Source organism: Canis aureus, chromosome 17, assembly GCF_053574225.1.
Source record: "Canis aureus isolate CA01 chromosome 17, VMU_Caureus_v.1.0, whole genome shotgun sequence".
Classification (NCBI taxonomy): Eukaryota; Metazoa; Chordata; class Mammalia; order Carnivora; family Canidae; genus Canis; species Canis aureus.
The window spans coordinates 45263457-46416889 of record NC_135627.1 but is presented as its reverse complement, the minus strand read 5'-3'; the positions used below and the strand labels follow the sequence as shown (position 1 = coordinate 46416889).

At 37.6% G+C, this 1153433-nt stretch overlaps 1 protein-coding gene and 5 long non-coding RNA genes across 23 annotated transcripts; 4 read left to right on the top strand and 2 right to left on the bottom strand.

The window, feature by feature from the left end:
• Positions 1–216850: 216850 nt before the first annotated feature.
• On the bottom strand, positions 216851–226310 carry LOC144287953 (uncharacterized). Its single transcript, XR_013355830.1, has 3 exons — positions 226261–226310; positions 219070–219229; positions 216851–217361 (listed from the first exon to the last, which is right to left on the bottom strand). It is a non-coding gene; the product is annotated as an uncharacterized LOC144287953 (long non-coding RNA).
• A 48-nt stretch (positions 226311–226358) lies between these two features.
• On the top strand, positions 226359–239628 carry LOC144287954 (uncharacterized). Its single transcript, XR_013355831.1, has 3 exons — positions 226359–226542; positions 235129–235352; positions 238420–239628. It is a non-coding gene; the product is annotated as an uncharacterized LOC144287954 (long non-coding RNA).
• Positions 239629–278585: 38957 nt separating this feature from the next.
• Positions 278586–284452, top strand: LOC144287553 (uncharacterized). Its single transcript, XR_013355337.1, has 4 exons — positions 278586–278645; positions 279573–279661; positions 280373–280537; positions 284147–284452. It is a non-coding gene; the product is annotated as an uncharacterized LOC144287553 (long non-coding RNA).
• Positions 284453–525395: 240943 nt separating this feature from the next.
• Positions 525396–1037954, bottom strand: DIAPH3 (diaphanous related formin 3). Of its 18 annotated transcripts, XR_013355823.1 has the most exons (30): positions 1037220–1037508; positions 1009878–1009910; positions 990937–991104; positions 958590–958694; positions 913904–914034; positions 885841–885915; positions 885681–885750; positions 880966–881102; positions 878779–878884; positions 858136–858246; positions 857731–857849; positions 856787–856903; positions 852507–852625; positions 849525–849589; positions 843577–843681; positions 840105–840416; positions 839240–839354; positions 802230–802325; positions 793820–793914; positions 789672–789773; positions 755016–755255; positions 739281–739410; positions 721194–721317; positions 712692–712857; positions 693705–693840; positions 658016–658111; positions 657453–657512; positions 529378–529516; positions 528182–528337; positions 526498–526637 (listed from the first exon to the last, which is right to left on the bottom strand). XR_013355823.1 is itself a non-coding variant. In XM_077855466.1 (28 exons), exons 2-28 carry the CDS (start codon positions 1009878–1009880, stop codon positions 526375–526377), a joined length of 3366 nt encoding a protein of 1121 aa, XP_077711592.1. In that variant the 5' UTR covers positions 1009881–1009910; positions 1037820–1037954; the 3' UTR covers positions 525396–526374. The 18 variants fall into 18 exon arrangements, 12 of the variants coding, with proteins under 12 accessions (XP_077711592.1, XP_077711590.1, XP_077711591.1 ...); XR_013355825.1 differs by lacking the exon at positions 529378–529516; XR_013355822.1 differs by lacking the exons at positions 526498–526637; positions 528182–528337; positions 529378–529516 and adding exons at positions 579161–579245; positions 598000–598113.
• On the top strand, positions 890170–891336 carry LOC144287951 (uncharacterized). The gene is made up of 2 exons (XR_013355828.1): positions 890170–890292; positions 891002–891336. It is a non-coding gene; the product is annotated as an uncharacterized LOC144287951 (long non-coding RNA).
• On the top strand, positions 1037704–1054697 carry LOC144287952 (uncharacterized). The gene is made up of 3 exons (XR_013355829.1): positions 1037704–1037968; positions 1039690–1039808; positions 1052070–1054697. It is a non-coding gene; the product is annotated as an uncharacterized LOC144287952 (long non-coding RNA).
• The last annotated feature ends 98736 nt before the right edge of the window (positions 1054698–1153433 follow it).

Sequence of the window (1153433 nt, the reverse complement as noted above, 5' to 3'; positions counted from 1 at the left end):
AGGGGACTCTCCCTGTGTAGATGAAAGCAAACTGTTCGTGTTTAGGGAAGACTTGCTAAAGCACTTCAAACTGTAAGATAGGCAATCAAAAAGCGGTGGAAATATTTCTGTCAAACTGTGACCAGAAATGATTAAGAACTTTTCTCCAGATTGAAAGTGCAAATAAGGGGCAGAAATCAGCCTTGAATAAATTAATACATATGTATTAATGTATGTATGTATGTATATGTGTGTGTGTGTATAGAGAGGGACATATATATTCTTACTCATAAAAAGAAAAGATCTATTGTAGCATGTCTACAGATTAGAAAACTGGTATAATAAATAATTTAGCCCACTTGCTCATTTTATTTTTTTAAAGGTTTTATTTATTTATTCATGAGAGACACAGAGGGGCAGAGACACAGGCAGAGGGAGAAGCAAGCTCCATGCAGGGAGCCCGACGTGGGACTCGATCTTGGGTCTCCAGGATCATACCCTGGGCTGAAGGCGGCGCTAAACCACTGAGCCACCTGGGCTGCCCCTACTTTCTCATTTTATTTTATTTTTTTTTAATTTTTTTTAATTTTTTTATTTTTTTATTTATGATAGTCACAGAGAGCGAGAGAGAGAGAGAGAGAGAGGCAGAGACACCGGCAGAGGGAGAAGCAGGCTCCATGCACCGGGATCCCCGCGTGGGATTCGATCCCGGGTCTCCAGGATCGGGCCCTGGGCCAAAGGCAGGCGCTAAACCGCTGCGCCACCCAGGGATCCCTACTTTCTCATTTTAAAAGAATATTGTCATTTATTTTTCTTCCAGACACCAATTATTTACACTTAATGGAAAGCATGATACAAATGATGTATTTTGAATACAGTCTATACAGAGAATGTTTTACTAATAAGGAATAATATGTTAAAGTGTTTAAGAACTAAAGAATTAAGAACAATTTTAATCAATTAATAGATTTCAAATTAGGTAAAACAGAGTGGCTCAAGACTTTTAATTCAATCCATGGCCTTCTAAATTACCTGATGGGAGGAGATTGACAGAAGGGAAAAACAGAGAAAGAGAGAAAGAGAAAAAAAGTGTCCTATATGCTCGATTCCAATAAAACCTAAAAAATGCAAAAGTCTGAAGTTAGCTAGAAACAGATGAATTGTGATTCTTATTTTTGATGAGTCATAATATTCAAGAGAAAGGGTGTCTGAATATAGAATGAGGTTGTTCTAATTTCTTGATATTATCCTAGAGGCCTTTTAATATATTACTTATATCTTTTTTTTCCACTTGAAGAAAGAAATGATCTGACCTCTAAGAGGCACATTTTCAATAAATTCCATAAAACAGCAGGAGAGAATGCAGATTGAAAATGCAGTTCCAGCATCTTGCACTTTAAAAAGCTTTTAAAGCCTGTCTCATGCATTTATCTTTTAACAAAGATGAATGCACAAGACACCTCGTGTTCTACCCTGCTTGGTAAGCCAGTGATAATGTTAAATCAATGGCACAATGATCAAAAATGAGAATGGGATCAATATTCTGATCAATTGAATTGCCTTAGATATTAAAAAGTAATTATTCCAGAACAAGTCTGCATTGGCAAAAAATAAGAGTATGTCTGCCTTGTCTAATAACTTTCACTTTAAATATTGACAAACTCGGTTCACAAATAAAATAACAAATTTTGGGGAATTGTATTGAGCACAAAGTTAGCAGAAAATGTGTCTGGGTACAGATAAAAATACAATTATATCCTTTCACACTTACCTCTGTAAGGGGAGATATCCCCCCCAAAATAGAAGCGATTCTCACTTATTATTATATTTTGTAATAAAAAGCAGGCATTTGGGTAGAAAAAAAAGGAAATAGGCAGAGGTCCAACTCTCAGGGCCAGACATAAATCAGAACTGCTAGGCGGCCATCACAATGCATCGATTTATAGCTGCAGGTGAGTGGCACGGTAGGTAGAATTAGAATTGGTCCCTGACCTTAAGGAACTTACATTCTGGTTAGAAAGCCAAACCTAAACATATGAAACAATGTGAGAAGACTTACGAGCAAAATAATGTAATGAAAGCTAACTTTTATTGGCAGAGTACAATGAGCCAGATACAGCTGTAAGCACTTTGTGTATTGCAGTGAATTCTGTTGGTGTGCTGCCCGGAACTGCCTTAGTGGCTCTGTTCACCCCACACCGAACTGCCATATATGCGTTAGCTGCAGACTGCTCAAAGCTGACCTATTCTTCTAAACATTACCCTCTACAGAAAGGAGCCTGGGAGTTTATGCACCTCCACCTTCCTGGACCAAGCAGCAGCCAATGACTAACACAGGGATCTACAAAAGGCCAATTCTCACCTCCAGTAGAACCAGATCTGTGGTATAATTTGTGGTACACCACCCCCAGTGGGATCAGACTGCTGCTGAGAGTACCTCTCCGCTTAGCTTCCTCCCCAACATTCCACCCCGACCCATTCCTCCTTTCCTCTCTTTCCTTTTTTGGGATCCTTCTCGCAATAAACCATTTGTACAATAAGCACTGTCTCAAGCTCTACTTCTAGGGAATGAAAGCTAACTAAGACCATATATGAACTCATTAAATATCTGCCACTACCTTATGGGGAAATTACTACTATAATACCCATTTCTCAAATGAAAACTGATGCTGTGATAGGTTAAAAGCATGAACAAGGTCACTCAGCTCATAAATGGTAAATCTTGGCTTTGATCCCAGGCACTGCTAGTGTGACACAACATGCTCTGAACCTCTATACTCCACTGCCGTGAAAGTTTGCCAAGTGAAGGTGTCACTACAGGTGGTGGAAAGAATGCAAGATTTAAAATAAGGAGATAGATTTTAATGTGAGTTCTTTAAGTTCCTAGCCTTGTGATTTTGAGTTAGTCACTTAATATTACAGTACATATTTTTTTTAATTTTTTTAAATTTATTTATGATAGTCACACAGAGAGAGAGAGAGAGAGAGAGAGGCAGAGACATAGGCAGAGGGAGAAGCAGGCTCCATGCACCAGGAGCCCGACGTGGGATTCGATCCCAGGTCTCCAGGATCACGCCCTGGGCCAAAGGCAGGCGCTAAACCGCTGCGCCACCCAGGGATCCCTACAGTACATATTTGTAAAATAAGAATCGTAATATAAAATTAGAGGAAGGATGAGATGAGATCAAACATGTGAAATACCTGGCCTAGAGTTGGCCTTCAAGAATGTTAATAAAATTTTGAATTTGAGAACACCAGCATTCCTTTGAGAGTATGCAGCACTTTACAACTTGTAAAATGTTTTATTTAATCATCTCTTTAGCCTTCACAATAGCCTTGTGATAAAAATATTATTGGATATATTTTATTGATTGTAAAAAAATCAAAGCTGGAGAAACTCAAGAAGTTAGTGATAGAACCAGAACTCAAATTTTAGATATCTACTGCAATTCCAGCATTTTTAGCTTTATTCCACAGCTACTTAAAATAATGAAGTATAATTTGAGGATACTCTAGTGATTACTAGCAAATCTCTTGCCCCTCTTATCTTCTGAGGAAAATACCAACGCTTTGAAAATAGATGATGGAAGGAAAGAGGCACATTGAAACTTTAGTAATAATAAACCGGTTTAGGTGAGAAACAAGAAAACTAAGAATGGAGTAACAGAATGAGGGATCAAAGGAGTGGGATGGGAAACTTTTCAAAGGTCAAATTTATAGCATTTGTTGACTGGCCAACTGTGCAAAGATGAGAAAGAGGAGAAAGTCAAAGGTAATTTGTCAAATGTTTCGTTTTCACAACATACTGGTTAAGAAAAGGTCCAACTCCAAAACTTGTCCTGTTTCAAATCCCAGCCTTACCAGTTAATTGCCAGCTAAATAAACTTGGGCAAGTTCGTTTTGCTGCTTCTGTTAGCTATATATATATTATGGGGTGAATCATACTAACTATCCCCTAGGATTGCTATAAGCATTAAATGAGTATCTACAAATGTACTTGTTGTAGAGAGGTACTCAGAAAACATTCCACTATTAAAGCACACTGACATGAAGCAAAAAATAAAAATTAAAAAATTAAAAAAATAAAAAAGGCAGGAAGACATGATTTACAAGAGGAAGCAAGAGATTTGCATGCAAGGCTGATACTATTAGAAGATTTGGGTTTGTCTCCTGGCATTTACCTTTTAGTTTTGGATTGGTTTTTTTGTTGTTGTTTTGTTTTGTTTTTTGTTTTTTGTTTTTTTGTTTTTATCATTCCTTTGCTTCATTTTTATGATTGCTCAAAAAGGAGAGATATTATTTTTTTTAGATCCCTTATCAAAATGCCATACAGATAAATCACCATCAATAAGAATAACTAAATCACCCATTCATATACTAGTCCATTGGGCACATGTGCCCATAACCTCAGGAACTCACACATTCAAGCTTTTCCCCCGGAATAGCCCCATTTCCTATGGCCAAAAGCACGGTGAATGAACTAAAGTGGCTGACCAATGGAAAAAAAGAATGGGAAGTAGGATATTTAATGTTATTACAGAAAAAAAAATTAGAGTCATTGAAAAAATCCAAGTCAGTCAGAAATATCTCAGTAACATACAATTTAAAATAAAAACAAACAAAAAGCACACTTTTTTTATGGCCAGCAGTGTTCTTTTCTAATGATACAATAAGATCAGTAGGTCACAGGCCCTCTATATCTGTACTAGTCTCCATTATCTATAACTGATTCTCAATAACACCTTAAGACAAAAGATCATCCTTTCTGAAACTCAAGATTAATTAACAAGCTATATGTCTCCACACATCCACCCTCATTTCCAATATTTTATTAGATGAGCTACCATTGATCCTTAATTTTTAATACAATTTTATTTTTTTTCAATTTGATTTTTAGAATAGTTTTTGTTTCACAGTGAAACTAAGGAGCAGAACATACAGACATATGTCCTCTGTACTCACACACATATAAGCTTCCCCATTGTCAACAACATCCCTTACCAGAGTGGCACATTTGTAACTGATGAACCTACAATGACACATTTTTATCACTCACAGTTCTTAGCATCATAGTCCACTCTATGGAGTAAATCCATGTTATGTTCATACTACACTACAGTATTATATATTATAATATATAACCACTACACTACAGTATTATATATAATATATAATTATATAATATATTTATAATTATATTTATAATACATAACTGCTAAGTTATGTTTATAATATACTATAACATACTATAGTATCTACCACTATAGTATCATGCAGAGTAGTTGCATTGCCTTAAAAATCCTCTGTTCTCTGGATCCTTTATTTTTCTATTTTCATTTTAGTCAGAGTTACTACAGCTATTCCAGGGAAACTTCTCCCAGAACACATCAAACAAAGTTTTAAAAATAATATACTTAAGGTAAAGCTAAAGTATGATCAAGTAAAACTCATATTCTAATTTGGACGTGGGGACATGGTAAAAAATATATATTCTTCATATCTTCTCTAATTTAATATAAATTAATTAAATTTAGCAAAAAAATAGTGAACTTCATGTATCACATTGATGACAAAATCTTTTCACCATGTTTTAGGTAGAAAAAATTTGCTTAGGCATCAAACTCCAAACCTTAATCAAGGCTTTATGTTTTTATAAGATGCCAAAGGAACTTTCAATCAGATATTCAGTAGTAATTAAAAAGGGAACCTGTTAGAAGACTGATTACTCAAGTGAGACACTGGGAAAGAAAATACCACAACACATGATATTGTGAACTCTTATTTGGTACTTGACAATAGCATCCCTACCTCCAAAGTTGTAACAAACAAAAATGCCTCCAGACATTGCCAAATGTTCCCTGGGGGACAAAATTGCCCTTGGTTTAGAATCACTGAAAATAAAAAAATACAAATATTAATATTTCCAATCTCTCTCCTAGTTTGGGGATGAACAGGTAACCCAAATGTAACTAATCAGATAAAGCAAAAATACAATTTAAAAAGTTCTAGAAATGATTGTCCTCCTTAAGGAAAGCCCCCCCCCCCCTTTTTTTTTTCCTGGCTTGGAAAGCTGTCTTGCTTAGAGTTGAGGCATTCTCTTTGGAAAATGAGAGAGAAGTCAAAAGCTGAACTGGCATGCTGATCCAGAGCTCCAGTGCTCAAAACCAGCATTTACCTATGTACAGACTTCTTGCCATGAGAAAAAAAGTTTTAAGCAGTCTTAGATGTTATAAAAAAAAATTACCATGACTGCACATTTTAGCCATGTGCTAAATGTTTTCATAATTTTTAAATGTGCGTACTGTTGGCAAATTACAGGAATTGTTGAGAGAATTAAAAAAGGATAATGTGCATGAGAAAGTGTGTATGGCACATAGCAGGTGTTCAGTAAATGCTGTTGTTGTCATTTGACATGGCATCAATTGACAAATAATGGATACCCTTTTAATTCATCTTCATTCTCTCTCGAATGATATTCCAGAATGGAGTTCCCAAGACACTCTAGACTGAACAAACTCCTGAAATGGCAGTTCCTAATTGGAGTCCAAAGATAGCCTCCAAAGGATTTATGGGCTTCCTAAATTTATAGTCCAAAAATATGAATTGTCTACATACATGAATCAGGAGTTCATTGCTTTCCATCAATTTTTCAAGGGGTTCAAAAATGGTTGACTTAAAAATGTATTGATAATCAACACTTAGAAGCTTCTTGGGCTGATACAATTAATGTAGGTAGTTAATTTAGATCTTCTGCTTTCGAGGAAAAAGAAGTTTCAAAAAGTTCAGTGTGAAAAGAGAACATGTTCATTAATGAACTTACAACCTGGATGGCCTTATGGAAAGAAGGCAGCCTGTACAAACACAGGAATGCTGTTAGACTTCAAATTAATATAGAAAACACTTCTTCAAGAACTTCTCAAATACTGAGTGCCAATGAAGAGTACCTTTCTTTAATGAGTCTTGATTCCTGACTAAAAGGAAAAACTGAAAGGTGAATATATGACTTTCTCCTCCCCAAAAGTGTGTATTTGAGCCTCCCTGGAAAATACAAGATACACATTTATGTTGAGAATATTTGATTCCATAAAATAAGAAAGAACAAATCTAACTTGGATTGAATTTTCCAGAAAAGAGCCATGCTTTCCTGCCTAATGCACCCATTTTTCTGCCCTGATTAGTATAGATCTAAGGATTTAAAATAACTGATCACAAGCTTTAGGTATTCTTCAAAATATTATGAATAACTAATTTTAAAATAAAGTTTTCCCCTGAAGAGCAAATCATTCTTCCTTTTATAAATCTGTCTTTGGAAAAAAACATACTTATCTTCAGAAGAAACTGTGAAAAGAAATGATCACAATTAGAGAAAGACAAAGAAGATTCTCTCTATGGGACAGGACAGTGAAGAAAAAAGCAAGTGATCGATCGTGGGAAATGAATCCAATTTTGTGGAGCACCTGTGAATTAGTGGTCCTGTTGCAGCAAATGATACCTTGGTAGGGTTAATTTACCTTACAGAGATAAGAAAGTCACTTCCAGAAAATACTTTATGCACCAATGCTAAAATAAATGAACGTGATTTACGCATGAAATTAAATATATTCAGTGATATATTATTAAAAAGTACCAATTTGAAAACCTAAGTAGAATATCAGAAACTTCCATGTTATTTCTCAAAATTTGATCTAGTTAGCTGGCATTTACCTTTGCTACACACTGCATTGCCTTAAACAATGAAACGGCCTGTTCCCTGCACCATTTCCCTGAATGAGACTTGTAAAAATCCCCATAATATCACTGAAGGTCATTGTCAAGTATCAGAGATTCTAAGTTTTTTTTTTTTTTTTTTTTTTTTAGATCTGCAAGCAGAGATACCTCAGGAATATTAACAAACTCAGCCCTTCAACAACAATTATCCTTATTAAATAAAATCTGTATCAGCTGAATCTTAGCACAAAAGAAATTAGAACTGCTATGGCAAATCTGCAGTGTAAATCCATGGAAGTAACTGATTTCCGCAAGAGAATATTAATCAAGAAAAGTTTTAACTTTATCAACTGCACTAATGAAAAGACATTTTCTGTTACATATCACACAAAGCCTGATGGGGTGAAGGAGTGCAAGCCTTAAGCCTCTAGATTTTAGCTGATGTATTACTTCTCCAAGTTCACAATGCTTTTGAAGTGCCTCAGATCTTAAATCAAGGAACTTGCACTACAAAGAAGAGAGCCGCAGTGAAATTAACTTTTTCCTATCCTTGTATATGGTATTATTTTTCTTGTCTTAGCCCCTTAACATGAAAGATGTAGAATACTAAGACAGGCAGACATTTATATAAAGACCTGAATGGCTAATTTAGTGAGCAAATAAATCTGAGACACAAATCTCCCTGCCCCTTAACCCATCATCAGCAATTCCAATCAAGCTAGTCTGTTCCTAAACTGGAATCTCATTGCAGTTGCAACCTTTTTTTTTTTTTTTTTTTTTGGCAAGTTACATTATTTTCTTTAATGCAGATTAAACAGCAAAACAAGCATATTGTCAAAATTCCATTTTAAAATGAATCAAAAGTGTCTTGCTCTGAATCTCTAAGCACCAGGTCCTACATCTGTGAAGTGGAAATCCTACTGGTGCCTACCTGGTAGGCTTAGTGTGTTTATTAAATGAGACAATGTATATAAATCAGCATACAGTGCCTGACATAAAGCAAATGCATAATACACATTAGTTCATGTTATTTTCTTGCACAGAATTTTTGAGGGGTAATCTGATTATCTTCACAATTTCCCACTGTGATCACAGTATTTATTTACATGCTGTGAAAAATAAACTAATCAATGGGAAGAGGAAATAAGTTGTAGCTATATATGTTTACTGAAATACATTTTTGTCTGTTCTAAAGTTCACAGAAAGAGGGATACCTGGGTGGTTTGGGGTTGAATGTCTGCCTTGGGCTCAGGGTGGGATCCCAGAGTTCTGGGATCAAGTCCTGAGCCCTGCATCAGGCTCCCTGCAGAAAGCCTGCTTCTCCCTCTGCCTGGATCTCTGCTTCTCTCTGTGTGTCTGTTATGAATAAATAAATAAAACCTTTAAAAAAAAAGTTCACAGAAAGATAAATTCAAAAAGTGTTAAGGTATTTCTGATTGCTTCTCATGCCCTGGATGGCAAAACAGGTATGATATTAAGGGCTTGTCTATGCTAGGGCAGGCAAAATTTTCTTACTGCATCCCTTTCTGTGTCACGCCCAACTACTGGTTAAGGAGAGGATTTGGCTGGCGATTGGCAAATAAAAGTTCTGACATTTTGGGGAGTTTTCTGGAAAGCCACGAGAAGCAATATAGGTTTGGTAAAACAAGTAAGTAAATAGAGGACAATGCCAGGGCCGTCAGTGAAGGGAATTAAAAAAAAAAAAAAAAAAAAAAAAGAAAGAAAGAAAGAGAGGGAGAGAAATAGGACAAAGAGGGCATGGGGGAACCCAGACACAAGTGTTCAACACATATTTAATAAACATTTATTATGTGTTGAAGGAGTTTTTTGATTTCTTACAAAAATCAGTGAGTGGTTATCAAGCAGATTTAAGGGGGTCCATGACTATAGCAGAGCTATTTGCATTTGAAAAAGCCTGTGGTGGGACCTAGATCAAGTGGGGAATGTGGGAAAGGGGAGGAGACCTTAAGAGGCATTGCCGTAGTTCAAGTGACAGATGGTACAGCCCTCCACCAGTGTTACTCAATGTGCAGGAATAATATACACCCAGGTTGTTTGGGCTTGCTTTTTTTTTTTTTTTTCTTTCAAATTCAACAGAGATCAGTGTTTTTGGAAAATACAATAAAAAATGAAAGACTTGAAGAAAAATGATATGTTTGAATGTCTCCAATGACAAATTCCTTTTAATATTTCTAAATGTTTATTCCATATTTCAATGTTTATTTTCCCATGAACAGCAGTTTGTGGACTGACATTGGCCATGGACCACACTTTGAGTAGTAGACTAGGATGTAGACATGAGAGAAATAGATGGATTTGAGATCTATTTACATAAAATGGACAGTACTTGATAGATTACCAGACTGGGAGGGTTTGCACTGAAACAAAAGAAACTGACAAGAACGACAATTAAACTTTTGGTATGAACTGTTGAATAAATCATGGAGTTCTTTACTAGAAAAGGAAACGCTGAGGGAGAAACATGTTTAGGCCAGATATAGAAGGTTAGAGAAAAGAGAATGTATTCAAGTCAAATGTGTTGATTTTGCAATGACTGAAGGTTTTAGGTAAGCAGTATGATGCGAGTTTAGAGCTTAAAACATTGATATAAACAAAAATATTAATAATAACTAATGAATAGTAATAATAAACATTTACACAAATTAATAAAATAATAACAATACATCTGTGTGCATAGCAGCTGTCTAAGAAGTGTGGGTATTGGGCAGCCCGGGTGGCTCAGCGGTTTAGCGTCGCCTTCAGCCCAGGGTGTGATTCTGGAGACCTGGGATCATGTCCCACATCAGGCTCCCTGCATGGAGCCCGCTTCTCCCACTGCCTGTGCCTGTGCCCCCCCCCCCTCTCTCTCTCTCTGTCTCTCATGAATAAATAAGTAAAATCTTAAAAAAAAAGAAGTGTGGGTAATTAATTTTCACTATGGTATAGGTACTAATTGTAGTCCCACTTTACAGATGAGAAAACTGAGACACCAACAAGATGAATAATTTATTTAGTCTCTCACCTGAAAAATGGATGACCTGGAATATAAAGAGAGATGATCTGAACCCTACACATTATTTTGCCTCTAGAATAATTATCTAGATTAAAAAACTATAAGTTCCAGGCATAAGACTGAGTCCTAAAAGCTCTGTCTTTGCTATGAGGCAAATTGCATGAGTTAAACTAATGTATAAGCTAATTACCTTTTGTTGTTCAGTTCTGGGATTTCTAATCTTTAGGAACGAAGGCCAGTCAGGACCAGTAAGCGAGAGACACAACATTTACTACTCCTTTCCATGGAGCAGATATTTGTGAGCTTCAAACATTAAATTTTGAGGAAAGGAAATCAGAGATAAAAGCATTTCTTTTCATTACTTGGCATCAGTTTCCTTCTCACACTCTGGTTCATGAACATGTAAGTAACAATGCAAGTGTTGCTGGTGAAAAATACTTTCAGGCCTAGAATCAACTTAACTTTGTCACTTTAATGCTGGTAGCTCACTCTTTTTTTTTTTTAAGATTTTTATTTTATTTATTCATGTAACACAGAGAGAGAGAGAGAGAAAGAGAGGCAGAAACACAGGCAGAGGGAGAAGCAGGCTCCATGCAGGGAGCAGCTCACTCTTATTCAGTAAATAATAATGAGAATTTATAGCAATTATCCATGGACACTGGAGGTGGGAGCAGGTTAGGATGCAAGCTGCCAGAATCAATGTTTAGGCAATAGCAGATGGGCCAGGTTGAGGGAAAATGTGCTAGGTCCTACATAGGCTAGAGGCCCAAACCAAGGAGTAAAAGGTAGAGAAATTTGACTCTAGGTCTAGACCAGCATGGGTGTAAGTCCAGAAGATCATCCTGAAATCTGTCCAAGGCAACAGGAGGCCAGATGAGTGTACCATAACCTGAAGCTGAGAAGAATTCAAAATGAGATATATCAATCAAGCAAAAAACAGCATCTGGAAGATCTAAATGGCAGACAGTCATCCTAAGGACAAAAAAGAAAAGTAAGGATGGTGCATGGCAGGGAGTGATTTCTAATCACTTTACAAAGGCAGTGGTTACCAATGCAGGCTCTGTATTCAAAGAGCCTGAGTTAAATATGAGCTTGGTATTCAACTATTTACCTATTTAACTTTAGAGAGTTTATTCAGGTTTCCAAAATTTAGTATTAGCAGCCCGCTGCCATGTGGACCTGCCCCAGGCAGTGCTCTTCAAGATGGACCTCAACTGCCGGTGCTACCCAGCACATCTGTCCCATGGCTCTGCCCTCAAGTATACAGACTTGCCCCGTGGGGCCACCTCTGAAGACCAAGCTGTGGGGCCTGCTAACCTTGACTGCGAGTCCACAGTCCAGGCCTCAACCTAGAAACATGGGCACAGGTCTTGCAACTCAGCATGGCATCTGAGAAACAGAAAGTGGCCTAGCTGTGGAACTTTGTTCTAGTCCTTTTCTAACAGATCATGGGTTTAGGGGCCCTACTTTCTAAGATCTGAGGCCCAAGAACCTCCAGAAGACAGCCTCCTGGTATTTTTGCTCTCAGTAAAAGTTTTGGTTAGCAAAAAAACAAAAAACAAAAAACAAAAAACTCATCGAGTTGGTAACCAACTAATTAAACACTGTTTATAAAGTGTCCAGCACAATATCTAGAATGTTCTCAATAATAAAATTAAATGTAACTTTAGGCGGATGAACATGATGATGATGCTATTCAGACAGGTAGGGTAGACACCCTTCTTATGAATAATATTGCACTGTTAATAGAAAATATATAGGTATAAATATATCCTATATTTATTCAGTCATTTTAATCATGAGGGCTTTTTTTTCCTTTAGGTAAAAAAAATGAAAATAAACTTTGGTATTAGGAGATTGCCTTTTTCAAATTTGTCCATCTGTTTATATAAATTTTTCAAGCCAAAACTGACCAGGGCAGAGTCTGTCAGAATTTTCCACCCTACTATTGGGTAGGATGCAGCATAACTGATACTGAAGTATGTCATTTCTAGCATCCGGCGTACACTGGGTGGAACCCTTGGTCTCCAGGCTCCCACACCTATCCTAAAGTTGTAGCCGGTCCCTACATCCTCCTTGTTAGGCCAACAAATCCACCTGAGCTTCTTATTTTCTCTTTGGTATTCCAGGGTCTAAAGCTAACCCCAGGCTCTTAGCTCTAATTTGTTGTGGATTGCAGTTAATCATCTACCACTTTGGTTCAAGGTAAGCTGGGGATATGGGAAGAATTAACTTATACGAAATAAAGTGTGGGACCTGACAAAAATGTGAGAAAACAAGGTATGGTTCAGGCCAGAAAAACTGAATTTTACAACTGACACTGTGGATCAGCGCTGCAGTAGAGCTCTAGGGAATGTGATATAGGGAAAATTCTTTCAGGGTATCGAGGACAGTTAACAGTACTGGGGCACCACAGGGCAGTGAGATGTCTGGAAATCAAAAGTGGACCCTGAAAAGGGATGGAAAAGCTGGAATGCTCATTGCTTCCAAAACTGATCTGTGGAAATTTTAGACAATTTGTAGAAATAGTCTGACATTTGTAAACTATTTAGCATATAGGAAAGATAAACAAATTCCAAATCTTTCTTGGCCTCCAAATGGAGCTTAAGATTTATTTATTAGCTCATTAGACTCCATATCCAGAAAATACAAGGGCAGGAGAACCTGGAGATTTCTGGATATACATTTGAACTACTGAAATTAGAAAAAAAGCAAAAACAAAAAACAAGGTCAAGGGTGATTCTTGCTAGCTCCTACCTTCTTGAAAAAAAACACACACATACACACTCAAATATACACACTCACAGTCTCTGTCTCTCTGTCTCTGTCTCTCTCACATACACACACACACACATACACACCCTTTCTAAATTTTATGATGATTCAGATCAATCACTAGGTCCTGTCTGTGGCTTTTTCTTCAACCATCAGCCTCAGAGATAAATCAAATATCTTACTATAAATTACATCAGAATAACCTTTTTTTTTTGCAAAGTTATCAGAATTGTGATTGAAAAAAACAATGTGATAGACACAGTACACCACTGTTTGGCAAGGCATCTGACAAAGATTCTCATGTAGAATGGGAATTAAAAAGGAACAGACTGATAAAAGTTCTGGAAAGGAAAAAAAAACAAATAAATTAGTAAGTCTTTTAACACCACAGTCTTAAAATAATTACAGAGAACATCACTTAACTTAGAAATCTGACAGAACTAACTTAAAGTGTGAGCTGTAATATTTATTACCCTTATAGAAATGGACAGCTCACCTAACTCTTCTAAGCCTTTGTTTCCTCAGCAATAACAGCAGTAACCTCCATATGGTGGTTCTGAAGATTCAATAAAAATTAATTAAATGTTTTAGCATAGTGATCTATCTTGGCTAAATTAAAAAAAAAAAAACTTTTCAAGGTACTTGGCTGGCTCAGTCAGTAGAGCATGTGACTCTTGATATAAGGGTCATGAGTTCAAGCCCCATATAAGATAGGGAGCTTACTTAAAATTAAAAAAAAATTAAAATGTTTTAATTAAAAAGAAAAACTTTCAAGCTTTGCTTCTCAAAGATAATGTACCACCTTGAAAAGATGTATAACCCTCATACCAGTATAGATCAGAGATCCTGTCCATGGCAATGATACAGAAAAGTATTAAATATCAGATGGGTAATGGATTGAAACAACATTAAGATCCCTTAGCCTATGAATCTACAATCCTATGACAAATTATCAGATAGCTGGGATCTATCAATAGATCCCTAATCTTTCAGGGATCTTTCAGGAGATGTCGGGTGTCATGTTCCTAGAGTTGAAGATACAGGAGTGTTGCACTATGGAGCACTTGTAAAGTATGCTCAAGTAGCAAACACCTCTAGTCAAACTGGTCAATCAATAAGAAAATAAAATTATTTTAATCATAACAGTTGAAGGACAGACTCTATTAGGATTAGATAAATTAGTGACTTAAATATATAATCTAAGAATTTTCTTATTTCTTCTTCCATCAACAGGGTCTATTTTATCCTAAAGCAGATTTTCCTAATGGTCCTAAAATAGTTGCCAGCAACAATCAGGAAACCATGCTTTCTGGTTTACAAGCAACCCCCACTCCCAACTATCCTTTCTTTTGGAACAACTGGGCCATTTAAGGATATAACCTCATCTCCAGAAGATTAATATCACTAGGACATTTCTAGGCACTGACTAGCTTATACTAGTTAAAATGCACACTTGAGGGATCCCTGGGTGGCGCAACGGTTTGGCGCCTGCCTTTGGCCCAGGGCGCGATCCTGGAGACCCGGGATCGAATCCCACGTCGGGCTCCCGGTGCATGGAGCCTGCTTCTCCCTCTGCCTGTGTCTCTGCCTCTCTCTCTCTCTCTGCGACTATCATAAATAAAACAAAACAAAACAAAAAAATTTTAAAATGCACACTTGAATTAGTAAATGGAATCAACCTTTCTAGAAGAATATGACCAAAAGAATAAGAGGTCAAGATCTAGAGCAAACAGATGTTTTTAGAAAGGGAAAAAATACTGAAAGTTGGAAGTAACTTTAGGAATAAGATTGGGTAAGAGTTAAATGCAAACCCTAAGTTCGGATGCTCTAGAATAAGAACAATTTAAGAAAAAAAATTCGGTCAAGTTTAAAATGATATAAGATATAAAAGCAGGTGGACATTATCTACATTTTTTTCAATCACAATGCTCTTCAACATAAGAATTTAAAAATTATGGAATATTGAAAAGAAATGACAAAAGTTAAATATGACAGTCACCTACCTATTAGGCATTGAATATTTTTTCAGTAAATATATAATTGTAATACAAAGCTTTTTTTTTTTTTCTGAGTACTCACTTTGTGACCATGCTAAGTTTCCTATATACATTATTTAATTAATAGGAAATTTTGATTGTATAAATGAATAAATCAATGTATTAGTGAGAGCATACCTATTTACAAAGGCAATGCTACAAAATCGTATCTCATTCAAGTTTCACCTTTCCATAAGATTGGTCTAGAGAGGTTGTTAAAGATAAATTAGATCATTAAATTGGCTGTAGAGTAGCCAAACAGAAGTTTGGGGAATTGTGGAAAGTTGTGGGAAATATGATTAGATTTGACAGAAACACAACTCTGAAACTCAGATGGAGAGTTAAAGAAACTGGTGCTAATTCTGTAATAGAGAACATAATAATAGTCTAAAACAGTTTGTAATAGCCATCCCCCCTCAACAAATGGAAACTTCCAGATAAGTTTGCATGTTGTCAAAACAAACAAACAAAAAGAATATTTAGTCATAAGAAAAGTTTTATTTAAACATATAAATATTTTTCTCCTTGGAAAAGTCAAGACTTTTTAACAGGATCTTAACCGTTCTCAATGGCTGTGTCCTTCTTGTCTTGATTTGGACTTGAATCTACCAAATACGACTTATTATACCAAGTTTGGTAAAAAGTAGCATCTCAAACAAAGGCTGTATGTACATTATATAGAGTCCACAACTTCTGTTTCCCACAATCTCCATTTTGCTGGCACGGGGGTTCTTTTGCCATTTCTTGCCAAATTATATTTGCTCTCTGTCAATGTCCATTGGCAATTTGACAAAGTGCTGAATCTGCAGGAACCATGGCATGCTTTGCAACAGCTCCAAGAGCAGATTTTTGACAGATTTTCTTCCCCTGCAGTAATAAGGCTTGCACTACATTTTATGCAGAAGGGCATAAATTAGTTAACATTTCTAAAGCAAGTTGAAGATGAAAAGTACCATATACATAGTAAGTTTTACTATTAATTTCTGTTACTTATAAGAATCAAGATACATAGAGAAATACATTAAGCTTTACTCATAGAAGCATTAATGTATCACTAAGACTGTCAGGATGCCTGACAATGACAAAACATTCCATTTGCCTTCACACTGGACAACCTTTGACAACACAGATAAATCAATGTTCTGGAAAAAATAGACATTTATCACATTCATAATTAATTTGAGTTATAGATGAAATACTAACCAAGATTTTCCATATTTTGACAATTTATGGATAATCACTTGAGAAGTGAGAAATTCTCAGTTCTTAATTCAAAATCCTTTTACTAGAATTGGTACTTGTCTTTCCACATATTTCTCTTTTTCATAGATGAGACTTCACTTAACCCAAAGGCCCCAACTAACAAGGACAGACCCAATTCCTAAGAATTTCTTAGCACACCCAGGTTAAGAAATACCAATTCTTCTTGGCCACATCTCAAAATATTAGTTCAAACTCTTCAGGGATGAAACTGGAGCATTTGCATTTTTAACAGGAGTTCCAACTGCTACTGCTTTGTAACTGTGGTTGGAAAACAAGATTTGCTAATTCCTATAGTCCTAAAAATTTTTTGTTTTTTGTTTTTGTTTTTGTTTTTGTTTTTCCTGAGAATCCATAATGCTTTTGCTCTTAAACAAAATGCTAGTTGTGGTTAACCTCTTTATCTCAAATTGGTTCAAACTGTAGGAAGTGAAAATCTATAAAGTTTTTGGAACTTATGTTACTGCTTCTTCTTAACCTCTGATTAAGTTCCTAACTTTTATTAAAAAAAAAAAAATTTTCTTTGTGACTTTAGTCATCTTTCTATTTCTATCTTCACTTGCCAAAAAAAGCTTGGTGATATTAGATCAGGAAATTCCACCTACAGTCCTCGGTACAACTCTACCCTTTGATTGCTACTACAGTCCTCAGTCTTGCTCTGGTAATGCACTAACTTCTTGCTTTTAACTATTTTAAATTCAGACAAGACTCAACTTAGACCTTTGAAGATTTCTGTCTGTTCAATAGAATTTTGTGTTTTCACCTTGTCTACTTTTACTGTTTCATCTCATTTTCCTTTAAAGTACTATCTGTCAATGTATCTTTGTTTTATTTATTTTCATCCACCTTTTTATTCTTTTCTTTTCAAATGTGGAACCAGAGGTGCCATCATCAGATGGTCAGGTTCATTGCCAGCACACACCAGAACACTAGAATCAGTCCAATTGCAAACTAGGCTCCTGTTAGTGTAAAATTGTGTCACCTCACTTCCTGAACAATTGAACTGTATCATAGAAGTAAAACTGCATAAGAGCTAGCCTGAGAAAGTTTATTTCATATGTATTTAGATCCTTATTAACTGTGACCTCAAATAAGAAACTGACTCCCTGGCTTTGTGAAACGAAGACAATGATAAAGGCTCAACCCACTTCATGGAATGATTTTAGGATATGTTGAAATCATGGAAAACTGTCAAGAAACTGTTGCACATAAGAGAAAGTCTAAAACTGAACAGCTATGGCTTCAACGTAAAAGTCACCAGAAATTGATTAACTTTTCCATTTATCTTTGGATAAAGAAAGGACCAAGTGAAAAGGTATAGAGAAAGACAGAGCTTCAGTGGACAAGATCCAAAACTATATAAGGACTGAGCTGAAACCAACATAAACAGAAAGTAGAGTAGAAAGAGAGACAAATGAGCAATATCACCTGAGCCACTAGATAAGGCTTGTATTGACACTAGTCATACTTTGGGACTCTTCAAATAAACAGACCAAAGCCATTTTTTTTTGTTTTAATTCTGCCTTAAGGTACTAAGATACTAAGGTACTAAGGCACTGTGTTAGGCTCTAGGATTTAAAAAGTTGAATGCAAATAATTTGACTTGAGTGGAGGGTTGTCTTTTCTAAAAACATATTTAAAAGGGGTGCTTGGTTGGTTCAGTCAGTTAAGCATCTGACTCTTGATTTGGGCTCAGGTTATGATCTCAGGATTGTGAGACTAAGCCCTGCATCAGGCTCTAGGCTGCGCGTGAAGCCTGCTTAAGATTCTCTCACTCTCTTCTGCCCCTCCCCACCATCTCTCTCAAAAGAAAATAAATGCAAAAAAAAATTAAAAATTGCAAATATCTTCATTTAGAAAGGATTAAAGAGGACATCCCTGGGGAAAATTATACTTTGGAATACTACAAAACTGTGTCCCTCAACAAAATATTCTTTATGAGAGAAATGTGGGTTTCAGATAAAGCTATTGCATTGTTGACCATTGCTAAACATCTACCCTCTTTTCACCTTGTGCTTTGTGGAGAAATTTTTACTTTACTGGAAAAATATTTGAGAACAATGTAAGCCTTTGTCAGCAGTATTGATCTACAGTTAGTCTTTGATTCTGCAGACAGGCATCACTATGAGCCAAACATGTGATCTCAGCACAGGTCTTAGGCTATGATGGTCTCTTCAAAGTCTGAACCAAAATACCACTGTGAGAGTCAGAACAGATAGGAATGGGCTCCCAACATTAAATTTCAATCAGAAACCAAGAAAGAGACTTGTGTTCTAGCCCTACTTCTTTTTAATTTATTTCAAGATTATTTGATATATCTTTCTAATGAGCTGAATGAATACTTTCCTGCCACAGGAAATAAGAAGACAAGCACCTACTTCTGTGATGACAACACGGATTTCTCATCAGGTTCCAGGAGCTACTCTGATAAGCTACTAAGCCTGCTGGCTAAACACTGTAAGTTTAATACCTACTGTACCCAAATCCAAAATTATTTTAGATAGACATCCCAACATGCAGATGAAAAAAAAATGAGTGAAATCCATCTAGCAGGATTATTAATTTAGCTATCTGGGCTAAATACTATTACATTTTTATTGAATACATAGATACCACATGCCAGGTTCTGTGTTAGGAAAGATTTGAGGTTGTGTAGTAATTAAGATTCAGTCCCTGCCCTTAAGAAACTTCTATTCTAAAGCAGAACACCAAGAACATATAAATTCTATAGAAAGACTAAGGTAAGAAAAAGTCAAACTGTTGAATACCTGCTTTGATCAGACAATGAGTAACAACAAACTATGTGTCTAAGTTTATTGTAATTACAAGTTCAACAAGTATCTGTAGCTAATATGACTTTGAACCTTAATTTTAGTAATTTTTTGCATGTTTCCTATTTCAAGTATCCTCAGATCTTTTTTGATATTTTAAATATTTTGAAGAGTAGATAACATTTTGTAACTCTGCTTAACCATGCTTAACCATCTCACCTGCATAATAAGGTCATCTCTTGCATGACTTATATTCTATTCACTAAAAACTGAATGAACAAGAAAATGTGTTACAAACAAGGGAAAAGGGAAAATATAGCATCTTACAAGTGAAGAAGGCCCAGCCATCAAATTTACTACAAAGCCATTTGGGAAGGTGGTATTTGACAAAATCTCTCACGATATTCCTACATGATAACCAGCAATAGTACCTACAGGTAGACTCAGACGCATGAACAGCATTGACTCATGGATTATGTTCAATCTAGAAACCAGCCTCTAAGGATATGTTTTAGAAGGTGTCCTTGGTTTTATCCTGTGTGTGTTTTTAATCACATACCAGATGAAGCCATACAAGCCCTATTTAGTATATTTTCCAGATGCAATAATCTCAAGGGGCCAGCTAAATTTTTGGATAGCAAAAACATGCATTTAAGGTTTTCATCTAGATTCACATATTCCTTTTTGATTCAACAATTAAACATACAAATTCAGCTTGGAAGAGAGTTCAATTGATTGTAGCTTGGAATCACAGAATCAGTGTGAGCCAGTGGTATTCTATTGTTCCAAAAAGGAAACAGGCTCTAATATGAACCTTCTATACCTTTATTTTCTAGAGTTAATAAACTCAAGACAATGCAGGGAATGGCAGTAGGATTAGTGATGGTGCCCAAAGATACTTCTATAGAAATGCTGAGAGAACGTGGAATATGTAGCTTGGAGAAAAAAGTGCTTCACTGTAATTTCCAAATATTTGAAAGCCTATTGTGTGTTAAGGGAAGGAGACTTATTATAACCATCTGAAAGTCAAATAGGATCAGTAGGTAAAAGTTATAGAGAGGCAGATTACATCTCCATACACGGAAGACATTTAAATGATAAGAACTGGTAAATGAATTTCCTTAAAAGAAATGAGCACTGAGAAAATGATAAAATATAGAATGATCATGCATCAGGATGTTGTGGAAAATTTGTTAATTGTCAAAGAAGTAACACGTCATGATCCCTAGTTTTTTTTTTTTTAACTCTAATTGTCTATGGTTCTATACATAGCATCATTTTTTGTATATACTCTATATGAATATCTATCCTATATGTATATCTTTTATTTTTATTTTGTTATTTTTATCATTTTAAATATTAATGATTATGCCTTCAGATCTTACATCCTTTTTCCCCGGAGGCATTATTATCTATTCCCTAGGAAGAAGCCAGGTGTGCTGGCAACACAAGATATTAATAGTATCTTAGAAGCCAATAGAATGTCCAGTGTAATAAAACAAAACAAAAATACAGAAATCAAGTTGGAATAAGCTATTCTCAATGATTACAATAATAGTTTTTCATACTTAGGGGACTGACAGTAACCTTTTTCCAAACTGATATGTAGGTTGGGGGAACAATAGTTTTTATCTCAATTATTGCTCTGGTATTTTCCCTCACCAAAAAAACACATTGACAATGCATAAATACCACAAATCATTATCCATTAACCATGACCTTGGTTAATTTTTTTATTCATTTCTAGGATTATCTACCTAAACAAAGTTGTACTCTTCAATACTCTGTCCATTTTTAACCATTATTTTCAAACTCTATGTCCCATACTCTGAAGTATTTTCCAGTTTTCCATCTGGAAGCACCTATTCATCTTTTAATACCCTGCCCAATTATCTCATTTCTTATATAGTTTTGCCCAGCTACCCTACCCTAGGTAGAAATGCTCAATCCAGCTTTCTTGCCAATAAATTCATATATCTATTATGGCTTTTGTGATGCATTACCTATTTGTTGGTTTCCCCATCTAGAATAAGAATACTTTTTAAGAAGAAATTTAATTCTGTCCATTTTATGTCCTCTTTAGAAGCAAATGCTAGGGTCCCTGGGGCCTGGCAGGTATTAAATGAAAACAGTGAGGAGACATGAAGCAATACATACAGTGAATGAGTGGATACAGTGATTATACTAAGAAAAACTCATAGGAATTAGGAACTTAAAATTATAGAAAATGTATCCTTACATGGAATAAATATATACCTAAAAGAAATACCAATAAACAGAATATTTCTCTGAAATTAAGCTAAGGCTCAGTGCCTTAGCATTATCCACTATCACTTAACAACAACAAATATTGTGTTTATTATCACCTAATTTGTCTGATTCTTGGAAGGATATTCACATAAGAGATTGTGCAGATAATAAAATTTAACTTGTTTTATGTGTCAAACTTTCAATTTTTTTCTAAAAAGATTATGAACAAATTTGATCACTCATTATTACTTTAAGGCTAAAGATGTATTTGTTCATCTTTGGTCTCTGTCCGTAAATGTAGCAGAAACACAACAAATACTTGTTGGATGCATTTATTAATTATTATATATATATTGTAATAGCTGTTCTCCCCTTTTTTAAGCTAGTTCTTCTATTAAAAATATTTTTATGACTCCCTATTTCAAATTACTATCTTCATAGATTAAGAAATTAGATAAACATATGGTTAGAATTATGTGTGAAAGAAATTTTAAAAATCTGAATTATGTGCTCTTCAAGGTACTAAAGTTGGAGCTTTGCTTAGAATTTTCTTGTTTCATAGTCTATATTGCTTACTTTTTAATCATTGCTGCCTCTCTTTGTGTTTGACATTGGTCAAAGTTTGACTTCCAGATTACTGAAGAACAAGATGTTTAAAAGTATCTATTGGTATCAGGTACCTAAATGAGGAAAAGGTATTGCTGTAGTTCTTAGGACAGGATCTCTTGATTTTTACACAAAGGTGAAGTTGGAAAGTACCAATACAACTAAAACATTTAATTTCTTGTATCTAGATTTGAAAAAAAAAAAAAAACATTATTTGCTCTCAATGAATATTAATAAGTACTAGTATCTTTGAGAACTTATACATTCAGTGGAAAAACAAGACTGATATATATGGATCAAATAGTTTAAGTGATATTACTGATTAAAGTTTTACAAATTCAATGCAAGTCTGAGTAGTATAGGATGGGAATATCATCCATGGAATTATGCTATGATAGTACATGTGGGGTCTAGGGGAAGGTATTTTTTTTTCTAGCACTAAGAACTTTGCCTAAGTTATATCACACAGCAGCATAATGCTGTTATTTAAAATGTAAATAGTGGGGGCTCTATGGGGCTACACATGTTGAATTGGACACAATCTGATTCAAGAGTATTTTAATCAGTGAAATTTATGGAGCAGCAGTATAACACCCTCATGATACCGATACATTCAGTGTTATTCAGGCAGTGGTACTGATGTATGCTTGTTGATTATTGAAGTGAGAGGTATGCCACACATTATGTGTTACTTTCTCAGCAGCTGAAGAACACTCTAAATGTTATACCAGAGATGAAATACTAAGTCTCCTGAGCAAATCACATGACTCTCACTTCCCTAACACTTTTAACATATGTCACAAATGGATTTCAACTATATCTCACACTTCAAATACACTTTATAATTTTGTTTATACATTCAAGCCATAAGGTGTTATAAAACAAGTTAAAGGAACTGCACTTATTAAGATTACAGAGATAACTCCTAGGTTAAGGAAAATCTACTTGGGCAAAGCAAAGAACTTGTGTCTGTTCCATTCTAGGCCTAAAGTTGGTGCCAAAGAATAAAGTTTTCATTTGTAGGTCTTCTATATTTTAATGTTTTGCATGTGCCTTTAATCTTACGTATTTGAATTATGTTTTAAGGATTTTAGTACTTGGAAGAGAGACCCTGTGTGTTTGAAGTTCTTTGCAATTTCTTGGAATATAAAGTCCCATGCAGGGAGATGGACAACACAATCAAAAATAAGAGGCATATGTTCTTAACTTAGTGACTTTAATGTGCCAAATGCTATCCCTTTTTCATCTACTGAATCCTCATAAAAATTCTGTGAGTTGCATATTGTTACCCTTAATCTACATAAAAGGACACTGAGGTGTGGAGTGGTTGAGTGACTTGCCTAAAATCACAGAGGGTTGTACAAGGATTGGAACGAGGTCTACTTTCCTTTCTGTCACAAAGCTATGGTCTCAGCCCAACGGCTATGCCTGAGAATAATATAACAAAGGTGTATGAAAGAGCATTCCATTCTGGTGTTCGTGCTTAACACTGATTTAAAGAGGAGGGCAGGAATATCCAAATTCATTTTTGTAACTATAAACATGTAAGATTTTTCCACATTTATTGACAGAGAGATATAGAAAAAAGCATGAAAAGGGACACAGGAAAAGTTAATCCTAAACCTAAAACCATCTTGAAACAAGACTTTGTCTAGCTTTAAGGTGTTCTGAAAACTCTAAAGATGCTCAAATGACACCCACAACCAGATTGGCAGTATCTCTCCTGGATCATCTTGTTAGTGTGCTCTTGAAGGGCATCCTGACCTGTGTTGCTCCAAGTGTCCAAAAAGCACCAATTTTCTACCTTGATTTTCTCTGATTATTGACAATTTTCTCTGCTAGGGATTGTGTGGATGATGAGCCAAAACTCAACGTGATTGGCCAGGTTAACAAAGTGAGAACAATCCAGTGAATCAGTATTCACCTCATTAGTATTGTTCTCTCTTGTAATTCATGAAAAGATGTCTTGAAATATACAAAAAAAAAATGTTCATTATAAGGTAGAAAACATTTTCTGGTGGGTTTGGTCTTACTTATCTTGAGGCTTGTAGTATTTATTTTTTTTTTTTGAGGCTTGTAGTATTTAATGATAAAAATCTAAAACACTTATTTCTCTGTCTCCATTACCAAGCCCCTTTCTAATTTTTTTTCTTATCCTTTGCTATTTGGAAGTAGCAGTTTTTATTTCATCAACCAACATAGTATAATTATTTAATATTTTAAAATTCTTTGCTTATACTTTGCTTATCCACAGAAAAATGAACAGCCATAAAAATCTTAGAAAGATCATTTTGAAGGCAGAGGCTTCACATTTATTTTAAGAAATGATTACTTGTCAATAAAATAAAAAGCTATACTTATAATTTAGAATAACTACTAGGAAATACTGTCATTTGATAACAATGGGAAGTGTTCATTTCATTATAAATTTTCTAACTTTGGCAAAGACCTTGGACTTAAAATAGTTTTAAGTTTGGAAAATGGCCAAGAATGTATTTTAAAACCATAGGAATATAAAACCTAAAAATAGATAACAAAGCTTAGTGTAGACTAATGCTTGAATATGTAGTCAAGCTAGTAAACTGTGTCTCTGATATAAAATGTCATTATTCATAAAATGGCTGCACAAGTCAGCTCAGAGTAGCAGTAGATAGATGGCACTATATAAATTCTTAAAGCCAGTGAATTTCCATTGGCAATTAATGCCAAGCTTACTCTATCTACAGAAGAAAAGAAAAGCTCTAAAAATGGTATACTCTTAGGTGTCACCAATGTCATCTATTGTTCTTCAAAAATGCAACTGCATATCAGCTTCTACTACTCATCAAAAATGTCAGTATACATTGTTTAGTTTACCTGTTTAGATGTAATCTTAAAAGATTCTGGGAATAATAAATAACAGAAAAGGAGGAAATTACAGATAAGAGGTCTTTGTAAGAACTATTGTCTAGAAAATTCTCCTTAAATAATTTTATGATTTCCTTATTGTATTCTAAAAATTGTATATGTAATTTTTTTTTCTCTCAACTATGAAGCCAGTCTATTAGACTGAATGTTAAACCAAGAATTAGAATGTTTCTGTTTTTATCATGATTGCCATCTATAATCTTTCCTATTAGATTTATCTTTTATTCTATTATATACAAATTCATGCTGATAATATTTGTGAAAATTATTTTTGTATCTTCATTTTCAAAATTAAAATACCTAGAATTTAAAAAAAATCTTTATAAGTAGATAAAGTTCATAGTTTTGACTATATTAATGATTTCAGAAGCAATATTTTGAAGATAGCAAGTTTAATTTTAGGGACATATTTTGACAGGGTGTCTCAAGAAATAATACTTGAAAAAACACATCTTGGGGCACCTGCAAGGTTCAGTGGTTGAGCATCTGCCTTCAGTTCAGGTCATGATCCCAGGGTCTTGGGATGGAGTCCCTGAATCAAGTTCCCTGAGGCGAACCTGCTTCTCCCTTGGCCTATGTCTCTCTCTGTGGGTCTCTCATAAATAAATTAATAAAATCTTTGAAAAAAACACATCTGTTTGCTCACCAGTGTTAACACATGAATTGAAAGCTGTTTGAAAGTTATTGAAGAGTAGTGACAAGTAACAGTTTATGAAGTTATTTGGCAGATCTTATGTGTATCACTGGGACCAATGTTAGGTCCAGTTAGGCTCTTTTAACAGCTTCATCAATGATCAGGAGGAAAGAAGAGACAACATGTTAATTAAATCCCTGGAGCTATTAAATCCAAGAATCAGTCTATAAAAAGTGTCAGTCCAAAGTACTTAGCTCAAATATGCTCAAAAATACATTTTAAAACAAAAGAACATTACAGAATTTGTATTTCAACAAAAAGTTCATGGAATAATGTTTAAAATGCACCCTTCAAAAATATCATTTCCTAAAATATGAAGAAAATTGGACAAAGGTGAGTTTTTGACTAAATTTCATCAATATTCTTCATTTTCTATTTGCCCATAGAGATGAAAACAAAACAAAAATTATAAAACTATACAGAGCAATAACAGGCAAATAAATTCAAGTTCAACCATGAAACTCATTTGCCCTTGACCATCTGCTTCTCCTTAGAGCTAAGCACTTTGAACTTTCCCTGCAGAGTCAGCTTTGCTTCAGCCCAGTCTCCGACTGTCCATCTGGGTCCAGCCTTGCAGCTCACTTGTGTAACTGAGTTGCTGTCATCTTCCTGAGTCTAACTTGAAGCTCTTTCCCACCTTTCTCTCCTGTGCTGACTTTAGTCCAATCTTTGTAATGTGGCTGGTCCTCCAGTGCCTGCCTCTTCTTAGTAGCCAGCCATTTTTGTCTCACCCTGAGAACTGAAAATTTGTGTTTCTAAATCCCAAATTCTGCTTCATGCCAACAGATACCTCTGACACCACTTACCCGGCTGCCTACCTGTTTCCTTGAGTTATCAATATATTGAATTGCTCTGACATCTATTTTTCTGTGTTGTATCTCCTTGCTTGTTGTAATACCCTATTATTCAATCTTTCTAGCAGCAATAGTTTGCTACCACAAATGACAAGTAATATACACATAGCTGTAATTAATAAACAAAATTGCAAAGAAACAAAATGCTTCTCTAATTTTAATACAAAGATAGCAGTGTGAAGCTTATTTCACAATCATCATTAATAGTACATGTGAATATAAAATGAAATATCCACATTAAAGAAAAATACTTCCAAATGAATGTAGCATATTTATTTGCTATTAGACAAATCTCATTTACTAATTTCATTAAGGGAATAAATTCATTGCTTTTTATTGTCTTACTCTGAACTAGTCCTCTAAATAGTCTAGGTTTTTGTTTGGGACAATTTTCTGTCACATTCAGGTTTCTTAAAAAAAACAATAATTAGAAATTTTGTACTCAGTAAAATGCTATATATCAGTGCTATTTTTATAATGATGATTTAATAGTAATAATTTTTTGTTGAAAAATAAGGCAGAAGAAATATTATTCCACTTGTCACTTCATGCTCCACATAATAATGCCTGGCACTTGCCACTTTGTCATGCACAACTACCTGAAGACATCATTTCTGGCCTTGGCATGAAGTATAAAAGACATGGTGAGTTCTCTATTAAGCTCTATTCTTGGCACCCTTGGACAACTGCTCAAATGCTTCGTGTGGCCAATCTTCTTCCCTTGCCAGACATATAATTTCATCTTTGAACTTTTGTTTCCATATCTAGCTAAGACTCTCTCCTCTCGGACTTCCAAAATTCTTAATTTTTGTATGCAGGGGTGTGTTAGTAAATATTTAACAATCACATCTCCAAGGGGAGTAAAAACCCTAATTGACAGCATTTACCAATTTCAATGTATAAATGCCTACCACAGTCATGCACCCACCTGGACGGAGTTGTGCAACTCTCCCTCATTAGACCTGAGTCTCATAAGGTGACAATGAATCCCAGCAATATAATCATAACTCCAAAAACAAAACTTTTTATCTGAAGGCAGTAATCTAAACCTAAATCTAAGCCCAAAGATATCCTTGATTCCCAGCATTAAATTATTTTAAATTCATTTCTTTAATAGTGATGGAACTACCCAACTCAGCTCACCGCTGTTAACTTTAACTTAGCTTTTGCTTCATGAGACATTCTTTGCATCTCTTTCTTTTTAAACATTATTTGACCTCTTACAACTGTGCTCTCTGGGTTTCTGTGATCCAACACTTTTTATAGTTCACACTATATCTCACTATTATCCTTTGTCTCTGCCAGGGCTTCCTCTTCCTTGTCTACCTTTTAAAGGCTGATTTTCTAAGGATTTCTTTTTTGGCTCTTTACTCATCACACTCTACATATATATCATAGATTTTATGTATTCCCCCAAAGCAGTAGCTCTTAAAGTTTTAATCAGCTCAGGTGTCTCTTCTAAGTTTAGGTCTTTTCAGGAATGTTTATAGTGTCTTTATTCATAATCACCAAAAACTGTAAATAACACAAATATCATTGACTAAACAAATGAATAAGCAAATTGTAATCTAACTATACAAGAAATACTAGTCAGCAGAAAAACAAAACAAAACTGCTGATACATTCAACAGCAACCATGGGTCTCGCAAGCATCATGCTAATTCAAAGCAATGAGACACAAAATGTTACATACTGTATGATTATATTTTTATGACATTACGATAAGACAAAAGTTTAGAAACAAAACAATTTAGTATTTTCCAGATACTGGATGTCTATGAAAGATTTACTGAAAAAGAATGTGAGTGAACATATGGGGTGACAATGTCTTCTATAACTTAATTTTGGTAGTGAATCATATATATTTGTCATAATTTCTAGGTCGGTACCCAAAAAAGCTTTACCTTTATTTAATGTAAATTATACCTTAATAACACTGATGTTAAAAAAGCAACATATCAGGGGTGCCTGGGTAGCTCAGGCAGTTAAGCATCTTGATTTTGGCTCAGGTTATGATCTATGAGTTATGAGATCAAGCCCCACATCCAACTCTGCACTCAGGGCAGAGTTTGACTGTTCTTCTCCCTCTGCTCCCCCACCCCACTTGTGAGCATGTACTTTCTCTCTCTAAAATAAATAAAATCTTTCTAAAAAATCAAGATATCAAAAAAAATCAACATATCAAATACTAAATTTGTTATCTTCCCTTCCTTGAATTTTTCCTATACCTATATCTTAAGTGTCAATTATCTCAATTACCCAATTACATAAGGAGAGTTACAAAATCATTTTTAATTCTTCTTCCTTCCTAACATTCTATATCTACTTCATTACCAACTCCTATCTAAACCCCTAAAACATGTCTTCAATTTTTTTTTTTCCCTACTTAGGGCAAATGACCAACTACAGACCCTCATATTCTCTTGCTTAACTAAAACAAAATTTTATTGAAGTCCACCTCTGGGATCTCACAACTCCCCACTCCTCCATTTATAACCAGGAACATTCTCATATTTATCACTAGGGCTCATTACATAAGCTGGCACAATTTACTGTCCTTTTTCATGACAAAATGTTTACATTGTTGATATCTGTATTTATTAATATTATCCTGAATGCACACACAAGATTTCTGAAGCAGAACTGATTTTTATTTACTTGCAGCAAAAAATAAATGTGTAGTTCTCTTGTGTCCCAATTTTTACCTCTGGGGAAATGTAGTGAAAGCTAGATATCATCCTACATATAGGGCATCAGTATTAAAGGTGAAGAATTCAAAAACATAAACCTAGGCATTTATATAAGAAAGAGATACACTGTTGCCTCTCCTCCCAAGAAAGTTTCCTTAGAAATGTAATGGAAAGGATCCTGAATCCTAACCTTTTGGAATGTAAATAAATTCTCCAGGGAAAAGGTAGGACCAATATATCTAGTCTCATCCCCTCTTAAAATAGAAATACATGCCTCCAGGGAGGTAAATCTCTCTGGATAGTTTCTCATCATTCATTCAGTCATAATTTAATTCCCAAGCTTGTCTTTTATTTTAAATCCCACATTTTCGGTAAAATTTGCTCAGAAAACTCTAACTGTGCAGAAACATAAGAATATCTTCTCTACAGTCCCACATGCTTCCCCTGTTGCTCTGTAACTCTCAAAACAGGATCAGCAAATTCTTCCAAATTCTCACCCTTCTCTTTAAATAATCCCTATATCTTCCTGCTTTAAGTCTAACCTGGATATTCTTCAAAGTCACTATCTCTCCATTAACCCTTTCAAGTAAACGGTATTCTTTTTCTTAGGTGCAGCAAGAAGATGGAGTAGGTATCCTTCTTGCTCTCCTGCTGCTTCCAGATCATTCCTTCCTTTCCTGCCTGCAAAATTCTGCTCCACTGAAGCACAAGCCATTTTAGCCATTTCAAGTTTTCCACCTTAATCCTGCCATCTCCTGACCTACCAGTTATCCTCTTCATTCACTAAAAATTTTAGCCTTTCCATAACTAATTCCATTGCCATTCTCCAATGAATAATAACCAAATTGTCCTTTTGGGGTCCCAGAGAAACCATAATAAGGAATCAAATCTAATATAAATTTGAAACCTTCTCACTGCCAGTATTCCTACTGTGGCCCTAGCCACTTCCATAATTTTCTGCAATTCTGAAATAACTCCCATACTGGTCTCAGTTCCTCCACTTCCACTCTCTCCAACTCATTCTCCACACAGAAGTTAAAATGTCACTTGCTATACTGCTTAAATATCTTCCATGACTGTTTCTTGCACAGAATGCTTAAGATAAACTTGTCACCATGAACAAAGTTTGCATGACTTGGCCCTTGAACACCTTTTACCTCAGTACAAGACACTGACTATCTGGCTCTCTAGCTCCAGCTCACTGTGCAACAGCAGCCTACAATGGTCTTTCAGTTTGTAGAGCACAATAACCTCTTTCCCTCTGCTGGTCTTTGCGCTTGCTGTTGTCTCTAAATATGTTTTTCCTTTGGATTTTTGTCCTTCAATTATAAGATTGATATTTCCTCTTTTAAGGGGCCTTTTGTAAGGAAGTCTCCACCTCCCCCCCACCCCCATTACTCTCAATAACAGAATACTCTTTATTCCTTTCATTGAACTTAAATAACATAATTTCACTTATGTAGGCTCACTCATTTCTTATTTTTCTCCCCATGAGAATGAAAGTCCCATGAAGGCAAATATAAAAAATATGTCATGGTCATGACAGTAGATGCACATTAATTAGAATATGGTGACATTTAAATATCTATAAAATAAATAAGTGTTTTCTTTACTTTCCGAAACCCATCTCCTTTCACCCAATAGAGGGATAATATTTTTTAAATGGTTCCCCAAGCTCAACAACTTTTTAACTTTACCATATCTCAAACATAGTACACACTTCTACCAGTTTCAAAAATCTTGAACTAGACAGGGGAGCAAGAGGTGATGTCCTACTTGCCAGATGTATAATTTAAACCTGCTAGATATATAGAGGCACAGATAATTTGAAAAAAATCCCTTAAGTAATTCTGAACCATCATCTCCTACTTCTATCCCCACACTATCCTACTGGTTGAGAACCAGAAATTCTAGGCAAAATTTTGGCTTTGTTACTCCTGTTGAAAACCTGTAAGTGGTTCCTTAAGATTGCACGTATGACTATCTATGATCAGATCTATGTTCATGTCACCAATTTCAAATTACTATTCTCCACCTCATGCACTACCCTACAACATTACATAACTATCTTCAGTACACACACACTTTCATTAAAAAAAGTTTTGAGTAGTTAAACTCAACCATAATTTGCTTTTGATTTTCAGGTAATTTGGTTCGGTTTCTCAAATAGTCATGTTAAGAGTATTTTATTCACTCATCTTTGAATTACCTATCAAGCCACCGTAAAACAACTAGTTTCTCAGGTACTATACCTATCCCCACTTCATTTCACCACACAGCAAGATTATGTTAGTCCTTAGAGATATGGGTGGGGGAAAGAATAGGTATTTTGAAAAACTTTGCTTGTAATTCATTGTTGCTATGCCCTACTTAAAAATCATTGACATGATTGATGCTGAGATATTGGACAAAGTAGAAAAAGAAACAAAATCATTTTGCATCAAAAGTTGAATTTACTAATTACTTTTATCTGGCCACCTAAATTTTCCTTCTAAATTAGTTTTCCTTAAGTAGCAACCCTTCTGTTTCCCATCATCTGCCAAGATTAATTTATTAATTACACAAATATTTATAGAATGTCTATGATGTGGTAGCAATTATGCTATATGCTGGTGTACATAGTGTACAAATGATGAGCAAAAAGTACACAGTCCTTATTCTCAGTGAGCCTAAAGTATATAGGACAATCATATACTAATAAAAAAAATTAGGATTGAGATAAGTGTACTGAGGGAAATAATCACAGTCCTGTAAGGGAATACATCCCATATGTCTGACTTACACTGGGAATCAAGGAAAGCTTTCTAAAAATACGACTGGCTGGGATATAAAGGATAAAGGAGTTACACAAAGAAGGAGGAAGGAAATGTTCATCACCGAGAAAAAAAAGAGCATGCAAAATCCTGTTGCAGAAATGAGTGATAGATCCCAGGGACTTGGGGTCAATGTAACAAAAAGCAAAGACCAAGGTGGGAGGCCAGAGACTGCAGGGAAAGCAAGTAGCCTGACTATTGGGGTCTTCACTGCCATTTTAAAGACTGTGGTCTTTATTTTTTCTAAGATCAATAATATCTCATTGAAATTTTTTAAACTTGCTGGGTATCCCATGATTGATTGGTATTTTTAAATATCTAGTTGCTATAAAAAGACTATATTGCAGAAGAAAAGATAGAATATGAGGAGAAGAGTTTTTAGTCAGTTTCATTTCCTAGGACTAATGGTTAATTTTCTGTGTCAACCTCTACGGGCTAAGGGATATCCAGATAGCTAGTAAACCATTCTTTCTGAATGTGTTTCTGAGGGCATTTCTGGAAGAGATTAGCATTTGAACCAATAGGATGAATAAAGATCACCCTCATCAGTGTGGGTAGGCATCTTGCAATCCAATCTGTTGAGGGGCTAATTAGAATAAAAGAGCAGAGGAAGGATCAATTTGTTCTCTTTGCCTGATTTGGGACATCCATGTTCTCCTGCCCTCAGATACTGTTGTTTCTGGTTGTTAGACCTTTAGATTCACATTGGGACCTAACATCATTAGCCCTCCCTACCAATTCTCAGGCCTTTAAACTTGGACTGATATTTACACCATAGACTTCTCTGGTTCTAACATTTTCAGATTCAGAATGAATTATATACACCAGCCTTCCTGATTCTCTAGCTTGCAGATTTTCAGACTTCTCAGCCTCCATAATCATGTGAGACAATTTCTATACAAAAATCTCTCTATACACACACACACACACACACACACACACACACAATTATTGGTTTTGTTTCTCTGACTAGTACATAGCAAACGACAAGGGTAATCCAGACTATTATTGTGATATTAGAGCTGAAGAAAAGTGGATCAATTCATAAAATATTTAGAAAACAAAATAAGGGTTGCCTGGTTGGTTCAGTCAATAGAGCATGTGACTCTTGATCTTGGGGTCATGAGTTCAAGGCCCATGTTGGGGTAGAACCTAATAAAAAAAATTAATAAAAAATTTCAAAATATAAAAAGAAATAGATTGTGTTTGATATGATAATTGAGGAAGTGAAGGAGTCACAGTTTTCTCCCACTTTCTTGTTTAAGAAGTGAATTAAAGTGTCATTTTCTAAACTGAACAATAGTTTATTGATATAGAGTTTAATTTGTTACCTGATGAATTTGAGCCACATTAAGACAGTCAAGCAGCTACGTTAATTTGGCATTTGTGTAGTTGGGTCTAAAGCTCAGGGAAGAAGACTGAGCTTGAGGTCCTAATTTTGTATGTGGTAACTAAGGCTATGGGCATAGATGAGCCTCCCTAGAGGAGAAGAGCTATATTGTAAAAAGAATTTTTTGGTGGCACATTCAGAAATCACAACAATTCCAGGTCAAGTATGGAAGTTTAGGAAAATCCTAATGGCTCCAAACTATACATACACAGTATAGCTATAGAGTTATCACAGAGATAGATATGAGTCAAAATGATGAAGAGCAGGAAGTCTGAGATATGATGAAGAGAGGAGATCCAAAGAAGAAGAAGAAGAAGAAACAGCAGCAGCAACAGCAGGAGAAGCAGCAGCAGCAATTCAGGTGTAATAAACTATCCACTTCAAGTATTGTTCTCTCAAGGAAAATGCAGCAAAAAAAAATGAAAAGATTTGGGTATACGTATCTTTCATTCTCAAAGAGAAATTTTGCATTTTTCTTTTTAAAATATGAATGTGATTTTAGCAATACACTGTTTTTGTCTACAGTTTTGTCACTGTAATCTCATCTATTACAAATTGACACAAGGAAAAAAACCTATCATCTTTGAAAGAGTTTTATTTGACTTTCAAGAAGCAGAACATTGCTTTGAAATGATTTAAATGTTACCAAGACATCTGAACACAGAACAGCTTTCTAAATAACTAAATTGCACACCACAGGTTAGCAAAGTACTGAAGAAGATAACTACTATCTCTATTGGAAATCATAGTCTAAAGTCAATGCAGAGAGTTTTAAGTGCATAACACCAGCGTATTTTCTCAGAGTCAAAAAAACATAATTTTCTGTATTTATCATTATGATTCAAACATTTTGGATGGAAACAGAGAAGGAAAGAAAAAATACTACTAATCCTATTCATACAATTATCTTATTCACTATTCTCAAACATCCATAGATTAAATTATGTACAATCATTCAAAGTAACTGTCAAGGTTTATTTAAAAGCAAACTCCAAATTTGCGTTTCAAGTTTTGGGGAAATGTTTAACAATACCATTTGCATAGGAAATAAGAAGTATTGAAATAGAAGAGAAACAACCCTGGAAATCAAGGTAAATTACTACAGAAAGAATGACCTCTGCTTTGAAAAGTAATTCATGATGATTAGCTTATATACATGGCCTGGAGGATTTGTTGATCTTGTCAGCAGACCTTTTTCTAGTACATCTGCATGCATGCATGTATGTATGCATGCATGAATAAGTAATGTCATTTAAGATATATTAATTGTACAAAATCACACATCCAAAATAATGAACTATAATGCGGAGAAACTTCTTTTTAAAGAGATAAAATTCTAAAGCATAACATAAGGCATTAAACATCTCAACCAAATTCCTTCCTAAATGTTCACTGACATTCAAGAAAAATATTGTTCAGAGGTTTAAGAACTATATATCAGCATTTAAAAAAATATATCATTGAGCACACTGTATCCAAATATCAGACATAACCAATTCTATATATGTATAGTTAGGAAATACTAGGAGGTTTAATCCTAATTCACAGGTCTCTGAGCTCTAATTTTCTTAGGACTTCTCACATGCTACTTTCTATTACTGTTAAAATATTCTACAACTTTATAACCAGTGCTCAGGATAAAGCAAAGGTTTCTTTAGTACATATATATTGCCCTTTATTATAAAATCAGTTGACTAAACTTCAGTGGTGAACACATCCTAAGATGATCCTACAGTGATTCAAGCTTTTCTATACTACCCTCCCCTTGAGTAGAGGTAACACCTATGACTTGCTTCTAATTAATGGAATATGACAAGGATGACAAGATGTGACTTCCTTGATTAGGTTATGTTACCTAAAATCATCTTATCAGATTGGAAAAAAAAAAGAAAGAGAGACTTTCTTATTGGTCTTGAAGAAGTCAGCTGTTATGATATCAACTGCCTGTGGAGAAGGCCACATGACAGACAACTGGGAGCAGTCTCCAAGGCTGGCAGCATCAGTCCTATAACCTCAGGAAACTGAATTCTACTAACAACATGAATGAATTTGGAAGAAGAGTTGAGCTCCAGATAAAACTGTAGCCCTGACTGACACCTTGTGAAGCCCTTGGTAGCCATGCCCAGACTCATAATCTGCCGTGAAAATAATAAAGGGGTGTTGTTTTACATTGCTGAGTTTGTTAGGCAGCAATAGAAAAACCAATAAACTTGTGGTTTTTAGAAATGATTTCCGGTCTCTAATCATTCTGTTTGGAGAAAATCAAAGCAAACTTTGAAAGTTCACCAAACCTTGTTCTCATATCCCCTACTGAAAGCCTTTCATATTATGGCATCCTTCAAAATGTATTTGCTTGTGCTTACCTCCTGATGACTTAGGGAGTAATGAATGACTCAGTTATGTGCACATGCATTTGTTAATCCTTAAAAAATGGTAAGGCATACAAAAATTTAAGAAATCTTAAACTTCAAGATAGTCAATAGTATAATAAACTTAAAACCCAGATAAAGGAAATCATGTAGTCCCAAAATAAAACAGAATATTGGAAATAATAACAGATAAAACATTAAAGAATAAGTAAATTATTTTGGTATGTGAATATTACAAATAAAATATCTCCAAAGCTAAATACAAATTCCAAGAAGCCCAAGTACACATGACAAGAAAAATATACTTGCCAAGTGCTAAACAGTATTAAGGTATTGTCAGTAGTGTCAGCAGAGTTGTAACTGCCATTTAAGTATTTGCTGTGTGCCAGGGACTTAACACCTTTCACTTTGCTAAAATTCTTCTACTAGGACTATATGATACAGATGTTATCATTTACAAATGAGGAATTTATAATCTACAATTCCGCATTTACAAATGAGGAAATAAATCTTAAAGAAGATAGGTGATGTTTTCAACTTTACTTATATCTGGTAAGTAGCAGAATAGGGAACTAAACCCAAATCTTTCAAATTCAGAAGCTGATTTTAAAAATCTACTCCAAATTTCTGCCCAGTGATAACAACAGTTTTTATCTTCTCATTTAACTTATCTATTTACTTGACTCTTGAAGTTCTTGTTACTTGTTTGTTTCAACAAAGTATGTCAGACAAGAGAGTATAAATTATGCTGCTATGAGAAACAAACCCCAAATCCCAGTGGCTTACAACAGAAAAGGTTTATTTCTCTCTGGCTCTGCATGTCCGTTTTGCCCCTGCATCACATTACCTTCATTGTGAGAGCCAGACTGATGACAGCCTCCATCGGAAACACTGCTGGTTGTCATGGCAGAGGGATTAAAAAGAACAAAGCAAATTGAAAGCTAGCTCATCTTGTTTTCAACTAGAATGACATCTAGTCTCATATTTCACTACCCAAAGCAAGCCACATGATCACACCTGTAGTCAATAATGCAGAGAAATACATTCCTCTTTCATAAAGGACAGAAAATATTAGTGAACACTAATACAGTCCAATACAAGGAACTCATATATTCCAAGTCTTTGAATATTTCTAATGTTTACGTATATAAATAAGTGCAAAGAAGGATTTCATAATTATAAAATAAAAGAGATCCAAAATCAAAAGACAGATATAAAAATCAAGAGACATTTTAACAGTATAATAAAAAAACAGCTACCCTAATCAAGAAATATATCATATATTCTATATAATTTTATATATTTATGTAAATATATACATTTATTATTTATAATATATATTATAAACTTATATATAATAAACATTTCTATTATAAACATATTTGTTATATATAACAATATTTGTTATGTATAAGTTTATAATATATGAATATACAATATAGTTAATATATTAAAAGTATAATATATAATTATATATTAATTATTGCATATTGCTATATTAGTATATTAAATATATTTTATATAATATATAAAGATATAAATATACAATAAATTTAATATTATATACAAATATAAATATATAATAAACTTATTATTAATATATATATATATCCACAGTTGCCCAGGAATCAAAGATCTCTAAGCACTTTTTACACTGGGATCCCTGGGTGGCTCAGCAGTTTAGCGCCTGCCTTCAGCCTAGGGCATGTTCCTGGAGTCCCAGAATCAAGTCCCACGTTGGGCTCCCTGCATGGAGCCTGCTTCTCCCTTTGCCTATGTCTCTGCCTCTCTCTCTCTCTCTGTGTCTCTCATGAATACATAAATAAAATCTTTAAAAATAAAATAAAATAAAAACTTTGTATACAACTCTCTGATAGTCAATCTGAGAATCTGGATCAAATGGGTGATTTCTAGGAAAATAAAATACTTGTCTGACTCAAAAGGAGTTAAAAAAACAATTATACTAATAGTAATAAGAAGAAATTAGAAAGTTGTAAGAGAACTACCCCTCCAAACAAAACACTTCATGGAAAGGAAATTATGGTGAATTTATTTTTTTAAGGATAAGTTTATGCTGTATAAAGTGCTCTAGAGCACACAGAAATAATAAATAAATAAAAATCCTAATTTTTACATAAAGCCAGTAACAAAACTTTTTGCCAGTAATAAAAAAGAAAAAGAGAAAAGAAACAAAGGAAGGAAGGAGAAAAAGAATATCCTTGACTAATAAAACATTTAAAACTTCCAAATAGAATGGTATCTAGTAATGCTGAGGATTCAACACGTGGATGAATAATATGCAAATGGATAAAATGACAGAGACCCACAAAGATCCCAAATATACCTGGGAATCAAATATATGACAATTGTTTATTAGTAAATAAAAGGAATTAGGGTAACTGAAGTCGTTAGGATGAAAAAGTTGAATTTCTACTTCATACTGAGTACAAAACAAATTCCAAATGGATTAAACATATACATATATAATAGGTAAATAACAATATTATAAAGAAAATTAGTTTTAAAATTTTACAAAAAATTTAGTTTTACATTTATCCATAATTTGGTGTTGCAGAGCAACTATTCTAGCATGAAGACAAGGCCAGAGTTGTTTAAAAGGTTAGTAAATGTTACTGAAATAAAATAAAAACGATATTTTTGTATGACCAAAATCGCCATCATCAAACTCAAACTGCAATTAATCCTCAGAAAATGATCTTAGCACAATACCTAGCACTGAGAAGTTATTTGATATATTTTTGAATAAATGAATACATTTGACAGATAGCCTATTCTAAAAGTGCACTTATAAATCTGAAGGCAATATATGAATACCTTAATAAAAGAAAAAGCAAAGGTTATGAACTAGAAATTTCCCGAAAAGAAAGGATAAATGGCCAGTAAATATGTGAAATATATGTAAGTTCTACCAGAAAAAAAGTAAACTAAAGCAATAGGGATACAGTATTTCTACCTATCAAAAGGCCCAAGATTAAATAGACTGGGGGAAAAAAAAGACAACAAATGACTGTGAGTGCACAGGTAACAGGCACTTTCAGACACTCATATTGGAGTAAAAACAAATAAAAATGTCCTCTAGAGATGTTGCATGGTATATATCAAAATTTAAATATGCCTTCCCTCTTCAGCATCTAGTAATTTATCCTTAAGGATAGAACAGAATCACTGTGCAAAGTTTTGCCAGATTAGATTCATGATGATACATAAATACATGGACAGATAGATATAAATATAGAGATACAGACATATTTTTGTGGACATAACAAATTTAAAATTAAAAGATGATGTTCATCAATATTATTGAGCTGAGAAGGCTTCTATAAAACGAAACCTCTGGGTGCCTGCAACATCAGTCATGAGGCAGGAAGGGGAAGATGGTCTACTTAGACCAATTTGGATACCAGGATGCCCGTGGCTCTGTGGGATCCCAGCCATCCTCTTGGCAGAGGTAGTTCTCAACTCTCTGCAGCATCAACAAACCTGATAGAACTATGCTCAGTCTCTGGGAGTTGAAGTCAAAGGTCAAGTTCTGAACACCCAGGGATTCTACATAATGCTGGGCAGCTAGCTGGTCTCTAAGACTGTAGTGGGAGCACCTGGGTCCAGTGAAAATAGCCTGCAGCTCCCTAGATTTTCTTGGGTTCGACCTCTAACTTACTCCATCTGTCTCTGATTTGATTTCTCCAAAAACAAGACTCCTTCATGGAAGAGAAGGATATTACCAGGCTCCTGAAGACATCTGTATCTTTCTAAAAGGCAAACCCCTTATATATCTGTACCTAATCCTGGACCCTGCCACCATTTGTGCATAGTTCTCAGAGAATCCCATGGAATGTGAGGCACTTTTGTAGCTCCTCATGACATTACCTGATGGTGCTGCCCACTCTCATATGGGAGATTTTTTTAATTTACTTCTCCAGCATCAATTTGTCCCCCATATTGCCACCCTGTTTACCAGCTCAAAGGTGGGGTTTTAATTTATACTCCTCTTACACCATGCTCTATTGACACGGTATTTTATCTTCTAATAGAGTGATAGCACCTTAAAAAACTTGGTATTGTTTACTATGCTATCCCAATAAATGCTTAGCCTGCTGCCATACAAATTTGATACCCAATACATATTTGAGCAAATAGAATGAATAAAGTAGATGTTTGTTTGGAGGTAATATAAAAGACATTTGAAAAAGGTGTGACATTTTAAATCTCAAGTATTAATCCCTATAGTTTAGACCTAGACATAAACGATCTTTAATATCATATGTAGTATTTTTAGCCCGCCAAATTTCTTAGTACTGGAGTTCATATATACCATGTCCTTTTTCTGACTCTAGATGCAGTTGGCAATGACTTATGTTTGACTGTAGATATACTTGAAATAGTTATCCTATAGAATTGTGTGCCTGAAAGTTTTTTTCCAAATCTTTCTGCAAATTGTCTACAAGGCAATAACATCATTGCACCATATATACTACTAACCTACCCAAAGTAAGAGCATTCCACAGTGTAAGTTAAATGTCTTTGTAATTGTGCAGGAGGCTAAAAGTTTCAGATACAAGAACTTTTGAATTAAATCTTACCATTGGAATTAAGGAAATTAATACCCAACCAGTAAGGATTGCTCATCTGGTGAACAAAACGACTGCCCTTGATTACAAACCAAGCAGTTATAGCATGCCTTGTCTTAAAAAGACCTGCCTTCAGAGACAGTGAAGTTAGCTGTTTTGAATTTCTAAATGAGGCCCTGATTTCTGGTTGCAGCAGGTCTTGCTGACAAGTCCCAGGGTTTCACAGCCATGCCTCAGTGCTTGAGTTTTGCTTCACTGTGTCCTGCTCACATCCTCAAAAGCTCCCTCCTCCATTTGCCATCAAGCAGCTGCTTAAGCATCCAGCTGTCATCCATCTTTCACACATGCCCCACCCAAAGGAGTTTCTCCTGCGTACTTCTGTGCTGAGGAACTATGTTCAAAACCCTACATAAAATAACAAGTCAAGGGGAGATGCTAAGAATATGTAGCCAGTTTGAAATACTAGAATAACTGTAAATGGAAATAATTTAGCAAACCTAAGACCAGTACTACCTACGACTAGTAAAGTGGCAAACTGACTAGTCATCTACATCTAACATATTGATAGCTAAAGAAAAAGGGGTAATAAACCCAAAGGTTTTGAATGAGTGAATAAAAAGGAGAAAGATAAATTAATACATGGAGTGAGCACTTTGATTACTAATTACAGAAAGATTTCCAGGGCTACAAAAGAATTAAAGAAATAACAACATGAAAGAGTAAATTTTTAAAGATTTTATTTATTTATTAGGGAGAGAGAGAGAGAGACCACAAGCAGGGGGAGAGGGAAGGGTAGACAGAGAGGGAGAAGCAGACTCCCCATTGAGCAGAAAGCCTGAAGAGGTGGGGCTAGATCCCAGGACCCTGAGATCATGACCTGAGCCAAGGGCAGATGCTTAACCAACTGAGCCACCCAGGTGCCCCTGAAATAGTAAATTTTTTTAAAGATGTTCAATTATTAGTCAGTATAATGCAGACACATGAAAATGTATTTAAGTCTTTGTTTCTTTTTTAAGATAGATTTATTTATCTATTTATCTATTTATTATCTATCTATCATCTATTTGACAGAGAGAGAGTGAGTACCAGTGGGTGACAGAGGGAGAGGGAGAAGCAGACTCTCCACTGAGCAGGGAGTCCAATGCAGCAGGGAGCCCGATGTGGGGCTCGATCTCAAGATGTGGGGCTCCATCCCAGGACCCTGAGCCGAAGGCATCCACTTAACCAACTAAGCCACCCAGGCACCCCAAGACTTTATGTTTCTGTATACAGTTTATACAAATCTTAAAACTGAAAAGAGTTTGGTAATGAATGACCCAGGTGCTATCTTCATGTAGCCCTGGAAGTCTCCATACTCACTGCCATCACCACCACCTCACAAAAACGCCCTGTATTTGAAAGGGGAGAGGGGCTGACTTGATGTAGTGTTTATCCTCGTGATATTGAAAGTAACTGACAGAAGTGAATTTGTACAGGGAAGGGCAAAGAGAATAAAATAAAAATCTAAGGCTATTAGTCAAAAAGAATGGAAAAAAAAAAGTAAGTTCTTCAAGGCAAAGTGATTAAAAGCATGACACTGAAAGGTCCAAAGGGAATAAATGTTTCAAACAAGGCTACAGTGTTAAAATATACATCTGGAAGGATTTGACACCTACATTTCTAAAGGGCCTGAATGATTTCCCGCAGACCTCAGGCTAAAAATTTGTAATGAGAACTTCTCAGAAGCAAATACCAAGGGGGAAAGAGTCAGCTGTTAATAAAAAGGAATTTGTATTTTGTTTCCATTAACTCACATTTGTTGAATTTTCTTAAATGAGGAATATGACTTATGATCACAGAAAAGATAAGAGAGAATAATAGTTTGTATCTACTAAATAGAACATTTCTGATTGTTTTGCAAACATTGCCACAGAAAATGTCTGTAAAATTCAACAAATACCACAGTGAGATTACAAACTAAGCAATAAGAAGACAGCAACACTATCTGCCTATAGTGCTCTACCAATAGGCAATGAGTAGAGATGATGGGAAAGCCGTGGAGACTAAATTAGAGATGTCCTGAAACATAGGGGAAGCAGTCAACCTACTTACAGAGAGATTTAAAGACAGGCATTGCACCTTTCCATAACTATGTACCACTTACAATGCCTAAAATTCAACCAGCAAATTTCTTTTTATTATTTTAAAGGTCTTTTGATGTTAGTAATCATCTAGTCAAAAAAGAGAAAAACCTAGGAGAGAACAGTTAACAACAAAATGAAAATAAAAAGTCCTTGTAAGGATCTTAATGTACAGAACTCGTCTATTTGAGCATCTTAGAAGGAGGGGCACCAGAAAGCAAAGTAAGAGCTAAGTGGAAGGAGAAAACAGATCAAAGATAACCACTGAATATTTCCAAATCTTACAAGGCTGCCAGTGGCCTTTCTAAAAACTATTTATTTATTTTGTTTAAAATCTGAAAGTTGCAAAAATGGTACAATAAATCTTCATATACCTTTCACTATGAATCTGTAAATCTGCAAAATGATACCTACAGACCTTATTCAAATGTTACCACTTGTGCCACTATTGTCCTTCTTAGCAAAAGAGAAAAAAAATTAAGATTTTATTTATTTATTCATGAAAGACACGAGAGAGAGAGGCAGAGACATAGACAGAGAGAGAAGCAGGCTCCATGCAGGGAGCCCGACGTGGGACTCAATCCTGAGTCTCCAGGATCATGCCCTGAGCTGAAGGCAGACACTCAACCACTGAGCCACCCAGGCATCCCTAGAGAAAAAAATTCTGATCCAAATCCAATCCAGGGTCATACATTTCATTTAACTGTGAGGTCACTTTAGTTTCCTTTAATCTGAAAAAATTTCTCTATCCATCTTTGTCTTTCTTCACCTTGACATTTTAGAGAATCTAGGCCAGTGATTTTGTAAAATGTTCCTTAATTTTGGTTTTCCCAAGGTTTTCTCACAATTAGATTTAGTTTTTACCCTTTCGGCAAAAATAACACAAAAGTGATATGGCCTCACTGCATCAGGAGGCACATGATGTCAATCTGTCCCATGAATAGTGATATTAACTTTGATCACTAGATTAAAGCAGTATGCCAGGCATTTCTACTGTGAAGTTACTCATTCTCCCTTTTAAATCAATAAGTATCCTGTAAGGAAATCTTTTAAGACTATGTAAATAATCCTCTTGCTCACTATACTTTTTCTCCACTAGTTTTACTTCGCAATGATTTGTACCTAAAACAATTACTACTATGGAGGTTGACGAATGGTGATTTTCTGATTATTTCTACATTTATTAGACCTCATCATATGGTACCTTTTGCTATTACTTGTGAATAAGCTTATCTTTAATTGATTTATCTCATAGTTGATGTTAAGAGAAACCACTGATTTAGGCATCAGGGGAAAATGTTTTTATCTGCTATATACATCTTTTTACAAGCTAGGTAATCATCATGAGACAGCATCTGCTTGAAACATAATTTAGAACTGCATTAAAACCCCAGTACAAAGAACACTGAATCCTGATAAAAATGACAGTCAATAATAAGGAACAGGAGACTGGAACCTACCAAGAACCAGATTAGTCAAATAATATTGTCTGAGTGCACCTGAAAGTAAGAGAAGGATGTCTAGGTATACTCACTAACAAGTTTTATGCTTATTTTTTTTTTCTATTTAAAGTCACCCTGCTTCTGAAGAAATCTCTAGGTCAATTTTCACTGTGAAACTCAAAAGAAAGCTGAAAAAATCACATTATATTTTTACAATTTGATTTGTATTGGCACAATAGTAAGAATTCAGAAGAGATAATGCTTCATCACTAAAAAGAACATGGGGAAATTTTTTTCAAAGATGCTTTTCTACATGCTTGGAAGTTCAGGATTTTTTTTCAAAGTTGTTAATTCATTCTTTTCCTCAGGACCCTTATATTTTGGCTTTTATGGTACTACTTTACTTCTATTTCCCAATACAAATTTTCTGAACCACACAACAGAGTGCCAAATGAGCCATAAAAAATTTTGAGAAGTTTACAAGTCAGGATTCTCCAGAGAAACAGAACCAATAGCATATATATATAGAGAGAGATATAGATAGATATAGATATAGATAGATAGATAGATAGATAGATAGATAGATAGATAGATAGATAGATTTATATATATATATTTTTTACAGGAACTGACTCATGCAATTATGAAGGCCAAGAAGTCCCACAATCTGCCTTCTGCAAGCTAGAGAACCAGGAAATCTAGTGATATAATTCAGTCTGTTAACCAGGAAACCAATATCTGAGGGCAAGAGAAGATGAAGATCCCCACTCAAACAAAGCAAATTCACCCTTCCCTTGCCTTTTGTTCTATTCAATCCCTTAAATTGGGTGATACCCTCCCATATTGCTGAGGGTGGATCTCTTTACTCAGTCTACTGAATCAAATGCAATATCTACCAAAAACACCCTCACAGGCACACCTAGAATAATATTTTACCAAGTATAAGGGCAACCATTAGTCTAGTCAAGTGAGTTGACATATAAAATCAACTATCACATTTAAACCATTTTATGATAATAAAAAATATATTTACCTTTTGGTTATAGAGCAAAATTTTATCTTTATGGAATGAATGAGAAATTAGAAATGTCTAATTACATATTAATTGTTAATAAAGTCACAGTTTTCAAATATTTGTATTAGAACAACCTAAATTTGTCCTGCTAGATGCATTTTGCTGCCTGTATAGATCTGAGATGATTTGGATAAGTAGATCAAATAAAGCTCTAGAAGTCTAATAGTCAGGAGACCCAGTGTCCAGATTCAGCTCAATACTAATTAGTTATGTGATATTGGGTGAGTTAATAACCATCACTCACACTAATTATTTATCTGTAAAAGGAAAGAGGTAGATAATATTATGTTTTGAGGTTTTTTTAAGACCTAAAATTCTATTATCCTAAAGAAAAACTGTTCTGATTCTATTTCTTAAATTGATTATATTTCCAATTAGCACATTATATTCAAATGATAATGTTCCGTTCTTAATACATATTAAGCCACTTGCTCCTTATATATATTTAGCTCTATAGTTCTTATGTCTATTATTTTAATAGATTATGTATATGTAACTTCAGCTAGCCTAAAGTATCACTAATTCCACATTAGTCATGATCAAAAATAAAATACCACTAATTCAAATTATCAACATCCAAATCACGAGATTTTGCTACACATAGTCTGCATGTTTTTCTATTTTGTCAATAAACATTTATAGTATTCAACTAAATCTTTTCCATGTTTTTTACCAGGCTACCTTTTGATAATAATTTTGCTTCCATGAAAATTTTTTTCATGAAGTCTGCATGAACATTCTAATCTGCCTTACAGACTAGTATATCAATAAAATGCATTCTGGTAAATATTTTATTCTCCTATAAGTTTGATTTGTATGAACCAACCACTTCAGGTTTGGCTGTCTCTAGAATACTGACAAAAATCAAGTTTTGATATGACTGGGTCAGCAAAACTACCATGCCTAGGACCTGGTAAGTGCATCAAGTCATTGATGTCTGATAATAGTCAACAGACCTTGCTTGCCCCCAGGGATAATCCCACCACACCATAAATTTCTATTGGAATGTACTTTTTCCTACTTCTACATTAGACATTTCTGCTAGCTTTAAGCTAACTACTGGAGCTTTTGAGGTAAAACAGACTCTAGTAACTAATTTCGTACCTAATTCTTAGAGGTTTACTTAATAGAAAAGCAGTGTGAGATAAGAGCCACCAATCAAAAAACTCAATGTATTCTATTTAAATATGAGATAAGAAAACATGAAAAAGATACAAATACATAAAGTGATGATTCCAAAGCCTAGATATTAAAGGGGATGATGGAAGAACCCAAGTTAAATCATTAAGTTATATCCAGGTTCACACAGCCTGAGGAAGAGCTATTTCACTTCAAATACTGGATTTTTTTTTGCCGTCTAGAGAAGGTACACATCTAATTTTCTGTTAGACTTGTCAAAATAAGTAGACAGCCTCATCCTGGACCAAACTTCTCCTGTCATGCCACTTTCATTATCTGCCTATGTGTCTACTCTATATATATATATATGTATATATATATATATACATATATATATATATATATCCAGGTAATAACAGTAACTTATCTGGAAGTGGAGTCTTTGTCATGCGTTACTAAAGAGACTAGGGATGCATTAATAGTTTAAGTCACATTAAAGATATCTTCTACACTTGTCTTTCTGGCATGGTATGACTCTCATCTAGATATAACCATATTTGTTCCTTCTGGTTGTTTTGTTGCTGTTGTTTTTGTTTGTTTGTTCGTTTGTTTGTTTATTTATTTATTTATTTATTTTCTTAAGTTTTTTTTTAATGTATCTCTCCAGATGGCTTCCACCTCCCATATGATAGCTTTTCTTCTATTTTAAGAATAGTACACATGTATGAACACATTCCAAGTACCCATGTACCCTAACAGACAGATATCCTCTTATTTATTTTGTCTCTATATTTTGCTTTCTCCCCTAAGTCTGTTTGTATCCTTTAAAATAAATAAAAGCAACTATCAACTACCCGTACCTAAATTCTAGAGTTTCTTATCGTAAACCATAACAGTTTGATCTTCCAGAAATGTAAATTACAGAACTTTCTTACATGGAGATTAACTGGTTGAACCATAGACTTCAAATTTTTTCCTACCGCCTTCTTCCCTGATCCCTGCACTCTACTTGCTGTTGCCACCAATAAATACCAGGATTCAGGACACACACTTATTGAGTGCCTCTATATACCAGAGGCTTTGTAATCTCATCTCAGTTAATAGTACTAATGAGCATCCCAGGGAGTGGAAATTATCCATATTTTACATTCAAATACACTGAAAATGAAAGAAGAATGGTAACAACTATGCAATGCATCACAGCTAATCAGTGGCAGATTCTGATATGCCCAACTCAAATGGCCATGCCTTTCCATTGTAACAGACTATTGCACCATGAGAATGCTTCCTGCAATACCTTTACCTGTGTATCTAACAAAAAACGAGTCAGAGCCAACAGTATCCCAAGGTGTCACTTTGTCAGTTTTAGGTTTAATTATTTTTAATTATTTTTCAAAATGGTGCGATTATAACCATATGACTATATAGGAGGGATGTGTGTGTGTGTGTGTGTGTGTGTGTGTAAAAACAAGCCCTGAATTTTTAGGATGTCCTTTTTAATGATTACTTTTGAAGAGTATTGTCATAGAAGAGGTTTGACTGACTGTAGCTGAATTTATTACATGCCAATGGAATTAGCACAGTACACAAGTAACTTTGTGCATTGGGATGACTCTGGGAATCTCCTTTTGATTTGTGGATTGCCATTTACCCATGCCTGGAAGGAAAGAATGATGGCTGAGGTGGTTGTGGATAGACAATGACCTCATTAATCATTGTGATGGAGATATAGGTTGTTCCTTGCAGTGACTCATTATAGAGTGCATCAAATAATAAACACTGACAGCTAGCTAGTAGTGAGTGAAGACTGACAGATGGCCAATAAATTCAGAACTGGCATATTTTTGTAAACTGATTATAGGTTTGGATGCTTACAGTGCCTTTCACCACAACTTTAAATTACCAAAGTTGTCTTCCAGATTAAGCAATTAAAACTTAAATATAGAAAGTCCTAAAATTTGAGAATGGGATATTTCCTACTCTCTTATGCCACTGAAATTTACCCGATTCTTTTTAGAGGAAAAAAAAGTCATTTTGAGAGTTTATGCAAAGAACAAAATATGGTGGCTAAACTGCAAATACTTTCCAATGAATGTCATGAAAGGTCTATGTAAAAATAAAAATACAGCCACAAAATTCATGAAACTTTTTTCTTACAAGGAATTATTATCTCCAATCTAAATGTGCAAAGTTAAAAAAAGAAACAAATGCAAGCTTGAATAATGTGATACTTTACAAAATGCATTTCACAAGTCTAGATGCAGTTACTATAGGTGATATAGTTCCCTCTTCCCACAACTTTCAAAAATGCATGAATCTTATTTTAGTGGTTTGGGGAGATTTATAAAAAGCATGCCAATTTCAAAGCCCAAGGCGGTACATTCAATAAAGGCAACAAACCTGTCTTCTGTGTCTAGAGTGTTCAAACAGCCTGCACCAGCTACTCTCCTTTGATAGCTCTTCCTCACAAAGCAGAGATTGTAAAAGAAATCTGTCCTCAAGAATGATGAGAAAATGCTCATTCAGTTGCTTTTATTAGTGACAGGCTTATGTTTTCATATCAGCATCATACATAAGTACTTAGAACATAGCTTTTTTCCTGCATGTACTGGATCTCTTCTATTTGCCCCTCTAGACATCTACGCTTCCCTGTTGTGGGCTGAATTGTATCCCCCACAAAGATAGACTGATTTCCTAATTCCCACTATCTGTGAATGTGGCCTTGCTTGAGAAAAGGGTCTCTGCAGATGTAATCAAATTTAAAATGAAGTCATACTGAATTAAAGTGGGTCCTAATCCACTTAATCCATAAGAAGAAGACACAGACACATGAGGCGAGAACATCATGTGATGACAGAGGCAGAGACTGAAGTGGCTACAAGCCGCACATCACCAAAATGTGCCAGCACATCACCAAAATTTGGGACAAGGCAAGGAAAGATTTTACCCTATAGGCTTCAGAGAGAGTGTGGTCCTCCTGACCCCCTGATTTCAGACTTCTAACATACAAAACTGTAAAATAATACACTTCTATTGGTTTAAGCCACCTAGTTTGTCACACTGTGCAGCTAAGAAATGAATGCACTGCCCATCCTGCTCTGTGCCCAGGAAGATGACCCACACGGGCTGCAACAATGGGCGTCCTCTCACATTTGGTTCAGCTAGGCCAAAATAAAGTACTAGCAGGAAATTCAAGGGCAGTGGGAGAGTGAGAATACGTATTTTCTCTCCCAGCTACCTCCTACTGCTTGCTTTGACTCTGTTGTTTCTCTCCCAAAGGCCACAGCTCCTGCTCGTTACCCTTCTCCATACAGCTACACTCTCCAAATCTAACTGCCTTGTCCCTTTTCCCTTTCAGGCTTGGTGGCAGTGGTTTCCAACTTTTACCATCTATACTAAGTATCTACTGCTATGTAAAAAATGGTCATGAACTTAGTGGCTTGAAACAACATACATACATTATCTCAAACTTTCCATGGGTCAAGAATCAAGGGTGGCAGATTCCCAGGAGTCTATAATCAAGGTGTTGATCAGGGTTGGTGCTCATCTAAAGAATCAACTAAGGAAGGATCTACGTCAAATTCAGTTACACGGTTGTTGGCTATATTTAATTCCTTGTGGGCTATTGATCTGAGGGCCTCAGTTCCTTGCTGGCTGTTTACCAGAGGCTGCCCTCAGTTCCTTGGCCATGTGGGCTTTTCCAACATAGCTCCTTGCTTCATCAAAACCAACAAAAGAAAACGTTTGCTAGCAAGAAAGAGTCAGGATCTTTTGTAACTTAATCATACAAGTGGTATATTCTTAAAGTTGAGATATTCTGTTTCTCGTAAACAATATATTGAAGAGGAAGAAATTGCATAAGGCAGCAACTACCACAAGGTCAGGATCACTGGGGATCATCTTAGAAGCTGCTGAACATACCATCTCTGGATTTATTTCTTAAATCCTGCCCACACCTTAGTAAATAGTTTCTTTCAACTGCACCATCTGTTTCCTTCCTCGATGCTGACTAATATGGAGGGTGATAAACAGACTTTAATCACTCTTCTTTCTATTCACTCTGATGAATTAATGTCTACTCTAAACGAAGCGCCAGTTTCCCAGATTCACCAAAACCAAAGAAAGCTACATAGATTTGATTGTAGCAAGGTGAAGCAGTGCTAGACATTCTCAGCATATTTAGTCATCCAGGCCAACAGGGTATATAAATTTATCAATTCATCTAAAGCATAGAATAAAACTTTTTTTCTGGAATGATTTACATTTATTCTAGATTAAATCAAAGATGAAACAGTTCATGATAAATTGTGTAGGATATCAAGGACCAGGGTAGCTTCAACAAGTGTATAAGGAGAATAACTGAAAATGTAGTCATCAAGATCAACATGATCATGGAATGAAGACAGAAGTTAGAAGCTCTTCCAAGTGATAGAAACTGTAAGCAAGTAGATGGGTCAAGAAGGAAATGATGAGAATATTCAGAGAAGCCCTGGTAAGGGAAATTCTGGGATGTATGCAGGGCAGGAGTATCAGTACAACAGGGAAAGAGGCTCACTTGAATTTGGAACAAGGGCAAGCTAGGTTAAAAACTCTTTCAGACACATATAAGCTCCATGTGAGAGAAGCAGGCATACCAACAATTCACTTTTTAAGAAAACGAGAAAAGGTGGTTTCCTTTTCTTTTTTCTTTTTTTTTTATTTCTCAAGTAATAAAATATTGCAAATATAATTTCAAGGAAAAACTACTAAACCAGAAGTAGAATCAGGGAATATAGATTCTTTCTCGCTCCAATACAAATATCAATTTACTATGTGATATAGAGCAATTCACTAAATTATTTCAAAATTTTAACATCCCCATCTATAATATGGGATAATAACATCCGCCTTGCCTATATCACAAGAATGTTGGAAAGATTAAATTAGACAATGAATGTAAAACTACTTTGAAAAGTAAAAAGCATCAAATAAATGTTATTAAAAATATTTGTCAGAACTCAATCATGTGGCATATATTTATGACAGTAAAGCATCTCTTCATAGGCAATCTCTAAAGTTTGTCATTAAAGTTTCAAAAGCACAAAATTTTCTTTGCTTGGCTTATGATTGGGCCATTGTGGTAACTATCAAACTAAAATATATAATATATAAAAGATATATCAACTTAATGGCATTAGGGAGTTTTTCCCTAAAATATAATTCAGTAATTCATGTCAGCTCAATATTGTGAAAAATGAGAATAATATTTTCTAATATTTCCTGACATAGTTTCCTTCTCAGTAATTAGATACCTCCCTAGGAAATGTTATCTTGGATGGAGAAAGATATGATATAGGAAACATTCCTGAAGGGGGAAAAAAGGAAGGAAAATAAGAGCTTTTTCTAAGGCTAGAGGACAAAAAGAGAAAGACAAAGAGAAAAATCTCAATCCTTATTTTCTGCCATCCTAGCATATGTGAGTAGAAAGGAGGTATGATGAGAAGGACACCAGATAGCTTAGAAGGAAAGTAACAAGGAATTTGGGTTCCTGTAGGGGATCTTAGGCCCTACTGAAGGTCTAGAATGTTTCTCAGCAATATGAACTGACCACTGCACAGAAGTAGTAGTGTGATGTGTATACAGAAAGGAAGATCTCAGACTAGTATCCCTGAGACTACCCTGGCTTCCACAGGATGTGATATGATCACAGGCGTCGTTAGAAGTAGCGGAGAGGTAAAAGCTAGCTACCTGCCAAAAGGCAGTGTGGTAAATATCATGAAGAACTATGGTAAGAGACAGATGAAAAGCTTAAGCCAAGAAGAACAAAATTTGGTTGAGACTCAGAGAATTCACAGAAGACAAATTTAGGAGAGGCCAACTCCGCCCAGGAGTTACTCCAAGTGTCACTAGGTTTCCCAGATCTGCAGAGAATAGTGGCAGGGTGCTCTGTGAGGAGATGGAATAATAGACCTGTCACAGAGGCCACGAAGGAACCAAAAAGGCCACACGAAGGCCCATGCTTAGATGCAAACCCTCCACCCACACACAGAGAAAGGCCATAGCAATTTCCTCCTCTGGCCCATATGGCATTTTGGGAACTAGCAAAGGAAAAAACAACTCTGAAACAGTTGAGGTCTATATTGTCTCAGTATTTATCCAAAAGAAAGGCTTAAGCTGGATGAGACTAAAATACATTTACTTAGTAAGTTCATATTTTATCTAACAACTCTGTGGATAGAGGTTATGAGGCGATTCAAATTAGTTACAGAGAAATTTTTGCACATCTGAGTTTAGTGTAGAAATTTCAACTTTACCACATTTCACCTGTTTCTCACATACACATTTTTTTAAAAGTATCACATTTCAGACCCACAAAGAACTTAATCATATAACAGGAACAAACATAATTTGCATAAATGTCTGCCTTACTATGGAATGACAGCTTCTGAAATGAATTTATATGTGTAAAATGGTACATTATATGTGACAAGCGCTCATGGCACAAGGCAAATGTCCTCAGGCTCTAACGTCCTCCGCTTTGGGATGAGATATAAATCCTGTAAATCAAAGTGCAGTGGAAGTGAAGCCCACAATTCTTCATTTTACAGTTCATAGGCTTTTTCCATCCAATAAGGTATTCATAATTTTTTTAAGTAGAAAGAAATTTTGAACTGGAATTCCATGTTTGCTTTGAAAAGAAGTGCATATTAGAACAACATAAATGGGGAATCATTTAGGACTTAGCTTGACTTCTTTTCAACCCCCTTCTAGATTTATTCTTTATGAGACATGTAAATATCACAAATATTTGGTATTCTGAGCAGAGTTTCAAAAATCTGAAACAGAGGAGATCATTTGTTGAAATGAGGGGAAAATGTCCAATTCTGGTATCAAAATTTCTATTAGTAATCTTGTTATTCAGACACTTGCAATTGAAAGCATCTAATCTTCAGAAACTCATAAAAAAAGAGATAATATTACTCTATTCTTCAGGAAAAATTTGGGGGTTAAATTCTTAGACAATATTACTTTAAAGCCAATTTAGAATATGTATCTCTACAAACAATACCAACAGTACACCAAATGTTTCAACTTCCTGGCTGATTAGTGGTTTCTGTGCAAGAGGCCAAATAATTATATTGGTTTTTTTTCTGTAATAAACAATTTCAAGTAGAGTGCTATTGGCATTTATTACAAAATCTACCAGTTTATTCAACTAAAGGCAAGAATCCTAAGGATCACTTGTTTATATGTAATGTTCCCACAATATGTAACCATCTGTACTTTCTCTCAAGCAAGCTTCATATTTTCCCAAGGTCCAGTCATAATTTTTAAATTTTTCAAGAGTAGACTAGCAGAAATGAAAAATGGAAATTTTTTATTTCAGAAATCCTCTACACACTCTATTCCTTACAGTAAGAGATGGCTTATGGCTTAATACCCAACCAACGTGGCTACCCACAAACAATATGATAGAAAACAAAGTTTTATTGTATAGACTTTTTTTCAATCGCTCAATTCATCTATTTCCCCACTGAGAGATTTTGAAGCATCCAGCATCTACATTTGGGGACAGTTTCTGAAATCAGTGACATAACTAGTTCTTTGATTTTCAGTCTCAAAAACCAAATATTAAATGAAGTTGAAATTCAGCTGCCAGTATTATATTTCGATAGACTTTGTATCTTTGAAGGCATTGCTGATAATGTGTAACATAAGTTTATAAAAGTCATTTTTAAAATTTTTATCTGGTATGTATGATATTCAAAAAGTAAGAGAGCTTGCACTTGCCTGTGTCAACAGCAAGAGAATCTGTGCTTTTGAAACAGATGCTAGCCAGGAATGAATTTTAAAAGAGTTAGTAGACAGGTTTGTGGGGAATATGCAGCTAAATTTAGTAGAAAAGGTTGATTAAAAAATAAATGATCATATTTACTTCATACAATTGCTTACATTGGTGGCTATTTCGGGCTTCTGTCTGGCATCCCGAGTTACTTAAGAATAGCCAAAATATATTGGAAATAAATTTTCAGTAACTTTAAGGTAATCTATTTCCTGGCTAGATACTTTAAATATTTTAATTTTTCTGAAAATTCATGTATGGTAAGTCACATTCACACTCCAAAATTTATAGTCCCTGAGTAGCAGTAATTCCTGTGTCTGCCACTGACTTACAGCCTTGACAGTTCCTTCTTTTTTTTTTTTTTTTTCTTTTTCTTTTTTTTTTTTTTTTAATATCGTGAAACTTAACACTGCTGGCTCTGGCAGGAAGGTAATCCTCCCCAATTATTTTCTCCTCCACATTTAGTATTCATGAATAACACTGATTAAAGAATTGGTATGGATGAGACTTCTGCAATATACTGCTAGCTGAGTAGCAAAAAAAAATTAATAAATAACCTTAAATATTACAAAATATCAACAGTGTGATTAAACATAGGATAGAAATGAAAACATACTTGCTGATCGCCCTCAAAATCATATTCAGCTATGCAACATTATCAGAAAAGTACAGACAAAATATGTCTGGAAAATCACTCCATTATATTTTGTTTAATTCAGAAGAACGTTTTTTCTGCTGAAAATCAGTCCCTCCACCTTAGTCATTTCCTATTTCTTGGGTTGGTGACACCATGAGATGTGATTTAGGGAATAAAAAAGGAAGGATAGCAGTAAAGTATATTTTTGCTTTATTACCATCAGACCGTTTTTTCTATAACTATCCATATTTCTAAAATTATTCCTTTTCAATTATAATATTATCATCTGGGACTTTCTGAACCACATAAGTAGGTAAAAATGTCCATGTATCAGAAATTCTTTTTTTGTGTTATTGTTGTCTTAATCACTGGGACACGTAGAATAGAAGACAATTGGTTAGAATCAGACTTTCCATCTAATAAAGTCACCTCATGCCCCTGAGGAAATTCAGGCTTTTTAAAATTCTTTGTTCTGTTTATTATGTAAATATAAAAGTAGCCAACACTTTCAATAGAATGTAGTATTTTAATAGGATTATATAAAGAGATTTCAAGATCTCATCTTTGAAAGTTCTAGAGAAGTATTATGTATGATGATCAGTTTACAGCTCTAAGGTTACAGCTCTAAGGTTATATAGACTATAAGGTTATAGTCTTCATCTTCTGTTGTATTTAAAATAACTGCTTAAAATAAAAGTATAATGCAGTGGTTCTCCAACTTGAGTTAGCATCAGAATCACATGAAAACCTTGTTAAAATACAGAATTTTGGGCTTCCTCCTTAAAATTTCTGATTCACTAGGACTGAGGTTGTATTTAAGAATTCGCATTTCTAACAAATTCCCCGGTGATACTGCTGGTCAAGTCACCACACTTGAAGAACTACTACTCTAAAGAACACATACAAAAATGATAGCCATAAAATATATAAAGGTGACTACAGAATAAGATAAACTCACAGATGTATTTTTTTTCTCTCTGTTCATTTCAATGTCAGTTTTTGGAAGCTTTGCTAAAAAGTGGTTCAGACCATAGCAAGAAGTCATATAGCCTGGGTTGCTCAGATGAATTACATGCTTAACAAGACAGATGCCTGGCAAGATAGCTACATTAGATCATCGTACCATAAACTGTATTTTCTCCAGCATGCAATAGCTAGTAGTCCAGCTAACTCAATAAAAACAATATTAACACTGTTACATTACCAGATGATCACATTCCCATTAGCAGCAGCCTCTGTGAAAGGTATTCCCAAATTGGAAGTTAGCCAAACTCCTTCAGACAATCTCAACTTACAACACAATGTAATTTGGAAATGGCCATATGGCAATAAATATGGCTACAAAATATTGTGCAAGCCCTTGCTCAGATTTCTTGAGGTGACAGAGAGAACTGAGCATCTAGAGATTGCCTTAATGGTAGCCTATATATATATATATATATATATATATGTGAAACATATTACCATAATCTTTGGCTCTATGGCCACAGAAAAATAAACATGCTTTCTGAAATTGAATAAACAAACATTTTATCACTCCAGTCACTTTTAATACACAAATCCTTGCCTGTGCTCAGTAAGATATAAGTGGTAAGGATAAGAGAGGATTATAAGCAGGGTTTCTTATATTGTATAACTGGTCACGTTTTCTTCCACAAAAGCGATCGCTTACACCATTTTCTTGTACTTGGTGAAACTAAAGAACTAAAGCTGACAACATTAGAGCAGAAATATTTAAAACCTGATAGAATCTTAAGTGAAGTCTGTTTCCATTTTTTTCCTCTGCTGTGTATGTCAGGCAGGAGACTATAGTGGACTTCTCATAATAAGAGCTAGCTTTCCTATTCTCTTGCCTTTTAGCATTATCCTTCAAGTACAGCCACCTACTCAGACAATCAACATGACTTTCTATGACTTCTCAGTAAATGAAGCTCACCCCACTAACCCAAGGGTACTGTCAATCTAAAATACTGATGTGAAAGCTTGAATTGCACATTTTATGATCAGCCAACTGTACTTAGGCAGTGGTCATATTTAGGAGAGTGCCATTTCCCTATCTTTTAGAATTATATTCTACTTTGTCTTCTCACCAATGTTAGAAATTTATCATCTTGCATATTAAATGCAACATTACTAAAAATGAAGCAGAACAAATGGGTAGCTCTATTTCTACCAAAAAAAGAATTTTGGATTTCCTTCAGATAGAAATCTCCAGAAAACAGCATTAAGATTTTTTTCCTTTAAACCAGCTGTATTTTACTTATTTTTAAAATTGAGGTAAATTAGTTTATAACATATTAGTTTCAGGTATACAACACAATAATTCAATTTTTTTGTATATTTTACAAAGTGATCACCACAGTAAGTCTAGTTACCATCAATTACCATACAATTGAAACTTACACCTATTTTGCCCACCCCTCAAACCTCTTCCCCACTGATAACCACCAATTTGTTCTCTGTATCTGAGTTTGGTTTGATTGGACTTCGGTTGATTTGGTTGCTTCATGTATCTGTTTTGTTTTTATACTCCACATGAAAGAGAACATTATACAATATTTGTCTTTGACTTCTTTCACTTTGCATAATATCTTCAAATTCCAAACCATAATGTTGCAAATGGCAAGATTTCCTTCTTTTTTATGGCTGAGTAATATTCCATTGCATATATTACCACATCTTCTTTAGCCATTCATACATCAGTGGACACTTGTATTGTTTCTATACCTCAGCTATTGTAAATAATGCTGCAATGAACATGTACATTCACCTTTTCAAATTCTTGTTTTCATTTTCTTCGGATAAATACCCAAAAGTAGAATAGCTGCATCACTATGGTAATTCTATTTTAAATTTTTTGAAAAACTTTCATACTGTTTTCTATAGAGGCTGTATTAATTTACATTCCTACCAACAGTGTATGAGGATTCCCTTTTCTCTATGGCCTGTACAACACTTGCTTTTTTCTTTTCCTTTTTGATAATAGCCATTCTAACTGGTATAAGATGATAATAGTTCATTGTGGTTTTGATTTGCATTTCCCTGATGATCGGGGATGCTGACCATCTTTTCATGTGCTTCCTGGCCAAGTGTATGACTTCCTTGAAAAAATGTCCATAAGAATATGAAATTAACGGGGCAGCCCAGGTGGCTCAGTGGGTTAGTACTGCTTTCAGCCCAGGGTGTGATCCTGGAGATCCGGGATCGAGTCCCACATTAGGCTCCCTGCATGGAGCCTGCTTCTCCCTCTGCCTGTGTCTGTGCCTCTCTCTCTCTCTCTGTCTCTCATGAATAAAAAAATAAAATCTTTAAAAAATAATATGAAATTAACAAGTATATATGCCATGTTACTAGCTCTATTCTATTTCTGGCAATGTTTCTCTTAATTAAGATTTATTTTCTTATATGTTTATATCAGAGACTATACTTTTTCAGAGCGGAGGAGGATAAGGAAACTATCATGTGACTCAGCCTTCTGTAAAAGAAAGGTATGTAAGATTTTATTGCATATTCTTCTACTATTTATCTCTCCTTTTTAAATATATTTTATTTTAGAGAGAGAGTATGCAGGTGCAGGGGGTGGGGAGCAGAGGGAGACAGAGAAAGAGAGAGAGAGAGAGAGAATCTTAAACAGGCTCCACACTCAATGCAGAGCCAGACATGGGGTTCCATCCCACAACCCTGATCATTGACCTAAGCTGAAATCAAGAGTCAAATACTTAACCTACTGAGTCACAGAGGCACCTTTTTTTTTTTATCTATCCTTTTTGAACAAGTTTGTCAGATAGTTGCCCCAAGATAGGACATTCTGATTCAATAAGATGAGATGGACAGTAAGTCACATGGTGGTATTTTAGTTTGTGGTTTCCCCTTACCTAAATCAATTTTAAAATAACCAATCTACCACAACAAGGGAGGCCTAAACAGAATCCAAATCATTGGCAAAATGGATCATAATATGGTTAATAATGTATTTTCCACAATTAAATGTGAATTCATTCTATTCTGACTATATCAGTTGAAAACACCAACTCAGAATTCCCTCGGGCAATGCCAGTGCCCCTGCCATAACTTAGCTTCTTGCCGGTCACAATATTGACCTTAGAAACTTTCACTTTGGTCAAAAAAATGAAAGCACAGAAGCAGTAAGAATTTTTCAACTATGTCATGACTAACACATGAATAAGATACTAGATGAAATTAGCTATGTATGGTCACAATGCAGTTCTGGTATCATGAAATGAGTATTATATCTCAAAGGACACAACAGACCTGGGGTTGTGACTAGGATTTATTCTTCATTATAGAACCCTCTCAATTCAGGTGAGCTTCAGTCATCATCATAAATGGGGAAGGGTGAATAATGCTTCCTTCATAGCATTGTTTTGGGCATAAAAATGATGCATTTGAAAATACTTTGAACTATAATATCTCTACATAAATATTAGGTTTTTAACCCCTCCTTTCCCTGACCACCTCAATTTCCTCCTATTGTCTCAAAGGAACAGTCTTCTAGACAATCTTGAAATTCAATTTATGGCTTCAGTGATCACCCATATATTGCTGACTCTCATATTTCCATTTCTTGTTTACAATTTTATCCACTTCAAACCCACTGGTTACTACACATCTCTACTCTAGAGTCTTTCTCAGGCTCCTCAAGCTCCTCAAAATCGGAATCCACTCCTTCCCCTCTTAAAAATCTGCCAATTTCTCCTACATTCTCCTTCTTGGTGCCTGGAACTACCATCCATTTCTTTTTCTTTTTTTTTTAATTTTTATTTATTTATGATAGTCACAGAGAGAGAGAGAGAGAGGCAGAGACACAGGCAGAGGGAGAAGCAGGCTCCATGCAGGGAGCCCGATGTGGGATTCGATACTGGGTCTCCAGGATCGCGCCCTGGGCCAAAGGCAGGCGCTAAACCAGTGCACCACCCAGGGATCCCCATCCATTTCTTTTTTTACACTGATTTTTTTATTATTATTATTATTCATGAGAGACAGAGAGAGGCACAGACACAGGCAGAGGTAGAGGGTGAAGTAGGCTCCATTCAAAGCAGGGGGCCCGACATGGGACTCGATCCTGGGTCCCCAGGACCACACCCTAGGCTGAAGGCAGCACTAAACCACTGAGCCACCCGGGCTGCCCACTACCATCTATTTTTATCTCATTCTTTCTTTATCATCTCTTTTCAGCTAGTCATCAGCCTTGGTCATTCTATGTCATTAATACTGCCTACTGCCAAACTTTTTTATCAATTGCTGTTAACACTGTTGAGGTTCAAGTCTTCACCTCTCCTCTCCTGAATTAAGGGAAGTATTAGTAACAGATCTGCTTATCTCAACCACACTATTCCATTTTATCCCTCAAAGTGCTGCCAAAGTACTCTCCCTGGAACACACAACTGATTAGGTAATCCCTTTCTTAAAATCCTCCATTAACATATAGCCATCTTGAGGGTGAAATATGAATTCCTCCATATAGATTTTCCAGACCCAACTTCCTTCTAGAGTTGCCTCCTTTCCAGTTCCTCACCATTCACACTCTAATTTCCAGTCTTGTTGAAAATGGAAGCTCTCCAAATGTGCCTCATAGCTCCACTAAGCCTTTCCTATCCACAGACTTCTCCCTCCAAGTACTTCATTCTTTGCCTCTCAATCTTGAAGAAACATTAGATCTATGGTTTTCTGAGAAGTTCTGCCTCAGGCTGATATCAGGGTCCCTGCTGTGTTGCCAGGCCACCCTGGTCATATCCTTATCATTTATAACACACTAACAGTTTTATAATTATTGCTTTGTTCTTTGTCTTTCTCAATTAACATGTGAGTATTAATCTTTCTTTTAATATCTAAATTACCAGTGCCATTGTTGCCTAAAACACTGTAGATGTTCAGTAAATGATTTGTGAAGGAGCACATTTTTCCTAGTTATTTGTCTTTCCTTAATTTGTTAAAAAGTCACTAAAATATTTTAAACACCTAAGCTAATGATGTCTATTTACCAATAGAAATATTACCTACTTGTCTGACTATATCCCAAAACAAAATTTTGCCATTAAAATGGAATTAGAAATTCCAATCCTAGGGAAAGAAGTTGAATTTTGTTCAATTCTATCATAATGATTCCAGCTATAGGAACACTATCTGATTTCCAGAATACTGAAATGAAAATTATCAAATAACCTTGTCTCATTCCAAGCAACACTTAAGGTTGAGAGGGTCTTTCTTTGAAGAACGATGACTCAATGTATTAAAATCAAATCTGACATTAGAGATTTATTTGATGCTCAAGAACATTTATCTTTTACTCATTAATTTTGCAAATCTAAAAGATGATAAATTTAAAATGTGTTACAGCCTCTCTTATTTAAAAAGATATATTTTGTACTAAAATATGACTATGTTGTTTCACAAAATTTCAGAATTTCCATGCAAAAAAAAAATCTAGGATTTTCGGTTGGTATTGTAAATAATGACAATCCCTAATTCATTGTTTAGGAAAAGGGGGACATGCTATCACAAAAAAAAAAAAAAAAAGAGATGCTTTTTAAAGGTAACTCCCTTATTTCACAAAATGACGTTCAAAAGAAATAAAGTAAGGAAAAGGAAATCAGCAGTATGGGAAATTCTTCATCAGTGTCCCCAAGCATTACAGCCAGAAACAGGAAAGCAGAGCATAATTCAGGTGGTCCATAAATTACACTGTAATTGATATAAACAACTTGAGGTCAAAGCTCAAATTTACTGATTGTTTTTTATAAATAGTTTTCCTTGTTTCTTCCTCCTTTTCATCCTGTGACCACACCCTCCTCACACTAACTGTATTCTACAAAATTCTGCACCCCTCCAATGGAAAACAAATATATTTAGGTAAAGATTCCTTTAATTACATTTATTTTCTTTAAAGACTCTTTGGGGAAAAAAAAAATTGCTTTTCTTTCCCCTCAGAAAAATAGAAGTGTTTTAAGGAAATTATTTTACTATCATCATGTGTACATGTACAAAGCTAAAATCCACAGTAGCTTTTATTTTGTAGTGGGATGTGCTGAAATCATGACCTCTTTTAGGCGAAGTACACTAGAACTGGGTTTTGGTAAAATTCTCTCCAAAGATCTTTTGGCATTCCTATTACTAAGCTTTTTTTTTTTTTTTTTTTTTTTTTAATTTCCTGCTAGTTAAGCAATAAACCAAATGCTGGATGAGACGTTCCTTACGTGCTAAAACAATCACCTAGAAGATTTTCTGATTATCAAAATACCCTTTGAAGTGAGCTATTAATACTATCACTTTCAGTTAAACATAAAGAAATAGGTGTTAAGCCTAACTGAAAAATACTCAGAAAGCTCAATCCCCAATTACTTAAAGGGGTTGGGTTGTTGTAATCATCCCAACAACCTCTGAAGAATAAACAAAACAGAATTGATATAACTGAGAAAGAAGTCAGACATTATACATTTAAATATGTAATTTTTCGTATAATATTTGTATTTCAGTGGGATGCCTGAGTGGCTCAGCGGTTGAGTGGCTGCCTTAGGCTTAGAGCATGATCCTGGGATCCGGGATAGAGTCCCATGTCGGGCTCCTTGCAAGGGAGCCTGCTTCTCCCTCTGCCTGTGTCTCTGTCTCTCTCTCTCTCTCTCTGTCTCTCATAAACAAATAAAACCTTAAAAAATTGTATTTCAGTCTATCATTAATGAAAGCAAAAGAATAAAGATATTCACAAAATAAATTGCAGTTACAGGCCCTCCTACAACCCCTTAATCTTGGGGTTGTAGGTTTGAGCCCTACACTGGGTATAGAGATTACTTAAAAATAAAATCTTAAATAAATAAATAAACTTTAGCTATAAATCTATAAGCAACTACTTTGCTTTCACATGGCAATTATTTTATATATGTTAATTCGCTACCTTCCTATGTTCAAGTGTCAGTGTTCATGCACAAAACATATTAAATTAGATTTTAAATTACTATATTTGATAATGTGGCTCTTTGAAACTTCTATGTTGTATGTTATCATATACTTGATTTTCTAAGGCTAAAAAAATAAAACCCTTAAAACAAAATCTCAGAGAGATCTTGTAACATACCCCTATGATCTCAGAGAGATCTTGTAACACATCCCTATGATGGCAAGAAGGAATGTAGAATCTTTCAAAAGTGGAAGGGAAAAAAAAAAGAAAGAAAGAGAAAGTATAGCCTTAATCATTCAGATCTCTTTGAAGAAAATGGCTAAGTCCATTTGCTATGTTTAAAATGAAATGATTTGTGGAGAGGGAGAGAAAAAGCAGGACATATAATATAAGCAGATACCCTAATTTAAATAACACTGGCGTTACAGGCCCCAACACATGCACATTCTTGGGACTGGGATAAAGGGCATGGAATTGCAAAGAAACCTAAATCTCTCACAAGATAGCCATTTACCGGAGGTTAACTAAATTGAAAGGGTAAGAAAACTCCACTTGTTTACAGATTAGATTGTTGAGATCTTTAAAAAAATTTCTTTGAATGAAAAATCTAGCCAAATATATTAGAACATTATCTAAATTTTTTATTGAAAACAATCATCTCCTTTGAATAACAATAAACACATATTAGTGGTAATCCTTCCCTTTTATTGAAAAAATGAGCACATTCAGAATCTCCTTAAAATTTTCATGAGATACCATAATCATTTATACTCCACCTTCCCAGGTTGGCATTCCTTGACAATCACATCTAACATAACACACACCACCACCACCACCACTACCCCCACCCCGGCCCCACGGTTGAGTGTCTGCTTTCTGCTCAGGGTGTGATCCTAGAGTCCCTGGAATCCTGGATCCAGATCCAATCCCACACCAAGCTCCTTGCAGGAAGCCTGCTTTTCCCTCTGCCTGTGTCTCCGCCTCTCTCTCTCTCTCTCTCTCTCTCTCTGTGTGTGTCTCTCATGAATAAGTAAGTAAAATCTTAAAAAACATTTAAATAAAAAAAGGAATCCCCCCCCAAAAATAAACCACCCCAATACCACATACTATAATCTCATTCTTTTCTTACCATTATTTTAAATTTTCTGCTTGTTTATTTATCCATCTTCCATCCTCCTAAGAAAGTATACACTATATACATGGGATCATGTCCAGCTTGGTAAGTGTGCACCCCCAGGACCCTACAATGTGTCTGGCATAGCAGCAACACAATGAGTTTTTTCAATTTCCTTTCACACATTCACTTGCTAATGTTACATCTGTTTTTTATTAGGATATCATAATGATACTCTGTATGAAATCAAGTGTGTTTCACATCTGAATATACACTCCGATTTACAAACCAAGGTCCTTAATTTTTTTTATTCATTGAATGAATTCATCCATTCATCCAATGAATTCATCCATTCATCCATCCATTCATTCATTTACTCATTCATGTTTTCCTTTATGAAGGTTCCTCTGTGGGGCCTGAGATGAAGTTCACTGTCTGGGACAGGCTCTAAAATCAGCACTAGCTCCCTTCCAGCAGCAGGCTGCCAGTCCTACCACTGTTGGAGGAACAAACACACCATGATGCATGGAAAGGTTGCTTCATAAGCTTCCCCTACAATCAGCACTGAGAAATGGGTAGGGCTGCTATCACCAGGCTCCTTTAGAATGGCTCTTGTTCCCTCCTGCTCTTTAGATGTCTACAGAGAAGAAGAGAAAAAAAAAAAAGAGAAAGAGAGAGAGAGCAAAAGAGGGAAGGTAGGACAAGAGAAAACACTGCTGAGGAAAAGGGGTGTGGTAGCTTTTCCCCAAACCATCAATTGCCAAGGTTACTTTTGGCAGAGAGAAAAAGAAAAAGGGCCAGACTGTGCTTGCTTGAAGCTTTTGTACTTCTGCCCAGACTGTGGGGAAAATGATGGGATTAAATAAAAATGCCAGTGATAACAAAAAGGAAATCTTCCCAATAGTTTTCCTTGCCTGAAGGATGAACTGCTTGAAGCACTGACCTCCCTGCCTGTCTCAATGAGGTCAAGAAACTAACTGTCACTCCTACAATTATGATTAATGATGCTCCCGCTGGTGACATATTTCTAACCACAGTCTCTGGAGTGCAGCAAGACTCAGTTGCCTCGTGTTGTGTTGAGTCATTGCTCTGGCAAAAGATCTATTTGCTACAGCTACAGGCTTAGCTTTCAACAAGGCATCCTCTTGATTCTTTGCTGCAACATCCTATCATGAAAGAACAGAGAGCCCAGTACAAAGAATGAGTACTAAGAAGGATAAAACATTAAATTAATTTTTAAAAAAAGCTTTTGTACTGAACGGCAAAATGCGGCATAATGAATAATTAAACAATTAATAATGTAATCCTCTTAAAAGCACAGAACCACTATGCGAGAAGATTAAGTGTTTAACAGTTTCCAGTATAATGCAAATGGTAAGGATGAGCCTTTTTTTTTTTTTTCCACTTTTTAGGGTAATAGCATTGAAAAACCATTTCCGGATTTTAATTAAATACTATTAAATTTTCAGTAATAAGCCAGCAACAACAGTGCAGCAATATGGAAGGATTATCAAATACAAAGGTAAGTACACAATAGCAAGAAGCTAACATTTCTTGGTTCCTTTTATATAAAAAGAGGTTGCTTGAAAAGGTGCAGTCCCTTTCTAAGTTGCTATGGTACACATCACCAAATATCAAGCTGAATGCTAATCTGTGATAATGACTATAAGATTGGGATTTAGATTAAAAGATTTCAACGCTGGCCCAATTGTAGAAAAAGAACTGGAAAAACAATGTAGAAGAGCTGCAGAGCTGTAAAATAAAGGAATGGATGCATCCAAATTCCATTCCCATACCTTCTCAAAGATGCAGTTAGTACCCTCTATGACGTCTTACCTATGTTACTGTGCATATATTTTCACCATTTCCTTCCCTATCACAAATGTAGGTTAGCATAACTCAGTTTCCCCAGAAACAGCACATAAGAGAAAGATTGATGTAGAAGTCATTGGGAAAGTTCTTCCAGGAGAAATAATGAGGCACTGGAGAAGTCAGAGAAGGTGCATTTTCAAATGAACCCTAACTCAGCCAGATCATGCAGGGAGCTCTGGAGCATAAGTTACACCCCTCTTTGCTCACCACCTGGTCTAGGCGCTCCCTGCAGCCCAAGGTTGAAAGCTCTAAAGGAGCAGCACTGGCAATAAAGGAATTTTCAGGGAAATGGAAGAGCGACAACAGTATCTCTACGTAGTCATAGTAAAAAAAATATTGACTTACAATTATACCAACTAGGTTAACTGGATAGTTAACTGTATTCTAAGTTAAAACACTAGTTAAGTCCAGTCTTGATCTCTTTATTCCACTAGCGTCCCCTCCCCATGGCGTACTCCGACAAGATGTATTCCCAGGATCTCATTGGACTTCAAGCAGATGAGATTTTTGGGTTGTTGTTGTTATTGTTATTTGAGATTTTTGAAGCCAGTAGTATTTTGCCTGACATGGAGAATTTGGTCTCAGTTTATCTCTCTTGTGCCCTGTTCTGAGAGCTGAGATGTATTCCTGAAACTCAACCTTAGCCACACTCCTATAATGTTTCACCTTTGTTTAGAATTCCATTGTGCTGCTTAGATCTCAGTCCTACAAAGCAAGGTTTCACACTTGCCATTCCTCCTCTGAGCTCTGACTCTAGACTCCAGACTCTTATTTTCCCACTTCCCATTTGATTACTTTCCTTAAAATCCCATTGGTTGTGCTTCATATACACATTTTTGAGAACCCAGTATTCATAAGTGTTGCTATTCTCCACTAGCATGGCCCCTGGCTATCAAGTGTACATTCCAGACTTCCCCTCATTCTCTGTATACAGATGGAGCTATAGGTTGGTCTCTTGAAGATGCCAGAGTCTCCCTGTATATCTCATCTCATAGCAGTCCCTTGGGCCAGATATAGCTATATCCTGAATGATAATGTCGGTTAGGTTCTAAAGAAATCCATTAAAAAAAGAAGAAGAAGAAGTTGTAGTAGTCTTTCAGTAAGCAATTGTGGATAGAGGGAGAGATCCAAGGGAAAAAAATTTCATGAAGTACTTCAGTATAAAAGGACATTTTAAAAGTTTGGCAAAAAAGTTTGCTCTATAAAGCTTCACTCTAAGGAATAATTCTTCAGACTATACCAGACTCAGAAGACAACTTGATCTGGAAAATAAGAGTAATACTCCTGATGTGAAAATTTTAACCACAGAATAACTATATAATACTCATAATACCTATTAAAATTACTTAAACTTGGAAGTGTAGAAGCACAAACAGTAGCTGAAAATCAAGGCTGAGACTAAAACAAATAAACTAAAAAGAAATAAAAAATAAAAAAAATAAAAATAAAAAATAAAAATAAAGTAAAACAAGTAAACTAATCAAAGTTAATTTAAAAGAGAATTTTTCAAAAGCACAGCTCAGCTAACCAGTAGTACCTACCTTATCATTAATCATAAAGAGATAATTAAATATTGTATAATTAATGAAATTACATTTCATCATATATAATTTTTGGAATTGCCTGGAAATCCTTTGTTTTGAATTTATTTTTAAAAGCTTATCCTAAAGTCAAGTCCATAGACCTGACATTTCCCATCTCTACTACATGGAGTGGAGTCTGAGGCTACTAGGTCAAGGCAAAATTTGGTCCTCCTCAAGTGTTTGAAGTCCAGAAAGTGGTGGGTAGGATAAAAACAGCCTGATTATTGAAGGAAAGAAGAATCAGAAGCACAGAAAGAACCAGATGCTTGAGAAGACCAATTTGATGGGGATTTATAGAATATATGGGATAAATCAGGCAATAAACCCAGTGAGAATTAAGGAAGAGACAGAAGTAGAGCCAGGAGGTCCATAGCTTATTTAGCATCTTTACAGCTGGAGTTGTCTTCAGAGCTCATTCCCCTCTAGGATACATCTATCAGTTTTGAAGTTGTAGCTTTGTGAGATCAACGTCTGTGTGGTATAGTAGGGAGTTCCTGGGCTTTAAATCAGAAAGATCTGTATCCTCATTCCAGTTCTGACATATTAGCTACATGGATGAAGGCAAACTATTTATATAATCTGAATTATAATGGGAAGCATCATATCCCCCTTTTAGGAATCCTGTAAAGATTAAATAAAATAATGGACATCAGGTCAGGGCATATTGTTGGCTCCCCTTGAGTGTTGATCCCTCTCTGCTCGCTCACCCTCACACACCTCTGGCTCCCCCTGAATAGAAAGTGTCTGCATTTCATGCAATGGTAATAGAAGAAAACATCCGTTTGATGGAAGGTGTCATTACACTGGTGGAAGATGTGATGCTAGGTGGACATACAACTCCTTCTAACTTCGCAGGTACTACAATCAACCCCAACACCAGTCAAGTCCAACAAGCATGGGCAGAGGGAAATCAAATGCAAAAGTTCCTCCAAGGTCAGGTGAAGGAAAACTCATGAAGAACAGAAGAAGCAGGGGGAAGATCAAAAGCAATCAATCATGAGAGTTAATTTAAAAAAAAAAAAAAGATACACCTAGGAAACTAAGCACCTATAAGTGCCGGAGTCTGCACTGGGTATTGGTTTTTAAAGATTTTATTTATTTATTCATGAGTGACACAGAGAGAGAGAGAGGGGAGCAGAGACTTAGGCAGAGGGAGAAGCAGGCTCCAGGCAGGGAGCCTGATGTGGGACTCGATCCCTAGACCGTGAGATCACGCCCTGAGCCAAAGGCAGATGCTCAACCACTGAGACACCCAGGTGCCCCTGCACTGGGTATTTTATACCCCATTGGATCCTCACAACCCCCAGAAAAGTATTAATATAGTCACTTTATAGATAAGGACATTGAGGTTTTTAGAAATAAAATAACTTGCCAAATGGTATAATCAACAAGTGGCCGTTAAGAGCTCTTTTTGAATCCATATCCCCAGATCTCATTTGTGATTTATTGTGATCCATGTTTGTACAAGTAGATGGGGCTGAAATTATGTATGACTTTTTTTAATATTAAAGAAAAGCTTTTTTTTTAATGGATGATAGATTTAAATCACTATGGTATTTACATTCCACAAGATATGTTTAGAAGACCGATGGAACACATTTTAAAATGTCACAATTTACAATGTACTAGAAATCATATTTTTTACAATTGTTTAACCTGTGATATGAAATTTTTAGATGTCAACTTAAAAACGTACCAGGGGGCATATAATATTACAAAAGAGTATGTTTTCAACATTTGAAGACCACTTCCCTAGAGCAGAAGTTCGTAACACATGATGGGCATCAGGCATATAATGCAGAGGTTACACACACAGACTTATGAGTCAGTCTTATTAGTTACATAAGACTGGGCAAGTGACTTAAATTCAGCTCAGTCTACTTATCTGTAAAATGGGGATAGATGCAATACCCCATCTGAGTGGTTGTCAAACTTCAGCATATGTCTGAATTGCCTGGCGGTCTTATTAATACACAGATTGCTAATTCCCCACCTCCAGCATTTCTTTTTTTTAATTTTTATTTATTTATGATAGTCACAGAGAGAGAGAGGAGAGAGAGAGAGAGAGGGAGAGACACAGGCAGAGGGAGAAGCAGGCTCCATGCACCAGAAGCCCCATGTGGGATTCGATCCCGGGTCTCCAGGATCGCGCCCTGGGCCAACGGCAGGCGCCAAACCGCTGCGCCACCCAGGGATCCCCACCTCCAGCATTTCTAATTCAGGACATCTGAAGTCAGGTTCCCAAAAACTACATTTCTAACAAGCTTCCAGGTGATGCTGATGCTGCCAATCCAGGACCACAGCTTGAGAAACTTTGACCTATCTCATAAAGTCATTGTGAGAATTTTAAAAGTTAGTACATAAAGTGCTTGTAATCACACTAATGCATACTAGGTGCTTACACATATCAATTTACCAGCACCATCAGACTGGGATGCACTCTAACAGAAATTATCCTCCAGTGGATTAAACAGAAGGGAGTTGATATATTTAATTTAACAAGAGGTACTGAGGTAAATTTTTTAGGGCTAGCACCACTGTTCAAGAATGTCATCAAGTTTCTAGGCTCCTTTCTTTGTGATGAATCATCTTTGTTCCATGGCTTTTGTCATCATGGATTTATAATAGCTGTTATTTATCCAAGAATGTTGTCTGCTATTGCTCTAGATGCTAGTCAAGGTCACTAGGCTATTTCTTAGCTCTGCACTTGTTTATAATCCTGCATACTATGAAATCTCTTCCTCCACCTTGTCCGCTCAAGACAACTCTTGAGATTTGCTGCTGCATCACGTGGTGTCCTAATCTCCTTTCCTAGGCAAAGTAGAATAGAGTACTGGTTTATTACAAAGGACATTAAAGATTACAAATGAACAGTCAGATGAAGAAGTTCATGGGACAAGGTCTGGAAGGGTCCTGAGCACAGGAGCTTCAATCACCATGGAGTTTGGGGACCACCACCCTCTCAACATGTATACGCATTCTTGTTCACCAATCTGGAAGCTCCAAAGTAAGGATTTTGAATCCTTACACTCATGGGATGCTGCTGTCAGTTGGCCACAGGTTTATCCTGAAGTTTTGATTGCTGATGTATAAATCCTTCTAAATTTAACTAAATACTGATCTATAATAAACACAGCAATGAACCAGTTGGGTGTTGTGAGAAAAATGAAAGAAAACTATCCTAGATATCATATGTATACATAGGGTGAGTACTTAAGCATCATAAAAATTCCCATGATTTATAAGATTTATTTACTATGCTGAATATGTTCTTAGAGTAAGAAGAGTACCAAAAAGAAAAAAAAAATTGGATGAAGTAATTTTGAAAAGTTCCAACAATGCCACTACACTACAATATCCAGCATTTAATCTTGCAATCCTCTATCTCCATGCAAAGTTTACAACACAGTCAACACGGTCTCGAGTTTTTACGTTTTCCTAAGGAAATGCAAATCCAATCTCTAATAATAACTAGTGGAGAAATCGGACTCACTTTTAAGAACTGTTTTCCAACCAGGTTAGCTGGCATTCTGATGAAACATAAAAGCTCAATCCTAAACATTCAACTATCTCATGTTGACATCCGAAATCAAAGTGGTAGCTTATTTGACTATGAAGAGATTGGAACAGGTGTGAAAACACAAAGACCTCAGGGCCCCTTTACTTAAGAAAATGAACATTATTCTTGACACTCTTGACACTTTTTAAAGAATGAATGGTAGAGGATGAGTAGTTAAATGAATTTATACATCAGATACCACCAAGAGCTTTGAAGCCATACTAAGTAAACCAAATTTGAATGTGAAAAGAAGTAGAAGAACCAAAACATCTGTTATTACATCTGAACTATACCAGGCTTCCCAAATTTCCACTGAAGTCAGAAAGCCAGGAAATATTATCAGTAAAGGATGTGAATATTTTTTGCCAGGTAGAGGTGATCAAATTCTCTCCCTGAGGAAAGACTGATATTGAAGAAAGCTAACACTTTGAGGCAAATAACATAAATAACAAATTTATTCAAGTAACACTCTTTATTAGAGACTCTATTTGATCTGTTTGCATCAGTGCACACATGTGGATGCACTCATGCATGGAACCCTGAAAGCCAAACCATAGAACGGTACACCACACAGCACAGGCAAAGGAGGCATTCCAGAAGGCAGATAGCTATGGGGGAAGCAGCCAGAGAGAGAAAAGCCCATTGTTTCTCTCAATCCAGCTGCTACTCACTTTCCAAACCTAAACACAAAACTCACTTAATGGCTGTTGAATTCCCTTTTAAACGACAATATAGATACCTCAATCTCGGCTAAATCTAATTTTATGCTCATTTCACTTTGCTGCAGCATTTTTTTTTCTTCTATGCTGCATTTTTCTTGAACAATCACCAAACTGGCAGATTCTGACTAGCTTGTCAGAAAGGAAAAGAAACTTATGTTTCATATGAAATTAATCTAATCAGCAGAGCATTTGTAAGACTAAGCCAGACTAGTTTACAAATAAACAATACCTGAAGGGGGGAAATTTTAATCTCATTATAACATGACCTTCCAAAGCCTAGGACACAATGGTTTAATTCTCTTTAACTCACTGTATTTAAAGTTTACTGTGTTTTGTGAATTTTAGGGAAAATAAGGAAGCTAAAGATCACTTTATTCAAATAAAATAGGAAGTGGGAGGTAAAGCAATAATAACCTTTAATACTGTGATGAAAATAGCCTTCATAAAACAAGGATAAACAACATTGCAGCCTAATTTACATCTGCATAAAATGTAAGCTAGAATTCAATGTGCAATAAAATATTAGTATCTTTACTGCCAGCATAATCTTAACTAATCATTTCTTATGTTATTTCTGTAGTTACAGTAAGTCATCTGCATGAAATTTGACTGAATAAGGTTAGCCCAGTAACTGAAATTACTGTGGTTTTCCTCTCTTCTCAACTCACAAAATCTTTTTTCATTAATGTTCTCACACATTCCTAAACTAGTCCCAAACAGGATCAGCCTCTACTCTTTTCAGAATGTCACTAACTCCCAAACAGTTTTCTTCTTAACAATCCCTTTCTTTGTAATACATAAACACATTCTTCAGGGGCACTATAATTATCCAAAATGAGCTTTAGTACTGCAAATTACTTCAGCACCCCTATGATTTATCTGTAGTAAACACACTTTATAATATTTATATTCCCATTAAAACTGCCACTAATAATGAATCGACAGTACGTAAACATTTATATGATACAACATGGACAAATACCGGATGCCCCTATAATAGTTACATCCCTTGCTCTTCCTATCATGTTGGGAAAAACCAAACCTTGGCATTTTGCCGTGTTTATGAAAATACCTTTGAAAATGGCTCAGCACATCGCACTTCACATTTGCAACCATTTCCTTTAAAAGATGGCATTCGTCCGTACTTATGAGGTCTGGGTTATTGCATTTTCACATTATGCATCATTACTCCAAGTAGGTGTCTTATCAGCAGCTCCAGTTGCTGTGGAGAAGATTGGAATTAAGCACTGGAAGCTTTTTATTTATTTTACATGCTTTATCCCTACAAGATTTTCTGCATATAAGCTTCTTTGTTCAACTGAGAATTGGATACATTGCCAAGACATTGTAAAATTTACATCTTGCTTTTTCTCCTGTATTCTTTCCAGAATTGGGTTGAAAACAAAGTATAGTTTTTAATTACAGCTCTGACCAACAATAGACATTTTTTCCCCTAAGCATTGGCATTTCTGATCAGTGGTGAGGTTTTATAAAAGCCTAATAGGAGATGTTCACTACTTAACTGCAATCAGCCTTCTAGCAGTTTCTGTGTCAGCTGAAACCTGTGGTATTTTGACAATATTCGTATAAAGATAACCATTACCAAAGTTGATCTAACTACGATCAACAAGGGCATGGAGAAATCTGAAACAAATTTACCTTTTCCCTTTAGCTTCATGTAACCCAGTATAATTCTCCCTGCTAACTTTCACAGAGAAAAACTCAAAGAAACCTTTCAGGTTTTTTCCCAAGCAATTTCAGAATAGACTTTTGATTAGGGTTTTATTACTTATTTCAAACTATGATGGCCCATTTTATCTTGAGGTGGAATCCAAATATCGTCTTTTTTTGCCTTCAAAATGTCTTAATGGCTTAAATGTCTTCAGTAAAGGCAATAGCCTAGTCATCTGAGTAAAGGTTTAAGAAAGCCAAAGATCACAATAAACACTGTTATGTGATTTGAGACTAAATTAGTAAAGAAAGAAGGGGATCCATTTTTTTCATTTTGTAAAAATGAAATTAGTGACCACCCCTCCAATGTAGGAAAAACCTTTACTCTTCTTTTTGGAACTCTCAAGGCTTTGACTTCCATGGCACCTTGAGTTCCTCCTCTCTCCCTGAGCTAACTATCTCCTGCACTCAATATTTAGAAACTAAAATTCATCAGGACTCAGTCTTACCTCTTTATTCTTTCACCATCCTTTCCCCTTTGGTGATCTCATCCACTTTCAGAACTTTAAAAACACTTAATGCTGATGACACCTAAATTTTTGTGTTCTGCCCAAGGCTCCTCTGAGATTTCTCCATCCAAATGCCCAATTGACATCTAGACTTAAACATTTCACAGATATCTCAAGCTTAACCCATCCAAAAGGGAATATTAAATTTCCTCAAATTTCCCATTTATATTTTCCATTGATCCTGCTCAATTAATTAACAATACCACATTTACCTCAGTGTCTCTAGCAAAATAGTAATAGTAATAATAATAAAGTAGGCTGCATCAACTTAGTAAATTGTGTCCAATCTAGCTCCAAACTATAGTTAAAAATTGGTCCAATTATCTCCATTTCTACTGCCAACAACCTATTCAAAGACATCACTAATTTTAGTGATGGTTTAAAGGTAATGATTTCAGCATCCATTTCAGGAAATTATGAAAAGAATAGCAAAAAAAAAAAAAAAAGCAGAAAGAATGAAATATTAAAGAAAAGAGAAAGCATTAAAGGCTGATGAAGTAAAATGATAAATATAATACAGAAAACAAAGCCAAAATATGAAGACTAATATCATTTGAAAATACACATATGAAAATATTGATGAAGAAAATAATAGAGACAATTCATATCAGTAATACAATAGGAGAGTGAATATAAATAAGATCCTACAGATTTTAAAGATACTAAGTGTATGTTACAAACAACTTTATCTCAATAGATTTGGAATTCAGTAAAAAACTGTGCTAGAAAACTCCTAGAAAAATACAACATATAAATTTGCTGAAAGAAGTAGTACATTGAGATAAACATAACAAAACTGAACCAATAACAAAGCTTTCTCCAAAATAAATTCAGCCCCAACTTACTTTACAAGTAAGTTTAAGGAAAAATTCATTTCAATTCTACAGACTTCCAGAGAACAGAAAATATGATAAACTCTAATTCATTGTATCAAACTGATATTTCCTTGATATCAAAACCCAGTAAGGAGAGTATAAGCAGAGTAAATAAAATGCACTCCAATCTCATTTTGAACGTAGATGCAAAAATCTTTCAAAACAATTGCAACTGGTAAAAGGGAACATTTACCATGATCAAGTTGTTTTACAGCAGAAATGCAAGGTTAGCTTGACATTAGAAAAGCAGAAAAGCAATGTAATTGGTCATTAAAGTTAAAGGGGGAAAAAGAAAAACTACAAGAGAGAAGAAAGTAAGTAGATCATATCTCCCAAATTCAGTTAAGTGCAGATAGAATCATACCATGTATTTGCTTTTAATAACTTTATTTTAATTATGGTACATAATCATTTTATTTTTTATTTATTATCATGATATTAGATTTCCATTTCCAATACACTAATTTTAATTCTTAAAAGTGATTGATTTTAAAAAATGGTAGTAAGTTAAAGGAAGATAGTTGTACCAGTGTAATAGACATGAACAGTATAAGTGGCAATAAATTCTGAACAATGCAAAAAGGGAGAAGAAAATAATTCCAAGTAGATGGGAAAATAGGTGAGGGCCTTAGGAAAGAGCTTAGCATGCAGAGGAACTTAGAGTAAAGTCCAGCATGAATGAAGTTCTAAAGTGTTGGAAGATGAGGCAAAGGCATCAATAGGGGAAAATAGAAGTTAAGAAATAAGAATATTTTGAAAGACTCTAATATAAAAGAGCTGAAAGAGCAAATGGCAAAAAACTGAGAAGGAATTAATAGGAAAACAAAAGGAGAACCAAGAGAATGTTGCATCATTGCAGCCAAGGGGAAAAGTTTTGCAAGAAGAGAATGATCAACTGTCATTACCAAAGGACAAGAACCAAAAAGTATCAATTGGGTTTAATAACTGTATGTCATTCATGTCCTCAGCAAGAGAAATGATCTTGTCTAAGGTTTCTGATTTATCTTTGGGTTTTGGATGAATAAAAAAAGGTCTTAAGCAGAGGACTGGCCTTAATCTCTCCAGGGTTATGACTCAATTTTTCAGAGAAATGTATTCTTCAAAACTTATTTCTATGAAAATGAATTGCATAAAAGGATCATAATTTCTTAAATATAACTAATTATCTATGTTTTCCTTTGATGACACATTAATATCTCCTTTACTAGATGTTTGATCCTGGCAAGTTATTTATCTATCTGAAGTTTAGTTTCTTCTTCTGCCAAGTAGGACAAATTAAACCTACAGTACACAATTTTCATCAAGTTTTAAGTTAATGTCCAACTGTTGACTGAAAGAAAAGAAACAAATGGCTTGGATTCTCAAAATGTTCCTGTAGGACTTCCTTATCTCATCACTGTGTCCTGTTCCCCTTCCCTAAACCATCAGGAAAAACGAGGTCTAACGTTTTCCCTTTTAACATCACACACTTACCCAGAGGGTTTCACAATCAATTGTACATAGAATTAGTGTTTGACTACAAAGCAGTATATTGTGTGCAATAGAGCTCCAAAAATAATCAATGCTCAATAAAATACCTTAGAAAAAAATGAAAGCGAGTAGCTCACTTCTTCAAAAAGGCAGAAATATCCCTTAAAACAAACTGCAACTCCATGAAACTCATGAAATTCTATTTCTTGAGATTAACATTTAAGAGATGCTTGGTATGCCATAAACATTGTTTAGAATATTATAGTTATTTTAGCTGATTCTTTTTAGAATAAATCACATTTGCAGAAGCACATTTATAGAAGGTTGGTGAAGACAATGCCATGTGTAATAAATAGAATTGTTGTTTTTGCTCTTGACAGTGAACACTTATTAAACACCCACTAGGTACTGGAGCTAATGGAAATGAATATGAATTAATACATTTCTTCTCCAAAGTGACATTCTTTAGTTCAATCAAGTGACTTGATTTTTTTCTAGTATTTGGGGTAGGCAAAGAAAATGAACTACATGACATTAGAAATCACTTATCAAATGTAATTTTTGAAACAACAAATATTTTTAGATGAACACATACATACACCCCACACGCATAAATACATATATTCATACACAAAAGAAAAACATCTGAAATAGGCAACCTCCTATTATTCTAAGTATGCCTCCTGACCGAGACGTGTTATGCCAACCCGAAGGAAATTATTATAGCTTAACTATTAACTCCTAAAAATAGGAAGCTATAATGGAAACAGTTGGAGGCTGAAGAGTGGGCAAATCTACTGTACCAATAATGGTGCAGCAATGAGACACATTTGTCCAGACTGCGATGTCATGGTAGGGTGGTGGTAAGTGCCAGCCATCCCAGACTTATGGCACCAACCTGGATTTCCCGTTTGAATTTTTCCCTTTTATTGTAGCCTTTAATATTTTTTTCCTTAATAAAGTCTTTGTTTCTGTGTCTACTCTCCTCCCTGGCAAAATTCTCAGGTCATATTGTTTCTTTAAGGCTTCACACCCAACTAAAATAAAATAAAATAAAATAAAATAAAATAAAATAAAATAAAATAAAATAAAATAAAATATAAAATAAAATAAAATATAAAATAAAATAAAATATAAAATAAAATAAAATAAAAGGATGGCAGCATTTGTTGAAGAAGAACCTATGAGTAAAGACTCCTAAAGCAATCTGAAATGAAAATGCCAGAACTATGACCCTTGATAATGCTGCACAGTTCTTTTTGAGTAATGTGAGTACACATTTCCTAATGCAATCCACTAAGTTCTGATCATTTTCCAGAGTGTAACCCTATTTTCCTTGAGCTTATGCTGGGGCTATCATATACTGCCATCTAAATTTATATTTTACAAGTCAGCTGTTTGCTATCTTATAATTAGATGGGTTAGAATTTGTTGGTATTATTTATTAGACATGCCTAAGACTTTATTTTGTATAGTGCAATATTGTTGTTAGTTAAAAAATAAAATATCCTATTTAACCTACAGATTTCAAACAGCACAAATACATAACTAAAAATATCTTTTGAAATCACAAAGAGAAGGAATTGAATAATTCAAAATGTACCTATATTTTAAATACAGGTATAATTTTCATAAAACTGCATAGACATTGAATGTTATAATTTGACAAATGGCACACTCACGTAACCCACAAGTTTATTATACTCAGATCTGTTTTTATCATCCCAGAAAGTTCCCACATATCCCCTTCCACTCAATCTAGTGGTTCCCTACTAGGAAGAACCAATGGTCTTTTTCTTCCCTTTTATTTTTTTTTAAGTTTCGAATTTTAATTTCAGTATCATTAACATACAGTATTATATTAGTTGCAGGTTATACAATATAGTGACTCAACGATTCTGTACATTACTCAGTGCTCACCACGGTTAAGTGTACTCTTTAATCCCCATCACTCACTTCATCCATCCCCCTACCTACCCACCTTCCCCCTGGTAAGCTGGTAACCCTCATTTTGTTCTCTTTAGTTAAGGGTCTGTTTCTTAGGGCACCTGGGTGCCTCAGTCAGTTAAGCACCTGACTCTTCATCTCAGCTCAGGACCTCAGGGTCATGATCTCAGGGTTGTGAGACCCAGATCTGAGTCAGGCTCTAACACTCAGTGAGGAGTCTCCTTGAGAATCTCTCTCTCCCTCTCCCTTTGCCCCTCCCCCTGCTCTCTCTCTAAAATAAATACCTCCCCCCCCCTTTTTTAAAGAGTCTGTTTCTTGTTTTCTTTTTCTTCCTATTTTGTTTCTTAAATTCCACATGAGTGAAATCATATGGTATTTGTCTTTCTCTGACTTGTTTTGCTTAACATTTTACTCTCTAGCTCTGCCCATGTCATTGCAAATGGCAAGATTTCATTCTTTTCGTATGGCTGAATAATATTCCTGTGTCTGTGTGTATGTGTATACCACATCTTCTTTATCCATTCTTCTATTGATACATACCTGGGCTATTTCCATAATTGGCTATTGTAAATAATGCTGATATAAACATAGGGTTGCATATATCCCTTTGAATTAGTGTTTTTGTATTTTTTGGATAAACACTCAGCTTGTGAGTGGTCCAAGATTTAAGGGTAGTTCTATTTTTAATTTTTCAAGGAACCTCCATACAGTTTTCCACAGTGGCTGCACCAGTTTGCACTCCCATCAACAGTGCATAAGGTTTCCCTTTTCTCCACATCTTCACCAACACTTGTTATTTCATATATTTTATTTTATCCATTCTGACAGGTGGGAAGTGATATCTCATTATAGTTTTGATTTTCATTCCCCTGATGATAAGTGAAGCTGAGCATCTTTTCATGTTTCTGTTGGCCATTTGGTAGTCTTCTCTGAAGAAATATCTGTTCATGTCTCCTGCCCATTTTTTAGTAGGATGATTTGGTTTTTCAGGTGTTCAGTTTTATAAGTTATTTATATATTTTAGATGCTGACCCTTTAACAGATGTCATCTGCAAATATCTTCTCCCATTCCATAGTTTGCCTTTTAGTTTAGTTTAGTTTGCCTTTGTGTCTCCTTTGCTATGTAGAAGCTTTTAATTTTGATGTAGTTTATTTTTGCTTTTACTTCCTTGCCTCAAGAGACACATCTAGAAAAATGTTGCCATGGCCAATGTCAGAGAAAATACTGCCTAAGCTCTCTTCTAGGACTTTTATGTTTCAGGTTTAGGTCCTTGATCCATTTTGAGTTTATTTCTTTTTTTTTTTAAAGATTTATTTATTCATGATAGACAGACAGAGAGAGAGATAGAGGCAGAGACACAGGCAGAGGGAGAAGCAGGCTCCATGCTGGGAGCCCAAACATGGGACTTGATCCCGGGACCCAGGATCATGCCCTGGGCCAAAGGCAGTTGCTAAACCGCTGAGCCACCCAGGGATCCCCTTGAGTTTATTTCTGTGAATGGTATAAAAATGTGGCTGTCCAGTTTTCCCAATAGCATTTATTGAAGATATTTTTTTCCCATTGCATATTCTTTCCTCCTTGGTCATAGATTAATTGACCATATAACTGTGGGTTTATTTCTGGTGGGTTTCTACTCTGTTCCATTGATCTCTGTGTCTATTTCTGTGCCAGTACCATGCTGTTTTCATTGGTACAGCTTTGTAATATAACTTGAAGTCTGGAATCAGGATGCCTCCATTTTGTTTTGCTTTTTCAGGATTGCTTTAACTATTTGAGGTCTTTTGTGGTTCTGTACAAATTTTAGGATTGTTTGTTCTAGCTCTGTGAAAAATGTTGGTATTTTGATAGCGATTGCACTAAACATGTAAATTACTTTAGATAGTATGGATATTTTAACAATATTCATTCTTCCAATCCATGAGCATGGAATGTCTTTCCAATTATTTGTGTCATCCTTACTTTCTTTCAATCATGTTTTATAGTTCTCAGATACAAGTCTTTTACCTCTTTGGTTAAGTTTATTCCTAGGTATTTTATGATTTTTAGTGCAATTGTAAATGGGTTTTTTTTTTATTTCTCTTTCTGCTGCTTCATTATTAATGCACAGAGATGTAACACATTTCTGTACATTAATTTTATTTTCTGCAATCTTACTGGATTCATTTATCAGGTCTAGTAGTGTTTTGGTGGACTCTTAGGGTTTTCTATGAACAGTATCACGTAGTCTGTTAATGGTGAAAGTTTTACTTCTTCCTTACCAAGCTGGATGTTTTTAAATTTCTCTTTGTTGTGAGATTGCTTTAGCTAGGTCTTCCAGTTCTATGTTGAAGAAAAGTAGTGAGAGTGGATATCTGTGTCTTGTTTCTGACCTTATGGGGAAAACTCTCAGGTTTGAGTATGATGTTAGCCATTGGTTTTCATATATGGACTTTATTATGTTGAAGTATGCTCCCTCTAAATCTACACTGTTGAGGGTTTATATCATGAATGAATGTTTTACTTGGTCAAATGCTTTTTCTGGGATCCCTGGGTGGCTCAGCTGTTTAGCGCCTGCCTTTGGCCTGGGCGTGATCCTGGAGTCCCGGGATCGAGTCCCATATCAGGCTCCCGGCATGGAGCCTGCTTCTCCCTCCTCCTGTGTCTCTGCCTCTCTCTCTCTCTCTATGTCTATCATAAATAAATAAATAAATAAATACATCTTTAAAAAACAAAACAAATGCTTTTTCTGTGTTTATTGAAATGATCATAGTTATTACTCTTTCCCTTACTGATGAGACATATCACATTAATGGAGAATATGGAACCATCCTTGCAACCCAGGGATAAATCCCACTTTATCATGGTGAATTATTTTTTTAATGTATTGTTGGATTCTGTTTGCTACTATTTTGTTGAAGATTTCTGCATCGATGTTCATCAGAGATGTTGGTCTATAGTTCTCTGTCTCTTTGTGTGTGTGTGTGTGTATGTGTGTGTGTGTGTGTATGGTGTTTTTATCTGGTTTTGGTATCATGGTAATGGCCTCATAGAATAAATTTGGATGTTTTCCTTCCTCTTCTATTTTTTTTAATAGTTTGAGAATAGGTAGTAAGTCTTCTTTAATGTCTAGTAGAGTTCCCCTGCTAATCTCTCTGGTCCTGGACTTTTGTTTGTTGGGAACTTTTTGGTTACTGGTTCAATTTCATTGCTGGTAATCAGTCTGTCCAAATTTTCTATTTCTTCCTGCTTTACTTTTGGTAGATTACATGTATCTAGGAATTTAACCATTGCTTCTAGGTTGTCACAATTTTTTGACATATAATTTTTTATAATATTATCTTACAACTGTTTATATATCTGTGGTGTTATTTCTCCTCTTTCATTTGTGATTTTGTTTATTTGAGCCCCCCCCCCCCCTTCTCTCTCTCTTTTATGAGTCTGGCTGAAGGTTTATCAATTTTTTTTTAAATATTTTCAGTCTTAATCTTCTGATGAGCAAAACTTTTTAATATTTATCAGGTATAAATTGTCTATATATATATATATATAATATTTTCAGTCTTAATCTTCTGATGAGCAAAACTTTTTAATATTTATCAGGTATAAATTGTCAATTTTTCGTTTTAGTTACTGTGTTTTTGAGTTCCAATTTTTCATTTTTAAAAATTTCTATTTCTCTACTGGGATTTCCCATCTGTTTATTCATCATGTTCATTCTTTCCTTTAAATTCTTAGACATATTTAAATAGCTGTGTTGAACACTTTGTCTACTAATTCCAACATTTCTTCATCTTTGGGTCTGTCTCAACTACTATTTTTATCACCAGTTAGGAATCACACAATTTCTTGCTTCTATGGCTATGTAGTACTGTTTTATTTTAAGTAAAACATTATAGATGCTATGTAAGTTTTTTTCTTAAATTTTCATTGAAGAGTGTTGAGTGCTATTCGGGCAGGATTAATTGAATAGCAAATCAGTATGATTTTTAGGACATGTCTATATAGTTTCATTCTAAGTGTAGAGTAGTCCTATTCTTAATATGTAAGCACACAGGAATCTATATTGAATGTCCAAGGTGTTTAGTAAGGCTCCAGCTTGTTGCAGCCCCTATCTTCCTCAGAAATGTGTGTGACCTCCACAGCCTGTATTTACCTTTACACTAGCTCTCCAGCTTCCCTTGCACACTAGCAACTTAATATTTGGTGAAAAACTTGGGTAGCCTGGCTGGCTCAGTGGTTTAGTGATGTCTTCAGCCTAGGGTGTGATCCTGGAGACCTGGGATCTAGTCCCACGTCGGGCTCCCTGCATGGAGCCTGCTTCTCCCTCTGCCTGTGTCTCTGCCTCTCTCTCTCTCTCTCTCTCTCGAATAAATAGATAAATAAAATCTTTAAAAAAATATTTGGTGAAAAACTTAAAAATTATTCTTTGGCAGATTTCTTTGCAGAGCTCATTTCTCTCTGGTCCTTGGTTCTACAACTTCTAATCCACTTAGAAACCCTGCACTCCAATTTTTGCCTCCTAATCTCTGCAAGACTATCCTACTCTGATTAAGCTCCATCTTTCTGCTTCACAATCTGGAAACAGCCCCCAAGAAAAAGTAATGGTGATTATGGAGTTCATATTGTGTTTCCTTTCTCTCAAAGGTTACAGTCCTATGCTGCCTCTTATTGAATGACTAAAATAATTATGTGTTGTGTCCAGTTTGATCAATGTGTACGGTGCGAGGTCTAGCCCAGTGACAATTACTCTGTCACACTACAGCAGGAGTCCCCCAAGGTCTGTTATATATGAAAGTTAATATGCATTGTTAACATAAAACATAGATGCTAGCAAGGAAAAGGTCAGGACTTATATTAGGATTTCAAATATTTTAATAAAAATTCCGTTTAAAAATCCCTATGTCTATAAAAGTAAATTCCCTGGTTTCATCAATCCCAATGCATAACAAATTCCTTTTGCTTTATACCTTTTAGCTAAGTGAATTTTCAAATATAAAGTGAGCGACTTAAAAAAATCCATTAGCACTTAAGAAGAGTTAAAATACATTGTACATGTATACTCCCTAAGTAAAGCACACAAAATGTGACTTTAGGAAAACAGATATGAACTGACCTATATATGACATTTGATTTCACTTCTTTTCCTCCCTTGACAGTCAGAGTATTTCATGTATGGAAAAAAAAAATATATATATATATATATAGATATATATATATATTCAAAGTTAAAGGTGAATTTTCTGGACTCTTGACCCTATATAGCTTTAACTAGATATATGCTGAGTTTTCTTCATTGAGCTCAAGCTATTTCACATCCTGCTTCTGTGTATAATCATTCCTAACCCTTACCATCCTTTCTCCCTCTCTTTTTCTCACACACACACACACACACACACACACACACACACACATGTGGCCCTGTAAGGGCAGACCCATCAACGTCATTGCCAAGGATGTAGACGGGCAATGAGTGTAACACAGTTTAAATTAGTGCCACATCCATTATCACTTTTTCACTATTCCATCATGGTTTAGTATCAGCTAGCTTTTACAATATGGTATAAAATAATATGATATGATATATTATATGATATATAAATAGATTATGAATATTAAAGCTGAGAAAATAAAGTTTTACTGATTTAAATTTAAAATAAAAAATAATAAATATGAATATGAAGACTATATGAATAGAAAGATATTTTTGTTGTTACAAGACAAATTTTGCTCCTCTACCCACAAACTTTGGTAGTAGTAGTTGGTCCTTGTAGAGATGGATGTACAGAGCAAGAGTGGTTACAGACATCATATAAAGCTTTCTGGACAGGTGATAAAAATATAAAATTGAATCATGTTAGAGGAAAAAATAGCTAGAATTCATAAATTCTTTTACTAAGAAACCTTCAAAAGAAGAAAATAATACGCTAAAAGATGAGCAGAAGCAAAAGAGCAGCAGAGCAGAGCAAGAAAAAGAGATCAGGAACATGGAATTCCTTCATCTAGTTTAAAGTCAAAATAGCCCAAGGGGGAGTAGACCTTTAAGTGTAAAATAGTGAACTAAATGTATTTGCATGGATGAGGAAAAGGGCACAGTATAAAGGTCTCCTTATCTTTCACATACAGTTAGCACTAATGTAAAACTGATCACTCCACTTTGAATTACTAGATTAAATCTGTCTTTCCTTTCTCAGTCTCCAGTCTTTTTTTCAAGTATATGAAATATCCATATTAGTTCTTGGTCCTTCATCTACCCATGGTGCCTCCCAATGTTTTCTGAGGCAGTCCAAAGGAAGGTAAACAAGTACAGGGCAATTAATACACACATAAAAAAAGGGATGCCTGGGTGGCTCAGTAGTTGAGCGTCTGCCTTTAGCTCAGGTCATGATTCTGGGGTCCTGGGATAGAGTTCCACATCTGGCTCTCTGTGGGAAGCCTGTTTCACCCTCTGCCTATGTCTCTGCCTCTCTCTCTCTGTGTCTCTCGTGAATAAATAAATAAATCTTATTTATTTAATAAGTAAATATTATATAAATTATAATAAATAATATAAATATATATACACAAAAAATACTGGGTAAAGTCAATTATAGCTCAGCTAAGAGATAAATAAAATTTTTTAAAACTTTAAAAAATAAAAAAGATTGAGAAAGGAAAGCATTAAAAACCTGACACTAAGAAAATTTAAATAATCTCTACACTTACAGAGCAAGGAAGTGGCAGAGGCAGAAATTAGAATAAGGTCTCTCTGTTGTTCAAGGTTTTATGCTTTCTACTGTGCCATATTCTCTCCCCTCTTCTGAATATTTTGGAAGGGATATAGGATCTGTGTGGGTGACCTGCTCCAAAACCAAAGATGAGCTTATGTTTGTACCAACAATAGTAAATGACATGAGACAATCTCACATTTGATTTTTTTTGCACTGGCCTTTAGTCAAAAATAATGAGATTAGGTGAAACAGGAAGATTAACAGCCTTCATTTAAAAATGAGAAAATCAAATGAAATTGAATATTAAATCATATCAACAAAATATCTAGTACTTTATCTAGTGCGCAGTTCCTCTTTAATAAGTGTCCAAAATGCTATAAAGCTCTTGTAAAGTTACTAGTGAATCAAACAGCAGCTCAAATTCACTGCTTTTAGAACTCATGGAAAGGTAAGGTCTAGACCTTAAAAACCTTAAAAGAAATATAAAAGCATCAAAATCCAGAAGGGTATTATTTATCACTGCAAAGGCAGTATTGTCTAAGAGGTGCTACTGATCTGGTTTTGCAAAGGGGGCCAGAATCTTGAGGGTAATATTCACATGGAGTGAATCCAGGACTGATGTAGCCAGTATGTACTGTTATAGCAGTAATGATTCTTAAAATATTTAAATACTTCCATACTGATTGGGGTAAATAGCAGCTACAATAAGCAGTAACATGAATTAATAATATAAATTCCAGCACATATGGTTTATTTTAGAAATCAACACACACTGCAATTCCAGGACACTTTTTTCCCCAGATCAGACACTGCATAAAGTGGAAGGCCTACTCCAAAATCCTACTATTACAAATTTCAGGTAGTCGTATCGTGTTAAACCTATTTTGGGACGGATATTTTGAACTCTTTTATAGTCAGGCAGGTACAGCTACAAGAGGAGACAGAGGAAAGATTCAGGAAAAACCAAAGTTTATTGTACTCACAGATTCTAGAGACAGAAGGCATTACATCTCATGAAGGGCCACACAGGAAAGCACCAGGGTAGTCAGAAGCCAGAAAATAGTCATGAGGGAAGGGTTTAGACTCCTGTAGGTTAGGCTTCTGTGGGAAAGGCTAAGCAAGGCAGGGTAGACATTTTAGGATTGGCTAGTTTGAGTAAGGTCTTCAGTGGGCTTTAGGTTGGAAGAGTGGTCCCTAGCTGCCTGGCACCTGAGCCTGGAAGGATTAAAGCAGAGAGATGTTGCCTCTAAGGGTGCCCGGCCAGAGAGAGGAAGTGACCCTTAGTCACTCTTAGTTTGCAGACAAAGACATGATCCAGCTGAGTCCTTTGCTATCTCTAAGAATTGGCTAGCCCTGGGAGAGGTAACCTCTCTCCAGCCAAAAAGATATTTTTTTTACAGTATCATGACACTATACAAAAACATTAAATATTTACAATACAGTGGGAGAGAAGGTGATGCAGCCAAACTGAGGAGAACCCATTTCTAAAACTCCACAAGAAATGGCTGCCCACAATCTTCCCAAGAAAAGAAGGAATCATGCTCAGGTACTGAATGGGGAAACAGCCGGGGCTGTTGTCAAAGACAGGTGCTGCAGTGAGCTCAGCTCTCCAGTGAAATTTTAAAGGCATTTGCATTTTTGACAGCTTACTTCCTGGTGGGTAGTACCTTCCTCTGAGTTGTGGAAGATCAAGTGGGGGTTATCTGACAGCCATCCAAAACACATTTAATAGTTGGAAGAACACATACCGCAGGGAGTGGCATTGAAGCCCTAGATGTCACACCCTCTTACATTTGTCTCGTACCACCTCCACCCCATGCCTGCCAGTATACTTTTTTCTGGGAACATTCCAAACCTGTCTATCTCCTGGCAAAATAAGCCCAGCACCTCAGCCATCAGTAACCAGTTTTTAGTCTGCCCCCTTATTTTCCTTTCATTTTCTGTTTTTGTCTCAATTAATGACTTGGCATCCATCAGTCACCACTTTACCTACTGGCACTAGCTTCCCCCTGATTCACCCACAGGATCTATAACTGTCTCATACTCTTCAGAGAAAGAAGAAAAAAGCCCAAGCTCTGGCTCCAAAAACCCCGTATCAACCCATCTCCAGCCACTTATTGCTCTTCCAGCCCTTCTTCTCTCTCTCCCTCTGGCTCATGTTGTTTGAACATTGTTTGTTTGTTTGTTTGTTTGTTTGTTTGTTTGTTTGTTTTTGACAAACCTAAAGAGGCAGGAAGGATAATGAAACATGAGGGGTAGAGACTTGATAGGGAGGCAACCCTCATGTGTCTGAGAGAATGCCCAGTCACCTCATGACTAGACAATTGAGTGGGGAAACTACTGGAACTGATTGAAGCATGACTCTGACAGAGACAGTATTTAGCTAGGAACTGTATAAACAAAAAATCGTATCACCAATTACAACTCCAAGATTACTTTGGTGTGTTTGACCTGCCTGACAGTCGCCTCTCTAACCTCCATGTTCTTGGTCATCTATCTATACTTTTGGCAAAAATTAGAGGAATATTTTCACCTCCAATGATGACAGCAATTCATTTCCAATTAGAAAGAACGTGGATAATCTATTTGGTTATAGCCACAGTGTTCTTATAACTTGTTGAAGACACTTTTGTCACCTATCCAATAGCTTTGCTACTTCTAGTCCTTTCTTCTTTAATGTCAAAGCCTAAAGTTCTGAGGGTGAAGATGCCATAATCTTAATATATTTAATTTTTTTTTTCCTAGAAGCTACAACAGACTCTTCTACTGGAGGGAGCCTGGAAATCTTTTTCTCCTTGATAAAAGCATATCCGCCAGGACAAAAGATTCGATACTCTTTCCCACCCCCAAACTCAATTTCTCTTCTATTTCAGTCTGAGGACTGAAGCTTGAAGGTGCTGTCACTGTGTTCTGACCAAAAAGGCAGACCAATGATAAACTGTGGGTGACAAAACAGAAAGACAAAGGGGTCATGTATATTAAGCCACTAAACAAATCAGGAAAAGCTATATACAGACTTTTCGTTGTCTGATTAATGAATTTTATCTTCAATACTTATTTTTCTAATGCCTTATTACTTGTAGATGAAGGTATTCAAATATAAAGTAATGCTCCCTGAAAGAACCCCATGGTGTCCTGTGGCAAAGCAAAGCATTTCCATTATTTCCATTCATTCTGAGTCATTAGTCTCTCTGAATAGACCATCAATAGGAGATAATAGTTATCCCAAGTGAGCTGTGGAATTTGAAAGGATCATGGAAATCTGGAAGTGGAAGGTATTAAACATACCTTCTCTGCTACCTCATCCACTTGCTTTCCTCCCATGTTGTACCTGGGAAGCCATCTGGCTTATGTCCAAGCTTTCTCAAGACAGAACTCATAACCTTATGAAACAGCTCTCCCCCTTCCTGTCTTATAGTATTAAATTTTCTTACCAGCCCATAGGGCAGCCCATTAGAAAGAGGAATTTGGTGATGTTGATTCTTTCCTTAATGCATATTTGTAAAATGCAATGGTCTACAATGAAACCATCTGAGACTTGGGAAAGAGAACATATTGAATAATTTTATATTTCTCTTGTACTTTTACAAATCATTAACACATTTTTAATTGATTTAAAAGTAAAGAAAGTGAACCAATATTAACATTGCATTGTAAATAACATGACTAACATATTTAATGTTATTAGTAAAGCAGACTTGCTGCACTTGTTAAAACCAAAAACAAATGAAGACCAGCCTTGAAAATTCCCTGAGCAGATAAAACCGGTTTAGTCATAGAAACAAAGTTTAATTTAGGTTATTTTGCAAGACGAAAATGACCTGGGTCATTTCTTGCTTATGTCTCAGATATTATAAGCAAAACTTAAACTATTCCCCAGGGTTGAAATGAGGTAACCACTGACCATTTGTCTACCATTTGAGAAAGTTCCATTATTATAACCAATCACCATGAAGAATAGTCACTACCTCCTCCCTATATAAGTTGCTTTATAACAATATACCCCTGAGCCTCATTCTGTTTTGGTTTTAGTGCTCCTAGTTTACAAACTATTTTTGTTTTGGTATGTGCACAACGAGCTTTTACTAATTACTACTTTGATGATTTATGGTTTTATTTCTGCTATTTCTGAGCTCTTGACATTTTATGGCATCAAATGTGGGATCCAAAGAAGATCCCAAATGACTCCAAGATTGGTGAGCAAATAGGTGCTGGTACCCACAGAGCCCAACAAGTTCACAGCTTTCTCCTTGACCCTGGAATTTGAAAGTAAACCTCTCCTGGATCTGAGCCACTCTGTTCATCTGGGCAGGTAAACTTCACTCAGTTCATATCAGAATCACAATGTCAATACAACTATTCTTTCAAGTTTTAAACTTGAGACATAGCTAATATTTTTTCTTTTTCTTTTTCTTTTTTTTTTAGTTTCTATTTAAATTTCAGTTAGTTAACACAGTGTAATATTATTTTCAGGTATACAATGCAGCGATCCAACAATTCCATACAACACTCTGTGCTCTTCACAATAAGTACACTCCTTAATCCACATCACCCATCTCCCCACTCTCCTCCCTGCTAGTAACCATCAGTTTGTTCTCCATAGGTAAAAGTCCATCTCCTGGTTTGCCTCGCTCTCTTTTTCCCTTTGTTTCTTTTGTTTCTTAAATTTTACATAAAGGTGAAGTCATATGGTATTGTCTTTTCCTGACTGACATATTTCACTTAGCTCTAGTTCCATCCATGTCATTGAAAATGGCAAAATATCACATTTTATAGCTGAATGATATTCCATTATATATATATGGTAAGATATTCTATGGCTGAATAATACTCCATGATACACACACACACACACACACACACACACCACCTCTTCTTTATCCATTCATCAATCAATGGATACTTTGGCTGTTTCTATAATTTGGCTATTGTATATACTGTACAAGCATCCCTTGAATTAGAATTTTTGTATTCTTTGGGTAAATACCCAGTAATGCAATTTCTGGATCATAGGATCATTCTATTTTTAACTTTTTGAGGAACCTACATACTGTTTTCAAGTGTGGCTGCACCAGTTTGCATTCCCACCAACAGTGCAAGAGGGTTGCCCTTTCTCCACATGCCTGCCAACACCTGTTGTCATTGATTTTAGCCACCTGACAGGTGCGAGATGGTATCTACCTGTAATCATGATTTGCATTTCCCTGATGATCAGTATCTTTTCATGTATGTGTTGGCAATCAGTATGTCTTCGCTGAAAAAAAAAAAAAAAAAAACAATCTATCCATGTCTTTTGGCCATTTCTTGATTGGGCTATTCATTTTGGGGGTGTTCAGTTTGGTAAGTTTTTTACACATTTTGGATACTAACCCTTTATCAGATATGTCATTTGCAAATATCTTCTACCATTTCCCATGTTGCCTTTCAGTTTTGTTGATGGTTTCCTCCACTGTGCAGAAAACTATTTTGATGAAGTTCTTACTGGGTCTATAAACAGTAAACTATTGTTTATTTTTGCTTTTGTTTCCCTTGCCTCAGGAGACTTATCTAGAAAGAACTGACTATGGCCAGCCGATGTCAATTAGGTTACTACCTCTGTTTTCTTCTAGAACTTTTATGGTTTCAGGTTTCACATTTAAGTCTTCAATCCATTTTTAATTTATTTTTGTGTATGGCTTAAAAGAGTGCTCCATTTCATTATTTGCATGTTACTGTTTATTTCCCTACATGATTTGTTGAAGAGACCATCTTTCTTCTATTGGATATTCTTTCCTTCTTTGTCAAAGGTTAACTGATCAAACACTTATATCTTAATGAAAGATGTTACTTGAAAGAAGGTTTATACAGAACGTACTTCAATGACTTAAATATATAGCTATTCCCATGTCTTCTACACATAAGTTTTTGTACTACACTGAAAATTTTTCTATGAGGAATAATATATAATAATATAATAATATTAATAATATATTAATATAATAATAATAATAAATATTATAATAATAATATAATATAATATATTTCTATGAGAAATTATGAAATGTATTTATAAATTTACTACAGGGTGCTAATACATGATAATTCACAATTCTTAGTTTTCACTGGAAAACAAGGATGATTAGTAGTTAAAATTTATAATATGTAAAAATAAAATTACTAGAAATGATAACAGTGAAAGGAAGTGACTATATATGAAAAATGGATAAGAAAAATAGAATGTGTTTGGATATGGATAAGCAAAGACATAAGACATGTGTTTTTGAGTTTGGGATTTTTTTGTTCTGGTTTGGTTTGGTTTTGGTAAGGGAAAAAATAAAGTAATTTTGTCCTAAAACAAAATAATTGTTTCAGAATAAGAAAGGAAAAGGATGAGATACATCTAAATAGATATAAAAATTGTAGGAGGATTGTGGAAAAGGAATCTTGAGAAAGGAATTTTATGTATAGCCAAGCTAAGATTATTATAATAAATTTATTTATGTTAAAAAAAGAAATTTTTACATCAAATTACACTGGTGCAAAATTAGAATTTGATTTTCTTTCTGCTAAAAGGGCAGGGTTTTTTTAAATTACTGTTCCATTCTTAAGATATTGTAAACAACATTTTTTTCTTTACCTTTAATGTAATTGCATAGAAAACAAAGATTCTAAGTCTTAAAAAAAATGATTTCCTGTATTTCATATTGTCTTCATCAAGTCTTTGATTACTTAGAAAAATAAACGAGTCTTCTCTATTAAAAGAGCTAAGGGGTTTTTGACAACTTTATTACTTTCTATATTTGTCTTTGAAACCTTTTAATTGTCTTTGGTTGAATGGTTAATTAAGTATTGTTTCACAGAGACCTATGATCCTATTTGATCAAATGGTTTAAATCTTTTGACATTTTTAACAAACTTCCCCAAATTAAATTCTGAATGAAGTAAAATATAAACTTCAATTTATTTAGGCTTTTTTGATAGTTAAATTGCATAAAAAACACTATCAATTAAAAAGTGAAGCTTAAATTTGTTACATCAAATTTATATGGGATACATATCATTAAAATAATTTAGAAATTATATGAAATTCCTAAAAATCTGGCATGTTCTGGTATGTTATCAGTCATAATTTTCTAATATATTTCACAGAAATAACCAATTTACTTGTCAATTGCATCTTGTGTGTATGCGTGAGCTATTAGCAGATCTTTAACCTTGGTTATTTTTAAATCTTTGTTCATTTACAGATGGTCATTATTTTACTCTGGACTTTTGCAAAAATGCTCCTGCAAAAATTGCTTCATTTCCAAAGAGATTCATGATGAACATACTTACAAACACTCTAAGATGCAGGTTTCTGATAACTTAAAGATCATGACACTGAACTGCGTAAGAATTTCTAAAACTCTAATGGAAAACGGATTGATTAATAAAGCTGCTAACCTAAAATGAAGCAAAACAATGAGTAATTATATAATACTGAATGAACTGATGAAGATGATTATAATTTTTATGACTTCATTTAAAACACCACTGGTTCTTTAATGTTTTATCTTCCTCATTTAAAGGGCCCCTTTTTCACTTCTCTTTTAAGCTATCTAGAACTTACAGCAATTTGGTAAAGTGTACCTTTGCAACACAAATTGGAACATTTTTCTTTTTCTCCCTACTTTATTCCCCCAGAATTAAGAAACTTTTATTAAATATTCTTATCTTTAATGACAATATATGTATTTGCATAAGTTCAATATGAATCTGATCTCCTTGTAACAGGACACAATTGGACAAGTCCTTGTCCTGGCATCTTAACCTTGAAAGACTTATGAAAGTCCAATCTGAGATTACTTATGAAAAGTTCCCACAAAGCAGATTTTAAAAAGCCTATAAGGTCAATCACTGTTCTTACTGAACTTATATAAATAATCAGACTAAGTTTATTGAAAATAGACTTCAGTTGTAAACAAAATAGTCTTTTTTATGGAAATAGGAATGACTGTAGAGAAAAAATTCTATTTCAATAGTACATGTTTGTAGATATCAGATTCTAATGCTATTAATTGTCTTTGAGGTCTTGTTTTTACCTATAAATTAGATTGGATGCTGAATTCCTTTGCTCTCCTCCAATATTTGGCTATAATTCTCCAAACTCACATTTACAATTTCCTTCTACTTCTTTGACTTAGAATCACTACAAAACTAAAACTGCCCTTGTCCCAAAGCCATACAAGTTAAAGCCAGACAACTTGATATAAACCTAAGAGAAATCACCACAATAGCTCATGTATGGACAATCTTCATGCCCGTTGCTATGTGGTCACTCAGAAAGCTCACCAGAGACATTCAAACTACAACTCAGGAATGTCCATCAAATTGCCACTGCTGGACTCCAGTCCATCTGAAGATTTTTCTAACACAATGTCGAGAAACCTTCTCAACTGGCTTTTCCTCAAGCTCAGAAACTGAATTTATAATTTGTTTCAACTATTAACATTTGTTTTTCTTTCATTTCCATAGAAATGCCTCTAATTAAATTACCTGATTGTTCACATCATATGGAGCTGACTTACAACCTCTCCTCTCAAAATAAAACATCCTCATATTCATCCTATCCTAAGTAGTCATAACAATATGTGACTGCTAATACATCATATTGTGCATATGTAAATAACTTTTTAAAATTACAACCCATTTGAGTTATTTAACCAGTTAATCTTGACTTCTGGTAATCTCTGTTCCAGGGAATTTGTCAATCCTTGGTTACTATATTCTGTATAGTCATCATAGTAACCTCTCTAGTGCATTGTATACTCTTGAGGGTTTTAAATGCATGCAATAGCCACTCACATGCCAAATGTATCCATCAGGATCCCACAACTGGATGAAATCAATAATAACCACATAAATGATGAAGATAGTGACTACATGGCCCTCTAGCCTAAAGACTCAACTAATGGAAAGAAGACATAGGTGATTCTTCAGCCTGATTACATCAACGGTGGTAAATGAGAATAAAGCTGCATTGGTTGGTCACATTCTCAGCCTGCAAAGAGAATAACCAAAAGGGGCAGGATATGGGGCGGCAGGGGGGAGGGTATTGTTAAAATAAAAAAAGCAAATGAAAACTACTTAAGTGGACAAAACCAGTGTAATGCATATAAACAAAGCTTAATTTAGCTTATTTTGCAAGACTAACTTGACCTCAGTCATTTCTTGCTTATGTCTCTGAAATCATAAGCAAATCTTAAACTGCTTCACCCAAGGTTAATACGAAATAACCACTGACCAACTGCCTGTCATTGAAGAACTTTCTAATATAACTAATATCCATATGTACCAATATCTAATATTGGTAATAGTCACGTCACCATGAAGAGTAAACAGTCACTGCTTTCTCAAGTATAAGCTGCTTTATAACAATACACCTCTGAGCCTCAATCCATGTTTTGGTTTGAGGGCTCCTAGTTCACAAGCTATCTTTTTAGTGTGTACACAATAAACTCTTACTAATTACTACTTCGGTGATTCATTGATTTTACTTTGGTTATTTCTGAAATTTTGACACATTCAAATAATGGTATATTAACAAGATAAAAAGTAAATAAAAATAATTCATAAAAGGTAATAAAAACCACTATGAAGGAACTGAAGACAGAATGCTATAAAAACATCAAGGAAGAAAACTGCAGGGAAAAGATTGTCTATATTTTAAAATGTATATGACTAATGTAATATCAAACATAAATATCTAAGTATTTTTTCAGAACTTGGCTTTATCCAGAAATGTATGGTTTTCATAAGATTTGTGCATTTATTTATTTTTCAAATAAATTTTGACTCAAAATAATCAGAAGTTCAAAATAAAGTTCACTGAAGGAATTTCTTTGTTATGTATTTTATTTTGTTGTTTGCTCAAAAGGCCATTAAGATGTGTTCAGTGATCAATGCACTGATTTGGAATTTCCTGTGTGCCTATAATGTCATATTGAGATATTGCCTTATTCTAAGATTCCAAAAATTTTTAACAAAACTTAATAGAACTATTTCAGTGTTATTCCATCAAGTGTGAGATTGCAAAATTGCAGTATATCTTTAGGCCATAGACATGAACCATACTGTACAAAAATAGAAAACAAGAATTATATAGTATAGTCACTGATCTTACAAAAGCATCTGTCTGCTAGGGCAAAGCTGAACCCAGCACACCCAACAGCCTTACACTTATTTAGTGCTCTCTCAATCTTCTAAGACACATGTACCCATCTTTTAAAGGAATAAGATTGTGTCACTCTGGACTATAAAATTATCTCCAAAATACACATAGTGAATTACCTCTTTTGGCAAAACAATAGAAGGATAACTTGTATTACATTTTTCTTAGACTCTGCATTTTATACAAAAATCCAGTTGAATGGGGGGAGCAAACAATATATTCAAGGTCATGTATCATTAATGAAAATTTATTTTCTCAAACAAGCTATATATGTAAACAAAGACTTAGAATTCTATCAGTGTCCAGTTAAGTGCCACACAGTATATTAAGGCATCTGGTTTTTATCTTTTTAGGGCTAAAATATCAAAGCTAAAATTTGCCCCTAGTGTCCTCAAATTGCGAAGCACCAATTAATCAAGGCTAAGGTTTGGTATGTCTACAATTTGTTTTATGATTTCAGTTTACTTGAATAGAGACATACTGATTTGTCACAAATTACATTAAGTTAGCTTAAAATTTCCAAAAGCTCATCTCTGAGCTTCCATTTTAATATATTTTTGAACATTTCACTTCCAAGATTTTGCTTACTATTATTCCAAACAAAATAAATGATCCCTGGAAAATATAAAGTAGAATGCTAGGTGCTATCTGGTAAGTATTTTTTTGTTTGTTTTGTTGACCATGCTAGGAAAACAAAAAGGTTAACTTATGGCTAAGTACTACCCAAACCAACTTTTAAAAATGTCACCTCCAGAAACATCACTTTTCTCTGGTTGAAATCCCTTTATACCCTAATCTGAAAGTCAAATGAGCATTTCCAGGCAAAAGAAATAAGAGCTTGGGTGTGCCAGTGGGTTTATTTTTAATTGGAAAAAAGAACTCCTCTTTCTTAAAAGTCAGGTAATGATTTCAATGTGTTTCTAAGCAAGACCTGAATAAAATATTAGACAATCATGCTCAAAAGCTATTAGTGGTTTTCTAATCTAATACAAAGGGAGGCAGTTTTGAAAGTAATTGGAATTTTCTTTATTTGTAGCTGTAGAACTTGCAGGAAATTTAGCAAGTATACGATTTTTTGAAATTTTCATCAGGCAAAGCACTGTCAAGTTCTTTATATGTAAATAGGGAAAATATTCCCATGTATTAGCTGATAAGTATAATACATTGAAAGGTTGTATGGAAATAAATATGCAGTATTCATGGGATAAAATCTAGACCTGCAGCAGAAAGAGATATGCCTTTATACTGTTTTATTTTTCAACTACTAATTATGGTCTGTTATTCTATGGCAGGATCTTGTAATCATTTTTGTATTTTTGGAGTTTAACTTGAAGGGTAGAATCTAATATATTCTTAAAGAGATTTTAATTGAATGAAATGGATCTTTTTCAACTCTGATCAAAACTCATTGTTAACCACACAATTTGCCTGTCCATAATATATTGCAAATGCTTGCATAGGAAATGACTAAGCATGGAGAAATAGGTAACTTTTATTTAGAGAAAGAGTTGTCTGATAAGATAGAAAGCAAAAATAGCTGAACTATGTTGTTTCCCTCCTCTGAACACTTTAGTATTAAATGCAGAATTTTCTTGGGAATGGTGGGTACATGGTGTATCGGGTTCATCTTTTTAGTTGATAACTTTTGACAGCTGTGTTAAGTTTCAGGATTAAGGAAGGGAATCAGACAAAGTGCCAAAATACAGAATATTCCAACCATCTTACCTCCAAAAGAAAAGCTCTATCAAGAATATAAATATTACTGTGCTATCACATTGTAGATTTTGAACGGTGGAGGTTTAATTAAGAAATGAGAATTTATGTGCATTAGCACACAAAAACACCTTTAAGAAACATTTAAATGGTAACAAAAGAATTGCTTCTCCCCTGCATCTTTAAAAGGGCACGAGCACAGTATTTCTTGTCTTGCTGATAGTCATTTTTTTCTTACTGCTGTTCATCCATTCCCCACTTTTGAAGACAATCTTCTTTTTTTTTTAGGAAAGCATATATGAAATACTAAGATAAATCCTAATCACTTTACTGAGAGATTATAACAACTACCATTTTAAATATCATAATCTAAAAAATAAGAACTTGTTACATTTTCAATACATGGTGATGCTGTATTTTTCAACACTAGCAAGATGCATTAAAATATGTTATCCTAAGATTTCAAATTCATTGCCAGACACTTACGTTTTCACTTTAGTTTTATTTTTTATTTTTTAATAAATTTATTTTTTATTGGTGTTGATTTGCCAACATAGAGAATAACACCCAGTGCTCATCCTGTCAAGTGCTCCCCTCAGTGCCTGTCACCCAGTCACCCCCACCCCCCTTCTACCTCCCCTTCCCCCACCCCTAGTTCGTTTCCCAGAGTTAGGAGTCTTTCATGTTCCGTCTCCCTTTCTGATATTTCCCACTTATTTTTTTCTCCTTGCCCCTTTATTCCCTTTCACTATTTTTTATATTCCTCAAATGAATGAGACCATATTATGTTTGTCCTTCTCCGATTGACTTATTTTCACTTTAGTTTTAAAGTCAGATCCAAAGACAGTGCTCTATATAAAAATAAAAAATAAATTCCATAGTCAGAAAGCTTAGTGGCTATGAGCCCTTGTTCCATCGGACTTGAGACTGGACAAACGACTAGCCTGCTGATTCAACCTCTGTGAGTGACAGGCTAGTTAAAGTTAAAAAAAAAAAAAAAAAAGGTAAAAGTATATTGGGCCCTGGCTACCAAGCAAAAGTCTTATTAACAGATATAAAATCAGTATAAATCTTGTGGATTTTCAACGTAGAGATTTTTTTAAAAACCTGTAAAAAAGAATATCACTAGTTTTTCTGTTCATCTATTAAAATAAAATAGAGTCTGAAGCGCTTCTCCTCTTCTGCTAAGAACAGTACGAGAATCAACACTGAACAAGGCAATGCTTCAGATCTTTAATCTCTGAACAATTCTTCATTCATCATCATGTCAGCCACTCAATTAATAGTAAGATTATGCATAAAATTCAGGGTCTCAGAGATAATTTAATTAAATGCCTAATTTTATAGTTGAGTTAAGGGAATCAACATAGTCATTCAACTATTTGGTAGTATAGCCAGTTAGCAGAACTCAAATCTTCTGATTATCCCATTAACAGGTTTTGGGGTTTGTTTTTCTCTCCTCCATCATACTTAATAGTAATGTTGTTTTATAAACCAAAGTCAGTGGCTTTGAAACATTTTTAAAGATATGGTGAGAAACAGATTTCACATCATTACCACACACACACAACCAAGAAAAGACACAAAAGTCTCTTGAAACAATACTTACTACATATGATGCACCAAGGGATTTGTGGCTTCTGTTTTATATGTATTCTATTTATTTTTAAATGGTGATCAAGATCCAGTTAAATAATAATTTCACTATTTACTAAGAGGTAAATGGCATACATTTTTGAACAATAACTATAGTCTAACTTCCCTGTGTTGCTTCCAAAGAGACATAAAGAACTTTAGTTGTAACTTGAAGAATTTATGCCAACAACAAATAGGTACCAGGATAGAGCACCCACCCTCTGGAAGGAGGAAGACCCTAAGCAAAAGTGATTTTATGCATTATGCATGCCTTCCTCATATCAATATTCACCCAGTACTGAGTGTTTGAATGACACTGGCCCTTCCAGTCAGGAAGAGGACAATCTAAGGAAAAAGCTTTGTTTCCCTATAACTGCTTCCATCTTCTTAGTTTCCTTTTCCTGGGCAAAAACATTTGTATTCCAAACACATATTACAGAGATGTCAGAAAATCAGAATAGTTCTCACTATAATTACTTTTCCACTCACAAGTAATTAGGTTTTCCAAATCCTGCTGGATAATTCCATGTTAATAATCCTCAAATAAATGCTCATGTCTTTTTTTTAGTTTAGTGCCCCATTTCATGGATCATGGGCCAGCCATTCTTTTATCCAATTCTTTTCTTTAAGCATGTGATAGGGAGCCCTGGAGGATACTTAACAAGTCCTTTGACGCTATACTGGGGGGTCACTTGCCACCTCTGTATCCCATCCTCCTCTGTACCTCTCCTCCTGCATATTCAAACTCTGTCACTCCCACACTCTGATTCTCTCTGTCTCATACACATGCACATCCCCACAGGGATACAGATCTGAACTTGGGGATTAGGAGGTACAAGCTGACTCAACTCTTAGGGCAATACAGATATGTACCCTCCGTCTCTACTACCACACACCTCTATCCACCATACCTTTGTGAACACACATATAGGCCCTCACAACCACCACAAGCTGGTCCAGAGACCAAGTAACTACTGAATAGTTCTGTGATTTCATTCACTTGCTTTGAACCAACACTTAAGCAAAAGTCTCATATGAGAGGGAGGAGAGAGAGAGGAGACATCCCTCTGGTTTAAGGGGATACAGAATGGGCATGCTGGCTTTGCCCCTTGCCTGCCTTCCACCCATGATCTCCCATCCACTAGCACAAGGCAGTTTCTTAGAATAATTTAAAAACTTGAAGTCTCTTTCCCAATGCCCTCAGAGGCTATTAGAAATTTATGTACATAAAAATATATCATCTGGATAATAATAAAATTATTTTACTACTATAAAACAATTTGAATAATAATCATCATCAGAAAGATCATCTGAATTGGGAATGGTAAAGAGAAAATGTAAGGGAGAGGCATAAAAGGAAATGATTTCCTTACTAGGTGCTGGATAACACTGAATATGCTAAGAACAAAGTTATGCTGAAGTCCTCATCACAACTTTTATTGACTGTTTTGTTTGTGTTGCATGTTCATATCAGCTTGTTTTTGGTAGCAGTTATACAAGTGGGGAAAGGGTCTTCAGAAAAATAGCACTTTATTATGACAATCGCTTATAGTTAAGCTGTCTCTGCATCTCTAAAGCATTAATGAATCCTCAAAAAGAACAAAACAAATTAAAGGGAATAAACAGACATTGGACCATGGTGCCCCTTGCAAACAAGTTATCATTTACTCCTAAGCTAAAATTGTTTTTCAACCATAAAGGAGCAGACTGGTGTGAGGAGTCTCTGCTCTGTGGACCAGATGTAGGGATGGGAGGCATTGCCATTGCAAACCCCTGAATGATCAGAGAAAAATTTCTGCTTCTCCATATTTTACCCACTGAATCTACAACACGTGAAACTACAATATAAAAGCCAGAGGTCTTGAAACTTATCCAGGTGATCAACCTGGTAATCCTGGTTATAGGTACTCTAAACTTAAAGTAGCACAGCCACCACAGCTTCCTCCCTACAGTGGAAAGAACCTACCCTAATGCAGGTGTATAGTTCTTAGTAAAGAGTTAACATTGCCATGAAAGCCACATAAGCAGAGGTGCAAACAAAAGGTTTTCTTGAAGATGTTCTTACTTCTTTTATATTCCTTTAGTTAAATGTGGATAGAAATGTGTGGGGCAACTTACGTTGTCAAGCCATTACCGAGATGAGTTCTTCTTATTGAATGTGGAGTGAAAGGTTAAGCAATGAGAAATCTGGCAAGTCTTCTTGGCCAATCTTTTTCAACAACTGTTTCAGAAGGCCTTTACTTGTCTGGGTTCTGCTTTCAGCCTCACCATTTGTCTGAGGGTGATGAGGCACAATTGTGACAACCTAGATAAGGTTGCTGTCTGCACATTCCTCAAATTGAACTAAAAAAAAAGAAAAGAAAAAGAAAAACAGAAACAATAATGTCTGTCGATCTGAGGTGCTTCAAATAAGTGACACAGAGGCAGCTGTGCCCAGGCAGCAGAGATTTAATTTAGAACTAGGAGTAAAAAAAAAAAAAAAAAAAAAAAAAAAGAACTGGGAGTACTTGGAGAATGTTGAATAGTCTCCCAGAATCATAAATTGTTTTTTCTACAATGATCCAGCAAAATAATTTGAGTTCTTAACCATGGCTTCTTTCGTCTCTTTACCTAGGCAAAGTAAGTGCTTTGGCTATGTTACAACGACAAATCGGCATGTGCTGTGTGCCCTTAAAGACTTACAAATATCAGAATCACTTCCATAAGACCAACTATTTTAAAGTCAAAGCTTTTAAGCAAACATTTCAGAATGTGTGTATGTAGTGTGGCAAACATAATGCAATCACTTCATTTGAGAACAGCAGTGTAATTTCCCCCCTTTAAGATGTATGCTTTGTGCATACAGTTCACATGAATGTTCATGGAGGGTTTGGTTCCTGAGCAATAAGTTATTGAAGAATAGGCAATTTAGGTCTCATCACTTATGGTATTTGTGGCTACATCAAAAGCTCGTAGCTGAGCAATAGTTTCTATTCTGTAGAGATAGTGTAATAACACAGATGCAGTTTAGCAACTCCTTAGCAATTGTCCTCATGCTGGTCTCCAGGATCAAATTCATTTTCCATAGGTATGATAGCATCATGGTAGGACATGAAGATGCTTATTCACACACAGAAAACAGGGATTTTCTTTCTTATTTAGTTGTCGTGTCATCAACTATGAGATGGATTTCTCTTAAACGGAATGAAAGTCAGAGGCACTGATGCAATTTACCCAAAAAGTAACCCTGAAAGTTCCAGCTGCAAAGGTCTCAACCTTTTTACTCAACATTTGATGTATTTAAGCGATAAGAAATTCCATGAATCATTTTCACACTTATTCTTTAAAACCAATGGAGGAAATTTGGTTTAACAGGATTCATTTTAGAAAGAATTCTGTATTTGTTGAAAGAAATAACTTAATAAGTAATCATACTGAAGGTAATACTCCCAGGCATGTTCAGGTAATAAAAGATGCAAATGTCTAGGATGGGAATTCATGGTGAGACAGGAAAGAGGGAAAAGACCAAAAAAAGAAAAAAGAAAAAAAAATAGAAAAAAGGGGGAGTACAGACCAAAAAGCAAATGAGGCAGTGGATTTCAGCACAGCAATGGATGACCATATCATTTTTTTTAAGTAAACTTGACAAAATTATGAAAGATTTAGTATGTGTGAGTTTCTTTTTGAAACCAGTTGCAAAGTAGAATTCTATTCTTGTACTGATTCTGAGCAAAATATAAATGTTAAGTCTGGACTCAGTAGCTGATATGTGAAATGTGATATGTGATATGATGAAATTGACTCCATGTCTAGATATGATGAATTGACTTCATGTCTAGGAAACCAATGGAAATACTTTACCAAACTTGGAATCCTAAAAAATAAGGGCTCATGTCTTACATACACACACACACAAAAAGAAAACCCATAAAAATCAAGATAAATTAAATAACTCAATACTAAAAAGTCCAATAAAATTGACAAGAAATTAAGGAAATATTTTCTGATCACTAAGTGGAAAGGAAATACTTAATAAAATAAGGTGAAATGAAGGATTATTATTAAGATTCTTGAACTATATGAACACTTAAAAAGTATTTTTAGGGGGTCCCTGGGCGGCTCAGTGGTTTAGTGCCTGCCTTCAGCCCACTGTGTGATCCTGGAGTCCTGGGATCGAGTTCCACATCGGGCTCCCTGCGTGCAACCTGCTTCTCCCTCTGCCTGTGTCTCTGCCCCTCTGTGTGTGTGTGTCTCCCATGAATAAATAATTTTAAAAATTTTTTTTAAATAAATAAAAATAAAAATATTTTTAAAATTAAAAAGGTAAAAAATTGGCAAATATCGCTATGAATATGACAAATAGAAATACTCAATAAAAGACTTTTGCAAATAAACATAGTGAATGCTGTACTTTAAGATAAATATAAGCAAAAAACATCGATCTTAGAAAAGGCAAAAAAGAAAATAGGAGTACTTAATGAGTGTCTAAATGCTGAAATACACAAAGCTGGTGAGGATGTAATGAGATGAGAAAGCTCACAAACTGCTTATTGGCCTGCGAGTGGTTTAGCTTTTCCTGAAGGCATATGCACACATAATCTCCCAATAACTCTGTTTCTGTGACTCTATCCCACTGAAATTATTAGAAATATGAATGTTTTAGAGTAAATATGCCAAATATTATATTATTTGTTATATTAAAATTTGAAGTTATCCTAAGTGTCCGGGAATGGATAAATAATGATGCCCCATACTCGTGATGGCACATTATCCAACTATTGAAATGATGTTTTCAATGCATGATCAATGAAGTGATAAAAGGCTATTAGGAGAACAAAAAAGTAGAATACAAAATCACAACTGAGCCAACAGAGACAAGCCTTCCAGCCTCTGAAAAGGTTAAGTTATGACTAAATCTATTATTTCCCATCTCTGTTTTTATGAGCCCAACCCACCAAATTCCCCAGGATTTTAGATTACCAATTTCTTTTGTATATTAAACTCTAAACTTTTATTCTTAACTAATTCTTTCCCATCAGCAAGAAAACAGGCTGATTTTTCCTCCCATAAAATAAATTAAAAAATAATAAATGCAAAATCCTCTATATGCCTTCTAGCAAACACTGGATCTCTTAACCCCTTTCACAACATCTTGAAAGAATTCCCTGTAGTTCCTGTCTACATTGCATTTTCTCCCAGTCACTTCTCAACCCATGGTTAAGTCCAAGAGATATTTTTTAGTAGTTATCTTATTATTTATCTTTTTTATTTTTACCCTGATGCTCACTCCCCTATCCTTCCCCATGTTTTGGAAACACACCCACTGTCCTCACCTTCCATGATTTCAGACTAAGTTCCTAAACTAGGCCATTCCTGCTATCGCCTTTATAATGATCAAACTTCACTAGATCTTCAAATGTTGGCTTGATCAGGAGTCTTTGCTTTTTAAATATAGTACTCCTCCTCCTCAGGTAATCTGATTCATGCTGATCGCTTTAATTATTACCCTACAAGAATTTTACCAATTTTATCTGAAGCTCTAGCCATTCCTCCGAGCACCTAATTAACACTTCTACAAGGGTGTTTAAAAGACACCTCAGAATTACACCAAATTTATGATCAGCCACACCAACCCCACCCATCACCACTACTACCCCTAGTTTCACTCTATTCTTATGTTGTCTATTTCATGGAATGGTAAAACCTTATTAAGTGGCACACACCATATATTTAAGCATCATTCATAATACACCCCTCATTATTTCCTTAACCAATGTAAATCCAATCTGGCTGATGTTTGCTTCCCAAAAGGTATCTACTTCTTCCTACCTCTACCACATCTTGACTGGTCTTGCTGCCCTCACTCTTGCCTCCCTCCAATCTCCATTTTGCAACCAGAGTATTTTCAAAACGCAAGTTTGATCATGTCCTCCTCTGCTAGAAACGTGAAAGAGGTTTCCATGAGCTCATTAAGTATCTCTTATATGTTCTAAAGCACCGTTCACGTTCCTAGCTGTTGCCTCTCTCTTCATTGCCTCTCCTACCACCTCCATCTGCTGTCTGCTTAGGGCATGTTAATCGTCTTCCAAATCTTAAACAAGACAATTCCACCCATTCACAGTGCATGCTGTATCTTCTCCTAACTGAAATGCTCATCACCAAGACACCTCATTGCTATTATTTAATTCTTACTCAATTCTTACATCTTAGTATGTGTGTGTACATATATATATATATATATATATATATATATATATATATCTTACATTCTTATATCACTTATGTTGACTTTTCAAAATCAATCTCCTCTAGCATAGATCAAGTCTCGTAATATCCATTCTTTCAGGGTAATTCTCACAGTTGTGGGATTGTAGCTACAATCCCTTTACTGCCTAAAATATATTATGAATAATTAATCAATTACTATGTACTAGGTACTGAGGTGGCAAGAGAGATTTTAAGATAAATAAATCTCAGTTTCTGCTCTCCTTGCTGATGGAAAGAAACCTAGGCAAATAATTAAAGGCATCATACAGTGTGATAAGTATTATAATAAAGAAATGTACCATACAAGTTTGTGGAAAGAAGATCCAATTAATTCCATATGAAGGGACAGGGCAGGCAGGCTTCAAAGAGAACCTGACATTTGTGTTGGGCTTTGAAGGATAATATGGAGTTTGTGAGGTGAAGACATTGAGACAAAGATATCTTAGGCTTAAAGAACAGTATTGGCAAAGCCAAAAAGGCACTGACATGCATGTCAGGTACAAGTTACTTGGCATGACCACTTCACTGTGTCTAGAACATGTGTTGTATGGAGGGGCGTGATGCAAGATAAAACAAAGTAGACCAGGATGAAACTGCCAAGGAACTGAAGTGTTATTCAAAGAACTCTAGTCTACAATTTCTCTGAACACAGTGGGATCCCTTCTTTTTCGTTTTCAAGTTTCTCCTTTAGCTTGGGAGACTGAATGGATTATAAGAGAACTTACCAAGACAATGGACACATGAGGAGGAAAATGTGCTGTGGAGATAAATGCCTTTTATGACGTACAATCTATAAATGTTATACTATCATTACCTATATTATGATGACAATATCCAGGAAAACCTTGTTTTTCTTAAAAGCTGAAGAAACAGAGCATCTTAAGGATATTCCATGATTTGCTCTGAAAGTATTTGGATAACTGCTTAGAGTTTGGGCTGGTAACTAGGAATTACAAGCCTGGCAACCAACTACATGGAATATCCATCCAACAAAGGAATGTTAGAGGAAATATAGACAATTAGGGGTTTGGGGAAAGACTGAGAAAGAGGGAGACACCATAACTGGCATTGGAGAAGAAATTGCCAGTGGATACTTGGAGGTGAAATATTTTCGATATGTGTGATACAGGACTATTCTTCAGTTTCTCTGTGGACGCTTCAATTAATTCCACACTTCTCATTAATGCCTTGGAAGTATGCTTTGTATTGGGAGAGTGCAAAGAAGTGATAGTGTTGTTTCATGCTTGACATATGGAGAAATCAGAAGAAAACCATATATGAGTTTCAAGGCAATTTAAAAGTGTTATAGAATATAAAGCAGTAAATAGAAGCAAAGAAATTTAGTAGCATAAAGCTGCTGTTTGAGATTTCCTGAAATGGAAGAGAACATTCCATGGAAAGAGATAAAGCATAATAAGCAAGGACACAGAAACATAAAACAGTAAGTAACCTAAGATAATTGTGGGAGTAAAAGAAAGAGGAAAATAGTGGGAAATGATTGAACTAAAGATTTCAGACCAACATTTCCAATTAAAAAATAGATGCCATATTTATTTTTCCCCATAGTATTTGAGAGTGGATTTATGCTACTTGCTGTTTAGTTCTTTTAAATATTTTACTATGAATACTTGCAAAATGGCATAAAGAATAAAATAATGATCACACATGAGGCAAACAGAAGTTCAGCAGGTCTCCATCACTCTACTGTTGAAAAAAAGGTTTTGAATGTGCTGAATCTCTTAAATATGCCACTAAAGAAATTTTCTAAACAATGCAAAGAAACAACCACTTACATGGGATCACCATGTCCTCCTCGCATGCACAAACTCATGGATTATTTCCTGGAATATCACCATTAAAAAAGGCATGTTCTTGATAAAAGTCAATACTTAATAACTAAAATAAAGGTTCCTTTGGTTGAGGATAAATTTATAGTAAGAGCAGTCAATAAGGATTTCCTCTCCCTTCACTTAGAGATATAGCTAATGCTGGTATATGCTTAATATGACTTCCTGCTCAGGGTCAAAGTGCAATCTCCTTCACTCTACAGGGTAGATGAGCAAAAATGCATCACTAATTTTGTAAAGCTCTCATAAAAGATATAAAGATTAGTATCATTACATTGCCATTATACTTTAATAATTATTAAAACAAAGGACTACTGATTGCAGATGGCTCAATGGACTTTGTGCTTTTTTCCTCTGCATCCGTAATGAATTAAATAGATTTTATATTTTCAACAAATCAATTGCCTATCCCCTAATTTACATTATCATTCTCTCAAAAAAGATGAAACATTTTACTCTTCTGGGCAAGGTGTGATGACACATTCAATGAGTACAGGGTTTTTATGCAAATTATTCATTGACAGTAGTAGAACAGAAACATATCACTTAATATTAAAGTTAAATTAGCCAAAAAAATTCATTATTAAAAAAAATTCTCTTAACCTAATTTTAAAGCCCAAGATTACTAGCACACCTATGATTCTTGCTGCACACCTAACATATTTAAAGGAAAAGCATTGCTCCATCCACAGTTATCTCAAAAAAGCTCTTTCACTCTTTTCCAATACATCAAGGAAAATATTATCAATTATTTATCTTTTCTATAGTATGTTATAGGACTTCCTGGCTGCTCATCAGCATTCTGTCAATTCCAATATATTGACTCTACAGTCATCCAAAAATCCTTAGTGAAAGTGAATAGTGACTGTATAGGAGTGTTTCCCTCACATTTCATCTTGGACTTTCTCTAACTCACACTAAGATAAGTTGGCTTTTAGGATCATTTTATTAACATTACTTAACCATGTTAAGGAAAATTGCTTTCAGAATGAATTTAGTCCAACCACACCAAACCTCTGGGAAATCATTTAGTCAACCTGTCAGACAGGCTAATCATGGTTTATTAAGGGCCTGTGGCCTTATTTAAAACCCGAATATACTGAAAACAAACCACACCCTCACTATTAAACTTACCGCTGTCATGAAACCGGCTAGCTCAAATACCTGGGAAACAAATAAAGAGCTCACAGCTTTTGCCAACTCTAAATTTATCTCATAGTTCCAGCCAGACCACTACAAAGACCACATTAAAAAATATATAATAATAATAATAATAATAATAATAATAATAATAATAGGGGTTCCTTGGTGGCTCAGTCAGTTGAGCCTCCAATTCTTGATTTTGGCTCAGATCATGTTCTCAGGGTCATGAGATTAAGCACCGTAAGGGGCTCCATGCTGGGCAGAGTCTGTTTAGAATTCTCTCTCTCCCTCTGTTCCTTCCCCTTCCTTCCAAGGCCTCCCATTCCCACTCTCATGAGCACATGCACACACTCTCTCTCTCTCAAAAGTAATAATAATGGTAATAATAATCATAATACTTTCTTGAATGATGGTTATTCCTGTTATTTTTTAATTCTCTTTATAAACATGTTCATTGCTACGCCAAGATTTATGACTTCCAAACAAACTATTTCTAAAGTTAAATGGTAGTGCCATATTTGAGAAAATGCTATAGCCCTGGTTCACAGTGAGGCTGCATTAGTTCAGCAAATCTATCCAAGCACAAATCTAGATGTTTTGATGTGATGCCCTATTTCTCAGTAGTAATATGTCAGTTCTCATTAGGTATACAATAAAGTGTATTGCAAGACCTTTTAAGTCAGCAACCATTCTGACAAAACCTGATATCAGGATGAACAGCTGTTGCAAAGAACTGATTCTTAAGGAAAATATAGATGTAATCAACCACTATTGAAAAAGGAAAAAAAGAATGACAATATAAAAAAATTAGCAAGCATAAATTCTCTGTATTTTTTAGTAGACGGTTAACTATTCTCTTTCCACAAATATTATTAGCAAATTTCTGAGTGTAATCACCCATGCTCTAGTAGTTAATGTTCCTTCAAATCCTCCTCCCACCACCTTCTGTAATAATTTTTTTCAGTCATCCCAAAAACAGTGAAAATATTGACATACATTTTACTTATCACACCAAAAGCAAAATTGTGAAAAAAAATAAATAAAAATTGAAACAGAGCCAGATACAGATTTCAACTTCTGAAACAGTATCAGTTTTTTAAGTTTTCTATCCTAATGCCCTTAACCATATTTGTCCCCAAATGTGCAATGTGATTGAATAAATATGCAAAGCAGCTACACCACATAAAATGTTAGGGAAAGTGTCCCACAAAAGAAAAAAACAGAGGACTAAATGAGTATGAAAAGATAGAACAGAGAGACATTACAAATGATCTTCATAAAAACAACTGTGTTAATTAATCTTCAATAAACATCAACATTTGCAATACTTTTAAATGCATGCAGTATAAAAATAATAGTTCAATCATAACTCTAAAAAATACTTCAATGTAATTAATCCTTGCAAACTTTATGTTTTTCAAATAGAAACATACTTTCTTACATAATTTTTCCTTTATTCTCAAGGGATACCCACACCTACTAAGACTACCTCCTATTTATTCATGAATATTTTTGAAAGCCAACTACAGGTAGAATCAATGCCAGGTACTCCTATCAAAAGAAATGTGGATAGCTACCTTTAATGTATCTTTTTATTCTAAGATTAGGCTTTTCATATTTGATTTTAAGCACTTAAAGAGAATTCAAAACACATTAATAGACTATATACTGGAAACATCATTTACTGTAAAAGGCATGTGATGTGTGGGTTTTCTCATTATGAATAAGAGGTCAGAAGACGAGAGAAATACCAGGAATCAATACACAGTGAATGGATCATCAACAGAAACAAGACAGCACACTCAGAAAAGGAAACGTTTTTCTCAGGTAACAAAACCATGAGGGAAAGAGAGAGAGCGGGGTATTTTTATAAACTTGAAAACACTGACTTACTCTAGGAGAGATAGCATCATAATTATGGCTGTTTTGTTCAATGTTGCTATAGGCTTTTCCTTGGCATATATACTAAAATTAAAATTTTAGAAAGTTGAGTCAAACATAAATCAATGGAGCATCATTGTAAACACTGAATAAAGTATTTGCGTTTCTTCAACAACCACTAATAACTCTTGAAAAATCATTTTAATGAATATGACTGTTAAAAGTTGGTAGTGTCTATCTAATTCTCCTCACCCAGGGAAATTTGACATACATATCGCCCACCCATCCCCCGCTTTATACCCCATTCAAAATTCTCTCATAGCACATAGCACTTTACTGTACTTTTTTTTTAATGTTGACTTTTTTTTTAATAAACCTTTAAGATTGATTGATTGATTGATTTATGATAGATGTAGAGAGAGAGAAAGAGAGAGAGAGGGGCAGAGACACAGGAGGAATGAGAAGCAGGCTCCATGCCGAGAGCCCTATGTGGGACTCGATCCAGGGACTCCAGGATCGCTCCCTGGGCCAAAGGCAGGTGCAAAACCGCTGAGCCACCCAGGATCCCCTACTGTACTTTTTTTTTTATATAAATATGTCTCATTTTACATGCCATGATCATCTGGAGGGTAAGGACCTTGTCTAATGCAACATGGTACCCAGAATGCAGGATACATAATAGGATGTCATAAATAAGAAATAGAAAATGTGTATTTGGACTTGATTTTTAACTGATAAAAGCCAGAAAAGGAAATAAAATGAGGAGTATTACTGGTAGTTTGTTTTGGAAAAATCAAAGTTTGATTTTAAAATGTGATGTTTTTAATTAATATTGCTATGGTTCTATTGGCTAATGTTGCAAAGCCTATACCTTTAAATTCTGCTTATATAATTGGATCTCAGCATGACACGGATCAAGTCATTCAACCTCTCTACCCCTTAGTAGTACAATTTATTCTAATTTACCTTATAAGAAGGTTGGGAGAAAATAGCTATGAAGCAAATTATAATATTAAAGGCTATATAAAAATTGGGGAGAACGACTTAGAAAAGTGATTACAATGAAATAAAATAATTCTGGATACAGCAGCAAACTATATCAGAAACAAAGCAGCTATAGAAACAACTTCAAAGTTATTTTAACCACTACTTATTCTAACAGCATTATATCCAGATCATAGTTGATATTTATTCTTGTAGCTCTTGAATATATTTCTAAAACTACCTAATATGCCTTATGTTCTAATAATTAATATATCATTGAAGTTATAAAGTTTATTACTTATTTAAAAACCCACAACTCTGAACTAAGACAATGAATTTATAAATTTAACGAAAGAGGCGAAAGACTCTGAAAAATGTAAGACTGATGAAAGAAATTGAAGATGACTCAAATAAGTGCAAAAATACACCATGTTCATGGATTGGGAAAACTGATATTGTTAAAATGCCAATACTATCCAAAGCAATCTACAAATTCAATTCAATCCCTGTCAAAATACCAAGGTATTTTTCACAGAACTAGAAAAAATAATATTAAACTTGCATGGAATAACAAAAGACCCTGGATAACAAATGCAATCTTGAAAAGGGATAAAGCTGGAGGTATCACATCCCATATTTCAAATTATACTACAAAGCTTTAGTAACCTAGAGTATGGTACTATCACAAAAACAGATACATAGATCGATGGAAAAGAATAGAAAGCCCAGAAATAAAATATTTTTATGGTCAATTAACCTAAAACAAAGAATATACAATAGGGAAAAGACAATCTCTTGAAGAAATGATGTTGGGAAAACTGGACTGCTGCATACAAAAGAATAAAACTGGACTACTTTCTTACACCAAATACAAAATACAAACTAAATATAAAAACAAATTCAAATGGGATTAAAAACTAAATATAATATCTGAAGTCATATAAGTCCTGAAAGAAAACATAGGCAGTAGACTTAGCAATATTTATTTATATTTATATTTATATTTATATTTATTTATATTTGACCTGTTTGACCTATCTCTCAGGCAAGGGCAACAAGAGCAAAAAGAAACAACTGGGACTATATCAAGCTAGAAAACTTTTGCGTAGTGAAGAAAACTATTAACAAAACGATAAGGCACCCTACAGAATGAAAGAAAATATTTGTAATTGATATATTCTATAAAGGATTAATATCAACAATATAAAGAACTCACACAACCCAAAAACAAACAATCTGATTTTAAAATGAGCAGAGGATTTCAACAAATATTTTTCCAAAGAAGAAATATAGATGGACAACAGATACAAGATAAGATGTTCAAAATCATTAATAAAGTAAATGAAAATCAAAATCACAGTAAAATATTATCTCATAAAAATCAGGAATGAATGACTAGTATGAAAAAGACAAGAAATAACAAGTATTGACGAGAATCTGAAGAAAAGGGAACTTTTGTGCACTGCAGGGAATATAAACTGGTGCAAGTCACCAATTTATATACTATTATACTGTGGAAAACAGTAGGGGGGGTTCACAAAAATTAAAAAAAGAAATATTGAATGATCTAGCAATATCATCTCTTAGTATTTATTCAAAAATATGAAAACACGAATACAAAAAGACATATACACCCCTATGTTCACAACAGCATTACTTACAATAGCCAAGATATGGAAGCAGTGTAAGGGTCCATCAAAAGCTGAATAGGTAAAGATGTGGTATACACTAAAATATCACTCAGCTATAAAAAAAGAGTGAAATTTTGAAAATTTCCAAACTCATTCTATGAAGCCAGCATTAGCTTGATCCCAAAACCAAACAAAGACCCCATCAAAAAGGAGGATTACAGACTAATATCCCTGATGAATATGGATGCCAATATTCTCACCAAAATACTAACCAAGAGGATCCAACAGTACATTAAAAGGATTATTCTCCACAACCAAACGGGATTTATCTCTGGGCTGCAAGAGTGGTTCAACACTCACAGATCAATCAATGTGATACATCATATTAATAAAAGAAAGGACAAGAACTACATGATCCTCTCAATTGATGCAGAAAAAAATATTTGACAAAATATAGCATAGGGACAGAGGTGTAGGGATAGAGGGAACATACCTTAATATCGTAAAACCCACATATGAAAAGCCCACAGTAAATATTCTCAATCGGAAAAAACTGACAGCTTTTCCCCTACAGTCAAGAACTTGATAAGGGTGTCCACATCACCACTGTTGTTCAACATAGTACTAGAAGTTCTAGCCTCAGCGATCAGACAAACAGAAATAAAAGACATTCAAATAGGCAAAGAAAAAGTCAAACTCTCACTCTTCTCAGATGATATGATACTTCATGTGGAAAATCCAAAAGACTCCACCCCAAAATTGTTATAACTCATACAGGAGTTCAGCAACGTGGCAAGATATAAAATCAATGCACAGAAATCAGCTGCATTTGTATACACTAACAAGACAGAAGAAAGATAAATTAAGGAGTTGACTCCATTTATAATCGCACCAAAAATAATAAAATACCAAAGAATAAACCTAACCAAAGAGGTAAAAGATCTATACTCTATAGAACATTCATGAAAGAAACTTAGGAAGACACAAAGAAATGGAAGAACATTCCATGCTCATGGATTTAAAGAATAAATATTGTGAAAATGTCTATGCTACCCAGGACAATCTACACATTCAATGCCATCCATATCCAAATACCATCAACATTTTTCACAGAGCTGGAACAAATAATCTTAAAATTTTATGGAACCAGAAAAAATCCCAAATAGCCAGAGGAATGTTGAAAAAGAAAACCAAAGCCGGTGGCATCACAATTCCAGACTTCAAGCTATATTACAAAGATGTAATCATCAAGACAGGATGGTTCTAGCACAAAAACAGATACATAGATCAAGGAAACAGAATAGAGAACCCAGAAATGAACCCTCAAATCTGTGGTCAACAAACCTTTGACAAAGCAGGAAAGAATATCCAATAGAAAAAGGACAGTCTCTTTAATAAATGGTGTTGGGAAAATTGGACAGCCACATGCAGAAGAATGAAATTGGACCATTTTCTTACCCCATACATAAAAATAGACTCAAAATGGATGAAAGAATGGAGACAGGAATCCATCAAAAACCTAGAGAAGAACACAGAAAGCAACCTCTGTGACCTCAGCCACAGCAACTTTTGGCTAAACACTTCTCCAAAGGCAAAGGAAAGAAAAGCAAAAATCAACTATTGGGACTTCAAGACAAAAAGCTCCACATAGCAAAGGAAACAGTCCATAAAAACAAAAGACAGCTTACAGAATGGGAGAAGATATTTGTAAATGTCTTAACAGATAAAGGGCTAGTATCCAAGATCTATAAAGAACTTACCAAACCCAACATCCAAAAAACAAATAATTCAATCAAGAAATGGGTAGAAAGCATGAACAGACATTTCTCCAAAAAAGACATACAAATGGCCAACAGACACCTGGAAAATCAAAATCACTTGACATCAGGGAAATATAAATCAAAACTACAATGAGATATCACTTTACACTGGTGAGAATGGCTAAAATTGACAAGTCAGGAAACAACAGATGATGTCAAGGATTTGGACAAAGGGGAACCCTCTTACACTATTGATAGGAATGCAAGCTGGTGCAGCCACTCTGGAAAATAGTATGGAGGTTCCCAAAAAAAGTTGAAAATAGAGCTATCCTACAAAATAGCAATTGCATTACTAGGTATTTACCCAAAGATACAAATGTAATGATCCCATGTTCATTGTGAAAATGTCTACGCTACCCAGGGCAATCTACACATTCAGTGCCTTCCATATCCAAATAGTGCTGTCCACAATAGCCAAATTATGCAAAGAGCCCAGATGACCATCAATAGATGAATGGATAAAGGAGATATGGTATAGATATACAGAATATTACTCAGCCATCAAAAAAATAAAATCTAGCCATTTGCAATAACATTGATAGAACTGGAGGTATTATGCTAATTGAAATAAGTCAATCAGAAAAAGATAAGTATCATATGATTTCACTTATATTTGGAATTTAAGAAACATAACGGAGGAGCATAAGGGAAGGGAGGGAAAAATAAAACAAGATGAAATCAGAAAGGGAGACAAATCCACAAGAGACTCTTAATCATAGGAAACAAACTGAGGATTGCTGGAAGGGAGGACAGTGGGGGGATGGGGTAGCTGGGTGATGGTCATTAAGGAGGGCACATGATGTAATTAGTATTGGGTGTTAAGACTGATGAATCATGACCTCTACCTCTGAAACTAATAATACACTGTTTGTAAATTGAATTTAAATATTTTTTAAATTAAATACTCCAAAGATTTCATTTCTTAATCTGATAATGTAATTTTAAAAAGATCAATTATATTAAATGTATAAATACCATTCAAAATGTTGAAAAATGATTAAATACATTAATATCACCAAATACTATTAAAAGGCCTCTTAAAAGTATTGTAGACACATCAATAAGGTAGTAATTCACACAGGCTTAAAGATGAAATATGTCATTTGAATTTGTAAGTCTGATAAACTGAACACCCAATTTTAAAAAACAAAGTAACACCTATTAAATAGCTAAAATAAAAAATTACAACAATACTAAATTCTAGAGATGATGCAGACAAATTCAATCTTTCATACATTGCTATTGGAAATGTAAAACAATATAACCTTTCTGGGGAACATTTTGGCAGTTTTAACAAAACTAAATATGTTCTTAACACATGACACAGCAATTCTACTCTTGGGCATTTATTCCAAAGAAATGAAAACTTAGGTTCACATAAAACCTTGAACATAAATGTTCATAGCAACTTTATTTATAATAGCCAAAAACTGGGAACAATCTAAATGTCTTCAATAAGTGAATGTTTAAACAAGATGTGATACCTCCTCACCATGGAATACTACTCAACAGTCAAAAAGGAATGAACTGGGATGCCTGGATGGCTCAGTGGTTGAGCATCTGCCTTTGGCTCAGGGTATGATCCCTGCAAGGAGCCTGCTTCTCCCTTAGCCTATGTCTCTGCCTCTCTCTCTGTATCTCATGAGTAAATAAATAATATCTTAAAAAGGGGGGGGGGGTGAACTACTGAAAGATGCAACAATTTGGATGAATCTCAATAGATTTATGCTAAATAAAAAAAAACAATTCTAAAAGCTTACCTATAGTAAGGTTTAAGTCATATAACATTATGGAAATGACAAAACTGTAGACACTGAGAGCAGATTAGTGGTTGCCAAGAGCTAGCGACTAACAACATGAGTGGAAAGGAAGGCAGTAGGTCTATAAAGGGCAGTGTGAAGAATCCTTCTGGCGAGGGAACTATCTGTATCTTGATGTGGTGGTGGTCACACGAATCTACACTTATAATAAAACTGCACAGAACTAAGTACACATGCTATAAATAAGTGCATGTCAAACTGGTAAAATCCAAGTAAGATCAATGGGCTGTACCAATATCCTGGTTGTCTTATTCAAGTCTACATTTGCAAGATGTTAACACAGAGAGAAACCAGGTGAAGAGTAACCATCATTTCTGTATTATTTCTTACAATTGTACATAAATCTACAATTGATTTTTTAAAGAAAACTAGAAAATTTTAAACATAAAAAAGTAAATCTCTGAAAGCCCCTCCTGTGCACATGCACCAAAAACATCTCTTTAGAGCATTAAACAAAAAACTTTTATAGTAGGATAAAGTTGTACATGAATTGTTTAGAATACTGGATGAAAATATAGTATGTACTTAATAAATTGTACCTGCTGCTACTGCTGTCACTATTATTGCAACTTCTATAAATATTGTCATTAATATCTTGAACAGGCATTTGCTCTTATGCCTGATACTCTTCAGAGCTATCTTCAGAGCTTTCTCACCTGATTTAGGTATCTGAGAATTTTACCCCAGAAAACATCACTTCTTTGACCAACCTGTCTTAAATAACCCTACTCTGCTTTTCCACCTTTTAATGCTCCATTCCTTTCCTAGACGTATTTTTCTTCTTAGGACTTGTGACCAATGTTTCTATTGCATATTTATGTGTTTGCTTGTTTATTCTAAACCCCTGCTGCCCTCAGATAGCAAGTTCTATGAGAACAAGGCTTCATCTGCTGTGCTCACTGTTGCAGGCCCAGTTCTTACAAAGTGCCTGATATGATGAAGGTTCAGAAACTATTTATTAAATAAATAAACATTGCAATAAACTGAAAGTGAATGTTGATATTAGATGTGCTAATATGAAAACTAATTTTTCTCTATTGTTAAGAAATAGCTTTTGATGTGTGAGAAGAATACTCTAGAAGATTTCTTAGAAATCTATTTCCAAATTTTTCATTAAAATACTCATAAAACTATTTTTGAAAGGGATTATCTATGTATCTCAAAGACAAAAAAAAAAGATCAAGGAAATGTGTTCTCCTAGGGTTTGCCAACCATTCCACCTTATGCCTTATTCATGAGTTAGGATCCCTTTTGGAACTGTTCTCTTAATTTCACTTCTCTCCCTCAAGTTAACTGGTTCTTGGGAGTTCCACTACTTAGGGTGGAAGCTCAGTTGCCTCAGATTAAATTTGCATTTTGCCTTCAGGTTCCATATAAAGTCTCCTACTTGAAATTTCTTTTTGGCTCTTTATGCAGAAACTTTGGAATTCATCAAGCTGCTTAAGTAAAAGTCCCCCCCCCCCCCGCCTTTTTTTCCTCCCAGGATATTCACTAGTCTTTTTATGCTCCCTAGAAAGAAGAAATAGCATTTTTAAACTATCTATTGTGCACCACAACTGTTTCAGAAGTAATACATACTTTACTTCTGCTTCAGTTGTTAAAGGAACATCTTTTCCACCACTGTGAAGTGGTTTACAGTAACTTTCCCAATAAACCCATGTGGCTCACTCTTCATTTAAGGGTAAGTAGGGGGAAATTGCATAGGACCTCTGGAGGAATACAAGTACCTACTATTATTTATTCTGAAAATGTTATATATGTTTTAGGACACTAGAAGGGCTGAGGCTCTAACAGATAGTTAGCAGATAACAGAGTGGCAGTAAAACAACTCCCAACTCTAAATTATGCAGGATTTACAAAGAGGTGTAGGAAAACCTATTCATTTCATGACTTCTGGAGACCTTGAGCTTATAAAAAGCAGTCAAGGAGGGATTTGAGGAGACTGGTGAGAAATACCATAAAATATAAGGTAGTGTAAGATAACATAGATTTAATATTACTCATAATTAGCTCCCATTCTCTCTCTCTCTCTCTCTCTCTCTCTCTCTCTCTTCTAAAAATATCCAGAACATGACATGAGGTTTGGTAGTGCACGAATGATTCTTGATGATTCAACAACAATATAGGGTCAGCTTTACCCAGTATGACTTTTACTACCTTTATATCCAGACCAAAAAAACTATTGTTTTTCATTACATTACACAACCCCATGGTTTATGCATTTGAATTCTGGAGCCAAACTTCTGTATTACTGTAGGAATTTTGCTATGTGTCTCTGGAGGCAGCTCTCATTCTCCTTGCAGTCCTCTGAAGACCTGGAGCCTAGTTGGAAGAGAGGGATGGTACGAGAAAGACAGGATGGTCTTCAATAGGACTAAACAAAGTGTTAAGTGTTTAAGGAGTGTGTTTCAATAGTTGGACACAGCAGACTATGCTCATGTCTGACTGATGTCTGACTAACAGATGTCTACCCTTACTTGGGTGATGCAGAGGGCTGGCTTAATTTATTGGTTGGCAGAGTGTTCAGACTGGCCTGTTTCTGAATTCATCAGAGAGAGAGAAACTGAACCTTTCCCCGGAGACCACATGTGGGTCATATGGGAGAAAAGACTGGCATGGGCTATTCCTGGGCCCTGTCTAATAGTGCTGCCTAAAGATCTACAAAAACTTTAGTAGAGAGATACAGCAAGGTGGATATCCAGTGGCCTAGAAAGGAAGCACAAGTCCACCAGAGGACTGTAGGAGAGGAACCAGCAGAGAACCTCTGAACTGAAGTGCCCATTTAAATACACTGCAAAAAAAAAGAAAGGCGACTCAGATGATCTTCTGAGGCCAACAGTCTAAGCCACAGAACCAAACAATACTATCCTATCCTCTTACTATCTTCCCTACCTCAACTCAAAGTAAAGAACAGTGAAGGAGAACAGGTGGCGGGGGTTGGGGGGGGTAGAGGGGGGAGTCCCACTTTCCCCATTATAGCTCTCCAACCCAAAGTACATCCAAATAAGGGGGAGAAGTTTAAGCTAAAAAGTTATGAGTTCCAATTACTATACAGGATTATACATTCCAATTATGTAACTAGCACAATAATTGTGACATTTCTTCAGGACTGTGTCTTGTCTATAGTCTTCAGCCTGCCGGAGTTTTCTTTCAAGAAGAGGAGAATATTATCCTGACTTGATGTGGGAGACAAGAAAATAAAATTACATTTTGATCAAAATCAATGCATCTTTGCTTATCCAACATACTAGCCACACAGGCATTATCTCATTTACTCCTCATAGCATCTTTGAAAGTTAAGCATGCAGCTTGTTCAGGACTACATGCTCAGAAGGTGCCCAGGCTTGATTTAATGCTCTGTTCTTGCTGTCTTGAAATTCTTAATTTTAAAACAAGGGATACCACATTTTCATTTTGTGCTGGGCCTTACAAATTATGTATTTGGTGATGCAAAGGGCTTTAGTGTGCCAGCTATGTTCAATTTCTTGACCTAGATTAGAATTACATGAGTGTTAACTCTAAACAATTTGTTATACTGTACATGTTTTATGCAATTTCTATGCATGTAATCTGTACTATACATTTAAAATATTAAAAATAAATCCTTTCCCAGAAATAGATTTACTCAATGAAATGGGAAAAAAATTGTAATTTCTGACATGTTCTCAATGAGATACAAAAAGCATACTTTTATCAAATAGACAAAAATAAGAGAGTAAACCTTTTTTTTTAAAGTATTGAAATAAAATCTCCACTCAAAGTACTAAATAGCAGATTTGACAAAGCAGAAAAATAAGTTTTTAAGGAATAAAGGATAAGCCTCAGATGTAATCATACAATTCAGAATGAAGACATTAAAGTGACAAAAGATAATTGATATTGAGGGTTAAATGAAAGATACTCAACTTAGAAATAGTGGTCATTTCCAAAGGAAAAAATAATGGATCTAAAGCTAATTCTAATAAAAGTAATTTCCCCAGAGTAGAAAAAAAATACAAAAAAAAATCACTGTATTCATGGCAATTTAATAAGCAGTGTGCTTCCCATTAATTTTATTATTTAAATTCCAAGAAAATAGAACTGATCTTGAAACTTTAAAAACTGAGAAACAGTAATCCTCCAAAAGTTAATCTATAATGGTTTCATTTTTTTGTTCTTTTTTTCTGCAGAAAACAATAGAGAAACGTCTTTGAGTTTTGGCAGTGAAGATAGAAGTGATAACACAAAACACATGGTAACCAGTCAAGCTGGCATTCATGGTTGAAAGCAGAATGGCAACCTCAGAGCTTCAGTGTTTCAGAAAATACACTCAAATATGTCTATGAAAAAAAATTAAAGATGTTTGTTAGTAGACTGGGAAAATGAAAAAAAAATCAAATTCAGATCTCTATCCTTTGGAAGTCATAGCAGAATAGAAAAGAACTAGCAATAAAACACTGAAACTAGCAAGAGAAATAACTTCAGAAATCACTAAACATTAAGAGAAAGGTTGATGTTACAAGTCTAAATAATCAGTGTAACTATGGTAACTAACATAGGATACAAATGACAAAATATGCTTTATAGAAGAATACTTTTTTTTCTTGAATAACAGGGCTTGTGAACCCAGATTAAATTCATGAAAAGTACATAAGGCAGGGAGAAAAAGAGCAGAAGTACTATACTTCTTACTTTTCCATAAAATGAAGATAGGTTGTAATTTTTGTTTTCATAAGAGCATCACAAATACAACTTTAAAAAAATCTATGAAAATTGTTAAGTTTGCCTTTAATAAAGTTAAAGCCAAATTCTCCATTTTCCGAATTATTGTGGAAGACAAGAACATACAGAGTATTTTCTATATAATAGAACACAAAATAGAAAAAGAAACAGCTTGGCTAAAAGAGGCATAAAATTAACACAAGTCAGATGCAGAAAAACAATTAGAATCAATTTTAATAAAGTTAAATTCAAAATTAATTATATGGTTCAAACAAAAATACCCCCAGAGCCTCAGAATAGTCTTAAATGACTATTATTTCAGAGTACAAAATACAGGACTATATAGAAAATAAAAAAATTAAAAGAAAAAACTATTATAATACAGCCCAATCTTCTTGATGAACATGGATGCTAGAATTGTAATTGAAGTAATAAGGAACAGAGGAGAATCAAATCTACATAGCCCTAGTTTATTTTCTCTCTCTTTTGATAATTAAGCAGAGAAGAGGCTCAGATCTGAACTGCCTCAAGGGAAGAACAGGCAAATACCAACCACTACATTTCAGGAGTCTCCTTCTCTAAAAATGCCCATTTCAGACCAAGGAACTTAAATTTCTTACATGCTCACATAGATATGTCCTGGCTCTCAATATGAATACATACAGCACAACCACGAAGAGGCTTCCCTTTACAGGCAAATGGACCACAACGTACCATGAATCTTGTATGGTCCCCTAAATTGTGGAACAGTGAAATTTTGAGTGACTCACCCATGTTATACTCTTTTCTACCAGTAAATTTAAGCCTTGTGTTAAATCTACTTTGCTAGCAGTGTCCATGATCGCTTTGCACAAGAACAGAAGTCAACAATTTATTATGCCAAAGTACATTCATCAGAGGAATGAAAAGTGCTTAAGTTTATAATATTGATTAACAACATGTCACATAAAAAGGATAAATAAGAAAAATTCGTATTATTTCTCTACTGGGATGGCAAAAAAAGATGTCTGATAAAATATTATGCCCATTTATATTTTAAAACCCTTTAACAAAGACAAGAAGGATGGGTTCAGAGTGTTTATTTCAAAACAGCATCTAGCATCATACTGAGTGGAGAAAGTGCTAAGGTCTTTTCCTTTCAAAATCAGAAGCAAAAGAATTAGGATTCTTACTCATTCAAAATCAGTGATATTTAAGAAATCTTTATCAATTTCATAAATTATAAACCAAAAAGAGTGAAACTATAGAGAGTAAAACTATAGTAGGAAAAAAGTAGAAAATATATTTGCTAGATGCAGAAGATGTGATGCAGAAGCTCTAGAAAAGTAATCAATTGAAAAATAAAATTCATAGGGAAACAAAGAGAAATAGTAAAAGGTAAATACAGAAAACATCAATTCTAACTCCATATCCCAAATTCAAGAATTCCCAGTAGAAATAACAACTAGGAGGAGCACCTGGGTGGCTCCGTCAGTTAAGCATCTGACTCTTGATTTCAGCTCAGGTCATGATCTCAGGGTCCTGGGATCGAGTCCCACACCATGCCCTGCCTTGGGCTCTGTGCTCAGTAAGTAGTCAGCTTGAGGATTTCTCCCCCTCTCCCTCCAGCCCTCTTCATGCTCAAGTGTGCATGCTCTCTCTTTGTCTCCAAAATAATTAAATAAATATTTGAAAATTAAAAAAACAAAAAAAAAAGCAACAATGGATGCCTGGGTGGCTCAGTTGGTTAAGTGTCTAACTCCTTTTTTTTTTTTTTTTTTAAAGATTTATTTATTTGAGACAGAGAGAGAGTGGGGTAGAGGAGGGAAGGGGCAGAGGAAGAAGGACAAAGAGTCTTAAGCAGACCCTTGCTGAGCATGAAGACCAATGTGGGGCTTGATCTCATGACCCTGAGATCACAACATGAGCCTATACCAAGAGCTGGAGGTTTAATACCCAGGAATCCCAAGCATCTGACCCTTTTTTTTTTTTTTAAGATTTTTTATTTATTTATTCATGAGAAACAGAGAGAGAGAGAGAGAGAGAGGCAGAGACACAGGCAGAGGGGAAGCAGGCTCCATTCAGGGAGCCTGACGTGGGACTCAATCCAGGGCCTGCAAAATCAGGCCCTGGGCTAAAGTCGGCGCTAAACCCCTGAGCCACCCGGGCTGTCCATCAAGCATCTGACTCTTAATTTTACCCCAGGTCAATGATCATGATCTCAGGGTCATGAGATCAAGCCCTGCATTGGGCTCTGAGCTCAGGGGGGGCGTCTGCTTGAGGATTCTCACTTTCTCCCTCTGTCCCTCCCTTACTTGTGAGCTCTCTAAAGAAAGACAGAAAATCTTTTTTAAAAGAGAAAAAGAAACAGCAACAAAAAAATTAAGTAGGAATTATTCCAATTCAAAAGGTGAGTAGACTACAGGGGTAAAACGATAAAAAACTATTTTATATTTGTATCTAAGGAAAAAAGTACATCCATTAATCTTTTATATTTTAAATCTTCCCAAATTAATCCAAAGGCTTAATGTGATCAGATTAAAATTGTAATGGGATCTATTTTGAATATTGAGGAAATAATTTAAACTTCATCTATTAGAATAATAGATTAGAGAATATCTTTGAAATTTTTCAGAAGAAAAACAGCCAATGATGTATTTGAAACTGTATAGGTACAGTAATTAAAACATTGATCTATTTGTCTATATAGATAAGTATACAGAGCACAGCAAATTATATTACATATATGATAAAAGAGGCATCACAAATCAAAGAATGAAAGAATCATCCAATATACGATCTAGGGGGAAGGGGACCCACATATATCCTCAGTTTATACCATACAGTATAATTCATTTTTGATGAATTAAAAAGTTTTAGTAAGGAAAATCATATAAAACTGATCTGAATACTTACTTTTTTGAAGGGAGACTGATTTTCTAATAAAAAAATAGAAAAAAAAAAGAATAATCCCATATTTAACTCCTAAAAAATAAAAACTCCTGCATCTGCAGAAGTTCATAGACTAAAAGGTAAATAAAAGATTGTGTTCAAATTCACAACAAAGTAATAAAGAGGTAGTACCTTTATAAACTAAAAACTATTGTTTTAATTTGCATTTATTTGACAACTACTGAAATCAGCACGTTTACTTCATAGCTGTAATTCTACCCTAGTGTGCTACCTATTTATATTACTTTACCATATGTCTATTAGAGTCTTAATATTTTTCTAATTATGTCACACTTGGAAAAATATTTTTAATAAAAATAAAACAAAGCAGATGATACTTCTGGTGTACAAAATTAGTTTTAAAAGCACCAAGCCCTGCTAGTTATCAAAGAAATTGAAGTCGAAGCTACAATGAAATGTATATCTGCTTGTTAAATTATCAAAGTTTTTTAAAAGATAAACCCCAAAGCTGTCTTGGGTAAAACAGAAATCTTCTCTCATTTGTATTTGGCAACCGTAAAATTGAAATTACAATTTGGAGAGCAATTTATAATTATAAGCAATACTTTTAAATTGTTGTAAATATCTTAATGTTAGTAAGTCCATATCCTAAAAACAAAAAAACATATAACCTTAAAACATGGAAAAGGCTATCTTTATGATTTCTAAATAGCCTGCAAATCCAACAGCACAGGAATGAGAAAGCACATTATGGCATTCATACAGGGAACTCAATGTTGTCATTAAAATGGTGATTATGAAGATTACATAACAGCACGGAAATACTTATCATAATTTTATCATAGGAAAACACAAAATCAAAACATAAAATGAGGCACATAGCAGAAAAAGAACAAAATGGAAAGAAATGCACTAAACTAATAACCTAGTAGCTCATTTTTTAATAATAGCAAGAATATCCAATTCCTTTAAGTCCTAAACTAACAATCCCTAGTCAGTAATTAAAAGTATCCAGTTCAATATATTAATCTGCACACCATTCCTCACTGAAAAATAAAACATCCCTTACTCCCACCCAAGCTGGGGCTGGAACCTGGGTCTGGGGAGGGAAAAGGATTTCTTAACTGTTCCCTACTTCTTCTCCCTAGATTGCTAATTAGGGACTTAGGTTCCTCTTGCTGCTGGAATTCCCTCACCCTTAGAAGTAGTCCTCTTTTTTTCTTTTTCTTTTTCTTTTTTTTTTTTTTTGATACTTTTTTTTTTAAGAGAAAGTTTTAGACTCACCGCAAAATTGAAAGGACGAGTAAAGAAATTCTCCATAACCTCCTGCCCGCATACCTATATAACCTCCCCCAATTTGAACATTCTCCACCAGAGCAGGGACATTTGTTACAGCTGATAAACCTAAACTGACATATCATCATCACCCAGAGTCATAGTTTACATAAGAGTTCATTCTTGGTGGTACACTTCTATGGTTGGGACAAATGTGTAATAAAATGTATCCATCATTATGGTACCACAGAGAGTAGTTTCACTGCCCTAAAAATATTCTGGGATCCACCTATTTATCCCTAACCTTTGGTTGGATAGAATTTTGATGAGCTCTTTCTCTCCCTGGCCTCATTTGGTCCATGGGAAACACACACTCATCCTCACTCCACAGGGATTACAGTAGCCAAAAGTAGTACTCCAGTCTCTCTGCCTTCCAGGCTTGAGATAGGAATGGAGAGAAGCCACCTAGAGCACTCTGAGCTACTAGAAGCCTGGCTCTTTGGCTTGAAGCAGAGGAAGCAGTGGAGGTAGCAGCACCCCTCAGCTCCTTAGGAGGCTAGGAGCCACACATGCAGCATCCCTCCCCAGAAATCCCAGAAGTCACTTTCCCTCTATCCAGCTTCTTTGCTCTTGAGATGGTCAAAGGGTGCAAAAGCTGTTGATAAGATTCTTAGACTCCCTCTTTGAAGATGTCTTTCATGTCTCATCAGAGAATCAAATAATCAGATCAAGACTCAGATAATCAGGAATCAAAACTCCAAGATTCCTCTTGAAACCGTGTTATTACTATGCCTTGGTCAGTGCCCTTAAACTCCTTAAGCTTCCGTTTCCTGATCTGAAGTTGGAATAATAAATAATAACCGTTCTACTTCTTCTGTTATAATAAACAGATAACTTCTTTGCTACAAACATTATCTCTACATAAGCTAGCCTTATTGTAACAACTGATTGTTCCATAAGCAGAAGTAGTCCAATATATTGTTTTCTTCTTAATGTGTGTGAATTACTTTGCTCATCTGAATGGTGGAATGATCAGTGAAATAATCAGAAGCAAACACCAAAGTCAAAATTTGCTATTACAGCTTATTCATTGAGGCTAATCAGAATATCCACAAAGCATTTAAAAAAAAAATACCTGTTAACATTTGGAAAAAAAAAAAAAAAAAAGACAGCTTGTGAGTTTTTTGTTTTTTTTTTTTTTTTAAATTGAAATTAGCAAAAATTAGATGTAAAGCATCTGGAAACAAAAGCACATCAAACTTTTCTTTTAATGAGCACAAAAGACATTGCTGGATTTAGACACTTAAAAACTGGTGAAATGAGTTTAGTGTTGAAAGAAGCTTTTTGTTGAACATTATTGCTTTTATTCAGAGTCAGATGAAATTGTTTGTCTTACTTAGACAACAAATTTCTTCTTTAAGGTGATTTTCCTGTAAAGTAATTTTTATCAATTGCAATTTTTACCTAATGTTAAGACAGAATGATAATAGAAGCATCTCATTCTAGGTTTCCCTGGAGGGGTTCCCTCAAGCAAGGAATCCTTGAACACCCAATACAGTGCTGGGGAAGCTTAGAGCAAAAGGACTGGAAAAGCCTGACCCCTGCTGGCTACACCTTCATTTCTTTTCCCTTATGGTCCTGTCTTTCCTCATCTCCGTCTGTCAGATCCCTAATAGATCTCCCTTCCATGTATGGATATGATAATTCTTCCCTCAGCAAGCACCTTCATTCTAAAGGAATCTTCAGTGCATCAAAGAGCATATGCTTTGGGCCCGTGGGGACCTCTGGTGCTCTTTGCTTAGCGTATCTTCTATGTAAGAATCCTGAGTGATGAGATGATTGTCCAAAGGAGTTTGCAAAATCAGAGTAAGAGTTGAGGTCCACTGTGTGTGTTGTGTGTGTCTTACACAAAATCACAGACCTCTAGGGTCTTGTTAGAAATCTTACCGGGAACTAGTTGTTGAAATTATCAAGCTGAGCCTAACAGTGGCCAGGGTACCTGCATTAAGAATCAAAAGAGACAAACAAGAGAAGAGAGAACCTGCCAGGGTTCCTGTCCTCCTCCTGACTTTGTACTTCCCATATCCTAACAGGTGACATCCACTTTGGTCCCTTCACCTGCTCAGGATTCATCATTCAGGTTTTTGACATGAACTAGTAGAACTCACATTCCCTCAGTTTGTGGTGCTCTTTCCACCATGTTCCTCGCCTAATTGCTGGGTGCGCTTCACTGCTTCGTTCCCTCTCTTTCACCCACTGTATCCCTAAATTCTGGTTAAGCATACAGGCCTTGACTCTTGTGTTTTGGAATCACCCAAACAAGGCTTTCCAGTTTCTCCACGGAAAGACAAACCTCAGCTTGCTAGTGGTGGCCCCACTGCCATCTCCGTACATATGCAGCTTCTAAGAGTGCCTGGGTCACCTGCTGCCTAATCTCCATGAGTGCCGGCTTGCTGCCCACACACTGACGTTCTACTAGGGACTGAGGTCACCGCCAGTATTTCAGGCTAGAGATACTTACTAAACAGGAAACTTTGGATCAAGAAGATTAATCATCAAACAAAGAAGGAGAAGCCCAAGTCTCCCAGGGTGATCTGACCTTCCTTCCTGAATAGAAGACATCACCCAATGCAAAAGAGAAATCCAATGAAGGACCCTGCCCCTGAGAGAACTATAAATTCATCAGGATTCTACACTTAGCCTTCTCCACCTCTACCTGCCAGCACTCACACTCCTCTCCTTTCCTACCCACCATGCACTCAGTCCTGGAGCCCAAGAAATAGCTTAAAGGATATTAACATTTACAAATCCTTTTGCTTAACTAAGTTCTTTATGGAATGATAATATAAAATTGGCATTCAGGAATAAACAACAGTCATCTTAAGTAAATGTTTTTCCATGTATATGTCAGATATGTTTTGATATCTCTTTCATTATTTACTTTTGCATCCAGAAATTTTGTACAAATATATGAAATTATACATTGAGAAAAGAGCAATTAAACATAAAAGTATAATTGCATTTAATTTGTTACTTTGGGAAATGATGAAACAAAATCATAGGTACTGGGATTAAACTACCTGACTTCACATACCATTTCTACTATTTGCTTGCATGGTAACCTGGACTAGGTCTACTTAACTTATCTGAACCTGGCTGTTCTCAAGTACAAAGCAGAGATAATAGAACCCACTACATGGAGTTTGTCTTTAAATAAGTCAGTACATGAAAAATGTCTAGCATACTACCTGGTACACATGAGCACTTAGTAAATGTCTACTATGTTTCTAAAAGAAGATAATGGAGGAGAATATGTTTCAATTATAAAGAACAGACAGTAAGGAAACAATGCCCTTCAGCAGGAAATGAAAGATTTAAAACTGTGGTACATCATACCATGGAATACTCAGTGATAAAAAAGAATAAACTAGTAATACACACAACAACCTGGCAGATCTCAAAGGAATAAGCCTACGTAAAAAAAGCCTGTCACTTAATCTCACATACTGTGTGATTCCACTTATATAATATTTTTGAAATGACAAAATAATAGAGATGGAGAACAAACTAGTGCTTTCTAGGGATTAGGGGAGGGAAAGGGAGTAAATGATTCGGACCATAAAAAGATAGCACAAGGGATCCTTATGGGTAAATGTTCTGAATCTTGACTATGGTGGTAGTTACACAAATCTATAGATGTGATAAAATTGCAGGGAACTAAGTATACACATACCTATAAATGTGTGTGCATTTGAAACTGATGAGGTCTAAATTAGTTCTATGGATTTATATCAATGTCAATTTCCTGGTTGTGCTACTGTACTACAGTTATGCAAGATACTACCTTTGGGGGAAATTGAGTGAAAGGTCCATGGAATATCTAGATTGTTTTGTACAACTGAATATGAATTTATGGCTATCTCCAAACAAAAAGTTTTAAAAAATAACACTAACATGATTTTCTGGGGATCCTATAATTGAGTCATTCTATCTTTGGCCTTTTCTTAAGAAAGACACCTGAGAAAAATCAATAAATAAAAGAATGTATTGGCAAAAATGTATAGTTATTGAAAATCCTGTAAAAAAAATAAGCTTAGAATTGATAGGCAAATAAATGACTTGCCAACTTCCTTTTCCTTTGAAAAGGAAGAAGCAAAATTAGGCATTCATTGACAGTTAACTTACAGTCCATAGACAGTGTTGTCAGTGCAGACTTGCCTGATTTTCAACTCCCAAATCCAAAAATAGCTCATCCTAAATTCCTGACATCTATAATCTAAGAATCTCAACAATTGTGCATGGGAACTTACACACACCACACACACACAGAAAAAGCAGTCAGAAGTTAGAAGGAAATAGGAACAGGAAACAAAGATTTTTGTTTGTACAAGTCTTTCTTGCCCTTCCCATCTGGTTTACTTCAATGCCAAACATTCCTTTTTTGGTCTTCACTTCCTCAAGGTATTTACCAGACAGAGACTGGATTGTGTAAGTCACTGGGGAAAGAAATGCTGGCTGCTGGTGTTTACCTGAGTATCATGGGCCAGCCTGAATCAATGTGTCCGAGGTCCTGTGAGTATTCTAGAGGACCTGGCATTTGCCTCGGTGCTATTTGTTGGGCAACTGCTATTCCCTTGCTGCTGTGATGTTCTGCATTATTAAACTTCCACCGATTTGTTTACAAGTTTTCCATCTCATTTATGACACTGGCAAAAGTCTATGTATTTCCCCTGTCTCCCGGAAGTCCTTCATTTCAACAGTCGTAGACAAGCTGGTGCCATGAAATCCTCAAAGCCTCAGCTGCCAATATCATATTGACAAGAGCATATCGTCCACATAGCAACTGGAAAACAGGAGGAACTGTGCAATTAGTTAAAAAAAAAATCACTGCTAAATATCAACTTTCAATTAGTGGAATTCAAATTTTCTACTAGAACGGGGCTTTTTAAACTACTTGAAGAACCAATTGCAGACTGATACACCTGTAAAACTCAATAAATTATTAGAAAAATGAAAAAAAACTCAAGACATAAAAAAATGCAACCCAAACTTTATTACTAAATCAACACAGAATTACTCTATGAAATTGCTATAAAAAATTCTAACCATTTAACTTTCAGTTCTGTGCAAATTTCAGTGTAGCTAGTTCATGAGGCCAGCATTAGTTCACAATCCCATTTTAAGCAGTGCTGAACTAGAAGACATTCTGTCAACTAGTGATTCTTCCTCCTTTCCTTTTTTTTTTTTTAAGATTCCATTTATTTATTCCTAAGAGACACACACAGAGAGAGGTAGAGACACAGGCAGAGGGAGAAGCAGGCTCTCTGATGTAAGACTTGATCCCAGGACCCCAGTATGACCTGAGCCAAAGATGGATGTTCAACTGCTGAGCCACCCAGGTGCCCCCCTTCCTCCTTTCCTTAATCCTTTTTAATACTCACCTGTAGAATACCCACTCTACTTTCTTTACTCTGTTCTGCCCTTGGCAAAGAAAAAGTCTGTCTACCTGATTCTCCACACAAACATGTTGTCTCAGTGAAAAAAAATAAACAACTTTTAAAAAAAAATTGGCAGGCAGGTGCACATTTATCAAGTTTGATGCTTGACTTATACTTTCTCAATGGTTAAAAAACTTCATAAAGTAGGAATTATCTCAGGGAAATCAAAGTCAGTCAACTAGTAAGTAGCAGGGCCAGATATTAAATCCCAATTTTTTTTTCAAAATCTGAATGTTCTCTATGCCATTTCTATCTCCTGCAACAAGATATGTATTATATTTACATAAATCATGCAGTTGTCGGATTTTCTAGCATAAACACCTCAAAACATTTTTTAGAGTTCCCTCTATTGCTATTATTTATTTATGAATTTATTTTTTTTTTTTACCCAAGGAGAGCATACTCCCTCTGAAGGCAGAGATTTTGCCCGTTACATTTTATATCCTCCACAGCATCTAGCGCAGACTATAAATCCACATTCAGTAAATACAGAATTAAAAAACTGACATCAGTTCTCTTAGTGTTAGTTGAAACATTCTGCATACTATAATATTTTCAAAGAGAACTGAAATAATATGTTAGAGTGAAAGAAACATTTCAAATACCAAAAGAAAAATATGACAATGTAATTTTAACTCTCTTTGATGATTAAAATGACCTTCCAACAACATAGAAATCAGTTTTTATTGCTTTGGCAAAATATATGTAAGAGGAGTTACATTTATTTGCTTTTTTTCTTATTTTGGACCACTGCAGTTATTTATAGCAAAGCATTTTGGAGGACCCTGAAGATAGGGCTGAATTCACTCCTGGTGGGTAAGGACCCATAGTCAATAACCAGAATATTAGACGAACCTCAAGAAGCAACTGATGACTCAAGTTAGATGGCTTTCCAATGTACCCTGCCATCTTGGACTAGCTTCACAGTTGACAGAGCCCCTACATCTGCTTTAAAAGCTTTCTACTTTTAATTTTGCCAAAGCCTCTTTAAACATTGCCTATGTGCACTGAAGCTTTTTCAAACAAATCAGAGCTTTTTATGTCTCCAAAGCAGCTGTGAGGACTTCACATTTTCACAAAGGGAATAAAAGATGGAGGCTGTAAAGAGTGGGTTATGGGAGTCTTTGTACTTGCAAATAAAATGTCTTAATAAGCTTATTCATATAAACAAAAAAATGGGATATGATCAAAACTATGAAAAATCATTTGCTATCTTGACCAGTGCAGTTATATCAATGGATTCCATCTACTGCTGTGGAAAATAAAAATAAAAATAAATAACACTAATGCTCTAAAATCTCACACATTAGAAAATTGTACTTATGTTTCCAATTCAGGTTCTAGGCACAATTTTAATGGCTCACGCTGATACATAATTTCGTAATTGCATTTTTTTCTAGTGTCCCAGGCCAAATTTAAAGTGTTAAAGTATAATATGTGCAAAAGACAACAAATAAGACTGTGGAAAATTATCATGAACTATTATATCTTAATAATAATAATCTCTTTATTCACAGTCTAAGCCCTGAGTAATCAAACCAAACACATATTTCTAAGAAAAGTAGACTATTTTGCTAGGTATTTAATTGTGCTGTAGATGTTTAATCCCTATGCCCGGAATCCCTGAGTACAATTTCTAATGTATTTACATAGCAAATTATTTTATTGATAAAACCATCCACATAATTTGGCCAACATTAATATGCACCAACAATAATTGACCATTACATTGTGAGCTTTTCATGGGAATGGAAAACTCATGACATGATATGTATGTTTTGGAAACATTTGACTTGATAGCAAATGTAAGAATTTCCTAAAATAGTGTTCTCAGACCGTATAATGGCTAGATCTTCCTTTGCTTATAAGTCCTATGTATACTGCAGCTCTTTCCAGACTTAAATACATTATTATCTTCTTCTATTTCTTATTAGATGGAACTAGATATCCTATGGCTAACTGGTACCCAGTGGGTTTTTATGAGCATTTATCAAATAAGTGAATGAAACAGTAAGTAGATAAATGACTGAATAAAACTATAAATATTACTATGCCTAATCAGGACTGAATAAAATCTTATATTAGGTTTTCTGCTTCTTCAGATCTCTTATTGTATCCAGTATGGTAATTTTCAAATTCTAGGCATTACATAAGGATTTGTTATTTTTATTAAGACAAAATAGTTAACGTTCTTACTCCTCTGAACAACCACCATGAAGAATTTGCTTTTGTTCACTTTAAATTAATAAAGTTTCACTGCATTAACAATGATTGTTCAACTGGAAGGCTTTTTAATTTCTTCCATAGGTTTTCATTAAATGCCACCTCCATTATACAGTAAGTCCATTTTCCCCTCTTCATTTTATGTACCATAGCTTGAAAGGTTATGTTTAACTAATAGCAGTAAACAGACAAAGCTAAATAGAATAAGTGAGTGTAAGTAGCAATCAAGGCCTGAATCCTTCCAAGGTTGCAATAGAAAATTAAGCATTAATTGATCAGAAGACAGCATCACCAACCACCCACCATGGCTTGAGCAAACAGGGTGGTGCTGAGAAGCACGTGCTCTGTCAGACTGGGTCTGAATCCCAGGCCCTCCATTTTAGCTTTGAGAGGACAAGTTACCTCTCTGTGCTTCACTTTTCTATGGTTAAACTGCAGACAAAGATAGCATTTACCCCCTAAGCTTACGGAGAATTAAGTGGAAACATGCATACAATAAGTATTCCACGAAGTGTTAGCTGTTATTATCATTATAGAAAATCCATACTCTTGTTTTGGATATAGACAACATTTTTAAATTACATGTATTTTTTTCAGTATTGCTTGCCCTAAAGTTGATTTGTGCATTAAGGACTTTTTCCTTTGCTAAATTTAACATTGATTATAATTTTGTATTTAATTCTTGTTCCAGCATTATTATAGGCATGTTTGTGGAAGATGAGGGTAAAAGAATTATCCTTAGTAAAATCCCTTCCTTGAAAAAAAGGAATCCTTAATCCTGGAGGGCAAGAACCTGGCATTGACAACCTTTCATTTGCCCTTTGTTCCTTCCTGCCATTCCTCCCTGCTTTTAATATCCCCACTTCCTGCAGGCTCTCTGTGTCCTCATGATGGTACTTCAATATAAAACAAGGTGATTAAAACTAATTGTCACTAAAGTATTATAGATGTGTCACACTTCCCACAATGTTTGCATTTTAAAAGAGGCTTTTCTGTAACAGTCATGCTTTCTATATTGCGTAAATCTCAAATAGTGAAATTTCAGTCACTGTAGTATCAACTGCATAATAGAGACAGATAATCTCAGAGTATATGGGGGCAAGTACACATTTCTCTAAAGGCAAGAGAAGTGAAGCTGAAAATGATGGCCTGGTAAGTCTAATATCAACAGTAAAATAATGAAACAGGCCCAATGAGATGAAATTTATCAAAATCCAGAGGATGATGGAATCATGAGCAATAAGCAGCATGGTTTTATAAAGAACAAATCATGCCCGACACAATCAATAGCTCTTTTCAGCAGAATGATAAAATTAGAGGATGAAGGGAATCAGGTAAATGTTGCCTATTTGCACTATCATAGTGCATTTAAAATGGTCCCTGTGAATTTTAAATTCAACCATAGATAAAATTGATTCAGCTATGAATGCTTTCTAAAAAGTCCTAAAAAAAAATCATAAAATGTCATAGATAATGACAATGTAGGCCGTTGTGAGATGCTCAAGTTAATAAAGCTCATTCACTGCATTTCCTAAACCGATGAAAGGGAAAAGGTATATCAGAATTGTGTATGACATACTTAGTGAATAGCACATTTCATAAAATGCAATTAGGTAGATTTTGAAATACAATGGATAATCTGAAAGTATCCTAAGTGAGATCCCTGCAACAGCTCTCTCCTCACTAAAATAAAACAGGCCAAGTTAAGGGAAAAGCCCTCAGGACCAAGAATCAAATCCTGGGTTGTGTTCTCTTTCCATCTTCTCTAATTGCAGTTTCTGTGATTCATTTACTGTCTGGGATTCATTTCCCAAACCAGACTGTGGGATTAAATATGGCATGGCAGGAATCTGATCATGCCCATTAAATAGATCGCCTCTTCCACCGGAATCTGATGGGAAAAGTTTATAGTTACTTTCTCAACTCTGACACCCCTGGTCTTAGCTAAGAACAAAGAAAATCACAGCCTCGTTTCAGAGATGCTCTCCTGGTCCAGAGTCTGACGAGAGAGAGAATGACAATTAATAAATAATTGCAAGGCAATGAAATAAGCACAATATAAATGTGTAGAAAGTTTTAGAGCAACTGAAATAAAATAATAAGAGATCATCATGGGAAACTGGGTAAACTTTCAAAGAGGTGACATTTCCACTGGGCCTTTTTAAGGCCACATAGCAGAGAGGAGGGAATTGAGATGTATGCCACATAAACGAGGAGCAGACATGGGAACTCTCCTCATGGATATAATAAGAACTCCTATTCAGCCTAACTCAGAATGCTGCATTGAGACTAGATGGAATAGGTTTATAAAATACATAAATATGAAATAGTTTAATTACATTGTGAACAATTAAAAATTGCTCTGAAATAAAATCACCTAGTAGCATAAATGCTAGGTAAGGCTTAAAGGCCAACTTCGGCCTACACAGGGTAGCATCAGCATCGCTGAGCTCTATCCAACTCTAGCTCTGCCTCTACATCCTGGGTAGAGTAGAGAGATGGCCACATGCAGAGCAGAGCTTGAGTTGTGTTATGGGTACACGTACTCCAAAACAGAGCATGACTCACACGTGTGGGATATGAAACCGCCTACAGATCAGCATGGATTTACAGGCAGCAGCTGCCACCGTCCTCCCCTGCAGTTATGCTCACTGCGAAGAGGGGAGTATCAGTGTTCCCACCATCCAAGCTGAAAAGCTTGGAATCACCTTTGACGCCTTCTCTCTGTGTTAGGATTTCACAGTAACTCATCATGTTTCTCATGCTCATCTTTTCATTTCCGCTCATGCAGACACCAACAAATCTATCTTCTCATCTGAACAATTACAAGGCTCCCTACCAGAGGTCTTCCCTTGAGGTATTTACCCTCTCCACCCCCCCACCCCCACCCCCTTCCAGTGCATCCTCCATACCAGCCTGGCATGAAAGAAACCACTGCTTCCGTCCTGTCGCATTCTTATTCAGAATTCACCAACAACTTCCCCTGCTTATAGACAGGGATTCTCAAACTTCATCTGCATGAAAATCATGTCTCATATTTACTTAGAACTCAGATTCCAGTATGCCCTTTCCTTTTCTGATTCAATTGTGGTGGGGTCCTAGAACCTTCACTTGTTAACATACAAAATCTGGTATTAGTTTTATTATTGAGCTCCTTGAAGACAGTCTTGTGATGGAGATCAGCCCTTCTTGGAATCTAAACCCGAACATTGAACACTTGTTACTAAGTGTCATTAAGACTCATAACCACTTTATTTAAACATAGGAATATAATAATCTGCATATGTGCATATTGCATATCTATCTATTCATATCTCCCTAAACCACGGAGTACCACGGAAAGTACCAGCTGACATGTCTTTCTGCTTCCCAAGGGGCTACTAACTGGTCGGAGGATATCTGTTGAAATGGCTCACAGTTAAAAATAAAAGATGCTAAATTCTGTATATTCATGTTCAAAGGAAGTTTGAGTCATGGTCTTAAAAATCTCAGTTTAAGTAAGTTTCTGAAAAGTAGTTTTTCCTGCCAGGAAGGGAGGGTTGTCTTCCTGGGGAGAATTAAATCATGAGGTAACTAGCTCTTCCCTTTTCTCCATGGGTAAGACTGATAGTGGTGGAACATTTAACTTTCTCCCATAACGGTGTCCTGTCCATCAACTCCCGAAGCAGAGACTGGCACTTGCTTTCTGTTTGTGATCAAGCAGCAGATATGCCTGATATGAGCAGGGGATGGCCCGAAGAAAGTGAACACAAGAGAGACGCTACAGAGGAACAACTTGCATTCCCAGAAATTAGCACCTCAGGATTCATAAATTTGACAGGAGTCAAGAGGATGACACATTGGGACTTATGTCAACTTTCCAGTCACCAGCTGGAGTGAAAGGAACCTAGAAGCAAGAGGTTTTAAGGTATATAGCCATCTGGGGAGACAAAGGGAGAAGAGGCTATCTCAGTGAGGTCATCAGACCAGTGAACTAAACCACCAAACTTCCCAAGAACCACCAAAAGAAATCCCATGAATAACCTACCATTTGGAGGCCTGGAGGGGTGTCCAGAAAGAACCAGTGGCCACATTGGGTAGACAACTGAAAAACAACCACAAGAATGGACTGTCCCCTTCTATAGCCACTAGCAGTGCCTAAAGCGGAGAGAGGCCTGACTCTCTTCCAAGTATCAGTTTTTAACAATTTAAAGTCAGCTTCTCCTCAGCTTTGCAGAACTTCCGCTCTTTGTCTTGGAGAGAAAACATCAAATTAGAGAGTGTATCTAAAGTTAACTGATCCAAACCGGAAGTCCAAAAGTGTTATAAAATAAGAGTAACATTTATCAGGTTTAGAAATACAGTCCATTGACAACTTTAAGTCTGAAATGTAAACATGTTTATGACAGACTAAATTTTTAAAAAAGGAACAAAAACATAAGATAAAATTAAAATAAAGCAAATATAATCCCAAAGTACATATTAATAATTGTTCTCATTTTTGAATTATCATAAGTGCATCGTGATATGAAAAAGAACATTCTGAATTAGAATCAGGGACTTGAATTCTAGTACCCCTCAAAATATTTAAAAGCTAGACAAGTGATATAACTGTTATGAGCCATAATTCTACATGTGTGAATTAAGAGTAATATTACAATTTCTCAAAAAATTTAAAAATAGAACTGTACAATCCAATAATTCTACTTCTAGGTATTTATCTGAAGAAATGAGAACACTAAGTCAAAACGACAGGTGCATCCTTATGTTCATCACATTACTTAGAATAGCCAAGATAAAGAAGCAACTTAAAATGTCCATCAATAGATGCATGGCTAAAGAAGATCCGTAGTATATGCAATGGAATATTATTCAGCCATAAAAAAGAATGACATCTCTCCATTTGTGATAACATGGATGGATCTAGATGGTATTTTGTTAAGTGAAGTAAGTCAGTCAGAGAAAGACAAATGCCATATGATTTCACTTACATGTGGCATCTAAAAAAAACAAAACAGAACCAAACAGATACAGACTCATAGATACAGAGAGCAAAGTGATGGCTGTCAGAGAGGAGGGGGTGTGGGAGATGGACAAAATATGTGAAGGGGATTAAGAGGTAGAGGTACAATCTTCCAGTTATAAAATATGTAAGACATGGGATGTAATGTGTAGCATAGGGAATAGCCAATATATTGTAACAACTTTGTATGGTGGCTGATGGTAATGAGATTTATTGTGGCTACCATTTCATAATGTATATAAATATCAAATCACTATACTGTACACCTGAAACCAAAACAACATTGTATGTCAATTATTTTTCAATAAAAAAAGAACAGTAATTACTATCGTGCCCACCAAAAAACAGGCAATTGTAATAAACAATATATGTCCTATCATCATGCATACTATTACTAGTCTTTCCAAATTCACTACTCAACTCTTCAATTTTGGTAGAGGTATTAGAGAAAGAAATTCCATATAACAATAAGTCTTATTCTACTCACTAAAAGTTTTTGGCCAGTTGGTCTCTTTCAGAATATTGTTAGAGTATTCCTCTAAAACTTTCATCTAAAATTTCTTACCCAAATGAGGGGACTGGATTCTGTATTTTCTTTTTTTAAAAGATTTGATTTATTTTAAAGAGACACTGAGAGAGGCAGAGACATAGGCAGAGGGAGAAGCAGGCTCCCTGTGGGGAAACCTGATGCAGGATTTGACCCTAGGACCCTGGGATTACAACCTGAGCCGAAGGGAGACACTCAACCACTGAGCCACTCAGGTGCCCCCAGATTCTGTATTTTCTAAATTTCCCTTCAGCTCTTAAAAGGTGATTTTCTGATACTATCTTTTTTCCCTTAACTCTCAGAACACCTTTTATTAGGACTGATAACAAGTGTGAGCATAGTCTATTTTCATTTTTCTACCAGAGCTAATGAGGAGTACAATAACCAAATGGGAGCAAGACTCTAGGAGGAGGAGAAAGAAGAGGACAAAAATATGAAGAGAAACAGACTGAAAAATTAGCTAAGAAATAACCAGGAGTTAACGTTCTGTTTATCTTTCTTAATACAGAATTCTATTAGATATATTTCACATAATCGCTGGATTGCCCAGAACAAACAAAATGTTTGAAAGTTACAAATGAAGCTTAAATGTCCATGGATAATGAGACAGGAGGCAACTATCACTTCCTGATCCAGACATGATGGGAAGGATCACCAGTTTGAGGTAAGAGAGTGGAAGAGTTTCATGTTACCTGTGGTGAATTTGAACTGTCTAGAATGAAATAGTTCCTGGGAGTTAGTTTCTTAGCAACTTGGTGCTGTGGCGTAAGGCATTCTCCACTTTTTTACTTTTCGAGCAAGTTGGTCTGAAGCATTGCTGGAACAAATTTTAACAACAGAGTCTGATCGAGCATTTGTGATGCTTCATTCCCAGCAAGTTAGTATGTCCCTTGATTCAAGGATAGATACTGGGTTACAAACACTTGGTATTGCAAGGGTTCTGATTCCATCCACAAACACTAAATTCCCTATTTATGACGCCCAAATATTAATGTTAAATAACCTGCAAAGGAAATATGGTAATGCAGAGAGTGCTAAAATAATCAGGCAGGAAGTGAAGGAGGCCAAAGAGAGAATTTCACATCAGAAACCTGTTCTCTTTTCCCACTGAGGCTAAAGTAACTACGAATCATTTTAATTAATCTGCCATAAAATGTCACAGCCTAAATGAGTTCAAAGGATTTCAATTCAATCCATAGTGCATCACAAATACCACCATGAACTAGAGCCAATGCTGCAGCCTTAAATCTGAGAGACATGCAGATAAGAAGACAGGTGTATGCATAAAAGAATAAAGTATAGTAGAAACCAATTACAGCAAAGTCGTTTTTCTTCCATAAGAAAAAAATTGTATTATATAAAGAAAAATTACTACAATGAAAGGGACTGTGATTTCTCTAATGATTGAAGTATCTACTACATACTTTCTTGATGAAATGAATTTCACTCAGGGTGAATTATAAATAAATTGTCCAGCTTGCCATGCATATTATAGTTCTACTAAGAAATGTACCACCTGCACTGAAAGATATATTCGCCACCTCATGTCCTAAACAATCCGATGTAATTAATGGGACAGTTATAATTAATATGATGTTTTCATATCTAAGATTAAATATGCAGATGGTGACAAAAGTCTAGGGTACATCTGATTCCAAATAAGAGCCTGACAAAGGTTCTCTTGCTTGATTTGTTACTTAAATATTTGACAGGGTACAAAGATCTAATATGTAATTTTGCAGGTGAACATCACCACCCAGCTAATCTTACTGTGGATATCTTTATATTTCAGATACATGGTACTCTTTCTACCCTCAGCAGATTGCTTTTGGTGGCAGCTGAACACTTAAGTACAGCAAAGATGTATTATTAGCAAAAATCTGGCTTATTATTCAATTATCAATGGCTGGTTGAACTCTCAAAGTAGACTAAGTGTGGCTTTGATAAGTATGAAGAAGTTCTCAAAATGTTCTAAAATAGTAATATCACAAAGTGAAGCTTTTCTGGATGTTTTCTGTATTTGCTAAGATATATCTGTCTTTTTCTCATTCAGTATAACTAAGACCATATTGTGCCAAAATGGACTTCAAGCTCTTGATATTTCAGGAGTGTTCACATACTGTGTTTAAAATAAAAAATAGATGAGGGAAAGACCTAGGTTTGTTCCTTTTAATTAAAAAAATATGTGTTAGACAATACATTTGTAGTGAGTATTTGACTCAAGTTTGTTATCATTACTATGAACTCAACATTATCTGTATGACTTTGGGGAAGTTATTTAATTTCTCTTGAATTCAGTTATAGTGACAGTGATAATGATATTCCATAACAATTTCTGATAATTAAATATGTCACAGAGACTAACACAGTTCCAGACATAAGACAGATACTCATTACAATGGTTTTATTTCTGCTTTGAGTACACACTTCCTTCTTTCCTCCTTTGCCTCCTTCATCCTACTCCTTATTTCCTTTCTTCCTTTTTGACAATAAGTTTCTTGACTTGCAGAAGGACACACACACACACAAAAAAAAAATCAACAGAAATTTAGGCCCCTTCCATTTTCCCACTATACCATAGTCTTCCATCACTCCATTACAGTATTATCATATATTGTATTTGTCCTTACTTGTTTAACACTTGATTGTAAACTCGGTAAGACCAAGAACATACATTGTCATCTTTATATCCTTAGAAATGAGTGCATTTCAAACATACAATAAACTAACAATAAGTACATGTTGAACAAATCAATATTTAGAATATAAACTGTGGTTCCTGCTTCTGAAATGGGGCATATAAAATATGATTTTTCTAACTCATACACTTAATTCTATGCAGAATACAAAATGCTTCCATGCATATACTCCATTCGTTTCATCTATAAACAATCTTGAGGCATGTGTTAGCATGACAGAGACAGTCAAAAGACCTGTACTCAAAACTCTGTCATTACCGCCACTTGACCTGAGGCTGTGACTCTCAGCCTGTCTTCTCATCTTCAAACAAGATTAATATCTGTCCTGACTCCCTAGTAGGAATGTGGTCAGGATCAAATGAGAAAAAGTACATTAGAATGTATATGAACTTTAGAAATATACATACTGGAAATGTCTATAAATTTTACTCAAAAAGATAGGTTATAAACAACTATTAGATGGCATCTTCACTTAACAATTAAAGAAAATCTGATGACAGAAAGCTCTATTTTGTGCAGAGAGATTGACAGGTAAGATTGATACAATGGAAGTATAAGCAGTCAGACTTGAGTCTTGAATGGGAAACAGGTAAAAGGCAGGAAGGACATTCTGAACAAAGGCTTAAAGTGTAGCACAGGCAGATTATTTGGGGAAGAGTAAAAAAAAATCATCCTTGCTAGAACTGAATGTTGGTATTTGGAAATAATAGGAGATGAACTTGGATAGCTAAAGGGCTCTGAGTGTGGAGGACTTTGAAAGTCAGCAAATTTCAACTTTTTCATGTAGATAATAACATATTTCATGTGGAAAAATAATATAAGGCAAACTAAATTTGGGGAAAATAAACCCAGTTTTATCCACTAGATTAGAGATGAAAATTTATAGCACAGAGATTGGCGGTAAGGTTATTTCCATGCAGAAATAATGGAGGGAAGTGGGAGGGAGAGAGAGAGAGGGAAGGAGGAAAAGGAGGAAAGGAAGGAAGGAGGGAGGGGAAGGAGAGAGGAGGGGGAGGCGAAGGGAAAGGACAGGAGAGGAAAGAAAGGAGAGGAGGAGAAAGAAGGAAGGATGGTAGGGTGGAAGAAAGGGAGGAAAGCTACTCTAGTCTATTCAGAAATGAAGACCCCCAAAATGCTTAAGGTGTAAAGTACTGATGGGAAATAAGAGGAATAGTGATGAATTCAACCTCATAAGTAGGGAGTTGGAGTTAGTATAAGCTTCAAATACACAGAGTGTGGCCTTAGGACACAAGAGTAGGGCATGTTTGATTGGCTAGATGTATGGTGGTGAGTCCATCAGTATTAAGGATGAATAGCTCTCAGGAAGAGGCCCATGATATCAAGTCTTTATTGACTATGGGTAATTAAACATGAATATAGCATTATAAGAGGAATCCAAACACTCTGAGAATACAGCTTTGGAACATCAATTTCTTATTTATATTTAAATGCTATGAACATAATAATATTACACCTGGATATAAGACCCAAATATGTAAAATTTTATCCCAACAGATTAGTACACAATGAGAAGAGTGAAAAAGTCCATGTAAGAATAATTACCAATAGAAAAAAAAAAAAAGAAAAAAAAAAAGAAAAAAAAAAAAAAAGAATTACAAAAAGTAGAACGTCAGCATTTTGCTGTATTCACTCTGAAATTATCACTAAAGAATTGTTAGATTCTTAATTAAAGAAGAGGAAAAAACAGGCCAGAAAGTCATCCCAAAAGCTTTTGGAAGAAGCTAGTGAACTGGAAGTCTAACACCCAAACTGGAAATAAACACACAGAAGGTGAATGTGATGGTAAATTTTATATGGCAACTTGGCTAGACCGTGGTGCCCAGATATTTGGTTGAACATTATTCTGGATGTTTCAATGAAGGTGTTAAAATTAGTGGACTTAAAATAAAGCAGACTACCCTCCATAATGTGATTATACATCATCCAATCAGTTGGAGACTTGAGTAAAAAGGCTGACCTCCTCCAAGCTAGAGGGACGATTTTTTTTTTTTTTTTGAGGGACAATTTTTGAACTGCAACATGAGCTTTTCCCTGGATCTCCAGTCTGGCAACCTCCTCTGAAGATTCTGGACTTGCTAGTCTGTAATTGCATAAGCCAATTCCATACACATGGTTCTAGTGAATCTGTTTAATTGGAGAACCCTGGCTAACACAGAGAGCAAAACACACCTCAGCGCCTCACCCCAGTATTGAATATGCAGTGGGTAAAACATGTGAACATTGAGCAAAGTTGATATTAAGCAAATATTCAATAATTTAGTCTATAAAAAAACTGAATATATGTGGGTTGAAATTGATTTCAAAACGTGAAATATCTGAACAGTATAAATCCTACAGAAAGTCAGAAATCCTCTTATTTTTATATATCATCACCAATCATGGAGGAACATCATAGGAAGTAAGAAAAATCATTCAATTTTGGAGCAAATCAAGGTAGTTTCAGATATTTAGTATCTCTCTATTTCTACTTTTAAAATAATAACATGTATGAGAACAAATATTTGAAATTATAGCTTCATTTTCATAGAACTTTACAGTCTACAAGACACTTAAATGAATGTTATATGTATTTATTGATAAATACCAATGGATATGTGTAATGTGTTTTCATAAACTGTAAAACACAGATGCAAATGTAAAATATCAGTAGCTATTTATAGTCATTTTATTGAACAATTTTAACTTGCTCAGTTATGCCTTGAAATAGTTTTTTTTTCCTCCAATCCTTGTCAATCCAATCTTTTCTGTTCATTATCTTAGATCCTATCTCTCAGCCATAAAAATATAACTCAGAGTAGTTTAAAACTCCAATCACATATTCCCCTTTCCCCTCAAGACCAACCTTGAGTCTTTGAGAGGGAGGTGAGAATGATCTGCCTCCTACTGTTCTTTCTGGTTTTAGATTCTCTCTGGATGAAGACATAGAAGAATGGAAGGGAAAAGGGCAAGAGTTTCTTCACTTGGCTGCCATCCCACACTGGCTGTCACTGTACTCCAGCTAACACTGACCTGCCCTGAGACTCTTCTCCTTGCCGTGGAGGTGTTCCCTGAAAACTCTCCCACCACCACCTGCCTACCGTGTATTTCTCTGAAATAGATGAGTAAGCTATAGCATGGAATGTTCTAACCTCCTCCACTTGCACCAGTGGTTCAAGCCACAGGCAGTTACTGTTGGGGCCCTCAGCACAGCAGCCAGTCATCCTTCCTGGTTAGGAGAATAGCTCAAATAGTTACAGAGGCAGATTGGCAAGTCTACACCGTAACCAGATTCTCCATGATGGCATAGGTGCTCATCATCCCTTCTTATGGACATCCCCAAAATCTGTGAAAGATTCTGTTGGATTTTCCCCACCTTGTTTGGTTTAGGTTGTATATTAGTTAGTTCTTACTACATGAGAAACCGCCAAAATGTGTAGTGTTCTTAAAACAACATGTATTATTTCTCACAAGTCTAGATCTCACTAAAGAGTCCTGCTGAGTGAGCTTCTTTCATGAATTCACTCATGCATCTGCAGTCACTAGTACATAAGCTAGAGACTGACTGCTCTGCTAGGGCCCCAGCTGGCATGCTCAGCTCTCCTCCATGTTTCTCTCATCTGGCAGGCTAACTGGGTTTATTCCCTTGACAATGGCAGGGTTCCAAGAGGGAGAGATGAAGGCATTTTGTGGCACAGAGGTAGAACTGGAATAACATCACTTCTGTTATTTTTTGGCCAAAAAGAAATCATAAGGTCATCCCAGATTCCAGAAGTGAGATTTTGTTTATTTATTCATGAGACACAGAGAGAGGAAGGGAGAGAAGCAGAGACAAAGGCAGAGGGAGAAGCAGGCTTCATGCAGGGAGCACGATGTGGGACTTGATTCTGGGTCCCGGGATCAGGCCCTCAGCCGAAGGCAGACACAACCACTAAGCCACCCACGCGTCCCTAATCATGACATTGTGATCATGATCTTACATTAGATCTTGTGGCCCCATGTCATGTAGAGATTTTTAAACTAAAAAGACAAGCTCCTCATAACCTAAAATACAAAAATGAACATAAAATAACCAGAGCAACACTCCCATTTAAAAATCTGGAGTATGAGAGGCACAAAGTAATCACCATGCAATGTCATTTCTGAAATCCTTCCAGGGGAATATGCCAGGATCTCCCCATTCCATGTTTGGATGATTGCCTGATTATTCCCTGGTTCTACTTCTTGGGAATGATTCTCTCATCCAGTGATCTACTCAGATTTTACTACCACTCTCTTGTCTCTTGGTTCTGGATATCCTTTATTTTCATTTTTGAGAGAGAGAGAGAGAGAATCCATGTGGGCAGTGAGGGAGGGGCTGAGAGTGAGGAAGAGAGAGAATCTAAGCAAGCTCCACTCCCAAAGCGGAGCTCAATCTCATGACCCCGAGATCATGACCTGAACAAAAACCAAGAGTCGGACACTTAATCAATTGAGCCACCCAAGCACTCTTCTGGATATCCTTCTTTTTTCATCTTATCTTATTTCTGAAGAACTTGATCTTACAGATGAGTAGCAGCTTCATCAACTTGATTTCTATGCATAGAAAGTTGAGGATGAAGAGTAACTTTTGCAATGTGACAGTGTTAGTCCCTTTTAATTCAATTTTGCTGATCTTTGTCAATATAACCCACTTTAAAATTTTGTGGGCTTTCCATATATCTAATTCTTCTCGATGTTGCAAAAATCATACCCCAAATTCCTTCTTAGTTTCATTCTCTAGATTTAATAACTATTACTTTGAGATCAGACTTCTGTGTGACCACATTCCTAGGTTTCCTTAAAGCCCTTTCTATCCAGCTGAGAAGGTCTATTAAGCATGGTCATAATTCTTCCAGAAGTCTTAACAGCAAGGATCCATTGCCTTACTCTGATTTGCTCTTTGCCTCCAGGCTTCATCTTATTTTGAGAATCTGTTAGTGGCAAAAGAGGCTAGAGATAAGAAATAGTTTTATTTTCCAACCAAGAAAGTCCTCTATACTCTAACTTCCGTGTGTTAAGTGGCCAATCTTTCTTTAGTTCCTCTCTTTCTTTAGGTTACATATCATCTGCCTCTAAGAACAACCAGATGACAATTTCAACTTTGCCTGGAAATAATCTTTATCAAGTCCAAATGTGCTTTATAAACTGTTTCTATCTTCCAAATTACCACAGGCCACAACTGTAGCCAATGCTTTGCTCCTGCATAAAAAGGGTCATGACTGTTTTTCAACTGCTACCTGCCATCTTGCTGCAAAATCCCTACAACACATTTTGGGATTTTGTTGTGGCAACACTGTGCTTCTAGGTATCAGCTTCTGTATCAATTAGACATTGCTTCATAATAAAGCAAATCAAAACTTAGTGACTTAAAACAACAACCATGTATCACTTCTATAAGTCTAAGGGTGGCTGGAGATTTCTGCCTATTTAGTCTAGGTTCAGTTGAACTCCCATAATCACTGGTGCATCTACAGTCAGCTGGTGGGTCAGGCTAGGGTGGGCTACCTGAGGATAAACCCACCTGGGATAACTCAGATCTACTTTACTCCTTGTGTCTGTCATATTCTTTGAGAGGCTATCTTAGGCTTGTTTCTCTACCTTGCGTGGCACCTGGGTTAGAGAGGGAGAGTGAAAATATCCAAGAGGCCTAGACTCAGAACTCATCTCTGCTATATTCTAAGTTCCAAAGCAAATCAGGAATATACAAATCCACATACAAGAGATGGTAAGGAGGAAAGGGGTCAAAGAGTCTGGACAAATGCCAGAGTAGGAAGCACCAGGACTCTGTCTCCCCACCTTGACAGTAATTACACCGAATCTGTCTGATATGATTATTTTGGAATTCTGTAGTCTGTTGAAGGCTTGCAACTTGAAGGGGAAGTCTTGAAGGATAAATTGAGATTAATTTTGGTCAATTTCAGCTCTTAGCACAGTAGCAGCTACCCATTCCCCACCCCCAGCCACATGGCAGTCAGCTCTGCATGTGTTCCTGGAGCATCTTGCACACAGCTTGTGAGAGCTAGGGTGGGAAATCTGAAAAGGAAATTACAAAAACAATTCCATGTATAATAGCATCAAAAAGAATAAAAACTTAAGAATTAACTTGACCAAGCTGGTAAAAGACTTGTACAATGAAAATTATAAAACATTGTGGGGGGAAAATAAAAAATAACATAGATAGATGGAAACATACCCCAGATTCATGGATTGAAAAATTTAATATTGTTAAAATGTCAATATTACCCAAAACAACCTACACATTCTGTACAATCCCTATCAAAATCCCAATGATGGGACACTTGGGTGGTATAATTGGTTAAGCATTCGACTCTTGGTTTCAGCTCAGGTCATGATCTCAAGGTCATGAGATCAAGCCCCATGTTGGGCTCTGTGCTCAACAGGGGGTCTGCTTGAGATTCTCTCTCCCTTTTCCTCTGCCCCTCCTACTCATGCATGTCCACTCTCTAACAGAAACAAATAAGTCTCAAAAAAAATTCCAATGATGTGTTTTGCATAAATAGAAAAACCCATCGTAAAAATTCATATGGAATCTCAAGGAGTACTGAATGGACAAAACAATCTTGAAAAAGAACCAAATAAGAGGGCCTATCTGACTTCAAAACCTACTACAAATCCTCAATAATCAAAATACTGTGGTATTGACATAAAGAGAGACATATAGACAAGTAGAATAGAAATAAAGCCTTGTATATATGGTCAAATGATTTTTGACAAAGGTACCAAGACCATTCAATGGGAATAGCACAGTCTTTTTCACAAATGGTGCTGAGAAAATTGGATATCCATGTGCAAAAGAATAAAGTTGGATCCTTATCTACTAACACCATATATAGAATCAACTCAAAATAGATCAAGAACTTAATGTAAGACCTAAAACAATAAAACTCTTAGAAAAAGTCACTGGACAGAAGCTTTTTGACAATGGATTTAACAATGATTTCCTGGATGTGATTCCAAAGGCACAGGTAAAGGCAAACTGGACTTAATGGGAGGGAAAAAACGGAAATTATACATCAAAAAAACGCTATCCACAGGGTAAAAAGAAGACTCACAGAATGAGAGAAAATATTTGCAAATCATATGCCTGATAAGGGATTAATATCCAGAATGATGTATAGAGAACTCCTAAAATTCAACAAAAAAAAAATGATTTCAAAATGGGCAAAGCAGTTCAATAGATATTTCTCCAAAGAAGATACACAAATGGGCAATAAGCACATAAAAAGATGTTCAACATTATTAATCACTAGGGAAACACAAACAATCAAAAGTCAACAATGTGATCTCACTTCATACCTATTGGGATAGCTATTATCAACAAAACAAAACAAAACAAAACAAAACAAAACAGAAAACAATATGCATGCATGAGGACTGGAGAAACTGGAACCCCCGTGCACTGTTGGTAGAAACGTAAAAGGGGAGAGCTGCTACGGAATACAGAATGGTGGTTCCTCAAAAAATTAAAAATGGAATTATCATGTGATCCAGCAATCCCACTTCTGAGTATATTACCCAAAAGAACTGAAAACAAAGTCTTGAAGAAACCACCGTACAACCAAGTTCATAGCAGCATTATTCATGATAATTCATGATAAAACCTGAAAGAAACTGAAGTGTCCATCAACAGATGAATGGATGAGAAAATGTGGTGTATATATACAACAGAATATTGTTCAACCTTAGAAAAGGACATCTTGCAATATGCTACGACACAGTTGAACCCTGAGAGAGTGTCATGCTAAGTGAAAGAAGTCAATCAAAAAAAGATACTTTTTGAGGTTCCACTTATTGAGGTTCTTACAGATAAAATCATAAAGGCAGAAAATATAATGGTGATTTCCAGGGCTACAGGAAGGGGGGAAATGGGGAGTTATTTTTTTTTTTTTTTAGAACGGGAAGTCATTGTTTAGTAGGTACAGAGTTTGTTTTACAAGATGATAAGAGTCATGGTATGGATGTAGTGATGGCTGCACAACAATTTGAATGTTTTTGTATTGCTGAACTGTACACTTAAAAATGGTTAAGATGACAAATTTTATGTTATATATTTAACACACACACACACACACACACAAAAAGAAAATGGGGGAAAAATTCTACCTGTTGTTAGAAGAACCGGAAAGGTCACATCACAAAGGATATGGGTACAAGGCAGGGGAATGTTTTGGTGTTCCTTTGCAATTTTTCTGCTAGACATGAAGCATGTGAAGGCAACAGGGAGAATCCCTCCTAGCCTAAGGACACAGCTCCCGCTCCCATCCCCAATGGGGACCAGAAAGGTGCAGAAACAGGTGGGAGTTTATGAAGCACCATGTTAGCAATGATTGAGAACTGCAATATAGATTCACAGCTCTAGAAAGTAGCCCCAGTTTTGGTGTTTTGTTTTAAACATTTTAATTCATTTGTATTTCCTTAACTATGGGATAGTTACTGAGGCAAAAATAATATTCCCACTCCACATTCTACTATTATAGTCTTATTATATCAGTTGATCTGGTTGGGTTGATGGAGTTGCAATTTCACTTCATTTATCAGATTGACTTTTGGAAGATTAAGGTCCTGAACTCAGGGGCACACATCCTAGACCTCAAACTAAACCTAAGTCTCCTGATTCCAAGTATAGTTCTAGAATTTCTCTACTCAGGTAGTTATGATTGGCACTCAGGATGGGAAGAGAAACTAGTAGACTTTTCTGAAAGCTATGTTTGCATAGCACTTAACATAAGTTTGAAAAGACCTTCACCTTCCACTCAAAAAAAAAAAAAAATGAGTGGAGTCAATGGCAGTTATGAAGAGAGTGAACCATCACCCCCTTCACCAAGCCAATACTTGGTAATTAATGCCTTGGCTCCAAATACAGTGCTCTTCCCACTATACACTTTTGCCTCTTGTAGTGAGTGGTACTATGTCTTCCAAAAAGCTATGCCAATGTCCTAATTCCTGGTACCCGTGGGGTGATCTTATTTGGAAATAGGCTCTTTATGGTTGTAATCAAGTTCAAGTGAGGTTATACTGGGTAAGAGTGGCCACTGATCCGAAAATGAGTGTCCTTAGAAGAGGGAAATCTGGATCTGGAGACAGTGAGTGAAGAACACCATGTGACAACTGAGGCAGATCCAAGTGATGTATCTACAAGCCTCAGAATGCCAAGAGTTGCTGCAACCACCAGAAACTAGGAATAGGCCAGAAAGGATCATCCTCTAGAGCCTTCAGAGAGAGCACAGCCCAGCTAATAACTTGATTTCAAATATCTTACCTCCAGAACTATGAGACAATAAATTTCCGTTGTTTAAAGTCACTCGGTTTGTAGTAATTTGTTACAGCAGCCTTAGGACATGCCTTTCAACTTCTTCCAATTTTTGAAAAACTTCTTCCACAATAAATACCCTAGTGAACTACCTTGTATAATCTAATGAAGAGAAAAAGAATCACAGACAAATTGGCATTTAATATTTCTTAGAATGAGGAAGAGAGGAACAGAGCTTTAGCTTTAGAATATTGTTTTTTTCCTCTCCAATTCTCTCCAGGTCAGCCCCCTACCTAAAACAGCCACATGAAGCTAATCTCTAAGCTTCCAGTACAATTTTATTTGACCTTTTCATAAAGACCACCTCCACCAGGCAACTGACTTTGCTTCATCCCCTTGGGCTGATGCAGAAGGCAGGTTTCACAGTGTTCTTTTCATTGTTCTGCTTGGGAATCTAAAACCTGTTTATCCTAAAAGAAACCAACCGTAAGTGCCAAGTGAGGCAATAACAAAACATATTTCATACACTTTTGAGAAAAAATATGCAGGGAAGAAAAATGAAGAGAATAAAATAGTCTGTTTATCTGAAAACTATGTTTTTTCATGCTAAGTACTATGTTTATAGAGCCTATTCATCATGTCCACCAATAAGTGGAAGTGAAGCATGTTTCTTCCACACATTGTTTGACACGGAAAGTGAGTATTTTATTGGCATTGGGTAATTTAAACTCACATAGTGGTGTCTGGAGTATATTAGCAGCATACCATGCAAAGATTAGATTGTTTGGCAATTTGTGTACCAGAGAGCAGCAGTCCAAAATAATTCAGAGACAGGCAAGGGCAAAAAGTGTGAAGCAGTTGCTTCATGTCGGACAGATAAAGCTATCCTTAAAATAATACTGATAAAATCTAAGAAACTTAGTACCCAGTTTGCTAAATAACTGGTTTAATGGCAGAGTTAAATACAGTGACACGGAAATACTGACTCAACCACATATACAGATCTGATAGCCTCCTCAGGCAATCTGTTAGATTCATTCATCCCACTTTTGTTGCCGTTTCTCCTGTAACAAACAGCATCTAACGGAACACACATACACGCACACACAAACTCACATATTGATACAAAAAACATGGTGCTTTGTGGTTAAAATATTGGATCTGGAGTTAGACTACCTGGATTTGAATCCCAGGTTTAACATTCACTGCTGTGCAAACTTTATTTGTAAAATAGAGATTATAGTTAATATATCATACATACTATTGTGATGAGCATTAAAGAGGATAATGTATGCAAAATACAATCAGAAGCACAGAATAAGTGGCAGTAAGTGTCCTATATCATCATCATCATCACCATCATCATCACTGCTGTTATATACATGCAAATATATTTGGTTATTAATGTATGTCTGTACAAGTAATGGCATCCAAACTTAGGGGCCTATGAGCTTAAGATTGGATTGGAACTGGGGGGAATTATATTAATTTTTTTTAATATTGTACTGATAATACCAAATGCTGGCAAGGATATAGAGCAACAGGAGCTTTCATTCACTGCTAGTGGGAATGCAAAAAAAGGATAGTCATTTTGGAATAGTTTGGAGGTTTCTTACCAAATTAAACATATTCCTACCATAGGATCCAGCAATTGTACTCCTTGGTATTTCCCAAAGGATAATTTTGTGTTTGAACAAAAACCTACACCTGGATGTTTCTAGCAACTTCATTCACTGTTGCCAAAACTTGGAAGCAACCAAGATGACCTCCAGTAGGTGAATAAGTGAATAAACTGTGGTACATCCAGACAATCGTATATTATTCAGAGCTAAAAAGAAATGATCAAAATATGAAAAGGCATGGAGGAAACAAATACACATTACTAAGTGAAAGAAGACAATTTGAAAAGGCTGAGTACTATATGATTCCAACTATCTGACATTCTGGAAAAGGTATAACTAAGGAGTCAGTAAAAATATCAGTGGTTGTCTTTGGGGTAAAAGGACATACAGGTGGAGCACAGAGAATTTTTTAGGGAAGTGAAGCTACCCTGTATGTCATCATAATGGTCAATACATGTCATTATACATTTGTCCAAACCCATAGAATGGACAGCACCAAGACTGAGCTGTAATATAAACTATGAACTATGAGTGATTATAAAGTGTCAATGTTAATTCATCTACAATACACCATTCTGGTGTGCAATCTCAGTAATGAGGGAGACTATGATGTTTGGGGGCAGGGAGCATATGGGAAATCTCTGGGCCTTCTGTTCAATGTTCCTGAAAACACAAAACTACTCAAAAAAAATGAGGTCTTCAAAAATATATATAAAATAAAACTCAGGAAAATGTCTCAAAGCTCAAACTTAATCAGATGGCCAGTTAAATAAAGTCCCCTCAATATTGACAAATCTCGTCAGGAAGTCAACTTGGATAGATCAGCATTGTCTCATCTACCCATTTACGGACCATTTGCTTCATGCTATGAAGGATAGGATACTGTGAGTAAAGATAAAGAGTAACTAAAACCAAAGGTACTGAGGGAGAATAAGAAATAGGTCAATTTGTCTGGTTCAGCAGGTGGTGATTCAAATCACACTGGACCTAAGACAAACCCTAGCTTCCACTCCCTGACCTGCAGTAGGAATATTGGATTTCTTGGAGCCTCAATGTTGGGCTTGTTGATTTTCATTTCTACTATAAGCAAAGGTTATGTGATATTGAGCAATTTTATGTTAAAGCACTTTCTAAGATGCATCAAGACTAGAATATAATAATGGAATTATCAAACTCCATTTGATTTATTGTCTTTTATTTGATTTACTGTCATAAATCACCTTAATATGAAGTTAAAAAATAAGTAAAACTAGGAATAACAGTCTAAAAGAAGTTGAACCCTCCACTCTAGCCCATGGAAAGCCAGTGAAGAAATTTTAAGAAGTGGGATGATCAAAATGGTTTCCCAGTGGGTTGCTATTTCAGCTATTATGTGGCCTTATTTTTACTGGGTCATGTTCTTCTTCTTGCAAGGCAGATGAGATCACAAAATAAAGCTCTTTAGAATGTTTTTGCTCCTCAGAATTTACTGTAGAAAATATACATTAAAAACAATTTGTGACATTTATAAACATGATTCCCTGGCTAACAATCACCCTAATAGCATTACACATGAAGACACTTACAAGAAGATGGATTCAAAAACCTATCAGAAATGCATTTTTTTCCATGTAATAGTGTTTGGCTCTATTCTAAAAGAAATATTATACCTTTTCTCCTGACATAAATGCCTTGTGTTTACCTTCTACCCTAACTTCTGTGTAGGAGATCATATTATTGCTCAAAATACAGTTGACCCTTTAACAAAGTAGGGGTTAAGGACAAAGATCCCTTCCCCACACACAGTCAAAAAACTGCATATAACTTTTCACTCCCCCCAAACTTAACTATTAATAGCATACTACTGACTGGAAGCCTTACCAATAAGGCTGGAATCAATACCAATGATTACCATGTATTTTGTATGTTATATGTATTATATACTATATTCTTGACAATAAAGTAAGCTAGAGAAAAGAAATGTTAAGAAAATCATTAAAAAGATAAAATACATTTATAGTATTGTATCATGGAAAAAATATGTGTATAAAGAGGTCTGTGCAGTTCAAATGCATGTTGTTTAAGGGTCAACCGTATTTCCTATCTCTCCCTGGGAATAGATTGGAGATTGCTATTAAATTTGTGATTTTCTCTGACCGATAAGATGGAATGGAAGTGACAAGTGTCACTTCCAAATATAAGCTATAAAAGTCTTCACATACTTCCACCATCTTCTCTTTTCTGACTACCAAGAGAGAATGAAATAACAGTCTCCATATTCCTTAAAAAAAAAAAAAAGGTTCTGAAACCATGGAAACAGGTAACGACCAGAATTCTTGAAATCTATCTGATCAATCAATGACAGTTCCATAGCCAAAACAATAATCACAACTGCTTAGGAACACCGGCCAGTGATAGCATTTTGCTTCTAAAAGTCATCCAGTAGAGACTGGACTTTTAAAAGAAACATTCTCTGAATGTCAATTAGTCAACTGTCTCACTGTAGTATCCATGCTTCTACAGCTGATGTCAGCACACTCCCATCTTGAAAGTTGATCAATCCCCAAATTCCATCCATTCCCAAAAGCTCTAAAAGAGATCAGTTCTCTGCTTTGTTTGAAGAACATATACCCAATCCACAGTTTCCCTGACTTAAATAAGCAATAAATACGATGTTAAGCTTTTTGTTTCAGATAATGAGAGATGGTTTTGTCCTTTGACACATGAAATTTTTAAAAATGACCAGAAAGGGCTACCCTGTCAATTTGGGTCCCCCAATGAAGACAACATGGAGCAGAGCCATGGTCGATCCATAATGGACATATAAGTGAGAACCGTTACATGTGTGAGCCAAGTACTTTGCAAAAGTACTTTGTAAACACAAAGTAAGTTAGACTAAGTTGAATTATGAATTAGCTATAAGTTATGGCTATAGGAAATTACACAAAGAAAGGAAGTAGTTATAATTTAATTGCCCACCCCCAAAAAAAGAGGAGTTTTCCTCTTATGGAATCAGACTTCTCTCCCTTCATTTACTGTAGTCCTAGTTTTCACATTTCAGTGTAATATATATATTTTTTAAAGTTTCATTTATTTCATAAAAAAATTATTTTTCTATCAAATACATGATTTTAAAAGATTCCTCCTGTGCAAAAAGACCCTTGCCAAAGCAATAACAACATGAAAAATAGAAAGCAAAGTAAAAATATGGCAACAAAATAAATAACATACTTCATTATATTTTAACCAGTCATAAATTTTCAATTCTTAAGCAATTTCCCCCATAGGACCCTGTATTCAGATTTACAATGAAAACACATGAAGAAATTATATTTGTCTTTAAAATATATTAAACTAAACTTTTTTTTAAAAAGGAAAAAATACATTAAACTTTACTAGAACGTATCTATTACTAGGGAAAAGTATGCTATATTTATATCTAATTTGATATGCACTTATTTTCAAATTTTATTATTTGGTTGTATTTCATAGGATTCATTTTGAAGGGCAAAAGAAGAATTCAGTTATGGAAACCCACTGAGTCATTTAACAAATATATAATGGAAACATATTATATATTTGTTAAGTACAATAATACATAAATGGTATTAGTGTTCCAAATTAAGAGACAGAACTAACCCTCAGCTCTCAAAATAGAAAGTGTATCACATGTAATCAATTAAATGTAAGACTGATAAATGACATCAGACAGATATAGATAAAAGGATATGCAAGATCTGAAAAATGAGAAGTCACTATGGAGGAAAACCAGAGAAGGGTCATAGAACAGGTACATATAAACTGGGTCTTGAAGACAGGTGGGAAATACACATGTGAGCCTGGCTCTAATCCACATTAGAAGGCAGAGTCACCGTCTCTTTAATGTTGCTCTGATCAGAATCTTCTCCCAACAACATGACTCATCATTTTCCTCATGTGTTTCATCAATACCCCCTGATAATTGGCAGAAGGGAAAGAGCGGGTTATGTTTTAGGATGTGCTCTCGGGGCACCTGGGTGGCTCAGTGGTTGGGCATCTACCTTTGGCTCAGGTTGTGATCTCAGGGTCCTGGAATCAAGTCCTGCATCAGGCTCCCTGTGGGAAGGCTGCTTCTCCCTCTTCCTACCTCTCTGCCTCTGTGTCTCTCATGAATAAATAAATATAATTAAAAAAAAAAAAGATCTGCTCTCAAGTGTTCCCCCACTCACTTAGGCAGCATAATTTAACTGAACTACTTCTAACAAATCTGAAGTGGAGATTTCAAAGCATTCAGGTCATTGGAAATTAATTCAAGGTCTATACATCTCCCTGAGTTGTTGGCCTATGAAGGCCCAGATTGTCAATGCCTAGAATAAGAAAGTAGACTACCTTTCTATATTTTATTTCTTCTATATAGGCCAGAGCTTTAATCCAAGCACTGAACCCGTCAGGGATTAATAGTGGTGAAAATTGTTGGTTAACTAGATTTGATGGAGCAGCCGACTGACACGGCTTAACTATAGGCCTCATAATTCACTGGGAAAAATTCATTAGTCAACATTTTCCCTGACATTCCCTTTCTAATAGTCAAAGCACACTTCTATAGCCCTCTCCTACAATTAGTTTTCTCACTTGGGAAATTCTGGGATGAACAGGTTAAAAGAAAAGCAAATCCTTCACCCCATATTTCATCTACAAAAGTGGGCAGCAACATAATTTGGGGAAATTTCTTGAAGTTGTGAGGAAATTTATAGCAGAACAAAAGCCACCTGGGCCTATTATTTATTTTGCAAAGCAAAGTGAGACCTTTTTTAAAGAACTCATATTCAATTTTATTAAGCAATATTAAAAAGCAATAGAGCTTCCAGGACACACAGGAATATAGTGCACATATCATTTATATGCAGTTGTGCATAAATCATTCCTCTTTTTTTTTCAGATGAATAGAATCAGAACTTCATGGCACTTTCAAAAAACACCCACTTAACTCTCAAGAATAACCCTATGAAAGAAGGCTTATCAAATTCCCTAGACTAAAAATCAGGCCTAAATGAGAAGACTTTGCCATTATACAAACATTCTTCAACCCTTTGACTTAGTGGAGTTAATACCATTGCCATCATTATTACTTAAAATAAATAGAATTGCGATCACTTCCTAGGAAAAACAGTAAATAAACCGGCAGAGCCCATGAACATAAATAAAGCTAAAGTCTCAGTGTCTAAAAAAAACTTTTTTAAGTTCTTTGGCTAAAAAGACTCATAATCATTAGCCACTTTCTAAGAAGAGATAAAAGCAGCCTCTCAGCTCCCCAAATCAACTTTACTAATGGGCCAAACTGGAGGAAAAATACTGGGCAATGATTCAAAGACCTTGGCCCCAAGATACACTAAATACGCCAGTTTATTAGTTGACATGTTGTTAGCTTCTTTTCCTCAGTTTCTTCACTTGAAAATAGGAATCAAATCTCATCCTAGAATTGTTCAAGCATCAAATCCAAGAATATACACAGAAGCGTTCTCCGTAAACTCTAAATCTAAGGGGCCCCCATTACCACACTTTTATCAAGTTCTTATGACCTTGAGTTCTTAGATACTGACTCCTCAGTTGACCCTATGGATATTTACTTCTAGACCATCTTGGCATTGGCTTTCTGGCACTGCTGGGTACATCCCTACCCTCTCTATTTCTTGTTCTTCCCTTGTATAAAACTGAGTTGATCTCCACCAGTCACAAATACCTGTGAAACACAGAAATGTTTCAAAAGTGCTCTGAGAGAATGAGAGCAAAAAGCTGACTGCAAATTCAAAGTTCCAGTAAGATTGTCATGACACTAAAGTATTACCACATCTCTCTGGAATTTGTAGGGCTTTTCTATCCTTAGGACACTAGCAGAATAAATTAAGTAAGGATTTGGGTGTTTGAAGGCCATTCCAGACAGCCGTCTAGGTGCACAGACTGGGGCCAAAGCTGGCTACAGAGCCTCAGTATTCCACTATGAGACTGCTGGATGAGGCCTTTTTTCCTACATCGTAATGAATAAATTATCTCAGGCTTCCCAACTGTTTTGAAGCTAGGCATATGACACTTAAACTTGGGGTAAGCAATTACTGAAAAACTGACAATCTGTGCCAACAAAAAAAGTTCAGAATATTCCCTTCTTCAGCCAGATACATTTAACTGTGTGGGAAGAAGAAGAACTAATCTATGTTTCAATTAGTTCCTGGTGACTCCAGCAAGCTTCGATGGATTAATCAAATTCTGGCTTTTGGGGGGAAGGATTTACTTAAAATCAAATTGATCTGTTGTTCTCATATTATCACTGGTAAATCTATATTTACTCTGCTTTAGGGCTTCTGAAGAGTAATAAATTGTCACCACTCCTGCAGTCTGCCTGAGTCTCAAGTCACACTTGAAATGAGTTTAATATTTAGAGCCCCTTTCAAAAGTACTGTTGCTTGCAGACACTCAGTCATAAACTTTCCAACAACAACAACAACAACAAAAAAAAAAAAAAAAAAAACACCATGGTGGAGGCAAGATTTCATGAAGGCAGAGTCAGATTATAAATCTTTTTCTTGACTTTCAGGGACAAGAAAGACAGTTTTACTGAACAAAAGCAAAATTCAAATGCAAAAAAGGTGTGAGGTGAGCACAGTGTGGATTTACTCACACGTGTGCCTGTTTGGTGTGTGTGTGTGTGTGTGTGTGTGTGCGCGTGTGTGCGTGTACATGCGTGGTAATGGGGTGGGGAGGGCATACAGTAACTTCTGAAGTAATATTTCCACCCACTTTCATTCTTACTTAGTGGACCATTCTTCCCAGGCTCTGTCTTTCCTTTGATGGACACTGACAATGGCCTCCTTTGCTCAGAATACACTCTGCAGGTGTTGCTTGGAAAAGCACGCACATCACTCAGTCTCCTTATCATCTCCAGGGACTATTTGTTCTTTGTCCCTCATGGGACAAAGGCTCTGATAAAACTTCAAGGCTCTGATGTTTAAATACAGATTTCTGCATTGAAAGAACATTGGTGTGGCTCTTCCTGCCAGGAGAGCTGGACTGCTAATTTGACACATCAAATGAGCCTTCTGGACTGTGAGGGGTTAACCCAGTCTGCCAGCCAAGCCAGGGGGAAAGGAGCTGACTCCCAGATGCCACTGCTAGCAAAATTAATCCTGGAGCTTAGCATCTGGATGTTTCACCTGCCAGGCATGCCCCAGTAGGTCTTTTTCATCACCGGGCCAGATTAAAAGAGAACGATGAGCAAAAGCAGTTCCGCACCACCAGTGACAAAAAGGAAGAGACGTCCTCCACTGAGAAGGAGCCTCCGACTGCCTCCAGGTACTAATGTCCTGCAAACAGTGTATGGGCGCATTGTGCTACATCCAGGTGCTACCTGAGCTGTCTGGCTACTAGAGAAAGGCTCAGGAACGTCAGAAGCCACAGGGTAGGGCAGACTGAGTAAGTTCAAGCTACCTTCGGGGTGCCACCTGTCAAGTTTTCACCTGAGCAGACAGGATTTCTAAGTATGTTCTTTGGTTCCAGGCTTCTGGTAACATTTGTCAGCTACTTCCACCCCTAGCCTTTTTATCCGCTGCCTTGTTTGTTTTGCACCTAACAAGAAACCAAACTTTCCCAAATCCATGTGTCCTCTGAGCCTCTTGTCTTAAGAAATTTCTTAAACTCCAAACTTCTCTTGTCTTCATAGGTGTTTTCTATATTTTAAAAAATCTAGTACTTTTAATATGTTGCTTTAAACATTACAAGTACAATTACAGTATCCAAGAATTGGTCAGTGCTGGAAAACCAGTACATTGCACCCATCCAGACAAACTTAATGGCAGAACTGAAGGCTAAAAAAGCAAGAAGGAGGGCCAACAGGACAGACCTGATTTGCAGGGCAAGAACCTCAAAGAAATAATGAGGTCCCAGGAGAGGTGGAGCTCTGATGTAGGGAATTGAATCCTTTACGAAAGCTTTCATAAGATGTATTTTTCTTTCCACTGCCAGATAAAGGTCCATGTCAGGTAGAGGGGAAGAAAGAAGGTAAGGAGTGGAGGAAGCATTTGATGAAAAATGGAGGGGAATGGTTCAGGGCTTTGCTTGGTAAGGTTTCCTTCAAAAGTTCCATGAGCAGTATAAACCCTAAAAGTGTCTGAGAATTAAAGAATAAGCCAGGATGGAGACATGCATTTCCAGAAGTCATTATAGGGCACGATATTTTTTCCATTTAGCAGACACAGCTAAAAGTGGGTAGCAAAGTGGGACTTTATAAATTAGATCTCTGAATATGAAGCCACATTTTCTAAGTTTATGGGTTAATATTTTTACAAATGGAATATCTAAATATAATGTAAATTTCTTGGAATTTCTGTGTGTCCTCTGAAAAAGAACACCTGGCAGGCCAAATCTCAAGTTTTAGGTTCGTGTCCTCCTAGCAAGATAAAATAATTATTTCTAAATGTGAATGTCAAAATGCTTATGGCTGGCTGAATCTAAGCATGGTTAGTTGACTCTTTTATAGAGGTGACTTCCTTAAAAAAACAACCTATTCTTTAAGGAAATGACATCTTCCTCAAATCCGTCCCTCCTGCTCATTACTGTGTGTGATTCTCTTATTATTTTGGAAACTACGTAACCCAGTTTTCCTAGGACTGTTATTCTTCTTACCCCAGTGAAATTATTTACAGCACCAACATTTTATTCTAATAAACGTCCTGGTCTGGATGATAAATTATATTGTCTTCCTATTTAGAAATGACTAGAACATCCTTATGTACATAGGTTGAGGCCATAGGGTCAGGATACCAGGGGCTGGTTAGAACAGCAATCCTAGGGTGAGGCATGGACTCCAGCATAGGGCCCAGAGAGAGACCCCAAACTGAACACAAATGGAACTAGCATGCCACTGTCCCATGGCTGCGACTGTATCAATTCTCATTTATAAAGTCTGGTTAAACAATTCAGAGTCCTCTCAACTAAGCTATGCTCACTTTAGGGTCTGAACAGAAAGAGGAAAAAACACCCCGAAGTGAGAGCTGAGACAACAGAGTCCAGTGGGAAATCACCAGGGAGGAAAGGATCTAGAGTTAGACTATTAGATCCTGCAGCTCTTTCACTATGAACACACTTCCCTGTCGGTCTTATAGAACATCTGGCATTTGTTTTGTTAGAGGAAGGGGTAAGTTGTCTCCTTTTGTACCAAAAAGGAAACCACACGATCAAGAGAGAAAGAATGTTTGGGCATTTTATAAAAGATAACTTTTCTCCCTCATTATACTCAAGAATGCCTAGATATTTAAAACTGCAGTAAAGGAAGGAAACAAAAACATACTATAAAGGAAACTTGCCATTTAACACTAATGAGATGAGCAGCAAGTGCAATAAGTGTAAAATAATACAATAAGCATACACTAATTTAAATAATGAAGGTCACAGTAAATGAGAAGAGATAAACAAGAATAATCATAGGATATTAACATTACTTATATACATGCAGTTGTGAAAATCTCAATTTAAATATTTCTTTCTGGGTTTTGTGGAATTTATCTGAAAATCAAGGAGAAATAAGTTCAAGAAATAAGCTCATTCTAGTCATTTAAAAGCACGCTGACAAGCCCAGAATGCACTCACCTAGTGAACAAATATGTATAATAGCGACACAATGCACCGTTCTTCACATGGCGATCAAACAAATACCATTAGGGATGTTTAAACCTCATGGAAAGCATAAAGCATACATGTGTTCATAAACAACTAACACTGCAATGTTAAAACATACAAAGTTTCCTCATACTCTTTATTTTATTTGATCTTCCAGATGGAATGGTTCACAGGTGAACAAAACCAAATTCAGGGAGGGTGAGTCACTTAAAAATCAGAGAGTTAGGTAAGTGACAGAGTTGAGGTTTAAACAGATAGGTTCCTAACCAAGGTTTCTTTGGCAATAGTTCTATTTCTTATAGGATTAGCTGCCCATAGGACAGTATATGACACAAGATTTCAATATGGCAGGAGGCAGAAGAATAAATGAAACAAGGATTCTAGTCACAGATCATGTTAATTTAGACAAAGCTCTTGAGTTTCTACTTCCCCCTCTGCGAAACAAATTAAATAGTCCTAAGACTTCATGACTTAATCTTCCGCATAGTATCCCACAATGAAACACTCTTGAAAACTCAAAAAATGCTGCTAAGTTTTATTCCCATAAGAAACTAGAAATAACTAGTGACTCCAACAGTAACTGGAATTAAGGCACTTTTCTGAAGAAAAATGCCAGGTTGGGGGCAGGAGGTGTGTGGCAGATGCCTGTACTGCTATGGCTGTAAGAATTGGCAAAATATTGCAATATTTTTCAGCTGTTTGATAAGTTGCCACTTGCTCTAGTCCCTTGAGTACCCCAGCCCCGTACCTAGGGTCTCCTAATCCCCCTGAGAGTCGGAAACTAAAGGATTAACCCTGGCAGGCTTCAGGGCTAAGGCCAGTAGCAATGAGGCTCACTAGCACTTGAGCTCTGTCCCTGTCTCGGAGACATTTCTAAGCAATAAAGGGAAGACTCCAGCTATGTGTTTGCAGCTTGCTTTCTGATGTAGTCAGCAAAATAGATGTTTAAACATGCTATTCTTAAATTTTAATAGTAACTTCTAAAATACTACTTTCCAAGGAGGGGAGGGGAAGTTCTTCCAAATTGTTAAGGGAAAAAAAAAAGAAAAAAGAGAAAGAAAACACATTTCATTTGATTAAAAAAAGCAAACAAAGAATAGTCTTTAAAAAGGCAAAAAATACAAGCAACAAACTATAGAAATCACCAAACAATATGATAAAATGATATCAAACATAACATCATATTAAACACCTCTGCTAAAAGATAACCTTTAAACTTGTCTATATAACAAAAGCGAGCCTCCTTAAAGCAAAATAACAAAGAAATAGTAAAAGTAAATATTTGGACAAAATACAGCAATTAAACCCAAGGGAAAAAAATGCCAAGTTATATTAATAACAGAAAAATAGTCTTCAACAAAAATGAAATATGCAATCTTATTTTTGTATGGAGATGTAATCTTTAATGATACTGGCGTCAAGCAATTGTACTTTATTTTTTTTAAGATTTTATTTATTTATTCATGAGAGATACAGAGTGAGAGAGAGAGAGAGAGAGAGAGAGAGAGAGGCAGAGACACTGGCAGAGGGAGAAGAAGGCTCCATGCAGGAAGCCCGATGTGGACTCGATCCCAGGACTCCAGGATCAGGCGCTGGGCTGAAGGCGGCGCTAAACCGCTGACCCACCCAGGCTGCCCACAACTGTACTTTATAATATAAAATACAGGAAGCAAATACTGTTAAGAATACAATAAGCAATAACAGAAGCACACAGGAAGTACAGATTTTGATACAACATTCATAGGCTTTAATAAGTAAATAATATTAAAAATGATACAAAACCCTAAAAACTTAATATTATTTAACATATTTATATTGAACTCCATATGGAAAACAGAAATAATGCACTTTTTTCCTCAAGTGTTCATGGAACTTTTACAAAAGCAGTTCACATGAGACCATGAAAAAAAGTATAGGGGCCGTGGGGTGGCTCAGTAAGTTTAAGCATCTGACTTGGGCTCAGGTCATGATCTCAGGATCCTGGGATCAAGCCCTGCTTTGGGCTCCCCACTCAGCAGGGAGTCTCCTTGTCCCTCTGCCCTTCCCCCTGCTCATGCATGCATGTACCCTCTCTCTTTCTCTCCCGCTAAATAAATAAAATCTTTTAAATATATATATATATATATAAATAAATTAAACTTCAAAAATTCCATGGTGTATATTCTTTGAAACCAATTCAAAAACAATAATAGTGACAACCCTACAAATTAATATCAAAGTGTCAAACAAAAAATATCAAATGTTTGAAATATTAATCTCATAAACAACTTATGATAAAAAAATAACAATTACAGAAAAATATTAAAGTAGCACTAATGATAAAAATGCATACCAAACACCTGGGAAGTGACCAAAGTTACTCAAAACTAGTCTTAATCTAAAATGCTTTTATTATTAAAAAAGAAGAAGAAGAAGAAGAATTATGGATTCAATGAAGTTACAAACAATAGTAAAAAGAGGTCCCGAGGATCTTTCACCCAGTTTTCCTCAATGGTCATGTTTCCGAAGTTATAGAACAAACATCAAAACCAGAAAATTACATTGAGGCAATGCGTATGTGTAGTTGTATTGTTTTACCATCACATGTGTATATTTGTATAACTGCTACAACACAAAGATACAGAATTATTCCATTATCACAATGATCTCCCTCCTTCTACTTCTTTATAGTCACACCCAGTCCCCTTTCTTCTACCATCTCTCACCCGGCAACCACTAATCTGTTTTCCAACTCTATAATTTGGTTATTCTGAGAATGTCATCTAATCACACAGTAGGCTGACTTTTTTCACTCAGCATAATTATCTCAAGATCTATCCAGATTGTGATATATATCAATAGTCTATTTCTTTTTGTTGTTGGGTCCTATTTCATGTATAGATATACCAGAGTCTGTTTAGTCATTTGCTTATTGAAGAACATTTTGATTGTTTCCATTTTTTGCTAGTATGAATAAATATGAACATTTGTCTACAAAAAAGGGAGAATATGTTAACTAAATCTTTAACATAAACTGGAAAGGAGGTACAACCCAGCAATTTTAAGAAGAGTAGAAGAAACTAATTCTTTGTTAAATGTCCAAATTTCAATTTAAGATAAAAATTGAAAAGTACAATTATTTAATCTAAGAAATAGTTCTTTGAAAATAAATCACTCAAAATAACTATTCTCAAAAAAATATTAATTTAAAATAAGATCCTAATACACAAATTTGGAATGAAAAAGCATATACAGTACAGTACAGAGGTGATTAAAAATAATACCTGTATTAGCCTATGCTAAAGCTTTAAAAATATCAACATACTACACATTTTTTCATAGAAAATGTAGTTAATTAAATTGACCCAGAAGAGATAGAAATCATGTGAAGAATTTAAAAGTTAGTGAATTATGTGGGCAAAAATGAGTATCATATGCATAAATCCCTCTGTATAAAATAAAAGTACATGATTAGCTTTACAGCTTATTTTATAATTTTTTGCATAATCTTAATGCCTAAATCTAAAAATAGGCAAAATAGGAATTCAGGCCAACTTCATACATATGTGTGTGTATATAAATATATATATATATATATATATATATATATGGATCATATATATCTATATATGTATATATAGATATGCATTTGAAAATTTTAAGTAAAATCTGTAAAAATCTATTGCAACATTATATTTTTAAAATTTGTCACCATGACTGCAAGATTTATTCTTGTAATACAATAACAGCTTATTTTATATTAAGAAGTTTGTTAAGATGTCAAATAGTAATTGAAAAGAAAAAATTTCATCAGTACATATGAAAAAGAATTTGCTAAAATTCTACATATACCCCAACATATTAATGAAGAAAATCTCCAAAAGATCACAGCAAGAATTTCAGAAGTCTCTCATAAATTTGCTATATTGTATCTCTATATAAACGGTCATATCACGAACTGAGACCCAGCTGACAACTCCAGCTCCTCCATCAACTGAGTTTACCTTATTCAAACCAGAATCTTCATCTATCTCCATGTAAAAACCTGTCCTTTAGAAAGTTACTGTGGTAACACTGTGCTTAGCTGCCTAGACTCTCCCTTCAAGGAAGAACCTGTTGTTCAGATACTAGGAGTGATACCAGCAGAGAGCCTTTGGCTCTCAGCCTCTAGGGATTATCTCAGATGCCGAAAACTGCCTTACCAAGGTCATACCTTTTCTGAGGTGCTGGACATCCTAACCCAACTAAGGACAACACTGAAAGGCTGTTCTTGCTCTAGAGCCTCTTTGGGATCAACAGAGGATACCATTAGGACTGTATTGAAGCTCAATCTCTTTCTCTACCCAATCCTACTTTTTTTTTTCCCTTTCATGTCAAGGTATTCATCTAAAAGGTGCTCCTTGACAAACATTCCCAGCAAATTCCATCCCAGAGTCTGCTTCCTAAGGAACCCGACCTATAATACTATGACATAATAATGTTATCTTATTCAGTATCTAGCCCCAGTATTTTTGCCAGGTATTATCTCTTAGCGCAGGGACTTAAAAAAGTGACAGGAACACATCCCTGTGTTGCCACCTGAGGGCTAGAGATTCATCTTTGCTCTACTTCTGATAGAAGAAGAAACTGAGCCTCAATTTTTCATCTGTAAGATGTAGAAATCTCAGGGATTTCTAAGCCCTTTCTGATTCTAAAAATGCCCAATGATGATTTATTCAAACATATATGTTAGATTTAAGGTTTTAGTATCCATACATTCACTTAAATAACTTCCTAATAATGTAATAATATAATCACTCAGTAAAAATAAATTGTTGGAGTGTTTGAGGTTAAAGCTTGAATAGTTACTCAGGGAGACAAAATTAGGAGAGGTAATGAACATTATATTCATTCATTCATGTACCAACTTTTTTTTTTTTTTTTAATTTTTTTATTTATTATTTATGATAGTCACAGAGAGAGAGAGAGGCAGAGACATAGGCAGAGGGAGAAGCAGGCTCCATGCACCAGGAGTCCGACGTGGGATTCGATCCTGGGTTTCCAGGATCGCACCCCGGGCCAAAGGCAGGCGCTAAACCGCTGCGCCACCCAGGGATCCCCATGTACCAACTTTTTTATTCATCAACCACTTATTGAGCAATTACTATGTGCCAAGCATTGTGAAATGTTCTAAAATTGGTAAAATGTGGCCCCTGGCCTTGAGAAGCTCACAATTTAATGGGAAAAAAATGATACTTAAAACAATGTAAGAATAATCCACTAAGATAAAGTCAGCAGTAAAATGCAATAAGTTCTGTTAGACCATAGAGGAGTGCATTTAACTCTACCCGAGGAGCACAGGAATGGCTCCCCAGAGGAGTTGACAGTAGAAAATGAAAGCTATCCAGAAAGAGGAGGCAACGTACATAAAGACACAATCTCAACAATCAATATGGTGTTTGGAGAGCATAGGGCATGGTCAAGGCATTCAGAAAGGGTTAGCAAATCCATTTGAGGATCCTGTAGAACAGTAGTAGCTGTGTTTCCTAGAGCCACCCTCTGTGCCTCTCATGTGCTGAAGATTATGATTCTCTGGATGTAGATTGTGGCCCAAAAATCAGCAGGCCAAGTTGATTAGATTGATTTGCAGATGAGGTCTACAAATTATACTTTAAGAAGCACTGGAGGTGCCAATACATTCCAGTATGCCTGGGACAATCTCACTTCTCACCTATTATCCCAGGATAACTAGTGATGATTTGACCATTCACTCTCAGAAGTGTACTTGTTTCAGTAATAAATTATTATTACTCTGATTCCAGTCACACATGGGTTTTGTGAAGGTGCTTAAGGGACCACAGAAAAGGGTAATGGGTAAAAGATGGCTTAAGGAGGAGAGACTCTGATCCTTCACCTGATACAATTTGATCAATGTTATTCAGTGGGCTTCTGCTAGAGATTGATTCTGAAAAACAAGTTCTGAATCAAATAAAAATGAAAAATCATTGAATGGTTTTTAAACATGCAAAGACATGCTCAAGATGGATAGATGACCTTGATAGAGAGATGGATCATAGATCACCAAGGTCTACACCTTGGTACTCGTGTAGACTATGAAGTAGAATTGGGTGATCCAAATAGGAAACTGTTCAGCTGTCCAGTGGGGGAATGATGGAGGCCCTAAATAAAATAATAAGATAATGGGAAATACTTTGAAAAATTTCAAAGCTGGTATGACTTGCTAATCAATTTTCAGGAGTGAGGTAAAAGATGTGGGTGAATTATGGATAGCTCCCATGTGGACATACTAAAGAAGAGACCCCAGAATACATTGCATGAATGCTCTATTATTTAACAGCTTAGGAAAATCTTCTGCAAAGGGCAAAGCGGATTTAGTGAGAAAGGCCAAATCTCTTGCCTACATATACAATAATGACAGCATTTATTCCACTTATAAAAATGTTCTTTTACATTAAACTTTACTAAGCATTTTTAGATAGACTATACCCCCCAAAAATAAAATTATAATGCTGAGATTCAGAATCATAATGAAGTAAAAAATCTACTAGTGTTGTATCTAAGTGTGTAATCATAATGCTAAACTGGGATGAAGTCAGGATTTGGGGAACTAAAGATTATAAAATTTTGAGGGTTGTCTTCTACAAAAGAGTACCAAATCAGGTATAAAAAATAATTTTTTACTCAGGAAAAGAAAAATATATAAATTTTAAGTTTTAAGAATATGAAAATATCAAAAACAAAACTTAGCAAATATATTTATTAATTACCTGCTTAATATCTCCCCATAATACTTTTCTCATATAATTGGCTATATCTTCTTTAATCAGCTCTTCATAAGACATGATTTTACATGATTTTCTATAGCAGGATTTCTCAGGCTTTGCAATCTTTGCACTATTGACATTGCAAACCGGGTAGTTATTTGTTAGGAGTAGGTGGAGGGAAGGGATGAGACAAGCTGCCCTATGAATTATAGGAATTTTTGCAGCATCTCTGGCCTCTACCTACTAGATTCCAGTAGAATCCCCGCAGTTTTGACCATGAAAAATGTTTCCAGACATCATCAAATATTCCCTGTAAGGACAAATATCATACCCAATTGAAAAATCTCTGTTCTCTAGAAGGAAGGGAAAGATAATGCCTTAGTCAACTCAGGCTGCCATAACAAAATATTTTAGACTGGGTGGGTTAAACAGCAAAAATGTTCTCATAGTTCTGTAGGCTGGAAAACCCCAAAGCAAGGTTCTTACAGGATCTGGTTTCTGGTGAGAGCCCTTTCCCCGGCTTGCAGATAGCTGCCTTCTCATTGTGTCCTTACATGGCAGGGTGGCAGGAAGGGAAAATAGAGAAGAACAAGCTCTGTGATATCTCCTTTTATAGGACACAAATCCTATCAACCCATTATTATGACCTCATTTTTATGTTAATTGCCTTTCTGTAGGTCCCCTCTCCAAACACAGTCATATTGAGGATTAGGGCTTCAACATATGAAGTTTGGGGACAACACAATTCAATAGAAAGCAGATAATAATTAAGTCTTTTCTCTGCTATGGTTGGGGAAAAAATAGTATTTGGAGAAAGTTTCTATAAGCTTCACAACTCTTTTCATAATATGTAAATTTTATAATGATTATCAAATTTGAGAAAATATCAAGTTTCTTTCATAAATAGCCTATAAAATTTTAGGACATTTCAAATTTTCTGGAACAATGATTAATCTCACATGCTTCTTGAATTAATGATGCTTGTTTACCAGTTCATCACAGATGTCCTCATTATCATGGTATATTATGAGTTTTATGTTTCTGTTGTCAATGTCACATCAGCAAGAAATTAATAAGAAATATGCATACATCTAGTTTGGGCAAAGCTATTTCAGGCAGAGAAAAGAGCATAAGCAAAAGTTTGCCCTATCAATGATAAAATCTATTTAGGTAAAGTGTGGTATATAGGCAGGGCAGTAGTGGATGAGAACATTGGAAAAAATACTCTGGAATCAGGAGGGGAGATGGGAAATATTGTCAAGTGCTGGCAAGTAACTAAAAATAGATGACCACGATCTGAAGTTTAAGTTAAGGAATCAAAGATTGGTTGATGGACCACTAGGCATATAAAAGGCAATATAGTGTGGTATGAAGATCATTAGCAACAGGGTCAATAGGCAAAATTCAGTTTAACAAAGATCTGACACAAGGCCTCCTGTGAAACCTTTAACTGTGTCAGTTCGTGTTCTCTGAGGCAGACACCAGATTGGAATTAGATGTACAAGAGATTTCTTGAGGGAGAATGCCCATGGAAGATAAAAAAGAGAAAGAAGAGAAGATAGAGAGAACCTTGCAAATGTGATAAGGAAAAAAGAGAAGGAAGGAGAATTGGGTAGAAGACCATATAGTTGCAGTATGGCTCTGAGAAGTTTAAGGCTCCAGGGCAAAGACTGCCCATTCCATAATGGGCAGGAATGGTCTGGCTCTAGAACTCTGATCACACGGAGTCACTGACTAAAAGTAACCTATGGAGAGCATGGTCTTGGTGTGATGTTGAAGGTACAGTGGCTGGAGGAAGTATGACCTGTTTTCTTGAAGGGACAAGGGAGCTGTGTACCTTCAGGGCTGCCCACTAGCCATGGCTTACTCATGGAAGGAATTTCCATGCACATAAATCCATGCTAATAAACCCAAACTAAATGTATCTCACTCACATTCTCCTTAACCAGACCAAATGCCACCATTGCTACTCACCAGGCATGAGTAGAAACATGACAGATTGGAAGTGAAAAGACATGATAACATGTTATCACTGGTTACAGTTAAAATATCTAACTTTTGCAAATTTACAAAATCACATGCCTAAGTGAACACATTGCTGAAGCCCCTGCCAGGACATCAGAAGGGGCTTGCAAATGAAGACCTGGAAACTTAAGACTCTCTAGCTTCACATAAATCTCCTTCTGTTTCTAGAGGTGGTGGTGATTTTTTTTTTTTTATTGGACATGCACTAGCATTGAGACCTAGTCCCACTTCTAAATCCCCAAAGCTCTCAGATAACTAAAACTAGCATAGAATGAGTACATCTAGAAAAACAGAAGAGCTACCCCACTTCTAGAATACAAAATCACCAAGTTCAGTTGAGCTAGGGAGCTCTCATGTTTTACCTTGGGCCACAGGTCAAAATCTAAGGGTTCAGTTCAAGTACGAAGGGCAGGTGCCTGTACAATGAGGAAGTTCAAGGTGGGGACAGCCCTCAATATGATGTATATGAGAGCTCCAGATAAGGGAAGTCCACATAGGACTGTAAAACAAAAATGAAAATAAAAATAAAAAGATCAAAAGTGGGATTCAAACCAGGTTAAAGGGCTGCTAGGATCTAAAAAAAATGAACAAGAGCCCTAGTCAACAGTTAGAGGTAGCCTCTAGACTTAGGGGCAAGGGTAGAGGATGGAGGAGAACACCAGGAAGCCAGACCTCCTTATCAGCATGCTGACTTTATTGGAGCATCACAAGGGTAGGCAAACTACATTGTGAATTCACTAGGCCAGATGTCATTGGTGAGGAAGGAGCTGCTGAAACATTACCAGGTACTCCCTTTTGCCTTAGGAATTGAGCAAAGGAAGACAGGCCTTTATTACCCATACCTACGCAGAGCAGGGGAAAGAAGACAGGTAATGAATGGGGAATTACATCCATGCTGGGCATCCAAGCCTCAGAGCTCTAAATGTCCTAATCACCACCTCCAAGCTGTCAAGATACTAATAAAAGGAAAGCCTAGCCAAGATGAGACCCTGAGAGACACAGAAAAAGAGTTACCAGAGGAGAATAAAAGCAGCAATCGTGCATGTGTGCACTAACACATGCCCTTTACTGGTACAAAATGAGATGCAAGCAAGTCAGAAAATAATCCTGGAGGAGAGATCAAGAGAAAAATCAAAATAATGAGAGAAATGGCAAAAAGAGACCTAGGGAGGGTCACAGACAAGTGGCCCTTTGCAATTGCATCATTTGTATAAAAACCCAGGCATAAGCAGCAAAACTGGCACATCTTTAAGTCTAAAAATCTCTTTCTTAGACTGAGTCATTTGTGTCCCAGGTTTCTGGTTATTGGTCTCATGTTACCCCTAAAAAATAATTTAGGACCTATGAGTGGGCAGAAGGAATTAAATATCCTCTCTAGCTATAAATTATTTATCACCTTATTCCACTCTCTTTACCTTCATTGGGATGCTTCCAAATTGACAAAGAAACCTATTTACTGTTAATTGATTACCACTCTAAATTCATTGAGATTGCAGCAGTAACAAGCATCTCAAGTAGTTCAGCTGAGATTAGCTGTATCACATCACAGAAAAGGAGGTGAGATGCAGCTACCGAAGGTTCTCCTCACTGACAGTGGACTTCCAATTTCAAGTGCACATGCTTCGGAATTCAATAAAACAGTCTTAGTTTGTCTGAAGACAAGCTAAAGTACCCAGCTTCATCTTTGCAGCACAAATGATGGTCAATGGGAATTAAGTCAAGAGGAAAAAAAAAAAAAGAATTACTGGTTCTATTACATGTTAAAACTTACTAAAATAGATTAAAAATCCTTGATAACATGTATGTTGGTAGCATTACAAAGGGTTTTCATTTTTATTCAGTTCTAGCTCCCCAAATATAATAAGCATTAAATTCTAAAGCAAATAAATGTAGCAAAATCTAGTGTTGCATAGGATAAGGAAATATTCTACACAAAGAAAATGTGCTCTAAGGAGATGTATTTTATTTCACAGTATTTTTCCAGATATGACTCGTTCATATTATCTATTCAATATTAACGTTTTTACTGTTGAAATTGCTGTTCTCCAAAATTGAGAGTATTTCTTGTCAAAGCTATGGCTAATTATAACAAAGGCAGAGGTCAGGGGGACAGGAACAATCAAAGAAAAAAAATAGTTAAAATTAATATACATAAGAACTTGGGCCCAATATACAAGAATGACAACTTATATCACAAATATTAACATCAACTTATTCACTCAACAAATATGAATTGAATTCCTGGATCAAGCCATGCATGATTCTAATGGTAAGCAAATCTGAGCAAAAGCTCCTGTCTTCATGGACCATACATGCAAAGCAGGATGGAGGGTGTTGTTAGAAAAACAGTAAACAAATTTATACAGTGTTAAGCGGTGATCAACACTGTGGAGGAAAGGGAGCTGAGGTAAGGGGACAGAGTTGCCTTCTTATAGTGAATGGTCAAGAAAGACTTTCTGACAAGCTTATATTTCAGGATTTCTTTGATTTATTTGAAAGAGAGAGAATATGAGCAAAGGGAGGGGCAAGGAAGAGGGAAAGAGTGTCAGGCCGACTCCACATGGAGAGGAGCCTAATGCAGAGCACCACCAGAGACCTAATGCAGTCTCACCACCCTGAGATCATGACCTGAGCCAAAACCGAGAGTCAGAGGCTCAACGGACTGAGCCACCCAGGCATACCATATTCAAGGTGATATTTTAGCAGAAATGTCAATAAAGTGTAGAAAGAAGTTATTTGTCTATCTGGGAAAAGAGAATTCCATGCAGAAAGATTAGCAGGTAGAAAAGCCCTGAGATGGCAGTTTGTCAGCATATTTGAGGAACTAAAAGGTGGTCAGTGTGCTTGAGCAAAGAGGGTGTGAGAGAAAAGTCAGTCATGGTGTCAAACTTCAGATTAAGCAGGGTGCTGGCAACCACTGTCCAGACTTTACCTCTCCCTTTGTGAATGGACCAGGCTGGCTCAAGAGAATGGGAACAAGGGGATTGGGAGGAGAAAGGCAGGTGTACTTAGGAGGTTATGGGAGTAGCCCAGGCAAAAGATGTTGTTGGGAGATATCGATGGAGGATGTAGCAGTTCAAAGACAGGACTGACATACTTCTGGGTATCTATTTCCATAGAGAAGGAGGAGTCAAGGATGGCTGAGGTTCATGTCCTGGAGTTGCGACCTGTGAAGAAGGGAAGACTATAGGGGAAATGTGGCAGATCTGAGACAAGGAAATTGAGTTCTATTTTGATCTTATCAAAACTGAGATGATGATTAACTATCCAAGGAGAGATGTGCATGTATATGTGTCTTGCAACGGTCATATCACTGCCAAAAATCACTGTTGCTGCTAGTAAGGATTGAATCATGGATAAGAAAGAAAAAAAGAAAGAAAGAGGGATCCCTGGGTGGTGCAGCGGTTTGGTACCTGCCTTTGGCCCAGGGCGCAATCCTGGAGACCTGGGATCGAATCCCACGTCGGGCTCCTGGTGCATGGAGCCTGCTTCTCCCTCTGCCTGTGTCTCTGCCTGTCTCTCTCTCTCTCTCTGTGTGACTATCATAAATAAATAAGAAAGAAAGAAAGAAAGAAAGAAAGAAAGAAAGAAAGGAAGGAAGGAAGGAAGGAAGGAAGGAAGGAAGGAAGGAAGGAAGGAAGGAAGAAAGAAAGAAAGAAAGAAAGAAAGAAAGAAAGAAAGAAAGAAAGAAAGAAAGGTCAGAGGAGGAAATGCCCAAGGCATCAGAGAAATACTGAAAGACTATTGAACTGAAATAGTGACTATGCCAAAATGCCACCAGCTGAATGATCTCAGGGTGTCAAACAATTTTTAAGGATGTAGAAGTCTCTCCTCTCTAGAATAAGGATGCATAGGTAAAGCCCACTCAGCCCTTCTAAGTTCAAAGAGGATATAAATCCCCCCAAACCATTCCTCTCAAATAGAGTCCTCCTGTCCACCCCAGGAAAAAAACATTATTTTGTGCATGACAAGTTTCCTCTTTCGGGAATTGGACTTGTGTTGAGGCCTATCTTTTTTCAGAGGCTGCGCACTATAGAGGGAGAAATGTGTCAGCATCGGGCTCAGCACATTCCAATCCCAGCTCTTCTGGCAGGTGCTCAGTAACCTTGCTCAGATCTCCCAAAGTCTGCCCAAGTGTCCTTGTTTATAAAAGAAGCCAAGTAATACTGTTCTCACAAAGTTGCTGCAAAGATATAAATATTAAAGTATTGAACACCATGTAATACGGCGTATGATGAGGTGGGATTTAGACTCTACCGTATGATTTGGAATATACCGTAATATTTCATTCCATCCTTCCTTTCTCCTATCTCCCCACTCCCCACTCCGCAGCTTGAGGGGAGCTGGACGAGAACCAAGCCCTTTAGTGTCAGGTTGATTAGTCATGTAGCTGAATGAGTGAGAGCTCTCAATGATATGAATTAATTTACGCAGTGGGGAGGCCAAGAGAACTACGTTTTTAGCATCTACTATATGCAAGGTATTTTGTAAATGTTGCTCAAATTAATCTCCATAACAAACATACAAGGTAAATATTTTCATCCTATTTTATAAATAAGGAATCGGAGGCTCCGAAAGGTTAAGTAATTCAAGTAATTCACACAAGATCATGCAACCGTAATTGTTTCTCAGCCATGCTTGATCCTGCAAACTCTTTCACTCCCTTGCTGCTGCTTCCCACCCTCGCTGGGGGCCTGGTGCTGTTTTGAAACATGATGGTGGGACCAGGTCTCCAGACTAAGAATAGCCTGTGAACATGACCTGTCTAGACTTTTGCCTGTCTGTGCCTCTCTCTTCTCTGAGTCCCACCTGCCACTGTGCTCTGTCTGTACTTCAGTTTTTATGATCAAAGCCCTTCTTTAAATCAATGTTATTCCTGATCAGTCATCTAAGCATGTCTGCAGCCGGCAGCCTGGTCTGCAAATCTAGCCAGCGATCTCCTTTGACTACTGTTATTCAACTTTGTAGAAACCCAGAAGTCATCTTTAAGTTTTCCGCCTAAGTCACTGCCAGCGTCCAATCCATCATCAAGTGCTGTTGTTTCTATGGCTAAAATATCTTTGGAATATTCCCATCTCTATTTCCATAACCATCATCCTACTTGTGGTCACCAATCACCTGTCACCTGGATTTCTCCCCATTTTTCTCTTTTCTCCCAATCTCAATCTATTCAATACTTAACAAAGTAAGATTTTTCAAGTGGAAACTAATGATGAACAAGCCTTTCCCTTAAAATAACTTCCTTAGCTTCTCCCTGTTCATCCAATAACATCCTTACCCTTTTCAGGAAGGTACACTTACCTATAAGCTGGCATGACCTGGCTCTTGCTCTCACCTTTAGCCTCCATGCACCAGTGGCATCCTTTCACTTCCAGGAGAGACAAAGCTCCTTCCTCTCTGGGATATCATACTCCCTCCCCTCCTCAGATGCTCTGCTCCTTGTCATCCTTCCAGTTTCTATGTACACGTTACCTCTCTGTCTCTATACTCCTTTCCGTTGCTTTCTAACAATTCCAGTTTGTAGCTGCATCTAGTTGACTGCCAAGAAAAAGAAGAGCCTTCCAGGCAGAGGTAAGAGCAGCTGCAAACATGTGCAAGGGTTCTGATCAGAGGTAAGAGAGAGCTCTGTATATTCAAAAAACTGAAAACAAACATTTTAAAGAGAGTCTTTGTGTCTCCCTGCAAGACACTTATTCACTTAGTTTGATAAAAACAGAGCCCAATACAGGAGAGTCACCTAGTACACATGCAGGACACGACTTATCACCTTTGAAATCAAGTATAACAGTCGCTTTAGACATTACTGATTAATATTTATTCAGTTTAATCTCTTTTTCTCAACAGTATAGAAAATATGTGGTGTTCTCTGCAGAAACTTGTATCTAACTACCTCATATATACATGGTTTATTTGTAGTCACTGGTGCTTATCTGTGCATAATTTTGTTATCTTGGTTCAGACTTAACTTCCATTTAATGAATCCATGACTCATTTTTTTTCTCTCTGCTGTGCCCCTCCCTAAGCTTTGTTCTCCACAGGCTGTGGGTTGATCTGAAATGTCACATGGTCTCATGTTGACTGACATGTCACTCACAAAAATAGGTATCTTGGTGTTTCTTTGTCTGAGCTGCTCTCCTGACAAAGGCCTTACGGATATTTTATAAATATTTACTGATGGTGTGTTAAAAAATAGGATCTAATAAGTCTCTTTCTTTAATGAAATTTATTTCAGAAGTCTCCATTTACTCAGCCTAAAATTGTTATTTGTACAATATTTGCATTAATTTTCAAAAATCCCAGGTAAGGACTTATAATAAAGTGGTGAATATTTGGGGCACCTCGTGGCTCAATCAGTTAAATATATGACTCTTGATTTCAGCTCAGGTCATGATCTTAGGGTCCAGGGATCCAGCCCCAAGTTGAATCCTACGTAGGGCTCCACACAGCACAGAATCTGCTTGAGATTCCCTTTCTCTCTCTCTCTCTCCAACTGCCCCTCACCCTGTGGGAGCATTCTCTCTCTCTCTCACTCTCTCTAAATAAACAAATTAACTAATTAATAAAATCTTCAAATATAAATGAAGTAGTGAGCAGTATATTTAAAAATTATGCTCAGTTAAGAATAAATCCACAAGAAAATTAAATAATAGTTTATTGGATACCTATTTAATATCTATTGAAGCCTATTTAATATTTATATTTATGTTAAATTATATCACATATATCCAATAGAGATGATACTATTATCCAAATTTTACCAAAGAGAGAATTTAGGCTCACTGAGATCAAGAAGATAATTTCAATTGCATACAGCTAGTAACTGGCAGAGCCAAAACTGGAATCACAAACTGGAGTCCATTTAATGAATGACAATCTTAGTTTTTCAGTTGTGTTTATGGGACTAGAATATAAGTAAAGATACGTAGTTCTTTGAGTGATCAGATTCATCACCCTCTGTGGTACCAATGCTGCAGAAACAAACATCTCCCAAGATCTCAGTCGCTTATAGCTATAAGCATTGGTTTCTTTTCATTCATGGTTCTGTTTGCCAACTGCAGTTTTGTTGATCTTGTCTGGTCTCACTTTGATTCTCTGTGCCTGATGGGACTCCAACTGCAGGTCAAATTCAGGTCTGTTCTATTTTTTTCATCGTTCTGAGGCAAGAACTACCTGGGACAGGCAGCAGAAGCACAAGACACTAAACCAAATGGCAACAAATGGAAACACATTTAAAGCTTTGGCTTACTTCCACCTTTCATTGGCCAAAGCAAGTCATATGGCCAGGTCCAAAGTCAAGTAGGCAAGGAATTATGTTTCATCTAGTGGACTATGTGAGTAGTCCACTAGATGGTATAATATATAGTAAAAGACATGGATGTATAACCCTAAAATATGAAGAAAGTGAAGACATAAGAACAATAATACAATCTACCACAGCATTCATAATTCTAGTCTGAGTTCAAGGAGCAATTTTGGATCCAGTTACTTAAAAATGAGATAAAATGGGGACACCTGGGTGGCTCAGTGGTTGAGCACCTGCCTACAATTCAGGGCGTGATCCCAAGGTCCTAGGATCTAGTGTCGCATGGAGCTGCCCACAGGGAGACTGCTTCTCCCTCTGCCTATGTCTCTGCCATTCTCTGTGTCTCTCATGAATAAACAAACAAAACTTTTTTCTAAAAAATGAGATAAAATGAATAGATTAGATCAGCCCTTTTAAAATTAATTTACTGACAAATGCTTATTCTAAAACATGTGTTTACATACAAACTCAAAGATAATCATATACAACTGTTTTGAGAATATTATTAAACAGAATATATCAAAAGTAGAAGCAGGCAGTTCTAAAACTCCCATATCCAAAGAAAAATGGATAAACAGCAAGAGTCATTTTTAAACCTGTCATATCAATAGCCATTAGCTACTAAAATTTATCATAAGGTGTTAGTTTATAGGTCTCACCAGTAGAAAGATATTAAAGATCAATGCAAAAATAATAAGATTCTATTTAATATGATGGGCTGGAAGAAAGTGTTCAAATTCATGGTGCAGAAAAGGCTAGGAAATATCTTGATAAAGTTGTTCATATTGCAATGTCTCTGAAAAAAGTAAGAAAGCTACAATTTATAAAAGATGATTAAAGATTCTGAGTAACATGTTTAAATGCTAGAAATGAAGTTAGAAAGAAAGAAACACAAAAACAAAACCACTCAATCTCTTAAGCCAAAGAAAGAACAAAAATTCTAGCAACAAAAATCCCCCCAAATATTGATGAATTACATAATTAAATGGCATTCCATGCTTATTGTAAAACCAAGAATAAACAAGTAGAGAAGTGAAAATAGTCATCATTGCCATTAGATGTATATCATTCCAGATATCTTGTGCATAGCCTACCTGTATAAGAGGAAGGAAAGAAAGAAATATCATAATTTTATAAAACTATAACCACACTAATGTTACTTTTAACAGACAAATATTAAATTTCCTTTGAGTTTATCAAAAGAAGAAAAAATGCAACTAAAGGAGATCCTGAACAACTTTAACATTTTCATTATCACGGATATTAATATTTAACTATTAAGAAATTAGTTCTAAATTTTTAAGAGGCTGGAATTATTATGCTATTTAACATGTGTTAACTTTAAAAGTACATACAAATGCCCTGCTACAGAAGATGTTAGTCAACTACTAATCCCTTCCATCTCCAGAGTAAAAACAATAATAATAATAAATGGCATTCAGTTATTTCATCATGGTTTGTAATATTTATATTTCCTACCATTTTTTCCACTGGCTTAAGCCAGACATAATGACCTTCTTATTATTCCTTATCCCCACCAAGATCATCCCTGCCTTAGATTCCTTTTATTTCCTCTTCCCCCTTTCTGGCAAACTGGCCCCAAATATTTGCCAGGCTGTCATTTTGCTGTCAGTCAGGTCTCAGTTCAAATGTTACCATCTCAGAGACCACAAATCCTCAGATACTTAACAGAGATCACCTTGTTTTATTTTCTTTGGAGTATGTATCATGATTAGAAACTCCCTTGAGCACTGTATTTTCTGCCTTCCCACACTGTCATGTAAATTCCATGATAGCAGGAATGCTTTGTCTACCAATTCTATTCACTGTGACTTTTTTTTTTTTTTTTTTGAGAGAGAGAGAGAGAAAGAAAATGTGTGTGAACGAGTGGGGAGTGGGGGTGCTGCGGAGGGCCAGAGCGAGAGAGAGAATCTTAAGCAGGATCCATGCCCAGCACAGAGCCTGACACGGGGCTTGATCTCATGATCCTGAGATCATGACCTGAGCTGAAATCAAGAGTTGGATGCTTAACTGACTGAGCCACCCAGGTGCCCTTCACTGTGACACTTTTGAGGAAATCTATACCTTTCTTCAGATTGAAGAAGACTTGTGTTAGATGTCAGCAAACACTCTTGTCTCAAGCTGGGCATCAAGGATTTGAGAGTTATGCTTCATGTTTTGCAGTTTGGGGTTGTTTCTCTATTCTCATTGAACTGTTGATGGTTTTTACAGAGATTACCTATTTTTCTTTTTCTTGCTATTATTGGCTTTGGTGCATTTTTAGAGGAAATGTAACTAAAATCCCTTCAAGCCAACATCATCAATTTGCATCTGCATACACAGTAAATATTTTAATTTTCTTCTTCAATTTGTTTGCATAAGACTGAACTTAAAAGGAAGAGATAATGGTGGAAGCTAAGCAAAGTGAATGAGAACACTACTGCTGCAAGTTGCAGATGCCTTTGAGAATCTGCTAGAGAAGATACACCCTTTCCCCCATAAAAAAAAAAAAAAAAGGCGGACTTTTATAGGCAGACTCATAAATGCAGTGTCCTGAAAGCCCATTCATGGACTTCTTTGAGAACCATAGACCACACGTAAGGAGCCCTGAATTAATGTGGATTTGGATTTTAGGTCCATTTCTCCACATTAATATTTTGAACTTCTCTCAACATAGATATAACAAATTTTTCAATAATCTGAATTATCCAAGGTAAAATAAATTCTGCTACAACCCACCTGGAATTATCCATCTACTTAGATCTATGGCAGTATGTTAATATTGGTAAATGTAATGAATAGTGCCGGGTACATATTGAGCACTATATGTGTTTGGCAAATACATTAGATAAATAAAACTGTTTTGAAATAACCCTGATCCTCTTTGTAGCTGCTTAAGATCTATCAGTGCTACATGGCATCGTTACTAGCGAAACAAAATATATGTTCTGGTAACTATTTTCCAAATGCATAATACAATGGGAAAAAAGAGCATGAAATAAGTTGACACAGAGCTGGGGTAGAGGTGGGGGTGATGTTAATGGCTGTGATGTCAAGGTTGGGAGAGAAACTCAAGCAGCAACCACCTAGATTTTCCCCAACCCTTCTCAGGAAAATAAGAGTGTAAGCTTCTGCCTTTCCTAGTCCAGAGTTTCTGGTTTCTTGGCTTCATGGTGATAGTGAGTACCAGGGAGATAGAGTGGATATAAAATATTGACATGATAAAATTCAGTAGGGTAGCAATGGATCAGCAGTACCTGGAAACCCTCTTATGCAGGTACTCTCATTAATATATCTATATAAAAGTAATATTCGTTCCATTAATTAAATACCTTGTGGGACAAAAATCTCCCAAATTACTCCCAGACTTTACCCAAAGTGGAGGTGATCAGATGCCCCACCCTCTTAAAAATCTGCATGTTTTGTTCCTAATTATAATGCTATTAACATAAGATAAATGCCCTATTGCCAAGGCAACCAGGAATGGGGTATCTTTCATCAACAGGACAACTCTGATCAAGAACTTAACTCCTAGGCATCTGGGTGCCTCAGTGGTTGAGCCTCTGCCTTCGGCTCAGGTCATGATCTTGGGGTCCTGGAATCGAGTCCTGCATCGGGCTCCCTGTGGGGATCCTGATTCTCCCTCTGCCTGTGTGTCTACCTCTTTCACACTCTCTCTGTGTCTCTCATGACTGAATAAATAAAATCTTTTTAAAAAATAAACAAATAAAATAATTGCTTGGTTCACTTTTTTCACCTTTTATCACTGCTATTAGAATATAGTCTCAACTAAAGAATAATATTCTCCTTCATTATGATTCTCATATAAAACTAGATAAAATTTAAAAAAATAGATAAAACTTGCTAAAACCTGACATTTGTTCTTCATCTACACAGTGACATTCCTCTAACCTAACACAATTACTGGATTCAGAAGCACAACTTTGACCACTATGGCTATCCTTGCACTTTTTCTTTGTTTTCTTGTTTTCTCCAGGCAAACAAATCTCGAAGTTTCTTCCAAGTGGGCTAATGTACCCTCAGGGGTCAGCTCAGATATTAATATACCATCCTAACCAAAGGAACCTTTTCTGCATATCCCCACATCATGACAGTTCTATGTCCGTCTGTGCCTATACTACCCCTCTGACAGTCAGTCATTCAAGGTTACTGCACTAACATGCAATAGAGAAAAAAGTGGGAATTTTAACTGCCAAATGCACTAGAACTAGATTGTGCCTTGGTTCAGTTCCCTCCTGAGTTTAGCTTCGTATAGAAATACTTGACCTCAATAATCTAGTATGTGTGACCCATGTGACATTCTGCACATTGTCTACCTCTGTACCAGAGGCACTCCCACTACTAAACACAAAAATAATCCAAAAGGAGCATTGTAGTTCCACAACTCTGCAATAATCACACACACCACTCATCACATATATAAATTATATAAATGCACTCAATATTCACAAAGACCCTACTCTAACACTGCAAAACAAAGTAGCTAAGTCACTTTCTGAATTTTCATATGATACATCTTACTCCTTTATTCCTTCAAATAAACTGTTTGCTACCATATTTGTTCAATTGTCACAGACAACTAATGTGAGCATAAATGTATCCAACCATGAAAAATAAATGCCCAACAGCCAACGTAGATTATGTATTAAGATGTGGGTTATATCAAGGCAGATTTTTTCTGTAGGGACTTCCTCCCCACAAATCCTCAAGCATATATGGTGTTATACAACAGATTGCTCTGTCAGGGCTTCTGCCTCTGAATTCCAGGTGTGCTCGATTTTGCAGCTGTTACTTCACAAATGCATCAGACTTGAACAACAAACCATATGGCTTCCCATACTGGACCTACTTTCGATCACAAATACACACAAATTACCAGTGCAGAGGCTGTACCACCTGAAAAATGCCAAGAGTGAATAGTGTTGAGTTGGGTGCACAGATATAACTCAACATGAGTTTACAGCCACCCTGAATGTACTGTCTGTTGCTTCCCAGCTGACCCTGATCTATGGTATCTGGATAACAAATGTGCACATTTAGAATATTCTGTTCAGTTACAGCTCTGCGCTGGGGGAATCAAACAAGTTACAAATAGCCCCAAGTCCAAATACAGTAGTGACACATGGTAATGGTGTCATTATCAGGCAATAATTCTGTGCCTATCACTGACTCCCACTGGCAATAAAAATGATAGCCTGTAGCAAAGTGGCCACTAGCAGACTCTAGTAAGGTGATAGCAAATTATATTTAGTCTTGTGATTGTATCTTCAATTAGCTTTGTTTCTAAATGTGAGTGTGTATGTGTATGTGTGTGTACGTGTGTGTGTGTGTGTGTGTGTAAAAGTCTGCATAATACAGCTTGAAAGAATGTGTCTGGTCACTAGCTCCCTGGCAAAAAAAAAGTTATACATATATATGTATAATATATATATGTATATGTATAATTATATATATATATAAAATAAATGAAAATTTAAAAATAAGTAAAACAAAACAGGGATGTTCATTTTTTAGAAACATTTTCTGGCATTGCCAGCTAATGAGTTATCATAAAATATGTTTTCACTACACAGCACTTCCTTTTATATCACAGCCATGGATCTCCAAACATTTCTTCAGGACAAGAAGCTTCTTGAGAAACAAACTCTCTGAAAGCCAAAAATACTGAAACAGTCCTATATAGCCCCTCAAGCAATGGAAAAGTATTCAGTAAGGAAGATCTGCTTAAAATTTCCAAACAAGGAGAAAATAGAAATTTTTTGACTCTGTATATTCATAGTGCCTTAAGAAAGATTTTTGTGGGGATTGTTATACTCTCTTTATCAAGAACTTATCATAAACACTGCTAGAGGCAGTCTCAGATTATAAGGATTTTCTTACTCAAGGAAAACAAAAATTCATGCTGCCCCACTGCTGTTTTTATAAATTCCTTATTTACTTTACAAATAATAAAATGTTAGCGGGGTAAAAGTGTAAAAGACAGTTGCAAATTAATATTATTTCACGACACTCAAAACCAATCTAATTTTATAATGATTAGAAAAGGTCACAAACATTTAATACAAAGAGAAACAAGAGATCTGAAAGTTCAAAACTGGAACCAAAGATAGCACAACTGGAAACATTAGTGTGTTGTTAAGCTAAGCTTCCAAGTCTTTTGACCAGCATAACAAGCTTTGTGCTAATCAAAGCAACAAATAACAGAGCACCAAAGTTTGCTCCAATCATTCGGTTTCTCTTTACTTTTTAGTATGTGGTGAGGTTGGCTGTATTTCAGTGTTATTTACTTACTTGTTATCAACTTAGGTAATGAATTCCACAGTCAAGAGCATCATATGCTTTCTTTCTTTTGGCCAATTGTATTGATTTAGTTTTTTCTCATTGGCAGATAAATTTAGCTTATGTAGCAGCAATTATCTAGAGGGAACATTAATAAGATCCACAAAATATAAGAAGCTTGCTTAAGCCTCCTGGACTATCCTTAAAATCTTGACTTTGAGACTATTTTTTATTTATGGAAGACAAAAATCTCACTGGCCTCACACTGTTAATCTTGACGATGCAAAGTCACAATTTATAGTGTATAGGTCTAACTTTAATAAGCACAGATCCTACCTTTATCAGAGGAGCTTAAATTAAAAAAAAAAAATGGCCACTTATGTTTGGCCCTCAAACATAAGATTCATTACTCTCATCCAGGTAAAGTAAGTTTTTAAGGGGCAGCAAGTCCTAGGAATTCTGAAACTGGAAACCCACCAGAGGAAAGCATATAGGATATAGCTTTGTAACAAATTGAGGTTGTCTCAATATTAATTGGTTCTATTTGATTGTCTTACCTCCTGCCAATTTATTATCATTAATTTTGCAGGAATAGACTGAACAGAATAGCACAGAATAGATTCTGACCATATGATGACCAAAATAATGAGTTAAACCAAAGATTAAGAAAAGACATTTGCTGCCATAACCCTAATAATGGTTAATATTAAAGTTATTATTATTAGGTCATTAGAATTTGTATACTGAATATTGAAAGAATATTAAAAATGAATATTCTTACACATCTTAATATTGCCCCATCTCCAAATTGCTAAATTTGTCATTTATTTACCTGAGCAGACAAATTTTCTCTCTTATTCACCTGGCTGTTTAAGAACTCCTTCTAGCAAAAAAAAAAATAAATAAATAAAAATAAAAAATAAAAAATAAAAAAATAAAAATAAAAATAAAGAACTCCTTCTAGCAAAGAGCTGGAGAATCATAAACATGCAGCTTCTAACATAATTGACTTTCTTTTTTTTTCTAAATTATAAGAGACATTATCTTACGCAGGTTTTGACCTTCATGAAATTGAAATGATGCTGTATATCTTTAGCATTCTCCATGGACACATCCTTAGAACTCTATAATCCTCAAAATTATAAACTCCATTAACTGAAATACAGATGCTGGGCATCTGGCTGGGTTTCCTCACCAGTAAATCAAATTCATCCAGTTTCTAGTCTAGCAGCCATATGACTCAAAATATATTGGTGTTTTCAAGGAGTATATAATTTGGTATCTTTAGGAAGTAGGTATGTTTTTCCTCATTCTACCTATGGACTTCTGGATCCCTCAGGAAATGTGACAACCAGGGGCACCTAGGAGGTTCAGTCAGTTAAACATATGACTCTTGCTTTTGGCTCAGGTCATGGTCCAAGGTCATGATCTCAGGGTCATGAGATCAAACCCTACATTGAGCCCCACGTTGGTGAACCCCATATGGGGCTCAGCGCTCAGTGCAGAATCTGCTGGAAATTCTTTCCCCCTCCCTCCCCCTTCTCCTCTCCCTTCCCCTCTGTTCCTTCCCCTGCTCCCACTCTCTCTCTAAAATAAATAAATAAATAAATAAATAAATAAATAAATAAATAAATAAATAAATCTTAAAAAAAAAAAGGAAATGCAAGAACCGTAAATGCTTAACTTACTAAACATAACAATTACAAAAGCCCCAAACTTCATATTTTTTGCTTTTGGTAGAAGCAAATATATTTTTAATGTTAAAGCAATAATAACTTAAACCTGATGTCACATTAAAGTAGATATTAAGTTTTATGCATTTGCATTGAATACCAAAAAATAACCCTTCATGTTTCACATATTAATGTATATAGATCCTTGTGGTATTGTCTTGTTTTGTTTCCATACGGTATTTTTATATCTTGCTTTAGAATCTATTAAAATAATCTACAAAATAAGAAGTGGATGAGGCTCAACTCTAAGTTATACTAAACTAGAATGTAGTAGTAAACAAGATCACATCTAATTTTACCTAGAGAGACAACATTAAAGGAAACAAAGAGAAAACAAACAAATGATCATTAAGAAATATCAAAGAAGCAAGAATTTAGTATCATCGTGGGCTAAAAAAGCAATCAAATAACAAAAACAGGTTTATCAAAGACAAAAGATAAAGAACGGGACACAAAAATTAAAAAATTTACAATTTCAACCACCTAAGGTTTGAAATAACTTGGCTGCTGCTGCTGAGAATCCAGCCCTTTGAATGTGGTGATTCAGTCTTCAACAAGGAGTGAAGAGTGTGAGCTGTTGCCAAAATAAGTTCCATATTTCAAGGTTCTGAAACCAATAGTAGTTCTCATGTGAAGACTGCTAGCTGTACCCCAATGGGTGTTTCCTTCTTCCTTAATATTTCCTTCTTTCAAATTTTTCTAGGTGCCTGCTTACCCAGAACACTTCACTTTTCTAGCCTCCCTTGCAATTAGGTGTGACTATGGGCCTAAGTGTACACAGTGGGATATAAGCACAAGTCAAATGGCAATTTTTTTAAGGCTTTTTAAAAGAATCAGCTAATGTCCACCTTTCACCCTGTTTTTATCTGTTTATTCTGGTTGTTGTCTGGAATGCTGGTTTGATGACAGAAGGTGGACTGACCATTCTGTACTGTAAGGTGACCTTAAGAATGGAAGGCACAAATGGTAGAACAAGTCAGAAGAGATATGAGTCCTGGCACCATATCACCCATGAACTATCTACTTCTAGACTTTAATGTGAAAATAAATATACTCTCATCTTGTCTAAGAAACTGTTAATTTTCTTCTACTCTGTTTTGTTTGTTTTACCTTTGAGAGCTGAACCTGATCTTTTCTGTGGTGTGCTGATAACCATGACCCTTGAAATTGTTGATAATTGTTTATTTGGATAGTAGTCTAGTACATGGCTCTTGCTTAGGAAAAGAAGCCAGACTTACAAAAAAAAAATGGCTTTTTCATCAATATCTCTGCCTTCTATAGAAATACATCCATCAGTCTATACTTTTACGCTCTCTCTCCTAGTGACTAATTTTGGTAAGAACCTCATTTGCCCTGGCCACATCTATCTATTGGGTGGAGTTAACATGGGGATGGCTCTATTCATTCATGGTCCAATTTCTTAGTTCTGTCTGACTAAAAACAATGAACATTTATTCTCAACCTCCAGTCTCCCAAGAATGAATAAAGTCAGTCAGTATGCCCCACCCCCCATCCTGTACCCTCTTGTAACTGGGTAGATTAATTTATGACAGTGGGGATGAAAGAGAAAGGCCCATTTTGGCCTCTGGGCAGAGCCCAATTTTGCAACTGAGCTAAACTATGAATAGGACAGTCACTTTAATCCCCATCCTGCCCTGTTGTGACTTATCAATCTAGGTAGAGACTTAAGCAGAAGAGGACTGAGTGATGAGGCTACCCCAGAAATGATATTCTGAGCTTTTCCAGAGTATATCAGTACAAAGTCACATCAGGAACATTAGTGGCCTTTAATTCTCAAATGTTACATATTTGTTCAATTTTAATTTCGATTCTATAAAAATTCCATAAAAGTCCTGTATTCTTCTTTCTTCTTTTTCTTTGGGCCAGTGTGTGTGTGTGTGTGTGTGTGTGTGTGTGTGTGTGTGTATTATGTTGGAAAACATATCCAAACAACACTCAAAAGCATCACCACTCTGTATATTAGAGATCTGAGCTTGAGAACAGGCACCACAAAATAGTACCATTTTCAATCCACTGAGGTATGTCTTCAGTGATACTAACAGGAAGGTAATGTCCAGGGAAACAGGAGTCAAATTCCAATGTTCAATGATTTATTTTTTATTTTTTTGGAAACATAGATACCAAACCTGAGATATTCCTATATTCCTAAGATGTGTGCCAGGGAATAAGTCTTACACAGCTGAGCCTAGTTAGGTGCTACTACATCCCAGTAGATGAGGTTATAGGGAGGTCTACACCATTGCAAGGGTATCGGGCCAACATATATTGGAGCCGGAGGAAGAAGGAAAAAAAAAAATTGGTTATCCTAGGCTGTCTTTATTTAAACCTTTTATATTTTCTTCATTTTTGATTTGTATACTATATTTGATTTAAGTTTTATGTTGGGATATTACTTCTCTCAAGTGCTGAGTTTATTAGCTCCTCCCTAAATGTGGGCCCCAAGGCAAAAATGCCTGAGAGTAAATAAAATGGTCTCACCCTGGCTCTGCATTTCGGAGTCTAGCTCTGGCTTTTTGTGTGACTCCTGTTGAAATTCATCTGCATTTCTGGACCTTAGAACTTGTAATACCAGCAGAGGCTTCTTTGCTTCATGGTGTTATTTGATCATCGGAAAAGCCTGTGCCATGCGTGATCTCTGAAAGGCTGGCGTTAAAGATCATCAAAGCAATTTTGTTGGTGTCCTCAAAATCCAAGTCCCCTCCCTTCCCTAGGCAGGTTCATCTTCGAGTTGGTCAAACCACCCCTGAGGTAGGAGCCACGCTGACACGTCAAAGATCTCCAAATCAGGTGAACAGAAAATTGTGAACCCCTTCGGAGGGATTTTTTTTTTCTCTTCTTTTTTTCTCTTTTTTTTCTCTACACAAAACTACTAAAACCTGCAGATATTTAATAAGAACCAGCATCTGTGCTTTGCTTGCTTCCAATTACACAGCATCCTCCTAGTGCCAGTCGAGGCCTTCTACCGTGCACGGATGCTTACAGCACAGCCATAACAAAAGCCTAGACTGACACTTCCCTTTGCCTCCAGCAACTGCTCAATGTTCTGTTTTATTTTATTTGGTTTTATTATTTGGCTTTTGGTTGGCCACCCACAACGACCAGCCTGCGGCGACAGCAAACATGGTTCTAATTCCACGAGACCCACATGACCATTCTATCCATCCGCGTATCCCCTGCCTGGCAGGGGCACAAAGACGGAGAACACCCCTTTCAAGGAGCTGCAGGCAGACACACGTTGACATGTACATTTTTCACGTACATTTTTGACATATACATTCGCTGTCTGGAGTGTTGAGATTGTTGGCAAAGAACAACAGGTATCTTCAGGGATAAAAGCCTCACCTAAATGTAAGATTTTGTCGGGTAATGACCTCACAATTTTCAGAGTATTTCACAATTGCTGCCTGGTGGTGATTATAGGGTAGGGCACAGTGTGCTTAGCAGAAAGGTCCAGATTAGGCCCGTGAGGGAGGTAAGGTGTCTGGCAGGACTGACATGCAATGAAAGATTATAAAAACCTGGTTTCTCCAGCCTGACAATGAGCATAGTTAGAAAGGAACTTAATTGCACCATTTAAGATTAGGAAAGGTACAGGGGGAACAAAGTTATCAATTCCAAGCTTAAAATGCCATTGCACAATATGAGAATAAGTACTCATATGAATGGCGCAGCAAGAAAATTTAAAAACCAATAAAATGAAATACTTCTGCACACAGTGGAATTCAGTGCTGCAGGAGATCAGAGAGTCAAATGCAGGAGCTGTATTTTAAAAGGAGGCTGAATAATTTTATGACCACTATAAAAGAGGAGACAGGCTTAAATTGCTGCAGGAGGGTAGGAAATGAGGAAAAACTTCACAACTACAAAGGTAGTAAGACCTGGGTGTGGGCATAATCAGAGTATTTTGACTTGCCACATTTTCTGTAGCTCTACCAGGATTTGTCACCCCTATTAGCCAAACCCAAGATCCACTCAACTGCTAAGCCCATGACCTTTTGTTTTGTTCCATGTTGTGCTACCATCTTTTGTTCTTTCACATTTATAACATTACCAGGGCATTTATCGTGAACTCTCGGGTGATCCCTTCTCTGGAATTCATACCCACCAAAGTGATTGGCCAGATGCTGTTTACTTTGCACACAGATTCCTGAAACCTGCTTTATGCTTTCAATCCCTCCTTCACTTCAAATCACATTATAGCCCCGAGGAGTTACTGGGAGCAGACTCCAGACTGCACACAGAATTTCCATTAGATTTCAAATCAGTTGCCTTAACCTCTTACGCACCATAGACCACAAAAATCCATCAGACCACGCTGGTTTAACCACATTCTACCTCTCCCTAATAGTCAACAATAAGCCTTTAGATAAATTGGGATTTTCATTCTGTTGACTTTTGATTGCTTCACACTCCCTACTGGATCATTTCTTGGACAGCGGTACCCTAAAATAATCCCTTGCATTTGTGTAGCTTTTCAGAAGCTACAGTATATTTCTATAACCATACGATTTGATAGTAACAGAAGCTCACTACAAAAGTCAAGGTAGGCCAGATATGAATGTCTCCTTTTGAAAAATGAGAAATCAAGCCTTATTTCTGCTCAAGTGCTTCCATCTTCTGATTCTTGGTCCCTTTCAGTATGAAAGATGATTTACTATGTGTTTACTAAGCAAGTTGGTCTTTTATTCACAAACCTCCCCCACCTCGCCCCCTCTCCCCCCACCACCACTTCAATTTAAATGTTCTATCACATTTAGAATGGTCTGCCTTTTCTTTCTAATAGTTTTAGCCCCTGGAATGCTACTTCACAAAAACAACTTTCATTCTCTTAAAATAATCTCATATCCTAAGCAATGATCCCTAATACACACATTTCTCTAGGGCTATTTTCCAAGTGTTCTGAACTAGCATGTTTGCATCCATAAAGTACTAAAGAATAAACTGAATAAAACCCACAAAGTTGCTCATTTTATATGCTTCACAGATTCAGGAACATCTTCCATGGGTGTTCCTATTTTCACTCATTTATTCAATATCTGAGTACCTCCTATGTGCCAAGACACTGAGGATATGTAGCAGAGGATAAAACAGACTAACATTCTCACTTGTATTGACCTTAGATTCTCATAGGGAAGCAGACGGTAAATAAAATAACTAAGAAATTTATGGAATTAATAGTCTAAAATATAAATTTGATAAAGAAGGAAAGAAAAGTGTTGGGACAGAGACAAGGAGATGAAATTTAGATAAACTGAGTAAATAAGCCTTCAATTTCATCTTTGAATGGAAACCTGAATGAAGCAAAAGAGCTAGCCACATGAAGAAAAAAAAAAAAAAAAAAAAGAGCTAGCCACAGGTCTTCATCAGAAGACCATTCCAGGTAAAAGAACAGCAAGTGCAAAGGCTCCAAGGTGTAGCAGTGTCTCTGTGTTTCAAGCAACAACAAAGAGGCCTGAGTGGTCAGAACAGAATAAATGAGGACAATGGTGGTAGAAAGTAAAGGCAAAGAGGCACTGTGGACAATAATATAGGGCCTGGTAAAAGATGGAGAACCATATGGGCAGAGGATGATATGAACTAAGTTATACGTAGCAACATCTCTATCTGCTTGGTTGAAAACAGGCCAAAAAGGGCAAGAGCAGATGCAAGAAAACCAGTTAGGAGTCTACTGCATTCATTCAGGCATCTGATTCAGGAGTTATAGCAGGGGTGGTAAGAATGGGATATATTTAGGAAATATTTTGAAGGTAAAATCAGTAGAATTTGTGAGAAATCTTATGTAGAATGCCAGAAGATGAGACAGGTCAAGGATAACACAAAGATTTTGACTAGAACAAGCAGGTAAATGAATTTTCCCTAATAAAGATAGGAAAACAACTGTAAGAACAGATCCGGAGGTGGGGGGGGGGGGGGAACATCAGCAGGTCTATCTAGGAAATGTTAAGTATGTTATGTCTATTAGACATCACCGCGACATCGCCATGGAACACCAAGTAGACACTTGTGTGTATGGAATATATTCAGATGCATCTGAATACTGAAGTTCAGAGGTGTTCCAGGCAGGAGACATGAATAAATATAGACATCATAAACATGTAGATGGTATTTAAAATCATGAATCAGTGGAGCACCTGGATGACTCAGTCAGTTGAGGGAGCGACTCTTGATTTTGGCTCTGGGCTCTTGTTGTGAATCTCAGGGTTCTGAGATTGAGCCCTGTATTGTGCTCTGGGCTGGGTGGAGAGTCTACTTGAGATTCTCTCTCTTCCCCTCCCCTCTATTCCTCCCCCAACTCTCTCTCTCTCTCTATGAAATAAATAAGCTTTTGGTTTGGTTTTGTTTTTAATCATGAATCAGGATGACATCCTCTGAGGAATGGTGAAAATGGATGGAAAAGAGAAAAAGGCTAAGGAGTAAGTCCTGGCGCATTCCGTTTAGAAATTGAAAAAATGGGACGCCTGGGTGGCTCAATGGTTGAGCATCTGCCTTTGACTCAGGACGCGATCCCTAAGTACTGGGATCAAGTCCCACATCTGGCTCTCTGCATGGAGCCTGCTCTTCTCCCTCTTCCTGTGTCTTTACCTCTGTGTGTCTCTTATGAATAAATAAATAGAATTAAAAAAAAAAAAAAGAAATTGAAAGGATGAAGAACTAGTAATGCTGTACCTAGAAAAGTAGAAAGAAAACTAGGTAAATTTGGTGTCTTGGAAGTCAAATGAAGAAAATATTTAAGGACAGAAAGGTTATCTCTGTCAAAATATTTCTGATAACTCCAGTAAAGCAAGATATAGAAATAATCTTTAGATTAAGCAATAAGGAAATGATAGGTGACTCTGATAAGACCGGTTTCAGCAGTAGAGTGGGAGTTAAAAGATGAGTAGGTTAAGAAGAGAAAGGTGGGGCAGTCTGGGTGACTCAGTGGTTTAGCGTTGCCTTCAGCCCAGGGTGTGATCCTGGAGACCCGGGATCGAGTCCCACATCGGGCTCCCTGCATAGAGCCTGCTTCTCCCTCTGCCTGTGTCTCTGCCTCTCTCTCTGTGTCTCTCTGTCTCTCATGAATAAATAAATAAAATAAAAGAGAGAAAGGAGTAATTAGAAATAGCAGGTCAGTAAGCACGGATAGCCCTCTGGCAGAAAAATGGGATAATATCTAGAAGAGACACAGAAATCATGAGGTTTTTTTTTTTTCCTAATATTGGGAAAATAACAATACAATTATAAGCTAATTAGATAATAGAACAGAGGGAGGATATGTGAGCAACAAAAGAAAGTGGTGAGTTGTTGAAATGTTTCTGAGTAGGGAAGAGAGGATGGGGTCTAATCATTCAAGGAGTATTTGGCCTTTGCCAGGAATATCATGCTTATTTATAAACAAAGAAGGAAGAGTATACAGGTTAAGAAGTAAACAGGAGATTAGAGCATGCGGAAGTTTCTTCTGATGGTTTTATGCTACCAGGGAAGTAGAAAGCAGGGTTGTTAGGTGAGAGTTAGAGAGGATAGAAGGTGCTGGGAAGATTGAAAGACAGGAAGAAGAAGTACACAGAGCTAATCCAGGAGCCTGGGAGAATGAGTAGACTGGTAGGATGGCTGGTAGCATTAAGGTCCGCCTTGAAAGTAATGATCATGTGAAGCCAGTCATCAGTGATTGTGCATTTTGTCCTACTTGTATCCGCCTGGATTCAATCACAGAAGTACTCAGCAAGCTTGTTTTAACCAAGGTTGTGATTTAGCCAAGTATGATTTAGCCCACTGTAACAAAGGGAAAGTGAGCGAGGGAGTTAAGAGTATGCCAATGAATGAGTATATCTCAAACTGGATAAGGGATTGGGAGAGGAGATTTGGGATTTAGGGATAGTGAAAAGGTAATAGGTAATTGGAGGGGAGGGAGGTGGTTTAAAAATTGCTGCAGTTAAAAAAAAAATTGCTGCAGTTGAAGTATAGGTATCCCTTGCTTTCTGACAGTTTGAAAGTTTGTGTTACTCCACTTCACTCTTAGGAAGGAGCGACATTAGTTCCTGTACTGGTAACTGAAAGAAATCCAAGAGGATTTTTGCTTTTATGAAGAAAAATGAAAATTGTGTTTTTGCAGCAAGCAGTGATGGGGGCAGCACACACACCGAGCAATGAGAGGTGCACCACTGCCCTCCTCCTCTGGGAGTTCAGCCTCAAGCCACCGTAGCTTTGAACTGTGTCTGTGAGCATCTGTGCTTTTTCGATTTATTTTGTGCATCTGTTAGCAAGATGTGTCCTAAGGTATCAGAAAGCCAAGGAGGGGTCTTTCAACACTCAAAAATGTTTCTGTATAAGGGAATGGCAATTGCTTCTTTGTTTTATGTGATTTGGCTAATGAAAGGTTTCTTAGGAATGCTCTACTTTCAGATAATAGGGAAACCTGTAATTGAGGGAGTAAACTGGGGAGATAGGAATGGGGTGGTAAGCAGTTAATGGGACGTCTGAAATTGAGGTAACAGATGTGTATAGGTAATGAAAAGATCAGATTGTAGCCAGAGGAGTGGTTGACTGAGGTCCAGTGAGGCAAAGAAACAGAGAGTACAGAGTACTGGAGAGATCATATACCTGGATTTGAAACCACGAGGAAGGTGACAGGAGTGGCATTGGTATAAGGAGCACAAAGCTAAAATCTTCAAGAGGTGAGGTACGCTATTCAAAGTGGATGGTTGTAACAAAAAGTGTACAGATGATACTGAACTCTGATGACAGGGAAGTAAAAGTCAAGTATTTTTAAGGAAGAGAGGATAGAAAGAATGATCTAGAAGTAATCAGAAGGAGCAAGCAAATTCCCTAACCCATGCCTCATCCCTTTCTATAAGGCATATAGGAAAGAAAACTGCCCTATTTGAAAGGCCTCCAGGGGCAATAATGCCGCAAAAGGAAAATCAGGCTTTAGTTAGACAAGAAAAGTGAAAGGGACTTAGAAGAGGTTGAAGACATAAGGATGTTTCAGCTGATTAAGCTTTTGTTCCAGAAAAGTTTACAAGGCTCAGGAGACAAGAAGTGAGGCAATGGGCATGAATCTGGAACAATTTGACATTTCTGTGCTTCTTTTGGTAAATGACCTGAATATGAGGAAAGGGCATGGTAAGATGAATCCTCGATGGGTCGTGAGCTGTCTCCTCCTTTGAGAGTAGGTTCTTATTCAAGTAAATGAGCTCTTCTTCAGGTGTTTGAAGAGTTCTAGACTCCTAATGATGAAAACATGGACATTGCATAGGGACAGTCATATCCCTACGTCACAGCTATTCTCCTAAACCCTGCTGCTGTGGCCTGAGGATTAGTGGCAGTCCCTAGCCTTCTGACTCTTCTAGGCTTCTAGACTGCGGAGACTGCAAAGGCCAAAGTGACGGCTGCCCCCCTGGTCTCCACCTCTTTCCAGTGGTGCCAACATTGTCCGTAGAAAGTGAAATAGCGGAGGAGGCTTCAGGAGAGTTTTAAAGAAAACACCAACTATGTACATCTGTTCTGTTCAATAGGGTATATGAACTATTTACCCAAAACAATTCCAGAAGGAGGGACTATCAAGAGGCCTATAGCCAGTGATGCAAATGAATTCTGACTCCTGCCCTGATCGATCTGGTTTCCTTTGGTTATCAAAATGTTTTCCAGGTGTTAACACATCAGGATAAACCTGAGGAACCTGGGGTGTGGTAGTAAACTCCAGAATGTCTCCTAGACAGGGTTGCTAGAAAAATATAGAATGGGCAATGAAATTTGGATTTTAGAGAAACTATGCATTTGTTTAGCGTAAGTATGCCCCGTGCAATATTTTTTTTATTCTATGTTTATTTGCTGTATTTGACAACCCTATCCCAAAAGAATTTTATAAAATTAATAGAGATGTATGAATAGCTAAACTGAGTCTGTCTTAAAGTAGCAAACCCCAATTGAATTTGCCTCAGAAATAGTGGAAAACTTTTAAAGCCTCCCTCTCCCAAATTACCCATTCTAGGAGCCCTATGTCACTAACTGGACATATCTGGAAAGATACATGAAAAAGCTGAAATAAGTCCATAGTCACGTAATCTATTCCTGCTCTGCTTTACCCAGTGCATTCCCTGCTTCCCTATGTCCCCACAATTTCAAGTGATGGTTAAGGGCATGGAGAGAGAAGCATTACATGAGATTGGATGTGACAACCATTAGAAGATAGTGTCAATGAGGGTCCAGAGGACTGGGACAGTAAAGAAACGCTCCTAGGCATGGATCCCCATCCTGCAATGGCCTTTCATAGCACTGGCCTCCCCAGTGGGCTCTCCAGCTTAGCCCTGGATCAATAAATATTCCACACCTTTTTATCCTAAACAGTTTTTAAGAAAAAGGAAAGATGGAAGAAATCTTTCTAATGAAATGTTTTAAAATTCCTAATTTAAATGTAGAGAATCTAAGCACAATAAGCCTGCCCCTTATATTCTATTTACTTAGAGCAAAGATGATGCTCCCTGATTATTGAAGGTCAGCAGTTACCAGAGCACACCTGTGTCATACTACTTAATGGCAGGAGTCATATGGTAGCTAAAACATGAAAGAAATGCAGTATATTAAAATCTACTATCAATCCAGTAGGGAAGAGCCAGCTGGTAAATCAGAATAGACTTCAGATAATCACTCTATATGAACCTGAAAATTTATCCACATCCCTATCTCAAAAGCTAACACATTTCATGCTCTTTCTCATATTTAAATCTAGATAAGTGGATTTCCAATATCCTTTGAGGATGCAGCTGTTGTTAAACACAGTGATTTCATATTTATACAGCTCTCCTCATCATAGGATCTTAGGTCATTTTACCAGCATAATTCAGTATTAATAATCATAAAAAAAACAATAATTTCAGCTACATTATTCTACTGGGCACCTAGTCAGGAACACATTTATTTTCCTGGGCATTTGGAAGTTCCTGCTTTATCCTCAAGGAGAGAAAACAGCCAAATCTTCTGATCCCCCAGAGGAAAATAAAAAATAATTAAGGCCAGCCAACAGGACAAAAGAGTGATGTTTTCAAACAAACTCCACTTGTGGGAACCACTCGAAAACCATTTTACATGCTCCAGGAAAGAGGAAATTGGTTTGGCAATGTGGTGAAAAATTTTGACGACATTTGTATAGGAAAGGGAACCAAGATTCTTGTATAGATTAAGCTACTCAGATAAATTTGTATTTTTAAGTTAACGTGGCAACTCCCCAAAATATGACTATTAAAAAATCAACTTGGAAATGTGTTTTCCAAGTGAATAAATCATTTAATGTAGGCTCCTCTATGAGCCTTCCACCTCAAATATTTTATCCTCTCCCTACACTCCAAGATCTTACCCTACCCAACAATGTAGCCAAGATGGTTATTTGTATCACTGATATCTAATGGCTGATGCAGGGGGGACGTCTGGGTGGCTCAGTAGCTGAGCATCTGCCTTTGGCTCAGGGCATGATCCTGGAGTCCCAGGATCAAGTCCCGCAGAGGGCTTCCTGCATGGAGCCTGCTTCTCCCTCTGCCTATGTCTCTGCAACCCGCCCCCCTCTCTCTGTCTCTCATGAATAAATAAATAAAATCTCTTTAAAAAATAAATAATGGCTGATGCAGGGAATGGAATATTTGTGCATTTGTGTCTAGAACCCCCAGTAACTCCTCCCCATCTCATTGGATAAATCTAACCCCCTTTTATTTTTCTCACCTTCACACCATGTACTTAATTCCACCTCAAGCCAGCTTTCTCAGGTACTTACACCCCTTTCCCGATATTTAACTATAGGATCATAAGTAAAAGGGGCTTTGGCATGAAGTAATATCTCCTGAATCAGGGAATGACCACTGAGAATTTAATTTAAAATGTATGGGAAAAGGGGAGAAGGAACTCTACTTGGCAAAATGAGCAAGTGTATCTATTCCGTCTTGCAAGCAATATGAAGCCCTGTGTATGTGAAGATCAGCTGTAAAACTTAGCTGACTCTCACCAGATGCTAACAATGATTTTTAAACAGTTCAAATAACTTGGATAACTATGCCTCATTAAATGACATTGTGCATGTCAAACACCGTACAGCGCGGTTTATTTTGGCTGATTTGCATATTGAAACTTGGTACTGCATCATTTCTCACATTTTAAAATGAAATCTCCTTTGAAAGTTCCTTTTCCTTTCCTTTTTCCTTTTTTTTTTTTTTTTTAATCATCTACACATCAGCCTCTCTTCCCCCCAAATGCATGTCATTCACTCAAATCAGGTCACAAAGCTGAAGAAGTAGCATGCTGGGAAAACACACTGAACAGTGGACATTATTAGACACTGTGGGATTACTTAAGTAGCTCCAGCAAGAAATTGCATTTCCATGTCACAGTGGTCTGAGATGGATTTAGGACAAGACAACGTAAGTAATAAGGATGTCTGTTGAATGTCATGAATCCTACTAAATCAATTAGTTGCTAAGATATAAGAAGATTTTCTCTACACTCTTCCTCACCCCCAGTGCTACAAAGGCCACGAAGTTATGAAGCACAGGGGACTGGAGTGTTCTGCTAGCATTCAGCTGCTGCAAGGAGGCTCCTAAATGGAAAATTACTCTGATTGCGAAAGTACAATTTCAGATGGCAAGCATCATCAATGACACTGAACTTCTCTGCTGAAACTCAGAGAAAGGTCCAAGTGTTTATCCCATTCTAAAGCTACAATTAGCCGAAGTTTTTATCTCCAACATCTGAAAAGCCTAAAACAGACAAGTGCCCGATGAGCATTTCTGGTCGAGAAAAGGAGGACACAATCCCACACTGGGCTGGTTTCTTTTTCTTTCCATTAACTGACTTTTGAATAGGCAGCAATTAATCACTCCTCTCTGCTTACAAAGACGATTAGCGCTTTGTAGTCTAACTCCAATTTGATGAGTATTTAGGGTAAAGAATCATCAACATGGTCAGAATCTTCACCATTAAAATGAGAGTTTATGCAGAGTATAATGACCAAGCAATTTTTAACCTACACGAGAATAAGTCATTTCAGTGAAAAGGTTTTTAAAAAAACAAACAGACAAGAGTTATTGAATCATCTTTGGAGGATTATAAAGTACTAAAAAATATATTGTTAGTGATTTCTTCATAAAACAGTGCAAAGGCCATGCAACCAAGAGGATATTAATCCATTAGTGTTACACTAAGAGGCTATGCTCAATCCAAGCTTTCTTCCTCTGTGCTAGACCTTTCTGATATTTTATTTCGGAATTTAACTTAAAGATTACAGTATATTCACTCTCTAAACATTTGCCGTTTAATGCCGAATGTGATTTTTTAAAACTTCCAAAATTCACATGGAAATCCATCAGTCAAGTCTGACGAATGAGAGCCCCCAAAGTGACCACATTAAAAAACAACACCCGTTAATGAATAGCATATTTATTATGTCCATTCAGTTAAGCAACATCCATCAACTGAGATCCTGCCAGGTATAAAGTGTCAGGATGGAAACATATAAATAAGAATACACATGCACCCTCCTTACTGAGGATTTTAAAGTACACTGGGGAGAAAGAAATAGATACTTGGACAATTGCAGAAAACCATCAATGATTTATAAACAAAATGTTCTGAGAGCATCTACGAAAGAATGATTAATTCCAACTAAAGAGATCATGAGAGGATTGGTGGAGACAGTCGAATCTGATATGGGCCTTGAGAGATAAGTAAGATTTCAACGGGGGAAATCAATGATGGCTAGAAAAGGAAGTACTTGAGGCCATGACACACAAGAAAGTGCAGAGGGTGTTTATGGTACCACAGTTATCCTGTTGTAAGTCAAGACTAATTGGCAACTATGAGGCTAGGAAAGTAGAAATGTGGCCACTGAGAAATGTACCCCTGGAGAGGACCTGTGAGAATATCTCCTTTTACTCTCCTGTTTTGTAGATGAAGAAACAAGAAGTAACTAGAGAAACTTGTAAGGTCACAAGGATAACTATACCTGGCCAGAACTGAACCCAAACCTTCCGCCACCCAAACCAGTTCTTTTGCACCACCCCATGTACAGTCTGGCATCACATCATGGCAGGTAGTTCTTATAAGCAATAACAAGTTTGAAGTTTTTGAGCAGGACGGTGATATGATGAGATACTCATATACTCGAGAAAACTCCAAAGGCAGTGAGAAGCGACTGGAGAAAGAAAGACTGGTTAAAAAGCTTCTGCAGTCATCTAAGTCAGAGATAATGGGAGCCTGAACCAGAATTGTGATGACTGAAATAGGAAGTGATGGATTCAAGTGTCATTTCAAGGATGAAATTGCTGCAACTTGGTGATGAAAGAGAGCAAAAAATTACAGATGATGATCGAGCTCCAGAGCCTGAGCGAAGGCAGATGCTTCCCCATCACCCAGGAAAGGAAAGAGGGACTGAATAAAAGACTTAGAAGGATAAAACGGTTAACACTGTGTCCCCCTATGTCGGCGATTGACACTCAGTCACTCATGAGAGGCTGCAACCTAAGTCTCTGCTCCAGGTTTCTGGCCCTTAGAGCATACATGCAAAGATCGGTGGTGAATGAGGCTGAAACATCTCCTTTATTCATGACTGGTGAAGAACAACAAAAAATAAACTTTGGGGCACAGTACTGGAGATTTACCAAGAGTACTTTTTTTTTTTTTTTTTTTCTCCAAGTCAACTGTTTGGGCAACAGGGTAATATATCTACAGGGCAAAGCCTGGATCACCTTCCCAGTCAGCATCAAGGGCAGCTTCACAACCTAGATGGAGACAGGATGCAGAGGAGAACCCTTCCTCATAAGACCAGATGAAGGAAGGGGAGGTCTTCTGCCTAATTCTTCATTTTGAGGACAGTAGTCCCTCATAAATCACTACACGTGAGTATCAAACTCTGATCAAGCTGAATAGCCAGTCCTCCTCTTCAAAGGAAACAGAGAAAGAAAACTTTCTTGTTCCATTTCTTAAGTCAGAAATCTGGAAGTCACTTTCTTCTACAACATTCCCTTCTCCCACAACAATCAAATAATCCTCAGGTCCTATCAGTTCTTACTCTTGAACACAACACAGCTCTGTGGCCACTTGCCCATCCCCACTGGTGGCTTCTTCACACCTCCCTTAGATCAGTGCAGTAGAATCTCCTAAGCGATGTCTTAATCTCTGGCTTCACAACCTTCTATTTCATTCTGTACAATGCCAAAAAACACAAATGCAATGTAATCACATTCTGCTGACACTTAAAACTCTCCACATGCTCCCAGTCATTTGAATAACATCCAAATACTTGTCGGTATTGAATTTATTGCAATTATTTGTTGTCATGTCTTCCTATTCTACCAAATGTCGGGTTCATTTATTGCAGGGACTTTTTCTCATTTATTTGTGTATTGCCAATGCCTTGCAAGCCATCTAAGTGTTCAAAAATATATTTTGACCTGTACAAAACCCTTCTACATCTGTCCCTGCTCATTTCTCCTACCTTGTGTCCTGTCTGCAACAGCCCCAACAAGCTCTGCTTAATAATTCCCATGCAAACTCTAATTCTAGAGATACCTAACTACTTGAAGGTGCCTGGGTATTCTCTTCTCTTTTCCTTATTTGTCCCCTGTCTTGCTCCCTTTTCCACTTCGATCTATTTCCTATATATTATATCTTTTCCCAACTATCAGTTCATGCCTCCCTTTCTCCCAATAGCCTTTTCTAATCTTCATTCTTCCTTCTCATCACATCACTGAGCCCAGACTGAGTAGATGACTCTTCCAATATGCATATCTCTAACACTGCATTTATCAAACCACTTCAGAATAGTGGTTCACTTTCTTTCCACATAAATGCCAAGTTCCTTAATGGTTCACAGGCCTTCATCTCTAGAAGTAGGATTGAATGACACATATATTCAGTAAATGAAAAAAGAACAAAAGAACAAAAGGAAGGAAGGAACAGAGGGAAGGAAGGAAGGAAGAAAAAGCAAGCTGGATATTTTACATAATGCGTTTTTCAACAGAACATTCATTAAGAAGTGTCCAAAGATCCACAGGGTGGAGTGGACAGAAGGTTGAGCATCCATTCCTCTTCCTGCTAATTACTTTGTTTTACTAGATCTTCAGAAACATTTCAATAACCAGAGGGTTCATTCTAAGTTGCATTTTAAGTTTTTAGGAAATAAGGAAAAAACAAATCTTTTAAGGAAAGCCATGTTTTATTAAAGACTTAACTTTTCTTCGTTTTGGCTTAAGGCCTATGGAGTTAGGCAAGTCAGAAAATGTCTACTACCCAATTAAAAGATGCAACTTTCAAAAGTAAGTAAAGTCAAATTAAACTATATTTATGAAGTTTTTGACAATCCCCTATACCACAGGAAAAGTATCATGTCCTTTCAGTACATTGTCTCATTGCTGCTTCCTCCCTGGGCAGCTACATTTCATAATCATGGTCACAATCACGAGATACAACTTTCCAAAAATTGAGCTATAGTCTATTTTTTCTCTGATGAAAGTCAAAGTTCCTTCAAAAACTTCTTACAGGAAAAAACAAGAGCACATGAAATACTTCAAAAAAGTCACTGCAGTTAAATAAGTTAAACTGGAGTAAGAGCTTATGGTGATACCGTATCATCTATTAAGACCAATTTAGAGTGCTGGATATGTAAATTGTAAGAAAACAAGAAGCTTTGCTTTGCAAAGTTCTGCTCTTAGCACTTTTGCTTCTTTGGAGGAGAAAGCAGAACAAAGAAAATTAAAGTTTCTCCCAGTGATAACAAATATGTAACTGCTGACACTTCCAATCAGCATCTGTTTTGTCTTTTCCTTGTCTGTTTTCATTTTCCTGACAAACCTATTTGACTAGGGTTCTTCATTCAGTCAATAAATGTTTATTGCATGCCTATTATATGAACACAATGGTTAACAAAATGCATGCCTTGCCCTGAAGCTTCAGCAGGTAAATTAAAAAAACCACAGACAAAATCAAGGTGTGATAAGGACTAAATTGAAGAAGCAGGTGGAGAGAGAAAATAATCTCATCTGGGGAAAGGGGTTTAGTGAGGACTTCCAGGTGAAGGTCATTGCTAAACTAAGTTAATCAAGCAAAGGAGAGCAGTGGTGCCAGGGCAAAAAGAAATCAGAGGACAGAGGATTTTCCTATCTGAGGGAACAGCATCTGCAAAAGAAACAAAACATATTTTGAAGAGATTTACAAACATGTCAGTATCTTGTAATAAATAATGTGATAGAAGAAGAGACAGGAGAGGAGTCTGAAAAGATAAACAGGATCATGAACATTCTATAACCTAGGTAAGAAGTGGTGATGGCCTAACTCAAGAAAGTAGTAATGATGTAGAAAGACCTGGATAAGTTGGAATGGCATCAAGGAGAAAAAGCTGTAACGGGACTTGCTATGTAGGTGTGGGAATTTAAAAAGGAAGAAATTGCTCTCCAGGTTCCTTATATCCTGTCTCTCTCTTTTTTTATTTTAGCATGATCTATGGAACCTAACTAAGCATTAATGGTGGTCACACATCCTATGAAGTCACCCAAGGCAGCTGTGTAGGCTACCTCCAGTTGTTTCTAATGATGGTCTAAGAATACTGATAGAAAAAAATGAAACTCTTGATCCAGTTAGCAGGTATTTTTTTCATTGCTTTAGGTAAATGGAATGTTCAACACTATACCTAGGAAGATGAATGAAAAATATCCCAAAAGATAAGAATATCAATAACTGAAGGGCACCTGAGTGGCTCAGTAGGTTAGGTGGCCGACTCTTGATTTTGGCCCAGGTCATGAAAAAAAGAATCCTGGGATCAAGCCCTGAGTCAGGCTCCATCCTCAACATGGAGTCTGCTTGAGGATTCTCTCTCCATCTCCCTCTGCCCTTTCCTGCTACTCACGCACCAGCTCACACCCTCTCTACCTCTCTCTCCCAAAATATATATTTTTAAAAAAGAAGAATAACTGATATTTATTACTATTCCCCCATCTATATTACTAATAGTTTATAAATCAGCCATACATACCTCGGTGAATCTGATGTGAATTTAGTGTTGCTATTTCTGCTCAAAACAAAAGGGAGTTTCTATAATTATTATTTCATATAAGTTCATGTCTTATGATTCTTTCCTTGGACCTTCAATTCAGACAAACTTCAAACCTAATCATAAGCCTTTAGGGGTTTTTTTTTCCTCTAAAATCTGAGAATAAATTTAAATTCGTCTCACATTTGCATGAAATCTATATGGAAAGCATGGCTCCCTACTAAGAGACTTCTCAACCAAAAATAAATGTAAGCAAATTTCAAAATGTCCCAAGCATTATCCAGTCTTCTTTTTGTTATATCAACTATGAAACAAACAACAACAAAAACATAGGAAAAAAGTACTTTGTGCCTTGAGCAAGCAAAGAGGAATAACAGTGAAAATCTAAACATACCACCTTTATTATGCTAAATGAAATGACTCAGAGAAAGACAAATATCATATGATTTCACTTCTATGTGGAATCTAAAAAAACAACACAAAAGAATAAACAAAACAAAACAGAAACAGTCATAAATACAGAGAACCGATGGATGCCAAAGGAGAGGGATTGGGAGGTGGGCAAAATAGCTGAAAGAGATTTAGAAGCACAAGCTTCCAGCTATGAAAGAAATAGGTCACAGGGATATAAAGTACAGCAGAGGAAATATAATCAATAATGTTATAATAACTTTGTATGGTGATAGAGGATAACTAGACTTATCTTGGTAAGAACTGCATGAAGTACGGAATTGTTAAATCACTATGTTGTATACCTACAACTAATATTATATTGTATGTCAACTAGGTTTCAATTTAAAATAATTTTTTTAAATATAAGCAAAATCAAAAATCAAACAAACATACCACCCTGATAGTCTCCTTTAAGGAACTAAAAGTAACACAGACTTCTGATAAGGTATAAATGCCACGGGGTACTAAAAATATGAGTTATACAACAAGAAGGGAGAAGAGGCAAGGGAGTTCTTTATAGAGAAAAAACTTCCCCAAATCCCACATAACAAACTAATCTGCAGGATACTTGAAGAACTTTATTTTTATACTGCCCTTTCTCTGAATGATCAAAAGTAATAATCCACTAAAGGCATGCTAATAGGTTTGAGTCTGGGAAAAATAATCTTCTACTTTACAACCCTTGGCTATAGCCCAGCAAATATATGACCAAATCAGAAAATTCTCCAACCGTCACATCAAAACTATACAATAAACACCAGGAATATTTTATGTTTCTCTAATCAGTATTCATTGGCATTACAACCCTAAAGAAAGAAATTGACTTAAGTATTTGACGTAAAACTTTGTTTTAAAAAAAAAAAACAAAACACTATTTTTAGAGAGGTTAGAAATTAGACAAACACCCACCTTGATTTAGCATCTTACCTTGGTAGAGTATAAGGGCCCTGGTGAGTGTTACATTATGTCGAAAAAAAAGCATCTTTGGTGATGTGACTACATTAAAGGCCTTGAGATGGGAAGATGTTTCTGGGTTATCCGGGCAAGTCCTAACTGCAATCATAAATGTCTTTGTAGAGAAAGGCAGCAAGAGATTTGATACAGAAGAGGAGAAGCTGAAGTGACCCAGAGAGAGCTGGGATGCAGCCACAAGCCAAGAACCCCTGCCTCACCAGAAGCAGGAAGAGGCAAGGAATGCTCCCCTCCTAGAGCCTCTGAAGGTCTCTGGCCTTGCTGACATCTTGCTTTCAGCCCAGTGATACTGACGTGGGCCTCCTGGCCTGGAGAATGGTGAGAGAATCAATCTCTCCCATTGGAAGCCATCAAGTTCGGGTTGCCTTATTACAGCAGCCACAGGAAGTTCACACAGATGCCTTGGGTGTGTAGAGCAGGGAAGGGAGACAATCCTCATGGCTCACTGAGCCACTCAGCAGTTCTCCGAGGCAATGCCTTTGCACCTGGGGCCTCATCAAAGAGACAGAACTTTAACTCCCTATAACTGAATCCAGGCTCCTGGGCACCCCCAGGCCAGAGGCAATGGAAACTTCCCTGCAATCAGAACAGCCGCACCCCGCTCGGTAGCGGTAGTGGGTTCAGGTGGTGGGAAAGAGACTGCATCCCTTTCAGGACAGTTCACTGCTGCTGGTTGCAGCTGAAACCATTCTGGGAGCACGTCTGTCTGTATGACTCAGTGGATAGGAGAAATCAGGTGGCCAAGTGGGGAGTGATGGGAAGGCTTCCAGAGAAGATAACTTCTGCCAGGCCCAGGATTCAGAAGCAATGTGACTTTGGGCAAGTTGCTAACCTACTTCACATCGGTGTCATAGGGCAGCTTTGCAATTAATTTGTAAATGCCCTTTGGCCCACAGAAAATCCATTCAGCCTGTGAGATTTGTTATCTCCCAGAGCGACTGATTTGCATACCATGCAGCTCTGCCAAGGGAACAAGCATCTGCCTGCAGTAAGTACAAATGCAGAGTTCTCTTAAAAACACAGATTCCCTGTGAGATCCAAATAAAATGAAAGAAAGGAAGAGGGAGACTACTGCATTCGTTTTGGTCCCACTGGCTAAACCCTATTTGACATATTCTGATTCTGTTTAGCGAACGAGTATACCGGTAAGCATTTATTTCCTTGGACACTGAGGCAGTTGGCAAATTGTGTTCAGATGCTTTTGGATCCTCAGGAAAAGGGCACTGTATAAATCCAGGGAACTATTATGTGAGAGAGACAGAGCCTTTATCTCCCGGTCTTAATAAAGAACTAAGCATAAGGCCTATCAGCCTTCTAGTTCAGACACCAAATTGACCCCTCTGGGAGCTGGAAAAGTCTCAATCTCCTCCCTGCCTTATATAGCAGTGGTAATAAAAGAGTATACACCAAGGATTAACTAAAGTTCACATACTGCCTTGAAGAGAAAAAGTCTTGATTTAAGTGCTGAAAATTTATATTAGTGGGAGGGGAAAGACTAGAGAATGGCAAAAGGAATAGAAAGTTACAGAAAGTTATAATGAGAAATATAAATTGAAGCAGGTCTAAAGGAAAGATGAGAGATCCGATGCAAGAAGGTAGGGGGTAGGAAAAGTGGCCAAAAAAAGAAAGACTTTTCCTCCATCTGTGTTGGCTTAGGCATGCTCTTCAAGTCCTAACGGGAAGTATATCCTCTAGCAACAAAAGAACAATGATTCCAAGTGGAGAAAAGGCAGCAGGAGAATACAAGGGAGTGACAGAAGAAAAAAGAGGTCAAAGAACAAAAAGGTTAAGAGAGGGTAAGGGACATAATAAGACAATAGAGAATGAAATTCATAGCATCTATAACAGGATCTAGGAGAAGAGTCCTTTAGTTCCTAATACATTTTAAGGGCAAGAATTGTTGCCCTGATTTTATGAAGTCAGAGCTGGTCCATGCTGTCACCCTCCTGCTTCAAAAGTGATTTGACCAGACCAAATGGAGATATGGTCTAGCCTCTTGGCATATGGCAAAAAGAAATATTTGACTCACATTCAGAGCTCCTAACATAAAATACACTGACCACCCAAGCAGTATATGCACAAACACACAAAAACAATTTGGTAGAGTTCCGTTAAAAAGTTGAATACAATTAAGTTGGCTTTCAGGCTCCTATAATCAAGCAAATTATTAGGGTTTTTTGTTTATCCGAGTTTGTTTTTTTAATCTAAATTGTCTAAGCTTTACACAGATATAGCTGACAATAGAGCCTACCAAAGGTAACATTTTTAAATTCGCCTAAATTGTTAGAGGCAAAGGTATTATATACCTCATTTTGTTTTTGTGCTAGACACTTCCAAAACCCATCTCATGGTTTTATAAAAACCTTGGCCAAAATCCATCAGATAATAGTCACATCTCTCTTTGTGATGTGAGCTATAATGGGGAGCACAGAGGGAAGGGGACAAAATTGTACTGCTCCACAGTCCAAAGGAAAGACAAAATTTCCCCAGCTCATGTGTGAGCAGATCTCAGATTACAAAGCCACTCTGCCATGCTCTGATTTTTCACTAGTACTCAGTTCTTTCACCCCATCCCAAATGGATGATTAAACTGTATCATCTGTGTAGCATTTTAAGATGTAATGATCTTATTTTCCCAGCAGCATCATTCATTTACTGGACAGAAGAATTGGGTGGGATCCAGTTAAGGAATAGAAGGTAGGCCAGTTATTTCAACAAAGGGGATTTACACTTACACAAATAATTATCAATTAGGTATTATAAGACTGGTAACATGGAGGAATCACAAGTAGTTTAAGACCTCCCCTACGCCTGAAATGAGAGGAGATGTTAGAAATGTTAAACTGCATTGAGCTGCATGGTCTAACATGGTAGTCCAAATGCAACCACATGTGGCTTGAGCACTTAAAATGCCACTGGTCCCAGTTGAGATGCACCAAAAGTATAAAATACACACCAGATTTCAGAGACTAAGTACGAAAAAAGGAAGGTTTAACATCCCATTAATAATTTTTATATTGGTCATATGTTGAAATGACAATATTTAGGGGTACATTGGGTTTTTTTTTCTTTTTTTACTTTTTTGATGTGACTACTGGGAATTTAAAATTTTATATGTGACTTGCATTTTCTATTGAATGGCTCTGGCTGACAAGCCTAGAAGAAGGACCCAATGGAGCTGAAACTCATTTGTTTGAGAAGAGTGATGCAGGATGGAATTGGTAGATCTGAGAGAGGATGATGGGGCCAGTTCAGGCTGTGTGAAATTCGCAAATTAGAGCCGATGTCATGAATCAACTGTCCCTGCCACAGCGAAGAAATGCTACTGCAATGCTGCCGATAGGAGCACCAGAAAAGCAAGGAGGAAGAGGTCTTTTCCCTCCCCACTTGCTATTTTCTTCTGCTGCCCCCCAGCTGGCAGAACTTAAGGCTCACTGGAAGACTCAACTCTAAGGGAGAAATGTGATTTGCAGGTTCCCAGGCCCAGCTGGACAAAGCAGAATATGAAAAGATGACTTCGATGTTGAGAGGCGAATAGCTTCATCACCAGCACAACAAGTAGTCATTGTCCATCAGGCATGGTTTTAGATATCAGGGGCATAAGCATGAACCAAAGTCCCTGTCCTTATACAGCTTCCATTCTAGTGAGACAAGGTGCATAATAAACAAATGCATAAAAAAAGATGACTTCAGGGAGTGATAAGCATTAGAAATTAAGAGCACAAGGTCGTACATTAGGTGACAAGATGAGAAGTTGAGGTTAGGTACTGCTTTCAATAATGAGGTCAGGAAATGCCTCTCAAAGAAGATGACATTTGAACTAAGGTCTGGAGGTTTGGAGAAAAGAGAAGAAGGAAGAGGAAGCATTCCAAAGCAGAAGGAATAAAACATGCAGAATCTCTGATAAGAGAATGATCTGGGATTGTAGCTGACACATAATTGTCAGGAGGAAAGATGACAAGGGATGATTGGGACTGGTTGCATAGGGTCCCTGCAAATCATGGTAAGTAATACGGATTTGAACTTAATTGCTATGGGAACCACTGTAGGATTTTAAGCCAGAGAGTGGTATGATTTGATTTACATTTGTGAAAGGTCATTCTGGCTGCTGTGCAGAGGAATAGAGTCTAGGGGGACAAGCATATGAGGGAGACCAGGAGGTTACTGCAGCAGTAGGGTAAAAGATGAGGATGCTGGAATTGTGGTTGAAACAGTAGAGATGGTGAAATGTGACTGTATTCAAGATAAAAGCTACAGGTAGAGCCAATAGTACCCATTGAGATTAGGATGCTGCATGGAATTCATTTGAGTCAATTTTCCAAATAGCTAGTACACTCTAAACACCAAAATTATTTTAAAATATTCTTGTTATTTTTCATGGAAATAATTCCAAATTATACAGAACATTCCTTGATCTTCTTCTATGGAAAATCCCAACCAAAGTTATGAACTGCTATTTTGACTCAGGGTCCTGTTCTCCATTTTTGTCTGCCATCTGACACATTCTCTGTCAATTTCTTGAGTTCCTCAACTCCAATTACTTTCACTCCATATGTTAAAGCGCTGCTTATTTTGAGGCAAATCTTAATTAGGATGAAAAGGATGATTTTCCAGATAATCTAATCCAGACATTGACTATACCATTTAGGTGGAACTCGCACCTGCCAGGCTCAGGTCAGCATCTGCTATCCCAGCCTATCCATAAAGCCTCTGCTTACCAAGGCCAACATCTAACCAAAATTATCCTTGCTTCTGAGATATCAGCCATATTTAGCTTCTGTGATTCACCAAGATCAAACCAACATGATCCCTACTTACCAAAGCCAAATAACCAGCCATTTAGAAAACCCTATCTCCAAATTATTTTGAGTCCCAATTTCTAGCCCTTATCTGTTTTTCAGTATTCCTAACCAATTCACAAAGATGCTGCAGTTTTAAGGATCCAATAAAATGACCTCCCTTTCTTCCCCTCCTGAGTTCTGAATGGGAATCTGAACTAGAAATCATATTATCATTTACTGATGAATCTAAACCAGAGACTGTGGCTTGGATTTAAGGCAAATGGCTTTCCTAATACATCTTTTTTTAACTACACTGAACCAAACTACAAACCCACCACATCTACTGGAATGGTGAAAGTGCCATTAGATTAGACTGGGGCAAAGAGCAAGAGAAAGGTGAAGAAACAGAGATAGAAAATAAGACTTGACCATTCACAAAGTTGGGCTCTGAAGAGGAATGAAGAATGAAGTAATAGCCAAAGGAATCTTCAGATCCATGGAAGGTTAGGTTTTAAGAGGGAATATAATGGGACATGTTGACATGTACATGAAAATAATGAAGGAAAAGCAGAGATATTGGAATGTAGGAAAGTGGTTGTGTATCACAGTAAAGGTGATTGGGAGTCAGCAGATAGGATTCAAAGCATCAGTGGAAAGATAGGCCGCTATAGTAACAGGTGGGAACATAACAGAGTTGGGGGCAAAGGAACTTAGGTTTCTCAATTTAGTTGTGGGCAGATGGAGTTTTCATTCTATGTTTTCTATTTTCTGAATGAAAAATGAAGTGAAGTATTCAGCTAAGAATGAGAGGGTGGGAGGTGTGAAAAGAGAACGTTTGAAATTAAAATCTTGCTGAGAAGCAAAGTTACTGAGGAAACAATTTCTGAGTGGTGCTGAAGGTCCGTCCGAGGTGTGTTAATTTAAAGTGAAACCAGTCAGCCCAGCCATGTCGCTTTCTCTAGCAATATTCAGATGCTCAAGGATATCCAAGGAAAAGCTAGGTATGTGGTTTCAAGTCAATAGAGATTATCGCTGGCTCAAGATGGAGGAGAAATAGAGGGCTGAAGGAGTTGAGGGCATTTGCAAGAGCATGATTGTATTCACTTATTCAATAATAATCCTCTAACTCCTAATATACATTGAGAACTAGTAAAAAATGCCCAGCTAAGTGATAGGGAGATATAAGTGCAGGCCACTGTCTAGAGGATCCACCAGAACTAGGTACAGATTTTTTTTTTTTAACTCATCCTTCCTTTGTCTTCTCTTGTCATCCTTCTTGGGAAAAAAAAAAAAAAACATAAACAAAAAACAGACAAAAATTGATGATATAGATTTAATACTTGCCATGTGTCAGGCACTATGCTAGGCCTTTAAAAAATGCTCTTATTACTCTGTATATCGATGCTATGAGAAAATTACTGTTACTAGCCCCACTTGCAGATGAGGAAAAAGAATGTGAAGATATTGAGCAACCTCAAAATATCACCTTCAGAACCACTGGCTTTAGAGTCCCTTGCTTCTACAGATTAAGTCTTTATCACTTGGGGGGGAAATGTAACATTTCCCATTAAAATATTTTAAATCTGTCATTTTCACTTTAGTACATATGCAGCCAGTTTTTTATTTGAAGGACTCTTTGGAATAAGAACTTTAAATTCTTCTATAAACCTGAGTGAGTGAAATTATTATTCCAAATTATCTAATTTTATAAATTGAACAGTCTTCACTATGCAAGTAATTATTTTAAAACTCTGCAAATAGGTAAACAACTACTCTGGTCTCCTTCCTTCCCAAATTCTCTTGTGGGTGACCTATGCTGAAGAAAATATTTATGCTTTACCTAACATTTTCTACTTTAGAGAAATAATCTGAATTTCTAAATTTAGGCCTGGAGAATAAACAGAAGTTTCCCTCCTTAACTCCTCTTCCTTCCTTGCTTGCTAATCAAACTAAGGTAATTGTTCTGCCCTAGAAAATGTCCAGTGACTAACAGATACTACTGTGTAGTTTTTTGTTTTTTTTTTTCCCTATGAGAGAAACTTAAAGAGGCAGCCCATCCTATTCATCAAAAATCACCAAAATTAGCAAGGAATGAGAGAACTCAGGCTTTAAAGCAAGGGTTGTACAGAGGTGAAGGTCATTCACATTCTTAATGTGGAAAATTTGACAGGGAAATTGGGACTGTTTCCTTGTTCCCTTGTTATCTAGAAAAACATTCAATTTCTAAAGTTGAATCATTTAAAAAGTCCCTTTGACTACTTATATTTTTCAAGACTATGTTATATTTGAGTAAATTCAAGTATTACTATCTGGAAAGACAAATCCAGGTCAGACAAACATAAAAAATGAACCATGCTTCCTGAGCAGTAAAACAGATTGGATGTGCATGACATTTAGCCAGATTTGGGTAATAGCTATCATTTGTTGAGAATTTGCTACATTCTAAACCAGAGATTCTCAATCTTGGTTATGCATTAGAATCACTGCAGACTTATTTTTAAACTTTTTATTTTGAATTAATTTTAGACTTATGGAAAAGTTGCAAAAATAGTACAGAGAGTTATCACATGTCCCTCCTGCTTCCTATAACATTAACCCCTCACATGACCATTGTACAATTAGCAGAACCAAGAAATTAATATTACTGACATGATATTATTAAATAAATTACAGATCTTATTAGAATTTTACCAATTGTTCCACTAATTTCCTTTTTTTTTTTTTTTTTCTTGATTCAGGATTGCACTGAATTGGTATTTCCTCTCAGCCTTGTCCAATCTGTGATATTTCCTCGGCCTTTCATATCTTTCATAGCCTTGATCCTTCTGAAGAGTACTAATCTGTTATTTTGGAGTAAATTTGGGTTTGTCTGATGTTTTCTCATGATCAGAACAAAGTGATGCATTTTTGTAAGAGTACCACAGAAGTGATGTACCGTTCTCAATGCACCATATCAGAGTGCAAATGTTGATGTTATTTTTGGTTATACTATGATAACTTGGTTAAAGTCATATCCAATGGGTTTCTCCACTGTTAAGTTGTTATCTTTCCTTTAGTAGTTAATAAATACCTTGATACTCTGAAACCACACAAATCCTATTTCTCCTCAAACTTTTACCCACTATTTTAACATCCATCAGTCGATGTTATCTATAACAAGTATTGCTGCGGCCTCTGTCCAGAAATGAATTTCTATTTCCCTATTTCCTTCTACATTTATTAATTGGATTCCACATGAGGTGTTTTTTAAAACCTACTACAGACAAATTCAATGAAAATTTTCTAAGCATATTATCCCTGGTTCACTCAATATCGATAATAAGCAGGTATTCTTATTCACATTGGAATATGAGGAAAATGACACTGGGGATGACATAGTAACATGTGTTTTTACAGCTAGGAAATAGTGAGGGCAGGACAGAAGCTCTGAGCTGCCTATATCTGAAATCTGTTTGTTCCATTGCCACAGCTTTCTTCCTTTTAAGTTCAGCTCACTATTTTTGATGTCAAACTTTGCCCCATTTAAAGCTTACTCTACTAACTCCAATCATCTGCAGCTGCTATCTAGATCAGTTCTGGGTTAGACACTTTTTTTTTTTTTCTCAGAACTTCTTGATAGTCACCTTCCTAAAGGGTAAAGAGTAGATGCCAACTGAATTTTGGCCTTCGCCTGGACAATAGATCTTTGCAAAATAGCATGAGAGTGAAAGAAAATGACATATCATATACATTTAGGTAGTTAGGCTAATAGGAAATCTTTTTAAAGAAATATAATCCAAGTGCTTTCTGAGAGACTAAAGCTCATCAAGTGTTGAGCGTATGCATGTAACAGTGAAGTGGGTTTTGGAGCCAGGTAGAACCGAGTCAGAGTCCAACAAACTACTCAATGACCTTGAATACATTTATATAACCTCTTTAAGGTTCAATTTCCTAATGGTTAATCTCAAATATTAATGCCAACTCCATGGACTTTTCTTGTGAGTATCCAATGAGCTTCAGCACAGCGGCACAAGCAATCATTAATTATGATCTTTAAAAAAAAAAAAAAAAAACACACTGTAACCAAATTGCCTAACACCTAACAAGACATGAGTACTTAAAAAAATTTTTTTTAAGATTTTATTTATTTATTTATGTATTTGAGAGAGAGAGAGAGAGAACACAGAGGGAGAGGGAGAAGCAGACTCCCTCCTAAACAGGGAACCCAATACGGGGCTCAATCCCAGGACCTTGGGATCATGACCTGCACTGAAGGCAGACACTCAATCAACTGAGCCACCCAAGCATCCCAAAATAATTACTTTTTAAGAGAATGTTGGGGAAAAGGACAGAGAGGTAATTTTGGAGGATATGACCCTTAGAAGAGGGTCAGATGACCCTCAGATGACATGGGTGTGTACAGGAGTTTTGGAACTGCTAGACGGGTACATAAGGACTCTGAGGGAGAAAGGGGGCTGGAGGGTGTGAACTATCACCTTGTCTGATTTCCTTAGAGCTAGATAAAAGTATGGGCCAGCTGAAGAGTTGCTGCAGCTGCCAATCCATAAATAGCAGGCAGCTAAAACATCACATGAAATATAAAGAAAGAAAATTTTCTCTAGAACATCTCTCAGGAAGGGCACTTTATGTGTATACCATGGGGATAAGAAACTGTCTATTTCAGTCACTTCCATATTCTAGGTCTAGAATATCGCCTAGCAAATAGTAACTATTCAACAGAACCATTAGATTACTGTATAAATGAATGAATACATTAAAAAAATCAAAAGACCAAATGTAGCTGCTTAAGAAAAAGGATGTGTCCCTTATAGGCCCTCTCTCTTGCTGAAAGGGTAAACAGGTTAGGGAGCAGGGCTGATTCTTTCAAGTCCATAGGAATAAGCTTGGGCCCACCTATGGCTGCTTTCCTCATCTCCCTCTTCTTCATTAAGGGTTCAATATCTCCTCTAAATAGTTGTTGAACAAATAAAAAATAATGATTTTGCATTTTATTTTTTTAAATATTTTATTTATTTATTTGAGAGCACAAGCGAGAGAAAGAGAGAGAGCACAAGGGGTTGGGGGTAGAGGGAGAGGGAGAAGTAGCCTCCCCACTGACCAGGGAGCCCAACACAAAACCGGATCCCAGTACCCTGGGATCATGACCTAAGCTGAAGGCAGATGCTTAACTGACTGAGCCACTCAGGTGCCCCAAGAATAATGATTTCTCTAAAACAATGCCAAATTATAAACTTGCTCAGGACCTCTATGAATCTGTTAGACCTTGGCTATATGTCACTGAAAATTATATCTGTACAAAGAAAAGCAGTCATTGCTTGTCCAACTATGAAAATGTGCAATAAGATGCCTGTGGCAAAGATCGGAAGTTGCTTTTCTCCCTTTTGTGCTTAATAAGAGAAGTCTGGGAAATGTGCCGAGCTGAAGAACTATATTTCCAAAGCACATGTGTAAATAGAGGTGTCTCCTGAGATGTAAGAGTCCTCCAGGAAACTTTTTTGCCCCTTGCTTTTCTATTCCTGCCTGGAATGAACATAGAATGGTTGGAGTTGCAAGAGTCATCTTAGTGATTTTGATATAGGGAAGCTGAGTCACTGATGATTTTCTGGAGCTGCCATACCAGTATCTATCTCCAGACTTAATTTGTGTGGGAGAAAAACAAATTTCTATCTTGTTGATGTGACTATAGTTAGGTCAGTAGCCAACACAATTTCTGTGTTGTGCTCCATTAGGTGACATGTATGTACAGTTGCCTAAGAAAAAGCAAAATATGTGTACTTTGAAGAAAGAAGGAAATTGGAATTTTTAGCTGATATTTTTTTGGTAATTATTAAGAGGATAGAAGAAAATATGGTGTGCAATTTAAAGAACTACTTCTTGTAAGAGCACCTTGCCCATTGTTAAACAATTGAGCTGTATGATAGTAGTTTTGTCAATAATTGGCACCTTTCGGTATTGAAAAGAATCATTAATCACCTAGTCCAATTATCCATCTGATGCTCAACTTTTCTCCAGAATATTTAGGTAAGAAGTCATCCAGCTTATGCTTGGCTACATCAAGTGATGAATAACTCTCTACTTCCCACGCCAGCCCATTTTTATCTTTGGACAGTTCTAAAAGTTAGAATGTTGTTTCTTACATTGAGCTGAAAATCTGTTTTCCTCTAGCTTCCATCCACTCATTCTAGCTTTCATCTTCAGAGCCATATTCAGTACTTCCAATTTCTGTTCTAAATGACAAGGCTTCAATTATCACACTCCTCTTGAGACAGCTGCCCTTCTGGATTTTCATGCCAGGAAATCATGCTGACCATGTTTCTGAACATGTTGAGGTCTACATTCCCAGAATCCAGGGAATAGGTATGACTGTACCTACTCTTTTCTTTCCTTGCTATCATATACCTTGAAAGAATATGGCCCTGTCTTCCCTGGATATATAACTTCTATTTTGCCAAAAATGAGTTATTCAAATACAGATACAAAGTCATCATCATTCCCAATTGCTTTCAATAACTCTGGGAGATGCATTTTGAGACAAAGCAGGTAAAGAACTTGTCAGATGTGGTACTTCTAGCTGGATGAGAGGCCCATTATACATCCACAGAACTTGAAATTCCCCTTTTTATAATATATTAGACCTGTGCAACATGTCTGACTTAAATCAGAAATAAATCATGTATTTCCTACATCAGGCCAAATGGCACTTAATAAATACATCTTCACAATGATATCACACCTATCCTTTCACCTTTCATTCACACCCCAGCTATCTCTGGTAAATTTCTGCTCTTAGGACTTTGGATTTCTGAGCAGGCATAAATGACATTGCAAATTTCTCTACTCAACAAAGTCTATCTCTAGTCAATTAGATCTATTCTCCCATTACCATATTTCAAACAGACCGTACTCACCAAACTTTGGTGACACCAGGGAGATATTTACCATCTGTGTTACAATATCTAATTTGCTATGTTACCTGCTAGAATCAAATATATTGAGTCCATAGGATGTAATAATCAAAATAAATGTAACCTGAAATAGTTGTTTTTAATTTTAAAAAAAAATGAAATAGAAATTTAGCTAGTAGCTAGGCCATTGTAAATTTATTCTGGAACTAATCCTTGGGTTTGACACATAAGGGCAGACATCCTGTAGGGAACTTCTGCCACTTTTCTCTGCTTCTACCACTGGTGTTATGTCAAAGAGGCAAAATGAAAATGGTCAGGAACTGCAGTTACCCTATACCAGGAAAGCAGAAGTCATTTTTCAGACTACATTTTTAAGAGTATAAAGCCAGGCTCACAGTTTAAGAGAAACATAGTTTTCTATTCACAATCTGTCTTCCAGCCAACCTATTTTATTACCAATATCAGGAAGGTACAGAGATAAAATATAGTTTAAACTTCAAATCCCTCAAACCAAGCTGTCCGGGAGGGGAGAGGTCAGATGCTGACATGCTGCAAAAAAGGAAAGCTGATGATGACCACACTGGTGATATCAGTTTTTCACCTGATAAGTATGAACTGAGATGGGATCAGGAGAAGATGAGAGTTGGGTTATTTGAGGTTTATGCTGTTGATGTTAGAGACAGGTGTGCCTAGAGAGAGTTAGGTCCATAGAAGGTGAGGCGATGCATACTCAGAATTGAGATAAAGCCTCCACAAGCTCTGGAACTGATTTTTCCCCCCTACTGAATCTTATAAGAAATTGTTTTTGAATCATATGCATCCTGAAAAAGTCATTTCTTATGATCCCAGAAGTTTGCTGTCGAAGGCATATGAAGGAAGGATGAGTTCGGTCTGTGGGTTTCCTCTTGTCCGTCCTATGAAAGCTTCAGCATTGATTCACTTTTCTTCTTGTAAAAACCAAAAACAAAAATAGAAGAAGACATGTTGGAACATGTTAGTAAAATACTATTTGGAATCTTCATTCACATGGCACATAAGAAATAATTGCTTAAATTATATAACTATTACATGGAAAATAAGTTATTTTTATTATTAGCTTTATGGGTCATTGACATTTTATGTACAAGAGTAAGGATATGTTTCTTCTATCTTCAAAGACCCCACAGACTTAGAGAGAAGATAAGATATACATGACTACCTAATACATAATCTATAGTGCGACATGTGCCTTAAGAGAGATATAAAGAGCCCAGAGGTTTAGAGAAAGGAGAGATTAATTCTGAACTCATGAACACCATAAGCAAACTGGCTACTGTGATGTGAATATGTATATTCCCCCCCAAATTCGTATGTTGACAACCTAATGCCCAATGTGATGATATCAGAAGGTGGGGCCTTTGGGAAGTGCTTAGGTCATGAGGGTGGAGAGCCTGCATAGATGAGATTAATGTCCCTAAAAGAAGCTTCAGAGAGATCCCTAACCCCTTGTACCATTTGAGGACAGAGTGAGAAGGCATGACTTCTGAACCAGAAAGAGGCATCTCACCGAAGGTGACCAAGCTAGCGCCTTGATCTTGGACTTCCCAGTATCCCAAACTGTGAGAAATAAATTGTGGTTGTTTATAAACCATCTAGCTCATGGTTTTTTGTTATAGCAGTCTAAGCTGCTAAGAATAGACTAAGACAATGGCTAACGGTGAAACAACAGGATTCAAACAAGAGCCCAGTGAGTGCAGATCTGTTTTACTGCCCTGCCTTAGCCACATCATTTCACTGTGCATTAGTTTCTTCAACCATTAAATAAAAAAGGAAAAATGACATTCTTGCCCAAAGTACTCCTATCCTCTGGAGATAGCTTTGAGATGAGCACATCAATAGACAGATCCTAAACCAAGCAAAAATATCATATTGTTCATGGAAAGCTTCACAAAGCTCAGAATAGAGCAGAAATGTCATCACTCTTTGTCACGGCCACCTTCCAAACATTACCTTCTTTCAGGACAGTCCCACAAACAGAGACTGTGTTGTTCAGCTGGAGTGAAACTTAGATGTTCACATACAGCTAGTCTTAAAAGAAGGTTAATTTGTGTTAACAAATTGTCAAATAGCCTGTCATACCTAATTCTTTTTCTTTACACACATCTTCCCTCCCCCCAGTATGAAATAAATAAATAAACAGAAAAAAACATCTCCAGGATTGTGTGATAGCTGATCTTTCAAGGCTACTTTGTGGCTAAATAAATAAAAACAGAAACATTGTTATCCTGAAGGACTTTTGTTCCTCTTTGAAGCCACTGCAAAGCAATCACGATGATATAAATTCAAGGGCAAGTGCTTCATCCTTTATAAACCTGAATTAGTAAGTTGATCCTCTTCACCAGCATGTTTTTAATGCACAGAGAGATAAAATTTGCTAAGTTCATGAGAACAATCACTTTAGTACAACAAGTAAGAGGTGTTAATAAAGTATTGGCACCGAAAATGCATGAAACAAACCAAACTGCAGAGAAAGTGATAGAGTCCCTATTGTAGTTTATAAATTACATTGTTAAAATGATGATTGATATTATAGCTTCTGTTTCAAAGACTCCCTTTATAGAACAGGTCTATTGTCAAAAATGATAATAAGAAAATACTTTCTCAAGAGTATACCTGCCCGGGGATCCCTGGGTGGCGCAGCGGTTTGGCGCCTGCCTTTGGCCCAGGGCGCGATCCTGGAGACTCGGGATCGAATCCCACGTCGGGCTCCCGGTGCATGGAGCCTGCTTCTCCCTCTGCCTGTGTCTCTGCCTCTCTGTCTCTCTCTGTGTGACTATCATGAATAAATAAATAAAATCTTTAAAAAAAAAAAAAGAGTATACCTGCCCATATATTATTCCTATAACATTGTAGACATGAGAGAGTTTTCTGGAATAATGACCTATCTAAAAATGAGAGGTGGGCAGAGGAATTTAAGGGAAGAAAAGACACTAAAATACATCACTTAATTTTTTTTTTTTTAGTATTTTGTATAAAGGTGCTTCATTCAAAATAGCCAAAAGTGGCATGCAAGACATTAAATAAATATATACAGTACCCCACCTTTTTCAAATACCATCTATGCATGAATTCTCAGTAGCATTCTTCTATGATTACCTGATTATGTATTAGATCAATCTGTGTGTGTGTGTGTGTGTGTGTGTGTGTGCGTGCGCGTGCGTATGTGTCTCTGTCTCTCTTGCCAATGAAGAAATTGAGGAGAAAGTGAGTTAAGTAACTTGCCTCAGCTCATACTGAATAAAGACAAGTTTTTAAACATCTAATAAGAGAACTTTCAAATATGATAAGAGGGATCATGTCAGGCTGACTTAAAGAAAGAAAGAAATGAACAAACAAGCTTTAACCACTGGCTTAAACAACGTTTGTTCTTTGTACTTTTATTGGTTGCAAAGGACAGAGGGGAATTTAGGTTATTTCAAGTGACAAGGTTCACTTACAGTTTCCAGTCCAGCATGTTAGGAGTTTGGAAGCCATCACTCCCATCCTCACCACAAGTAAACAAGTGAATGAACTGAAAATCGTCAACTTTTCTCAAATCCATCAGAGAATTTCGATCATGGAGCAGATCACTACCCCAAAACCTGGGGAGAGACCAGTACAGGGAATCACAGCTCACTGGATACTGAGGAGAAACCTCAGCTGGAGCCAGCTTCCATTAGGGATTCCGGAAGGGTAACTGACTAATTGCTAAAGAGTGAGCATAGACAAGCATAAGAAATAAAAACACCTGGAGACCCAGCCTTTGGGATGATCCCCACACTTTTTTTGAGTTTTAACTCCAGTAGCCCCACCAGTTCTTAACTGAGAAATCAAAGAAAAATCTCCGCATGCTCCCAAAAAGGGAGAAGTGACCATTCTGAAATATACCTAGAGCATTTTGTTCTACTTGACAAAATCTTTCCTTGAGGGTAAAGCTAAACTGACTTGGGTTTTATCAGAGTCTAATAGATACAGAGGAAGGGCAACACTCAACTCCAGTACCCTCTAGCCTTTTGGTCTTACCTGAGGAGGTGGGGGGAACCAAATAAAATTGAGACTTAGACATAATCAGGGGCGCTAAAATGCTTTGCCCACCCCCACATGTTCATCTACCACATGAACAGGGCCTCTGAATAATAACAGATGAGTACAGCTATAAAGAATTGCATGGCTCAGACCTCATTTGCAAAGGAGCCTTCAGGTAAACTTAAAGACAACAGAGATGACAAAAGCAAGGACACCATGAGAAATTTCAGTCTCTGACATCTACAGCTATAGCAAACAGTAAACACAGTTCAACACTTAGCCAGATAAATAGAAAATGTCACCTTAAGGGTCAGATTAGCTCAGTTCTCCTACCTAAGACGTCACATCTGGCTTACAACAAAAAATTACAAAGCACGCTAAAAGCCAAAGAAGACACAGTCTGAAGATACATGGCAAGCATCAGAACCAGATTCAGATATAGTAGATATTTGGAATGATCAGACCTGAAATTGAAGTATAATTTGTATGCTAAGGTCTTTCATGGAACAAAGAGACAATGGGTAAGAAGAATAGGTGGGAAGGGAAGTTGAGAGATGGAAAGTCCAGGAAGGAGTCAAAAGGAAAGACTACAAATAAAAAATTCCATCACCGAGATGAAAAACGCCTTTGATGGGCTCCTCAGTAGACTGTACCCAGACAAGGAAAGAACTCGAGAACTTGAAGATCGGTCAATAGAAACTTCTCAAATTGAAAAGCAAAGAGATTTTTAAAAACTGAAAACAAAAAAAAAGAACACAATATCCAATCACTGTGGGACAAACACCAAGATATAATGTACACATATTAGGAATACCAGAAGGAGAAGAAAGAACAGAACAGAATAAATATTTGAAATATGAATGGCTGAGAGCTTTCAAGTTATGGGGATGCGCTGTGAGTATACAAGGAGATATGAGGGAGTGCAGGAAACCTTCTTGGCCATCAAGGGAACTAAATTCATGGAGAATTAAAATGTCTTTTGTCTCATCATAGCACACAACACAATCTACGGGCCACACATCATAATCTAGCCACCATAATTCACACAGATCACTTTTTTAAAAAATATTTTATTTATTCATTAGAAAGAGAGGGAGAGGCAAAGAGAGAGAGAGAGAAAGAACAAGTGGGAGGGGCAAAGGAAGAGGGAGAGCAGGCTCCCCACTGAGCAGGGAGCCCGACTCAAGGCTTCATTCCAGAACCCTGAGATCATGATCTAAGCCGAAGGCAGATGCTTAACTGACTGAGCCACCGGGCACCCCTCACAGATCACTTTTCTACTGTGAGTGGGTCTGGTCTGTTTTCTGACTGCAGTTGACCCTTACACAACACAGGTTTGAACTGCACACATCCACTTATACATGGATTTTTTTCAAGATTTCATTTATTGATTCACGAGATACACACAGAGGGGGCAGGGAGGGAGAGACACAGGCAGAGGGAGAAGCAGGCTCCATGCAGGGAGCCTGACATGGGACTCGATCCCGGGTCTCCAGGATCACACCCTGGGCTGAAGGCAGGCACTAAACCACTGAGCCACCCAGGGATCCCTGGATGTTTCAATTAATACAATGTGATACCATAAATGTATTTTTTTCTCCCTTATGATCTCTTAGTACATATTCTTTTCTCTAGCCTACTTCATTGTAAGAATACAGTATATAATATATATAGCATACAGGATATGTGTTCATTGACTGTTTATGTTAGTTGGAAGTCTTTCAGTCAACAGCAGGCTAGTTTTTGGAGAGTCAGAGGTTATCCACAGATTTTCAACTGCATGGACTGTCAAAGCCCCTAACCCCTATGTGGTTCAAGGGTCTACTGTATTTTCTTTCTTCTTCTCTACCTCATGTCTTTTGTTTACATGACTTTCACCACCTCCTGCCTGCCTTTTCTTTTTTAAGAGATTTTATTTATTTATTCATGAGAGACACACACAGAGGCAGAGACACAGGCAGAGAGAGAAGCAGGTTCCATGCAGGGAGTCCGATGTGGGACTCGATTCCGGGACTCCAGGATCACGCCCTGGGCTGAAGGCAGATGCTTAACCGCTGAGCCACCCAGACATCTCATCATGCCTGCCTTTTCTCTGTGTGTCTCTTAGCCTCTGATCAGTTGATTGTGTCCCTCTGTATATGTCCCTATTCTACTCAGTAAGAGAGAATCCAACTTGGTTCCTCACCCTCCAATGTCAGCATCCATACCAAACAGAATCACTTCATCAAACCACGTAACGGGCTGCTGCCCAACCCAAAAGCTGGCTGTAGTTGGCTCAGGTGCTAATTCTTGATCCAGTCATCCCTGTGCTAAACAAACAGATCATGTAATAAAATAAATTAAGAGCAAGAAGCTGCTCCCTAGTTCATGTTTAGAAGGAACTATTAGGGGGATCCCTGGGTGGCTCAGTGGTTTAGTGCCTGCCTTTGGCCCAGGGCGCGATCCTGGAGTCCTGGGATCGAGTCCCACATCGGGCTCCCGGCATGGAGCCTGCCTCTGCCTCTCTCTATATATGTCTATCATAAATAAATAAAATCTTAAAAAAAAAGAAGGAACTATTAGCAAGGTAGTCTCTTACTTAGCATGTTAATGAATTTATCTGAATTCCCAGGCATTTTGGTAGCGGGTTGCAAGAAGCAAACTTAGTTCCCAAAGAAAATGGCAACTTTGATTTAACGTATCATTTTTCTCCTTGGGTTTCATTTCTGGTTTATACCATGTTACATATCACCCCCCCATCACCACCACCAATGGACAGGGAGAGGGGGACAGGGAGTATACAACATAACACCGCGGATGACCACCCCACGGTACACTCTGAGAGTCATCAGAGCCAGGACTAGGCTGCTCATGTCACCCAAAGTCAGAGCAGACAGCTGCAATGGGTACAGAGATAGATGTGACATCCTTTAGTTATTTCATTGTGACCCATCCCAAATGCTTTTAACTATCCTCTACTAAACATGCGGCTGAGGAGGAAGAGAAGAAAAGAGATGCATGCTAAAACAAAGGGGTGTGTGTACGTGTGTGTGTGTGTGTGTGTAATTTTTTCCCCCAGAGCACAATACATTTGAACAAATGTGTTTCTCATCTCCCTGATTTCAGTGTAGGCTGTGAATTTTCAGAAGCAGATAAAATCGATGTTGGAAGAGAGCACAGTATTCTTAGTGCTTACTTTTCGCTTGAATTCAGATTAAATATGAATATACTTCCTCCTCACTAGTTTTCAAGGGATCATATTCAGCTAACTTCTCTCCACACGTATGACACACAGCAGTGAGGGAGAGGCACCAGGCACCAGCATCATTCTTAGTTCTTGACCTTCAGGGGCACCTCTCTTAGAGAGGAAAGTGTGCGTTGCTTTTCCTCCACGTAGAGGGCAGGGTACGAGTAAAGGCTACAAGATAGAAGATAAGAACCTGTTCCTGTTTAACTAACTCTCTCTGGCCTCACAATCAAAAGAGGTGCCCTCATGCATCACATCTTTTCTATTATCTTTGTCCGCTGTGCATACTGTTTCTTGGCGAAATAGAGTGAAACCTTCTGCTTTCCTAATAGAGATCTGTATTTAAGAAAGAGACCCAAAATGTGCAGCAGTACTATGGCATTTCATCCTATTCTGTTTCTTAGGACAGAATTTTAGGGGAGAAAAGGCAAGCGCCTTTGTAAAAAAAAAAAAAAAAAATGCACTGTTAGAGTTATCACCATTCAATTTGCAAAAGAAAGTACCAAAGTTATATTTATTCATCAAAATGTATTAAGTGCTGTGACACAAATGGCCTTAATACACGTCTGTGGGAACTGTGGAATGGTCAGAGAGGTTTCCCATTTTAAAGATGAAGAAACCAAATCACAGAGAGGTCAGTTGATCTATCTAAACTAAGAAATGGAGTATAATTACAGTAATGAGGAGTCTGGTTCACCAACTGTCAGCCAAATAATTTCACTTACCTTTTCACACAATAGCTACAAATATCACCATACTTCAGGATCCATGATATATGTGTATCATGCAACATAAAAGTCACATACCTTGTATCTCATGCAACATAATGTGGTTTTTCTTTCCTTTAGCTACGGAAATCTTAGTGTGAATTTATAGTCACTTTTAATTAATTGAAAAGATGTTTGAAGTCAACTGTATTTTCCACTAGCAAAAAATAAATAAATAAATAAATAAAAGCCAGTATGCCCTTTAAATTGAAAAAGAGAATTGGCCAGACTTACTTTGCTCCCTCTCCTATGGGCCTCTTTCCATGAATTAGCATTAATACAGGTAGTGAGGAAAGTGAACTCCCCATACCTGGAGAGTGAAGAAACCCAGATACGCACAGAGAGCCAAGTGTACACGCTGCATAATAGTATTTTCTGAAGAGTAGTGAATTCTGTATTCAAACAGAGGTCAGCAAATAAATCCAGAGTGCCTGAGTGTTTGATTTTTCCTTTTTAAAGATGAGCTGCTCTTATGGTTGGAGGTTTTCATTTCCCAGCTCTGACATAGGGTAGTCACATACGCAAACATGAACACTATGCCTGCATTCTCAATATAGATAATTATTTCTGGCTGCCAGGAACCTCGAGTGGGCTATGCTGTTTCTCTGATAAACCCCAACCCTTCCTACTCAGAGACAAAAGAAACACACACACACACACACACACACACACACACACACACACACTCGCCATAAAAGGCAAGTGCCCCAATCCATAGTTATTTCCAAATGAAGCCCTTTCACTTTGCTTTCTGTATTAAACATTAAAAACCAAAAAGGAATTTTAAATCTTGGCTTTTTTTTTTTTCATTAGTGTATCACAAACTGCTAATTAGAAAAGATTTCTTTTACTAAATGATTTAGTTCTTATGTCTGTTTTAACACTTGAAAGGTTACAGCTTCAGGAAAAAAGGGAAAGAGCCTTAATTAAAGAATGAATTATTGAATATTCCATTTTAATTGATGTTGCCCCATGCTATTATTTTGCATGTTTATAGATGTTTTATGTGATTCTGTTATCAGAATAACCAGAGACAGAGACATTGACTCCTGAGCCTAAAAAGGGGGAGGGCTTTTGCTTGATCACATCCAGCCATTTAAGTTCAAGAATCATCTGAAGCGTGGTTTCCATGACAACAAGTCACTAATTGTGAACATAAAATAAAGTAAAAAAAAAAAAAAATCAACCTTCCCTGAATTTGGCAGCTGCATGGATGATGTCTTTTTTTTTTTTTTAATACTAAAAAAATGGCACTTTTGCTTAGGGAATTCCTCAAGTCGGTTTCCCAAAACCAAGAAACCACTCCATCGTGGGGTTAACTGTGATCTGGGAAAGGTGTCATCCTAAAGCTGTCCAAATCTGTTAGGCTGTGATTGCTAACACCTAGCTTCTGCTAGAGATAAAAGAAGATGGTTATGATGAGGAGTGAAGGATTTTTGCATCTTTGAGATACAGAACAGCAAAGATTGCCGCTGTGGCAGATGAACAAACCAAAGAAATGCTACCAAACACTGGATTTGAGCATCCTTTAGACAAGGGGGGAAAGAACAAATTGAGGGGAAAAGGTGAGTTAAAATCTAAAACCGACCACTTTCCACGGGCTTAGTCATCCATGCTCAATCACTAGCAAAGGTTTCTGGTTTCTCTGGCTGGCAGATTTAAAAAAGAAAAACAAACAAACAAACAAAAAAAGTACACCCCTTGAGACTTGGAAACCTGTTCAACCGACACAATGGCACCATTCAAAATTCACCAATTTATGAACTGCAGCATATCATTTGTAAAAATTGCTTCAGCCTGAGTTACCTTTCACCAGCTCTGTAAGTCTACTCACTGGGTCACTAGGAGTGAGCAAGAACATTTTGATAAATTCTGTTTCCATGACGATGAATTAACCAGTGAAAAGGGGGAGGTGTTGAAAGATCTGTATTCCGTAGAATACTCTCAAATGTTTGCCTGTTTTCATTTTTAGCCATTTAGTTCTCATGGCTCTGTTCCAGGACTCTTTAATTTGCCAGTAGCTGTTTTCCTACACAGATTACAGGAGTAATTCATCAGTGAATGTTTCACTCAGTGGTCTCATCTAATGTAAGGAAACATAAAAATGAATTTTTCCAATTACGCCTTTTTGTTTGTTTAGAAAGAATGTAGTAAGCTTTTTTTCCTTTCTTTCTTCACAATCTAGCTTTAGTGTTCTGATTCTCCCTTATTTATTGACCATTACCTTACACAGACTACAACTGCAATTTGTATGATGTTGAGATCTGCTTTTAAATACCAGTAAATCCCCCAAAGGCAATGATTTTTGAATTTACTGGACTGAAACCCCAGAGGGGGAGGTAAAGAGAAAAAGAACATTGAAACATGTAGGCCCGGTACATGTTACAATAAAGCAAAGTGTTTAGGAAAAAATTAAGAAAGCAATAGAGCCTTTCCTTTACTAAATTACTTTAAATTGGCTTATTTATATACAATGGAATCTGTTTATGTTATTCCAGCATTTATCCACTTCCTAAATTTGATAACACTACTATTTCCTTGGGGATCAAAAAATAAACAAGCGATTCTGATGGTTTTGTTTTCCAAATGAGGAAAATAGCAAAAAGAACTCGTCTATTCGCACCGGAAAAAATTGGATATATGACTATTTTCTTCAAGTTTGAAGTAAGAAAAACGTTCCCTCAAAACATGTATATCTAATCCAGCTTAAACTTGCATCTCAACAAGTAACTAATGTAGTGCGTTTGAAAAATTAAGTTTTTTAAACTTAATTAAGTTCAAATAATGGATTTTTTTTCCCTTTCTTTTCACCTAAAACAAGGCAAATAACCAGTTTTCAACTTCCAACTGCTTTGTTCTGGCATTGTGCAACCATAAATTTAAAGAACACTTACTCTCTTCTAATTTATTCATCTTTTGCTTGAAGTAGGAAGAAACTTTAGGGAGATGTCCTAGACCACCAACAATTAGCAAACTGATCAGATATTATCTTAATCTAAGACTGAAAGTGCAAAGGACCATGAGATTCACAGGAAGTAAAGAAGAAACTATTTAACACTTATTATGCAAAGATCTGCCAATCAGAACCACTTTTTAAAAATTTCAATAAATAGTAATGCAATAATATATTTTTCTGTTAAGAAATGTTCTTCAGGGTCATATTTGCTCACAGGGCTTAATTTGTCTACAAGGAACAGAGACAGTTCTCATATTGAAAAGAATATGGTAATTTTCTTTTCCTTCCTCTTTAACACCGAAGCACAAAAAAATCATTAATATTAGTAGATCTCAAAGAATGTACATGATTGAAAATCAAAGCAATTGTTTTAGTGAATAAACTCTAGTTGTTTTGCTGCAGACATCTATAAATTATTAGGAAAGGAAACCATGCCACTCTAACATCAATGTGTTGGTAACCCTGAATTTGTTCATCTTGATTTAAAACAGTGGGGGCAAGAGTGTCAGTTGACTGGATATGGACAAGGGGAAGTCTGATGACTTCTTTTGTTCCCCTGCCCTATGTAAGTCCTGCTTCTTATGGGCAACATGGTGGGTTCTGCTAGAAGCACCATACTTCCCTTCCTACACCTGAGGTCATAATGCAAGTTGCTGGCATTCGGTTCACACTGATGTTAATAGATCCCTCAGCCAGCTGTTGTTGGGAAAATAGAGATGGCATGGCCCACCCAAGAGACAGCTGTCTTCACACCGACGTGACCTGTGGCTGGCACCAGGCAGTGCAGGATTCAGCTTGTTAATGCTAATGTCTCTGGTGAGGTAGGGATAAACAGCAGCTCTCTCAGTCCTGTAGATTGAAAGTGTCACAAAAATACTGTCAGGCTCAGTTGCCGATCATTAAAAATGAGTACAAATGAGAGGAAGAATGGTTTGTTAATCCACCTGAGTCAAGTTTGACATCCTTGTGACACTATTTTCAGCTGCATCGATGTCTTTCTGGTATTAGTGGAAGAGACTTTTGACAAAGAAAACAATCATGAAACGTCTTGAGTTGGGGGTAAAACTGGTCAATAGCAAAACAAACTATAAACTCCAATAATTTTTATGTCATCACACACGTTAAACGATGTGCTCAGCAACTGTCCCATGTGTTGCATGTATACGGAATACATATTACATAAAATTGTTTCTAACACAGGACATTTTATAAATACTCAGGACAATGACATTTAAAAGAGCTTACTACATTTTGTATGAACAAAATACACAAATACATAACTTTTTTAGAAATGTGGTCACATTTAGGGGGCACCTGGGTGGCTCAGTCAATTAAGCAACTGTCTTTGGCTCCGGTCATGATCCCAGGGTCCTGAGAGCCAGCCTGCATCAGACTCCCTGCTCAGTGGGGAGTTTCCGTCTCCTTCTCCCTCTGCTCAACCCCATCAACTCCCCCCCTTGTGCTTTCTTGCACACACACCTCTCACTCTCTCTCTCAAATAAATAAAATCTTTTATAAATAAATAAATAAATAAATAAATAAATCACATGTAAGTGTGGATATTGAGCACATATTCATATAGCAATATAAGCACTAATAAGAAAATGTACATTTATGAATCTAAAGAGGAGGTATCTTCTAATATGTCCAATCTGTCCCTAAAAAGTTGTATGAAATATTTTTTAATCATGTACTTTCTTAATTTACTGAGACCTATTTAAAAAAATTTTGTGATGATCCTTTTAAGAAAACCAGAAATATGTGTGCAATATGAAAAACTATTCTATGTCTGTTTTATATTTTTTATACCTAAGATTTTAAAATAGTGTATTTAATATAACAAGTTTAAAGCCAGAACATGTTTTTGTTGTTGGCATTTTTCCCCACTCTTTCGGTGGGAAGTAACACAGAGAGGTATAGCTTCAAGAGCAGCATGTCGATGCAAAGAGATTTGGTCAAGAGTCCTGGCCCAGGATCCAACTCCCACGTTCCCACTGAGAATCAAACCCCAGAGGCCACACATCATTCCCTGTGGCATAAAAGGCTTACAATGTCCAGTTTGATACCTCAGGATCTCTGTCACAAGCTGAGAAAACATTTACCAAAGGACATTTAGGTGATTGTCTCACAGAGAGATGAGACATTATAGATTTTGTATGATGCACAAGTTCTATCTTGAACAACTGGGTGGATAGTTTTGTCACCAACTGAGGGAAGGGATCCACTTTAGTGAGAACATGTTGAAAACAGTGCCCATGGAACATTCCTGTAGAGATGCTAAGCTAGTAATTGGATAGATGAGTCTGAAACTCAGGGCACAGGCCCAAATTAAGGACAAAAACTTGGAATCCACTGGAAGATAATGGTATCTGAAACCATGAGACTGGATAAGATTGCCCAAAGAATATAGAACATAAGACGAGTTATAGATTACAGATCCCACCCTGGGGTTCAATAATTTGAGAGATTGCCAAAATGGAAGTAGCCAAGAAAGGAAACAGTGAGTAGCTGACCAGAGATGAGAGGAGAAGCCATAACAAAGTACTATTATGGGAGCCACAAAAGTGAAAAATGCAGCAGATGAATCCAGGAAGATGAAGATGGAAAAAGAAATTACTCTCCCTCTCTGCCTCCTCTCCCCTAACTACAAATCTACATCATTAAAAAGAGAAAGAACTTAGAAACCTAAGACCAGGAAACATCTAGGAAAGGCCAAAGTCACAATACTCACAGATTACTTAGGAATTGTCTGTTCTTAACTTTTAAGCAAGGGAAGGGGGGGCTTATCAGTTTATTTTGTTAATTTGTTTATTCTCTACCTTGTTCTCAACGCACCACAAATTCTTCAGATAAAATTCCTGAATTCATTCTTTTCAATTAAGTCTGCAATAACTATTAAGCAGAAGTCAGTGCACTATTACTCTCATTGGAAAAGTTTCAGGAGCGCAGATAAGGGTGGAAACTTCTGCTTTGACATTAAGATGAGAATGCTCCTGAGAGAGAAGCCCTCGCTCATAGGCTGATCCTAACAGAAAAGTATAGCATTCTTTAACGCAGAGAAGAACAGTAAGTCGTAAAGAAGGACACTGAGCTGTAAAGCCACATGGGGCAAGCCCACCATGGGCTCCTGAGCAGGGCATATTGGAAATGCAATGGAATGTTGACTTCTTGGCATTGTGCATGGGAACAACCCATCACCTGGAGACACACCTAATGAACATACCATTGCAGCTTTGTTGTCAGGCTGTCAGATTCTAGTAACAACTCAATTTTCACAAGTATGTCTTATGTGTCTTAAGGCAAATAATGAATGTTCCCAAAGTCTACTTTCCTCATTCATTAAAATGATATGAAATTATTAATTACCCCCTAAGCTTGTTATGAAAAATCTAATGAGATACTATATATAAATCATTTGTCTGGTAGTTGTTCTCATCATGGAGTGATTTGTCCCCCAGGGGACATCTAGCAATGTCTGGATACATTTTTGGTTGTCACAGCAGGAAAGGGGTGGCTGTTATTGACATGTAGTATTTAGAGCCCAGGGATGCTGCTAGACACTCTACAAGACACAGTATAGCACCCCACAAAATGAATTTTCTGATTCAAAATGTCAATGGGTCAAGGAAAAGGAACTCTGATCTAGAAGTCACATGTATACATTATAATAGCTGGTGTTTCTGGAACCCTCACACCCTGCTGAACGCTAAGTGCTTAACATTTGTCTCATCTGACCCTCACCAAAATCCCATGAGATTGGCACTAGTATTAACCCCAGTGTACAAATTAGAAACTGACATGCAAAAAAAGAAGTTAAGTAATGTACACAAGGTCACACAACTAGCAGTGGTAGAACCAGGATTTCATAAATGTTAATGATTATTTTTTTCTTTTTCTTTTCTTTTTAGTTTCAGGGGTAGAATTTAGTGATTCATCAGTTGAATATAATATCCAATGCTCATTACGTTAAGTGCCCTCTTTAATACCATCACCCAATTAACCCATCCCCCACTCATCTTCCCTCCAGCAACTCCCAGTTTGTTCCCTATAGTTAAGGGTCTCTTCTGGTTTGCCTCCCTTCTCTTTCTTTATCTAATATATTTTTCTTTCCCTTCCCCTATGTTGATCTGTTTTGTTTCTTAAATTCTATGTGTGAGTGAAATCATATGGTATTTGTCTTTGCCTGATTTATTTTGCATAGCATAATACACTCAATGTTAACAATTATTATGTTTCATGGGCAAGTGAAAAATATTCAGATAATATTCAGATATTCTCAAATATCCAACTCTTGGCATCACATAACCAAAAAATTGGTCTTTCAACTTTCATCCAATCATTGACATACATCTAGACAAAACTGATATGTTGCATGCTTTGACTTCCAGACTCAAGATTTTCTTTAAATGTATACAAAATGAAAATGGAATAATGGTTGAAAGAGAAGAAAATTTAGCATTTCTTAAAAGCACCTTAAAAAGACAATTGCCAGATATGCTTTTAGAGAAATCTTTTTAGTGTTAAAAATCAGTAAAACCTGACTTCAGGAACTGGCCTTAGGTCTTGTCTAATGCTGAAGTCAATGGCTCTTCCTGTAACGGTGTTATGGTTTAAGTACTGCTTCAGGCCTCTGCAAAGCTTGAACACGGGATCAGAGAGATAAAAGTCACCTGACTATATCACTTTCACTTTGTAGTCTGAAATTCTTAGCATCTGTGCATTTATCCAATTGTCAGGGAAGTGTCATTGATTGTTTTTAACAATCTTTGCATTGACATGTTTCAGCAGGTGGTTTTCTCCTCTTTAAATCTCCCTTCAGGGACTCTGAAACATAAGCTGTTGAGTGCAGATGTGTATGAACCTTCAAAAAAAAAAAAAATCCTAGAAAGGCAAAGAGTGCTGAAATGTGAACACACACACAAATATCTTGACAAAATGTTTATGGAAATTTAGGGCTCCTGAATTTGTAAGATAATTGATAATTACATAGAAAGGGAAGGCAGTATATTATAGTATGACACAGTGGTTTAAAGTGCAAGATCAGTATTCAAATCCTGACTATACCACTTAACAATGATGTGATCTTGATCTTGACAAAATGACTTGACTATTCTGAGTCTTAGTTATCTTTCCTATTCAAAAAAAAAAAAAATGGTAATCAGATTGACCACAGAGGGTTCTCTAAAAATAAAATGTTTATTTTAATTTTATATTGCCATATTCCAAGCACTGTTTTAGAGAGTAAGGATACTACAGTGAACTACTCTCATGCACCTTATAATTAAAAAGTTAAAATGAAATATCATCTCAAGTAGCTATAATTGTTCCAAAGAAGAAAATAGTTCTGGATAATCTGATAGTAGTCAGACAAGAGCAGGGGCCGATAAAGCCTCAGAGGAGATACCATTTCAGCAGAGACCTGAAGGAAACGAGGCAGTGATCCATGTGAATATGTGGAAAAGAGCTTTCCACACAGAAGAAAGAACAAATGCAAACATCTTCAGTCTGAAATACTCTGGCAATTTTGAGAAAAAGTAAGATCTGTGAGACTTATGAATTGAATTAAAAAGTCCAAAGAATAACAGTAGAAACTTATATGCCATAGTAGTGTTTTGGATTTACTCTGTGACAGGAAGCCATTGGACATTTTTGATCTCTGTATCATGATCCAAATCATGGTTTGAAAAAATAACTTTGGCTTTTATGTGGAGAATAGACTCTAGGGAACCAGAAATAGATAAAGGATGACCAAGTAAAGGTAACTGCAATAGTGCAGGCAAGAGACAGTGGTGGCTTCAAGTAGGAAGATGGCATTTGGCAGCTGCTAAGAGTGGTTAGATTCATGGTGCATTTGAAGGCAGATTGAATATAACCTCTGATAGATTTAATGTGAGTTGTGAGAAGGAAAATGAGAATGATTCCAAAGTTCTGTGCCTAAGCACCTGGGTGAATGGAGACTGAAGAAAGAGGTAAAAAGGAGGGAAATTTTTATAAAGAGTTTAGTTAAGAGATGCTCATTAGACATCTATGTGAGAGTATTCAGTGGGTCATTGAATATGCAAGTATGCATTCAGGAAAAAGGTCAAAAGTGTATCTTAAAATTTGGGCATTATCAGGGTATAAATATGGTTAAGCTATCAAGACTGAGATCCCAGTAGGAATGTGTTAAAATAGAAAAGAGGTCCTGGGTCTGACCTCTAGAGATTTCCAATATTTAGAGGTCAAGAAGATGAAAATCATGGGAGGGTAGTGTCATAGAGCCAAGCAAATAAAGTGCTGCACAAAACAGAACGATCTACTACTGTCATATGCTGCAGAAGGGTTGAGTGAGAGGAGAGCAGAACTGAATGAACATTGACATTGTCAACACAGAGGCCACTGGTGACCTTGAGAAGAAAAGATTCAGTGGATTGATGGATACAACATCTAATTTCATGGATTGAGTATGAGAGAGAATGAGAAGAGTAGAAGTGGAAAGGGAAAAATGATTAACATATTTCTGTAAGAATTAAATAACAAAATATGTGTGAAGCATTTAGCCCAATGCTTAGCATATTAAAAAATATCAATAAATAGTTATCATCACTATTTTTATCATTGTTATGTAGTCATCCCCTACCATTTGAATATTAACCATATGCATAGCCAGACCAAGCTAAATAATTATTTGTGTGAGTATATTTATACATGGATATTTTATTGGTAAAATATTTAATATATATGTACATATTCCTTTTTAATGAATAGATACATATTGGGTGATATATATATAGATATATAAATGATACTTTTATCAACCAAATATTCAAATGTCTTATGTCTTATTTTATCTTGACAACATTCTGTGGAAAATAATACAGTCATGTGAGTTTTTCTATTTTACAGCTGACAAGGCTTAGGCTCACAGTTCATGAATTACCCTAAGTCATATATAAAGCCAAAAATGAAACCAAGACCTAATGACACCTCTTTTCTCTTTTCAGCAACATATAGAAGTTCAGTAATCCTATAGAAGGGAAAAATCAAACCGTATCAATAGGAATTTGACAATGCAAATATCTGCCTTGAATACTGAACATCCAAATATTTTTTAATTAATTATTTACACATGCACTGTTAACCATCTTGCACAATTTGTTCCTTGTAAACATGGTCAGATTTCCCCAGCAAGTGAGAAAACATTCTGTTACAGTGAGATTAAAATGTTTTTCTTCCTAGAAACTATATTAAAAAAAAGAAAAGGGGCAAAATATTTATTTAAACATACATTTAATAAATCAAGATTGTTTTTTTTCTTGTGCAACTACCCACACTGGCTCTGGGTTAGGTACTGAAGATACAAGAGGGATTAGAACAAACATTCCTGCTCCCTTGACATCTATAGTATAGAGATAGATATTAATCAAATTTGCAAATATTTATTTGTTAAATTATGATAACTATATGGAGGAAAGGAGCAGGGAACCATGGCAGCGAAAACCAGGAACAACATAATCTAGTGTCGTTATATGAAGTGACATTAGAAATGTATGTCATTTGTATAAAAGACAGGAGGAAATGTCTGGATCCTTTCAACAAGCCAGGTACAATCACTTCAAGAATCTTAGAGTAAAAAGAGATTCTCAAAAGAGATGCATTTGATAAGACAGTTTGGTAACAGATGTGAAAGGGAAATAGGGCGGATTTTCTCTTAAGGAATTTATGTTTCTTATTTCTAGATTAATAAAAACAAGGAGCAGTGTGCTTCCTTTACATGTCCTTAAAGAGACTACTGAGGCCAAGGTGAAGCATCAAGCAATTCTGAAGTGCTTCCAAGATATGTTGGCTGTTCCCAAGACTCCAAGTTATCAATATGGAAACCTACTTACTCTTTCTACAAGGCAAAGCTTCCCATCCTGAAAAACAAAGGTTTCTTTGGAGCTGCAACCGATCCAAGTCTTTGGTAATTTCTGAGCCACATGCATTTTTCCCATCAGTGAAAAAATGCCTAAGATGAATAGTGTGTCAATCTTCAAATCAGCTACTTCACATTCTAGTCATATTTGTTAGTCAACATATGCAAGCTTCTTGTTCATCCAGTCCTCTAACCTCCAAATTGCTTGGTAGTTATTCTCATCAACCCGTGCCCGACTTTTCCATCTCCCTCCCAAATCTTTCAACTGTGTTTTCTGAAACACCAATCTGATTGACCATTACATCTTTAAGTTCCTGAAAAACTCATCTTCCACTTTGGCTAGAGCTCAAAGATTCTAATGTGGGGTCTATGAACTATGCTTCATGGGCTCAGTGACATGCTTAAAAAGATTAATTATTACATTTTCTTCCTGCTATTTTGAAATATGACTTTGTAAAAAAAACTTGCCATTATTATAAGAATATTGTCTTACTAGAAAAGGTCTATGTTGTTTGTATATATAATCAAATAATATAAGATCATCTTTAAAACCATATTACAATGTCTAGAATTGTTTACTATCGAAAAAAATTAAATAAATGTCTCTGCCTTATGATTAAAGAGATCTACCGTTGCTTACTGTAAGCATAAAGTTACAGAAAACTTCAAAGGAAATACATTATAAGGACACTTCCATTTCCTTTGGTTATACTTTTATCTTTGAAGTGGGACACAGAAGCCACAATATTTTTTTATGCTGAAAGTTTGTATGAAAGGAATCATGAATCTAGCAAATATAAATGTTTACCTTGAATCTGTAGACTGTTTTTGGTTTCTAGTTTTAGGGTTTTTTAATGAAAACACTGCATTGGAATGACTAAAACATTATTCAAAATTTCCTGAGCCAGGAAACAAGATTCATCCTTGATTTTCCGTGTCTTTCACTCTTCACACCATGTTTATTTACCTTTCAACTCCTATGGATTGAACCACCGAAACATGTCTCAAATCCATCCTTTCTCTTCATACCCACAGCCATCACTCTTGCCCAAACCAATATCCTCCATTAATACAATTACCACAATCATTTCTGGGCCTCTAGAGTTACTCCTCACCACCCTCATTCTGTACTCAGCTAGGATGATTCTTATCTTACAAGACAAAAGAGAAAGAGAGAAAAACTGTGCCATCACTAAGGTTGTTTTTGAAACTGCAACTACTTAGAAATTCTGGGAGAGAGGTATCATGGAGAAAGAACTATATTGAGATGGAAGAAAACTAATCACCTTGTTTATGGAAGACTAAAGTCCTTGGAGTTAATTTGTACTATAATCACAAGTACAATAATGTAATAAAGAAATCTAATGGTGCATTTTGGGGCAGTGAAAGTTTGTTGACTTTTGTTTGTCTTGTCTTACTACAGTAAAGATTTATTTCTGTCTCAGAGTTTACATTCAGCATTGATCACGGTGGAGGGGTGGGCAGAGTGGATTCTGCTCCATCAGCTGCATGGGCCAATGCTGATCAAGATTCCACCACTTTGGTGATGTGCCATCCAAAATGTATGCCTTCTTCAACTCCCACTGCAGAGGGTGCATAGGCATGGCATCTTTACACATTTTTTTGTCATGCTTCAGTCTGGGAGTGATCCATTCATCAGAACTAGTTGGATGCCCCTTCCTAAAAGCAATGGGGCAGGGAAACATGGTTCCCTATGTGCCTAGAAAGAGAAAACCGGATCATCTGTATAGTAGTCTTTCTATTCATCCTCTATTTCAGACAACTCCCCTATTGTGTAGAGATTACCTTACTGAACAACTAAAGGACACAATCCCATATCATACTTAACACAGAAGCAGGCTATTTCTTCTCTTCTTCTTCTCTTGTTCACATTCGGTCATTTTGATCCCATTCTAAGTGATAAAGATGAGTTCCCATCACTCTATCAGATGGCCACCAAGTATAGCTCCCTGACTCATGGAATGATCTGGTTATTGCTGCATTTTGGTTAGACCACATTCTTTGGTTGTTGTTGTTTTTTTCCTAAGATTTTAATTATTTATTTGAGAGAGAGAGAGCAGGGGGAGGGGCAGAGGGAGAAGCAGACTCCCTACTTAGCAGGGAGCCCAACACAGGGCTCCATTCCAGGACCCCAGGATCATGACCTGAGCCAAAGTCAGATCATAACCAACTGAGCCACTCAGGCGCCGCTAGACCACACTCTTTGTATGTGATGACATGAAAGACGGCAGTTCTTCTGAGATCTGAAACCAGGTAAAGAAAGATAACTATGTGGCCTTGACAAAAAAAACTTCCTGCCATGAAGAGAATGCATGGAAAAAGTGATGTGACTTCCATGTACAGAATCAGAGTTTCATCTGCAAATATGTATACACTGTGATGATGTAGAGAGCTTCGTGATCCTAGGCATGGTGGGAGGATTGTATTTAACCTTGGGGAAGGTGTGAATCATGGAAGTGATTTTTGTTTTGTTTTTGTTGCTGTTGTTTTTGGTGCTAGAGTTTGTTAATTTGTCACTTATTCAGCCAGAGAAAGGAGTCCTTTCCTCTTTTACTTTGGGATTGAGATTCATGGGGTAGTTGAGGCTCAGGAAAGGGAGGAGATGGGAGAAAAGGCTCTGCTCTAAAGAACAGATCACAGTTTGCATTGACCTATGGGATGGCTGGAGCAAAGAGAAGAAGTCAGCAAGAAACCCTTTATGACAGATAATGACAAATGAACTGACTTCCAAGTTTTCTTTTTCTCTTCTGTAATCCTCTTATGAAAGCCTCACATATTTAGTAAAACATGTTAGTATAGCCTTGGAGAAGAAAATAAATAGGCTCTATTTATGCTTGAGGCAGAACAGCATGGAGAGAGGACAGCAGCTTGCAGAGCCGTGATGGAAAGCCCAGAAGGGTTCGTGAGAAGCCTCAAGCAGGAGTAAGGAGTGAACAGTGAAGGGCAACAACTGGAAAAACACACACACACACACACACACACACACACACAGAATCCCTCCCTTTTTGGAGAAACTTAGACAAAAAATTGTACTTTAAACAGATGAAACATGCATTCAACAAATTTATATTGTCTGTGCTTAATACTGTTCTAGGTGCTGAGGACAACAGACATGAACAAAACTACCATGGCTCAGGCTTTGTGGAGCACAGGTCCTGTGGGAGAGAGAGACAATAAACAAACAAGCATAAATTATATCGCATGGTGATAAGAGCCATAGGGAAAACAAAGCATGGTATTGGGGGGAGTATCTGCTGAGGGGAGGGCTCCATGCCATTTTATAAAAGGAGAATAGGGGGTCCTCTCTAAGAAAATGACATTTGATGAGATCTGAAGGAAGTTGTGAGTGATCTATACAGATGTCTGCAAGAAGAATGTTCTAGGCAGTGGGAACAAGTGGAAAAGACTTGAGACTGGAGTGTGCCTGATATTTTTCATAGCTAAGTAAAGAAAGAAGCTCCATATGTCCATGTGACTCACTGCTATCTCCATCAGTATATATTGGCACCGAATCTTGTTTTCCACTGAGAAAGTCATTAACTTCATCAGAAACTGAACAGGATTGGCCAGCTTATCCCAAAGTTTCATCAAGAAATGGAAGCAGAATGTGAAATTCCTTACTTGCATGCCAGAGTTTTCTGATTTTCCACAAGGCAAATCTTGAAGCATCTGATTAACCTCCATGCAGATATTTACATTTTTATTTTTATTTGTTTGACAGAGAAAAGGAAAGACAATTCCAAGAACAGCTTTTCAGAACAGAGTCCATTAATGATTTGCCTTATTTGGAAGCCACGTTTAGACACATTCATGTGGCATATCATCGTACTCAAGGTCTTTCCTCACTATCACGGAGTCTATTGCAAGAATACGTGCATTCAGAGAAGATTGGAGATAAAGGACTATATATGTCATGGTAATGAAGTATTTTTACAGCCCGGAATTAAGAATGGCAAAGCTTCAATGTCTCTGTAAGCAGAAAGTTGCAGATATACCTGGAAATTTTAAAAACAAAACAAAACCAAAAAAAATTTTTGAAGTTACTTCTACTTAGGGAACTGAAATCAAAACATGAAATCCTTATAATTTTCTTGCTGACACTGGCAGCATTCATGTCATAGCCCTTCCTAAAGGTAGCTTCTTTGGCTTGAGGACAAAGAAAATGATGTTACATGAATTCAGCTACTCAATGCAGAAGCTTAGATGGTCTCTGGAATTCCCCATATAAACTCACCCTCATCTGGAAAAGTGAATTATGAGAGGGTTAGTTTTAAAGTCAAAGTGCTGCAAAAAAATAAAATAAAATAAGTAAAATCAGAGTGTTCTCTATTTCTTGGCATCAAAATAAAGATAAATGTACAATAAATCCATGCACAAGTGTATTTCCACATTAAAGTCCTGCAACATTTTCTCTCTCCTCCCTTCCTTCTTCCCTTCCTTCCTTTCCTCCTTTTTCCCTCCTTCCCTCCCTGACTTCCTGCCCTCCTTCCTCCCTTCCATCCATCCTGACTTTCACTCTCTCCTTTTTGTGAATAAACCTGAGCATCCTCATTAAGGTTTGCTTTAAAGCACATTAAAATTTACTGTTAAAATTTGCATAGTTTGGAATTATGTTAAGTTTTTAGGAAATGCCCATTTGTTGTTTGTACGAAAAAGCAAGATTTAAAGATGCAGTTATTTGAAGATCGATTTTACATTCTGTCTCTGAAAAGAAATCAATTTTCCATCCAATAGAATACATTGTATGCAATTTTTGTGTACGTATGTGTTTACATGCAGTTTCCTGGGAACAAGTCTGTGGCTTCCATCAAATTCTCAAGTACCTTTCAAAGGAATCCAAAAAAAAAAAAAAAAAAAGTCAAGGCCTAAAAATGAACCCTAGCTCTGTTCTGAGAATAATTCTTCTGCTCTTTCTAGTAGAGTCTGTTAATTTTCTCAAACTTCACAAACCTCAGCATTGGGATATGGTCCCCACTGACACTTCCAAACCAATTCTCACCCATCATCCCATAATATCCTTGCTCTTCTGGCATCATTGCCCTCCACCAACTTCCTTTTCATTGTCTTTTATTTAGTATAGACTAGAACCTGATTCACAGTCTTCCTCTCCATTCCAAGTTCTGCTAACATTTCTAGAGAGTTGAGCATACAGGTGGACAAATATATCCAAAGGCTGGTCTCAAACCTCCCTTTATTTCCATAATTTCAATGGTCTTCCTTAATATTCTATTCCTGATGCCCACACCCCATGGACAAAGGCCCTGGGTCCTTTTCAGCATTTAAAATGCTCATGCCTGATTTCCTAATTGTAAACATCACCACTTAACAAGCACAACTCCTATCTTTCCAACTCTCTGCCTTGGCTACATGAATTACATCTGTAGCTGTGAAGTAGCCCAACAGTTAGAGCAAGTGCTCTGGAGTCAGATCCCCTAGCCTGAATATCCATTCTACCATGTTCTAGACTTAGGAACTTGAGCAAGCTTCTTGATCTAAGTCTCTGTTTTTGTTTTGTTTTGTTAAATATTTTATTTATTTATTTATTTATTTATTTATTTATTTATTTATTTGAGGGAGAGAGAGAATATGAGTTGGGGTGAGGGGCAGAGGGATAAGCAGACTCTTCGCTGAGTGGTGAGCCCAGTATGGGACTCAATCCCGGGACTCTGGGACCATGACCTGAGCCAAAAAGCAGATGCTTAACCATCATGCTTAACCGACTACTTAACTACCGAGGCGCCCCTGTTTTGTTTTGTTTTAAAATGAAAATAACAGTTGCTGAATGGATAATACATCCCACAATGTTTAGCATGACACTACTGAGAAAGCATGCAATAAATCATAGTCCTTTTTATTATTATTTGACCATACCAAGACCTCTAATCACTCTTCTAATTTCTTCTATATTTACCCATTTCTGAAGTACTTCCCTCCCTCTCTGTCCTAACTGGTGTGGTCTTTCATTGTGATCATTTTCCTGCCAACAACCTTAGTTCTTTCCTGGTGCTTCCACTGCACTCTCCCTGCAAAACGCCCTGGATCACCACACACCACTGGCAAGGCATATGACTTAGTGTGTTGTCCTTAGGATAGCATAGGTGAGTAGCATTGTGCATGATTGACTGACTGAATGAATGAATGAATGAATGTTACCATAAATTCAAGGCCTTGAGGAGACCTCCAGAACTGCTTCAAAGTTTTTTTTTCCTGGCATCCTAGTCATCTCTTTCCTTTTTCTCAAAACAGTTATTTTACAGTCTATCATTATCAAACTCTAAGCCTTACCTCCTACTTTCTCAAGAATTGCCATTTATGTATTTTCCTCTCACTCCGCTGTCCTACTCTACTGGACCTTCTCCATCAGCACTGAGTCATGCATGAGTCTCTCTCCTGCCCAAATAAAAACAAAACTAGAACTTAAAGTTAAATACATCTTTCCTCTTCACTTCCTCTCCAGTTATTGCCTTACTTCTCTCTTCCTTCCCCATCAAAAGTTCTCAAAAGAGTTGTCTAAACTCAGTCTATATTTTATCACCTCCCATTTACTCTTCAATATGATATGTAACCTCATCAGACAATTCAAACCACTCTTGCCAATGCTACTTGTTACGATAGAAGCTTGGCATTTTGGCAGCTATTGACATTTTGACCTCCAGATAGTTTTCTTGAATGCTTTTATCCCTTGAGTTTTTTTTTAAAATAACAGTTTTATTAAGATGTAATTCACATACCATAAAGTTCACCCTTTTAAAGAGCCAATTCAATGGCTTTTAGTAGATTCACAAAGTTTTGCATCACTCTCCACTATCTAATTTCAGAACATTTTCTCGCTCTCCCCCCACCCCTCAATAGAAACCCTGTGGCCATCAGCAGTCACTCACTGTTTTCTTCTGGGAAAGATTAATCTGCTTTCTGTTTCTGTGGAGCTGCTGATTCTGCTCATTTCATATAAATGGAATCATACAATATGTGGCCTTTTGTGTTTGACTTCTTTCACTCAGCGTATTCTGAAGGTTCACGCTGTTGGAGCGTGTGTCAGAACTTTACGGCTGAATAATATTCCCTCGCATGAATATATCACATAATGTTTATCCATTAAACTATTGATGTGCACTTGAGCTGTTTCCACTTTTTGGCTATTGTGAACAATACTGCTATAGACATGGATGTACAGGTTTTTATCTTTAAAAACTGTAAACAACTCGAATATCCATCCATAGGAGTCTAGCAAGAAATGTCATATGCATAGGGTGAAATTCTTTCTGTTAATTAAAATAATTTCTAGATGATACTCTTGTGGGTTGTTTCTATTTCCTTCTTATACTTCATCCTCGTTTCTTGATTTTTTTTTCAAAGAACATGTGTCTGTATATGAGAAAAAAACTAATGGGGACATTTTCACTTTGGGAAGAATTTTATGTTTATATTATGCTCAGATAAAGTCAGATCAAAATCAGAGAAAACCAAAATCAAATTAGTAACTACCCGTGTCCGCGTAAAGAATACTACCTTAAATCAGAATCCTTTCTGGGTGAATTAATGGACAGGCGCCTCTCCATTGCCAGTTTCCTTTTGTTCCTGCCACTTTGGTCATTGCTCTGGCTTCTGGTGGAGAGGAAGTGAAAGGAAATGTTGTCAGGGAATGGAGGAACTCAAATATCTTGTAAACAATGTTTATTTGCCTTGCCTGCAGGTTAAACGTGAAAGAGACCCCTAAACAAAGGAGAGAGGTAAAAGCAGCCCTCAGGGAATTAGGAGAAATCGTCAATAATCTCTGCTATTTACTCCTGCTTCCTTTGCCCCCTTCGTCAGCAGCCTGTGTTATAAGAAAAGGGAAAGCAATTTGGTATCAACTAATGCAAGTGCAGGTTAAAAAATCACCAAAGTCTGTCCCCAGTACACACTATGCATCAGGAGCCACAGCAGGAACCTTAGATAACTGATAACTGCCATTAGGATCTCATAGACTCTCTCATCTGAACCCTGTTCAAGGGGGATTCCTGCAACACCATTTTACAGGTTGGGAAACTGAGGCTCTGAACAATTAAGTCCTTTGCTCAGATCAGCAAAATTCATTAGTGGCAGGCTGGATTTTGTAGCCAGTTTTCTCTATTCATGTGGGTTCTTTTTTAGTAGCAGTTTTACTAATTTATTTAAGTTTATTGTGTTTCTTGTAGTAAGAACACTTAACATGAAATTTGCCCTATTAACAAATTGGGAGTGTTCGACCCATTATTGTTGACTCTAGGTACAATATTGTAGAGTAGATCTCTCGAGTTTATTCATCTTACTTCACTGAAACTTTACACCCCTCGATCAGTAACTCCCCATTTCCTCCTCCATCTCTCAGAGCTGAGGTGAGAGAATAGCAAAAGAAAGAAACAGTCACCAAACCTAAAGGCAGCCTACAGAATGGGAGAAGATATTTGCAAATGACATATCAGATCAAGGGCTAGTATCCAAGATCTATAAAGAACTTATCAAACTCAACACCCAAAAAACAAACAATCCAATCATGAAATGGCCAGAAGACATGAACAGAAATTTCTCCAAAGAAGCCAACAAGCACATGAAAAAATGTTCCATATCACTTGCCATCAGGGAAATACAAATGAAAACCACAATGAGATCCCACCTCACACCAGTGAAAATGGCGAAAACTAGCAAGACAGGAAACAGCAAATGTTGAAGAGGATGTGGAGAAAGGGGAACCCTCTTGCACTGTTGGTGGGAATGTGAACTGGTACAGCCACTCTGGAAAACAGTGGGGAGGTTCCTCAAAAAGTTAAAAATAGAGCTACCCTACGATGCAGCAATTGCACTACTGGGCATTTACCTCAAAGATACAGATGCAGTGAAAAGCTGGGACACCTGCACCTCAATGTTCATAGCAGCAATGTCCACAATAGCCAAACTGTGGAAGGAGCCACGATGTCCTTCGACAGATGAATGGATAAAGAAGCTGTGGTCTCTATATACAAGGGAATATTCCTCAGCCATCAGAAAAGATGAATACCCACCATTTGCTTCGACTTGGATGGAACTGGAGGGTATTATGCTGAGTGAAGTAAGGCAAGTGGAGAAGGACAATCATCATATGGTTTTACTCATATGGGGAATATAAGAAATAGTGAAAGGGATTATAAGGGAAAGGAAGGGAACTGAGTGGGAAAAATTAGAGAGGGAGACAAACCATGAGAGACTCCTGACTCTGGGAAAGAAAGAGTTGCGGAAGGGGAGGTGGGTGAGGGGATGGGGTAACTAGGTGATGGGCACTGAGGAGGGCACTTGATGGGATAAGCACTGGGTGTTATACTATATGTTGGCAAATTGAATTTAAATTTAAAAAATGTAAAAACAAACAAAGAGACTCTCATAGAAGTGACTAGCTTGGAAAGGCTGAGGCCCCACAAATCACTTCTTTACAAAAGCAAATTTGGAGGTGAACACTCCTTTTGGAATAAAAATTTATTGAGTAACACAGCGTCTGTGTGCAGCGGGCACACTCACCGTGCTGAGAGAGAGGAAAGCTTCTCTTTCCCTGGTTTGGGAAAGACCATCCTAAACAGAGGCGTCAGCAAGCTGTTCTGTAGTTCTGGGAACAGCCTTTTACCCCAAACAGCTAATATCACTATTCTGCAACACTAATCATGAAGGGGAACTGGAAGAAGTAAAGTGACAATATACCTGACGTATAAAACATAAATGGCCTTCATGGATTAAAGGAGGCCAACATGGTAAAACCATGCTAGAAGACATGTATTTTTGTGGCTACCTTTCATTCCATCCAGGCCTCTGCCATTTTCATGCTCTTTCTCTTCCTGCTATCAGCTCAGAGGCTAATCTGAAATCAATCATTCACAGTTTAGTGGGAACAAGCCACCCACCTCCCCTTCTGCAACCCTTTGTTTCTTTCCCAGAGTTAGGAGTCTCTCATGGTTTGTCTCCCTCCCTAATTTTTCCCACTCAGTTTCCCTCCTTTCCCTGATAATTTCTTTCACTATTTCTTATATTCCACGTATGAGTGAAACCATATGATTGTCCTTCTCCACTTGACTTACTTCACTCAGCATAATACCCTCCAGTTCCATCCATGTCGAAGCAAATGGTGGGTATTCATCTTTCCTGATGGCTGGGTAATATTCTCTTGTGTATATATAGCACATCTTCTTTATCCATTCATCTGTCGAAGGACATCGTAGCTCAGGGGGCTAACCCCAGAAGATCCTGGGCTGGAAAAGTAGATGTAGCTCAAGTATTTAATATACATGTACAGTGCCATTGCTTTTTCCTATTTCCTCTATTTTTAATATTTTTATGACAAGCGTATGGTTTTGTTTTTTTTTTTTTTTTTTGCTACAGAGGGTCAATTGTATTTCTGTGGACTAGCTTGACAAGATAAGGATTATTTTTTATATTGTTCCATGGGGGGGGGGCTGCGACTCAAATTTCAGAATCACTAACATTCATACTTATGAAAAACAATCTGTTTCTAAATTTTGAATTACACGGATGCTAAATCAGAAATTAAAGATAGTTAAACACCACAAAACTACTCTTGAAGAAACGTCTTTGCCTTTGGAGCCAGGGTCCAGGTATTATTGCTGAAAGTAATGGGAAACCACAGAGGTCATGAGGAAGAGTGACAAAATAAAAGTGACACTTACAGAAAATCAATTTGCTAGTGGTGTGGAGAATGAACTAGAAAGACTAGAGGTAGAGCAAGTAAATTCGAAAGCCCCTGTTGTATACAAGCCACAATGCTGCATGTTTTACACATCTAATCTCACTTTCTCATCATGACAATAATCTGCTGTAGATATTTTGATATTCATTTTAAGGATGAGAGCACTGAGGCTCAAGGAGATAAAATAGCTTTTTCAGTGTCACTTTGCTATTAAATATCAGTGCTAATTTGGAGGAAGACAGGGTACAGAATAAATTTACGACATCCTAGGACCTAAGATTGGTTACTTTGATGATCCTCTCCCTTGAACAGTGCTTCCAATTTGGCTGATCACTGGAAACACCTGAAGAGCTCTTTGGACCATGGAGTCCAGCATCACACAACAGAATGACTCTGATGACCAGTCAGGTGTGGGAAACTCTACTGTCATCCAGATGATCTGCTGGTGACTGAAAAAGAAACTAAGTCCAAGGGATAATCAATTCAGCATTTGATCTATTACATTTGAGATAGTGGCAGGACACCTAGTGGGATCTCTGCATAATTTAGCTGGAGATAGGAGACCAGACCTGGGGAGAAATGTCAGAAGTCGAGAAATAAATTTTGGATTTATTTGCACAGAAGGTGATAGTTGGAGTCATGAAATGTCTTCCAGGAAGAAAATCGAGGGGGGTGGGAAAGGAACAGAGGCTGAGGGCAGGTATCCACAGGGGTGGAATGGGAGGAAGAAGGAACAGGTAAACATAGCTGAGAGCATTTAGAGGCAGAACCAGTAAGATAAGCTGCCACGGAAGGCAAATGAGTGGAGTCCAATTCTTTATGCATCCAAGATAATATACACTAAGGAAAAATTAGATTTAATAATTGAAAAGTTACTGATGAATCCTGAGAGTATGTTCTGGGCTGGAAGGCAGATGATAGGAACTGATGAAGTCAGTAAGAAAAGGAAGGAAGCAGATGGAGAGCTCAGAGAAGTTTGGCTGTAAAAGAAAGGGGTGGAAAGGTAGCAGCACCAGATCAACACAGTTAATGGAAGGTGTTCTAATTGCTACTGTCTTTGGGGTACTTGGCTAACACTAAGAAAGTGGGGCAGCATAATAATTTATTTTAATTATAAAACAATTTACTCAAGCTCAGAAATGTCCACCAAACTTAAGATTCATGGACAGTTTTTGTTTGTGTGATTCAGAGAAGTATACATTTGCAGGAGAAAACTCAGGGTACGTGTCCCAAATATAAAAGACTATGATGCCTCTCCTGCTGAGCAGGGCTCCCCTCCCTCCATGCTGCCCCTATACATGGGGCCATCTTGGAATAAAAGAGGTCATGCTGTTACTGCTGTAGCAGCTAAGCCAGGACTTTGGCCCCATGTTGGGCTTGAAGCCTGCTTGTCCAAGGCACTCAGGACACATGTACCCTCATACAGCCTTATCATTTATTTTTTATAAATTTATTTTTTATTGGTGTTCAATTTGCCAACATATAGAATAACACCCACCGCTCATCCCGTCAAGTGCCCACCTCAGCGCCCGTCACCCAGTCCCCCCCCCACCCCCCGCCCACCTCCCCTTCCACCACCCCTAGTTCGTTTCCCAGAGTTAGGAGTCTTTCATGTTCTGTCTCCCTTTCTGATATTTCCCCTTATTTTTTCTCCTTTCCCCTTTATTCCCTTTCACTGGTTTTTATATTCCCCAAATGAATGAGACCATATAATGTTTGTCCTTCTCCAACTGACTTATTTCACTCAGCATAATACCCTCCAGTTCCATCCATATTGAAGCAAATGGTGGGTATTTGTCGTTTCTAATGGCTGAGGAATATTCCATTGTATACATAGACCACAGCTTCTTTATCCACGCATCTTTCGATGGACACCGAGGCTTCTTCCACAGTTTCAGCCTTATCATTTACATGTGATCTGCTAGGATGAGAGGATCTGAAATTCAAGTGTGCTATTTGTTTGTTTTGATGATGGCAACGGAAGGCTGGACAGAGTAGGGCTTAGCCTATAGGCCACGTGCTCCAGTCTAGCCTCCAGAATCCTTCAAGTTAAGGTCTCACCCAAGTCAGGGTGGCAAGATGTTCCCTTCCCCGCCCCTTTCATTATTTCTTATTGCATATCTCTCTCATTGGGTAAGTTGGCTTTGGTCTGGAATAGGATATCTCTGGGTCCCCAACTGGCCATCTGGCCACCCCAACTTCCAAGGCCAGATTTTGATAGGGAAAAGTAGGCTGCGATGTCTAGAGAAAAGAGGAACAAACCAACTCCTTAGGGGAAACTAAGATTCAAACAGTGTAAAAGCCATATAACAGCATCAACCACCATCTCAAGTTTAGCTAATGGCCTCCACTCCCACTTAACAGAGAAAATAGAAAGCACTATAGGGGAATGCCATCACTTCCCACTGCCAGACTTAAAAACTGCCTGCACTGCACCCATTTTCCTCCCCATTTCTCTCCTCTCATTATATGGGAGGGTCCTTTTTCCTATCTTAGGTCAATCCCTCTACTCACAGTTTGGATTCTATCCCACTTGCCTTCTTAGGAACCTTCTTTCTTCTACTATAACCTCTCTTCCCCGCATCTTCATCTTTGCCCTTTCAACCAGATTCTTTTTATTCTTAAAAAAGCCTAAGCCTCTCTTTCCATTTTAGAAACACTCCAGGGGCCTGCATCTACCACCCCCCCCCCCCGCCCGTTACCACTTAATCTCTCACTTCTCTTCAAAGCCAGGTTTATCAGTAGAGAAGTTTGACCTCATTGGCCCTCTGTTGTCATCAGTCTCTCGAACCCTCTCCACTGACCCCCAGCCCATTGCCATCACACCACTGAAACGGTTCTCATTATGATCACCCTACCTTGGGCCAGGTTCAATAGGCATTTTCATCTTTCATCCTATTTGACCTCTTAGAAATATTTGATACCATTGGTCACTCCCTCACTCCAGAAACCCTCTTTCCCTAGCCTGAGTGACAGGACCCACATTCTTCTGTTTCATTTTATTTTGTTTTGTTTCTTTCTTCTCCATCTTCTTCATTGATCATCTTTTTTTTCTTGGCTATTAGTATTTGGCTACTGGTGTGGTAGCATCACTTCCATGCCCTGTTCTCTTTCTCTCCAACTGATCTTTTTCATGACTGTAGCTTCAATGACATCTGTATATTGATGACTCCAGTTCTATATACTCACTCCAGTGCTCCTTCTAACCTCTACTCCTAGAAACCCAACTTCCTACTTAAAATGAAATCTCTATTAGTATAAAGACTCTTCAAGCTCACCATGCCCCAAAATGAACTCAAGACCTTCCCACATTCTAAATGTAGTTTTCTTACAGAGTTCTTTCTTCCACTGAATGCTATTTGTATAATCCAACTTGCCTCTAAAGTTTTGCCCACACTTTTTATCTCTTTCTGGAATTTTCTTCCCTCTTCCCTGCCTTTCTGTCTTACACACATAGACACACACACACACACACATACACCACATACACACCTTCTCCTAAGTTGACTCCAACACAGTCTTCCTGAACACATGAATAAAGTCTTACTGGAAATCCTCACTAACATACCTCCCTTTGTCTTTCTCTTACCCCATTATACCTCCTCATAGCACAATGGGACTTTCTTTAAAAATTTTATCAGAGTCTGTAACTATACATTTATTTGAGATTATATGACTCTTTGCCTCTCTAGTTATACTGTAAGCTCCCTGAGATGGTATTCCTAATATTAAACAGGGCTTGGCCCATGGTAAAAACAAATATTTATTGAATTTGATCTGTTAAATTGGATCAAGAGGCTGCAATTCTAAAACTCAAATTTTAGGATTAGGTTGGGATCAAACAAGAGGAGAAGTAGTCCGAGGGTTCTGTACCTCACATTTAATATTTCACAGATGTGCAAGTGAGGTGTGCAAGTGAGTGCAGTGTGCCTCAAAGAAAGGAAGCAAGGACAATCTACCACTTCACAGAACTGTTGTAAAATTTAAAGTATGCATGAGAAAGTGTTTTATGTGCTGTAATAGCTGTTCTGTTGTTCATAGATTTGGGTGAAGTCTATATAATGGGATATAAGATTAATGAGAGAAGAGAAAGGCTTTCAATTCAAATTCAGCGTGTAGGACAGCGCCTGACATGTAGTAGCTGCTCACTAATTGTTTGTCAAAGAACAAATGGCTATTCTTCATATTAAAATAAGTTAAGTTAATGGAATACTTTGTTGAATGATTGAATCCTATTCTCTGAAGTGTCACACTGCTCTTGAAGGGATTTATTTGAAAGATTCTGAAATATAAGACAGTCACATATATGAAGTGTTTTTTTTTAAATTAAGAGGGTAAAACACACAAAAGATCCCTTTAACATAACCTCAAGACCTATGTTCCTAGTTAATTGCAATAGCAATTCTTGTCACCCTCTAACTTCATCCTTGAAAACCAACTTGGGCATCATCTCCTCCAGAAAGCTGGTCATGACTCCCCAGCCTGGGTGAAGTACTCACCACACTCCCCAACACAAATACAAATACCACCCTCTGAACTTCTGCTGCACTGCAGAAATAACTCAAACCACTGAAATTTACTGATGTCTTTCCTACCACTCTTTAAGGTCCTTTAGGCCATTGAAATTGTCTTATTCTTCTAATGGTTGCTAATTCTTAACGTAGTATCTGGCGCTTAGTAGATGCTAAATAAGTTTTTGTTGAAGTGAACTGAATTCTTGAAGACTTTCATAGATGGTATCAATTTTATAACCTGATTCGCTCATGCATTAGCTTTCAGCCAGTTTCCAGCTAATCCCTGTCCATACCTGGAAGGAATGATAACATATCATTTCATAAAGACTTTCTGGACCATTTTCAAGGTACCAAATGTCATTTTTAAAGAATTCTGATCAATACTAGTTTAAATTAGATATCACAAAATCCAATGCATACATAAGTGTTTGCAGTATTTATATAAAGCTAAACTCAACAGTTTCTTCCATTTCCTTTCCTTCATTTAGCATGACATTTTAGCTGATATTCCTGAACTGCTGGGTAAAGCAAATGCATTTATATCAGAACCAGTATTCCCCCACGAGATTCTCCCAACAGGTGTTCGAGCTTCTTCATCCTATGTACATTTTCCCTTTACTTGTTTTATTACTAGAATTAGAATTCTTTATTAAAGAATTTACTGTGATTGCTATGAAGACTGGATCTATTTAAATAAATAAGTTTCTTCTGGATTACATGCAGACTGAAAATTTAAGGACCAACTTCTCCCCAGCATTGTATGATGTACGGTTAAATAATATCCTAGTGGAGTTTTTGTTTGTTTGTTTGTTTGTTTGTTTGTTTTCCTACACCCTCACTCAACTCTGAGGTTCTGGGAGAAGAAAAGATATTCCAGAAACATGTCTTTATATTCACAAAATACATTCTCAGTATTCCAAACACAGAGGAAAACCCTGCTAAGAAAATATAGCTTAATTTTCCCCTTCCGAATATGACATACCAGCATAAGTCCATATATTCCAGATAACTTTCTTCAGTAAGTACATAACTCGTGTTGTCTCTCTGTGCAACAGTCACATATTTTTAAAGCACCATAATTCACAGAAAACTGTCTTATAGAAACAAACAATGGGAAAACTATACAAATGTTTGATTTATTTCTCTGAGTAGGTACCTCCCCCGGAGAAAATGTACTGCAATATCTTCAAGGCATGTGGTTTGTCTTTGGAGGAAGAGTGTGGGGATGAGGGGAGAGTCATATCTTGGCAGTCTTACATTGGCATCTTTAGTTAAATTTGCAAAAATATTTATGATTCTTAAAATTTTTTTAAAAGTTGCCTTTGCTATGTATGAATGTTGAACTCTTCTGATTTTGCTTCATTCTTTTCCCAAGAATTTTATTATATATTTCTACACACACACACACACACACACACACACATTTACTTCCCAGATTGGTTTCAATTGTATCATCATCTTCTGCCCTTTTTCCCCCACCTACATCTCTTGCCCCAACAGAAGGAACATACTTACACATTTTATTTTGGATTAACCAGCTGAACATCCCCAATTATTATTGCTCTGCAGCGCCCCCTGCTGATAAAAGACATCATCCAATTTATCCGTCCCTTTCCAGCTGTGCCCATCAAGCCTGGTGCTTAATCCTTGACAAACCATGCCACTGTCTAGCCACAAATAACCTGCAGGTTCAGCAGATCCTGGAACGGGGCTGCCTACCCTCTGTAGGGTAGCAACTGTTCCTTATTTCCAGTGTAAAAAGGGAGCACCAGAGGAATGCATAATTTTCATGAGTATTTTCCTCGTTTCTAGAACACAAGAAAAAAAAAGGGGATTTGAAACTGTTTGTGACTAAAATGATAAAAGGAAATCAATGCAGCAAAACATAGACCACCTGAAAATCTTCAGTTGAAGCACAAGTTGTGACATGATGTCAAAGAGGCATTCTTTTCACAGAGAAGGCATATTAAATTATTCTAGTGCTGACTGCTCTTCCAAGGACTGTTGATAGATGCTTAGGAGAGGAAAATCTTCCTGTCTGGTTGACCTTAAAAGCTGTCTTACCCCAGGCCTTAAACGTTTAAATGTGAACATAAAACATTTTTTTCATTGATCCCAGGAAAAAAAAATTTCAACCTGTTCTCTTTAGCTGTTGCTTATCATCTGCCCATGCATATACAAAGATATAAATGTGTGTACATAGAGATAGATAGATAGAAAAATATATTAATTCTCAACTAAAGAATAAATACATTTATCATTCAGAATGACGGAACCAGGGTGGAAAACACCCAGGTGATTGCAATTTGTTTTGCCATGCACCCATGAAAACTCCCTGTAGTGGAAAGAAAATAGAGCAGACAGGTTATGATAATAGAATATACCTATTTTCCCTCACATTTATCATTATATGTAAGTCAGTCTTCCCAAACAGTGTAAAAATGTATACATTTGCAATAGGTTTGCAGTTCCCCCAGGACTGAGTTGAATAGGGGGGCGAAAAGCTGCAGAACTAATCCACATAAATGTGAATCATGTAACAGAGAAAACAAGACGTTGATTGGGAGAAATAAAAGAGACAAGAACAATGGGAGGCAGGAAACAGGACATAGAAGACAAACCGATTTAAAGATTTGGAGCATGTGCCTATTTTGGTATCAGGAAATCTATCTGTAAAAGGAAGAGTGATTAAGCCTAAAACAATGGAAGGTACGTTTTTTTTGTATGCGATCTCAACAGGAACAACATCCCTTCAAAGAATAACCTCGGGGCTACTTCTAATTCAAGTTTGATGAATTGCATAATTTTATTTAATAGGAAATAACATCACCAGGTATGTCAGTTACCAAGAGACTATTCACCAAACCAGGTATTCCAGGTGGATCAGGTCGTTATTTTTGCAAGCTTCTCACTTAGCAAAAGCATATGATGGACAAACCAGGACACCCAAGGCCAGCAAAGCATGATTGGTGAGAGTAATGCCTATTTTAATAAAACAGAATCATCCCAATGCATTTTTGTGTTTTATATTTGAAAATCAAAGTTGACCCCAAAGAGCCATCCTGATATAACAAAGCAATACAATCCAGGCTGATAGAATAGAAGCCTCTTAGGCAAAGCTGCTAAAGAGTTGTAACTTTAAAGAAAATAAAGATGAAGAAATCAAAACAAAACACTGTATATTCCTCAATACAAAAGAGAAGCTTTCAAGTTGTGACCAGGGACTTTGACTTACGGCAAACCTTGACTTAAAGAATCAGTGTGCAGATGAGAAACTGTTAAGTCATCTGACCTTCATCTGTACTCTATTTGGCAGACATTCACAAAAATACTACCCAAGAAATATCACTCCCATAAAGCAATGCAAAAAAGTCACTAATGTATTACCGTATCCGGCAAGGGGAATGCTCTAGAATGTATTCATTGTTAATGAATTATCAATAGTAGGAGTATATTTATATGCTTTTGTGCAAAAAAAAATTTTTTTTAAGTAAGCTTTCATTATGCCAATGGGTATATGCTTCTTTGACAACCTTCTTGGCAGTGACTATAAAAGCAGAATCTTGGGGGGAAATGTCATGAGGGCCCAGCTTATTAAATTTTGTAAATCATAAGGCTTGTCTGCAAATGCAGAGCACTGCAGCTGATTTAGTCGTTGGCCTAGAAACTCTGCTGTTAGGACCATTAAACAGGTCCAGAGTTTAAGTTGCACAGTAAATTATACTCAAAAGAAACAGACGGAGATTTTTGCCTCATGTTTTTTGTCTGTGAAGTACAAGCCGCTGCGCTGCGGTTGCCCTGTGAGATGGTGTTGGATTTTTACAATGATGCATCCAGCTTCTGCACCTTGATTGAGCCCACCTGAGACTATTGTCAAGTTCTGTGAATTTAATATCAAAAACGGAGAACCAAATGAAATTAGGCTTTTCCTTTTTGAAAAATATTCACAGCTAGAATAGACACAACCAGTAGTCTTTTTAGGTTTTGCCAGCTTTTACAGTCACTTTCAACAAATAGCTATCATTAGAAATAGCAAGGACAATGCAGTTGATCGTTTAAAAATAAAGGGTTGTCATTTTGATTTTTTTTTCTTAAAAGGAATAATGAATTGCCTATAGCTACTATGGCTGAAACGCCCCTTTACAGGCCACAAATAAATGAGGCCACGAAGAAAGCATAGTCATATGTCAAAGAAACCCAATCCAATTAATCATTCTCTGTAGTAACTCTGTCATGAAACTTTCTAATGTTTTGTTTCTATTGAGATGTGAAACTGTTAGCTGGTAATTTGGATCCTACTCAGTTATTTAATATCAAATAAAATTTTTCAAAATGAGAGGGTTTTCTTTTCATTGAAAATTTTTTGAAAGTTTCTAATGGCCAAGTTATAAACATCCAACTATTTCATCTAAAAATGGAAAAGGAACTCTTTTCTGAAATATAAAGTATGTAACATAGCATGATTATGTTTATATTTTGAAAAGGCATTACATTCTATAATTGTTGCATAGTTTTTAACATTTAATTGGCTAAAAATAAATCTCAAAATCGTTTCCATTACATTCAAATAACTCTAGAAGTATGTTTTAAAATCCTTATAAGGGGTGTCTGGGTGGCTCAGTGGTTGAGCATCTGCCTTTGGCTCAGGTCATGATCCCGGGGTCCTGGGATTGAGTCCTGCATCAGGTCCCCCACAGGGAGCTTGCTTCTCCCTCTGCCTAGGTCTCTGCTTTTGTCTCTGTGTTTCTCATTCATTCATGAATGAGAAATAAATAAGTAAGTAAATAAATAAATAAATAAATAAATAAAATCTTAAAATAAAAATCCTTATAAAAGGAAAACTATTCCCTTCAACAGTACTTCCAGGTTGAAGCCCTACATACAGTAGGCACTCAGTAATGTTGGCTGCTGGTAAGCACAATTATGGCCATTCTATGAACTTTGTAAACATGAAATTCAACTTATTTCCTCATGGTAAATTAGCTTAAACCAGTTGCCATTGGCAATTTATGTCTATGAAGCCGTTTTCAGGGCAAAAGAAAATTAGTGTCAGTCATTTATTGAAGTCTTCCTATGGTCCTCCAAGATTATGAATACCTAGTACTTCACAATGGAATGCAACAGAACATACCTTGCTTAAATCCATTTAAGAAAATCTTTTCCATTTGGACATTTTTTTATGTTAAGACACAAGAATCTAGTTTGGAAGATATGATTAAAATGTGGTTTGATATCGATAGAAGAAGGGAAGGGCGGAAATCAATACTGTGAGAGCTAATAAAGACAAATGTTCTGTGATTCACCAGGGAAGAAATAATGGATGAAAAATTGAATATGATTCAGCAGTGTAACACTGTCACCAAAAGGCAAATGCTATATTGGATTGCATTAATAGACATATCATGTAAAACAAGCAAGGTGATTTTTCAGCAGCAGCAGCAGTTCTGAACACTATTGGTTAGGCCAAAATTAGAAGAGTACCTGTACTTTGGGGCCCAAATGTTGCACAAAAGGTTGTATAGATTTGGCAGGAGAGCAAGAACAAACACAAAGAAAAATAAATACATTAAGATACATTGATAGATTGATTGACTGATTGACAAACTGTAAAACACGAAGTTTAAAAAAGCAGACTAGCTTTCAGAGATCAAGAGAACTAAGTCTCCATTCAGTCAAAAACAAAGCCAAAATCAGATAAGGGAAGACATAATGACCGTAAAACTGAATGCATAAAGATCCAAAAAGAAGATAGGGACCAGTTGCTTTTATCAGACAGTGATAGAACCAACAACAAATGGATTCTGGTTATTTCAGACAATGATTTACATTAACCAGAAAAGAAAATCCCTAGCTCAGAGCTGAGCATGCAATGATTTAAAGGTATGTCTGGGATCCCAATCATTGGATATATTCAAAATAATTAGTGTCCTCAACCTTTCATAAATGATCTGGATCAATGAGCACATGGCTGATGATACCTTCAAATATTTATAGTTGTTTTGGGGTCTATGTAATATGACATCTAGTCATATTACTTAAAAGAGCAAAACTGAAAGAAACAGCTGGAGAAATTCAACTTAAAGTTATACACTCCAAGGATCAATGAATCCCCATTTTGTAAAAAAATCAGTTATCTCAAAATAAAAAGATAGGGAAAATATTAGCTAATTTTATTGAGAACTTACATATATAAAGCACTGTCCTATATTTTTTACTGGAAAAATTTCATTTAGTACCCAATCATAAGAGTTATATACTGTTATTACCTCCATTTTACAAAGGAGGATCTGAGGTATAAGGAAATTAAGTAATTTTGCCCCACTTCTGATGGTCAGAATTTGAACTCTGGCGGTCTAGTTGCAAGGCCTAGAAGGCTATATACTGTCCCTCAGTAACCTAGGAATTTATCACAGACTCTGAAGGAACTAAATAGGGTGGGCTAGGAGGACAGTATTCATAGTTAATAATAATTGGTGACTAAAGAAATAACCTTACAATGCAGAAAAGAAAATTATAATCAGGAATAAGGATAATTTTATGCTTAATGAATGAAATTAACATTAGCATACACATTGGAAAAGGCTAAGGAATATTCTCTCTAGAGACTTTCTAAAATTCTAAATAGTTTAGTTCTCATCTTTTTGTGATGATCTGTGAAATTTTGGGGGGGATGTAGAGTATTACATTAAGTCCTCCTAAACTCTTTACCGCATATGATTTACATAAATCATAGCATTGCTTTGGAAACATCACGCTAAGGGACTTCTAAGGGAATATTTAATGTCTGTCTAATATAGATTAATTTAATTTTTAATTTCTGTCTACTATAGATTAAACTTATTAATAGAGGCAGCTGGCTACATAATCATACCCCCAAATTTTGCATCTCTTGGGTCCCTTTGAAAGAACAGGCAGTTAGAAATGGGAATAGGGGGCAGCCCGGGTGACTCAGTGGTTTAGCGCCACCTTCAGCCCAGGGTGTGATCCTGAGACCCTGGATGGAGTCCCACGTCTGACTCCCTGCATGGAGCCTGCTTCTCCCTCTGCCTGTGTCTCTGCCTCTCTCTCTCTCTGTGTGTGTCTCTCATGAATGAATAAATAAATAAAAATCTTAGAAAGAAGGAAAGAAAGAAAGAGGAATAGGAAAGCAATCTAGAACATGGTCATGATTATAACAATTACCTAAATTATATCACTTATAGTACAAGCACACCAAATTCAGAACCATTATTCAAAGATCTATTTATGATATAAGAAAGAATTCTAGTTGCAAAACAGACATTGCGTTCATACTGCTTCTTATAAAAATCCAATGATTATAAATAATTTCCTCTTGCCATATAGCTTCCAGATATTTCAATATGCCTTGGTATTCTATCTCTCGCTCTCTCTCTTTTTTGTTCTCCCTTCCCTGAACTGGTATCATTGAAAGAATATTTCATTTCTGGTCAAACTAATGATCTTACAATTGATATAGGACTTCTTTTTTTTTTAACTCTCATGTCCACTACCACTTGGAACATGTACACAGTATCTCTATTTCACTGGGGATGTTTCCCCATATGCCCCATTATTCTGTTCTTCCCCACTCTATCATGATCTTGAAGGACATCTAGAACAACATCAAATTCTTTAGTGATGGGCTCATTCACCTGCCCATTATGGATAAAATTGCATAGACAAGTGATCATTCCCTTTCTGCTCAAGAAATTTCATCATTAAAACTCCTATTTTGGGGATTTAAAGCTTTTGTCCAATGTAATTTTTAATTCTCACATATAATACTGTGAATTTATCAGAATAGCATGCTTTCTCTGGAATCTAAATCCAGAGACTTCTCAAACAACAACAACAAAACAGTAGCATTGTTTATATAAAATGCTGTTTTTTCATTGTTCTTTACTGAATATCCACTAATTGATAAAATGTTGTTCATACCTAGCAAGGTTTAGAACAGACAGGACTGGTTCAAATATTGATTCTTCCACTTACTAGCCATATAAATTGACAACTCTTCATCTATTTCTGCAAGTTTAATTTTACTTATGTTGCATGATGACCCTGAAGGTTAGAGATCAAATCAAAATTACTACAGCATCATGCATATAGCAGATAGACAATGAATGATAGCTTTTAAAATTATATTTATAACCTAATTAAGTCTAAAGTGCATTAGAAAACCAAAGAAGAGTCCAAAAGAAGGTAGCAGATTCTTGCATAGAAAATCTGGAAGTTGAGATTGGGAGGGTCTCTTCCAATATTCCATTCCAATGGACCTACTTTGTGCCTCTATGACTTCTTTACTGATTAGATAGTTTCTTTTTTTTTTTTTTTTTTTTTTTTTATTAGATAGCTTCAAGAGTACAGTGTTCCAAACTCCCTACTTCTTACACCAACAAATCTCAGAGTTTATTTGTTTGGGGTACTGGGCTTCCACATAAGCTTTTATTTGATAGAATATTTCTTTTAGTAGAATAACTTATGAAAGTTGTCCAAAATTCAAACATATATATATATATATATATATGTTGAAGAAATATATATATATTTCTTAGAGTTGAAATATCAAATTCTTTAAGTATTTGAAAAAAGTGCACAATTTTGTCAAGTTCAGGGGTCTCTAATGTTAGAAGGAAAAATATTCTGCATATTTTAAGAGTCAAAGCAATGCAAAATCCAATCAAGAGGTTTAGCCACTTGCAAGAGGATTATAGAGTAATCTGACTTGTGGAGTATATGATTAGCTGTAGCTTTGAGTTAGTAAGTCCCTCAGAGAAAGACAACTACCATATGATTTCACTTACATGTGGATTCTAAAAATTTTAAAAATAAAAAATAAATGAAGAAAAAAAAAAACAGAAACAGACCCATAAATTCGGAGACCTGATGGTTGCCAGAGGAGAGGTGGGTGGGGAGGTGGGCAAAGGAGTGAAAGGAAGTGGGAGATATGGGCTTCTAGCTACAGAATGAGTAAGTCATGGAAATGAAAGGTACAGGATAGAGAGTATAGTCAATGGTATTTTAATAGCTTTGTATGGTGACAAATGGTAGCTCCACTTGTGGTGAGCACAGCATAATGTATAGATTTGTGGAATCACTATATTGTACACCTGAAACTAATGTAACATCGTGTGTCAACTAGCCTGCAATAAAAAAGAAAAAGCTGTTAGGTCCTTGTCACATACAATATGTAAGGGTCAGTCCATCCTAGCCATATCACAGACAAAGAATCAGTTATTTCCTGACCAGAACTTCTATGAATGAACAACTGCAGTTGCTACCTGAGCCCCAAGAGCACACTCTTCCCATACTAGAGGACAGGCAGAAATGAACGTCGAAGCCACGAAAATTGCCTTCAACCAATGGCAGAAAGTGTACTGATAGGTACCTACCCTGGTTTCCTCATCTCTTGGTGGGAAGCAGTTGAGCCTTAATTGTCCACAAAGATAATCTGCTTAATTACCTAGCTCTCCCTGACTCACTACCCCACTGCCCTACCTGTTTTTCTTGAGGTCATCTCCCAAGTAAATGATTGCACTCAAATTTTGTCTCAGAATTTGCTTCTAAGAGAACTTGTCTACTTCTAGATATATAAATTATATAGCATATGAAATGGTGATGTCATAAAAGATATAGAAAATATAAATAAAAATATAAAGCACCTAAGAAGGATCTAGATGAGGAGCTAAGGGACAATGTAGTAGAGGGCATTTGAACAAAGACTCGAAGGAGACAAAGGGTTAAACCATGAGGATGTCTAAAGGAAAGCTAATGTAGAAGTCCTGAAGTAGAGTATATATGGTGAATTCAAGACCTTGGAGGAGAACTTGTGACTGTCATAGAGTGTGTGAAGAAGAGAGTCATAGAAAACAAGATATGACAGAAGTAACATAGGGAGGTATTAAAGATTTTATAAGGTATTATAAAGACTTGGGATTCTAGACTAAGTGATATGAGGAATTTAAGCAGAGTAGTAACATAGTCTGACACATCTTAAAAGCTTCTCTTTAGTTACTGTTGAGAAAAGACTACAAGAGGTCAAAGACAGAAGCAAGAAGACCAGATAGACATCTCTTACAAAAATGCATGCAGCAGTCCATCAATAGATGGATGGACTAATAAAGTGTGCTATTTTACACATAACAAAATATTATTTAGCCATAAAAAGGCATGAAGTACTGAGACATGCTACAACATAAAAGAACCTCAAAAATATTATGATAAATGAAAAAAGCCAGACACTAAAGACTGCATGTTGCATGATTTCATGTATAAGAAATATCCAAAATAAGTGAATCCACAGAGACAGAAAGAAGATCAGATTCTAGGGGTTGGGTGGAAGTAGATTTTGGAAGTAACATGTTAATGGGTATAGGGTTTTACTTTGAGATGATGAAAATATTTTAGAACTAGATAAATAGGGTGTTGACAACATTGGGAATGTATTCAGTGCCACTAAGTTATTCACTCTAAAATGGTTAATTTTGTGTTATATGAACTTCATCTCGATTTTTTTTAAATCTTAAAGAAAAAAAAATACTTAAAAAAATAATAATGGTTTGCACCAGAAGGGCTAGTAAGGAAAGTGATGAGAATGGTAGGCTTATAGGCATATTTTATAGGTGGAGTCAAGAGAATTTCAGGACCAGACATCACTGTGAAGAGTCAAAAAGAACTCCAAAGTTTTAGGCTTGAGCAACTATAAGAATAAATTTGCCATTTATAGGTACAGGAAGATTGCAGTTAGAACACACTTAGGATAGGAGATCAAGAGTTTAGTTTTGAATATAAGTTTGAGCCGTGTATTCAGTAGTCAAGAGAATTTTGAGATATCTCATCTAGCATGAAGGGCAAAGATCAGGCTAGAATCACACCCATTGCATTATTATTTTTGTATCAGTGAATCGATGAACAATTAGTATTTTAAATATGTGTTACATTTAAGACGACTTAGTTTATTAGGGTAATATGTCAGCCTTGTAATTCTGAGCTAAAATGTATAAGCAGAATTTAAATAGATTGATGATTTTAAGTGGATATTTTGGCTTTTATATAACATCAGATCATTATGAAAGAACTTAAAGCTTTCCATATTTGTAATTTTAATTTATTAGATTTCATAAGAATTTATTAAATTTTAGAGACTTTCCAATCATCACTGACACAGTTGAAAAGACAAGAAAATGTTAAATCTATCAGTGAAGTTTCAGTAATTCAAAGGTGTATACACTTGCAAACAGTTCCAAATGTTCAAAGGTCCTTAAAATTTATTGTAGACGTACAAACATACAGTCAGTTTTGTAAAATGAACCTAAAAGCTTCAAGAAGAACTAGCCTTCTAAATCTGAAACTTGAATAGATTGACTACTATTCCTTCAAAGCATGTTAACTACTGACTAGTCTTTTCTACCCACAAAACTGCCCCCAAGAGTATCAACACACCCTCATTCAATCTCTTGCTCTGAGGAAAAATAAAGAGGTTGAATGTGTACTTCCTGGTCAAGCATATGTCTGAAGACCAGAGAAATTAAATGTGCTACTTAAAATTTCAAAGCCTGGATTTCCAGATAGTCCCCAGTATTACTGATGCCTAAAGGGAACGGTGGTCTAATTGTGGGTTATTTTGGAGGTTTGGGCATTCTGTGTTGCATATCAAGTCATCCGGGAAAATGTTGGGACTTCCATCTTGTTAAGGTACTTGATGCCTTTTACTACTCGAGCTGTTTTAACTATTCACCATCACACATACAAAAAGAAGAAAAGAAAAAATAAAAGAAAGATAAAAGGAAGAGCTAAACGTAATTGAGGGTAAACATTATCTTAATAAAGTGAAGAGTCAAGCTAGGTGACATTTTTCCTTTTCGATACGGGTAAGGAGTGACTCTAAAGCAATGTCATCGATTTTCTTAGGTGGCTTGCATATTGACTTTGAAGGCATTTTTCAAATGGAGGCTCAAAAATGATCTTAAACAATGGCAGTGATGTTAGCGTAACGTGGAGCTTCCCTCTGGGGGCACTTTAAAGGACTCATTTGGATGTTTAAGTCCTGCTATGTAGGCTTTTAAAAAATTCATTTGTGATTACACACTGCATATTTTCTATAAACTAATTGGTTAGGGAAAGCAATATAGGGCAATAAGAAAACTAAGAGAATAGCAGGAAGGACATCACTCTGAACACAATAGGTTTAATAAAATTTACAGATCAAATATAATTTTGGAGGCCTAAATGATTTTTAAACACATTTCAAGAGCTGCTAAAAGCTATACTAATAGTTACCAATATATCTAAGACTGACTACTTATAAGGCATTTTACACCACCTATAAATATTCATAACAACCTCCCTGCTAAATAGATACCACTGCTCCAATTTTAGAGGTAAGGAAATTGAGGGTCAGAAAAGTTGAATTGTCCAAAGTCATGCCATAAAGCAGGACAAAACCACGATTTGAATTAGCCTGTTCAGTGCCATGCCCTGAATGTGATACTGAATAAAATACTCTCTAAAAGCAAAAAAGCAAATGAGGCAATGTTCCCATGTCCTCCTCCAAGAAACAAATTTATGGGTATATGTGTTACTTACCTCCATCCAAAGTGTTCTCATACAAATCATTTAATATGCTTCCCAAATGATGTTAAACTCATGCAAACATTTCATGTCAGCAAACCTGACTTTTAATTTTTTTCTTTTAAACTCAACTCATTTTACTGTTCCAAATAATCTAAGTCTTGTACCCAAATGTAAAATAATTTTTCAAATCAAAAGTACCTGAAACATTACCAAATAGATGGACAGTGATGAACTTTCTAATAAATGAAGGAAACTTTAAGTTATGATTCATATTTGCACCAGATTCTTATTTGATGAAAAAATAAAAAGCTTATTTTTTATAATGACCAAGGAATAGGCCTGTAGATATCCCTTGTAAGGACTCCTTGATGCCAGAGCATATCAGCATAAAAAAGTAATAAAAGAGAGCTCACAAAGATCTAAAAAGTTTATGGAAAGAACAACTACTTCATAATGAGAGTTTCCAGATCACAAAGTAGAAAGAAGAAATCCAACTATAAATCTATATTCAGAGTACAGCGGGGGAAATAGGATATGAGGTAATTTTTGCCTTACTTTTGAACAGCACAGATCTTATGAACAGAGGTGGAAGCTATTCAATAACATTTATTGCGAGGCCTAGTTCAGTGCCTTCCACGGGTGGGCAGTCAATAAATCTTATCTGGAGATGATATTTATGCAATGATAATCAGTCTACTTCAGCACAGCAATTTTGGGGGAGAATATTGTCTGTAGTAAGGTTAAGCCTTGTGAAGTTAAATAATAAAGAGAAGGGCAAAGACCAGATGTGGAAAGTATTCAAAAAAGAAATTAAGGTTTATGCAATATTTGCATAAGCACGGGCAATTACAATTCAGAAAAGTGAACGCATTTTCAGAAAAATTTGAAACACATTTTGGTAAATGGCAGGGAAAGCATTAAAATTATACATGATTCTCTCGTTCCTCCATCTCTACCAAGAGCATATATTCATCGACTCATTCAGACAGTAAAGACAAAGACACAGAAGTCTGACCTTTGTTCCAGGGCAAGGTGGGATCAATTATCCACAACGGAGTCTTTTTTACCTTGGTTTCTTGACTCTACATACACTAAATTCGCAAATTATAAGCATTACCCTTAAGTCTTTGCCACACAAATATCAAATTAAATAATTTCATATGGTGATTTAATGGTTTGGCTCAATTATATAAAATGATTTAAGCATAAAAATTTAGGTTGATTTTGAGTCGAAAATCTTTATTTTCCTAGAATGAATTAAAATTCACTATCTCATCGAAATGCACGCACACACACACAACACCTACACACACACCATACACCAGGGCACTCTCAATGGACCCTCAGATGCTGATGTATGAACTGACCATGTATTTAGGGGGAAAAAAAAGTCCCAAGCTGTGCTGACAGTTAATGCAGAAAAAAATTTATACTCTTCCTTATGAACAATTTATTTTTAATGTAACTTTTGTGTGGAGTTTTCAGATATTGGAATTTAGATTATTCTTTTTATATGTAATAAAGAACACCAGTTTAAGGAATGCCCGGTAGAAAGGAATAAAATGAGGAATGGGGAAGGGAAAAACGTACTGAAGCTATGACAGTCTTTAAAGGTGGCAGGTAGAAATTATTTCATTTCATTCATAAAGGAATCTAATGTGTATGTCTCAGTAGTTGCTACTGTATATCGGATTCAAAAATAATATGTAAAGTGAAAAATTTTAATAACAGGAGCCAAATCTGTCATAGTAGTCTCAATTTCTCATTTAATGTTTGTATGATCGGTGAGAAGAAACAGGACACCCTACTACAAACCCAAAAAAGAAAAAGGTCATTCACGGCAGACTTCAAGTACTCAATCACTAAAATCATATCTATATAAAGGTTTAATTTTGAGGCACTTAGATGGCTCAGTTGGTTAAGCATCTGCTTTCAGCTCAGGTCATGATCTCAAGGTCCTGGGAAAGAGCCTGAAGTAGGGCTCCCTGCCAGATGGGGAGTCTGCTTCCCCCCTCTCCCTCTGTACTCCACCCCCACTCGTGTTGCTCTTGCTCTCTCTTTCAAATAAAGAAATAAAATCTTTTTTTAAAAAAGGTTTAATTGGGGATCCCTGGGTGACTCAGCGGTTTAGCGCCAGCCTTCATTCGGCCCAGGGTGTGATCCTGGAGTCCCAAGATCGAGTCCCAAGATCGAGTCCCACGTCGGGCTCCTTGCATGGAGCCTGCTTCTTCTTCCACCTGTGTCTTGCCCCTCTCTCTCTCTCTCTCTCTCTCTGTGTCTCATGAATGAATAAATAAAATCTTTAAAAACAAACCAAAAAAAGGTTTAATTTTAGTTGTCTTAGGTTTGCCTGGATCCTTTCTTCTTGCACTCATAAGCTCAGTTTGAAACTCAGCAGTCAGCTAGGAACAGAAACTTTTACCTGGCCTTCTTGTAGAGACAGTGGGGATGGAGAAAACCATGAAACTCTGTTCAATGAGCGAACACAACTAAATTTTAATAGACATTTCTTTCTCGTTGTCAGAGGGGATGCATGGACAGGTCAAGCAATGGAACTATAGGAAGTAAACTTGTCCCAGGAGCAGCCATCAGCCAAACAGCCAGAAGACATCAACCAAAAATAAGCATGACATTCTCTCTCTGGGCTTTCTCATTTCACACATACTAATCTCTGCAGCCATATTGCAACTTCGTCTCTGACTTTTTCTTCTGTGAGGAAGTCTGTACCCACGATTTAAATGGGCAAAGTTTACAACAAATCTTTACAAGCAGGCCACTGAAGCCTTGGGACCAGTTACTTTGAAGTCCTGGAGAGGACAAAACCCAAATTCCTTGTTGTGTGTTGCACTGACACCAAGTTCAAATAAATTACGGATTTCTTTTTGTGGAAACATAGTAGACCCCCACAAACAAACACACACACACATTAATCAGCAAATTCTGAATTTGTGACTTTTCTCATTTGGCCTGGCATAAGCACATACAACCCCCCACACACACACACACACACTCACGTGAAAGAGAAAAAATTATAGCAAAACCCACAAAAAGAGAACCCCAAAGAGATGGGACATATTTTTCATTCTTTGTAATGTTCAAATACTTAGTAATTACTAAATAATAATATACCTGATTCCGCAGGCCCAGAGAGTTTCCTGTTAGAATTGGGGGAGCGGGGGGGTGGGGTGGGAGTCTTTCCAAGTAGGGCTATGTGTGGGTCTAGCTGAATTAGAGATGGTCGAACAAGGGGCATAATTCAAGCAGTGGTCAGTTTAGGAAAATCAGTCAAAATAATAATAATAATAATAATAAGGAAAAAGAAAAAAGAAAATCAGCCAAGGCAAGGGGCAGACAAATAATCAGCAAGACCTTATTAAATATCCATACCTCACCCATTCAACATTCATAAATAGCGAGCACCTACAATATTCCATGTTTAAGCCCTGCCTTCAGTGGCTCCAAGATAACCTTATCCAGCTGGCCAAAGGTGCTATATCTGAGAGGCAGTCAGCAGGAATCAAAAATTCAGGCTAATGAGGAGAAAGACAAGGATCAGCCATGCCTGAGCAAAGTCATGAAGCCAAGGAAAGAACCTGGGCCCTGGAACCACTGGATCCGTCAGGCCTTGCAGAGAGGTGCTTCATCTAAATTCGGGAAAGCTCTCATATCACAGAGGGGGAAACTGAAGCTCACCAAAGGCAGATTCCATCTTGCTTAGTCACCCATCAGCTCCCGGGTCACCCTACTCTCACCCCATCATTGCTCCAATCTTTGTGCATTTCTGCTCAAATCCCTTGTCTTAGAACAAAAAAGATTTCTCAGTGCATTCCTTCTCATCACCTCCTGCCTTTTCTCTGCTCTCACTCTTCACCCCAGCCAGATGGAAGCAATTTCAGAGCTGCACATGCAACATGCTCTTTCACGCTTACATCTTTCCACTCGAGCCTCTGTTTGATGAGTTCTCACATATGCTAGGCATTGTGCCAAGTGCTCAATGTGAATTGCTCATATACTCCGCATGAAAAGGCTACAACGATTATTACTATTTTATAGACAAGGAAACTGAGGCTTAAGGAGTTAAGACACTTGCCCAATTATTTGCAGCTGTGAGTTGAATTAAGGTCTAACGCTCTGAGAACCTGCCTCCAAAGTCCATTTCATCATGTATCATGCCATGCCCTGCCTTCTGTTTGGCTAACTCAACCCTCAAACAAAATTTTCCTTACTCTATAATTTGATTTAGATGCTGTTCAGTAGTCTCTCTAAACAGGCTGCCTATTCCTGTTTCACAGCACTTATCAAGCTCATCTGCACTGCTTGATTTGCTTGAGCATTTTCCTCTAGTCTGGAATAAGGCCACAAGCCTTTAGACTCCCAGTGCTTACCCTAATGCCTGGTACTTGGAAGGTGTTCAGTAAAAGTTTATTGACTCCCAGAAATAAATAAATGTCACATGGCTATGAAATCATGGGCAGTGGAGGGATTAAGACACAAGTCTATCTGACTTCCAAGGCACTCCTCTTCCAGTGTACTTACTATACCAGCTCCCAGTTAATCAGGGATACAAGTCCTTACTCCATTCATAAAACAGAGATAAGATTATTCATTCTGTCATCCTTGAATTAGATGATGAGAGAATCAGAGTTAAAATCTATTGCTTCTTGTATCTGGCACAGAGTAGGAGCTCTAGAAATATTTGTTGAATAAACAAACCTGGTCCTAGCATACGGATAGCCCCTGCCTCCTGTGTTCTTTGCCACTTGCGCAGTTTGACAATGAGCATTGTATACCCTAGAACATTTGCTACTCAGATTGTGATCTAGGGACCAGCGGGATCATCATCACCAGGGAGCCTGTTAGAAAAGCAGGATCTTGGACCCCGCCCAGACCTACTAAATCCGAATTTGCATTTCATCAAGATCCTTGAGTGACTAGTGTACTTGGTGAAAATGGAAAAGCACTAACTCTAGAATATATAGTATGTATGGAGATATGATTCCCACCCAAAGGACTTGCAATCTAAGTTAAAGAGAAAAATCATCCTGGTTATAAAATACAGTAGATTAGCACTATAAAACAATATCAGGGCAAAGGAAGAACAGCATTGATGTAAATTGGAAACCATAGAGAATAAAATAATGCAATATTTCTTAGAGAACACAGAGCACTTAATTTAGGTACTGTGTGCAAAAGACAGGTAGTAAGCTCTCTGCTCAGCACACCTGCATTTAAATCATAAATGAGTACAAATTGGCTTCATATCATAACTCAAAGAGGAGGTTTATATAGTGGATGAGGAGGAAGGACCTGGAAATTAACTACCTGGTTCAAATTCCAGCTTAGTCACCCACAAGCTCAATGAATTTGTGCCATTGGGTACGTTGCTTAAACCTCATTTCTTTCTGAAAAATGGGACAGTAAAGGCACCCAACTTACAGAGTTATAATGAACATGAGATAGAAGCCCTTAGCAGAACATCTGACACAAAGAAGCACTTAATACAAATAATAATATTATGTAATCATAATAATTCTTGAAATACATAGGCAGTTGGTTTATTTTAGCATGGCTCCCCTTCTGTGGTAGGCTTTATTGGTGTCCTGGGTGGTCCCATTGCTGTTTCCATTTCTCCATCCCAAAATGTGTCTGTCTTTCTCCACCTCAGGGCCCATAAATAGGGTACGGTTAACCATAGACAGCTTAACCATGTATGAAAATGTTGAGTGTAGAATTATATGTGCCTATTTGTTCAGAAATGTTCATAGATTTTATCAGATTTTCAAAGGCACAGATGGCCTCAGAAAGGTCATGAATCACTATTCTAGATGAGATGGGATGGGATGTCATGGCTGAGAGCAGATTATCAACAAAAGACTTCATTCCAGTCCTAACTTCACTAGTTGTGTAACTTATCTAAAAGAGTCTTCTCATCTTTAAAGTGAGGACAATAACACCATCTTAATTATCGCATTTCCTGTGAGGGGTTGTATAAGGAGTCAAATGACATGTTCTATGAAATGGTACTCTGCAATGGTAAAGAGCTTCTAGATGTTGGTGAAAGCAATTATTATTAATGAATTCTCGAACATTTCCTCCCACAACTGGCTCAGAAGAGTTCCCACTCACTTCAAGGAACTGTGTTCTCAGGAAACATCCCCTTCTGGAACAACAAGTGAAGTAAGCTGGTCAAGAGGCTTCGGTGCCCATAATCAGTGCCCCTGCCATGCTTACAAAGACAGTTGAGTATAATGAGATGGAAATGTAGCAGAGAAGGTTGGTTACAAAGAAATGTCACTTCAGCAGTAACAGGTGGTGATAGCGGCTATGGGTGCTATGAGTGCTATGGGTGGTGTTCCTTTGATCTCCAGATGGATATCTGAGGCAGACATGCCCAGGTGGCTCCAGGCAGCAGTGTTTTCTCTTCAGCAACACGTTTCCAGGCAGCCTTGCTGTGATGTTTCCATGTATTAACATCAAGAGGGAGTGGAATCCAGAAATCAAAAGATTCGGTCTTTTTAATTAAAAGAGGTCAAAACAAAGCAGAATACAGAGGGAGGCAAAACAACCTCCACAGGACGTAAGCCTGATTTTGACCCTTGTCATTTCTACACGGTAATAGAGTGGACTGTCAGGAAGCCTCTAGTAGATAGCTGGTGGAGGTGCAGGTGAAAATAAGACAGAGCCGGGTGTGAGAGCAGCGCTAGATCCACGACACCCTCAACTTGTAACACATTTGTACATCATGTGCATTTGCCAGCAGCTTCCCTGCCTTTCAAGAGGGAATCTAGCAGGAAGATTGCTAAAAGGAAACTATCTGGAAGCCAAATTTCCATCTATGTGAGGACAAGCGTGGGACCACCCTGTGCTGAGGGTCCCAAGGACACGAGCATTTTGAAAGATGTGTCCTGGTCTTCATCATGGGTTTGAACAATTCATTCCACCTGGTCTTTCCCAGATTGCATTCCTCTAGAATTTAAAAAGGAAAAAGGCAGGCTCTCTCTGTCTTGCCCTTATCACTTGCAGATCAGAAACAAGGATATTAAGTCAGTTCCTGAAGAAGTGACATAGGAAAGCTATGTAAGACTTTAAATTCTTGATGATGTGGAAAAATAGGATGATCTTGGGTGTTTCCGGTCTCCTTGTAGAATTGAATCATTGTGTGTGTTAGCCATGACCATATTTCACTGATTTGTTCACATCTTCTTCTCCCTAGCTTTACTGCTTGAACAGTGCCTGTAATGAGCGGAAACATATTTGCCTCTCCTAACTGTCAGAGATGACGCAGGGAAGCCAAATGAATGTGGGAGGTACTGTTTTGCTTCTAATTAACAAGGGTTTTCAAGTATTGTGTAAAGAAAAAAAGTCGACATTCAAAGGGTTGGAATCCCTTGCCCTTTTCAATGTTTTTTCTTTAAGAAAAAAAAAAAAAGGAAATGCTATGTGTACAATCCAATGGAAATGATAGGGATAGCTAGAAATGAAATCTGAAAAAAAAATTAAATCATCCAGGTACCACAAAGCAAGGCACAGCTGAAGGTACCTTATTACTTTATATTATATCTTCTCATTCTAAATAACTACTGTTATATAATATGAATCATTGATGTTTAATAATAGAAATAACCACAGTCAGATGCCAAATCAAGAAGAAAGGATCTGTACTTTGAAAAAAAGAACTCTCTTAATGTACGTGCCACATAAACGTTCAGGGCTTGAGCTCTGAAAGGAATCCTGCAGTGGGGAGCTATTGAGAAAAGCAGCTCTGAGCAAAAGAGGGGGGGGTGGTGAAAGCTAGATTCAAGTCTGGCTCTTTCCCAGCTGAAGTAAGTGACACTATGAAAGTACGTCTAGGCCTAGCTGTGTGTGTGAATTCAGCACACACTGACACCCTTTCTGGTTGCCTAGTAGCAGCTGGCAAAATTCAACGTGCTGTGTGTCCATCCATCAAAAATACCTACTGACAGGTCTAATAAGAAGAGAGCTCAGCATTATGCATCTTAAGGGAATTAAAAAAAAAAAAACACTAGACATTATGTATGACTCAAAGGCAAAAAGCAAAACATAAAAAGAAAAATATCTCTTCAGGGAAAAATAGCAATAAATAGAAGGTATTAATATTGCAGAGTGCAATGTATTAACAGTGAAAAGTCAAAAGTAAAGAGATGCCCACTGGTAGTATTCAGTAAGTCCCAAGAAATGAAGAGAGTATACTCGAGATGAGGATGTAGACTCAATCATTTATGCTTTCCCTGAAAAGGGGGAGTTTTCAGCAGAGAAAGAATCGATGGAGAACATCTATGAGAATTCACAGGTGAGTGCAATGTGCTGTTCAAAGGTACTATACGAGAATACATTTAGCCGCAGGTAACAGAAAAATATCATGGACAGCAATTCAAAGTAATGGAGATTCCTGTGTCTCAAAACACAGAATGTCTGGAGGTGGGCAGCTGCTGGCATCAGCTTTGCAGTCTCAGAAGATCAAAGCTGGAATGTCTGTGAGTTTCTGGGCCCTTCCTCTTGACCACAAGATTGCTGCTGCAGCTCCAGTCATAACTTCATTCAAGGTAAAAACAACAAAAGGAAAGAAAGAATAAAAAGGAGATAGGAGGGCAGCCCGGGTGGCTCAGTGGTTTAGCACTGTCTTCGGCCTAGGGTGTGATCCTGGAGACCCAGGATTGAGTCCCATGTCGGGCTCCCAGCATGGAGCCTGCTTCTCCCTCTGCCTCTCTCTCTCTCTCTCTTTCTCTCTCTCTCTCTATCTCTCATGAATGAATGAATGAATGAATGAATGAATGAATAAATAAATAAATAAATAAATAAATAAATAAGATAGAAGATGGGAGTGAGGAAAGAAGGAATGAATAGTAATCACGGTATATGTAGTATAAGGCACTGTTGTTAGGAAACGTAAAAACAATCCCCGAGCCCCCATTCCCTCCGCAGGCTACTACTTGTAGCTCACTGGCCAGAATTATTTCTCACTTCTCTATCACAGAGAGTCTGATAAGGTGAGCCTTGAGTTTTTCCAGTCTCCAGAAGGGCGGGCTGAGAGAGGTTGGGAATGCCTGATGATCCACCAAGGGTCAACGCCTGCTATAATTGGACACGCACATGATAGGAAATACAGGAGACAATGAGACTAGTTTGAGGAACTGAAACTATCTGGATGGTATTTCGAAAGATCTTGCAAAGCACACACAGCCACAGCACAAAAGTAAATTGTGGGTAGGAATAACATCTAGAATATCTTGTTTACAAAAACATTCACACCCTTATATTACACTTTCACACTTTTATGCACTGGAAAACTTTCCACCCATGACAGAAGGGCAGTCATCTCTGAAACAGGATATGGCAGTAATTCGCCTTGCTGCACGCAGGAATTCTCTGACACAGGTTAAGCAGGGAGAGAGAAACCACTTTCATCAGAGCAAAACTACAAAAATGGGTTGTAAGAATAGAATATATCTACTTAAAGAATCTCCCGCGCAAGTTCCACATTTCACCCTATCCCTTCTCTGCTCTGTCATCAAACAAGTGACATCTGTTTTATGTGGTGCCAAGGCACTTTGTCTTGTTCGTGGATGTTTTATTTATTCGCAGGCACGCCCTACTTGGTACCCGTGTCCTGTTACCTTGAATGATGGGTGAGAAGATGGGAGTGCTCCCCTCTGCTTACACCCTGTCAATGGAGTCTTTACACATTGGGTCTTTGGAGGCTCCCTACCATGCTGTCATTTGAACTGTTACTATTTTGCTTTGAAAGGTGAGCAGCCTGAGAGGTGGAGAAGTAAAGTTAAATGACTGAGGAGGAGCACATCATGAAGATGCAGCCTGGTGCACAAGCCAGCCAGTTGGACTGCAAAGTCTGTGACTCTTCCTGGGCACTGCCCTGACTCTGGAATTCTAAGGGACTTGCCAAGGACTGCAGCAAGTAGCATAATTGCTGGATTAAGCTGGATACTGAATAAGTGAATGAATCCAATTCCACTTTGGCCTCAAAAAAGAGAGTAAAACTGGGACGCCTGGGTGGCTCAGTGGTTGAGTATCTGCCTTTGGCTCAGGGTGTGATCCCGGGGTCCAGGGATTGAGTCCCTCATCAGGCTCCCTGCAGGGAGCCTGCTTTTCCCTCTGCCTGTGTCTCTGCCTCTCTCTGTGTGTCTCTCATGAATAAATGAATAAAGTCTTTAAAAGAGAGAGAGAGAGTAAAACCAATTAAATATTTTCCAATTTTAAGAATACCAAGTGAGTTTGATTCAAGTCATTCTGGTCATCTGAAAGCCTTTGTATGTATGGTTCAGGGAACATCATCAAGACAAACCTAAGGATGTCAGGATGTCCCTAACAGGACACAGAGGCAACAGGACCCTATGGAAAGAGTGGGAGCTTTAAAATAAACAGCCTAGATGTAACTCTTAGCTCTACCTACTGCTAACTAGTGCCCTCTGCTACTTGCTGAAGTTCTCTGAGTCATCTTCTCCTCTCGTGTACAGATAGGGTTGATAATGCCTACCTGGTGGAGAGAATTAGGAAGAGAACTTTGCACAGTGCCTAACACACATGGTTGGTGCTCTACGGAGGACAACAAATGTTAGTAGGGTAAGCCCTCTGTTATCACCATGGTCTCCACAGTTTAATATTCTGTGGGTTCAGAACCTCCCCAGGTGTGACACCAAGGGGGAAATAGAGTCAGCAGGACAGTACCCCAGGTCCCTGACAAACCAGAATAGGGCAATCCAGGGTTCAGTGCCACCTAATGAAAAGATCATAAATAATCTAGTGTCAAAAGTGTTCCAGCACACAAGAAATGCAGTAGAGAGGATGTCAAAGATTCCAACAGTTTAGGGAATGGAGAGATGAAAGGACCTAAAAATGGAGTGGAAAGGGAGGTGTGAAGAAAACCGGGGGGGAGGACCCAGAGAGAAAGATCCATGGGAAGGATGGAATGTTCCACAATTTAAAAAGTTGAAGTTTTAAAACATAAATAAATAAATAAATAAATAAATAAAGCCTTTGAATTTCACAAAACGGTTACTCCCAAGAGTGAGGTGGAATGGAATTGCCAGTGATAGCTAGAAAATGGCCGAATAAGCAGTGAAAGCTTGGCAGTTGAAAGGCAGAGTTGCAGACAAAGGTCAAGCAAGGTTTTCGGAGGGCTTGCTTTAGAACAGGGTTTCTCAACCTGGGTGCTATTGATGTCTTGGCCTAGATAATTCTTTGTTGTAGGAGCTGTTCGGTGCATTGTGGAATGTTTAGCAGCATCCCTGGCCTCTACTCTCTGGATGCCAGTAGACTCTCCCACCCCAAAGTCACAATAAAAAATATCTCCTGACATTGCTCAGAGTCCTTGGGGGGACGGGGTAGGGAAAGAGGAATGCTCTAGGAAATCACTGTCTGTTGAAAGCCACTGCTTTAGAATGCAGAGACCCCTGTGCGTTTTAAACCACAAGGAAAGAAATATATAAATAGTTTCCATTTCTGTCATGTCAAGCTTTTCTGTTTCATATCAATATAAAGGGGGAAAATGCCAAAATTTCAAACGGTAAACCGAAAAAAGAAATATAGCAATGACTGTCAACTTAAGGGGATGGAAATCAGCAGTTCTTTGTTGATTTTCCATGCAATAGTGCAAGGAAAGATGACTTTGGGAGAAAGTCTTGGACTGTACTTCAATTTTATTTAATTTCAGGATAGGACCAAATTAAGAATAAAGAATGTCTACTTATGAAATTTTCAAAAAATATTGTTATCGTTTGAAAATAAATTTCCAGCCAAGAGATTTGAAAGAACTCAATAGGCTTATACTACTCTTACTGTATGGATGGAAAAAAGAAATGAATATGACAAGAAGTCTTTATAGACTTAGCTTGTCTTTTAGCTTTTTTAGACATGATGCATTTGGAGTCTTTCAATTGTTCCTACCTCCCGGCTTTCTTCCAGTATGAAAGCTTTGGCATTCAGTCATGAAATAGAGCACCCCAGTTGCTCCTATTTTTAAACAGATTCTGCAGAGTTGATATTAGTATGGTTTTAATGTTTTAGGCAGAAGTTCAAAAAATAAATAATTCAACCCCATATCTTTACTTTGTTACATATTAAAGAAATATAATTCATAATAAACATCTGCTTTTCTGTAATAGTGTAACAGACGGCAAAGAAAATTGGGTGTGAGAAACAGCATATACCCATGCATATATGTAATTAAACCTTAAAAGAATAGCTGAGTGATTTTTTTTTTTGTACCAGTCTAAGCATTAATAATGCTCAAGTAAGTGTCATGTCTTATAAATGTGCTATCGTAGATATAATGGCCTGGTCCAATGGTAACACCTGTTAAGATTTCTTGATTGATAGAGTGCGCTCAGAGATACATACTAGGGTGCTACTATAGGGAACCAAAACAACTGATCAGCTCAGCAAGGGGGAAAAATCAATAAAATTGGTTATTTGGTATTGTGAACACACCTCTCCAAAAGAGGTGATCACATTTAATTTTCACTTTCCAATTGTTTGCTCTAAATTGCTTTGATAAGAACTTACAGGAAATTACTACAGAGATTGCACGGTGTTATCTTTATACCAAAATATATAACGCTTATATTTCCTTCTGTCTCTTATCAAATATGTCCCTGAAGAAATAATGGATATTTGAAAAAGTAATTGCTGGATTTTCTGGAAAAGTCCCCAAAGATAAGGGCTTTAATTTTAAAAATAGCCATTAGGTTAAAACCAATAAACTCTGGTGTAGAGCATGTTGCAAATGAGGTCAAACTCTTGAGTTAATTCTGGAATAAGTTTATTTTGGTTTATTTCCATGACTATAAATTGTAGCTTCACACCAGGCCAGCCAACTCAAAACCACAGATGTTAGTCCAAGAGGAACTACTCTCTAGTATAAATGGATCAACTCAAACTCACAACCATCACTGGAAGAACAATTCCAAGTATATAGACCTTCCCTAAAATCAATTCCAAGTATATAGACCTTCCCTAATGATCCATTAATGGGGGGGAAAAATCAACCAGCAAACCTTGTTCTTGTGGCTGATCAATAATGTTACCATCATTTGCGGGGCGGGGGGGAACCATATGGTTGCCATTCTGAATTGCAATAAAAAAAGGAAAATTCTGCAATCAGCTCAAACTCAACCCAAGATTGCTAGTTATAAAGTATCAGTGTTTCTCTATAAATCAGCAAGGCAGATTGTAGATGTGGCTTGTAGATTCACAGTTAAGCTATATTATAGCCAGTCTCAGTCACTGTCTTAAAGTTGTTATTAAACAGGATTTGAAATGACATTTGTTTGAGACATGTGTCTTATTATAGGGTTTCCAACTGACAAGGAAGTTCTCAGAGGGTAAGAAGGTAGAGCACCTATATTCTACAGAATGAAGTTCCAAATGACAACAAAACCTTGACTGAAAACAATTAAAATCAATATTCCATTCCATACCATAAACACTCTAACCCCAGATATCTGGCACCCAGAAACTGGAGTCCTAAAGCAAGCTGACAGGAAGTTGAAGTGTTATTGATGCTGAAACAATACATAATGTTTTGAATGCTGCAAAAGGATGATGATAAAAACAGAAAAGAAGCTTTTAGCCTTGATTGGAAAACATCTTGCAGATGACTTCATCTGTTGTTGATAATTAATTTTACAAAAAAAAAAAAAAAGCAGCCATATTATCTCACCTTAGAGGTCCTGCAGTTGCTTATTTTTCACCTTATTTTTATGAAAATGAGGTTAAGTAACAAGAACACATGCCTGTCTTAGGGATTCCTTTTTAAAAAGCAATCTTACCATCCATACAGTTTCATCCAATTTTCTCAATTTATTACAGATTTACTAAAGACGTAAATACCTTCAACATTTACTATAATCGATGTTTAAAATATTTAACTTAAGGCCCTGTAAGAGTCTGAAAAGTCATTTTGTTTTTAATAGACCTTGTTTATTAAAGCATAAAATTAGAAAATACATCTTCAAAAGCTTATTCAAAAGGTATGATTGAAGCAAAGAAACAGAAGTCGCTATGATAGATGGGTAATCAGATGGCTTATTTTCAGCCACACCAGACCAAATATTTACAGTTCTGTTACAGAGCTCTTTCTAGTCAAGCTGCCTGAATTTTCTCTAAGTTGTTCTCAACCCCTGTGTATGTAGCTGGGGAGAGGGTGCGGTAAGGGTGGGAGAGTAGGGGGCTCAGGGGGAGGACATGTCAAAATGTTGTACCATGTAGCGCCTCTCAAATAGACTCTGACCCTGTAAGTCAGAGGGGGATCCAGTGTGGACCTTTTTTAATAAGTAACCCCGGTGATTCTGATGGAAGTGGTCCATGAACAATATTTTGAGAAATGTTGCAGCCGTCTGTTTAACACTTGAGAAGTCTTGCTTTACATCCTTAATATTCTCTTCCCAGCCACTCTCAGAAATGTATGCACCTCATGAAAGACTCCTCCTTACTGTTTCCTCCAGTCTCTGCCTCAAATCTTGCATCTCTCCCTGCACCACTTCCTTCCACTGACTTGGATACTTCAGACTGCCCTTGACTTCCTGAAACCGAGCTTGTCTGATGTCAAGACACTAGTTCCCCTACAAATGCAATTTCCTGCAAGGTACAGACAGTTCTGTTCTTTCAGTGTATCTGCTGTCACAAGTGTATGACATTCTTATTTTGAGAAAGGCAGAGTGGTATAATGCCAAGAATCTGGTGGCTGGAGTCAGGAGACCTAGGTTTGCATCTTGATGCTGTACATTTTGACTTAGGATTTTGAGAAAGTCATTTGATGCTCTAAGCTCCAGTCTCCTCAGCTGGCAAAGATATCAAAAGAGGTAGAAATCATTTCTACCTCTTAGGGCTATTATTAGGGTTAAATGAGATAATCTCTGTGATAAAAATCCTTTGAAAATAGCAATTTCCTATATGGATATAAATTAGACTATTGGATAAATTTTTGAATATTTTTGAAAAGCAGGAAAAAAATTGCCAAAGGTCATCTTGAAATTCTTATCGCATATGAAAGAAAATGTGAAACTTCTAGCTTCTTTCTCATGGAGGGTAAAAAGTATAATCCCTTAGTAGTAATTTAATTCTTTAGACACCAATAGTGCTAACCCTAGTGATCCAAAAACCAATTGTTCTGAATATTTCCCACTTTGGTGCCCCTTCCTTCTTTGCTCTGCCTTATTTTGATGTTCAGGAGGTAGCCCCTGTGTTCTACATCTCTCTCTGGCTGCCTCCTGAGTGAGGTGGTCCAACAGAGGTATAGCAGGAGATGGGTGGCAAAAGGACAGAAATTGGAGTATTTCTTCCCCACTCATTCCATTTTCATACCGCAGCTATGGTGGCAAGTGTACTGATCTACTATGACAATAGCCCTCTCTACACACTCCTACTGCTTACTGGGTTCCAAGTATACCATTTCCTCCTCTCTGCCCTTCAGCACTGGTGGGTGTGATAATAGCTTCCTACTTTCACTCCCTGAAGGGAACACTTCACTATCCTTCATGCGTTCCCGGTGGATTGCAGCCCCATACCTCTGTAAGTTATCTTTTTATTAAAGTCTTATTTGGATCATCTGGAATGAGCTCTGTTCCCTACCAGGACCCTGATTGATATAGCAATATGGTAGTAAGCCAACTACATGCATTGAATTTTTTAAAAGCATAATTTTTTAAGTGTATTTATTTATTTGAGAGAGAGAGTGAGCATGAATGGGACATGGGGGAGAGGAAGAGAGAGAGAATCTCCAAGAATATTCTCTGCTGAGCAAGGAGCCCAACACAGGGTTCAATCTCAGGACCCTGAGATCATGACCTGAGTTGAAACCAAGAGTTGGATGCTTAACCAACTGAGCCACCCAGGCATCCTTGAAGAACATGAATTTAAGTTCACTTTCAGGATTAGGGTTTTTTATTATTATAGATTATTTTATATCTTCCTTTTCTTAGTCATAAGCAGGTATTACTGCTAATATTGAATCATTTGCCTGAAGCAACATGGTAAAAACAAACTATTGCCCTAAAACTAAATTGAAACAAATTCTCTCTCCTGAAGAATCTCTGAAGTTTCTTGTTATCATGATGTACTTTGGCTTTGGGGTGTTTTTCTTTTCTTTGTTTTGTTTAAATGATTCATAGAAGTTTTCCAGTGGGTGAGGTGGTATTGTTCCCTGTTATTGAGGTGGGGTATGAAACGATTTCTTTCTTTTTTTTTTTTTTTTAATAAGTGCTTGTAAGTTTTTAATGTGGATTAAACTCCCTCAATATTTTTATGGAGAAAAATTAAAGAAGAAGTTATTAACATTGGAAAATAGGCTATCTCAATTACACAGTTACTTTTTCCCAATGGTTTCCTTAATATTTATATATTAACATCATAATGACTCAATACAATTTATACAATATGGAGCCATTATTGTGAAAAAAAAAAAAAAAGACCCATTAAAATAATATCTCCATCCTACAGATGGACTCAAAACACCATAATGGCTCAGGGGGAGCCAAATGCAGGATTACATGATAGGCCAGAAGCTGTGTCATGGTCTACCAGGCCAGGTAAGTAATACACATTTTGCAGAAGAGCCAAGTAAATAGTTACAGAAACAGGAAAGTCTCTGTAGAGTAAATGTGCACTCAGGCAATTATTAAAATATGGATTATGGAAGATTCTCTTTTTTCCTTTTCTCTAGGCTTACCCTTTTAATAAGAACAAAAGTAAATCAAACATGTGTGCATAAGACACAGAATACATTCTAATAACTTCAGGGACTCTGTTTTAATTGACTAAAGGGATATATTTCAGAGTGGAGAAGTGACATCTTGAGACCCCTTCATTCTATCTGGGTGTTACAGCTGATATGGGCCTGTGTCAGGCAAGCTTAAGAACAATACGTGCTATTCTGATGCCTGGATATTATAGGTGCAGCAATAACTAGCTTGCAGAGCTTCAAAGAGCAGAAACGATTTCAACCTTAATAACCCCTGTGGCATTTTTCAATTTTCCAGGCTGCCAGTCAAATGAATGCATGTCTGGGAAGGAGAGGAGACAAGAAAGGGAAAAGATTAACCTCTGAGATCTATGATATAGACTCCATTGGCTAAAATTGGTCATATGTTAGGAAAAAAAACATGGGTAGGGACAGCCTTCCCCAAACACTGAGTGTGAATGTTAGAACAAAGATTCTAGGAGAGGAACTGGGATCCTGAGGGTTGCCTGGCTGAAATAATCTTGGAATGTTAATCACCCTTAGTCGCTTCTTCCTCTAGGTTGAAAGAACTCAGCAGTCTCCTGATCTTCAAGCCAATTAGCTCAAGAGATAGTTCTACAGAAATCTGCACTGTCTTTTCAAATGAGAAAGGCTTGCAGAAAACTCAGACTCGCCACTGCCTAACCCATTGTCTCTCACCAGAAGTGAGCAAACGGAACTCTTGGTATGGTGCCTTCCTCATACACACGCTACTGCCTGGTTTCCCGGGCTTCCTTATTCTATTGGGAAATTAGAAACTTTCCCCCAGGAGGTGAAGAACTCCTAATTAAGGATGTCTCTGAGAAAGCTAAGATTACTTCTATTGCCAAAAGGGGAAAATACAAATTATGTGTGGAATGAATATGCTCAAAAAAGAAGCCATTGTGCTGATGACTCACCACATCTTGACTTACTTCTTGCATTCCCAGGTATCAAACACTTCCAAGTTCTCTTTCAAAGAGTTCTTGAACCTCTGCTTTTTCATCAATGTTCCTCCCAAAACCTTTGTGCAAGCACAGGGTGTTCCAAAAATAAGACAAGAAATCACTCATTTCGGGAGTGAGGAAGGGTTTTTGAAAGCAAGAGGGGAAACTATGAGGGAAAGTCTATCGACTTATCAGAAATCACCAGTTCCAGCCCTTGAGTTTTAGACAGGGTCACCATGATATTGCCAAGGGGCTGCTTAACCTGATCTAATCCTTTTTTGTTAATTCATCTATTTACTTATTCATTTATTCATTCAATAGAGATGTGTTCCATAGATACAATGTGCAGAATTCTGTGACAGACATTAAAGATAAATAAGAGGTAAATGAAACCCAAAAACATATATGTTGCTAAGAATAAGCCTGCTCCACCTTAATTTAATTCATTTCTTGTCTGATTAACTGCAAAAGTGTCCCAGCCCAGTATCCTTCTAATGCACTCTCCACACTGCCCCCAGGACAGTGACACTTTCAAATGAATCTCTGCTGTGATGTCTTCTGTTTTAAACCACCACAGCCCTCCCTTTACTGCAAGACAAAGACCAACATTCTTAAAATGGTGCACAAGGTCTGTGGAAACCTTGGCCTGGTCTTAATCTTCAACAGTATCTTGCACACTTCTTCCTTTACACACTGAACTTCTTTCATTCTGGACATATTATTATTTTTATTATTTTATTTAATTTTTTAAAGATTGTATTTATTTATTAATGAGAGACACAGAGAAAAAGGCGGAGACACAGGCAGAGGGAGAAGCAGGCTCCATGCAGGGAGCCCGATGTGAGACTTGATCCTAGAACCTGGGATCACGCCCTGAACCAAAGGCAGATGCTCATCTGCTGAGCTATCCAGGCACCCCTATTATTTTTCAATAAACTTTTAATTGGAATAATCTTAGATTTATATAGAAGTTAAATAGATAGTAGAGAGTTCCCATATGCTGCTCACTCAGTTTTTGTTTCCCCTAACATTACCATCTTTCATTACTGCAATGTTAGTCAAACCTTAGAGACCATTAACATTAACACTAGTACACTGTTATTAACTAAACTCTATACGTGATTCAGATTTCACTAGTCTTTCCATTAACGTCCTTTTTCTCTTTTTTGGATCCAATCAAGCCAGCTTTTTAAATTTTTATCCCATCACACAGTCTTTATGTATTCAACTGCATTGTTTAAAAGAGGGTCTTTTATCCTCACTACTTGCCCCAGACTTTTTGTTATGTGGTTTCTACTCATCATTCAGATCTTAGCTCAAAAGTCATTTCCTCAGAAGTGTTGTTATTATTATTATCATCATCATCATCATCAATAATTAACTTCGTGGGATCCCTGGGTGGCGCAGAGGTTTAGTGCCTACCTTTGGCCCAGGGCGCGATCCTGGAGACCCGGGATCGAATCCCACGTCAGGCTCCCGGTGCATGGAGCCTGCTTCTCCCTCTGCCTGTGTCTCTGCCTCTCTCTCTCTCTCTCACTGTGTGCCTATCATAAATAAAAAATAAATAAATAAATAAATAAATAAATAAATAAATAAATAAATAAATAAATAAATAAATAACTTCGTCCCTGAAGTCTGAGTCTAGGGCTGGTTCCTCTGTTACATGCCTTCATACAACCACTCCTTTGTAGCACTTTCCTCAGTCTGTCATTATACCTTCCATGATGTGATTATTTAATTTTATGTCCATTTGCAACTAGACTCTAAGGGTCATGAAGGGGGAAAGCCTATCTGTTTTTCCTTCATTGTGCCCTCAAGACTTAGCATGGTGTGTGGCATATAGAAGGTACTCAAGAAATGTGTTGATTTAATAAGCAAATGAAGAATAAATGAATGAAAGAAAGAGGGCATCTGGTTGGCTCAGTCAGTTTTTAAGCATCAGAATCTTGATTTCAACTCAAGTCATGATCTCAGGGTCCTGAGATCAAGCCCTGAGTAAGGAAGGCCCTGTAGTCCGTGGAGAGGCTGTTTCCTCTCCCTCTCTCTCTACCCCTGCTCACACACTCTCTCTCTCTAAATAAGTAAATAAATCTTTTCTAAAAAAAGAAAGTTAAGTGATAACAGCAGAAACACATTATAGAACATCAAAATGAGTGAGAGAGAACATAGACAATCACAGGACCTTAAAAGAGTAAAAGATCTAAGTGACAGTCAGAATTATAGGAAAACTTGATGGCAATAGAGTGGAACTTTACCTGGTCCTTTCATTCACGCAATTAACAGTTACTGAGCTCTTAATGTGTTTTGTTCATTTTAAGCAAGGAAATGATATAATCAGTACGATGTTTTATAAAAATAATGCAGTGATATGGAGAATGGATTGGAGCAGAAAGTACCTAAAAATTGAAAGAAAAAAAGACACATAATAATCCACCTAAGAAATACTAGGATTTGAACTAAGACAGAGGTGGTGAAGATAAGGAAATATTGAGGAAGACAATTCAACAAAGACTTGGAGACAACAAATAATAGAATAAGAGATTCTCAGTAGAAGAAATGGCAATAAGAACAAGTTATTAGTTAAAAATTAGCATGATTGGGAATACTTCTTCCATGGTGAAGTGACAATTCTTCCAAGTTGAATACAAGGGCTCATGATGTAAGCAATGGAATAGAGACTTGAGTAGATGAATTCTTCTTTGGAAGAGTCAAGGAGATTGGATTTTATAATATTAGTAATGAGTCATTAAGCAATAACGACATGATGAAAGTGAAATATAGGATGAAGAGAATTGAGACTAAGAAAGGTGCATTAAGAGGCTGCTGAAGTTCAAATGAAAGCAATCTGAGCACCTGTTTGAGTGCAAGCATTAGAAACAGAGGAAGTGGCATACCTACAATACTTTTTAAAAGATTGATTTATAAGTACACAAAACAGCATCCAATGTAGTATCTACTACAGATACTTTGTCCTCAATAGTTTTAGTTGACTTAATCTTTCTTATGGAGAAAACATTCTGGAAGAGAAGTGTATTTTGTGTATCCATAAATATTCATTGAGAACCCTTTATATGACAAGTACATGGAACGTACAAAATAATTGTACACACATGGTCCTCCTCTGAAATATTTTTTTTCACTCTTTCGGCTTTCGGGAGAAATGAATACATGTGATATACTCCTATGGTCATCATCCTCCAAGATGGCCCCAAGGATTTCCACCCCCTTGCCTTCATACACTGTGTAGTCCCTCCAACACCGTATGATGGTTTGTCTGTGAAACCAATGACATAGAACAGAAGTGATGGTTTATCATCTCCCAGGGTACATCAGAAAAGACTGCAACTTCTGTTTTGGCTTTCTCTCAGATCACTAATTTTGGGGAAAGCCAGCTACTATGTCTTGAGGATATTCAGGCCACCTGTGAGGAGGCACATGTGAGAAAGAAGGGAGGCCTCTGGACAGCAACTAATGAGGAACTGAGACCTGCCAACAGCCAAATGAGTGAGCTTCAAAATGGATTCTCCACCCCCAGTCGTGAGTTGATGTGACTGCACCTGTTGCAACAGCTTGACTGCAGCTTGAAACCATAAGCTAAAACCATCCAGCTAAGATGCTCCCCAATTCCTGTACTTTAGAAACTGTGAGAGCAAATAAATGTTTGTTGTTTCAAACTGGTTTCTTTTGGGGTAATTTGTTACACAGCAATGGGTAACTAAAACAATTTCATGCTACTAAACATTGAAAACCACCAAAAAAAAAAAAAAAATCATGTTTCCATCTTTATCCTAGCTGCTAAGAAGTACAAGCGAAATATTATTCTTGATTTTGGTTGCTTTCCTCAGACTAAAGTTGTTGATTTTTCCTTCCTCCTCCTTTCATTTTTCGGTTCCTATCATTTATCTTCTGTGCACTGATTTTGGTTTTATTTTACCTATTCATTTACTATAAAGCTCCTAAAGACTTTTTTTGGAAATAGATGCAGGATAAAACAATAAAGTAAAAATAGTAGATGTCAGATAGGATTCCATCCACCATCAGAGAGATCACAATCTCCTTGGAGTGAAAAGAGAGCAAGTCACATGACATAGTCTAATACTAGTGCTCAACCACATAGAGATTGCTAGTAGAATTCCAAGAAAATGGATCGCAGAAAAGTTGTGGTTTAAGTCAAGTTCCCCAGAAGCAAACCTTGAGATGAGATTTGCATTATGAAACTACTCTCAAAATAAACTGCTAAGGGAAGGAGGAAAGCAGGACAGGAAAGGGGAAGAAGCCAAGGCAGGGTAATATTTCAAAGTCTCAGAGATGATAATTTCAACTTGATCCTACATGGGAAGTCTGGAACACATGGAGGCAGAGGAGATGAGCTTCCATACTTCCATGCTAGTCACCTATGTCCAAGGGCCTCTGAAGGACAGGTAGGTGTCCAGCACTCCAGCTGTCTGCAGAGCCTCTTGAGCATGCAGGCGACTGGTTACAATAGCTAGAGGGAAGTCCTCCAAAGAAAACAGGCTCTGTGGTCAGAAGGAAGAGCATACTGAAACCAATGGAGAACACACAGACATGGTGAAGAGATGTGAGACCATCTGCATAGAGTATGAAGGAAGGTCTGCTCTATTAGAGAAACTTCTTTTCAAGGAGATGGCTCTTCACCTGTACTGACCTTTGCAGGATAGGGAAAATTAGGATAGACAGGAAGGAGAAAGTATTTTAAAGGATCTAAACGGGAGAACTAACCAATTACAAAACCAGCGGAACCTCTCAGGCACTCTAGAATGATTTGGTATTATAACTTTGACTCTTAATTATATTTCTAATCCCAATGAGGGATCTTGAACCCATCTCTTATTTAGGTTATTAAAATATAATCATTTGTCTTTAGAAAAGAGATAGGGAGAGGTTAAAAAAAAAAAATCTCATGCTTCTTCCAAGCCTTCAAAATGCTAGTTTTTATTCATACTGGTACTAAAATATAAATGCACCATAAAGCCCTGAGCTCAACCTTGAATAAAAAGAAAGCCTGGTGGAAGAGGATGAGGCCATGCAAGTGTTTTAAGACTCTTTCTTCTATTATTATTTTTAGGTTTGCTGAAATTTGGATCATGTCAAATACAAGCTATTTAATGTCTTTCTTTCTTTCTCTCTCTCTCTCTCTCTCTCTTTTCTTTTCTTTTTTAATTTATCCCTGACAAGCCAAGTGTTGTAATAACTTTTCCTCCCATATACACTTTAGGATATAGTCTAACTTTATCTGGAGTTGAGCATCAAGGCATAAATCATTAAGTTCCTGCTTGCCTGATCAAGAGCCTATCTTTCAGAAAAATCAGGCGTTCAGGAACTGCCGTTCACAGCAGCTCTATTTTCTCCATCAGGGTTGCAGACACCTCTCCCCAAGGATTCATCAACCACCAAACAAAGAGGAAGGCAGGTCAATGACACTAAAATCTGCAGCTTCAGCAGCTTCTGAAGTTCCTGACCAGAAAAATAAAAGAAAAAGAAAGAGAGAGAGAGAATGAAAAAAAAAAATACAATCTCAAAGGAACTTTAACAAATGGTCTCAGAATTCATAGGTTACATTCTGGAAAGGAGACTTTCAAAATCCTATAACAAGCAAGTTTCTGGTGCTATAACGATGGGCTACCAACCAGCCTGGAGAGATATCAGTCATTATTGTTTTATTAGGTACAGTCCAGTTTTGTGTGCTATTCTATCATTTTGACAAAAGGATTTCTTCATGATACCTTTTATCATGTTATCATCACTTCAATGTGAATAAACCATACTGAAAGATTCACATCTACAGGACATACACACCGCCTTCCAGCTGAATATCCCTCTTTAATTTGTCCTCAGATACCTTTGTACTTTGGCCATTTTATACCACAACATAATAGAAATGCATACCACAAATGATTTATCCCACCAATTTATACCACAAAATGATAGATTAACCCAGAACAGGAACCACTGCATTGAGGGTGATTGTTCATTTTACAGATGAGAACGCTGAGACTTCAAGGGGTTAAATAAACCTGCTCAAGGCCACACAAAGCCTATGATAGAAGCTCAGACACCTGTCTCTCTATCCAAAGCTTTTCCAGTTATATCACAGTGTATCAGAAAAGGTTAGAGACAAATTTAAACTCCAAAGTGGTGTTGTATAAGATTTAAGGATTCTTTTGAGGGCAAGACATAACCCAATGAAACTCGGATAGATGAAAGGCAAAACTCTATTAGTTGGACTCCAAATGAGAGGAGTCTGCTGGGGAGGGTTGCGTAGGCGATTGGACCGAGAAAGAATAACAGCCCGCTGGAGATGGAGGAAGCGGCTTAAGTAAAGCAGGTATGGTGGGGTTAGCTATGTTCCTGAGCTTCCTGTGAATTGGATGATTTGAATAATTCCTCAGGTTCCAGAGCATAGGGGCTGCCCTAATTGTCTGGTGTCTGACCTGTGATTAAGGTGGATGTGCAGTAGCCCCAGAGTGTAGGGCCCCAGAAGGGAAAAGGTTGAGATGTGGACCTAACTAGTTGTTCTTTATCACGGGAAACAGACCAGCCTTTAGCCATGGCCTTTAAACCAGGCAAAGACAGCACTCCAAAAAATTATATGACAAGTGGGTTATGAATAAACAGTGTTCGCCCCAGGCTAAATCACACATACCTGTAGAAACAGCTGTGAAGAAAAAAGTAAATTAAACAATATCATTAAGAATCAAAAGACCTGGGGTGGAGTCCCTCTGCCACTCATTTGCTATGTGACTTTAGGCAAGATATCTAACTTCCTCTGTACCTCAGGCTCTTCATCTCTGCATTGAGAATTCACATAACTTACATCACAGGGTTATTGTGAAGAGTCAATGTAATAATATATATTGAACAAATACAAGTATTTTGTGTGTTTACATAAAATATAAGGAATTTGGTCCCTAATCATAGGCACTGTACAAATGTAAGGATATCAAAAAACATTTAAAGGACCACGTTCTTATCACTACATAGATGCACACGCCTTCTACTCTCAGAGAGAGTCTTTTTACCAGCAAATAGACAGAGCTATAAATTGTGGATTCTTGATATCATAGATCAAGATAGTTCCTTCCAATCTGTTATGTTCTATTGCCTCAAAATAATAAACTGCCAAGACAATATCATGCATCATATTAGTGGCAGATTATTCAGTGAAACTCCCAAGGAAAAGAACTCAACGGCTCACAGACACACACCAGCTTTCATCCTTTGTTATCTCAACCTTCTTTGTAGAATCCTGAGTTGTACAGAGTAAGAAAAATCTTAACTTATAATAATCAGAAAAAAAAGATGTGATTCATGAAAACAATACAAATTTTTGGAAACACAACACTTTCAAATTATCAGGAGTAAAAGCGAGAGAAAAATAAATCACTGGACTGAGAAGGACTATTTGGGGGGCAAAGATCAATAAGGGGGATCAAGGAATGGGAGTGTGAGTTAAGCCATTCAGAATTCTGTTCCAGATACTCAGAATTATGATGATTCTCAGTTCATTTTTCTCGGGAAGCACAGATGTTTTGATATCAATAAAAGAGACTCCAATTGACCTTACTACTGATTCTTTCCCATTAAAGTCTCTTCCTTTGTCAGAAATGGGTGATAGAGCCTCAAGGAAGGAAAAAACCCATTAGTTATGACCCTACCATTCTCTCACATGTCTAAAAAGAACTTTCTGGGAAAAATTCAAGTTTCCAAGAGATAGAGCTGCTTTTTTCCCCCTTTCTCCACAGAAAGGTGAATTATTCAACTACATATTTTTTTAAAGCATTATAGCCTGTACTTTTAAAATCCTTATAAAACAATGGTTTGCAGAGTTCAGTTCCAGAAGAGTATCACATGTAATGAAGCCCAGCCCAAATAGAACTTTCCAATTGTTAGTCACAAATCCTAGCTATCTAAGAGTGTCCACTTAAAAGTACCTAAAAGCTCTCATAATGTGTTTTCTCATCTACTCTGTAACCTTGAAACCCGTGGGGACCTCTTACTACTCTCATCCAACTGGATCTAATAACTTACCACTAACTTGTCTTCCAAGAACTCCCTTCCTTTATCAGTGGCAAGAACTAGGACCACACACCCACCACAAATCAGCCCCTGGTGAGGGGAATTAGACCACAACACTTGGCTCAGATGAGTCAGGAGTTATTGCTGAATCACATGAAAAAGAGCAGGCATTGAACACATCAAGTTCTAAAATGCCATTGGGTAAAAACCCAGCAAGTCGTGTTAGTACTACCATTTCTTGAGTACTGCATATAGCATTTTAAATACAGTAGCTTATTTAATCCTCCAGTGCCCATGAAGTATTTATTACTATCTTCATTTTACATTTGAGAAAAGAGCTGCCGAAAGGATCGATAACATGCCCAGTATGTTCAACGTGACACCGCTTTTCATAGTGGAACCAGAACCATAGCTAGGTTTGTCTGATTCCCAAACCTTTGCAATTAATTGCCCAGTGTGCTGAACTTTGAAATAAAAACTTGGGCAGCAATCATTTCTGTTGGGTCATTATAATGAGTTGCTGTAAAGAAACATCGATTCGTTTTCTTTGGAAGTTCTTGACAAGTAACGGAGGAAAGATATTGAGCTTAGATCCTTTTTAGTTATCCCAAAACCAACTCAGTCAGATTCACCTATGCTGAGATTGTTCAACAAAATAGCCATACGGAGAAAGAGAGAGAACCAGAGGCTTGCCACGGAGTGTTGAGAACAATGGAGTTATTAGGAGGAGATACCAAAATATCATCAATTCACTGGAGAAAATGTTCCTGTTCTGATCCTCACATGCTGATACTACAGATGGACCCAGCTTAGCTGAGGCACGCTCTGTGCTTCAGCTGTTTACTTAAGCAGCACCAGGGTTCTCAGAAAGAGTTGCTATGCCAACCAGCCCTAGGACTATATATACATTCATGACCGGGGCTTATTCTTAGGGCTTTGTTACCTCTCTTTCAAAAGTTTGAATCTCTTATTGCTAAACTGCTTGCATTCAAGCATTACAGCCTCTGATAGGCAGCTTGCTTGTCTCCAGCAGGTGAAAAATTCAAGTGGAGGTTTTGCAGCCTATGTTGAGCAACCCTTTGACGTCACAGTTTTATAGTCAGGGACCAGATTGCTCTATTTGCCCAAACATCTGATGCTTTGGTGTTTAAATGATAAAGCGCATTGCCTTTTGTCATCTATTATTAACTGTCACATGTGCGCATGACCACGGAAGTTCTCAGAGGAGAAAGTAAAGCAATGCTTTTGAGGTACCATGGTTATTGTGTTTTTTGAATTTTCTTTACCACATTTTTAATGGGACACATTTCAGAATAGTGTCAGCCAACAAATTTGGCCAATCAATCCACCTCAGGGCTCCTACTAGAGCTGCATTTAAATAAACCTGTAATGTTAAAAGCTGAAAAAGAGAAAGCTCTTTAATTACCTTTTCTCCTGTTTATGTTACTTTGATGGCTTTTGTTCAAATGCATCTGAATTTTCAGTCTGTTTATTTTATAATTATTGAATGACTACATGCAGCACTGCCATTTCAATTAGATTTTGATGGCTGATAAAACCATTGTTGACAGGGAGTACGCAAATGAATTTGGGGAAACCAGATTAGTGATGTTTGTGTTGTTGCATTTAAATAAAACGAAATGTCCTGGTAGCAGTGTGATCAAATCTGAAAATTTTGTTATAAAGAAAGAAAAAGCAGCTCTGTGAGAAATCAGGTTTTCAATAGAGAAGCTGTTTCCTGTTGAGACATCATTTAAATCCTCAAGTGTGCAGCCACTTCTTCTTCAAACAGATTATAAAACCAAAAAACAATCATATAATCTCTTCTAACAAGAGGTTTGCAGCCTAGACAGATTGCTTTAAAGGAGAAAGAAGTAGAAAGAAAGTCAAGATCTAAATACTGATAATACATGCTAAATCCAGTTGAATTGATAAGGTAGAAAAAGCATGGTGATAAAGCTTAAGGGGTTAAGACTTTATGTTCACCCAAAGGATCAATACCTTGGGAAGAAGAAAACTTGGAAACGTTTTCATCTCCAATTAACAACTGAAATATACATGGCAGATGAGGCAAAGCAGAAACAGATACGCTATTTCCCCAGAAACAGACCCTGCTCATGCAGGGCTCAGGCTCGCTTTGTTATCGATATAACAACTTTGCGAATGACAATCTTTAAGTGCTAAAATATTTGCAAAAAGAAATGGAAATCTGTTGTTTCTCTCAAGTCATTAGAGCAAAGCCAGAGAGTCGAAACAAAACAGAACCATGTGTAGTGGGCCAAATTGAGCAGAAACTAACATCCGCACAGGATGCCTGAGTGGCCGTGCTCTGTGCTCAGTGCTGTGCCACAACAACCCAACCTCTCAGTCTGGAATGTGTGTCACCCATACAGCTGGTCAAGGATAGAGCTACGATCAGGACCCAGGAGTAACTCCAATGGCTGTGCTCTTAGCCATTTAGCAATGGCAGGTGATCTAGATTGATTTCATCTTGTACAACATTCACCTATTGAATTAGTCTACTGTATTCTGCTCCTTACCATCCTCATCCTCGTTTAGCAGAATCCAGAATCTGACACCATCCCCAGGAAAGCTCGGCCAAAGCTGGAAGTGACTGAGCAGTGCTGCCTCTCCATCTACATATTCACCTGACCTGATGTTAAATGTCTTGAAGAACAAAACCTAGAATGGTTGGCTACACTTCCGACCATTCGTTGTATGAGAATAAATCCAGCTAATGATTACATAGTGCTTTCTATATGTCAGACTCTTTTCTAAGATTATTACTGTATAGATACCTCATTTAATCAACTCAACAGCCTGAAACATTAGGTACTCTTAAATCCATCACCTCCAACTTACAGGCAGGGAACAAGGGGCAGACAGATCTCTCAGCTGCCAAATGACAGAGCCAGATTCTGACCTAGACAATCTTGCTCCAGAGTCTACACTCTTACCTGCCAATTTTTACTGAACCTACAAGGATACCTGAGTGTGCACATGATCGTGCATCATGCACATTGAAGTGGTGCTTGTATCTAATTGCACATCTCTGGTCAACTCAACAGTAAAACAAAATTGCTTTTCTATTACCCATTGTTTTTCATGATTCCCGTTACTGATAGGTGGCCTGATAAAAATTTGTTTCTAATTGTTCTTAAATGTATCGAATTGCTGACATTTCTATGTCCCAAATTTGTGAATAATATATTTGTACCCAGTTTCACACGTACATTGCTTATATTCTCTACTTTCACACCAAAGGAAACAGCTCTATAAAAATAACACCTGCTTGTAAAGCTTTCTATACCTACCTTTCAAAAGTATACAGCATTGCGTTTGGTCCTCCCAGCAAGTCCACAAAGTAATGTAGGTGTTATTTTCTCAGAACAAAAGGACAAAGAAGTAGGCATGGGAAAATCAAAGACAATACTCACCAGGATCTGTTCTAGGAAATATAAGAAGAAGAAAAACAAGAGAACAGTAACTGAAAAAGGTCAGGCTGGCTTGCCCATACCAAATTGAGCAGAAGTGATGGTATATCCTGGAGAAGCTGGGCAGAAGCCTATTAGCCAACAAACACAATGATTGTGTTCTATATGCCATACCACAGGTTAGGGGGAGTTAGATAAGGAGGAGAAACCAAACTCTCTAACCTGAAAGAGGTTCCAGTTTGAAGAAGAGACAGATGTATGTAAGTCAATATAAATAAGAACAAGGTTTCACATAGTTCCATCGTATTTCCTGGGAAGATACTTGAAAATGGTCACCGCCTTCCAACTTTTTGAATCCTTTCACTCCAGTAGGTAACTAGCATGTGATTATTACTAAAGAAATTATTTAATTATTATTGAGAGAAGAATAAATAGCATGATAAAATCACTGGAAGAATCTTAAAACAGATGGGAAAAGCTTTGTTTTGATGAGTACAATAATGCTGTAGTTTCAGGAATTATTATAATCCAGTTGCTGCTGGAAGTTAGAAGCCATTTTAAAAGTTCCCATCGTGTTGGGGGCACTTGGGTGGCTCAGTCAGTTAAGTGTCTGATTCTCCATTTCAGCTCAGGTCATAATCTCAGGATCATGGAATTGAGCCCTACATTAGGTTAGGTGCTCAGCAAGGAGTATGCTTATTCTCCTCCCCCATCGCCTTGTGCTGCCCCCCTCCACCTTAAAATAAAAGAAACAAGATCTTTTAAGAAAAATTTCCCTGGTGTTAACTCAGGACCAATGAGAATTAGCAATGGAGTTTAACAGTGGCATGTGCTTACCCAGAAAGTCTAAGAAATCAGAAAGAGTAAGGACTGTGCCCTCTTGATTTCTTATCCAGCAGCAAAACAAGGTAGAGAATAGGAAGGTTTTATAATGATAAAAATTCCATATGGTACTTTGAATACGAAGATGACTACCTTTCCCTGTTATGATCTCAGTTGCATGTTTTTATACTGGTGATAGGTATGGTTTATTCATGCATTCTCTTACTTGAACCCCTCCTCCCACCTCAAGTCTCAATAAACATCACACATTTACAATCACAGAGCAGAACAAAACAAATCCTGATGGACCGGGTTAGGGTGTACATGTGAGACCTACCTGGGGAAAAGAAAGAGAGCTGGCTTTTATCAACATGTTACAATGGAACAGACATCCCACCAAGAGTACCCAGAAGCTAGGCCAAGGGGGTTATTTTATGGGTCAGACTAAAATAGCTGCTTTTCTGCTTTTAATTTCAATTACCTCTGACAGCCTACCTCAACACAACCCACAAATGAGTCATGATTCAGAAACTGAGAAGGTGTAAAAAGTTACACATCTTGTCAGAATTGCGTTTAGTACAGATAGAGCTGAAAGTCTTCCTATTCAGGCGTGGCCTTAAGACAATATGCCTATTTCTCTGGATATCTATTTCTCTACCTGTAAAAGAGGGGATTGAATTGGGAAAAGATATACCCTCCAAGGAGATCAGCTAAAGCTGTGATGCCAGGCACTGTGGCACACTTAGATAGTCCGCAACAGATTGCCTCTCACCTAGGTGATCCACTCAAATTATTCTCATCATGTAATGAAGGGAGTCTGTCCAGTAAACAATATTACAGTTTAATACTTAAACACTCACACGCTTAGTTTGCTAAAGTATTACTAGTATTTTGTTTATTAAAAAGTATGCTTTTTTTGCTCCTTCTCAAATATAGTTTATTCACACTGAATTTTCCAAAGGAAGAAAGATAGCTTATATTCTATTTCAAGTCAGTTTCATCTTTTAAACCTTATATTGCGTTGCATTTTAAGTCTTGCATGTTGGTAACCAAACTGCAAAACAACTAGGGGAAAAAAATCAAGCCACCTCCTTTCTTTCAGACCTCTTTTTTTAAAGGAGATGGGATAGGGGGAGGTGAGAAGAAAAGACAGGGAAGGAAGGGAGAGGAAATTTTTTTCCAGATTTCAAACGATCACAATCCAAATGAAAGGTCTTGCCATTCTTCCCTTGAAGCAGTCGGAGTTTGGAATCTAGCCCTTCTTGAGGGCATCTTTCTTGCCCTCCTTCTCTGTACTGATTGCACCTCTGTAATCTCTCCACTCAGCTCTGTTTTCTTTGTGCTCCCTCTGCCCTCCACATCTCTGCTGTGATTGCTCTGGCCTCCTTGGCTCCCTCCAAGCTCCCTCTGCTCCTCTGTTTTCCTCCTCCTCCATTTCAGTAACCCCTCTCCATGCCCTCCTCTGCTCCCCCTCACCCATGTGATCTTTCTGGCCTCTGCAGCTTTTCCTATGATCACTCTCCTCCATTCTTCTCTGTGATTTCTCTGCCCTTTCTGGCTTTCTCAGCTTTCTTTAGAACTCAGAAAACCTCAAAAGGTTCAGAGATTAATTTCAGTTTGGATAAGCACCCAAACTTGTGAGTGCTTACGCTGATTCTTTACTGAAACTCTTTGGATCTAAAATCTTACTGGGAAGGCCAGCCTTATAAAAGTTCAAGTACTTGGAGTTTTATCAAGAGAATAATTTCCCCTCAAACACTGGCCTTTCCTTTTCTTATTTTGGGTACGGTGAAAAGACAATGGTCATTGTTCACTGGGCACAGTTTATCTTTCATCTGACATGGGCTATGCATGATTAGAAAACCCAATAGAGCTCTGAGACAGGATACAAACAAACATTTTTAAAAATTCATTCAGTAAAGATTTGTTGGATGCCTACTATGTGCTGGAAATGCAAAAAGCTGGACTTCAATCTCCGTGAGATAATTCCAGATTTACTCTCCATAAATATATTTTACAGATTATATACTTCATGTGACCTTAAATTATATGGAAATGTCAAAAATGATACTGCATAAGTCTCCCTACCACTCTTGTTTCACTGTCTAGAATTTAATTTAAAGAGTAGGTATTATTACTTACTTCTTATTACCCCAAAATGTATATTTCTATTATTCCTATCACAGAGCAGCTAAGTGCGTTTAAATCAAAAGTCTTCATTGACTCTTTCTTTCTAGGTCAAATCCATACCATAAAGAATAAAAGATTAATAGGATAACAAAGGTAATTCTTTTTGCTTGATGTTCCCATTCAATATTGAGTACATTTCTTTGTTTAACTTTCTTTTCTTTCTATTTCTTAGGAAAATTGGAAAACTGAATCTTTATAGTCAACATTAGGCCAGATTGCATAATCTGAAAATATTTGAAATGTCAAGGCAAAGGATAAGCTCTATCTTTTATCCCACTAATATTTGGGTATTTGCTCTTCTATCCCTCTGTTATAGGAGTCCCAAACCAGTGCTTCATAGGCCATGTCCACCAAAAGATGTGTCTGATTTGCCTGCAAACTGTTTTTATTTTTTTAATGTTTTTTTTTAAGATTTTATCTATTTTATTCATGAGAGACACAGGGAGAGAGAGGCAGACACAGGCAGAGGGAGAAGCAGGCTCCATGCAGGAGCCCAATGTGGGACTCAATCCCAGGTCTCCAGGATCACACCCTGGGCTGAAGGCGGCACTAAGCTGCTGAGCCACCAGGGCTGCCCTTATGTGAATTCTCACACAGTCTGATAATCTCCACTTTGCTACACTCTCCAGCAATACTTACTGTCACATTCTTATTACACATTATACACATTGTTACACATTACATTGATAAACTCATCTAGTTCCATAATAATTTGTATTTATGATTCCTAAATTGAGTATAAAGTTGGACCCCAGTGGGAGGTGAGATATGGAGGGACATGAGCTTTTGATAATAGCTCAAAGCATCCTAACACTACATTTGTTTGAAATGAAGTAAGAAAATGCAACACCTTCTTCACACTTGCTTCTTATGCATGAATAAATAGGGTGACCTAAGGGAAGGAAGCCATTCTATTCTCTTGATAATTCCCAAGAAAGCCTTCTGCAGAGTTGGGGATGAGTAAACCTGCAGACTTAGAAGAATTCTCTCCAAAAAAAAAAAAAAAAAAAAAAAAAGAAGAATTCTCTCCTTTAGTAGACACTAGCAGGGATTTGCACATTCTCTCGAACACAAGGATGTTGCTTTCCAGTGTTCAACTTGGCTCAAGGATCAGGAAAAAAAAGTATTTATAAATAATCTCTTAAAACAAATTGCATGGATTCTCTGATTGCCTTTTATGGTGTGGTAAGGTAATGTCTAAGTAAAATGGACAGTGAAATTACAATAATTTATCCTTTTCCTCAATTTCGGCAGGATTGTACCTACATAGAAATTGCAAATTCTTTGAGGAAATCCAAGGCCAGAAATAAATTGCACCTAGACTGGATATGATACTTCTTGACTTGCTTTATGTAGCTACCTCACTTGAGTTCTGTATTAAGATCTTAAATTATGGCTTTGTTTTGGAAAAGGACAAGGTAGTGTGCAGTTCAGGATTAATTTTGCCCAGATCAAGGTTTGGTGTTTGCCGTTCAACTCTCGGGAAGTAATCACTGAACTCTTGAAATATTGTCTCTGATAAGAACGTCTTTGCTCATCAGTGGGATTTGAGTCATGCTAGATAGGCTATGTTAAGAAAGTGATTTGTGGTAGAGAGCCTTGCTCCACATGGTGTTGGCTAGGGCTGCAGACTAAGGCTAGCTGCATGCATATCCGGTCAACCATGGCTTTATGACCAAGCCCCAATAAAACTCTGGCCACCCAGGATCAAATCAGCTCCTCTGGTTGGCAATACTTCATGTGTATCACCACACACTGTTGTTGAGAGAAAGAGACGCTGTCCACACAACTCTACTGGGAGAAAACTGGAAGCGTCTTGCCTTGTGTCCTGGATCCTGCCCATTTCAACTCTTTCCTCTGTTATTTTTATTTGCATCTTTTCACTGAAACAAACCCTACGTTTAACAGCTTTTCTGTGTTCTGTGAGTCCATCTAGCGAATTACTGAACTTGAGGATGATCTTGGGGAACTCAGAACTTGCATTTGGTGTCAGAAGTGAGGGTGGTCTTGGAGACTCCTGAGCCTGCAGGTGGAGATGGATAGAGGGATGCGAGAGAATCTCTAAGTCTCCAGAATGCCTGCAGTGACTTTCTGAGGGCTTTATCTCCACAGAATGCCACTGTTTTCAGAAGACAGAGTCTCCTCAGATTTTCAGTCCTTATCTGGCTCACAGAAAGGGGTCTGGGCATCCATGAAAGGTGGCCCAAGTTTCCAAGCAACAACACATGGATTCTTCTCCACCCCTCTAACCTGGGACCCATGGAGAGAAAGAAAGGAAAATCAGCCAACTTATCTTTTCTTCCTACTCAGCATCTTATTCAATAAATTTTTCCAAACCTGTTTCTCAATATCATCTCATTAAGAAGAAAGATAATTACAATATTAACATCTTGCTTCCCAACACTTAGTGAAGTCACAAGCATTTAACTTCACACTTAAAAGAAATGGGTACCAACGTACCTGACACCTATTATTCAAATGCAAATCTCATAGTGGTGCCGAAAACTCAGTTTCTTTTCATTTCTGACTACAAAGAACAGATGGCATTTTCCGTGAACTGATCTAAAATTGCCTGTGGGACTGGAAGAAAAAAAATACAGGTATGTGTATAGATCCACCTTGAAAATAACAAATTATATTTGGAAAATATACATCTAGACTAATTCCACTTGTGATACTAATAACATGCTGCCAAACACTGGAAAAGCTTTTTCAGTACCTAACACTTCCCTTTTTAGTATAAGGCTGAAAGCTCTAGAGCAGAACTATAGGGTGCTTAATGGCATACACCCAGGGTTTCCTCTTTCCCGGTACATGATCCATACAATAATCACACAGCACAAGTGGGGAACACAGAAGAGACACCAGGGAGGCTACTTGTTCCTATTCCAACTGCTTAGTGAAGGATTGCCAAGTACCTGTCACTATGCTGAGCACATACATTATCTCCTTTAATCTTTCAACAGCCCTGGAGGGAGAAGGTGTTGTTATTCCCATTTTCAGAGATGAGGAATCCAAAGTCTAGAGCGGCTAAAGGGCCTGACCGAGATCACAAATCTAGCGACAGCCAAATCTACATTCCAACCCAGCTCTGTCAACCTAAAAACATTTTTTTAATTGCTGCACATTCGGCGTTCTGGTTAATTATAGACTCTGATTGTAGCAATTTATCCTATATATCATTAATGGATTGCTAATTTTCAAAGAATTAAAGTCTAGTAAAATACCTTTTAGACTAGAAATTCTAAAACTCTACAGAATATAATCAAATTTTTCTTGGACGTTTCAGATGATACTTTAAGCCCTTGTAATGTCTCAGGTGCATCATCCTGCAGAAGACTGATTGTGCTAATGAAGTGTAGGTCAAAAGAATAACAGATAAATCAGCTTCCACTTACACATAATCACTATCCTAATTCTCATAAATACTTTTGCAGAGTTCATGATGTAGTGATCTACTAACTTTTTTTCAATTCAAGTTAACAAATCTTTATCTAGCGCTTTCTTTGTGCCAAACCCTGTGGTAAGCTCTGGGCAGCAGTAATAAGTGTGATATAATGCCCATCCTTAGGGAGGACACATTCTGACTTTGGAACACTACATTATCTGCCTTGCAATAGAATTGCCTTGTCAATATTTAATTGGCTGTAAGTGGAATATTAACAGCAGCAGATCTACATTTTAAAAAGTTACCATTGGTATGTCCACTGACGTTGTAAAGGTGACTAAATACTACTTTTCTCTTCTCCCCTTCTTCATGTTATCTTTTTTAATGATCTATAACTACCTCCCATGTTACCCAAGCTTTTTTGGAAATTCTCTCCCATACACACACACACACACACACACACACACACACACCTTAGTAAATGAATCCTTTGGTGTGTTGTTTGTGGCATTATCTGGCATCCATCGCTAGTGCATATTCACAGGGATTTTACAAAAATCTCTCATATGGCTCTTGGGAGGGAAGGGAAGCAGGGAACAAAGGCAGAAGGAAGGGAGGAAAGGAGCATAACCTTCTCTTTGGCAGATGTCTGGGAAAAGGAGACTCTTTATGAGATCACTGCATCAAAGGGAAGTAAGAAGTTTCCAGGCTGCCAGTCACAAAGCCACCAAAAACTCACGTTTAATGAAAAAAGAAACTGTTAACTCCTGCACTGTTGTAAAATACTTACCAAAGACACCTTCCCTGCTAAGTGCCATTCATTTCGGGAGTGAAATGCTGTAACAGAGAAAAATGCCCAGGGCAACTGGGAACCAGGGAAGGAGGGAAGTGTGTGGTTCAACTGTCCCTGTAGGGGAGGGAAAGCAAAGCGTCTCTTTCCTTGACAGCTACCCCACTTAACTACTGTGCACTCAGCCCTATTTGGCACCAGTGAAAATTCAGCCTTCCAGCAGATTCCTTGCCATCTGCCTTATGACTACCAGTCTACAGTCAACATACCTTGAATGCTTATAATCCGCAAACTACCAAGGGCTGCCTTTTTGGGGCAATTAGAGGATCCATGGAAAGAAAATCTTTACTTTGCCACTTGGCTTTGGTTCCCAAATTTAGTAGAAATTCTGGAAGAGAACATTAAGATAAACATTATTCCCTGATTTTTTTTCTTTATCTTGGTGCTTTTTCAGTACCCATAGCCAGCAGCCATGGAAGCTGAGGGAGTGACAAATGGCCATCGGGAAGACTTGAGTCTCCAGAAAATCAGCGGAGATGTTATTCAACTGACAAGGCAGAAAAAGGAGAAATGAAAACAGAAACAAAATAAGCTCAATTTCTGGCCTCAGGGCCTTACCAGGTATCTGCCAATTTATTCACCCTGAAATCTGAAGAGATTACAGATGGAAACATTTCCTTTTTTTTTTTTATTATTATCTCTTTACTTTATTGGGATTTTAGTGGTTACTCTTTGAAAGTTTCCTTGTACAGGGTTAAGAAAGAAGCTAAGACAATTGATCAAAATCTATGGAGGGAAGTGGGAAATTTTTAGCATTTACTCACTTAGATCACTAGAGTGTATGTCTCAGTAAAGCCAAGATCTGCTCTTCAAAATGTATCCATCTTCCTCAAGAAAAAAAGGCAGATATGTTTGATTTTTTTTAATATACATTCTTTTTTCCCCCAAAGGATTGAATACAACCAAAAAATAGCTTCCTGATCCATTTGGGTCCCAGCTATGACCAAAGATAAATGACTTACGAACTAGTCCAGTCGAGGACCTGGAAAATTAGATAATTGTTTGATACCTTTACAGTATGAAAAGTCTGGTGGACAGTGGTATGGATGTTAGAAATAGTTTTTTGATGTCAGGCTATCATCATCCTTTCCATAGTTTTCTTTTTCCTCATGACTTCCTGGTAATTTTTATCTACTCTCCCTTAATAAATGCACTTGCTGAGGATGGATTAATAAACTCCTTAAACCTCTTCAATTCAGATCCATATTTATCAGATTCATAGCTGTACTCATTTTCCTGGGCACATACTTAAAGTGATCATCAGCTCAGGTATAAGTAATGACGGAACAACTGTATTTTTCAATACAGTATTTAAAAATACACTGAAGCTGAAACAAAAGTTTCCTAGTTAAAATAGGAAGTGACCTAGTTTCAACCAAAAATATATTCACATCTTACCATACCTATGTGCCAAGGAATTTTGCTAACTTCTTAGAGATATTTAAAATGTAATCTGTATTCTGTAGCATCTTAACACGGATTTCAATCACTTCCATTCAGAATTAAACTTAGATTGACTTTACAATCAATACTCATCTTCCATTCTTTTTAGATTTTTTTGGAGACAAGAATTATTTCTCTATGTTGCAAATAAGAGTCTTACTTGTCTAAAGAATTTCTACCCTGTCAGAATCCGGATCAAAAGGCACACACAGGGCAACTTTTTTTTTTTTTAACTGAGAAATGAGTGAATGATCCCAAATGTATGGCTTGTACTTATCAACTTTCAGTTCAGAGTCTTGGAACCACAAACAATGTTCCCCCAGCCTCGAGCTCCCTGTTGCGTTTGTTGGGATGCTCTCATTAGTGGTTCCCAGAAGCTGGACATGAGTTCCACAGAAGGGACCGATGCTTTGAACTCAATACTTTTCTTCAGGGTAAAATTTTACACCAGGGCTCCAATTAGAACCTAAGGCTGATTACTTGCATTTAGAGCCCTCCTGTCTAAATCCTAGCTCTCTTCATCACTGGTTCAATGTTTCTCCACTAGATGATTGATTGTGAGAGCATTTCGGAGGTTCTTCCTTAGAGGTCTTCTTTCTATTGCTTTTGAGGAAACTCTGATGGTTCACTTTAATAAACCAAGAAATAGACTATGAATGTGAGCTCCGGAGCTACTCTGCCTTGATTTATAAGCCAACAGCATCCCTTACCAGTAGTGTCCCCTTGACTAATTGCTAATCCCCTCAAAGTCATAATTTAAATTAAATGTAAATACTTAATAGTACTGGCTTTAAGGAGTTGCTGTAGTCATTAACTAATCTGTATAGGGATGCCTGGGTGGCTCAGTGGTTAAGCTTGTCTGCTTTTGGCTCAGGGCATGATCCTGGGGTACCAGGATTGAGTCCCACATTGAGCTCCCTGCATGGACCCTGCTTCTGCCTCTGCCTATGTCTCTGCCTTTCTCTTTCTATGTCTCTCATGAATAAATAAATAAAATCCTTAACAAAACAACAACAAAAAACCATTAATCTGTATAAAATATGACAACACTATAGTAAGCACTCAAAATATGAGATATTATAAGCTATTATTATACATATTATATGTATATTTTATTAGTTCTTTCTGGTTCACTAGAGTCTCAGCAGAGTATAACACAAATTATAGCATAATCTAACATGATCTTGAAAATCTCCCTAAAGTAGTATATACTCCCTCAGGTGTTGTGTCTTGAAAACACACAACAAACTGTCATTGCCCCATTGATACCCTTTCTGTATGTCTTAGGTCACTTACTGCATGTAAACCCCTGCAACTCTCCGCATAAGGACTTTTCGTCTGGCAGTGGAGCACCCTCAGCCTATGGTAGGAGTCACCCAGAAGTCTGGAGAGTTAATGTCTCTCAGAATCCCCAACAAATGATAAACAAGGAGGTGAAAGGTAAATATCACTGCTTCTTTTGACATCAGCCGGGATACATTAGATGTGTTCTTGCTGTCTTCTTGAGTTCCCTTGAGAAGCTGAGCTAGATATCCTCAGAGATAACTGGCACAGAACATACCTTTTATTGTCTTCATTTCCTTTCCTCATTTACACACCTTTTATTGTCCTCATTCCCTCTCCTGATTTACATCTCCACTTTCCCAGCATCTCCTGGGATGACCTTCTACATACATTAGTTAGACTTGAGTCCTTGTCTCAGAGTCAGCTTCTGGGGAATCCAAAGTAAGACACCTTTAGATAAATCCATATTTTCATTGAATGAATATGGAAACAAATTGTTCCTTTTTGGCTGAGGACCTGGTAATATAATTGACTTGGTTTAGAGACTATGCACTATGTATACTTGTACACACGTATGTGTGTATGTATTCTTAAATTTGAAATCATAGTGGAGCTTAATGGGAGTTCTGCCTTCCCATTCCAATTTCCAGAAGTTGGAAAGTTTCATAGGATATTGGTCTTAGATCTTCCTCTTTTATTCCTTTCTTGAAAATTTCACCTCGAATTGGTAGTTGGGGCTAGATAGGCAGGTAACTTTGCATGACAAAGGAGGGAAGCCACAGCCACAGCACATGGGGAGTTAGAACATAAGTAGGATGAGAACCGTTGAGGTTCAAAAATGAAACAAAGACCATCTTGTAAGGGCTCCTACTCATATAATCTAAGATGATTTAAGCATCAAAAGAAATAATATGGGATCCCTGGGTGGCGCAGCGGTTTGGCGCCTGCCTTTGGCCCAGGGCACGATCCTGGAGACCCGGGATCGAATCCCACGTCGGGCTCCCGGTGCATGGAGCCTGCTTCTCAACTCTGCCTGTGTCTCTGCCTCTCTCTCTCTCTCTGTGACTATCATAAAAAAAAAAAAAAAAAAATTAAAAAAAAGAAATAATATAGTAACAAATTATAACCAATGAACAATAAATAAATCTGTAAGTTCATACCAATGTTAATTAATTCAATATGATGAAAAAGAGGGTATTGACAAAATCTTGAAGTACCTCCCACACAAAACACTTAATTACACAGAGAAAAAGAGTAACATCACTGTGGAGAACCTTGACAGACACTGCCATACTCAAGGGATCAAACTTAATATCACTAATAATAGAACAAATCAAAATTATGCATGACCACAAGGAGAAGATGGAAGAAACTACCGCTGCAATATTCCTGCTGAAGATAATAACTTGAAAAAAAATCATGAAGAAATATTTACAAAACACGAAACAGATTTCACAAAATAACTGACATTCAAAAATATTCAAAAAACATAAAAGTTGAGGAAGAACTGATGAACTTTTCTAGACTGAAGGGGACTAAAAGATATGACAGCAAAAGGCAAAACATAATTCTTCCTAGACTCTTCCAATAATGCACATAATGGAGAAACTTAAATGGGGTCTAAAGATCAGATGGTAGCAATGTTGATTTCCTGATTTTGATGGATACAGTTTGGTTATACTACATAAGGAAATCCAAAAATACCATGGCAGACACTTACTCTCAAATGGTGCAAGGGAGAAAAAAAGGTTTATTTGCACTATTCTTAATTTTTTTCTGTACATTTAATTTTTTCTACTTTAGTACTCAGAGAAAATACCTATAGTCACTGATATTTAGAGACCCCCCTAAAAAAAAAGTAGTAAATTGCCAGAAGACCCCAGTCAACAAGCTCTATCAACAAAACACAAGTTTCATGAGATTTTCAGTGCTCACACTAAAGTATGAATGATCAATCAAATATCACCAAACTTTCGAGGAAGACTTACAACCTGCCAAAGCAAACAGGTAAAGGACAAAATAACCCAGAAGAAAAAATATACATAGAAAAAAGAAAGAATTACTTCATTTTTTTAACAATATTATGGAGCATTCACAGGATTGCCACAAAGTTCCCATGTGCAATAGTCACTGTTTTTAAAATTAGAGTTTCCATTTTCAAGACAAATTTTGATTCTCCCCATGTTCTTCTAGACATATTCTCCCGTGTTGATAGTTGAAACCTACTAACGCAATAGCCAATAGCTATTTTTAAGAGATTTGATAGAGCTAAAAACCATGAATCAAACCCAAATAGTAGTTTACTACCTAGGCTTTAGAATCAGAAAGACTTTGGTTTGAATCATGATCTACCAATCATATTGGCTATCCCTCCGGATTCAAAGTGAGGATATTATTATTTACCCTCATCCAGTGGATATGAAAAGTGAGATAATATTCATAACTTTCCCTGGCATATAAAGGTTGCTTTTGAAGGGGTGCTATTGACAGCATTATGATTATTCACCATTAGCTTCTCCTAATCTCAAGATGTGTAGGTCTTGGTTCTGGAAGAGGCCCTGAGCTCATCATTTGTCTTAATCATGTTCTGTCAAAGAATTCCCATGGCAAGTGTCCTCTGATCACTCCACTTTATTTATGACACCCAGTGCACGTACTAGTACCTATGCCAAGTTTCCTAGTTATTAGATTATTGTCTCTCGGCATCAAAACCTACTTTCTGTATTCTGTTTGGTAAGGTCTGAGTTTTAAGGTCTGAGACTAAAAACTGTCCTTCACCTTTGCCAGTGGCTCCTTGTTAGGCTCTGCCACAAGGAAGCTCTGGAGGGAAGTTGCTCCTTCCTTTTTGCATCCTACTCTCATTTTGGTTTCCCATTACTGCTTTACTTTCCTCTTCCATGTCACCCTAGTAACACATCTTCATTCTGAGAGCAGCTTTTGTTCCAGATTGGTAGCTGACTCCAGTCTGCAACATGCAAAGAACCAGCCTCCTCACACCCCTCAAAGGCAGGAGCTCAGCAGAGCCCCTCCTCCAAGCCACTCAGCATCAGTAATGCCAACCCCTTCCCTCTCCCCACACCTCTACAGTTGTGCTTCCTGTTCTCTTCTTGCCTTTTCCTTTCTTTAGTACTTGTTAACAATAGATGTCAAAGAATTCTTTACTTCAAAATTTTTCTATTAAGATAACAGATGTGTGTTTTACCTCCTGACTGATTCACATACATTATGCATCCTTCCTAGATTCCTCTATACTCTATTCCAGGATCCCCTCTGTGAATAATCTTGTGGCATAAACATAGTCAGTTCTTTCCCATTCCATTAGATATAGGCATTTTTCAAATAACTTTGATCTCCATGACTGTTCATGCTAACAACAGCCCTCTCTCAAAGAAACACGTGTTACCACATCTAATCTTTCCACTCATGACTGCCAACGCTATTAGAGACAGACACATTTGCTTTTACCCGGGTTCCACCAACCATTTCCCCTTGCTTCTTACCACTCTGCAATCTCACCTGTAAAAGGTTCTTGACTCAGTCTTATAACATAGCAGAAAAAATTGTTGAAACCAAAGGTAGTAATGATAGGTAGACAGAACTATACATATCATGATTATCATTTATTCTCCCTCTTTTCCATTTCTCTCATCTCCAGGTCACTCCACAAAAGTCATCAGTATTTTCCTCAAACATCATTTTCCTCTTAGCATTGCCTTCCTCAAGAATATACAATGACTCCCTATTACTTACCAGACACCAGATCTAAACTCTTAACTCAGATTCTGGGTATCATTAGAATTCAGCCAATTAGACTGACTACATTTTATAGTCTTGAACTGACTTTCATTTTGTAGATCTGATCATTATTTTAAAAAGAACTAGTAATCGCTTGTAGGAATAGACGTATTAGAAGAATGAGATGCCTGGGAAGCTGACCCATGGTTCAGCCAGTCTCACAGCAAACACTCTGGAAGGTGCTCTCCTGGGGAGAGAGAAGACAGAGAGCCAGAAGACAGAGAGCCATCCACAGATGTAGAGGCCAAGAGGCATTCTCTCCAAAAAGTCTCTTCGAAGACTTTGAAGTGATTCTCAACCCAGTTACATGCTGTCAGGAGCCATCAGGCAGCCTCAGGAGGATTTGAGGGCCAAGAAATATTCATTCTGACCCTGAGAATTATTACACTTCTATATAGAAGGCCATCTATATACAATAAGTTGTATTTGCATTGAAATAATTTGAAAATAACTTGAATTTTTTGTCTCAGTGGGTATTTCCACCAACCACACTTACCTACCAGAACCATTTCCACAAAAAATACTTTTATAAAAAATATATTTATTAAATATTATCTATGGTAGCTTTCTTCCATAATCAACCAGTTGTTATGCTTTTTAGCTGATTGCATGGCTGTTCTTTAGGTTTCATTACACTATATGTTACCTACAAGAAAAATCATTTGTGCCTAATTTATAGATTTAAAGAGGTGGCTCAGTTTATTTCCATATGATTTTAAGTAGCCAGCTGAAAATACAAAATTCAGCCAAATGTCTGCATTTTGTTCTACATGATACCAAACACCTACTAGATACTTAAAAATACCTGGGGTGCCTGGGTGAAGCAGTTGCTCAATCATTCAACTTGATTTCAGCTCAAATCATGATCTCGGAGTCCTGGAATCAAGACCCGCATCGGGCTCTGCATTAGTGCCAAGTCTGCTCTTCCCTCTCCCTTTGTTCCTCCCTCTGCTCTCTCTCTAATAAGAAAATAAATCTTTAAAAAAATAAAAATACCTGGATCTTTGATATATCTTATAGTTCAGTCGAAGAAAGAAAGATAATTAGGATATGCAAAACATATTTATATATTTTTAGTGTTCCTGCTGAATTTTTACTTGGCTAATTATGATTTTTGCTTTAATGTCAAAGATTATGTTTGGGGTTTTTTTATAAGTTGACTTGATACTAAATTATCCTTATTTTTGATGTTTGTCGCATGACTTTTTAAATATATTTACTGCCATTCATTTCATTAACTTTTTTCACTCTTTACTTCTGAAGGATTTATGTCCTTAACTTAGCTTGATTTCTTACTTCATGTTACACACTTTCTTGATTTCAGGGATCTATAAAAATACCAAGTGCTAAATGAGGGATATAATCAAAAGAAAGTTTCTGTTACCTGATTTCACAAAAATATGAAGGTTTGATGAACAGGATGGGGACGTGGTACTGTCTACTTCACTTCATCAGTGGCATACATTCTGGGCTTCACATGTGGCACATTACAAAATATTTTTAAATTCTTATTTATTTCCATGAAATGAAATATGTTTACTATGCATATATCTCTGAAACAAATATTCATACTTAAATGTGAAGAGCATGCATCTCTTGATGAATCATCTGGAGGTGGTAAATGTAAATAGCAATGTATTTATGTTTGTGTAAATGTCCTTTAACCCACGCTGTTGGCCAAACTTCATGTTCAGCTTCATTTTATAGGCTGCTTGACAAAAAAATAACTCTGACTTAAAAATAAATAAATATATGGCAATCAATAGCACTCCTTTCTATTTCTATCTCCTTGGAACTCATCATACCTCATAGAATTGAATTTAAATACAGTCTCTAACAACTAAAATGCAACTCATTCCAGAAGTCCATTGGAACTTGCCTCCCCTAAACTTACCTAGATGCACTTAGAATAAATCCAAACTCTTTTACACTGACTGATAAGATCCTGCCTGATGTGTTCCTGCATCCTCTCCCTCCTAAATAATTGCCACCTTATTTAATACCTTGTAGCCATAGCAGTCTTTATGTTACAAGACTTGCAAGGCTAATTCCCCTCCCCCATCCCCGAATGCTTGCATTTGTTGTTTCTTCTGTTGGGAAGATTGTTTTCTCCAAATTTTTAGATAGCCAGCTGCTTTTTATCATTCATATCTGACTTCAAAGGACATCTCCTTGGAAAAGTCTCTAAGCATCCTAACTACTCTCTACTCCATTGCCCTGGATCAGAGCCTTGATCTGTATTTCACATCATTTATTTACTCATTGTTGCCTTTGGATGAGTCCCTGAATAGCCTCATTCTCTCCACTTTGGGAGGCTTTCTCCTTTATCTTGATCTAAGTCTGATCCCTTGATTCTCTCCAGGTTTCTGGTCTTTCCGTCACTGTCTTGCTGGGACTGAAACTGTCTAAAGGCCTGAGCCAATCATGTTTGGTCCTGAACCCTATTTCCCCCCTACCAGCACCCTCTGTCTTAGAACTAGATATGCAACCTCTATCATCATGCCTTGTCTCCACAGAGAGGTCTTTCTGATATTTCATATCTTTAAGAGACTTTTGCCATCTGAGCTAAACTCACTAGGTCAGAATCTTTGGCTCATACCTAGAAATTTTCATTAAACACTGACCTCCTTAAGAAATATGAAGATTGGGGGAGCCCGGGTGGCTCAGCAGTTTAGAGCCACCTTCAGCCCAGGGCATTATCTGGAGTCCCTGGATCAAGTCCCACATTGGGCTCCCTGCATGGAGCCTGCTTCTCCCTCTGCTTGTGTCTGTGCTTCCCGCTCTGTGTCTCTCATGAATAAATAAATAAAATCTTAAAAAAAAAAAAAAAAAGAAACATGAAGATTATTCTTTTACTTCTCATTGAGATTTTAAGTTCTCTTGATTCCCCAATATTCCTTGACATTTTCAAAACACCATTTCTGAAACTAAAGATTTCCCATTAATCTTATCAAGGCACAAAATTATGATTCATGTAGCTTAATGCAGGTGACACATGGTGCAATAAGGTGGTCAGTTGCATGAACCTGGGTACAAATCTTAGCTGTGCCACTTTTTAGCCATGTGAACCTGGGGACATTTGTCAAGCTCTTTGGGCCTTATCTTCCTACATATAAAAGAGGGTAATGAAAGCATCTTCCTAAGAATATTGTTAAGAGGATTAAGTACAATAACGTAAGGTGTTCCTATTGTGTCAGATACACTCAGACATTCTTTGTGAAGGTGCAGAATAACACAACCCTATGGAGAGGAATTTGTAGTACACAACAAAACTACATATTATCTATATAACCTTTATCATACGAAAATCAGAAATATATATCTACAATATATAAGCAATAGATATGCATATAAACATATATACACATGCATAGATATATAACTTATTTACTTACTTTTACAAAATGAAATATAGTAAGGATAAACCAGAAACTAATGAAAATAGTTGCTCATAAGAGGTGGATGAGAATTGGGAGAAAGACAGAAATAAGAAGACTTCTCTTAGTAGTTATTTTTAATGTAATTTTGCCTTTTGAGCCATGTAAATGTTTTACATATCCAAAAACTAAATTTAAATGTAAGAAGATAGACCAAAGGCAAAGCCTAAAATTGAATACAGACAGAACCAAATGAACCTAACCACATCAACTTGATGATAAAACCACACAGAAAAGTAGTAAGTTTTGAACACGGTAGTCTGACAACACACTTGGTGAGAACGTAGCAGACTATTCCAAATTGTGGGACTTTCTATAGGGCACTTGCTCTGGAATCTTCAAAAATATTAATGTTGCATTTGACTAAATAGATGGCAGGTGATGGTGGGGGGACTGTAGTGGATGTACAGAGAGCAAAGAGATGGGATAACTGAATATAATGTATATTCTTTCTTTGGATCTTGAATTCAACAGAAGAATAGCTATAAAGGACATTATTGGGACAACCGGGGGAAATTTGCATGTGGACTTCATATTGTATCCATTTCAAGTTCCTTGGGTATGATCATGATAGAGTGTCTTTGTTCTTTAAAGATATATGCTGAAGTATTTAGAAATGTATATCATGATTCTGCATGGAACTTACTTTCATACTTTAGGCAAAAAGAAAGAGAGAGGGAAAAAGCAAGTATGTAAAATGTATTATTCTTTCAACTATTCTATAGGTTTAAAATTTTTCAAAGTAAAAAAGGCTGGGAGATAACCCCAAAACAAACAAACTAAAAAAAAAAAAAAAAAAAATCTGTGCTTGCTAGCTATTACTATCTCTGATTCTCCCAATCTGGGAGTCTGTGAGAAGGAAACCTGGAATAAATACATATGGCTGATAAATAAAAAAGAAATCATGTACTGGGATCTATTTTCAGCCTACTGAAGCATGTCAGTTGGTACTTTACTTATTCATTTCCCATAGGATTTGCCTAAACAAATAAAATTGCCTCCAACTTTAAAAACGGAAGTGAGAGTGTCTCCAAGCTTCCCTGGAAAGAAGCAGTTAAATCTTATCCTTATTTTACCTCCTTCTTATTTAGTGATGTGTCTTGGCAGAAACTCAAGGGGAGTATAGTTACAGCCAGCCTCTGGAAAAAACTCAGACAACACTGCCTCTTGCTCTCATGAATTACACTGGGGGACATGCTGCTGCTTCCAACCTGCCCGTCTCAATTGTGGTGACAAAGCACCAGGCCAAGAGGCAAAACCCCTGGGTAGTCAGGTCTATATTATTTCAGATTTTAAATACTGAAAGCGAAACAGAAAGCCTTTCTCCCAGACCAGAGAGTGGGAAGTATAATTTACAATAGATTAGGCTCACCTTATCTGGGGGGGCATTTAAAGATCTATCGGCCCTCCCTTTTAAATTCCTGATACACAATTGACCTAACAAAACACCTTTAGACACTACTAAATTATACACTTTAAAAAAAAAATCTTTTTCCCAGATATATAATATTTGCCCCACAAAATGATGAAATATTTGCCACTGGCCTTCTAGTTTCCTTTCTTTTAAGGCTTAAAAGCCTATTCGATTTCTGTGGCCAGATTGTGTCCAGGTACAGACAGGTACCTTTTGTAACTGGTCAAAAGCTACAGAAAGGCTCTATTGAAACAAAGTGCTGCTCATATCCCCATCCATGCCAGGAGGAACAAATGGCTCAAAAGAACCTAAAGAAGACTGTTTTATAGTTACTACTGTGTTACATTAGCTGACAAGGGAGAGATGATTACATTTATAGATTTTTTTTCCTTTTATAGAGGAATATGAATCCTCTAATCCTGCAGAATCTATATGCAGCTGAAGAAATATGTATTATCACCACTGGAATTTGAATTCAGCTAATGAGAACTAACAGCAAAGGAAGACTTCTTGCAAGGCTGCTTGGTCTTGGCCCTACATGGGCCATAAAATTAGGCTGCCTTGTTTCCCTTTGGGGCTGCAGCACCAATCTGCAAATGTATTTTGAGATTCATTTGTGCATCCATAAAAATATTAAAACATGCATCTCTTTAAAACATGCATCCTAAGCTAATTATGAAGTTAGAAGCTATTAATACCAAGCTATCATTATGAAATAATACCTTATATTTGCATAGTGTTATGTACCTCTGTGCTTCAGAGCATAGTCACAGACATAATCTCACTTAATCCTGGGAACTCTGTGAGGTAGATTGCATGATTAGTCTTTCCACCATCTAGTTAAAGCAACTGAACAGGACATGATCATTCTCAACGCTGAAACTTTACGTCCACTATTCATCACAACTGAAAACCTTGATTTGAGAGAGAGAAACAGAAAGAGATTCAGTTCTGTTACTTACTAGCTGAGTGACCCTGAACAAATGACCAAACTTCTCCGAGACTTAGTTTCCCCAGCTGCAAAATAAGGGAAATAATACCTACCTCTTAAGGATGATATGATAGTCAAACTTAAAAGAAATAATAGCACTAAAAAAATACAGCTATTTTTTCATTCACTCATCCAACAAATACTTTACTATTTTGAGTAGTTGACAGACAAGAAAAATACAGACCGAGAAGAGGCAAGTAATATAGCTACCTTACAATAATATAGCTGTATATAGTAATATATACTATGTAGTATATATAGTAATATAGGGTAGTAATATAGCTACCCTACCCTACAGATACAGTGCCAGCCTTCATGAAGCTCACAGACGTGAAGGATGGTAAAAATTTAAATAAACCATTAGAATACAGTGTGGTATTAAGGAAAGCAGGCCAGGGCCACCATGTATAGTTGTAAAGGTTTTACACTGCACAATCCAGGGGACAACCTTCATGTCACAGTATGTGTAAGTAGTGACAACCCTAGAGGTGTGTAATGCACCACCCAAGAAGCCATACACAGCAATCTTGCTGGTAACAGAACAAGGTTAATTAAGGCTTCATAGAGGTCATATGGAATCTAGGTCATTCCAGAAAAGAGAATTGCGTGAGAATATATGAAATGAATATGGAATTGCAAGACCACCAGTGCTATAGTAGACAGGGCGTATATAAGACAGGATGAAAATTGAAAAGATAAACAGAGACCACATGGTCAATGGCCTTGTAAACCATGCCAACCAATTTGCATTTTACTCTTAAAACAACAAAGTGCTTTAGTGCAAACACATGGTTGTTGCCTTAACATATCTTCGTTTCTTTCCATCAGTTCCTAGTTTTCATTTGGAGATATACGTAGCTCCAGGGATTGTACAAACAGAATGAAACCCAATAATGTTACTAACGATGCCAAAACAACTGTACACGAAGCTTTGTGGCTAAGAGGGAGAACGGCCTTAGAATAAAGTTGACATCCTAGCAGGCAGACCAGAGAGAGAGGAAGAAACCAAGCTCCTGTTGACTATATTGAACCTCTGGGTCTAACTTTGCCTGGAGTCCACCTACTTTGGGATTTTCAGTTATGTGAACCAATAAAATTCTATTTATTATATAAACAAGTTCTGTTTTCTGTTACTTTCAAGAAAAAGATTTTTAATAGATACAGGTGCCAACAAAAGACTCTAAGTAAAGTACCATAACTGTATATATGTTTTATTTTTAAAAAACTGTATATATGTGTTATAAAAATATTACTCGTAATTACTAGGAAAAGGATGTTCTGGGAGAGGCCAGAAGTGAGTAGAATAGTCTTTCACCAGAGTTCACACAAGAAGGGAAGACAAAAGAAAGAGCTGTATAGTATTAAAATATATATATATATATAAATTTTTAGAGGAATATTTTTAATGGGTAAAATCTCATTGCAAAATCATTTGTGTAATATGATCTTGTTTTAGTTTTTAAATCTTCATTATTTATGTGTCTATGCGTCATTTTATATTTTACTATATACATTCCATCTGGTTATTTTCGAATGAGAATTTTGAGTTATACAATGTAAATAAAAAAAATTAAAGAAATAATGACCCAGTGACCCACTTCTGTGGGCTTAAATGGAAAGGAAGAAATTGAAAGACATCTACAATCGACCTTTCTAAAGCTATCCTTTAGGAAAAGTTCTAGCTCCATCTCATACGTTACTCTTCTCTAGACTACCCCTGCCCAGGGTGATCTTCCTCCTTCTAACTCCTAATATTCTAGTTCCCTGGATAATCATTCTGTCCTATACATCCTGTCTTGCCCCAAAGATGAACTTTTCATAAATGTGCATCTTCCAAATGGTTATACTCTCCAAGAATCTTGGTTTTACACTTTTTTTTTTAATAGCTCTACTCCCCCTAGCTCTGTGCTTTGTATGTAGTCATTATTCAAATAGCCCCTGATTAGTGAGTGCTCTTCCCAGTACACTATACTGTCCACCTTGTTCCTGGTTCCCTTGCCCTACCCCCACCACCCCTGTACTTAATATAGAGAAGCAGGCCTGGAAATTTCCAAAGGATTGAGAATACTTCTGTCCTGCAATGCTCAAAACTCTCCCGGCTTCCAGTTTAGCACTGCCTCTGCATTACCAAACGGCTTTGGGGAAGTCTCAACCTCTATGGGTTTCTTTCTATGTATAAAAACTCCCACAGAAATATCTGGAGAAGTCAAGATTAAAAATCAAGATAGTCAGAACCTGTGAGGCACAAAAGGAAAAAGTAAGCTGGTGGAGGAAGATAACATCTGAGAGGAAATAACATGTCAGAAGGAAGGTAAAGTACATTCTAGAGAAAGTGCAACTGATAAAGACATCCATTTGAGGAAAATAACAGGACAGGAAGACATAGTTAAAGACTTTGTACCAGAACCCATGATCCAAGTAAATAAACGGTCCCCAAAGGAATGGAGCAAATGTTGCAAACAGGTTTGATTCCATTATGTGTGTTGTCCAGGTCATTTACTCAGTAAATGTTCACTGAGTGTCTGTATTGATGAAGCTCTTTGGGCAGTATTGAGAAGACCATGATAAAAAAGATAAGCATCATCCTGCCCGCCTGCAGCGTAAATTCTAGTGAAGGATAAAGACAAGTCAACAACCCATTGCAGTACAGTATCATGTGCCGAGTGCCCTGTTTAGAGGGCACATCGTTTTCTACGTCAGTAGGCATTTACATTTTCCCTGAAATATAAACCATAATGTGAGCAGTACTCTGAATATGAAATATAACAGGTATCATGGACTGAATATTTGTGTTTCCCCAAAATTCATATGTGAAGCCTCACTCCCTAATGTGACTATATTCAGAGATAGGGTCTTTATGAATGTGAGTAAGGCCAAATGAGGTTAAAAGAGTAGAGCCTTAATCTGATAGGATTAGTGTCCTTACCTGAAGGGCCATAACTGGGGAGAGCTCATGATCTCTTTCCACCATGTGAGCACACAGCAGGAAGGCAGCTGTCTACAACTAGGGGGGTAGATCTCAGGAGAATCCAAATGTTGGGAGACCTTGATCTGAAACTTCCAGCCTCTGGAACTGAGAAAATAAATTTCTGTTCTTCAAGTTGCCTAGTCTGTGGTGTTTTGTTAGGGCAGCTCTAGCAGACTAATACAATAGGGAAAACGCAGAGCATTACAGGAGCACCTGACCCCATCTTAGGAGTTCCTAAAAGTCCTCCTAAGAGAAAATGAAATTTGCTCTTAGATCTAAAGGATGAATAAGAGTTATCAAGTCAAAGGGAGAGGTAGAGGGGTTGGGGGAAGGTACTGAGTGGAGATGATTTGCCAAGGAAAGAGAAGAGCAGGTGTGAGAGTGGATTATAAAGTGGGGGGGGGGGGGGAGCACAGCACATGAAAAGATCAGCAGTGGCAGTCACAATAGGTCTTTTATAAACCTTCATAAGAAGTTTGTATTTTATCCTGAGATCCATAAAAATGCTATAATGTTCCTAAGATATTAAAAATTAATAATAAGTGGAATCATTTGTTTTATGTAATTTGCAAACTATCTGGAAGGAAATTTCCACTTTCGCAGTTTTTCAAACATTTGCTCAGCACCACATGGTTAGCTTTCAGTGACATTTGTTTAATAAATGATGGGTTTAGGCCTTTTCTGAGGATATTATAATCCTCGTCTTACCATCACAGTGTGCCCACCGTTCCAAATCAGAGAGTTTTTTTAATGATCTGTTATTGACATGGTAAGAGAGCCCTTCTCTGACACAATCCATATAATAACTCTGCCCTAACATTCAGGTTTATGTTCAGGTTGCCTCCTAAAACTGAACCCTTGCAGACCAGCCAATACAGTGCCGGATTTGTGAAGATCAAGTTTAAACCATCCACTCTGGCCTCCAGAACAATCCTGTGTATTCTTGTACCTTCTGCAAGCTACTGATCCTTGGATGAGTATTACCACTCCAGTTTTACATTTTTATCCTTCTGGAAAACAATAGCTAAACATCAGAGCATGAAATAATGTTTTGTTCAGGGGTCTACCAAGCATGTCAGGTCAAATTCTCCTTTTTTTTTTTTTTGGCCTTTGAATTGTTTTGTGAACTCCCGGTAATAGCACTGTACCACATTTGATCTTCAGGAAAACAGACTTTGAAAACAAGAGTTGATGGACCCTGACAGCCAGTTTCTTAGGTGTATCCTTCCAGCCACCCAAGCTTGTGAGATAGTTACACTTTGACTTCAGGATCCTTCAACTTGCCTCCAGAATCCTCCCACAGCACTACGAACTCACGGCTATTGGGAGTCCACTACATGGGGGACATACCTTAGTCTCAGCATTCGGGGAAGATGGCTAGCTCTCGGAAATCTTCACTATACTTTTTCAAACTGTCCTTTTCCTATAGTGGGTTTCTGGTGCACAAGGAAAAATTCAGAGGAATAAAACTAAGACTTCAAACTACATAGAATGAGTAACACTGTGACTCAAACCTCAGGTTGACAAGGTGAGAAAAACCCCACCCTAACCTGGCACCCCTACTGAGTGCAGCTAGCACCAAGGAGTCATTTGGAGAAAAGATGTTTCTGGAAGCAATGATCTTTGAATAGCCTATTCCAAAATATGAGGCTTGGATCTCATCAAGAGAACCTTCCTGAGAAAGCAAGGAGACTCCCAAATTGCTTCAGAGACAGAACCATGTCAATCAAGCCAGCTGAAATTCTGGAGGAAGATCAGACAGTGTGGGTGGAAAGGACCAGATCACCTGAATTCTTTACTAGTGTTTGTGGAAGGATCTATGGTAGCTTTGGCCAAGTCATTGGATCTATTTCATATAGAAATGATATTAAATGAGTATCCTGCTAAAACAGCTATTATCCCTTCTAGTGCTATATTCTCTCTACCATCCTTATAGGTTCTCCTCTTTCCTCATGATTAGTTAGCAGCCCTTCTACCAACTTGTGCAAGGAAGTGAAGCAATGGTTTAGGGTGGAGGAAGAAGTTGAATTGATATGGAATCATGGGAGAGGCAGATCCTACAGGGAACTCTGAAGCCAGAATGACCCTTCAGAGTTGTCCCATATTAAGGCAAGGAGGTGGGGCTTTATATTCCTAAATTGACAGGTTATCAGGTGATGGCTGCTCCAGGAAAGGGGTCATGACCTTGAGCAAGGCAGCTCCACAATCCATGGGAAGGGTTCAACTGTGAGGCCTCAGCAGAGACACCCCCAGAACCTAGGGAATGGGTGTCTTGGACCAAAGGGGGACACAGGGCCCCACAGCATCCACCATGCCCTTTCACCCCAGTAACATGAGGAGCAGCCCAAAGGGTGGATGGAATCTGGCTGTGGTTGATTTAGCTGCCTTTTCTCCCCTCTGTTTAGATCAGCAGCCCCTTCATCCCCTTTCCTCCATCCTAAATTCTGATAGTGGGTTAGGGGAGTGTTCCTAAGGACTCCAGTTTCCACACCTTCAAAAGTGTCAGACTAAGGCAGGTGGCTTAGGCCATGGGTCTTGTGATGTTACGTTTGCAATACTTAATGCAGTGCTTTGATAGGTTTAAACAGGTTGTGTGATCTTTTTTTTTTTTTTAAGAAAAGAAAGGAATTTCTAATACTCGCTTCTAATTTTTCTTGCTAGCTTTTAATTGCAAATGCACAGTATTTCGGCTCCATTTGGATCCAATCGATTTTTGACCACCGTCCAAGAAGCCTTACAGCCATTGTTTCTATGAGAAAATGTATATTGAGTTCCAAAAGCTCGAAAGAAGTCTTGGAACGGTGCCCAGGTAAGGCTGGCCACACAGGTAATGGCTGCAATGACCATGTTACAATTGTCAAGCCCTTCAACACACGTAGGGAGAGCATCAGCCCATTAAAAGCTGAAGTTGCCTTTTAAACTGTGTCTGGTACAAACTGACACCGGAGGGCAAAATATTGTTCTCATCAATTCTTTCCCAACAAATAAATCCAGTACCACACACTCCAAAGCTAGGTGGGCTGTTTCGAGATCACACATTTTAATGGAATCACACTTCATTTCTGGACAAGCACATCTTGCCCAGGCAGCTCAGCTGTCATTACAAACAGGATCTGGTCACTGCTCCCTCTAGCCCTAGCATTATCCCTGTTTTACTGGGAAGGAAGCTGGCGTGAGGTGCTGAAGTGACTTAGTCCCAAACCTGGGGTCAAGTCAGCAGCAGGCAGCTGGTGAGAAAGCACAGCCTGCCCCAACCTCCACGCGGGCTTGGCTCCCCACCTCCACCTGCACTCCCTGCCAGCTCTGGGGCCCGAAATGTCCCTTTAACTCTCCTTGGCTCATTGACCTGTGAAATAGGCTGGACACAACCATTCCCAGGAAGAGTTGATGTTCATTCACTAATCAAAGAAGAAACACTCACCCTCAAGGGGGACCCAGAACTCAGCACCGGTTTTGAGGAGTGCCTTATTTTCCTCCTCAAAGGGGGTCAGAATTTCTGAGGCTGGAGGGCCTCTGGTTCCTTTGACAGCAATGTTCATAATCGCACCAGTTTTCCCCTGGCGTGGCGGCAGCACCAAGGAAAGCCCAGTGTAGGAGATGTGCCCAGTGCAATAATACCGGTTAAATAAGTAGCATTCATTGCCTCCCAACAGTCAAGGAGCTTAAAATCCTGTCAATTCATCCCACGTGAGGGAGATTATGTGATTTACATGTTAAAGTGCCCCTGTGGTTTGATTTGCATAGCAAAGACTTTGGGGGCACGGAAACAAAGGATCAGTGTGCATGACAAGAGTGCTATTAGCATAGAGCATTCGGATTTTCAGACAGCCCAGTCTGGCAAACAATCCGGCACCTTCACCACACCCGTTGAGTTTATAGGATTTGACAATTTCTCATCGACAATAAGGGAAGGGGTTAGGGAGTTGGGGTGTGGAAAGAGGTTTACTGGAAAGGCTGTCTTCTTAAGCACAGTAATTAGTCTTTCCCTAAAGGGCTCCCTTCCTCCCACCACATTTTCTCCCCCCTCTGATATTCATTCCAAGGCAGAAATATGATGCCAATCATAGTGGAAGAGATTAGCCACAACCATTTTGAACACTGGAGAACGTGGCCAGTAGCTGTGCCCTCATCAGCGCCCACACACATACACACACACACACACACACACACACATCCTGAAATGTATTTATTTGTATCTCATTTCCTCCCTTATTTCTGCAATATTGACCAAACAGCACCTAAAGAAAACACTGCTTAGGAAGATCAGAGACTTGGCTTTAAATCCTGACTTTGCCACATTCATTACCTGGACAAGTCATTTAATTCCTTCCTCTACAACTCAGTTTCCTCCTAAAATGGAAGATGGATCAGAAAAACTCTACAATTTCTTCCAGCACTAGCATAAGAGAAACTAATAAGACAAACCAGTGCACAGTCACATTAGACAAAACCATGAGAATGTGGGGGCTGAGGCCAAAATGAGTGTCCCAGAAATCTGATTTTAAGTGTTTTGTCACTTGTCACTTTAAGAGCTTACTTACTTACCTGCCCTGAGCCAGTGTCTTAGTTTTAAAAGAAGAATATCAACAAATGTGTCTTGAGCTGTTGGGAGACTTAGAGATAACGCTCTAAGTGAAAAGCATTTTGCAAATTATATGTGCAATACACTATTACTACGTGTTAACTCCAATGAGATGGAAAATCCAAGTACTAACACCAGGATGTTGTGAAATAGTCCTTTAAACCAATGGTTTTCAGGTGAGGGACGTGGGAGGAGTGACTCTTCCACCCATGAGATATTCAGCAATGTCTGGAGAAATTTTTGATAGCCACACCTGGGAGCAGGGGAGAGGCGGTATCGGCATCTACAGGAGAGTGGCCAGGGAGGCTGCTCAGTGTTCTGCAGGGTACAGGACAAGTCTCCCACAACAAAGAATTCTCCTGCTCAGTAGTAAACCTAATCCCCAAATACCATCCTAAACAAGGCTGTCTGTTTTTCCAGGGAAGAAGATGGGCCCAGGTGGTAGGAACCACCAATACTTGGGTCCCACGAATACCTAGACTCCCCAAGAGTCCTATGGCCCTGTGACAAAGCCTCAGCCAAAAATGGGTTTCCCTCAGAGATTTAATCATCAAGTTCTTGGCCACAGAGACTTGGAGGGAGCTGGTTCTATAACCAAAAAGTCCCATAAATAGAAGTACAGAAACATCGTAAGCATGGTAATAACTCTACAAAATTTATGCTTTCTTTCTTTTGGGGTGAAGGGAAGCAAGTCAAGTCTCCCAAAACATGTTTATCATGTATAATGTGGTAATAGGAGTTGGGGAAGAAAAGTATGAAGAATATGTGATGATGCATCCTTTATACTGAGGGCTGAAATTGATTCTGCGTGTGTTTCATTCCCACGCACACAGGTAAGTACACCACTCATTCTAGAAATCTACTAATCTAGAAATCTATTAGAAATCTAGATATCTAGAAGAAATCTAGTTTTCTAGAAATCTTCTAAAGATCTGCTATGAAAAAAAAAAGATCTGCTATGAATATATCATGTAAGGAAGTAAAATATCTACTATAACTGATTTTTTTTTTAGTTACTCAGAAAAAATTAAGCACTAGCCAGGTGTTACAGACTTTAAAGCATGAGTAGTTTTACCGGATATCTATGGAGCATTCTGGAAACACTTCTTGCCAACAGGCTGAACGGTGAACATGACGCAATAAGATCTTTTTTTTTTTTTTAATTTTTATTTACTTATGATAGTCACACAGAGAGAGAGAGAGAGGCAGAGACACAGGCAGAGGGAGAAGCAGGCTCCATGCACCGGAAGCCTGACGTGGGATTCGATCCCAGGTCTCCAGGATCGCGCCCTGGGCCAAAGGCAGGCGCTAAACCGCTGCGCCACCCAGGGATCCCAGCAATAAGATCTTTAATGGGTTGATAGTTTTGGTCTCCAAAAGCCTCTCCCAGCTTAGATGGAGAAAAATAAATTATGAAACCAGAAACCCTTATTTCATGTTTAAATAGCAATGTTTTTGTTTCAGAGGAAAAAAAATAAACACATTTCTGTCATTTTTTCATCATAATCCTGCAAGGAGGATATTACAACGACTGGGGGAAACGAAGTTGTAAGGAACAAGAAAGCTCTGAGGGTAGGATTAGAGCTCAGGAGAGTGAAGTTATTTAAACTCATGCTAACAATTCTGAATATGCCACACTCACCCTCTCTATACCTTACCCTTCAACTCGACGTCCTCCATCCTCCTGTTCTGTGTGATGCCAGTGTGTTCTCTAAACGGCTTTCTGAGTAACAGTGACTTGGTAGGCAAAGGTATGGCAACGCTGGACCATTTTGTCTTGACTTGTCCTGTTCAAACCAGATTTCAGGCCTTGAGCCTGGTGTTAAGGTCTCTGAATCCTGACACCTCTGACCTGAGCTGAGAGTTCTTTCCTTTGCCTCCCGAAATGTCAGTGGGGCTCTGGCACTGACTCTCTCCACTGAGATAAGAGCCCGGCAGTGAAAGAACGTAGTGGAGGTGAAACCCTTGTAAAACACAGAGCAAAGGCATCATAGTTTTCAGGTGAACCAAGGTCACTGCTCCTGAGAGCTCAGTGAAAAGGCATTGACAACACCTTCAGAAACCCTGGTTTTGTAGTGCATTGGTAATTGCAGTCTCTTTGAGAGGAAGGAGCTGTTTAAGGTATATGCAGATAACATTCCAGATTTTTCCTGTGTCTGAGTATAAACTTGGCACTTTTAAAAATGGCATAAAATCTGTCAAGTCACCTGGGTGCCGTTTTTGAAATTACTACTACAATGAACTAAGTGGTGCCTCCCAGGACTTACCCCATGTTCAAAAACCGTTCATATAATTAAGGGATAAAGCCATTTGATAAAACCCTAAGAATAATTTAGGTCCTCGAAGAATCCAACTATTTTGGGCCTGCCTTTGTCCCTGTACTTCCCCTAGGACCTACGTGAACTCTGAAATTTTCTAATTAACAGTTTATTGTAAGACATTCTTAAAAGGTATTATTCTCCTTCTATCCCCAACATGCACGCACACATACACATTTCCTTTGTAGAGTTCACTTCTGAGGTTTCTGGTTATAGACAATCCTGGCTTCAGAAAAGGGCTTTCTGGTTTGAGGCAGAGAGAGGAATGCGAAGGTGAACAGCTCAGGAAGTTACTGTCGCAGAACCTACACGTTATTTCCATTTACGACAGGAATAGACAGGAATGGCTAAAGGCAGAGGGAAGGAGGCTGTGTTTTCCACCAGCTTGGATACCTTTAAACAGGAGGAGAAATTCTCAGCAGTGCCTACGTTAGTCCATCTCAAGTAAGTGGCCAAGGAACTTCCCCTGCTCAGATTACCTAAATTGAGTGGTGCTGTTTGCCGAGAAGAGCAAACAGCAAGAAGAGCCTCAAAGCCAAGCTCCTGGGATATAAGGATATCAACCTCCTAGAATGACAAAGAGGTAAAGGGGGAAAAAATCATGGGGGGTTGAGGGGAGCCAGTGCTTGTTCAAAAATATTTCCAGAGGCTAGGCATGCTCCTAGGAATATAGACGTACACATTGTTTTTTCTTGAGGAGATGGAGCCAGTCACCCTGTTGGAAGAGCTCTGACAAAGGCAGCTCACCAGAATGTGAGCGAGCACAGCAGTCCCCCTTTGCCCATGGTTTCAGTTCCCTGCTGTCAACCTTGGTCCAGAAGCAGATGCTCCTCCCTTGACTTAGCGTCAGAAGGCCAACAGGAGCCTAATGCTAGATCACAGTCAGTGCCTACGTCATCCCCCTCACTTCGTGGCATCCCGTGGGCATTTTATCATCTCACATCATCACAAGAAGGGTGAGTCCAGTATGATAAGAAATTTTGATAGAGAGGCCACATTCACATAGCATTTAGTACAGTCTTTTTTGTAACTGCTCTGTTTTCTTATTAGTCATTGTTGTTAACCTCTTATGGGCCTCATTTATATATTAAACTCTTTTTTTAAAAGATTTTATTTATTCATTCATGAGAGACACACAGAGAGAGGCAGAGACACGGGCAGAGGGAGAAGCAGGCTCCCTGTGGGGAGCCCAATGTGGGACTTGGTCCCAGGACCCCAGGACCATGACCCGAGCCAAAGGCAGATGCTCAACTGCTGAGCTACCCAGGTGCTCCCCCCCTTATTAGGCTATATATTAAACTTTATCATAGGTTTGTGTGTATCGAAAGGAAAAAACACAGTATATTGGTGATTTTAGACATTCACTCAGGGTCTTGGAACGTAACCCTCACAGATAAACAGGAACAACAGGACTTATAATATCCTCAGGCATAGTTTGTGATCTCTGTCCGAGAGTGAGGAGTTTCGGGAAAAGGGATGCAGCAAAACATTCCTATGGTGTTTGTCTCAGGACAGAAGAAAACAATGTCCCTGACACCAGAGCATCCAGGAACACATGGCCTCATCCTTACGTGGGTTTTACACTGAAAATAATAAGCAATATGCCATTGGACACAAAAGCACTTTAAAATAGAATTAAACTTAACAAGTATAAAAAGCTAAGGCGGTATATAATTATTTCAGTTCTCTTTGCTAATAACATCCTGTATTGTTCCTCAAACCTATGACTTCATATGGATCCAAAGTCTCCTTTTAAAAAAAACTAAACAACGTGTTTAAAGATAAATATTCTGATACACGCTTGTTTCGTCTCCTCAGTCCCCATCCTGATATTAAGTCTATGTTACATGTATACTCTCCCGGTGAAATGTTTAAGATAAAACAATGTTTAATAAATTTTTCAGGCTTATCTGAAAATAGTCACCCTTCTCCCTCTGTCTTTTCATTTACCGCATTTTTCCCACATAAGGAACACCATATCTGAACAATCCATTTTAAAAATAAACAAAGCTCTGTGGGTGGCTGATCTTAGATCCTGCCTGAGATTTATCTTCGTATCAGCCCTAATCTGTGTTGCCTTCCAGTAGCAATGCTTCCCCAGCCTCGAATGGAAGGCACTCACCTAGGAAACGACAAATCTATCTTTCAATTTTCCCAGAAGATTCTTTCTCAACATGAATGTTTCCATGAGTTGTTTATATCCCATTGACTATAACCCTATTACTTCGACTGGGAACAGATGTTGGTATGATGTGAAAAACTAATATTCATCTCAAAAATTTCATTTAGATCATTGTACATGAACACCTAGAGATAAATGCAGGGCTAAGGTAATAGAATACAAGAACATGAAAAAAATTCAGAAATAGCTTATTCTTGCTATGCACTTTATCTTCTGGAAGTAGAAGCAACAAACTTTGCCAAAAATTGATTGGGAATTAATTAGAAAATTCTCTGACCTAAATCAAATGATGAATTATGTGAAAATAGAATTTTTTCATACACTGCAAAATTGCACTTTCCTGGTGATATCTGTTTTATTATGTAGTGTTATATACATTTTTAATGATATTCTATACTAATCAATATCATTTATTTTATATATACATTTACTCTAATTTTACTTATAAGGATACTTAGGATTCCTAACATGCGCAGTTGGGTTTTTTTTAAGATGTTATTTATTTATTCATGAGAGACATAGAAAGAGAGGCAGAGACATAGGCAGAGGGAGAGCAGATTCCCTGCAGGGAGCCTGATGCAGGACTTGATCCCAGGACCCTGGGATCATGAACTGAGCCAAAGGCAAATACTTAACCACTGAGCCACAAAGATGCCCCCAAATATGCACAGTTTTATGGAAAAATTTCATCTTTATATGCTGCCCAGTAGGGACTAACAATGTTAAATCTTTGAGGAAATTAAATAATGGTGAATATTTTAGTATGATTAAAGTGAATGAGGGTGCCTAATACATATTGACCAACATAGAGAGATTGTTGGAAGATTCAGTAACAAGTGCTGTGCTACCAGACTGTGGTATTAGACAGTCACCAAAGGACATTCATTACTCAAAGTCAGAGAAGATTAATAAGGCCACTAAAGGAGTAGCATGTGACCATTACTCAAAAAAAGATATTTGAATTTATGTACCAAAAATTTGAATGGCATTAGTTATAGGACATCTGACAAGGGTAATTTTAAAGCAAGCTTTACTATGAGAAAGGTCCTAAGGAGAGGCCACAGATTAATATTGGCCATCCTGGGTAGGAATCATTTTTTCTATGTCAGAGATTCATATCTCAAACCCATCACTGGTAAGACTCCAGTGCATTTACCCCACCACTGTTCTGACTTTGTACTCTAAAAAAAAAAAAAAAAAAAAGATTTTGAAACTTGGAATAAGTGAAAGATCACCAAAGAAAAAAGCTCAGAATTTCTTAGTAGGATCGTTTCGATGTAACTATGCTGTTATCAGTATGAGGTAGGAAACTCAAGTAAAGACTGAAGTTGTTTTCCTCATCTGCTCTTGGTAGGGACCTATCTGCTCATGAAGAACATAAGCATCAGAGCCATACTTACATGGTAGAGAATTAGGTCATAGAAGCTAATTTTTTAGAATTATAGCATAGAAGGGATCTAAGAATATCTGATAAAACTTCCTTATTTTACAGAGGAAAAAAATCAAGTTTGAAGAAGCTGATATTTTTTTCTAAGCATACATAGCAAGTAGTGGGAGGCTGTGAAGCTTAGGGTGAAGGGCTCTGAAATTGGACTGGTTGGTGGGCGTCCTTTCTTCATCATTTGGTGGTCACGACCCAATTGCGTTCTTGGTTTTGGTTTCGATCTCTTTCTTCATCTATAAAATCAATAATAACAGTAATGTAGAAGGCCTCATATTCAACATAATCAAGACAAGTGTATCAAAATGTCAGTATAAACTATACTGTTTATACTATACAGTATACAGTATAAACTATAGTGATTCACTATAAATACTAACACTAGGGAATCCCTGGGTGGCTCAGCGGTTTGGCACCTGCCTTGGGCCCAGGGCATGATCGAGTCCCACGTCCAACTCCCTGTGTGGACCCTGCTTCTCCCTCTGCCTGTGTCTCTGCCTCTCTCTTTCTGTGTCTTTCACGAATAAATAAATGAATAAAATCTTCAAAAAAAAATACTAACACTAAAAAAATTTTTAAAAAATACTAACACTAAATGATGTATTTTAACCTATTATATGTATTTCTATATATCTAATCTAATGTATGCATACAAACTAACATATTAATAAAATTATTATATTTTAACACATTTATGTAGTATATTTTAGTATATGTTATATATTTTTGTATGTTTAAATATAAAATATATGTATTTTATGTGTGCTTGTGCATGTGTGTATTCATTTACTTATCTTTTATGTAGAGCCAAGATCTTTTCTTTGAGTATGGGCTCTCTGGGTTTCTAGCCATCCATAAGGTTTCTTCCCTTCTAAAGAAAGCAAAAATTTTAAAGACATTTATGAGTTAATCTAAGCACAGGATTCTTTCAGCTTCTTACAGTTTCCAAATTTGTAGTGGTCGTCTCACCTGTACCTAATTCAACAGCATTTTTTTAAAACAACACATCGTATTGATTGAATCTTTTCAGTGCATTCAACTTTGTTTTTACAAAAATAACCTTTTTTCTCTTGGGATTCTTTTTTTTTTTTTTTTTTTTGGGGGGGGGGATTCTTATTTCACTGAACAGTGTTGTATTCAATAAAATATGCAATTGCATTAACAGGTGCAACTGTTATAATCAGATTTGGGCCCAAACACCTCTGACTCTTGATAACATACACCTCGACTTGGGGAAGCAATGATGATCCACTTCCTGGAGACAGACCTACCCTGGAACTGTTGATGTGCCATAAGTATGTCAGTGTGCTTTACAAATGGAATGCAGAAAGCCAAGTAGTCTTTTAAATGCAGGTGGTTGGGGCACCTGGGGCACCTGAGCACCTTGGGCATCTGACTCTTGATTTCGGCTCAGATCCTGATCTCAAGCTTGTTAGATCCAGCTGCATCAGCCTCCATGCTCAGAGAGGACCCTGTTTGAGATTCGCTCCCTCTCCCTCTGCCCCTCCCCCTGCTAACACATGTGCACTCTCTCTTTTTCTCTCAAATGAATGAATGAATGAATGAATGCAGGTGGTTAGGGAAGCTTCTGCTGAAACCTCACTGAAGAGTGGCAACACATGTTAGCTATTAATATACAAGTTTAGAACTCATTTTTCCTGACTTCTTGTCAGGAGACGATTCTTATATGTACATAATACTTTTTTCTTCTACATGTTTCTTTTTCACACTGACATTCAAAATTCATTTTTACTCTCCATTTAGCCACACTAATAAAAATTACCAGTGGAATAAGTCTTTGTTGCCACAGTGAAGACTGGCAATCAATTCTAGAGTTATGCTAAATATAGTCCCCATGATATAAGAAAAATATTTTGACCTTTTCTTGATGATATAAAATTTTTTATTCATGAAGTGATTGAGAACTTCAAGTAAATAAAGTAAGGACATAGCATTTATAGCATTAAACTACTTTAATAGTATTTTTTAATATTTTATTTAAATTCAATTTGCCAACATATAGTATGACACCCAGTGTATTTTTACATTTTTAATAGTTGGTTTCTACTTTTCTCATGATTAAGATGCATATAGTTTAATCATCACATGGTGTATCACACTGATTCAAATATGCACTTTTTTTACATTTAATATCTTTGAAATCTGGTTGCATTCTTGCTGTCCATGACATCTAATAATTACAGTGGACCAGGTGACAGTCATAACACAGTGACACTGCTGGCACATTTAAACTCTCTAAAAGTACCAACATCAAAATTCAGAAGTGACAGAAACTTGGAAGAGAATCACAGAATCAATAGATCAGTCTTTTGAGGAATGTTGCATCGCCAGTGATCTCAATGGCATAGAAGCACAACCTCATGGAAAAATACAAGCACCAACAACTTGAATTAAGTAATTCAAAAAAAAACTTGAAATTGTAGGAATTTCCAACTTCACCTATGTTTTGTTTGTCATGTATGCAAAGGAGTGATATATGATCATCATGTATGATGATCAATGTGATTAAAAATATGATCTCAAATAAACATAAAAGAGCTCTTTCATTAATACTTTATAAAGATGATTTCTTATAATGGTGGAGTGATTGGTACCAAAGTAGCACTCTCATCGTAAACAAGTATAACACTGGGACAAATATGAGGCAGCTGTGTTCAGGCATTGGACCACAAGCAGTGTGCGGCTGGGATCCCTGAGAAAAAGAACTCACGATGTGTGTCTTTTTTATTGCACAGCTGTCTGACTGGGGACAAATTTCTGACTACAGTGCAGTAAGCTGGAGTCCCAGCAGACCGTGGCAGTTGATCTGAGCTGGGAAGGCAGAGATCAGAGCTGGGGCTGCTGAAGCCACTGAATTCTATAGGCTAAGCCCCCAGAGGTGGAAGCTGCAGAGAGAGGCAGCTCCAAAAGGTTGAGATGGGCTTTCCCATGAGTCCTTGGCCACTAGATGTAGATATGAAAAGAAGCGAATCTTGACCCCTGTCTCACACTATAAATAAAAGTTTATTTGATAGCAATCCTATCTAAATTTAAAATGGAAACAATAAACTTCTAGAAGACCATATAGAAGACAATCTTTGTAAACTTGATTGGCAAGGATTTCTTAAACAGCACACAAAAAGCACTAAGCATAAAAAAAAAATTGGATAGGGGCACCTAGGTGACTTAGTTGGTTAAACACCTTACTCTTGATCTCAGCTCTGGTCTTGATCTTAGACCGGCATTGGGCTCTACACCAGCCCACTGTGAAGTCTACTTAAAAATAAATAAATAAATAAATAAATAAATAAATAAATAAATAAATAAATAATAAATAGTTGATAAATTAGATTCATCAAAATTAAAAACTCTGACAGGGCTAGTATTAGGGTGAAGCAAGCATAGCAAAAGCATGCAAGTTCAGAGTCACATTCTGTCTTTATTTAAAAGTTTGATATTTTGTCCATTGTGATTTTTGACATTAATTTAGATTTTTAAATTTTTGTATTAAAATATTAATTATCTTGATTCCTCAGTTTTTTGGCATTGCTCTAAGTTTTGTGTTTAAGGCAAGTGCTTACTTTCCTTACCCTTGTCCTGGCCCTGATCTATCCTTCCTAAATTCTGAGCTATGTTTCCTGAAGTTGGTGGGACTTGCAGGCTCTGTTTGGGTTCTCCCTCCCTGCTCTGTTGTCTGAAAATTCTTTCCAGTCAGTTAACTGGGGCAATTATAGAAAATACTTCAGTTGTTTTCCTTTTCTCAGGAATCACTCACATGTTCTACATATGGACCAGTGGTTGAATATCATTGCTTCATACATATTATCCAGTCATCTAGTTGTTTAAAGGTAATTACGGTCCCTGTGATCCATTATTGCTGGAAGTAGAAGTACTTGCAAGAGTTTTGAAGTCTATTTTTATCTCTAGTGTTTGTATGTTTAAAGTTCAGTGACCATGGCAAGCTCCTTAGTCTATTTCAGTTTTCACTGGTTTGGAAGAGGATCATCAAAATTTTTCTAAAAGTATTATAATTTTTTTTTAATATTTATTTATTGATGAGAGACACACAGAGAATGAGAGAGAGAGAGGCAGGGAACATAGGCAGAGGAAGAAGCCGACTCCATGCAGAAAGCCCAATGTGGGACTCGATCCCGGGTCTCCAGGATCACACCCTGGGCCAAAGGTAGGCACTAAACCACTGAGCCAAAAAAAAAAAAAAAAAAAAAACCACTGAGCCATCTGGGCGTTCCTAAAAGTACTATTTTAAATATGTATTAACATTTTGCTGATGGCCTGGTGACCAATTATTTTGCTGTTTTCAAGCCTAAAAATATTTGGTAACTACTTGTAAGATTGCTATGTCAAGTACACTGAACTGAAGTTATATATAATGTGCAAGTGTGTGTCACATGACTGTAACAATTCATAATGAAAGATACCAGAAATTGCTAGATTTTGAAATTGTTTCCATTGCACTGATTTGTAGAAGTATATTCTGTCCGCATGAGAGATGCTGGAGATATAGAAAACTTTTAAGAGATTTAGTTTAGTTTTCTCTTTTGCTATATAAACTTTAAAAGATGTTTTATCTTGGGGCACCTGGGTGGCTCAGTCGGTTAAGTGTCCAATTCTTGGTTTCAACTCAGGTCATGATCTCATGGTGGTGAGATGAGCCCCAAATGGGACTCTGCACTCAGCATGGAGTCGGCTTCAGATTCTTTCTCCCTCTCCTCTTGCCCCTCCCTGCTCCGCACTCTTTCTTTCAAAAAAAAGGGGGAGGGGTGTGTTTTATCTTCATTTCCCAGTTCAGGGATAAGGTATAAGTTCCAGAAGCCTGGACTCATCTCAGGGGTGGAAGGTCAGTGGCCCTCAAGCTGTAGATCACTAGGGTAGGATTAGAAGAGGGGGTGGGAATGATGAAGAGGAAGAAGGAAGGTTCACATTCATGGGTATGGGATGGAGACCAGAGAAGCCAGCCACAGTTAGAAGGTCTAGAGTAGAGAGTAGGAGGCCAGAGGTGGCAGCTGTGTATATCCTCAGACCTGAGAATGGATGGAACACCTCAGTGACTCTCCAAGAGGAGGCACTTAGATACTTTGTCCAGAGGGACAGACCATTTTCATTCTGTTGTGATCAGCAGCGTGCATTTGCTAGGAGAGCATGGTAATCATATAACAGAAAATAATCCGTATTCATAAACTATCTCCCTAGAGGTATAAGACATTATTTAGATTAGTTTAGAATAAGAAAATTATCCTCTTCCTTCCCCTTACTGACCAAACGTAGAACAAGTTTTAGCATCTTCTAGTATTACTGCATCATGTGTTTATTGCAACAAAAATGTGAAAGTGCCACGAGGCAAGGTATAAGAGGCTCATTCATTCTTAAAATGATTCCATGTTCTCTTCTCCCTGCTGAGGCTGCCAGCCATCTGCCAGTTGTGATGTACTTTATGATATGGACAGAGGAAGCTAGACAAAGATCACCAATTAATTTCCTTCCCAACAAATGACAAAATCTATCATGACGCAGAATTGCTTAAACCAGTGACCACTGGGTCTTGGCTTGTACCACAAGGGCTAGTCTCTCCTCTCTGACAACTGCCTAAAACTTGGAATGAACTCAGCACTTCTAACCCTTTGGCCACAGCTGTCTATGTGAGATCTATAAAGAGCGGGTTCCACGGTGGAATGTGGGGTTGGGAAAAGACTGAAGAGCTTCTAATACAAGTCTCCCAACTTACAGATGAGCTAGCCAAGACTCATAGAGGCTATATGACTTGCACTGAACCAGCATAAGTCAAAGATATATTACTGACACATTTATCCAGTTATACTCAGTGATACCTTTCTTACTTGCCTTATCCCGACTATACGGTTTAAGGATTAGTCTGTTTTTACCCAAATGATGAAACCCATTTGCAAATACATGTTTTGGTTTCTTTATAACCAGATTAAATTAAAATTTTAATTTAATGAAAAATCAAATATGAAAAAATTCAAGGAAAAGAGCAGATAATAATTACATTGACAAACACTTGAGTATTGCTAATGTACAAGGCTCTGAGCTAAGTTCTAGGGCTGCCAGCTATGGACTACTCTTAGCTCCTGACTTCTTAGGAGAACATTCTCCATTCCTTGCATGTGGGGCCCTATGTCTCAAAGCCAGTAACAGTGCCTCAAATCCTCCTCACACTTAAGAATCTCTTTACCCTTTCCTTCTATCACATCTCTCTGACTGCAGCCATCTCTGCTCTTAAGGGATCTCTTGTGGTGAGGTTGAGACCATCTACAAAACCTCTATATTTTAAGTTCTGTGACTTTATTTACACCTGCTGAGTCCCTATTGCCCTGTAAGGTAACACATCACAGAGTCCTGGGATTGGAGGTTTTTCTGCCTACCGCAGATATGAAGTATCACTGGATTCAGAGGAAAATGAGACCACAAGGGCTGGAAGGGTAGGAGTCATTCAGAAATGTAAAATATGAGTTGGGTTTTAAGAGATGTATAAGAGGTGATCTTTGTGTTGGGGAGAAAGAAATAAAGCCCATGGGGGGGAGGGGGGCTATTCCAGTAAGTAACTAGAATTGCAGGAGTAAGGACACATGGGAAAGCACAAGACATTTATTTGTGGTAAGTGATAATGACTAGAATGATGGATTCGTGGAAGCGACGGGGAGATATGTAAGTGTACAGGCTAAGGTCAGCTGGTGGAGAACCATAAATGTCATACAGAGGAATTTGGGTTCCATGCTACAAGCAACAGGAAGTCATCGTGTTTTGTTTTGTTTCATCCTTGTGTTTTTATTTTTTATTTATTTTTAAAGATTTTATTTATTTATTCATGAGAGACACAGAAAGAGAGGCAGAGACATAGGCAGAGGGAAAAGCAGGCTCCATGCAGGGAGCCTGATGTGGGACTCGATCCCGGGACTCCAGGATCACGCCCTGGGCCAAAGACAGACGCTAAACCGCTGAGCCACCCAGGCGTCCTTGTGTTTTTAGTAAAGGAATGAAAAAAAAAAGTGATCTTCTGGGAAAATGATCTTCCGAGTGTACAGGAAAGATAAAAGTGAGCAGAGCAAGAAGGTGGCCAGGTAAATTAGGGAACTGTAGTAATCATCCAGCCGTGCAATTATAAGGGCAAATAGAAAGGAGGGGAAATCAGCAAAAGATCCCAGAAAGGGAGAGACAAATCCTGTGGGATTGGCTAAATGTTACATCTGAAGGAGGGAACTGTGACCTTGGACAAGGGTGTGGGATGGATCTATTAGAAAGAGGAAACCTGAGTCAGCTTAAGCATTAAATGTGATTCCAGCCTGGGGAGAAAAATTCTGTCCTAATAGGGAATGGTTGGGATCTGCATCCTGCTCAGCCTTCTTGTCCCACCATCTTTCTACTCAGGGTAAGAAATGGACTCCCCCCAAAGCAGATACCCTGCTGGAGTCTCCCTGACTTCAAAAGCCACATCTCCAAGCACACAAGAACAGACACACTTTTTCTCTCCTGAAAATTTCCTTTTAATATTTGGAGTTATTTTCCAAACAGTGGTTTAATTAGTGTTTTTAATTTTTGCACTTAATGAAAAATTTACAGCTCCATGGTTGCTTCTGAGGATTCTGTGTGCTGGTGATGGTGTTTTCTCTTTTTATCTCTCCCTGTTTTTTTTTTTTTTTTTTTTTTTAATGCAAGATTTTTATAGTCTCAAAATTTTCTGAACTTTAATCTTTGGGGGCATCTCTGCATCTCAGAATTGAGGTATATAATAATAATAATTCTCCAACTGTACAAGGCGATGGATTAAGAGATCACTCTTGAAGGCACTTCTTAATAAACATTCTTTGGCAGGCCTGAGATTTACAGGGGGCCATCATCAAAGCTGCCATGTAAATGGGGACATATTGACAACTTTTCCCCTTAAAGGCAGAGCAAAAAGGATTTATATGCTCCAACCACAGCTCCCTTGGGACCTCAACAAGGGACTTATTTTGTTTCTCTTTTAATAGCTCCTCTTGGGTACTTTATGGACCAGTTCTCTCATCTCAAGTGTCTGATCCCAAGACATAAATTAATTTTAGATGCACCTTTTATCCATCTTGTCTGCTAAGGCAATATTCACTATTTGTTTTGGTTGCCATGGAGATAATTGACTTCCTGCCGTGGCAGGAGTCTTGTTTGCGGGTATTAAAGGGGTTTGGGTCCAGGGATTCTTTAATTTTCACACAGTAAGGAAAGCCATTTCATCAATGGAGCATTTGTATACATCTCCCACTTATAATTGGAATGATTTTTTTTTATCACCTTGCTAAATTTCTCTTTTTATTTTCCATCACTTCCTTTTTTAAGGTTTAACCTCACTCTCCAAGGTGCTGACTAAAACCACAGCAAAGGGCAAACAGTCCATTTATTACTGTTTCGTAGGATGGCTGGACACAGCCTCCCAGTAGAATATTATCTGAAAAAACAGCTGAAGAATCTGAGAAAATGGTGGATTATAGAACCCTATTCAGGTGGAGGAAGAGGCTACATTTTATCAGGGCAAGAAACACTTTGAATACCAATTCATAAAATCAATCTCCCAGTGACCAACTCCGGCTGCTAAAGATTGGGTCCCTCTGGAGTTTATGCACCAGTTCCGATATTTACAAAGGCGATTGTTGGATTTTGCTATAAACTGTTAGAACAGACAAACTGAAAGCCCTTTTCAAGTATAATGAGAAAAATTAGGAACAAAATAGCAGTTTAAAAAACACTCTCTTTAAGGTATATAAGTAATAAAATGATAAAATACAATACTTTATATACATTCCCTCATACCTTCTACATTTTGATTACTGTGACAGATTATAAAAATTTCCATAACAAATTATATAAAGATCTTTCAAGACATTTTAAAACATAACCAGCAGAAACATGTTGTATTTATTGTACTCAACAAATTTGATTTTTGAGAATCGTATGAATTATAATATATCTACACATATATTTGCAACACCAAAAAATCCCATAGCAACTATCCATAGGGCTAATACTTTTGCTAAAATAATTTTTTGTGTAGTTCAAAAGAAAAAAAATTAAATCAATGATCAGAATGAGAATCCTTAAGAGCAATAATAGTGAACAAAACTCTAAGAATCTACTTCAGTTCTTTTAAGTGCACAGCACAAAATCAATTTGCAATGACCCTGAGAATCAGGCTTCCTCACCACATGACAACAAAAGAAATGGGGGATGAAAACAAATTAAAGTAGGTTCTTAAAAGTCTTTTTTGCCTTCCAAAGATTTCAGGGTATCTTTGAGCTATGAAACTTTTAAAGGCAGCTCTTTGAATGTTTATCAATATCGTTATATATTCCTACAGTGATGGCTTTTAGGCTGACCCTGAAGTTCATGATTCACTTTCTGATTTCTCTTTCATTCTCTTTATTTGTTTTTTCCACAAACGTTTTCTGATGGTCTATCATGAACATAGCACGGGACAAAGCAATGGAGGGAAGGAAAGAAAAATAATTGATCTAATCAGACATGCACCAGGCAAGTATAACACACAGTGGATATTGTATGTATGTGTCCAGAAAAGAAAAAGAAATGCCAAGGGAATCCAAAATGAAGGAGATAATTCCACTAAACACTTCCCATACATTAGCTCATTTAACATGGCCAATACCAAAAAATAGTATTAGTATTGGCCAGTGTTGGGCCAGTACTAGGGCCTAGTAATACTTGTGGTTCAGGAATGAGGAAGTTGTACTGTAAAGAGGAGTTGTTGAAGGAAGCCTGGGTGGCTCAGTGGCTGAGTGCCTTTGGCTCAGGGTGTAATCCCAGAGTCCTGAGGTCGAGTCCCACATTGGGCCCCAAGCATGGAGCCTACTTCTCCTCCCTCTGCCTATGTCTCTGCCTCTCTCGCTCTGCGTCTCTCATGAATAAATAAATAAAATCTTAAAAAAATAAAATAAAAAGGAGTTGGTGATGTAGAATAGAGAATGGATTTGATCCCAGATCTCTTTGATCCCTACTCAAGCACTAAACTACTGACTTCTAGTACTTCCTTGTTCAACTATCATAGTTGGCTTCGATGATGATATTTAAGCTGGAGCAGGAAGGATTTTTAACATGCGTATGAAGGGAAAAGGCACTCCAAAGAAATGTGGAGTCCAGTGTGTGTGATATAAATAATAGCTAAGTCTTTTCACAGCACTCACTTGGCATCTGGCACTATTCTAAGTGCTTCCTGCATATTAACTTTTTTATCTTCACAAAGACATCCTCATTCTCCAGTGAGAAGAGGTACTATCATCATTCCCACTGTAAAAGGGAAAAAACACAGAGATCAAGTAACTTGCCCAAAGTCAAAGCAGCTTGTCAATGGCAAGAATTGCCCAAAGTTTCAGGCAATCTAACGCCTGTACTTGCCTGTCTCCCTTGACACTGCATATGAAATGCAGAGGGCTAGGGCAGGACCAGGTAACTGGCACCTGACACTGCAGGCTGGAAAAGTAGCTTGCAGCTTGTGGCCAGGCTGAGAAGGGCCCTCAATTTCCTTCTCTAGGCTTTAGGGAACGACTTCTCTTTGCTTTGCTTTTCCTTCTCTCTCTCTTTTTTTATTTTATTTTATTTTATTTATTTTATTTTATTTTATTTTTTGAGCTGGGATGAGCTAAGCTCAGCTTTGGTGTTTTAGAAAGATAACTCTGGAGCAAAGCAGAGCGTGGATTGGAGGGGATAAAAATTGGAGGTATTTTTCTTTCAGTAAAAACATATTTACAAGTAACCCTCCACACACTTACATATAACACACAAAACTTACACATACACACTACAAATAAGCATCCAAACACCACATACTCTAAAAAAAAAAAAAAAAAAAAAAAAAAAAAAAAAAGGGATCCCTGGATGGCGCAGCGGTTTGGTGCCTGCCTTTGGCCCAGGGCGCGATCCTGGAGACCCGGGATCGAATCCCACGTCGGGCTCCCGGTGCATGGAGCCTGCTTCTCCCTCTGCCTATGTCTCTGCCTCTCTCTCTCTCTCTCTCTGTATGACTATCATAAATAAATAAAAATTTAAAAAAAACAAACACCACATACTCTAAACACACATGAAAACATAAACCACACACATACACATAACACCTACACACATATACACATCCTTAAAAATCTTTAAAAAAATAAAACACATATGCCACACATACACATTCACACATATATCATGCACCTCATTCTCCACACACATGTATACTACGTACACATACACTCAAACTTGCCACACGTGTATATGTATCCCTGCATATACACCACATATAGGTACCACACACACATTCACAACACATACATTGACACACACTCCCATAAATCCTCACATTTATCCCCTGGCCTCAATCCTAAGGTAATTGAGCTCCATAAGACAAGGCTCACTAAGATTTCTTTACATTCTTTATTTTCTATCTCTTTGAACAGACGGGACATTGTCGGGAATCCTGAGCCTGCAGCAAAGGAATAGTGCAAATCTCCCTTACATTCCATTTCTAATGACCTGACATTAGAAACATTTCTCATTCTCCAGATTAATTTGGATCTTTTTGAAGCTCAGTAAGTGTGCCAGGAGGGCTATCTCAGAAGGCCTAAAAAGGGGCCTTGGGCAGCATTGTCTTTGGCGACTACAGATGATGTCCTGATCACTTATGTCTTAAATTAAGAAAAACCAATAAATTTTGGTTTCCAGCTTCATCTGGTTTCCTATTTAGAAATTGCCTATGTTAAGCCTGGACAACATCAGTGTACACATCAGGACAGTGACTGCAGCCTGCCAGGGAATCCCACAGAGCTATGTGTGGACTTAATTATACAATTGCCTTTTTGCCTAATTTTCTACAATTTTTTTTTGTATTAGAAACACACAAGTATAACAGACATCATTTATACGAATAATATATCCATATTTAAAGAAAATAAAAGCATTTATTCTTCAGTCAGGATATCGGCCACCTAGATGGTAAATTACATTCGCACTGAGGTTCATACTTGTAAATATTTTTTAAGCCTTCAGGATATTCTGGAAAGGAAAACAACATTTATGAACACATATGATTTGAGTTTCACTTAGGGACCATGAAAAATACATCCTTTAGAATGCACGTAGGGCGTTTACAGGAAATGTGGTCCATGAGATACGGACCTTCTGTTTGGTCCGAGTGGAGGATCACATTTTTATATTTTAAGGTCAAATTACATCAGTTTCTTTCCAGTGGAAAAGGAAAGAAAGAAGGAAAGAAGAAAGAAAAGAAAGAAAGAAAGAGAAAGAAAGAAAGAAAGAAAGAAAGAAAGAAAGAAAGAAAAAAGAAAAGAAAGAAGGAAGAAAGAAAGAAAGAGAAAGAAAAGAAAGAAGGAAGGAAGAAAGAAAGAAAGAAAGAAAGAAAGAAAGAAAAGAAAAGAGAAAAGAAAAAAAAGAAGAAAAGAAAAGAAAAGAAAAAAGAAAAGAAAAGAAAAGAAAAGAAAAGAAAAGAAAAGAAAAGAAAAGAAAAGAAAAGAAAAGAAAAGAAGGGGGGGGGAGTATCATACCAGAATGTTAATATCTTTAAAACCTCTGAGACTCAATATTGTGATCTCTCAGGATAATTTACTGGGGTGAGACTGATGAGCTGTAGCAGCTGTAAATACTCAGTGTTGTGCTTAGGAAAGAAAAAATTTCCAAGATAAACCATTAGCAGGGAAAATTTAATCTAGCATCCTCTATTTTGAGAACGTATGTTTAGGGTGGAAGAAAAAAAAACTCTCCTATGTAAAAACATAGAGTTTTCATCCTTTAAGTGTGGATAATTCAAATAGTTGTGAAAATTTAGGATCTTGACCAACATGGGACGATTTAAAATCATTTCATTGAAAGGAACAACCAAAGCGATTTCCTTTAGTTTCTTCCCTCTCCTTCCTCCCCTGTTATTGTGCAGTATTGTTATGTCTACAGAACTATCTGCAAAATATATTCTATGCATTGACTGAGCCCCCACTCTGCTGGTGCAGAATGAGACATAAAACTGCAGGAAATCCCATATTTGCCCTCAGTGTGCCTGAAGTCCAGCAGGAGCAAGAAGATACTATGGGACTACCTAAAAACAAAAGCAGTTATGAGGAGGAGTGGGGTGGTGCAAACTGCTATAGGAACACAGAACTGGAGTTGAGAATCATCAGGCTGCAAGCTCCAGAAGACATATGCATAATTCCAACGATGGGAGATGAAATTCCCATTTCAGGGACATAAAGTTGAAGTCCGTTGAGGGACATTTTGGCTGCAGTGGCAGATGTTTGAAACCCTGTGCTAGAAATAGGGAGAGTTAATGACTACAGGTGGTTATTGTACCAAAATGACAAACAACAATAACAAAAAATCCATAAAAACCTGAGTGGCTCCTGCTAGATGTGCTGGCATATTTTCAAATACTAAAAAAGGTTGCTCATAAATTATCTTTCAAGTTGATTTCCTTTTTCTCTGTATGCTAGTGAAATGCTTTAATGAACATATACCCACCTCAGTGGAATTGGGAGTTAGTACTGTTTGAGAAAAACAGGGGAGCTTGTAGCTCAAGGACATACTAACTGTTCCTGCCCAAGCAATACAGCCAAGGATTCACAAATCCACTGTGGGTTTGGGACAACCTTAGCGATCATCAAAGGTTTTGGGGTGGTTTTGGTTTCATTTGTTTGTTTGTGTTTTGGTCACTGGGATGTTGTCCAAGTGGGATTTTATGGAAGACTCTGTATCAGAGTTCTCAAGCCTCTTTCTGAGCATTTGCACATACACTTTCTTCTCTTTGGCACCTGCAACCCAAATTTCCTGCACAGAATCACATCCATATCTGTAATATGGAAGAGTCAAATTGGATCAGAGGCATAACCTCACTGCCTGAACCTATGAGGAAGGGCTCCACTGTTAATATTTCTGCTGAAATCTGAGCAACCTAGAGCCTGTAGGCTAAGTAAATACATCATTGAATTTGCCAGCCTACAGGGAAAATAGCAATCTCTGTCATTTGCTGACCACCTACCATGTTCCAGAACTTTATATACATTTTTTTCTCTAAATAATAATCCTGTAGGGTTAACAATTTTTATTCTTTTTCATAGGCTTCAAAAGACTAGATAATTTGCCCAAGGCCATATGTACAAGTGATAAGACTTTCTGCTCCCAGACCACTGCTCTTCTCTGTTCAAGGGTTAGAAATAAAACTCACAAGTGAATTAAAAGTTATATTTTAAGCAACATAAAAATATGGTGATCAGTTAGGTATAACTATATGGAACCAGCTCTGGGAGAAACTAAACAAAACCCTTGGGCAGCCCCGACCATGCTCTTCTAGGTGAGGAGAGATTGAAGAAGGGGTTCAGCCTGGGACACCATAACCTTATCAAAATAATAGAAGAGCCTGCCCCCAGGGACCAGTATCATGGAGCATTGCTCACTCTCCCATGAGACTGTAGGGTCACAGGCATGAAAAACAATCACTCATCTACTCACACATAGTGCCTAAGTGTACTGGATGAAAATCTGAACATAAGCAGATTACAAACCCATGACTTTTCCCTATGCACAGTTCATCAAAAACCAAAGATTTCAGATAAAACAAGAACATTTACAATTGCTGTGCTATCCTTTAGGAAATGTTACTTATTCAAAAATTACTGAAATCTCAAAGACTTGAAATGCACCAACACCAAGGTATGGGGATGAATGGAAAAGAAAGATGAAAAGATCTGTCTTACTCTCCTACTACTTGTAACTTCAAATGACCCACATCTTAGATTAGGCAGATTTCCCAGCAACTCCTATGCAATACCTTTTCTTTCTTTCTTTTTTTCTAATCTTGCAAAAATAATCTCATTTATTGAACCTGATGCTTTGCTGACAAAATACATACAAATCAAACCCAAAAATCATCCATGAAGACAGGCAACACTCTTTCATTCCTTCTTTTTTGTTTTTCCCTTGCAGTGGTCTTTGTAGAGTGGTTGTGTTCAGAGTAAGATAGGTGTTGAAGTTTACTTGGAATGGAGTGAGGTGAGGAGGCAATTATTTGTTTCAATTACTCATTTCATAACTATCTGAGTGTCAGCTTTGTACACTCTGGGCAAACTGTGAAGCAAAATCATCAGCACTCACTCCCCTTGTAGAACTCATATTCTAGTAAGAGGAAAGATGACAAAAAAAGGGTAAATTGATAATATATATTGAGTATTTAACAGTAAATGCTGAGGAGAAAAATTAGAGAAAAGAAATGTCTGGTGGTGCCATTTTAAATGAAGTGATTATTTAATGTGGGAGCACGTGGGATCCATGTAAAGACTTCAAATGTGTGGAAATATCCTCACCCTGGTAGAGTAGACTTAGTTGATTGGTGTTTTCATTTCTTGGGGCTGCTATAATAAAGTGCCACAAACCAGGTGCCTTTAAAAACAGAAATGCATTGGCTCACACCTCCGGAGGCTAGGAAATCTGAAATCAAGGTGTCTACAGGGTTGATTCCCTCTAACGGCTATGAGAAAGAGCCTGTTCTGTGCCTCTCACCTTGCTTCTGGTAGCCTCAGGATTTCTTTGGCTTGTTGGTAGCATTCTCCCTGTGTCTTCATGCCATCTTACCTCTGTGCATGTCTGTCTCTATGTCCAAATTTCCCCCTTTCTAGAATGGCACCAGTCATATTGGATTAGGACCCACTTAAGCAGCCTCATCTTAAATTGATCATTATAAAACTCTTATTTCCCAATAAGATCACATTTATAGGTACTGGGGTTTAGAACTTCAAAACCTTTTTCAGTGGGGGATATGATTCGTAACCTATAACCCATAAGAAATGCTCTTAAAAAATTAAAATTAAAAGTCCTGACAACACCACTTGGAGAGAGGAATCTTTAAAGGGGTTGATCAATTTCATCAGGGAATGCTGATGATGCCTACTTCTATATTTAATAAAGGCTAATTTCAGCTCTTCAAACATTTCTAATGAATTATTTAATGTAAGCTGGCAAAAATATACCTATCGAACATAGATGTTGTCTTCGTTGTTATTGGATTTGGCTATAGCATAAGAAAGGAATTAGTGATCTCTCAGGGACCAGAGCAGCAGGAAATTGGACAGGCAAAGGTCTCCTCAGCACCCCCACAGCAACTCTGCACACATTGGGCTTAATCCCTGTGCTGGTAGCAGCCCGACGTTGCCTCCCGGGTTCCTTAATAAGCATATTCTCTTTTCACAAAGGGTAGAAAATATTATCAAGCTAAATTTTTCCCTCTGCCAACAAGTTAGGGATAATGTGCACCATGTGGATCAAGCTGATCACATAAATTAAGGCTTTAAAGCACAATATCTGAGCGTTTCCCAACTGAACATTGCTTTTCCGTATAAATTAAAAATGTCTAAGGGGGGGGTTATTAGAAGGAGACTATCAAAGCTTTTTATGAACATGCTTTCTCTTTTGATCTATATAATTTTCAAAAAGTGTTAGACATATCATGATTTCTAGCACAACTGGAATTTTAAATCTAAGAATCAGAAGGAAAAAATGCAAATAGAAAAGACATGATTTTGAAGCCATGTCTATTTTGCCGCAATTAGTCATTAAGCAGAGGAAATGAATTTCAGTGAAAAGCTTGGGTTATCTAACACTTTATCAACCAGAAAGCACCAGAAAAAAAGCATTTTTACACCCCCTCCCCCAACACAAATCTTCAATCTATTAACCACAGGACTACGAGAAGGTTGTTATTTGCTTTCTTACTGGTTTGGGGAGAAGAGAGAAAATTACATCTTTGCATCAGTGAGCTTTTTCAAACAATGGTGATTTACATGTCAATCTCTCGATTATTAAATATTATCTATGTGATTTTCAACCGCATCCAATAGAAAAAATAATTTTAATGGCAGATGATATTTTAAAAATACTAACTACTTTGAATTTATATAAGGGCTTGGAGAAGATCAAAGTCCTTTCAAGGTATATATACTTGTGGATCACTGAGCCAGAACAGATCTGAAGTGGTCATTTATTTCTGAGCCCTCTCTTCAAGCATGTCAATATTAAAATATCAAATATTGGGAGACTTTGCAGGTTCTACTCTTAAAGAACTCAATCCATGTGAGACAAAGTTAATAGTGCCCCCTGGGTTTGGGAGATTGCCAAATAGTAAATATAGCGTTCATGATGTGTCTAGTTTAGTGACCATGAGAGATATTAGAATAATTTAAGCACCTCTCCTTGTCTGAATGGGAACTAAGGAGAGGTATGGTTCTTTTCTTTTGAAGGGTTAGTCCATCAGGTTACTGAACCACAGAATATTCAAGAGATATGAAGGGAAGTATATTGGCTTGCTAGAACTGCCATACCAAAATACCGCAGGCTGAGTGGCTTAAATAAGAAAAATTTATTTTCTTATGGTTCTGGAGGCTGGAAGTCCAAGATCAAGGTGCCAGCAGGGTTGGTTTCCTCTGAGGGCTGTAAGAGAACAATCTGTTCCAAGCATCTCCCCTTGGCTTTCAGATGGCCACCTTCCCACCGTGTCCTCACATGGTCTTTGTGCACTCACCCCCCACTGTCTCTCTCTCTGTGTGTGTCCTAATCTCTTTGTTTTACAAGTACACCAGCTGGATTGAACAGGGCGCACTCTAACACCCTCATTTTATCTTAACTACCTCTTTAAAGGCTCTTTCTCCAAATATAGTCACAATCTGAGGTACTGGGAGTTAAGATTTCGCCATATGAATTATGATGGCGCAGGGAGTAATTCTGCTGTAACAGCAAGCAAGGTGGGAATCATTTGTTAATCCCAGGGATCATGACTCCCCTGTTTATTAAGTTTTCAGATTCTTCCTGCTTGAAGGATGACTATAAATGGCATCTTATTCAACTGTCCAAGCTACAACACTATGATCTGCCTGAATGAAGGAGGAATTAGCAAAACACAGACTACAAAGGCCATGTTACCTTCTTCAGTACCTGAAAGTTGCCAGCATCCCTCTTCTGCTCTTGAAATAAAGATGGGATGACTATATATATCAACAGTGGGGGTTATGGGAGTCAAAACTTTAGAAATCTCAAACTAGAATATGGGATCTACCGTTGGATTTCAAAGCCCTGACTAGCACAGTGTTTGGTACAGTTAGGAGCAACCTGAGTAGCGTATCTTTAAGCAGACTGGCCACCATCACACTCCTCCTTGTTTATATCTCTCACCAGACAGTGACTGCCTATAAGAACAGAGATTTAGCAAATGCATTAGATTTTCCCAGCTCCTGGCATGGTCATAGATACATAGCAATCACCTAGTTAGAACCTAGGTAGAACCTGCCGAATGAGTGAACATTCCCCCTCCTTTAGGGCTGCTCTAGAGCTAGCACAGGTGTAGGTGAGGCAAGTTGTGTGCTTCCCAAATTACTGCCTTTGGCTTTTCTGGAGTAATTTGATTCAGACTTTCTGCCCATTCTAGCTGGAAGAAAGGCAGTTTGATTTTGTGAGAAATCACAGATATTTCACTTTTTCTCCCATTGCTCCTCACAGTCTAGTTGCCACACTCTTAGCTAGATAAAGAAGACAACTCTAAACACGATTGACTCTCTATTGAGTTAATTTGCTTGTTTTGAGTAATCTGAATCCCAGTCACAGGAAGGCCCTCACTAGAGGGCAGCTGGCGGTAAGGGTACGTGTGTTTTTTATATTTTACATGGTACAGGTAATTTTTATTTCTTCTAATTAAACATCTGACATTATCCATTCTGATAAATTTCTCAGGAAAAGTGACCCAAAGTACCCTCCTAATTGGTGGGTGATCCATGTGCTCACTTACACTGTGAGACCTTGATGAAATTGTGTCCATGTGCGTTTTTACTGTGGTCTATGCAAATGTAAAGTCTGTGCACATGCAAGGACCCATTTCCTAGTGGAAGGACGCCTCTACTTTCCTTGTTTGCCTAGATTCCCAGGAAAGAAGCATGGAACAGGTGTTAGAGACATCTCCCAACTACAAGAAGGATCCCAGTATCAGCACTGATCCTTGACTTTCTCTCTTCTCCAGCTTCCCAGAAATGAAGGTCATTGCCCTTTGCTAGGAGCCCAAGGGCCCCTGACCTGCAGGGTAGCAGGGAAGAGAAGGCGGAGCAAGCAGCAAAATGAAAAGATTGGATGCTGTTTCCAAAAGTTTCACTCTCGTTCCCAGATTATAGATTGTCTAAAAGAAAAATTTAGCTCAATCAAAACATTCGTTCAGCTCTATGAAGCTGCAGATGTTATAAACTGTCTCTTTCCTAAAGAGCACCAAACCTTGAATTTTTCCTGCTAGAGAGGAGCTGATCTTCACGGGTACCTGTGCATCACTAGACATTAAGAAGGAAGGTAAATGCTGTCCTCTCCTCATAAAACACATTTTTTGCCTTTCCCTCTCCTCTTCCATTGAACTCACTATGTTTACAAGTATAAGCTATGACTCTGGAGATGGAAAATCTGATACCGTCAGCACAAGTTAAACAAAATGAAAAGGGAAAAAAAACCTACACCCATCTGGACTTCCATATGCTCTGTAGCCAAGAGGCTAATATAATTCCTTGAATGTTGGTTATAAAGCAATGTGATATGGGTAACTGCTATGCACTGAGCTTATTTAGACAAGTGTTCTTTCTACTCAATAAACCTTTGAAAGGATTAAAGTACAATCACTCCCAATTATCTGCCCATAAGTTCTCCCCTTCCTACGAGTTCTGACCATACCCTACAACTCGTCCCTGTTTTTATCCCAGTCTGATTCCCTGACCACTGGGCCAAGTGGCAGAGTATAACAAGGACACATGACATTCAGGGAGTGTTGAGAGGTTTGATGTGATAGGGGTGCTGGGTGCGTGGCTGGGTAGGGCCCTGCTGAGAGAGAGCTGCCTAGAGATAGGGGCCAGGCTGTGAAAGGCCTTCCATGCTACAGTCAGGATTTTCTCTCTGAGCATCAGGAAACAGTTGAGTAACTTGCTGATTTTTGTTTAAAGAAATAATTCTGGTGACAGTGTGGACAACGTAAGTGAGAAGAGAAAAAAAGATGAGGGGATGGCTAATACGGTGAGATCATCACTGTCCAGCAGAAAAATGCTAACGGCCAAACGAAGGCCACCTCAAGGAGGGGTGAAGAGGAAGGACCGGGTTCACTTTTGCACTTTTGTGGTCAGATTTAGACACCAGGAAAGCTTCCTCCCTGCACTTCAAAAAATCAATTCAAAAGGAAACTCTCTGAGGAATCCTCAGGATTTTTGCCGTGCTTTTTTTAAAAAAATATTTTATTTATTTATTCATGAAAGACACAGAGAGAGAGGCAGAGACATAGGCAGAGGGAGAAGCAGGCTCCATGCAGGGAGCCCGATGTGGGACTTGATTCCAGGACCCCAGGATCACAACTTGACCCTAGAGCAAACACTCAACCGTTGAGCCACCCAGGTGTCCGTCCTAATATATAAAAAGCTATATTAAGGAGACTTTTAGTGTGTTTGTTGCAGATTATTGTAAGAAGGGAGGAGGGGTCTTAAAATTACACACATTACTTCTTTCTTTTTCTAATGGGAGCAACCCTCATGATACTCTAATTTCTCAGTTTCACATCTAAGTTGCCTCCATATTATTTTGAGTGGTCATAGTTTTCCATATCCGAGTGTTTTCTTTTGCACTGAATATAAAAATGTCCTTGATTTTTGTTCCTTTTAATTTTTTTCCTAATGATGCTTCAGATTTCCACCTCTGAAAGCTCCAGTAACGGCCTTGACCACTGGCCCTTTAGTACACTTCATAAAGAAATTAAAACTAAATGGATTTCAACAATCTAGTTTAAATGTTTCTAAGTCCTCTTTTATAGACATTTTTTAAAGCTGGGGACCACACAATGGTCTTCGTGCCAATTACTTTTAAAAAAAGAAAAGGAAGGGGAGATTTTGCAAGATATTTTTTCTCAAAACTTAGCCTCTGTGCTCCAGTGGAGTCAAAACTATTGTTACATGAAAGAACCAAAAAGACCCATGATGCAGCATGTGGTATTAGTAAATGAATACTATCATAATATAATTTGCAAAGATTGCGCTATGCTACCGAAAACTCTCCATTGTTCTACGTTAGGAATAATTGTGTGTTCCAAAGATTTTCACATGTTAGAAGGGATGGGCCAGCTCAGGTGAACATGGTTTTGTGGGTCAGCAGGTTCAAGGTCGCGCTTCTCAAGCCATTTCAGAAGAGCCCCAGGGTGTGATGTGAATTAGATAACCACTGCCCTCAGCAGAGCCAGGCCCGCTGATGCTTAGGGACCCACAGCCCAGGACACCAGAGAGTCTGAATCTCAGACGTTAGAGGTAAGTGGATAGAGTGGATTGTGAAGCATGTTTTAAAAGAATTAACAGTTCCAAATAGCTGGAGGGAAGTCACCTAACATTCTCCCTGAGGCTTCTTGGGAAGGCTGGACACGAATTCGCTTCATCAGAGAGGCAGATGTTTTTGATTTCGAGTTGTTTCTTCTTTGTTATGAAAATGAACACGGGTTAAAAGAGAACTGCGTTTTGGGGGGCCACGTTTTGGAGCACGCATCCTACTTGTGTGGGAGAGACAGCATCAGGAGCCCTCACCTGTTCTCACGATGGGTATGCAGAGAGACAAGCTCTCAGGAAGTAAACAAGCTTGTCAGTTCACTAAGAAAGCAGCAGACCAGCTGTCACTCTATTACACAACACTTAGTTTTTAATTTTATCCCGAAGACATGAAAACAGGCATCCATACCACCTCTCATTTTTCTTAAGTAACACAATGGAACTGAGATTCTCCAAGTCACAGAGAAAAAAAATGTAATCAGAGTAACTGAAATAGGGAGCAAAAAATAATAATAATAATAATAAGGGAAAAGTATGCCACAGCCGGCTCACTCAGAGCCAGGTTTTCAATGGGCCTTCTTAATTGTGTCTGCAGTCTTTAACGGCAGCCTCCATTCTCACCAGTATAAGCCCACATTTCAAAAGCAAATTGGATACCTGCATGAACAAGCAGGCAGTTAGGCAGCTAATTACTGTTTGCAATTCAATTACCTAATTACTGTGGGCAAGTGTAGGGTGTTTGTGCAAGCAAACAGTCCCACCCACAAATATTGCAGATTTGATTAAGAAGGCTTAGGTGCAAAGATCCATGTTCACGGCTAGTGTATAATAGGCTCAATAATTTTCCCCCTGGGCCCAGGAAGGTCCTGGTTAAACACTCTTCTAGAAATGGAGTGGGGAAAGGCCTGCCTAAGCAGACCTCAGAGGCGTCTCCCCAAGTCAGGCCGAGGCTAAGCCGGAACCTTGCTACTCAAAATATGGTCTGCAAATCAGCAGCTTTGGCATCTTCTGGGGAGCTTGTCTTAAAGGCGGAATCTTGAGCCCCATCTCAGACATACTGAATTAGAATCTACGTCATAACAAGATGCCCAGGTGGTTCATATGACCCTTCATATTTGAGAAGACCTCTCTAGATGGCTGCTCAAGACACAAGACCATCCTTGGCTCCAAGTTCCACAGAGCTAGGTCTGTATGAGGGTCGTCCTTGAAAGTTAAAATGATAGTAAGGCAGGTAGAAAGGAGACGACCAATGATTATTCAGCCACAATGAGCAAGCTTGATGCTTCAAGAGAAATTCTAAAAAGGCAATCCTTCAGAAATAAATTCTAAAAATGCCAATGCCAAAGGTACTCAGCATCTGCCCTAGGAGAGAGCAAAGATGATGTGGCTGGTCACCTCCCCAAAGACTCCACAGGTAAAGGCTTCCACACACCATCCCACGGATGTTCTCTACTCATCTGGGATCCATTTGACTGGTGATATTTGTCTTCATCTACATGAAGGAACTAAATTTGGCAGCAAAATCATTCTGTGAATGTCCTCAACCAGGACTTGGGAGTCCAATTAATCAGCAAGATCTGTTTCCACTGAAGAATAATATAAGAGTGTGGATATTGTGTGTTCTCTGCCAATCTCTACAGAGACAGACCACACTGATGCATTTACCCAAACATTACTGACAGAATGGCTGTGCAGCCTCAGGGAGAGGTATTTTCTACTCCCAAATAGACTGCTTCAACCACCTCATCAATCTCGCTCACTTTGCATGGTGCTGGAACCTGAGAGCAGTGCCATTTTAAGCAAAATTGTGTAGTTTGTCTTCATGATATAGAGGAAAGGCACTGTGCGGGAATCAGGGACCTGACCCCACCGCTAACCAGCTGTATGACCTTGGGCAAGACACTTATGGCTCAGTCTCCTCATCCGTAAAATGAGGGGATTGAATTGGCTGCTTTCCTAATTCCCTTCCAGTCCCTACAATAATTTGTCAACATCCCGTCCACACTGGGGCTCACAGCTTCTAAGTCCATCTCTAGCTGGTGAGATACCCCCATATAGCATACTACACCTTCTGATTCCAGGTAATTCCCCAGTGTGGGACTCCTCTGCTATCTCCTACCTATACTTTCCTACTATGACTCTCATCCAGTTCAAAGCTTCTTCAGCTATTTAATTGGCAACCTTCCAAAAAGCTGTACTCTAAAGCATTAGCCACTGATCTAGATGTACTAACTCTCTCATGGAGTATTTGGTTTTGAATGGAGAACTCTTGCTTAGCATAGAGAATACAATTCTTAATGGTGAGATTTTAAACATGTTTCCCTAATAAGAAAACTATGGAATTTCTATAAACAGCCAAAGCACTGACAAGAGATTATCTCACTTGTCCAAGGAGATGCTCCCAGGGTTAGAACTAATATTTCTTGAATCTCAACACTATAATAATTAGTATTGTAATTATTATAAAGGCAACTACATTTTGAGGTAAGTGGTGGTGACCAATCAGCATGATTATTAACTTTGTCTCCCAAAGGTCAAGAGCAGACTAGATCTTAGGGAATGGATGTCATTTCAAGACTTCTTCTATAAAGGAAAAGAGAAAGCATCTTTCATAATAATACTCTATCGTTGTTGTCCAACTAAAGTTAGTGGGCTTTTAAAATCAATCATTCAACAACCCAAAGGGAAAAGGCATATTGCTGAGAGCACAGAGATTGTTACAGGAAATGAAGGACCATGAAATGGAAGAGGATGCATATAAAATGTCAGGAGCTCTGACATTGTCACTTCTTGGGGTCAACAATTTTACATCTTCAGCTGGGATTACACTAGGTTTCTCATTGTCTTAAAATATTTCTTTTTAAATATGATAGGTGAGAATAACGAATCAAACCTAAAATTAATCTTATTAGAAATAAATGAAAGATCTGATGTGTGGATCCATATGAACAACTATATGAGAACAGGATGGAATGAAGACATTGCTTAGCAGCTATATGATTTAAAAAAAATAAAATCACTGATCAGTGAAGTCTCATATGACCTTAAAAGGGTTCCTTTGAGTTCAAACAGCATTAATATGTGTTCTTTTAAAATAGATTAAGGAAAATTATAGTCCTGTTCTGCTTTGTTAGATCACGTCCAGGGTGCTGCATTCCTGTTTTGATACCACATTTAAGAAGCATGTGGACTGCGGGGTGAAAAGACTCTGAACTTTGTCATAAGAGGAATGATAGAAGGACACTAAATGTTTAGTCTGAGTAGGAGAAAAACGCTCCACATCACCTGATGGATATACTCGAAGGGCTGTTGTCTTCATGAGGGTTTGGCACTATCCTTTGAAGTGCCAGTGAGCGGAGCCAGGGCCAGTGGAAGGAGATTCAGTAAAGAGAGACCCCAGGTATTCAGGGGCATTCCAAGGCAGAATGAGTGACCTCAAAAGGTCACTTGTCAGAGTAGTTCAAGCCCTTCTGTTTGTTCTTCTTTGGAAAGGATCCAAGCATCCAATGAATGGATGAACAAGGTGACTCTTTTACTATTCCTTTGCAACCAAGAACCTATGAAATGGAGAGAGAAACTGGACCAAAAGAAAAAGCAGAGATGAGCAAATGCCAGGTGTTTATTACTACTTTAAATGAAACCATCCCTTAGAGAATAACAATAAATCATTCATTTTCACATGAAGATATTTTTAGTCTATTTTGCTAACATACATAGAAAGCACTTCTTCAGAATTAAGACACTCTTGATGTCACTGATATAACAAGGCTATCACCTATTGGTAAGCTTAGTTTTGCTGATGAGATACAAATATCTTGTGTTTATAACTTGAAGATTCTTTTTTTTTTCTGTACCTAATATATGAATTCTCTCCATGTGCCTTATTTCAGGCTGTCATATCTCATTAGCAAATTTTATTTTTTCCTGACCAGTTGAAAGCGCATCATGTTAATGGCAACTCCTATTACTAAACTTCATGAGAAAGCATGATGCCTTCTCTTTGTTTTCATTTTCAGTTTCTTCATGACTACCAGGGTAACTATAATTTATTAAGATGTGATTGTCTTCAGTAGTATGACCATCTGGGTTATTAATACAAAAGAAAAACAAAATCTGTTCCTTTTATCTTATGTCTACCACTGCCTCCCCTCAATCCAGTAATCATCTTATTCTGACTTGCCCAAGAGGCATGAACTGTTTCCTGATTTTAAGAATCTCCATTTTGAGAGTGTTTGAAGTTCACCTTTTCTCTATAGACACAAGAGAAATCACCAAAACTCTGACAATACACATCATAATCTAATGTGCATATGTCCACAAATATTAATAAGCAAAGGTATTGAAATTATCAGAGAAAAACATTCTGTGGTTTATATCACTGTAGTCTGCTTTGAAATTATTGCTATATTACCCTAATAAAAGCCTAGAGACCCAGAAAATAAAGGCACCTTAATCTATAAAGCAGTGATCAGCTTTTATAATTAGAACAATAAGCTACTGATTCTTTTTCTACTGTTTGGGGAAAGACGAAAGGGAAGGAGTGATATTTGGACAGCTAAGGGGTAAAATGAGGCCCCTGCATGCTACAAGTAAGGATAAAAGACTGTAAGAATGTTGAAGAAAGTACTTAAGGGGGATGTAAAGACACCAGAGACCATTTTAATCTGCTTTTTAAAAGTTTTGCCTGGGTTGTGAACCTAATTGCCAAAGAAAATGGTTATGCCAGCTCACATCTGAGAGGGAAATAGAAATAGCCAACCTCAACTAAGAAGAGTGTTGGGCCATCCTGGACCAATAAGAATCTCTTCCCCCATAAAGACCCTGGGAGAACCACACTATCCCTCAGCAATCTCCAGAACCTCCCAAGAAATGTTTATTGATTACACAACTACCCATAGGGAGTGCAGTCCATTAACTGACTTGGAATTTCAAACTCATGTCTTCCTCTTGATCAACACTAGTTTGAACAAATATGTGGCACAAGCCTGCCTGGGGAATGAATAGGAAAAGCCTGCCACGAAACAACCACATGCCAAAGTTCATTCTCCTAAGTTTCAGAAGCCACTGGCCTTCACTGGACTTCCTCCCTCCAGTCATGGGTGTCAGAGGAACAAACCCTCAGTCTGGGTCAGCCTGTCCTAACAGCCTAGTGTCAGAGAGTTACCGAAATCTCAAGATACAAAGAAAGCATTATTGAAAATAACCAGCATTGCTCTATGGGTAGTGAAGTGTTGTCATTTTTATATTTCGTATTTCATTTGTTTCACAAGACATACCTATGAGGTAACACCAGTAGATATCACATTCACCAATTAGCAAATGAAGAAATCAAGGCAAGAAAAAATTGAGACCTTTCATATTTGTCAGTGTCACTCTGCTCTGACCAGCTATTAAAGATATTTTAAGGTCATGAAGATGAATAATTGAGATTGGAACCCAGGTGACCAAATTTGTAATTTAAAGGTATTTGCTCTCTTCCCAATGCTGCTCAATGTTCTTCAAAAAGAAAAGCTATTAATTCCACACTAGTTCCAGGAACTATTCTAGTTCTAATGAATCCATCAATTCCACACACACACAAAAAAAAAAACCCCACAAAATTAAAAAGTTAGACATATAAATCAATAATTACATGATTTGTACTGTGGATTATAATAGAAGTTTATAAAATATGCTGCGGGGAACTCAGTAGAAAGAATTCTTAATTTTGTCTGAGGATGTCAAAGGTACTAATGTTTGAGCTAGTTCTTAAAACCTAAGTAAGAGTTCTCAAGGTAGAAGAGAGGCAAGAAAAATCCCTACAGAAAAATCAAGGCAAATTAAAGCACAGAAATATTCAGGCAAATGATATTCTAAAGAAATGATCAATGGTTTAGAAACACTAAGTTGAGGCTAGGTTGGGAAGGGCCCTTTATGCTAAGTTAATGAATTGAGGCTTAGCTCTGTGGGCAAAGGGGAGCTACGGAAGGATTCTCTTTAAAAAAAAAAAAAAAAAAAAAGAGTAAAGAATGTTATCAATAACTTATTAAGTGCAGAGTGCCAAGTTGCAGACATCATTCTACTGGCATGCTGATTAGAATTGAGATCAGCAAGGCTCCTTTTGCTTATTCTAACCCATTTTCTCCCAAGATGACATCACCATTCACCTCCCCTTCTACTCTATCCAGGAGGCATCAAATGTAATTGAACATCCATAGCAAGTTCTATGTTTGCAGTGAATGGAGTCATTCATTCTGGCTACAAGATCTTCTTTATAATTGCATGAAGCTTTCATTGTGGGCCATATTATGAGAGTATACTCAGTGCTGGCACAAGAAGAACTGCCTGGTAGAGCCAGCTGCAAATGTCATGGCCAGCTTTTACGCACAAAGTGAATGGAAACTTAAAAAAAAAAAAAATGCAACACCCATTATCATGATTCATCCTCTTCCCATCAGCATCAGGATCCTCTGGTTACATTGTCTGGCTTTCAGGGAAGAGATCTAGGACAAGGTTGAAGGGAAGGGGTTGTCACTACAGACTCAGAGGCTCTCCTCTGAGGCTCCAGCTGTAGACAGCCATGCTCCATGCTGACAGTTGAGCTAAGGTCTTCCCAAATGATGGCTGAAAAAGCCATTATAAAACGGTATGAACCCTGGAGCCTACTGCTCCCAGCAAGAGTAGAAGCAGGGAACAGTAGGAGCTGACTATAAGTTTCTTTTTCTCTGGTAGTAAAGCAAAGAGAAAAAAAAGTCTCCCTCAAACATGAGGGAGAGGAAATGGGAGATCTTTATTCTGAACCACTAAATTTCCTGGAGGCTGAAAATTCCAAAAGGTAAGTTCACATAAAACACTGGCATTTCACCTGGAATGTTCAAGAGCCTCAGGCGCACAGATTTTATAAATATAGCCATCTCATCTGTGGATAGGAGAGATTATGTGACCTGAAACCTTTGGACTAAACTTTGGGGCACTGAGTACCTATACCTGTGAGGACCCAATGAAAATAGTGATTTATTATAGTGATTTGACCTTACAAAGTTGAAGTTGCTGGGAAATAGTTTCTTCTGCAAGGCTATTGTTTTTGCATCTAATACAGGAGCTTGATGTCTGCAGGCCATGAAGCTCTGAAGGAAGAAGGACGTGACGTGGGGAGAGAGAGGACAAGCTAGAACCCATGTAGAGTCACTCATAGTCTCCTACAGGAGAAAATGGATCCTTCCTCACAGAGATAAACATACTTGGCCTAGAAGTCAGGAAAGCTGAGAGTGTCCAACGGAAGAAGGTAGAGAAGCTGTGGGCCTGGCTGCTGCCCCACATTAGTATGTATGAGTTACAAAAGCACCAGGTGACCCCGGCCTGACTTTCTGAACACAGGAACAGTATGGCTACTGTTGTTACAGTTGTGACCCTCAAAGCTTGTGCAAAAAATGTCTCTTATGGCCCACCTTAACCAAAAGCATATAAGGAAGAGAATTCTAGGGAATGCAGCCCAGCCTAGTCAAGTTAACATGTTGCAAAGCCACCAAGTGCCTTTAGAACTAACCTCATGACTCTAAGTGGAAGGCAGATGACATATAGGTTTGTGTTAGTTTCTTAGAGCTGCAGTAACAAAGTGTCACAAACTGGGTAGCTTAAAACACAGAAATTTGTTCTCTTCTAATACTAGAGGCTAGAAATCCAAAATCAAAGTACTGTCAGGGCCACACTTCCTCCAAAGGCCCTTCAGAGCCTAGGTAAGAATCCTCCGTGGCCTATTCTGGTTTCTGGTGGATGCTACTAATCCTCAGTGTCCCTTGGTTTGTGGCAGCATGACTCCAATGTCTACCCTTGTCTTTGCATGGACTTCTCCCTTCTGCTTCTGTGCGTCTTTTCCTCTTCTCATATGGGCACCAGTCGTACTGGATTTAGGGCCCATCCTAATTCAGTATGACCTCACTGTAATGTAACTATGTCTGCAAAGACCTTTGTTTCTAAATAAAGTCACTTTCTCAGGTTCTGAGTGAATATGAATTTTGTAGGAAACACTTAGAACCAGTACAAGTGTCATGAGGAAAATCTAGATCAGGAAATGAATGGAAATTTTAGAACAGAGAATTTAACCAACAAGTATGGCACTTATAAAAGGAACAGCCTCATTCCAAAGAATTATGTGTTCAGGAATTTAGTTAGGGCCTAAATTTCTTGACACTGGGATACAGGTATATCTGGAAGACTGGAAGTCATGCACTTATTATCTTCCCATTTATCTCACTTACTTCCTCATGGGACATACCATACTGTTATTCAAAAGAGAAAATCTTGGTTCAAGGAGATTCCATAATATACCTAAGGCTATGCAATCATGAAGCAGTGGGGCTGGAATTTGAACTCAGGGCTGTCAGCTTTCTTAAGGAGTCTTTTATTGCCCATTTTATGTAATATAAATAATACTTGCTGAAGTGAATATTAACAAACTTCTATAGGCCATCTCTTAACTGTCCCTAAAGGCTTATAGTAAAATATTATGTCTTCTTTGAAGACTCCCCTAACTCACCTGAACAAAATGAGCTCTTTTTTTGACTTTCTGCCTTTGGATTACAATTTCGCAACTGCAGTCACTCCATTGCATTATAGTTATCTATTTGCACATCTGTTTCCTGTCTCATGGGAGGTACCGTATCTTATCATTGCAGTATTCCTGTACCCAGCCTAGTGTCTGGCACATAATGGGAACTCAAATCTTAATTGATTAAAGTTCTTCAGAGAAGAAACATCACTTTCTAAAAATTTCTAAAAATGTTGTGTCTATATCCTCCCCCAATATACTATTTTCAGACTTTAGAGACTCTGAATTTCTCTGTTATGCCAAATGAAATACTTCTCCTTCAATGCAGAAGTAATTCTACTTCAATTTTTATTTCTTTTTCCTTTTCTGAAAAGGTATAAAATAACCAGTCTTGAAGTCTTTAGAAAAAGAAGCAGGTAATTTTTTGTGTTCATTTTTATTTTCCTGGTTAATAATCTCAACTCCATAACCTAATTTTATGGTATTTTTTGAAACCCTGTTAACTATCCTTATGAACATACATAAATTTTTTCATTTCATTTTTGTTTTTAGGTCATTTCATAATCTAAAAAAATTCGCATTAACGCCAACCGTGCTTCCTGTTCTATTTCTTCTCATGCATCTTCTTCGTTTCCTGCAACTTCACTCATATTTCTAGGAACAATCATCTGCTTTCATCAGATTCGCTCAATAGCTTCCCAGGGAAATGGATCACCATGAAAACTACACCAAAGAGGGAAAAAAGGCAAGGCAAGATTTACTCAGGGCCACCACCTGATTCCCCAGGGCCTTTCAGCAACTAAATTGTATTATTATTAATCTAGTAGACTTCTATTTTCTTAGTCCCGTGTTATCTACAGTAGAGGCTACAGAGTCAGAAAAGGTCAATTTATTTTAGCTCATGGCCGGGTCTCAGTTCCTTAAATGTTTCAATCCAGACCCAGTGATGTCCTACATTCTGGCAACTCAAAGTGAGGTCCACAGAATAGCAACAGCAGTAGCAGCACCCAGAAGCCTGTTGGAAATGCTGAATCTCTGGCCCCTCCTCAGACCTACTGTATCTGAATCTACATTTTGACAAGTTTTCCAGCTGATGTATATGTACATTAATTTTGAGACACACATCCCTAGATATTTGGAGGCAATTTTGAGTTAGAGGAAATGACCATAGATTGGCATTGAAAAGCCTAGGCTGGATTCCTGGTTCCCCTATATTCCTATCCATGTGAACTTTGGAAAATCGCTTGGTATTTCTATTTTTATTTTCCTGGTTAATAATCTGATCCTCAATTTCCTCAACTCTATATGAAAATTGGAAAGTAGTCCAAGAACCACTTACATTGCAATCTTAGGAAGTCCTATTCTGTAACTACTGAGCCAGAATTTCTCAGAGATTTACATTTTTAACTAGCTTCCCAGATGAGTCTTATGCACATTTCTATTGTCAATACACAGAGGAAACAATCTTTTCTCTCTTAATATCAACACTAGTGACATGAAGGTCAGTTCTAGTAACACAGAGGGCTGGTGATTTGAATAATTTTCTTATTAAGTTGCCATCTAACTGCATTTCATCTTCCTTCTTTAGCTTCCACTATGGGTGAAGAAGTGGTAGTCTTCCCTTATACTGAATCATAGCAGGAGGATTGCTTTATGGAAGAACTACAAAGACTGGCAATCATTCCAAAACATTCTGCCAAGACAAAGGAACATGGTGCCTAGTGAGTTATTGTTATTACCAGTGACTGCTCATTGCTCTTCTGATTTGTCTAAGAATATCAAAAGGTTTCCAGGGAGATGTGGCTTCCCACTTTCTATTTCACAAGATATTTCTACACCTGGCAGTTAAAAAAAAAAAAAAAGCTAAAAACCAAATGCTTCCTTCTCACTGCTGTGCAAGCTTTCTAGATCAAAGAAATCCCTTCAACAGTCCTATACAATTAAGTTAGAGAGCAAAATGATGGAAAGCAACATTTGGTGAGCCTCTCCTACGTGCCAGGCACTGTTCTAGTTGTCCTATGGCTGCACATTCAGAGAATCCCCCTGCCATCTTGGGAACGGTGGATTTCTTTGCTGCATTTTACAGGTGATGATGAGAATAAGCACTGTACACATTACATATTGTTTTAATGTACAGGTTTTATTCTGAGCTTTAGTTAGCTCATTAAAGACTCAAAAAAAAAAAGCAAAAAAAAAAACCCACATAAAAACCAAAGAGCTAACATTCTGAGAGTACTTAGCTTATAACTTACTCACCATCTAATCCTATTCATTATTCTCAATTTACAGTATCATACAACTTAATTCACAAAATATTCCTTAGAGCTTGCTCAGATCTCTGGGCCCCTGGTACCCAGAAGGAGAGGGGATTACACAAGTACTAAATGATGGCAATGTCCAAGAAGACTGCCACACATCCTGCTTTAGAATGGGGTTGATGCTACCTGAGGTAGAATAAGAGACATCTTGTCAGGAAATGGCTCTGGGAATTTCCAAAGAAGGGAGCACTGGTATCTGACTGAGGGGGATAGATAAGACATGGAAGGGATCCTCACGTGTTGACATGGAGTGTTGAGGATTACAGGAGAAAGATCCAATAAGCAAAGGTTGGGAGGCAGGGAAGTTCAGGGTCTGTTCAAGCAAACAAGAGTAGCCCATTTAGTTGAAATCCAGCAGATATACCAGGAGAGACCTGGGAAGCAGAGATGATATTATGGAAAGGCTTGAATGTCAAGCCAAAGAATGGCATATATGCAGAAGATTTTTGAAAAAGGGGGAACTTGATGAAAGTTGCATGTTAAAAATCACCCTGGGGGCATCTGGGTGGCATAGTCAGTTAAGGGTCCGACTCTCGGTTTCGGCTCAAGTTGTGATCTCAGGGTCGTGAAACTGAGCTCCACGTCAGGCTCCATGCTCAGATCTAAGAGTCTGCTTGGGATTCTCTCTCCTTCTCCCACTATCCCTCCCCTTCCCCCCTCAAGATAAAGAAATAAATCTCTAAAAAAATAAATAAATAAGAAAAATAAATAAATAAAAATCACTCTGGCAGTATCGTATAAGGTATTTGGAGCAGAAAGAGAATGGGGACAGGGAAGGGGGCTGCAGCCAAACTAAACCCCCTGGATAAGTGAGGAGGATGGAAAATGCTGTGAGAAATCTATGTAGGCACCCTGCTGGGGACTGAACATCAGTAGCAAGGAGGGCAGCACACCACGAGAGGCAGCACTGAGAGGCCAAGTAGGATCCTTGACATCACCAAAAGCCACATTTGTATCCAGCTTGGTTTATTACTTAACCTCTCTGAGTCTACAACCTTATTTGTAACAAGGAAAAAGTAACTTTGCAGGGATGTTGTAAGGAATACCTGAGTGAACATATAAGATGTCTCATTGAGAGTGTCCTTATACTGTGGCTTCCCTTTCTCCCTGTGTCCTCTACTCAGAATACTAAGCATGGACCAGCAGCAGTGACATCACTCAGAATCATGTTAGAAATGTAGACCCTCAATCTGCATCCTAGCCTACTGAATCAGGATCCAAATTTTGACATGATTCCCCAAAGATTTCAATGCGCATTAAAGTTTGAGAAGAATTACTCTATGTAGTCCTGCTAAATGCTCCCCATCCAGGTCCCCCAACTTCTCTTTGACTCCTTAGCCTTGACTCCCATTCTTTCTTCCACTTCCCATGCTCCAAGAAGAAATGGAAGAAAGAGAGGAAAAAAATGAAAGGGAAGAAATACAGTAGAGCCTAGAAGAATGTCCTATGACTACAACATAACAACACTAATTTTTTTCCTTTTGTTAGAACTGTCACTAAAAGACATTTTAAAAATAGTTCTAAACAGCGAGTTTCAAAAATGTTTGAAGAAAAATGACTTTCAAAGACAAATTCAGTTGGCACATTTTCTGCTATGTTTGTGAGAAGTGGGGCTGTCTCATTATTTTATTGGCACACCTATAGTCAAGCTTTTAGAATGACTGATAAAAGGAAAAGGCAGTGCTCTACTGACAGTAGTAATCCAATTTTATGAGGCAACAAGCAAGACCTGTGGCTGAGAGAGGAATCTTTGATTTTGTGGATTAGGGATCAAACTCAGTCCTGAATGTCTATGCGCTTGGCCACCATTCAAACCAAAGCTTTTAGGCTCTTGACATTGTAAAGCAACAACATGGTAAAGGATCAAAGGATGGAGAATTCTCCACAAGTAAGAGCTAGGTTAACCTCTGCCAACACAGGTTTCCTCTACACAACATCCACAGGCATGGGGAAGCTCGTAAGTTGGTGAGCCAATGGCTCAAGGTAGCAAAAGCAGACGTTCTGATTCTAAGCAGACAGGACAGTACCATGATCTCTAAGGCCCATGCTTACAAAGGTGCATTCATGATGAGAAAAAATGAGAGTCACAAAACAAACAGCCCTGGATCAACATCTCAGAAATTCATCCAACATGGACTCAGGCTTCTCTGCCAGAACAGTCTTTTTTTTTTTTTTTTTTCTTTTTGCCAGAACAGTCTTAACATACTTTTCGGGATCCCTGGGTGGTGCAGCGGTTTGGCGCCTGCCTTTGGCCCAGGGCACGATCCTGGAGACCCGGGATCGAATCCCACATCAGGCTCCCGGTGCATGGAGCCTGCTTCTCCCTCTGCCTATGTCTCTGCCTCTCTCTCTCTCTCTCTCTCTCTCTGACTATCATAAATAAATAAAAATTAAAAAAAAAAATTTTTTTAATTATTAAAAAAACAAACAAACATACTTTTCAAAATCTGCCTGGGAATACTTTCCTGAATCTCCCAACCCTGATAGGAATCTGCAACTGACAGAACATTGCATGATTTTATTTCAGTATATATAAGTGAGGAATATATGGATTTTAAAGTATATGTAGTGATTGGGTCATCTATCACATGTAGTATAATTTCACATTATTACTGAAAGCACCATTGTGATAAGGAACAAAGAACTAGGATGGTGATTATGTTTCTCACTTCCTAGCTGAGTTTGTAAGCAAGTTAAAAGCTACATATTAGGTCCCCATGATGTTGTCAATAATGATAATAATTAATTTCTAATTATTTACTAATTACTCTCTACCACAGACTGTTTTTACAAAATGTTATTGTTGAGAATTGTAGATAATTCCCATCTTACAGATGTTAAAACTGAGACAGAGAGAGGTTAATATCTTGCCAAAAGATACACAACTGATAAAAGATGAACCTGAGCCTCAGATTTATATCTTTCTGACTCCAAAGTCCTCTATCTACTATTATCTTTCTGACTCTGAAGTCCTCTATCTACTAATTCATATTGCCTCCAATTTGTCACTCCAACTTATTATTCTTTAGTTTCATCATCTATGAAATGAAGACTTTAGCATGTGGTTTCCCATTTCCTTTTCTTCTGTGACAATCTTTTATTCTCTGTGACCTTAGGTTGATCAATTTATGTAATGTAGATTATTGTGATGGTCAGTTTTATGTGTCAGCTAGGCTATGATGTCCAATTGTTTGGTTAAAACTAGATTATACAGTGAAGATATCTTTTAGATGTGATTAATACTAACAATGAGTTGACTTTAAGTAGATTATCCTCAATAATGTGAGTGGGTTTTATTCATGCAGTTGAAGACCTTAAAAGAATAACTGTAGTTCCGTAGACAAAAAGTAATTTTGCCTCAAGACTATGAGATAGAAACCCTGCCTGCGTTTCCAGCCTTCCAACCTACCCTACTAATTTTGTAATCAAAACGGCTGCTTAAAAAACTGTGAGAAATAAATTCATGGTGTTTATAAGCCACCCAGTCTGTGCTATTTTGTTGTAACAGCCTAAACAAAGGGACAAAAAAAAAAAAAAAAAAACACTACAAAATAAACAGAAAACAATGAAAACAATGGCAATAGTAAGTCTTTCCATATCAACAATTACTTTAAATATAAAAGGATTAAATTCCTTAAAAGACATAGAGTGGCTGAATGGATTTTTTTAAAAATCTAATTATGTGGTATCTACTACAGCTCATTCTAGATTTAAGGACACACATAGGCTGATAATGAAAGGGTAGAAAACATATTTTATGTGAATGGTAACCAAGGAGAGCAAGAGTGGCCATACTCATATCCAGGGGGAAAAAAGAACTTTTCTATCTTATTTTTGACAATAACTGTCAAAAGAGACAAAGACATAACATTATATAATAATAAAAAGGGTCAGTTCACAAGAACATATAACAGTTCTATATATACCCAACATCAGAGGTATATATAGCTAAATACATAAAACAAATACTAACAAAACTGAAGAGAAATAAACAGCAACACAATAATTGTAGGAGATGTCAATACTCCACTTTCAATAATGTATAAAATATCTAATTAGAAGATCAAAAAGCAAACAGAGGACTTGGACAACACGAAAAACTAAATGGACCTCATGGACATATAAAGGATATTTCAACCAACAGCAACAGAATATACATTCTTTAAGCATACATGGAACATTTCCAGGACAGGTCACATTGTAGATCACAACACAAAAAATAAGTCTTAACAAATTTAAGGAGATTGAAATCATACTAAGCATATTTTCCAGCCACAGTGGAATGAAACTAAAAATTAATAACAAAAATAAAAAGTAAAAAATAAATAAATAAAAATAACAGAAAGAAAACTGAAAAATTCACAATATGTGGAAATTAAACAACACACTCTTGCACAACCAATAAGACAAAGAAGAAACCAAAAGGGAAGTTAGAACAAATCCTGAGACAAATGAAAACAAAAATAGAGCATACCAACATGTATGGGATACAGCAAAAGCAGTACTCAAAAATATGTTTGTAGTAACAAAGGCCTACATTAAAAAAGAAAAAAAGATCTCTCAAGTAAGTAGCCTAACTTTACAACTCAAAGAATTTTAAAAATGAAACCAAAGTTAGTAGAAGGAAGGTAATACTTAAGATTAGAGCAGAAATAGAGAACAGAAAAATAATTTAAAAATTCAACAAAACTAAGAGTCGTTCTTTTAAAAAGATCAACAAAATTGACAAACCTTTGAGAAAAAGAGAAAAGATTCAAATAAAAAAGAAATAAAACAAAAGGTATTGATAACTGATGTCACAGAAATAAAAAGGATTATGAGACAACTATAACCAATTATAAATCAACAAATTGCATAACTTTGAAAAAATGGATAAATTCCTAGAAACATACAACTTACCAAGACTGACTCAGGCAGAAATAGAAAATCTAAACATACCCATAACTAGTAAGGAGATTGAATCAGTAATCAAAATCCTCCCAAAAAAGAAAAGCCCAAGACCAGATGACTTCACGGAAAGATTTTACCAAACAGTTAAAGAATTAATGCTAGTTCTTCCCAAACTCTTCCAAAAAATTGAGAACTTATTTTATAAGGCCAAAATTACCCTGATCACAAAGCCAGAAAAAGACACTATTAAGAAAACGACAGGCCAATATCCCTGATGAATAAAAGACTAACAAACCAAATTCAACACACCTAAAAAAATGAAGTCATACACCATGACTAAGTAAGATTTATACCTGGGATGCAAGTATGGTTCAACATACAAAAATCAATTAATGTGATACATCGTATTAAGAAAACAAAGAACAAATCACACAAAACAAAGAATGAAAATTCACGTTACTACATATAGAAAAAACATCTGTTAAAATTTAGCATCCTTTGATCATAAAAACAATGGCAGGAATGTACCTCAACATATATGAAAAGTGCACAGCTAACATCCTACCCAACAGTGAAAAACTGAAAGCTTTTCCTCTGAAATCAGGAATAAGATAAGGATGCCCACTCTCACTGTCTTAATTCAATTTTAAAGTACTGAAAGTTCTAGCCAGAGCAATGAGGCAAGAAAACAAATGTCATGCAAATCAGAAAGAAGTAAAATTATCTCTGTTTGCAGGTGACATGATCCTATAGGTAAAAAGCAAAAACAAACAAACAAAAAACCCTAAAGATTCCACACCCAGAAAGGTAGAACTAATAAATGACTTCAGTAAAGTTGTAGGCTACAAAACTAACAAATAAAAATCAGTTGTCTATTATACAGTAATGGTGAATAATCCAAAAGGAAATTAAGAAGGCTATTTACAATAGCATCAAAGGAAGAAATATTTGGGATTAAACTTAAGAAATCAGGTGAAAGACCTGTGTGCTAAAATCTACAAACATTGCTGAAAGAAATTAAGTAGGATGCGAATCAATGTGAAGATATTCGTATTTTTAGATTGAAAATATTGTTAAAATGTCCATAATTACCCAGAGTGATCTACAGATTCAATGCAATATCTGTCAAAATCCCAAAGGTATTTTTTTTGCAGAAATAAAATAATAAAAGCAATCCTAAAATTTACATGGAACAACAAAGGCCTCCAAATAGCCAATACAATCTTGAGAAAGAATCCCACACTTCCTCATTTCTCATCATATTACAAGCCTACAGTAAAATTAATTAAAATAGTATGGCAATAGCATAAAGACAGATATATAGACTGATGGAACAGAATAAAAAGCCCAGAAACAAACCCCTACCTATATGGTTAACTGGTCTTCAGCAAGAGTGTCAAGAAACCACAATAGAGAATGCATAATCTTGTCAACAAATGTGTTGAGGAAAATTTTATATCCACATGCAAAAGAATGAAATTGGACCCTTTTACCATACACAAAAAAACAACTAAAAATGGATTAAAGACTTAAATGCAAGTCCTGAAATTGCAACACTCCTAGAAGAAAATGTAAGGGGAAAACTTTGTGACATTGATCTTGCAATGATTTATTAGATATGACACCAAAAGCATAGGCAACATAAGCAAAAATTAAGGAGATAGGACTATATCAAATCAGAAATCTCTGTATACAATGAGGAAAACAACTGACAGAGTTAAAAGGCAACTTATAGAATGGGAGAAAATATTTGCAAAGTGTATAAATATCATAAGGGTTTAATATCGAAAATATTCAAAGAACTTCCACAACTCAATAGTAGAAAACAAATAAACTAACTTAAAAATGGGCAAAAGATGGAAATGGACATTTCTCCAAAGAAGACCTACAGATGGCCAACAGTTACATGAAAAGAAGTTCAACATCACTAATCATAAAAGAAATGCAAATCAAACCCACAATGAGCTATCGCCTTATACCTATTAGAATAGCCATATAAAAATAAGTAAACAAAACACAAAATAACAAGTGTTGATGAGGATGTGGAGAGATTAGAACCCTAACTTTGTTAGCAGGAGTAATGGCACAGCCACTATGGAGAATGGTTTGGAGTTTCTTTAAAAAATTAAAAATAGAACTGCTACATGATCCAGTGATCCCACTTCTAAGTATTTATCAAAAAAATTGAAATCAGGATCTCCAAGAGATATAAGCGCTCCCATGCTTATTACAACACTGTTTGCCATAGCCAAGAGGTGGAAGCAACCTCAGTGTCTATCAACTGATGAATGAATGATGTGATTTATACATACAATGGAATATTATTCAGGCTCTAAAAAGCAAGGAAATATTGTCATATGCTACAACATGGATGAGCTTGACATTATGTGAATTAAAATAAGCAAGTTCCAAAAGGATAAATACTGCATGATTCCATTTGTAGGGGGTATGTAAATAGTCAAACTCTCAAAGCAGAAAGTAGAATGGTGACTGCCAGGGGCAGGAGGAGAGGGAAATGGGGAGTCGCTATTGAATGGGTATAAAGTTTATCATGTAAATGAAAAAATTCTAGTGACCTTTGTGCTTATAGTTACCAATATTGTAATGTACATTTACAAATTCATAAGATCAGTCTCATGCTTTTTACCACAATTTTTTTTGAAAGTAGATAATGTTCAATTGAAAGAGAAATCAGATTAGTGGAAAGAATTACAAGAAGCATAGTTTTTGCTTCTGGACTTATGGATGTCCAGAGTCAAAACCATTTTTTGGTTTTGCTTTTCAAAATATATTCCACAATTTTTCATGGTAACTTCCTCCATTATCCCTAGGAAATTTGTCTTTAAAGTGCTCTTAACTCTATCATGAGATACAACATTTGTTTCTTGTCCTAAGTCTAAATGTTTGATTTGGTACTTGGCCATGCCCTGAGGATTCGTCGTGTATCTTTTCTTCCCTGTACTATAAAATTTGTTAAATGGCTCTGAGACTTTATCATGCTATAAACTACTAAAATTCCTTCGTATTGACCAGCAGATTGATGATCCTTAAACTTCATTATAAAATAACCAATTCAGTCAGAGAGGTAGTTATCTCCTCAGGTTTTATTCTCTTGGTTATACTTTTCACTTTGCTACCTAGCCCTTGCCTTTCAAAAGACCTGAAATTCAGTTTAATTTACCTGTGCTTTCCACACATATTACTTATATTCACATTTAAGTTAATTAATATTTTATAAAATTGAAATTCACTTTCCTGGTCATACTAGCTACATTTCAAGAACTCAATAGCCACATGTGGCTGGTGGCTACTGAACTGAGCCATGCAGATATAGATCATTTTGATGATCGCAGAAAGTGCCATTGGATAGTACCCTACTAGAGCTTCCCCTCACCCTCCAAAGCCCCACCCCCTAGTTGGCGTATCAACAGAACACTGAGCTTCTAAATAAATTTCACTTGTCTCATCTGAAGAGTGAGAATAACCCTTTTCTGACTTAAGAAAGAGGACTGACCTAGATCATCTTTGAGATTCCTTCCTAGTATGATCCTCATTTCTGTGAATCCACTAAGACTTGACACTTGGTCAGGAAGATAACTCCATTATAATCTTTCTCTGGAAAAAATCAAATTTGAATTACATCATCTCAACTCACAGCCTCTTTGCCAAGAATATAACCTACTTAAGTGTAGGAACTGCATTCCAACTTCACAAATTCCTTATTGGGTCCAACATGGCAGGTGGCACTTAAACTGTATTTTTTACACCCCAAGAGGCCTTGAAAACACTATGATAAGAGAGGCAGCCTCTCTATTGAAGGGTCACAGCATCCCTGTAAGAAGACATCTGGGAAGCAGAAAATTCACTTAAAAATGCAAACTACATAGTCCTGTAAGTAATTAATTAGGGAACATAAGTTGTATTTGAACTAAAACGGAACCTTTGATTATACTTAATGTCTGGTGGATGATTAATGTATAAAGTGTTTGCTGTTTACTAAACAAGGGATTTGTCTTTTCTTTACCATCTGAAAAATCTTGTTTGAAACACTTAGTTTCAGAGATGTGATCATTTCTTTGGCACTTACTGGACTGTTAAATTGAATTCATGCTGTCCTTCCACGTTTCCCAACCTACTCAGGAAGTATGAAAATGGGAACTGATGAGCAAAGCCTGGACATGTTTCCACATCCACTGTGTTAATGTTTATTAATGCAAGTCAGCCTGCACGCAGATCTACCACCTGGACCAAGATAAATGGTGAACAGCATACCTTGCTGCTTGGGCAACTTCCCTTCCACATCTAAAACAGAAGATATTTTCTAACTTGGGATATTGTTCACTTTCATTGCAAACCTTATTGAGATCATTATTTTACATCATAAACCTTTTTATATCAGAAACCCAGATATGTTTAATGATAATTCTCAACACAAGATATAATAAAAAGGTTATCAGACCCCCCCCCCTTCCCCACTTCAAGTAGCCATCTTTGTTCTAGGTTTTCCTGAGCAGGGAAAATAAATTGAGGGATGGTTAGGTTATTTTTCCCTAAGCTTCCTGGTTCTCTCTTGTGCCAATTCAACTTCATTTTGTTATTCTTGGCTTTTTGCCTCATGAGAAACCAAAAGTTTATAAGCAGATATAGGGACCAGTGGTTTTTATCCTGGAACTCATCAACCCCCAGAAGATAAAAGCAAAATTGCATGAATACATGCATTTTTTTTTCCTTAGGAGAAGGTTAATAGCTTTCATGAGATTTTGAAATGAATCCATGATCCAGAGGAGATTAAAAAGTCCCAATTTCAATGGACTTGGAATGTAATCAAGTCACCAGTGACATATTGCTTCTGCCATGAGAAAGGGCCAGTGATAGGGCACAACACAGTGTCCACAGATTTATAAAGAGAAGAATTTGAATGCTTAAGTCAGGAACCCCTGTCTCATCCCCAACTTTTAATAGTTGAGATATGTTTGGTAAACGTGGATGAAGGACCTAAGCACTGATGATGTCAGAAAGCTAATTATAATAACACCCACCCACCACTATTTATTGCACACTCACATACATAGCAATTGATCCACATTCTTCCATTTGATAACAGTTCTTCAGGTGGGATGACTTACCCCATTATGAGATGAGAAAACTGAGGCTCAAATTGGCTAAATAATGTGTTCAAGATAACAATGTTAACACACTGCAGTACAAAAATTAGAGCCCAGGTCACTCTGACAGCTTATACATTGATATGCCCAGCTAGTGATGTCCTTCTAGACCATAGGCAAATCTCCAGTCATCCCAACTAAAACTAGAAAGGTGACGCATCTCATGATTCTTCAGGCAGGGCAAAATAAGGCTAATTTTAGAAGTGTAATGAGAAAGGATTAAGATACTCCCTGTTAGACTGTCAACACAAGTGCCTCTCATTAGCAGTAATAAAAATCCAGCTTGTATGGTCGACAAAGGAAGCAGCCTTGGCGTTCTATTGTGAGTCTCAGCTGGGTTGCCCCTTTAAGAAGCTTAGCCCACATAGTCACATTCATAGATCCTCTAAATCAAAACCTTTTCAAAAAACACCCAGGAGTGGTCCCTAACTACCAAGGAGTAAGACATAGCCTCTCAGGAAAGAACACTGAAGAGGTTTGTCTGAATGCCAGTGAGGTTCAGCTATTCAAGAGAAAACCATCTAGAGAAGTGATTTTACACATTTTGTGAATTTTTTTCCATGCCAGCAAACTTTTATTGACACCTGTTCTGTGCAGGAATTGTGCAAAATACTGCAGAAGAGGCAAAGATGTATAGGATGTCCACCATAGGTTCACAGTTCATTGAGAGAGACAGATACACACCCCCTACCCATAATCTGGCAGACAGTAGTATGTTGCAAAGTCAGTTTTCAACTAAAATGCAGGGGGAGAGCAGGACAGCGAAAGAGTACACAGGGATAGTCTGAAAAGGGCTTGTGGAAAATGTGGGCTCTTTGGATTGATATCGTTCCAATTTTAGTATATGTGCTGCCGAAACGAGCACCTTTGGATTGATAAAGGCAAGTAAGACATTGATAGGACTAACATCTCAAAAACACAGAAGAAGATGTGTATATCTGGAAAAACAATAATGACCCAAGGAGGCCAGAGAGTAGAGAGGGTGTGAAAAGTCAAGAGAACGCAGAGCAGTCACCCTGGGAAGATGGCTGGAAGCTAAGCGAGCATTGCTGCCATTGGCAGGCCCATCCTGCAGACCTGTGCTACTCAGACTGTGGTCAAAGGAAAAGCAGCCTCAGGAACACCTGGAAACTTGTTAGACAAACAAAAGCCCAGACCTCGCCCTAGGCCAACAGGATCACAATCTGCATCTTTACCTGGTCGCTATGTGATTCATAAGTGTGTTATGTTTTGGGAAAGCCCACCGAAGACAATGGGGAGCCACTGAAGATTTCTAGGGGAGAGGAGTAATCTGACCTTAGCTGTGATTGGGAAATGCACTTTTGTAAAGCAGCATGAGGGGCACACAAAAGGGCCATTCAATAAACAGTTTTCAATGACCACATTTTTTTTTAAAGATTTTATTTATTTATTCATGAGAGACACAAAGAGAGAGGCAGAGACAGAGGCAGAGAGAGAAGTAGGCTCCATGCTGGGAGCCCAATGTGGGACTCGAACCCAGGACTCCAGGATCACAGCCTGAGCCAAAGGCAGACGCTCAACTGCTGAGCCACCCAGCATCCCAGTGACCACACTCTTTGCAAAAAGATGAACAGGTGTCTTCTAGAATGATGATTATTAAATGATATTTCTGTAGTCAGAGCTTCATGATTTTGAAGTAACTCAGATATTAATTCTTTAATGTAACTTATTCATTAGATGGGAAGATGAGGAAGGTAAACCTGGTTGTCGCTTGAAAAAAAAAAAGATTTCTTTTTCACTTTAATTCTTTATCTGGAATCTATGTAATCATGCTGCTGCTTGATTTTAGATGGTTCAAACTTTTTAATGCTACTTGAAATCTGATAGCCAAGGATCCTGTAATATGAGATAAAATTAATCAGGCAGGCTCAGAGCCCTAATTCCAGAATAGTCTATGGCAACTCTTATACTCTCCTCCATCCCCCAAACACCCATTTTGAGATAGCCAGGATCATTTTCTTCATTTCCTGCCCAGACAGCTGTGGAGTGTTGCAATTCTTTGTTAGACAGCTGCAGCATTTCTCCTTAGAAAAGGATATATCTTGTCAAGGATGTGGTTATTCTCAAATTTTTAGCTTATTTTTTAAACAGTGATGTACTCACCAGATGTAGAAATAGCTTAGCTTTAGAAAGCTTAGAGCAAGGCCATAGCTACCATGAGCATCCCTGCTTGGAGGTCAGCTCTACAAATGCCTTCCCTGGGTTGCTTGTAATCTCCACTGCTTCAGCAAAGAGTCCAACCCACTCCTGTTGGAAAATCCTCTGGCCTCCCGAAAACAACTCCTTACTAGCTGAGTAAACCTTAACCATCTCCCACAAGCAGATAAGAAAATGCCACACATCCAGAAGGTGAGTAGCCAATTTTAATCCTCAATTATCTCCTCCCTCCACATCCACAAAACAGCCCTGCTATCTTCTGATCTTTACTATGAAACTGTGGAGAGGAAAGAGCTAAAAGAAGATAAAATCTCTCTTTCTCCTGCGTGAGTGTGTGTGTGTGTGAGTGTGTGTGTGTGCCCGCGCATGCGCCCATAGTCAATCATGTAGGAGGGAGCCGGGCAACCACATAAAAATTGAAAATTACCTCAGATGACAGTAAAGGAGACAGGACTTGGAAGACTGCAGAGAGCAGAGATGATTAGAGTGAGTAGGCACGTCGGGTGAGGGCTAAAAGGTTAGAGTACTTAGATTATTTGGGAAATGTTGGACATTAGGTCAAGGGAGGTTTGTTACTATGCCACGTCCTATAATTTAGACATCACAAATCACAAATAGCACAGATATGAGGGAAGCTTTTCTCCTCTTAAATGACTTCTACTTTCACGATAACCTCGTATTTGGTACTATTTTAATTTCTTAAGTCACCTTAGAGTTGGAAAAATGTGTCCAGAGGCAATTAAGAGTCCCTCTACTTAATTCTGTGAAATTGGTATTTAATAGCTTTTGTGGTGTTTCCCCAAATAAAAATTCCATTTGCCCCATGTCTACTTCGAGATCTCTAATAATTATTAAACTTTGTCTGACAAGGAACGCCACAAGTTAAATTTACTTCCTAACTTTGTAAAAATCAGTCACAAACTCTATCCCTTGAGGTGGAGACGAGACCGTCTTTGTTCATTGGCACAGCCTGGAAGTGCACAGAAACCAGGCAGCAAAGTTCAACTGGTCTGATGGAGTCAATAAGCCTCCAAGGGTACCTACTACAGATCAGGGGTTTTGCTAGGCAGAGGCTATAAGAAAACAAATAAGGCATGAAACCTGTCTCACACAACTTACATATTTTGAGAAAGAAAATCAAGGGAAGGGTATTTGTAATATATGTTTATCAGTATAACAGCTTTGGGGCAGCTTTTCCTGACCTATAGGAGGGGAAAAAATCCCTCCAAAAGTTAACTGTTCTTTGAAATCCATTCCGCTGGAGGTTTTTGGTAGTGTAGATGCTCAGGCAGGGTTAACCAGCTCTGACAGCTTGACTAAAGAGGTTAGAGTCATGGTCATGTAGAAGACGAGTTATCCCAGTATCACATGCCAAATTCAGAAAGGGTTAAAATCTATAGTCAGGGTGACCCCTGCAGCACTGGAGAAAGTTCTCATGTAGCAAGTATGTGCTAGGCAGTCTGTGGCTGGGTTAGTGGGAAAAGCTAGTTAGGGGTACATCACCACCAAGCAGCTTAGAATGAGCAAGACTCCAGAGCTTGGACTGCCTGGGTCTAGATCCTAGTTCTCCTGTTAACTAGATATTTGACCTTAGCCCATCCTCCCTGTGCTAGTTTCCTCATCTGGGAAATGGGGATGATAAAAAACACTACCTACTTCATAGGGTTGTTATGAAGAATGAGTGAGTTGATGTTATGAAGAGTAAATGAGTTAAGATAGCTCTCGGCCCTTAGAAAGTACTTTGAAGGGGTTATGTTAAATAAAAGTCAATATCATGACCCCCATTTAATGCCTATCAAGATAGAGTAGCTGAACCATAATTTGTTCCAGATAGCATCTGCTTTTTCTGTGGATGAGATGACCTTTCTATGAGGGAAATGGACCATCTGTTCCAAGCAGCCTCCCTCTCTATCAAAAGAGTTCTACTCATATTATATTCAAATAAAATGGCTCTATGGTCCCCTTTCCCCCAGTTATGGCATAATGAATGGGATACATTTTTCCCAAGAGACTCTTGCTATGGTGGGTCTCATCATCTCTCCTCTTCTTTAAAATTCAACCAGGAGTAAGCGGCAGTCCCATACTAAGGCTATAGAGATCTCAAGGTCTGATCACAAATTAGCATGAAACTCTCATCATATCCTTTAAAAAAAAAAAAAAATCTTTATTTATTTAAATTCAATTAGTTAACGTATAGTGTATCATTAGTTTCAGATGTAGACTTCAGTGATTCATCTGTTGCATGTAACACCCAGTGCTCTTTATATCGCATGCCCTCCTTAATGTCCATCACCCAGTTACCCCATCCTCCCACCCCTCCCCCTCCAGTAACCCTCAGTTTGTTTCCTATAGTTAAGAGTCTCTTATGCTAAGAAGATTTCATATTACTTTATTTTTCCCTCCCTTCCCTGTGATCCTCTGTTTTGTTTCTTAAATTCCACATATGAGTTAAACCATATAATAATTGTCTTTCTCGGATTGTCTAGACATATCGTTTTATACGTTCTCTTAAATTCAATATTGAATTTAATGACATTGATTGCCTTTGTCGTATCTCCAATCATAAAACTAGTATTTTATAAATCTTTTGCTTTCCCTATATTGTTCTCCACAAATGGTAGCAAACAACCTTCCTTCTCTAGGCGATTTATTAAAAAATAAAAATAAAAATTACACTTAGGCATACACATTACCCCTGGACTGACAGACTTCGACAAAACTAATTTCCCCATCCTCTTATCAGAGGTCTGTACCGAAGCAGCAGCCACAGGGAAACTATTTATAAGCTGCACAGGGCAAGTAAATGCCAGGAAGCAAAATTGGCTGCCTTTAAGATTTTACGCAGACATTCCAAGTCCCAGAGCTATTTCTTTTTCAAAATTTTAATAATTAGTCACGTTCTTAAACTGAAAGAAGCTTCCTAGGAGGACAATAGGATTGTGTTACACTCCTCTGTCGGGGAGCTTAATAAATGTCCCACAGAGAGGGTCAGGAGCCACAGCCCCTCCCAGTCTCACAGCAGATGAACACTCCACTGATAGGCGCTAGAGTCTCTGACCTGCAAGTTAACACTCCCCGTTCTTCCAGAGGGCCATTCTCCCGAGTGCAGGCTGACAATCATGTCAAACGGGGCTAGGACCTGACCACCAGCCTCATTTTCAATTGTGAGTAAAATCAGGATTTGAAGCCAGGTCTCTGAAGATCAGGTGCAGTGACATGAACTTGGTCCCCTAATAAATCACAGCTGAAGTTAGTGTTCAGGAGAGCAAATGCTATATGATGCTGCTGGCAAGATGAATTCTATTACAGTCTCACTTGTCCCCTTTTGCCTTGGCTTAAAACTTCCAAAGAAGTTGAATCAGACTTTCCCAAACTCCGTGTTTATCCTTTGTTTAAAAGCAATTTGTTTGTTCTTTAGGGAAATCATGGTACAGATGGCCTCAGGGGAAAATTATTTACTTAATATTTATCCTGAGGGCTGTTGGGCTTTCACAGGAGCAGGGTTAGAGCAAAAATCATATGTGGATCTAGGAATTCTGAGTGAAGAACAAAAATTACATAGCGAGCCATTTTTGAAAGAGCAAAAAATTACATATCAAGTCATTTTTGAAGTATTCTTAACATTTTATATTTTCTATCTAGAAACACTGAAAATAAATAATAATACCTGAAAATTATGATGTACCCTCTGAATTCAGCTTCAGTGGAGCAGGTGATACTTAAGAAAGCATCACCGGTAAATATCAAAACATCACAGAAATATTGATGTTTTACCTCTAAGCTCTTCTTAGCAATTTTTAAGTGGGCCAAATGGTATAAACTCAGCATTTAAACCTACAAAGTACAAATATTTTTTTTTCTGATTCTTAACGCAAAGATGTGTACTCACAAAGAAAAATCAATTTGTCAACCTTGCGTGTACATGACATTTTCCATTTCCCCACTTGCTGAAGAGAAACACAGACAATGTGTGCTGCTGAATGAAGCGACATTTAAAGAATTGTGATTTTTTTTTCAGTTACTACCTTAGTCACATTTTAAAATTTTAAATATTGTATGAATAAACCTTCCCTACATATTTGAAATCAAACCAGTAAAATTCCTTGTGAGGAAGCAAAATTTTCACCTACTCAACTCACCCTTTTATGTCTGTTGTCAAAATGATGCATTTAATGGCATCGAAAGGCTGAACAAGTAGAAAATGCAGGCTCTTTGGGCAATATTTTATACATTTATCCAAGTTCTCACTTGCCCTAAACTGACATCTTTTAACCCTAGACTCACACCTTCAGGATCTAGCCTGTCCTTGGTTTCATGGCCACATTATTCTATTTGCTGAATTAGAAGTAATTAACAGTTTCACATCATAAAAGAATCAGGTTTACCCTCAAGAAGATAATTGGTCATTGATGGTTGTCTGCCATATTTAGAATAGTCTCTTAGTCATCTTCCGTAAGTTAAAAAGGGGGTTTTGTGGAAATATACTACCTGCCCTACTATTTTGCAAGCAGATAACTTTTTAGTAGCTTTCAGGTAAACTCACTGCTCAGTTCCCCTGATGCAGGACGACAGAAAATACCCCAACCTATTCCAGCTTCAAGTGCCTTGTAGTCTGGGAAATGAATTTTGTTCTACACTAGGCCCATTGAACATCCATGCCTGACTCTGTTACTTCATTTGTTGCTTGAAAAAAGCCCCACAGGATTGGTCATCTTACTGTCTTTTTATCATTGAAGAAACTGAGACTCAGAAGGTTCATAGGAGTTAAGCTCACTTAGCTATCAGGAATTGGAATCTAAACTGTCTACATCAAGAAACCTGGGTTCCAGTAACTGAGCCATCTTGTTTCTCTTTTCTAGCCTTAAGTGAAATACATGGTCAAGATCTGAAGGCTGGATTCAAATTTCACCTCTGCTCCTTCCCAGCTGTGGCACTTTGGAAGAAGTACTTAACCACTGAATGAAATGCAGCTAGAGAGGCACATGCCCCATAGGAAGTTCACAAAGATTAGAAGGTGTGTGGAAAGCACCGCTCTGCCCAGTGCTTCCCATGCAGCCAAGTGTTCACTATGAGAGGGGCTGTCAGAGCTTGGGAAGTACCAACTTCAGATATTCCAAATCACTGTGTTCAAGGCATCTGTAGAGGTAAAATGCAAAAGCCCTAACCATGTCTTTAGTCATCCAGGACTTTAACAATCATAATTAATGAAAATGTCTTTTTTTTAAAGCTCACCCCTGCCAGGCATTGTGATGGGCACTTTATACACACTATATCTATTGATTCTCACAACCACACAATGAGCTAGAAATTAAACTTGTTTTATAGTTGACGAGCCCAGAATTAAGAATGGTTATATAGTCAGCCAGCTAGTTATGTAGAGGAGTGGATACGTAAATCCAGGCAGATACCAGAACCTAAGTTTTTACTACAGTGGTGGGGACTACTCTTTGATTATCTCTGTAGTGGGTCATGTAGTGACTTGTCTAAATTCAACTATTTTGTTAGCCCCCTCTTTCTCTGTACATTAAAAGGATGGAATGCAAATATTTTAACTCACCTCTTAGGTAATTTGAGGATTGAGACCTCCCTGCCCTCTAAGAAAGGGAAACCAGCTTATCAGTTCCTAACAATTTGAGTGCTAAGGGTGCCGAGCCCAAGAATAGGCCATATGCTCTGTAAGAAAAGGAAAATGGGGTTTTAAGACAGTTGAAGTCCCTCTAAGGGAGGAGGTAGGAGTCCCTCAGAGTGAAAGTCAGCCAGGAGAAAGTGACTTGGAAGAGGAGGTGAATACAAAAAGGGTCATGGGGACAGGAACCTCATCTCTAAAAGTCAGCTTCCCAAAGGACAGCTCTAAAGGGCCTGGGTGAAAGACAATCAACCAAAGTGGTAAACAACTGTGACTCTGAAGCCAGTTTGCCTTGGATCAAGCCCCAATTCTACTACTTCCTAGTTTTATGACCTTTCAAAAGTGTCTTAACATCTATGCTTCTCAACTCCTACCTCAGATATCTCTTCTGTAAAATGGGAATAATGTTAGTATCTACCTTACTGGGCTCTGAGAGTTAAATGATTTGATACCTGTTAAGCCATCAGAACAGTATCTGGCCCAGAGGATGTACTTAGTTGTTATTTATACAGTATTTGAGAGCTCTTGAGTTGGGTCGAGCTATGTTATCATACACCCGAAGTGGAAGTCTGTGCACGCCTGCACCCACATCTGTGCTTGCACCAGCAGATCCTCCTGTTAGGGCTCAGAAATAATTCATTCTGGAAGGATCCCACAATTTACATGTGATTTCCTAGTGGGAACAGGTCTTGACTTTGCTACAAAACCCTTTTCTGCCATTTCCAAACGCCACATGAGTACTGGTAAATCCAGCATCACAAAGTCTGTTAAAAGCGGAAACCAAATGATTAACAATTAAAACCCCAGGTCCCCTTTCTTCTATCCCCACTTCTATTTTGCTCAGTTCCCACATGCGTAAAATAAAAACATGACCCACCTCACAGGATCATTGAGTATTAAATGAGATTAACAAATAAAAATCACCCAGCACAGTGCCTGACGCGTAGTAAGTCATAAAAAGAATTATTTCCTTCTTTCTTTCCTTAAGCTAAATACAGCACTTATTAAACACTGTTAAGGGACTAATGATTTAAGGTAAAAGACCCCATGAGAAGCAAGGAATTGGTTCTATCCTTAAGACACTGCTGCCTATACCATATCTACTGATTTATTCCTTCCTCAAATGCTTGTTTTTCATAACGTATGAAAGAATGCCTTCAACGTAGGAATAAAATGAGGATAATAATAGTAATGATCATCAATAATATCTAATTTTAGATATATAAGAAAATTGGCTTCTGTTTCTTTAATGGATATGTCTATATTTTTCTCTTTTGGTCCCTAGAAAACTAAATCATCATTTATTCCTACGTGTTAGGAAGAGATGTGCTCTGCCATAGTCATTAAATTCATTTAAGCTCACACAACAGAAGGAGATGTTCTGGAGGGCCTTTTTCATCATTAAATGAGCACCTATGTGGTGTTACCAGAAGTGAAAGAAATAAAGGCACTTTGAGGAATAAAAGAGAAAAGGCACTGGCATAAAAATTAATCAGATGAAGCATGTTAGTAGAGAGAGACCCACAATCTGTTTATTATATCCCATGTGTAGCAACATGACAGAGATACTGAGGGAAGCCACTAGAGAGGACCTGCCATTTCAAGACCAAAGTGCTAGAAACAAAGGCTTACTTGAAGTACTGTTTGTGATGCTACACCTAACCCTCAGCAAGACAGCTAATTTCTCACACCAATCAGTCTGTTGCTAGAAATGCTGAGGAGGGAAAAAATCCCCGCTGCACACTTTCCTGTCTTTCCTGAGATTCTAAATCTTTGTACAGAAGTAATTTGCAAGCACAGGCATCTCTGGGATTCGATAAATTTTCCCTCCCACCTCCCTTTGTTCCTTCAATCCTAGAGGGATGCTCCAAGCAGACAGGAAATGTGACCCAGAAGTGTGGTAGCACATTTGTGTCTTGTTTCAGGAAGATGAGTGTTTCTCAGTCTCGTGCTGTTGAACTCACACATTCCATCTCTGAGGGAAGTTTTGAACAGTCCTGGCCCTTTGTTCTCAAGACCACTTTAGGAAACAGCCCTCAGAGACACAAAGACAATAAACTGCTTGGTGGAATGCTCTGTGCTCTGAATATATATCTTCAAGGATCAGGATATGCTACTGATATTTTCTTATCATGGCTTTTTAGGCATGATTCCTTGTTACCAACCAGGACTATCAGCCCTGGTCTAGGTCACACTTCTATCTCAATGATCACATGCTGGTTCACAGAGTGAGTACAGTATTTGCACATAGCCTTCAAATTAGTTCTAATTTTTCCCTGGAGTATAATGTGTCATTGAAAGTATTCTTAAATAAATGGGAAATATGTGGATACTCTACCCAAATATCTATATGTAGCTGGACTTTACCTAAATGAACCCAGACATAGAAAATATATCTATGTTAGACAATAATGACAGTCATTCATTTGCTTTCTTATTGGGATTGAATTTAAGGCTAGTGAAATAAACATAAAATAAAATTGAATTAAAAAAATCAAGCAGGGATCCCTGGGTGGCGCAGCGGTTTGGCGCCTGCCTTTGGCCCAGGGCGCGATCCTGGAGACCCGGGATCAAATCCCACGTCAGGCTCCCGGTGCATGGAGCCTGCTTCTCCCTCTGCCTATGTCTCTGCCTCTCTCTCTCTGTGACTATCATAAATAAAAATAAATAAATAAATAAATAAAATCAAGCTAGGCAAGTCAGGGGTGGGTCTTGGGTTCAAACTGACACCTGAAAGCACAAACAAGCTCGGAGATGCCATTAGTCAAAAGAAAATGTGGGCGATCCCTGGGTGGCTCAGAGGTTTAGTGCCTGCTCCTTCGGCCCAGGGCCTGATCCTGGAGACCTGGGATCGAGTCCCACATCAGGCTCCCTGCATGGAGCCTGCTTCTCCCTCTGCCTGTGTCTCTGCCTCTTTCTCTCTCTCTCTCTGTGTGTGTATGTGTGTGTGTGTCTCATAAATAAATAAATAAAATCTTTTTTTTTTTAATAAATAAAATCTTAAAAAAAAAAAAAAAAGAAAATGTGGATGTGTCCTCACTTCAACCCTAAGCAGATGCAGCCCTGTGGACCCAGTTTGTTGAGCAGTGGGGAGGGTCTGAATTTCAGACCTCACCTGTGACCTCAGCCAGGTGCTGTATGCTTCACAAACAGCACAGCCACGGAAAGCCCTTCATGTGCTCAGGGCACATTCCATAGCAGAATGAATGAGGAAATCAGTGGTGGGCTGTTGCTTCATAATAGGGACTGTCCTACAGGCAAATCTTTAAAAATGTGGTTATTCTTATCCTTGTGGTTATTCAAGAGGAAGTGAAAGGTTTTCCCATCCATGGCATAAAATCAAGCAAAAAATAATCACCATATCTCCTGCCAATCTTGTCTCCTTGACTGGGAGAGATTTTAAATGCAGAAGGAATGCTCACTTGGCTCGTTGCATCAGCAGCAAACTAGCCTCTACTTTGCTGTTGGATTAATAATGCTTTAGAATACCTGTCGCTGATACGAAAAGCTCTAGCACACCAAATACCCTGATACATAAGCAGTTTGTGTAGGAATGACTATAGTTTATAATCAAATGTAACATATGGGTGGTAATATCTGTTATACTTTAGGAATGGCTTTAGTTGATAACCAAATTTAATATATGAATGGTTATATTCTTTAAATATATAGGATAAAATTTATATTTTCAAAATGAAAATTCCAATATAACAAACAAAAAAGTCATAATCAGGGAAAAAAAAATTAGGACCCACCCAAGTAATTTCTTCTGAATCATCTCCCTATCTGCTCCATTTCTCTTTTCCCCCACTCTCCAATAGTCTGTCGTTGCCAGCAAGTAAACATAAATGCTGAAGCAAGAACAAAAGGAAAACAGAAACATATATTTATGTAAACTTGTATTGATTCAACTAGGAAGAAACCCCACAGCTTTCAAGGTCTGAGTCACAAATCATTATGATCAGAAATGCTGAAGTGCTACGAATACACAAGTACTTTGGCTTGTTATCATGGTTTAGGCCTGTTGCAGAGCCAGAGAGAAGTGGAAAACATTAAATATAGTTTTAAAACTCCAATTATCAGGTGATATTTTGGGGGAGGGGGACATGGTGGCCACGAGTCCGAGTTTGTCTATTCAGCGCCACACATACTCACTGACAGATTCACATTTGGGAAAATCAGAGGGAGGTCGCATCACCTTTCCAAACATGAGAAAACTCTGTTCTTCCCAAGATGACCCGAAATGTTCTAATTATTGGTTATTCCCTCTGGTTGGTGATGAAGCCAACAAGCACGTAGAGTTCAGTGAACCCACAAGCGCACAGCTGTTATCTTTGACTTGTGGCCAAAACAAAAATTGGAACAGAATTTACCCAGACAAGTGTAAAGGCTTCTGTTTAAAGCAGCTATTTTCTGAGCCAGATAAACAGCTTTGAAATGGAGAAGAAATGAATCCTTTTCTAGAATATCTGAATCAAAGTGAGGTCAACGTCTTAAAGACAAGATGTTAACATAGATTACCCACACAGACTGCAGAAGTCTTCCGAAGAAGGAGGCAGCCTCCAGGCTGCCTGGAGTTCTGTTTCATCAACTTGTTTTTGTGTTCGGAAACAACTTTCTGCATTCGGGAAGGGTGGCTATGTTGATTTAGTCCATGATATAGAACATCAGAGGACAGCAAATTGCTCTTCTGGAAGCTTCCACGAGCCAGCAGTTGCATAGGCCGGTGGCCTGTTCGGCCAGGAGCCTCAGAAGCTCTTATTTGGCAGTATGAGGGCAGAAAGAAACAGAGTCGTTTCACTCTGGGGTTGAGTCAGTGATCCTGTCCTTTGGATTTCCACTTAAGAAATGATATTAACAAATATCTTGCTTTTTATAGGAAGCAATGGGGCTGGTAAGAAATAGCTGGTAGGAGAAGCAGGGAAAAATCACCCTCCCTGCTCCTTACACAAACACCGTGTGCCTGTGCTAATCTGGCAATCCATCTTACAATCACCGAACAGTACAGAGCAAGGAAGCAATTCACACTGCAGTAGTGCTCCTCAGAGCTCTTCATAGCTTGATGCCTATTGCGGGCTGCTTATATGGTACCAGCAGGTGAGTGCAAGATAGCAGATCCAGAGCCTACGGAAGGAGTGTCCCAGGGTAGAAGGGGAGATGACTTTTTTTTTTTTTTTTCCAGTAAGGTGAATATGCATATCAGTGTACCTGCCTAGAGAGCTGGGTCCTAGTGAGCTGTCAGCAGCAGCAATCTGTCTGTACTTCCATTTCAAGTGGTGTTTCAGTGATAACAAGGCTTATGCAGCAAGGGTTTGAAAAGCTTGCTTCACTTGACGCCGGTGGGGTCATAGACCACATCGGCCGTGCAGACAGCCCGAGCCCACTATCAACTTTCATTCACTCCCCAGGTCTCCTGCACCTTGTGCTTGCAGCACCAGTAAAACTGCACCGGTTTTGGAGGCCTTGAAGCACCACGCACCCAGACACGGTAAGAACTACAAGACACTGGCTGCTCTAAAATGCTCTATCGTTAAGGCAGTCAGCTGCATAATTGGTGTCGACTTCATACCCAATGGGCAGGGATAGTTATCAGAAGCCCATTGAACAAATGGATGGGATGTTTCAAACCTATGAGCGTCAAGCTTCTCCAAAAATAACAAGAAGTGACAGCTGAAGTCATGCTTAACAGAATTGGCTTTAAAATGTGAAATGGGTTTTAAAAGCAGCGCTGCCTTCGTACTGGGTGTGAATGAGGCTTAGTAGGAAATAGCATAGGAGGGGGAATCCCTTATCAAAGCCGAGACTCTTGCTTTGTTCTCTGCGGATGACAATTGGATATCTCTAGATAATACTTGAAAGGGCGAGGATTGTGTGGGCAGCAGATGGGTGGGTGGCCAAGGCTTGTGTAAAACAATGCTCCATGAGTTTCAGTGCACTTCCTAAGTGGTGCTGGAGGACCCAGCCTTGTCACAATTCCAGAGCTGTTGTTTATCTGGTAATTTGTTTACCTGAAATAAGCAAGGAAAATTGCACCTGCTACCTTCCTTCCCTCCCCTGGACCGTATGTTTTCTGCTGTTGCTTATCTGATTACTTACTCTTTTTCTACCGGATGCATGCCCTTCTTAGAATTCTCTAACACTGGATCAGCACATTTTTTTTCCTGTGATTAGTGAAGAGGCTAAAAGTTTGCAGATCATATAGCCTCTGCCACAACTCCTTAACTCTGCCCTCAGAGTAGGAAGCCAGCCACAAACTGTGCGCAATTGAGTGGGGAATCTGAGTTCTAATAAAACTTTATTTACAAAAATAGGTTGGGGGCCAGATGTAGTCCAATGCCATAGCTGCAGATTCCTTCTGTAAGATGTTGTGTCTTAAGCAAAATTAATCCTGGCAAATACCGTGAATTTTCTGTTCCTTTCCCACATTTTGATAACCTTCAGTGGTCCATCCTTAGTCATGCTCCCCCCTCCCTTCATGCCTTTCACTGTCAATAGCTTTGGGTAGTCTCCTCCCGTAAGGACTGCTAGGGACCGAATTGTGTCCCTCTAAAATTCATATGTTAATGTCCCAATTAACCTCAGAATGTATATCTGTATTTGGAGATAAGGCCTGTAAAGAGGTGACTACAGAAAAATAAGACCTTTAGGGTGAAGCCCTAATCATCTATGACTCCTGTCTTTATAAGAAGAGCAAGAGACACCAAGGATGCACATACAGAAAAGGCCAAATGAAGAGGCAGCAAGAGGGAGGCCCTCTACAGGCCCAGGAGAGGAGGCTTCAGGAGAAACCAAGCCTGCCATCTCCTTGATCTTGAACTTCCAGCCTCCAGAACTGTGAGGAAATAAATTTCTTTTTTCTTTTTAAAGATTTCATTTACTTCTTTGAGAGAAAGAGAGTGTGAGCAAGAGTGGGAGAGAGGGAGCATGAGCTGGGGGAGGGGCAGAGGCTCAGGCTCTCCACTGAGCAGGGAGCCCAATGCAGGGCTTGATCCTAGGACTCCAGGGTCATGACATGAGTGGAAGGCAGATGTTTAACTGACTGAGCCACCCAGGGGCCCCAGAAAATAAATTTATGTTCTTTAAGCCACTCAGACTGTGGTATCCTGTTATGGTGGCCCTACCAAGCTCTTACAGTGACTCTGGGCCAAACATGCAACTTGCTTTGACCAATGGGGCAACAGCAATTATGACACAAGCAGCAACTTGAAAAGTATCTCTCGCTGCTCTTGAGCCCCCTGGTGAACAAATCTGGATTCATCTGCTGGATAGTAAGAAACACAGGAGCAGTCAGCTCATCACTGCACCTGTCGAGGTGAACCCCAGCATTGGCTGCCTAATTGACTGGCAGCTGACCACAATTGCACAAGGGCCCTAATGAGTTCAGCAGAACGACCAAAGAGCTGAGACAGTCCAAGTTGTTGAGTCAAGAAAATTGTTATTTTAAGCCACTGAGTTTGGGGTAGTTTGTTATTTACAACAGATATGTGTCCTAACCACTTACATGCCTTCTCCACCTCAACACTCAGACTAACCTCTTTGTTTCCCCATCTTCTGCTTTGAAGATGTGTTTCATTTTTCCAGCCCTTCTTCCCTCCACACCATCCAGTAATTCAACCAGGCACTTCATTCACCCTGAACACAACTCTCCGCTACGTGGGTGTATTCATTTTCTAACACTGTGATGACAAATTACTGCAAACTTAGTGGCTTACAACAACCCACACTTTGGATGCCTGGGTGGCTCAGTGGCTGAGCATCTGCCTTCAGCTCAGGGCATGATCCTGGGGTCCGGGATCAAGTGCCACATCAGGCTCCTTTCAGAGAGCCTGCTTCTCCCTCTGCCTATGTCTCTGCCTCTCTCTGTGTCTCTCATGGATAAATAAATACAATCCTTAAAATTAAAAAAAAAAAAAAACACACAGACACGCCTATTAAAAAAGTGTGTAGATCAGAAGTTTGGCACATGTCTCCAGGGCAGATCAAGATGCTAGTAGGGCTGTGTTCCTTTATTAGTGCCTCTAGGGTATAATTTGTTTCCTTGATCATCCACATGGTTAGTAGAATTTAGTTTCTTGTTGCTAAAGGACTGATATCCCTGTTTCCTTGCTGGCTGTCAGCAAAGGGCTATTGCCGACTTTTAGAGGCACCCATGTGTCTTGCCTCATGGTTCCCTATCTCCATGTTCAAGGCCAGCAAAGGTGGGCCAAGTCCCTTCCACACTTAGAATCTCTCATTTATCTTCATTTATCACATTTCTCTGACTCCAGTCAGGAAAAGTTTCTTGCCTTTAAGGGTTCATGTGATTAGATTGGGCTCACTCTGATAACCTAGGATAACCTCCCCATCCAAGGTCCATAACCTTTACAATGTCTGCAAAGTCCATTTTGCCACATACCATTGTCTATTCATGGGTTTCAGGGCTTAGGGTATGGACATCTTGTGAGGAGGAGGCCAGTTATTCTGTCTACTATACTTGGCAATAAAATTAGCTCCTAGTGTCTCTCAGTTACACTGATAATTTTTTTAAAAAAGCTAAATGCCGACTCTCAATGTGGCTACTTCCCACCACAATCACCATGACCCACCCTGGTGCTTCTGAATCATTTGGAATCATCAGTCTTACTTCTGGCAGAGTGGTCTCCGCCTACATCTGTGTACCCCTTTATCTCACAGTTCTTCTCCATACTTAGTTGTAAATTAGGGTTCGTGGGCCATGATTCCCTCAATATGAGATTTTTGTCAGTATCTTGGGCAAATGAGCTCTAACGAGTCATCATTTTTTCAGCCCAACTGCTTTAAGCTTGAGGTGGCTAAGCTTCATATAGGAAAAATTGTGTTACAATCAATGTCACAAGTTCCTACCCCTATCAACTTAGAATTTCTCAAACTAGTGTAGTGTAGTTGATTAAAGCTACCAACACTCATCCTAACTATATCAGTTAGAATGCCTTCAGCTGCAAGTAAAAGAAATCCTGATTTAAACAGGCATACGCAGTATGAAAAATTACTATTTCACATCACAAGGAGCACAGAGATCAGACTTCAAGATTAATTAATTCTGTGGCTCAGAAAAATAATCAAGGTCCCAATTTCATTCTCTCTCTCTCTCTCTCTACCCTGCCTTTCTTGTTGTCATCAAGCTGGTAGCAAGGTGTCTGCAGTTCTTCCTGGCGTCGTTATCCAATTATAACTACATCTGGAGGAACAAGAGAGATTGTCTCTTCCTGTGCCTCTATCTTTGAGGAAACATTTTCCTATAGGTTCCCTGGTAGACTTCCCTCCTTGTTTCATCAGCAGAATTGACCTAATTTTAAAGCAAGGCAAGGAAAGAAAACATGTCACTTCATCAAGCCCTTCCTTGATCACTCTTTTAAAATCACAACCACTCCCCAATGCTTGTCTTCCAGCACAGCATTGTCTTCTGAATTCACCAAGGCCTTGTTTTCCTCCTTAGCTTTTATTGCCATATGCTTTGCTTTATTTGTACATTTTCTTTACACACACACTATAATGTCAACTGCATTGTATTAGGGATTTGGAACTTTTTTGTTTAACTAAAACAATGCCTGGCACATAAGTTTCTCTCAATTTTTTTGAGTAAGTGACTAAGTGACACTCCTTGAACCAATGAAGCCCTTGGAGCTACAGGTAAGATCCACTTGCCCGTATGGCTGCAGTTAATGAACAAAACTGAGTTTATGTTAAAAGTAAATGGGGGGCTTGGAAGTGAATGCTAAATAGGCAACCAACATCCTTACTCAACCCTCCTTACCCACCACCACTGTCACTAATATTGGCCTGGGGTAACTTTGAAAAGACAGAGACTAGGTCATATGGAGTCTTAGAGGGGATTACTGGTCTCAGGTCTTCTTGCTAAGAATCTTGATCCAAGAACCAGGCTTCTAGAAATTTGTCATCACAGATTCATCCAAACATCCTATCATCATTTGGCATCTAAGGGAGGTTACCAATGCTATCAAGTCCAATGGCTTTATTTAATCCTTTGTTCTTCTGAGATTTGTACTATTTTTATATAAGTTACTCTTATAATTCTAAAGAGGTAATTTACCTAAAGTTGACATAGTAATAAGAAGAGGTGTTTCTTTTTTTTTTTTTTTTCCTGGAAATAATCAGGATAATCTAAAGCAATTAGTTGAAGCAATAAAAGGAACTAAGGAAAGCCATTAGTCTGATGTTTGGCTATTCAAACTACCCCACCTGGGGAAACCTGAGTAGAGCTTGAAGAAAGACAGCAGGTGGCCATATTCCTCTGATTAACATCAGACTTCTCTAGCATAATTCATAATATTCCTCCTCATGTTCTGCCCTCAGAGTTCTTGGGAGCTTCAAGGTGGGGGACCATCAGATCTCTCAGGCCTCTTTCTGGAGGCCCTGCCTTCAGAGAGGAGTCAATAGGTTCATCATAGAGAGGTACAGATCAGGCACCCAGTTTATACCAGTCCCCAAAACCTCTTCCCGCTCTCCTTCCAAAGAACCTGTCTTCTTTATCCTTGGGAAGATGCAAGGAGACCATTTGGCCTATCCATTCCAAATCCTGAGAGGGGGACAGTCTTGTCACAACCACTATGACCCAACATAACCCAGAGTCTTCCATTTGAACCCATTCTGCCTATATAATGCTGGCTTTCCTCAGATTTCAAGAGTCTCTTCCCCATTTAGCCATTGTCATCATTGTCCCTTTCAGATTCTGCTTTTCAGGGACTGCTTCCATCCCCTTTTTCCCAGGCAACCACAGAAAACTTCTGCCCAAGCTCCTTCCCTGAATCCCAAGCTCTCTTTTGGAATTCCCTATGGTCTCTAGAATCAGCTTCTCTCAATGAAGCCTGACATTTTTTAGGCATTCTCTGAGGACACCTACTTATAATCCAATGTTTTCATTACTTTTTTTTTTTTTTTTTTTGCTCAAATTATTTCAGCTTTGGTCAATAAGGGTTCCTTCAGGTCAACTCCGGTGTCCTTACAATAGGTGCCCTTCCTATTTTCAGCACTTTTCTATAACACAAGATAATCCAGATTAATCTTGTATTTTCCTGCCCCATCTCAGGAATTAATCATTTCTTTATGAAGCCCTGATTGCTTTTCTCAGAGAATGGTATTTTTGAACGAAGACCTGGACATCAGGCATACTTACTGCTACTGCAGTATCATTGCTCCTGGGCCCTCATAACAGACAGAGCTATGAAGTACCTGTGTGCATATTAATCCATACATACATATTTGTATTTTTGATATCCCAAGGGATATCACTTATTCATTTAGTTAAAAATAGAGAGAGAAACTTAGTATGTGCCAGGCAATGTTTTAGGTAAATAAAATTTCCAAACCCCTAACACAATGTAACTGACATGACAGTTTGATATATATATATTATACATATGATAATATATATCAAATAATAATTATATATATATATATATATATATATATATATATATATATATATATATAATAGCTCTAATTCCAGCCCAACATTACAGGTTTTATTTTAGCCTTCCCCCTTTTCTTATCTGTAATGTCTTTCCCCAATAGCGAACAACTTGGGTTATTATCTGCCTTATTATTTATTATATAAGTAAGTTTATGATCTCATTTGTTCAACTGTAGGAGATGTAAAGTACTTTAGAATTTCTAACCCATTCCCCTGTGAGAAACACATTTATTAACTAGATTACAGCATTTGTATACAGTTATTTTTTGTATTTAGTTTTATAGTATTTGGTCAAAACATCGTCTTCCAAAGTTACTTAGCTTTATTCTTTGCTACCAGTAGGATTCTTGACTCTGAAGTCTTTTTCAAGCAACCAGCAGTCCTCCTCATAGTCCTGTGACCCATTTTATCCTATGCAAATGTATGTAGAGCTTTGGGTTTTAACATCATGATACCTTTTTTCTAAAAGGCAGACACATTTAAACACACTTTTAAGGTCCCACTTTTAGGCTAAGATCCTTAGCCTAAGTAAGTGTCAAATATATATTGTGCCAAATTTTTAAATGTCTTCTTTACAAGATAAAACCTCTTAATTAGAGAAGGAGAATGGGCTTGACTTCTGTGTATATTGTATTTATGCTTTATTATTTTTCTATACAATAGTTTGGATGTCTGAGATGATCATTATAAATTTCTTTTTATTATTCTAAATTTGTATTATCCCCTTAAGTGGTATATTGGATTGCTATAGTTCACAACCTCCAGCCATAAAATACAAAGCAATAAAATCTTCTAATTAATGCATACATATGCAAAGTTTGTAATTAAATGCAAAGCTATAATTGGACCCAGTGCCCCATCTAACATGAAATAGCAATAGCAATGAACTAGAGGGAAAAAAAGAAGAGCCAAAATACTCAGCATTGAAGTTGAATGGTTATTTACAGTAACTTAAAGAAAAAACATTATTCCAGATTTTAGGGAGAAGAAATATCCATAAAACCAATAAGGAGAAAATCTGTCTCAATTTATCATTACACAGGAGGATAAGGTCTACTATATTTATGACACACTAAGGTGGGGGAAGACTATAGTAAATTTATGGATGTAGTAGCTAAAGAAATAAGCTCATCTATTGACTATAATCTGCCCACATAGACCCCTACACACAGGAAAAAAAAAAGCACACACACCCCCTTCCTTTATGCGAGCCTTAAATTCCCACTTCCTTTTTTCTTTTTTAACCATTTCCATATAAATATAGTCTCTTGCAGTAAATGGAGTTGTTTTGTCTCTGACTACAAGTATTTCCAAAGATGATGTCAAATGACCCACAAGTGCACTTTTCACAAATAACTTGTTTCCAATTCTAAAAATTAATAGTAATAATTTATGAATTCTGAATTTTACACAAAATGGGGGGTCCACATTATTGTATTTTATTTTATTATTTTTTAAAGATTTTAATTATTTATTTATCCATGAGAGACACAGAGAAAGAGGCAAAAACATAGGCAGAGGGAGAAGCAGGCTTCCCATAGGGAGCCTGATGTGGGATGCGATGCCAGGACCCCGGGATCACGACCTGAGCCAAAGGCAAACATTCAACCACTGAGCCACCCAGGTGACCCTATATTTTATTAATTTTAGGATCTAACTAACCAAAATTGCTTCTCCCCTAGTCTTCTGATTGAACACTAACTAGCAAACTGCCACTAACATCTACATAGTCACCCAAGCCAGAGCCTAGAAATCACCCATTACTTCTCACTTTCCCTCTGCCCTGGGGCACCTTAATCAATCAATAAATCCTATTTGTTCTATCTCCAAAATGTAGCATGAGTTCGTCTTTACTGACACAACCCTTATCCAGCCTACTATCATTAATTAGCTGGACCACTGCAGTTGCCCCTTGCTCTTTTCCCCAATATTCATTTTTCCTACCTTGAATCCATCCATCCTTTGTACTGAGGCCAAGTGACTGATATTTCACAAATATAAGCTGATCATATTATTCCTTTTTTTTTTTTAAGAATGTTAAATGCCTCCTCTTTCCTTGTGGATGAGAGACTATGTAAGATGAGTCACCAGACACACTTCACCTCACTCTCTGAACTCAAACCCACAACCATCCTTCAGTTTCTGGAAGGCTTCCTTCTGCTCAGGTGCTTTGCCCATCCCTCCCACTTTGCTGCATCTGGTTAGCTCCTACTGATCATTTATATCTCAACTCTACTATCACCTCCTCTAAGAAATCATCCCTAACTTCCACATAGTAAGGCAGGTTATCTCTCGCATATTCTCAAAGCACAATGGACTTTTTCTTCATAGCATTCATTATAGATGAAATTCTGCATTTATTTGGAAAAATTGTTTAATGTTTGTCCTTCTAGCGACTCTAAAGAATTATTTCTATTTGGGTTCTCTATAGCATTCTTAGCACCAAGGAGAGTAAGTACCTGGCACTTAGTAGGTGATCAATAAATATTTATTGACCAAATACTGAATAGAAAAAGAATAGCCTAATTATATGGAATTTTCACTTTTGTCTTCTTTATCAACCATCAACAGCAGGTGGAATAAAAATCCTGTCAGTGCACGTGAATCTCCTATTGCGATCCCCGAAGTTCTGCTGAGCTCAAGACAGATGGAAACCCTGCAGCATCCTCACAGAATGGCTCTCAGATATGACCTGCATACAAAGCAGAGAGCAGAACACTCCAGGCAGAGAGCCAGCAGCCTGTTGACATCCATAAAATACAAGGCTAGCTCTGGCTTTGACCCTCTCAGGTCCAGTAAAACATGGTAAAGATGCAGAGAAGGAATGGGCTAATCTCCTGGAATTATTCCAGAAAATTTGAATATATGACCAATATTTGAATACATGACCATTTGTCAGCCACTCAGTATTACCAGATAATTTGCTGTAATCTTTTCAATCTCAAAAAGCAGGAGACTACACGTTTCAACAGTGATTTTTCTTCTTTCTGCCATTTCCACATGACATATTTAGTGAGATAAAAATGAGGATAATGCTTTCTGATCCTCTCTTTTCTAGTTCCTATGAAAATATCATATCCTGACCATGTGGACTATGGATGGCAGGAGAATGACCCCCTTGGAGAGGAGACACACCACCTCCAGGAAGGATCCAATAGGCCAAACACCGCGCACAGGGTGTGTAGTAAATGCTTGCCCAGTTTGGAATGGAGTCAATATGCAGGGATTTGTTCCCAGGGAGCTGACTGAGCATCACAAGAGATTTCCCGGTGGTAGAAGTTCTGTGTATCAGGTGATTCCTGAGGCGTGGACTATGAAAGATGCCAGAAGCAGAATTCAAGGTTGAAACAAAGCATAATAGGAACTAAGAAAATGGGATCAAGGTCCATAGCCAAGCAAATGGTTTGTGAATGGCGGGAAGGGGAGAATGAGAAACAGAGTTTAGAATGTCAGCAAGGCAGACTCTCCCCCTCCTTGTCACTTGTCCTTGAATCTTACTGAGGTTCTGTAAGATTTCAGGCTCTTAATGGGCCATTTTCTGTTCTTTGATCCTCCAGTGAAACTACTGGGAAAACCCCCAACATTAGATCATTGCAGCCACCTACCTTTCCATTTATATAGCTAGCCTGGTGATCATGTACCTCAAGAGAGAATTCTCCTAACTATGCAAGATGGTACAATTACTAGTTAATTACCTCCCTCTCATCTGAGCTCCCAGTATACACAGTCATCTTTCTCAAGATCCCACTCAAAAATGTTCATATCTAAGTAGACTCTTTTAAACCATCTCTGCTCCCATCAGGCCCCATTCTCACCCCGACTCTCAGCTAACTGCACCTTCTATTTTATGGAGAAAATAAAAGCCATAGAGCAAGAAATACCTCAAACTCTTGCCCCTACAACTTGACCTGAAAAGGTGCCTAGATCTTTACTTTCTTTTTTCTACTTTAGAAGAGGCAGCTCTTCTACTGCTTAAAGCTAAGCCCCCCACATGCAGGCAGGATCACACTCTTTCCAAGTCCTCAGAGAATTTGCTCCATCAAAGGTTTTCCCTTCCTTTTCTCTATCTTCAACTTCTTTCTTACTACATACTCTTAGCAAATAAGTCTCTCCCTATTTAAAAGAATTAAGTTATCCCTTTAACTTTTTATTCCCCACTTTCCCAGGTGACTTAAAAGGCTCTTTTATGCAGGCACACCTTGAAGATATTGCAGGTTCAGTCCTAGACAGCCGCAATAAAGCAAATATCGCAATAAAGTGAATCAAATGATTTTTTGGTTTCGTAGGCATACAAAAGTTATGCTTACACTATAGGTGTGCAATAGCAGTATGTCTTAAAATAACATACATACCTTAATTTAAAAATACTTTATTGCTAAAAAGTGCTAACCATCATCTGAGCTTTCAGCAATTGCAATGCTTTTGCTGGGGAAGGGTCTTGCCTTGATGTTGATAACTGCTGAATGGTCAGAGGGGTGGTTGCTGAAGGGTAGTGTGACTATAGCAATTTTTACAAATGAGACAAGTGAGTTTAGCACACCAGTTGACTCTTCCTTTCACAAATGATTTCTCTGTAGTGCACAATGCTGTTTGATAGCATTTTATCCACAAAAGAACTCCCTTCAAAATTGGAGTTAATCCTCTCAAACCCTGCCACTGATTTATCAACCAAATTTGTATAATACTCTAAACCCTCTGCTGGTATTCCAACAATCTTCACAGCATCTTCACCAGGAGTACATTCCATCTTTACTCTTCCACGAGAGGAAACTTCTCATCTATTAAAGTCTTATCATGAGATTGCAGCAATTCGGTCACATCTTCAGACTCACCTTCTAATTCTAGTTTTCTTGCTATTTGTACCACATCTGCCGTTCCTTCTTCCACTGAAGTCTTAACCCCCTCAAAGTCATCCATGAGGGTTGCAATCAACTTCTTCCACATTCCTGTGAATATTTTGACCTCCTCCCATGAATCATGAATGTTCCTAATGGCACCTAGGGTGGTGAATCCTTTCCAGGTTTTCAATTTACTTTGCCCAGACCCATCAGAGGAATCTATGGCAGCTATAGCTTTATGAAAAATATTTCTTAAATAAAGATTCTAAAGTCTAACTTACTTCTTGGTTTATGGGCTGCAGAATGAATGTTGTATTAACTGGTATGAAAACAACATAAATTTTATGTGCATCTCCATCAGATTTCTTGGGTGATCTGTGCATTGTCAAGAGGCAGTAATATTTTGAAAGCCATCTTTTTTTTTTTCTGAAAGTAGGTCTCAACAGCATGTTTAAAATATTCAGTAGAACAAGTTGTAAACAGATGTGCTATCATCCAGGCTTTGTTTTTCCATTTATAGAGCACAGACAGAGTGGATTTAGCATAATTCTTAAAGGCCCTAAGATTTTTGGAATGGTCAATGAATAATAGCTTCAATTTAAATCACCAGCTGCATTGGTCCCCTAACATGAGTCAGCCTGTCCCTTGAACCTTTGAAGCCAGGCATTGACTTCTCCTTTCTAGCTATGAAAGTTCTAGATGGCATCTTCTTACAATAGAAGGGTGTTTTGTCTACATTGAAAATCCGTTGTTTAGTGTAGCCACCTTCATTAATTATCTTAGCCAGATCTTCTGGATAACTTGCTGCAGCTTTTATTTTAACATTTGCTGCTTCACCTTGCACTTTTATGTTATGGAGATTGATTCTTTCCTTAAACCTCATAAACCAACACCTGCTAGCTTCATATTTTCTCTTACAGCTTCCTCACCTATTTCTGCCTTCCTAGAATTGAAGAGATTTGAGGCCCAGCTCTGGATTAGCCTTTGGCTCAAGGGGATATTGTGGTTGGTTTGATCTTCTATCCAGATCACTCAAACATTCTCCATATCAGCAAAAAGGCTGTTTCACCTACCATTCGTCTGTTCACTGGAGTAGTCCTTTCAATTTCCTTCATGAACTTTTTTTTTTTTCCAGTCACAACTTACCTGTTTGGTGCAAAAGTCCTAGGTTTGGCCTGTTCTGGATTTCAACATGCCTATCTCACTAATTATAATAATATGTAGCCTTTGATTTAAAGTGAGAGACTTGAATTTTCTTTTCACTTGAACACTTAGAGGCCATTTCAATTATTTGGATTATTGTAGGGTTATTATTTGGGTTATTATTTGGCCTAATTTCAATATTGTTGTGTCTCAGGGAGTAGAAAAGTCTGAGGAGAAGGAGAAAGATGGCAGAGTGACTGGTGGATGTAGTAGTCAGGGCACACATGACATTTATCGATTAAGTTTACCATCTTATATGGGTGCGGTTTGTGGTGCCCCAAAACAATTACAATAGTAATATCAAAGATCACTGATCACAGATCACTATAGCAAATATAATAATAATGAAAAACCTTGAAATATTGTGAAAAAAGTGTGACACAGAGACATAAAGTGAACAAATGCTGTTGAAAAAATGGTGCCCATATACTTGCTTAGTACAGGGTCACCATAGCCTACAATTTCTAAAAAATGCAGTATTGGCAAAGTATGGCAAAAATAAATTGAGGTATGCCTGTATTCAAAGCTTTCTACTTTGTCATCTCCTGTTCACTTGGCACAACTGAACCAGCTCTCACCAGATCAATAACAACCTGCTTGTGATCAAACCCAATGGACACTTTTCTCTCTTTATTTAACTCACTGCAATTGAAAGAGTTAGCCACTTTCTCTTCTCTTGGCTTCCGTGAAACCAATCTCTCCTAGTCTTATTCCCTTGTGGTCTCCTTTGCTGACATCTGTCCTTCTGCCCCCTTTCTCTTCTCACGGTACACCTATTACTTACAAAATCTCACCCACACCAGCTAGCACAGACCATTTATACACATAGAACTTTCGAATAGCAACCTTGATCTCCTTTAGTTCCAGGCCACTCTGCACAAGAATCTAGTAAACATTTCTATTTGGATTTCCCAGAACTATCTCAAACTCATCCCATCCCAAATTGAATGAATGTGCTTCCTCACAAAAATGCTTACTTTGATAAACCTGTCCCTGATCATTCCTTGGGTCACCCCTAGTCACCCAAGGCAGGAGCCTGAGAATCCACCTAGTTAACTGGCTATCCTTTGCCCTTCGCACCCAATTGGTCCCCAAATACTATTGATTCTGCCTCTTAAATACTTAACGGCTCTACTCTTGTCTGTCTCCACTTGTATCGCTACGGTCAGGTTCTCATCATTACTCCCCTGAAAAGTAGCACTGGACTCCTATCTCATTGTCTCTCCTTCCTAAATATATCCTCCAGAGCTCTTCTCTGCTTTTATTCCTTAAAATTTATACTGTAAAGAAAACAGTAAAACTTCCTAGTATGCCATACAAGTGATTTACAATCTCAAGAACACAGTTGCGTCTTCTAATATATTATTTGGATATTAATAATACCTACTTCATAAGATTTTTGTGAGGCATACATGAGTTAATAGATATAAAATGCTTAGAAGAGTGTCTCATACAAAGAGAATGCTCAGAAAAATTAGATAATATTCTAGCAAGAACTTAATAATGTTCAATAAATAAATGATAACTGAGATGATCTGCAGAGGATTTCATGATTTGTATCCTAGTGCTATGCAGGCACACAGAAAGCTAAGTATGGGCGCAATTGGCTTCAGATTCAAGGCTAATAGGGAAAAACTGCTAACATGATGCCAGGTTAAGGCCCTCGCTGGTTCAAAACTTTATTTCTGGTTTTTGCAACCCATATAAGGATCAAAAGACAATTTGAGATTAAAAAGCATATTATAACATCTCTTCTTTATTTTCTTTATTTCTTATTTTTATTTCTATTGGAAATTATTTGTCTCCATTTTTTTTTTCTTTTTCACCTATTTGAAATCTTTGGGCCTAGACACATACATGTTAAGAACTACACTGCATACAGTGGAAACTCAAGTTCTAACTGATGTTCTCTGGACACATGATGATAACACACTCAAATGATGACTGTGAAGACACTAATTAACAGAATCCCCCTCTCCCACCCACCTCTATTTCATAAAGCTGCCAAAAGAAGCATATAATCCTTATAACATTAAGGAAGATTTTACTTAAAAATACAGTTGTTGTGCAGGGTCACAGGTGGCAGATCCCATCTCTGTCAAAGGTACTGAAATTTATGCTGCAAAAGGACATCTCTGTGCTCATTCACATTAACCTCCAAGACATGCCTGAACTTCCATTAATGATCTGTCATTGTTATTTATCTAAACTAGGCCTACAAGCTGTTTATGTTATTAGTCTCCTTCACCATTTGTGAGTAGTGAGCTTCTCAAGCTCCAAACTTCTCTCTTTCAAATTGAAAGGGGTCATTCTGGTGTACTTGGGTTTGAGGAGAAACCTAAAGGGGCTGAATGGGGAAACTTCCTTTGTAGTATGAGATCTGACAACAAAAGACTTATTATTTACCCAGATCTTTCACTGGGGCAAGATACAGCCACAACTTTTAACACAAGGACCACAAACCACTGATGATAACAGGAAACATATTTTATTTTAGTAATTATGGCCAGAAAAGTATTATTATAAAAAGAAGATTGAGATATTAGATTTTAGACATGTTTAATCTTCTGACTCTTGACTCTTCTAGGATTCAGGAGAAATCGTATCATATAATTAAACTCTCTACATAAACATACAAAGCAAATATGAGGTGTTTAGTATAGTGACTGGCACAGAGTAAATGTAATAAATGGTCATCATTGATGTTGTTATTTTCATTATTCTGATCATCATCTCCCTTAGTCCACTGGGGATATGACCAGAAAGCAGAGCCAACCACATGTATATCTTCTATTCAGGTAATAGATGTGGGTAGAGATAGAGATAGAAGGATAGATGGATATAGATGAAAGACTTCTGCATTTATCACATCACATTCACTAAGGAGCCCTGTCTGTCAGGAAAGGTAATAGAATTATCCTAATGCTATATATAAGGAAACTGACACCAAAAGAAGCAGATCACAGCCGTCAATGAAAGACTTGAGCCTGTCATTCTGCCTTTCAGACTCTTACCTTCTCACCCTTTCTCTTTGGAATTGAAGGAAGGGTGCAGAGGAGGTTGCAGGACAGTGACAGAATAGAAGTCAGGGAATGAGAGATAGTGTAGGAAGCTGTTTTTCTGGCTGTCTGAATTCCTCAGCCTATGCAAAGTGTATTGCTGTCAAACACTTTATATTGTTTATGGGTGTGGCTTAGGAAATTTACCTCTTTGCTTTGTCATCATCTCACAATTAATCATAAGTAGGCATTAGTCTACATTCATGATTTGTTGTTTATTTCACCAGCATGAAAAGTCAGAAGAAAGCACTATATCCTGCAAAGGCTCAAATTTCTCTTTGAATTTATATTACTTGTTCTAAAGGAGAAGAGAGATTCTGACAAGCATGGGTTGGTTTCCCATTATGTTCCCTAGTTTCTTGGCTCAATAAGCTAGACCTTCAACAGTGCCAAGCATACGCTGGCTGCCCTGGATCACCCAAGGTATGCTGGAGGCCTTAGGAGACCATATGTTAGGCATCTGACATATGTTAAAAAAAGAGCTGGTCATATTTCTGAAGCAGATTTCCATAATGTAGCTTCACCGTGCAGGAATTAGCCCTGTAGCTCATCATGTTTAATTCATGCTTAATTACATTTGAATCCGTGAACTTTTCCATGAAGTTTTCACAATTGCACTTCCATTGTAGTAGTCATTCTTGCTAAATTTTCTGTGTTTTAAACACAAGTGTCAGTGCCTTGTGAAATTTCACAATTATGCTATTCACTGTCATTTTTCATTCAGCCATGAATCAACATAATTTGATGATGGCTGTACAATTACGAGAATACTGTTGCGTAGACATCACCCATGTGGACCTAGTGCTAAGCATTATTGTAATAAAGTCAGGGAAAAGTCATGAAATTCCTAGCCAGCCTGAACTTAACAGAACATGAAGTCATTTAACTTAATTGAAAGTGCTCGCACTGAGTTCTTCTACTTCAGCAACAGAAGTTCCATACAAATTAGAGCTGCTGAGGGAAGGACTGCCTCCGCAGTTGCCTTTCACAGAGCCGACAAAACTACCAGATTTACAGTGGCATTTCATATTCACTCATCCTTCCTCTCTAAGTACCATTTGATTATCTCCTACTGCCATGTTTAAATCAAATCCTATGAAGCTCCATATCAGAAAGTCATAGAATCATAGCTGAAAGGAACTTTGCAGATTACCTAATCTCTCACAGTCATTTTGGAGATGAGAAGCTCAAACCCAGACTTTCCTAATATCACAGCTTTACAGAGACAGACTGGAACTGGAACTCAGGTTTCCTGATGCTCAAGCTAGGAAATCATTTTCAGCATACACTACAGCACATCTCAGTAACTGTAGCTGAGTGGTACAAAGTAAAGCCTGAAGCTTTGCCCCAACCTGAGAAATGGAACACTGAAGGCTCAAGTCTTGTCTCCTTCCCCACCCAGATAGACCACCTCCACTAGTCTGGCTTTATGTTGGTTTTTTTTTTTTTTTTTTTTTTTTTTTTTTTTTTTTTTTGTATTTAAACCATTGACTTGTGGAGAAACTTGTTAAAATAGAAATAATGCATTATATACCACAGAGGCTATCCCTTGAAATGGCCCAGGGAATCCTTTGCATGAATTTCAAGTCAGCAATCAGGGCCTGAACAAATGGCACAAGAGACAGATAATGTTTGACAGAGGTAACTGATGCGATAGCATGAGGGAGGAGACATTGGATACGGTGGGGGACCATGGTGGGTACCTGGAATCTGAAGGTCTAGATAGGAAACAAGCTTCAGAGAGGCAGCAGTTTCTAATAGGTTGGGAAATGGAGGGAAAGAGGCTTTAATAAAAGAGCAGTGGAGTGGGTGACTGATAACCCACATACCAGAACCCAGGAATAGTGACCAAGACTGGTATTTTCTTTTCCAAAGGAAAATTCTATATCCACGCAGCATTTTTCTTTTTCATCTCTTTCTTATTCAGAAAAAGGAAGCACATTTCTGCATCTTTCTTAAGCACTCCTGCCCAAGATTTTTCTCTGGGCATGTATTATCTGCAGGTGGTCAATCCTTTAGCCAGAAAGTCCATGATTTTAGAAAATCTTTTTCTGAGTTCAGGCAGCAGAGAGAAAGCTCCCAAATAAACCATCTTCCTCCCATCCATTTGCTACAAGCTTCTTTGAGAAGGCTGTGATCAGTTTCGAAGTCCATAAAATACAGGAAAAGAGTGGTAGCGATTGCCTAGGAACACCTCGGCCTGCCTCCTCCCTTCTCCATCTCCGTATCTTACACATGCTGGGTGGAGCAAGGTGGTGACACTTAGGGACTCTGGGCTCAGTATCCAGCCCCACTTTAAACTGGTTAAAAATATAAGGGGTAGGCACTTCCCACTGAGAGGCAACCCTTTTTTGGGATAAGATATTATATTTATAGGTCACTTTCTGGTGTGTCTAAATCAAATCACCAGTGAGGCTAGTGTCCTAGGTGATTCAAGTAGAGAGAAGGAACACAGGCCTTATTCTCAGGAGCTTATGACTCAGTAAAGGAGAGAGAGCATCTGTGTAATAGCCAACACTAATATTAAGATCTGTCAATGAGAGGAAAGGGGAGAGGAAGGAAATGAACAAGAGACTTGAGTGGGAAAGAAAGATGTAAATGGATAAAATAGAAGGGATAGGACAGATATCTTTAAGTAAATGATAACAACAATTAACTAAGCACTGTGTTCCCAGCACAGTGTGTGCTTTATACACGCTATCTTTTTTGGTGGTATTTGTGACCTTTTTTGCAACTCCAGGGAGAAACTGCAATAATCAGTGGATTAGTATCTATCTTCAAAGACTTTCTTCTAGGAAAAATAACTGACCAAAGATTTATCATTAAAGGATGACAAAGCCAAGCCAGTGCCTGTGGTGTGATAAGAGTGAGTCAATCACAGAAACTCTTAGAGCTAGCTTCTTACTCTAAGAACATCATCTGCCATCTTGTCAGTTTTGCTTTGAATGTCCCTTCATACCTGGCTCAGCACCCTGGACAGGGCAGGTGCCCTCTGTTCATTTGTCAGTCGGCTTGGATTATAGCTTCTTGACTGGGGAGTGACCCTGCATTGTTGTCATTAGTGATTGGTCAAATGCTTGCCCTTCAGTTTATGAGCACTTCAAGTCCCCAAAACACTTGGTTTAAACATGGCTAAACGTGGACCTGTGGCCAATACATCCTAAACATATTCAGCCATAAAACTCTTTACTTCTCCACAAGCCCCCAGGTTCCTCCAAGCACAAAGTCACCCTAAAGTGCAAAGAGCACAATGGAACTGAGAGATTAGTGATGCAAAGGTGGTCAGCCAGTGGTAGAGGACAAGAGAACAACAGCACTTGTCATGCCGAAGACATTTTCACCCGGAGCAGGCCCAACCTTTGTCTGCCAGCTTTGAAAGCGCTGGCCACAATACATCCTCGGTTTGCCAAGATAAAAGAGATTCTATTGTGGAACTCTCTCTAGGCTCAGGGAAATAATTATTAACTGTGGCTTCCACAGGCTAGGATTATGCCAGGTGGACAAAACCATGGGCTTTAATCTGCTTGATCTGAAATGTCAAATTGGGCCTAAACACTTCCTAGGGCTCTTAGTGGGGCTAGGGAAGCCAAGCTCTTGATGCCTTAGCCCTTCTGTTCATAACTCAGCCTTTTCTTTTACGTTTCCATGTTAATTACAATTCTTTGCAAGGGAGAGAATAATTGTTCTGGCTATTATGTACTATCAACAGGCCATTTTCAAGCTTTTACCCAAAATTCAGTGATTAGGCCTCAGTCGGCATGGCTTCTGGATACTCTCACTTAGCCCTTCACACTTGCTAAATAGACAATAGTCAGTCCTGTGGTTCTGAGATTGGAAAAATAGAAGGCCTCCTTCCACCTTTAATCTCTGCCTACAGAACTCGGAGGGGGGAAGACCAAAGAGGAGTCCTCCTCCTGGGACCAAAGCAGAGTATAACTCACTTCCATGAAAGAGACAGAGAACAGGTTTGAAGCAACACTGGCCACATTAGGAAGCTGGGCACACCAGGCTGGCAACATGGACTCTCAGGGATGAGGTGGGTTGGTTTGCACAAGCAATAAAATGAGACCAGAGCCAGAGGAGCACAAGGGCATCGGCCTCTCCAGATGGAGACTCTCGGTGGTGCTGTATGCTGCTGAGCATGCCGGCTTGACGGTGGCTCATCACTGCCATTCATTTGCCATCGGGAGCACGGCCGTCATGCATGGAAGGTTACTAAGCCAACAAAAAACACAAATTCATTACCTTAGTCTGTCACTTAGCTCCAGTTACTTTTTTGAAATCGTAAAGATCATTTTCCAAGAGTAAAGAAGATCTGTGTAACTAAGCTCTCGAGGAATAGCAAACATTGTGTAATAAAGAGTCTAACTCCATTTTTGATGTTTGCTGCCAGTTTTCAAGGCCCACCACTCCCCTCCTCCCTGCCCCATGGCTGAGCAAGCTAATACAAAAGCCCAGTGCTCCATCTTTTGGCACCAGCAGCAAATTCAAACCATACAAGCCACAGTCTGGGCGTGGGAAACCTTAGTCCAGCCACGCCCCACGACCACCATAAAATCTCGCTTCTTTGCCTTCTCAAGCCATTGTCAGACCAGCTTGGGAGCCTGCCTTGTTCTCTCCCAGAGACCCTTAATGTGTGTACAGTAAACTTCCACACCCTCTTGGTGCATGTGTGAAATTATCACAACCTAATATGAGGTATCCATGATGGTACCTCCATGATTTGACCACAGCACATTGTTTAAAATGCATAAGAGCAAGTGTTTGAAAAACTTGACCTGAGGGGATTTCCAAGATACAGTCAAGCTTACAAAGCAATTTGCAAAACAGCATGAATTGTATGATTCCATTTATATAAAAATAAGTATTGCATATGTTTATATACATAAACACAATTTGTATATATGTGTGTGTGTGTGTGTGTGTGTGTGTGTGTGTGTATAAAACCTAAGAAAAGAACTGAAATATGTTAACTCTGTTCACTCCTGGGCAAGGGAATAGAGAATAGAAAAAGGTCATCATCTTGTTTCACTCTGCATACTTATGTTAGGCTTGAATCATTTATCATAGATGTATTACTTTTGTCTAAGGCACTGCCAATAATTAAAATAAAACAAAATGAAATATTAAGTTTAGAGGTGCCTGGGTGGCTCAGTCGGTTGAGCGTCCCACTCTTGGTTTCAGCTCAGGTCATGATCTCAGGGTGATGAGATTGATCCCTGAGTTGGGCTCCATGGTAAGCGTAGAGCCTGCTTGAAATTCTCTCTCTCCCTCTCCCTCTGCCCATCCACCTCCCTATATATATTTATCCTAAAATAATTTTTAAATGGTTTTACTCAATGGGGGGATACATTTTTTGAGTGGGGGTACCCCACATGGAGGGGGATGTAAGGAAATGGGTAGTCTGCATTGCCAGTGAGCAGTGGAGAAAACTGATGAATATATATAAAAAGTCTCAAAAATGATCAAATCCTTTGACCCAGTAATTCCATTTCTGTGATCAATTCTAAGGGAAAAAAATTACAGCTGTGCCAAGCAATTTATATAAAAGAACTCCTATCACATTATTTTCAAAATTCATTTTTATTTCTATCAATGGAATACATGCACACAGTTTAAACATGAAGTAGGTTATAAGGCTTATGGTGAATACAGCAGGCCCTGCTCCAACATTTCCCATCTCCCTAAGCCCATTCCTCAGATTCCACCTCTAGATCTGTTTCTTCTGATGCGTTACTCCATATTTTTCTCTTTTTTAAAAAAGATTTTATTTTTTTATTTGAGAGAGAACAAGCACGCAAGAGAGCACTAGAGAGAGAGAGTGCGTGTACACACATGCACAAGGTGGGGGCAAAGGGAGAAGGAGAAGCAGACACCCCACCAACCAGGGAGCCTGAATCTGGCCTTGATACGAGGACCTGGGATCATGACCTGAGCTGAAGGCAGATGCTTAACCGACTGAGCTACCCAGGCACCCCCCATACTATGCTTATCCTGCTACTTCTTGGTTCATCAGTTTTAGATGTATGTTGATTTTACTATGGGGGCTAAAACTTCAACTCTCCTGCGTCATCATCCCCACTCATCCCTACTTCCTGTCCCCTCTTCCTCCAGTCTTGTCATATCACAATCTTTATTCTCTATTTGTATAACTATGCAAGTACTAGATTGAGTCAAAAACTGAGCTATTATTACATTCCCTTTCATGTACAGTATATTTCCTAGAGTTAATCATTGCTGCTTCTTTTTTATATAACTCTCCTGTGTTTCCAGATGTTTAACTCCTCCTCAAAGAACTTCCTAGGGCTTCCCTTGCCTGCTTCTCTCATGTTTGATACGCACTCCTTTTTCTTCATCTTCCTCTTTCTTTGTTTATTCCCTATTTTGCTTGAGTGTATCTTCCAGCAGCCTCCCAAGAACAGAAAAAAAGGAAGAATTTTTTTTAACTGTATATCTGGAAAATCATTTCTTACTTCTCATAATAATTTAAGGTAATTTCCTCACCTTTTTAATTTTCTTTTATTAGTTTGATGTTAGATGTTCTGCGTTGATTTTCTAATTTCCTTCAGTCTCTTCCATTTATGGTCTCTTTTTGTTCTGTTTTCTGAGCATTCCTCAATTTCTTCCACCAATCCTTTTATCGAATTGTTTATTCTACTACCATATTTCTAATTTTAAGGGCTCTTTCTAATCCCTTGATTTTTTTTATAGCCCCTTGTGTTTGTTTTATAGAGGTAGTATCTTTTATTGCTCTGAAGATATTAAATATAGATTTTTGTTTGTTTTCTTCTGCATTGTCTCTGTTTTTTTATGGGTCCTTTTTTTTTATTTGTTTGTTTGTTTTTCTCTTTAATGTTGAATGTGTTCCTCAAAAATATAGTGATCCTTAGCTGAACGTTTACATTTAAGGCTGGCAGTTCCAAAGCTGCTGATTGGAAGCTCAGCGTTCATGTGTGTGACTTGCCTACCGTTGGAAGGATGATGCACATGTGCATGACTTGTCCACCTATTATCTAAACTGGAAGATTTTTAGCTGTGAAGTAAACAAGGCTTTTGGTGAGAAATAAATGCTATCAGTATGAGATCTCTTCCCTGGAAGGATTATGTTTCTCAAAAAATTGTCTAATCCTCTGGTGAGTGCAAGGGTATTTGGTGAAAAGACATCATACAACTGGCTATCAGTATTCTGGAATAGTAGGGCAGGGGAAGCCTTCTGAAGATTCAAAGATTAGTGCATTTTAATGGCCCTGCTTTCAGCTCTGTGGCCTACCCACTCACTCCTCCTACCTTCTGTGGTGCCATTGCAAGTCCTATGATACCTCGTGTTACTACAAAAAGGAGACAGACAAATTGACAGTTAAGTGTAGAGCCTGAAGAAACTGTTATGTTACTGGGACAGTGTGCCATACTCCTCAAAATGTGTGGGCCTGGAGTCTCTGTAAGACCGGTGTAGTTTATTGACACTTAAGGTTTTCTAAAGATGAATCCTACTCTCAGGACTAACTCTGGCCAACATAAGGAGATAAAATGTTGTAAGCTGGATAAAAAGTACCAGGCAGCAGCCTCACATAGAGCTATATTGCTAAAATAAATCTTCCTGGTAGCTGGTCTAAAGCTCACTGTTTCTGTGTATTGAATTTTAGCCTATTTTTATAGTCATGCATTCCTATAAAGATGCTTATTACAGACTGCAAAGACCTGATTATGAAGAGTAGCTGCAGAAAATAAATTATGCAAAGGAAAGATCTTGCATTCATAATAAATATAGTTGTTAACAAATATGCAGCAAAGAAACAACAGGCTGAGAACCACTATGCTAGAAATCAATGCTTATTATTCTAAGGAGCGGTTCATTTAGAAATAAACTGTATCATTTGGCAAACGCATGTGAATGACATCCTACAACTGGAGCAGATGAAAGGTGTTTAGCCCATGAGGGCTTTACCTTGTGCCTTCACTAGGAGGAAACAAAGAAAGTTCTTTCTGCCTTCTTTCTGGACTCTTGGTGCAAGTTAGGCTTATGTCAGGATCAAGGTGAAACTCATTTCCACAGCTTTGTTGGTACTTTGTTCAAAGAGTTAAGGGGAAGCATCCAGAAAGCATGTTTTGACATGGCTCTGGCATAACCTGGGGCATTTGAGGTCTCTATTTCTAATCACTCTCACCCTGACAGTAGTGATTTCTTACTGTGAATAACTGAAATGCTGCTTTGCTGAACTTCTCTGTATGTGTATGAAATTATATAATGTACAATCCAAGGGAAGTCGACTTAGTACAAACCCCAGTGGACACATGTAGCAATTCCAATATTTATTAGATATAATGCCGCCAACCACCCACATCTACCCGTGCCTGTACATTAAAGTTGCCATAAGTGGTTAAATTATCCTACAAAATGTCCTTCAATCCTCAAGACCATAAGAAAGAACCCCTACTGTGTATTACTCCTTCTTCGCACTGTTATAATTGCCTATTAATACATTCATTTACCTTCCAGACTTTTAGTTTTGAAGCCATAGATGGGACACCTATTATATGCTCTGCCCAATGCCTAGCACAGTGCTGGGTACATAGCATATACTCACTAAATACTTGGTGCAGGAAGGAGTGGCTTACAGTGTCTTCATTAAATCTTCTCATAAAGCTTGCCTCACCAGCTTCTAAATAGTCTAGGGGTAAGTATGGATGTATAAGCTGGGGGCGGGGGGCAGAGAAAGTGGATACAGATCAAATTGTCAAGTGAATTTGACTATTTTCATGTATCAAAACCCGTTCTTGGAATTTGAATATTGAAAACCACAACTCCGCCTACTTAGATGTATTAAGAGAAATGTAGGTTGATATAATCAAACATTTGAACACTGTCTTTTGAGGTTGAATTTACGTACTATGCCTACAATCCAGCAATCGCATTCCTAGAGTCTTGAGGAACTCTTGCATATGTGCCCAAAGAGACGTGCATGCAAATGTCTATTGCAGCTTTCTTTATAACACCAGAGAAATGGAAATACCCAAGGGTATATTGACAAGGGAATGTGGAAATGATAAAGTAGTGACTGAGTGGACACGAACTAATGCTACACACAGTAAGGGTGAATTTTAGAAATATGTGATGGTAAATTTTCCATGTCAACTTGGCTAAGCTATGGGCTATGCCCAATTATTTGGTCTAAACACTAGTCTAGATGTTGCTGTGAAGTTCCTTTTAGATGTGATGAAAATTTATAATCAGTAGACTTTAAGGTAAGCAGATTACCCTCTAAAATGTGGGTGAGCCCTATCTAATCAGTAGAAGGCCTTAAGAGCAAAGATTGAGGTTTCTCAAAGAAAGAATTCTGCCTCAAGACTGCAATGTAGGAACCCTGCTGAGTTTCCATTTCCAACCTTCCAGCCTGGCCTACAAATTTTCGACTTGCCCCACTGTCATAGGAGTTAATTCCTTAAAACGTATCTATTTCGATATTAACAGCAATTGATATAAATATAACATAATATAAATATGTATAAAATGTGTTTTTACCTTAAATTTTATGTATCTATATGTATAATATCTCCTACTGGGTCTGCCTCGTGGAGAACCTTGACTAATACAAAACATAAACAGCAGCAATAAAGTATATAAAACTACAAACAGTGGTACTTCAGTATCATACTTATAAAGCTTAAAAAGAAGGAAAACTAAACACTATCATGTTGAGAGATGTATATATATATATATGAAAAAAAAATATTTTTAAAAGGAATGGTTAGGGACGCCTGGGTAGCTCTGTCAGCTAAACGTCTGCCTTCAACTCAGGTCATAACCTCAGAGTCCTGGGATCAATCCCTGCCATCAGGCTCCCGGCTCAGTGGGAATCTGCATCTCCCTCTCCCTCTGCCCCTGCTCATGCTCCCTCTCTCAAATAAATAAATAAAATCTTAAAAAAAAAAAAAAAAAGGAATGGTTAAGCCCCATATGTATGAATTTGCATTACCTTCATGCAAGGAGTCAGGAGAAAGAGCTTAGGCTTTCCTTTCACTTTGGTGTTGATAATGTTCTAGTTCTTAGGTGGGGGTAGGTTTACGGGCACATACCTTACGTTTTTATATGTATGTTAAACGTTGTCTTTTTACGAAGCCAACATTCTATGATTAACACTTTTTTGAATAACAAATCTTCTAGGCACCTAAACACTGTGCTGAGCTCCCTTTTTTGGCTTAGCCACTGTTTTTAACATAAAATATTTCCTCTTGGAAGCCTCTGTTCCTTTTTCTTTAGTAACACTCTTTCCTCTTTTATCCTTGTCCCACTTGTACTTTTCACAGCTTCTAATCCATTAACCACTCTGACATATGGATTTAAATGCCCTTCTTATTACACTCTGTTGGGTCCAAGTTCCCCAGGTCTGATTCTCCCAATTCCGTTTCATAATCAGTAGCTTTTCCTATAGCCCTCATTTTCAACCCCCTCATCTGCTTGGACCACATTTCCCTTACATTCATCTTGCCCAGACTCTGAGCTCCATCCTGGGAGAGCACAATATCCCCTGTCAACTCCACGGGCTTTGATTACTTCTCCCCTTAACCTTGTTCTTTTGGTTAAGTGGTTCTTCTTAGGCAAAAGTTCACACCTGTTCCCCCAAGTTTCTTTCCTTCAATTCTCTCTTTGACCTTCTCTAATCCGGCTTTTACCCACTTCACTCCATTGAAACACAAAGCTACCAATTACGTCCTCCTGAGGGGCTAAGCCTCCTGGCCTCTGTGCTAGCCTCAGCCCCCTCGACCTCACAGCTGCCTTTGATCTTGCGAAACACTCTCTCCTTGGGTCAATTGGTAACTCCCACAAGGGCCAGGCTGAATGTGTTCCTTGCCTAGAATGTGGAGGAGTCAGCATGCAGCTGGCTACCCAGAGTATTTTGCAGGCTGCAAAGGAGCTTTCAGCGAAAAGAGGGGAGGCTTGAGATGAGAATTAATTTTTCATTTAAAAGCCGAATAAAGGATTGATTGTGCAGGCTGAAGTAACTTGAGGAAAGAAAAGAGATGTCGATGATCAGCAAATGCAGACCTTCTTCCAAATAATTCTTCAGTAATTTAACAAACTGTTGTAGAAAATGAAATTTTGGAGGGAATTTGAATTCCAAACTCCCTGTAATAATTTGTCTCTGTGTTGTTGTTGTGGTTAATTTTCTGAGCGGTTTATTTGGGTTTTAGTTTCGTAGCTAAATATACAAACAGCAGTTTGGACTTCTTTATTTTATTGTTTATTTAGATTTAGAAAGAGCTAGAAATAATCTTTTCTTCTCTGAAATCTTATTAGCAGAAATTACTGTATGGCTCTTATTGAAATTTGTCATACATTAAGATGGGATGCATTATTAATAATATCATTGCATGAATTTGAGTTGATAATATGCACTCGGATAAAAATATCCTCTCACAAAATATCTCCAAATTACTATTGTTGATTTATCACTATAATTTCATACCCTTTAGCTAAACAGGACTCTTTTCTCCCTTATACCTTTATTATCCCTTCTCCTTACCTTTGCTCTGAAGTTTTTGGAGTTTTTGATGGTTTGTTTGTTCCTGACTTTAAGACCTCCTCATACTCTCATTTCCTCTGGTCAAAATTTCTCCCATTATTTGACCAGCAGTAATACTTGACTTGTACCCTTTCTGACATTATTTTGTTTTGCATTATGCATTTGCTATATTATTTAACCTTTCATTTGGAAATAATTTCAAACTCACAGAAAAGTTGCAAAAATAATGCAGAGCATAATACCCTCACTTGGATACACAAATTTTAACATTTGCCATATTTGTTGTTATCTCTTTCTCTGTATGCATGTGTTTATGTATAGTATTTCCCTTCTGAACTTCCCTAGGATAGGTTACATCTATCATGTTCTTTTATCCTTTAACATTTCAGCATGTATTTCCTAAGAATAAAGCTATTATTTTATGGAAACATGGAATAGTAATCAACTTCAGGAAATTTAACACTGACACTATACTTTTTATCTAAGCAGTTCATATTCCAATTTTGTCAATTGTGCTAATCAAGTCCTTTAAATTAAACTTTTTTTTTTTTTACCTCCAGTGCAGAATCCAGTCTAAGATCACACATTGAATTTAGATTGCATTTAATCTAAGTCATGTCATTAGTTGGCACTTATCATTGCAACTAATAAGCATTCTGAAGGTAGTCGTGTTAAGAACATATAAGTATCCTGGTCTTCATCACACTCTTCCCCTAATTGGCATCCATTGATGATTCTTGCCCAAATCAATCTTTGTTATGACAATTTAAAAATGGTGAATTCCCAATTCTACTGCTCCACCCACATTTATCTGTCTGAATTATCCTTTAAGGAAGAACCCTCCCTTTCCTCAATTTTTTTTTACTATCTAATTATTATCAATATAGAATCATAGGTTCCTATTTTACTCACTGGGTTACTGACCTTACTTATTTTGATGCTTAAAATTGTCTGCGATTTGGCCAACAAAAGCCTCTTCAAGCTGGCTTCTGTATGCTTTTACTATGCCCATGCATTTTCAGATCACTTCCTTACTTTCCAGCATAGCAGGATGATCCAGACTCATCTTGCGCCTTTTCGGCCCTGCAATGAGCTATTTATTCATTCATCCTGCAAACATTATTTTAGTATCTGCCATGTACCAGGAACTCTTCTAGGCTTCACTGATATAGTGATAAGCAAATCTTGCCATCATCCTTTCCTTAATGGAATTTACAGTTAAGTGGATGATATGGACATTAAAATTTTCTTTCCCCATGTCTTACACTCATTCATCCTATCCCTGTGTAGTGAGGTACACGAATTTCTCACAAATTGGATTGCATACTTACCAAATGAGTCTTAAGGGTTTTTTTCTAGTTATCTCCAAATTTCTCCTTGTCAGAGTCTGGAGCAGGTGGTCCTGTAGGCTTGTTAGAAGTAGCTCTGAGTCAAAAGTTGTCTTCAGCCAGCAGATAAGGTTTTTACAGGGAGCTCTGTCCTGGAACCAGAGTGTACCCCAGTGTCTCTTGCTCACCTGCCTCAGTGCAGACTTACTGGGAATGAAGCTGGCAGGAGGAGGCATGTGGCATTGGCTCTTAGGAACACAGGGCATGGATTGACACTTTACATAGGAGTAAATAACGTCCAAGTCAGAGATCTTGGTTATGTGGAAAAGCTACAACCTCTCTAGTCACAGGCTGAATGATTCTCTATTCATTCCCTTACTACTTGTGCGTCAGCCACGGTGGTTTTCTCTTCTTTCCTTGAAAAGCCAAGCTCCACCACATCATAGCTCTCTTGTTCTTTGCCACACTATTTTTTTTTCAGTAGGCTCCACACTCAAAGTGGGACTTGAACTCATGACCCTGAGATTGAGAGTCTCATGCTTTACTGACTGAGCCAGCCAAGCACTACCACACTATTCTTACCTTTCACATGGAAGAAGCCATCTCTGGCCATCCCACCAAGACCCTCACTCACTCTGCTCATTCCTTTCACATTACCTTTACAGTTTGAAACACAGAACCTTGAAGAACATGGAAGGAAGCTTGGATTTGCATTAAAGGGCAATAGACTCTGAAAAGGAGGAGGAGGAGGAGGAGGAGGAGGAGGAGGAGGAAGAGGAGAACAAGAAGAACCATCATGACATTTAAGTTAATTGACTATAGATATACTTCTCACTGGAGCTGTGAAAAGTAACAATCTAGACAAAAACGTTACTACTCTTACCTCTATAATTTAGAAGACTTGCTTGAAATCTGAAAACCTAAAAATGAACAAATCATTGCACACAGGTTCAAAGTAAAAATGAAATGTCTCATGGTGAGACTTTAAGCACAACCTCTTGTCTTATTTAGGGATGCATCTTCCTGCTTTGGTCATGCTGTTTTAAATATTAGTGTGACTCTTAAGTGTACCTCAGGGACTTTTGAGAATGTAATTTATAACATTTAATATAGGTGAAATGTGAATGTTTTTCATACATAGTTGTGCCCGCGTAATAGCAGATGACTGAAAAAGTGTATTTGTGTTAGCAATGCATAATTTTGAAGACCTTTCCATGACCCTACCACCTCTTATTTATCTAGAAAGTGGTGTGAAGCAGCAAAATGTCCCAGAGGAAAAGGTATCCTGGAGACTTCTAAACATATAAATTGTGGGAAGTTGAGGCCTTGAGAAAAATGTTATCAATTCATCTGGAAATTGGACAGTAAAATAACCAAATTGTAATCGTTTTACTCACCAAGAGATAATAATATCTATAATCAAGATAAAAGTCTCTCTGAAAAAGTAGATATGAAGAAAATATTGGAAAACTTATTTTTTTTTAAAGATGACACAAGTAACACATGAGAAAAATCTGATATCGTGAATTGCAAAACCAATGAAATAAATAAAGTAAATTCACTACAATTCACTATCCAAATATATTAACAACTATTATTTTGATATGGGAGTCAGGCAACACAGAGAATTCTACATCCTGACTTTTGTAATCACTTTCTATTCTGAGCATTTCTCCTTGTTCTTAAATAATCTTTGAAATGATTTTTAGTGCCTGCATATTGTTTCAGCATACCCATGCACCTGATTTTTTCAACAACTTCCTGGTTTAGGGAAATGCATGTTGCTTGCAATTGTTAGTCATAATGAACAATGTTATGGATTTCTGGTATAAAAAATGGCAGATTGACTACTCACACTTTAGCCTCTGCTTCCCCAAACCCCAATAAAATTTCAGGAAGAGGGCACTAATCCACAAGGAAAAATAGATTATGAGAGGAGACCTCAGTAAATTAGGGATTTTAATATATTCCTTGGAATATTGAAAGAAGAAAGAGGAGAGTAACTTTCTTAGAAGACAAAGAGTTGGGCAGCCTGGATGGCTCAGCGGTTTAGCGCCGCCTTCAGCCCATGGCCAGTCCCATGTCGGGCTCCCTGCATGGAGCCTGCTTCTCCCTCTATGCCATTCTCTCTCTCTCTCTCTCTCTCTCTCTCTCTCTCATCATTAATAAATAAATAAAATCTTAAAAAAAAAAAAAAAAAGAAGAAGAAGAAGAAGACAAAGAGTTGGCCTAAAGGCCTGCAGGGCAGGTCCCAGTGAGAAGCTAACCAACTGAACCCAGCAAATGCTGATGTGCTCAGCCCATGAAAATATCTTGCTATTTCTTCCCTGGAGATAACTTTTCTTAAGCATCTCTCCCTGCCCCATGCAAGAATGACAACACAGGGATCCCTGAGTGGCGCAGCGGTTTGGCGCCTGCCTTTGGCCCAGGGCACAATCCTGGAGACCCGGGATCGAATCCCACGTCGGGCTCCCGGTGCATGGAGCCTGCTTCTCCCTCTGCCTATGTCTCTGCCTCTCTCTCTCTGTGTGTGTGACTAACATAAATTTTAAAAATTTTAAAAATTAAGAATTAAAAAAAATTTTTAAAAAGAATGACAACACACCTTGAATTTACAGTGTCACATGTCAAATATATTCTGATTTAATTAATAATTGATTGATTAATTACTTTCCTTTTACCTTTAAAAAAATGACATCACATTTGTGATGATCAAGTTAAGAATCAATAAACTCTCACAGGGCCACCTGCAAAGAGGGGTGGGTAGGTCAAGTAGAATTCTCAGTCAGAAGAGAGAATACACAGGCTGGTCGCTGGTTATCTGAGAAGGCCCTTTATTTTTCATAAGAAGTAGGACGTAGTCCTGTACTGCGGTCTTCACTTCCTCCTTCCAACTCTTACTCCCCATCCCTCTGTCCAGTTTCTCATGGGTTCTCATTTTGATTCATAAAGTAAAAACTTGCCTTTTTTGGGTAAACACCTGTTCCAATCTACTACTCTCTGATGTGTCATTTCACTAGACCCTGCCTCCAAGTCCCCTGCCCTTTAAATTTGCATGCAATATAGATTATAAATATCTCGTTTTACTCAGTACATATGTTGAAAATCTTTAACCACATAATTTATTGCATTATGGTAAGAACTATAAGTCTATTTATGTGACTTTGAAAGTAGCCCAGCTTGCACCAGCAAGTTTAATAAAAAGCTTCTGATGATAGAATAAGTGGTTCTTATTATGTTCAAATCTGAGTGCTTGGTTTTTGACACTTTCCTTGGTATAGGTAACACACTCTTGAAGGCTTTCTACTTCCATGCTATTATAGCTCTTCGATTACTGCATTTATCACTTCTCACTGTAACTATTTGTTCACAGAACTGCCTTGCATGCTAGTCTATGAGATCACCAAGGTCAGGAACCGTATTTTCATTCCTTCAACATGTATTTTTTTGAGGACCTGCTACATATCATACAGTGTGATAGGAACAGGAAATACAATGATGAACAATATTTTGCTTATTTAGGCAAAGACAGTGTGGCTTGAACCCCAGGCTGTTATATTACTTAGCCATTGCCACAGAAATGTTGTGTAACAAACCACTCCAAAACTCAATGGCTTACAAGCAAGCATTCTCATGCACATGCTCTGCAGGTTCTCCATAATTTCAATCCAGGCTGGTCTCCTGTGGAAGGTTCTGCATCAGGCTGGCACTGATTCCTCACTGTGATTTGGGTTCAAGTCTAAGGCACTTGCGTTTATCCTGGGGCACAGGCTTCTCAGAGCATGTTCTCCTCATGGCGGATCACTGGAACACAAAATGTCAGATTCAGGGGCAGACAAAACGTCTGCTCTGTGATGTTCATTCATTTTCCATCAGCCAAAGCAAGCCTTATGACCAAGCTCAATGTCAATGGAGCAGGAAAGGGCCCCATGTACAAAGATACTGCAAAGTTACATGGTAAAAGGTGAGATTTATATTTCCAATAGGAAATTACAAAATGTAATTCAATCTACTACACCAGATCACTGTTTTTGTGACAGCTGACCATCATACCATGTAGTGCTCCCCTTTAAGTTATTCATCATAAATAATTTGTTCAGTACTTGTCTCCCTACTCTTTTGTAAGCTCTGTGAAGATAGAGATCCTGAGGGTGCCTGGGTGGCCCAGTCCATTGAGTACCTGACTCTTGATTTCTGCAGGTTCACAGGATCAAGCCCCATCTCAGACTCTACTCGAGCATGGAGTCTGCTAGAGATTTGTCTTTCCCTTTCCCTCTGCCCCTTCCCCCTACTTCCATATGTACTCTCTTTCTCTCTCTCAAATAAATAAATTAAAATCCTTAAAAAGAAAATAGAGATCCCATTTTACTATTTACTGTTATCCTTTACACACAGTAAATGCTCAACGAATTAATACTGGAGTAAATTGAATTGGCAAGTGTCATGATAGGGACGTCCAGAGAGCTAATAGATCACATGGAACACTTCATACCATTTCCTGCTCATTGTCATCACCTGGGAAACTTTAAAAACTCTACATGCCAGGATGCTTCACCCAGCTCATTCAAAAGGAACCTTTAGTTTTAATCTCTGAAAGTGGAGACTAGGCCTTGCTGAGTTCCCAGTGTATACCAGGTGACTCTAATATATAACCAGGGATGAGAATCACTGAGCTGGGGTCACCTGATTTGGATTTGGGCTGCCAGGAAGACTTTGTGAAGTACAGGCATTTAAGCAGAGACTACCCCTGGACTGCTAAGTGGTAAATAGGTTTTCGTCCAGTGTGGGGGTGAGGGCAGGGTGGAGGAAGATGGAGGTTTTTAACAGAGGTTACTGTGTGGGCCAAGGAATTGAGGTAAGAGAGTTGTTTTACCGGTGTCAGTATGGGATGAGATGAGCAACGTGGAGCCTAACAATTGTTGCTCTGGGCGGAATTCTTAGATAAAAGGAGCAGAAAAGCTTCAGAGTTGAGGGGAAAGCTTTCCCCATCGGAAGCAGAGGTCTCTCAGGAAAGGCTCCACCCGGTCTGAGTAACTTCCCTTGGCTGCTTGCCCAGGTGAGGCTTTTGTTTGGTGCCCTTTGGTAGAGTTTATTTTCGTTGCTCTTGCTATTACACTGAAGTCTTTCCAACTCTTCTTTGTTTATGTAACTCTCTGGGCAGACATCTCACATCTAGGATGTGACAGTCCTTCCAAGCAGCGTTTTTTGTTCATGATGACTGCTGAGTTACATTTTAATAGGAGACAAGCACATGTATTTTTTTTTCCAAGTATTGATACATGAAACAATCATACCAAGAACCTCTCCTGCTTAAAAAGAAAAAGAAAATCCTCTTCAAGATAGACTTTATGCAGCTTAATACTCTCTATATACAAATCCATGTAATGAATCAATTTCAGATTTTTTTTATTAGTAAAACTTTGTTGTTCTTGTCCAAGTGATTTACTTACTTGCATTCAATAATGAGAAATATTTATCCATCATGTTTTATTTCTTGTCTCAGGAAGCTTAGAGCTGAAGTTACAGGATTCAGTATTAGCCCAGGCTTGGGGTATAATTCGCTCACCTATCAAATTTTAATTTTTTACTTGTATTTTTAGCAATTCTGCTCCATAGAGAAAGCATGTGTCTTCAGTGGTAATCTACCTTAAATGCTTTTTTGAAGCAAGAAGCAAACAGATTACCAGGTAAGATACTCAGAACATTTACTCGATATTATGGCAAATGAAAAGGTATATGACTCATTTGCTGTCCCTGAATTCCTAGTCTGCTAAATATTCAGGAAGAATTTTTCTATAAGTATATTAATGAAAGGCTTGTCATGCTTAGGCCTCAAAGTATCTCGACGGTAGGTCTAATCTAAAAATGTATTTCTTTGCATTCTAACTTAAAATCAAAGTTCTAACCATTTTTAATTACATTTTTCCAACTATATTCAGAGAGACCTATATGTATGCATATAGGCACATCTGCAAAGGTAGCAGTAGTTAATTTTACGATTACCATCATTGTGAAGGTTGGCATATATGAAATGTTTGTTTTTGGGAGTTCCAGTTGGAAGGTATGGGGCACAGGCAGTGAAATAGTAAATGCATAAATAATTACTGCCTGCTGCCTTTTGCAGCTTTATGGAGAAAATAGTATCAATTGAAATCAAGTAATTCCAAGCCCTGTCATTTTGCAACAGAGAAGAAAATCTAAGAAAACTGGGCACCCTCCTCCAAACAAGTTACAAATACAGGGTTCAATAAACCAACAAGTAGAGACTTTCCAAAGAAAATTCGGCCATTCTAGATCCCAACATTAGGACTGTCCTCCAACCTCCCTCTCTTGAATAAAAAGTAATTTTTAAAAACCTCTGAAAAGCTTATTGTCACAATTCTACCTTCTGAATTTAATTAGCGATTTTATTGCCTTCGTTTTATTAACCTCTATTAATGATGAAAAACATTACTGGCATTCCATTGATCTTCTGGTCTGAATTTGTAAGGGAAAGCCTTATTTCTATTTACTAACATGAATGAAAAAGATTTAAAGCAAGACATTTAGCATAGAAAACTCATAAACTTCCACCGAAATAAGCAGATTCAGAAAAGCAGATGCATCTAGATTGCATTGGTAAATGGTGCTTGGTTAGAAACCAGTCAATACAGTTAATGCTAATTGTAATGTGCTCTGGTCAAAATTGTGCTTTATCTTAATTTCTTCTGATGTATGTCATTTTCCATAAAGTAATTCTGAAAACTTAAAGCTTATTGCATTCAGTTTCTACTAAAGGAAGACTGATACGACTTGAATATCATTTTATCCTGAATATTCAGTTACATATCGCTGTTAGTTCAGGGTGGACTGAGGTCTACTAGATCATATCCCACCTGCCCAGACTTCCAGTAACATAGCTCAAAATACCAGTGATCGACGTATCTTAACCTAAGGCCTATTTATAGAAAACACCATAAGCATTTGTCTCCAGAGGCAATATCCTTTATGACTGCCTATGGAAATATTTATAATGCGTGTGGAGTGCCTTGATCATTTTGTTCAGTAAGCGGTGCATTTACAAAATGGAAGAAGAATGAAAATTCAATTTTTTTTATTTGATTACAAGTCTCCAGTGAACTGTTCTGTGGTTGTTCCTTATATACCAGTTCCTATGCCTTGAGACAAATGCAGAAATTGCAGGAGCCAGATCCATCACATGCTATTCTAAAGAAGCCGGAAAGTTTCAGAGCTTCCTGCTTCTATGGATGTTTAAAAAAAAAAAAAAAATCTTGCCCGATCCTCCACTAGGCAGTGCCGTGTCAGATGATTGCATAACACCTGCTTGTGCCGAGAGCCACTTCCTCCTTCTCCCCCCCCCACCTCTCCCTTCCCCTTCCCCATTTAGTTCACATTTACCTTTATAGAAATTCTTGGCTAGATAATTCACACACTTTGGGGAAAAATAAAACTTAGCAAAATGCCAGGTTCTATACTAAGACATTTACAGAAGAGAATCCAATAATTTCCTGTAGTTATTCTTCCCAACGTAGTATGGAAATACATTCAGTAGTTTAATTTTCTTTTCCTTCTCTTGCCAGAATTATTTATTGCTGAAAAATTGAGGAGTTGTATTATAGTCATTATTTCTTTCAGTTTAAAAATTCAGTTTGATAGTAATCTTAAAGGGGAAAAAAATCCCACAAAGTTTAAATGTGGTTTGGAAAGGCAGCAGAGGGATTTGAAGAGAACAGATCTGATGAAAAAGGAAAATGTTTTAGCGTTTTCAACCGACCAGAGTAGAATCAGTGGAAAAACAGAAGTCTCCAAAGGAAACTGCAACAAAGTAAAAAGGGTTTATAAAAGAATACATAGCCATTTTGAGAGTTGTGTTGGAAAGGATAAGGTGATATTTTTTTTATTTAAGTCTGTAATGAAAAGACCAGAATTACAGATTTGATGCCTCTATGACAATCAAACTCTTCCATGACAATAGACTAGACTTTCCTCTTTAAAAAATATGGAAATATGGAACTGATTATACAGAGTTGATCCATGACAATTTGTGGGAAAACAACACGTAATTAAGGGTCATAGTGATCATGTTAACTGAGAACTGTTCTCACGAACTAATCTGAATGATTATTAGAGCTGAAGGTTTTCTAGGCTATATGACAGTCTACAGACAATGAAGTAAACAAATTATGGCAAAATCTACTCGTTGTTGCTGTGAGGATTGTTCTTCAGTCAATTCCACAGCCATGAGTACTGTCAACAACCAAAGTGAACATGAGCAGAAAGTATGGTGCACAGGGGAGAAACACAAAGGGAATCGAGGTGAGGCTTTACCCTCTTACTCTACTCTTCCACTAACTAGCCTTTTGATGTCCTATATGGGGAGGCCTATAAACTCTCTTTTAGTTTCTTCAACATTCATATAGGAATAATAATAGTCACTGATCTACCACCTTACTGGGTTATTGTGAATACCAAATGATATGAATTAAAGTAAAAGAACCTTAGAAAAGATTAAAATGTAAGAGATTGATAGTCTTTATTGATCACTGGTGCCAAAGATTGTTCTTGCATCTGGTCAAGGCTCTGCTTTCATTGCAATTGACAGCATTGGTATTAGTTTAATTGTTTTTCAAACTTCACCTTAACACAATCTGATTTCAAAAATCATAGATGACATGTCTTTTATCCTTGTGTTGCTATAAGTGAAAAAGCTCTATTGTAGAGACTTTCATTTTTAGTATTTGGAGGACTTTGGAAAGAAGTTCAACTTCAGAGACATGTTTTAAATCTCCATAAGTATTTCAGTGGTGATGGTAACAATAATATACTACCTGCATTGATAAAAGCCTTGACTTCCCTGTTGCTCATGTCCTATGTCTATTGCAGTTCAAAAAAGACTGAGCAATACTTCCTGGGAAAAGCCAGCTGGCCTCAGATAGGTTCCCAAAGAGAGGAAGAACATTGGTATGGTTGTCAAGGATCTGGGTCATGGATATGGAGGTTGGAAATTCAGGGTCAATATATTCAGAGATGGTTGGGCTCTGGCACATGACTTATACCAACTCCTAAGTCTGACATTAACAATCCAAAATGTCAATTTATTTACTTATAATCAACACTATAACTCTTCATGAGTAGATCTGGACAGCACAATGTTCATTAGAAGCTTACTGCCTAACCTGAATGGTGCTCAAGTTGCCAGAGTTCTTTGGGACATCTGTGTGACACAGGCCAGGTCCTTGGGCTCACAGTTCACAAAACCCAGTCTTTCAGACAGAGCTAGAGTTGGAAAGTTGGTGCTTGGTTAGAGACCAGTCAATACAGTTAATGCTAATTGTAATGTACTCTGGTCAAAAGAGCTAGAGTTCAGGCAGCCCCGGTGGCCCAGCGGTTTAGTGCCACCTTCAGCTGGAGGTGTAATCCTGGAGACCCGGGATCAAGTCCCACATCAGGCTCCCTGCAGGGAGCCTGCTTCTCCCTCTGCCTGTGACTCTGCCCCTCTCTCTCTCTCTCTCTCTCTCTCTGTGTGTGTGTCTCTCATGAATAAATAAATAAAATCTTAAAAAAAAAAAAAAAAAAAGAGCTAGGGTTGGAAAACAGAGTGGCTAGATTGGCTCAGGTGTTTGTTATCTTTGCCCCCTTTGACCTGCCCTATTGTTGGCCAAGTGGCTTTCAGAGTAGGACATTGTTTTCCTTTTGTCATATGAATATTTTCTCTTCCAGTTTCACCTGGGAGTTCTACCTCTTTAAAGTTACCCTGTATCTTTGCTCTGTTATACTAAATGTTTGCTTCACAGAAACACTTGGAGGGTAATCTTCCCAAGTTCTCAGCTGCACCTCACTATTGCCCCACATAATATATCACCAAGAACTCTTATATGTCCCTGAGCTTGTTCTGTGCTCTTAAACTTCTGGGCCTATGAACATGATTTGGTCTGCAATGCTCAGCATATCCAATAAACTCCTACAGAACTTTCAGTACCACTTTAAAAGTCCATTCCTCTGTGCCCATGGGGTAGGCATCTGCTAGTAGTATTCACTAAAAGAGCTACATTACCAAACTCAATTGTACTGTAGGGCTTAAGTCACTTTGCTGGCATAGTCCTTCCTCTAAGGGAGAAAAATAGAGAAAATCATCCTCCTCATTTTGCAAGGGTGACAATGTAGTAATCCATCTTCAAGGAACCATTCAAGTTTGATAGGCCCACAGTAGCTATGGGGCCTCCTCTTGGTCAAGGGGATTTTATTTCATCAAATCAAAAAGTTTTGTCGTTAATCACTGTAATACTTTGAGATTCAAGGAACAGGCCCAGCCCCTGTGGATTACACTTGTAGTTGCAGCTAACATTTATTGTGTGCTTATACATGCTACGCAGAGTGTAAAGCATCCTGTATGGATTCTTTCATTTAATCCTTACAATAACCTTATGATGTAGGGGGTTTAATTACCCCAACGTATAGATAGGGAGACTGACAGGAAGAACAGACAAGTGGTAGGAGGTAGAGCCAGGACATAAATCTAGTGAAATCTGAAACAGTCTGGTGACAAAAAAAAAAAAAAAAAAAAAAAATGTTCTGTTACCAAAACACTTGTTTTTCCCATGAGAGTTGTCCCTATGCTGATCCCTTCTGTAGAGGAAGATTTAGGTCTTCCACAATAGCTAAGCATCTTGGCAAGATGTGGGCAAATAAAAAGTCAAGAGGTGTAGAAACTTAGACTCTGTTGATATAGGAATAGTGCCAGGTACTCCCTGGATCAGCTATAGCTCCCAACAGACAACTTTTTCAGCTGCCACAGAACTATAAACACAGCTCTGGGATCTACTGATCAGTGCTCTGAGCTGTCCAGGAGAATGTCACACAATAAGGAAGTATTAAGATTTGAACTAAAAAAAAAAAAGAAAGAAAAAAAAAGAGGTTTTTGTACACTACAACGTCATAATTCAAAAAAATTGTCTAATATTTTTCAGTTTTCTCATAATTTCCAGGATATTAGACATTTGTTGGTTGTATATATGCACATTCTCTACTCCCAAGCCTATGTGGTGATAAAATTGTACCCCTGAGAAAAGAACCTTCTACTTCACCCGGTATTCATAGGGTTAGAGATGGCAAACGTTTTTCCCTCCTTAAAAGCCAAAATAGGGCTTTTGTCATAAATGGACCACAATCCCGGTTATATAATTGTATTTCCAGCCACAGTATTTGCTCATCCAGAAGAAGCTGTTGTATAGGTTACCACCAGCTCCCACTGGGACTCAGCCAGTTGTACTATCTTAACTATTGCTCATGGTATCCTTCTGTCCATTCAAAAACGTGTATTTGGCACCTACTAGGTATAGTCCACTTTGCTACCAACCCTCAGTGTTTTACGTTTTACAAATTTATCCAAGTACAAAAAAATCTTTTGGTCAGTGCAAAAAATTAAGATTCATGCTTAATATGTCTGTGAAATGTCAGTCAAGCAAATACAGGTATCCCCTTCTCAAAAGTTTACTTCATACCACTTTCCTTTTACAAAAGACCTACAGTCGTACCCGTTTTCACTAACTGAAAGAAATCCAAAGAGATTTTCACTAGTATGACGAAAGGCAAAAAAACAAAAATAGTGTTTAGCATTTGTTTTGCAGCAAGCAGTCATAGAGGTAGCATGCCCCTAGAGCAGCAAGGGGCCCCACCATGCTGCTTCCCTGGGAGCTACACTCAGCATCTCAGCCTCAAGCTGCCATAGCTTTGAGCTCTGTGAGCATCTGTGCTTTATCTTGATTTATTCTCTGCATCTGTTAGCAAGATGTGTCCTAAGGTATCTGAAGAGGCTAAGAGGTTATTTTTGGGGTCTGGGAATGCTGAAAATCTTTTCCATATGAATTAATGGTAATCCTTTCTTCACTTTACACCATTTCGGCTTATGAAAGTTTTCATAGGAAGGCTCTGTTTTCAGATAGCGGAGGAAACCCATACTCTGTTGTGTAATTCAGACAGAAGTATGCCTTTTAGAATCAGAGGGCACTCAAGCTTTGAAACTGGTTGTTACCTCTCCCTTCCTCATCTGTCTTTCCCCCAAATCTATCTCCAAGTCACCTTCTCTCATCCCCTACATACAAACACACACTTAATCAAAACAAATCTGTAGAGCAGCTACTCGCATGGCTACTCCATCATTAAGATCTATCACTTCACAGCACCTTATGGTTATAATAGGATTTCCCCCCTTTGATTAATTCTTGTTCAACATCTCTCACACTTGCCTACCCACGAAACTCTTTCCTGGGGGAGAAAACAAAATTACACCTTCTTTGACAATGATCCAGCAGAGAAAATGAGATTGCCCAACACATTACAGCTTCTATTCAGCAGAGCCACATGCTCCCTCTTGAGATAGGATGGAAAATGAGCTGCCAGGAAAAAAAAAAAACCACACAACTCCTAGAGTGTCACAATCACAACTTTTCATTGGCGCTCCTAGTGACAGTACTTCTGACCTAAGACGACTGAGACACACAGATGTACTCCTGAGTCTGCTCATTAGCCTAATGAGGATGGAGTCAGGCAAAGAGTTAATTTGACTAATTTAATCAGCATGCCCCTCCATGTGTCTACTGGGAGAACACCAAAGTGACGGAGACAAACAGAAACACACAGAGGAGAGGAATTTACTGAGCTGTGTTTGCCATTAGGCAGAGCCACGGTGAAAACATAATAGAATGAAAGCTGGAAAGAACCCTAATGATTCTTTAACCCATTCATGTCATTTTATAAGATCTAATGAGGTTAAGAAATCATTATAAAAATAAAATTTCTTGTCAAATGAATGATACATGGGAAAACATTTTATAAACTATAACCTGCTATGTGTGTATGAATGGAAAATATTATTAGATTTTTTTCCCCAAACAACATAAGAGAATTTAAGCAATGGATACATCATTCTATATTTTCATAGAACAAATATTATAAATTTATTTTCCTCCTCCTTACAAAAACTGATTCTTTAGCTGTGTAGACACCCTTCAAGCTAGTCATCTTATAATGATATACTTTGAAATTATAAGTTTTTCCCAAACTTTTCCTGCTTTTGAAGACTTGAGAAAGATAAAGCACTGATGCATGTTCTTTGATGCTGAATATAAATTTTAGTTTTACCAGATTTAGGGATTTTCAGTTAATACTTGGTGTGGATGATTTATGTTTTTGATTAATGGTTTTCGATTTCTTTAAAGTTCTACCTTAAAATGAGCACCATAAAATGTCTATTTAATGTTGGCAGTACTTCTGACAGCGTGCCTTGATCTTACAATTAGAAATTAAGCCACAATTACCCATCAGATTCAGTAATTCTAAGAGAGTTGATTGAGGGTTTTTCCTGGACAATAGAATGTCATTTGCATTGATTATTTCATTATATTAATTTTCTCATCACTTTTCCTTTTTTTTATTTCAACATTATTAAGGAAGTTTTTTCAACAGGCTTAAGCCTAAGGGGATGAAAGAGAAAATGAATGGATTTCTTTAGTTTAAAAAAAAAAAAAAAAAAACAGGAAGAAAAGGCTTATTGGAATACTAAGCTTCATAGCCTATAAATTGGTCCTGTTCTCTTTTTTTCCTTATGATAGTTTATGGAATTAAAACAGGATGGGAAAAACTATATTTTGAGGTTAAGTCTTTTAATAGATCGATCTTTTAGAGTGTCTCTTTTATTTGAACAATATTGCTGCAATCCCAGCAGCCAGACCAGGCAATACATAATGTTCTTTTTCTCTAAGTTTTCTTACAAATAATTTTTATTTGGTTATTGATGGGGATCCTATTATGTATATTAGGTATAAAATTTATACTCTTATAGGAGAGATAGACTTTAAACAAAAAACAAATATGACTTTAAATGGAAGTGCAATAAAGGAAAAGAATTGTGTTCTATGACAGATAAAGAAGATAACCTAATTTATATGGGAAAGTAGTCAGGGAAGGCCTCACTGAAAGATGTAGAGAGCAGGTGCATATTTAGGCTTGAAGAAGACAGGAAGAGGAACCAGGCTAAAGCAAGCATATATGCAAAAGATCTTGAAGCAGGGAAGACCTAGGTTCAAGGTCACCAAGTTCACTGTAGCTGGAACAAAGGAAAAAAATGGTATGAAATAAGGCTGGAGAGAAAGCCCGTGTCCCACTTGGAAGAGGTGAAGAGTGAATGGAAGAGTCAATATAGAGCAGTAGTAGGCTGAATGCAGGATTGAATTCTTCTTCCTCCTGAAACCTCACTACAGAATGACAGACGGAAAAGAAAATTGTTATAAAAGGCATAAGCCCCCAAGAACAAAGAGATTCAAAGGTGTCCTTAGTTTTTTGCTTCACAAAGCATGTGAGCAAGTGGTGATTGATTTATCAAATCTAAGAAAGTCTGCAGTGGGGGAAAGTTAACTGACTCAATTTACCAAGTTCCCTCTAGAATTGGGGTAAAGGTGAGGCTAAACACAGAAGGAGTAGTTGAAAGCCCATTCAAGGAGCACTTAGACTCCGTACCAATCAAAAGGGGATTCAATACCAAGTACGAGCTGCTTATAAAATAGTTGGAAAAACTAGAGAGGCACAGGTCAGAGAAAGCCATGGCTACTTCTTAGGTTTACTGGCAGTTTCCAGAGAATCAGGCATTGCAGGAACTTCAGAAAACTGCCAATGATATCATGGCTATCTAAACCATTATAGTGAGTGATTTGCAAAGAAATGCTCCTTGGCTGCTGAAAAATCTCATATTTGTTTGAAGTCCACAAATTGCATTCAGCTGCTAGAAGGCAATAATAAGGTTTCTGCCTTTGTTATGCCTTCCAATCTTGTGTGTCTCTCACTGGCAGATTTGAATTCAGAATTTGGCTAGCAAATTATTCTGAAAATGTATTTCCTTGGGTTGTAGCTCCTGCAATACAAGCAGGAGCTTAGAAAAGTCAAGATGGCAAGGAGAACAGGAGGAAAGTTGGAACTGAGTTGTTATCCATCAATCCAGCATAGAGCCACACTCCCAGATCCCATTCCTGCTTTGTGTAACTGGGCCATTGCCCTGCCTCTCTAGGCTGAAGATGGGGTGTAGAACAGATGGTCTTTAGAGTAGAACATCAGACATCACTGATGAATGGGAGATAGTTCATGGGGGAGCGGGGTGAGAGAAAAATGAATATATTAGACCTTTGTAACTCTGGGTTTAAACTCTCTGGGCCAGACACTAGACAAGCCTTCCATAGAAAACCTGACCAGCCCAAGTGAAAAGGCCTCAGAGATACCAATCTCATGGGTTTCTCCAGGAAAAGTGCCTGTCAGGTCAATTTATAGAGAATGCACAATGGCAAGCACATGAACAAGCATAAGCTTTAAACAACTATTTATTTCCACATTAAATATGAGCCAAGGATCATCAACTTTTGAGGAAGGTAGCAAACATCATTAAAATCACAGTCCAAAATAGACAAAAAGAAAAAAAAAAAAGAAGACAGAGGCTATGAAGGAAAGAAAAATGTCAAAAAGAAAACTAACAGTAACTATCTTTGGGGAGCAAGGAGGATATATTGAATTGAGAACAGAAAACTTTTTTCTTTTTAATTAAAGCATGATAGCAGAACTAAAAGCCTTAATAGAAACTTTAGAAAATAGTTACTATCCCAAAAATTAGAGTAAAAAACTGACAGGTTTTTTTCTCAGAGGAAAGAAAGGATAGAGAATGGTTCAAATGATAGAAGCTCAAAAAAAAAAGTTTTTTTTAAAGAAATTATAAAAGAAGAAATTTTAGTGGGAATAATTCAAGATAATATTTAGAAATAAAGGACACTGTACTCAACACAATGAACATAAACCAAGATACTTAAAATAATGGGCACAAAAATCATACAAAAATTTTTTTTAAGATTTTATTTATCCATGAGAGACAGAGAGAGGCAGAGACAGGCAGAGGGAGAAGCAGGCTCCCTGCAGGGACCCTGATGCAGAACTCGATCCTAGGACCTTGTGATCAGGACCTGAGCCAAAGGCAGACACTCAACCATTTAGCCACCCAGGTGTCCCTCTTACAAAATTGTAAAGAAAAAACAAACCCAGGACTCATATCTGGGATTGGCAAACTCTTCTGTAAAGAGCCAGATGATAAATGTTCTAGAATTTGAGGGCCATAAAGTAAGTGTCAAAACCATCCAACTCTGCTGTTATGGAGTGAAAACAAGCATAAACAATATGTAAATGAGTGAGAGTGGCTGTGTTCTAATAAAACTTTATTAACAAAAACAGGCCGTGTGCTAGATTTGTTAACATCTGACTTACATAAAAAATCAAGAATCAGAATGACATCAGACCGTGGTAAACAGACTGAGGACTAAGTGGCAATTGCCCAATGTTGGTAAAATTCTGAAGGAAAATTATTTTTCACCCAGAATTCTATTCTCAGAGAAATTATCAAATGTGAGGTATGAATGAGCTCTCAAAATGTAATCTTTCGTGAAACTTAGGAAACTAAACAGTGGACTTCATCAAAATCAGAAAGAAAATCAGGAAAGAAAAAAAGATGTGGGATTCTGAAATTAGGAATTAGGTCTCATTTCTTGGAACTCAGATTATGATAAAGCAAAATACCAAGCCCGCAAGTTATTCAGCACAGAGGGCAACCACTCTCCATTGGAGCAGATCACAGGGTTTTGATAGAAACTGCTTTAAGATGAAATTGAAAGAATGCCAACTGTGTTTATATGGATTCAGGGAGTATTTATAAAACTAGGGGAGGTTCTGGGTGTGCATTAATTATAAGCACATGGAAAACTAAATAAAACTAGTATTAACTCCATAGGAAACAAAAAGTCGCACAGAAAAAAAAATAATTGGTCACTATATAATTCAACTCTGAGTCATAGTATTATATATTGATCTAATCATAATTATGATAGAACTATATTGAACAGGTGGAGGGAAGGGAGGGCTGTGTGTGGAAGAGGCAGGTGTTTGTAGAATGGGGAGTTAAAACTTTGCCTCTCACTAATGGAAAATCAGAAGATAACAGATATAGCCCAAATTATAAAAATGAAGACTGCCAAAAAATATATAGAGAGTTTTGGAGATAAATGCCAAACAAATCAGCTATAAAGTTGAACGTGACTGTCTCTGGGTTTTCTGGACTAGGGACGGCAAGTTATTTAACTAGAGTTGTAGAATAATTTGACTCTTTTAAACTCTGTATATGCATAACACTTTAACTTTTTAAGTTAATTTTTAATAATAAGTTTTTTATCAATAGGAAAATAAGCAAATGGTATATTTAATCACTGGATTTTGTAAAACTCTTAAGGTAATCAGGTGAAACTTTTATGTTTTAGGCTCAATAAAGGTCAATAGCAATGCTGAACAAAAAAACCAAACAGCAAATTGCAGAAAGAGGTATACAGTATGACAGACTTATAAAAAGTTTAAAAACCTAGAAAGCAATACTACATTTTATTTATACACATAAATATGTGCTAAAGAATAAGGACTTGCAGGGGGGCGGAGGATAAACAATTCGGAATGTGATTGCTCTTGGACAATCGATAGCAGAGTGGTCCCGGAAGTGCTTCCACTCTGGAATATTTTATTTCTCCTAAGCAAGGGAGGGACGTAATATATTTAGACAAAGCAGGAAGCAGTAAAAGATGCAAGAAAGAGAAGGGTAAACATGAGTGTCAATAATAACATTAAAATCAGAGATAGGTACCTCTTTCCGATGACACTTGGGCCCTCCATTTAGTCCCTTTATTTTCCTTTCACTTCTCTTTCTTCCTGTTCTGTTGTGCATGTTATTTTGTGTGTTGTGTTGGAGTTTTCCATCAGCCTTCCAACAAGCTGTTGCAGTGACTAAACCTCCCTCCAGTGACCTCCCTCCAATGCTATCACACTGCTTGAGAGGGTCTCCATTTTCTTAACTCGCATCTGCTTTTAAAGTTGCCTGTGGCCTGGGTTTTAAGTAACAAGGCCTCAGTAGGAGTAATTCTGAGTCAAATGCAGTGCTTCCAATTAAAATTGCTTTCTACCCCAGCCCTCCATGCAGTCATGTCTTTGGAGCGCAGGAGCTTTAGCTCAAACCACTGTGGGATTTGAAACCCAGTTGTATTATTAAGCATAATGAGAAAACAGAAGGAGCTACTGCTAGGATGGGTTCAGTCATGCAATGCTGCCATCAGGAGCCAGACTCCTTCCACACGGCCATCCTCAGAGCATTGACTCTGTCCTCAGATCTGCCCCTTGCAGTGTTATGGGGATTGCCACAGTTCCAACGTCTACTTGACGAAAGTTGTTTCATCCTATGAATCTCCGTTTCCTCATAGAGGAAACTTTTCTTGGCAACAAAGGCAGACATTCTTTCAGGTTGTATTCACCAGGATTCAGTCACATGTCAAGGGGAGGTGGGAAAAAGAATCTACGATTTTCAATCCCTACAGTGGGAGGCAGGTTCTAGGAGCAAGCAAGTGGGGGGAGGGCATAGCTGTTGGATAGGTAATCCCCAGTGCCTACCACTGACCTTCAGGGCCTTAGAACATCCGCCACCATCCCCTGGAGAGGGCGTAGCAGTCCCCGGCAGACAAGCTATACCTAGCAGAAGTGGTGGTAATGCCTACCAGAAGCAACCCTCCCCAGGAGCAAAGTCAGTACCAAATGGAAGCCTCCTTGGTGCCAAGGACACCATGAGTCCAACAGACATAGCCAAGCCCAGAGCAGGGGAGACTGTGGCCACAGTGTTCATTCAATATGATCACCAATATCCACATGGGGGGCAGGGGGGCTCTTTAAAATTAAGTAAAATTTAAAATTCAGTTCTTCAGTCACAGTACCTACATTTCAAGTGTATAAACCCCACCAGTTGCTACCATGTTGTACACCACAGATAGCATTTCCATCTTTACAAAATTTATTGGACAGTGCTGGGCTAGAGCAAGGGAAGTTTTTTTTTTTTTTTTTTCGAGGAAAGTTCTTAAATGATAAATTCACATATGGAGAAATAAGATTACATTACAGCTCATCTCCAAGCATCTCTAGGGAATGCCTAGAATCGTGGTATAAACCTTTGACCAAGATAGGAATGAAAGGTAACTAGCTAATGAATTATAATATGCTGTTTAAAGCCCCAAATTCCCCTGGAGGCACCCAGTGTCAGCTAGTCTGCATTATTTAGTGAAAATGCATAGATTGACGATCCCCACCTGGTTTACCTGGCCGCTCAGGCTGATTCTGACTGTGAGATCAGTGCAGAATAAAAACCTCCAAGCAAACTTGTGCCTCATCTTCCCTGAAACAGATATCTTGTTCTCATGTTGGTGGATCATGATTCCCAGATGCAGCATATTCTGCTCCGCTCAGAGAGGACTCTGGAAGCTGTGCCCAGGTGTTCCAGAGCTCTATAATATTGCTTTGTGCTTTCTTGCTCCAGGTGCTGTGTGGCCTTTGCTTGTCATAAATCTTTCATGAGTATACCTTGTTAGAATCCTGTGAGTCCTTTCAATTATCTGACCCCAAGTAATTGCTGTACCCCATGGGTGGCCAATCAGATTTGGTCATTAACACACACAAAACACCCCCAGGACGCTGCGAGAAATGACTAGGTTGAGCTTCACCAGGCTCTGGAGGTCCCCCACTAGCGGATGTGAGCAAGAAACACCATGATATATCTAAGACTTTGTTGTTCTTCATTCTTACATGTAAAAGGGAAGTTATGGAGGAAGTGATATCTTTTGACGTGAATATAAGGCAGAGATTGTATTAAACCCTTGAAAAGATCATTTTAACTGCCTACCCTTCGATTTTTCTCTTCTGTAAAATGGGAACTATTACAAAACTCCCATCATAGGATTGCTTGAGGGTTGATTTGTGCAATACATGTAATAGGTAAGCACAAAGATGAAAATGTAGGAAGAATTCTGTAGGTTTGAGCTCTCATTATCCCACTCCCCAAATGCAGATATCTGTTAAATATGAACATTTATAACAAACTGGGTAATGCATTACCTTAATGATCTCATTATCTGTCTTAGATTTATTTTATTTCATCTGGTAGCATTATCTCAATCACCTTCTATTTTTTTTTCCTTTAAATCATACTTTATATAAGTGCACACTGTATTTGAGTAGAGTGCTACATCTTCCCACCCCAAACAGTAATATTTTCATATACTCTATATCTTTATTCTATGCATGGCTCTTGCTCAGTGGGAAAATTATGGATGTAATTGTTAGGCCACTAACTCAAATTCTTCCCCTGGTGGTTAATCATGGTTTCTAATCCCGGCGGTATAAACGGCTTTCTGGCAGTCTTCTGGCATAATCCTCTCACTTTAGAGTGAGATTTCACAGCTAGTAAATGATAGAACTGGGACTCCAATCCAATCAGACCCATATAAATGTTGAAGTTGTAAGAATGTATAGATGATACATTTTTTAAGAGAATATCATTTGTGATAGAAATGAGAGATTATAAAGAGACAAACATAATTTTAAGAAATTTGCTCGAACTAATTTATAGGGCAGTGCTGCAGGAGAGGCAACAAAGTATAAAATATTCTTCCTACTGTTAAAGCACTTGGACCCCTGGTTGTACTTGTCCTATTCAAGTTTCTCTAAATCCTATGAAATAGAAACCCATTCAAGAGAACTCAAGTAAAATGGTGATTTATTGTACAGCTATCTCAAAGAAGAAAAGGAATATGGACACATCTCAGGGCAACTAGAATTGGAAAGTGAAATTAGGAATTTCGTTAGGAATTGAGGGATTAGGAATTGAGGTGGGAAAAAATTTAAATTAAAAAAAAAAGGAATTGAGGCGGACACTTCATCTCTTCTTCTGATGATGATAAGTTCTCTAATGGCTACCTTTCTGGATTCTTTGCTTCGAATTCCCTTCTGTATTGCCTCGTTGCCCCTGCCTGAATATCTGAACATGGCCAATACAGCCTGGCTTTTAACTCTAGAGTCCATCACTTTGTGATGTCCAGCATTGTCTCTCTTTTCTGGTGGGCAGCTCCTCCTTACTCTTATAGTCCATCTGCATTGTTTGCTGTTGGCTCAGAAGTCAAATTGGTTTGGCTGGAGGTTTGTGGACACTTAAATCTACAGCTGACCCTCATAGGGCTGTGGGAAAGTACCCCAAAACATATCTTTTATATGTATACATACATGTATAAATGTTCAAGAACCCTACAAAGGCAGTCAGTCATTTAGGGCTATTTTGGAGGTGGAGGCATATGCCAAATACATAGTAAAAACAGAAGTCCTTTGATAATTCATGGTAGCAGATACCCATGTTCACTGAAGCTTCAGGAAGTCTGAATAGATGAGGTGGATATGAAATGATATCTTGAAGAATGGATAGTGTATGATTATTTGGAAAGAAGATAAAGGATATTCCATTCAGACAAAAAGCCATAAAGGTAGGAAATATTAAGGTACACAGAGCAGAGTATTTGTACTGCAATAGAATGTCAATATACGGGTGTAATAAAAGAGAAGATTGTAAAAGGTAAATTGTGGGCTAATTGCGGAGGGTCCTCCCTATTATAGAGAACAGATTTTATTCTGGAGGCAAATTTGGAAAAGACTTGGTTATAAAATATTTTCTATTTTGGGTACATGGGAAGAAGTTTTGGTATTGGGTCTATTTGAAGACGACTCTTGGGTGGTCCAAGGTTGGAAAAAAGAGGAACAGTAATATATAGCATACTATACTTCTAAGGCTCCACCCTTAGGAAATTATAAAAGATAAAGCCCATGATTTATGTACCAAAATATTTATGGCAGCACAAATAACACAAAAATCTAGAAATGATTTAAATACCCAACAACATGGAGATTCATTAATAAATTATGTATATCCAGATGTTGTATCATTAAAAAGAATGTTTCCAAAGAATATTTGATGATATGGAGGGAAGGGAGGTGAAGCTACTCATCATATATTAAACTCAAAATTCAAGGACAAAGCTAATGTTTATATGGTACTGCCAAAAACTTAAATCTTTCAAAGTTTTGATAATTCAGTCTCTACTTCTTCAACGGAGGATATTAACATTATTGTTTAATTCTTTTTTTATTTATGTTTTTGACAAAGATATAGCAAGCAAATACTGGTATCTGTAATATACGTTAAGGTAAATTCTGAACATTTTTGTTGTTGTCAACAAAAAACACCAAAAAAGTATGGCTTCAATAAGAGGTATATTTCTACCTCATGTGTCTGGCTGGCTGTAGGCCTGATGGGTAGTCCCCACTTTGCAAGGAATTTGCAGGGAACCAGATTTCATTTATTTTGTGCTCGGCTTTCCTCTGGGTTATTTTTCTTTCCTCTGGAAAGCTGAGTTGGTGCCATGTTATAGACTAAAGGAAGGAGGAAAAAAGAACAAGTTTGAGCAACTTTATTTTTAAGGATGTGTAGCAAAATTTGCTTGCATCACTTCTGTTCATATCCCATTAGCCAAAATTCAATCACATGGTCACACCTAGCTGTAAAAGAGGTGAAGAGATATAACAACAGGAATGTGCTCCATGACTTAATGGAAGAAGAGAGGGGATAATTAAGAATAATATCTTCCATATCTGCTAGAATATAATGGCTATTCAGGAAACCTTTAGTAACTCTTCCTCAAAAATCTAGTGTTTTTATTTTTGTCTTTATGTCAGTAATGGAAACTGTCAGTAAACCAGCCACCACCTTTGGTTTGCTATTAATTGAGCAAGTAGATAATCATATTAGCAAGGATAAACCTTTTGATCCTCAAGGATCAAAAACTTAGGTGGGAAAAAGTAACCATATTCCTTTATTTTCTTCAAATCTATTTAAATCTGGCTTCCACCCAGGCAGCCTGGCAGGCAAAAAATTCACTCGTAGATATTACTGGACTCTTCTCCTGGGGTTGTGTGAAGGTCTTCCTCCAAGCCCCCAGGGTCATCAGCTGTCAATGAGCATTAGGTGTGTGTTCCTCCAAGTGCTGGACTCTGCACAGAGGACAGGGATATTATTTCCAAGACCACGGGAGCATGACACAGGTCGTACCTCTGGGATCTTTCTGCCATCAGTTCCCACCCTAACCCTAGCACTGTCAGGGAACAAGTCCCAGAAACCTGTAGGCAGGGCCTCTGGGTCTGTTTTTGTTTTTTTCTTTTTTCTTTTTAGAAGTATAATTAACATACAATGTTATATTAGTTTCATCTGAACAACATAAGGATTCAACAATTCTATACATTACTCAATGCTCACCACCACAGTAGAGTCACCATTTGTCACCAAACAACATTTTGCAATATTATTGACTATATTCCCTATGCAGTATTTTCATTTCTGTGAGTTTTTTATTTTATAATTGGAAGTTTGTACCTATAATGCCCTTTATTTATTTCTTATTTATTTCACCCATCCCATCAGCCACCTCCATTCTGACAACCACCAGTTTGTTCCCTGTGTTTAAGAGTCTGTTTTTTGGGTAGGTGTTTGCTTGTTTGTTTCCACATATAAGTGAAATCAAATGGTGTTGGTCTTTCTCTGTCTGACTTATTTCACTTAGCATATACCCTCTAGGTCCGTCCATGGTATTGCAAATGGCAAGATCTCATTCTTTTTTAAGGCTGAGTAATATTGCAGTGTGTAATAAATAATGCTTCAATAAACATGAAAAAGTACATATATCTTTTTCAGTTTGTGTTTTCAGTTCATTTGGGTAAATATCTACTAGTTGAATTACTGAATCATATGGTATTTCTATTTTTAATTTTTTGAGGAGCCTCCATACTGTTTTCCACAGTGGCTATACCAATTTACATTTTCACCAACAGTGCAAAGATTTCCTTTTTCTCCACACCCTTGCCAACATTGGTTACTTCTTGCCTTTTTGATTCTAGACTTTCTGGCAGATGTAAGGTGATATCTCATTGTGGTTTTGATTTGCAATTTCCTGATGATTATGGAAAAGATGCTCGACATCACTACATCTGTTGGCCAGAAGACGTCTGGAAAAAGTCTATTAAGATCCTCAGCCCATTTTTAAATCTGATTATTTGGTTTTTGATGTTGACTTGTAGGAGTTCTTTATATTTTTTGGAATATTAACACCTTACTGGATATATCACTTGCAAATATCTTCTCTCACTTAGTAGGGCCTTTTTGTTTTGTAGTTGGTTTCCTTTACTGTACAAAGGCTTTTTATTTTGGTGTAGTCCCAATGGTTTATTTTTGCTTTTGTTTCCCTTGCCTGGGAGACATATCTAGAAAAATGTTTCTATGGCCGAAGTCAGTGATTAATGCCTTATTTTTCTTCTGGGAGTTTAATACCTATGTCTCACATTTAGATATTTAATCCACTTTTAGCTTTTGTGTATGGTGTAAGAAAGTGATCCAGTTTTGTTCTTCTGCATGTAGCTGTCCAGTTTTCCCAGCACCACTTATTGAAGAGACTCTTTTTTTCCTCATTTTATAAACTTTCATGCTTTGTCATAGATTAATTGACCACATAAGCATGGGTTTATTTCTGGGCTTTCTATTCTATTCCATTGATCTCTTTTTGTGCCAGTAAAATACTGTTTTGATTACTATCTTGAAATCTGTGATTGTGATACCTCCAGCTTTGTTCTTTCTCAGGATTGCTTTGGCTATTCAGGGTCTTTGGTGGTTCCATATATATTTTAAGATTATTTCTTCTAGTTCTGCGAGAAATACTGTTGAAATTTTGATAGGGATTACGTCGAATCTGTAGATAGCTTTGGGTAGTTTGGACATTTTAACAATATTGATCCTTCCATCCATTAGCATGGAATATCTTTCCATTTGTTTGTGTCATCTTCAATTTCTTTCATCAGTGATTTATAGTTTTCAGGGTACAGGCCTTTTACTTCCTTGGTTAAGTTTGTTTCTTGGTATTTTATTCTTTTTGATGCAATTGTAAACAGAATTGTTTCCTTGATTTTTTTTTTTTTGCTACTTCATTATTAGTGAACAAAGATGCAATACATTTCTGTATATTAGCTTTATATCCTACCACTTTAATGAATTCATTTATCAGTTTCAATAGTTTTGGGGTGGTCTCTAGGGTTTTCTATATACAGTATCATGTCATGGGCAAATAATGACAGTTTTACTTCTACCTTACCAATTTGGATGCCTTTAATTTCTTTTTCTTAGCTGATTGTTATGGCCAATACTTCTAGTACTATGTTGAATAAAAGTTGTGAGAGTACACATCCTTGTCTTATTCCTGAATGTAGAGGAAAAGCTCTTAGTTTTTCACCACTGAGTATGACAGTAGCTGTATTTTCATGTATGACCTTTACTATATTGAAGTATGTTTCTTCAAACCTATTTTTTGAGTTTTTTTCATGAATGTATGTTGCACTTTGTCAAATGCTTTTTCTGCATCTAATGAAATAATCATATGGTTTTTCTCCTGTCTCCTGTTAAGGTGATATATCACACTGATTTGTGAATACTGAACTACCCTTGCATCCTTGGAATAAATCCTACTTGATAGTGGTGAATGATTTTTTTCTAAAGTACTGTTGAATTTGTTTGCTAATATTTTGTTGAGGATTTTTGTATCTATGTTCATCAGAGATATTGGCCTCTGTTTTTTGTTTTTGTTTTTTGTAGTATCTTTGGTTTTGGTATTAGGGTAATGTAGGCTTCATAAAATAAATTTAGAAGTTTTCCTTCCTCTTCTATTTTTTGGAATAGTTTGAGAAGACTAAGCATTAATTCTTCCTTAAATGTTTAGTAGAACTCATCTTAGAAGCTGGACTTTAGTTCGTTGGGAGGATTTTGTTTGTTTCTAAAGATTTCTTTATTTATTTGAGGTTCGGTGGGAGTTAGCAGGGGGAGAGGCAGAAGGAGAGGTAGACTCCCCACCAAGCAGGGAGCCCAATGCAGGACTCAATCCTAGGAGCCCAGGATCATGACCTGAGCCAAAGGCAAATGCTTAACCTACTGAGACACCCAGGCACCCTTGTTGGGAAACTGTGTGTGTGTGTGTGTGTGTGTGTGTGTGTGTGTGTTTCTGATTCAAATTCATTGTTAGTAATCAGTCTGTTCAAATTTTCTGTTTCTTCCTAATTCATTTTTGGAAGATTATATGGTTCTAGAAATTTACCCATTTTCCTACATTGCCCAATTTGTTGGCATATAATTTTTTGTAATATTCTCTTATAATCCTTTTTATTTCTATAGTATTGGTTATTATTTCTCCTCCATTTCTGAATTTTTTTTTTTAGTCTTCTCTCTTTTTTTCTTGACAAATCTGGGTAAAGGTTTATCAATTTTGTTTATTTTTTCAAAGTATCAACCCCTGGTTAGATTAATCTTTTCTATTGTTTTGTTGTTGTTGTCTCTTTCATTTATTTCTTCTCGAATCTTTATTAATTCCTTTATTTACTAGCTTTTGGCTTTGTTCTTCTTTTTCTAGCTCTTTAAAGTGTAAGATTTGAGATTTTTCTTGCTTCTTGAGATAGTCCTGTATTGCAATTAACTTCCCTCTTAGAACTGCTTTTGCTGTATCACAAAGATACTGGACTGTTGTGTTTTCATTTTCATTATCCCCAGATATTTTTTTTATTTCCTCTCTGATTTCTTGGTTGACCCATCAATGTTTAATAGCATGTTGTTTGGCCTCCATGTATTTGTGTTCTTTCCAGAATTTTTCTCATGATTCATTTCTAGTTCATACTATTGTGGTCTTAAAAGATGCTTGATATGATTTCAATCTTTTTTTTTTAATTTATTGAAACTTGTTTGGTGACCTAACATGTGATCTACTCTGCAGTATATACCATGTGTACTTGAAAATAACATATATTCTACTGTTCTTGGATAGAATGTTCCATATATATCTATTAGATCCATCTGGTTTAATATGTCATTCAAAGCCACTGTTTCTTTCTTGATAATCTATCTAGCAGAACTATTCATTGATAAAAGTAGGTGTTAAATTCCCCTCCTATTATTGTATCACTTGCAATTTCTCTCCTTATATCTGTTAATAATTGCTTTATATATTTAGGTGCTCCTATGCTCAGTGTAGATATTTACAGCTATTATATCCCCTTGTTAGATTGTTCCCTTTATCATTAAGTAGTGCCCTTCTTTGTCTCTTGCTACAGTCTTTGTTTTAAAATCTACTTTTACTGACATAGATATTGCCAGGCCAGGCTTTTTTTTCACTTTTATTTTCATGTTATGTTTTCCATCTTTCTACTACAATCTTTTGGGTCTGAAGTTAGGAGTCTTGTAAACAGCATATAAAGGGGTCTTGCTTTTTTCATCCATTCAGTCATCCTATGTCTTTTAACTGAAGCATTTAGTCCATTTACATTTAAAGTAGTTATTGATAGGTATGTACTTAATGCTGTTTTGTTGCTTCTTTTTCAGTTTTTATAGTTCTTCTCTATTTATTTCTTCTGCTGCTGCTCTTTTCTCATGTGGCTTCATGATTTCCTTAGTATTATGCTTAGATTCCTTTTTAAAATTATTTTTGCATATCTATCACAGGTTTTTTATTTTTCGTTACCATCAGGTTTATATGTAATGTCTTATAAATATTGCAGTCTGTATTAAGTTGATGGTTGCTTAAGTTTGAACTCATTCTGAATGCACTAAATTTTTACCCTCTTCCACATTTTACCGACATCATGTCCTATTTTACATCTTTTTATTTTGTATATCCTTCGATTTTTTTCAATAGAACTGTTTTACTAGTTTTAACCTTATATTAAAGTTGATTTTTTAAATGTCAAAGTTAATGTTTTAACTTTATGTTAAAGGGATTTATCTGCTATCTTTAATATGTTTGTAATTACCTGTGAAATTTTTCCCTTTTATAATTTTCTAATTTCTAGTTATAGCCTTTTCTTCTACCCAAAGAATTGCCATAAACATTTCTTTTAAACCTGGATTAGTAGTGATAAATTTTTTAACTTTTCTTTGTCTGTAAAATTCTTTATCTCTCCTCCTGTTTCAAATGATAACTTTGCTGGGTCGAGTATTCTTGGTTGCAGGTTTTTTGCTTTCAGCACGTTGAATATATCCTACCACTTTCTTCTGGCCTGAAAAGTTTCTGCTGAAAAATCTACTAATAGCTTTATGGGGGTTTCTCTTATATGTAAAAGTTTTGTTCTTGCTGCTCTTAAAATTCTCTTTTTCACTACTTTTATTTTTTCCATTTTAATTGTTATGTGGTATGAGCCTCTTGGGTTGATTTTGTTGGGAGCCCTCTGTGCCTCCTGTTCCTTCCTCAGATCGGGGAGGTTTTCAGCTATTATTTCTTCAGATAAATTTTATGCCCCCTTCTCTCTCTCTTCTCCTTCTGGGATCCCTTTAATGTGACTGTTATTATACTTGATGAGGTCTCTGAGTTCAGTGAACCTATTCTTATTTATTTATTTTTTTCTTTTTGCTGTTCATCTTGGTTACTTCCCTTTACCCTATCTTCAAGTCACTGATCTGTTCTTAAGATTCCTTTAATATGCTGTTGATTCCCTCTAGTGTTTTTTTTTTTTTCTTTCAGTTATTGAGTTCTTCATCTCTGGTTCTTTTTTATATTTTTTAACTCTTTGTTAAAGTTCTGAGATCCTCCATTCTTTTTTTAGCTTTTTTTTTTTAAGATTTTATTTATTTATTCATGAGAGACAGAAAGAGAGAGAGACAGAGAAGCAAAGACACAGGCAGAGGGAGAAGCAGACTCCCTGCAGAGAGCCTGATGTGGGATTGGATCCCAGGACTCCAGGATCACACCCTGGGCCAAAGGCAGGTGCCAAACCGCTGAGCCACCCAGGGATCCCAGAGATATCCTCCATTCTTTTCTCAAATCCAGTAAGTATCTTTATGACAATTACTTTAAATTCTTTATCAGGCATATTATTGATCTTCATTTCATTTAGCTCTTTTGCTATTATTCTGTCCTGTTCTTTCATTTGGGACACATTCTTCCATCTCATTTTGTCTCTCTGTGTTTGTTTACAGATATTAGGAGGGTCAGCTATGTCTCCTGGTCTTGCAAATAGTGATTTTGTATAAAAGAGACCCTGTAAAATAAATAAATAAATTAATTAATTAATTAATTAAAATAAAATAAAAGAGACCCTGTGATGCCCCATAGCACAAGGTCTCCTAGTTGCCAGAACCAGGCATTCCAAGGGTAACTCCTCTGTGGGCTGTGTATGTCCTACTGTTGTTGATGACTTGCATTTGCCTTCAGTCCAGTTCACTGCAATCATCTGTTTTGCATGTTGCCAGTGCACTGGGCAAAGGTAAGTCCCTATACTGTTGAGGGGCCTGTTTGAGGCCACTGTGGGCTTGTTGATGGGCAAGGTTGGCAGTCAGACTAGATGTCTGCACTTAGTCTCGCTGCCGGGGCTGCAGGTACACCAAACAGCAGGGCTTTCTCCCTGTGTGGCCAGCTAAAAGGCTTGCTGTTGGAACTGCAGACACCCTGGTGTGTGAAGTTATCTCCCCCACTCCCCAGGGCAGGAGTCACTTTGGAGTCGTGCCTGTCCCTGCTGGGTTTGCTTGCATGATGTGGTAGGGTAGCAGCTGCTTTGGAGAGAGGTGGGCAGGTTGGGTGGGATTAGTCCACAGGGGAATGTGAGGGTGGGGCACATAGTACTAACAAGGTAAGTGGAGAGTGTTTGCTCTGGCTGCCACAAATGTCTAGCTACCTAGGCAGGGAGAGGGGAAGAGAAATGATGGCACCTACCAGTACTTTGTTATTGGAGAAGTCTTCTAAACTGCCCTTCCCCTTATTTATTATACTGGCTCTTTAAGGGTAGAGACTCAGTTTCCATTGCCCTCTGGTTCTCCTAGAACTAAGCCTGCTGACATTTAAAGCTTGTGGAAATTAAGCCGGGCTTTCAAAACTAAATGTTGTAGAGATGACTCCTCCCAGTGTGGGTCCCCAGTGCCTGGGGTGCCTGGTGTGGAGTCTGATCTTCTTGCTTCTCCATGCATGTGGTGTCCCTCCTGTTTGTGGTTAGTCTTGCCAGGAGTTTGGTTCCCAACCATATGTCTGCCCATCTTATTCTTTCCAATGTGGCCTACTCTCTACATTAACTGTGGAAAGTCTGATCTTCTTATCTTTGGGTCATTTTCAGAGTGAGTTGTACAAATGCAGCTGTTATCTCAGTGAATCCAGAGGACGAGGTGAACTCAGATGCTCCTGCTCCACCGTCTTTCTTACCACCCTCCCAATCTAGGCATCTGCTTTGACCTTTTTAATTTCATGTAAAAGTTTCTTTTCTCCCTCAGTAACAATCAGGGAAATATTGTAAAAGTCCAGACTTTTACAGACTGAAGTCTGAAGTCCAGACTAACGTTACAAATGACAGAAAATGCTTTAGCCCATAAGCACCCTGCAAAGTTTCTACTGACTTAAAATGAAAAAGGAGGGTAAAATATAGCAAACACACCACAAATAATCACCTACAAAAAAAGGTATACTTCAGTATATGGATTATTTTTTTATTTTGCAGTAATTATACAGAAAGTCTCAAAAATAGTACAGTGAATTCCATGTACCCTTCACCCAGTTTCCACCAGTGCTAAGATCTTACAAACTATGGTATAACTTCAAAACCAGTATATTGACAATGGCAGAAAGCTGCTACCTAAACTACAGACCTTATTTAACTTCACCAGGTTTTACATGCATTCATTTGTGAGTATGCGTAGGTCTATGGAGGAACTATTTTAAATTCACAGAGATTTTTCCATTGTACTTGGTTCCGTGTCATTTGAGAGTTGAAAAGGTCAGATAACCTGCACCTAAGTGATATATCTGTGTCTGAGGTTCTTGAGGATAAAAACGGGAGAGCAGCAAGAGGAAAATGTGAAAGAGGAAAAGGTTACTTATTTAACTGCTGTAACTACAAAGTGTGCCTGTAGTTTGAAATAAAGAATCTAGAGGCTGTCATAAAGCTTGGAGAGCATTTATTTATTACCAAAACGTAGATCACCAGATGGATATGAAATAGCATACGGAGACCTGAGCATGAAAAGAGAGTGAAAAAAAAATATAATTTTCACCCAAATCACAACCCAGGCAGGTAAATGGGCTCCTTGCTTTCTTGTGGCAGCTTTCTACCCATACCCACCCCTTGAGAGAATAAAACCCTCTCTCTCAAAATCAGTTTTTCAGGAATCAAATCTCTTATTTCTCCATTGTTTGCCTGACTTCCCAAACATCAACATTTCAAATTTTTAGAAATATTTGACATTTTTCCTGTTGATTTAACACAAACCGGTGATTTTTTTTTTTATTTAAGAAAACTCGTTTTAACACAGTGAAAACATGACAAGAAGCAGCGTGCAGCAGAGGCTCTGCTAAAGGCACAGGCTGCCTCTCAGCAGATACTTGGTAGGGCCTCAAAAGTCAAGCAAACAAGGAGGATCTCAATATTTTATGTCAAGGAAAACTTTCTCTATATCTTCACTTTTTCCTGAAGATGAAGAAGTGTGGTAGCAACTTTCCAAGCTGCTATGGTTGACATCTTTATTAATGATCTTGCAGAGACAGCAAATGGTACTTAAATGAAGTTTGCAGATGATGCTAAATTAAGTGCTGTTGCTAATACCAGTAAAGACAACACAGTAATAAATAAACTCATGGTGGTTAAAAATACAGGGAAGAAAAAGGGGAAAAGATACAGAATAGACACATCTTGTGATGGTATATGAAGGTACCCTCCCCCACAAAGGAGACTTGTATTAGGGTAAATATGAAGACAGTACCTAATGGAAAGGAAATTCCACGTCCCTTCCTCTACAACATAACTGAACTTGGAACAGCAGGTCTAATTTGGAGCCTTGTACTCAACCTGAAAAAGTCAGGAAAGAGAATAAAGCTGAACTGAGAATCACCAAGTGTGATGCAAATTAAAAGGTTAATGGGAGGGGGATCCCTGGGTGGCTCAGAGGTTTAGCACCTGCCTTCAGCCAAGGGTGTGGTCCTGGAGGCCCGGGATTGAATCCCACATCAGGCTCCCTGCATGGAGCCTGCTTCTCCCTCTGCCTGGTCTCTGCCTCTCTCTCTCTCTCTCTCTCTCTCTCTCTCTCTCTCTCTCATGAATAAATAAAATCTTTTTTAAAAAAAGGTTAATGGGAATAAATATTTACAATTTCAAGACCAAAAAAGTCTGCAATTATTTGAAAGATACCAACACTATGAAGGAGGGCGATTATTTAGTCTGGAAAAAGGGCCTGTAATTAGAAATAATTAAGTTAAGTATGGCATTATTTCAGAAATATCCAGAGACTTTTTCCCCAGCCACAAAAAAACTGTAAGATCTAAGCAATAGGTGCAAAGTACATTCTTCCAGAACATTCCATCCTTTGGGGAAGAGGAGAAGTAATGGAAAGGTATGTACGGTAATTTAAGGAAGAGCATTAACTCAGCAGGGAGCAAAGAGCAGGGAAAGCAAAGACTCAGGAGAACCATAAGTCTGTGGGGGCCTTGAGATGAGGAGCTGTGTGCCTGGAATGCGTTATGAAAAAGAAGACTCATGATTTCCAGAACCCTTCCTTCCAGTCTTGAAAAAACTCTACTCATTAAGTGAAATGCTTAGAAGAGATTTCTGACTCATATTCCTGGGGCCCTCTAAGAATTAATTCTCCTGTGATGGCAAGTAACTTTCTCATCACAGCAGCAAGTATAGTGAGAACAGACAAATCTTTCAAGTGAAATTTTTTTTAAAGATTTTATTTATTTATTCATGAGAGACACAGAGCATGAGAGTGAGAGGCAGAGACACAGGCAGAGGGAGAAGCAGGCTCCATGCAGGGAACTCCACCTGGGACTCGATTCCGGGTCTCCAGGATCATGCCCTGGGCTGAAGGCAGTGCTAAACCGCTGAGCCACCTGGGCTGCCCTCAAGTGAATATTGATATATTCTGACAACAATGAACTTATGGTGCAGTTGAGACAGACTGAGATCTGACAATTCGTCCTCCCATCTCTTCTGGATAGTTAAAAGTATTGGACCACAGAGTAGCTCAATACCGTTGGCAGGCCTCCACTCTGCCACGGAATATGGTATCTTGATTAAGTTACCTGACCTTGGAGAGCCTCAGTTTTCTCATCTATAAAAACAGGCATCATAATAATATTTAAAAACTACCATTTGTCTATAATTCCCAAGAGCTAGGAATCTCCCTAATCACCTAAATAGTTTCATAAACTACTAATTTTGTAAATAATTTAATTTCCTAAGGTAGGAGGTGGACAATGGATGGCACATCATGCAAAATTCTTGATCACATGCAACAAAAGCCAGCTCTGGTTATTAAAAAAAAAAAAAAAAAAATTAAGGATTTTTAAAAAGGGATACTTAAAAAGAATCGGGTAAGAGGGAGAATCGGATATTCTCATTCAAAAGAATTAAACTATACTTCTCTCACACACCACTCACAAAAATTAAGTTAAAATAGACCACGGACTTAAATGTAAGACCTAAAGCCATAAAACTCCTAGAGAAAACATAGGTGGCAAATTCCTTGGCATAAGTCTTGGCAATGATTTCTTTGGATACAACATCTCAATCACAAGCAACAAAAGCAAAAATAAGGATGATTCCATCAAACTAAAAAGCTTCTGCACAGCAAATAAAAAAATAAATAAATAAATAAAAAAGACCAGTAAAATGAAAAGTCAATCTACAGAATGGGAGAAAATACTTGCAAACCACATACCTGATAAAGGGTTAAAATCCAAGATATATAAGGAACTCCTACAACTCAATAACAAAACAAAATCTGATTAGAAAGTAAGCAAAGGACCCAAGCATACCTTTTTCCAAAAAAGATATTAAAGTGACCAACAGGTACATGAAGAGGTACTCAACATCACTAAGTATCAAGGAAATTCAAATTAAAACCACGGTGATCTATCACCTTACATCTGTTAGAATGACTGTTATCAAAAACGACAAGAGATAACAAGGGTTGGTGACTAGATGAAGGAAAAGGATTCTTTGGGTACTGTTGGTAAAGTCTTAAATAATGTCTTAAATAAATTGGTGCAGCCGCTAATGGAGAACAGTATGGAGGGTCAAAAAACTTAAAACAGAGCTGCCATATTGTCCAACAATCCCACTTCTGGGTATATATCCGAAGGAAACGAAATCACAATCTCAAAGAGACACTTGTACTACCACGTTTACTGCAGCATTACTTGCAATAGTTAAGACATGGAAATAACCTAAGTATCCATCAACAGATGAATAGATAAGATATAGAAGATACAGTCATACACACAATGGAATAATATTTACCCATAAAAAGAAGGAAATACTGCTATTTGTGACAACATGGATGGACAGAATTTGAGGGTATCATGGTAAGTACACTAAGTCAGAAAAAAATAAATATTAGCATCCTTATACATGGAATTTTATAAAGTCAAACTCATAGAAACAGAGTAGATTGGTGGTAGCCAGAGCAGGGGGTAGGGAAATAGGTAAAGGTGGTCAAAAGGTAAAAATGTCTAGTTATAAATAAGTTCTGGGGATGTAATGTGCAGGATGATGATTATAATACTGTATTGAATATTTTTCAAATACTCAAATTCACTATTCAAATAGTTCTAAGAGAATAGATCTTAAAAGTTCTCATAAAAACTGTAAATATGTGGGGTGACGTTAATTCAACTTCATGTGGTAATTATTTCACAGTATATCACATATTTTAAATCGTGTTGTACAGTTTAAACTTGTATGTTATATGTTAATTTTATATCAGTAAAAATTGGGGGAGAGTTGGGGTCAACACAGAAAAATGAGCTCAGGGTTAAACTTCTGGATGCTCAAATCTCACCATAAAAACCACTAGTCCATCATGGATATGATCATCATCTCCATCAACAGTAAAGTCTCCTGCCATCTTGAGATGCTATCATTCATGCACCTGCCAGAAACTCAACTTGACAGCATCCATGGCTGCCATTAGCACTTTCACCACTTTTATGCCCCAAAATGACCTTGTAGCATTGCTTATAGCAACAGCCAAATACCTGGGCAGTCATCTCCTATCAAACTGATTCCACTTCCAGCCTGCTTCCTTGTGCAGTTAGTTCTGAATCCAAGTCTCCCATGTCTGATTGACAGGGCCTAGATACCTGCCTGTGTTCTAACTGTAAGGGAAGCTGGGAAAAGAGGTGTTGTGACTTCTACTTGGGGGAGGCAGGACTCACGAGGCTGAATATTTCTCCTGACATAAGAGTTTCAAGAGATGCTGGGTAGGATATGAGGGCAATCTGGCTGTGACATCTTGATTCATCTGATCTGGCTAGCTAGCAAGTATTCCCTTCCTCCCTCATCACTCTATGTGCATCCCTACCCAGGCTGAGCACTCCTTGGTCAAGAGGACAACCTTCCCCGATAGAGGAAGATCATTCTTCAGTCAAGAGTAGCTCCTTTCCCCTGCTAGAACGTCCAAACAAGCTCTCAAGAGATGCTGGGCAGCCTCCAAACATGACAAACATCTACTGAAGGACTTGGCTCTGAAACACTAATGTACACACACTTTTTCTGTATTTAAAATCAAACAGCAACAGATTTGGCAACTATGGAGCACAAAATACTGCTACCTAATAAGTCCCTTGTATGAGGCATCCCCAAAGAGAGAAAGTCTTGACTGATATCTGCCTTTAGGTCCAAATCCAAGTTCTTTGAGTCAAGCCTGTTCCTCCTCTACATCTTTCACAATTTTGTCTGGAGTCTTTAAGCTATGCACTACTTTGTAAACCTCACTCACTAAATAAAACATGGAAAGGAACATTTAGTTAAAATATACAGGTATATGCAGGAAACGGTGAGGAAGAAAATGAGTAGCTACAACAGTCCTTATTTCTGAACTTGTCACAAGGTTATAGTACCATTTTTAAATTTCCTTTCTCTTCTACCTGTTTCACATTCCCATTGTCATCAACCAGTACCTCAGCTGGTCAGGATTCTTTGCCCAGTAGATAGCCCAAACTTTATTCCCAAAGTAGATAAATCCTTAGTAATCTTGCTTGTAAAGAGTTGCTGGAGTTTCATATCTTTGGCACCAGATAAAGGAAAACTAGGAGACATCAGACCCACTGAGTTCCCTGTAAAATCTTCCTTGTCTCCATTGCACCCGCTAACCTCTTCTTTTTAAAAACATTTAATTAATTAATTTTTTTAAAATTTATTTATTTGAGAGAGAGCATGCGTGTGCACAAGCAGGGGGAGGGGCAGAGGGAGAGAGAGAGAAACAGCTCCCCACTGAAGCAGGGAGTCACAAAGTGCTCAATCCCAGGACCTGGAGATCATGACCTGAGTCAAAGGCAGCTACTTAACCAACTGAGCCACCCAGGACATTGCACAACCCTATTTTCCATTGATAATAGGGATCAACCTCTTCAGTCAACATGAAACCTTTATTTCTACCTGTTTTTCAGAAGCAAGAGGAATGCTAGACTGCCAAGTAGCAATCTCAGCTTCCAACTTTGTTGCATCACCTGGTAAAGAAACATTTCTCCCAGGGTTACTAACACCCTTAAGCCAGATTTCAAAGATGCAAGGAGAGAAAGGCCATCAGAGTGATTTAGTTATAATAGTGGATTGCCACACGCACTTCACTCCTTGGTTTCAAGGCCCCAGTGTTCAGGCTACAGAGGAAGCAACACTGGATATTGGTCCCTGGTTGCGGTCAAACGCATCTGTAGAATAGCACACACCTGCACAAGGAGCTGTTACCTACCCAACCAGAGCGGTAACTGTGTTTCCAGTGGACCATTCCACTGAGCTATCAGGCTATCAGGTCAGCTGCTTCTGGATGGTTGGGTATACAGTAGGAACAATAATCCCATGGCCCAAGCACACTGGCTCTTGTCTTTGGCTCTGAAATAAATGTTCTGTTCTGTAAATTCTGGCCCCAGTTCAGACCTTATGAAAGGGCAATTATCTTGCATTTCTCAAATGGGCAGCCTTTTGGGATCCTGCCTTTATGTACTTCTCTCCTTAAATTTTCCAGACAGTTTAGGGGGCCTGAAAACAGGATTTTCAAGACTTCTCAGAATCACACAGCAATCACAGTAAGGCATTGCAGCCCACCAACAGGGCTCAGAGAGGCTGAGTTCCCAGCAGTTTCTAATTTCTTCTCTCCCCACCCACCTCTCTCCCTCTTCTTCCCCTGTTCCCTTTACTTTGGCACCAGATAAAGAAAAACTAGGAGACATCAGACCCACTGAGTTCCCTGTAAAATCTTCCTTGTCTCCATTGCACCCTTTCTCCTTTCTTTACTCTCTCTTTTCCTCTTCCTTCCCCTTCTAATTCTTTCTTCTCTTTCTTCGCCTTAAACTTCTTTGTCATTTTTGTAGTTTCAACCATATCCTGCCTATCCATCCTGGGAGAAGCCCAATCCCCCTAAATTTCCCAGAGCAACCTTTATCCCACTAGACCCCTCCGTCCCCCACTCCTGGCATACTAGGTCAGAGGAAACTCAGAATATATAGAAAAACAACAACAATAAAATAACCTTGAGACTATGAAATTATCCTTCCTAGCATAAAAACATCAACCTCTCTCATTTGTCTTTAAAATTCCGAACTTTCATTTTTTTCTCTGTAAAATGTATGCATTTAGATCATACGGGACATGTTGACAAATTCTTTCATACAATCTCTACAAATTTTCTCAGTGTTCACCTCTAAGATAATTTTTTTTTTCAAAATTAGAATCCTCCTTCATACTCTTAGTCTTATTAGATAATTGTTTTAATTGAGCATTTGATAGGCTTTTAATCTGTCTGCATACTTCTTTTGTTGGCTTTATTCATGTTTTAAGTGTATTTTCAAGAACAGTACTTTTAACCACTTTGAGCATTTTCCTATATTTGTGTTGCTACTGTTGTTGTTTTACCCTTTTCTAACTTGTGTTGACAAATTTTATTTTGTGACTTTGATTTTAGTAATAGATCTGTGATAAAAGTAATCATTATTTCTATAATCTGACATCTTTCACAAACCTTGAAGCCCAGGCGTAAATGTTCTCTATTGACTCTCAAACATCTGTTTTTACTAATAATATGGTTTTATGGAAAAGATAAAGAATGGCTTAAAATTTCAGTAAGGATTTTTCAATTGAGTCATAAATGGGAAGGTACAAAAAAAGCAATTTATTGCAAATAGCATGTGAGTGGAAATGGTCTGAAATGGAAGGAAATTTTCTGAGAATAAAAAAAGGAGTAGTTGGAAACATACCCATACACATAAACACACACGCTTTTCTCTAGAGTCATGATTCTTAATCTTGTTAGATATCGAATCATTTTAAGAATCTAAATAAAGCTATGGACACTCTCCCCAGAAAGAAAGGCACACACAAGGTCCATGAACTCTAAAAACCTATGTCTACAGAATATTAGACAATCCTAGTCAAAGTACCTTCTTGTTCCTCTTCTACCCCCAAAGCCCCACTTGTTGAAACTGAGGTTGAGGTAGAAGGTAGAAGGTCAATGCCACCCATGGTTTAAACTTCTATCCATTACAATCGAGCAAAGAAAGAAAGAATGAGGAAAGGATTGAATTAATGCAAGCACAGTTCCTCATTGGTGTAACCATGTGCAAATACTGTGGGTCCAGGTTTGGAGAAGGTCATTCTGGGCCTGGGCAAAGGGAGGAGGTGTGAAGCACCATGCTGGGTGTGGCAAATTACCAAGATGAAGGGGCAGTATAAGAGAGGGGATCATTCCACAGGGCTGGTGAGCGAGCCCATGTATGTAGTGACTGGCACTTGGATTTTACCCTGTGAACAAAAGATTTTGAACAGTTGAGTAACTGGTCAGCTTTGCATGTTAGAGAGATCACCCTGGTCAAAGGGTGAGAATGCATTTGAGGAAGACAAGACCAGAATCTGCGAGGCAGAGACACCCCTGGGAGGTGGCTTCAGGAGTCCAGGACAAAGATGATAGATGACTGAACTAAAGCAGATAATAGACTCAGCAAGGGGGGAAAAAAAAAGGAAACCCATGTAGGAAATTAAAAAGAGCTGGACTTGATAATGGAGTAGAGATTGGAGGTGAAAATGCCAGTGTATGCCACTCTTCCTGTGGCTTATGTTTTTACAGAGGATTTAAATTGTAGAATGAATAGCTTTAATGCCAGGACCATCCCACTGACGGCCTTAGGTTGTCTTGCGCCAAGGACACAACACCAGAACTTTTCCTTCCACAAAGTGCCTTCCAAGGCTGAAGCAGAAATATTTCGGAGGCAGGGTAAAGAAAGGGGACTCATGAAGAGGTTTATATACTCTACTCATAGTCTCCTAAATCACGCACAAACATACACATACTCATGTGTGGGCGCACACACCCAAGCCGAGCCCTAGGAGCGGAGAGAAGACCCTATCAGTGCCATGGACACATGGTCTGTTTGGCCAGGGTTCTTGCACTACACAGAACTCTGCCACTGAGCATCTAAAGTATGTTTTCTTTAATTTTCAAAATACTTTCATTCATACTGAAAAATTAATCCTGTAAGTGCTTACACTAGTAAAATCACAGCTTATGACTCAGATGCCTGATTCTGCTTCACTGAATTTTGACTCTATTTATAGCTGAAATACTTGGAGGATATTTTCTAATTCCTGGTGAATCCCCTCTTTCTCTCTTCTTTGGGTCACTGGCCAATGAAAGATAAGAACCAAAGAGGAAGGGATCCCTGGGTGGCGCAGCGGTTTGGCGCCTGCCTTTGGCCCAGAGCGCGATCCTGGAGACCCGGGATCGAATCCCACGTCGGGCTCCCGGTGCATGGAGCCTGCTTCTCCCTCTGCCTATGTCTCTGCCTCTCTCTCTCTCTCTCTCTGTGTGACTATCATAAATAAATAAAAATAAAAAATAAAAAAAAAAAAAAAAAAGAACCAAAGAGGAAAAGGAAAGGTCAGTACTGTGTGTATGAAAGTCCCCTGAACTAGTGTAAACTACTAATGATTATATCAGGGCCCTTTCACTCACTTGCATTTTCTTCATCAAGCCCAGAATAGGTGGTGGTGTCAAGGGGTGGCTACACAGAAGGTGTCGGTGCTCCCCCACTCCCGACCCAATAATCTCCATTAGTGCTTTCCTTTCCATATATTTATTTACTTACATACTTACACAATTACAAGTCTCCCAAGTCCCCACCTCCAATTTACTTTTCTTAAGCCCTTTCTGTTAAGTTGAACCATGTTAAATAACCCTTTTTTATATGTCAAGAAGGGTTGAATGAAAATAATTCTACATGGTTCAAATGAATGTCAGAAATCTGGACTCCCATCCAGAATATGCCTCTTCTCAAGATCATAGGGAAGAAAGGCATTCTAAACTACGTTTCCTGCCAGTGTCACCTGTTGCTCATCTCAGAATCCCTAGGACCTCCTGCTCCACTTGAATATTCTCCCTCCTATAAAGTCTGTGTTAAGGTGTAGGACAAATGAAAAGGAGTTCTGAAGAACTTCAAGATTTTCTTGGAAAAGGCCAAAGAAAAGCCATCTGCCGTCTAGCCTGTGTCAGGCCAATGCAGTGGTATGCAATCCTTCTCTAGTTTCCCAGAAGCCCCACAATAAGAGCCATGGTGGCCTTGTTGGGCTGAGGATGCGGTGCTAGCACATGGCAGTATGAGGGGAGAACGCATTTCCTTCACATCACCAGGGCTGTTGCTGACATCCAAAGCATCCTCCTAGCCTCTTAAGAGTGATCCCTCCTTCCTGCATACAGTAGGGGAAAAAAATACAGATTTTGCAAAATGTGGCCAACAAGAGGAAACTAAAGAGTCCAAGCTTGGAGACCCTGCTGGAAAAAATTCATATCTGACTTTAATAATCAATAGCTTATGCTGGCATGCCAGCTATCATCACACACGCTGTATGCCTGCAGACTATGATATAATCAAGCTTTCATTTATATTTATGTGACCAGGAGGACTTTGTATTTGATGATTTTAAAAGATGCATAGACTCAGCTCTGTTTAATTCTGATATATTGGTCTATTATCTATAAGAGGCCATTGGCTAAATTGTACTATTCACATGAGGGTCCATGATGAAAATTTATCAGAATGATAGGGAAATATTCAGATTTCAGTTTTCTCCAACAGTAAAATTTGAGAATATAAGCATATTGTGTCTCCAAATGGCCGTTGGAACTAGATTTAAGAGGATCTCATTGTATAACAAATGCATTATTAAAATAGTTTGTTATGCTGCATTAAAAGAGAAGCAGCATGACAATTGACGGAGCAGGAGAGAACCACAGAAATCACAGCCGATGAAACTGCAGTCTCAGGAGTCAGATCGGCAAGCCTAGAGGGGGTCCCAAATGCTGAAGGAAATTGGCATTTTTTTTAAATAAGCAATTATTTCAGTTTTTGCTTTGTTTCAATAACACACTATTTAACTTCCTCACTGCTAATTTAGTAGAGACAAGTCACTTCAGTTCTTCAGGCCCTTCAGCAACTATGGGTTGAATGTTTCAGTGTGATAGTTATTGTGATGGACATGAATTTTCAAAGAGAATACACATGGTCACTGCCTTCAGGAATCTGACAGTCCAGAGAAAACACACAATATTTTGATTGCTAGAACACATAGTTTATTTTATTCATTTTTTGTAGTCTCAAGTTTTTATTTAAATTCCAGTTAGTTAACAGACCGTGTAATGTTAGTTTTGGGTATCTCTATACTATACTAAACTAGAACAAACTAGTTTAGTGTTCCTCTGGAAGGAGATAAAGAGAAGCAAGAAATTCCCAGTTCCCAGTGGAAATTTCAGTAGTATCAGAAAAAGACATTATATGGACAGCCGTCCCAGTAAGCATGTGTTCCTCTCGATGTCATTGTTGTGAAGGCATCCTTTTAAGAGGCAGGGTACATGTCTGCCATTGATTCAAGGAATGGTAATGGGTTTGCAGCAAGTCACTCTCATAAGGGATCCGTGACACGCGTATTCAGAAAGCTAGGCTTGGTGAGCCAAAATAATTGACTTATTATAAGCAACATGAAAAATTAAAAATGTGTTAGGTTTAGTGTCAGAAGGCCTGGCACTGATTTGTAGCTCTGCCTCCCCTGCCTGTGGGACCCTAGACAAATCACTCCAGTTCCAAGGATCTCAGAGTTCCTCGGCTATGAATATGGATCCAATCAATATTCAAAGTCATTAGAGGCCTACGTTTCTATGGCTTAATGTGGAATCGAGCCTTTGCCCACCCCTCTTCACTAGATCTCTTTAAATGAAGGCAGCAGTGGAGCATTTTGACTTTGTGTCAGAGCCAGATGTAAAATCCTACCTGTATGAGGCCACGTGGTCATGCCAATGAAGTAGTTTGTTGCCTTTGCACACTGGACACTGGGAACTAAAGACTAAGGATCCATGCATTCAAGGGATATATATTGAGTGTGTACCATAGGTCCTGGGAAGCAATGGGACTAAGACAGGGCACCTTCCCCTCCCTGCGGGAATAAGTAAGAAAAGGCTCTAGGAATTTAGATCAAGGAGTTCAAACATCCTCTAATAGAATGCACAGCTTGCAGCTAGTGTTGCAAAACTCTGCATCTGAAATGATCTTAGAGGGATGCCCCGGGTGGCTCAAGGGTTGAGCATCTGCCTTTGGCTCAGGGCCTGATCCCAGGGTCTGGGATCGAGTCCCACGTCAGGCTCCCTGTGAGGAGCCTGCTTCTCTCTCTGCCTATGTCTCTGTCCCTCTCTCTGTGTTTCTCATGAATAAATAAATAAAATCTTTAAAAAAAAATGAAATGATCTTAGAGGTCGTATAGGGCAAGCTCTTCATTTTTCACTACGGGAAACTGAGACCTGGACACACATATCTTTCCAAAGTATCTTGGGAAGCTAGCGACATTCTTCATTTATCCCGCAAACATTTGAGCTCCAGACATTTTGCTAGCTACCAAGAAAATAACAATAAACAAAGCATTCACAAATCTAATGGGTGACACAGATGAGTAGACATGACTCGATAAGCGTTATGATCTGGAAACCCATTTTAGAGGGGTGTCAGAGAGGTTTTCTTGAATCAAGTCTAGGATGAGCAGGAGGCATAGTGCTGGGGCAGCGAATCCTAATTTAGAGTTCAACCCTCTTCTACAAGCCAGGACTACGGGAAGTAGTTGGGACTCACTGCTCAGTGGGGAATGTTTTTGAGATTTGCTTGCTCTCAGCCATGTCTGACAGAGAGTGCCAGGTAGCTCCTAAAACCCTTTGACTGGGTTCACCCTGCCCCTTGCTTCAATGGATGGTGGATACAATAACACAGGAGGACAAAAATGTCAAGTTGAGTTGAGCAGACCTGGGTTTAATCCTAATTCTGACAGCGACTATAGCTGTGACCCATGGGCAAACCCTTTCTAAACCTCCCTCTTCTCAGATGCAAACGGAGGAAAATATCTCCTTAATAAAGTTGTTAAATCTTTAATCAAATAATGGATATAAAACAGCCAGTGCCTCCAGCAGCCAGGCCAGATAAAGAGCCCACAGAGAGTACCTTTGAAGGGTCAAGCAACTGCAAGCACCTGAAATTGCAGGCTTCTTGTCAGAGGTGACTAATAGATTTTGCAAAAGCAACAATAAATTCAAGGTCTCTAAACACTAAGACACTATCTTCTGTTCTGCTCCTCTGCTTCCTTATTATCAATTAAAATTATTATAAACTTTCTTGGTGCTTTACATCAATTCCATTAAAAGATATCTCTATAAACCCTCCATCCCAAGCTCATCACTACTATGGGCTTACTGAGAAAAGCACAAAAGTACAATTCAAATATACAGATTCACTGATCAGAATCAATTCACTCAGCCATAACATGTGAAAAGATGCACAATTTCTGTTGTCTTGTTCTTCTGGCATAAATTAATTATAGTTTATTCAAAGGAATTTTTAATGAAGGACCTAACAAAACTGTAGTCCTGGTTATGTTTTAAATAAAAGCACCAAGTACTCCATTCTACTCCCAGCTTTAGAAAGTTTCTTCTTCCAGGCTGGGTAGATATATTGCTCCCTAAACAAATCCTCCTTTTTTGGATACAGAACAAAGTGGGTGAATAGATGACATCCAGAACCGAAGATCCTATACTCCATGAATAATTTCTCCTCCCTTGGAAGTTGGAGTTCTGACTCTGTCAAAAGTGTCCATATTTAGTGATGACCACCCTAGCCCTTGCTCTTGGCTGCCTGGTTGTTACTCCACATAATTTCCTTCTTATGCCCTCTTCAAAGGTTTTGATAAGTTTCTCCTAAGATTTTGCAAAGGAGGGAAATGACAAGTTGCAAACTAACCACCCTGAGCCTGGACCACGCTAATGAGTGGGGGTTTGGAGGACTGGAAGGCTGATCAAATAAATGTCTGTAGGTTCTGGCGTGCAAGTTTTTTACTTTGGCTTTTCAGAAACTGTGATGATATCAGTTCACTCTTTCCTACTCAAGGCTGTTATGCACCATCAGCTTCCAGTCTCTGATTTCTACAGTGTTAATCATCTGGAACCAATAGATTTTAATTCCAGCTGCAAAAATTCTAAAGAATTCTCTAACTGCTGGACAAGCAACTGCCAAGTTCTTTTGTCCTTTTTCTTCACAAATGCCAATGTTATCAATAAAGGTCGAACTCACCACCTTTATGAGAAAGGAAGCATAATATAGTATTTTTAGACCTGAGAGAGCTTCATCCTGTGATTTAATTAATCCAATTAGTGACCTTTGTACCTTTCCAGCTAATTTTAAACCTCTATCAATGGATGATTACCCCATATAACTTTAATGAAGAGAGACAAAATTTCAGAAATAAGCAAGAGTTCTCAAAAAGGGAATATGTAGTTATTCTAACCAATGTGAAAAAAGCCAATTCTGTTTTTAAACTCAGCAGGTGTCCTTGTATCTTCCACAGCTTCTCTATTAGTGTTGTCACTGAACACACTGATAATCTAATAAGGTGGAGTTATTGCAGGTTTGGTTCTAGACCACCACAATAAAGTGAATATCACAATAAAGCAAGTCAAATGAATTTTTTGGCTTCCCAGGGCATATAAAAGCTAAATTTGCACTATACTGTAGTCTGTTACGTGTGCAATAATTGTCTTGAAAAATGTACACACCTTAAAAATTACTTCATTGCAAAAAAAAAAAAAAATGCTAACCATCACCTGAGCTTTCAGTGATTTGCAGTCACTTGATCACAGATCACCACAACATGATAGTAATGAAAAGGTTTGAAATATTGTGAAAATTAATAAAATGGGACATGAAGACATGAAGTGAGCAAATGACATTGGAAAAATGGTGCTAACAGATATGCTTAATGCAGGGCTGCCACAAATATTCAATTTAAAAAAAAAAGGCAGGCTGCAAAGTATGATAAAGTAAAGTGCAATAAAACAAGTTATGTCCTTAGTTATTGAGTCACTCTTCCTAGGTCCTTAACATCAGCTTGATTCTCTTGTTATTTCTCACATCCCAAGGCCCATGCACCAGTGCAGTGATCTGTGCAAGGATGGTCAAACTGGGGTACTCACAGATCTGGGAATATGCAAAGCCTTTCCAAAGGATATAAGAATTCCTATAATTTTTTTTGAAGCATCGCTCTTTTTTTTTAATTGAGGTAGGACTGACATATTGGTTCAGATATACAATGGAATATTTTGACATTTGTGTATATTGTAAAATGATCACCACACCAAGTCCAGTTAACATCTATCACCATACATAGTTGCATTTCTTGTGATAAGAACTTTCAAGATCCATCTTCCTAACTACTTACAAATATGCAATAGAGTATTATTAACTGTAGTCACCATGCTGTGCTGAGATTCATGGCTAAATTGTGTCCCAGCCTATCCAACCTGCTTCATTTGGGGCCGCCTTCTGCTTGCCCAATGTATAGGAGGCAGTCAGCTGGTTTTTGGATTTTTCCCTAGGGAAGTTACTCCTAATGTAGCTGTGGATTTGGTGTGTTTTGTGGGAGTTCAGGATCCCATGCTGTCACCTTGAACCAGAATTCCTCTATAATTCTGGAAAACCAATTTCCAGTTTCTCAAACTCCACTTATATCCATCCCTAAGACAGCTTTGCCTAATCATGCACCTGTGTTCACCAATAGCCCCTTTCTCATTTTACCAAAACTGAGCCATGATCTGACTCCCCATCTTCAATGTCAAAATTGTCAGGGTACCAAAGAAAAGTGAAAGTACCTCCTTTAATGACTACTCAATACACTATAAATTAGGGCTCCAGTCATTCTTTCTCTTTTATGTAGTCCTGATAAGAATGAAGGTGAGCATTAAAAATAAAAAAAAAATTGAGTCCATGTTTAGATGTCTTAAATGCAAATACACAATAAAAAGGTACTGGTAGTAAAAATAAAATGAAATAAAATGTGAGTAATGATAAGTTTTATTTAATGACTTCACTTTTTCTATGCCCTATTATCAAAGAATTCATTATTTTGGAAGTAGAATTTGTTGAGAGCAAGACCAAAAATGGTCCCTTTTTTATGTATTTCAATGTAAGCACTTCTTTTCAGCTATTCTCAGTGCTTGTCCCTAAGATATGTTATTAGCTGGGTAAAAAGCAGCTTCCATCAGCCAAAAGAAAAGGTACCTTCCATCAGCTGAAATGGTATGAGTTAGTACTGTAGATCTTTTAAATGTTACTGGAATGTTTTCTGAGATTTCTAATATGTTAAGGTATATTAGCTAAAACCGACAGATAAACTTCTGTATGGTTTCCTTTAGGATTTTGTTTGTGCTAATATTAAACAAGGCAATTAAATCTATTTTATCTAGGCATACCTTGAAATAGTCTCATCTTTATCTTATGAAAGGTTTAATATTTCCACCCCTTATTAATAAAATATAAAATTATGCTAGCTACCAGACTGATCCATTTTCAGCAGTTTATATATTTTTCTCTTTTGTCTCATATGTAAGAACTTTGATTTTATCAAACTTTTTTTAGTGTCAAACTAAAATTATAGTGTTATTTATGTTTATACCTGAATATTATTGAAATATACCTAAAATCCAGACACCAAAATATAACACATATACCACATATCCACATGTACACACACTCCAGAAATGGCATGACTTTGATTATAATCTCTGTTTTTGGGTAGCCCTGGTGGCCCAGCGGTTTGACGCCACCTTCAGCCCAGGGTGTGATCCTGGAGACCGGGGATTGAGTCCCACGTCGGGCTCCCTGCATGGAGCCCTCTTCTCCCTCTGTCTGTGTCTCTGCCTCTCTCATTCTCTCTCTCTGTGTCTGTCATGAATAAATAAAATCTTTTAAAAAATAATAATAATATCTACTTTTTCAGTAACTCTTCAATTTTACCTATATATTACACTACCTTGTTACAAATTAAGTAAAAAAACTATATATTGAATATTTTGTTTATATATGTTAATACAAACAGAATAAATTAGATATATTAGATTAAAAATATTTAAATATGGAGTCAACTGCTTTATTCACCAGTTTTAGATGATGAATTTCTTAATTTCTTCATAGTTTCTATTATATAACTCAAAAGCTACTTATTGGCACATTTATTTCATTTAAAAATGAAGTCAGACTGGAGGGTATTATGCTGAGTAAAGTAAGTCAATCGGAGAAGGACAAACATTATATGTTCTCATTCATTTGGGGAATATAAATAATAGTGAAAGGTAATATAAGGGAAGGGAGAAGAAATGTGTGGGAAATATCAGAAAGGGAGACAGAACATAGAGACTCCTAACTCTGGGAAACAAACTAGGGGTGATGGAAGGGGAGGAGGGCGGAGGGTGGGGGTGAATGGGTGATGGGCACTGAGGGGGGCACTTGAGGGGATGAGCACTGGGTGTTATTCTGTATGTTGGCAAATTGAACACCAATAAAAAATAATTATAAAAAAATGAAGTCAGAGAGATTTGCAATTCTAGAAAATGATAGAGTAGGACACACTTCTCCATATTCTTCCTACTAAGTATAGCTAAAAACTCTGGACATTATAAAAAAAACACAAGAAGACTCTGAAAATTGCAAAGAAGAAGGCAGACTAGCGAAGGACCTTGGGACCTATGGAACAATGAGTTCCCTGGTTTTTCTGTTTGCCCTGTATACCCTTGACAGGGCACTAAATAAGCCAAAAACACTAAACAAGGGGAAAAAACCTGCTCTTTCTAGCCAAGGATCAAAAAAGGGCTGCCAAAAAATTAATTAATTAAAATTAAAATTTTTAAAAAGGGCTGTTATCAAGAGGAAAAACATAGGGAACAACTGCCCTATTTCAACTATCATGGAAAAAAAATGAGGCCATACTCCCACTCCTCAGCATCAAAGGCCATAGAGAGAGCTTAGAGTTCAGCTCATCAAGTGATATAGCAAGGGGTGCTTCCCTATGACAAGGGTGCTAGCAGAGGAGGCCAAGTATGGAACCAGGACTTCACTACCACCTAGTGGTAAGGAGAGGTCCCTCTTCCATGGTGTCAATAAAGTCTGCATGGAGAGCTTAAATGTCCACTCCTGCCCAACAAGGAGGCACCCTCTCCCAGAGTCTTAATGGAACCTGAACATATACCCCACCTGAGAACAACTGAGTGATGTCCACATTTCCCTACCAGTATGGTGTCAGAAGACATCTGCTAAAACAAAACATTTCAATAAAACTCAAGAGTCTCATTACACAATACTCAAACTATTCAGGATATAATTAAAAAAAAATCATAAATGAGTTAAGATAATTAGTATACCCCAACGCCAAGATAACACAGGTGGTAGAGTTATTTGATAAAGACTCCAAAGCAGCCACGATAAAAATCTTTGAGCAATTATGAACATAATTTAAACAAATGGGAAAAAAAGGAAGTCTCGGCAAAGAAATAGAAAATCTCAGCAAAGAATTAAAAAATATGAAAGAGAGCCAAATTAAAATTTTAGATTTAAAAAATGTAATAGCTGAAATAAAAGTCTCAATGGATGGAGTCAACAGCAGAATAGAGAGGACAGAGGAAAGAATCAGTAAACTAGAAAATAGAACAATAGACACTACCCAATCTGGACAACAAGCAGAAAAACAGACCGCAAAATAAATTAATTGAGCCTTGGGGATTTGTGCCTAAAGTAAAAGATCTTACATTCATGTTGTCAAAGTCTCGGAACAAGAGAAGAAAGAGAAAAATTATTCAAAGAATTAATGGCTAAAATTGTGTAAATTTGGGAAAAGATATAAATCTACACACCCAAAAAAGCTGAGCAAACCCTACATAGATTAAACCCAAAGACACTCATTCCAAGATACAATGTAATCAAACTTCTGAGCACTAAAGAAAAAAAAAATTTAAAGAAACATCTTATGTATGGGAGAAGAGTAGAATTCTAAAATCTCTCATCAGAAAACATGGAGGCCAGAAAGAAATAGTAAAATATTTTTCAAATGCTGAAAGAAAAGAATTTTCAACCTAGAATCTTCTATGCAACAAAAGTACCCTTCAGGAATGAAATGAAAACTAAGATGGTCTCTGAACGAGGAAGGATAAGAGGATTTGTTACCAGTAAACCTATCCTAGAAGAATAGTAAAGGAACTTCCTGAACAGCATGGAGATGCTAAAAAAAGAAATTCTGGAACATTTATTAAAAGAAGAAGGAACAAGGGAAAGAATAAAAACAGGAGTAAATACAAGAGATATCCCTGCTCTGAGCTTTCTAAATTATGTAATGGTCAAAACAAAAATTATAATGTTCCCTGATATAGTTCTCAGTGTACATAGAAGACATATTTCAGACAATTATATTACAAATGGAGAAGGGCTTAAAGGGAAGTAAGGTTTCTACAATTCCCTCAATTTGATCAAATGTCAATGGCAGGAAATTGTGGTAAGTTGTATATGTATATAACACCTAAAATAACCACCAAAAAAGTTCTACACAAAGCTACAAACTCCTAAGCATCATACATAAATCAAAATGGAATTCTAGAATACATTAAGAAACCTGTAGAAAGACAAGAGAAAAATAAGAAAAACAAAACTGCAGAGGGATCAAACAAAAACCAAACAAACAAAAATGACGCACTTTAGCCAGAAATATTAAAGATGGCAGTGGATAAAAGGGTAGCATGTGGAAGATCTTTGTGGTGATAGAACAGTTTTGTTTTGTTTTGTTTTAATTTATTCATGAAGGAGACACCTGGGTGGCCCAGTGGTTGAGCGCCTGCCTTGGGCCCAGGGCGTGATCCTGGAGTCCAGGGATCGAGTCCCACATCAGGCTCCTGGCATGGAGCCTGCTTCTCCCTCTGCCTGTGTCTCTGCCTCTCTCTCTCTCTCTTTCTCTCTCATGAATAAATTATTTTTTTTAATATTTTATTTATTTGTTCATGAGAGCGCTCAACCACTGGGCCACCCAGGTGCCCCAATAGAACGGTTCTGTATCTTGATTGTAGTAGTGGTTACATAAATATATGCAAGTGGAAAATGCCATGGAACTATAAACATACATTAAACCAATATCAGGTTCCTGGTTTTGATGTATAGGATGCAACTACTAGGGGAAACTAGGTAGAGAGTACATGAAATCCCTTTCTACTGCTTTTGCAATTTTCTGTGAATCTATAATTATCTCAGAATTAGTTTTAGATTAAAAAAATGAAGTTAGACATCTTCTGAGATGAAGTAAGTCTGATTTGGTTGATTGGTTTGACAATGTGCTATTGCCTTCTAAATAAGCTCTATGTTTATCATTAATGAGCTAAATTCTCTAAACTTAAAAGTAGAAAAACTAAGCCACATGATAAAAGTGTTTTATCAAATGCATAATACTAGAAAAATGTAATAAAAATTAACAATATATTTTCCATATCCTTTCTGTATAGTGGATTTGAGTAAACAGATTGCCTATAAATTTTTAAATAATAGGTACAATTGTCATTAGATAAGTCTGATAGAGTCTTTTTGGTTTACTGTGATATCCTGAAATTAGAAACTCAAGTTCAGGAAGACAAGGGAAGATTGTAAAAGTTTCCAAATTTAAAGAGGAGCTAATCATATATATTTAAATTACATGATCACTGGTACTAAATCATTAAAGATTTGATACATTTATCCTATTGGGTACATTTAAAATAGTGATGTAGTAGTTTCATATCTAAATGCAAGTATTTATAAAGTAACAGAAATTGCATCCTTTGCAGCTATTTAAACTTATAATAAAAAGTCTCTGCGGGATCCCTGGGTGGTACAGCGGTTTGGCACCTGCCTTTGGCCCAGGGCGCGTTCCTGGAGACCCGGGATCGAATCCCACGCCGGGCTTCCGGTGCATGGAGCCTGCTTCTCCCTCTGCCTGTGTCTCTGCCTCTCTCTCTCTCTCTCTCTCTCTCTCTCTCTGTGACTATCATAAATAAATAAAAATTTAAAAAAATAAAATAAAATCTTAAAAAATAAAAAAGTCTCTGCAATAAATTTGAAAATGTGTGGGAGGTCAATTAAGCAAAAAATGCTTGAAGACCATGTACATAAGCCCAGTTTCTATAGGAATTGCCCTTCTTCCCCACTGACCCCGGACCATTCTGCGTGCTGACCATCCATCACCACCACAGGACTACATAGCCACTCACACTGGACTTCTAGGATTCAACTCCTCTGTCATAGTCACTACTAGACCATTCCTAGGGCCCGTCTTGGAGTCAGGTGTTCTGGGCATGGAGACAAAAGACTTTCATTGTCATCTAAAGAAAGAGTAAATGTGTGAGGGTGGTGTCTTGGATGGCTCAGTCAGTTGAGTGTCCCCCTCTTGATTTTGACTCAGGTCATAACCTTCGGGTTATGAGATAGAGCCCCCTAACCCACCGGCATCAGGCTCCACCTCAGAGGGAGTCTGCTTCTCTCCTTTTCCCTCTCTGTTTGCCCCTCCCCACTCACACATGTGCTTGCTTGTGTGCTTTCCCTCTCAATCTCTCTCAAAAAAAACAGAAAAATATTTAAAAAAAAAAAAAAGAGTAAATGGGAGGGATTTGTAAAGGAGGTTTTGTATCTGGAGCACATTTGACCTAGGACTAGTTCTGACCCCTTTGATCTTTTTAATGCTTTTTCAGTTCTTGATCTCCATTACAAATTTTGTTTAAGAATTAGTTATAAAAAATCTCTATACACCAGACATGGTACTTCATGCAAGAAGATTTTACACACACACACACACACACACACACACAGGGCACTTGGCTTTCAAGAAGCTTATAGCTAATAGATTTCAAGTACATGAAATACTGAAGGAAAGGTGCATAACAGAATATACAGAAACACTGTATTTTATCAAATCTAAGATATCATGGGTTATAAGATGTACCATTATTTTATGTACGATTAAGGAAAACTACTACCACCCAAATTGTGACACAATACTTTCTTATCACTTAGAATCTTTATTGCATACATACTGAAAGAACTTTTTAAACTTGTTTAGATGTAGAGCTTTATCATGTTGCATATATATTAAAAGGAAAATATAAGTGAACTAAAATGTTTGAAGTGTTCCTGACTCTTCTCCCATTCAAAGTTTATCTCTTTAATATCATTTTTTGAGTCAGATTTTTTTTAAAGTCTGTGTCCTTCAACAGAGTATTGGATTTTCTTTCAAGCTGCTGATACTCTTTCTGCAAGTATCTGCAGGTTTTGATGCTGACCCTTTCTAGACCTTATAGAGGTTGTCAACAAAAGATTTCAAACAATTAATACTCATGATCCTTCCTTGAAAGCCTTCCTTAAATAGTCTTTTGACAATGAGTGTTTGCAGTTGTTCAATTATGATTCCATAAACCGTAACTAACTCTGAGTACATGCATGAAACAAGCATGCTATGACTGCTGCCTGGCCACCAGAGATCATGAGATGCTAGCAATGATAGAGGCATCCTGATTTAAGAAATTATAAAACAGGGCAGCCTGTGTGGCTCAGCAGTTTAGTGCTGCCTTCAGCCCGGGCATGATCCTGGAGTTCCCGGATCGAGTCCCATGTTGGTCTCCCTGCATGGAGCTTGCTTCTCCCTCTGCCTGTGTCTCTGCCTTTCTCTCTCTCTCTTTCTCTCTCTCATAAATAAATAAAATCTTTAAAAAAAGGATAAAACACAGGGGGGCAAATAGTGTGTTTTAGATTTGATTTAATATGATAATATGAATGAAGAAATGATTAATTTTCTCTAAGATGGTCTGGGATAAACTCTCAGACAAGGTCATACCTGAATATGTTTTTTGTTTTATTGCTGGATAGGTCTCCATCAAGTAAGTAAAGGGAAGGGAAGGAGAAAACATGGAGACTGGAAGCAACAGGACACACTGGGGTATAAATTAGTTGATGAGGTTAAATTGAGTCTGGAAATCACAAGGACCCTAGATCTCAAAATAAGAAGCTTAAGTTCTTAGAAAAGAGGGCAGAATAGAAGAATCCTAAGCTCACCTCATCCTGTGGACACACCTGGACAGCAGCCACATCAGAGTAACTAACCTAGAAGATGACCCAAAAACTGGCAGCACAGACTCTAGACTCTCCGCAGTTAATCACAGAGAGGAAGCCACGTTGAAAAGGGTGGGAGGTGCTGAGACCGGAACAGGAACCAAACTCCTGGCGAGACTAACCACAAAGGGGAGGGACACCAGAGCACAGAGAAGAGAGAGGAACAGACCCCCAGACCCCCTGCCAGCCACCCCAGGCACAGGACCTGCATTGAGAAGCTGAGTCCCCATAACATTTGGCTTTGAAAAACAGATGGGCTTAACTATGCAAGTTTTTACATTCAGCAGGGCTTAACTATGGGTACTTTAAAAATTAGTGCACTTAGCTCTGGGAGATCTACACTACAAAAAGCCCTGCTGAGATGCAATGGAGAAGCAGCAGTTTGAAAGGTGCCTGGGGTATATGTGAAGGAGATTCATTTACTAACCTCAGAACATGTGCTGGTAGGATGGAGATCCTTCAGAGATTTCTTCAAGAGCAAAAGAGCTGAGAGATGCCATATCCCCACCACCACCACCATCCTATATAGGCAGATACTTGCGAGAACACTTTCCAACAACTTGATAATATAGCATACCCAGCCCCCACATTCTTCTACAGATCTGCCCCATTAACCCACCCCACACAACAGGCATCTTTCCAAAGCTGCTCCTGCCCTGCCATAGCCTGCAATCAGCACTAGCAGGGACCAGTGCCACTCCAGAGTAACTCTCTGCCCTGGAAAGAAGGAAAGATAACCATATAAACCAGTTTGGCTGTAGCCCCAGCATATAGATGAAGCAGATGTGATCTGGCTGCCAGAACACCCAAAAACAAAAACCTCTCAGTGGGAAGCACAGGGAGAGAACTGTGTAGCTTGGGGTCACTGGATCCCCAACAGATAGATTAGGGACTGGCATCTGGTCTGACTGCTGGCCCTGCCTACCAACAAACTCCTCTCAGGAGGCAAGCCAGGGCAAGCACCCTGCTGGTTGGTGCTACTGCAGCTCAGCAGATGGGCTGAGGCAGGCATCTACTGTCTAACTGCTGACAGCACCCAACTATAAGCCCATGGCAGCTCCAGACTGACACATTAACAGCACAGGAACCAAACCTTCCCAACAACTAGAAGAGGGCTATTGCATAGTTGCAATACAGGCAAGCACAGCTCAGCCACAAGAGTAGGGTTCATGCAACCCACATAGAGATACCTCCCAGGTACCTGGTTCTGGTGAACAGGAGACATTATGCTACAGAACACCACAGGACTTTGTATACAAGGCCACTACTTTCAAGATCAGGAGATGGAGCTGAATTTCCTAATACATAGAAAAAAACAGAGAGAGATAGACAAAAATAAGGAGACAGAGGAATATGCCTAGATGAAAGAATGGGACAAAATCACAGCAAAAGAACTAAATGAAATGGAGATAAGGAATATGCCTGGTAGAAGGATGCCTGGGTGGCTCAGCAGTTGAGTGTCTGCCTTCGGCTCAGGGCATGATCCTGGAGTTCTGGGATCGAGTCCCACATCAAGCTCCCTGCATGGAGCCTGTGCCTCTCTCTCTGCCTAGGTCTCTGCCTCTCTTTCTGTGTGTCTCTCGTGAATCAATAAATGAAATCTTGAAAGAAAAAGAAAAAGAAAAAGAAAAAGAAAAAGAAAAAGAAAAAGAAAAAGAAAAAGAGAAAAAGAAAAAGAAAAAGAAAAAGAAAAAGAAAAAGAAAAAGAAAGAAAGAAAGAAAATAGAAGAAAGAAAGAAAATAGAAGAAAGAAAGAAAATAGAAGAAAGAAAGAAAGAAAGAAAGAAAGAAAGAAAGAAAGAAAGAAAAAATAGAAAAAGAAAGAAAGAAGAAAGAAAGAAAGAAAGAAAGAAAGAAAGAAAGAAAGAAAGAAAGAAAGAAAGAAAGAAAGAAGAAAGAAAATGAAGGGATGGAAAACCATTAGCACATATGGAAGCAGAAAAAAAGCTGAATTAGCAGTACTTATATCAAACAAAATAGACTTTAAAACATAGACTGTAATGAGACAAAGAAGATACTACATAATGATAAGGAACGATCCTACAAGAGAAGATAACAATTGTAAATATTTATGCACTTAACATGGCAGTACCTAAATATGTAAAGCAACTATTACCAGATAAAGAAAGTAATTGACAGTAATACAATAATAGTAGAGGACTTTAACACCCCACTCATATCCATGAATACATCATTCAGACAGAAAATCAACACTGAAGCAGTGGCTTTGAATGACACATTGGACAAGTAGGACCTAACACATATATTCAAAACATTTCATCTAAAAATAGATGAATTCACAATTTTAAGCGCACATGGAATATTCTCCAGAATAGATCATATGTCAGGCCACAAAACAAGTTGCAATAAATTCAAAATGATTGAAATCATATCAAGGATCTTTTAAGACCATAACTGTAAGAAACTAGAAATCAATCACAAGAAAAATTCTGGAAAGAACACAAATACATGGAGGCTAAACAATATGCTACTAAACATTGAATGGGTCAGCCAAGAAATCAAAGAGGAAATCAAAAAATACATGGAGGCAAATGAAAATAAAAACACAACAATCCAAAATCTTTAGGATGAAGCAAAAGCAGTTCTAAGATGAAAGGCAATAGGCCTACCTCAAGAAACAAGAAAAATCTTAAATAAACCATCTAACCTTTCACCTAAAGGAGCTAGAAAAAGGAAAATGAAGCCCCAAAGCTAGTAAAAGAAAGGAATTAATAAAAATTAGAGCAGAAATAAATGAAATAGAGACTTAAACAGTAGAAAAGATCAATCTAACCAGGAGCTGGTTCTTTGAAAAGATCAACGAAAGTAATGAATCTTTAGTCAGACTCATAAAAAAAGGAGAGACAGCAAGAGGACTCAAAGAAATAAAATCAGAAGTGAAGGAGGAGAAACAATTGACACCAAGGAAATAAAAAGAATTATAAGAGAATATTATGAAAAATTATATGCCAACAATTTGAACCACATAAATAAATAATAGATAAATTCCTATAAATATATAGCCTTCCAAGACTGAATGAGGAAGAAATAGAAAACTTGAACAGGCTGATTACTAATAATTACATTGAATCAGTAATCAAAACTCTCCCAAAAAAAACAAAAGTCCTGGACCAGGGACACCTATGTCGCTCAGTTGATTAAGCATAGGATTTCAACTCCGGCCATGATCTTAGGGTCATGAGATCAAGTCCCAGGTCAGTTTCCACACTCAATACATTGTCTGCTTGAGATTCTCTTTCTCCCTCTCCCCGTCCTCCTGCTTTTGCTAGCTCTATAAATAAATAAATAAATAAATAAATAAATAAATAAATAAATAACTTTTAAAAACTTGAGAGCTTTTCCTCTAAGACCATGAACAACACAAAAATGCCCACTCTTGCCACTTTTAACATACTGCTGAAAGTCTTAGCCAGAGCCGATAAAAAAAGAAATAAAGGGCATCCAAAGTTGATAAGAAGTAAAACTGTTACTATTTGCACATGGGATGATACTATATGTGGAAAACTCTAAAAACTGCACCAAAAAACTAGTAGAAAAAAAAAAACTAGTAGAACTGATAAATGAAAAGAATTCAATAAAGTTGCAGGATACAAAATTAATATAAATATGTTGCATTTCTATGTACTAATAACAAAGTATCAAGAGGGAAATTAAGAAAACAATCTTATTTACAATTTACAAACACCTAGAGACAAACTTAACCAAGGGTGTGAAAGATCTGTACTTTGAAAACTATAAAATACTGATGAAAGAAATTGAAGATGATACAAATGGAAAGATATTCCATGCTCATGGATTGGAAGAGCTAATATTGTTAAGAGGTCCATACTACCTAAAGCAATTTACAGATTTAATACAATCCCTATTAAAAATATACCAACAACATTTTCCATAGAAACAGAACATTCATCCTAAAATTTGTATAGAACCACAAAAGACCCCAAATATCTAAAGCAATCTTGAGAAAAAAGAACAGAGCAACAAGATACACTACAAAGTTATAGTAATCAAAACAGTATGGTACTTACCATTACACAAATGGACACACAGATCAATGGAACAGAATAGAGTACAGAAATAAACCCACACTTTTATGGTCAATTAATCTATGACAAAGAAGGCAAGACTATCCAATAAGGAAAAGAGAGTCTCTTCAACAAATGATGTTGGGAAACTAGACCGCTGCATGCAAAGCAATGAAGCTGGACTACTTCCTTATACCATACACAAAAGTAAAGTCAGAATGGATTAAGGCCTAAATGTGAAACCTGATACCATAAAATTCCTAGAAGAAGATACAGGCAGTAATTTCTTTGACACGGGCCATAAACACATTTTTCCAGATATGTCTCCTAGGCAAGGGAAACAAAAGCAAAATTAAACTATCAGAACTACATCAAAATAAAAAGCTTTCACACAGCAAAGGAAACTATCAACAAAACAAAAAGGCAATCTATTGAATGGGAGAAGATATTTGCAAATGATATATCCAGTAAGGAGTTAATATCCAAAATATATGAAGAATTGATACAACTCGACACACACACACACACAAAAAAAAAAAAACCTAATAATCTTTAAAAATGAGAAGACCTGAATAGACATTTTTTCCAAAGAATACATACAGGTGGCCAACAGATGCATGACAAACATGCTCATCATCACTAATAATCAGGGAAATGCAAATCAAAATCACAATGAAATATCACCTGAAACAAGTAAGAATGACTAGTATTAAAAAGGGAAGAAATAGCAAATGTTGGTGAAGATGTGGAGAAAAGGGAACCCTTGTGCACCATTGGAGGGAATGTAAACTGGTACAGCCTCTGTGGAAAACAGTTTAGAAATTCCTTAAGAAGGGGATCCCTGGGTGGCTCAGCGGTTTGGTGCCTGCCTTCAGCCAAGGGCCTGATCCTGGAGACCCGGGATCAAGTCCCACATCAGGCTCCCTGCATGGAGCCTGCTTCTCCCTCTGCCTGTGTCTCTGCCTCTCTCTCTCTCTCTCTCTCTCTCTCTCTCTGTGTGTGTGTGTGTGTGTCTTTCATGAATAAATAAATAAAATCTTAAAAAAAAAATTCCTTAAGAAACGAAAAACAGAAATACCATATGATCCAGTAATTTAACTACTGGGTATTTACCCAAAGAAAAAGCACTAACTTGAAAGATATATGCAGTCATATGTTTATTGCAGAATTATTTATAATAGCCAAGATATAGAAGCATTCCTAGTGTCCATCAATAGATGATTGGATAAAGAAGAGATGGTATTGTGGATATATATGGATATATATACCCATATATGCATGTAGTGGAATATTACTCAGCCATAAAAAAGAATGAAATCATGCCATTTGCAACAACATGGATGGACCTAGAGGACATAATGTTAAGTGAAATTAAGTCAGAAAGATAAAGACAAATACTGTATAATTTCACTCATATATGGAAGCTAAGAAAGAAAATAAATGAACAAAGAAAAAAAAAAAAAAACTAACACTGAAGTACAGAGAACAAACTGGTAGTTGCCAGAAGGAAAGTGGGTAGGGGGGATGGATGAACTAGATGAAGGGGACTAAAAGTACATTTATCTTGAGGAGTACTGATACATATAGAGAATTGTTGAATTATATTGTACACCTGAAACTAATATAACATTCTATGTTAATTATATTTTAATTAAAAACGTAAGAGGCTTAGACTTTGTTGGGCAGGCTCTATAAGTAACTAAAATGTTAAAGCAGAGTTAGGTTGATTAAAAACACCCCAGTCCCCAGGCAGCCACACAAAGGGGAGGCCAAAGCAGCAGATGAGATCATCAAGGCTCAGGCCACCAGCCTGGTAGCTATACGATCTCTGGGAAGATCATTTGCAAGGAAATCCCAGCCAAAAACATTTTTGAGGATGACTAGTGCTTTACTTTCCATGACATTTCCCCTAAACCACCAACACATTTTCTGGTGATATCCAAGAAACATATACCCAGATTTCTGTAACAGAAGGTGATGATGAAAGTCTTCTTGGACATTTAATGATTGTTGGCACAAAATATGCTGCTGATCTTGGCCTGGAGAAGGGTTATCGAATGGCAGTGAAAGAAGGCTCAGATGGGAGGACAGTCTGTCTATCTGTTAAGCCCCATGTTCTTGAAGGTCAGCAGATGAGTTGGCTTCCTGGATAAGCATGTTTTAGGGATAATTTTCCCTCCTGTAGACAATGATCAATATTTGCAAGTTCCAATATGTTAAACATGATATACTTACTTTTGCCTGTGTATGGAGTGATTGAGGAAATAATTTTTAAAAATCCAGACATGGGATGCCTGGGTGGCTCAGCAGTTGAGCATCTGCCTTCGGCTCAGGGCATGATCCTGGGGTCCTGAGATCGAGTCCCATATTAGTCTTCCTGCATAGAGCCTGCTTCTCCCTCTGCCTCTCTGTGTCTTTCATGAATAAGTAAATCTCTTTTTTTAAAAAAGCCCCAGACATTATAATAGATGATATTGCAAGGTTAAAAAAAAGAGATGACTCCAGTTGCCCAGTAGAGAAGTTCAAGTGGTGTATTGCTAGAGAGTAAGGAACACAGGAAAGAAAGCTTCTAGCAGCAATAGACCAAAGATGATAGATGGATGCTAAGACAAGTGCAAGCCTCCCAGCAGTCCTATACAAAACCAGACCAACATCTAGAGCAACCACATCCATGACGCCGGGGAGCCTAATCTCCAGTGCAGTTCTAAGTGGATAGATGGAAGTTGTAGAGAGAATCTGGTGCTGGAGTCAACCTCCAGTGGCAGTCCTTTGCCTTCAACCTTTCACATCTCAGCGAGGTCTCTCAAGAGAAAAATACTACTAAAGCTCACTTGCCCAGTTCAACTCCAGCAGTATTGAGCCTCTGCAACCAAAGAGCTTTATAGGTACTCTCCAGTGGAGGGCTGGCAATGGGAACTCAGTAAAGCTTTTGTTCTTCAGAAAATATAGTAGGGACTCAATAAACATTTGCTAGCAGGAAGAGAGAGAGGACAGAGGAGAACGGATGGAGGGAGGGAAGAAAGAGAACTTGAAAAAAAAAATCAACACTTCAAATAGGAAATGCTTTTGTACTTTGAAAGTTTAAAGGCTTTTAACAGACAATACAGTAAGACACCTGAAGAGTTTCTTCCCACAGGGCAAAGTTCTGGGAAATTTCTCCACGCTTCCTCCTCTATCTTTACCCATCTCTGTTCACTCACCTGATGATTAGAATTAAGAGTTATTCTATTCTCTCCTCTGCTTCCAAGACTCCAATTTTCTATAAGTTAGACCTTTTTATATCATGCCATATGTCCCTGAGGCTCCACTCAGTTTTTTCATCTTTTCTATTATTCAGATTGGATCATTTTTATCAATCTCTCTTCAAACTCCTTTTTCTCTATTATCCATATTCTGCTATTAAGTTCATCCAGTATTTTTTAAAATTTTCAGGTAATATATTTTTCAATTCTAGAATACGCAAATAATTCTTCACTATGGCAGCTGAGATTACCTGTATTTTCGTTCATTGCAAACTTGTGACTCTTAATGTTCTTACGCATGTTAGATAGTTGCTTTAAAATCTTTGCTAAAATGTCCACAATAGCCAAACTGTGGAAGGAGCCTCGGTGTCCATCGAAAGATGAGTGGATAAAGAAGCTGTGGTTTATGTATACAATGGAATATTCCTCAGCCATTAGAAACGACAAATACCCACCATTTGCTTCAACGTGGATGGAACTGGAGGGTATTATGCTGAGTGAAGTAAGTCAATCCGAGAAGGACAAACAGTGTATGTTCTCATTCATTTGGGGAATATAAATAATAGTGAAAGGGAATATAAGGGAAGGGAGAAGAAATGTGTGGGAAATATCAGAAAGGGAGACAGAACATAAAGACTCCTAACTCTGGGAAACGAACTAGGGGAGGTGGAAGGGGAGGAGGGGGGTGGTGACTGGGTGACAGGCACTGAGGGGGGCACTTGACGGGATGAGCACTGGGTGTTATTCTGTATGTTGGTAAATTGAACACCAATAAAAAATAAATTTATTAAAAATAAATAAATAAAATCTTTGCTAATTCTAACATCTTGCTCACCTCAGAGTTTGTCTTTTTTCTTGAAAACGAGTCATATTTTCCTGATGCTTTGAATTTCAAGTTATTTGGGATTGTAGCCTCAATGTTATGAATATTATATTTTAGACACTGAATTCTTTCATATTCCTGTGGAGAGTGTAGATTTCCTATTTTAGCAAGCAATTATTTGGTTGCACTCAACTAAAAGCATTGCCTCCTGAGCAACACCTTATAGGTTAGTTCAGTTCTTTAACTTTAAGCTAGAGTCTGCCCCATGCATGCATGGTTAGACAGCCAGAGGTTTAGGTACAGTTTATGATAGAACTTGCTCTCCCTCTTGAAATCTCTGGGATTTCCCCTTCACTTGCCAATAGCTGTGGGTTGTCCCCAACGCTGTCCTGGTTCTTTGCACAAAAGAACTGAGAATTTTCTTTCAGAATTTTAGTGACATGTTGATGCCAACTTTGGCCCTCGCACAAACTAAATACTATTGAAAACTGGGTATTGCATCCATTCAGTGCCCTCATATAAAGTGTCAACTCCTTTCAACAATCTGTCTGCCCTTGTTCACTCTCCAGTGCCTTTAAATTATTGGTTTTTCTGTTTTGTCCAGAACTTACAGTTATCAGCAGGAGGATGAAGCTTAGTAGAGCTACTCAGCCATACTGGAAGGAGAAGTCTGATTATGACTCATCCTAATTATTATTATTATTTTAGTAGTAGTAGTAATCTCCACACCCAACGTGGAGCTTAAACTCATGACCCTGAGATCAAGAGTCTCATGCTCTTCCGACGGAACCAGCTAGGGCACCCCTGACTAATCCTAATTATGATTTATAATTACTGAGCTTTTGCTCTGTACAGGACCCATGCTCTATCTCATTCAATCCTATAAGAATCCCAGAAGAGAAGAAAGTGCCACTGTTGACATTTTACAGGTAAGGCAAGGGAAGTTGAGAAAGGCGGAGGTCATACTCCAGTAACAGATTCAAACTCAAGTGTTTTGGAGACCAAAGTCCATAGTCTTAGTGCTTTAAGAAAGAAAATTAGCTCTCCACACCAAAGGCTGCCCTGAGGCACCAAGGACTGCCTTAGGCAGGTCTCTTAATCAGAAGCCAACTTTAAACTAGATGATTGCAGGTGCTTAGAAATTCATCTTTTAACTCATTTAAAGCAGTGTTTCCCCATCTTGGCTTCTCAGAAAGATCACCTGAGGGGACTCTGGCTACAGATCACAGATTTTGGGAATCAGTCTCCAGGAGCAGGACCTAAAAATCCACATATTTAACAGGCATTCCAGATTATTCAATATTCCTCCCAGTTTGAAAACACTTATTTAGAGAAATGAACACCTGGTACTGAATGCTTTATTCCCAAATCTGTGTTACCTGGTGTAAATAATGATAGTCATAAATGCTAATTATCCCTTAGGGCTGACCTCAGGTCTGGTAGGCTCTTTTCTAAGTAGTTTACATATATTATCTCTTTTAATCCTCCCACCAGACCTAAAAGTCATTATGGTTTTTATGAGGAAACTGAGGCACCTGCTTGGTCATAGTCATACCAGTAAGTGGAGGATCAGTAAGTTGTTTGATTCAATGCCACTCTTCAGCACTGCATTATTCCATTTCCACGCGTTCCATCTGTCCAGTCTATCACCACCACTCCTGAAAAGAAGCTCGAGTACACACGTGGCACAATACCAAGGACCCAAGAATAACATTCTCAGCCTTCTCTGACAGGAAGAAGAAAGAGTCCTTCTTCCTGTCAGAACCCAGTAAAGCTTTGGGTTGTACTCGAGGAAGCTTCAGTTTGATTGCTTTCAGCAGGAGGATTGGAAAAGAGTAGGAAAGAAGCTGGAGAGGAGAGGCCAGCCAACTGATTTACAGCATGCACCAAACTATTCCCACACGTTCGCTATAGGAGCCTCTGTGTTAGGTGCCAGCATAGAAACCAGAGGAGGAGTTTAAGGAGGGAGGGAGATAATCAACAAGAATACCAACTATTGCAAACTGACTTGTGATCATATGCACAATCCTTGGGGTCTTTTATAGATTACGGTAGCCACCAAAGAAGCTTGAAGGGGGTAGAGTAAGCTGCATCTTTACAAGAGTTTATGCTAAAAGCAAGTCTCAGACCAATAAATATCTATTTTATTCTTATTTCTTGAGAGAAAGAGTGAGCAGGGGAGGGGCAGAGGGAAAGAGAGAATCTCAAGCAGACTCCACGCTGAGCCTGACGTGGAGCTCAATCTTACCTCCCTGAGAGCATGACCTGAACTAAAACCAAGAGTTGGATGCTTAACCCACTGAGCCAGCCAGGCACCCCACCAATAGATGTTTATTACCTAAAATTTTATTAGCAAAGCAAGTATCAAAAAACAATTTACATGGCAGATGAGAGAGGGCCTCTATTCTCCTTCCTGTCAGATGCTTTAACCATTAACCTTCCTTGAAAACCTCATCCTGGTTTAATGGCAAGTTTCCAGAGGCAGGATGCTGTCACCCCAACATCCCGACAATCTAGAGTTCATGGCTACAAACCAGACCTTTTTTAAGTGCAAACCCTAAGGGTACAGTCAAAAGCTTGTTGGAGTCTTATACCCTATCCGTGCTCTTTATGAAACATTCAATGTATATTAAATGCCTTAACTTCACAACTAACAGCTCATTTCTACTGTTCCCCCGCATTAAGCAACAGGCTACATTTTACGTAAATAGAAATCTGTTTCTGACATCAAATATGTTAATTAAAACAATCTGTTGCTGATGGAGATGTGGATAACAGGAGGGCCTGTGATAGCTACCTCCGGAGTCTAATCCTTTCTGATAGCATGTTATCTGACCCCTCAGCTGTACTTAATTAGCACACTAGCTGATCACCTCTTGACCTTGCTTTCTAGATCAATCCCTGGGTATTGGTTTAACCCGAGTTTTGCATTTTTATCATATCACATTGTAATGTTAAAGAATGTTAAAGATAATTCCAGACACTAACAACAACAAATAGGAAAATAGAAACCATGGTAAGTATTGGAAAAGCAGCCCCATTACAGGGTGTTTTGACAGAGAATTAGAAGGCAAATCAGTTCCCTCTGGTTGGGGGTGGGGCACGGCTGGATGAGGGGAAGGGGATTAGAGAGTGGAGGATCATCTCTCCTCCATTCCTTCTCCTAGCCTTACTGCCTCAGTTGTTCAGCAGTATAAGCAGTAGGGCAGAGCACAGAATGTTCAGGAAGGTGGGGGGAATAGGAATCATGAAAGTCATAGAGGACAGATAACCTTAGTGCCAGGGACCATCTGGGAAGCTTCCTGAAAACACCCCAGCTCATACCTTCCCCAGGACCAGCAGAACTTGTCGAGCAGTCTCAGTGGTCCTTAGACACCAGAGTGCATGCAGTCTCCACGCTGAGAGCCCTCCTTCCTCCCACCAACCAGCTCTCACCTGCCTCTTCCCCCGCAGGTTCTCCTCACCGCCCCATCCTTTCTCTCCAGCCTCATCCATCGCTTCTCTGGAGAAGCAATAGCTGGCTGTTCCCACCTTCCATGACAGCTAGTGGGTTCTGTTCATCTTTATACTTCTACTGGTGTGTCTTCTTTGTTGTTGGTACAATAAAGTAATTTTTTTGCAGATTCATTATACAAAGAAATCAGCAATGTATATAAAAAGATAAAGCATAAAGCAATAATCACCCTAAATCTTACAACCCAAAGAGAACTACTGTTAGCAAACTTTTAATTATCTCGCTAGATGTAAATACACAAATTTGTGTAATTTTACATAAACAAGACCTTATTAAACACGTTAGTTTTATCATAGCTATATTTCTTTTTGTTAACATATTTTGGCTTGCTTCCACACTTCCACATTCTAATATAATCATACACAAATATATATACGGGAGAGCTGTCGTTTTCAACAAAAACGTTATAAATTCTTCCCTTCATCTTTTATCACTTAACAATGCATTATGGAAATTTCTCCTAGCCAGTGGTTTAAATTCCATTCTCAGGGCACCTGGGTGTCTCAGTCAGTTAAGCATCGTCAGTCTTCAGCTCAGGTCATGAACTCAGGGTCCTGGGATCGAGCCCCACATCCAGCTCCCTGCTCAGGGGAAAGTCTGCTTCTCTCTCCTGCTATGATTTCTCCCATTTACGCTCTCTCTGAAATAAAATCATAATCTTTTGTTCATTCTCTTTAATGGTAGCATAATATTCCATGGTATCAATCACCAGAATTTAACCATCCCTTTACTGATGGACATTTCCATTGTTTCAAGGTTTGTTTGTAGGTTTTTTGTTTTGTTTTTGGCCTTACAAACAATTCATGAGTGCTTATCCTTTTACATAGGTCCTTTATATATTGGCACTTTTATTTATTTTTTGGCACTTTTATTTCTTTGACTATAAAGGAAAAATCTGTAGGCAATCGGTGATTTTTCTAAAATTTTTCAGCGATATAAATAAGACTGCAATAAACATTCCAGATTATACCTTTGATTGTTCTGTTAGGTTAAATTCCTAAAAGTTATATAGGTAATTTAATGAAGTGGAACATTTTTAAGATTCTAAATGCCCATGGCCAACTTTTTCTCCAGAAAGCTTGTGGTGTAGTCTTTTCAGTCTTTCTAGAAGAGTATGCAAGACCTTCTTGAGAACATCTTCCCTACCACAGATTATTTTTATACTTCTTCATTACCTCTCCTTCGTAAGAGCACCTTTCACCATATCCATCACTCTGTCCATTTCTCTTGCTGGATCCTGAAAATGTTGAAAATTGGGTTGGTGGTGTACTTTCTTTTTTTAAGGTGGCACACTGTGGAGTAGCTTCAATAATCTCTAGAGCAAAAGGAATTTCCTTTTACATTGGGGCAATTTTCACTATTACTAATTACAAACTGCATACCCCAATACAGCCACTAACTTTGTCTTCCAAAGCAGTCAGTTCATCCCTTGGGATTTACATAATGGATATAAAGTATCTTGATGGGAGTGTCTTCTTGACAAAAGACAGATGATATTAATTTGGAAGAGGCTTAAGTCCTCATTTCTTCATGACACTTGCTTTTCAGAGATACCTGGAAACCACATGTCCACTAGACTCTATTAATGATTCTTAAACCTAATGTCCATCAGAATTACCTGAAAGGTTTGTTAAAAGACCTCTGGCTGAGCCCCAGCCCCAGAGTTTCTGATTCAGTGTGTCTGGGGCAGGGTTGGAGAATTTGCATTTCTTACAAGTTTTTAGGTGATGCTAATGATGTTGGTCCACTAACAACACTTGAGATCTACTGTTCTATGCTATCCCCTCCCTCCCCTCCCCCCCACCCCAATAATGGAGCCTTGCTAGGAAGTTCCGTTCTCTATAAAGTATCCCTCTTTTTATTAGTTCTGTCCTCTGCGACAGTAAAGAACAGCTGGTCAGCACCTTCTTCATTATAACCTTTCATATCCTTGAAGAAAAAGATTAGGTTTTCCTCATTCTTCTTTTCACCTGAGTCCTGATTCCCTCGACTTTTCCTTATAATCATATAGCCACCAAGCTCATCATTTTTATTACTCTTTCCTGAAGCCTGTTTTGAATCTCCACCCCACCCCCACTCCCTCCAGTCCCCATCTCAGTTAATAAGATGTTATAAGGGGAAGGGAATATGCTAACAAAAACCTTGAATGCATAATTGTTTTGGGCTGTTCCTACCAGGGTCTCTGGCCATGATATTTTATTTAAGAAGCTTCATAGAAATTGGTGTCTTTTTTTCCCTCGGTCCTTTGATTTCAAAGGTTACAGCATTCGTCAAATGGGTAGAAAATATTGGTCACTTTCTTCATATTTTTCAAATACAATCAGCTGCAGCACTTGGTAAAATTACCAATTTATTTAGTCTACAAATATTTTTTGGACACTTAGAACGTGCCAGACACTCTGAATACCATATCAAGTGGATGTGGCATTAACTTTGGGTCAGGACAGCTTGCTTAGGCAGGTCTTAACAGCTTGAGGAGAAATGTTTTTAACAACCTCATCTACAGTATGGCTGAAAGATAAGGTTTATTATGCACAAATTAGTTTAGCCTCTTCCAAATCCACTGTTCATATAGAAATAAAACTAGGGGCATCTAGGTGGCTCAGTCGGTTAAGTGTCCACCTGGGGATCAGGTCCACCTGGGGATCAGGTCATGATCCTGGAGTGCCAGGATCAAGCCCCACATTGAGTCTTCCATGGTGCTCCCTACTCAGTGGGGAGTTTGCTACTACCTCTCCTTCTCCCCCTCCCCCTGTTCTTGCTCTCTGTGTCTCTCTCTTAAATAAATAAAATCTTTAAAAAAAATGGACCTAGATTATAGTCAACTTTACATTATCTACAAGGAAGGAATAATATCTTCTATAATTCAAGTTGGTGTACTATTAAAAATAATCATTTTTGTTTGTCTTTGGGGTGTGTTCTGAAAAATATATTCTGCTCAGTGATGCCATGGATAGCACTGATTAAAAAATTATGTCTGAAACTATCTTAGTCCTCAAATGGTAGGAGAGAGGGAGCTCTGTGAGGTCTGTTTTGTAAGAACGTGAATTCCATTTATGAGGGCTCCACCATCATGACTTAAGCAACTTGCAGAGGCCCCACATCCTAATACTGATACACTGGGCTGGGCATTAAAATTTCAACATAAGGATTTAGCAGTGGGAAAGCAGAGATGGGGCAGACAACAAAAATGTTCTGCTTATAGCAGGAAATTTCTTTTACCTATGGTTACTATATTATTTTCCCCAAGCCCCGAACACTATTCTGTACTCTGAGGCTGCAAAAATTTGCAGGGGAAATTGCATTATGAGTTCTTGGTGCTATACATTCTTGGCACTATGCTTTGGGTCTGGGGACACTGGACGGTTAACCTGGCCAGATTACACTCTTCTCAGGTTACCCTGTGTGGTTGTGCTCTGCATATGAATGGTCCAATCCTTTCTACCAGTTATTCTAGCTTCTGATGAATGAATTTCGATACCTAATGCCCAACAAAATGTCTGTAAATAATGGTGCTGAACCTATCTCAAAGAAGCAACAATAATAAAACTACCCCATGAAACGGGAAAAAAGTTTTAAGACAGCTCAAGTCTCTTTCAAGGAAATGAGCATGGAAAAAAGAAGAAAAATCTGCAGGCTATTAGGGATTGGTGGAAGTGCTTTGAGCTAACAACAGACATCAAACTTTACTGTAGGTGATGCCTGTCTGTGGTTTCCAAGAATTGGAGGAAAATGGGGATTGATTTCCAGTGTGCAATACCAGGGCCCTATTTCCTAAAGGGGCTGTGTCAATCCTATGTGTTCTGATATCAGTTCCATTCCTTCCAGGAACACACAGACCACATTCCCTAGAGAAGAAAGTGAGCTGAGGCAAGCGCTTGAACTTTCCACCCTCCAAACTAATTTTGAGACTTTATGTGAAAATTCTAAATAAAGTACTGATGTATTAAATTCAACAGTACAACCCTCAAGCATATATATTTTAAAGATTTTATTTATTTATTCATGAGAGACACAGAGAGAGAGGCAGAGACACAGGCAGAGGGAGAAGCAGGCTCCATGCAGGGAGCTCAATGCAGGACTCGATCCTGGATCCCAGGATCACACCCTGAGCCCAAGATGCTCAACCGCTGAGCCACCCAGGCATCCCATCAAGCATATTTTTTTTTTAAACGGGAAATTTGTTAGCACACCGTTTAAAAAGTCAAAATCAGTAGGAAATACTGTAAGATAATAGCACATTCTGAAAAGATATTTGATAAAAATTGACTCCCATTCTTAATTTTAAAATCTCTTTAAAAATTTGGAATAGAAGACTATTTTCCTTCCTGTAACAATAAATACCTGTCTCAAACCGAAAGGCAATATACTCAATGGTTAAATACCATAGGCATTTCTAGTAAAATCTGAATGAAGCAAGAATACCTACTACAAAATTATTACACAGAACTCATTTCTCCATTCAAAAATATGTATTAAACCCATACATTTTTCCAGGCACTGAGGGTATAAAGATGAACAAAATAGTCTGCTGTCTTAAAAGTTCTCACCAAGCAAAAAAGATAAAAAGACACAGCTATTGGAAAAGAGAAAGGAAATCATTACTGTGATAGAATTTCAATCTCAGATGGAACCAGCGGTTATAAAATTTAAAAATCTCTTGCATTGGTTGCCCTCATGAAAACAAAACTTAAGAACTGAAAAACAGATATCCTTTAAATACTTGATTTACAGAAAACTGATAATATTGGAGTTTTCTTAAAAATGATGAGACAGTTGGTTAGGGGTTGCCTTATATCAACGTTGGGAAGGTTTACTTATGGTTTCCAGAGGCTTGAACAAGAAACAACCCAGGTCGGGCTGGTGTCACCAGATAAACTGAACTGAGCTTTGTTTGTGTGACTGGATTGGTTTTGCCTGCTCAGGGAATTTTCAAAGCTGGTCTCCACTTGTTTTTTTATTTTAACAGACTCTAACTCAACTCTCTCCTCTTTACATGCCCAGCCGGTGAATACCTCCAACGCCAAACCCTCCACAGAGGCGGTTGGCATGTCCGGAATCACAATTCCGCTGCTATTCTCGAATAAGCTCATCTTTTTGACAATTTTGAGCTGGTCTCAGTTTACCTCTTTATGCAGACCATTTATGTAGATAGTACTTTACATGGAAAATATCTAATAAACCGAAAATGAACTAGGATTAATAAGCGAGATTAAAAACATAAACGTCTCCAAAGTAATACTCGGGGGAACATTTTTCATAAAGTAATAAAAAGATAAAGAAGCTAGGCATCTTACCAAGGAATATGCAACACCAGATGAAGGTGAAGGGATGACACAATAAGCCACCCCAAAATATGCCTCTTTGGCATGTGGATTATTTTCAGCTAGAGACCAGTGAGTGCTGCCAAAGGTGGGAAAAACTGTTTACCTCTCCCTTAACTGCCTAAAAATAGAGTATAAGGTTCCCCTTTTACAAAGAAAATTTCCATTTGTCAAAGTTTCTTCACATTTTGGAAGAAAGCTAGTCCTGAGATGATTCTCACCACCTGAGACTCTTGTTTGCCTAAGACGAGCCTTATTTACCTGCTACCCCACCCCCCCACCACCACCACATTTCCCCCCTTCCCCCTTCCCATAACTTGCCTCCTTGGCCCCAAAGCCCCAATCCCTTGGCCTTTGTTTCGTGGGAGATGGCACAGAAGCTCCAATCATCTGACCACTTCTTTGAGTCTCATTTCTTCATAAAATCCCAATCGTCAGTTATTGTAAGTAACTAAGATGGTTTTTTCTCTTGTTAGTCTGTCTTATTAGCATGATTCTCAGGCCCCAGCCACTGAACCTAGGAGGGTAGAGGAAGAGGTTTTTTTTGTTTGTTTGGTTTTTGTTTTTGTTTTACCTTCTCTAACAGGAAAGTATAAAGTTTACAGAAAAGTCCCAAAGAAAAAACAACTAAGTGGAGAGGCATACCAACTAAACAGAATACGATCTCAATTTCTTCCAAAATAACATAGAGGTCGAGTACAATTTCAATTAAAATTGCAATGAATTTTTTTTACCTTGACAGAAGTGATTCCAAATTTAATCTGAAAAAATAAAAGGCAAGACTAGCCAGGAAAATCTTGAAACACATGAATGTTGAAGGAAGTCTTTCTTTAGTAGATATTTAAAATCTTCAAGGCCACAGCAGTAATTTTTAAAGTGTCTGATTCTGAAAAAAGATTCAGGCAAAACAATACAAACACAAATCTGTAAGATAAGGAAGAGATTAGTCAATAAGTGATTTGGGCAAAATTGATAATTTAGAAATAATCCATTTAGAAACTACAAGTACATTTTGAAAGTTAAACCTAAAAATAAGTTCCTCAAAATGCTAAAATGAATTACCCTGACTCAGAAACTACACTCTTAGGTATACACCCAAAATAATTAAAAGCAGATATTCAAACAAATACTGGTGCACAAATGTTCATAACAGCACAATTCACAATAGTGAAAAGTGAAAACAACCCAAGTGTCTATCAGCGGATGAATGGATAAACAAAATATGGTATATCATACAATCATATAAAGTATTGAAGTAGTTTTACATGCTCCAAGGTGGATGAATCTCAAAACATTAAGTCAAAGAAGCCAGACAGAAAAAGGTCACATATTGTGTTGTTCCATTTATGCGACATATCCAGAATAAGTAAATCCACAGCCATTGAAAGCAGATTCTTGGTTGCCAGGGACTGAGACAGTAGAAGTGGGGAGTGATTGCTTAATCATTTTGGAGTCTGCTTTGGCAGTGATGACATGTTTGGAACTAGGTGTGATGGTTATACAACATTGTGGATAAACTTAAAAAATGGTAATTTAATTATGTGAATTTCACCTCAGTAAAAATGTAAATGAATAGAATCACAGAAAAAAATAAAGGTGTAACATTCTCTAAAATCTGAATTTGGAAAAAAAAAATCTGAATTTGGAAGAGTTTTCTAAATACAAATTCATGAAAGAAACCAGAGGAAAAGATAAATACATTTGGACGAAAATATTTAAAATTTAGCGAGTCAAACTCAATAATAAGATTGTACTAATTAGATATGTTTCTCAAGGAATACAAGTCATTATGTCTCCAAACCTGCTGTTCCCCATTCATCTCTTCCCTGTTTCTCTAACCACTGCTAGAAAAATTCAGCACCTTTTGTTAGTCTGATTTAGAGCACCAGCTGAAAGAATATCAGACAGATGCATAAAATTGCTGTTTCACACCTTGCCAACAGCGTAGAATAAGCCTTAATATAGGGTTTATGAAGACCCTATTTATGCCCACAAAGCACTGAATTTAAAAAGGAGGAGATCATAGCAAGCTTTGCCCTAAGTCTCAGTCTGGTTAATCTATAAACAGATTTTATTAGATATTTATTTAGATGCTCTGTACAGACTCCTTTAATTTTGAAATTAAGTTTCCAGGTTGGCAGTGGAATTTTAAATACTTGAATTCTAGAAAGGCAGCAGCTTTTAACCTTTGCACTTCTCTTTTAAAAGCTAATTAGGAAATTAAATCCAAAAGGATTGAATCCATAAAATGTTGGCTTTGTCATGCTGATGGGGAAATTTAAGTCACCTGCTATGTTGGTGTCATCTCCTGATTAGTCATTGGAATAAGATATTCAAAGAAATTTTTAAAGATTTAAAAAAATAATTTAGGAGCTCCACAACCTTTGTTAATGTTAGAAACTTTATTGCTTGGAAAATTAAATCTGAACAGAGAAGTATTTTAGATTTTCTTATCACTCCTGGCTAAACGTTTTCTTAATTTATTATGCACTTGATCAGTCGGTAAACTTTGGGGATAATTTGTAGTGGTGGTGTCAGCTGGAGCTCCAGAGCCTGCCCATTATCTCTGTGGGTGCCCTGGCGCCCCGTGGGCACTCACCACAAACAGCGGGAGTCCACTGGGGTTGGGGGAAGCACTAAAGCTTTTTCTACCTCCAAAGGCATTTCCAGCCCATGAGCACTTGAAATGCTCAGCGACATTCAAAATTCCCCTTTATTTCGGCTGAAGTTCCATTTACAGCTATGACCCTCGACCTCTTCAAATGAGTTGAAAATACCTTTTGACAGACATAATTTTTTTCTCTTTTGTCTTGACTATGCCCACAATCCCATGAAATCCTACCAATATTCATGGAGATCCAGGTGTGTGTGCCTCAGGTACGTGCTTCCTGGGACTCACCTGTCAGCAATCTCTACCTGAAGTTCCTTCTTTCAGTTATTGATTGTGAAGCATATTTCTGGTTTAACATAATCCTCAGACCCAGATGTTTTTGTTTTTGTTTTTTTCCTTCAGCAAATGTGTTTAAGCACCCACCTTCTATCTGACTCTTTCCTAAGCACAGATGAGAAAATAGAGTCAGGTCCTCAAGTGTTTAGGAGAGGCAGAAGTGTAAATCAGTGTTTTAAATAATATGTCAGATTCTGGTGGGAGAAGCCCCAAAAGAGGAGAGTAGGCCTACAAAGGAGGGTAGGTACAGTTCTGCCTCGTGGTATGGGAGTCGGGGATGAAGGGGACCTTGAAGAGTAAATGATATGTTTGCTTTTGGTGGTGGAGTAGAAGAGAAGAAATCATTCCTGACTGGTAGCTTGTCTCCAAAGACCGTCACCATCAATTCCTTCCCTCCTGGTACATGTGTCACATACATTCATCACATGAGTACATGCATGATGTTACCCTAACTTTCAATATGGGCTGACCTTAGTGACTCCTCTTAAGGAGTAAAATGGGGCCCAACTATACTGTGTGACTTCTAGAGCAGGGAAGAAAGGATCATGCCACTTTGACCTAGTCTGTTTGGGACGCTTGCTCTTGAAACCCAGCCACCATGTTGTAAGAAAGCCTAGGCCGCAGAGAGGGACCCACGTCAAGAGGAGCCCAGGGCCACTGGTGCTTAGCCCTGGCTGAGCTCCCAGACTGCAGCCACTATTAATTACCAAACCTGTAAAGGAGGGAACCTTTGGGATAAGTCTAGCATTAGCCATCATCTGACCACAAACTCATGAGAGAACAGAAATAAGAATCGCCTACCTGGGCCCAATCCACCTCTACAGTAAATTACTGTTGTTTTAAGCCCTAACATTTTGTAATGACTTCTTATGTAGCAATAGAAAACTAGAACACAGACAATGGAGGAAGCCAAGTAAGGGCACAGGGAGCACTAAACAACAGCCTGACTTTGGGCGTCACAGGCTCACGGAGACTAATGAAAGAGGAAAAAAGGAGTGTGTGGCATAAAGCTGCAGCACCTGGAGGCTTGTTAATGCCCTATCAAGGAGGAAAGACTCTTATCATATGGACTCTATCATATGATCAGATCTGGGGAAGCCCTTCTAACAGCAGTGTGCAGAAGGATTAAGAAGATAGAGAACACTCCACTCATCCCAGCAGGAGAGGATAGGGACCCTGGAGTAAGGTGAGAACAGAGGAGATGAAGGGGAGAGGGCAGATTTAAACATGCTAAGAAAGACAATTTATAGGAGTTGGAGATTGTCTGGGTTTGAGATTGAGGTGAGGAGAAATTAAAACTCGTTCATTTATTAAATTCTGATTGAGAGCCTACTAAGCACCATGCATGCTTCTGGGCTCTGAGGTTTAAGCAGTGACTAAGACATTTGGGACCCTCATGAGCTTATATAGTAAGGAAGAAAAACAAATGGGTTTAAGTGAGTTTCAAACTCAATTTCCAGTTAATGCTTTTCTTATTAATTTGTCTTCTCATTTATCATGAAGTATATAGGAGAAATGGACAATTTTCCAGAAAGTGAAATGAACTCCTAATTTAATATTCTAATGGTGATCCATGAGGCAGATTATCTGGGTGCTTGGAGGAGTTTAAGACTTGTTTTTTGATACTGTTAGACTCCATGTGGAAGTCCAGACACACGGCAGTCAACAGAATACCCTGGGCTGCCTATTGTGGTCTTTGGTCCCATATCCAGTGACACATAACAAAAAGGAAGCATGAAGGACATACCTCAGCCAGGAAAAAAGTGATTTTCATTCATTTCTCTACAATCTTGCACATTATTTGTTGATTCAGTAAATATCCATCATTCTGACTGCTGGGCATATTGCAGGGAAAAAGAAAAAGAAAACCCCTTAGCTCATGGGGCTGATATTGCAATTAAGAATATAGATAATTAAACTGGTAAAGAAACAACACAGTATCAATGTATTAGCTTCCTTTTGCTGCCGTAACAAAATACTATAAGCTTAGTAGCTTGGAACACAATACACCTGTTATAGTTCTGGAGTTAAGAAGTCTGAAAACTAAAAAAAAAAAAAAATCTGAAAACTGATCTCATGGGTTAAAATCAAAGTGTCAGCAAGCCTGTATTCCTTCTGAGAATCCATCTCCTTACCTTTCCAGCTTCTCAAGATCATTGGCCTCCTTGGCTTACAGCCCCCTTTCCACGATGGCATCACTCTGACTTCTTCCCTTGTCGTATCTCCTTCTTTGGCCTGATCCTCCTGCTTCCCTTTTATAAGGAATCTTATCCCACCCAGATTATCCAGGATGATTTCTTCATCTCCATATTCTTAATTGCATCTGCGAAGTCCCTTTCAATGTGTAAGGTAACAAATCTATTGATAGGTTCTGGGGATTAGGATGTGGACATCTTTGGGGACTATTATTCAGCCAACTGCATTCAAGTTCTGATTACTATGAAGAAAGATAAAACAACATAAGCAGATAGAAAGTGTGACTGGGAAGAAAAGAATTAACAATGAGGTACAATGATGTCTAGAGAACATTAGGGAACTTTATTCCAAAGAGAAACAGAAAAAAGGGACTAATAGGCAATGTGTGGTCAAGGAAGGAATCTTTGTTGCTTTTTTATTTTTTTTTTAATTGGAGATACTTGTTTTTTGTTTTTGTTTTGTTTTTTTTTTTAAGATTTTATTTATTCATGAGAGAGAGAGGCAGAGAAATAGGCAGAGGGAGAAGCAACCTCCCCTGCCAGGAGCCGGATATGGGACTTGATCCTGGGACCCTGGGATCATGACCTGAGCCAAAGGCAGAAGCTCAACCACTGAGCCACCCAGGTGCCCCTAATTGGAGATACTTTAGCAAGTCTATGTGCTGACAGGAATAGTGTAGTAAAGAGGAGAAACCCAATGATTCAGGAAGAAAAACGGTTAGAGCAGAGGCAAAGTTCTCAACTGGGCAAGAAGACCGTAGGATCCGGCACATGAGTAGAGGCGTTAGTCTTTGATAGGTACAGAGAGACCCTTTTTTCCTTGTTATCAAGGAGAGGGAGGTGGAACAAGAGGGAAGGGACAGATGCAGAGAGACCAGTACATTATATCTACTTTCCTGGTAGGAAACAAAATGCAAAGGCATCACTAAAGATGGGGTGGGGGTGGGGAGGAGAGGTAGCTATAAGAAAGAAAAGTAATTGTGAAATATTTATCCAAGAAAGTGAGAGAATGCATGGAGTATGAAAATGTCCTGGGCAATATTGAAAGCGCTTGAGGATTGTAGTCATTACTATAAAGCCAACAGCATGTAGGGTTTTTTTCTAAGCCATGATCAGCTGTTTGGGGAAAGTAATGGAGAGTGTGTAATAAGATGGATTTAATCAGGATCATAGTTTCAAGTGAGTGAACATAAAAGAGAGAGAAGGGAAAGGATTTGAAGTTGATGCAAGGGAGCAATTGTAAGTATAGACTATGGTGTCTAAGTTGGATAAAGAAGGGAAGTGAGGGCTCAGCAATTGGGCATCTGCCTTCGGCTTAAGACATGGTCCTGGGGTCCCAGGATCGAGTCCCACATTGGGCTCCCTGCAAGGAGCCTGCTTCTCCTTCTCTCTGTGTCTCTTTCTCTCTGCCTCTCATGAAAAAATAAATAAAACATCTTTAAAAAAAAAAAAAAGCAGTGAGGGCATATGGCAGTAGAAAGAGGTAGAGTCAATGGATAGAAGGTCCCAGAGGGGTAAAAAAATTATTGGTATGGGGGTATTAAAGTGAGAGAGCTGGAAAAATAGGAGCTAGTGATCAGAGCGGGGTGCCTCAAAATGAGATTTTGGAGGTGATATATGTACTCGCAACTAAGCATACCATGGATGTGGATAATTAAGGTGCAATGGAAGATAACATTAATGGGAGCAAGGCCAAGGCATTGAATGAACTATCCACACAGATATGTAAAAACACAAAGGATGATAACAGAAGAGTGATGGGGAAACTTTCCCTAATCCAGGGCAAGATTCTTCAACACATGAAAACAGAAGATTGGAAGGATGGTAAGTGATTATTAAAGGAGGGTAATCAAATAGTACAATCAAAGGCATTTGAAGGAGGCAGGGAGAATAATGGTAATAATGGAAAGCACTGCCACTCTAGTTATGGCGCTACATACGGTGGTGGGAGAGAAAACAGCCATCATTTAAAGAGAGCTACAGGGACAGCACTGGCTTCAAGGGACAGCCAGATTTTCATAAGAGTAAGAAGATTAAAGGAACTTTGAGGATTTAGGGGATTTTGCTGATGACACTCTGTGAGTTCTAGAGAACACAGCTGCAAAATTTAGGAGCTTGGAGGAGTAGGAGCTTAAGCCAGGAGAGAGCTCCACAGAGCTGTAATGGGGTTAATGCCCTAGGAGGCTTGGGCTTTTTGTGGGGACTGTGGTCATAACAGATGTAGGGAATTGTGGGATTAATCTGATGTTCTCTTAGGGCAGGGGTCAGCAAACGTTTTCTGTAAAGATAGTAAACACTTCAGGCTGTGTGGAACCTAAGTTCTCTGTCGCGATCAGTCAGCTCTGCCATTGCAGAGCAAAAGCAGCCATTGACAATGCATAAATAGATGGGGGTGACAAGAATCCCAATAAAGCTTCACTGGAATAAACTGGCAGTTAGCTAACCCCTGCCTTAGGAGGAGTTGGTTGATGAATTCTGGGGACTGATATTTAGGTAGTTACAGGAAGGGTACAGGAGAAGGGTGATAGGAATAGTGTTTCCACTGGACTTTTATGTTCTTTCAGGGCCCTCCATCCGCCAGGTACTCTCCTGTGTGGCATTTGGATCTCCATGGGTCAAAGACCCTGCTATGGCCTCCTGGGTTTCAGTTAGGATGTTGTGTGAATGATGCAGTCCTTCTCCAAGACACAAGCGATGGGGGGAAGAACCATTTTTGAGGGAAAGATGACGAATTTCATTTATGATGTTGATGTTGAATTGTCTATGACCCATTAAAGTAGAGATGACCAGGAACTGGTTGGACTGGGATCTGGAGCTCAGAAGCTGGCTGGTTGGGATGGTTGGGACATGTAGAAGAAGGCATCATCCTTGGGGAGGACATACACTGAAGTCTCACACAGGCGCCAGGTGGAGGCCATCTCCCTGGAACACTGAAGGGCAGGCGGAGGCACACATCTGAGTCCTGAGGTTTCTCATTTTATGTATCGATAAAACCAATCTCATGTTTTTCACCTGCCATCCTCATTTTCTGCTAGCTGGGCACCAAGATTCTGTAGAGTGGAAGACAAAGTTTCCACCATGTACAGACGGCAGAGGTGCACTGGAGTGAGGATGTGTACTGAGAAACGACTCATGGATAAAAGTTTGAATCTTCCATAGTTTTTGAGTAGAGCAGGAATCAGTAATGAATGGGGGGAGGGGCTGAAATTCCCTCCCCACTCTGGATGGCTCATTTTCTGGCCCATCATCACCTCTGGAAGAGGACAAAGAAATAAGGACGTGATACGTAAATCATTTGACATTCCTACCAGTTAACAGCTTCTGAAGAGGGAAGCAATGGGAAATCTTTTCCTAAGCGCATGTTTTCAGGTTGTCTCTTTGCCCTGAGAACCCAGGAAGTCGGGATGAGGTAGGTAGTAGAAGGGTGGTTTGTACTGGGAATCCGGAGACCTGGATTTGAGGTGGTCTGGCCAAAACAGGGCCTGTGACCTTGGGTTCCTCACTTCTCTGCACCCGTGTTTTTACTTATGAAGCGCCAACTATGTGCCAAGCATGTGCCAGACACCTTATATGCTTCTTGTGTCATTAAATAATTCCTTTCTGGAATAGGATTTCCATGAGAGCCCCATACGAGCTGGCTACCAAAGCATTGTGCAAACCATAAAGCAACATGCCAACATAAGGCACATAGGACACTGATTGTTTGCAGTACCTTAATTGCCATAAAAATACCAATGCGTTTGCCCATGGCTGAAAGACTCATTTGGGGTGGGGGGTGGGGGGACAATTTCGTTTTAGTCTGTTTTGTGTTCTTGTTTTTAGGTGAAGGAACCAAATCACCCATTACCGTTTAAGTTTTGTACGAGAATTACCAAACTCAGAAAAGGGAAGGTGGAATCAGAAAATTCTCAGGTGACCTGAGCCCCAATCGTCTTACTAAATTTGCTGTGACTTTCATAAACCCAGTCTGCTGCCCTTTCTAAAGCTCCTCGAAGCAAAGTAAAGGGTTTGGAAAAGGAAGCCATAGGGGTGCTCTTTCCTGGACTGAGGCAGCACTGCCATTAGAATATGATGGCATTCTTGCATTATAATTTACACCTGCATTTCATGCATTTTATTCACTGCCAATAATTATTGAATAATTACTGTGTTCTCCCACTGTGCCCTCTCTTTGTACTCCCACTTCTTCCTAGGGTTTCAGCTAGATTGTTGCCTTTTGAAAGTTTCTTTGCTTCTGAAAAGGAGGCAGGTGGTTTGTAATTCTTAGTTTTGAGCCAAGCATTTAGATAGGCAAGCTTTTAACCCAGTAGCCTGTCCTGTCTCTCTGGTTTCCGCGTGGCACTGTTTACTGGAAAAATAACAGGAAGTGGTTGGTCCTGGGAAGTCACTTTTGCTTAAAGACCTTAAAATTCATGTGTTTGTGACTCCCATGTTACCTATTTTCATGTAGCATCTTCCAAATTTGCTAAGCTGATTTGAATTGAGATAAATTAGATCATTTGCAGCCCAACTTGCCTGCCAACATCAAATTGGCACTTAAAGCACTTTATCTATGTTTGGGGGTTTGTTGGAAGACAAAGTCATCAAGACTTTGCTACACTGAAGTTTGTTTTGTTTTCCTACACGGGAAAACAAGTTAACTCCTGCTTTTTTGTTGCTGTTGTTTTTTTCTCTTTGCCGCAAGAAAAAAAAAATAACTCCCCAATTATCCAGTTAGTCTGTCTCGGTATCCATTCTCCAGCTCAGAGGAAAGTCTTGTTTTCTTTCTGGGAAACAAATAAAAACTTCAGAAATGACAGGTTTATATCCCATACTAAAGGTGTAATCTGGATGCTTTATTTACATGATCCTTTAGCCATTCTAATGTCACTGTTCCAGGGAAAATTTTGTTAGGACTGGAATTTCCTTCCTTTATGTTAAAAACCTATAATTAGTCCTGGAAGGAACTTAAACTTCTGTCCCTCCCAGAAGAGCCTTATTCTGTGTCCCCAAGTGTTTATTGGGTTTTTGTCACCTATTTTATAATCACAACAAACCTCAGTGTATGACAGTTTAATAATCGAGTCTTTCTTGAGGCTGATTATTGAAATGGAGACCAAAGTTGTCCTGGAGTTCAGTTCGTATTTATTCAGCCTTAGAACTTGCCACCAAAATGACTCGAGCTGTGGTATTACAGAATAACTGAGTGCTTATCAGAAGGCAAACTCTGTTGGATAAATATGGGCGCTGCTCCAATGGGTGGTATCGTGTCACAGTTAGTACTTGCTAAGGCAGAGTTATTTATATTATACTCATTTTTCAGTCCTCAGATCAAGGTCCCCATGAAATACGTAGGTAGAAGGTAGGAAGTGATATGATCCTTTGCTTTACTCCAGAAGAACTGAGCTACTTGAAATCGGTTTGGAAATCTAAGCCCGGGACGTTCAGAACATCATTTTTGTTCCCCAGGGGCATCCTCCTCAGTATGAGTTTTCAAGTGATTTTTCCCCTAAGAAAAGAGATGATGATAAATAGAGTCATAGGAATGTTCGAAACTTCATTTTGTTTCATTGTAAATAATACATTCCTTTAAATAATATCCCTTCATAAGAACATATGTCACCTCACCTAGCCATCTCTATTGTAAAAAAAAAAAAAAAAAAAAAAAACTCAGATTTGGAGGATGACAGATTGATATCGCTAAAACCTCAATTATTATAAAATATTTGATAAAGACAAAGTCTGCCTCCATGTATTTTTTTTTAGACATTGGTCAATTTATTCATTTAATGAGTTATTACTGAACATCTGTCACATGCTAGGTCCTGCACAAGGTGCCGGTGATAAAACAAACCATAGCCCCTGCTCTCTACAGGACCCTCAGCAGCTGCTATAAGTAAAATTAGAATCAAAAGCTAGGAGGTGAAATAGACAAAGAAATGACAGGTCTCATGACACAGTCTGCACACGGCTCAGATGTTCAAACACACAGCCCATAAACACACATGCTGGTATCGAGTCGGGGCTATTATCTAACCCTGATGCAGTGAACAGGAGAGCTGAAATAATTAACTGAATGAATTTCCTCATACCAGATATTTATTGCTTGTGTACCTTTCCCTGTGCTCATGAAACTTAGAGCACTTATTGACCAATTTCTCCCTTAGTTTTTCCCAGCTGTAAAAATACCAGTATATCTTGCAGTTCCCTATACCAAATGGTGAGAGCCTTTCTCCATTCTTCTTTCCTTTAACCTCAAACCCCCCCGACTTCTCATCCTCAACATGATCCAGGAACAAACTTTGCCAACTCCAAACACACCCTGAGTCCCCCCGTTTCTCTGACCTCCATAGTCTCCATCCTTCTCCAGCTCCGCCTCTCCGCTGACCCACACGATGGAGTCCCCACCGTCTCCCTACTTCTGCTCTCCCATCCCCAACACATGCATCATGCATTCTCAACTCAGCAGCCAGAGTGACCTTTTAAAAATGGAATCCAGTTATTTTTTAAATGCTTTTATTTCCCTTTGAATATCTTTTTTTAAAAAAAAAAATTATTTATTCACGAGAGACACAGAGAGAAGCAGAGACACAGGCAGAGGGAGAAGCAGGTTCCATGCAGGGAGCCCGACGTGGGACTTGATCCTGGGTCTCCAGCATCAGGCCCTGGCCAGAGGTGGCGCTAAACCACTGAGCCACCAGGGCTACCCGAATCCAGTTATTTCTTAACATATCTCAATAAAAACAAAACCAAGAAAGGAAACCAGATTGTGCCACTTCCCAGTGTAAAGTGGCTTCCCTGTATATGGAATAAAATCCAAACTCCTTTGAGGGCTATTGAGGTACATAGGAACTTGAGCCTCAGTTTCCCTCCTAGCTCAACTCCTACCATGATGGTCCACCCCAAGCCATACTAGCCTTTTGGTGCCTTAAATCCACCAACTTCCATCCCAAACTTGAGCCTTTGTACAAAGCTGGTGCTTCTGATCTTTACAGGTCACCACGTAGAGTCACATCCTCAAAACTCTTCCTCGTTCTCTCCCTTCACCATCCTATCACTAACACTCTAATTCCCCACATGCCACTTATCACATCCTTGGGGTTTTCCGTCTTTATTAGTGTATTGGTTGGTTTGTCTACCAGCGCTAAAATGGAAGCTCCATGTCTATCTAGTCTGTTGAGTAACTATGGTGCCTACAACAATACACGATGGTGCATTGGGTGCTCAGCAAATATTTGTGGGATGAATGGGGGATGTGGGAGGACAAAAAGGAACAGTGGACTGAGCTGGAGAGAGAAAAGTTGAGAGCTGGCTGGGGAAAGATGTTGACCAAGCAGGGAGAAGTGTGAGAGCCAGAGAGACTGTAAGAGAAATGAACTGAGTTTAAGATTGAGATTCCAAGAACAAAGTTAAATATGGCAGGAGTATAAAGTGGGGTGGAGAAGAGGGCGGAAAGGTGAAGATGGAGAGGTGAGCAGCATGCAGAGGATCAAGAAGTCTGAAATCCAAGCAAAGGTATTTGTGCTCTATCCTGTGGAACCCAATTACGAGTTTTAAGCAGGGGAGTGATAGGATCAGGTTTGTGTTTTAGAAAGATCACTACGGCTGCGGTGTAAAGCATGAATTAGAAGAGGGAAGACAGAAGAAAAATTATGTTAACAGAAAGGAATGGTCAGTGTGGCAGCTTAAACAAAGAGGAGTCAGAAAGCAAGGATTTGGCAGTGTTTTTCCAACACTGTCAGGGAAGAGGCAGTAAATCTGAGAATCGGAGCATTCCAGTGAGTGCAGAGGAAGTATATAATGGTGGTTAAGCGTCTGGGCTTGGAGTCAGACAGACCTGGGTTTAACCTCAAATCTATCACTCTGTAGTTTATGTGATCTAGCACAGGTTATCAATCCTAAGCCACAATTTTCTCTGTAAAGTAGGAATAATAATTGTGGACACGTAAACTGCCTAGTGCTCTGCCTGTTACTGTATGGGTGCTAAAAAAATAGGCATCCTATTCTTAGTTGCACTTTATTATGGGCTTGCTTAATTCTACTAAGTCACCCCATGGCCTGGATGAACTGTGCCCCAATAGCCCTCGCCTCTTTTGATGTGATTCTCTGCAAACCAGGAAACTCGGATTATTACCTTGACTTCCTACGCACCTGATAGAGTAGTATCCTGGCTGCCAATAAAAGCATATTTTCCAATGAATATTAATAAGATAACACTGGGTTTCTATTTAGTCTCTTTCAAGTTTGGTTAGCTCGAATCAGTCCCCTGAACTTACTGATCTCCAGGAAAAAAAGAAAAACAAATAGTGAGACGTCGAGTCTCCAAGGCTGAAGGGTAGGCCCTGGCCCAGTGGCTCCAGCGGGGCGGGCTCACCCCTGGGAGACTGACCACCAGACTGCTCCGGACAACCGTTCGTGGAATCCTGTGCTTGGAACGTAGCCATTCTACACGAGAACTCTTCCAGCACTTAAAAATTTCCTGTTTTTCTTTTACCTCCTTCTCCCAAGTCTTCCCTTGAAGACAGATATCCACATAGAAGAAGAAATGGCTGGTGCTGTTTTACAGCACTGAGCTTCAGATGGATCAGGAGTGATGCCCGCCGATGCATTTGATGTGTTTTTCTTTTAATCTGTCTTTGGGGGAAAGAGCTATATCTGTTAGAGACTTAATATTTTTAGAAATTTAATAGGCTCATTTGGAGGTAAATATTTTAAACGGGCCACCCATGCGGTGCACTAACGGTACCTTACTGCGACATTATCACAACGGCCTTAGACCTTAGGGACTGAGAAACCTTTTAACACTCTGTTTAGTAAACGGCAAACCCTCGGTTGATGATCTGAGTTCACTTTCCCTTGGCGTAGATCAGGCTGCTGAGGCGGGTGATATTTCAGTCATTTGAATGTCAGTCTAAAAGCACGAACATCTCTGCTGCACATCATCAGAGCCCCGGGTCATTTACACTTGTGGTTGTTTTACTTCACAGCCCAGAGCCTTCCCCGAGCTGCTGTCATTCTGACCCTGAGGCTGCCCTTCACAGCCTTCTGACTCCACTCCCAACATCCTCTTTCAAGCTGACACAGAGCAGAGGCTGACCTTGTCCCATCAACCACTTACCCACACAGACCCAATTAATCTCTGGTTGCCAGTCAATCTAACTCACTTCCCTCCTTGAATACTATAGAAGCTCACAGAGGGGATGCTTTGGCTTCATTTGCTTCCATGTGGGATGAATTGTGGCCGAAGCCTAGACAGCTGCCCTATGGAATGATTCAAGGACCCCTGGCGACCAAAGGTGTCCTCTCGTCAGAGTGCCAGGGTGTAGGAAGTCCTACCCCTTTCCATTGCTCCTTGGGGCTTCTTTGCAAGGATAAGGAATTCCTAGGATAGTTAACTGATTGTATCCAAGCAAGGAGTCTGCCCTAAGACCGATTCCATGCGAGGATAAGGGGAAGAGGATGAGAAAATATGCTGAAGAAGGGACTGAGTGTCCTGAGACCAATGAGGGCGTGGGTACCTATAAGTCATGGGTGCCCAGCTGAGGGGACAACATGATCCTAGAGCCAGAGTAATCTGAGTTTGTTCGAGGTGATGAAACTATGTGATTTCGGTGAGATGGGTTACTTTTCTGAAGATACGTACATCGGAAAGATTATACAATATCTCGTACGCAAAGGGCTTACCGTAGTGCCTGGGTATATGTAGCTATGCGATAAGAGAGACAAATACCATTCAGTGTTGAATTTAACTGTGACCAGACTTGGCTTCAGTCAAGGTCCCAAAAAACACAAATCAGTTGCTATTTTAGCAAATGTACGGCAGAGATCTGGAATGAGGATTCAGCTCAGTGTTCAGTATTTAGAACATTTGAAACGTTTTTAGATCAATGTAGGAAGATGACTGTTGTCTACATGAGATACTCTGGTTGGCACTGACCTGGGTTTGATGAGCTGAACTTCTCACCCGTGAATAGAGTGGAGACGGAGATTTGGGGAATACAAGGCCTGATAAGGAAAAAGTCATCGCTCATGAACAAGAAACTCGAGGTGTAGGGAAGGTCAATGGTCCAGCATACCTTCCAGCTGCAGGAATGACATCCTATCACACTATCCCTGGAGTTGGCGGGACCCATGCTGTCCATGGTAGCAAGAGTTGAGGAATATGTGTATATCCTGTTGCGGCAGAAGAACAGCGCCTGCCTTCAAAGATGTCCATGTTTTAACCCTGGAAACTGTAAATGGGTTAAATGACACGGTAAAGGAGAATTAAGGTCAAAAGGTTAGATTACCCGGAGATTCTCCTCAATGATGTGGGTGGGCCAAATGTCATCACAAAGATCCTTTTTTTTTGAAATTTTATTTATTTATTCATGAGAGACACCGAGAGATAGGGATAGAGATAGAGAGAGAGAGAGAGAGAGAGAAGCAGAGAGAGAAGCAGACTCCATGCAGGAAACCCAATATGAGACTCGATTGCATGACCCCGAGATCACGCCTTGAGCCAAAGGCAGACACTCAACCACTGAGCCACCCAGGTGTCCCCACAAAGATCCTTGAAGGTAGAAGAGGGAAGCAGAATATGCCAGTGATAGGTAAGTCCTTCTAGTACCACTGCTGGCTTCGAGGATGGAGGAAAGAGGCTCTGAGGCAGGAAATGCAGACAGCAGGAAAATTCAAGGACAGATTCTCCCCGGGGAACCCACAGAAGGAGCACAGCCCTGCCAATACCCTGATTTGAGCCCAGTGAGACCCATTTTGGACTTGTAGTCTACAGAAATGGAACATAATAAATGTGTGCTGTTTTAAGCCACTAAATTTGTGAAAATTTATTACAGTAGTCGTAGAGAACACCTCAGAAGGGACCTGCATTTGGAGATGCAGGGGCCCTCCCACCGGGGACAATTGGTCCAAAGTAGTGGATCTTTTTTTTTTTTTTTTTTTTTTTTTTTCAGTCCTTGAGGGAGGACCTTTGCATCTTTAACCAAAAGCTAAAAGCTTCCCAGTTCCACATTCCCTTAAGGCAGACGCATGGCCTGTGACTGCAGGCATTCAAAAGTTCCAGGTGAGCAAGGGAATGCTAAGGGACGTGCGTCCCTTATTGGAAGTCAACATGAAGCTTACCTCAGAACTTTTCAGACCCCCACTTCAAAAGAAGAAAGGAGCATTAAGGGGTTTGTTAGGGATCTGAGGAGGCGGCATTAGGGAGGGAAAAATTCAGAGACAAAATGTGTCCTGTATCTCAAGTTTACCTTTATTGCTCCAAATAAAAGCAGGGATCTTAGAAGACTGTCATCTTAAAGCACAATGTGTCGAGTTAAAGATGGAGTGGCGGTATTAATGGAATTGCCTTGCTTTAGTAGGTTTAAGGCAAATCCTTAACATTATTTTCCTGCCGTTTTCTAAATTAAATTTATAAGAAATATTATGTATCCTGCTGTGCGGAGTGAAAGCTGTATTCTTGTAAAGGGCTTATAATCATATTAAAAAGCTGGAGGGTAAAGTTTGTGCATGCCATCAAAGTCACAAAGTAAAAAATAGAGTTTTGCATTGTGCATTTTTATAATGGTAATACCTTTTGGGGTATGTAACACCACAAAGTGCTTCACTGATATTGTTTTGTTAATCCTCAGAACATCCCTGGTGGGGAGGTATAATTTTATCTCCACTTTGCATATTGGAAAACTGAGGCACAGCGAGTGTCAGCAATTTGCCTTGGCCGCCAGGGGCTTGGCAGCACAGCTTGCACGGAGACTCCAGGCTCTTAGCCTGAAGACGATTGGTGCCATTCATCAGATGACAGTCATCTTTCTAATCTACCTTTCTGCAGGTACAGAAATAGCTCCAGGAGGACTTCTGTATCACTCAAATTTTATCTTCGAGTTCCTCAAGAAAAAAAAAAAATCCTAAAAAAATCCTATAAATAGATTTTGTTAATTCCACTACATCTGCTTAACATACTTATGAACAGTTGGTGGGTTGGAGAGAAGGGTTCAGAGTGGGGGCATTTTTGCAAAGTTGGTAGGAAAGGCGGATGCTCTAGGTGGAAGCCAACAGGGACATGGTGTAGGGAGGTGGAACAGGGCTGGCGGGGAAGCCAGAAGCTCCCCTCAGGAGCCTGCCCTGGGACTCGATCCCAGGACGGACCACCCATCTCCCCTCAGTCCAGGGAATTCCAGGCCTTTCTGGAAGTCCCATTCCTCGCCACAGAAGTTACTCTGCTTTTCTGCAGACCTAGATTTTGCCCTGGTGCTTAAGCTTCTGCTTAACATGCTTTCATCCAACTGGTGCACCCCAGGTTTGACCTTCTTGATAGAAACCTACAATAACCTAAAGTCTTTATCCCTGCCCTGTGCCCTCGCAGGAGTGGGAGGTTTAAAATCTCATTCCCTCTGCTTGTTCTCTTGATCGTGTGGCCCTTGGTGACACAGAACCGAAGGCTTGAGTACCCTGCACGCAATAGAGGTGGATAAATCGATGTTTGGAGCACCCACTCCAAGGAAGCATTAATCTCCGTGTGTCCCTCCTGTGGCCTCATGGGAATTTAGGCCCCACCTGTTGTTCCACAAGAGGAAATGATATTTGTTCGAGGCTGGTAAGGGGGGGGACTGGGTTTCAGTCCCAGGTCTGTTGGGACTTCTCTATCTACTTTTAACTACCACACTATGTTTTGATATTCTAGGCTCTGTGAATTTTCAACTCTTTTGTGACCACGGAATCTGCCAGCCTGACACTGTCCTCTTGGCACGTGTGATATGTGCAGCTTTGTTTGTTCTTTGTGTCTTTGGTATCCCACCATTGAGCCTGATAAGCAGGTCCATTTCTCTTTTTCTCTTTTAATTTAAGGGCTTCTTATCCTCAACATTCCCCATAAAATATTAGGTTTTTAGGTCTTTTTTCCCGGGAACTTATTCAGAACAAAAATGGTCAATTTATTTGGATGACTATCATTTTCTAGTCCTTTCCTTCCTACACCTATAGGTTGTATGTGTCACAGGTGTGCTGCAAATGCTCAGATGATCTAGGATTTATTTATGCAGACAGTGAATTGGATGGGTGGACAGAAGCACATTTTATTTTTTTCTAAATATTTTATTTATTTATTCACGAGAGACACACACACACAGAGAGAGGCAGAGATACAGGCAGAGGGAGAAGCAGGCTCCATGCAGGGAGCCCAATATGGGACTCGATCCCTGGTCTTCAGAATCAGGCCCTGGGCTGAAGGCGGCACTAAACTGCTAAACCACCCAGGCTGCCCAGAAGCACATTTTAGAGCAAAGTTTCCATTCAGGGATTAAGATTAATGATGGAGAGACAGGGACTTATTCACCTGTTTCCTCTTGGACAGGACTTACACGGTGTTGGTTCTTAGGGTATTTGCAGCCAACTGGAGTGTTTCCAGACATGCCAGCAGAGTCCCAGTCATGTCCTCTCACTTCACACCATTCCAGTATGTGTGAATAGCTTCACACTGCCAGCACCTAGGGTTTTAAGAATATCCACTGGCCACGTGCATATTGAGCCTGAGCAGAGGGTAGGTCAGAAACACTGGGGCATTACCACCCTTGGAGCAACCCTAACCAGTGATGAATTGTAACAAGTAGATCAATATTCCATGTTTCTTGCCTCTCAGAGCCCTTCTGAGGCATTTTCTACACCTTCTTCCATTGGCCTTTACAGGATTTAACTCTGTCACCTACAGAAGTACGTGGCTTACTGATGCACCCTACACTGGATTCCTTCAATTCCCTGTCTCATTTTCTCTCTCCCTGTCAGTACCTCCTGGGATAACCTCTCTAACAAACTCAATCTGTTTTGGGGGGACTGCAACCTAACACACTCATGTTTCCTGGCCTTTGTCTTCTCTTGTCTTATAAAACACTAACCCATTGAATAGTACTTGGACTGGATGTTCCACATCATCTAGCTCCATATAGACTTCACGGTGGGGGGAAAGGGCAGGAAGGCAGGACCCTGGCCACTTCCCTCAACGAGAGCAGGAGAAATTTCTATATGTTTTATCAGCAATGTTCCACTTGAACTATGGGACCTAAACCTTACAAAATTGCTTAAAAACCATGGATCTAGGCCAACATATTTCCTAATGCAGGAATCCCATCTGTGTTAGTTTCCTACTGCGCCTGTAAGAAATTGCCACAAACGTAAAAACAGGAATTTATTCTTTCAGCGTTTTGGGTGCTGGAAGTTCAAAATCAAGGCATCAGCAGAGTCATACTTACTCCAAAGTGTCTATTGGAGAATCTTTGCTTCTCCCTGTTTCTGATGGCTCCAGGTATTCCCTGGTATGTAGCCCCACAACTGCAACCTCTGTCTCTGTCTTCATGTGGCCTTTTCCCCTCAGTTTTGTGTCTTCTCAACTTTTGTCCTTTACAGAAGCACTTCTCCTTGGATTTAGGGGCCATCCAGATAATCTAAAATGATCTCACCTTGAGATGGTTAACTATATCTGCAGAGATCCTTTTTCCAGATAAGGTCTTAGTCACGTATTTTTGGGGTTAGGACATAAGCATATCTTCTGGGGAGCTATCATTCAACCCATGATATCAGTCATAGCATCTCTGGCCATCACAACTCAAACTTATAATGATCTGCAATTCCTTCCCTCACAGGATGGGTGAGTCCATCTTTGCTCAACTCTAATTTCATCAGAGATATAATTCTTCTTGTACTCGATACTGTGACCAAGTTAACTCTGTCACTTTCCCCCATCAGTTCTGTGTCTGCCTCTAAAGATACCCAAGGGACATGCAATTCCTCTCCAAAGAGGCTAATGAATAAAGCTGAGCCTAAATAGTATAGGTCAGAGAAATGTGGGAGTTGGTGAATACAGGGCGATCTGGACAACTAATTCAATGTAATTCATCAATTATTATGTCTTTCCTTTGTGCAATGTGCAGAAGATTGTAAAATAGTTAAGAGTCAAGGATCTCTAGGAAGTTACCATCTAGCAGAGCAATAGGACACATGTATATATGAGTGCAAGGTACAATATTATGCAAATAACTATAACACTGGTAGAAGGTGATGCTCATTAGAGAATTAACACGGTATAGTGGGAGTTAGACCATAGAGAGGGGGTTTGCCATCTCCTCCAATTGATTTTCTACACAGGAGCCACATGGAGTTTAAAACCAAACAAAACTGAGCATGTCCTTCCAGGCTCGAAACAAAAAAATCAAACCCCTAGTATGGCCTCCAAAGCTTCTCCTCATCAGTCCCCTGTCTGCCTCTCAGCCTGGTACACATGTGCACACTTCCACATTTCTCCTTGCTTTCTGGACCAGCCGCATGAGCCCACATTCAGTTCCTCAGAAGTGCCAAGCTCTGTTCTGCACCACGGCTCTCTCCCCAGTTGCTCCCCGAGTGTGAAATTGTCTCACTTTTAATTCTTTGCTCATCATCTCCATCTCAGCCTCAAAGAAGGGTCTTGATTCTTTGATTTAAATCATGTCCCCTGTCCTATTCTCTCAATGCACATTGACTTTTCATCATACCATTTACTGTAGTTTGCAATCATAAGGCTCTGGTGTGATTATCTGTTTGACGTGGTTCTCTGCATTGGATGGCAAGGGCCATTAGGGCCTGTTTCTCCCAATCCCCACAGGACCTACCAGAGCGTCTGGATGAAGGATGTGCAATAAAGACAAAGTGATTCAGCAGTGAATGAATGAGAGTAATTGGATGAGAATTTTCCGGAACGAGGTGACATTTGAGGAGAATTTTGAAGCAGTTGTAGAGATGAGGCAGGAAAAAATATTCCGGGAAAGTGAAGAATGTGTGAATGGGAAGTTCAGAGCTTACGGTTTGGAATGTGGCAAAAAGTAGAGTTTGATTTTAATATAAGGACATGTCTAAGGCAGTGATCAGCTAACTTTCTGACAAGGGCCAAATAGTAAATATTTCAGGTTTTGCTGGTCTCTTTTTCATACGGTCTCTTGTTACTACTTGGTTCTGCCATTGTAGTGTGAGAACTGACAAAGACCAAGGGAACAAAATGGGTATGCTTGTGTTCTAACAAAATATTATTAGCAAAAACAGTTGGTAAACGCAAATTTGGCTCATGGTTTGCAGTTTGCTAGTCCCTGGTTCAGGAAATAATAAGAGGGATAGGGTTAATCGGAGACTGGTCAGCATCCTTAATGCTAAGCTGTGGAGTTAGTTACTTTTAAGACAGGTAATAGGGAGCTCTAGCAAGTCTTTGGAAAAAGACGGTGTGTGATTCTTTGGTATGATTAATCTGATAGCATCCTCTGATGAGCATCCTCTGATGAAGTGAATCAGAAGAGATTAGGGACACAGAGAGGAGCACTTAGGAGTCCATTGTAATAATCTTGGCAAAAGATGAGAGTTTTTCACCTGAAGCGACTGAAGGCAAGGAAAAGTTAATTCTGTTTTCATCCTGGGTGTTAGAAAATGGCACGGGGCTGGTAGGGGGAGAAGCAGGGATGTGAGGAGGAGATACAGCTTTGGCGTTGGGGGGAAATGGCCAACAACTGCACAGTTTCAGGTGTGAGGAGGACCTACAGTGGGGTATCCACAAGAGAATTCAGGGCTCAGATGAGGGATTGCTGCTGTGCACGCAGACTTAGGTGAAAGGCCAAGACAGCGGACAGAGGGGGGCATGGGACCCAAGGGGAGACCTTGGAGATGATCTTCATTTAGACATGGAGTGGGAAGAAGGGGAAGCATTAGTGAGTGACCCAGAATAGCAGAGGGCCACAGGGGGCAAACAGAGTTTCAAGAAGGAAAAGTGAAATCAGGCCCAAACCAATGCATCTCCAGAAAGCAAACAAGAAACCATTCCATCTCTGGAATTGTTCAAACTTATATCCACAACGTGGTGCCTTAACCAGAAATGATGTACTAAAATTAGCCAGAACGAGCCAGGTCTTAGGGTTGGCACCGCCCTTTTCTATTGAAGAAACTGCATCACAAAGGACATGACACAGAAAAGAGACAGACCTATTTGCTTTCTTTACCCTAGGCAGGTTCCCATACTTCAAATGACCTGAAAAAATTCAATAATCTGTTGGTTTGCTAGAGCCTCTTTCTGCGACGCTATTGATGGGTGATTTATCAGAGCAGCCAGGGCCAGCAAGGGGGCATTCTCTGCATTTGCTTTGATGCCCCCATGCCAAAGCACATTAGCAGGACTGAAGGCCATTTCTTCTGTGGAAAACAACGGCTCGTGGCTCCTACCACCCTGTTGGCATATAATAGGGAGGTGACAGGTGGATGCCGGGGGGGGAGGGTTCCCCGCAGCCCACCCCTGTCCTCCCACTGAAGCTGGTGGGCCCTACATTCCCATGCTGTCCTTGCATTGCAGGAGGAGTGAGCTTGGCCTGTTCTTTAGAACAAAGGCTCCGAATCTTCCTTGGCCCTAGGTAAAATCAGGAGGGAAAGAGCTTATCCAGTAGAGCACCAAAAAGGCTAATTTCACTATATATATATATTTTTTTTAATTCTTGCTCTCTGAGTCAGAGACATTTGCCCACAGATTCGTGTGGGTAGGCCAGCAGAGAAATTAGCGGAAGGAGGAGAGCGATGATCCCAAATAACCTTTCCTGGAAAGGGCCCAATTTGTTCTCACCTGCTGATTTCTGCACTATTTCCAAGTGCTCTTGAATTTAAACTACTGTTTATTAGTTTCTGTGGATTTTCTTTGTGGAAAGATTTACCGTTCTGCATCTCTTGGAAGAAAAAATAAAAACTTCCGAGGCCTCTTTGGGGATTTTGCAATCAGGAAGTAGAAAATTGTGTTTCAAAGTTGAAGCTAATGAGAGATCATCCTGTAATAGATGGGATATAAGGCTCTGTGTCTGCAGAGTGAAGGGATGGAGGAAACAGGCAATCTGCCTGCTGCTGTTCTCTGTCACCAGAAAAATTTCAGCTTCACCATCTGACAAGGAAGGTTTGCAGCCTGGAACATGTCATACTTCAAGTGAAAAACAACTGTTACCAATTCAGGTAACAATGCATCTGATTTTCACAAAGTCATCTGGCTACAGGATAATGAGTCAGTTATTTCTCTGGAATGACTTTCAATAGAGTTTCTCTGTGAATACATTTCAAATTTTAACAACACTACAGTGTTGCCAGTGTAAAAGCCACCAGGCTGTAAATTGAGCTGTGCTAGTCCTTTGCCATTTACCCCTCTGGATCCATTTTCCAGCCCTACCTGTGCTGCGGGAGGTTGACCTTTAGAAACCTTTTCACCAAAGCTCCTTATTCTCTGGCTTCACTATCAGGTTCCTCGGGGGGAGGGGGAGGGCGCACCAGCAAATCAGAAGACTGTTGCCCCTGCCTCCTTTCTACTCCCTCCTTCCTGGCCCAGATCTGGGGAGTGGCGGTATCATGCCAACTGGCCCTTCTTGGGCTCCGGTCACAGGGTTTCTCCCTTTGCCCCTGCAGATTCAGGGATGCTAATGAGGTCCCATTGCTTGCCCCTCGGTGCTTCCCCACCCCCTGCTCCTTTCTTCAGACCTCCCCATACCGCTGGAAGTAGTTCCTTCATTAACTCTCTTCAGTGAAACCCTTTACGGGTGCCATCTGTTTTCTGACTGCTCCCAGAAGGAAAAAACAGCCATATTTTAATGATACCATTTGTAAAATAATGTAAAGGGGAGTATGGAAAGAACTCTGCATATCCTAGCCAAAATTTTAACAGGTGCATTGGGAAATTTGATAGAATAATTCTAAATTTCATCTGGAAGAAAACACTCTCAAGAATATGCTCAAGGAACATTCCAGAGGAAAAAAAAATTAAAAGCAAAAGTGATGACAGGGCTCTCCATTTAGCAAACACTACAATTGGTTATAAAACTTCACTAACTGAAACAAATTAACACTTGTGCAAGAAGACAGATCAGTTAAAGAGAACAGAGACCCTAGAAATCCACACAAGAAGAGATGGGAATGTGTGACTCAGGAAGATAGTTTATGAAAATGGTAGCATTTCTAATCATTAGGGCAAGTGATTACTTAATAAAATGTGTTAGGGTAACTGGCTAGTCATTTGTCAAAAAAAAAAAAAAAACAATGCAACTGGATTCTCAAGTTCATTACTTACATCCCAACAAATCACAAAGAGATAAAAGATTTTAATGGGAAAAAAAGATCATAAGAATACTAGAAGAACACATATTAAAACATTTTTGTAATCTTGGAACAAATGTGTCTGGGTGTTTCTAAGTATGTCAAGAAAATATGGGATAATAAAAGGTGCACTGTTATTAAGTAAAATACAGAATTTCGTATACTTAAAAAGAGTACATATATGAGGAAAAATTACTGCCAAAACTTTAGCTACTGGCACTTTGGGTGGAATAGTCTGAATTTTTTTTCCATTGAAAACAACTAAAAGGGATCCCTGGGTGGCTCAGCGATTTAGCACCTGCCTTTGGCCCAGGGTGTGATCCTGGAGACCTGGGATCAAGTCCCACATCAGGTTCTAGGCATGGAACCAGCTTCTCCCTCTGCCTGTGTCTCTGCCCCCCGCCCCCCGTGTCTTTCATGAATAAATAAATAAAATCTTAAAAGAAAAAGAACTAAAAATGCTGGATTAAAAACATTTAAAACTCTTTAAATGTATTGTCAAGCTTGGATTAAAGAATAAGGAGTTGGGGGAGGTTAAGGAGAAATTCAAGTAGGACCCTGTGAGCTAAGTAAGGGCAGTTTTCACTCTGCGGGTGTCTGCCAACCTTGCTGCCCTGGATCTTCTCTTTTTGGTGGTCACACAGGGAAAGGGGGACAAGATAAAGCAAGGCGAGCCAAGGCTACACCCTTATTGCAAGGATGCATAAGAACCAAGCCCTGTTGCATGGAAGGCGAGAGCAAGGAAAGTTGCCTATGACCATCTTGGTGCTGGATGGGAAGTCCATTGCGTTTGGCATTTGGCAAACTTTTGGGGCTCTATAATCGGGAGTTCTCCTTGTGTGTGGTAGTTGGTCCAAGAAACTTCAAGCTGATAGTGGCACCAGGCAACTGACGGAAGCAAGTGCAGATCCTCTCTGAGGGCATGAAAATTCAACCCCAAGCCTCAGTGAATTCTCAGAGATAAAGTTCCAAAGAAAATGAGCTTGCGGGCAAAAATAAAGGAAATAAGGCACTAGAAGCAAGAGCCAGCACATACAAACTGGCAAAGTGTTTGTGTCTGAGGATTTTGATACCTAAAGTATCAAATAACATATTTAATACATGTAGGTAAATAAAGGAGAAGTTTGGAAATAAGGGAAAGGAAGAAGAGCTTATTAAAAGCAACCAAACAGACCTGAGAAAGAAGCAAATGGATTTCTAAAATGAGCCATATAATAGTTAATATTAAAAACTCAGTAGGTGGGTTAAATGGAAGATTAGACACAGCTGGGGAGAAATTAGTGTCCCAGAAGATAGAGTGGAAGAAATTATCCAGAGTACCACATAGTGTCAAATAGGACATTTAAAAGCACAGTTAAGAGACCTGGAAGATAGGCAAAGTCTCGTACAAATCTAATAGGAGTTCCAAAAGATTATGGAACAGAAAAGAAGCAATACTCAATGAGAAAATGTCCCGAATTTTCCAGAATTGTGGAGACACCAAAGCTCAAATTCAGGAAATTCAGTGAATCTTGGGGAAAATAAAGACAATGCCATACGTAGGTAAGTCACAACAAAACTATAGAACCCCAAAAATAAAACTCAGAAAAGGGGCACCTTGGGTGGCTTTGGCTCAGGTCATGATCATGGGGTCCTGGGATTGAACCCTACATCGGGCTCTCTGCTCAGCAGGGAGGCTGCTTCTCCCTCTCTCTCTGCTCCTCTCCACTGTGCTACCCCTCTCTCAAATAAATAGAATCTTTAATTAAGAAAATATAATTTAAAAAGTCCTCAGATTTTTTTTTTTTAGCAGGATTACCTTTAAAGATTAGCAGTTAGACCAACAACTGATATCGCAATAGCAATGATGTAACTCATGGAGTAATATCACTGCTAAAGAAAACACACAAATGTAAAATCTATCTTTCAAAAATGAGAGTGCAATAAAAAGAACTTCCTAATTAAACAAAAATCAAAAGAGTTTACCACTCATAATTCCTTATAGGAAGTTCTGAAGGCAGATACCAAATAATTCCAGAAGGATATAATATAAAAAAGAAAAATAAGTGGAGATACTAGTAAGTATATGACACACACACAAAAAAAATGTGTAAAACAGTGATAACTTTTAATTTATGGAGTTAAAGGGAAATTGCAATAAAATAAACATGTAGCTTTGAAATTTTTAATGTTACAAATTTGAAGAGTTACATTATTTGGAAAAAGTGTGAGAGAATGAAGAATACATATATATACATATATATTATTTGGAAAAAGTGTGAGAGAATGAAGAATACATATATATGTATTCTGTGCTCCCAGCTCCCCGCACAGAACTTCTAAGACCCTTATAATTTCCTAAATGATAAGAACACTAGAAACATCTCTTGTTCTAATATTTGGTCTTTGACCTCATCCCTGACAGGGCGTCTAAAACCCTTGTAAATTCCTAAGTGATAAGAGCACTGGGAGCAAATTTTGTTCTAATGAGGCATCTGAGTGGGCTCCTGGACAGCTTTTGGATGGGGGAGGGGGTAGTCATCCAAAAAGATCAAACCATAATTAGAAGCTTGGGATTTTTAAATCTCACTTCCCATCCTCCAGAGATAGGACAGGAGCTGGAAATGGAGTTAATAATTGATCATGCCTTCATGAGGAAGCCTTCATATAGTCTCAAAATAGGGGGTACAAAGAGCTTCTAGATTGGCAAACACATCCACACCAGGAGGGTGATGCAGCCTATCTCCACGGGAAACCATCTCCGGTTAGGATGCTCCACACCTTGCCTTCTGTATCTCTTCATCTGGCTGTTCATCTGTATCTTTTATCATATCCTTTAATAAACTGTAAACATTTTCCCCTGAGTTGTGTTAGCCACTCGAGGAAATTAAACCCAAAGCAGAGAGGGGGTGTTGAAATCTCTGACCTATAGCCTGTTGATCAGAAGCCCAAACTTGGGTTTATGACAGGTGTCTGAAATATGTGTGTGTGTGTGGGGGGGAGTAGGAGGGAAGTTTTGTGGGACTGAGCTCTTAACCTATAGGATCTGATGCTGTCTCTGGGTAAATAGTAACAGAATTGAGTTAAACCTACCTGGTGTCTGAGACTGGCTAGCTGTTGTGGGGGAAAGAGTCTACACATGTGATTGGAAGTGTCAGAGGTGAAGTGTTCTCCTGAGAAGCAAAGAAGACAGACACGTGGTATAAAATACTGGGGGAAAAAATGTTTTTTTTTCCTACATCAGCAGGAAAAAAACCTGAGAGTGTGTGTGTGTGTGTGTGTGTGTGTGTGTGTGTGTGTTTTTAAAGATTTTATTTATTCATGAGAGACACAGAGAAAGAGGCAGAGATACAGGCAGAGGGAGAAGCAGGCTCCATGCAGGGAGCCTGATGTAGGACTCGATCCAAGGGACTCCAGGATCACGCCCTGAGCCAAAGGCAGGTGCTCTTATTTTTTATTTATTTATTTATTTTTTATTGAAGTTCAGTTTGCCAAGATTTAGCATAACACCCAGTGCTCATCCCGCCAAGTGCCCCCCTCAATGCCCATCACCCAGTCATCCCAAACCCCGCCCACCTCCCCTTCCCCTACCCTTTGTTCATTTCCCAGAGTTGGGTGTCTCTCATGTGTTGTCACCCTCACTGATATTTTCACTCACTTTCTCTCCTTTCCCTCTATTCCCTTTCACTAATTTTTATATTCCCCAAATGAATGAGACCATATAATGTTTGTCTTTTTCCGACTGACTTATTTCACTCAGCATAATACCCTCCAGTTCCATCCACGTTGAAGCAAATGGTGGGTATTTGTCGTTTCTAATGGCTGAGGAATATTCCATTGTACACATAGACCACAGCTTCTTTATCCATTCATCTTTCCATGGGCACCGAGGCTCCTTCCACAGTTTGGCTATTGTGGACATTGCTGCTAGAAACATCGGGGTGCAGGTGTCCCGGTGTTTCATTGCATCTGTATCTTAGGGGTAAATCCCCAGCAGTCGAAAGCAGGTGCTTAACCACTGAGCCTCCCAGGCGTCCCGAAAACCTGAGTTTTTCATTTAGGAAGAGTAATATAACTAATTAACTAGCTTTAGACTTTTAAAGTTTAACTATCAAAATAGCTAGGGAAACTACTAAAAGAATAGAGTGTAACTTCTCAATTTAAAGAGGAAAGAAATGAAGTGAAAAAAGTCAGGGGTGGGGTGGAGTGGAACTAGAATGCATTGTTTAGGAATATACATATTCATATGCACATTTATGTATGCATGTATATTCATATATACATGTATACATATATGGAAAAACCACAAAGAAAAGTGAGGGGATTCAGCAAGCCTGTGGAGGCTGGACACAAAGTGTGGCTTCTCTGCAGGGTCCCCACTAGTCTGGGGTCAGTGGAGACACTGGCAGGATGGACTGAGAAGGACACCATGACCCTTCCATAATTGGAAGCCTGTACCTCCCACTCCCCTTCACCCATTTTGCACCTGCCTCTGGTCCCTCCCCTCTGGCAGTCATCAGTTTCTTCTCCGTATTCACAGGTTTGTTTCTGCTTTTTTGTTTGTTCAGTAGTTTTCTTTCTAAGATTCCACATGTAAGTGAAATCATATGGTATTTTTCTTTTCCTGACCTATTTTACTGAGCATAATAGCCTCAAGGTCCACCCATGTTGTTGCAAATGGTAGGAGCTCATTCTTTTTTTAGGGCTGAGTAATATCCTACTGTGTGTGTGTGTGTGTGTGTGTGTGTGTGTGTGTGTGATGTGTACACGTGTACGTGCGTATCACATCTTTATCCATTCATCTATCAATGGACATTTAGGTTGCTTCCATATCTCGGCTAATGTAAATATTGCCACAATAAACACAGGACTGCATGCATCTTTTTGAATTAGTGTCTTCATTTTCTTTGGGTAAATACCCAGTAATTGAATTACTGGATTGTATGGTATTTCTATTTTTAATTAAAAAAAAATATTTATTTTACAGAGAGAGGAGAGGGAGAGAGAAACTCCAGCAGACTCCCCATGGAGCCTGACTCGGGGCTCAATCTGATGACCCTGCAATCAGACCTGAGCTGAAACCAAGAGTTGGATGCTTAACCAACTACACTACTCAGGAGACCCTCTATTTTTAATTTTTTGAGGAACCTGCATACTATTTTCCACATTGACTGCACCAATTTACATTCCCAGCAACAGTATAGGAGGGTTCCCTTTTCTCCACATCCACAACAACACTTGCTATTTCTTGTCTTTTTGATATTGGCCATTCTGACGTACATGAGGTGATATCTCACTGTGGTTTTGATTTGTGTTTCCCTGATGATTAGTGACGTTGAGTATCTTTTCATGTGTCTGTTGGTCATATGTATGTCTCTTTTGAAAAAAATACCCAGTCAAGTTTTCTGCCCATTTTTAATCAGATTATTTTCATGCTGGTGTTGAGTTGTATGAGTTCTTTATATGTTTTGAATATTAACTCTTTGTTGGATATATCATTTGCAAATATCTTCTCTCATTCAGTAGATTGCCTTGCCATTTTTAAATTTTTTTCTGTGTGAACTCTTTTAATTTTCCCGACAGTTTATTTTTGCTTTTCTTTTCCTTGTCTGAGGAGACATATTTTGATAAATGGTACTAAGGCTGATATCTAAAATATTACTGCCTCTGTTTTCTTTTAGGATTTTTGTGGTTTCAGGTCTCATATTTAGGTATTTAATCCATTTTCAGGTTTTTTGTGTGTATGGTGTAAAAAGTGGTCCAGTTTCATTGTTTTTCATGGAGCTGTCCAGTTTTCCCAGCACCATTTATTGAAGAAATTCTTTTTTTTTCCCATTGGATAGTCTCTCCTGTTTTGTCATAGATTAATGAACCATATAAGCATGGGTTTATTTTGATGCTTTCTGTTCTGTTCTATTGATCTATGTGTCTGTATTTGTGCTACTACCATATTGTTTTGATAGTACTTAGCAATCATTCTTCCTTCAAGAGATCATTTCAATAAAACATGTCTGTAAGTCACATTGTTACATAATACAACGTCATCTTATGACAGAGGACCTACACATTATGGGCCTTCTGTAACTATTAGTACATGTAAAAAATAATCCTCTATCCAAGAATTAACCAGGCCTGACTCTTAGCTTCAGGATCAGACAAGATCTGGCTCATTCAGGGTGGTGAACGAGAATACGTGTAAATAATATTCTCAAGGCAGAAAATAGGATCAGAGAAATGGCTTTGGTAGAGATGTTCAGATTATACATTGTTCTCCCTGCCTTGGGCACATAGCTAGAGTGTGGTTCTCAGCATTTCTTATAGCAAAGGGACTAAGTTTGCATCAACAGAACATGACCGCAAATGGTGTCTGCTACTTCTAAGCACAGCCTTGAAAATCTCCAATTTCCCCTCATTCATGCTCTTTTTCCTTCTGTCCTCTGTCCCTCCCCATCTCCCCACCCACAGTAACTGCAGAGCCACAGGCTAAAATGACAAAACTACCACTCAGCTGGGCTCAGCATGTCTATGCGGATCAGTATAATCTCACACCAACCTAAACCTCTCTAGATTTTTTTTTTGTACATTTATTTTTTATTGGTGTTCAATTTGCCTCTCTAGATTATTGAGTGAGCAGGAAGTTGACTGCTATCAAGTTGAGTCATGAGTGTTTGGGTCTATTTGTTTCCACCGTCTCATCTACCCTAACTGAAATAGTGGCAAATTCTCTAGAGCTGCTCATAATGGCCTGAGAATGAAATTTCTTTAATGACTTTTTGTAAAGTTCTTTTCAGATGAATCCTTAAACACTGTGTGTTGTTTCACCCATGAATGTCAGATTTACCTCATTAGTTAATTTGATCTCCTGGGTGCGAAACTGTTCGTCTTTTCGCTCAGTGTGATACAGAGGCACACTCTGTGGGGTACATCTCAGATGCCAAAAGTTAAGCAGAGCAGCGTTTTTCCACCAGAGCCATTTGGTCTGTTACAATTACGGATGGGGAATGCGATCTAGAAGCTGAACCTGCAGTTTTTAAAGTACAAAAATAGCAGCAACAAGTCTTATATTTAGAGGAAACAAAAGGTTTGAAATGATGGTTGCAACAAAAACTAACATGTGCTGTTCTGGGATAGCCTGCAGAAATTTCAGGAGAGCTTCTACTTCTTGAATAAGCCTGCTGTTTTGATCACTTTTCTTAAACCTGTCTCAGATGTTACCCATGAATAGTAGAGCCGTTTATACACATCCCACAAATCTGACTCTCTAAGCCTTGAGAAATAATAGAGATAATTTTTAACGATTTTGTGGAATGAGTACTGCAGGGCTTCACACATGGTCCGCACGAGAGAATGTCTTCAGATTCCTCTTCGCTCACCCATCTCCACTCCATCCCTGCAGCGGCTGAGAAAAGATTTCTTCCCATGGTAATTGCTTTATGCTTTTCTCCCTCTTCCTCTCTCTCCTTTTGTGCTAGTATCTCTCTATTCTTCATGGTGTAAGCCCTGTTCTTCTATCCCACAGTGCTCCCGTGTATCCCACTCCTCACTCAATATTCTCACCTCCATGAGAGGTGAGGTGCACGAAGGTGAAAGGGTCCAGTGAAAGGGTGCATGCAGGCTTGGAAAGAAGATGTGAATTCTTACATAATTTTTCTTTGTCCCTATCCTAATGATATGTACACTTCATGAGATTTTATTGATCATATGATTCTTTTTTTTAATGCTTCCTCAACTTTTTAAAAAGAAGCTTAGTCCTCCAACAGCCCCGTAGCCTTTAACTAATTGAATTGGGAAGGCTTTAGGAAAGGTGAAGCTTTGATCTCTTCCAATATCTATTATAATTCTTAGTTATCAGGGTTTTTTTTGGGGGGGGTGCGAAGTCGAGGGGCAAATGAGAACTGTTCAGTTTATGTCCATGCCACCCAGGACTCTAGTTCTATGGAGTTCATTAAAAAGCAGTTGTGTAAGGAATGCTTGCTCTTCTTTATATGATCTTTGAGGATAGACACTCCTTCTGGCTGGTTGCCCAGAGCTTTCCCTAAAGCAAACCAGTAGGAACACCTGCCCCAGCCCTCGAATGACTGTGGTTCTGTCCACGTCCTTGCTCTATAATAGGGAATGATGGTGATTACCTAGCATTGCGATTTCTGTGTCTCTGTGGACCCAGAAGCCTGTGCAGGGTGAATGCCCTGAGCCAGTGAGAGCAGAATGTGAGCTATCTGACCATGGTGAAGACCCGAAGTCCTCTGAGCTAGCAACTGAGAATCCTACCCCCTAATCTGCTTCATTTCACTTACTGGGGAAGAGGGCCCTGAATTGCAACTTCGGGTTCTAGGGGCTTGTGTTCTCATTGCCCTTTTCATTTGGACTGAACCCTCTGATGATTGGCAGCCCACCTGGCAACCTCACTGCTGGAGCCTCTGCCACACATGTCTGAGTACTGGGTCTCTGGTCTCCCTGACAACTTCATGTTACCTATACCATCATTTCCTGTGTGACCTTTACAGTTGTCAAGTGAGCTTATGGTCTTTTATCCCTCCAGTCCTTTACCCCCAAGTGAAATAAAGCTGCACATTAATCAACTTGGGTTCCCAGACACTTTGCTTTGAGCGTCTTTTGTAGTTCTTTGCTGTCTAATAGAACATGCATTTAGAAGCATGGCTGCCCTGCCCTTTACAGAATACATTGTGTTCTCAAAGGCAGCATGACATAAGCTTGTTTAGATGAAAGGGCCAGGCCTGTTTTGGTAGCTTCTGTTTGGCTTATTTGACTTTGGTGAGATCATATTCAAGTTTCATGGTTTCTGGGTGTGTAAAATTGATGTAGCATAAATTAGTTGGCTGATCTATGCATTTTTGCTCTATTGTTTGAAAATTACCGTCTCTGAGAAAATCCCTAGTGGATACAACCTTGCCTGCATGGATTCCACACAAAACACCACTGTTAGTATTTTTCAGAAAAGTATGCATCTATGGAGAAAAAAAGATTCCTCTGAAAAATCATTTCTGAAGAATGTACATCCCACAGTGATGTAGGTGATCTAATGGCATTTTGTACCAGTGGTGTTAAAAATTAGAGTGACATACTTAATCTCCAACTCTATAGTTATTTTCTAAAATAAACACATGAAAGCATATACTGAGAATGTATCAGGTAGGAAGGTGACAGGCTTGCCTTAAATATCAAGTTATCTAGTGCAGAATAATTTTTGCAACAATTAATAGACCAGATGTTCACCTTGGAATACCTTAAATATAGAAATTTTGATGCATATAGAATTAATGAAAAGTTGAAGCCTCCTAATTTCATTATATTTTGCTTTTACAAAACAAAACTTAAGGACTTTCGTTACCACAAGTAATTGTTAGTTACTTTCCTTTTGTAGGTGGCTTAGCAAAATTTATACAAACCTGGCCAATTAAAAATTTTTCTTCCTACGGTTTGGGAAAAATAGTATGAGTGTTTGTGTTATAGAGGAAACAGTACGCTAGCTTGATTAGCTTTCCCTCAAACTTAGATCTGTATTGTACCCCCACATTCCATGCTGTTTCCCTCTTTAAAGCCTCTATACATGTTATTCCCTCTACCCGGTCCTCTCTCTGCTTGCCTAGTTTTGGCCATCCTCTCTGTTTCAACTTGAGTCTCTACCTAGGAGAGCTTCACTGATCCATCCCTCCCCAGCCCAAAATGTAGCCTCCCATTATATTTGCCTCTTTAAAGCCTGTGTTCCTATGCCAACATCCTCATTCTGTGTTTATCTTCCCTGATGTATTATATACCCCTCTAGAGCAGGGACTATATTTGTCTGTCAAGTTTTATATCTCCAGTATTTTGCATAGGCCCTAGCATTATTGGATTAATGGGCTGCTGACATCTGAACAGTTTGTGATGGACTCTTGTATATAATTGTTATTTTGCTTTTGTACATGGACCTTTTAGCAAAGGAATAAGAGTTGTCCAAGAATAAACCGAGACCATTCCCTAATGGATCATTTGGTCTTCTTTCATTAAATAGATTGTTCATGAATTATTTTCAACAGAGTTGAAGTAAATTTTATTGAGGTTTATGGCAGGTATCATATAGGACAATGAAGATATGGTGATTAACAATACATTGTCCTTGGTTCCTGTAAGCAAGTCAGATGATGGATACACATGCTTCTAGATTTGTGTGCTAAAGATAATGTCAGCAACTTCTAACTTTAGAAGGATTAAACTGCGGAAATGAAAAGGAAGGACTAATAGAAACCTTATCCTGCAATGCTTTAGTAATAGCAGGCAAATTTGCATTTCATTTAGGCTGTCTTAAAAAATTTGATTATTTATTTGTCAGCATTGCTGCTATGGAATGGAAAAAGCATGCCTATGGGAGGCCAATACCAAGTTCAGTTCATCCACAATAAATGTCTTAACTTCAATATGATTGGAACTTAAGTCGCCTTTTGTCCAAAAGATGAAACTCAGAAATCTCTTAAGATACCTTATTCCAAAATGTATGGCTTACTCCTAATCAAAGAAATACCTTGATGAGTGGACTAATCTAAAACCTTGACACATTCTGAATTTCTTTTTTAAAGAAGCAAAAACTCTAATGCACTCAAATTTCTAGATCTTAAAAGTTTACTCTAAACAAAGTAATTATTTTAGCAAAAAAAAAAGAAAACCCAAAACATATCTTGTCGAAGTTATTCCTTACGTATTGTGCTTCTATTTCCCACTAAGTTCAGAAAGAAAAGAGGGAAAGAAATAGGAAGCCAAGGGAAAAACAAAAATGATGAACATTGTTATTTTGCAGAGAGGCTAACGGTGTGGGAAGAACTCATCTCTTGTACATACTATACTTAAAGAAATCTCATGAGTCTCCCAAACACAGAGGGTTTGACAAGCTGCTCATCTGTGCGGGAAAAGCATTCCTACTGGGACCAGTGCATGGAAAGTTGGCTAATCTCTGAGGACCCTAAATTCCTGAGAACTATTGGTCATTTTAGCCAACTTTGGCAGCAAATGTTCATGTTTAAACGTAGGCACCTTAAATTTATATGAGTGATTATTTGACAGTATCATATTCAAAGAGAAGCAGCAATGACAAGAATTTATGTGAGAAAATATTTTATAAAATTTGCCCATTTTCATCTTTATTATACAAGTATTAGAGATTCTGGGAAATCAGAGCATTCTGGTCCAAAATAATGAAGCTGAATGATGAGTCTTGTATAAGGGCAACTAAAAAAGTGCCAGCAAGATTTGCAGGGGAGGCAAAGTGTTTGATTCTCTTACCTGGTGTTTTTTTCCAGGGGGTAGCTTAGAATTATGCAGGGAGACAGCATAGCTTAAGATCATGAGGTCTAGAATTTGAGAATGCCTAGATTTTAGTCTCAAGTTCACTCCTTGCTAATTTCTGGCCATGGGTAAATTACTTTTGCCCTTAGTTTCTCCACTGGTAAAATGGGCTCTAACAGCAATTCCCCTTCATGAGGTTGTTAAACGCAGAAACATGCTTACAACAGTGCCTGGCGTGAACGTGTGGAACTCACATTAGTTCATGTTTTCATTGCTTTCTACATTTCTAGATGCTGGAAAAGAGCCTCTTTATCACTGAGATGGAGACAACGCACCAGTCCAGGTCCTAAGCGGGTATTCTTTCCCACAAAGATTTCTGCCTTTTCAGATCACTTCTTTCCAGAGTGGTGCTGATTTATTTCAGTTGTAAGACCTGGCGCTGGAACATGAATAAACTAAGATGGTTATTATGTCCCTCAAAGAGATAAGCAAGCAGAATATGTGATGCCATGTAGAAGGTGATAAGCCCCAAGGCAAGGGTGCCCACTTACGATTCTATAAAAATCACAGAACACAGATTCTAAGACTGATAAAGTCCTTCAGAGCTCATATATGCCAACCTTCTACCTGAGTAATAGATTCTTTTATTATCTCCCAATCAAGCAGAGTCCGGCCTCTGCCTGTCAAGGTAACATGGTAACTCACTAATGGATCTCAGTAAGGAGGGAGGGAGTGCAGAGGGCAAGGAGGTGTGGGCTCTAATGGTGGGCAAGTCACTTTTCCATTTAGATGGAGAATCAAGAGTTTGAATCAGATGACCTCCAGCAGCCCTCTCGAGGACTTGTTTGTCTCCTAGGATTCAATGATTCGTAATCTTGAAGCATGGCCTCTCATCACTGGGCAGCTTTACAGTTAAAACACTGCTTCATATGTACTGGCCCTAGTTCTAGTCTCTAGAGACACACAAATAAGTTCAGTATCTTTTTCATATGAATTTTTTAAGGATCTGAAGGCAGGTATCCTGTCCTTTGAGTCCTCCCTCTCTCTGAACACAGTCAGACATGCTGTGCATCAGCATTGCTTCCAGTCCTCACCATGGAGGACTCCTTTCATGGACGACTACTCAGCAAACTTCCTCCAATCCCATTCTCCCCATTCTGCTCTTCTAATTTCCCATGTTGTGTGTGGTCTCTGTCCACACCATACCCTGCAGTCAGTGCAGCAGTGTTGGCCCAGTGGCAAGTGTGGCTTCTGAATGGGGTTGCCATTTAGCATCATGCAGCGTAGAGCAAAAGAACTGCATACCTGTATTCAGCAAAGACCCCAAGGGTTCAACTGACTCTGGTATGGCTGGCAATGCTATATCATTTGGGCAAGGTTGGTGTCTCATTTCTGAGGTTCAGGAAAGGCTAGAGTGCTCAGACAATCCTCATGGATATGTGAGCTCTCATTCTGAGACTGAATGGATGGTTGCCATTCTGTAGGACACCTGAAGCTAGAAGAGTATGGAGTTGTCCATGGAGGCATCACAAGACTCCTTCATCCCCTGCTGTCCTACGGGGGGACTACACTCCCCACTGTCTAGAATTGGGGAGGGGGGTTGTTTTCCTGTGGAGGATGAGGACTGTTGTTTATTAACATGGCATCTTTATGTTCCTTGTGGCTTCTATCTGTCTCTTCGCTTTTCTCCTCAGAGCTCTGTAAAGTCTTTCACAAGCCCCATCATGTCTCAACTCTGCAAAAGAGAATGGAAAAAAAGGGATTTTTTGTCCATGCTTTGACCCCAGCATTAGAATGGAAGTAGCTTCCCTTGAAGTGAAGGCCATAGTGACAAGGGTATTCAGACAGAAAGAACAAGGTGAAGTTTCAGCTCAGGGTTCAGCTCCATAAGTGAATGCAGATTCCCTCACTTTGTGGCTTCCCAGCTCTCCATTAGCAAACTTTCAAGCCTTTCAGATCAGGTGTAAGTTAAAATGCAAATATTCTCATGAAAGGGTAACACTTTGCTGTTACCATCCATTTGAAGAACTCAAAGGAGGCTCAGATATAAAGAGAGAAGCCATAAAGAGAATGAAAGCCTAGCTTCTTAAAAACATCCCTTGTGTAATACCTGGGACATGCCCCACAAACAGTCATCCTAAATGAGGTCATCCTATTCGAATGGGGCATCTGGCCTCCACGGGCATGCCTGCCATTCTCATGTGACACTAGTATCTTCATGCTTACCGGTGTCCTTGAAGTGTGTCTGTTCTTATATAAGTGTACTCTCTTTTGGCTCATCAGACGGAAGCTGTTAAGCTTCTCTAGAGAGTCTGAGAAAAGCTATTACAACATATCAAAAACTCCCTTTCTAGGTGGATTCATGAGGAAGTGCCTGAGAGGCAACTCTCCCCAGTGACTGCCAGGATAAAGGAACTAATCATTGAAAAAGTGGGTGGCAAATGGGTGAACTTGGTGAATACGTAATGTGTCCTATAACATTCTAGGACCCCAGCAATTATTAAGGAATAAAGCAGGACCCTTCTTAAAGAGGTCTCTTAATCTCAGAGGCCTTCGGTATTCATTTCATAAAGTGAGACAATTTAATCCAATGGATGCAGTAAATGTTCTGCGGAAAACATATGGAGTGACTTGCAGGACATTTTAACAGACTGTCTTATAAAGATTAAAAAAAATCAGATTTGTTTTCTCAGGTCAGCAATCCTTTATTTTGGGGAGAGACTATGGAAGAAGGAGAGGGTAACAGATACAAGCTATAATTCAGGAGGGTGATACAAGGAAGGTCAGGCAGGACAGAATGATGTGTGAGATCACCTTAGAAATATCACCAGATTCCTTCGGGAGTTATAAAGGTGCCTTAATTCTTGTCCTTGCCAAACATCCTATAATAGTACGACAAGATTTTATTTATTATCCCAGTCAAATTGGACTCTTATGTTCTGGGTAGGCCACAGGTGTGAGATGTCAGTCATGGCTTACAATCATCACAATGGCTCTGGTTGGGTCATTAAGGAAGCAAATCAAGACAAGACCTCCAAAGGAAATGCCACCTGTCCCCTCCCTGCAAACTACCCCTTCTATGGAAAGCCACTTGTTTACTTTTATTAGGTAACTGGTAGTTTTTGCAGTGTAAGGGCCAAGTATTTGTGGTTAATACAAAGGAAAGAAAGAAATTTCTCGTTTTAAAATTAATCTTCCCTCCGAGGTTGAGTACTTATAGTTATGAAATCTAAACTTTTGTTGTCTAATTTTGATGTATTTTAATAGGGAATGTTTTACACATGATGAGCCTTGAAATTATGAGGGATACAAATAGACATTTCATATTATTAATATATATTCATACCTGTGCTTGTCTTTATACATGTTAAGCAATTTAAATTAAAAATACATGTTATTTATATTTAATTTACTGTCTTTCTAATACAAAGATATGCCTATTCCATAAGAACGCAGCCATGTCTGACAACAGACCTTGTGGGGAGAGATTAACTAGGATGTACCTATTTGAGGACTTGGTCCTGCTCTCAAGAAATAATTCACCAGAATTATTTGTTTCAATCTGTTTAATTATTTTTATTTACATTTACTTTTTTTTTTTTTTAGGTTTTTTTTTGGGGGGGGGTCACTTTTTTTTAATTCAATTTGCCAACATATAGTATCATACCTAGTGCTGAAACCATGAAGTGACCTCATATTTTTCTTTTTTTAAGTAAGCTCTATGCCCATTATGGGGCTTTGAACTCACAACTCTGAGATCAAGAGTCACATGCTCTATGGACTGGGGCAGCCAGGCACCTTCAATCTGCTTATTTTATTACAGCTTCATGTTTGACCATCAATCACATCTGGTTAGATTATACATAAAATATTAAGATTAGATTGACACCAATTAGAGATTCATCATTAAAATAATTTTTTAGTAAGCCATGGTCAGAAAGCAAGGCAAAAAGAAAGTTTTAAAAATAGGTTTATAGCCTAAATATAACATGGGATGAAAGTGCCAGGGGAAAAATTGATAGCTACAAACTTTAGATGCAATTAGAAAAAAGTTACATTAATTGGGGATTTACTAAAATGTTTTAGAATGATGTTGTAAAAGAAAATGAATAAGCTGCCCTGAGGAGATAAATTTGGCTTCTAATTCTATCATCAGATTGCCTTTAAAATACTTAGATTTCAAACATGAATATAATAATGTAGGTTTGTGAGAACATGGAGAATGTTGGTGATATTAAGTATAAGGAGGATATATCTGGAACTTTTTAAAACATCTTTTTGTCCAATGGTTGGAGTTTCAAAGTGGATAGTAGAGGGGGGAAAGTGTCATTTTAAGATTTGCTGGAAGAAACCAAGATTCCTTTTATGTTCTTGTCTCTTGAAGATGCTTACGGGGAGGGTAATTATTCTGTGAATAATTATGGTAGTAGGGAAGATTATGCATGTGTGGGGACAGGAGGTATTTGGGAAACCTGTACTTTCACACTTTGTTATAAAAATAAAATTGCCTAGAAATATAAAGTCTTTAAAGAAAATGAAAAAAAAAAAGGGGGTACTATTGATGTGTCAAACATGACATTCAAATCTAATTAGGTGAATAGAAGACAAAGAGGCATCTACAGTCAAGCCTTAGAGGACACAGCTCAATTTCATTCTACCTCAAACCCATCTCTCATACTAGTTGTAACATCCTTACACCCATTTTATTTAAAACAATTTTTTAGGGGATCCCTGGGTGGCGCAGCAGTTTGGCGCCTGCCTTTGGCCCAGGGCGTGATCCTGGAGACTGGGGATCGAATCCCACGTCGGGCTCCCTGCATGGAGCCTGCCTCTCTCTCTCTCTCTCTCTCTCTCTCTCTGTGATGACTATCATAAATAAATAAAAATTAAAAAAAAATAAAACAATTTTTTAAAGGTTTTGCTCACTTATTTGAGTAAGTGTGAGAACAAATTCGGAGGGGTAATGGGAGAGGGACAAGCAGACTCCCCACTGAGCAGGGAGCCCGATGACACGGGGCTTGATCCCAGGACCATGAAATCATGACCTGAGCCGAAGGCAGACACTTAACCGACTGAACCACCCAGGCCACACCCCTCTTCTGTTTTAAATTTTAGAAGTATAGTTGGCGTACAACATCATATTAGTTCCAGGACTAGAACATAGTGATTACGTATTTACATTATTATGAAATGCTCCTCATGAGTGTAGTTACCAACTGTCACTATACAGAATTATTGACTATATTCCCTATGCTGTACTTTTCATTCCTGTGATGTGTTTCATAACTGGAAGTTTGTACCTCCCACTTCCCTTCACCCATTTTGCTGATCCCCCCACCCATCTTCCCTCTGGCAATTGTCCATTTGTTCTCTGTATCTATAGGCCCAATTCAGCATTTTATTTATTCATTGTTTTGTTGTTAAGAGTCCACATATAAGTGAAATCGTATGGTATTGGTCTTTCTCTGACTTATTTCACTTAGTGTAATACCCTCTAAGTCTAGCCATGGTGTTGTAATTGGTAAGATCTCATTCCTTTTGATGGCTGTGTAATATTCCATAGCATCTATCTGTCTGTCTGTCTGTCTATCTATCTATCTACCTACCTATCTATCATCTATCTATCTATTTATCTATCTCACATCTTTGCCCATTCATCTACAGATGGATGTTTGGGCTGCTTCTGTATCTTGGCTATTGTGACTAATGCTGCAATAAATGTGAGGATGAATATATCTTTTTGAATTAGTATTATTTTCTTCAGGTAAATACCCAGAAGTGGAATTATTAGATTGTATAGTATTTCTGTTTTTAATTTGAGGGACCTCCATATTGGTTTCCGCAGTGGCTGTACCAATTTACATTTCCACTAACAGTGAACAGGGTTCTTTTTATCTACATCCTTGCCAACACTTGTTACTTCTTGTTTTTGATACTATTCTGACATAAGTGAGGTTGAACATCTTTTCATGTGTCTGTTGGCCATCTGTATGTCGTCTCTAAAAAAATATCTATTCAGTTTTTTCCCCCAATTTTTAAGAATTAGATTGTTCTTTTGGTGTCGAGTTACATGAGTTCTTTATAGATTTTGGATATTAACTCCTTATCAGATATACCATTGGCAAATATCTTCTCCTATTCGGAAGGTTACCCTTTTGTTTTGTTGTTTTCTTTCCGTTACTGCACAAAAGCTTTTTACTTTGATGTAGTCCATATTGCATATTTTTGACATCGTTTCCCTTGCCTGGAGAAACATATCCATAAATATGTTGCCAGTTAGAGTATTCTTGGTTGTTTTTTCCTTTCAGGATTTTGAATATTTCATGCCACTCCCTCTGGCCTGAAAAGTTTTTATTTCTTTTTCTCTTGATGCTTTTAGGAATCTTTATCTTTAATTTTTGACAATTTTATTCTTGTGTCTTGGTGTGGACTTCTTTGGGTTCAACTCGTTTGGAGCTCTCTGTGCTTTCTGAACTGGAATATGTTTCCTTTTCTAGGTTGGGAAAGTCTTCAGCTGTTTCTTCAAGTACATTTTCTGCCCGCTTTCCCCTTCTCCTTCTGGGACCCCTCTAATGTGAATCTTAGTGCACTAGATATTGTCCCAGTGGTCTCTCCACATATTTTTTCTCATCCTTTTTTTTGTTCAGTTTGGATGATTTCCACCACATCACTGATCCATTCTTCTGGATCCTCTAACTTGCAGATTCCTTCATTTGTATTTTTCATTTCAGCTACTAATTTTTCAGCTCTGATTCTTTTTTCGATTTCTATCTCTTTGTTGAAGTGTTCACTGAATTCATCCATTTTCTTTCAAGTCTAGGGAGCCTCTTTATGTTCATTAGGCCAATAGCTTATCTTTGTTTTGTTTAGTTCTCCGAGGTTTTGTCTTATTCTTTTTTTGGAACTTACTTCTGTGTCTCCTCACTTTGTCTGGCTGTGTTTGTTTGTATTGGGTTTATCACCTATATCTTCTGGTCTTGAAAGTAGTGGTCTTGTATAACGGTGTCTGTGGATCCAGTAACACAATCTCCCTGGACACCAGAACCAGGCTCTTTAGGGGTGTCTCCTGTGTGGGTTGTGTGTGTCTTCCTGTTGTGCCTGGGCCATGACTGCTATAGGTACATGGTGGGTAGGGCTGACCTCCAGCCTGGCTGGCTGCAATGGCCCACTGTGACTATTGTGGGCACACTATTGGAGAGGGGTAGCCCATAGTGTGGCTGGCTGAGAGGCCTGGATGCAGTTCTTGGGTATGCTGGTTTGTGAAGGCTAGTTTTCCATTTCCCTGGGGCAGGATCTGCTTGAGAGGGGCACACATGACCTAAAATTAGCCAATAAGTTTCCTGCAGTTATAACCCAGGTGCTTTTCAAACTGCTGTCTCTGTGCTAGGTCTTTGAGAGATAGAGTGCCTTAGCCCTTTAAGAGCAGATTTTCAGTTTCCTGTCGTTCACAGGCTGTCCAGAATTAAGCCCTGCTGATTTTCAAAGCCAGAAATTATGAGGGTTCATCTTCTCAATGCGGATCCCCATGTTGGGTGTGTGTGTCCCTGATGTGGGGCTTGATCCCTCTGCTCCTCAGGGAGGACCTCCTGCCTTTGGTTTAACTCTTGTTTGTGGGTCGCTGTGCTGGGAGTTTGGTTCACAACTTTGTCTCTGCCTTACCTACTCTTCTCAACAGGGCTCTTTACAGCTTTAGCTGTGGAATAGCTGTTCTGCTAGGCTTAGGGTGTTCTCAGAGCCAGTTGCACACTATATGTCATTGCAGCCATGAGGAGATGAGTTCAGGATGCTCCCACTCTGCCATCATCTTTCCAAATTCCAAGGTATACTCTCCTTATACACATTTCAAAAGGCAAAGGTCTGTTTAGGAATAATAAATTTTATGGTTTAGGTTCCATAATTTTTATTTTATGGGGAGATGTGGATTCAATTTTGACGTGCCAATTCAGTCTTTGTGGTTCTTTGGCAACTTCAGCACTTGAGTTTTGCTCAAATGCAGCTCTTAGAGCAAAAACAGCTTAACAGTTTGGCCCCAGGACATATTTCAAGAACACTCAGGCCTGGCACAGACATGTAGTAACTACTTTTAACAATTGACTAGAGAAAATTGAGTACTGTTACACTGTCAGCTTTACAATTCCTGGATTTAAAAAATTTTAATAATTAATATGAAGAAAAAGAATATGAATGCCACTTTTTGAGTTTCAATCAGATTAGCAGTTTATTTTTTAGGACCTATTACTTTCCAAAAGTTACATAGTCAGCACAAAAGGTTGGTACATAAATAACCATGAAATATGCTCCCAGACTACCTGTGCTTACCCATAAAGGAGAGCTGAATAAGATGAAATATAGCATAGATACAAATTATAGCCTACCTGATTTAGTTTTTAACTAGGAAACTCGGATCTACTTTGGATTATGATATTTTAGAATCACAATAAATCAACCCAGGCAATAATCATTTGTGGCCAAACTAACACTTCAAAGTCATTAACAACTCCTCTTTTTGAGTAAATAATATGGTAACAATTGGAGTTTGGAGCAACTTAGTATAAATAATTGCATTTTCTAGATCTACCAGGAAATTTTTGATATAAACTATTATAATATCTACTTCTTCATATACACTTTGATATATTTTGTTTAAATATTTAAATGTTAACAAAGGAAATACATGCATATAGAGTGGTACCCTCCTTGTCTCCATTTCTGATTTACTCTCCTTGGTTTCAGTTACCTGTGGTCAACCATGGTCTGGAAGCAGGTGCTCCTTCTTCTGGCATAATGTAGAGGTGAACAGTAGCTTAACACTATGCTTGTGTCATTCTACTCACTTCAAATCATCATGGAGGCATTTTATCGTCTCACACCATCACAAAAAGAAGGGTGAATATAGTACATTAAGATTTTTTTTTTAAGATTTATTTGAGGGGGGAGGGTCAGAGGGAGAGAAATGCAAGCTGACTCTGTGCTGAACATGGAGTCCTACTCAGGGCTTGATTGTTACGACCCTGATCCAAAATCAAGAGTCAGATGCTCAACCAACTGAGCCGGCTGGGTACCTCTACATTAAGTTATTTTGATAGAGGTTACATTCATATAATTTTTATTATAGTATATTGTTAGTTGTTCTTAGTTACTGCTGTTAATCGCTTACTCTGCCTAATTTATAAATTAAGCTTTGTATAGGAAAAAGCATAATATATATATAGGGTTTGGTACTATCTGCAATTTCAGGCATTCCCTGTGGGGGGTGGGGGGGGCTGTCTTTAAATGTATCCCCTGAGGATAAGGGGGGGGGGAGTAAGGGGGTGGTGGGGGGAGACAGGATGTGCTAGCATGATTAGATTGCTTCCCTTATTTTTAAATCACTTCAGAATATTAGCAGCAGGTCTTTGCTTTTGGACAACTCAGTGATCATTTGGTTGTGTGTTTCTGCCAAATTCTCTACACTGATCAGAGAGAGGCTGAGAACCCATTTGGGGTTTGTCACCAGACTGGATGGAACACCCTCATCGAGGGTGCTGAGCTGTGTTTTGGCTTCCAGTTTACCTAATTCAAATGAATAGACTGCTTGCTTGGAAACATGAAATTGTACCTCAATGACTGCCCTCAAATTAAAGGTCATCACTATAGTTTCTAGCTACAGTTGGCTAAAGGAATATTAAGAGTTTTTCATAAAACCCTACACATACCCTCCTGCCTGCTGTTGAAGGCACATGTATCAGTGAAATATGTGCAGCAGAAAATGATCCGTTTCTCAGTTGGCTCTTGCCTCTGTCAACTCTTTAGCTGCGGAGAGGAAATCCAAAACACGGTCCCCTACTCGGGCCTGCTCAGACTCCTGTCAGTGATGGGAGGGCTGGGGCCCCTGGGGGAGTGGGGGGCAGCCCTGGCTGGTGCTCTGCTAGCCTCGGGCTTCTGGTCCTCCTGCTGGGTGGTTGTCCTTGGGCTCCAGCAGACAGATGCTCTGGGGCCTGACGGCTCCAGTTTAGGCCTTGCCTGCATGTCTCTGCCCCTGGGGGTCTCTGTCATCTTCGCTTCCCTTTACTTGCCAGGCTGCTTCTCCTGTGCGGCTGCTCCCTGGCCCCAAGTTTCTGGAGTGTTGATCTGCCACCTGGTATGTCCAAACTATCTGGTTGAATTTCAGTTTTGTTTCTGAAAAGCCCAAGTCTTTGCAAAAGCCCGTGAAGAACCGATAGAATGCTTTTATTTAACTTCTTTTCTTGCTGTTAGGATCCTGTCTGCTAAAACGTGTAAATGTCCTTCACCTTTCTTGATTTTTTAAGATCTGTTTTCAGGAAAATATGCATTTGTGCCCTCCAGTTGCAAGGAGAACAATTTATTCCTACACAGGCTGGGGATAACAGTGTTCCCCAAAGTCTATAAACAGGGCCTGGCTCATAGTTCTAATTAATTAACTTTATTAACTTGGAGCTGAAAGGAGGTGGCAACTTAAGGAAATAAAAAGCAGCGGACCTCGCCAGACTGGTTCCACATAACTGCCTTTTAACTGAAGGTAAAAGAGCAGTCATTTACTTACTGAACGTAATAAAGCAAAATAGATGCTAAGATAGACGGTGGAGCACAGGCTATTCACAGCTTATCCACAGAATATGCTAACTACAAAAAAAAAGCCCCAACATTTTTCATTTAGTGCAAGTAGCAAGTTTATTTTCTCGAATATAGAATTAAGAGTTAATTTGATGCCCCAAATGAGGTAAAATTGCAACATTTGCATAGGAAAACCTTCCTCGACACACTTTAGACCTTTGTTAAACATATTGATTGTCAGATCAAAGAAACAGCAATTTCAAGTTTGTTCACAGAAAAAAAACATTTTTTGTTACCTGGGAAGTTTCAAAATGGCAGTTCTATCCCAGAATCATAATCACCAAGGGAAAAATGCTCTCTCGGTTAAGTTTCGGCAGCGCTGTAATACCATATACCTCCACTTGATGCAAAAGCATGTGCGTTTTACAAAGAGTGCATGCATTCATTCCTAGTACATCATTTTTGGAAATGTGCTCAATGGCCTCCCAGTCTCCTGCAGGATCTAATGAACATGAATTCAACAATGATAATAACGAGCTTAGATTCATTTTCTCACAGCTTTGTTCTATTCAGTTTTATGTTTCTGATGCCATGTTGATAGCATGAAGATCCCAGTGCATGAGAAATGTGGGCCCATATAAACAACATGCATGGGGTATGTATGTATATATCAAGAGTTGACATTGATGATTTGATGTTCATTAATGCTGAAAACAGAAAGGTAAAAATTACAGTGACTTAGAAAAATGGTACTTTCTTCAGGACACATTGCTGAACACATGGCCACCTACCTGTTTTCTAAAGCATTATGTATAATTTAACCACCAAATATAGAACACATGAATACCAGGAGACAAGAAAAGCATTAAAACCCATTACAGTCTTGAATAAGCCCAAACCTCACGTACATAGGAAAAGCACTGCAATCATGTTATTTAGCTTTATTTTTTCTAATATATATCATAATTTAAACTATATAAAGTCACTTATATAAAAAGTAATTTTTTTTCAAGTGATATAGCTTAGAGCATGGCTTTATATTTGGCTTAATCATTTTTTACCAGTTTAATTTATAAAGCTCGTAATCTTGCCAGCAGGGCTTCAACTTCGGGAACAGATTCGTTTTTAGAAACCGAGCCAAGAAGTTCCATTTCCTTTTTTCTGTTGCTTTCTACATTACAGGCTTCCTTCTTCTCAACTGCCTTGATCCTCCCTGTAGACGTATGAGTGTCTAGATTATAATTAAGCTCCTTGGCGACTGGAGTCCTCGTTGAGTTGCAATTGATATTGTAGTGTGAACGTGACCCTTCTGTCAACTGCACTTTCTGATTTTCTGCAGTAGGGAGGAAAGAGACAGAAAACTTATCACTGTGATAAGCAAGGACTGTGCACATTATGAAACATTAATTTAAAATAATTATGCTCAAGTCCTCTTAGATAAATTAAAATATTCAGAGAAAGGTAGATTGAAAATAAATACACAAGAGTTTAAGAATAAATGAAAATATAACTCGGCAACCCTTTCATTAGCACGCATGCTGATTTCCTTCTGGTCTTTGCTCAAATGCTATACAACTAGAGAGGCACTTCTAGGACCATCCAGCAGAAATAGCCCCGGCCCTTTCCATCACACGTTCACCCCTCACGTTTTCCTTCATAGAACTCCTAACCACCAGACACATCAACCTGTTTACTTGTCCACTGTCTGTCTTTTTACTAGAATGTAAGTTCCAAGACTGCAGGGATGTTGTTCTAAGTACTGCTTTAATGTCAGTGCCTCAAAATGGCCCTGGGGCAAAGTGGTGTTTAATCAATATGCACTGGGTAAAGAAATCATCTCCATGCTCTAGGACCCAAGACATGCATTTGTTGGAATGATAATGATATTTTTTTTTTTAAGAAAAAAAAAAAAAAGGAAAGTTTCAAATAGATCTTTAAAAACCCAGTGATTTCCTTCAAAAGAACTACTGTATTTGGTAGGCAAATTAAAACATCCTAGCAAATCAAAATTATTATGTCATAATCTGTCAGATATACACACATATATTCATAGACATGTATACATAGGCACACATATATCCTTTTGTTGGTGACTGGCAGTGAGCCTGGCGTGGAAGGCTGGAAGGGGGACAGTTGCAATAGCTAATGACTTATGGCGCTGGCTGATTGACTTTCACAGGGAATGCTAGATTTTCTTTTAATTAACTGACTGGTCTATCTTATCATGCGATCTTATAAGGTATTTCTCATAGGCCTCAAACTTTGAAGAAACAGATACCCTCAATATTCATGTAACCTTGAACGGGGCTTGAAAATGGCTTCAACAAACTTGACATGACATTTAAAGTTTTTTGGTTATTCGCTGAGAGATGTTCCATTATCCCAATAGTAATGACTTTGGAGCACAAGCAGTCACTCATGACAGTGTGTTTTATGTGAGTGCTGAAAATTCCAACCGAAAACAGCTTGTACATTAAAAGGTGGCTGCTGAAGATATTTACTGCACTGTCATTTCCTGACCAGGGGCTTCCAGTGATGGATGAGTATTTTACACACTTTCTTGGACAATCTCAACAAATTTTAGAAGTATGATCACCTTTTAGCTGTTGGAAGAAAATAAATACAGTTTTCCTATCACCTTCTCTATCAGGTGGGCAATTGTTACTCAAAAATCAAAACCTAACGGAGTACTGATTTTCTTAGAGCTGTTTATAATGGACATATTGTGTTTGCAGGAAAGAGGACAGAGGACATAGTATCCCTGTAGTTCCCATGACCACACAAATTTATTTATTTTTTTCATAGTATCCATCCTCCTGCCCCCAGAATGTCTGAGAACTGCATTTGTAGCTAAAAGGAAGTCTTTAGTCAGCTTACTGTTCCTTTCCCCCAGATGTTCCTATCTCTTCTTGTCATTGGATTTCTTGTAAACGATTCCATCATGATGATGTCACCAATGAAGTGGCTGCTATTCTGCTACTGGGCGACTCTAGCTCCAGTTTTGATGGCAAAGATGACATTAAATTGGGTAAACTATGGATGTAAAATAAACACAGCGTAAGTATTCTATACCTTCTCTGGCTATAATGTATGAAGCCCAATTCCGTATATGGCAAAATGAAAAAGACCATGGGATTTTAAGGTGAATCCGAATTGAAATCCACATTTTTGCTTGGCTTTGACAAGTTATGACAAGTTAACCTTTCATGTCTCCGGTTCTAATAATCCACGTTAGAGAAGTTGTGAGAATTAATGCAAATAACGTGGGTGACACCAGCTTCAAGATATTTATTTCCCCCTCTATTAAAGCTTCTTAAGGGATGCATCTACCACCCAGGGCTGACCTTTCTGACTTTCTGGTGACTGTACGGGTGAGGCCTCAAGCTTGCATTTATATGGCATCTTTATTTATAAAGTATTTCTTTCACTTTAAACATTACCACCCTCATTTTATAGATTGAGAGGTAAAAGCAAAAGGAGGTTAAGTCATTTGCTTAGACTTAGCTACTGAGTAAATCAGTGGCAGAAGCCAAATGCTGTCTCTAGAGATACTAAGGCTGTCTTAAACAAATTTGAAAAGCTTTTTGCCAAGGAAAAGTGCTAAGTAATTCAAAGCTAAGTTTCATAATAATCATATCCTGTACTTATACCTCAAAATGCTTTTCTGTCACATTTAATTTTCTCAATCACTTTGTAAAGCAGATTGTAGACTCATGTAAACTACCTCAGTACAGTATGTCCAAGGTCATACGTGTGCTCCATTTCTTTCTGAGTCTTACTGAAATCCACGACAATGAATTTCAAGGATGACCTTAATACTACTGCAATTCCCTTGTCCGTTCATTCTTCCATTCTCCTAGACAAATATCTCACACCTCCTCTGTTCTTATCAAATGTCCAACATATTCTCCTTTGCTGTCATTTAGCTCGTTCAGAGAAGCAATCGGAAGAAAACTCCCATGAGCTTCCGCCTGCCCCCAGTATCTATCTACTCACCGCATGCACATATACTCCTCACCTCCCTAGGGTATTCTGTGCCCCCCCCCCCTCCGCCCAACCTCCCGAGGACAAACCTGCACAGTGAGCACCACATACTACTGTCATTTGTCTATTCAAGGACATCCTTCTGACAGCTGTGGCCTCTATTGGAAAGGTTTCCTTCCTCATGTGATCATTCCCCTCAGCATACAAGTACGTTGTCATAACCACAATCTTTAGGGGAAAAAAAATATGTATTTGACTCCACATCCTCCATTTACTACCTCAATTGTTGACTGCCTTTATAGCAAAAACATCTCAGAAGAATTGCCCATTCTTCCCATCTTAGTTCTTCTCTTCCTATTTTTCTCTTGAACCCACTCCAATCATGCTTTTGACCCTTTACTCTTCTGAAACAGCTCTTGTCAAGGTCACTAATAAACTGTGTTGCTAACAGCAAGGACTGTCTATCCACTTGGATATTTTAGTCCTCCTTTACTCAACCTATACCAGATTCAAGGATGAAATGCCTAGCAGAGCCTGGGCTTTTCTTTAACTGTTTGCTCTTTGAACTTCTTTGGAGGCTTAGGTGGATAACACTGGGTGGGTCAACACAGGCAAGAGCATTTCTACCCTTTTCAGAGAACTCCAAATATTATTTTGTTCCTATAGCACGCCCATAGATAAGAGAAAAACCAAGCTGGCATTTAACTCCTCTGTGGTTTCAGGTGGAAAATCTTTTATGAGAAGCGACAGACAAGATGACACAAAACGGAAAGTGGCCATTCCTGAAACCACCAAAGAAATAAAAAAGAAAGTGCACAAGGGCTTCTTTAAGACTGAACTTAGAGCTCTTAGATAACAACTCTTCACTCCAACCCTCACATTTATCTCTCAGCACCTCAATAGTCTCCAGGTGGGGCTGCAGTTTCTTTCTTTTTACTTTGTTCCCAGTCATGGGAGTCCCAAACTGTGGAACTGTGAGAAAGTCTCAACTGAAACTGCAAAGCTGAGGAAGTCGAGAGGGAGGAGTCTCCCATCCCACTGCAACTAGTGACAATGTTTACAGGTGGAGGAAGCTCCCAAGTTGGACATGTTTATTATAATGTTGGGTTCAAAGCCAGGTGTCTTTTGCCATTACTATTATCTTAAAAGTTGGCTATTGGTGGCTTCATGTGGGCTGAACTGTAGATACAAATTCCACACAAAAACAGACACTTGGTTTCTAAATGGTTCACTTCAAACATTGGGGGATGGTTTTAAGTTGGAGAGAACTCTCTGTAGGTGTGTGCTCAGAATCATAAAATAAATTATAATTTGAAGCCAATGGACTCATAGCCTTTTCCTATGAAATTAGACCATTCCAAATACAAGGTGACATGCTTGGACTCTTCAAATGAAAGATAAGGCTGGGGTATTAAAAAAAAAAAAAAAAAAAGAAAAAAAAAAAAAGAAAAGCATTTTCTGTACCTGTCGACTCAAATCCTTACCAGTACACATTTTTAAATGGAACTAAAATTATTAAGGCAAAGTGGAATCATTGCTTAACTCTCCAAAGAGAGAAGGCCTGTGCTATTATTTTATGAATCAAATCCAGGGCTTTATAAGATGTTACAGTTGATGTCTGCGAAGGGAAGTATGATATATCTAGGACTACGGCCAATACCCAGGGCCATTGGTGATTATGGTACAGATGGCAAGGACCAGCTGCTATTCTTAGTAGTAGGTCAGTAAGGGAATCTAATCCCCATATCTTGTTTCTATGTGGAAATAAACTGAGAATACATGCTGTTTTTCCTTTAAGACCAAAAAAAAAAAACAAAACAAAAACCCACCTCACTTATTTCAATTTAATTCCTCCTATGATTCTCACTCTAATAATTGATTCTGGAGTCCCACCACAGTTTTTCCTAAAACTGAATAAAAAGTTGAAAACTGTTGGAAAGTTGAATGGCTCTTAAATACAGAGAACCCCCTGGACTTACACATGAGAACAAAAGCCTTGAACTAGATTTAGGGCTGGATCCCACAGGACCTTTGGCAGACTATAGATTTGGATGACAAAGCTAAACAAACAAAACAAACCCCAAACAAAAAACACCCACTATCCTGAGCTCATTTTTTCATTGTTTTCGGAGTAACACAAAAGACAGGGAAACTAGGAAAGTTGCTGACAAGAAAATAAACATAAATATATGCAACTGGGCCTCCAAATGAGGATATCTTTCAGCCAACAGTTGTTATGCTGCTATGCTGAGGTGAGGCTGATGGCCCTTGGGGGAAAACCCTCTCAGCTGCAGGAAATATCAGTTATGGTTTAGAAAGAGGTATTATTCCCTTTAAGTCAGTATTGATCCCCCATCACATTGTGGTTCTAATGGGCACTGGCTTCTTAGAAGTGCCAACTCTCAGATGAAATATAAAATTGAGCTCCTGCCTTTTGTGGTCACTGGTGAGCCTGTGGCAGCTTTGACAGGAAGAAGAACACAAAACTCTGATGTCCTAAATTGACTGCCTCTGTTCTGTTTTCCTGAAGTTTGGTCTCTCTTCCCAGTTCTTTACCTTTTGCTCTTAACTATTACTTTGACCTACTAAGTAGCTGTTTGTTTCACCCCAGAAATGCCTTTACTTTGGTGAGAGAAAAAAAATAACCCATAAATATAATTTTTAAAGCACTACTGGGTGCACATGGTAGTAAAGTGTGTGGCAAATATATGTTTTTAATCTATGCAATAACTGAAGTTAGTGCTGGCCGCCAGCAGCCCATATCCCAGTGGTTTTCCTTACTGTTGATTTACTGATGCTATAAATAATTGTCTTCCCTCAGTTTCATTTTGCTGTTATTTTACCTTTTGTATTGAAAATGTGTAAAAATGACAAAAAGAGCAAAAGGGCATTTTGTATAGTCAAAATCTTTTGGGAGTGCCAAGAGACTCTTATTGAAACCCATTACATAAAAATAAAAACAAAACAATTACTCCCTCATTTTAAAAAACAAAACAAAGAGAATGATAAAGGAGAGTTCTGAATAGAGGAGATAATTGACACATGTTAAAGAAATATGTACAAAATGGAGTCACTTGTGCTAAGCCCCATGACTTGGGCCGAGACATAACAACCTAAATGCAGTTTCAGCCTCACCCGGGAATGTAACTAAAGGTTACCAAGCAATCTGGAATTACTTGGCCAGGACTAGTGAGGTAATCTGTCCAATAGACTCTTTCTGTCCTCTTTCAAAGGAAGGTGACCTTGCCAGAAATAATAAAGCCTTTCCTCATCTCACCCCCTTTCAGCCTATAAAAGTCTTCCATCTCCTACAGCTCCTTAAAGCTCCTTACTATGTGCTAGATGGGATGCTGCCCATTTAGTAAATTTCTGAGTAAAGCCAGCTTGATCTTAAAATTCACTCAGTTGAATTTTCTTTTCTAACAGAATTGGTGGCAAAAAAAAAGACCTGAAGTAGACTTTTTGGGGCTTTGGAAACAACCAGAAATACAGGAGTGGTACTCATGAACGTTTCTGAGTTTTTTCCTTGCCACTACTGAGGGCTGTGAGTTCCTCTTGGTTCTGACTTTAGCTCTTGCGTTGAGCTTCTGATCTAACTGGCTTTCCAGTCATCCGACATTGAGAGCAGCTGGTAGTTCAGGCCACACTTCTTACTTAATTGGTAGAAACTCCCTCTCCCCTTGATTCTGTCTTAAAATCCACATAGGAACTGTCAGTGGGAGTTTGCACTTTCCCGATTATGTGGAGCCCCCAAGCTGGATTCATTGAAGTCTGCTGCTTTAGTACTTTCCCTGGTCCAACGTTCCATGGTGGGAAGTGGTACGGGCCACACAGGGCCTTTTCTTGTCCAGGCTACAGCAACATCTTTTGGTTACTGCTGGTGTGTTAAGGTGCACAGGTTTGTCTGTCTTGTATGTAGATAAAGGTTATTGCTAAAGGAATCTGTGAAGCAGTCACAAAATTGGCAGGGAAAAGTCTAGCATTTAAAAGCTGTTACCAGTTTTTGCCACCTAATCCAAAGACTCTCATGTTAGGATAAACTGGTCATGGGGGCAGGTCAGATTGACCCTAGGTCACTGGCCAACCTCAATTTCTGGGCAGTGAGGTATATGGCACACCCCACACAACCCCTAAACCAGAGGTATATTAAATATTAGTTTGACTCCAAGTCAAGTTTGGCTCCAAGTATTAGTTTGCTAATTTGAGTATCAGTTTGGCTCCAAGAGAACTAAAGTTTTAGCTTAAAAATTTTTTTTAAAAAAATGAGATCCTTAAAAATTTGGTGTACCACCTTCCAGCACACTTGCTTATTTCATGTCTAAGAACTATGGTTACAGAACATATAAATATCTATAAAAATGGCAAAATCTTACTAAAGGCAACCAAGATAGTTCATTCAAAAAGTGCACTCAAAAGCAAAAGTTCCTGAATTAAATAGAACAGAGTACTTTCTAAAAGGCTTCAATATTCCAAATTGTTTCATTAAAAATTCTGTAGCAAAAAGCTCATGAAAATTTAGACACAAGGGACACCTGGGTGGCTTAGTGGTTGAGTGTCTGCCTTCAGCTCAGGGTGTGATCCTGGGTCCGGGGATCAAGTCCCACATCGGGCTCCCTGCATGGAGCCTGCTTCTCCCTCTGCCTGTGTCTCTGCCTCTGTCTCTCTGTGTCTCTCATGAATAAATGAATCTTAAAAAAAAAAAAAAAAAGACATAAGAGGTACCCAAAACAAAGGACGATAAAGCTGACAGGACTCCTACTGTTCTCTACCTTCCATTACCTGAGTACTCACATTCTAACTCTGTCTGAACCGCCCTTCCACTCTGCAGGGACTATTAGACAGTTACCTTTACAAGAAAACCACCCAAAGTTATGAGTGATCCTTCTCAGGTATCTCTCCTCCTTGGTAAAAAATTAAAATAGGTTTGAAATTAGAGAATTTTCCTAAAGGGAGGATCCCCAAAATTATTCTGAAGAGTTTAGTCATTATTGAGGCCTATGACCCTAATTTGTCAGATCCTTATCAGCTTGTACAAATGATGCTGGGACCTGGTGAAGCCCAAGAAAATATGTGGAGGCAAAATGGCAAAACACGGAGGATGATTTTTGAGATGCCTGATTTCCAGTGTGGCCCCCTCATGGACCAGTAAAAGCACACAAAATAACTCATTTTTTACAAACCATTTATAGAACTGGTCTGTTATTCAAACACACAAACAAAAGATAAATCTGTGGCCAACTTTAAAGCTTATCTGGAAGCTGTCTTCTTACAGCATTCCAAGTTCCACACAATAAACATCATCCAACCTGCTCTTGCTGCCCTAGTAGTAAATGCATTATCTCCTGAATGGATTGGTAAAAAGGTGGAACATAGACTGGGAGATCACCAGTGTCTGAACTTGGAACCAACACAGCTTAAAACTGTGTGAGGTCTTAGGAACACAAATGCAAACAAAAGTCTGCCCAGTGAGAGGGGATCTGTACAACAGATCCAAGAACGTGCACTTGAGATAACCCCTGGCTGTCCACATCACACCCTCTAACGTACCCACCATTAGAATGATAGCTCAAAGGTTGATGTTTCATTGGTAATCACCTGGGACTCTGGAAAAAGAAGTGTACTTTTAAAGGTCCTGTGCAAATTCTTAACATCAACTCAAAAGAAGTAGCTTTTTGGTTGGAAGCTGATAATTGGAGTCTGATGGGAACACTTTTGAGGCTTTTTCTCCTTAGCTAAAATTAAAATGTACCCAGAAGGCAAGAAAAACTTTCTAGCAGATCCACTTCATAAAAGGATTTGTGGGTGGATCAGTCTACAATGTCATTTAAGTAGCAACCCAATTCCTTGAGGAATTAAAAACAACTGTCCCTAACTTATAAATCTTTATAAAACCAGAAAAGTAGCTCCAGAAAAAAATTTTAAACCCACCCACTCCTTCAATAAATAGACCTCCTCTATTTATCTTGAAAGGCTTGTAAATCTTATAAAAATTTTAGTCCTAGGAAACAAAAGTCAGGCACAGGGGAAGGGACTTGCATTCTTTTCCTGTGCCTTTGAAATGTAAATGTTCTACTTGATTCCTCCAGGAATTCTTAACTAGGTCATCTCCTTAAAATACTAACTTTAGGAATAAGAATGGCTACAGATGGTGGAGGTAGGAAGACCGAACACACCTCCTCCAGAAACACACCAAATCTACACCTCTTTATAGAACAATTCCACCTGAAGAACTGAGGGCTGACAGCTTCTGCACAACATAAGAGACCAGATAGAGAATGAAAGAGATGGAGACAAAGGGACCTGTGCAGATTCATCTGCTCTGGGGAAAAAAGAAGAAAAGAAAAGAAAAGAGAAAAGAAGAAAAGAAAAGAAGCTGCAGTTTAAAAAGGTAACTAGAATATAATGGAATCAGCCCTAGAGAACTGCCAAATGGTAGCAGAGCTGCTGGAACTCTCTCAGGTCGGAGAAGCTGTCAAGTGCCACTGTTTATCTTCTTCCTTCTCCTTGATAGTGGAGATAGGAGCGGGGTCCAGGCTCAGTAACCATACTGCCATCTTAGGGAGCCCTGGGTACCCTGGCCATATCAACCCCAAATGGCATGGCTTAAAAAGCCACTAGAATATAAAGGATCTAGCCCTAGAACTTGGCCAAACAGCAGGAGAGCTCTCTAGGTCAAAAGGGCTGTGAAGTGGTTTGGTTTTCATTTCTCCTCCACTTTGACAGTGTGGACAGGAGCAGAGTTCAGGCACACTAGCTGGCCTACCACCTCAGTGAACCCTGGGTCCCATGGTCCACACTAGCCCCAGCCATCCCACCAAGGCACACACTAGGAAACCCCTGCTCAGCACTTGCTATAGCTTTAGCCCTCTCGCCAAGGTGACACAGGTAAAAAATACCCTGAAACATTCCAGGCCCATACTCTAGTTCCAGATAATGTGCCTTGGCACCCTCAGTACAGAGCACCTTGGGATGTCATGGCTTGTGCACTCCTGGGCTCTGGGACATTGTGGCTTGCACCCCTTCAACTTCAGCTGTCTTGCCCGGGTACCCTCTGTGGAGAGAGCCCTGAGATTGCACTGGCATGCTCACTTCAGTTATGGTCATCCTACTAGGGCAGCCTCAGCAGAGTGCCCCAGGACCCCCAGCCCACGGCAGCCCAAGCTCCAGTCAGCCAAAGTCAGCAGATAAACATAGTCTACACAGGGGATGACTGCACACAAGATCATTTCTTCAAGTTTAGAAGTAACTGTCTGCCTAATTCATAAAAATAAACACAGAAAGTCATGCAAAATGAGTAGACAGAGGAATATGTCCAAACAAAAAAACCACGACAAAACAGAAGACAAAATAAACAACATGGAAATAAGCAATCTATCTGGTAAAGAGTTCAACATAAAGAATGATCATAGGAACGCCTGAGTGGCTCAATGGTTGAGCATCTGCCTTCGGCTCAGGGAGTGAACCTGGGGTCCTGGGATCGAGTCCCACATCAGGCTCCCTGTATGGAGCCTGCTTCTCCCTCTGCCTCTCTTTCTGTGTCTTTCATGAATAAATAAAATAAAATCTTAAAAAGAAAAGAAAAGAAAGGAAAAGAAGAAAAAAGAAAAGAAAAGAAAAGAAAAGAAAGAAAAGAAAAGAAAAGAAAAGAAAAGAAAAGAAAAGAAAAGAAAAGGGGCAGCCCAGGTGGCTCAGTGGTTTAGCACTGCCTTCAGCCCAGGGCCTGATCCTGGAGACCCAGGATCAAGTCCCACGTCGGTTCCCTGCATGGAGCCTATTTGTCCCTCTGCCTGTCTCTGCCAGTCTCTCTCTCTCTCTGTCTCTCATGAATAAATAAATAAAATCATAAAAAAAGAATGATCATAAAGATGGTCACCAGACTTGAGAAAAGAGGAATGAATTCAGAGAAAACTTCAAAGTGGTGGGATTCATAAAAAAAGAGCCAATCAGAGACAGAACATATAATGAATAAAATAAAAAATACAGATGAAGGAATCAACAGTGGATTGGAGGATGTGGAAGAATGATCAGCAAGGCTTAAGACGGTAATGGAAAGCACCCAAGCTGAATAGCAAAATAAAACAAAAAAATTTTTAAAAATGAGGATTAAAAAAAAATGAGGATAGGTTAAAGGATCTAGATCAAGTGAACAAATACATTAGAGGGGTCCCAAGAGGTGAAGAGTAAGAGGGGTAGAAAACTTTTTTGAAGAAATAATTGCTGAGAACTTCTGTAGCATAGGGAAGGAAACAGATACCCATGTTCAGGAATCAGAATTCCAAACAAGGTGAACCCAAGGAGGTCCATACTACAACACATAATTAATATGTTAAAGCTTAAACGTACAGAGTTTTAAAAGCAGCAAGAGAGAAGCAACTAGTTATGTACAAGGGAAACCCAATAAAACTATCAGCTGATTTTTCAGCAGAAATTTTGTAGGCCAGAAGAGAGTGGCATAATATATTCCAAGTGTTGAAAGGGGGAAAAACAACAACAACAAAAAAACCTATATCCAAGAATATCTGTATGGCAAGGTTCAGAATTAATTAATTCAGAATTAAAGGAGAGATAAACAGTTTCCCAGACAAATGTTAAAGGAGGCCATCAACACAAAAGCAGCCTTACAAGAAATATTAAAAGGGCTTCTTTAAATGTAAAACAAAAGGTCATAACTAGAAGAAAATTATGAGAGGAAAAAAATTTCGTGAGTAAAAGTAAATATACAGAAGAAATAGTACAGCAGTCACTTATAAAACTAGCATAAATATTCAAAGACAAAGGCAATAATACTAATTATATGTAAACAACTGGTAAAAGGAACTTGCAGAATAAAAATATGTAAAACATGACAACATATACGTAAAACACGGAAGCAGGGAGTAAAAATGAAGTTCTTTTAGAATGTGTCCAAACTTAAATAGCCATCAACTAAATGTAGACTGCTATACACTTAGGATGTTATACATAAACCTTATGATAACCACAAACCAAAAACCTGTAATAGATATACACAAAATAAAAAGGAATCCAAGCATTACATTACAGAGTCATCAATCACAAGGAAAGAGAGTAAGAAAAAACAGAAGTACAAAAACAACCAGAAAATAACTAACAAAATGGCAATAAATATATACCTGCCAAATTACTTATAAATGGTCTAAATGTTCCAATAAAAATACATAGCATGGTGGAATGGAAAACACCAAGACTCATTTATGTACTGTCTACAAAAGGTTCACTTCAGGCCTGAAGACACATATAGACAAAGTGAAGGTGAGTTAGGGACAAATGGGGCAAGGCAGGGCTAGATAGGGGGCCATGGAAGCAGGTTCACAAAAATCCCAAAAATACTGAGGTGGAAGAAACCAGAGATAAGGGAACAAGCCAGACCACCCTGCCCTAAGTATAGGCTGGGAGGGTGTCTTGTTATAACAGCTACCTGTAACCAACAAAAAGTCATCAGTCTCTAAAAAAGAAGTAAGCCATTACAGATGTTATCACTAGTCCTTACTTGATGGTGATATCATCCACCATGGTGGATATGTTAAAAGGATTTAGGTTTGGGAAGCCTGGGTGGCTCAGAGGTTGAGCATCTGCCTTTGGCTCAGGGCATGATCCCAGAGTCCTAGGATGGAGTCTCATATCGGGCTTTCTGCATGGAGCCTGCTTCTCCCTCTATCTATGTCTCTGCCTCTCTCTCTGTGTGTCTCTCATGAATAAAAAAATAAAATCTTAAAAAAAAAAAGGATTTAAGTTCTCTGATTAGGCTCTCAATAAAAGACCAACCCTACAAGCCCTCAGTGGCAACCCTGTCGGGACCCCTCTCATTCCTGAGAGCTTTCTCTGTATCTTTACCTAATAAATTTCTATCTCTTTACTCACTTTCCTGTGTCTGTGAGATTCATTCTTCGACTCTGTGAGTCAAGAACCAAGCTCTCCCATATCAAAGGGATGGAAAAATACATTTCATGCAGATGGACTCAGGGGGAAAAAAAAGGTAGTAATACTTAGAAAAAAATGGACTTTAATAAAACAAAGACTACAATAAGAGACAAAAAAAAGGGGCATTGTACAATGATAAAGACATCCATCTAACAAGAAGATATAACAATTGCTTAACTATCTATGCGTCCAACATTGGAGAATCTAAATACATAAAGCAAATATTAACAGAAATAAAGGGAGAAATTGACAGTACAATAATACTAGGGGCCTTTAACACCCCACTTATATGAATAGAGAAATCATCCAGGCAGAAAAATCAAGGCACATGGAACATTCTCCAGGATAGATCACATGTTAGGCCACAAAACAAGACTCAATATAATTCAAGAAGATTGAAACCCAAAGTAAGTCTTTTCTAACCACAATGGTAGGAAACCAGTAATCAATTAGAAGAAAAAAAACAAAAAACAAAAAACAAAAACAAAACTGGGAAAAACATGGCAGGCTAAACAGTATGCTAATAAATAACCTAAGAGTCAATGAAAAAAAGCATAAAGGAAATAAAAATAATAGAGGCCAATAAAAATGAAAACATAATGCTTTAAAATCTTTAAGACACAGCAGGAACAGTTCTAGGAGGGAAATATAAACAGACCTACCTCAAAAAAAAACAAGAAAAAGCTCAAATAAACAATCTAACTTTGCACCTAAAGGAACTAGAAAAAGAATAAACAATGCAGAAGAAGCATTTAACAACATTCAGTATCTGTTTATGATAAAAAACTTTCAACAAGGTGGGCTTAGGGTGAACATACCTTAACATAATAAAGACCATATTGACAAACACACAGCTAATATCATACTCAATGGTGAGAAACTGAGGGCTTTTCCTCTAAGATCAGGAATGAGACAGAATGTCCACTCTCACTATTTTTATTGGTGGAAATAAAAGTTCTAGCCACAACAATCAGACAAGAAAAAGAAATAAAATGATCCAAATTCATAAGGAAAAAGTAAAATTGTTACTATTTGTAGGTGACATGGTACTATACATAAAAAACTCTAAAGACTCCAACCAAAAACTATTAGAATAAACCCAGTAAAGTTGCAGAAAACTTAATATACAGAAATCTGTTGTTTGTATACATTAATAATAGAGTAGCAGAAAAAGAAATTAAGAAAACAATTCCACTTACAATTGCACTGAAAATGAAATACATAGGAAAAAACTAAGGAGGTGAGAGACTGGTACTCTGAATACTATAAAACACTGATGGAAAAAAAACTGAGATAGGGTGCCTGGGTGACTCAGTTGGTTAAGGGCTCAACTCTTGGTTTCAGTTCAGGTCAAGATCTCAGGATCCTGAGACCGAGTCCCACGTTGGGCTCTCTCCTCAGCAGGGAGTCTACTTTTCCTCTCTTTCTGGCCTTCCCCTGCACATGCTTTTGCTCTCTAAAATAAATAAATCAATCTTAAAAAAAAATGGAAAGTGACACAAATGGGAAGACATAGCATTCTCATGGATTGGAAAATTTATTGTTAAAATATCCATACTTCTTAAAGCAATCTACATATTCAAAGTGATCCCTATCAAAATGCCAATAGCATTTTTCACAGAACTAGAACAAATCATCTTAAAATTTGTATAGCCCCACCAAAGACCCCAAATAGTCAAAGCAATGTTAAGAAGAGCAAAGCTGGAGGTACCACAATCCTAGACTTCAAGATATACTACAAAGCTATAATAATCAAAATAGTATGACACTGGCCAGAAATAGGCAAAGATCAATGGAACAGAAGAGAAGCCCACAAATAAATCCATGCATATATGGTAAATTAATCCATGACAAAAGAGGTAAGAATATAGGGTGTGGGAAACAGTCTCTTCAGTAAATGGTGTTGAGAAAACTGAACAGCTACATGCAAAAGAATGAAACTGGACCACTTTCTTACATCATATACAAAAATAAACTAAGAAAAAATTAAAGACCTAAATGTGAGACCTGAAATCATAACACTCCCAGAAAAAAACATAGCAGTAATCTTTTGGATATTACCCTTAGCAAATTTAGCTAAATATGTCTCCTCAGGCAAGGAAACAAAAGCAAAAATAAACTACCGAGACTAAACCAAAATAAGAAGCTTTTGCACAGCAAAGGAAACTGTCAATAAAATGGTAAGGCAATCTACTGACCAGGTGAAGATACTGGTAAATATATATCCAATAAGAGGTTAATATCCAAAATATATAGAACTTTCACAACTCAATACCAAAAACCCCAAATACTCTGATTAAAAATTGGTAGAGGATCTGAATACATATTTTTTTAAAGAAAATATACAGATGGCCAACAGATATATTCACCATCATTATTTATCAGGAAAATGCAAGCCAAAACACCCAGATATCACCTCATTCCAAAACCAAGAAATAACAAGTATTGGCATGGACGTGCACTGTTGGTACACAACAGTCCAAATTGGTATAGCCACAGTACAAAACAATATGGAGTTTCTTCAAAAAATTAAAAACAGAAATAGCACATAACCTGGTAATCTCACTAAGGGAGAAAACAAAAATACTAACTCAAAAAGATCTATGCATCCCTTTGTTTATTGCAGCATTATATGCAATAGCCAAGATATGGAAGCAACCTAAATGTCCACTGATAGAAGAATAGATAAAGGAGCTGTGGTTTATATGTGTAGTAGAATACTACTCAGCCATATAAAAAAGAAAAAGGAGAGATCTTGACATCTGAAACAACACAGATGGATTTGGAGGGTATTACGCTAAGTGAAATGAGTCGGAGAAAGACAAATATATGATTTTACTAATCTGTAGAATCTAGAAAACAAATGAATGAACAAACAAACAAAAAAGTATTAAAAGACCCATAAATACAGAGAACAAACTGAGAGTTGCCAGAGGGGAGGGGTAGGGAGATGGGCAAAATGGGTTAAGGGGAGTGGAAGGTACAGGCTTCCAGTTACAGAATGAATAGGTCACAGGGATAAAAGGCACAGCATAGGGAATATATAGTTAATGGTATTATAATAGTGTTGTAGGATGATAGATGGTAGATAACTTATGATGAGCACAGGATAACCTAGAGAGTTGTCAAATCACTGTTGAACAGCTAAAACTAATGTCGGATTGTATGTCAACTATTCTTCAATAAAAATAACATACCAATTTCAAGGAGGAAATTATTAGAAAAAAATAAAAACAAAAGGGGACAGGGTTATTCTAAAACTTAGGCAAATGAAAAACCTCATATCTTTCCCACAAATATTAATAAAAGGCTTTTGCCATCTAAGCAGGTGACACATCAAAATATTCTATCTGCCAGAAACGTAATTTGGATTCGACTTTTTTTGTAACTAATGGTTATAAGTGGAAGGTACAGGTCTCTGTGTTCGTCTTTGTTTGTTTCCTTATATATGTGCTATAGGGCTGTGGTATTTTCTACCTCTGGATAGTATTACTAAAATTAATTTGTAAAAGAGCTCTATGTAATTGGCTTGAAGAGAATTAAGCACTTAAGTGCATTAAGGACTCCTAAAACTCTCAGAAATATAATAGAAACTAATCCAAATGCTTTTAAAGTTCATGTGATCTGAGATAATCTTTGGTAAATAGAAGTTAGTTGAAATTTGTTGGATTAATTAAAATAGATATGTCTTCAAATTATCAGCATTAAAATTAATGTAGATATATAACTTTATTCTACTTGGGTTTATTAGTCAAATTGGGTCATATTATCTCTGTTAGAAAATTTGTCAGCAAGAAAGAACAAGGGGTGATGGTTGAGTTTGTCTCTGGAGGTTTTTGTAATTTAAACATCATTTTTGAGAACAGTGATTTAAATAGATATAAAAGGGGAAAAAAGGTTTTAGGTCAACTTTTCAATAGTGTCCCCAAATCTTTTTGATAGCCTAAAACCTTAAGGTTTTCCTAAGTTAATTTAAATGATGGATAGTAAAAAAAAAAATAAATAAATAAAAAATAAATGATGGATAGGCATTAGACATTGACATTTTTTTCCAAAGAAGATTAAATACTGAAACAAATACTGAACACAGGTTTACTTGCTTTTGGCTTCCTTTCACAGAGGAACTAAAGATATTTGGGTCTATTAGTAAACATGTTTTGTGCTACACTGAAGAAAGCATATGTTTCTACAAATTAATTTTTTTTTTATAATTTGTCAAGCCACAGAATGCTCATGTAAAAGTTCACAATTGCTTACTTCTTTATTTTCACTAAAAATTGCAGTTTTTCGTGTTAAAAATACCAATATATGTAATTAAAGCTGCTAGAAATAATAAGGGAAACATCTCCATATGTAAGAAAAATAGGATGTGTGTTTTCAGTAAAAGAGGGTCTGGAAAATGGAGATGTATTTTTGCTAAAGAAAAAGTAATTTTGTCCTAAAGTGAGACTAGTTATTTTGGAATGGGAAAGAGTAAAAAAATTGGACAAAATTGTAAAAGGTTTGAATCTTAGGAGAAAGGAATCTTGGGAAAGGAATTTTATGGCAGTCAAGCTGGCTAAGATTTGTACAATTTGAAGTTTTAATATCAAAAGTACACTAGTGCAAAATTATAACTGGCTTTCTGCTAAAAGGACAGTTTTCCTGAACTTTGAGTCTGCTTTTGGTAATGGATTGTGAAAATTTCTTTATCTTTTAAGAAATCTGCATTAGAAGCAAAGATTTTATATCTTAAAATAATTTATTGTGTGTGCTTCATGATAAACTATATCTTTGGGTCTTTGATTTCTTTTCTTTTCTTTTTTTTAAGATTTTATTTATTTATTCATGAGAGACACAGAGAGGCAGAGACACAGGCAGAGGGAGAAGCAGGCTCCATTCAGGGAGCCCAATATGGGACTCAATCATGGGACTTCAGGATCACATTCTGAGCTGAAGGCAGATGCTCAACTGCTGAGCCACCCAGGCGTCCCAGGTCTTTGATTTCCTAAGAAAAACTGAGTCTTCTAAATTCCTAAAGTCTTCTAAGTTCCTATGTCCTGCTACAATATTATCATAATTCCAGTTATCATTTTAAAACGTGTCACAGAAACAACCAGATTTCCTTGTCAATTTCACTATAATCAACTCTCATCACATCTTTAACAATGGGAATTTTTAAAGTATTTTGTCATTTGCAGACAGTTATTGTTTTACTCAGATGCTTTCGCAAAAGTGTTCCTGAAAAACTGCTTCATCTTCAAGGAGATTCATATAAAGCATTTTGACAAGTACAGGTTTCTGATAACTTTAGGATCATAAAAATTGAGCTGGGTAAGAATTTTCAGGACAGAAAAATCAGATTCAAGCAGAACAAGTAATTAATACATAGGACTGAATGAACTAAAGGAAGATGATTCTAACTCTTTATGATGTTTTGTTTGAAACATTGCTGGTTCTATCATGTTTTGCTATTTTCAAATTTAAGGAAATCTTTTTTTAAGTGACCTATGACAGCAATTTATTAAAATATACCTTTTTAAAAAAAATTATTTATTTGTGAGAGAGAAATGAGAGAGTGCACAAGCTGTGGGGAGGGAGAGGGAGAACCTCTGAAGCACTCTGTGGTGGGCTTGGAGCCTGACCCTAAGATCACGACCTGAGCCAAAATCAAGAGTCAGACACTTAACTGAATTTGGAAACTCTTGAATATTTTTTACATGGCAATATAACTGCTTATCTGCATAAATGCAGTAAGAATCTGTTCTCCTCATAACAGGATACAACTAGAAACATTGGCTATACTGGCAGGGCTTTGACTGGAATGCCATATTTAAAAGAAATGTGGGTAGACTGAGATATGACTAGACAGCTTTGAGGAAATACCTGGAAAGATCAACCTGGTATCTTGCTTTGAGGATTCCTGGCACTACCTTACCAGGTCAATAAGAATGGTCACTGCCTGGCAGGCCCAGGAACCTTGGGATATTTGCAGGGAGCTTGAGAAGAGCGGAATTCACTCAAACTACAGATTTTGTAGGTAAAATCTAATAGCTTTTAAGAGGTCTGAGATCCCTTCTGAAAAGTTCCATCAAAGCAGTCTTAAAAAAAAAAAAAAAAAAACTTATATGGCCAATCACTATCCTTCCACCCTTTTGATTTGGAATAATTGAGAACAAAGACTATCCTTGAATCTCTTTGGAAAGGCTTACACTAGATCCCCTTCACTCCCTAGATGGCAGCTGAACTCCAGGGACTTGAACTTCAGATATACATCTCACAGCCAGGGCAGGCTCCACCTGGCATGTGGTCCTGTGGAGATGCTGGAGACCTCTGAATCAACTTGATGAGGAAGAGCAGTAGCCCACATCAAGGTCAGACTGCTTCTTCCAAAGATGCTACATCAATACTTCCTACTTTAAACAGAAAATGCTGTCTTCTTTTCTTTCCTTTACTCTGGCAATGGCCCTGAAAGAACTATCACCCACACCTCCCGGGCCATTGCTAAGAAGGAGTAACTTTTCAGACTGCTGGATTTGTCCTCAAAAACTCCAATCTGTTCATGATGCTAGAACATATTAAATACATTTTGTGCCCCTACAGAATTTATATTTGACTGTTGGTATTCTCATTCTCCCTGGGCATTAGGAATGCTTAGGTGGCTGACACATACTGGGCAATGCCTCTGAGGTTTTGAATTGCCTCCTAACCGTTCATAAACAGAGTAGGACATCTCATTGCTCAACTCCCCTGAATTTACAATGTCAAGTTAGAAAAGACCTATCAGGAAGAGTTTATGACTAGATATTTGCTTGCTTGGACAGGTCCCCTACTTTCCTGGTTAGGAGTGAATTTAAATGAGGCTATGATCTGGAACTCCTCCTTAATTCTTGACAAGTACTGCAGAATCTGCTGCTAAAGCAATAAAGTCTTAGACTCCTTGGTCTAGATCTTGATTCTGGGATAGTTCCTGATTATCTTCAAAGAAGGAGGTATCTGTGCTGTGGCCATCACGCTGCACTTTGATTAACCCTTCTGGGGAAGTTGAAACTCAGTTACATAAGATCATTGAGCAAGCCACGTGGCTTAAAAAGGTGACTCCTCAATAGACCCTTTCTTTCTTTCTTTTTTTTTTTTTTTTAAGATTTTATTTATTTATTCATGAGACACACACACACACACACACACACAGAGAGAGAGAGAGAGAGAGAGGCAGAGACACAGGCAAAGGGAGAAGTAGCTCTATGCAGGAAGCCTGATGTGGGACTCCATCCCAGGACTCCAGGATCATGCCCTGGGCCAAAGGCTGATCTCAACCGCTGAGTCACCCAGGTGTCCCAAGAGACTCTTTCTTTAACTTATTTGATTTTGACTGTTTTGGGTCTTGGGGATCAGGCTCTCAAGTACATTCCAGACATTGGGAATTATCCTACTTAAAATAATTATTGCAATCTCCCTGGAGTGCTCTTTTCTCTCAAAAGCTTTCAATGTAAGTTCCCAGCTACCTACTATCAACCAAATGATCCACTTAAGACAAGAATGTCAGAAGAGGAACAAAGAAAACTTAAAAAACTTAAAAAAATTGTGAATCTGAAGTTGTGGCCTGTGAATATCACAAAGATTAAGCAAAACCCATCAGGACCTGTGAATACCACACCGAAGATCAACACAAGTTGTGAGAACTACAGAGAGGTAGCAGAGAGTGGTACTAAATGCCTTATATTTTGATTGCACTTAAGCAGGATCATCCAGAGCAAGGGGCAACAAAGAATTTTTGAGAAGTTTTATGGTGCAAAAGAGTGCTTTTATTATATCAGAGGGGCAGGACCCTTGGGCAGAAAGAGCTGCACTTGTGATTGTGAGGAGCAACTGATTATATATTTTTAAGTTTGGGGGGAGGTAGAGATAACAAAAGCCTCTAAAGGGATTTTCAGATTTCTGTATGTTAAAGAACACCTATAGGATCCTGGATGTCTGGCTATTGTCAAGATAAAGTTGCTTTTAGTCTCTAGAAAAGCATTAACAGTAAGGCAGCTGAGAGTCCCTTGAGGAATGTCACACTCTGCAGGTGTTAGGTATTTATCAATGGACTACAAGTTGTAAGGAAATTTAATTTTATCTACATTTCTCTCGCCTGAGAAGTCTAATCTACATTTCTCTAGCTGAAAGTCTAATCAAAACTATTAAAAAAGGAAACAAAAGGTCCAAAATGGAGTCACTTGTGGTGGGTGAGTCCCAAGTCAGCAAACCAAAACTTAATACCTAACCTAATAGCAGTCTTAGCCTCACCCAGGAATGTAACCATTAACCAATCAATCTAGAATTATCTGGTCAGCACTAGTGAGGTGGTTTGCCCAATGACCCCTTTCTGTCCCCTTTCAAAGGAAGGTGATTTTGCCTAAAACAATATATGGCTTGTGTCTCCCCTTTTCTGCCTGTTTTGTATAGCTCATAGAAGCTCCTTTCTATGTGCTACATGAGATGTTGCCTGATTTATAAATTGCTGAATAAAGCCAGTTTCATCTTCAAATTTACTTGGTTGAACTGTTCAACATAATTTAACTATAGTTTTTTTTTTTTTTTTTTGCTTTTCAGAAACCCATCATATACATACTTCTATTCAGTCTTATATCATTGCCCTTTAAATAAAAATTCAAGACAGCACTTCCATTTTATAATTTCCTATAGTAGGCCTTCTTAATTGCTCATAAGACTGGAAGGAACTCAAGATGCTGCAGGATCCTGACTACAGGGTGTTCAGGTGAAGTCCAGCTTCTTTTTTTCTGTAGTGAAGTAAGGTGAAACCTTCCATTCAATTCCTTATCCTTCTGATATATAATGTTTGAATGTCCCTCTTTATATTTGCTTCCCTTTTTCCCACATCTCTATTCAATTCTTAGCAAATTTTAATTTGTTTTTTATCTATATCTCTTTATTGATATCTAAGTACCTCAAAATTCTTAAACTCAATGGAATTTTCAACACTTTTGAATATGTATAATAAAGAATTTGGGGGCCTTTGAGGGGCTCAGTCATTTAAGTGGCCGCCTCTTGATTTTGGTTCAGGTCATGATCTTGGGGGTCTGGGATCAAGCCCAGCTTTGGGCTCTGTGCTCATTGGGGAATCTGCTTCAGGATTCTCTTTCCCTCCGCTCCTCCTCCCACTTGCTCACTCTCTCAAATAAAAAAAACCTTAAAAAATTTTTTTGGTTTGCCTTTATCCAGGTTCCTGAGAGGTAGCCTCTAAACCTTTGGAATTTCCAGTGATAGGAGTCTCTTTGCTATTCATGGTAGGCCCCTAGGCATAAACTGGTAATTGTGATTCAGGGTAGGGGGTGGCTACATCAAAAAGACCAATCATATGATTAGAATGTTAGGGTTTTGAGTTAAGTGATATAAACTTGATCTTCTAAGAGAGGAGGAGGGTATAGACGGAGTTCAATCATGTGGCCAATGATTCAGTCAGTTATACCTAAGTAATGAAGCCTCAATACAAAGTCTAGACACTGATGCAGAGTTTTCCTGGTTGTCAATATGATGTGTATTTTCACACACTGATGTCTTGGGGAGAAATAATATATGAGTGAGGACAACAGAAGCTTCATGTTGGCAACCTTATGGAACTCACTCAATGTGTGGTCTTTTTTTGGCTGGTTCTGACTTGTGTCTTTTTTTACTATAATAAAGCTGTAATAGAGTAAGCTGAGCTGAATAGTAAGCACCTGAATTCTAGGACTCATTGCAGTGAATTATTGAACCAGAGGGTGTAGTGAAAACCCCTGAATTTATAGCCAGCTAGTCAGAAGTGAGGGTGGCCTGGGGACCCCCAAACTTGCAGCTGGTATCTGAAGTGAGGGCAGTTTTTCAGAGAACTGTGATCTGTAAAGTTTGGACTAACTCTGGGTAGTTGGTATCATAAGTCATTATAGAATGTTATTCATAACTTTTAATAATATATACACTGATAATATCAAAATCATCATGTTACCTTGATATATGGTTATTCTGTAGTTCTCAAGCATTTTCCCTATACTTTACTCATTTGATTTTTGTAACACTTCCATGAGAGAAGTGATATATTTACCTTGTTTTACATAAAGCTGAATCAGACATAACCTTAAGGCAGAGCCAGAGACAAAACTCTAGTCTTCAGACCACTTGCTAGAATGTTCTCTCATGGTAATGCCCTTTATCATGCTTATTCTCCCACATTTTGATGATTACTTTTAATCTTCTTTGGTAGCTTCTTCCATCTTCCCAGCCCCTCCCAAACACAATGCTATGCCTTCCCCATGTGGCCATTTCTCATGGTTAGATACTCAGCCCCCACTTTTCTGTCCATTCCACTTTCCCTTCACCAGGATCTCACAGCTCCAACCACCTCTGCCAATAAGACTCTCACACCTGCATCAGCAGCCCTAATGGCAGAGCCTCACTCCTGTGTTCATCTTAGGTTCCTGAAGCATTTCTGCTTTAGATGCTTTACCATTACTTCAAATGACACATTTCCAAACCAAACTTCTGTCCAAAGCAGCTTCCGCTTCATACTAGCATATTAAAACCAACCATAGCATCTGCTTGCCAGTCCTGTTTGTGCCTGACAGCAGTCTCATGCTACTATGCACTTGTGGTCACATTGTGAGCAACTATTAAGAAAATATTTCTCAAGTATGCAATTGCCTGTCAGATAATACCAAATAGTAAATAACTTGATCAGTTGTTCTAGTGTTTCATGAGGAAGAGGTTGAGAAATAATATAATAATAAAATAATATAATAATATAATTATAAATAATAACCAATAAGGGATATGGTTTGATATTATAGTTATCGAATACATACAAATATCTGATAAACCCTTTATATGTTATTTAAACATTTTTGCAGCAACTCTAAAAGATAGGTATTAACAACCTGGTCTTGTAATTGAGGAAATTGAGTTTTTTTTTTAATTTTAATTTTAATTTTTATTTATGATAGTCACACAGAGAGAGAGAGAGAGAGGCAGAGACACAGGCAGACGGAGAAGCAGGCTCCATGCACTGGGAGCCGGATGTGGGATTCAATCCTGGGTCTCCAGGATCCTGCCCTGGGCCAAAGGCAGGCGCTAAACCGCTGTGCCACCCAGGGATCCCGGAAATTGAGGTTTTAAGAAGTCCATAAACTGTGAAGTCCACAGAGACTCTGCTGTTTGTCTCTGGCAAGCTCAGTTGTAATCTTATACCCCTATGGCTCTGGGGTGCATGATTAGACCACAGAAAATAGACCCACTGCGATATAAAGAACATCTTCACTACAATGAAAACTTGAGGAAAGGCTGATTTCCAGTGCTCATGACTTGGAAGCTATCTGGGAAAATAACCAGCTAAAGAAATACTATGGGACCTAAACATTTCCCTGAGGCTTTCTCTTTTCTTTCTTTTCTCTCTTTCTCAATTTTATTTATTTATTTATTAATGAGAGAGAGAGAGAGAGAGAGAAAGAGAGAGAGAGAGGGGCAGAGACATAGGCAGAAGGAGAAGCAGGCTCTCTGCGGGGAACCTGATGCAGGACTCTATCCCAGGACACCGGGATCATGACCTGAGCTAAAGGCAGAGGTTCAACCACTGAACCACCCAGTTGCCCCCTGAAGCCATTTGTAAGGAGTTTCTTACAGTGTGTTTTCAAGTATTTTCCTTTACTTCTTATCTTTCCTAATTCAACACCTTTAGATATTTTCAATGTACACATGTTCCTTCTGAACAAGTAATTTATACTATTTTGACTCCATTTCACTTTGATTCATGGAGTCATATAATCTGAGGATGGGAAAGATCTTGGTAGATCTTACTTGGTAGAACCATCTATTCAATGGTTGAATTCAATTTATTCAGCATCCTGTTAAGCGGTCATCTTGTCTAGTCTGAAGATCTCTAGTCAAATTCTCAAGAGACAGTACATTCTTCTTTTGGACAGGTCTAATAATAAAATGTTTTAGCTTACATTTATCTAGTGCTTATTTCCCTGAAATCTTCATCACTGGCCCTACTGATTTTTTTTTTCCATTAGGGATGTAGTAAGTGCATCCAATTCCTCTTCCACTCACCAGCCCTTCCAGTATTTAAAGACAATAGTCATAATCCCTAGCCTCCTTGCCAAGCCTAATAGCCAACATTTCTTTGTTCTTCTAGAGATCTTGAGTTGAAGTTATGATTATGTCAATTTATTAGTTAATTCAGTGAGTGTTTAGACACCATGCTAGGTGCTAAGTCGCTGAAACATTTGGGATCCTGTCACTTAAATTATGAAAATACAGAATCATATTCATTTAGTAGTTCAAAATTTTGGAGGGGGAGGAAACAAACCCAACTACCGTATCCAAAACCATAAAATAATAGAATTCTATGTTTCATAGAATCATAATTTTGAATACAAACTTTAACAAATTTCAATGTAGACTTAATAGCTGAGGTTGGTTTTCAGTATGTGCCCAATAAAAGTCTGCTTAAACAATCTGTTTTTATTCATGTCGAATTCCATCCTGAGACATTTGTGTTGAAGACCATTTTAAACTCAATTTAATGTATGATCGTATACATAGAAATGTTCCTTTACTTTGCTTCCAGTCTGTTATTAAAGACATATTAGCCATATCTAAAAGATAGCAATATGTTCAAAGAGTAGAAAAAACTCCTATCCATGTGAGTCTGACCTAACTTGCTCTGACCTAAGCTCCATGAAGGTAGGGATCCTTGTTTTATTTACTGGTATATTCCAAGTACTTAAGACAGTGCCTGCTTTATGAGTATTCAGTACAAGATTTCTTAACTGAACCTAAGCAGGGCCTAATTTTATTATCCTCTTTCACTTAATGTTTTATACCAGTCCTTTCCAAAGAAAATACTTTGGAATAACATTACCTGGGTAACAAACTGAGGACATAACATTTTTGTTTAATATATATTTTTGTGCTTTCTGACCTTTTGAAGACCTAGAATTGAGTCTAGAACAATGCCATCCAATAGAAATATTATGAGAGTCACAAATGTGGGCTACATATGCTACTTAAAATTTTTTAGAGGTTATTTTAAATAGTGGGAAATCATCACCTGAAATTAATTTTAATAATATATTTTACCGAATCAAATGTCAAATAGTATAACTTCAGCATGTAAGCATATTTAAAATACGTTAATGAAATCCTTGGCTTTATTTGTTTTAGGTACTAAGTCTTCAAAATAAAAAATGTATTTTATACTTACAACACATTTCAATTAAGGCTAGCCTCATCTCGAGAAGTCAAAAAGGCTATTATTGGTTACTGTACTGGACTGCAAAAGTCTAGAATCTGGGGTATCTCCAATGCTATATTTTCTGTAGCATTTTTGAGTCAGATCTTTAACCCAACTTGTTCTCTCTTGCTCTCTAATAAAAAAATAAAGTCTAGAAAAAAACCCCAAAAATCAAACCCACCAACCAAACAAAAAAAAATTTAAAGTTCAAATTCGAATCATCCATATCCTAATGGAAACTAACATTGTTCATTTCTCCATATTTACTAAAAATACTTCTATATATTATTTATAAGTCATTATATAAGGATGTATAGTTCATTTGGCTAGAACAGAAGTTACAAAATCAAGATCATAAGCGCACTCCACCCCTGTATAAACTAGCAAACTTGGCTTTGTTCTGTCGTCACAGATTGTACACTAATCGTGGTGGTCAAATAAACAGTATGGTTTGAATTATATAGAGAAATAAATTTCAGGTATAAATACATCCCTAATGCTGACACACACACACACACACACACACACACACAAATCACAAAACATGTAACATATTGAGATTAGGACAATGAATAAGAGATGACCTATCAATGAAATCTGTTATTAAAGAAGGAAAATGCTTTTCCAACATCATTTTGTAGCTACATGAAAAACAAGTGAAAGAATGCAATGTTCCATAATTTAACATTTCGTTGTGATTGTGTTTTACATAAAGAAGGAACAGTTGTATATTCCTAGGTAATCAGGATTTATGTAGCTGCCTTGAAAAGTAGAATAGACAGTGGCTAAGAGACGTAGAATACAATCATTAAAGTTGAATGCTAATAATGGCAGTGCCTCCTGTTGCTACTGGCCGTGTTCTGACATGTATTTATCCAGACACCTAAGCATACATAGGGAGACCACATTATCGTTCAGGGACTCTTCTTTTACTTCATAGTCCTGTATACATTTTAGTAAATCAGTGAGAATTAGAAGGATCTAACTTAATAAAAGTGACTTTCCTTTCCAAAATGAGACTGACCTTATTTCTTGCCATTCTTTTTATTCAAATTGGAATAGGACCTGTAATGGGGCCCAAGGTACACAGAGTTGCCACTCAGAAACTGATAGACTTGCCTTTTCTGAGTGTTCTATTCATAGCCCAGCAGCATTATCTTGTACCGGATTGATGGTACTAAGTTTTGTTATGAAATCTGACACTACCTCTAAAATTTTGGTTTCATGTATTTCTAGAAAATGAGTAAAAAAAGAAATCTGGCATGAGTCATGGGCAGTACCTTAAAGAAAGTAGCTCAGGCTGGTACACTCCTGCCTCCTACTGTCAGTTGGAAGAAAATGAAGGCCTTCGAGGTCTTCACTCAAAACTTGTTTCCATTTGCAGATTTACACCTCACTGGCCCTCTTGCTCCAAAGTACAATTTTGCATAGTATGCCCTTGGACTGGTAACCTGGGAAGGTACACTGATTTTTTTTTTAATTTCTCAGAATTCTTTCTGTGCTTAGATACTAGATCTGTGACAAAATCCACAAACACTCTGAGTATGGATCTTATCCAAAAAAAAAAAAAAATCCCTTTTTCACAAAATAACATTTGTTCTTTTAAAAATCTGTTTTATATTTTTTTCCTTAAGCTTTTAATTTTTCTCTTCCCCTTTTCTTTCAAAGGCTAACCATATACTTCTCTGTTTGGAAAAGGGAAGAGAAAAAAACTATATTATTTTAGATTCTTTTAGCAGTTTTATTTAAAAGATATTAGCAGTTATAAGTTAATATAGTAGGAGGTATTACAATTCATTAAATTGGGGAAAAAGCATAAAATCTTTGCTGTGATCTAAAACATGGAAGGAGTGCATGACAGTTCAGGGTAAACATAAACTACTTATTTCTAAAACTAGCATATCTGGATCAATGATTTGGGTGCTAGTTTTAGAGTCTCTTGTGCTCAAACTGAAATTTGACTTCTGATGGTTTCGGCTGAGTCAAAGAATATCGATCTGTGTTTTAAAGGTGAGATTTTTGATCGGCAAAATAAGTCAGGCAAAGAGGACCTTTCTTAGAAGCTGTTCCCTTTTAATGAGGAAACAGGAAAAGGAATAGGTCAATGTCACTTCAGTTGTTTTCTTGCAAATAAAACACTAAGTTTGGTTCCTAAGAAACCCCAGGCTGCCCTGAGATCTATGAAAAATTGGTTTCTGTAAACAACTCATTTTGCATGCAGCATGGCTGGGCCTGTGCGCTTCCTAAGACCCTATGGACACGCAGTTGGATCTGACCACACAAACTCCCTCTTTCCATTTACTGCTATAGATTCCTGCCTCAGGCTTCTCTAGCCAGCAGGGACTGTTTCCTCAAAGACCGGCTTCTATTCGTCTTCCCAGGGCTTTGGAGCACCTCCTGTCTCTATGGTAACACGAAACACAAAACAGTGGAAATGTATCATACAGCAGGCAGAAAAAAAAGAAATTAAAGTGCAGTACTCTCGGTAAGCTCAAGAAGGTGCTGACGGCAGGAAAATGGACTGAGGACAAGATGTAGCAATCATGAGTAGTTCCATTTCTCATATATCCTCTTTAAAGTGCTACAAGTGTTAGCACAGAAGAAGCCTTAAAATATATGGAACTTTATAATCCACACGGTATTTGAAATAAAAAAATGATCAGAGATCCACAGTAGCCATAAATGCGTAGCAATTTATGGTTCGCTAAACTACTGAGATAAAAGTTCTTGTTAATTGAGATACAAAGTATAAATAGAAAAAAATAATTCAAATATTCCAATATGGTGTATGTCAAAGACAAAGGAAAATGGATTACTATCACATGTCAGAGTACTATTTTTTTTTTTTTTTTTTATTATTCGGCCTCAGGATAAATTGTTTTTACTCTTTTTCAATTTGGGGCATCATATTAAATGTAGAATCTATGTCCATTTAGCTCAGCGGTTCAGAATAATCAGGGTTTAATTCTAATCTGTTCCCTGGTCACAAATAGCATCTTTAACTCATGATGGAGTACATGACGTACAGAAAGGCTGTTCAATTTGAATCTGAAAAGATTCATAAAAACCCACACATCTACATATTATGAAAGATATATTACTTACACAGACATCTAATAAAAGTATACATAGCCAGTCTGTCGATATTTTGAAAACATTCCAGGCAAGCCAATAAAATAATGCTGAATGTTGATGCTGGAAGCTTGCTATGAACCTCAGAATGTCAACTAAAAATGCTGCAGACATTACTTGGCTCTTGGGTCTCAGGGCAGGGTCCGCCTGATATGTTTCAAGCCCCTGAAATGACCGATGAACAAAGCTGGTTCTGAACTATGTTCTTTGAGTTATTACCTCAACAATTAGACGAGGAGAACTTCAGGAAAGATGACAGTACACTTGACTTTTGAATTCAGTTATTAGAATCTGAGATTTCTTTCCATAGCCTTAGTTCTTTTTAAAACCCCATCAACGGAGATGCATCTACAAGCTATAGCCACTAGAGGTCAGACATTTATACCTGTCACCAACCATGACATTTATGTTGGCCTGATACATAGGACCTTAGCTTTTAGTGACTTAAAAATATGGAACATAATACATTCTTTTACAACTATTACACTGTAATAACAATATGTTTGCTAATTCATCCTGTTTCTAAAGGTCCAAGATTTTGTAATACCTTTCTATACTGGTTCTCATTTAATTGGAAGAGGAAAGAAATTGCAATTCATTAATAATGTCATCAAGAAACCTTTGAACTAATGGTATCCCAGGGCATGAGAAGGCCTCTTCTGGTGTGGAACATAGAAGCAATGTGTTCTGTAGTTTCATCAAGTCTATTGGTTCCCCGAATAATATTCATGGGAATTCCAATCTGTATCATTTTATTTTTCTCATGTACTATCTTGCGCCTATTTTCTTTAGGAATATACAAATCCTATATGTTTTATGTACTGACATGTACATATGGTTTATGACCCTATGTATCAGAGTAAAGAATTGCTTGTAATTCTGTCCAATGTGGTTTACCATGTGACAAACTAAAAATACTTTGTTAAAAAAATAACAAAATTTTCAGTACAATCCACAAAGAGATGGAACTCAGATTCAGTTCTAACAAAAATATATTCACTTTTTCTCCATCTTATTGATAACTGTTTGCAAGTCCCTCCCCCATTTCAAGTTTTATGTTACAAAAGACTAATAACAGAAACAATGTGAATATGTTTGAGCATTTACTAGGTGTCCCAGACATAGGAGGTGCCTTACCAGCACCTCCAGGAAACCTAGTGAAGGATGATTTTTCTTCTCTCCATTTCACATATGACCAGGAGGAGAAGCTTTGAGGGACAAAGAGACTGGCTCCAGGGCAGGAAGCAAATTAGGGTGGTGCTCGGATGCAAGCCCAAAACCTCTGATTCAGCTCCAGGCACCAAACTATAGCTGTTATAGTTAATTTTTTTAAGATTGTATTTATTTATTTATTTGGGGGAGAGAGAGAGAGAGCACATGAGCATGAGCTGGGGAGGAGCAGAGAGAGAGGGACAATAAGACTCCCTGCTGAGCGAGGAGCTAGATGTGGGGCTCCATCTCAGGACCCTGAGATCATGACCTGGGCCAAAATCAAGAGTCGGACCCTTAACTAGCTGAGCCACCCAGGACCCCCTGTTATATTTAGCTTTTAAAAAAGAAACTATAAATGCTGAAGGAGCAGCAGATAGCATTCCTCTATTAGCACAATGAGCCAAAGGTAACTTATGAGACATTTCATTTTTACCAATATTGTTTGTGACAAATGCCTTAAACATCTATTGAGCTCTCTAGTTAAACAGAACCAGGAATACATATATTTTTTCTAGGGCCTTTGCTTGTGTGGTATAAAGTACTGCTTATACTTAAAATTGCAACCAGCTACTCACAGAGGAAGCAAAATGTAAGGCCCAGATTCCCCAGTATATTAGAAAGTACTCAAAGCTAGTTATTTTGATATTATTATACATTGAAGAAAAAACACATTTTAAATACTACTCAATCGGTGCCCAGTAGAGAGCCCAGAGTTAAAAATTACCTTCTAAAAACAATTAAAGAAATGAACAACCAATACCTCAATCTATCTAAAATGTTAGTTTTAGCATATCATTTCCTGTTAATCTACAGACGGAACCTACTATTCCTTTAAGAAATGGTGCAATTCCTTAAACTAAGACATGCATTTTAACTTCTTTTAGCTGCATTTAGGCAGTGAGCTTTCTATGTAACACTAGCCCTTCTATTCCTCTGTCCTAACCATTGTCTATAATAACCTATGATCCCTCAGATCTCACCAGGCTACCTCCACATTCCCTGAAAAGGTGGTGATATCACTTTCCAATGAACATTCACTGTACCTCTCTCATGTATTGTGTATCCCGGTCTGCTTGGTGTTAATAGTTTTTTGTGTCCTGGCCTCACAGGAGAGTCAAGTGGTAAGGTCTCAAACTACTAGGAGGAGGGTCTGTGTTCTCCCTTGTGGTGTTAAAAGCAGTAGTTCACATGTACGCATGGCGGCATTTCACCTTAAGATCCTACATTATACGTTAATTAATTGAATTTAAATAAAATAAAAGGTTCTATATTCAAGAGGCAGAGGCCTTGTCTCATAATTCTTTGGCATACTGCAGGATGAACAACATACTTTGCTTCATTTAGTACTAAATGCTGAGTATGTACAGGGGGCCATGCTGTGTGCCAGGATTATAGCAAAGAATGGGCAGATATGTGGGCAGCAAATGGGGTATTTGCTTATTATCTTTCCTATGTAACAAGGAGAGATGGCAAGGATCGCTCAAAGTGTTGTGAGTAGTCACGCCTTTTTAGAGATGCATCTGGAACCTGGTATCTGTTATGGCTTTTAGCAAAATTAGGATCCATGCCTTGTAAATACAAAACACAAATGTGTAGTGAGTCCTATGGGTATGCTAGATTTCAAAAGAAGATGCTTAGGGTTTGGTGGGGGTGTCATTTGTAACAGTGGACTATGCATGACGGGAACGCAAGCAATGTGAGGAGGACAGTGCCTAATTAGAGGACATCTAAGGCGAGCTAGTGAAATAGGCAATTCGGGGGATGGAAAGACAAGAGACAGGAAGAGGAAAAAGGAGGCTATGTAGAAGTACAGGTATGGAGTTGATCAAATCAGGCCTACTTTATGAAAGGTAAACTAGACAGGGTTTACAGAACATATGAAAAAGGAAACGAACTTGCAATTGAGAATCCTGAGTTTGAGACACTTCTGCTCCAGATGCGGTTGATGGTAAAGGCTCCCTTGGCATCTTTCTTTCAATGTAGTTGATCTATTATTTCCCTTGTTGCTAATGCCATATATATATATATATATTTTTTTTTTTTTTTTGCCTTATTGCTAATGCCATATTAAATACAGAAGGATGATCTGAATTCATCATTCTACCTGAGTCTCTCAAGAGAGTGATGTTCCAGTCAGTCTGAAACAAGGTCAAAGTGCTTCAGTGCAAGAAGTCACTTCTGGGTGACCTCTGACCTGCACCCAGTCTCATAGCACCCTGTACTTTGCTTTCATTCACTGCATGTTTCCATTGGCCTCCTTTACTACATTTTACACAAGATACCTTTCTTACATAAGATAAAGGTCTTTATCTGAATGGTGGTGACAATCCTACCATTTATTGTGCCTCTCTGTGTGCTGAAAGGACAAGCAGCTTTAATAACATTTCCCCAGTTAATTCCCACATACTCTATGAATTTGTTGTTAATATCCCAATTATACAGGGAAAAAGTCAAGGCTGAGAGGTCAGCTACTTCTGTGTGACACCATGACAATGTTTCTGGTTTTCCTGCTGTGACTCTCTTCTGGGTCTCTTGGAGAGGGCCAGGATGATCTCCTCAAGCACATTAAAGGCCCTTTGGAGGGAGGCAAGTGTAGCTTTACTCCCTTCCCTGCTGTCTCTACAGATGTGATTTTCACTGAGCTTACTGCCACGGAACAACCTTTTCATTTATCAGGGTGTATGCTCATTGATTTGTTATTTGGATTTACATGAAAGAGAAACAAAAACAGTTTTCCCTGGTTCATCTGGTTTGTTGCAATCTCTACATCTGTAGATGAGAAGGTGCTCTATTATGGGCTTAATTTATATTTAAAAGAAAATAGTAAGAGTGTCTTCTTAGCTCTGTCATTCATTTTTTTTATACCCTGGAATAATTCGTGTAATCTCTGTAGACTTTTGCACGTTTCTTTGTTTACTGGAGATTAAATAAACCAACTCTACAAAGGATTTCTATGACAAAAACAATGTATGCAAGAACTCTTTGATAAATACAGACCATTATAAAACTCTAAGGCTCTGTAAAGTGTCCTCTAATCACAAATCTTGAAAGTGGCTGTGTTTGGGCCTCTTTTCTGATGGTTACAGCAGATGGATTAGTATTAGTAACAGACACTCTTAAGGTCCTATAATTCTGGGTGAAACAGAGCCATGGATGCTTTTGGAATAACTAATAAAGACATGTCTTTTAATGCTAAGAGAGAGAGAGAGAAAAAAAGAAAAGTTAATAAAAGAAAAAAATCATTTCTAATACTTTCAATGTAATCTGTCTCATCAGCAAACTGGCTTATGCTTACATGTAGTATCATTAAATTCACAGTAAAAGTGATAAATCCGGTGATGTGTATTTATGTGTTAATTTGCTGGGGATAAAGTGGGTGGATATCCAGATTCTGAATATATTCGAAGAGAATGGCAGCTGTAATACTTATGCATTAAAGCTCTTTGTCATTTAAAATAATCTGACAGCTTTCCCTTAAAGCATGATGACAACAATACATTTAAAACCAAGTTTGAGGATTTCAGGGCATCTAGAGTTATTAAGAAAGAAATTATGAAAAGCTTTTTTTGGGGGTGGGATGGGTAGGGAGGAAGGAGGAGAAAGGACATTCTTCTATGAGTCAGAGAAACATTTCCCATTTTCCTAAAATGTTGGTGCTTTTCAAGTGACTTCCGCGGTCACCTTCAAATATCATTGAAGGAGGGCAGCCCGGGTGGCTCAGTGGATTAGCGCCTGCCTTCGGTCCAGGGTGTGATCCTAGAGATCCGGGATTGAGTCCTGCGTCGGGCTCCCTGCATGGAGCCTGCTTCTCCCTCTGCCTGTCTCTGCCTCTCTCTCTCTCTCTCTCTGTGTCTCTCATGAATAAATAAATAAAATCTTAAAAAAAAAATATATCATTGAAGGAGACACATCTGTGACTTTTTTGTTGTTGTGGGTTGTAACTAACACATTATATTCATGAATAAATTGAAAATAAGGAAACAGACTAAAAGAACCATTGAAATCTCTTGTTTAATTAAATATAAGCCCTCTTGTTCTTGTAGCCTTGTCTTTTCCAAGTGTCTTCCTGCTTTTGACTATCAGATACACAGGTCTCAAAGAAGCAGGTATGTGGACACATTAGCACACATTTAATCCTCCTGTGAGGTGGTTTTTGTTTATCTCCATTTATTGACAAGGAAATTGAGACCAGAAGTTAAGTGGATTATTTTAGTGACAGAGCTAAAGAAAAGGGGATGCAGAATGAAGACTTAACAGTCTTTCTGTCTTACCTGGCACACTGCCATCATCCTCTGGGTCACCGATTAGAGCTCTTTTTGCTGAAGGGAGTACTCTCTATTGTAGAAGTAGTTGGCTAATATGAAGAGATGATGAACAGAGATGGAAAAGTGGTATAGTGGTTATGGGAAAAAGTGGGTGGCTGGTGGGTGTGTGGGGGAAACATGGAAACACACACACACACACACACACACACCCATACATAATATATGTATAAATACTGGACCTGCAGGAGATCTAAGCAACTATAAGCTTAAAGAGTTTGCAGTAACAGAGTCTGAGTAAGAAAAAATAAAGTTAATGTTGACCATAACTCTTGCTTTTATGTGGGCTCTGTTTGGGGAGTATATAAGGTGCTTTTAGGCAATAGGCTTGAATAATGGAAGCCAGAGCAAGGCAAAAGGACCCACAGTGGCCCGAGCTGAAATGCAAACAGGCTCAACCCTGAAATAGCCATAGGTCCTAATCGACCAATGGGCTCCTTACAACCAGGCACAGTTACCAAAAAAGGGATAATTCCATAAGCTACTGTGGCTCCTCCCTCAGCCCTGTAACTATAGCCTCTCACCACCACCTCGTGGCTGACAGTCTTTCCTTTGCTGTCCTGACTGCTGCTCCCTTGCAGTGTATCAACAAACTTCTCTCTCTTTCTCTTCTTTGTTCTGCCTTGGGTGAATTCATTTACCACTCACAGAGCCAGCCCCCATCCGATTGATCTGGGACACCCCAGAGGAAGTGATATATTTAATTCAGAATTCTTGTTTCCTTTTTATTTGGTTTTAATCTGATAAACTAAAATTTACATTTGAAGTTCACATATTAGTAGTTAAAGGTTAAACCCACCAAACCAAATATGCCATGATTTGTGGTTTTTCCTCATTTCAGCTTAGCTTCATCAATCATGAAATTACTACTTTTCTAAAATCTTTTCCCATTCTAAAATTCTTCAATTCTGGGAATTGAAATAGAAAATAAAATAATACTATAAATAATGTGATAAATACTTGCTAGTAGAATTTCCTACAGAAAAAAGGAGGTAAGCTGTAGAAAATGTGAAGGCTCAGCAATTTGTCCTTTCTTCTGAAACAAAGGGAAAAGATGGAATCCTAACTTCAGAAAATATGATTCCAGGGCAGTTCTAAGCTATAAATTTGCCAGTTACTGCTGGCCTGATTTAGTACCTTAGGAGACATCATGTGTACTTTTTTTTTTTTTAATGTTAAACTATAAGAATAAAATCACAAAGGATATCTATTCACATCAATGTTCCACTTGAAAAAGAAAAAAAAAAATCAACTCACAGGTGGTTACTGGGCAGGAGTACTCATAGGTTCTAAAAGGATAAGTAGGAAAATGATGAAGCACTTTGGGCTTTTCAGGAAAAAGGGACTGCTATTGAACAAATTCAAAGATCTCTTCCCATTGGGAAAATGTAAAAAATGTTTTCACTGACAAATAGGGCATTTATTTTTAACATATTTATGTTTTCTTTATACATTTACTTTGTTGTGGCCAGTGTAGTGTCTGATTTGCTGTGGGCTACAGGTACAGAAAGTTTACCAGAAGAATAGGAGCCCTGTGCCTGGTTTGTGCCTGAGGTTTATCACAGTTTACACACCCGGGGTAAGCACATTCTGAAGCAGATTCTATCATCCCACATCCTCAGGCAAAACCATGTGCACCAAAGCGTTGCAGAAACAGCCTTCAGAAGTAGAACAGAGCAGTGGCACAACAATGAAAAACATCGCAAAGACCAGAACCTTTCATGATCTTTGACAAGCGATGGTGTATAAAATAGTAACAACTTCAGAGCCATGGAGGTGCTGGGGGTTCATGTAAACGCACCATCCATTTCTCTTTGTCTGTTCTTAGTTGAGCTTCCCCATAAAGAGTGAGTCTAGACCAAGAGGCAATATTAAAAACAAAAGGTTAGAGATCATCATGGGACATTAATTATGCAAAAGAAGGCAAACTGAATTTAATCAGAAGCAGCAGACTCGGTGCAGGAAGAATTTTCTCTTTTTGACAGAAGCAGTTAGGAAAACATTTATGGTAATACCACAGCATCTGCTGATTACAGTCAAAGCTGCAGGACACCAACGCTAAATCACTGAGCCATCCTGACAGCTCCTGGGTACTCGAGTCACATCGACCAGCAATTTACAGTGAAATTCATCCAACTCTAAAAATCAGCCAAGATGTTTAAACCAGAGAGAAATAACTAAGTCTGGACTTTAAAAAAAAACAATTATAAAAGGTATTATAGAGCTGATCAAACTTTTCATCTAAAACAAGCATTCACCCTTGACGAATACATTTTTTTTAAAGAGCACATGAAGTTTTGGATCTATTAATGTGCTTTGTGATGAATAAGATCTGGAAATTCATAAGAAGAATGTTATAAGGCCAAAAATTCAGGAAGTAGAGTTTTATTTAACTCAACATGAAATCAGGGCAAAATCTGACATATTTTAATGCTTTGAAATGATATATCTAAAGGATTCACTGAGTATTTAATTAGAATATAATTTTTAATCAATTAACTTGGTTGCCAAGCTAATATGGGTAAAAAAAAAATTAGAGAAATAATAAACTACAAAGTGGTATAACATTTGGGTGCTTATTCTGTGAACTACCTACAGAGGATGGGCAGGACAACCAAATGCATTATTACACATCTGAGAATTGCTGCACTGGTAATTAAGAGAATACTGAAATTCTATAGATATTAACAACTAAAAATTTCATACTTAGGTGTTTCAGTGGGCTTTTTGTGGTCAAAAACACATTGGTGTTTAAATTTAAATCTTTGAATGACATAAGAGCCCAGAGAACAAAAGACTGTGTTAAAGTCTTCTGAGATTAAAATTCACAAAAGCAAATGTCTCATATTTTATCCAAAATCAACACCAAAGATTTTCTTCCCCTAGTTGCTTTGGGAGTTCAACTAAATATTATTCATAACATGAGAGATTAAAGGAAGAAGGAAACAAAAACTTTAAAATGACTATTTTTGAAGGAAGCCATTGAAAATGGTCACAAGGGATGGCTCTATTGTTGTCTTTTTCTCAGCTAGATAAACTGTTTCAAAATATGTTTGCTACAGTTAATCACTAACACAATAGTCATCTGCAATTTTAAAATCTGAACTTCTTTATTCAATTTATTTTCCCAAACACATTAAAAATGTCTCTAGACCTCTATTCATAGACATAACCTATTGATGGTAAAAATGCCACTGGGGAAACAGAACTCTGGCAAAAAAAAACTAATAACTGAAAAGGTCAAAAACGGATCAGCTGAAAATTTCAACTTAACAAATAACTCAATAAGTAATTGAATAACGAATCAATAAATGTTTATTGAGCACGTATATGTGTTAGCTACAAAAGTTAGATACTACCAAGAAGTTTAAGGCATTCTTGCTGACTTGAAAAGTACCATGAACAAAAGAGCTCATGTTGGCTCATCTTTAGTGTTATGGAAATGCCAGATGAGATGTGCACACAATAAATGCAAGAGGATGTTAGAGGAATGAGGTCTAAGCCAGGATAGTTTAAGTGAAGGCAAGCTTCACAAGGGCAAAGTCTCAGTGGAGCTTTTCAATAACAATAGGACTTAAGATACATCAGAATAATGTGCTGGAAACCCTACCTAAAGGGAAATCTACTAAAAATGCTATAGATGTCCTATCTCCTAGATGGTAGGATTTAGAGCAAGTGACACTTTTGCTGGTGAAGAGAGAAGGCAATGAAGAGAACACATTACATGGGTCACCTATTACTAATATTTTTAGTACCAAACTGCATTGGACATTTCACACAGAACAATATTTATTATGTTACAATATTTATTATTTACTAGTCAGTACTCAGGCACATAAGGAAAATAATGCCTGAGGACTAATGTGAATTTCTTGTTACAAAAAGTTAAATATTCTAAGAATTTACCAACTTCTTCCCTTGTTCCAGAAAAGTCTCCTCAAAGGCTCATAAGATTTCTGGGGGAGCTTAAATATAGGAGGGCTTGACAGCTGAGGAAGGAGGCATTCCGGTCAGAGAGGAAGGGCTGTACACGAAGCATTTTGTTTGGAGGAGAGCAGACCCCTGCTGGCCACACTCTGTCCCCTCTGCCACCCACACAAAAGGAAGAAGGGCTAGGAAAGTGGGAAGTGCAGGTGGTATGGTAAAAACAGACTAAAATGGATTGCACAAAAATAAAAAGCAGTAGTCATCGGCAAACAGGTGGCTCCTAATAGAGAACAAAGTTTGATTAGACAGTTAACTGGAACATCTATCTACCGCACAGGAATCAACTCTCTCAGGCAAATCATGAAGGAGAACTGGACTCTTCATAGGAGAAACCAGGGTTCTGAGTGGAATAAGAAGACTGCTATTCTGCAAGTTTGGATGGAGACGCTACATGACAGAAGTTAGTTTCTATGCAGATTTTGAAGGCAGATGTTGGGGAACACACTTGGTTTTCAGGCAGATTTTGAAGGCAGATGTTGGGGAACACACTTGGTTTTCAGACGGACATATCAGCAGACTAAGGAAGAAAGAAAGTGTGTCAAGCAGTAAAGAGATCCTGTATCTAAGTGGCTCTTGAAGCAAACTAACCACAGAAGAGAAAATGAAGAAATTCAGATCATATTTATGACCCTTTAAGGATAATTTTGACGTCACCAAAGTTACCACTCTGTCCAAATAATGTTAAATACAGGCAATCAGATTAAAAGAACTGGACAGTCATCTAATCTAAATGTCATTTGTCCAAGAGGAAACTAAGGTCCAGAGAGATTAACTCATGTGTCTCAACACTGGTCAAGGTGGAAGAAAGATCACATGGTGGTTATCCAGTTCCCAGGCTTTGGGGGTCAGGCCAGTGGAAGTTTAAACTCCAGGTGTTACTTTTTCACCTCATCCACTGTTCATAATACAGTTTTATTTCATTTGTGAAATATGCTATGATACAAACTGCATTTGCAGAGTACTCTAAATGTTTCAGTGTGTAAGTACTTACACACGTTATCTTGCTTTTTCTTCAGGGGGAGCAGGCAAGAAATAGCAAGTTGGGAGAGGGGGATGTAGAAACTCAAGCACAGTAAAGTTAAATGATCTACAAGGCAAGTTAGTGAAAGCGCTTGGCTTGTATTCAGCGATCACGTTCTTGTCGCTAGGTCATGTTATGCTGGCCCATTGGTATAATTTGCTCTGGATTGCAGTTTTTACACAGAAGAGGAATTGTATTTACTTAATGTAATGAAAACACTGCACATTTGTAACAGTGCTGTTTTCTGCTATTTTTCATTACAACTGCATTGTGTTTCAGCTACATTATGGGTTAAATAGACTCTTGAGGGCTAGCCTGGGAACCTAACCACCATTTATAACATTTATAACATTGTTTCTGTGGGAAATTGCTTTGTGAGTTCCAAAACAACTGATTTAAAAATTAACTTTGGGAATACAACTGGTTTCAAAGTAGAAGATTGTCTGTCAGACATTTCATGTAATTGGTTACTTAATTCATGCATTGAAGCAACAATACTGGACTGCCTCCTACCTATCTACCAGCCATTGTGCTGGGGATGCAAAGATGAAGGAGGTCTTAGACCCTAAGGCCCTTAGATGTGTAGAGGAGAAAATGCATATTATTAAAACAAATAAATTATAAATAACTGCTAAAACAGCCATGAAAGAAAAAAATGCTGCAAGAATAGAATAGGACAGAGAAACTAAGCCTTCAAAGAACTGACTGTAGAAATAATATTCATATGGAGTCTTGATATGTAAGTCTAAGCCTATCAACTAAAGAAGGGTAGAAGAACATCTCAGGTAGAAGTTGGAGCTGATACAAAATACAGACAGTCTCCAATTTACGATGGTTGGACTTAGAATTTTCAACTTTATGATGGTGCAAAAGTGATACCCATTCAAAAGTAATCACACTTCCTATTTTGAATTATTCTCTTTCCTGGGACAGCAATATGCAGTAGGAAACTTTGTCATGATGCTGGGCAACAGCGGCGGGGAGTGGTGGCCCCCAGTCATCCATGCCATTAAAAGGGTCAGCGACCAATAGACTCACAACCATTCTGTACCCATACAGTCATTGTTTTTCTCTTTCCAGACAGTATTTAATAAATTACATGAGATATTCAACAAATTATTATAAAATAGCTTTTGTATGCAATGACGTAGCCCAACTGTAGGCTAATGTAATGTAATGATGTAATTCCACTGTTAAGATGAGGAAGATCTGTACTCAGCTGTGAAAAGGTCTAGTGGATACGGGGGAAAATGACAGGAGTATTGGGGAAGGAAGTTGGGCTGTGAACTGTCAGATGTGTTTTAATTATAAAAAACATTAATTGTTGGAGAAAGGACTGATAAAGGATCGATTTTTGTATATGAACAAAATTGATCCATATGGGGTCATCTTAAATTAGCTAATCTCAGATTTTCTAAAGGAAAGAGGATGACTAGATTGAGAAAATTATATAGACCCATGCCTTGTACGAAAGATTGGAATTTCTGCTTTTCATGTCATTTCATTTCATTCAGTTTTGTTTTTGTCTCCTCATGTTCTATCATCAACCTTCACCAATCTTTTGCTGAACTGTATCAAATCAAAGATCATAAAGCTTGCCTAATGATATTTAGTTTTTTAGAAAATACAGTAAAGGATCAGAACTTAAACTCTGGCATATTTTAAGCATTTCCTCACACTTACTTCTGTTAACCTAATATGTTTTATATTAGCAAAGGTATAATCTTTCTGACTTTAAGAAACTGACCCACTGTAAATACATGCTTCAGAAAAATTCAGAATAAAAGTTCATCTGACATGTCAGTCTGTATATAGATCAATTTTAGTTATTAACACATGTAGAATTAATGAAGTAAGTGATGGAAACAGAGGAAAGAATGTTTCAGTTCAGGAACATTTTAAATTTACAAGTAACTTTTTAATATTCAAGTACATAATCCACTTGCAGATGGCTGACTGAGGGTGTTTAGGACAAAGTAAACTGTATTCCTTTCATGTGTAACACAAACAAAAGGATACAGTCCATTGATCCTTTGTAAACATTAGTTAAAAATAATCCTGACCGTTTGGCAGAAAGCTTATGCAATGTACATGTTAGGACTAAAATACCTCATTCAGCCTAAGACGAGTTAAAAAGGGTTTTAAAAAGCCAAGAATAGAATTTAGTATGTAGAATACCACAGCTGTACTTGATGGTATTCTTTGTTCTATGCTTTTGATAACTAAAAATAAAACTTTCCCCCCCCCCCAGTCTTACTTGGTACAGATTCCTTATAGCTTTGAGAAATTACTGGTTGGTTCTTCTATTTTTTGTAAAAGAAAATATTAGCTTTCATAGTTGAATTCTTAGCTCTTTTCCTGAATCCTGATAATTTACCTACGAAATTTGGTGGGAGAAAAGACTGAGGTTCAAAGACGAGGGGGCTAAGAAAGGGTGTGAACTTGGAGCCAAAGAGGAAGAGGTCATAATTAATCCCTAGTTGTACCCTTTCCTCTGGCCTTTTTTTTTTTGGATTTTTATTTTTTATTTTTTTTAATTTATTTTTTATTGGTGTTCAATTTACTAACATACAGAATAACACCCAGTGCCCGTCACCCATTCACTCCCACCCCCTGCCCTCCTCCCCTTCTACCACCCCTAGTTCATTTCCCAGAGTTAGCAGTCTTTACATTCTGTCTCCCTTTCTGATATTTCCCACACATTTCTTCTCCCTTCCCTTATATTCCCTTTCACTATTATTTATATTCCCCAAATGAATGAGAACATATAATGTTTGTCCTTCTCCGACTGACTTACTTCACTCAGCATAATACCCTCCAGTTCCATCCAGTGTGAAGCAAATGGTGGGTATTTGTCATTTCTAATAGCTGAGTAATATTCCATCGTATACATAGACCACATCTTCTATATCCATCATCTTTCGATGGACACCGAGGCTCCTTCCACAGTGTGGCTATTGTGGCCATTGCTGCTATAAACATTGGGGTGCAGGTGTCCTGGCATTTCATTGCATCTGTATCTTTGGGGTAAATCCCCAGCAGTGCAATTGCTGGGTTGTAGGGCAGGTCTATTTTTAACTCTTTGAGGAACCTCCACACAGTTTTCCAGAGTGGCTGCACCAGTTCACATTCCCACCAACAGTGTAAGAGGGTTCCCTTTTCTCCGCATCCTCTCCAACATTTGTGGTTTCCTGCCTTGTTAATTTGCCCCATTCTCACTGGTGTGAGGTGGTATCTCATTGTGGTTTTGATTTATATTTCCCTGATGGCAAGTGATGCAGAGCATTTTCTCATGTGCATGTTGGCCATGTCTATGTCTTCCTCTGTGAGATTTCTCTTCATGTCTTTTGCCCATTTCATGATGGGATTGTTTGTTTCTTTGGTGTTGAGTTTAATAAGTTCTTTATAGATCTTGGAAACTAGCCCTTTATCTGATATGTCATTTGCAAATATCTTCTCCCATTCTGTAGGTTGTCTTTGAGTTTTGTTGACTGTATCCTTTGCTGTGCATCCTCTGGCCTTTCAACATCACCCCAGAACCCCCAGAAGCTCTATGTTCTTCCTTGTATCTGGAATCCTTGGTACAATTCACAACTATAGCCTACCTTCTAGAAGAATACTGGAGCCCAAGCCTCATCCTGTTCTATCTGTGGTTGACAATATTACAGTCATAGAACTTTAGGTTTCCTTTTACTGACAAGGAAATTGAGGCCCAGAGAGGTCAAAAGACAAGCCCAAATGACTGATAAGGGTAAACTTTGTCTACATAAAACTGACCCCGTCTCCCCCCCATCACCACCTTCCTATTCTTCGAGGCCTCTGAAAATCAGTCTGTGTACCTCCTGTATTATACCATACAGCCTCTCCTTGATTTCATGGTTATCAGGCTATGGGGTGCTCCCTGGGAGTTATTTTGGTCTAATTTACCTGTCAAAGTGTGAAATACTGATTATAATAAAGTCTTTCCTCTGACTCCAACTCTTTCTTTAATCATACAGCTTACACTCTATTGGGAGAGGCAGGCATTAAACAAATAATCAAACAAATATGTAATTATAACTTGTAAGTGCAATGAAGGAAAAGTAAAGGATGCAATTATGAAGTGTAACGGGGGACCTGATTTAAGTTTTCGAGGCAAGGCAGTGAGAGGAACACTCCTATAAGAAAATAATACTTGAGACCAAAAAGTACGAGAGTTAGTGAGACAGGTTTAGCAAGAGAACAGCATTCCAGGCGGAAGGAACAGCATGAAGCCCATGTATGGAAAGCTCTTTGGTTGGATGGAATGTATTGACCAAAGGTAGGAGAGACTTGGCAGAGACTGGAGAGGCCTGAAATTTTATTCTAAGAACCATGGGAAGCCACTAAAAAGATGTTAGGTGGTAGTGTGACCTGGCCAGATATGCATCTCTCTAATGGTCTTTGTCATAGAACTCCGTTTTCAAAGGATGGGGCACCCTGGGTGGCTCAGTTAGCTCTTGGTTTTGAGCAGGTCATGATCTCAGGGTCGTGAGATGAGCCCCATGATGGGCTCTGAACTCAGTGCAGAGTCTGCTTGAGATTCTGTTGCCCCCTCCCTCTTCCTCTTCCCCTGCTAACACACACTCTAATAAAAGAAAATAAAAATCTTTCAAAAAATTAAAAGGATAGGTCATTAGTCCAAACAAAGAAGAGAATTATCAGTATAAGTTCTTCTCTCCTACTTGTAAAAACAAAATGAAGTAAATGCTCTTTTGACAGTCTTTATATAGTATCGTGATATATGGTATACTAGTATAACTCAACATGAGAACAAATTGCAGTGCAATAGTGCACTCCTCAACTTAGAAAAAAGTAGCAAATTTTCATGAAGTAGCAAAATTCATGAAGTAGTGACATTTTCAAAATGGTGAAAACAATATGGTGTTTTTATAAAAAGACAAAGAAAATTGTTACAAAATTATATAACAAATTTGAATTTCTCATCTGTAAAATCAAATTGGAATCATAATTTATATTGGAAATTATATCTTCTAATCTGAATTTCAAATGATCTTTATAATCCTCATTCTAAAAGGCCCAAAGTGCATTTTCAAGGAAATAGTTTCTGAAATAAATGATGAAATGATTTGGTATATAATATTCCAAAGTTATCATAAAGAAAAATCCTTAGTAATATCCTGAAACCTGACTTTTCAAATAAGGGACTTTATTTTTTTGATCTTGAATTATTCTTGTGGTACTATTTATGAACCAACTCCCCTAAATATTCCACCTTTGATTTGCTTATGGTCAGATATGAGATCCTATTAAGTATTTTTGGCTTTGAAATTAATACCAATAACCAATCTCACTAATATTATGAAAAAGAATTTTTGGAATGATCTAATCAAGGTAAAATAAGATAGGCGGCTTGAAAAAAAAAAAATCAGAGAATTGTTTATAAACCCTGAACTCCATAGAATACTTTTAAGACTTCCTGTCTATAGAAATCAAGAATCTCCTCTCAGGTCAGAGTTTATGCTAAGTATATGACGTTGATAAACTTTGATTTTAGTCTAGCTTACTAGAAAGGCAGTTATGCCCTTCTTCATTGCCTGATTTTTTTTTTTTTAAGATTTTGTTTATTTATTCATGAGAGACAGAGAGAGAAAGAGAGAGACATAGGCAGAAGGAGAAGTAGGCTCCCTTTGGGGATCCCAATGCAGGACTCAATCCCAGGACCCCGGGATCATGACTTGAGCCAAAGGCAGATACTCAACCACTGAGCCACCCAGGTGCCCCATTTATTCCCTGATTCTTACAAGAAACATGTAAAGTTCTGTCAAAAAGATAATACATTGCCGGAAAGCATATTTTCAGTTTTTAAAGGTAAATTTGTTTCTTCGTTGGGTACTTTAAGAACCTAAGGGAAAAGTAACTGAAAACATTATAAAATAGCTGATTTTAAAGCTTCTAAAATACTTAATTGTTAAAATAAATATTGCTCTTGGAATGCCTACATTTCTGCTTAATAAAGTGAATTAACCTTAACATAGCTTCTTAGTGAACCTAAGACTTTAGGAAATACTTGCTTTGTTTCTGATTCTTGGGAAAATGTTATTAAAAACGAAAACAGAGCAAAAAAAAAATGTCGCAGGTCTAGGATGAAACAAAGTTGTTTAGTCATTTGAAACATCTGGTACTGAATGTGGATTTCTTAATTATTGAGAGGGCCCTGAAATATAAATATTCACAGGTTCAAAAGAGTGCTGCCAAATAGGTTATCAAGCAAAAAATACGCAACCACCTGGAGAACAAAATCCATCTGTCTGACTGAATTTAGTTGAAAATAATTTTTTAGACTTGTTAGTAAAACCCTCATGTAAAATTTATTTGATTGAATAATTTACTAAGAATATTTCCATAAGCATCATAAAGTGTTACAGTTGATAAAAATGAATATACTAATCATCTTTCTAACTTGGAACCACTGCCACAGCTTCTAGTGAATATATTTTTGTAGGTTACTAGTTAGGTTTCATCATGCAAAACAGGATTCCCATACACACCCACACAAACACATACACACTCGGTGTGGCCAGTCCCATAAATACTCTTTATAGGAAAAAAGGGTGAAGGCAAATATTCATGGGCATAGCTGTTATTTACTTGAAGGCAAGCACCATGAAAGATGTGCACCATCGTATTTTCCTCCTCTTCCCAGTACCAGACCTTGAGCCATAGCTTTGGTCAGAACCAAAAAGCCAAGGAAACAATGCCAATCCTATATTCTCTCTCCTGGAATTTACTTTTGCAAGTTAACTGTGTATTTGGAAAAAACAAGTATTGCAATACATCCAGATGATTTCCCCTTTCATATATTTACCAGTTAGGAGGAGACTGTATTAAATGAGATAATACAATGTCTAGAAAGTACAAAGCACAGTACTTAACAAGTAAGTCACTAAACAACATCACGTGACTACTTGCCCCCAGTTCCAAGCCCCAGAAAACCATACCTGCAAATTTCCTAACCAAGAAGGGTGGGTGACAACCTGGTAAATCACCTAATAAGTGAGCTGTCACAATCCAAGTGGATTCATAATTCTGATACTAAAATGTGCACTTACACTTGCTGAAGACTAAAAAGTGTGCTTCAGAAGTCAGTATGAAACTTTTCCAGAATAAGAGTATTCCAACAAGAAAGACATTAAGCAGAAGAATAAAATGACCCTTATCTAAAAAAGAATGACAATTCGAGCTGAATCAAGCAATTAAAAAGATATGCACTGGTAACCCGTTCTTCTACTCTAATAGTATGAAAAGATGTCTCCTAAAAACATTCTTTGTTCCACCACCAAAACCTCTCAGTGTGGTTATCTTTAAAAACAAACAAAAATCAGAAAGATATACACCCTGATCTTCCAAACAGAAGAAAACGCCTTACACAATCCTTACTGAAGAAGCCTGAAAGGTAAGGATGTAGTTCTTGTTTCTCATGTGAAAGAATTTCCATTTTAACTGTACCCAATCCCACTCACGAGTTTCTTTTCAGATGAGAGGGTTATTTGATCTTATGCTTTTAGGCAGAGATCAATCAAGATAATCTACTAAAAATCAAAAATATCATTTAAATTAATAATCACTTTTTAGGAATCGCTCAACGGATTTCACATCATCTGGATTGACTTTTGAACATTAAACAGCAGATGGTTATTAATGGTACAATATTAGAATATAAAATTTAGGGCAATCTGAAAACATGTCAGTTGATATGATTACCATTTGGGAACATGTGGAGTTATTTCTTAGAGACAATGCCATATTCCCTTATGTCACAAACCTGTTACCATGACAGGGAGGACAAACTCCTGCCATATAGTGCTATGCATCTCATTATAGCAGGTTCATTCATATTTATAATACAATCTGTGATGTCGATGCAATCACTTTAGATCTCACTGTTATTTCAAACAAATCCATAACTGAGCAAAAGGCAGGATGTTGACAGGAGTTAATGTGGGTTTTACGCTGTTTACAATTGCTTTCTAATCTACTAAATGGCTGTGAAAATTGATGCACTGTTAGGAGTGCTTTTATATACTAGTACAGATAAAGAGCTGCTGTGTTGCAGTAATCTCCGTAGCGCTAAATTGAATTTTCTATAGTGCTTTATATTTTCCCTATTTTGTAAATGATGAGGCTCCTGATTTTGTGTAAACCATTAATAAAGAAACCAAAAACAGACTCTCATTGTATTAATTGAGATGTATTTGCTTTTACTTCCTGAAAGTCAAAGTAAACTTATAATTCCATTCTAGTTGTAAAATGAACTTTTAATTATATTACAAATAACTTAAGGAGTCACACATTCCCAAGAGATTAGGATGATTTCATTCCAAACCACTGAATCACTGAACTTGACTAAAAACTTGACTGGCATGTGGTACATTGATAGCTGTGCAACGTAATGATGGTTGAAAAAATTTAGACACATCAAAATGAAACAATAATACTCCCTCAAAGTACTCAGCATGCTGTCCGTAAGGTAGGTTAGAGGGCAGAAAGGTTTTCCAAAGAAGGAATTGAGGCTTATATAGCAATATCTCTAATTATTTCATCTCTCCCTCCTTCTTTGTGTGAGTGAGTGTGTGTGAGAGAGAAGGCCCACTAGTCATCATAGCTACCAGGAGACCGTACTGCTTCTTTGGCTGTGACAGATGTAGGATTGTAAACATGTGACAGATCTAAGAATCATTTCTCCCTTTAGTGAATGTGACTCCTGTTTGATAATTGGAACAGCCTTGAATCTGAGTACCAAAAGCTGGGTTTTCACATCTACACAAGCTGTGAATAAAGACTACCTATTGATAAAAGCAAAGAACAACAAGTGTTCATGATGTTTAGAAACAACTTTAAATCATGGAACTGATTAACAGCTACTTGTTTATTGTGCTAATGATTTTATATTTCCATGAAAGGGGTTAGAAATAGTGGATAATTATGCTTTCATTCTAAGATGTTAATTGTGCTTGTAAACAATGGTTGCTTCTACATAAAATTTGGTTTAGAAGTAAACAGTGTTCCTGGCCTTTTTTAAAAAAAAATCTCGAATATCTTAAATTATAGTAGTCAAAGAAAGGAGAACTCTGTTATGTACTGACAAAAATTAAACACTCAGGAAAGTCTAATAAAATACATATGCCCAAATGTGCATAAGCCAAAGAATGCCTCTTTTATGGTTACTAAAATAGGGGCAGCATCTTTTCAAAGATCTGTTTTCTTGCTTTTTATATTTATCAATACATTTCACGCTCTTACTATTTTTCTCCCTATGACAAGTTATTGCATTGACATTTATAAAGAGCATCATTAAGAAAATTAAATAATTGGTTGTCTGATTACAATTTCACTCTGAGCTTAATGTGGGGTTTTAAAGTCTTTTCCTGTATGCTATCTCTGATTCCCTGTGGTAAATGGTCTTCTCAAGGACTTAAAATAACTTAAAATGTCTTTCTAATGAAGAAACACAGGACTACTGCCTCAAAACAACCATAAAAGGAGGACAAAATAAAAGTAGTGACAAGAAACCTTCTAGGACAACCTGTTACATCTGCAAGTCTGAACTTTAGAACAGCAGTTCTTGAAGCAACTTGAATATGAGTATAATACCTGATGAAAGATAACAAAACACCAGCAAATATCCCTCTTATCTTTTTAAACATCTCTGTCGTACAAACATTATGGTGCAAATGTACAAAAAACAAGTGTCATTAGATTCCTGTCTGAAAAAAGTGTTGTAGTCGTATATCTTGACAAAAGGAATAGCGCAATAAGCCATATTCCTACCTTCCTAAAAACAGAAAGTAAGCAATATTCTTATTTCCTTAAATCAGCTCGAGGTAATTTATTTCCTATGAACACCACAAATAGTACATGGCAAGGATTAATAGGCCTAGGAGAATGGGGACGGCAGAGTGCAGTGGTCTCTAACAGCTGCTCCCAAGTGTTCGCTGAGGGGAAATGAAACAAAATAATGATTCCTAAAGCTAAATGTATACAAATCTAAATTAACATTATGTTCTGTTTTGGGGTTGTTAAAATATTCTTATTAAATATGAAACAGGGGTGCCTGGATGGCTCAGTCGGTTAAGTGTCTGCCTTTGGCTCAGGTCATGATCTCGGGGTCCTGGGATTGAGCCCCACATCAGGCTCCCTGCTCCTTGGAGAGCCTGCTTCTCCCTCTCCCTCTGCCTGCCACTCCTCTACTTGTATGCATGCTCTCTCTGTTAAAGAAATAAATAAAATCTAAAGAAGAAGAAGAAGAAAAAGAAGAAGAAAGTGAAACGTAGAAGCTCCTGGTTGGCTCAGTCAGTAGTGTGTAACTCTTGATCTCAGGGTTGTGAGCTAAAGTCCCACGTTGGGTGTAAAGATTACATAAAAGTAAAATCTTTAAAAAGAGAAAGTGAAATATAGGTAGATATATATATTTTTCTAGTAAAAAAAGAAACACGTAGGTGACTTCAAAGCATCTCTTGTATCTATCCCTTTATCCCTTTATTCAACAATTAGTTACTGAACTCCTATCACAAGCCAAGCTCTGTTCTAGGAAGAGCAGAGAGCAAAACCGAAAGGGTGCCTGTCCTCCTGGAGCCTGTGTTGTGAGGGTGAGGCAGGAGAGGGCTCCCAGAGACAGACGAATACAAACACATGTCCGAGGGTGGTCAGCATAAATAGAGGGACAGGCAGGGCAGACACACTGAGGACTGGGCTTGCTATTTAACAAAGGATGGTCAGAATGAACCTCTCTGATAAAGTGAAAATGGAGCAGAGATCCCAGGGTGAGCGTGCATATATTTTAAAGGAAAAATGTTCCAGGCGGCAGGAACTGCAAGTATAGACCCATGTGTTCTGGGGACTGCAAGGTGGCTGGATGGCTGAAGAGGACGAAGCCAGGGCAGTAGCAGCTGAACTGAGGCCGGAGACCTGATGGGGACAGGTGGTTTGGCCTTGTCCATCTCTTATCCCACCGGAGGGTTCTGAAAAGAGTTACCTAATCCGACCTGCACTCCAATAAGCTCGCCCTGGCTGCTGGGTTCAGAACAGACTAGAGGACAGGATAGAATCGAGGAGGCCAGGTAAGAGACAGCTCCAATAATCTGCATGAGAGATGATATGACTAAATTTGTTCTCTTTCTTAAGAGATCCACAGAGATCATGAGATGTTAATTCCACCACAATCATTTGAATACTAGCTTTTTTTTTTTTTTTTTTTTTTGTGTAATGTCACTTTTATTATTTGTGATATTGGATTGGCTAAATCTTGTTCTTTTTTTTATTTATTTATGATAGTCATACAGAGAGAGAGAGAGAGAGAGAGAGAGAGAGGCAGAGACACAGGCAGAGGGAGAAGCAGGCTCCATGCACCGGGAGCCCGACGTGGGATTCGATCCCGGGTCTCCAGGATCGCGCCTTGGGCCAAAGGCAGGCGCCAAACCGCTGCGCCACCCAGGGATCCCGAATACTAGCTTCTTAATCTACTTCCCTGCATCCAAGTCTTCTAGAAACACTTTTAGGCAGAGACTGGTCTGAATTCCAGATTGTTATTAGAAAATGCTGTCATTTACTCCATCTTAATTTGTAGCTGGACTTTCTCCAGGACTTCTTCACGGTTCATGGATTGTGAGCAGTTTGGTGGTTGGAGGCAGAGCTCACTGGGGAAGGGCTGCCTTTGGTGACCTTGCATGGGCCACTGGAGCGGAATCAGAATGATGGGCGCACTTGGATTTTATAATCTCTAAATTGGGTGGAAAGAGCTATTCTTTTTTTTTTCTGTCTCCTTCCAAACTCCTTAGCAGATCCTTTGCTGGCCCTGAAGCAATACTGCTCATTCACTTTTTTTGCCCCGTGATCCTCTTACTCCTCCATCCTCTCACACTATCGACCCTAAATGTGGGTATTTCCTCTATAAAGTGCATGGCGCTCCATGGCTTCAACTTTAGGCTTTTGTCTCCAAATTTTACATCTCTATGCTAAACACTTTTTTTTGGGTTGCAGGCCTCATTTCTATCTGTGTACAGAATGTTGCCTCCATCTCTTCCCTCTTCCTCTTCAAATTCCTCATGTCTAAATGCAGACTTATTTTCTCCTGGGGGGGGGGGGAACTCAGCTCTTTCCCTGTTTTGTTTAGTGGTGCCACCATTTCCCACTTAACCCATTATTTCTATCCTGAGGAAGGACAAAGGGGAAGAAATAGCAATTCTCATAATAGCATATCTCTCTACACTGTAACAGTGAATTGCCCCTTCCCTCTTATCCTGCAATCGCTTGGCTACAAAGCTTTGTTATAGTAGTCAAATATTTCTCTGGTGGATACTTCCTGTTTTGGAGAACTCTGGAAATGAAGGACGCATATGTTCATGCAGGGGTGCATAATAAAGGCACATATGTATTCATTCCTTTGTCAGGCCACAATAATATTTCTGTTGACAAGTGTCCCCAAAGAACGTAGTATTGAAGTATTGAAGGGTGTGATAGACACAGTGGTCACCAAATATTCCATAGGCCTTCCTACACTTCCTAGACTACTCTGCAATTACGTTGGACCATGTGGCCACCTCAGATTTCTTAGTAGTTGAAGTGACATGTGTCCCATTTGGGGTCAGGCAATTAACATCCAAAGCATCTCCTCTATTTTTCTTTCCCTTCAGAAGAGAATGAGGATTTAGTTGCATGATAGAGGTAAACTGCCTAGCCCATACTGGATCTCATGGGGAGAGAAATCAACCTTTACTATGTTATATCAGTGAGATTCCACAGGGCTTGTCTGCTAAGACAGGAAGTCTTTGTTATACTAATAAAAATTGTTTGGTTATCCTTGTGAAATCAACCTCAAACGTGATATACATTATTTTAATATTCCTGTCTTTCTAAAACTTATCAGAAATCTTCATTTCCACTAATTTTAATTTTAATTTCCTTCTGGTACAATCTTTAGGATAACGAGTCCCAAAATATTTACGTTTTAAAGGAAGTTACTCAGATCAAGCTTCAAGGATACATATCTTTTATTCTAGTATTGGGGGATTTGGTAAACAAGTCTTTGTTAACACAATGTCAGCTCTTTCTCCATCCCTGTTGAAAATAAATAAATAATAAATTTACTTATTTTATATATGTGTATACATATATGCATTTATATGTCTATTTTATCATGTTCTCTCTCAGCCTGTCTTAGGGTCCAAAAGAAATCATACATTTAAAAACTGCTTTTATTCTTCTGTTCATTTTTGTTCTTTATTCATTGCATTTACTCATCTTGAGGTATGTCAGACCTATGGACATTAAATCTTTGAAATGCAGATATAACATTCTGTGTCTGTGAATTTTTAAAAATGTGATTGAAAGTAACCATTGGATGTTAATTAGTGCCCCTCACAGCTATTTCTGAAACCCCTTTGTCCATCATACAGTCTGAATTAGGTGCCCCTCCAGAGTCTTTGAAAGCATTCTGGCAAGAGTGTGGGAACAGTTATCACATTATGACATAAATGCTTTCTTATTTATCTCCTTCCCTAAATTGTAACCTATGTGAAGTCAGCTGTCAAGTTTGTCTTGGTCTTTATGTATTTCAGTACTTAATTTAGGATCAAGTTTATAACTGAAGCTCAATAAGTATTTGTTCACTTACTGAATGAATGGACTGAGGAAAATCACTTTGTAACTTTTTAGTTAATTCAAGACCACCATGTTAAAACATGACTTTTTATTGTGGGGATTAAGAGCTTTTCCTAGGGAAATGGTTCATAATTTTCATTGGATTTTCAAAAGAATTGGGGTACCCTTTGAAAAAGAAAAAAGCCACTGCTTCAAAGTCATATACACAGACATACATATATTGGATTTTCAATGACCAGCTATATAGCATTGCATTTGCCCATTTCAATATTTAGCTGCCCATCTGAGGACTCTTTTTTTTTTTTTTAAGATTTTATTTATTCACTCATGAGAGACACAGAGAGGCAGAAACAGAGGGAGAAGCAGGCTCCTCACAGGGAGCCTGATGTGGGACTCGATCCTGGGACTCCAGGATCATGCCCTGAGTCAAAGGCAGATGCTCAACCATTGAGCCACCCAGATGTCCTGCATCTGAGGACTCTTAACAATTTATTGACTTTCTACTAGAAAGTTCTGTGTTCTATAAAACCTCTGATATTTAACTGAGTCCTACCCTTTCTCCAGATTATGCGTAGAAGTGTTAAAAACCTAGAGCTAATACCAATCCTCGAAGAAACTCAGTCCTCACACTTGTCAACCTTTTCTTCTCACCACTTTTCTTTTTCTAAGACAGATCTTTTATAATAATTTATCATCTCACCCAACTTCAGAAAATGAAGATTCATCTTTATTTTCCCAGATTTGCTATAGGAATTACATTGTTACATACTTCTGAGCAAGAAGACAATATTAACACCTAGGCATCCTCAATTTTACAACCTTCATTTGTCAGATAAGGAAGTGTCTTACCTTTGTAACTCGATCTCCTTATGTCTCCTAACACATACTACAGACTGAGCCACTTATAACTAAAAAAAAATAAAAAAAAATCCATGCTTAACTCCTAATTCAATGTGGTTATTTTCAATCTTAAAAAAAAAAGTGCATATAAAAAATTTGGAACTGTACTGTTGGTGGGAATGTGAACTGGTGCAGCCACTCTGGAAAACTGTGTGGAGGTTCCTCAAAGAGTTAAAAATAGATCTGCCCTACGACCCAGCAATTGCACTGCTGGGGATTTACCCCAAAGATACAGATGCAATGAAACGCCGGGACACCTGCACCCCCATGTTTCTAGCAGCAATGTCTACAATAGCCAAACTGTGGAAGGAACCTCGGTGTCCATCGAAAGATGAATGGATAAAGAAGATGTGGTTTATGTAGACAATGGAATATTACTCAGCCATTAGAAATGACAAATACCCACCATTTGCTTCAACGTGGATGAACTGGAGGGTATTATGCTGAGTGAAATAAGTCTATCGGAGAAGGACAAACATTATATGGTCTCATTCATTTGGGGAATATAAAAAATAGTGAAGGGGAATAAAGGGGAAAAGGAGAAAAAAATGAGTGGGAAATATCAGAAAGGGAGACAGAACGTGAAAGACTCCTAACTCTGGGCAACGAACTAGGGGTGGTGAAAGGGGAGGTGGGTGGGGGGGGGGCTGGGTGATGGGCACTGAGGGGGGCACTTTACGGGATGAGCACTGGGTGTTATTCTATATGTTGGCAAATTGAACACCAATAAAAAATAAATTTATTAAAAAATTTGGAAATAACTGTATTTTCTTGCTAGATATAGTCACAGTGTGGAAAAGGTATTATTTTAAAAATTTACGCTAACAGAGTTTGATCATAATCTAACGAACTAGGGGAAAAGGATTTCTGAAAACCAATCTCAAAAAAAAACCACACCTTTCCTGACTCTTCCCACTGCCTGTGTAGTGGTATACTTATGAAGGACTTATATAGGACTTTATTTATTTTTTTTATTTTTTTAAAATTTTTATTTATTTATGATAGTCACAGAGAGAGAGAGAGGCAGAGACACAGGCAGAGGGAGAAGCAGGCTCCATGCACCGGGAGCCCGACGTGGGATTCGATCCCGGGTCTCCAGGATCGCGCCCTGGGCCAAAGGCAGGCGCCAAACCGCTGCGCCACCCAGGGATCCCTATATAGGACTTTATTAGTCACTTTCAGGACACATTTTTTTTTTTTTAATTAACAACAGCAGAAAAAACAGTTAATTTTTAAATCTTGAGTTCCCCCTCCCTTAATATTAAGTGTATAAACAAAATATAGAAATATATATATTCTTTACTTCTAGATAAATTTTAAGAAGTCTATTGAGGCTTTATATGATCTGGCCTTCTGTGCTTCTCTGATCTAATCTCCTTGTCTTCCAGTTAATCCCTCTATCATACACTAGGTTCCTTGATGTTTTTTTAAAAATGCCATCATATCCTGCCTTAGGTTCTTGCCTTGGGCCTCTTCCCTTATCTATTTGCAGGGCTCACTTATTTCCCCTTCTCCTCATGTCTATCCTCAAATATTGCCCTGTAAGAAGGCCCTCCTATGTCGTTTTCTTCTTCTTCTTCTTTTTTTTTTTAAGATTTCATTTATTTGAATGAGAATGAGAGAGATCACAGAGGGAGAGGAAGAGGGAGAAGCAGACTCATTGCTGAGCAGGGAGCCTGATGTGGGGCTTGATCCCAGGATCCTGAGATCATGACCTAAGCCAAAGGCTTAACCTACTGACCCACTCAGGCACCTCCTCTCATGTCTTTATTTAAAACTATATACCTCCTCATGTCCTCCCCACTGCTGATATTTAGCATTCTCTATCCCCTTTCCTACCTACTTTAAAAAAAATATTGCTTCTGACTCCTTTCCTCTCTTCCTTCTGGGATTCTAATTATAAGCATGTAAATCTGAGCTAATATGGTAGCCATAGCCACATAAGACTGTGGAGCACGTGAAATGGAGAGTCCAAAACAAGATGTGAAGTAGAAAATACATATCAATTTCAAAGACTGTGGATGAATAAAAGCAAAGTAGCTGATTGATACTTATATGCTAATTATATGTTGAAATAATTCTTGAATACATTGGGTTAAATAAATTAAGGTTAATTTCAACTGTTTAAGTTATATATGTATCCTGCGATGACACAGTCTACTGGACAGTGCTGTTAAGCCCTTTTGTGTATCTCATGTCTATTATACTCTTTTTTTCTTTCCTCTTTTTCCTCTCTGTGCTTCTTATTGGATATTTTCCAGCTGTCTTCCAGCTTATCAATTTTGTTTACTGTTTAAGTTGACATTTTTTTTTTTAAATACACCGTATTTTTTTTTTTTCTTTATGACAGTCACACACAGAGAGAAAGAGAGGCAGAGACACAGGCAGAGGGAGAAGCAGGCTCCATGCACCAGGAGCCCGACGTGGGATTCGATCCCGGGTCTCCAGGATCGCGCCCTGGGCCAAAGACAGGCGCCAAACCGCTGCACCACCCAGGGATCCCTGTTTAAGTTGACATTTATTCATCATTTTATCCATCCACTTAATTTCAGATTTTGTATCTTTCAATTCTAGAATTTCTATTTGATTCTTTTTGAGATTCTAATTCTTTGGTAAAACATTCCATCTTCTCTATTTTATTTTCTTGAATATTTTAATCTCAAAGTCCTTGTCTAATAACTCTAATGTCTGGATCATCTGCATATTGCTATTTTGTATGTGTATGTTTGTGTGTTCATATGTCCTATCTCTTGACATGCCTAGGAATGTTTTGAAATCTGGACATTATATACATATTAAAAAGCAAAGAACAAGGATGCCTCAGATGACACAGTCTTCTACATGAGGGCTCACACTTTCCTCTCTTAGGAAGAGTAAATGATCACCTTAATCCATTCAGGGACAAAACTGACTCTAGGCTAAGTTGCAGACTTAGTAAGACTTAGTCTATTCTGATTTGCCCCAATTCCTGGTTCCTAGGATATAGCCTTCCAGAGTTTCAAGTGATTTCCCAGCAGGTTATTTCCTCAACAAGACTTTTCTGCTAACTTTTAATCTTGTGCAACTCCTCACTGCCCCCAACTTCAGAATATAGTAAACATTATGAAGGGGAACCGACTCTTTGCTGAGGCCTTTTCAGTCTTGCTTTCTGCTGGTCGGGCTGCACACAACTGCCAAAATGTGGCTGGTTTCACTGCTCTGAAATTGATACCCCACTTCTGGGGCCAAGGCCCGATTGCCAGTCCCTAGCCTGAGCAGCTATTGGCATCACCTCACAGTGGCAGGTACACATGCCTCAGCTGTAGGTATGAAAAATGGGTAGGCTCCTCTCCAAAATGTTAGTTGCTCTGGTACTCAGTGTTTCTATTATCCAGCAGGCATTAGCTCCACCCCCATCCTAAAGCAGATTTTTTTTTCCCATAGCCTACTTCACCATCTAACATATTATGCATTTTATTTATACAGTTTATCATCTTCTTTCTTCAGAATTTATCCTCTAGAAGGACTGGGGATTTTGTCTCTTTTTTCACATTGGTATCCTCAAGTTCTCAAAAAATGTGGAAAGAATGAAAGAACAAATAAGCACTGCATTGCTAAAACAAGAAAAACCTAAATAAAGGTGATTCTTAAGTAAAGATGAACTGATATGTCTGCCCAAAAAATAGATATTTATTCTGTCATCATTTACTGTTCTCTTGCTATGTGCCATACAGTATGTTAAGGGTTGGACATTCAGAAATGAATGCAGCACATTCCATACCCCAAAGAAACAGATCAGAAAAAAAAAAAAAAAAAAAAACCCCAAACCCAGAATGTACTTTCTTGATTCATGACAAAAGAGCAACAATAGATTTTTAAATATTTGAGGACCCTGCTTAACAAGAAACCTTTTCAAAAATTTCTCTGGGAAGTTATACTTCCTCCCTCGATGCCCCTCTCACTCTGCTCAGAGCAATCTGCCGATTTTTCTGTAATTGCCCTCACTGCCCATAGCATCTATGTTTTCAATGGTGGCAAGAAATTCTCCCCTTGAGAGTAGATTTGACCATAGAAAAATAATTAGCAGCCCTTTGGAGGGTTTGCTTAAAAAAAAAAAAAAAAGAAAAAGAATCTCATAAAATCATTTCTGATCAATGAGGGAAGACTATGAAGTAAACAGGCCTTTACTTGTGTGGCTTGTAAACTGGCTCCGAAGGGTAATTTCAAGAAACTGGGACATTTGTGAAGGTGAAAACATTGCTGAAATAAGTATTCTAGTATTTTGTTTCATTATTTCAGTCTATGGTTAAACAATGTACAGAGTATGCCATGCTGGTGAAAAGGGAGAAATAAAGAATACGTAGCAGAACAACTCCTATATTAAGAATGTGGAAGTATAATAAGAATGGTAAAAGAAATTTCTAGATTTCACAAAGCCTGTATTTCACAGCTGAGGCGGCAGTGCTTTCCTGTGCTAATCTTAGTAAGGTCTTTAACAATTCTATTTTGTGTTTCCTCATACTGAGCTGTGCCCATAATGCTTCAGTTTTCCTCATATGTTGTTACCCACTTAAGACATATGCATACATATATTTTTTACTTCTTCTGATTCTGAATCACCTGCAAACTTAATAATGTCTAATAAAAGACAGTGGTAAAGAAGCAGGTCATCGTTTCCCATTTTTCAGGTAAGAAGTTACTAGGTCAAACTGGAAAGCAGAAAGAAAAGAGAAACATCTAGAACCTGAATAAAAAATGTACAAAATAGAACGTTAGCTGCAAACAATGGTGATTAAGTTACTTCATTATATTTTCTTAATATACTTTGCAAAATGCTGTGACTTTTTTTTTTTTTTTTAAGATTTATTTATTCATGAGAGACAGAGAAAAGCAGAGACACAGGCAGAGGGAAAAGCAGGCTCCCTGCGGGAACTTGATGTGGGACCCAATTGAGGACCCCAGGATCATGACCTGAGCCAAAGACAGACGCTCAACTGCCGAGCCACCCAGGCCTCTCTGTGACATTTTTGTTTGACTATTAAAAAGACCCGAAATGAAGAAATGCTCAAACGTGTCCATAAGCCCTAAGCCCCCACTTTAAGAGACTATTTCTTTTGTTATCTAGATTCCTGAACAAAATAAGCTTCGGATATGAGAGATCTGCTGCCAATAACAGGAAATAAAGTAGCCCCAAGAGGTCATCTTTTTCCTTTTCCTTTTTCTCTCCTGTTAGTCATTCAGATTACTATTGATAATTTAGGTTAGCTATATTAGCATTTTTGGACAATAGAGTTAAGTTGATTTCCTCACATTGAAATGGCCAACAAAACTATGTTAATATTTTATATTAGTAACATATTTTCCAGGGGAATATCTTGATTGAGTAGAATTGACATATACATATAAATGCAAGGAAGTAATTATGATTATATTATTAGCAGTTATTGTGGCAATAATTTCAGAAAATGGTTATATCCATCTGCCTGAGAAAACAGACTTCAACACAAAATGAAGTCATATTCATTACATGGGAAAAGTGATTAGAACCTAGTAGTAAAGCCAGCTAAATGTGTTTCTAGCAAGCTCCAAGTTTAAGTTTTAATGCATTTTTAAATGTTTCTGGTCTCAAAACATTGAACAGCTGACAATTTCCCCCAAGAGAACAATACCTTGAGGGGAAAAGCAATTAGAATATGGATTGACCAGCAATCAGTAATCATTACTTGGTACATTAAATGCACTACTCTGGCACCTGGTTAAGTAATTTAGAAACTGGTTAAATATCTGGAAAACAGGGTTTTCTCAAGTTAAATGTGAAAGCGCAGAGAAATAAAATGGACTTTCTCACAGTTACAACATATCAGGAAGAAAACTGCAGAATAAGGTTTTAGGAAGTTAAAATTGGGTGACTATATTAAAGGCAATTGGAATCAAAGGGACTGAAGTAGAAAATCTGGTATTTCTGGAAAGTTTAAATCCCCCCCGGTTTATAACTCAGAAGAGTGGGTGATACATCTCATAGCAAGGTTCAATATTTCTGTAAAGATGGTTTAAATAAACCATGCCATTTGGAAAAAGGTTCTTAGAAAATTCTTAAACTACAGAAGAAACAAAAATTAGTTACTCCACCAGAGAGAAAAGAGCTTCCACAAACCCCCCCTTCAGGGGTGATGTTTTTCCACCTGCCTCACTATGGCCCCCATACTCTACCCTCCCTCCCATTCCTACCCATAGACGGTACATACTCTAACAGGGTCAACCCTAGACCTCAGCCTCTCATACGAGGACAATGCTCCAGCAATCCACTCTTTTCCTAACATCAACTTCTCCCCAAGTCACGGTTCTCTTCAGCAAACCAAAATGCTATTTCCTCATTGGAACCTGACTCCTTCTACTTCTCTCCCCCCTTTTTTTTTTTTTTATAACAAACTGCCTTGAAAGACTGATCTAGAACCTCAGTTTCTAATTTTTCTTGAACACGTTCTTGAACACATTTCAGTATTTGTCCTACCCACTGTTCCCAAACCAGCCTCCTCAGTCACCTGTCTCCTCATTCATAAATCCAATGGTTGTTTCAAGGTTCTCAGCTCCTTTGACGGCTCAGCAGTATTGGGCACAGCTGTCACTGTGTCCCTCCTGAAATGTCTTTCTCTTTAGCTTCCATTATATCAATCAGCCTTGCTTGCTTTTCCTTCTCAGTGTTCTGATGTGTCCTCCTCATCATCCTGAGCCCTAAATGTTAGTGAGTCTCAGGGCTCAGTTCTTAAAAATTATCTTCTTTCTATCCACACTGATTTCCAAAGTAATCTCTGTACTTGTGTTGTCTGACTACCATTTGTCTACTGAGAATTCCCATATTTATATCTCCATAGCTCTGACCTGTTTCTAGAATGCATTTTCTGAATATTTTAAGATGTGTTTTGTTTTTTTTAAAGATGTGTTGTTTTTATAATTATCTCATCTCGTCAAAACAAAACAAAATCTTGCTTTTCATCTGGATTAAAAAAAGTAAAACACAACTCTTCGTTGTGAATAATCAAAACTAATTTAAATATGAATTTATTAAAAAAAACATTATTGACAAGATTTTTCTTAATTGCTAGGTATGAGAGATATAAAAATGAATAAGGAAACTTAAAGATCATCTGTCCTCCCACAACCTAGAGATAACTATATTCAGGCATATAGAAACTCATTAGAATCTATGAAAAAAATGTAGGTCCATAGCCATTTGAAATGAAATAGTACCTGAGTAAAATTTTTAAATGGGCACATACCTTGTACTCTTTCATATTCATAATGAGTAACTTTTATTTCTGAATGAGCCTGTAATTTTATAGAATTATTAATTTAACATGATTTACTTTTATTAAGTTGGTCTTTTTGAATAACAGATTGAAGACAACTAAGGTAGAAAAGTTGTGCTTTAAAAAAAAAATACCATGCAAATATCTTATTATTACTGACTTATTATTACAGATTTCAAGGAAAAAAGTCAAACTTTATTATTGTTATTATAAGTGTATTCTCTGCCTTTAATCTTAGCTTTAAAATAATACAACAAATGATAACCTAAAATGCATTTCAAAAAAGGCATGCAACTATAAATATGGAAGTAAACTGGGAGGCATATTAATAAAATGGTGATTCAGCTATCAAAATAGAGGATCCAACTTCCATTGAGTTTAAACTCAATCTTTACTAATCTAATTACTGCTAAACAATCAAGGAAGAAGGAATAATACAGAACTTGCTCAATCAACAATGTGGTTAAAAACATGAGGTGTGAACGCTGGCTCTGTCTCTCCAGAGGTGTGCGAGCCTAGTGAAATCTAAGTTTTAGCTTCTTTATCTGTAAAATGAAGATAATAGCAACTTCTAACTCCTGACTGTTATGATTACTGAGATAATATATGTAAATATCTTAGCATACTGACTGGTCTATAAGCAAGGGCTTAACAAGTGTTAGCCATTAATATCCTTATATTTACTTTCTTAAAACTGTTTACTACATATTGTTTATTCCTAAGAAGTTTTTTCCACTAAAACTGTTCAAATGAACAGGTATCAAAAATAATTAAAACAAAGAGAATATTCACACTGTGCTCTGAATTCCGCCTGCAAGTTTTTATACAAAACAGTTTATTACAGAGAACAGAGCTATACTTTGAAATCAGTTTGTTCTGTCAAAAAGACAAAAAAGCTCAAAGGATGTAATTGAATGACTATAATGCACCCTGGCCAAGAAGCGAGGCTTTAACTTGCTCTTTAAAGTACATGCAAGTGAGCATTGTTCTTTCCATTTTAATATAGAGTTTCCGCCCCTAAATTGACTTTCTGAAATAGTTAGATAATTGTTGTACACTTTTAAGTCACTTTGTCAGTGTTCTTGAACTGTGAAAGTAATTCAGCGTTGAACTCATAAAATACACTCTCCAAGGTCCAAGTTTAAGTGAGCATAGTGATTTGTTTCCTAACAATAGAGCACAACTAAATTTAAAAACTCCTTTGTACTGGACAGTCCTTGAAGCTTTGAGTGTCTTTCTTATCCATGGTCCTTCTGAGCCAAAGGCAGTTTTTTGTGTGCACAATCTACTGTCCCAACCCCCCACAGAACCAAGATACAAAATTGTATTACCTACATTCCTACTATATCATTCCTGTTGCCTCAATGATTCCCTCCATCGCCATCACGACCACCACCATCACTCCTACCACCGCCACTGCTAATGCTAGATACGAATACACTAAACCCGTTACTTGTATTACTCCCTTTAATCCTCAGAACTGGAGATAATGTCGTACGTCATTTATGGATGAGAAAATCGAGGCACAGAGAACCTAGTAATTCTTGGCCCATGTTTATATATTTGATGAATGGAAAAGCCAAAAGTTAGATCAACGTTTTAATAACTGCAAGGCATATGCTCATTCCATGGCCTAGTGTATCACTTGGACAGAGTTAATGCTAAAAACAATTTATAGCATGAATGGCTAAAACAAAGTCGCCATGCTTTGTGTCCTACAGCAGTGGTGATGGCGCCCTGGGCAGCAGCCAGGAGATGCTGCATTACAGGACATTGTGTATTTGATATTCTCGAACTCACCCAGTGAACTGCCCTTGTGGGACCATGAAACACACATAGAGGGGCACAAATAGTATAGGGACATTAAAATCAAGAAACAGGAAGAAGTAATGGGTTAGAGCCATAGGGTCAAGAAATATAGCATCAACATATGGCAGAAAGGTATAAACATTACATCTACTGGCAATGACAGCAGAAACAGAGGCAGAGACAGGAAGAGGGTGCATCATCAGGATGCATGGCACCCTTGTGGCAATGGCAATATCCTGTACATATTCTAGTTCTCCAAGTGGTTGACTGGGTAGCTGTTGATGTGATCTTTTCAAATGTTTTCGGGCTCCTCTTTCTCTAACCAAGCGTGATCCTTTCCTTGGGAAACAATAGCCTCATCCATCTGCTCAAGGCAATAACTCATGAGTCCCCTGTTTATTCTGCACATACAACCCCTTACCATGTTCAGTATTTTTTAATCTACCCTAACTGCTTCAATTCTAGTCCAAGGAGCATCGGGTGGCTTACTCAGTTGAGTGTCCAACTCTTGATTTTGACTCATTATCTTGGGGTTGTGGGATCAAGCCCCATGTAGGGCTTGGCGTTCAGATGGGAGTCTGCTTGAGATTCTCTCCACCCACCCCCGTCTGTCCACCTCTCCCCCAAATAATAAACCTTTAAAAAAAATCTAGTCCAAGCCACTGCCATCTCTTATCTAAATCACTGCAGTTTCCTCTCCAGTGGCTTCTAGCCAATCCACTCTTGCCTTTCCCAATCCCTATGCCACATACTCACTTTCTGCACACAGACACGTTCAGTTCTTACTTAATGCACCATTTCTTTGGAGAAGCTCAAACTCTTCCTGTTGTTGGGTCTTTTGTTACCCTCTTCTTTCTTCACATTTATCACATTTAAAATTACTTGTCCATTTTAATAAGTCTTCCTCTCTAGACTACAGGCTCCTTGAAGTCAATACTCTGTTTTAATCCTGGACTCCAAGTACAGTATGTGGCCCATAAGAAGTGTGCAATAAATATTTGCTCAGTAAATTCTATTTCTTTGTATAATACACCATCTATAATAAGTTGAAGATCTTTTTATTTAAAAAAAAGAGCCTCAATATCTGATCTTAAATGTGTGTGTGTGTGTGTGTGTTTAAGATTTTATTTATTTATTCATGAGAGACACAGATAGAGGCAGAGACACAGACAAAGGAAGAAGCAGGCTCCATGCAGGGAGCCTGACGTGGGACTTGATCCCAGGACTCCAGGATCACACCCTGGGCTGAAGGCAGGCACTTAAACCACTGATCCACCCAGGGATTCCCTGATCTAAAATGTGTTTATGAATATTTCACAATTAATAGAACTAAAATCTAGCCCACTTCATTGAGGATTATGCATGCACTTGCTGGGTGATCTAGGATAGGGAAGGAGTAGGGGCAACAATATGCAAAGGGAAGGCTCCTCCAATTTTCAAACAATGGAATGGCATGATTGGATCTGCGTCTTGAGTAAAAAACTGTGGTGGCCGTGGATGGACTCAAGTGTGTTAAGACTTGAAGAAGGAAGAGTAGTTGGGGGGCTGTTAGAGTACTCTAGGTAAGAGGCTTTTTGGGTCAAAGAGCCAGTGCCCATATGGCCTTGTGACCTAGTTCTGGCCATTAAGACTTAAAAAGTCTGTTAAAGGACTTCTGAGAAAGATCTGCCTTACTAAAAACACATACTCAAGAGAAGAGAGCCGAAGGGCTCTCTGGGGAAGACCCAGATGTCTTTGGACATGGCTGAGTGTGGACATGATGCCAATTATTTTGCAAGCATGCATCTGCAAATCCAAGGACAACTGCCATGGGGAGCAAAGAGGAGGGTTAAAGAGAGTCCAAAACTTTGATGATGCTGTCACACACTCGATGAAAACTGAAAACAAGTTTTACTTGAATTTCAAGATCTCAAGTCTATTTAAATGTTTACTTTTTTTCTTCTCCCTCTTTAACAAGATGCCACATCCTCAATCTCACCTTCAGAGTGCTCCTTCCACTCCTCCCGTCTCCGTTGGTGAGGGTGCTCCCACTTTAAGTGACAGACTGTGATTAAGCGCCTTAGGTAAGAGGTACATTTATTATCTCATTTATCGAGAAATTTAAGCTTTTTTTTTTTTGTCTTTTAAAGGGCTGATGAGTGCTCAGGGAGCTGGCTGTGGGGTATGGAGAGTATGCAATTCCATTTGCTAGCAAGTAACATACAGCTCAATTTTATAAGAAAAATGTTTTTGGTGAACATTTGTTGAGTGTTTATTATAGAACCATCTATTATCTAGATGTTAATGAGGGCACATCATTTCCTCTGCCCTCAAAGAATTATTCAGAATTCACCTCAAGAAGAAGTCACAAATTACCTGCTTAGCAAAGTTCCCAGCACATGGTAGGTAATCAAATATTTGTTTAATGCATTTGTTCTGTAGCATTATGTTTTTAAGGGTTCTAAAGAAACCTTGTGAAGGCAAAATCTTCTGGGTATGGCATCTGATTAGAGGAGAGCATGAGAAAACAACTCATTAGCAAGTCCTAATTTTGAGTTTTGGAAGGTCTATACCAGACACAAACTCAGTCATTCATATAAACCTCAATTTCTTCACTAACTTTTCTGTTAAGCAATGATTCTGTTTCTGCTATCTTAAAACCGGTAAGGTCATTTTGGCCTAAGGCAGGTCAGCCCATCATTGTATAGTCCTATTAGAACGTTCTTTAGAGTTCTGTCCCCCAGTTAACAGAGGAAAGGAAATTCCCACAGGTTGTCCCAATTATAGCACTTTCAAAAAGTAAGGCGGTTTAATGAAATTAATAGTGACCTGGTGACACAAGACCAGGCATAACTTTGAACAAGTCCCATAAGCATTCTGAGACTCATACTCTCTTGAAGATGATGATGATACTCTAATCTTCACCTGCTGCATTATGAGAATAAGATATGTAAGTGAAAGTACACAGCACTTGCTTACCATACATTTTTTAGGGGTGTGCAAGAATATAATGGTATCACTGAGCTCTTGATAAAGACTACACTTAGCAAAAGGGTAAGAATAAGTTTAAAAAAAATTTTTTTTAAGTGGACCAGGCATATGAATGCCAATTACAATTAAAATCTAAATGCACAAGTGCATTTAAATGTCATTTAACAGATGTCTCCAGTTACATATCACAAGAAGTTGGTTATGGACTTATTAATCTTTTTTTTTAAAGATTTTATTTATTTATTCATGAGAGACACAGAGAGAGAGAGAGGCAGAGACACAGGCAGGGGGAGAAGCAGGCTCCATGCAGGGAGCCTGACATGGGACTTGATCCCGGGTCTCCAGGATCAAGCCCTGGGCTGAAGGCGTTGCTAAACTGCTGAGCCACCTGGGCTGCCCTGGACATATTAATCTTTTAATGAAAATGTTTATAATAAAATGAATATTCATGATTCCATCTTTCTTACATTCACAGGAATAACGCTAGGCTTGGGCATATAAGAAATGTTAATTAAAAAAAAAATGATAATGAAGATGATGTCAACAATAAAAATACAGGTGCCCCTCCTGGGGATACGCCCAGTGCCAGGTGACATCCTAAACCCTTCACATCTGAATAGCTTCGAGTGCTCAAAAGCCGTTTGAAATAGATATTACAGTTATTATCTCCATCTTACAAATATGAAACTGAATTTAAGCTAGCTTAAATAACTCAAAAAAGGTCACACTATAAGTGAGTAAGGCTGGATTTGAAACCTGCTCCTTGATTTTATACTCCTTCTGTAAAGTTCCTTAATACATAAAAATGAGTGGGTCTGACAAAATTATTATAAAATATGTTTGCTCCATGAATCCTGTTTTAAATGAGATGAACTATCTATCAACAGGGGAATACTTGACTGCTTTGCAAAGCACATTATTATGCCAGCATTTCTTCTTAGTGACCGTGACTATAGTGACAGCTGTTTCTATTAAAAAATAAAAGGCAATGATAATAAAAAAATTGTAATTTAATTTTGTCTTTAAAATTTTCTAACCTGTGGTAACAATCACGAGATGCAGCAGAAACACAGAACAGTGTGTGTCAAACATGCACACACTACCTTCACAACACATCAAAAGATCTATAATGGAACAATCCAGGAGAGTTGATATTTGAAATAGGAATCAAGATAGAGGACTGATGAGGGCTAGTATAATTTTAGGAAAAGAAAAACCCGACACAGTAAGTTTACAGTGATCTTATAACTATTTTGCCTTTATGAGACAGTTAAAAAATCTTATTACTAAAATATTAAGAATTTTTAACATATTGGTACAACTTCTAAATTTTCCATTTTTAATCTATATGCATTGATTTAAGCTGTAAATACTTTAAGTATTTTTAAGTATTTTCTCAGGGGCCTACTGAAGAGTCTGTACAGAGGATAGCTATCTGTCAGCCAGTTGCCTTCAGTGCCAACCAGTGATCCACGGTGGCAGGAACTTGTGGTCTCTACTGTTTTGTCTAGTTCCAAGTCCTGGATTAATATGTCACCCAATGGCCCACTCGTCCTGGTCCAACCAAGGCCAAGTGTCCATAGTCTGACCAGCCACTCAGACTCTTCAGGAGAAATCTTACTTTCTAGCCACGTGTCTATCATTAGGTTACAAATGGATATTATACAGTAAAAATATATTTACAGAACTAAAAAAAAAAAAAAAACCATAATGATGTGTTCAGTTATCTGTGAAAGAAAAACATTGGTGACTTTCCCACATAACCACCAACCTAGCCTACCATTGCCACCATTGATACGGTAGCAACCAAGAGAATTATAGGTATAGGAGAATAAATCTTTCAAAAGCACTAGCTTTAGAGTTCCAAATAAAAAAGAGTAAGTTATTAAAATGGACACTCTTATATGTCACTACTGAACTTTTTATCTCTAATCATCTCTACAAAGATCACTAAACACACAACACGGAATTTTAACAATAAAAAGAAAGAAAAATCAATGGTTACTGAATTAGTATATACCAGACACTAGCCAGGTCCTTTTATATGTCAATTCATTTTCAAACTCATAACAACCATTCAGGCTTGGAACTATTATTACAGTTTTACAGGGAGGAAATGGGCTTAAACGCCAAGGTCATGCTGTTGGCCACCTTCCTGATACCATGCTGCGTGTGGTAAGGAAAAACCCCACCCTTCACTTTCCTCTGTTTAAAAAGATTGTCACAGAACATAAACAACCCTAATACGGTTCTAAACCTTTAGAGACGGTACTATGGTATGTCCTTTAATTAACAAAGTGAAATTGCTCTTGTTCTGAAATCTATTTGAATAGCTCAAAAAAAAAAATCAAATATGTTTAGCACTTGACAATCCATTCAAATTTGCAGAAATAGTGACAGTGTTTTATTCAAGGAAAAGCATTATGAGTTATAAACACCAAAGTGGCCTAACTAAAACAGACTACCTAATCCTATTCATAGCTACTGAATGTTAAGTGCTTAATAAATTAGCTTAGTGTGATGTCCCTGTTAGGATGATACTAGGCAGAAAGGAGACCACCATAAGGAAGTTTCCAAAGTCAAATGGTAATGTCTTCTGATAATATCTCCTAAAAATTAACACATATTAATGCCATACAGTATGTGTAATTGAGATATTTTTGGTGGGAAATGTTGAGAAAGGCAGAAAGAAGTAATACGATTTTTATAAAGTAATTGTTATTTGTTAAATCCTTTTGGTAAGCTGTATTCCAAAAGAGTAACATTTTGAGCTGGTTTTCAGTTATCAGAAAGAGTAGAGAAGAAATGGAATCCTTATCTTGAAAAGATACGCACTCTCATGTTCACTGCAACATTATTAGTCCATTTTACATGCAGGTATGTATATACATATATATATTCCTTATAATGTATATATACCCACACAAAAAATGGACTATCAGTCAGCCTTAAAAAAATTAAGGAAATCCTGTCATTTGCAACAACATGGGTGAACAACCTGGAGGGCATTATGCTAAATGAAATAAGCTGGACAGAGAAAGACAAGCCTGAATGATCTCACTTATGTGTGGAATCAAAGAAAACACCAGAAAAAAAAAAAAAAAAAAAAAAACGAGTAGAAAAGGGGTTGTCAGGTGCTGGAGGACGGGGCAAACAGTGGGCAGCTGGTGAAAGGGTACAGACTCTCTTATAGAATGAATAAGGCCTAATGTATAACATAACTAAAGTGGATAACACTATATTGTAGAATTGAAATTCACTAAGAGACCACATCCTAAAAGTATTTACCAAAAAAGGTGTGTGGAGGGTAGGGGGTGGGTATATGTGTGAGCTGATGGATGTTTTAATTAACTGCGTGAGGGAATTCTATCATAATGTATAGATATCAAATCATCACATTATACACTTTAAGTATCTTACAATTTTGTCAATTATCCCTTACTAAAGATTAAGGAACAGATTTCTATATGTTTTATTAAAGTTTCCATGAGAAGTAATAGATACTTCACATTCATATATTTTAGTGACACTGTCATCTCCAAAAAAGCTTTTTCCCCCAACTCTACTGATAAATATATATATATTTATTCAGAATATATATATATATTTATTCAGAATCCAGCCCTGAAATAAGTATACTGTAATGACCACTGATAGTCCATTTCTTTTCCCAAGGTTTAGTTCATGGAGCCTCTGGAAAGGAAATGCAGGTCTCTAAAAAGCCCTCATAGTTTTTAGAACAAACAGTAGACTGCTCTTTTTCTCTGATACCTCATATTACTCCTTCCTTCCAGAATATTTTTTTCCCTTGAAATTAAGCCATTACATAAAAGGTTTTGCTTGAAAAAGGATATTAGTGAAATGGGACACAGGTACATGCGTAATCTGGGCTGAATTGAAGCATATATAAAGAGCTACATTTTAACTTAGGGAAGAAATCCATCAAATACAACACTTGATATTATTTCTCTTTCATATTTTTAGGTAACATATTACTTAATAAGACACTCTGATATAATGAAGAGTGGATTAAATTGCAATCCATAAATGGATCCATGGAAGTTATGAAAAAAAGCTGAGTCTAGGCAAACTGGTTAAATATGTGAAGCCTGTCTTCGGCCACCACTGTTCCTGGTACATTCCAATCCAGGTACAACTTTCTGGCAAGCTGCTCGTGGCCTCCTCCTACAGGTGATCCTTTCATATGAAGTCCCCTGTGATCTGAACTTCTCCTTCCACCTCCTCCTTCCTCGTATCAGAAATAGCTCTTTACAGAGCCACGCCTTTTGTCTCCTGTTGACTTCTTTCCCCTCCCTGGAATACAGAAATAGCAGATGGCCTGCCAGTAGCCAAAATGGACCAAGAGGAAGCCTTGAGATTAGAACCTAAGGGAGGAAGATAAAGACAGAAAGGCACAATTCCTCATTTGTGTCCTTTCTAACCTGGGCCTGACAGAGTGGCTCCACGAAGAAAGATGGTGAGAAGGGTTGTGCTTGCCATCAGCTAGTGGTGACGAGAAAACACATCATCGACATTTGAAAGCATGCCCCCTTGGACACTCAGGGAGCTTGGAAATCTGCCGTGAAGGAGATGGAAAATCTACATGTGCACACTGACACCAGTTTGGGCCAAAGGAACAGGAATATCCTATACTGTATCCACGTGCAATTGTCCATAAAAGATAATGAGGATGAGGATTCAGCAAACAAGCTCTGTATGTTGGCTATTTACCTCTAATCACCTTTCAAAATTTACAGTCACCATGGATGAGAACCAACCACTGACTATCAAATAAAGTTATGAAAATTGCATACAAAAAAGATAGAAGTAATCCAAGTCCCTGATGATATGTAGCACTACCTTGTAAGCATCAAACAGACACCTCTGAATTTCTCTGTTTGAGTATTTAAGTCAAAGATATATGAGTTTTCTTTTATATGCGCCTGAACCTAATGTAAGCCAGCTGGGGTTAGGCTTTTGCTGGGGAAGAGAAACTGGCTGGATGGAAGACTAGGAAAAAAGAGGGATTTTTCACTGTATTTTGTCTTAAAAATCTCAATTTGAACCATGTGAATTGCTTGGTTGACATCAAATTAAGTTATACTTCATTAGAACAATTCTAAAAAATTAAAACTTTGAAATATTAGAAATTGTTACTGTTTAATGAAAACATTTTAGTCTATGAAAAAGTTCATGAAAATCTGGATATAAGATATTTTAATAAATATTGGCAATGTGATACAAACCTCAAGAGATTCTTCTCAAAACTTCTAAGTATATTAAGATAGGAGCCATTATGTTCATCTTTATAACAAGAGCGGCTAGTCAGGGGTTCCGCATGTGGCTGGTGTTCAAAAATGCTGGTTGAGAATAAAATGCCAGAAAATACGTTACTGTTGCAAGTGCTCTCTTCAGAACGTACCTGACAGTAATCTATAAAACTGAATGTGTGAGGAAGACTTGAGCCAAACACAGAGAAAAAAAAATTTTTTTGAGTAGAAGCTTAGCAGAACTGTTATTGGTAGTTAAAAGCCAGTAAGCAAACATTGTAAGCCAAATGATTTATCTGCTCCAATAACTCATTTTCCTCTGCAAGTAGTCATTGACTGACAAATATATGTAATAGTCCTACGTGAAAATTTAAAAATATGTGGAGTGGGGCATAGAGTTACTATTAAAGAAGTATGGTAAGGAACTCAGCCCCAATTCTCATGATTTTTATTTTTGTAAAATAAAAACAGCAAATCTTTCATAGCAAATCAAAGAATAGAACTTACTTGGCAAAATTTTCATACAAAAAATTCCAAAATAACTCCCTAAACATTATATAAATCAATAATTTTGATTTATATTTTATATTAACACTATAATACCTTTTTGTCCCTCTCTCTATATATGTATAAAAAATCACCCATCTTCTCAAAAGGGGCTGTTAACAATTATAAGCAGCTTATGTGAAAATTTGATTAGAATAGCTCAAATGGAATTTGCAAGTAAGGCCTTTTTATTGAGTATATCCATGAAAATTTCAAAAGATTGATAGGAATATATAACTTACTTTGTCAGTTTCATTTTTCATGTCTTGGTAATAAATGTTATTTTGATAAATAAAGATGATTTTTATTGCATTTATTGCACTGTGATTTTTATACAACAATGGTTTCTCAAGTAATATAAAAGGAGGAACCATACTTCAATACCCGAGCTGTTAACTCATGTTTCTTTTGAAGTTATTTGTTAACATTTCCACATCTGTATAAAAACTAGGTGAACTGATGATGTGGGTTTCTCTATGCCCCACAAAATGAAAATGCCAAGGAAAAAAACAGGTGTAATGGCCGTATAAATATTTCTGGATGATCACTAACTCTAACCTGTTTGCCTTTCACCATTGTCTGAGGAACCTTCCCGCTCTGCATCCATCTGACAAAATAATGGTAATGACAGTGGGGAAGGTGGCTGCACCATAAACAAACAAAATAGAGTGGATCTAAGTATGCCCCACTTGACATCAAGCCAGCCATCAGACTAGGTGAAGACGGGAAGGAAGTCCAGTCCTATCATATTACTTGCTTGTGTCTGGAGGAACCAACGTAGAACTATTAAGGTAGATTAATTCTAAAATCAGTTTCTAAGCTCTATTCAGAGTAGTGGCCACCACGGCACTGCCTGCTTGACTCCTTTCCAGAGTCAGGCTTCACTTGACAACAAAAGCAAGGCAAAGGCTTTGGAATAAAGATACAACCATACACAGAAGCTTTACATTGTATATCAAACAGTTGTGAAACACAATAAGACATGAATTATCTCCCCCAAAGGTTCTGCATTCAAAGGGCTTAGGAATTTAAGGCCAGAAAAAAAAGCTTGCCATTGTTCAAGAATTGGTATATGACCTTATAGATAGAAATAATGATCTTACAGGAAGGACCTTCCTTCTTATGACATGACCTTCTTATGACATGGCCTTTATTGATTTTTCCCTTCTGTAGGGTGCAGATGAATTAAGATGATGTAACTAACACTTATAAACAAGGTTACACATCCTGGTTATGGTGCACTGACATTCAACAGTCCATTTTAACCACCCACTGGGGTGTCTTGTACTGTATTGGCTGGAAAGCTAAAAAGCACATCAAGGATCCTCTTGCAGTTTGAATATGATCTGGCTTGGCCAGTCTCCATATCGCTCAGGGTTAGTGAGCTGGAAGTGAAGTAGCGGCCATGCTTTTGCTGGTTTCCCTTACAAGTGTGACTTTGAAAGCATTTGGAGTTCTCTTATAGCATTAGCGGAGCTCCCAATACCTGCTTCCTAGCTTTGAGGGTGCTGCGAGGCAGGAAGACGGCTATCTGCCAGGCTGGTTTTGGAGGGGAACATGCAGCTGGCAGGAACGATGGCCATTTCCTGATCACACACAGGGACCTCCTGTTGGGGAGGCCTTGAGGTTCTGGAGCCAGTAGCTGAAGCCGCGGCTGCCCAGTTCAGCAGGCAGTTCTGCATCACAGAGGAGGGAGCGACTGCCCATGTGCTTGTGTTCTGGCTCTGGAGGTTACTTCACAAAGCTCAATCTAGATCGTTCCTTCATTTATCCCAGTAAGATTGTATTCTGTTTAATATGCCAGCCAATATAAATGCTTTCCTGTTGAAACTGGATCCTGGTCTTCATAGCTGAACCTTGATCTCTACCTAATGACAGTGTGTACATAACCTTTCTAAGAAATGGGTTTCCAATTTGTAGTGGAGACGAAGAACAACGCAGGGCTTAAAGGTCTTCAGGGAATGGCACAGTCTGAAATGATATTGGGGGACTAATGGGTGCTAACTCAAAACGAAGCTGTGCTCTTGGTCACACTGAGCTGTGCTCAAAGACCAGGGGAAGCCAATGTTTAAAATATTCCCTTGACACAAGGTGTTCAGATTGTTGGTATAAGTAATATCCAAGATTTAAAACCCTAAGGATAATAGAATACTAAGTGCAAGAAGAACCAAGCTTCTCAGAGTCCGTGAGACTACCTCTAGAGCAGAGTCCTAGAAGCTACAGGCCCCCATTCATTCCTAAAGGCAATGGGGCTCTGAGATATGCTACGTCCACTCCTGCCATGCAGCCAGCTAACTTCCCAATGCCACTATCTCCTTGGCTATTTTGACTGGAAACTTGATGTGTGTGTATGTATGAGTATGTGTACTTCCTTAACCAAACCATAGCTCACTTGAATATTCAAGTCTTTTGATAAAAGTTCCTTTTTTTGGTTTGGTGATTATGTACTATTTAAAGATTCTTTAAGTCTCTCTTTGCCAGAACATAATGGTCTATCTATCCCCATTAACCTTTTTTAACAAAGGTTAAAAAGTTTTAATTTTTTACCTTAACTTTAACAAAAGTTAAAAAGTTTTAACAAAGATTAAAAGAAAAAAGAAAACATGACTAAGATTGATGGTCACTGTGGGCCCTTGGTTTTTTAGATAAAGAGACAATCCCCTATGACAGGTTGTGAGGTTTACCTGCAGGCTGTGGATAAGGGAGCCAGATTTAGCAAAACCAAAATGAAAACACTTAATTCTGAATTTCAGATTAACAACTGTTTCAGAAAAACAATGAATAATTTATTATTTTAATTTTTTTATTTTAAAATATTTTATTTATTTATTCATGAGAGACACAGAGAGAGAGAGAGGCAGAGACACAGGCAGAGGGAGAAGCAGGCTCCATGCAGGGAGCCCGATGTGGGACTCAATCCCGGGACTCTGGGATCATGCCTGAGCCAAAGGCAGACACTCAACTGCTGAGCCCACCCAGGCATCCCCTGAATAATTTTTTAGTATCAGTATATCCTGCATAATATTTGGGACACAGCTATATTTAAAAAGTATTAATGGACATACTGTGATTAAACAAGTATATTCACTGTTTATCTGGAATTCAAATTTAACTGACCATGCTGTGTTTTAACTAAATGATCCTAATTCTGGAAAACCACTTGCAAACAGTACTGCTGCAGAGTGATCTTCTCAGGGTGAGTGTAGGTGCCAGAGAGTGTCTAAAGGATTTAGGGCACCCCACTTCCGAAGCAAAGAGCTCAGTGTGGGTGATTCATGGCATTTTATATGACAGGGGATAAAGAATAAATGGAATTCTTAATTGGCCTCAGACTCGTGCTATTTCCTGGGGTTTCTTTCCTTGAACCTAGATCCAAATACACTCTTGCTGAGGGGATGTAGCTCACATTCTGGCATTCTATAACCACCCTGCTTCCTTTTATCTCCTGGCTCTCTGGAAGCTCCAAAATAAATCACAGTATTAACTTCTCAGTTTCTTCTTCATCCTTTAAATAGACAAACCACCTCAGATTCTTTTAAAACAAGAGATGGATCATATAATATTGATCAAATCAAATGAGTTGGCTTTCCTCTATGGTAGCCATGGATAACCAGTGAAAGAAATAGTTCTAAAAGTTACACATCACAGAAACCATCTTCCTAATTTTTCCATCTGTGGGAAATAAAACATAATGAATACACTACTTTAATAGTTATAGAAGTTAGAAATTTGGCTATCCAAGTTTAAAAGCGGTGTAGTATCCCTGCACCACTGTTGCTGTTGAGAATGCATGCCCCAGAGCAGAAAAGCTATTCCAGAGTTTCAACTTTTATTTACCAAGGAATGTACTCTATAACACAGAGAAGAGAGCAGTATCAAGCAATTTCATGTTTTTTATTTGTTAAAAGTGTTCTGCTGTTAAAGTATGAGAAGTGAAAATGTGGCTTAACTTTGAAATGTAATATATATCTGGAAAATAAAATAATTTGCAGCATAGTTAAGTTTTGCTCAAGTCTGGAGAGATAACATGAAAAACTCTCAGACTAGCAATTTGCTGACTAGAAAATCACTCTATTTTCAATCAGCCTAATATGGCAGTTGTTTTTCATAGGCAAAGAAAAGCTAAGGAAGACTTACGGTCTGTAGATATTCGGCATAGCTTGGCAAAATTTAGCTGCTAGTTTCTTCTTATCCTTGTTATACGATTTCCATATGGGACTTATTATTATCAACAAGAAGAAATAATAGAGGCAAACAGAAGCGAGAGGAAAGGTCTGGACTGGCATGCATTAACTGCTTGTCAACTATGGTTTTCCTAATGAATTGCCCTGTTGCTCTGTATCTCACTGATTACAGTACAACAGCTTTCATTAGTCACTGCAAATAAGACTTAGTGCCACCTTATTTACATTCTATTGCAAATAATTAGCATCTCATATTAGAATCATCCAAGGCACTTCTGAACTTACAGCAGGACTATTTGACATCATCCGATACTTGATTCCATCCTGAACAAGCTTGAAAACAGATTCTGTGCTTTTTAGTTACAACGGTGTCACCAATGAATTGTACCATAGCTTAAATTCCTGCCAATATTGTAGCTGGGGATATCAAAACGCGGCAGTAATTAGACCTTGCAAGCCTGGCTTCCCTAGTGGTAGAACTGTCACAGAAGGGGAGGAATTGATATTCAAAGTTTATAATAACTCAAACCTTTACAATTATTACTAGAACACGAATGCTACCATTTTGAAAGGCAGAAAGCAATTTGAGAAAAAAGCTTTATTACAAAGGTAAAAGATGGGGAAGAAAAAAATGGCATCATATGCTTTGCTGACCGATGCCTTTTCTCTGCTAAAAGTTTATAATTACTTATTAAAACTCAAAACTGATTATTATTAAATTGGTGAGAAAGTACTTCTTTTGAAAACATAGCTGCCACATTTAATAGACTGTAAAGCCCATTCTATTACACAAATTAGAACTTTACAAGTAGAGTATTCTAGAATTAAATATATAGATTTGCATATATTATTATTTACATAAACAAGTTTACAGAAAGAATTTTGTAGAAAACCCATTATTTCCATCCCTACAAAAAATGATGTGTATGTGGGGGTCAGTGGGGGGGGGTGTGTGTGTATGGACCTACATATGTGCGCACACATTAGTAATTCTTTATATGAAACTGATATTTTCTCCAGCATGCACGTACAATAAGACAGGAAGTAATGCATCAAATAATTCTGAATTTGTGTGACAACGCTGTTCACAGATAAAATGAGTTAATCTGAGCATAACACTTCAGGATAGGGTAACCATCAGCCCCCCAGGCAATGTCTGGGTCTATAGGCCTGCTCTTATTTCCCTGGCCTTTTCCATTGGTACGCTCTGTACCATGGGTATAGATCCTGATACATCCCTTCAGGACCCCATGAGATAACTGAGACCCCTGGTCCAGTTAACCAACTCAGCAATCCCTAATCCTTTACATATTACTTCCATTTCCACTTAGTCACTGATCCAACACCTATCCAAGACGGTTCACTTGGTGGCCCCTTCACTCACAAGAGCAGTGATAGGCTGACTCTTCCTGCCTCAGTATTTCAGTTTCAACTAATAGTTAACTATTTTCATTAGACTTTTCTGAAAAACAGGCAAGTAGGTGTTAAAATGAAATATAATAATAATAATAACAATTAGCCTTAGGTACAAAGAAGTAAATACAAACATATTAAAAATAATAGCATGTAGGACTGTTGGCTAAGGGCTCTCAGAAAATGCAGTAAAGATTAGAGGTTAGAAATCAATGATGATAATAAAATATTACTCAGTTGATAAAGGCCTTTCATACAAATTATCTTTTCTATGAACAGATCGAAGACCTTCTTCTTTCACATTAAATGTTTTATTCCTTACCATGTCTCTCAATGGAGGCAGCGAATTAGTTCTATCTGAAGAAAGCTCTTCAAAACAAAGCCAATCCCTGCAGGTTTCTTACAAGGTCAGTGTGACCTACAGGAACAAAAGGGGTGTTTATTCTCCCCTGGTAACAGCTAGGTGGTCAAATTCAGCCTACTGTTCCTTAGGGGGATAGGCTGTTGTTGAGGAAACTGGGATGATAATTAGGTTCAATATCCATGAGGTCACACAGAACATAGTAAACAATTGTTTGATATCCAGGGAAGAGGATTGTTAGAACTTGTCTGGGGCTGATATACAGTCTGTCTCCTTCCCAAATGTCTGCCTGAAACGAACCCAGGAATTTGGAAACTTTCCTAGGAGACCTTATCCTCATCCATCCATCTTAAGAATCCTTATACATCTTGAGAATATGGACCATCCTTATACATCTTAAGAATATGGACCAACGCATGGGTTCAAATCCCACTCTCGCATTTTTATTAATAACCTCTCTGTGCCTATAGCGCTTCTCACTCCAATATACATGCATAGGAAACACACACACACACACACACCCCTATAATACCTATGCCTTATGGGATTTTTGTGATGATGGACTAAGTCACTATACATAATGGCAAAACACTGCCTCTATACAGTAGGAGCTATATACATGCTGGCTGCTTTTTCTACTATTAAGAAGATATGATGTAGATAAAATGAATCACTGGAAACTTAGGAACTTATAAAAGGAAATTCTTGTCCAGTTGTTTTTTTTTTTTTTTTTTTTTTTTTAAAGATTTTATTTATTTATTCATGAGACAGAGAGAAGCAGTGACACAGGTAGAGGGAGAAGCAGGCTCCATGAAGGGAGCCTGATGTGGGACTTGATCTCGGGTCTCCAGGATCACACCCTGGACTGAAGGCGGCGCTAAACTGCTGAGCCACCCGGGCTGCCCTTGTCCAGTTGTTATTAAAGGGGCCTGGCTGTGGCCTTATACACCCAGCCTGTAACCTCACACACAATATGACATGCAGCCCTGAGGCTCACATTTTGGTCTCTAGGAGGCTTCTCCATTACAGGAAGTGTATGTGGTGGGTAATTGATTCCATATCCTGCAGCAGGGGTAAAAACAGTCAAAAGGACTTTGGGACATCTTGTTGTCCAAATGGAAGGACATACTAAAAAAAAAATGCGTGGGATGGTGTTAAAAGGACACAGAGACTTGAAGAGGGTTCTTACTGGATAAGCCAGATATTTGGGACATCAAAAAGAAAAGGGAAATTTGTCCTTTGTGAGACAAAATGTATTTTCCTACTTTCTAGTTTGTTGCTTCATGTTGTAAAATCTGCTAAGCTGAGACCCCCACTGGTCACTCTCTTTTTTGCTTTTCGTCTTACTTTTTAAAGTTTTTCCTTCTTGTTTTTCCATTTAAATTTTAGGATTAGCCTATCTATTTTTAGGTAAAATTCTATAGCTAATTTTATTGTAAATGGCTTAATGCTGGCTGATAATTTTATGAATTAATACACAAGGAAGTCCTGGAAATAATTAAGAAAAAGACCAAAAAAAAAAAAAAAAAAGAAAAAGACCAAATAACACAGAGATAGAAAATGAATGTAAAGAAACATAAGATATAAAAAAAAAAGATAGGGGGGGATCCCTGGGTGGCTCAGGAGTTTAGCGCCTGCCTTTGGCCCAGATGTGATTCTGGAGTCCCAGGATCAAGTCCCACATCAGGCTCCCTGCATGGAGCCTGCTTCTCCCTCTGCCTATGTCTCTGCCTCTCGCTCTCTCTGTGTTTCTCATGAATAAATAAATAAAATCTTAAAAAAGAAAAGATATAAAAGATACTGGTAACAGTTGACTTTAAAAGGAAACTGCATAAAGGACAAGGGTGGGATCAAATTTTTGCAAATTTTAAGGTTTGAACCCTAAAAATGTGTTACCTGTTAAAAATAAATTATAAAATGAATATAACCATGGTTTATTGGAACCAGGTGAGTATGTATAAAACTAGTTAATTACAGCATATATGCCGCTTTTATAAAAATGTTAATATTAGGACATGAACATAAAAACAGGTGATATTATAATAGGATGTTCAGTTTTCTACTAATTTAATACTTAGGGGTGTACTGATACTTAATGGAAAAGAACCAATACACTTATGTAGATGATTTTTCTCTGTCTATAGAAGCAGAAAAACATACACATGGGGACCTATAAATAAGGAACATAGTTTCACAGAAGTAGGATATATTATAAGAGGTAGGAAGAATTACAGAGAAGTGATGTAAGAGGTCAAATAAACAACATCTTGGGAGGAGAGTTGACCACGCATCCTGAAGCCCGCCTAGCTCCCAGAAGTTGAAATCTCTGAATGACTTCACATATTACAGGATGCTCAGAAGGCACAATAAGTACATGCAGGTGAACAGCCTGAAATGTTCACGTGAAGAAGAAAAGAAGCATCAGGCTTCCTGGCAAGGTGTGGACTTTAGAAGTTCCACCAGCACAGAATGGGAAACTTAACTGTAGCAGGTGTACCAGCTCAATAAACATGGCCCAGGATAGGCTTACCTTCGAAGGAACAAGAGCCCATGTATCAATCAGTCAGTTACTGAGAACAGCTGGTCTGAGAACATACTGTCTTTCTGGGCTGGGAAGATTACAGTAAGCCTGAACAGGTAGACAGATAAGAGTTGGAACTTCAATCTAAACCAGAAAAAACTAATATAGAAGCAATCAACAGTTAGGGAGGCCTGGGTGGCTCAGTCGGTTAAGCATCTGCCTTCAGCTCAGGTCATGATCTTAGGGTCCTCAGATTGAGCCTCACATCAGGCTCTCTGCTCAGTGGTGAATCTGCTTCTCCTGCTCTTTGTGTGCTCTCTCTCAAATGAATAAATAAAATCTTTAAGAAAGAAAATAAGTAATCAATAGTTAAATAAAGATTAGAAATGAATTATTGAGTAATACATGCTATAATGCTTTCAGACAGTTTTCTGTGTGTGGGGGGAGGCGGGGGGGGAGGGAACACACAAAGATCAATGAGCCATAAAGGGGTAGCATGAGATCTTTGTAGCAACAGAATCCATATCCTGATTGCCGTAGTAGTTACACAAATTTACATGTGATAAAATTGCACAGACTTATACACACATACTAACACGCATACACAGATGAATGTATGAAAACTGAATAAGGTCTGTGGCACATGCCCATGTTAACTTGCCAATCTCCTAGTGCTGCACTAAACATACATAGGACATTTCCACGGGGGGGAACTGGGTGAAGGGTCCATGGATTCTCTCTATACTAAATTAAAACCACTTCTTGTGAGTATGATTATTTCCAAATAGCTTAAACATTTTCCAACTTACAGCAAACACTATATGAATCAAAATAAAATTAAGATAGATCACAGAATTAAATATGCTTCTTAAAAAATCGGAGGAAAATTTATCTGGGCTCTTCAGCAGCGGTTGAAAGGGACCAGCCCATGGGGCACACATAACTGCAGACAAGTTTCATGTAGTTAGAGTGCTTTAAAAAAGAGTTAAAATTTTTAAATTGTGGGATTTCACATAAAAATATAGATTTCCGGTTTGTCAAGACAAACAGAAGAACTGGCACCCCAGGAATCATGTGGCTGAACTGACTGGCAGTTGTCTCTTCGGCGTGAGTCTCCACTTCCCCTAGCCTCTGCTTGGATACCCCTTTCTGGTTTGTGTCCAGTCTTGAGTGCTATATTCGTTTATGTCCCTACTCCAGCAGTATGACAGTTTTACATCCTCAGGTCTCATAAATCTAGAGGCACTTGAAAAAATTACAAATGGAAAACACTGCATTTGACTACATAAGGGGCAAATAAAACAAAAATATGATAAGCTGGGAAGAAATACCTTCTAAATTATTTTTAGTATGGAAGGAAAAATTTAGGGCAGAAATTCATCAAGGTAAAGTCTGCTATTTGATTTGTTGCTCATACATTTAGCAACCCCAGTAAGGTATTAAAAGATATCAAGGGGAAGGCAAATGTAGTCTTAGTTAAAGGTAAAATGAAGTTGGTATGAAAGTTTTACTGTGGTAGCTGAGAATGTGAGTTCTAGAACCTGACCACTGGGATTCCTCCTTAATCTAGAGGTTACACTACAGGTTATATCAGCAGGTTCCTTACTTCTGCCACCTTTAAAGCATCTATAAAGCAGAGATATTACCACTTGCTTTCTACTTACTTTTTAATTATGCCACAGGGATATGGTAATAATTAACTGGGATACATGTGTAAAACACTTAATACAGTTCCTGGCACGTAGTATGTACCCAGGAAAAATCAGAGAGGGTTATTGCTGTCAGCATAAAACTAAGTTCCTTACCTTACCTACAAAGACCAGGTAGTCCCAGCCTACCTCTCTGTCTTCTCCATTCATTCATTCTCACTGCTCAATGATCACCTCTTATTCAATATCATTCTTTTTTTTTTTTAAGATTTTATTTATTCATAAGAGACACAGGGAGATAGGCAGAGGCTTTATGAAGGACTCAATCCCAGGATCCCAGAATCATGACCTGAGCAGAAGGCAGATGCTCAACCACTGAGTCACCCAGGTGCTCCTATTCATCATTATTCTTCTGTTGATTCTTCTAACAAGTCCAGATCCCTCCTGCCTCTATTCCTTCAGTATTGCTCCTTCCGGGCTCTTTGATTAGCTGTCACTTTTTGGGGCCTCCTTTCATGCTAGAGCTCAAATGTCACTAAGAAAGGCTCCAGCTGATCATCACACCTCTTTTATTTCCTTCTCAGCACTTATAATAAGCTGATACTTCTTTTCTCTATCTCCTTGCTGTTCCAAGAGACGGTGGAACTTGTAAGGTCCATAAGGACAGGAATAACAGAACCCCAGTATCAACAGGAGATTATCCTGGGAGCTACACAATGAACATCTACTGTGTGAATGTCTTTGAATTAAACTACAAAATATTGATGAAGAAACTGGAGACTTCATGTTCAACAGCAAATCATATTTCAAGCTTAAATGTATAACTCTGATTAATGTCTCATAAAGTGAAAAAGAAAATCCAATCATATAATTATATTAAGAAAGAATATTTGGAACACTGAGACAAGCAAAGCACAACAACAAAAAAGAATGCCATTTTGATAAATATTAAGCAATCTAATTAGACAGCCACCATACCTACTTCTGTATAACATTTTTGACCTGCAAATTGTGCCTTCACACAGTAGAGGCAGCTCTGTAATTACACCAATCACTACAGTTAAAAAGCTTAGAAAGAGAATGAGCCAGTAAATAAATGTAGAAGACATAATTGCCATATTCGAAGACCATTCAAGGCTGCTTGTTATCTATAGTCCAATATAGTTATATGAAAACAGCAAGAAGAACCAAAAAGGTTGTTTAGCTTTTTAGCTGAAATGAAAATTTTTGTGCTTAAATTTAAAAAGAGTTCTAGCTTGGTTTCTGCTGGTTTCACTTGAATTTAAAGATTTTTTTAACATCTAGATGGTCTTTACTGATCATCTGTCAGAATATTGGTGAAAACATTTAAAAGCCTGTTATTGCAAAACCTTATCTATAATGCTAAACTATGCTGAATCTTTGTGGGCTATAGATTAATTTAGAGCAATAGTATAAAGTTCTTGATATAGCCAGAGTACAGTAAACTCCAACTTTGACCTTCATTCATTGTTCTGTAAAACCTGATTTGTCATGTTTTCATATCTGCACAGAATACTATTAAAACACCTTCCTAAAAAGGTCCTTTTCTGAAACATATAGCTTTTGCTTTTCCATTTCTTCAAAATTTAGTCCAAATATTTTGTTTATAGTCTTTTTAGTCTATCTATATTCTTCTCATTAGTATAATTGAAGCATTTATTTGCAATTCTATGTGCTATCAGCTGGTATTAAGGGGACTGATTGTTAATGATGTAATATATTTAATTGTGTTTGTCCCATTTACACTTTAGTCTATAAATTCCTCGAGGGTCTGGAACTTAATTTCTGTTCTGAATAGAAGACTGTGGCCTTTGCATTTTCTTCTTCTTCTCCTTTTGTAACAAAGAGAGTAGAAAGATATTTCCTACATTTCAGGCCCCTATCCACCAAGGCTGGCATTATATATTCTTTTTTTAAGTGGAATATAAATTAGAGCAGATTGGATTAGAAAATCAACTACATCATATAAAGGTAAAAATTGTGAAATTTTTGTTTTCAGATTTTTTGATAGGTGTGTATGCAGATATAGGTCCTGGGTCTTGGTGTATTATTATTTTTAAATGTGGGCTGAAATCATAAAAGTTTGAAAGACACTGGGGATAGAAGATCTTTAGGTTCCTTTAATATCTACATTCTATAATTTCTAAGGCATTCACCTAGGTGTTAACCTTTCTTCCTGTATCATTGCCCATTAAGGACTACTACTGAATCACATGCAATTTTACCCAAAGGAGAGACTATTAAGAAAAATTCCAATACATAAGCACATTCATGATAAGAAGATGTTCTTTATGGAGTAAAACTCGAAAGAAATAGATTTCTAGCTATTTCCTTTTTTCAAAACAAACAAAGCCAGAGCTTAATTTTCATTAAAAAGTTTTAATTTGAAACAGCTTCATCTACTACTGAGAAGACAATAATAAAATCTTCTGTTGAAAAGGTAGTGTAACTAGTGTGTCCTATCATCTTATTCTAAAGTTTGAAATAAAAATACCCTGGAAGGTTTCTGGGAGAAGTCTTTATCAAAAGAAAATATATAAACTTGATGAATTCATTACAGATAACATTTGAAGGATATTCAAAATAGGAGGGTTTAATTATACTTAAGTCTTCTATGCCTTCAGAATTACAGTCCTTAGGTTTCAGACATACGTTTGCTCAGAAGAAGAAAACCCTAAGCTCATGTTCATTCCAATCTCCTTTTACTTTCAATCTTAACAGGTTAAAGTCCTAGTGCTGTTCAGAGGGGACAAATGCGTGGGATACAGCATGTCATTTCCCTATACAGGACCATCAGAGACATCACTAAATGAGCAGAGCAGTGTTCTTTCCACCTGAACCTTTCCCAAAGCCAGTACTCTAGGGAGCCAATGCAAGTCAGTAAGTTGTTGAGAGGAAACCTTTTCCTTTTCTGGCCCAGTCAGAATCCATTTTATTTCAGAAAACTTTGATAACGGAGACCAAGTTACTACTACATACACACTGCTACCCTTGTATGTTCACTTGACTGAAAGATACACACATTCAGAAATCTGGTCTGACTTAGGCAATGGTGAGTCATGATACACTCCATTAACTCTAACCTTTTATTATGTTCATTCCTGAAACTGCTTGATTTAATCAAACCCAACTTAAGAATCAAGGTCATGTAAGGAAGTAGATATCTGGTTCTTAGAATAACCCTTTTGCTGTTTCCCTTTAAAACTCACACTCCCATCAAATGGCTTAGTCATGAAAATGACCCAAATAATGTGGTGTTCTGCGTGAAAATAAATATATTAAGTATTATTTATGGACAACAGAGTCTTGGGGGTGAAAAAATACACAAGACTAGTCTAATTCAACAAAAAGCATCTTAAAGCTTGTTAAAAGCAAAAACAGGATTTTCTTTTTGGCTCATCAACATCATCTCATATCAAAAGTTAAAGTTTATGAATTATTGAATTGGTGAGTAAATTTGCCCCTTGAAACCATCTGACTTTGCCTCCAAGGAGTCGTGTCACTTCCTCTTCATGTCAATGTCTTGCATGGCTGAGTTGCCACAATCCGCTTTGGCTACTAAAGCTCAAGTCATTCGAAGCCATCAAATCAATTATAACAGCCCTTGCTGTCTTACACCGACAACCAGTGATTGATAACAAAACCTATCTGCTTTCAGTTCTCATCTGACAGCAACAAGCCAGTCCCTGCCTGCTCTTACTGGCATTTGTCATAAATCAATAGCAATTCCACCCTGCAGAAAGGGGCTGGCCACTCTTAGCCCATGTAGTCTCACTTTATTTTCAAATTTTGAAAATGTAACTATTAAAGAATATTAATGCCAAAAGTTTATTCCTTGAAGTATCTGATATTACATGTAAGTAATCACATAATTTAATACTACTCAACGTTTCTATTGTTTAATTCGATTTCCAAATGCCTAAGACATCTCTAAAACTTTGAAAGACAAAACTGTACACTCTGGAATCCTGTGATGATGTTACATTTAGTAGAGGAAGATGACCTTTATTTTCAGATTATTTCAAGTTTAATGGCATGATTTTAGCGGACTATTTCAAAATATCTCAAAAAAGAGGATTTTATTTTACTATTTGGGAAAGGCATTGCAAAAATGAAGTAAAAACTCAATACATTATTATAAGCATTAATCAATCAGCACTTAATATTAACTGCATGCAGAAGGACATACTTTGCAGATATGAAAATAGACAATTTTCTGAAAAAGCTACATATGGATGAGACCAGTTCACTGTATCTTACAGAAATGAATAACACCTTGGTCATTTGCAGGGAAAGAAAATAACACTGATCTACTTTGCATAACTTGGAAAACACTTTGAGAATCTTTAACACCTTACTATGCAATTTTTGACATCAAAAAATACTTAATAAAATATTTGGCTACATTTGATATCATATTAGGTAGCATACTAACATAAGCAGGAATGAATGAGTCTTGCAGGGATCTTGTGCAGTAAGAGTAAAACAAAGATAATTCATAATAACATGAAGCATTTATACAGGGGGAGAGGGGACAGAAAGGGAAGAAACACACTAAGCATCTACTTTGTATAAGGCACTCACAGGGCTTTTGTATACATGATTTCATCGGCTCCTTAAAACTCTAAAATGGCGATTTTATTTCAATGTAGAAAATAGGCATAGAGTCCATCCAACTGTACTTGAAGTCAGTTCTGCTTGATTTTAAAGCCTATATTCTTTGTGTGTTCATTTATCACGTACTCACCTATTCTTATTATTGAAAACCTACTATATAGTGTATGCTAAGATAAGAATTACACATAGAAAAAGGAATGAAGCTCACACACTGAGGCAACAGATAACGCAGACAACAAAACCAAGGAGGTGGCATGCCAGCCATGGCATATAAAAAGAACATCACAGTAACTATGGCAGTAACCATGCTACAGTTCCAAACCCCAATAGGTGTGTGCTTCAAAGCTCAATTTTAATCTCAATTCAGCTAGCAAGCTGGGCGACCTTGGGTAAGTTGCTCTAACTCCACCTCTTTCTCATCTGAAAAAATGGATTCACCCCAAAAAGACGGACTTGAGTTCAAAATGAATGAACCTGTATAAGAAAACATTGGGCATATGGTAGATGATCATTAAATAGTATTCTCACTCTTTATAAACAAATTCTCACCTTCAAAACACCTTCCAAGTTAGCTGCCATCCTCAGAAATAGACAAGATCTACCTTCTTCATTTAAAACGCAAAATTACCTGATTTATAGAATTCCCTGACCAGAGTGAAATCCCGGCAATAATGGTCTGAGGTCATTTTAAATAAAGATCCTGGTCATGAAGGTGTCCTGCTAAAGAGAGGGCACCACAGGAGTAAGCAGGTACAGGTGAATGGGGTGGGGGAACCAGGGATGGCTTGCTGCAGAAGGAGGGCTCAGCAGGGCAGCCTCTACACAGACTGGGCTTTACGCATTGCCCAGAGCATGCTATTGAGTAGCCACAACAGTGCCTAAGTTGCTTAAGAATGGTCAGATTCTCTTTAGCTTCCTTCTTCCCTTCCATTTTTCCTGGGGGAGAAAAGGTCTATTGTGTGAGGCAGGTCTAGGTCTAGGTGAGGCTACTGTGTCTAGGTCAAGATAGATTTGACCTACTGTTATATACTAAGACTAGCAAGAAGAAAATATGCACACGAGAACATATTCCTCAACATTACATGATTAAATGCTATAATCCTATTAATCCATGAAGATATTTTAAAAGTGGCACCACTTTAAAAATCTAGTCCTTTAGATAATGGCTTGCAGCACCCAAAAGGGAATTCTGTGGATCAAGTCCGTTCCGCCTCTCTTCCAAGAGCAGTTACAGACTGACTCAAAATGTACCTTTCTAAATTTTATTTTATTTTTTTTAAATCTTTTTTTATTTTTATTTTTATTTATTTATGATAGTCACAGAGAGAGAGAGAGAGAGAGAGAGAGAGGCAGAGACACAGGCAGAGGGAGAAGCAGGCTCCATGCACCGGGAGCCTGACGTGGGATTCGATCCCGGGTCTCCAGGATCACGCCCTGGGCCAAAGGCAGGCGCCAAACCGCTGCGCCACCCAGGGATCCCCCTTTCTAAATTTTAAAAACTTGGTTTGACCACGTACATATTACCTATATGCCTCTTTGTCTATTGGGGTATTTTCACCAACATATCATCTGTCCACCAAAATCTGACTGTGTTTACATGTTTAACAACCAATGGCTTTTCACTTCATGATGCCTTTCTTTTTTTCCATTTTTTAACAGCACGGAAGTAATATAATTTCATGAAGTAAGAATGTTTCAGAGGCAGGGTTAAGACGCTCCTTAGCAGCCTTTTGTCTCTCCTGACCATGCAGTAAAGATCTATCCCTCAGGCTCAGGGTCCAAAGTATCAAAATTAACAACTGTTAGTAGAGGGATTAGTATACGGATTTGAAGTTTTGAATTTGCATTTTGTTAAGAATGTGATCCTGTAGAATAACATGCCGTATAAAATAAACTAACCACACTTCACTTACTGAATTGTAATTTGGATCTTGAATGTATTTAGCAATCTAATACTGAACTGTTGGAGGCTGCATGATATAGTAGAAAAACCACATCAGATGGAAAAATAAAATTCTTTATTCTGTATGGGGTAACGTGAGCTGGTCAGTTAACTACTGTTGACTACCCTTTCTTCATTCATTGCTTGGGAATACTAATATCAACATGTGTGCCTCACAGTGTTGTTTAGAGGATCAATGACAATACCACCAGTACTGGTGGCATCAGAAGTACAATAGCCTCCATGCTCATTCATGTTTATAAATATTACTTTGGGTCGGGTGTTCTGCAAAAAGCTTTTAAATACAGAACTGAGTACCTACAGACAGACTACATTCATTTATGGATTTTAAAGAAAAGGACACAGACATAATAAAATTAAAATTAATACCAAATCTGGAATTTGAACCCAGGTCTTCTTATGCCAATGCATGTCCTTTTACTACAGTGCTACAGTGACTCTGGTTAAGCACTACAAAATGCAATGGAGAACACCAGAAAATACACAAGGCTGTATTGACTACCAATCATGACACTTTAGCAGACCTGCAACATTCACATTTTTGATACCATGTATATGCCCACCTTCCCTACCTACTCAAGGGTAGGTTGCAGAATTCTTTCAGAATATTGTTTCCTTAATTCCTTGGAAAATATATTTTTGTCTAAGCATCATTCAGGAACATTTTAAACACAGAACTTAAGAAATAGCGGTTTTGGAGTCAGAAAGATCTGAGTGTCAATTCACCTCCACTGTACTCTACATATGAGACCAAATACAAATGATTTCACCTCTTTCTACCTTGGAAATAGGAATAGTTTATCTTGCTTTATCGGACCACTGTGAGAGTTAAGTACACAGTGTTTGCCAAATAGACTGCTCCGTAAATGATAACTGCTAATACTAATTGTAATGATTGTCCTGATGACATTTAAGTAACCCGTGTGCTGGGATTTCTCCCATGCTAAGTGTAACATTGTGCACCAAGGCCTTCCACAGCTCGTATAAATAGCAAACAGTGGACATGTAAAGGAGTGACTAAAAATGCTATGGAGGAGAATAAAATCAACTTAAATTCTAGCTTAGGTATCTTGAGAAAACCTTCAACAATTTTGTATATAAAGGATCAAGAAACTTACAATGAGCTAGAATTAAATAGCTCATCTACTTTTCTTTTACATGTTAAAATCATTTGACCTAAATTAGTTATTCCTCTCCTGTTGTTCTTCACACTATATTAAGAGAATGAGGTACAGGGCATGGGGGAGCAAGAAGATGAATGGAGAAGGTGTTCCCTGAGAATATGGAGGGCATTTTCTCAAACAAGTTTGAGAACAGCGGGTAGCTCAAGGAATCCATGCCCAAGGCTTGGAAAAGAAAATAAGCCATGGGGATGAGGAGCAGGTTTGGTCAACAAGGGCTGACCTGGAATTGCAGGAAAGCAAGGCGGCTAGTTATTTCCTGTGTCCCACTCTCCAGCCAGTAACAGATCATTTTTACAGTTTAATAAGCTGCCACCCCTGATGAGACAAATATGATCAACTTAAAGAAAACTTTAAAATGAAGCAGGTGCTCTTTAAAAGAAAGAGAACGGATACAAGGTACAAAGAATAGGGTAGTTAAGAAAGAGGAAATCTATACAGAGGTGTTTTTCTTGAATTTATTGACATTACAGGGATATTTTGGGAGGTATATGTGGGGGAAAAAATATACAAAGAGAAAATGTAAGTAAACATGTATAAAGAGGAATGAAAAAAACATATCCTAGTAGCACTTCTGCTATTATACTTGAATTTCTTATATCTACATAATAAAAATATTACAGATTTAAGTGTTTCAGGGAGAAAAATACCAATGGAAGGTAAAGCTGGAAGTACTGCTAATGAGCGAAAGAGTGGCAAAATGCTATGTTTTCAGAGGTACATTCCACTCCATAATACTAAATTATTTATATAATCTTAAGTTAAAAATTATTAGGTAGACAGATAATAAAGACTTTATGCCAGAATAAGATCTATGGCCCAATTCAGGTATAATTAATACATTTATAGTAAACATTTATAAAGTCTCTTAAGTTCTAAAATTGAACCTGTTTGAATATTATTCAACATAAACGATTTTAAAATAGAAAAAAAATATCTGTGGAAATTACTTGTATACCAATCATGTTCATAGTTTCTTATTTTTTCATCATGAGTAGAGCCTTAAATTGACATAAGAATATTTTTCTCTCTCCTCTATTTAGTTTCGACATAACAGTGCTAAATCAAAATTATGTAAAGCAAATTAAAAATACATAAAACAAAGAGTAAAACATTTTCAAATATTTAAGCTATATTCTTCCCTGACAGCTTGTACTTCACACTTGAGAACTGAAAAAAAAAAAAAAAAAAACAGTAAGATTTTAAATATGTTTTTGTATTCAGATCTGGAATTGTTAACTTTGCTACAAGAAAAGTGGAAAGTATTAAAAATATTCTTTAAATATTTAAGATGGAGAATTAGTGTTTAATGAGTACAGAGTTTTAATTGTGGATGATGAAAAAGTTCTGGAGGTGGACAGTGGTGATGCTGTACAACAATGTGAATGTAATGCCACAGAACCGTACACTTAAAAATGGCCAAAATGATAAATTTTATGTTATGTATATTTCATCAAAATAAAAAATATGTTAAATATGAGAGGGATGCCTGGGTGGCTCAGTGGTTGAGAATCTGCCTTAGACTCAGGGTGTGATCCTGGGGTCTGGGATTGAGTCCCGCATCGGGCTCCCCACAGGGAGCCTGCTTCTCCTTCTGTCTATGTCTCTGCCTCTGTCTCTCATGAATAAAGAAATAAAATCTTTATATAAGAAAAAATGATGAAAAATACAGGATAAAATTGTAAACAATAGAAAATTAAAATCCTGCATTAATTTTTTTTATTATTTTAGAGAAAGAAAGAGAACATATGTGAGCATGGGCAGGAGAGAGAGGGAAAGGAAGAAGGAAAAGGAAGGAGAGAGAAGGTGTTAAGAGCCACTGAGCTGAGCAAGGAGCCAAACATAGGCTTGATCTCAGGACCTGGGCCAAAACCAAGAGTGGGATGCTTAACCAAATGCACCACTCAGGTGCCCCCAAACTCCTATATTCTTGATAATAGTACTAAATATGGAAGGTTGAAAAAAAAAAAAAACTTTTGAAGAAAACAGAATATAGTCATGACCTTGAGACAGGCAAAGATTTCTTAAATAGGACACTACAAGTGATAACCATAAAAAGAAGGGTTAATTAACTGAAATACATTAAAATTAAGGTGTTCATAAAAGCACCAAGGAAAAAGTGAAAAGGACAGCTACAGAGAGGAAGAAGTTATTTGCATTACAGAATATCCACTAAAGAACCTGGATCCAGAATGTATTGAGAACTCCTCAAATTAATAAGAAAAAGACAATTCATTAGAAAACTGGAGAAAGACTTAAATCATGACACTTCAAAAAAGAGGTTACAAATTAAAGGAAATACAAGTTAAAGCTCCAGTGTAATACCATATATATCAGCAAAATGGCTGAAAAAAGAACTTTAAAACACTGGTGATACCAAGTGTTACTGAGAACATGAAACAACTGTTATCTCATTCACTGCTGATGGATGCAAAATTGGTTAAGATTTCCTTGGAACAACAGAGACCTGGCAGGCCAGAAAGGGCTGGCAGGATATATTCAGGGTCCTAAATGAAAAGAACATGCAACCAAGAATACTTTATCCAGCAAGGCTCTCATTCAAAATGGAAGGAGAGATAAAGAGCTTCCAAGACAGGCAGCAACTAAAAGAATATGTGACCTCCAAACCAGCTCTGCAAGAAATTTTAAGGGGGCCTCTTAAAATTCCCCTTTAAGAAGAAGTTCAGTGGAACAGTCCACAAAAACAAAGACTGAATAGATATCATGATGACACTAAACTCATATCTCTCAATAGTAACTCTGAATGTGAACGGGCTTAATGACCCCATCAAAAGGCGCAGGGTTTCAGACTGGATAAAAAAGCAGGACCCATCTATTTGCTGTCTACAAGAGACTCATTTTAGACAGAAGGACACCTACAGCCTGAAAATAAAAGGTTGGAGAACCATTTACCATTCGAATGGTCCTCAAAAGAAAGCAGGGGTAAGCCATCCTTATATCAGATAAACTAAAATTTACCCCAAAGACTGTAGTGAGAGATGAAGAGGGACACTATATCATACTTAAAGGATCTATTCAACAAGAGGACTTAACAATCCTCAATATATATGCTCCAAATGTGGGAGCTGCCAAATATATAAATCAATTATTAACCAAAGTGAAGAAATACTTAGATAATAATACACTTATACTTGGTGACTTCAATCTAGCTCTTTCTATACTCGATAGGTCTTCTAAGCAAAACATCTCCAAAGAAACGAGAGCTTTAAATGATACACTGGACCAGATGGATTTCACAGATATCTACAGAACTTTACATCCAAACTCAACTGAATACACATTCTTCTCAAGCGCACATGGAACTTTCTCCAGAATAGACCACATATTGGGTCACAAATCGGGTCTGAACCGATACCAAAAGATTGGGATTGTCCCCTGCATATTCTCGGACCATAATGCCTTGAAATTAGAACTAAATCACAACAAGAAGTTTGGAAGGACCTCAAACACATGGAGGTTAAGGACCATCCTGCTAAAAGATAAAAGGGTCAACCAGGAAATTAAGGAAGAATTAAAAAGATTCATGGAAACTAATGAGAATGAAGATACAACCGTTCAAAATCTTTGGGATGCAGCAAAAGCAGTCCTAAGGGGGAAATACATCGCAATACAAGCATCCATTCAAAAACTGGAAAGAACTCAAATACAAAAGCTAACCTTACACATAAAGGAGCTAGAGAAAAAACAGCAAATAGATCCTACACCCAAGAGAAGAAGGGAGCTAATAAAGATTCGAGCAGAACTCAACGAAATCGAGACCAGAAGAACTGTGGAACAGATCAACAGAACCAGGAGTTGGTTCTTTGAAAGAATTAATAAGATAGATAAACCATTAGCCAGCCTTATTAAAAAGAAGAGAGAGAAGACTCAAATTAATAAAATCATGAATGAGAAAGGAGAGATCACTACCAACACCAAGGAAATACAAACGATTTTAAAAACCTATTATGAACAGCTATACGCCAATAAATTAGGCAATCTAGAAGAAATGGACGCATTCCTGGAAAGCCACAAACTACCAAAACTGGAGCAGGAAGAAATAGAAAACCTGAACAGGCCAATAACCAGGGAGGAAATTGAAGCAGTCATCAAAAACCTCCCAAGACACAAGAGTCCAGGGCCAGATGGCTTCCCAGGAGAATTTTATCAAACGTTTAAAGAAGAAATCATACCTATTCTCCTAAAGCTGTTTGGAAAGATAGAAAGAGATGGAGTACTTCCAAATTCGTTCTATGAAGCCAGCATCACCCTAATTCCAAAGCCAGACAAAGACCCCGCCAAAAAGGAGAATTACAGACCAATATCCCTGATGAACATGGATGCAAAAATTCTCAACAAGATACTGGCCAATAGGATCCAACAGTACATTAAGAAAATTATTCACCATGACCAAGTAGGATTTATCCCTGGGACACAAGGCTGGTTCAACACCCGTAAAACAATCAATGTGATTCATCATATCAGCAAGAGAAAAACCAAGAACCATATGATCCTCTCATTGGATGCAGAGAAAGCATTTGACAAAATACAGCATCCATTCCTGATCAAAACTCTTCAGAGTGTAGGGATAGAGGGAACATTCCTCGACATCTTAAAAGCCATCTATGAAAAGCCCACAGCAAATATCATTCTCAATGGGGAAGCACTGGGAGCCTTTCCCCTAAGATCAGGAACAAGACAGGGATGTCCACTCTCACCACTGCTATTCAACATAGTACTGGAAGTCCTAGCCTCAGCAATCAGACAACAAAAAGACATTAAAGGCATTCAAATTGGCAAAGAAGAAGTCAAACTCTCCCTCTTCGCCGATGACATGATACTCTACATAGAAAACCCAAAAGTCTCCACCCCAAGATTGCTAGAACTCATACAGCAATTCGGTAGCGTGGCAGGATACAAAATCAATGCCCAGAAGTCAGTGGCATTTCTATACACTAACAATGAGACTGAAGAAAGAGAAATTAAGGAGTCAATCCCATTTACAATTGCACCCAAAAGCATAAGATACCTAGGAATAAACCTCACCAAAGATGTAAAGGATCTATACCCTCAAAACTATAGAACACTTCTGAAAGAAATTGAGGAAGACACAAAGAGATGGAAAAATATTCCATGCTCATGGATTGGCAGAATTAATATTGTGAAAATGTCAATGTTACCCAGGGCAATATACACGTTTAATGCAATCCCTATCAAAATACCATGGACTTTCTTCAGAGAGTTAGAACAAATTATTTTAAGATTTGTGTGGAATCAGAAAAGACCCCGAATAGCCAGGGGAATTTTAAAAAAGAAAACCATATCTGGGGGCATCACAATGCCAGATTTCAGGTTGTACTACAAAGCTGTGGTCATCAAGACAGTGTGGTACTGGCACAAAAACAGACACATAGATCAGTGGAACAGAATAGAGAATCCAGAAGTGGACCCTGAACTTTATGGGCAACTAATATTCGATAAAGGAGGAAAGACTATCCATTGGAAGAAAGACAGTCTCTTCAATAAATGGTGCTGGGAAAATTGGACATCCACATGCAGAAGAATGAAACTAGACCACTCTCTTTCACCATACACAAAGATAAACTCAAAATGGATGAAAGATCTAAATGTGAGACAAGATTCCATCAAAATCCTAGAGAAGAACACAGGCAACACCCTTTTTGAACTCGGCCATAGTAACTTCTTGCAAGATACATCCACGAAGGCAAAAGAAACAAAAGCAAAAATGAACTATTGGGACTTCATCAAGATAAGAAGCTTTTGCACAGCAAAGGATACAGTCAACAAAACTCAAAGACAACCTACAGAATGGGAGAAGATATTTGCAAATGACATATCAGATAAAGGGCTAGTTTCCAAGATCTATAAAGAACTTATTAAACTCAACACCAAAGAAACAAACAATCCAATCATGAAATGGGCAAAAGACATGAACAGAAATCTCACAGAAGAAGACATAGACATGGCCAACATGCACATGAGAAAATGCTCTGCATCACTTGCCATCAGGGAAATACAAATCAAAACCACAATGAGATACCACCTCACACCAGTGAGAATGGGAAAAATTAACAAGGCAGGAAACAACAAATGTTGGAGAGGATGTGGAGAAAAGGGAACCCTCTTACACTGTTGGTGGGAATGTGAACTGGTGCAGCCACTCTGGAAAACTGTGTGGAGGTTCCTCAAACAGTTAAAAATATACCTGCCCTACGACCCAGCAATTGCACTGTTGGGGATTTACCCCAAAGATACAAATGCAATGAAACGCTGGGACACCTGCACCCCGATGTTTCTAGCAGCAATGGCCACGATAGCCAAACTGTGGAAGGAGCCTCGGTGTCCAACGAAAGATGAATGGATAAAGAAGATGTGGTTTATGTATACAATGGAATATTACTCAGCTATTAGAAATGACAAATACCCACCATTTGCTTCAACGTGGATGGAACTGGAGGGTATTATGCTGAGTGAAGTAAGTCAGTCGGAGAAGGACAAACATTATATGTTCTCATTCATTTGGGGAATATAAATAATAGTGAAAGGGAAAATAAGGGAAGGGAGAAGAAATGTGTGGGAAATATCAGAAAGGGAGACAGAACATAAAGACTGCTAACTCTGGGAAACGAACTAGGGGTGGTAGAAGGGGAGGAGGGCGGGGGGTGGGAGTGAATGGGTGACGGGCACTGGGTGTTATTCTGTATGTTAGTAAATTGAACACCAATAAAAAAAAAAATGAAAAAAAAAAAAAAAAAAAAAAAAAAAGATTTCCTTGGAACATCTTCTGGTAGTATTCATGTAAGTGAAACATAAGCACATACTAAGACCCGGCAATTCCCCTCATATGTGGACACTCAACAGAAATGCCAAATTATGTTCACTGAAAGGCATGTTTGAAAATGTTGAGAGTAGCGCTGTTCAGAACAGCTCTAAATGGGAAACAAACGAGATGCACTTCAACAGCAGGTTGGGTAAATTAGACACTATTCAAATAATGGAACATTAGACAGCAGAAAGAACTAGCCAACAATTGTTCTATGCAACATTATGATTGAAACTAGCAGGTTGAGTGAAAGAAGGCAACTTCCAAAGAGAACAGACTGTGTTACTAATCTATATGAAGTTACTAAACAAGCAAAAGAACTGATGGTTCTAAAACGCACAGAATGGTTATCACTGGGAGATGAGGTGAGGAATAAGAGAAGTTAGTGACTGGGAAAAGACAAAAAAAAAATGGTGCCTCTGGAGGTGTTGGTGATGTGCTATTTGTTGGTTTGGGTAGGGTTACATAGCTGTGTGCATTTTGAAAAAATATATGGACTATATGCTTTTGCAATTTATGCATTTATCTGCATGTATGTAATATTTCAGTAAAAAGTTCAACAATGAAATAACAAATCCATAATTATTAAAACTAAAATCAGAAAATGGGTTAAGTAAAAATGTGAAAATCCCTCAATTTTCAGTGAAAAATGGGAAGGATCATAATGTACTGAGAGGCATATCTGCAAAACACCCAAGTCGGGGATGCTAATTGCTGATACATACTCTGTTGATTTTCAGCAAAATACAGATTTTCTAAAGGTTTCAGTCTGGAAGGCATGTGATTAGACGGCCAACTGAGGGAAGGGAGAGCAGATTCACCCTGCAGTATGGTGCAGGATATGGGGTTGAAGGAGAAGTAATAGTGACATACACCCTCCTAACCAAGGAAGAAAGCTATAGGTAAAGAAGTGAGCCCACTAGGCTCAATCACAAATAGTCTGTGACTTAAGAGGCACTAGCTAGTAAGTGCTACAACTACTTGAACACTGAAAAGTATGAGAAGACCGAGGGCAACAAAAAGAAAATATTTGAAGAAATCTGAATCTCAGTTTGAGATTATTATACAAACTTGCTCTCACCACCCACCCGTCTCAATTCCTTCCCATACTATTTTCAGCAATCCACGAATGAGTAGTAATCTCAAAAGACCAGCATGTGATCTAAGCATAGATGCTGCTAAAAGGAAGAGATAAAAAGAGAAAAGGAATGTATAAAAAGAACAGATCAAGACATATCTACACAGTAGGTCATGTTTCTACTTTATTCTATCACATTTTATGTTTATATTTAAGCAGCTTTGACAATTCACCTTTCATGAATTATAACAAGACTCATTAAAATTGAAGAAATGACAGATTTGGGGGGGTGGATGTTCTCAAAGAGAGCATTAATAACTCTTAATGTAAATTATCATAATGTTGATGAAGATTAACATTCTTTAAGATTTTATTTATTTGAGTGAGAGAGAGAGAGAGTTCTAGTGTGAGGGGAGGGGGGCAGGTGGGGAGGGAGAGGGACAAGTAGACTCTGCACTGAGTGTGGAGCCCCACTCTGGGCCTAATCCCATGACCCTGAGATCATGACCTGAGCTGAATTCAAGAAACATTCAACAGACTGAGCCACCCAGGGGCCCCAAGATTAACATTCTTAATCCTAATGAAATGTTGGAATGTGACTTACAGGGGCAACATTCCTAAATGATGAAAGAATTGTACATATTGAAAAGTGTTGAGTCACAGTGGGAACTACAAATGGCCAAGTACAGCCAAGTGGTGGAATCTAATGATGGCATATACAAAGACGAGCCTGGGGAGAAACCCAAGGGGTCACTGGGGAATTTATATTGGAAACTACTAGGATTTACACAAAGCAGGAAAACACTTGTACTTTTGGATGATCTCTTTAATAGTAGCAGTATGAAGGAATGAATTGGATTGGGGGGACACTGGAGGAAAGGAGTGTGAACTACTGCAGTAGAAGTGTTAGAAAGTACTATGGACAGAAAGAAGGCAGCAGCACTCAGAGGGAAGGCCAGGCTTACCCAACCTCATGGAATGGAAAAACCGTACTGGTGACCAAGGCGGTATGAATGTGTTGTGGTGGTGGTAGTGAGTCAGGGAGGAGGAGGTCTCTTGGGTGGGGAACAAATAAAGAACATGTTGGATTGGAGTTAGGAGGTAAGATAAGAGGAACTTGTTGGGATAAGAAGCATCCTGTTGGGGTATCTGAGGGATGATCACCCATGGAGAGAACATGCTCACCCTTGCCTTATCCCTTAGGAGGTCTGCAAGACATCCCAAACTGAGGACGGTCAAAAAAAAAAAAAAAAAATGAAGTATTCTTTTCTGAACACTTCAGAAAAAGTGGCCAATTAACTTTCTGTAATGGCTATTCATAGATCTACTGAAGGGTCCCTTCTAGCCTTTTGATTCTATGACAACTGTCTTTTTCACAGTCATGTAAGGATGCTTGGGGAATTAATGAGATATTTGTAAAGCATTTTCATTTCCTTTAAAGTTTTTATTTACAATCCATTTACATACATTTAAATGCAGCTAGAAAAGCATATTTAAATTCAATTTCCTTTGAAATTGCCAAGGGACTGCAACAGGGAGAATAAAAAAGCACTTTAGTAGAAGGAAAAGGTTGTATACCACAGGCATCACTGTCACTTCCTCCTCTCAAAATATACATGGGCTTGCACACAGACAATTAAGTAAAATGGTGGTGGACCATACTCTTCTTACACTGAATTTATAAATGGATCCATTTCTTTATTGTTCCTGGTAACTTCTATACTACTGAAATACTATATGAGTGCTGGTTACATGTGAATTCATTTTGTGAAAATACATTGAACTATATACACACTTATGATTAGTGCATTTTCTATATGTAATAATTCAATTTAAAAAAAACCTCAAACAACCAAAAGTAAAAACTCAACTTTTAAAATGATTATGAGTAAAAAATAAAATAAAATAAAATAAAATGATTAGGAGTAAGTCCAATACCAGATGAAGATGTAACATCCAATATTTAGACTGATGATATCAATCATCTGAAAAAATGGTTTTAGTAATAGGCAGAAGCTAGATGTGAACAGCTGTAAGGGGCGCCCTGAGGCAGAGTCCCAAATCCTAGAAGGGAGGAATGATGGAGAAGAGAGGTAGCTGGAGGCAGGGACAGTAAGACCTCCCCCCTTCCCCCATACCAAAGGCTGACATGAAGGTTCTGGTATAAACCTTGCAGAGTCAAAAACTCCCTTTGGAGGAGTTTCCCAAAGGAGTGGAAGGAGCTTCCATTAGAGCTCAGCCCACTGAACATCACAGCTCCTCCCAACCCAGAGAAACCCAGTAATATCCAATTCCAAACAACATAGGGGCTGGTTCCACTTCTCAGAACCCGTCTGCTCTCCCATCTTGAGAATGTACTTTCACCTTAATAAGCTGCTTTCCTTCTGGCTGTCTTTAATCTGAGCACAGATCCCCCTGTAAATCTTCTTGTGGGGAATCCAAGGATGGAGACCTCCATACATACAATGCGGTCAGATACTCTCTCATCCCTGACATTAGGGACAGAGGACAATGTGTGGGCAGAAATAATAACCAACAAACTCATTTAATACATATTACCTGCTGGGCACTCTACTAGGCATCAAAGAACCAAAGATAAAGACGGTTCCTCTTCTTCTGCCTTCAGCTCACATACCAGCAAGAGAGACAACTACAACAACTTACCAAGTGATCATGGAGACCAAACTTAGTATTGCAGCCCCAAGCAGCAGGGATTATCATTCTTAGGGGAAGAGTGGGGCTGGAAGGTGACATCTGAAAAGGCAAGTCTGAAACTAAGAGTGTGCCTGCAACAAGGAAGGAAAAGAATCTAAATCAGAGGGAATGACCCGAGGTGTGGAAGGACTGTGGCATTTTAGTTAGGAATGACTAGTGTGGAGTTTATGGACAACTTGTAAAACTCAAAGCCTTTTTGTTCTAGAAAGGTTTCTTGAAGTAGTTGCTGTCATAAGAACTGACAACTTTAGCCTGCCAGGAAGGAAGTATTTTAAAACTTAGTTACTTTTTTGTCTTTCTTTTTCCTCCAGCTTTAACACACAGCCTGAGGTTTGTCAGCACGTTTTACAAGAACAAAGCTAAGAAAGTGAAAGAGAAGGCAAAATAGAAGGGAGACCAAAACCCAACATGGCAGGAACCAATACTACTTCAAGTGTGAAGATTGTTTAACCTGGAGGTTAGCTATCTTTTAAAAAGAGAATGCCAAAAGTTTAGCGATTTCTTCTGGTGTATCTGGAGAGGGTACTTCCAATAGCGGGGGAACAAAATTTCTTAGAAGTATCATAATCAAGTGAGTTTAGGGTGTGGACTTCTCTCATGATTTTAGGGAATGGAAAAAAGATATATGCACTAATGGCTGGTGTGTGCCGGAGAGCTATTACTTGCTCAAGAGAATTACCTGCGAGCCCATGGTTGCTAGTTCCCAAGGGCATGTAACATATCTGGTGAAACAAGGCTGCACATCTAAATACGGGTTAAATTGGCCTTGAAATTAAGGAGTCAATCCCATTTATAATTTCACCCAAAAGCATAAGATACCTAGGAATAAACCTAACCAAAGAGGTAAAGGATCTATACCCTAAAAACTATAGAACACTTCTGAAAGAAATTGAGGAAGACACAAAGAGATGGAAAAATATTCCATGCTCATGGATTGGCAGAATTAATATTGTGAAAATGTCAAGCTACCCAGGGCAATTTACACGTTTAATGCAATCCCTATCAAAATACCATGGACTTTCTTCAGAGAGTTAGAACAAATTATTTTAAGATTTGTGTGGAATCAGAAAAGACCCCGAATAGCCAGGGGAATTTTAAAAAAGAAAACCATATCTGGGGGCATCACAATGCCAGATTTCAGGTTGTACTACAAAGCTGTGGTCATCAAGACAGTGTGGTACTGGCACAAAAACAGACACATAGATCAATGGAACAGAATAGAGAACCCAGAAGCGGACCCTGAACTTTATGGTCAACTAATATTCGATAAAGGAGGAAAGACTATCCATTGGAAGAAAGACAGTCTCTTCAATAAATGGTGCTGGGAAAATTGGACATCCACATGCAGAAGAATGAAACTAGACCACTCTCACCATACACAAAGATAAACTCAAAATGGATGAAAGATCTAAATGTGAGACAAGATTCCATCAAAATCCTAGAGGAGAACACAGGCAACACCCTTTTTGAACTCGGCCACAGTAACTTCTTGCAAGATACATCCACGAAGGCAAAAGAAACAAAAGCAAAAATGAACTATTGGGACTTCATCAAGATAAGAAGCTTTTGCACAGCAAAGGATACAGTCAGCAAAACTCAAAGACAACCTACAGAATGGGAGAAGATATTTGCAAATGACATATCAGATAAAGGGCTAGTTTCCAAGATCTATAAAAAACTTCTTAAACTCAACAGCAAAGAAACAATCTCATCATGAAATGGGCAAAAGACATGAAGAGAAATCTCACAGAGGAAGACATAGACATGGCCAACATGCACATGAGAAAATGCTCTGCATCACTTGCCATCAGGGAAACACAAATCAAAACCACCATGAGATACCACCTCACACCAGTGAGAATGAGGAAAATTAACAAGGCAGGAAACCACAAATGCTGGAGAGGATGCGGAGAAAAGGGAACACTCTTACACTGTTGGTGGGAATGTGAACTGGTGCAGCCACTCTGGGAAACTGTGTGGAGGTTCCTCAAAGAGTTAAAAATAGACCTGCCCTACGACCCAGCAATTGCACTGCTGGGGATTTACCCCAAGGATACAGATGCATTGAAACGCCGGGACACCTGCACCCCGATGTTTCTAGCAGCAATGGCCACAATAGCCAAACTGTGGAAGGAGCCTCGGTGTCCATCGAAAGATGAATGGATAAAGAAGATGTGGTTTATGTATACAATGGATTCCTCAGCCATTAGAAACGACAAATACCCACCATTTGCTTCAACGTGGATGGAACTGGAGGGTATTATGCTGAGTGAAGTAAGTCAATCAGAGAAGGACAAACATTTTATGTTCTCATTCATTTGGGGAATATAAATAATAGTGAAAGGGAATATAAGGGAAGGGAGAAGAAATGTGTGGGAAATATCAGAAAGGGAGACAGAACGTAAAGACTCCTAACTCTGGGAAACGAACTAGGGGTGGTGGAAGGGGAGGAGGGCGGGGGGTGGGAGTGAATGGGTGACGGGCACTGGGGGTTATTCTGTATGTTGGTAAATTGAACACCAATAAAAAATAAATTTATTATAAAAAAATTAAATTGGCCTTAATTATAATCCCACTAACCAGCAGCCCAGACTTTACTGGAACAATGAGTTGCTGTTAGCAAAGGGAGAGCAGGCTGGACCTAGAATCGTTAGGTCTAGGGGACCTGTCACTAGCAAACTGATAAAAAATGACTGCATGTATCAATGCACATTTTAGGATTTTCTAAAAAGTATTTTTCAAACAAATTTTCTAATTAAATTTTAGCCAATTATATATGCTCTGCTTGATAGTTTTCATTACTGTTGAAACTATGTTTCAAGCTCTAAGTAAATAGTTTGGAAGGATATGGATGGAAAACAAATCTTTCCAAGCACCGGTTCATGCAATGGCATTTTTTTTTCTTTTCTTTTTTTTCTTTTCTTTTCTTTCTTTTTTTTTTTTTTTAAATTTTTATTTATTTATTTATGATAGTCACAGAGAGAGAGAGAGAGAGAGAGAGAGAGAGAGGCAGAGACACAGGCAGAGGGAGAAGCAGGCTCCATGCACCGGGAGCCCGACGTGGGATTCGATCCCGGGTCTCCAGGATCGCGCCCTGGGCCAAAGGCAGGCGCTAAATCGCTGCGCCACCCAGGGATCCCTTCTTTTCTTTTCTTTTTTTCTTTTCTTTTCTTTTTTCTTTTCTTTCTTTCTTTCTTTTTTTTTTTTTTTTTTGCACTTCAGGGTTAAAAAAACAAATCTTTACATTGTAAAAAGCAATTCTATCTATGTTCTATATTACTTATACTCTAAATTTACTTTTAGTCACTAATACTTACATGATTAACTTAACACGTTTTACTGCAGATATCTTTCATATTCAAATATATGAAATATTTTCCTTTTAAAGAGAAAAATATCAATAAAGAATTAAAAAGAAAAATATAAATTAGTTTCTTTTGAATATATCTGGAACTGATATCAAGATTTTAAGCTTTGTTTTCCCACTGAAACCTGGCATTAAAAGGTGAGTAATATTACTCTAGACCATTTCCAAAATGCTCCTTTTTCCAACCAGAGACATCTCAGCTACACATAATAACTTTTGGAGAAATTTGTTTAAAAGCTTCTTACCCTCAGGAGTTTTAATTCAGTAGGCCTTAAATGAGGTACATAAAACTATTTTTTAAAGAAATTGCCCACTTGATTATGACACACAGTAAGGTTTGGGACAGAGTTTTTCTCATTATGTATAATTTAAATAGTGTCAGCTTCTGGCTTCCCTGGTCTTTTTATTTATTTATTTCTGAATGCAGAGCTTGAACTCACAGCCTTGAGATCAAGACCTGAGTGGATATCAAGAGTTGGATGCTTAACTGACTGAGCCACCCATTCACCCCTCACTAGTCATTTCAGGCACTGACTGACAAGGGAAAAATAAATCTAAGCTTTAAAAATTAAAAGCTTGAACTACCATCACCCAAAGTTATAAAAAATATATATACATACACACACACTTAGTATATGGAAAAACTTTGGACCAGTTTTCTTAGGTGCAAATTGTTTAATGCTGGGCACATTGAAAAATTAAAAAATATTGCTAAATTGTGAATAAGGCCTATTTGGCTGAAAATAATTGAGAAAATAACTGTAAAAGGGAACCAAACTACTAAAAAAAAATCTAACAGGTTGACAAGTTGATCCATATCACCAATCACCAATATGTAGGGGAAAAAATTACCACCATTATTCAGTCAGGACTGTCTTTGAGGCATATGTACTCAGGGAGGGATTTCCAGGTAACATCCTGGGAAAACTCGACTGTGGCAAAGATAAAGGGAGACTGGGTCTTCTATTCACATAAGATAGGGATTTTGCAGCAAGATTTAAAAACCAGCCTGCTTCCATGTACACATTGGTAGAATGGTTCATTGACCTAATGGGACACAGGTCCTTCAAACTTCCTTTAAGAGGAGGGACAAAGAATGAGTGTTTTGAGCCTGGGTTAAAATAGAATTTTTAAAAATAGAGTTTTATTTTTTATTTTTTATTTAAAGATTGTATTTATTTATTCATGAGAGACACAGAGAGAAAGAGAGGCAGAGACACAGGCAGAGGGAGAAGCAGGCTCCATGCAGGGAAGCCCAACACTGGACTGGATCCCGGGTCTCTAGGATCACGCCCTGGGCTGAAGGTGGCGCTAAACTGCTGAATCACCCGGGCTGCCCTAAAATAGAGTTTTAAATTTCAGGTTACTCATTCTCTCATTTTCCCAGTGGAGTGATTCTTTTAAGCCACCTCGGGTCCTGTCTGGGGCCTGCCTCCGAATGAATCTCAAGCTGAAAGAAGAGGACAATCTAACTTCATAAGCAGACAGACAACATTTCCTCTTGGCTTTCTTGAGTTACACCCTACAATGGATGCACATTTGATTAATGGGTGACTGTCCTCATTTCAAGAAGTGACTATCTCACTATCCACACCAGATTGAGGACAAGAGAGCTAGTTGGCCCCTGGATTGATGCCTTTTCCTCACAGTCAACTCTTCCTTCCCAGGTGACAGTCCTTGGATAAGTCTCATTTCAGTCAAGTGATCTGATTCTAAAAGCCTAGGGGCTGTCACCTTCCACTAGAGGTTGTTTGGGGAGGCTTTGGTTTGTCTTGGTCCAGATGAGCTTAGCTAGCCAGATGGTGGGCATGCTGCATCCCCAAAAGCAAAGGTCTACAAACCATCCAGTAAGACAAACTGGGCAGCACCTTTTTACCCTGGAAGGCTGTGGAACACCATCAGCCATGATTAGGAGTCTGCCCCTAGAAGAATGTTGGGGAGGAGGGGCTCTGAGTTACCACAAAGAGCTGCTTTCCTGATGAGGTTTAATATTAATATTATGTGCTTTCAGAACACTCCTTGACATTAGAGCACTCCTCATCCCATATTCAGGTTTCAGCCCTTTCATTTCTCTGGCCATTAAGGAAAAGAACTTTGGCAGAGTGAAGATGGACTGTCTACTCTTATTTCTCCAGAGGGCTACTGTGCCCTGATCATGATGGAAATTTATCCTGCCAGTTATCATCCAGTCTACTGCTAAGTTTTGTGTTAACACAAATTCTCCCTGCCAAGGAGAAATGAATGTGCAGCCTCATTGTATTGGTATTTTAGACTTCATTTGTTCTCAGAACCGTATGGGCGACCTCATCATTTGAGGAGGCTGGAAGCCATGACTGGTGATAAATTTGACAGTAATTTGATCTCTCTTGACTGAGGAATTAAGAATATTTCTTACCTTTTAGAGCATTTCTCTTATTTATCATGCTGGGAATATAGTATTGTAGGAGTAGAGCCAAATATTTTAAAGTTGAGAATATAATAAAAACAACCTATTAAAATTATATTCCATAGGGCTTATTAAGGAATATATCCAAGTTATCTTTCATATAAAACTCACAAATAAGATATACATATAATACTTAAGTAATAGTATCTGTTACATAGTTTATAGATACTTCATCTTAATTAAAAAATAGGAAAAAAGAAAACAAAAAGATCTTAGAAAATTTCAACGATTTCAAGATTTTTCTCCTTGGAATTTACGGGTTGAGTATCTATTTTAATCAATGAGATGGGACTAATTTGTTTAGTGTTTGAAGCACACTAATGACTCATGATCACTGTCATCAGAAACTTAATTTCTTCAGGGCACTGAAAGATACCCTGGTGGCTATCCCCTGGAAAAAGCAGGACACGGGATAAAAAACAGTAAATATACATGGAGTTCTTTCAAGGAAAAAAACCATATTGAACTGAAAGGCCTTCTTTCCCTGCTCTCCAATAAAAAGAGGAATCTGTAGTTATGATTGGGCCACTTTTAGACCAATTTTGACTATCTGAATACAAACATACATAAATCTACAGTAAAGAACAGCTCAATCTAACAAATGTGTGATACCAGTTCCTCTGAATTTTAAGAACATTTCAGCCAGGATGCACCTTTGTTAGTCTACTCGGTTAGGAGACATGTACATTAAATTTATACTTAAAAAAAACCACCTTGATATTTATTTTGTTTACCTTGATATTTACTATGTTTACACAGTAGCTGGTTTTAAAAATCTCATGAACTTGACCATTTTTATGAGTCAATACACTTTTTAAAGGGAGATATGATATAATAATATAATGGTACTTCCACCTTATAATAATTTTCCCAAGTACCTGTAGCAATTAGGTTAGATTTTACAATGAATTACTGCATGCCAGGTTTAAGAACATTTTCTCAAATAAACTAGCATGAAAGACCATATGATCGGTAGATGTCACTTTGTCTTTTGTTTTTCAAAGGGTGCCTGTTCTCATTTACACCAAGTTGATTTTCAGTTTCAGCTCCTTTCTGGTATTTGAGGAGGGAGTTACCAATACAGGCTGAATCCAATACCTAGGCGAATTACACCTGGTTGCTTTCAACCGAATGAATATTTTTACCTTAGGCCACAGGAACGCAGTTTCAGATGGAAATAAGGGAAGAACCATTGATCTGTCTCCTACAGCCTCTGGGCATTCTAGTATTGAGTTGAGCCTGGATAAACAGTTGTTATGATATGCCTAGCACCTACCTCTGAGGGATTGGTGTCAAATTAATCTCCATGTCATCAGTACCTTCTCAACAGGTTTTAAACAGTCTTCTCTTTCCCTCTTAGTCCCAGATCAACAGTTGTCAGGGTCTGAGTCAGGCTGCGCTTCTGCCCACATAGTGGCACTGTCAGCACCGTTGGCTGCTCAAATGATTTTTTAAGCAGAGCAGCCGGTTGCCTTCAGCAGTGATGCTTTTGGGGGCACTCTGTGCTGTTCACCCAGAGTCTCTGGCTGCTCTACAACTGTGCTAGTTAAGGGATCGACAGAAGGAACAACAAATGGCTACAATTAGCATCCGCCCAGCTCCCCGCAAAAGAATTTCATTGCTATGGCAACGGGAGTTGCCCAGACAACACGGGGCTTTGGCTGAGAACAGTGTACTGCATTATACCAAGAAATGAACAAAATAGCCAGAAATCAGGCTCTCGCTTCACGGCACAAAGATCTCGGCCATCATATTTAGGTTTAATTAACAAGAACTGATTTCTTAATTTTGGGAGCCAAGGTTCTGGCTGTTAATAGCCTGAAACAAAATACTGTTATTGATCCATTCTTTTAAAATCCAGTAAAATCATCAGAGTGATTAAATTAGATTCCTCTTAACTTGATTTTCCTATTACTGACCTTAAGAAGCAGCAGCCCCTTTTATTTCTACAAGTGTTATTTACAAACCCATTTTTTTGCCTCAGTCAGTTGCCGTGATACAGATGTATACAACCTGTGAAAAATTAACACACATTTCTTTATGCTTGGATATTCAGCCAAACTCTAGATGTCTGTAATTGTTGGAAAGAAAGAGCAACAATATCTGAGCAATTTATATCAGAACTACAATCTTGTAGGTCTTCTATATTGTTTAAAATCAAACAGGAGAATATTATACTGTTTTTGAAATAAACTTTCAAAGCAGAAAAATGAAATTATCTTGATATTTGTTTGGTGGTAGTACAAGTGAAATGGAAAAAATTAATCTAAATGACAAAAATAAGCTACCTTCGTTACCGTTAAACACCTCTGCAGTCAAGCTATATAATTGGATCATTGCCACTCTTAGTCATGTAAGCCGTTCTGTAGATCTGAGCTGGGAGCATTTCTTAATGAGCCAAGAAGGGGGATATGTTCAGGCAACACCAGGACAATGTGGCTAGCTGGAATAATTTGGCAGATGACAATCTCCTTTTCCTTCTTTTCTAAAATTTCCAAAACTCAAAACATTTCCAGAGCATTGTCTCTTTCCCAGCCAACAACTTTGTCAGCACAGGGCCAAATGTTATCATCAGTAATAATAGTCCACACTTACTGAATGCATAGTGCTTTGCATGGCTTGTTTCATTTCGTTTTCACTAAAAAGTGGGTCTAATTTCTGCCCATACACAGATGATGAAACCAAGCTGCAGAGAGATTCAGTAACTGCCAGCATCAAAGGAGCACAGCTGGAATTTGAAACCAAGTCTACCCTCTAGTATTTTCTTCAAGGATGTTCTAGGAGTTATACCACAAGTAGTAATAATGTAGTCATTTTAAAGCTGCAGTCTTTTCAGAATAATAGTAAAAGTACAGATTCTATAACAGGAAAGGTCTAAGTGAAAAAAAAAATGATAGTAGTATATATGATAATCATAATGACATTCAGTTTGATCAAGTTTCTTAAATAATTATATAGGAATGTGGGGGGAGTGAAAACAGAGAACTGAACTCTTCCCTGACCACTTTGCTAGACTAGTTTCAGAACAAAATGCTTGAAAAGATACATATAGCCTGAACAGAAATTGTATCCCTTAATAACTCATGTAGATATTTATTTTCATTTCATAAAAGATTACTTTAAAAAGTAAACACTTTATTAGAAGCAGCCATTAATGAAAGGTAAGAATTTTACTGCCTGGCAGAAATAATCCCACTTTACAGCTCTTTAAATGCTATCTGGATAGTTAAGAGCATATCATATTACTTAGCTCCTGGGTTAAAGGTAATCAAGCTTGGTGAAAGAAAACAAAACAAGAATTTTAGGGCTAATGAAAAAAAACTCTATCTTCTTTGTAAACAGACAAACTTGACTAAGTCTAACTTTAAAGTAATCTAATGAGAAAGGGCAAAGATTAGAAGACTTTCCAGGAAATTCATTATGGGAGGTTTCTACTCTTTCATGAATCACCAGCTATTCATTTATACAATTCTAATTTATGAAAAGTTTTTGTAAATAATGAAACTTCAGATAAAATGCAATGCAGTATAAAGTCTTTTTTAGGGTTTCAATTGCTATAGTAATAGAGACCTGAAAAAGTTTTTTTTTTAATCAAATTGATATTTTAGGATTCAAAACTATATTATACAAGGAAAATTACTTCATTTTGAACATGTTTGAGCAGTGAAAGTATTGAGATTTTTGAGATCGAAAAAGAAGGTGTTAAAATGAGAGGGAAGAAAAGCAAAGATCTTCCATGACACTGCCCGATGGGCATTATTTTCTGAATAATAGCTAAATTTAAATTTTGATCATAACTAAACTTGTCATTTATAATGAGATATGTGCATTAAAAAGATATGTGAAAAGAAACTCCAGTACAGTTGTGGCTTCTATCCAATTGGGTATAGACATGTTTCTTGTACTTATGGATATTTTAGGATAATAGAAGCAAAATTGTAAAAGTGCTCACCAATATGTTAAGATCAAACAAAATAATGCATGTGAGAGCACTCTGAAAACTGTAGAGTGCTATAAAAATGTGTTTCACCAAAAAAAGTGTTAGCTTTTATGGGCTCAAAGAGATCACCCTTGATGTTTACTTATTTTAAGTAAATCAATGGAGAAAGGAAGTATATAAATTGCCTACCTTTCTAACTCACCCCCTGCCCCCTCCTAATCTATAAACCCTCATTTGGTCCATTTTCAGCCTCCTCCTTCTGGGACACCTTTACTTTTTAGCCATTTAACTAATTTAAATACATGCTAAACTCCAGAGAAAAATCCCTTAGCTGATTTTCCCCATTTACTCTGTCACAATATAGTTAGGATGTTAAACAGAACTCCTGTCTCTACCTTATCTTTCTGTAGTCTGATATTTTTGAATGTTATCTTCTCCAGGAAACAGTAAGTTCCTGATTCCATCCAAAGATAGGCAATTTATGAAAGTGACTCAGAGATGGAGTTTGCTGTCACAGATCTGGGTCTACTTCCTGGCTCTGTCATTATCAGCTGTATGATTTGGGGGCAAGTTCCTTAAGCTTTCTAAGTCTCAGTTTGCAACAATGTAAATAATGCCATCAACAAGGTCTGACACACAGTAAGTGGTCAAATACTGGCTATTTTATGCTTTTGGGAATCTGATTTCTATAAAAAAAGATTCCCACTCCCCTCACTCCTTCTGTCAGGGGCAATCTCTTCCCTTTGTTTCTGTCAGTTAGTAATTATCAATTTGTAGATAGAAGTCCTGAGTTTGAATCCTGGCTCTGCCACTTGGTAGCTATAATCATCTACAAAAGCATATTTCCAGTAAGAAACACAGCACACAGAGAATGAAAATCTTAACTGTTTATCAAAAAACCTGCCTAAACTTGTAAAAAAAAAATCAAAGGTTCCAAGATGAGTCTCATTCATCAACAAATAAGGCAGATCCCAGACCAGTCATCCTTGTGTCATTTGGATTATTATCAGTCTTGTCCAACCAAACCTAAAATACCTTCTACTATCAATTCTTCAACTAACTGACTCTCAATCACAACCATTTATTTGAACTGTTGTTATGTGGTAGGCTCCGTTGAGATTTTTCTATGCGTTATCTGACTTAAATCCTCACAACAGACCAACGCAGGAATTAATAAGATCTTACTTAATGGATACCAAAATTTGCTCAAGGTTACACAGCTAATAAGTAGCAGCTGGTACTCTTCTATGTAGCCATAGTTAGGCTCATTACGTCCATCTGACCTATGAACTATATTATCAATGTTCAATTTTTGTATATATATGCTTGTATATTGTGTTGCTCATGCAGCTTATGCTAATATATTCTTAGAGTTAAAACTACATGAAATCAGATTCAGCATTTATTTTCAACAATTTCGAAGTCATAGAACTTAACACAACTTCTAAGCACTAAATAAATGTACAATGATAATGAAGAAAATGTGCATGACCAGGGCAAAGTCAAGGTAGCATCACCCACATGGTAGAAATAATTTGCAATAAAACTATAAAATATTAAAACTTAATGAGCACAGTCTCAATTAGGAAATTGAAAATCTCATTAAACTTGCAGATGATACTTAGTTGGGCAGGGGTTAAACATTCTAGAAGAAAGAAATAGAATTTAAAATGACCTTGATAGGGATCCCTGGGTGGCGCAGCGGTTTGGCGCCTGCCTTTGGCCCAGGGCATGATCCTGGAGACCCGGGATCGAATCCCACATCGGGCTCCCGGTGCATGGAGCCTGCTTCTCCCTCTGCCTGTGTCTCTGCCTCTCTCTCTCTCTCTCTGTGACTATCATAAATAAATAAAAATTAAAAAAAATAAATAAATAAAATGACCTTGATAGATTAGAGGAATGGTTCATCAAAAACTGGCTGAAGTTCAATTAGGAAAAGAACAAAACTGTGTGCTTAAGAACCAAGAAGACATCACACAGGTAAAACATGGGAATAAGTAGCTAGCCACACTGATGGAAAAAAAAAAAAAAAAAGCCCACAACAAAAACCCAAGCCGCAAAGAAATACGCTCTCTTTTGGCAGTATAGGCTGTTTTTCTCTCCATCGGTGGCTTACAATGCTGGCTGCATTCAGGAATCACAAGCGGAGTTTTAAAAAAATATAATGCCTGGGCCCTGTCCTCAACCAATTAAATCAGACTATATAGAGATAAGGTTCCATGTTGGTGTTACTAAAAACTCCCTAGGTGTTTCTAATGCAGCCACGTTTCAGAACTACCAGGACATATAATCAATCCTAGCTTTTATATCCATATGAACAGCCTTATGAAACTAGTAACATAGCTATCATTATGTATGATCAGATATACGACTTACAAACTATTTAATAAAAATCCCACAATATCAATAATGATTCCAGACACTCCAAACAGAAACAAGATGATCTAGACCTGTGGTACTCAAAGTGCAGTTCCTGGATGAGTACCATCTGAGAATTGATTTGTTATGCAAATTCTCATGAGCACTTCAAACCTACTGAATTACTAACTCTGGGTTGGGCCCAGCAACCTGCACTGTGATGAGCCCCCTGCATGATTCTAATACATGCTAAAGAGGAGAATCAGGCTCTAAGCAAAAGAGCTAACTTTCTTCTGTTTTCTTATAGTATATGTGTTCTCTTAGAATTATAGGCATATTATATACCTTTGGTTGTAAGTCACCTCAGATTCTACCTAGAAATATATATATCAATTCAAAGTTTAAAGAAACCCATTTTAGCAGTGATCCTAATATACAAATACCTTTATTTTTGCAATAGCTTTTATTAAATGGATGCATGTGGTAAATTCAGTGGAAAAAAAAAGTCTGTTAAAATTGGTGTTAAAATAGACTAGAAGAAAAGTTAATTAGTTGGTTGGGTGAGTTTCTTTTTATATAGCTCTGTTGGCATTGAGTAGACAAAGTTTAGTCATGAGTATCCTTACAGATCTGTTAAGGTGCTACCTAATGACCCAAAACCCCTGGGAAATAAGCACCAGTCCAGGTGATATTCCAGCTACCCCTTCCTTAATCAGTTAGGTGCCGCTGGGATGTGGGTCTCTCTCTGATTTCCATCCCCCATCTCCTCATTACTCCAGTAAATCAAGTATTAGTTGTATGTATTAGTATCATGGGTCAAAATGTATAAATAAAACCTATCCCTAGACTGGCAGCACTGAAAAATCATCACAGATAAACAGTAATAATTGCTCCTAGTGGAGAAATAAGACAGGAGCTAACAATATTAAAGTTTATGATTTTTCCTTAATTGATGACAGTTTGATAAAAAAATATGCAGAAAGTTTCTTTCCCCCTCACCTCCCTGCTCCTCACATTTGGTCAGTTTTATTAAAAAATAGAAAAATATACAATTTTACTGCTAATTAAAAAATGTAAAAAAAAAAAAAGAAAAAGATATAATTTTGTACAACTAAAATTTTTAAAACACATCTAGTGCTGTTGAGGATTTGAGCAAGGGACACAGTCATAGGCTGCTGGGAGGAGTATAACTTAATATAATCTCTCTGCTCTACCCAGGTCAGTGTGGGCAATATGTATAAAAAGCCTTAAAATTGTTCCTATCTGTTAACTTATCCTAAAGAAATGGTGCTATTTATTATAATGATGAAAATTTAAAAGCCATGAAAAGGTCAAACCCTAGGGAAGCTGGTTAAATAATGTATGGTCCAGGCTTACTATGGGGATATTACACAGCCATTAAAAATTATTCAAAGAGAATCCATTTTATATGGGAAAAACTCCTAACACAAGTTACTATGCACAACATGTATGAATATGTATGCTAAAAATTAGAGTGATACTAATATGCTAATGATATTTATATGTGAGTAGTTAGGTTATGGGTAATTTTATTTTCTCCTTTATAATCTTCTCATTCATTCATTTATTTATAGATCTTATTTATTTATTAATGAGAGACACACAGAGAGAGAGAGGCAGAGACACAGGCAGAGGGAGAAGCAGGCTCCCTGCAGGGAGCCCGACGTGGGACTCGATCCCGGGTCTCCAGGAACAGGCCCTGGGCTGAAGGCGGCGCCAAACCGCTGAGCCACCTGGGCTGCCCTTCTCTGTTTTTTAAATGTTCTACTACTGATAGATGATTCCATAAGAAAACTCAAATCTATTAGTTTCTAAATGAACTCAATGTTTACTTTTAATGGATATATTTGATCCTAGATGGCAACTTAGGTTCAAATGTTGCAGTCAACATAGACTAGATAGTGATAAATAGATCATGACATAACTATTAATCAAATAGTCTAAAGAAAAAGAATGAGCAGTATAGGTCGTAAAACAATACTAACTATTTAGTCTAATATCACATTTTACTGAGGAAGAAACATGGTAAGTGACGGATTTTAGAAAATGTACTTAGCAAACCACCTACCTTTTCCCCCTTCCAGGTAATAGAGTCAACATTTAAAAAGTAAGAACAGTTTCCACTTCATATTAACTCTCAGTTTAAAACTCTCTCAATGGATATGTTGCAAATTTGGACGTAGAAGACAGCAAATATATATAGATTTTTTAAAGATTTTATTTATTCATGAGAGACACAAAGACACAAAGAAAGAGAGAGGCAGAGACACAGGTAGAGGGAGAAGCAGACTCCATGCAGGGAGCCCGATGTGGGACTCGATCCCAGGTCTCCAGGATCAGGCCCTGGGATGAAGGCGATGCTAAACCGCTGAGCCACCCGGGCTGCCCGACAGCAAATATTTTTTTGAGAGAAATAAATGAGTAATCTTCTAAGAAACCTTAAACATTTAGTCACTTAATTCTAAACCAAACTCATCAACATGTTTGGAGTCAATATGAAGGATTTTTTCACTGGCTATAGACTATGTATTTAAAAGTAGTCTACAGAAGAAATCACTTATATTTTATCATAAGTTAAACCTAAATGTTTTTTAAGTTTGTGACTTGGAGAGGTCACCCCCCATTCATGTGGTGAGCTACAAGCTGAGGACAAGATTTTATGACAACAGTTGACTACACTTAAGCAGTATTTCCTGATTAGTAGTAAATATTGAGATGTGATTGAGTGTACATTAGACTTAGCAGGTGAGAGGCCTGGTCAGCTTTTCTTGAAGAATGTTTTTGGAGTGTCAACAGTTCAGAGAATCTAGAAAGGCTCTGGACTGCTATCACATGACAACAAGGACAGACACACCAAGTTAACTGAAGAGGATAAGCAGGTGGCAGTCTACAACATGCTTGTTCTTTTTGTGTAATACTGAGCAGATCTGTCATTTTAAGGAAGATCTGAGGGACCGATAAAATTTATAAAACCATAAAATGACACAATCTTTCCTTTAATGGGCAGTTTAACAGACATTTTAGGGTGGAATTCTAAGTTGTATCAAAATCTATTCTCAATATGAAAAACATTTGTGAACCAATAGAAAAATAGGCAAAAAACTTGAAATAGGCAAAAAACTGCACTTCACACAGCAGGATATTCAAGAAGCCAATAAGCATATGAAAAGGTGTTCTAGTTGCTCATGAGGAAAATGCATATTAAAACCACAATAAGATACCCTAGGAAAGTTGTCGAAATGAAACTCTCACCCATTGATTGCTGCTGGAAGCATAAATTGCTAGTCATTCTGGAAGGGAAGGGCGTTGTGCAGGATCTACGAGATCTGAATATATATTATATATATTATATTAAATTATATATTATATTATATTATATTATATTATATTATTTATTTATTTAATTTTCAATGAAAGAGCAACTGCACTCCTAGGTATACACCTGACAGAGCCCAAAGACACATGTAAGAATGTTCTTAGCAAGACTATTTTTTTTTCTTAGACTATTTGTATTAGCCAAAAATCAAGAAATAACATAAATACCTAACAACAAAGGGCAGGGGGGAATATGGGATAATCAGAGTACAAAATAAGAATGAACAAATTACAAATTCACACAAGGTGGATACAAAGCATAGATCCCGTTTATAAAAAGAACAAAGCAGGATGAATTGATGCTGTCAGAGTCAGGATATGTGTGCAACGACGTGAGGTTATGAACAGGAGGAGCAAGAGGGGCTCCTGGGTTTCTCACATTTGTTGATCCGTGTTGGTTACATAGGTAAGTTCACATTGTGAGCATTCATCAAGCCATATACTTAGGCACTGTGTACTTACTTCTATTTATGTTCTTTCCCAATATAAAGTTTTCATTTAAAATGAGGGAGGAAGCAAAAGAGTATAAGGAAAGTTTAAACAAAATACAACAAAACCTCCCAGTTCAGTGCTATACATAGTGCAATACTTAAGTAAAGCAGAGAGAGCTTTGCTGAGGCATGAATTTGTACATTTATAGTCTTTTATTCCTGATTTTCAAAGTGGAAATAGTGTTTGGTATTTGTAGAAAAACGATAGTAACAGGGTTAAAGAAGATCTTAGAGCAAAACTACAAAGAGATTCTAGATAGGGCTGGGGATCTGTTTAGAAGAGGAACATGTGATGAACCATATGGGTCTAAAATAAGAAAAAAATAAATTACACTTTGCAGAACAGATAGGCATGGGGGCAGAGGCACAGAATCTACCACAAGGAGAGTATACCAGCAGGATATAAAACCTCATCACCAAAGAATAATTTAAAAAATTACTCTCAAAACCCTCTCTTTCGCTGACTCTCAAGCACATATGTAGGAGACACAGAGTTCATTTCTAAGAAATATTACAAGTTTCAACAACATAGTACCTAAGTTATTAACTTTCCTTACCTCATTCCATGACTGAATATATTTATCTCGCACCCTGAGATCATGTCTTTTTGTTTATATGACAGAAGTGAATGGGGATCAGTGACTGAAGAGGTTAACAGAACCAAGGGTAATGAGGTTATGTCCAGTCTCCAGCAAGTGGGGAGGAACCAGAGTGTAAGAAGTGATGGAGACCTGAGGCTTAGTGGAGGGGAAGCTACCACCACAGGCAGCCAGGGCAGCCCAGGATCCAGGGCAACACCTTCCTCGGCCCTGAGCCCTGTGAGACTATCCCAGGGATCTCATGTGCTCCCTGTCCTTCCTTTACTGGTGTCTGCACATTCAAACATGGAGCATCACCATTCTTATTTAAGCAGTTGCCTGGTGACAGATCACAATTAATTTTAAAAGATCCTTTTCTCTTTTTTCTCCTCCTTTGGGCCATGGGGAATACTAAGGGAAAGATATGAAAATACGCTTTTTTTTTCTTTTAACCCAGTGATAAAATATGCTTTGAATTAAATAAAACCTAGTGCATGGTTTATCAAACATCAGCTTAAGAACTCCTCAGGCTAACTGTATTAATAAGAAGTAATAAAAGGACTGATGATAAAAGTTTCTTAGTTGTGTCTTATATTTGTAGCCTTGAAGTTCTATAGATTGAGTTATTGGCTTGTCAGGACTAAAATATAAGATGCTATTAACATTTTTAATGCTAAATCTAAACAGCACTTATTGGTTCATCTTTCAATGTGGATATGTTGGTAAATGAGGATTTTGTTTTTATTTGCATATCATATTAGCACTTTTCTGCTGCATAAGTGTTTTAATGAGAAAAGTATGTACATATAATTTAATAGGCCTAATCATTGTATTTCAAAAAAAAAAGAAAAGAAAAAAAAAGAAAAGAAAAAAAAAAAAGCCAGAATCTTTTAACCTTGAGGCTGCTATAATGGACTAGGTGAAGGTAAATAAAATTGATATATGAGGTAAATGGTGATGCACTTTTTTTTTAAACTATATCTCAATATTCCCTTATTTCATTATTCCTCTAGAAATCTGGATTAGACAGCTACTCTGACTAATTAACCAAAGGAGGTTTGACTAATAGAAGGAGATTGCAAGCATGATTAGTTAAATGATGATGTACATAGCACTTAATGATCATTATCATTTATTCTAATATCAGTGGTAATAAATGGTGAAACTGTTTAAGCCAAATGCTGTCACATCACAATAATGTACATCATGGCTAACGCTAATAACTTCTAATTTACTTGGGAATCAATGGGACATGCAGCTTTCTTAATGCATGTCAATGCTTTCTTCAATAAATTTATAGAGCCTTTTAAAGTAAAAAATATTTATCTCTTTACCTGGACTGTGTAACAGGTAGTCATACCACCATTTCCCTTCAAAGCACAAATAGCTCCAGTGTAATGGATGAAGACATTTATTTACAAAGATCCAATGACTATAACCAATGTTACTATTTCAAAATACCAATCTCATTTCAGTCTCTTGCTTTCTATGGATTCAGTGGATCCAGGTTAGCATGCAGCACTAGTAAAGATCACCTTTACTCTATGAAACAAACTAGAGTGGTACTTGATTTTCTGTATTACTCATTCTCATCACCATGTTCTCTCACATTAGGAATTACATGGGAAAGAAGATTCAGATACATGCTACAAAATCGCTGGCCAATGGTATCTCCAGAACACATGCAAAAAGGTAGGGAGAGTGGCCATGTTATGTGGAGAGACACATTCATTATCTTGAGCTAGAAGCACTATATTATGGACTCTTCATCATGCCCTACCAGTCTTTAGGAATGCACTGTCAAGAGTCCCTTTCATTTCTGGATCATATAAAGATGAAAAGCTAAGAGCTAGGATAAACAGAAGTTCCATTTAGGTTCATGCACAGTGCTGAAAGAGGGAAAAGGAAAAAGGAAAAATACAAGTGCAGCAGCAGCTTTTAGGAGAAAAGATAACTAATGAATGAGAGAAGAGATTTGGCTTCTGGTTGTATTTTAATGGGGACAAACTAAGCTACTCCTGGAGATGTCTTCCTATCTCAGTTGCTTGCCCATTGCCCATTAGACCTTTAATATACCCAAATTTAATTTTAAGGTTAATTTTTAGTTTACAAAGAAATGCAAAAGTCCTCTAGTTCCTCGTCTTTTAGCAGTTCCTTGTTTCTGACTCCCTGCTATCTCTTGATTAATCAATTTTAGACATTATTTATTGATTTCCTGTTATGACAGACCAAAGCTTAGCTTCCTTAGGTTGTCTTAAAAGGGCTGCTAACAACATGGCTTCCCCCAGGACCAAGAGAGAGGGAGGAAGACAGAGCCACCAAGGTGGAAGCCATGGTATCTTTTATAACCTGACCTCAGATGTGAATATCATCAGTTTTGCTATATTCAATTGGTTACAGACTAACCCTGGAAACTATCTGTGGTGTGGGTTACGTAAGGATACAAACAGCAGGAGGCAGTAATCATTGGGACCACCTTACAGTCTGGCTACCACAGTGTTTATATTAGTAAGACGGTAAAATCGTACACAAGGCTATGTCAAATTCAAGCAGCGTACCACAATTATAGATCTCTATTTTCCCCTAGAGTTAAAACTGCCTCTTCCTTTTTTTCTTAGTACCTGCTACTCTTCCCATACCTGCCCCCCAAATTTCACTATACATTTATACACAAATACACAATTATACAAATAAGGCTGAAAGATTTTTTTAAATCTTTTTTTATACACACATCTTTTATACCTCAATGACAAAAAGGATTTTATATATGTATATATATGTGTGTGTGTGTATATAATTATGGTTTAATATATATTAATTATGGTACTATTCCCTACATTTTGTCTGTCTACTAAGAGTTCGTTTGGTTTGTTTTTTCCTCTTCTTTTTTCATGTTGAATGATTTCCTCAAATGTCAGATGATGAATCCCTGGCTCAAATTAACATTTAAGAACAAACAAACATTTTGAGTGAGGGATAGGTTTGTTAACTAGTGAGCTTCTCCATGGGATGTTCTTGCAGCAAGCTAGCACTTTTTGAGGGAAGGGAGCCCAAAGGTTAATATCTGATGGCTTTTTCTCTGGACTGTTCATTACCTCAAAAGGGATATTCAGACATCTACTTGGAGGCATGGGCTCCTATGGTGGTAGGATGGGGTCAAAAGAGGATTTTGCCATTCATTTCTCCTCAAGATCTTCCTTTATATTCACATAATCTGTTTTTGGTGGAGTACCTCAATTCTGGCTTGTATTCTAATTCTAGAGCTTCTAGCACAATTTTTATAAAGAGCATACTTTTCACTTCCTGGAGGTATGGAGGAAAGGCCAAGATGGGGAGTGGGGGAGGAATAAGTGCAGCATAGTGGTTACAAGTCTGGATTTGTTTACAAGTCTGGCTGGAGGCTGAACTGCTCCCTCACTATCCTTGCATTTTCAGCTCTATGCCTCCTTCCTCCTGCCTGTGGTTCCTGAACACTCGTGTGGAGCTGTGAGTAGATTAGTCTGTTTTTTCATTGGGGTCACATGTTGTTATGGGTTGGACTGTGTCACCCCCTGTTGTGTTACCCCATAGTTGTTGTCACCCCACAATAGTCACTTCAACAATTATGTCGAAGTCAACAACCATGTTGAATTCAATTGTGTCACCCCACAATTGTTGTCACCCCAGCAATTGTGTCACTCTACAATTGTTGTCACTTCAACAATTATACTGAAGTCCTAACACCTGGTACCTGTGAATGTGACCTTATTTGGAAACACAGCCTTTGCAGATGTAATCATGTTAAGAGGAGCTCAAACTTGATTAGTGTGCCTGTAACAAAATGATTAATGTTCTGATATGATAGCCATGTCAAGAGACAGAGACAGGGAGAAGGTCATGTGAAGACAGAGGCAGAGATTTGAGGGACCCAGCTGTAAGTCAAGGAACACCAAGGACTGCTGGCCACCACGAGCAACATGAAAGGACAAAGGGGATGGAGACAGTTCTCCCTCAGAGCCTCCAGAAAGAACCAACCTTGTCAGCACCTTCAGACTTCTAGTCTCCAGAATTATTAAGGCCTCTCCCCTACCCTGACGCCTATTTTGTGGTAATTTGTCATGGTAACCTTTGAAAAGAGTACATCTGGATTCCAGCATTCTCTTCCTGTATAATTTTCTTTCTTTCTTTTTTTTCTTTTTTCTTTTTTTTTTAGATTTTTTTATTTATTAGAGAGAGAGAGAGAGAGAAGCAGGCTCCATGCTGGGAGCCCAACGTGGGACTCGATCCTGGGTCTCCAGGATCACACCCTGGGCTGAAGGCGGCACTAAACTGCTAAGCCACTGGGGCTGCCCTCTGTAGAATTTTCTACTCTATTCTGTCATTAGTTGTTGTTGTCCCAGGTGAAAGATGTCCTGGTTTCAGAGGCCTTGAGAATGGTTTTTGTGATTCCTTCTCTTAGTGGTTCTGTGATGACTCCCAAGGGGACATCTCTATTGTCCCATTTTAAAACTAAAAATCTCTATAGTCTTTTAATTTTTCCTCTTTTTTTCCCCTTCTAAACTAGCTCATACCAATTAATGCATTTTAAGTGCAATATAGGAACTATTCATAGAAAGAAAATTTCAACCTCTCTAATTAGGGCACCCATTCTGCATACTACCGTCACTTTGTTCACGCATTTATAACTTTCTAGTGACAAATGCAGCCCAGCAGATAGGTAGAGAAGGGGTAAGAATGAGGAAAAACTGATATTGAAGTTATTGAACATCTACTCCAGTCTAAATACTATATATAGTACAGAGTTTTCCCATACTTTTACTAAATCTTCCTAATAGTCTATGAAATGTGTAATTTCTCTGTTTTACAACTGAGGAAGAGGACATTCAAAGATTAAATAACCCACTATCATCACCCTTTTAGTAAGTCAAAAAGTCAAATCAAGGCCTGTCTGTCTCTAAATCCCAAGCCTGACTCCAAGCTGTCTTTCAAGGTCAGACTGCTTGGCTAGATAATTTAAGGCTTCTACAGACAGAATTCAGAAATCTGGCCAGTTTTATGTTTTCACACATAGTGAATAAGAACAGCTATTGCTCTTTTTTAAGGTAACTACTATGTGCCTGGCAGGCATTTGCAAAAGATTTTTTAAAAAAAGATTTATTTATTTGAGAGAGAGAGAGAGAGAGAGAGAGGGAGAGCGCGAGCAGGTACATGGGGGAAGGGACAGAGGGAGTGAGAAACTTAAGCAGACTCGCCACTGAGTGCAGAGCTCAATGCAGGGCTCAATCCCATGACCCTGAGATCATTATACCTGTGCTGAAACCAAGAGTTGGATGCTTAACTGACTGTGCTAACCAGGTGCCCCGCAAAAGATTCAGTTTTAATACAACCATCTTGAAAAGTGGTTTCTGTATCTGGCTCCTCCAAACTGACCTTTAATGATACATAAAATATAAAAATAAATTGAATGTACCTTAGTGATAACTAGGTTAGTACCAGGGGCTGTTTTCATAGGAAAGGATCTCAGACTTGTAATATGGTTGACACGCTCTGTGAAGGAGACGAGCCACCATCCATCTCTGTTAGAATGAAGGCTTGCCTCGTACATAACACAGCACCCCAACAATGCTGAAACACACATCATGTAAGATGCCCCAACAGTTTCCATTACTTTCCTAAAGAACTACCACACTATTTTAAAGGATAAAATATCTTATCCTCTTAAAAAATGGGACGACTTTGCTTGACTGGTACTCTGAAGCACACTCACACTGCCTTCTACCACACTGAGCAGTATGGTTACATTTGGAGATGAACTTCTAGAACTTTTAGGCTATTGGGAAACCAACTGCCGTTCACTGCAGCACCTGGGAAGCACCTTAGCCACTTTTCTTCTTCCCAGACTTTACAGAATGCTATCATTACCTAATAGGCTTCCTCTTCAGCTGAACCATTGATGCAAACATGATTTTGTCTCCCTGTCCATGCAAGTCATGTGCCACCTGGCCTCCCCATTACCCTTGCCTCTCTTTCAACTCAGAGATTTTCAGGAGGGGACATTTTATCTTAGTTCTCAGAGAAAACAGATGTCATCAGGTAAGACCTCCAGATCTCTCTGTACATCCTTCCACACCTGTGCTCTCTCATGTCATCCCCAGGAACCTCACTCTAACCACTATCCCACTATAAATATTCACCCCTCCCTCCAAAGCACCCTTCCCTTCAGAATACAAAGATGGTAAAGCCAATGCCACACATAAGGCAAAGAAACATAGCTTACTCATTATACCATGACTCATTCTAGTTCCAGCTATTCCTAGCTATTTCTCTTCTTTTTCTTCTTTCATATCCAGGCTCTTAGAAAGGGGAGCTGACACTCGTCCAACCAATGCTGTCTGGCTTCAGTTTCTACCATTCTATTGAAACTGCTCTTCCTGAGGTGAACAACAGCCCCCATGTTCTCAAGCCCATCTGTATCCAGGCACTCCCCTATCCTTTTTTTGCCAGGCCTCCTTGACATGTATGGCTTTGCTGACTGCTTTTCCCTGGCTCCTCTTGCCCTTGCCTCCTCCTCCAAGAGCGTAGCCCAGATGAGCCCTGCACACCATCCTGCCTGGAAGACCCAGGAAGCCTAGTGACCATCCTAGGCACAAGTGCTGCCTTCTTTCTCCTCTACGGATCCTGGGGGAAGCTTCACAGTAGTGGCACCATTTCACTGAACCATAAATGTTTATCTTAATTTGTTTGTCATTAAAATGGTAGATCTGCCAACGATTTGACATGTTTTCCCCATTTGTGATTATGTCAATGCAACTTTAGTTCTCAAGTGACAAAATTACAGTAAAAGTGGCTTCCTTTTAAAGATATACATGTAACAATATAACATGTGGAAATAGAGAAAAGTAATAAAGTGATCAAACAACACATAAGCCAGTAACCAAGCAACAAAATCAATAATTCTCCTTTAATCTTTCGGGGGTGGGGTGTGGAACAAAATTTGATCAAATCAAGAGATCCTGTCACCAGGGAAGAAAATATCCCCAAATACAAAATCTAAAACACAAGGCTAGAGTTCAAGAAGTTTCTAAAGTCTATGCACTGACTCCTTCTGAACCTATGTTAGGAAGAAAGGGAGAAATTTCGAGTGGGCCAGAAATTTTGAAAGATCATGTAATTATAGTCCACTATGGCACACAAACAGAACAAAAGACATATTAATCCTAACAACTGTTTCAGGGAAGTCAAGGACATTACTTTCCTTATGCAGTAGTCCTTTATCCCTTTTCACTCAATTTAGTTCCAGCCTTCAGCATACATTTCTGAATGCTCATTAAATGAAAGGCATTTGCTATTTCTTGCATAAATATCCTTTTAAAACAACTTGAAGTCCTCACTGCTTGAGGATTTTTTTAACCTATTCGTGTTTAAGAGTTTATATGCTAATGACTAAGCTAGGAGGTTGTCCCTGCCTTGACTATAAATTAGAAAGGCCTTTCCCTGATGCCCACAGGGCATCCTTACCTAGGCAGGAGCCCTGCTGAGTCCATTCTTCCTTTTGCTTGACTACATAGTAAATAGGAGAGACTGATATTTGAAAATGTGAAATCACCCAAATTGTTTTACTCCTGGCCTAGAAAAATCTTAAAAAATATTTAAGTCTTTGACAGTTACAGGTAGCATTTGATTCTGCTTGAAAGCTCCAGCCTAAGGGTGTCAAAAACAATTAGTATTTTAATAGCTTCCTTTCTTTCCTAGGTATTTAGCAGGCACAAATTCATGGGAAAGAGAACACAAAATAATCTCAAGAATCCGAGCCAATGACATTTGGCAAAATCGTATGATTTTACTTTATTATTCTCTAGGCTCTTTCTACTTTAAATCAGAATACAAGTTAAAGAAATAGAAATGGTAGTTGTCAAAATTCACTTTTGATAGATAAGGTTCTCTAGGCAAGGAGTGGTCTGCTGTTGTCCTCATTGTTTTCAAACAAGCCTTATGGCAGCTGGTGTTCAGTAGACACTACTGAAAACCTTACGAATTTCATAATTCTGCCTCAAGATGAATTCTTGTTTGGGGGAAGGCGGGTCAAGAAATAAAGAGGACCCAAGACTGAGTGGATTAGGAAGGGTGGGGTGGTTATGTGTGAAGTTTTGACAGATCAACAACAAAGCCTGTCTTATGTGCCTCCCTTATTTTGTGGAGAAATATGCTAATTCAAAGATATCTAACTAGCTTCACATTTAATTCTGACTTCAAATCTTAGAGTAGCAGAGCAGCTGTGCCTGGCGGCAATACAATCTTATTTCTATAAAAATCTCTCAAAGCTCCATATATAAGTGGAAGAGTAAAAATAGATAATCAAATCCAAATTAAGGCTATTAAGAATTGATTTAGTGTAAAGATAATATAGCAAGATTTTGTTTAGGTTATGGATGTTCACTAAAAATGTGTAATACTTGTTTGCCTAAAATTTTGATTATGTTTTATCTTATTTTGTCACAGTTAAATAGTTTTATCATTAGGGGTTTTAATTGCATATAGTTTATAGAATTCTTTCTGATTACTCTATATCCATTTAACTGAGGAAAAAAAAATCCACTGTACTACTTAATGAAAAGAGAACCTTCTAATGAGGATGCAATCAAATTGCAGGCAGATGTACCACAAGGTGTGGCTACACCATTCATAATTGAGAAACCTTTGTTGGGAACATTTTATGGCATGAAGAGGAAGAGATGTCCTGGAAAAGAGCAGGACGTAACATATCCTGAAAAGTACTAGTCACTCAGTGGTATACCATCAAGTTTTGGAAACAAAGAAACAAATAACAAAAGTAGACAGAAAAATGAGGAAACCAAATCTTTGAAAGTCTTCTTTCAACCTTTGCAATGTTGGCTCCACTATCATGCAATCTTCCCCATTTCTTCATCTTGCTTCTTGGTCACATTGTTACCCACATGAGGTGTAACCTTTGACTTGCCATTCTTGAGATTTAAAGATTTTCCTTTTAGAGAACTCCTGAGCTTACTACATAGGGTTAGCAGTTCTCTGTGAGGGTTTCTTAACCCACAGCTCTAGACCTGGCTTCTTTCCTCAAACCTTGAAAAGCTCTCCCCATCCCTTGTGGCCAATCCATGTCAGCATCGAGGGTGGCTATGACGTCCTTTTGATTTTTTCCCCTCTCCTACACTTGTCACTTTGGTTCCAGAAAACCTGCTCAGACCTATCAGTTTCCTGCCCAAAAACCTCAACAGTCCAAATTCTTGGTCTTGCAGACTCTCCATATACTTCTTTCCTATCTGGTCCTTTCCATTTGATTTACTGACACCCAAATGTGGTATGATCTTTATAAAAATGCATTAATAAATACTTTGATTATCTTGACTTAAAAGGAAATCTTACTATTTTCCACAGACTACAGAAAATCTTCAGATTTGGAATGCACTGTGTTGAGTAAAGACATGAGATAATGCCCCTGTACTCATTAGCAGAAGCTTTCCTTTGTTTTATTTACTGTTGTTAAACTCTGCTTGATTAAGCAAGGGAAAGAAATCTAATTAATAAGCAACCCTCTACTTCTAAGGAGTGAATAATCCAATCAAGATTGAACCGCATCCTCCCTATTTGATATAACACCTTTTGAAGCACAGACCACTGATGATCAAATAGCTCCTTCTGATGACAGATAACATTTTAGGGAGGAGATGAGAGGGGGTTAACAGTGTTCACAGCTGGAACTTTAGCAATTAGAATATTAAATCCTACTTATTTGGGTGACATCCAGCGACCTGATTTTGCTCAATATAGTACATTAATTGTTCCATTCAAACTTAAACATAAACATGTCTGTTCACTCAACACATCTTAGTAAACATCCATGTGTCAGCACAAATGCAGTTTAGTGCTGAGGTTACAGCAGTAAGTCAGGTATCTTTTATTGCCTTGTCCCTACCCTGATGAGACTCATGAGTACTGTGGCAGACATTGAGTATTTTATAGGAAATAACTACTGCAAAATGGGAAAGCCACGGGGTTATTAGAACATATAATTTTCCAGAGTGCAGACTGGGGTTCATTGGAGAACCTCCTAGAAAGTGCACACATGCTGTTGCTCTTTCTTGGCTCACACTCGCCCTTGGGCTTCTGGTCTCACTTCTACTCATCCCTCAAGACTCAATCGGATTTCAGGTCCTTCTAGAAGTCAAGTTTGGATTGTCCTCATAAGGTCTGGACTGGTCTTCCACACCTGTAGGCATTCCCAAAGCTTTGTTGCCTCTATCCTGGCATTAACCAAATATATGGGAATTGTTACTCATCTGTCCCAACTAGATGATGAACTCTTAGAGAGTATCTCTATATTTTAAGTGCCTAGAAGTGATTAATAAATTTTGCTAAATTAATGAATGAATGAAAGGTTTAGCAAGGAAAAATACTGGATATTTAATTTTGGCTGAGGCTGTAAAAAGGCAAAGCAAAAGATAAAACAAGTAACGGTTTTAACCAAAGTATTTTTGGTAGGGGTTTGGAGCATAGCACAAGGACTGGATTACTCAGCATGTAAAATTTCTGTGCTTCTGAAGCCCGTAGTAGATGGAATGCTTGAGGTCATCTTTTGCCAAAATATACACTGGGATATTTTAGCCGCAAGGTCCCAGGATCTATCTTCTAATTCTGAAATAAAGGATGACCTATGTCTGCAACTACACTTGTGTCTGCAGGTATAATTTAAATCTGTACTTATAATCTATACAAAATAAGTGTTCCACAGTCTTTCTGAGTATAAGTTGGCTAAAATTAATATAGGTGTTTTAATACAGAGTTTATTAAAAGAAATAAAAGCGGTCATAATTCCAGAAGATGGGATATTCTTGGTAAAGAGTGATACCTAGTGGTTAAATCTGGGAACAAGAGACACGATATACCAGAGGCTAGAAAACCTCTGAAAAGATTTATCTCAATAGGTCAACCTTATATCAAGAAGAGAAAAAAAGGTACATAGATTGCTCATAGCTCAAGGGTGTGAAGAGAAATAGATGCTGATTTAAGCCATGTATTCAGAGTACAGCATGGCAGACAGATTAAGAATTTGGAATCAGAAGTCAGCTCAGGTTTATTTATTTATTTATTTTTTAAGATTTTATTTATTTATTCATGAGAGACACAGAAAGAAAGAGAGGCAGAGACACAGGCAGAGGGAGAAGCAGGCTCCCTGCAGGGAGCTTGACATGGGATTCGATCCCAGGTCTCCAGGATCACACCTGAGGCTGCAGGCGGCGCTAAGCCACTGCGCCACCGGGGCCACCCCAGCTCAGGTTTAAAACTAGGTACAGGACCACAAGCAAACTATCAGACCTGTTTAATCTTTAGTTATTTTCAACAATAAAATGGAGATAAGAATACTATCTGATAGGATTGTTGTGAAGATGAAATAGGATGATATGTATAAAATTTCTGCATGGTGCTTGGTATCTAGTAAGTCAAATAACTCAATAGACATTAGCTTATTATATTAGTAAGTTTAAAATAATTGTAGGAAATCTTATATGTCTTCAAAAAACAGCTTATAAGATAATATGAACTACTATTAGCAGGTAGAAAATATCAGACATTAGTTTTAAGTACATGAGAGCAGATAAAAAAGTAAAATAGGTTCAAGTTACATTTCACTCACATAGTTGAGTTATAAGTTCAGCATTTTCAAAACAAAAAGCAACTTTTAGAAATAGCAAGATTACAAAATACTCTGAAATATCATTTTTTCCTAACAATCATCATGATCCTTGTTGCAATGATGATACTTTCCTTAAATTCTGCACTTTTCAACATCTAATCTAATAAATCTATTTTTATATACAGAGTTCTTAAAGATTAACTGGTCATTTGAATTTTCCCCTACTTGGTTATAAATATGAAAGGAAAACATAACAGGAATACTGATAGAAAATAAGTGTTAAAAACACTTTATTCCACTACATTTATATTAGAAAAGAATTTGACCTTTGTGATTTATCTCCTTTGGCTTGCTGTATAACCTATTAGTTTAATTATCACAATAGCCTTAGAACTTCAGGTAGTACATGTCAACTTGAGTAAAGACAGAAACGCAAGGTTCATCTGCTTTTATGCAATGGACCAAAACAGCACAATTTATAAGTTATAATTATGGAAAACCCTTTGTAGCCTGGTCACTCTACTGACATTACTGTCAGAAAAGGACTGGGTTCCCCAAGGCCAGTGCACAAAATTATCTTAAATAATCTTCCTCACATAATACCTAAAATATCTAATTTAAATTGAGTATAGCATGGGTATATGCATGCCATTATCATCATTTCATGATCATTGTGCTGGCTGTGGGTCTTTAATGACACACCACGGGGGCTGTATTGTTTATGTTATATAATTTTTTATGAATAAAAAATAATACTAAATACCTATATGTAATCAAAAAAAGAAATGTGATGGGAGTCGGAACTGCATTCTGGTCCTATTTGTGTCACTAACTAGCCCTGTACTCTTGGGAAGGCTTGCAGCTTCTTTGAGTTTCCATTTATTCATCTACAAAACGAAATAATCTCGGGTTCAAGGTAGCTTGATTCTCTAGACATTTTGCCATTATTTACCATGTCACAATGCCTCCAAATCATAAACCCAAAGTTAGGAATTACTTAATTATCCACAATGAATATCTGTGGTAGGAGCACTATAGCTCCTTTCTTTTGCTATTAGAGAAGGGAAAGGCCAAACAATAGTAAAAAACAGACTGTTGAAAATACCAGAAAGACCTATTTAAACATTTTACCTTGAACAATATGCATCTACCCATCTATTAAGATTAATTACCCACATTCACTTCTCTTTCTTATTCACATCATAGTTTTTTTTAGGCTACCCTAGAAATTTGACACAAGTTTCTGTACCTAGTCACATATTAACACTTTCAGAACTTAACTCATCTGTATCCAAAACGATCCTTAAATGAAAATCTGTCAAGTCTTTTTCCATGTATAAAACTGGCTAACTTTGATGACAATCTCACTCTGAATAAATGACAATAGTAACTGATAAATTCGTTTATAACTATGGAAGGTAAGCAGAACCCCATAAAACATAATAATGAGGGAAAGGGAATCAACATAAATAAAACCCAACCAGCATGAATTGGCACCTTGAAGAGAAAAAGAGTGCTCTGTGTGGGAGAGGGGTGTGCAGGCATTGGTTAGGGACTTTTGAAAGCAATCAATCTCAGATAAACATCTGAAACTAAGTTAACTCACCTTTACAGTGATTCTAGTACATCCTTCCACAAAATGAGCACATGAAGTTCATCTGTATTCATGATTTTGCCAAAATGCTGGTCACAGTATTTCAAACCATACTGGCAAATGTGGTAGAGTAAAATGGGTAACAGATTCGATATTTCAAATTGTATCTAAATGTAAAGCAAATCCACTATGTACAATATTACTTTGAGAGCAAACTCTTTTTGAAAGGATACATTGGACAACACTGATCAAAAATATGTGAGGTTTCAAATAATTCCAAATAACACTAATTTTAAAAATTCATCCGAGACCTGAAAGAAGAACCCTAGATACTACCATCAGGCAATAATGTATGGAATATATGAAAATACAATCTCAGGGCAATAGGTACATCTGCACATTTCTATTCCTATAGTTATATCTAAACATGAGAACCTTCATAGCAGCCTATTAAAATAATAGATCAACAGGATAAAAGTAGATAAGTAGAAAGTGCAATTTATGAATAGAGTTTATTACCATGGTTACAAACTTTCAGAACAGGCCTTTGGGACATGGGACTGAGACTTTGCCGAATATCTATTGAAAAAAAAAAAAAGAAGAAGAAAGAGAGAATTAATACAGAGGTCTCTTCATCTCAAGAAGTGTTAACAGTATTAGACTGTTTTCAAAGGTTAAATATATCTAGATAGACCCAAAGCAATGCTTCAGTAGCCTGAAATACTTGAAGCCATGATGTTATGACTTTTACTTCCCATTTAATTATGCTACTGTAAACTCCACTGGGATAAGGTGCATATGGTTCTTTAGATGAGACTTGTCACACTAATCAGGATTTTCGAGGTTCAGTGCTTTGGTTTGTTAATGTGCTACTGACACCGGCCAACTGGAATGCTTCTCTCTCTGACATTTGTCATTGCAAGGGAAAGATTAAGCAAACTCATGAAACTTCTGAAGAGTTGTTGCCCAGAGCACTACATTCTTGACACAGGACTTTAAAAGAATTAAAAGGAAAAAAAAGGAAAAGGTTGTTCTTTGTGATAGTTCCCTAGAAAGTAACATGAAACAAGTATAATGTTCACCTTTTGGCTTTGGCGTCCTTTTTCTTCGGTCGCGGAAGGCAGCGCCCGACTGCAAAGCCTCCAGCAGACTATCCATCACTCCTGTCTCATCACCCTCTGTGAAAAGACATGCAGGGAATTTCATCAGCCCTCGGGGTTACCATAGCAATGTCAAAGCATACACAGAAACTGGTGATGGTGATGGTAGGGGGAGGAAAGATCAGATGCCAGGACTCAGCCAGCAATTTCAAACCAAGATAGGACTTTAACTCTCTCATAAATCAAGTATCTTTTAATGAAATGGGGCTCATTAGTGCCTGTGTTACTGTCCACTAAGGAGGACTGGGTTCCATTGATTCCCTTCAGAGGACTGCATTTTATAGTCTGGCAGCACAATAACTTTAAATAGGATGCGGTTCTAGTCATATCTGTGTCTCGGGTTATCATAAATCACATTTCCCTTGTAGAAATGGGTTATTTTCAAAGCATCAGCTTCCATTCTAAAATCGACCAGGTGCAGGAGAATGTTTTTGTTGCTGTTATCGAGACTCTGCTGCCTAAACTTATTGTACAAAATTATATTTCCAGGTTAACTATTGTGAACATGCTCCCAACAACTGCCTTTTCATATCAGAGGATAACCATCTCCTGACTTTCGGTGACACAGAACAATCACTACAAACTTTCATGGAATGTATGAAAAGTTTGTCTTCTATAATGAAAAATAAACCCAAAGAGGCTCTCAAATACCTGAAGGATTTTTCATCCCATTGTGATTAGTTTAAATTGATATTCTGTATATATTTAATGAAGGATGTGGTGATAGAGCCAATCCTTTCTCCAAAACCAGATTATCTTGTAATATTCATAGTTACTTATCGTTGTCAATGCTAAATATTATTCAAAGGAAGTGTGTGTGTGTGTGTGTGTGTGTGTGTGTGTGTGTGTGTGTAGGGGGGAGAGCTTCAAAGAATCTACTGACTTAAACCCCAATTCAAGGAAATAAACTTTTTTGTCCTTCAGAAAGACATTATTTGTAGGATTCTCTATGAACTTGTATGGCTGATATAGTTACATCTAAAGTAATAGAAAACTATTTTCCTTTGGATTTAAAATTTTTTTTATTGAGATGCAATCCCTTGATTGGGAACAGACGACAAATGAATGCAGTAGAGTACAGATAGCAAACTCATTTACAGTTTATAAGCAGATATATGAATATAAATATGTATTGGCCCCTTTCCATCTGGTTCTATCTCATATTTTTAGAAAAGTACTAAACTTTGTAGGTGTAATTAAAAAAAAAAGGTGAGTAACAAGTAGAGTATTTGGAGGTTAATTTACACGTAAATTTAATTCTCAAGTGGCTTGATGGCTATTTTAATTAAAATACATTAAAAATTTCAGACACCTTAATTAGTAACTATCTTTGAAAATTTAAACTCGAACTTTTTTTAAAAAAAAAAGAACTGCAAGTAATGCCCCATATTCAAGGTTGCGTATATAATTTTAGTAAAAGGTAACATTTTAAAAACCTAAAATGTTAAGAAAGCAAATATGAGATTAATGGCATACACTTTAAGGGGGAAAAAAAAAAAAACCCCAAACCAAAGAACTACAAAGAAAATTTGAACTTTCTTTAATAAGTTTACTGTTGGTAGTGGTATTGGCTGTGTGATTTTGAAACCATTATGTGTGTATTATAAGATTGAGCAGACAAGTAAACTCACAGTGGGAAAGGAAGTACAAATATAGAATAGGAGGAGAGGAAGAACCATGAAGTGTTGGATTGCATTTACAAGCATCATATAAGCTCAGAGTTTTAAAACAAAACAAAAAACCCTCCCACTTTTTCTAGCTTTCCAAAATAACCCAGAAGTAATGACTCTGTGGCAGCAATGAGCACGCCTCGTCTCCAGATCTTGGTTTCTAAATACCCTAATGAAAACCAGAAAACTTAAGAGAAATGGCCGATTCTGAGGCTGAGACCAAAAGTGTAAAAAAGCCAGGAATGTATTGATGCACCAGAAAATTCTTAAGAAAGTGCTCACAGATAGACACGGATATGTGAAAAGGGCAGAAGGGAGCCAGACTGAAGGCTAGCCTTGACCAGGTTTAGGAGGATTTGAGCACCAAATGAGTGATAATAGGGATGGATTATTATACACAGTCAGAGGGAGGGAAACCATAATGCATCCATACTGATACTAAAAAAATTAAAAATTAATATGGGGGAAGAGAAAGTTCCTCTTTAGAGAAGAATGACAACCAAAAGGTGCCAAAGATAAGGGGGAAATAGAAAATTTACTACATTACAACTCACAAAGTAAGAATTGATTGAGGCAGAAATCAATGGGTGCAAAACCTACTGGGTATAAGGCTGTGAGGGAACAGGATTTAGAGAAATCTCGCAGATATCACCTCAACCAAATAAATAAATCTGACATCAAATATAACAGTAATGGTATACACTGACAACAACTGCCTTCTGAAAGCGTGCCCTGGGAAAGACACAACCTGTGTAGTACTTTGCACAAAAAAATATTTATCTTGAATCTAAGTATGAGCAAAGTATGATAGGGAGGAACATTCTGTGAAGTGATTGGCCTGGGTTCTTCAGGACTATCAATTATGAAAAATGAGAGAGAGACAGAGAGAGGGAGGGAGGGAAAGAAAAAAAAGATTAGGGGCATTACGGGAGATTCAAGAGCTAGGACACCCAAATGCAATACACAATCTTTGATTAGCTCTTCGACTATAATAAAAGTTATAAATGATATTGTTGGGATAATTGGGAAAATTTAAAAATGGGCTGGATATTACAAAACTGTATTATACCAATGTTCAGTTCCCTGAATGCGATAATTATATTATCATTAGGTAGGTTAATCCCATGTTCTCAGGAGGTAGATGCTGACACATTGAGACTCACTAAGCAACATATGTCCCAGTATCACATTCTGTACTTCTTGCCCTTGAATGTGCTGTTCTCTTTACACAGAACATCCTTCCCTTTTCTTCAGCAAGCTAACTCCTACTTCAAGACAGAAAGGAGAACCCTTCCCTGATCATGTGGGCTGAACCGGGTGCCCCTCTGTGTCTTAATGGCATGAGGTAGCCACAGCAATAAATCCCTTACACTATAATTTACTTGACAGTTCCTGCCACTAGACTGAGTTCATGCAGGACAGAGGTTATGGCTTTTGTTTATCCTTAATACCTAGCAAAATGACAGTCTTACCTAGAGAGTGCTTATTAATATACATTGACTAAATTAACAAAGGAGGCACTAATATGGCCAATGGGAAGGGTACTCATGCAGGAGAATAAAGGTCACAGGTGGAAGGAAGACCAGGGAAGTGGTATGAGTACGTTCCCACCATCACTACAAACAGCCTAGTATTGTTTCTTCCTCTTCCTTTGTCTCACACATCCATTCGGTTGCCAGACCTTATTCGTGCACACTCCCCAATATCTCAAGAATTGATCGTTTGTTTCCTTTTCTGACTTAAGTTCACTGCCCAGAATTGAGTTACTTTTTACCTGAAATATAGCAAGAGTTGCTAGGAGTTACAATGCGTCTAGTTAATCCCAAATTTGAATTCATCCCATAAAGCACGTAAACTCGAAAGCAAGCTAGGATCTTCAATCCTCCAGTCACAAATTTTCAATATCTCTCACTTTCCACATTATAAAGTCTCAACTCTTTCACTTGCCCCAGCACTTGATTCCAATTGTGTTTCTAATTTTATCTCTTCCAATTTCACAAACTGTTCTTCAGTTAAGGGCAACTTTCTTCACACACCTTCTCTCTCCTATCCTTCACTCTGTAGCTGGAATGTCTGTGCCCCTGTTTCCCAGAGCTGATGGCTTTTCTTGGACTTCATTCCCATGTGCCTAATGGAAAGAATATAATATGGAAGTAAGAAGATAACTGGTTCTAGTCTGAGCTCTCAACTAACTACCTGTGTGATACTGGACTCCTTACATGATTGTTCCCAGCAAGTGTAATAAAAAGAATACCTATCTAGGGTTAATGAGAGGATCAAATGAGATAATACAAATGAGAGCACTTGGTAAATTGTTAAGTGATATAAAAATGTAGGAAAATAAATTCATAAATGAATTCCATAGGGCACTAAAGGAAGTTTATGAAATATTTGATTATGCTTCAAGCACTGTTTTAGATACAATATAAATGGACTTGTATAGTGTATTTTGTTATGTGCTTATCATCATTTCTAAGGGAAACTCATCAGAAGTATCTATCAGAAGTAGGCCCTTTAAACAGTATTTAAATAATCCAATGCATAAGATAAAGACATAATGGAGATGTTATTCCAAATGTTAAAAGTGCATTTAGAATATTAATTCAATATATGTTTACTAAGGGCTTACTATGTGCCAGGACATTATTAGGCACCAGAAATACCTAGGTCCCAAGAGTCAACAATACATGTTCTCTGACCTCAAAAAGCAGAACAATGTGACAAGTATTGAGGGGGATTTGTATGAATTACTGGAGATATAAGGTATCCTGCTGAATTAGCATAGAGAGAGAATAGCATACCTGGAGAAGGAACAGCAGGTACAAAGGCAAATATATGAATAAAAACCAACCTGAGTTGAATATTGAAATGATTTATATTTACATGATTCTAATACAAACCTAATAATTCATATTTATATCATTCTAATACATTATTCCTCTACAAAGAGTAACAAAAATTAGCTATTTTTTAATTGTAGACTAGAATTCAATTTCTCTAACTACAAGTCAGTTCATATCCAAAATATTTATAGCCTTTCTCCTGCTGTGAACTCTTTTAAATCAATAGACTAGCTGTTAACAGTCAAAGCTTTGCTGTGCCTGAATAGCACCTCACCTTGTTTAATTAGTAAATGGTATTTACAAAAATCGTACAGTGTCAAGGAAAATGGAGGAGGGGGAGCTCAGGATGAGCTATCTCTTAAAGAAGAATCAATAGGACATGCAGACAAGCAGAGGGTGGCCTACTGAGGAGTCAGAGAAGTCTGAGGTCTCAGGGGCCTATGACTAGAAGAGTAGAAAATATGAGAATGTTTTAAAATAATATTTAGTTTGGTGGGGAACAAATGTTGAAGATAATGAGCTTCCTTTTGGACATGTGAGTGCACGGTGCTAGCAGCGACCTCCTGATAACTTCTGATAATAAGCTGGAAATTCTGGCCTCAAATTCAGACAAAAATTGTAGTTATATTTTCAGAAATCATTTCTATATTACAGAAGATATTCAGCACTAGGGGCCAGACCCTGAGAAAGGTCCTGGAAATACCAGGGTTGACTTTATCCTTGCCTCATAAATGCCAGTGGTACTCTAGAAGTGCATAGGCCTGGATCAGGAGAGGCAGTACCTTGAGAACCAGGAAGAGGCAGTGGGGGACACAGTAAAGCATATTCTTTCCCTTGTTCCACTTTTCCCAAGCAAAGGTACAACACAGAAAGTACAGATAACCCCAGATACAGAGAAGATCCCAAAAGGCCCCAGAACATTAAAAACAAACCAAATAGTTTACGTACAAAGTATAGAATCAGAATGGAAATGGCTTTCTCAAGAGCAACACTGAGTTCCAGAAAACAAGGTATGGATTTCAAATTCTGAAGAGAAAGTTGTTCCAATGAAGAAATGGTTACACTGTCTTTAAGAGGAAGATAGATATAAAGAACTTATTAAACTCAACACCAAAGAAACAATCCAATCATGAAATGGGCAAAAGATATGAAGAGAAATCTCACAGAGGAAGACATAGACATGGCCAACAAGCACATGTGAAAATGCTCTGCATCACTTGCCATCAGGGAAATACGAATCAAAACCACAATGAGATACCACCTCACACCAGTGAGAATGGGGCAAATTAACAAGACAGGAAACCACAAATGTTGGAGAGGATGCGGAGAAAAGGGAACCCTCTTACACTGTTGGTGGGAATGTGAACTGGTGCAGCCACTCTGGGAAACTGTGTGGAGGTTCCTCAAAGAGTTAAAAATAGACCTGCCCTACGACCCAGCAATTGCACTGCTGGGGATTTACCTCAAAGATACAGATGCAATGAAACGCCGGGACACCAGCACCCCGATGTTTCTAGCAGCAATGTCCACAATAGCCACACTGTGGGAGGGGCCTCAGTGTCCATCGAAAGATGAATGGATAAAGAAGATGTGGTTTATGTATACAATGGAATATTATTCAGCAATTAGAAACGACAAATACCCACCATTTGCTTCAACGTGGATGGAACTGGAGGGTATTATGCTGAGTGAAATTAAGTCAATCGGAGAAGGACAAACATTATATGTTCTCATTCACTTGGGGAATATAAATAATAGTGAAAGGGAATAGAAGGGAAGGGAGAAGAAATGGGTAGGAAATATCAGAAAGGGAGACAAAACATAAAGACTCCTAACTCTGGGATACGAACTAGGGGTGGTGGAAGGGGAGGAGGGTGGGCGGTGGGGGTGAATGGGTGACGGGCACTGAGGGGGGCACTTGACGGGATGAGCACTGGGTGTTATTCTGTATGTTGGTAAATTGAACACCAATAAAAAATAAATTTATTAAATAAAAAAAAAAGAGGAAGATAGAACAGGAACATCCAAGTTTATGAGCACTGGTTCTTAGAAAGCTACTGGAAGGGGTGCATTTGTCAAGAAGGGAAGTAAGTTAAGAAAAAGAAACAAACATGGGATCGAGGAAAGGGGAGAGGACAAAACAGCAAAGTGGCAAAAATATTTCCCAGGATGACTTGTGTCCCAGGCCCAGAGCAGCCAGTTCGGATGACATCGAAGAAAACTGGACTGGGGGAGAGAACCGTGGCCAAGGAACTAAGAGCAAATCTGTTGTGTGGAACCATCTGCACAAATGACTGCTGCTGATTTCACATACCTGAGAGTCTAGATAAAACCGTGACAGGTGTACACAAATACTGAGTAAATTAAAAAACATTTTTTTTTGAGTATAAATCTAGAAAGGACATTGTTAGCCAACAGGAAATAATCATAGAATACTAAATGTAGGGGTAAGGAATATTTCCACGGCTGTGATATTATAAACACTGGCTATTTTTCTATCAATTGCAATACAATTGTAGTGTGAGGATGGTAGGGATGGAGGAGGAGGGATGGACAAGGGGACTACAAGGTGGGGAGAAAACAAAAGGAACTAAATCTTCACTTATCAGGAACTTGGTAATTCCTAAAATAAATTAACAACAGTCTAAGCATATTATCTAGAAATAGAGAAGAGGTAAATAAATACAGAGAAAAAGAACCCTAAGGATTAAAAGTGGCTGCCTCTGGGAAGTGGAAAGAAGTGGAAGAAGTTGAGAGGAGTGAGGGAAAATACATTTTATCATGCTATGAGCTTAACTTATTTCATTTAGGAATTTGCAGATATTACATGGATAAAAATGATGACAACAAAAGATTTCATGACAGGGAAAGATGACCAAGTAGGCAGAGACGAAGGAAGAAGTTGATTTTTGAAATAAGGGTGCCTTCCTCAGATAAAGGGAAGAGGAGAGGTAACAAATGGTACAACACAACATGACAAGTACTGTGATGGAGCTTTCCAGCCCAGAAGGACACCTGGTATGGGGTACAGGGAGAAGGGACAGCAGTCATAGAAGGCCTCCTGGATACCAAAGACTTAAAGAGCTTTCTGTTTGTCACAGCTTCCTGAAGAGGGAAGCCCTACTCAAGCTCACAGAATAGGCAGGGCTTCCAGAGGGTCACAAAACACTTGGGAGACTCAGATGTGCATGGGAGTGGAGAGCAGAGTACCTGCGGGGCTGTGCTGAGAGGGGCTATGGGCAAAGGGAGGGGCCAGCACCCCATGCACTAAATAGGCCAGAGGAATTTGGGGTTTATCTTTAAGGGAGCCATCAAATTTTTTTATTTTTTATGTATTATTTTTAAAAGATTTGTATTTATTTATTTGAGAGAGAGAGAGAGAGCATGGAGCAGAGGGAGAGGGAGGTTTCCCCGCTGAGCAGGGAGCCTGATGTAGGGCTAGATCCCAGAACCCAGGAATCATGACCCAAGCCAAAGGCAGACACTCAATCGACTAAGCCATCCAGGTGCCCCCATCAAATTACTTTGAAAACATGATCAAATTCCTGTTTTAGAAAGAATACTCTGAAGAGAGATAAGACGGGGGGGCAAGGAAAATAAGGTGAGAGCAGGTCTGAGGATTTAAATCTAGGCAAAACGTGATCACAGCGGCCCAAGTAAGGAAGAGAAGTGGTGAAAATGTAGAGAGAAAGAACAGAAACACCTTGATGAGCACGGATGGGAGCACTGAAGAATACTAGGTATCCAGCATGGCTAACTGGGTATGTAGTGATATCATTCACCAAGTACTGAATTATTCTTGTTTGGTAGGGGGATGGGGCCAAGCCCAGAGAGGAATTCACTTTTGGATGTGTTGGGACGTTCAGGAGACCTCCAACTGTGATTAGAGGTGTTCAGAAGGCTGACGGTTTCACAGGTTTAACACAAGGGGGAGGAGAACTGGTTACACGAACAGGGTTCACTTAGAAGCACAGTGGTTACACTTGCAGCTATGGAAAAGAGCGTAAGCATAGTGACAAGTAGAGAACACAAGTTTTGAATTCACAGACTTGGACTGAAATACTGGCTTTCCAGTAAACCACAGGTATGACGCTTGGCAAATTATTTAACCTTACTCTCATTTTCTTTCCTCTCACCTTTAATGTAGATATAGGAATAGTACCTGCCTCACAAAGTTATCGGAGGATTAAAAGAGATACGAGGTGTACAATGCTCAGCAGAGTGCCTGGCACACAGTATGATCTTCCTATCAATTGACTGACCTGTGTTGTGGTAGGCAGTTGATTGGCATAGTGCAAGCTCTTAGGAAGAGTGTGTGCAGTGACAAGGGCACCGAGGGTAAGCCACAAGGTAGACTACTGTGTAAAGGGGATTTTTGGAAGAAATGAGTGTTCGCAGTCTGAGTGTTTTCCATCGTATTTACTGTGCATGCACTTTGAGAGCTCCCCTTCTTACTCCATTGTCCCCTGCATATCTTCTTTTAACTCCCACCACATTTTATAGGGTTTCAGTAGCCGTAAAAGATGGAATGTTAAACGCCTGGGATCAGGAGTGGGGCTAGGGAAGAAAAAGCTCAGTGTCTCCCAAGAAGTGTTAAAAGTGCACAGCTGATGCGCAAAATTCAGAGGCTCATAGTTTAACCCAACTCTTTCTAAAAGAAACAGTGACAGTTGCCCTTACAAAATTACATGAATTATTTTTCAACACTGCTGGTTATAGACCTTCTGGGAACCAGATTGTATCTGCTTTACTTGGTAACCCAGTTCAGTCTTTAACCTAGAACAAAGCTCAAAATATGACTTAAACCAGACAGCAAAAAGACAGGAATAACTTAAAGTCTTTGAACTTGTCTTAATCTAGATGTGAAACTGAAAATTTGAGTCAAGGGAGTTAGAAAGCCAATTTTCATTGGGATTTAACTGATAAAATGATAATTAGAACAGTTCTCTTTTATACTATAGTTAAGAGGCTCAACCATAAGGAGAATTTTATATTTAAAAAAACACACAATATTTCAACCTATTTTCCCCTACTTTATTATTTGTACAACTTGAATTCATATTTCCTGTTGCAAGTTAGAAGGAAAAAATTAGAAACTTTTACAAAGGAGTAAGTTCTGTTTTTATTTTTTTAAAAATAGAACAGTTGATAACCTCTCTACCTCTGCTTACTATCTTGAGTATCTATTGGAGCTGTGACATAGCTCTGTCTGCAATCACATGTTACTACCTAGTTCTTGCTATCTTGAATATGCGTGGACTTGTGGCGGTCATCTTATAACTCTGAACCCAGACCATGGGGCCATTCTTATAGTAGCTCTGGAGATAATACAGGCTATATTTTCAAAGCTTGACTATAAACATATTTCACAGGTACATTTGGATGTCTAAACCATGATTATTATACTATTTATTGCATTTTATGCAAATCAGAATCTAAATAATTTCATGTCTTATAGTAAATAAGGTTATAGTAAATAAAATTAAGAAAGTATTTGTGAAATAAAGTATTTTTCTCATATAAACTCTCCAGTCTAAAAAAAAAATCCATATTGGATGTCATGCCTAAAGTATGATTCTATTTTAATTATGTAAACACACAGGCAAAAAAGGGTAATATAAATATACTGTAACAAATCATACTACATTGCTACTAATTTCTGGTTTTCTAGTTCTTGCATTTTAGAGTCTGATGTAAGAAAATGATTCTAGCATCACAGTCATTTAGTTAAACTCATGAAGATATGCAGTCTATCATCTTCTGAAATCTTTTATTAGAGTTATTTTTAAAACTGATGTAAACAAAAGGCAAAATTCCAGGAAAATAAGTTATGTATGTGCTCATTTAATTCTCCTTCCAAATAAATACACCAAATACACCATTTTTAGGATGTCAACATACTTAAGGCACAAGATTTACAACTAACCACATAATCAATGAATGAGTTTGTTATTAGAAATAATATAGAAAAACTTAGCTGAGCTGCATTAGATAGGCATCCCCTATTAAAAAAACAAAATTTCAGGGGCTCGCTGGGTGGCTCAGTGGTTTAGCGCCTGCCTTTGGCCTGAGGTGTGATCTTGCAGTCCCAGGATGGAGTCCCACATCGGGCTCCCTACCTGGAGCATGCTTTTTCCTCTGCCTGTGTCTCTGCCTCTCTTTCTCTCTGTCTCTCATGAATAAATAAATAAAATCTTAACAAAAAAAAATTTCAGTAAGAGTTTCCCAAAGTGTGTATCACAGAATTCTAGTCCCATGAGGAATGCATGTGTCTGTGTGTGAGTGTTGTGGGGGAAAAGAGGGTGGCTCTGTGGTCAAATAAGCTTGGAAAATAATGTGTTGCTTATACTGACCTTGGGAATTCATATCAAGTGCTCACTTTGGCAGCACATATACTAAAAATGGGAATTTATATCAAATATACATAAAAATATAATTCATGATTTATGATAAATGTGGCATTTCAAGTCAGTAGAGGATAAGAAAATGTTCAATAACTACTATAGTGACAATATTTTATCTAGCTCCCACTCTGCTACATACACCAACATGAATTCTAAGTAGATAAAACATTATTTATTTATTTATTTATTCATTCATTCATTCATTCATTCATTCATTCATGAGAGACACAGAGAGGCGGAGACACAGGCAGAGGGGATCCTGATGCAAGACTCGATCCCGGGACTCTGGGATCACGACCTGGGCCAAAGGCAGATGGCTCAACCACTGAGCCACCCAGGCACCATAGATAAAACCTTTCAACATTAAAAAATTAAATTGCAAAAGTACAGCAGACAGTATGTAAAAGTGTATTTTTCATTACTTCTGGAATGGGAAGATTGCCTTATGAAAAATCTAAATATCCAAATGTCATACAGATTTTACTACACTAAGTGTCTGCAAACTGAAAGAAAAATAAAAGCAAAGTCTACACAAACAATAAAAGGAGAAACTAGAAAAAAAAAATTGAAACATAGGTATTCCTTAAGACTGGTTTTCTTGAAGAAATTATGACTCAGAAAAAAACTCAATAAAAAAACCTCCAAACAAGCAAATGATATGTTCAGGAAACTCATTATAAAAATAAATAAGCAAGGCTTTTAAAGAGAGAATATTATACTTCAACTCATTCATAATTCAGGCTATTCCAAATACATCAGTGAGAGATCATCTTTCACTTATCATCATGGCAATAAAAAAATGGGGATAATTGGTATAGGCTGGAAAACAGGTCACTCCACACATTGTTGGTAGAAATACAAAACTAATACATCTTTAGAATGCAATTTAGCAATCTATCAGAAATTAAATTGCACATACCGTTTGATGAAATAATTTTTTCTAGGAAAATTATCCTACTTATAACTCACATGTGTGCAAGGTAATATATACAAGGATGCTCATGATAACATTGTTTATAATATCAGGAGATTGGAAACAAACTAAATGCCCATCAGCAAGAGACAGACTAAATATAAATAGACTACGATAAAAAAAAATATAGACTACGATATTCACATATGAAAATATATTGAGAGGTGAAAAAATAATGAAGCATATTTATTTATTTTAAAGATTTCATTTACTTATTTGAGAGAGAGAGAGCGCGCAAGAGCACATTGCACAAGCAGGGGGTTAGGGGAGCCGAGGGAGAGGTAGGCTCCCCGCCAAGCAGGGAGACCCATGGGTAGCTTGATCCCAGGACACTGGGATCACCATCTGAGCCAAAGGCAAACACTGAACTGACTGAGCCACCCGAGCACCCTGAAGCATATTTAAATTGTTCATATGGACGATCTCCAAAACATAACAAGTGAACTTGCTCACTTGTAAGTGAAAACTCAATTACTTATTTGATCAATAAAGATATTGGATATAGACCTATGACCACTCACAGATATTAGCTATAAAACAGAGGATATTTTTGGATGTCTTGTTTAGCCATCACTCTACCACATGGTGCTGAAAAAGGCATTACGTAATCATTCTTCCAGTGTTAAATGTTTTTTAAAATGTCTCCCATGTAAGTACTCAAGTGCTCAGCTCTGATTAGCTTGTTCATAGTGACCTATTCCAGCAATTACCAAAGAAAGCAACATTTAAAAATCAGCTTTGACTCTGGTTTAAAAAAAAAAAATACGTTGCCAAAGTTGTCCTTGTGTATTACGTAGGGACTAGGATGCTGAACAGATGTCTTCAGTTGCAAAACACAGAATGTCAAGGGAAGATAATTTTCTATTTAAATATATATGTAGATGTGAAATGATAATGGCATTTAACAAGATGTGACTCACACACAGTGAACGCCCATGACCCTTTCATCACACAGTAACCCAGATAGGAAAAGGTTAATTACATGGCCTAACATCACTACTTGTGAGTAGAAGCTTCACTTGTTACCCACAAGAGCTTCACTTTACTCTGAGAAATAAGCCTGTTTAAACTTGGCAAATGCTTCCTTCCTGTTAAAAATATATTAGGATATACTTTAGACTCATTTAAATATTTTCCTTAATATTTTCTTGACTATTTTTTTTTTAAGATTTTATTTATTTATTCTGAGAGACACAGAGAGAAGCAGAGACACAGAGGGGGAAGCATGCTCCTCACAGGGAGCCAGATGTGGGAATCAATCCCCAGACTGGGATCATACCCTGAGCCGAAGGCAGATGCTCAACCACTGAACCACGCAGGTGTCCCTTTTCTTGACTATTTTAATATTTCCTTAATATTGTCTCACTATATGAGTAAGAAGTTTTGAAAAATATCTTTCAATGGCTGTGCTTCTCAAGATTTTGAACAAAGAATGGAATGATTTCAGATACAGAAAATGAAAATGTTTAATTCAATATCCTGAATGAAAAAAGAGAAGGGAGGGTAATCTAGGGGATAGTAGTCATTTCACAGGAATTTCTTTCAGGACAAGCTGGGATAAATGGACTTGAGGTCATGAGGGGCCACTCTCGGTGAGTGTACCTGGACACTGACTGGCGCCCAGAGGGGCCCCAACAGCCAAGTGCTGACAGCAACATATGGTGCACACAAGAAGAGGAGGGAAGAAAGGTCAGGAAGTGAGGCCCAGGGAGCTGAGAGTCAAGGCTGAAGAACTGCCATAGAATGGTTTTGAAAGGTGTGAAATAATCAAAATTGTACTTCACCATGATTAAAGCTGGCATAGTGTGAAGGTGTCAAGCCTGGGTGACTGGGAAATTGGTGGTATCATTAACCCAAAATGAGAACATGAAAATCAGGTTTTATGTGGAACATGATAAGTTAGGTTTTAGATGAATTGATGTTGAGGTGCTGGCAAAGAGTCAAACTGCTTTGTCCAAGAAGTAGTTGGAAATAACATGACTATAAAATCTGTAGTTCAAGTCAATCCTACACGTACACACCAAGGAATATGTGGCAGCCACTGAAACCAGCCTCAGCCCTTGCTCTCATGGGACTTACAGTCTAAGGGCAATTTCATTTGTGACTACCTGTAGGATAAATGTTCCAAAAACAGAGAGCAGAGTGCTAGGAAATTGCTTCCTGTAGAGATAGTATAAGGTATGGCCGCCCAGTGATGATTGCAGGAGTTATTCTTTAATACCCATATTTGCACTTAGATTTCTGAAGATAGGTTTCAACTGCACTTTAAAAGACTCTACGGGGGATCCCTGGGTGGCGCAGCGGTTTGGCGCCTGCCTTTGGCCCAGTGCACGATCCTGGAGACCCGGGATCGAATCCCACGTCGGGCTCCGGGTGCATGAAGCCTGCTTCTCCCTCTGCCTATGTCTCTGCCCCTCTCTCTCTCTCTCTCTCTCTCTCTCTCTGTGTGACTATCATAAATAAATAATAAAAATAAAATAAAATAAAAGACTCTACAGATGACACAGTAAACAGTGGAAATTTGTGTATTAGCATTTTGTGAATTAGCACAGGGATGTTCTCAAATGTCACCGCCCTGCTGCCAACTTTGCCAAGGAAGTTTACTAGATTCAAGCTCTAGTGTCATTTCTATTATGACTGTGTGGCTCATAAAGTTTTTTTTTTCCCCAGCTCTTTTCGTAGGAGAAATACAGATTTATTCTGCACAAATATTGCATTCCTTCCCCTTTCCTTTCCCAATCAGACACAAACGTGTGGCATTAATAGTACACACTGAAGAAATGCAAAAATCCTAATCAGAGTAACAGCAACAGATTATTCAAAGAAAGGAAGTCAGCAAAGACAATAGGCAACTCTGAATGAGAGGGAAGTGGGGAAGAAAGGAATTGACATATGCTTCCTGAGAAAGCAAATAACACAGAAAAGAAAAGAAAGTGGGAGACAACTGAACTTTCGATGAACTCCTTAACAATTGCAAAGAAACTGGAGGCAAAAATGTGCCAAACTCTTTCAAGAGAACAATGGAAGATTTTCCTCTCAACTACAAAAAACCTGACAAAATGAACACAGAAGCCCCCCAATAAAACCTGCTATTAGGTATGTTTGAGCACAATTTTATTTAGAAAAGAATGCATGAGAAAAAAAATCTAAATATGAATTAAGATATATGAGGAAACATCACTTTGTGTGAACGTCTCTGTGGTTTATTACCTAAATTTTCTGATTTAATTCTCACTCCAACCCTGCAAAGTAGCTATTATCACAGCCATTTTAAAGCCAAGGAAACTGAAGCTCAAGGAGGTGAAGTAATGTTCCCAAAGCACAACCATGGGTAGGTAGTTAAGGGGAGGTCAGACACAGTATCTTTCTGATTCTTTCCATTGTATGCTTTTCTCAATATAGAGGTGTTGTACGCAGAGAAGTGCTCAGTGCTCAGATCCTTAGTTTTGCTGAGCTGTACTCAGAGGTGTTTCAGGAAATGCCCCAAGGTACAGATAGACAGTGGCTTTTGAATCTGGTAACAGCCAACAAGCACAGGTTAGGTTTCCCCCAATTCACTAGAAGCCTGCTCCCATTCTCCAGAACCTGGCAATAAATGAAATGGAGGTCACAGAAGACTTCCTCCCCACAGAGAAAGGCCAGAGACATCTTCCTTCTCCTAAGACCAGGACTATCTGGAAATGCTAGAATCAGTCTAGTCGGCCTGTGGCTTCATGGTCCCTCTCTACAACCCTCTCACTGGGTATCTCCACTGCCCCTTCCTAGTAGATGTCACTCATCCTCTGGTACATTAATTATGTGTAGGAATATAGGTAGTGGAGAGGGGAGTATTTATTTTCTCATCTTTACTGGTATATCAGAGTTTTACTTCTTTTCCCTGATGCAAAAAGAACTATTTGAGAAACATGTCATTTGGTTATATCACTGCCATCCCTCTGGGTCAATGTCACCTGGCTGTACACTAGTCTCCCCTCTATTTAAGATAGACTTGGTCATCTGATTCAATCTTCCTTTTCCAGCCAAGGCCTGCCATTATCCTGCATGAATTCAATCCCATGTGAACAACTAATCTAACAGCAAATGAGTTCTTTGACTCCCTCATCTCCGGGGACCAATCCTTTCTCTTTAACGGTCCATTACCCAGTCTCACATCCATAACTGAACTCTGCCACCACCCACAACTATTTTATTAATAATAACTTAGATTCATATAAACTGTTGTGACTCCTGCCCTTCCTATAGTATCTCTTTCACTAGTCCTGTCACATGTCCCTGGAAATCTCCAAAGCCCTGGCCCCACTCTCTTCATTCTCTGCTGGTCTGTTAATGCTCTCCAGTTCATTGCTTTGACCATGGATCACCTACCCGTATCTTACTTCTTTCATTGAGGTCCTTTTTCAGACTCCCGGTAAAACATAAATGAACCCCAAATTCCATTTTCTTGAAACTATATACCAGCTGCTGAGTAATCCTGGTTAAAAAGAATACTGCAGGATCAGGGCTAGTACATAATCACAGTTGCCAATCTCAACTAAATTCTTAATGCTACCCAACACTCCTCTTGTGTTTCACCAGGAGGCTCTCAATCCTACTCCCTGATAGGGGTCATTTCAATGCTTCCACATTCTCTTCAAGCCTCTCAACCACCCATTGCCCTTCCTCAGTAGAGGACTTCCTCTATTTCAGATATAAAATAAAAATCCTTGACAAAAATAGTGTAACTTCCTAGCATCAAATCAACAAATATATCTGCACTTGGACCCAGCCTTTCCTCCTTCCCACCCATCACAATAGCAGAGCGTTCTTTGCTTTCCAAGACAATTTCCTCCACCTGAAGTGTCTGTCATCTTACCCTCTGCACTGGTCCTGCTGCCTCCAGGACCTTGTTCTATTGAGTATCATTCCCAATCTCCCTTCTTTTCTCATTCCCCCAACTACATTCAAACAACTTTGAACACCTGCTTGGCCCTCTCTTAACCCCAAGTCCCCTCTAGTTACTACCCTTCTTACATGTCAGTCTCACTTCCCACATTCATTTATAAACCCTCTAACCTCCTTTGAATCGAAGTCAATGGGACAATTGTCATTCTCTTTATTATATGATCTCTTGGCAGCATTTGACAATGTAGACTACCTCTTCTTCTTTGAAATGATCTCTTCCCTGGGCTCTATGATATCAGAATTTTTGTTTCCTACAACTTCCATGGTGACTCCTTTTCAAGCACTTTTCTTGGCTCCTCCTCCTTGGCCCACACATACACCATTCCTCACATTCTCCATCAGCAGTTTATTAAATCCCACAGCATATAAATGAAGAACTCCAAGTTTTTTATCAAGAGTGCAAGCCTCTACTCCTGAGTCCCAACTACAGCAACCAACAATCCACATTTGCCGAAGACTAAGGGGCTTCTTGGAACAAAGCACCTGCAGTGCCAAAACTGGAAAAGTCTCAGGGAAAACTAGCTTGAGTTACTCTTGCTCCTACCCAATCACTAAGACAAGGTAACTCGGGTGTTCTATAGATATCTCAAAGGTTAGCATCTACAAAATGGAATTCACCACCATTTTCCCCCAAATTCCACTTCCTCCTATATTTCTTATTTCAGTGAATGGTTATCACCTATTCAAGCAGAGGAAACTGTCAAAGGCAAATATGTACAGAAGGATCTCTGTATTTCAAAGCACTGAGTTCCCACTCACTTTTCTTTCTGGGGAAATATCCGATAGGATTCTTATATAACCTATTACTACTTACAAATCCTCATCAATGAAAAACAGTAGAAAACTAGTATATATCACTTATCTGAAAAGTTACAGATCTACTGGTGAGCTCTTAGTAGTGCAAGGTTTCTTTCTTTAGTGCCACATTCTTCCATTCAAGTTCTTGACACTAATTTTGGCCACCATTTAATGTATTATACAATTTCTTCTTTAAACACTTTGTAATATTCCTAACATGCAGTTACAGAATGATTAATTTTCCTCTCCAGGAAGCTGAAATAAAGAAATATTCCTCCAGTAAGGAAACTCTGGAAAACAACTGTATTAACTTAAGGATGCCTCAGCCTGAAGACAATATACAGTTTGTAGGTTGCCAGGAAACAAAATGGTTGCCATTCACAATACATTCTGTAGAGTCTATTATCTTCAGGTGGCTCCTGTCTCTGGGTGAGCTCTATCAAATATTGCCTTTAAACTCACCTGGACAAGTGAAATACATCCAGTGCACAAAGGAGAATAAATGAAAGTTTTAGATTATGAACGTGTGAAAGAAGTGCAAGACTCAAGACTCTTCAGGCTGAAGGAAATAAGGCAATGAAATAACTTCATGGTGTTTGGGTTATTATATTTATATCTCTTCATTTTCATTCAGCACGAGACAGTAGACAGGCTGACATTTTAATGAAAAATTGAGACTAACTTATGGAAAGAATTATCTGGAAAAAATTGTTAACACAGGAAGCAAAGCGCCAAGGGAAATGGTGTTTTTTCCTTTATCTCAAATATAAGGAGATATTCTCTTCCGTTCCAAGGGGTTCAGGTAGTGATGAGACATACAGCTATAAGTACATAGGGACAATTCTGTATTCCTTAATATATTTATCTAAGCTGTGGGTCCTATTTTCATCCTCATGCCAGCCATCTTGTGACCACATGTGTACATATTAATGCTTCCACTATAGAGTATGTGCATCAATAAGAGAAGTTGAAATTACATTAGTTAATTTGCTACATCATTAACAGCTGTGGTAAAAAGTCCAAAGAGAAAGGAGATTGAAACTAGCTAAAATGAGTGGTTTGTATTGTAAGTGAATCCAAATTATCTATGTCCCCTAGTCCTGCGGATAACTGAGAGTCAGCTGTGCACACATCTGTGGGTGTTTATAAACATTTACCATCTGTGAGAAGCTTATGGGTTGTAAATGGTGGGCTAATTAGTTGAAATGCTAGTCATTCCTAATGACAGTTGTTATGGATAAAGGTTTTACCCAGGTTAAATTGATCTCAGAACCCTGTTGATCACTGGAGGCCACTCTACCTTTTATTACAAGACTAAGGAGCTACACTATGCTGTATAAGTCGCACATTAAAGATGCATTATAACTAGATCAGGCTGCTAGTTTATGCATGTTAATGAGCTCTGCTCTTAATAGACTGAAGTGCTGATTGAGTATTTGTCAGGGAAAATGAGAAGTTGTCAGTCTGTAAAAAAGGTCAGCCAATTCTGTAATATATAACATTTTCATTTCTGTTCTACATGTATACTAAACACATTCCATTCAGAAAATTAGGAAACCATGGATAACACACTAGTAATTGACAAAAGCAGAATTCATTTATGAAAGGGTTTGTCCTTCTACATACCTGCATACATATGCATTTGCCTAAGTTCCCCAAATTAGCAACTTCTTCTAAACCCATGTCTCCCTTTTTTACTAATCAAAACTGGGGCGAACACATTATACTCTAAACAGGTACTTTCAAATAAAATTGTCCTATAACCAAATGGAAAGCAAAACCAAAGAAAAAAAATACTGCATGGAGAGAGAGACTCTTATTTACAGCTAAATGAAAAGTGTCTTATAACAGACTCTGAATTTAATAGAGGATAAGTTGTAGAATGAGTGGGTGGAGGGCCTGGACAAATTTTGACTGCTCAGGCATGTTTTGATTTAAAAATTGACTTACAGAGTATAGATAGAATTTGCAAGGTTACAAGGAACCTTCTTTGATAGAGAAGGAGATTTATATTCTGGGAAGCTAACTGGCCTTCTTACTATCACTTAGCTACTGGTAGAGCCAGGGCTGGAATACTGGTCACCCCAACCCCTAGGCTGGAGCACTCAACAGTACAGGACACCGCTTGCATTCTAAGAGAATAACAACACTGTCCATAGGATCAGAACTGTGGCAAAGGAAAAAAAAACAAAACTGCCCTATCTAAAATGTTACTCCTTTGTACACTTCCTATCCCTCATCCCTACTTTATCTTATCCTGCTTAGAGCTTACTGACTTCTAACACTATATATCTTAAATGTTGTCTGTCTTCTCCATCAGGATCCACAAGGGCAGGGCTATCTGCTTGGTTTGTTTCCTGTATATCCCCAGGGCCTTGGAAAGTACCATAAAATGATATGTGCTCAACAAATATTTGTTGGAGAAAATCTTTTGATGGGAAGAATTTCTTTTCACCATTATAGTAACAGTTCTATTAATAAAGGAGGTACTCTGAGGCCAGTTTTTATAATTTGTTGCTAGAAATTTTAAATTACAAGAGCAAATCATACAGGAGGCCTTGGGAATGTCTTTTGGAATGCAAGGCATGATCAATGCTTTTTAACATTCACAAAAAACGAACTAAAACAGTGTCACATAGGACAGAAAGATAAATGTGAAAGCAAACTTTAATGATGAAAATCCCAGTGTCTTGGAACTGAATGCCTGTGCTGGTTTCCGCTGAAGAGGAAGGAGTGGGATTGCCCCTCTTTCCTCCGAGGGGATAATGGGATACATTGTTTTACCTGACACACATTCAAACCTCAGTTGGCAGGCAGCTCCATAAGAGGATCACCCCCAGTTTACCCTCAGGAGTGAACATGATTTGTTTTCAAATGTTCTTGGTTGGTGTAGCTACAAACAGATGCCCAAACTGTCTTTGTTAACTAAGAAGTTCGTTTTCCTCTTCTAGGAAAGAAGTTAGCATTTATGTGCAGTTATATTTCATACCCTATGCCAGGCCCTTTCAGGTGAAATTACACCCAAGATAAAAAGGTTTTAAATTAGAGAGGTAAAATCCACATATCCTGAAGCTCATCTAGGTACCACCTACCCTGTCATGAAAGCTTTTCCCTGGGTCCTCACACTTTTTCAGCTACAAAGCCCTCTTGGTACCACTTTAAACCGTCTTTCAAATCCACCCTGTCTTCTCTTTCTCAGTACATCCTAGTTCAGGTTGTTGGCATTTAGCTCCTAAAAAATTGCAACAGTGTCTTAACTGGTCTCACTCTTTCTACTTAAGCCACATCCTCTAAACCTTCTGCATGCATTGTTGCCACCAGAGCCATCTCTCTAAAAGAAGACCCTATCACTGCTCTGCTCAATGCCCTTGGAAAGTGCCTACAGGATAAAGCAAAACTCTAAAGCATAGTATGCTATCCTGATTTCCACTTTAGCCTGTAGCCGCTCCCTACAGCTCTACCCAAAAAGCATTTCAGGCCCGCTACATTATTTGTTGCTGTCTAAATATGAATTTCATGCCTCTGTGTCTTAATTTACACAGCCCAGTGGATTTCCAGACTTGGAAGTCCTGGCTCATTTTACTGTGTCCATTTGGTACCCACCTAATTCAAGATTCTGCATTTCAAAGGACTGCATTTCAAAATAGAAGTCTGGGCATGGTTGGCTCAAATGCCAACCCAGCTCTACCCTAATGTGGAAGCCAGGACTATTCACTATATTGGAACTATTCACATAAGAGAGAACGCATATCACATCCTTGGGTTGTATGTAAATGGAAAACAAGCCCGCATCTGCTGGGAGAGAAACTGGGAAGGGAGGTTTCCTGCAGTGTAGGAATCCCGTGCACTGCTCCCAGTTCCAGGAGGAAATGGGGCTCACAGAGTAGTATTTCACATGGAATCACAGGGAGTGGAATCCAAGAATGGAAGCACCTCGTGTCCAATGTGGGGAACTGGGAGAGGGCAGATCCATTGATGCACCGTGCAGATGCATCATGCACTCCAGAGAAGTGGCCTACAGAAGTCCTCACAGATGAATGACTTCTAGGGGCACTGGCTGGGGAGAAAAAGAAGTGAGCAGATAGAAAGAACAAGTCCACGTGAAGAACATGGAGACATCTCTGAGAATCACCAATATTAGGGAGTGGAGGAGGCATCTAAGAGCAGCCAAACAGATCGCCTGGATTACCCCTTAAGAGGAAAAGAGACATCACCCTTCCCAAAAGAAGACACAAAAAAAGTATGTCAAGGTAGGGAGGCTGGTTTGGGCCCAGACAGAACTGAATCAAGAAGAGTGTCCACCTGTAGAAGGGCATGCAAGCTGGCTTTCGAGCTTGGAATCTGTTTTAGAGAGGACAGCAAGACGAGAGCATGGAAGGGTATTTCAAACAAGAATAACTGAATCTGATGCTGGAATCACTGAGCTGAAACACATATACAGAGAGAAATGACTAAGCTGTTTGCCATCATGCGGGCAGATGTTTCAGAGTCAGAAATTAAACTTCATTTATAACACCTTATATCTTTGCACATCTGAGTTTGTTCTCCTGACAGTGAAATACCTATTTGTTACTGATACCATAAGGAGCACCTAAAACAAACTGGACAGATGCCATATCTCGTCCTAGAGTTGGGCCAAGTACACTATTAAGTGGCCAGCTCAATTACAATGTGGACAACTGAGGAATTTCCGCTTCACAGACGTGAATTCCATAAATATTTTAACAGCACTTATTAAACACCTGCTACAGAAAGATACTACATTAGAAACAGCAGCTCACTTTAAAAGGTTATTTTTTTAAAGACATGGCTAATTTTGTATAAAAGAGTCTTATTTTCGTAAGATTAATTGAGAAATAATATTATGTTTGATTTTCATGTTTAAAGAAGCAAATCTTTTATAGCCAAATTAGAACATTAGCTGAAATATCATGTAAAGTAACTATAGTAAATGCTTCAAGTCACTTTCCTCTTTTCTTGTATTTTATAAAAGATAAATATCATCTAATTAATGAATTTAGCTAAACCTTTATTCCACAGAGGCCTCTGAAAAGTTTCTAGGAGGAATACACCAAATTCTTAAGACGTTTTATTTCTGTTTTCAGTATTAACTGTGCTTAAATGGGAGCAGGCTAAAAGCACGTGCGCACATTCAAGCCTAGCCTAGCTAAGTCGTAATACTCCGATGGAAATTTTTATACCTCCAAGAGTTCCTAAGATTCTACATTGCTAAACACTACTGGAGATAATTTTCATTTCTTACCTTCCCCTTTTTAGAGTTGATGAATGGCTACTTGGTTGGTATTCCGTTTCTATTGTATTCAAGTGTAATGCTTTAGAAATAAGATGGTCCAAACATAAAATGGAAATTTTCTCATGGGGGGAGTGGAAAGATCTGAAAAACAGTACATCTTCCCAAGCTTTCCCACACCACAAGTAAATCAGGCAGTTCTGAACAGAGCTCAGCATCATTTGGGCTCTCCTAATTTTCCAAGTGGAGCAAGAACCGTTTTTAAACTCTCCATTATGCCTCCAAATGTAACACGGAGACATTTTACATTCAGTCTCAGCAGATACCATGATTTAGGAAATGGCATTTCCTCAGATTGCAATGCTGTGTGTCTTAAAAGTGTCAAAATCTGAGTCAATCAGAACACAGTATAACCCAAATGCCATGTTGCCTTAGACCACATTCCTTTAGAATCCCATGGGTAAAGGTCCCTAAAAAGGTTGCAGGGTCTTTTTGCAAGAATGAAAGATATTTCTAATGATCATAAATGATATTTTCCTCTACCAAAGTTGAAATAAGAGTATAATCAACAGAGGTACAGCAAAGTGGCAGGATTATCTTTTTTTTTTTTTTGGTATGATAATTAAAATATTTAGTAATTTATTTTTTGACTGATTTAATATTTAATAAAAACACTCCACACATTCAAGAAATAATACCAAGTGACTACCAAAAGACATTACACTTTTTTGAAAAATCAACATTGTTCTATAATAAATATTAAACTACATCAAGGCGGGCACCTAGGTAGCTCAGTAGTTGAGAGTCTGCCTTTGGCTCAGGTCGTGATCTGGGGTCCTGAGATGGAGTTCTGCATCAGGCTCCCTGCGGGGAACCTGCCCTTCCCTCTGCCTAGGTCTCTACCTCTCTCTCTCATGAATAAATAAATAAAAATCTTAAAAAAAAAAAAAAAACTGCATAAAGGCAAAGTATAACAAAACAAAAAATCCCTTTTATTGATATATGACTACAAAGGCAAATACAATCTAATGAGCATTAAGACTATCCACCAGAAACAAGAGATCATAATTGCAATTCAGCAGCAGAATCAATACTTATAAAATATACCTGAAGTACAATAAAAAGACTGCCTTTCTCTTAAGTCTTGTCTTTGGAATTAAGATCATCCCTTTTGTTCACCAACCTTTTTGACTTCACAACATTTGAGGGCTACTTTGCAGTTAAAAAGAGGAACCGTTACACATTTAGAATCTTAGAACTAATGGCAAGTCAGAGAATCAAAGTCAGGATGACTTTGGGGGGAAAACTATCCAGCTTCTAAAGGCACTGAACCTTCACACAACACTTACAAGTTCCTGATGGAGCCTCTAACTCAACACTAATTTGACAAAAAAATGTTTCGACTTTGCAAGAGTTACTGCATGGATAGTACTACAAGTTTAAAAACAAACCTTCAAAGGATTGTACTGAACTGAAATTACTGTCACCTTTAACCATTAATGATAATTATTGGTGGAAGTTCTACGGTGACAGTTCATTCTACCCAGGCAATGGTCTCCCAAGAATTGCTTGTTCCAAAAACAGTCAGTCATGTGTTTTCTATTATTACACTACTCTGTCAAATTCTTCCTGCCTTGGGGCATCCTAGCTTGTGGTAAGGCTGCCCTCAATGTTAACTCTGTTAATATTATGCTGCTTCTAATTTTCTTGAGGAACACTAGATATCTGAGGAAGGAAGCTATCCAGGAAACAATATTTTAAAATCATATTACAAAATAACATCTTATTTCATCTAAACATTAATGCCTATTTATACCATTTTCAAGTAACACATAAATATTCAGTATCTCTGTTTAATTTTCCCCATCTGCCCTAGGATTTTTTAAATTCATCATCAAAAGTGAAATACTACTGAGGTCCTTTTTTAAAATGGCAAGATAATCACTTTAGACTTAGCAACCTTCATGTCCAAGTTCAGCAACCACTGAATGGATTTCCTTCAACCTTAAGAATTTAATGTCAAAATGACCAAAAATAGGAAGAGAAAAGAGACAGCCTATTAATAAAGAAATAAAAACCTGGCTTCCCCTATGACCTTCTGACACATTGATATTTTCATCTCAAAAGATATACAAACAATAGTACAGCAATACTGGGGACTATGAGCTGGGATAAAAGGATAACAGCACAATAGTTGTGCTGGATTGGTAACTTGAACAATTGGCAGTCCAGATGCTTGCTAGCATTTCAAAAGTTCAACTGCACAACTTTTCATTTTAAATTAATAGAATCTAAAAATCACATGATTCTCTTTCTGTGCTGATTTACTTTTCCCTAACAATCGCCATTAATTTTTATCAATATTTTTGTTTACTTAACTACAAGATCCTCATTTTCTTACACATATTGGCCATTTAGCAAATGCATGCTTTTGGATACAGGAGGACGAAAAAAGTTAACGGAGTAGTTTTTTTGCCCCCCCCCATATTGTGCCATAAAAATAAAAGAATAGTCTCTATAGATTATTAATCAGTATCAGGAGCTGACAAACTTTTTCTGTAAAACACAAGATAGCAAATATTTTAGGCTTTCTGGGACATACGCACTGTGTTCCATTGCTCAACTCTCCACCTGCAGCACCAAGGCTGTCAAAGACAATATGTGAAGGAGTGAGTGTGGCTATCTTCCCATAAAATTTTATTTATAAAAACAGGCACAGGCTAATAGGGCTCAAGGTTCTGTAGTTTGATGTGTATTTTTACTTTACACATAAATAACAACATGCTAAACTGAACACAAAAATGAAGAGATGTCATTTGACCAGTTACATTTTTATCAACTATTTGACAAATCTTATGCATGTCTTCTGTGGTATTTACTTGCCCACACCATGGGCTAGGTCCTATGAGATAAAGAATGCTGAAGGCCAAGTTCTTGAAAAATGTAAAATCTATTAGAAGCATGGGACTAAGCAAATGAAATGAGTATAAGCAAACAGTCCATACACTAAGTTTTGTGGCAAGGCTATAATGGTTTACAAAAAAAGATTGTCTATTATCAAGGACAGATATTCAGAGAAGACATTTTAGAGAATGCCCAAATTAAAACAAACAAGATTTTGTTTGATTCAGTTAAGAATTAGAGGGAAGGTATTTATGGCAAGGACGACACCAGAAATAAGCTCAGAGAAGTAGGAATGAGTGTACCTGAGGCAGAGTGGATGCTATAACCAGTTCAACAGAAGACAGAACAGGCATTGAGAAGTACATATTCAGTCTCTTATCCACCAACTCTACAATCAGATGTTTTAGAATCTGTTTTGCAGACTGTAGGAAGGTCAAGAACATGCATACGCTGTAAAATAACAACATATCCAGAATAACCTAGGGCAATATCCTCTAATTAAACTCATTATATTTCTGCTTCGATGGGGACTCCTCTCAGTTCAGGCCAGGTTTGGCATCGAATGAGCTTAGACACTGAAGTTACTTAAAAATTTCTGGTTTTCGGGGCATTTTTTAGTTTTGGGTTGCAAAGGGGTTGCAGACACAGAGTGGATTCAGCTGCCCCAAGCCCTAAGCAATCCAGTTTCTTTTACAATTTTGTCTGACTGGTCATTATTAGCTTTTTGATTGGTGCCAATATGTAACAGGCTTCAAGGGTGGCATACATTTTACCTCTTTTTCAACTGGGATAGAATTTTTTTTTCTTTTTTTTTTTTTTTTTGAAGTGCTGAACTGGACTCTACGCAGGCACCAATCAAGTTCAAAAGTTGCTCTCTCTGGATGTCTGTGTTTCTACAGGGTAAATGTTAAATAAAGACATATACACAATACATGAAGAGTATGCATTAGGTAATAGGAGTGGGATAAGTTTCTTAAAAAATGGAGAGATCTATGATTACGTCTGAAATTAAGACAATACTCACAGTCTGTCTCTGAAATTAAAAAAAAAAAAACTTCAAATACAAATACTACTTTTACTCAGAATTGGTAATGTGACATAGGAGAGCTCATCATGACAATGGCCCACTGGTTTGGAAAGTATACAACATGTAAGAAAGGGTTGGGAGGGAACGTTACCCAAGGAGTAGTCAATGTTACATGCACAAAATACGCACCATGATTGTAGCTTATGTTGTTGAAGTTATAATGTTCTCCATGTGGTACAAAGATTAAGATTGCTAGGATTTCTGCCCTCGAATATGAACCCAGGGTGAATCTGGGCTTGGTAAGAGAAAAGTCATAACTAAGTGATATGTGTAAACAGTTTTCTTTGGTAAAATTCTTAGAAGCAACCCATGCAATGCTATAAAGATCAAAATTATTTTGCTCCCCAAAATGTTTAGCATAATTAGCATTTAATCTTGCATTATGAAATGAATTTAAACAACAACAAAAATTGGGAGTCATTTTTTACTCAGCATATAGCAAATATTACAAAATACTCAGAAGGGCAATGAAAGCCATTTTCAAAATGATTCTTAAATGTTGGATGAACCATAAGCCAATTACTATGAGGATGCATCCTAAAGATGTTTAATAAAGAATGACACACACAACTCAGGAAAAAAAAATCACAGTTTCAAGATATGTTGTGCTAGGGGAGTCTGAGAGCCTCCTCTCCATATTTTTCTCCTAAAAGGCTTTTTGTAAAGAGACAGAGGATGGTATGTGGGCGTTGCATGGCCATACAGACATGTATCAGTGCACAAAAAGGCTGGACTCTGAATGAGTTTTCACAATGAAACTGTGTTATTCTAGTGAAAGAGATTCCTGCACACAAATGAAAACATATAGGACTATTAGCAATATTTGGGCACCCCGGGTGGCTCAGCGGTTTAGCGCCTGCTTTCAGCCCAGGGCCTAATCCTGGAGTCCCAGGATGGAGTCCTATGTTGGGCTCCCAGCATGGAGCCTGCTTCTCCCTCTGCCTGTGTCTCTGACTCTTTCTCTCTCTCAAGAATAAATAAGTAAAAAAATCTTAAAACAAAACAAAACAAAACAAAACTATTAGCAATATTCTTGGGAAAACTTCCCACGAATTGTCCTCGATACTATTCATGGATTATTGGTCTCCTAATACTGTTAGAAAATAAATTGTTAAATGGTAGATCTGGTGGTGGGGGTGAGGGTGCCTAAGGGCATTTGTTCTCAAATAAAGCACACCAAGGTATTTGTGCCCCTTCCAAAAACTACTATCCTACAAGATTCCCTGGTTCTTTCACTTCTAACTTGGGTCAAGTAATGAAAATACTAGAGACGTTTCTACCCCCTTCAGAACCATTGAGCTCTGACTACTCGGTTGGGCCCAGAACTCTTCAGACCATCAAAAAACCCTTCTACAGAGGGGAAGAGTGGTACTGATGTTACTCCCCTCATGGTTCTGGGCACTGGGATAATCTAATGCTTGAAAAATCAGAATTAAAGTAGAATCTGAACCAGAGTAGAAAAGTCTTCCTAATTTAACAATCCTCCTCAAACTTCCCAACGCAAAGGAAGAGGGTATCCATGGTTTAAAATCATCGACTATGTTACCAAAGACGGAGCTGTCCCTCTCACCCAAGGTTTCCAGAGAAGATAATTCTCAACCTCCATACATAGGTATGGTCTAGTACTCGTTATTAATTACGAAAATTCGTTTTGGTCCCCTTTTCCTGCACTATGGTTAGAGCATCAGTGTTACAAGCATAATAGCAGAATAGTTCATATGTCCTCTCGTCAGAAAATCTGGCTTCAGTGCTTGTTAAATCTGTGATCACATACGACGACCTTAAGCGACCTTTGATAAAAATGGTTTCATAAATTTGCTGTAAGTGTTACATGCAATAAGAGACACACAGAACCTGGCAAATAATATGTGATTAATAAATGGTGGCAGAAGAGGGCGTGGCTATTATTACTGCCCCATAAAAGATGAGGGTAAGAGAAATATATCAAAGCCAGTGTAATTTTATTTGTTATATTTTTCTAAATAGAGAAATGATTAAAACCATTGGCCTATTTATATGTATCAATTTCCAAACATGCTAGAAAGCTAAAAGCACCACTGAACAAAACTAGAATACACCATTATGGAAAATAATCTAAGTTTTATGATATCTGCAGAGGACAGGGTAATTGTCAAAGCCTTTATGAAAGCAAGTACACACATTAATTGCCTATCTGTAGAGATTGGCAGAGACATTCCCAAGTAGTATTTATGTAATATGCATTTCCTCTAAAATGGAGGCCTAATTGCTTAGTTATTCTAAATTGCAGAATGGAAAACAAAGGAGCCGTTTTGGCCATGTGGGTAAACAACAGATTTCTAAAAGCTAATTATCTCTTTATTTAATAGACTGAAGTTGTACCAAATGAGACATTTAAGTCTAATAAATAATAAACAAATTGTAACCTAAAGACTGAAATATAGGAGCTGCTCATATAGTTTTTATTGCTCCATTAAATAAGCTCTTATTTACTTCCCTCACAAAACATAATTATACAACACTGGGTCCATTTCAAGGCCATTCTGATGTGCTATTTAAAAATTATGTGAATCAACTTACATACTCAGGAAGTCTTAAAGCATAATATTTGAATTCTATTATCAAATGCCCTATTCGTTTCCATGATTAAGAAACAGAAATGCAGTCTCGAAAAACTTGCACATAATCACATAAGATTGCTATTACTATTTGTCTTACTAGAAATGATTACACATAAGGATAGCTGTGCACTTCAAACAAATAAATACTAGTGTCTATACATTCTAGTTTTTACATCGGATATTTAATACTTTGGATATTTTCTCAATTAAAATGATTCAAATTTAAACACCAATCCCAGAAAACATATTCAAAATTCACATACTGATTAAATGAAGACATCATGAAAATAGTTAATTTCTTTGTTTGTTTAATGTCATAACAAATCATTCGACAGAAATAACCAAAACTGTATGTGTGAATATTTAAGAGACCTCCAGGCTCATCGTTTTTAAAGAAAACAAAACTGAGAAAAATGACCTTTTAAAGCTGTAATACGACAATACGAGATTCTCTGCTTGCTTAGTTTTGCTGCTCAAAAGGATTTTCAATGCTTCATTTTTCTTCCTAGGGAAATTTAGCCCACTATTCTACTTTTATGTTCATTCTATTAACAAAAATCACATCCTGAAATGATAGTGATAATAAATAGTAGACTTGAAAATAGTTACCTGCTCTTTTGCCAAGGGCAAGTAATGATTTATGGCGGATAAGAAAGAGTAGAGATTTAATTTACTCTACTACCTCAGGTGGTGATAGAAGAATTTGTACATCTGTGAAAAACACAGTTCTTATTTGCATGGTAAAAATACTAAAGTCATGAAAATATATGGAAGGAAGCTCCCTGTGGGTTTATGACGGGGTTATGTGAACATTTTTCTCTCCCTCTATCATTCAGGGCTGCATGCCCTACATACAAAAATAAGATAAAACAAAAAGTTCCTGGTCTGGAGAGGTGACAAAGCACTAATGTAATTCAACAGTTTGCCTGTCTATGTTTCTTTTTAAGATTAGGAAAGCCAGGCTTACAACTTGTACAAAGATTGAAGTAGTACTATGTTCTGTACTAAAATAGAACACTCATAAGGAAAAATAATATAAACTTTTAGCTCACAATAAGACATTTAGAAAATAAACCATATTAGCATACATAGCATAGGATATGAACATGAACCTGGTCATTTCTTTTATCAATTTCTAAGGAATTTTAGAATCAATATTTTAAATTAGTAAGTTCCAAATACATTAATATTCTTAGATCACTAAGACCAAATTTTATCACCACTACCCACCATGCCAGCCAGTCTCCATTTCAATCTCTTTGTCCTGCCTTGTTTTAGTTTATCTAACTGATTATAACCTGAAATTATCTTATATATGTGGTTGTCTGGTTGACTCTTTAGAATTACAAATTTCATTTCACCAGGGACTTTATTTATCCTTATTTACCAGCATAATCCCAGCAAATAAATACAAAAACCATTTCTTGTTAAATAAAAGTGACCTGTTAAATTCTTTTTCTATACCAATGAAGTAGAAAACAGAACTTACATTTTTCATGATACAATGTTTTAAGATAGTATTTGTCAAGTATAGGAAATGCATAAAATCCAGTGTATCTGTTGAGTGTCAAAAACTGATACTTTGCATAAGAATATTTTCCGTAATTGTTAATTAGATATAATACTTTATTGACTTCTACTTCAAAAAGCCTCCAAATGTTATGAAAATTATAATTTGACAAAAGCATATTCTACATCTAATATGGAAAGGAAAAGGTGATTGCATATGTGTACTATTTTTAAATGTAAAAAAGGTAACATATTTGATACTTACATGACTAACTTAGCTATAACAGCTATATTAAGAGACTGAATATTTTGTTCTTCTCTATTAGCAATCTTCCGATGTTTAAAGGTAAACTAAAGACCCTTATTATGATTATTTGAAATAATCATTTATTGGGGTTTTAGAAGAGATATTTCACTTTGGTAAGAATATTACATGTTTAGGTGCTCTGAAATTTGGAATACATTTCTAGATTCCTTAAAATTCCATAGGCTACAGGAAAAAAAGAAATTCAAAGTTGATTTCCAAAATTTTCAAGTGTTTTCAAAAGTATCTTCCTACATGAGAGCTTTCTTTTATAATCAAAAGACTTCCTGATTAAATCTATTAAAATATTCACATGAGTATTTAAAGATCTATTTTCTTAAATTATTTATTTAATATAATTTACTCTGACTATCCTTGGAAGAACACTGTCTGGGGAAATGTCAAAATTTCTTGGCACATATGAACCTTAGCATATTAAGGTTTTGAGGGAACTTTTATCAAGCGAGAGCCCTATACTTCAGACCCAGATCCTGTTCAGGAAGATAGAGTATAAAGTTTTATAAAGTAATTCAATAGGTCAAATAAGATAAGCTCTGTGATTTACAAAAGATGCAAAAGAAAACTTTATTTAAAATAATTCATATCTCCTTTAACAATTAAGAATAGAAAAATACTGTCCTCTTGAGAATGCACACTGCTGTACCCTCTGTAGAAAACAGTATGGAGGTTCCTCAGAAAGTTAAAAATAGAACTATTCTATGATCTGATCCAGTCCTCTCACTACTGGGTAATTATCCAAAAAATGCAAAAACACTAATTCAAAGGGATACATACATACCTTTTTACTGCAGCATATTTACAATAGCCTAACTATGAAAGCAGCTCAAGGGTCCACCGACAGATGAATGGATAAAAAAGAGGTGGTGTGTGTGTATATATATAAATATATACATATATGCCATATCTATATATATATGCCATATACATACATACATATACAACGGAATATTATTTAGCCATAAGATCGGGCCATATGCAAGGACATGGATGAAGCAAGAGAGTATAATGCTAAGTGAAATTAAAGAAGCAACAACAAAAAAATGAGCAAAGGAAAGAGAAAGAGAGACAGACAGACAAATGGAGATAGGCAAACCAAGAAACTCTTCACTACAGAAAACAAACTGATGGTTACCAGAGGGGAGCGTGGTGGGGGATGGGCGAATAGGCAAGGAGGATTAAGGAGGGCACTTGTCCTGAAGAGCACTGGGTGTTGCATGGAATTGTTCAATCACATATTGGACATCTGAAACTAATATAGCACTGTGTGTTAACTATATTAGAACGAAGAGAGAACTAATGTTCTCAACACAAAATTATCTATCTGAAACCAAAATAAACCAATTATTAACCATAACTGATGGGTAAGTATTAGAATAGTTTTAGTAAATTTCAGAAATAGATCTTAGTATATGAATGATTAAGTAAGAATTACAATTAAGTGGAGCAGAATTGTATTATGAATAACTGAAGCTAGAAAAAAATTGAAAATGGATATAAAATCCCTATAAAGATGACTTTCTAAACTTAAAGATGAGAAAAATCATGAAAGCAATAATTATAATAAAACATTTTTATATTTCAAGATATAAAAATACATAGTCAAGGTGAGAAAATAAAGTTAAAAGGTAAATATTGATGTTTAATGGGCTAAAATGTGTAAGTTAATAAAAAAAAGATTAAGACAACACAATGCACAAAGAAGAAAATATAAATGGACTAATAAACACTTGAAAAAATGTCCAACTTCATTAGTACTCAAAGGCAAATTAAGATAAAGCAACTTTCTAGTTTATTAACAAAAATCTTTAAAAATGAGAATATTCAACCAAAGCATGTTCATAAACCAATATGCAAAGTTGGTGAAATTAGAATAATATTTTTGCAAATCAATTTGACAACATGCATCAAAAAGTCTTAAAACTACTCTTTTCTAATAATAATTACAAATATGTCAACCATTTATGCAGAAGCGTATCACACTGAAAAGATGGAAATAACTATTGTTCTGTGATCTCATTATGAGTAATGCAATTAAATATGGCATATCTAGAGAAGGCAATGACACAGGTCTTGCAAATTACAAATTAAGAATCACAATAATAACAGGAAACATTCAGAAAGGTCAGGAGATAGTGCATATTCACTATCATGGCTATTATTAAAAGGTAGAAAAATTTAAAACTGAAAGAAAGATGTGTCAAAATATTACAAGTTACTTGTTTGGATAAGAGGATTATTGGTAATGGTCCTTTGATCTACTTTTTTTTTTTTTAAGATTTTATTTATTTGACAGAGTGCGAGCAAGCACAAGTAGGCAGAGAGGCAGGCAGAGGGAGAGAAAGAAGCAAGCTCCCCACTGAGCAGAGAGCCCCATGTGGGGCTCCATCCCAGGATTCTGGGACCATGACCTGAGCCAAAGGCAGAGGCTTAACTGACTGAACCACCCAAGAGCCTCTGATCAACTACTTTTTAGGTTTTTTCTGTAACATAACAGTATTGTTTTAAATTGGAAAAATCAAATGAACTTATTCTTACAAACAAAATGCCTTCAGGAGAAATGTAAATTTAAACAAACACATTATTGAGATTACATTGGATCTAACATTTTGTTAAAATTTTTGTTTCCTATCAGGTTTTAACTTTCCAGGTTGATAGAACACAGAATTGCTGAGCGGCTCTGTATGACAGACCAGAGGGTCTGGGCAAAACCCACAAACAAAACAGCCCACGTGCTATCAAGTAACTCATCCAGATGATTCTTTGGCCAATACTAAATGAATTAATGTTCAAATAAAAGAATGTTTGGTAAATTAGGCAGCAGTCAATTATTTTAAAACGATTTCCAGGAACATATTTTAAAAATCAATGTTAAACCTTTCTGATCTCTATTTTAGTTAACACTTTTCCTGAATTTCAAGTGTACTCTTCTAAACAAGAACCCGTGCTTAGATGATTATTTTTTTATTCCTGGAAGAAACATGTGTGATACATTAAGGTACTCAGTTTGCTTTATTAAAGATAAAATATGCCTCTAAAAGTGAAAGTAAAAAAGGCAAAGAAGGCATCTCTGTCTACCCCTGGGGGAACGTTAGGTGAATTTGCAGCCCTGAGTTGTAAACTATGGTAATTTAGCAGTGAAGTTGATGGATTTTAATTAAAGCCTTCTGCAATCCTTAGTGGCTTAGAGGTGGAAGAGCCAGAATTTTGAGGGAGTGAAAATGTAACTACAATTTACTTAATTCTTGCTTCTAAATTAGGTGGTGTCTTTAAGCTTTGGAATATATACATACATATCTTCGTAAAATTGTAATTTTTCTATTTTTTTCTTTTAATTTTTTTCCAAGAGCTTTTTATTAAAGAAAATTTCAAAATATATAAAATGTAGAGAGAATGGCATAGTGAACATACCCTTTCCTCCAAGCACCATCACTCAAGTTCAGCAATTATTATTTATAGCCAATTTTGTTTCATCTACACAACTGCCTATTTTCCTGGTCATGCTAGACTATGTTGATTGAAATCCCCGACATATTTTTGCCTGTAATATTTCAGGGTAAGTTTCTTTAAGATACTTTAAAATATATTCATGGCAACATTGTCATGTCTAAAGGGGAAAAAAAAGTATTCAAATTTTTCAGACTGCCTTTGTCTACGTTCATTTGGATTAGAATATACGTAAGTTCCGGGACACCTGGGTGGCTCAGCAGTTGAGCGTCTGCCTTTTCAGCTCAGGGCATGGTCCTGGTGTTCCAGGATCTAGTCCCACATTGGGCTCCCTGCATGGAGCCTGCTTCTCCCTCTGCCTATGTCTCTGTCTCTCTCTGTGTTTCTCATGAATAAACAAAATCTTAAAAAAAAAAAAAGAATATACGTAAGTTCCATTTATTGCAATTGGTTAAGTCTCTTCATATTCTTTCAATCAATACATTTCCCCTTCATCACTTTTTCCCTCCTTTAGAATATTTTGTTGAAAAAAACAAGGTATCTATCCAACAGAATTTCCCAGTTTTCTACAGTCATTAATTTACTGATTGACATAAACTATTACAGATTGGTTATTGAAGTAGCAGTCAAAACAGTGCAAATATATTGCTGCTACAAGAATAGACCAGGAGACCAACATTACCTACAACCAATGACCAGTTAGAATAAAAGCACTTGGTAGTAAACTAAAGGGGGAGAGCCATTAATAAAAGAAAAAGTTCATGGTTTAACTATACAAATAAATTTTCATATCTTCTTTTTTTCACAAAACTTTATTAAACTGCTAATCAACAGTACATATAGCAAATCTGACAGTACTCACCAGTCTTCATTTCTAACAAGCGCTTTTTCTTTTGTTGGCGTTCAAGTCTTTCTTTCTCTGCCAATTCTTTGGCTATTTGGGCACGTTTTTCCCTTTCCTCTGCTTCTCTTTTTTTGATGTTCTCCTTTCTTGCTTGCTGTTACAAACAAATTTAGGAAAATGATCGATTTCAACCACATTGATTCCATGAAGAAAATGAAAAATTATTAATCTGTAGAACTATGATTAAATATCTTTTAGATAATGGTTACTTCTAATATTAGTAACAGTCTTTTAAAAGATTAGCACAGGAACCCTTGTTAAATATGGATCTATAAATACAACTTATGTTTAAAGCACCTGCATCCTAGTGGAATCAACTAAGGGAGACAGAAACTAAAAATAAAAAAGCATTTAATTTACAAATCAAAACTGTTCCCTATATATATATTTCCAAAAGAGGGTCTAGCAAATGTATTAGAGCCTTCCATACATCCTCTGCTAGGCAAATCACTGAGTATCAGAAAAGCAAAGAAATGATAGCAAAGAGCTGAAATTTTGCAATGATTGTTTCCTATTACAGTCCATCATTTAACAATTCCTCTCACATGAAGACAAGTGTCATAGGATGACTAGAATATTCAGCATTTCAAAGCCAGACCTCTGACTTCTCCTCAAAACCAGTAATATGGGAACTATAGGGTCTTGATAGATATGCGATTTAATTCCTCCTTTGTAAGTTTTATACCAATCAAGAAGCACCTCTCACATGGCATTAATGGGAATTGACAGCCAGACAAGGATTTTTCTATGAGCCAACAAACAGCATAGCACATATTACAATCTCCTATAAAGACCATGTTCTCAGTATGAAGGAATGCAAACAGACGACCTAATTGCTTGTTTATCACTAATAATATTAAATAGAAAAGTGCATAACTAAACTTTAACACGTAGGTGGCTTATGTAATTTTGGGGGGGAACTTTCTCTACTGTCATAGTCTTGTTTTTGTTAACCCTGGAGAGAGTGAATGGTCTTCATTAGAAATCAAATAGCGGGCAGCCCAGGTGGCTCAGCAGTTTAGCACCGCCTTCAGCCCAGGGTGTGACCCTGGAGACCCAGGATCGGGAGAGTCCCGCATCGGGCTCCCTGCATGGAGCCTGCTTCTTCTCTGCCTGTGTCCCTACCTTTCTCTGTCTCTCATGAATAAATAAAATCTTTAAAAAAGTGAAAAAAAAAAAAAAAAGAAAAAGAAATCAAATAGCAAAATTGAATTGACCAAACCAATGAGAAGTACATGGGAAAAAAGGAGGAACAAAAAGCCTAAAGTAGAAGCAATATTAATTAATCCATCCATCCATTCGTGCAATAAATACTGAGACACTGAATAGTATTATTCTAAGCATTTAACATATATATGCATGTGTGTGTGTATATATATATACACACATATATGACTTATATATGTATTTATGTATATATAGTTCTAAAACAAGTTTATATTCTGCATGACAGGGTGGGCCAGAAGGCAAAGACAGATGATAAATAAAAAGTTTGATAAACATTGTACCATGAAAAAAAGAAGTGGTGTGATAGACACTTGGGTAGTTACTTTACATTAAGGCTGTCAGATAAGGCCTCACTCACTGATTGATTTGAGCTGAATCTTCAATGTCAAAAAAGCTAACTCGGTGATAATCTGGAGGAAGAACAAACACAAAGGCTGTTGGTGAGTTTGAGAGAGAGAGGTGGCCAGTGTGGTGATATAAAGTGAAGTCAGGAGATATGCTGAAGCCTGTTCACTTAGGGTCTTCCAACCAAGATCAGGAGGTTGGATTTTCTTTTAAGGGACCTAGAAAACAATCAGATTTTCAAGCGAGTGTACAAGACCAAGCACTCTAAGACATAGTGCTAATTAAGCACTTATGTTTCAAACTATCTTTTTAAAGATACTTATATTATGAAAAGTCTTGGAAGACAGAGGTAGAGTCTCCCTCTTAAGCAAATGGATTTGTCCTCCGGCCAATATGTAAACCGGGGCAAAGGTCGGGCAGTCTATTACCTCTTAAAAAAGATTAGGTTCAAGATTTCACTCCAGTTAATTCAAACCAGTGGGCATGTAGGTATTAAATCTGGCCTTCTTCACATTGTCCTGTAGGAATTTAGACTTAGGAATCTACAAAACAGTTTACTCTGGCTAGTGCTATTGCTGTAATAAATTCTTTGACTCCACAGTCTTGTGTCTTCTGCCAACATCCATGAAATGATGGCAGGCTAATAAGTAATAAGGTAAATACTCCTACTTCTCACAGTTCACAACATATATTAACACTATTACTGCTAAGCTACGAAATGCCAACTGCAGTAATAGGTGCTTTCCTATGCAATCTTCCCAATCCTCTAAATGGATTCTGCATTCTCCATTTGGCATGGAATGGTTCAATAGTTGCTCACTATAATGAGTGCAGGAAGAGGCAGAGGCAAGACGGGAAAGCTACCTGTAGTGTACATTCTTTCCACTATGTTGCTTCATACATATGAGGCCGTATGTTAAGCACCAACTATAAGACAATGACTATTATAAAAATCAACATAAGGAAAGTAGGAGAAGGCAGCCTAAAAGTAGAAAACAAGTGTGGTTTCAAAGACAAGTTGTGTATACGTATGTGTGTGTGTGTGCATGCGCATGAGTACCCGCACGTGTATAGGTGAGGGGGTTGGGGAAGACTGCATTGTGGTGGAGAAAAAGATGGGCAAAAATTCAGAAATCAAAACTCTATTTCTTGCTTGAGGGAAATGAATACGAGAAACCTACATGAGATTTAAAAAAATCATGTAGCTTATTTATGAAACTTATTAAAGTAAAAAATTTTCTGATGTAAATTGTCTGCTTTAATGACTGGATGCATTTCAATGAGAACATTTAATAGACAACCTATTACCAGACATAATTGCCACACCCTTTTAGTATTCCACTGGGCAATAAAAAATCAAAATTACTTCCTAGGACCTATAAAAATAATGTTTACATTTAAGGGATAAGGTCTGAAGTAGTTCTTAGAGCTATTTTGTTTTATGGAAAATGCACTATTGATTTTCATTTAAAAGCCAATCTCATTTAAGACATATCTTATTCTGACATTATAACTACTAGAAGAATTTTAGCTGGAAAAATACCAACAGACAGCATAGAAATAGGTATTTAGTCTGAAACTAATATCCCAGTTCAAACAGTAATTGGGAATTTTCTTTTATTCTAAATGTTGAGAAGCAAAAGTAGCCGAAAACAGAAAAGATGAACAGTTAGAGAACCACATTATTCCAGATACAATTGCCTCTTAGTTACTTCAATTCTCAATTCAAAGCTAGAAAGAAAAGTTAAAGATGAGCTGTTCATAAAGATAGCTGTAAGGCATTGATTTTCTTCATCCTCTTAATTTTTTTTTATTTTTATTTTTATTTTTATTTTTATTTTATTTTTTTTAATTTTTTTTTATTTATTTATGATAGTCACACAGAGAGAGAGAGAGAGAGAGAGGCAGAGACACAGGCAGAGGGAGAAGCAGGCTCCATGCACCGGGAGCCCGACGTGGGATTCGATCCCGGGTCTCCAGGATCGCGCCCTGGGCCAAAGGCAGGCGCTAAACCGCTGCGCCACCCAGGGATCCCAATTTTTTTTTTATTTTTAGTATAGTTCACACAAAATGTTACATTAGTTTCAAGTGTAGGACTTAGTGATTTGACAAGTTTATATACATTATGCTACATTTACCTTATTCTTGACCTGGTTTTCTATTTAGTTAATTGGCAAATAAATTGTACTGCTACTAACTACTTTCAGCTATGCAAAGCCAAAAAACTTTCTCTGGGTGCTTGCAGAATGTCCCAGAGATAGATAGCCTGGCACATGCTCCTGTCTAAAAGATGTGTGGGCAATGACCACAGAGGGTTTTAAAACTTCAGTCACATTTTGACTGTTCATTTCAAAGTCATAATCAATAATTTACCTGAGCTCCTAAGGCTCACATGCATTTTATCCTAACAGCAGACTCTAAAATATCACTATAAAAATACATAGGTATGTTAACAAATAAGTGTATACAAAAATATAGATAGCTATGTCAAATATGTATACATATTTGTGTGTATATTCTGAAAGAAAATGAGCTCACAATTATTTCCCGCCTATAATCTGTTTTCTGCATAACAAGAACTTTGCCACGAGTTTAAATATACATTACAGCATCATACATTTTGTCCCAGAGAAACCGAAATGACCCAAACCCAGTGAATTTCAATGAGCACATGCATGCGTATGTATGTGTGTGTGTAGACTTTAGAACAGTCTAGGAGAGCGTAATCCTCCATAAGTTGTGGCTCCTCTTTTTTAAGATTTTATTTATTTATTCATGAGAGACACAGATAGAAAGAGAGAGGCAGAGGCAGAGGGAGAAGCAGGCGCCATGCAGGGAGCCCGATGTGGGACTCGATCCCGGGTCTCTGGGATCACGCCCTGGGCTGAAGGCGGCGCTAAACCGTTGAGCCACCTAGACTGCCCTGTGGCTCCTCTCCTAAACACTAGCTTTGAGTTTTGTTCTTTAATTCATCATCTTTATTATAAACTTCTGTGACTTGCTTTTTCCACTCAACATTGTATTTCTAAGACTTAGTCACATTTTAATGTATATATAGCACCTCTCTTTCACTGCTTATAATATTGTCATTTTATTATTTACTCACCTATCAATCAGTGGGACTTAAACTGCTTTGGATTTTTGGCTATGATAAACAATGCAGATACAACATTTTTGCACAGGTCTCCCTTGCCTATGTGTAAGGGTTTTTTAATGGTAGGTCCCATTAGTTGGTTCTTTAATCTGTTTAGAAATGCTTGACAGTTTCTTTAAGTGAAAGAGAACAGAACATTTTAGAATGTGACACAAGCAGTAATGATACATATTCTTTGTTGATGCTTTTTGTTTTTGTTCTAAGGAGTGCTGGATCCCCTTATAAAATATTTGACAATGTGGGCTATGATTGACATAGTTTGAAGGCCACTGCTTTCCTGCGTAAGAGTGGAGTGAGTGATGAATAAGGGAAGTTCCTCTTCTATCTTACTAGATGATGTCAAAGTGTTTCCAAAGTGGTTGTGCTGAAACATAGACCTATCATCAGTGCATAATCATAGTCTCCATATCAACCAAATTCTTAGCATCAGTCTTCTATTTGGCAGGCTTATAATGGTATCACATGGTGCTTTTAGCTTGCATTTCTGTGGTTGCTCATTAAGTTGCTTCTCACATGTTTATAAAACATTTGTTATTACCTACTCTGTAAAATGCCCATCATATCTTTTATTCACTCTTCCATTAGGTTATCATTTTCTTAATTTGCAATTCTTTATATATTTTGGATACTGATCTTTTATTGGTTTATTTTATAAATATATTTTGGATTTTAACTGTCAAATTTCATCTAATTATGTAGTCTTTCAGTAAACAGAAGTTCTCAAATGTAGTCAAAAATATCTCTTCTTAATGCTAGCACCTTTTATAGCTTATTTAGGAGATCTTTCTCTACTTCAAAGACAAAGAGATTCTTCTCTACTTTCTTCTGAAGTTTAAATGATGCTACTCACGTTTTAGTACCTACTTTATCTGGAATCAATGTTTTTGAATGGTAGGAGGTGGGGACCTTATTTACTTTTATCCATGGAAAAAAAGAGTTGAACCATAACTCTTCACAACTAACCTATCCTTTGCCCACTGATTGGCAAAGCCATCTCTTCTGGATGTGGAGTGGCCATTTTTGTGGTGGTGTTATTTGGGAACCGTTCTAGTTTACTTGGTCACTGTAGCTATGTTTTTGCATCAGTAACTCTTTCCTCAGTGTAACAGCTTATACAGATTTTTCTTCTTTAGAATTGGCTTGTCTATTTTTACTATCTTCTGTAACTGTAATTATAATCCTTGATATGCACTCAATATTTCGTCTTGATTAATCTTTTCAGAAATATATCTAATTGTCTTTTCAAAATGACAATTCAGCTTTTTAAAAATTCTCTCTTTTCTCCTTCATTCCTTTATTTTCCTATTTCTTTCTAGGATTATACAATTCCTTTTTAACTTGTGAGATCAGATGCTTACTTTAATTTTCAATCATTCTGATTCTTTAACATATGCACTTAGGGTGTAAATTTCCTTATACCACCATTACTGCATCCCATAAATTCTGGAGTATTTTCAGTATTGTTCAGGTCTAATTTTTCTCTATAATACTTCCTTAATAGGAGTTATTTCATGTAATTTTAGAGTTTTCAAAGGAGGTTTTAAAATTTCATCTTTTTAAAAAAATTTATCTCTAACTTCATATTATTGTAGTTATCAAACAAAGCTGCAGCTTAGAAATTTATCAAGATTTCACTTATGGTCTTCTAGTACATGATTACTTTGATAAAAGTACCACTTGTGATTGAGAAGTGTACTTTCTAATTGTTAAGTTGGATTCTCTCTTTATTAATCAAATCAACTCTATTAATTGCATCGTTTAAGGCTCCCATATCTTTAAGGACATATCAACTAGAGAACTTTGTTGAAGTTTCCCAATATGATGATAAATCTGTCAACCTATTTCTAGAAATTATAAATTTTTACATGTTTTGGTGCCATATTATGCTCATGCCAATTTTTGAATTGTATGTTTCTGATGAATTAAGCTTTCTATCATTAAGTAATGTTCCCTTAAGTCTATTTTTTCTGTTATCAACATTAGTTTCCTTTTTCCTTTAATATCATATTCATTAACTGTTCTTTTAAACTTTTCCATGTATTTGGGTTACAGGTAGGTCTCAAATAGCATTAAGGCTAGGTCTGTTTATCTAATATTAGTCTTAAAAAATTTTACTGTGATTTATAAAATATGTTTTTACCACCTTCTATTAATCCTTTTATTTGTCCTCCTTTATCTATGTACCTTATTATTTTCTTTGCATGTCTTTCTTGGTCCATTTTTCCCCTTGTGGTTTGGAATGTATACTAGATATCCTTTTACTGGTTATCCTTGTAATTTTATCACATAAATTAATTTAACAAGACCTGAAAGTTCACGGATAGCTTTATCTCCCTTCCTCTCCTTTGAACAATACAGAAAAGATGCAACACCTGTACTCCAAACACCTGGTTCAGTTTATTTCACAATCTTGTGCAGTAGTTAAGCTCTATACCTCCTTTTCTACAAAACAAGTTAGACATTATTTTACTGTATACTTTCTTTATATTTAGTTTCATAGTAGGCATGCCTTCTAGTCTCTATTTTTTTTTCTGAAGAAAAAAAGTGTTGCTTCTTTAAATACATCCTTTAGGGCAGGAGTTGGCAAACTATATTTGTGGCTTGGTCAGCAATTTTTGTAAATAGTTATACTGGACAAAGCTACATCCACTCATTTACATACTGCCTATAACTGCTTTTGCACTGCTACTGCAGAGCTGAGTAGTTGTTAACATCTGGTTTGCAAATATTAACTATCTGGCCTATTAACTGGTTAGTCAAACCCTGCTTTGGGAGATTCTTTAACAGAGAAAGGTTCATGGAAAACAATACTTTGCCTCGAAGATTTCCCCAATTTTCTCACAAGACAGCCATGTTTTAAAATAACTTGTTGTATTGTGGTGGGATTGATCTTTGAGTGTCTATTATATTGTGAGGAAATTCTCAAAAGTGTGTTCTTATAGAAGGTTGACCGACACCTAGATCTTTATTTCTTAAATACTTTTGAATAATGTGGCAATTCTTATACACTATATATATTTCTGTGTGTTTTAGGATCCAAAAGTAAACAATTTGACATTGAAAGACCATAAAGTGCTGGGCAGTCATTCAAATAAGTTTGTTGACTGGACAATCAAGAATATCATCAACAAAATAGTAAGTATAACTTTACTACTTTCAGAAATATATTTTAAAAATCTGTTTATTATTTCTTATTAGAAAGGCAGTTACATGGTTAGGAGGAAGAAATCTAAAGTCTTGTGTCTCAGTTTCTTCTTTTGTAAAATGGGCAAAATAACACCTACTTTATGGTGATATAAGAATTAAGTGCCTGGCACAGAGTAAAACTTCTATAAATGTAGCAATTATTATTAGCAGTAATAGTAGTAATTAGTAGTAATATTACTAATTCATATTACTTCTGTTACTATATCATTAAGTGAAATGCCCCACACAATTATTTATCTAGCAACAATTTAAGCAAGAGCCATTTTCTAGCTTGCATCGATTATATATGCTTCTATCAAGCATATAGGGGAGTATCAATTTTCATAGTCCCTATGAGCCTATAAGTGTTTTCCATTCAGAAGTGTTGGGATATGACTGTATGCTGACTCGATGGAAGTTCCTCCAAAGCATTATATCTGACTCAGCAGGATTACTTGACAGGTAGAGGTGAATTAAATATGAAAGACAAGATACACTCTTGACCACAAGTCTAGCTATTTACCACTAAATTTTACATATTTTTAATACTTCTAAATCTATAGAAGTAAAATCAGAGATTTTACTCTGAAGAAGGGTTTAGTTCCCTGTTTCCCCTGAAAGTACTGCTTGGTTTTGAAATTAGGCATTCTTGACAAATTAACTTAAAACTTTGCCCAATGACACAATTCAGTTTTTTCCCTCAAAAGAAAAATTTAAAAAATCAATGTGCACATTGCCTCTTTCCAAAAAAAGCTTTATAGTCTATATTCCAAATATATCTTTTGTCAAAAAATCAGTCTTATAAGAGAAAAACTGTAACATAAAAATAAGGATATAAAACACAAGTGGACTTCCACAGATGTCAACTTTTTGATCATACCTCATCTTCATTTCTGACTCTTAGCTTTTTTTTAATTTTTTTTTTTTAAGATTTTACTTATTTATTCATGAGAGACACACAGAGAGAGGCAGAGACAGAGGCAGAGGGAGAAGCAGGCTCCCTGCAGGGAGCCCAATGCGGGGGACTTGATCCTGGAATCGCGGGATCACGCCCTGAGCCAAAGGCAGATGCTCAACTGCTGAGCCACCCAGGCGTCCCTTAGCTCATTTGAATAACTTTGTCTACTCAACATTTTCAGCATATGATAATATTCTACATATTTCTGTAACTTTGAAAACTACTGGAGATCTTATATGAAGAAAAACATTGAAATGCTTATAAATGTCTTCTTGTTCAGAGTTATATTTCTTTCAACATTAATGAATATTTAAACTATGGAAACCAGGGATCTCTTCAGTTTCCACTAGGCTCAAAATCTTCTTTTCTTATTTAATTTTTATATCAGATCCCTAAAATAAGATTAGACAAACTGAATTTAAATCTGTGTGCTTCCCAGAGGGATGAATATCAGGTACTATGAAAACACAGGCTAATTTTCTCAGAGTAAACAACCAAGGAAGAGTCCAAGACACTCCCATTAAATGCTTTTTTTTTTTAGGAGTTTACTCAATTTTGAGAACAGGCAATGTCCAAATATACTAAATGACTGCTTTCTAGAAATTCTTGATGACTACATTTTTCAGGAAGAAATGGAAGACATTTTAACTAAGAAAATCTTAAATATGTATCCCTATTATTCCTATACTGAAACATGAAAGAAAGTAAGTTTTCTTATAATTAGGGCAGTCTGGGTGGCTCAGAGGTTTAGCACTGCCTTTGGCCCATGGGATGATCCTGGACACCCGGGATCCAGTCCTACGTCGGGCTCCCTGCATGGAGCCTGCTTCTCCCTCTGCCTGCCTTTCTCTCTCTCTCCTCTCTGTATTTCTCATGAATAAATAAGTAAAATTTTTAAAAAGTTTTCTTATAATACCATTCACAAAAATCTTTAAGAATATAAAAGGTATGTGACCTATTTGTCCATTTTCCATCGAGATTTTCTTTTATAACTAAATACAAAATTTCCCCCACATGCAAAAAATAAACAAATTATAACTACCTTGTAGAAAATGAGTTATTCTTAGAAATCTCTCTTTGCAATAATTGTAAGTAGATGCTTTAGAGAGGAATCTAAAATGACAATAATTAATAAAATTTATTAATATTAATTTCTCTGGTATTAACAAATTCAATGAAGAAATGCTATCAATGAGAAAAGGAGAGCATAATATACTATACACTGGCACAAACAATTCATCATCTTAACATTCAATATAAGGTGTTGTCAGTTGAACTTTTCATGACCATAAAACTTACGGAAATGGGAAACTATCCTTTGAGAATATCCCAAGAATGTGCAGGTGCTGATGATTAAACTATTTCAGCTGCAAATTGCTCATTTTGGTAAGATCAGTCTCAGATGAAATAGCAAATTCCCTATAAGCCTATCAGGGACTTAACATTACTGAGGCTTTTTAACTTTGTAATGAATTTGTTGGTGATTCTCTCAAATATTTTGCACAATTCTCTAATCAATGAGATGGTTCAACCTATTCTACAACTTCTTTAACAGAAAGCATATAGAATATTCACAATTATGGGTTTCCCAAAGTACAGTTTGATTTTCCATTAAGTATGTTTTCTTCCTTTGTGCTCTGAAGTGATATAGTAGTATAAAAATACTCTTTTTATTCTGCAGTTGTGAGGCTTAAAGGTGTAGCAAGGCATAAGACAGTAGTCATGAAGTATAATGCTTAAAGGTAGCTTGGTGATAAGGTAGTTTTGTTTTTGAGCTACTGCTAATCACCTCTTCAAGGAAAACATTCAACTAAAGCCCTACAATATTCCATGTAAACCAGGTCATGTTTAAAACATAACATTAAAAGTAGCCTTAAGTCAACAGTGTGTGCATTCTCTCTAGTACAGAATGTAGAAGACCAGTATATCAGATGTACATAGAACATGCCATTTTATTTATGTTTGTGATCTCCTAGTTTTATGTTGTCTTTACAATTACGTAGGTTAATATACTTATTATTATGTATTAGTTTACTTCTTTTCCCTCCATTATCTATCAATTGTTGACCTTAACATTTTATGAGAACAATCCAGTCTTTACGTTTTGCTAATATTATTTCAGTGAACAAAATATTTAAAATGTCAAAGGGAAATACAAATTACCAGTCATTTAATCATATAGAACCTGTCAGATGTATTTGCATAGTGAGAATAAATCTTATCAGTAAAGAGGAAATTTAAGTCAATTAGTTTTTACTGTGAAAAGTCATTTAAAATGTAAAGATTAGAAGAATCTATCAGAATTATTTTCAAGGTTGCAAACCCAAAATATTCAGCACCTTGAATAGTTCTAGTTCCATAAATAATCATATACTAAAGGATAAAAAGAAAACATCCTATAGTTAAAATACTTATTTTGTTCTAGGTTTGGAGCTTTATATCTCCCAGTATGATCTCAGAAAAACAATGGTGCTACTAGAGACATCTTTTAAGCTGTAAAACTCACCAAAATAAGTAAGGAGAGAAGAGATTTCCTACAATAATTACACAAGTTGGCTCAACATCCAACCACAGGACTTTACAGCTTCGGAGTTTCTGTTCATCAGCTAGTTAGTCCGTACCAATGGTCATCAGAAATGATGTTTAAAGTTGACAAGCATCAAATTTGTACAACTTAAATTGGTTTTGTTCTGGTTGTCTTCTTTATCAAGAACATTTTATACTAAAAATATCCCTTCATCAGATGGTTTCATTTTTGTTTGGCAAATCACTAGTCTCAGTATTCAGTAGAAGACTAAAATGTATTTGATCAACCCATGCAGCAAGATTAAATGAGTTATAACTGATTTTGTATTTGTTCACTATACAGTGTATTTCAATTGTATGAACCAAAAATTAACTTAAAGTCTTCAAGTAGCATGAATGATGGATCTTTAACTGGATGAAACATAACTTTAACAAAATTGTAGAAATAATCTAAACATGGAGCTATTGATGAAAAATAGCTATTTATTTAGTTCAAAGCATCTATATGGAAGTATAAAATAAAAATGGGACACAATACATAAAATATCGATTCTGTTATATTGAAATGGCAATGGGGAAAATTACTTCTATTCTTTGCAGATAGCTAATGTGTTTTGAGGGTGTATGTACATTATGTCGTTTGATCTTCAAAGTGTAACATCGCTGAGAAACACATGGTGTTATTAACAGAAAACAGGCTCAGTAAGGTTAAATAACTTGCCATAGTTCTATCACCCCGGATGCTCTGATGCCAGAGCCTGCACTCTCAGCCACTGCCTTCTTCCCAAAAATAAGGCAGATGGCAAAATACCACTCTTAAAAATAAGCAGAAAGGGTGAGGCTTACCATAGGCCAAGTTCATAAATCATATCAGATTTGAAGAAATCACAGTGATATCTTTCTCTGTGATTGTCATTACACAATTCAGATGAGAGGTATGTATGTGGGGAAGGAGGTTCAGGGAGGAAACAACTGGACTTTAGGGACAAGAAAAACTGCAAAGTATGGCACATATACCCAAACCCAGTGCACAAAAAACCTAACAGAGGCTACCCCAACCTTTTGTGTATGCAAAGTAATCCTCTTTAAGGCAGGGATTGCTCTTCTCATCCTCAAAATCCTAACCTGAAAGTGGGGTGCTCAGATATGCAGGTTATGAGGAATGATAAAGAAGGATGTCCAGTGATCTTTTTCATCAGTACTTTAAAATCCCCCACACGTGCTCAGAAAAAAATAGCTACATGAACCAAAAAAGTCTGACTTTTTTACATGTAATGACACCAATTCTGTATGGGAGTATATAAAATTGTAAACTCAGAGGGTCATCATAGTGGTTACATATGTCTAATTAAAACAGAAAATTAACAAAAAGAGATCTGTAAATAAAGAAAATATATTAGTGGCTGTCATAGGAGAGGGGGCTGAGAGGAAGGGCAAAATGAGTGAAGGGGAGTGGGAGATCCAGGTTTCCAGTTATGGAATGAATAAGTCACGGGGATGAAAGATACAGCATTGGGAATATAGTCAACGATATTGCGTCGTGATAGATGGTAACCACACAGCTACACTTGTGGTGAACACAGCATAATGTATAGAGGTGTTGAATCACTATGCTGTACACCTGAAACTAAATTAACATGTGTATCAATTATACTCCAAATAAACAGAAAATTGACATATTCTTAATAAGTATAATTCAATTGGAAAATTGTTTTCAAACATGTTATCTATAAGGGAACAAATAACAAAGGAGAGCTAAGAGGGGAAGCATTCAGAAGTATTTCTCTAAGATAAGATTTTGTTAAGCAAAATAAAGTGTCAGATGAAATTTGCTTAAGGAGTTAAGAGTGTTGTTGTACTGTGCTAATATTTCTGCTAAAGAAAGAATTGCAAAAGAATTTTCAGTGATGGAAAAGGAAAGTATCACCAAGATAAGGAATGAAAATGTTAAAGAAGAGACCACATATTTCAGGTGTGAGTAAAGGCACTTTGAGCAAAATTCTCAATATAAGTATAAATGAGAAGTGAGGCCAGGACACACATTATGCTTCAAAGTCACAGCGACCAACGAGACCTATGAAAATTAAGTTTAAACTCAAAGGACCAACATGAACATGCTACAGCTGTTAGGTAGGATAGAGGGGGAGGTGGAAGGTCCTACTAAAAGCCAACAAGAATTCCATAATGGACTCACTTTATCCTGTAAAAGCATGCACCTCTATGAGTAATGGGTACATTGGTAATTGCATGTAACAATGTATCTAAAGCCAATCAGAAGTGGAAAAGCATGATTATTGTTTTACAACACTACACAACTGAAGGCATGAACTTCACTTGGTGAATGAAGCTTGATGCCTGGTAAGACACCAATGTACTCAGCCTATAGTACAAGATCAAGTATCTTCAATTAGAACTCAATGGTTCCCATGAATCCTACAGGGAAAAAAAATCTATTACACAAAGATACTGACTCTCTATCCCTCAGCTTAACACTGTGATTTTGGGGGTACATTAATAGTCCTCTAGTTTTGAAAGAAAACATTCAACGATTTGAAATTAAACCAGACCAACAAACATTCTTCTATCATGAACCCATTGCTGTAAATAGAAAGTTACTCTATCAAGGAGTGAGGAAATAAAGTATGTCTTGTGCTGATTCTAATAAGTTACCAAAAATGCCTTTTAAAAAAATCACATTTCAACAATTCTTCCAAACTCTCTGATGAATAGTCTACTTGGAAATATTTTCAAAAGTCCAGGCTTTGGAGTCACCCAGGCTCCCATTCAAATCCTAGCCTCTACCAATTCTGAAGCCCTCTGCAAAAGGGCACTAAGATTCTCTACCCCTACTTACTGTACGGGTGACATTCTGTACCTCACAAGAATGCTGGAAGACAAAGTCGGATGACACATATATATAAAGCCTGTAGCATGGAGTCTAGCAAGAAGGAGGCCCTCAATTAGTGGAGGTTGTTTTTGGATTTGTCTTGTTGAAGAAGGTAATAAAAACGGAACTAAATAAAATGACAATGGAAACTTACTCCCTATTTCTTGGAAGTTGATCAGCAGTTCTACGTAGAAACCATCTACCTAGAGTATATTGTTAAAACAACAACAAATGAATTGCCTGTTAAGAATCTCCACCTAGAAAGGAGGTGAGTTAAGCTGCTGTCACAATGAACAGGTGCTCCTCAGAGGAAGCTACATGATCATAGACATTTTCCCCCTTGGCCTACATGGCTTGAGGCAGCAGTCTAGAACAGATGTTCCTTCTTTAGCTATTGTGTAAGGGCTCTCAGAAAGGAAAGGGAGAAAAAAAAAAAAAAAAAAAAAAAAAAACCTGAACAGCTATATCTAAACAAATGTTAAGAGATCCTAGTAACACCGGTAAGAGATTACATGGGTTGGTAAAAGGTATAGTAAGGGCTCAAAATAAAAATGAGCCAGGCCTTAATTGCTTGAGAGTAAATTCTGGGGCAATTCTAAAATATAAAAATTTTTGGATAAATTATTCACAAACCAAATCACTATTAAAAATAAAAGCCACATTTTTTTAAATTTTGGGTAGGGATTAGGCTTCAGATTAGTCCTGTTAGTCCTATTAAATGTAATTTCTATGTTTAATAGGAATTAATAGACTTCAGCCATATACAGCATAGAGTGTGCAAAACTCCTTCAGGTCAGTCCCTCAGCTCCATCAATTGCTGGCAAGTCACAACCTTTCCAAGCCTCAGTTTTCTACTCTAAAATGGGAATAATAACAGTATGGATACCACATCTGGTTATTGTTAGGGCACCTGGCACTTAGCTAGCACTGTATATATATTAGCTTTTAAAGTCTGGCACCCATTGTAGATGAGAATATTTATAACTCCATAAATTTGTTATATGCCATGAATTACACTAGAGAAACCAAGGAAAGCAAGATAGACACAGGTCTTACTAGATGAAGTGAAGTCTAAGCAGAGATCAGAAAGGTGAAGATAGTAATTTAGCCAAGCAAAGTATGGACAGAATGTTCTAGGGCTAGGGAACTGTAAGTAGAATGGTTTAAACTTGAGAGAAGGGCAGCCCGGGGGGCTCAGCGGTTTGGCGCCACCTTCAGCCCAGGGTGTGATCCTGCAGTTCCGGGATTGAGTCCCACATCAGGCTCCCAGCATAGAGCCTGCTTCTCCCTCTGCCTCTGTCTCTGCCTCTCTGTCTCTCTGAATAAATAAAAAAATCTTAAAAAAAAAAAAAAAAAAAAAAAAACCTTGAGAGAAAATATTCCATGGAAAATTGTCATAGTTGAGGGGGTGAAGGACAGGTATGGAATGCAGACAGTGATTCCAGCTCCTTGTATGTAATACAAAATGGACCTCCACTTCAACGGTAAGATTTGCTCATTTATGACAAAAAGTATTCCTAAATGCCAGTGGATGAGTAATAATATAAACGTACCTTACCAGTAATTTCTTAAAAAGGAAATATATATATTTGCCTATTGTATTAATATGCTATTCCAGAACAGACCTTCAACACATTAAAGTTCCACATCTGTTGCTAATATTTTCACACTGATTCAGTAAGTTAACTGAATTTTCAAAGCTGAATAGTGTAGAATTAAATAGCAACTTAAGGGATCAAGAGAATCTGAGAAACATTTGTCAAAAGTTTTCACCAATGTTGACACTGTGATCTTTTTCAACATACACTATCTAAAATTCAAGCAGTATAACCATATTTACCAGAAAGGAAGAAAGAATAAAATTTGACCTTGACAGAATCACTCTCCTCCCAGTTTTTATTTTTGCCCCCCAAAAAATTTCCTCTCCAAATTATTCATTTAAATAAAAATAATTTTAATATTTAGCCTTAATGAGTTTAATGAGTTTAATTTAGTACAATGTATGTATGTGTATGTGACAGCATCTATTTCTAGGACCCACGTGAACTCTCAAAGAGACCAAGTATAGCTGTCACTGTATTTATTACCCTTCTCCTTTGAATGCTTCTCCATTCATACACTTTCTCCTTCTGCCCACCACCTAGTAACACAATGCTTAAATTACTCTGAGAATGCCCAAAGCCCTCTAATCCTACTAGATCTTAGGAAACTTTGCAATTAGACTTGATTCAAATGCCAATCTGAATGCCTGATAACAGTATGGCCTTGGTTTCATTAGAAAACCCTTCCTATGCCAGTGATATTATTTGTAAAATAGAACACAAGCTATAAAACATGGGAGGGAGCACTACATAGTATTTCATTGTATAGGCTCTTGGAAGAAGCCTGTATGGGTTCAAATTCTAGTTCCACCATTTCGTAGCTAGATGACATTGAGCTAGTTATGTTCTACTTCTGTGCCACAGAAGGATGATAAGAGTGAAAGGTGAAAAATTATTTTTTTTTAAAGGTGAAAAATTATTATCAGGATTGACTAAGATGGGCAGCCCCGGTGGCACAGCGGTTTAGCGCTTGCCTGCAGCCCAGGGCATGATCCTGGAGACCCTGGATCGAGTCCCACGTCAGGCTCTCTGCATGGAGCCTGCTTCTCTGCCTCTCTCTCTCTGCATCTCTATGAATAAATAAAATCTTAAAAAAAAAAAGGATTGACTAAGATAACATGCATAAGGCATTTGGAAGAATATCTGGCTCACAGAACACTCAAAAATGATAAGTATTGTTAATTCATAGATCTATCTTATACTTTTATGCATAGTTTTGTCAGGGTCTCCAAGACCACCCTCTGGTTTGACAATTTGTTGGAAGTATCCAGAACTTAGAAAGTTCTTGTACTCATGGTTATAGTTTATTACAGTGAAAGGGGACAGATCAAAATCACCACTGACTTCTCCCAGAGGAGTTCCATTATTCTAGTAATGATGTGTGACAACACATAGGAAGTACTGCCAACCAAGGGAACTCTCCCATGCCTTGGAGTCAAGAGTTTTTTTATCAAGAAGGTCAGTGGACCTTCCACATGGACAACCTTAGCTACTCAGCCTCTAGCCTCCTTTGGAGGAGAAACTGAACAGAGGGGTCCAGTGCTTCAGGTGAGCAAGAACAGGTGCTCATCATAAATCACATTTCTAGCAAAAAACTATCTGTAGTTTGGCCCAAGTCCCCAGGCGTACGAAAACATCCTTATGAGACAAGATATTCCAAGGGCTTACAGGTGATCTGCCAAGATCCAGTAGAAGGTGAGGACTTTCTTTGATATATGCAGGGTTAGAATACCTCAAGCCTATTAAATTAATCCTTCACTGCACACTACTTTATTAAGCAACTACCATGTGCAAGGAGCTGTGATAAATACTTTATATTACCTGGTTTAATAAATACTCTTATGAGAGAGGAATTAATATTTCTATTTATAAATATGGAAACTGAGGCTCAGGAAGGTTACATCAGTTCACAGTCACATAACTAGTATGGAGTCCAAACTTAGCTCTCTCAGACTGTAAGGCCTTTGCTACTCCACCTAGGCCACTGTTGCCTCGTAACATATAAAAGTTAAATATATTGTACAATATATCACACATATAGGCACAAAGTAAATATATTTATCAATCAAATCCACTTCAACTTCTGGTAGTGAAAAATTAAAGAATCATTTTGAACTTGCGGAGGGAAAAAACTAAAGCTATAAGCCAAGTGTGTATTTATTGTAGATTAGTTTTCCTTTAAAATACTGAGTTTTTATTAAAGAACTATCTCATTATAACCAAATGATTATAACCAAGTCCAATAAATTCAGCAATAAATTTTACCTGAGAGTAAAAAAGAGCCACTTCTTTAAAATTCAAGTTTTCTTTACCCTTCGAAACTTTTAAGCCCCACAAACATCTGCTGAGATAGAGAAATGATTTACCCATCTATTTACAATAATATAATTTTTTGTTGCAGAAATGTATCACTAGTTTCCCCAGGGAGGCAACAATGCTTTCTTGCTTTAATATATGTGTGGCTTTTTTTCCCCTCATCTAATCAGCTAATACTTTTCAAAAGATCTTTTTAATGCCTAAATGAAAGGATTCCACATCAAAGACCTGACCCCCCTATTAAAGTATCTAAAGGAAACCCTAGGAATGTAAAATCCATTCAAAGGCAAATCGCAGGTAGCTTATTGTACAATGCATTAAGAAAAGAAAAGGAAAGGAAAAAAACCCTTCATAAAAGCTTCATGGAATTTGGTAAAATTATACCACAAAAATACAAATTGATCTTAAGTATAAAGAAACAAATTCATAGCCAAAAACATATTACAAAAGTGCTCTATAATTGGCCAGGAGGGGAATCTTTATGAAAAACTTCAGAATTTGTCACATTTTCAATCAAAATTTCCAATTACAGCTTAATGTTGGGAAGACCAACAAGAGAATAAATCACATAGTTTTCAATAGTATTAAAATCTGAAATTTTTAAAGCTAATTTTCAACATCAAGAAAGGTAGGTTTTACTGCAGACAAGAAGAATGGAATAAAGTAATGAAATTAAAATGATCATCGATGAGATAGTATAGACACAAATACTTTTTTAAAAAACAAATTAAAAATTTTAACATACCATGAATGTGGTTCTGAAATTATTCAAGTCATTAAAAAAGTCTTCCACGGACATCTTCTTCACGTCAATGGCATAGTATCCCATCACACTCTGGTATAACTTCTCCATATTTTCATGTAACTTTAGAAGTTTCTCATATTGTTCTTTTGCGCTGATAACAAAGCTGTATGTTACAGTTAAGGGATTCTGAAGTTTACAAAGTGATGTTTTAGAAGAAAATAAATAAATAAACCCTGTGAGTCCAATTTTGAATTGTTAGTCACTGTTAAACATTCCTCAAATGCCAAAATTACCGGTTTCACTGCTCTTATAATTCAATCTATCCTATACAGCAGTGAAATCTTAAATTCAATCTCTTAACTTGGTCCAAATTATCAGAGAAGTTGAATATTTATTTAATATTTTTCTTTTACAATTTGAGTTCAAGGAAATTCTACTTCCAACTTGCCTGTTATCCAGATCACGCAACACAATTTAAATTAGAGCTCATTAGTTGAAACTGAGTAATTCCAATGATACTGAAATCAACTACATGGGTGCTGACCATAGAGGTGAAACTGGACAACCGGGGTCAATTTGAGGTTCCTGCATCTAGTGGTAGTGGCAATGGGCAAATGCCTCGATCTCTGTGTGCTATAATTTCCTCATTTGTAATATGGAATACCACTCATTTTACAGGGCTGTTGTGAGGACTACAGGAATTAAAAAGGCAAAGTTCTTAGAGAAATAAATAGAACTTAGTAATAAATGTGAATACTTAGTATTTTTATTGCCCACTTGCTCATTTTAAGTTTTAAAAATTTCTAAAGTTATTAAAAAACAAATTAAGAGTTACATTAAAAACTTCAAATATTATGTAACTTCATGTTTTAACTCTCCTTTGGAAAAGTGGTTACATACCTTACTCTGTATGCATTGCTTGATTTACAACTATGATCTGGTACAAACACGTGCACATACAGAAATGCTCTTCTCTCATTCTTATTTATGACAACACAGTTCAAAAGACACTGATTTTCAGAAGACTAACAGTGTAAATGTAGTGATGGCATTAGAAAACAATTTTTAACCAAACCATAGAATTTCCTTTGTGGTGTGACAAATTGTTAATGCAGTTAGATATACTACACCTCATTTTGAAAAGATGACTCTGTAAAGAGTATCATTCATAATCCTCTATGGCTCCTTTAAACTGGGACATTTAAAAGAAATGGAACATACAGAATTAAGCTTATCGAAGCCATCTTATTGTCTTGAATGTAAAAAAAATATATTAGTGTGACTTTTTTTAAAAGTTAGATATAATAGATTCAGACTAAGAAAAGAAACCAAACATGGAATGATTATAATCTAAAGGAAAGGTTTTCCACAATTTCAAAAGATAGGGCTCCTCTAATCAGAGTATTCCTCAGTGGAAGATAAAATAAGGAAACTGATCGGGGCCCTTTATTTTGAGAAAGAAAGAAGTAGCACTGCTGCCAGATGGGTGGTGACATCCAAGGAGCATGGAAAATTTCTAATAATTAGAACCCAACTTCTCCAAAAGGAAAGACATCTCAGGCAATCACAGCTGACTTGTATCTATGTCTAGTCAGTCTACAGATTACCTATTTGCCCTTCTAGGCTGGTTCTTTCTTTCTCCTCCTTTTCCCCTCACCCTCATACTACGTTATTTTATATATAGTATTTTAGGAAAAAAAGAATAAACTAGAATGTAGGAAGTCTGGATTCTAATGCAAGAGTTGCTACTTTTTAACAACCTTTAAGAAAAATCTATAGATCATTCTGTGGCTCAGTTTATAATCATCTGAATAGCAAAACGCCTCCTTACATTTTTTAGAATCTAGATCATAAGAGTAGCAGTGGTTGATGAATTTAAGTGTGGTATCACTTTTTAATACTTGGTTAAATAACAACAGATTTTGTATAATTATTCAAATCACAAAATCACAAGAAATTTTAACAATACAGTCACACGTGACAGATTTCCAATCACTCTGTCTTATGAAATATCCATATTCATGAAATATTATAAAGTGAATTTATGTAAATTTAAAAATCACATTTGAAACGCACTCAGGAACTAACATTAAATGGACCATATGGTGATTCATTTGTAATGCGAAATAATCATTCCTTCATTTATATAGTAAGGTCAGAAATCAACGTTGGTTTCTTTATTCAATCTATTAACTCTCACCTAAAATCATTTGTGTCTCAGATACAGACTATCACCATATGGATTATTTATACATCCTTAACTCTTGCTTAAAAGAGAAACTGTTTTCTATCTTATCATTCAAAGCTTCCTTCAATTCTTCCCTTTCCACAAAGCCTTCTCTCATCTCTTCAGCTATGTTCATTCCACTGAACACATAGCATTGGTAATCCATTGTACTCTGCTGGAACACAGCTGAGTTTTCTCTTCTAGTTCAATTCCCTACTTGTCCTTTGTTCTTGCCACATTTCTGGAGGATGGTCACCTCTGATTGTCAGCCCTGTCTGTGGATGCTATGTTCCATCTTCTCTGCTGCATTAAGTCTACTCATCTGCCACTACATTGGTGCCAATTATTCATTTTCCCCTAGTGTGTCATCATTCCTAAACTTTGGTGACATGGGTAACAGGCCTTCTCAAAAGTGCGATGAAAGCCATGGAACTTCCACTGAAAATATTTCACATCTACGGGTTCACACACATACAATTTGGTTGTAATGCTAAGGGCTAATCGTGTCCCTGAAAATTAGGTGTACTGGACAACACACCAAGTATACTACTTTAAGGGGGGTTTCTAATTGTATGGCCCTAAAGTTACTCCTTTTCTTTCCCCTCCTTGTGTGTTAATGTTTTGCATTTTAATAATAGGCACTTTACAAATACTAGTAATTTTATCCTCATACCTGGGAATATGCCCATTCTCAAGAATCAATTTGGTCAACAGGTTAAAATAAAACTGTAAGTATTATCCAATAACACTTTTTAAGATGTTCAGGTAGTAATCACAAGTTAGTGAAACATCAGAAATATGCCTGAACATTTTTTTTTTTTAAAGACCTATTTATTTATTTGAGGAGAGGGGCAAAGGCAGAGGGAGAGGGACAGAGGAACTCAAGCAGACTCCCCACTGAGTGTGGAGCCCGTTCCAGGACTCCATCTCACGACCCTGAGGATCAGATCAGAACTGAAATCAAGAGTCGGGTACTTAACCCACTACTCCACCCAGGTGCCACCCTGATCATTTTTATTTTTTAAAGATTTTATTTATTTGACAGAGAGAACACAAGCCAGGGGGAGAGGCAAGCAGAGGCAGAGGGAGACGCAGACTCCCCACTGAGCAGGGAGTCTGATGCAGGACTCCATCCCAGGACCCTGGGATCATGATCTGAGCCAAAGGCAGATGCTTAAATGACTGAGGCACTGAGGCGCCCCTGCCCCCCAGCATTCTTAAATAAATATATTTTTTAAGACTTTATTTATTTATTCATAGAGATGCAGAGAGAGAGAGAGAGAGGCAGAGTCACAGGCAGAGGGAGAAGCAGGCTCCATGCAGAGAGCCTGACGTGGGACTCGATCCCGGGACTCCAGGATCATGCCCTGCACTGTAGGCGGCTAAACCACTGCACCACCAGGGCTGCCCGCCCCCAAGCATTATTTTTTTTTTTAACATTTTTTTAAAATTTTTATTTATTTATGATAGTCACACAGAGAGAGAGAGAGAGAGAGGCAGAGACATAGGCAGAGGGAGAAGCAGGCTCCATACACCGGGAGCCCAAAGTGGGATTCGATCCCGGGTCTCCAGGATCACGCCCTGGGCCAAAGGCAGGCACCAAACCGCTGCACCACGCAGGGATCCCGCCCCCAAGCATTCTTAATCAAAGTACAATTCTATGTAAACAGTAAAAAGATGTGATGAGAAAGAAAGCCAAGAGCCAAAACCATGGAAATGACATGGTCTGTTTTAACATCTAGAGTGCTTTATAAGTTAATTTTCTTATCATTGTTATCTCTGAAACAATTTGCTTCCAAAGGAATGAAGTAGAGCTTTGAATAACTGGAATTACCCACAAGAATGGGTAAAATTGTGATTGAACAGAAACAATTTGGGAAATAGTCAAATTAATTTTCGGTTTAAAATGATTGTCTGATAGGCCAGAATAAATGGTTACATTAACGAGGCACTCTACATCATTACTGATGGGAGATGGTGAAACCTCCCAGCACAAACACAGTCTACATTTAGTCTCATGTCCCGCCCACATTATAGTGCTTCCCCCAAGAAAGATATCCATTACTTCCATTAACACATCTTACAAGGATGTGTTGCACTCTTACAAATGTACATGTATTATACAGTTTATGTTCCACAGATCCCATTCCTGATCCCAGCTTCAATCAGTCCTTTATGTCTAATACCTTTTATAGATCATCTTAAGTATTCAGGATCCAGACAGCCATTTGATAAGTATTCACTAAGCTCCACTGCATTCTACTCTTCTGGCCAATAAGAAAACACTAGTTAACGAGGTAGTCAGAATCCCTGATGTCATGAAACACATGTTCTGGAGTGTGATGATAGAGGATAAAGAAGTCAATGCATGAGATGTTCAGAGAGTTGAGAAGTAGGATGATGAAAATAAAAGTGTGTGATATTATACAGACTGAGAGACGCTAGTTTACATTGGGTTGTCAGGGAAGTCCCGACTAAGGTGACATTACTAGGAACAACCAGGGTGTAACTATGAAGAGCAATGAGCGCCACGTGGTGTAGTACGTTCTATAAGCACTGTGAGATCTCAGGGGAGGAAAAGATCATTACCAATTTGGATGAGAACCAGGATATTTTAACCAGAGTTTTAAGTTTGTTAAGAATGTAAAGGGAAAGGGAGCCTGGGTGCCTCAGTCTGTTAAGCATCTACCTTCAGCTCAGGTCGTGATCCTGGAGTCCTGGGATCAAGCCTCAAGTGTTGGGATCCTTGCTCAGTGGGGAGCCTGCTTCTCTTCCCTCTGCTGCTCCCCCTACTTGTGCTGTCAAATAAATAAAATCTTAAAAAAAAAAAAAAAGAATGTAAATGGAAGACAACGAAAGAAGGAAGAAAACGAGAGAGAAGGGTAATTCAAAAGAAAAATCTGCTAATACAAATCATCCAATTACCCAAACTTGCACTCTTACAAATGTACATGTATTATACAGTTTATGTTCCACAGATCCCATTCCTCTATTTTACTAACCACTGTTTAATTAAATAGAAACGTACTGAATTCCTTTACCTAAAAGATGCTGTGTTTTACACAGTGTGGAATATAGATATATGACCCAAGTCTTTCAAGGAATTTATTGGAATAGTTTTAGCATCTATGTAATAATTCCAAAAATGTCTAAAATATTGCAATACTAGAACAAGAAAAAAATATGAAAATAAAGTAGGACTGCAATGAAGAAATGTAAAGATTATAACATGGAAAAAGCCAAGGTATTGTAACATAAGTTGTGACAAATAGAAAAATATTAAAAAAAAAAAAAAGAAAAATATATAAATGTTTGGCAGAATGACTTTTTTCTAAGAAACTCAGGAGATGGGGTAGGAAGACAAGAAAAGGCAAATCCTGCACAAGGAGGACTTCAAACGCAACAATCTAGGATCTATTTGTTAGTTCCCTTAAAATAAATATTCTAGAATCTAAAGTTCAGAAGAAACGAACAGGTACCACATGACACAAATCCTGGCATTTTCCTAATTTTCTCACGTTTAGGAGCTAAGTATGTATATTTCACATGTAATAGTTTGCATATACCAATATCGGTGGCCCTGCTTCGAATTCGTGTCACACATTTTTCAAGCAAATATTTACAGAGGAAATAGTCAACTCCAATTATATTTCTGACACTGGCTTAACAATTGGAAAATAACATAATTATTACTAAAAAGTTAATGTGATATATATGAAATAATTGTACATGCACTTTAAAGGATGAACTAAATTCATCTTTTTATACTCAGTAGTGTATGTAAATAAAAAGCACGCGCTGGAAGAGTAAAATTACAATATGCTATAATTGAATGCTAATAGTGAAATTTCAGATAACAAAGTTCTATCGTTATAATTGGAAACAATTCAATTAACGGATTATTTACGTTACTAAATTATGATTGTTTAAATATCTACTTGTAAAAATGCATCCCTAACAACTTAGATAATATCAATTCTTTCAGAACTGGTTGATGAACCAAACCACTTGACATGTGTTTCAAATAATAAGCACTAAAACTTAAAATGTAAACAAAGTTCCAGCATTAATAACCCACATTTTAGTTAAATAATTTTTATTCATTGTGCATTTTAGTTTCCAAATTCTTTCACTTTCTAAGATCTGATAAGAAGCTCACAATTTGCCATGTTAATAAGATCTATATAAATCCATTTAATATTCCAAATGTGACTTGTTGTCAGTCCTAATTAAAGTAAACAAAGCTTTGCAATGAATGAATTTAATTACTTCGAAACTAGTATGTCTAACCAAGATGAAAAGCAAACGAGTGCAATCTAATCTCAGCAAAGAATATTTATGATTATAAGCTTTGTCAATAGCAAAGTGCACCAACTGTTCATATATCTGACTTCCAAGAGATACATGAATGCTAATCAGTTCATTAGAGGCTTCTAGGTTGTGATATTTAGCGACAGGATGTAGTAGCTTTCTTGTCCATGGAGCCTAATTGTACTCTGAATGAAAAATTGTTTCCAACAAAGCCTCATCCTTCCTGATTCTGATTTCCTGCTGGTTGCTTTTTATGAGCTGCATACCTTTCAAGAAACCGACATCATTCAGCTTCTTGTGTCATATGAATACAAGTATGGATAGGTCCTGGGATCGTCTGCTGAGCAGGATTCTATCACCTTCTCTCTAAGCTCAGGAATTTATCTTAGGTTATAGGTTCCAGAAACCTGAGCCTCCTAATTAGTACGCTCACAGTGTATTGCCAGAAACTGTATGCCAAGTAAACCCTTTTCTAAAATGCATTCTCTCTATAGGGAATGATGAAAGTACTTCAATTAATAGTGCTTAATGATTAAAATAAACTGTCACATATGAATATTTTACAATGATAAAATGATTGAGGGGGGAAAAAAGCTAAGAATGATGAAGCTAGTGTTAACTCTGCAATAACAAATTTAGTTTTAAAAAGCATACTTCACCACATGAGTAGGTGCTGAGAAAGTATTTTTTTTGATGAGTAAATACAGACTTTACTTTTAGTTAAAAAACAAAACAAAACAAAACAAAACAAAACAAAACAAAACAAAAAAAAACCTTCTCAAACATAGTAATAAGGGTGCCCTGCCTAATAAAAGAAGAAACTGAATGGGTAGGAAAGATATGAAAGGAAATAAACACATTAGCCTGAATTGATTGTTGCTTGAGTACATTTTTATGGTATTTCCCAAAAGAGACAGTAAAGAAAGCTAAAAATTGAGCTAATTCACAATTAAGCTGAAAGCATATACAATAAAATCTATGACAAACCAAATAAGAATTTTGTGATTTGCTAAAATCTCAGGGGAACAGATATGAAAAGAGGAAAAATAGTTATTTTATTTCAAGTATCACAGTTTAAAATATTAGGAGTGTCTATTTATAAGAGCTCATTGGAAGTGGATTATCCTTTCATATAAAATTCTGAGGTCCATATGGGATTTTAATAATGCATAGTAGTGATACTTTATTATAACACAAAAGATATCAGTCTCTAATCTCACAGAATGGTTTGCAAAGCAACTCAACATTCATTTCAGGAAATTAAAAAAAAGTTTATTACTTCAATTACTCAATAGAGATTAAGCCACAAAGTTAGTGAAACCAAAGATAATCGAATTCAAAAGAAACCTTAAATTAGGCAGGACTCAAGTCTCATTTATATATAAATACACACACACAGGGATTTTATTTTGGGTTTGGAGAAGACCTACACAAGTGGTGATCATGACAAATTCCATTTTAATTTTGGAACCATGCAGTATTTCTAAAGGGAATATTAAAGTTTCTGGAATATAAGATAATTTTTATACCAACCCTTGAAATTAGGCTGACGAGTCATACCAGTTTATAAAATCTTTGTTTCCTTCTTGAAACATTTCAAAAGTATCTAAATCACATCATGATGTTAGATTCAAACTGAGTTTTCATGTCCTTTCAATTTACCATGAACATCAGAAGGATACAAAGCAAATGGAAGGGAAGAGAGGAGAGAAAATATCCAAATTGATACCAAAAAACAAAAAACAAAAAAACAAAAAAAAAAAAGGAATTGAAAGCAGAATACATTTCTGTATTATTCATGATAGGTAAACACACTGATAAATTTTCCTGCAAGAAGGCAAAAGTTAAACTGTTATTTGGCACTACAGAATAACCACTGGTTATGCAATTATACCTACAACATTAAATAAATTGTAACTCTAGTTGACTAGTGACTTAAGTTATTTAGATATCAGAAGGATATGGACATCTTTGTCACAAACTTATCATGCAAGTCCTCAGGAGGGGGAAAGGTTTCCAAATCTTTCTCAAGCTGTTGAAGCTGCCTTCCCATCTGCTTCAAATTCTTTTCCAGCGTTTCTACAGAGACTAAAAGAGAGTATATTAAATGCCTTGAAAGGACAAAATTATAATATATAAAAGGTAAAACACTCTAGGAACAAAATATTTGTGAAAAACCTTACAATAATAAAGTAAGAAAATTCCACTAAACACAAAATAAATGTCACTAATTTGTTTTTAAACCTTTAGATTTTCAAATGCAAAAATAAAGGAAATTTCATATTTTAATAAACATAAGATGAAATTTAGGAAATGCTCACACAAACCACACTTAATAAAGTTTTGTTTAAAATTAGGCCCCTTGACCTCCATAAACATTACAAAACAATCAGTATATTCAGAAAAAGAGGGGTAAATACAGACCTTTAAACATTAAACTCATTTCAATATAATTTTAATATTTTTCAAAATCTTGATCTCGAGAAGAAACAATGAGCATGTGGAAAAGATAGGGGAAAAAGAGTGCTCTCTTGTCCAAGCTAATCTGCGACAGGAATGAAAAGGTATCAGAAGCTACTTGAGCAACATGTGGAACAAATGTCACATTTGCTTTACTGGTACCCTGAGCACAATCTGTGTTTATTATCTAACACCAATTTCCCTTCTTTGACTCCAAGTTGCTCTCACAGTGCACATGAAAGAGCAAATGGTAAAGCAGGGCACTAAGGCACAATCTGAATGTACTGGTCACCCAGCAGGATGTTTAAGACTCAGTGCCTAAAATCTATGTGTAATTTGAAATGACATCAAGAAAAAAAAAATTAACACTATATAAAGATATAGTGACCCAAATCAAATTTTGGGGTTCAGATTGAATTTTAGTTAAAAATTTTTCTCTTTTACTTCCATTACTGTGAACGATATGAAATAATGTTTAAAATACATATAATAATTCTAAGCATGCTACCATTTTTAGGCTTCCAATTAATCCTGAGGACTGGATATAAGTCAGATTTCATTTGTAAGAACGAGAATATCTTTGAAAGCAACCTAAATGCCCAACGAAATGGGACTGAGTTAAAAAAAAATATGTTTATAGTCTTGGTTCAATAAAATGGAATTAGAAGGGAAGCATGAAAAACAATGTTGCGGGGATCCCTGGGTGGCGCAGCGGTTTGGCGCCTGCCTTTGGCCCAGGGCGCGATCCTGGAGACCTGGGATCGAATCCCACATCAGGCTCCCGGTGCATGGAGCCTGCTTCTCCCTCTGCCTGTGTCTCTGCCTCTCTCTCTCTCACTGTGTGCCTATCATAAAAAAAAAAAAAAAAAAAAAAAAAAAAATTTATAAAAAAAAAAAAGAAAAACAATGTTGCATAAGAACATGGAGTTTTGTTTTTTAAACTAGCTGTATGCAAAATAACATTTGCTATTCTAACATATTAACGGGTGATAATAAAACCTTGACATATTTTGTTATAAAATCAATTACAGGCTACTTTACAGATACAAGTTTTTGATTTTTTTTTTTAATTCATTTGCAGGGGGTGGTGGTCAGAGAGAGAGAGGGAGGGAGGGAGAGTGTGCATGAACAGAGGGAGGGGCAGAGGGAAAGGGAAAAGCAGACTCCACACTCAGCAGGGAGCAGGATCTCATTCCCCTGGGATAATGACCTGAGCTAAAATCAACAGTCAGATGCCTAACCGACTGAGCCACCCAGGCATCAATGCCCAATGAGGCCAATGAACGAATGAACTCTTCAGAGAACCTAGTAGCTGTCTGTGCCCAAGTGATGCTACTTTAGCCTTTGGCTCCTACTGTAGTGAAGCCTTTCTGAAGTTATTCAGGTGCATATTTTCTCATTAGCTTTTTGCTGCTCATGTTTCCCCATTCTGTCAGCCTTAAGTTTAAGACAATGACGCAGATAAAAGAGTACATAAAATATTTCTATCATGGCAGCATTTAGTGCATTAATTAATTCAATCTATTTAACTCAAGTGCCCAAATCTTGCTGTAGATGCTTCATGATGTTAACACATGGTTCCTATGCTATGTTCTTCCAATTTTATATGTTTGTCAATTATTCACAACCAAGACATCTATTTAATTAGGCCTGGGGTGTTTCATTTACTCTTCTCGTTTTCAATTTTTTTTTTTTTGCTTCTTTTTAAGTTCTCTATCTGCACTACAAGAAGATTCCTTTTGCTCTGCTAGTCTATTTGATCTCTTATCTAATATTTCGTTAGCATTCCCTCTATCATTTCTCAAGAAATCTTACAGTTGGCTCAGTCACTTTTATACTTCCTTAAACTAGGAAACTTCTCATTAAATAAATAAAAGTTCAAAAACACATAAAATCATTTTGAGTAAATATGTGCTCAGAACAGTTTATAAGCTGGACAGCTTTACTTTATGCTATAAATCAGGTTCAAAAAAACCCCATTAGTAGTCTATTATTAGTAGTGACAGTTGTTGTGGTAGTGGTAGGGATAAATGTAGCAGTGGCTAAAATGTACTGAGTGTCCTGAGGTCCTGTCTTAAGCATTTTCCATTAACTTTTAGAATCCTCACAAGATAATCACGAAAATAGATATTGCTATTAACCCATTTTACAGATAACAAAACTAGAGTTCAGTAAGGAAAAGTCAAATAACTAAAAGTAGTAACGTCAGAATTTGAACTCAGGCAATTCCATTCCAGACTTCATTTTTAGCAATTTTGCTCTACAGAGATTTTATTTTTACAACTGCCACCTATCTGTTGGTAACAATATTTACGTACAGATGTGGCTTTCACACAATGACTGTCTTTTTGTATAATCTTGCCTGGTGCAGTCACAAGTAATCCACATATGGCCAAACCCAGGGGACTAGATGTAAGCATTCTGGACGGATGGCTGGGTGGCAGATAGATATGCTACCATATTTTTTAAATGAACATTTCAACTTAATGTGTTAATACACCATGGAACAAAACCACATGCTTAAAATATTATGTTTTCTTCTACTAATCCAATTTATTATACATACACATCGTATTTGGGAAATACCAAAAGAAACAACAAATAAAAGTCTAGGGGACTCCAATGTAACAAAAAACACAAGGCAAACACTGGGAGGGAATATAGTTGGATTCTTTTTTTTTTTTTTCCTGACACCTAAAACATCATTCCAGCAGCTATCAGTTCTCCGATTCTCTGAAACCATTTGGGTCATCTTCCAGTTCAATTCTGACACTAACTACCTCGAATTAATGCAGACTCCAGGAGTTTAAGGCCTTTGCCTCACGAGACTGTCCTCACTTCAGAAGCTAATCACAAGACCCAGGGACCACTCATAACCCACACTTCTGACTACCTGGCTATAGATTCAGGGGTTTCAATGCCCCTCTCCCCATTTATTTTCCACAATTTGATGTTTTACAGAACTCAGAAAGCACTATACCTGCTATTACAGTTTTTGTGTGTTTTTTTTTTTTTTTTTTAAGATTTTATTTATTTATCCACGAGAGACACACAGAGAGAGAGGCAGAGACACTGGCAGAGAGAGAAGCAGGCTCCATGCAGGGAGCCCGATGTGGCACTCGATCAGTGACTCTGGGATCATGCCCTGAGCCAAAGGCAGACACTCAACCGCTGAGCCACCCAGGCATCCCTGCTATTACAGTTTTATTATAAAGGATCCAATTCAGGAACAGCCATAGGGAAGCTATGCATAAAACAAATGGGGGTGGGGAGGTAGTATAGTTTCCATGGCTTCTATGGGTATACCCTAGCACCTCAATGTGTTCTCCAAAGAGAAGCTTCTTCAGCCTCATTGTTTCAGAGTTACTGAAACTTCATGTGACAGGCATGACTGATCAAATAAATAAACATTCGTTGGTGACTCAACTCTATCTCCAGCCCCTTTCCCCAGTCTGGATGTCAGAGGGTAGGTGATAATTCTAACCCTCCAATCACATGTTGTTGCCTCTGGGGAACAGGTCCTCACCTTGGAGCTATCTAGGGTCCTCCTCGCCCCTCATTTGCCTGGGTCATCTCATTAGCATATAAAATATACTTTTATCACTTTAGAAATTCCAAAGGTTTTACAAGCTCTATATCAGGAACCTGGAAAATGACCAAGTACATATTTTTAAATATGCCACATGGATATACAGAAGTACATGTCTGGAAAGAAGGCAAAATTCCAGTACCTGTGAGGAGGTGTAAAACAAGTATATTTTTGATTCATGAGCTGTGTTGCTTAGAGGGGTCTAACAGCCTGGGCTGCCCCTTGAAGAGCCAAATGCTTGTAATTGAACACAGAGCCATCCCCATGAGTGATGAGCACTTCCCAGGGTGATGAGAGAAAGGTTTAAGAAAAAAGCCCGTATGAAATTATCCTGTGAGCCTTTTCCAACTCTTTGTTACCCAGTGGGTCAGAAACTATCTTCTACTATCATTAGGATTTGAAGCAATTTCTCACTGGTTTAGTTTCTGTATCAGTGAAATGGGAAGAATCCTACCTCCTACTTTTACTTCATAGGCATTTCATAAAAGATCAAATGCTGTAACGTAGGATGAGGAGGATTTTTTTTTTTTTTAAGACAGTACATGATGAAGTGTGCTTCTTAGCACTCAATAAGAAATGAAATTTTTAAAGGCTGAAATAAGTAATGGTAGACTCAAAGACAAAGTAAAAAGAATCATCACCATCATCATCAGGCCAGGAACAGTGTTGTGGAAGTCAGTCTAAAAAGAAAAGTTGCTAATTTCAAGAATAAAATACTAAGACCATTTGGGGCATATTCAAACATTTCATGTTGATGCCATAAAGAGTAAGCAGTAGTCTTCAAAAACGCTTCTTGCAGCTACTCTACAAATCCCACTAAGCCATTATTTATGCTTCATCACCGGTCTCTGGTTACAGTATTTGTACATTATGCTTAAGAGGATTTAAGTGTTAAGTGACCAACTTTCACTGGTTTTTAAAATAAGGACCAAAGCACACTTGGAAGAGAGAAGGTATGTGAGCAAATTCTAGGCTAAGCATGCCTGGGCCAACCAATGGGTAAAACCAAAGAATATAGAGGAATTTCATTGGTGTCTTTCTTTTTCAGCAATTCTATTTCCACAGATAATTCCTTTATACATCTTCAAACATAATTTTAATCACACTGTTTGTAAATGTCAAGTTCCTTGAAGCCAGTGATTATATGCATTTTTTGTTTTAAAAATCTCAACTACAGCAAAGTGTTAAATTGTACACTCTCAAGGAAGTGTTAATTTACTGGTATCTTTGTAAGTGACCTGTATGAATTTTATCTTTCCATGTTGTCACATTCCTTGACCAAGAAATTAATCTTATTTTTTTCATTCCTTTCCATTATTTGGAAGTAACAAAACATAGCTAGCATCAAATGAAATAGATTAGATTATTTTAAGGGCAATTTTCACTTTTGTGTTTTCCTCAGTTAATATTCAGTCAGATGGGAAGTCTCTCTGTCACCTCAGATGCTAGGTATGTCTGCCCCCAGGCAACTGTCCATCTGTAATCTCCACATCCCGGTGGGCAACAGAACCCTGAATTGTGTTTCCTGTGGTAGAAAATTGCTAGCTTTTAGTCTTCCCTCTCCTTGCAGCCCTCAGATCCAATCACAACATCACAGCCATTTTACTTGGCAAACAGTTCTTAATTTCTTGCCTGCTACTTAAGTTCTTGCTCACTGGAGCACCATTCAAGTCATCAGGATTCTAATCTCTTCTCTGATCTCTGGTCTCTTTTTTTTTCTTCAGTGCCTCCTCCACACTGTAGAGGAGTTTTCAGACAAACACTAATTTAAAGATGCCCTTTCTCTGCTAAAAGCCAGCTAGGAAACCGCTCTCATGACAACGTTGAAGCTCCACCCACAATCTGGCTTGACTATTTCACATTCCGCTACACTTTATTCTCAGAGCAACATCTTCCTCCTAGTTCCCTCTCCCCACCCCTTTTCACACACTCTGTAGGTACTGACGCTGGAAAAAATACGTCTATGTGCCTTGTCCAATACACCCCTCCATCACTCCTACTCATACATGATAACAAGAGTCAAAATCTCTGGCTAGCCCCCTAGTGAGGTGCCTTCCCCACTCATCACACCTGGTAATTATCTCTATCTTTGCAATTACTACACTCCATTACTTTTATCTTTGTGTGTTGTCTTCCTCTCCCAAATGACTAGGAATTCCTCTAGGGAAGATACCATATTTTATTTATTTTTGTGTCTTCAGTTACATAACATACTGCAGACACTCCAATATTTGCTGAAGGAATGGATTTTGGATTTAGCTTTAACCTCTTGAGGTTAATAGAGTACATATCTAAAATCTTAAAATTCAACACACAGATTTGTCTTCAAGTGCCTTGTCATTACGATAATTATGCATTAGGGGTGTTAAGTATAAAAGTTAAAAGTCACAAGCATAAATATTTAACTTTAAAGTAATCATGAATATAGGCTTTCTGTAATGTGATGGCCTCCACCATCTACTAAGATTTTAAGAAAGGAGAGTAGAAAGTACATACATTTAAGTAATTTTTGCAATTAAGTAACAATCCTCTGTGGCTATCTCCTGAAGGTGCTGGTTATTATTTTATAACAAGCTTACTAAGAAGTGTCGCATTCATCCTTACATATCATGATACAGTCCAGGGAAATTGATTTCTTTAAAGGATGCTTCCGTAACAACTTAGTACCGTAAAACAATTCAGACACGCAACCTAAATGAACTTTCCTGTGCTCACAAACACAGGTGTTTTGCAAGGGCAAGAAACTAGGCGTTATAGCATTTTAGGCTTCCAACCAAATAAAGGTATTTTATATAACTCTAAGAACTTTTTATAAATGCAAGTTTAAAGAAAACAGCAAAGTAGATGGACAAAATGGAGAAGACCTCAGTAGCATTTTAAAAACCTCAACATCAAGTAGGCTTATAACAAAATCTAAGTCCTAGAAGAGCATTATGAAACCCATTATTATTTTGAAAAAGTATAGAACTGAAGCAAGAGGACAGAAAAGCACAAGCTCAAAATGAATTGCAGCTTGGTTCATAACAGGCAAAGAAGTAGTGGGAAACGAGGGGCCAGTTGTCCTCACCAAGCACTGGCCTTCCTCTGCTCAGCTTTTCTGCCATTCCATTGTTCTAATTCTTAATGGGACCCCTTATATTAAATAAATTGTCCAAACTTGCATTCCCTAATTAACTGTATTATATGCAATGAGAGTTTTTATTTTTTAAATAATGTGGTTATTATTTTAATACATCATGCTGCAAAGGAATAGCCTACATCTGCTATGGCACCTGGAAGGAGGTAAGGTGGGAGACAAGCAGAGTAAGGGTGAACGCAGCCCAGTGGAAGGTCTCCCTCAGGTCAGTTCAGCCTTGCCCTCTACAGCCTTGTCCTCTACAACTATGAAGAGGGTGTTAAGGTAAATCAGCTTTTTAGAAACCAGTAGCAGTGGTACATACAAACCTAGTTAACACACTATGTTTACCTCTAAGAATCTGAAAATTCCTTCTCCAAGTAAGATGTTCAAGTACACTGTAAATATTACACAAAAGAGTTCCATCAGAGAGAACTTTGTCACAATATTCATAATGTCCCCTCAGGATAATGGTTTTGTGTGCATATGTATGGGAGATGTCACCACTTTTACCGTGGCCCATGGTTAAATATTAAGTACAGACTGGATGTTGTGCAAATTATAAGACAAATTTTCACATATGACTATGAGGGACCACACAGACTAACAAATCCTGGACTGCATATCTCTAGACCTGAAGAATTGCAAATTTTTTTTTCCTGCCTGTATCTTTCCCCTAAACTCCAACTGTCTGTTAAATATCTTTCCTTAATATTTCATAGGCATCTTAAACTCACATTTTCAGATTGGAACATATCTTCCTCCTTGAATCTGCTTCTACATCTCAGTAAATGATTGGTGTTGTGACTCCTCTTTCTCTCATACCCAACACACCCACTACTATTGGTTCTACCTTCAAAATGTGAATGCTTCCCACCACTGTTGCTATCTCCTTCTGGCCTTAGCCAACATGCTTTCTTCCCTGGATGATTATTACAGCATCTGAGTGGTTCCACTGCTTCTGCCCTTGTACTTCTGTATTTTTTTCCCCAGCACAGCAGTCAAAATAATTCTTTAAAAATAAACGTCAGATGCAAGTCTTCTACTCGAAACCTTTCTAATGGCATCCCATCTCAGAGTAAAGTCAAAATCTGTATAATGGTGAATCTGTCCTATAGAACCTGCTACTACTTTTCTGACCTTATCTCCTCACCTGCCCTCCCTCCCTCTGTTCCAGTCTCACTTCTATATCCTGGGACTTAAACATTGCTCTTCTCTCTGCCTAGAGCGCTTCTCTCAGACACCCAGATTGCATTGCCTCCTCCCTCACACTTTCTTCACCGTTTTTCACAAAGGCCACCTTCTCTATGGGGTGTCCTCTGACCACCTGACCTTAATTGTGAAACAAAACAAAACAAAATAAAACAAAACCAAAACCCTGTCCTGGAACTCCAGAGCTAACCATCCTTCATAATATATATGGGCTTCTTCCTTTGGCATACATCCCATAAAATGTAAACTTCAAGAGGGCAGATACATTTCTTATGCCCTCATGGCTCTATACGGTATCCTAAATTGTGCCTGGATAGAAGAGGCACTCACTGTGGCTCTTAAATGGCTCTTAAAATAATGAATGAATCAATTTTCTTTAAGTCGTTGTTTCTTTTTTTTTTTCCCTGTCAAAGTCAAGTCTGATCCTTACTAACACAAGTGCCTAGCACATTGTTTGTACAGTGAGAATTTAATAAACTGTTTGGAAATAGGGTCCAAACATATCCCAAACTATTAATGAATACTAGTACTTTTTTTCCTTAAAATACATAGTTTGACAGACAGCTGCTGAGAAACTGTCCTAATAGTGATACACATGTTTACTGACAAAAGAGCCTCACTGCTGATCAATTTTAAATCTATACTTGAAGATGACCTCTGCTGAGAGCAGAGAGGAAGATTATTGAGAACATATCTTCTTTAGGTTTTTCTATGAAGGTAAATATCTTTTTCAATGTTTCTATCACATATCATTTATCTTAAGTGTTAGCTCATATTTCATATTTTCACATGGAAATGAAAAACATTTCCAAGTAACTAATTCCTTAACAATTCCAGGCTGGTAATTTTTTTTTTTTTTTTTTTTTTTTTTTTTTTTTAATAACATGCAAACACTTACAGAAAAAAATCTGCTTCAAATTGTTGAAGAGTTGCTGGACCCTAGCAACTTTTTATATAGCTTTTTAATAGTAGAAGCTCTCTTTCAAAAGAAATCTTATTATCAAAGTTCAAAACAGGAAATAAAAATAGTGACTCAGGCTGAAGGAAAATTGAACTCATTTTCCAAATTCCATTCCCTTTGCTAGTGTGCTCAACTGGTGAAAATGCATTGTGTTGCGCATTTATGATCTGTACAGTTTCCTACATGTATATCAGTCTTTAATTTTTAGAAAGGTAAATACATTTTTCAATAACATAGATCTAAGAAACTGTAAAGCTTGCATAAGTTTCAGGCAAGACACAGTTGGAATCTGTTCAAGTAACTATTGAGAATACATGTTAAAATTATGTAATTATATTATTCACAGAGACTCATGTTTATCTGCATCATTAATGATAGAATAAGCAGATGTGTCAACAAGAAATAATCACTGAAAAGTAACAGCTACAACTATAGCAAATATAGAAAATATTAAAAAAAAGAAAATATTTATATAGTTCTTATAGTATGCTATTCAAGCTTTATAATGATCTACACATATTAACCTATAAACTCACAACAAATTTCTGAATTAAGTTCAGCTATTATCCCTGTTTTACAAGTAAGAACATTGAGACCCAGTGGGGACAAGGAACTCATCCAAGGTTTTACTTCTAGCAATGGGCAGAGCTTGGGCTGGATTCCCAATCATCTAAATTGAGAGTTTGTGACTACAACAGCTTCCCCCATAATATAATGCCTCCATGATCTAATAGGGATCACATTTTTATTTTGCCCACTGAAATGATTTATTGGAGTTATTGTAATTGTCACTACTTGTTAGTAAAAATTCCTTAAATTCAGAGGCATATAATGGATTTCAGTTTTGTTTTTTTTTAAGATTTTATTTATTTATTCACGAGAGACAGAGAGAGAGAGAGAGAGAGAGAGAGAGAGAGAGAGAGGCAGAGACATAGGCAGAGGGAGAAGCAGGCTCCTTACAGGAAGCCAGATGTGGGACTCGATCCCGGGATTCCAGGATCACACCCTGAGCCAAAGGCAGACGCTCAACCACTGAGCCACCCAGGTGTCCCATGGATTTAACTGCTTTAGTATTTGCATGTAATGCATGTAACGATGAAAGAAAAGAGTATTTCATAAGCTCATCAACAATAACCCTTAAACACCCAAACATTTCACAACATAATGCTAAATGCTTTCCATATATAGGTCTGTGTGACTGCACTTCACCATTTCATGACACTCAGATGGTGCTAATTTCCATGCAGTTATGGGAGTGAGAACAAGGATGACTAGAGGGAGTTAATCAGCCTCCCTCTCACCTCCAAATCCATGGCCACAAAGCACGTCAGCACGTGACTTATTTGGAAATAGGATCTTTGCACAAGGAAGCAGTTTAAGATCTCGAAATGAAATCACCCTGGATTTAGGGTGAGCCTTAAATCAAATGACCAGTATCTTTACAAAGAAAGGCGAGAGAGACATGGAGGAGAAGATACCACCAAGGATTGCTAGCAGCTACCAGAAGAAGCTAAGAGAGAGGCATGAGATGCCTCCTCCTTGAGGCTTCCAGAAAGAACTCATCCTACCAACACTTTGATTTCAGACTTCTGTACTCCTGAATAATTAGAGAACAAATTCCTACATTTCTCCTGTTTAAAGGAACCTAGCATGTGGTAATCGGTTATGGCAGCCCAAAGAAACTAACACAACTATTATTTCAAGACTTTGCAAGCTGTGTACAGCCTAGTTTCTGGGGAGCAGTTGGCAGTTTTACCTGCAGCAGCTGAGCCACCCCATGCCTCTTCAACCAGCTGGCTACCTGTCAACCTAGTGAGCAGTGACATTCAGCAGATTGCGGTGAGGGAGTTAGTTCCATCCACTGCTTAGGCTTATTCAGAGTGTACAGATTTGTTATGTGAAGCTATCCTTCAGAAAGCTCTCATTCTGAAATTTTCTTTCATCCACCTTGTTTATAATTTTCCACTTCCTGTTACAAAACTGAGGCACAGTAAACTTAGATGGCTTTGCAGTCAGCCAGCTAAGAGAACTCTAAGACCTTGGTTGTCACTGTTGATCCTGCCCTATTACTTGATGTCCTGTTACTTGATGTTAGCTAGGGCTCACGGGTGACACTGATAGAATTGTTCCAGTAGCTATTTCAAATCTGCAGCTGGCCCCAAATCTGCAAACACTGTAAACTGTTAGTTTCTTGAAAAGATTAATGCTGTATTGATGCCATTTTCAGTCTGCTAACCTCCAAAAAGATAGAGAGGGGTCTTCCTGATGTGTTTTTCTTCTTCATCATCATCTATCAGCCCCAGCAGCAGCCGATTCAGGAAATGTTCTCAGCTCAGTATCTCAAAAAGCAATCTTTAGCTGGAAGTATAGTTCCTTCATGCCTAGTGTTCTTCAGTGTCAGTCTAGAGAATCCTTAATCCTTCTGGGGACTTTGGCAATGGTCTTTCTACATTCCATTATGCTGCTTTTCAAATTAGTTTATATTCGCACAGAGAAACCATACAATACAACCTTATGTGCAAGTCTACAATATAAACTTTAATTATTTAAGATTTCATTTATTTATTCATGACAGACACACACACACACACACACACACACACACACACACACACAGAGAGAGACAGAGACATAGGAAGAGGGAGGAGGCAGCTCTTCAAGGGGAGCCCAATACAGGACTTGATCCCAGGACCCAAGAATCACGACCTGAGCCAAAGGCAGACGTTTAACCACTGAGCCACCCAGGTGCCCTGTTTTCACTATTTCTATAGGATAATGCAAAAAAAGGTACAACCATCCATTCCACACCTCCCTTTCAGAAAAGAGTCAAAAGATAATTCAGAGTGTTACTAGCCTTTATTGACTACTTGCTTATAATAAAATTACAACTATTAAAGTAGCAAAAGAGAGGTAGGTGGTAAAGAAATATACAGAGGGATACAGCAAGTAAAAAAAAAAAAGGCAAAATAGAACAAAAACTTAATATACCAGTATAAACAAACTCATTCCAAAAATAAAATCCAGGAGATACCATAGATCTAACCCTGAAATTAAATGTGAATACTCATGAATATATTTATTTAGATTGCCTCAATATTTCCTTATACATGTACTAATTTATGTTAGGTCTATTCAAAAAAGGAATTGAGGCATACTTGTAATTACATAAAGTCATGTGATAATTCATGGTTTGTACAAGAACCTTTGATATCCCAAACTTGACTACTAGTGAACACCTAACACAGCAGGTCTTTAACTGTTTCTTTAAGTGATCTGATCAAGTAAAAAAAATCATTCCACATACGTACTCTATTCTACCGTCAAAGACACTATAAGCAGGGGGGCCCGGATGGCTCAGAAGTTTAGAACCATCTTCAGCCCAGGGCCTGATCCAGGAGTCCCACGTCGGGCTCCCTGCATGGAGCCTGCTTCTCCATCTGCCTATCTCTGTCTGTCTGTCTCTCTGTCTCTTATAAATAAATAAATAAAATCTTTAGAAGAAAAAAAAAAAAAAGAAAGAAACTCTAAGCAAGAGAAGTGCCTTTAGGGTATTCTATTAGCTTGCCAGGGCTGCATCACAAATGTCATGGACTGGGAGGCTTAAACAACAGAAACTTATTTTCTCATAGTTCTGAAGTCTAAGATCAAAGTGTCAGTAGATTTGGTTTCTTCTGAAGTCTCTTTCCTTGGCTTGCAGATGGCCACCTTCTTGCTGTGTCCTTACATTGTCAGTCTGTGTACGTGCGAATCCCTGGTGTCTATCTGTCCAAATTTCCTCTCCTTATAAGAATACAATTCACACTGGATTATGTTCTACCCTAAGAGCCTCATTTTACTTAATCGCCTCTTTAAACACCTACCTTCACATTCAATCACAATCTGAGAGACTAAGGATTAAGAATCCACATAGGAAAGGCTTGGACACAAAGGAGAATTCAGCTTCTACCAGAATATATTTTTGTGTTCTTTCTTGACAATTTAATTAAAGTGATACTCTATGTGGCTGTCTTCTCTAAGTTATTTTATTATAAACACCCCCCACTTTATTCTTTTAAATTATTTCACTATATTGACGAAAATGCACACAAATGAATATTTTCATAAAACTCTAATATCTTACAACTGACCTGAAATACCAGATGAATTATTTATCTCACAAAATTTTGAGGCCCCAACCTATGACTTCCCTGATATAACGGTTTCAAGTAACATAATGTTATTTATGTTAAGTCTATTGCACAAGTATTTTTATGTATTTACAGTATACACTTAATGTACAAAATGCAATTGAATTAATAATTAATCCTGAATATTGAAAATATATACATCAAACTAATACATTTTAATTGGCATTTTTACAAGCATATAGTATAAGGTTAATGGGAGCCTTTGAAAATGCTTTTTGCTTGTTACAGCAGATGAATTTGAATTTTCAAACACTACGCATTTCCAGGTGGCAGCCACCTGGAAATGAAGCGTTCTAAGTGCTCACAGTAGGTGAATAAAAGATAAACATTTGGTATTTAGTAAGCCATTTATCATCAAATGTTGGAAAGTCACAAGGCACTGGAATTGGTGATGTATTTGAGTAGACAAATATTTGGGTCAGATCAAGGAGTTACTAGCTAAAAGCAAACAAATCATCTTAAAAGCAGAGAAGTCAATAAAATGGAGAGGACAAATATCAAATGTAGGATATCAAAGAATGCTCCTGAAAGCCAACCATGTGGAAATGGAAAAAAGTGAAAAATATCAGAAATGGGGAACCATTAAATCCACTCTGACAATACAAGGAAGGCAGCTCTTTCTTTGGCAGCCCTTTCAGTAGTTCCAGGAATAGTCTCTAACCTGGACTCTGAGTTCTTAGAGAGGTCTCAGATTTTTTGGAAAACATGAATCTATCTTGAAGGAAAAAGTAGAGCACACCGTAGCTTAGGTAAGGCTCCTCAGAACGGCCAGGAAAAAGCACAAGAGGGAAGGTGACATTTACACTAAGCTGCCTGCTGAAGGAGGCAATGAGGCAACATTCTGGGCTGCAGCCGCCACTTGCCATAGATCTAACTTAGAACTTACCACAGGGCTCTAGGTGACATGCTGAAGGCTGGAAAGGGACCAGGTGAATGAGAAGAAGGAAATCAAAAGAAAGGGTGCTAAGAAGGATTTTCTCAAGTAAGTAAAATTTGGGGAGGAGAGGTTACAGGAAGGAGAGGAATTAAGAGCCATGCTTTAGGGGTGTAGTATGGTCTCTGGGTTGTGGTGTTGCTGGAGATGGCAAAGACCCTGCTGGGTATGCACATGGGGAGCTTAGCAGGGCAGACTGGGGTGCTGATTTGTAAGTCATTAATGGAATGACGGTATTTAAGCCCTTGGAAACTGAAGAGATCACCTAAGGAGTTAATGGGAGAAAGGAAAAGAAGGGCTCAGGATTAGTCTGATAACACTTAGCAATACTAAGAGACTGAATCGAAGAGGAGGAGGAAGTAAAGGATCCTAAGGATGCAAGAGGAGCCAGTGAGGACATGCCAGTATGGTCACCTGGGTTGCACCATAATGCAGGAACCAAACTTTGGACCAGCGACAAGACAAGGACACAGTGTCAGGGGACACTGAGTTATCAAACAACACTTGCTTATCAAATGAAGAGATGAGTAACAGACTGGACTTGCATGGCATTCCCAGAATTTAGACTATCTAGGCAAGAAGAGAAATAAATATACAGCAGAGATACGATGAACCTAAAAGAGACAGGGCTGAACAAGGTGACACTTATAAACTTATATTGGTTTTACTTTAATATGCTCCCCCAAATCCCCAGAGTTTTGTCATATTTTCTACTCATTAATAAAATACCATTCCAAGTTAATAATGAAGCAGGTTAATGTGAAATAATCAATAAAACCTTCACAGATTAGAGTCCATTAACTTCAACTGTTTAGACAAGAGAACAATGTATTCAACCCTTAAAAGACCAGGAAAAAAAAAAAAGGAAGAAATATTGCAACGGTATATAGAAATACAATAATGACCCAAAATATTTTCACTGAAATACAACAGAAAAGCTGTAAGCCATTATCTCTTAGAAAAGAAACAGCCTTAATGAAGTAGATTTTTGAAAATTGTCATACGGGTAAGCTCATTAGTTGCATTGAAAGATCCCCCTGCTGATCCACGAGGACTTAATGGCCAGGATTTTGTTATGTCTCAAAAACAAAGGTACTTTTTAATTCATGTGATAGCTCACTGAGGAGACTTCAAATATGGAAACTTTTAAATGATGATATATAATATAAAGCCACTGAAATTTTCCAAAGCAAACTCAGACTTATTTCATACAAAACTATTATACTCATTCCTCTAAAATCTCACTCATTAATAGGATAATATAATCACATGAAGAAATTATACTCAATAACCACTTACACTATATAAAAAAATCTATATCCATCTATATCTGCATACATCTCAGTGATGGCTTTTCTCTTTCAAATATCTAGTTGACTGCTGCCGGTGAAACACGTTCATGTTATCTGCTGACCTATACACATATGCATGCCTCCGCTATAACAGATGGAAATGAAAAACCTCCAAGGCCCTAGGTGCTCCCGATAGAAACATTAAAAAAGAAAACAAACAGAAGTACCTAATTACCAAGTTACAACTCTACAAGCCCTTATTAAAGTTTGTTTTCAAAGGCAAAATAATGAAATACTTATACAGAATTTTAGTACAATCAAGTGAGTCAAAATAGATCAATGATATTCTAAAAACTTAATTTAGAGCAAAACTGCTAGAAAATAAATTCTATACTAAAACATACATCTGAAAAGAAGTATGTCCCAGCTTACTGCTCAGTTTTAGAACCAGGAGGAAACAATGGTGAAGTGGTCAAGGAATGCAAAGTGTCATTATCATAAAATGCTCGCATAGATTTAATTCTTCCCAAAGACCTAATGTTGATATAAGCTATCACTCTACTCTGCTATCTTTTCTCCAGAAAAAGAGCTTTCTCTATATTTCAAGGTATTAAGTGTAACTTTTTCATCTACTATTCTTTTACTTATCATGCTTACCATTCATCACTTTCAATTCTCTTTTGGCCTGTTTACTTAAATTTTATTCCAAAATTTCCGAAATCTCATTTTAGAGAAGTTACCTTCCCTGAATTAATGAATCAATCACTTAGAAGCTATTTTGAGTATCACTGAATTATTTTTAATGCTGCCCCCCTCATGTACTTTTGCCCTACCTCATTGTTTAAGAAAATAATTACTTTCCCTTTTTAAATTCCATTAAAACACTCACACCCATATATATGGTCACTATATTCTTATTCCGAGGACATTCTAAGGTAGGTAGCACAAGGGTAAAGTAAGTAATTCCAACATCATTACAACATTAAGCATGCAGAAGCATAGAGTATAAAGCTTATTTTTGGTCTTAAACATTCAGACTAAGTATTTCTAACTACCCACCACCCCCACCTCAACTGGCTGTATGAGATACATACTTCGAAGAAACATACATCTCAGGAAAAAAGTGTCAAAGACCATCTCATCCAACCACAATGCCACTCTGCAGATACAGTGCTGCAATCCCTGTCTTACAGAAGAAACAACTTAAAGGGAGTAGAAAATGACAAAGGTGACTTTTTTAAAGAATGAATATTCACTAAAATATGGGGGTGAGGGGAAGTGCTCTTAAGTTGACAAACTCCAATTTTAAGACAATAAACATTACAAAAATAGCCTGACATTTCTAATGACCAGTTTTCAACACGATGACAATATAGATAGCTCACCATTTCAAATGAGTTGTCTTCCAAGATGCATGCATGTATGTATGCATGCATATATTCATGTATTCATAAATTGGTTGTTGGAACAAATAAAATTTTTTCCATTGAATCAATATATAAAAATTGGATTCTTCAAGTGGTCAAAAATTGCATTTAAATTATATTCATAACGAGCTATTAATAACAGGTCCTATCCTATCATGACCCTTTGCAACCTGATCTAAATCCAGTAGGAACCAGAAGATTAGATATCTGGGCATTATAAAGGGCTGAATGGAATTTCTGGCAGTTTAGGCTCTACTAGGACAAAGGATGCAGTCTCTACCTTTGGTGTGGGTGGAGATAGATTTAGAACTCAGGCTAAGTGGGGACATTGATTACCGGGGCATGGCCCAGGCACAAAGATAGCCCCCAAGTGAAGGATACTGAATCAAGAACGTAAAGACTGCTAACTCTGGGAAACGAACTAGGGGTGGTGGAAGGGGAGGAGGGCGGGGGGTGGGAGTGAATGGGTGACGGGCACTGGGGGTTATTCTGTATGTTAGTAAATTGAACACCAATAAAAAATAAATTAAAAAAAAAAAAAAACAAGAGAGCAACACCATGGCTACGGTGGAAGCAGCTGAGCAGCAGGGGGTGGGGCTGGTAGGTGTTGATAAGGTTTAAACTAAACAACAGCATATTTTTATATTTTAAATTCAGGGCCTTGTTATGTAATAAAACAAATTAAATTCAGAGTTCCAATAATGACAACTCATAAAATAAATGTCCTACAACATTCTGCTTTTAGAATGACAGATTCAGTATGAAAACACTGTGGCAAAGTATCAAGTATGTTCAAATAAAAGACATTATTTTCTGTCTTTATGTACTAACTGAAGACCCAGCACAATAAAATGTTTTCTATAAAAGCACAAACCTTTACTAGCTTTGTCTAAATGTTCCAAATCATCCACAAAATTCAGGATATCAGGATACTTTTCTTCACATACTTCCACCAGAAAATGAAGTAGTGTTGTTTTCTGATCTGCTGATTTCGTGTCCTTTAGCTAGACAAGATGAGAGGGAGAAAAAAACAGTTAAAAATATTTTGATAATATGTCTACTTACATAATGTTAATGTTGTATTTTGTAGGTAAGAAGTAAATGAATTGTAAAATTAGTTAATTCTATTTTTGAATTGCAAATGCTTAAATACTTGAAAAGCTACTAAGTATTGTTGTTTCAAGTCATTAGCATTTGTTGAAAAGAAAGTATAAACTTAATCCAATCTATTATGCAACATTCTATGGGGGAAAATACATGACAAACACTTAAGAAAACAGAAGAACCCGAAAGTCTATATAGTAGTACTTAACCCCAGGCGTTTGTTCCTTTTTTTTCGTTTTTTTAAATTTGGCACGTATTTATGGAATGCCTAGTAGATGCTGGAGTTGGAGATACAACAACAAAATAAGACACAGGTTTGATTCCTCAAGAAGGTGCTTAGTGGGGGGAAAAATACACATGCACAACACAACACACACACACACATGGACATTTACCCAGGTGTGACCGACAGTATACCAAAACATAATCACAAAGCATGCCTCAGAGGACTAGACACCTGGACTGAACACTGGTAGACAGGAAGTTGTATGGGACAGAGAGGAAGGGAAGAAGAAACTTTAGAAGTGCTATACCACAAGCAGATGGAGCAGTATTTGAAAAAGGCCACAGATGAAGAGAAAACGACACATTTGAGGAGGCTAAGTGACTCTGAAAAAGAAGTGTGTGTTGAGGAAGACAATAGAGAGTAGAAAGATAAGTCTGGGAAGACAGGAAAAGACCAGACAACAGGAGGAAAGGTATGCCATGCAGTAGTAGAAAGATTTTGATCCCTAAGAACTGGGGAGTTTTTAAATTGGGTAAGAGATGATGAGACCCACAGTTTAGAAGGCTCCCTCTAGCACAGTGTGAATAAAAGACCAAAAAAAAAAAAAAAAAAAAAAAAAAAAGCAAGGCAAAGAACAGAAGAAGGTAGAGTAACTCACAAACCCTTAACAACAGTCCAGGCAGGGAGAGACATCGGCCTGACCCAGGGCAGAGCCTCGGGGATGGCAACAATGGGACAGAGGGGGCACAGAGACCCAGGTGATGCAATGGATTGAAGTTAACGGAAAGATAGAGAAACAGAGGCGGGTGCAGTGCGGTATGCAAAGAGCCTGGTTTTAGTTTTGCACAAATTGAGGTTGAAGCTTTTAAGGAGCATCCAAGTAAAAATGCCCACAAAGGATGTAGATGGATAGAGGTGTACAGAAGTATTTCTCAATCTTTTTCTTTCATCATTGCTGGCTAAAGAGCATTTTTAGGTATTTTTTTTCCCTAAGCATATGCATCTACGAAATTTTAAAATCATAAGTATACCGTATATCTGTTCACATACTGTATATCTATGCTTTACACATAAAAACAGCCAGATACTTTTGCTTCCCAAGAACGAATTTCCTATCCCCTGGTGGTGGATAAACCATTGAGCAGCTCTGGCTAGAACTCAGAGGAGTATAATGGTCTAGGCTTGCCATTTTGTGAGCCCTTAAGTGCCCAAAGCTCAACAGTTGATCAAATGAACCCAAACAGGAGCACAGAATGAAAACATATATATATATGCATGTGTGTGTGTATGTATATATATATATATTTTTATATGTAAAAGCATACACATGCATGTGTGTTTTTACATATAAATAAATGTCCCTGTGTGTATATATACTTATATAAATATATATATTTACATGCAAATATATAACCTAGTGATAATCCCAGTTCACAGTTATTTTTTACATGCTAATAAGGACATTTAGAATCTTTCAGTCTGTATTCACATATATTGAGAATGTTAATCTGATTTATTAAAAGCTACCTTTGGTCCATAATTTCCTTCATACTATCATCTTGAGTGGATAAGGCCAGAGTAAAAGTAGCAAACTTTCATAAATTTAATAATTTTCAAAAAAAAAAAAAATTTAATAATTTTCTCTTGTACGACCAAGACAACATAAAAGCTGTCTTTGGCTTTGTTTTTATTTATTTTTTCAAGTACCCTAGTAGTGAACTCTTCTATCCCTCCATCCCCGTGACAGCAATGACCATGTGGGGAATAGCATCGTTTCTATGGACTCTCAGCTCCCGACCGCCACTGGTTACATCCCCTCTTCACAATGCTCCTTTCTTGTGAAACTAGACATGCAGCCCATATGGAATGTTGATCAGCACAAGCATCATCTACCTCTATAATTTGTAAAGACTGCAAAGAGCTTTCCAGTGCTAGATACGACATATCTAAATAGCCAGCAACTGCTAGGATTAATATATCAAGAAAACTCTTTGATCTAACAACAACCAGCTGGATCAATCTTGATCTTTATTCATGAGCAATAAAAATTCAGATTTAGAATTCTGGAGTTTAAGATAGTTTATAGCATCCACCAGTTTAGTAAATGTTAAGTATACAAGTCAAACAAAGATTCAAGTTATTCAAAGACCGTCACAAAGCTAGACGGCAATTCACAGAGGAGGGTTCTCTGCTGGCTGTATTACTGAAAACATCAACTGGTTAGCAAGGAGAGAATCGGCAACAGCCTAATATTAAAAAGAATATCTACTGAATAGTAAATGGAAGCAACATTCTCCCATCCTTTCAGAATCTGTATTTAACAACTGTAAGACAAAAGAAAAATCAAATTTCCAAATAAATTTGAAAGTAGACCTAATAAATGAGAAGGAGTTTAGATAAAAAAAAAAACAAAGATGGCAACCAACTGTCGATAACATCTGGTGTCTCATGTATAAATTGCTCTGCTGCTTTAAATTCCAGGGTGGAGAATCTTCATTCAGGTCCTAACATTTTCAGGACAAAGTACACAAAGGTATTCTTCTTCCCCCAGTGATTCTATTCCTTCCCTCCTTTCCCCAAAATGCTTTACAAAAAAGAATGAAGACCGTCTTCTAAAAGCATGAATGCACAAGAAGATATTTATCAACATCTTTATCTATTTGCTCAATTTTTTTTGACTTTTTAAATTTTTATTTATTTATGATAGTCACAGAGAGAGAGAGAGAGAGAGAGAGAGAGAGAGAGAGAGAGAGAGGCAGAGGCAGAGACACAGGCAGAGGGAGAAGCAGGCTCCATGCACCGGGAGCCCAACGTGGGATTCGATCCCGGGTCTTCAGGATCGCGCCCTGGGCCAAAGGCAGGCGCCAAACTGCTGCGCCACCCAGGGATCCCTTTTTTTGACTTTTGATAAACATGAACAAAAAGGTGCATTCTATTTCCACTAATTACTCGTATCCTACATAATCAGCATCTGAGCTACAGAAAAAGGAAAGCTTGGGGGATGGTGCTAATTTTGTTGAAGAGAAAGAATAGTTCACTTGAGCACACTTCATAACGCTAACTCTTGGAAAGAAAATGAAGCTAAAATATTTGCTTTAAAAATTCGGTTAGGTTTAAAAAATCTGCTTTATTTAAATTTTAAGAGACATTGCTTGACAGGCTTCCTTTTGTTTTATTGCCAAGAGATGTATCTTGCTGATGAGTAATCATGGCTGTTAAGGAGAATTTCTTATTTGTATATTGTTTCTTTAAGGTACATTTAATGCAGTATGAATGTCAAATAAACAAAAAGATGGATGGAGTTTCTTCAACTGCTCTGTTCATTCCAGACAAATAATGTTAAAAGAAGATCCTGTAATAAATCATGGCCTACTTGTCACTCTGGAGTAGAATTCCTTTGTAGCTACAATGCGATGTTTTGAAATATTTTTAAGCCATTCAGCACAAATTTGGATGACATTTGAAGAATATTCCATTGTTTTAATCACAAGGCAAATTCCTAAAATAAAAGCTGAGTATCTTTTTGGTGATCCTCAGAATCCAAAGGCCCCTTACTCTTTGACTAATGACACTTAAGCCATAAGAGTACTGCCAAATTATTAACTTTGATCCCATTACCGTGTTTCTATTATCTAAGTATGTATCAAAACAGCACAGATTCTCTAGCTGTTGACATTGTTGAACATCATAAAATGACAAAATTATGAGAATCTAGAAGACTCATTAATATTGGTAATGATCAATGTTAATTGATTTTTAATCATAAATATCAATAATCAATGTTAATATTAATGCCATTAACACTAATATCACTGGTACTATTATAGCCGCAACTCTTTTTTTTTTTTTTTTTTTTTAAAGATTGTATTTATTTATTCATGAGAAACACAGAGAGAAGCAGAGACACAGGCAGAGGGAGAAGCAGGCTCCATGTAGGGACCCTGATGTGGGACTTGATCCCGGGTCTCCAGGATCACGCCCTCGGCTGAAGGCGGCGCTAAACCTCAGGGCCACCGGGGCTGCCCAATAGCCACAACTCTTATATGGCACTTATCCTGACACCGGGACTAGCCAAAGAAATATTTAGTGCTTAAAACACATAATATCTTTATGAAGAACTAGTATTATACCTATAACTAAGGAGGAGAAAAAAGTTTGGAGAGAGATCATGTAACATACCCCAGATAACATAGCTTCTATCTGGTAAAACCAAGGTTTGAATCCATGTCTGTGTGAATCCAAAGTTGATAACCACTACAAAACAGTCCCTCTACAAAAATCTTGAGATTATCATGTGTCAAATAAACAAATTTCTCAAAGCCACAGTGGACAAAAATAATAGCAACAAAAGAACAACAATGACATTTAAAATACTGAAGTCCTGTAACCTGTTAATTCTAGCCTGGAAAGCCTCTAAAAACAGACACCTGAGTCATTCTCTAGTTCTGAGAGCATGACATTCTTTCTAGTGTTATATCTATAAATTTAATAAAATGCCACCTGAATCTTATCACTCAAACAAGTCTTTCAACATTGCTGATAGATTAGTGCTGACAAAACATTATAGGAATATGGTTAGATGAAAAGATGGCTGTAAAGTTTAACCTTTAACAGCCTTGAACAAGTATATCCTCTAACAAGTATATCATATTCCATTTTAAATCCTATGCAGAATAAAGTGATTTGCGTACTTATGAAATAGTATCTCTAAATTTAGGTTAAAGGTATTCACACAAAAATAGATGCGTTAACACATACTGTCATAGAATATAACACATTTTCTCGGACAGGAAGCTCAATGCACCAGTAAAAACCCACTAGTGTAAATCACAACTATACAATGAATAATGTTTCTTGATATGTGTAACCACATTAACAAAATAACCAGCATGTTGGTTAAACTTTTGAAGGAGATTAGTTATCTCTACAATGGAAATAAAATCTTAATTTAAATAAGATGCTTAATGTCATCTATGTCATTGCTGTAACTATTAATACCATAAACTTTCAAAATGATTTTTAATATAGGTAGAGATCAATTGATAATAGATTTAAAAAAAAGAACATTAGACAAATAATTTGTGATATTCATTAGTAAACATAATTTATATTGTGTAATTTTCATTTTAAAATGATGAGTTGAAACATTAAATAAGGAAGAAAATGCTTTATATAATGTGGATTCCTATAATTATAAGCTGAATTCTTTCATATTCCCCCTCAACTTTCCCTGAATTATGTTTTTAATTTATTTCTCTTGGATTTTGGTGCACAGAAACTGCAGTGTTGCAGCATTTCTGTGCTGTAGTAAAACTTTTAGCTTATTACATTATCTACTGTATTGTTCAATGTTCTGTTTACACAGCCTTCTCATTCCACAGGACATACAAAACAGTTCAGTGTTCTTCAGTTAATATAACTAGGTCAAATATATTAATTTTAAAGTAGATGTTTTACCTTTATTTTTTAAACACTGGATTTTATTTTTTTTTTAAGCAGCTCCAGCTTTACAGAAAAAACATAAGCAGAAAATAACAGACTTCCCATATACCTTTTCCTCCAGCAAAATTCCCCTATTAGTATGTTGTGCATCCCAAATGATGTGCTGATATTGATACATCATTAACTTGAGATCCACTGTTTACATTAGGGTTCACTCTGCCTTCTACAGTTGCATATAAAGAATGAATATCATGTATCTACCATTACCCTGTCATGCAGAATACGTCCTCCCTCCCCCCTAAATTTCCTGCACTCAATCTATTCATCTCTTTCTTCTTGCCTTCCTAACACAGCTTACTATCTAATTTTCTCTTTTCCAAAAAGCATATATGTATGGCTTCCAGTATGCAGGCTTTTCAAATTGACTTCTTTTACTTAATATGCATTTAAGTAATGCATATTACTTCCTTCAAGTCTTTTCTAGGCTTGGGAGATCATTTATTATTGAATAATAGTCTATTGTATGGAGGCATCACAGTTTACTCATTCACCTAACCGAAGGACATCCTGGTTGTTTCCATAGTTTGGCAATTACAAATAAAGCTGCTATAAATATTTTTGTTCAGGTTTTCTTTAGAAGATTTTACTTATCCATTCATAGAGACACAGAGAGAGAGGCAGAGACACAGGCAGAGGGAGAAGCAGGCTCCATGCAGGGAGCCCGACGTGGGACTGGATCTGGGTCTCCAGGATCACACCCTGGGCTGCAGGCGGCGCTAAACCACTGCACCACCAGGGCTGCCCTTTTGTGCAGGTTTTCAACTTCTTTGAGTAAGTTTAAGAGTGTGATCACTGAATCCTCTGTTAAATATATGTTTAACATGAGGCACCTGGGTAGTGAAGTCAGTTAAGTATCTGATTCTTGGTTTAAGCTCAGGTAGTGATCATAGAGTCATTAAGTCGAGCCCTGTGTCAGGGTATGGAGTCTACTTGACTCTCTCTCTCCCCCTGCGCCTCCTGCTCGTGCTCTCTAAAATAAATCTTAAAAAAACAAACAAACAAACAAAAAACCTGTATCTAACTTGACAACTGCCTAACAATTTTCCAATGTAGAATGTACCATTTTGCGTTCTCTTCAGTAATGAATGACAGTTTCTATTGTACCACATCTTTGCCAGGATTTGGTCTTACCAGTGTTTCAGATTTTGGCCCTTCTCTTAGGTGTGTAGTGCTGTCACATTATTTTAGCTTGCAATTCTCTACTGACATATGATGCTGGTTATCTGTTCATATATTTACTGCCATTTGTAAATCTTCTTTGGTGATGTGTCTGGTTAAGTCTTTTGACCACTTCCTTGTTGAGTTTTAAGAATTATCTGTATATTTTGGATACAAGTCCTTTATCAGTTAGGTATTAGCAAAGATTTTCTCCGGGTCTGTGGTTTGTCTTCTATCTTAAAAGTGTTTTTTGCAGAGCAGAAATTTTTAATTTTAATGAAATCCAACCTGGCAATATTTATCTTTCAAGGTTCATGCTTTTGGTATCCTATCTAAAAAGTCACTGCCAAACCCAAAGTCACCTATATTTTCTCTTGTCTTTTAGAAGTTGTAGAGTTTTGCATTTTTACATTTAAGCCTCTATTTTGAGTGAATTCTTAAGAAAGGCATGAGGCCTATATGTACACACATTTTCTCTTGCATGTTTATGTGCAATTGTTCCAGCACCATTTCTTCAAGAGAGTATTATTCCTCCACTGAATTGCCTTTGTTTCTTTGTTAAAGATTTGACTATATGGAGCTTTTTCTGAGCACTCTATTTTGTTCCATTGATCTATGTTTTAAATCAATACAACAATGTTTTGACTACTGTAGTCTTCAAGTCCAGTAGTTTAGTCCTCCAACTCTGTTCTTCAGTGTTGGGTTGGCTATTATGGGTCTTTTACATATCCATATAACCTTTAGAATCAGCAACAATATTCACAAAATAATTTACTGGGATTATGATTTGGATTGCATTGAATCTACATATTAAGTTGGAAGAAGAGACATCTTAATATCGAATATTCTTTTCCCTTAACATGGATATCTATTTCCTTATTAGATCTTTATTGATTTCTTTCATCAAAGTTCTATAGTCTTTCTCATATGAATCTTGTATGTATTTTAGTGTTACTCTTTTGTGTACTAACATAAGTGATACTGTTTTTACTTTCAAGTTCCAATTGTTCAATGCTGGTATTTGAAAAGTAATTAAATTTTTTATGTCTATGGCATATCCTGAAACTTTGCTATAATCACTTATTAGTTCCAGGAAGTATTTTACTTTCTTTTTTTCTTTTTGGTCAATTTGGGGTGATTTTCTATATAGGCAATCATTTTACTTATGAACAAAGACACTTTTATTTATTCCTTCTCAATCTAAATACCTTTTGTTCAATTTTCTTGTATTACTGTATTAGCTAAGACTTCCAATACAACGTTGAATAAGAATGGTGAGCAGGGATAGCCTTTCCTTGTTCCCAAAGACGTAAACATTCAGTTTCTTACATTAGGTATAATGGGAACTGTAGTTTTTATAGATATTCTTATAAATTTGAGGAAGTCCCCCCTATATTTCTAGTTTAAGTGTTTTACATGAATGGAAGTTGGCTTTTATCAAATGCATTTTCTACATATACTGATATGATCAAATGGTTTTTCTTCTTTAGCCTGTGGGTGTAATGAATTCTGTTAATTGATTTTCAAATGTTTAGCCTCTTGTACCTGTCCCACTTGGCTGTGGCATGTAATTTTTTTTATACATCATTAGTTTTGGCTTATAACCTTTTGCTAAGAATTTTTGCATCTATGTTTATGAGAGATATTAACCAATAATTTCCTTTCTTGTAATGTCTTTGCCTTGGGTGTGCACCCATTTTTATCATCGTACTCCCTCACATCTGCCATCTAAGAACAAATGTTCACAAATGCCACTCTCTAACTATAACTATAGATACAATAATGGTGCACGTTTTGCCTCTATACCAAAAACGTAAGTACAATGCAGATCCTTGACAAAGAAGAGGTAAACAATAAGTTCCTAGAGTATCAGGAATGGAGCATATTATTCAACTTTTGATTTTTCATTTTTAAAATGTATAAAAATAGGAGACTGAACTAAAACAGAGATGGTTGGTAAGATTCATCTTGGGTGCTACCTCTAATGGATAGTAGCTGTCTACAAGTAGAGTGTTAAGGACAATGCTGAGGCTCTGTGTTTGGGATAAAGGAATTTTGATGGATTAGCTTTGCTCTTCATGAGAATGGTGAGATGACAGCAAACAGCGTATTTGCTGTTTATGAGCAAAGCCACCCTAATCCTAGTAAAAGAATAATTCCAAGTTACAATGCTTAATAGCAACTGAAAAAAAAATGTAAAATTTATCAAAAAACATTACTTAGTAAAATCAAATATTTATTGAAAAATGCTACAGATTAATTGTGTTAATGAATGAATCAAAGGGGTTAAGAATCCGAAATAGTTTCACATTACTTTGGAAGTCAATATTTCAATGACTTAATTCGCTAGATGTAAAATAAGAATGGCATTTGTTATCTGCAAGTCTTTGGCCAAAAACTGCTTTACTTTCAAAGGGTGCCAAAATTCACTGGTGTGATTTTGCCAATCTGATAAAGAATAAAAACCTCTCTAAAATCCTTCTAAAACACAATGCAGATGGAACAATGGATTTGTTTGGCAGAGGTCTTTCTTTAAAATAACTTCATAGAGCGAGGGAAAAGGTGATATATCAGAAGCAAAATTTCACAAAAGCTTCACAGTATTACCCTGTATGACTATAACAGGTGACAGTATTTGTCTCCTGCTTTTTATAATGAGTGAAATTCTACCTATACAAGATAGAGCCCTGCAAAATAACTCAGGACACTGGCCATCAACTTATTTCAGTTCCGCTGGGTGCCTGAGATTCACACTCCACTCACTCCTTTTCTTCACTTTCAGAGTAGTGCTCAGCTTGACATGAAAAAAAAAAAAAAAAAAAGGCAGTTTTTTGAAATATTTTCACCACTCATCCTTAAGTGACGTGGAGCTGGTTCTTTTTTGTTTTTGTTCCTATGTTGGTTGGGTTTTGCTTTTGTATGTTTGCTTGTTGGCTGGTTCCACACCACCAATCAGGGATTTTCCATTCTGGGATATGAAGTAGGGCAGAAAACAGTGATTCTCAGTTCGGTTTGGGCACTAAAATTACCTCGGGGACCTTTAAAAAGCCACTAAACATCCATATCCATATATGCTGAAGTAATTGATTCAATGTGGAGCTGACACATCAGTATTTCTTAAAGGTACTGTAGAGATTGAGAATCACCGTACTACAAAGAAAAGCTTTTCATAATTTCAAGAAATCACTCACTGGAGTTGGTAGGGGCATTATACAAAAAAAGGAAATTAAGCAGTTTTGCTTTGGGGAGTTTTTTCCTTAAAAACATCTTCTCCAGGGGCACTTGGGTGGCTCAGTCAGTAAAGCAGCCAGCTCTTGATTTCTACTCAGGTCATGATCTCAGAGCTGGGACATGGGACAGAACCCCAGTTGTGCTCCATGTTCAGTGGGGAGCCTGCTTCAGGACTCTCTCTCCCTCTGCTTCTCCCCTCACTTGCTCAAGCCCCCTTTCTCTCACAAATAAATAAGTAAATCTTTAAAAAATAAAGAAAGAATAAATATAAAAATCTTCTCCATCACAGCTTTGGTCAGCTTTATTCTACTTTTGGTTAGGCTGCACTTGTAAAGAGAATCTATAGGAGATCAGATAAAAATTTCATGCACCTAAATGAACAGACAAAAAATCAAAATCAAGCAAAAACAAATCTTGCCTCCAACCGCCTACCCTTTTAATACCTAACTTCTAAGCCCTCCACACTCCCATTACTACATATCTTTGGATGACTTCATCTTTGAGAAGAACTCACTGTGTGGTCGACCACCATGGAGAACAGAAAAGTCTCCTACAAAATGATAATATTGATACACTTATAATGGAATCAATAATTACTTGTTTCTGCAATTTTCCCCCAAAACAGCATAAACACTGACAAAATTATTGCAATTCGTAAACTCTTCCAAAATCTCTATCTACTCTCCAGATATAGTTTATTTAATTACTTAGAACAAAGACTTACATTTTACAGCTACATCATCCAGTTGTATTGATCAGGATAATTTGCTATTCAAAATTACCTATCATTAGGCATTAAGAAATATTAAACACATGTTATAGCCATAGTGTAGGGATTAATAACATCTGCTTTTTAAACTCACAAGTTAAAATCCTCTCATATACTTTAATATGGTGTTAAACTTTGATGATTGGGTCAACTCACTCTTTTGCTGGACTACTGATATACTTGAAGAAAAAAGATCTTTGCCCTACCAACAGGTTCTCTAAGAAAATTAACTTCAACGCAACCACATATGCATTTTTTCTAGGTGGGCATTTTGGTCAGGCAATCACTTACCATTTACTGCCTGAATTTCTAAGGAAATGGATTTGCATTTAATCAATAGCAGGTCCTGAAAAAAGAGAATATAATCTCCAACTGCATATTATCCAGTTATTATTTAAAGTCTAGCAATATCTTTGGAGGACTTCATGAATGATAAGAAGTCCATCTACTCTTTTATATATTCTAAGGTTTATACTTTTAAATGGTCAAGCCATAAGAAAGCAAGGTACTTACACCATTTTACTTAAACTAGGAATAGCATTATGTACCTGAAAAGTACATCTGTATCTTACCCTGAGGGTTCTCTTGGAGTGTCAGGCCCTAAGAGGCTCTGTTCATACTTGTAGGGAAAGAAAAGAGGGAGGGGCGGAGGAGATAGCTCTAAAAGAAAGATTCTAACGTAACTGCTGCTTTCATTTACTGTATTAAAGACCATAGGCTCAACATCTTATTTTTCTCTTACAACAATACATTTTCTTATAAAGTTCAGCTTTGGCTAATAAGAGAAATCTCATCTTTAGCTCATGAAAAGTTTCATTACCATGTTTGCACTTCACTAAGCCTCAAACCTAAATACCTACTTTAATTTTTAATTTTTTTATTTTTTTTTAAGATTTTATTCATCTATTCATGAGAGACACAGAGAGAGAGAGGGAGGCAGAGACACAGGCAGAGGGAGAAGGCGGCTCCATGCAGGGAGCCCGATTCTGGGTCTCAATTCTGGGTCTCCAGGATCAGGCCCTGGACTAAAGGCAGCGCTAAACCGCTGAGCCACCTGGCCTGCCCCAATTTTTTGTATCTTAATAGCTTCTTACTCATGTTTATCTTATGTCCCATATTTTACTTTTATATTTATCATAGACCACATCAAATCTTTAGGGAAAAAAAGAGAGCACAAACCTTTTCCCTCTGAACTCAGTTACTGCATTTAGTTACCTCAATTATAAATGTATACAAAGATGTAGTATAGCCCCTAAAATTAATAATGTATACAGACTTCATGATTCACATAACTATTTTTAAACGATGCAAAATTAACAATGTAATACAAATTTTCATATACTTTTTGTACCAGACCTAAATTTATAAGGGGTATTTAAAAGTAAAGATTTTGAATGTAGAATATTAGATGACATATAATTACCCAGCATGTTTTACCAGATTAAAATATTACCCTGTCTTTCTACTGTCAAATAAATATGGAATTCCTTTTATGGGGGCTTATCATCAAACCAAATGCTTTATACTCAGTGTGAAAATTCAATCACAATTGTCAAAGATCAAGCTGCTACTTCAGATAACAAACATGATGAGATATCATCTTGTTCAATATATGCTTTCAACTTGACATGTAGGCTAATAAAAAATAAAAAGTTGTAGTATTTATTTTGTTTCTTGCACAACAGAAGACTTCTAATAGGGATGATCAAAATATCTGGTATCATTGCCTGAAAATACAGTCGACTCTTATCTGGAGACAGACCAAGTGGTCTACAGATTAACTAAAGTAATAGCAGCATTATTACATTTGTAACTTACTGTGCATTAGCCACCGTCCATCAGTATGAGAGGATGCCTACTTTCAACTGCATAACTAAGAGGCACAACTTTGTGTCCTTTTTGTCTGTTGCATTGCCATTCACACAACAGCGATTTACTGAGTATTTACTATGCATCCGGCACTGTATCAGGCTATTCAACCTCATGGATCAGACCTAATCTCTTGTCACAGCTCCTCTGTAAGGAAGGCATGAGGGAGGGCATATGGTCAACTCTCTGTGAGCTGACTGGAGTTCTGAGATGCAAGCTCTAAAGAGGAATAGACACTTAATACTAAGAAACAAACTCCAGTTGATTTGCAGATGTAAACTTCTTCCTGACTTCGCTCTTCATCTTGCTTTTCTTCCTTTGCTTCCCTGTTCAGGGAAAGCCTGATTCTGGCAGTTGTACTTGCCTCCTTGCCCTTCCACCTCCTTGTTCATTATCACTATATTCTGACAGTTCCCTAGATGTTCCTCAAATGTATACACCACTCCCCTTCACCCCCTCTCCCATCCTATCCCAAACCCTTTCACTGCTACCCTAATTGCATTTCCATCATCTCAAGTACATAATAGACACACACTGTTCTGTAATATTTGCTAAATAATGAAGGCAGCTTCCATCAGATTCCCTTTAAGACACTGAGGTAAACCAGGGGTAGGAAACACTAAAAACAGCATGAAATCAATCCCTTTGGAGCAACCACTTCAAACATGTCAGCAACAAGGAGTTATCTTTGATGCTTCCCTTTTTTCTCTCATTCCCCCCTCATTATTTCCCCATCTATGTTCTCAGCTTGAGTTCCTGGGTCACTCACTACACATCAGCCAGTCACCGAGTCTCTCCCAAGCATAACCTTCTCACCCAGCACTATCCAGAATATTCTACAGTTTTGGAAATGTCCTATATTTACACTGCCAACACATATGGACACTTAGTCACTTGAAATGTGGCAAGGGTGACCAAAGTATTTCCTAATTTTATTTAAATTTTAATTAATTTAAATGTAAACAGCCACACGTGGCTAATGGTAACGGTACTGGACAGTGCAGCTTACTCCTTTCCATACTGCTATTAGAATTACATTGCTATGAGACAGCTCTTGAAATAAAGGGACTAACTAAATCTTCACCATAAGGCATGCCACTGGAGATGTTTTTCAATCTAGACCAATTTACTATTTCATTTCCATTTTCTCCACTCCTCTCCCGTCTAGGCTTCTGATCATTTGGTGTACTCATGTATGCCACGATATGTTCCTTTATGCAAACTGATGGCTGTAGCCTAGAATGGCTTTGCCTCTCAGGAACATCCACTCATACTTGCAGATCCAGCTCTAAATTCCTATTCCTCTTCTCAATGCTTAACGTTCTTCCTGTAACTGAGTTAGCCTTTCTCTCTCAACTCTGTTGCCATAACTTTTTGTATATTGTAATATTAAAAATTTTAATCATAATGGTTTACAAGTGGAAAAACAGGGGTCCCTGTATGCCACATGATAATTGCATCCACTCAATGAGATGATGAGGTCAAGCATCTGGTGCAGGAATAAGTAAGCACTCTTTAAGTGTGCAAAGTCTTCAACACATGTATTAGGATTTGCATCCCCCATGCTAGGAATCTTAACTGATCTATCAGACTCAGAAAATGATAGGAAAATACAAAGATGGAGATGGAGTAGAGCAAATTCACAAGGTGTTGATACCAAGACGCAGCATAGGTCGGGAAAATTATACAAGGTAAGTCATGAAAGCACTGAGAGCAAACCTTTGGCTTAAACTGGACTTGTTTCTCACCTTCCCTATCTAACTGGCAATAGCAATCAAATTTCTCCTGCTACCCAAAGTTATAGGGTTGCCATGAAAACTTTCATAAGCCAAATGGTGTAAAGCAGAGAAGCAATCCTCTTCAGATTTCAGTTTAGAAACAGGTTCATACGAACATCGGTCTTTTGTACAAGCGAAGTGGCATGAAGTGAAATTTCTGGATAGCAGGGAAAACCAGTCATCAAACTCCTTAATCAGGTAGAATAGATGTTAGCAGGTCAAGAACAAAAGAAAGCTTTTCTTGTGATGTGTAACGGAGAAGAATTTGTTGTAAGCAGATCAATAAAGCGCTATTACCATGGCCCACTTCTGAGGAAAGAACTCTGTTACATAAAACAGTGAATATATTTGCTGTAAGGACATTTAACCTGTAGAAGAACCCAGGAGGAAAAAACCAAATCTCTAAACTTACTCAATTTTCACATCCTTTAAAATTATATTTAGATAGAAACTTTTCAAAATCATCAATGACATCTGAGGCATGTTTATTCCTAATAAAACAATTTTCCCTTTATATAAAGCAGTCTCATTCTTTTCTCCCTTTAGACAGCTTGTGGAAAAAAAAAAGCAGCAAAGAAATATTCAAAGAGTTAAAGGTAAAAATCGTAGTGGCAATCCTAAGCAACTCTCAATACATATATACCATCATTTGCAGGGGCCTGAATTGAATTTTAGATTTAAATAATATTTTGATGTTCCATTTCATTAGTTTGGGAAAGCATAGGTTTACAACATAATTCTGTTATTAAACAAAATCCTTCAGTTGGATTTGCAGATCAGAGAAAATTAGTATTTGGATTTAGCTCAGAGGTTGAGTAAATTAGCTCAGTTCACTCTGGGTTTGGGTTCCTGGTTTAGTTCAAGTTCTTGATAATGAGCACATCAAAATAAAAATATTTAAATAATGTAATCAGGGCTGACATTTCAGAATAAGTGGTCAGGTAAATATGTGTTTTTTAAAAACAAACTCACTTTACAGAGAGAGCTAAGGTTAAATCCGAAGGTTTGAGCATTCCGGGAGCCAGCATTCATGTAGTTTCCCATTAGCAATACAAGTTCCAGCAACTTGCTGAAGCTTTTGCTCTTCTTTATCTCCTCGCAGGCAGTACTGACAGCCATGATGTCAGGTTTGATGTTGTTCACCTGCTCTTCAAACTGAAGCTTAAAGAGAATAGCACTGAGCCGTGGCCGTAGTCTCTTCACATTGCTCATCTGATTGAAAAGAAAATAGCAGATTTCCTTTAAAATGCATGGTATACTTTAGTACTGTACAACTGCAAGTAATCTGGGATGATTTATTGGTATGACAGTGCCGAGGAAGCAATATGTCCCTTCAAACTGATAGCAGGGAGAGAGAAAAGCCCTGCTTGTTTTTGTAAGCAATCAAGAGTCAGTCCTCAAAGAAAAAATTAACAATTTAGATGCCCCCATGAAAAGCAAGCTTTAATTAAAGGACAATGTTAGAGTAATAAAGTGCATATAATTTCTTAACAGAAACCACATTGTAAAAAAGTAACAGGGTACAGAGGCCACAAATCACCAAGCATTTCTATCATTAATTTTTGTTCAATATTGAAACTGTTGGGTCATGTTTAAAACATTCTGAAAGGTCTAAAGAGAGTTTGTTTTCTTCAAATAGCAACGGCTGTCCTCAGAAGCCCCACTGACTAACAGTATGTGTTAGATGGAGGGAAAGTAAATAGGTCCCAATTTGTACTAAATTGACTTTCTTGAGAAACACACGAAGTCGAATGACTCCTGACACACACTGGATTAGCAGAGTCGGTGTGAGGGGATGTGGGCATAGCCAAAGACAGAAGCCATGCAAAGCTCCAGGTCCATCCTATGCCAAATTAACCGTTTGGGACTCCTTATTGGGAATGGGGCGGGGGACGGGAGTTGAAATCTTTAAAAAGAACAAAAAGGCTAGAGGGTCAGCAAGTTCTTGTCTGGAGCTTACTCCCTCCAGTTCTATCACAAGGGAAGAGAAGAGCCATTTAACTAAAGGCTGGAGACAGAGAGCATTTAAGCTATGAATTCCTTGGCCAAATACACTAAGGGATTTGAGAGGTGAAGCACCTTGATGAGGCAGTAACAGTAAAACTACTGAACTTCAACAACTATTATAAATATCAAAAGCAGTGTGAAGCAAGTTCAGGGGGGGGGAAAGAAGATACTGACAGACACCATAGGGTTAAAATAGGGACTAGTTCCATCAGTCACAGAACCTAAAGGAAAAAATGAAAGAACAACAGCTTCACATGAAGCTTACAGGATTTCTGTTCAGGAGGCACAAGACTATCTGTTCATAATATAATGACTGTTATTTAAAATGAAATAGACCAAAGCCTGAATTTATTCGATTCAAAAGGACACTGCTCGATGTAATGGTACAGCCCAGCATCCCCGTCTAACCAGGACTGAGCAATAAGGGATTAGCTCTCCACAGATACCTCTGAGAGAACATCTTCAGATGGACCGAATCCACACAGTGACTGAAAAGTTTTTTAGTAAATCATATAAATAGCTAATTCACATTTAGTATTCTTCCCAGCTACTTGACCGATTAAATGTTTAAGTGTACATGGCCAAGATGCTAAGAGTTTGACTATTGTAATGACTTCTCTTTACAAAGACTTTTAAGTATCTTAAAACTCCCACAGTTCAAGGAATGTCTTCCAATATGCCTGTGTAGAGGAAGCTTTTTTCTCTTCCTACAAGAAAGTAGAAAGACTGTAGGCTCGACAAAGATTTAAAAACAAAGCAAAAATAATGGCTTCATGGAATAAATACAAAATGTTAGAAAGATAAAATGAAGCCCTATTAGAATACCAATTCTTACTGGGCATGAATCCTTCTGTTTGGACCTGTTTTTCCAGGACATGAAGTAAAGTTAAGCAGTGATTATGTCTCACAAGGTTATTTCAGGTGTCTTAAATGTTCCCAATGGGCCAAATTCCCTATGTTTTTATCCTTAAATGTTGCAAATGGTATTCATATTATCCTGGGTCAATTCTGTATCATGCTCTATTACATTTACTATATCCTTTAGAATAGTAAGCCACATGAGTAATCACTTAAGTACACATGGTTATGGCCATTCAAAAGGTATATGATGCACCCATGGCATAGTTTCAACCTGTGCCCTCAATTCATGATACTTTGTTACTTTGCAGTAAACTTGGAAGCATTCCAGGAAAATATTTGTATTATGAAATATGTTAATTTTAATCTATATTAACGTACTACCTTACGCACAAAGAGAAAAAAACTTTGCTTAAATGCTATATTATACTGCCCCAAAATATGTTAAAGCCTTCCTGCTGACAAGCTAACCATATGTAGCCAGTATAAAGTAATTAATTTTCCTAGAAAAATATAACCTAGATTTATATGAGTAATGAGTGTACCTGGCACTGGGGACAGGTACCTTGAAAAGATAGAGTAAGTATATGATGTAATGCAGAACAAAATGCTCCGAGTTCATGAAAATGCCTTACAAAGCAAAGTCAGGAAAGGAATCCTAAAAAACACATCTTTGAGCAACATCTTTTAAAATTAGATGTCCTTTTCATATTGTTTTTCCTTCCAAATTTCAAACAGTATTCTGACTAACATGAAATACATTTATTTTAGTGAACAAAATCACTGAGCTGAAAAAGAACCTGAGAAATAACCTGGAGCTCATTATAGTCTCGAGTCCACCACTGAATGGCCCGACTCTGATCCTCCAGGAAATCTGTCCCTGTTATTTAAAAACAAAACAAAGCCCTGAAAGAACACTAACCTTCTAAGATCTAGATCTTGGGACCTATGATAATCACAGGGTCCTTTTTGTCATTAATCAAATCAAAGTCTCTCTTCACATAGGATCAAAGGAAAAAGGTTTATAAATTAGAAAAAAAAAATTTTTCTTTAAATTCCTGAAGGATGTTTCTTTGTCACTTCACATGATGTGTTAACACAAGATTTGCATTTTGTTTGCTTGCTAAGGAACCTCTCATTTTTCTGCCACAAGCGAAGCTGGATGCAGAAATGGAGCACTGTAGTGCTCAATACTCTCAAAGGTAACAGAAAGTCACCAAAAAGGAGGAAGAGGAGGAGAATGAGTTATAAAAGTTTAATGGTGAGAGATAATAATTAGAATTCTAGAAGAAATCAGAATTCTGCTTTCACAGAGGTAGACTTCCAATTGTTAGAGTCTCCGTAATATAAACTCACATCACCAAACTCTGACAATAAGGAGTTGTAATCTGAAGATCAATCTAAAGGCATGAAAAATACAGTGAAAATACTTGGATTACAAGTATTTCATTGTTTGAAAGCAGAGGGCAGGGTTCCTGCAATCTCCCCACCCCATGACCACAGATGTCCCATGTCACAATGAGAACACCTTTAAAAGAGTAGCTGGTGAAAAAAAAAAAAAAAAGAGTAGCTGGTGAAAATCAAACCACAAGCAATATACAGAACTCCAAGGGTAATCTTTATAGTCTTGTGTTGCTGGCAACATGAGTGTTGTCAGAAAAGAGATGAAATGAAAGACCTTTAGAGAATAATGAGCCAACAGGTACTGACTCAGTGCCCTCTCAGAGCTGTGAGTCATCTAAGTCATGACTGCCACCCTTGGATCATCTGAGTCTTTCCATCTATCTTAAAGGGTAAAAAGTAGAAAACGTCCTCAGGAAGATGTCAACTTCCATCACCTTATTACGATTATGTTTTTCACATATAGTTTTAATGTTATCCATTGACTTACTGGGGAGAAAATAGAATTAGGCATTTTTATACCAACTATGTTTAATGCCAAATCTAGTCCTCATTACTTCTTTTATAGATAAGAGATATTCAGAAACCAGCTTATTTATTTTAAAAGATTTGTTTATTTATTTATGATAGACATAGAGAGAGAGAGAGAGAGAGAGAGAGAGGCAGAGACACAGGAGGAGGGGGAAGCAGGCTCCATGCCAGGAGCCCAACGCGGGACTCGATCCCAGGACTCCAGGACCGTACCCTGGGCCAAAGGCAGGCGCCAAACCGCTGAGCCACCCAGGGATCCCCGAAACCAGCTTATTTAAAACCTGTTGGGTCCTCCCCACCTTCTTGCCTGCAGACTTGCATAGGCTTACCTCAAAAGAAATTTTAGTACATGCTCTATATCTTTGCTATCCTTCCCTAAAGTCATTTTAAAACTATTTTAACCATTTACTTAGTTAACACTACAAGTAACCAACTGATTGAAAAGCCATTCACTTCAGTCTTAACTGGCTGCTCTAAACCTTTACTTCATATACTTTGTACATGTATCAGGAATAACACAATAGGGGTGCCTGTGTGGCTCAGCAGTTGAGTGTCTGCCTTTAGCTCCGGGCATGATCCCAGAGTCCTCGGATCGAGTCCCGCATTGGGCTCCCTGCATAGAGCCTGCTTCTCCTCCCTCTTCCTGTGTCTCTGCCTTTCTCTGTGAGTCTCTCATAAATAAATAAAATCTTAGAAAAAAAAAAGGGGGGGGAATAACACAGTAGTGTTTCACAAAGATTAAAGGACTCTTTTGAGGTCACATGCCAGTAGGACACGGCCCTCGAGCTAACTTGCTGCCAATCATGTGTGCATGCCACTCTGAGCAACAGTGTGGAAATAAATAATCACAACTTAAAAACCATCGGATCCTCAAACTACCCTTACGTTTTCCCAGGAGTAGGAATGGACTTTAATTTCACCAAAATAGTTATAAGACAAAACACTATAGAGATGACCCTGCTGTGAGCACTGCCTGCTACTACTTCAGACTCCATTCCTTTCCCAACTACCTCCTGTTGTGCTGAATTTTTAGTATTTTCCAGATTCGTGTTTGTTGTCCGCTCACACTGCACTCTCCACTCATATTTCCTCATTAGCTAATTCTTCCGTTCTCTGTGGGAGAGGTGCCATAAGCAAGCAGAATGTGAAAAAACAAAGGCATCATTGTCCAAGAGAAAATGAGGAAGGGTTGAGGGAGGAATGTGACATCTAAGAAAGCAATGCACATCTATTAGCAGAATTAAGACTCTTAGAAAAAAGTTTTTAACTAGATTTCTTAAGCTGAACTATACATAAAAATATATCTATCCTTTACTGTTAGCTGGCCACTATTTTCTTCAAGATTTCCCGAATCCTCAGGAAAAAAGGACAGTTCATTTCATTTTCAAGAGATGCATCCAAAGGGGTGCCTGGGTGGCTCAGTTGGTTGAGGATCCACTCTTGATTGCAGCTCAGGTCATGATCTCAGGGTCCTGAGATGGAGCCCCATGTAGGGCTCTGTGCTCAGCGGGGAGTCTGCTTGGGATTTTTCTCCCTCTGCCCCTCACCCCACTCACTCACTTGGTCTCTCTTTCAAAATAAATAAAATCTTAAAAAAAAAAGAGAGAGAGAAATGCATCAAAACATAGCTCTTTAAGTACCTTATGTCTGGGTAGTGCTCCGAATACAAAAAAAGAGTTTTAATAAATGTGCCCTTATGATATTAAAGCTCTGAAGCTAAAATTATTTTTTAAAAACCACATCACAGCAAAGTACATATGGTATGTTTTCTTACAGTTTTTTTTTTTTTGTAGGAGCAAAGCCAAGAATTATACAAAAAATATTAAAAGGATAAAATGTATATTCCTCTAGCTAGTCAAGAAATAGAAAATTAGTTATAGCCATCAGATATTGCTTTATCTTTGTTTACAAGTACTTATCAATTCCAGACCACTAAGGATTTCACAGGAGGTCCAAATCAGTTCTGTCAATGCTTAGGATCTGTAAGTGGGAAAGCTAGAGAGGCAAGAGACTTCTTATTTAATTTGGCAGTCTTAGCAAATACTCTTAACACAGAAGTTTCATATCTGATGAATTAAAAAGCTGGCATAAAACCCAGAACCATTCTGGTGTCTTAAATTCATTCATGTCTGCTTCCAGACAATCCCCACCCTATCATAGGAAACCAATGTTTTGATTTCTATCACAATAACTAAGTTTTGCCTGTTCTTCAAATTTATATTAATGAAACTTTCAGTAAACACTTCTTGTGTCTGACTTCTTTCACTGAACAAAAGGACTTTGAGATTCATATACATGTACTGTGATGCACTACTTTATTCGTTTTTATTAATGAGCAATATTTCATTGTAAAAATATACCCAAAATATACCATGTTGAGGGACTCTTTTTTTCTAGTCTGGGGCTACATAGGGGTTGGGTTAAACAGGGAACTGGATAGATGGTATGTCAAGTTCTAATCCCAGGTACCTGTGAATGTGACTCTATTTGGAAATAAGATCTTTGCTGATGGAATTAGGGATCTCCACATGAGATCAAGCTGGATTTAGGGAACTCTAAATTAAGTGACTGACGTCATTTTAATTAAAAAAAAAAAAAAAGCAAAGGACGAGAGAAACACACAAGAGAAGGCAATGCAAGGGAGGAGGAGTAATCCTACAAGCTAGGAAACAAAGTCGTGACTGTGAGCAGCTACCACAAGTGAGAAGAGAGGCAGGGAACAGATTCTTCCTCAAAGCCTCCAGAAGGAACCAACCTGCCAACACCTCGATTTAGGATTTCTGGTCTCCAGAAATGTGAGAGAATAAATTTGTTGTTTTAAACCACCACAGTTGTGGGCATTTGTTATGGAGGCCTGTGGAAACTCATACAGGACATTATGAATATTCTTGTATGAATCTTCTCATTTTAATTAAGTATCTAAAAAATAGAATATGAATGTGTACTTTATAAGAAACTGTTAAACTGCTTTGCTGTGGTTTATACCACTTGATAGGTATTTTATATTTTATCTTTGCATGTCAGATCTATATTCCATTCCTCATTAATTATTCTGTGTGGTATGATGCAAGACTTGAGATTCATTTCAGTTCGTAAGATATCCAAGCAGTGCAGTACAGTTAGATAAATAAAAGATCCTTTCCCCACTCGCTAGCCTTGAAGTCTCTGTTGCAAATTAGTTGATGGTATCTTTGCAGATTTACTTCTAAACTTTCTAGAAAAAATTTGTGTATTTTTAAGCCAAAATGTTACTGTCTTGATTATCACATCAGTTGTCTATATCTTCCAAGCCTGTGCTTTTTTCAAGACTCATTTTAACTCCTCTAGGTCCTTTGCATGCCATAAGGGTTTTTTTTTTTTTTTTTTTTTGTAATTTCCTGTCAATTACTATAATAAAACCCACTGGGATTTTGATTGGGAACGTGTATCATATTAGAAATCTAAGATCATTTGAGGGAAAAATGAAATCTTAACAATACTGAGCCTTCCACTCGATGAGCATGCCTAATTTCCCATTTACAATTTCTTTAATTTCTCTCAGAAATATCTTACGGTTTTCATTGCAGAAAATTAGCAGGTTTTGGTGAAATTTTTTTCATAAGTATTTTAAGTTTTTGGACACTGGAGTAAATAGTACTATGTTTATTTTGGCTTCCAATATGCCATGGCTTCTAGAGAAAATTACAACTTATTCGGGTATACTGACTATTCTGTGATCTTATTAAATTCACTGGTAACTTTAAGCACATTGCTTTATGTGAATCCATAAGGGATTCATAACAATTGGGTCACTCAAAATATGGTTGATACTTCCTCATTTCCAATGCACAGGCCTTTAATTTCTTTTTCTTTTCTTACTATACAGCTTAAAACATCCATTATAATGCTGAATAGAAGTGTAAGAATAGATAATCTTGCCTGGATTCCAGTCAAAAGTGTCAAATCATTTAATCTTTCACCATCAGTTATGAGGAGAGTTACAGGTTTTCCGTAGATGTCCTTTATCAGGTTGAAGAAGCTTGTCCTGTTTCTTGTTGCTAAGAACTTTTGTTTATCATAAATTAAAATTCTGAATACTTGTTATTTTGCATCTACTTAGATAATGCGATTTTTGCCCCCTTTTTTTCTGGTAATATGGTTAACTACATTAATTTTTAAATGCTAAGTCAATCTTCTACCACTTGGTCATGACATATTCTCTTTATGCCCTGAAATATTTGATGTAAAAATATTTTGTTAACTTTTGCATAGATGTTCAAGTCTAATTTTCTGTACTGAAATTCTTTGTTTCCTGATATCAGTAATTTAAGAATTTGATTTTGTTTTTCAGTGTTCGCATTCAGTTCAAAATAGCTTTCTCTTTGACCTACAAGTAATTAAAAACCACATTATGCGATATCCAAACAGAGATGTTCCATTATTATTTATTGTCCAATTTAGTTTTAACAGAAAACCTACTCACTAAGATTTCAATCTTCTGAAAATTACTGAGATATATTTTACATTCACATATGGCCTACTTTGGTGAAGGTTCCATGTCTATTTGAGAAGAATGCATATTCTGCGGTTGTTCTGAGGAAGCCCCAAACACTAGAACAAGACAGTTCATAGAATGGTCTTGATTTTCTATATATTTAATTTATTGGAGGGGATATATTTTCTAAATATTTTTTCTAGAATTTACTGAAAAAGGGACATTAAAGGTGAAGATTAGGGAGTTATCTATTTCTCCACTTAATTCAACCAGTTTGTGCTTGACGAATTTTGATGCTGTTATTAGGAGCTTGTATATTGAAGACAATTATTCCTACTAAATGACTCCTTCTATCATTGTGTAATATCACTATTTCTTATAATATGCTTTGCCTTGAAGTATATATTCTCTGAAATATACATAGCTAGGCTACTTTTTTTATTGTTGCTATTTTCCGTTTGTCCCTTCTGCTTTTCAACTACAAAAGCGGGAAAAAGATAAGAGAGATGTAATCAAGCAATTTTTAGCATTCCATTTTACTTCTACTGGCTTCTGAGTCCTGTCTCTTTTCATTTTATTTTTTCTGGCTGCTCTAGGACTAGTAAAATGCATCCCTACGTATCAGTCTACTTAGAGTTACTATTAAGTCAAAATATGACACCTGTACATGCTTTGCTTTTCCTGCCTCAGCCTTCCTCCATTTCACACCATGTGATTCATTTCAGATGTGTAATGTTTTAGCTGCAAAATTTCACTTGCACCCCTATCATTTGTGCAATTATCTCACCTTTTACTTCTATGTACATTATAAACCCCATCCTGCAGTAATTTTTTTTAATTATCAGTTTTCTTTTAAGTAATTTATGAGAAGGGAAAACAACTTACTATTTCAGGTGCTCTTTATTACTTTTTGTGGATCTGAGCTTCTTTCTGGTATCATTTCCCTTTGGCTTGAAAGATAACCTTTTTAGCATTTTCTTTAAGATTTTATTTATTCATTCATGAGACACAGAGAGAGGCAGAGACACAGGCAGAGGGAGAAGCAGGTTTCCTGTGAGGAACCTGATGTGGGACTCGATCCCAGAACCCTGGGATCACGAACTGAGCCAAAGGCAGATGCTCAACCACTGCACCACCCAGGTGCCCCAAGCTTTAGCATTTCTGGTAGGGCAGGTCTGATAGCCACATACTAAGCTAACATTTTCAGTTCACTAAAAATGTCTTTATTCTAAAATATCCTCTTTTGGGAAGCGTATCTCCTAAAGAGAGAATTTTGAGTTTACAGGGGTTTTTCTTATTATTGTTTCAACACTTTAAATACGCGCCCCTCTGTTGACTTCTGCTTTCCATTATTTCTACAAAGTCGGCAAAATCTCTCGTTTTCCCTATGCAATCTCTCAATCAACCCTTACCTAGCACCAAGTTACATTCATAATTTTTTTCTCTATCTCTGGCTTTTAGCAGTTTGACTAGGATGTACCAAGGTGTCTTTTTCTTTATATTACCCTGGTTGGAATATGCTGAGCTCCTTGAGCCTTAAATTTCTATTTCTTACTCAATTTGGAATTTCTTAGGCATTATTTCTTCAAATATTTTGGGAGCCACAATCTCACTCTCTTCAACTTTGGGGACACCAATTATAGGTGTTTTGGAATGACCAGTATTTATCCAGCAAAATCTAAGGTTCTGTTCATTTTTTACACAATATTCTCTTAGCTACACTTTTTTTTTTAATTTTTTTTTGAACATTTTTATTTATTTATGACAGTTACAGAGAGAGAGAGAGGCAGGGACATAGGCAGAGGGAGAAGCAGGCTCCATGCACCGGGAGCCCGACGTGGGATTCGATCCCGGGTCTCCAGGATCGCGCCCCGGGCCAAAGGCAGGCGCCAAACCGCTGCGCCACCCAGGGATCCCTTAGCCACACTTTTAAGATAAAATAACCTCCATAGAGCTACCTTCAAATTCACTGATTCTTCTGCTATCTCCAATTACTATTAAACCTACACACTAAATATTTCAATTCAGTTATTAAACTTCAGTTTGAGAATTTCCATATGGTAAATTTTTATAGTTTTCATTTTCCTGCAGAGATTTCTCAATTAAGACCATATTGTTTTGTGTGTGTGTGTTTTTTTTTTTAATTTCTTGAAGATAATTTCCTTTAGTTCTTTGAACATACTCATAATATCCATATAAAGTCTTTGCAAGTGAAATCCCAAATCTGGAGAAAAACACAGCTTCTGTTTAAACTCCAGCTCTCCATTCTATTAACTGTAAAACTTTCACCAGACTAAAAGCTGGGCATTCATGAAGTTAGGATTAGTTTCTTCTCTCAAGGCTTGCAGCTTTTTTCTACTGGTTGTCTACTGCCTTATAACAGATGATTTGCATATTTTGCTACTTTTATCTTTGTTAGTGGTTTATACAGATTTTGTGATTTTACTAAGTGTTTTATGTTTTTATGTTACTGTAAATGGAATTTTAAAAACTTATAATTTCAGTTTTAATAACACCAAAAAAAAGAGACTTTATCTTCATTAACTGGCTATTTCTATTTTGCCCCATTTGTTTTATCATATTCTCTATCTTACACACACACACTCACACACACACACACACACACTTGGTTAAAGTGATGCTCGCCAGTTCTTCCAATGTAAAGTTACTGTACTTTTCCTTTGTAACTAATAATCAGTTTATGGGGAGATACTTGAAGTCTACCTAAATAGTACATATATTATATATATATATATATATATATATATATATATATATATATATATATATATATATTTTTTTTTAATATAATATATTTTCATCAAACTTTCACCTTTGCATTAGTGGGATCAGTTCATTGAGTAGAATATTGTAGTATTCCCACAATTTTATTAAAAATGCACTTTAAGACCTTTTCTGAAGGCCTCACGAATGAGACAGAAAGCAGCCAATAGCCACAACTGCACCTTGAGCCACAAGTTTGATGCAACTGCCTGGCTCTATAGTAACTTAGTTCCTTGAGTCCAGCTTCTCCTTTCCATTATTTCCAAAACAGGCTCAAGAAGAGAACACGAAAACCTACATAATGAGATTTGCAGAATACAGAAAATGCTTCCCAGGCACTAGATGATACTTGGATCTAAAAAAGCAACCTTAAAACAATGTTGCTTGCAAAGTGATGAATCATAAGAGACCTTTTTTGCTTATAACCACAAAATGCTTTAGGCTTTATTTCAAATGAATGATGTATGGCTAGTAATTAGTATGTGACTGTAATGATGTTTTGTTTTGTTTTTGCAAATGAAACAAATTAAGCAGATTGTGTCATAAAATTTCAATACTACATAGAGGGTCTGACTAGAAAGCATCATGTTTCCATACCAAAAAGCAACAAAGAAACCAGATTTCCTATTATAGGCTTAAATGCTCCACTTTTTAGTTGTCTATTTAGAAGATTTAAAATCCCAAAAAAAAAACAAAATAAAATAAATAAAAATAAAATCCCAAATTTCTAAGAACTTAATTTCAAGTTCAATAATTTCAGCTCCTACTTGAATGTACCTATTATTAACTCAAAGTTAATCTTTAAATATTAAAAATAAATTGCTCCAGTAATGAAGCATACCGAAACCACTACTAAAAACAACTTCAGGTACAGTGAGTGCCTACAGCAAAGAGAAACACAAGAGCAGTGGCCACCACAAGAAATGGGAATATTATCTTTTAGTGTCAGAAAAGAATGAGTGCACAGCTGAGCAGAAATAGTTACTGGTTGAGTGAACAAGTTGCCTCATCTATGAAATGGTAGTGCCTCCTTTTGGAGTCAGATACAATTACTTGTTTATTTATGTGTCAAATATTTATTATGTGCCAAACACAGTTTTTGGCCTTGGAAACACATTAAAAATAAGATGACAAGGAAGTACCTGGTCCAAATGCAGAGTACTCTAAGTAAGCAGAGAAAGGAAGCAAAAAAGAGAAACAAATAGACAAGATCCTTTAAGATAAAGACAAGTGCTATGACTAAGTAGGGTACAGGAGATAGAGAATGATGCGGGACATCATTAGGATGTGTCCTTCCATGATGAAGTGGCATTTGGGCTGAGGCAGCTGGAACTGCCAGAGTAAAGGCAAATCTGTGATGGGGAAAGTAAATAAATAGGACTGCAACATGGTAAATAAGGAAGGGAATAGTCAACTACGGGTTTCAAGAAATAGGTACTCCATCATCTTACAAATTATAATAATTTTAGAAACCATTTTCAATTCCAAAGGGAAATTCCTTTTCTGGCCAAAGATGGGAAAACAGGGACTAGACTTACCACCCTGAGTGAAGCAATAGTTTTTAGATGATAGACACCAGACAGTATGGGACAGTGGTGCCTGAAAAAGGGGAAAAAAAGATGGGGACTGTAACCATGCCAATTCACTTCTTTGGAAAGAATTTCCAAAGTGCAGCACAGGGAGAAGGAAGTCAGGTGGAGTCATGGAGTCTCCATGAATTAAGGAGAGGCAGGGAGGAGTCTGATAATGCCAAAGCAACTGGAGTTCTTGGGACAGAGTACCAGAAAGAGCAGCACAGAGAGAAAGCTCTGGAGATCTCGAGAGGTTCCCCATATGTTTTTAGCTCTGGTGTTGACCTGCACATGCATGTGAGAAAACCATCAGCTAAAAACACTAGAGGCCACTATGCCTGATTCTCAAACAGGGTAAGAAGAGTACTTGTTCTAATCAGCCAAAATGAGAAAACTTCAAAATTCATGGGACATTGAGTTGAATACTCAGAATAGTATTGCCTCGATCTTGGGGTTAAATCAGCTCTAGACTGATGGCTCCTCTAATTCCACGGAACAAAACTTAAATATAAGCCATGTTAAGTATCAAGAGTGTTGGCAAGTAACTTAACTGCCTCCGAAAACAAAGCTCAAGAATATTTATAAGAGTACAAAAGTATCTAGAGTACAGCATGGTAAAACAAACAAACAAACCTTTGGCACTCAAACACAAATTATTAGCCACTCAAAGTAATAAGAATATATAACTATTGATGAGAAAGATTGATACAAGAATGCAAAAATGACAGAGGTATAAACAGAGAAAAGTTATTATAAAACTATTCACATGTTGAGAAGGTTGTGGAAAAATTAAGAATTTTAAGGAGATGAAAGATATTTTTAAAAATACCCAGGCCTGAATTTGTATAGAAAAAGATTATGATGTCTGAGATGAATGAATGGAAAACAAACAAACAAACAAACAACAGATTAAACCCCACACAAGAAAATAATTAACTGGTATACACAGTCATTGACATTATCACAAATGAAAAAGATGAAAAAGAAAAGAAAAAGCATCAGTGAGATGGGACACCTTTAAAAGGACTAAATATATATGTAATAATAAAATATATGCAACTTAAGTCCCTGAAACAGAGAAGAGAGGTAGAGAATAAGTATTTGAAAAAAACAAAAATAGTGGTAAAAATCTTCAAATTCAATGAGAACTGTAAACCTACAGATTCACAAACTCAATGAACTCCATGGATAACAAATATGAAGAAAACTACACGCAAGGTACATCAAAATCAAATTGTTCAAAACTAGTGATGAAGAGAAAACTTTTGAAAACAGACAATAAAGAATAAAAGAGACATGGACAAAAAAATAAAGAGGAGAGTGATGGCAGATTGCTTGCCCAAAATAATTCAAACAAGAAGACTGTGCAGGAACACATTTGAAGGACCAAAAGAAAAAGGTATCAGTCTGGAATTCTATATCCATGAGAATATTTTTCAAAATGAACACGAGGAAGAAACTTGCTCATACATACAAAAACCAAAAGAATTCATTAGCACTAGAAGAAATGCTATAGCCATTTCTTCAGGGAGAAGGAGGAAGATTCTAAATGCAAGAAAGATTTGCACAGACAAGTGAAGAACGCTGGAAATATGTATGTGAGTAGATGTAAAAGACTACTGATCCTTGGAAGTAAATAACCATGTGTTAGGAGTTTTAAACCCTTGCTGAGGGAAAATGTAGAATAACGATAGCATGAAGCCCCCAGGTGTTGGAAAACAGGGGTACACTGTTCTAAGACTTTATACCACACATGAAGCAGTATATCAATTGGAGTTAAAAAATAGATAGTATAAACACTAATGCGACCATCGATAAAACAAAGAGTAATACCTAATAAGTCAAGAAAAAGATAAAATCACTAAAATACTCAATCCAAGAGAAAGAGTACCAAAGAATACATGAAAAAGAAAATAGATATAGCAACATTATGGATTCAAATCCCACCATATCAATAACCACATTAGAAAACAGTCAATACTACACTGAAGAAGTAGAAATCATTAGATTGGACTAAAGAACTCATATGCTACCTGTAATAATAGTAGCTTAAAAAATAAAGGACAAACAGGATAGGCTATGTTATCACTAAAATAAAGCTGGAGTGGCTGTATTAATACAACACAAAGTAAATTTTAAAAGTTTTAGAGTATTTTAAGCTTGGAGGTGACATAATCTCATTTAGTTGTTTTTTTTTTTTTTTTTTTTTTTTTTCATCCATTTAGTTTTATCATAAGAGATCACTAGCAGCTCTGTGGGAAAGGACAGTACGTTTAAAATGTGAGGCACAGGGCCCGAAACATAGTAAATAATCAACAGTAAAAATGAAAAAAAAAATGCAGTTATGACAGACTGGCCCAGTATCACCATCTTTGAAGGTTTATATTTTCTCAGTAGTATCATTCTAAAATTAATAACCACACTTTATTCTATTTTAAAGTTGGCTTCCCATTACCATTCATTAACATGTATGAAACAAAAGCATTCCAGGTATGGCAATTCCTCTGCCTGGCTTGCAGGCCTTCATTTAATAAAAGAGGGATTAAGAGAAATCATCAAAATACCATAAACATGATACTTATATTTAAGAGCCACTTTGGCTAAATCCTCTACACTTGCAAGTGGCTAATTAATTACATGCTCAAGATTGATCAGTGGACCAGATAAAAATAGTCACAGAGTAAAAGAGAAAGTTGGAATTGATAGACCCCCCACCACCACCTGCAAACATATGTACATACATAACATAGATCCTTGGATGTAATTCTAACCAGCTGACCCTTTTATCTCTATCTCCGGAAGCTGATCTCACTAGCAGACATTCAAGTTCTGGGTGGTACTAAGGGGAAGCAGGGTCAGGGATACTGGAGGGAAGAGACAGGGACACAGGAAAAGCTCTGTGTTGTAGGTTAGATTATTCAAAAGTGATGAAGAATAAGAGGGCCTTTTCCTGTGACATTTGCTAACTACCTCATATTTTAAAGTAACAAGTGTCCCCAAATACTCTTACTTAAATGACCAATTCCTTGCCTTCACTTTGATTTCTCCTATGCTATTTTACAAAATCTTGCTCTTTCTCTGACGCCAGAATATTAATGGCAAAGGTTTTTCTGTATTTATTCCAAATATAAACCCATTAAGAATGACACACACCTTGCCATGTCTCTTAGTATTAATTGTTTGCAATTCTTATTCTCTGTTTCTACACAAGGACAAATAAAATTCACTCACAGGCTTCTAAAAATAAAATCAATGGCCTTTCAGAAATTCATTCAGCATTTAGGTTTAGGTTCTAGTCAAGCCACTGACTTGGTGGGTGCATTCGGGAGCATTCCAACCAAGTCACTGTGATATGGTTTTCTGTCAACATCTCTGCCCTTCAGTCATAAAGTATGTCTGTACTTTGTCCAAAGGTGTTGGAGGGGCCAGGTCTGTGTCTGCACTGCAGGCGAAATGGGGGAACTAGGGAGATACTGATAAGGTGTGGTGAGACAAAGGGCAGTCTGATGGCAGGATTCAGGCTCCGGCATAGAGCATAGTTAGGAAAAAAATAAGTGAAAACCTGCATCTCAGGGGAGGATAAAGTCTGGGAAAAGGTAGTCTTTAACTGGCAAGAGAGGGAACTACTAAAACCAGCAGTCAGAATTACAAATCATTCCAAAGGAGATTATAAGAACCTAGTGAGAAATAAGGGGCTAAGAACACAGCCCTCCTAAGAGATAAAATTAGAAAAGTAAACAAGGCAAAAAAGTGTGTCAAGTGGTAGAATGAGAGAGAACAGATAGAAAATTAATCAAGAGAAGGACTGTCATGAAGTGAACTGGTTTTCTCTTAATTACATTCAAACTGTGGAATGCTTTAAAAAAAAATTCCGGGTCAGAACTTAGGCGAAGCATAAATATAACGTCAAAAAAAAAAAAAAAAAAATGAGACTACAAAGCTGCTAGAACCTTAAATCCTTTCAGAACATACCAGCACTGAATTGATCAGAATGATTTAGGGGCTTGACTGTGGCTAGTCATTCCAAGGGCAGCTACCTTCAAAGAAAACACTGATAAAAGAGAATAGAAAAACTCTACTTGCCCACAGCATAAAACTTTAGTAATGGCACATGGCTTACTGCAGGAAGACACATAATGTGACACAGGTGGGGGGGGGGGGGGGGGGGGAATCAACAGAATACTGGGTTCAATCACAATTTTAGCATAAAGCCACCAACCATGAGAACTCTTAAACATATTAAAATTTATGCTAAATCGTGACTATTTAACACATCAATATAAGTTAATGTACTGTGAGTGCTACAGTACACACACAATTAGATTTTCCTAGCAGACGGGAACTTGGACAAATATAATGTCATAGAATTTGGTAGTGATTAGGCCAAGGGTATATAAAAAGTTGCTTTCCAATAAAGGGGGCTAGGAAATCCCTTTGTTCCCTATCCCATCCCTTAAATAAATATAATACGTGGACTTAGATACAAAATTGCCATCCTTGGTAAAGAAAGAAAAATAACATTAATAATGGATAATAGTTGAGTTGCAGGACAGGAAACTTGACCCAGTGTTAGAGGAAAGAAAACAAACACATTTATCCTTTCAAAAAGGCCACGTCTGGTATGGAAGATAAGAATGCTTAATGAAACATACAATTCAACACAAAATGAAAATATAAGCAAAGAGAGAAAAGGAAAAGACAAAACAAAACTCAGACAAGTACTATAACGAGCCAGAAAAACATAGCACCGAACACCATCATCTTCCGTCTCAGGAGCCACTGTGCAAAATAAGTGAAATGAAACTTAACAATTGATTCTGGGTATCCCAGAAAAGTTTTCAAGGGCTCTCATCCTTAGCATCCCAGTGCCAGTTTTCTGTCAACCAGAGGACAGGAAATGAGGGAAAGGCTTCCTAATGAAGTTCAGTGATCAGACTTAAGGAGTAATGAGCCTAATAAGGCAGTTCACATTCCAAAAACACATACACTCATCAGGCTCTTCACGGAAGGACAGAGATTTCCCTCCCACTTGGGCCCTGAGTTTCTGAAGATACAAAACGATATTTGGTTTTCTGCAAAGAAAAGGAGGGATAGGACTGGTCTTAAGCAGAAACGCAATGTAGGCTAAAGCCTTTTTAAAAACCTTTCCCTTCATTTGCCTTTTGCCCACCTCCTGTATACATACATCTACTTCTTTGCTAACATGTCAAGAGCCTTGTATCTCGAAACAACATAGTGCGGTTGAAACAAAAGATAATACAGAAATCCTGAATATGAGTCCTTCTCTTTTGTTTATAAGATACAGAGATTAAGGCACCTACTCTATATGAGAGTTTCAGTTCCTGCAATCTTAAAGGGCAGCCGTGAGGGATCTATCAGGCAAATGTATATAAACCCACTCTGTGAACTGTGTATTACTATACAGAAGTCAATTAATTTAACTGCCATGTAGTTACTTGGCTGCTCTACGGTTACTCATTTGAGTGTGACACTTACATCATTGAACTGAAACTCCAAAATTTATTCTCTCTGCTATCATTCAAACCCTCATCTAAATGCAACAAATCTCAGATATATTAAAAAAATAGACTAAACTAACATTGAGTCAGATTCTAATCTCTAGCTACCCCATTGCATGGGATGCCTTATAAGCAGAAGTCTAACCTGCTGTGTTGTAATATCTCATAGAGTTAAATTCAATTTCTAGTATCTTTTGTCCTTGATTATGCTTTCAATAATAACCATTAAGCTGTTACTGTATGCCACTGGATGATTTTAATTTCAGGGGATTTCTAAGGCTAAGGTCTTCAGTTGAATAGACCTAGTCAAGTCTACGTAGCTCATATATTTGGCTCTAACATGTGCAACTAAGACCAGCAGGGGAACTTAACCTAATCAGGTTTTCAGTAACTAGAATTGTACTCTTGAAGGTTGTTCCCACAAACAGAAAACAACTATTCTGGCACCATGTCTCAAGAGAAGATCCCTGGAGTTAGGATAACTGATTGCAACCAAAATGTTCATCAGTCAGTAGCTACTTTTGCATCACACCTTTACTTATCCCCAATGCTGCTTTGTGCAACACTGAATTCTGCATATTTAAAAAATATACAAAGTACAAAAAGTCTAGAATGTCTAAACATTGTCTAAAAGGAGTTAATAAATAATTGTGGGGTGGATAAAATTATTGAGAAAGAGGAGTGTGTGAAAAGAGAGAAGAAAACAGAACCTGAGTTAGATGCTGGTTTAAGTATTAGAAGAAATGGGAAAAGAGTCCAGGAAGTAATCAGACAAGCAGCACATGGGAGCTGAAGGAGAGGACAAGCAAGTAGATAGAGTTAACAGGGTGAAATACTGACCCTAGGTCGAGAGTACACAGACAAGACACAAAAGGATTACATTGGATTTGGAATTATGAGGTTGTGCATAACCTGAAAGTAACTCTCAGTGTAAAACATGAAAGAGGATCAGAGAACAGAGAGAGAGAGCATTCCAACTGTAAATTAGGAAAGGACTCAAAGCAAGAAAGTGGGTTCTCAACTGGACCTCAACGCATGAGAACATTTAAAACACAAGTATGAGGAGGAGTTGGACAGCAGCTAACATAACTGGGTACTGATTCTCTACTGACCACCCACAAATGTCCTCCTTTAAATCTTACCACAACCTAATGAGATAAGTTCTAAATTCACATGTTTTATAAATAAAGAAAATGAAATTGAGGAGTGTTAAGAGACTTGTTCAAAGTTTCATAGCTGGTACGTGGTAAATTAAGTATTCAAACTCAGACCTGTCTAATTGGGTTAGAAATACAATGAAGGATATTTGAAGGAATTTGGAATACCAAGTTGTTTTAACCCAGATCCATGTCTCAATGATAGGAATATGTTGTATAACAAGCCTCACTAAGCCTACATACTTTATTTCAGTATTTAAAATAAATCATAAAGTATGTTACAGAACATTTATTCATTCATTCATCAGATATTTATGGAGTGCTTATTACATGCCAAGTAGTGTTCAAGACATTAGGAATTCACCGAGACAATGATTCTTGATGTGATAGACATTCTTATGATAGACTAATAGATAGGTTAATTGACAGAACATAATATAATGAGAAGACAATAAATACTTGGGAGAAAAAGCAGGGATGAGGAAAAGAAGTGCTTTGGGCAAGTAGGCATGCAATTTCAAGCAGAGTGCTCAGAGAAGACCTTCAGAAGTTGACATATGAACAAAGACTGAAAGGACATTAAGGAATAAGTCATTTGGTTATGTGGTGGAAGCAAGGTCCAAGGAGAACAAACAGCAAATATAAAACCCTCAAGAATGTGATTGGCATTGCAAGGAACAGTACAGAGGCTGTGTGGTTAAAGCAGAGTTAGCTGAGAAAACACAGTAGAAGATGAATCAAGAATATGGAGGCAGGGATCCCTGGGTGGCTCAGCGGTTTAGCGCCTGCCTTTGGCCCAGGGTGCAATCCTGGAGTCCCGGGATCGAGTCCCACATCGGGCTCCCGGCATGGAGCCTGCTTCTCCCTCTGCTGTGTCTCTGCCTCTCTCTCTCTCTCTCTCTCTCTCTCTGTCTCTATGTCTATTATAAATAAATAAATAAATAAATAAATAAATAAATAAATAAATAAAATCTTAAAAAAAAAAAATGAATATGGAGGCAATGGTAAACTCTATAGAGCTTGGTCGACCACCAAGGATTTGGGATTTTCCCCTGAAGTGGGAAACCATTCTAGGATTATAGGTAAAGAGAATATTATCTGACTTACATCACTGGCTGGTGTGTGAAAAATAGACTAGTTGAAGATAAACTGAGGTAGATACTATTTGATATCAAATCTTTCTCACATTTTCCTGCATGTTATATAAAACACAAGCAAACATTGTACCTTTTTGCCGTCAAGTGAATAAAGAGGGAAGATCAAGATAAATCACAGTTGAAAATTCAAACTTTGTGAGTTAGTAACTCAGTAAAAGAGCTTATTATTCTGATCATGCTGTGTTTTCATTAGTTCTAATAAATTAAGGAATTGCAAAGTTATTTAATATAGCTGACATTCTACTAATTTCAAGGGAACGATGGTAACAAAAGCTCGTAAGAGAACTCGTTTAGAGCTCAATTCAACTTACCCTCCCACTCTACGGAGAATACAATTGGTAGTTATGTGAGTGATTCCCCCCACCCCCTTACTGGCAGGATTTGATATTACTATTTTTATGTCGATTTGAACTAAATGAACTCAATCCCTTGATTAAATGAGAGGGTTATTGTATCATGGAATATGCCTACTTACTTTAGGCATTTTAACTTTATATTAGTTTATGATATAGTCACTATACCTTTAGTATTATGATATATTAGAGATTATTCCATTTTCTTTCATATAAAGAGCAAGGTTCAGAGGCAAAAGAGGTTTCTTTCTTTCTGCAGATACATATTCTTATGAACAGTAGCTTCTTTCCAAAAGTCCCTGATGAATTATATTCTACAAATGCCAAATAGACCTCACACTTCGTTTTTGAAACAAACTGCAATAGTGTCATACCATAAAAATCACCTGGTACAATTCCCTAGAACGGGGGCGACAATTCTCCTCAGAGAGGTGGTAGTTGCAAAAACAAAACCTTGCTGCTGGTGAGTCCCTCTCTTGGGAGATGATGGGGGAAGAAAACAAAACAAAACCAAATCAGTAGGGTTTGCATATTTCGCCTTGCCCTTCCCTGCCTCCTGTGTGGCATTTCTAAGTCACTCCTTAGGTGATCTCACCCAGAGCCACAGCTATAAATGCCATGGTCCCAGATTTATGCCTCCAGCTCTGAACTCCTAGCTTACATCCCAACTACACCCTTCATGTGTCCACTTGGATGTCTACAGACATGTTAAGTGAGGCTCCTTCCCAGTCTCTTCCGCTGGCACGCCTTTTTCCCCATCTCTGTGACTGGAAATGCTTATCTTTCTAGTGACACAGGCCACAAACTTTGGAGTCAGCCTGATTTCTCTCATATCCCCAATCCAATCTATTCAAATACATCCAGAATCTGACCAGTGCTCACCCAGAGACCATGCCATCCAACCTGGCAAGCCAGCACTATTCCTCACCTTAATAATTAGTTAGAATAGCATGTTAAATGGCCACTGACTTCAGTTTATGCCCCCACCCCACAATCTGTCCCCCCACACATAGCTGCCAGAACAATACTCATAAAGCATCAGTCTGATCATTTCGCTTATTTGTTAAAAACCCTGACAGCTTTCTTAGAATAAAGTATATGGGCCTCACATCATCGCTCCAAGGCCCAGGAAGTCTAACCTCATCCCCTACCACTCCTTACTCTGCCACAGCCACTATCCTTGGCTGTGCCAAGCTCACTTATCCTTCAAAGCCTGGGTGCTCATGGTTTCCTCCGTCTGTGATGTGCTCTCCCCAAGACAGCGACACAGCAAAATACAGTTATGTGGCCCTGGCTAAATATCATCTCTTCAGAAGTGTTCCCTAGTCTTGTCAATCTCACATACACACGTACATGTACCCTCACCCCACTACTTCCTGAGGAGTAGTTATTATTACTTGATATTTTACTGTTTATGTGTATAATGTTAGCATCTTCAGAAATGGAAGACCAATAAGGAATAAGAGACACACCCACTGCAACTCACCCAGGGCCTAGAGCAATGCCCAGTGCACAGTAGGTGTTCCATAAATATTTGTCATATAAATGCACAAATCAATAAATCATTTCAGAACCCCGGGAGCAAGGTATTAAAATAAAAAGATCAGATGGTGGTGCAGTTACCAATTTAACTTCAAGGTCTCAATTCTTCCATAAAATATCTGGCAACCTAAGTCCCCTGTAACATCAAAAGGCCAGGGTCTACATTAATGGAAAAATTGCTACCTGGAGCCATTTCATAAGACTCTAATGCCGGCTCAAATCAATAGTAGAATGGTTCTTAAACATACTCAATCTATTGGCTGTGAAGCCATATTAAGTCAAACATAAGAAAACCTCCAATTTTCTGTATATTTCGGTATATTTGGTTGAATCGACACATGTATTACACATTATTTTGTACTACCTGTTAAGCTTGTATAGAGAAGAAGTAAGTGGACTTTTACAAGTTTTATCAATGTCTAATTCCATTGTGTCATGTGTAGGAAGAACTACAAAAAAATATCTGTGTAGAAAAATGGAAAAAGATCTTCTGAGAAAATTATTAGAGTCGAGTGGGCAAGGTGAAGATACCTTCCAACTGACAACTGATTTTAACTCCTCAAACCAACAAAATGTCTCTAACTTCAAATAGCATTGTGACTATTTTGGCTTAAACTACTGAAGGTGACAGAAGACAAAAATCAGAGCATGAGAAAAATTATGGAACTAAATGTCTGCAGAATTTTAGCTGCAAATCAATGAGAATCGAAAGCAAGCTAAATTAATAAGCCCTGAACTAGGTGAAAGAAAAACCATCTGTGCTGGCGAGCCTATATTAAGTCCTGGATCCTGGTAGAAGCATGTCAAGAAGGTTGCAAAGCAGAGTGACAAGAATAACCGAACAACAGCTGAATGCTTAGGATCTTAAGAGAAGCAGACCTCTAAGATTTAAATAGCTATGAATCTAGTTATAATCATTTATTATTCTAAACAAATGTCCTCCCTGGGTAGTGAAAGATTTGCAGATGAGTTTGCCAAAGCGCTGTCTAAAGCATCATGGAATCTGAAAGAACTTGGACTCCAGGACAGGCACAAAAAGCAGAAGACAAAACAGAACTCTATCTTCCAGGAGGAGAGACTGGCGAGATTTCGCTCATTGACAGGCGAGAGTGAAGATGAATTATCAAGGAGAAAAGGAAGAAGTAATTACAGAAACCAAAACGGAAAAGAAATTGTATCATACTAACTTCATGTCTTTTATTATGTTTTAAAGTGGTAACTCCGTGAAACATTACTGATCTTGTAGCAGAACATTTGCAAAGCTCTTGAAATAATCAACACCTAAAGCATGAAAGACAGACTTGGAGATATTCAGGCTGGGAAAGCAATAGCTCAGTGGAGATATTCTCTCGGATTCCTTACCTATCTTGCTCAGTTTTTCCTAAAGGTGTTTCAATAAGCCATGATTCTTGCAACAAATCATAATTTCCTCAACATCTATTATAAAATAAAACCACTAGGTATCATAAAAAATACCTACAGGCTACCCTGAATATTCAATGGACTGAAAAAAAAAATGGCCTTCTGAGTTCAAAGAGCATCATGGTAAAAGTCCAAGATAGGTGTGATATCGAAAGAACAGTAGTGTATTGTGACAGTTGAACAAATGGCAGCATTACACAGGGTGGTTAAGTTCTACTTTTTAAAAAAAGAGTGAATTCAGACTTTTATGTCATAAGTTATTGGTTTGCTTTTGAATTCACCCATTCTTGCCACAGAGAAGTCATTATCTAGAGAGATTAATTTTAACAAAAATTAAAATAATTATCTCAAAAATACTTAAGATTTTTAGTTTAAAAAGTGACTTTATGTTTCCTGAGGCAAGGGAAACAAAAGTAAAAATAAACTCATGGGATATCAAAACAAAAAGCTTCTGCACAGCCAAGGAAACAACAAAACTGAAAGGCAAACCTATGGAGTGGGAGAAGATATTTGCAAATGATATATCAGACAGAGGGTTAGTATCCAAAATAAAGAACTTAACAAACTCAACACCCCCAAAATGAATAATACAATTAAAAAATGGGCAGAAGACATGAACACACATTTTTCCAAAGTAGAAATACAGATGATCAACAGACACATGAAAAAATGCTTTGACATCACTCATCATCAGGGAAACGCAAATCAAATCAGTGAGATATCACCTTATGTCTGTCAAAATGGTTAAAAACAACAATGTAAGAAACAATAGATATTGGTGAGGATGTGGAGAAATGGACATCCTCTTGTACTGCTGATAGGAATGCAAACTGGTACAGCCACTCTGGAAAATAATATGGGGGTTCCTCAAAAAGTTAAAATAGAACTACCCTATGATCCAGCAACTGCACTAGTAGATATTTACCCAAATACAAAAGTACTAATTCAAAGGAATACATGCATCCCAATCTTGTATCTACAATAGCCAAATTATGAAAACAGCCCAAGTATCCATCGACCAGTGAATGAATAAGAAACAAAACAAAGGAGCAAAAGGATAAATAGAGAGAGAGGGGGGCAAACTAATAAACTCTCCTAACTAACAGAGAACAAACTGATGGTTACCAGAGGAAGTTGGTTAGAGGGAGAGTTTAAATGGGTAATAGGAATTAAGGAGTTCCCTTGTTGTAATGAGCACCAGGTGTACGGAAGCAATGAATCACTATATTGTATACCTGAAATTAATATTACACTGTATGTTAACTAATTGAAATTTAAATTAAAAAATTTTAAAGTGATTTTAAAAGACTTTTGTTTTAGAGCAATAACAATATTCATATGATACCATAAAAATGGATACACATCATTATACATTTGTTGAAACCCAGAAAATGTACACCAAGAGTGAACTGTAATGTAAACTATGGAATTTAGATGATAATAACATGACAGAGCAAGTTCATCAACTGTAATGAATGTACCACTCTGAGGTGGGGGTGATGTTGATAATAGGGGAGGCCACAGATGTGGTAGCAGGACAGTATATGGGAAATCTCTTATCTTCCTCCCACCGTTGTTATGAACTAAAAACTGCTCCAAAACAACAAAATCTTCTTTAAAAAAATTCTTCAAACTTTGTTATTTTATTGTTCTTACCATATATTTTCCTTACTTTCTGTTCATGTCTTCTTTATTGCACATATTCATTTAGCTAATATCCTATGGTCACCATGTGCCAGAAGATATACCATGTGCTGAGAATATGAAGATGAACATGAGCTACTTCAGCCTGCAGAAAGTTCTGAGCATAAATGAAGACTGTCATGCGTAAAAGAACAATTATGTTCTAGGGGTATAAGAGCCATTTGGAGATATGCACAGGACATTATGGTAACAAAGAGGAGGGATACTGAATTTTATAGGGAAAGTATTTCAGAGGAGTCTTTCTCAAAATGGAAAGGAGGAGGAAAGGGAAGCATACCAAATGGCTTAAGTATGGTACCTTCAGAGTTCAGCAAGTTAAAGAAAGATGAAGTATATGTGAAAACTGAGACCAGAGAAAGGAGGAGCAGCAGGAATGCTTCATTAAAGACTGAGTTCTGGGATGCCTGGGTAGCTCAGCGGTTGAGCGCCTGCCTTCAGCCCAGGACGTGATCCTGGACTCCCGGGATCAAGTCCCACATTGGGCTCCCTGCATGGAGCCTACTTCTCCCTCTGCCTGTATCTCTGCCTCTCTCTTTCTCTGTGTCTCTCATGAATAAATACATAAAATCTTTAAAAAAAAAAAAAGACTGAGTTCTGGATGGATAGGAAGGAGGGGCTTCTAGAAAGACCTGAGGAAACATGCTCATTATCTTTATTATGGGGATGGTTTCAAGAGTATAGTCATTTGTCAAAATTAATCAAATTCTACAAATTCTAAATAAGTGCATTTTATCGTATGTCAATTATACCTCAATGATTTTTTTTTAAAGCCTATGCTATTTAGAAGAACTGAAGACATCCATGTAAGAGCTACGGAAAGCAACTGAAGGATGTTAAGGACGCAGTAAAGTCTGTGGCATTTCACACTCATTTTACATCTTTACAGGTATTCCCCACAATCAAACTAAAGACAGAATCAGGGATTCCTGGATGGCTCAGTGGTTAAATGCCTGCCTTCAGCTCAGGGTGTGATCCTAGAGTCCTGGGATCGAGTCCCACATCAGGCTCCTTGTATGGCGCCTGCTTCTCCCTCTGCCTAGGTCTCTGCCTCTCTCTCTCTCTCTCTCTCTGTGTGTCTGATGAATAAATAAATAAAATCTTAAAAAATAAAAATAAAGACAGAATCAACTGGTCCTATTATATACAAAGGGCCAAATTTGTCCATACACCAAGAATACATTCCTATCACTAAGTAACAGGAGTCTTCTTTATCTCAACTCACTTTTTTTTTTTTTAATTTAAATTCAATTAGCCAACATAAAGTAAATGCTTAGTTTCAAATGTAGTGGTCAATGATTCATCAGTCTTATTTAACACACAGTGCTCATCATATCATGTGCCCCCCCCCCCTTAATATGCCCATCACCCAGTTACCCCAAACTCCTACCCACCTCCCCTCCTTCAACCCTCAGAGGTTGTTTTCTAGAGTCAAGAGTCTCTCAAGGTTTTTCTCCCTCTCTGATGACTTCCCATTCAGTTTTTCCTTCCTTACCCTATGATGCTCTGTGCTGTTTCTTATATTTCACATATTGGTAATTGTCTTTCTCTGGCTGACTTATTTCACTCATTATAATAACTTCCAGTTCTATCCCCATCAATGTAAATGCTAAGTATTCCTCCTTTCTGATAGTTGAGTAAAATCAAACTTCAAAACTGCCAAAAAATACAATAGACATAAATAAAAGCAAAGAGACAAGTGAGAAGTATTAAGAAAAATGGCAAATATTTACAAAGTAACACTCAGATTATATAATGAGCTCCTACAAATGAAGAACAAAAAAGATAGTAGAAAAAAGGTATTACAGGCAGTTTTAAGAAAAATAAATAACAGGGATCCCTGGGTGGCGCAGCGGTTTGGCGCCTGCCTTTGGCCCAGGGTGCGATCCCGGAGACCCGGGATCGAATCCTACATCGGGCTCCCGGTACATGGAGCCTGCTTCTCCCTCTGCCTGTGTCTCTGCCTCTATCATAAATTAAAAAAAAAAAAAAAATTAAAAAAAAAGAAAAATAAATAACAAATATATAATAACTGTTCAATATCATCTCATAATCAAGAACTATAATATATAAAAACAAAAAAAAATTAAATACTGGAGACCATACCAGAAAAAAGTCCATATATATAGTTCATAAAAGTATACACTGACACTCCTCTTGGAAAAGTAATTTGGCAGTAACTATCAAGATTAAAAGTACCTTTAACCTAGCAATTGAAATTCTGTGACTCTTTCCTAAAAAAATTACAAAGCTAACCTTTAGAGTTTATTATTATAAGAGGATTTATACATATTCACTATATCAATTTTTTAATTCTCAGGAGAACACAATGGAGGTAGGCACTATTACAGTCTCTGTGATTGGTAGAATAATGTTCCCTTAAATAATAACCATGTACTAATCCTAGCACTTTTTTTTTTTTAAGATTTTATTTATTTATTCATGAGAATACACAGAGAGGAGAGAGAGAAGCAGAGACACAGGCAGAGGGAGAAGCAGGCTCCATGCAGGGAGCCTGATGTGGGACTCCATCCAGGGACTCCAGGATCGCTCCCTGGGCTGCAGGCAGCGCTAAACTGCTGAGCCACCGGGGCTGCCCTAATCCTAACACTTTCAAATATATTATTTTACACTTCAAAGGGATTTTGTAGATGTGGTTAAATTGAGAATCTTTTGAGGGAGGAGATCATCCTGGATTATCCAAATAGGCCCAATATAATCACAGGGCTCTTATAAAAGGAGAGGAGAGGGTCAGAGGAGACATGACAAAAGCCACAAAGATGCTGGACCATGAGCCAAGGAATGTGAGCAGCCCCTAGAAGTTGGAAAAAGGAAATAAATCCCCTTCTACAGCCTTTGAGGGAATGTAGCCCTGATGACCCACTTTGAACCTCTGATCTCCAGAATTAAATGATCATAAACTTTTGTTGTTTGGAACTCACTAAATTTATGGTAATTTTTTATAGCAGCAACAGGAAATAAGATAGTCCCATTTCCTAAGTAAGAAAATTAAGGTACAGAAAAGTAAATAACTACTGAAGAGCACACAGCTAATAAGGCTGGTCTAGGATTTAAACCCAGAGACCACACTTACAATGCCTAAGATACACTGCCTTCAAATGCATATATCAGGATGAATGTAGAATCACTCTTTTAAAAAACGCTGGAGACCTAAATTTAATGGGTATTGGCATAATATTTCTGAACAGTATATTCAAATACATACATGAAGATGTATCCAAACTTCTTAAAAACCCTCAAACTAACCATCCTTCATTAGAATAATAAAAGTTTAAAAAAAAAGTCACAGGAGAGACCAAAGAATACCATTTAAGAATTTAAAACCAGGGATCCCTGGGTGGCGCAGCAGTTCGGCGCCTGCCTTTGGCCCAGGGCGCGATCCTGGAGACCCGGGATCGAGTCCCACATCGGACTCCCGGTGCGTGGAGCCTGCTTCTCCCTCTGCCTGTGTCTCTGTCTCTGTGACTATCATAAAATAAGAAAAGAAAGAAAAGAAAGAAAAGAAAGAAAAGAAAGAAAAGAAAGAAAAGAAAGAAAAGAAAGAAAAGAAAGAAAAGAAAGAAAAGAAAGAAAAGAAAGAAAAGAAAGAAAAGAAAGAAAAGAAAGAAAAGAAAGAAAAGAAAGAAAGAAAGAAAGAAAGAAAGAATTTAAAAACAGTACATCATGATAATAAAGATCTCCAAATAGGTTTTTTATAACGAAAGTTTCAAAACAATGTATTTTTTCTAAATGTTCATATGAACACATATATATTTATGAATACAAAGAAATAGGATTGGAAGTCCAACAAAATGTTAAAAATAATTTGTATGGAATGGAGTGAGGTAGTGAGATACAAGGAACTTTCACATTGTATTCAATACTTTTATACATTATTTAAATGTCTTACAAGAATATTAGCGTATATTTTAAAACAGGCATTTTTAATGCAGGGAAATATGCATAAACTTCCTACAACATTTTTTGATTAAAAAAAAAAAAAAAGAAAGAAACCAATGGAGGTCTCTCCTGCACAAAGTTTAAAAGCCCTGCCCTACAGTGACACCAAATGGTGGCAGCTCAAAATACAGAACACAAACAGGACATTTGTTCAATTCAACCTTTCCTATAAATGTTTTAATCCCTTTGAAGAACAGGCAGGTTAACCTAATTTAATAATATGGAGACAAATACTCAAAAACTTTTGCACCAAGTTTCAAATGCAAATTTTTAGACATTTTTCCAAACTTTAGCTCATCTTCTGATCCCAATGAATATTCACTTATGTTACTTCTTATACAGTTAAACCACGATTGTGTGAAAACAGTGATTTTTACCTAATGGTTTACTGATTCAAAAAAACTGCAAATATAAAAATTGGTCTCACAACAAGAATCAAGTCCCACTCAATGGGAGCCAACCTTTGGTAAGAAGTCAGGATTTGCGGAGGATAAGTGAGGAGGTGTTAGAGCTAAAGATGGAAGGAAGGAACCCAAACAGAGAGACAGGCAGGTATATTTTCACTTCTTCACTTACTGATAGAAAATTAGGTTGAATAAAAGCACCAGGATAGGGCATACCAAATATAAAGCAATTTCTCAACAACAGAGAGAGAGTCCTGAACTGCCCAGGGAAAAGAATATTTCAAATTAAGCACATCAGTCAGTATTCAGTGTTTTTTGCCCAGAACCTAAACCAATAAATAAAATCAGCATGCAAACTGTCTCATTCAAGTCACACAAAAAGATTCAGAGACAGACCACCTCTCAGAGCACTCCTTTAAAATACCATTTGAGGGGATCCCTGGGTGGCTCAGCAGTTTAGCACCTGCCTTCGGCCCAGGGCCTGATCCTGGAGTCCCGGGATCAAGTCCCACGTCGGGCTCCCTGCATGGAGCCTGCTTCTCTCTCTGCCTGTGTGTGTGTGTGTGTGTGTGTGTGTGTGTGTATGTGTATGTGTGTGTGCATCTCATGAATAAATAAAATCTTTAAAAAATAATAAATAAAATAAAATAAAATAAAATAAAATAAAATAAAATAAAATAAAATGCCATTTGACTAGAACCTTTCATCTCTCAGCATTAAATGACAACTTTTTCAGATTTTGGATGGGGTATTATTTTTCATATGTCAAAAACTCCCAGAAAACATAGGGCATAGAAGTGTACTATACCCAGCGACAAAAACAAATTAACAGTATCTTGAAACTATTAGGCCTTGAATTCATAGCACCAGAAGATCAATTCCAAAAGACCAGACCACCAACTACCACCAATGTCACCATCACAAACTAGACTACAGCGCATGGACAGGACCAGGTCTAGAACACCTAAGAACTTTCCTGCTCATACTGGCCAATGTCCAGGACATAAGGATTACAAAGAGAATTGGTACCTTAAGACTGAATTATTAAAAGTAACAGATGAGTGACTAAATCCTTCATAGCATAAAAGTACCTATATTTAGTATTCATGAATTAAAAGGTCCTTTTTTTTAAAGGAATAATGATAGTACTTGCATTAAAACATTTTGCTTCCAATTTCAAGGGAGAAATAAAATGCACATGAAACACTTTATTACTGGAAACCTGGAAAGAATACAGACATAGCAAATGGTTTAATGATTGAAAGAAAGCTTCAAGGACATACAATTTAATGAATATTGGCATAGTATTTCTCAATAGTCTATTTATATACCACACTCTATATAGGCAATACAGTCCTAAAAAGTTCTATCTAAATAATACATGACAAAAGTAAAACATATTTCTAATTTACATGTTTTTCTAATTGGTCTTCAATTGACATTGGTTACTAGTATTTTGGATGTGTTACTTTTGCACACTGCCTTTCTATCAAAGAGAAAATAAAATAAACAAATACCAATGTCCTGGTGGAGATGCTTTTTGTTTATTGAATTTTACGTAATTCTTTAGAGGAATTAAGGTTCATTATTTAATGCAAACAACTACAGTAAGTTTTAGCATATCAAATTTTGAGGTTTGTTGAAATGGAACACACCTTTCTGAGAAATCGCATGTATCAAATTAGTAAATTTATATAACTGGATAAAAGAAAGAGTTAAACTGGTAAACAATGTAATTAGAGTTTTAACTGATATATACATACATATTTTTTTAGTTAGAGTGAGAGAGCGAGAGAGAGAGAGAGAGAGAGAGAGAGAGAGAGAGGAGAGGGGAAGGGAGGGAGAGAATCTTAAGCAGGCTTTACATCTAGCATAGAGCCTGATTCGGGGCTCAATCTCATGACCCAGAGATCATGACCTGAGCAGAGACCAAGAGTCAGATGCTTAATCAACTGAGCTATTGTTAAATGACTTTTGTTAAAATGAAAACAATATAGAAATTACTATCAGGGCAGCCCCAGTGGCGCAGTGGTTTAGTGCCACCTGCAGCCCGGGGCGTGATCCTGGAGACCCTGGATGGAGTCCCACGTCAGGCTCTCTGCATGGAGCCTACTTCTCCCTCTGCCTATGTCCCTGCCTCTCATTCTCTCTCTCTGTCTCTATGAATAAAAAAATAAAATCTTAAAAAAAAAAAAAAAAAAAAGAAATCACTATCAGATTACAAAGCCTGAAGATGATATAGAACTAAAAGTATGTTTGTCTTGGGTGAAAATGAAAAGGCAAGTGTTGGCCTTATTTGGGGGTGCAAAGGCTATCCTAATCCTTGCCTATTCTTTGTCTCTGATACACTGATGGTTTTTAGGTAGAAATGATTCGTACTTTAAGCCGAAGTTTAATCAAGAAGTAAATGTTGTTCTACAAGATCAAAGTCGTGTAGGAATCTGTAGTTTATCTTTCCTCAAGGTAATAGCCCACCTTCAATACAAACATAATTTATTACTTTAAAACTGAAACGGTATAATGGGAATCATAGAAATACACATGATAATCAGTTACCTAAAACCACCAAATCACCTTACTTATATAATCTCGTAAATTGAAAATATATCATATCACTCTTTAAAGAAACTTAATATTGAGCTTTTAATCCAGCAAGAGCAAAAACTTGAGGCATTCCACACTGTTCTACAAGTTTTGTCCATCATGTTCCTTTGGTAATTCTCAAGTATTGTTTAGAACTTTAAGCAGGTTTCCTTTCTTTTTTTGGTGGGGGAGGTGTCTGAGAGGTAGAGGGAGACAGACTGGGAATGGTGAAAAGTTGGAATGCAAGAAGGTATAATTGAAGAACATTATCATTCAACCAAAACATTTATATATATTTCTATTTTAACATATCCTATATATTTATATTTATATATATTTTATATATATAGTGTGTGTGCTTGTATTACGGTATTTTTCCCCCTCAACTTTCTTTCTCATTTCTTCACCAAAGCAATTAGGTCTTAAAATGTTAGTACCACACAAACTAGAAATTATGAAAATGTGTTCAAGAATATTCACAAACATATGATAAAGCAGTGTTCATATTGTCCATAGCAGAAGTTTTTCAATAGCATTAATCTTTCTACATTAAATTCCAGTTGCAGTCAGGTATGACCTGGCATGGAATGTGTAGATTCAAGGTCAAGTTTCAGTTGACACCTCCTGAAATGGAAATGGTCCATCTCTGTCTTAAAATCAAAACTATAACCTCTAGCATTAGTATCTAGAAATATAATTGTTTTAGCTTTCTGACCCCTATGACAACACTGCTTGTAAATCATGGGTCTTTGATGCAAACTTCAGATTTTCAAAGGAGGGCATAACTTGGCTATCTTAAATACACCTAAAATAACTGCAAGTTCAAGCTCATTCTTCTGTGAAAATCACTAAAACATGCCAAGAGTTTTACATTTGTTCTGTGATGATGTGCAATGTAAAAGTTACTTGCTAAAAAGGCATTTTTCACATATGTATTTCAGATCTAATGTGAATGGGAAATATCTTAAAATTGTAATTTTACATTTTGTAATCTTCATTCAAGTCAAAAAAGATGGGCAAAAATCAAATCTCTAAGTAGTTTGTAGTTAAAAATTTAATGCAAATTCTCCCTTACTCACTTATTCCCAGTGGAAGACATTACAGGTAGAGCATCAAACAGGGATCAAAATAAAGACAAAGTGATCAGGTAAAAGAATATAAAGCAAATAAGAAAATACAGAAGAAAAGAGAAAAAGAGGAGAAAAAAATGGAACCCTAGAGAACTGCGTAAGAAAAAGAATAACATTTTTGTAAAGAAAATAAGTTATAAAGTTTTATAATCAAAATTGTAAGACTATAAATAGGATAAATCTTAAAAAAAAAAAAGGAAAAATCTTGCTTTTTTCAGCAAATGCCAACCACATGCAAAATATGGTAGGCAGAGAGCCCTGCAGTTACCCAACCCTAGTTTTCAAAATTATATCAAATAACAATTCTATCATACCCTGGTGATTGGTAATAGAACTGAAGATAAAAGAGAAAAAAAATAACCTTACATATAAAAAAGAAATGAAACACTAAAGTATTGTCAGGATGACTGAATGTAACCAACTTCAAAATGATAATTTAATGATAGGAAAAAAGAAAAGAAGAAAGCAAGCTTGATAAAATCTTAAGTTGTAGCACAGCTAATATATAACATTGACAAGTATTTTCACCCCTTTAGACCCCAACTTCTATAAAATTGGAGGCTGAAAAAAGATGATTATCAAGGTATCTTAAAGATTTTTTTTAAACGTATTCATTTTTTTCACCCTCATTTTCCAGAAAGAGACTATATTTCTAATTCCAGAGTCTAACATAGAAGATGAATGGAGGTAAGAGATTAGAACCAAAAACTGAAGCTACTCTTGTAATATGCTGGAATACGTAGTTCCAGAATAAATCATAAATATACTCTTCAGTCACAGCAGTGCAGTTTTCATCTTACCTTTTGACATGAAATAGAGAACACACGCAAAAATATCATGTTTATACTTTTAAAAAACTCTTTGGACTTCCTTTGAGGTTACAATTTCAACATATATATTTGAAATCAAGATAATTTCCCATAAATATCCTTAGGTTAAAAAAAAAAAAGGCAGAATGGATATTAAAGATTTGTGAAACAATCCTGATGTGAAAAGGCCTGACAGTTCCTTTCCTGTGTGACAGAGTCTAAAACTCCCCATCCAGGAAAGCTAACGCTGAGAGACAGTACTTACCACAACAGCAAACTGCTCGGGTTCACACAGGTTGTTATAGTCATTCTTGAACTGAGACAGTGAGCTTAATTGTTCTTGATCAGGAAGATGCTTTATTAGGTTCTAAAAATGAAAACCACAAGAAAATATCTTCACTATATACGCTTCCTAAATTCTAGAAAGATTTATTAATAAACTATGGTAAAGAAACCACTGAAAAAGTCAATCTTTAGTTTTATTTCTAGGTAACCTCAGCCTTATACGACAGTCTCTGCATCTTGAAAGAGTCAATTTCCCTCTTCTCTCTCCAGAGTTATATATTCATATCAAGCACTACTGAATGTTTATTTGATTAACTATATAACTGAGAAAGAAAACTCAACCTACACCAAAGGAATAGCTTTCTCACCTGGGTAAATGTGATCAATTATATTTCAGCTTTAGGGAATTAAACGTCAGAAATTTCAGCAAAGTCAAACATTTTAACACTTCATTTGAGGGGATAAAAGAAATTATCATATTGGTACTAAAAGGAAAGAGAAAGAAATGAAATCCAGAGAGTTTTAATGAAAGTGCTTGCAAGATTTAATCAACACGATTACAGTTTTAATAATAAAAATTAAAATATTTCTAAAACAAAGACAAACTAACTTTTCTGATGGGAAAGAAAATCTGAAAAGGCACTGAAGACACAGGATGATGTACTTTGCAGATAAAAAGCTTATAAAGAAATCCTTTAGGAACCTAAGTGCCCATGGCCTTTTGCCTGTATCATCTGCAGTCCAGAAACCACAGGTTCTTGGTTATTGTCTTCTTTGTGCATGGCCTTTCCCAAGACATACATTTAGACAAGAGAAATACTCCCAATGGAGAAAGACCAAATAAACACACAACTTATCTTCCCTGTTAGAACTTAAATGATAACACAATCCTGCGGACAAAGTCTATACAGATCCACTGTATCCAATTATAATTGACTATAATAGTGTTATAACAAGTTAGTGTCCCTATATTAAAATTAAAAGAGTGGTTGGTGCTCACAACCCCAGATTATAGCATCAATATACTCTGTACAAACCCAAAGTCAAGTACAAGTTATAATTAAGCCTATACCATGCTATATATATCGGGAAAAATTCCCCCCCAAGTGTCATTAGTTAAAAATAATGTTAGAGAATGTTACATATCAAAGTATTTAGATCAAAGAACAAGTTTTGGACTCACTGTGTACCTTTGGACAAAAACTTGGTTGACTGGCCAAAAACAAACAAAAAAAAGTGGCAATTTAAGATCATCCATAAAAAAAGTATTTACTATTAATACTACCAACTGAATAAAAACAATACAGGTAGAAGATTTTTCCATATAAGAAAAATTTCTCTAATTAAAATTGCCTGAGGCCGAAAGACCTGGTTATTTATGTTTCTTTCAACCATTCTAGCCGACAGCTGGATTATTTGAGTTATTTACTAATCAGGTCTCTGAATTTCTTCAGTATCCTTTTAGATAAATATCAAATCCCCTTAAATATTTGTAGTTAATATATAATTATCTTTTGTCATGAATTTATCAATTTTTCACTTCATCAGTTTTGCTTTGTGAAGTATTAAAACTATTATGATTTGTAAGAATACAGGCCAAACTTCCTTTGTCTTTCCCTTTATCAAAGGTACCATTCTTTCACCAATCCTAAGGTCCTATCAAACTAAACTCTTAGCAGTTGCCCACACACCCTCCAGCTTTTCCCTCACAGCACAGGGAATTCTTCATTCCAGAATAACTGATCCTTGCTATGTAACTCATACAATCCTACTGCCCTTTCTATATCCATATTTCAACACCAAAGAACCCTCACCTCCACACATGCACACATGTAAGTACCCTCACCTTCACACATGGCACAGTACTCCTCTAAAACACCCTCTAATTCGGAAAAAAAAAAAAAAATCTTGATCTATCCATGTTTATCTTGTATTATAATTTTATATGTAAATGTCATCTTCCTTGCCAAACTATAGGTTCCAAAAAGGTAAAACCTATGTCTAATTGAGCCTGACATAATGCCCTGAACATGGTGGGTATAATAAAATATTTGCTAATTGAATTAATTAACAAAAGACAAAGGAAGGCAAGTGGGCAAGAATGAGGTAGAAAGCTGACATCAAAAATAACATACTACTGACATCTAGTTATATATGAATAAGTGATTAGATATGCCAAAATAAAATCATGAGTGTGAACAGAGCTTACCAAAATGATGATTATTATAAAATAATGTTTTCTTCATGCTCTGTTCAAAATCAGCAGTTCTTCATTTTACAATTAGGTACATATTTTTAAAATTAAAACAAGACTTCAAATAGCATGAAATTCTTATTTTTTAGTCAATATATAAATACCCAAACCTAGTCTTTAGATTTTAAATTTCTAAAACCAGTATATTTAGTAGATGTGGTAGCCAGAATGACAACCTGAACCACATTCCCCCGCCCCAAGGTGTTCACACTTAATCCCAAGAATCTGTGGAAATATTAAGTTACATAGCAAAGGGAATCAAGGTTATTATCAGCTGACCTTCAAATAGGAAAATTTTCCTGGATTATCTGAACCACAATGGTTCTTAAAAGTGGAAGAGAGGGGCAGAATAATGGAGCGAGAAGGAGATGTGACTATAGTAAAAAGAAGAGGGAGGCAGCACTGCTCCAGAGTTGAAGTTGTCCCAAACCAAGGAATGTGAGCATCCATGAAGAACCAGGAGAGACAAAGAAAAGGATCTTTCCCCCCTAAATTCTACAGAAAGGAACGCAAGCCTGCCAACACCTGACTTTAGCATGGTAAGACACGTGCCAGATTTCTATTCAGTAGAAATGTGTTATTTTAAGCTACTAGAGTTGTGGTAAATTATTACAGCTGCAATAGAAAACTAATATATTAAGAAACTGTATGGACCTGGATGATCTTTGGACATGAATTTTAAAAATCCACATTTTTCCCCATCTCTACACAACAAAATCCAAATGAACATTCAACACATTCATGTAATCAAGTTAAAAGCTACTCTGTAAATATTCAACAAATGCACTAGAAAAAATACAAACATGTATTAAGGAGAAAAATGTTCTTTAAGGAACTTGAAATCTACTCCCAACAACAAGGCACATCTACAATCCAACAGTAACAAAGACAAAGATCTCATAACAAGAAAGTGCTAGAGAATAAAGGTTTTAAGAGTTACTGGATCAGGTGTTTGGGAGTCCCATTGATTCACAGCAAAAAATCCTACTGGAATTACATTACAACCACATTCAGAAGACAAGGTAGGAGAGGCAAAACCAAAAACTGCTCAAGGTACCATCTACTGATGGATTAAATATCTAAAATAATTTTAAACATATGTTGACACTAATAATCTCTGGTTTCTTTTTATTGCTAAAAAAATTATTTTTCTAACTACCATACATTATAAAAATGAAAGACAGTCAACATGATATTATTCTCTCACTATATAATTTGTGGTTTGATACTCTGATTTTATATTTTATCAAGATATGCATTGATGCCTTATGTGGAATTCAGGAAGTAACTCTGGCACCATACTAGTATTCCTTATATGCCACTCTGGGTAAAAGCCATTAAAAAAATCTCGCAGCCTCCTGAATGAATTCAGAATGCTATGCTTACAACTTCTAGCACTCCTACAAACATAAATGACTCGAGGAAGGGTTGTTTAAATAAAGGTAACTTTTAAATAAAGAGAACACTCCCTCTATCTTCTAGACCAAATCAAAATAGAGCTTTATAAGACAAAAGTCAAAGAAAAACATATTCTAAAAGATTTATACAAATAAATTTTAATTAACATATTACTAATTTTAACTGTAACCAAAACAAAAACATATATGTAAAATTAAACAATTTGCCTTTCAGAACAGTCATTTAAAATAATTGAAATGCAATTATTTTGATAGCATTATATTTGGTTTGCAGTTAAGAGAAGATGCAGAGTTTTATCTCCTGGCAAAGCAGAAGTTATGCTAAAACTAATTATGCAGCAATGATTTTCCAGTTGAATGATTTGGTTTAAGAATTTTGCTTCACTTACAGATTTCTATTTAATGAGAAGCTTGTGATGAAATATTGGAATTTAAGCTCTCTGCCAGTTTGTTTACCTGAATCATAGACTCTACCAACTGTGTTTCATCCACTTCCAATATCATCGTTTTGATTTCCTCATATGGCACCCGAAAAGAGCTCAGGAAGATGGCTAAAAGGAGAAAAGAGAGGTTCATAATGAGTAAGAGAAGAATCTGAGATGTAGTTCTATATATAAAATAAAAAATAATTCATAAAATGAGAGACTTTAAACATTATATATAATTACTATGGGAGAAACGTTCATTAGCGCATTTTCTATTGTGGCTTTAGAACTAGTATTTAAGCAATGGTCCTATATTATTATGTTGGTTCCAAGGTTGATTTTTAATACTTCATTATTAGCCTATCATGGAATGGTGCCAACTTATATGTGATTAAAAAAACCCTGAAATATACTTGGTATGCCATAAAAATATCACATTGTAATAAAAAGAGCAATGAAACAGCAATATGTACAGCAATATGTACAAACATGTAATGTTTGTCTAAACATGTGTTATTAGCTTGTATAATATCTTCTAGCCCTACTAAGTAGTTAACAAAAAATATTTTAGGAAAACTGATAAGTAGTGCATTAATACTACTGCAAATTATAGTAGCATTTCCCCATTTAAAAATATTAGGGCAGCCAGGGTGGCTTGGCGGTTTAGCGCCATCTTCAGCTCAGGATATGATCCTGGAGTCCTGGGATCGAGTCCCACATCAGGCTACCTGCATGGAGCCTGCTTCTCCCTCTGCCTGTGTCTCTGCCTCTCTCTGTCTCTTACTCTCTCTCTCTCATGAATAAAATCTTTAAAAAATAATAATAAAAAATAAAAATATTAGATAATATGCCAGAAAAATAGCTTTTGCTTGTAATTAAAGTTTGAATATCCAATACTAGAAGATAAATTGTCTTGGATAACTACCCAAATGGATAATATGTTATTACTAAGAGTTTCAACATTATTTACATTTTTTAAATACCTCATATATCTAATATTAAAACACAATGATCTCAAAAGCTCTACTGAGGTAAATGTGTATTTTCACAGTATTAGATGTAATGCTTTTGCTGTTTCCCACCTTACTCTACTATTCTATCTCTTCTTCAGTGGCGTTATGTCACTTCCTGAACATACTCAGAATTTGCCACTAATTTATTTTATATGCTGAACTTAGGTCATTTTGTCTGTAGGTATTTTCATAGAAGGACAGTATTTTTTTATAAGATTGAGAAAATATGATCTACTTCTTTCCTAAAGGCTGTATTTCATAGACCTGAGGATACCATGGATCATCTACAGATAAGCAACAAGGGTACCATTTGTATTCTCATCACCAGCTTCATTGACACATTTCTGAACTCAGTCATAAATATGAGATAATGGTACTAGAAATTATGGATCGGTATAATCCTCAGTATCCCAACAAGATAGAATAAATGACATAATTATTAATGCAACAGAGATTAATGAAATTATAACAGGATAACCCTGTAGAAGACAATGAAAAAAGTACAAAAATGTATTAACTATATGATCTCAAAGAAATCATCAATAAACAATTGATGGGACAAGAAATCTAAATCTGTATATCATGTACAAAACAAGTTGCATATGATTGTAGAATTAAATGTAAATATTAACACAAATGAATACTAAAAGAAATTTAACGTGCCAAATTGGCTCCTGTATGGTAAGAGAACATCTTTTTTTTTTCTAAAGATTTTATTTATCCACGAGAGACACAGAGAGACACAGAGAGAGAGAGAGAGAGAGAGGGAGAGAGAGAGGCAGAGACATATGCAGAGGGAGAAGCAGGCTCCATCCAGGGAGCCTGACATGGGACTTAATCCCGGGTCTACAGGATCAAGCCCTGGGCTGAAGGCGGCGCCAAACCGCTGAGCCACCGGGGTTGCCCCGGTAGGAGAACATCTTAATCGTATAAGTTGATGGAAAATCTGTGAAAAGATTGATATCTGATACCATAAAAGGGAAACACCATCAAAGCACCAAAACATTTAAAAAGCAAGGAAGCTGAGTAGATAAACCTGCCTTAAGATCGAAAGCATTTGTTTTTCCTTCATTTAGAATACCCAGGGATCTAAAAATAAAAATGAGCGAAATATATATAAACTTAATTAAAAGATTAAAAAAAAAAAAAAGACCAAAGGAAAAAAAAAAGTAATAATATGTTAAACCTTAGGAGTAGGCAAATTGAAACGGCAATTGTTAAAATACACCTGAATTGCAAATTTCCTAAGATTAAGCAGAAACTCTGAAATTATTAATTCCCTTTAGGAAGCAATAAATTTCACTCAAGAAACCTAGTCTGTGGATACAACACAGAAATATAGAAAGGATTACAACATTAAATACAAAGATCAAAGGATAAAGTTACTCTGAAGCATAATATAGTCATTGAGAGAAAAAAATTATACTTTTATATATTTTAGTTATTATGGAAGAGAAAAGCTCTTGAAATATCTCCTCCATCCTGAAAGGATATTTTTTATCTTAATCAAGAAATACCCTCAGTACAGCAAAAAGTATAGAGCTCCCAAATCACTCTCTCGTACAACTGAAACTAATTTTAATATTGTGCATCAACTATACTTCAAGAATAAAAAAATAAAACCTTGAAACACCTAAAAAACATACATATGTGCATGCACGTGTGTGTATATATCTTAAATGAATTACTGAGCTGCCCTGAAAGGAAGGAAAACAGAAATCCTGGGAGAAAAAAATATTTTAAAAAATGAAAGTTTGAAATAATGGCCAAGAAAGGAAGAAAAAGATTATTAAGAAGAAACAAGATTTGAGGGAGGAAAAAAACTTGGAAAAAATTATATGCATATATATATACATATATGTGAATATATATATATTAAACTACTGACATTAAAAACAACATATGGATCAGACATCAGATAAAGAGAAAACTGAGAACATCAAAGACATAGGCAAAGAAGTGATCCAAAACACAAATTATAAAGAGATGGGAAAATACTAGGTGAAGAGACCTAGAAGAGGAATAAAGGTACCTTAAAAATGTCAACTTGGCGTTGCAACAGGCAATCACAAAAAGAACACAGTTGAAAGAAATCTGATTTGAAGAGAAAATGTTAGAATTTTCTAGAATTACAGAGAGACACACAAATCATCACAATAAGAATGCTCAACAAATCACAAGGAAAATTTTTTTAAAGCCACACTAGATCCTTATAAAACACATGGCACTGGTAAGGCAGGGAAGCAGGAATATTCAAGCAGTGATTGTCGAGGAATAAATTTGTACAAACACAGAACAGTATAAACTTAGAGCAATAGTCACCTAATTTTTTCTGTTACAGCTACATAATATTTTAGGTTTTGTAAGCCACACAGTCTCTATCACAACGAGTCAACTCTGCTAGCATAGCACAGAAGCATCCATAGATAATATATGAATAAATGTCCTGGCTAAGTTCCAAAAGACTGTGTTTCAACAAACAGGCAAGGGCAAAATTTAGCATGTGGACTATAGTTTGCCACACCCTGCCTTAGTACCACCAAAGCTGGAAACAACCCAAGAGTCAACGAAGGAGTAAATGAATAGAGTATAGCATTCAAAGACACGGTATTATAACCACAATAAAAATGAATATACTACACAATAAAAATGAATATACTAATATACTAATATGCTATAATTTTATTCATATACAATTCGAAGTCAGCCCAAACCAAACAACTTACTTAAGAATATGTACATGGTTGGTAAAACTATAAAGAAAAGAAATATTTAAACCAAGATTTAAGATAATGATACTTCACATAGTAAGGGAGATAAAATTGGAAAAGGTCCTATTAAGTCTCTAAAGTAGGAGTCACGTTCTATTTCTTTAGCTGTAGGTGTTTGATTTAGATCATTAAACTGTAGCATGCATTGTATATATTCACTCCTGTATAATATGTCATAACAATGCAATTAAAATAATTTTAAAAGAATAATATGAAAACAGAACACATGGGGTGGAAAAAGGTGACACTGACTGTGTGATAAAGGATTCAGCTTACTCGAGTGAGGTCCGGTTCCTGTGAGCTATTCTCAAAAGCCCCGGGGATGTCCTGTGTGATGAGAGTGTCTCTATTTACTGGAGACACCAGGTTACACCAGACAGTCTACACTAATAATGTGACCTATGGTGGGGGCTTTGGGTCACAGTATTAGCCTTACCACTCGAGGGTCTGAAAACTCAGGTCATATAACCAAGACCTAGTAAAAATGCTGGACACCAGGGCTTAAGTGAGCCTCCCTGGTTGGCAATAATCTGTGAGTATTATTATGCATCATTGCTGGGAGAAGCTAGAGCTCTCCATGGCTGAAAACTCCACCCTCAGAATTCTCCTAAACTCTGCTCCATGTACCTCTTTACTTGACTGATTTTAATCTGTACCATGTAAGTGTGAGTCAAATAGCTTTCTGTCAGTTCTGGGAAATCTTGTAACAAATTATCATACTTAAGAGTGGCCTTGGGGACCCCCAAACTTGCAACTGGTGCCCGAAGTGAAAATGATCTTGGAGATAAAAAAAAATTACAGATAAAAACCTTCTATGATGTCACACACTTTTGAAGTATACAAACCATAGGAATAAACAAAACTACACAACTTGCATAATCAATATAAGTAACATATAAAAAAATGAGATGTTTTAGAAGAGTTTATTTTGCAAATGGACATCATTTATTCCTTTACTTTCTTCTATATTTGCAATTCATCCATTGCTTTCAGGTATTAATGATTATATAGTTAAAATAACATGTACATCAAATACCAATATTTACAAAGACTAAACTATGTTATTGTTGTGTTTTTTTAACTATGTTGTTTTTATCGCTTATGAATAAGGTTTTAGGAAAACAGTTGCTCTAAGGGCAAAAAAAGTGACAGAATAGTTGAAAATGGCCTAATGCATAACACACAATTCAGAAGGCAAGCCTAGACCTTTAAAAAACAAATTAAAAGTTACTGAGAATGAGATACTCATTTAAAGCCTCCAAAAGACCCATTAAAGTGAATATTTTTACTAACATGCATCTTATCCTTCAAAATGTGATTATATAGATCCCAGTGGGGAGCTTTGAGTTCAGTGAAGAAGTGTAAAGTGTGCAGATTTTGGAACCAGTCACACATGTTTTCTTCAAGGGAACTTATAAATATTTAAACCTTTACATTAATTCATAGATTCCAGGGTTCTTCCCTTTATAGCTCTAATACTCCAAAAATCTGGTAAAGCATATGAACTTTGAACTTTATTTTTTTTTTATTTATTATTTATGATAGTCACAGAGAGAGAGAGAGAAAGAGAGAGGGGCAGAGACATAGGCAGAGGGAGAAGCAGGCTCCATGCACCGGGAGCCCGACGTGGGATTCGATCCTGGATCTCCAGGATCGCGCCCTGGGCCAAAGGCAGGCACTAAACCTGCTGCGCCACCCAGGGTTCCCACATATGAACTTTGTAAAACTCCTAAGACATCACTCAAGCCTAGAGTGGCTGGAACTGTACCTTTTATGCTCAGCCGAGGGTCTCTGCCAAACCAATTATGAACTCAAATATGGGAGAACCTAATACACCCTTGAATAAATAGGTAAACAAAGGAGTAGATTTTAGATCCTTTCCCCAAAATTCTATCAAATATTTCAGTTAAGAGAAATCTCAGAGAAAGTATCTCAGGTTTCTAAGTGACAACATAGAGTCTTGGCACTACCACAAGACTCTTTTCAGAATTCAGTATCTCAAAAGACTGAATTTCACAGACAAAAACCAGCTGTGAATCAGACTATAATTACGGTCAAGATTATAGGTTGCTAAAGCTTCTTAAAGCTTAAGTCATAATACTCGCTACAACCAAAGAGGGCAAGAAGAATCCAGAAATGGATTACATCATAATATGACATGGTATAAATTCTAGACTGTTCGGTCTTATACTTTAAAACATGTTTAACAAATAAATGAATGAATATATATCCTCTAGCTAAAAGAAAAAGACAAACAATATCCTCTTTATAATATGATTTGTTATTTCCAAACAGGAATAGCATACTGTATTCCTACTGACCATTTTCAAAATAAGCAACCTTATTCAAGTCACTGAAGTGCTATACCCACCCATAATATCGATGCTACCACCTATGTGATAGGCTTGTAATAAAGATTAAAGGGCCAAACATAGAACTAGAACAAAAAGGTAATCAATAATTATTAGCCATTACAATTAAATTTCAAATCCCATTTAGCACATGTTTTGTCACATAAATAATATCAACGTCAATTATTCAACTTTGAGATCGCTATTTATGCTAACCTATTATGGCTGATCCATCTGAAAAGAATTCTGTTAAAAATGGTATTTCTTGGGGGTACCTGCATGGCTCAGTTGATTAAGGGTCTGCCTTCAGTTCAGGTCATGATCTCAGGGTCCTGGGATCAAGCCCTGAGTCCAGGTGTCTGCTCAGCAAGAGTCTGGCTTGTCCCTCTTCCTCTGCCCTTCCTCCCTGCTCATGTGCGTGCACTCTTGCTTTCTCAAATGAATAAAATCTTGAAAGAAGAAAGGAAAGAAAGAAAAGGAAAGAAAGGAAAGGAGAAAGAGAGAGAGAGAAAAAAAAAAGAAAGGAAAAGAAAAGAAAAAAGAAAAAGAAGAGAGAAAGAGAGAAAGAGAAAGAGAGAAAGAGAGAATAGATTGATTTCTTCAGGACCTTAACCAGGCTGTTTAGAGTTAAGCCTAGGAATCAGTAATGCAAGTCATGGACACTTTTCAAGAAAAACTCTTTCAGATCACAGAGAACAGAACTTTTAGATGTTATCTATGTTAATAATGCTTTGAAGTCAACATTTCTTTAAGGGGAAAATTCCCTGAAACTATCTATATCATGTAACAGTCCCCCAAATCTCAGTAGTCTAAGCATGTACACGTACATATACAATATACAAATCATTTCTAATTCAGACTACATGTCTATTACACAACAGAAAGAGCTCTGATACTATCTTCACATCACGGTGATGGACACCATTTTGACTGCCATTCTGCGTGCAAGGGAAAGAGCACTGGAGTTTCTCACACCAGCAATAAATGCTTCCACGCAAAAGGTACCTCATCTCCACCTATGCTGTCCTTGGCCTAAACAAGTCACATGGCGACTTCTAATTTCAAGAATGTAGAGGATGTGCAATCAACTTTTACCCAGAAATAATAGAGTAGTATATTGGCCAAGCACATCGTTGTTTACACACTATCCATGGGGATCTTGGCATATCCAGACTGCAAAAAAGGGGTGGTCCTCTGTCATAGTAAGCATGAAAGGAAGGAGGTCTCAAAACTTCCATAGGAGTGTCAGCTCTTTTTTTTTTTTTTTAAGATTTTATTTATTTATTCATGAGAGACAGAGAGAGACAGAGAGAGAAGTAGGCTTCACGCAAGGAGCCCGATGCGGGACTCGATCCCGGGACTCCAGGAGCACGCCCTGGGCCGAAGGCAGGCACTAAACTGCTGAGCCATCCAGGGATCCCCAGCTCTGTCTTTTATACCTACTGACCCCAGCATGATTCCTTCTTCCATTGATAGCATGGATCTTTATCCTCTTACCAAAGAATTTTGTTCCCAATACTTGCTAAAGCTCTCTTGAGGCATGTAATAATTGAAAGGCAGACTAAAGAGCCATGTTAACTTTCCATGCCTCTAGATTCTCGACATTATATTCCTCTCACAAATTTAGAAAGTAATACATACATATGGTATTACCTCAGTTCCAAGCAAACTATCTTTGATGCATTTAAGTTGCAGTTGGAAATGAGTTAGAAGCAAAACTCTTTGCCCTCTTTTCCCAGAGTAATTCAGTCAGGGAGACAATTCAAAACTAAGTATTTAGCTCCTGTAACAGTAATTAAATCTAAAATATTTCCAGTCATTACTTCTGAGGAAAGGCTTTGAACTGCTCAGATGGGATAATGGAATTCATTTTACTCATCATCCTAATTTCCATTAATATTCCAACCTCTTTTGTGTGTGATCAAGTATCAAAAATAATAGAGATTCAGAGGTATAAAAGAAATAATCCACTACCATTTTTTAAAATATGATGTTATCACCTAAATTTCTTAACTCATTATTTATATACTTAGACAAAGGGTAAGTTATAGACTTATTTTCATTTTAAACACTTTCCTTAGCAATTTTATTTTATTTTTTTTGCAATTTTATTTTCTAAAATGCATTAATTTTTTTGAAGAATTTAACCCATAGATTGCCTAAGGGAAAATAATTATCTCTGAAGTTGTTATGCAAATAATAAAATATTAAAATAACGAAAAACAAGTCATAAAGAAAATCAAATAATTTATAGGAACCACCTCCAGTGTTTTGCTAATGTAATAGTACTGAAGTTTCATACGTACAAAGATTCTGGGCAATTTTAGAATCTAAAAATTTAAGCTCTTTAATTTTTTTCTTAATAGCTTTCTTTTCTTCAAAATCTTCTTCTTCTCTTCTCTCTGTAAAACCAAGGATAGATCCATGTCAGTAAAACATTCAGCAGTAAAAGGACAGATCGTTAACTATTATCAAAGAATCTAAAAAGCTAGAATTCTTTTAAACATAGTTATAAAAAGAATAGATATCTCAAGACCTAAACTGTTTCAAATAGGCACTGGTGGTTTTATGCTAGAAAAACTAAGAGTAAATACTTGAAAGTCAAACAGGAAAAACAAAACCGATGTTCATTATAGAAACCAATACCATTGGGTCTAAGAATGAGTACACTTAGCACATTTGAGCAGTATACAGGACTCAATTATGTATGATTACATAAACGAATATATTTACACTTAGGGTAGGTTAAGAAGTTAGCTCTAAGAGGGCTAAGCAAACATATACACATGGCTATTTTATGTCTGATATACCATGCTTATTTAAAAATATAGTTCCTAATAAACTGGCAGAGTAGGTGGTTTATAATCTGTTTTCCAAATCTTTGAAAACAGTCAAAATTTGATACTTAGCTTATTGTATCTGAGAGTTTTAAAATCAACAGATGTATCTAACCTCCCTATCCTTAGTAAAAAATAAGAGAATAAATGTATCATGCTAAACAACAACCTATGTATGACGTGTCCTTACAGCAAAGTATATGATAGTCAAGGTTAAGAGCTGGAACCAATAGTGATCCTATCATCTTCCCTCTCCTTTGTGTCCATGGATAGCACCTGTGGTCAAAGCCATTCATCTTATAAAAATAGGATCTTGATAATAAAGAATAATGGAGCAAAGTGTTTAGTTACATATGTACAAATAAATCACTAATATTAGGGGAAATAGCTTCCAAAAGCATCTTCATATATATAAGATGGCACAATATAATTACATTATGTCATAAAAAAGACCATCATAATCACGTTTTGGTACATAGTGTGAGACAGGGATCAACTTTTAAATTTTTCAAAATATTTATTAACTAATTACCTCTACCATTTTATTAATAGTCCTCTTTCCCAGCTGATTTTATATTACACTTTTATCCTTAATTGTTTTTCTGGACTTCTAATTCTGTTCCATTATTCTAAGTACTGTTCCTGTGCTGCTATCATTCTGTCTTAAGCCTTGCATGATGTATCTTAATTGTATGTTCAAATTATTTTTGCTTCCTTTTCTAAATTTTCTTTCTTTTTCTCATGTATTTTTCCATGCAAACCTTAGAGTAATTCAAAAGTTCCAAAAATAAAATCCATTTGAATTGTATTTGACTCATGAGGCATTTGTAAATAGATTCAAGGAGATTTGATATGTTGACAATATTCAAAATTCCCAGCCATCAACATGACATGTGTTTACAGTTATTCAGATTAGCACAGTGTTCTTTGTAGGCAACCTGCACATTGTTAGAGTTAGGTGTCTTAAGTATATCTAAATTATACTCTTAAGTATGGGGATGGGGGGCAGAGAGACTGTCTACCCTTCCCCACTATACTTTGTAACTAGTTACTGCTAGAATGTAGAAACTTTGTTGAATTTTGCATATGTGTTTTATAATCAGCAACTTTACTTATTCTCTCATTCAAATGAGTTTTAAGCACCAATTAAAAGGGACTGTGCTAGGCGATATAGACATAATACTAGACAAAAGAGAGACATCCTAGCCCAACAGAATTTAAAGACCAACAACGGTGAACGCAAAGCAAATGTCAACTACAATATATAGATAAGTCTCCAATGTTTTGATAAGAACCACAGTAAATAAAGAACTCCATAACCCATACTTATGAGACAGTGTCTTCATGTAATAAGTGATACCTAATCAAAAGCTTAAAAGAGAAAAGGAGTTAGGCAGGAGAGAAGGGTTTGGGGTGGTAGGAGGATGGATCAGATAACAGAAAGACAGTGTTTGAAGGTCTAAAGATCTAAGAACTTGATGGGCACAGAAAGAAGTGAGAATAGTAAGAGCAGAGAATATTGAGTGCAAGTAAACGACACCAGAAACTAAGCAGGTGCCGTATCATGCAAGACCTTCTAAGCTAGGTTAAGAAGTCTGGATTTTATCCTCTAAGCAATGAGGAGCCACGGAGGTTTAAGTATGTGACAGACATCACAAAAGCTGCATTTTAGAAAAAACTCAGGCTCTTCGAAGTGAATTGAAAGAGTAGCAAAAGTAAAACAGTAGAAGGCCAAGACAGAGGGAGTCCTAAAAACTCAAAGGAGAATAAATGGTGCCCTCATCTGGAGCAGGAGCCACTGGGATGAAAAGAAGGTCTGACTCCCAAAAGTAGAATCCTAGCCACATGTGTCTCCTGAATTCCAGATTGAATACCCAAGGGCCTACTCTCGGCATCTCTACTTGGATGTCTAATGGGAATCTTCAATTTAAATTGTCCAAAACCAGACACATACAACCCCTCCATACCTGCTCTTCCAGCAGTTTTCCTCATCTCAAAAATAATTAAAAAAATCAATTAATTTAAAAAAACAGGGATGCTCTTGTTGCAACTGCTTAACTCAGCTTGAAGTCCTCCTGTTTTCTACTATTTCCCTCAAAATCATATCCAATCCATCACTCAATCCAGGCAATTCTAACTCCAAAATGATACCTAAGCTAAGCATTCCTCACCATTTCCCTGGCTACTACTTTTTCTCTGCTCGTGCTTACCATCCTTTCCCACCTGCATCACAACTCCTTCTAACACATCTCCCACTTCCTGGTTTGATCAACTGCAGTCTCTTCACCAAAGAGCAAAGAATACTATTCAACATTAACGGAAGAGTTTTCCTTTACTGCCTTACATGGAATAGCACCCCCCACTCAGTATCCCCTAACACCATCATTCTGCCCCTTTTGCTCCTCCAAAGCACCTACTCTTCATATACTTTAAACATGACATTTATCTTTCTCCCTCCACTATGAAATAAGGCTCTTAAATGAAGAAACTTTGTTCATCATTATATCTTAGTATCCCAGAGTAAGGCCTGGAACATACATGGCAGGTATTCAATAAATAGCTGTAGGGTGTACGTTTTTATGTATGAATCTGCAGACCAAAAGAGAAAGGCAATTCTCTACTTTTTTCAGAAAACGTATATTTTTCTTATCTTTATCTGCGAAGAAATAATTTTAAAAAAAGGCCAGAGTCTTTTTTTAATCAGTTCATTTCTCAATACCAATATCCTCTGACATTCTGAAATATGTTCCAACCTGTCTAAAGAAAAAAGTCAAAGAAACTTAGTAACCTTTAATTTTAAGCCACATGCTCTGACCATCTCCTAGGCATTCCACTGAACACATTTGGTTGCACCGGTCACATAATTTTCATCACTAGTCATACTACTGCTCTCCTCATGATCATGATGAGAAAATGAATGCTTTGGGCAAGTAACTTCAGGGAATGAATCTGATAAAAGAGCAATCACAAGACTTTCTCTCCAAATTCTTTCCACTAGCTTTCAAATATATTAGGTGTCACATTAAAAAGGGAGTGGGGTGGTGACCAAGTGATTTTGACCACTTCAACCTTCAAATCAGAGGCTGACACAGTTTTAACTAATTCTCTGCCTTTTCATAGATGTAACAAATTAGAGGTTTACTGAGTTTAATGTATCAGCATGCCCATAGTACAATATTTACATTTTCTCCTCTCTTCCCTATTACCATATAGTCAAAGGATGGTTGGGAAAAGATGTAACTGAAATAGTGAGCAGAGGGGAACCTGGGTGGCTCAGTAGGTTAAGCATCTGCCTTTGGTGCAGGTCATGATCCTAGAATCCTGGGATGGAGCCACACATTGGGCTCCCTGCTCAGTGGGGAGCCTGCTTCTCCCTCTCCCCACTGTTCATGCTCTCTCTCACTTGTTCTCTCAAGTAGTATATAAAGTCTTTAAAAAAAAAAAAAAAACAACAACATGTTTTCAAATAGTGAGAATATAGACAAAGGGATAAGCAGCAGTAAAGTTTTCTGAGAAAGACAAGAGGATTAACACACACACACACACACACACACACACACACACACACACCCTAGAAATCAGATAATTTATTAGCCAAATAGACTGATTTGGCTTCAACATGGAAAACTAATAAAAAGTGAGATTGAAAAAAAAAATGAAGCTAGGTAATAGATTGCCTTAAATCAGTGTAATACCAACAGAAATGTTTATGCAAAGGTCCTGATAAAGCAGGATCCAAATGTTGCAGCAACATTGAAAATGCATTCAAGAGGAATAAGAGCAAATGAAGATGTTTAGTGGAAATGAAGTTCACATACAAAATCCTATTTCATTTACCCATGGTGATGTCATTTCTGTGAGATACTAGTCAGAACAGAGTGCAGGGTCCTGCAGGCAACTCGAGCTTGGCATCTCCAATCAAGTCCTCCATCCCGAGCCCTACTACTTAACTCACTGTGGCTTACATCCCTTATCTATGACCTGGGGACACCGGACCTCTAGGAGAACTTGTGAGAAGGAGATAGGACAATCATTACCTTCCTGTAACCTTCCCTCAGGCTCCATGGGCTCAGGGAAATCAGGGACAAGAACTGGAGTGCCTAACTACAGCTCACAAGCTGACAGAGGACATTTTGGACTCATCCCATCCACTGGTAGAGCTCTTCTTCTAAGGCTAATAAAATACACTTCTGCTAAAAGACGAAATTTTCTCAAGTACAAGATGAAACTCTGAATCATAAAGTCAGACTATTAGTGCCATCTATACTTGTGATCTAGCTTTTTTTGCCATTAGAGGTCTGTGTTTAATCTTATTTCCTAGAGATGTTGTGTAAGACGGCATTTTTCCAACAGAAGATTAATACTGTTCAAAATGGTTCTGATCACTAACACAGCATATGCCGCATTTTATGAGGGTTTTATGTCAGAATGAAGTCAAAGATGACAAAACTTTCTATGTTGCCAAGAGCCATGAACTGAAAAAGTCTTTTTTAATTACATTTTCTCTTTATTCTTTTTCTATTTTCAAAGTTTCAAAAATAGCAGCAAAATTATATAAAGAATCTCCTTTCAAAATCTTTGCTTTCATACTAAATTTTCCATTAAAAATCATAATTCCATGGTACATGGTTATGCAGTTTATTCCAGTTCATTTTCCATTATATTCTAATCAGATTGATTAAAAATGTGACATTTTTCAGAAGTAAGATCCAACATATTCTATCATACATTATTTCACCATTGCAAAAATTCTAGAATATGCAATTCTAAATGTGTGAGTAGCTAGTAGCTAAGGCACAAAAGGTAATAGCACAGTTTTCTCTTTCCATAATGAATATTCTAAATCGAAGAATGCTACTAATAATTGTTTATTCTATTTTCATTGGTGCTTCCTGGTTAAATGTATCTCATGTCAGGATGTTTTTAAAATACTACACATTTCAATTTTTTTCTGGCATTCATTTGGCACAAATGCTATTATATTTTACACGTTAGATGTTCACAATAAATTACCTTTGTTCATTAGATTACACCAGCCTTGAGAAGATAAAAGGAAGTGTACCAGATTAAATAAGCATTCTCTGTGACACTGAGAGAAGCCAATAAAATCAACTCAACTACAGAAATAAAGCAAACATATATCACACATTTAGGAAATGACAACTGAGGCCGAGCACAATCTTCATATAAGGTAAAAGGCAGGGACAGGAAGACATCCATAAATTGGAGTTTCTTTGCATTAATTACGCTTGTTTTTCTTCTTGCTTTCTAACTGTTGAGGTTCTAAAAGGCTAACAAAGAGTATCGGGATTTTGTAGGGTCTACATTCTAGAAGAACTGTCCTTGAAGTCTAACCATTCTACTGATGAGGAAGCTTAAGCACAGAGTTTATGAGTTTCTTGTCCACAGCCACACAAAGGGTGACATGGGTACTGATAGTCACACCACGGGCAAGAGCAGAGTCTGAGGCAGGGAATCCATATGAGAAAAGTGGTCTGCAACCCAGCATGTAAGAGAAAGGTAACTCCTCAAGCTTTGCATTTTCCCTTGCTGAACATGTTCAGCATTCAAGGTGAATGGATTTGGGGGTGGGGGTGGAGGGAGAGCAATGCTTGGTTTCTTGAGCACAAGGAGCAGGATTTAATGCTATGGAAAGAATGTACAGTTCCAAAGGGAAATCTTAATTTCACCCATCACTACCTCTCCCCAAATGGTGGTTAACTGAATGTGGTTCAGTTATCCAGCAATACATTGTGAAAGGAATATACCTGGAAATCTCAAGGGTCAGAATTTGAGAATAACCTAATGGCAGGGAAAGGAAAATAGATTTCTGACAGTTATCGCTACTGATGACTGTGATAGGAGAATATTATTTCAAAGAAGATTTAGGCAGCTTGAAGGTAAAAGACATGGAATACATAGAAAAAAGTGAAAACTTGGAATGAATTGCTTTTTAAGTTGGCAATACCCCCTTGGCAAAATGTCAAAGTAAATGCTTTGGTACTGAAAACCATAATTGTATAAACAGCTTTAGTCATATCTGATCTGTCAAACCCAGTTTCAGTATTTCTAGGCACATAAATAAATGACGATGCACCTAACTACACAGAAAATAAACAGAGGAGAAACAGATAGGCTATCTTTCTATTCAAATATTAATATATGACTGTCATTACTAATCAGAGTATTTTACTAGCAAAGAGATGTCTGCCTGGCAATTCCAGGCTACGAATGATATAAGAAGAAGAGTGGCTAACACACTAACTAAAATTTTGTGGATTAGATTATTTCAACCAGAGCAATCATCAAAAGTGCAGCCAATAAATGCATATTTCTTTTTATATGACATCCTATTTCAGTAACCGATATCACAAAATAGTCTTCAAGGACTTTTCTCTACAACTCAAACCTTACGTGGATAAGGAGAAGGATTTCATTATTTTACAAATCTTTAATTAGAGTCATATCTTTTTTAAAAAAATTTTTGAATCATTACTACACATACAAAAGGATCATTAAGGTAAGGAGAATATAGTCTGCCAAAAAACTTGAAAACTATGGCTTCAAAACTATAATGGTCTCTACATAGTTGACCTAAAAGTATGTTTCCTCCTTTCTTTATTCCCATATAAAATAACAAATCAATCAAGTGATTTCTAAGGACCTTCACAATCACCGAAATTAAGCAATTTTGCTCATCTTAAAGGTATTTGCATCACAAACCAAAAGAACTACATTCTTTAGGTCCCCTTGTATGTAAACACCTCTTAACCAAAATTGAAAGAACAGAAAAACAAGAGCTCAAATCAAAGGCAAGATCAATATCTTTCAAATTCACATATTCAACAAAATGTTTAACTTAATAAGCCAGGCACTGGGGAGAAAAATAACCAAATCAGTTAGGTCTATTTATCATGTGTATCTTAGTGTTAAATGTTATAATTAAATTAAGTTACAAATTGAGATGACCTTTGATTAAATAGACCAAAAAAGGTGTCAGAGAGGAAACTAAAAGAATCAGGAAAGAATTAAAAAAAATTCAGTCCAAAAAAACAGAGACCTATTGTCACATGATCTTTCTCAGCCCATCACAATTCATAAAAACATCTCTCAGGGGTTATTATTATTATTATTATGTATCCTCAAAATCTCCCCACTGTAACTAACTCCCCCTAGGAATTCTTCTTGAATGTTGCTACTTCCCAGTCCTGGAATAATACATGTACTCATAAAATATAATTTTTCTACTAACTATTGTTTTTGCCAGTACAACCTACTCCCATATATCCTCAACTGATATTAGAAAGTAAAAATATATCCCTGCTAAAAGAAATTACAGAGCAAAGACTCAAAAAGTAAATGCATGGCATGCTAATGCATACACAAGAGAATGTACTAAAGGGGGGAAACCTATTATAAAAAGAATGAGAACTCGGTGTACATTCCTAATTTAAAAGGAGGATTAAATCCAAATGAGGACACAGGTAATTCAGGATATCTAGCATGCTGTAGAGAATGGAAAGTCTTAATAAGCCAACTTATTAGTATTTGTACACACAGTGCTAAGCAACCAGGGAATAGAAAAAGTAACAATAAATTGTATTAACTAACAGATAAGAAGCACTGCTGTACTAAACTGTGAGCAGACCATCCCTGGTGTATGAGAGGATGGGGAAAGCAAAGACAGAATTTTATCAAAATGGCCAGAGTGATTATCGAAATTTCGGTAGAAGAAATCTGATCAGACACAAAAATGACCATTATTCCAAAATAATGAGAAAAAATTTCAGGTTTAAGAAGTAGAATTTTATTATCTTAATTAGACTCAATGACAGGATGCTTATATTCTTTAGGATATTGTATTTTTGAAAAAAACTAATCAGAATGTGGAGCATCAATGCATATTTCACATTAACATTTGTTTTAGTATTAGAAAAATAAAGTTGTCACCCCACTCATGCTACCATAAGAACCATGGACTTGTCTCCATCATGGGCTTAACATTGCCCTAGAAAGGAGTATACATAGCTTCTCTGATCCAAAAATACTTTAGAGTGTTTGTTTCCAGGTATTTGTTCAATTCAACTGAACATTATAATGTTCTGATAAGCAGTCACTCTGTCCCTCTGATATCATGTTCCTATCTCTGATAGCTCAATAGAAAATTCAAGTCATTTCCCCAATTTCTCAGTTATTAAATCTTTATTCCTCTGTGATCAAGAGTGCTCCCAGCTAATATTCCAGATCATTCTGGTCTCCAACTGGTCTATCTAGAGTTCTACTCTGTTTTCTAGAATCAACTAGCTTATGCTTTTTTCCATGCCACAACCATTGGAACTCAGGATGATTTTTTTTAATCTGGGCCTTTGATACTTAGGTGTCTATATTATCATCCTTCGAGCTAGATCTTGGATTGTGCAGATCCTAAATAGTCATGTAAAACTCTTGGCTCCTGTTCAGCTCTCTCTTCCAGGGTACCACATTTCCTAAATGCAACCCAAAGGTCTCTCATGTACCTTCCAACTATAGGGAAGTGGTTAAGGGAGGACTAGTAGGGTTTGTGTATACTATGATTAGGGAAATGTTTTTTAAAATGATCTTTAGGGGATCCCTGGGTGGCGCAGCAGTTTAGCGCCTGCCTTTGGCCCAGGGTGCGATCCTGGAGACCCGGGATCGAATCCCACGTCGGGCTCCCGGTGCATGGAGCCTGCTTCTCCCTCTGCCTATGTCTCTGCCTCTCTCTCTCTCTCTGTGTGACTATCATAAATAAATAAAAATTTAAAAAAAAATAAATAAATAAAATAAAATGATCTTTATATGAGTGAGAAGGGAATGGGGAGCTGGTGTTTAATGGATACAGAGTGTCAGCAGGAGAAGATGAAAAAGTTCTGAAGATGGACAGTGGCGATGGTTCTATAACAATATGAGTATATAAAATGCCACAGAGCTGCAGACTTAAATGTGCTTTAAGCGATAAAATTTTATATTAATTAACCATGAAAAACGAGAGGAAAAGTAAGGCTGCATTCCAAACCATTTTCTTTTTTAATAATGTGAATCTGACCTCTTTTTGATTTAAAAATGTATGGAGGGATTAAGGGATTCTTTTTTTTTTTTTTTTTTAATGAAAAGACAATAAATCTTAAGTGACCCCCAAATTCTCAAACCAGATCAAACTGGGATTATTTAAAATGCATGTAGTCTTTCCCAAGGGCTGCTCAAAAACACAGATGGTGCTTATTCATGGCACAGGGCATCTCTAATATGGATATGGGTTTGACTGCGTAGGTGATGGCATAGATAACACAGCTATGGAAGAATCCTTCCTCTAGTACCTCCCTCTGGATTACCTCTCCAAACTGTACAAGGAGTTTGCTTCTTGGGCAATCCAGGGTTTCAAAGAACCTAATCACTCTCCCAGCTTCTCCAAAGTCACAGCCCAGCTCTCCTATTCCTAAGACTATGTCAGCCTGGTCAACTACAGTCATTAAAGAAGACAAGCAAGGAAGCAAGGGTAGTCCTTTACATGAAAGGCAGATCTTAGCTCCTCTTTCCACCCTCTTCTTACTCCTCCACTTTAAAAGGTCCAGCATGGAGTGTGGCTCTCTCATCCTTTATTTCCTTCCCTTCTGAAGACCTGGCACAGGCAGGAGAGCCTGACATTTTCTAGCACTGAAACCAACCCTCCATCTCCAGTCACATAAGCAGCTGGCACATGGATAAACTACCATATTGGGTCCCAGAGAAGGAAACAGCCTTAGGTCTTAGTATCTGCAGATAACCACGTTAACAATAAAAGGTGCTTTATCTTCCTTTGTTGTGGATCCCTATAGATATATCTTTCTAAGGAAAAAGGAGGGCTGAACCAAGACAGGATTCTGAAATCCCCTGATGTTTTATAATCCCCCAAATTCCCATAAAAACTCTAGAATTTAAGATAACCTCCCTCCTAATATCCATATTTAAAGTTACAGGCTATTTATAAAACCATCATTTTCCAGTTATCTTCCAGACGGGCTCACAAAAACATTGTATGCTTATTAGCACACTAACCAAATGTGCTATGAAAAAGAAGAAAGTACTTAACAGAACCATTCCGTGAAAGGGAAAGGGAAGAAACTTTTCGTTAATAGGAGTGTAACAGTTTAAATCTTATTAGAAAATCTCCTTTAAACTCAATTGCTTCACATTATATTGGGCCACCTGACACTCGAGCAGAGAAGCATTAACATCATAGCAGAGAACAATCTTTACAGGGACCGAAATATCCCTTACTGTAAACTACCCAATCTTACTAATTAAAAACTATCTCTGGTTTAAGTGCTTCATGAAAATGTCAGACAGTGAAAATTAATGTTCAAAAGACATATACCAATAAGCCAACGTAGAACACAAAATGAAATACCAAGAACATTTTTGACGTCTAGGAACACCCATTAACTGGGGACTCTGGTGTATGTCAAAATTCTGAGTCTTTAAAATGTTTTAATAAATAATATCGCTATTCTTATTATTTTACTTTTTTGTTTATCCAAGAAACATGTAATACATATTTCAAATGATTACTTGAATTTCTCAAAGTTTCAAATCCTTTCTCCCCTATTAAAATGATTAGTAAAATATCACCTAATAAAAATCTTACTTTATAGTAAGAAAATTAAAGCAGAAAATAGAAAACAGTCCGGCAAATGTACATCAGAACTCCAGACTCCCTTTTTTGTGCTCTTTCTGCTCTGGAAATCTGATCATCCTGGCCATTCAGAGCCTATCTGGCCCATCAGCAGAAACTACAAATGTGATAACATATGAGATGAATGGAATTAAAGGCAGAATGACTAAGATTCATTCCACCCTGAAGAGAAAGTAGAGCCAGAGAATAAATGGAGACGATAACTGAAGATTTTTTTTTTTCTTTTATTCAGAGATTTTTCCCATAGCCTTGCCATTTTGGGATCAATGGCATTTATTTCTTCTGGGGGAAAGATAATGCTTAGAATAAGAGGTCATTCCTCAAACTGAGTGTAAAATTAGGTTTCTGTTAATATCCACACTGTGACAAGAGTCTTGAAAGCTATGTGGTTCAGTTCAAGAACTGGAAACTTACAGGGAGAATATGTTTAAATGAGCTCACGTTTTTCCTTTACTTAAAAGGGGACAGGATCCCATTTTCCACAGTGCAAAGGAAAGATGCAGAAGAGAAGGTAAGGACAGAGTCTCAGGCAGAAGAAGACAAAAAGAACTTCTTGGACCAAGAGAAAACTTGCAGATGACCAGAGGAGATAGGATCAGAATTTAGACCCAACCATACAGGGTTATCCTCCTCTCCTCCCCCCACAGACAGAAATGGCTTATAGGGAGAAGGCTCTGAGGTAAAAGACAACAGAATAGGGTTTGGAAACCTAAGAGTAGAAGGTATTTGTGCCCAGCTTCCGGTCTGGGACTCCATAGGAAGGATGGTCTTCAACCAAAGCAGGGCAAGCTCTGGAAAGTGAGCGTGGTACACGGCATGTTTAGGCAGCGAGTGCACCTGTCTACTAGACTATCTTGCTCTGTAAGCAGTGAATGGGAGACGTGCAAGTGCTAATAGGTGAGCAGACATGTTATTTTCAAAAATATGGGCTGTACTACATTAGATTCTTCAATTCATAGAGAAATTCATATTGGATATAAACTCCCCTACAATTCCAGTAGGAAAGGATATCTATAGCTACAAATATCATATTCCGAATCTTAAAAAGCCAATGAGGACCACAAAAACTCTTCTCATCATGTATACATACAAATGCCCAAAAGGAAAGTCACCTATAACACACACATTTCTACTGGCTTACATAATATGTGACATGAAAGCATTTAAAATTTAAAATCCTATTCCTCTACTTAGCCCTCTTTACTTGGTTACTTGAATACTCACAATGCTTTCTCAGCCTTTCACAAGCTGCTCCTTCTAAGCCTGAGGAAGATATATGCAACTTCCACTTCATCAATTACTTCTAGCCTCACACTTGAGCAAACATTCTTCAGGATAACCATTACACAGATTCCCTTCATTACAAATGGGTGTCCCTTCTGATCACTGGCACCATTTGGAATAATTAACTATCGAATATACTGCTTTCTGAATGCAGTTTACTGAATTAATGGAACCCTGTGTATGTAATATACTTGACAAAAATTTCTTTCACTTTGGAAAGCTAAGGTCATTTCTAAGCAGTGACTGTTTAAAAAAATCAAACAAATGACTCACATATCTTGTTACAATTTTTGAGATTCATTTACATTGACTAGGGCAAAGTCACCTTTTTACTTTCTGGTTAAACATATAAAATATAGAGTTTAAAAAAAAAAAAAAAAAAAACCTAAGCATGCTAGTCCAGCTAATTGTTCTATTATGCTAGAAATGTTTTCTAGGAGAAAGAATTTTCACTTTATTTTTTTTTTAAAGATTTTATTTATTTATTCATAGAGACACAGCTAGAGAGAGAGAGGCAGAGACACAGGCAGAGGGAGAAGCAGGCACCATGCAGGTAGCCTGATGTGGGACTCGATCCCGGGTCTCCAGGATCACACCCTGGGCTGCAGGCAGCACTAAACCGCTGCGCCACCGGGGCTGCCCGAGAAAGAATTTTTAAAAATCACTGTACAACAATTCAAACAATAAAGCAAAGTTCCTTTCCCTTATCTACATGTTATTGTAAATATTCCTCCAAAGCAAAATACTGTTAACAACAGTTACTAGTAATAAAGCCCCTGCTAGTCGTCTTCTAAAGGGCTATACATAAAATATAAATATACATATTTAAATGTGTACATAAAACAGATGTATACACATGTATACAAATATATGGTTTAGGGTTTTTTTTTTCCTTTTTAATCAAACTTTTACCATATATATTGTTCTACATTTTACTTGCTGACAAGGTAATAAACACTAGATATTCTTCTATGTTCCTATGTTTGGATCAACCACATTCTTTGAAAGAGCTTCACGATATGTCACCCACATGTCCTAATTTACCATAATCAATGACTTTCCTTAATGATTATTTAAGGGGTTTCTAAATTTTTGCCACCAGTATTATTACAATAAACATCCTTGTATTTTTCCATATGTATATAAGCATTTGTTGCATCTACAGTGTAGCATGCCTAAGTGATACTCATTTTCTTTTGAGAAAAGAAATATGATCAAACTTACCACCATTAGTACAGTTCTTCCTCTACTGAGCCTAGATACATGGATTTTAAAGCAGTTTTCCCAAAGTTTATTTTGGTAGCTTAGTTCTTCATTTTAACAAAGATGAGTAGTTTCAAAAAATCCCAGAATATTAAACTAAAATGAAACTCTCATTTTATAGATACGTAATAGAGCCTGGAAAAATGCCCTCCCCAAGTCCAAAGAACTACCCAGTGGCAGATTCTAGACTAAAAACCAGATTCTTGATTCTAGGCTATTCTCATAGTCCCAAACTCCATTTTTGGAGGGAAGACACCCAGGGCAATGAAAGCCCTGTTAGAGCAATGAAAACAACTAAAATTACAAGAGCTGTCAAAAAAAAAAAAAAAAAAAAAAATTTGTCAATATAGAGCTCCTCCAAGGGCTTCTTTGTCACCACAAATGACAATTTTAAGCAGTTTCATTCACTCACTCATTCACAAGGCACTGAGATATCCAAGGAAAGATAGAGAAAGTAAAACATCATCCTGGTCCTTAAAAAATTTCAATTAAAACTGGACCAGTAGGGGTTCCCTGGGTGGCTCAGAGGTTTGGCAACGCCTACCTTTGGTCCAAGGCGCGATCCTGGAGACCCGGGATTGAGTCCTACATCAGGTTCCTGGCATGGAGCCTGCTTCTCCCTCTGCCTGTGTCTCTGCCTCTCTCTCTCTCTCTCTCTCTCTCTCTCTCTCTCTGTCTATCATGAATAAATAAATAAAATCTTAAAAAAAAAAACTGGACCAGTAGTACGTATGAAGATAAAAATTATACAATCACAGAATCATTTATATAAAGTGAAATATTTTTAAAGGGGTCAGGCATCTTTTGAAAGACAACCCATCAGAAGCCCATTAAAAGAGTTTACTGAAAAATTAGTGAATTTTTGAATGACTAAAAGAAATGAGGCCAATCCAGGGAAAAGACACATGGAGGTTTAAAGAAGCAAAATATCTGACTAAATTAATCAGGAAAATCTTCATGGACTAAGTGGTTTTAGGTGTGGGGCTTGAAAGCTGAATAGGAGACAGGATTAGAAAGCATCTCTTTCCCCTCTCTCTGAAGAGTCACTTTCTATATGTAAATATATGAATTTACATACATATGCACAAAGAAGTAAAATAGTTATGTTTTCTGAGAATGCAGAAAAAAAAATTCTTAGTAAAAACAGAAGTCCAAAAGGCAAGAGCTTCAGTCTTTTCCAGTCTCATTCTGCACAGGCAGTTGAAGAACAGAATGGTTTATTTCAAGAATTACCATTACTTGTGAACTCACAGCAGATCTCTGGGATGGAAGGCAAACCCAATCCGCACAGGGAAGCAGAAATCCAATAACAGAATTTGAAGAGGGGAGTGGTCACATTGGATTTCTACCATCATCCATGCCTTGTATGCAATGGGATTTTGAGAGTTTACTGAAATACATCTCTATTATTTGTTAAAGCATAGCTAAGTCAAAACCCACTGCGTTTGACACCAACTTGTTTCAAACAACTTTCTTATGTGTTACAAAGAAAAGGGGCTATAGTCCTTTCTTTACACACTCTTTTAGAAAACAGAGTGGCAAAGCATATAGAAAGAGCTTGTCTTTAGTATCAATCATTCTAGGATCGCAGCAGGCCACTTCCTAGGCTGTAACATCAACCACCACAGCACCCTTCTATAGTCCTATGCCCTGGGCCAGAATATACTGCAACAGTGAGGCAAATCTTCCGCTGACCTGATCATACCTTCTGTAGGATTAGCCTTCTCCTTTCCTTCCTGCTTTCATAAACCATATTCACTCTCCAAAACAACTCAAATGTTTGCCTGAAGCTTTTCCAAGCAATCCAGGACTCAAACCCCACTTCCCACCATTCTCCCCTTTACATAATATGCTCCAGCCACACTGAGCTTCTGAAGGATTCTAGATTACAGATTCTTCCCAACCTAAGGGACTTTGAAAATGCTATTTCCCATATCTGTGGAGCTTGTCCTTCGATTCCTTGCCTGGCAAATTCCTAATTCCCCTTCAGGTCTCCAATGAAATGTCGGGACCTCAGAGGCCTTCAGTGACCACCCTCTTTAGTCAGTCTCGCAGCTATCGCCGTAACTTGCTCATTACTTTCACAGGATGTTCAAAAAACTGTAGTTATTTTTGGCTGTTTATTTAATACCTTCTCTATTTGAAAATATACCACAAAAAGGCAAGAATTTTGTCTTGCTTGGTACTGCATCACAGGAGCTAGAACTGTACCTGTCATAGGAGGGGCACCCAATATTTGTCGTTTGGCTGACTGGCTGGTTGGCTGCGCTGCATGATTTGCCATGACTGATTCAATAACCAAAACCAGAACCTCTGCTTGCTGACTGATGGTGGATAACTGCAATCCTAGGCATAGCACTGAGAAGTAGCTAGCCTTGAGGGAGTATGATTTGTATATCCAATTTCACTTGCTGACAAAAAAAAGCCACACGAACACTAAGTCTTAAGCACTTAATACAATAGGGATTATGGAGCTCCAAGGAGAAATAGTCCGTAAGTACAAAGCTGCTGGGCTAGGAGATAAGGAGGCCCTCTTCTGTGGAGGAATATCGATCTATAGAATGCATGTGGGAACCAGGGCCAAGAGGTCCAGGTGGGTATTCCTGTCCTGTTTTCCTCAGAATTCAGAGTTAACACATCGGTATTTCCTCTAATAATCATGAATTTATCGTATCAGGAAGAAAAACCTATAAATTGTTACAAAATAAGCTTCACATACTCAAAATATGCATATATATATATAAAATATATATAAATATAAATATAAAATACGAAAATATAAAATACATATATATATATATATATATATATATATATGTATGTATAACAGAACACTCTAGCGTATTATTAAAATTTCCTAAATAGGGGGCAGCCCCGGTGGCCCAGCGGTTTAGCGCTGCCTTCAGCCCCAGGCGTGATCCTGGAAACCCAGGATCGAGTCCCGCACTGGGTCCCTGCATGGAGCCTGCTTCTCCCTCTGCCTGTGTCTCTGCCTCTCTCCTTCTCTCTCTCTTTGCACCTCTCATGAATAAATAAAATAAAATCTTAAAATAAATAAAATCTCCTAAATAGGCATTGAATTACAGGGTGCTGTCTCCATAGGACACATATAGAAAACATTTGAGTGATAAATAATCCAATGATGATTCTACTGGCAAAGGTTTTAATCCTGTGTTTGGCCATCACACTTTTCATCTATTAAATGATAAAATTATCACTATAGATCTTACTAACCTGACAATTCTATGTCTACCTAACCAACATTCCCACTTTTTCCATTTCCATTACAAGATGCAAAGCACTGTGATCCTGCTGTGTAGTCCTTTCAGCTAAAATTGGTTAAAAACAAACATTTGCACAATATTTTAGACTTTATATAAAGCACAATTTCCAGTCGGAACACCAAGTTTTGTATTATTAATAATGGATACAATAGTGAGAAAAAATGCCTCATCAAGACTACTTAATACTGTTCCTTGCATTGTCATTAAAAAAAAAAAAAAAACTATTTCAAGTTCATGTTCAATATATAGCATGGGAAACACAATGTTTGCAAAAATCAACTCCGAAAATTCTAAAGAATATATATGTAGTTAATTTTAATTAGCATACAAATGACAAATGCTGAAAAAGCACTTGGGCATCATTTAAAAATACATGCAAACAGACACAAAGACAAAGAACATATTGCTGATGAGTACTAGACCATGCTTATCAGCTTGAATAGCTATTGTATATAATATTTTAATTTGGTCATACTTAAAATTGAAAAGTTATTATTCAAAAAAAAAAAAAGAAAAGTTATTATTCTAAAAACCCAAGTACATAATGGACATGTTAGTGTTTCTTTCTAAACTATACCACGATCACCAGGCACAACTTTAAAATGTGTAATACAAAATGAGAGAATTTGAAAATCTGGTACAACAGAAAGAAAAGGAAAATTGTAAAATAAACTGATGATGAAGTATAGAGCTGCATCAGAGGTCAACAACACTGTGTCTATTATTCAGCGGAAACACTGAATTTGCCTTTAGATACCATTTTAATGTTAAATCAAGAACTGTCAATCAGCACCATTTGTTTGTAATCCCTCATCAGAACCCATTGCCTCCATCTGAACATTCACAGGGAAGAATGCAGAGAGCATATCTGCAAGCACTTAACCTTCATCAACCAACATTCATGCATGCTCATTAACATTTTTTTATCCCACTTTCGAGCATGACACAGCTCATACCGGAATAATAACTCGCTGATAATTGTTCAAGACAACAGCTGGACAGGCAGAGTGCAGAGGTGAACACTCTCATAGATTATGGGGTACAGTAATGCATTACAATTAGTATAAAGAGTCGTATGCTCATGTTCAATAGTTTTCAAAAAAAAATTAAGAAAATGTCATTACAAAAACAGCATTCCCCTCTAACTTTAACTCTGCATGGCTCACTGCCTGATTCTCTTAACTCTTCACTATTTTGATATAAACCAATGACAAAAATTGACCCCAGTTACTATACCATTTCATGAATGGAAGCAGTAATTTTGATATAGTATTATACTCAGAAACTAAACTTATGATCTAATTGAAAGACCACCACGAGGGAAGGGAATATTTTACATCTTTCTAACAGTTGTTTTGTATTAAATCTCATAAGGTCTTTACTATTCAAAAGTGGCATTGAATACTAGGTCTTAAAAATGAATTCAAGGGGATCCCTGGGTAGCTCAGCGGTTAAGTGTCTGCCTTTGGCCCAGGGCCTGATCCTGGAGTCCCAGGATTGAGTCCCGCATTGGGCTCCCTGCATGGAGCCTGCTTCTCCCTCTGCCTGTGTCTCTGCCTCTCTCTCTCTCTCTCTCTCTCTCTCTGTGTGTGTCTATCATGAATAAATAAAATATTTTTAAAAATGAATTCAAATTAATTGTCACTGAAGAAACCTTAAATAGCAATAAAAAAAGGAATCTTAGTTATGGAAGGGAACTTAGAGAATATCCAGTCCAAATGCCTGATTCATAACAGCTACTCTTCTTTGTCATAAAGGAATACAAATGAAATTAGTATAATTGTTGGAAAAGGTAATCAAGAGGACATGATCACCAGCTGATCTTTGAGCTTGACCCAGGTGACTAGGGACTCCTGACCTGCTGTCCTTGGAATGTATGCTCTACTATTCCCACAGTGGAGGCTGGTCCAAGAACACAGTCTTGAGAGAGTAGGGTTTTGTTGAAACCATCCAGATGTATACATGACTGGATCCAGTTAAAGCCTCTATATAAATTTTTAAGATTTGATGGGTAGGTACAAACATCTACTCATCTTGTAGCTGCCCCGAAAAGTCTTGTAAGTTAAGTTCCCTTGCTTTTTAAACATGCCATCTATCAGTCTGGAGTGGTCTGCCTCCTTCAGTGGTCTCTCCTTGCCCTCTGTGCACAGGGAGGCAGTCTGTGAACCAATAATAAGAGTCGCCATTTATGAAGTAATGTGAATCAGGTATCATGCTAGGCATTCAGTAGACATGGTCTCTTGAAAATCTTGTGAGTAGCTATCAACCTTTTTTCAGATGAGAAAATTAATCTGAAAAATATTACAAATTCATCCAAGTTCCAAAAAAAAAAAAAAATTGAGAGACCAGATTCCAACCAGGCATTCTGATTCCAAAAATGAATTATTATTAATTTTTCATTATTAATTTTTTATTTCAGAATCTTGCTTCTATTTCCATTATTTTATTCCAGAATTCTGGCTATACAACTATTTCACTCTTTAGAATTAAACCTCTTCCTGAAAGGTCTTTTTCTAAGATACAGCACTTAGAATTCCACATTTTCTCACTAATGTCCAAGAAGCCTGCTCTTAAAATTCACAAAAATCTCTAGTCTTTGTATTTTAACTAGTTTCCCTTTAACATCCCCTACCTTTATTCTTCCACCACCCAACTTAGACTTTCCAAACTTCTTCAGGTAGTTGCTACTATGCCCTTTCTCCATTTACTTACCTGATTTAGTCACAAATGTCTATGAGGTGAATTGCCAAACCTAACTAAATACAACAGTCCATTTCTCCAATCCTACTTCCAGTTAGTGATCACTGTCAAAGGAAGTCACATAATACACACTGGGATCCAGTATAATTTAATAATATAATCTGAAATAAAACTTTAATTATATAACTCAGTAGTCAATAAACTATAGCCCCATGAGCCAAGTCTGGTCTGCCACTTGTTTTTGTAAATAAAATATTACTAGAACACAGCTATGATCATTAGTTTTCATAGAATATGTGGCTGCTTTTACACTGTAGCAGTGCAACTGAGTAGCTATAACAAAGACCCTATGGCCCACAGAGACTAAAGTATTTTACTATATGGACTTAAGCAGAAAAGCTTTGCGAACCTATGATATAACCTAAAATGAAGATCCATAACAGTGTCTCAAGTCAACTGGGTAAAAATAAAAGCTGTTTATCTTCAGCCTAAAATCTATAGACACCAGTTTAATTCACGCTATTAACCCTACATCAGCCTAGGCTCTGCAATGCTTTCCAAAGTCCACCCGCTAATAATTGTCTAATCCTGTTGACTATACTTCCAAAATCTCATATCTCTCTTACTCCTATGGAAGGAACCTAGATTCCAGACTTCATCATTAATTCCCTGAGTAATTCAAGTGGCCTCTGAATGGTAGCCCAGCCTATGGATTTTGCCTACTACAACACAGAGCTGTCATACTAAAACAGAGACTGTGTCACAGTATATCTATCTTCAACACATTTCAATGTTTTTGACAAAATTTAATATATTTAACATTTTAAATTATTAATATTGATGTGATAGAACTAAATTTAAATGCCTGAATTTTACAAACAAAGACCTCCATAATATGGATACAACTCTCCTGGTTCATCTTCCAGTGACATTGCTTCACCTATCCCCTGCACCCATCCCCACAGAAACTGAAGTACACACCATTACTACTCTTTAACTCTGAAGCCTACATATTTTCCCAAACTCACTCAGCACATATCTATGCCTTTACTTCCACTTTTTCTCCTTCTCTCTGTGTTTTTATTCACTAACCCATCCAAAAAACTTATGAAGCATCAGTGAACATCAGATACTGGCCTCAGTGAAAGGAATAGAGAGGGAAGAAGGCAGATCTAGTTTTATCTATGGAAAGATTGAGTCTATTAAGGAAAGAGAACATTAAATAAATACACAAATAAGAATTTTATGAGAATCACAAACCAATGCTATGAATGAAAAAGAGCTATGTGGGACTTACAGAGAGGTCTATCCCAGTCTGGAAAGTCATAGAGAGCATACCTCAAAGAAAATGACACCAGAGCAAAGAGAAAGTTCACATGGGGTCAACAAGGTGAAGCTACCTCCCCCCATGAGGCTGTTTCTAATTAATCCAGTTTCAATCAATAGATTTTTAAATATGTCTAACAGTTGTGATATAATGACTAACATAATACTAAATGGCCAGCCAAAATATTATAAAACCTATTTAATAGCATAGAATGCATCTGTGCAAATAATACAAAATTATATTGCTTATACACATTTCAAAAAGATAAAAGGGAATGCAGGCAAACCCTACACTGATTTAAAGTAGGTAGCAGAGTTTAGGGTGGTACTTTTTTCTTTCTGTAACAATTATTTTATAATAATAAACTATAGCAGTGTAAATAGTTAACCATCTTTACAAAATTTTAAGGAACATAAGTAATATTTCATGTCTACTTCACTCACATGTAATATTTTATAGTTATAATATAGAATAACCTATAACACATTATCTTTCATGTAAACTTGCAAGCTTCCCAGGCGAAATACCTGTGAATCCTACCACTGTTCAAATTTTCTATATTATTATTTGTATCCCAAGTTTCTCTACTTGATTAAAGCTTGTATTAGTCTCTATAAGAAGAGTGAATGTACTTGATTTTGTTATGCCCAATCAAATCTTTACATAAAAACAGTTCCAGTGAATTTTGACATTTTTAAAAGCTTAAAGTCAACAACTATCCCCCCCCAAAAAGAAACAAAAACAAAAACAAAAAAACAAGCATTTACACAATGTGGAGAAATTAGAACCCTAATGCATTGATGGAAGGAATGTAAAAAGACTCAGCCACAATGAAAAACAGTTTGGCAGTTCCTCAAAAACCTAAATACCAAATTACCATGTGACACAGCAATTCCACTCCTAAGTCTGTTACACAAAGAATGGAAAACAAGTATTTAAACAAATACATGTTCACAGCAGCACTATTCACAAATGCCCAGAAAAAGAGGAAACAGTTTCAATGTGCAAAAGAGGAATAAAAAAAATTCATATATACATAGCATAGTATATACATAAAAGGAATGTAGCACTGTACATGCTACAACGTGTCCGGTCCTAAAAAATACCAAGCTAAGTGAAAGAAGTCAGACAGAAAAAGGTCACATATTGCAGGTCTCCCATTTATATGAAACACCCAGTATAAATTCACACAGACAGAAAACAGATTGGTGGTTGCCAGGGCTGGAGAAAACGAACAAAGGGGGAAAAATGCTTAATGGGTACAGGATTTCACTTTGGACTGATGGAAAGGTTTTAAAACTAAACAGAAGTGGTGGCTGCACTCCAATGTGAATGTCCTAAATGCCACGGAATTATTCACTTAAAAATAATGTGATATGAATTTCATCTCCTACAAAAAAAAAAAATCAATATCCAACAAAGGTGCAATTTTCGGTGGGGGGGGGAATCTATAAAATGTGTTACAATCTATTTGTTAACAGTTATTCTTGGTTTGCACACATGGAATCAAGGTCCATCCAACAATAAGACAGAACTTACCTCAACTCTTTCCTCCTCCTTATACAGATCCTTGCTGCTAAACCAATCAAGAAAGGTCAATCATTTCAGCATCTAGATCCTGAACCTATCCCACCCTCAATCACCTTCACAGTTCTGAACTTTTTTAACCTAGTTTACAGAAGAGCTTGTAATTCACTTGGAGCTAAAGTCATCAGTGGCAGAGTTCATTGGAATCTGGATCACTTAAATATTTCTACTCTCCATCCAAAATTCCTATTTGCTTAAAATGAAAAAGAAACAGATAGCTTGTTGGGAGAAGATGAAATTATTGTATTTCTCTTTTAAAGGAATGAGAGCCCATTCATTCATTCAGCAGACATTAATTCCCTGTCTGCTATGCGTCAGGCATTCTGCTAGGGGTTAGCAGTACATCAGGAAAGGAAAACAAAGATCTCTCCCCTAAAGAGTTTGAATTCCAATGAGGGCAAAGAAATAAAAAGACAAACACATGCTTGGTAGATAATGATATGCTAGAAGTTGACAGACGATCTAAAAAAAAACAAAAACAAAAACAAGGTAGAAAGAGCTGGCATGGGGATGCAGGGGTGGAGCGCATGGGAAAACCTGGCAGTACTAAGTCAGAAAGCAAGTGCAGGAGCCTCACGGAGAAGGCGACATTGGAGTCAACAGTCACAGATGGTAAGACTTAATTTTTCCCCTTCCATGTCCAAGACAGGGAACCTCTGCAGCGAATCTGGGGGGGTCTCCAGTGTGGCTGAAGTAAAAGAACAAAGGAGAAGGTAGTAGGAGATGAAAGAGAGAGCAGAGCAGCAGGAGAGGGAAGGGTTTCCAGAGGCTTTGGCACTCTCCCAGTGAAAGAGAAAGGGTTCAACCATGTGAAAGCAGAAAACTGCACAGCAGGTGGCAGCCAGGGGCAGAACCCAGGCAAGCTCGCCAACGCAGAACCTGGTGGAAGACTACTGCCAATAAGGCGGCAGTAGCTCCCATGGGGAATTGTCGTAGGAGATGAGGAATGGGTAGAGACTGCAAATTAAAACACTCAGAGTAAATGATGAAGACCCAGGGAGAGGCAATGAAATGCACAGCCATACTTGGTGAAAAAATAGACCAAAGTTACTGAAGTCTAGTGTAGAGAGCAGAAAAATAACAAGGAGAATACAGCTAGAAATACAAGTTGGACCAGACCCTAAAAAAGCTACCAATAACCGAGAAGATTTTCTTTTTCTTTTTAATCCTTTAGAACGCATACACACATGGGATAGGAAAAATGTGCTATTTGTAGGGGTGAAAAATCTGAAGACAGCTGGCATTACTTTCTTAAGAAGAGGAAGAACAGGAGAAAACAATATAAAAGGTATTTAAGAGGAAAAAACAAGTTGGAAATACGTATGTAATGGATGAAATAGCTGTTAGAGCTTCCAAAGGTTAAAGGAAGAAAAGAAAAGAGGTCACTGTGTGCCACACATGTAGTCAGGGGAGCTGATACCAAGGTCATTTCCACACCAGTCCGCATCCACTTCCACGGACTCTTTCCCTTTCTGGTCTAAACAGGAGAGAGAGGAAAGAACACAAGGTAGGGAGTCTGGAAGAAGTGAATTCTTGACTGCTAGCTCCTTGATAATGATGTGACCCCAAGGGCCAGATTTTTAACTTCTCTGAGCCTCAGCCTCTATACATGAAAATGGGAGGAAGGCCTAAATCTTAAAATACAAGAATCAGGCATGGTTATCAGGGCCAAGCAGGTGCTCCTCTTCCCTCTTAGTGTTCAAGTCAGCTTCTTTCTCTCATTGCTTTTTGCTTCCAACAGCTGTTCTGGACTTCTTACAACCCTCATATAATCAAGAATAATGAGAAATTTTGATTTATTGAGGTGGTAAGTTACGCTTATTCATCAAGAACACATTCACGAAAATAGCTTTTTTGATAAAGCACACCTCAGAGATACAAAAATGGGCATGGGATGATCCCATCAGTTGCCTTCTCTGCACTCAACAATCTTGCAGAGCAAAACAGCCGATAAAAAATGAAGCAGCTGGTAAAAAATGATTATCAATTTTGGATTATCTGGTTCATGGAAGGATATTCTTTCATAAACATGTAAGTTTATGAAACACACACACACACATCTAGGAAATTCTATTATAAAAGTATTGTTACCACACTGAAGCTAGCACAGACTGCTGCTTTACTCCCTATCAGTCCAGGAAACACTGTGCAATCTACTAAAGTGGGTAATGGAAACACAAATGATTGGTCAGAGAGCTCATATTCACTTTTATATAGATGGGCAAGGTTTGAAATGAAGCACAATAAAACTTGAGAAAAGTATTATTCAGAAAAAAATACAATTTTAAAAAAGAAAAACATTAAATCTCTAAACACTAATACTCCTCATTTAAAAACAAACAATTATTCCACTGGCTATTTCAACTCTTCTGGGTTGAATCCTATGCTGTGGGAGCAGAGCGCCAAACTGTCCCACTGTGACCTGTGAAACCCTGAAAAATAATTGGTTCTCTAATTGAAAAAGAAAAGAAGATTAAAGGAGGAAGAAGAGCTCTGCTTCAGAAAGAATGAGTCTAAGGCACTATTATGATAGAAGAGTAGACTGGCAAATGACTAACAGCCAACAATTAAATTAAAATAAATTGCTTATTTTGTGTGAAATGTGGTTGCATTAGATCTTTCTGATAAATGGGATTTCCTCAGTGATGAAATTTTTCCAATTAAAATAAACTTTTTATATATTGTACTTGAAATTGCCCAGTGAAATATGCAACTATAACAACATATACTTTCTAGGTTGTAATGAAATTGTATGTTCACATCCATTTATAGATGCTTATTAGGTCTGAGTAATATCTGGACCAGGAAACATCCCTCTTCCCAAAGTCTCTATCACAAAACAAACACTATTCAGATGAAAATATGTTGTGAAAATCACAAACAAGAATCATAATCTGCATTTTTAAATATTAAACTAAACAACAAAGTGAGGAAATTGTTTTTCAACAGCAAGTGTAGAAAGTTAATAATGTAATCATAAGTTATCTCCCAAAAATTAATAATGTATAAAATATAATGCATTTCTTTTTCTAAATTAGAACCACTTTTTCCTTCTTTCTTAAAATACAAAGGCAGCAAATAAGAGTAAAGAACCAATTTGTTTTCTTTCTTTTTTTAAAAAAGACTTTTTTTATTCATTTGAGAGAAAAAGAGCACGTGTGTGAGAACACGGTGGTAGAGGGAGAGGCAGAGGGAGAAGAAGTACACTCCCCACTGAACAGGGAGCCTGACTAGGGACTCGACCTGAGCTGAAGGCAGACACTTAACCAACTCAGCCAGCCAGGTGCCACACCCATTTGATTTTAAATGCCAATGGTTCTTTACCCTAGATTTCTGGGTTGAAAATATATGTATAAATATACAGAATTTAGTAATTTCTCAGAAAGAAAAATAAAATTTATAGCGTACATTACAAACTAGAAAATACCTTAATAGACTGTGTGTGATACCTGTTGCCCATTCATTAAATATAGTATATTTGACTAAAGAAGGGAAAAAAAAATCTTTCCTGGTACTTAGAAAGACATTTTGTAAGGATTTTTCCTAAAACTGCAGAAAAGCGCTTAGGAGTGGTAACAAAAACATGTTAACGTGATTATTAAAAATCTGAAACTCAATAACATTTAATGAACAGAACAAATAAATTTACAGAGTTAAAATGCCCCAGGACCCTAATATGGCATTCCTGTAAAAGGAACATACACATAAAGAAGACAGACTTAATTTTAATGAGTGGAATAAACAGAGTCAAGTACCTTGTGAAATGTTTCAATTTTTGGACCGCTCATCCTAGCACCCTCATCCTCCTCTGCGGAAGATGACCATGTTCTAATCCCTAGAACTGTAAATATTTTACTTTACGTGGAAAAACAAACCTTGCACATATGATGACAGTGAGAAACCTGAAGACTAGGACACTAGCATGGATTGGCCAGGTATACCCAATTGAATCACAAAGTTCTTCAAAAGAACTTTCTTGGCAGAGGTCAGAGTCTGAGAGGGATGTCATTAAGGAAGCCACATATGTGGGCAGCTCTAGAAGTTGGACAAGGAAAGGAAGAGACAGATTGCCCCCCAGACTCTCCAGAATGTAGCCTTTCTGACATGCTGATTTTAGCCCAGTGAGACCATGAGGCACTTCCCACAGAAATGTAAAACAGTGGGTGTCTGAGTGGCTCAGTGGTTGAGAGTCTGCCTTTGGCTCAGATAGTGATCCCGGGGTCCTGGGATCGAGTCCCAGATCAGGCTCCCTGCAGTGAGCTTGCTTTTCCCTCTGCCTATGTCTCTGCCTCTCTCTCATGAAAAAATATATTCTTAAAAAAAAAAAAAAGTAAAACAGTGAACTTGCATTACATTGCCAAATTCACGGTAATTTGTTATAGCAGCAATACAAAATTAATACAAAGCCCCATCTGTGAGCATGATTCCTCCTACCCTCACTAGCTAAGCTATGCTAGAAATGGAAGGAAAGCTAAGAAAGTAAAGAAGAGCTAATCCTGAGTCCTGACATCATTGGGACCCTGAATTTACCAAATCTAAGAAAACCAACCACCTGACTTCTTGTCTAAATCGCTTTTAGCCAATTATGGTTTCCTTGCAGGCAAAGTTCCTTACCGACTCACGAGAAAACACTGATTTATAAAGACTAATACAGCATGGAAAATTCCAAAGGTGTCTCTCAATCTTAGATTTGGGGACTGTAAGACATTCCAAAATAAAGACTTCTCACTTCAGGGGTTTCGCTCCCTCCTTATCGATTATTTGACATGCTGTTAGAAAAGCCAAAATACCAATGTTCCTTATCAACTAAGTTATAAAGACAGCTCTATGTATTTCCTTAATTAGTCACCACTTTAGGAAACAAGAATGGAGCTAAACCACAGGAAGTTCTTAGTATGTCAAAACAGGAGAATTTCATCTACTGTATATGGTTCACCTAATAATGTCTTTAGCTTACACCATAAAGCAGGAGGAGGGGGGAAAAAATCTATTCCTGAAAAATTATCACTCCTCTGAACCTTCTGCTAGCACTCTATGAAAATAAGAAAATTAACAGTTATCACCCTTCCTGCAAACCCTGGGGAGAATTTAGGCAAATACAAGAGCCAAGTGAAGCTTATGGCCTATCAAATGCAGGTTCCCTACGCCTTAATATATCCCAGTTCTATAATTACATTAAGCCTTACATACCATCCTCGCTAATTTTTGAAACTGTAAATAACTGTCAAAAATAATCATGAATAAGTAACAAGAACTGGAGTTTACCAAGTGCTGATTGAGCTTTTCAAGTTCACTCTCAAAGCATTAGCTCAATCGCGCCAAGTTAAAATTCTCAGTTTTTAAATCTCATAATATCACAGAAATTATTGGCTCAATTCCATTAATGATTTATAAACTGAAAGAAAAAAAATCATGGACAAACTTAGGGAAAAAATGAGGAAAAAAAAACAAACCAGTATGATTTTCCGGATTCAACAGATCCCTCCTTCTACAGGAATTTAATAAAGCATCTGACAACAAAGACATACACAAAAATGAAAGAAACAGGATGTACGGAATCTATTAATACTTTCTAAAACTGATGGTACAATCGGTGCTACAGAATTCTTCTCAAGTGGCCACTAACATATGGCAGCTAATGCAGCAGTTCTAGGGTTTGAAAGACTTCATGTGGAAGGTGGGGCTAAAGCTGGCTAGGTCATCCAGAAGATTCAGAGGAGGCACACAAAATTTTACAAGTGGAAATGAGCCTGCATTCTCAAAATTTAAGTTCAGCTAATAACTCCTGAGCAACTACAATGAGCTGGCCATTAAAGATGCTTTAAAATCTTCATGATATAATCCTCACATCACCTTCTGAGATGGGTATCATCTCCCCCATTTTATAAAGAACTACAGCTGCAAAAGCCAGGGTCACACATGTGTGTGTGTGTGGTGGGGGAGACTCCACAGTCCCTCTTCCTTCCACACTCCACAGCAGGGTGTTGGTATTTACAGCTCAAATACTTACAAAAATGAATAGAGGGGCCAAATGATGAAAGATGGTCTTAATAAAAAATGGCAAGTTTTTAAAGCCTTTAATATAAATTGTGGGCTGAGGGTGAACTGCTGTGGGGCAGCGGTAAGGTGGCAGGAGATGAGAAGGAAATTATTTTAAATCAAAGAAGAGCACTTTAAATAAAACATAATAGGATTTCTTTTAATCAGAGCAGCAGCATGCCACAGCAGAGAAGCATTGGCTTTAGACTCAGATCTGTATTCCATTCAGAGGGGCAGCTCCTTTTAGCTCAACTTGGCTTGAAGAGTGCAAGTTTCTTTTACATATAACATCTATGCAATATTCGCCTTGATTCTCCCACAGGATTGTTTTGGGTAGCAAATAAAATGATCTGAGGCAAACACAACTGCTAAAAAAAAAAATTATCATCAATACCATTGTATTATTATCTCATTAAGGAGTTTCTTAGTTTTGCCAGATTTGACATATCTTCATTAACAAATACATTCGTCTGTTAAAGAGGATCCAAAAATGAACAACCTGATGTTAAAGTCACCATAAAAAGGTATTCCTAGTTGGATGAAATATCTCATTCTCATTACAGATAATGTATTAGCCCCTTGAATTAAAGAGAAGGGGAGGGGGTGCCTGGGTGACTCAGTCAGTTAAGCTTCCAACTCTTGGTTTTGGCTCCAGGGTGATCTCAGGGTCCAGATCTCAGGGTGGTGAGATCGAGCTCACATCAGGCTCCAGGCTCAGCAGGGAGTCTGCCTGAGATTCCTTCTCCCTCCTTCTCTCTCTCTGGGTGTGCACACACTCTCTCCCCCAAATAAACAAAATCTTTAAAAAAAAATAAAATTGCATATATATAAATAGGCAGCAGTCAAGTCCAGGCCAAGGCCCCCGGCCTGGGCCTCATGCCCAATACTGTACAAGGTAGAAAGGCTATGGCAGGCTTCATAACCTTGGTTGCCATGGGTCCCACTGGTAGAGAGGTGGACTGCTTCTCAGAATAATTCTTAAATGCAGAAAATAAAATACATAGGAGATCTTCCTTTATGAAGGGAGTATACCTGCAAGGAGTGCACTTGGCTGGCAAGTCAAGCCGTTAGCAACCTCAGGATCCTCCTGAGTCCAGGCCATGCTATTCCTGGGCAACCCCAGCCAATGGCTGAGCATGACAGCAGCACTACCCGTGACTCCCCTAACATGCCCTCTGCCTCAGAGCAACCTCCCAGCTAGGATGGCTGAGAATTTGTCATATTCCATCACGGTTGAAGGCTCTTCCTCCCTAGTCCTGCTTTCTCCACCTTCACGCTTCACCTGCATTGCCCACAGCACAAGTCCTAAAAAAAACCTGGTACACCAACATCTCTCAGCATTGGCTCCTGGAGGACCCAACTGACAAAATATGCTTCTTTATTAGTGTACTGAACAACAGAAGCCAGCTGTAGGTCTCGCAGCTACCCGCATTTTGAAGTAGTGAGAAGTTTCAATAATATTTTTAACATATCTGAAATAATTCTAGTGGGATATAAATAAAAGTATATATCAACTGAACAAGTAGAAATGGCATAGGTGCTAATGTGTTTGTTGCTTGTATTTATAACCAAAGGAAAAGCTAAATTTCAATTAGAGATTAGTGAAAGTAATTTTTTTTTTCTTATCCAAGTTCTAAGACCCTAAGTTAACTCCTGAACTAGAATGCATCTGCCTTGGAAACAGCCATTCTTTTAAGACACAGACAAGCACTTAGACAAGTGAAAGCTGTGATAACCAAAGGTTTCTAATCTGGTGCTCTCCTTAGATGCCAGGAATCCATGATTGCTTGTGTTAAATGCATAGAACGTGTTACAAATTATAAACTGTGACTAAATGATTTAGCCTTGAGGGACAAAACACACCCAACTCACAAAAACACAAATACATAGTTACCTCAAAAACTAACTTATGAAATTCAAGGTTAAAAAAGTTATTTTCATAAAAGGTTTTTTCCTATTACAAAAGAATTTACTACATTATTTTCTAATTCCAACAGCATACAATTCAGCAAGAAGCCTCCTACATCTATCTCCTTATGACGCTCCTACCACAACCCCCCACTCTTCTCTAGTGCTCTAGTTATGGCATCAGGTTGCAATACTAACTCTGCGTGATCCTATTTCTTCCAAGCCTGGCAAGTGTCTGTGGAGGTGGGCAGAGGGAACAGGGAAGAAGGAAGAAGAGAGAGAGGGAAAGGAGCAGTGTGAAGAGCCAGATTTACAAGTATTGCTTTAAGATTAAAATCACGCATTCAGGGCACCTGGGTGGCTCAATGGTTGAGCATCTGCCTTTGGCTCAGGTCATGATCCCGGGGTCCTGGGATCGAGTCCCACCTCAGGCTTCCCACAGGGAGCTTGATTCTCCCTCTGCCTATGTCTCTGCCTCTCTATCTCTGTGTCTTTCATGAAGACATAAATAAAATCTTTAAAGCAAAATAAAATAAAACCGTGCATTCAGAAGGATGTGTCTCCTTTATTTTTTCAGATGACTAATACTGTACACTAATTATGAGTGGGAGTCTTGAGAACATAATGTAGACAAAGCAAAGAATAATTGCCTGAAATAGGGAAGTGTACTTTGAGCAACCAGAGGGCAACAAGAGATGACCTGGGTAAATGGGGAGAAGACAGAAGATATGGGGATCTGAAGAGAAATCCTGAGTGAAAAAAAATGTGTGAGGACAATAAAATCTAACAACCTTACAATGTTGTCAAGAGAGGACAGCTACAAGTGCACCACTACAGACTGCAAGAATTAAAACACCAAAGGTGACCTTGTAATCTAAAAGGAACACAGTTTACCCGGATCTACTACTAGTCAAGTGACTCTAGGCATCCAGTGCTCCCTAGAACCATTCGTCTCTCCAATGTTAAAAGGAAAAGAGAGAAGAGGAAAACAGCAGGGGGAGGAAGCTATGTTTATGGGCACCTCTCCCCATGCACGCACATCTAAGTCTCCTCCTTTTCTGTTTATAGCATTTGTACAATACACAAGTAATGCGCCTAGTTACAAGGGCCTTTAAAATTCCCATCACATGATGCCAAAGATACGCTGTATAACTAAGCATGTAACTGAAGCATTCTGGGATTTAAAAGTCGCCTGTGGCTCCAGGCTAAACAACCCCACTCTCCTTAGCCGTTTTCACTAAGTTCTATTTCTTTAGAGCTTTCAGAATAAATTTCTGTTTCTTTAGCAACCCAACACAAAATACAAATAATTGGTAACAATGAGATACTTTCTAATGGTGAAACAAGACATTTCTGACCTATGCCATCATTTCCTTAAGTCTTTAGTTCGATTCAGATTCAGACACAGACAAGAACCAAAGTATAAATCCCTAGGGAAATATTTAATTCTTCACTGACTTCCCCCTCAATCTTTCCAAATTAGTGTTTGTCAAATGTCTTCTCAGAAAACTTTAAGATACATTGCATTCATCTTGGCATCACCTCTTTATTAACACATATTTCCAAAAAAAAAACACTGCTACAAATTATGTTATTCATCTTCATGTAGGCTTGTGAGCTAGTTTAGGATTTTTTTTATACACTTTTGTTCATACAGAGGAATAAATTGTGTTTCAAATACAAAGCGACACCCTGAGCACAGCCAAGTCCCTGGAATAATCCATGGTTTATCACTCCATACCCCAATACTTTGTCCACTGAACTATGATGTCAGAAATCTAAGCTTGATTTGTTTTTAAGTGCATAATCCATTAACTGTTTCCATATGCCATAACTGTTCAGTTGAGAAATTATTTATAAACCAGTTTATTGGCCTTATCTAGCAAATATGATGCACCTGTTATAAAATGTGATTACTTCAGAAAGCTAACAATTGTGGAATCACATTTTTATAATAAATCAGTTTAAGTGAATTAGACTATTCATGTACTTTCAAAAAGCCCTTTAATCCCTATTAACAGTTTGTGAATAATGAAAGTAATTAATATTAATTTTAGTTGATAAACCCAACACCAATAACCTGTTAGTATACTTTAATCCATTTTCCAACAGCCTGTAAAAATTAGCCAATGGATGCTTCCAATCTGGTAAAAAATACACAGGTCATTAGCATTATTTTGATGATACCAAATGTTCAATATATGAATATTGTGATTAAATTTCAAAGAGATATAAAAACAATTTTCTTTTATAATCTTGTTAGGTTTTAACAGGAGCCCAAGAGAGTAAAACATGGCAGTCCTTTCTGAATCAAAATCAACATTTGTCATTCCATTCCTCATTCCTGTGCTTCAACTTGAGGGGGAATTTGACTGCGTTTGATGGAGATTGTGAAAGCAACACATGAATGGGCACGTGTCTGCCTTTCTCTCCCCAGTGCCAAACACAAGGCCTAACACACAATGTATACCCAATAGATATTTGCTTGAAGAGTGGTAGCCAAAACAGGAGAGAGAAAAAGTGGGAGGAATGAAGGAGGAAGAATGAGAAAAAGAAAAATATGACCAGGAAAAATGCCTACGTTTTGTTTTCAGAATAATTTAAAATATGGAAAGCTAAGATAGAACTCAAAAGTCTAGAAAATGTAGAAGAAAGGCAAGGAAACCAAAGTCACATTTTTTAAAATATTTATTTATTCATGAGAGATGAGAGATGGGGGGGTGGGGGAGAGAGAGAGAGAGGCAGAGACACAGGCAGAGGGAAAAACAGGCTCCATGCAGGGAGCCCGATGTGGGACTCGATCCCGGGTCTCCAGGATCACACCCTGGGCCGAAGGCGACGCTAAACTGCTGAGCCACCCGGGCTGCCCCCCAAAAGTCATATTTGATAGCAAAATAAGGTATAGAAGAAAGAGCAATACAATTGAATCAGGCAAACATGTTGATTTCACAGGAAAAGCCTAAGACAGTTTCCTGTACTCCTAAAGATAGGGCACAGGCACTTTCCTAATAAAGCAATGTTATAAACATCACAGGAAGGTTAGTTTAAAAGACAACATTATTAAAATCTAACTGGGAGAAGATATAATAAAGAAGAACATGAGTCATGAGGAAATGTCCAAGCTCCTACCTAGAATACCTTGCTATTTCTACCAGAGCCTGAGGCAGGGTGGTATTCTGGAGAGTTAGCATGTTGTGCAGGAGAAAAATCTCAGTAGAGATGTGTTCCTGAATTAGACAAGGTAACGTGAAAATGGCCCAGTTCAGCGAGTGGTACACCACAGATGCTCTATGGGTACTATTAGGCCCTCTTCCTTTTCCAACTTTCAGTGTATAAAATCACCAAAACCAAGGCATCTTAATCTGAAAGTTTATAAAACCCAAAGCAGTGTCTTCCATAGAAACAAAAAACCTTAGTGACCAAAAAATACAGAGTATGTGACTAGAACAGATAGAGAGTAAATGATTGAATTCAGTTCCTTTTTTCTTTCTACCTATTTCAAATGTTTAGGGAGTACAACTGATTGGCATTTACCATTTTAAATTCCTGGAATGGAACTTTCACTTTTGTAATCAGAGAAATAGCTCTGGGTTTTTTGTTCGTTCAATCAATTTATACCCCCTTTGCCCATTTCTCCTACCCACGCCTCTGGCAACCACCAATCTGTTCTATCTATGAGCTTGGTTTACTTTTTTTGTTGTCTTGAGAATCTACATATAAGAGAAATCATACAGTATTTGTCTTTCTCTGTCTGAATATTTTCAATTAGCATAATGCCCTCAAGGTCCATCCACGTTATCACAAAATGCCCTGGTTTTTAGACAGAAGAATTACTGCAATGAAAAAGAAAAAAACAGATATTCTATTTCTCTAAAAACCCAGTAGAGTCTCCAATAACAAGAATCCTCTGTCCTTCACCATGAAGCTGTAATGCAAACCAAAGATGAAAATCAACCAGTAGGCAATGCCTCTTACTTTTCCCTGCCAGCTAGAGATCAGAGAGCAACTGTCTGGCCACCTTGGACTGAATAATAAATGACAAGGTTTAATTTTGAATTCTGCGGAAATTACAAAATTGATTCAAAGTAACCTTTGGAGTCACAGGAGACAGGCAAAAGATTTGGACCTAAAGACTCAGGGGCCAGGCCATGAATAAATAGACAAGGAGCAAGGTGGTGACTCCACCAGCCCCTTAGTCTTGTCTAAGCTTTCCAAATACTTTAGTCTCGCCTACTTTTCTGATCTTTAGTACAAAATATCTATAGAAAATCCTGCTTTTCTGCAAGCATCAATTTTGTTTTCCAATAAATCATCCACCATCACAGAAGAAAGAAGTTAGCATTTGAGTAGAAATGATAGAATTTGTGGGGCTCGGCCAGCCACTACGTCAAATGAGAGACTCAGGGGCGAGGGGACAGCTTGTCCAAAGGCAGAAAGGGATGGAAGTACAGAGTATTCAGAAAAAGGGTGTCCTTCCCTCACCTTCACCTTTATAACTAATATTAGATCCTGCAAATACATTGTTGGTTTATTTTTTTTTTTCAACCTTGAATCTCAAGGCTAAAGTTAGATGACTTAAGAATTTTTTAAAAGTCCAATTATTTCATTTAGGGCTAGCACTACAGCTAAATTAAAGACATGCTAACAAGTTTCCCTTTTGGGCCTCATTAATTAAGAAAGTAATCAGAGTAAAGAGGGAAAAAAAAGAGACAGTAGCTGGATGGCAGTATAACTTAAATAGCTTTAAGGTACCACCATTTGTAGCTACTAGGAAAGCAAAGGGAAAACTAATCAATTCCAGATTATGAAATCTGAAATTCTGAAGTGTTTTACATGTAAATACACATTTTAACTGCCATATATTTTCCTTGATTGCCTGAAGAGTGCACTAATCTTATTCAAAGAAAATGTTCATTCTCCATAATCAAAAGGTAAAATTAAGATCTGCTTACTTCACAAGTTTTCCTAGGATAAGCCTGCTGGGAAAACTCCCACTGTTTTCAAAGATCAAAACACAAGTTTTACTATTTTGGTCAAGAACAGTACCCAAAAATATCTGCTGAAGGTTTTGGGTTAATCCCAAATCCTGGAAAGCCACCTTAATTTAAAATCACCTTTTAGAGTTTCTAACTTACAATTATTTTCTAGAAAGATATTCTAATTTATAGTATATTTTACAAGCATTTCAAAGGAATGCAAATGATTTTTTTCTTTTAGGATCTGCCAATATCCTTTCATTGCTCTGATTATCAAGTTTAATCAGATACATAGTATAGTGCCTAATACATAGTATCTTCTTTTTTAAGATTCTGAGAGAGAGAGAGAGAGAAGAGAGAGAGGACAAGCGGGGTAGGAGTGCAGAGGGAGAGGGAGAAGCAGGCTCCCCACTGAGCAGAGAGCCCAATGACACAGGACCCTGAGACCATGACCTGAGCTGAAGGCAGATACGTAAAGGACTGTGCTGTGCCACCCAGGTGCCCCCCAGTATGTATTTTAAGAAGTTAATTCTTCCCTCTCGATAGCAAGCTTTCCCATCTCCAGCTGGAATACATCTCTCTCCTTCAGCTTTCTGTGGTCAATGAGCCCAGTCATAAGTGGCATAGCCTATGGTGAAAAAGGTTCCTTTTGAAAATTAAAAGGTAATCACTGATGTAAGTACCTTGTAATATAGGCCTAAAATGTAAGCATTACAGAACTTAAAAATTAACTCAATAGCTTAAGTGGGTATCAACTCTGAAATGTGTGGTAGAGATCCAATTTTCAGATAAGAATGTTTGAATTATTAAAAAACAAAACAAAACAAAACAAAAACACCAAACAAGAAAAGCTACTATCACAAAAAAAAAGGAAAGAAAATGAATGCTATCACTTTTAAGGAAAAGATCATATAACCTATTCATATACTTCTATTTTAAGCTAACTTTCAAGGTTTCAATAAATTTGGTATTTCTTCTATCCCATGTGATTCATACCAGTTATTTTGACAGTCACTGCAATATCAAAGGGTGATAAAATTCTAACCAGAAGGCTCTCATTTTTGTGTTTTTCTATGTCCCATTGACAAAAAGGAACTCTCATGCCAAAATTCTCTATGAAAACATCCTTTTTTTTTTTCAAAAGTCCAATTTAGAACATCTTCAAAAAAGCTATTATACTGAAATTTTGACAAAGTTCTGCATGAACCATTTGCATTTTAAAGAGGGCTCATGCTATTAATGTAAATAGCAAAATTTGGATTTTAAACATTGCTTTTTATTAGATAATTTATTTAGCCACTAGTGAAGTAAAAATATCATGTCTAGGACTCTTAAAATAAGAAGCTCTCCAGAAGTTAATATATAAAAATTGGCAGTGTTAACATACTAAAATTAACAAATAAGCATGATGCTCAACTTACCTTTTTGTTGGCAACAAAACGTATTCTCAAGTTTACAGAGCAAATCCACATTTTCATACTTATTTTCATTTACTTTGATCCAGAAACAGCTTTCAGTCATTTCGTGAGGTCTGATCTGCAGTCAGAGAGATGGATTCATAAATAGTTGGGTGTTTCAACTGTCCCAGCGCAATCACTACATTCAGACCCAGGGTCCCATAGCTGCCAGCAGATGTTTACGAAGTAATCCCTGTAATATTTTTCCCCAAAGTGTGTTCAATAAAATACAAATTCCCCGGGAAGCTAAGGTTTTATTAAGGGAACAACAACAACAACAAAGTTCCACCATCATGTAGTTGAGGGTTTGAAGCAGAGTGAAATTAAATTTGTTTCTTCTTAATTATTCCTCTCAGAGGCTCAGGTAATGCTCGCATGCACTCCAACAATTCAAGTGCACATTACACATCATTTCCCAATGTTGTGTGACCATGAAACCATCTTTCTGTAGGATTCAGAATTTCTGTGTCCTGACTAAATATCAACTTGTGATAATTAGCAGGAATTTTTCCAATGGCTACCAATATAGAAAAGTTCCAAAGAACACCAAGAAACACTTCATATAGGGTTCAATGATGCTAATGCTGAATTTCCAATTTAATAACAAATCAAATCCCACTGTAACAATTATTAACTCTCACCAAGTTTCTGATCCAGAAAGCCTCAGTTGGGAGAAAAGGGCATTGTCTCAACACTTTTATTGAATTCAAATAACGCTTGTCTATTTAATGTCTCTTTGATTAGGATTTCCACTAGAAATTAAATATAAATAAATATTAAATTTTAATCTAGGTGGCAGTATGTTTTCTTCCATCTATTTCTGTTTTACCTTTAACCAATTCAATCTTCTCATGCTGGTTTCAGGTTTAAATTCTTTCTTTGGTTTTAACCCAAATGGTAGGGTTGGTGGAGGAGGAGAGTTTCGCCCACTGAGAAATCCCAGAGGAGGTGGTGGAGGAGGCACGGGACCACCAAAAGGCATTGGCATTCCTGGAAGCGGAGGAGGTGGGGGAGGAGGGGGTGGAGGCGGCATGCCTCCACAAGATGGCAGTGGCAGGGGAGGAGCAAGTGCTGGGGGGCCAGTTCCATTTTCTTTTGACTGTGGCAAAGAGTGATTTCTACCAGCTGGCAAGGCACCAAACTAGAAGAGAAGAGGGAAAAAGAAACATGACTAAAAATATCTGCGAAACATGTAAAAGTATACTCTCCTCAAAAATGATTATTTTAAATCAAAGATAATTCAGTATCAGCAATTTCACATGGGTTAACTGAAAAACAAAATTCCAACCAAGTTGGGTCCCCCTCCCCAATTAAAGAATTTCATTTTTTTTCATAAAAGTATAACTGCCAGAAATGTTATTTCCTATTTTGGTAGTTACGGCCACCCAGTTAGAGATGTCCAGGAAGGATATGGGTATATGGGTCTAGAAGATTTGAAAATCAGCAGCTTCTAGGTGATAACGAAAACCACGAGAGTAGGTAAGTTCAATCAGTATTTACAGAGCATGCAGCATAAAGTCAAATCTATACACAGAATTCTATGGAATACTAGCATTTAAATGAGAGGTTAAATAATAAGATCAACAGACTTAAATAGCATTGTCACATGTCTTTATCTTAAGAGAAAAAAAAAATCTGAAATTCTTAAGTAGGCCCTGCAAGGGCACATCACAATCCTCATCAACTGGCCTTGTGGCTTTCATATATAATTCCACCTTTATGCCAACCTCATAACAACCTCAGGGCCCTTGCACATGCTATTCCTTCTGCCTGGAACCCGAGTCTCAGCACATGGTAGTTCCTGCCAATCCTTTCAAGTCTTAGCACAACCTTTCCTCAGGAAAGCCTCATCTGGCCACTCCTTTTACCCTGATAGCACTGTGTGCTTCTCTTCTGATTGCCTTTATCTAGTGGTAAGTACTTATGGAATCATTAGCATTTATCTCTTTGATGGATTATAAGCTCCATGAGGGAAGTGACAAAGTCTATATAATTTACTACCTCTTTCTCCAGCACCTAAAGTTGCAACTGGCAAATGACAGCCATTGAAAAAAGAAGTGTAGGATGAATGAATTAAAGATGAGAGGAAAAGCAGACAAGTACAGGGCGATGAATCACAAGTGAAGGGGGTTGCTATTCTACACTGTCCAGGGTCACAGAAAAGCAATGCAAAACCAGGAATGAAAAAAGAGTCAAATAGGTCCACTGGTCACTTTTGTTCTGTGTCTATGGCATGGTAAGAATAAATGCATTTTGATTATTATAAAAGAAGATCAGAGTTGATCATTTTTTGTGATAGGATTATTTTCCTGTAATTACTCATTTCAATTCTAAGACACATACACACTATCTTGCAAATTGTGGCCTTTAATAAATGTTAATAAATCATTTTAAAAGTTTTATGGCAAAGTTATGGAAAACAGATCATGTATAAAAGCCTGAAATTGACATCTGAGATCAACACAACAAAAACTTGTCATAAAAGAAATTGAAACCACAAATCAAAAAACAGATCTTAACAAAAACATTAACTATAAAGTAGAATCAATTCAGCATTATGCTGCATTGCTGTTAAGATGGACAGTATGCCCTGTGAATATTAAGGATGTGTGTTATTTTCACACTCAATATACATTTTATAATTATTAACATCTTAAAGATATGGTTGAATTTCTTCTCTTTTTAGTTCATTTGGTAGAGTATGGTTGACTTAAATATATTATTCATGAGGCCAGATTATCCTGTGATTAACTTGATTATATTCCCAGCACCTAACAATACTTGGTTGTTAAGTAAATGAAGGTAAATGAAGTAAAATCAGACAATAGGATATATTTTATTCATACCCCTCATATTCATTATAGCTTTGATCAAAGAGAAGGATCTCAAGATAAATGAATGGATTTCATGAGAAACACACACTAATCCAAACAACAACAACAACAACAACAAAACCTTTTCCTGTTGTTCTTCAAAAATTAACATGGTGGCCAATATGAAGTCTCTAATTCTAGGCTTGCTTCTTATGGCCAAAAATAGTCATCCTTATCCATATTTTCAAATAGTATAAGAGATTCCTGGATTTAATCTCAGTTTTAAGACAAATTTATTCCCATATTCATATAAAATACATGTAGCAATAATATATCCAAAGTTGGTGGTTATTTTCTTTTTTATCAACAGGAATTCTTCAGTTTGGATTTACAAGTAATGCTTCAACTAGAAAAAGTTTTTAAAATTATATTAGCCCAGACCAAGGGAAACTGGACATAAATTCTCAGCCACTGTCTATAACTCAATCTGAAATATAATCAAACATTTCTTTTGGTGTGAGAGACAAGGAGGCACACAAGAAAGATGCAAAGTTTCGATGAATTTTACTTCCTCCTTGTACACTAAAGAAAGATCAGTGAGAGTCATTTTCTTACAGATAAGAGCTTTTTTCCCCTAAAATTGAACACTTAACAGATAGCTGTCTCTTTGGGTACCTTCTTACAGCCTCTGTAACAAAACTATCCACTAAGTATTTAAAAGAAAACTGAAGTAGCCAATAATAGAGGAAATAGTAGTACATCTGAGACTATTTCGACATAACCATAAATTAGGATGAAAGGAAATGAGCAAAACTATACTTATTGCTCATCATCCTATATGCAAATCTGCATGAAGAAATTTTGCTATGAATATTCCAGCTCCTTACTGTCATCCGTTCATAACATGCAGATGATGTATTTCTTGCTATCTAAATGTTTTATGTGTAGAGGGTGTATGTGAACTATCTGCCTCATAATCCAGATTTGCTCTCTTTTTTTTTTTGTCACGTTTTAAATCTGTTTACTTTTGGAAATTGAAAAATTATCAGAAAATGTTCTCATTCAGCTAGAGGTTATCTTTCACTGCAAGGTACCCATAGGCTGAAGGTTTTGAAAAATAAATAGCTTGAGCAATAATTTCCTGTAGTGGGATAAAGATCAGTGATGAATGACAAATCTAAGAGTAAAAAAGACTTTCTTACCCTTTATGATTACATACAAAACATGTGACATTAGGAACAAAATCCAAATTAAAAATAAGCAGATTAATTAGTAAAAGTTTAGACATCCTTAAAAATGCAAATCGAAAAAAAAGGTAGCAAAATAATTTTTTTAATTTACAAAATAGAACTACTTATAAACAATTCTATGAAAAGATACAAGTAAAATCAAAGTTTAAACACTGTGAGCTACGAAGATATGACATGACCTTTGCTTCCCTGGTAAGCTTTCAATACCCAAATTCAATCCAGAGAGATGGTATTTTACCTCTGACTTAAAAGCTTGTAACTCTGCTTGAAGTTCATTAATCTTTGCTTCTTTTTTCTGCAATTGAGCCTGAGTTTCTTGGTGGTCGGTAAACTCTTTTTCAAACTGGGGGAAACAAACAAAAAAAAAAAAAAAAAAAACAGGAGACAGAAAGAAGGCATTGAAAAGCACTATTCTTCATAGAGAAATATGATTCTAATGATCTGTCAGTAGGACACAAACATTTTATGAAAGGAATGGTAGATTTTGCTAAGTCACCCAAAGTCTTTCTCTAGGTCCCTACGGATCCCACCAAAAACCATTCAATTTGCAAGGGAGCAGACAAAGCCAGAGATGGAGTCTGTGACCTTCTCCTCTCGGCGGAGCAAAGTAGCCCAGAGGTATCTTCAACATTGACATTTTTCTTAAAAGTTCCTAAATATCATTGCAACTTTGTGTACAATAATAAAGAGCAAAGGACTGTACTGAGTTCTGTGACCTCTACCTGCAAAACTTTAAACTTATGTGAAGTTTATCACTAGGAATTAAAAGAATCCCATTATAGTATTTTTTTTTATTATTAAATAACTCCATTTTGTAAATGTGTCACTTTCTCTTACATTGTCAGGAGAGTTAAGAGCCCTGATGTAGGCTCTAACCTTCAGCAATAATTAAAGAGAATAAAATCTGTGTTGTTGATCATTAATCTTTTGGAAATTAATCTTTGGGAGATTAATGGTAATCTTTCAAAAACCCTGGTGCATTACCTTATGGGAGGAAGGCAAACAGTAAAATTGGGTGAATCCAATGAGCTTTCTAATTTATATAGCTACTCATCACAAATTCCCATCTTGCATTCAAATAACTTCATCATGCCATCATCATGACTAAAAACCTCTCCTAGCAGAGGTGAATTTCAAAAGGGTAGTGTCTCATGGTCAAGAACTTTTATTTGACACTTAAAAAATAAAATAAATCTAAAAATATGCAACTACTTCACAAAAGTAGCCGTTAGATTTTAAAACACAGTCAAATCTCAGGTAGGGGAAAAATAATATAAAACAACAGTTTACAAAAGGCACTTATATATGAATCTTATTTTGTCCTTAATTCAAAGAGATGCTTAACTAATCCCTCATCATTGAACCGGTAAGTGAAGACGTGAGAGTAAAAGCCAGATTTTGTCTTCCAATCTGGCGTTTAGATGAAACCATACCACCTTCCTCCAACTAACATTTAGATAATGCTCTACAGTTTGTTTATTTTACGTAGATTTTATTTTTTAGAACTGTTTCAGGTTTACACCAAAATTAGGCAAAGGTTCCAAAGATTTTCCATATACCCATCCCCCTCATACGTGTTGCCTCCCCCATGATTACAGTAAGCAAATCTGCTCCCATATTCATTCTTTGTGCGCCAGTGTGCTGCATTCCAACACACTGTTCTGGTTCTCCCGTTACCTTCTTGACTATTCCTATCAATTCTTTTATAGGTGCCCATTCCTCAGTGCCATACTCTAACATTGCCATGTGACAAGACTCTTCACCCCTCTCTTGGCCTCACTTCACATGCCTGGTAGAATGGTATCTTCCCCACCCACGTGCTTCAATCCCCATTCATACACTGATGGTGTCCAAACTCCTACCACCAGCTCAGCTTCTCACCTGAATTCCAAACTGCTAATCAGCCCATAAAAGTATTTTCAAATGCTCAATGAACATTTTTCAAAGCAAAAAACAAGACCAGTATTTTTATCAACCCCCCCCCAACTTTTTTGAACACTATTATTCTCTCAAAAGGATGACCCAGGGCAGCCCCAGTGGCTCAGCAGTTTAGCGCCTCCTGCCTTCAGCCCAGAGCATGATCCTGGAGACCCTGGATCAAGTCCCAGGTCAGGCTCCCTGCATGGAGCCTGCTTCTCCCTCTGCCTGTGTCTCTGCCTCCCTCTCTGTCTCTCATGAATAAATAAATAAAGTCTTTAAAAAGAAAAAGAATGACCCAAAAGACAGGACTTCTTTTGCTCTTAAACTGTCAGTGGCTATATTTAAAGGCCACATTCATTAATCTACTACCTAAGAATCTCTTGGGACTTGGCCCCAAACTACCTATTTCCCATTATAGAATAAATAATAGCATGCATTTGATGTGTTCCTCAAAGTGGTAGATGCTAGAGATACAGAGTTGAATAGAATATGGCCATTGCTTTTAGTAAGTGTGGTGTCTGGTGGCAAAGCAAAGGCAAGCGAGTAACCTGAAACCTATGAAAATTACCAGCAAGAGAGAAATAGAATGAAGACATGGGAGTGAATGATGCTTGACCTCAGGATTAAAGAACCTGACCAGTTAGCTGAGAAGGGCAGTTAGCACTTCAAACAGAAGATCTAGCCCAGTGCATACATGACAAGCAACCATGTTTAAGGGCCATAGGAGGGAGGAAAACAAATTGCAAGGAATTAAGTCACAGATGTAGAGAGGAACAAAATTATTCAAAGGAATTTTACAATAGACCAAAATGTTTTTCCTTTTGCCTGAAAACCATGGAAAGCTATCAAGAGTGCTTATAATAAGAAATTAACATGATCAAATTTGCACTTTGAAAAACCCAACGTGCAGCAGGGTGTTAGGTGGACTGAATGAGAAACAGCAGAGGCACGAAAGCAAATTTCAAAGCTACCACAGTTACCCCAGCAAGAACTGAAGGCCTGCCCAAACAAAGGTAGGAGGCAGAGGAACGGGGAAAAAAAAAATGAAGGGACTTTTTTTTTTTTTTTTTAATTTTTTAACAGAATCTAAAAACTTAGTGTACAGCTGAGTGAAGGAAATGAATGAGGTGAGTATATCTAAGATGACTATGGTGTTCTATTGCTTTGCAAGCTGGAAACTAAGTATAAGAACTTTCAGGGAGAAAGAGGGATATAAAATAAATGGGGGAAAGGCATTTTTTTAAAGATTATTTTAGAGGACGAGAGAGCAAGGGAGGAGGGAAGTGGGAGAGAATCTCTGAGTAGATTCCCCACTGAGTGTGGAACCCAACAACATGGGGTTAGCTCTCACCCATGAGATGGTGACTTAAGTGGGGGAAAAAATCACGGAGTCAGGCACTTGAGCAACTGAGCCATGCAGGTGCCCCTGAAAAGGCATTTTTAGGATAAAAGAAAACTGAATTTGGTTTCAGAAATATTAACCTTGAGATGCCTATAAGAAATCCACCATAAATTTCCATCTCCCTCCTTCTTGGCTATCTCACCTAGTCACTCACATTAGCTATCTCTTCTTCAGGTAAGCCTTCCTTGGCCACCCAAGACTAGATGAGGAATCCTTTCTATAGGGTTACATACCACATAGGGTACTCCTACCATAACAGTTATTACACTGTAATATAAAAATATCAAAATGCACACACCTCAGTAATACTCACCAACCTGGGAGCTTATTAATAGTGCAAACCTATTTTATTCATTACCTTTCTGAAGCCTTACATTTATAACTAAACTCAATAAATATTTGTTGAATGAACAAATGGAGCCAATTCCTGTCAAATCTCCCTTTATATGTTGTGAATAAATATGTCAATATCATATATTAAAGTTCCCCAGTCTCCCAGCATGAAAATCTTTGAGAGGTCATGTTCTCTATTCTCCCTTTTATGACTGCTCAATGTTTACTGCTGCTTAGTAAGAAGTAAAAAATTAAATTGTTATGAGGACAAAAATGAAGTCTTTTTCACAATATCAATATACATACAATCCTACCTCATAGGGCTCAGAATAAGATTTGGAAGGAAAAAGGATTATTTACTGGAACAAAGATAAAACTACCAAAACCACCAGAGTCATAATTAGTACACTCTGAAATAATTTATTAAATTAGTTTGGCCAAAAAAAATAAAAAATAAAAAATTAGTTTGGCCATATTTAAAATATCTGTATTACTTACCAAAGAGATAAATTTCTACATCCTAACCTATTAAAAGGATCAAACAAAATATAAACTTTGCTTTAGCATTTTTATAATATCCATAGTCAAATCACAGTTGCCTTGGGGATAAAAATGAATCTCCATTAAAGACGTACTTTATAAAAACAGATATGATAGCCTTCTTCTCCAAAAAGAGTTACTAGAGCAATATTACGCTTTACAAAATTACATGCAAAAATGTCAAGAAACACAGTTAAGGCTGAGACTCTGCTTAATTTCATTCCCTGGGGTAAATGTATTAGTGCATCTGTACAAGAAGGTTGATAATTCAATATTCTCTATGTACTTTCTGACATTTCTGGTCTTCATTTTTCAAATTTATGCACCAAAATAAAGAATGTGTCTAGCAACTATGATAGCTTCCTGCCTAAAGCAAAGTATTTACATGTGTCCTTATAAAGCTATCAGAAAGAAGTTCTTGCTGATATATACAAAATGGTATGGCAATAGAAATCTTTTATGGAGCAAACAATATTTTCTGAATATACCTAAGACATATAACTTCTGACTAAAAGCAGACAAGTAACCTTGAACAAGGTCTTTCTTCTACTTACACTTAAACTTTACAATTTCAAAACAATATGTTGAGAAAGGTATCATGTTTAACAACATTAATATATACCATATACCTAAAAATGATTATAAAAGAAAATTTACACTATCTGGGATGCATCCAAATCAAGTACTTGAAAGTTTTCTACTACTTTCTCTTGAAGAGTTAAAATAGAACACGAAGTAGAGAGTTTGGAATACAAAGTCCAGGTGAGGGGTCACACTACGACATGATCACCTATCAACTGTAACACGTATGACACTTAAATGATCCATTAATTTGTTTCCTATGTTGCTCCAGGGCAAGGACAGTATCATATTCATAGCTATAATCCTAGCCTGTAGCCAGAGCCTCAGGAGTTATTAATCTCTCATTAAGTGGTGAACCTCAGGACTTCTTACACAGGACACATAACAAAGTTTTTCATATATTCCCAGTAACTTATGAAAGACTGTCCATAATTTGCAAGTTATATTATCTTAAAATATTACAAAAATGTATAGCTCTCTCAAGATTCATCTAGGTTCAGATAAATAAAAAATGTAGCCTCTTAGGCATGGTACCAAACACATAGTAAATGTTCATTTAGTATATGTTCATTCAGGTGCTGGTAGTAGTAATTACCATTTATTCCTCCAATGTGAGAAACCAGCCACAAGAATTTAAGGCAGAGTGACTACTTAAGATGTGAGAAACCCCACAATGGCAACGTAAGTTTTTCAAAACAGAAAAAAAGTCTAATGGATATATCCTGAGCAGACATGAAATCGTAGAACATCACCCTAAAGAAAAGTAGGGAATGGCTGTATGGTCAGCAATACTACTAGGCTGAAACAAGTAGAACCGGTAATATCTGATACCTTTGACCTCTAAAATTAAAGGTTTATATGTTCAACTAGATCTTATGAAGCCACTTAACTCAAAACAAAAAGCAAGTTAACCTCTTAAAACTTTTAGATATAATTTCAATCTTATGAGCCTAAGTTACAGGATTTCTTGAGAAATACTCCAATCCTAAAACTGACGCTATACATTTTGTTCATTTATTCATTCACACATTCATTTTTTTTTTTTTTTTTTTTTTAAGTTCTGAGGGCCAGGGTTTATTCTAGGTACAGGGACAGTGAATAAACAAAATCCTTCACATAACAACAAACAAAAAACCTTCCTAAAGTTTACTATAGAGGGAAAAATAGACAATACAGGTAGGAAGTCTGATAATAAACACAAGAGAAGAAAACACAGCATAGAGAGGGACAGGGTTGGAAGTGGAGAGTTAAAATTTTTAAATATAATGGTCTAGGAAATCTTCATCTAGGATGGCATTTGTGCTACCTGAAGGAGGTAAAGAAGAAAGTGAGCACAAAAAGCAAAATGCCTGAGGCAGAAGCATGCCTGATTCTTCCGTAGTCTTGGGAAGTTAGTCAAAATTACTTACTTTCTTGTGCAGTTCTGACGCTTTCTCTTCAAACTCTTCTAGTTTTGCTTGATCTATGCAAGTATCTAAAATTGCAATAACATTTTTTATTCCAGTACTTCTTAAAATCATTATGACTTGAAAAGTTTAGAAAGAAAACCATAGAAAAGAATGAGAAATAGTGCCAGTAATAAAATAAACAAAACATAGAAACCTAATACTGGCATGGAGAAGGATTTTCCAAGTGTGATACCAAGACCATAAGATATAAAGGTAAAGACAAACGCAAGTATAATTTCAAACTATTAGACAAGAGGAGGAGAATGTTCAAATGTAACATGGAATATTCAAAGGTTTTTATCATCAATTCATTAATATTTTGAAGGAAGAAGATGATATCCAACACAAGTTAGGAAAACGGGCAACGGTAACGAACCAAAAATTAGGAACAACAAAATTAACGGTTGCTAACACGTATGAGCAGGTATTTCATTTCACCTAATACAAAAATATAAACTTTATTTAATGAGACGCAGATTAAAGATTAAATGATCCAATAATGCCAAGTGCTAGAGATAGCACAGAGAAACTGACTTGCCTACATAAGTACATGTAATGGAAGTATAATTAATGAATTTTGGCCAATGAATAGGCAAGATGTACTAAAATTTAAAATACGCATTTTCTTTTATTCAACAATTCTATTGTTAGGATTTTGCCTTTAAGCAAGAATGTTCATTAAAATATTGTTAGCCAACATCTGGAAATAGATGTCCATCAATAACTGTTTGATTAAATAAGCTACAATATATATGCACATGATGGGATACAATGCAGAAGAAGGGATTCCTATAGATTCCCCATAATGTATTTGATCCCTTGTTTAAATACAAGGAATACATAAATATGATTTTAAAAAACACGTTAAAGAAGGCTTATGATGAAAAGTAACAACCAAATCACTACACTAAAAACTCAATTCCACTTCTGAAATTCAGCCTCTTACAGTTCTTCTTTTATTAGATTATTCTGGCAGTTAGCTTCCCAACTCTAAATAAAATTTAACATTATTTCTTGATTTATGTGTTTAATATATTATAGATAGCTTCCTATTATAGAAGATGAAAATGGCATTCTTTGTCTAATCCTGTTTATTTTAATAATTTTATTTTCTAAAATGGCTGGCTCTGTAGCACTAAATAAATACTTAAACCTCTGATTCCCCTTATGAAAAGAGTATCTCCTGATTTTCACTCTAACATATGAAGTTATCTGTGCCTCATATTTTCCAGTGTCTCTCTACCCTCATGTCCAACCCCAGGTCCTTACATTCACCTATCCATGTAAATACAGTGATATTCTCTTCTGTAAGTCCTTTGCACTGTGTCTCTAAGTTTTTTGTAAACATTTAAAATCAACACATTTGTCATAACTATGTAAATATGTTTCACTCATGGAGTCAGAGAGTCTATTTCTTTCTGAAGAGTTCAATGTGTAGGGGCAGCCCAGGTGGCTCAATGATTTGGCACCACCTTCAGCCCAGGGTGTGATCCTGGAGTCCTGGGATCGAGTCCCACACCAAGGCTCCCTGCATGGAGCCTGCTTCTCCCTCTACCTGTGTCTGTGTCTCTGCCTCTGCCTCTCTCCGTCTCTCATGAATAAATAAAATCTTTAAAAAAAAAAAAGAGTTCAATGTCTAAATCTCTAATCTACTCAAGAAAAACATTCCTAATAGCCAGGTGGAATAAACTTGGTTTTCAGATGCTATTCAAAATCGTCTCACATTTTAGTTTGTTTTTGTATTTACAGTATGTTTTTCCTCATTTCTCTGTCCCTCCCACCACTAAGAGGAACTTCTAATTGCTTCTCCCCTGTGGAGAGAAATATGCACTTTCTTTGTCAGTGCCACAAATTTTATCTAGCTCCTTTCTCATTCTATATATTCCATACATCTTCCTGGACTCAAATATCCTATGAAGAAAAAAAAAAAAAAAAACACCTCACTCAAATAATGGATATTTTTTCATGTTACACCAAAATTTGACATATACATATTCCTTACACATTAGTTTCTATGTGGGATCACATATCAATGAATATTTCCTTCTCTGTTACTTTAAAATCCATGAATTCTTTACCCATGCAGAATTTATATCAGGCATTGGAATTTGGAAAAGAGTGGTTTACAGAGTCATGCAGATTCTCCAAATGCTGACATATCTCATTATACAATATCAAAATAATCACCAATGATCTCATCAGAAAAAAATTTGAGTACTGGGAAGCTGTCAAGCTAACAATAGCAGATGTAAGTTTTCCAAAACTCGAATTTTACTTGAAAGCTTGAATTTGATCATTGGTAACAAATTCTATCAGTTGTTTCCTTGACATTACAGACCTATTTCATTTTTTTAAGAAAGTGTGTGTCAAACAGTCACACCTGAGTAGCCACAGCTTTTATGATGATCATCCCTTAAAAGTAAACAAAACGAAAACAAAAACAACCAATTCAGCTTATAGTACAAGCAAACACACAGGTATGTGCTCATTGTACTTTGGTAGGCAGAAGTGCTAAACATGTATAATTTGTTTTGTCATAGGGGATATTAAAATAATGTGTACTCAAGGGTTAGACTTTTAATAAAATAGTGTTTTTCAGATCTTTATCAAGGACACTCAAATAAAACACAGCAGTTTCTAATGTTTTGTTTTACTCGGAGTGAGGAATACAACAGCTACTAACACGGTTTGGTGTCACTGCCTTGATTTCTAACCAAGTGCTAGCAGTTTGACCCACAAACGTTTATATCACTAGCACAAGTACCAACACAACGGAAAACGCAAATAAGGTCTTAGTATGGTTATGAAAATAGTTCTGACTCTTTGGATGGCCTGAAAGGGTATCAAGGGCCCTCAGGACTCTACAGGTCACAACATGAGAACCAATGCTGCAAAGTAGGGAATAATAAAATGTTTCCATTTAAATATTAGAGAAATACTCACCAACAAACTGACTTAAATCTAAATCCAGTCTTTTCCGATATGTGAAGTCTGGATCCATCCCATCTCTATGCAATACAATCTGAGATATACACTCATCAATTAATTTGAAGTACTGTTGCCTAAAACCAAGAAAAAGAATAAATGTATACTCAACTTATTAGTGTAACTTAACATCAAAATCAAGTACTTTGGTAAGCTTCCTTTCAAGTTCAATAATTTACACCTTTGTATAGTTCCAACAATTGATAGGTCAGATCTAACACAGGAGTGAGAGTAAATACAACAGTCATCACTTTCTTTCCAGTGATATTAAGACCTTAAATTTTTATACTAGTTTAGCCAATATAGTGCCGTAATGATGATTTGTTTTACAAAAATCAGAACCTTGACTTATTTACAAAGCACTAAAAAAAAAATTAAGATGAAGTGATATGTGCTTAAAAGCAGTCCTCAACAGAGATCAACCTACCACTCTACCATACTAAAATAGCTACCACTAATTCATTTTATTAACACAAGCCAAATATATTTTTTTTCAAGAAAATTCTTTGGAAGGTTCTTAAAATTCTACATAAACTATTTTTAGAATGCTTGTGGAGTCCAATTAAAAACTGATACTGTAAATTATATACGATTCCAAATAAATATTTCTTACTGAAAAGACAACTGAAAAAACTTAGTATGACAGTTTTTTGTCCAAAAATTAAAGTTTTTATAATTGAAAAAAGTTTAGAACATCGAGAGAAGCATTGGTAATACCATCTTGCTTTGGTATGTACCCAAGATCAGTGTCTTAAACATTTTTAGTTTCTCCCAATCAATGACCATTTGCTGTCTTTGCTAATGTGAAGTTGTTGTGAATTTCAGCACAATGGGTCATTTATAATGACCCATTTGTAATGGGTCATTATAAATAAGCAAAATATTTTGTAATATTGTTTGTAATTTGTTTGTAATAAGCAAAAGAACATCCCTTAAAACTTAAGTCAACAAATTTAAAAGAAATATTCAACAGATTTAATGACAAAATCAAACTAAAGTGACAGAAAGGGTGGGTGCTAACTCAATGAGGTCAGCCTTTCATCCCAAGCCAATCCTAAGACTCTTTTCTTCCCTCAAAGACTTTTGACACACATTTCCTCTCCACATTTTTATCATGTGGCATATCTAGCCACTTGAGCTTTTCTTCTCCCTAGAAACTGTGTCTCACTTGCCCTTGATCTACTTACCTCACACCTAATAAATGACCCATTGTGCTGAAATTCACAACAACTTCACATTAGCAAAGACAGCAAATGGTCATTGATTGGGAGAAACTAAAAATGTTTAAGACACTGATCTTGGGTACATACCAAAGCAAGATGGTATTACCAATGCTTCCCTCGATGTTCTAAACTTTTTTCAAAAAAAATAGTCTCCCATTTCCTAATATTTTCCATAATAACTCCATTTATAGTTAAGGTACATAAATTGCATACACGTTTTTATCTATCACATTTGAAAACTGAGATGATATATTCCATTCTTTTTTACTCTTACTGAATGTTACCCTAGTGTTGTTTTAATACAAACAGACTTTGAATTAACAACATAGGCTATTTAGTGTGCTTTTTCTTTAAGTCATAATCTCAGTAAATATTTTCTCACCTCCACAGTTCTCACTGATAAATTCATTTACAAAGTAACTGAAATTTCATGCAAAAACTCTTTCAAGGCAACACTAGCAAAATAAATAAATAATGTACTTCTGGATTCCAGAAATATATATCTAGAAAATAATCTCCATGAGCAATTATTGGTGAGTCAGTAAATATGTCAGAGGAATAGGTGGATAACCTAATTAAGGGATGAACATAAATTGTCATTAGTTCACTGATATCTCATTTTTGTTGGAGAAATTTAAAAATCATCTTTACTTTCTCTTTAGTATTTTTACCAGATATCAGAATTATCTCCCATGTACATTCAACTAGCATAATATTTTGCATATGTAAGCCATGGAGTTAAAGAATTGAATTTGATCTTCTACTCCACCCTCCAATTATCTTTCTGCACTTCATTTTACTTGGGGGCAGGGGCCTACCTTTCATGTACATTCTCAATCAAGTTCCACTTCAGTAAAATTTCCTTTTGTTCCAAATGAGAAAGTAAGCTAAATTTCTATTTTTCCTATCCACTAATTCTTTAAAATGGGAATACCTTGCATTCTAAAATAATGCCACTTATACAAACTTTTAAGAATATCATCAATAAAAAAAAAAAAAGAATATCATCATTATTTATTTAGAATGTTCATTAAACAAAAAATGTTCAGATAATTAAAGATTTAAGGGAAAAATCTAGGTCCATCTTAAGATAGTAAAAACCAAAAAAATGAAGCTAAAACCAAAAGAATATTCATAGAACTACACATCTCTCAGTGTGAATGTTACTGTATATAAAAAGTTAAACAATTTTAAATAACTATATGACAAATTATGTAAATGACTATAATCTGACTCAATCTTGTTTTTGTTTTTTTCTTCTGACTCAATCTTGTAATAAAAATATATGCTCTATAAGAATAAATCACAACAACAATAAATACCTATGAGAATTTGGGCATATGGGGGAAAAACATGGAATTGTCTTGATTACAGTAGTCCTAGGAGGAACGATAACTTCACAGGGACCGTATTTGGAACAAAGACCAAGGTCCTGGGGCTTACAGAGTCAAAGAAGAATCCAGCATAGATAAGAATCAAATTAAAAATGTGGTACTTGAAAAATGACCAAAATAACTGTCTATGCCTCAGTAATGTCACTTTGGTGATGCTACAAGTTTAATTTTTCTCTGAGACTCTTAATTCCACTGAAGTGAGAAGATTGCCTCAGCATGTCCTAGGAGAGTTGAGCTTTTCAATCTGTTTTAAAGGTAGACACAACCGCATGCCCTCTTGGAGCACAGATTAAGGGATTAGGGTAAAATGAAGGGATCAAAAGTAAGATATAACCCCCCTGACTGAAAACTTTGAAAGCAAACAATATTCTTGAATTCTTGAAATCTCCAGCAGCATCAGAGGTTGACAGAACCAACCATACAGGGATCAAGAAAAGGATGGGGTTACTTTAGAGTAAGTGGAAGCTTCGATTTTATTTTTAAGAACATTTGGGAAAAAATATAGTAGTATAATCAGCGAGGTACCTCTGATATTTAAAAGTATTTAATCAATGTATTAATATTTGTATTTTAATCAATGTATTTGTATTTTATTAATACTTTTGTCTATGTATTAGTATTTTATATTAGTATTTACAAGAGAAAGAGATAAGCCAAATGATCTGTACTCATCCCAAAGAACCTAACCTAAGTTTTAACTTTTTTTTTTTTTTAAACTATAATTCTATTCACTTGTTAGGTATATCAAAAGCCTGAACTGCACCCTCTGATGTCACCCAGAGTGAATGAGACACGTCTAGCAAATTTTTCTGCATGAAACTAGAAATGACATACTACCCAAAGTATTTGAGAATGAAATTTCAGCAAAACTAAAGGCAACAAAAATGGTTTTATATTCAAGGATCTCAGTTCCCTCATAAAACAGTAACAAAGTGGAAAGAGGATATAGGGAGAGCATTTACTGAGGGTACACCATGTGCCAGTTATTTGGCTAGGAGTTTTATCCATGCTACTATATTCCATCTTCATAACCACCCAGCAACTTAGATGCTAATATCCTTACACAGCTACAGATAGACAAGGTACAGACAGGATAAACAATCTGTTAAGCTCAAGATGGCTAGGATATAATCAAACTTGAAATGTCATTTGTCTAGCTTTTCTGATACATTAGCAATATTAAATATAACTGTATTATCAAGGAACTTTCTAGCTACTTAAGCACTAATAAAAGCAAGGTTTAGTACCCTTCATGTAACTTTTAAAAAGAAACTTCTCAACATCATTCCTACTACTTAAAGACTAACCAGAAAATATTATCCATCATATGATAAATTAGTAATTTGTTGCTAGTTCACATTTTTATTAGATGAAAACTTGTTACCAAGAATCCACTGGAGCTTTAAAAATAACGGTAATATCATTTTACCATCACCTGTCTAAATATATGCCCAGAAGAAATGCCACATTCCATGAGTCAATATTAAAACAGAAATAAAAATCTGAAACTTATTTGTTTGCCCAAATCAAACATCAGGTGATTTTCATAATTAATAGAATTTTATTAGTGAAAGAAAACATAAGAACATAACTTCTTCTTACCTTATAAAATAATTCTTACCTTATACTATAATCATTTCGAATCAGCAAAAGGTGCTGAAGAATAGAAATGAAATATCCCTCTGCTTTAGTTTCCTTAACTGAGTTCCACACCATGTTGTAAATATCATATGCTTCAGTAAACTGATTAAGGAATATATGGATTTATTTATCCTCTACACCAAACAACTGCAGTAACGTGGCAAAGAAACTACTCTCTCTAAGACTTCAAAAGATTATTATGTGCCTTAGCCTAGAATAGGTATCATGTATAGTCAATGTCAAATAAAACACAGGTATCTAGGATTCAGAGTACAGGAAAAACATTTTGCAAATGACAACTTGACCTGACTCCCTGGCTTCTCCTCCATGATCAACTCCAACTACTCCCCTCTCTCAAGCCAAGCTGTTGCTGGTGGCAAGGTAACAGGAAGCTGGTTGTGAATACTATATTAGGTTTTCAGAGTGCCCTTATCAAGAGAGCTGCTGCCAGGCACTATCCACCATGGACAAATAAGCCCCAGGGGAGGACGGGAACCTGGTGGACTTCTGGAAAAGCACAGAGATCTGCAGACCCATAAAGTTAAAAAAGGTCCACGTGAGTGTGCACCCAAGGTATAGGGCAGAAGCCAACTAGCAGGATAAGGGTACCTTACTAATTTTAATGTTGGAAAGTATTAGGAGAGGGGAGGTGCCAAACATGAGAAGAAAAAACAGATAGTACATATACATGAGAGGCCGAATAGAATCCATCTGTAGGCTGTAACGTCTATTTACATATGCATCTACTTAGAAAAACACACATTAAACTAATAAGAAAAGTTTATATAGAATCAATCTGATTCATAAAGGTTTGACTTTATGTTGTTTATATAGAAATGGCTTCAGAAGTTTAATATTTTGGAAGGTTGGTTGGGGTTTAGCAACAATTTTCCATATTTCACTAAGTTGAGAACAAAAGGATATTCAAGTTCAGCTCTAATATCTTCAAGGCGATGGGAGAACTCAAGCAAATCTTCTTCCTTATGCTCATCAAAGACTTTAAGTTGGATATCCAGGCTATCATTCTTCATACATTTTAAATCCTACAGGCATTAAATAGAAATGACAATTAACGGTTTTCTTTTTAATAATGCAAAAAAGTTAATGAAAAACATAAACAATAAACCAGCCATTTGACTGGATTTATAGCATTCAAACACTCAAAGTGTTAAATAATACCCACATCTTATCTATATTTCACAAATTTTTATACTCAAGCCTTTTTTCCCCCCACAGATAAATTATTCTTGAAGGTAATTTATCTAAATTTCCCCCTATTCAAGTACTCCTCTAATTTAAATATTAATAAGGAGACTGCAGGGCACTTACTGGCAAGATCTCTTTCAATCCACAACGCATAAATTCATTTCTGATGTGAAGCCTGAAGTCCAAATCATCAGGAGATGTAACAAGGGCATTGATGAGCTGCATACACGCTACCTACAATAGATTGCGCAGTGAGACTTAGGCTCAGATTCCAACATCAAAGAGTCAGAACTGAAATATCAAGGTTTCATTCTAGGAATTATCAAATATCTTCCTTCACAGAAGAATCTATTAAAACAATAGGATGTGTATAAATTATTTTAGTCAATTACATATTAAACAAGAATATTATTTCAGTGGAGTTTTGTTTTTTAATTTTTCATCTGTTTGGGGGTTCTCGTGGAATAGGAGAGAAAAACATTAGGTCCTGGTACCATTTCATAAAAAATTTCACTCTAGCCCAAACTTAATTTCTTGTACAAAAATATCATTCCACGCACATACAACACAAAACTGAATATCCTAGTTGAGAAATTATCTCTATTGGATATGTAATACTTACCTAAAATAGAGTGGTAAAATAACTTGCTATTCATCAAGAGAAACCCAAAGTTCTAAACACTTCAAGGTCAACAAGTGTCCTGAATTTGGTTAATGGGGTTGTTATAACCAAAACTATCTTACCAGCTCTGCACAATTAATTAGTAAAATTAACCAGGCAGTGGTTCTTAAAGTTTGGCAAGAATTCAAAATATACGTCATGTTTATTCCAAAGGCATAGAGAAATTACATAGCTAATTACATCCTTTACTATATACCTTAAATGATAAAAATGTAAAAATCACTGTATTTTCCACTTATTTAACTCTCCAAATTTCAAAGTGGGTCTACATTTTTTTTTTTTAATTACTGGATGAAATCTTTCATTCTCTGAAATCCCTGTAATCGAAACAAAAGAGATTGAAAGCAAAAGAGATGGTCTCTAGAGAAGCAAAGCATTCTTTGTTGTTGATGACGATGCTATTTTTCTAACTCTACATTCTACCAGAGTCTAACAAGAATGACTGGCTTACTGATCAATATGTTTAACCTCATGCTGTTCCCTAAATTGTCCTTTCTCCATCCCTTAAGGCAAGGTTTATATGAATTTAAAATGCCTTTTTTGGATTAAGACACCGACAGGGGTCTCAGGTCCTGCTGGTTGAAATATATCGTAATTATTGTATTTGATGTCTAAATACTAAAATCTGACCAGCATGCCTCTACTGTCAAAACTTAAGACTATTTAAACTGGAGGAAGGAAATGTGCCAGAAGATAAATAGGGAAAAGGGAAACATTTAAAATAGAAAGAAAGAATAAACTTAAAACTGAAGCTACCTTTCCAGTACACTTCACTCATCTATAACTGTCTCACGTCACAAAGTTTAAAATGCTTTCTATCCACCTCCTTGCCAGGTACCTGGTACCCACAAAAATAGTTTTTCAGCAACAGTATATAATCTTAAACGATTTCAAAGGACATTTAAATAATGTTTCTCTACATTTAGAGCAATTAAATTAGTATTAGTCGCTAGGTTTCTGGAAAAGATGTGAATTATAGACAACTCAAAGCAGCAAAAATAAGCAGCATAAAAATTAGCAGAAAATATGACCTAAATGTAAATATGTGCAGAACAATAGCAGCCTGAAATGGAAGAGAAAGAAGGGAAAAGGATAATCCAAATTCTTTCCAGGAAACATCCTAAAAGGCAATTTCCTATAAAAGCTGAAATAATGAATTTAAGCTAATTATCTAAAATCCCTTCCCAATTCTAATGGGAAAACATAAACAATTTGCTATTATCATGACCTATAACTGCTCTTAATCAAGGTCATGTAAACATGTCTATGAATATGTGCAAGTACATAGCAAAATGCAGTGCTTCCTTACAGAAAAATAATTCTATAATCAAGGTAAAGATCAAAGAGCTCTAGGTTTTCAACATGTACACAGACATACATAGATCCATTTTATCACACAATTTCACACTAATATAGCATACCAGCAGAAAAAGGTGCCAATATAGCATCTATGTCATCAAAATCAATTCCTACAGACAGTGAGTGGGAAAGGCTTGGGAACTATAAAGGTAAACAGGATATATTGCCTACCCTCATGAAGACAGATACAATCATAGAAGGAATATGTTCCACATATAAGGAATATGGAGAAACTAAACACAAAAACAGATGGATAACAGCACAGGCTCTTAAGGATCAGTAAGTAAGCAGCCTGATGAAGTGAAGGGTCAAGCTGAGATGTTCTAAGCAACTAAAGAATGAACATGTTATAGAAGCCATGGGACCTTCCACTTAATTACAAGGAATTCAGATTTCCTGAGTAGTTAGTGAGGGTGGGAATGGAGAGAGCAGTACAAGAAGTCATGAGAAATGAGCCTGGACAAGACGACAGGCTAGGTGAGGCACAGTCTTATGTGGCAAGTCAGAAAATTCAGGTTCAACTGGAAATAAGGGAAACCACAAGGAATTCTATGTAAAGGAGAGGGAAGAGTAGAGGTAACAGTATCAGTTAAGAAACTACTATAGAATCAACTAGTGAGCACTGATGAATGAGAGCTTGAACATTTGAAATGTAAGAAAAATTGAGAGAATTTGAGGGTTGAGTGGACATGGGGTTGACTCAGAAGAATTCACGAGAGACTCCTCACCTAGGAGTCAACTAGATAGCAGGTAGTACCATTAACAGAGTTATAAAATTCAAGGAGAAAAACAGGTTTTAGAGAATAGGATAAATCTCCACTTTTAAAATTCTGAGACTGAAATGTACATTAGGAGGGGCACCTGAGTGGTTCAGTACGTTAAGTGTCTGACTCTTGACTATCTCTGGTCATGAGATTAGAGCCCTGCATCAGGCTCCTAGCTGAGCATGAAGCCTGTTTAAGATCCTCTCTCCCCAGGTGCCTGGGTGGCTCAGTCAGTTAAGCATCTGCCTTTGGCTCAAGTCATGATCCCAGAGTCCTGGGATCAAGCCCACATCAGGCTTCCTGCTTAGTAGGGAGTCTGCTTCTCTTTCGGCCCCCCTCCCCCTGTTCATGTACACACACACTCTCTCTCTCCCTCAAATAAATAAATAAAATCTTTAAAAAAAAATTCTCCCCATCCCTCTGCCTCTCCCCCACACACTCTAAAAAAAATAAAAATAAATTAAATAAATATACATTAGGAAATCATTCATTCATTAAAAAAAATATAGTTATTGGGTACTTAGCCCATGTCAGCTCAGGATATTAAAAGAAGCTCATGGAAGTAATGGTATTGTGATATTCGCCATGCTGTTTGATGTTCCAAAAATGAAGCATACATAATCTTCATTACTTTGCACTTAACATATTGTTTTGATAGCATGACAAAATGAACTTCCCTATGGAATAGAGGAGGATAAGAAAACAAAGAGCTTCTGCTCTCCTAGAAACATCTTAATTTAACTAAAGCTTCTATCTCTAAACATCAAAATACAGAATTCACCCTTTGTTTACATACTCAACCATTTCACTCTCTCCAAGACTATTTATTGGTACCCACAAAGCACTTCTCAGTGCTAGGGATACAGCTATGGAAAAAGACAGAAATCACTAGGAAAGATAAAGAGTCAAGACTGACCCCAAGGTTTGTGGCCTGGGCATTTCGAAGGATGGGATTATCATTGATTCAGATGGAGAAAGAGGTTTGAGAAGACCTATCAGGGGAGGTGGGTTTTAGAGATGTTAAGTTAGAAATTATCTATTAGCGATTAGCATTAAAAAAAAAAAAAAAAAGTGGAGAAGGTAACTGGCTCTAGGAGAGCCAGGTTCAAGAAAGAGGTTACCACAGCAACTGCGGGCAAAAATCAGGGTCTACATGGAACCACTTGGGAGTAGCAGAGAGAAAAGACCAATAGGGTATTTCAATTGCAGGTTTTCCTTTAAAGGCTGGGGAAATAAAGCAAAAAGGCTTTATATTTGCCTTTTGATGTAGAATATGTAGTGATGTAGAAGAAGAAAGATTGTAATGCCCAGGGATTACGGGAGGAAAGTGTTTTGACAGTGAGAGTGACCAATTGAGTCAGGGGCTCTAATAGGTCAACTAAGAGGACTATTAAGTTACAGGTGCATTTGGCAAATTGATGACTTGACAAGAACAGTTTCTATAAAGGGACAGAGCTGCTGTCTCAAGTAGGAAAATATTCACTTTCTCATATATACCACATGCAACCAAGATCATTAAAATTGGCACTAGAATATTCTCCTCCTTCCTCCAAACGCATCTTTATACTTCAGTTTATTAACCTTTGGTTTCAGCAAGTAAGGTGTTTCTCTTTAGGTGTTAAATCATGGACTCAATTCTAACAGATATTGCAAGCTCATTTTGTTACTCTTGTCTCAATTATCAAGGAGGCCGCTTGCGTGAGTAAAAGTATTTTTAGCCTAACCTGTAGCTGGAGGGCTGTGTGAGTGTGTGACCAACTCAGGCGTAGGATATAGCTGAAGGGATGTTTCCTCAAGAGCAGCAGCAAACAAAAGGTTCACCTCAAGGTATGGGACCAGCAAAGCCCACAGACCAAGTCCAGGAAAAGGAGCAGCAGGAAGCGTAATTACAAAGAGTGGAACAAATGTCAGTAACACAGGAAAATAGAAGGCACAGATGCGCAACAGGGGGCCAAGTAAATAAACCGTAAACAGAAGTCTCAGAAGAGATATTCAATATGAGGGACAGAGCTGGTCAAAGGCAATCTGAGGAACAAGGCAAATGATCAAGGAAAAATCATTAGACCTAGAAAGAGGTTAATCAGCAAGACAAAGAAAGGAACATGCCACCATCTACATCACTTCATCAGCAAAGTAGTTTTCTGCCCTTGAAAATGGTCACATTTCTTCATCTGTGAATACCCATCACCTAAATTTCCTCTCATACACAATTTAACTTACTATCACCATGCTCAGTGAAAATATGAGAAAAAATAAACACGTCAAGAATTTTTACATTTTGACCAAAAACCTGTGACACTTTCAGACAAACAACCTGAAGCACAAAATTCAAGGTATTCTAACAGGTGTGATGCCTGAGGCTCAAACATTAAACCCATCCAATGTTTTCAAAGGCCACCAGAGCAAATGCTTTGTGTCCATGACTGTGCTGAAGGAAGCGAGAAGGTATCTGACAGCCAAAGCAAGTATATTCTTCAGAAAGCTCATACTTTGTTAACATGTTCGTCCTGAATACAAGTAGAGGTCTTTACAAGTAAAACGATGGCTATACAACACTCAAAATATATCAGCTTTATAACCTAAATTCACGTTATAAACAAGTACCAGTCAAGTACTTACATAAAAATTCTATCAGAATCTGTGAATAATTATTACCTGGGCCTGGAAGATACAGCTTAGATTGTTATTCATCTTCCCTACCTCATAGCAGAAATCATCTGTTTCTCTTTGCACAATCAAATTTCATATTTATCAAGTTAAAATGAGTACATGGTGCTTACAGAGAAATAGTTTGCCTCTAGTGCAAAGACCCCAAAGAATTTAAAAAGTACACGCATTAATTCAGAATAAAAACTAGAGGGAGGGGCAAGATGGCCGGAGAGTAGGGTCCCCAGGTCACCTGTCCCCGCCAAATTACCAAGAAAACCTTCAAATTATCCTGACAATCTACGAATTCGGCCTGAGATTTAAAGAGAGACCAGCTGGAACGCTACAGTGAGAAGAGTTCGCGCTTCCATCAAGGTAGGAAGACGGGGAAAAAGAAATAAAGACACAAAGGCCTCCGAGGGGAAGGGGCCCGCGAGGAGCCGGGCTGAGGCCGGGGCGAGTGTCCCCAGGACAGGAGAGCCCCGTCCCGGAGGAGCAGGAGCTGCACCGACCTTCCCGGGGGAAAGGGGCTCGCGGGGAGCTGGAGCAGGACCCAGGAGGGCGGGGATGCCCTCGGGCTCCCGGGGACAGTAACAGCAACTGCGCCCCGGGAGAGCCCCACACCCCGCGGCCGAGCTCCCTAAGGGCTGCAGCGCGCACGGCGGGACCCGGAGCAGCTCGGGGGGCTCGGGGGCGGCTCCGCGGAGGGGGCTGCGGGGCGGGGGCAGCTCGGGGGGCTCAGGGGCGGCTCCGCGGAGGGGGCTGCGGGGCGGGAGCGAATCCAACAGCGCAGGCCCCGGAGCACAGGGCGCCGGGACACAGCCCAGGATCCCGCCTCCCCCGGGACAGGCAGAGGCCGGGAGGGCCCAGGACAGCGAGGACGCTCCTGCCCCAGCTGAGCAGATCAGCGGCCCCGCCCCGGAGCCTCCAGGCCCTGCAGACGGAGAGCTCCGGAGCTACTGCGGGGGCTGACTCCAGGGCTCCAGAGCTGGCCCCGCCACTGGAGCTGTTCCTCCAGGGGCCTCACGGGGTAAACAACCCCCACTGAGCCCTGCACCAGGCAGGGGCAGAGCAGCTCCCCCAACTGCTAACACCTGAAAATCAGCACAACAGGCCCCTCCCCTAGAAGACCAGCTGGACGGACAAGTTCCAGGGTAAGTCAAGGGACTTAAAGTACACAGAATCAGAAGATACTCCCCCGTGGTTCTTTTTTTCTTTCTTTTCTTTTCTTTTTTTTTTTTTTTTTGGTTGTTGTTGTTGTTGTTTTGTTTTGCTTTTTGATTCGTTTCCTTCCCCCACCCCTTTTTTCCTTTCTTTTTTTTTTTTTTATTTTTTTATCTTCCTTTTTTCGTTCTCTTTCTCTTTTCTTTCCTTCTTTCTTTCCTCTCTTTTTCTCCTTTTCCCAATACAACTTGCTTTTGGCCACTCTGCACTGAGCAAAATGACTAGAAGGAAAACCTCACCTCAAAAGAAAGAATCAGAAACAGTCCTCTCTCCCACAGAGTTACAAAATCTCGATTACTATTCAATGTCAGAAAGCCAATTCAGAAGCACTACTATACAGCTACTGGTGGCTCTAGAAAAAAGCATAAAGGACTCAAGAGACTTCATGACTGCAGAATTTAGAGCTAATCAGGCAGAAATTAAAAATCAATTGAATGAGATGCAATCCAAACTAGAAGTCCTAACGACGAGGGTTAACGAGGTGGAAGAACCAGTGAGTGACAGAGAAGACAAGTTGATAGCAAAGAGGGAAACTGAGGAAAAAAGAGACAAACAACTAAAAGACCATGAAGATAGATTAAGGGAAATAAACCACAGCCTGAGGAAGAAAAACCTACGTTTAATTGGGGTTCCCGAGGGCGCCGAAAGGGACAGAGGGCCAGAATATGTATTTGAACAAATTCTAGCTGAAAACTTTCCTAATCTGGGAAGGGAAACAGGCATTCAGATCCAGGAAAGAGAGAGATCCCCCCCTAAAATCAATAAAAACCGTTCAACACCTAGACATTTAATAGTGAAGCTTGCAAATTCCAAAGATACAGAGAAGATCCTTAAAGCAGCAAGAGACAAGAAATCCCTGACTTTTATGGGGAGGAGTATTGGCGTAACAGAACACCTCTCCACAGAAACCTGGCAGGCCAGAAAGGGCTGGCAGGATATATTCAGGGTCCTCAATGAGAAGAACATGCAACCAAGAATACTTTCTCCAGCAAGGCTCTCATTCAAAATGGAAGGAGAGATAAAGAGCTTCCAAGACAGGCAGCCACTGAAAGAATATGTGACCTCCAAACCAGCTCTGCAAGAAATTTTAAGGGGGACTCTTAAAATTCCCCTTTAAGAAGAAGTTCAGTGGAACAATCCACAAAAACAAGGATTGAATAGATATCATGATGACACTAAACTCATATCTGTCAATAGTAACTCTGAATGTGAACGGGCTTAATGACCCCATCAAAAGGCGCAGGGTTTCAGACTGGATAACAAAGCAGGACCCATCTATTTGCTGTCTACAAGAGACTCATTTTAGACAGAAGGACACCTACAGCCTGAAAATAAAAGGTTGGAGAACCATTTACCATTCGAATGGTCCTCAAAAGAAAGCAGGGGTAGCCATCCTTGTATCAGATAAACTAAAATTTACCCCGAAGACTGCAGTGAGAGATGAAGAGGGACACTATATCATACTTGGAGGATCTATCCAACAAGAGGACTTAACAATCCTCAATATTTATGCCCCGAATGTGGGAGCTGCCAAATATATAAATCAATTATTTACCAAAGTGAAGAAATACTTAGATAATAATACACTTGGTGACTTCAATCTAGCTCTTTCTATACTCCATAGGTCTTCTAAGCAAAACATCTCCAAAGAAACGAGAGCTTTACCAGATGGATTTCACATATATCTACAGAACTTTACATCCAAACTCAAGTGAATACACATTCTTCTCAAGTGCACATGGAATTTTCTCCAGAATAGACCACATACTGGGTCACAAATCGGGTCTGAACCGATTCCAAAAGATTGGGATCGTCCCCTGCATATTCTCAGACCATAATGCCTTGAAATTAGAACTAAATCACAACAAGAAGTTTGGAAGGACCTCAAACACGTGGAGGTTAAGGACCATCCTGCTAAAAGATGAAAGGGTCAACCAGGAAATTAAGGAAGAATTAAAAAGATTCAAGGAAACTAATGAGAATGAAGATACAACCGTTCAAAATCTTTGGGATGCAGCAAAAGCAGTCCTAAGGGGGAAATACATCACAATACAAGCATCCATTCAAAAACTGGAAAGAACTCAAATACAAAAGCTAACCTTACACATAAAGGAACTAGAGAATAAACAGCAGATTGACCCCACGCCCAGCAGAAGAAGAGAGTTAATAAAGATTCGAACAGAACTCAACGAAATCGAGACCAGAAGAACTGTGGAAGAGATCAACAGAACCAGGAGTTGGTTCTCTGAAAGAATTAATAAGATAGATAAACCATTAGCCAGCCTTATTAAAAAGAAGAGAGAGAAGACTCAAATTAATAAAATCATGAATGAGAAAGGAGAGATCACTACCAACACCAAGGAAATACAAACGATTTTAAAAACATATTATGAACAGCTATACGCCAATAAATTAGGCAATCTAGAAGAAATGGACGCAGTCCTGGAAAGCCACAAACTACCAAAACTGCAACAGGAAGAAATAGAAAAGCTGAACAGGCCAATAACCAGGGAGGAAATTGAAGCAGTCATCAAAAACCTCCCAAGACACAAGAGTCCAGGGCCAGATGGCTTCCCAGGGGAATTGTATCAAACGTTTAAAGAAGAAACCATACCTATTCTCCTAAAGCTGTTTGGAAAGATAGAAAGAGATGGAGTACTTCCAAATTCGTTCTATGAGGCCAGCATCACCTTAATTCCAAAACCAGACAAAGACCCCACCAAAAAGGAGAATTACAGACCAATATCCCTGTTGAACATGGATGCAAAAATTCTCAACAAGATACTAGCCAGTAGGATCTAATAGTACATTAAGAAAATTATTCACCATGACCAAGTAGGATTTATCCCCGGGACACAAGGCTGGTTCAACACCCGTAAAACAATCAATGTGATTCATCATATCAGCAAGAGAAAAACCAAGAACCATGTGATCCTCTCATTAGATGCAGAGAAAGCATTTGACAAAATACAGCATCCATTTCTGATCAAAACTCTTCAGAGTGTAGGGATAGAGGGAACTTTCCTCAACATCTTAAAAGCCATCTACGAAAAGCCCACAGCAAATATCATTCTCAATGGGGAAGCACTGGGAGCCTTTCCTCTAAGATCAGGGACAAGACAGGGATGTCCACTCTCACCACTGCTATTCAACATAGTACTGGAAGTCCTAGCCTCAGCAATCAGACAACAAAAAGACATTAAAGGCATTCAAACTGGCAAAGAAGAAGTCAAACTCTCCCTCTTCGCCGATAACATGATACTCTACATAGAAAACCCAAAAGTCTCCACCCCAAGATTGCTAGAACTCATACAGCAATTTGGTAGCGTGGCAGGATACAAAATCAATGCCCAGAAATCAGTGGCATTTCTATACACTAACAATGAGACTGAAGAAAGAGAAATGAAGGAGTCAATCCCATTTACAATTGCACCCAAAAGCATAAGATACCTAGGAATAAACCTAACTAAAGATGTAAAGGATCTATACCCTAAAAACTATAGAACATTTCTGAAAGAAATTGAGGAAGACACAAAGAGATGGAAAAATATTCCATGCTCATGGATTGGCAGAATTAATATTGTGAAAATGTCAATGTTAACCAGGGCAATATACACCTTTAATGCAATCCCTATCAAAATACCATGGACTTTCTTCAGAGAGTTAGAACAAATTATTTTAAGATTTGTGTGGAATCAGAAAAGACCCCGAATAGCCAGGGGAATTTTAAAAAAGAAAACCATATCTGGGGGCATCACAATGCCAGATTTCAGGTTGGACTACAAAGCTGTGGTCATCAAGACAGTGTGGTACTGGCACAAAAACAGACACATAGATCAGTGGAACAGATAGAGAATTCAGAAGTGGACCCTGAACTTTATGGTCAACTAATATTCAATAAAGGAGGAATAGACTGGAAGAAAGACAGTCTCTTCAATAAATGGTGCTGGGAAAATTGGACATCCACATGCAGAAGAATGAAACTAGACCACTCTCTTGCACCATACACAAAGATAAATTCAAAATGGATAAAAGATCTAAATGTGAGACAAGATTCCATCAAAATCCTAGAGGAGAACACAGGCAACACCCTTTTTGAACTCGGCCACAGTAACTTCTTGCAAGATACATCCACGAAGGCAAAAGAAACAAAAGCAAAAATGAACTATTGGGACTTCATCAAGATAAGAAGCTTTTGCACAGCAAAGGATACAGTCAACAAAACTCAAAGACAACCTACAGAATGGGAGAAGATATTTGCAAATGACATATCAGATAAAGGGCTAGTTTCCAAGATCTATAAAGAACTTATTAAACTCAACACCAAAGAAACAAACAATCCAATCATGAAATGGGCAAAAGACATGAACAGAAATCTCACAGAGGAAGACATAGACATGGCCAACATGCATATGAGAAAATGCTCTGCATCACTTGCCATCAGGGAAATACAAATCAAAACCACCATGAGATACCACCTCACACCAGTGAGAATGGGGAAAATTAACAAGGCAGGAAACCACAAATGTTGGAGAGGATGTGGAGAAAAGGGAACCCTCTTACACTGTTGGTGGGAATGTGAACTGGTGCAGCCACTCTGGAAAACTGTGTGGAGGTTCCTCAAAGAGTTAAAAATAGACCTGCCCTATGACCCAGCAATTGCACTGTTGGGGATTTACCCCAAAGATACAGATGCAATGAAACGCCGGGACACCTGCACCCCGATGTTTCTAGCAGCAATGGCCACGATAGCCAAACTGTGGAAGGAGCCTCGGTGTCCAACGAAAGATGAATGGATAAAGAAGATGTGGTTTATGTATACAATGGAATATTACTCAGCTATTAGAAATGACAAATACCCACCATTTGCTTCAACGTGGATGGAACTGGAGGGTATTACGCTGAGTGAAGTAAGTCAGTCGGAGAAGGACAAACATTATATGTTCTCATTCATGTGGGGAATATAAGTAATAGTTAAAGGGAATATAAGGGAAGAGAGAAGAAATGTGTGGGAAATATCAGAAAGGGAGACAGAACGTAAAGACTGCTAACTCTGGGAAACGAACTAGGGGTGGTGGAAGGGGAGGAGGGCGGGGGGTGGGAGTGAATGGGTGACGGGCACTGGGGGTTATTCTGTATGTTGGTAAACTGAATACCAATAAAAATAAAGAAAAAAAAGAAAAAAACAATAAAAACTAATCAGACTACGAGATGTAGACAAACACAGGAATAGTAAAGTAGATCAGCAGATGTAAAGTTCTATAGATTATTTTATTTAGACTTCCAATTGAGTGTTCTATAAATGATAGACACAGTAAGAGAACAAATCAGAGCTTGAGGTAACTGTATCGTTTCCATACAAATACAGAGAAATAAATTGTAGGATTTAAGAGGCTATAATTTATATGAAACAGGACTACTCAAAAAACAAAAGGATTTTTAAATATTTATTCAGACATACCCCCACTGAGACAGCATTAATTTCTTCTGTGTCCTCCTATGCATTTTGCTGGAATTCCTACTATTGTATTTTACTTCTAAAACTTAGCTAGCTTTAGATTCCCAAGTATATGCTTCTTAAGGGCAGGAGTGTACTTCTTTATAGCTCTTGTATAACTCACTGCACAGCAGTCACTGAATAATTAACTAATTGACTGCTTAATTATGAAACTGTGCAGTTACCTTTGAAGCATGAGGCAAGTTTATCTTTCTTATGATCTACTGTAGCATAAGTGAAGAAATTTATTATGCAAACTCAGAAAACTGGCAGTATATTCTAGACAAAAATTTTTACCACTAATTTATACTTAGAGGTATGCTCCCTATGACAGGAGTTCACGTTAGATTATTCTTCACTGTGTTTAACATCTTAGCTTAATGGCATATTTACCAGTCCATTTTAATACATGTAACATTTCGATTTATATTGATACATTAATCCTACTGATGTAAACTTCAATAGAAGTAGTCAAAACAGAGGAATTCAAACAAATTTATTCCATATTGTTCTGGAAGGCTCCAACACAGTCCTAAATATAAAAACATTCTACTATCCCTATTCTTCATTCTGTTCTTCATTAAATGTGAGAACAAGTTATTTGAAATTGAAAATAACTTTGTTTAGTAATTTGGGGGTAGTGGTGGAGATATTTGAAACAAAAAGAAGGAGTAAATTAATGAATATGACTATTCATTATAGTATATATTATATTCATTCATTCATTCATTCATTCAATATCTTTATTTGGGCTCCAGTAAAATTAAACCTGGGAATATTTTGAGTTTTTTAAGGGGGGATAGAAAAAACAAAAAGAAACAGAAGCAAATAAACTTGACTGTAGCTAAAGAGTCATTTTAACATGATTTATTTCAGTGTCATATTTCTCAATTATTAGTAACAAATTTCAAAATACAGTGACTATAACTCAATTAAAGGTAATTTTTCCTACTTACTGAGACATAACAAAATGTGACCCAATTTTGCAAATATCCATCCTGTTATTGAGCTCAATGAAATCCAGAAATTAAAGAGGTTTTTGTTTTTTGGGTTTTTTTGGTGGTTGTTGTTTTTAAGAAAAACTGTCTTTGCAGCAGCCAGGGGAATGCAATTCTCAATCTCTTGACTGCAGGGAGTATAAATGACCAACAGTCCAGCCTCAGCTGCTACCCTGTGAAATCCATCACAACAGGTGAGCCGAGGCCATGCTCCCACGGGCTTCTCCCAGCCAATGTCTGAACACACCAAGAATACTAAAATAGGACACAGGGGCTTTAGCTTGAAGATTCCCCAAGGATCCTGCCAAGTTCTCTTGGAACTATACAGCAGCCAAAGATACATCCCTCAACTCACCTTTCTTTCTCTCCTCCACCTGGCATCAGATCTGCAGTGAGTTAGACTTCTCCCCACCTCCTCCAGCCCTCTCTCCTGGTCCTCTAAGAGGCCTTTCCCTAGTCCCATGCATATTAAATATCTTGCTTCTCAAAAGACCCAGATTAACACATCCTTGTTCTACAAAGCAAGTTTCAGCAAGAATATCACTTCCAAGTTATCTGATTCATAAGTATTATAAATGAAACTTCATATTCGACAGGACACTTTCACCTTTTCCTCCTGTTCTCTAATGCAAGCACCTCATGCACTTTAATATGTAACCATGAGATATTTTTTAAGACCATGTGCATGCCAGGTGTCTGCATAGGTCTGAAATTTGATTTTCCTCTAATAACAGTTCTAAAGATATCAAAACTTGGATTATATTTCTGCCTTTTGCCTCTTTGAAAAACATCTTCTGGGGTAGAGCAAGATCTACCATGAGAATCCTAGAAAGACTTATCAATCATTCCTGTCCATGGAATCCTGTAAGGGTATCATCTACCACCCTTGTCCGATGTCCCTTTAGTTATAACTAAGGTAGGAAAAGACTTTGTAGGATCACATGAACCAAAATTAATGAAGGTTTCATTCTATTCAATCTACAAGGTACCATGAATGTATAGGGAAAATACGAAGAGGATCAGACTGAAGGAGAAGTCAATAGGCTAACAGGAGAAGGTTCAGTGGTCTGTTCCCCACTGCATGACAATTCACCCTGAGTCTCTTACATTTCTGCACACATTGCAAGTAGAGGCTCTGGTGGTCCATCTTCTGGATGATCTTTTGAATGATGTTTGAATAGTAAATCAATAGGCATGCTTCATGTCCAGTATAATTATGATAATAGCTCTCTGGAGTTAAAAGCAGGCACTATTACAATCCATTATAAAAGATCAGAGTCTTCTAAACTCAGAAGTTGCACAACCTGGCATCTCCACCTTATCTTCAGACCCTCCAAAAGCAAGGATTGGACTCAATTTTATCCTGAACTGAGAATCCTAAAGTTTATCAGCCAGCTGGGAAGCCACATTGAAAGCATGATTACGCAGCAGCCACCCATTTGATAAAGGTCCCAGTTGGGGACCCCAAATAACTGCAAATAATACTTTCCATCCAGAAGCACCATGTAGACCATCAAGACTATCTATGTTATGAAAAAGTGAGATGTTAATTTGTTTGTCTCTCCAAATTCAGACTCTCACCTCAGAGGTCACCATAGAAGACATTCAAGCATCTAAGCAAACACTAGCATTACACCATCAGATAACTATGAAGAGCTCTCCAAACTAAGGCTACAAGTGGTCCTAGAGAAAAACATAACTATTTATATATATCCGTATGCATTTATCCATATGATGGGAGCCACCCAATCAGAAAAAGAGGTAAGATATTTGTCCCTGATTTTAGTTTAAGTGATCAATGATACCCCATTGGCCTTAGAAAGCACTCAGCTTCAACTCACTAGCTAGGGATGTTTTGGATAAAAGAACTGCCCTAGACTTCATTCTTACTGAACAAGGGGAAGTCTGTGCAATCACTAATACATCATTCTGTACCTGACTACCTCAGGCAAAGTAGAAAGATCAATAGAAAAAATTAAGAAAGACTTCTGGTGTTCTAAGTTAGACCCTGATGGTCTGTGGGATTTCTTCACTTGACTGCATCTGGGACCTGGAAGGCCTGGCTGAGGTCCATACTGCAGGTTGGCCTCAACCTGCTGCTCGGAATCTGGCTGAGCAACAGCCTTAGATAAATACTCTGAGACAAACTGATTTCATCACAGCCTGTGTTGATCAGAATAAGTGCTGCCAATGATGTGAGAGTTGAACTCCCTGTACTTATGGTTTCTCTCCTAAAACACAATCCACTGCAACTGGAAATTGTGGCTGATACAAAGCTGTACTCAGCCACTACTGCTGCTGTGAGTAATGAAGTCTTTTGTTGTGGACCAAGGGATTATGTCCTCTCGTAGCACCTATAAAACTTATGGCAGACTAACACACTAATATACAAGTGACGTAAAATCACAGACCTTTCATGTTCTTGACACTCTCTACCCATGAGTCCAAGAGGACTGAAAGAGGGAGAAATCATAGGAAAACATAGCATGCTGTCACCACAAGCCTGAGAATAAATGTACAGAAAAGCAAACATCCACTCAAAAAACTCTAGGATCCCCACACCTTGATTCCTTTTCTGACAGAAAATCTACCACAAACAGTCCCATGACCAACAGCAAGAGTTTGAACAAACTCTTCAGAATCATATCTAATGTTTCTGGTAGCAAAGTATGGCTCTAAAAAGAGAAGGGATAAGACACACATAGAAAAGAGAAATAAAAGGGAAAAAAATAAAAATAACATAAATTCAACATGTGGTTGAAAACTAGATATTGGTTTACCCACACTTATTCCAACCCTCTTCTTGTAAGGAAAACTGAGCCTACACGAGGGGGCAATCACACGTATTAAGACTGGGCCCCAGGAGGAAAGGTTTGGTGCTTTGAGAAGACGCACTGCCATGAGTCCCAGTGTGTCAGGTACCGACCAGAGTAGACTATTGGGAGAGGCATCTCCCATAAAGCACATTCCCAGAAGTGGCCGGCATTTCTTCTACATTACTTCTGACTAATATCATCCACACATGGTTCCCTGGGCCTGCCAAAATTCTGTTATGGTACCCAGTACCACATCCTGCTTAAATTACCCACAGTGGCTTATGCTGCTTGGATCTGTAAACCCCTTTCTGATACACCTGAGAAAAATACATATTTATTTTGAGTCTGATATTTATATTAGTACTTTCTTGAAAAGTATGACTTTTCTTACTCTCTAAGGCCTAAAGATAATTTTAAGTTGTTTCTGGCACTTTTTTTTTTTTTTTTTACTGTCTTACTGTACCCTATGAGTGGGAGGAATGAAAGGATGTTCAATTCTATCAGAAACATGGGCGATCACATTATCTCATTATCAGATTCAAAAAAATCTAACAATCTTCCTTTAAAAAGTACTTTGTTATGTAGTTTGCAATAAAAGACCAATGAGAATTTTTTTTACTTTACTATCTCCCATTTTCTCCAATTTAAAAGCAAACAGTTTCTATTTTGTTCAGCAACAAACAAGTTGTATTTTTAATTTGGTGATTTGTTAATATCAACCACACTAGTACATTTCAATAAATGCAAATTACATAGGTAATGGTATAAAATGGGCACTTATATCAATAGCTTTATGGAAAAAATGATAACCAGCTAATTCTAAAATATACTTTACTTATAGAAAATTCAGGAACACCCATAGAGGAAAGTATTTTTAGATATTACTAAAGGGTTGCTTGATCTTTTTAAAGGAAATAGAGAACAACCAGCAATCCCAGAAAAGACAATCTACTTACTTCCCCACCACCCTCCATCTCCCTATGTTAGCTATCTAGAAAACAGTACCCTTAGCCCCTAACTTAAGCTTGACACCTGCTAGCTTAGGCTTAGTAATAATGAGAAACTTCCTTCAAAAGTAAAAACGCAGAACAAAAATGTTGAGTAGGGTAATTTTAATCTAAACAGATGAGAAAAATGAAAAAAAAATGCTAAAGTGAACTTTCTATTCTCAATAAGAATTAAACTTTAAAAACTGCATCAAGGAATTTTAGTGTTTCAAAAAATAACTAACCATAAAAGACAATATAATTACTTAAAACTAAGGCAATTAATTTCATAAGAGCAAATATAATCAGCCACCTATGTCTTGGAAAAAAAAATTTCAAGAATTGAGTCAAACAGATGACTTCAACAACTATCCAAGGGAGATGTTCCTGGCTAGCGATGCCCTCACCCTTTTTCCCTTAACACTAAATATGGCAAACAAGCAGTCATTAAAAAAAGAAATCATCTCCACCAATATTCACAGGTAGCATTATCTATAAAAGTCAAAAAGTAGAAACAACCCACATATCCACCAAATGACAAATTATAAATAAAATGTTGAATATGCATAAAATAGTATAATTATTTGGAGGGGAAAAAATGAAGTTGTGATACATACCTCAACATGAACACTGAAAATATTAAGTGAGAGCAAAAATTAGAAAAGACCACATGTTGTATGAATTTTATCAAAAATCCAGAATATCGAAAATCTATAGACACAGTAGATTAGCAGTTGCCTAGAACTAGAAGGAATGAGGGTATTGCAGGGTGATGGTGAAGGAGCTGGAGGGGGGATAAGGGGATTCTTTTAGGGGTTATGAGAATGTTATTGATTATAGTGAAAGTTGCATACAATTCTGATTATACAAAAATACTGACCTGTCCGCTTTACATGGGTAACTTATGATACATGAATCTTATCTCAATAAAGGTGTTTTTAAAAAGGAATTATTTCAATAATCATACCAAATGTTTAAATATATTTTAATTTCTTCAAATCTTAATGTCTTCTATAAATACATTCCCAATTTTTAACTGACCATTTGATTTCAGAAATTCTTATATTTACTAGCTACATATAAATTTAACTATACCAATCTATTTTCCATATGGAAAATTGAGAGTAATCACCCATAAAAGAAATGACTAAACACACCCAAAAATGTTTTTGATACATGTAGTTTGCCTTCAGGTTCATATGGCAATCAGTTATAATTCTAAAGGTTTACCTCAATGTTTGAAAGCCAAAACAAATTAACATGCAAGTAACCAAGAATTTTAAGGTTGTAATTATCACCTTTCAATTAGTGAGTCATTCATGTTATTTACCTAGATGAAACATGGCTTAGTTCTTAACAAGACATTCTTTACCCCTTTCCTCAGAGCTTTAAAATGTTAAGTAGCCATAATACTGCTATCAACAAATTGGGACCCCAGTTTTACCAAGTTTTTTTTTAAAAAACACAACTGTTACACAATTCTCTGATGCCATTTATTTATGGCCACATCCAACACTTTCCTCGACCCCATCCCAAACCTTTGGCAACCACTAACCTGTCCTCCATCTCTAAAACTTGGTTCATTCAAGGACACTAAATAAATGGAATCACCCAGTGTGTAACCCTTCATGATTGGCATTTTCCAATCAAGGTAATTCCCTGGAGATTCATGTAAGTTGTTGTATGAATCCATAGTTCATTCTTTTTCATTACTGAGTATTCTGTAGAATGAGTGTACCACAGTTGAACCAATCACCTGTTAAAGAACATCTGGATTGTTTCCAATTTGAGCCTATGACAAAGCTGCTATAAAAGTATGCATATGGGTCTGTGTGTGAACCTGCATTTCGTTCATCTCAGGATATGTTCATAGTATAATGCTGAGTTGTAGTAATATAACAACTTTAACATCAACATAGCTAATGTTTCTGAAGGAGGAAGATCCTCTTCAATCTCCATTCTCCACCGACTTTGTTTTTAGTTTAACAAAATTACTTCCTAAGGCTAACACTTACCAACATTAATGTGAAATAAACATTTTCAATACACTAATCTATGTAATTCCCACATCAACAATGAGATAGTGATCAATATTATCCTTCTCTTACAAGTGAGAAAACTGAAGCATAGAAGTGATCGGGACATGATCCAGAGTCACAGAGCCAGGATGCAAAGGGCTGGGGTTTAAATTCAAGCTGCCTGACTCACAAGTCTCCTCCTTGCATCATAAGATACCACCCTCCTCCTCCCACTCTTGGGACATGTGTGTTATTAGAAAAGTGTGTGTATATAAAAAGTATACATTAGTATAAAAAGTGCTTAAGGGATAAAGTTTACATGTGACTCTTACATTTCCTAAGTGAGATTTTAAGAATTGAACATGATCTCTAATACGCTACACAAATGACCAAAATTAATCTGATAACTTGGTACCATTTGTACAAATATTATATGAATAAAAGATAACCTGAGTATTAAAGGAAAATTCAGATAAACTAAGTGTTCAGCTTTTCTCTACAAATCTCAATTTACTATTCATTAAGGCTTGTGGTAAATAGGAGCTCTGGAGCCAGATGAGAAAGGAGGAGAAGAAAAATGAAAGCAATGGTGTATAAAAAGACTTTAGAGAACACATCAAAATACTGAAGGAGCAGAGTCCACATCAAAGGTGGACAACATATCCCAGACCCCTCTCCCAGGCTTTCTGACAAGCCCAGATAAGTCAGGAGGGGCTTTCTTCCAGAAGCTCCAGGAAGGAGACCTACACAACAGGGACCATATACTCGAATTTCCAGGCCCACCTCCTGGCAGAGAAACAAATCACTAAAGGGTTCCTCACTAGCCATTCACAGCGTCATCAGAAAGGTCACCATCACAAACACCATCATCGGAAATGCCACAGTAAATTTATTAATTTGACCATCCCTAAGATTTTCTGATTGTTCATCAAAAACCATCTTTCTCCCTTAACATGAAGATTTGGTTTTTCTATTCCTACCACAGCAAGAAACAATACAAAGGCCAAGCTACACAGAGCTTTAAAATAAAATTTAAAACTAACTTTTTACTAATTAAGAGTGAAATAGATTTACTTTATAGCTATTAGTACATCTTGGTTTTCAAATATTGCTGCACAGTAGAATCATCTGAGAATCTTTAAAAATCCCAACAGTCGGGTCACATCAATTAAATATTAAAAATATTTGGAGGTGAGGGGTCAGATATCAATTATTTTCTTAAAGATATTCAGGTTATTAGCAATAATTGTAACAATAATTTCAGAATAAAAAGCTCTTCTTTATAAAAAGGAGAAATTAAATGAATATTAGTTATGCAGCTTGAACACTATAATGGTGAAGTCTAAAAGTGACTTTCTAGGAGCGCTTAAATATTTAAATATCTTCGAAAATCTTAGTGTACCTTGGTCTCATTATTATTCCTGTAAACTCAACTTTTCCAACATAAAAACTAATAAATCAGTGAAAAGCCATAATTCATTTAATTGCCAAAACATTTTAAAATTTGTAATCATTACCTAATGAGATAACAAAGAATAAACAATTCATGGACTATAATTATATATTTTACACAGATCTCTAGTAAGTCGGCTTCTAGGAAAGTAACCTAAGGAAATAATAATAGGTACATGCTAAGTTATACCTGAAAATACATTATGATATATTATCCATTTGAATTCTCTGCATTATTTGAAATTTTACCAAATACTAGAGGATATGCAGGGCTTCATCCTTGAATGTTACAAAACAATACAGAGGATTATACATGAAACCTACTTGCAGTTGAACTGAATCATGCCGGAGACCTTCCACAATGGATGAAAATCTGTCAATTTTTCTTTCTTCTCCAGCTGATGTTAAAGCTTCTAAAACCTCTTCGAGGCTATCAAAAATTTTGAAAATAATTAGACTGCAAATAGCAAATAATCCAAAGGCCTTAATACAACTGCTTGATCTGCTGAACTCCAGAGTCCCTACTCTTAGGCAGACAGCAACATTTTGAAAGTTTACTGAGTACATAGCATGTATCAAGTACTACTACATGCTTTTTTTTTTATTCCTTTATTCCTAATAACCCTATGATGAGGGTTATTTATCAAACATTTATAGAGTGGTTTATACACATCAGGCACTATTTAAACCAATTTACAAATATTAATTCTTTTTTAATGTATATAGTTCTATGAAGTAGGTATTATTATCCCTTATTATAGATTAGGAAAAAAGGAGAAAAAAGTTCAGCAATTTGTCTGAGGTCTCACATCTCCAAATGGAGGAGGCATCTGAAATCAGACAATGTGTGGAGAGCACCGTCTCTGCTTTCTTAACCACTACACTCTCCTTCTTTGTGAGTATAAATGAAGTCTGGTAGCCAAGAATATACAGTGGTAAGGATTTATAGTCAAACATGAAAAATAAGAGATACACAAGAACTACACTTGCTACTCCTTCAGTGTGTTATCATAATCCAACATATTGTAGAAGCTCAGTTTGTAGACACAGGCATGCGATGCGGTCCAAAGACATGATCAACATCATTTTGATAACCAATTATGAAGTCAAGAAATAATAAATATGGAAGTGGAAAAAGAGGAAGGTGAAGGAGCAGGGGGAAAAAGAGAGGATAAAGAAAGAGGAGAGAAAAGAGGGATAAGAAGAAGGAAAAGAAAAAAGACATTAAGGAAGGAAGAGGGAGAAGGAAAAGAGAAGAAACAAGAAATGGGAGGGGTAGACGCAGGAGGAGGAGAAGGAGAAAGATGGAGGGGGGAGTACAAAGAGCATCATATGTAAATATTTAATACACCCTTAGGGTTCTTCAAATAAAATTAATATGGTCTTTGAAAATGGGAAAGGGAACGTACTGAAGCTGTGCACCTTGGCCTTGCAGGCTGGGACTGCCGCTGGGGATAGCGCTGTCCCCAGCTGTGCCTGCAGGTGGGGAGCGAGGCCAGTAGTGCCCGGGCACTCTCCAGCGAGTCCACTTCGATCAGCCCAACAGTCACCTGCCCCGGCACGGTCACCACCAGGACAATTTTCAAATGTGTGCGGGAGGTTCTGCTTGCAGATCTCTGCCTAGCCTTTATGAGAGAGCTATTTATTTGTTCTGTTGTTCAGCATTTCTATCTTTATCCTTTTGGGGTATTTTTTGTTCGTTTCAAGTTTTTATTTAAATTCTAGTTAGTTAACATATAGCGTAATATCAGTTTCAGGAGAACTTAGCGATTCATCACTTGCATGTAACACCCAGTGCTCATCACAATAAGTCCCCTTATCTTTAGTCTTTTAAAAAAGCATTTTAAGCATTTAATTTTTAAATGCTTCCTGTAAAAAAATAAAATAAATTTTAAAAAATAAATGCTTCCTGTAGTAAGTATCCCAACCTTAAAAAAAAAAGGTTTATCTTTATAATTATGTTTTAAATGTATGCAATGGTCTTTTAGTTCCAATCCTAACATATATGGATAATGTCATTAAGTTTAAAACTTCAGGATGTACTTTATGGTCAAAGACTATGTACCCTTAACCAGTAAAGTACTACTATTTCATACAGCCCTTGTAAATCACTTTACAAATAGATTTGCTAGTAGTACGATGTTTGCTTTTATAAGGGAATATACATGAGTTTGAATTAACTCTATCTGAAAAATAAAAATATGTAAGAAACAGAATCCATCTGAATTGTTTTTTCAGTCTTCATTGAGAAATTTTATTTAGGGTTTGAATTCAGAACAGTGTAAGTAAGATGAAGAAATCAGTTTTTCATAGAAACCTGTTAGCCTATAACTACTATATTGACTGAGAAATAATGGTTACTCAAACATTTCTGTTCAATTGTGAATCTAAATCAGCTGCTTAAGTAATACTTCATTTATTAACAGTAAATTCTAGTCTAAAATAGAATAATGAAAACTTTAAGTAAATCAAATTATTTTGTAATGTCATTAGAAAAATGAGAAGACTTACATGCTTTCCTCTCCTACAATGCATACCGCAGAGAGGAGTTTCACCACATCTGTCATCATACTTGGGTGCTCAGGATCGATGGCTTTGGCTAATAGAGAAAGACTCCTCTCTTCACTCATAATTCTTTCCAAGCCATACTGTAACATTTTGGAAATAAGAGGTTAAATGTCAGCAGTTTATTGGAAAAAATAGCACCACAGAGGAAATATAATTATTTAAAAAGTTTAGAGGATAACACATATTTACACTTAATAAAAGCCAGAAAATATAAGGAATATATAACATCCTATGAAATATTTTACAAATAGAAATTCATAGAAGTAGTCACATCAAGAACTATATAAATATAGTTCAACCAAATATAAATAACTTCTTAAAGGTTGGTAAGGGACATATTACCCCAAGTAAATATCCCACAGAAAGAGAATGAGAACCACAGATGCAATGTAGTTCTCAAGCAAAAGGTAAAATTTGAATAAAATTAATCCAATATATCTAAAATATGATCGCTTCAACATAATATAAGACATTTATTGATGAGCTATTGTACCCTTTTTTCTTCCTAAGTATGCAAAAATCCAGTGTCTACTTTATATTTACAACACACCTCAATTCAGACAAGCCACATTTCAAAAGCGCTCAACAGCCACATGTGGCAACCACATAACAGAGTGCAGACCTAAAGAGTAACAGTAGATTCAAAAAATGGGCACAAGCTGAAAGATGATTTGGGCAGATACCATGTAGAAATTGCCATAAGGAGCATAGATATTCTAATCAGAATGATATTTTCACATCAGAAAGACAAAGCAGTTGTAAACACATTATAGAAATGGGATGATGCTGGATAAGGATAAAGTTTGTTTGCTACTGCCAGGATGTCACATCCAATTAGAAGATAAGGAGTCATGTTAATGACTTCATGTTTTGATTTAAGGATATATACATCTCTTAGGGCCCACTTACAATCTATGGAAGATAAGTATCAAATAACAGAGGATAAATAGAAGCAATAAAATGATACAATTTATCTTCCATGCATCCCAGAGGATCCTTCTAAAGAGTGAGAAATTGCTTGATTAGAATTACTACTGAGCACAAAAAAGGACCTTAATCCCAATAACAGACCTATGAACTATGGCTTAACTCAAAATTAACACTAGATATAAGAATCAAAGCTAAATCTATAACAAGCTTAGACGTAAATGCTATGAGGAGTATGAAATCGTGTTTATAATTTTCCTATCTTGAGATACCATTTATATAAAGAAGCTGTTACACTGTGTTGAAATACCACATTTGCTTTAAACCGCTATCTAAGGAACACAGGTACAAAGGGTACAGGCAAAAGGACCAAGGGCCCCAGGATACACTTTTTAGAGAGACTTCTCCCTCTCATTGGTGATAGGAAAATGTTTACAAATAGACAGCTAAACCAGCCAGGAAACGATCACTCTTGTGATGCCCTGGGCTTTCTCATAACTGGAAACAAAGAGAGAGCAGGCATGGGGCCAAGGACCACAATATCCTTTAATAATCATTCCAGGGAATTGTCAGAAGCTTATAAAGTACCACTTAGATCCAATTCAAAAAGTCAATCAATGATTACCAAGTACCAAAGGGCTGGCTCTGTCCTTAAAAACCTAAGGACTGAGTAAATGCCTTTTCCCTTCATTTCCCACCCACCAGGATGTCCTTAACCAATGCCTGCATCTCTAGAACCAGAATCCTGTAGCTCTTCCAACCACTCAAAGGAACTCATACCAATTTCCTCCAGATGATACTACCTACCTTCTCTGTGAAGCCCTCCAGCTCTAAACTACTACGTGTGGAGAGCAGAATATGAGCATTCTCGATTTCATAGTTTTAGTCTAGTCATAGTTCTAGTCTAACTTCCCAAGCTCCATCATAGGCAGTATTCTGACTTTGCTAACATAAGAACACATAAGTGCTCACTTTCAGACTGGAATGAGGCCAGCTTACCACTACTGAGTTCCTAGAAATGCAGACAGAATTGCTTCCTGCTTGGATAGAATTACTCTTGTTCAGTTATTAATAAAAAAAAGAAAAGAAAGAAAGAAAAGAAAAAAAGTAAAACAAAACAAAAACTGCTGACTCTGAAAAAAATAATCAACTTACCAGTGCTAGCATCTAAATTGCATTAAATGAAGCCTATTTAAGATTAGAGGCAGCGACAAATTTTTGGAAGGTCTAAGGATGTCTTCTACTGAATGTCAAGGACCTACTCTGGTTTATATGAAAACTCATGTGTTCTAAACTGAAGACTAAAGCCAGGTTCCATTTGCATTCTACTTGAGATGTATCATTACCTAATAGAATTTCAAGAAACTGAAAAAGTGTTAGTTAGGAGGAGGGGAATACCCTAAATCCTCATGTAGTATGCTCAACAGGACATGAACACTAATGCTGAATAACTATCTATGCTGAGTTAGTCCCAGGGGCAAAGATACTACAGGTAAGAGGGCTGGCTAAGCACCTTTGCTGTGGGCGCATACCATAAAACAACACACAAAAAGTTAACTGATCAAAATGAAGCCCCTGTTCTGATTACCTTGCTATTGACTTAACTTTTCATCCTTTTGTTTTTCCCCTAATATTCAGAATCTTTTTCCATTTAGAAAATCCCATGTAGTCCAGTTTATTATTAAAAATTCACTTTCACCTATTGCTAGATTTGCTCATTATATTACAGATATAACTGATTACTAGTATCTAATAAGGTACCACTTTTCTCTTAAAACCTTTATTTTTTTCATCATTCAATGAATTCCTATAAAGACTGCACAGTGAGATAAATGAAAAACCATCAACTAATCTTGGTGGGGTGGGGGTCTTTCCTGAAAAATTATTTTACACATTAAGTTTATAATTCAGACATTATAATACTAATTCCTAGTATCAGCAACTTTTTTTTTTTTTTAAGATTTTATTTATTTATTCATGATAGTCACACACAGAGAGAGAGAGAGGCAGAGACATAGGCAGAGGGAGAAGCAGGCTTCATATGCAGGGAGCCCGATGTGGGATTTGATCCCGGGTCTCCAGGATCGCGCCCTGGGCCAAAGGCAGGCGCCAAACCTCTGCGCCACCCAGGGATCCCAACTTTTTACTCTTATTAGTACAGGTGATAGCAATCAACACAAATGACAATATATTCCAGCCCCACAAGTATAAGCAAAAGCATTCTATTGTAAGAGAACACACTACATTAATTAGAACCTAAATACCTAAAGTTTACTCCCTAACTCAAACCAAACACAAATATTAATCCCTATATACCACCTCACTTCACTTTAATTATGGTATTCTTCTCAAATTCAAAGAATGATCCACAAGCCTCTTTGGTTTAAGACTTATGTTCCCGGGTTTTCTCTACTCTCAGTCTCATCACCAGTGAAATTATCAGCATCTATGTTCTCAATCTAGAAGGAGCCTCCCAAAAGCAGTATTATCTCCTCAGTATGGAAAGATCTCTCCCTTTCTTCATTTACTCTTAAGGCATATTCTACAAAAGACTATCTACCTAAAATCTAATTCTCACAGAGCAATCAGGTCAAATCTAGAATATACTTGAATATATAGCAACATAGAGAGGATTTCTACATCAGATCGGCTCCTTGAAAATCATATCTGATTAGAGAAGGCAGAGAGGTGAAAAATAGGTCACTGGTGAGAAACAGAAAACTCAGCTCAAGAAAATGCTGAAAAACAAGATAAAAATAATTAGAAAATACAAGTATTTGTTACATTTAGTAAAAAGAAATACGAATGTTAATATTTTAAGTACCAGTACTTACTTAAGTGTGTTGTCCTCTAAAGGCTTATTTTAAAGATGTAAAAATATTAAAAATTAAAGTTAATATACAGACAGTTTTGCTCTAAAACAGAAATCATCCTAACACCATAGGTAAAATTCCTCCCCTGCTGTCTAATGGCAATTAAAACACCTGTCATTACTGCACCCATCATGAGGTAGATATGTTTAGATGTTGGAGCTAAAGACATGGCATGGGATAGAGCTAATTTCTGAAATTAACAGTATAAATTCTTTAAAAAAATAAAAAAGGAAACACTGTCAGATATATCTAACTTCAGTTAGGTGCTTCAAGTATTTCTTCTAATGTATCCTCTTCAAATATGCAAGCTCTGCACCATATTACCACCACCCTATTACCCTATTACTTTTGGTTTCAATATTACTAAAGTATATTAAGCATCACTGCTCCATTTCTGGGGCCTGTTTCCTAACTACTCACGGTAATTTCATTGCATATTTCAGTTCCTAGGCTATAAAAACTAAGACTTTACAACTTAATTCTTTGGTAGTATAACTGCAGACCATGTTTCATTACCAGGTATGATTTCAAAACTTGTTTGTGTTACACTTTTGAAAATTGAAAAGGAAAGCAAAGAGAGAGAAGGGAACAAAAAAGAGTACAAAGGGACAATTAATTTGCCCATGAGGATTTAAGCATCAGGAGAGGATCCATTCATCCGTAAGTTTCTCCTGTTGAGAGATGATTGATTTGATACAAAACTAGAAATCAATGCAATTCAATATTTTTTCCATTATGTACTCAATAGCTTATCAAAGCAGTACATCTCTCTAGTGCAAATTCTATAATACACAACTCTATTTCGTAAGAATTCTGTAAGAACTGGTGAAGAACAAATATAGTCACCTAAGTACATACCTGTGTATTCATCAAAGCCTTTAGACACTGTATGACTTTATGCTGATTCTTCTTTACAATTTTCTCTTGTCTGCATTGGCATAAAAAACATCCATATTGGAGTTATAATTGGACTTGCAAATGTAGCGTAGTTGAAAATAAAAATGAACAATATACTTACATTTTGCCACTAATCAGTCTTTCCAAAATGTCCAGTAATAATCCAAGCCCCTCGCGTCCAAAGCTTTCTACCCAACTGATAAACAGAAAAAAAAAGGTAGTTATACACGGTCAGTATTCCAGTTTGGAAAATCACAATAATGCTATATAGTCACAAACATTTTATACTTGTTATGTTCTAATCATAAATACAAGAATAACACCATGTGCAAAATCACTCATGGTTTTAATCTTACTAGTTAAAGGGGAGTAGTGATGGGATAAACCAGCTTTTGAGAGCTGACTATGCCCATCGTTTCCATTCTCTGTGTCCAGTGATATTGTGTTAGTAGCTAAAATCTGCCATGTTGGAAGTACTCTACCACAGAATCAGCAAATGCTGCCAATCAGAGATCTCCCCCTACCCAGAGCTGGCTGTTAAACATTTACCAGCACATCACTGGATAAATCTCATTTTAGAATTTTCCTAAGAGCAGAAATTGGGCAAGATTGAAAGAGGGAAGACTCAGATCTACATAAAGATTGCTGAAAAAATTCATCAAATTATCAAAAGAAAAGTCTTAGGAAAATCTCTCAAACCAATGACATGCAGCCTATAAATGCGAGTTTCCCAAGTTGCACAATTTTTTTTTTAAACAAGAGCTTCATCATTATTTTTAAACAAATATATTCATCTTGATTAAACCACCTCTTTTCATAAACCCATTGATATAACCACAGTACTGTAATGTAATTAGGACATTACTGACAACAGCACAACTTGATTATAGAAAAGCTACCTTAATGGAAATTAATACATTTTTTTTCAGTAGTGATTTAGAAAGCCTTGAACAATAAAGAATATATTCTGTCTTCAATAAAGAGGAAGAGGGATCCCTGGGTGGCACAGCGGTTTGGCGCCTGCCTTTGGCCCAGGGCGCGATCCTGGAGACCCGGGATCGAATCCCACGTCGGGCTCCCGGTGCATGGAGCCTGCTTCTCCCTCTGCCTATGTCTCTGCCTCTCTCTCTCTCTCTCTCTCTCTCTGTGACTATCATAAATAAAAAAAATTTTTTTTTAATTAAAAAAAATAAAGAGGAAGAAAGGAAAAGCTAGGATATGTAACTGCTTCTTTGTATATATGTTTATATGTATGATTTTGAGTGTGGACCTTTGAAAGATGGAACCTTATGAGCAAAATTTCATCCAATAATTAAAAGAAGTTCTTAAATATGAAGACCATGTTTAAGTCACTATCAGTCTATAACACCATTTTCTTACTTAAGATACAATAGAACATTTCCCAGGACAAGGATAAAAACCAAATGCAGCAGTGAAAGAAATAAAAATATTGTTTAAAAAATTCACCCTCATTTTGTACACTTGTGAATACCGCTTATTTATCTATAAGTGTTCAGAATCTGATTCTACCCACCACCAAAAAAAAAAAAAAAAAAAAAAATGCCATTTGCTATTTAGATTGGCAGACTCTTGTCAACTATTTTATTCATCTCTTTCCTGTCCAGTAAAAGCAATGGAGTAACTAATTCAAGAATGTATTTAAGCAATAAAACATACTCTGATTCTCTCCTATAAAAGAAAAGCCTAAAAAAGTCACTGTTATAGTGAAGGAGAGAAAAACAACTTAAAGAGAAATCAGTATTTTGAAACCAGGATGCTACTTCAAAAGTAACGAGTTTACTCTCCCCTATCAGCAACACACAGGTTACCTGTAGGCATTTCAAATCTCACTTTCATGTTTCTTAAAAACACCTACAGCATCCACTTAACTGTTTACCTTGTTGACATCCTATTCCATATTTATTCTTATTTCAAATGGAGCAGGGAAGCTTGAAATCAAACATCTGAAGAGTAATTTGATAGGGGAACCTGGGTGGCTCAGTTGGTTAAGCATCCGTCTTGTGATTTCGGCTCAGGTCACAATCTCAGGGTTCTGAGATGGAGCCCTGTGTCAGGCCCTGCACTCAGCCCACAGTCTTTGAGATTCTCTGTCTCCACTCCCCACCCACGCCCATACCTCCCTCTTGCTCTCGCTCTCTCTCTAAATGGATATATAAAATCTTAAAAAATAATAATAATTTGAGATTGTTCGTTGGGGTGACACTGAGACATGTGGATAGATTCTGTTCATCAGGCCATCCTGGGTCATTACCCCCACAACAGGACATCAGTATTTTGTTTGAAGTGAATTTTTACAATCTGTATATATAAAAGTATATCTATGAATATATTCTAAAGCTAATAATTGATTTAGAATTTCTCAGACTGCTATCTCCTCCAATCACTGTGGAAAACAAAGTCACTATTCCCAAAACTGCCTTATACCAAAACAATTTTAAATAATGTTAATAAACAAAAACCGTTGTTTCACTTAATATGCTTATGTTGGAGCCCAGTATAAAATTTAGGAAGCTATCAATCCAAATAAATCAAGTTAAGTCTTCTGGTCTGAGTAATTAATAGAACACATCCATTTTTTTTTTAATTTATCACCCAGAATATAACGTTATAGTCAGAATTAGTGGAACCCACAGAAGTTCTCAAATCAGCTATTTCTGGACCCACCAATAACTCTCCTGCACTAGACTATATGAGTCATTAAAATAAAATTTACATTCACTCATACATATTACATATAAACTAATTCTCTATAAAACAAACTTAATAAGTCGAATATAAAGAGGCATTAATACCAAATTATACTAGTCTTTTAACTCACGGTAGGAATTAATTTCTCAACAAAATCAGAAAGAATGGTAACAACCTAAAACATCAAAAACAAGCAAAGTAAGATAGGGCACAGGGGAGGAAGTAAAGGTGCTTGATGACAAAGAAACACTTAAATGCTTACGCATATAAAGCTGGTAAAAGTACTTATTGAAAGGTTGTTTTAAAACACAAATATACAAAAAAAGACTCCCTATTTTCTTAAAAATTTGCAAGGCCAGCATATAGTTACTAATAAGCTGTCACTCACAAACTCATTCTTTCAAAACCTTGGCCCCTACCCTTACTATTTCCAGCAACATTATTTTTCAAACTAGGGGCAAATATTACTTCTCTAAAAGATGTTCAAGATAAAAAGTGATATTGAGTAGGTAGGTCTGTGGTCCTGACAGGGGTTCATTGAAATCCATAGCTCCTTACAAAAGTAAAAAATTTCTCATCATCAATGTAAGAAGCAACCTGGAGAAAAAATTATCAACTGATCTATAAATGATCAATCTTCAGAAAACAAAATCTGTTCTATTTATTCTGTGCCTGTCAGCATAGTACCATCAGGCATTATGTGGTTTAACTACAAACTACATTCATGGATGAATAAACACTGTGCAAATGTTTCTTCTTCATGAATAGAAATGACATAGAGATTAGTATGTCATTTGTATTGGGGAAAAAATTGCTTTAAAACAGCAAAAAGTAATGTGTTAAGTACTAATTTAACACAAAATCTACCTCTTAAAATTCTGTAACAGGAAATATCAAACTCTTCTCTTTTAATTGCTTCAAGAAAAAACTTCTAAGTATATTGCCATGTAGCACTGCTAGCAGGGGGCTCAACACAGGAGAAAAGAGGTGAAGAGGTAACAGAAGGGGGAGGAAAAAAAAAAGAGAAGGAGAGCAGGTCTCTAGGATTAAACGTTCAAACTATCTTTAAATGTTCAAAGCAGCTTAGGCTTTGAAATTCAGTTATTGCTTCCTCAGACAGGATGAAATCAAAGGTATGCAAAGTGGTTTCCTAGGTATTGTTGGCTTTGCGAAGCAAATACAGTCACCTTGTTGAGCAGAAGAAGCAACACTAAGGAGGGCACTTGATGGGATGAGCACTGAGTGTTATACTATACGTTGGCAAAATGAATTTAAATTAAAAAAAGAATAAAAGAAAAAAAAGAGGCAACAATCGGGTCTTAGATTTACTGCCTGACCAGATGAACACTACCCACATAGGTTTCCCCACAAACTACACTTAGTTATCACTTCTCCTAAATGTGCCCCAGGGAGTGAAAGACCAATGCATCATAGATCGTCAGAGCTGGAATAAAACTACCACATCCTAAGGCCAACCTGGCCAGTTACAGATGCCTGTAGGAAAGGGATCATTTCTAATTTTGTCTTTAAATTCCTCAGCATCTGGACAGAATAAGTACTTCCATAATGGTTTTAAAATAAAATTGTATTTCCTTCCATTTCTATCTATAAGTAGAAGAACACACAGACCGAGGTTAAGGTCACTCAGAAATAGCACCCAGGTCTGCTGATGCCCAGGCTCACACCCTGACTTTATATACTGCACAAAGCAGTGATGCTCTCTCTATAGCATCACTGAAACTTCATGCCAAAAACATCAATTCTGATTTCAGAACTGGTACTTATCCACACTAAACCAAGGATGATGGATCTAGAGTCCCTGTTCTCAACACACTTTAGGACTTGATTGACTGCAGCTTAAAGGGTGAGATTTCATTACTACTACAACAAATGTTCATTAATGAAGTCACTCAGCCTTTAGGAAGGGCTCACTGGGTGCCCCATACAGCAGTAGGTATGACAAATACAAAACTGAATAAAATATGTTCTCTGTCCTTGAAAGGATCACAGACTAGTAGTTGAAACAAATGTTGAGCTAAATTATTTGCATAATGTAATAAGTGTTATAATCCTGGTGCTAAGGGAACAGAAGGATCTACTTCTCCTAAGAACAAAGCCACTGAGGTCTGACCTGAGTCTTGAAGGAAAAGTCAAAGATAGAGCAGTTTCTGAGGCGGAGGAAATATATGCAAATGTATTAAATATGAAAGACATGGCCTGTGCTGACTACCTGGCCTGTGCTGACTACCAGAAGTGGCTGTATCAGATAAAACCAAAAAAGTAAGAAAGAGCTTCTGAAAAAAAAAAAAAAAAAAAAAAAAAAAAAAAAAAAAAAAAAAACCTACACAATGTTATGGGCAATGGGAAACCATTAGGCATATGTGGTAGGCAGAGTCATCCCACCCGTCCTCTGGAAAACACCATTTCCTAACACCAGGAGCTATGATTATCTGATATAGCAAAAGAGGAAATAAAAAAGGAAACTGAGGTTACTAATCAGCGTATTTTAAAATAGATTATCCTAAATTATGCAGGTGAATCCAGTCTAATTACCTGTTCCTTGAACTTGAAAGCATTTCCCAGTGGGATCAAAGAGAAGCTAGAAGAAAGAGAGATATAAAAGTATGAATCGGGCTCAATCTGCCTTCATGTGTTTGAAGACTGAGGAAAGAAGGAAGGAACATGGCAAGGGCGGGAGCGGGCTCTAGAGCTGAAACAACCCTCACATGAGAGCCACCAAGAAAAAAAAGAGATGTCTCACAACTGCAAGGAATTGAATTTTGCCAAGAACCCAATCAAGCAAACATGAAGAACACAGGATCTCTCTCCATTTATTCAGAACTTTGACTTTTTTCATTATGATTTTGTAGTTTTCACCATAAGTTCTGTACATGATTTGTTAGATTTACACCAGTTTTGTTTTTTATAGTTGTTGGGGTTTCTTTTTTTTTGGGGGGGGGGCGTGTTACGGAAAAGCAGTAGTAAATGGTGTTTTCTAAAAGTTTGTTGCTAGTAAAAGAAATCTTTTTTTCAGATGAAAAACAAATTTCCCCTTAAGTATACAGTATTATCAACTATATGCAACTGTGGTATGACAAAGCTCTAAAACTTCTGCATCTTGCAAAAAAAAAAAAAACTGATTTTTATCTTGAATCCTGCACTGTTGCTGAACTTACTGATTTTAGTTCTAGTTTTTGCAGATTCAACTGTAATAAACAATTACATCATCTATAAATAGGGACAGTTAATATTTTCTCCTTTCTGATTTATATGTTCTTGTTCATTTTGCTTGCACCTCATTGCTCCAGCTAGAACTTTACCAGCACCATGTTGAACAAGAGGGGTGACAGCAAACATCCTTACCTTGTCCCCTGCCTGAGGTGGAAATGTTCAGCCGTTAACATTTAATGTTAACTTTAGAATTTTTGAAGATTCATGTTCTTGGTTGAGAAAGTTTTCCTCTATTAGTTTCCTGGAGTAGCTATACCAAAGTACCTCAAAATAGAGGACATAAAAGAGAAGTTCATTCTCATAGTTCTGGAGGCTAGAAGACAAAAGTCAGAAGGGCCAGGCTCCCTCTGGGACCATGGGTAGAACCCTTTCTTGCCTCTTCCCAGCTTCTGGGGATAATGGCTAATCCAGGATTTCCATACCTCTCACCACATGGCACTCTGTCTCTCTCTTCTTAAAGAGACATAAATCAGATTAAGAGCCTACTCTCTTCCTTTATGACCTCATCTTATTACATCTGCAATGACCCACTTTTCAAATAAGGTCACATTCTAAGGTATCAGGATTTAAAAAACCTCAATCCATAACATTTCTATCTTTCCCAGAGTTTTTATCAGGAATAAGTGTTCAGTTTTGTCAAAGCTTTGTCTGCATCTATTGATATAAGATTTTTCTTCTTTGGCCTTGTGATAAAGCCCATTACGATGAAGATCTTCATGTCTACATGATAGACATTAGTTTGTAAATCTGGGGCTTGGGGTTTTGTTTTATTGTCTTTATTTGGTTTTGCTAGCAGTACCAGCATCATAAAATAAATTGTGAGCTGTTCCCTGATCTTGTATTTTCTGGATGAGATTGTATAGAATTGGTATTATTTTTTCGTCTAATCTTTGTAGAATTTTCCAGGGAAATCATTTGTACTTGAAGGTCTTTTAGGGAGTATTAAGATCATAATTTCCTTAATAGTGGACAATTCAAATTTTCTTTTTCATACTAGGTGTATTGTAGTACTTTGCTTTTTGAAGAATCGGTCTTTCAAATAAGCTGTCCAATTTTGTTGAAAGTTTGTAGTATTGCCTATTTACCCTGGTGACACAGGGTCTGCAGTGATAGAAAGCTTTACTGCTGATCCTGGCAATTTGTCTCTTTTTGTCATAATAAAGGTTTAACTGTTTTATTCATCTTCCCAAAGAACTACATCCATATTTCATTGATTTCCTCTATTGTTACTCTGTTTCCAATTGTTTTGATTTTGGTGTTTTTGGTTTTTGTTTTTTTTCTTTTTTAGATGAAGGGGTTAGCTAAAATTATTGACTTAAAGTCCTTTTCCTCTTTCTCTCCCTAACATAGGCATTCGGTACCACAGATTACCTTCCCAGTAATACTTTAGATGTGTGCCGCAGGTTCTGAAAGGTGGTATTTTCATTAACTTGAGTGTATTTTTTTTTATTTCCTTTGAGACTTTTTCTTTGACTCAAGGATTCTATACAAGTGTGTTGTCTACTTTCCAAATGTTTGGATATCTTCCTGTTATCTTTCTGTTATTGATTTCTAGTTTGAGTCTTTTGGTGGAAGAATACATTTGGAAGGATTTCAATTCTTCTGAATTTGATAAGGTTTGCTTTGTGGCCCAGGATTACAGTCTATGTTGGTATATGTTCCAAGAAAAGAATGTGTACTCTGCTGTTAGATGGGATGCTCTATAAATACACATTATGTACTTTTGCTTGATATCAGTGTTGAGTTCCTCCACCTTTGGTGGTTTTTCATCTAGGTGTTCTAAGTTGTGAATCAAGTGGTCAGGTCTCCAAATCTAATTGTGGATTTACCTATTCTAGGATTTTTGCTTCATACATTGTGCACATCTGATGTTTGAAGAGTAGGTCTTTTGGTGGAATGACATAAAAATCCCTCTTTTTCTTTACTCTGAGATCTACAGCACTGGATATTAAAATAGCCACAACCGCCATTTGATTAATGTTTGCATAATATGTTTTATTACCTTTTCACTTTCCTTCTGTCTATATCAATATATTTGAAGTGAATTTCTGATAGTAAGCATATAATCAGGTGATATTTTTTAATCTACTCTGCCAATCTCCTTTAATTGGCATAACCACTTACACTTAATGTAATTATTGACATGTTAAGGTCTCACTCTAGTATTTATTTTTCGGATCCTGTTCATTCTATTTGTTTACTTTCTTTTCCCTGTCTTCCCGTGGCTTACTAAACATGTTATAGAATTCCATTTTTTATTAATTTATTGTATTTATTTATAGCTCATATAGCTCTTTTAGAGGTCACTGTAGGTACATCATAATATATCAGAGTTTATTGGCATCATCATTTTACAAGCTTGAGTGAATTGTACAAACCTTCCCTCCTGTTATAAATAAAAGAGTATCCCCCGAAATTCTTATGTTGAAGCCCAAACTCACAATATGACTGTATTTGGAGATAAGGCCTTTACAAAGATAATTAAGTTTAAGTGACAGCATAAGGATAGGGCCCTAATCTGACTACTGTCCATCCTTGTAAGAGAAAAAGACACCAAGATTGCACACCCACAGAGGAAAGGCCATGTGAAGATACTACAACGCAATGGCCATCTGCAAACCAAAGAAACAGGCCACATAAGAAACCAACCCTGCTGTCACCCTATGATCTTAAGGCTTCCAGCCTCCAAAATTGTGAGAAGAATGAATTTAAGCCACTCAGTCTGTAGCCCTTTTGTTATAGCAGCCCAAGCTAATACATCTCCCTTTATGAACCTTTACCCTACCCATTTAGAGTATAGTTGGGTTAAGTGTTTCTTCTACATCGATTTAGAACCATATGAGACAGATATAATTTCTGCTTCTAACAAACATAATTTAGAAAATTCAAGAAAAGTATAACTACCCATATTTTTACTTACACTGTACACTTTTTCTTCCTAGTATTTCAAGGATGTCTTCTTTTGTGGTTTATTTAGAAAATGTTCTTTAGCCAGTTTTTTCTTTTTTTTTAAGATTTTATTTACTTATTCATGAGAGACAGAGAGAGAGAGGCAGAAACATAGAGAGAGGGAGAAGCAGGCTCCCTGCAGGGAGCCCGATACAGGACTCCATCCCAGGACCCCAGGATCACGACCCGAGCCAAAGGTAGATGCTCAACCATTGAGCCACCCAGGTGTCCCTCTCTAGCCAGTCCATTAAGTTACATCTTCTGGCCACAAGTTCCCTTTGTTTTTCCCTCATCTGAGTATGTTTTGATTTCCCCTTCATTCTTGAAGGATAGATTTACAGCATGTAAGATTCTGACCTATTCTTTGCTTTCTTCATTTAAAAACTGCTTTGCCACATGCTTTGGGCCTCCATAGTTTCTAATGAGAAATCCAGTGCCATTCCAATTGGTTCTCCCCATAACTAAAGTAGCATCTCTTGCTGCTTTCCTGATTTTTTTTTTTCTGTTTTCAGTTGCCAGAAGTTTGACTATGATACATTTTAATATTAGTTCTTTAATGGTTCATTTGGTCTCTTGAATCTGTAGGTTTGTCTTTTGCCAAATTTGGAAAATATTTAACCATTATTTCTTCATATACTTTTACCTTGCCCTCTTTCTCAAGTCCTTTTGGATCTAGATAACAAAATGTTCAGTCTTTGGTTATAGCACCACAAGTCACCATGACATTTTTTTCATTTTCTGTTTAGACTGGGTAATTTCTATTATTCTATACTGCAGTTCACCAATTCCTTCCTCTCGTTCCTATATTTTTTGTTGTACTCCTCCAGGGAGTTTTTCATTTCAGTTACTGTATTTTTCAATTCTAAAATTTCCTTTTGAGCTTTATAAAAGAATAGTTTCTTCTATTTATTTGCTGAGATTATTCTTTTTCTTCCAGCATATTCTTAATTGTTCATTAAAACATCTTTATGATAGCTCCTTTAAGCATCCTTTAAGGATGCTTCAAATATCTCAGGAGGCCTGGATGGCTCAGTCCATTAAGCATCTGACTCTTGATTTCAGCTCAGGTCATGGTTGCAGGGCTGTGGGATTGAACCCGGCACTGGACTCCATGCTCAGCACAGAATTGACTTGTCTCTCTTCCTCTGATCCTCCTCCCACTCACTCTCTATCTCTAAAATAAATAAATATCTTTTTTAAAAGAATATTCAAATATCTCTGTCAACTCAGTGTTGCCACCTATTAATAACTTGTCTTTTTGCATTCAGTTTGTGATCTTCCTCCTTCTCAGTAAGACAGTGTTTATGTTGAAAGCTGGAAGCTTAGGTTATTACGTTATAATACTCCAGATTTTACTTCAACCTCTTATTTTTTTAGCTTCCATCCTATCATACTTCTCCAGTGGATGAAGGAAAGCATCACCTTAATGTTTGGGGTGAAAACAGAAGTCCGTGTTCTCCAATTAGCCTTCGCTGACTTCTTGGGAAGAGGTTTTGGGTTTGATTTTGTTTTTTAAGATTTTTATTTATTTATTAGAGAGAGAGGGATAGAGCACAAGCAGGGGGAGCTGCAGAGGGAGAGGGAGAAGCAGGTACCCTGCTGAGCAGGGAGGCAGATGTGGAGCTCAATTCCAGAACCCTGGGATCATGATCTGAGCTAAAGGCAGACATGTAACCGCCTGAGCCACCCAGGTGCCCCAAGCAGAGGTTTCTTGTTATTGCTGAAAATGAGTGGGAATCTGAGTTCCCCACCTGGTCTCCATGGTACCTCCCTGGCAGGGAGAAGTAGGACTGCCTCGTTATGCTCAAGTAACCTCCACTACAACCAATGGGAGGTGAGGTTTGTTTCCAAATATATTTTTGCCAGTAGTATTAATTACTGTAATTAGATAATTTAATTAAAATTACATAAACAGACAAATCATTGTAAAAAATGGCTATTTCTATGAAAACTAAGCCTAATGCTTTGAAAAAGCTTTTTCAGTGACATTTTAAAAAGTGCCACAGAAGCAGATGTGAACATATGTGTATATAATTGACAGACATCATCAAAAAGACTTCTTAAAGAATTCTATACTCTATACTTTGTAAGAGATGCCACATTTCCATTACACCTTAAAATAGCAATATGAGGAAGATTTTGCATCATCTAATGCATCATAGATGTGGAGTATATAATCAACCTGTGTCTACTTTAAGACGTAGAATAGACACAGGCTGGCCTCCACATCTATTTCTACTAAGAAATAGACAGGCACTACCCTGGCCTCCACATCAAAAGCCTAGAGAGAAAAGAAATGGATTTTTAATCTTTTGAATCCAAAGGATGTTTAGGATATATGTGAATCATTTATCATGCCCCGCTTTAGCCACTTTTTTTCCAAAAAAACCAATAGCATTAAACAAAAAGGTTTCCTCAGTAGACACATACATACTTCCACCCAAGTTACAGTGTCTAAGTAGATAATATTCCACTTTTTTTCATTTTGCTTTTGTGTATTATTTGTCCTCCTATAATGCACTCTTTTCATAGTAAGAAAAAAACTTTTTAATTACCCCAAAGAATAATCTTACATAAATGCCTAGGGAAACAGTTATTTTGCTAAAAAAAAAAATCAATATAAGAAACATCCTAAAAGGGGAAAAAAAATATCACTGGTCACATGTGACAAAGTAACAAATTTTATACCTTAACCTTAGAAGGTCAGCTTTAATACTGTGTAATATCCAAATCCAATTTACATTCCTCTGTCAGAGTAATATATCACCAAAGCTGAATATAATTATAGCTTATTTTAGCTTTCATTTTCACCTACTCTTAGCAAGGTGACTAAATACTTGAAATGAACGCCCTCCCCCCCCACAAAGCAATTAACATGCCCTGTAGGGCAAAACAAACATACACCCACATCCCAATGGATAGCCCATCCATAAAAATTACACTAAATTATGCAGCCAGAAAGGAAATTCAGAAATCCAAGAACTAAACAATGTTCTGATTTAAAAATCTTCCAAACTTCAAAATATACTCATTAATGTGCATTTTCTAGGAATTGGACTTTAAAGAATTTATGTATTTTAAACCAGTCATTCTCACTTCTAACATTAGATGAAACAGAGTAACAAACTAAGAAATTTATTCTCCTGGTTACTTTTTTAACTATAATATACTGAAAAAAAAAAACTATAATATACTGAAAAGTATAAAACGTCTAGCCAAAGTGTTCAAAATAAAATGAAAAGAAAACCAGATGAACTGCAGTGATGAAAAACAAATCACCAAAATAAGAAACATGAGTTCTTGATCTTTAGATGAAAGTAAGAGAACTATAGAGGTAAAATAACATATCCTAGCATGTGCTCTGATCAAAATTTCAGTTCACTATTAAAAGAAACATTGTAGGAAAAGAAATCATTGGGAATGTATTAAATATGAGTAAGGAGGTTTCTTGGTATCAAATCAAAACATCATTACTTCAGGAAAGCATTAATGAATTATTCATTTTAAATTGAGTAATTTGACAACCAATGTATAGGGGGAAAAATCATTACATTGCAGGTCTTCCATCACGTTTTCATCCTAAGTACTTGCTGCTACTGCCCAACACCCGTCCCATAAACTTCATTATTAAGTCTATCATCTGCTGCTGATTCGATCAAGTTCATTGCATGTTCCCTTACAATGCTCCCCTCCACAGAACTGCATCCTCAGCTGCAAATGAAACTATTTCATCTTTCAAGAGCCAATTCAAGTGTCCTTCTTCTTTGAACTCCCATTAATTTAAGTTTCTCCATTCACTTACTGGGTTTTACCTGCCTGGCCCCAGATATCCCTCTAGTTATGTCCATTTCTCTTTCTTTTATAGCAAAAGGTCTCAATTTCATCACAAGAATGGTCGGTAGTTCTTCACTGTCCATTTATTCCATCTCACTTCATCTGGCTTCTGCCACCCAGACTCCACAAAATTGCTTTTCGCAAAGGTCACCAACAACCCTCCTCTTGCCAATTCTGACAGTAATATCTTGCACCAGGTCTCAAGATTCTGTGGTTTGTCACTTTCCCTACTGAAACATTCCCTCTCTTAGGCTCAAGGCAACCAGTCTTTCTGGGTTCTCCTCCTCCCAAATGACCACTCTTTCCTGGATTCTTTTGCCTTTATAGACCATGGATAATTGCTGGAGATTCCCCAGGGCTTATTCTGGGCCTTCTTCTATATCTTTATACACACACACACACACACGCGCGCGCGCACGCACCCCTACCTGTCCTACCTGAATTCTCAACTATTCGCAGGGCTTTATGTACAATCTATATACAAACAATACATAAATACCTCTACATTTCTCCACAGAGCTCCAGACTCCATGATTTAGCTGCTTGCTTGGTATCTTAAACTGTGAAACTCAAACATATCAAACTTAACCTGGTTAAGACTAATAATATATTTTCTCTAAATGCATGAAACCAGTCATAAAATCATCTTCCCCTGTCCCAGTTAATGGCATTACTATCCGCCTATTTGTTCAGGTCACACACAACCTAGGTGGCATTCTTAATTCTTCGTTTTCATTCACACCTTCGTTTTCAGTCACGTTTTCATTCACACCATCCAATCTAAACATGTCCTCCAGTTTCTGCTTCTAATTTGTTTGCAATCCACCCAACTCCTTGCTCTGCCACTACTACTCATCCAAGCCATGCTCAACACATCACTCCTGTGACTATGCCATAGTCTCCTTCTTGATCTGTCTACTCCTTCACTTCAATCCATTCTCCCTGCAGCAGTTCCTTTAACAGGTATATTTAGAAATATGTCATTTCCTGTGTAAAACTCATTAACAGCCTCATACTTATTTAGATTAAAAATCTTATCTCTCTACCAAATCACTTTTAAGGCCTCTCATGACCTGGGCACTGCCCAACTCTCTGATGACTCCATGGCTTCTGGGACTCCACCTCCCTCTCTCCACCCTCCTGCCACACTGTTTCCCTACCAAAGGGCTCTGCTGCCCAGGGGATACTTCAAGCCTGCACCAAACCCTGAGCCTCTCTTAACTAATTCCTTGTCTACTTATGCTCGTAAACTTTACCACCTCAAAGACATTCTCTGACCAGTTTGCATCTAAAAGCCCTCTATCTATTACTCTCAGTCCCTTATTTTTTCTTAACTGAAGTGGTATCTTCTATTTATTACGTATTGTCTAAGTCTCTCCTCACTATGTCTCATTATCATGATACCTAGCACAGCCCCTGAGAATTCTTGTTGCATGAGTAGATTAACAAATAGACCCTTCTGCCGTACACTGGTGGCATTTTACCCATACCACACACTTAAAGATTAAATTAGGTAAGAGCTGGTGGTATTACTTAGTCTATGCTGTGTTAGACATTTTGCTCCAAATGGAATCTCAGCAATTTGAGGACAGGGAGAAGGCCTTGGACTTCTACTAGTTTTCCAACAGACAGGTGTATAAAGACACTCAAAATACTTGATCCCCTATCCTGAAAAATGAGCAGTATACCAGCTCATGCATTTTAATTCCTGTTTTAATTTCCCTGTTCTCTTTTTACTATTCAACTCCATTTAACATGCACCCTGATCTCCTGAGTCCCATATTACAGTCCCACAACAACAGAATATTCTGTGTACCTCCTCAGAAATCCATAGCATGCCAGAGAAAGTAGCCATACCTATAGAGACTCAAGAATGCAAAGGCTCAAAACAAGCACACCAAGAATATCATATGACTTTCTCATCTGTAAAACTATTGTCCAAAAGGGAAGCCTCTAGTAACGTGGATTTAAATTTAAATTCCATCCCTAGGATGCCTGGGAGGCTCAGCAGCTGAGCGTCTGTCTTTGGCTCAGGGCATGATCCCGGGGTTCCGGGATCTAGTCTCTCATTGGGCTCCCTGTAAGGAGCCTGCTTCTCCCTCAGCCTATGTCTCTGCCTGTTTCTCATGAATAAATAAATATTTAAAAACAATAAATTCCATTCCTTAGTCACAGTAAGCACAATTTATGGGCTGAATGGTCCTATGTTTTGAGTACTGAACAGCACAGATCAAGAACATTTCCTATACAAAGCTCTATTGGACTTCTGCTCAAATGAGCCTATTTTTTAGCTCCACAGAGGGACTCCAAGTGACCTCAGTGGATCTAACCCTGAAGTGTTTATCTTTTATGAATTTTAACATATAAAAGAGGTTTAACAAATGAAAACTACACCTACTTCTGTCTCACATATATTGATTACCCCATAACAAAAGACTTGGAAATCCATGACTAACATGGATGATAAAGTTGAGTTTTAATTCACAAGCTTTTCTGAATTATAAAAATTACAACTTCCTCCTATTGTCAATATTATTTTACCTACCTTTGTATTCAGGCCTTATATATACAGTTAATCTTTGAACAACTTGGGTGTGTTAGGGATACTAATCCCCTCTGGCACAGTGGAAAAGTTTATCCATGTAAACACTTTGACTCCCCAAAAACTCAGCTACTAATAGTCTACTGTTGACCAGAAGTCTTACGGATAACATATCCAGTTAATTAACAGATATGTTGTATATGTGTTATATACTGTATTCTTATAATACAGTAAGCTACAGAAAATACTGAGAAATTCTAAAAGAAAATAGCTACATGTAGGTGGATACACACAAACCTATGTTGTTCAAAGATCAACTTTAGTGATGTACCTTCTTAGGTATAGAGACAGCAGGAAATACCAAGACAAAAAAATCCTATTTTTAATTCTTTACTAAGGAATACTTTTTTTTTTTTAAAGAAGGTTCCATACCCAGCATGGGGCTTGAACTCAGGATCCTCAAGTTCAAGACTGGAGCTGAGATCAAGAGTTGGACACTTAATTAACTGAGCCACCCAGGAGCCCCACACCACGCAATACTTTTAAAACATCTAACAAGGCCGAAAAAATTAGTCTAAAGAACAAACTATGTAGACTCTGTATGTAGGATATTAAATAACTAGGGGGTTTTAGAATCTGCAGTTCAGCAATTTTTCCACTACATATATTTATACTTGCCAAAGAAACCAAAGTATTCAGTAAATAACATCATTCTGATAACTGTTACAGATTTGGACATAGAAGGCTTACATTCTCTGAGGACATGGACAATTATCATTGAAAAGCAAAGTTTCTTGTATTTCACTGCTACAGTAAGGAACAACTATACAATTTTAAGAACAGTATTTCTCCCAAATTCTTACAACACTACCTTTTGTTGTCTTTTAAACAGTAATCTTTTTGAAAAATTAGTTTTCAGTCACATATTTTTTCTTTTATGCTGAATATCAAACTGCTGTATTTTAAAAAGGTCTGAGACACTACGTTAATTGTGACTGACTTTACATTTGAATAGAGTATTTTTTTATAAAATTAATCTTGGCTATTCAAATGGCAATTTATATTTTATTTTAAATAGACTAGGACATCTATATATTATAAAGTAGATTGGGAGGACTTTACAATTCTAGGACCTTTCAGGTCAAGTACAAATTGAGCTACACAGCTCTTATTCACCATGTACAGAATATATGTATTTCTCAGTTAAAAGCAATTACTATATTTTCAATGTACTGTACTTTTATTATTAACCTTTAATTCAAAGTCAAAGCTTTTCAGACGCAGATAGAGTTAACTCTGAAACCAAATAATTATAATACATTTTAATACATCTATAAGCCAAAACCAAGCTGTAGTATGAATGACAATACACAAAACAGAAAGTCTCCTATCAGCGGGAACATCATTCTTCTGGAAGGTCCCTCAAAGAAATTACAGCAACTTTGGAAGGACTGTGAAAGCACTGGAATGTACTGGCATGCCCTTTAAAATATCAGGTTACTACTCATTTATAAACATTTTTCTTTCAGGGTATTTTTCATTAATATTTCATTCTTTTAGAACACTTTGGAAAAGACTGCAAAATGACCTAAAATTAGAGGTCATTTTCAACAAATATTTCTTTAATAAGGAAATATTAAGGGCCATAAAAGTTATGGATCTTGAATGTTAATTTAGACATAAATAATACAAAGCATGTCCTAAGATATATGATATTGTCTAAAGAAATGAAGAATATTAACATCCTACCTATACTTTATGACTTTTTATTAGAAAACAACCTATAAAAAAATACTTTGAAGAAGTAAAAGTGCATCTCCCTGAGAAAAGTTCCGTAAAATAAATATGCAACCAACTAATGTTTAACCTATCAAAGGGGATGTTTCTATGATGTGCCATATTGCTGATTCCCTCATCCCAGCTACTGCCAGCCACACTGAAGGCTGCCCATGGATCATAGCTTTTGTATTGTCAGACACACCATACCTCTCCTCTCCATTTCTATTCCTTAACAGCTGATATGAAGCTTATTCCCTTTGCCTTATCCTTCCAAGACAGTACTCCTTCAATGAAGGCAGCCTCCCTTAGATCACTCATTTCTTCTCTCAGTGCTTTTGATACAAATGCTCGATCATCCTTGGAGGTTTTAAAAATTCTTTAATCTTTCAGACTTCAATTCCTTTATATATTCCCATAGTCCTGAACCTAACTTTGAGGATATAATTATGCCAAAAAAGCAAGGACCTACGAAGAACCAAGGTGCAATGTCCAATAGAATGTTTTTACAATGATGTAAATGATTTGTGTATGTTGTTCAATTTGCCACTAGCCACATGTACCTCTTGAGCCCCTGAAGTGTTTTGGATTCCCCCCCCCACCCCTTAATTAGTTTAAATACCTCAAGTAACTAGCAGCTACTCTATCAAAGCAGCACAGGAAGGAAAACAGAGCCACCTGAATGACTCGCCCTTCTGGTATCACTAATTAGAGGAAAGAAAGAAAAAGATTGAAACACAAGAAATTTAGGAATTAGGTCACCTAGGAAAACCTTTACTCCTCTCATCATCCACTTCAGAAATTATCACTGTTAATAACACCATACATCTGTACATATTATTAATTCTCAAACTTTTTTCTAAGGCTTATTTAATTTTTTTGTATAGCTCATGTCTTACTTTAAAATTCTAAAATATGTCAGGGGAATAAAAATAAACTAGAGCATATAATTAGTGAGAACATTTACTATCCTCCTCATCTCATTTCTACACAGGGAGAGGCCTACTACTATGATCCCCAGAAGAGAATAGAAGGGATTAATTCCCTCTGTCACTTCTTCCAACTCATTATGTGAAGATTTTCTTCCACCAACCACTACCCAGAAAGACTGATTTATCCAACTGGTGAAAGTGGGGAAGGGATCCTGACCCTGACCTAGAGTTGTCTGTTCTTGTTACTCATGACAACATGGCAAGTTTGATTCAGTGGGATGAACTACACCGAACCTTCAGAAGTCCCAGTTGTGCTTTGCAACTTAGCCAGGAATACAGAAGTTGTTATTCCTAACCTCACTTCTGTATCTACTGTAACACATTCAGAACTCCAGGGCACCAACGGGGTCTATTTGTATCTCCACAAAACCAGGAGTTTGTATGTGTGTTTGTGAAGCAGGGCAGCTGTTAGAGAAAATGAAATAAATGATAAAGTGTTTTGGTTTTTAAACAGAATCAAGGGAGAAGTCATAAATAGAAAAAAGATCTGGGCAGCCCAGGTGGCTCAGCGGTTTAGTGCCGCCTTCAGTCCAGGGCATGATTCTGGAGACCAGGGATCTAGTCCCATGTCAGGCTCCCTACGTGGAACCTGTTTCTCCCTCTGCCTGTGTCTCTGCCTCTCCCCTCTCCACGCCCCCCCCCCCAATCTCTCATGAATAAATAAATTTTAAAAATCTTAAAAAAAAAAAGATCTTTGGGAAGCAAAAGTGAAATATTAAAAAAGGAATGAAGTCAACAGAGAAGCTCAGCACATGACCCTTTATTTAGCAGGACTCAACTGACAACTTCAAGTCGACGTAGTTTCAGGATATTCAGAGCAGGAGAGTCCTTTTTAGTTTTAGAAGGTTTATGACTGATTCAAGTCCTGTAGCATATTATGAAAATACTTACTTAAAGCCCCTGGTAGTTAAGATGAAGAACCTACCTACATATCCAGTGAAACTACAAGAATTTAACTTGTACTGATCTATACTGTGTCCCACTCACTAACTTACAGAATCTTGACTCTTGTCCTGGTTTTCTCTTCTTCCCCTTCTGCTGCTCTGTTCTAGTTTCAAAGGGGCTGACTCTGGCAGCTTCAGCTCCCAGGGTTGGTAATCAGCTGTTCCCTGCTAGGCATGACCAGTGGGAAGAAAAAAGAAACAGGGAATAATGCTCTCTCTCTTCCTCTGCCTTGGAAGTTTCTCTGGTAACAGCTGCATCTTCCCCATGGATCCAATTTCTGCCATTCAACATCAGCCCATTAGCTTCCAGAACAGTTCTCTTTCTCTCCTTCCAGTACAGGAGGGGAGCAGCTTCCTGTTACTGCTCATCAAGTGCCTCACTGTTTCCTATTTGGTTTCTCAGTCTCTCCATGAGATATCTAACCAATTTTTGGTATTAACTTAAAAAAAAAAAAATTTACCTGCGCTCTCTGGTTTCTGTCTTCCTGTTAAGATTCTGATAGCTTATACACTGCGTGCACACACACACATTTTATATATAGATATAGATATATAGATAGATATATAGATATAGATATAGATATTAGATATAGTCTCATTCTGGTTCCATTCCATCTCCTTCCTAGGAAAGCATCTGGTAAGACTGACAAAAGCAACAGAGACTCCTCTAGGATCATAACATGGTATAATTAAGCTTTAAGAAGAGGCCCACCTTCCACCAAAGATACAAATGTAGTGATCCAAAGGGGCACCTGCACCCCAATGTTCATAGCAGCAATGTCCACAACAGCCAAACTATGGAAAGAGCCAAGATACCCATCAACTGATGACCAGATAAAGAAGATGTGGTATATATATCACATTTATATATATATATTTATACACACACATAAATACACAAACAATGGAATACTACTCAACCATCAAAAAATGAAATCTTGCCATTTGCAACCATGCAGATCTAGCAGGTATTATGCTAAGCAAAAGGAATCAATCAGAGAAAGACAATTATCACATGATTTCACTCAGATGTGGAATTTAAGAAACAAAACAGAGAAGCATAGAGGAAGGGAGGGAAAAATAAGACAAAACCAGAGAGATAAACTACAGCAGACTCTTAACCATTGGAAACAAACTGAGGGTTGCTGGAGGGGAGGTGGGTAGGGGAATAGAGTAACGGAGTGATGGTCATTAAGGAGAGCATGTGATATAATGAGCACGGGGTATTATATACAACCGATCACTGAACTCTACCTCTGAAACTAATAATACACCATATGTTTATTAATTAAATTAAAAATAAATGAATAAATAAAAGTTTAAAAAAAGAAGAGGTCCATTGGTAAGAGAAAGGTTTAATTTGTCGATATTTCAGTTTAAAGAACCTGCAAGCCCCCATACACACATACATCTCACCCCACACAACATCATTTAGATCAACTAAGAATAGGGGCTCTGCAGGCAGGGAGGAAGGATGATGGCCTGGGGGACCGCACTGACAATTAAGGTGGGACACTAAGTCTTCTCCACTCAACAAACACCCTACCTTTCATCATATTCACTGTCCCTTCCGCCAACCCTGGGATAGGCAGAGGATGTAGAAAACTCAGATTTTCTCCCATCTACTCCCTCCATGAATTTCTAGGATAATTTTGAGGAATTCTCACATTCCACAAACCTCTAATGTCAAATCATGATTTTCAAAAAGATATGCACATCGCTTCACAGAGATATAGTGAACAGTGTCAAATATTTGTTTACCACATTAATGGAACCAGCAAGATGATGATGCTGTTTCAAAAAGAACTAGAAAAATCAAAGGATTTAAGGTGATATAAAGGATAGAAGAATGCTAATTTAAATACAATACTAATATTGTGCAGAGCAACCAAACTGTAGTTCCTAGGTTCATCTTTAAAAAAAAAAAAAAAAAAGTATGCAACAGTAAGGTAAAGTAAAATAAGTATATAAACATACTAACATATGTACTTTAAAAATCTGGAGCAAAAATACACAAGAAACTATTAACAGGAGTTCACCCCTGACCAGCATGTCTGACAATCAAATGACAAAAAGGAGAAAAGCTTTTACTTTTCTGTTTATAACTTTCGAAGAAATTTAGATTTTTGGGTAGAGAAATTTAATACTTTTTTTTCCTGTGTTAAACTAGAGATCTACAACCACACTACCAACAAACATCACAGAAACATGATTTTAGATTTGTATCTGAAGTGACAAAAAAGGAAAGCCTCCTTAAAAGAAAGATTTAAAGAGGTGGAGGAGGAATCAGAGAAGCCAGCCTTGAGCCCCACTTGCTCTGCTCTGTGGGACAGATGTAAAGGAAATCAGTGTTTCATTTGTGATCATCATGCAGAGTCAAAGGGACAAGAGCTTAAGTCTAGGACACACAGCAAAAATTAAGAATCTCAAAGGGTCACATCTGCAGTAAGAAAGTAAACCAGAAATAAACCAGCCCAGCTGCCCAGCAAAGGGCAAGGCAATTATGCTCTGGTAACTTCTAACTCAGGAGCCAGATACATGTAAGGTATCTGTGTGATAAAAACAAACAAAACCTCAAACCAGAAATTTTAGTTTAAGTTGGTCCCAGCTTATTAGTACCCATACGTGCCCAGTAGTCAAAAATCATTTAGTTCCTTCCAGCAAAGTTCAAAGGGACAGGAGGTCACTTAAAAATTACAGAGCACACAAAGAAATAAGATATGAATAAAGATGAAAAGAAATAAACAACTAAATAATCAGGATTAGGCCTGGGAAATCTTTTACTAGAATTACCAACAGAGAAAATAAGAATATTTAGTATGTTTAAAGAAATAAAACTATTAAAAATAAACAATTTTTCAATTATGAAAAAAAGACAAGAGGTTTTAAAACAGAACCAAAGAGAAATTATAGGCATGAAATTATACAAATGGAAATTTAAAATGCAATGTATAACTCAACAGCAGATTTAACATCAGTGAAAAAACAAATAGGAAACTGGAAAATCTTTAAAAATTGCTTCCAGAAGGAGCCATGACATCCTTCATCAGGTGAATGGGTAAAGAAGATGTGGTATATGTATACATTGGAATATTACTCAGTAATCAGAAAGGACAAGGACATTTGCTTCGATGTGGATGGAACTGTAGGGTATTAAATATTCCACATATAAGTGAAATAAGCCAATCAGAGAAAGACAATTATCATATGGTTTCACTCATATGTGGAATAAAGAAATAGTGAAAGGGACTATAAAGGAAGGACACTGAGGGGTGGGGAGGGGGAATCAGAGAGGAATACAAACCATTAGAGACTCCTAACTCTGGGAAACAAACAGTTGCAGAAGGGGAGGTGGCGGGGGAGTAGGGTAGGTGACTGGGTGACAGGCATTAAGGAAGGCACTTGATGGGATGGATAAGCACTGGGTATTACACTATATGTTCACAAACTGAATTTAAAAAAATTTTTTAATTATGGTAGAGGGAGACAAATATATGCAAACCTTAAAGATGGTAATAAGTAATGGCACATGAAGGAAGAAGGTCCACATTCTAACATAGACAAAATTAGAAAAAAAAAAATTTTAAGAGATATTAGTGGAAATTTTCACAGAACTTATTAAAGACACCAACACATATTCAGGAGCCTCCACATAAAGCCCCTAGTAGGATTAATAGGAAGTATTCCAATCAGGCACTTAAAACTATAGAACAGCAAAGAAAAAGCACATAAAGCAGGACAGAAAGAAAAGGCAGATTACCTGGAAAAGACTGAAGTTTAGATCAAGAGCCATCCTCTTAAAAACAGCAATGAAAGGCAGAAGAAGAAACAGTATTTTTGATGTACTAACATATCTAAAAACTGTCTATTTCATGCTCTAGGAAAACCATCCTTCAAAAGTAGAGGCAAAAATTAAATAAAATCTTAAAAAAAAAAAAAAAAGGGGGGGCAGGGGGTGAAGCATGCCTGGGTGGCTCAGTCAGTTAAGCATCCACCTTGGGCTCAGGACATGATCTCCAGGTTCTGAGATTGATCCCTGTGGCAAGCTCCCTGCTCAGCAGGGAGCTTCTCGCTTTCTTTCTCTCTCTCTTTGTCTCCCTTCCTCCCTCTGTCCCTCCCTGCTCATTCTCATTCTCTCTCTCCCTATCATATAAATAAATCTCTTCCCAAAAAAAGTAGAGGCAAAGAAAGTCCTTGTCTGACAAATAAAAGTTTCACCATCAAAAGATTTACACCAAAGGACCTAATGATAACCTGAATCAAGAGTAAAAACAGAAGCAAACCAATAAGACCCAAAAAGGAATAATTATGTGTGTGTGCAAGCATGTATACATATACACTCATCTGTAGCTTAAGTCAATAGTAATAGCTAATTTGTGATATTTAAAAGAAAAAAATAAAATATCACACAGGGCAGCCCGGGTGGATAAGCAGTTTAGCGCCACCTTCAGTCCAGGGTGTGATCCTGGAGTCCCGGGATCGAGTCCCACGTCAGGCTCCCTGCATGGCGCCTGCTTCTCCCTCTGCCTGTGTCTCTGCCTCTCTCTCGCTTGCTCATGAATAAATAAATAAAATCTTAAAAAAAAAAAAAAAATCACACAAAACTAGCAAGCAAATTAACTGAGAATGATTGGTGCTAAAGTATTCTCAGGTTTAAAATAAGGGATATTATTTATTTTTGTCCCTTTCATGTATATGCATATTAAATTTCCTTATTGTGTACAAGTTAACTTTCTTTCCTTAGATCAGAAAAGGAATGTCTTCCAAATCAATAAGTAAGGAAAAAAGTGAAATGAAAGATCAAAAATCTATCCAAAAGAATTTAAGGAAGAATACAGCAAAGGAACAAAGAGCAGAAGGTAGGTGTGGAAAGGAAGATGAATGTGGTAAAGTAGCATAAATTAACTGAAAATTCATAATGAAATGTCAGATGTAGGTTCCAATACTTTTTTACAGTGCCTATGATAAAACTACCAGATGAAAACAAAGACTATCAGAATTTTTTTAAAAAGCATATTTGCATGTTACTTACGATATGCCTAAAACATAAGAAAAAAATAAAGGTATGGAACAGAACGAATTCTGATGATATGTAAGTAGGTGCACATATCAACATACATAAATCTATGAAATACAACAGAGAGGAAAAAGTCCCAGAAGAATGCACGGAATATGCCACCAGTTACACAAAAAGATATAAAACCAAATAATACACCAATTAAGAAGACATATGTGGTGAAAACATAATGATAAGAAAAAAAGATAAGCCCAAAATTCTAAACAGTGCAAACCACAGTATAGTGGAAGAAGGGGACACGGGATTTAGCAGGGGTGCATGGGAGCTTCAAAGTTATAAGCAGTATTCCTACCTTAGCCTCATTAGTAGGCAAGTGGGTTCTTGTTTCATTCTGATGCAAAGCCTTTTTTATATGTTTAACATTTTATAAAAATAAGATTTTGAATTTGAATCAGTAACCTCAAATTATTGTTCTCGACTTTTTCTACAGATCATATTGAAACCAATGAGTATGTTGATCTCATTGCTTGCCAGAACCTTTTCTATTTGTCTCTTCACACAAATGGTATGTGGCACAAAATACGCCAATTCTAAAATTAAGTTCATCTACCAGCTTTGTGTTTAAGCCCAGAAATGCAGAAAAACTAGATTCCAAACATGACACTGATCAAATGGAATAATGACCCTCAATGTTCACTTGCCTTGCAGTAAACATACATTTTACTGCACATTTTTTCTAAAGTCATTTTTTTGAAGTTAGTCATCAACTTTATCAAACCTAGTTACGAAGGCTCCTTAGAAATTTAACCAAAGGATGTTAGCCAGAAAACAGGTCTTGTAAACTTCAAAATGCACGTGTTAACCGTAACTTAAGGAAAATAATGCCTAAGATCACAAAACACGGGACCTGATAGACTGGATTTTCTGAGAAAAAAATCGTGCCCTTGACAGCTGCATCAAAGTGAGAAAATGAAGATCTATTCTGTAACTAATTTGCTGTACACATAGATGAATATGGACTCAAATGATTGATATCAATCATAATAATGTTAGTGTCTACACTTTTATGTTTCCATCTCAAAGTGTTCGATAGCTCACACCTAATTGTCGCCTATGTCAAGATCCCCTAAAAGTTGTAATTGACAACTTGAAGAAGTTGGTCTTTTCTTGTGTTCCAAAAGTAAAGCAACTATGTCTTTTAGCTTAAAACTGTCACCAAGAATACTGAATAATCAATAAAACTTCAAAACAGAAGAACTTTGTGATCTTCAAATCAACTCTTCATGCAAGGTAACAAACAACATGGTATTTAATGCACTAGTTTCCATATAATCACTGTCTAGATGGTAAAAGGTTGACGTGGCTCATAACTGGCAGGCAGTGCTCTAAAAGTATTGCATATCTGGGTGGGGATAGGGTGGAGGGAAGTTTCCTTCTTGTTCCTTCATTTTTGAGTTAAATAAACCTCAATCCCAAACAAGCATTGGAGAATCATCATTCACTAGTTAATGTGTTTCTTTCTCAACTCTATTCACAGATGTTAAAGAATCTTAACTCTGATTTACAGTAATACCACAGATCTAAAAAGTTGACAAAAAGTCAAATTCTGTTTCTCTTGAAACTAAGTCACAAACTATACATTAAAAAAAAGAAGAAAATATGAAAAACTGACATTAGGATGCCAGGTGGCTCAGTCGGTTAAGCATCTTCCAGGGTCATGGGATCAAGTCCCACATCGGGCTCCCTGCTCAGTTTCACCCTCTCCCTCTACCCTTCCCCTCTCTCATGCTCTTTCTCAGGCACTCTCTCTCTCAAAATAAATAAATAAAATCTTAAACCACAAAAAGAAAAGAAAAACTGACTTTAACAGTAACAGACACAAAACTAATAGCTAAGTCCCAAGATTTGAACGTAGGCATATCCAGGCAAGTCATTCCTCAAATTGTAGTAGCACACAGAGATATTCTTGGGTCTCTTCTCTATTTTCTCTCTACATCTTGCACCACAATTTCAGAAAAGCTTTTCCAATGGTAAGATTTCCATTATTTTCAATAAAAAAGACCTTTACAGGAAACAACCACAGCTTGTGGATTCCTGATAATATATTCTAGAATTGGCCTTTCTTGGAAAAACAATTCCACAAGTTTTTTTTTTTTTTTTAAATAAAGTTCAAGTTAAAAAGCATAGCATTATTTTCTAGTTTAAGGCAAAATCACACATAATTGTTTCCACTGGAATATACATTAATTCATATATAAAATACTTTTGTAGTTTTTCTTTTGCTACCATTTTCATCTAATCAAATTACAAAGATAAAGGGAAGGGTCTACTTCTAATTAAATTAAAAAGCCACAGATAAATCCATTGCTCAGTGGCTGCCAGAAAAACTAAGACATGAGTGCATTTCCCCAATCAACCCCAAAACACCCTGTTCCTGCATTTAAACTTCTTAAGAACAGCACCTGGGCCTGCTTTGCTATTGACCCAAGCCCCACATCTAAGACAATGCTTAGTAAATATCAGGTGCTCAAAAATTATTCTTAAATGAATATATTAAACAGGGACAGAGTAAACTGGAAACCAGAGCTCTTCATATATGATTATACCTGTCAAATTCCCAATTCAACTTAGTCTGTAACAATAGCCAAGGGAAAACTGAAAGAGGCTAAAATTCAACTTCATGTTTCAATCAACAGAGGTGCTCTGAGTACTTTTTATGTGCTGTGCATTGTGCCTGGTAAATAAGACATGGGAGGTCCCTGGCCTCCTACCCACCAAACGTACAGTCTAAAGAACAGACTGGAAGTAGATGGAAAAACAAAGATTAAGTTGAAGTATACCGAAATATACTTTGTTCACTCTTCATACTCCTCAGTTAAATCTCACTCACTTTCATGTCTCAGCAGGTAGGGATTTTGTTTTAAATAGTTGTACCATCAAGGGTTTTTTCATACTGTCACCAAACTTCAGAAGTGTCCAGAAAAGTACTAATCAGAGAGGATATCAAAGAGATTCTATTATATATTATTAACTTCCATAGTCAGTCAGCTCTAGCCCTAAGAATACACACACACCTAATACAGATATATAGTCTCATGCAAAAACAAGCATTCATTTATTATACAAAAGCAGCCAAATCTGATCTACCTTAGACCCTTGCAGCTCTGAAATCCTGATTTTATGACTGCTCAGACATTTCAAAACAACTTCTGCTTGAAGATTTTCAACAATATTTTGAGCTTAAAAGTCTAAAACCTGATTTACAGAGACACCTGTATTAGTGTTGCCAGATCCAGGACATCTAGTTAAATTTGGATTTCAGATAAACAACAAAAATTTTCAGCGTTAGTATGTCTGAAATTTAGACTTTACTCGACATCTTGTATTTTTATTTGCTAATTTTGGCAATACTAATCTATATGCTCCTAAATTATATCATTTCCAATAAAGGAAAAGTTAATTAATGGTGTTTCTTTCTATGTCAAACAAAAAAACAGCAAGTATATTCGCAATACCAAAATTTAGAGTGAAACTCAGAAATGTCAAATGGATTTGTGATCATGATTGTTCTCTTTTTAAAAAATAGATTTTAGAGAGAGAACAAGTAGGGGGAGTAGAAAGAATCTCAAGCAGACTACTTGTTAAGCATGGAGCTCAAAGTGGGGCTTGATCTCATGACCCATGAGATCTTGACCTGAGCTGAAATTATAGGTCAGACACTAGGTGCCTCAGTTTTTTAAAACTATAAGAAAAAAATAGTAAGTTTTTGTTTTTTGTTTTTTAATTTTTATTTATTTATGATAGTCACACAGAGAGAGAGAGGCAGAGACACAGGCAGAGGGAGAAGCAGGCTCCATGCACCAGGAGCCCGACGAGGGATTCGATCCCAGGTCTCCAGGATCGCGCCCTGGGCCAAAGGCAGGCGCTAAACCACTGCACCACCCAAGGATCCCTAAGTTTTTATTTTGAAGTCCACAGGCTACGTATCACTCGGTAATAAATACAAAAATTACTATTGACACTATATTTCATCATGCATATAAATATTACATATTCACTTTTTACCTTGAGACCTCATTGAGGTATACCACCTATTTACAGGTGCCATGAAGAAAGAATTAAATAAAAAGATTAAGGACATCTGTTTAATTTACTAATATGCCCTGATAATGTTCAGAGAGTTTAATTACCTCACAGGATTACTAGTCAAAGACACACGGAGGGACTCCAGGCATGTTACAAGTCTCTCATCTGCAGACCCCATTTTCAGTTCATGGATGAATTCCTGAGGTGAGATCTGGCGCTTACTCTTAAAACTTCCCTGTAATTAAAAATAAATAAATAAATTTAACTTCATTAAAGTATTATCAATTACATTAATCTCACTTTTTATATTAGCATGTGCACACAACTACTCTGACTATCATTCTGAGGGAATGATTTCCTTCTGCCCACAAATACAATCATCCATGATATTCACAAAAGATAAAAACATCAAAGGTTTGCAAATTAAAATGACTTTTTAAAATCCAAAATATCATGGAAAACAATGAGGTATTTATCATAGAAATATCTGAAAATATAGTAATTTTAGGCACATGCAAAATAAAAATCAAAACCCAATAGAGGAACAGCCCTATTAAAGTTAATACTTCAAGCACCACAAAAAAACAACTAAGTCATTAATTGACTCAACTACTATTAAATGCTCAGTTCTAAGCGCAGTATACACAGGTATTATCAAAACCTAATTCTAGAAAGAGAAATGCAAGCCAGGAAATAATGCTTTTCAGTGAAATCTAACTCCTCTAACACAGTACCCAAGGCACTCAGAGAAGGAAGCCCTAACTTGGTGGAGAGATGAGGGAAGCTTGAGTAACAGGTAAGAAGGGCAGTCAGTTAAGCAGACCAAGAATTAGGAACTCCTTTCACTAAAACATGGCACATAGGTAAAACCACAAAGCAAACCCGAAGCACAACTAAAGACAGCGGCCACAGCAAGCCTATCTCATTAGATGTTCCAGGGTGGTTTTGGAAGAACCACTCTGGCAGCAGTTTGAAATGCAGGCTGTAAGAGGTGGAGTTGGCTCATTATTCAACATTTAGTGCCTACTAAGTGCCAGACACTGTTCTAATTGTTACAAACACAAAGAACAGTAAACAGGAGGCAGAAATCCCTAGATGCATGGAGCTGTCTTCTCCATGGAGAAGAAGAAAGCCAGGCAGACAATAAATGAAAAAAGCAGTTAAAGTGGTTGCTTTGTAGCTAGTAAAAAGTGCTACAGAGAAACATAACAGCAGGGAAGAGGAATAAGGATGAATTTCAGATAGGGTGGTCACAGAAGAATCTGAAGGCCTTAAACTTGAGTATTAGAATAAATATCTGAACGAGAGAAAAGTGACCATACTGGTAACTGAAAAGTTATGATGGAAGGGACTGTATCCTCACAGGCCACCAAAAGAACTTTGATTTTTACTGTCAGATTAGAAGCATCAGAAGCAGGAAACCTCTTAAGAAGACACAAAGATGGTCCAGATGGAAAACAATGAGCATGATGAACAAACAATAAAGTCCAGAACTGTACCTATTTACATTACAGACTATACAACCAAGGGGAAGGAATTATACATGTTCAAAAGTAGGTTAGTAGGGATGGCAGGAAATCAGATGCACTTTTTTTCATTCCTTTATTATTAATTTGCCATAATATTGTTCAAGGAAACATTCTCAATAATGCAAAACAAGTTAGCACTGGAAAAACTGATGGTTTTCATCAAAAGCAAAGTGGTAATTTACTAAAAAGGAGGGGGGGAATTTACAAGCAAAATTCAGAATAAAAAAAGTAAAGTGGAAAAGGGAAATGAAGTGAAAATAAACACTATTTCTAAAAAATTCAGTGACTATGTTATGTATCTTAAAGAGAATACATTCAACTTTTACTGACATAGCATTACTTTTTTTCTGCTTTAAATTACTCAGAACTGGCTGTTCAACACAGAAAATCTGGAAAACTGAAAAGCAACAGAGGGAAAAAAAGTGCCTCAAAATGACTACTAATTTGATATTTCTCCTTGAAGTGTTTTTTTCTCACATGAGAATATGTACATTATATTCCATATACATTCATAAACACATGTACTTTACTTTCAAAAATCTTTTATCATGCATATTATTTGGTAAGCTACTTTTTAGTCATGTTTCAGTACCTTAAATGATTTTTTTTTCCCTCCCTACAGACTATTAACACATCTTATTACTTACCTAATTTAGCCTGCATCATTGGGCATGTAGGTTGCAAGTTTCCTGTGCATATCATCAGGCCAATATTTTTATCCAAATATATACCAAAAGAAGTTAAACCAAATGTTCTTTTTGTAGTACTCTCTAGGTTTATCATTGAAATAATTATGATGAGCATTGGGGGGTGGGGGTTAAGGGAATCAAAATAAATAGAAACTGAAAAGATCAGCTGCTTCCCTTCAACAATAAATGGGTAAGCCCATATGGTCAATACTTATAAAATCTAAGAATAAAAGGCAACAAATGCATTTATATAAAAGTAAAATTTAAGAAAAGCAGTCAACTGCCCCACCACTTAACCTCTTTCAGAGGCAATCATTTTAATACCCTTAACTATTTCTTCTGATAGCTACTTAATTATATCTAAATAATGTGTTTATTCTGATCTTTTTAAACATATAAATTTTCAATATTACCTTTGACTATTACGAAAGGTAAGGATTTAGTTATCTTAAAACGCTGGAATTTGTACTCTTCCACCATCTGACTATAGTTATAGGTAAACTCAATTGAGTCAAAAGATGTCAATTCCATGAAATGGAAGCTGAATCCATGCTCTAGGAGATACAGAGATTTTTGGATAACTGAACTTAATAATTCTTTGTTTCATGACACAAAATAGAATATCATACACCCCCATTCATAAAGTCTTCCAGCTACTCAATTACCATGTTGGTCAAACCAACACATCGATCCCCCTAAAAGTGGGAACACGGGAAGCATGTTCCCATTCCTATTCATTATTGTACTGGAGGTACTAGCTAGTGTGGTAAGGCACCAACAATAGAAACTAGAAAAGGAGGAGGAAAACTGTCTATTTGTAAATGAAATTATCTACATGAATTTAGTGAGATCATAGAATAAAAGCTCAACCTCTATAAAAATGTTTTCATTTCCAAATATTACTCACAGTCAGGAAATAAAATTTTACAATTTAACATTTTTGTAAATAATATCGAAAGAGCCCCCACAAAGTAATTAGGAAAATGTTTAACAAGAGAAATACCTATATTCTGAGGACTACAAAACATTGTGAAGAGGTATTAGAGATGACCAAAATAAAGATGCCAGGTTCATGGGTCAGAAGACTCAATATTATGACATTGCTAAGAAATACATTTTCTGAATAATCTATATATTCCATATAACCATCATCAGAATCCTAGCAAGTTTTGTAAGATTGAGAAGCAGTTTCTAAAATTTATGCAGAAAATAATAAAATGTATATAAAAATGCAGGAAACCTGACATAGAACAATTTAAAAGAATGAAGTTGGGGGATGTTACCTAATTTCAAGATTTACTATAAAGCTACTGTAATCAAGTTAAAATAGTATAAGCATCAATAGAAGATAGTCCAGAAATACACCTGCACATATGTAGTCAATGATTTCCAACAAAGGTATTAATGTAATTCATTGGAGTAAGAAGACCCTCCTCAGCAAATGTTGTTAGAACAACTGGACCTCCAAAAGAGAAAAAGTGAACCTAGACCTTAGACCTAAATGTACAAGCTAAGAATTTAATATCTACAAGAAAACATAGACGAAAATCTTCTTGCTACCTTCAGGAAGGCAAAGATTTCTTAGGACAAAAGGCACTAACTAAAATTGATAAATTAGACTTCATCAAAATTTAAACCTTCCATTCTGCAAACAACTCTTAACAAAAGCTTCATTAAGACAATGTAGAGTAAGCCACGACTAGGTGAAAATGTCTGCAATACAAGCTAAGAAGTGTGCAGTCTGGTCTGAGACTTTACTCAACATAACAAGCCACATAAGCCTGTTACTGATTGGTGAGTGCTGGCAGAAAAGATAGGAGTCCTCAGTTAGAAATTATTATGCCTCTACTGGTTCCCCAACCCACCAAGTCCCACAGGGATGTCACAGGCCTCCCTGATGGATGCTTGCACATGCAGTGCACTGAATTATAGAACACTCAGCTTGGGGGACTCACCAATTTTATGCTGAATAATTGGTAACAAGTCTGCTCATTGTGTACAGAGAGACCTAATCACTTCTCAAAGCAGCTTACTGCAAGCACAGCATTGAGAAATGGTTGAGTAAAGAGCGCTCAGGCCTTTGCATTCTTGGTGTAGCCAGAATAAATATACATGGATATTCAAGGCCTATGGCAGACAGCCTCTCCCAATAATAAATGTATCTCAGAAAGATCTATATTAAGAACACTTAATGGGTAGCCCAGGTGGCTCAATGGTTAGCGCCGCCTTCAGCCCAGGGCATGATCCTGGAGACCCAGGATCGAATCCCACGTCAGGCTCCCTGCATGGAGCCTGCTTCTCCCTCTGCCTCTGTCTGTGCCTCTGTCTGTGTCTCTCATGAATAAATAAATAAAAATCTTAAAAAAAAAAAAAAGAACACTTAATGAAGTCCTACAACTCAGTAGTAACAAGACAAACAGCCCAAATAAAAAATGATCAAAGGACTTAACCAAAGAAGATATATGAAAAACCAATAATCACATGATGTTCAAGATCATCTGTCACCAAGGAAATGCAGCTTAAAACCAAAACAAAACACAACCCACCCACCACAAATGCGGTATCACTACACATCCCCTAGAATGGGGTGGATGTGAAGTACCTAAAACTCACCTATTCTAGTGGTGAGTTTGTAAATGTAAAAATGGAATGGTGGAGTGGTGGAAATGTAAAAATGGTGTATCACCATTTTGGCAAAAAGTTTGGCAGTTTCTTTTAAATATACACAGAGCAGAAGACTCAGCAATTGAACAGCTAAGCATAAAGCAGGAGGAAAAACAAAACAAAACAAAACAAAACAACATTCATACAATGTTCTGAGCAGCTTTTTTCCTAAGAATAAAAGACTGGGAACAACCCAAGCATTTGTCAAGTTGTGGTATATCTATAAGCTAAGTCAAGCAAGAAATACAATGTAATGTATGGTTGAACTCATAAGAAAGACCAAGACTAACCTGTCCATCTTTGGACCAGCGACACTCTCTGGTACAAGACATAGAAGTAAATCTGTAAACAGTTTTTGTTGTGTTTGGATGGAAGATGGGATTAAAGACAGACAACATTTTAAATGGAGCAGTAAGTAGGTTTTACCAACCAACACTGGGAAAGACAATAATCTCACTGGCTAAAAATAATTATTTCAGCCATAGTTAAGTATTTCCAGCTTGAACAATTTATTATCTAAAAACTTCTGCATTTTAACCCGAGATTCCTTCCTCTTAACACCCACCCCTCTCACTCAAACCCTCAACAACACTACCACACACATCCCGATACAGGCCTACTACTACATATCAGATCTGGGCTGAGACTAACTTCCTGGGATAGGCCTTAGTGAGCCACAAAAGTTGAGTCCCCCATCTATGGATTCCTTGTTCTTTATGTTCACCACTCGGTATTAAAATTATTTTAACTACCACTTACTACTTAAAGGATATTGAGCACCCATTCTTTCCTGACATCATTTACATGATGTAGATAATGGGGGTGAAGTCGAAGTCAAAGATGACTCCTATCTAGATTTTTGGCCTAAGCTAAAATGTGATGCCATCTGCTTAAACGGGGAAGATGAAAGAAGCAAAGTAAGTGGTAGGGGAAGTAGCTATTTGAGAGTCCCAAGCCTGAGTAAATGACATTTTCCTAAGAAAATAACATTTGAGGGGTGGCTGGTTGGTTAAGCATCCAACTCTTGATGTTGGCTCAGGTCATGTTCTCAGGGTCATGAGATCTAGCCCCATGTCGGGCTCTGCACTAGTGGAGAGTTGGCTGGAAATTCTCTCTCCCTCTTCGCCTCTCCCCACTCATGCACTCTCTCCCCCTCAAATAAATCAAGGAAGGGAGGGAGGAGAAAAGAGAGAGAAAGGAAGAAGGGAGAGGGGAGAAGGATTGGAGGGAGGAAAGAAAATAGCATTTGACAAAGACCATAATGAAGAGGAGGAGGAGATGTGAGAAAAGCAGAAATGAACTGGGGAGATTCAAAGGCAACAAAAAGACACCTCAAGATGCCAAGGAACATGACACAGAGTTGTAGAGGACAAGTGGAGACACAATAAGCTGGTGCCTGGTCCTGGGGACCAGGGACAACAAACTGCAGCCTGAATGCCAAATGTTTTTGTAGGACTCTTGAGCTAAGAGTGTTACTTAGATTTCTAAAAACTTGTAAAAAGGAAGAGGAAGAGGAAACACTGGCACCAGGACAAGTAAGTAAAACACTGGGTGACTTACAAAGCCTGAAATGTTGACTGTCAGGCCATTTCAGACAGAAGTTTGCTGGTCCCTGATGGGGTCTTACAAACCACAGGTGAGGGCTTTGGGTTTTTTTTTCTGAGTGGATGGAATACTCCAGGCAGAGACCTAGCAGATAATTTTTTAGATCTATTAAAATCAAACAGTTTTAGAAGATTACCCTAGCTATTGTGTGGCAACAGACTTTAAGTAGCAAAATCTGAAACAACCAATCAAAAGGCTTGCGTAGGGCAGCCCCGGTGGCTCAGCGGTTCGGCGCCACCTTCAGCCCAAGGTGTGATCCTGGGGACCCGGTACCAAGTCCCATGTTGGCCTGTCTGCGTGGAGCCTGTTTCTTCCTCTGCCTGTGTCTCTGCCTCTCTCTGTGTCTCTCATGAATAATAAGATCTTAAAAAAATAAAATAAAAAAGGCTTGCGTACTGTCTGGTCAGGAGTTGACAGGAGCCTGGTACAAGGAGCCAGTGATGGAAGGCATGAGATCAGCTCAATATGAAGTTATCACACAAGAGGCGCTGATAATTTGGAAGTAAGGTGTGAAAGAAGTTAAATTCAAAGATGTTTTCGGTCTTAACAACTAAGTGAGCGGTGCTGCCATCTACTGATCATTGAGATCTGGTCAACAGTGGTAGGAGAGGTGGACTGGGGATTAAGCCTGGTCAGAAGGTCCAGGGGAATGCAAGAAGAATGGACAACTCCTTGAGGAGATTTCCCATAAAGGAGAGCAAAGAACTGGGGCAGTAGCTGGAGGGGAACCTATAGCACAATTTGGGGAGGAGGGAGTATTGCTGGAACCACACTATGTTTGCGTGCCGATGGGAATGACCAAGCAGGGGAAAAACTGACGATGCATAACATAGGTACAGATGCAGGAAAACAAACAAGGAAACAAAAAAAAAACTCTTAAGCCAATGACATAGGATGTGACCTATGATACAAAGAAGGCAGCTGATTTTAAACAGTCACTAATAAAGTATATCACTGTAAGAAGAGCAAAAGCAGAGTCAAAGGGAAAAGGTTCAGGTAGACGGGCAGATGTGGTGATGAGGAAGTGAGGTGTGAAAGTTTCATTCTGACCACATCGCAGAGTTGGAGGTATAAGAAAAGGTATGAAATCTTTTTCAGAAAGTCACGAAGTGTACTGGCAAGATCCATGCGGTAGGGTATGTGTTACGGACTCACCTGTTGACTGCAGTCACTCAGAAAACACTACTGTGGCTGCACGCTTCCCCCAGATGCAGTCTGGGGTGCAAAGGCCGAAGAGGTAGGAAGTTTAGTTCAATCTAGGACAGAGTTTATAAGGACAGAGAGGCAAATGAACAGATTGTTACTTAAGGTAACAACGGAGTATGTGTCCATAAGGTCCACAAGGGAAGGAAGTTGTGGCGGCTGGATGGCGATGGACACAAGTGGTGGAGTCAATGGATCAGCAGTTCTAGAAGGGTTATGGAATTCTTACAGTGGGAAGAGGAAGTAAGCAGAAATGGATAATGCTCAGGAAGGTTTGTAAGCTGTATTTATGGGTGCTGTTTTAACCCAAGGCAATGAGTGGTTGAGATTGGTTAGAAAAATAAAGATTGGTGGATCAGAGAAAGTCCAGAAAATGAGAGGATGGAACGCTGGATGGAGGACAACATCGGTAAGGATGAGGGCAGCAGTAGCAGCAGGAAGAAGAGCAAAGGCTAGAGGGGAGCTATGGATAAGGAGTCCGTCCGTACCTGCTAGCACCTGTGTGTGAAGCCTTGTCCCCTGAAATGCATCTACCAGGACAGTGTCTCTGCTGCAGCCTCATTCATGACTCTGCCTCGTAAAATTCCTGGCATTCAATGAATGAATGAGGTTATAATAAAATCAAAGGGATACATAGACTAAGGATTAAAACCAGAAAGGAGAGGAAGTTAAGTTACCAGGAAAAATTTCTGAAAGAACGAATACTTCCTCAGAAAGGAAGACCTCAAATTGAAGATATAGGAAATAGAGCAGATAATTGGGTGATCAGCTTTCAGCAAGACTTCCCCTTTCATTAGAGTACTATCAACATAAAGGTACAAAAGACACGAAACTGTGGAGAGAAATAGGATATGTGAATAATCAAAAATATTCCTTTTAAGCACAGCTCTTCTTGTGTTTCTTTCATTTTACAGAACTTCAAAGGAAGCAGGAAGTAGGGGGAGAGAGGAAGGACACTCACGTCTGCCTCTGATTCCATTAGCCATGAAGATGAAAATACTTAGAAAGCTTTATCCCCTGTGGTATCAAAACACATTAGTGAGATAAGAATGTCTGCCTGACATCACAAAAATTAGAAGGATATTTATCCAACATAATTTTTAAATCTTTTTTTAATCCCTTAGTAAATTTTATTCTGAAATACCAAATGCAGGATAGAAAGAAATGTATATAACATTCCCCTTGTCAGACTCATTATTTAAATGTATTCTAAGGTACAATAAGGTATACAAAGTAATACATACTATCACCACTTATTTCCTTCACCATTTCTGTATTTCTGAAACCAAATATTCTTTCTTTTGCTATATACTATTAAAGGTAATGGTAGTCATTTCATCTGTACCTGTGTCCATGCCTGCATTTCATCTCAGTGCCAGTGTCAGATCTTTTCGGTATGTTTCTCCATTATTCTATCTCATTTACTTGTTTGCAGATTTTGAAATACCATTTCTATGATAAATTAAAAATACATCCCATTTCCAGTTACCAGTAGAAAGTATTAAGGAACTTTCTCTCATTTATCAAATAATTGAATGGTTTCTATACAAATATGGAGATCTACCCTTTAACAGTGATTTAATTTTAAAAATAGTAAAATGAGGGGATCCCTGGGTGGCTCAGCGGTTTAACACCTGCCTTTGGCCCCAGGCGCAATCCTGGAGTCCCGGGATCGAGTCCCATGTCGGGCTCCCAGCATGGAGCCTGCTTCTCCCTCCTCCTGTGTCTCTGCCTCTCTCTCTCTCTCTCTCTCTCTCTCTGTCTATCATAAATAAATAAATCTTTAAAAAGAAAAAATAAAATAAAAATAGTAAAATGAGCTATCTCTAAAAGTCTGCATGTTCTACAGACTTTTGGAGGAAGAGGACACCCTCTAAGGTGTATGTGGGTGAGGACAATGACTGTTAGTCCCTAGTAGAATGTCTAACATATGACATATGACAGAAGTTTACCTACACTATCTGAGATGTCACAGAAGTTAGAAATTATATCTTACATACAACTCCAATCATTATAAACAAGTACTAAACTCATTAAATCATACCTTATTCCTCCCGGAATGTAGCCTGCACCCAAATTCCCCATACTACATCCCCAACAACAGAGAATGGTCGCTTATACCTAAACGCACAAAGAAAATTCGGCATGTTTTAAGAGGACCCAAAACATACAGCCTCTAGCAGGTAAAAATTTAGCATTTGGAGGGGGGGAGGGGGAGGGACGACAAGAAACCACGGAAACCTTAACTGATTTTTATATGCAGTTACTAGACTCAAGATCCCTCTCCATGACATTCACTTTGTCATTTTTAAAGGGCCGACAACAACAAAAAATTCCAACAACGTAAAACCAAAGGAGTGAAAAAGCCTAAGTTCTTATGGTGATGAGCTTGTGTGTACATGCACACATGGTCTTGTATGCCTATGTGTGCTTTTTTTTTTAATATTTAATTTATTTGACAGAGAGCGAGCACAAGCAGGGGTAGCAGTAGAGGGAGAAGCAGACTCCCTGCTGAGCAGAGTCCAAGGTGGGGCTTGATCCCAGGACCCTGGAATCCTGAGCTGAGCCGAAAACAGATGCTTAACTGAGCCACCCAGGTGCCCCTGTATGGCTGTTTCTGTCTGTCTGTCACTTACTCTAAGTTAACTGCCTCAGTTTCTCTTTAGCATTGTAACTCCTGTATTTTTGGCACCTAATTCAGGTGATGAGACTAGTGAAGACAAATAAGATAATATGAAACTTGCAGACTATTTAACGAAATAGTTTGCATTGATAATGACATATTTTAAGAAAACCGCAGAGTCAGCACTGTGCAAAACAAGGGTAAGCACAGTTGCTGCCAAGGGGGTAATTATAATCTAAATTACTATCATGTATATTGCTATTAAAATGCATTGCAACAATTTCCGTGCATTTTTCAAATGATTTCTAGCATCTCTAATGTCACTGATCAACAGAAACACTAAACTGCCATTGCTGTATGAATTACTTGTTTTCAGAACATTTACAACCCCAACAGACATCCAGTACCAATAAAATCTGTTATTCAGAGATGATGCTATGCAAACTCATAGAATCTACGAGCAAGGAAAAGTAGCGCAAAAGGGGCATTCACCACTACCACCACCAACAAAAAAAAGTCTAGCAAAGAGTTCCTTTTAGCAGTTATTTTTTTTCCGTAAATATTTAATGAGCACACTTATGTACTAAGAACTCTACCTATAATTTTGGAGGCTGCTTTTAGCATACATTAAAAATAGCATATGTTAAAGTTTAGAATTATCAAATACAGTTTACAAAGGAACATGATAAAAATGCAGAAAAACCTGCTGTTCTCCCCTTCAGTTTCTAAAATAGCTCTACAGGAGAAGAAAAAAAAAAAAAAAAAACAGATTGATCCAACACTAATTTTAGCCACTCAGAAATTAACTTGAAGTAATAAAAGAAATTCAACACATTACATCTCTTGTATTATCCATCAATATCTAACTAGCATCGACATCCCTGCTATTCATAGGAAAGCTTTAGCCCATTGCCTTCAATATGACACTTGAATTTTTAGACTATTTTGTTTATTTAAGGAGTGTTCTTTCAACTGCTGAATCCTACTATTATAAAACTTTCACCTCGTTACCATAACCAAAAGCGAGGTTATTTTTTTTTTTAAGTTTTTACTTATTTATTCATGACAGAGAGAGAGAGAAAGAGAGAGAGAGGGGCAGAGACACCGGCAGAGGGAGAAGCAGAGGGAGAAGCAGGCTCCATGGAGGAGCCCGACATGGGACTGGATCCCAGGTCTCCAGGATCATACCCCCGGCTAAAGGCAGTGCCAAACTGCTGGGCTACTGGGTCTGCCCAACCGAGGTGTTCTTTCAGGTTTGTTTCATTGTTGTTTTTGGTGGTGTTTTTTTGTTTTGTTTTGTTTTGTTTTTTGGAGAGAGAGGGAAGGCAAAGTATGGGGGGAGGTGCAGGCAGGCAGAGGAAGAGAATCCTAAACAGACTCCATGCCCAGTGCAGAGCTCGATCTCACAACCCTGAGACCATGACCCAAGTGAAAAATCAAGAGTCTTATGCTTAACCAACTGAGCCACCCAGGCACCCCTGTTCTTTTAGCTTTTAAACCTCAAAGGATGTACTGGGTTTTTTTGTTTTTTTGTTTTTTAAGATTTTATTTATTTATTCATGAGAGACAGAGAGAGAGAGAGAGAGAGGCAGAGACACAGGCAGAGGGAGAAGCCAGCTCCATGCAGGGACCTTGATGTGGGACTCGACCCCAGGTCTCCAGGATCACACCCTGGGCTGAAGGCAGCGCTAAACTACTGAGCCACCTGGGCTGCCCAAAGGATGTACATTAACAGTTAACTGCTTCTATCCATAGCCAGAGAACAAAAAGCTGAATAAAATATGGTAAGCCATACACCATGAACACACTGCATGAACTATAATATGAAGGGATCCCTGGGTGGCGCAGCGGTTTAGCGCCTGCCTTTGGCCCAGGGCGCGATCCTGGAGACCCAGGATCGAATCCCACATCGGGCTCCCGGTGCATGGAGCCTGCTTCTCCCTCTGCCTGTGTCTCTGTCTCTGTCTCTCTCTCTCTCTCTCTCTCTCTCTGTGTGACTATCATAAATAAATAAAAAAAAAAAGATTTAAAAAAAAAGAACTATAATATGCAGTTATAACAAAGAACAAAGATAGCTCTGAACTGTACAGCAGGATTTTCTTTTGTTTTAATATTTATTTATTCATGAGAGACAGAGAGAGAGGGGTGCAGAGACACAGGCAGAGGGAGAAGCAGGCTCCATGCAGGAGCCCGATGTGGGACTCGATCTTGGGACTCCAGGATCACGCCCTGGGCCGAAGGCAGGCGCTAAACCGCCGAGCCACCAAGGGATCCCCTACAGCAGGATTTTCATGATAAAGTTTGAAGTGGAAATATTAGCAGAGAATTTATTACCTGTGTTTATGAACAGATATAAGATATAATAAACATCTGCTTATGTTAAAAAAAAAGAGGCAGGAAGAAATAATCAGGAACATTCCTGAGACTGTATACCTTCAGGAAGTAAACAGGGATATGGTAGGTAAGAGAGGAGTAGAACGCCTAAGAGAAAAGAGGGTAAGTGACAATGCTTTGAGTATACCCCTATAGAGTTCTGACATAATTTTTCATACACTCAGAAAGAAAAAAATATCAGATCAACGAAGATGGGAAGAAAATCCTAAAATGAGATGAATCCAAATACGTGCACCTAATTATATTTCAACTAGATAATTATTTCAGAGAAATAAGCTAGAATGTAAAAATCTAAGGTAAAAGTATAAACTTGTAGTCTGGTGGAAAGAGAGGTATTTGGATAGATATAGCCAAGGAAAAAATAGATATAAGATGGGTATGTGTATACACATATACTATAGGTTTTCTATATATGGATTTACTTATGTTTAATATACATGTATGCAATTTCTAAATATGCACACATGCATATACTTGGGTCATACATATAAACACACACACACACTAGCTCTCTCTGAAAGGGCCTGGAGATAAAGACCACCCATTAGAAGAACTGATTTCTCAACAGCATTCTCCACTAAAAGAAACTCTTCCTTGGACAAAGGACTAATTCCAGGGCAGGGGCTAGGACACTACAGTATGATCTTGGGAGATTTCCCACAAGACAGTGAGAAGTGTTCAAAGAATGGTGGAGATTTGCCAAAGGACAAAGGAAGCAGCCTGAAAGGGTTTCTATTGGTTTCTACTGGGTGGAGGGTGGGATACGCAGTGACTGCTCCAAGGGCAAGGGGTTTCCTTTGGGGCTGATGGGAAGGTGCTGGAACTAGACAGAGGCAGCACACCAAGATTGTAAATGTATTATATGTCAATGAACTGTACACTTACAAATCATTAAGACAATGAATTTCATATTATGTGGATTTTTCCACCAAAAAAAAAGTTTTACAAAACATTTATAGAACAGAAAAATTGTTGTCTTAGAAGTCAGAAGTTATCTGGAAGAGAAGGAGGAATAAGGACCAGGAGATATTCACTGGCTAACATCGTCCTATTGCTCCAGCTGGGTACTGGTTACACTAGTGTATTTATTCTGTATTCATTTATCCAGCAGTATACTAAAGATGTATGAACTTTATTATATAATTTTTATTCAAAAGTATTTAAAAACTATATTCAAATTGACTAATTTTTATGCTTTATTTCTAAGGCTACACAGTTATATTCAAATTGAATTCCTTTCAAATCTTTGTGTTTTAAAGCATTCCATTTAAAATGTTTTACATTAAAAATAATAAAAAATAAAATAAAATGTTTTACATTAAATGTCATATTTTCTTGCTGAAAAATGAAACGAGGGACGCCTGGGTGGCTCAGCGTTTGAGCGTCTGCTTTTGGCTCAGTGTGTAATCCTGGGATCCAGGATCGAGTCCCACATCAGGCTCCCTGTGAAGAGCCTGCTTCTCCATCTGCCTATGTCTCTGCCTCTCTCTCTGTGTCTCTCACAAATAAATCAATCTAAAAAAAGAAAGAAGAAAGAAAGAAAGAAAGAAAGAAAGAAAGAAAGAAAGAAAGAAAGAAAGAAAGAAAGAAAGAAAGAAAGAGAAAGAAAGAAAGAAAGAAAAGAAAAGAAAAGAAATTAAATGAAACAAGTTACACTGTATCAAATGAGGCCACTTTTTTCTATTTACCAACTTCAGTATACCTTTTAGAATTAGAATATGTTTAGTTCCATCTGAACAACAAATTGTACTTTAAAACAAAAACAAAACAAAAAAGCAAAAAAGTTGGGAGGGAGGAGCTGATTAAATAAACATGGATGTTCTAATTTGCCAGCCTCTATTTGATGGTTCAGTGAAGGATAAAGATCTATTTGGCACATCTGAACAGAGAGAAAAAAAATGTGCTGATGCTCTTAGTCATTGGTTCATTATCTTCTTTATTGTGTTGATTATGTTTATGTAAGAAGAAAAACAACAAAACTTCATTGGGCATTTACCAAAAAAAGAAGGGGGAGAGAGGGAGGTAAGAAAACACCAGCTGTTTCAGTCTTCAAAATTAGGCGATTTGTTTTTCAGTCCCTCCAGGTAATTGCAATTATTTGCCTCCACAATTCTGAGTACTTTCAAGTGTCATTGTTACATTTACAGTATAAGACTGTGTTTTTTTTTTCTTAATTTATAGAAGAAAACCAACTTCTTCATATACACATACTATCTTACAAATGTAATCTGTATGTTAGTAAAAAAAAATATAGAACAGCACAAAATTAATATTTTTCAGATTGTTCTTAAGTAACATTATGTTATATATTATGTGATTTTTGTCACAAAAAGTATATATTCCTCTTTACTTTGCAGTTTTTAATGCAAGTTTACAGATCAAAGGAGGGCCCCATAGTCTGCAGGGTTGTTTAGAGAGAAAGCAACATGAACTAACAAATTGATTCAAATGAAGAGAAGCAACTGAAGTCCAACAAAAAGGAGTTAATTGTTCATTTGTGTTCTTCCTTATCAAAGTACATATACAGAAAAGCTAAAACTGCCCAATTTCTATTTCCCAGAATCCCTGACATTATGTTCTAAGCAGATACTACATAAACACTTATTAAACAAAATCAGAGGATAAAAAAAGCTAATGTCCCTAAATTTATTCAACAACTATGCTCCTGCAAAGACCATCGAAAAATGCTAAGTTTAAAAACTTTAATAGTGCCATGGTAACAATTTTACAAGCTCATAATTTCTAGGATGTTCTGTAAAACCTAGCTATACAACTAATAAGTCATTCAATAAACACAGTTAGAACAATGTATTGTGTGCCAACCATTATGGTCAATAATGGGACTCTCAAAAGCAAGTAAGAGAAAATTCTGCCCCTGAGATAGTCATCATCGGGTGAGAAAGAGCACCTGAACAGTTACAAGGCTGGGGCGCCTGGATAGGAATCCATCCTTGGTGAGCAGGAGGAGAAGTCCCAACTGTCACCCAAGAAATCAAGGAAGGACTCTCAGTAAAGGTAATTCAAGAACAGGGTGTTAAAACATGGGGAGCTGAAAGTAGAATTACACAGACAACATGGGCAAAATAAGGTGAAAGAGATAGGGCATTTTAGGAACTAGCTGGCTACATTACAGATGGTATAGGGAGTGAAAAGAATGAAGACACAAAATGCGCAGGAACCACAACATGGAAGGTGCCTTTAGCCCACAGCTAACAGGAAGTCACTGCATTGATTGGAAATCAAGTTACAGAAAAGCTGTGTGTCAGACACAGGGCAACAGGAAGACACAAACAGGAGCCTCTGAGGTTAGAGACACAAGGCCAGTTCAGGTGAAACTGGAAGAAAGATTATCTTCTCAGTTTTATTATAACCTTTAAAAAACAAAGAGAACAACAACTACAAAAAAAAAAAAAAAACATAAGAAAGAAGCAGCTGGAAAGTGTTACTAGAGTTGGGCACAAAAGTGTGTTTGCCTCACACAAGGAAACCTAACATGTTCCATCTCCAAGGTGCTTAAAAGACAAAAGAGGGAGAATGGGTTCTCCTGTTAACAGACACAAAGGAGCCTCTCTCTAACCATCCCACTCTTCTCGAAAATATTCAGTGCTCCAGTAGGGGAGGTAAAAAAATTTCCAAACCTACTTTTTCAGTCTCATATCCTACTGTTCTCTTTCAAAGGAACTTCACTCTGGACAAAATAAACAACTTCCAATGCAGAGAGGCACATCATGGTTTCTCACACATAAAATACATCTTTGCCGATGTAATTCCTGCAGCCTTCCACATGCCTACCTCCAAATAGTTCAAATATTACCTGTCCATTCCTGCTAAATGCCACTCCCCATGGAAACTTTTTCTGTCACCTCTGCAGGAGATCATCTTAACCTCCAAATTCTCACTTTAAGGTTTATTTCTCCTATTGGGCATTAGTAACTTCTAGCTTGTTTTAGCAGTACATTTATATATTTTAGGACTCCTAAAAACTCCTTGGGAATAAGATAAATGTTGGGCTCATCTTTATATGAACTGCAAAATATTGGAGCTCAAAAACTAGTACAAAAAAATTTTTTTAAATCCTATCCTGATCAAAACCATGTTAGGGCAGTTGGTTAAAACAACATAGTTACACCCATTTCTTCAACAATATTTGCTGAGCATCTCTTAAATGCCAGCAATGACTCACACGTTACAAATAATAAACAAAACCGGCAATAATCCCTATTAAGCTTTGGAAATGCACTCTTGGGATTTTTACCAATTTGTGGGGTAATTCTTTCCTTTCCAGGGTGGTTCAGTATCATTACTACTTAGACCAGTTATTCAGTGTATTTCTCTTCAAATACTTCCTAAAACTTTACATTATTCTATCTACCAAGCACTGTACCCTCATGAATCACATGAATAAATAAAGATATCTGTCCTAGTCAAATCTCAAGTTCCATAATTCTGTGGAAGAATTTGAACCAAAGCATTAACAGTAAAAAAAAAAGTAATACAAATTCCTTGTGTTCCCAAACCTTGTCTTACAATTTTATTATCCATTTGTTTCCTCCATTAAAATGTAGGCTACATTAGAGCAGGGGTACTGTCAGCTTTGTTCATCACAATATCCCTGCTGCCTTGAACAGTGCCTGGCACAAAATACTTGTTTACCTGGTGGGGGTGGGATGGGATGGGAAGGAAAGACGGACACATAGAATGAGATTAAACAATTCCACTCATCTATTTCTACTTATCTGATTATGTAAGGACTTAATATAAAGATCATGACTCAGGGGCAACTGGGTGGCTCAGTGGTTGAGTGTCTGCCTTTGACTTGGGTTGTGGTCCCAGGGTCCTGAGATCAAGTCCTGTGTCAGGCTCCACACAGGGAGCCTGCTTCTCCCTCTGCCTATGTCTCTGCCTCTTTCTGTGTGCCTCTCATGAATAAATAAATCTTAAAAAAAAAAAAAAAAAATCATGACTCAGAGGTCTGCCCTGTGTCAAGCTGTCAACATGTTTTTCATCTCTGGATTTGATCTTAAATTCCCAGAGTAGTTTATAAATAGGCTGTCATTAATGACTGTCATTAACTACTAAAATCACTGCTAACTCAAGAGGAGGGAAATGCCCATTCATCACAGCTTTAAGCAACAAAAAGAGATGCTCCATAAAGAACTGCACAAATTCAGGTATAAGGGCGGCATGACGGTGGGACTAAGTACCATTCCAAAAACCAAGGAGGAAATACACAGTTCTAGAGGAATTACTTAATCATCATTTCAAATGATGTATTCCAGAATGATAACTGAAGATCCTCTGCAGAAATTTACATATCCCCTAATACTTATTAAATATCAAAATAAAATTTAACACTTTTATAAAACAAATATCATTTTGTAAGTCCTACTTACTAATTCCTGATTTTAAAAAAATTAAATTACAACTCAACTCTGAAATGTATAATTTGTTTTCCAACTTTCAGTCACCATATCACAGGTCTTGATTCATAATTAAATAACAGTATATTGCTGGAAAGCCACTTCTCAGAAAAAAAAAATAATAACTTTTTGGTAACATTTGCCAATCTATATAAATACTCCCCAATTGCCAGCTTCAAGCAAACAATGCAATAACACTGAATGTAAGACAAACCAGCTCTAGAACACCAATGAAAAGTACACTGTGCTAGACTAATTTGTGTAGGTCACATGCTATAGTCATAAATCAATCCTTCAATAACTTTGTGTGCATACACTATGTTCCAGATTGGGGTGGAGGCATGAGGACACTATACAATCACTGTTTTAGGGTGTATTACAGGTTTTGTGTAAACTAGAATGGCATAATGCCATATGTATTCCAAAACTCTTAAAAATCTAAGACAAATCTCTTTCATCTTCAGTTGGCAACAGCTTATACTCCGTTTCAGTTGCTCAACCACCAATCCCATTTACCCCTATTCTTCTAATTAAGGACCAAGTTAACCTAAATGTATCAACTGTCAGTGAACTTAAGGTCTTTCCTCAAGAGTTACATGCTTATTATATGTATATAATTGGTATTCCAAACTACATTCAAAATTTTCTTCTTGAAGGTCCATTTCTCTCTCAATGTACATCTTTCCATTCATTTACTCAACCAGTATTTGTTAAAAGCAATATATATGGCCTGATTTAATTTTTTTTTATTTTTTTAAAACATTTTATTTATTTATGATAGTCACACACACACACACAGAGAGAGGCAGAGACATAGGCAGAGGGAGAAGCAGGCTCCATGCACCGGGAGCCCGACGTGGGATTCGATCCCGGGTCTCCAGGATCGCGCCCTGGGCCAAAGGCAGGCGCCAAACCGCTGTGCCACCCAGGGATCCCTGGCCTGATTTTATATACACACACACACTGTTTAATAAGCATTATACATCTCTCTATTCAACCAATATTTATTAAATGCCATATATATATATACACAGAGATCTCTTGTTGGGAGAAGGAAACACCAAAGTGATTAAGAAATTACCTCAAGTTTATTTCCTTCCCAGTCAATCTGCCATCTACAATTTATGCCCAAAGATTAGGGTTTTCTGTGTTTCTCAGTTACTTTACTTTGAGCAGATTTAAAATATGATATTCTGTAATCCCTTAATAGTCTTTTTTAGTGTAACCAAACCTTTATTGCCCTTTTAATATGGTTTGCCTAATTTTTTTTTTTAAGATTTATCTATTTATTCATTCAGAGAGAGCGAGAGAGAGGCAGAGACACAGGCAGAGGGAGAAGCAGGCCCCATGCAGGGAGCCCAATGTGGGACTCGATCCCGGGTCTCCAGGATCACACCCCAGGCTGCAGGCGGCGCTAAACCACTGCGCCACCGGGGCTGCCCGGTTTGCCTAATTTTTAAGTGTATGTACATATATTTTTAAATATATAGTTTAAATAAATGTGATGCCTATAATTTATATAAATAAGTCAATCTAACAAAAATCCATAAAAGTGAATTTTTTCTTTGACCTAGCTACTATATCCTCTTCTTATTGTAAAGGAATTCATGTAAGAAAGTCTGGTATGTACTTTCTGTATTTTAATCCAGGAGCACATAATCCAAATATACACACACATAAACAATTATACAGTTAGAGAGTTTGCTTTTTTTAATGGCATCATATTATATAATTCTCTGCATCTTTTCTAGTTTACACCACAGGGAAGTTTCTGAAATGATTCATTCCTTTTAATATTGGCAGACTATTCAAAGTTACAGATAATCTATCATCCTTTGTTTCCAGGTTTGTTTGTTTTTTAGGATTTTATTTGAGACAGAGAACATATGAGAGAGGGAGAAGCAGGCTGTCCATTGAGCAAGGAAGCCCAATGCGGGGCTCAATCCCAGGACCCAGGCACCCATTTCCAGGTTTCTAACATAGTATTTTAACATAAATACTACCAAAGAAAACAAATCTTTTTGTGCAATGTCCTCACCTATTGGTGTTTTTATTTCTATTCCATAGAATCCCAGAAGTGGAACCCGAGTCAAAAAGCATGTGTATTTTTTCTTTTTCATAGACATTTCAGATAGCTTTCTAAAAATGCCATGTATGAAGGTACTTTCCCCCCACATTCCCACTAAAATAGTAAAATATTCAATGGAGGGGGTTGTTCCTGGGGAGCTCCGTCTGTCAATTGTTTGCCTTCAGCTCAGGTCCTGATTCCAGGGTCCTGGGATTGAGCCCACATCCAGCTTACCCTGCTCAGCAGGGAGCCTGCTTCTCCCTCTCCCTCTGCTCCTCCCCTATCTCCTCTTCCTCCTCCTCCTTCTCTCTCTCTCATCAATTTAAAAAAAAATTTAATATGCAACGGGTATAAATTCACTTTAGTTTGAATATCCACAATGACCTCTATTTGCATTTATTTAGATTTCTTCTTGAATGGTCTTTTCAGACCCTTAGCCCATTTTTCTATTGATTTCTTTTTCTAGGCAATTCATAAAAGCTTGTTCCAGGATATAGGTATTAATCTCTTGTTAAAACCATTAGAAATATGTGTGTGTATGTATACACACACACACACACACACACACACACACACACACACACACCCGGATTATTTGTCTTTTGCCTATGCTAAGTTTGTTAAACTGGCTTTAGCTTTAACAACTAATTATGCCTTTGTTTTCTTTTCCAGCTGCAAGGTTTCCATTTCCAAGTGGGCGGGAAGACATCAACATTCAGAGGCCAAGGGAAGAAGGGTGACAAAGTCCTGGCATCAGACCCTCATTCTGCTTATCCATTCTCTTCCAGATAGAAGAGTCAATAAGTTGCCTCTCTTGCTCAAGTTAGCTCAAATTGGGCTTCTATCACTGAACCAGCACAGGTTTGACTAACACTTAATGTACTCTCCCCTAATGAATTTGCTACATTTGATACATGTAGGCATCAGAAAAAATTCAGTACTGTTTAAATTATTTCTCATTCTTACCACCCATGTCAGTGTTCCTGAGTCTCCACATGTTTATACAAAGAAAATATCACTACATGGTTTAAGGAAAATGAAATCTAATTATTTCTTAATGCACAATAGCTAAAGCTCTTGAAATTTATGTATAATTGACAGTATTATTTAAATTACTCCTAAGAACCATGGTAATAATACACTTAAGAATTTCCATTTGACAAATGTGTCGTTTTCTTAACATACAATTTCTCACAATTTTTATCCTTTAAAATGTTCTAAATTTTTATACCAGAAGTGAGATAAGCTTTACTTCCAAATACCAGGTTCAAAAGCTGTGGATATGATGGCTAATACTTAATTTTAAAAAGCACTTATAGTTTTACATGTTTGTTCTCATTTTAAATCTACATTCCTAATGGCTTTAGTCCTACATAATTTTACCTTTCTTTTTTTTCTTTAAATTTATTTATTTTATTCAAAGAGAGAAAGCACAAAGTGGTGGAAAGGGAGAGGAAGAGAATCTCAAGCGGACTCCCCTCTGAGCAATGAGCTGACACCAGGCTCCTGGCTCAATCTCACAACCCTGAGATCCTGACCTGAGCCAAAACCAAGAATCACACACTTAACCAACTGAGCCACCCAGGTGCCCTTCTACCTTCTTAAAATTTAGACAAAGAGGAAAAAAATTAGACTACTAATAACCATTAGGTAACAACCACGAAAGAGAAAATTTATACCAACATTGTGCTGCCCCAAATAGTCTGTACTGAGATCATCTCACGCTGGGAGGAAAGAAGCAATCAGACATGAAAGCTCACCACACAGGTAAGCAAAAGGTTTCATGAAATAACTCTGTGAATCTGAGACAAAAATGAATCCATGAACCCCTCTCGAGAGTTCTAGAAAGTTTTAATAAAGCCCACATTTGACTTACCCATTTACCTAGTAGTCAATGAGGCTACTTGCAATGTGAGCTTTAGAAATCACCCTTGGATGCAGCGACAGGGTCACTGAATCATCTGGTGCTGTCTGCAGCACCTACATAGTACAATCTGGAGAAAGCCTTCCAATGCCCTCCTCCCAACAACAGCCATACACAATTCCAGAAGCAGCATTTCCCTTTAGCCGCAGACCTCATGTACCCCGAGAACACACACACACACACACAGTTATCACTCCACACTGTTATCCATACCCAATGGATGAAAATGAGAGGAAAATCAACCAGGCAATATTAACATCCTATGCTACACAGATTTTGCTCCCCAGACTTGTAGAACCATTCGCTTAACGTAAACCCTTCAGATCCATGTGTTGCTTCTTCCTCTGGATGATTTCCTAGGCATGTGTTCTAGCTTCTTACTTGATCTTCTAGTTCTGGTATCTGCTCCTCAGCCTAGCCTTAATCTCAGGGTCACTTGAATTGGTGTGATTTGCCCAATCAGGAATGTTCTGGCCTATTCATAGTCAAAAGGAAGGGGATAATCAAGGTTCTAATTTATCAAGATCATCACCCTTTCCTGTGTATTCTACTTGTCTCCTATTAGGACAGTGTTCCTCAGAGCTCTAGGCTTCTATAGCCTAGCCTCAGAGTGGACCACATGAGGATTAACCATGGCCCCTTAAGACACACTAGTGCTTCTATCTGAGATTTGGGGGGGGGGGGGGGGGACTACATTTTTATAAAAAAAGGTTCTTTCACTAAACAGAATTTAGAAGTCATTATTCTTCATTAGTATTTTTATTCATGTTCCATCCCTTTAATACCTGTTTAAAGCCCATTAGCTCTTTCTGAAGCTCTTATCCCTATCTCTGCCCTATCTTGACACAGGACTTTGCCCCTCACCTCCCCTAAAAATAGCCAAACTAGGTAGTATTGACTCAATTTCCCTCTTCAATCAGAAAATCAGTATTCCTCTAGCTTTACTCAATCTCCTACTCAGCAAAAAAGTCTGCTTCCTTATTTGTAAGACTGTCACACTAAATCAGTCTAATCCAAGCACCTCTTTTCCTCCAATGACTTTTTCCACAAATCCTTCAATCACACCCATCTTCAACTCCTTTGGTTCTGATTCCCGTCAGGCTACTATTTTTCTTTTCTATCGCCACCACCAAAACTGACAAGCATGGTGTAATCTCACTATTCCCCCCTCCTGACTGCATCCACTTCTAAGCCCTCAAGATTTGGTGAACTGCCCCATCAACCCTCTCCTAGAGTTTCTCTTACAAATGACCATCAAGGAACTCCTCATCTCTAGGCCTCATCTCAGGGCCCAGCCAGCAATCTCCCTGAAGCACAATTCTATTGTATTTTCCCACCTGAGCCCTCTTCTCCTAGACAATCCCATCTAATCCTTCTCTACTGCCGCCGTACATCCTATCTGAAAATGCAGCTGCAGCAGCTTCTCAAAATCCTCTATTTTGTTTCTCCGCTTCTACCCACTGAACAGAGGCTTTCACTGTGTCTCTACTATTCTTCTCTTCTTGCTAATTTAACTTTACCAGTAAGTTTGCAACCATGTCTTGACACCAATTAACCTGAGAACTAATCTTTGGCATGCCATAACCAATTTCATGAATTTCAGAGAAAAATCTGTACACCCCGTTGTTCTCTACAGCTAAACGGTCTGTCAGACTTCACTTTTATATACGTGAACATTAAATTTTTCCTTGCAACGGAGAATACTGGAGAACACTAGATGACAAATGCATTTTTATCAAAGAGTTCCTTACACTACCTCCTGCAAGTCAGTTACTAAGGGTCTCTCTCAAGCCTCAGAATAAAATCAGTTGGAACATTATCAGGACAGAAGAAATACCAGAAATAAGAAATATAAGAATAAGAAATATCAGAATAAGAAATATTAGAAATAAGACCAACTTTTTAAAAATCACTAGAAAACACACCTATCGTCGGTATGTACTGCTAAATACTTAACCTAACACATGCTGCACACCACACATGCAGTAACAATATGCAGACTTTTACTTACTCTCCACAACTACCTTAAAGTTGAACTCTCAACTTGCTTTGCAGGATCCCAAGAAAAGTAACCAAAAATGCTAGCTACCGTTATCTCTTGCAAAGAAATTATGGTTTTTATTTTCTTCTTTTTGGGCTGTATGGTTTTTTTCTACAATGATTATATATTACTTAATGAAAACATTAATTGCTTAGTGAAACAGACATCAAGTTTTCAACTAAATGGCTGTGAAAGTAGGGTTTGTACATGAGTGACATTTCTGGGTAAAAGCAGGAATCAAAGGACTGTCAGCAAGGGAAAATAACTTGAAGGTTATCAGATCTACTCTCCTAATTTCTAAGATGGGAGAAAAAATTAGTTTAGGTAATAATTTCTAAGGCCCACAAAAATCATTAAATACTCCAAATATAAATAAGACTTTCCATATATTTCAATACTATACACCTCTTTCATGAATCAAGTCTCCAGGTTATCTCTATTTTTCATTTAGCATGGTATTTACAGCAGGCAGCATTGCCACACTTAGGTAAAATGCTTAATAAACGCGATTTGGCAATGATCACAAACTGAACATTTAATTTATTCAGAGATTTACCCAGATGTTTCCAAAACTTAAGGTCTACAAATAAAGTAATTATTAAATGAGTGCCAATTTACTATGAGAATATAAAATGAATCTGTGTGCTATTCCAAGTTACATTTAAAAGCTTTGCAAACAGCACACTATTAGCTCTGCTGATTTGTTTTTATTTTTGTAATTGAAATGTGGTCCATGTTATCAGGCCATCTGCACTGTGGCAAAATGACTTCATAAACAAGACAAAAATGGTGTTCCATTCAGAACAACATCAGATTTTGTTTCTGCTAAGAAAATACTCTAAAAAGATAATTTCTGGGACCAAGGCTGAAGACTTGGCTGAAGGAACCCACAGTAGGAGCACTCTGTGGCACTGCTTAGAAAGCCAGCTAGGAGACTTAGGAAAGTCCAGGGTCTTCCCCATTAGCTCCCCAAGACAGAGTATAACACATTCTCAGCACAGTGCTGTGGGCAATAATCCTGCACTTGGCCATATGCTTAGGGCTCATATATCCCACGGTGTTCCTCTTACTGTTACACATGAGGTCTCTCCTAAACCGTGAGTTCCTTGAAGTCACCTTGAAGGTTCCTAAAGACCTTGATCTGTTCACATTAGCTGCCCCAATTTTTTTATTCAGAGAATGGATGACTGTAGCCTAAAAAAAAATAAAAATAAAAAAAAAAAATTCAAGGGGCAGTTACGTAAGTTCACTGCTCACATCTAGCCACATCCAGAAGTGGGATCTAACCTGGTTGCCCTCCCTCCCTCCCTTCTAGCTCTTCACCCCTCATCATCCTCTTCCTTTCCAGTTTCAAAAACCTATTTATCCTAAGAAATACACAATAACACCAAAAACTAAAAGTCATCTGTAGTCCTACTAGACTTTTTTAAGTATATAAGGAAATTAAAGTCCTTGCCTCAGTTTCTCCAACCACAGCCTAAGATGACACTGAAAATGCTTTTGCAAGTTTGGGGAGAATCCACCAAGAGTCGTCTTTTCAATGGGTAGAGAACACACAGACCACTTACTCATTCACTTATAAACGTATGTACTCAAGCACCAACTTCCTTTAAACACAGTCTGGTTGTACCATCCACATGCTCTTTTTTCTTTCTTATCAGCTAACTTGCCAAGTCATATCTAACGCACTCATCTTAATGGCTGTATTATCCACTACTACATGAATACACTGTAATTTTTTTTCAAGATTTTATTTATTTATTCATGAGAGACACACAGAGAGAAGCAGACATAGACAGTAGGAGAAGCAGGCTCCCTGAAGGAGGGAGGACTCGATCCCAGGATCCCCGGACCACAATCCAAGCCAAAGGTAGATGCTCAACCACTGAGCCACCAAGGTGCCCCGAATATGCTGTAAATTCATCACTTTCCACACGTGGGTATTCTGGTTAAGTTTCTTGGCATTTTACGTAGTGCTGCAAGGACCCGCTTCATATATACATCTTTATACTTTCAACTCATTGTTATACAAATAGATTCAAAATAGTGGGGCTTGTTAGATCATTAGGGTATGGAAGTTTTTTATTTAAATAGATCCTGACAAATTATATTCCAATAAGGCTGTGTTGCTACATATTTCTACTCCCTCACCAAATGATACTGTCAGCAATACTGTTTAGCTTTTCTTTTTTGACAGATGAAAAATGCTTTCCATACCTGTTTTAATTTACATACTGAGATTGAACATCTTTTCAAATGGCTATTCACCATTTATGTTTCTTCTCGGGTAAATTGCCTATTCATACTAAGTGAAATTTTTCCTATTGGGTTATTCATCTTTTTCCTAATGATTTGTGTACATATTCTTTACCCAGTAGTGATACGTAGCAAATATTTTACTCCATTTTTTTATTTCTTCTAAATTTTATATTTACTCCCTTTCTCTCCCCATCACCACCCATATAGAAGTTTTTAGTTGTTACATTAACAAACATACACAACCTTTTTCTTCATAATTTCTGAAATTTAACTTACTTAAAAATATCCACCTCAAAGGGCACCTGGGTGGCTCAGTCGGTTAAGTGTCTGCCTTTGGCTCAGATTAGGATCCCGGGGTTCTGGCACCCAGTCCCACATCTGGCTCCCTGCTCAGAGAGGAGTCTGCTTCTCCTCTCTCTTTGTGTGCTCGCTTTATCAAATATTTTTTTTTAAATTCACCTCAAGATTATCTTAAAATATTCACATTTCATACCACTTATCTAACATAGTAAGGAAGACTGAGTTCTTTTTTTCCTTAAAAGGCAAGTATAGTATCACAAATTTCAATCTTAAAGTTCCTCCCTTTCCTCAGTGGGACCCTCACTTAGACTAAGAAATAGTGTTGAACAGAGCTGCAGATCTTCACTATTTTCCCCAACTGGTTCAACTCCATTATCCCTACTCCTTGGGTTGTCTCCAATATCTTCTCCATTCAGGGCTGAGGGGAGTAGGAAGGAAAGAGGTAAGATGCAGTAAACTGTTGTCATCAGGTACTGCAGTCATACCCCGGTGCCTCTGTCCTCTGGTTGTAGCTGATAAGCATTCCAGGAGGCAGCATTTACATAAGTGGGTTACTCAGACACTAGTTTGCTGAGACTTCTAGGTATAGCCTACATAGACTCTGTTGGGGTCGTTGCAGGTAGTCTCCTCAGATAAAACTCTTAGGATACTCAAACCCAGCTGCCTTCTGAGAGGTCCATATCTAGTCAATGTTTTGGTACAAGTCTAACTTGTCCAACAGTAGGTCAACTTTTTTTCTTTTTGCTTTGCCATCAGAGCACCTCACACAGCCTTTTGCCTTTAGAGTCTACCATTTGCAAATAGGGACAGTTTCCAATCCCCAGGTCCCCATATTGAAAGGGATACAGTCAACTTCTGAGAGGTTCTCTCAAAGGGCCACTCATTTAGCTTTACTTCCTCACAAAGAATTGGAGATAATGCCATCGCACCCTGACATCACTCTCTCCAAAGAAAGCCTATTAATCTTCCATTTTTTTTTAAGTATTTATGAACCTATTCTCATATAGCTTAGAACTGAATGAGAAGTTAACAGTAGCATGACTAATCTCACAATCTCTTCTCATGGCCACACTAGTCTAGCTCCTGTTATCTTCAGTCTCTGGACTCCTACCAAAACTCTGACAAAACAGAAAAAGTCACATTTAACATTTCTGCTATACGAACTTCAGTTTTAGTGTTTTAATGCATTTTCAGGCTGTTTTGAAATCAAAACCACTTGAATACTTTAGCTGACTCCTTGGGTTGGTAGCATTTTTTTTTTCAATATACTTCTTTATGTCTTAAATTTACTAAGTTTTCTGGAACAATGCATCCTTTGCGAAATTTAAAAAAAAAAACTTAAAATTGCTGTTTTAAATACCTTTCTTTAGTGCATTCCCGTCATTCACATTCTTAACTTAGATTTTGTTATTAATTTTAAATAAGCATTATACAGAAGTAATTACTTCAAGCCATTCCATTCATTTATTCATTTTTTATTTATTATGCATTAAGATGGCATTTGAATTCTGATCATACCTTACAAGAAAAGCATTCCTTCTCCAGAACTTTTTAATGTAAAAAGTACTTAGAAATCATCTATCATTTTTCACCAAAGAACAAAGCAATATTAAGATGGTAAGAAATTCTTCCATATTGGTCATAGACCATCTCATTAAGTGATACTTTATCTTTTTAAGTTGTATCTTTGATTTTAATAATTTTAAATTTGAACATCTGAATAAATGAATGACACTTGCAATGTTACTTGATTACTAAACAAGTTGATCTTAGAATTTCTAATCACTTTAGTTATTGAAACACTCGATGTCCTATGAAAACTCTCAAGAATTCAGGGGGAAATAAAAATCATGAGCTACAGAACTTAAATGTGTATCAAGAAAAATAAAAACAACAGTCTGGTCACATTCTATTCTAAAAGAAATGAACCACAAGGGAGATGTATTTTGCCAACACTAAGACACCCAAAAAAACTTAAGTTACAATTAACTTCAAAAACTGAAATTCAGAAAAATCAAAATTTATCAAATTTGAGTCTATTAAAATATGTCAAGAAATTACACATGTGCACCAAGCTCAAGTATGACCTCAAGATAAAATGAATTTTGTTACCATAAAAAATATGACCTTAACAATTTCAGGGTACTCTAACAGGTATTCTAACATAGGAGAAAGTAGTCTGCATGGCTACCTGCAGACATACCCAAAGACCCAAAATTTTGCAGAGTTCCACTGAGTCTTTCCAGGAAAGGGAGTACCAGACACATTAACACAAATATCTAGTCTGTGCTGCATTGGGTGTTCCCTGCCTTCATGGAGCTTCTAGTCTATTACATTAATTCAGTGGATAACTATATGAAGTAGGAAGACAGTTAAGGTAGGAAAAGCATATAATGCTATCAGTATCACATCCTACTATCTTCATAGCACATCATTCAACAAACCAATAATTCTGTATCATTTGGCTTCTTATGTAGACTAACCTACAAAGAGATGACAAAACAATTTTCCCCTTAATGGTATTTTTATTACAACTTATGAAAGTGGCATTTGCATTTTATACAGTCTTTTGTACAGCTTAGGTCATACGTCTGGTTCACAAAATGCATACACTAAGTCTTACAACGTTGACAAACCAAGTTTGTGAGCCTTCAAGATCCATCACATGTGAGCAATCACAAATTCACAAAAGTTCTCTTAAAGGGATCTATCTTGTCCAGGTGACACACGACCTCAATGTCATTTTTCTCCAAGTATAACAAATAAAGGCAGAGTGAGGACACATCATATCTTACTCAGGGCACTAACACAATAGGCATAAAAGGTGGCAAAGCACAGGTCACAACAACAAATTTAAACAAGTCTTCAAATGTGGCTAAGTAGAGAATGAGAGCTGGTTCATGGTACCTTCTTGTGGACAAGAAGGAAGTCAACATGAGCTTCAGAGAACTACAGTAGCTACTACAGGTTTATGCATGCTCCCAGAACATTCCTGAATGGATAAAATTTGTTGAATTAGAAAAACTAAAATGGGTAATTTAAAATTAAGAAGACCTTTAAAATTGAGGGGCAGGAGTATAATATTTAGAAGAAAACAGATAAAAAATTTAACACTTCTTTTATCTTAAAAAAGGCACCAAGCCCAGAAAATCTTATAGTTCTTAAAAACAGCAAGTAATTTGTAGACTGTGTAAAAATATTTGAGAAGAAAGAGGGCCTATTTATCAGTTTATATCATCAATCTGGCATAGCTAAAAATGTGTTCATAACTAAACAAAAGAGAAACCAAACATTTGTGAAGGAGGCAAAATTCTCAAATGAAATCATTTCTATCTTATTATTGTCAATTCATAATCACACACTTGATTTTTTTATTAAGATTTTATTCATGAGAGACACAGAAAGAGAGGCAGAGACACAGGCAGAGGGAGGAGAAGCAGGCTCCATGCAAGGAGCCCAATGTGAGACTCAGTTCTGGGAATCCGGGATCAGGCCCTGAGCCAAAGGCAGACCCTCAACCATTGAGCCACCCAAGTGTCCCAACACATTAGTTTTTACATAAAATGAATAGTATATTAAGTATTAATTAGTACAGTAGACATGTTATTAATAAGCCAACATTCATTGGCATATATGATCATCTTATTTTTTTTAATTGATGGAGTAACTGACCAAGAATTTTCAGAGATAATCTAAAATATAGTAGTTAAGCCAGAAGCTTCTGCTATCCATCTAGATATACCATGGAAAAGGCCTGCATGAATGAAGCCAAAACATAGTAAAACAAAGCTAACAGATATAGAAAGACTGAGTCCCTAGGTCATTTGAGAACCTAGATCTAGGCCTGTCAGAAGCCAATAATACCCAATATACTGAACCTATATCTAGGCTCATCTGAAGCCAATAGCTTCTTGGATGCATGAGGCAATATGTTCCTGATTTTCTTTGAGTCCACTTGAGCAGAGTCCATTATTTCTAACAGAGGGCAGAACAATTAAGTAGGGGAAAGATAAAATATGGAAAAGTATATTTTTATGACCCCACTGGGGAGAGAAAGGGAAGGAAAAAAAATCCACTGAAGTGTGACTTCCTTAAGGTACTGAATATAGATATCCAATATCAAGCTTTCTATTATGCTGTAACTTCCAGTGACAGGTACCCAAAGCATGCTGTAACCACACATAGTAACCACACATAGTTACTCCTGTGAACTGAGTTTTCTGACTACCCAGAGTTTTTGTACCCCAAACTGTTTATGAGCTGTAATATCTCTTCTAGTTAATATAACCATACATGAGAATGAAAGAAGTTATTTCTGTGATAAATTACTTTAATGCTTAGAAAAGACAAGATTAGGATGAGTGCTTTAAAAAAAAAAAAAACTTCTTTTCAAATTAGATAGGGGGAAGATACCAGATAAGATCATATCGTTAAAAAAAAAAATCAGACAAATCTAAGTTTGATCTTAAGACTACTTTACAAGTATAAATTCTTGGTCGAACTAAAACTTACAAAGCACAAATGGTGCTTCATAGGTATGCCTTACACAGAACAAACCAAAATAGGAGTAAACCCTACTCAAAGAAAGGGACTTGGCCCCATATCCAAAGACCAGCATGTGAATATGTATGTTCATTTTTCAGGTAGAAGCAAAAATAATCTTTATGCCAGTTTTATTAATTTAACTTTATTCCATTATGAATCCAACATAAGAATGCTTCAGCTGTATCATCCATTTACCCAGTGCCATTTTACACTTTAAACTTTGATGACTCAAACTTATGTAATCATTGCCCTACTTCCCGTCCTATAGGTTACAACACAAAAGCTCCTAAAATCTTATTATTTAGTAAGTTATGCCTTAGAGAGGGATAATGAATTTTCTCCTATCAAAAATAACAAAGTGGGATTCTGAACTCAAAAAAACATGGACTGCTAGGATGAGTAAAGTAAGCTTTTATAAAATATTGTAGAACACAAGTTAGTAATTCATACCTTCTGGAAAAGATAGAATGTAGTCTTTGTTCCTATTTCCAGTCATTAATATTACTATACTTCAAATAATATTTCAGCAATTTTCTTAGTATTTAAAAACAGTATCTAAATAGTTACCATTTTTGTAATTTATTTTACTACTGTATATATAATAAAGTCCTAATGTCCATAACATTTTACAATGTGTTACAGAAATTGATGAGTTTAATTACTTAATGTGCACGGATCAATTTGAAATAAATTGAAAATGAACACACCGTACACTCTACTTAATCTTGTTAGTCTTGTTTCAGAATTCACTGTCTAATTTGTAACCCAGTAGGCTGTATTTTAAAATAGAAGATTTCTTTTACATTTCAGCAGTTTAAAGCCAAAGCAACTACAGGAAGGTAGAGTTCTAGTAGTCACAAAGTGTGACCTCAAGGGGAAGGAAGGTCCCTGGCTTTCATTCTCTAAGCCAAATCCCTTGGCTTGTTATACTTTTTTTTCCCCCCTTAAAAATGAGTTGGAGATATCCTACATCTCTGTCTATAGAATAATTTTAAAATGAATCACAGGCACAAACAGTTCACAAATTGGTAAACAAATGAAATAACAAAGGAAATAATCGTTCAAAATCACTTCTGGTTGGTTAAGGATGGCACAGAAATATATACTTAAGAGGAGTGATACATTTTCATTAGTAATACACTTTCATAGTAATACAGTATCTGCAAAAGGGGTCACACCGTACTTTTCACATCACCGAACCATTTTAAAAATCCAAGGTGAAATAAACTCTCAGATGCCTATGAACTCCATTTACATGGAGTACATCACTGTAATTTTTAAAAATGCATTCATATTCAAATCTGAGAAACAGGATTCTGAGCTCATCAGGCCTGCTTAATTGCACCAACATCTGCAATCAATTTAAATTCTTTAAGATAGTCTTTCACAGTGCTTGAAGTGATTTCATGCTGCGATAGATTTAACACACTCACTAATTTATAGACACACACAAGCAGATGAGACCTATTTTTCCAGGGGTGGGGTAAAGTACTGAAGGGCAGTCTGAATTTTCCAACTATCAATGGGATATAAAACAGGATGCATTCTGCATAAGCTATTGAAATTATATGAGAAGATGATAGCACTGCATAAACATAATATAGAAATTAAAACTAAAACTAGTGTTTTATTTAAATCTATTTGTAGGTCATGGATCATTAAGAGGTTTGATGAAAGTTTATGGGTAGAATAAAGAGCAAAACTCGGAGCTATCAGGTAAGGTTACATAGAGAAATGGTATTACTTACTAGATGACATTTTCCTGCCCTGAGTCAAGGAGGGTGTGGACAAGAAAGAAGAAATGTGGATAATCCAGAACTGTTCTGTAACCAAAGACATAAATTGGCATCGAATCAAGAATATAAAACTCACAATCAGAAAACTAGAGGATTTGGACAGATGGCAGCAGCAGTACAGTTTTTGGAATTCACTGGGTTCCCACAGAAAATAACAACTAAAGGGCAAAACCAAAACCTTAACAATACCAAGCAACAACTTATCTCTGTGATCCTCAAAATACAAGCAGTAAGAGACAAACCACTAATGACTAAAAATCTACACAGTATCAATGTCTATGCAGGAAGAAACAGAGGAGGCAAGAAGGTGCCAGATGAACCTGAAAACACCAGAAGCCCAAAAGAGGCCCAAAGTGGTCGTTAAAAAGCTCAGTAGGCTATTTTGAAGACAGTGGCTAAACTGGGTAGAGTCTGGTCCACTCCACTTATGGGAGAGCACAAGTGATAAAAAAAAAAAAAAAAGACCTAAGGAGACTGGAGCAGTCCTTGAACTCCCAGCACTGAGCTGCCCAACCTCCCCTGCAGGACAGCACCCCACTCTGACCAAGTGCTGAGGATGAATCAAAATTGAACAGAACATTCCTACAGAAAATGAACAGTCACCACAAAAACAAAACTGCAGACCTGGCAAAGTAACTTACAACTTCATAATGAGGTAAGAGACATTAAGACAATGTATAGGACATGGAAAATGTGGGGAATCAAAACAGAATTCAAAAACCTCAGAAGGTCAGAGAACTGGGAGAAGGGGCAGGGAGAGGGGTGGCTGGTAACTAAAATAAGCAAATCACATCAGAAGTAAAAACGAAACTAGAAGGAATGAATCAGAACAAAAATAAAGAAGATATAAAGAATTTGGGACAAAGCGGCAAATTGAAGATACACAAAAATCTAACCTAGAGATAACAGGATCCCTGAAGAAGAAACCAAAGCAGGACAACAGAACACTTTCATGAAATTTAAGAAAGACAATTTTTAAAGACTTAAAAAGTACATAATGAAAGTATACTGTTTATCATAGAATCCCAACTCAGACATCTAGATAAAGAGAGCCAGTAATCTGTAAGGGATAAAAATAGTTACAAGCAGAACTTTTGACTGCAATACTGTCATGCCTTATGGCAGAAGAAAATGATATATTTCACATCCTAAAGAAAAGAAAAAAATAGAAACACATGAGCCGAAGATTTTATATCCAATAAAACTGACTAATGATAGAAGGCACATACAGTTATCAATATGCAATACTCAGGAAATGCTGTTCCCAGGAGCCCTGCAGAGAATCTACTACAGAACTTCAGACAAACGTCTAAAGAAACACCAGCTTAAAGACTAGTGGTGAGCATTAAAATACAGTAACTTAGAAATAAAGAAGAAGCAGGGGCTAAATAGAAGGGAATTACTCATAGAAGAAAAGGCTACATAAGACTAGAAAAAACTATAAAATGTAACGTCTATATGCTCCATTCATGCAGACATAGTACAACAGCAGCAGCAGGTAGAGACCCCATAGGCAAAAGAAAAAAGTCTGTTTAATATACCCAATGTTTTTCTTTTGCTAGCTCTCCACGGAAGAGGCCTGGAAACAGTGATTAATCCACCAGCAATAAGCATCCTTACCCAGACTGTTACCATTCCCCACTGAAGGAAAAGATTAATTCTAGGCATAGTGTCAAAGAACCACCTCAATCATCATATCTTACACCAAGTAGGAATCAAACAACTCAAAACTTCTAAGGTCGCGCCAAAAGAACTAGGAGCCAACTGGTCAAAGATGGGACAACAAAGCTTCACTAAGAATAGTAATTATAGGGATCCCTGGGTGGCGCAGCGGTTTGGCGCCTGCCTTTGGGCCCAGGGCGCGATCCTGGAGACCCGGGATTGAATCCCACATCAGGCTCCCGGTGCATGGAACCTGCTTCTCCCTCTGCCTGTGTCTCTGCCTCTCTCTCTCTCTCTCTCTCTCTCTCTCTCTCTCTCTGTGTGTGTGTGTGTGTGTGTGTGTGTGTGACTGTCATAAATAAATAAATTTAAAATTTTTTTAATTAAAAAAAGAATAGTAATTATAATGTATAAATTATGTTAATGATAATATCTTAATATTAAAAATAATTGGTTACCTTCAGAGGTTGATAGGAAACCAATTCAATATAGTGAAAACTGGCAAAAGAAAAGGATCAAGCAATTATCTTAAATTCCTGTATCATTAAGTCATTAGTATTTGCGAGGAAATGTCTCTTCATAAGTGTATTCCAACTAAGAATGGGCAATGGGAAAAAGACAATCTCTTCAACAAATGGTGTTGGGAAAATTGGCTTACACCATACCCAAAGATAAATTGAAAATGGATTAAGGATCTAAATGTGAGACATAACTATATGCCTATAGTTACTATAAAAATCCTAGAACAGAGCACAGGTAGTAATTTCTGACATAGGACATCACAACTTTTTTCTAGATAAAGGGTTAGTATTCAAAACACCTAGAGAACTTATACAACTCAACACCACAAAAACAAATAATCCAATTAAAAAATGGGAAGTCATAAACAGACACTTCTCCAAAGATGACATACAGATGGCCAACAGACACATAAGACGACACTCAACGTCACTCATCATCACAGAGATGCAAATCAAAACTACAAGGAGCGATCACCTCACACCTGTCAGAATGGCTAAAAATAAAAAACACAAGAAACAAGTGTTGGAAAGGATGAAGAGAGACAGGAGCCTTCCTGCACTATTGGTGTAATGCACACTGGTGCAGTCATCATGGAAAACAGTATGAAGATTCCTCAAAAAGTTAAAAATGGAACTACCCTACCATCCAGTAATCACACTACTGGGGATTTATTCAAAAAAAAAACAAAACAAAACAAAAACCACAAATTCAATGGGATACATGCACCCTTATGTTTATAGCAGCATTATTTACAACAGCCAAATTATGGAAACAGCCCAATTGTCCATAGATAGATGAATGGATAAAGAAGAGGTGATATACAATGTAATATTAATCAGCCTTGGAAAAGAATTACATCTTGCCGTTTGCAACAACATGGATGGAGCTAGAGAGTATAATACTAAGCAAAACAAGTCAGAAAAAGAGAAATACCATATAATTTTACTCATGTAGAATTTAAGAAACAAAACAAATGAGCAAAGAAAAAAAGTCAAATCAAGAAACAGACTCTTAACTAGAGAACTGACGGTTATTACACACCTACTGTAAATAAACTACAAAAATGTCTACTAAATGAGTATAATGAAGCCATTCTTTACAAAAACAATGCCAGAAAATGATTTAACTCACCGAGAGTGACAGAACAGCTTTCCCAAGTTTAAAAAAAAAAAAGATCTACCAAAAAGAAAAAAAAAAAAAATCTAGCATAACAATGATATGCAAGAAATAGTCAAAACCTAGGGTTATCTAAATTTACTTTAGGACTATTTTTTCACATCTTAACAAATCGCAAGGATAGAATTCCCAGTTTACTTGGTCTATCCCTGGAAAGCTGTCTGATATTGAAAGGATTTGAAATAGTTTTGTATTACACTGAAGGTAAGAAGCTATACCAACCCTATTTTCTTCAAAGTAGGGGGAACCATTACATTGCACCAGTTAGGAAACTGGTAATAAGTCAGGGAGGCATGAAATTAGAATTAATGCTTTTTGTGTATCAAAATGATTAACCTTTGAAGGATTTTTAAGCATGTAGAGAATTGTATTCTATTTAGGAATAATTAAGGACTGAAAGGCTGTCTCTTAAGCCCAAACTAAATTAAGGAGGGTTTTAAGTTTACAACCCCCAACGAGAGGAAGAGAAATCAGTCCACTGAAGCTTTGAAACTAGGCATACTCTTTTCCTTCTCACTAATGCTGATCTATCAGGCATCTTTTCCCAAAGCAGACCAGATTCTTCCATCTGTTACAGTACATGAAATCAGCAGAGGGGAAGGCCAAGTGGCCAAGCATCAGGATTTCTTAGTAACTACAGTATGCCACTTGAACACCCATTTTGACCTGATGCACATTCAAAGTAGTGAAAACCTAAGTGGCTTTATTAGTAAATACTCTCTATGCTTTGCCTTTAGTCTTTTGTTGAACTCTTTCTTAGTCTTATGTTGAATTAATGTTACACTATAAGACTTCTAGTGATGAGGCTCATCTTGTACAGCCTAGTAGTTTTCATCTTTGATTATATACTAGAATCACCAAGAGAGTTTCACAAAGTATGGATGCCTGAGTCCTACCTGCAGGAATCCTGACTTGTTAAATCCTGACTTGTCTAAGCCAAGGAGTTTTTTTTAAGTTCTCCAGAAGATTCTAATGGATAGAAGGTTGAGAGTCATTGTTCCTGTCTACTCTGTTTCCCCCTTGTTTCCTGAATTACCTCTCCCCTCCATCACTGAAAGGCAACTCTAGATACATAGCATTTTTTTTTTCATTTTCATATACTCTTTCAGAACTAGTTCTTCTTTCAAAAGGTTCATTCCATTGAGCTACTTGCTTATCACTTTCATCTCCATCAAATCATCTGCCTCTTTTTTCTGGCACTTTCAAAGTTTTTACTACTTTTGCAGTTATGGGTCATGATAAGTTTAATTACATTCATAAAATCTAAAAAGCATGAGCAAATTATCTCAGACCAAGAAACAACTCAGTGAGCAGGATAAAAACAACCTCAGATGATCTCCAATGCCACAATTGGTATAAGCATCAGTGACCCCATTAGGTTCTAAAATTCTAGGTTTTACCAGTAAATAACATTATTTCTATATCCGGTGAGTCTTTTTAAAAATTGCTTTAAGAGAAGATATCTTTAAGGTTTTTTAAGATTTTATTTACATATTTGAGAGACATAGCGGGAGAGAGAGCACACACTTGCAAACATAAGCTAGGGGGAGGGGCAGAGGGAGAGGAATAAACAGATTCTCTGCTGAGCAGGGATCATGACCTGAGCCAAAGGCAGATGCCTGACCAACTGAGCCACCCAGGTGCCCCTAAGGTTTTTAAAGGACCAAAAAAACATACAATTCTAATTTAAACCTAACATAATTTCTCATAAGAAAAAAAAAAAAGATGACTGGTTTCTTCATTACCATCTCCTGCCTAAGCAAGAACACAGTGCAGTAAGAACAGAAGCATATTAACTGCCACTGGTGCTGCCCAGAAACAACTCATAACGAAGCTGGATGAATTTGAGCTGTTGGAAGATCATTTTAATTGTATATAAATAAAACCTGTCCTATATGGGCAGAAATGGAAATTAAAGTGCCAGTTAGATTATTAAGAAATACTCCTAACAAGAAATTGGTTCATTGCCCTGGGGCTCTGATATTTCCTCCTAGTCAGCAAGCAAGACCTGGAGACAAAAAGGCAAAATATCGTAAGCAAGGGCATTGTTGATAAATAGGTAAATGTCTAATATGAAGGATCAGCCACAATTTTTTCCTAAGCTTTTATGTTACAAGTGTGCTTGAATCAAATCCCTAACCTGAAATGGAAGCCAAAAAAATAATCCGTTAACTTTAATTAGCAAGAATGTATAGGACTGTCCGATTCACCTAAGTTTCCAGTGGTTAAAATAGAAACCTTTCAAGTAATAATGACCAAAAGTGAGAAAAAAAAAAAAAAACAAAAAGAACTTATCTGTATCTGACAATGTTTTCCAAAATTAACATATGAAAATGAACACACACACCCCAAAACAAAGAGTCTGAAAGGTCTGAAAATGCCCTAATAATATAGTATTAACAAATCAGGGCTAAAAGAAATGAACTCTAGGGAAAAATACACAAATCTGAACATCACTAGTATTTTTCTAAAACAATTCTTTTCTGATCAAAATATGCCTAGATGGAAGACACTGGACAAAACCATGACCTCTATACTTGAACTGCATACCCTACTGGGCTAGAACAAGTAATACCAGGTAACACCTTTGAAAATACACTATACATAACACATGTACACATACACACATTCAAGAATCTATAATACCACATTTACAAACTCCATTTGGACTCGTTTTATCACATTGCATAAAATACTAATTGTTAGTCTATGTGCCTTTTAAAGTTATGCTCTGTAATATTTGATATTTACTTCTTACTAAAAAATGTCTAAGCAAGAACTACAGAAATACTTAAGGGTAGAAGGAGTATAGTCAAACACTAAGCAGACTTTTCCAATACATGCCTCAGAGGAGCATTGCAGGCAGTTGTCTGCAGTCTCAGATGACTAAGAAAGAGAAAAGCTGAAAAAAAACTCCAAGGAAGCTAGCAGACTTCCAGGAGCAAAAAGAGTAAGTCTGCTTCTTTCCCGGGGGGAGGGGCAGGGCGCACACAAAAGGAAAAAACTCAATATAAACAGGAAATAAAGAATAGATGTTCTAATTAAGAAGCTGAGAAATGTGAAATTAGGCCATACTGGTTATCAGCTACCCCTAAAAAAAAAAAAAAAAAAAAGTCACCCTTTACTTGTAGCTGTGATACAGCTTTCCTATGACATACAGATTGGGGCAGGCAGGGGAGGGGGGTGGGGGGGGTGGGGGGGACACGGAGAGTCAGGGAACAGGGAGCCTACAGAGATTTTGGATTCCAAGCTAACACATTCAGAAGGAACAAGAGGTATAAATTTTGGAGAAATTCTTAGGGTTTCTTAGCTCATTCTTAGGGGGCTCCTGACAGTGGACAGGAGCCCACTGTCCCAGCACTGTCCCCTACACCCAGCTTCTGGCTGGACCAGCAGCCCCTCTGGGGGTGGGGGTGGGGGGGTGCAGGAACATTTTACTGTACAAAATGGGATCATTGATAACGTTTGGGACTTTTAAATAACCCTTTTCATTTTAAATTCACACATACTTGGACATACCCCTACCCCTACCTCCCATGTCTCCCCCTTAAAGGAGGAAAAAATCAGGAAACTTGAGCCAGAAGGACCTCAGAGGCTATCTGGCCCTTCCCAGGAGGGCAAAACCCATCAGCATCCAACGGAGAACCAGGAGCTGGGGGACCCACCTTCTTGGCCTTCCAGGGAACTGCAGGATCAGAAGGAGAAAACTAGCTATTCTAAGAGGTCTGTTCTACGGTGCTGATGGGATTTCATTTTAAAACAATTTTCCAGTGTTAATCCATTTTTTGCAAATACCTCCTCCTACTCTCTGGTTTTGTATGGGTGGGTGAAGGTTGTTCTAGATTGTCACAGGTGTTTAGAAAATGCCAAAATAATACTAATGATAATAAAAAAAAACACACATTTTATCCACATCTAATGATACACCCAAAGGACAAGACTACATGGCAACAGGTAGCAGTCCAGTTGTAATCTATATAGAAGTAAACTGATGGGCAGTCTCACCATCTTGCATTTAAAAATAATTTGGGGGGGGGGGGCGCAGTGAACTTGGAAGCACTGATAAGCAAAAGCTCAAGTCCACAGAATGCAAAGCCTTATATTCATTCAGCCTCCTGCCTCCCTCTCACACCCTCTGAACTGCTTTCTCCTTCCAGGGATTTGCTTTCACTTCCTAGGGTGCAGGTTTTGACTTCTCAGGACTCCTCTCCAGCTTTATATTGCCACAGTTCATCCTGAAAAAGTTGAAAAATGAAATAGCACATAGAAGATTCTTTCTTCTCAACATATGGGAAGAGTATATTTTTCATTTTTGCAACTCCTTTGTGATGGGGGCAGGAGTGGGGGTTGCAGGAGGGAAGAATCCTTATGGATCTAAATCCTCTTCTCTACAGGTATCCTTTTTAACACATGTCTTCAGTTGTTTTTAAGGTAATCTATGGCTTCCTGTGACTTTCACATTACCCAGACATCATATACCCAGAGCCGGTTCACCCTGAATACAACTCAAGCCCCCACCAGAAAACAAACACCAACATCAAACCCGGTATCAGAGAATCACAGACATAGATACACCAACACCAAGGAAAGAAAAACTGGGTGAAGGCAGCAAGTCTATTAGGATTTATCTCAAAGCCTGGTTTGTCTCCTCCAAGCACTAGAGTCCTGACAACAAAATCATCATTTAACATTATCCACAGGGGTGCTTTAAGAATTTTAAGGGGAAAAATAACTAAACCACAATAAAGGGTGAGAACGACACTCAAAGTCAAGGTAAGCATGACTGAATACATTTATAAGGTATATTTTTATTAAATTATAGTTCCAGGTAGAAATTAGGGGAAATTTTCACACAATTTGAGGCTTCAGAGCTCCTCTCTGCTTTATTTCAGAATTTTCTTCTTTCGTTCTTTGGGAACCAGAGATTCTCTTCCATTTGGACTGTCATGTTACATCCTAATTTCAAGGTCCTTACTACTTACTGCAGAATACTTACCATCCACCTAGTAATCAAATAAAAGTCAAGCCCGTATTCATTCTTTTCTGAAAGAAGTTTTAATAAACTTGCTACTGAACATCTGAGGCAAGTGATCTACCAAGGAATGTCCGCTTGGCCTTGTAGTACCCACTCTCATGTAGCTGGAGCATACTTGACGAGGGAAGTACTTTCCAGAATGAACTAGAGATAGAGACCCTACGTAGGCAAAAGGCTATCGGGAAAGTCCAGCCAGACACGCACAACAACAAAGCAAAATCCCAACCTCAAGTGGTTTAAATAAGAAATGCATCACCTCACATGAGGAAGAATCTGGAGGCAGGACTTTACACAGCCAGAGCAGCAGCTCTAAGGAGTCTTGTGCCAAGCATCCCATACCCTCTCACAGCCGTGTCAAGTAAAAGGGAAAAAAAAAGTGGTTTTCTGCTCTGGATCTTTTTATGAGGGAGGGGAAAAAAACTTTCCTCGGAAGACCCCAGCAGACCTGGCTTCCAGACTGTACCGGCCAAATCTGGATCATATATCCACACCATAGGAAGCTGGAAAAATGGGACTCTGGAATTTTTAGCCTCTAAAATAGGCTCTTTGCTTACTAACATTTTAACAATCCTTTTCTAACTGAAAAAATTCAGCATTACTATTTGGCTACTTAAACTTAAGGTCTTAGAAATAATCTAGCTTGATGGAGGAATTGTTTTTCCCCCAAATCCAAAAACCAAGCTTAACTACTTTAGGGCTGGTTTGAGGGTTAATAATTCTAAAACATTTTCAAATTATCAACTGTAGGCATCCAGTGCTATTTTCAAAAATATTAATGCTTACCCACAAAAGAGAATCTCAGAGCAAAGGCTAAGGCTAAATTTATAATAAAAGTTTATCTGACACAAATACCCCTTATACTCTCTAGAACAACCCATCAATGGATTTTGATGGTTTTTCTTCAGAACAGCTTTTTTTGTACTCATTAACCTCAATACGCTGGTATGACAAAGTCTGTATCTAAGAGTTAATGTGTTTCTACTTCCAGAGCAAAAATAGATGACTGGTCAGCTTGAACTTTCCACGATGTTAACCATCTGCCAAATTATTCAGAACCCTCCTAGGAAAAGCCATGATCCTCCACACACTAATTAAATGAGTGAATGCTTTAATCATACTTTAGATAACTAATCTATTTCAATCCTGATAATCTAATTATCTAATTCTAGTAAATAAATTCCAACCTTAGTCCAAAACGATTAGAGGATTAAAGTTTAAAATTAGTGAATGCAAACTGAAATAGATCCACTTTAATGAAGTTCAAAGCGGTTTGTTCTTCTATTAAAAAGTCTGTTTATTATCTGAAATTCAAGAATTGAAATGCAGTATTATGCCAAGGTTTTCTAAACCAGATTTTTTTGTTTTTATTTATTCATTTGAAAGAGAGAGAGAGAAAGCACAAGCAGGGGGAATGGAAGGCAGAGGGTGGGGGAAAAGCAGACTCCCTGTATAGCAGGGAGCCAGAGACTGGGTTGGATCCCAGCACCCTGGGATCTTGACCTGAGCTGAAGACAGATGCTTAACCAACTGAGCCACCCAGACACCCCTAAACCAGATCTAACTAATGTAATATCCCTTCAATTTATTAAGTGAATTCATGCCTATTGGATTTAAAATTCCCTAACAGGAGACTCTTCCCAGATTATTCCATGCAACAGTTACATCAGAGGGAGGTGGGTGAGGGGATGGGGTAAAATAAAGGGGATTAAGAATACACTTACCAGTGAAGAGCCCTAATGTACAGAATCAGTGAATCCTATTGTACATCTGAAACTAATAACACTGCATGTTAACTATACAATAAAATAAAAGGAAATATACCATCTCCACTCCCCTTGTGTTTTTTCCACAATCTATTTCATCTACCAAACGTTTGTGTGTTTGTTATGTGTGTCCTATGTTGCTCCATAGGCCACAATGACTGTCTATCTTGGCACTCTAACTCCACTGCCTAAAATAGTGCCCAATAGAAAGACACTTTACTAAATGTGAGGTAGACTCACTAATGGTCAATCTGCATTTTCAAAAATGTAGTCAATTCACATCAGTAATTACGTGCAATGATTTCAACAGCAAGAACAAACAAATCACAAAGAAAAAACAAGAAACTAACAATTGCTAACCACCACCTCTGCTACCACAAGAGGCAGCCACCAGTTATAAAATCTTTATGTTCCACTCATGGAATAAACAAATTCTAACAACAAGCCTATGAATGAGGACATTGAGAATCAGAGGTAAAATAAGATGCCCAATGTCAAAGGGCATCAACAACACAAGTGCTCTCTCAAGTTCCTAACACTCATTTGCAATAACCAGGTAGCATTAAGGGATAAAAAGCAACCTTCGTCAAAATAGCAGAATAGAGCACCCATCTATATAAGGAGCCAGAAAAAGTACAGTACTCAGTGATTTCTACAACTCAACATCAGACTGCTGAACACGAGGCATATTTAAAAATTAAACATCACTTGAGTCTGTCTTCCAAAAGAAAAGCCTCCAAGTCACTGAGTGGTCTCAGATAAAGTGAACTCAAGCATAAGTAACTTATGTTCTTGTAACCTGGCCTTTAGTTAAAGTACCTAGTGAAAACCACAGTGTGATATTTTTCTCTGACCCAGTTCTATTTTAAATTCAGCCAAAATCATTTTCCACTGTCTTCCTGATTGCTTCTTCATTAGCTCCCGTTTTGTAGATTTCATCTAATCCATTTATTTAATTTCTATATGACTGGTCAAGCTCATTTGTTGTCCCATGAAATAAATGTAATTGATTCTGCCTGCCAGTCATGGTTTCTTAGACATTCCCCTCATTACTTCCATCCACATATTTCATGTTTCCCTGGAAAACGGGCAGCCACGTGGAGGCTTAATGCTCCTTTCAATGTCTACATTTATAATTTGTTACAAGATAATTTTATCCGTAGGGAAACTCACATTAAAGATATGCCTCTCAGCCACTATTATGTGAACTGATTTAGGTAGTTAGAGTAAAATCAGTCTTACTTTTCTGTAATACAAATATTACCCCAATTTATAAGTGACATCAGAGATCAATAGCCATCTTAATCCACTAACAAGGAAAGAAGTCTTGGAGTGAGGAAACCAACCCAGTCAGTGTTCCTCACCGACACCAGAGGCTAAAAAGCAAAAGCAGTTTTAGAAGGTTGAGAAATATTTTTAAATTAAGTAAACATCCTACTTGTGGCCTTTATACATTCAAAAACCCTGTGATTCCAGCTGCCCACAAACGTAAGCACTTCGTTAGACAAATGCGTTGTTTTCCACACTAGAACACGGTTCAGCAGTATTTTTCAACTTGACAGTTTTACTTACTGTCTTAGAAGCAGTATTAATGTACTGCATCACCATTTCTTTTTTGATGCTGAAGTCCTTTTCCCGCAATGGTGCCTTCTTATCTTCATTTAAATTCATATCTTCCTGGAAAACACAATTAAAAAGCCTCATTTTAGAATCTAAGTAGAACAGCAATTCTACATACCCTAGGAATGGGGGGGGGGGGTCAATAATTTGTGACTAAAGCAGCATTAATTGTTTTGGAATGATTTACGTGTAGTTTTGCCTGGAGAAAAAAAAAGCAGGAGATACTGACCAAAAAAAAAAAATGTTCTAGATCATTTTAACAGGTTAAAATGCTTATCAGAAAACATTTTTAAATTCAGAGAGTTAGTAAAATTACATTCTCTTCACTATAGATAATTAGATAGTTGATTTCTACCTTTCATTAGGTCATCTAGATTCACAATTTAAATACACATATACAACTATAGGTTGTTCTCTTTTTTTTTAATTAACAACAGCTGCACCTGAAGCCATCTTGCACTATTTCTGAAAGAGCTGCTCCAAGCTGTCATAAAATTTAGAAGATATATAAACCAAGCACTTTCCAGATTGTGTAGCTACAAGCTCATATAATAAAATACTTGGTTTAGATCCTAGCAAAACGCAAAGCATCCTATAGTTGTCTCTTTTCTACACATATCAAAAATACCCACTAACTACTTTGTTTATTCTGTGTTCTAAATCACATAAAAATTGTACTCATAAAAAGAGTACATCCCTAAAATCCAACATTTCTCAATAGCACCAATCAAAATAAATGGTTAAGTAACCTAGATCTTGCTATAGGTTGCATTCTACCTAAAAATACATATCAAGAATATCCACTTACATATGGGAATTCCTATGTAAGAGGTACTTTATCTAGAGGCTCTTCTGGCAAAGGGAAAGGAGGCTGAGGGAAGGCAGTGCAAATGGATTTCCTCCAGATATTAGCCCTTGGTCATTTGTGATGTACAATATAACACACCTGAATTCCATAGCCATGCAGAAACAGGTACATAAAAAAAAAAAAAAATCAGAACTTTAGATCACCTGTGGAGCCCAGCAGGGTAAATTTATTCTAAGTTTTATAAGAGTGCTACAATTCATCAGACGCTGTAGTTTATGCCTTTAGCTGACTCAGTTTTTGGCTACTAATCCCTTTAAGCACTTAAAAGTCAAAATTTCCTTCATTTCACCTTGATATAAATATTTAAGATCTTAGAAGTTCTTCCACTTGACACTCTAATAAAAGGTAGTAATTAGTAATGTCACTCCTGGCTGTTCAGGTTAGAAATATCCTATTATGTGAATAATGGGTTTGTTTTCTTCCCCTCTTCTCCCCTCCCTTTTTTTTTTTTTTTTCCTTTAAGCCAAGGGCTTTCAATAGGCCTTAATACCATTTAGGATTTTAGAAAGGTCTTGGGATATTTTGGGTGTCAGTGACTGAGAGGATGCTACCAGCATTTATTAAGGTGTGCTAAACATTCTTCAACACCTGGGCTAATCCTACACAATAAGAAACTGTCCTGCGTCCCGCAGACAAATGGACATATCTTAAAGAAAACCATAACTTATAAGGCTAGACTAATTCAATCGAATTAAATGTAAAATGCAGTATGTAAATTGGTCACAGATCAAATACTTCGCATTGTGAGTTTTTAAGATACACTGATTTTTCTAAGAATTCAACTACTCTGCAAATTATAGTTACACTGGGTTTTTTGTTTTTGTTTTAAATAACCTTTACCATCAATCGTGTTCTATTTTTGAAATATGAGTATCCCTGGACAACACTGGATGTGGCACCACTGCTGTTATACTCACATGAAGCAAAGATTCAAGAATGACTTTATTATACCTTCCTGAGCAGTCAAAGCCAATTGCTTATATTGAAATGTATATTATTGTATTATGCAGTACAGTAAGGCATTAAGTACATTTTAAAAATTATGAGTGTAGATAGCATATATTACCTATAAAGAATTTCACTGAAAGAAAGTAATGGGGAAGTTACGGGGAAAGTAATGGGAATAGTTGTTATAAAAGAGCAAGGGATATAGTAAGAGTACTGAGAACCTCTGTATTAAATTATTCACTTTTATTTTTTTCTGTCCAATGGCCAAGCATGACCCAGCCTCTTTAACCAGCAAATTAAAATATGCAGTAAATACAGAATATAAAAAAACCTAGAAGTCCATTAATTGTAGCTGAAATCAAAATAAAATTTTAAGGGATATGCTTTTAAAAAGTCTACTGCTTTCTTTTTTGAAAGGCATATTCAAGAGGATAGCTCACACAAAAGTAGTATATTGGGAATTAAGGAAGAAACCCAGAGTTCTCCCAACCTCTTTACCCTACCTTACCCCATCTTTCTTATCCAAATATAGCACTTGCTTCATAACAGTACCTGTTTAAAAGCAAAAAGAGAAACAAAGAAGAAATGATACTAAGAAGTTTGGAATTAGCTACATGGTACCACACACCTTTCGTATTAGGCATCTAACTCACAGGTGGCCATCTCTATATGGCCAGAAAGAAATGGCACTGGAAAAGCCAGCTCTGCCATTTACAAAAGAAAAGGAAATACGGAAGTAATGAAAAGGAAAAATATGTAGTTGTGTATAAAAAATGCAAAATGTATAAAAGAGATGATTTTTACCTCTACAAAGAAAAAGGCTGAAAGAAAAAAGCCTTATTGGACACTGATTTTAGCGGTGGGGCAGGCGAGGGGTTGGCGGTGGTACAAATTCCTTGGTAAATGTATTAGAAGTTTTTTCCTAACAAATGCACATCTATGTTATGGGGGAAGAAAAAAAAATTCCTTCTACCCTTTATAGGTTCTTCTAAATTAATCTAGGAATTAAGTTGCCAGGAGGCAGATTAATGGGAGAAAAATTAAATTTTATTCACACATACAAGAAGCCCACATACATGAAAGATTCCAAGACAGAAAGGTAAAATGAGGTCTATATGCCATAATAAGCTAAGTTTCAAAGGGAAGAAGGGCAATTCACAGAGAGGTAAGAAGTTTGTTAATTAGATATTTGTCCTCCTATACACACGGGTTGCTCAGATAAAATTCCTCTCTTATAATAACTCTCTGGGACAGACTCCCAATTTAGATTCTTCTAGGTGGTTCAGAGAGGGGCAAAAAGTTTCTCTTGAGCCCACAGAGTCTCAACTGCCTTCAGCTCAAATAGTGCACATGCCAAAGTGGCACATATTGGAGAAACTTGCTCTGAACACTGTCAGCGTTTTTATGTTTAATCCCATAGGAGCTAAGCTAAGCACCTCTGAAGGCTCTCCAAGAAACTGGAGTGGGAGGGTTGGGTGCGGGGGATCCAGAGGAGCCTAGCATCTTCATTTAATGACCCCTTCCTTAAGGGGAAATCTTCAGCCTGAGATTTTGAGTATCACACTGTCTCTCAACTCCATGAATTACAGAACAGAAAATACAGACTCCCAGAAATCAAACGACTTTTCACGGAGAGCTGGCTATTCGAAATGTGAGAACTGGAGCTCAGACTCCCAGTCTAGAGCAGTTTCCAGGTAATTATAATAGGTCCCTTGAAAGCAAGTCATCAATTTTGATGTTACTCAGTTTACATCTGCTCCAGATGATACAGTATCTCTACTGTCTTAGGTCAAGTTCCCTACAGATAGAGTATAAGACAGGGATTCTGGTGCAGAGGACTAATGGAGGGGATGCACTCAGGAGAGGGGAGTGAAAAAAAAAAAAAAAACAAGACAGAGCAGGGCAAAAGACATTTGAAAATGTTGCCTTAGCTAGACTCTGGCTTCACCCGAATTGCCCAGCTATCAGTACTACCAAGAGGGAGAGAGCAGCCTCACACCTCCAAATCAGTCAATTAGCTTCGGGGTCCTAGTTACCGAACCCCAAATCTCTGAATAGGGCAGCTGTGAGCCACTAGGAATCAATATTTATCACCTGGGGTTTACAAGCACCAGGCTGGTAAAGGGGGGCGGGGGGGTTGTAGGGGTACCAACAGCACCCACTACACCTTTTGAAAATAACTTTATAGTAAGGCTTCTTTCTAAACAGAATTTAATAATACAGAAACTCATATTCACGGCCTCAACAAGCAATATGAGCCACTGTATTAACCAATTCTTCCATTCAAACATAGGATGGGACATCATCTAGTATCCTACATAGGTACAAAATGATACTACAGGTACAAATTTTGAGAACCCTGAAATGTGGTTTACTTCAACATATCAATGTACTGGAATAGATGTATGTAATTCATTAAATATTACAAATCAAGTACTGAACAGGAAATACACAGAACATAATTGCAAAAGACCAGCTGAGTAATTTGAGTGATGCTAATATTTAGTTTAAGAGTATATAGGAGATAGGATATATAGTGTATAGTGTACAATTTTCCCACTTAATAGATATTTATTCGTCGGCTATTTAGCTGAATAATCTCAAAAATACTTAAGCAGTTATCAAATCAAAACTTTGAAGAGTATGGTTAATGTTCTATTAATATCTTAACATACATTATAAATTAACTCATTTATAGTGCTACCTTCATATACATGTTGAGAAACAGTTTTGCCTGGGGACACAGGGAGTTGCAACATCAAAAACTAATTTTCCTTCAGTTAATTACTTTCTAATTAAAAACTTTACCTTAATTGAACCACTGTGCTATTTTACTACACGAGGCTGACTGGAACTAAGGATAGATTTTTAGTAAAAGAAAAAAAACACTGCAAAAGAAACTCAAATTGAGGGGTACTCTAGAAATAAAGATTCTTCTCAAGTATTGGGGTCATAAAAGATAAGGAAATGCCACTGACTGAAGGAGTCTAAGTATATATAGCAAACTGATCTCAAGGTATGATCCTGGATTGGATCCTAGAACAGAAAAAGCCTGAGTAGAAAAACTGGCAAAACCTCAATAATGTAGTTAGTATCGTACCAGCATTAATATCTCAGTTTTAATAACTGCACTCAAGTTACAGAAGGTGACATCTGAGAACATTGGGTGAAGGTTACATAAGAACTGTGTGCTCTTTTTGTGACCCTTCTGTAAATCTAAGATTGTTTCAAAATCATATTCTCAAAAAAAAATCATATTCTCGTAAGAATAAATTGAAATATTCATAACATCTCTGCCATAAAATCATTTAAGAATGAAAAAAATGGAACATCACTCACTCTTTTTTTTTTTTTTTTTTTAAGTCTAAGTAAGAAGAGTAAGTTTGCAGTGTATTTGGCTACAATAAATATAGACTTGACAGAGGGGGAAGGAAGTAAAGCCACTATCAGAATAAATCCCAGACTACTTAGAGATAGAGTTAAGACAAAGGTATCAGAATTCCATTCCAAATCTAAAAGGTCAGGCACCCTTTGGGATTTTCCCCAAACAAAATTTAAGTTGCTCACATTTCTTCCCATTTTCGTTCCAAACCTGCTCTGCAAACCATCCTCACTCTTCCCACAATTCTTTCTACAGCTTTTCACAAAGATTTAGTATTTCTGTCATCTTAAATAATGGTTAAGTTCTTGGGCCAGGCCAGTGCTAAACATATATAAGCTCTTTCATTAATCATCATGAATAACCCACCCAAGGTATGTACTAGCCTCTTTTCATTGAGGAGAGAGTGGAGGCTTAGGGAAATTCTTTCAGTTGCCCATAGTACTATAGCTGAGATTTGAACTCTGGTCTGCCTTAACTCTCCATTCTTATTCCCATAGTATTTATCTCCATTATCAACTAAAATCCCATTTCCTTTGTGGCTAATACTATTAGACTTATTATTTATGTTGCCAGCAACTTGTGTTGACTCCTCTCCCATCCCATGCCTTGCCATCCAGTCTTTGGCCTCCCCACACCAGCAGTCTTTACTTTCATTTTTCTCAACCACAGTCTTCATGACCATACCTAGACTTTGTCATTATCTAAAAACTGTCTACTCAAGTATCATCATAATCCCCATGACCCTATTCTCTGGCCTCCATCTTCTTTTCACTTGTCCTACTTCCACCCAGACCACTTCAATAAAACCTCTATCTTCTTCATCTCCTCCATTTTCTCCCAAAGCAAGTTAATTCCATGGTCCATCGCTTCCTTATGGAAAAGCCAACTAGTTTTTCCTTCTCAAATTCCCTAAGGTACTTATTTCAAACTTGCCCTTCCCCAAGAACTATGAAACTACCACTTCTACCTATCATTTTCAGTAAACAAATTTCAATTTCCTCCGTGAAAAGAAAGCTTCCAACTTCCCATTTCCTATATTACCAATTTATTTGCACACTAATCTTTATCAATTCTTGCATCTATCCAAAGATAATTCCATTCATTTATGGATCCTCGTTCTGCTCACCTCCTGAAAGGACACTGCATATCAATTATTCTTTTTCAATCCTATCTCACTAAATTGTTCTCAGTTGGTTGGGTCTCAATATATAAACATGCTAATCCTTAATGGTTTAAAATTAAAAGGAAAAAGAGCCTTCCCTCAACCCTAGCTCTGCTTTATATATGGCCTCCTTGATTCTCCTTCACAAGTAACCTTTAAAAGGACTTTTTCTGCACACGTGCTGCCACTTTCACAGTGCATACACCACAGTGGATTTCCTTCCAGGTATTTGCTAAATAAATATGATGTAACAAAAGTTCCCAAACAGAATTTCCTAATCCTATTTCAGGACAAAACATGAAATTGAAGTGATTTTCTGAAGGATGGAGCTGGAGCTAGAGATTATACTCACACCCCTGAGAACTGTGACAGAAACAAGGTCGAGACCCAGAAATGGATTCTTCAGACAGTAGTACTGACACCGGTAAATAGAGCCAAGCTGAAATCCAGGACGGAGCCTTGGAAAACCACACACCACCTCAGTGAGCTGGAACAAGGTGGTATCTGTGGGGGGAAGTGAACAGAGTGGAGATCCTACAGACTTCCCTCAAACTGTCTAGGTTTCTGTGATGTACTATGTCCACCCAGAGGAATGAGGGCTATGGCTTCTTCTAAATTGCACAAGGACATCATATGTGTCAAGAGCAGCTCTGACCCGGATATAGAATATAGTCAAAGGAATATAGTCAAATTAGCAGCTTTTTAAGATACTGCAAAAGATTTTGCCTATGTGCTGGATGGGGCCAGAAGTTCCCACCAACAAGAAAGTCACAAGTTTGCTACTATATTTTACACACCCTGACTCCATCCTACTGAAAAAATACTGGTACAAATATTTCCCACATTTTCTTGGCAAAACTGAGGTGGGGGAGGGGGGGAGGAGATCCAATCTTAATACTCTTGCAAATACATGCAACTAGTTAGAGCACTAAGGAGCAATCAAGCAAAGAATGGCAAACAGAATGGACATATTTTCAACTGAGTTACAAACATTAGTCTCACTATTTTCATTCACGGATGTGGATTTTACAAGACAGCATGCTCATTAAATTTACATACATCAAGTTGAGTGGGATAGTTAACACCATGGAGAGTCAGATTAAATTTAAAATGATTGACTATTTGGAGAATTAAGTGAATATGCACAGGCAGCAAGTTGAAGACGGTCAGGTTTGAGGTAATTCACCCAGAGAGGAAAAACTCTACAGACAGGCAGAGGCATGCCAGTTAGAAAATGTTTGTGGAGAGACAGGACAGTCCTCGATCCAAACATTCATGTGGATCAATAAGCATAATATCAGAAGGTATGAACTGGAAGCACAGCAATATCAAAATCAAACATTAATTCTTAAGTCAAAAGTAATCCTCTCATTTCAATAGTGTATTAAAGCTTCTGTTTCATGAGTTAAAACCAAGAGAATCATTCTTGCAAATAGTCTGTTTTGCTTAGTTTGCTCTTTTGTTTACAGCAACAAATTGGTTAAGCATTTTCAGAGGTCCACAAGATCCCCTAATTACTTCTCCTGAGACTTCAGATCTCAACATCCTAAAAGCACAATTTTGCCTCTATCTCCACTAAAAGTGTTCTTCTGTTCTTAATCACAATGGAATTCATCTTCCATACCACATGTCAAAAAAGTCTTGCTAATGCTTATCCCTACACTAAGGTAGTGTTTATACTATCATGAACAGGTTAGTGCCAAATAAAGTGAAAGATTTCATGATCTCATTCCAGATCATTATATACACTCAAATCGTGCACATTAACTGAATCTACTATCTAGTTCGGCAATTTGTTTTATTCTTAAGTTAGGTTTACATAAAACTAGAAAACCTTTAAGAGATAAATACACCTTGGGAAAAAATCAGAATTAGCACTATTACTACTTTATATTCAACATGTCCATAAATATGCTAACCTTACAGAATAACTGATCTTTCTTTTGACCACTTTTTACTATGTTCTTATGTATAACATTATAATAACCTTTTGTACTTATCAATGTGATTATAGAGATTTTTTTTTTTTGGTTCTGCCAATAGTGATGTTGGATTTTCACTGTTCTACCCATGGCATCTTTACTCAATCCCCATTAAAATTAATAGGAATCCAAACAGCTAGCTCATTAACAGGACAGCAGCCAGAAAACAGTATTTATCCAGAGACTAATAAAGAACTCACATAAAATGTTTGACCAAATACTCTAGGCTGGAGCTTATAGGAAGTGTAAAGTATCTCAATTTAAAACCAAATTTCAATTTGTCCCAAAGCCAGTATCAAAAAACAAAAGAAAAAAGAAACTCAAGCATCACTTTTCTTCCATATGAGTTTTAGCTGAATGGACAAGAAATGAAATTAATATGCAGGGAGCTGCACAACTGATTTTGAAATATTATCTTACTGGAACTGGTCAAGCATATACATAAGAACGTACAATCGCAAACAATTGTTATCTGATCTTTTAGATAAGAACACAGCTACTGATAAAAGTAGTTTATTTGCTTTTCAACTCTTCTAAACAAATAGCCATTTCTTCACCAATTACACGAACGATAAATAAATAGTCATTGGACTGAACATACAAAAGCCAACTTTTCTGAGATGAAAGAAGACTGAGCAAAAGTCCACAGAGTTGGAAAAGAAGAGACACACTTCCTAATTGGTGAAAGAGCATGCCTAAACTGTATCATAATACTTATTCTTCTTAAAATTCCTCTAACCATTTTATTGGTTCAACGAACTCCCACCAGGCAAAATCCAATGCTCCTAAATCATTTATTTTCTCATTTATCTGGATCTAAAGAGAAACAACTAGGCATTGACATTATTCCCCCCTGACAAACACAACCCATGAATCAACTTGACAATGGCCTTAATACTTCTCTTTTCCTCCTCCTCCTCCTCCTATTTGGATTATTATTCGGATTGCTTTTAAACCACCTTTCCCTAAACTTTTCAATTTCTACCTAAAGGAAAGGGAAAGGTGACAACTAATAGATCAAAACAAACCATTCCCACACAACCACTCTCATTTTATCTGATCAACCCTAAATATACTTTAAGTTGTTAGGAAATAAAAAATACTCATGATACAGAAAAGCAGATTTGTAAAGAATGCTAATACTTGAAATAAAGTGCTAGTGGGAATCTATAGCAACCAATAAACAGAATTAACATAAAAGAATCTTTCTTGGTTTAGCTTTTCATTCCAACTATGGGTAAGATATCACCTACACATTCAACACAAACAGGCACTCATTCATTTATCTGAATAGAGACATAGCCATGCATAAATCCTCAAGACCAAGGATTAAGGTGGAAAAAAGTGATAGGGAAAGAAATAGGAAATAGAGTCTTTCACAGGTATCCAAAGAGTGAGAACATGGAATAAAGTTAGCAAGATGGTAAGGCACCTGGCTGGTTCAGTTGGTTAAGTGATCAACTCTTGGTTTAAGTTCAGGTATGTTCTCAAGGTCCTGAGATCCAGCCTCAGGTGGGGTTCCCTGCTAACCAGAGTCTGCCTGAGATTCTTTCTCTCCCTCTGCCCCACCCCACCACCTTCCACATGTGTGAGCTCTCTCTCACCCCTCCCTCCCTCCTCACATGTGCACACTCTCACAAATAAGTTTTTAAAAATATAAAAAGAAGTTAACAAGATCAATCCTTCTCCCACCAACTACAGTAAGTATCAAAACATATGGATGTGGTCATATTCTATTTTGTAAGTTCATTGAGCTTTCTTTTTGTTTTCTTCTTCTGGACCTTATACTTCAAATACATCTGATTTGTTTATAAAAAGACATTCAATATTTAACTCTACATGTGCTAAATTTTTTTTCATTTGATTGCTTAAACACAGTGTTACCAAGGCCGAAAAAACAGATAACTAGACAATACACGCAATATGCACGGTGAAGCCACTATGGAGACAGAGATGAGGGAAGTTAAATATCTGTTGTCCACTAACATACATTTCTTAGAAAAAATGTTCATATAACAGAGTTCTCATTAAAGAAGTTCTTACAGTTCTGGACAGCCTGGGTGGCTTAGCGCCACCTTCAGCTCAGGGTGATCCTGGAGACCCAGAATCAAATCAAACGTCAGGCTTCCTGCATGGAGCCTGCTTCTCCCTCTGCCTGTGTCTCTGCCTGTCTCTATCTCTGTGTCTCTTATGAATAAATAAAATCTTTAAAAAAAAGTTTTTACAGTTCTAATGAATCAACAAGTAAAATAAATATCAGAGTCACTCATTTAATCAGAAAATACACAGTTAAAAAAAAAAAAAAAAGTTAGCAGGATCAAGAATCTACCTTACTGGAAAGGCCAGTCTAGTGAGGAAATAACCATAACTCAAGTAACTGAAATGTAAAATGAGAAAAGACCTTTCTAAATACTTTAGGGAGAGAAAAATCGAACATATTAACTCTTGTCTAGGGTTTTTAGAAAAAGCTTTATGGAACTGATTATGTTTCATCTTCATTTCAGAAGCAGAAGAGGACTTTAAAAAAAAAAAAAAAAAAAAAAGGTGGAGTACTTATTTGGAGCCAGAAGAGGACTTTTTTTAAGAAGCTGCAGTACATAGAAATAAGAACAGCTTCTCAGTCCCCTAATTCAAGGTTTATTATGTTTGGAATGAAATCTCAGATTTGAAAAATACTCATCACTTTCAAGAAGACAGTTTTAACTTTTATTGTACAATTCTACTCAGTACAATGAAAAGAGGAGTAAAAAACATAAGTTTCTCACATATATTCTGTTAGGACACAAAATAATATAAGGGAATCTACAAATAAAAACTAGTGAGAATTCTATAATGTTACCAGATACCAAAATTCATAACAAAAATTGGCAATATTCTTAGTTTAAAAAAAATTTAAGGGCAGCCCAGGTGGCTCAGCAGTTTAGCGCTGTCTTCAGCCCAGGGCCTGATCCTGGAGACTTGGGATCGAGTCCCATATCAGGCTCCCTGCATGGAGCCTGCTTCTCCCTCTGCCTGTCTCTCTCTCTGTGTGACTCTCATGAATAAATAAAACCTTTAAAAAAAATTTTAAGATAGTTACATATCAGAAATAAAAAATAAACCAAATAGATGTACAAGGCCCCTAGGGAGAAAAAACCATAAATTTTTACTGTTTAAGGAACTAAAAAATTTAGAGATAACACATACAATATTCACAGAAGGGAAAACTTATCACAGAAGTATTCATTTTGCCTAAATCAATAAATTCACTGAAATTCCAATCAAGATCCCAAGAGGGTTTATAATGGAACTTACCTGATTTTAAAATTAATATAAAAACACAAAGGCTCCAGAATAGTCAAGATGATTTTGAATAGAGGGAGGGGATCTTAGATAATAAGGCTTAATACACAGCTATAGTAATTAAGACAATGGATGTAAATGAGAGTTAGACAAATAGACTAATGGACAAAATCAAATCTCCAAAACAAATCCACATACATGGCAGGAACTTGACTTTTACCAGGGGAGGTATGATAAATGAAGGATAAGAAGGACTATTAAATCAATGATAACAGAAAAAAAAAAATCAGTAAATCCACATAGGAGAAAAACTGTATCCATATCTTACAAGACATACAGATATGGAATCCTAAAATACAGAACAGATTTATGATGTCAGGATCAAGAAGGATTTCTTAAATATAAAAAAGCCAAGACCTTAAAGAGATGGATAAGTCAGACCACATGGAATTTTACAGTTCTGTACCTTAATCCATCTACCCCTAAAGAAAGTAAAAAAGACAAGACCTCGACTGGGACAAGATGCTTTACAGCTTATAAATGGACATGAATATTAATCCAAATAGGTGACAAATTCTATAAATCAATATTAAAAAAGACAAAATCTCTAGTAATAAAATAGGCAAAAGATATGAAGAAATTTATAAAAGAATAAACCAAAGGGCTAATAAATGTGTGAGATGTTCAAACTTCTTACGATCATTACAAAATGAATTATTTAAAGTAAGAGGTAACCTGTTTACAATTAACAGACCTACAATTAAAAAGCTTTATAGTACCAATGAAAATTCAGGGACATTCTACAAATTAACCAAGTGGAATCTTCAAAAATGTCAAATTCAAAACATAAAAGGAAAGTATGAGGACTATTCCAAAATGAAGGAGATTTTAAAAACTTGACAGTTGAATGAAACATATGATTCTAAACTGTACTCTTTTCCTATAAAGACCATTTTTGATACTACAGATAAAACCTGAATAAGATCTGAGCATTGGGTGATAGAAATTGATCACTGTTAACTTTCTTATTCGGGTGGTTGTATTGTGGTTATGCTGAAGAATGTCCTTTATATGTAGGGACTAATACTAAAAACTTAGTAGATTATGGGACATGAAGTCAGTGACCTACCATCAATGGTTAAGAAAAAAGTTTCTATACGTTAAAAAGTTTCTATACATTATTACACAGAAAGTTTGACATAGGAATGAAACTATCAGATTCAGGGTATTGTTCACCTTCAAGAATTAAGGAAGAAAAAAGAATTAAGGAAGAAGAATGGAATTAAAGAGTATACAAGGCACTTCAATTATATCTGTGGTGGTGTTTGTTATGTTCTATTTTTTTTTGTATACTTGAAATAACCTATTTAACAAAAGCATCTTTCAACAAAAGTAGATTCAACATTACACAATGAAAATAGTTTCAAAAGTCAAATTGTGAACACCTTTACTATTATCCATGTTTCCCCACACTAAAAGCTGATATATGTATTAAACAGGTCATCTAAGCTCTTAATACCAGTAGACACCTAAAGCACATGCTTAAGAGATAATGATAGGGTTTTATAAATGTGTTCTCTCCTATATTAGATAAAGCTGACAAACATCTTCCCAAGAAAAGATTAGGGCATCACCATTCATACTTATATACTTTGTACAATTTTAGGAGACCATTTTTCTTCCATTATTAGAAGTGATGACAGAAGTCCAGAATTTAAAAACTTTGCCAGAATAATCTTATCATCAGTGGCACTCATTTAATGTCTATTAGTGATCACATCTAGATAGGTAACCTTTCTTGCATAGTTTTCATTCTTTCAGAGAGAAGTGAGAAATCAAAACAGGAAGCGATGAATGCATGAAATCTCTCTCCTATTATATTTTAATATTTTTTATGTAACTGAGAAAACTGGCAATTAAGGTAATTTCCATCCAAGCAGAACTGCAGGTAAGAAGAATGTGGTATCTTAGAAATCTTAAAAGTTAGGAAGATGCAAATAACAGACAATTATTTAAGATAAACCAGTTGGATGCTGCTGCATGAATTTAATCTAGTGGGAGATCAAAATAACAAAGGAGAAGTTCTACCAGGGATTTACACATAAGCAACTGTGAGAGGCAGGTTTAAAGAGTGCTAGCTCTGATAGAACACGGAAAAGTGTCAAAGAAGAGTAATGTTTGGGCCAGAACTTAAAGAGTAAGAGTTCTTTAGCAGAGACACGGAAGGGTGAATGGAAGACCAGTGCAATAACCCAGGGAAGAGGTAATGAAAGCTTCAACAGATTAGAAACAAAACCAGGACCTATTAAGGACAGAAATGAATGGATGTGACTAATGCCTGAGTGGGACCTCAGTGTGGACTTCTGAGAGAGAATTAAGGAAGGAGCAGTTTTGTGAGGAATTTATTTTGTTTAAAGGAATAAGACAGAAAGGTGAGGTCAACAAGATGGTGACATAGGTCATTGATTGCCAAAGTTGATAGATACCCCCTACAAAGGCAATTAACTATCCATTGGCTAGATAGCACTATGAAAATCCCAGAAACCAGGAATAAAGCTGAAGCATGCCCCTAACTGAAAAGACGGTAAGGATGGTATTAAAAATCAGGTATTCATGACACCTAAAGTAAAAAATTTACAATAACTGATCCCAAATAAATAGAGGTCTATCCACTGACAAAAAATTCCAAGTAATCCTCTTTGAAGAGCTCTGAAACAATACAGACAACTAAATGAAATTAGAAGACAGTATAAGCAAAATGCAAAGAGATAGAAACTATCAAAAGAAAAAAAAAGGTATTCAAAGATAAGTCATTTGATGGTTTCTAGTCAAAAGAGCAAAATGAAAGTAAAGAATGTCTATGGGACACCAACAAGAGAAACAAAATATCCATTGTAGAAATCTCCAGAGAAACACAAGAGAAAACACTTTAGCTACAGGGGTATATGTAGGCTAAGAGTAAAGGAATGGAAAAATCTATTCCAAACAAACAGTAACCAAAAGATATCACTTTTGGGGCCCCTGAATGGCTTAAACATTGGCCTTCAGCTCAGGTCATGACCCCAGAGTCTTGGGATGGCACCCCACATCAGAGCTCCCTACTCAGCAGGGAATCTGCTTCTCCCTCTCCCTCCACCAGCTTGTTCTCTTTCATTATCACACTCAAATAAATAATAAAATCTTAAAAATAAGAAAGAAATCACTTCTATCAGGAAAAATAGACTTCAGCTTAAAATGGTCACAAAAGATGAAGATTACGTAATGATGCAGTCAATTCATTCAGAAGCTAAAAAACAAGTCTAAATATTTATGCACCCAATATCTGAGAACTTAAAAATATCCAGTAGATATTACAGAACTGAGGAGAAATTAACCACAATACTATTACCCCACACTCTTATCCAGACAGAATCAGTCAGGAAAGAGCAAATTTGAACAATACTATAGAATGGATATATACAAAGCCTACCATTTATTAGCAGCAAAATACTAATTCTTCTCAAACACACATGGAACATTTTCAGGATTTAGCATGTTAGGCCACAAAACAAGCCTCAAAAAAAAAAAAAATTCAACAAGATAAAATTCCAAGTATCGGGGATCCCTGGGTGGCACAGCGGTTTAGCGCCTGCCTTTGGCCCAGGGCACAATCCTGGAGACCTGGGATCGAATCCCACGTCAGGCTCCCGGTGCACGGAGCCTGCTTCTCCCTCTGCCTATGTCTCTGCCTCTCTCTCTCTCTCTCTGTGACTATTATAAATTAAAAAAAAAAAAAAAAAAAATTCCAAGTATCTTTTTTGATCATGATGGTGAGATACTAGAAGACAATAACAAGAGGAAAGCTGGAAAATTCAAACTTGTGGAAATTTAACAATACCATCTTGCATAATCAATGGGACAAAGAAGAAATGAAAAGGGAAAAATAAAAATACCTGAAGACAAATGAGAACAGAATCACAACATACCAATACCAGTAGGATACAGTAAAAGCAGTGCTATGAGGCAAGTTTAATGCAGGCATTTACTGCTATAAACTGTAAACAAGAAATATCCCAAATTAGGGCACCTGGGTGGCTCAACTCATTGAGCAGCTGACTCTTGGTTTCAGCTCAAGATCTAAAGGTACTGCATCCAGGTCCAAGCTCAGCTGGGTGTCAGCTTGAGGATTCACTCTCTTCTCCTCTATCCATCCCCCAACTCTCATGTGTGTGCACACACATGCATGCTCTTGCTCTAAATAAATAAATCCTTAAAAGAAAAGAAATATCCCCAATTAATAAGCTGGCTTTATAGCTCAAGGAACTGAAGAAAAAATACTAAGCCCAAAATTAAAGAAATAATAAAGATTAGAAGAAAAACAGAGAATATTTTTTTAAATGGCAGAGGGGAGGTGGTTATCATGAAACCAAGAAGTGGGTTTGAAAGGAAAAAAATGTTCAATTCTTAGGTAAAGAGAAAACCCCCAGAATCAGAAATGAAGGAGGAAACATTACAAATGCTACCACTGATATACAAAGGGTCATAAGAGACTACTGCAAACAATTATATACACACCAACAAATTGGACAACCTAGAAGCTATGGATAAATTAATAGAAACACACAACTTGCCAAAACTGAATCACAAAGAACACACCAATAGAGCACTGAAATTTAATCAGTAATCAAAAATCACCCAAAAGCCAAGACCAATTTCACTGGGTAGCCAAACACTTAAGAATTAATAGCAATTTTCCTCAAACTCTTCCAAAAGAATGAAGAGGAGAGAACATTCCCAAACTCTACCAAGCTATCATTACCCTGATGCCAAAACCAGACAAGGATACAAGAGTACTATAGGCTACTATGACCAATGAAATTAGATGCAGAAATTCAACAAAACACTAGCAAATCAAATTAAGTAGTACATTAAAAGTGATCATACACCATGAATAAGTAGGATTCATTTGACAAAATTCCACATCCAGTTATGATAAAAATTCAGTAAACTGGGAAGAGAGGGAGCATACCTCAACATAATAAAGGCTACATGATAAGCCCACAGTTCACCTGTCCTCAATTGATTACTGACTGAAAGTTTTTCCTCCAAGATCAGTAACAAGACAAGGGTGCTTACTCTCACCACTCCTAAGCAACCCAATACTAGAAGTCTTGGCCAGAGCAGAGGCAAGAAATAAAAGGCATCCAGATTGGAAAGGAAGAAGTAATACTGTCACTATTTATAGAGGATATTATATATAGAAAACCCTGAAGGCTTCCTCAAAAAAATGAGAATAGATGAATTCAGTAAAGTGGCGGATATATATATATATATATATATATATATATAAAAACAAAAATCAGTTGCATTTCTCTACACTAACAATGAACTATCTGAAAGAGAAATTAATCTGATTTACAATAGAATGGGAAGTCAATAAAACAGGAATAAATTTAGTCAGGGAGATAAAGATCTGTACACTGAAAAGTCTAAAGCCATTGATGAAAAAAATGAGAACACAAATAAATGGAAAATATTCTATGCTCATAGACTTAGTATTGTTAAAATATTCAGCCTACCTAGAGCCATCTATAAAGTCGATGCAATCCCTATCAAGATTCCAACCACATTTTTATAGAAACAAAAACGAGGAGGGGAAGATGGCGGGAGAGTAGGGTCCCCAGGTCACCTGTCCCCACCAAATTACATAGAAAACCTTCAAATTATCCTGAAAATCTATCAATTCGGCCTGAGATTTAAAGAGAGACCAGCTGGAATGCTACAGTGAGAAGAGTTCGCGCTTCTATCAAGGTAGGAAGACGGGGAAAAAGAAATAAAGACACAAAGGCCTCTGAGGGGGAGGGGCCCGCGAGGAGCCGGGCTGAGGCCGGGGCGAGTGTCCCCAGGACAGGAGAGCCCCGTCCCGGAGGAGCAGGAGCTGCACCGACCTTCCCGGGGAAAGGGGCTCGCGGGGAGGTGGAGCAGGACCCAGGAGGGCGGGGATGCCCTCGGGCTCCCGGGGACACCAGCAGACACCTGCGCCCCGGGAGAGCCCCACACCCCGCGGCCGAGCTCCCTAAGGGCTGCAGCGCGCACGGCGGGACCCGGAGCAGCTCCGGGGGCTCGGGGGCGGCTCCGCGGAGGGGGCTGCGGGGCGGGAGCAGCTCGGGGGGCTCAGGGGCGGCTCCGCGGAGGGGGATGCGGGGCGGGAGCAGCTCGGGGGGGGTCGGGGGCGGCTCCGCGGAGGGGGCTGCGGGGCGGGAGCAGCTCGGGGGTCTCGGGGGCGGCTCCGCGGAGGGGGCTGCGCGGTTCCAGGAGCAGCTCGGGGGGCTCGGGGGCGGCTCCGCGGAGGGGGCTGCGGGGCGGGAGCGAATCCAACAGCGCAGGCTCCGGAGCACAGGGCGCCGGGACACAGCCCAGGATCCCGCCTCCCCCGGGACAGGCAGAGGCCAGGAGGGCCCAGGACAGCGAGGACGCTCCTGCCCCAGCTGAGCAGATCAGCGGCCCCGCCCCGGAGCCTCCAGGCCCTGCAGACGGTGAGCTCCGGAGTTACTGCGGGGGCTGACTCTAGGGCTCCAGAGCTGGCCCCGCCACTGGAGCTGTTCCTCCAGGGGCCTCACGGGGTAAACAACCCCCACTGAGCCCTGCACCAGGCAGGGGGCAGAGCAGCTCCCCCAAGTGCTAACACCTGAAAATCAGCACAACAGGCCCCTCCCCCCAAGACCAGCGAGACGGACAAGTTCCAGGGGAAGTCAAGGGACTTAAAGTATACAGAATCAGAAGATCCTCCCCCGTGGTTTTTTGTTTTTTCTTTTTTTCTTTTTTTGCTTTTTGATATCTGTTTGATTCCACCACCCTTTTTTTCCCTTTCTTTCTCTTTTTCTTTTTTCTTTTTTCCTTTTTCTTTTTCTCTTTTCTTTCCTTCTTTCTCTCCTCTCTTTTCCTCCTTTTCCCAATACAACTCGCTTTTGGCCACTCTGCACTGAGCAAAATGACTAAAAGGAAAACCTCACCTCAAAAGAAAGAATCAGAAACAGTCCTCTCTCCCACAGAGTTACAAAATCTGGATTACAATTCAATGTCAGAAAGCCAATTCAGAAGCACTATTATACAGCTACTGGTGGCTCTAGAAAAAAGCATACAGGACTCAAGAGACTTCATGACTGCAGAATTTAGATCCAATCAGGCAGAAATTAAAAATCAATTGAATGAGATGCAATCCAAACTAGAAGTCCTAACGACGAGGGTTAACGAGGTGGAAGAATGAGTGAGTGACATAGAAGACAAGTTGATGGCAAAGAGGGAAACTGAGGAAAAAAGAGAAACAACTAAAAGACCATGAAGACAGATTAAGGGAAATCAACGACAGCCTGAGGAAGAAAAACCTACATTTAATTGATGTTCCTGAGGGCGCCAAAAGGGACAGAGGGCCAGAATATGTATTTGAACAAATCATAGCTGAAAACTTTCCTAATCTAGGAAGGGAAACAGGCATTCAGATCCAGGAAATAGGGAGATCCCCCCTAAAATCAGTAAAAACCGTTCAACACCTCAACATCTAATAGTGAAGCTTGCAAATTCCAAAGATAAAGAGAAGATCCTTAAATCAGCAAGAGACAAGAAATCCCTGACTTTTATGGGGAGGAATATTTGGGTAACAGCAGACCTCTCCACAGAGACCTGGCAGGCCAGAAAGGGCTGGCAGGATATATTCAGGGTCCTAAATGAGAAGAACATGCAACCAAGAATACTTTATCCAGCAAGGCTCTCATTCAAAATGGAAGGAGAGATGAAGAGCTTCCAAGACAGGCAGGAACTGAAAGGAATATGTGACCTCCAAACCAGCTCTGCAAGAAATTTTAAGGGGGACTCTTAAAATTCCCCTTTAAGAAGAAGTTCAGTGGAACAATCCACAAAAACAAGGACTGAATAGATATCATGATGACACTAAACTCGTATCTCTCAATAGTAACTCTGAACGTGAACGGGCTTAATGACCCCATCAAAAGGCGCAGGGTTTCAGACTGGATAAAAAAGCAGGACCCATCTATTTGCTGTCTACAAGAGACTCATTTTAGACAGAAGGACACCTACAGCCTGAAAATAAAAGGTTGGAGAACCATTTACCATTCAAATGGTCCTCAAAAGAAAGCAGGGGAAGCCATCCTTATATCAGATAAACTAAAATTTACCCCGAAGACTGTAGTGAGAGATGAAGAGGGACATTATATCATACTTAAAGGATCTATCCAACAAGAGGACTTAACAATCCTCAATATATACACCCCGAATGTGGGAGCTGCCAAATATTTAAACCAATTAATAACCAAAGTGAAGAAATACTTAGATAATAATACACTTATATGTGGTGACTTCAATCTAGCTCTTTCTACCCTTGATAGGTCTTCTAAGCACAACATCTCCAAAGAAACGAGAGCTTTAAAGGATACACTGGACCAGATGGATTTCACAGATATCTACAGAACTTTACATCCAAACTCAACTGAATACACATTCTTCTCAAGTGCACATGGAACTTTCTCCAAAATAGACCACATACTGGGTCACAAATCGGGTCTGAACCGATTCCAAAAGATTGGGATCGTCCCCTGCATATTCTCAGACCGTAATGCCTTGAAATTAGAACTAAATCACAAGAAGTTTGGAAGGACTTCAAACATGTAGAGGTTAAGGACCATCCTGCTAAAAGATGAAAGGGTCAACCAGGAAATTAAGGAAGAATTAAAAAGATTCATGGAAACTAATGAGAATGAAGATACAACCGTTCAAGATCTTTGGGATGCAGCAAAAGCAGTCCTAAGGGGGAAATACATCGGAATACAAGCATCCATTCAAAAACTGGAAAGAACTCAAATACAAAAGCTAACCTTACACATAAAGGAACTAGAGAATAAACAGCAGATTGACCCCATGCCCAGCAGAAGAAGAGAGTTAATTAAAATTCGAGCAGAACTCAACGAAATCAAGACCAGAAGAACTGTGGAACAGATCAAACAGAACCAGGAGTTGGCTCTTTGAAAGAATTAATAAGATAAATAAACCATTAGCCAGCCTTATTAAAAAGAAGAGAGAGGAGACTCAAATTAATAAAATCATGAATGAGAAAGGAGAGATCACTACCAACACCAAGGAAATACAAACGATTTTAAAAACATATTATGAACAGCTATACGCCAATAAATTAGGCAATCTAGAAGAAATGGACGCATTCCTGGAAAGCCACAAACTACCAAAACTGGAACAGGAAGAAATAGAAAAGCTGAACAGGCCAATAACCAGGGAGGAAATTGAAGCAGTCATCAAAAACCTCCCAAGACACAAGAGTCCAGGGCCAGATGGCTTCCCAGGGGAATTTTATCAAACGTTTAAAGAAGAAACCATACCTATTCTCCTAAAGCTGTTTGGAAAGATAGAAAGAGATGGAGTACTTCCAAATTCGTTCTAGGAGGCCAGCATCACCTTAATTCCAAAACCAGACAAAGACCCCACCAAAAAGGAGAATTACAGACCAATATCCCTGTTGAACATGGATGCAAAAATTCTCAACAAGATACTGGCCAGTAGGATCCAACAGCACATTAAGAAAATTATTCACCACGACCAAGTAGGATTTATCCCCAGGACACAAGGCTGGTTCAACACTCATAAAACAATCAAGGTGATTCATCATATCAGCAAGAGAAAAACCAAGAACCATATGATCCTCTCATTAGATGCAGAGAAAGCATTTGACAAAATACAGCATCCATTTCTGATCAAAACTCTTCAGAGTGTAGGGATAGAGGGAACTTTCCTCAACATCTTAAAAGCCATCTACAAAAAGCCCACAGCAAATATCATTCTCAATGGGGAAGCACTGGGAGCCTTTCCCCTAAGATCAGGAACAAGACAGGGATGTCCACTCTCACCACTGCTGTTCAACATAGTACTGGAAGTCCTAGCCTCAGCAATCAGACAACAAAAAGACATTAAAGGCATTCAAATTGGCAAAGAAGAAGTCAAACTCTTACTCTTCGCCGATGACATGATACTCTACATAGAAAACCCAAAAGCCTCCACCCCAAGATTGCTAGAACTCATACAGCAATTTGGCAGTGTGGCAGGATACAAAAATCAATGCCCAGAAATCTGTGGCATTTCTATACACTAACAATGAGGCTGAAGAAAGAGAAATTAAGGAGTCAATCCCATTTACAATTGCACCCAAAAGCATAAGATACCTAGGAATAAACCTAACCAAAGAGGTAAAAGATCTATACCCTAAAAACTATAGAACACTTCTGAAAGAAATTGAGGAAGACAAAAAGCGATGGAAAAATATTCTATGCTCATGGATTGGCAGAATTAATATTGTGAAAATGTCAATGTTACCCAGGGCAATATACACGTTTAATGCAATCCCTATCAAAATACCATGGACTTTCTTCAGAGAGTTAGAACAAATTATTTTAAGATTTGTGTGGAATCAGAAAAGACCCCGAATAGCCAGGGGAATTTTAAAAAAGAAAACCATATCTGGGGGCATCACAATGCCAGATTTCAGGTTGGATTACAAAGCTGTGGTCATCAAGACAGTGTGGTACTGGCACAAAAACAGACACATAGCTCAATGGAACAGAATAGAGAACCCAGAAGTGGACCCTGAACTTTATGGTCAACTAATATTCGATAAAGGAGGAAAGACTATCCATTGGAAGAAAGACAGTCTCTTCAATAAATGGTGCTGGGAAAATTGTTCATCCACATGCAGAAGAATGAAACTAGACCACTCTCTTTCACCATACACAAAGGTAAACTCAAAATGGATGAAAGATCTAAATGTGAGACAAGATTCCATCAAAATCCTAGAGGAGAACACAGGCAACACCCTTTTTGAACACGGCCATAGTAACTTCTTGCAAGATACATCCACGAAGGCAAAAGAAACAAAAGCAAAAATGAACTATTGGGACTTCATCAAGATAAGAAGCTTTTGCACAGCAAAGGATACAGTCAACAAAACTCAAAGACAACCTACAGAATGGGAGAAGATATTTGCAAATGACGTATCAGATAAAGGGCTAGTTTCCAAGATCTATAAAGAACTTCTTAAACTCAACACCAAAGAAACAATCCAATCATGAAATGGGCAAAAGACATGAAGAGAAATCTCACAGAGGAAGACACAGACATGGCCAACATGCACATGTGAAAATGCTCCGCATCACTTGCCATCAGGGAAATACAAATCAAAACCACAATGAGATACCACCTCACACCAGTGAGAATGGGGCAAATTAACAAGGCAGGAAACCACAAATGTTGGAGAGGATGCGGAGAAAAGGGAACCCTCTTACACTGTTGGTGGGAATGTGAACTGGTGCAGCCACTCTGGAAAACTGTGTGGAGGTTCCTCAAAGAGTTAAAAATAGACCTGCCCTATGACCCAGCAATTGCACTGTTGGGGATTTACCCCAATGATTCAGATGCATTGAAACGCCGGGACACCTGCACCCCGATGTTTATAACAGCAATGTCCACGATAGCCAAACTGTGGAAGGAGCCTCGGTGTCCATCCAAAGATGAGTGGATAAAGAAGATGTGGTCTATGTATACAATGGAACATTCCTCAGCCATTAGAAATGACAAATACCCACCATTTGCTTCAACGTGGATGGAACTGGACGGTATTATGCTGAGTGAAGTAAGTCAATCGGAGAAGGACAAACAGTGTATGTTCTCATTCATTTGGGGAATATAAATAATAGTGAAAGGGAATATAAGGGAAGGGAGAAGAAATGTGTGGGAAATATCAGAAAGGGAGACTGAACATAAAGACTCCTAACTCTGGGAAACGAACTAGGGGTGGTGGAAGGGGAGGAGGGCGGGGGGTGGGGGTGAGTGGGTGACGGGCACTGAGGGGGATACTTGACGGGATGAGCACTGGGTGTTATTCTGTATGTTGGTAAATTGAACACCAATAAAAATTATTTTATTAAAAAATAAAAAAAAATAGGGATCCCTGGGTGGCGCAGCGGTTTGGCGCCTGCCTTTGGCCCAGGGCGCGATCCTGGAGACCCGGGATCGAATCCCACATCGGGCTCCCTGCATGGAGCCCGCTTCTCTCTCTGCCTGTGTCTCTGCCTCTCTCTCTCTCTCTGTGTGACTATCATGAATAAATAAATAAAATCTTAAAAAAAAATAAAAATAAAAATAAAAAAAAAAAAGAAACAAAAACAATCTTACGATTCGTATGGAACCAGAGAATACCAGGAATAACCAAAGCAATCTTGAAAAATAAAGGTGGAAGCATCAGACTTCCTGATTTCAAACTACATTACAAAACTACAGTAATCAAAATATTATATTGGCATAAAAACAGATACTTAGATCAAAGGAAAAGAATCAAGAGCTCAGGAAGAAACCCACACATATATGGTCAATTAATATTTGACAAGAAAGCCAAGAATACTCAATGCGAAAGATGGTCTCTTCAGTAAGCAGTGTTGTGAAAACTGGATAATCACAAGCAAAAAACAAAACAAAACACATGCAATTGCACCCTTGCCTTACACCACTCAAAAAATTAATTCAAAATGGATTAAAGACTTAAAATTAGGACCTAAAACTATAAAATTCCGTGAAAAAAATACAGGAGGGAAGCTCACAGACATTGACTTGAGCAATGTTTTTTGAACAGGACAAAAAAATCATAAGCAATAAAAATAACATGTAGGCTTTCATCAAATTTGCACAGAAGCAGCCATCGATAAAATGAAAAGGCAACCTACAGAATGGTAGAAAAAATTTGCAAACCACACATCTGAGAAAAGAGTAATCTACAAAACATACAAGGAACTCATACAACTCAAAGCAGAGAAGGAAATCTTATTACAAAGTGAGAACAGAATAAACCTCTATTCCAAAGAGGATAAACAAGTGACCAACAGTTTCATGAAAAGGCATTCAACATCACTAATGAGCAGGAAAATCCAAATCAAAAACCACAAGAGGATATCACTTCGTAGCTATTAAAATATTGGTTAGCAAAAAGCTATCCAGTGCTAGCAAGAAAGGAGAAAAGGGAACCCTTGTGCACCATTGGTGGGAATGTAAATTGTTACAACCACTGTGGAAAATAATATGGAAATTTATCAAAAAAAATTAAAACCAGAACTACTGTCTGATTTTAGTGATCCCACTTCTGGGTACACAGCCAAAGGAAATGAAAACTACTCTCTGGAAGAGATACTTGTATCCCCATGTTCACAGTATTATTTATGATAATAAGAAATGGCAAAAACCTAAGTGTTCAGATAAATGGATAAAGAAACTAGTGTATGTGTACATACACAGACACACAGAATATTACTCAGCCATAAGAAAGGAAATCCTGCCATTTGCAAAAGTGTGGATAAATCCTGAGGGCACTATGCTAGGTGAAATAAATCAAAGAAATACTACATAGTATTTTATATGCAATCTAAAAATAACAAATTCCCAAAAACAGTAGATTAGTGGTTGTCAGGAGCTGCCAAATGGAGGAAATGGATGAAGGTGGTCAAAGAGTACAAATTTGCAGTTCTAAGACAAGTAAATTCTCAGGATCTAATGTACAGCTTGGTCAATCTAATTAATTCCGTATTGCATACCTGAAAATTGCTAAGAGTAAATCTTAAAAGTTCTTAAAAAAAAAAAAAAAGATTTATTTATCTGAGAGAGTAGGGGTAGGAGTAAAAGGGAGGAAATCCTCAAGCCAGCATCCTGCCAAGCACAGAGCCAGATGGGGGCTTGATCCCAGGACCCTGAGATCATGACGTGAGTCGAAATCAAGAGACAGACACTCAACTGACTGAGCCACCCAGGACCCCTAAATCTTAGAAATTCTAACCATGAGATTGAGGGTAGGGAATAGTAACTATATGAGGTGACAGGGGTGTTAACTACCCTTACTGTGATAATCATTTAGAAATATATACACTCCAATCACTATGTAGTACACCTGAAACTAATGTAATACCGTGTGGCAACTATACCTCAATAAAACAAAATAAAGATCTGGGCCATACAAAACATTAAAAAATACATATATCCTTCTATCAAATCACACTGTATACCTTAAGCTTACACAATGTTATATGTCAACTATAGCTCAATAAAGCTGGAAAAATATCAAAAGAAAAAGGTCAGTTTCTGGTTTGTTGAGGTTTAGCATCTTTCAGAGAGCTTGATTATAGCTCCTCTCCTGAAGACACAGCTAAGCATCAGAATATTGGGGATATTCTAACATGGAAGAGCTCCCATGCCCAATGAGAAATCTGTAAGGAACCAAAGTGGATAAAGAAAAGGCCAGAGGGCAAGAGGCAACACTCTGAAGGAAGTAAAAATCAGAACAGGAAATCTAGAAAGGAAACTGGTAAAGACTGGCCAGAGAAGAGGAAAATCTGAAGAAAAGGAATGTCATGGTAACTAAAGGAAAGAGAAATGCAGATGAGAGGGAATGGTCAGCAGGGTTACATATAAGATCTAATGATTAGAAAGCCACTTACAGTTAGAAGGGTAAACATCTGGAGTAGCAAGAAGGAACCAGAGTAGTTTAGACTTCAGAGAGGACAAATTCTGAAGAGAATGAGAAAGGACAGGAACAAGGGGCAAAGGATACACTAGCTTCCCATGGATAGTGGGTGCGTCCCAGAGAAGCAGCAGCCCTGGGCCATCTAAGAGATCCTGCATACAGAAGGCAACACCAGCAAAGGAATGGGCTCATGGAAGACCAGGGCAGAGGACCAAAGGAGATGTCACCAGTGACAAGGGAATTATAGGCAAGACTGGGGAGCAGAGGACACAAAATGGCACAGGAGAAAAGAATTGGCATTTGTGATCTCCTATACCTGTAATAGGCAAAATGTTCCCCCAAAGACATCCATGCCCTAATCTCTGGTGCTATAAATAAGTTCTATTACATGGCAAAAGGCGACTTTGCAAATGTATTACGTTGGGCTGTCTGGGTAAGTCTAATCTAATACATAAACCCTTAAAAGCAGAGAACTTTCTAAAAGATGGAGACAAGAGATGCCACAGGAGAAGGCATACAGATTCTAAGCAGGAGACAGATTTGAGGTAACTGAGAGGTAGGGGCCCACACAAAGGATAAGAAGGAGGCCTCTGGAAGCTAAGGCAGCCTACGATGACAACAGGGATCTCAGTCCTACAACAGCGAGGAACTAGATTCTGTCCATCATTGAACTTGGAAGAGGTTCTTCTCAAAGAATGTGTTAAGAGCCCAACCATCAGACACTGATTTTAGACTTGTGAAACCAGAGAAACCAAGGGAGCCAGAACCTGGACTTTGACTTGCAAAACTAGGAGGCAGTATATTTTGACACTTAAAGCCACCAAATCAGCTGTAATTTGTTACAGTGACAACAAAAACACCACCCCAGGGCATCCCTACCCTGGGCCAAAAGCATATTCTTATTCCTCCTCTCCTTGCCTCCCATCTAGTCCTGGAGCAGACAGATGCAGTCTAGAGAGCAGAGCAAAGTAAGGTAGACAAACAGAGGAGGCCAAGCTCACTACCCAACAAGTGTCCCTACTAGAGACTTGAAGTGGAGCCAGCTTGTAAGGGGGAAAGGGAGAAGCTTTTTTTTGGGGGGGGTGGGGAGGGATCAAAATTATTTTTATTGATCTTTCTGTTTAATCTCAAAGCCAACAGAAAGTTCTGGGACCTGCCTGGGATTTCGCCTAGAGGCAGGTAAGAATAAGCCAAGGGGGCTGATATAAAAGAGGCAACAGCTACAGTAAATAAATCACTTTCAACTTGTACCTACCACATTCAACTCGTTCAAGCATCAGTTAACATAGACCTACAGTAAATTCAGTAGTAAATGCTGGAACTTGAATTCCAGAAATCAAATGTGTATATACAAGATGTTCCCACAGCTATTTCACAAAGCTAGATAAATAGAGAAACCAAGAGGAGCTTTCGGGTAATAATTTCACTTTTACCAAAACACAAATGGGAGAAAGAGCCCTTAAGTAGTCTAAGTGTTGGGACGCCTGGTTGGCTCAGCCATTGAGCATCTGCTTTCGGCTCAGGGCGTGATCCTAGGGTCCAGGATCAAGTCCTTCATCGGGCTCTCTGTGAGGAACCTGCTTCTCCCTCTGCCTATGTCTCTGCCTCTCTGTCCCTCATGAATAAATAAAATCTTAAAAAAAAAAAAAAAAAAGTCTAAGTGCTGGTCACTGCTTAAAAAACAAAACCCAACCCAAACCTTACCCAAAAACCCACTGAAACTATTACTCAGAGACCAAGTAAATCCAGCTCCAAAATAAAAATGAAGAGATCACAAATATTCAAGTATTACTCTGTACCTCTCATTAAGTAATCAAGTCAGCACACTGAAGACTTTAAAAAAGTTCGTAAAAAGTTTTTACTTTATCTAAAAATCACTTCAATACCTTTGGTAAAGTTAAATAAGGCTTTAAAAATTGCACAATGTCGGGCAGCCTAGGTGGCTCAGCGGTTTAGCTCCACCTTCAGCCCAGGGCGTGATACTGGAGATCTGGGATCAAGTCCCCATGTCAGGCTCCCTGCATGGAACCTGCTTCTCTCTCTCTCTCTCTGTCTCTCATGAATAAATAAATAAAATCTTTTAAAAAAAAAAATTTGCACAATGTCAAAACTAAAAATTTAGATGCAAATTTTAAATGGTAAGAAACCCCTGTAGGTGCAAATACCAAGACATTAAAACTGCAATTCAATGGGACTTCTTCAAAAGAATAAAAGTAATATGAACAAGGGCATCTGGGTGGCAGAGTCCATTAAGCATCCTACTCTTGAATTTGGCTGAGGTCATGATCTCACGGTGGTGGGATGGAGCCCCGCATCACTGGGCTTTGTGCTCAGCAGGGATTCTGCTCAAGATTCTCTCCCTCTTCCTCTGCCCCTTCCTCCACTCTCTTTCATTCCATCAATAAATAAAAAAATTTTTAAAGTACTACCTACATCCAGCATTCTCTAGACTTAGGAACAGCTTTAATTTTGTCAAAAATGCAATACCCTGAAAAGCCTGAGAAATATCACTTACCTACATTAGTAAAGGTAAAAGACCCTTCTCACAGCCTCAGAACCATCAGCAGGTCTTCCACTATAATATATTGTTATGCGGTCAATCAGAAAAGGGAAGGAGAAGAACCTATTCCTCATTTAAAAAAAAAAAAAAAAAAAAAAACCAAGACCTTAGTTCTCACAAACTTACTTATTAGCAAACTGGCCAGCCCTGACCCATCAATGATTTCATCTTACTCCTGCTGAGTAAAAGGAGTTTGATTCCAAACGATTTTCTGCCAACAGGGATATCTGTTTAAGATTTAACAGGCGATCGGGCCCAGTTATTAAATATGTATTGTGTAAACACTTCAAAGATGCCAATATCCCTCTGCCCTACACATAACTACAAAAGGTTCAGAGTCTTACTCTTCTCCTAAGAGCAACTGAAAAATACCTCAAGTAATCACAGTCGGTACAGAATACCGTGAACTATATTCAGTAGTCAAGGTAGTTGTACTTTTAATGGCTTGTGGTGTTAAGATGTGGCCTTGTGAATATCTAACATCAATAGCCTACTCACTCTGCATACTCAGATGGCACCAGCAATTATGATCAAAAAGGAAAACTTAAAGTAGTCACAAGGGAATGAAAAAAAAGAATCTCCTAGGTAATTTAAGTGAGTGGTTCCACATATGGTACATGAAATGAGGGTGTAGCTAAGGGCACTGTATCATCTTGAGTCCTCCAAGGTGGTATTGAAGAGAACTACCAAGATATAATCCTCATTAACAGAGGCAAAGGCTAGCAAAATATAAACCAAAAGAAAACAAAAGTGCCCACTTTGGCAGCTCATATGCTAAAATTGCGGGGGGCGGGGTGGTTCAAGTCTGAAATAATATCAACCCACAGGGACAAAAGAGTTAAAAAGAATTATACATGTGTAGTTAATGAAAACCGACATTAGCACCTTTATCAAGGGGATGCCTGGGTGGCTCAGTGGTTGAGCATCACATGTCTCAGAGCATGATCCCCAGTCCAGTGATCAGGCCCCACATCAGGCTCCCCGCAGGGAGCCTGCTTCTCCCTCTGCCTATGTCTCTGCCTCTGTGTGTCTCTAATGAATAAATAAATAAAATCTTTAAAAGAAGAAAAAAAAGAACTAACATAACAGGTAAGAATATCCCAAGCCTAGGTTCCAGGTAAAACAATACTAATGAAACCTATTGCTCAGTGATGAAAAGTTAGGAATCACTAACACTAATCCTATAGAGATAGAAATTAGGCATGCTCTCTTTCTAGGGCCTTCTAAAGCTCCATTTAGAACACCGGACACAAGTATTTGATGAACAGAAAATAAGCCATTATAAAGGTAAATATTTTGGTGATTCCAGCTGAATAATAGTCTCAAATTTCAAACACATCTTACACTCTAAATAAGTGAATTTTCCTAAAAACTCATTAGGCTGTCAAAACCAGCAGATGAAATAAAAGAGATAAAATAAATTCTGAGTTGAAATATTATACAACTCTTCAGAATGGCATACAAAATCCTCTCCTAATTGGCCCCAAATTATCATTCCAGTCTCATTTCTCAAACCTGTCACAGGTTTTCCCCATGAGCTATTTGCACCTAGCTCTGTCTTGGCTCACTGTCATTTCCCCTTCTAAGAGAGAATGCCCTTTTCCTCTGCTTATTCCAACCCTGTAAGACAATACCTGCCTCTAAGTCCATCTTCTCTCTGAAATTTCCCTAAGCTACTATAATAACCTTTCAATTTTGGCTTCCCCTAAAGCTAATGAGGTATCTCACAACTTAATTTCTTCCTACTCTGAATTTATAAAGAACTTAACCATTAATTACCACCCTCCGGCACTTCTTATTTAATTTTTCAAACATTTGTTTTGACTCCTAGGAGATAAGCAGCTTGAGGGTAAGAACTATATATGTAACCATTTAGATGCAATTAGCTTTCATTTTGTGACAAATGATTTTGAACATACTTAACATAGTGGGTTGTGGGTCAAATAAGGTTAGCCATGAGCAGAGTCAGAATCTCCATTTTTTTTTTTTTGGAACCAACTGAAGGCAACTTCTAACAACACTGTGTGGCTCCACCAGGAAAGGCACACCCCAAATGACTAAGTTCTAGTCTCCTCAGATTTAAATGTTCTAGGACCACATGAACCTGGTTATCCTGAGAACTAAGAGGCATCAAACAAGAAAAAAAGATCAACAAATTCAGCACACATAACATACACAGCACCATGATCATCATTCTAAAATGCAAATGAACCCCAACAGAGCACTTAGGTAATCTTTAAGATTCAAAATGTATCATTTGAATGAATCACTGAACTCCACCTCTGAAACTAATAATAATTATATGTTAATTAATTGAATTTAAATTTTTAAAAATTAAAAATTAAATACTGGGTAAGTATCAGGTACTATGCCAAGTGCTGCTTTCCACAGCTAAATGTTAATCCCCACAGGCAACATTTAAAAGAGCCATTATCAATCTTCCACTAGATAAAGTATAAATGAAAAATGGGAGCTAAGAGGCTTGCTCAAGCTAATGACAGAAGAAAACTTCAAAGTCCGGTCTTCAACTCTAAAATCTGCACTCTTTGAACATGTCACAAAATGAGAAACAACCAGAAGTCATTGCCGAACTTAACTCCTATGCCATGTAAGTTTGGGGAAGTTATCTTTCTCATCACAAGGTCCCTGTTACTTTGGGGCTTGGTTCCTTTCGTGATTAGGATATAGAAAATCCCATAGAGGGATGCCTGGGTGGCTCAGTGGTTGAGCGTCTGCCCTTGGCTCAGGTCATGATTCCAGAGTCCTGGGATGGAGTCTGGCAATGGGCTTCCTGCATGAAGCCTGCTTCTCCCTCTGCCTGTGTCTCTGCTCTTCTTTCTGTGTTTCTCAGGAATAAATAAAATCTTTAAAAAAAAAAAAAAAAAAAAAAGAAGAGAGAAGAAAATCCTATGGAGACATGGAACAATAGCTTAGTTTTAACTTATAGGGGATCTGGCCTGATCCTAAGTGGATAATCTTTGCTGCATGTATTTCTTGTTCATGTGTCCCAAGAGAGATCAGCTTCCTAAGAGAGAGGACTCAGAGGCAGTAGTATTCCTGGGTCCAGCTTGTACAGAACTACTTCTGAATTAGGCACTTTACTCTGATTATCATTTGTGGCTGGGGGACTGGTTAGCATTACTCTTTGCAAATGGCATGACCGAAGCAAGTCCATATAAAGAATATAAGGGGTACTAATATTGCTACAACGGCAGTCATGTTACAATATATAAATGTATCAAATTAACAAGTTGTACAGCTTATATTTATACACTATATGTCCAATATAGCCAATAAACAACTTATCATTTGATACTTGAGAGGGTTTTTTTATATACTCTATATATTAAACATATACACAAAACAAACGAAACTAGCATGCCAACTTTCCTCTGGTTCTTTTTTGTAATCCTAAAGCTCTGTACACCTAAAGTGCTATCTTCAATGACAAAAGAAATCACACTATGGAACACAAGTCTTAAAAGTTTACTGTTCCATTAACATGATTAGAAGCTAAGGTTTTTACATCAACCACTTTATGAAAAATGTCCGAATTCTTACCATCATCTTTTCGAAAAGTTCTAAGACTTCATTCTCTGACAGTGACTTTGGAATGTTTTCCATCACCTCTGAAGAGCAATCATTGCTTGCAAATGCAGTCTTCAGGTTAGAAAGTGGAGGTCTCTCTTTCTTGCTCCCTGGAATTCTTATGCTGGCAAATTTATCCAGCTACAAAGATAAAGTAGCACATATGTTAATATCTCCTTCAACAACATTTATCTAATTGCCAAAATAAAAAACCCACAGGGTCAATCACATTATCACTATGATTTCATCAGAAGCCATATAGCTCTAGAATCTCTAAAATTGTTAAAAACACAAAATGTTTTCGGTAACCATCCTGTCTAAAGGCAGAAGAGAAAAATCAGACAACCTCCTAAAGATTCCTTCTAATATTAAATTACAGAATTAAGATTCTAATGGCAGGCGACCTTTGCTTTACAGATTAGCAAACTAAGCAGTTTTATAAAAGGTAACTGGGCTAATTTAGTAGTTGGCAATCAAACTAGTATTTAGTGTCTTAGCTCCCAGCCCCCTTGTCCAGTGCCCTTTTCATAATGCATACTATGAACCGTGATTTAGGAATTCTAAGAGTTGAATTCTACTTATACCTCCAGAACTTGTAGATCTGATAAATACCAGATTTCTCTTCATTCAGGCTGGTCTGTATTTGAATTTCATGAGCAACTATAGAGTAAGATGGCTAAAGCCTCAGAATATAAAGCCAGGGTTTTTGCTATAATGGGATTTCTTCTATTAAATGAAATAGTTCACTGATATTTCAAAGTGCACAGATATTAGTTTATAAAGCTAATTGTTCATTGAAAATTACTTGATTTCATAAATTGTATTCCTCACATAAAACCCAGACTCAAAGTTACAAGTGGTAACAACCAAAAAGGCAAAAAAATGCCTTAAAGTACTTAATAGAAGTATACTCAAAAATCACTCTGAATTGTTCAGTGTAACTATACATTACATTGTTTTTGCCATAATGTATATATCAATTTGTGCTATTAGTGGTAGCTGCTAGCCACATGTGGTTATTTAAATGTAAATTAAAAGTCCAGTTCTTTGGACTGGCAGTTGCACTAGCCACATGTCAAGTTCTCAAGAGCCACATGTCAAAGCACATATAAACCATTTCCATCATCACAGAAAATTCTATCAGATAGTGCTAGTATAGCCCATTAAAGAAATGTGATATAAAATACTGAATTTAAAAGGACAAGTCTTCACAGTATTATTTCACTAAAGAAACAAGATTTAAGTAAGATGCAAAGATAAACACTATCTTTCAAAACAGATCTTTAAGTTCACTGTGAAGATAAAGCCTAGGAAAAATGCCACGTACAACACGCACACATGGCCCATCAAACAGGATGTAATCCTTAAAGTACTAAGAACAGGACAGCTTCCAGTAGGATTTAGAAAGTAACAAAATACCACCACTGTTCTCATCCTCGTAACAAAAACAAGCCAGAAAACCTCCAGAGTTAGTTTCTGTTGTCTTCTACCCATCAGGGGGCTGAGGACTCACCAGAACTCCTGGAAAGACTACCAAGAAATGACAAGGGGCTTTTGATCCTGACAAACAGTTATAGACCAGTAAGCTAAACAAGGATAAAGAAAAACCAGCCAGATTTTTAATGACTATTGACAGCATGGATTCTGGCAGGAGACTAGAATTCCAGGGAGCCCCAGGTATGAAGCAAGTCTACACCCACCTTTACCCAGTGTAGGAGCTAGAAGCGGGAGGGAGGGCAAGATGCCTCAAGGCATGAAGTGTCCCAGGAGGCCTCTCCCCAGGCAAAGAGCCTTGTCTTCCCAAACATTCTCAATTAGGCAAAAGACAGGAGAGCAGCCTCAAAGACAGATTCTGGACCTTCAGAGAATAAATGACAACTGCCACCTGAAGAGGGGGGGTAGATACCAGGTCAGAGAGATCTCCTGAAGAAACAGAGCTGCAAGTAGAATGGAAAACAAAGAGAACTCTACATTAACCCTGGAAAGGGCATCAGAACTTTAAAGCAGAGTTATCCCAGTCTTGAAAATTAATAGTTCAGTTGGAAAGCCAAAAGCAGAATGCCTGAATCTCATTAGTGCTAAGAAACCCTGAAGCCCCAGAGGACACTAATCAAATTAAAACAGCACCTTTGCCAAACCCAGTTCAACTAGACATGACACCAACTAGGCCCCCAAGTCCAGCAGCCTGAAAAAAAGACACACCCTTTCTTAGAAGTGTTAATTTCCCCAGTATTTAAATAAAATGTCCACCATATAATCAGATACTGCTAGATTCACAAAGGACCAAGGAAATGTCACCCATAGACAAAAAGCAACAGAACTAGAGATGGGCTGGATGATGGACTTACTAGTCAGACCATTTCAAGGGATATTTATAAAAACGCTGAAGAACATAAAGAAGAGTGGACACAATGTAAGATGGGCAATTTCAGCAACAAGAGTCATGGAGATTATTTTTAAAGACAGATGAGAAATTTAAAATGTATCAACAAACGAAGAATCCATTAGGTGGACTCCAGAATAACCTGAACACTGCTGAGAAAAGAACTGGTGAACCTAGCTAGACCTAGATTGACAAAAACCATGCAGATTGAAACACCACGAAAAAAACACCAGAGAAACCAAGAGCTGTGATACACAATGAAGCACTGTAACATAAGTATAATTGAGGACCAGAAAAAGCAAATGATACTGAAGATCTATTTCAGGAGGTAAGGACTGAAGTAATTGATTTTTCAGAAATCAATTCTTTGATACAAGAAGCGCAGCCAACTATTAAGAATACCAAAACAAACAAGCCCTCACCCAGGTGCCTCATAGTCAAGCTGCTAAAAATTAAAAGGGCAAACCACAAAAGCACAGCCAGAGATATGAAGACCCATTATATACAAGATAAATATGACACAAATAAGTAATTTCTCACCAGAAACTACAGCAGAAGACAACAGAAAGGCATCTTTAAAGTCCTGGAAGAAAACTACTGTCATGTGGGATTCTATATCCAGTAAAAATGCCTTTCAAAAATAAAAGCAGAAGGATACACTTTTAGACAGCCAAACCTGAAAGAATTGATCTCCAGCAGACCTGTCTACAAAACGTGTCAAGAAAGTTTTTCAGGCTGGGGGAAAAAAAAAAAAAAAAAAAATGATATCAGGTTCCCAGATCTACCAAATGAAGAACAGAGATGTTACTCTATCAGATGTTTATAATACAAAAAAAAAAAAAAAAAAAGTTATATTCAAGTCAAATAACAATCAAGTGGCAGAGACAAGCATATAAAGAGGCAAATCTATATAGATACAAAAAAAACGCAGCAAGAGGTACACACGATGAATTATAGGGGGCAGGGGGAGGGCATCCAACTCATCTACATATTCCTTTACTTTGAAAATAACCAGCCAGAAACAAAATTGTCTCCACATGATTAGAGGTCCAAAAATTAGTGTCCCTATGTACCTTAGTACCCCAATTCTTGATATTAGTTTTAAAAAATGAGGAGACACCAAAAAAATTAAGAAGTGGGACTGGTTCCTCCACCTGTCTTCTGAATCACTACTTCATTGTTGTAACTTCTCTACAGACAATATCAATTCCTGAGTGTTAAACCTATGCTGACTCCACACACCACACACACACACACACACACACACACACACACACAAAAGTAACTTAATTAATATGTTAAACTCATAATGAAGTGAAATTAAGCAAACATCATTAATGCAACATCAATATTATAAATGTAAACATGCCAATGAATGGAAATAGTAAGCTTAAGCAATTCACAAGCTAATTTGTGAATATATAACCTAATAGTTCCATCAGTGATAGTTCAAAAAATTTTAATTTTCTCCACAAACCAAAACTTTCTAAATAAGATTCTCTCAAAGTCATTGAGCCTCTTCTGTGTTTTAAACACTGTGTTAAGAGCTTGAAAGGCAGCATCAGGCTGGATGCGTCTGTTTAATTCTTAAAATAAGAAAACTGCCTGTCTAAATAATAAAGGACGAGCTCCAGCACACTTTTATATGTAATAATTTCATAGTATTTAACTTCTAAAACTGCATAAATGAAAAAAATTCCATTAAGTTTTTAGAAGTAGAACTGCTTTTGTATCAATAAACAGTATCATAATTTGTACAATAACAACAATAAAACAGAATTAGTACACCTCCCCCATAGGCTTAGCACCTAAACTCTGGGGGAAAGTTGGATTTTATTCAAGTGGAAAACAATTTCACACATTACCACTAGGATAGCTAAAGGCAAGGTAGGAAAAATTAGCACAAAGAGCCATAGGAAGAAAATACATATGATCCTCCCATGCTACAACAGTAAATTGAATTTGTTGAAGACCTCAGGCTTGAAGTAAAAGCATTCCCAGTGATCCTCTACTGAGCACTACAGGTAGATTCCACATAACCTGGGCATGACCGACAAGTTAGGTGCAAAATGAACTTTACTATCACATCATTTTAAACGTTCTAAAGTTTTGGGAGTTTTGGGGTGAGGGTTGTTTTTGTTTCAAGGGAGGATGCTGTGACTCCACCTAGAAATTGGGAGGGGGGGGGGCGAGGTAACACCCCCAATTTATCTTTCATGAAATTGCTCATACAATTTGCTCGAGGCAAGATACAATGGAACCTAAGAGTAAAAGTTTTAAAAGCTTTTGTCCATAAATACAAAATAGAAATGCCCATTATGCTGACTAGAAGTTGGTTGTGCTGTATGTGGCAATTTGGGAACATGTTTCGCAATTTGTGCGCTGGCATAGCTGCTTTTCCTTTTACGTGAATGCTCTTGAAGTTGAGCTAGGAACACAACCTAAGGAGGTAAACTCTACCAATGCCTTGTCTTTGTTGAAGAATTGGTTAAACATGGGATCCCTGGGTGGCGCAGTGGTTTGGCGCCTGCCTTTGGCCCAGGGCACGATCCTGGAGACCCGGGATCGAATCCCACATCAGGCTCCCGGTGCATGGAGCCTGCTTCTCCCTCTGCCTGTATCTCTGCCCCTCTCTCTCTCTCTGTGACTATCATAAATAAATAAAATAAAATAAAAAAAAAAAAAAAAAAAAAGAATTGGTTAAACACACACAAGACTGAGAGAATTCTATTTTAATGCTATTTGGAGGTGGTACACCACACTTAATTAATATGGCTTCAGCTGTGTCTGGGGTGTACCGAATTTTATAAATTAATATCACTTATCTTCACAGGAAGTTAAATGAGCACCCTACTGAGTATTATCTCACACTGATAATCAGTAATTACAGTTTAAATAAAATTAATTAAACCAAAAACAGGCTCTAAAAAAAAAAAACTATCTGGATTTTAAACTATAGTATAACACTGTAATGGTGACAAAGTTCTATTACAGTGTTTTAAATACTAATAGCAGTGATTTTTTTTTAATTTAAAACAAAAGTAAGATACTGTAATTATTAGCCATTTTTAATTTGAAAAGCCTGAAAAAGTATCCTAAATGTACTTCCTTAGAACCTTTAAGGGAGTACCTATTTTCATGCAATCCAAGAGAATTAAGCAAATAAAAGTCCACTGTAATTTTAAGTCAATTCTATGTGAATGCATACCTGAAATCTGGAAAAAGGTTACTTAAAATTTTCTACCAATTTTCACACAATCTTGTACTCTATTTAAGAAGAAGATGGGGTGCCTGGGTGGCTCAGTCAGTTAGGCATCTAACTCTTGATTTCAGGTCAGACCATGATTTCAGGGTAGGGGGCAGTAAGACTGAGCTCCACATCCTAATTCTGGGCTCTGTGCTCAGTAGGGAGTCTGCTTATCTCCTAGCTCTCTCTCCCCCTCACTTTCCCTCTGCCCCTCCCCCTGTTCTCTAATAAATAAATATTTTTTAAAAGGGGGGGGGGCAGAAGAAAAAAAACCTAACAGCCAAAATCACTTGGCTTTTTAATTAACTTTATTACTAAATAAGCAACTTGCTGATTAAAAAACTGGCTCCATAGTTTGACTTCTGAATCCTGCCCAGCCACCTGCTTGTAGTATCACCTTAACAAAGCTATTTAAACTTTCCATGATAAGACCGATCACCGTGAGTTGTTAATAGGAAATGAAACTGCTTCTTACCTTTCAGCTTTAGGTTAAATGGACTGAAATGCCTTTGGTGACCATTCTACACATCACATGGATCCTCACACTCCCCATTATCACCGCACAGAGCTTATTCCCCATTTATGTTCTTCCATTTGTAAGACTTATGAAGACATGTAATTTCTTCATTTATTTTGAAAAGGCTGATGGTCTCTTTCCCACTAAAATATAAGTGCCATGCTCGACAAACCATCAACTGTCTGAGTCACTGTAGTAGCCAGTATCTAACATGGTCCCAGATAATCCTGTCTTGTATAACCAGTAGGATACTGTGGAAATTATGGAGTGCTGGTTCCCAAGACTAGATCATAAAAGACATTACAGCTTTTATCTTGCTCCCTCTTGGATCACTCATTCTGGGTATGACAGCTGCCACACCAGAAAGACACTCAAGGCTCAGGGGAGGTCCACATGGCAAAGAACTAAGCTACAGAAACTAAAAGAGGCAGAGAAGCCTCTTGCCAACAGTCATGTGAGTGCTATCTTGGAAGCCCAATGGAGCCTTCAGATGACTTATTACATAGCAACAGAGGACTAATAGCTCCTCAGAGAGTACTACTTTTAAAAGCTCTAGCCAACATCTTCACTACAACCTCATGAGACCCCAAGCCAACACCACATAGCTAAGCAACTATCAAATCCCTGCGTCCAGAAAAAAGTGCAAGATGTTAAACGTTTGCTGTTTTAAGTCATAAGTTTGGGGATAATTTGTTAACATAGTAACAGGTAACTGTTACAGTCACTGAGGAATCTAGCAGAGAGCTAGCAATCAACACGTGAAGGTACAAGGGAATGAGCAATTACTGGAGAAAATATAAAAGATACTGTACTGTCCCTGAAGAGGCTTACCACTTGAAAGAAAAATAAGAGAAGCTACTATAAATAAAGGCAAAATACATAGATGCCCCCAAGAAAAATCATAAGCCAAGTAAATTAGCAACAGATAGGAACGAGTGATTCATTCTGGGATGAAGAAACCTCAAAAGATGCTTGAAAAGAGATACATCAAGGAACCTGGTAAGGCTGACGGGAGAATTATGGGACACGGCACACACTGACAGCCCAATAGTATACCTGCCTGTTCCATGGACTTTACTAAAATGCTGGTGACATCAGTCTTACTAAGAAAAAACATGGTAAGAAGTTGGCCATTTGGGACACCTGGGTGGCTCAGCAGTTGAACGTCTGTCTGCCTTTGGCTCAGGGCATGATCCTAGAGTTCCAGAATCGAGTTCCACATCGGGCTCCCTGCATGGAGCCTGCTTCTCCCTCTGCCTGTGTCTTTGCCTCTCTCTATTCCTCATGAATAAATAAATAAAATCTTTTAAAAAAGAAATTAGCCATTCATTATTGCAGGTGTGAAGAGCTAATCATCCAAGTCAAGGCCACAATCCTATCATTCATTAACAATTCCCACCAAGCCACCCATTATTGCACTCCAACTTTCATAGCCCTAAGTGTTAGAAATGGCCATTCCTAGCCTTAAATTTTTAAGGTTTTAGCGAAATTGTAAGACCTTCTTTAGCCAGAGGCTTTGAAAAGAAAGTTTACCATCACCCTCCAAAACTGTACCTACCTACAGTAGTGTAGTCACATTTAAATTTCATAGGGTAGCTTATTAAATGAGAAGTGTACTTAGCAGGTTATTAAAATTCCTTGAAAATATATTACAATATGTAGTATGTAATATACTAAAGCCAAGTGTTGCAAACCAGCCTGTGAAGATGCCCACATAGGAAAGAACTGAGGCCCCCACCAATGATCCGTGCCAACTTCCTAGTCAGAAGTGAACACCCTATCAATGGATCCTCTAGCCCCAAAGGCTTCACATGACTGCAGCCTGAGCCAATGTTGTGCTTATAATCCCATGACAGACCTCAAACCAGAGCTATTCCACTAAGCTGCTTCCAAATCTTAAACCCAAGAAACTGTAATGTTATATATTTATTATTGTTTTAACCCATCAAGCTTTAGAATAAGGATTTAACAGAAGACTAATAAAGAGCTCCTCTTAGAATACTTTTAAATGCCTAAAATAGATATAATCACCAAAAAAACGGTGTTAAGAAAATATTTTAAAATCATATAGTAGGTCTTCATGAATGCATTATATAACATGAAGTAATAGTATCTAATTGCAACATAATGTTGAACACAAACTACCTTTTGAAGTATCTTCAATAACTTCACAGAACATACCAGTTTTCTGTGGTCATCAAGTCACAGGTCAAATTCTGTGTATATGTGTGTTTGGAATTTTTTTGTTTTCACCTATTTCATAATTTTAAAAAACTAAGTTTTACATAAAGGTTAATGAAAATATTTAATCTTTTTTCCATTCAAGTTCAAGGATACCATGAATTTTACTACAAACCCTCTGGTGGTCCATGGGCCTGCAGCTTAAGAACCCCTGGTAGGTACAGAATAACAGAAATAGGGGTGGAAAGGAAAACAACTCAAGTACTAATGTCTTTCATGCATTAGTGGCAGAAATTACAAGACCTAAAGTTTAGACCAACCAGGAGAACTGCACCAGAAATACTCAAAAAGAGCTGGAAGCTTTTGAAGGAAGAAGCCAACAGGAATATAAAGCCTTCAAAGAACATCTAGGTTTCAATTAGAGCAAGAAGGAAAACAAACATTCAAAGACAGGCTTTGACTGCCAAAGGGCAAAGTAGGAGGGCTTGAGAAGTCCAAAGGAGTTGCGAAAGGATTTCAGAGAAAAAGAATAAATGGACCTGGATAGGGAAAGAAACATCTAGGTGCTGATATGGATTGATTAGGACTTCTGATGTTGACTTAGATCAATAGAAAAGTCTTGTGAATTGTAGTGGCTAATGAAAACTAATAAGGAAACAAATGAAACCATATAGACGAGCTCTTCTTAAATCATCTTCTCTCTGCCAGACTGCCACTGTCCTACTTCAGGACACTTGGACAACAGCCACAGCCTCCTGGCTTGCTCTAGCTGTGCTCTGCCCCTTTACCCCCAACCACTCTCAGAGCTATTCTCTATACTGAACAACATTTTGATGTTACTGAAATGCAAATCCAATCCTGCCCCCTCGTTCCTATGCTTAAAACCTTTCAATCTTTGCATCCCCATTACTCTGGGGACATTCCAATCTTACTGTGGCTCAAAAAGGTCCAGCTTGATCTGAACCTCCAGACAATCTCTTCACCATTCCACCCCTCTTACACTGTAGGATCCAGATTTAATGAAAAAGCCAAAGTCTCTTTAAATGTGCATGTTGTGCCTAAAACCTATCCACAACCACAACTCCTATCCCATCCCCTTAATCTAGCTCATTTCAACTCAATCTTCAGCTCTCAATTTGAACCACATCTTAGGTAAGAGCCTCCCTGATTCAGGACTAGGCAAGATGCCAACAAGTCTGGTGCTTGCCACTACGTAGTACGAACAGTATTCTGAAACTACCTCTATCATATGTTTACCCAACCAGGGTAGAAGTCCTTGAGGAGTTATTTTATTCACTACTGGACCTACTGCTGGAACTGTTCAAAGCATATAGCGGGTGTTCTATTAGTTTTAAGTGAATATATCTATTCTATCTATCGTCCATGTCTGGGATACAAATCATTGCTTCTTGCTTTGCTAATTCCTTCCCAACAATATTAGGAAGAATTCCAGATGTTATGCCTTTTATACATTCATTAAGAATAACTTAGACTCTCCCCAACACTGATTCTTTGAATATTAGTCTCCTAGACTGAAAACAACCATTAGTTCTGTAACACAACACCAGGGGGGGAAGAAAAATACCTACTCAATGGAAAAGAATCATTTAAAAAGTATATTCAAAACAACCCCAAAGTTATGCCTACTCACATCTTTAAGTACAATTCTAATTTCTTGTATGCAAATATTAATACTACATACATGAAAGGAAATACAAATTAGTTTTATAGACAAATATTATACTTTTTTTTAGAAGAGGAGTAATACCCATAAACAAAGGTCCCCTGAAAATATCAACAGTTGCTTTATACTTGCCAACCCGACACTTTCATTAGGAATCGATTTGGTTGGTATCCAGGAAGTAAACTTAGAGTAAAAAATTACTACAACTCCTGCCAGCTTCTATTCCAATTTGTCCTTCAGAAGTAGCTGAAAAGTCACCTTCTCTACCAAGTCTTCTCCCACCATTAAAATTGACCTTCCCACTTCCAATGAACACTATCTACAGTGTGATGGGCCTAGGATGGTATTAGTATATACCTATCTATACAACTGGAAACTGTATACATATCTGCTTCCCCACTGTTCCAAGTGGCAAAGACAGTCATATTTATCTTTGTATTCCTATAACAGTACTAACCACTCAAATGCTTAATGAATGAAGGATAAAAGGATGAATAAACAAGTCTGTACACCCTACATTTTAGTGTATTCAACTCTGAGAGCTCTTGATCTTATTCCCAAGTTTCTACTGATTTGAGTAGGAGCTCTCTAAAATATCCCATAAATATTTAAAGATTCTAAGACAGTACTTAAGTGTTACTACTGAAAACCTAAGTACAGGAAGCTCTAATTAACTCATATTAATGGGCTCAGAAAAGCCCACCTGACTTAGTGAATAATTTAAGCTTATAGAACTTGTTTTGATGTATTTTGCCACATACATTTGGTAGTCCCAGTCCATGATGGTTTATCTACTTTACACAGAAGTGTTTCTTTTGAATATATCATTTCAAAGAAAAACTGGAAAATATCTCACTTTTTGATTATTCATGGCTTTTAAACTTACCAAGGAAAACAGAAGTTCATAAAAATGCAAAATGAACTTTTAGTACAGAAAGTTTTATATTCTATTAGGCCAAGAATAATTTAAGTAATTCTTCTAAGTCCTTTTTTCTTTTTTAAAGCTAATGATTTATGTTCTATTAACTGTAATTGAGGCACATAGATAAAATGATTCTTTTCTTTCATAAGTACCATGTCCAATTTAGCATATATCCCAGAAGGGATGGCACATCTAGGTAGCTCCAGGAATAGCCTGCAGGTAGACAAAATCCAGTTCTTTAAGCATATTCATCTGGGGGAACTCCTCTCTGAGTGGGTCAGTCTCACAAAAAAACATTCAGGAATGTTCTGGAGTAGTCTGGTAGCAGTTACATTGAACTAGTCACAAGGCTCACAGAGAACAATGAAAGCTTCCCAAAGCACTCATTAGAACCCACACGTAGGTAGTATCTCCAATGGCTCTAGGACCTCACTCCTGTAGGGGACATTTGAGGGGAATAAGGAAAGCTCTACTTATAACTGGGAACAGACTGCTGCTGCTAGATCTGTGAAGTGGTTTCAATAGAGTTTTCCCATGTCCTTCACAATTAAAGAAAAAAAAAAAAAATACTCCTATCCTTAACCTGTTGCCATACCTCAGTCACTCGCATCACTATTCCTTCAGGATAAAGGTTTCTCAAAAACAGTTTTGTTTACTAGAAATACTTAAAAAATAAGTAATAATTTCCAATCATAGAAAACCTCTTAGAATAGGTCTTTATAGGAATGCCTGGGTGACTCAGCAGTTGAGCATCATGTCTCAGGGCATGATCCTGGGTTCAGATAAGATCCCACATCAGGCTCCCCGCAGGAAGCCCACTTCTTCCTCTACCTAAGTCTCTGCCTCTCTCTATCGCTCATGAATAAATAAGTAAAATATTTTAAAAAAAGAAAAATAGGTCTTTATAATTCTCCGAATTAAGATCAGTGGCTAGGATACAATTTTTCCTAGTCAATTTAAAGGTCGGCAGTCTCATATAGACAGCTTCAGAGGAAAAGCAAAAAACAAAATATACTTAGAGAGTTCACACTGGTACTCTCAGAGGAGAAAGAGATAGTACTTAAATAGCAATATAACTCTCTTAGTAAAGACCATGTTCTCTGGAATGAGTCATAGTTTTTTTTCTCATACCCCTCTGACATTAAGTTATTGAATCTCTCTTGCCTCAGTTTCTCCATCTTTCAAAATGGGAATGATAATTTTCACAACAAGCTTCTAAGTGAGCATTAAGTATTTATAAAGCTAACATTTAGAACCCTACTCAGCACACAGCTAACAATTACAGAATCTTTATTGTATGTGGACTAAGAAACGCCTATCAAGTTAGAGAGGCAGGGTCCTACCTTGAAGGCCTTATTATATGCCAATGTTAAAGAGCTCAGGCTTAACTTATAGATAACAGGTGCGCCTAAGTAGTTTCAAATGAGGTAAAATATGGTCAGATATATAATTTAGATAGGTCACCCTGCTGTGCAAGAAGTTGGCTTTTTAGGGAGCAACAGAAATTTGCTTGAGAATCCTGATAAGAGATAGGAAGCCTTGCGCTCTGATAGAAGGAACTGAGGAAAGGAAATAGATTCAAGAAATAATCGTCAAGAAGCTATCTTCTATGAGAATATAGGAACAGAAACAAGCTTAAGAGGAAAGTGAAAGATTTAATGTGGAGCAAGTAGAGTTTCAAGTAAAGATGAGACACCCAAAGGAAGGTAGGCCAATGCAGTAATAGGTCTCAAAGAAAAGGTCATAGACAAAGATATGGACTAAGGTAATCACCCCAGTCCAGCACTATATACAGCACTGGCTGCAGGAAAGAAACCTGATAAGTAATAGTTTAAGATAGGCAAAGGAAAACCATACAAAATAGAAAAGGAAAGGTCATAGGGATACAAAAATCAATAAAATTTGTGTCCCACGAGCTGAGAAGTATTTGTTCAAAGAGGATGGCAGTAACTGTATCAAGTATAGCCAATAAATCTAGTAAATTTCCAACGACTACAACTTAATGAATATTACTGGGGATAAAAATAGTCATTTCATAATGATGAAAGATTTAGTACAATCCCAAGTATATATGCACTTAATTGCAGAGCTTTAAAATATACAGAGCAAAACTGATAGAACTAAGAGAAATAAAAATCCAGTTATAGTTGGGAAACTTCCCACTTCTCTCTCAATAATTGTTACAGCAAGCAGACAGAAAAATCCAGAATACAAGATGTGAATAACACTGTCAACCAATATTATTTATAGATCAATTCTAATACAAGCAGAATGCACACATGACATTCACAAAAACAGACCACAATTCTACAACAGAGAGCAAGACTCAGAAAACTGAAAACAACTGAAGTCAAGTATGGTCCCTGGCCAAAAGAGAATCAAGTACTAGATCAGGAAAAACCCCAAATTTTTAACAGTTAAACACAGACCTAAATAACCAATGGGTGAAAGAAGAAATCAACAGGAAATTAGAAAAGATTTTGAATAGTTAGAAAATGATACAGCTAAAGGAGCTCTCAGAGGAAGATTTATAATGTAATTTTTTTATATTAGAAAACAAAAGGCTCAAATCAATTATGTAAGTTTCTACCTTAAGAAATCATAAAAAGATTAAGACAAAAGGAAAGATAAAAACAAAATTATCAAGAAATTAATGAAACCTAAAGCTGGTTCTCTGAAAAGATCAATAAAATTGACAAACCTCTACCCAGACTGATGGGGGAGGGAGGGAGTGGAATTCAAGTATTTATCAGGGTTTGAAAGGGAGAAATATAGGTCCTTTATTTAAAAAAAAAAAAAATAAGGAAATACCACAAACTCCGAATTCTAGAATATAGATACAAAAAAATTCCTTAAAAGTCCAAGGCTCACCAGGAATAATCTGAATGGCCCTCTATCTTGTGATAGACAGGACAAGACAAGAATGGCAAATAAGCATAATAAAAGATGCTCAACATAATTTGTCAGTAGGGGAAACAATCTGTCAGTTTCTTATAAAGTTAATCATAGTTACCAGATGATTCCCCTTCCAGAATGAAAACAAGTCCACAAGAACTGTACCCAAATGTTCACAAATTTACTCAATCCCCCCAAAATAGAAACCCAAACTATTGAATATATAATATTCAATATATAATATATAGTATTAGCAAATAATGGAATACCACTCAGGAATAAAAAGAACAAATTTCTGATATACCCAAAGCACTAGAGGGGGTCTCAAAAGCATTATGCTACAGAAACAAAGGCAACATACTAAGTGATTCCATTTATTGGAAATCCTAGAAACTGAATTATATATTTCAGAAAGCTGATTCATGATTCCCAAGAGCCAGGATAGGGGGTAAAAATTGACTGCAAGGGCTCAGGGGGAATCTTTTAGGGTGATGGAAAGCTTTTATGTCATGATCATCACGTATACATGATTGTATATATTTGTCAAAATTCATCATTTTACATTCATAAAACTGGTGCATTGTATATAAATCTTTTCTCAAAAAAAAAAAAAAAATGCATGTTATGACCCTAACTATACCACTACTACTGTGAATGCATAGTTCACTAAGCATCTCACCAGTATTTATCCCTTAAAAATCTCCATAACCAGATATATCAAGGCTCAACAGCTAAATCTGAGTTACGTAAAGTCACACTGCTAGGAAGTAGCAGAGCTGCCACCCAAACCCAGATACCCACTTTCAACTATGTGTCATAAAGTGAAGAGCAGACACTTTACGGAGAGACCCGAGGACTTCCTCTGGTTGCTATATAGGCCAATGTCTGTTTTCAAGCTATAGGTGTGAACCATGTATGGGACAAGAAATCGATATAGTGGGATTGGATCTGCAAGCCCCCCACTCCTTTTTTAAAATGGAAGGCAGAGGACTAAAAAGCAATAGAAAAGAGTGGAAAAGATCAGAGTTCATTATGCTTAGAAACATTAAATAATCGTTCATAAAATTGTTTCAGCTGAGGGAGAATTTATATGCATATGTGTGCCGGGCTACAAAATGAAGGGTACTTCTTACTGTGGGTCCCAGCCAGGAAAGTTTGAAAATCACTGCTTCAGGCCAAACCAGAGATTACAACAGTTAATTGTAAAAACTGGCTGCAGGAGGGATAAAAGAAGAGAATCAGCAGGAGCACCACACTTTAGACAGATGGTTGTGAGGGATGATAAGCAAGTCAAAAATGACTTCTAGACCACAAAACACTCTGTGGACACACTGATGGAGAATTCAGCATCATGTTGTTCACGTTCAATTTCCTCCAGTTTACCTTTTCAAATTGGCCTCCCTTCACTGCCCTGGTCTCAATCTTTTTGTCTCCACAAGGAAAGCACTCTTTTCAACCCAGGTATAGACAATGGATGGTTGTAAACTAAATGACGTTTCACCTTGGACTGTACTTTATACATCATGGTGTCTCAGATATTTGTAGAATAAACACTGTTTCAAGTATATAAATTCTGCCTAGGGATCTCAACACTACAGCAATACTTCCTGCAACCAGTGTCCTATGAAATTCTGATCATAACTCAAGAAATAACCTTGAAATGCGAAGTATTTTTGTAGGTCTTCACCAAAGCAACTTAAAGAGATGGGTGTTTATCATTAATGCTTCCCAGAATGTTTTGACTAAATGTTTCTAACATACTATTATACAAACCTGTGACTAAAGCTGACACCATTCTTATGCACCTTCTCCCAAGTTCTGTCCGAAGCATGCTATTCTCACATGAAGACATTCTAAATTAAGTACACATGCAACACATATGTTGTGGGGGTGGCCACCTTTAGTTAGAAAATATTGCTAGCACACATCAAAGCATCCATGGCAAATGCTTCCCTAAGCTCTCGCTCACCAGAAACAGTTTACACAGCACCCAAGATATCCAGCTGTCTTTCCCTCCCTCCCTCCTGGAATTCTGCACTGGTCTGTGATAGACCGTGTAAGTCTCAACTGCAAATGCATCACATCACTCCACTGCCTATGCATTGGGAAGTATTTTATAAAGGGGTTAAAAAGGGACAGAAATGAATGTAGCCATCCAACACACTTCAGCTTAAATGAAACTCACAAAAATTCCATGAGCAAAGTAGAGAAGGTATGTATAATTAGTCCCACTTTACAAGGGAACAAATTAATTGATTTGCCAAAGTCAAAGAGCTAAGAAGAGGTGAAGTTCTGTCTTTCAACAAGTCTTCTGATTCCTAATCTAATGCTCTTTCCACACTGCATCAATCAATGAGTAAGGTTTGCTTTTTACTGTGTCTATTCAAGATAGCCAGGCTTCTTCTCTAAGCTCCACAACAATAGATCTAGCCGCTTGAACTAGACTGCCTGCTTGATCCTTTCCCGGACTTAAGCCCTAACCCACTCAAGAGCCAAGCTAAGGGCAGCCCGGGTGGCTCAATGGTTTAGCGCTGCCTTCAGCCCCAGGGCCTGATCCTGGAGTCCCGGATCAAGTCCCACGTCAGGCTATCGGCATGGAGCCTGCTTCTCCCTCTGCCTGTGTCTCTGCCTCTCTCAGTGTGTGTCTCTCATGAATAAATAAAATCTTTAAAAAAAAAAAAAAAAAAGCCAAGCTAAAGCACAAGATCAGAAGTGAATAGTGAGAACTAGTGAGACAGCAGTTCAGTCAGCCGGTCAAGGAGAAAAAAGGCCAAGGAGAAATCCATAAGAAACAGTCATGTGTACATCTAAGACAAAGACAGGGGTAAGCCAGTCATCAGTGATCCACACAGGTAGTCAGAAAGTCTGACAGCAAGTTCCTGTCAAAGCTTTTTTTTTTTTAAAAAAAAAAAAAAAACAACTCTTTATCCTGTATAAAGGCAAGGGTCCATCCCTGGAAAGCCTAACCAGGACCAAGCCATCCCCAAGTCCAATAAAGCCACATGACTAGGCAAGTAATTAAATATAGAGATTTATTGTTTTATTCCTTCAATGAAAAATTAGTGAAAATGCTTAACGTGTACCACACAACATACCTAGAAGTAATTAATACATTGTCTCTTCCCTAAAGATGTTTAAACTGGTGAGAATGTCATATGGTGATATAGCTTTGATAAAAATACCTCACAAGACACTATGGTAACTTCCCAAGCCCAATTGCCAGGACAAGCAGAGAGAGAAATGGAGACAGAATGGAGAGAGAAGACTACAGTCTTCACAGTGGAGGAACCCATTTATTAACTTAAAATCAGAGCAAGATGTCTTCCAGAAGGACCTCTTAAAGCCTCTTTAGCAAATAAAGTACTCTTAGAACTTAGGGTAGAGGCTGTGGGTTGGCAATCTGCAAGGTCAGTCATAATGAAGGTAAGACCAGAAAGAGGAAGAAAAGATGGATAGTGCCCCATAAAACATAATCAAATCTTAAATGTCCTAGAATAGCATTCAATAATAGAAAGGAGCAAGGTAGTAAAGCAAGCTACAACACGGATTAACCTTGAAAATACGATGCAAAGTGGTCTTTTGTGACTAAATTCTTTATCATGACTCCATTCATAGGAGATGCCCCAATGAGGCAAGCTATAGACCAAGTAGCCTAGCCATTGCCCGAGGCTGGTGGAGTTGGGGCAAGTGGCTGCTTAGAAGTAGGACATTTCTCTTTGGGTAATGGAAATGTTCTAAAATTGATTTCAGTCAGTAATGGTTGTACAACCCTGAATATACTAAAAACCATTCAACTGTATACTTTACATGGGTAAACTAGATGCCATATGAACTATATTGTAAGAAGGAATCCACCATTGTATATTCTCAAAGATGTTCAATTGCAAAAATTGCACATGGTTTTATTATTAGTCATAAGCAGCCATTTGAAGGCTAAGTCCACACAGAAGTGTATGGTTTGGAGCTTTGTGGAACAAGATGCAAGCCATAGCTACAGCACTGGCCAGCTGCGCATACTTGGGCAAACTGCGTACTTAACCTAGCTGACCCTCAGTGCAGTTGTGTGCTAAGATGAGGACAACATCTACCTTGCAGGGTTAGAAATTACATCCTCTGTGTAAGCGTTCCATATCACTACAATTTTCTAAACACTATTATATGGAAAACATTATCCAGAATAGTTCACATCAAACTTCTTTTCTTAGATATTATCCAGAGGAATAAAACAGAACATTCTAATTGATTTTTTTCAATCCTGCATGTCAAAATCTAGGTCTCATTCAACTTTGCATGTCCACTTCATCCAAGTACCCAAGATGGTGCTTTGGATAACAAGGGTGCTAAACATTTTTTTAAATGCTGTGTTCTAGAATCTCTGTTTCATTTTAGATTAAAGGTGAATTTGAATTCAAAACCAGGTCAATAGCACACTCTGCTTTGTCCTATCATGCTGACTTTCTTTTATATATATATATTATTGATTACTTGGGCCTCGTTGCTGTTCTTGTTATCCTTTACACCATTAGCCAAGAGTTACAGTCAAAAAATCTATTTCTCAGAAATATGTACTTAAATAGACAAAAATTTACACATGTTAATTACTTATAAGCAAGATTGCCAACAGGCAGAACAGGAAGGCATGCTTGGTTCTCTCTTTTTTGAGCAATATTTTTTTTAATATATGCATGAGATTTTAGTCTGGTTTACTTTAATTAGCAACTACATATTTCAAAAAAGCTGTAGGTCTTTAGCTACTTTTCTTTTTTTTTACACCTCTTTTTGAAGTGTGCAATTCATACCCAAAGAATGAGAGCTGATTTGAATGATTCAAAGTTGACTAACAATTTGTAATTAAACAAATTTTTTAAATTAACATATCAACTAGTTCCTTTTACAACTTAAAAGCAAAAAATATCATGTATTTTTTTCTACCAGTTCTGCCTCTTATTTTAGCACTATAAAAAACAGCACATTTCCAAAACATGCAGGTTTTTAAGCAGTTTCAAAGGTATTAGCATAGCACACCATCCACATTACATGGTTAGTTAAGATTCACAACAAAAGAAATGTTGAGCATAACCTTACCATATCATCCGTCAATGTCCTAATATTTAAATGCTGCAAATGAAAGAAAAACCAATCATATCAGTAATTTATAAAAGTTTTTATTTTAGTTAATAGAATATATTTTAAAATTCTACAATGCTACGTTGAACATAATTAAATTTCCGACAGTCTAATAAAAATGAATCATATATTGTTTCTTAAATTATATATTGCTTTAATCACCTTCTCAAAAAGATGGACAAAAGATACACTGAATGTGGTAGTTTCCCAAGATTTCTTGGACTTGCAAACCTGACAAATTAGAAACCTATGCCTCAATAAATCTATAGTCCCAATTAACAATATTAGTTTCCATTAAGTATATGGAGTTAGAACACAATGGATAAGGAGACTTAAAATGCAGGGGGGGTGGAATGTGAACCATAAGACAGTGAAACTTTAAATCTGCCATTAGCATGCAGCCTAGTAGATAATGAAGTACTTTGCTGGCTTAATTAACTTAAACAATTCTAGTAACGAAGAGAGTACTGGAATGACTATTTGCATCTTTAACATCAGTTTGATTTATCACCAGTGGTGACAGTAGACACTTTTCAATTTCATTGCTAGTTTCTTTGAGAACCCTTTTGCTGATTTCCCTGCTAGACAAACATAAGGCCACTTTAGAAAGTGAATAAATTAGTTTCTTACAAAGTAGTGTTCAAAAGAAAAACTATTTAGGGGAAAAAAGAAGGCCAGAAATCTAAGTTTTATAAATTCCAGAGTCAAGGCAAGATTTTGTATTCAAGGAGCTGGAATCAATTTCCAATGCTCCCTCGTCTTATTCAGTAGCATTAGATCTTTTAAAAGGGCAGAAAAGGGTCAAGTGAATTCCTAAATAGATCCAATTTTAGAAGTATAAAAGGACATGTGTTAGCATTCATCTTCTAACAGCCTGAGTGGCAGTAAACTCAGCATTGATGGAATGAAATTTGTCATTCGTGTCTGTATACTGAAAAACACCTTTATGCTCATCAATCGATCTCAGTGACAATCCAGATTAAAAAATTGTACAGGGCAAATCACTATCACAGATTCTCTTCCTCTTTGACCAAGACATTCCTTCCTCTAGAGCAGAGAATATACTAACTGGAGGGGCGCAGAACGAGCTTTGTGTCTAACCAAAGCTAAATAATTGACCACACTTACCAGCCATACCACTAGCCTAAACTCTTTGTTAAACTGAGAGCAAAGAAGGGATAAGACTAAATTAACAGAACTAGTACTGAATTCTGGGCTAGAATTTGTCTTTAGTATTACCTTCAGCCCTTGAAAATAACAAGCAACCACAGAAGTCTGTAAGAGTGGGTGTACTCCTGGGCAGGACTGTAAGATTTCTGAGGTATTCAGGGCCACAGTATCCTCCCACAGACCATTATTAAAATTAAACCCCAGCCCACCTACATCTCAAGTTCACCGAAAAAGTTGCAGTGGAAAGGCTGGGTGGGGTACCCTTCCCTCTAAACTGCCTGCTGTGTGCTTTGCCAGCAGAGATTTCCAGCCCATTGCAAGTGGCTAACCACCTCTCTATTCTTTAGCCAGCAGAGATTTCCACCCCCATCACAAGACACATCACACCTGAAAGTGGTCATTTCACCTTCCTCTCATGAAACAAGAGAAATATGGCCAACTACGAACTCATGGCATTCTAGGTGGCCTAACACTTAAGAAATAAGGCCAAAGAAAAAGGATCCGGCCGGAATACTGCTTAGAAAAGTATGTCATGGTAAAGAAAAAACACCTTCTTACACCAATGGAATATTCCCAGATACCAGTTTGAGTTGCTTGAGGAAAATGTCAAAAGCGATGTTGAGAGAACTAAGATAATTTTAAGGGAAATGAGAGCAGAGCCCAAGCAAGATTTATGATCTAAAAACTACATAAAAGATATGGAAAATAAAGTACCAGACAGGAAAAGTGGGGGGTGGAGGTTACAGGACGTAATATACAGAAGACAAATATACCCAGAAACAACATTTTCTGTCTAACTTCGAAGGCCTAACGCTGAGCAGCCCTTTCAAGTCAAAGTCAGACTCATAACTTTCAGAATGGTACAGTCACCCTCATGTAGAAACAAGACGCATAAGATCCATTTCTGGTGTCATAACTTCTTTTGATCCTTGAACCATCTCACTGAGAATCTAGCTTTTAGGGGGATCCCTGGGTGGCTCAGCAGTTTGGCACCTGCCTTCGGCCCAGGGCGTGATCCTGGAGTCCTAGGTTCGGGTCCCGCGTCCAGCTCCCTGCATGGAGCCTGCTTCTCCCTCTGCCCTCTGCCTGTGTCTCTGCCTGTCTCTCATGAATAAAGTAAAATCTTTTTAAAAAAGAGAGAGAGAGAGAGCGAGAATCTAGCTTTTATTTAAGCATTTTTTCTTTTTTAAAGATTTTATTTATTTATTCATGATAGTCACAGAGAGAGGGTCTCCAGGATCGCACCCTGGGCCAAAGGCAGGCGCCAAACCACTGTGCCACCCAGGGATCCCGAGAATCTATCTTTTAAAAGGACTCCATTTGTTCAATGCTTTAGTTGTTTTTTTAAGAACTATGTAAGCAAATACATACGCCCAGTTACTAACTATATTACACACAATCTTTCACAAAAAAGAGCGTGATGAATTATGACAGAACTATAATGCAGGGGTAAGTAAGAAAACTCAAAAGGACCCAAGTGCAGGAAGTTTAACAGTCTGAGAGAAAAGAAAGAAGCCAAGATCAAGTTCATTATTCTTCCTCTGCAACACACTTGCCTATCAATTCTCCCCACTACCCACACCACGATCCAGAGAAGCCAGTAGGCCAGGAAGAGACAGTGAATGCAAGGACCCACGACAGGGCCAGATACTAACAGAGCAGACAGGTGGAAAACCAATCTAAAAATTTTGGTTCTGAGATGCCTGGGTAACTCAGCGGTTGAGCGTCTGCCTTTGGCTCAAGTCATGATCCTGGGGACCTGGGATGGAGTCCCACATCGGGCTCCCTGCATGGAGCCTGCTTCTCCCTCTGCCTATTTCTCTGCCTCTGTGTGCGTGTGTATCTCAGAATAAATAGAATCTTTAAAAAAAAAGGGGGGGGGGGAAGGGGGGGAGGAAGAGAAACATTAAAGGGAAGCAGATAGGAACACTTGAAAAATAACCTAATAGCAACCTTTAGGGTTATAGTTGTACCTACAGACACACACAGAAATTGAAAGCATACAGTTTTACACCTATTAAAACATTCATACCTAAATGCGATTCTATGACCTTTAGTTTCATTACCTGGTCTATGATTGTTTAGGTGTCATTAACGCTTTATGGTAATGGAATAAATCAAACTGACAGTAATTTCAAAAAAAACAGTTCTGTATACAGAACCATTGGTAATTGGTTAAGCTGTGGTACTAAAGCACATTAGGGTTCCTTTCCCAAGCTGAAAAACTCCTCTTTCTTCCCGTGTTCCTACGTTGCTCAATTTCCTAATTCTATTTCTAAAAGTAAAGAGCATCTCATATAGATAGGAAACAACGTTTTCTGCTAATGACTGTTCCTATGATGAATGGTCAAGAGGATCACTCTGGAATTGAAAGAGAAAAGTTCTTTATAGGTTTTGGGTGGGGGGGGAGATCCTATGTTCTTTTGAAGAAAAAAAAAATACAGAACATAGATCTCTATATTCACATTTAAGCAAGGCATCAAAACCTTTATTGAAGACCATACATGCTGTCAAAAAATAGATCTAAAGCTTTCAGAGCACTCCATGAAATGCTGTAAATATCAAGCGTATGAAGAAATAGTCCTTCTCTAACCAACTTAGTTTACAAGGACGTAAACAAGACCAAATAAACTATACAATACACAGCAACATACAAACCCAAGGTCCACATACATACACACACACACACACACACACACACACACAGATTCTAAGCTGTAGCCCAAGACTTCTGGCAAATTTTATATTTTCTTTCATTGGTTAGCACATTGGAACTAGCAAGGAGCAAAGGATTTGTCCATTCATGTCATGAGGTGTGTGGAAGCTACCATCAAGTGTCAAGCTAGCAAGTCTTGATCACTGTCAAAGCCAAATACATGGTGATATTTAAAAAGATTTTTAGCTGTTGCAATTTAACTTCATTAATTTACATCCTTCTGGTCATTACGGGGAACCACTAACAGGAGGAAAACCTGTAAGATTAAAGCCTCTGTAGGCACCTGACTCAGACTAAATTTTCATAAACTAGACACTCTCAGCCACCTGGTTTTCACCTTGTTAAGTGTGCACTAGAAGCACACCAAGACTTTCTTTGTGAAAGATGACAAGGTCTCAGCTTCTCAAGATGCTGATTCAGTAGGGGGCTGAGGAACCTGCGCACTAGAGGCCCTGAGGGCAATGCAGCACCCAGTGCAGGACCCCTGAGGGCAATGCAGCACCCAGTGCAGGACCGGTGAGAAACCCTGCTCCACGCGCCACCGCCACCGGGCCCAGCCCTTAAAATCCCCTTGGCCTGCACACATTCCAATTTTTTGACTTGTGGCTTGGAACCAGTGTCCCTGAAACAAGCTAAATGAAGGGTACAGGTAGGAAGTACAAGAAGTTTTCAAAGAAGTGAGAAACACTGAGCTGGTAAAATCTGGACAGGTTTTACTGCCATGTAATGACAGGCACCAATTAGTACTGTTCTAAGACAATTCGACACTCTCTGGTGTGTACGGTGAATTACTGTATCACTTATTCAAATACTTAATCTATCTCTAAAGGTACAATAATTCAACCTCATAAGCATATATTTGGTACTAAACTATCAAAGCTTACTCATTAGATCAAGCCATGACATGACACTATTTGCTTGTCAAAATAAATCAGTAACGGGTTAATGACACAAAGTTATAACCAAAAGGAAAAAAGGATCAGTATTCTTTTATTTATTTATTTTTTTTTTTGGATCAGTATTCTTTTAATCATAAGATGTGGGTGAGGTGATGTTAAAGCACTGCTCACACTTGCCTCAAATTCCAGATTATTCCTTTCCACCAGCATACTAACATGTACTTTATCCTAACATTATTTCTGGTCCACGAAACCTGTTTTAATGTCAATACCAATTGTAAAGATGGCAGGAATGTGAAGGAATAGTACTCATCATGACACTAACCATAACTACAGAGCCTAAAGGTTCATTTCCCAGGCAACTAAACAACGTATCTAGATGTGAAAATATTCAAGGGCTCCATATTTAACATCTCAGAAGCGTCCAAAAATAATACTGAAGCTTTCATAGCACCGAGGATAGAGTAGAGCTGGCTCTTTGATAATGTAAAACAAACAAAAAAAGCTTTTAAGTTGACTGGCTCTTCATGTGGTCCTATTTTTAGTTCCAGGCAGAGACAAGTGAGAGAGATTAGGGACAGGAGAAAATAAGTAAAAGCTCTCTAGCTACTTTTAATCTGTTCATTTATTCAAACCCCACCTACCTCAGAAAGATAGACACCTGGCCATAATCCCGGGCTTCTCTACTCTTACCCACCGCAGAATCCAACCTCCCTTCTCCATAATTCCTTCTTCGGGAAAGAAGAGTCATCAAGAAAAATTGCCTTTCAGACAGAAATATCATTCAAGCATTCATAGAAGTGAAAAAATTCATTTCTAAGAGAAAAAGTTTTTAAAAGGATCAAAAGGCAGCAACATAACTGCTAGAAAACCACCACCTCCCTAGAAAAATTATCAAATTGTTACTTGGACCTCAGTCCTAGATGATATCACAGGAGCTGAGCACCTAACAAGTCTTTTTTTTTTTTTATTCTAATAGAACTCCAACGTTCTTTTTCCTTCAATAAACTTCAACCCTGAGGTAAAATTAAAAGGAAAACAGAATGGCTAATTCTAGTAACAGCTTTAATACCTATTTTAATATCTATTTTAAGAGATTCTCCTCAGCCGTTCCATTTCTTTTTACCTCTACTCCCAGATCAAAAACTCCTCTGCAAGAAGTCCAAGGAAAGGCAATTCAAGTCTCTGAACTACTCTACAAGTTGGTTTAGTTCTAGGTCACCAGAATCCAAGACCTTTGTAGTCAACTGGAGAAGTATTTTAAGTATTCACTATAGGAAATGGCCCTAAAGCTTCCAGATTTACCTTGAGGCTTACCTAAATGACTGGGTTATTTCTGAGCATGATTCAGTCTCCAAGAGGTCTTGTCCAAGACACAAATGTAGACTGAATATTCCTGAAGCTAACAGCACCATGAATCATTCATTCCCTATCTGTTCAAGAAGAATTTTGTTTTTTTTACATTCTGGCATCACCATAAGGAAATTAAGTTTTGTTGAATCTTTTTAGAGTGATCTGTTGAAATAAATCCTATGTTCACATTCTTTAGCCTTGTAATTCTACCTGAAGAATCTAGAATTAGAAAATAACACCAGAGATTTGTACACAAATACTTGTCAATATAGAGTTTATCTTAAATAGCTAAAAATTATCAACCTAAAACTTCCCAGAATGTGGGAATGATTAAATAACCATAGTCCTGACATATGAACTATAATGACATAGGAAAATGCTCACAATTGTTACATGGAAAAAAACCTTGCATTTAAAATTGCATATGCAATATAATTCCACTCCATTAATATACATTCTTATGAAAAAAAAGACAGGAACCATTTAATTTTATATACCTGGATTGTGGGATTTGGAGCAATTTTCCCCCCATATTTTCCTGTATTTTCCTAGTTGTCTAGAATAGGCTTACTTATTTTTATAATGAGAAAAGCTTTTTTACATCACAATGGATAATATGTTCCACACCAAGCAGAAAATACAGATAAGTTCCTTTTCAAATAATAATGTATGTAGTAAAAGTAAAAAAAGAAGAAAAAAAAAAACCCTAAAAAATCTAGTACTGTAAACACAGACTGTAATAGGATAGGGGTTTTTCAATGCATATTTTCAAATATGTCAGAATACATTAAGCACATTATTCACTGGTTTTGTAATTCACATATATAAATTAACCAATTTCAAAAAGCTCCTTGGTTTTGTGAATTATTGATGTTGTCACCTGCTAGAGACTTAATTCCAAGAAAAATATACGAATCACTACATCACAAGCACAAATCCTTTTGACACAAATTCAATTTCTGTGGCAATAATATATTGACTTAGATTTTTCTATTTTATGACACTTATTAATAGCAGAAATAAAAGAAATCTATCATTTTTCTTTATTGTAAATGTAAACGATCTCATGCTATGTTGAGGATGTTAAGGTAAATACCACTCACCTGATAACTTTTTAATGCAAACAAGGACATGGTACCAAAATAAAATAGGATTTAGGATTTTAAGCAAAACCTAATCTCATACTCCTAATCTTCTTCCTGCACAATTAGGCTGCCAACATGGGCAAAACACTACATTAAAAATGAAGAGGACTTGGTCCCTGACCTTAGAAGCTTAAAGCTAAAAGAGCAGCAAGATAATAACCACAACGAGACAGCTGAAAGAAGCACGTATCAGAAGTGTTCAACAGTGACCAGAAGGCAATGCAATCTCTTCTTGCTAATTACACACGCTTACATACATGCTATTAACAGGGAAATCTTATAGCCACGATTGAAGACTAAAGTCAAATTAATCTTTAGCATGATTTGGATAAAACATGGAACACAAAATTTCCTCTTCTGACAGCATAACAGAATCCTAAGGCATGTGCTCAACCAATGTTTATTAAATATTACTATATTCTTGATAAGAGGTACACTAGTAAATTAAAAAAAAGGACTCCTGTCCTAAAGGAACTTTTTTTTTTTAAGATTATATTTATTTGACAGAGCGCGCAGGTGAGCACACAAGCAGAGGGAGTGGCAGGCAAAGGGAGAAGGAGAAGGAGATTCCCCACTGAGCAGGGAGCCTCATGTGGGGCTTGATCCCAGTACCCTGGGATCATGACCTGAGCTGAAAGGCAGCTGCTTAACCCAGCCACCCAGACGCCCCAGAACTTTCCTTTCATTGGGGAAGAACACAATAAACAAGTTACAGAGGGTGTTAGAAGGGGCCGCTTGTTATGCTAAAAAGAAGAGCAGCCCAAGGTTAGGGGAGGCCAGAAAGCAAGGTGGGAGTGTTTGCAGGTTGCAATTTTCAATGTGGGGAGCTGGGCCCAGCATAGGTGTGACTGATAAAGTGGCGTTGGAGCAGAACAGAAAGCGGAATCAGGGCAGTTGTGTGGACTTGGAGGAAGGAATCTCTGAGGAAAAACAGCCCCCAGACAGGAACGAGTCTAGGGTGCGCAAGGAACAGGGAACCAGCGCAGCTACAGCAAGACAAGTCAGAAGAAAGGGAGGGCACTGCAGCAGGTGGGCGCCAGACCATGTCAAGGCCAGGGGCTTTTTTATTCCCCTAAGGGAACGGTCACAAACACAAGAAGTATAAAAACACGCTATGAATAATCAACTTAACCAGTAAACAAGAGTTGTATCTGCACATGATGCAAAATGCCCCAGAGGAAACACAAGCAACAGGGCTGTTCTTGACCAATTCCTTCAGGGCTCTTTAAGTGGTTTGTTGGCTCACTTACTAAAAAGTATTAGAAATACCTTCAAAACTTTGTAAAGCCCACAAAGGCATTTTTTGGGACCAACTCGGCTAGTTCTATTGTATTCAAAAAACTACTGTTTTTTAAATGTAGAATTAGTCGTGGGGGCGGGGGGGGGGGGGAGGGGGGAAGCAGGGAAGTAGTCAAGGAACAGCCAAGCACATTTGGAGATAGGAAGTTAGAAAAAAAAGTATAATTACAGCAGTTTCCTTACAGCATAATCCCCCAGACCCCACCGGAGCCTGAGCAACAGCCCTAGGGTGTCCTCCCAAAAGGTGTCCACAAATGGTCAAGTGCCTACCGATATCTAAGCCCTGCCACAGGGGTCCTTCTCGGACAGCATCTCCTCTTTGCCCTTTCCCCCTGACACTTTTGTAAACAATTTCTGTTTCTTGTCTGGGTTCTGATTGAGACACTACCTTAGTCCCTTGCTCCTCAATACCTGCGCCCAGGCTGTTTCTGTTACCCTGCACCTCAACTACTCACCTTTCAAATGCCGCCTGCTTCAGGAAGATTCTCTAACTTTCCCACAGCATGCCTCTCCTGGGGCTCTTATATACTGCCCTGTGTTCCCCAGGTAGAGGCTAACAGCCTGGGTTCTAGACGCAAACTCACCTAGTTTGGAATCCAGCTTGGATACTGATCAGCTGTGTGACCCTGGGCTCTCTGAGCCTCAGTTTCTCCTGGTACCAGGATAACAGAAAGCACCTGTCCCCATAGGCTTGTTAGGAGCCTTAGTTGGAGAGGTCACATCAAGTTCACATCGTACTACACCTGGTAGTGAAGAGGCTTTAATAAATGTTAGCTAATACCCCCACCAGCATCACCTTGGTTCAGGTCACCATGATTGTCCTCAAGGCCACATCCAATAGTCTCCTCCCACTGGGCACTGAAGTCATCCTCTAATCCACTTAAATCCATTTGTTATTGATGTAAATGTGTGCAGGTCCCCCTCCCAAACTGGGCGGGGGCTCCTGAGATGTTTGTCAAGGTCATTTTGCCAGCAGCTCTTATTTGCTGGGTGTCAGTTATACTGGACCATTCTCTTTACAGTTGCTGAGGCCTCTCGTGTGTTGTCATTTTTCTTTGGAGCTGAGAACTCAAGCAGTGACAGTTGCCCAATGCCATCCCCAGGACCTGGACTTCAGGACACAGACAAGCTAGATGGGTGAATGAGATGGGAGGTAAGCAAACATACTGAATAGGTATATATAAACCTGTGGTAAGGGTGGATCACCCTTCATTATCATCAAGAAATGATATGCAAAAAACAAAAAACAAAAAAAAAAAGAAATGAGCCCACCTCTCTTCATCCAAAGCTCTTTGTTTACAATTCCCTTGAGTCACAAACATTGTTCGCAGTTTATGTCTTTCATTTTCTTTTCTTTCTTTTTTTTTTTTTTTTTGTTTTACTTTGTTTTATTTTTAATATGCCAGGGGCCCTATTTCCCTCATCTTTGAGCCCCTAGACCTACTACAGGGAACATTTTAGGTCAGGGTTTTCAACCTGACCACACAAGAGAATCAGCTGAAAAGTTTTTGTTTTCTTTCCTTGAGTAATCTTCCAAACCAACTATATCAGAATATTCAAAGGAGAGCCTGTCATAAAGCTCCCCCAAGTGACTGTAATGTGCAATCAGGGTTAAAAACCACTGACCTGGACAAATTCTGAACTCAGTCTTCCAGTGCCAAGACTATCATCAAGGAATCTCCAAAGACCTATATGTGTACATATGGTAGATATTGTTGGTTTCTCTGCCTCATGCACAAAGTCCCTTCTCTATGTCACAGGGATGGACCCGAGTCTTCACTGTTATTTGTGAGCTGGGCCTGACCCCAGATGTGAGCAAAGCTCAACCCTTAAATCCAAACAGAGCCAATCAAATCCTCACTCTACCAGAAATCGGTATTTGGAGATAAGAACGAGAATCTGTTCTTGCATGAGCCAAGAGCATGTATATCTGGAATTGGTAGGCTCTGGGCTTGGCTGTGTGAAGATCAAAGTAGAAGCTGTACTCTGCAGAGATACAACAATGGAGCAAATGCCTAGTAAGAAGCAAAACAAGGCTGTATGACCCCAGAAAAGAGAATGAGAGAAGCTGCCAGCTTTCAGTTCTTGGTTCCAAACCCTTGGGAGGACAAACTACACTTAACTGTGCTTGATCCAAGAAGATACCACCCCTCCTTGTCTTTACAATTGCCCTTTTCAATTTCAAACTAGATATTGTACAATAATCTGTTTCTTTAAGCCAAAAAAGCCTCTGAGAGAAAACCCAATACCTCCCTTAGTACCCATATGATATAGCTCGCCTCATCATTACTAACATCACTTCCTGAGCACTCTTCATAATTTCTGATATACCCAACAATCCTATTTAATTAGCCATTATCCCCATCTTGGAGATAAGAAAATGAAGTGTCACAGAAGTGATTTGCCTGAGTGAAAAGTGGCCAGGCTGGAAATGGGACCTTGGTCACTTGACTCCAAAACCCAGGCTCATTCACCTTCTCTCAGTCCTCACTGCTATGATGGGACAGCTGCTGTTATCAAATCTAGGGATAGAAGTGGATATGAAGCAGTTTCTGAGGGAAAGAAATTTGAAAATGAAATCTTAACAAGAAAAATGAGCATAATTCCAACTTGATGATTATTAAGTATTGTAACACTGACCACAAAGTTTTATCTTAAAAGTTCAGCTAGGTGAATATAAGAAACTGGGGGTGGTAGGGGATTGTGAATTCTACAAACTAATAAGAATATATTTTGCTTGGGAGTTTCCCCATTTATGTCTTAAAGTTGCTCTCTTAACTGTATAATAGAGATGGAATGAATAGTTTATTTCCAATTTGTAGAATTTAATCTGCAGCATATACCACAAGCCATATAAAACTATGCCCTCCCAATTCAGGCTAAAACATAAGCCACAAACATATCCATGTTCAAAAAAAACCATATCCAAATAAAAAATTACAGGGCAATAGCTAATCAAAGAAAATTAAGGTTTTTTTTTAATTATTGATGGAGTCTGAACTCTTTATAAAAACTAAATCACTGCAAAGTTTTCTTGCATAATTTGATTACCACTTTTTGTTACTATTCTCTACACTGGTTTGTTACTGAAAATTAGCCCAAAGTATGATTGTATATTACAAAGTTAACATCTGAAAAACAGAGAAAAAGAGCACAATCCCAGTCTTACATGCAGTCCTAGTATTATCCATAAAATGTAGTTCATTGTACATTTCTTCTAGAAATATTAACCAAGCTGGATAATAGTTAGCATCTAAGAGAAGCAGACAACATGCTAAGCCTGGCACAAAAAAACCTATGAGGGATGCCTGGGTGGCTCAATGGTTGAGCGTCTGCCTTTGGTTCAGGGCGTGATCTCCGGGTCCTAGGTTGGAGTCCTGCATCAGGCTCCCCACAGGGAGCCTGCTTCTCCCTCTGCCTCTATCTCTGTGTCTTTCATGAATAAATAAACAAAATCTTTATTAAAAAAAAAAAAAAAAGACCTATGAAACGCAACAGCTGCCCTGAAGCAGCTACCCTAATCCAGTAGGCTCCAGAGAAAAACATGAAGAGCCTGGGTCACTTATTTTCTCTTTCTGGTGATTCAAAAACTATTTCCACTGTCCTGTGAAGGCTGCCCACACTAAAATACAGAGGATCCTCATCTTAATGCTTTTTGCACTTGTCATCCAGAGAAATTTTGAAAGATAAATCCATGAATGGGATTAAATACATAGTAGCCCAACACTGCACCAAATTTGCACTGTGTCATATCACAACACAGTGAAATTCCAACACATAGCATTCTATGTCACAAGTTAGGTTTTCAACACCCCAATTTCTGCATTCAAACTGCAAGCTCAAGCAACTACATCCTAAATTGCCCTTGGCAACCTTCCAGCAACGCCAAAATTCAACACTCTAACAATAACCCAAGTCTATTTGTAAAGGACTTCTAAAAGTACATAGCTTCATGTTGATAATCGTACCATTCAAGGACAGCAATAAAACAGAACAAGGATCATGGGCAAGTCCTCAGCTGACAGCCATAGCCACAAGGTACCCAATGATCCTAATAACCTAGTACAAATTATTGAGGACTGCACATCTAGCAAGGGTGTGAAGATTATCCTCCCTATTTATTTTCTTTTTGAATATAATTGACAACATTGTGTAAGTTTAAGATGTACAAAGTGTTGATTTCATACATTTATATATTGCAGTGATTACCATCATAGCATTAGCTGATGCCTCTATCACATCACATTGTTACTTATTTTCTGTAGTGAGAACATTTAAGATCTGGTCTCTCAGCAATTTTGCAGTAGATGATACAATACCTGTTGACTCTAATCACTATGCTGTGCATTAGAGATCTAGAACTTAGGTTCTAGTTGGAAGTTTATAACCTTTAAAATCTCCCCAATTCCCCCATCCCCCTCACCCTCCCTGGCCCCCAGTAACTACCATTCTTCTGTCTGTTTGTCCAAGTCTGGCTTTTTTAGTTTCCACATTATAAGTGATATCATATAATATGTCTTTCTCTGTCTGGCTTATTTCATTAAGCATAATGTCTTCCAGGTCCATCCATGTTGTCACAAAGGTCAGGATTTCCTTCTTTCTCATAGCTGAATAATATTCAGTTGTGTATATCTACTGCATCTTTTTTATCCAATCATCTGTTGACAGACATTTAGATTGTTTCTATACCTTGACTACTATGAATAATACTGCAATAGACATGGGAGTGTTGATATATCTTTGAGACCTTGATTTCATTTCCTTTGGATAATATATTCTGTGGGACTGCTGAATTATATAGTAGTTCTATTTATAATTTTTTGAAGAACCTCTATATTCTTTTCCACAGTGGCTGAACCAATTTATAGTCCCACCACCAGGGCATATAAAGTGTTCCCTTTATATCCTCACCATCATTTGTTATCTCTTGTCTTCTTGATGACAGCCATTCTAACAGGTGTGATCCCACACCTGGTTCTGTCATGGCTGATGTTGTTTTGCTCATAAACCTATCATTGATGGTGGCAAGTGCATCATCTTGCCCAGAATAAGATGTGCATGTTATCCAACAGGACTAAATCATCACATCACCAGCAGGCAGTCTGACTTAGGGGAGAAGACACTGAGGGCCACAGGCAGTCCCTTTAAAAAGGAACAGAGGTCAAAGTTTGTCACTGGCCACTAGCTACATATGGCTATTTAAATTAATTCAAATTAATCCAAATTAAAAATTCAGCTCTTTGGTTGCATTACCCTCATGGAGCTAGTGACTATCAAACTGGACACAGCAGAACAGAGTATATCATCACAGAAAGTCCTACTGAAAAACACTGATCTAGGTAGTAGTAAAAGCTAAAGAAATGGACAAGCTCATGCTGAAAGGAGGTGTAAACTGGAAGATTACTTGAGACAGTATTTAGGAACACTAATTTAAAAGGGTGCAAGGAGAGATGAGCAAAGATCAGAAGAGAAGAACGTGTCACAGCAAAGGTTTCAAGAAGTGAGGGCAGTGCTAATACTGTCAAGAAGTCAAGTAAGATGAAGTTTGAAAATCAGCCACCAGGTTGGCAACTGTTGATCTGCCAAAACAATTTCAGTGGAATGAACAGAAGCAAAGGCAACGTTGAGGAACCAATGGGAGGTCGCTGAATCCCTCCTCAATGAGAACACTCTACCCTTCCCCAATGCCATCATAATAGCAGCAACAAGCTACGAGCTGTTTAATACTTATGTGTCAACACCTATTCTAACGCATTAAATCATCACATCTAATGTACAAAATAAGTACTGATGTTCCCATCTCATAGATGAAGAAACAAACAAACAAAAAAACACAGTAATTCCCCAAGGTCATGCAGCTACCAAATATGGAGCCAAGATTTTAATCCAGGTTAATTTTAGAAGCGGAGTCCTTCAAGGTGACACAAAATGGACTCCTTGGTGACACCTCCCATTTGTTGGTTCACACCTCTCTTCACACCAGACTGAATGTGAGCCTCCTGAAGACAAGGACCAAATTGTACCTACCTGTGCTATATTTAGTATGAAGAGCATTCAAATATTTAATGAATAAGTGAAAAGAACTAACGGAATATAAGAGAAGGAAGCAGAGCATGGCGTTCAGAGGGGGAGAAGGGCCAAGAGAAAGTCGGAGAGGGAGGCTGGTTTTGCTTCCGCCTTTTCTTTTATAATGGGAGGCACTGAAGCATCCTTAGAGAATGCAACCTATAAAGAATGAAACATACCTAATGGAACGGGACTGGGTCAAGAACAGGGGTAAAGGGATTAACCTTGAACAGGAAAACAGACATTTCTTCTGTGGATATTGGAAGGGAAAGGAGGGAGTGCTGCAGATATAGAAGATTACAGGTGCAGACAGCAGGAAATTGAGCAAGTTCAAGCAAAACGGCCTTTATTTTCTCTCTGAAGAAGGTGTCAAGGTGAGCGCTAAGAGTGAGGCATAACTATCTCTAAGATCTTTTAAGCGAAAGCTGTGGAATGTTCCCATGTGGGTACAAGTGGGTATTTTACACATACACACAGAATATCATTAAAGGATACAAAAGAAATTAATAGAAGTCACCATGGCCTCTGTTCGGGGAAAAAGCTGAATTGGTGGTCTGGGACGTAAGGAAGTCTCGGTGAATCTCGTTCTGTACTCCTACACTGCTGGCCTTTTCAAGAGGTGCATACATTACTTTTTCAATTTAAAAAACTATTTGCAACAAAAAGGAATCAGGCCCATAGTGAAGGTAAAGAGAGTGCTGATAACGGTTAAGCATAAATGTTACGAGAAATGGAAAAGAAGGTAACCAAAGAGCTAGTTCAGAGCTCTAACTCTGGAGTTAGACTGGCTGTGCTGGTAGCCATCACTCCCTACGCCCCACTAGGGCAGCTCAGGAAAATCCCCACACTCCTCTCCCTGCCTCAGTTCTACTATGTCCAACACAGGGGTGGTGAGAGTGCCTACTTCAAAGCAGTGAATTAGGATTGATTAAAATGGTGCCCAGCCCACTGGGAGAGCTGAATAAATGTAGCTATTGTGATGATGATTATTATCTAGCAGCTTTGAGGACCCAGCTCATCAGTGGGCCCAGAGATCCTGAGTGTAAGGGAATCAGTTCACAGAGCTGGGAGGGTTTCCACCCTGATGCAGCAGCCCACTTCAAGACCCAAGACCCAGGAGAGCCTGTCGGGTTGCTCCAGGCTTGGAGATCTGAGGCAAATGGACAAGGAAACCAGAGGTTCTGTTATTTACTTCCAGTCTACCTTATGTAGGTTGAAGGAGGCAAGGAATGTGAAGGCATCCTAGTTCAAAAGTTTCAGGGTTACTTTCATGGAGTGTGGATATAGTGTGGAACAGAGGTCAGCAGGAAACTGACAGAGGCAGAAGAGGCAAGGAAGGGGCTGGAGGGCCAGATGAAACAGAAAGGAGGGGGCTATCATATGTCCAGGAGCCAGACCTCTTGGTGTGTTCCCCAGTTGAACTGAGGTTGGGTTCCTGGACACAATGCAGGTATCTAGCAGGAACACAGGGAGAAAGGGAGGTAGGAAGGTGAAAGGAATGGTCAAAATGCAGCTAATAACTGAGATCCTGTCACATCTCCTTCAAGATGACCAGCCCTAGAGAATGCAACACTACAGATGAGATTCCCCCCTCTACTCTGGTATCTGAGAAAGAATCAAAAGAGTAAAACTCATAATAGCTGTCATGTATTAACCTCTAGGCACTGTGCCCAAGCTACAGAAATATGCATTACCTCAACTGTTCCTCACAACAATCTCTAAGAGGACATGCTGCAGTTATCTATTCCATTTTATGGATAAGAAAACTGAGGCACAGTTCATTAATTGGCCCAAGGACACACAGCCATATTTGAATCCACTGAATCCATTCTAAGCCCTTTTAATCACAGTGGGGCTCTGAAGCCACACTGCCGGCCCCTGGAGGAGCCTGAAGTGAAGGGGCAGGTTCAGGTCTCCAGTGACCCAGATATGTTTCTGGTAGCCTCTACATGCCCTTCCCCACCACCACTGAAATCTTTTATAAAAAGAAATAGACATTTAGAGTATATCAATAACATTTAAATTTAAATTAATCATGAATAGATTAATGAACCAGATGGTATAAGGTTACAAGAGTAATTCTGCATAGATTTTCAATTAGCCAAGCATTCACAGACCTACCCTAGCAAACTCAAGCCTATGCCAAGCACTGCAAAGAGAGAAAATGACTTCCAAAAGCTCACAAATACAGGCATCAAGTAAGGGAAAACAGGTTCAAGATAACATATCAATAGTAGCAAAATAATACCGTCGGAAGAGAGGCTGAATGAAGTTAGAGTATGGCTTTAATTAGAGACCACCACCTTTTATAAAGAAATGAAACTGTCGCATTGAATTTCCGATTGTAGATTATGCGCGTTCTGGTTTTTATGTTCATTTCTCAGGCTGTCAGATTTTTCATTAGAAATGAATTGTAATTGTCCTCATGAATTGCATTCCACCCAAGGATTTGATCAACAAAACAGTTTAATACTATAGTAGAATCCATAATTAATGTCACCAATTTGTAAATCCTAGTTAAAAACTGAATGTTACCAAGTTTCATTTTCTGATGCCCAAATAAACCACCCACCTCAGGAAAATGCAGCAATTACAGGATAAAACTCCCCACACCCTGGGAAGATACTTTATAACAAAATAAGCCAAATAAATGCACTATTATGGATCCTACAATTAGATTAACCCATGTGTCTAAGAGTTTCAAGAAATTCTACATCATAACTCCAAAAGAAGCATATACTTTTCTTTTTTAACTTTAAGAATAATCTAGAATTAATAATTTCCTTGGAGAGCTGAACAGGTATTTATCCATCTTTAACCCATGAAGGTCCCTCATGAAATAAATAAAAATCCTTGTAGGCCCTTACCTCAAGGAAATGGAGAAGATTACAAGGAGATATTGATAGGAAAGGAGAAAACAGACATTTCAATAGGATTTATAAAGCTTCATTTCTGACGCCTGTTGGCGAGTACATGGTGTTCTATACTTCTTTTTTATGACAAAATATTTTTTTAATTGCAAGGGAAATGTTTACCCTCAATAAATTATTAAAAGTAAACTGTTTTGAAGCACACTGTATACACCCTTCACAACTGAGAAACACTTACTAATCACTTTTAGCTCATTGCTAGACGAAGACTAATCACTTTGAGCGCATCGCTAGATAAAGGTGCAAAACCTTTGCCAGATTCAAGTACTCTACTAACTTCTTAAGTCACGTCTTGGATTCCACAAACTGACTCTGCCAATCCCTTCATGGACACTCCAGGTCCACAAGACTTTTTAAATGCTGTATTTTTCTAAGATTATTTTAAACATTTGAAGTATAATAAGCATAATCTAGAAATCTGAACAACCACTCTACAACCGTAGTCCTTCCTTTCTGTGGTGTTTGTGGTGGTCACACTTGTGTGTGTGTGTTTATGTGTGTGTACCACAACAGGGCACTAGAAGAAGGCCAAACAACAAGCACACTACAAGGTTTTCATAATCTCCTCTACTTACGAAGAATCCCATTCCAAAGATTGTCCTTAATTCCAAGATGACACTATTCAAGGAACCACATACTCAGAGCTATGGCAAGTCAAATTTCAAGAAATTTGAAAATGAGATGCTGGTGGTTTTGGCCCCAATTCTTTCTACTCCTTTTCAACAATTCCATACAATTGAATAGAAAATATCTACATATGGCTAGATTATTTTTTTAATCATAAACAGATTTATAAGAGTTTACTACTTCATCCAGAGCCTCATGTTAAGATCTTGTGAAAAAGATAGTAATGGTAGATGACAGGCCTCTACCAATAGTGTGGGGCTGAGTCTCTCGCTTTATCACTGTCCTTTGCTTCCTCAGCCTCCGGGATTTCATTTTCATCCAAGAGTCAAGCTGATGAAAAGGAAAACAGCAAACCATATACATATCTTCCCACTATTAAATCCAACAACGATGACTTAATTTCAGCAAAACATCATCATTAATCACATTAAATTAATGTTGTTGTTCATTTGAATTTTATTGGTTTTATAGTTTTGTTTTGGGTTTTATGTGTAAATCTGTTTGAGTTTTATAGTTGTAAAAGAGCCATAAGCATAAGGAGTTATATTTTTACTTTATTTCTATACATATATAAGAAACATTATTTTTATTATTATTCAAGTCCACATTGAAGTATCACAAGAATTTTTTTTCTAAGTTTGAGGTTGTCTCCTTCATAGGTATCTTTTCTAAGTTTCATTTGTATGCAAGAGTCATAGTTTCATGATCCCCATTTTACATATAAAAACATAACCTCTCAAAAGCTTGAGAAACTTGCTCTGACCATTTGGCCATCACAGTCACATTCGGCCATCACAATCACAAGCCTGCATCAACCTGAATGTCACCTGGCACGCCAAAATGACAACAGAACAACAGAATGAGAACAGCAGGACTCTGCCCCTTCCACACCATTAGGAAAAAGCCTGACCCTGTTAGGAGTTTCCAGTCTAGGAAAGTCATTCAAATATCCAATGTAGTATCCCTGAAGCCTTAAAAACTGAAAAAATTTGTACTACAACTATTACTACTGATGATGACAGCAACAACAATCCTATAAATGGCAAATATTTACATAGTGGTTACAAAAAGCCAGGTACTAACCTAGGCCCATCACACAGTAACTTCTAATCTTCCCAACAATCCCATTTTACACATGAGCAAACCGAGGCACAGAGAGAAGCAACTTGCCCAAGAGAATGCATAACAGAGATAGGATTCAAACCCTAACAGTGGTCCAAGTCACTGCTCATAAATGCTATTCACATGTCTCTTCTATTAAAAAAAAAAAAAAAACTGTTAAGAAAGCATGGCAGTGGGTCTTTTTGGAGAACACAATCGATGGCAAGCATTTCCAAACGGTTCTCATTAATTAGCTAGTAACTTAAATATTCTAGCACCAAAACTTAACTTATTGAAACTCCTAAATCCTCCCCTAAGTTAATAATGATTATTTGATTTGCTATTTGAGAAAATTACTCCCAATGGTAAGGTATTTCAATGCCACCCTGCTGCTATGGAGAGAAAAGTTACCTTTGTAGATCCTGTTCAAAGAAAGCTCATGCTTTGATCCTTAATATCCCATGAAGTAAAAGGTTATGCTTAATCTATATTTTATAGATCTAAAAGTCAAATTAGTTTCTGGGAGAAACAAGCAGAGTGTGATGGTAAGCATATTTCTGTAGCATTCATTTCATTCCTGGTTTGGAGGATACTATGTGCTGAGTTAAAGACAATTACATTAGTACAATACGTAGCAGTTTTTTTCCTGTATTATTCTGCAAGCATAAACAAGTTATACACATGTTAATTTACATTCTATATAAAAAGCCAATTTTAAATCCAATTTATAAGGCAATAAATATATAAAGATTCTAGGACACAGCAATAAAGTTATGCCATAAAGTAGAGTTAATTCACGACAACAATAATAAAAGCATGACAAATTTTAGCATTCTACCAACTGCACAAAGGTGTTTCAGGTAACATCTGTTCAGAAGCAATTGCTACAAGACAGACTAGATGAGATGCAAGGTTTCACAGTGTAATAAATGTATGTCAGTTTGCTTGCTTCATAATTAAAGACATGAGTCTTTGAAAAAAAAGCAATTAAGCCTTGCTCTAAATCTGAGACAATTATCCCTACTCCCACCCCTTTCTACCTACCCACACACACACACAAAAGATCCAGAGTGATCCAGAAGTAATAATTGCCATATATCATCTATTTTCAGCAGCTAAACATACTCCCAAAAGCCAATTGGCATATTTTGTTTCTTTTGATAAGTCATATATTAACAAACACACAAACAGACAAAAAAAAAACTTCTTTTCTCTTGTTAGTAAGGATAAACAGGAAAAAAAAAAAAAAAAAAAAGTCTGGGGCAATTCAGGCAATTGACTTAGAAGACTGGCCTGAATAAAATAAATGATCCTACCTTATGAAGGTTTCAATGTTGGATGGATTGGGTGGATTTGGGCATGAACGACACTCAAGTGACTAAAGCCTTCAAATAAGAACACTGTCTCCAAGTCTTGACAGTTCAGGACAACTGAAAGCATCACTTTAGCTTAGGACTCAAGAAAGAAATAAACTCAAAAAAAAAGAGCACCCAGAAACCACCTCTACCTTTTCTCAGCTTTCTAGCAACTATGAAAACGATGGCAGAACAAGATGAATTCAAGTTCTAGTCGCTGTTCCAGAGGACCAAACTGTGAATCTTCTTTTTTTTTTATTTATTTATTTATGATAGTCACAGAGAGAGAGAGAGAAGCAGGCTCCATGCACCAGGAGCCCGACGTGGGATTCGATCCCGGGTCTCCAGGATCGCGCCCTGGGCCAAAGGCAGGCGCCAAACCGCTGCGCCACCCAGGGATCCCCAAACTGTGAATCTTCTATCCACACCAGCACCACCCCACCCACCCACATTACAGAGTCCAAAATAAAATGATACCACAAGGAAGAGATTTAGACGAATCTGATGTAAACTGTTACACCACACCTCCTTTCAATGTGATCCCTCATGACTACACCCTCTGTGTTTGTTTCCTTCGGCTGCCAAAACAATCACCACAAACTTGATGGCTTAAAACAAAAATGCATTCTCTCACCGCTGGAGCCCCGAAATCAGAAATCCATTTCACCAGGCTCAGATCAAGGTGTTAGCAGTACCTCCCTCCCTCTGGAAGCTCTAGAGGACACCAGTTCTTTCCTCTTCCAGGTTCTGATGGCTGCCAACATTCTTGGGCTTGTGGCTACATTGACAATCTCTGCCTTAAGAATCACATCACCTTCTCCTTTTCTGTGGTCAAATCTCTCTCCTGCCTCCCTCTTAAAAGGACATCTGTGTTTGCATTTAGGGCCCAGCCTGGTAATACAGAACATTGTCCCCATTTTAAAAACCTTAACTTGAAGTCCTTTTTTTCGATACAAGGTAACACTCACAGGTTTCAGGGATTAAGACATGACTATCCTTGGAGGGTACTCATTATTCAACCTGCCACACCTGCCTCCAAATAAACCCAAAGCAACCAAGTTACTGCTCATAAATGCTATTCATAATGCCTCTTCTAATAAAAAAAAAAAAACTGTTAAGAAAGGATGGCGGTGGGTCTTTTTAGAGAATACAACCTATGGCAAGCATTTCCAAATAGTTCTCATTAATTAGCTAGTAACTTAAATATTCCAGCACCAAATTTTAACTTATCAAAACTCTTAAATCCTCCTCTAAGCTCATAATGATTATTTGATTTGCTATTTGAAAAAATTACTCCCAGTGGTAAGGTATTTCAATGCCACCCTGCTATGGAGAGAAATCTCATCAAGCCTACTCTGATTTCAACTCCACTCAAGTTCCCAGTACAATAGACAATAGTACTCCAACTTCATACCTCTTCCTACCTCACAATCTGCCTAGGATCAGGAAATTACTAATTCTGTATTCATTAAAGGTGTTACTATTTTTAATGGTTCCTGAATGAGAAAAGTAGTAAAGATTAAAATTCCCAATAGCATGGGAAAGTAATACAGGACAACGACTAAAAATTTGGAAGATAGCTTACCTGGCTTCAAATCCCATCCTCACCAACACGCAGCTGTGTGAACTAAGGCAATTCAAAATTCAACCTCTGCACTCTGCTTCTCCCAACCAGCAAACAAAGCTAAAATACCCACCTCATAGGGTTGTTGTAAGGCTTAAAGGAGAATGTGAGAGTGTGTGTGTGTAGGACACCAAGAACAGAGCTGGTTCATTAAGGTTAACTGTTATTAGTGATGATGCCCATGATGGGAGACATACAGATATTATTGGACAGGGTGAAAAACCTCTCACAACCAAAATTGAAGGTACTATAATGACATAATTAAATAATAATTAACAATCTGTTTGATGGAAACCATAAAATTAGATGCAAGATTTACACTAAAGTCTGTGAGAACTTTTAAAGGATTTCCTAATTAAACATAAGAGCTACTCTGCCAACTAGGATCACCAAATGCACAGGCCTCCTACCAAAAAACTGGCCCACAGCCCTGAGATGTAGACTTCTCCAGAAGCCATACATCCTGTTCTCAATCTAGATATGGGGGCCACCACTGTTTGTACTGCTTGTACTCTTTGTTTCTAGGAGTAGTAAAAGGTAGGAACAAAGTGCCCAATATCACTCAAAGGCATTTCATGAAAGTAGGGCAACCGTTTTATTTTGTTCTAGAGGGGAATTGGACTCAGGCTTGGATTCAGGTACTGAGAGTGTGACCTAGGACAGGGCAAAGTTTAATGATCCTGCTGAACTCTTTCTACCTTCGCACAGCCTTCTTCCAGGTACCTGCCTTGACCCCCAGCCTCCAATGGTTGCATCCTATCCCCTAGTAACTATCGCCAGCACCTCATACTCACTGCTTACCATATTTTCTACTGAAGTCAAGTCAGTTAGTTCACAAACAGCCCACACATCATTAATTTCCTGTGCAGCCAAACTATTACACATTTACAATAGAGCAATTTCTACTATTTATACAGATCTATGGGGAGAAATTCTGTACTACAAACTTTTATATACAATTCAAAAGTAACTTGAGACTCATGACTATACCTATGGTAGAAGACAAGGATGTGTTTGCTTTATCAAGCCTCAAAGTAAAACAAGATTTCAGCAGGCACCAGAGCTCGTTTGTGCCTTCCTAATCTAAGACTGGAGCAAGTGGCCAGTTACTCACTTCTACTACCAGCTTACAGCTTTGTGGAGCATGCAAAACACCAAACACCTAAATTAGCCCACAGGAGTGACATCACTAACAGGCTAACATGGCTCCATAGGAAATCAAGAGGAAGCCAAGAACTGACTCAACACCAGCAGTCCAGCAAACCAAGCTACAGAGGAATCACATGTATAGGTGATGTAGGAAGGAGTTAGGGGCAGATGGGGCTAGACAGGGAAAGATAAGGGAAAGGCTCCCAGAAATCTGTGGGCTCCCATAGATCCCAAGGACACCAAAAGGCCCAGAGACAGGCTCCTACCTATTCCAAGGAAACAGAGATAGGGCAGCAAAAACAGAAAAAAATAATAAACCTGGCTCCCCAGCTCCAAAATGTTAGGGAGTATCTTCTTTTAATGGCTACCAAGTAACCACAAAAACTCACCAGACCACAAAGAAGTCATTAAGGTGTTATCAATAGTCCCTGCTCAAACCAAGACTGAACAAGGATCTCAAGGCCGTGGGCTCCCTGGCTAGGTGCTCAATAAAAGACTGACACTGAAAGGCCTCAGTGGCAACCTTGTCGGAACCCCTCTCACTTCTGAGAGCTTTCTCTGTATCTCTGCTTAATAAACTTCTATTGCTTTGCTCACTCTTCTTTGTCCACGAAATCCATTCTTTGACTTGGTGACAGAAGAATCTAGCTCTCCACTACCAGAGGCATTGCTGAGATCTGACAAGCAAGGGACAGTCTCCAGAGATGGGTGTCCATCCTCAAAACAAGAGTTATGAGGCTGAGACTGAGAGCAGTGCGGAACCAGGCCGACTGAGAAGAGCAGCTCAGAAAGCAGGCTGGGTACAGAGTAAGGGCTCAGGATGGAACTCCGGGCTCTCTTAAGAGTCCTACTTCCATAAGAGGTGGTCCCAAATCAGTGGCACTCCCAGAAAAACACTCCGGAGAACAGCATCCCTGGTGAGGCCTCCTGGAAGACAGGTTAAGATATAGCAATGTGCTTACAAAGCTCAACAAGCACAGAAGGGGATAAGCCACCATGAGTGTAAGTCAATGCACATGGTCCAAAAACTGCACGCACCTGAACTATCAGATAAAGAACAAAAGGACTCAAACATAGGAAATGCCTAAAAAATGAAAGTAATAGGAAACAAAGAACTGTCAGGAATGACCAGGCAGATTTGAAAAAGAAATAAATGGAACCTACAGAACTAAAAAATACAGTTGACCCTTGAACAACCTAGGGGTTAGGGGCACCGATCGATCCCCATGCAATGAAAATTCGTGTATAACTTTTGACTCCCCAAAAACTTACTATCAATAGCCTACTGTTGACTGGACGCCTTACCAATAACATAAACTAATTAACATATATTTTGTATGTTATATTATATACTGGATTCTTACAACAAAGTTAGGGAAAAGAAAATGTTATTAAGAAAACCATAAGAAAAATGAAATTTCCAGTACCGTACTGTAGGAAATCCATGCATAAGTAGACCTCCACAATTCAAACCCATGTTGTTCAAGAGTCAACTGTAATTGCTAAACTTAAATATCCCGAACAAGTTAAATAGCAGATTAAATATCGCTGATAACAGAATTAGTGAAATGGAAAATACAGCTAAGGAAACTACCATGTAAGCAAGAATCTAAATTAGTTTCGGGGATTAGGAACAGTTCAAATTACCTCTAAATTAATTATAAAGCCATGATTCAAATTAGACTCCTATCTAAAAACAAATACCGTGGGGGGCGCCTGGGTGGCACAGTCAGTTAAGGGATCGAGTCTTGGTTTCTGCTCAGGTCATGATCTTAGGGTGGTGAGATCGAGTCCCACAGGCACTGCAATCCGCAGTCTGCCATGGAACTCTCTCTCCCATTTCCCCTGCCCCTCCCCTATATATGCACTCGCTCACGTGCTCTCTCTCTCTCTCTCTTAAATAAATAAATAAATCTTAAAAAATAAAAGCAAACACTGTGTTAGACATGTTTATTAACTTTTAAGCCTCAAAGGATTGCTTTTAGAGGTCTTTTTATCTTTACAACAACCCTTTTAACGTACTTAAAGAAATAAACAGACTAGGATCCAAATCGCCAGATATATCCTTCAATGAAACTAAATCTAAATATTAGTGTAGGTTCTGTTTTCAGGACATTCTTGCTGGAAGAGTCACAGAAAATCGTACCTCATGCATTCTGGAGCACAGGAGTGAGAAATAAAATGGAATGACATTATTAACCCAGAGAGCAGCCTCTAAAAGGAAGAAAACTCATTGCCCCAGGATTCTTCTCATACTGGCTAGAATCCTGCATTTGCCAGTTTAATTCCATCCTATTCATTCCTCAACTCTGTTAAAATAACAGTAACAACATAGTTGAGCCTCCTGCAAAACTTCACCTGGCCCATGGCTATGTGGATATTTAATTTAGCAAAATTAATCCATGTTATCCCTCATTTTCAGTATTCTGATACACATTTATAGCTCAGCTCCCAGTTCATTCAACCATCATTATTAACTAACTGTTAGGCTTAGCAACTCACAACCCTCCACAAATCTCTACTCCTTTAATGTGTGTGTCCTGACTTAAATTCCTAATGAGTCTTGTTTACAGAAGGCACATGTATAATTTTACCTACAACTTAAAAAGTCTTCCATACTCCTAAGGAAAATGGACGGGTCCAATATTAAATTTTCAATTGTTTGATTCACCCCAAAGCTATCAACCCTTCAGTAATTTACTTACACGCACATATATAAAACCATCATCGCCGCCTATTTTCACTAGCTGACACCAACAAAAAGATCTGCAAGCCTCTCTGATCATGACAGCTGCCTCGGGAGACAAAGTGACTAAGAGAAGCAACCAGAATGGCGAGTTTCAAATACTTTGGCTTCTTTGCACATCTAAGCAAAACATTCCTTAGCAGTGACTACACAGCCCGCCAAGTTTTAAAATGAGTTGTTCCTATGAGAGACACCTAACACTGGGAAACGAACAAGGGGTAGTGGAAGGGGAGGTGGGCGGGGGTGGTGACTGGGTGATGGGCACTGAGGGGGGAATTGGCTGGACAAGCACTAGGTGTTATGCTAAATGTTGGCAAATTGAACTCCAATAAAAAAAAAAAAAGTTCTTTTTTTTAAAACGAGTTGTTCCTACTTGGGAAAATCACATCAGCCTTTAAAAAAATAAAAATAAAAAATTCTTGTCCTTAAAATTAAGTCGAAAAAGAAATCCTATCACCTAAAAGTTCACTTTGCAATGTCTGGTAACCTCAAGACGCTAGAGGGGTGGGGAGAAGTTCGACTTAAAAAAAAAAAAAAATGCAATGTTGGAAAAAAAAATAAATAAATGCAATGTTGGGCAGCCCGGGTGGCTCAGCGGTTTAGCGCTGCCTTCAGTCCAGGGTGTGACCCTGCAGACCGGGGATCGGGTCCCACATCAGGCTCCCTGCATGGAGCCTGCTTCTCCCTCTGCCTGTGTCCCTGCCCCTCTCTCTCTCTCTCTCTCTCTCTGTCTCTATGAATAAATAAAGTCTAAAAAAAAAAAAAAAAAAGCAATGTTCACCTCGGTGACGTCAATACATACATACTCGACCTGCTTTTCCTGCCGGCCAGAAGGAACTTGGGGCAACTCAATGATCAGTGCATGTGACAGCCAAACGGAATTAGGCCCTGGCCTCGTAAATCTATTAGGAGATTGGCAGCTCTGGAAACCTAGAACAAAATTTCCCCACCCCATCCCCATCCCATCCCCCCACCCCATCCCCACCCCCATCCCCATCCCCCAGGCACCGTGGGTCCACCCCGTGGGTCAAAGTTGAATGAACTTTTAGGATCCCGGACCCGAGCCGCGGCCCTCGGGGAAGGCAGGAGCTGCCCCAGCACAGCTCCGGGAGACACTCACGAACTTGGGGCGTTTCTCTCCAGGCTCCTCGACGGCGCCGGGCGGAGGGCGCTGGGGGCCCTTCCTGCGCGGCATCTTGCTTTCCCCGCAGCTGCGGAGCGAGGCGGAGGCGGGGTAGGGCGCCCCCGCGGCGGCGGAGCCGGGCTTCGGGTGGTGCGGCCGCGGCCGGGGCCGATCCATCTTTCCCCGCAGCTCCGGGGTGCGGCGGGGTGGGGGACAAAAGGCGGCGGCACAGCGAGCCCGCCAGAGGGGACCTGCCCGCCCGGTCCCGCCCGGTCCCGCCCGGTCCCGCCGCGCCGGCCCAACTCACGGCCCAACCGCTGCTGCCCGGGGCCGCTGCCAGCACGTCCAAAAACTCCCGCCACCGCGGACGGCTCCGCGCCGGCCAATCAGGCGCGGCCTTGCCAATATCGCCACGCCCACGACCCGCCTTTTCCGGGCAGAGCGAAGCGTGATTGGCTGTGCGGCCCCTCCGTTCGGCCGTTCAAGCCCGCTGGCGGTCCTGGCAGCTGGGCTGTGACGCGGCCCGGGTGGGACCCGGTCCGGAAGGCGTGAGAACCTCCCGGGAATTGGGGATTGGGGGAACCGGTTCCTGCTAACCTGGAAGGGCGGGCGAGACCCTCTGCTCCACCATCTGAGAAGCACTGGAAGGAGAAGTCATCTGCCAACCCTTAAGAGTCCTACTTCCATCAGAGGGGGTCCCAACTCAGGGGCACTCCCCAGACGCGCCCCGGAGAAGAGCATCCCCGGTAAGGCCCTCCTGGGAGGCAGGCTAAGATGCAGCAATGCGCTGACAAAGCTCAACACTCGGGAGGGCCCTGGTGGGATGGGCCGCTGGGAAGAGGAAAGGGACAGATAGGGCTGGGCCGGGACCGATAAGGGGAAGGCCCCCGAGTCAGACTCCCATAAATCCCAAGGACACCGAGATGCAACACAACCAGAGATAAGGAAGCAGATCCGGCCACCGGGCCTCAAATGTTAGGGAGTATCTTCCTTTGATGGCTACAGAGTAATCGCAGAGACTCCCCAGACCCAAAACAACAACAAAACCATGCCATTCACTCAAGATGGCACAAGACACCTCAAGGCCGAAATCTCCCTAGTCAGGTTCTCTATAAAAGGCCACTCAAAAAAAAAAAAAAAAAAAACCCTCATTGGCAACCCTTTCCGGACCCCTCTCACTTCTGGGAGCTTGCTCTGTGTCTTTGCTTAATACACTACTATTGCTTTACTCTCCTTTCTCCCCGAGATTCATTCTTGGACTCCGTGAGACGGGAACCTAGCTCTCCCACATCTCGGAACCTGAAAAGGTGGTAGGCAGGTGAGAACAACAGCAACCAGGATGCTCCCAAAGGATGCTTTCTGGACCTACCGAGCACCTGCTGAGTACCTAAGTGCTGAGGGCCTGCTCTGGGGCAGCAGAAGAGCCCGCTAAAAATCAGAAAGGGCTTGGCCATGTCCCTAAGGAGCTCACAGTCTGTGGTTCACAAACCTTTACACAAATAACAAAATAATATAAATATATGGCAGTTATTTTTTTTTAAGATTTATTTATTTATTTATTCATGAGAGACATGAAGAAAGAGAGGGAGAGACACAGGCAGAGGGAGAAGCAGGCTCCATGCAGGGAGCCCGACGTGGGACTCGATCTCCGGTCTCCAGGATCACGCCCTGGCCCAAAGGCAGACGCTCAACCGCTGAGTCCCCATAGCAGTCATTTTAAAGGTTCATTGAAAACAGAGAAGGAGGATATCCAATCTGAAGGAGCAGATCTGGAAAGCCAAAAAGAAGAGTCCATGGATTTTCACTAGGCAGGAAAGAGTGGCAGGACATCAGATACAAGACATTCTGGGTGAGAAGCAAGGCCCAGAGCGCTCAAGACCATAGAGCTGAAAAAACTTGAGGATGTACAATGAAGGGCCTGGAGCTGAAACCATGCAAGAATTCGTTGTGTATAGCCAAGATCAGGCCTCAAGGCTAAACCAGTTTTCCCACACATCAGTGTGCTTGTTCCCTCTTTTAAAGCCATGTTTTTCCTTTGAACTATTTCCTTAAGTTATCCGTCTTCTGACTACATGCAAGTGGTGTGGGCCAAGACTCTGGTAAACATGCAGTCCTGATTTGGGTACAAGAAACAACTTTAGGGGGATCCCTGGGTGGCTCAGCAGTTTAGCACCTGCCTTTGACCCAGGGCGTGATCCTGGAGACCCAGGATCAAGTCCCACAACAGGCTCCCTGTGTGGAGCCTGCTTCTCCTTCTGCCTGTGTCTCTGCCTCTCTGTGTGTCTCTCTCTCTCTGTCCCTCATGAATGAATAAATAAATAAAATCTTTAAAGAAAAAAGAAAGAAAGAAACAACTCTAGCAACTCTGGGGAGGTTCAGAAAAGGGTCCTTAGTTCCAAGTATGTCTTCAGGCTATAGTCATTGGGTTGTTTGTTTGCTTAATATTTATTTGTTTATACTGTTCCAGACTTTCTGTGCCAGTCTTTGTCTTGAAAGAGCACATAATATTTAGGGGAAAGTCCAGGCGAACAGCAACGTCCAGAGAACTGAAGTAGTTCCTTAGGTCTTAATGACCATGAGGCCCAGGTATAAATTTTTTTCCTGTCATTTACTAGCTATGGGATGTTGAAGATGACAACTTCTTTCTTTCTTTCTTCTTTGTTTTACACTTTCTTTCTTTGCCTTTCCACCTGCAAAAGGGGATAATAATAATAATAATAATAATAATAATAATAATACCTAACAAACAGGGGTGTTGCCAGGCTTACACGAGATAGCATATGTAAAGTTCTCAGAAATGTCTGTGAAAGCCCTTCCCACCAGAGACCACCAGGAGGAAGGGCTTCCCACGAGGACCACTTGTAGTTGAACAAGTGGAGTTCATTACTCTCTGGGAATGAGATCATGCGCTATAGAGAACTGTGGGGCTTCCCAGTAGGGAAGTATCAGAAAGGACTCAAAGGATTTGGACTTTGGTTAGGTGATAGTGGAAGGTTCCTCTGAAACCAAGTGAGGAGGGTTACTCTGGATTTCAGTGCTGTCAGGAATTGGGGACAGTAAATGATTGGGTATCCTAATAAGTTTTATCTAGGAGAATGGCAGGTAAAGAATGAGGCCAGAGGAACAATTGGGTGGCTCAGTGGTGGCTCAGCCTTTGGCTCAGGGTGTTATCTCCGGGTCCTGGAATTGAGTCCTGCATCAGGCTCCCCACAGGGAGCCAGCTTCTCCCTCTGCCTTTGTCTTTGTGTCTCTCATGAATAAATAAATAAAATCTTTTAAAAAATTAAAAAAAAAAAAAAAAAGGATGAGGCTAGAGTTGGAACTGACAATAAAGCCACAGTCATTCATAATATGGGGGCGGGGGAGGTCTTTTGTGATTTGCACTTGACCTTGCTGTTGTTTGTGCATAAACTTAGAAGTGGTCTTGTTCTGCCTCACTTCAACACAGAGTGACCTTATCCGATATTGGTGCTCTGAGAGATTATGACCATGAGGAGAACAATGTGGCTTAGCTGTGATTGTCAGGCTAGCTTTTAAAAACCTTGAGCCTTTATGTAAGTGTCAAACCAGCTACCTGATGTGAAGGGGGCTGTTCTTTTCTTTCTCCCGTCCTTGGCATATAGAAGGTACTAAGTATAAATTAACAGAAGTTATTAACAATTTATTATAATTAATTTTCAAGCTTCACATAGATTACTCTGAAATTTTTCTTATAGAAACTCTTGGGGCACCTGGGTGGCTCAGCCAGTTAAGCATCTAACTTCAACTCAGATCATGATCTCAGGGTCCTGGGATCCGAGCCTGTGTGGGGCCCTGTGTGTCCCTCTCCCTCTGCTTCTCCCCCTGCTCATGCTCTCTCTCAAATAGATAAAATCTTTAAAAAAAATTCTTTGCAACTGCAATGCATCTGTGAAAAATAATAATTTTGTCTAAGCTTTACATTTTTAAAAGTACATTTTTAATTTGCTTATTATTTAAACTTTACAATAGCATGCATTGCTTCTCATTCTGATACCCCCGCAAGAAGATGTTATACCCCACTGAGTCAATAGTTTTGGAAACACGCCCCATGGGCCAGGGGTTGGACAAAATTTAATGAGACAAAAGGTAGGCCTGAAGAAGCTTGGAATCCAAAAATATCTTTCTTTCCTTTACCATTTCTGTTCAGTCTCAACATCCAGACAATGACTAATGCAATTTTTGTGAGGGTTCACTCCTAATGACAGGAGAGAATGGTGTGAAAAGTTGAGGGAAAGGATGTATCATTCCCAATTATTTTTTTAATGACAATTTTATGAGGCACCATTTTACCCTTATCATATTGGCAAATATTACAAAGTCTCATGTCACCAAGTTTTGGCCAAGATGTAGGGATTCCTACAAAGATGACTAGAGTGGTACAACCACTTTGGACAGCAAACTTGGTAAGATCTAGTAAAGGTGAAGATACATGTACCTGTGACCCAGCACTTCCATGTCTACAGGTCTCCTTGGAGAAGCCCAAAGGTACCCATACAAAGATACTTCTTGAACACTTCATAATAGCAAAACAGAGCAAACTGTTTCACCATCCTGCAGTCACAGAAAGAATAAAAACCCACAGAGGTTTATTATAGGATAGAATCCTATATTGTATTGAAAATAAATAACTGGGTCTGTGGTGCTTGGGTGGTTCAGTGGTTGTGCAGCTGCCTTTGGCTCAGGTCGTGATCCCAGGGTCCTGGGATCGAGTCCCACATCAGGTTCCCCATGGGGAGCCTGCTTCTCCCTCTGCCTGCATCTCTGCCTCTCTCTCTGGGTCTCTAATGAATAAATAAATAAAATATTTTAAAAATAAAAATAAAAATAAATAATGGGTCTACATGTAGATCTATCTCAAGAATAAAAGGGAAAATCAAGTGGCAAGTACACTTAGTGTGTGTGTGTGTGTGTGTGTGTGTGTGTGTGTGTGTGTGTAAAAACACGAAGGAAATATACCCCCAAACTTCACCTACTCCCAGAGAGTAAAGGAAGAAGAGATAAGTAATTGAAGCTGCGACTTTGTAGCTAAGGTATCTGTAATGTTTTATTTATTAAAAGGGAAAGATCTGGGCAGCCCAAGGTGGCCCAGCGGTTTAGTGCTGCCTTCAGCCCAGGGCGTGATCCTAGAGACCCGGGATCGAGTCCCACGTCGGGCTCCCTGAATGGAGCCTGCTTCTCCCTCTGCCTGTGTTTCTGCCTCTCTCTCTCTCTCTGTCATGAATAAATAAATAAATAAGATCTTTAAAAAAATAAAAAATAAAAGGGAAAGATCTTAAGTCAATCTAGGAAAATATCAACAAGTATTTCATCTCAGTGGTGGGTATATTTGTGTCTATTTTACTATTTTCTATAATTTTCTGTTTGTCAGATATGTTTTATATTCAGTTTTTAACAAAATATACAAATTAATAGAAATATAGGAACTTTGGAGATCTCCCTTAACTCTTTACATTCCTCAAAAAAAATCTTAATTTAGTGGCATTGAGACCACAATGAGCTATTAAATGCTGGTAAATGCTGGTAGGGAAAAATGAAATAATTAATATTCTTTTAGGATGATTTTAATTTTTTTTACTTTAAGTAATAAAATATTCCCTTCCCACTACATGTCTTCCACTTTTTTTATTCTCTCCTATCACATGCATTTTCCTTCTCTCCCTCAAATTAATACAGAGGCAGAGAACCAGGAACAAACAACAAAAAACACTGCATTTCCCTCTTTCTACAAATTTCTCAACAAATCCGAGTTCTACAAAAGAAGTTTTGTAGTTCTACAGAAACACTACCAAAAAGATTACAAATTCAGTGCTTTGCTGTGCATGCTTTCCAAGGAGTCAGTGGATTAGGAAAAGAAACATAATTGCAAGCCTAATTCAAGGCCTAATTTATGTGGCTTGACCACTTTCTCCATTGCTTTACCACCTTACTGCAGTGGAGGCGTACCTCATTTTACAAAAGTTCTATAGCACTTCGTACTTAATCACAGGGTTTCAGAATAATTACCTGGCCATTAGCACTGACTTGGCACCTTCATTTCAAACCTTCAGTAGCAAAATATACTAGTGTTGCTTACCCTGCTGGCTTTGCGGCCTGGGTCCTTCCACATTTTCCACCTGCTTGTCTGTGTTGGTTTAAATTGCTGCTGTTTTACAACATAATGTAAGATGGGGAGAAAGCAAATCATACACACAGAATGCTCACTGATATAATCATATAATGTACGTATGTAAACCTGGGTTTCTCAATCTCAGCCCTATTGACATTTGATAATTCTTATGATGGGGGTAGAAGAGGCTGTCCTGTGCCTTGTAGGATGTTTAGCAGCATTTCTGACCTCAGCCACTAGATGTCACCAAAAATCTCGCAAGACTGCCAAATATCCCTGAAGGGCTGAGTAATAGTCCATTGTATGGATATACCACCTTTTGTTTAGCCATTCATCAGTTGATGGACATTTGGGTTGTTTCTTTTGACTGTTACAAATAATGCCACTATAAATATTCATGGACATGGTGTCACAGGGGCACAAGTATTTATTTCTCTTGGATATATGCAAAGGAGAGGAAATGCAGGGTCATATGGTTACTCTATGTCTAAAGAACTACCAAACTATACCAAAGTGGCTGCACCATTTTACATTCCCACCAGTAGAGCATGAGGTTTCCAATTTTGCCCTAGCTTTACTAACATTTTTTTTTTACCTGACTTTTTGAATCTAGCCATGCTAGTGGGTGTGAAGTGTTATCTCATTATGGTTTTGATCATCCATCTACTTTTCATAAATAAAATGGTATTGGAATACAGCTATGCCTATTCTTTTACATATTGTCCAGAACTCCTTTTTCTGTACAACTGTAGACCAGAGTAGTTGCAACAGAGACCATCTGGCCTGCAAAACTTAAGCTGTTTACTATCTGGTCCTTTATAGAAATTTTACTTCTGACCCCTGCTAAAATGATTTCCATACCCCCACCCACCCCTTGGTATATCACAATTAATTCTGTTATTTCTTTTTTCTTGATGAGAGTAGTATTCTAGTAAGAAGCAAATATTAATTTTGGACAAATGTTCACAATAGAGCTAAATACTTGTTTGCCATGTTACACACTTATGCAGGATTTAACACTTTAAAAAAAATCTGTTTAGCAAGGTCAACAAGATCTTGCCACCATAGTGAATCACTGTGAACAGAGTTGATTTAAGGTAGGTATGAAAAGCAAAATTATTATAGGAATATGTGATTCTTCTTAAAACACGTTTAAACAATTTGTTCTCTGATAAGTTTTCTCCAGGGTCTTTTGCTGTAAGTTCAGATAGAAATTCTTCATAGGGAATATAATTAGTATAACACAGTTTAATGTCATGCTTAATAGTTTCCCAGAATGTTTTGATTAGAAAATTAATCTGCCCATGTTTGTGGATGATAGAGCTGTGTAAAAGATAACAGGAATATTCCTGTTAGTGTGAGACACTTAACTAAGGTTCAATTGAAAGTGTTAGATGTCACTACCAGATTGCACTCCCAATATTTGAAATAAATAGCAAAAAAGAATTAAGGAATTATTAAGACTCTTGTAAGATTACAATTTAATTCCCTCACACTAAGCACAATTACTAAAGCCCAATTATAATTTGTTGAGTCACCTGGATAACGATTTGTCTGACAATAGCAAAGAGCAATGATGTCACTCAAAGGTAAAAATGCATGTAAAATCTGTTGGAAGAATTCCATGGTGCTCAATAGAGGTTTTCAAATTTTCTTTTTCTTTCATCTATGTCTCTATCTCATCATCATATATGTTTTTCCTTTTTTGGCCTCAGGTGAAATGATGTGTTTCCGACATTATATAAAATCAAAGGTACATGTGACCTGCCTTTGCTTGAGGTCTGTCCTCAAGGCATCCATTTTGCACATTGTTTTGTGTTCTAATTCTGTAAGCTGAACCCATCTTAATATAGTAGACTAAAAATTGTTTTCTCAATTTGCGGTGATTAATGTATTGATGTTTCTATTTGATCATGGAAAGGTAATTAGTTGCAATAATTAGCAAAGTTAACATCCTTACCTATTTGCTGATGGTGTCTGAAATATCCAGTTTCCTGTGCAACCAAGCTCTACCCATACACTGTCCTGAAACCATGGCCTCTCCATTTGCAGCTGCTGAGGACAGTATCCATTTTCAAATTAATGTATCTTTTGAGATCTCACGGACCTATCACATTGTATAGTTTCAGGTATACAACATAGTGATTAGATATTTGTAGATATTGTGAAATGTTCACCACATTTAGTCACTATGCACAGTCCCCCCCCCTCCATTTTTTTTTCTTGTGATGAGTATCTTTCTTTAACATCTCACTTATTTTTCTCATCATCTCTTTAAACATTCTTTACCTGCCCTCTGCTCTGGCTTTTCTCTCTCTTTTCCCATCTTCTGTGTGTCTCTCCTCCAGAGTCTGCCCCTAGATAGAAAGCCTGATTCAGTTCCACTTTGTGTGAATAATAAAATCACCGTGAGAGTTCATGCTTACACATTACAAGCTCGCCTCAGTTTACTCATCTGTATAATGAAGAGGTTAAATTGTGTTTCTCAGCTATTCCAACTAAGATGCTCAGAGCTCTAAGCTTCATATCAGTACCTCAACGGCTGCCACAGAAGGTGAGGGAAAGGCATCAGAAATGGCATGTTTCTGGCCCATCTCCCCACTGGCATTTAAACCAACGCTGTTTTTACCTGTTGTATGTATTAGTGTTTAGCATGTGATTTCATATGAAACAAAAAAGAATTCTGCAAAAAAGGAAAAACTTTATAAATGAAATGGGTCTACATCAGTGTTTGTCAACCTTTTATTTATTATCACCCCCTTAACGAGTCATTGCAGACATTTTTCCTTAATCACCCCATGAAATGTTAATACCTTAGATATACTATATATTTATGTTATATATAATACATGTAAATATATAAATAGATAAAATATATTATATATATATATATATATATATATATCTGAGAATCTTTATGTCCATTCATAAAACAGGAAAAATAATCTATAAGCGTGTCATCAAGATTAATTGAGGTGACATATATGAAGGAGTTCTGGCAAAGTGCCTGGCATATAGTATATGATCAATAGTGTTAATATTCCTTCACTTTAAAAGTCCCCTCTCGGGGATCCCTGGGTGGCTCAACATTTTAGCACCTGCCTTCAGCCCAGGGCGTGATTCTGGAGTCCTGGGATTGAGTCCCACATCAGGCTCCCTGCATGGAGCCTGCTTCTCCTTCTGCCTGTATCTGTGCCTTTTGCTCTGTGTTTCTCATGAATAAATAAATAAAATCTTTAAAAAAAAAAAAAAAAGAAGTCCCCTCTAGTCCAACATTCTATGAAATGGCAATTCTACTTGGATATTCCTCGTTTAAATACCTAACAAAACTGAGCCTCTCACAATTCCATTACCAACTGCCAATGTTTACCAATACCACCACAGTTCTTCAGGATTCCAGACAGAAATCCTGAAAGCTCTTTGACTTTTCCTTCTCTTTGATAAATTACACTCAAGTCAAGGGATTATAGGGTCAACAGTGAACGACACCTTGAAATCTAGGAAGGAGAAATGAAATAAGGTTGCCTCTCTAAGAACTGAACTAGTTAAATTAGCAGATAATGGGAAGCTATTGTTGTTTCTGGGTTAGAAGACCGATAACTCCGACTTCAAGAGTATATTAATTAATCAATGTAAAGAAAAATATTCATCAAGAGTTTGGTGGTCAGAATTAGGAAGGGAAAAAAATGATACTATCCCACAGACACCTAAAGTGCACCACAAACAAAAGTGAACTCAGCAGCTCTCTCTCTACCTGCCTCTTACCCCTTGAGCTCGCCTCAGTGAATAGCCACACAGCCTACCCAGTTATCCAGGCAGAGGCCTGCTCCATTTCACATTCAGCCTCTAAATCCTGTCCATTCCTCCTCCTTAATCCCCCTCAAATCCATTCTCTCCACACTATTGCCTTTGTCTCAGATCAGGCTCTGCTGATCAGTCTGCTCCTCCAGACTGAGCCAGCCTCAGTCTACTTTCCCTGATACCCCTCTAATCCCTCTGTGCACTCTGCAGCCCAGGGCCACAGCACCCTGCAAAGGTTATCCAATCTGCTCCTTACTCCTTCAGTTTAAAATCCAGCTATTTGGGGCACCTGGGTGGCTTTGAGTATCTGCATTTGGCTCAGGTCATGGTCCTGGGGTCCCAGGATCGAGTCCCACATGGGGCTCCCTGCATGGAGCCTGCTGCTCCCCCTGCCTGTGTCTCTGCCTCTCTCTTTGGGTTTCTCATGAATAAATAAATAAAATCTTTAAAATAAATAAAATCCAGCTACTCTGGGTACCTGGGTGGTTCAGTCAGTTAAGGGTCTACCTTTGTCTCAGGTTATGATCCCAGGGTCTTGGGATTGAGCCCTGAGTTGGGCTCCCTGCTCAGTGAGGAGTCTGCTTCTCTCCCTGCTCTCCTCCTATTCACAATCTCTCATTCTCACTCATTCTCACTCTCTCTCAAATAAATAATAAAATCTTTAAATAAATAAAGTAAAATCCAGCTATTTTGCCTCCACACCCCTCCAAGACCTCAAAAGAATAGGAGGGAAAACCTTTCAAGCAGAAGCTACCACAAATCAGCATGGCAATCCTGCCTTGACTAGAGAATGAGCAGCAGAAAAACATTTTCACTAGTTGCTTGATAGCGTGAAACTTCAATTGTCTTTAAAGAAACAAACACAGACCCAAGCCTGGATCACCTAATGGAATAACCTCTGAGTTTATAGACTTAGCTAGTCATCTGTACTCAGCAGAGATTTTTCTCCACACTCTAAGAAGACGTTGACTTTTCTTCCTGGACACGAAGAACAGATTTGCATTGTAATAAGCAGAGAATTCACTCATTTATTGTCAGTGTCAAAATGTTCCTGTTTACTTTTTACAAATCATTTCTCTGCAAACTCTGTTCCATTTCTCAGTACTCTTCGACTATTCCTATAATAAGGAAGCCTGATTCATAGTTTTGTATTGTTTAAATTACTATATATTACCTGTCTTCCTGTCCCTAGTTTCAATTTTACCGTAAAATCCCCCCCTAACTCTACAACTTAGACCTAGATTGCCATCTCTCTTTCTTTCCTTTTCCAATAAATCTTTTCCCTTACCTTAGGTTGTGTCTTTATAAGTAAGTTTCCAAGGTTTTCCTTTTCTTAAAGGCAAAACACTGGAGCCTAATTACCATCTCACCATATGGTTTGTCTTCTCTTCTTTATTCCTCAAAACTATCACGCAGTTCTCCTGCAATTGCTATCGAAATTCATCTGACCTCCTCCCATTATATTTGTACACCTCTAAACTTACCATCTGCCGTTGTCCTTCAGCTGGTTACTAAATCCTGAATTCATTTTAAGATCTTGCCATTTCTATAACTCCATTCTTCACCTCTCTCGGTTATATGAGTCCTGAGACCTGATTTCCACTTCTTACTAACAGGAGGGAGTGAACTGTTGTAAACAAAATAAAACATCCTCTCTTCATTTACACTGTGACAAGGAAGAGAGGCACCTCACTCACTTCCCAAACAGTGGTCTTGAGCGAAGACAGACTGCTCTGGAAAAGGAAGAAATGATGAGCATTATGGAGGATGCTGGGAAGACAGTTCAGGTACCCACAAAACCGTGCAAACCGGTGTGAGCCCTCCATCAAATCACTGCTGAACCTTCACGTGCAGGCCTGATCTATTTACTTTTAAAACCAAGTATTTCTGTCCTTAATAAATTTGCCCACATGCCTTTTTTGAAATTAATCCAGTTCCAGCAAACTTACTACAGTGAGGTTGCAGAGGACAGGACCTCATCCTAATATTTCATAATGTGAAGCACATGGGCTTTTCCATCTAATGAGTACACATGATTGCTTGCATCTTGTCCTCGTCCTACCTGGCTTTACTCCTCCGGTAAAAGCATCCCTGTCTTTGAGTTCTGTCTCAATAAAACAGCAGCTGACCTCTGCTGTCGTTTCAGTTGACCATAGATGGAGTTTTCTCTGCCTCTCTATATCTGTACAAACTTAGAATGACCAGTATCACAAACTGAATTTCAGATGTAGATAAGCCCTGCTTTTATATGGCAGTAAGATACCATTTTCATTTGTTTCCAACATAATGAAATGTGAAAATGTACCCATTATCAGGGAGATGGTTTACCCACCAATCGCCCAGTGGTTCTAGTCAAAAGAGAGAACTTCATATAGTAATATATTGTGTGTAAAAGCATTTTATAAACTGGAAACTACTCTACACGTTATAATTTTCCCTGGTGTGCATTTGCTACATGCTACATAGGTATCATATAGTTCTACTTTCAAAAAAAATGTATTTTAAGTATTTATATATTAAAATATTACATATAAATGATATATATATATATATATATATATATATATATTTTTTTTTTTTTTTTTTTTAAGAGTAGCTAACATTAGTTTTCATTCCATGGACGATCTAATTGATGCTGTGAAGTCAGCTAAAGGCATGGCAGATGGCAGGAAAACAAGATTTAGTGTTAAAACTGTGTCATAAATCATTCATAAGTGAATAATTTATTCTTCAGAGATAATCAGGGTTTGTTGGTATCACAACCTGAGGACTGATAGAAAGTAGAGATTTGAAGACATGTTTGTCACAAGTGTTTCCATTGAAAGTTACAAATTCTCAACCCAAACTAGCTTAAGCACAGAAGGACTTTATTTTCCTACAAAGCAGAGAAAAATACTAAGGAAGTTCACATTCTAGGAGGAACTAGATTTCAGAAACTAGACCGGAGACCAGAACTGGCTACATAATTTACAAAATGAAAAAAAAGAAAAAAAACACAAAACCATGATGCCTTTGTTTAAAAGTCATTAAAAATTTCAGGATGGCTATAGCGAAGCATTAAACCTTCTGTGCTAGCCCTTCCAAATTCAGAATCCTGTATGACTGTACAGGTTGCATGCCCAGAAAGCTCGTTCTGCTAGATTCAAGTCAACCGGGACCTCCTTTCTCTCTTCCTCCCTAATATCTCTCACATCTACTTTTCTCCCTTTCTTTTTAAATGATTTCTTCATTCTGAGACCCTACTTACAGTGGCATGGCCAAGCAATCTTCTTTGCTAATTCAAGCAAATTAAGTTGAGAAAGAGCTTTGATTGATCACACTGGAGTGAAATGTCTTACTTTGTTGAGGGGACCCAGCAGGGGCAGCAGAGATCTACAAGCGGGATCCTGGGATGCACAGATACAGCCACATGGAATTGTGGAATTCCTTATAAGAGCCAATAAAAACGAGATAGAACAGTATCTTGAACAGGCAATTTCAGATAACTGAAATTACCACATAAAACCCACTGGGTTTGGACACTTAGGTGGTTCAGTTGGTTAAGCGACCAGCCCTTGATTTCAGTTCAGGTCATGATCTCAGGGTCATGGGATTGAGCCCCACATTGGACTCCACAGTGGGCATGGAGCCTGCTTAAGATTCTCTCTCCCCTTCTCCCTCTACTACTTCCCCACTGTCTCTAAAAAAAAAAAAAAAAAAAAAAAATAGTAATAACCATTGGGATTGACTTGTTACCCTAACTGGTTATAGTTTTTTAATCTTTCTGGCCCATGGTTATGAAGATGAAATGAGATGATTAATATTACACTATGAACATTCAATAATTATTAGTCTCTTCTACATGTCCTAATGTTAGTGTGGACCTTGGGTATAAAAAATTTTATCATTAACTTGGGATAGTAATACAGCTTTCAATTTATATATATATAAAGAAAAACTGCACAGTGATTGACTGGTTCTAAACCTTTCTGCAAAATTGACATATAGAATGGTTGAGAGAAAGCCAGAGGACAAGGTAGGGTAGATGACAAGAAACCTGTGTGATAGTATGAAGACTATGATTTTTTTCCAGAGCAGGTTTTCATAAGTACAGCCAATGTCCATTATTTTTAAGGATTTGATGTGTCCTTTAGTTCCCCTAAGTAAAGACGAACAGTCCATAATAAAAAATAAAACTCTTCTGAAGATTTGGAGATAACAAGAGGAAATTTTTAAAATTTACTAAATACAACTTTCCTAAGAATCCTAAGAAGCCCTTTTATGAACACTCCCCAGCTGCCATTACCTATTCAGATATCCAGATTATTTTATTTCTGGGTCTTTCTCATTCAACTTTTGAGCTATATTCCAGAGTTTCCTTTCTTTTACACATGAGTATACCTTAACCCATGTATTATTGAAAATGTATTGAAGATTAGAAAGAGCTCTCTGCACCTTCAGAGAGAAAGGAATTAAGTTTAATTTCTAGGAAAAGCTAAACAGGGAATTACAGACAAGAGAATTGGTAAAAGAAAAACATAAAAGGTAGAAGCAATGTTTTGCTTTCACCACACAGAGTAACATGGAGAATTACCCAATCACCAGTATAAACAGTCAGATTTCTAAAAACCTTAAACATTCTGAAAACGATTTAACTATCTTAATCCTCAACTCTGTTTTACTATTGTTAATATGGATTATACCTTCAGAACTAAATTGAGGAGTAAAAAACATTTTAACATGGTAGATGACTAGTAGGTCTTTGTATGTGCATATTTGCAAAACATAAAATATAACTGAAAATATACTATAAACTTTTTTATGTGTACTGATTCATGGAACCTTCTCTGTAATATATTTAATCCTTATTTTCTCATGGAGAAAGCATACTAAGTGTTTAATATACAACCCATGTTTCTCTCTCTCTCACTCTCAACTAGGAGGAGTCAAAGCCTTTGTAATGGTCCTAGAAAAGCAATAGCCGCAAGATGGATTTTCACATGCATTCAGAGAAAGCTGGGACCAAACAAATAGTCTATCTGCCTTAATTACCATGTATAAGATTGGACAACAGATGTTCTCCTACATGTGGTTTGCTAATTTATTTCATTCTTTCTGTCCATTTACATGATTCATTCTGAAAATTAGTATTGAGAAAGTGTAATCGAATCTTCTGCTCCTCTTGGTAAACAAAATCTAATTTCTCACATTAATATGTCATCTTTCAATACCAAAACTTAGAGAAAATTTGTATTACAACTACCACCCTACACCATGCGCAAATTAAAAACCCACACCATTTTTTAGCTCCATACAAATGTGCCAAGGTGCATTCTTTTAAGAACAGCAGGGGAAAGCAGACAAACACAGCTGCTACCACACTATCATGCTATATTTAACATTTATAAAAGGTGATTTGACTTTTACTCACAAATCCTGGCAAAATTTGATCACTACCCCCCCTCCTATTCGTATACATTCACGTCTTCCCTGGAAGTCTGGAAATTTGCCCACAATTATATTTAAAGCCATAATTTAAATGTGATTAGTTTTGAAAGAAATGAATGACTTATACTAAAATTACTCAACATCAAGCATGTTCTAGAAAATCTTTTAGATCAGCATCCATTTTTCTATTATGTCTAACTAATACTAGTAATGCTAAAGTGTCTTGATCCACTTAAGGAGGATACCGACTTGGTTTTCCATTATATAGTATAGCTGACCATAGGATATTTAAATTGGTTTCAAATTTTACGTTAATGTTCTTACTGCTGTCCTGTTACCTTAATTCATCTTAGTATTTTATGGTGTTAGACATTACTGTCTGCATAATGATCATAGAAGCTTTAAATGTAGCGTCTCATTTTTCCTTATTAATGCTGCTACAAAACTTCACTTCTTCACAAGAAATGATCATATTATATACATATTTAGAAAAAGATAATTATATCATTGAATGATACTGCCTTACATGGTACTTTAATTCTCGTGTGGTGTGTAACTTGATTGTAAGCACCAGAGAATATGTACTAAGTTTACCATTTTTTTAATTATAAAAACAAAATAAATATGGTAATAAAAAATCCAACATTACAGAAGATTAAGACACTAAGCAAAAATCTCCCATTCTTTACTCCTAGTTCTCTTTAGCAGAGATAAACATATTTAGCCATTTTAATTTCAAGTTCTTCTGGTCATTACCTCTATATTACTGAATATTATACTTAGGCCTTGTTTTCTAAATTTATCAGCACTCAACAGTATCAACTGACTTTATTAGGAAAGAAAATTAGCTCCCTTCTACTCCCTCTGCTATCTCCTACTCTCAATTTTTGCTAATCTAATTTTTATTTCTGTTGATTAGTTACCTTTATTTTTATGTATATATATTCACACAAATATTTTTGCATTTATAAGCACATAAATGTGCTAATATGGTATATGTTTTGTCTTAATACAATTTTTCCTGCGTTTTGTTTTTATGTTTTGCTTAATTCTCCCCCCCTTAATTCAGAAACACAGTCTTTCCCCATTAGCACATGTTTACAATCTATTAGGAATCCTTTGATATTTCTTCATGATTATGTAAACATATAAAACTTTCATCTTGCTTAATGGGTATAGAGTTGTAGCTTGGCAAGATGAAAAAGTTCTGAAGATCTGTTACACAACAATGTGAATATACCTAACACTAATGAACTGTGCATTTAAAAAGGATTAAAATGGGTAAATTTTATGTTATGGGTTTTTACCACAATTAAACTTTTTCTTAAAATAAATGATTATATAATCACATGTGTATGTTGGTGTATAGGAAGTCTTCACTTTGCATAGGTGCTACCCAAAGCAATTTCACTTACCACAGCATTCAGTGAAATAATACCAGTGCCCCAAGAGTATGGTTCAAATTTCAGTTGCCATGATGTATTAGCTGTGAATAATTGCATAAAGTACAAACTTGGGGCCTAGCTTGTTAGCCCACAGCAACATGTAAGTAACAAATGTGATCACTAACCAATCACGTCCCTTCTTTCAAAATCTGTTGATGATTGGTCACTGCACATTTTTTAAAAAAGATTTTATTTATTCATGAGAGACAGAGAGAGAGAGAGAGAGAGAGAGAGAGGCAAAGACACAGGCAGAGAGAGAAGCAGGCTCCCTGCAGGGAGGGAGCCCAACATGGGACTCTATCTGGGGACTCCAGGATCATGCCCTGGGCCCGAAGGCAGGAGCTAAACCGCTGAGCCACCCAGGGATCCCCTCACGGCACATTTTTAATTCAGGTCACCCACAGATGGAAAACTGTGTAGTTGGGTTGCCTCTTTCTCTGCCAGTGATAAAACCACACGATATTTCACAAAATTTAAATAATCAAAAGAGAGAAATGGGCTGCAAAGATGAAATAGCAGCAAAGATAGAAAAAGTAATAATGCTGGAAGTGAAATTCAAATCAAATATAAATGGAGCTTAAGAGAAATAACTGAGTATGGAAATATTGACACTGCAGCCATTCAGGAGACTCTAGTTATGCACCCAGAGGAACTTAGGCAGGTGGATTTAACAGAAATGAGCAAAGTGTGTGGTTAAAAGAATCATGTCCCAGAGGGAGTGACACCATCGAAAAATTCACATTAAAGGAATCTCTGAAGATATTTCACAACATTGAAAGTGCAAAGGATAGGGGTACCTGGGTGGCTCAATAGTTGAACACCTGCCTTCAGCTCAGGGCGTTATCCGGGGTTCGGGGATCGAGTCCCACATTGCACTCCCCACAGGGAGTCTACTTCTCCCTCTGCCTATGTCTCGTCTCTCTCTGTGTGGTCTCTCATGAATAAATAAAATCTTTTTTTAAAAAATTGCAAAGGGCAAAGTGTCAGAAACTGAAACAAACTCATAAAGAAGTATGACAACTCCCCAAAGCATGGAAGAGATCCTGCACTGTTTTGTAAGTTATCCAGTGAAAAGAAGACAGCATTTTTACAATTATTCTTTTTTTTTCCCCATTATAATAAGTGTACTCTTTAATACTCATTACCTATTTCTTCCATCTCCCACCACCTCCCCTCTGGTAACCATCAGTTTGTTCTCTGAGGTTAAGAGACGGTTTCTTGATTTCTCTTTCTTTTCTTTTTCCTTTGCCCCTTAGTTTTGTTTCTTAAATTCTACATATGAGTGAAATCACATATGGCATTTGTCTTTCTCTGACTTATTTGGCTTAGCATAATAGTCTCTAGCTCTATCCATGTTGTTGCAAATGGCAAAATTTCACTCTTTTATGGCTGAGTAATATTCATATATATATCACCTCTTCTTTATTCATCTATTGATGGACATGTGGGCTGCTTCCATAGTTTGGCTGTTATAAATAAATAATTCTGCTATAAACATAGGGGTGCATGTATGTCTTTGAATTAGTGTTTGTGTATTTTTTTAGATAAATACCCAGTATTACAATTAATAGATCATAGGATAGTTTTATTTTTTAACTTTCCGAGGAACCTCCATACTATTTTCCAGAGTGGCTGCACCAGTTTGCGATCCCACCAACAGTGCCAAGTGTTCCTTTTTCTCCACATCCTTGCCAACACTAGTGTTTCTTGTGTTTTTTATTTTAGCCATTCTGACAGGTGTGAAGTGATGTCTCATTGTAGTTTTGATTTGCATTTCCCTGATGATGGGTGATGTTGAGCATCTTTTCATGTGTCTATTGGCTATCTGGACATCTTCTTTGGAGAAATGTCTTCTGCCCATTTTTTAAATTTTTTAAATATTTTATGTATTTATTCATGAGAAACACAGAGAGGAGAGAGAGAGGCAGAGACACAGGCAGAGGGAGAAGCAGGCTCCATGCCGGGAGCCTGACGTGGGACTCGATCCTGGGTATCCAGGATCATGCCCTGGGCTGAAGGCGGCGCTAAACCACTGAGCCACCCTGGCTGCCCTTCTGCCATTTTTTAATTGGACTATTTATTGGGGAGTAGCTGAGTTGTATAAGTTATTTATATATTTTGGATACTAACCCTTTATTGGATGTATTGTTTAAAAATATCTTTTCCCATTCCACAGGTTGTCTTTTAGTTTTGTTGGTTGTTCCTTTGCTGTGCAGAAACTTTTTATTTTGGTGTAGTCGCAATAGTTTATTTTTGCTTCTCTCTCTCTTACCTAAGGAGACATATCTAGAAAAATTTTGCTGTACCCAATGTCAGAGAAAATCCTGCCCGTGTTCTCTTCAATGATTTTTATGATTTCAGGTCTCACACTTAGGCATTTAATCCATTTTGAGTTTATTTTTGTGTATGATATAAAGAAGTGGTCCAATTTCATTCTTTTGCATGTAACTGTTCAGGTTCCCCAACACCACTGAAAAGAATGTCTTTTTCTCATGGCATATTCTTTCCTCCTTTGTCAAAGATTAATTGACCATATAAATTGGATTTGTTTTTTTTTTTCTGGGTTTCTATCCTGTTCCATTGATCTGTTTCTTTGGGTTTTTAAAATTTTGTTTGTTTGTTTGTTTGTTTGTTTATTATTTGCCAGCACCATACTGTTTTAATTACTACCACTTTGTAACATAACTTGAAATCTGGAATTATGATACCTCCAGTATTTTTTTTTTCTTTTTCAAGGTTGCTTTGGCTATTCTAGGTCTTTTGTGGTTCTACACAAGTTTTGAGATTGCTTGTTCTAGTTCCAATTATTCTTGATAAGTTTGTTTTAATACATTTTTTACAAAGAAATAAAATGCTTTAACTCTTAATTTTCTTCATGTTAGTTTACGGTGTACTGAATAAACGTTAGTTTTACAATTTATTAATTTCTCCATACATTTATGACTAATTGACCCAGAAGTTTTATTTTATGACTACATTTTTAAAGGCTTTAGAACAATCATAGTTTTATCCATTGATTATTTTTTTAAAGATTTATTTATTTATTCATAGACACACAGAGAGAGAGAGAGGCAGAGACACAGGGAGAGGGAGAAGCAGGCTCCATGCATGGAGCCCGATGTGCGACTTGATCCCGGGTCTCCAGGATCACACCCCAGGCTGCAGGCGGCGCCAAACCGCTGTGCCACCAGGGCTGCCCTATCCATTGATTATTAAGATAAATTTACATGATTTCAGCTTGCATGCTTGTTTATTTGTTTGGGGGGTCTTACTCCACTTGCAAAAAGATAATGCCTGTATAGGCATAATTCCTGTATATTTTTGGCCACTACTTATTATACAAAATTGAGATCATGCTACTGAACTTTTCTGCATTTTCTCTTCTCAGTCAAGAATTTTTTGTGGAAATCTCTCTAAATCAACTGTAACAATTTTAAAGATTCTTTTTAAATTGTTGAAAATTTCATGATATACAGGTTCCATAATTTATTGAGCCATTCTTTTACTAATGGGAATGAAAAATGCTTTCAGTTCTGTACCTCAATGATCATTACTTCAATTAACATTCTGTGCAAATACTCTCAATGACTAGTTAATTTATTTCTATGATATAGATTCCCAGGAGTAGAATTTCTAGGTTAAAGTTAGAACTGTTCTTAAATTTTTTAAGATATCACCAAAAGGCTGTACCAATTCCCAAAAGGCAGTAACAATGCATATTTCAGTTTTTCGTCAGTAAGTTCAGTAAAGTAAGGTAAAGTGTTCCTTTTATTTTGCAGCCTCAACAGAAATAGATATTAGAGCTCTTAAATTGTTGCCAGTCAGATAGGGTAAGATTATATCTCACGGTTGATTTAATCAGCTAATAATGACTATTAGAGAATTTGAATTTTTTCATAAGTTTATGTCTGTTGGTCATTTAGAATTGCTCTTTTGTAAATAATGTTTTTTGTGATCTTTGCTGATTTTTTAACTTGAACTGTTTCTTGTCCATCTGAGCTTTTTGTACATTGTAGACTGACTGCCCATAAATGTAGAAAAGAAAAGCAATTTGGATGAAGTCAGAACTTGCTTTACTAATTAGCCTAGAGTATGCATTCATCAAATCAGTAAGATATTGTTACAGGAAGAGACAAATGAATCTGTAACAGAACAGTCTTCAGAAACAACTCCAAGTATATATGATAACTCATTAAATCTATTATATTTATTTACGTAAGTGGGAAAATGATAGATTATTTATTTAATAAGTTTTGCAGACAAAACTGACTAGTCATGTGTGAAAAGTTAAATTGGACTCTATTTTATTTTTATTTATTTTTATTTATTTATTAATGAGAGAGAGAAAGAGAGAGAGGCAGAGACACAGGCAGAGGGAGAAGCAGGCTCCATGCACCGGGAGCCCGACGTGGGATTCGATCCCGGATATCCAGGACCGCGCCCTGGGCCAAAGGCAGGCGCCAAACCGCTGCGCCACCCAGGGATCCCCCTGGACTCTATTTTAAACAAAAAATACATGTCATATGGATTAAAGTTAAAATATAAAATGTTTAAAACATTGGTATACAACATGTAATAGACTATATGTACAATCTATGGATAGAAAAGGTAAAATTTCTGAAAGAAATGATGAGACAGGGGCTCCTGGATAGCTTAGTGGGTTAAGTGACTGACTTGATTTCAGCTCAGGTCGTGATCACAGGGTCCTAGGATCAAGTCCCGAGTCAGACTCCATGCTCAGTGGGGAATCTGCTTGAGATTCTCTCTCTCTCGCCCTCTGCCCCTCCCCGTGCTTGCTCTCTTTCTCTAAAATGAATGAATACATCTTTTAGAAAAAGAAATGATGAGTCAAATTTATATATTTAACTATATAAAAATTAAACTTTTATATGCAAACATTTTTTATAAACTCAATAGCAAATTATATATGTGTGTATATGTGTACATATGTAAATATGTATATAAAAATGTATATTTACTATTGCTACATAATAAATTTATACTACAAAAATATTAATGTTACAACATGATTTACTATCCCAAGTTTTCTTTGGGTCATGAACCTGGGTATGGCTAAGCTGAGTACCTCTGACTCAAGATTTCTCATGAGGCTGCAGTGAGTTTACCATTCAGGACTTCAGTTGTGCCTAAAGGCTCACCTATGGGGAAAAAGGATCATTGCAGGTCTTTCCACATGACTGTCTCACAACCTGGCAGCTAAGTAGGCCAGCAAAGCACTGGGGGAGGGAAGCGGTGGGGAGTCACAGTCCTTTTTTATAACCTAATCCTAAGTGACATCCTATCATTTCTGCTGTATTCTATTCCTTAGAAGTTAATCAATAAATCTAACCCACACTCAAAGTGAGGAGATTACGTGAAGATGTCAATACCAGAAGGCAGGGATCACTGGGGACCATCTTAGAGGCTGCTTACCACAATATGTTACATTCATAATTTTAAATAATATACATACTTAATCTTGTTTCTCATTTCAACATCTGTAGATGAAATCTCTCAACTATCATAAAATGAGGAAATTAGTTTCTTCAACCTCTCTCTTGGCTTGACCACTTGCCATTTCTATCAATTAGATTACAGTGTTTACATTGACAATGTTTATAACATTTACCTGACAAATATAATTAAATCAATTGACTATCTTCACTTTAAGTGAAGGAATAGGCAGGATTCTTTTCTCCCATCTTTCAGTTTGAGGGAGGCTTACTCTGGTGGACAACCCTCACAAGGGATACTTAGCCTTCTCTGGCAGATTATCTCATTTATTTGTAGCCTGGGGATACAGATGAGGAAATTTGAATAGCTGATCTATAGAGTTGGCTTCACACAATCACCTCAATTTCTGTCTCACTTTTCACTCCCCATTCCTAAACTTTCAAATATAGAATCTGAAGTCTCCCAGGAGTTGGCAGGGAATACTGATGCTCACTTCCACTAGACGTTTTCCTACATAGGTTTTTGTCTGTAGATTCTTCTACTTAAGGCTATTCATCAACAGGCTCCCATCTACTTCCTACCTTCTACAAATTTATTAAAATCTCTTACCTGATGATGTTCTCACTTTTGCTTTTTATTCTTTAATGAATGTATTTTCCGATTTACTTTTTTGCTAATATTTCGATAGAATTCTGGAAGGAATAGGGGATTCTTTTATGCCTCAAAACTTGCCTGTCTCTTCATTATTATCACATCTTTCACTGATTCTTCAGTCTTCCCTTTCTACTTTTAAGGGTCCACCTCAATAATTAAGTATAATCTCCCTAGTTTGAAGTCAACAGATTAGCAACTTCAATTCCACCTGCACCCTTAGTTTTTTTTTTTTTTCATGTAAGGTAACATATTCACATATTGCAGGGATTAGAACATGAACATCTTTGGTGGAGCACTATTCTGCCCTACATAGCGGTCAGTATATGTTGCCATTTACAGGGAAAAGTGGTTGTATAATTCTACTTATTTGGAAAACATTTATAAAAGAATGATACAAAAAAAAAAAGAAGAAGAACAACAGAACTTCAGGAAGACTATGAAGAAGGTGAGGAAATACACTTGACCAAGAAGAGCAAGGTATTATATGGGTAGCAGTGAAAAAGAAAATCTGAATATTAATCTTTAATCATAGAAGTAAAATAAGTAACTGAGGTCAGAATGTCCTATGTCTCAGAACATTCTATTTAAATTTACCTAAAATATTCTTATAGCAGAACTTATATATTTGCCTTATTTACAAATTAAGGGAGATGGGAAACTCAAAGAAATGTATAGTTCCAGTGAACTAATAGGTGCAGAAAAAAGAAATGTGGTATGATTTGCAAAGACATTTCTGATTAAACTGAGGATGTATGCAGTAGAACTATAATGAACCTTGAGATTTCAAAATAGATTTCCTTAGAGAATCAACATATGTATGAAGACAGTGAGAATACGTTTCCTGGAGTATATCTCAAATGGTAACTTTGTTGCACAAAATTTAACTATCTCCTAAAATCTGAAAACAAAACCATTCATAAAATCCTTGTTTCCACATTTGCAATATGGTAACACCAAATGTCATGCTCCACAAACAAGTAAATATCATTTTCTCCATCATGAAGAGAAAGATGTGTTTCCACAGAATAATAGCTCTGTTAATGAATTTTGGAGAATTTTATTGCTCACACATATAGCCTAGAATGTAAAGAAACTTGGCAAATGAAAAAAGTTGATTTTTCACAATGGTTGTAGATGATTTTTTCCATATTTTCTGTAATTTTACATGACATAGGGAAAAATATAGTTTTAAAATGCCCCTTTATTGTTATGCTATCGTCTATGTGATTAAACACATTAGTATTAGTAAATAAGCTTGCAGTTATAGTGCACATTTCCAACTCTATATAAACTTCATTACTAATTGATTCTTGCTACTAATGCCAGACAGTGAAGCTAAGGGATAGGTTCAGACATTCATTTAAAGGTTAACCACCTGCCAATATTGTTGTACTATATAGACAGAAAAAAAAGTAAATAAGCATGTCCTCTATTTTACTGATGAACATATACATGAATACAATTCATCCGCAGTGCTAAGTTGACTATATTTAGTGCCTATTGAGGTGTCATATCACTTAGAAATGTACCTTTAATGTTTAAATATGCACATAAACATTGAAAGCTGTCCTGAATATAAATTTGCTACTATTTCTTACAAATTGCAGAACTCAATATGTGATTAAAATAAAAAGTCAACGTAACTCACCTAGTTTAAATATGTACTTAATGTTCATATTTACAGTTCACAATCACAAAAGTTACTCAAAGTGGATTTCAAACATCTTTAGGAATGCTAATTTTATTTAATAAAGTTCTTCTATCTAATGTCTTTGTTCAGAATAGAATTTCTAGGTAATATTATTTTTTTAATGACTACAATATCATCTTGACATCAAATGATGGTTGTGGGTTTATGAGCATTTTTATAATGTCAGAATTTTAATATTTTAATTGTGAATTCTTAATAACATGAATTCATTCTTCTGTGCTAACTCTGACATCTTTTCTTTTACAAGAGAATATGTAATTTCATCTTAAGCAGAACAGAGTGAGTATCTATTCTCTTAAAATTACCATTTGTTTCATTTTGTGCCTCTTATAAAGGGTGTTAGATAAATTAAGAAAACTCAGCTTATTCTAGGATTTTATTTTTTTCTTTTTTTTTACTTTTTTTTTAATTTACTTTTTATTGGTGTTCAATTTACCAACATACAGAATAACCCCCAGTGCCCATCACCCATTCACTCCCACCACCCACCCTCCTCCCCTTCTACCACCCCTAGTTCATTTCCCAGAGTTAGCAGTCTTTACGTTCTGTCTCTCTTTCTGATATTTCCCACACATTTCTTCTCCCTTCCCTTATATTCCCTTTCACTATTATTTATATTCCCCAAATGAATGAGAACATATAATGTTTGTCCTTCTCCGATTGACTTATTTCACTCAGCATAATACCCTCCAGTTCCATCCACGTTGAAGCAAATGGTGGGTATTTGTCATTTCTAATGGCTGAGTAATATTCCATTGTATACATAAACCACATCTTCTTATCCACTCATCTTTCGATGGACACTGAGGTTCCTTCCATAGTTTGGCTATTGTGGCCATTGCTGCTATAAACATCGGGGTGCAGGTGTCCCGGCGTTTCATTGCATCTGTATCTTTGGGGTAAATCCCCAACAGTACAATTGCTGGGTCGTAGGGCAGGTCTATTTTTAACTCTTTGGGGAACCTCCACACAGTTTTCCAGAGTGGCTGCACCAGTTCACATTCCCACCAACAGTGTAAGAGGGTTCCCCTTTCTCCACATCCTCTCCAACATTTGTGGTTTCCTGCCTTGTTAATTTTCCCCATTCTCACTGGTGTGAGGTGGTATCTCATGGTGGTTTTGATTTATATTTCCCTGATGGCAAGTGATGTGGAGCATTTTCTCATGTGCATGTTGGCCATGTCTATGTCTTCCTCTGTGAGATTTCTGTTCATGTCTTTTGCCCATTTCATGATTGGATTGTTTGTTTCTTTGGTGTTGAGTTTAAGAAGTTCTTTATAGATCTTGGAAACTAGCCCTTTATCTGATATGTCATTTGCAAATATCTTCTCCCATTCTGTAGGTTGTCTTTGAGTTTTGTTGACTGTATCCTTTGCTGTGCAAAAGCTTCTTATCTTGATGAAGTCCCAATAGTTCATTTTTGCTTTTGTTTCTTTTGCCTTCATGGATGTATCTTGCAAGAAGTTACTGTGGCCGAGTTCAAAAAGGGTGTTGCCTGTGTTCTCCTCTAGGATTTTGATGGAATCTTGTCTCACATTTAGATCTTTCATCCATTTTGAGTTTATCTTTGTGTATGGTGAAGGAGAGTGGTCTAGTTTCATTCTTCTGCATGTGGATGTCCAATTTTCCCAGCACCATTTATTGAAGAGACTCTCTTTCTTCCAATGGAGAGTCTTTCCTCCTTTATCGAATATTAGTTGACCATAAAGTTCAGGGTCCACTTCTGGGTTCTCTATTCTGTTCCACTGACCTATGTGTCTGTTTTTGTGCCAGTACCACACTGTCTTGATGACCACAGCTTTGTAGTCCAACCTGAAATCTGGCATTGTGATGCCCCCAGATATGGTTTTCTTTTTTAAAATTCCCCTGGCTATTCGGGGTCTTTTCTGATTCCACACAAATCTTAAAATAATTTGTTCTAACTCTCTGAAGAAAGTCCATGGTATTTTGATAGGGATTGCATTAAACGTGTACATTGCCCTGGGTAACATTGACATTTTCACAATATTAATTCCGCCAATCCATGAGCATGGAATATTTTTCCATCTCTTTGTGTCTTCCTCAATTTCTTTCAGAAGTGTTCTATAGTTTTTAGGGTATAGATCTTTTACCTCTTTGGTTAGGTTTATTCCTAGGTATCTTATGCTTTTGGGTGCAATTGTAAATGGGATTGACTCCTTAATTTCTCTTTCTTCAGCCTCATTGTTAGTGTATAGAAATGCCACTGATTTCTGGGCATTGATTTTGTATCCTGCCACACTACCAAATTGCTGTATGAGTTCTAGCAATCTTGGGGTGGAGGCTTTTGGGTTTTCTATGTAGAGTATCATGTCATCGGCGAAGAGGGAGAGTTTGACTTCTTCTTTGCCAATTTGAATGCCTTTAATGTCTTTTTGTTGTCTGATTGCTGAGGCTAGGACTTCCAGTACTATGTTGAATAGCAGTGGTGAGAGTGGACATCCCTATCTTGTTCCTGATCTTAGGCGAAAGGCTCCCAGTGCTTCCCCATTGAGAATGATATTTGCTGTGGGCTTTTCGTAGATGGCTTTTAAGATGTTGACGAATGTTCCCTCTATCCCTACACTCTGAAGAGTTTTGATCAGAAATGGATGCTGTATTTTGTCAAATGTTTTCTCTGCATCTAATGAGAGGATCATATGGTTCTTGGTTTTTCTCTTGCTGATATGATGAATCACATTGATTGTTTTATGAGTGTTGAACCAGCCTTGTGTCCCGGGGATAAATCCTACTTGGTCGTGGTGAATAATTTTCTTAATGTGCTGTTGGATCCTATTGGCCAGTATCTTGTTGAGAATTTTTGCATCCATGTTCATCAGGGATATTGGTCTGTAATTCTCCTTTTTGGTGGGGTCTTTGTCTGGTTTTGGAATTAAGGTGATGCTGGCCTCATAGAACGAATTTGGAAGTACTCCATCTCTTTCTATCTTTCCAAACAGCTTTAGGAGAATAGGTATGATTTCTTCTTTAAACGTTTGATAGAATTCCCCTGGGAAGCCATCTGGCCCTGGACTCTTGTGTCTTGGGAGGTTTTTGATGACTGCTTCAATTTCCTCCCTGGTTATTGGCCTGTTCAGCTTTTCTATTTCTTCCTGTTGCAGTTTTGGTAGTTTGTGGCTTTCCAGGAATGCGTCCATTTCTTCTAGATTGCCTAATGTATTGGCGTATAGCTGTTCATAATATGATTTTAAAATCGTTTGTATTTCCTTGGTGTTGGTAGTGATCTCTCCTTTCTCATGCATGATTTTATTAATTTGAGTCTCCTCTCTCTTCTTTTTAATAAGGCTGGCTAATGGTTTATCTATCTTATTAATTCTTTCAAAGAACCAACTCCTGGTTCTGTTGACCTGTTCCACAGTTCTTCTGGTCTCGATTTCGTTGAGTTCTGCTCGAATTTTAATTAACTCTCTTCTTCTGCTGGGCGTGGGGTCAATCTGCTGTTTATTCTCTAGTTACTTTATGTGTAAGGTTAGCTTTTGTATTTGAGTTCTTTCCAGTTTTTGGATGGATGCTTGTATTGTGATGTATTTCCCCCTTAGGACTGTTTTTGCTACATCCCAAAGATTTTGAACGGTTGTATCTTCATTCTCATTAGTTTCCATGAATCTTTTTAATTCTTCCTTAATTTCCTGGTTGACCCTTTCATCTTTTAGCAGGATGGTCCTTAACCTCCACGTGTTTGAGGTCCTTCCAAACTTCTTGTTGTGATTTAGTTCTAATTTCAAGGCATTATGGTCTGAGAATATGCAGGGGATGATCCCAATCTTTTGGAATTGGTTCAGACCCAATTTGTGACCCAGTATGTGGTCTATTTTGGAGAAAGTTCCATGTGCACTTGAGAAGAATGTGTATTCAGTTGAGTTTGGATGTAAAGTTCTGTAGATATCTGTGAAATCCATCTGGTCCAGTGTATCATTTAAAGCTCTCGTTTCTTTGGAGATGTTGTGCTTAGAAGACCTATCGAGGGTAGAAAGAGCTAGATTGAAGTCACCACATATAAGTGTATTATTATCTAAGTATTTCTTCACTTTGGTTATTAATTGGTTTAAATATTTGGCAGCTCCCACATTCGGGGCGTATATATTCAGGATTGTTAAGTCCTCTTATTGGATAGATCCTTTAAGTATGATATAATGTCCCTCTTCATCTCTCACTACAGTCTTCGGGGTAAATTTTAGTTTATCTTATATAAGGATGGCTACCCCTGCTTTCTTTTGAGGACCATTCGAATGGTAAATGGTTCTCCAACCTTTTATTTTCAGGCTGTAGGTGTCCTTCTGTCTAAAATGAGTCTCTTGTAGACAGCAAATAGATGGGTCCTGCTTTGTTATCCAGTCTGAAACCCTGCGCCTTTTGATGGGGTCATTAAGCCCGTTCACGTTCAGAGTTACTATTGACAGATATGAGTTTAGTGTCATCATGATATCTATTCAGTCCTTGTTTTTGTGGATTGTTCCACTGGACTTCTACTTAAAGGGGAATTTTAAGAGTCCCCCTTAAAATTTCTTGCAGAGCTGGTTTGGAGGTCACATATTCCTTTCAGTTCCTGCCTGTCTTGGAAGCTCTTTATCTCTCCTTCCATTTTGAATGAGAGCCTTGCTGGATAAAGTATTCTTGGTTGCATGTTCTTCTCATTTAGGACCCTGAATATATCCTGCCAGCCCTTTCTGGCCTGCCGGGTCTCTGTGGAGAGGTCTGCTGTTACCCTAATACTCCTCCCCATAAAAGTCAGGGATTTCTTGTCTCTTGCTGATTTAAGGATCTTCTCTTTATCTTTGGAATTTGTAAGCTTCACTATTAAATGTCGAGGTGTTGATCGGTTTTTATTGATTTTAGGGGGGGATCTCTCTATTTCCTGGATCTGAATGCCTGTTTCCCTTCCCAGATTAGGAAAGTTTTCAGCTATGATTTGTTCAAATACATATTCTGGCCCTCTGTCCCTTTTGGCGCCCTCAGGAACATCAATTAAATGTAGGTTTTTCTTCCTCAGGTTGTCGTTTATTTCCCATAATCTATTTTCATGGTCTTGTAATTGTCTCTTTTTTCCTCAGTTTCCCTCTTTGCCATCAACTTGTCTTCTATGTCACTCACTAGTTCTTCCACCTCGTTAACCCTCGTCGTTAGGACTTCTAGTTTGGATTGCATCTCATTCAATTGATTTTTAATTTCTGCCTGATTGGATCTAAATTCTGCAGTCATGAAGTCTCTTGAGTCCTTTATGCTTTTTTCTAGAGCCACCAGTAGCTGTATAATAGTGCTTCTGAATTGGCTTTCTGACATTGAATTGTAATCGAGATTTTGTAACTGTGGGAGAGAGGACTGTTTCTGATTCTTTTTTTTGAGGTGAGGTTTTTCTTCTAGTCATTTTGCTCAGTGCAGAGTGGCCAAAAGCGAGTTGTATTGGGAAAAGGAGGAAAAGAGAGGAGAGAAAGAAGGAAAGAAAAGAGAAAAAGAAAAAGGAAAAAAGAAAAAAAGAAGAAAAAGAGAAAGAAAGAAAGGGAAAAAAAGGGTGGTGGAAGCAAACAGATATCAAAAAGCAAAAAAAGAAAAAAAAGAAAAAACAAAAAACCACGGGGGAGGATCTTCTGATTCTGTATACTTTAAGTCCCTTGACTTCCCCTGGAACTTGTCCGTCTCGCTGGTCTTGGGGGGAGGGTCCTGTTGTGCTGATTTTCAGGTGTTAGCACTTGGGGGAGCTGCTCTGCCCCTGCCTGGTGCAGGGCTCAGTGGGGGTTGTTTACCCCGTGAGGCCCCTGGAGGAACAACCGCAGTGGCGGGGCCAGCTCTGCAGCCCTGGAGTCAGCCCCCACAGTAGCTCCGGAGCTCTCCGTCTGCAGGGCCTGGAGGCTCCGGGGCGGGGCCGCTGATCTGCTCAGCTGGGGCAGGAGCGTCCTCGCTGTCCTGGGCCCTCCCGGCCTCTGCCTGTCCCGGGGGAGGCCGGATCCTGGGCTGTGTCCCGACGCCCTGTGCTCCGGAGCCTGCGCTGGTGGATTCGCTCCCGCCCCGCAGCCCCCTCCGCGGAGCCGCCCCTGAGCCCCCCGGGCTGCCCCCGCCCCGCAGCCCCCTCCGCGGAGCCGCCCCCGAGCCCCCCCCGAGCTGCTCCCGCCCCGCAGCCCCTCCGCGGAGCCGCCCCTGAGCCCCCCGAGCTGCTCCGGGTCCCCCCGTGCGCGCTGCAGCCCTTAGGGAGGTCGGCCGCGGGGTGTGGGGCTCTCCCGGGGCGCAGGTGTCTGTTAGTGTCCCCGGGAGCCCGAGGGCATCCCCGCCCTCCTGGGTCCTGCTCCAACTCCCTGGAGCCCCTTTCCGCCCGGGAAGGTCGGTGCAGCTCCTGCTCCTCCGGGACGGGGCTCTCCTGTCCTGGGGACACTCGCCCCGGCCTCAGCCCGGCTCCTCGCGGGGCCCCTCCCCCTTGGAGGCCTTTTGTTTATTTCTTTTTCCCTGTCTTCCTACCTTGATAGAAGCGTGAACTCTTCTAACTGTAGCATTCCAGCTGGTCTCTCTTTAATTCTCAGGCCGAATTCGTAGATTTTCAGGAAAATTTGAAGGTTTTCTAGGTAATTTGGTGGAGACAGGTGATTTGGGGACCCTACTCTTCTGCCATCTTGCCCCTCCTCCTATTCTAGGATTTTACAAGGAAAAAAATAATGACTCAGTCTCTTCTTTTTTCCTTCCAATTGTGCATTTTTGAAAACTTCTCTTATATGCTATCTAAAACAGTGACAAAACTAAAATCTTGTGAGAAAATCTTTCTTTTATGTTTCATAACCTTAGATTTTCAATTATAGTGGACCCTCATCATATCTTTGCAAATCCCTCCATTTGTAAATACCACCATAATGCATAAATGTTATCATAAAATTACAATATGAATCACTACACACAAAGGTTTTGTGCTCATGTTTCACTTTGTATATGGCCATAAAAGTTGCAAAACACAAAGCTGATTTGAATGTGAATGCAGGACAGTAAGCTAGTCTTACTCACTAGCTAAAGGACGGCTAATTGTAATACAAAGAACTAAAACTAGCACCCTCAGCAAAATTATAAATTACTATATGCCATGAAAACTTGGAGTCATTCATAATTAGTACAAGCTGAAAAGTCAAATTTGTGAATGCTTGAGAATAATTTACTGCATGTGATTTCCCAGTGTAAGCACTTATAACTTATTAACAAGGTTGACACTTGAACAACATAGGTTTGAACTGTGTGGGTCCTCTTATATGCAGATTTTTTTGGATAGATACAGTTTAGCACTGTAAATGTATTTTCTCTTCCTTATGATTGTCTTAAAAACATTTTCTTTTCTTTAGCTTACTTTATCATTAGGATACAGTATGTAATACACATAATATATAAAATATATGTTCATGGTATGGGTAAATCTTCCAGTCAACAGGTTATTAGTAGGTAAGTATTTGGGGAGTCAAAAGTTATAAATGGATTTTTGACTATGCCAGGGATCAGTGCCTCTAACATCTATATTGTTCAAGAATAAACTCTTCTACCCATAAAAATCTAAGGAGAATGCAAGGGAAATGGGAAAGAATCAAGTAGAAGCCTTCAGAGAAGAGCTGGAAAATTCAGGCCAGCAAGAGATATATAGTGGTATAATGAGGTGTACCAGGAAAGATCTGGGGTCTGTTAGAGATTTAGACACAAGTTCTAATTCCTGCACATCACTTCTTCTCCTGAGCCTCTTTTATCTATCAAATGAAATGCTGTAATCAGTTCTTTTGGACCACATCCCTCACAGAACCTTCATGAACTAGAGTGTCAGTTCCAGCTTGAGGACTCCTGCATTTAAGATTTGAGAAGAAGAGCTAGATCTTGAATCAGTCTAGCCATTGTTATTGTTTTCTGTGTTAAGCTCTCTTTATTACCCTGATTTCCCATCTGTTCTGTCTCTGCTAGATATATCTGCTCTTCTGACTTTTGACTTTGCCTGTTCTCAGAACCACCACACATAGAAAATGTATTTCATGGCTATTGGCTTTTGTCTGTGTTAATATCTTCTGCCCACCCAACCAGATCCATTCCTTATCCTTCTCCATCCAGCTCTGTGTCCTAGGAGGTTGATGTAAATACACTATCTGTGAACTCCTTTGCCTTCTGGCTTTCAGTTGTTTTCAGCTAATGGGAACTTTGTTATGACATTAAACAGGAGAAAGATGCTGAACTTGAAATACTAATTCTCTCACCTGTCCCTCATCACACATATTCTCCATGGGGATAATAATAACTCTCTAGAGGGTAAAAATTGATACTTAGGGCCAAAAATATTAGAGGTAGTTGCAATAAATTGTGGCTTTCCAAAGGATCAGAGTACAGAAACAGATATGCATTAAGTCTGTAGTATTAAATATTTTTGCGGGAGAGGTGATTTGGTATAAAATGTCTACGAAGACTCCTTGGAGTAGTGATAATGATACATTGTCTTACAGTGTAGATATGACCTGGCTGCATTGTGTAGCTCAGAGTCAAAGCTCTTCTGAGCTGATGGAATAGGTAGGAAGGTAGAAAACAAAGATGGTGGGAGAAACTAGAGGGACCCTTTTAATTAACTATAACCACTCAGAAGTGGAAAAAAAAAGAATTAAAGATTCCAAGAGAATAGGAAGCCCTCTCTTTTCCTTCTTTTATCCAACCTCAATTCCTGTGCCTAATCTTATTTTAATGTATATACTTTCCCTAGATCAAACTTTTAGCAATAAATCAATTAATATCACATTTCCTGATCCCTTACAAAAACGAGAGGGAGTTTTAATAAAAATTAATTTATGCAGAGTATATTGTAATTTACATAATTCCTTCAATAATATGTATTTATTTTGTTCTCAGAATTACTTCTTGTAATCAATATGATAGACCACATTAATAAAACAAAGGATAATGATCATCTCATTAGATGCAGAAAAACATAAGACATTGATGAAAGAAATTGAAGACAACACAAATGGAAAAATATTTTGTGCTCATGCATTGGAAGACTTAATATTCTTAAAATGTCCAGACTGGGCAGCCTGGGTGGCTCAGCGGTTTAGCGCTGCCTTCAACCCAGGGTGTGATCTTGGAAGCCCGGGATGGAGTCCCACATCAGGCTCCCTGCATGGAGCCTGCTTCTCCCTGTGCCTGTGTCTCTGCCTCTCTCTCTCTCTCTCTCTCTCATGAAAAAATAAATAAAATCTTTAAAAAAATAAAATAAAATAAAATATCCAGACTACCCAAAGTAACCTACCAATTCAATGCAATGTCTACCAATATACCAATGGCATTTTTTCACATAACTAGAAAAATAATTCTAAAATCTGTGTGGAACCACAAAAGACCCCATATAGCCAAAAGAATCTTGAGAAAGAAGAACAAAGAGAGAGCTATCACAGTCCCAAATTTCAACAAGTACCACAAACCTGTAGTAATCAAAACAGTATGATATGGCACAAAAAACAGACACGTAGGTCAATGGAACAGAATACAGAGCCCAGAAATAAAGCCATGATTATACAGTAAATTAATCTATGACAAATGAAGCAAGAATGTACAATGGGGAAAAGACAGCCTTTTCAATAAATAGTGCTGGAAAAACTGGTAAGCAACATGCAAAAGAATGAAAATAGATCTTTCTCTTATGCCTTACACAAAAACATACAAAAATAAACCTATGATAGGTTAAAGACTTAAGTATAAGATCTGAAACCATAAAACTCCTAGAAGACAACATAGGCAGTATGTTTGCTATTTGATATTTATCTTAATGATGGATATATATTTTTGATCTGTCTCCTCAGGCAAGGGCAACAAAAGCAAAAATAAACAAATGAGACCACATCAAACTAAAAAGTGTTTTTACAGCAAAGGAAACCATCAAGAAAATGAAAAGACAATCTACTGAACGGGAGAAGATATTTACAAATACTATATAGAATAAGAGGTTAACATCCAGTATACAAGAGCTTATAAAAGTAAGTTAAAAAATCCAATTAAAAACTAAATACAGGATCTGAATAGACATTTTTCCAAAGAAGACATACCGATGGCTACAGGCACTTGAAAAGATGCTCAACATCACTAATCACCAGGAAAATGCAAATCAAAACTACAATGAGATAATACCTCATACCTGTCAGAATGGCTAAAATAAAAAAGACAAGAAATAATATTGTTGACAAGGATGTGGAGAAAGGGGAACCTTTGTGCAATGCTGATGAGAATGAAAACTGGTGCAGCCACTCTGGAAAACAGTATGGAGATTCTTCAAAAAGTTAAAAATAGAACTACCCCATGATCCAACTATTGCACTACTAGGTATTTACCCAAAGAATACAAAAATACTAGTTCAAAAGGATATATGCACCCCAATGTTTATAGCAGAATTATCTACAATATCCAAATTATGGAAACAACACAATGTCCATCTACTTATGAGCAGATAAAGAACAAGTAATATATATATATAATGGAATATTACTCAGCCACAGAAAAGAATGAAATCTTGCCATTTGCAACAACATGGAGAGAGCTAGAGAATATAATGCTAAGCAAAATAAATTAGAGAAAGACAAATACCATATAACTGCACTCATGTGAATTTAAGAAATAAAACAAATGAAAAAAAAAAAGAAATAAAACAAATGAACAAAAGTTAAAGAGAGAGAGAGCGAAAGAGGAGAAACAGACCAAGGAATAGAATCTTAACTATAGAGAACAAACATAGATAGTTACCATAAGGAAGGTGGGTGGGGGAATGGGTTAAATGTGTGATAGGGATTAAGGAGGGCACTTGTGATGAGCACTGGAGATGTGGAATCACTATACTGTTCAACTGAAACTAATATTACACTGTATGTTAACTGACTAGAATTTAAAGAAAAACTTAAAAAATAAAGAGCTATTTTGTAGATGAAATATAAATAGGTATTTATAGAATAGTATGAGTAAAAAGCAGATACACTGCAGAAAATCATTGATTCCAGTATAATAATAGAAACTTGAGATATAATAATTCATACCAAAAAAAATCCCAAATAATCCAAGTGCTCAGGGAAAAAAAATCAAGAGGTATGGAGAAACTATTCAGTTTAAGGGATTTCAATGAAAACCCAGCCTATCTTTTAACTCCTCCAGGAAAAGAACTCTATAGAATAAGCGGCATGAATACACACCACTAAAACACTGTGGCAAATAAAATCTGTTTGGGAAATAAGGAGATGAGAAGGAAACCGAGTGAACACATCAGATAAGAAGACAACTTTCATTGCAAAGATATGTGTTTGCAAGTAAGCAAAATATTCTAATAATATAAAGGATTAACACTATTCAGTGGAGTGTTAACAAATATATCAGGGGAAGGAGACACAAAAAGAGGAAGCAAGCTTGCTGATAAATGAGGACAAGCATGAAATTAATTATGTCCCTTAAATGTCTACAATACTGAAATTTGTTTCTAAAAAATCTTCCTTCAACAAGAGAAATGAAAAGGAATTTGTGCAATTTAGAAATAGAAAAGATCTTGCCAAAGTTATAATTCATAACAAGCATAGGAATTTAGGTATTCTGGACACATAAATCAGAAGCCAAAACTGACAAGCTGGTCAGAGATGAAAAGCAATTAGACAGAGGGTGTATTGTGTTCCTTGGAAATCTCATAGTTAAAAGCTAGTGGATAGCTTTAGGAGGAATCTGTTGAAGAGAATTTTGCACTGTTGAAGTAAAAGGTCAAGGAACCAAAGCAGAGGGAATGACCATGTGGAAGATACATTGTTAACTATTAGCAAAATAGTGGTTTTACCACCACAGGAGAAAAACTGTATTTATCAGGAAAAAATAGTTCCAAGAGAAACGAGTAACAGCACATTATCAAGATAAAAAAAAATCCTATTCAGAATTATCTTTTCTATGGAATTATCTAGAAAATGTCTGGTATTTCAACATTAATAATATTTCTGTGCAGTCTTCCTGAACTTTTTGTTGGACAAAATGAATTTGATTTAGATAGAATGTGGTCAAGAGGAACCAAAGCTTTCTGAATGTCTACAGAAAAGATTATAAGATGAAAACATATCAGATATTTTTCATACAAGCTACTTGAATTTATCAGGGGAAAAACATAGTACCTATAGAGTCAATTTTTAACCAAGCTGTTTTAGCAAAATCAAATTAAAGATTTCTAGCATTCCAGTTATCTGACATTTTAAAATATTCAATATAATATTTTTGAGCCAGAAATTATAATTTTTTAAAATAATGCATTGGTTTTGTTTCCATTCATAGTTTAAGTCTTAAATGTTTATCAATTGGATTTAGCAGGTTTCGCTTGGTAGAAGCACATTTGGGAAAGAAAACCTCAACAAATGTGAATTTTAAATTGATGTTTATTCCTTTTAATGACTGTGTAATACTCCAGCATCTTTTACTTATTTTAAGTAGGGACATTTAAGTTATCTGGAACATAATAACAGTAGTGTTTATTTAGAGAATTGTTTATTAATGTCAGTTGATCAAGAATGTCTTTGAAGGAGTTACTGATATTAAGAAAATCCCATGCTAAAACACTTCTAACCTATAAAACAATTATATGCATAGATTTCTCTCTTTACTTTTCTCATCTGCCTCTCCCCGACACACACACACACACACACACACACACACACATACACACATATACACATACTCCAAAGTACCAAGAGCAACAGTGTATTGAAATAAAATATGAAAGCCAGGACAGTGATTTCAATTTTTCAAAATCCAAAATAGAGTTTGTATTCACAAAATACCAAATCACTGGTTGTTTCGGTTAATTCACACAAACAACTGCTTCAGTAACTTTCAGATAAATACCCTAACTGAGTTAACATTTCATTTTAGTCAAAATGTTTGATCTGATAATCTGGTATAAATACTCTCACAAGGCTTCCTGCTGGTTATTGTAGAGGAGACATTTCCTCAAAGACGTGAGATACACCCTACCTAACAAAGTAGTCTAACGTCTCAGCAGGCACAAAGGTAGTTCTGGTAAGCTCAACAGTGATCGATTCCTGTCACCTAAGTCTGAATAGCAAGACACTACATTGAGAGAAACTGTCCAGAGATGAAGTGTTCCAAGCTCTTTTGAAAATCCAAACAATTCTACAAAGAATAGACATGGCAGGAAGAGAAGTGTCAGGTAAAAGGGCTTTAGAAAGACTATTAGTTTGTAGAAGGGAAAGATGCCAATTGTGAAGCATAACTTATTAGTTGAACCATAACATCAAATGACTGTGCTTTCTTGGGGACAAACCGTTATAAACGTAACTGTATAACTTATGAAAGTCATTCAATTATGCCTGAATATTCAGTTAAATCAAAGTACATTCATTTATTTATTATGAAATAAAGCCTGTTGACATGTGTCATGGAAAAGTTTTTCTTTTTCAACATGCCTACTTGATCCAAGCTTTCAGATATCACATTCTGCAAATCACAAATAGCACTAAAATGAAAAGCTCAACCTTAAATCAGAAACTTTACACGAATGATTGACATACTTGACAATCTCATGGGGCAGAGAAACCATAAAAGTAAAATTAAAAATATGTAAAATCTAAAAAACAAAACAAAGCAGAAACAGACCCAGGAATACAGAGAACAAACTGACACTTGCCAGAGGTGAGGGGGAAGGGAGAATGGGCAAAATGGATGAAGAGGAGTGGGAGATTTGGGCTTTCACATATGGAATGAATATGTCACAGAAGGAAAGGCACAGAATAGGGAATATAGTTGATGGTGTAGTAGTAGGGTTGAATGGTGGTATGGTGACAGGTGGTAGCTACATTTGTGGTGAGCACAGCACAATATAGATAGAGAAGTTGTATCATTATGTTGTACATCTGCAACTGACATGGTGTGTCAACTATACTTCAATTTAAAAAAATGAAAAAATAAAATAAAAAAGTAAAAATAAATACAAAGAAGAAAGGTAAGTGACAAGCATGGAGAAAATTGGTGCCATATAAAGGCTAATCTCAAAGAAGACATGGAAAATTGGGCTGAAAATATGATTGGTGAATCTAGAGAAGGAATAAAAATGGCCCAGAAACATGAAAAAAATTATAAACCTAATAATTAACATAGACAATGTAAAAGACTGATTTGATCATATTTTTGGTCCATTGAGAATAAAGAAAAAATGAATAACACCCGTAAGTGGACAGAGTATGGACAAACTTGGACCTTACACACTGGAGTATAAGTGAAAGCAAAAATTGGTACAACCAGAAGATGATTCCTCTTTTACTTCAACCATAAAAGAAAAGCAAGTGGGCAATAAGTTTCTAAAGGTAAATATACATAAATTTTGACCTAGAAAATCTGTTTCTAGGGCTTTTCCTTAAAGAGATGATTTTATAACTCATCAAAAATATATATACAAGAATATTCATGTCTGCATTTTTTGTAGTCATAAAAATTTGACAGCAATCAAAATACTCATCAAAGGGGAATTAAGTAAATAAGTTCTAGAGTAACCACATACTAAAATATTCTGCAAATATTAAAAATGTTGCCGTAGGTCTACATGAACAAGGTTAAATTGCAATGATATGTGTCCAGCTTCTCTCTCCTCAAATTACTGAAGCAATTCATTCATTGGCTCAGGAGAAGGACAAATAGAACACATATATAGAAGTCCAGTGGAGTTTGGCAGCAGGCTGGAGGAGCACCAATGGAGAGGACACCTATGTTCTATTTCACTAGATAAAGCCCAGGGACACTGCAGGACTTTTAAAGAAATCCTGTGCCTCATATGTATATTAGTTTCCTATTGCTGCTACAACAAATTACCACAAACTTAGTGGCTTAAAACAAAATATATTTATTATTTTATACATCTAGTGGTCAAACTTTAAACTTGATCTCAATGGTCTAAAATCAAGGTGGTTGGGAGGGCTGCATTCCTTCTTGAAGGCTATAGGGAGGAATCCGGTCTCGTCTCTTCTACCTTCCAGAGGTTGCACACATTTATTGACTCATGATTTCTTCCTCTATCTCCAAAGCCAGCAGTATAACATCTTCCAGTCTCTCTCTCTTTTCCTCTCCTTCCACCATTTCTCCTTTTCTCCTTCTAATCCTTCTGCTTTTCTTTTATAAAGGCCTTGTGATTTACTGGGCCCACCAAAAGAATCCACTAAAATCTCTCCTTACCCAGATCTTTAATTAACCACATCTGCAAAGTCCTTTTTACCACATAAGGTAACATATTCACAAGTTCTGGAAAGAAGAATGTGAATAATTGGGGGGATTATTATCCAGCCTACCACAACATGGTACCCTAGTAGTAGAATAACAATGACTGTCAGCAGAGGGCCTCAAGCGCAATGTTTTTTGGCATGGGGAGAGCAGTTGAGAGGAGTGTTACGGACTGAATGATTGTGTCCCCCAAAATTCATGTGTGAAAACCTAACCCCAAATGTGACAGTATTAGGAGGTGAGGACTTTGAGAGGTGATTAGGTCTTAAGGGTAGAGCTTTCATGAATGGCACTAGTGCCCTTATAAAGGAGGCCCCAGAGAGCTCTCTTGACCCTTCCACTATGTGAGGACAGAGTGAGAAAACAGTTGTTTATGAAACAGGACATGGGATCTCATCAGCTAGTCCCTGATCTTAGACTTCCCAGCCTCTAGAACTAGCAGAAATAAACATTTATTGTTTAAGCTACCCAATTTATGTTATTTTGGATATAGAAGACTGAACAGACTAAGACAGATGGGATGGTGGGGAAACTTGAGAAGACCTTGTGTTTGGAATAAAGTGGACAGAGAATGTACAATCTGACAGCCAGATGTCAAAAAAATGATTCCAACCCTCTTAGCAGATGTGGCGAGCATCAACTGTTGGCCAAAAGGCAGATAAACGGCATCATTGAAGAGGAGAGCATCATCAAGTATACAACCTTGTCTTCTCTGCTGCCTAAGTGATTCATGGCTCTTGCGCATTAAGCGAAAAATTTCCCCCAGTGAAGGAAAGGAAAAGAGAGAGAGAACAAAAGTCATAAAAGTCATAAAGTGATGTAACTATGTAAAACACTGAATAAGCAAGAAAACACAGGAGTGACAGATTCCACTGTGCATTGGACAGATTGACTTGCAGATCTTAAGAGTAAATTAAGCAGAGTTTCAGAAAGGTACAGGTTTATTTTCACCATACTCATTTATTACAATGTTATTCACTGTATTCCCTATGCTTTACTTTTCATCCCTGTGGCTTGTTTATTTTATAACTGGAATTTTGTACATCTCAATCCCCTTCACCTATTTCATCCACCCCCTCACCCAGAATCCTTCCGCTTTGGCAACCATCAACCAGTTTGTTCCCTGTATTTATGATTCTGTTTCTGTGTTGTTTGAAAAAGTACAGTCTTGTACATCTTAATAAATATTTTGAAATTCATAACTAAAACATTTACTTATTGGAAACGTGTCTATATCTTATATGAAAAAACTGCATTACAAACATGATATATATGTTACCTGTTTTGCTTGTTGCATTGTATCTACATGTGCTTATGCGTGAAAAACTGTCTTAAAGGTTGTACTTTCAATTAAACATACTTCTCTCTGAGTGATTTGATGATGAGTGATTTTATCGTGGTTTTTTTCTTTATATCTATCCAATTTTAGAACTGTGCAATTGTTTATATAATGAGCATGTATTATTTGAATAAACAACAAAAATAACAAAGCCCTTTCCATTTTCAAAAACTCAGGTAAAAGGTATCGTTATTTATTTTAGATGGTGAGATGGTATGGAAAGAGCACTGAACCTGTCACCAGCCTAATGAGATCAAGCGTCACTTTTCCAGTTTGCTAGTCACGTGACCTTGGGCAAGCCACCTACAATTTCTGGTCCTCATTTGAAAACTGGGGATAATAATGCTAACTATATTACCGCACAGAAGTCTCCCGTGGGATGCACTAGGATTGACATTTAGTGTGTTATCCAATGTGCAGAACAACGCTTGATGTGACTATTATTATCCACATTATACAAAATGAAATACAGAGAATATGTATTGCAGCTCTTTGAAAAAACAAAACAAAACAAAACAATGTAAACCTTCACTCCTTTGCTGCTCCTGCAATAAAATCGAGAAGAAATGCTTGTGGCGCTCAGCGTTGCTCAGCGTAGATAGAGATGCCACATATAAGCTCTTTAAATAATATGTAGATACATTAGATTCCATGAATATCAGGCTCCTCTAAGATATTTAGCAACTTGAAGAGAAATCTGTGAGTTCTCTGCCTGAAGATAGCTTCTCTAAAGCCAGACATTTTAGGGGGAATCCTTCCTACCAGCTGCCAGGGCTCTCGATTTAAGCTTTGCCTCTGAGAACAGATGGTTGAACGAAAGTATCAGTGATACACCTTTGTGTTTGCTAAATCCAAGGGTTTTGCCATAGGAGCTCTGTGTGTATTTGTATACACATAAACATATGTTTGTTTTACTTATATGTATGTACACATATTATCATTTGAAGTGCTTACTTATCATTAATTACCTAGTCCTCTCATTTAGATATGTTAGAATTTATGGATACAGATAAGGAGATAGAATGTCATGTAAAGAAAAAATGTCTAAAATAATTCTATATAACCTAAGTGGAAAAATTAGCACTAATTCACACTCCTTTATCTAAAACCTTTGAGACTAGAGGAGTTTGTACAGTTCAGAAGCTTTTGAGTTTCAGGAAGGTAATTAAATGCATATACCTTATGTCATGTGTGGAGATATAACATCCCCAAAGGGTGTGTGTCCTGTAATCAAGCACATTGTTATTTAGGCAGAGAAATATGTAAATATTCATACTAAGTAGGATAAATAGTCTTTAAACAGTTTTATATCAGTTCAGTTTCCACTGCCAAATGAATTTGCATCCAAACTTAGGAAAAAGTTCTCAGTTCAATTAAACTCTGTAATGAGACAGGAGGTGCCTCTGTTTTCTTCAAGTTGTTCTCGGGTTTTCATTTGCTTTTCATTTTCCTCCTTTGCTGATGTGCTGGGAAGGTTCTCAAAGTTATAGAAACAGATAATGTGAAGGCACAGTGTTGACTCTTATCGGGAAGCATCATCACCAATGGCAATAAAGAAGTTGTCTTCAAGGAGCGAAGTTTTTCTTCTGACACATCGATATGTACTTCCCCGGATGAATAAAACCTATCCATGTGACTGGATGTAGAACTGATAAACAGTTTCCCATGTAAAAGCTTTTAGAAGCCTTTAGTTTGTATGAAAACCTAACTCCTGACCTCTGCTCTCTGGGCTCTTGCTAATGGTAATGCTTATTACTATTTGAAGTTGTGATGACCTAGTTGGAATTATTTGTAATGTTGATACACTTAGTCAGAACTGTAGAGACTTTCATAATTTGAGGATTAAATGAATAAGGTGAGTAAAGGCTACATTAGTCCTGGACTTTGGACAGAATATTTCCATTAGTAATAGGTCAAAATAAATGGTGACTTAAGAAAGGTTGGAGAAAAGTTTCCAAGCAGTGACTCACAGATTTTTTGCTTCAAAAGGAAGCAGATGCCTAAATGCTGAGTCAACACTTAGGATATAATAATGCATAAGATATCCACGAAGGCTATAATAAGGAGAAAGGGTATAAAAACTGTGTTCAAAATCCTCCTCCTCAAATCTTCCAGCTATTCTCACAAGCTGGATCCAACTATGATTGAAGAGCATATTGGGGACTGAGGCACTTATCAAACTATAAGGAAGGAGCCTTACAACTTCAAATTAATGAAGAAAAGTTCATCTAGCCAATTCATAGTGAATTCAAGCATCCCTGTGTTTCCTTGGCTTACTCATGATTTTACATAGTCACATTATTTCAGGATTTTTTTTTCTCTCTTTTTTCTCCTTCCCTTCACTTGGAGTCATTTTTCAGTTAATGGGCAAGGCCTATAAATAATCTGGGCAGCAGAGAAGACAGGATTGTGTCTTTGATGATGCTCCTCTGTCTTATGCTGCCTTTTATCCTTTTGTCCTTTGGCCAATGGCCTCTATTCTTGCAACATGTGCTAAAAGGGCTGGAGCAAATGTTTGGTGGACTCTCTCAAAAATCTTAAAAGGAAAGCATTATCCCCTTTAAGAAAGAGGAAACTGAGACCCAGAGAGGTTAGGTACCTTGTCCAAAGATCATGTAGACATAAATGATAGAGCCTATAGCCTTATCTAGTTCAAAACATGGAATGAGAATAACTTAGGGAAAAAAGAATTTTGTTGAATATAGTGTCTACCATACTTCATCAAATTGCACATATAGAGATGTATTCTGTGGAGATGCTTCTTAAAGGAATAAAATTTATAGGAATAGTAATATTTATGATCAAGAGAAATGTATCAAAGGGGAAGGAAAAACATAAGGATGATTAAAACAAAATTTTCCCCACCTTCCATATAGTCAGCATGGACATTTATCTGTGTATGTCTGGAATGAAAAGATATATAACTGTGTACATGCCTTTATTTCCTAACACAAATGACAGTTTTGTTTTTGGTGACAATGCAAAGAGCCAAAATGCAAACAAAACAACCTCCCACATACACAAACAAAAATGTCTGCACTAGTTAATTTATTTTCTTAAAGCAGATTCTAAGAGTGATTTGGTTCTAATCTGTGCTACCAAAAATGCACCTTTGGACTCTGAGTGTTATTTACTTTTCCCGCATTTAAATTTACACAACCATATCCTCTCTCTTCCTCCCTTCCTCCCTCCCTCCTTCCATTTCTCTCTCTCTCTCTCATATGCACACACACACACAATATATATGTGGAATAAGACTTTTCCAGATCTAATCGTTAATAATACATTTCTAGTAGGAGATATCCTAGGCACTGTGATAGGTCTGTGGGGAATGCTATTGTAACTTAAAATCCTGTAATTAGACTTTATGCCAATTGGTCTTGTTAATTACATGTTTGACAGACACTATAGAGGACTCATCAAGTCTTCATTAGCATGGTGAACAAAATTAATTTTTCAATGTACATATTGGTTAAATTGTTTTCCTCCCATTTTGATGTTTTCCTGGGGTAAAAAAGTCAGAGAAAGTTGAGTTTGATGTTGAACTGAACATGTAAGCATGTGTAAGCATGTACTCAGTAAGTCAAACCCACACATGGAATTATCAACAAGAGCTCAGAGGAAGGATAAAACTTTACTGATCTGATATGTCTAATATATATGCCTAGCTTGATGTAGTAAAAACAAATAAATATTCAAGAAAATAAATTTTTAATAATTGGTCTGAGCATCAAGGAATATAAAAATGTTAATTAGATTTGTCACTTCCTATTTCCTCCTTTAAATATGAAATAATTTTGTGTGTCAACAGGATAAACTGTGAGAAAATTATTGTAAACAAAAGTTATAAAAACCTGACTTATCCTCCCTACAGCTAAAATACATTAATACTTCTGGATAATGAAGAATTACTAGATTAAAGCATAATGGTCAGAGAGTTACTATTATAAAAAGCTCATTAAAGTTGATAAGAAAAACACTGAAACCCCGATATGAAAATGAGCAAAGGACATGAACAAACAATATATGCCAACAGAGATAATTAGCAAGCAAACATATGGTAAAATGTTTAGCCTTGCTAGTTATCAAAAAATACAAATTAAAATAACACTGTGTTAAAACCATAATATTTAGAAGAGTAAAGGAAATTATATTCTGGTGAATCCTACCAAATGTTTAAAAAACAATTACTATCAATCCTTCATAAACTCTTCTAAAAAATAGAAGAGGAGGGAATGCTTCCCAATTGCTTCTCTGTGCTTCAATATCCTGACACTAAAACCACATAAAAACATCACAAAAATACTATAGACCAATATCTCTTATGAATATAAATGTAAAAATCCTCAACAAGATCCTAGCAAACCAAATCTTGCAACATATAAAAAAAGATTATATGCCATGATCAAGTAGGTTTTATCCTAGGAATGCATGAGTAGTTCAAAATATAAAAATCAATCTATGTAATATACCACATTAATAGAATGAAGGAGAAAAAAAACCACACAATAATCTCAATATATACAGAAAAAACATTTGAGAAAATCCAATAGACTTTCATGAGGAAAAAAACCTAATAACCCAAAAATAGAAAGGAATTCCCTCAACTTAATAAAGACCATCTATAAAAACCCATAGCTGACATAATACTCAATGATGAAAGACTAGATTCTTTCCCCCAAGATCAGGAACAAGACAAGAATGTTTGCTCTCAACACCTTCATTCAGTATCATACTAGAGGTTTGAAAAAGGAGGCAAGAAAATGAAAACAAAACCAAACAAAAAAGAACAAAAAAAGAAGTGGAAAGTGGAAAGGAAGAAGTAAAATTGTATGTAATCCATGGCATATATCTTATAGATAGAAAATCTAAAGGAATTCACAAAAAACAATTGGAACTTATAAATTACATTTAGCAAGGGCACCTGGGTGGCTCAGTGGTTGAATGTCTGCCTTTGGCTGGTCGTGATCCTGGGGTACTGGGATCGAGTCCCACATCAGGCTCCACACAGGGAGCCTACTTCTCCCTCTGCCTTTATCCCTCTCTCTCTTGGTCTTTCATGAATAAATAAATAAAATCTTTTAAAAAGTCAGTTGTATTTCTATAAACTATCAATGAATAATCTGTAATGAAATTAACAAAGCAATCACATTTGTGATAGCATTAAAAGGAATAAACTACTTAGGAATAAATTTAACAAAATATGTGCAAGACTTACACACTGAAATCCAGAAAACATTGTTGAGAAGAAAATAAAGATGACCTAAATAAATGGAAAGATACTTTATGTTCATAGATTGGAAGACTTAATATTGTTAACGTGGCAACACACCCCAAATTAATCTACAGATTCAACATAATACCTATCAAAACCTCATCTGCCTTTTTTGGGTAGAAATTGATAAGCTTATTATAAAATTAATATGGAAATCTAGAATAGCCAAAACAATCTTGATAAAGTTATAGGACACACTCTTCTTGATTTCAAAATTTACTATAAAGATACAGTAATCAAGACAGTGTGTAACTGGTATAGGATGAAAACATAGGTCAATGGAATTGGAATTAAGAATCCAGAAATAAACCCTTACACTTAGGGCCAACTGATTTCAATAAGAATGCCAAGATCATTTGGGGCACTTGTGTGGCACAGTCAGTTAAACATCTGCCTTCAACTCAGGTCATGATCCCAGAGTCCTGGGATCAAGCCTCAGGTCAGGCTCCTTGCTCAGGAGGGGAGTCTGCTTTTCCCTCTCCCCCACCCTCTTCCCCTGCTCATGTTCTCTCTCTCTCTCAAAAAAATAAATAAAATCTAAAAGAGAAAAAAAATCCAACATAATTCAATGGGAGAAAGAATAGTCTTTCAACAAATGGATCTGGAACAACTGGATATCCATGTAAAAAGAATAAAGTTGGACCCTACTTCCCACAAAAATTAACTCAAAATGGTTCATAGACTTAAATGTAAGAGCTAAGACTATAAAACTCTTAAAGAAAACATAGTCATAAATCTCCATGACTTGGGATCAGGGAATGGTTTCTTAGATACTAGAGCAAGAGCACAAATGATATAAAGATAAAATAAATAAACTGGACTCCATCCAAATTAAAAATGTGTGCTTCAAAGATAAGCAAAAAACAACTGAAGGAATAGAAGAAAACAGTTACAAATCATATGTGACATGTATTCAAAATATATAAAGAAAAAAAACCAAAATATATAAAGAACTTTTACAACTCAACAACAAAAAGACAAATAACCCAATCAAAAACAAGGATTTGAATAGATATTTCTCCACAGAATATTTATAAATGGCCAAGAAACATGTGAAAAAATACTCATTATCTTTAGTCACTCAGCAATTGAATTTAAACCATAGTAAGATACCACTTCACACACGCTAGGATGGCTACAATGAAAAAGGATTGATAATAATGAGCATTGGCCAGGATGTGGAGAAATTGGAATCCTTAGACATTGCCTATGGTAATGTAAGATGGTACATGTGTTTTTTAAAACAGTTTACCAATTCTTCATTAAATTAAACAGAGTTGCTACAACCCAGCAATTCTATTCCTAGTTATGTATCCAAGAGAATTCAAGTATATCCACACGAAAACTTACACACAAATGCTCATAGCAGCAGAGTGGCAACAACTCAATTGTCCATTAACTGATGAATTAATAAAAATGTGTATTATATCTATACAATGGAATATTATGTAGCCATTAAAAGGAATGAAATACTGACTCATGCTACAACATGGATGAACCTAAAGAACAGGCTCAGTGAAAGAAGCCAGACATTAAAGATCACATGCTGTATGATTCCAGTTATAGAAAACGTCCAGAATAGACAAACTCATGAAAACAGCAAGTAGATTAATGGTTGCCAAGGGCTGAGAGGAGGGAAAAATGGGGAGTTACTGCTAATGGGTGTGGGTAGTATATGAAATCTCAATAAAGCTGTTACTTTAAAAAAAAGAAATTATTTAATGTTGACAAGACAAGTGAAACTAGTCTTATACTACATGTACAATATATAATATATATTATACATTGCTAGCACCCGAGAAATTAGTACAGTCCTTTTTTTTAAGGTTTTGTTTATTTATTTATGAGAGACATAGAAAGAGAGGTGGAGACATAGGCAGAGGGAGAAGCAGGTCTGATGCGGGACTCGATCCTAGCACCCTGGGATCACACTGTGAGCTGAAGGCAGAAGCTCAACCACTGAGCCACTCAGGTGCCCCAGTATAGTCCTCTTTTTTTTTTTTATGATAATCAGAGAGAGAGAGAGAGATAGAGAGAGAGAGAGGCAGAGACACAGGCAGAGGGAGAAGCAGGCTCCACGCACTGGGAGCCTGATGTGGGACTCGATCCCGGGTCTCCAGGATCACGCCCTGGGCCAAAGGCAGACGCCAAACCGCTGCGCCACCCAGGGATCCCCTAGTATAGTCCTTTTCTAAAACAAACTTGCCTATATGTTCCAAGAGCCATACAAGTCTTCTCATACAATAATCCTGTACCTGGGAAATTAGGCCATGCTCAGCATCAAAACAGTGAAAAAGTTACATGCTCTAAGATACTCCTTCCCAAAAAAAACTGAAAACACACCAAACATTTTATAAAATGAGAATAGGTAGTTAATAGTATATCAATGTAATGAAATATTTTTCAAAATTCTATGATGAATTGTTAAGAAAAAATGTTATGGATATGCATGTTACACATTTTAAATTATTTATACACATAGGAAAAGCTGGACAAAAAAAAAGGGACACAGGAAAAGAAATGATTTATTAGTATGCTGTAATCACTGGGATCCCATTCCTGTGTTTCTCATATTAGTTTTGTGGGGAATATGAATCCACCACAATGTTCTTTGCTACTATGATAGTGTTATATTTAAAATAATTTTTAGGGGCGCATGCGTGGCTTAGTCGGTTAAGAGACTCTTGATTTTGGCTCAGGTCATGATCTTAGGATTGTGAGATCAGCCTCCACACTGGGTGTGGAGCCTGCTTAAGATTCCCTCCTTCTCCTTCTCCCTCTGCCCTTCTCTCCCTCTCTAAGAAAAATAAATTGAAATAAAACAAGTTTTAAATATTTGAAGGATTTAAATCCTTCCAGAAATCCTCCATTTCTGAGGGTTCTTTTGCCTATGCCTGGCATATCCAAAACGATGTGTGGGTAATCCGGGGTGTCTAAAAGATGAAAGCACCAGATGATCATAGCGACACTGGAAGACCAAACCAAGTGAGCGAGAAGGTGGGGAACCTACCTGGCTGGGATCGCCCCCAGAGGAGCAACCACACTGGGAGTGAGCCAGGAACCTTCCCATTGACAAAAGCTAGGACTATAAGCTGTATCTCTGAAGATGAAATTTGTAATTATAGGAATGATGAGTCTACAAATGCACCTTATATGAATCTGAGACTGAAGCATGCCACTAGATCTTTAAAAAGCTTATCTGAAAAATAGAGGTATAATACACTTTTACAATTTTAAAAATTAAAGCACACTATATATACACTTACATAGTAAACGTATACATATATAGTATAGACAAATGAGTATAGTGTATATTACATATAAATATTTGTGGGGTGCCTAGGTGGCTCAGTCAGCTAAGCATTTGCTTTCTGCTCACGTCATGATCCTGGGGTCCTGGAATCAGGCCCTGCATAGGGCCCCCAGCTCAGCAGGGAGTCTGTTTCTCCCTCTGCTCCCCCCCCCCACTTATGCCTGTACTCCTGTGCTCTCTTTCTCTCTGAAATAAAATCATTAAAAGTAAATAAATAGTTGCGTGTGTTCATATACTTATATAAATATATACATTCATATATAATAAAGCACACACATCTTAAGTCTGTAACTGGGTGAATATTTATATAAGTATAAATTTCATCACCACCCAGATCAAGACAGAACTCTCCTGGCAGGACCACAGTGCTCACTTGCAGCTGATAGCCCTGACAACGGCAACCGCTATCTGACCTGTATCACCATAGATTAGGTTTGTTGCTTTTGTACATGATAAACATGGAATTATTCAGCATGTATTCTTTGGTGTCCCCCTTCTCTTGCTCACCGCTATATCTGGGAGATTCATCCATGATGTACAAGTAGCTAGAATTCATTCTTTTTCATTGCTTTGTGGAATTGTCTCTGGATTTACAATTTCTGTAATCTGCCTCCTGAAGAACATAGACAGGTTAGCAAATTTGCTTTTATTTAAATTTCACTCTGATGTTAAACAAATGCATGTTTAAATCAACTATTTTGAGAGGAGAAAGTTTGAAATAATAATAATTTTTAAATTCCCTTAAATGCAGTTGGTCCCCATGGGTCAGACTAGTCAGCTGGAGGCCTGTTATCTCTGAATAAATAAAATGGATAGATATTTGGGGAAATCTGTAGCATTGTATGGTGATCCTGTGTAGACAGTAGGCAGAGCCAGAGAAGAGAGGAATTTACTAACTGGCCAAAATGGTACACAAGGGAAATTTGCAAGCCCAGAAGGGTTTGTAGGAAACACACAGTGATCACACTGCCCTTTGGACTCTAGGGTGTGAGGTACATGCAGTATGATTCCAGTGGTCTTATTCTTGTCCTACCTAAAGCCATCTCCCTGTTTCAGGCATCACATCAGATTAGGTTTCAGTGGGAGTGACCTCAGGCCTCTGTAAACCTTTGACAAGAGCAGACAGGCTTTGGTCAGGAAAGGAGAAGAAATTTCTAAGAGCTTGCAAACATTCAGAGTGTTCACAGCTGGTTCTGGGATGATACCGGAAGTTAGATTGTTTACTTTAAATAATAATAGTAAAGGTAGTAATACTGACTGGGGATCTTGGGGCAGGTGTTTTCTGCATGGACAGCTGATGATCTTTTCAGTGGTTCCCCTTCCTCACCCTCCCACCCCGCATTGCCTTCTCTCTCTCAGAGCTTGGTGTACTGAATCCTTATTTCCTAGAAAGGTAAAGTAATTACTAACTTGTGAATCTATAGAAAGTGGCAGGTAAGCTTGCTGGCTGCCTGCCAATCCTGCTTTCTATTGACAGGGGAAAAAATTCTTTGTTTTTCATAACTAAACATATTAAAATATATAGAACATATTTTGAACAGTTAAATAGTTTCACTTTCTCCATAATTAAGGTAAAACAAAATTATGTTCTAGGGTAAGTCAGCACTATTACTAAGATCTGTGTGACCTTGGGGAAATTACTTCTTGGAATCTGAGTTTCCTCAACTGTAAAACTACGAGCTTAAATTAAGAGATCTCTAAAGTGCATTTTTAAATGCTAATATAATTTATTTCTAATTCAAGTCATGAGAGAATCTTGAAAAAAGTTCCCCTTTGATGTTAGGCTTAGCCTTACATTAGTATTGACTCTAAAAACCAAACATTTGACTCAGAGTGCCTTAGAATTATATTCTGCTTGAGTTTGGGTGCTGTAGTTGACAATCACAAGGTATTGGATTGGAGCAGCAGGTGAGTACCAAGAGGCAAAATAACAATTGCTTCTTGAAAAAGAGTGATGAGACCTTGATCAAAGAGTGGTCTTTTTGGCTTAGATAGAGAAAGTACCAAATGTCAGATAACATTAGATTAATTTGAGGTCCTGAGAACACTTAGGTCAAGCTAACAAATTTATCTTTATTTGAGCTCTTAGCAACCTGTGTGCCAGGTGTTTATTACTCTTGGACAAGCGCTTTCTGTTTATCTGGGAAGAGTTCATCAGGACATGAGTCTCCATTATATAGGTGTGACATTAAATGATAGGACATTGGTATGCCAAACCCATATTGTAGGGAACTATGCTTTATGAGGAAGAAATGTGATTAGGAATTTCTTAGACAACAAGTAGGTTAGATTCATGCTTAAATTATCCCCAATTATAAGATGATCACCAGAGAAAATATATAGTCATCCTTCATAGAATTATGTTTATTCAGGCATAGTTATTCCTGATGACCATCCATCCTTTTCGGTGTTCAGTATACAATAACTCTAGCTGTCAAGTGGTGATATAGGTATGGAAATTCCATTTTTCTTTTTCTTTTCTTTTTTTTATTTTTTACAAAAACACTAAGATCCTCCCATGCAATCTTCCAGGCTATTGTCATACAGCATGATTTATGTATTTCTTGTATGTTTCTTTCTTTTTAAATCTGGAAGTATATTCTTTTGTTTTATTGGGCTATTTATTCTCTTGACATCCTTGGATGTGAGTTAATGGAACCATGATAAAAGGATAGAGAAGTAGAACAAACAAGTCTGATGGTATAGATTCAGGACTGCCTGACAGATTAGGGATGGCAAGGATAGGAACAAAAGATAAAAATCACCTGATTCATGTGCACTGGGATGGTCCAAATAAACCAGTGCCTGAAGGTTTTGCTATACTGTGACTCTGAAAAGTAAATGCAGGAAAAACTAGGTTATGATTATAAGAGCTAAGAAAAAAATAGGTTTTCCTTGAAAAACTTAATTTTGATACATAAAATATAAGTGCTTTGTCCAAGAGCTTAGTACAATGCTTTGTACTAAATGAGATCTTTGTTAAATAAGTCAAAGAAGAAAGTTGATGGATGTGAGGATGAGGGGATAGGGCGGGTAGATATCTATTATTTTGTCTACCTAGAAAAGCACCCATCACTTTCTAGCCATGTCTCATTCATGAGGCTGATATTGGAAGCTGCCATCATCCTACAGATCCTTCTGGTCATGATCCAAGCTGAAATAATCCCAGTACCTTCCCTCAACTGTAATTGGCACAGAGAAGTACATTTAACACAAACTGGACTAACGGGGGGCGGGGCGGGGCTTCTCCAGGATTTTCCCCCAAAATAGAACCAAGGAAAATCATGATAAAACTGGAATAACATAAACATGAAAACTGCTGGTGGTTACTATTACACAACTGGAAGGAAAGAACTCCGACATGGTGAAGTCAATCCATAGATAAAGACAAGAAAGGGAGAAGAGTTCTGACCACATTAGTCCCCATTTCCAGCTACCCGCAAGGTCCAGTTTTTTCCTTCTGTTTTGTGAGATTTGGTCAATTGAGCCAACAGTGTCCCCTTGACTGAAGCTCAAAGATTCCAAACTAGTACAAGGGACAATTAGAATAACAGTAGTAGATCTGGGCTGATTTGGGAGTAATTTAGAGTCTGAACAATTTAAGGTCTAGGATCATACCTTTTATCTTTATAATCGCAGTACACAAAATAGTGCTTGGTACCTGGCTGGCAGTCATTCAAAATATATTTATTCAGCATCCAGGAAAGATGCTAAGTGCTGAGAATAAAATAGTGAGCAAGACAAATGCTGTCCTTACCCTTAAGAAGCTTTTAGTCGGGTGGAAAACACAGACAAGATAGTTGGCGATGAAGTACATAAAATAATAAAATAAAAATAAAATAAAAATAAATAAAATAAATAAAAAGTGATGCTTTTTGATAGGGAAATGTTTTAATTAAGGTTATTGGATGACAAGTAAATAGCCTAGCTAATCTAACTTTAAAAAGGGAACTATTAAGGTAATGGGCTACTTCACAGAACACCAGGGGCAGAACAGAAGGGAGAAGAGACCTTAGGGAAAACAGAAACCAGGAATTGTGGAGAGCCATTACCTACCCAAGAAGTGTTTCCTTTCTCACTCTGCTCCCTACTTCTCTTTATTTTTTCCTGAAGATTGACTTCTTTGTTCACCAAACACTGCTATTATAAAAGTGGTCACAGCCTCTAAGTATAAACCTCTCTGAAGAAGATCATTATATTGACCAGAACTCCCCTGAGAGGGAATATCTAGCTTGGAAGTAATATTTTATAAGCTGATTGGCTTAAGGGGTCAGCTCTCAGGGCATGCTCAAATTGCAAAAGATGATTACTCTAAACTACTATGCAGACATAAGGAGAAGAAGGAGTGTGACCCAGGAAAGATGGTTAAAAAGGAGAGCGCAGGAAACGTCTGAATGACTCCTCTCCACTTTACCTAATTTACTGTAAAAACTATAAAGATGATAAAATATTCCGGATTATCAGAATTTTTAATGGAAACTAGTGGGAGAGCCGAATTCTATGTGGAGAAAAACATGATAGAAAATGACTAAGCCAGGAACAAAGACTTGGCTGTCCTTGGAGAGATCATGTTGTACTAGATGGCTGTTGTGTCTACACCTACAGGGGTGGAAGGGACAATTAGACAGATTCTTGTGAACTGGTCAAATGTTCCAAAGAGTATTCAAGACATGGAAGAAATGAGAGTTAAGGGAACGTATGAGGAAGATGACTAATCCAAGCCAAATATTCTTTAAATGAAAGAATGAATAAATTAGACTTTCTTTTAGCATAAGCTGTGATATACACAGAAAGAAGCTAAAGCCATGATGCTATTAAAGCATGTGTGCTATTAAGAGTTAACTTGTGCCCTCCAATCTCTGTTCCTCTCATAACTTCTGTTTTCCTTCCCATTCCCACTCCTTTGTGCCATGTAACATTTCCCCTGTGAGTCTCCAAATAAAAAAAACCTACCCATCTTTCTCCTTTCCCTTTCTGTGTAGTTACAGTATAATGATGTACAGATGGATGCTCACTGGGTTACTCAACACTTGACCTGTGCAACTTGACCTTATACAAATTATTACATAAGGCACATAATAAAATTTTAGAGATGTAGAAAATTTCACATTATGTATGGAAACAAAAAGAAGTCTAGGCATAGATGAACGCCCAGAGGCAAGGCCCAAAATAAACCCTACCCAGAGAAGAGCAATTGCTCACCATCTTCCACTGTCTCTCGGTCCCTGCGTGGGTATCTGTGGCCGGGATACTTGCCCACCATTTTCTCTGACCCTACTGTTGTACAGTATACATTTCAGTGCTCAGACCTTGGGGTCCCATGGTCTGGATTTGTAGCTGTTTTCTACCGTTCACCAGCTGAGTGACTTTGGGTAAGACTTGAAATCCCTCGAAACTTCAATGTCCCAATCTACAAAGAAGGGATAGTAAGGTTTCCTTCCTCGGCATCGTTATAAGAAATAAATCAGGTTATTTCTGCATAATGCTCCGCCCTGGAGTGAATACTCTGGCCAGTAAATGGAAAGTCCGAAGTTGCTCACCCTAAAGACAGGCTTCTTTTTCTTCCAACCTACACACTAAGTTCTTTCCAGCTTTTCAGTCGTGAAAAAACAGAAGAGACAACTGTGCGCTTGGGAAGCATCAGTAGCAAAAATGAGGTGCTATGGGGCCTCAGATCTAAAATGACTCTTTTTTCTGGTTTGCTTTTTTTTTTTTTTTTCTGAGTGAATTGGACTGATCTGAGTTAATACAGTGATGAAGCGAGCTTGATGTTCCAGATGTTTTTCCAGATGTTTGGCAGAACTCTCATCTCTCCTGATGGCTGTTTTTCATGTCTAGGTTCTCCTGGATTACTAAATGGGGGAGGGGGGACTCAAACCCCATTTGGAGAAAGAGAAGAAATGAGAGTAATAGTCGAACATTGTAACCTCAATATTCTCCCTATAAAAAAACAACTTTCTGCAGAAATTCAGGTCAGATGTCTTTAAGCTACAGTACAGTAGAATAAAACATTTTCTAGCTCTCATTGAATGGAGAATTTATCAGGCTGCATTTTTTTCTAAATCTCTTTTTGTGGAACTAGTGAGAGTCTCGGGAACCATGTTCATATCCATAATAATGAAGCCAGATAAGGGTGCCTGACTCAGATTCTCCCCATCAAAACAAACCATCCAAACACCATGTGAAAAGCTTTGATAAGGCCCCCGCGAAGACAGTTTATGCAGTCCATTTGTCATTGAATATGGTTTCATCCTTAGCACAACATTTTTAAACAGCTTGATTTTTTTAAAAAAAAAATCAATAGTCCTTGAGTACAAACGGTATCAGGACAACAATCTTCAATTTAATATTAAGGGCTTTATTCACATCTCTTTACACTTTAAACCAACTGGCTTGTATCATATTCTAAATTCCAACAGTGATTTTCCAATGCTTCCAGATTAATTCTTTCTTACTTTTGTCATGTGGCATAGGTAGAGCCACTTTTCTGTCTTTCCGGTGGTTTTCAAACTTGACTTCTGAGCAATGAAAAAACTCTTTTATCAAACAGAATCTTACTTAGAACTTAACAGCAGAGTGGAACTGCTCAGCAAGTGTCTCCTATCAGGAAGATCTTTAGAAAACCACTGCCCTACACCAAAAGTGCCTTGTTTAACCTGCATAGTTCACAGCCAAAATGGAGAAGCCATCAAAGTGTAATTTACTCAAAGAGTGGAAATTCACTGAGTTGCACATAAATAGAACACAATAATGTATAGTAACTACATTCATGAAAAAGTTGCATTCCAGTATTATGCTTCATCACTAGAAACAGAAGTGGCCATAGGTTCAATACTACATTTTCAAGTCTGCACTTCCTACTTTCCTCCAGATGTGGTGAGCTAGAGCTCTGAAGCAACACAGAATCAACTGACCTCTCTCCCAAATGACTCTCCTCCCAATAAATAGAATTTGCATGTGCCCATGTCCAGAATATGGCCCATCTGGAAGACCCTATAGCAGAGACAGTAACAAAGACAGTCTCCTAAGTTGTTCTGTCTTTGACATAAAACTGAAGAGATGGAACTTTTCTTCCTATCCAGGCATGCCTAATATTATTTTGAGAAAGAAAGAAAGAAGAAAGAAGGAAGGAAGGAAGGAAGGAAGGAAGGAAGGAAGGAAGGAAGGAAGGAAAGAAAGAAAGAAAGAAAGAAAGAAAGAAAGAAAGAAAGAAAGAAAGAAAGAAAGAAAGAAAGAAAATGAACCTTTGATCCTAGAAGCATTACTCTACAAATAATAATAATAACCCCTTATATTATTTTTAAGAAGACTCACCATCTCTATGATAAACCCTCATTTTCCAACTTCAGAATGAGATCCTTGGCTTTTATAAACCTAAAGATGAAAAACATTCCAGTTTCTAAACAAAGTTATGGAATGAGGCAGATCCAATAGCATGGCCCTACTGGTATAGCACAAAACTAGATATGTCAAAGCCTCATGAATTTCTCAGAGGACAAGACAGCAATGATAACACATTTTACTCCTGTACCCCTTGCATTGAAAGTTTCTTTTCCTGAGTCTTCCAGTTTCTCTATCATTATTTCTTCTACACACGCAGCCACCATCCCTCAGAGCTGCTGCTAGTCCTTCAAATAAGGAATTTTATGCTTCAGGTCTGTCTCCTCATGACCCACTCCTTTTCACTAGTCAGTAAGGGGCAGTGGTGTCCTGGAGCTGTAAAGCACAAGCTCATTAGTGCAGATTGTTAAATTATCAGGAATTTTGCAAGCCACTATTAAAAACTAAATTGTATCAACTTGGAACTAAATAAGATTTGTTGTAAAAAAGAGTAGCAAATGCTCAAAACTCATCATTTCCTAGTTATTTTATAACTACGTATACCCTTACACATTCCTTGTATCTGCATGGCGGAAATATCATATAATTGTGTACAACACTTCCTATTTCATATTCTGCTGTGTCAGATTGGCAGCTTGAAATCAATCATAAATTTATAACATAGAAATTGGTAAACACAAAAGATTGGGGCTTTTTTTTATTTTCTGGAGAGCTAGTTTTTAAATGTTTACTATCATACCGCTGGTAAGGAGAAAATTAATAGAAATCTACTCCTTTGCCGATACCTGACAAAACAATTACTTAAGTTTACGTGACTGGCTAGTGGGGCATTTTGCCATCAACTAGCTATTTTTATAAATGCTGTGAACTCTGATAATCACAAGTGGATTCCCTCATTCTCTCTTTATCACCAGTGAAAATTGTAAGTCAGTAGCAATAAAGAATTAAGTTAGGTTTCAACAAGAAATAAAAACTATGCTCATCAACTGTGTGGGTAGCACTTTATACTGTTAGAAAAGGAGTAAAGACATGAAACTCAAAAATCTATTGCATGAATATATCAGACATAGATGGATAAAAAGTCATCACAAGAGGAAGGACATAAATTGTGGAAGTGGAAAGAAAGGAATGTACCGAAATAAGGAAATGTACCACATGGGTTCATAATTTTGTAATAATGTAAGCTCATTATCAAGAGTCTGGGATATTTCTTCTGGGCAGTAGTATATTATTGGTAGAAAGAAGACTTTACTGAAGATATGAGTTAGATCATAGATGAATGACTGAGTGAATACTTAGTGACTATTATATGCACTTACATTCAAAGCCAGGCCCATTTGTTGGGGGGAGGGGGTGCCTTGTGGGTGCTCTTCTGTGTAGTGTCCTTCCATGGAAGTCACTGAGCATTTCTCCCTTCCTGGAACCCAGGCCTCACATGCCAAAGCCTCAGTGTCCCTCTCTGCCAAAGTCCTATAATTCTAGTCCCTAGCGCTTACTCTAGGATTAATCTCTATTCTGGATGATTAATCCTAACAACATTTTCATTGGTGGATAAGGTGTACGTCTGTGTGAAAGAGGGCTGGGACTAAGGCGAGGCAAGTGGGGCGTTTGCTTCTGGTGCAAAGTTTAAGGGGCACCGAAAACCTTTATAATCAAGAAAAAATATATATATATATTTATTTTTTTTTTTTTAATATTTTTTTTATATATTTAAATTAAATTAAAAATTTTAATTAAAAAAATCAAGTCATGCAAGGAACCCACAATTTTTGAAATATCAACTTTTAAAATAATGACAAGATCATAATTTAATAAAAAGTGTGGGCGTTCTCACTTGTAAACCACTCTTCCAAGAGGAGCATTCCTGTTCCCATTCTCTCTTGGCACTAGTGAGTTTGCTCAGTTAGCTATTTCCTCTCTCTCCTAGATTTTCTGCTTCCTCTTAAGGAAGGCTTCTTTTCCAAAGCCTACAAACTTCTCAAGTTTCAAGCACCTTTAAAACAAAAAACAAACAAGAGGACGAGGACGACTAAGCTGCCTTGAGTTGTCTTGATTCCCTCCTAGCTAGCACCTCCCTCACTTTTCCTTTCACACCAGAGCTTCTGAAAGAAATAACCCATGCTCAGTGTCATTGTGCTCTCCCCTCTCATCTGGCATTTCCACACCGGACAGTGCTGATTATTCCTGTCTTCTTGAGAAATCTCTTCTCCATTGACTTCTTTGATACCACACTTCTATCATTTCTCTTCCTATTTCTCAGCCTTCCTTCTCAGTCCTGTTTGCAGGCTCATTTACTTCTGTCATTTCTTAAAATGTTGCTAATCCTCAAATACTGACCTCAGTTGCCTCCCCCCTTCCCATCTCCCTGATGACCGCATTAACTCCCGTGATATTACCGTCATAAATAAGTACATGACTCTCTTTTCCAGCTCCAAAGTCTCTCTGAGCTAGAGTTGCTTACTTAAACCACTTGCTAAACATCTCTTTTTGGCCGTCCCCTAGACACCTTAAACTCAACATACCCAAATTGAAATCATTTGCAGCCCCCCTAGTTTGCTTTCCCTGTATTCTAGATTTGGTTGAATGGCACCAGGAACCAAACAAGGAAGCCTGGAGTCACCTTTTCTTTTAAGTTGAGAAATAACTGACCTATTGTATTAGTTTTTTGGTACACAACAAAATGATTTGATACAAGTATCAAAATGATCACCACAACAAGCTTAATTAACATCCATCACTCTACACGGTTACAAATTTTTTTTTCTCATGATAAGAACTTTCGAGAACTATTCCCTCAGCAACTTTCAAATATACAACACAATATTAACTATGGTCACCATCCTGTATATTACATCCCCAAAGCTTATTTATAACTGAAAGCTTAGACCTTTGAACATCTTTACTCATTTCACCCACCCCTCATCCACCACCTCTGGCAACCCCCCAGTCTGTTCTCTGTATCTATGAGCTCAGCTTTTTTTAGATTCTATATTATAAATGAAATCATAAGGTATTTGTTTTTTTCTGTCTGCCTTACTTTACCTAGCATAATGCCCTTAAGGTCCATCCATGTTGTTGCGAACGGCAGGATTTCTGTTTTTTGTGGCTGAATAATATTCCTGTGTGTGTATGTGTGCACGTGCACTCATGCACACACGTGCATGTATGTATAAATGTATGTTATAGTTTTGTCTATTTATCAAGGAGCACTTACTGGAGTTACTGGTTTTCCCTTTCCTCAATGGCCTGGAGCTCTCTAGCCCTGTGTGCTTCCAGAGATACCACCACCATAAAACGGAGCTGTCAGTGGAAGCCCCAGAACTCTCCTTTGATACCTGCTTACAGAACCTTTAGGATACCTGCACTCTTAAAAAGATATCCCACCGCAATCTGCCCAAGGTCATCCCACCATAATGTTCCTCTCTGTCTTCCTCTGCTGACTCTCTCCTGCGCTCCCTCTGTGCCACACATACTAGCCTTCCTATTTCTCCCTGGATCTTTTTCCTCTCATATACCCACATGGCTCCCCACCTTCTTTCAGTCAGCTGTCTGCTGATAGAAAAGTCTATCGAGAGGCCCTCCCTGACCACCTGACATAAGAGCGGCAAGCCACTGGCCTCCTACTCTCTGGTTCTCCTATCTTGCTTCATTTCTCTTCATCGCACTTACATACACCTGACGTATACATGTTTACCTCTCTGTTTATTCTCTCTTCCCCATCAGAATATAAATGTCTTGACAGCAGAATCTGTTGTATTAACTCTAAGTCCTCATTACCCAGAACAGTGCTTGACATGTAGTAGATGCACAATAAATACTCGTTAGGTGAATGAATGATTAATTCCTATTGCATCTACTTTAACATTTATCATCTTAATAAAGATGTTCTCTCTTGTACATATTCCATAAATATTTACTCAGCCCTTCCCATGAGCCCTGCATAGTGCCAGCTACTCTCCGTTCTGCTGCTCCAGATCTCGTGGTCTCCAGCCTGGGCTCTTGCACTTGTCCCCTAACTGGTCTCCCTGCAGTCAAGTCTCTATTTGTTCTTCATGCTGCTGCTCAATGATCTTTCCCACTTGGCTTAAACTGATAGTTTCTTGGGGAAGCCTTTCTCAATAGTTTTGGTGGAATTACTGGAACTTCATTGTGCTGGAGTGTATCTTGTGCAGATGGTTATCATGGCACATGTGGCATGACACTTCGCTGCACATATGTACACATCTGTCATGTTCTAGTTGACTGCAAACCCAGTGAGGGCAGATACTATCATTTATTGGTCTGAGTCTCATTCTTATCCTGCTTAACACAGTGCCAGGGCTCTCATGAATGCTTGGTAAATATTTATTGAATAAATGAAGTAATAGTATATTCAGTGAATTATCTGTCTTTATGCCAAGGTATCCAAAGCAGTTATACATACATCGTAGTATGTTTTTCTAACTTAAAAACTGAAGTGACTGTACATCTCTATATAATATGTAAAAAACAGATAGTATTATCTTTTTCTAACAGAAAAAGAATTGGATTTATATCTGTTTCCTACAGAAGAATTGGATTTATATCTGTTTGCTAAGATTAGTTTGCACTCAAAGCTGGATTGATAGCATCAAGTCCAGTGTGCAGATTATTACATTAGATGATAAAGGATTAGCAAAGAAAAGTAGAAATATTCTCTGCCTTCAAGGATCGTACTAACTCTCTGAAAGAGAAGACAATACACATAGAGGTCCATCAAACCCTTTAACAACCCTAAAAGGGGGCCACCCAAATATTAAGGCAAAAAAAAGAAAAAAAGAAAAATGCTGAAGGGCCAAGGTGAACTTTCTCTTTAGGAGAGCAGCATCTTTATGCAGATGACAGCTGCTCCACCTAGAGCCCTGTCCTCCAAGGAGGAAACAAGTCACCTCTTCTAAGCCTGCAGTGTTCCCTCAACGGCCAGCTGTCTAAGGTGTGCACAAAATCACAGATTCCGACCATTTGAGGCTGAGCATCACTTCTACCTGGAGGGAAGGTGAAGCAAGAAGCAGAATACATAGGGAAGTGATGATGAATTTCTAGTGACTAGTCTAGGTTAACCATCACCCCCAGGACAAGAGGTAGAAGGTACCATTTTGAAGGAGGCTTCTAAAAAAAAAAAGACTAAGATGACTAAGATGATGTTTCTAAAACTAAATCAAAACCCTACCAGTTAGTTAACTTCAAAGACTATGAACTCTGATCTTTTTGGGAAAGGATTGTGTTTTAAAAAAGGGAGGGTGGGAAAAGAAGTTAACATTTACAGACACTTTTCCATGTGTTTTGAACTGTTGTTTTGAATCCATTGTCTCAATGAATCCTTACAACGATATCAGAAGATAAATACTACTGACTCCTCTCTTTATAGATGAAGATACTGTGGAAAAGAAGGGCTCCCATAAAAATATTAATTATTTGCTTCTCTCAGCATGGACTCATGGAATTCTATTTTATTCTACAGGTTATAATCTATTAATCTCATTATATACTTTATGGTTTTTCCCAGCTTTGACCATGGAAGTTCCCTCAAAGGAAATCTTGTGTCCTTTTCCCATGTCCCCATCTGTTTTTGAGCATTTCCTTACTTTCTGGCATCACAAGATACTTCAGATACTCTATTTTTCTTGCCTCAATGCTGGAGCACTGGCTCTTTTTATTGAAGAATCAAGTGCCAGTTGGGTTCATTGAGGTGTCACTGCTCCTGGGCTGTTATAGAGAAAAGGCATAAGAAATTTGTATATGTGTATATATGTAGATACATATATACACTCACCTCTATCTTTTTCTCTATCTCTCTAAATATATTAAAGACCATGAGTTCATACTGATACCTCTGATTCTAAAACCCCACCATGGTTCATTCCATCCTACCTCATTCCTTTCCCCAGCAGGGAAAAACCAGTCTTTGATCACCCATGGTATATTTATTTATCTGCTCAATTCTAGGATACACATAGGTATCCTAACCCACACCCCAGTGAAAAACAAATTTAGTAACTAATAACCACTGGGATTTTTTCTTTAGCCTTACAATATATAGTTCAATGACTGTTTTCCAAATTTGTTAAGTGTGTATTTTGAGTTTTCTCTGCTTCCTGATTTATCTATTTATTGAGGATGGCTAACCTTACTCATGGAATTATCATGATTCCCAGAGTCAGAAATATATTTTTTTTCTATAAATAATTATATAATATATGATATATTATATATAATATTAAACTTATATAGAGTTTTATATATAATTTATAATTATATATAAATTTATAAATACATAAATTATATGATTAAAATTATAAAAATAATATAATGCATAAATATATATAAATATATCTTTCTATAAATATTTCTATATATAGTATATAAATATATATATAAAAGGTATACTCAGAGAGGTGTCCCTTCTTTCAGCCCTATACCTGTTGGCATTCTGTTCGTCCATTCCCCTCTCATGTCCTTTAGAGACCAATCTTCTTAGTTCTGGTTTATCCTTCCTGTCTTTCTGTTTGTATGAGAACATATACATGTATTTTCCCATGTTGTATTATATATATTATGATAATCTCTTGCACTTGGATGTTTCACTTAAAAGTATATCCTGGAAATTCATCCAAATGACTTAATATAGATCTTCCTCACTTTTTTTTTTTTTTAATAGCCTCATGGTACTTTACTGTGTGGATATACCGTACTTATTCAACCACTTTTTGATTCATGGGCACTTAGATTGTTTCAAATATATTACAGTTATAAAGAATGCTGAAATGAATAACTGTATGCATGTACTTCTTCATATTGTTAGATATATCATCAGGGTAAATTCCTGTAAGTGGGATGTAATTTTGTTAGATATCGCCAAATTTTCCCCCCAATGGTTATGCTAGTTTACATTCTCCCAGCAGTATATGAGAGTGCCTATCACCGCACAGCATGGCCAACAGAATATGTTGTCATACTTTTTAACACCACCAACCACATTGGTTACAACTTGCATCTCAATGTTGTCTTAATTTGCATTTCTCTAATTATAAAAAATATATTATGGAATATATTTTCATATACCATGGATGATTTTTTACCTTTTAGGGGAATTGCTATTTGTATCTTTCCCCATTTTTCTATTAAGTTCTTTGTTCTTTGTCCCTCAACTTGCAAAGGGGGTATTTAGATGTCTTTTTATAGATGTGTCATTTGAAATTCTATACACATTCTACTGCTTATGTGATAAATTTTCATTTATCTTATATAATTTCACACAATGTACATATCCCATGTTTTTCTTTTCCTTTAGAAGAAATTTAGGGCACTTCACATATTTTATCAGTTATACTGTTTGCATTGTACAAGCACACTTTTTTTTATCACAATGTGGCTAAATGACACAGCAGAACCAAAGAAACAAATTCATGTGAGAACTCCTTCATGCAATTCCTTCACGAAACATTTAGTTAGAACAAATAAACATTTTTTAAAAGGAAGGTATATCAACTTGGCTATTCAATGATTCTGACACTTATAAAAAGCAGGAAGGCCTCATAAGTACTTGTACTCCAGGTAATAAACAAGTGGAGAGAGTGAAAGAATGGAGGAAAGTACCAAAATGGAAAGGTCCCTCCAGATTTAATAGCTTAACTAAGATCACATACGTAAAGGCCGAGCTGTAAAACTTCTGATTTCTGTTTAAAAGGTTTCATTTGATATTCTTGTTCGTTCTATGAAGGAACAAATAAAGAATTTATTAAACTTTGCAGATGGTACTAAATGAGGTGTTTTCAACAGAAGGAAGGATAGAAACACAGCACATATGGAACTAACAAGGTTCCAAATGTGTGGGTAGATGATCATGACATGTGATTCATCTTGGGAAAACACCTACTGGTATTCATTCCCGGGGGAAAAACACTGATATTGCAAGTCAAAAGAAATCCAAGAGGATTACATTTTACAGGGCTTAGGGGTGATAATTAGCCCTGTTAATAACTAATACAATGAAATTACGGATATTTGATCTGAAGAATCTCAAGAAACAAAATAATAACAATCAACTTCACAAAGGGGCATTCATCTGCCACATAGGCACTCACAGGTCATGTTTGACCAAATTCACTCAGTCAACGTGTTTAGTTGGAGCCATTATATATATATTTTTTAAATCTGCATTTGAATGCATTTAGGTCCGACTACTCATTCCCTCTTGTTAAATACGTGGCACATTTTACCCATCTGTTTTCCTCCTTCTAACCTTGTGAGCATTTGTGTTTGTTAAGTTTCATGACTATAAAATCCTTCCCTTCTTTTTAATGCAATTGATTTGTTGAAGAAACTGGGCTAGAATGTGACATATTCTGGATCTGGCTGATTGTGTCATTGTTGTATCATTTGACTTGATCTTATACCCACTATAGTTCCTGAAAATTCTAAGAGAGATCTGGAATAGCAGTTGGCAAGCTTTTTCTGGAAAGAGACAGGTAGCAAAATATCTGAGGTATTATGGGTTGTAAGTTCTGCCCAACTTCTCAACTCTGCCATTGTAGCCAAAAAAGCAGCCATAGGCAATATTTAAATGAGTGGTGTCATAGGTCAAACACCTGATACTTGTTGTACAGTCATGGTCACGTATGTAACTATGGATCAATCTCCCAAAAGATGGAAGCCAACTTGGCATGTACTCGTCAAATATTTATTGAGCACCTACAACGTGCCCAGCTCTGTGTCAGGCACTTGAGGGCATGGTGATGAGCAAAAAGAGTTTTCTCTCATTGAGCTTATAGTCTAACAGGACCAAAGAAATACATTAAGGAAATAATCATAAAAATGAAACTGAATCACCTACACTGGGGTAAGTGCTAAGGTATACGAGGAGCAATTGCTGGAGAGAATATAACAAAGACTCTTGACCCATTATGGGATAAGGGAAGGCTTCTCTGAGAAACCTTTTCTCCATTTAGATTTCCATCTGCCCCAATCTTGTTGAGGACCCTCACTGGACTGGAAATTCTGTGTCCTCAATACTAGTCCCATGACCAGTAATAATGCTGGCTGAGGGTCCCTGGTAACTCAGGTAACAGGCTTCTGCTTTTCTTTTCAATTTTACTGCTGTCAAGGCTCAGTTCTCCCACAGAGCTAACCCCCTTCAGATTCCCAGTTCTTTCTTTTTTTAATATTTTATTTATTTATTCATGAGAGGCACAGAGACAGAGGCAGAGACGAAGGCAGAGGGAGAAGCAGGCTCCATGTAGGGAGGCCGATGTGGGATTCGATTCCGGGACTCCATGATCACGCCCTGGGCCTAAGGCAGGTGCTAAACTGTTGAGCCACCCAGGCGTCCCAAGATCCCCAGTTCTATGGATGCAGTGTTTGTCCTTTTCTTTTTTTGTTCTTCTGAGAAGACCCCTTGCCTATCTCTCCCTCCTGGGACTTAGACAACACTTTCCCTGGGACTTCGTAAAGCCTGGAAACATCTTTGAATCCAGACACTCAATGGATCAGTGCTGCCCCAAAGACCAGATTGCTGAGGTAATGTGTGCAAAACTGAATAAGAATCCACTAGATCAGTGTGGGAACAGCAGGGAGGAAAGGGCCTTGGCCCCAGCTGGCTTTCCTCTCTCCTCTGTTCCTCCTTCCCTGTCTTGCTGCCCGCTGCCTCTGAGCCATCTCTACCTCTTTTGAAAAGCAGCTCTGATATTCATCTCATCTGCTCACCTCTCTGCCAGTGTTACAGGTGGGATTAATTTTTTTCTTCCAAAGTCTTATCAGAAGAGGTCACTTGATGGGAAACTTTACAAACTGTTTTCCATACACCTTTTCAAACACTCAACTGACCATGGCTTTTGTAGGTTTCTCTTCCTGTAATGGCTTGCTTGCTTGCTTGCTTGCTTTCTCTTTTCTTTCTTTCTTCTTTTTTTTTAGATTTTATTTATTTATTAGAGAAAGAAAAAGAGAGAGAGAGAGAGAGCATGAGCTGGGAGCAGGGCAGAGAGAGAGGTAGAAGCAGACTCCCCGCTGAGCAGGAAGCCCATGCAGGGCTCCATCCCAGGATCTCAAGATCAAGACCTGAGCCAAGGGCACACACTAAGGCAGACGCTTAACCAGATGTTCTGAACCTCCTGAGCCACCCAGGCACCCCTGTAATGGTTTTCTCTGCCTTCTCTACTTGAAGAACTCCAGTTCAGCTGATAAATACATCCGTTCCCCTGTCACATGGTCCCAGGCTCCTTTTTTCCTCAAAGTCCAGCAGAATGAGTTCATCCCCTCTCAGCCCCTGCAGCAACCTGCATAGGCCCTACTCTAGCACTTAACCACATTTTGTCCTTATATTGTAATCAGGTGTTTGCAGATCTGTCTTCCCGGCCAGACCTTGACCACTCGAGGCCTGGCACAGTTACGTCTCACTGCTCTTCGTGTCTCTGCTGCCACGTGGCATCTGCCACATAGGGGGTGCTGAGTCATGTTTCAGTGATTGCATTAACTATACTTCTTCGTCTCCCATGCTCATTTAGCATGGGTACTAAAAAGGTAAACTCTAAAGAGATTTCACACATTCTGGCTAATGCCAAAGAAGAAACTAAAGCCCAGGGGTTAAGTGAGAGGCTTCCATTTTTCAGCTGTGGAGTGTAAAGACTTACCTCCCTAAAATTGAAAGAGGCTCTGGGGAAAAATGGTCAGATTTCCCACAGGCTGAACGTAGGCCAACTTGGGGGAGTTTCACTCTTTATTGGCCCACCTCTTGCCTGGACCCAAAGACTTAGGATTGCAGTGAGGGGTTGGTTCATGGAATGTCTCTCCCCCTTCTAGGGAGAAACCGGATTGCATCTCAACCACACAACTGGTCTGTGAATTTGACCTTTCAATTACCAACGACCTGCTGACCAAGGAGTCCCTAGGACTCTCAGATCAAGGAAATAATAGTATTCCTCCAGGAGAGAGAATAAAAACAAAATAAAATAAAACAAAAGGAAGTCTGATACCCAGCTATGCTGGTATCTTTCTCAAGCACTAAAACCATAATAAAGGCTTTCCGCTTCTGTTTCATTATGTGACAGCCAGAGACTGTAAACACTGTCGGTGGCAGAGAAAACAGTGTCTAGAAACAAATAAGAAAAACTAAAGATGAAACTGGGAATATGTGCACAGCTTATGCTTTGGTATTCTGTGGTCATGACAGCTTTTGCTCTTATGAAAGTACTGTGTGTGCTGTTCTTTTTCTCTGTAATGATTTCTGAAACTGTGTGACTTGTAGAATTTGCCTTTAAAAAAAATGCAGTGAGTGTTTAATCGTTCAGGGTGTGAGTAACCACATTCTGTTCGAGTATGCTTCCAGCCTTCACTTTCCTCCTTATCAGCGACAGTACTCCAAACACTTGTCTCAATTTTCAGATCAAAGCTGATGAAAAACAGACCTCTAAAGGGTTGAATTGCTCTCTGCATTTTTGTGCCTCAGAAGAAAATACCTCTAGCACTTGAAAGGGCTGAACGTTTTTTAGTGCTTTATCTTTAGATTGTGAATTCTGCTTTGCTTATTTTTTACTCTGTCAATGTCATCTGTTTCATGAAATGTATCTTTTAATTAATTATTCTTGTCTCAAATTGTCTCCCGTGGCTCACGGTCAGGGCAAAGAATTTATATTAGCAAAATAGGATCTGTCACTAAAGGGAAATATCTTGGCTTCTTTCAACATGGCATTAACCTCATTTAACCGATAATCACCTTAATTGATTTTCCAGATAAATATTTTTGTTGTTTATATTTTCTTTGAAGTTGCATACAGCATGGCTTTTCTACAAAGAGCAGGAATTTAGAAGCATGAAAACACTACATTGTAGTGCTGCAAAGTCTGATTGAGAAAGCGTTTGGAGAGAATTCTAAAGCCAAAAGCCAAATCAAAACACAACGATAACAACCCATTCACATTCTGCTCCATGGGGGATCTTCAAAATATATCTCTCAAAAATGCGTGATAAAATATGGGTAGTTTTATACAGATTCCACATTGTTCACCTGGGTTTTTATTAAAACAATGGCAATAAGTATAAATAATGCAATTATGTATAAGGCAGGTGAAGGCCAATAAAGTCGTAACAAATAAGAACAAGAGTGGTTAAATAGGTCGATATAATTTTCCAAAGGCAACCTTAAAAATAATGGAAGATTTTCAAAGTTAAGGTATTCACCAAAGCAAATAGAAGCAAAATTTCCTATGTTTTGGAGAAAAATAATTTAGTCCTTTGGAGATGAAATGGAGGCCTGAGGATTTACATTTATTTCTACACTCTCTTCACCATAATCCTTCAGGAGTGAATGTGCGTTCTTTTCTTAAGAGTGGGGAATGAAGGTCAACCTTCTCCTTTCAGTCCAGATACTAAGAACACTACGATAATGTGCTGTTTAGTCGTTAGACCCGCTGCATGGTATAGAAAGATCATTGGGCTAGAAATGAAGAAATCCAAGTTCTTGTCCCAGATTCACCATTAACTGGTTTTGTGACCTTGGGGAAATCAATGAATTTGACAAATATTCCTCAAGCACCTAGGTACTATGCAAGATGTTCGAAGATAACTTGGCAATGGAAAAGACTCCTTGACTTCCAAATTCTTTCCCCTTAGTATAAAGAGTCTGGCAGTAAAAAAAGGAATCAGCATAAAGAACTACAGGTGCAACATTAAGAAATGGACAGGGAGATCCCTGGGTGGCTCAGTGGTTTAGTGCCTACCTTTGGCCCAGAGCGTGATCCTGGAGTCCCCGGATCGAGTCCCACATCGGGCTCCCTGCCTGGAGCCTGCTTCTCCCTCTGTCTCTGCCTCTCTTTCTCTTCTTCCTTTCTTTCTTTCTTTCTTTCTTTCTTTCTTTCTTTCTTTCTTTCTTTCTTTCTTTCTTTCTTTTCTTTTCTTTCTTTCTTTTTCTTCTTTCTTTTTCTTTCTTTCTTTCTTTTTCTTTCTTTCTTCTTTCTGTCTCTCATGAATAAATAAATAAAAATCTTAAAAAAGAAAAGAAAAGAAAAAAAAAGAAAAGAAAAGAAATGGATGGGATGGGGATGGGGATATTTCCAAAAATCTCAAGCCCTTTGGCCTTACTTGCTTTGAGGGTATTTGACAAGGTGGGCCAAAAGATAAAGCTGGAGTCATAGGAGGAATTTCCATGGAAATCGTGGAGAGGATTTTCCATGATACTAAGGAGTTGAGACTTAATCATGTATCTAGTGATTCTCAAATTTTGATATGCAACAGAATTATTTGGGAAACTTATTAAAACATATATGTCTGCCTTTACTGATGGCATCAGAATCTCCAGTGGCAGGATCAAGACACTAATGTTTTTGACAAACCCCTCAGGTTTTTCTAATCTACACAAAAGTTTGAAAACAACTAGTATAGTCAGTGGGGAACCACTAAAGGCCCTGAGGTAAGGGAATAACACCATATTTGTATTCTAGAAAGATCACTCCACCAAGTGTGTAGAGAATAGACTAGAGAGGCATGAGCCTGGAGACAGGGAGACCAATTAAAAGTCTATTTTCCCTGTGACCCAGAACCCAGCATCCCCTCTTGGGGGATATATCTGAAAAAATTCTAATATATGAACCTCAGGAAATAAACAGGAATGTTCACATCCGTGGTGTGTATAGTTGCAAAAAACAGGGACACCCCAAATATCCACTAATAGAAGAATGGGTAAATTTTGGTACTTTCTCACAACAGAATATTCTGTAACAGTGAAAATGAGTAGGTAAATCTATATGCAACAGAATAAGTGAATCTTAAAAATAGTTTTGAGAGTAAAAATATAAATAATGGAAGACTACATCCTATATGACATGATTCAAACAGAATTTTAAAATGAGCAAAACTAAATAGCCTGTATACACCCCAGTTTTTCAACTACATGAGAGTATAAAAACATACAATTCAGGATAGCATTTACCACTCCTAGAGCACAAGGGGGTGAGTCAGGTGGAAACACTGATGGCTGCTGTTGTTTTGATTACACATTACAACTTATATTTGGCAACCAGTCTGCAAATATGGTCCTCCAATGCACCACTCTTCCCAATATTTATGCTCTTGTGGAGTCTCCTCCCACATTAAAGCTGGCAGCATAATCAAGAAGATGCAGCAGAAGTGACACTGTGCAACCTAAAAGCTTAAGTCATAAAATGCCTTGGGTCTGCCTTCATGGCCTCTTAGAACACACACTCTGGAAAAGTAAGCCACCATGTAGGAAGTCTACCTACCTCAAGACCACCATGCTGTGAAGAAACCCAAGTTAACCACATGGACAGACTGCATGGAGATAGGGAGATGTCTGGCCAGCTATCCCAGTGGAGGCATCCAGATATAAGAGTGAAGAAGCCAGGGATCCCTGGGTGGCGCAGCGGTTTGGCGCCTGCCTTTGGCCCAGGGCACAATCCTGGAGACCCGGGATCGAATCCCACATCGGGCTCCCGGTGCATGGAGCCTGCTTCTCCCTCTGCCTGTGTCTCTGCCTCTCTCTCTCTCTCTCTGTGTGACTATCATAAATAAATAAAAATTAAAAAAAAAAAAAGAGTGAAGAAGCCATCATGAGTGTCTGGCACAGCTGAGCTTTCAGATGACTCTAGCCCCAGACACCACCCAACTGTAAAGACGTGAGAAACCCACGTGGGATGTACCCCACTGAGCTGAATCAATCCTTAGAACTGTGAGATAGTAATTAATTGCTGTTTTAAGTCACATGGTTTGAGGTGGTCTATTTTGAATAGATAACCAGAATATTATATGTTACATATATTCCTTTGTACACATAAGAAAGTGATGATTTTTCAAAAATGAGGTCACTGAAATAATTGGTCAGAATTAGACAGTTCTGGCTTCAAATCTAGCCTCTGCCACTAGTAAGCTGTGTGGCCCTGGGTAAGTGACTCAACTCTCTAAGTTTTCTCATCTGAGAAATGGAGGAAATAATAGCTCCTAACTCATAAGGAGTTTGGATGGCTTCAGAAATATAGAGTTTATACATCCTTATCCAGGTAGAGCACAAGGACTTAAAGTACAGAGACTAGATCATACTATACAAATTTGCTTCCTCTGGATTTAAGGAAAAAAAGGAAAAAAGCTTTTGTAAATGAAAAGTATGGATTATAGATCAAGAACTTCTGTGAATATTCACAGTGAGCAGGGTTCAGCTGAAACAAATGACTACACAGTCTTTTCCCACTCGGATTTTGTGAAGATTCATTGATTTCCTGGGGTTTCTTTCAGATATAAAACATTTAAATTCAAATTTCCCTGGGACAGAGTTCCCTGTTAATTTCTCAATTTTCAGTAATATCTCTGTCTTTTGCTTTCCTCTCCTGTGGTGCTCTTCATATTGTGTCTTCTTCTAACAGGTAGCAGCAAAAAATGAAAGCATAATTCAGTCAATCCACTTGATGGCTGGTTAATACATCTTACAGGAGGGTGGGGTGAGGAAGGAGGAGCATGAGACTGAATGTATGTTCTTTCTGCAGGGTAGGTGAAGTCTGGAAGAGAAGCTGAACACATGACTTTAAGAAGCCATTCTGATTGAAAGATGATTACACTCTGGGAAGCAGTGAACTATGACCATTGTGTGTCCCCTAGGTATCCTCAGAGTAGAATGAAAGGCGGTCTCTGCCCTTTTGCATTTAGCTTGGTCCACAAACGACACAATTCAGGAGTATTAACACCACCAGCTGGGAGGTAAGCATTGCTGTCCTGAAGAACTTTCTGCCCGTGGAGCCTGTGAACCACAAAATATCAACATCCACACGGGCTGGAGGGGATCCACAGGGAGTCAGGAATGGCATGGCTGCACCCTCACAGGGGTCAGGCTCTCAATCTGCAGACCCTGGAGCTCACAGGATCAGAGGATGACTTCCATCTGTTCTCTGTACCCACCAGGGCAGAACAAAGGGGATAGGGCTATAATCCAGCAGGAGGTATTTGGGTTAGATGAGCTCCAGAGGTCTCTTTAAGGTCTAATACAATGAACACTATGCTTTTCTTATCTCTGAGAAGAGGTAGCATTAAAAAAAAAAAAAAAGTTAGTGTAGTTCTGAAAAAAAAAGTGAAATATTTGTTGAAACTTCATAAATGTCTGTACTTAAAAACATTTTTTTAACTGCAGTTTGGGGTTCAAATTTGTTAGAAAGCTGCCACAGAAAATGTGGGCTCTGCTTATTTACATATCTTTCTCTTCCATCCTTCAGAAAGATGCTTTCCTTCTTCCATTGAATTTTGAGAAGGAAATAAAACAGTCATACTGCTTATGAGAGCTCCCTATACTTCCAGAAGTCCTAAATGTTAGAAGCAAAGTAAGACCAGTGATGGGAAACTTGAGGTTAGATTTTTTATACTTACCTAGCAAATTCTTATATAGTTTAGCATATCTAGTATCTAGAGGGTTGTTATTTTCTTGCTTTCCTTGGGGGAAAATATGTAAATGCACGTCTCTACCTCATTGAGCTTTCCTAATAAATTCCAATGCACTGAAGTTTTTTGAAACAATTTCAAACTTACAGAAAAATTGCAAATACAACATGGAGTTTTTTTTTCTGAGCCATTGGAGAGTAAGTTACTGACTTGATGTTCCATAATCTCCAAGTATTTAGTTCAAAGGCATATCCCTATTTATCAACAAATGCCCAAATTGGGAGATCAAAAGTGACATTTTACTACCATTGAAGCTTTGGCCTGCATTCAGGTTTTTCCAATTTTTCCAATGATGTCCTTTATAGAAAAGGGATCTAGTTTGAAATCAAGTTTACATTTAATTGTGCTATATATATCTTTAGTGTCCTTCAGTTCAGAATAATTCCTCAGTCTTTCCTTGATTTTCAGGATCTCAACAGTTATGAAGATTATAGATCAATTTAAAAAAAAATAGTCTCCTTCATTTTGTCTCCTCATGATTAGATTCATGTTACGTGTCTGTGGCAGGAGTACCACAGAAGAGATGCTGTGTTCTCACCATATCCTATCCGATGGAATGTGACTTTGATTCATCTACTTACTGATTGATGTTAACTTTGATCACCCAAGTCAACTAATGTCTGCCTGCCCTGTTTATAAAGTTACACGTTCCCTATTTTAATTAATATGTATTCTGTGGGGAGATGCTTCAAGACTATGTAAATATGCTGTTCCTCATTTGACTTTCATTTTTAAAATTTATATCAGCAAGAGTTCATGGATTCCTATTTATTAGATGGATTATAATACGTTACTATATTTTTTGGGTACTGAAATTGTCCCAGATTTAGGCAGTGGAATTCTCTTGAACCTGATTCCTGTGTCCTTTTGATGTGTCATTGTTATTTTTTCAGCATTTCTTTACTTTCTGACACAACAATGTCCCAGGCTTATCTTGTTCTTTGCTGTTCTGGCTATGGACTCAACCATTTCTCTTTCGAGCCAAGTTCCTTTCAGTGGAGGATGGTATTTAGAAACCAAGATTTGATTGCTAGGTGTGCTCATTGATATCAGGGTATTGCTGCTCCCAGCTCTCTCAGCCCTTTCAAGACCTTTATATTTTAACAAAATGACATATTTGGCAAAATGCGGTAAACAGCTTTTTTCAGTTTGGGAGTTTTCTTTTGATTCTGTGGTGATTTGAGCTATGCCTAAATAATTGATCCTATTGTAGCCCAATTTATCCATTGTTTTTGTTTTGGCTTCTGGAATTTATGTCTAACGTGGGCATTTCACACCTCAGAGTTACAAACATTTATTCCCATGTTGTCTTCCAGCAGTATCACAGAAAAGGTTTTTTAAAAATCTTGAAGTGCACCTACTGGCATATTGGTGAGAAATTTGTGTCTCATTCAAAGAGCAAGTTCAGTGCCACACAGTGACACACCATCTGAGGAAAACCAAGGCTAGATCCACTTTTTAGATATGCAGGTATTTTATGATTTCCTTATCCAAATTATTGGCCTTCTACCCTGGTTGATCATTATCATTATATTTGCAGCTTTTATAAAACACACTGATACCCAGTATTCATGGCACAAAGCAATTGAATCAGACCTTTGGGGATTGCTGAGTAAGGATTTTTTTTTTTTTTAAGCTCCACTCCAATATGCTACCCAAACTGAGATCCACTGAGCTAATAATACATCCTCATAGCTGCCCAAAATTCTATCACTAGTAACTGCTTCCTTTGAATTCAGCAATTGTTTTTTGGTGATCTTCTTTTGAAACACAAATACTTTTAAAGATTTAATCCTCAAGTTTCTAGTAATTTAGCACTAATAAGTTTATCAGACTTTTAAATCATGACACAAGCATTACAATTATATATGTGAGGAAACTGTGCATGGAGCACACCCACTCCCCTGTACTGGTTATGTACAGAAGTCAACAACTACCTAGATAAAGCGATATGCTGTGAAAACAGGAAAAGCTTTGCCATCAGAATGATCTCAAGAGGAACTTTAGAGATAGATCTGGTCTTTTGAAAACAAGAGCAACCCGGGAGGCATGTAACAAGAAAAAAAAAATATGGCTCATTATCTATGTGATTATAGGCAAGATACTTCTCAGAATCTCCATTTCCTTATTTGCAAACACTAATACCTCATACTAATACTAATGCCTATTTCATGGAAATATTGTGAAGATTTAATCACATTATAAAGCTAAGGTTCTCTATGTATACCAGATACGTAACAAAAAAGTCAGTAAATGGTTGCATTTAAATAAGGAAGATCTACTCTTATCCCTTCTAACCAGTACCACTTCTAACAGATAACTTTCTGAGCCAAGTTATAAGTTGGCTTAAATTTGCTTCTTGAGTGGTCTATATACAATATTCAGTAATATCATTATTTAACACTAATCTTAGCATTAAGAGTTTTGAGCTGAGAGGGTTTTTTTAAAGATTTTATTTATTTATTCATGAGGGAGAGAGAGAAAGAGAGAAAGAGAGAGAGAGGCAGAGACACAGGCAGAGGGAGAAGCAGGCTCCATGCAGGAAGCCGGACGTGGGACTCGATCCCGGGTCTCCAGGATTAGGCCCTGGACTGAAGGCGGCGCTAAACCACTGAGCCACCCAGGGATCCCCTGACAGGTTTTTTAAAATAAATGAGCATGCATTTCTTGATTTCTAAGGAAAATCCAGTAAAACTACACCTAAAAGAAATTAATTTTTCAATAAATTACTCAGTATAATTGTTGGAATTGTACCAAGGTGATGGATGAATTCAAAGTGTTAAATATGCTATACCTGTTTATTGGACTAAAACTCCGATGCTATAATAGTTGCAGTATCATGTGTAAGTAGCATATGTTCTGGGGAAAAAAAGGGGTGTTAGAACACGAGGTGGTCATGGATGATCCTGAATATGGGAATTTATTATGGCATTTAAATTGGTATGTATATACATATTTCTTATTTTACCTGATGCATGTAAAAAGTCAACGGACCTTGTGACAATTTGAAATAATAGACAAAGCATCTCAGAAATAAGCTCAGAATTATGTAGCCTGAGTCACGCGCAATTTCCTATAGTGTCAAGTAAAATGAGTATGAAGTACATCCTTAATAAGCAGAAACAAAAACTGATAGCCCTTACAAAGGGGGAATTCTCCTAAGAATATATATATACCACATATGGGATCCCTGGGTGGCGCAGCGGTTTAGCGCCTGCCTTTGGCCCAGGGCGTGATCCTGGAGACCCGGGATCGAATCCCACATCGGGCTCCCGGTGCATGGAGCCTGCTTCTCCCTCTACCTGTGTCTCTGCCTCTCTCTCTCTCTCTCTCTCTGTGACTATCATAAATAAATAAAAAAATTTTTAAAAAAAGAATATATATCACATATATATTTCATATATGTATGAAAAATCTATCAATACAGTTCTTCTATTTAAAGGAAATTGATGGTGTAAGTAAACTATATTTATATATCCATCAATTCTCTTTATAAAGATCTTCAGCAGGAAAACTTTTGCACTTATGAATCATTTCTAAGACACGGTCAGTTGAGGCAGTTGGTATTGATGCCCAAACCATGCCACAGGTTGGATGGGTGGAGAGAACAGCAAATCTTTTTGTTTTTAGCTAGTAAATTTTTATGGAGCCTCCAAAATGAGCTAGCTCTGTGTTTGGGGTTGATATAACTCAGGGTTTGTGTACTTGAATACAGGATACATGAAATATTACAGAGAAAAATGAAAAATGTGCTACTGAACTGAAGAGAGATATTTATATGGATTGTAGTCAAAGAGGGCTTTGTGAGACAGCACTTGACTTGGGTCTTAAAAGTGAACAGATGCAAGTGGAGGAAGTGAAGGAGGCATTCTAGAGGGAAAAGCATATAAACACAGAGCTGGGAATAAGCACCGAATGCAGAGGGGCTACATTCCTTAGTTATTGCTATGTAACAAATCACCTCCCAACTTTAAACAAAGGCCATTTGCTATTGCCTATTATTCTAAGGTTGGCTAGGTGGTTCTGCCGAAGAGAGCTAGCTCAGTGTTATCTTAATTGGGCCTGCTGTCAGTTGGACTACAGTCAACTAGGTCAGCTGGGGTCTGGTCTAGAAAAACTCACTTATATTTGTCAGCTGGCTTGTTGGCTGAAGTGCCCAAGCTTGTCTCCACAGTCTTTCATGCTCTGGTTGGCTGCTGTGTGTTTTTTTTCTCACTTGGCAGGGGCCAAGGATACAAGAGAACAAGAGCAGAAGCATGCCAAGGCCCCTTGAGGCCTAGACATGAACCTGGCACGCTCATAGCTACTTTTGCCACATTATTTTGGTCAATGCATCTTACAGAGCCAGGCTAAAGTAGTAGGGAATTAGACTCCACCTCTCAATGGAAGGAGCTGCAAAGTCACATTGCAAATGGTATAGAACACAGGGAACAGCCATTTTTACAAATGATCTTTCTCATGGGCCAACCTCACTGAAGTACAGAAGTCATGAGAAAAAAAAAAAAGGAAATCATAAGAATATCTTTTTAGGAAGATTAGCTTGGCAAGAGCTCACAGTCAAATGTGAGAATTCATGGAAGAGACTGAAGGATATGGGGGAGGGAGCTGAGTCAGTAATCCCCATAAGAGGTAGAAGGGCATGTCTTAGTCCATTTGGGCTGCTCTAACAAAATGCTACAGATTAAGTGGTTTATAAACAGTAGAACTATATTTCTCACAGTTCTGGAGGCTGAGAAGTCTAATAAGCCTTAAGGCTCCAGCATGGCTGCATTCTGGTGAAGCGACTCTTCCTGGTTTATAGCTGGCACCTTCTCATATAGGCTGTGTCGTCATATGGTAGAAGGAGCTAGAAAGCTCTGTGCTGTCTCTTTCATAAGATGAATCCTATTCATAAGGGCTCCACCCTTATGACTTAAACATCTCCCAAAGGCTGCACCACCTAATGCCATCTATTTTAGAAGTTAAGATTTCAATATATGAGTTTGGGGGCAATACAAACATTTGGCTCATAGCAGGTCAAGTCAAGGATAGAGGCAGTATTGTAAGGATCTTTGTTTTGTTGACAGCAGCCACCAAATACGTGGTTTTATCCCCTTGAAAATATTTTGGGACATTTTTGAGTTGGTCATGACTCACAACCGTGTGTTTCCAAACTGTGTCTTTTGCTGCCTACGTCTTCAGGCTGAGGCCTGTCCTTGGACTCTGGCAGGTTGTGAGTATACAGTATATGCTGACTCCCCAAGTTAGTACCATATCTGGTAAATCTGCTGGTGTGAGCATTTCAGGTGCACATTCATCAGCATTCAGCTGTTCGACAACTGAAAGATTTTTTTATGGTGTTTGCACTCTCTTGAGCTGAAGGAGTTTCCCAGAAGATCTAAAACAAATTCCAATCTTAGTTTCCTAAATCCTGTTTGCAACCTCAAATATGCTTACTTTCAGACTGGATCCATCAAGCACCTTGCTTCATTCTTTTCTTGATCATTCCAACATGAGATCATCAACTACAACCTCCAAGCGTCATCACATATGCACCTGAACTCTACTTAGAGCAGGGATCCTGGTATCGCTTCTAGCAAAACTCTAGACATCACATCGGGCTTGAAAGAAGTGTGTTTATAAATATGCTAGATTTGGGTGCCAGCTAACTACCAAAAAAATTACTTCAAATAACAAATACCAAATTGATTTTTAAAAATACTTTATTGCTTTACAGAGTCTGAGAGAAAAATATAATAATTGAGTTAGGTCTTGAAGAAACCTGAAGAGGTCAGTCTGAGAATTCTTGTCTTAGGAGAGAAAAATCATTTAATACCAAGTAAAGATTTCAGATACTCATCATACTCCCCAAATTGATTAAAAAATTTATTGCTTTAATAACTCAAAAGTTCAATTGTTATTACCTACCCTGATACAAATATCCCCTGCTTTTTCAAAAGTTCACATTATGTCACTTTGCTTTTATAAAAGACCTACACGAGTGTGTTTTTGCTAACAGAAAGAAATCTGAAGAGGGTTTTTGCTTTTACGGAAAAAAGGTGAAAAGTGAAAATAGCATTCAGCATTTGTTTTGGGGTGAGTCTTTATAAAGGCAGCATTCACTCTTTCCAGTGAGAGGGCTCCCCCCACAAGCTTCTTCCCTGGAAACTGCACTCAGCATCAAGCCACCATAGCTTTGAACTGTGGCTGTGAGCAACTGTGTTTCATCTCAATTGATTTTGTGCATCTGTTAGCAAGATGTGTCATAAGGTACCAGAAAAGACTAAGAGAGGTTATTTTTTGGGTCTCAGAATGCTCAAAATTTTCCCATATAAATTAATGATAATTGCTTCTTTCCTTGGCACCGTTTCAGCTTACAGGAAGGCTCTTCTTTTGGATAGTGGGGCAAACCTGTACTTTTTTCAAGTGGCTACATAGTTTTGTTCTAATAATTTTGCTTTTCCAAAGATTTAAAAATCTTCCATGCAAAGATATAACTGCTTCCTATGAAGGAAGGGGGAAAGGATGAAAGTGCCTGGTGTGGAGCTCCAGAAAAACAAAGCATTTATCTCTATTTCTGTCTGTTGAGATGCGTTAAGGTTAATAATTGGGGATTGCTCATTTTAAAGCCACATTGCATTAAAAAAAAGACACATGCTTCCTGCTGATAGGATTTTTCAGACTGCTTAGAATTTATTATAATTTCATGAGAGAAAAATCTTAATAGCTCAGCGATCAAATACATTATAAAATAATTTTAGAAAATGTAAGTATTTATGATTTTTCTAATTGTTCCTTGTAAATTTCACTTTCCCCTCTTGTACAGTTATGTTATCAGGATTTGGAATTTTAAATTGCAGCTTTCATTCATTTTACAACAGTATGATGAACGCTTTATCTTCCCTGGGAATTATTATTTCCAGAGGTAATAAGAACAGTCATCTGTTATATGGTCTGCATTTCTTGAGTTGTTTTCTATGCTTTTTGTTGTCAGCCTAGCAAAATTAATTAGATTAATTCCCTAAATTCTAGAGAATATTATTAGATATCAATTAAGCATTCAGAAATGGGTATTTTACATACTAGTTTATAGACTAATTTTAAAAGAAAGTAAACCCATCTAGATTCATATATTTTAATGCTTAGTCTTCATAATACACCCTAAAATCTATTAATGTCGTCATTATTTTCATAGGAATCTAGTAGAAAGTCATTTATATGTATTTTGAATAAAATATTAACAGACCTTAGGCATTATTTTCTTGTCTGTTTCATTATCTACACTTTCAAGTAGGTCTAAATACAAGTATACTCTCAAAAAAATAATAATAAAACCTTAAAAAAGAAAGTCACTCAAAACACATTAGTTGCCAGTTCTAAATGCCTGAATAGATGCCCATTTATTTTATTGTCCTTATTATGATTTTTTAAAAATAATTCTCATAAAGCCCACATGCACACATGTAACCATAAGACATACAACAGTTCCCTGGCCCACTTCTTCCCAGCCTCCAGTCTTACTTGACAGAGATATTGACTTCAAACTCAGCTCTTTTTAAAATATTGGCAGATGACATTTCCCAGTCTCTCTGCGCAGTGAGTTGCAGTCAAGTTTTGAATTCAGGCCAACAGAATATGAGCAAAAATTATGTCAGCCACTTCCGGGCCTATCAAAAATCTCCCATGTACTACTCTCAACTTCTCACTCAATGGAGATGACTCCGGGACCTGTGGGTCCTTGAGTCACTGGTGTTTGATGTGGTTGGTTACCATATTTTCATGAGTCTTGCAGCCATTTCTTACTCCACCAGAAAGACCAAGTCATCCCCTAAGAGGTGATTTTTTACCTCTGCTCTTATGTAAGAAAATGCAAAACTGGTTTTTAAAAATGTATCATCATTTAATAAAACTTTGTTCCCGATTGAGTACTGCATATCTTAAATGTACCTGAGAAATAGTAGAGGCATGCTTTATGGAGTTGTTTTAAAAATTCTTACTAATTGTGATGGTTTCACTGATATCCCAAGGAACAATACACACTCCTAGTGTTGAATAAGTTGCTACCATTAGATGTTGAATAAGTTGCTACTATTAGATGTAAATCCGTACCGCAAATATCATTTTGATTTAGGATTTGCTTATTTTTGTTTTATTTTTATTTTTCTAAAACTTTTATTTATTCATGAGAGACACACAGAGACAGAAGAGAGAGAGGCAGAGACACAGGCAGAGGGAGAAGCAGGCTCCATGCAGGGAGCCTGATGTGGGAGTCGATCCTGGGACTCCAGGATCATGCCCTAGGCCAAAGGCAGGTGCCAAACCACTGAGCCACCCTGGGGATCCCTTGATTTAGTTTTAACGAACTTAGGACTCAAGATCTGGGAATCATTGTTTTGACATCACTACATGGCTACCAAGAGCTCACTCCAGGAATAGAACATCATCTGGAGCCCTATTAGAAAGGTAGGTCCCTCTCCAAACCTAAAGCATCAGAATGGGCATTTTTGCTAAGATCCCAGGAGAATCACACACACATTACAGTTTAAGAACCACTGGCTCTAAATCTCTATCTCAGGGAGGAAAACCTGGAGATTGGCATAGAGTACAACCTGAAGATATAACTTTCTTTGTGCAGTCTTCCATTTAGTGCCCTTGCTTTCAGTTATCTGCCTCCTCTAATCAATGGCTTTATCTAGTGTCCCTCAAGGCCCCAGCTTTATTTGGTCAATTTCTTCTGAAACATAATTTCTCTAGAGGTGTCACAGTTTTCCAAGCTTCAGTATCTTCCAGATTCTTTTTTTCTCTGCCTGAAATTCCTTTCCCAACCCTCCTCTTCTTTTTTGTCCTTTCAAGACTTTTCGTCCTTTCAGTTCAAGTGACAGGATCTTGGGAACATTTTCTCAGGCCTACCGTCCTCTCCATCTCTCTACCATCACAAACCCACAGAACAACACAAATGTCTCTATGGGAGCACGCATCTCACCCCATGCTTACCTCCAACTTTTCAGGGAGTTAACTCCCTCCCACACCTGAGGAGTACCAACCAGAGCACAGGGAGCCCAGGGCAGGTGAGAGAATGGATATTATCAGCATAAAATGGATCAGAGCCTGTGCACATCTGTTCACAGTAGCCATGGCTACAGTAGGAGGCAAGACCAAGAGGATATGGGGCAGTGTCCAAGGGCAATCTGTATCCAAGTAGCAAGGTCTTGGTCATTGCTACCTTATCTTTTTCTTCAACTGAGCTGTAAGCATTTAATGTCCTTTGCTCCCCCAATACTTAGCACAAAGTCCAAGATATATATATATATATATGGCGTTCTTAGTAAATATCTGTCAAATAAATGTGTCTGAACTAACCTAGAATCTTTAGCAGCTCTCTTACCTATAATGAAAACACAAATATTCTATAGAAATATCCTCAGGGATGCCAGAATAGTGTGGATAATTTCCCCAGGCTTCATCTACTCTGGGTAGAATTTCTGCTCCTCCTGGTTTCTGACCCGTGGCCTCAAGTCTGGACTTCACCTCTTATCTTAGACTCCTTGGAATGCAGTTAGTTGGATTGCCTGCCTAACTTTCTATTTCATGTTGACCCCTGGGTGCTGATTCTTGACACAAGTTCAGCCCTAGTGCACATTGCAAGTTTGTCCTGTTTTTGCCTATATTCAACCAAACTCTGGCTTATGCAAGAGAATTCAGTCAGAATGAATGCATGAGTTACATTCAGAAAAAAGATACACTGTGCAAATAGGTTGTTGGGTTTTGTTCCATATTGTATTATTTTGATGTGTGCAGTTTGTGTTCTCCTTATTTTTGCCAGAGATAACACAGTTTTTATGTAACCTTGTGTTTTTAGAATAGTATTTTGTAGTACATGGGAAATTGTCATTCCTTCCTTCCTATTATGACTCCAGGCCACACGTATGTGATAGAATTTTTTTCCCCACAGGCTTTTTATAAGATTACATGAAATGAACCTGAGATTTTTACTTTATTTCAGATAGACTATCAGAAGCTGACCCTAAAGTTACTATTCTCAACCTGAGATGATTATGCAAGGAGAAGTTACCATTTTGAATATGGTCTCTTAATTTCCAACTCAGTGACCTATTTCTACTATAGTTATAAATGCTAAAAATTTATTAGCTTAAATTAGCCTTTGTGTCTTAACTTTATACTTTTTTGTATTTACAACAGTTCAACTCAAATAATAACTGAATGAGTTAGAGAATTAGAGAATTGAAAAGTGGTATAATAGGGGGGGGAGGAAAAAAAAAAAAAGAAAAGTGGTATAAGAGACTACCCAGACTGATACCCTCCTTTTTTTTTTTTTTTTTGACACAATTGTAAATCCACATACAGTTGTAAAAAAAAAAAATTCAGAGAGGTTCTGTGTATACTTTATCCATTTTCCCTCAAAGGTAACATCTTATAAAACTAAAATGCAATGTCATAATCAGGATATTAACATTTATAGAGTCAAGTTAAGGAACACTTCCATCATGGTAAGTATATTTCATGTTGTGGTAAAAGCCACACCACTTCTCTCCCACCATCACCCACTCCTTAACTGCTAGCAGCAACCAATCTGTTTTTCACTTCTATGATGTTATCATTTCAACAATGTTACAGAAATCTAACCTTTTGAGATTGGCTTTTTTCCACTTAGCATAATTCTCTGGAGAGTCATCCAGTTGTTAGATAGATCAATAAATAGCTTGTCCCATTGTATTGTTGAGCAGTATTCTGTGCTATGGATGGCCCAGTTTGTTAACTCCCTCACTCACTGAAGGACATCTGGATTGTTTCCAGCTTTTGTCGATCATGAAGAAAACTACAATCTACTCTGGTGCACAGGTTTTTTGGTGTGACTGTAAGTTTTCATTGCCCTGGGATAAATGCCCAGGAGTGTAATTGTTGGGTCATATAGTAGTTGCGTGTTTATTTTATTCTTTTAAGAAACTACCAAGCTGTTTTCCAGAGTGAGTGTACCATTTTACATTCCCACCAGTAACATATAAGTGATTCAGTTTCTCCACATCCTCACCCACATTTGGCGTTGTCACTATTCTTTATTTTAGCCATTCTGATAGGCATACAGTGATACCTAATTTCCATTTTTTTTTTAAAGATTTTTTATTTATTTATTCATGATAGTCACAGAGAGAGAGAGAGAGGCAGAGACACAGGCAGAGGGAGAAGCAGGCTCCATGCACCGGGAGCCCGATGTGGGATTCGATCCCGGGTCTCCAGGATCGCGCCCTGGGCCAAAGGCAGGCGCCAAACCGCTGCGCCACCCAGGGATCCCCTAATTTCCATTTTAATTTGCATTTCTCTAATGGCAAATACTGTTGCACATTTTTTCATGTATTTATTTGCCACTTTATATCCTCTTTGGTGAAATGTCTTCTCATGTTTTTTGTCAATCTTCTAGTAGGATTGTTTGTTTGAATCAGTTTTGAGATTTCTTTTTATGTTCTAAATACACCTTTGGCAGGTGATTTACAAATATTTTCTGCCAGCCTGTATTTAGTCCTTTCATTTTCTTAACAGGGTCCTTCACAAAGCACACATTTAAAATTTTTTGATAAAATCCAGTTTATCAATTTTTCCTTTTTAAGGATATTTTTGGTATAAGTCAAAGAAGTCTTTGCTTAACTCTTATTGTTGAAAATTTTCTTAAAAGTTTTATAGTTTTTACATTTATGTCTGTTATCCATTTTGAGCTAATTTTTTTTTGAATAAGCTGTGATAAGTTTTTGAATAAGTTGTGAGACCTAGATCAAGGGTTTTTGTGTTGTTTTTTTTTTTTTAACCCTAAGATTTCCAGTTCTTAGAAGCACTTTTTGTTGAATGGACCACCTTTATCTGTACCTTTGTCAAAAATCTATTAGGCATATTTGTGTGGATGTATTTCTGGGTTCTCTCTTCTGTTCCACTAATTTGCGTGTCTATTCCTCTTCAATACCACAGCATACCTGTGTCTTCCGTCTGTAAACAAGGTAGATTGATTCCTCCCACTTTATTCTCTTTTCAAAATTGTTTTAGCTATTTTAGTTCCTGTACTTTTTCATATAAAATTTAGATTATATATATATATATAAATATATATATAAATATAAATATATATATATATATATATATATATATATATATATATATATATAAACTTGTTGGGATTTTTAGAGAAATTGTGTCAAACTTGTATGTCAAATTTGAGAGAATTGGTATCTTTATTATGTTGACTCTTCTCTCTTCTAACTCAGGAACACTGTATTTCTATTTATTTAGATCTTTGATGTCATAAATCATGCATGTGTAGTTTTAGCATACAATCCTGTACATGTCTTTAGATTTACACACACACACACACACACACACAACTATTGTATAGGTGTTGTGTTTTTAATTTTAGGGTCCATATGTTCACTGCTAGTATATGGAAATGCAATCAAGCTTTGTATGTAAATCTTGCATCCTGCCACATTGCTGAATTCACTTAGTTCTAGGAGATTTTCTAGTAGATTTTGAAATTTTCTACATAGGCAATTAGGTCTTCTGGAGTAGAATACATAGTTCTATTTCTTCTTTTATAATCTATATGCCTTTTATTTCCTTTTATTGTCTTATTGCACTGGTAACAAATTCCAGCACTTTGTTGAATAACATCAGTAAAGGCAGAAGTCCTTGTAATGTGCCATTTAATATGTTAGTTGTAGGGTTGTTTTTTTTTTTTGTAGATGTTCTTTATTTTTTAATAATAAATTTATTTTTTTATTGGTGTTCAATTTACCAACATACAGAATAACACCCAGTGCTCATCCCGTCAAGTGTCCCCCTCAGTGCCCAAAGATGTTCTTTATCAAGTTGTGTAAATTCCCCTCTACTCCTATTTTTTATGAATGGATATTGAATTTTGTCAAATGACTGCTCTGTATTGATTGATTTAATGTTATGTTTTTCTTCTTTACCATAGTAAATTATACCAAATTGATTAAATAATTTTCAAATAGTGAACCAGTCTTGCATCTCTGGAATGAATCTCACTTGCTCATGATATAATCATTCTGTTTTATGTATTGCTGAATTCTATTTGCTAATATTTTATTAAAGATTTTGCATATATATTCACGAAGGATATTGGTGTATAGTTTTCTTGTTTTGCATTGTCTTCTTCTGGTTTTGGTATCTGAAAAATATTAGCTTCATAAAATGAATTAGGAACTGCTCCTTGCACTTTTATTTTCCAGAAGAGATCGTGATAAAATTAGTGTTAACTCTGTAAACATTTGGTAGAATTCTCCATAGAACCACTTAGAATAGATAAGTATTTGACAGTAGTGTTTAAAATTATTAATTCAATTTTTTAACAGTTACAGAACTTTTCATATTAGGTGAATTATGGTAATTTGTGTTTTTTGAAGAATTGGTCCATTTCTTCTAAGTTACCAGATTTGTGTGCATACCTGTTTTTAGTATTCCGTTAATACCATTTGATGTCTTCAGGGTTTTAGCAATAGCCTGTTTCATTACTAATATTAGTAATCTGTCTTTTCTCTCTTTTCTTTGCCATACAGGAAATTTGTCAAAGTTATTAATCTTTTCAAAGAACCAGATCTTTGAAATTGAGAAAACAATCCCATTTACAAATTACACCAAAAATAATAAAATACTTATGAATAAACTTATCCAAAAAGTAAAAGATCTATCTATACTCTAAAAATTATAAAACATTGATGAAGGAAATTGAAGCTGATATAAACAAATGGAAAGATGTTCCATGCTCATGGATTAGAAGAATCAATAATGCTAAAATGTCTATATTCCCCAAAGCAATCCACAGATTTAATACAATCTCTATCAAAACACCAACAATAAAAAAAACACCAACAATATTTTTCACAGAAACAGAACAAATTACACTAAAATTTATATGAAACCACAGAAGACCCCAAATAGCCAAAGCAATCTTGAGAAAGAACAAAGCTGAAGGTATCATAATCCCAGATTTCAAGATACCTCAAAGTGGCAGCAATCAAAACTATAAGGTACTGGCATAAAAATAGATGCACAGAACAAAAAAACAGGAAAGAGAGCCCAGAAAAAAACCCCCACACTTATATGGTCAATTCATCAATAAAAAGGAGGCAGGCATATACAATTAGGAAAAGACTGCCTTTTCAATAAATGGTGCTGGGAAAACTGGACAGCTACATTCAAAAGAATAAAACCGGACCACTTTCTTATACCATACACAAAAATAAATTCAAAATGGACCTAAATATAAGAACTGAAACCCTAAACTCCTAAAAGAAAATCTAGGTTATAATCTCTTGGACATCACCATTAGCAACATATCTATGGATATATTTCCTCAAGCTAGAAAAATAAAAACAAAAACAAACTATTGAGACAACACCAAAAAAAAAAAAAAAAAAAAGCCTTTGCACAACAAAGAAAACCATTGACCAAACCAAAAGGCAACCTACTGAATGAGAGAAGATATTTGCAAATGATGTATCCAATAAGGGGTTAACATCCAAACTATATAAAGAACTTGCATACAATTCACACAAAAAACCCTCAAACAATTTGGCCAAAAAATGGGCAGAGGACCTGAATAGACATTTTTCCAAAGAAGTCATACACATGGCCAAAGGACACATGAAAAGATGCTAAGCATCACTCATGGTGGGGAAAATACAAATTAAAACCACAATGAGATATCATCTTTTATCTGCCAGGTGGCTAAAAGACAAGAAATAACAAGTGGTGGTGGGGTTGTGGAGAAAAAGGATATCTCCTGCACTGTTGGTTATAATGCAAATTGGTACAACCATTATGGAAAACAGTATAGAGATTCTTGAAAAGATTAAAAATAGAAATATCATATGATCCACTAATTCCACTGCTGGGTATTTACCCAAAGAAAATGAAAACACAATTTGAAAAGATGTACCCCTGTTTGTTATCATATGGTTTACAATTGCCTAGAATGGAAGCAATGTAAGTGTTCATGGATAGACGAATGGATAAGGAAGATGTAGTACACACACAGACTCTGGAATAATACTCAGCTATAAAAATGAATGAAATCTTGGCATTTTCAACAACAAGAATGGATCTAGAGGGTATATTACTAATGAAATAAGTCAGTCAAAAAAAAGACAAATATGATTCCATTCATGTGTATAAATATGTACATTCATGTGTACAAATATGTATTCCATTCATGAATATAAAAAGCAAACAAATGAACAAAATAAAAAAAAGAGACCAAAAACCACTTTTAAATGCACAGAATAAACTGCTGGTTACTAGAGGGGAGGTGGGAGGGGCATGGATGAAATAGATAAAGAGGATTAAGAGTACACTTATCTTGATGAGCACTGAGAAATATATAGAATTGTTGAATCATTGTACTGTACACCTGAAAAAACTAATATAGCACGTATGTTAATTATACTTGAATTAAAAAAAGAACCAACTCTTTGTTCAATTCATTTTTCTCCATAGTTTTTCTGTTTTGAATTTCATTAACTTTTACTCTTTATTATTTCTTTCCTTCTGCTTGCTTTGTTTATTCTTGCTCTCCTTTTTCCAGGTTCTTGAGGTAGGATGTTATATTATTGATTTGAGAATGTTTCTTCTTATTAACATACTAATAGTGCTATAAATTTCCCTCTCAGCACTGCTTTAGCTGCCTCACACAGATTTTGGTATGTTCTGTTTTCGTTTTCACACAGATTTTGGTATGTTCTGTTTTCGTTTTCATTTAGTTCAATACATTTTTTAATTTTCACTTTCTTCTGATCTTCATGGTTTTTTTGTGTGTGTTTTGTTTTGGTTTTTAGTTTTCTGAGACAGAGCGAGCAAGTGCGGGGGGGGGGGGTGGGGAGCAGAAGGAGAGGGAGAGAGAAAGAATCTTAGTAGGCTCCAGGCCCAACAGAGAGCCTGATGAGAGGCTCGATCTCATGACCATGAGTTCATGACCTGAGTGGAAATCAAGAGTCTGATGCTTAGCTGACAGAGCCACCCAGGTGCCCCCTTTGTGATTTTTGATAAGCAGTCCACGATCATATGAATTCTTCTTTTCCTCCCATTGGTAATGTGTCATTTTTATTGGGCTGGTTTCAAGATTTTGTCTTTGTCCTTTGTTTTCAGAAGTTACTGATGATGTGTCTTGTCATAGATTTCATTGGCCTTTTCCTATTTGGGTTTCACTCAGCTTCTTGAATTTGTAGGTTTATTTCTCTTGCCAAATTTAGGCAGTTTCCAGTCATTAATTCTTTGAGGATTCTTTCAATCTCATCCTTTTTCTCCTCTTCTCTGGGATTTGGATAACTCAAATGTTAGATCTTTTGTTATAGTTCCCCAGATCTGGAGACTCTGTTCATTTTATTTATTTATTTATTTATTTATTTATTTATTTATTTATTTATTTATTTATTTATGATTTCATTTATTTATTACAGAGAGAGAGAGAGAGGCAGAGGCACAGGCAGAGGGATAAGCAGGCTCCATGCAGGGAGCCTGACGTGGGACTCAATCCCGGTCTCCAGGATCACGCCCTGGGCAGAAGACAGCGCTAAACCGCTGAGCCACCCAGTCTGCCCCATTTTATTTTTCAGTATATTTTCTCTCTGATGTTCAGATTGGGTAATTTCTGTTGTTCCATCTTCCAGTTCACTGATTCTTTCCTCTGTCCTTTCCATTCTGCTTTTGTGCCCATTTTATTTCAGTGATTTGTATGTAACAGTTCTAAAGTTTCCCTTTAGTTCTTTTTATACCTTCTATTCTTTGCTGAGGCCTTTTCTTTCATTCATTTCAAAACTTTTTAATTGTTCATTGAAGCATTTTTATGTTGGGTGCTTTAAAATCTTTGTCATATAATTCTAACATCTCTGCATCTTGGTATTGGCATTTATCAAGTCTTTAAACAAATTTGGAGAATGGGGAAGGGGCAGAGGGAGAGAGAAAATCCTAAGCAGACTGCACTCTGTGTGGAGCCCATCTTGGGGCTGGATCCCACAACCCTGAGATTGTGACCTGAGCCAAAATTAAGAGTCAGACACTTAATTGCCTGAGCCATCCACGTGCTCCACAAGTCTTTTTAAATTTAATTTTAGATCTTCCTTGTTATTGGTATGGGTAGTTTTTAATGGAAATCTGGACTATTTTATAATGAGACACATGTTATTTAAGCCTTTTATTTAACTGTCTTTCTTGGACACTGTTCTTTCCAGGACAGGCAAGGGTACCTCCTTTTGACTGCCAGGTAGAGGTAGCCTCTATAGTCATTTAGCCTTGGATGACACCTGGTAGGGGATCTTCCCCACCTGGTGGGACACAACATTGTGGAGCTGGCCTTGTTACTGCTGGTTGATGGTAAAAGTCCTGATTTCCCTCGAGGCCTCCTCTGACATCACCCTGGGAGGGCGAGGGTAGAGGCAGCTTATTCCTGCGGGATGGGGTTGGAAGTACAGACTCTCCTGTGATCTCCAATGATATGAGAGGGAGAGGGCTCATTACTGCTTGGCAGGAATGAATGCCCTGGCTTCCCACTTGTCCGACATCACCCTAGAAGGGTGTTGTGGCACCTTGTTACAGCAGAGTGTCAGTGGAAGTCTCAGCTCCTCACTCTACGCAGCCTTTGCTAGTGGGGATGGGGATGGGGCCAAAGTCTTTTCTGTGATGCTTGGTTTTTATTGTCTGAACATTTTCTGTCTTGCCAGGCTGTAATTTTCTGGTCCTTTGGCTAGAGTGAGAGCAGGTCTTTGTTGTGGCTCTTTTCCCTTGCTCCTACTGGCATTCCCATATTGTTGGCTTCTTCAACTCCAGGTCTGGGACATATGAGGCTAAAAGAGAAAGTAGAGAATTCACCACGGTGTCTTAAGTCCCAAAATTTCTGGTTGATCTGCTTTCTCTCCATCTTTCAGTGTCTTATGTTTACTTTATATACAATGTCTAGGGTCTTCGTTTTTTTTTTTTCTGGGGTCTCTAAGTTGTATTTAACAGGATATATAAGGAAAACGATGCCTATTTTATTTTTCCACAAGCAGAAATACAATGCATTCAATTTTAGGATAAGGATCCACAGCTAATGGCATAACCCTGCTCTCTCAACTCTTTGGTCAGTGCTCTTACCATTGTTAGAGTGAAATTCAGGCATCTACCTTAAACTGTGATGGTATAGAGACAATGTCATGAAAATAGTGTACTTCCACTGCCTGCCAGCCATTTATTTTAACTTTGTACTCCTTTAGAATCTTGTATAATTTTAGCTACCTCACCATATTGCTGTGTCCAATGGTAGGTCCAGAATTCTTACATATGAGCAGCTTAGAGGCAACAATGTGAATTTAAGGGAGGCCAGAGGACTGATGTCTATAGGCTAGAAAATACTCTGTTTTTACTTAATTATCTATTATTGGAGGTAGACCGAGGGATGGTGAATGCAAATAGGCTCTAAATCACCTCAAGCCATCCAAACACCACCTGCCTTGTATTAAACTACAATGGTAGCAATATGCTGATCTGGTAACCTCTGTTGGTTTTAATTAACTATTTTAGGACAGAGAGGGGGTATTTTATTTAATATAAATCTGATGTTATCTTTGGTTTTGGAAGATTAGAGAAGACCTTAATAAATTTGCTTGTTTCCCCCCTACTGTTGGCATTAGGTACACATTCATATCCACATAAAAGCAGATTCTGTCATTTCAGAGTTCCACTTATCCTTGCATCAGTCTCAAGTATCAAAATTGATTTTTTGAAATGTTCATTTGAAAAGCAGGAGAGATAAGATTCAAGGATGCTTGCTCTTAGAGAAGGATTATTTATTAAGGGAAAGACTTGTCCTTTGAAAATTATTATCATAATTATCACTAAGAACCCAATTCTATATTTCTTATTAAGGCAAAATCCCTATTGAGGCAAACACAAGAAGGATGTTGATTGCAGGGGGGTATCTGTCTGAATAGGCCTAAGTAATCAGCTTTGAAATGTCACTCAAGGAATCATCAGGGCAGAGGCTATTCCCTAGCAGGTCACAATGCTCTTGGTTTGGGGTGGGGGTGGGGGGTTCATTTTTGCTTTTGGGAATGCCAAGGGTTTGATATCATCCTTGCATAGATAATTATTCCAGATAACTCCAGAAGTAATATTTAGGACTTGAGGAAAAATTATATTAGAACCAAAAAAATGGCATAGAAATCCAAAGAAACATATCAACTCATTGAATGTTGAGAGTCATTGAATCATATACTGTCAGAGCTGAAGTTGTTTAGTCCCAACCCACACTGGTGTATAGTTCTACTCTAGAGTCACTTTGCCATGATTTTTTCTGTCTCATGATAGGAAAATTAGAGATGTGCAAAGATCGCCCACTTCGGTCTCCGTGTGCTGACTTCCCTATCTTCGTTTGTAGGCTTGACTCTATTCCTTGGGGCCATGCAAGTGTTTTGTGAGTAAATAACGAGAATGCAATTTAGCTGAAATCATTTGAAAACATTAAAAACCTCAAACGATAGGCACTTGACATTTTGAAAGGCTATATTCCAAAACCTTTAATATTCTTCAGACATGGAAATATTGCTATAGGTCATAATTTCTTCCCTAAACTGTATTAAGTCATCAAGTAGCAAACTACAGCGACTCACCACTGAATTTTCAGATACTAAGCAGTTGACTAGTTTCACTCACCAAGAATTTTGTAGACAGTTTTACTTCTGTAATTGCCCTCAATTCATTTACTTATTTTTTCATTCATTCTACAAATATTTATTGGAGGTCTAGTATGGAGATGCCTGGGTGCCTTAGTGGCTGAGCATCTGCCTTTGGTTCAGGGCGTGATCCCAGAGTCCTGGGATCGGGTTCCATATCAGGCATAGGGAGCCTGCTTCTCCCTCTGCCTATGTCTCTGCCTCTCTCTGTGTGTCACTCATAAATAAATAAAATCTTAAAAAAAAAAGAAGGTCTAGTATGTGACAGGTATTGTACTAAGCTCGTTAGATAATAAAACAAATATAATCCCTGTTCTTAGGGTATTAGCAGTTTAGTAGAAGCAGCAGTCAATAGACAAGTAAACAAAAAAAATTAAATACAAACTATAATCAGTGCTTTGAAGGAAACAGACAAAGTAGAGTGATATATAATAAACTGTAGGAGAAAGTTTAATCAGAACTGGTAGGCAGGGAAGATCTCACTAAGGGAGTGGCATGTGAGCTGAGAATTCAAAGAGCTGGTTACATAAAAAGCAGGAGAAAGGGTATTTCCAGTAGAGGAAAAGCATGTGTAAGGTCTCAGACACTGGAAAAAGTATGCGAGTATTTGAGGGGTTGAAAGATCAGTGTGGCTGCCGGAGAAGTCAGAAACACAGAAGGGGCAGGAGGATGGGCACATGTTCTCTGGCAAGGGCCAGATCATGTGGGGTCCTTATGGACCATTTGCCTTTGAGCATTTGGGTTGCTATGGTGGAATGCCATAGACTAGCTGCCTTAAATAGCAAACATTCATTTCTCACAGTTCTAGAGGGTGGGAAGTCCAATATCAAGGTGCCAGAAGATTCCGCGTTTAGTAAGAGTCATAGATGGCTGCCTTTCTGTCATGTCTTCACGTGGCAAAAGGGAATGTGGAAGCTATCTGGGGTCGCTTTTATAAGAGCACTAATCACATTCACAGGGACCCCACCCCATGACCTAATTACTTCCCAAAGGCCCCACCTCCTAATACCATCACCTTGGGGGTTAGGATTTCATCATATGAATTTGGGGGGGAGGGTAAGGCACCAACATTCAGTCTATAACATCATTGTAAGGAGTTTAGATTTTATTCTTAGGCACTAGGAAGCCATTGAAAAGTTTTTAATAGAAAAGTGGCATGTTCATAGATCAAGTCAACCTTGCAGCAACCCAGAGGAGCCATTTCGCAATAGGGTATAGAATCTGACTCTCAGTTCTAAGGACAGGAAGCTGATAACAATTTAGGAAGTAAAGATGTTATTGTTGTTGTTTTTGCTGGAAAAACTGGTTAGTGGAGTGCCAGTACCAGTAGTTGTCAGGGAGGCCAACAAATTGTCCCTGTGAGATGGTGGCTTACACTAGAGTGAGTGCCAGTGGTGGAAATGAACAATGGAAGAATCCGACATGCTTTTCCCACATAGAAGTGACAGAGAGGGCACCTGGGTGGCTCAGTCAGTTAAGCAGCTGACTTTTGGTTTCCACTAAGGTCATGATTCCATGGGTTGTGGAATCAACCCCCATGCTCAGCACGGAGTCTGCATGAGATGCTCTCTCTCCCTCTGCGCCTCCCCCAACTCGTGCACACTCTAGAATAAATAAAATCTTAAAAAAAAATTAAAGTAGTGACAGAGATATTGTGTGGCTATCCAGCAGCTAGAATGGGCAGATGTGCTACTAGTTGCTGAAATGGAGAAGTCTAGGGAGGTGTAGGTGGCGGACCACATCAAGAGTGTAGTCTTGAATAGGCTTGCTGCATGGGAGATGCTGGAAACACTGGAGAGGAGGTAACTGGTATGGATCTGCAAATCAAGCTCAGAGGGCAGGTTCTGGGGTGTCAATTTGGCATTTGGGGCACAGAGATAGAACTTAGGCCATGGAAACGGAGGAGATCATCCAGAAGTGGGTGATAGGAGAAAAAGAAAAGCAAGCTCAGGACTGAATGCAAGGCCAAGGGTTAAAGGTCAAAGGGAGACAGAGGTGCCTACTAAAGAGAATGAAGAGGAATCAGCAAGGAGATAGAAAATGCATTGAGAATATTGAGTCCATTAGGCAGGAAGCTGAGGGAAAGAGGAGAAAGAGAAGGATGAAGTGGCTACCATGCTACATGCTGATGAGAGACTGGTTCCAGCCTTCAACAAAACAGAAATACGTCTAATTTCGATTTGATGTTTATCATCTAAGCTATTCCGTGTGTTCTCCCTACTTGCATGTTTTTCCTTCTCACCTGCAGAAATGACAACTGATATCCAAGTCAGGGACACTCTTAAACCCCTTCCTTTACAGAAAAGTCTTTCATCTTTCTTTCTTTATGAATTTTGATTCACCCCGAATTCTCTGGATAACTTCTCCAGTTTTTTCCATTTTGCTAGCATATGTAGACTCTATAATCTTCAAAAGTCTCCACTTTCCAAGTGTAAAACTATTTTAGATGCAGTTTATCATCTTTTGAAAATTATCCATGTTCATTTAAAAACATATTAGCTCTTCACCTTCAATGTAGTTGAATTGCCATGTTGGAGGAGCCCTGGAATATTAAGCTTATCGGAAAGTTAGGACAAGTTTTCCCTGGAGGATGGAGAAGTAGTTTTAAATTCAAAGTGGAAAAAAGAAATTCCGTATCTTAAAATAGAAGCAAATTTTTTTCTCTGTTTCACATTCTCTCAAGATATCCTCAATCCTTTTTAAACTCTCTATTTATTATTAAATACAAGCAATTTAGCTCCTTTGTGAGGTTATGCAAATAACTCATGCAGAATTAGCATTTAACATGCAGTTCTTATATCCACACAAATGTTTTGTATAAAGTTGTTTTAAAAAGATTCAAATCTTTATAATTAGGAAGGGAAAATATATTAATAGGAATAAAGGGATACCCTGCTAATCTCCCATATGTAAATTAGCTTATAATTTCCATCATTTACTTTAGAGGCAACAGAACAATGGAACTTTTATTCTTCAATATTGCTGTCTCCTTCTCCTGCTAGAAAGTATGTGCTTATACATGTATATCTAAAGGAAAATGACAAGGAATGTTAAATGCCTTAGTTTTGCGGGAAAGAGACGGCTGGTACACTCTGAGTGGGATTGAAGTTGATACTCTGCTTTGACAGCCTAAGGGATAAACTGCAATGCAGACCCTCTCGGGTTCTCATTTCAACTGATGGCTTCTCCTTGTCCTCTTTGCTTTAGGGGCTGGATCCACCCTTGCCCACCTGGCCCTCCATCCAATCTCTCTACCCCTTCACTAATCTTTACATGGAGAACGTTGTAGAATGTATGGGGAAGCTGTTCACTCCTATGAAGGACTTTCCTTTTGCTTTAAGTCTCTCCAGCTTGGCCTTTGGAAAAACGGATCATGCAGATAGGAGTGGACATTGGCCAACAGTATAACGCTGGTTAGATTCTTCTGTCTCACTTCCCTTCTGGAGCTTGACTTTTCTCTCTCAAGAATCTAGAGGTGTGGGCAGCCCGGATGGCTCAGTGGTTTAGCACCACCTTCAGCCCAGGGCCTGATCCTGGAGACCCAGGATGGAGTCCCACGTCGGGCTCCCTGCATGGAGCCTGCTTCTCCCTCTGCCTGTGTCTCTGCCTCTCTCTCTCTCTCTCTCTCTCTCTGTCTCTCATGAATAAATAAAATCTTAAAAAAAAAAAAGAATCTAGAGGTGTGATGCGAAGGCCTAGGAGTTCACTGTCATTAGATGAACTAGGATGGCAAAGGATTCAAAACCAAGTTGGGTACACAACCTTGGAAAGGATTATGTTGTTGAACCTGGAAGCAGCCAGGGGAGCTCTGGCAAGACTTTAAATACAAAACAGGTTTAAGTATGTTCCCTACAGATGCCAAGGGGTAACACTAGAAAAATGGGTGAACTGTGTAAGGGATACTTATTTCTCCCTCAGCAAACATCTAAGAAATGACCATGTGCCAAGTAAAGCTGGAGGACTGGACACAAGATGAAAATAAGCATTAATTCACTGCAGGAATGTTACCATCCTGTGGAGAAATACACATGCAAGTCAACATTATAATAGGTCACGCTACACGCACCATAGAGGTAAGTCTAGTTCTCAGAGACCTGAGGAAGGCCTCCTGCCCCTGCCGGGGGTGCCAAGGAAAGCTTGGGAGCAGCCTACTTCTCCCTTCCCCATGGCCACCACCTCATCCCAAAGGCTGTGAGCTCTCATCACCTTCCACAGCTGCCTCAGGGCCGCTCTCTCGCCTCCAGTGTGCTGCTTCCACTCTTTATCCACATGCCAGAGTCCTTTTCCAAAAATGAAACCTGATCATGTCGTTTCCTCCCTTAAGCACCTTCGATAACTGCCCATTCAGACTAAAGCCAAACCTGCAATCTCGCCAACTAGGCATGACTGGTTTCTGCTTCCACCTCTAATCTTTTCTCTCCTTGCTTCCCAGCTGACACTCCAGTCACAGTCACTAAGTTTCTAAGCCCTGGGCCTCTACACATGTGTGTGCTCTCGGGCCTGAAACTAACTGATCCGTCCTCAAAATTCACACAAATATGCAAAAAGAGAAGTATGTGTGCACATGCATATATATACCCTCACTGCCTTTCGGCCTAGTCATTCATGTTCAATCCTCTGGCCTGTAGCACCCCAAGACTCAGTGCTGTCCTCCTGCAGGTACACTCCTGTGTATGCCTTCTGTATGCACCTCATCGAGGAGCTCACCACACTGTATCGTGCTTGGCTGTTTATTTACTTGTGTGTGAGAGAGCGAGCACGGGGGTTCCAGCAGAGGGGAAGGGAGGGAGAGAGAATCCCAAGCAGACACCCCATTGAGCCCAGAGCCCAACGTGGAGCTCAATTTCATGACCCCTGAGACCATGACCCGAGCTGAAACCAAGAGTTGGACGTTCAACTGACTGAGGCACCCAGGCACCCCTATATTTTTTTAATAAATGAGTAAAGAAACTTTTGAACAATGTTATCCAAAAAATGTGAGGCAGTAAGGTCACTGTCAGCATACAAATATATGTCACTCATCTCAGCGGAGGAATCATTTCAAAACCTCTGTAAAAATTTCCAATGATGCTATGAACCCGTCTTAGATCCTTTCTAGACAGAGGCAGCAGCAGACGTCTACGGCTGTACCACCCTGAACGCGTCTGATCTTTCTAGAAAGAGGTGACATATGAGTAAATAAGCCATGGATTATTTCTTACCTGTGGGCAGCAATGATCAGACTCCTTGATTCTTTCTCGGAATCAGGCAAAATTCTGATTTCAGGGTAAAACACCGAAGGTGCAGTCACAAAGCAAAATACCCCTCCCTAGCAAGAGCGGCCGAGTCTAGCCAGCTTCATCGAGCTGGCTGCACGACTGCCAGAACACAGGGCTGAGTTTAGGAGAATTGGGCTCCTGTTTTTCCCTTTAAATCTCATAAAAGTGTGAAGACTTTAGCATCTTCATAACAGACCCACTCTCCCCCCAATCCTATTTCCTCACCCTTACTGCTTCAATAATTTCCAACTGTGAGCATCCATATTCCTTTGCTTCACGCTTTCTCCTGTTGCCAGAGCCCACTTGGCAGCCTCCCAGTCAGGCAGGGAGGGCCAGGGAGGTCATTAACTCTCCTCTTCAATCCTCAGGCAAAAACTGGCCAGAGCTGGTCTATCACCGCCCCTCAGGTGGGGTAACTTGAGGGCACGTGTCTTGCGCTGGCTCCCTGGGGTTCCAGTGAGATTTGGCTCCAGCAGCTGGAAGTGTGAGCTGGCTTGACAACACACCCTTCCTGAATCCCTGTCTTACTTCCCTCCAAGGTTTCTTAGGACCAAATCCACAGCAACTCAAGGTCTTGTCTCAGGGGTTGCTTCTAGGGGAACTCAAACCAAGACAACCACCAACAAGCATATGTTCTCTATTTAGGAGCACGAATCTGTCAGAGAAGCCTAAGACAGGTGGGAACTATCATGAGGGCCTTTCCATCTTGTGAGACGTTATACTGGGAGGCGGGAGATTGAGGATGGACGCTGGTTCAGAGAGCCAGATTTACAGTTTATAGCTGTGGGCAGCTGGAGCCAAATCCCACCAAGGAAACTCTGGGACCTGGGACAGGACATGTGCCTTAAAGTTATCCCACCTGGGGGCACCTGGGTGGCTCAGCGCCTGAGCGTTGCCTTTGGCTCAGGTCGTGATCACGGGGTCCTGGGATCGAGTCCCCACATCAGGCTCCACGAGGGAAGCCTGTTTTTCCCTCTGCCTGTGTCTCTGCCTCTCTCTGTGTCTTGCAAGAATAAATAAATAAAATCTTAAGAAATAAAAAGTTATCCCTCCTGAGGAGCAGTTATATACCAGCCCTGGTCAGTCTCTGCCTGAGGGTTCAAGAGCAAGAGGGGTGTCAATTCCCTGGCCCTTCCATCCTGCCCTCTAGGCCATTGTTGACACTGCTTACTCAACAGAATTGTACCCTTTCTCATATGCATCTTATAAATTTGATTAAGCCAGAATATTAAGAGTCTGAGTAGACAATGGCTCAATATTTACATCTCTATCCACAATCTCAGAGCTTACCATTTGGTAATTAAAGCCAAGAACTGCAAAGCTCTTCAAAAAATATTCCTTTCCATCCCTGAGTATGTGACAGGGAGAGCAGGGCTCTAACCTGTGGAGGTGTCTGAGTAAAAACAGAAACCCTCATCTTTTAAAATTATGGTCTTGGGATCCCTGGGTGGCACAGCGGTTTAGTGCCTGCCTTTGGCCCAGGGTGTGGTCCTGGAGACCTGGGATCGAGTCCCACGTCGGGCTCCTTGCATGGAGCCTGCTTCTCCCTCTGCCTGTGTCTCTGCCTCTCTCACTCTCTCTGTGTGACTATCATAAATAAATAAAAATTTAAAAAAATAAAAAAATAAAAATAAAATTATGGTCTTTGCGGCACCTGGGTGGTGCAGTGGGTTAAGCGTCCAACTCCTAGTTTCAGCTTAGGTGGTGATCTCTGAGTGGTTGGGTCGGCCTTTGTGTCTGGGGGAGTCTGCTTGAGATTCACTTTCCCTCCCCCTCTGCCCCTTCCACTCGTTCTCTCTCTTTCTGAAATAAAATAAATAAATCTTAAAAAATAAATAAAAAGGGACAACTGGGTGGCTTGGTGGTTGAGCACCTGGCTTTGGCTCAGGGAGTGATCCCAGAGCACTGGGATTGAGTCCCACACTGGGCTCCCCGCAGGGAGCCTGCTTCTCCCTCTATGTCTCTGCCTCTCTCTCTCTGTGTCTCTCATGAATAAATAAATAAAATCTTTTAAAAAATAAATTGAATAAATAATTAATAAAATAAAATTATGGTCTTCATGTTTATCTAGTCCCCTGACTGGTTTTACCCATGAAGGAACTAGCGCCCAGGGAAGTGAACTCAGGTACTCTCAGGCGAGGTTCCTTTCTTTCTACCTCAGCCCACCACCACACAAGCAAGTCTGGATGAGTTCCCTGTAATTTTAATCTTCTTCTCCTGGCTAATTTAGACCAGATTTCCTCTCAGACAATGAGCTCCTAATGGGTAGCCAATGCTGGTTGCAAACAAGTCTGTCGTGTCAAGAGCTCCAAGAGACTGTTTCATTTTGGAGTCTTCCTTCTACACTCAGATAACCGAGAGAGAGGCCTCACCATGTGCTTTTGTCTAGAAAATCAAGCCTCTCAAGGTGCCTGGGTGGCTCAGTCGGTGAAGCATCTGCCTTAGGCTGAGGTCATAATGGCGGAGTCCCAGAATCCAGCCCTATGGCAGGCTCCCTGCTGAGTGGGGAGGCTGCTTCTCCCTCTCCCGCTGCCCCTCCCCCTACGCCTTCTCTCACTGCTCACTCTTTCTCAAATAAATAAATAAAATCTTGAAAGAAAGAAAGACAGACAATCAAGCCTCCCAGTGTCATCTAGGGTGAGTCTAGGACTGGTGTTCTTGCCCCAGGCCCTCAGAGCAGCAGTTCCTCTGCACTCCTGTTGAGGCAAATCACACCATACTAACCTCCAGCTGCATCCGTACTCCACCCCCCCCCCCCCCACACACAGAGAGGTACTATTCAGACTGGACTTCCCTCGGGAATGCAATAACTATTGTTAAGTCTGTGTGATTCAGCCTCTTGTCAGTCATGGGATGTCCAGAGTCCTCCTTCAGAAGATAAGATTCGGTAGTCCATTTCAAAGCCTTACTTGAAGCTCCCTGGGCCACCAGCGGACCCCTTTTTTGTGGGTCCTGGCAAAGAACTCAGGTTATCTCGATTAGCAGGAAATGTGTAAAAACAGATAATAAAGGCAGCAAGTATTTCAGGGAACTAGGGACAGGTTTACAACCAAGCCTCATGGACATGGTTTTGATTCTGGTGATTTGTAATTACCACGACTTAACTTCTTTCCCCTGATGATTCCGAAGAATGTCGCTCTCATGCCCAGTTTCCACTTTATGACTCTGGCATTATTAGAGCTTCTGCTCGCTCACAACCTTTCCTGCTACGTGGCCTCTGCAAACAGCCTTCCCCGTGGATCCTTCACCTTCAACTCCTCCGCTAATCGCTGGGCTGTGTTGTTGCTCACTTTCAAATTTCTGAGAGAAAAATCTCATTGCCCTGCCTAATGAACATTATCCCTTTCTGAGCAAAGCTGTTATGTCAAACCACCTACGAAACCTCTGGATAGTCTATATATTTGCTGGGGTTTTCATCACTTGCTCTAGGAGCTGGTATGCTACAGGCAATGTTATATAAATGCATAAGGGACCATCTAGACCTGCCTTCCTTGACCAGGGGCTGTGGATGGGGGCTTCCTAAGAGAGTCATAAACTTTGGCCTGTCAAGTCCATAACCCAGAGAGGAGTATGAATATGGCAATGATGCTGTCCCTCCCCTTAGGGCACCTCACGTTCCTGCACTAGTGGAATGGTCTCATGGCTTCCAGGAAAGAAAAAACTGTGTTGCTCTTCCCAACCACTGCTTCAAAAAGATTTCAGATCCCTGTTGAAAGAGACTTTGGTAGCCTACCAGGGGGTGGGGGAGGGCACGTTCAGATTCCTTTGTGGCCAGCTTTATCCTATACAGTAACTAGGGCAACAAAGAAAAATAAACCCTAGTCCTCCTTGAATCGAAACTTGAATGCATTTTGGTACATGATTCAGATTCAAAAAAAGTGATTATTGGCTAAAAACCCTACCTCATGATAATTTGGCTATTTAAAAGGATGCATTTGTGTTGGCTACTTTATGGACAAAGGTGCTCCCGAGTTATGGATGATTCATCCCTCACTATACAAAGCATTTGGCATTACTAAATGAAGTTTAAATTGGAGAGACACTATACATTACGCATGGAAAAAATTTGCATTTTAACATCTCCAGAATGCTATTAAATATCTCAGAAAGATCCATAAAGAAAAGTGTGTCCTAGAGCTTGAAATAGAATGTGATTGGAAAAAGTAGAAATAGAGTTCCTATTTTTCAAAAAGGAGCCATATCATCCCATAAATCTTTGAAAAGAAGTTTTCTTGGGCTCTGCTCTAAGCATTCAAATGCTTCCCAGGAGCACCTTGACCTTAAATTAACATTTATAGAGTTTAGCTGACATCAAGCTTTGCAGTTTAATGGAAGGTTTAAAGTTGAAGAAGGTAAGTAGTCTAAATTGGTATTGTATATTAAGTTCTGAATAAGGATGCATTTCCACAACTACCACCATTTTCATTTATTTGCCCCTCTAGAACAATAATAACAATTGGCAAAATATATGAAATGCATTTTCTTTCATGAATAATGCATTTTTATATGTTAACCTCATGGAAACAGGAACAGTTCAACAGTAGCAGCAGCATTTTAATGCTGTCTTAAGAAAGGGCACGTGTGACGATATCTATACCATCTGACCTTGGCAACATTGCTTTCTGTAGGATCTGTGGTATAAATATAGGTTGTAAGAAATATCAACCAAGTGTTAAAATAATAAAGAGGCATCTTCAAAAATAAAGAAAAGAATATATGGTATAACCTATAGATTCCATTACAGATCAAATGAAAATGAGATACATTCCATTCTGTTCAAACCAGGAGTACATTCTAAGTGGTATATGAATGTCTAGAGAGTAATAGATAAAGCATGAAGATTGTGTTTTAATACTGCTAATGAGCTGCCCCTTGGTTGTATTGCAGATAAAAACTGGTTTCCATATATATATATATATGTATATATATATATATATATATATATATATTTCTGCACTGTGTAAAACCCAATTTATAAATGCTTGGCATTAGCACACAAAGGAAAGTCCATTTCTCCAAGTGTTTAGTCCACCAGAACAGCAGTGATTTGGTCTTTAGAAAAGATGCTTTTGAAAAAGCAGGTGAGGAGGAAAGCTAGTACTGCCCTTAGACCCCGGACCAAGGGGATCTCAGGTCCTCTGGCCTCTTTCTCCCTTGTGTTTTGGAGCATCTTCCTTCGAATGTTCTAAGTCCTCCTCTGGTGGCTGGGACCAGCTAGAGTGGCGGTGCAGTGCCATCCCAGCAGGCTGCCTTGACCCAGACCATCCTGTGTGGGCCCTGGGCTCCATTGTTCCTCTTTGGGGTGCTCCGCAATCCTGCCCACCCACCACCAAAGGCATGGGGGTTATCTAGATGCTATGAGGAGATTCCACACACACATTGGTGGTGTTGTCCTGGGTCTCTGTGGTCACCTGCCCATTCCTGGAGTGTAGCTTGGTGAGCAAATCATTCTTACCCAAGGCTCAGTATTTCTTTTAAAGGAATGTATGGGCCATCAGAATAGTGCCAACACACTGATTTCGGGTAACTCAAATTGTTTATATAGACAGTTGCTTTTTGAAACAAAATATTTGCCCCCTCCACCGGCAAAGTAGGGGTGGCCCTGTGGGTTGTTTGATAACCAATAAAGATTACAATCTGAACCAGACTAAAAGAAGACAAGAAAGTTTCCCTTTCTTCAAAATTGAGGACGTTATCAGTTACGCAAGAGCTTAGTAATGAAATGTCTTGGGAAATGAGATGGTTTACAAAATTAGGAAAATATAAACCAGGACCTCCTGACAGGACCTTCCTTATTAAAACATTGATTGTAGCATATAGGGCCAAATCTCTTTTGCAGAAGACTTCCTTGCTTAAACTCCATTGGGAGACCTTTGGCCCTGCCAGATTGCCCTTGGACACTGCCCCATATCCTCTTAATCTTGCTTCCTACTGTAGCCATGGCTACTGTGAACAGATGACTCATTTTATGCTGACAATATCAATTCTCTCACCTGCCCTGGGCTCCTTGTGCTCTGGTTGGTACTCCTCAGGTGTGGGAGGGAGTTAACTCTCCACGGGCAATCCCCAACCAAAGAAGATCCAAGGGAGATTGGGGAGCCAATGGGTAAGTGCTTCTTGCTGAATGGCTTCTTGTGAGTGGCCACTCAGGGGGTACCAGCAGGGTAGACCTTCAGTTGCCCACAGTGGTGACCAACTCAATTATGCACACTTGATTTGTCTTTTTCTCCACCTTCCTGGTTTGACTCTAACCTAGTTCTTCACTCCTGGTCCCTGGCATCACTTTCCAAAATAAACTACCTACAAAAAGCCTAAGTCTCAGGCTTTATTCTCCTGGGAGGAACTTAGACTAAGAAAACAGAATAATATCCCAGGTCACTCTAATTACTCCCCTTACTTCCACATGGCCTCACTGCCGTGGATTATCTCTCATTATGCGTGTCTAAGTGCAGTATAATGAGCCCTCCACATGGGCATACATTTACACATTTTACCACACTAATGTCAAGACACATGATTATCCCATCACATTCTGCTGGAGAGTGCTGATTAATAAAGCAAGACCCATATCTTATGTTTCCTGGGTACTCCTAGTAGCATCCAAGATGTTGTTCTTTGTTCACTGGAGAGTGAAGATGGTGTCGGACCACCAGTAACCTGCAGAAAGTGGCCATATAAATAGTTCTATCAACTGCAGACCTCAGGATGGTCAAGCGAATTGAAGGCAAGGAAAACCTTCTCTCACACGAATCTCATGAACGAGAAGGTATTATATTTTATAAGATGTCTAACTGGCTTTATAAAGATACAATCATTTATGCATCTCCTACCTACATACCAAATGTCATGGAAATTGGCATAAAATCACTAACTGCTGTGTTTATTTAGAATAAAATGATTGTCAGACTAGTCAGAAAAATCTCAACATTTCTAGGATTCTGTGTTTTGGAGAAAACATTCACAGTTATGTCACCATATAATTTAGATGACTGAGACCAGGCTGCCAAACTATTCAAGTTTCTTTAAGACTTAAGAACAGCCAGGATATATAGGAAAATGCAGAAGTATCGTTAAGACTAAACGGGCAAGCCAGACATGGAATAACCTAAGTTATACACAGTCACATATCCATACTCACACATGATCAACTAGGCCTGCAGCATTTGCATGCAGCAATTTTCCATAGTCCCAAAGGGAAAATGGGATGATTAAAGTGTTTCTCTTGGACAGGCATCATTGCTCTTTAAAGAGGAGAAAACTCTAGTTAACATCTGGTTGAGATACATTATTGAAATACATTCCAGACCTTGCTTCTTTTGGTTGAACAGCTGGAATTTTTTTTTTTTTTTAATCATCTTGATCCACCTAATCTTCAACTTCTTACGGTGGGGGAAAAGCAAAGCATGAATGGCAAACATAAATAAATAAATAAATAAATAAATAAATAAATAAATATCCCTATTATGAGCACCGGTTCTGTTCCAAGCATGCTATGTCATGTTTTACATATGTTCTTTCTAATAGGGTCACTGAGAAATGCACAACTGATAAGCAAAGAGGTGTAATTAGCACTCTTGCATGCGTTTTGTTGTTGTATCTTATTTGTCATAATACCCTGTATGTAGGTTCCAGTCAGGAAAATAGAAGCCCCGAATAGGTATTTTAAGCAGAGGGGACTGCATACAGGGAATTATTTACACAAGAGTTTGAAGGCTGAAGGAAATCCTGAAGCAGCCCCGATATGAGTAACTTCTGGGAGCAGCTACCCCCATCCCGGGCCTGGGAGAGCAAAGAAGAGGTCATTAGAACCTTGGAATTCATGGGAGGTCCCCATGTCACCCACAGCTGGTGTCAGTCCCCTGAGGGGAGATGACATCCGGTGCTGGGAGTGCCAAAGGAGTCCAGAGGCTCTTGGAGCAGTGGTGTCCAGAAACCGGGCAACAGGACAGAAACACCTTTCCTTCCTTCTGCCTTCCAGTCTCCTGTCTCTGCTTCCCCTGAAGAACACAAGGTAGACATCAGCGGGGCGTGAGAAATGTAGTTGGTCACAGAGCAGATCCTAGAACACTGGCTTTGGAGCTGAAAGAAAACAGATCATCAATCCATAGCCCTGCAATATTTTTTTTTTAAGATTTTATTTATTTATTCATGAGAGACACACGGAGAGAGAGAGGCAGAGACACAGGCAGAGGGAGAAGCAGGCTCCATGCAGGGAGCCCGATGTGGGACTCGATCCCAGGTCTCCAAGGTCAGGCCCTGGGCTGGAGGTGGCACTAAGCCGCTGAGCCACCTGGGCTGCCCTCTGAAATAATTATTAACTAATATATTACCTTTATGTTTAATTTTTTTCTACGGAGTAGGCAAATTTTACTTTAAGATCTTTAAAACCTTTCATAGTTGTTTTATACTTTTGTGCTTGCGAGGAGTACAGAGTAAGTTTGGAGTCTATCATTTGTAAGACTCCTAAAATATTGTGAGGTGAAAATACTATATTGATGTTTTATTAATTCATATACTTACACATTTACATGTTTCTAAGCATTTTGTTTTTTTGTTTTGTTTTGTTTTGTTTGTTTACATCTGACATCATGAATCAACTGACAGGTATAAAAACGTTTTAGAGAACTAGGTGAGTTCCCACTGGCTTCAGATCTAGGGGGCTGGGACTGGGACGCCCGGGTGGCTCAGCGGTTGAGCTTCTGCCTTCCGCCCAGGGCACAATCCTAAGGTCCTGGGATCGAGTCCCATGTCAGGCTCCCTGCATGGAGCCTGCTTCTCCCTCTGCCTGTGTCTCTGCCTCTCCCACTCTGTGTCTCTCATGAATAAATAAATAAAATCTTAAAAAAAAAATCTAGGGTGCTACAAAATTTAAGGGTAAGTTAAGCTTTCCAAATTTCACACCAGAGAATGTGGTTCAAGGTTTACTCTCATTATACACAGTTGAAGCTGACTTCCTATAGAACCACGATGGGCTTGTATCCTTAATTGGCTCTAAATTGGTAACAGTTAGCAACTCTTCCTAACCTTTTCTATTTGTCACCCAACGGGCTTCTCCCCAAAGACTCCTAGAATATTAATTTTCTTATGGTGTACCTTTATACACAAAGAGGAAGTATTTATTGTGACTAAGTCAATGCCCAGGGTTAGAAGTAGAAATGCTTGCTTTCTGCTGAGGGGGGAATGATGAATAGAAAAAAACTTGAAAGTCAGGAAACTTTAGTTCAAATTCAGTTATGATGTCTACTATCTGTGATATAATAATCTATGTATAGTATCCTATTTTTATAGCATGGTTTCCCGACCTTGGCACTACTGGCATTTTGGGCCAGATAATTCTTTGCTGTGAGGAGCTGTCCTGTGTGTTGTGTGATGGTTAGTGCGATCCCTGCCACCTCCCCACTAGATGCCAGAAGACCACTTAGATCTATGACAACCCAAAATGTTTCCAGGCCCTGCTAAGTGTCCAGTTGAGAACCACTGCTCTAAAATGTTTCCTTGGCTAATTAAAATTACTTCACATGGCCGTTGTAAGGTAAGATGAGACATCCTATATATGTCAGTGGTCTTAGCGTGTACCCAAATTAGCAGACTGATGCCTAATTGGTAAAATGGTGTGGGAGGTGGGGATGGGGGTGAGGTAACTTCTCAGAGAAGTTAAAATGTTTTTTGGCTATGTGGCCTTGCTGCTGAAAATGTGGTCAACATCACTTAGGATCTTCAATCCTTTATTTAAAGTCTGGAATATCATTTGCTTCGATGTGGATGGAACTGGAGGGGATTATGCTGAGTGAAGTAAGTCCATCGGAGAAGGACAAACATTATATGGTCTCATTCATTTGGGGAATATAAAAAATAGTGAAAGGGAATAAAGGGGAAAGGAGAAAAATGAGTGGGAAATATCAGGGAGGGAGACAGAACATGAGAGACTCCTAACTCTGGGAAATGAACTAGGGGTGGTGGAAGGGGAGGAGGGCGGGGGGTGTGGGTGACTGGGTGACAGGCACTGAGGAGGGCACTTGATGGGATGAGCACTGGGTGTTATTCTATATGTTGGCAAATTGAACACCAATAAAAAATAAATGTATAAGTAAATAAATAAATAAATAAATAAATAAATAAAGTCTGGATATCTTGTTTATCGTGGATTTTTTGGGTATCCATTTGCATTTTTTTCAAAATAGCGCATTAAATATGTTCAACATTGTGTTAATTAAATATCTCTATAAATATTTATTCTACTAATAATTAATGGTAATAAACATTGATTTTAATATATTAAAACAATTTGATTATAAATAAATAGTACATCCCAAACATTGCATTAGGTATTATTCATATTGCATTAGAATATTATTTATCCTGATTGCTAAGTGTTTTGTAGCCCCCTTAAATTTTGAGCCTAGTCCCTGCTGATAAATGCAGGCCCAGGGCAGCCTGACTACAGCAGAATTTGCATTTTAACGAGGTGCCCCCCCCCCCCCCCAGGGGATTCGGATGCCTGAAACTTGGAGGTGCTGCGGTGGTTGCTCCGAGACGCCCCAAGCGGAGGGTGGGCGTGCAGGGCGGGGCCTGCAAAGCCCGGGAGGACAGCAGGGGGCACATTTCAGTCTGTGGGTGGGCTCGAGGGGCGGGGAGCTGTTTTCACGGAGGAGGGGTGGGAGACACACCTGCTGCTTGGATCCTCGCTGAGAAAGGGTGACGCCTAGTGGGACGGAGAGGCACCCCCACCCCCCACCCCCACCCCCCACCTGCCTCCCCGGTCCCGGGGCAGGAGCGCGGCCTCCCAGCGCACGGGGATGCTCCGACCCGGGAGCGCGCCCGCTCGGGGAGGGCTCTGGCGCCCTCTAGTGGATCCGGGGGCGCGGCGCGCGGGACACCCGCCCCGGGAGGAGCGCGAGCCGGGCCCGGGGTGCAGGTGCCCCAGGGGGAGCCGCGCTGGGGGCGGGGCGCGGCCTGCTGGGTGCTGGGGAGCCCGGAGCCCGTGAAGCTGTCGGGCATCCAGATAACTGCAGGAGCAGCCCCACGCTGGGGAGGGGGGAGGAAACGGCTTGCAAAGATACATTCATGAGGTTTACTAGGATTTGAAATTTTGAGGGGCTCTGCAGTCCTAAGCACCCGGGGAGTAAGCGGTGGTGAATGCATGTGGTTACACTTCCACGAATGTTAACATGAACGAATGCATCCTGAGTTCGAACACTTGACCCACACCCCCCCACCCCACCCCCAACCCCCACCCCCACCCCCTCCGTCAACTCTTCTCTACCAGGAGCACGTTACAGACCCAGGAATAAGGGACCGCCTGGTATACACCTAGAGCCGTAGTTTTTTGAGACTTTTAAAATTTATTTACTTGGTTGAGATACAGAGGGTGCAAGGGAGCACAAGCAGGGGGAGCCGCAGAGGGAGGGGGAGAAGCAGGCTCTCCGCTGAGCAGGGAGCCCGATGCGGGACTCGATCCCAGGACCCTGGGATCACGACCTGAGCTGAAGGCTCAGATGCTGAGTTGAGGGCTCAGATGCTCAACTGACTGAGCCACCCAGGTGCCCCGAGCCATGGTTCTTATACTTGTGAAACCGTTATTTCGAAGAATAGGCAAACTTTTGTGCATGCCCAAGCTGCATGGAGCCTTGACACACCTCACACGTGTGTGTACTAGCCCGTTAAAGAGTGTGTGGAGTTGCTCTGGTGCTTAATAAAACACAGATTCACTGAAATTTTTATTAAGTTCACTTCATGTCATTCTGCATTTTCTCCTTTAAGGTGTATCAAATGGATAATTAATACTACATGGAGTGTGTGTGTGTGTGTGTGTGTGTGCATGCACGCATGCGAGTGAAATGATTTTTTTTTAAAGATCATCTTTCATAGTTAAAATAATTCACTTTTTTGTAGTTTACTTCTCATCTGCCAAGTGAAAATGGCACAGATCCAACCCGAGGACAAGAGTCTGGGGCACGAAATTTTGATCCCTGCCTCCAACACTGTGCACTTATTAAGCATGTGGGCCAAACTTTACTTTGAATATATGTGAGTCTAAGAAATTAGATTATGTGTGTATGGTATGTATTTATTTTTAAGGGAATCTTCCACTAAGAAAATTGAAAATCCTACACTGTGGACTATACCTTCATAATGACGTTTAGCAGATGAGGACGCTAAGAAATCAGAGTTTTTGCCCAGATGCTCAAAAAATACACAGTGTTAAAAGCGGTTAGCACAATTTTGTGCTCCAGACGCTCTTGTCCCCGGGCTCAATCCTCTCAGCTGCTCTCACTCAGCGGACGAAAAGTAAACTATAAGAAAGCAAACTGTTTTAACTATGAAAGGTGACCTGAAGAAAAATCATTTCAAGACCAAGTTGGTTGCAGCAAAATTCATTAGCCTCCTCCAGGATGAAAGCTGGTGTCTGGGTGACATTCCAAGGTTACTAATGCTTGTCAGCCCCACAACTTGCAGACTGTACATGATGGGGAATCTTTGGGGTTTGGCATCAAAGGAGAAAGGATGTAAAAATGGCCCTGATGGATGTTCTGAGGTTGTTTGATCTAAATCCAGAGAAAATAGCAGCTATCACAGCTGATGGAGTACCCGCTATGACTGGGAAGATGAATAGTGGGGAGAGAAAAAAAATTAAAGTCAGAAAAGCTTGTGCCAGACATTTTATCATATCTTTTTATTTTATTTTTTACAAACCAAGCTTGACAACTTGGAAATCCCTTTGTGCAGTTTATAAAATAATGAATTCTGAATGAGGGCCTGGATTCACCAACAGACCAAGCAATTCCGTAAACAATTTCTGTTCCCCAATATGGCTCGCTGTCATTGCATTTTCAAGTCAGATCACTTCCATGAGGTGGAACAGTAATACATATGATGCATATCTTTGAAGCGTTAGCTATCAGACATGGTAGGATGCCAGTTACTCGATGTCCCAATGACAAGAAAGGTACCCTGCGTTGTATTTCCACTTCTGATTTACACTCAGGGAAGAGTCAACTGAAAGACAAAAGTGCTACAGGATAATTTGTATTCCTGTATCATTTCTCCTGTGTTCAGCAGCGTTTAGTCTCTGATTTCATTACCATGGCTGTTTCTTACTTTCAAGCTCCCTTTAAATACAAACAAACACGAACGCGCCCACGTACACACACACACACACACACACACATGCAGACACACACACACTCTTCTCAAAGTTGCAATTAATCATATGCTTTCCAAGTGTTTCCTTGTGCTGATGCCTGTCCTTCCATCAGCTTCCAAGCTCCCAGAGAACAAGTGCTGAGTACGTTATGCCCTTTGTGTTCTCCCCACACAGTGAGTGCTCAATAAATACTATTGACTGACTGACACATCTCCCTCTTTTTCTCTTTGTCTCTGACACCTCTGCTTTCTTTCAGAAATAGTATTTTTTTAAGTGGCAATATTTTCCCACTCCGCACTTATAAAAAGCTCTTCTCGGCCTCTAACTTTCTCTTTATGTAAGATTCTCCACAATAGACAAACTACAGGTTGGAAGAAGACCGAGAATCTACAGCACCTTAACAATAAATCTGTTTTTAATTGGAGTGTGACAAGCATCTCACAGAATGGAAGCTTGCTCCCCAAGAACAATGCCAGTGTGACCATCTCTGCTGAAGTGGCCATTAAAAAATCATCATACCACCTGCCTGTCCTACCCACTCTGACTACTCCTGAATTCAAGGCAGGTGTTAGCGGCCAGCCCCAGCTTTATGTTTCTCGTGCGATACAATGGGTCAGAGACTCTGTCTATATTCAGGATCTCTGTTGTTCTCTCACAGAACTCAAATAGCAGTGTGTTCTCCTTTTTGAAGCAGGCGCCTAAACCACAATTATTTTTTAACCTCACCTTAGGAAAAGTCTTGGAGGTTCAGTGGTATCCAGAAATATGGACTTTTCAGGAGACATGAAAGTGTACCCTCCATCAACCTGAGCATTGTTTGATCTCACAGAGGCAAGGTGATAATGGGCCTTTATTACTGTTTGCTTTCTCTATTACAGCCATTATGGATTGTACAGTTGCGGTGGATGATCGTTACAGGGAGATTGCTCCCATGTCACCTCCCCTCATTTGTGTCAGCCTCCCGGAGAAGGGGCAGGGGGGAAAAATCTCAACACAACGTGGCAACTGTTCTTCACGCCCTGTCTCTCCACTCGCAGCGATTAGAGTACAAAGCAACCTTCTCTTTGATGCCTTTTCATATCCCGTTTCTTTTCTTCTGAGACCAGTTGAGAGCCTCTTGGAAAACAAGAATGTTCCGGAAAAGAGGAGGCTGTAAATAAATGCCATCCAGATTTGCATAAAACACCGTTGTTTATGGTCATGTCTTACTTTGTGCACCTGCTGACGGGCTACCTGCCTTGTCATTGCTGTTGACACAGTATCTGTAACACCCAAAGCAGCGCAACCACTGCAGTTCCCTGGCCGATTTTTAGGCTCTGTTTCTCCATCGGAAAAGGCAAAAAAAAAAAAGAAGAAGAAAGAAAGAAAGAAAGAAAGAAAGAAAGAAAGAAAGAAAGAAAAAGAAAAAGAAAAAGAAAAAGAAAAAGAAAAAGAAAAAGAAAAAGAAAAAGAAAAAGAAAAAAAGAAAAAGCACCAACTGGGATCCCTGGGTGGCTCAGTGGTTTAGCGCCTGCTTTCGGCCTAGGGCATGATTCTGGAGACCTGGGATGGAGTTCCATGTCAGGCTCCCTGCGTGGAGCCTGCTTCTCTCTCTCTCTCTCTCTCTCTCTCTCTCTCTCTTTGTCTCTCATGAATAAATAAATTAAAGAAAAGAAAAGAAAAGAAAGGAAAAGAAAAGAAAAGGCACCAACTGAGTGTCTTAGTTTGGGTTTCCCCAGAAGAAGACCTTGGGGCAAGGCTTCTAACACAGACTATGTATTCAGGAGGTGACCTCAGGAAACCGGTGGGGATGGTGCTATAGTCCCATGCTTGGAAGCAGAGTAGCTTGTGGAAAAATGTAGTTCAAAGAAAGGCAGTATGGGCAAAAGGTGCCTGTGGCCCCCGGCCTATGGCCCGGGTCTCCTTCCCAGGTGGAGAAGGCGCTGGTGGCGGGTGGATCATCCCTGCCTGGATCCGGCTTCCTCAGGAGCAGCAGCCCAGGGTGTGGCTTCTCCAGGGGAGCCAGGGCAGGCACAGTTGAAAGGGGTCAGGAGACAGTCTCAACACTTGTCTTCTCACTTTTGAAGCAAAGAGAGGATGAACTGAGGCCAGAACAACCACTGGGCTCTTACATTGCTCCCCCAAAATATCCTTAGACTGTTGTAGGGCCAGGAGACACTAATAAAAAGTGGTGTCTTTACATAGCACATTTGCCAGGCTCTGACCTGTAGGGAAGCTACATTTCCCCGAGGAAAGCTAAAGCACAGAGATTAAGTAACCTGCCCAATACTGCACAGCCGGTTGGCAGCAGGGCCAGGATCTGAGGTCCAGCCGCCTTTCTCCAGAGTCTATTCCTGAGACCCCTGCTCACACTGTCACGGGCACACAACATCTATTTATGTCTGTGCTTGTCCTCCTTTCTTGTCTTTGTCCCAGCATCAAGGAAGAAATAAATGGAGGGACAGTGCTTTGGGTAGGATTGCAGAGTTTCTTCTGTGGAGATCCTTGGATTTAGGTTTTAGGCCTGGTGCCATCAGTGCACACTCTCTTACATGGTCTTTGTTATTAATTTCTATGAGTAGGGATCCCTGGGTGGCTCAAAGGTTTAGCGCCTGCCTTTGGCCCAGGGTGTGATCCTGGAGTCCCAGGATCGAGTTCCATGTCGGGCTCCCGGCATGGGGCCTGCTTCTCCCTCTGCCTGTGTCTCTGCCTCTCTCTCTCTCTCTCTCTGTCTCTCATAAATAAATAAATAAAATCTTTATTGAAAAAATTTCTATGAGTAAACCATGATTTACCAAAGGAGGCAGACCCAGAATAGGATTCTTAGCATACAGCAGAGGGCCTCACGCTTGGGATTATAACCTCGGCCCTGATTCCTCTCCTACCTCTTGTGTTAATTCCCATCCCCCACATCAACATACCTGTTTTCCCCACCCGAGGTAGCCGAGTAAGGCAGTTGAAACCATTCCTCTTTCCAAGGCAATGACTATAATACTTAAGGGAAATCCAGCCATCATCACCCTTTGATATTTCTGTTGGGAAAATATGCTGGGCGAGGTAATTATTCAGGTAATATTTCCCTCCCAGGAGGGCAGGCCATTATTTTGACAGCTTGTGTCACTGATACAGATAAAGTTTACACTGTCAATTAATGGGAATATACCAGGTAATAGTCAGGAGTTCTCGGGGGATACTCCGGAAGCCATTTCCAAATGTCCTTTATGGAAGCATATGGTCATATCCTCCACTTCATCACCGGGTCAATCAGCATTTGCTCTTTAATATGGTATGTTCTTCATGCACCAGTGCAATTTCCAAGCTCCATCACATTTGTTTTTTCCCCCATGGTGCTTGAAAGTTGCTTAAGCCGCTGATTATTGCCTTGCCACGAGCTCTGATCGCTCTTCTGGATAGTAGGCATTCCGATGTCATCTTTAATTTGCGATATTAATATTGAACCCCATCACCGTTCAGTGGTTTTAGTGAAGTATTTACATATAGACTAGCAAAGTGTTTGAGCAGTGCATTGAAAACTGTCCGTTCCTAATTGGAACCGTAAAGTTTACCACAGCATCTGCATGACATGGATATGATTTCTGGTTATAAAGCGGCCTTGGAGCTTTGCTTTCAAAAACAAGCAAGATGTGTCTTCGCAGCTCTGCATTTCCTCACCCTTTCAGACCGTTAACGATTGGGGGTGACAGGGCTCCAAGAGCTGTTTTTTACAACCTCACACGCTTTTAAGAAAGATTAACTAGCTCAAAGAGTTTTTACTGGGAATCACATCGAAAATTAATGAACTAATTAGTTAAGAAATGTATTACTTTATTAGGGAAAGGGAAACCTGGCACCATAATGACAGTATGAAATGCACGAAATGTCCTTTTAGTTTATGACATTAGAGGAAGGTGGACTTGTTAAGGAGCATTTGGACCGCTATTATTAATGATCTGATTTCAAGATCACCTCCTCCAGTGAAAAGGATGGATATCCGCCGGTATTTGAGAGATTCCAACGGAAGAAAGAAAGAGAAAGAGAAAAGAAAGGGGAACATCTTCCCACTTGTGTTGTTAGATGACCTTGTGCCCTGGTGTGTTTAAATTGCTTACTTCCTATAACTCTATAAACTTCTGTGTTTTCATTTGCCGGATTAGATTGAAGTGTCAACTATATTTGATGAATGGCATTGGTAATATATGTTCATGTTCGTCTTTGCTCTTTCTGCTTTTATTTATATAGAGTCAGTATAATTTATTTCTCCTGAAAAAGCTTTCAGCAAAAAAAGATTTTTTAAAGTACAAATACTTTTTAACAGGGCTTCGGGGTTCGTGATGATCAAATCACTCATCTTTCCTTCTTCTTTCTAGCTTTTTTTTTTTTTTTTTTTGTCCACTTACTTTTCTTTTAAATCTAGCAACTGCAAAAGACCATAGGAAGGCAAGCTCAGTGGTGGCACCTAAGCACTTAAGTGGTTGCACAAAACGTTACTATGGTAGACCAGCCCTGAGCTCCGTCTGTGTGTTATATTAGCGTAATGGTATCAAGAATTGTGCAATT

Coding starts and splice junctions, on each gene's coding strand:
- DIAPH3 (XM_077855464.1), bottom strand. CDS start 1,037,399: ATGGATCGGCCCCGGCCGCGGCCGCACCACCCGAAGCCCGGCTCCGCC. Junction 858,247..878,778: donor ATGATTCAGTTCAACTGCAA/GTAGGTTTCATG, acceptor AATCTATTGTAG/GTAGCGTGTATGCAGCTCAT. Junction 857,850..858,135: donor GATTGAAAGAGATCTTGCCA/GTAAGTGCCCTG, acceptor TAATGCCTGTAG/GATTTAAAATGTATGAAGAA.